Source organism: Apostichopus japonicus, chromosome 18 (genome assembly GCF_037975245.1).
Source record: "Apostichopus japonicus isolate 1M-3 chromosome 18, ASM3797524v1, whole genome shotgun sequence".
NCBI lineage: Eukaryota > Metazoa > Echinodermata > Holothuroidea > Aspidochirotida > Stichopodidae > Apostichopus > Apostichopus japonicus.
This window is the reverse complement of record NC_092578.1, coordinates 5,632,093-6,660,000: the sequence shown is the minus strand read 5'-3', so window position 1 is coordinate 6,660,000 and position 1,027,908 is coordinate 5,632,093. Positions and strand designations below refer to the sequence as shown.

The following is a 1,027,908-nucleotide window of genomic DNA, read 5'->3' as shown; positions in this document are numbered from 1 at the left end:
GTTATGAAATGAAATAAATGTATAAAAATATTACGCCTGGTTTATTATTAATCAATTTTTTATGAACGTAAGATTAACATGTATCATGAGATATTAAAAACTAAAATGGTATATATGTTGATATGTGTGTTGCAGGAGTTGGAATATCTTTACTTTGAATTATTCATCAATGTAAAACGGGACTTACATGCATTTGAGGGACAATGCAAACAATATCATAACCCCATTCATGACACAGTGTCACCCACTATGAATGGATTTGACCGAAATACACCACCCCCCCCCCCACACACACATACACATCCTCCAAACGTATCATTATTTAAAAGCAAATGTCTGAAGCAATATTCAGTAATGTAATTATTTTTGTTATATATTCGGAGTGTTAGCTCAGTGGTTAACGCCGGTGTCTTCCAATCATAAGGTCCCCGGTTCGACTCACTCCCAGATTAATGTATATGTCGTCCAGTTACAGAGTTGTTGACAATTGACAATTCATAATCATGGACGTTAAATATGAATGTAAGAGACTGACTTCGGTCAGCTTGCGGCTTAGATAAGCCATTGAGGCTTCTTCGCGAGTTCCTGCTTGCAGGAGGATATAAAATACATATATATTCGGGGCATTCTCCAGACTGTATGGGGTACTGAAGCGGATATATATACCAATACAAAGAACGGTAGGGTCAACCTTGACTATATACATGAAGAGAGCGAAGAGTGAATTGGAGCGAGATGAGGGGAAGGGGCTGGGGCGGGGGTGGGGGGATATGACGTGGAGAGATAGAACACTTACAGCCACGCCTTTACATTCGTCATCATTGACTGGATAACAAGGATTGTATGCGTACATAAACACACTGCCCAATTCATCAGGCTTCATGTAGTCAAATCTGGAGAAAAAATTATTATTATTATTAAACTTTTAAGGGATATTTTATGTACGTATATTAATTTGCCTATAACTATACTCGGAAGGAAACCCTTAATCTTCATGGCAGTCGGCTTCAACGCACCGAGCAGACTACACCTCCTCCTTTCCCGGTTAAAATTCTGGATCCGCTCCTGATTACAACAAAGGTCATGCATTGGTATAGATAAACAGTGGTCAGTTTACACGACAATACAATGTTTGCCTGTTCCTAACAGAAATATCTTATCCTTTGCGCCAGTTTACCTACATGCACAAACACGATAAAATATTTTAAATGCATATAAGTTCCTTCCTTTGCCAAGTTTCGTGCACCAAATAACTTCCTCTTTCCCCCTCACCCCCCCCCCCCCCACACACACACACACGAGGAAACTCGCTAATAGCGTTGCTACATAACCCATGTATTGAGAGGACAATAACACTTGTGGAAGGGGAGGGGGTGTGGTATAACAAAAGTATCTGTAAATGGTTAGACATTGACCTATATAATTATATTGTTATAAACCACATGCATCCATTGCTTCATGTATAGCCTCCCCCAGGGGCGGATCCAGGATTTTGAGAAAGGGGGGCCGACATCCCGATGGTAGCACTTTAGTAATCTGCGTCCTGGGGGAGGGGTCTAGGGGAGGGGCCCCTCCCCCTTGGAAATTTTTGGTTCATTCATCAGGCTTCATGTAGTCAAATCTGGAGAAAAAATTATTATTATTATTAAACTTTTAAGGGATATTTTATGTACGTATATTAATTTGCCTATAACTATACTCGGAAGGAAACCCTTAATCTTCATGGCAGTCGGCTTCAACGCACCGAGCAGACTACACCTCCTCCTTTCCCGGTTAAAATTCTGGATCCGCTCCTGATTACAACAAAGGTCATGCATTGGTATAGATAAACAGTGGTCAGTTTACACGACAATACAATGTTTGCCTGTTCCTAACAGAAATATCATATCCTTTGCGCCAGTTTACCTACATGCACAAACACGATAAAATATTTTAAATGCATATAAGTTCCTTCCTTTGCCAAGTTTCGTGCACCAAATAACTTCCTCTTTCCCCCTCACCCCCCCCCCCCACACACACACACGAGGAAACTCGCTAATAGCGTTGCTACATAACCCATGTATTGAGAGGACAATAACACTTGTGGAAGGGGAGGGGGTGTGGTATAACAAAAGTATCTGTAAATGGTTAGACATTGACCTATATAATTATATTGTTATAAACCACATGCATCCATTGCTTCATGTATAGCCTCCCCCAGGGGCGGATCCAGGATTTTGAGAAAGGGGGGGCCGACATCCCGATGGTAGCACTTTAGTAATCTGCGTCCTGGGGGAGGGGTCTAGGGGAGGGGCCCCTCCCCCTTGGAAATTTTTGGTTAATTGTGAGTGCTTAGATGCAAAATGGTGAAACATTTCGCCAAAAACTAGAAAAACCAGAAACGTTGCAGACACGCTTTTTTGTGCACATATTTTTTCTCGATAGACACATATTTAAGAACGCTCAACAGTGCATGTACAATGCATACACTATTATTGCGTCGATTCGTTTTTTCTTTTGCGCGAAAATTATGACGCCAGATTCACCCCAAGAAAAAACATAAAACAAGATATGTTCAATGAGATAATTATGATATACTTATTAATGAAAGGGGGGTGTAGGCGGTTTTACACTATCTAACGCAACGTAGTCGCCAAGAACCTGAAGTATTTTTAAGGGAGGGCCCGATAATAAGCGGAAACGGATCACCGACCGAGAGAATTTGATTTGCCGACGGATCTGGAAGTGGTGACTGAAATGGGGGAGGGGTATAATGGGAGGGGGGTCCCACTCCCCTTTGGAAATTTTTTAGTTTTGAAACGTCCTTAGATGCAATCTGGTGCATATTTTAAGTCAAATTTGACTTGCCGACGGATCTGGAAGTGGTGACTGAAATGGGGGAGGGGTCTAATGGGAGGGGGTGTCGCCCTCCCCTTTGGAATTTTTTTAGTTTTGAAACGTCCTTAGATGCAATCTGGTGCATATTTTAAGTCAAATTTGATTTGCCGACGGATCTGGAAGTGGTGACTGAAATGGGGGAGGGGTCTAAGGGTAGGGGGTCTACCCCTCCCCTTTGGAAAATTTGTAGTTTTGAAACGTCCTTAGATGCAATCTGGTGCATATTTTAAGTCAAATTTGATTTGCCGACGGATCTGGAAGTGGTGACTGAAATGGGGGAGGGGTCTAAGGGGAGGGGGTGCCCCCCTCCCCTTTGGAAAATTTGTAGTTTTGAAACGTCCTTAGATGCAATCTGGTGCATATTTTAAGTCAAATTTGGCACCGTAGAATTTCCATTTCGATATTATTTTTATGGCAGTCGGCAGAAGAAGAATTAATTGGGACCAATTATCGAACTGTGTTTTCTCTTTCACCGATCGTTGAAATAGTGAAACTCCGTGATGAAAATGTTCAGAAAACTTTCCGGTAATGAGAAATAACAACATTCATTGATATACAAGCGAGAAACGTTAAAAATTGTGTACAATTCGTGAGCCGTGCCCTTAAGTTTTCCAAATAACTTCCTCTTTCCCCCTCACCCCCCCCACACACACACACACGAGGAAACTCGCTAATAGCGTTGCTACATAACCCATGTATTGAGAGGACAATAACACTTGTGGAAGGGGAGGGGGTGTGGTATAACAAAAGTATCTGTAAATGGTTAGACATTGACCTATATAATTATATTGTTATAAACCACATGCATCCATTGCTTCATGTATAGCCTCCCCCAGGGGCGGATCCAGGATTTTGAGAAAGGGGGGCCGACATCCCGATGGTAGCACTTTAGTAATCTGCGTCCTGGGGGAGGGGTCTAGGGGAGGGGCCCCTCCCCCTTGGAAATTTTTGGTTCATTCATCAGGCTTCATGTAGTCAAATCTGGAGAAAAAATTATTATTATTATTAAACTTTTAAGGGATATTTTATGTACGTATATTAATTTGCCTATAACTATACTCGGAAGGAAACCCTTAATCTTCATGGCAGTCGGCTTCAACGCACCGAGCAGACTACACCTCCTCCTTTCCCGGTTAAAATTCTGGATCCGCTCCTGATTACAACAAAGGTCATGCATTGGTATAGATAAACAGTGGTCAGTTTACACGACAATACAATGTTTGCCTGTTCCTAACAGAAATATCTTATCCTTTGCGCCAGTTTACCTACATGCACAAACACGATAAAATATTTTAAATGCATATAAGTTCCTTCCTTTGCCAAGTTTCGTGCACCAAATAACTTCCTCTTTCCCCCTCACCCCCCCCCACACACACACACGAGGAAACTCGCTAATAGCGTTGCTACATAACCCATGTATTGAGAGGACAATAACACTTGTGGAAGGGGAGGGGGTGTGGTATAACAAAAGTATCTGTAAATGGTTAGACATTGACCTATATAATTATATTGTTATAAACCACATGCATCCATTGCTTCATGTATAGCCTCCCCCAGGGGCGGATCCAGGATTTTGAGAAAGGGGGGCCGACATCCCGATGGTAGCACTTTAGTAATCTGCGTCCTGGGGGAGGGGTCTAGGGGAGGGGCCCCTCCCCCTTGGAAATTTTTGGTTAATTGTGAGTGCTTAGATGCAAAATGGTGAAACATTTCGCCAAAAACTAGAAAAACCAGAAACGTTGCAGACACGCTTTTTTGTGCACATATTTTTTCTCGATAGACACATATTTAAGAACGCTCAACAGTGCATGTACAATGCATACACTATTATTGCGTCGATTCGTTTTTTCTTTTGCGCGAAAATTATGACGCCAGATTCACCCCAAGAAAAAACATAAAACAAGATATGTTCAATGAGATAATTATGATATACTTATTAATGAAAGGGGGGTGTAGGCGGTTTTACACTATCTAACGCAACGTAGTCGCCAAGAACCTGAAGTATTTTTAAGGGAGGGCCCGATAATAAGCGGAAACGGATCACCGACCGAGAGAATTTGATTTGCCGACGGATCTGGAAGTGGTGACTGAAATGGGGGAGGGGTATAATGGGAGGGGGGTCCCACTCCCCTTTGGAAATTTTTTAGTTTTGAAACGTCCTTAGATGCAATCTGGTGCATATTTTAAGTCAAATTTGACTTGCCGACGGATCTGGAAGTGGTGACTGAAATGGGGGAGGGGTCTAATGGGAGGGGGTGTCGCCCTCCCCTTTGGAATTTTTTTAGTTTTGAAACGTCCTTAGATGCAATCTGGTGCATATTTTAAGTCAAATTTGATTTGCCGACGGATCTGGAAGTGGTGACTGAAATGGGGGAGGGGTCTAAGGGTAGGGGGTCTACCCCTCCCCTTTGGAAAATTTGTAGTTTTGAAACGTCCTTAGATGCAATCTGGTGCATATTTTAAGTCAAATTTGATTTGCCGACGGATCTGGAAGTGGTGACTGAAATGGGGGAGGGGTCTAAGGGGAGGGGGTGCCCCCCTCCCCTTTGGAAAATTTGTAGTTTTGAAACGTCCTTAGATGCAATCTGGTGCATATTTTAAGTCAAATTTGGCACCGTAGAATTTCCATTTCGATATTATTTTTATGGCAGTCGGCAGAAGAAGAATTAATTGGGACCAATTATCGAACTGTGTTTTCTCTTTCACCGATCGTTGAAATAGTGAAACTCCGTGATGAAAATGTTCAGAAAACTTTCCGGTAATGAGAAATAACAACATTCATTGATATACAAGCGAGAAACGTTAAAAATTGTGTACAATTCGTGAGCCGTGCCCTTAAGTTTTCCACGGAGAACGAATGACATCTGTTATGACGTCATTCTGAACAGAGGATAATAACAACACGTTGCACACGATAGCACGACTCATGGGCTACGGCCTATACGGAAGCCTTTAATTCCATTTCTTTCACTGAGTTGCCGGCGATTCTGGCACTCGCTTAGCTGAGCCTGGCTACAGTAGCTATACTGACGGCCGTGACATTATCAGTTATTTGCCGAGAGGTTTTTAACTTGCAGGCGTCGGGTGATTGGATTGGTGAATGAGTTTATCAGATGAAGAACTGGAAAATCGAAATAACCGATAAAGAAGCTCCGTTCTCCTTTTCTCTATTCAGCTTTCCTTCTTTCTTCCCCTTCCGCTCTCTTCACCTTTTCTCCTTTTGCCGACAGACCCAAAATTTGCCGACAGCGACCAAATTATTATATACACTACCCACCCCCCCCCCCCCGCTCGCTACGCCCCTGCACGCGGAATTATCCAAACTGTTTCCAAAAGAACCGATTCTAGCCTATACAAAAGGGCCAAAAATCTCAAAGGTTTACTTGTTAACTCAAGGTTTCATACTAACGAAAAATCAGCTGACTCTCAAGGTTCACACGAAGCTCTTTTAGATGCTCTTATAGCTGCACTATGAGTCCATAAAAACTCGTGCACAGAAAATAGATGCATTTTGAGAACGAGACGCCCAGGCCGAATATAAAATATTCAAAGGCTACTACTGATGAAGCTCCTCCTATAAAGTTTGAGAGCAGAAACCGGTCTAGTTGGTCATAAGAACCTACACTAGTCTCTCCTACTATTAACAGTACACTGAATTCACCTAATAGGTGCAATTATGTTTCACCACGAGGAGCATGCTATAAGTTCATGTTCCTTGGGCCCTCCCTTAAAAATACTTCAGGTTCTTGGCGACTACGTTGCGTTAGATAGTGTAAAACCGCCTACACCCCGTTTCATTCAGGTAATTATGATATACTTGCTAACTGTGCATTGATTTTCCCTGACAGTAATAGTCAGCACTATAGTACTGAGCCGTATCTAATTAATACGTGATGTCGCGTAGGCCTGGTAATTGCCTTAGTTTCAAATTTGGAATAAAAACGATCGCGTTTCAGGGAAGAGCAGCTGGATATATATTAGGCTTTTCTGTCACCAAGTTATGCCTATTAGGAATTTGAAGTACTCCCACATAAAAAAACGCAACTGATTTCCAAAAAGGGGGGGCCGGGGCCGGGTCGGCCCCCCCTGCATCCGCCCCTGTCCCCTATGCTACCCCTGTACAACCAGCACATAGCACATACCTACAGGCCTACATGCGATAATGTAAATCACTCCACATATACCGGTAACTCACGCAAAATAGTCTTTCTTTGCAATTTCGTGCAAATCAATATGTGAACCATCGTCGTAAACGCACTTGCAAGTTCCCTTCGTGGTGCATTCGCCGGTACCTTTACCGTTACATCCCGTTGTTATAGCAAAGAACAGGTACTGTGTGAACCACAGTAACCTACACACTTTTCCAATATCCATGTTTTTACAGGGCATAGTTCCATGGGTATATATTGACTGTATAATATATATCAGATATTTTGGGACAATTCTAGCATGCTATAGTATATCACTCCATATTAAGCTTGCAATTCACGGTTCATAGCACATGCACTTATTGACAATATGAACAGTTCGGAACCTTTAAATAGACTGAATTGGAAAATCGCATTACTCATACTGTCAATAAAAGAGTTGAGAAAGTGGGTCGCTCCAGTCATACTCGAGATGATTAGAGGGCGCTGTCATTTCGGCCCATTTAGAGTTCCGAGGAACTCTAGGCCAAATCAGAGCCGTATATACGGCTCTGGGCCCAAAGAGAGTTTCTTTACAGAAAGAAACTCTAGCTCCAATAAGAGTTACTTTGTATAACCTTTACTTTATATAACTTTATATATACTTAATTTAAGTGTTTAATTGTTTATATTTCTACTTGGTCACTAGCTGAGATAACAGCTGTTTTTCTAGCGTCCTTCACATGTTAAAATTTCTACTGTAATGTTAGTTTTGTATTAATCTTGTATAAACATATGAGAAATAAATTTGAAATTGAAAATGACATAGAAAAGGACCTCTAGTCCAATTTAGTTCCGCGATATTTGAGATGCTGATGTTATCTGACTGCAGATCAAAACGGTACCCTGCGTTGATCGCTATATAGTGGTATATGTGCAACTTTGTTCATAATTATTGAAGAAGAGATATTCTTGAAACTTATTTTCTATTGTGCAAGACAAACTACATATGTTTTATGCGCCTTATCTTCTGTTCCTATATCACTGTTTTCATTCGGCCAGACTACACAAGTGGAAACTTTATCTATAAATTAACCGTTTGTGTATGCAAGTTCATCCGCTTTGTTCGCATGCTAATGTGAAGGCCTTTACGCAATCAAAGAGTGTTAGCTCAGTGGTTAACGCCTGTGCCTTCCAATCATTAGCAGGCGCGTATCCAGGATTTTCAAACCCGGGGGGCGCGAACTACTATCTAAGCGGAGCGCCACCATCGGTTGGCGCGCAGCGTACAAGAAAATTTCTTATTTTGATACCCCCCAGATCACCGGAAACGGCACTTCTCGGGCTTGAAATGACCAACCAGATGTACACCTTTTGCCTGAGAACCAAGTATTTCCTAATTGTTTTTTTTTTCCATCCATAACCTTTTTGAAGGTTGTCAACCCGGCACACATCATATTCGACCTGATCGCATCTCCTGTGGGTCTTTGCTTTTGTATGTGATTCTACGTCGCGGCCCACAATACCCGTCAGCCCCACTTTTCAAGGTTTTAAGCCCCATATTTGTTCAGAATTAGAAAATTCACATTTCTCGTGAATAAAATTACTTCAAAACATACCCATAATGTTGTACAAAATTTCATCTATGGACAACCAATATAGAAAAACTTCCTTCAACCACTAAGAAACCGGCCAAAATTGCACGAGTAGAGGGAAGTGTGATGCAGAATGTTGGTCAAAAATTTTCGAAAATTCAGACACAGTTAATTTATTGGTGTACAAATATTAAAACCTCTTATAACGGCTATTATAAAACTTGGTTGAAGGAAATGAAAAAAATAGCAGATATTTCCGAAACCGAACACTACACACATAGGCGTAGGAGGCGCGGCGGCAGTGGCGGAGCTAGGGGTATTGGTCAGGAGGGGCGAGAATGGTCTGTAGGGGCGCTTTCGACACTATCTAAGCGGAGCACCACCACTGGTTGGCGCGTAGCGTACAGAAAATTTTTGAGTAAAGATACTCCCTAGATCGTCGGAAATGACCCTTTCTGGTCCTGGCTAATTTGCAGATAAACGAAGAATAAGGTGTCATCGCCAAATTACAGCAACAAAATGTGACAAATGTCAATAAGTAGATGAGAGCGCAATAAAAAAAGTGAATAATGTAGAATAAGTAAAAAGTGGTAAAGAGCTGACAAAGGCGCCAGCAGTCCATTTGAGTCCGTCGGGGGGGGGGGGCATCCGCCCCCCTGACCGTATGGACGCTCCGCCACTGCGCGGCGGGGTGCAGCCCCTAATTCGCCATTACTAATGTAAAAGAGAGTATTGACATAATTGGACCTCCATGCTTTTTATACATCTACATGAGACATGTCGTTGTTTACATTAGCATCCCACGGTATACTGCGCAATTTGAACGGACCGTACAGTACATGATGGCATGCGATGTAATAACCGGTGTTTGCTTATATGATATTGACATTACCCCGTTGAACGCGCGCCTCGCGCGCGAAAATTTTTGGTTATTTTTCCAGGCAAGTCGGACAGTTTTGAGGCTTTTCATCCTGGAACGCCATTTTCATGCTCACTGATATGATGTGATATCTGCTGTTTGCGTTACAAATTCGAACAGGCGCGTAGCGAGGAATTTGCCAAGGGAGGGGCGAAGCCTGTAGGCAAATTATCTAAGCGTAGCGCCACCATAGGTTGGCGCGAAGCGTACAAGAAAATTTTGGCCGAAAGTGTCTCCCAGATCGCTGGAAATGGCACTACCCAGGACCATTTGTTAGCGCGAAGCGTACAAGAAATTTTGGCCGAAAATGTCTCCCAGATCGCTGGAAATGACACTTCCCAGGCCTTGTAAGTTGCATCTAAGCACTTTCTATTTTGAAATTACTTAGCGATATCATTTAAAAAAATGCTGAAGGGGGGGGGGCGGGCGGTCGCCCCCATCTCAAAAATCGTCATGTTCCCCGACGACACGGTCGAGTTCGAGACCAGCCACAGTTGGTTTCATAGCACAATTCTACACACGCGTTATGATAGACCATATATAGATCATTAGTGAGAGAGGAAAATGGAAACGTCAAAAATGGAGTTGTCGGTGTAAGGGGTAGGGTGAGTCACACTTTTACGAAATCATTGATCCGTCACTGGCTACCATTCAGCGCTGTAATGATGTCACTGTTCCTCTTTCTCTTCCCGGTGTCTTCGAGTTTTTCTTTTACTCCCTCCTTTTCTCCTTTTTCTCTCTTTCTTCTTTTTCTTTTCCCTTCCTTCCTCTCCTCCTCCTCTTTTTTCCCTTCTTTTTTCCTTTTTTCTTCTCTTTTTTTTCTCTCCTCTTTTTCTTACCCGGGGGGCGCGCGCCCCCAACGCCCCCCCTGGATACGCACCTGATTAGGACCCCAGTTCGAGTCACTCCAAGATTAATGTATGTCGTCCAGTCACAGAGTTGATGGTAATTGACAATTCATACTCACAGACGTTAAATATGAACCTTAGCGGAGACTGCCAGTCTCCGCTGACTTCGGTCAGCTTGCGGCTTTGATAAGCCAATGAGGCTTCTTCGCGAGTTCCTGCTTGCAAGAAGATCTAAAATACATACATACATACAATACATAAAATCGTGTTTATTTGGTTCGGAGAAATTGTCAGCGGTATGAAAACAGTATAGATCATGTAGGAAAAGAAATATATAGATATTTACGGCTCTGCTATAGGACCGATATAACAGCGACGTCCATTGTTATGGTTACGCTGGGTAGCACCAAGATGCAATACATATATCCATATTAAAGGGATATTACGATGGCTGAAGTTGGTTGCTGAAATAATCACCAGGTGGAGGATATCAATTTCTTATTGGCAATATGAATTTCTATATGGAAACAGCTCGCAGATTGACGAATATTAACGAAACAATTCAACTGAGAATGGTTTTGTATTTTTTCGTTAATATTCTTTTAACACACTTTTTCATATAGAGGAGAAATATATTTCTACCCCCCCAAAAAATGCATTTTCTCAGTACAGAGAACAATTTTGACAACATTGCACATTTTGGACAATGTATACTCTTCAAAACTTGATTGACAACGTACATGACGAAGGGACACCCCCCCCCCCTCCCGCGATGCACCACAGAAAATACTTCTTTTTTTTTAAATGGCAAAAGAAAAATAAATGGCTATAATAAATTATACTCTATATGCTACTTATAGCATGGTATGATATGCTAATGATTACTTGATGCATGTAGTTATGTGCCAAACTTACTATAGTACTCTGAGTCCTATTCATGTAGTTTGTGCCGTTGCGGCGCCTTCAAATTTGGACATGTACTGCAGTATTGACAGGTATAGGCCAATTAAACGGACCAATTAAAATTTACCACACAAACATCATTCACGTTTAAAAGATAACATAAAGCAGCATCTTGTTCTTGATACAAGAATAAAAGAGGAACAATTTGAATTGAGTGTTGTTAATTAAACTGGTAATTTACGAATGTAGATAAAGTGATGGAAATAATAGCTCAATGTTGATACTTTCTTTTTTATTATTTTGCACCCCCGTTAACCAAGTACAAAATCGGCAGGGTCGGGGAAACAATCCTCTTACAACCCCTTCCCAGGACGGATGTCAGTCAACTTTTGTGAACCCCATCTCCCTCCTAAAATTCGAAATCTGGCTAAGGGCATGTAGCTATTAACTTGACCCTATGATGAACATTTGGTGTCAGTGTCAAGGTTGTCAAATTTCGAACTTTAATAATTTAAAAGAAACAGAGAAAACGTTAATCCTCTTGGGCAGTATGACATTATATTACAATAAGACAACCCACAGAGACACTTTTTAAAATATGATGTCTCCCATACGATGGTATCGATCTTGAACGCTTTCTTAACTCGATGGGGAGTGGTAAAAGTTATAAGCAGCATCACGTCTCGAATATTCTTTCAAGGATACTTAACCAGCGTAAATTGTACTCATTCTCAAAGTACTAGTGAGAATTGTTAGGTTTGCAAGTACTCAAGACTGAGAGATGGCCGGTTTGAGTGGTACAACTTTCAGGTTGGTGGTGTTATGGACTAGGCTTTTTGTGAAGTACTAATGGTGTTAGCAAAGAAATGCCATTACTTCCTTAAAATATCAAAGGAGAGGGACTTGTAAGGTAATGGCTTAGCCGCTGTTTCGGCGGATCTTCCAGGTTCCGACAAATAGTTCGGCCATTGTTCATTCCCCTTCCCCTTTCTTCTCTCATAGCATGGGCGGGAAATTCGCAGTCACCTTTAACTTGCGAGTCCCAGTGTAAATCGCATTTTTGGAGTTGAATAGATCTGATACTTATTGAATTATTGGGTCCGTAACTGGGAATGACCTTGAAATAAGCCCAAAATGTCTACATAATTGCAAATGGAAGAATTATAACTTGGAAGCCAAGCGATTTCTTTTAATGTGCAGAAGTAAACACAAAGAAAGAACATGATATAGGTAGGTTTACTTTTCTAAACAATTTTGACATAATTACATTCTTAGGAGTGTACCTCTGCCATCAGTGATCTGTCCTTTGTGTGGTGTCATCACTTAGGCGGTAGGAGAAATAATCCGAAGTACGGTCTTAGCTGCAATGTGCTGTCCGACCAATAATCCTTAGCGATCCAGCGTCTACATTCATTCATCTCGCGTCAAGAACCTAACTCAAAACACATGCGACAATGGCAGAAAAGTAAGTTTCGAATCCCGGGTTTTTGATCCAGTTTTGATCAGAAAAACAAGGATAAGTGCATAAAGAATAGTACCATAGGCTGCTTTTCTTATCTTTCCATATTTTATTTCTTAATTTGATTGTGGTATGTATAATTTAAAACCATTTCGCATTTCCCATCCATGCATTATTTGTACCATCAGTGCAATGTTAACGCTGCCTAGGCTAGTTGCATGAACCGCGTGACCACGTTCATAATTAACATTAGGCTCACTATCACATTTGTTATACACTGGGATAGGCGCTGATCTAGCCCATTAACTTGAGATAATACTTTAATCACGCTCAACCGTTAAGACCCACTACTTTGACTTTTTTTCATTGAATCGAATGCTTCAATGATAAGAAACACATTGTTTGTCCATATTACAGCGATAGGCTGTGGGCTAGACCTAACACTACAAGTACAAGCCCTATTTTAGTCAGGCACATGTTGATAGTCAGCAGGATAGTCAGGCACATGTTGATTTAGAAATGCATCAGGCTAAGTTAGGTCTAGCCTTTGCAGTTAACTACTAAATTGATCAAGTTCTGATAGTGTGAAGTAGCAGCTTACATTCCACAGAGTTGGACTGAGTTGGCCTCATGTGATTTTCATCTGCTTTTTGGTAAAAATCTCAGCAAACTGCGACATATGGCCTAGTTGATACTCATTAATCATGATCATTGTGACAAAGAAACCAGGATCTGATAGTGATTTTTGAGTTCAGTGCTGAATAGTATTGAAAAATTGATTTAGAAATAATAAGTGAAGGGTGAAAATTCAGAATCTGAACTGTTTGGTGAAATGTGTGAATCAAAATTGCAGTATGAGTACGTTTCTGTAACTAGTAAGCTGCCGTGTTGGACGAATCTAACTGTAATAGTAACTACCGACTTTGCAACCCGCATTATAGTCATTGTCGACTTTGCAATCTGCAGACCCCCTCGTAATTTGCAAGGTCAGTAAAAGTGTCTCCATAGTTTTCCCTTTTGGGAAACCAAAAGGGAAGGCCAGGCAACTAGTCACAGGAAAGGTTGATCTACTTACAATACTACAGTGGTTGAATTACTTGATACTTTGTCTGTTCTTAACTGCTTTTATCTTAAGAACAAGGATCGCAATATTTCTTCAATTTTGGCTAGACAAGAGTTTGGCAAAAGTCGTACAGTAGGCGTAGCGCAAGCGGTAGGAAGAACAAAAATCTTTTAAGCCTATTCTATTTGGTGTACAGTTACTTTGCATGTCCCTTAAGTTAGCCTCCTGTGTTATGCATACAGTATGTAGCTGCAATTATAGACACCATGTCTTATATGTTTGAAAGTCAAATTGTAAGGACTTTTTCGAATGCAATGTTAATCCACGCAACCTCAGCGAAGACGGTTAACGTTACTCTGTACACCATCCTAGAGTAAACTGCAATTTCTCTCTTCGTAATCTATACATTAAGTATATAATGTATTGACACAAAGATTTACTCATTGTGAAACATTTATTATTGACAGTAAGTAAAATCCCTGTTTGCAGCGAGTCCTGTGGTGTCAGAAATTGTTGAAATTTAACTCCAGTTACAATATCATGTCGAAACATTTCAATGTTTTGCAGAATTTCATCATCTCAAAAACCCATTATTCTAATCAGTATAATTAAACATTTTGGAAACAAACTTGCCAATTGCAAATATTAAAGAGCCTCATTATACATTTGATCTTGACAGTCTAAAGATTTTTTTGTTTAGGGGGGGGGGGGGGGGGCTACTATGGTGTACAGTAGTATATAATCACACAATCACAAGTACTTTTTATCCAACATTCTGGCTCAAATTTAAAATTACCACAACGTTAATGTGACACATACCCAGGCAAACATTTTGACTTCAGTATGCAAATATTAAAAAATAACGTCATCTACAATGTGAACAATTGTTGCTGGACTCTCCTGTACAGTAGGGTGAAAAGGCAAAGCATCTAGCCAGGCATATAACCTAATGCACAGTTATGAATGGGAGAGGGTCATTACTTCTGCAGTTACGGTACATGTGACCGATTTAGTGTTTTCATGTTGACCAAAAACAAAGAATGGACACCTTGTTTTGATTTGAATTTTTCATTGGTCGTACCTCTGCGAATGGGCCAAACAAAGTTTTTGGGGCAAAAAGTACTTTGTCTTGATTGTGTGATTATGTTCAACAAACAATAGACTTCTTGTACTTAATGTTTCACAACTACATACTAAATATGACATTGGTTCAAGATTCCCTTCTTGAGATATCGTGTTTACAAGGTTTTCACAATTTGACCCCTGGCATGACCCCAAATGACATTTGACCTCCAAGAAAAAAACACAATTAGGCTTTTATACTCAATGTGGTACTCCTACACACCAAATATGAGATTGCACCAATCTCCCCTTATTGAGAAATCTTGTTTACAAAGTTTTCACAATTGGACCCCTTGTGACCCCCAAATGACCTTTGATGTCCCCAGAAAACAATAGGCATCTTTTACTCAATGTGGTACTCCTACACACTAAATATGAGCTTAATCCAAGCTTCCCTTTTTGAGATATCGTTCTTAACAAGCAAGGCGTCACACACACACATACACACAATCATCCACCTGCATGACTACAAAGGTTACGATTTCATCAAAACCCCAAAATGGTGAAAATCTAATGTTAAAGGGTGTGAAGACTCACGCACAAAGAAACGTCTCATGCCGGTAATCTGACCTAGTTTTGAATGAATGTAACAGAAGTGTTAGACACCACCATTGATCCCAGAAGATACACACTCAGCTTGCTACCGTCGGTAATTAGACACTAGTGTACAGTCAATACATACAGCTACGGTCAATACCCACAACACAGTGTACATAGCAACGTGGACATCTCAGGTCTAGATAAAAGATAACAAGGTATCACGTTTCATTACTGTCTGCATTTTGTAGCGACAAGAAGAAAACGTTATTTGTAAGCAACGGAAAGTTAACTTTTTCAGAGCGCGGCACGCAGTTTGAGGCGAGTCTTCAATGCCTTTAAGTCATCAGTTTTTCAGTTTGTAGGAGAGCTGATGATCTAGGAGATTAAAAAACAAAATTAATTCATCATTGTGCTGTTTTAAAGCATTTAAACAAGAAGTCATCTTGCTTTCATCTTTTTTTTTCCTTTTTTTTGGGGGGGGAGGGCGGGTAAACATCATACACAAATTACAGCCCCTGTTTAAAAATTGTGTACGAACACATACTGGCATTTCCAGGATTCCAACACCAACAGCTGATAATGCTGTAGAGGGTGTGAACTTGAACCAATCTTAAGTCTGGAAAATCCCAATGAAGTAAGCTATACAACAAAAGGGGGAATTCTGTCAGGCTAAAAATAGTACAACGTTACTCAATGGTGATTTGCAGGCAGTCTACTGCACAGTGTCCCTACCCCAACTGTACAGTAGTTGCAATGAAGAATTAACATTTGTTGATAAGGCCAGCATGTTGGGTGCAATTGGCATGGTTCATGAGTGTCTGTCAGGGGAAGGGGGGGGGGTGAGGCAGGAAATAGGATAAAAGAGTAATATATGCTCATTTTGATAATACACTTAAGGATGAAAGGGTAGAGGACATGGGCAAAACGATGGGGGTTCGGTGAAATAATTATAGTATTAATTATAATAATAATAATAATTATAATAATAACCTAGGTGTCGATGCCTGTGTTCCTCATTGCCAACTACCAGACTTTCCCTGTAACATAAAGTGTGAATATGAGCTGCAATATGAAATAATAATCACCATAATGTCGGAAGTGCAGTACTGTATATGCTGAATGACAATGAATCTCTTTTCTCTTTTTTTTTTACAGAGGTGTACATCCTCCAGTTACCTGGGCTCAGAGAAAAGATTTGATTTTCATTACGATAGAAGTTTCCGATGTACAAAAGAGTCCGACTATTATACTCGAAGATCAAAAGTATGTAACAATGTCGGCCTGGACTGCAGTTCACATTATAATCCTAAAGCAGCCACATATACTGTACTGCATGAACTGGGAAAGCCAAATGGCTTGTACCCAAAACATTGGGTGGCTATCCACAGTTTTTGATCAATTTTGGGATGTTTTATCATATGAGAAGAAAATCATGTCTTTTTTTTTATATATTTGTTTTCTGAAAAGCCCACTTTGCTTTAACAGGCTGATGCTGGAACCCACATCCTCCCACTTGCTAGTTTTCATTGCTACTAATCTCACTGCCTTTTCATAGCGTTCTACTTTTTGGGGGGGGGCAGGGTAGGGGCAGTTCTGATTATCTCATGCATCAATATTTCGTCAGATAATATGAGGGTTGGGTTATTTTTTTGCTGAAATTAAGGGTCCAATAATTTTTAGTCAACTCTGTTCGAAATAACAGATTATCCAATGCTATTGACAGACAAGGCAAGTGCCTCGGGGTCCATAAGGTCAAGGAAGGGGCACCAATGATCGAGGGGGCCCCAACAGTGAAGTGGCCTAAGTGAACAATTTCTAGCAAGACATACTTTTACCGTCTCTCGATGTGTCCGGCCTGTATTGTACATTATGAAATGCCCAATTGGATGTGTATATAGTGCGCATAGACTGGAATCTGATGTGAGTGGAAACATTTGTAAGGTCGCAATACCTTTGAGTTAGCCACCATACCTTTTTTAACAATTTGTGGATGGCAATGTGTGGCCATGGTACCAACCAATTTGTCAGAAGCAAAATGTTGTTGTTTTCTCAATGCCCTTTTGGTGAAATTTTTTTTTAGCATGTACTGTGTACATAAAAGGTACCATTTTGGTGTATGACTATTTTAATGTGAACATAGTTCTGAAAGGACATTAAAATAATCGAAGATTTTCAACATAATTACCAAACCAATTGTAATCAGACGAATAATATTAATAACGTTACTTTGCTTTCACGTTTTTGTTTTCTAGATTAATCTTTAAGGGCAAAGGTGGTGTTGAAAATCTGACATATGAAGTGGAAATGGAATTTCACAGCGAAATTTCACAGCCTGTAAGTAACCCTTCATATTGTTTCTCTTTTTTTTTTTCCCTTTCTCTTTCTCTTTTATTTTTGTTATTATTTTGTTTAAATAGTTTTACAATAACATGGCAGTAACAATTTATATGTTATGTTAAGGGTACCTACAAAAAGGGTTAACCACTACAACAAGATATACTGCACTGAATCATAGAAAATATATGAAATATAAAAGTGAATATAATAAAAGGAAGATCTTTGGTTAAAGAACCATATTCTTAACACTGCGACCTCTTCTGTTTCAGACTACCATAATAGTTACAAATATATTCATGTCTTCTAGAAAAGTGTCTTGCAATAATCGGTGATTTAGAGCTTTATTTTCTCAGCAGAGCAACAGATTACAACAATAGAGATGAGCCGCAAAGCTCCTTTATTTATTTTATTTACATATTTTCTTTGTTAAAATATTCATTTTTTTTTTCTGATACAAAAATTATGATATCCTGATGCAATTGAAAAAGTTGAGGGTTCGCAGACATGCATCTGGATTTGAATAAATATTTCGTCTCTCTATTCTTAGTACTGTCACTTGCTTTCATCGTGAAACATCTTTAGAACACAGAACTTTTAAGATGGTAAACCTATCACCGAAATGCATCAAATTCCGTTTCAGTTTCAGCGTAATTAAATTATGAAGACATGTAGTCATCGTCAGTCTTATCCCAGGGGTTCCAATACATGGGTAGATGATTAAATTTTCCCTTTTTTCTTCCCCCCCCCCCCTCCTGCACCTTCTTCCCCCTACAGGAATCAAAGTTTAAAGTAAGACCACGAAACGTAGAGTTTGCATTGAAGAAGAAACAGCCTGGTAATTATTGGCCGAGACTGCTGAAAGATACCACGAAGGTGAGTTAAAAAAAAAAATTTACATATATATAGGTGCAAGATCCAGATTTCTATCTCAAAAATCCCATCGTCAAATTGTGGTAGTTTCGACTACAGAACAAGAAATGTGTTTTTTGTACGAGCTTGGTATTCAGAAATCTGCTTGATTCTCACTAATGTTGCACTCCCTGAATATCTTCTCAGACAACATGCTAAGAAACTGCCGAGAAAAGTGGAAACGCAAACACATTCAATCAGTTGCAAGGAACTTTGCCTGTGCAATGCTAGCCGTTGTTTGGCGGGTTGCCGTTTTGCCAGTTTCCTTTCTTGTTTTTTGTTTCATCTTTGCATATTAAACAGTGACGGCCGAAATTTGCTATCACATTTTATTTTATATTCGTAGTGTCATACTCTCCCTGCTGCACGTGTTAATTTATCATAGTGTCATTATGCTGGTTATGGTAGCTTTGTCTTCTTTATCCTACCATTTTCCTTTTACTTAATAATGAACACTGCCCTCTTTGCAATTTCACTACCCAACTGTATTAAAAGTTTCACCTTTTTTCCACGGCCTATAAATGAAATTTTCACTTTAAAGTGGGCCAGTGGACTTTAAAAGAACCAGTCTGACGGGATAATTTGCACAGGATAGCGGAATCATGTTCGTGAAGCCCGCATCAACATATCTCTCAATTTTCTCTTGACGTTTTTCTCAAATCTTTGTAGCAACATTGGTTAAAAGTCGACTTTCAGAGATGGAGGGATGAAGATGACGAAGAGGATGAAGAAGACCCCAGAGAGTTAGATCAGGTAAACTCCCATCCTCCGTCCTGAATTCTATATATGTCTCCATCTAATATTATGAGAGGCAGGTCTCGTGAATGAGAGATAAAAAACTGCTTGCCGTTGACCTGTCAGTCCGTCATGTTTTGAACTGTTATGCGTGGTGATCTGAGAATTCGATTATAACTCGTTCTCTATTGACGACTTTCAAGACAAAATTGTTAACCATCATAGTGTTCCTCCTGTTGTAATGGTAACAGGAAACAATGGTGAAACAACTACATAATTTACATAAATTTAAATTTACAGGCCAGAGCTTTGACAGGGGGTGGGGGAGGTGGGGAGGGGGAGCGGAGATTGTTACTTTGCACATAGTAGAGGCTGATACTCTAGGCTCGATTTCCAGTGAGTTTGCTTTGGTGGGACAAGTAAAGGGAGACAATGGGCTTCATAGAATCCCCATGACTGTGCTACTGCCTTAAAGAGGCCATGACACGAAAAATCCAACTCATCGAGAGTAACTTCCTCTGAATCTATGAGAAAATCTATTTTCAAAACTATCCTCAACACCTTGAAAACCTCAAGGACTAATTAGTAATTAACGTTTTAATATTCGCATCCGAAAATAGATATCTGAGAATGCGATTTCAATGATGACGTCATGTTAGGAACAAAAGTGCAAAGCCCATGCATGTATCGGATGCGCGACGATCATACCGTTCCATATACACGCACATTTACACTGAGAGAACAACCACTGTATTACGCTATATCGTTAGAAATTTCAAGTTTGTTTTACAACTGTTGTAAACTATCCGAGAGAAATGCCGGTCCGTTGTGTTGTTGGGGGCTGCATAAATATCATAACCCATGCAATTAGCCTTCATCCATGGCTGAAGGACGAAAAACACACGGCGATTATGACCAAGTTCGTGCACAACACCAGCGCCGATTTCACTGGGCCTAGCCAGTATGCAGCTCCGAATGAAGCGAACACTTCACGGAAGCATACTACGATCCCTCCTTTTTGTTATGATATAAAACAAATGGACTTTAACGTTCGACATAAAAGAGTCATTCTTCTGTCAAGTAATCCACAAAAAACTACTCTGAAGACCAGATCGGGGAACAGGAAACCTCCAATGGGGCAAGTGGCGATCCTTAGGAGGTAGCGCGCCGAGCCCTAGTAGTACTATAGTATTAGCGTTACTACACTGAAGTCGCAATAGACGAAGAGATTTTACTGTATCATCTAAATTAACACCCCCTTCATTGCTGTATTGTATACTAATAAGCTATGAGGTTAGCTTCAGAAGCGATGGGTTACATCTTCTTGTGAACAAATCTCAGTGCCCCAATTTATTTCTGGAATATGCTGGATCAGTTAGTTATAGCAATGATTTCTTATTCCTATTCCAGGAAAACCATTTTTTATGTTGTGGAGGGAGTGGGGGTATTGGGGATGGGTCAAAATAGGTATGTAAAAAGATTTTATTCCAAAGGGTGTTTAATTAAATCTCAAAGCGATTTATTTTAAAGTCACAGAGCCAAAAATTCACACAACATAGTTCAAGTGTTAAATCATTGAACAAAATTTATTCAATATCAGTTCTAGACAGTCATTCTGGGCAATCTGAAATTACATTAACAACAATCATTGTATTATATGACATAAAAGTAAAACTGTACTTTCCATAAACATTATCATTCTTAAATTACACTAATGTAATTTGTGACATCAAAGGAGGTTAAAAGAAAACAACTTACATGAATTTTTTTGCTTTAAGCCTACAAAGCAGTTGCATGTCCATCGCTAACAATCGTTGTTGTGACAAATTAATTAGAATAATCCAGAAGCAAATACAATAAAGGGTTATTTAAACCAAGAAACACTGCACGAAGTAACTCACATGCAAAAATGTTACCCAAGCACGACGACACGTACAACACAGATGGGCAATGTGAAACACAGCATCACACGCATTAAAACAATCGAAGACCAATAACAGGGTGTACTGCTGAGTTTTTGAAGAAAGACTACAAAACAAACCAACTGCTGCTGAAGAAACAAAGTCTAAACATTCAAGAGTTCTGCTGCCTCCATTGGTCTTTATTATGACTTTTCTGTCAAATATCATTGATGATATGGATATTTTGGCTTCCAGATTAAAGATACGAATCAAACGTCTGGGAGGTAAATGCCCCTAGAAAGGTCAATGCCCGTTCCTTTATGCACATATTATATGACATCACGGTCACGCCAATACTTGTGTCCAAATGCTTCAAAACATGCCTTTTCTTTCATTGTTGATGTTGGGTCTGGAAAATAACCTTTTCATCCTGAATTAAAAGTCTTGAATTTCAATATATCAACACTGAGGGAACCCTGACGGATTGATAATCCAACACAATCGTAGTTTAGAAAAGGTGTTTCTGGAGGAATTTCTCAACCAAGGCTTCCTATACAATGAGTTTTCTCCTGGCAACTTGAATCCAGTCTAAAGTAATGACCATTGGCTGGAAAATCACTTCTGATCCTTTGGACTGCACATGATGGTAGCAAAACCCTGACGTGTCTTGCTAGGAACCCCAAGTATCATTGAACCTGTTGACCGTAGGCTATGTATCTGTACTGCCTGGGAAAAAATTTATGAAAGTTCAAAATGTATTAATGTTGGCCCATGATGTCCACAATAACAAGCAGGCATACAATGTACAGTTATGGTTACATTTGTTGTGATTCATTTTACACCTTCCATGTATCATGAAACATTCTTTTGTTTCAGAAAACTGATTTGCAAAACTCCAGGCCAAAGTACTAGCCAAGTAATAATGAGTATGAAATAACACATATGCCTACTTAGCATGGCTGCATAATGCAACTTACATCCCCGAGCCAAACTTTCAGTATGCAACCAACCCTACTAGTACTACACACTCTACATATGGGTTGTAAGTTACCGTAACACAACGCACAATACGGTTTAGGGTGTTCCGCGAATTCCAACAACACATGCACAAAATGGACTGGATTTTGTTTTAAATGCTTCGTTAATAAATTCTTACCACGTTGTATGTTCCTTGCAATGGTTTCGAACTGATTTCTTCTTCGATATGTTGTGGAGCTTCAATTTCGGCTCGTTTAACAGGCTCGAACTGATACGGTTCTAACACCTCCGCTCCACCCTCAACGTTCGGTTCAATATTGGAATGATCATCGCCTTCACTCTCTGCTTCGAATATGAGAAAGGGCACTCTAATTATAGCCCAATTTCACTGCCTGGTGAAGAACCATTATCACTTTGAACTTCGCTTGCCGCAATTGGTTCTGGATCCGCCATTTTACATGAAATTTTGATTTGATATCGCACTTGTGATCGGTGTTCTGTTTAGTAACTACTAGTGGTATGTGTACTTGTCTACTGTGTACGTGAATGGGATGTTCGGAGGATCGTAAAGCAGCGACAACAAATGTGTTCAAAACGTGACGTCACATGACGTCATGCGAATCGGAAAATTTTCGAGTAAACAAAGTTTCAAACGCCGAAAAGGGTAAATTCATTCTCAATTTTCGACTTGAAAAATCAAGTTTTAAACTGGCAGATTGGTTGATACATGTTCTAGAGAACATCCTTTGATGGATCCCAAAAATATAGGACTTTGAAATTTTCGTGTCATGGCCACTTTAAAAGAATAGTTCAGGTCAAAATTTTGACCTGGACTATTCTTATAAACCATCCAAAATGAGACACAACATCATGACAAGATGTGTGATGGTATCGTAGCGGATGAGTTCTCCAAGAACGAAAACCGTACTCTGTGGCAGTTCTGACGTATGACTCTTCGTGGTTTAACTCCGAAATGTATTAAATTGCTTTTTCAAAGTTTTAAAAATGTGATACAAGTCTGTTATATAAAAGTATTGCAAGATGAGACGTCTTTAATATCGATACGAGGTTTTCATGTGACATCACACATGGATACGTGAAAGACGAACATGGAGTCAGAAATTGGTGCTTTCGAACCATTCAGTTTTTTCTTTCGTTGATCTCTGTATTTCAATCTGTAATTCCGTGAGTTTATCTTTCGGTTCTGTAGATGCTGAAGGACATGGGTGGAATCAACGACGGTTTACCGGATATGAACGACATCAACAATGAGGAGTCATCTGATAGCGATGATGATGGTAAGAGTCGACCTTTGAATATTCATGATTATTCAGTCCTGTGAGGGACCTGTGAGATAAATTTTCAGTTGGGTGCTGTCAAGCTGCTGCCATGTGAAGGGATTCGTCTCTTTGTTTGACGGGGTATCGTCGACAAGGGTAAATAAATATTGCGATGGGCCTCAGCGACGTCATTCGGCAGATATGTCTGCGCTTTATAAACCCTTGATATTATATTAGGCATTATTATCGTTTTAAATATTAGGGTAAGGGTCATTCCATCTCCTACCAGTCTCCTCATCTCATTGTCATCTTCGTCATCTTTCTTTTTCCAGACATGCCTGATTTAGAAGAAGACAAAGGCACGACGGAGGAAGCTAAAGACTCCTAATGATTCCAAACGACCGACAGAGTGTTTTCGGGGGTTCTTTTTCCCTGCGATTACGTCGACTCGGCGAGGTCATCGCACTCCTCCTTTGGGATCGCCAAAAATACACAAGTCGGACAGAATTCTACCTGACTAAATAGGGATGCTTTCCTAGAGAGGCAGGTTTTACTACAACTTAATAGTTAAGCAATTGTAATTATTTTATTTCTCCACCATGGAACACAACCTATCTTGAAGGGTTAGGATGTCGTTCATCAAATCAGTTCCAGTAGACAATAAAAGAAATTTCCTCCTCCCTTGCGGTATATGCAAGAAAAATATTGTAGATGCAGCATAGTAGAGAACCTTTCTCATTTTTTTCTCAGTTAAACATTTGTAAGCAATGACAGATTATTATCATTTATGAAGAAATGTCGGCAAGTAAACAGACAAAATCAATTTTTTGAGTTTTCATTCATGGCATTTAGGATGTTAAATGCAAAAAGCCATTTCATGAGAATATGCAAAATGCTATCTTTTCAATAAACCAATCCACGCCTCAGAGCCATTCGGGGTAAGGGTGGATTGGCCTACCAGCGTAATCGGCTAAGAAACCGTTGTGCCATCCGGTCCGACTTTGGTCCTAGGTCTAGGTGTGGAAGCTGCCCATCTACTCTTTATTCGTAAAATGCTGCTAGTTTTTGTCAAAGGCATGAAATGTACCAATGATTTCAAGTGCCCCCAGTCTGCCCACTGATTCAAGGGTCAGAGAAGGGTGGGATTAATTCATCACTTTTAAGTCGTAATTTTTTTTTATCCTTCTACAAATTTGTGAGAGTGCTCCAGCGATCATATCTGAACAAGTGTTGCAATTGTAAACGAAGTAACCTACCCTGTAAAAAGCAGATGAGGACTGTTTTAAGTTCATCTTTGAAATTGAAATTATGACTTCTCCAATATTATTTGCAAAGGGGGATATGATTTTTGCCTTAAAAAGATATTACACTAGGTCTGCAGTCACATCACACATATATGCCTATTAGACAGTACTGGTTTGGCAAAGTTCATAGCGAATGAAGCCACTCTTGGAGGATTAAACAGTGTTAGGATGTTAGGAAGAACTCTGAAAGTGTAAAACTGATGGATTCACGAGAGAGGAGTATATCTTAAGGTTCCCCCCCATGTTGAGATTCATAACTAAACAGATGTTTTGATAACGTGGAATTTCGAAAGCACCATGTCATATACCAACAGTAGTTACCACACAGATGGTTTTAATAACGTTTCATATCTTTCATAACTTTGTAGATTCAAAGGAATGACATTTAACTGTGAGGATGTTTTCACACTTTCCAATCATACCACAGTACATGTACACCCAGAAGCTTTGAAGCTAGACCAGTATTGAAGTGCAAATCATTTTTAACAGGACAACAAGACATATTTTATCCTCACAAACAAACACACACACACACACACACATAAAGATATGTGTTTTAAACTTTATTTAAGAAGTACCTTGCCCATCGGAAATGTTGTCATTCCCAAAACTATGGGCTTAAAATATGAAAAATAAAAAACCCATGAAAAGCATGTATTCATACTAAGGATATTGTAGTTTAACATTGGTCTGGATTTGGCAAAATTGAGTTGAGAGTCCCTCTGTTACAAGCTGTGTTAGGTGTTACCTCTTTCTTTTTTTTAAATTTCACAAAATACTGAAGCAGGTTTGTATAATGTATTATGGTTTCCATTTGTAGGATGCTATGTGAATTGAACTGCAACCGTCACCCAGAACTGTACAATGTTGGGGAAGGGGGGGGGAGGACCTTTTTATGTATTGGTGCCATTCTCTTGACACAAATCACATTGGATTGTTTTATGTTTCAAAAGGGAAACCCTCTTCATCCATCTTCATCCCTCTTCATCTTCAGTAAATACAAAAACAATCGAGTTTGACATGCTGCATTCTGTAAATGTTTCTTGTTTTTAATTTTGCACTTTGTATAATGCATTCCTCCCCCCCCTCCCCCACCCTGCCACCACCACGAATCCTCCACCTACCCTGCATCGCTTTCCCTCTGATTAGTTATAACATTTGAGGATACTAAATATAAACTTTAAAGATGCAAAGAATGGATATCAAGTTTGCTCTGAAGATCACTGTTTCAAAATTTTTGTTGATCAGAGAGGTAGATATACGTTTGCCATGTTCTCTTGAATTTTCACATTAAATTCTGGCTTTTGGTGTGTTTTGTGCACCGCAGTTAATTAGTGGTAATAACTTTAAAAGTCTCTGGATGGATTTTGTAATTTCCAACACAAGGCCAAACTTCTCTGCTTCTTTTTATTGTTTTATTGCTATTTTTTATATTGTTTGGCCTTTGTATTATTGCACGTTCTTGACATTCCGTCAAGGTATATAATTACAGCAGTTTTTTTGCAAACATTGAGGCCATGTCCTTCACATAGTCTCTGTATAGTGCGTTAAATCTAGATATGGTTTTCCATAAACAGACTGTTTTTGCCTGTGGAAAATAGCCGTATAAACTTGGAAAATAATATTCACTTCTATCCCTGCTCATTTAGCTCAGAAGATTTTACCAATCTATAAGTTAGTTCAGACTATATTCTTTTCTGCCAATACTCAGCATATCATATCATTAGAATGTCGGATTCATAATGTGTTCAACTTTCTCTTCCCTTTTGTTACCTTTTTAATAAAGAATCTTCGTGTCACTAACTGGGTTTTTTGGTCTTCAAATGATGCAATTGGTTTGTACTGTGGCAATGTCTATACTCTGTACTGCGCAGCCTGGTACTGTCTTAAACCACTGATTTACTCCCTCTCACCACCACCCCCCCCCCCACCCACCCCATCCCTCCACACCATCATGCAACCCCTTCCCAGCTTGTTACCTTCAAGCTTGTTTACAGAAAAGGATGCACAAATTGTGTTACTATAGTTACCAACTCTGTGTATTTCAATTTTTTTCTCATTCATCTTCATCCTAATTTGAATCATGGATTTGGTGGGGTTGGGTTTTCATTTGAATGATACTGAAAGTCAGAAGGCTTTGTACAATACAATACTTCAAATCAATTTTCTTTTGTATGCTTTTATTATGCTTAATTTGTGTTTAGCCATTTTCTACTTGTCGACGTGTAGGGGGAAAAAATCATTAAACCACACGTTATGTACAGAATGATGAGAGAAATTTAAAAAAAAAAAAATGCAGATTTTGGTGAGTAAGGTCGAGGACAAAAGTCAGTTGAGGTCAACGGTGAATTTGTCCTAAATTGTTCGATAAAGTATATGTCGCGAACTCCTACACCGTAAACCCGAGCAAGTTCAAACTTGGTGTGTAGGTACTTGGCCATGTAAACTTGTCCCTGTGTGATTGATGACGTAATAGGTCTAACGTACGAGCGATAATTTTCGTGATAAGATCGTTATAAATGCAAGCGAAATTGAAGAAACTTTAACCGGTGGGGGAAAACATGTTCTCCCTCCCCACCCCACTAGCTACGGTCCTGGCTGACGTTGCACCTATGGATTTACAACCAATCATTGACAATCAAGTCATCCATTTTGACTCCCCGTCCTCTCTCCTCCCTTCCTCCCATAGTAACACACCTGGTCCCTATAGTTTAAATCATGTCAACATAAACTTTAGTCATCAACGTACTTCCGGTGGTGGAAACTATTAATTGATTAATAATTACATATTTAGTGGGCGAGTTACAATCGGTACTGATGTAGCGAAATACCTGAGTGCAGTTGTAAGCCTATATTCTGATAATAAAAAAAAAGAAGTAGTAACATCCAACTGTACCACCCGACCGACGCATCATGATTACGTCAACACAGCTTACATATGTGTGTGTGTGTTATTTACAAATATGTGTGGCGCTGCTAATCATATGCTGTTGATACCATATTTGGTTTAACGGGTTTGGGTGGGGGCGGAGACTAAGATAAGTATTCCTTTGAACTTTGTACTAATAAATATTTACACAAGACTCATTGAAAGCCTGTATAGAAATTTTGTATAGAAAAAAAATCTGTGAAAGTTATAGCTATCATAATCTTCCAGAGATTTTTTCTCTGTATTTACTACTGTATATATATATATTTACTGTATTTCGATACTGTAATTAGTAAGGGATTATTATGATAATATAGACCCTGAACAAAGTAGATCATTAGTTTGAATATTTAGTAACATTTCATGCAAGGGCGTAGGAACCGGGTGCTGGGGGCGCAAGCCCCCCCCCCAGTGAAAAATATGGGGGGCGGAAGTATCATTCCGCCCCCCACTTCGCAAGTCAGAAAACCCCTTTTTAATTTCCAAATGAGAAAAAAAATTCATTTGGAGCACCAAATTGCATCTAAGGCCAGGTGAAAATGCAAAATTATTTACAAAATGAAGTGGGTGTTGAAGTGTGCTATATTGCACCAAATTGCACCTGAGGCCACCTGGAAATGCAAACAAAATCCAAAGGGGAGGGGGACACTCCCTCCCCTTGGACCCCTCCCCCAGGCCGGCCATCAGTCTTCAGCCCCCGCTCCCCCCCCCCCCCCCACTCAAAAGTACCTTCCTACGCCACCGATTTCATGATTTGAAACAATGAACACGGATATTGAAGGGAAAAAAAGGAAATATTAAAAATTTCGGAATTGTGTTTTGTATGTAATTCCATGTAAACAAAATCGCATTAACAATTAAAATTTTCAGAATCAATAGGAAATCTTTTACGAAATGATTGTCGGCTTCAGAGGATCAACATCGCCGTTTGGAATTCATTTGCCTGCAAAGTTTTACGCTCACGAAAAAAATGTTTATCTGTCTTCGTAACCATTCCATTTGTGTCCCATGCTCCCACTTGCATTCAAAGAATGATTTCATATGCAATGTGAAGTAGTGTCTGGACGTCGACATTTTATTCGTCCGTCCGTTTGATCGTCAGACCGGTGTGAACGCTCAGCCGATCGCATGGCATGAACGGTAAATCGTTCATTTAAAGGGTGTGAAGACTCGCGCACAGAGAAACGTCTCTTGCCGGTAATCTGATCAGACCTAGTTTCGAATGAGGTGTAACAGAAGTGTTAAACACTACCATCGATCCCAGAAAATACACACACAGATTGCTACCGTCGGTAATTAGACACTAGTGTACAGTCAATATATACAGCTACGGTCAATACCCACAACACAGTGTACATAGCAGCGATGGACATCTCGGGTCTAGATAAAAGATAAGTAGATAACAAGGTATCATGTTTCATTACTGTTTGCATTTTGTAGCGACAAGAAGAAAACTTCACTTGCAAGCAACGCGGTTTGGGGCGAGTCTTCAATGCCTTTAAGTGTACCACACTGTTAAAATTCGTAGAAATTAATAGAGCGTATGATGGCTTAATTATTGACCCAGCAATTGACTCATATTAACAGTTGCTTTATATATGAATACATTTTCATTGACTTCCCTTAGGACGATCATGACTAACGGTTATAATGAATGAATATGCAAGTCAAGCAGTGTCCTTCTTATAGCAAGTGTATGATTATAGTCATAAAAAGGAATCCGCCGTGTTATCTGTCCCTATTGTACGTAACCGCGAATAGCTGGCAAAGTATTGTCTACTTGATTTCCCAGTGATAAAATGGAACGCCTTTATACTGCACCCAGTTGGGACATTTCTTCTATATACTGTACCCTTTTGCACCTCTTCAAAGCAATAGAGCGGTGTTAGCAAAACGAAATGGTCCTATCTGGGTGTCACTGTTTCCTATACTGCACTGTCATGTCCCGCTTCAGAGCACTCGTATTGTCAGTACGAGCAGTATGAATATCATGTTTCTATCAAATCAAGGTATTTTTTGTATTTATTTAGAGGTTATGAACTGTTTGTTCTGTCAATACCAGTGCTTTGAGAGCATGATATTGGAGTGCAGTTTAGAGAGGTATTAGGAAACTGTCCCAACTGGCTGCAGGCTGTTATGGACATCATGCATATTCAAATTTTTAACATCGTTAGAAAAGTCAACCTCGAATACATCACTGGTATGCAGTCGGTAGATGCAGAGTTTCGCTGCTTTAAAGTGTATCCGATTGGACTAGCAGATAATATAGCTAGGGACGGGCTGCTAACATTGGTTACTAAAGTGTGTTTGTGATACCGGTGTAACGTTTTCAAGAGAAGCCTTCTGTCTATTTTGATATATTATGCTTGACAAAGGCGTCAAGTTTCATCATGGAAGGGGTGCAAAACCCAATCATAAAGCATTTACAGTAGCGATGATGCTAGTGATCAGTGGCGTGCGCAAGGTGGCTGTGGGGGGGGGGGGGTTGGCGTCGTTCCCACCTCCGTCAGTCGGGGCATTTTTTCCCTCAAAAATTCAAAAGTATTTATACACTATCTTACACTTAAGCACTTCTAAGATCTAATTTATAGATATCCCTTAGACTGCACAACTTACCGGACGTCAAAAGACCCCATGCACACCCCGTTCTTGTGAGTCGCATTCAACACTGAGTCCAACACCCTTATATCCGCCTTCAGTCCGCTCATTAAGTCCCTAACAAAGTCATTTGGAGGGGGGGGGATTTGGAATTTACTTTGATTGATTTGTCGTTCTGCTATACGCCATGTTTTCCCGTGACCAATCAGTTTCTGTTAAGTTTGCTATATATACGGTTGAGGTATATTGCTTGTTTTTGGAACTCGGCAATGACGTTATATATGATTTAATGTTAAACATGATTGATGATAAACATCAACTAGGCCTATACTGATCAGTGATTGATATACAGTTATATACATGTGTAGGCTATATAGGATCAACATAACTGTTAGGAATTCATTTGCCTTCAATATTTTACGCTTACGAAAGAAAAAAGTGTTTGTAAGTCTTCGTAACCATTTTATTTTCGGCAAAGGTTAACACTCGCATTCATAAAACTGTGTATTAGCCTCATAGTCTATAAAAACTGACCTTTGCAGCTATTTAGGCGAATTGCACAATACTGTTTGATTCGAGGGCGTGAAGAAAAAACTCAACACAACCAGCTTGAAGTAATAGAACCCCATCACGTATTTGTTCTCTGTCAACTCTTATTGTTTTGAAAGTTCTTTTGTGTTTTCGGTTGAATAAGCTTCTTTTAAGATAAGTATTAACTTTGCTCGATATCGTGCTATAATACAGCATCATTGAATTAAGAATTTGGCATTGAAATATTTGCGAGACACTTGGAAAGAATATTTTCTATGAAGGGCCAAGAAAATATGCAACACAATACATTTTTTCTTCATGTTATTCTCAACTATTGTAAGGTAGCGCTTGGTGAGCTGGAACGAGTTGATGTCTTTCACCGAGATGTATACACGTTGTACTTTCATTACTTTAAAAGCACCATACTATCTACCCTTGCCGTAATACGCTTTTGCAGAAACAACCTGAAATTGGAAAAATTTGTACGCCTTTTCAGGAAAGTGTTCACGAAAGGTTCCCTTGACCTGCGGGACCTCCTATGCACTAACGTCAATTTTTTACACAGAGTGTATAGTTTACATTTGAATAAACAACATTCTTTTTTGAATTTTTCAAATAGCACACCGCGAAGTAATAAATTAAAGGGAATTAAAACATGGATTTTCGTCTCCGTAATTGGTGCGAATTAGGTATTTGCAAATACTGCAACGACCTTGAACAGCATTCAGGTCAGTGAATGACGTCATTGTGATGATCTTCAGATTGTAGTGCACTGTTCTGTACGGAGCTGTGCGTGACTTCCATAACTGTTACTTTAGTTTTATGACCTTAATAGGTAATTAATGTCATTGTGTTTCTTGATTATGATCTCACCATGTATGTAAAAGTTGTATGTAATTTTGCAACGATTTCTCCTCCACAAGGTCTTGCATTTCGTTCACCCAGCAATTGCAAGCCAAATCCTAAAGGTATACGCAACGATAAAAGTCACTTCTAAAACAGTAATGATAATTAATTTATCCCTTCATGAATCTATTGATATGGGCAATGAAGACTATTTTCTGTCGAATGATGCCAATGATCGGAATAACTGTTTCGCAAACTAATCAAAAGCATTACACAAGATCAAACAGTTGGCAGGTATGATATAGTATCTCAACCTGGGATTATAATAATAATAATAATAATAATAATAATAATGATGATGATGATGATGATGATGATGATGATGATGATGATGATGATGATGATGATGATGATGATGATGATGATGATGATGATGATGATGATGATGATGATGATGATGATGATGATGATGATGATGATGATGATGATGATGATGATGATGATGATGATGATGATGATGATGATGATGATGATGATGATGATGATGATGACGATGATGATGATGACGATGATGACGATGATGATGATGACGACGACGACGATGATGATGATGATGATGATGATGATAATAATAATAATAATAGTTATAATAATGATAATAATAATAATAATCCCAAACTTAGGCTAGTTTAAAAATCCCCAAATCCCATTAAACAAAGAAGAAACCATTTTGTTCACTAGAAGACTCAGAAATCAACTTTCCTGGTTCGTATTTCAATAAATCCAAAAGAAAGGTCACATTGAGCATCCAAGAAATCCACTGCATTTGACCACATTCGAGTGGTCAGTCTAACGCTAACTAGTTTCTCACTACAATGTGGCCCTATCACGTTTGTGCACATGTTAGCCCCGTGGTTTCGGCTTCAAGATCAATCTGGCTAGTCCAACTTTTACAGCGGTGCGATTGTGGCAATTTGTGTGCGATACCGTAAGGAATAGACTTCTGACACGATATGTTTTGCACTAGCGCTTACACACGTCACTGGTCGATGTGGATCACGTGATCATCATAACGCTTTTCGCGCAAAATGCGCCATTTAAAATAATGATCGACAAGTTTAGGCCGTGTTTGCAGCATTTTTTTTCGAATTCGGATTGACTTGATTTTTCAGATATATAAAAAGGAAAGCACAAATAACATGTCAGGTATGAATATATAATCGTAGATTTTCTTCAATATTTGAATGTCATTCTTGTTCTACTTTGAACTTAGGCCATGAACTAAAAACCTTTCTTTTTCCGTCCGAAGCTTCATTTTGCATGAAATTTGCAACCATCTAGCAGTGTTATATTCTAATGTCAGAAATTATATAAAGGATTAAAGATATAAAAAAAATATATAATTTTCAAAATTTTGAAAAATTACCAGGTCAAATGTTCTCCATTCTTCGCCAATAGCCTTTGTTGAATTCAAAATAAAAATTGAGAAAACAAACAAAGGAAATTGGCCAAAACAATTTGCCCCCTCACCTCCCCCTTTGTATCAAATATATATAGGGGAAAACTCCCGTACCCAAATACAGAATTGAATACAAGGTGTGATACATAAATACCGAAAAGAAAGTTTGTTTAAACGGCTTGTGAACTTGTGCATAGTTGTAAAATATGGGATGTTTTCTTCTTTAACCAGTGAAGCAACGCAAATTTGTTAATAGAGTGTCATATATTACTCGAGCTGTGTCGGGAACTAAATAAAGCCAACCAACACATGAGATTTTCGCCAGACAGTTATACATCCATGCTGTATTGTGTTTTGAGATACTTAACAAGACCGTGTCAACATTTTATAAAAACTTGTTTAGTAACGAACGGCTTGAATAATGAGCAACCTTAATTTGCACAACGGAATATTGGCAACCGTCTTAGTGTTTGCCTATGTCCTTATTTCCGTGGAATGCACTCATTTCAGAGGTGGCGTAATCTCATGGAGGGCTCTAGACACCAGTCCCCTACCGGGGACGACTCCTACGGTAAGTCAAATTGTAGTAATAAAGGTGGTAACGTCATTGAAAGATTGGGCAGGGGAGGGTTGGGGTGTAGTTTACACTTCACACAACCAATGAAATAGGAAGGTGACGGGTGGGGCGGGTGGGGTGGGAGAGGTGGGTCTGTTCTAGTTAACACATCACTCTTGACACCGTCTTCTAACTTGGGACTTCTTGTAACGATGATTCCAGTTTTACTATTAAAGTACCGCAGCCAGACATTGGCGGGCATTGGGGGTGGGAGCGGTTGGGCGGTGTTGGGTGATCTTATTGTTAACGGTCATTGAATATAACATGTAGGCATAGTTAAGAAATGTGGTCGGTACAGATCATGTGATGTGTCCAAGTCCCATTTAATTATACTTGGACTCGAGTTCAAACTCTTCTGCGGTCTTATATGGGACTCGATTTGGACTCAGATTATATATTAGTTCGAACCTAGTCAAGTTGATGTATATGAATACTAATCTCCCGATCACTTGATATCACGAACCCTTTCTAGCATAAAAATCACGTTTGTACCATTTTTTGTGCTGGAGGGGGAGGGGTGGGGCCGGGTGTATGGGATGGGGTAATGTGCCCCCTTCCATGGGAGAGGTCTCAGAGCCTGGGTGTACCCTCAACTTTGGAATAAAATGTAGTTAAGTGGAGGGTGCTCATATACAAAATGATGCTATAGGTTGCACCTTTAAAAGCAGTGTTTTATTTAGGTTGCACCGCATATATTTTTGTAGTATACACAACGATGAATGTAATATTTCTGTCTGCCAGTGGCGGTTGAACCACCATTGGTATTTATAGTTGGTAGCTAAAGCGTTTTATGATAAATAAAACATGTAACGAACTCCATAATGCTGCTTTACTGCTACATGTTTAACGACCTGTTTCCTCCAGATGGGAATCCTCTCCAATATAACTCTTAACAAGCTATCTCTTCGCACTATTATATGGCATAATCTCTACAATTCCTAGATTGTGGAGATATGATATCAAAGTGAATGCTGACCACCGTCAAAATGACCACAACATGCAGCCTATATGTATAGCACATTTAGCATGTCACGTCTTGTTTACAATATCCTAGTTGATACTGTATCTCTCCCGCCCCCCCCTCCCCCTCCCCCAACCACCTTCGAACAGCCTGCTCGAGGTGGAACCTTACATTTAACTTTACTAATATGTATAGGGTTACCATCTTTAAGATCCCTTAGTGTACTTTTTCATAATGCCAAAATACTCTTACCTTTCCTGTAAGAAATCACCAAATAATTCTAATCAGAGATTGTAACAGTCAATTGACACCTGTATAAACGCATCCATAGAGACTCATTTCTGAAGTAGGCTAAACATAATAATGGCTGTTTTGATTAATACTAATGTATTTGATTAAAACTACTATATATTTGGTTAAGACTACTATGCTACTATACTACCCTATGTCTTGTTTATCCGAAGAGAAAAGTATCCCACCCCCCCCCACTCCTCCCCAATGAAACATAAATACATTCTAAGGGAGTAAGGGTGACCAAATTTGCTGCTGTGTATATTTGGATGATAAAAAGTATTGCTGATGGTGCGAAAATCAGGTATGAGGATGATAAAGCATTTTAGAAACGTATTGAAGAAATGAGAATATTAATCCAGATATAAGCAGTATATATAATCAGGATCGAAAAATACGTATCGTTAGACTTCATGCTCTTCTAGCTAATACAAGGGGTGGGGGGGGGGCAGTTATGGTATAGTAATGTTAGTGTATAAGTGTCATGATAGTCCACACCATCCATTCCCGACCTGTATTAGAAAGTATACATTTCAGTCGTAAACCATCTATACATCTACGATCTGGTGGCGACTATAAGGAAAGTGATCAAATTTGAAATGTTGAAATTGTCGTTAATTGGCAGTTGATAGTGTAAGACAATAGCCTGTATATGGACGACAGAGGCAATTTGTCCAAACCGTATATGTAATTGTTAAATTGCTTATGTAATACCTTTACATCTTTGATTGCAAAAGAAAAAGAGATGAATGAAGATGCCCTTATTTCTTGGTCAATTAATTGAAGTGACATTTTTGAATTATACCCTTTGTGGGCCTATAACGTGGGCGAATTATCACCATTGAGAAAGTTAAGCCTGCCAAATTCCACAATTAGTTTGCTTTATTTATTGGTGTCATGACTGCTTTTGGCAGATTTGATATGGTAATTCGTATACTACAGTGTCATTATGTCTATTTCGTCTATTACAGAGGGCCAAATGTTTACACTGGCAAAGGGGGCGTGGGTGTATAGGTGTCAAATATGCTACCATTCAAGGCTACTAGAGTACAGAATTTGTTCAACAGAAAAAAAGGTTAACTTGTGTCTATGATCCGGATTATATAGTTTCTGACGTAACGATATCCCTCCAATTTTAACTGGTTAACAGGTTCACTTTGCTCATTGTGAAGATTCTAAAGAAAAGTACTTTGCCCCGACCCTTATTACTCTCCCAATTGCACTTTGGAAGGAATAATTTCTCGCAATAAATTTGTTAATCCTTTAAAGGCATTGAAGACTCGCCCCAAACCCCGTGCCGCGCTCTGAAAAAAAGTTAACTTTCCGTTGCTTGCAAGTGAAGTTTTTTTCTTGTCGCTACAAAATGCAGGCAGTAATGAAACGTGATACCTTGTTATCTTTTATCTAAACCTGAGATGTCCATCGCTGCTATGTACACTGTGTTGTGGGTATGGACCGTAGTTGCATGTATTGACTGTACACTAGTGTCTAATTACCGACGGTAGCAAGCTGTGTGTGTATTTTCTGGAATCGATGGTGGTGTCTAACACTTCTGTTACACCTCATTCGAAACTAGGTCAGATTACCGGCATGAGACGTTTCTTTGAGTCTTCACACCCTTTAATGGATGGTGCTAGAATGTCTCCGCCATTTGTCAGTGTCATATCGAATGTGGAACTTGATGATTTTTGCTGGGTTATTTTTTTTTTCGTTTTGTTACCGTTGTTGTAATGACGTTTGTATCTCGATGTGCTATTGATGTATCAAATCTATAAAAGACACGCGTGCAGGACTAAACGACGTTTGAATTCAGCAACTAAAATTATGGTTGAAATATATTATAACTTCCATATCAGTAATCTTCCCATATCTCAAAACTAAAGTCATGTTTCCGGTAGATATAATAAGACCGATCACCCAGTCTTAGTTGCAACTTCAACCCGAATCAAAGCCTCAGCCTCAGTCCGCCTCAGTATCCGCCTCAATCTCACTCTGCATCCCGGGGTGGTCAGCCTCATAACATTTTCATATAAAAACAATTGCTTATCAGTTCTTAATTGGTTTGGTTGCATTCGAAGTGATTCATGTGTTCCTTATCAAACTTGTAATCTAAATTTAAATATTTCACATTTCCAGATCCTCTTCAACTATAGAGTAGCTTTTAGGAGGTCATTTAGAACCGACCATGTCTGTGATGAGGCTACCATTATGGCACGTACTGTTACTCCCGGGGACGGGTTTCTGGTTTGCGATAGCGGCTGTTCTACGCTGAACGAGCGCTTGGACTACGTTTGTACAGATTTCAGTTCTGAATTTGATTGGACGTCAGGGGCAGGGAATGCGACATTTGTACCCAGCTCAAATACCTTTGAAGTCTTGTAAGTATCTGCTTGTTACGGAGGACTTGGTTTATGATGAACGGGAGGGGGGAGAGGGGAGAGGGAGAGGATGGAGAGGGTGGAGAGGTGGAGAGGGAAAGGGGTGGGAGGAAGCCAGGTCAACATCTGTCATTGAATATAAACCTAATCCTGTGGCGCCTTGCAAGATGCTACGCAACTCTTCGGTCCATCCTTCTCTATAGGTAACTGTGAAAAATGACAAAATTAGCACGGTAGCATATAAATATCACAAAAATAGCCCTTTTAGGACAGAAATGTAGTCTTGAGTCTAAAACTGCCCGAGCCATATTTAGAAACGAGGCGTAGCCCTTACACTCTCTGCGTCTATGACAAAGTCCCTGTGATTTCAGGTTCAGATATAGAGACAAAGAACCTTCTTCGTTTCAGTGGATTCCCCGAACCAAAAAGGGACAAAAATGTATAAATCTTCTTCTACCTCTAATTTCATATTTATAACTTCTTTACAATATATTTAATATGTAATGTAACATTATTATTGTTTTTTTTTTTGGCGGGAGAGAGGGAGTCTGGATGGGGTACAAAACTTTCTGGTAAGAAAGGCAAACATTAAACCTCTCGATCTAATTATAGGCAAGTGTTGTGTGGTAGGCGATGTTGTTGGTTTTGTAATAGGCCTATACGTATATACCCGACCAGTTGAAATCATGCTGAAGGATTACGTCATACCTAACACGAATAATACTAAGCCAATCGTTATATCTTTAGTCTTTTATCTTTGTGAAAACTTTTTTCTTTTTCAATTTACAAGATATTTATGTTTGATGAGTCTTTTCCCGGGGGTGGGGGTTGGGGAGGCGGGTGCTTAAGAAAGTTGGCACAGCAAAGAGGAGTTGCATGGGAACGTGTCTATACCGAATGTCTCTGTATTTGTATAAGTCAGTCCAATAAGGAGATTAAGGTAATATTTACCTTCTTCAAACTTTGGAAATTTTGTAGACAAAAGAACATGTCTGATTTTGTAAATATACTAACATTTCAGGACTAAACATTTGTTGTATTCTGCTGTTGGCTCTTCTAACACGTTTTTTTTTGTTCTTGAAATTTCCGAGAATTTCTATAAAGAAGTGCATCTCAATTGACGGGAAGGCTGCTCGTAAGCCAATCTGTCGACTGAAGTCAGCCGATTGTACTCAGCCGATTGTAGTCAGCTAATATACTTAATGTTAGCACAGATCGTTAAAATGAAAATGACAATGTACATACACAAACTGCATCGTAATACCTTTTCCGCTTAAATCACACCTTAATACAACTGGTAGAAATATAATGTCATTTTAAATTGTGTTGTTAATGCTTGAAAAGCTCAAATCGGCAAACAAACTTTTATTTGAACTGTCTTGTTCAAACGTTCTTAATTGTTCGGGTACCGTTTCGATAGAACATCGAATATTTTAACCTTGATATTCGTGACCAGAAAAAAAGAAAAAAGAAAATAAGATATATGAATGGTAGACCTTAAGAATTATCAGACAAAGATATACCGGATACTATAGAGCATGGGTTCCCTAAATGGGGTGCATGGACCCCCAGGGGGTGCGTAAGTCCATCCCATGGGGTTCATGAGATGTTTGATACAATTCGTGATCTGATCTTGAAGTTTCCAAATAAATATTTGTCCATCTCTTGCTTTCTTTCATTACAATATTACACAATGAACTTGATCTTTCACGAATCACTGTTATGCATATTATAGTATAATAATGACTCAGATCGTGTCTCGAATAGTTGGGGGTTTGTGGACAACTCTGACATCCACAAGGGGTTCGTGGGGGCATACAGTTAGGGAAACCTTGCTATAGAGCGAGAGTGGTCTGACCCTATAGTAATGTAAAATGGATGGTTATAAGTTCCCGGTCTGTGAGCTGAATTCAGTTAACACTTTTTTTAAACTGATAGACACAAAAATAACTGGGTTATTAGTAATTAAAATAGTTAAAGAGAACTATAGTCTTGTATGTAAGGCCACGTTCTCATAGCGAACATATCCCTTTAACTGTAACAATCTTACACTTTGTGGAATCTGCAACCACCATTGAAGAACACAATAAATTTGTCACTTTTCAAGTTCGCAGAAGTTTTGCATTTGCATATTGTATTCACTATGCGCATGCACGAGTGGGTTAATGCACTATAGTGTATTCTAGATGCATAGCGCGCCATTTGTTGTTCGGCATATTTTAATACCTGTAAACTCATTCAGTGTCGTAACAATATGTCGCACTTATGCAGTTGGTTAGTAACTTGAAAATTTACACCCCAATCTGTTTTACAACGAACGATACGAGATTAATTGACATCATGTATATGGCAAGCCATGTGGGACAAACACCGCATAATATATCCGCGTATTAATTCGAATATATACGCGTATTAATTCGAATATATATGTGTTGTACATGTGTAAAGTTTCGCTTTATGAAGCGATCTCGCGAGCCCGCCAAAACATTTATCGTTGATATATGTACACAGCAAGAGCGGAAATGTGTTTTCGTGTATATTCTAATTAATCCGTGCATATATTGGATTTAATCCCCATATGTATTCTATTTAATACGTGTATATATCCGAATTAATACGTGTATATATTCGAATTAATACGTGTATATATTCGAATTAATACGAAAAAACATGTTCTGAATCTTTTTTCCTATAGTTTTGACCCCAGATTATGAACGACAATCCTTCATTTTCATATAAACTGGATCCCTAACCCACTTTCTAAACCATAACTCTGATTTCAAACGAATTTGTATATTCCTGAAAAACCTGAAACCCACGTTCGTCCTGGCAAAAAAAGAAACGCTGACCGCAAGTAGGTCGGCATGCAATGTGTCACATGACATGCATGTGACTAGGAACGCAATATGTCAAGTTTCGTATATCAAATCGATGTATATATTTTATCGCACTACCCGACTACCTTGAATCACGTACAGCTGGGCATACGCTGCATTATAACCCTATATAACACATCTCCTTTCACCTCTAGCAACGAAGGAACAAACTGGATCCCACTGGCTAATGGAGGCAACGGACGTTGGGTTATCCGATCCAGAGTAGATCTCACTCCGCGATCGGATAACGGGCTGATTAATTCTTCACCAAGAACAGAAACCATGCCAGTAGTACAAGTGCGGAGATACTGCAGGACAAGACTACCCCTTCCAGGTTTTACATTATTTTGTCGAAAATTAACCATCATTTCTGAACATATCAAATACCTATTAGGTTCTTTCTTATAGTGGTTAGTGTTTTACTTCAGTCAGAAAGTGCGGGCAGGAGGGGGGGGGGGCGGTGGTTAATGGGGCATCATACACCACCAGAAAGTATTTCGCAACCTTTACACCTTTGTGGCATGTTGGGATTAGGAAGTGTGTTTGTGAGGGGTGGGTGGGGTGGTGGACGAACTGAGTTTAAAATGCCTCGTACCGCTTAGTTCCGTCCGACTCTTGCGTACGTCATTCACTTATGTTATTTATACTGCATTTGTTAAGCTGTGCTCTGCAGTATACTCGTCTTAACATAAATGCATATCCATTGTGCTTCCAGTTCTATTTCAATATAAAAAGTACAACAATTCCACAACGACCTTTCAGTTCTTTTAAATAACCTAACCCTAAAGTAAACACAATGTTTGCGAATACTAAATTGAATTTTCATAGGTTTTATTCTCTTGATTGAATCTCTTGACTAAGCACTGCAGATTCGCGTCCTTTGACATAATGACCACACTCTCTATACAGATATTTACATGACTCACACATAAGGTTGTATATGACCTAATATTTAAATTCAAGGTAGTACAATCGGCGTTCAATAGTGAAATGTCTTCATTGTACGTTTATCGAACCCTATTAGCCTATACAAGTATTCGTGTATACTGTAGACTACATTTAGTACAGTTATACCATGACAACGTTCTGTCTGCAGGCATAATATGAGGCGAACTTTCAAATTGAAAGATCATACGTAACGCTATAGGAATCATTCAGACCAGCCACGTAGCCAGAACTCAGGGCGTTTTGTTTTTGCCAGTGGGGAAGGGACGCACAAATGTTGGCCGATATCCGTCTTGGGGAAGGGTCTACGGGAAAGGGTCTATGGTGTGCCCTCCCATTTAAGAAATGTGTGTTCTGGTTAGGTTATAGATGCAAAATGGTGCTATCATTTCCATCATTTCCATCAAATTTTAACTCAATTTGTGTAGGCTAGTGTTACTAGTGTAGGTTTACAAGTCTTTGTGTGCAGGTGTTATAAAGTGAAGACCATTTGATAGAAAGTCTATAAAGGAAAACAAATTGTGTAGATACCATGAAACCTGCCCCACCCCTACCCCGATCCCCCACGCCTACCCCATCTTTCAGTTAAAAACGTGACAACATTATTATACAAATGGAATCTGAGAAATGTGAATACCAAATGGTCTTTTCTGTTGCGAAGACGAAAGTTGCGAGGGTTTACAAAGGGCCCGAGAGGGAGGAAATTGGGGGTGGGTTTGGGTGGGGTGGGGTTGGGTGGGGTGTAATGCATGTATTTGGAACATGTTTCATGCTTTCTGATTTCCAAATTGGTTCACCTAGATACAAGAAACATTTTTTCACTACCGTTTTTCCCCTCACCTATTCAGTCACCGATCCTGATAACGACATAGTGAGATGCCGTTTCGCTACTTCTGACAATGACGAATGTGGTTCCATTTGTGGCAACTTTGAAGATAGGGCTACTCTTGAGGTTGGTATCAATCAAATTGTATTCAGAAAAAAAAACAAGATTCGCAGAGGGAATTTTTAGCACATAACAATACATAAATATATATTGAAAACTAATAATTTTTGGTCTTAAATATTTCACATATATAGGCCCTTTATATATATATATATATATATATATAGGGCCTATATATATATATAGGGCCTATATATATAGGGCCTATATATGTAGATAGATATAGATATAGATATATAGATATATATGAAAAGTTCAACCCTGAAAAATAACATAATCAGTATTTCGGTACGTCTACCCCTACCCTTCCTCAACCCTACCCTACCCCACCCCTTCCACACCCCACTTGTTTCCCCCTATAATCTCACATGAATATCTTGGATGAAGTGTAACAAAATGAAGTGATCAATGTATTCAATGTTGTCATTTGTAAAAGAAATATTAACAAAAAAATAGCAACCGCGGACTTCAAATTCTTGCACGACTGTTTCGTTGATAGTCAACCTTTTCATACTTTTCTTGTTAAATTGATTTATGTGTGTTTATTTGTTTGATTTATGGTGTTTATTTGTTTGTTTGTGTTTTCTTTTTTAGCCTAATTGTGTCTTGGATTGGATACCTTCCGAGCTGGGTGTGTACGGCGTAGCGATCCAGATTGAGGACTTTATCGATACTCTTAGTACTACACCAATGAGCAGCATTCCGTTACAGTTCCTCTTTAACGTTACTGACGGAGACGGCGGTCCATGCGACGAAGCACCCGTCTTCGCCCTCTCCGTGTTACCCAGCGATTCCTGCATTGGTGTTCCATTGGAAGGAACCTTCACTACAATGATTACAGCCATCGTAACTAACCCAGTTAGAAGGTATAAATATATATATATATATATATATATATATATATATATATATATATATATATATATATATATATATATATATATATATATATATATATATATGTAAATGCTGGTCGACCTATCAAGTGTTGTTATTGCAGTATTGTGATATAATTTAATGAGGGTCAGCAGACAAGCGAGGACGTTAATGGGGGGGGGGAGGGTCGCCAAGGGGAGGGGGCAGGTTGATACTAGGGATAAACAAGAATATCCCATGGCTCAAAAGTATTAAATACAATTACCTACGGCTACATTGTCATAGATTGGTACAAATATCGCCCTGTTTACTTTGAAGAAACATATATGGACGAGATCTATACAATATATCGCATATATTAGGACAGAGCTGTTACACTCACACACCGTTTCATATTCTACACGAGCATTGTGTGCACTGCACACAATTTCCCTTTATGTCAAATATATCCCTTAAATCTGTAATGCAACAATAACAACAACAACATTCGTTGAAGTACAAAAGCGGCAGATCGATAATTCACCAGAAGATATACGTTTAAGAAAGGATGGTTAATTTCGCTTCAATCGACGTGCCATGGAAGTTTACGAACATTCGCTTTTATTAATATAACCTCTAGCACCTATGAGCAGTATAGTATGCATCCCATACATTGATCTAGATATTCTATCCAGCTGCTTCCCTCCCTAACCCCATCCCTCCCCCTCCCCCTCCCCAACATACTCACTCGCCCCAACACCCCGACTGGCTGGCTTGGTTAATGACATAATGCAGGCGTCACACTGTCGCGAAGTTGACACCAGATGGCCATACGAATATGGAATTTTGAATTTCGCACGAAGATGGCCCCGAACTTGGTCAACAGCCAATCAACAGCCGAAGCAAGTACGAAGCCTACAGAAGGTCACACGATGGCACCCGAACCACACACGAAGGCAACACGAAGATGTGCATTTCTATTTAAGTAGTTTACCCGCAGGACACACGAAGGCCACACGATGGCTACACACGACGTATTGATAAGTACATTGTCGAATGCTAGAAAGGCAAATAGCAAGAAATGACAAAGTGAAATAAATTAATGCTTTCTTATTGTAAGAGGATGTGCTGGGCCTGTAAGAAGTGCTCATCATGTTCTCTGAGGTACATCAAAAGAAGCAATGCTGCTGCTTTCTTTTTCCTGGTTGTCTCATCACCAAAGTATGCTATTCTGCAGGAACTGAATTGTGGTTAGTTGTGATTGTGATTGTAGCTTTGGGAGTTACACACGCTTCTACTCTGTAGAGTTGCTTATGACTGTCTGTGGTAGATTCTTTGAGGCTGGCCTTTATATGTCCACGTTACCATGACACCTGCATGGGAAACGCTTGAGGTTCACAAATTCGGCTGTCTTCGCCGACACCGTGGTCCCATCTCGATGTCATCGTATTATAATACGATGGTTACTCGACGGCATTGCGAGGGCTTCACGTATTCGTGTTACCTTCATAAGATAATCGGGCAGCTTCTTGTTTCCTTCGTATTGTCTTCGTGAGGCGAAAATGCCCGATGGCACCGATGATCACACGAATTAAAAACGAAGATGACACGATTTGATAAGATGCCCTCACGATGGCCTTACGAAGGGCAAAATGGACACACGAATTCAACACGAAAATGAACCTTCGCAAGGTCTTCGGGCAATTTTTTGGCATGCCAAAGATTTTGCCACCACTCACGAAGTTGCTGCCGGAGCCTGAAAAACTCCACCGGCGGTCATACGATGGCTTAAGATGCCCTCACGAATGGCCCGATGTTTTTACGATCAGAACCGAATTTGAACATTTTCTTTATCGTGTGTCCATCTGATGTCAACTTCGGGACAGTGTGACGCCAGCATAAAAGAAAACTCTTCCCGAGGACAATACACATTGTCCTTTTCCATTGATGAGGTTGAACAATAACTTCTTGGTAGTTGTTATAATGACTAGCTATTACAAACCAGAAAAATGGTCACGAAAATCGATTCTGTAATGTTACAAATGATCGTTTTTTTTCTTTTTCTTTATCGACAGCATAGTATCTATAAACACTGTTTCTCCCATGGGTCTGACAACCACGCAAGTTCAACGGGACCCTACCTCAAACGTCGCATATTTCGTCAATGCTACGTTTACATCAACTAGCCCCGAACCAGTTCAAGAAACATTTTGTTTCATTGCAGAAGATAACGGCGGGTGAGCAAGCAGCATTATTGTACTAATAATGGTTAATTGGCGACGTGTATGGTTGGCCAAAATAGTTATATATATATATATATATATATATATATATATATATATATATATATATATATATATATATATATATATATATATATATATATGTTCCTCTAAGCGTTATTAATGTAAATAAAATTTCCTTTTACACATATGAATGTATATATACATGTATATGTATATACAAAAGGTATTTTACTCCAACAGTTCAAAACAACAAACCAGAGGCACTTTCACGTAGGCTACGCAAAAGTATTTTATACATGAATTATGTTACAACGGTAAAGAATACTCCCATGGTCTTACTTCGGGGGGGGGGGGGAGGGACAGGGCCGGCAAAGAGAAGGGAACTGGAAGTCTGGGAAGGAGAGTAAACGACAGAGCGAGGTGGACTTGGAAAAAAGACGGAATGTTTAAATTTCATGATATCTATGGTGTTCAATTACACAATTTGAGAGCAGGTTTAACAACGAGAGTATGTTAGCTATCGCTGATTGGTAAACTTAGATAACAAATCATTTTTGGCAAGGTCTGTGTTTCAAAGGCTATGTATCTTAAGAGATATTAAGAGAATGAGATGGTGATATGGTTTGGGGTGCATGGTGAAGAAGAATTGAGTGAGAAAATAAAAAAAAATATTTCAAAATTATATTGATATTTGTTTCTATATTTTTCACTCTTTATATACAATTTTCCTTACTTTTTACAGACTTACTAGCGACCAACGATGTATCTTTCTTGTGACTGCAAGTAAAATATGATTTTATATTAGTTTCGAATATAGGCAGTTTATCATGATACTAATAATAATACGGCTGACAGAACATTGGAAAATTGATTTAAGAAATCAAAATAATCAGTATTCTTGAATTTATTATTATTTTTTCAATTAATAATGTATATTTTTGGTCATATTTTTGGGGGTGGAGAGGGGGTAAGGGAAGGCTAAAAATGTTTTTCAAAATCTAAACTAATCTAAATCTCTCCACAAGTGAAAAAACAAAACAAAAAAACAAATTATGTCAGTGAAAGTAATCATGTGACAACATTAAATGTGTAGAATGTGTTTATCTTTAAATCAATTTTCTACTTTGACAACATGTATCAAATCTTTCAACAGCATCGCCACCAATGGTAACTGCTGCGATCGTTGATAGAAACGGCCTCGTCACGATAACCTTTGACCAAGCGGTGAGTTTGGCAATTTTGACGACCGTTTTATTCGACACTTTTCATGTTACATGTATGTTATTGGGCAAAGGATGCACGAGATCCAAATCTTGAATAAGATGCACACATGTCGAAGTATAAGTTTTCAATAAGTTTACATTGCTGGTTACTACATGGAACGCCAGAAAATAATCCTTTGGCACATGTGTGCTGTATTAGGCTTGAGCTTAAGAAAAGAAAAGAAAACCGGTGCACGTGTCCAGCTCTTTGGATGCATATGTGACAGATACCAACTACTTCAATATCATCAAGAAGATGTTGGAACTGGAACTCATTTCGTTATTAAGTGCAGTCTCTAAATTGCTCACTTCGCTCGCTTTAAGGGTCCCCGTCTAATCATCTGCTCCCTTGCCCCCCCCCCTCCCCGTGGTAATCGTAACACTGCTGTTGCATTTATATTTATAAAATAAAAAGAGAGGGGGCAGGTTACAGCGTGTCAGGGAGGAACTTTACTTTCAGATTCAACCAGCAGGATTGTTTACCGATCATTGCTTTCTGCCTCCCAACTCGCGACCGACCGTAAAACCGTGGCGACTCCTTTTTTGAGTATAGCGACCCATGTAATTTGGAAAGCATGGCTGTAGGGAGGGGGGTTGGGAGAGGGGGCAGGTTGGTGAGATTTCGGGCATGCATGAAGTCAAAAGTGTCACCAGGTAAACGGCGATCGTTAAAGAAAGTTACCATGAAATAAAAGAGGCCTTGTAGAAATGTCTTTGTTCAGCTGACAACCATGTAAAACTTGTAGACATAACGATAGTCACAACCATGCTAAAATATACTCCAAAACTGTGGTTTATTACAAAACAAAATCTTTGCCTTTTGAAACTTTATTGCTATTTCTATAGTATATATTTTAAAGTCCGTTTGAGCAGACAGTTAAGCTTGTAAGTTGCGGGATAGTTGCGGCGACTGCGACGTTAATAGACTGTTGGATAGTGTGTGTGTGTGCTATACTCTATGTGGAGTCCTTTACCTCGCACGAGGGGGGGGGGGGGTATGGAAATTAGAACCATCTCTGATATGCAATAGTTGATTTTGTGTGACTAAAGGCAACAATTCAGAACTATACAAGATGATGTTGTTGTATGTTTGGTCTACAGATCAGACTTCCAATTTCACCCAGGACGGTTTCTATCACTCAAAATGGACTAGAATTTGCATCTATAATTACCTCTGTTGGTGCAACTCTCCAACCAGCTGGAAACGCCATCTCATTCCGAGTGCCAACGCCCCTTCCTCAAGGGGGAGGCTTCCTTGCGACTATAGAACAGGGTGCGGTTGAAAGTACTACGTTTTGCGGAGTAGAAAATTACCTGACAATGTTTGCTGTTGATGATGCACTTCCTGGTGAGGAAAAACGATTTATGGATTATCACGTCCATGTCACATCCATGGCACGTCCATGCCACGTCCATGACACTTTACAACCTTAGTAGGCTGACATGGAAGAATATTTTCTTAGCTAGGAATTATACAACATTTGTTTTCCCAACGCTAAATTTCGTCAATTTTACCAAACGTTGTACTAGGTAAACATGAATCCAAATATGAATGAAATTATCAAACTTTGAATGAATTTACTGAATTCAGACAGCTAATTTGCGAATAATTCGGGATTCCATTACATTCCGACATCAAATTTAGTAAAAAAAGGCAATAATTTTATTGACAAGTTTTATCCAGAGATTAATATACAATCATTGATAATTTTGAATAAAGCTTGAATATTTAGATAAAGAAGTCTTACAATTTTACCATTATGGCATGACGAAATCTCCGTAATTAACACAAAATGCTGATTTATGGGTGACATCTTGTCATTCAAAATATTATGCACCTGGGTATCACTTCGAAGATGTTGGAATCGTTCCAAACGTTTTGTCATCAATAGACCTATTAAATGATTCCATTCCAAAAATATATCAGACATTTTAAAAATTTGCTCCTCTTTTCTCGTTAGACATGAATATTTATCAGTCATTCAGTTAAAGTATGCTCTACATCTTGATGTGACATTACTGTCGAATAATATAATATATAAAGAAAAAAGTTCCAAAACAATCGGCACAAAAGGTTTCTGTTAAGTTCACCCAACTAAAAAAAAGTTGTTTCTACATTTCTCTTCTCATTTCATAGGTAGCCCTATCTCATGTCCTGCTGATATGGTCATAGACATGGTTTCGAACCAGTTGTTTACTCTGGTCGGTTGGGCCATCCCTGATCCAGGACCTGGATTTGAACTGATAGTTGGTCCACCGGTTATGCAGAGGCCTTTTCGAGTCGGAACTAATAGAACGATACGTTACGTCTTTCAAAACGCGACGAGAGATTTTTACGTCTGTTCATTTCTTATTGTAGTCGGTAAGTGAATTGATTCAACGAGATGTCAGAGATAAACACGTTCAGCGAAGGATTCGGCATTTTTTTTTTAATACAGGAGGGAGAGAGTGACCCATATGGTCGTTGGAACCAGCGCCCATATAGGTGGGCCTGTTGGTCCTCCTCCTGGAAAACAACAAATATGATAGTTGTAGACATCAAATCCTGCATCGGATACATATTTAGGCCATGAATTAGGTCTATATGTGCTAATAACTACTTTTTTGAGAGGGGAGAGGGGTACAAAACCCCACATCACTGGATCCTCGCCTAACGTTAACCCTCCCCTTCCCTCCCACCAATGGTTCCCCGGCTGTCACGTGTGATTATACTCGCTATTTTTCGCAATGTCATGTTACTTCAATTAATATTGAGAGGGGGGCGGGTGGTCGGGGTGGGCTAGGAAGGTACTTGACAAAATTATGGGCAAAAGGTGTATAACCTTGTAACTTACGTTACTGCTGTTACAGATTCCTTCCCCGTCTTAAATAAGGACTGGACGTTGGCATTTGGTGGATGTCAGAATCTGAGAGCTACGTTTTTATAGTCTTAAGTGGTCTTTAGAAAGTATCTTTCCTTATGTCTCATTAACAGGACCAGATCCGAACCCATGTCCGCAGGATATGATGGTTTACATGCTCCGTGGTTCTGGTGGAACCATCGTCACGTGGGATGAGCCAGCCCCACGTGATCAGATCATAACTTCCCCCGTGGCTTCGGGATCATTCTTGCCGTTGGGGATCACTGTCGTCTCGTATACCTTCAACAATGCGTTTGGCGTTTCGGACTCGTGTGTCTTTAATGTTGACGTTGTTGAAAGTGAGAAAGTTATAACTAGAAATTTCAAATTTTGTTCGCTATAAATTACACACTGTAAAGGGGCTTTTAAAAGAAAAGGTTTCAGTCGTGATCAAATGTTGGTTTGATTCTTTTCACATTAGTCCCTGATAAAACCAACGAGGGAAATACTTTTAGAGTTTGGTAGTGGAATGCAAATTGTTGAAGGTTGAGAATTCTCGCCCCTTTAATATATTTTCAGGTATAACCATCCAGATTTGTAATGTAAGCCTATACTGTGTTAATGTTTCTCTCTGTGTGTCCACCTCTCCACCTCCACCTCTCTCTCTGCCTCTTTCTCATAATTATTGTAGTGCGCGTGCGCGCTACGTTTGCTCAACTATCAAGTTCTATAGCAGTTATAATTTCATCAAATTGTACCTTTCTTGTACTAGGACCATTATATTCCTCTGTGAATGAATGATTGACAAATTGAAAAGAAAAATAAAGACATTTTCAGCTGAAGTGGTCATAATGCCATTATCCATTCTGCTGTTGCCAGATCCATTTATGCAGCAACAAAAATCACACAATTTAAAAAAAAATGGTATCTTCCCGATACAAATGGCTATGAGGATGTACAGATTCAGATATTTTCCATCAATTTTGTTAAGCAATCAATTTTAACCAACAGAATATCGTTTTAAGCTGTCAACAGAACACAGAGAACCGGTATTATCATCCGTCTAAGATTGGACGTTCTAAAAGAATGTATTATTTACCACACCTTTTTTGCCGTACCCTTATATTTTATTTTCAGCCTCTCCGTGTGATGGCTTACCCTGTGGCGACCATGGTAGATGTGTTGCTATGTCTCTGGGCCAGTTTCAGTGTATTTGTAATGATGGCTGTTACTTTGGAGACTATTGTGAAATACGTAAGTATTTTTTTTCTCACTTTTTTTCCTTCTATTTTTGATTTATGTGTAAAGGTTCTAATAATTCCAGTCATCGATGATATGCTCAGAAATGAAACTAGGTGAATTGCATGTGTGTCTTGAGTTCCTGTGCTGTGTTGTGTGGGGGAGAGGGGGTGAGGAGGGGCTTCCAGATTAACCACATTGTAAAATATTTTTTGACCCGTCGCGTGGAAGGGCTATGGTTGAGCCTTTTGCATAGAAATGGAACCCTAATTCCTGTAGGTTTTTAGGATTGATCACATCCTATACAAACACAAAACTGTTGTAAAATAGTATGAGAACGCCTTGACTTTGATACAAGGCGGTAAACCTTCAATTCCTAGCTGTGTATTGCTTTAACTCAGGTGCCAAGTTTAGTAGAAAGTTTATAGGTTTCTACGATTTACGTCATCGAATAAGTGTAAGTTTTAATATAAAAGCAATTCGATATTGCGGGTTAGATGGCTACCGATTGACTGAAACGATAGTTCTTAAATAGCAAATATTTTGTAATAATCGCTGAATATATATATATATATTTCTTTTCCAGCGTCTAATGTATGTGGCAATGGACCGTGTATGAATGAGGGTACTTGTGTACTTATGGACGGGTCATGTTCGGTATTCAATTGCATATGTCCCCCTTGCTATGGTGGTCCAACGTGTGAAACACGTGAGTTACAGAAGTGTCATACACGTTTAAGGTTTTCATTAAGTCATGAACTCCAACTGTCGGGGCACATGACCTTACCAACTGATTTCTTTTTACGCGAATACAGTTTCCTTTTTAGTGAGAAAAGACAGAATAGAAAAAAATTATATTTTGATTTACTGTTAAGGAACTTGAGTTTTTTCCCCTCTTAAATATGTTATAAACACTTATAATCACTTTATAACGATCAAGTACAGTCTAGTACAATCTATTACGATTTATTGGAATCTAGTACAATCTAGAACGATCATCTAGTACAGTCTAGTACGATCTAGTACGATATATTACGTTATATTAAGTCCTTGTACAATCTATTCGATCTTGTACAGTATATAGTTCAATCTATAGTAAGATATAGTGCAACCAATTATGTTATATTAAGTCCTTGTACAATCTAGTTCGATCTTGTACAGTCTATCAATCTAGTACGATGTAGTACAATCTATTATGTTATATTAAGTCCTAGTACGATATTGTACAGTCTAGTACAATCTCGTACGATCTAGTACGATCTTGTACAGTCTCGTGCGATCTAGTACAATCTATTACGTTATATTAAGTACTAGTACAATCTAGTACGATCTTGTACAGTCTAGCACAATCTAGTGCAATCTAGTACAGCCTAGTACGATCTTGCATAGTCTAGTACTATCTCATACGATATAATACAATGTAGTACGACCCCGTATAATATAATACGATTAAATACGATCTAGTGCGATCACGTACGATATAGTACAATGTCGTACGATACAGTACAATCTAGTACGATCTTGTATAATCCCTATTCCAAAAATACAGGCCCTATATAAAGGATGTCACTTGTATTAAGACTGCAATTCAGACATTACTATGCTTAATTGTGTTGATATTGCAACGTTTCCGATGCCAACTCTTGTTAAGTAGTCAAGTGTCAAGTAGTCAAGTGTCGTACTGGATGTACAGTATAGGTGCGCTATACTACGTGTAGTGGCTACTTAGTCGAACTCTACAACAGAATAACAGATTTAACTGAAAGCTTAGCCATACTTTGCATATAAGATTTGGGAGGAGTTATCATTCTTATATATTTCAAACCATGAAAATCAAACCATGTGTTTCCCTGGAAAAGGTTAATTGATAATATAAATGATTTAAAAGCCGCCCACCACCCCAACCTCGATTCTTCTACTACTTCCTGCCATTCTACTCCCCTTCCCTCCTTCGACGTATATCATTATTACTGACAGTCGATGTCCTAAATTTAAAATCCTTTTTCTTTGATCAATATCCATTTGTTATCCCCCAGCCATCGATCCTTGTACTAACAACCTCTGTCAGGACGGATCTACTTGCAGGGTAATAGAAGGGTCATGCGAACGTTACGTTTGTGAATGTGGGAACTGTTCTTTTGGTACATACTGCGAATTGGGTAAGTTATTCCATGATACAAATCTATATACCTACGTATAGAGAGAAATGCCATGAAGTTTCATTGACAAGTCAGGGATTGTCTACATCTTACATAACGTGACAGAGAAACGGACGGTTATGTAGCGGTCGTAACTGCGTCACAGGATAAGCAACCATCAAAGAAAGAGATAAAATCTATCAAAGATTTCGCTATATGAAGCTGTGAGCTTATCAATGCTAATACATTTATCGTTTGATTTTACTTATTTCATGTATTTCAAAATATTACGCAAGATTACTATACCAACACCATTTATTTTACTTCTGCAGTACAGCACGTAAGTGGTATGTTTTGTTTTGAGATGATTGCGACGCCATGTTCCCATGCTCCCCATTTCGATTCACAATCAGCCCCAGCTAAAACAAATCCGATCTTTTTTGTTTTTCCTAGAGGTGGATCCTTGTGATATTAATCCGTGCGGATCAAGCATATGTATCAGGAGTATGACTAACTGTTACGGATACACCTGCCTGTCATTAAGGCCTAATCCTTCAGAAGAGTCAGGTACACAAAAGTGTAGTAAAATTAATTAATTCACATCTCTTATCCTATCTGTCTTCTAACCTGCAGCAGCGATACTCATCTATTCACGAAAACATCACGATCACATCACGATCACATCACAACACAACACAACACAACACCATACAACACGTCACGTCACGATCACGTCACGTCACGTCAAATCATATCATATATCATATCATATTACAACATATGGCAACATGATCCCACTGTGCTCCATCATCCTCCTCTACCCTTCCTCCCATACCCGTTCCTACCCCTTCCTCCCCAACCCCTTCCTCCCTACCCTTCCTCCCCTACACCTCTTACCCCCACCCCTTCCTCCCTCCCCTACGCTTCCTTCCCCACCCCTTCTTCCCCACCCCTTCCTCCCCCTACCCTTCTTCCCCCACCCTTTCCCCCGCCTAATCTTCATTTAATATGATTAACATCTTTACACTGTGCTTTGTCTCTTTATCTCCGTCAGTTGTGACTGAAATTACGACAAGCGATAGATGTCTCAGCACTCCATGCAGGAATCTCGGGGAGTGTATAAGCATTCAAACCAGTGAAGGAAACAATGACTTCATCTGTTTATGTCGTGACGGGTACGGAGGAACCCTATGTGAAGAAAAAGTGGGTAAGAAGGTTCGCAAAGGGGTGCTGTCGTGTTATGTTGGTATTCTCCAAGCTTAAATGACTTAAGTCAGTAATCGTTCTCCTATTCCAGGATAGCTACCTGCATGTACTCGTTCATTTGTGCACATACTCGCAATTATTGATTTGTACTCGCATGTATTGGTTTGTACTCGTTCTCGTTGATTTGTACTTGGTCTCTTACTCCTGGATTTGTTGTTGTTGTTGTTGGAAAATCTAGTTTAGTTAAATATTATGAGTAACAAGAGCGTCGGAACGGCTGTGGAAAAACTTAGTTGACCATATACATATAGATATAACCCAAAAAAGTGGATCATTCTTGAGCATAAATTAGTTTCAAACGTCTCAAAATTTAGAACCATTCAGTTTTACAATTTAGCAGCCTAAATTACATCAAACTGCTTCCCATTAGCCGGGACACAAATCAGATCGATGACTTGCAGTGGCGTGCGCGAGGGAGGGGAGCATGATCTCCCCTCTATTTGGAGGATTCAGAACACCCCCCCCCACCACCACCAACCCACCGCTCCCCACTTTTGAAATCCTGTGCCCGTCTTTGTTCTGTTTCCTTCCACATTCAGCTGGTGTACGCACCTGTTTTCCCATTTCCCTTTGATGAAAATTTTATTAATCTCGAGACTGGGGAAGAGATGTTTCCTCATAAGTATAATAAAAACATCAATATTTTCGCATATGACAACACTTGGCTTTTTTCTATGTGTGTGTCTATTTCAGATAGTCAGCTTGGGACCTGTTTCAACGCACCTTGCCTGAACGGAGCCGCCTGTCACAACACTTACTCTACCGTCAATAACGTCCAAACTCCAACAGGATACACATGCGTATGCGAAGTGGGTTGGGCTAGACGTGACTGTAACAGCCAGGAAAGTATGGAACGCCGAAAGGGAAATTTATTATGTTGTTTACTTCTAAGCTGTCTGTTATCATGTTGTTGTCTCTTTTGATGTTGTTGTCTCTTTCGATGTTGTTGTCTCCTTTGGGCTTTGGGCGTTCCATAAGAAAGTAGGTCACCCAAACGACAAGCCTGGAGATAGGTGGTGGTCGGATTGGGCGGGGGGGGGGGGGGTGGGGGGTACAGCCTCGGTGTCTGGGGTCAGTTAAGGCAAACCGAGGAAATATTTGGCAAAGAATAACGTATTTCTCAGTGTCCTCGTCTTCGTAATATAAGAATAAAATGACTTCAAAAAATGGTGGTCGATGACATGATTTTGCCGACCGTGCTCTCGAGAATTCTGCCCAATGACTTAACAATACTCACCACAGAATAAAAAGAACTTGGAGCAATTAACTTAAAGAGGTGTTCCCCTAGCTGAAGCAAAAGTGTTGACTATTTTCTGCATCTAAACAGTTGCAATTTGATGAGCCAAGTTTCAAGGGTACATCCACAAGAATATTGTGATAGAAAAATAGAGATTTTGAAGAACATTTGCCGTTATGACATCACAGACCTCCCACTGTGATCCACTCCACTGAAGAATCGAGGATTTAGCTTTTCAAAATAAGTTCCATTGAATCAACCATATATATTGAGTTAGGGAAATGTTTGGGTTTCGTGGAATATTGTTCTTTTCAATAAAAAAATGTCACATTGCCCACCCAACGGAATACCCCTTTGAAAACGTTTACACATGCATTGGGTTGATTATACGAACAACTAAAACTTAAAGGTGAACACAATGACCTAGACAAAACAATCATCCCTTTCCCCTCCCCTCACCTCCTACCACCCCACCCACCCACCCCTCCCATCCCATCTACCACAACTCAACTATGTCTACCTCGTGCTTCCCTTTCTAAAATATTCCTCACCCATTGTTTTAAATTAATGACTTACGAAGAAAGTAAAGCAACATTGGTTCGGCAAACAAAAATAACGAATATTAATTAAGGTGCCGTGATTTCAATTGCTTCTCTTTTCAGCTCAATCCAGCCCATGCGCAAACAATGACCTCTGTCTGAACGGTGGTGTTTGTAGAAATATATTCATTAGTCCAAGTAATGAAGGTAACTTCATCTGTAACTGTGCTGTTGGATACGCAGGATCGAGATGCGAAACACAGGGTTAGTATACTTAGCCGGGGAGAAGGAGGGTGGAGGGGAGGTGAATGTGATGGTGGGGGTGCCAGAAAGAAAGGGTTTGGGGAAACTTTAAAATTAAATTTACTTTTTTTTATCGTCGGTATGTATATGTCCTCGTCTGGAATGAATTCCTGCTTCCCGAGTCGGTCCTATTCATACGTTACTGATAGTTAATGGCGTACTTGGTGGAGACCAGCTGTAGACCATTCTGATCCCCAACTCCGTTTCATCCTCACAAGGAGACATTATTATTTTGTCAGTGATACCCCCCCCCCCCCCACACACACACACACGCTCACCTGAACTTCAACGAGACATGGCATCTTATAACTTACTCCGCATTTTAATCAAAAAACATTCTGGTGAAGCCAATGGTACTTCTGATTATAATATCGTAAGTTTTAAAGTAACCAGTAAAAGGACAAATTTTAGAGGGAGACATTTTGAGGGAAGAGCAGTAGAGGGAGACATTTTGAGGAAAGAGAGGTAGACGGAGACATTTTGAGGAAAGAGCGATAAGCTAAAGCGATAAGCCCTGTATAAGCTAAATCCTTTTCACAAGGTTTGTTTGTTTGCTTGTTTGTATTGTTTTTAAGTATGTTTTTGCGTAGACGTCTCATTACGAAGGAGTGGAAGGAGGAAGCATCAAGTATCTTCGATTCTTTCATTATCAGCTTTTTACTTTCTTCTCCTATGTTCAGTGGAACACCCATGCGCCAGTTTTCCTTGTCGAAATGGTGGAACGTGCACACCGACTGGGGCACTGTTTCAATGTACGTGTCCCCGGGACACATATGGTCCAACGTGCGAAATCCAACCAGGTACATCTTCAATATACAAACTGTAAACTATTCTGAAAATTATGAAAGGAAATGAAATGTAATGAAATAAATCGAAAATGAGATGAAATTAATAGAAATGAAATATTAATTTTCACTAGACGATCATACTCCTCCGCTGATATTGGCGTATCCTGATCCAATAAAAAAATTATGAAATTATGAAAGGAAATGAATATGGTATGTAAATTAAGTGAATAGAAATGACATGAAGTATAAACGAAATGAAATATTAATTATTTTTATATTTCACTATATAGACGATCAGACTCCTCCCTTGGTATTAACCTGTCCTGATCCCATTATCGCTAGGAGTGATGTTCCACGCGTTTTAAGATGGTCGATGCCATATGTGGTGGACTTCGAAAGCAATATACCAGTGAGGCTAGTACACGCCAATGCCTATCCGGGAGCTGTTTACAATCCTGGTCATTTCCAAATGGTAAAACTCGTGTATGAAGACGCTGCTGGGAATCAAGCCAAATGCGAATTTTTCATTTATGTTGAACCAATCAGCCTTTAAAAGTAGGTGCCACTGTAACACGTTTGCCATTCGCATTTTTTGCCTTTGCCAGAACAACAAAAAAGTCATAACAACCATAGCACTTGACCCCTCCCTACCCTCCAGAACCCCTTCCTCACCCCCACCCATCCCTCCGTGTAGAAAACTCCATGTAGGAAATTGTCGGCAAATTTCACTAGTCGAGCGTACTAGGTATATTTATTCCCCTTTCATCAATCAAAATTAATTTGTTCTCTGAACTATCTTTTTACACTTTTATATGAAAATGTTTAAAACAAAAATGTTTTTTATTTCCTTTTCAGATTCATCCTCTCACCTGTACCTCTTTGTGTTGTTGAACTCTTGGGTGAATGTAGATGCATGGTGGATACATCATAAGAAGACTTATTTTATTATTATATATATCAGGGTGCACCGTATCATAAGAATGAAATAACGCAAAGAAATCTCATCAAACAGGTATTATTCTGATCTGAAATATTATTGATCAAATTCTACAAAATTTCATAAAATTACGATAGAAGAGATCTCTTGTGTATAAAACTACACAAAATGATGATTACAAATAATTACGTTCAGTCCATACAGATTTCATTTCAATATTTGTTTTAGTTTGATCCGACAATAAGTCACCATGGAAACGGTTATAGCGCCCTCATATAAGCTTGTCACTCGAAGTGGCTGGAGAACAAGTTTAGCACAAAGAGAGGCGGGTAAAATCTTATCAATACAAACTCTTCATGAATACAAGTGCACTTGATCAATGAAGCTGTAAGGTTTATCTCCCTCTACTTTCTCCTCCTGCACCATAATACTTCCAGGAAGAAATTTGTGATATTTGTTCCAATGATTTCATGAGGACGATCAAGTATTTAGTTGTTTTCTCCTACCTCTCCTCATCCCCTGTTGGATTCTTTCTTCTCTCCATCCCTGGTCTACTAATCCTTTTACATCTCACTCTTTTGTGTTCACCCTTCTCATTAACCTGTCTGTATTCTGTGAGTGTATTTGTCCCTTCTGTTATACTGTAACTTGTCATTCAGACTCTCAAGAAGGTCCTGCTTGGATCGAAAAGTCAGGCCCTCTTATACTTTTACACAAGTATATAGTTGTAAACAGGGTTATAGCCACGCCGGCCGGCGGCGGCCGGTGGTAACCGCCACTCACGCCTGCCGGCCGGCATTGGAAGTGAATAAACAGTCCACCGGCCGGCACAAAAAAATAGTAAAATGCTTGTGAAATACAACAAAAGTAACAAATTTATCTTTCCCTTGCCGTAAAACATGATAATAACGTCACCTTTTTCTGTTATTTACCAATTGTAAATCTGAAAAGTAGCAAAAATCACCCTTAAGCGGGCCCCTGGACCCCCGGCCGTGAGATGCGAGAGCTTCGCTCGCTACGCTCGCTACGCTTCGCAAATTTATTTAACCAGCACTCACAGTCTCCTAGCTATAACCCTGGTTGTAAACAATAATGTAACAACATTGTAAATTTATACTTATGTAATATTCATTTTTAACATGTTCTACTTTGGAAAAAATGTGAAACAGGCTGTTCAAATGAGCTTTTTTGGTTTTGCTTTATGCATCCACTAGCAATTATGGGAGGGGAACATCACACCCCTCGAGTTAATCTTTTCATGGGGCTATGTCCCCTTTGCCCTCTGAGTACGCCTCTGGGTGGTGGTGATGCAGATGGGGTCTGGTGTAGCCGCATGGTAGTGGTGAGGGGTGGAAGGTGGAGATGGGGTTGGTGTGGGATTGGGATGAAATGTTCCCAGATGGAGTATAATAAATAAAATATTGTTTCACAAAATGCATAGTTTCCATTTTCTTTTGCTGTCCGTTTTCGAATTCCACCTATGAATTGAAATTGATTGCTCTATTCGTATTTGTTGATGTGGTCCTATCTCGGTGAGGTGTTTTCGATGGCGTTTAGCGTGCCAAGTAGGTATCGGACCGCGGAAATCAAAAAGGAATGCCGTCAGAATCCCCCACCCCCCCCCCCCCCAATAAAAAAAGATCTGTTGTGTTTATTCTGTCAGTGATGTGATTGGTACGATTGGTGAAACTATTATTACGATTTTTACCTTCTGCCAATCACGGTGACCATACGCCTTTGAAAGTTTGAAATGAGTAAGTCACTTTCCAACATGAGGTTAACAACAAATATCTATTTCCAACCAATCACAAAGCTGGATTTGTTCAAAACATCAAAAAGAACCAATCAGTCTGTCACAACATTACTGTTCTTGGAAATCGATTAAGTTAAAGTGGCTAATCTGCATATATGCATAGTCATAATGTTAAACGGTAACCCAACCAGTTAGAACAATTTCCTAATGCTAATACCCTGTACTCCAATATCATGCTCTCATATTGACAGTATGAACAGTTCCTAACCTTGATCTGATAGAAACATGATATTGATACTGCTCGTACTGACAATACGAGTGCTCTGAAGCGGGACGTAACACTACAGTACAGAAAAATTGTCCCAACTGGGTGGGTAACCGTACGGTTGGTGCGTAATACAATACCGTTCCTGTCAAGTTTAGAGATGGAGATACTCTTTTAAGAAAAGTCACACAAGAAAGAACCTGGGAACGACAAACCAAACAACCGAACGACTGATCCGCTCTCAACCCCAGTCCCCCTGCATCGAGACTGCGACTATGTGATCATCGTCAGGTATGTTTCACGATTCCCCTTGAAGAGGAAACATAATGCTACACAATGTTCTTAGCCAAAAAGGCCGAGAAGCGAGTTAAGAGATGGAGAATGGTGTGTTTGCGGGAAACATCCTATACGGTATGGCAATGTACTGTGCTGCTTACGGTGCTGCTTACGGTGCTGCTTACGGTGCTGCTTACGGTGCTGCTTACGACAATAATTGTAATTCTGTCCAAAACCAGAAGAGGCCATAAAATAGTCATAAGTTTTACTTTACAGTTTGTCTGAACCTTTTACTGATGTTTCTTATGCTATTCTCTCGTGGATGACACCGAGGAATTACCTTTAAGATAAGTCAACCTTCAAAATACCGTTTTTATAACGTTCCTATATACCTATACACCCTATTATACAGAGATGGGCAGTTATTGTATTTCACCATTACCTTTGATTCAGGCATTTTCACAGAATGTATCTATTGTTTGCTCCTGTTATCGCTGAATAAGAGACCGTAGAAGTAGAATTTGTCATCCAGTTGCCAAAGCGAAAGGGGATCGTGTGAATGTGTCAAATTTGGTAATGACCAAAGTCCATGCAATATGAGCAACCTTCAAATGTACATGCTATAATGTGTTACAACGTTGTAGCAGTAGCACTTAGCTTGCTAGAAATCGGTTTACATGGGGAGGAAGAGTGTGAGGTGGGAGAGGGGGAGGAAGAGGGTGAGGTGGGAGAGGGGGGGGGTAGGTTAGGCTAAGGAGGAAAATGAGTGTACGATTGCTATCGACCAAATTCTTACGTCCACTCAAATTTGATTATGTGTTGACATTGCGAATCTACTACCTACGAAGGGTGTGCGGGAAGGTAATGTGATTATCTGATCGTATTAATACGGTAATCAGGGGGATCTGGGTGGGGTGGGGTGGGTGGAGCGTAATTCAGTGATGGTTAGTAATAGTCGTCCTTCTAAAAGTCTAATCTTAAGTTGTGGTAGGTCTTATCTTTATTATGAGTCAATATACATACGGCCCGTATCAGGTGTACGTAGTTAGGCTACGTGTGACAAGTGAACTTAGTACCTCCTTAGCAACGGGTGGTGACTAAACCCCCTACAAGAAAAACGTGCACAATAACTTTATATGTGAAATATCTGAACATCTATCCCACCTTGGCACCCACCCCCCCCCCCCCTTTTTTCGCACATTGGATTGAAATGGTGGAGTGACACAGCACTATTAAAGTTTATTATGTCAATGTTTGTAAACTATACGAATTCCTTCGCAAGATTGGTCCTCCCAGGTTATCAGCAAAATAGATGAACGATTAAAGTGACTAAACAAATGCTTTAGCATTTTGTTATCCTAATATTATTCAAATCTGAGAATTGTAGACGTCAGGGTCAAACGTAGAGAATGATTTTGATTTTGTTTTTTGTTTTTCTTCCTTTTTATTTTATTCCCCTCAACGTCTCGTAGGTGTCAGAGAACGCTGAATTTGACTCCAACTTTGAGACAGACTCGGCACCGATTTGTAACCGACTTTTTGTTTCCACCCCCCTCCCCCGTCACCAAAACCCCCACGTATGTACACCCCTGAATGTTTTATGTGTTATAACAAGACCATGAAACATGTCTGCTCTTCTATACAAAGTATAATTCTGTGAGATAAATGTTAAAGGCAAATAACAAAGACAGATATTGGATTTCGTCCCACAATCTACACTAAAAACTGGACGTTACCTGTCGCAGATAGGGACTGTCCATTGTGAAGGCAAAAATAAGTATGAAATACTTGAAATGAAATTTGAAAATTGAATATTATGAATTTTATGAAATTTGAATATTTATGAAATACTATACTAATATAAATATGCATGGGACAATTTGCATATCATAAATTTTCAATCCTGACGTTGTGGAGACAAAGTTAACGTCAGCGAGGGGGTACGGGATATGGTAGGATATATGATAGGGAATTAGTTATACCTCTTTGGACAACTTTGAACCAAATTTCTGCCATTCAGTAAGTGCCATGGTAAGGGCTATCAATTTTACCCCCATATCTGCAAAAAGGTTTATTAAATGGTCATTCATGTTTTTCAACAAAGTGGCCAAGCATTTCCTCTCTTCTTCACTCCCTTCCCCTGCCCCCCCCCCAAACACCCCGGCCGCCACCGCAAAGCCTCTGTCACCACTGAAACATTTGTTCCTGGACTAGTTTAACCCTTAGTCCCAACATGTGGACATAAGTTTGAGGGTCAGAACTGAACAGATGAAAACTTTCCGTAATTGTAGCCAGTTGGCTAAATGTGGGGCCTGATAACTTTGCTGGTGACAATTTAGCGTATACATATGAAAAACACACACGATTTCATGAAACAGAATTATGTATAGCAGTAAAATTCTCTAACTGGTGGGCACCTGCAGAACAAACATTTTATAAATGATATTGTAATTTATGTTATTGCTTTGTAAAAATGTAACAAGAAAATTTTAAAATCATTGCATTATGACCTACATAAATATATATAACAGCATAGTGACCTTTTCACCTACATAATACCTCGACAAGGCTTACTCTATAGAAATAGCATGGCAAATGATGATATACCTTTTAAGTTATGATAAATATATTTATGATGATGCAATCATATATAAAGTAAATCATCTATTGACAAAAAAAGATATCAACTGAGTCGATGATAGGATATGAATATTCATTCATTTACCAATGAACTTTGTAACCTTGGTAGCTTTGATCAAATTTGGAAGTGTTGATACCGTCACGGGTGGGCTTTGTTATGCAAATGATCGTATAAAACTGAGAACACAGCCCATCGAATCTTACTTTCCAACTTCAATCAGAGGCAAGAATCATCTCAATCATTAAGTCGGTAAGTTTTATTAAATTTTGATTTGGCTTCAAATTTTTATTAGAGTTTTTTTGATAAAGTAATTTCCTAATAAATTGATATTTTTCGAATTGCGTATATTGTAAGCTAAATCTAAAATGTAATTTCCCTTCCATGACAGAGTTTTCGAAGGATTACATGTTTTCGGACTAACACGGTTTAGACTTTTTTTTCTTTTTCCGGTGGGTAAAGTAAACTTCTGGCCATATTGATCAACTTGGGGGTATTGTTTTTAAATAGGTGTAGGCTATGAGTTCTAATATAGCGTATACAGCTCATTTGTATATATATATTAAGTATATATGTATGTATGTATGTATGTATATATATATATATATATATATATATATATATATATGTACATAGATACCAAAGGATGCCAGAACAGAACTATACGTAGCTCTACTCATGCTATTAGTTGCTCGAGTACCTCATTTCACACTTACAATACTTCAACGACAGTTTGCTTAAGCCTTGAGATACGACGTTTGTTTGCATGACCCACCCATTGGTTGACATATTATTAATTTCATTTTTGTGATATCTATATTTTGTTTACTTTTCACTGGCTCGCTCCGTCTATAGTTAACGTCCTATTCTCTTTATTTAAATAATCACATTGAATTCATAATGTTATCAAGATGTTCACTGCATGTGACTATCGTGAATTCAGATGAGTGACAGGTTTACAGATGGAAAGACAAAACGCCGGGGTCAAGCAAACAGTAAACCGACCGTAAAATGAATTGTGTAATGAGTGCCGGGAGAATTTTAGGTTTAGGGGGACAAAAGTAAAAGCTAGTCAAGGGATGCATCTCCAATGAGCCCCTGCCACCCCTTCCACCCCCCCCCCCCAAGACATATTCATTGATACCCTGCAGAAGTTCAGGGTTCTTTTGAAGGACTTGTCAAGGAGAATTCCATTTTTATTTTATTTTCCGTTAACCATTCAATCAAACCTATAAGCTTTCTTTCGTACACACGACAAGGATAAAGTTGCTTTACCCAGGAAATTCATCAATTGTCTTCCTCTTGAACACCATTTTGGTCTTCGTTCTAATCCTTAAAACGATTTACGTGATTATACAAGGATACAATGGATCTTATACGGAATCCCTTAAACATAATAACTACAAATAATCAAAGTTAATCCAGTTTGTCTTCAGCGTGTCTTTAGGTATAATTAATGAATATTCATAGGGTGGGTGGAGTCGGTTTAACCGAGTTTAATATGGGTCGTACCATATAAAGGCATGCATCGCTTTGTCTACTTAACCACTTGCTGATTATAGATTCCGTGGAATGACCTATGATCAGACATACTCGATGTCAATTACTAGTTTTAGAGATTAGACGTATAGGTTATTATTGAAGACATACTATATAATGTGATAAAGGCTTTGATCGGTACCCATAGGCGTACGAGGCGGGGGGGGGGGGGGGCAGGGGCAGACTGCCCCCCAAATTTCCAGAGGACAAGAAATTCGGGCAAAAGTCCCGAAAATTCGGGCAGCCTTAGAGGGGAAAAATAATAAATATATATAAATATGCAGTAGCTTGCCCGAATCTTTTTCAAATTTTTGCCCGATAATTCCGTGGAGAGCGATAGGCCTAATGATTTTCTTTATTTAGCATCATGATGCCCGAATATTTCCGTGTAACACCACCGTAAGCGCAGCTCATCTGGGCTACCACGCTTTTTGCACTATCGCCCAAAATTATTACCAGGGAACGCCGCTCACAATCTTGGTGACATGCATGCATGGAGATTAGCAGTCTCTGAAGTGAATGACTACAAGTCTAAAACGATCGTTACAATTTTTTCTTCTTCTAATTTACCAAATATTTGGGGAGGTGTAAATTTCTAAAACGTGAGATTACAAAATAAAGAATGTTTAGATGCAACTTGCAAGGCCTCAGAAGTGCCATTTCCGGCAATCTGAGAGCCAGCTTTTGCCAAAAAAATTCTTGTGCGCTACGCGCCAACTGATGGTGGCGCTCCGCTAAGATAGTGTCACGGGAACTTTCGGGCACAAAAGTTTCTGCCCCCCCCAAACTGAAATGGTCCCGCACGCCTATGTCGGTACCGTATAGCATATCTACTGCAATGTTTGAGAAAATCAATCTTGCAGTTCTGACAGGATCTACTTTGATAACCGTGACGAAAAAAATCATAAACAAACTTAGACATAATTATATGAGCCGTTTGCCAGAACAAATATTTACGAATGGAAAAAAATATTCAAAGTCAGTTTCAATTAGTTATACTTATTTACTTTACTCAAACATCATCAGAATTCCATCGTGTAATATTTACCAACAACCTTTTAATTCAAATTCAGGATTTTTAATTACACTTTGTCTTGGGGAAATCTAATTGTAATTCCAATTAAAGTTAAGTTTCTCCGTTTGTTCGGCATGGCGAGTCTAAATGTGATATTTGAGTGAATCATTTCTCATCTGTAGTATTCCTATACGTTTCGTTATATTTAATGTTGTTGCTTAATTTTCTTTTCTTTTTTACTTATTACAGAATCGAGATTCAAATTTGACGTGAATATTAAAAAAAATATAATCAACACAACAATTAAATATGGATGACGACGTACAGGCCCTGGTTATTGATAATGGATCCGGTATGTGCAAGGCCGGTTTCGCTGGCGATGATGCCCCTCGTGCTGTGTTCCCATCAATCGTAGGCAGACCAAGACATCAGGTAAAGGCCAACGGCATTGAAAGCTTGACTATTTCATGTATACGGTTTCTTTGGAAATACAAGACATTTACCAAAAGTTACAATGTCTGTTTTTGATTGGATGATGGAGCCCGTCAGTGTTGCCACAATATTGTTTAGCATGTTGAAATTAACATAAAATTTCCCCCCAATTTTACTAATCAGTAGTCTTTCAGCTGGTCGTTTTGAAGAATGAAAATACTTGCATTAAACAAAAAAATGATTCTTTAACAGGGTGTGATGGTCGGTATGGGACAGAAAGACAGCTACGTCGGAGATGAAGCACAGAGCAAACGTGGTATCCTCACCTTGAAATATCCAATCGAACACGGTATCGTCACAAACTGGGATGATATGGAGAAGATCTGGCATCACACCTTCTACAATGAACTCCGTGTAGCCCCTGAGGAGCACCCAGTACTCTGCACAGAAGCCCCCATGAACCCCAAAGCCAACAGAGAAAAGATGACACAGGTAAGAAGAGGTTTAACATTATTCTCATCTCGATTATTTTCTCAATTAGCAATCAGTTTATTCAGTTCGGTGCGTTCGATATTCAAAATATAATGAAAATAGTGTTAAAGACAGTAACAATGTTATAAACTATGAGTGAAAGGGTTTGTCATGTCACAATGCAAATATCACAACGCTTTAAGTAAACATTGATTACATTAATGCTTCCAGCGAAGAGAATAGGCTTTGAGACAGGGGCTGGTGAGAGAGGCTATGAGTTGATCCCTGCAATTCAAATCTTGTTATTTTTGTTATATAATTTTACCATCCCGAGGGCTCCATCGTAGCTGTAACTAACTTAATTTTTACTTTTATAATAGTTTTTTAGTAATAGGGAATACAGTTGTCACAACCCTCTACTCCCCATTCCTACTACCCACCTCTACTACCCACCCCTACTCCCCACCTCTACTCCCCACCCCTACTCCCCACCCCTACTACCCACCTCTATTCCTCACCACTACTACCCATCTCTACTCCCCCACCCCTACTACCCACCTCTATTCCCCACCCCTACTCCCCACCCCTACTACCAACCTCGATTCACCACCACTACTACCCATCTCTACTCCCCACCTCTATTCCCCACCACTACTACCCATCTCTACTCCCCACCTCTATTCCCCGCCACTACTAACCATCTCTACTCCCCCACCCTTACTCCCACTCCTTCTCTCCCACTTCTTAATCACTTATTCCGTTGATCATCCTGAATTGCGGTGGTTTAATCTAGCTTTCCTTTCACTTTTAACATTGTTAATTCTGTTTATTCCAGATCATGTTTGAAACCTTCAACTCTCCAGCATTTTACGTGTCCATCCAAGCCGTGTTGTCCCTGTATGCATCTGGTCGTACTACTGGTATCGTCATGGACTCTGGTGACGGTGTCTCCCACATGGTACCCATCTATGAGGGCTACGCCCTCCCCCACGCCATACTCAGGCTGGACCTTGCTGGACGTGACCTCACAGATTACATGATGACTATCTTGACTGAGAGAGGCTACACTTTCACAACCACAGGTAGGGTCATCATTGTACTCTCATCAATTACAAGGTAACATTACCCCTCATTACCCACATTCATAGTGCATTTGACAAAAAATGTTGTGACATGTGAATAATGTGAACCTTATCTTTGTTTACCTTCAACATCTGCCTTTGCATCCTCTCTGCACCATTTATCCGTCTTCTCTGCACCATTTATCCCTCCTATCTGCACCATATATCCGTCCTCCTGCACCATTTATCCGTCCTCTCTGCACCATTTATCCGTCCTCTCTGCACCATCCATCCGTCCTCTCTGCACCATTTATCCGTCCTCTCTGCACCATTTATCCGTCCTCTCTGCACCATTTATCCGTCCTCTCTGCATCATTTATCCGTCCTCTCTACACCATTTATTCGTCCTCTCTGCACCATTTATCCGTCCTCTCTGCACCATTTATTCGTCCTCTCTGCACCATTTCCCCCCTCTCTGCACACCAACTTACCCACCATCTTCTCTTGATCTGTTTCGTAGCTGAACGTGAAATCGTCCGTGACATCAAGGAGAAGCTCGCTTACGTTGCTCTTGACTTCGAGCAAGAGATGCAGACAGCTGCTGCCAGCTCGACACTGGAGAAGAGCTACGAACTCCCTGATGGTCAGGTCATCACCATTGGCAACGAGCGATTCAGGTGCCCAGAAACACTCTATCAACCATCCTTCCTCGGAATGGAATCGGCTGGCATCCACGAGACTACATACAGCAGCATCATGAAATGTGACGTGGACATTCGAAAGGACCTATACTCCAACGTTGTCCTCTCCGGCGGTAGCACCATGTTCCCTGGTATCGCTGACCGTATGCAGAAGGAACTCGCCGGCCTCGCTCCTCCTACGATGAAGATCAAGGTCATCGCTCCACCAGAGAGGAAATACTCGGTCTGGATTGGTGGATCCATCCTAGCATCTCTCTCCACCTTCCAACAGATGTGGATCAGCAAAGAAGAGTATGATGAATCTGGTCCAAGCGTCGTCCACAGGAAATGCTTCTAATTATGATCAAGTCAATTTTGTACAATTTCATGGAAACTGAGTCCACACTACCTGGCCACGGAAAACAAAAAAACTCACTTCCAACAGAGTCATCAATTTCCCCATTGACGTTTATTAATGTACATATAGTGCAACATCATAAAGACCAAATACCTAATCGTAGTTGTCAAAATAATGCCGGTGTCCAAAATGCTCTGTTTTGGATACTACCGGATTACAAATATGTAATAAAAATATGTACACCCAGAGTACGACAGACGATGTGTCTGCATACAATTGCATATAGTATAGTAACTGAACTAGTAGAAACACATTCTGAAATTTAGTACCGTATATGCAACATGATTTCAAGAAAGTAGCTTCTTCGTCGATAAATGCCGTCATGAAAGAATTCAAAGCAAAATACCATAATGTCCCTCCTCCAGCCCATCCCCACCGCTCCCCCCCCCCCCACCCTAACCGCATAAAAATGGTTTCCAAGAAGTTTAAATGTGAAATTATAAATACGGATGTAAATGTATATTTATCGTAAAGTTTTGCTAAACATGTTCATACATAGATTGGCGATTTATTCTGAAATAAAAAGAAAATGTAAGCAAATATGAAACCAGTTTATTGTTTGTTTATTTGTACCTTTTTTCGTGTTTTTACTTTTTATGTAAATTTTCCTCAAGTTTGAACATAACTCAATCACACGGTCGCTTAATTGTGAGTCAGAGATCCTATACAGCTTGTTTACAGCGACGCAGACAACAAAGGAAGGGAGTGCTCAAACTCGTATGTATGTATTGTATGTATGTATTTTAGATCCTCAAGCAGGAACTCGCGAAGAAGCCTCATTGGCTTATCAAAGCCGCGAGCTGACTGAAGTCAGTGTCTTAGATTCATATTTAACGTCCATGATTATGAATTGTTAATTGTCAACAACTCTATAACTGGACGAAATACAATAAGCTCGGAGTGGCTCGAACTCGGGACCTTATGATTGAAAGGCACCGGCGTATAACCACTGAGCTAACACTTCACTAACTCTGAAAACCTCCCGACTGAATTAGGCAGGGGATGAACCTATACCTGACATGGCGAATGGGGGATTTTATAAAAGAGCAAGGAGTGGTTGTGGTCCTGGGGACGTTGAAGCCGAATCCAATTAAGTGGTGTTTTGGTGTTGTTCCCCAGAAAATGAAATTAAACATTTAGACCTCAAATGGTACATTCTGAGGCTTACTTAGACTATAAATTAGGTCTATAATTATAGGTGTGAAAGAAATTTATTACAAATATGAACTAAAATAAAACCCTTATCGTTAACATATAGACCGGGCCAATGAGGGTTGAGGGAGGGAAGGAGGGGGTTCTTAACTTTAGAGATTGTAACAAATTGATAAGTGTTTTCAGTGACCCCCATCCATTCTGACTTGCATTGATCCCAACAGACGGAACTGGACGTCTGCCGGGATTCCAGTGGCGAATTCCAAGGGGATAATAGAAAAGTCCCCATCCCCCCACCCCCACCCTACTGAGCTATATTATGTCAGGAAATATTGGTAGAATCCCTGATGGATTTGAAAATAAAAGTGAACTCTGTCTGCATGAAGGAGATATCAGGTTCAGGTTGTCATAGCCACAAAATACTATTGGTGCTATACAAATAACAATATAAATTAAACAAACAAATGCTATTTCCAGTTATAAAATATTTTCAGTTAAATGCTGTAAAAATCCTTTTTGTTAACTTGATGTCCCATTTGTTTGTCGGTAGACTACCCTTTTATTTCCAGTGGACTAAACTACCATCTTATAACCATCAAACGTACCTACCACCCACTCCAAACCCGCTGGTGCGTTATTAATTCTTGAAGCAAATTGATTTGTATTATCTGTATTCTTCAAGTGTTGTGTAGAGGTCTGATATTCATGCTGTCTTCTTCGGGCAAAAAATGAAATGACATGAAGTTAATGACACTGTGAATATTCATGATTCATGACAGTATACAACAGCAAAAAGAACAACAACGATAAAAACACTTTGATGGGTTAGTACAGTCCTGGTACTGCAACTAATATTACAATTTATGTTTGTAAATAGAAGATAAAAAGAGTGGAAGAGGGTATTGCTGGACCTAAAGTTGTTACAACATTCAATCAGACCCAGAATAGGGGCAGCGCAAGATTGGCTCTAAGATCTGCCTAATCCTAGGTCCATGCATTCTTCAGATCTTCACATTGTACATGAATATAGTGTTTCTGGCAGGCCGTGTACCCAACCAAGGAAAATGTCTGTCAGTTGTCATTTATGATGCATGGAAGTTTGCTGAATATCTTGCAGTATGTTTCGTCCGTTTGGGTGATGAGCTGATATAGCTCTCTTTCCCTTGGAGGGGGGGGGGTTGAAAGTTATGTCAAACAGACCCCTCCCACCAATGAAATTTTCTAACATCGCTGTTGCAAAGACTTAGAAATGGTGGTCTGTATGTATAAAATGGTTTCAAGAGGTTACCGGTACCTGTGCCTTTTGGGGTGATTAAACTCATTTGAGGGACATCACATTCTAGGATCCCCATTTACACACCAACCACTGGACGTCCTGTTCTCTTTTATTGGGATCCATGCCAGACACAACAGTACACTTAGAAATGTGGCTAACCTTCCCTGCTAAGATTACCTACCTTGCTCCCTATCTAATAATAAAGTTAGCTCTACAACACATATGACGTATATGCTACCTTTCTATTAAACTATAACGTACGACGTAAATAATTAACGTTAATAATCATGTTTGTATCCTTCTAATGATAATGTTTGAAACGTTCAATGCTTCTATACGGGCTCCTACACGTGGCTCTTGGTGGCTTGTCGGCAATGTATGCATCTGGTCGTGTCAGTGGAATCGCTGTGGCTTCTGGTGACGGTCTCCCATGTGGTGCCCGTCTACGAGGGCCATTCCCAGTACCCAGCGTCGTTTGTCTTCATCATGAGGCTGATGGCGGAGGGAGCTACATGTTCACAACATCAGGTTAGACCTTGCATTGTATTAGAATCGTAGAATAAACAGCAACAAAAAAAGGTGTAAAGTCCACCTCATTGTAACTGAATCGATGATCAAGATATTTGATAGATTAATAACGATACTCCAGTTTTATCAGCAATCAATAATGTTTGTCATCGGTGAACATGACTAATCGACGAGTAAGTGTCTCGATGACTTAAAAATATTAACCATTTTTAAACCATTTCTTTACGTAGCCTTAGCATTTCTTTACGGTATATGTATTTTATATGTGTCAAGAAGCCCGTCACGTGATTGGATACATATATATATATATATATATATATATATATATATATATATATATATATATATATATATATAGCGAGCTACTGCGTGAACGACCACTAGTTGGGAAATGACTCTGACATTACATACACGCTGTTCACATACACGATGAGGCCATCCAATACTTAACTGAGAATAAACACTCAGCACTATTTTTTTCTTAATAGCCATGTATAGACATACCTCTTTTAAGCAAACACCTAATCTAGTCTACAAATAAAAACGAGATTGTGTGTCCCTGCAGCATGAATATTCACATATTTTCACTGATAGCATTCTTTATTTGCAGACAAGACACGTCTAACCTTATTTGGGCACGTTGTAAGTTCAGTAAAGCTCTGTCTATACCAAGTCCACTCTGAAGCTGGAAATCTTGATTAAATATCTATAGTTCGTGTGTATAATTATTACTTTATTCGCCAAGCGCCTACCTCCAAGAAGACTACTACTCCGTGAAAATCTAAACCGGTAAGTTTGTCAAAGACGTTATCATTATAATTTGTGAGTCCGTTCGTTTTTTTCTTTATACATTTATATTTCGGTTCAAGCCAGTCTTAATAATTATCATTAAATATTCAATATGAAGCATAACTATTAATTAACAATCCGGATTACCATGAATAGTTTTATTCTTTTATTTGTCATAATAATCTTAGTTAACTCTATATGTGACTTCTTTGGGATATGTTTTTTTTTCTTCTTTTTTTGTTGTATAACATGTAAACAATATTATATTGTCAACAATATTTTATATATGATCAACATAGGCGTATGTAGGACGGGACGCGTTTTTTTTGCCAGGACGAACGTGGGTTTCAGGTTTTTCAGGAATTTACAAATTCGTTTGAAATCAGAGTTAGGGTTTAAAAAGTGGGTTAAGGATACAGTTTCTAGGAAATTGCAGGATTGTCGTTCATAATCTGGGGTCAAAACTAGGAAAAAGATTCAGAACATGTTTTTTGAAAAAGCGTCACATGTTTGGAATCCAGGGATTTGATTGGCCGATGCCCACGTTCGTCCTGGGAAAAAAAAATACGCGGACGGGACCGGGTTGGGGTCTGGGGGCACTGGAGAACATTGAAGCGCAATTCTCCTACGTCTTCCAAGTTCCAGAAGAATAAGTGAAGTACGTCCATTGGAGGATGCACATTTAAACTTGTTTTGAATTACATGATAACACCAGACAATTTTATATTGCAAAATATCGGTTGGTTGATCAGTGCATCATCATTAGAAGGGTGAGGCAACGGTGTGTGTGTGTTTTTTCTTCTAATACTGAACATCATCATAAATGGTCCTACACCAAGATTTGGCCACAACGATCTGTTTTTTATACAAGCTTTAAATTTTAACAGCGTCACATAAATGTTAGGGTCAACTTTCAATCAATGTGTTTCCAAAAACACAAAAATTTGTTTAAAAATTTTAAATTTCAAGATATGCGCCATTAAACTTGAAATTAAATACCAATTAATACAAACTCAATGATATATACCGAAATATCCATTTACCTTTATGTTTAATCCATTAATTTACTGATTAAGTCATTCTACAGAAGTAATGAGTTATAATGATCATCGGTCATGTTCCTATTCTCATGGTATAGGTATACTCTTTAAGAAATATCACCCAAGATAGAGCCTGGGCACATAATAGGGCGAGTGCAGAATTAGGCTCCGTGTATATCGGAAAGACGTAACACGTTGTGCCCAACTTAGCTGCGTGGCTTTGCCAAATCTATTAGGTATAATTTTATGATCGTCTGTTCAATAGTTTTCTTATCGGGGCAATCTCTGTGGCCCACGCATAATGATAATAAAATAACGTTAGGGTGTTTCATATATCCTAAGTTACACACTCAAGTACTCTTGGAATTTTCTTAAAGCAAATATCCATTAACTTATCTCAGTACTCGAAAAGTGTGATAAACAAAGTCCTTTATCTTTATGTGATGACATTTTCTTCACCTTATGTAAACTGATAAAGATTAGAAAGCCATATTATAAATATTCATATCTATATTCATATTCATATCTATGAATATTCATATCAATCCTTGCTTTGTCATTGCATTTCTGGTGTTATTTGTAGAGTAGGTTCATTGCTCTTACACATATCAAAAGGACAATGAATAGCTAAAGACTTAAATAGCTGACGTCAGTTTTGGTTTGTCCAATCAGCGATAAGGATATCGTATCCAAGAACCACACCCTATGACACCGACTTTGGAAAGAATCTACGTTTGTTTCAGCTTGCATTCTTAAAATGGGAAGATTGGGGAGCGGCAAATTGATACATAATATACACAGCAACAATTGTTGTATTGATGTAAAGTTGATTGTTCCTCCCATTTCTGAGATGTATTACACAACATTGTTAACTGTAATGTATTGTTCTCGGTGGCATCGGTGGCATTGGCATCGGTGTGATTAGCAGACTATTGAACTAGCAGGTGTACAATCAATGAGTTGAAAGTTTCTTGTTACGTTAAAAACACAGTAGAACATGACTGTTTGTCATTGACGTCAGTATCGTGTATTATTACAAATTTCTGACGTCACATGTAATGATAACATATGACCCATAAAGCGTGAGGGTTTTAAGAGACCTCCCTGTTGTAATACACGCTGTAACTTTACTTAGATTAGAGAAGAGTTTAAATTTAGTTCCTGAATGAAGTGTTTTCCCTTGCGATGCTAACTATGAAAATTTCATTCCATTGTATAATGTGTTACGGTATGATGCAACTGTAATTCCAACTATTGCTAAAATAGACTTATCATGCCAAACCGTTGTCGTATAGCGGTATGATACAAAGATAACAGTCACGGTGCCGTTCACTGTGACAACATCGGTGACGACGACGTTGACGACATCGGTGACGGTGTCGACGACGATGACGTACTTTGTAAGGGTGTCGACGACATCATATAGTTACATTAACGGAAACAATGGCGATTATTGTGACGAATGACGGTCGTGGTCAAGGTTACGACTACGATGACGATGACGCGGACTCTTGCGATAGCAATGACGGCGATCGCCAACACCATCATATATAGCTTATCGATTGTTTACGTTGCTTAGGTTACTTTATTTCTATTTGTTTATAACTCTCAACTATTTAGGTCCACGTCAACCTCTTTGCTTCGATTAGACAAACAAACCAAGCCAACACTAACTAATCAAACATGGATGACGAAGTACAGGCCCTGGTTATTGATAATGGATCCGGTATGTGCAAGGCCGGTTTCGCTGGCGATGATGCCCCTCGTGCTGTGTTCCCATCAATCGTAGGAAGACCAAGACATCAGGTAAGAACCATGTGATTTTATATAGAAGGCTTGCACAAAAAGCCCCGGGAAGATAGGAAAGATGTATAATAAGAGTTAACATCTTACAAGTCTTAATTAATTACAGATTAAGAATCTAAATATTTCGAGTTCTATTGAAAATTGGTACTTGATTTATGTCTCTGATACGAGACGAAAATAGAGAGGGCGGTATTTAAGTAGTAGAGATAGTTTGTAACAGGCAGGTCACAGTCTGAAAAGTGCGAAATAGATTACAGTGTAAAACGATAGAGATGATCTCGAGTCTACAGAGGTTAGTTCGCACGTATATAGATATAGATAAAACTGATTATAGAATTGATACTACCCCTCCTACCCCCTCCTACCCTCCTCTCTGTCCAACAATGTATTTGATTTCTCGATTTTCGAAGGGCATGGGAACCAGCGGGAAATACAACAGTTAGAGAACTCGTCGGCAGGAACCAATGAAATCCTTTTTAGGAGCCTCTCGATTTCCTAAGATTTGTATACAAGTCAATTACAGTGCTCAACAACACTATAGTCTGTCGTTGTTTGATCAACCAACCTTGACCGTGAGTTCTTTTGTTTTCCAAACAGGGTGTGATGGTCGGTATGGGGCAGAAAGACAGCTACGTCGGAGATGAAGCACAGAGCAAACGTGGTATCCTCTCTCTGAAATATCCAATCGAACACGGTATCGTCACAAACTGGGATGATATGGAGAAGATCTGGCATCACACGTTCTACAATGAACTCCGAGTAGCTCCAGAGGAACACCCAGTACTCTGCACAGAAGCCCCAATGAACCCCAAAGCCAACAGAGAAAAGATGACACAGGTAATTCAAATATTTGTTTAGTCTCACTCAAATATTCTTGTTTGTTTTCAATTCACGTTCATATTAACAAAAACATCTACGTGTAAAACAGAATGAAAACGCGAGAAACTTGTTTGTTTATCAATACGTTGTACAGACGTACGGGTATCTTTTATATACAATTCCCACTGAAACACCATTTACAGTCTTTTGTTGGTATGTTAGTATGTTACTAGCCTCACATTTCATGTATGACATAAGTTTTCAATGTAAATATATATATATATGTCCTTTCTTCTTCTATAGATCATGTTTGAGACATTCAATTCCCCGGCCTTCTATGTCGCTATTCAAGCCGTGCTGTCCCTGTATGCATCTGGTCGTACCACTGGTATAGTCATGGACTCTGGTGACGGTGTCTCTCACACGGTACCCATCTATGAGGGCTACGCCCTCCCTCACGCCATCCTTCGTCTTGATCTTGCCGGTCGTGACCTCACAGATTACCTCATGAAGATCCTGACTGAAAGAGGCTACACATTCACAACAACAGGTGAGATCTTATACAGTTTTCATGAATAGGTCAAATACTATGAAAAAATCCACGGCACGCCAAATATTCATTACATAGTGAAATGCACACACTCTCAACAAAGCAGCATTTTACCAGAACTAGGTCTACGCATGTGTTTTTGAATGGTAAACTGCAGTCTTATTTCCAAAAAGTAAGAATTCAATTTCGGGGAGTGTCCAGGATGATGACGCTGTACGGAGGAGTGAAAGGTTACTCTCATCAAAGAGTGAATTCATGTAAATTTAACTTTACAACTGTAAAAAGGTTTGTCACTCTTATAGAACTAATTTGATCATAATTATATAAATTCATAAATATAATTTTGTCATTTTTATCATAACTTAATCTAAGGAGAAGACTGAAATCACTTTTTTGAAAGAGTTATCATTGTAGACACTCGCAGCGAGTCAATTCTATACTATTTGGAAATAAGACTGCAGATTACCATGCAAAAACACCGCGTAGACCCAATTCTGGTGAAGGGCTGCTTACACAATTTCGTAACTGGGGACGTAATGATCAGTGTATAAGAAGGGTTTTGTCTTGTTCCATTCTGCATTTCGGAGAATGTATAATGGCATGAAATTCTGAACACAAATGGAAGAGTTTCCGCTTGTATACAAGCTATGAACTGCAGCAAATGACTTTTTTTTTTGACTTTAAGACTTTATTTCAATCTCTCGCAATAAAGTATGCAATTATGACAATAGACGTGGGTAAATGTACAAACGAACAAGAGATTGAGGAGTGCCAACAAGAAGCTCTGCAGAGCTTGTTTACGTTGACACCCCTTTACAAATAAAATATAGAATGAAAGCTTAAGTATACAGAGAAAACAGAACAAAGATGGCAAAGAAAGGAAATACAAAATCAATGATAGTTTGATATAAGATACTCTTTAAGACGTTTTTTGAAGGTGTTCAAACTTTTACAACCAGTAATAGTAGTAGGGAGGGAATTCCAAAGTTTTACGCCGACATAACGAATACCAAGTTGTGCAGACCTAAGTCTAAAGTAAGGAACAGTCAATTGATTTGGCGCACGGTTGGGATAAGGATCGTTACGTAACTGAAAATAGTTGCGAAAAGTCGACGGAGCATTATCATGTAACCAATTGAAAATAAAAATACCAACATAGTAACGATTTATATCATAGATACTAAGAGCGTTAAGAGTAGTAAACAGGGGTGCTGTATGCTGGAGGTAATCCGCATTACAAATATAACGAATAGCTCTCTTTTGAAGTAAGTAAAGGGGTTGAATTCTAGAGGCATGGGTACTACCCCAAATAACATTACAATATGTAAGATAGGGAAGTATGAGTGTATTATACAAAGTGACCAGTGTGCTTCTGGGAATGATTTGGCGAAGTCTATTAAGAATTCCAGCGCCTTTAGACACTTTCATGCAAATATTCTGAATATGATTATTCCAAGAAAGATGATTATCTATATAAACCCCAAGAAATTTAGTAGTCTTAGACAGCATAACATCAACACCGCAAAGTCTGATACTATTAATGTTAGGATTTAAGTGCTTTGAAGGTGTACTAAACACAATAGAGGTAGTTTTCTTAACATTTAGTGACAATTTATTTGCACAAAACCAATCATGAATATATGTAAACTCATTCTGTATAGTATCCAATAGAAAATTTATGTCATTACTGGAAAAGAACAGGTTAGTATCATCAGCATAAGAGATTATATGAAATGTGTTGCTGGCTCTATAGAGGTCATTAACATAAATTATAAACAACAATGGACCAAGTATGGACCCTTGAGGAACACCACACTTAATTGGCTTAGAATCAGAATTTATATTATTAATAACAACAAACTGGTGACGATCAGCAAGATAGCTTTTGAACCACTGAAGTACAGTTCCCCGGATTCCATAATGACTAATTTTTTCAAGTAAAATGTTATGGTCAAGGGTATCAAACGCCTTCGACAGATCCAGAAATATACCAGAAGCATACTGATTATTTTCGAAAGCTTCCATAACTTTACAAGTAAAATGTAAAATAGCATGTGTAGTTGAGCGGCCAGGAAGGAAACCAAATTGATAGTTATACAGTAAATTATGCTTAGCAATAAAGTTATATAACCGTGAGAACATTATTTTTTCGATTACCTTGGAGAAACATGGGAGAACTGAAATGGGTCTATAATTATTCACGGATTCCTTTTCACCGGCCTTAAAGACAGGAACAACTCGAGCTATTTTTAAAGATGTGGGAACAACACCAAGCTCAAAAGAGAGATTACAAAGATATGTGAGTGGAATACATAATGAATGGGCAACATGCTTTACAATAATAGCAGAAACACCATCAAAACCAGCAGCGGATGGCTTGAGTGATAGAAGTACTCAAATATTTCACCGACGACTGTAAAATTAGTACTTAAAGTCTTACATGTCCTTCATGAATTATGAGCTAATAGGAATGTTAGTAGAAACAATATTTATATTCAGTTTGTGTTTAACATGTCTTTTGTTTTGCATTTGTACCTATCCCAGCTGAACGTGAAATTGTCCGTGATATCAAGGAAAAACTCGCATATGTAGCTCTTGACTTCGAGCAAGAGATGCAAACCGCTGCATCAAGCTCATCTCTGGAGAAAAGTTATGAACTACCTGATGGTCAGGTCATCACCATTGGCAACGAACGCTTCCGGTGCCCCGAGTCTATGATGCAGCCATCTTTCCTTGGTATGGAAACAGCAGGAATCCACGAGACCACATACAACAGTATCATGAAATGCGACGTGGACATTCGTAAAGATTTGTACGCTAACATTGTCCTCTCCGGAGGTACTACTATGTTCCCTGGTATCGCTGACCGCATGCAGAAGGAAATCTCCGCTCTCGCACCACCGTCCATGAAGATCAAGGTCATTGCTCCACCAGAGAGGAAATACTCTGTCTGGATTGGTGGATCCATCCTAGCATCTCTCTCCACCTTCCAACAGATGTGGATCAGCAAGGAAGAATATGATGAATCTGGTCCAAGCATAGTCCACAGGAAATGCTTTTAATCTGACGTATAGTTATACTGTACTGTGTACTGTGTACATGGACATACATATACAGGGCCATGCACCTCTTGATCAGTTGCATATGTATGCGTACTTTCACGGCCTGCATCGAACACTAAGATAATACATGATACGTCTATATCACAAAGAGTACAGCATTCCCATCTCTCAAGAAAGTTTGAGATAATTCATGCAATTTCATACAAAGTTTTGCAAATCCATGCAATCACCAAACTTTAATTAACAAAATAATTGCAGCGATATATTTCTATAGATATGACGAAAAATGACGATATAGTTCTACTGCAGTACTTTATCAAGCCTAGATCACTTTAAGAACTAGGTTCAAGCCATGGGTCACAATCAGAATTTAGTTCGGATATCGAACGTTTTCCAAATAAAAGCAATATACATATATATATATATATTTATATATATAGGAATAACGGAAAAACTGTTAAACAACTATGCTGCATTTAGAGAAAGGCTGGATCTCGAGTGAGATACAATAATTGAATTAGGTAAATGATTGGAAGTAAAACAGCCAATGTTTGGTTTTTGCAGAGCTTTCGAGCAAAACTAGCTCTTCTTCAGTGCATGATCACCGAAAGTGACCAATATATATATATTTATATATATATATATATATATATATATATATATATATATATATATATATATATAAACCGGAAAATGTGTGTGTAAAATATGTACCTGAAATAATCGAGGACATGTACAGAAAATTCTCCCTTTTGTTTTATAGTTTTTTTGTTCATATTTAAAAGTGAATCTTTAGATATTCAAGTGTACAATAGCCTTCTTTAATAAGTGATTTATAGACATCGATAATAAATTAGTTTTTATTGGATTACAATTTATCAGGCTTCGTTTATTTCCTCCAAATGTTTTTCGTTATATCTTCTATATATTCCATTTAATTCCTGATTGTTGGCGCGCTTTAAAGAACTGCCTGCACTTGGGATTCCTTTCTTTGCTTTGGTCGAGATAAATAATAAATAAAAGATGTTTTTACAACCATATCGACTGTTACTAGAAAAAAAGAAAGAACATGATTAAACTATTAAAATGCCATACCTCCCCCTACCTCCCCTTTCCCTCTCCTCTGCTTTCATATCCCGTCCCTCGGGAGAGGCTCCCCTCTCCCTACTTCCCTCTCCCTCCCTTACCCCCATCCTCTCTGTCTATCTCTCAGACCTCATCCACTCGTTGCCACTCTTCCCAAGTAATATTTGTCACATGACTGAATAAACCAATAGCATTCCTATATTCAGTGAAAATTAAAATGAAAAAAAAAAGTAAAAGAAATATCGTTTCAGTATCGATTTTCTTAGGTTTATTTGAAAGGCGTTAAAAATGAATATTCATTTCTCGCTCATATCCAATCCATAAATCAATACATTTTTCTTTTTTTTTACCATATATGGTTAAACCCCTGCACCTGCTTTCTGTGATCACCACACAATGAGTAATTTTTAATGATAAACGTATACATAGCAGGTGCGACATCGACATATAGGTTTATTTACTAACCGTTCTTTCGTCGTATCGGATTTGTTTCACAGGACTGGTTCGTATACCACCGTTATTTATTTACTAATATAATTATTTATTTATTTATTTACTTTGTATTGTCTAAATATATTCCGTATGTATTGTACTTAGGCCTATGTTACCTCATGCATTCAATTAAAGCTTTTTGTGGTATATGCATACTATGTCAGCATAACTTCCGACATTCACAAAACACTCAACACAACACATCATAGCATACATCGGTATTTGCCTTAATTTGACAATTCTAAGTATTAAAGCTCAGAGAAACCTAGTTACATTCGAAACATAATTATCAATATGCGGCCTTTATAGGCAAGTAACACTGTCACATCGGATGCAACGCGGTGTCCAGTCTATACGTACTTTGCGTTCAAAAAAAAAAAAAAATTGGGCGTAGTCCATTTTGTCGTTAAGGCTGTTTATGAAGCGAATGGACAGTTCATTGCACTTATACAGTAACATAATAATAATAATTAAAATAGTATTAATAATTTCAAATTTTTATATAGCGCCTTTCCCAAAGGCTCGAAGCGCTTTACAATATTACCCCGGTTAACGATAACCTGCCTGACATAGAGACAATCCCTCCACATGGCAGCAGCTAAACCGCGCCCAGCTGACAGTTTTAACTGTTGGGTTGATATGGGTCTCTGTACCACACATTATGCGAGCTCCCCTCCCCCCCCCCCTTACCGTGTTCTGTCAGTTTTTACTCAGTCTGTACCATTCCCTTCTTTGCAGTTGCAACACTAGACCTATGTAGGAGTATAGGAACAAACAAAACTAGTCTCTATAAAAAGAAGCGGTGTGGATATGCTATAAACTATATGTACGTTGTTCAAGAGATCACACTGTATATATTTAACTATCCACGCTTCTCCGCATACGTTTAACGTTGTCTGACAAAGTTGGTAGAGCCTTTGAACGCATACGTCTCGCCCTTCGAACTTAGTTGTGACCTATAACTTCCAAGTTGTCAGTTTACCTCGAATATTAACAGATTCCCGTTTTAGTAATCATATCGTGAAGAGTGCTTTGTTTTCTTTCTCACGGCTCAGCTCAGGATGAAAATTGTGGGTTTCAACCCAGAGCCGGGCTAAGCCGGCGACTCATATTTGTGTTATAACAATTATAAGAGCGGAGAGTTGCAAGAGAATTGGCAGTGTACTTCTTTACTTTCATCAGGGGTAGAGGCGTAGTAATAGGCAATTCATGCGGTTCGTTGAACCAGGGCTCCCAACGTCCAGGAGATCCGCAAGCCTTGGTGCCGACATTTTTGGGACAACAAATCATAACTGCCTATCATATTTTGAATAAGAATTTTAATGAGTACCAACATACCTTAGTTTGTTTTATTTCACTAAAATCGTTTTTTCTTCTGGTTGAAAAATTAACTGCCCAGTTCGAATACCAGATTTATTATGATACCTTTCCTTGTTACGTAAAGTTCCTTGCGTGAAGTTTCCTTGTTGCGTTGCGTAAAGTTCAGCTTAGATGAAGTTGAGGGTAAAGGGACCCAGTGTGTATTCTTGAAGCTGGGCCCCATAAACCCTAGCTACCCTGGTGATCAGGAGAGTATAGTTATTTTGCTTCTGTCTCCCCCCCCCCCCCCCCCCTTCTTTATTTTTCTATCAGGACTGATTTTTCGTGGGAAATAGTTTGAGAATTGTGTAGGGTACCCATCCCTTTTTCCAACTAAGGGCAGGATACCATAGTAGGTAGAGCGCACATATCAGCCCATAGGTCACTGACAGCCCAAAGGTCACCGACCAAAGGTCACTAGACTCCCGTTCTAGCTATATATATGTCCTGCTCTTTTCAGAAGGAAAACTATCCTATATGCTTAAACTGTGTTAATGATAATTTGAATATGGTGCGGTTTCAATATATTCGCAAACGTGTAATGGTTTTAGTCATATTCCACAACTTTCGTACGTTATATATACAGACTCTGTTCACATCAAACCAAACTAAATCAATTCAACTATACAACGCCTGACAACGCTGGAACAGCTGAGCTCTCTATCGATCTGAAGAATTAATCATCATACAGAACAAGAAACAAATATACTGTGAATGTTCACACTTTACACCGGCGAACCTCGTCGTGTGGCAATTCCAACACTTTGTTTTACCTATACCCAAAGAAGGGTATAAATAAAGAGTGTGGTCATGGCAATGATGTTACTGGCTACTGACCTGTGAGCTGTAACGTAGCCGCCGCATTTGCAAGTATTCGTTGCACGTATAAATACTACCACAAAAACAATCTTTGCAAAAGAACAGTGGCGTAGGAAGGTACTTTTGAGTGGGGGTGGGGCTGAAGACTGATGGCCGGCCTGGGGAGGGGTCTAAGGGGAGGGGGTGTCCCCCTCCCCTTTGGAATTTTTTGCATTTCCAGGTAGCCTCAGATGCAATTTGGTGCAATATAGCACACTTCAACACCCACTCCATTTTGTAAACTTAATTTTGTATTTTCACCAGGCCTTAGATGCAATTTGGTGCTCCAAATGAGATTTTTTTCTCATTTGGAAATGAAAAAGGGGTTTTCTGACTTGCGAAGCGGGGGGGGGGGGCGGAATGATACTTCCGCCCCTCCACATTTTTCACTGGGGGGGCTGGCGCCCCCCAGCCCCCCGGTTCCTACGCCCTTGCAAAAGAAGATGTGTTTCTTTGTGTTTCTATGTGTTTCTTTAAACGCGATTGATTATTTCTTTCTTTATAAAGTTATTAACATAGTGTACAGTGATGCAGTCTGTGTGGTAAAGTGTGGGGGATGGATATTTTGTTTTCGGTCGTTGGAACGAAATTACAAACTACTTCCCACAATGGTGGGTAGAAGTCAGGGAGAAGGGTGTACGACTGACCAGATGCGACTGACCACGACTGACCACCCCGCGTGTATATATTAAAAAGGTGTTTTTGTCGAGTTTGGATTTTCTTAATTACCCTGTCAGAGTAATACTTCCATGGTTATAGTTTTGACTATCAAAGGTCAGTGACGTAGCCAATTGGGGTTGAAGGGGGGGGGGGTTGTGGCAGGTTCCTCCAAATATTTTTCTGCTCCCTCTCCCTCTTCCTACCCCTACCCCATCTAGAAATGCATTGGGGCCCCTGAGATAAAGGTGCTTGGCTATCACCCCTGCTCAAGGTTTCATTTCATTTTAAGATGTGATTTTTGTTTTATATGCATTTCTTGACATTAGTTCTTTCCTCTTTTTTTTTGGGTAGATAATCGAGACATCGCAGTATAAGCCACAATGGACGAGGATATTCAAGCTTTAGTTATTGACAATGGATCCGGTATGTGTAAGGCCGGTTTCGCTGGCGATGATGCCCCTCGTGCGGTATTCCCATCAATCGTAGGAAGGCCAAGGCACCAGGTTCATAACGATATATACTCTTTTTTTTAAAAGGGTTGAAACCATACACACGATAATGCATTACGTTATCCCTGCATGAATGGAGAAAACACGATGAAAGAGATACAGTGGTTTTAGTTAGTCGTTTACAACGGTAACCGTATGATCAAAGACATTTTACCTTTGGTTTGATCGGACGTTGATGGTGATGGAGAAAATGGGGGCGGTATGTGTGTGTGTGTGGGGGGGGGGAGGGGTGGCTCAGCGCGTGAGTATTATGAACATACTGCAGGTAAACAGTATATCAGTGTAGGCATGCATCTATACATACTACGCTAGATCTTTACGTGTATATAACTTCTATGAAATTTGGACTTCTTCGATCTTGGAAGAGTTTTTTGGTATTCGTGACGTAAAAGTAACGGACCTTCTAAGAGTATTTACGATCCAAACCGTGACGCCACATATACATTAAACTAATACTATATGCAAATTTATGTCGTGTTCATAAATTTGCATAAAAGTTATACTGTACAGTGCAACTCACCAGATCAGTGAGGAAACGCTTATTCAGTGGACCATGAAAGGGGGCTTTACAATATGATCGTGTATCATTAGTCATTCAACTGCACTTCATATTTAATATCACCACTTTTTCATCCATCCCCGGCCCCTTGCGACCCCTCCCCTTGTAAGATACGAGAAGATGGAATAATCTAGTGTCCATATAACATCTGAGAGGAAGATCTAGTATAAATTTTTCTCCTCCCAGACTTTAATATAATATTCGATGTAAACGTTTGTCGTGTTTACCGACGTTATCAAGAATAGATCGACACAGTGACGTTAAAGCAGTTTTTTTTTAATGAAAACTATATTTAAATTTTCCAACATTTCTTTTCTATCGTATGTGACCAATATTAAATATCAATAATAAGAGAAAGGGATTAGAAAAGAATGCCATGATAAATCTGTAGTAGGGTGTCTTAGTGTGGTGAATTGAAATCTAATTTTGAGTTGGTTTGGTAAAGTCACCGACCAATCGCCCCAAAGAGGAGCTGCTTTTTAAATGTTACCACCTACTTTAATATTTAATACTGATGACATGCATGGTTTTTTTTAATTCAGGGTGTGATGGTAGGCATGGGACAAAAAGACAGTTACGTTGGAGATGAAGCACAGAGCAAACGTGGTATCCTCTCTCTGAAATATCCAATCGAACACGGTATCGTCACAAACTGGGATGATATGGAGAAGATCTGGCATCACACCTTCTACAATGAACTGAGAATTGCTCCGGAAGAGCACCCTATCCTCTGCACGGAAGCTCCCCTCAACCCCAAAGCCAACAGAGAAAAGATGACCCAGGTAAAAAAAAGTATGCCCTTGCAAAACAAAAGGTGTTAGAATTGGTTTCAAATTTTGTATAAATAAGATCAAGTAACATTATCTCTTTACGAGATTTTAATGCTTACATTAAAGTCTATTGAAATAGAATGTTTAATGTAAAATCACAAATCTATATCATGCATGCTCCAAAAGGTAACTTCTACTCACTGGGTGCAAGTAATCCGTTCTTTCTTTGCTTTCGGTTTTTTTCGTTATGCTTAACATTCAATTTTCGAGACGTTTTGAATGGAATACTGCTCAGAGTCATATGTAACAAATAAGCATTTCCGATACAAAATAAAATGTATGATGTACTTTGATTTTTTTTAAATATTTTCCTTCTTCTTCTAAAGATCATGTTTGAGACATTCAATTCCCCGGCCTTCTATGTCGCTATTCAAGCCGTGCTGTCCCTGTATGCATCTGGTCGTACCACTGGTATAGTCATGGACTCTGGTGACGGTGTCTCTCACACGGTACCCATCTATGAGGGGTACGCCCTCCCTCACGCCATCCTTCGTCTTGATCTTGCCGGTCGTGACCTCACAGATTACCTCATGAAGATCCTGACTGAAAGAGGCTACACATTCACCACAACAGGTGAGATCTCACAGTTTATATGAATAGGTCAAATACTATGAAATATTCCACGGCACGCCAAATATTCAGTTCATAGTGAAATGCACAACACTGTCGACAAAGCAGCCACTGTAATATATATAATATATATATAAATATATATTATGAACTTATTCATTTAGTTTCTTTCATTAAATTTCTTTACAGCTGAACGTGAAATCGTTCGGGATATCAAAGAAAAGCTTGCATACGTTGCTCTTGACTTTGAGCAAGAAATGGCAACTGCTGCCTCCAGCTCTTCTCTCGAAAAGAGTTACGAGCTTCCAGACGGTCAGGTCATCACCATTGGCAACGAACGCTTCCGGTGCCCCGAGGCTATGATGCAGCCATCTTTCCTTGGTATGGAATCAGCAGGAATCCACGAGACCACATACAACAGTATCATGAAATGTGACGTGGACATTCGTAAAGATTTGTACGCTAACACTGTCCTCTCCGGCGGTACTACTATGTTCCCTGGTATCGCTGACCGTATGCAGAAGGAAATCTCCGGCCTTGCTCCTCCTACCATGAAGATCAAGGTCATTGCTCCACCAGAGAGGAAATACTCTGTTTGGATTGGTGGATCCATCCTAGCATCTCTCTCCACCTTCCAACAGATGTGGATCAGCAAGGAAGAATATGATGAATCTGGCCCTGGTATCGTCCACAGGAAATGTTTTTAAAGAAATTGTACTTAGTACACTTCATTTATACATTTAACTTTGACGGGGATTTTTTTTAAAGCATCATTTAAAGCATCAGTTTTGAATATTCATCACAATATCTCTGGTTTTGACTTTTGATACATCGATTTCATTTGATACTTAGTACTGAATATTCTGTAAAATATCGAAGAATGTACTATTGTGACTGCACCATGTTCAATGTGCATCTTAAGATGTTTGTTTTGTCAGGGAGGGCGGGGGAGGGGGAGGGGGAGTTGTAACTGACATGGAGCGCCACCCTTCAGGGATGGGTCTGAGTATAAAAGGTACGCGCAATATGCGGCCTTCCGGCAAGTTTCCGGCGCCTCGCCAGAACACTCCCAAAATTTATGTTATTGATTAATAAAGAAAAACATCCGAAGACCAGTGAGTGGGCGGTTTTAGATATTTGAGTAGGGATGCTGGTTACTAAGAAAACATTTTACGCGGTCCTTTAGTGAACGACCATTTAGTCCTCCAAACCACGAAAAGTAGGGAATGAAATACAAGTGGGGTCTCCCGCCCGTTTGCCACCCATCCCCCTCCCCCATAGACACTAATGGGTTACACCAAGTGGCGCATTAGACTACCGTTTCGAAAGGGTTACACAGTCATGTTACCCGAAAGCGCCGATTTTCTGTTGGTCGCGGAAGGAGCTATAAGTTTGTCCGAGGCGCCAAGTTCGTCGCTTGTTTTATGACCTCAGCGCCACCGGTTTGGTCACTCAGCCCGTAGAAATGTCTGCCCTTATCCACCTCTGGTTGCACCCCAGTGACGTAGCCAGGATTTTGAAAGGGGGGGAGCACTTTTTTGCGATTGATATGGATTTTCAAAGATGTAAGCATGACTATCTGAGTGGAGCGCCACCATCGGTTGGCGCGGAGCGTACAAGAAAATTTTTTGGTTTTACAAACCCCCTAGATGGCCGGAAACAGCCCTTCTCGAGTGTACAAAAGAGTTAAAATAGTACGTAATTCATACTACATAATGGATTTAAAATTAGCAAGGTACATGTACAGAGTAGTCTTACTGTACATTTCAACTTCTGATACTTGTAGATACAAAGATAGGCCAGAAATGTCTTTGATACAACTATAGCCAGTAATTGTCTTTCATGCAACTGTAGCTAGTAAATGTTTAAGTTAGCCTAATAAGAGAAGGCGAGAGCTATCCGACGATTGCCATCTGATGCAAATTTCTCAACTGTTTTCTCAACTGAAATATTATCTGCGTAAACGGGTTCTTAACTAGATGGTAAAAAACTGACAAGATCGGATCCTAGTCTTTTTCGGCGGGTAGAGTGTTGAATGAAACGGCACGCGATAGAAATGACAGCCTAGATGACAGAAGAATAGGTCACCTAATTCAGCCATAATCTCGCTACGTTCATTTCAATAGTTTTTCCTGTCTAGAATCATAAACTCGTCCAGCAAGCCTATGGATTTGAAATATGGGTGTTTTTAAAAAAAAGATAACTTGGCCAAAAAAGTGTATAGGCCCGGACCTACAGTGCTACATACTGGCTACGCCCCTGATCATATGATATCATATTATCAGCAGATTTTGTTTCCTGTTGAATTCTTTTACATGTTCTTTTACATAATATATCAGAAAGACAAACATAGCGCTCTTTACAATTTTTTCAGTAGGATGATTCTTGTTTATTGTCCAATGTCTGGACTTCAATACATTTGACGAACTTAACTGATAGACAATATAAAATATCAGATTTTGTAATATAGCCAGATATGCAGTGGCCTAAACACAAATATCGTTAGCAGTGTAATAATTATTTATTATTATTACTTTCATCGATGTCGGTGTGTTGTGCATACGGTTCGTGACATTCCATAGAGTGCGGTTAGGTAGATTTTAGTACGCAGTGGCCAACTGTAGGCTTGTAACAGGCTATATGCTATAGGCTAAATTAAGCTAATTGCATCTGCCAAACTAAGTAAGTAGTTGAATCAGTAGGCGTGAATGTAACTACGATTATAATCGAGTTAACAGAGCTGACGAGTATTCAAGATCAAAAGAGCACTGACAAAATACCATGCTAAGAAAAAAAAAAATCGACACTGAAAGGGGGGGAGCAGTCGCTCCCCCTGCTCCCCCCCCTGGCTACGTCCCTGTTGCACCCTACAACATGAGTCACTTATACCAAGATACCATTATAGGACTACGGTTTGAAGTTATCAATGCCGTGCTCAAAGGAAGAGAGACACTCTTAAAATTTTAACAAAAACTCAATTGGTGATTTGGTGAAACAAGAAAAGATTTTTTTAACGCGCATGCAGGAAGATATAACGTGCCTATAAGTTTATTATATTATACACTTTTCTGTTCATAAAATACATAAATGAATCAAAAAAAGTCATATTTCATTTTATTTTAGTTATGATGTGTCTACTTACACGGAACGATATCCCAGTTAGATGACTGGTAGTAAATAACAAAGACTAAATTATGTTACAATGCCATTTAACGAAAAAAGCTGAAATAACCATATGAACTCTTATGTCCTCTGGTCGCAGAAAACATTTCTGATTTGACATCCTGATTTCGTTAATAAATGATTTACACACAAAGGAAGAAAAACCCTGGTTATTCGTGTTTTGTTGTTTTTATGTCTTTTAAGCATTCAACCATCTCGAAAACTTGAAAACAAAATGGCAACCAAAGTATATATATATATATATATATATATATATATATATATATATATATATATATATATATATATATATATATATATATATATATATATATATATATATAATTAATGTCCATACAGAAGGTTAACAAACGCTGCCATGTACGCTCTCAGACGACATTGAGCCAAAAGATAAGATAGTAGAGGACGCTATCCCACAATACGGACCAGAGCCGTCTCTATATACGGCTCTGATGTGTCGTTCCGAAATCGCTGCTTGGTAGGTTTAGTGAAGGGTTTAGCTGAGTGTGTAGATTCACTGAAGTGAGTTCTAGAACTCTATTGTTATGTGTGGAAGTTACATGTCACTTGAAAATCTTGTGTTATTTTACTTGAAATGATGTCATATAAAACATGGCAAGGATTCACTAAGCCTTTTGGCTTTAATTATTATTAAGTGACCTAAGATATATAGAACCTGAAAACGAATACCAAAACCAGTGTCATTGTGATAATCCTGACTCCGGCCCAACCCCAGACCCTCATATCAGGATGGTGACAAATTAGCGAATATGACGAACGGTTATGCCTTGTGCAAAGTATAAAATTCCTTGAATAGAGAACATATACTTCATGATATTAGCCAAAAAGAATAGAAACGTAAAAAAAAAAAATCATTTATAAGGTCGGTTCTAGAACGAAGTCTATATCTAGTAGGCCCTATACACTACCTTATACAATACTAAACGTAGAACTTGGGTTACAGTATTACTATACTATCAGAAAATTTTCCCGACTCACGCTGCATTGTTTGGAGAAAAAAACAAATAGGTCACCAGTTGTGATCTTTTAATTATCCCGTTTCCTTTCTTCTTCCTATCTAGTACAAGAACCTTGAAAATAATAACAAGCCGTGAAGCCCTAATTCACACGCTTCGGTACATACAGTGTAAGACTTGTATCAAGGCTTACGACAACTACTGGTTTCTATATTCACAAAGCAGTAAAAGCTTCAATCACTTCCACTGTAAACTCTCTTAACACAGCTCAGCATAACATTGAGGATTCAACATTTATGGCTGGTTTTGCCTACATCTCGGGAGTCAAGGAGTTTTCTCAGTTTGCCACGATACAAACTGTTACCTAATTTATCGGATTAACAGATAATACGCGACTTTGTATGAACAATTTTACCGGTTTACCAGTTCTCAACAATTAAAATAAATATGTAGGCCTATATCAACATGTGATATCAACATGTATATCAGAAAAGATCGATAACTCGTAGCCGAAGCGACAAAATCCTTTGAGTGTTAGGATAAGCCCGGTTTGAAATTTAAAATCGTGTAAGATTAATGGTCACCCACGATCAAATTTCAACAAACATTGCATTGCCAATCCGAACGTACTGACCCTCTCTGAAACAGTCAATTGTCTATATTAACACTCTTGGATATTTATGAAATCATCAAGAAAAGTACTTTTGAAAACTTTTTTGCAATTTTCAGCCTGCTTGAAAATATTTAGTTATTTACTTTTGCGGGTATATCTCGAATTTTAGAATGTCTGACTTGAACGAATAACATGTGAATTATCGTTTACTGGGTAAGAACCATAACAACTTCCTGGTAAGAATAAAAATCAGTTAGACAATTTTTTTAATCTTTAAACAGTTTTCACTATTCTGAAATTGCTCCATCTAATACTCATGAGTCGATTGGAGGTTATCTTATCACGAAGCTACCGCCCATGCAACTGACCTGGAAATCCAGATCAGCTGGTATAGTCTGTTCATGGACCGTAGAAATTCATGTACGCAAGAGCTTTGCCCAATGGGTCCTAACTTTGAACATTTTATTTGGCTGGATACAAACATGACCACCTAATTATTCACTACCAGGCGTAAAAAGAAATAATCTAACCGAACAAAAATGAAACGAAGCCGGTAAATTTTTGCTGCGTGTTGTGGTATTTTGAAGAGCTACTGCTGGAAACTGCGTTTACACTACACTGCCTGTTCTGTCAATACGCATATGTTGAAATTACGGTGAATTTTAAATGGTAAGGCTCCAAGAATTCGTTGGCATACACTCAAACCTAACCTAGGCTTGTGAAAAGTGCACCAAATTGTTAACTTACTTTCATGATTGCAGTTGTCTTTCAGTCTGTGTTTTGTATGAGTTAATTCCTTACTTGTTAGCATAATTTTTTTCAGTACGTAATAACTTCAATGAGCAGACGCGGATCGTTGCCAAGTTGAACATTTGCCATGAAATCCAATGACAACACAGTTTACTGTATGTTATTGCAACACAATTGAGTGTAGGCTAGTTGTTAGCATGCTGGAAATATATGACACTGTATGTTGAATGTTCAGATGTTCTCAACAAATGATAATATATGCTATACTGAACTAATTATTTCAGGAAATAACCAGCGTAGCAGGGTAGTTTCGTTTTTTATGTTGCGGTTATCAGAAATGCTTACTTGCAGAATACCCTGCAAGTCTTGAATCTCACAGATCATAACCGGAAGTTGATATACCAGGGTATATATTGTAAACAATGTACTGCCGTTCTTAGAAAGCTGGAAGTGTGTGTGTTGCAGGGTATTCTGCAATTGCTCCATCAGAAAATCTGTAAAAGCTTTATTGATATCATTCAACCAATCTTAAATTTCTCCTCCAGAAGAACTTGACCCACACTCATTTCTTGAGAACATGTCTGGACAATACGCAGGGTCACGCTACATGATGCAACAGCACCCTTCCCTTTCCCCGAGGATTCATGGACTAGTGGAAGGAAACCATAGATACGAGGGAAATTGTATGAGCCCAGACACAGGGCCGGGTGGGCAGTACCTCGTTGGTACCATCCCTCGACCGTTACCACCTGGAATGCTGCCTGTGCAAGTGCCACCAGAACATTCTGAAGTAAGTGGTCACTGCTATACCCTTTTGCATGTAAATATCCTTGTGGTGGCTCCTAGGGTGCAGTAGAACCCAGTGTGGTGAAGGGAGGGGAAAGGAGTGTGGTGAAGGGAAGGATTGAAGGGAAAAGGAGAGAAATTGGAAAGGGGTAGGTGCAGGGATACATACATTCACCATTTTTCATGGGGGATGTAGAGTGATTTCGAGACAGACTAGCATTTTTCAAACCAACCATGTATGACTAACCAAGCATGGTTTCGAAAAATACACCAACAAAAGTGGCAATTGTTTTTATAACACAACTGACAACTGACAGGGGTGCGACAAAGTCCCCATACAAGCTTCAGCAATTCTAGAATTAAAAAAACATGTTAAAAAAAGAAAGACTATGGAATGTATCCCAAGCTCTAGTTGGGGGGGGGGTGGGTCCAATGGGCAAGCCCCAAAGTTTCTAGAGTTTCTGTTTTTTTCTCTTTCAGTGAGATTAAAGCACAAAAATATATATGTGAGAGAGAGGAATTGAAGTTATCTGCACTGCATATCAAGACCCTAGTGGTGTTCAAGGGTGTAAAGCCCCAAAGCTGCGGTGTTTTTAGGTATTTCTTGTTCTCCTTGTAGCCAGTTTAAAGCACAAAGACTGCATGTTTAAATTACAATTCTCTGGAAGTGTTCCAATTTATGTATGGATCCTGGGAATTTAACTACACTGCTTGCTGATATTGCCTGTTCTGTTGAAACAATTTTTAAAAACAGAGGTACATTTCTGATAGGAATGCAGTGTAATTACAAGCCCTGGCGGTGGGGGGGGCACAGTGGCTCACCCACAGAAATGGTAGCATTCTGTTATCCTAATAGTAACCAAATCTTGGAAATTGTAAATGAAAGTGGGAACAAAGAGAAAGACTTTTGTGTTCTTTTTCTTTTGTTTTCTTTTGTTTTATTTACTAATTAGATTATGTTCATCAGGGTGTAAAATCACACTGAGTTGGGCTCCAATTTTAAGACTATCATGCCATTAACTTTTTGACCAGGGAGTGTAATAACCCCTCACACACCCTGTCTTTTATGCCCCTGGCTAGGGGATGGGGAAATGGAGAGCACATGGTGATAGCTGTGATATAATACAAGTATTATACCATTGCCTAGATTCTCAACATTGTTCCATCCAGGGACCACCAAGGGTCAGTGAAGAAATGGTCAAGGACCCCAAGACGTAGGGAGTACCACAAATGACCTTAACCCCTCCATGATTGGGGTGGAGGAAAGGAACATTTTGCCTTTATTCTTGGGCCTTGTAGTGTTACACATATCCTTACATTAGGCCAATTCAGTGCAGTCATGTTTTAGATGTAATGAAAGGCAGTAATATTTCCTGAGGTCCTAAAAGCACATTTTGGGATGACTCCCTTCTCGAAGTGGTTATCGCCAGACATTTCAATCTTGGAGAGCACAGCACTTAATTAGGGGGGTACAATGTTTATTTGTCCTTGGGAGGGGTCTATGGGGAGGGGGTGAAATTTTTGATTAATTAAGGGTCCTTCAATGCAACCTGGTGCTATATTTTGCAACTTGAAGTAACTTTATGTTCAAGAATTTTCGGGGGCTAAGTCTGATATTTATGTTTTAATTAATGCAGATAAAGTTTTTGTTTGAGTATTTCCTAACACTACAAATCACATCTTGGGGTCACCTGAGGGGCACAATTTTTCGGGGAGAGGGCACGTGTCCCCCAGGCCACCCCTTGGCGACGCCACTGCCTTCCCGTGTGCTTTGACCATGACAGTCTGTTGATAAATTGAATCAACTGACAGGGTTGCTGTTACAACATATTCTCCATAATGAAGCTACGATAATTAACGAGGGGCCTGTTGCTTGACACATATGTAGATAAATTCTTGCTTGTTCTTCCACTAAATGATTATCTGCAAATATCAGGGGAAAAAACTGTTTTTGCATCTTATTTGGATAAAATATTTTCATGCAATGCATGCACACATCTTTTAAAAAAAACATAAACAGAGCATTTCTTTTCTGCAATGCAATTTGGCTTAATTCATTCTTAATCCTTCTCATTTGGTGGCTGTCAATTTAAGATGGCCATTGTTAATATCGTCCTCATCTTTTGAGGTACGTACATATAGCTGTTTCTGGATTGTTTTGTACAATATTTGGTACCCAGGGTAGTGACAGTTGAAATGTTGATGTGTGTGGTGTGTGGAGAGGTGGGGGTGGGTTGGATGGGGAGTGTGGGTAGGAAAGAGATGGGGTTGGATTCAAGCTATAATACTTAAGATGTGTCGATAAAATCATTGATAGAAACCAATAGGTGTGAATGTGTTTTTTTTGTGTGACTTAATATGGTTATTCTATTGATCATGTAAACAAATTCATGAAAATGCCTAAAATTTTCTTTTGAGTAACTATACTAGAGATCTTACTAATTAACTAAGAATTTAAACAACTAAAGACATGAATCAGAGGACTATATATCTAATCAATGTGATTCTTATTGCATCGTTAGTTTGTGATTTGAAAATGAAAGCAAGGATCAGTCCATTTTGTACCGTGTCAACAAAACTCGTAAACAATTTTTTAAATTTTTTTTTATGACAAATTATTCCTTACCAACACCCATTGTTACTGATATTTTGAATGTCCAGCCATCTAAACATTGGAAGTACATGAACTGTGACAAATGTCATTTAATTTTAGGGGCATAATTTTCATTTTTTATGTTAGGGATATTATCCCCCTACCACAAATAAACACACCCTGTCCACCACCTCCTCTTGTTGTATATTTGATACCTTATGCAACCTTGTCAGTCTTTGAGACTGTTGCAACCCCCTAGCAACCGCTTTCTCTTTCAGTCAACTATGGGCACACAGAGCGATCATTTTTTTTTGGCAGTTTAATGGATGGAACTCATTGCTTCTAGATACAGATCAGAAATAGCATCAACAGTGCAAAGTTCAAGTGATGTAAATTTGAGAATAAACTATTCACCCGACCCTAGCTGCTCCGCTCAATGTGTGTTTTATTATAAATTACAAAATGCTTAGATGTTTGCTCTTTCGAGAGTTGTTTTGCAGCTCTTTGTAAATTTTACGAATCAGTTTAGAATCATCATTCATTGTTTCAAAGTTGAGCATATAATGGTGGATTTCAGGTCACAAAAGCAGCATCACAATTTTACATTAGACATTGCACCAACCATTGGTTTAGTCTGTATTGATCTATCTTTAGGAATGAATTTTCTATTTCATTGATACTAAAAGTTGAAACAACAGGTATAAAATCCCTAAGTTTATGACTCTGTTTATAGAAAGAACCGATATTTTCACACAATTGTGGAATGATAACTTTATTACTTTAAAGATGGTAAACTACTCAGGGCCTTGTCTTTTAAAAATTCCACTGTTAAAGATGAAATCTAGGGGTGCTGTAAGGTGTGCTAGAATTCATACTCCTCAAGAGAGTTAAGGTAGGCTGATCTAACTTACTAATTTGCTTCTGTGATTTCAATTTGGCCTCCTGGTGGTAGGGTACATGTATATATACATCTAGGCCAAGCTATGCTGATCGGTGCAGCAGGCATCATCAGTTATCTAGCTATGCTGGCAATAAGATGACTCATCCTTGTGATATTGACCATTTTACAAACTTCATTTCATTCATCAAGCATGGGGGGGGGGGGTGGGGGAGTTGATGAATGAAAGTATGTTTTTTATTTTTTTTATTTTAATTTTTTTTTAAATGTATGTATTATTTTAAAATTTGTTTTATTCTTGTACATTTTTTTTCTCTCTCTCACTGCATGCGATAAATCGCAGTCATTTTTAGGTCTGCGATGGCATGCCAGTGTGAAAATGTGCAACAGATGAGGCTTGGGTAAACGTTTAAATTATTAAATTTTTAAACCTTTATACTTTTCTTTTAACTTTCCTGAAAGTAATTTCCTATGGGGTTCTTATTTAAAGCAGCTTTTTGAGTTTGATATAACATTTTTGATGCTACACATCCTCAATGTGGCTAATTTAGCTTGACCAATCAACTTTCCTTTTTTTTTACAAGTAGTGAAATGAAAAGTGTTTTTGTATTTCTTCAAATTTTGCAAGGTTTTTCCTTTCATGTTTCATTAATAAAAAGGAAAATTTGTGTCTCAGAGTAAGCAACGTAATGTCGAAGATCCGATCAGAAGTATCCACACACTCTTTTACCTTTCAATTGGTGACATTCACATAGGCCGAGAGGTGGCCTTGACCAATCAGAAATGTTATTTTGGAGTAAATAGATCTGGTAATAGATTTGGTAGGATGCATGTATATACTTGATTGCCTTATTGCTTATTGCCTGTACTTGTAACTTGTGTATTAATACTTAGGGCACATTCAACAGACTTAGCATAGAAATTAATTTTAACTTTTGTACAAGTACTTGTGCTTCCAGCCTAGTCCCCCTACTTGTACTCACACCCAAGGGGAAGTCTACTTGTACTCATGTATGTATGCGTGGTTGTATGTATGTGTGTATGTATGTATGTATGTATTTGAGATCCTCCTGCAAGCAGGAACTCGCGAAAAAGCCATCATTGGCTTATCAAAGCTGCAAGCGAGGTCAGTCTCTTAGATTTATATTTAACGTCCATGATTATGAATTGTCAATTGTCAACAACTCTGTAACTGGACGACATACATTGATCTTGGAGTGAATTGAACTTGGGACCTAATGATTGAAAGGCACCGGCGTTGACCACTGAGCTAACACTCCTAACACTCATACTCATGCTGTTGTAATGGTACTAAAAGTCGGTCGGGTAGACTCGGTTAACTTGTTGACCAAATGTAAACTGCTAATTTCTATATCTACTCCAAATTACTTTCATGTTGATGTACCCTCCCCCTCTCCTTACCAGCTGTCTTGACACAACAAAAAATCCTCTTTAATCTGCTTTAATCTACCTCAAAATTGTAACATTTTCTTGTTGAAGAAAAATGGTTTTAAGAATGTTATTGTAAGAAGAAAATGTCCACTTTTTATTATAATTTTTTTTTTTTGGTATGAAATATTTCAGGGACCTTAAAACTGGGGGAACCAAGGAGGGGGGTTGTTTTCCCATAATAATTGTCACAGGTTTACATGCAATGTGGTGCCACTGCAGGTAATAATTTCAACTCCACTGAACATTTAGTCTGTCTCCTACCCCCACCCCACCCTTCTCCCCTACTCTGCAAATCTCAAACCTTTGTCAAATCCCTGTCAGCATCAGATCGAAGACTATGTAAGAACTGTACTGAACACCATCAACGTGTGGCTTCTTCCCCACACGTGGAGCGTCGCTATGATTTTGCTCAATAAATTTTATGAATATCTTGACTGTAAATTATTCCGAATAGAATCTGTTAATAGAACAAAGACATTCTCCGGTATTTTTTGGACCAGGTGAAGTGAGTAAATAGTGACTCTGGATCGATAATTGATTCGCATAGTTTTACTTAGCTCCTCTTGTACCTCGTCTCCAAACTACAATTGCACTTTTTCCATCTACCTAGCAGCTGCATGACTGGAAATATTTTAACATTGCGCCCCCTATTCCTCTATTTCTTCCATTCCATTCAAACTTTTACCACACTCTCTTCATTACCTCAAATAAAACCTGGCTATTCAATCTGATGAATTAAAATGTTTTGGGAATTTAACATTGAATAGCATCAATCAATAGCTATAACTTTTGTGTTCCCAATCAGATGCTGTGCAGGGGGGGGAGTGGGGGAGGGAGGAGTGAGGTTACAACCCAAGTAGACAACCCATCCCATTTCATCCACATACATAAATTTAAAAAAGTGTATATTATAGCAAAACCTTTTCATATCTCTAACCTTATTTTATTTTCTGTTGGAGTACTCCCAGACCCCCTCCTCCCCTCCCCCCACATGGAAGTTATCTTCGGCCACACCATGACAACATCATCCCCTCCTCTATAAAATCATGGATTTTCCCCTACCAGTTGTTTCCCTTGTTTTTCACTCTATTATACAATATACTCTCTAATGATCTTAAATATATTATTGCCCTGTCAGTCCTCATAGAAAGAAATTCTTTGCAGTGCGTTATTTGCCAAACATGAGGTGCAGTGCATAATAAATTGGCATTTATAAGAAGTATATTTCCCCTGGACTCTTGACAGGAACTTGGTACGAACCAGACAGCTAGTGTGAAAACCCACAAAATAAATTTTTTATGACAGGTTCTGCCAGAGAAGCCAAGTTTCTTGTAATCTGTGTCTGTAACTTCGAAAGGTACTCTACAAATTTCCAACTGAACTGAGCGATGAGGCGCTAATTTGTTACTTGTCATACGTAGCAGGAAGTAGGAACAGGTTCATTTCCTGGTGATGTCAGTCAAGATGAGGGTCCATGGACAGATAGTTGCTACTGTCTCCACCTCGACGACGACGCTTACTAAAGATTAACACCGTTGTTCTTGATCATGTAATATCATCTAATTAACAGTCCAATCTGGATTCTTTGGTTCGATGAAGCGAGATCTACTGTGTCGGCTGCACGCTGTCTGAACGATATATAAATTACGTTATCGAAAGGGGAAAATTTGTTCTGTATTAATTTTTAAACGTGTCCTTAATTTTGAAGCATCCATAGATTGGTTTTTATCCGAGGAAAGAAAGGTCAGTAGTATGAGTAATCTTCAAAATTTTTCAATGACTATATTTCCTTGATTCAATAAAAATAATTTTTTTTTTTTTTTTTTAGAGAAGCAGTCTGCCTATTCTGAACATGCATTGCACAGACATATTAATTTCATAAAGCTGATGTCATAATGTTTGAAGTGTGCAGAATTCAAAATGTGATTGTTAACTCAACCGTCGAGATATTTCTAATGTTACAATCATGTGAATGTGCAGTTCTGCCATTCTCATTAAGAGCTAACAACTGCAGCAACTGATAAAAGACAGACATGTTATTGTTGAGTCTCAAAGAAAATGGAGCAAAGCAAAACACATTTTTATTTCTTGTCCAAAAGTTGGCATCATTACAAAAATGAGTTGCATAATGCATGACTGCAATATTTTGTTTGGATTTTCTGTAATGTTGACTTGTTTTTTTTTTAGATAAAATTTGTATCATTGAAATAATATATTTTGGTTTTCTCAATTGTTGTATATATATATACAGTATGCCACTTCATGTGACTTTTGAAAAGTAAAAATACCAAAAGATAAAGAGTGTTGCTTAAAAGTTTTGTCTTGTTTTTAATGATAAATTTATGCAATATACTGAAAAGTAAGCTTTTAAAGATATACTGAAAAAAAAAAGCTTTTAAGGGCTGACTGTCTTCCATGATAACAACAAAATCATTTAAGCTGTTTTTCGGGTTGGGATATGTTTATATCTTTGCACCACTTTGATCAAGCCATGTAATATTCAACAAGGATTGGTTACCGGGCAATCTAAGAGGTTCAGATATCGACCAATCGGATGCTCCTAATTAGCGAGTATTTCATTGTCTGCTCCAAAATTTTGTTACACGCATGTTTTAATGGGCCGCTTTGTTTCATTTGTAAATTTTTTGCAGCTAGTTACACCACAATTTGGAAGAGTGACGTTAATACCAGTAAACTTATTTGGTTTTACAGAGAATAAAAAAACAGATTTAATTTCGGCATAATTAGCAAGGCATGAACCTCGGTCGCTCTATTTATGTACAGACCTGTATAGACACAGCACAGCAGTGTCAGCTATGCTGTGTATCAGTTTTTGGCAGTCTGTAATATTTACTTCATGCCTCACTTATCTGTTCCCACTCATTAAGTATTAAATTTGCATTCTGTCATCGACTTACATACATGCCCAGCCTACCACTGTTCATAGAGAAATTGTTTTCTTTTACACTAGTCGCCGGATACTTTACGGTTGTTCGCATCACGCTCGTCTTAATGTATGGTTTCCATGTTTCTTTAAAGTCGATTCACTTTACACAAAGATGAGTGAGTGGGTGGGAGAGAAGCGTTCACTTCATGCAGATACCTGCGAAAAGGTCAGGTTATAATTTTACAGTACAAGATAAACAGTAGAGGTTTCCATGCAAAGTTAATTTTACATTACGAAAGATTGAGTTACAAGCGAGAGAAAATGTTGTGCCCCACTTCATGCCGACGTCTGTAAAAATGTCACTTTATACTTGAATGGTAACTGAATAAACGCAACCAGGACGTACTACAATCATAGTCTGATAGTCAGACAAATGTTCCAATTTGTTTCAGTATTGTTTTAATGAAAAAGTCACGTTCCATGAAAAGTTATATTTACATTACAAAAGATTAAATAACCAGTAGAAATGTAGTGCCCACTTCCATGTGAAATAATGACAGTGGTACTTTGAGAAGTACCAAAGATTAAAAGGATATAGTCCAGCGGAAAAATTTAAGTTTTTGACTGATGAAAGCATCCTGGTGAAATTTGCATCCAATTCCGGCATGGATTTCTCAAGATATTGATAATTTGAAATTCTCACAGTTTTTACGGTAAGTGAACTCAAATTAAAATACTGGTGTGATGCCATAGGTGCAAACAGACAACAAAATATTTTTCTTTTGTTTTGAAGTTTCATTAATTGACTAGGGTTCCAACCACACCTAGTTGGATGTGAAGATAACAATACACCAATGAAAATGGGACGTAAATATTCGATGCAAATTTCACCAGTATATAAATAGATATGCTTAGAACATTGTTCCCCTGTTTCATCAGTCAATGCCATAAGTTTCCTCTGGGCTAGCCTTTTAAGTGAGTGGAAGGAATTTTGCCCATGGCACTTTGCTACAAATTTAAACCTCAAAAAACCATTTGACATTTTTCAATTGACATTTTTTACATGTGACTGAAAGTAACATAAAAAAAAGAGTCTGGGCGACACAATGCTTGCTTTATATTAACCTCTATTTGGTGGACAAATCTAGGAGGGTTGCTTCTTTGTTAATTATGACCCTTTAAACAATGAAATGGACAAAGGGAAAAAAATAAATATTAATAATAAAACGAAAGCTTGTCACTCTTTAGGAATTCCTGTTCAGGTAAATCTCAACCAGTACATGGCCAATAAATGGGGTGTTACTAAAATGAATGACAATTGCGTTACACATAACGAATGACAATATGTTGTACACACTAAAAAATTGTGTTGACTAAAACGAATGACAGTGAATGACAGCACAGTCATTTGCTTCAACCGGATATCACAGTTCAGACTTTGTGGGTATATTAAAGCCACGCAAACCGAGTGGACGCGAAGTGCGTGGCTTACAGATCTAGTAAAGTACGGACAAGAAACAAACGCACCTTATAGTAAGCGAAATTGTAAGTCTGATTTTAAAAAGTAAATTTAACGTCATTTTTCCGATATTAATTGTTAGAAACTAACAATACTATAATCTTGAAACGGCTAAAAATTTCAGGATGAGTCAGTCCTTATATTGGACATTTCTACGGGAAAAAAAATGAGTTTTTTTTTTTAGGGGGGGTGCAAAAGGGACTGGAAAAGGAGAAATTTTGCGCCAGTTATGGAGCTACTCTGTAACAGTGGCGTAGGGAAGGGGGGGGCAAGGGGGCGCCCCCTGGAAATGTCTATACTTTAATAGTACGATATCACAGTGGGGAGGAGAAGTCAGGAGGAAGGATGAGACATTAAAAAATGGGTGCAGTTGGAAGGACTGAATTTTGGGGTCATCTATAGATTTTATGACCATCCATACACAGAATTTATACGGCTCTGAATGGAGTGGATAGGGAGGGAAAGGAAGGGTTGGGGAGAGGGTGAGGGGTGCTGAGGAATAAGGGTAGCAAGGAGGAAAGTAAAGAAATCTTTAGGTAGATGTCATCAACTGTGATACTTGCTTTACTGTATCTTCATCTGTGTATTGCAGTGTTGTATTGATCACTAACTGTATGCACTCCAAATTTTGAAATGCCATATTCTGTGATAGCGCCCTCTCTGTTCTTGCCATTTTACAGTTGCATCTTTTTTTTGTGGAAATTTTGGTCGAAATTTAAAGGGTGCTTTGGGTGCTATAAAAACGGAGGTTAAGTAGGTTTTAGCACCCCCCCCCCACCCTCACAGACAATTCATCCCCTCCACCTTCATTCCTTTTTTTTTGTTGAAATTCTGTAAAAGCAGATGTGCTAAACTAGGACAAACTTTCACCTGAGCTGATTTTTCATTTTGGACTGTTGTGGGATTACATTGATGCATACTTGATCCCACAGAGCCATCAAAATACTGTATCAAATCAGTCTTGGGGGTATTTCAAAGGTAATAAATATCTCACATTTTGTGTTCAAATATTCCGATCTTTCTAACATATTCCAATTTTTTTACCTATTTCACTATTTAAAAAACAAAAAAGGGAAAGAAATATTGTCCCAGAGATTTATGAAGGTGTGCCATTTCATGGTCATTGCAAACAGTGACAGTTTTACAGGAGATCATCTTTACAGAGATAGATCTAAGTTTTCCCCAAACTTGTGAAAAACCTGTCAGAGCCTTCCCCATGTTATATAGCCAAGAAGTTTGTGGTGTTGAGGGACAACAAACATCTGTATCTGCATATATGGCCTGCCATAAAACACTAAAATAATTTGGATATGTGTTGTAGACCATTAAACAACCACTGCTATTAATTCAGGTTGTATTTCTATCTATTTAAAATTTTTCCAGAAATGACCCTAAGAAATGCTATATACATATATATATATATATATGGTTGGAGCTATTCTAATCCCTTTTTACTTTTATTGCTGGTTGTTCTAATCATTCCTAGTTTAAAAATTCACTCATGTTTAGCACTATGGTCGTCTTCGGATGTATATTAGCCCCTGTATTTAATTAATCTTGTACAATTGCCTGACGATGGAGTGGTGACCACTCCGAAATATAGCAGTATGTCGTTAATATATAATATATATGTAGATACATATATATATATATATATATATATATATATATATATATATATATATATATGCACAATGGAAGTGGATATGGCTCTCATCTCCCATTTGATGTTTAATCTAATCCCAACCCCCCCCCCCCCTCACATGAGAGTCATGACTTCCACATTATCAGGGCTGCATATCCTTTAGAGCTTCCGTTATTCGCCTCTGGTTGTTCCATAATGGTTCTTGTTTCTATCTAAATCAATTGGGAGGGGGAGAATTTTGAACTGGTTCCCCGTTCCCACCTTTGAAATCCTGTGCAGGCTATTGTCTTTAAGTGCCTTCTCTATGGCACAGTATACACTGAATGCACATAGATGTGAATTGAAACTGCTACAAGGGATTTATGCTTCCTCAATTAAACTTTCCAACTTTCATAAAATTACAAGAGTTGACAGTCCACATTTTATACTACCATTTAATCGTATTGTATCGTATTGATCGTATTGATCCAGCAATCAGAAAGGATCGATTGATCGATCAATCAATTACAGCTGTGTTCCTAAATCCGTCCATACCAGGGATAGATACATATATGCTGCAACCTAACCTAAAGATACATAACGTCTGTCTGTGATCAATGAAGCAGAATGGATCGTTCGATCAATCGATTACCGCTGTGTTCCAAAATTTGTCCATACAAGGGATAGATACATATTCTGCAACCTTAAATCTAAGATACATAACATCTGTATGTCATCAATACATACTATTTTCATATATTTATCTTGTAGTAGAATCTGGCGTAAAGCCATGAATTCATGAAGTGCTAAAATTGCCAAATTTAAACATTTGCACTTATGGATTGATCTTGGATTTCTTGCAGAATTAAAAATTAAGAATTTAATAGAAAATTTCACAAGGTTATTTAAATTTGGAGTAGAATTACTACAAAGAAATTACGTCAATGTGTGACCATTTTCAGCCAGACTTTCTGGCATATTTATTACAACGCCATGGTTGGGTTTTGTCTGCTTGAAATGTCACGTGACCAATATTCAGGTTAACTCGGCATATATGTTGACAGTTTATCGTTGCACTATTGAATGCGGGAGCCACGTCCTGTAGTCGTCTGTACGATGTGTGGTTCATCAGCAGAAAGTGTGTGATTTCGTAGTCTAATTGTGCAGATTCATTGGGTGTGGTTGTTATATTACATACTGTACTGATGATAGTCAACCAGCAAGTTTTAATTTACACAGATGTGCCATTGCCCCAGAGCCCCCCCTGCATTTTCTTCATCTACCTTTATTTTCATACCTGCAAAATGAACATGCTTTTCAGAAATAAAAAGATGATTTATTGTACTAGCTGACTTCTGAAAAGGCAGAGCAGAATATATGCAAAAAACATGGTGCTGTGTGTGCAGCAAATCCTATTTCACTGATGATCAACCTAAACTCATTTCGAACAAAGCGAACGACAAAAGCGAATCGAGTCGGACAGAAGCAAAATAAAGAGGTGAAGTATAATCAAGGCAGATGTTTTCCAGTGGCGATTAGTAACATAGCTCACTTGTGTGGCAATCAAAAGTAATTTACAGTGGCAGTAACAGAACTTAATTTGTTTGGGTTATTACCCCCCCCCCCCCCCCGGACATGACATGACATGAGAGATCTATGGGTTACATGCCTTGATTGGTCATCAGTATGGTGACTCCAAACCTGTTAGACAATCAAATCTAACGGTCACTCATGTTGAAACTTGAAACATTTCACTGCCAGAATTCATCAAAGGTAGTTATGTCTCCTATAAGGCTAAATTTTGATGGTGTAATCGTTTCCTCAGTGGAGAATCCTTGTTAATGTTTAATCCATTTTTTTTATTAAATAAAAAATGGAGGTTTATTGATTTATATGTGAAGGAGATAAGTGACAAATTATTTTATTGAATATTTATTTATTATTTCATCAAGTAGGACTAATTAATATATAACTCACTTTAAACCCACAAGATTGATTACTTGGTAAAGCGTAATTAATACACAGATTGCACGCAAGCATTTCCCTGATCAGTTGATAACGGACTACGCGCCATGTTCAAATCATATGGACCTATATAACTCTATATAACTAACTATATAACTATAACTCTATATAACTAACTATTTATTTCACTGATCTCTCGTCCTCTGACATTCAAGATACTTTATACCAGATAATTTTCAGTGCAATTTGTTTTCAGCTTGTGCATGCCTAATTGGTCTGTATGAATATTCAATTGGCTTTGACCGATCTCATTGGTGTAAAGTGACCTTGCATTAATATCTGTACGGAAATCAAACTTTATACATCGAACACATGCATTGATGTTCCAAGGCAAGGCAGTTTTCGGCAAGCTGGGGGAGAACAAATTGAAAATGCATTTCAAGCACAGTGTGCAGTAGATTTAGCTGGATCCTAAGAGGCTGTAATATTATGGTTTGGTCTCCAAACTTTCTGGGGATTTGACTATATGTAGCTGTTTGTTATGAATATTAATAAAGGTAATTTATTCTATAAACAAAGATAACTTTAGAGGCAATGAAGACTCGCCCAAACCGCATGCCGCTCTCTGAAAAAGTTAACTTTCCGTTGCTTGCAAGTGAAGTTTTCTGCTTGTCGCTACAAAATGCAGACAGTAATGAAACGTGATACCTTGTTATCTTCAGCTGGACCTGAGATGTCCATCGCTGTTTCGTTTGTACACTGTGGTGTGGGTATTGACCGCAGCTGTATGTACTGACTGTACACTAGTGTCTAATTACCGAAGGTAGCAAGCTGTGTGCGTATTTTTTGGGATCGATGGTGGTGTCTAACACTTCTGTAACACCTCATTCGAAACTAGGTCAGATTACCGGCATTCGACGTTTCCTTTTGCGCGAGTCTTCACACCCTTTGTTCTTTGAAAGAAAAAGTAACAACAATGTCTATAGTAGTCTATACTTCTATTGGATATAAATCCAGAAGGAACAGAGAGAGTGGGTAGTAACCCCAGACAGGGGGTAGGAGCCGGGGGGCACTGGGGGCATGTGCCCCCCCACTTTTTTCCAAAATAGTGAATGTGCCCTACTGGCAAATAAAATGTGCCCCTTGGATGAAGAACTGTCTTTTGGATATCTTAAGCTTTTGTTAATTTTAATATTTTATTTTAATTATTTATTGTTTAGTCTGTACATGCTATTTTTAAAATGGCATCCCATATCTTTTTGTAGCACGGTTAACAATATCTCAATCAATTAAAAATCAATGTTGCAGCGCACCATAATAGTATTGATAGCATATTAACACATCATATATATTTAAGTGATATGGCCGGTTTGTATCGGTTTATATAGCATAACAAGTGGTGGTTGTGGAATGAGAAAGTGCCCCTCTGATGTTGTGCCCCCCCCCAATTTTTGGAAGCTTCCTACCCTCTGACCCCAGAAGCACAGGGTCATAACCCCTATGCATTAACAACTGTATAGTTGTTAGACTATCCCTATAAATAGCCTTTTTGGATTGCTTGACTGTGGATGTGGGCGAGCTCTGCTCTGTTTTCAAGTCCATAATAGTAACAATTTCAGTGCCTTCAATTTTCTTTTTTTTAATCCAGCAGATATTTATATTTGAAAGTTTTATTGGTTTCATAGGTTTCTTGAATTTTTCGTTGTTAGACTATCTTGATTTTTTTTGAATTTGTCAATTTCTTGAATTTTTCGTTGTTATACTATATGATGTATTAGTATGCTATCAATACTATTATGGTGCGATGCAACTTTTTATTGATTGAGATTGTTGTTGAATGTATCGTTGTTAGACTATCCCCTATAAATAGCCTTTTTGGATTGCTTGACTGTGGACGCGTGCGAGCTCTGCTCTGTTTTGAAGTCCATAATAGTAACAATTTCAGTGCCTTCATATTTTATTTTTAATCCAGCAGATATTTATATTTGAAAGTTTATTGGTTCCATAGGTTTCTTGAATTTTTTGTCTTTCATTAATTTATATTTATTCCAGTACCTGATTCAGAATTGAACCTTTTCGTATATATTTCTCAGTGTAGCACGTTTGTCATGCATTCCATCATTACTGAGAGAAGAATAATTAGATACACGTAAACATTGAATTTCCATTGTTTTGATCGAGGAAGATCGTTTCCCCATTGTTATGTCAGTTTTCATTTAGCTGCTGATTTTGATGAAAGACAATACAAACTTTATCGAGTGGGGTATAAACAAAGGGAAGCATTTTAATTTCCCCTAATTCTTATAGAAGAAGTTATCTGCCAACTTTTGTGACTGTTGTGCAATAAAGCGTATCAAATGATCAGACATTTTTATAACCTAAAAAAAAGAAAAGGAAAACGGTTTGTACTATGTATGAAAAGGTCACATAAAATTTAAGGTAGCAATTAACTATTGAAAGATGCGAAATTGCTATTCTTTATCCCTTTTCCTGTGATGAGTATGGATAGGCTAGCTCATTCATATATCCTAACCTTTTCTCCTTTTTTTTTTTCTCGAAAGGTTGTCAACAGTTTTAACTCTAGAGGCAGTACACAATTCAAATACAACCCCTCCCCCCCATACACAATTCAAATTCTTCATGGAGTTGGCATGGCAATTAGAGTTTGGCATGGCAACACAGTTTCCCACTAAAAGGTCATCTTCATCTACACAGTTATAGGATGAGAACTGTTTATCAAGAAGGAACATCCAACACAACCCCTCCCCCCTCTTTCCTTGTAGTTTCTTTCCTTGTAGTTTCTCTTCATGCTGTCTAAAATGTTTTTGAATTATTGGTTTAGTTTGTTTTGTTTTGGTATTTTGTATGCATGAGTTGAGTTTTCACGGCTCAGGCAGTAATATTATTCATGAATGCACACTGTACATGTAAGTATGTGTTGTTCTCTTCGGGGGAAATTAAATAAAGAAGTTGTGGGGGGAGGGGAATGTTCTTTCGAGATATCAGATCTATATCACTGAGTACCACTCCATATAATCACCAAACAATAATTTGATGCGTTACCTGGAGCAAGGAATTTAATCACAGACGACATTCATGTTTAACCCAAAAGTACTCCTCTGACATTTTTGACAATTTTGAATCGGCCCACTTGAAGATGGATCTTGGAGTATATTCCAAGTACAGATTCAGACGGTGTGATTGATATCGTGGCATTCGTTGAAAACAGCGACGTCATGACTTTTAACATTATACCTGGCTTTTTACACGATTAAGTACGAACATCTGAACTTTTTCCCAGCCTGTTTGGATGATACTGTTTGGCAGAAGTGGGAAGGAATTTCAATGGAAGTTTACTGTCACAGAATGGGAGGGGGAAGTAGAAGGAAAAAGAGGGGGGTTGGGAATATGTGAAATTTTGGGTTATATCCAATGACAGATTTTTGCAGTGCTACTTTGTAAAATATGACTGTATCCTTCAATAAACCCTGCAGTACCAATGATCCTATTATGCACCATTGCAGGAGAAATCAAAATGTCTTCCTAAGTTTTCTTTCTCCCTTTTTTTTTGGTTTCGTTTTTGGGGAAAAAAGACAGTTTAAGGACCAAAATTGATTTGATATTTTCTTAGTTCAGAAACACCGCTATCATGCAGTGCTATATTTCTAAAACACTTTTAATTTTTGAGAAAGAAACTCTTAAAGAGCTATGCCTCACTAAATAAAGTGACTGGACTATTAAGTCTAATAGATTTACGTAAATGTATATATATATATATATTATATATATATGTAAATGTATATATATATATGTAAATGTATATATATATATATATCTATCTATATATATATCTATCTATATATATATATAAAGATATATATCTATCTATATATATATCTATCTATATATATATATAAATATATATATATATATATATATATATATATATATATATACACACGGTAACTTACAGCATGTTGTTAGTACTCGAGTTTCACACCTGTGCGGCGATCATCAGACAAGTTGTCTGATGATCGATCACCAGACAGACATGAAACTCGAGTAACAACATGCTGTAAGTTACTGCACAGGTATACTATATTATACATACTTGCTCTACCTCTATGTATTGAGCACTTTCGCTGGAGGAAGTGAAAAACTGAATGTTTGTTATAGATATATAGATATATGTATATACAAGACCATTAGATCAGTTCCTCAGATTCAACACCAACTCGACAAGATAAAATGATCCTTTTGTGGCCTCAAATGACATGATGTTTACAATTATTGCATTCTGACAAATTTTGTGAAAGACAAATGGTGCTAATTAAGTGTCATCAGGGGTGGCAATTGTTGTTTCCATTTGAGTTATTAGAAATTACAAAACAATAGATTTACATTAACATTTTAATTAGGCCTTTCACTGAGGAGCCAAATGATCGTCATTTATTTTACCTTTTAAAGGAGCTTTCCAAAGGTTGAACATATTTTAAAGGCGATTATTTTGAAAAGCAGAAAAGCTTTAGAAACATATCTCTCTTATAGCTCTTTAATATATATATATTTTTTTTACTTTGCAAGATATCGCCAGTAAATAATTCTGCCTAAAGTCATCATTCATTTCTACCTTTCTTCATACATTATATGACCTATTAAAGCTTTATAATGGAAAGAGGCGATTTGCTGGTTTTTTAATCTTTCCGTTTTTGTAATTCACCTGGCAATTACCAGCTGACTGTGATGATTAGACAAGACCTTGTACATCACTAGTTCCAATGATTCAGGTACTATTCATGTTTATAAACATCTAGGTAATATGTTTCCCAAAGAAATGCAGATATCATGACCCGGTGGTAAAAATGGCTCAGACAGCAATAAACGTTACTATCAGACTTACGACTTACATACAGTGCACTTGTACTGTGGAGACAGGTAAGTTTCTTGAATTAGATAATCTTTATATAAATAAGTGATAAAAATTGCAAACAAAATCAATACCAAATGCCATGTCCTACAATTGTCATTGTATACTTCGTAAGCACATACTTTTACTTTGCTAAAAAAAAGTCTATCTGCATGCTTTAATTTCTCCCTATCTCTGGTTACCACGGCCATCTTAGCTCTCCCCTCATCGACAAGTTTCTTTCCTCATTAATGTCACATTCTACTTGTGAGATTAGAACAAATTCACCACAGAAACCTATTTGAGCTTGGAATACGGTAACATTTACTTGTTAACCTAATTTACATGTTGAGAGTAAATAGAGCATACAAAATTTGAAGCCTGAGTCTCAGTTCCCCTTTAGGTATAAAACTGACATAGCGCCCTCGCCAACTGTCACTATGAATCGACATCCCTCAGTAACATTTGACCATTTGTCAAAGACTCAATACAAAGATATATAAGAAGGTAGGCATTTATTTCATGCTCAAAACATTTTATGTTCTTTCGGCGAGCATTTTACTCCCCCGCGGTGTTACTTCTTCAGTTGCTAAACACATGGTTAGGAAATCAAAGAGGGGCTTAATTGTCAACTTGATCGCCGCGAACCCATCTTTGAAATATCCGCAAGAGGGGTTTCTTTGAGGTATACTCCTGTTAGCTATATATTCTCGTCTTGTGTGACCGGTAGTATAAAAGAAAGAAACATTTTGGAGATTTTTGCGATCAATTTGTACTCAAGTTGAATACCTTGCACTTTTCAAACCACAGCATGACAAACGTGGTGCCTCCCTGATTAGTTGATTCAGTTGCTCAAAGGTGGACGAGTTGATAAGATTTTAATGCGAGTGGGTTTCCTAGCGATATATCTGTGTTTTCGGGTAAACATTGAAGGGGAAAAAGAAATGAAGCAACATGGATGGAGAAGTCGCATGGAGAATAATGTATCAAGATCTTAGAAAACGCAGTGAGTGGACGCAGTTATGTTTACTTCCTTGTTGTTAACATAGCATTGATAATTTGCCTGTGGTTTGAATTGAGCCATATCAGAAAAAGGGAAGGGGGTTAGGGAAGGGTGAAAGGAAGGTTGTATTTAAGGATACAAGGTAACAAATGGTAAAAGATGAGAAAGCTGGAGAGAGTGAGAGAGATGGGGATAGGTAAGAAGGGAAAAGGAAGGTAAAATGAGGGTAGGAGAGGGTAAGGAAAATGGGACGAGGGAATTAAATGAGAGAACAATAGAAGAAAGGAAGGGGATGGTATGAAGAGGGAGGAGAAGAGGCAAAAACAGGGTCAACGGAAGAGAAAACGGAGATGAGAATAAAAGAATGAGAGTCAAGCAGAAGGTTATAGAAGGCAAAATGACAAAGGGGAGATAGAGAATATGGAAGAGAGGTGTCCTGGAGAAGGGGTAGTAGGTAGGGGGGTAGGGAGGGGTATGAAATACAATGTAGAAGGTAGCTAGGAGGTACAAGGTGTAAGAGATAGATGAATGAGCTGAGGGAAGGTGACAAGATCATGAACCGAATTTGGGGAGACGAGATGTTCAAAGAGTGCTTCTGGCTTAATTATCTTATAAGGGTACTGCAAGAAAAACACTATAGAGTCAGTGTGTGAAGTTATAGGAGTTTGGTTCCACAACTTTCAGCACCGGGCCAAATATCACCATTTTTCTGTCACTTTAAAACAATTTCAGTATTTCTATTCCACTGTTAAGAGGGAAAAGATTATATATAAGCTAAAGAGGTCAGCTTCCATACAGGTAGAAGTTTGAAAGCTATGCATATAGACAAGATTTATCACCAGTGATAGTGTTTAACAGCTTGCAAGGTGAGTTGACTACATGCTTAAGTACCAGAATGGAATGCTACCAGGTCTCTTATTATTGCATAAAGAAAGAAAAGAACAAGGGGGGGGGGGGGGAGATTGACCTGGGAAAGCCTGCAATGGCTCAGCTGACAATCATCATAATAATAAGGTTTACAAAATCACTGCAAACTGGTTTGGTTTGTCCTAAATGCATAAACTGTGTATTGAATGTGTAGTGCTCTGTCAGCTACAAACCAAGACAAAAAAAGAAAAAGAATAAAGAAAGAAAAAAGAAAAAAAAGCTTGTTATGCATGCCTGAGTTTCCAAGAGATGTTGGAATGTGGCCGGGTTTACAGAAAGTCATAAGAAAGAATTCCAGGGGCATAAATAGGTGGCATATTTGAGCTAACAATTCCTTTTTGTAAAATTGACAGGGTGGTCAGGGTATATGTATGCTGGTTTCACAAGTTGTACAGATTACAGGAGCCCCAGCACCATTATTTGTATGAGAGAGAGCTATTATAGATAGATCGCTCCGGTCTTTCAAATTTTGTCCATTGCCAGAATTTTTTTTTTTTTAATTCAGACCACTGGTCAGGGGAGCTTTAACAGATCATATTTGAAGCTATTAATATTGATTTTATTATATTGCATTTGTGTGTAGCTGTGTTCAGTTTATCACCATGGAAATGTACACATACCTTTATTCATGGCTGATTTTGTATGCTCAGTCATTGAACCTAGATTTGTGGGTAGAATTAATGATGTTATTTACTGCAGTGATTAGTCATTACACACAAATGCAATGAAGGGCTGACATAAGGGGGGGGGGGTAGGGTGTAGACATTAAGGAAGTGTAGGGGCACAGCAAAATGAGAGCAACAGTTAGAAGGGGCACAGAATGCAGGCAATTATGATGCTGAAGGCTGTAGAGTCCCAGGTGGGGGTCAAGAGACCCGGGGGGGGGGGGAGAAAGATTAAGCTTCGCAGTTTCATCATTTCCAGAAATTTCAGAATCATTCAGCAGAATTTTTGGAAGTAGTGTTTTTGTTTTGTTTGTTTCTTTGAACATGGCAAGTTGCTGGCACCTATCATTTCTGGGGCGTAAGTGCCCCTATCCTCTTGCCCCTCTTGGTGAGGCTACTGGTTGGGTGGAAGACCCAGTCAAGAAGGAAAGAACCCTGCCAAGGTGGAAACAATCCAGTTGAGACAAGAAGGGGTAGGGGTAGAGAACAGTAAGAAAGCTGGGCAGGGAATAATTTGAAAGGAAGAAGATCAGTTTTGTCTGGATATTTTGACAAATTATGACTTAGTATGACACAGTATGACACAAATAGTATGACTCTATTATGAATTTATGACATTATTATGAATTATTTTGACACATTATGACTTAAACATGTTGTTGGTAGTCCATTCAGACATGTAGAGATATTAATTAGGGAGGTCTGTCAAAGGTGAGAGGATAAGGAAATTAACAAGGTGACAAAGGATCTAGGAGGATCTAATATACATACAATACATACATACAATACATACATACAATACATACATACAATACATACAATACATACAATACAAACAATACATACATACAATACATACATACAATACATACATACAATACATACATACAATACATACATACAATACATACACAAACACCTGGTAGAAAGTTTGTAAATGGAATTAAGTACCATAAAAGTTAAATGTATGTGATAAATGAAAAGGATTAGAAGACAATGGGTTAAAATCTCCACATCATTTCACTGAGTCCCGTTCATGATCCCAGCATGCTTTGTAAACTATAGCATACATGAGTATCTTTGAATTGTCAGTCGCCAAGATGTGTAGCTGATTTGCTGTACTCAAGTAACTTTATACTGCAGGTTCATTGCCATCGGAGATTATATCCACCAATTGATGTCTTGAACAAATAAACCTATACCAAGGCCTCTTATCAGTTTCCACTCTTCAATGTTATACCCCCCCAACCCCCCTAATCGTTCGCCTTCAGTGTCCACAACCTCTCGATTAGGATCGATACCCCATCCATAAAATCCATCTCCCCATTCCATTGCTCACTTGAAAGGGAATCCATAACAATTGAACGGACAATTTTCCCATCAAGCGGTCCCAAAGCTGTACACATTATGGCAAAGTCTATTGCTGCTATGTTGATTGCTTTTGCAGGAAGCTTTTTAGAGCGTAATTCCTCTCAAACCTAGCTGGGCCTCTCAATATTTCAACAGATGAGAAGAAGTGAATGTAATGTGGTTATAGGTTCTGGATTTGTTATAAATTTGAATCAGTATTTGTTACTCTAACATAGCTTAAACCTTGAATTACATTTTGAGTATATATGTTTCTTTGGAATTTGATGATTTTTTGTTTCTATTCTCCCAGAAAAAGTCACATTTACCTGAACTTGGTATAGACACGGTGCTCAGTAAATGAGGACAATTTCAGCCAGTTTGCATACATGCAATAGATAAGCTTATATGGCGTATGATAGGTTATATACCTCCTATATGGTAGTGTACATGATGATTTAGGTGTAGGCTAATATTGGGTAATTGTTTTGAAAAGCAACCAACCTTTCATGAAACATGTATGATGACATTCATGTGACATGCATGTGACATTGAAAACTTCACTTGCAAGCAACGGAAAGTTAACTTTTTTGGAGCACGAGCGGCACGCGGTTTGGGGCGAGTCTTCAATGCCTTTAAAGGTCAAGTATAATATCACCATATGCAGATTGTGACAAAATCAATTCAAAACTTTCAACTTCAATTCATATATTCTAATGAAGTAAAAACTGCATATATTGTAATTAAAAGCAAATCATAAATGGTGGGTGCACACACGCACTCGCACATACACTCAAGTTCAAAACACCTGTTATCTTAACCAATTTCATCATCATGCCAGGCATTAATATTGTAACAGCAACTACTGCCCCAATAAAACTCTGAATATTATCAATAAAACTGCAGTTGGCAGGGTTTTAAATATGTGTAATTTGACACTCAACCAGCAATAATACTTTGTTCACAGGTCTTTACAAGTCAAACGTTACAATTGCAAATGCAGCATCCAGGCTTCTTTGATTATAACCAACAAAATAAAAAAAGAAGAAATCCCAACAGCCAAACCTGAAAAGTTTTTCAAGTGGGAAGGGATGTAGAGTAGGGATTTTATGTCGAGTGTTTCCTTCCCGATTTGTCTTGAAATGACCGATTGGTTTTTCTTATCAACAATAAATTTGCTGGTTTATGATAGAGCATGATTAATGTGTTTGTATTAGCTTGTTCTTACTATATTTATGCGAGTATATATACGTTTATACTGAAGATCAGAGAGAACATCCCCTGATCCAATTAGAGATGACGACCCACGTAGAAAACCAAATGGATGTTCCCAGATTGTAAAATTCTGTGAAGACCATGTGTGTCAATGAGAGGTTCCTACGACTTGGAAGAAGAATAGCTTATGGAAGAGTGGAATAAGGAGGCATAGTGCTGAAACATTTACCAATTCAGTAGGTTGGGTAGATGATGGGAAAGTCCTTACGTAACTCTAGTCTCTCATCAATTTAGACAAACCATTAAATTTGATGAAGATTGCTTGCTGATTAGTGTCTCCATTATTGTATATTTTAATATTTTTTTATATGATGCTGTTGTGGTCTAGCATAATTTCTGTCATAAGAGTTAATTGTATGCCTCTTTACGGTATACGTCCCACTTTATAATTTACCAGAGTATCCAAAAAAACTATCATCAAATCTGTTGAAATTTGGGAAACATTTTTTCTCGTGTGTTGACTGCATCATACAGCTAGCTATACTACTGGCTAACATTTTACTCTGGATTTTGGTTAGCCTGTAATTCCCATCTGATTGGACGCTCGAAGGCTCTAAAGTCATAACGACGTTGTTAGCGGTAATGTCTCGCCGAAATAAATTAGGTCCTAACTAGTTTACAATCTTTCCCCACTTCCTCCGTTTTCAATCCAGCAGATGAGCCAGTTGTATCTTGTTTCATTGTTTTGGAAAGATAATCTTTCTCATTTCTTCACATATTGCAAACACGTATTCTACTTTGTCTATAGCCTTTATAGCAATGATGAAATTCATGGAAATGTCGTAAGCAGGAAGGGGGGGGGAAGGGGTGAGGGCTAGTCGCTGCCATCAAATTTAGAAAATGCTTTATATTATTGGTTTATGGCGAGGAATATAATATTAGATATAGTCTTTGTCTTTATTTTAGCTGAGTTAACTGTGTCGTTAAAGCCAGGAAGGATCACTTGAAGCAGAATTTTATTGTCGTATATTAATCTGACAAAAACGTTTTTTTTTTAATATTTTGATAGCACTGACATCACCCAACTACAAAACCTCAAGCAAAATGTCACTCAAAAGCAAGATTGCAATTGAGCAAACAAGTTAAGACTCCAATGCATCATGGATTATTTTCAGCAAAGTGAAATTTTTTATTACAATTATGTTAAATTAATTATTCCATTTGATTCACAAAACTTAGTTAATTTCATGACACTTTGCACATAGATAAAGATATTAATCATATGAAAGCAGTGAATGGGAAATGTCGACTTTAAATATTCTTCAGTATTTGAGCTACGGGTGTTGTAAGATCGAGCTCCTTTGTACCAGGCCCCCGAAATCTTAATAAACTACGTTGTATTGTCTTCATAATAGCAATCAGCGCAGTGATATCCAAACAGGCCTTTAACAAGTATATATGACAAGAGATGTAAATTATGTTTGCATACGTTTGGCCAGAGAATTGATTCACAAATGACCTAAATATCAGGAGCTTCCAAACCAGGGCCTTTATGTGGGGTCCAGATCAGGCCGTAATTCATGTTCCATGGATGCACACTACATGAGTATGTGTCACCATATAGGCAGCACGTAGAACACATGCACTGAACATTGGACTGACTGATCCTGCTTCAATGGGGTCTTAAATAATATTACTGCAGATATATTAAATGTCCAAGAGTATAGTCACTGAGCATTGATCAAACTCAAACAATGCATATTACTGTCACCAAATCCTTCTCCCCTCACCCCCAACCCATCCCCACCACCTCCCTCAGTCACCAAGACATTTCTGAATGTCTGTGAATAGTTTGTGAATATATAGACACTTCAGTATATATATATATACCTTTGAATACTCTACCAAGTTATAATACAGTAGGTTATGAGCCTAACCTTTGGAGCCCTTTTTGGAGGATTGAACTTTCACCCAAGCTATGAGAGACTAAAAATGAATGTCAGTTCACAGCTAATCTTTCACACTTTTCAAATTATGTAATTTAGAGGTAATATTAACTCTCTGTGTTCCAAAAGGAACTTTTTAGGGGAAACACTTACGATGACAGATATGGCATCCCATAGGACTGTCAGATTGTGGCTGCCATCTTTCAAGGAGAGTGTGAAATTTGATACTTAAGTCTCCCTTCTGTCATTAACATCAAAATTCCTGGGAAAGTTTGATGGAGAACTGAAGCTGAGCTGTCAAATGCTGAGTTTTAGCTTGCTGTAACCTACATTTGTCAGGGATTAGGAGATTTAACGTTATAACAAACTTGCCAGTTTAGTTAACTGCATGTCATTGAAAGGTATGAAGAAGATGCAAGCTGATAGGAAAATTAGGGAAGGGGAAGGAAGGGGAAGGGGAAGGGGAAATGGGAGAAATTAGTCTTTGTTTTAGTCTAATAGTAGTTTTAGCAGCTATACTGTTGGAAAGTTAAATTGAAAGTGTTACAGTATTTATTGTAATATGAGTTCAGGGTTCCCCTGGGACTTCTCGTTTGAGAGGTCACCGTGAATGGCTTGTGACACTGGAGGGCTTGAGCATACCTGGGGGGTGAGGCGGGGGGTGGGGTCTGGTGGCATGGTCATCTGGAAAATTTTGTTAAACATCCTAATGTCAATCATCCTAAATATAAATTTAATAAAAATGATATGTTACTATAGGCAGAAGAACTTGTATTTGTTGCTATAATTTAGTGTTTCACAGCCAAATTTTCAGTGTCTAGTACAATGGCATGGGTTGTTAAAAAAGTTGGATTGCAATCATTGCATTTGTTATTCCTTCTCGGAGGCAGTAAGGGAGGGATGTTGGTAATATTTTGCAAGGAAGTCACAAGAAAAAAAGAGAGGTGGCCATACCACAAAATGAATACCCAGGTAAACCATGCAGTTGTATCAAAACGTTTTCAAATTGTCCCCCTAAAAAGTTTGTTCCAGTTCGTCGGATTCGGTCCTATTCTGCCGACCCTGTGGAGTATGGTGCGATAAGATTCATTCCGGTTTGAAAAGTTTAATCAGTATGAAGTAAAAATTGAAAAACAAAATGGTCACTCATGTTGCGAAGTTGACAAACATTGCACAACTGAGCACAATCAAAACTTCCACATCCGATTTAAATAGTATAATACGGTCAGAACTGTTAGCAAAATATTGTGGGAAGTGCTGAACAACAAAAAGTTTGAGAATTTTGTAATTTTTTTTTTATCATGCTAGTATGATTTGGGGGTATTATGCAAAAGACATTTCATAGTTGAAGGTTTCAAGTTTTGTACGAGGCCAAGGCCCTGTCACACTTCTTTACAACTTAACCCATGGTCATTGGTAACTTGTCACACCCACACACATCAAAGTTTGCCCAATTCCAACAATCCCTCCTGGGGGACTTCCCATAGGGTGCAGCCACAAACCGGTACACACAGCTATATTTACAAGTTACCTCAAAAGTCCCCATTTAAACACCTGGATGATGAGATGCAATACAGATTAAAGTGCCTTGCCCAAGGACACAACGTAATGATCTGGTCAGGACTCTAACGTGCAAACCTTAGATCACCAGTCCACTGCCTTAACCACTTGACCACAACGCTCTCATCATCGGCAGTGGTTCTGGTGGTTTGTTGTTGTTGTGTATAACCTCTTGACCTACTTCTTTCAAATACCAGCATCTCTTCTGTGACCCATTGAAGGACAATAATGCTAAAAACAAAACCTGACTTTAGCTCCTATTATTGTAGTTTCACTTCACAGTTAGCTCTGGTCTGCTGGTACTAAGGTAACAAAAGATATAACACACCTTCAGCGGACTGCCCAAACATTAGGACTACACCATTTCATTATCAAGGGAATTTGAACGTGTAGTTTACTGTTTTAGTTTCTTTTAATCAATCAGATCCTGCAATAAGGGCTAGGGTTCTACAGTTTAATCCTCCCTAATCTAATACCATGGAATTTCTTGTTTCCCTGGGTTAGGTTTCTAAATCATCGTTAATTTATGCCCCATTCTTTGTACTCTCTTTTTTCCTTCCCCTAACGAGAAAAAGCCATTTAATGTGTATGCCAACATTTATTTTAATGACTCGTAATATATACTGCCACAATTTTGCAGTGTCAAGGTTGATTTCCCGAAAATAGGGAAAACCAATGAAGTCACTCTTACAGACCTTGCAATCTTGTGAGGGGGATCGCGGATTTGCGGGAGTCTATGCATCATCAATACCGCCCTCATTACCTTTCGGGAAACATTTCATACTGTAGTTTGATTTTATGTATTAATGATGGCCCACATATGGACCCATATATGGCCCCTGGTGAGGTTTCCCCCTGTTTTTATTCTTGCAGCTTGATCAAAACATAATTTCCAAACGATTCCAACCCAGGAATATATGAAACAGTTTGACTTTATTATGACTATAAGCTTGTGTAAAATGTGTGGGCCATTTTCTTTTACTTAAAAGTATATATATTTTTTTGGACACATTTCATGCTCTTGTGTCTTGGTTTGTGGGCATCTTTGTCAGCAGACAACCAGCCGAGAATGTTGTGATGCTAGATTAAAAACACAGCAAGACCTCCTAAGCATTTCTTAACTCCATACTGGCTTTTTCAAGTTCAAATGTTTTTTAAATGGCATTCTGATCATAAAGGCCTCTTGCCAAAGTAAACAATGCCAGCGCTGCAGTCCTTCAGGGCAAAACTTTTTACTTTGTGATCTTTCACACAGTGTACGTTAACCAGATTAACATGAGAACATCACATTAATGGTTTCTGTAGGGGGGTGGGGGCCCGGGAGGGAGAAATTCAAAAATATGTAAAATTGTGTGATCGATGACAACAGAAAGTTAAAAAAAAATTGGGGTAAAACTACTGTAGGCGTACTAAATATGGTCTCATTCATATTCACAATCTGTTACTTAACAAGAGGAGCCTCTGTTCTCAAGATTTAGTTACAGGCATCGGGAATTGTTGTTACAGGAATTAGGCAGTTGCCTTCTAGTGAAACATGGATCGGTTTCAGGTTGAAAAAATATCCCCACAAAACTTTCATTGCCAAGGTTAATCTGATGTTTTTCTGCCTGTAGGGTGTGCTTTTTTCCGACTCGTTTTTTTCCCATTGGTTGGTGTGACTAGTGATGTTACTGCCAGTAAATTCTGTTTGCAAAAGTACAGTACTCCATCTGTCCCTTGAATGAGTGCTAAACATGAACATTCTTTCAGGATCAAAGGACTACAGTTGTAAAAGTAAAAGTATCGAGGTTCTCAGGTTTCGAAATGCCAAAGGCTCTTTGAATCAACTCACCAGGGAAAAAGCTCTGTAGTGGGATTTGTATGCTACAGTGTACATATATATATATATATATAGTTGAATCCAGGACTGTTTGCTGAAACCAATATATGCTACTATTCTTTTCGAGTAGATTTGTAAAGTGACATACTGCCCTCATTATCTTACAGCTGGCTGTCTTGATAAAGTTGATATAAAATTGATGTTTCCGAATATTCTTTTGAAAAGATGGCTCTTGCGTTGTTAAGAATGTGTGTTATGTTAGTGTGGAGAGGAAAGGGAGAAGGGGGGGGGGGAAGGGTTAGAGTGGAGGGAGAATGTTGTGATGGGAAGGAAAGGATAAAAAGGAAAGAGAAAAAGGGGATTGGGAACCAGAGCACTTGTCCTTTAGGGTTAAAAAAAAGAAAGTGTAAACATGATATATTAACATAATATAAAGTTATGATTGGATGAACTTTATTGAGTACACAATTTTTGTCATTTTCATTGAAGATCAATTTAAGATTAATATAGGTCAAGGCAAAGTATGAAAACCACATTAGTGTAATTAAAAGGTTACTGATTAGTTGAATTCAGCAGTACTACAATAAAAAACATAATAAATAAATAAATAAATAAATAAATAAATAAATAAATAAATAAATAAATAAATAAATAAAAAAAAATAAAAAATACAATTTGAAGTCTTCCTTGCAGTGTTTGTGAGCTTTACCGATATGAAAGGCGATATTAGGAAACACAAAGCCAAATAGCTTTTTTTTTCTTCCTTTCCTCCCCAACCCCTTCTTCCTTGTTTGGTCATATGTAATTTCTATCTTCATGAAGTTTCCAGAGTCTCCTCCATATTACAGTACAATGTTGTACCATGTTCTAATCACTCCTCATGTTATCCCTTCCCCATGTATAACTGTAAGGCCTCAAGAATACCCTTTTCCATTCTCCACCTCTGTACCTCACCATGCAAGGCCATGAGAATATCTGTTTACAGTACCTTTCCTTACCGCCCCTTCACTTCCAAGTTTTATACCACTTAAGGAAATTTTCCATATCCCTTCCTACCCCCCCCCTCCCCCACTTCCCAGTTTTTACCAGTTAAGGTAATATCAATTTCCCATATCCTTTTCTACCCCTCCCCACTCCCCAGTTTTATACCACCTTAAGGTAATATCGATTTCCCATATCCCTTCCTACCTCTGTGTTTTCAAGAATGCCTCTTTTTTTCTTTCCTCACCTCTCCCCCTGTATGTTAGGCAATAGTTTCATTCACTTCCCCTCTCGTAAACCTGCCAAATAACCTTTTCTTCCCATCCTCATCACACTCCTCACCATATATACCACAAGGATACCATGTTTTCCCTACCTCACCCCTTTCCCTCCCCCCCCCCTCTCTCTTTCTCCATTGGGACATAAGAATATCTATTTCCATATCATTAGCCAACCCCTCCTCTCCCAAATATTAGGCCACATCCTATGTTAATTAGTTCACAAAGAATTCTTTCATCTTATTGAAATGCTCAGTTCCTCGAATCAGTAAATCTTACAACTCCCTGTTTTGTATTCAAAAAGTTACAGCTTTTTGCAGTTTCTATAAATAGCTGGGTTAGAAAAATGGAAAAAACAAAAACAAGCTTGTACAGTAGGTAAAACCCTTAATCTGAATTATGAAAATAAATACCGTATTGTTCTGGGAATTATACTGTTCGTTTTGTGTCATGATGGAAATGGCCACGAAAGATAATAATAGCTATCAAAAATCAGCATTTTGTCACAAATCACAAGGAAAATGCCCTGTGAATGATAAGCTGTAGCGGTAAGGTACTGCAAAGAGATATAAGCTTCTGTTTCTCTCGGCATTTCAAGTGACTGAGTCACAAGTCACAAGAGTTTTGGACCTTGTTGTCTTGGAGTTGGTTTTATTAAAAGAAAAGTTTTGATTGCTATCTGATTAGTATACAAAGAAAGAATCTCATGAAAATGTAGGTCATTATTTTACATACTAGCTGTGAAATGGGCGGTCTCTGGGCGATCAAATCTTCAGGATAAAAGAATTCTTTTTAGGCAATTTTATCCACCATTTGGTGATGGTATATATATATATAAACAAGGGTGACTCGTAGTCTGATGAAATTGCATTTTTGTTTTGAACAAAATTGTAGACCAAACGGCAGAAGGTGCAGTAGCGGGGTTAATAACATAATGGCCCTACGGAATATTCATAATTTGGGCTGTTTAAAATATGACATCTTCACCAATTGTGCCAAAGTATAATTTTCAAACCAATGATTTTGAATATTTTCATTATATTTACAATATTCTCAAAAAATCATTTTCAGTATTTACGTTATAAGAGGTGGGTCATCCATCAATCATTTCTTGTATCCATTTTTATGTAAAATTGTAACATTTTAATATCATTCAAAATGTGTGGATTCATTAATATTGTAGGGTTCAATTTTTAATTACATTTTCATTTTGTTTCTTTATGTTCCCCGGAATAAATCATACAAATTGTGATTTGAGGAGCAGTGAAATGAAAAAACCTGAAAGCAGAACACTCCAAGTTAAATCAAAATCTGAGGTATATACCTAAAATGAATAAAACGACTGTGTGTCAAAGACTACATGTCATCTCTAATACCTTCCCTCTCTGGGGTGAATGACTCACTTTGTCCCAATAAATAACGGTTCAACAGAAAATCAATGTTAGTACTAGGAGCAAAGGATTGAACCTATAGTGTATATACTCAATAGTGAAGAATACCAAGAATGAGAAAGCTTATACTGCAACTAATTCTAGATTATACAATTATTGAACTTCTTGGGTCATTTTCCTGCCATTTGCAGGCCGTCACAAAATTATCAATCACCACAGTTTGCTGCATAATGCATCTTGTTTTATAAGAACAGTAGATTAATCATAAGAACAATAATTTTGGGTAAAAGGGGTGGGGGAAGGTAAGGGGAAGTTAGGATTTCTATTCTTAGTACCTCCCACCTTTCTCAATTTTCTACACTTAATTCGGAGCTTTTTGTCCGGTGCTGACCGTTATAATTTAGCTGCATTCATGGAGACTGTCAAAATGCAATGGAGTATTGAATAAACCAAAGCTATATACTTGCAGCTCATAATACTCATAAAAAAATGCCAAAGTATGGTTGAAATGTACCTCTTCCTGATCCCTCACCCACCTGGCCAACCCTAGCAATTTTCTCATTCCCAAATTCATCTCCTTTTTAAACATTGCAGATATTTTAGATATATTATATACATGTACACATATATATATATTTAATATATATATATATATATCATAGTGAGTTGAAAAATCCAGAACAATGAAAAAACTTCCAGCCTCCACCGGTATTTGAACCCGGGCCCTATATATCTATATCTATATCGATATATATATATCTATATTTATATTTGTACTTCCTGAATACCACAATTATAAATTGTATTGTATTGTATAATTCTCTCTGAAATATGGTAAGATGAGGTCAAGTTGTGAAAAGGTCATTTGAAGCCAACACCTCGCTGTTCCGACAATGGCCTCTCCCCAGCCTCTGTCTTAGCTCGTCTGAGTGACGTTATGTTTGCTCCATCAATTATCCGCCGACATATCTGAAACTTGAAACACTTTCTCCTACGAAACGAATAATGGTAATATTGCTTTCATTTCCTCTCACACATTAGCATACAGCAATTGCACTTTACCAATTTGCTTTTATTTCCTTTCATCGTAAATTTTTTCATCCATTCAAAACTGCAACGGTGACAGTATCCAAACTCACTCACATCAGTTTCGGTATAACGAGCTGCGATTTCTGCATTTCTCTCTGTTTTTTGGTGGTAACTGGCACGATTATCGTTTGTTTGTCCTAAGGGACAAGAATATATACCTGACCGTTTGGAAACTATTGAACTTAATATCTGGTGGGCCTCCTCCTATATTGACCGTTCAAATCAACCTGAATAATTGCGCCATCCATCCCGCTATCATACATGTAAGAGAGACGTTGGAAAATGGATAACTTTAAAGTTAACTGTGTTATTAAAAGTTACCTCCATAACTCTGTTGGAAAGTCGTCAAAGGGAAACTTTCTACATCATTCTACTGTCAAACTTTTATATATGTCCATGACTAAGTTTATGTAACTTTTATTTGTCTGCATAAAACAGACGGTAGTCTGAAGACAACCTTGTCTATAATCCCCCGAGTACATTCACTCTTGGTGAGTTGATACAGACACTTTATCGGTGACATCCCTATGTTCCGACACCTCTATGTTCCAACATTTTTTTTGGACTCTAAATTTTTTTGGACCAAACTTTTGTTGGACCAAAATTTTTTTGACTAAAATTTTTTACGACCAAAATTTTTTCAGACAAGCACTATTTGGGTCATAAAAAATTTGGGCCCTTTTTTTTTTTTTTTTTGTGAAAAAAATTTGGTGCGTCCGAAAAAATTGAGTCCCCCCCAAACAAATCAGGTCAGAAAATATGTGGGTCCAAAAAATTGTTGGAGCATAGAGACGTCGGAACATAGAGACGTCGGAACATAGAGACGTCGGAACATAGAGACGTCGGAACATAGAGACGTCGGAACATAGAGACGTCGGAACATAGAGATGTAACCCTCTTTATCTATATATGGAGTGTGCATCCATGAGGCAAAGGATCTTATCATGCAATATGCATTCTGTGTATTAAACTCAGCATCATTTTAGTGATATCCAACGTTAGGCAACCTGTGTGCAGTACAGCATAGCTATATTACTTCTTCAGATCTTACATACTCACACCTGTAGACACACACACATACACATACACAGTATAAAATGCATCAATATACTCACAAATAAAATATTCACAATTAGATAACACATGCAATTTTAGGCTATCAACACACTTAATAATATATAATGCATTAACCCAGCATAATGAAGACGATCTTTGTTATACAGACATTGATCAAATATTCCAAAAGTGGCTTTTCTTATATTTCTCCCTCTTTCTTTCATAATTCATTTTGATATATTTAAGCCAACTGTATTATTACAAGTGAACCTGTAGAAAAGTGCACTTATGTCAGTACAGATACAAAAAGTACTTTTTGTGCGGAGGAATTGTGGGTAGTGCAGTCGTATCTAGAGCATCATTTAATGCCTGTCTTTTGGCTCAGCTTGAGCTAATGTCAAGTCTAATGTTTATCAATCATCGATGCAACCGAAAGTTAATTACCGTGGACCATCGAGGAATCCTGTCGAGGCATTCATGTTTCATTGCTATGATACGACATCAGCGTGTGCGAAGAGAGAGAGAGAGCAGATCTATACAGATATATATATATATTTATATAGATATAGAGATATATTATATGTATGTTTATATATATATATATATATATATATGTATATATATGTATATATATATATATATATATATAGATATTTATATATATATATATATATATATATGTATATATATGTATATATATATATATATATATATAGATATTTATATATATATATATATATATATATGTATATATATATATATATTGAGATATATATATATATATATATAATATATATGTACATTTTTATATGTATATATATATATATATATATATATTTACATATATTTATATATATATATATATACATACATTTCTTGATGAGGCCGATTACTCTTCCTTAGTGTGCTTTACCAGTATATGCTCTACTTCCGAACAAGCTTGATTTCTCTGTGTGTTTATGTGCAACGACGAAGCTCTCTTGATTTATGGGATGTGAGTTGCATCACAAATGCTGTACTTCCAGCTGAGTGAAGGAGAGCAATAGTAAAAGTACAGGCAACCTCTTAAGGGTGCCATAAATATACATGGTCGTTTTGGTGTGACAATAACGAAAACTCAAATTAGTATTGGAGTGAAAGAAGAAATTTAATTAGATCAGTTCAAAAACTCGATTATAGTTCTTTTATATATTATTCATTTGATTTTAGGGAAAAACAATACTCTAATATAATTCTTCCATTATTCTCTCTAGGTTGTATATGATCAAGAGTATCGTAAAGTATTGATAATGTCAGTAATTGATGGAAAGGGGGGAAAAAAACTGATAAATCTGTTACCGTGAGCTGTATTAGCATAAGATGAACTGAACTGAGGTGCGTCATGCATAGTAAATCAGCGACTTTTTATGTTAGATTTCTCTGTGAATGTTACTATGAAAGGGGAATCGCCGAACTGGTTATTCGGTTAACAGGAATTGGTCTATGTATAATCGTAATAGGGTGGTGACATTCATTCATGGTTAGCTTGGTCTTCGTTGAAAAATGCTGTATGTTTATTGACTCGTATTATACTTGTGATGTATGGTGAACAATAATTTCCAAAATACCATAATTTTACTCCTTCTGTTCGAAAGCATGAAAAATGGGAAAGGAGCAGATCTGATAAAAGAAGTGAAATCATGAAATGAGGACGGATGTTAAAGACTTATAATTTAATTACTCATGGAAAATATCTATTAAACTTCTTTAAAAAAAAAAAATAACAAACATTATTTATGAAATCATTAATGGGTAGGTAAATATATATCAGAAAACATGTTCAAATTGTCAATAAAAATCGCATGAATAGAATAAAACAGAAAATTTCCAAAAAGGTTGTTACATTTTTGTCATTTTATTTCAAGTGACAATAAGTGTATGGAGCTTATTTACAAACTGTATCAATGGTAACTGGTTTTAGTGGCAACATTTTTATGCCAAATTTCAGGTCAAATGTCGTTTCCAAGTTTTAACCTGAATTATGCGGTTTTTCCTCACAATCCTGGGAGGGATCTTTTTAAAGTTAGGTTACCATTTAATGTACATATTATTAATCATTTGAAATAAGTTGAAAGATTCTGCCTCGTTTTAAGTACATGTCTAAAGCTCAAGTTTTCATATTGCAAATATTGCTTTGTAGAAGTTAGTATGGAAGATCCATTCATTGCCAAATAAAGTTGGGAAAAAAAAGATAGATACATGTAGCAGAACTAAGTTAAAAACATAATAGTGAATATATATAGATTCTCTTTGTCAGCACATTAATGCTATTGAAATTGGTAAATGTCAAAGGAAGGTTATTTGAGGTCAAAAAAGGTCAAAATCTATAACAAAAAAAAAAAACCTTTATTAACCTGGTATTTGCAACAGTGACAATTGATAATTGAGAATTGATACATATGTTGGCTTTAGTGCAAGGACCTTGTTGATCACATGACTGTCAGCTGATACTGACGTCAGGTGATGTCAGGTGATCACTTGAAGTCAGCTAACACCTTTATAGGAAATCTTGTATTATTTAGTATTATACTGTCAAATGATTTCATACAAAATTTGGCAAGGAACCTCTATGCCATTTTGGATCTCTGGATTTTTAATGCTAAAGTTGGCCTGCCATGGAATTTCTGCTTCCTAATTCACATCCCGAAAACCCTTAAAGGCATTGAAGACTCGCCCCAAACCGCGTGTCGCGCTCTGAAAAAGTTAACTTTCCGATGCTTGCAAATGAAGTTTTTCTCTTGTCGCTACAAAATACAGACAGTAATGAAACGTGATACCTTGTTATCTTTAGCTGGACCTGAGATGTCCATAGCTGTATCGTTTGTGCACTTTGCTGTGGGTATTGACCGCAGCTGTATGTACTGACTGTACACTAGTGTCTAATTACCGACGGAAGCAAGCTGTGTGTTTTTTCTGGGATCGATGGTGGTGTCTAACACTTCTGTTACACCTCATTCGAAACTAGGTCAGATTACCGGCATTAGACATTTCTCTTTGCGCGAGCCTTCACACCCTTTAAGTCGATTTGTTCATCATTAGTACCTTCCATTTTGGGTCCTGATGTAGTGAGCCAGTAAGTTTAGGATCTCTGACGGAAAATTTGTTCGCTACGTGTATTACATTTCATTCAGAATCCCGACGTATTTTGTACTTTTGAAATTAGAAATCAGGTCGAGAATTTTCACATGGATAACCGATAAAAATTGAAGTCCATCAATCTTGAACCTTTCATCTATCATATGTAGAAACAAAACCAACTCTGTTGAACATCATTAGTAAATCATGCGATATATAAGACATGTACTAAACTTTAAAAAACCCGGCTTCCCCAAATGGCCTAAATTGAAGCACAAAAGGTATGTTTCACCCAACTGGAGCGTAAACATGAAACCAGACTTGACAAATACTTGAAAAGTAGAATAAATGTCGTGTTTTTTCTTCTCTTTTTTTGATATATGAAGGTCTACTTCAAAAGTAGAATAAATGTCATTTTTTTTTTTTTTTGATATATGAAGGTATACTTGAAAAGTAGACTAAATATCATTTTTTTTTTTATTTATTTATTTTTTTATCGACAATGGTACATACCAAAAGAATTTGATGAGCCTCTAAAGTTACACTAAGGCATATTAAATTTATGCAACATATTCTCATGATGGAAAAACACTCCAAAAATGACAGCAAAGCTAAAGTTTTTATGATTTCCATAGGCATTGAATTTAATGTTGAAACTGGCTTTGAGACTTTGTAATTTTTCATATGCTTTGGGTGAATTTCATAGTCCCCGGTGAACAAATATATAAATTCAATGCAGAAGTGAATATGGTATACATATATATATATATATATATATATATTTATATATATATATATATATATATATATATATATATATATATGACACATTTGGTCCTCTATATACATACATACATACATACATATATACATACATATATAGATATATATATTTCAGCTATCAGATTCAATGCGGTTGTTAGGGTGTGTTGTTTGCTGCATATATGATTGACTGTTGCTGTATCGTTCCTTCACAAGGCTACACTTTAACATGAGAACCTGTCTTTTTTTTTAAAAGAAGTCGTCCCTTAGACTGCAAGCTGACACATTTGATCCTCTAATCTATAAATAGTGTGTTTCCAAAATCATAAATATTCCTCTCCACTTTGTTCTAAAATAGCAAATAAAAATAATAAAATGTTCCCCCTTTGATGAAGAACTGTCTTTTGGATATCTTTTTAATTTTAATATTTGATGATAATTATTTATTTTTAGTCTATACATGCAATTTTTTAAAATGGCATCTCATATCTTTTTGTAGCACGGTTAAATATAAACAATCTCCCCACTCTTTGGAAGCTTCCTACCCCCCTGGTCATATGTCATTGTGATCCACTGAGCATTCACACTTGTTATTTTGAATATTAATTAGTTTGTTATTTTATGATTATTTGGAATATATACAGAAAATACCTGGTCGTTTTTCGCAAAACTTACAGAATAGTAATAGCTGCACAAGCCTGGCCAAGAAACCTTTCTGAAGCGACTCCAGAATTACTTTGGACCTGAAACTGAAGACCGGAATGAATGAGTGTACACAGAAAGAAGCTTTTTGATAGCAGCAAGTTTTGCAATTAATAAATTAAATACTTGAAACAAAACATTGTATGACGATAATGTATAAACCTGTCACAGAATGAAGTTAAATTAAAACTCTGTTGGTAATAAATTTATGGTGAAATCTATTAAAGAGTACTGACACTAATTAGAAACAATCTGTTACTAAGTAACTGCGAGGTTGAGCATATTTGATTCTACAGATCATATGCTAGCGCTTTCGATAACACAGAAACCATTGGTTAAGTAGAAAATGCCTATCAGTGAACGTTTGCTTATATTATACTTACAACATAGTAAAGAGTACGGTGTCTATAGTTGCATGACTTTGAAATATACCTAAACCAGAGCCACAAAGTCTAATTTTGTGTACTGCAGTGCATAATCAGACTGACCAGCAAATATATAACACTTGCGCTTCATTACAGGTCATGGTTTTTAACTACCTTGTTTAAACTACCTTAAAGTGTCGTAGTTAACGGCTACAATATATACACAGCATTGTCTGGTCGATGTTATCCACATGTAACAGTTACGTGCACCCTGGAGTCGGATACAAGCTGCATGCCGCAAGAGATAGGATGTCATATGTCATGTGGTGTGATATAGGCCTACACCGAGCTTTCGCACTCGTTATTTTGATCACGAGAGCTCCGGATCTGATCTCCCCCGAAAGTAGGATAAAGATCCCCAGAGTCAGATCCTGAGTGCTAGAGCTTTCAGACTAGATACTTGATCATGATCCGAGGATCAGATCCGGATCGGATCCCCTCTCTGCTTGAGATCTGTCATTCTTATGGTGGGATGACTATTTTAAATTAGTACATGCGGATAAAATAATGTTCTAAACTTTAAACTTATACATTTTGATGTTACCGTTCACCCATATTCAATATTAAACACTTGCGTATTAAACCTCACGTAGAAATGGTCACTTGAAAAATGTCCAACTTTTGTACCATATGTATATGCAGTGTCTGATATAGGAATTATGGTAATCCTTAAATAGAACCTTTTTAACACAAATATTCTGTGCTCATGCCGTACGCGGTTCACACATTTATAATTTGTTTTCTACTTGCATGTATATCACCTCTTGAATATGCTAGCACTCTCTATTATACAGAAACCTTTTGTCAGGTACTAAAATGACTATCTGTGAACGATTGCTTCAATATATATACCCACAACATAGTAGAGCGTCCATTTCTATTACAAAGTTACAATTTGGTGTAGTACCTCAGTGCATATCACACGGACCAGCAAATATAACAAACTTGATTATTTTATTATTCCCTTAAACTGTGACACGTCACACGATGGTATAAAAAGGTACCGATAAAATAATGTTCGTGTAGCTGTATAAAATCCTCTGTGGTTTCTGATATCATTTCAGCAACACATTAACTGGACCTCAATGCTTTATCAGCAGTCACGGACATTAACTGTCTCACCGGCCAGACCACCTCAGGTCCATCATCATCCACAACGGGTACCCCCCACGCTGGACATCGACGCCGAAAGGATTCTCCACCACCACCATCGTCATCATCATCATTATCCTCATCATCATCACCAGGAACAACTGCCACTCAGTGCACCGAGGTCTCCAGGGGTAAGTAATGCAAGCTGGATTATGGCAAATAATCTAGAGTTGCTATGGCAACATCTTCATCTAAACATTCGGAATAACATTTGGAATAACATTCCTAATCAGACGCTAAGCAGTATGAAAAGAATGTGGGAATATGCTTGAGGCAGAGATGTTCCCATAACTGAGCTTGGAGTTTCAATCATCACATTATCAATTGCTGATTCCTTTGCAACATTGTGTGTGTTTGGATGAAGGTTGGGAAAGGAGGTGGGGGGGGGGGATGGGTTATGGAATGGAAGAGCGAGACAGGGCTATATAATGTGTTCCTGATGTACTTTAGAAGTTAAAAAAAAGGGTTATAGTCAAAATGCCAGCCTACAGAACAAGCAAAGAGTGTATTACATGAGGTAATCTAGGGTAGTCTCAGAACCACCTTAGATGAGACATCGATCTTTGAAGGTATTGAAGGAGTCGGATCAAATGAAACTCTTTGGAAATACGCCCCTTCTTCTGTGTTTCAAAAGGATAGATTTGTCAATGTACAGAATTTTACATTGTTTTTAAATGAATCTTTCATTTAGTTTGCTGTGGATGTCTGTATTCATGATACCATATTAGGCTGTTTATAGAAACTATTTTCCTGGGGGGGACGGGGTGGGGGTGGGGGTGGGTGAGGGATGACAAAGACAATTTCCCACCCATGTTCCTTCACCCTAATTGCCACTCTTCCCCACTCTTACACAAAAAGCACTTGACTCTGGTCACAATTATAGTAGCCAAATCCATGTGATTGGTTCGAGTACAGCCAATATATGATAGCACAGCCCTGTAGAAACCCTTTAACCGCTTGTCACATTGTCACATTGTCACAAGCCACAGCATCCACCATGTATGTACCAAAGGAGGCAAAAACCCAAGTAACTTAGAACATGTTTCTGCGTGAAAGACTCACAACTGATGATTTTGGTCAAGCCAGGGAAGCTGTTGAAGTCTGTCAACCCCGCTAATGAAGCGTACATGATGATTTCGAACGTAGAGCTCCATGTGACAATCTTTCACCTTTTCTTGATCGTCGTGACACGGTTATAGGTCGATACACGCTCCTTGATGTTTGTGAAACCCCCTCCACGGCACGGTGACATTTACATAAGAGATAGGGAAATCGTCACCTCTTAACATTAATAGTGAAGCCGTTTTGACTGTCACCCACTTTCCAGCTAGGCCCTGAAAGATACATTTTCTTGAAAAGCGTGTGATTCAGGCCAATTTGATATATGCGCTTTAGGAACAAGTTTTAGATTGAGGTGTCGTAGAATTGTCTTAATAAATATACCGGTTCGTTATTTTCAGTACATTTATTTCTTTGAGTGGCTTATTTTGAGAGGGTAACTAGATACTGACTTCCTCAAGACCATTACAAGGTATTAGACCAGAGGAAATATTTGTTTTTGACTTTGATGAAAAAAGAACCAATTCTGCTGATATTGATGATTGAAACTCTCTCAGTTGCCACCATAGGTGAACTTGAAGCAAACAGGTGTAATGTCATAGTTTTAATACACAATGACAGTAAAATGTGTCCTTTTGACTTTGGATTGGACAGGGCACATAGGCATTTCCTGTTTTAAGGGGATACAGGGCAAACTTTTTATGGTGCAAGGGTCGTCAAGATCAAAGTTTCTGTTTGGACAGACCAAAATTGGCTTTGGAGTTCGTCCCGCAGATCACAAGATGTTTTATTTCAAGTTTTGCCAGCAATAGTTATTGCTAAAATCAAGATTAAAATTGACCAATAAAATCCACCGGCCACAATATTATGTAGAAATTTCACCATGAAATTCGGGTAAAGAAATATTCATCGTGGACACAAAGCCAAATCAGATTGGTTGAAAAGTAAGGTTTTCTTCATGATTTTTAATGCCAACTCATGTAAATGAACTTCAGTGCAATATGTGGTTTTACTAATGCACCGATGTTTTATATCAGGATTTTGTTTGTTTATCAAACTCATTACGAACAGATGCTCAAAGCCGAAATGGATATGTTGCTGATTCTCCTGATTGCACCTGCCTTATAGTTACAGTCCCATCAATTTTAATTGCCACTGTCATTCCATTCATTTTTGGCCTATTTTTTGCCCTTCTTTTACCCTTTTTTTATTATGAATATTTACCCCAAATAAATTCCTGAGAAAACTTAAGCGTTGTTTAATTCATAACATACATTTCTGCATGTTCGAACAACTCCACTTGAATGTTCACCACAAGAGCCGGAATTTGAGCTCTTTAACATTCATAATGTTTGCTAGCTGTACTAGATACCACGCTCCCTTATGACAGCAGTCAACAATGAACCAGTTCAGATTTTTTATTAAAAGTTTAAAAAAAAAGTAGAATTGGACTGACAATATTTCAAATAACTGTGACAGATGGGAGAATGTTAGTATAGGTATAATAATGCTTCCCAGGAATCAAGATTTTCACAGAAATATTTTTCAAAGGTTACGGGAACGAAATGTTTAGAAAAACAAATTGAGGAAAAAGCGAGTTGTTTTATTGAAAAAGGGAACAGTAATCTCACCTTCGGACTGCCCCCAATATGCCCAGGGTTGTTTATCTGTCTCTCTCCTTCTCTCTCAAGCAGAGAAGATGGAAGTACCGTGGAATTTCAAAATAATTGATCCTACAAGAATGCCAAATAGAATTTAAAGACGGCATCTTCACTGAAATGCTATGCATTTGGTTAGGTTGGATTGCTCTATATTGTACTGTAAGAGATATTAGGTAAAGGAAGCTACATATATCACTAGGGACTGGAGGAAGGTTCAGAAGGAAAACTTTACATTTTGCATTCTAAAGACTACAAAAAAAACCCCCGAAAACTAGAAAGATGTCACAATTTTTCACTGGTAAAGAAATTTCTCATAGATGGACCCTTATCTTCTTGCAAACACTTAACTGAAGAAGTATTTTCGATGATTGTCTTGCTACAACTGTTGAGACGTACCCTATTTGGTTAATGTGTAAATTTCTGGCGTGAATATTCATATATTTGAACATGAATAGGTAATTATATTCCTGTTACCACCATGTTGGATAGTCCTGAGAAACTTACAGTACCGTAGTAGTCATTACAGTAAGGTTGTGACGTGCTTTCACAACCAAACTTGTCTGAGGGCTGTTACAACAAAATATGATTAGAAACCTCCCATCCGATCCTCTATCCCCTCCCCTTCCCCCCTTCCACTCCCTCCCCATTCCCTCCCCTCTAAAGAATAGGAAAAATATATGATATGTCATACTGCAGTTCTGCACAGGATAAATGCAATATGTTTTACCTTAGGACATGGATCCTTAGGCAGCACTTAGGGATCTCCCCCTCCCCTCCCCCCCCCCCCGTTATCGATGTAGTGGAAGATGGGTCCAGTACCTCGCATACAAGTTTTAAGCCTGATGGATGTCTATCACGAGAGGACCAATAAAAGGTGTTTTCTGGATTGACCATTAGGCCATGCAAACTTTATATGCCATGCTGAAGTACAGTGTACATGGATGGCTGCAAGAAACTTATACACTGCGTCAATATTGAACAAGTAAACATCATGAAAATACTGGAAAATGTTTATTTCCAGATTTTATTTGCATATTCAAAGTGTAACTTTTTTCCCTCCTCTCTGTTGAACTTGTGGTTTTTGAAGTTTTTGAAGTTATGCATTGTATTTACTTTCCTAAATACTGGGCCTTCATGGTTTCCCCATTTTCCGATTGTACAGGTCAAAATATATATATATATATATATATATATATATATATATATATATTAATATATATGTATGAATATATTTGTATATATTTTATGGTGTCACTAGGGTTCATCAACATATCACAATATACCAATTTTGGAAACTGCTGTTTATTGTAGACTTTACATGATACATGGCACATGTATTAATGGCATCACCGATAAGCTGACAGGGTGGTATAATCGCAGGGTCCTAGAGAGAACCAATGTATTACCAATCCACCCCGACCCCACCACCCCCACTACTCTGCCCACCTCTTATTTCCCACCTGTTCGATACCATTTAAGATGAGGCTAGCTGCTACTATAGGCATGTGTTTCAAAACATGTTGAAAAGTATAAAGCTAGAACATTTCCTGATGGCGTAATTGTTATCAGCCACATTCCCTTCTTCCAAGTCTCCCGATTAATTAAGCCCAAAGAAATTGATTGTTCCCCTTTATCTTTAAGATCGACAGCAGCAGACTTGGAAAGAACCTTTATCATGTAGTGACATCACATTTATTTTGAAACAATCCATGTGTTACCATGGTGACCTAGACACCACCTCTACCATCATTGAGAGTCTCAGGCCCCTTCCAGAAAACATTTTTGTACAAGTACTACATGATTTTCCTAAGTGAAATATTTATGAACAGTGCCACCTCTTTTCATAACAGGTTATAGTACAGTAAACCATTCCCAAAGTGACTTCAGGTTAACTTGGTACGAAGTTTAAGAACACATTATTTTATTGAAAGACCTTCAACCCTGATATTATTCCAATCTTTAAAATGTTTGTTCTCCAGTAGCATGAGTGAACAATCTTAAGAAATAGATAACCAGACATTAAAGTGAAAGTTAATCCTGTAAACTTAAGAATGTAGAAGAATTTAAAAAATTCCTATTGTATTGCCATTCACATTTTTTAAGTTATTCAAATATGTCTAAATATTTAACAAATTGTGGGATGATGTTGGGAGTGAAAGTATTTTGTGAAAGCTCAAAAGAACCTCTGTATACTAGCTTCAGGGACTGTAAAACCTGCTTACATTTATTCGGTAAAATATGCAACCTCGAAACAAAATTTCCTTTTGAATATTTACGGAATGATCTGTAAATTCAAACGAGCTGACATTAATCCTTTAAATATAATCCATATTCGTTATTGAATGATCATTTTACCCCGCCCAAGTTTGAAAGGTAAATGCTCCTTTTCCTAGTACTGGAAGTAACACTGTGCATAAACGCAGCTGACCCATTCCCATACGTAACAGTGTAATTCTCATTGCTGTCTTTGTGGGGGGGCGCTGTGGTCAAGTGGTTAAGGCAGTGGACTGGTGATCTAAGGATTACAGGTTCGAGCCCTGGCCAGATTATGTTGTATCCTTGGGCAAGGCACTTGATATCTCTTCGCCCAGGTGTATAAATGGGGACTTGCGAGGTAAGTTGTAAATTTTGTTGCGTGCGCCGGTTTGTGGCTGCACCTATGGGAAGTTCCCCGGGGGACACGTGGTTGTGGTGCACTGTGGTGTCCCACGAGAGATTGATTGAATTGTGCACACTTTGGCGTGTAGGTGTGACAAGTTACCAATGACAAGGGCTAAGTTGTACACTCTATGGTACACCCTTTGAGGTGTGAATAGCGATCTAAATGCTGAAAATAATCATAATAATTTTGCAAACGTTTCAATACAGATAGTTAATAAAAGGTGATGAGTATATTGTCACCAAAAAGTGGCCACTCATTCTCCATCTTCAAAGGTGGTCTAATTTACTAATCTGGAAGAAATTGTGAGGGTCAGAGGCACGGGGGGGGGGAGAGAGAATTTTGTCGCAGCTTTTAAGATGAATTATTACACTTATACTGAAATTGGGGTCAATATACTAATGACCTTCAACTACAAATTTGCATTTTCCTGCTGCATTTATATCAGAAACAGATACTATTTAGCTAAATTTAACCGAGGCTACCATTTTGTGAAAAGCGTGGCATGTTATCATTGCAAAGAATGTACTTTGTAACTATATAGTTAAAAAAGAAAAACTGTATCAGTATCATGCATGCATTAGGGTATATGCCTCTTGGTGGTTAACAGTAGTGCGTGCCACCTATATGAAGTACATATAGTGTGCATATTTGGCCAGAGGTTTGTTTTTCCTTGGTGAACAAAGTATGCATGAATTTTATTATTTTACTGGCTGTGAGTTTATAAAATTAACCTTGGAACAAATATTCGACTTTCTTTTTCCATTCTGAAGCCTATTTTTTTTTAGTAGTAGTAGTATTAGTAAGAGTTAATTCTCTTGCATGACAAGGTTTAGTTTGCATGGACAGTGTCTATATGAATTAGTCAATCCAAATTTACACATTTGTTTAACAGGTGTGTAAGTTTGCACGTTGGTTAAATTCTGTACCATTGTGAACTCAGTGAAAAGAAAAATTGCCAGTTGTTGAAAATGCAGGGTGGGGTTAATGGAAGGGTTATGATCAACATGCTGGGCCTAGGGTCTATTTTTTTTTTAAATTTCATTTTTTCATTTTTTTTTTTTCAGTTAATTTTTTGTTGTTGCCCCTAATATACCTTCCTTCCTTCCCCCCTCCCATTTTTATTTCTTATGATAACTGTAAATATTATATACTAGTAGTTTTCTTTAATGTCCATGAACTCTGGCTGAATGGGTCTTGCACTCTTTAATATCTTTGACATTTTTACTTCTATCTCACCTTCTCCGTACTCTCTCTAACTCTCTTCTTAACCCTTTTACCGGCAAAATATGACAAAGTGCGATAAATAAGTGAAATGAAGTGAAAAGAAACTAATAATGTCAATTACACGATCCAGAAATACAAGCACTTTCCATTCCCGAAGTGTTGTGCTCGACATTTGTATGTTAAAGATACTTTGGGCTCAGATATTGTGATCTTTAATCAACAAAAATTCCATGTTACATATATATAGTACATATAGGGTTTACTAATTCAGCAATGCATGCAGGGCTATAGTGAGCATCTTGAAAGTACATAGTAGTGAAGATCGGTGGGTGAGGGGAGACGGAAAGAGAGGGTCGAGAGAGATAGGCGGGGTGGTAGGGAGGGATGGTGGGGGGACTTGATAATAGAGGGGATGAATGGGGCTGAGAGGGACAGAGAGAGGTAGTACTCACTTCATGGCTCACTTGTTACATCATTGTGGTATTATCATGTGATGTACATATTTTTGTTTGATTTCTGAATATTCAGTATTAAACATGTAGCCGAATAGATTGCCAATTACCATGCATACAACAAGCCTGTATATAATCGTTTACCCATATAGGTATACTTGTACAATTTTAATTTAGTAATTAGGGAGGAACAGAGGGTCAAGGAGTGGTAGGAGAAGGGCAGAAGATGGTTGAAAAAGGGAAGTCGGGATGAAATTAATAGGTTATGTTCTCCCAGATTGTTATCGAAGGGATAAATTATGCAAAGTAAGGGTGTAATATGAAATGGGAAAAGTTAATTAATATGAGTAATCGGCTAAGATAACATTGTGTACCCAGTTGTATTAAACTGAGGTTTATTCAATTTGTATTTGATTTTCAAAACAAACAAGATTTGTCATCATATTCATAGTAACATATAGTGCAGGAGGTATGCTAACTAAGTGGAAAGTCGTTAGGATTTTTCTTTTGCGTAAATAATGATCCTTTTTTGTCTCTCTTTGCAATGTGAAATGTTGCTCAAATAACGAGGGAAAAAGTCAGTCTGTTTCAATCAGGTAATGCATGTTCACCAACAAATTTTGCAGATAGTGTTCATTAGATTGGTTCAGCTTTGTGTCTGTGGCAAAAAGACAACTGTCTTAGTTTAATGGTCACTGGCGGTTGAATTAATGTGTTGGTAATTTGTGTACTTAACTTGCACTTATATTCGAGTTGCCCAATTTGCATAACAGTTTGCAATGCCTTCCCTCCTCTCCCCCACATAAAGAAAATGGAAAATGTAACATTTGCATACAATATTCTTTTCCAATGCATTTTTAGCAAGTAACATTTGTATCACTTAGGCTGTACTTTTTGCATAGCAGTTTTGTGATGCAATGCTGGATAAATTATTCCCTTATATCTATAGTTTCTCCTCCTTAATCCTCCCCTCCCCATCCTCCCCCGACCCAAACAAATAATTGGAAAATGAAACATAAACATTCAATATTCTATTCCAGTGGAGGGTTTTGTAAGCAGGTGACATATGTATCAGTGAGGCTGTAACATTCAAATTGTCACATAAATGTTTATTTCCTTCCTTCCTTCCCTCCCCCCTCCCCCCCCCCTCTGTGAAGTCACTTAAGACTGGATCCATCCGACGACCTACGACCACAACATTCGATAATACTGGGTCATTGATTAATCAATTAGGAGAATACCTTCTTCATCTGATTGCATGTGCCTATATCGACAGGCGGTGATGTGAATATGGGAGACAGCTGAGCAGCTTCAGATTCCTCGTCAGGTCTTATAATATATATCCAGATAAAAAACTACGGATATTTGCAGAGATTTACAACTGCGCTCGTTACACCTACAAAGTTTATGCTCGGTGTAAATGACAAGTTTTTCAATTAAAACCAATTAATGGAAAATGGAGCCATCAGTTTGTGATCTGATTCTTTCAGGAGAGTTTACAAAAGGGTGGGGGGGGGGGGGAGGTGTGGTGGGGAAATACATGTCCTTTTGAATATGTAATGTCACTCTGTATTTGTTTGCAGGTTTGCTTTCTGCTTCCTTAATTCTGCTATGCTTTGGATTTACCAAAGTTTCTTGTTTAATTGCTCCTTTTAGAAGTAATACTATTAATTTATATATAGAGTGCAGGTGGAATTTTAAGTGTGACTAAATATATTATATATATATATATATATATATATATGAAAATTGTAATGAGTTGGAAAATCAAGAACAGTGAAAAAACTTCCAGCCTCGACCGGGATTCGAACCCATGGACGCTGATTGTATGTCCAGAGGTTCGAAACCGGTAAGGAAGGTCGTAATTCCACTGTAGGCGTTTTTCACCTGTATCGAACAATACTAGTTCTGTTTTGGTGATATATTTTGCCTTACTCTAGAGATCAAACATGATGCTAACCAACTCGAAAATCATTTGTGAATCCTAAAGCCGGATCTCGAAAGAGATACTTTGCCCTGTCCACCGGACATAGAGCACTCTGCGCCAGGATAGACGCCAATCAACCAAACGTGTATATTAATATATATATATATATATATATACACATATACATATATATATAAATATATATATATATATATATATACATATATATATTTATATATATAACGGTTATTAGACATCTGCCTTAAAAATGAATAAATTCATGAATGTTTTACTAATCATCTCCTCATGCTCTTCATGATGCTCATCCACTCCCATCCACTCCCATCCACTCCCATCCACTCCCATCCACTCCCATCCACTCCCATCCACTCCCATCCACTCCCATCCACTCCCATCCACTCCCATCCACTCCCATCCACTCCCATCCACTCCCATCCACTCCCATCCACTCCCATCCACTCCCATCCACTCCCATCCACTCCCATCCACTCCCATCCACTCCCATCCACTCCCATCCACTCCCATCCACTCCCATCCACTCCCATCCACTCCCATCCACTCCCATCCACTCCCATCCACTCCCATCCACTCCCATCCACTCCCATCCACTCCCATCCACTCCCATCCACTCCCATCCACTCCCATCCACTCCCATCCACTCCCATCCACTCCCATCCACTCCCATCCACTCCCATCCACTCCCATCCACTCCCATCCACTCCCATCCACTCGGTACAGGTTATTCTTTAAATAGTAGTTACTGAAATTGTGTTAAAGTTTCTGTGCTGTGAAAATGAAATATGATACTAAACAGGCTAATTATTTCCCAGGCACATCAACATATATATGTAAATTGTTAGTGATATTATGTCTCCTGACTGGAATTCCCCTCTCTCCTCCCCCCCCCCCTTGCATTGGCCATATATTTCTATTTCCTCATGTATCCTTTATATCCATTAACTTTCACTTTCCTTTTGTTGACCAATCTCATAACTGAATCCAAATTCTGAAGTGTTCTTCACTCTCTTGGTATGATACCGTATTTAGCAGAAGTGAGGTACTTACAAAATAAACAACAATAGAGAGATAGTATGGTGTGAAGCTCAAATTTGGATTTATTGGGGATAATTCGCTGGTATGTACATTGATGTAAAAAAGTCAGTAATTTTTGGAATTTAAGGCGGTCTGATCCAATTGTGAATAAAGTCTATACATGCTAGCTAGCATGGACACCCCGTGCCCTGCAAATTTAAAATGTCAAAATTTTAGTGGTGAATAACCCCATCGCCATGGCAACCTGGATAAATTTATCGTAAATTTTGCTTGCCTGAATTATAGCTCCAGACTGGAGCTTCAGTTAAAGGAGAAGTTAGAAGCATGGGGTTTAGGATCACAATTTCACAAACATCAGAAAATGTCATCAAATGTTGTATTTTCTCACAAACCTTGTTAATATGTTTCCTATTGAGTTTACACCAACTATGTATTTTGTAAGCGTTAAATGCTAAACAAAGCAAACAAGTGAAAATGTAACCTGACCCATGGCCATCGAATAAATAAAGTCCAAATGTGATGTTGGAGAGAGGATGGAAGGAGGAGGAGAGACTGGTGGTAGGAGGAGGAGGAGGAGGAGGAGGAGGAGGAGGAGGAGGAGAGACTGGTGGTGGGAGATGGTGGGAAATGGTGGGATATGATGGGAGGGGGACTTGTGGTGGAAGATGGTGGAGGGGGACTGGTGGTGGGAGATGGTGGGAGGGGACTGGTGGTGGGAGATGGTGGGAGGGAGGGACTGGTGGTGGAAGATGGTGGGGACTGGTGGTGGAAGATGATGGGAGGGGGACTGGTGGTGGTAGGAAACACTGGTAGTGGGAGGGGCATTGGTAGTAGCTAGGAGGGGAGACTGGTGGTGAGAGAGAAGACTGTTGGTGGTAGGGGAAACTGGTGGTTGTAGGGGGGACTGGTGGTGGAGACTGGAACAGTGGAATAAAAGATTCGCGTTCCCATTGCTGGTATTTGGTGGACACTTATAAATGGCACTCTAGCTATTAAAGGGTACCAATTTTGTTCATTTCAATATAGGTAAAACCTATTCATATCTTCAACTTTTTAATCACTGCTGTCAGTTCTATAATCAAGAAATTTGGAATCTTTCATTCCTCGCTGCTTATGCATTTATTCTGTCAGAACGAAAGGACTGACATCCTTAATAGTTTGTTCAAACTGTCAATCCAGTTTGAATAGCAAATCCATTTATATTAACTTTGCTCCTCTCTTACCTGTCTCTGTTCTACATTTGCACTCTCCCATCTACCTGACTAAGTGACATGACTGGAAACGTTTTAGCAACCGCACCGCCCACTGTCTCCTCCTTCAGAATCTACCACTATCAGAAGCGAATCTACGTGATTTTTTCCACAGGATTTTTATCCGACTGTTTCTATCACTCTCCTTCCTTTCCGTGATCGTTTTGACGGTTTTCCGTCATCTGGAACTGATTCTCTTTCATTTTTAACGAAGTAATCGATTCATGTTCGGTGCAAGATATTGGCCAACAAAGACAGACAGATGGCATCAATGTGCTTATCTGCCAGGTGATTAAAAAAGTGGAAAAATCATAAAATGGCAGTAACCTATTTAGTCAACATCGGAAAGCTCCTTAAAGCACACCTCAATAGCGGTTTAAATCATTCCTGACAGGGGGGGGGGGGAAGAAAAAAAAGAAAGAAAAAAAAATTCATGTTTTTTTTTTTTTTTTTGGACTGCCCTTTCGCTAATTCTTCTCATGAACCTCTTCAAATGATAGAAAACCAGCCGACAGTGAGATATATTGGTTTCCCAATTTTAAGTCAAAGGATCAGTCTTTTTGATTAAATACTTTTAGACAGCACTGTAAGATTTTTTCTCCTGTAGTCAGTGTGTCAGTGTTAATATCAGTAACACCTGTTTCGAGAAAAAAAAAAACCAAAAAAAAAACGAGCATGATTTAAGAATAGGCAAGTTATTAAGGAATTCTCTTTTCTCAAACGGGATTAATAAGAGATCACACCTACACATAGAGGAGGCCCTTCAATTTTAAACCGACCTGGGGGCTGTGTGTCTCGATAAAGCATGAATTTATTCATAGTCATACAGGTTTATTACAGGTCACATGTGCAGCATGAAAATTTCTGGAGACTCCCCATTGTAATCATACACGGATGTAGATTTTAACGAAAAAGAGGATGAATAATAACGGGGGTTAATTCTTAATGTGTGAAAGGATGTGAAGAAGAGGATCAATGACAAGGCATTAGAAAAAAAAAAACTAAAAATCTCTGCTTATATTGATGTTGGGAATTAAAGGAGAGTTAAAATAACTAGTATAAAACTAAAACCATTGTTATCATGCAGACCGGTAGTACTCAAATCTGTATTAATGTACTTGTCGCACTGCAGTACATTTTTCCATAATCTTATGTGTATTTCATACTCATGGCCTAATTGTGCATTATGTACCCGTACGCAGCAAGTACAAATCATATTAGCTGTACTGAAACTCATCTAGTACCAGCAACAAATGCAACCATATTCAATAATTGCAGCAAGTACAGAAATAGACAGTAACAATTGTAACAACAGTAATAGTGACAGCAGGAAGGACAGCAATAGGTATACAGCAACAGTAGCAACAGCAATATTCGCAACAGTAACTGTAGCATGACAGCAACAACATCAGTAGCAATTAACAGTAGCAGCAAGAGTAACAGCAACTGCAACAAAAACAGCAACAACAGCAATAGTGACAGCAGCATGAAGGACAGCAATAAGGATAAGTATCAACAGCAACAGTATCAACAGCAATATTGGCAACAGTAACTGTAGCAACTAACAGTAGCAGCAAGAGTAACAGCAAGTGCAACAAAAACAGCAACAACAGCAAAAGTGACAGCAGCATGAAGGACAGCAATAAGGATAAGTATACAGCAACAGTAGCAACAGCAATATTGGGGACAGTAACTATAGCATGACAGCAACATCAATAGTAATGAACAGTAACAAGAAGAATAACAACAACAACAGCAATTGTAACAGCAACAATTAAGAGAACAGCAATTATTGCAACAGTACTTAAGAAAATAACAGTAACAGCAGCAACAACAATAAGTGCAACAGTAACAACAGGGAGGACTGTCAAAAGTGACAACAGCTTTAAAATCATACACTTCGCAAATGATTATGACTAATAAAGTGATAATTTTTTTTTCCATAAAGCAATTAAACTGTTTTATTAATTAAAATTTAGCCACTTAAGCTACATGACCTAATAAGTTTTGATCAACTATTATCTTATATTAAAGTAAAACTCATTATATTTGGGTATAACTGTAATAAAAAAAGTTTGCAACGAAATGTAAAAAATACATATTTGCATCTATCTGTCTTTCATGTTTACTTAACTTCTTCGCCGTCCTATGCAAATTGGATGAAAGAAAAGACCTTGCAGACGAGTCGGTTAACTTCCAATTGTTCATTTGGGACTAACGAGTGGGGCTCCGATTAACGATGCAGTGGCTAGCACTGTATCTCAGACAGAGGCCCCAGCTCGCAAATTTCTCTGCAGGGGCCCTCGACTTGATCAGAGAGAGGAGATGTTCTTTCCACAGATCATTTAAAGCGGCCATTTTGTGTGTTTAATAAATTGTTTGTGTTTAATAATGCTGTCTGTGTTCAATATAGTCTGTGTTTCAATAAATTCTTTGGATGCTACATTCCAGACTTAATTCGCACGGCAGTGTATTAAGGTCATTATCATGCAGCTGGATTACAGTCGGGATTAATTTCAATATATGAAATGAAAAGAGCAAAAGGTTTGAAAAATTACTTATTTTTGCTCTCATCTGTGATTAATACTAACATGATGTGTCTGGGGTGACAACATTTGAGATCTTATAAATTCATTAATAAAATTGTCGGGATTAATTTCAATATATGAAATGAAAAGAGCAAAATGTTTGAAAAATGATTTACTTTTGCTTTCATCTGTGATTAATACTAACATGATGTGTCTGGGGTGACAAAATTTGAGGATCATATGAATTAATTAATTAATTAATTAATTAATTAATTAATTGCTGAATATGACCTTTGATCAATGTTGTTAGTGAGAAAGAAAAAAAATCTAGAAGTGGTGTTTTAGTCAAATTTATCATGATTATTTACTTGTCGATTTTTGCCTTAAAATCACATTGGGTACAATGTGGATTTCTTTCAGTATATTTCTCATTTGAATATCTCTGGTTTCTAACATTAACAGCAACTTGTAAAGTGCTAAGTACTAAACTAAATATCACCATGCAGCTGTCACTTTTTAAATTTCATTTATATTTCTGTATTCTGTATTCTGTATTTGTATTCTGTATTTGTATATTATCAACTAAAAACAGAAATATGAAACTCTGTGGGATACAGACTACTACAATGAAAATGTCAAGTCAGTGAAGAGTTTATTGTGTGTGGACATTGAGTTTGGTCTCTGCTTTTATGGTATACTGATGCAATGGTGGCCAACCATTGGTTGCATCATGACACCTATATCATATTTACTCACCCCCATACTCAATAACTACATAAATTTTCACTTTTTGCTACAGTTGGGGGTTACCAGTCCATTTTTTAAACAGAAAATTTTATCGTCATAGTTTTATTCCATTTTGTATTGCTCTTTTCAAGGTACTCTCCAAAGTCAAATTTTCTCCGTTGAGATATAACTACCAGATAATTTTCCTGACAAGTAGCCATAAACTTAATATGCAGTTGACTGATCTAGCGCCCTCTATTACATCCACAACACACCACCTTCCGGAGGCATCCCCAGTCCATGTTTACCAAAATCTTATCTTTTGAATAAGTGTTGTGAAATTGAATTTGACAAGTGTTTTTCATGTTTCATATCAATCCCTGACTGCTAAACATCATAAAGTCTTTATAGGCCAGGAGAGATATGATTTGTGAGGTCATAGGTCAAACAGGGAAGTACTTCATGTTACAGGGGGAGGCAAGAAATACTATTGCTCTATGAACACAGTTATGTCTGTCTCCCTGTTATGTTGAGTTTCTAATACGTGAATGAAAATGGGATCGTAAGTCAAAATCCCATGTTCTTGGACATCTCTCTCTTCTGCAGCTTTGCATTTTCGGACATGGTAGATGCTCTCCAAGCTGGGATGATTTTTGCCCGCCATGTTTCTTGGGGTTTATCCACATAAAATAAGTATTCAAATTGTCCCGGGTTCCTTTTAAACATTTATTATGGTGACTTTTATATGAAAATATTAATTAACAAATGAATTCTCATGTATCTACAAACTGGAGAACTGGTTGAAACAGCTGGATGAGAAAACATTTTACAAATGCAGTGGAAAATATAGGCCATGTGTCAATAATGAAAAGTGGCAAAACTATTAAACAGCCCTACAAATTTCAAGACGGTGCTTATAAAGAACGGTATTATTCAACGAAAAAAAGAAAAAGGTTCCGTAATTGAACTTTGAGGGATAACTGCAGGTATAATGTGTACAATGAAATAAAACACAAATATGGATGCAGCCATCATTTAGTGACCTGGGAATAGGATGTACACCTCCAATACAACAAGGGGAGGGGGTGGGCAGAAATTAGAGCGGCCGGTAGCATATTAACGTAAATGGGTTTATGTGCATTGCACTGGTACCAGCAGTACTCGACTTTCGCTGTTAAAGGTGGCCCAGATCTGTAAGGATGTTGTGTCTGTTAGATTTTGTAGGTCTTCAATATTTAAGCGGTATGGTGGTAACTTAATTAGAGGTTTGGCTGGTGAGTGGTTTTTTGGAATATTTTGTTTGCAATAGGGAGGTGGAGTGGTAGGTTGATGGGAGAGCTGTTGGTGGAATGGATACCTAGAAGTGGGAATTAAAGCAAAGCTGGAATTCACGCTGGGGAATCAGTAAGGACCATCAGTTAAATTTGCTTTCTGAGCATTTGAACTGAAATGAAAATCTGAAAGCCGTTAAGATCGATGTTCACAGATTGCATGTATGGTAACCAATGCCATATTCGATCCACTATACAGCTTTTATCCCAAGTTTTCAGTTTCTTCATATTTATATTTTTTTCATATTTATATACTAAACTTTAATAGCGGTTATGTTTTACTGATCTTATCTCAGTTTCAGAGCATTTTTGCCAGTGGGATATATACATGACTCGAATCAAATCTGGCCACACCCCAGCTGGCCAGAAACTTAGCTAAAATTATCAGGTCCTTGGAATTGATGTCCTTTGCACTTCAACGATTAAACGAATAAATTTACCTAAAAAAACGAGTGTCACGGCAGAGTAGATGAAAAAATCTCGCTAGAATTTGCGTCGGACAAATCTAAATGATAGATTCAGAAGGGATACATATATCCAGGGGATTGGGGAGGGGGAGGAGGGGGTGGAGAAGGGGAGGAGGGGGTGGAGAAGGGGAGGAGGGGGTGGAGAAGGGGAGGAGGGGGTGGAGAAGGGGAGGAGGGGGTGGAGAAGGGGAGGAGGGGATGGAGAAGGGGAGGAGGGGGGTGGAGAAGGGGAGGGAGCAGTATAAAATAGAAGTGCATATGTTACGTATAGGAGACAGGTTAGTATATATCGTTGTTCATAAATTACGACCCGAACCAGTCGGTCTTTTGGGTGTACGTGCGACTTGCGTTTGAATTGCTAAACTGAGTCGGTGCTAGGATTAAGTTTGGTGTGTTGTTGACCATTAAATATGTCTGCATTGCAGTGGCCAGCTTTATATCAATTTCTTTACTTTTGTATATGTTTGCTGCTGACAAAACAAAATTAAAAAATTCATTAAAACCTTATGTAAGAAGCGTCTTCTGTGGCTTCTCATAGCATGTTTACAATGCGTTACAAATTTGTGAAGGACAAACTGGCCTTGGATGTCATCCATGGGTACCCTTGCTGGTTAGTACGAGGTAAGTTTTATATTTTGTTGAAGTTATAAAACAACATATTAAACATTGACATTGGTTGGGCCTAGGCTGAAGAATCAAGGATTTCTATAATCATCGATTTTCAGGCTCTTCAATTTAGGAGCACATCCAATAAGACTCATAATTAGAATGCGGACAAATATTTCTTCAAAAGTTTGAATAGCTATGAAAAATATGTACTGTCATGCAAATTTTCCTCTTTTGTGACTTTATGAGATTTTTTAAGACACGTACTTAAAAATTCTGCCTGTACGCAAAGACATACGTTGAAAAGCAGCGTAATGGAGTTTGTAATTTATAGCTTGTCTCTCTGTCCGGTGACATAAATAGTCATCCCAAACTAATATTGTTCATTCAGTTTGATGCAAGCATGTATCTGGTCTGTTCAAGTTTAAAGGCATTGAAGACTCGCCCCAAACCACGTCCCGCCTCTAAAAAAAGTTAACTTTCCGTTGCTTGCAAGTGAAGTTTTCTTTTTGTGGCTACAAAATGCAGACAGTAATGAAATATGATATCTTGTTATCTTTTATCTAGACTTGAGATGTCCATCACTGCTATGTACACTGTGTTGTGGGTATTGACCGTAGCTGCATGTATTGACTTAACACTAGTGTCTAATTACTGACGGTAGCAAGCTGTGTGTCTAATATCTGGGATTTATGGTGGTGTCTAACACTTATGTTACACCTCATTCAAAACTAGGTCAGATTACCGACATCAGACGTTCCTTTTTGCGCGTTTCCATGTGCACGAGTCTTCACTCCCTTTAATTTGCAGACAGCAGACCAGAATGCAAGAGATTCCTTAAGTTATTAACATCGTGGTTATTTCCTTATATCGTTCAGGTGGGGTTCAAACCTAATTAACTTAGTATAAAAGAATCTACAGAGTCAGGCAATGCTGCGATGGTGCCAGCCCCAACGGTCGAGTCGACACTTCACTCCCTAAAGCTGCCTCTGTCGTAAGTATGTCGGATCAACTTGGTAAAAAGTTTTTATTCACACGGTGGATAATGCCTTGACGATCGTATAGCAACTCAACAGTTAGCTGTTATTAGCTGGTTTGAAACTTTGGACTATAACCCATGTCCTGTTAAAGAAAGTGTGCCAAAGTTAATGCCTGAAGCTGGGTTTAATAATTAAGTTCATTAAGAAATGTCAGCTTTTGTGGCAAGTATAATCAACTTGTAGGGTTTGTCCAAGAAGCTTCCTGGGGTTGTCACTCTGGTCTCTCGCCATCCACCCTACTTCTTCCCTCCAACCGATCACCAAAAACTGAAATGACAAATCTCAGCTTAAAACAGAGCCGAGTTAAACAGCTGCTGGCTCTTTATTGTCTCTATGCCTTGCAGGAGATGATCTGGTCACATGGAGTTTTTGTTTGTATACTTTTGATGGTATAGTAGTAGCTTCAAGTTCTATAACACAGTGGTCCTCCTCCTCTCAGCTGTAAGGATTGGTTTCAGCTGTTAGGAGATGTTGTTTTAATCCCAGTCTCTGCTCTTTAATCATCCTAGATAAATGCTACTCTGACATTCTGGGGCCTCGGAATCTAGGGCAGGCATGTGGTACACACACACACACACACCAGTGGCGAGGTATAGTAGCGTGTGTCAATGTGTAGCACATCCTAATTAAGATGATATCTCTCATTCATGAGTGCGAATGGTATATATATATATCGGCATTGTCGATTCTGGATGGAGAATATCATTGCCTTATAGAATACAGGAAAGCTTAAACTGTCTGGGTCACCAGCTGGTCACCTATGCTTACATGTCTTCTCAAACATGCACTCTTAAACCTTGCCAGTACCCAAAGAGCAAAACTAAGACATTGACAGACCTGTCAACCAGGTTGACCCCAAAATAGGGAGAACAAGGGGAAAATAGGGAGGTTGGTCATTTTCGACTGAGAAGATATAAATACTCCTAAATAAGTATAGTCTACTTATGCAATACAGTGAGAGAATCATCCAATCAGTGTTTCTTGTTGTAGTTTACAGCAGCTCGCTTCTCTTTCTACAGGGTTTCTTTAGTAGGCTTCCATTTGAAACAGGGAACAGTGGACTCTGGGTACTGTGACTTCGTGGCTAGTATGCTAGATAGAGTCCTATCAAGCTTGAGACTTGACCTACTGTCTGTCTTGTTCTTGCAAACTACACTGAATAGAACTAATTGTTGGCTATTTTCAGAAATGTCGCAAGTGATGAAATATTAAAAAACCGGGAGAATAGAATATGAATCCGGGAGGCCGGGAGATTCGGGTAAAAACCGGGAGTCTCTCGGTAAAACCGGGAGAGTTGACGGGTCTGCATTGATGTAAGCTTCTAGTGTGGTACTCTTTGTTTACCTTTACTGCTATGAAATACATATCGCCAAATTTGCTCTTTATAGTACAGTGCCATTTGAAACTTCCTTTTCTGGCGATGCGGTCATGCGGCCATGCAACCAAATTTTTCCAGGCCAATTGAGCAAGTTTATTCATGGAAAGTCAGGTTGTTCTGTTCTTGAGGAGGGAGAAGATGTTAAGGAATTTAAAAAGGCAAAAATCATCCAATGCATATGTTTTTGTGGGCAATCGCTATAAATTTTTTTTAGTATTGCGAAATACTCCCCCAAAACCTATATAATTTACAAAATAGTATCGTATGGAGAAAAACAGATGGCATATTTACATTTCTAATTTTCATTAATGAAGATGAATGCATCCTATCCAGGGGTTGGCAGATGTCTAGGATAGAGAGATAAAATTGTACCAGATGTTATTTCTATAGCAAAACTGACTTAATTGGGTTTTGCATATATATATATATACATATATATATATATATATATATATATATATATATATATATATATATATATATATATATATAATATATATATAATATATATATATAATATATATATATATTTATATGTATGTATATATATATATTTATGTGTATGTATATATATATATATATATGTGTGTATATATATATGTGTATGCGTGTATGTGTGTGTGTATGTATGTATGTTTGTATAAATATGTGTATGTGTATATATATATATATATATATATATATATATATGTAGGGAATATTATGTACAAATATGGCACAGCATACAAATGAATCCTTCTGGTTGTTCTTAGGTCTACAGTTGTATACAGAAAGGTCTAGGGGATATGTGTTGCTTGGCGGAGGCCGGAAGTAAATCAAATGATTATTGTTAATATAATCTATAATCACAAACTTGTTTTTTACATATTTTGTCAACTCCTGTCGTGGATAGATCTAGGTTCTCCTGGATAGCTCTAAGAATTGTGAACGTTTGATTACCAAATGGCTACAATGTTAAGCTACTGATCATAATTGGTGCATTTAAAAAAACTGTTGCATGTTCAAACTAATGTTACCATCTATAGGAACACACACTGACAGCATGAACATATTTCAAGTGACTAAAATTTGATGTTGCAATGCATGGAATAGGCTGGGGATAAATTGGGGGCTATTATAAGTTCCGAGGTTTATTGCCTGCAATTGTTGTTTCGGCAAAACAGGGTTTGACTTTCTATGACGTTTCCAAAGTGTCCATAGCTACCATAATTAAGATACATGTCTGCAGGAGAATAATTTAATGTTCTGATTTGTGTCAGTTTTGAAGGAGTCCTCTGAATTTTCCCCCATAAAATACTACCGTTTCATCATATGTACAAAAAAAAAAAGGTGTGATACATCTTGGAACAGCTTGTATAGCAATTTGATCATTTTTCATTGCATCTTTTGTGATGTGATAGTCTGGATAAATTATTCCCATGGTCTGTGTGCATGGGAGAACTGCCAATTTGTTTTATAATCATACCATGTTGACATTTTTCAAATGCCATCTAATTCTACAAAAGAGTGTAATATTTTGTCATTCTTGATTTTGGTTTATCAAACATGATTTCCACCCACTCTACTACTACTTTATGAATTAAGATCGCAGACAGATCTTGCTTTTCTTGATATTTCACCGGATTCAAATGACAGCTTCACAATTAAAGGTATAGTGGCCATGCCAAGAGTTTTATGAAACACAATATAAATGTGCAGACTATAAATACTATAAAAACTAAGAGATGTTTAAGAGCTAAAAATCTTTCAAAATTCATTTCAGCTTCAGTTATTATTAGCAAACAAGAGGGAAATTAAAATCAGTTATAGCGTACCAGTTCATTCAACCTTCCGAAATATAAACGATGGGTTAATTTATTTTTATTGTTTATCGCTCTGATTTTTTTTTATATCACCCGAAAGGTGTGAGAATTAGTGCAAATTGAGAAAATTATTCATGTTCATTTATACTCATTTTGGTGTGAAATTTTCAATCCTGTTTTCAATAATGAATTCGTAAAAAAAAATTAATGTTAATTAATTCTTTCATATACAAGAATTGGGGGGGGGGAGGGAGGGTAAAACTTGCAAATATTGCAATTTGTCCCTCTTACATACATATGATAATAATTGACACTATAAGTATGGAATGGTGTGTGGATGATTCAATGGTGAGAACAAAATGGCATTATTACTTAGACTGTTCTTTAACCTTCATTAGGTTAAAAAAATCTAGAGGAAGATGTCTGTAATAGTTTAACTACTTGTAAACTGGGCTGCAACCACCAGTTTTGTTATGGGGGAGGGAGGGGTGATGGAGGGAGAGGGTGAAGGGTAAGGCTGAGGGGAAAGGCTAAAAAGTTATATCATTTTGGGGCAGCTGTTTACCCTTTGAGAAATTTGTTATAATTTGCAGCTATTTTTACAACGTTGAACTGACAATTTCCGCTCTTATTTTGTCACGGGGGAGGTGTCTAAGGCGATTGGGCATTTCCCCTCCCCTTTGAGAAATTTGAATAAAAAATTGAGGGTGCTTAGATGCCACTTTTCCACACGCCCCGATTAATCAAGTCACGTTTTTTTGCAACGAAAATATGTTGTCCAGCCGGCAAAATAATGTCCTTATTTTGTATGAAGGTCATTAATGTTATGATAACAAATACTCTTGTTTATTACGTTACGCAAACTGAAAACGTTCTCTGTACGTAATGGATTATTTTGTGATGCATAATTTGATAAAAAAAAGTCTTCTTTCTGTTACTTCTCATAGTGACTGTAATATTATGTCAAAATGATAGCAATAGATGGAGGTGGGAAAAAAAGTTGTAATGCATCATTTATACGTGACCATTTCAGGAGCATGGTAGATTAAATAATTTTCAACACACAAGTAAGATGATGGCCTATTTAAGCCCCGCAAGCTTGGCGGACCAGAGTTATGTATCCCCCCCTCTGTAAAATCCAGAATTTTATTCGAAACGAGAGCCAGGGGGGCAGTCGCCAGCACTTTCTTTCAATCAAAGCAACAACGGTAACCCTTTAGGTATGAGCAATGAAAATATCAAACATCAATCGTGTGTGAACAACTGTTATTATGGTGATAATGTTCTAGAATTCTCTGGATAATTTGCTGTATTGGTGTTAATTAATTGAGATGCTTCCTCATCAATTTTTTCCCTTGTTCTTCTCAAATTCTTAACCAATGATGTATCAGGGTATCAAAGCCGCTTTATTTGCATCACAATTGCTGCCAGAAAAATGAAAAAAGGAAAAACAATCCTAAATTCACAGCAGTTTATACGAGAAAATTGATCATAACTGTTTCCTGTGCTGTCTTTTGTTTCAGTTTGTACACTTCTCTCATTCTTGTCCTGTCTCACTCAATTTTAAATTTCTTTTATTCTTTTTTCTTTTGCATATTTTTTCTCTCTTCCTTTTGACTTTGCATCTACTCCGGACACTAAAACGTATTTCCTTTAAAACACCACAAAGAAATATTATTATCATGGGGAAGTCATCAATAACCGGTTCTTGAATAATTTAGTCATGAAGAAAATTGTCTTGCTTCTTGTGGGAATAAAGCAGAGCTAAAGCAAAAAGGTGACAAACCACGACCGATGCGACGACGACGGGGCGACGGTCTCAGCCTCTCAGCATATTCCGTACTTTGCTAGAAGAAAGGAGTCTTTTTTGCTCATCAAAGCGAGCATGTTTATTCTATTGGAACTATATACCATGTCTAAATATGTCTGTGCCTGCTAAGAGTTGCATATCAAACAGAAGATGTTTGTTGTTTACAGAAAGGATAGTTATGTAAAGGCAATTGAGGAAATTTGAAAGATACTTTATATTAATACTTTTTAGTTTTTACAATGGAATTTATACCTGAAAAAGGAAAGAAGAAAAAAGGGGAAAGAATTCTGATCGTATTATTTTGGGTTTTCTCAGTGGCGGAGCTAGGGGTATTGGTCAGGAGGGGCGAGAATGGTCTATAGGGGCGCTTTAGACACTATCTAAGCGGAGCGCCACCACAGGTTGGCGCGTAGCGTACAGAAAATTTTTGAGTAAAGATACTCCCTAGATCGCTGGAAATTACCCTTTCCGGGCCTGGCTTATTTGCAGATAAACGAAGAATAAATAGGTGTCATCGCCAAATTACACGAAAAAAAATGTGACAAATGTCAATAAGTAGATGAGAGGGCAATAAAAAAAAAGTCAATATTCTAGAATAAGTAAAAAGTGGTAAAGAGCTGAAAAGGGCGCCAGCAGTCCATTTGAGTCCGTCAGGGGGGGCATCCGCCCCCCCTGACTGTATGGACGCTCCGCCACTGGGTTTGCTCTGTACTATTTCTCTGTAATATTAAAACTTTTTCTGTTTCTCTGTAAATATTTTTGAAATTAGATTTATCTTTAGGAACAAAAGAGAGCGATAGCGGGATTTCTTTAAATTGAAATCTTGACGAGTACATGTAACTGGTAATTAAGTGTTGTTTGATGACAGACTTTACAATTATTCTCAATTTGCATACATAGGCCCCTGTGTCGTGGCAAATAATCCTGGAACCATTTCAGAATGGTTGGTACTGTAGGTTGCATATAATTTTTCTGCCGAATACATAAATTTTGTGATCCTGTGGCAAAGTATAGTGAAGATTTTGAAATACTTAGTTTCGATCGAATCAGAAATCTTTGAGAAATAAGAACAATTTTCCATAAATAGGCTGGTAATTTAGTGACAGTATAGTTTATGCTTTCAAGATTAAAGTTTGCTATAACTACCTAATATTGTAGGAAGATAAGAATTGTTGCCCACATCGACCTCACAAATGAAGCTAATGCACACTGAGTCTTACATAAATGGATTCTGGAAAACTTCTTGAATGGAGATAGGGGAAGGGAAAGGCAGGGCAGGAAGAATGGTGACTCCCCCTCCCCCCTGCATATCAATAGTGGCGTTCCTAACCATTAAAAATACTTTATTTGTTTCAGTTTCCTTGCAATTACACCAAGATTGACCTATATGACATAATTTGACACCAAAACAAAAAAATTTTTGGTTAGCAATAATAGGTAACTGCCTAATTAAAGTGGTGTTTAATATGTTAAGGCCAGGAGGGGAAAGAGATTGGATAGGATGAAGGGTCAGGAGTAGAGGGTTGAAGGAGAAATAAAGAAAAACTGCAATTTTAGTATTTTTTGGCCGCCAGTTGAGTATTAGAATTTATTAAACCCCTTTTCAAGTACTGCAGATCCTCAATGTCCCTGGCAAACTGTGTTAGCGATATCACTGTAAACATGGATATTTTTTTCCACAACACTTTATACTTTCCAACCTGTCTATGATTCATAATTGGGCTTTGCCATCAACTCATTCTACCTAGCTTGTAATTAGCCAATTCTACTATAATTCACCCTATATCTACAGTGCAATATATACTGCTTACAAGTGTTAAATCTAATGAGGCCCGCAATTCTCATTGTTTTCATTGCATGCTAACGATGCATGGATTACATCTGTTGTGAGACAGAGTGAAACTGATTGGATAGTTATTATCATAATAATTTCTTATTTCCTTGTTTTGGACAGATAATTGGCAAACGTATCTTCTTCTTCCATATATTGGGTTTTCTTGGAATCATTGTGATGAACTTGAAAAAGAACTTGTAAAAGGCCTTACTCCTTCATCTAATAGTCGCTATGCAATGTTGCATCTATATCAGTTGAAATCAGCTCTTCACCAAACTTATTACTTAAAAATATCCTTGACAAATAGTGTGACCGAGTAAGATATTGTAGCGAGGAAGAAATTGATGTAAAACTTGGATTTTAATAACTCTGACTTAGTTGTCGCCCAGGCACTTTTCAGATTAACGAATATTAATCACACCCCAAGAACAAATTTGGAAAAACTTGTTTTCTTTAATCACTTCACAAATTGAAATGAGACTTTATGGATATAAATTTAGCATTTGTTAGAATAGTTTAAGTTCCCTGTATGTTAGAAATAAGAACTGAAAAGAAAAGAAAAAGGGAATTTTACATTTGAATATTTGGTAAAGATGTCGTAGCACACATACTGTATTTGGCAATATCCACAGAGCAACAATGTTTTGTGACAGATTTGAAATGTTTTGCATGTTTTATGTACATTGTTGAGCTATTATCAAGGGTTGATTTGGAAAACACAAGTTACAGATGCATAAAACTTTCAAAGATATTGAATACCCGAGGCTTGTTCATGTTTTAACTTTTTGCTCAGGCAGTCAGAGGACAAACACTGAATATCTTCTCAATCTGGATGAGAGAGCTGACGATCGTTTCTCGTTCAGGTGTGTTCGCCAGAGCAAATGTACTTTTAGACCTAGTGTAGCATGGATTGTATATGTTGAGGGTGTTAATGGCAAAGCGTTTTTACTCCGTAAAGTATACCCCCTCTCTCTCTGTGAATATTGCATTTTTCGCACCGGTGAATCGCTACTCCCTTTGCATGAATATTTTTGTCTCCAATGTCGACGTTTCTCGGTCCCACACTTCCCATCATAATGTTCTATTTAAATTCCCAAGACATTCGTCGAGCTGACACATTTTGAGGACTTCGGTCCATATTTCACGAACGAGGTCGGGTTTTTTTGCACTTAAGAAGAAAGAAGAACTATTTATCACATTTTTTTTTTGTTGAAGTTAACTTAAGCAGGCTTTGATCTTCAATGTCTGTGTGAGGTGCAGTCGAGTAATCAGGTTTGAGAGGTTCTTATTCACATGATATTCAAATTCTGGCGATAATATTAGCTTTCTTGTCCAATTTATCTTAATTTATAAATAAGCTAAAACAGATAGATAGGAGAAGAAAGAGATAACTGAAGAGGACAAGGCAATTTCTTTCGGTGAAGATTTTCACAAGTCCAAAAAAAGAGAGGGTTTGTTGTATCACTTGAAATAAAACGTATCATAAATTGAATCCATAAACGTATCATAAATTGAATCCATAAATTACTTTTGCTTCTGTGCTTACCTGTCTTCTCGCAATAATAGCACTATCGCTTATATCTCTAAATGAAAGGAATATGAATAGAACATAAAGCTAGCATTAATGTGAGCTAAACTTGAATACACAAATACTGTGGCGTAGGAAGGTACTTTTGAGTGGGGGGGGGGCTGAAGACTGATGGGCGGCCTGGGGGAGGGGTCTAAGGGGAGGGGGTGTCCAGGTGCATTTCCAGGTGGCCTCAGATGCAATTTGGTGCAATATAGCACACTTCAACACCCACTCCATTTTGTAAATAATTTTGCATTTTCACCTGGCCTTAGATGCAATTTGGTGCTCCAAATGAGATTTTTTTCTCATTTGGAAATGAAAAAGGGGTTTTCTGACTTGCGGAGCGGGGGGTGGAATGGTACTTCCGCCCCCCATATTTTTCAATGGGGGGCTGGCACCCCCCCAGCCCCCCCGGTTCCTATGCCCTTGCACAAATACTAATATGGATATCTATGATATCTGAAAATTGAAGCATTTGTGTCGATTCGTTAACTTTGTGAGATAAATTACCTCTTGCCTTTTCATGTAATAATAATAATAATATTCAATTTTTATATACCAGCAATAGGTCTCAAAGCGCTTGTAGAAATAATGTAGAAATGATTCTAATCAGTTAGGTTTTATGATACTGTTTGACATGCTATCAATTAAGTTGTAGTGTAACCAAACCTGTATTATGATGGTTTCTATAGATAAAGCGATAAAAGTTAAGTTATTATCAAAGTGGTGCAATAGTCACACACACATGCACACCCACGCACACACACAAAAACTAATGCATCATAAATCCCAACTATAGAAAGATATTTATATATTGAGGCACTGAAAATGTTTTTGTCAAAGTTTGTTTATATCACTAATTGTTTCTGCTTTGAAGTAGTGGAAGAAAGCTGATTTTGGTTTGAAATTTCCCAGTTCATTCTGCCTGAGTTCCAAGCTCCCCCACTGCCCCCCCCCCCTCCCCTTACCTCCTCACAATCCCTCATGCTCTGACTGGAGAATGAACCTATCACATCTAAGCTTGTAAAGTCAAGTCATTTGGAGCAGTATTTCATTTCCAACCAAAAAGTAACTCTGAGGGGAAGAAAGGAAAGGATCGACTAACCTATTCTCCTATAAAGAGATATCTGAATTAATGTTCAGGAACACAGAGTTATTCATATTTTTGTCACAGGCTATAATGTAAAGCAGTGGCGGAGCTAGGGGTATTGGTCAAGGGGGGCGAGAATGGTCTGTAGGGGCGCTTTCGACACTAAGCATTTTTTTGAGTAAAGATACTTCCTAGATCTCCGGAAATGACCCTTTCCCGCCTTGCTAATTTGCAGATAAATGAAGAATAAATAGGTGTCATCGCCAACAAAATGTGACAAATGTCAATAGGTAGATGAGAGCGCAATAAAAATGTAAATAATCGCGAATAAGTAAAAAGTGGTAAAAAGCTGAAAAGGGCGCCAGCAGTCCATTTGAGTCCGTCAGGGGGGGCATCCGCCCCCCTGACTGTATGGACGCTCCGCCACTGATGTAAAGTCTCTTGTGTTACGTGATAAATGCAACAACAACATTTACCCCTCCTTCTTTCATACATTGAAAATTTTCATGGTATATCTGATGGCAGCAATATCTTGAATCATGCAAAAGTAAGATAAAAGCATGATACGTTTACTACAGTAAGGGGGGTTGAGAATAGTCTGTAGGGGCGCTTTCGACACTATCTAAGCGGAGCACCACCACAGGTAGGCGCGGAGCGCACAGAAATTTTTTGAGTAAAGATACTTCCTAGATCGCCGGAAATGACCCTTTCCTGGCCTTGCTAATTTGCAGTTAAACGAAGAATAACTAGGTGTCATCGCCAACAAAATGTGACAAATGTCAATAGGTAGATGAGAGCGCAATGAAAATGTAAATAATCGCAAATAAGTAAAAAGTGGTAAAAAGCTGAAAAGGGCGCCAGCAGTCCATTTGAGTCTGTCAGGGGGGGCATCCGCCCCTGACTGTATGGACGCTCCGCCACTGATGTAAAGTCTCTTGTGTTACATGATAAATGCAACAACAACAACAACATTTACCCCTCCTTCTTTCATACATTGAAAATTGTCACAGTATATCTGATGGCAGCAATATCTTGAATCATGCAAAAGTAAGATAAACTGGAAAACATGATACGTTTACCATAGTAACACCATAAATTGTAATAAGGAGGAAGGGAAATTAGGCCAACAAATTTCAAGGTTTGCAAATTTATGAAAAAAGGAATATTAATGCAAAATGGTTGGATATGCTGTTTTATTTCGTTGTTTTTGTCGAAGTTGAGCCAAAATGGATGTCACATGATTCTATACAATGATTATCTTATGTATTGTATTAGATTGTGTTGTTCCCATGGCAACCGAAACTACAAAACTAAAGACAAGAAAAAAAATACATGTATTGATCGTTATTCTGTCATGCTGTCCTCCATAATTTACCTTACATTAATTTAAACTAACCTTCGCATACAGCAAACTAGAGCTTTTTTCTTTCTTTTTTCTGCTTTTGAGGCAAATTATTAGCAGTTCTCGTTAAATTTTTGGCAATATCAAAGTGCATATTGAGAGGCCTGTTTTAATTGCTATTTTGTTTGGTAAAAATTATATAGGATATCATAATACAGGTTCGATGAGTAATGAACATTAAAAGGTGCTGCACTTTTGTTTAATCATTTGATTTGATTTAATTGTGCTATATATTCTCTGAAGAAGATTGAAATAAAACAAATGAAAAAGTTCTCGGACATCAGGTTAAGGCTTTAAAAGTGGCTTTTTTTGCAAGTATACTGTACAAAATACAACTGCAACTGAAGAATGAGACTCTACCAAAGGTGTCCACCAGGTGAAGGTTAATTTTAACGAGTAATTAACGATTCCAATCAATTCAACAATTCTGCTGCCCGCAGGCAATTTTCCATTGTAGTACTTCACTCAGGCAAGGAAAAATCCCAAATCAAAAGTGTTCCAAATTGTCAACTTTTTTTCTCCAATTTAAGAAAGGATAAAAACTTGACTATTTAGGCATTGAAGACTCGCCCCAAACCGTGTGTCGCGCTCTGAAAAAGTTAGCTTTCCTTTGCTTGCAAATGGCGTTTTCTTCTTGTCGCTACAAAATGCAAACAGTAATGAAACGTGATACCTTGTTATCTTTTATCTAGACCTGAGATGTCCACGCTGCTATGTACATTGTGTTGTGGGTATTGACCATAGCTGTATGTATTGACTGTACACTAGTGTCTAATTACCGACGGTAGCACGCTGTGTGAATTTTCTGGGATCGATGGTGGTGTCTAACACTTCTGTTACACCTCATTTGAAACTAGGTCAGATTACCGGCATGAGACGTTTCTTTGTGCACGAGTCTTCACACCCTTTAATGAACGCCATTGCTATGGGAATCTGAGTATTAACGGATAGCAACAGAACCTTACCGACATGAACCGATAAACTGTTATTTTAGTAGCCCAGTGCAGATAATAATGAATGAAATCGCCACTCTATATTTGTAATAGCTATTTGATAATCCTTTCCGTTCTGTTCAGTTTCAGTTTGTATATATTGTAACTGACATTTCTATCCTTTTCTTTCAAAGGTTAGTTCGAAGGAATGTCTAAGTTTTGACCGATGAAAAGTAGGAACATAAGTCTAAGCAACCGGGTAACATTTTCAAGCGATTTCTATATGTAAGCATTACCAAGACATGGATTATTGAATCTGTCAAAAGACTGTATCATAAGTCAAGGTATGATGTCATTTCTGTACATTGATAGTAAAATGGGTTTTTTTCTTCTTTTTTTTTCCCACTTTATTGTTTTGTCCTTGGTAATTTTCCCAAAAAGGAGATGTGAAGTTAAACTATAAACAGTATAATGTCAAAGACTGGGGTATGTTCATTTTGACATGAAAATTCCAATTTTGAATTATGAAATTTAATGTAAAAGATAATTTGTCAGTTTACTTTCTATGACATCACACCTGTTTGCTTCACGTTCACGTGCGGTACAAGAAGAGCCAACTTCAAATGCTGTTATCTCGAAAATGGTACATAAAATAAGAATGCAAATTTCACCAGAATGCTTAGAATTTGTTCCTCTTTCATCATTCCAAACTACGTTTTCTTCTGAACTATTCTAAGCACATTGTCCTTTTAGAAAACAATGAGAAAAGTTTCCAAATACTTCTAATAGCTACATATGCTATATAGCTGCTATATATGCTATATAGCTATTGGCTTTATGCCAAGAGAAAGAAAAAAACAATCATTATCCCTTAATGTACTGTTTCATCATAACACGGCACGATCAAACGTTTGGATTTTACTATATGTGCCCCATGCAAAATAATGAATAACAAAAGTAAAATAGTTATTCAAACATCTGTTTCTGTGTGGATCTTACTGTATGTGCTCCAAGCAAAATAATGCCTCAACAAACGTAAAATAGTTATTCAAACATATATGTTTCTGTGCGGATTTTACGATATGTGCTGCACGCAAAATAATGCCTCAACAAACGTAAAATAGTTTTCTAACATATGTTTCTGTGCGGATTTTACTATATGTGCTGCACGCAAAATAATGAATCAGCAAACGTAAAATGGTCATTCAAACATCTGTTTATGTGCAAGTTTTACTATATGTGCTCCACCCAAAATAATGAATAAACAAACATAAAATGGTTATTTATTTAGTTGACTTTGCTATTATCAGTGGCATTATATGTTTACAATACTTATGCCACCAATTGCAGGCTATATAGGCTCAAAGCAAACATGAAATATTGCAATACTATAGTATAGCCAAAAACAAGCACTTCTAATATGTCAAATAATATATATATCCTTATATGAGCGGTATGTGACCATACGTATAAAATACATGTAGAAGTAATTAGAACAGATACATTTATCAGTCACTTTTAAGTAAATCAATGCTGTTATCTGAATAATTGCCCTCAATATAGCGATAATGACTTAATAAATTTTAAAGCCCTGCAAAACGGGAGGGAAAAAAATCACAAATTGTGAGATAAATTTGAACATCTATATCCTCTGCATTATATTAAAATTCGACCTGATCCAAACTTGATGAATATACAAAAAATTAGACAAAAAATGCACTTGTATTAATCATTTAATAAATATTGAACACTTGACAAGTTTAAAAAAATAGTCACGACTGCGAGTTTTGAACAATGGAGATAAAAGTCTACAAATAGAAAAGCCATTTTTCAATTTTTGAACAATTGACAAGGCGTCCCCCAATAGCAATGACTACATTAATATAAATATCCAGTGGACAACAAAAGTAGAAAAAACAATACAACCCTTAAATGTACTGCTATATCAATACATAAGCCTGAACAGATATTTACTTTATAGTTGTGACTGACATTCAAACAATTCTATTAGTAATGTGCCCATCCAAAATAGATGAATTATTAAAATAAGAAAAAAACCCAGATACATTCAGTTAATAATTTAGGTCATCAAACAGTTGACAAGTTAAATAGTTATCGTGCTCCTCCACTAACGGACAGGTTAAAACAATGATGATTAAGACGTCGACCACCACAGCAACGAGGAGGATAGCAGTAACTTAATAAATTGATAGCCGACTGAACAGAGAACAACATCGTTTAAATTGATGCAACTTATCATAACCCTGAACAAAACTCCTTGATCCTCAGTAACTAAGATGAATAAAAAATGCAGAATTTTACGGCCTTTTGTCTTTCATTTAAATTGTGGTGTAGAGAGCAGCAACAGTTGACCTCGAGATCTGTACGTTCATTCACCACCGGTCTAGTTTCTCCCTGTTTCTGGCCACGTTTTAGGTCAAGATAATTCCCCCCCCCCTCTTTCTTTCTTTTGCTTCCCTTTTTTCTTTTGCCCCCTTGCATTTCTACCTTTTTTGAACCCCACCCCCCTTTTTTCTGTCTTTGCATTTGCTTGTTCAAATGCCCACTCGATTCAGATAGTATCCTTGGCAGAACTATAAATCGCAAGGTATTCATCATTTTTTTTTATATTTTTTTTTTATGTGGTTGCGAATGATTAATTTCTTAATATTTGTAGCCAGGGTATCCCAGACAAGTTTTAATAATTCATTGCCAGTATTATCATGTTTCGCTCTGTTTCTTTGTGTTTGTAAACTACATGAATATGAACACTCAAACGCCGGGAATGCAGGGTTTGAAAAGAAAATGACCAGACACTTTCTTTGAGGAGTTGCTGTGCAATGTCAACAGTTTTGTTAAAGACTGAAATGCACTTTTAAAAGTTTAAAGAAAAAAAACAAAAAACATTTGATTGGATTTCCTGAGTGATTCTCTGCTCCCCTTTGAACAAGCAGTGTGTGTCTATCTGGCTTTTTGTGATACACTTTCCCTCCGGCTCAAGGTCTATTTGGCCAAAAAATTTGTTTCCCCCACATCATGTTATTACGAGGAATTTACGAGCAACTACGGCTTATGTTTTTGGGGGGGGGGGGGGAGAATATTGGCAAGAATTAGTTTGGATTTGAACAAATCAAATTTGCCTCTCAAGGCAAAAAATTTTGCATTTTTTGTTAAGCGTTGAAAAAGACAAAAAAAAAGAAAAAGGGCTCGTAAAACAATGTTTTGTTACATACGATTGCTTTTCTTACTCCCTCGAAAAGTGTAAAGGGTGCACTAATGTTTACGGTTTGCAGAAGATCATCATGAAATACATGCTTTTAATGTCTGCAGTACACGTTGAATGCACTCTTGAACTAATGTTGTTTGAGGAAAGATGTCTACGTTCAGTTAAGAAACCGGGTTGAGAGGAAAATTTTCACGGGAATTACATGTTTTCCTCGCTAAGATTTAGGGAGACTCAATTAAGTACTGGTTTCTCGTGTGCATGCTGCCATTACTGAAGGTATTAGAATCCTACGTAATATACATTATTTCCATTCACATTTGATGTTTTTTTCACAACAGCAGTTTTCTGCAAGTTATAGCTCTTGCAGGATTGTCACTTGTTTTTGTAGTGTTTTGGTTTATATATATATATATATATTTTTTAAATGCATAGTAATTTATATTTATTTGAACATGTATTTTCAAAGTTTTTGTTAAAACATTGTTAAAACATTATTAAAATTATTGTTAAAAAGGGGTTTATTTTGCATATTGGATTGGTGGCTTTAAGTATTTTTTGATATTTTTTTTATAGTTTGAATTATTATCATTCCATCAAGTATCCAAACAATGTACAGTTCATAATAACATATACTTTATGACCATTAGTCAATATTATCCACAACAACCAATAAATCATTAAACTTCAAATAAAGATTTCCAGTTATGCCATCTGATATCAAATGCATTTTGCTTACAATAAGTTTGATACATAAACTTTTCTTTTAGATAAAAATTCTTTAGATCAAATTTACCATAGTTAAAGGAAAGTTTCTCTCTTTTAACCTCACTTTTGTAAACACAAAATTTCAGAACCAGAAGGATGTTGTTATTAAACACATAGTCTTTGTACAAATAATTTCCAAACAGAACAAGCTCTTTACTAACTGCAATATTGATATTTTGGTGGCTTTTAAGTATGTTCTCAAGTTGTAACTAAGTGATTCATTGGAGAGAAAAATGTGACGATGAAATTCACAATACAGAGAGGATTATTGAAGGGATTATTGAAGGAGGTAGTGGGAATACAGACTTAACTTGCCCAGAGGTTGTGCGGCTGGACATACAGTTAGCCATGTGTAGTCAATAATCCTGAGAAATGGTTTTGCTGCTAAACAAAAAGCTTCCCAACTTAACAAACGACCAAGCAGTACACTTTTATAGCCAAGTTCATGTAGTTTCAGCTAGTTTGTATATAATAATTGGGGCTGATGTTAATTGTCAATAACTACAGTATTAACTACATGCATGATGCTGAGGACAAAGTTACTTGTGACATTTGGGGGGGGGGAACAAGGGGGGGGAAATATAAGAAGGAAAAAATAAGAATTTGTAAACCTCATACAGAACATTTTTAAGATACTAACAGTGAGTGAAAACTCAGGTGAGCAGTGAAATTTGATTATGAAAGGAAACTAGCTACTGAGCTCTAAGGTTTAATGCACGAAATACAGTAATATTCTTAGAATTTGTGTTAAAAAACTGATAAATTCTTGAGTTGAAGAAAGCATAAGTTGAAGGTAAAGTCACAGTATATATATAAACAGTAACGTAATCTTTATAAATCTATAGCAAATTGATAAGTGTTTTTTTAATTTTTTTTTTTTATCAAGGTATGTAGGGTGGAATCAACAGGCTAGTGTATGAGTTGATTCCTTGGCCATGCATGAGGTTGCATATAGGCTGGCACCTGATAGCAATTATGGCATGTTAAAACTCTAAAAATGTCTACCAGAATCAATAAAAGTAATGTACAGGCTTTTTGGTAACCATATACGGCCCAGTGCAGATCACGTGACCTTTCGAAAGTGGGTAATTTTAAACTACTCGCCAATCTGTCTATTTCCTGAGAAAATGGATGATTGCGAGAAAATGAATGATCGAATTACACCAAAAGTAAGTAGCTTATGGATTTATTTTCTTCGAAAAATGGCACTTTTTATTCTAAAATTTACGGTAGACTTATCGAGTAGAAGAAGTGAGAGACAGTTGATCTAAAAGTGCGGTTGGATGAAAAAAAGGAGGGGGAGGGTAAAGGGAGAAGGGGGAAGAGGATCTGGTCAGAGGGTTTATGGAAAAGGAAGTATATGGATAGGATGACAAAAGTAATTATGTTTATTTCAATACATGTCTATATCCTTCCATCCTAACAAAGTGCCAAACATGGAAAAAACAATTGAAAAAAATAATAAAAGAATAAACATTGAATACATCATATGACTTTATTGTCCTAGAAGAAATGGCGCTTTTATACTTATTGCAGTAAAACAAAGTTAAAAGGTGTTCTATCCAAACATTGGGTTGGAATGGGAGGAGAAATTAGTCGGACAGAGGCGCATGGAAAGGGAAGTATAGAGAAGCCTTGGCAATGTTGAATATTATTCCATCATCATCAAAACGAGACACAAAGAAGAAACAAAAGAAGTTCTTTAACTTATCTTGCTGTTGTAAATTAAGTTTAAAACTTGCCCACTTCTCTTTTTTAAGGCACAAATTTAGCAGAACACTGGGGTGTGGGTTCCCAATGTGTATACTGTGTCAAAGAAACTAGCTTCAAGTTGATTTCTTTAGTAAAAACGTGAAAAATTTTGTATTTACATTTAGCTTTACAGTACCAAATATATATACTTCTTTATAAATAAGCCCAATGTTTTCTTTGCTGTTTTCCAGTTTATCTTTGTTTCTTGTCAGAATAGAACCCCCTACCAATCAGGACTATCACAGTGAAATGTCTGACCGAGTAATTTAGTGTTGCTCAAACTCTGCTGTTGTCATAAATGATGTGATTTATTCAATAGAATGGTTAGAATCATTTTCAAAATAAACACTGTTTACAGAAGCCAACTTCAAATATAATTCCCTCATCAATAAATCCCTCTTTAGAATTTAAATAGTCTTTGTGATAATATTTTCTTTGACTTATCTGCGACTGACAGATAACTCTGATACAAAGTTATTATGTTACAAACATTCTTTCTTTTTTCCCCTCGTGAGTGTGGGAAGGGGGTGGGGTGGGTTGGCGGGGCAGTTGGTGTTTGGTTTGTCTTTTGATATATTTTCAGTTGAATAGGGAGCGGCACTACTCGTTAAGCCTTGCAAGGTTTTTCTAGGCCACTTCCTTCCTCGTTGTATTTACATACGGAGGAGAACAAATAATGAAATGAAACTATATACTAAGCTACCTCCTTGTCATCATCACACATTAAAATTGGTTGTTATCACAGACCAGTAAAATCATCACCTATCGTCGCAGCTTTACAGGGCTTTGTAAAGGCTTTATAAAAGGTGTCATTGAGAGCCACAACACCAGCCCCCCCCCCCCTCTTTGTAAAGCTCTCCACTTTTCTTGCCCCCTTTAAGTGTATTTATGGAAATGAGAAAACAACAAGTTTATTATGACTTTATTTTCAGAGGGCCCCTCCATATTTCCTAGCTTCAGTTCCCCCTTTTTTTATGTGTCAGACCTGCCTAGCATCCTATTTGCCTACATCTTTTAGAAAGTACCATTAAAGGTGAGGGGTATTCATGTAGGCTTTATAAAAGGTGTCATTGAGAGCCACAACACCAGCCCCCCCCCCCCCCTTTGTAAAGCTCTCCACTTTTCTTGCCCCCTTTAAGTGTATTTATGGAAATGAGAAAACAACAAGTTTATTATGACCTTATTTTCAGAGGGCCCCTCCATATTTCCTAGCTTCAGTCCCCCATTTTTTTTTATGTGTCAGACCTGCCTAGCATCCTATTTGCCTACATCTTTTAGAAAGTACCATTAAAGGTGAGGGGTATTCATGTAGGCTTTATAAAAGGTGTCATTGAGAGCCACAACACCAGCCCCCCCCCCCCCCTTTGTAAAGCTCTCCACTTTTCTTGCCCCCTTTAAGTGTATTTATGGAAATGAGAAAACAACAAGTTTATTATGACCTTATTTTCAGAGGGCCCCTACATATTTCCTCGCTTCAGTCCCCCCTTTTTTTATGTGTCAGACCTGCCTAGCATCCTATTTGCCTACATCTTTTAGAAAGTACCATTAAAGGTGAGGGGTATTCAGAAGGCTAAAGCTATTTTAACTCTGAATTCCTCTTCCTATTGCATCACTTATATATTAAAAGCAACTCACAGAACAGGATTTCTATAATCCCATATCTTCCATTTTCACTGAACTGTTGTAGTTTTTTTTTCCCCCACATGATCTTTTCATCAATTCTGCCATTTCTATCTAAGTTAAAATTAAAAACAGTACAATAACCTCACAATGACAGAGACAATCTCATTAGTTACATACATAAGTCATCCATGTATCATTTTTCATTTCATGTTTTCATTTTTTATTACCTTGCCAAGATTCTTCTCCCCTTTTTTTCTTCGTCTTTTTTTTATCTTGATGGTAGCCTGGTTATCTCCAAATCGTGGAGGAATGTTACTCCACTATAAAACAAGATACATGGGTTCATCCGTGCTGATGATGTGGAGATTCGGCAGTATAAATATATATATATATATATATATATATATATATATATATATATATATATATATATACATATGTTGAGAGTATGGTATGGATTACTTTATCTAGTCTAAGAGCTCTCAAGTAACCTGCCCCCATGTCAGACTATACAAATCCTTCTTCAGTGTTGATATATAATGTTATGTCTGGCATCTACAACATTGAGGGGGTTCCCCCCACACCCCCCTACACCCCCCTGCAGCATGAGTTCTACTTAAAAGGAGCTACTTTTTGTATTTCACATATTGTTTTGTTTGTTTTTTGATAGAGGAAACAAATTATTCAAAAAGCAGTGTGTAATATGGAGAATTGGATCAAACTGGTGAAATAATGTCATGGCTTTTCATGCAAGGGGGGGGGGAGGCGGGCGGGGAAGCAGTGTTTCTTTATCTTGGGTGCAATGATTTCTGTTTGCCCCCCCCCAAAAAAAAACTAGTTTTGTAAATTCTTTGTGGAAAATGGCAATGAAAAGATGACTTGATAAAGCAATCGTGGAGGCTCTGAAGAGAAGAAGAAGATCAATATCTTCATGTTTCTATAAAATAAAACAGACAGTTCCAATCAACTGGTCAAAAGGGTTTTGTCTTGAAGGTCTTTGATATATTGCCCCCCAAATATGCTAGAAACTTGTCAAATAATGGCCATGGCAACCATGCTCAAATTTCAACAAGCCATTTGACTGCCATTGTAAAAGTACACTGAGATATTAACTGTCTATTTTAACACTCCTCAATGGCTGTGGGAAATAATTCGAAGAAACAGAGCCTCGAGGAAAGTGCTCTTGAAAACTAGCAATTCCTTTTAATAGAAGGGTAAAATCTGGGGCCAATAGTGATGTCCTTAAAGCAGTTTACTGGATTGTGTCAACAAGTCAAACAAATCTATTGAGGATTTAAAGGGCATTGAAGACTCGCCCCAAACTGCATGCCGCCCTCTGAAAAAAGTTAAATTTCCGTTGCTTGCAAGTGAAGTTTCTTTCTTGTCACTACAAAATGCAGACAGTACCTTGTTATCATTTATCTAGACCTGAGATGTCCACCGCTACTATGTACACTGTGTTGTGGGTATTGACAGTAGCTGCATGTATTGACTGTAGACTAGTGTCTAATTACCGACGGTAGCAAGCTGTGTGTGTATTTTCTGATGGTGGTGTCTAACACTTCTGTTACACCTTATTCGAAACTAGGTCAGATTACCAGACGTTTCTTTGTGCGCGAGTCTTCACTCCCTTCAAACTCAAATGAATTAAGATTGTGTTTGATCAAATTATTAACAACAATTGTTCACAGATATTCTGATGAATTACAGGAAGGCAAATGAGTAAGTAAACATAATGACTCTGTTTTATAACTAGTTAACATTTCGTTGCCCAGACACATTTTTATGTTAGCATGAAAATCCATTATTTCTAGTGAAATGTGACTATAGATAATGCTAATGAATACTATAGACTGAAGCATATTGAATATTAAAGCATCAAATACTTTGAAAATGCAACTTAAAGCTACTCTTATAACATCAATAATACATTTCTCAAACACTAAGTTAAAGTCAAGCACTAAGTTAATGTAAAACTTTGGTTTGACTCCCCAGCATCTAAGGCTGTCCCCCTCCCCCCCCCCCATCCCACTCCTCTCTCCATATAGTAATGATGGATTGCTGCCTCAACTTTTTCCTCTAGCAAAGAAACATCTGGGCGTGACTGTTGTGTGGGATACATGGATGCACATGTTTTCATAGTTTGACAGGGCGGGGAGGGGTAACAAAAATGAGAGCAACATAGGATGGGGGGGGGGAAGAGTAGAACTTGTATCATGACCTTCAAATCATCAGAATTTGAGGTTAGTAAATTTATAGTCAGAAGAAGTCCAGAGGAGTTGTGTTTCTTACTACCTAATGTTTTCTTCTTTTAAGACGTGTAATCATAAGGGGTATGGGGTGGGATCACATTCCCAGGAAACATCTACAATGTTATAACAAGAAAGTAAAGCTTAATTTTGAATAGCATATACTGTGATGACATCATTGAACACCTGTCATTATCCATGTATATGAATATTGGAAGGGTCTGTCTGGTCAAGAAATTCAGACAACCATCTAGCGTTAATGAACAAGATACAGCTGATATGAGAACTCCAAGTGGTAACATCTAAAAATATGCGTCACAATTTCTGTCACAAGAATACCCCTTTAAAGTTTTTAAACTGCAACTTGGGAGGAAATTATTTTCCAACCCTCCCACCCCCCAATCTTTAACACAGTTTGTTTTGGTCAAAAAAATGTTCAATATGTTGCCTGTTTTTGACAAATGTTTGACAAATGTTTGGCACAAATTTTAGGCTAAAAGATACCATAGATACTAGGCATTCATTTCATCCTTTTCAGGCCTGCGTTAAATGCCACATGTTGTATTGTATGTGGACAAACAAGTGTATAAACTTGCTATCATTGCTCGAAGCATTAAAGGAAAATTTACATTTCATATATGCAGTGCAAGTGAAATTAAACTTTCCTTTATGTTTTATTGTTATCATGTTAAGACTATGGAATATGCCCCAAAAAAAAGAGAATTTTTTTTTTTTTAAAGCACCTAGCAGGGATTCTTTAATTTCAGGAGTTAGGTTTTTCAGTCTGTTATTGGAAATGAAGGTCCCATGTGATTTTATTCCTTTTATACCGTAGTCCCAATAACCGCCACCTTTGAAGTTTTATTCCATAATTCTCACCTTAAAATATATCAGAGGTATGAATTAAGAGGGGGGGGGGAGAAGTCGTGCGGATGAAGGCGAATGTTTACAATCGACATAAAACTGAAATTTACTCTCCTTAAACATTAATTTTCTTGACTGAAATAATATGGTAATATGTGTGGCATATTTCTTTACATTCTACTGACAAGTTGAAGCTGAAATACTTCTTGGCCACATCCTCTGAAATAGTTTGATGCTATTTGAGGTTATAGTAATTCTATCCATAGTATTCCAAGATAATGTTTTGTAAAGAACTCATATTGGCAGGGAATAATTTCATAAATTTGCCTCGGCCTCGAGCAGACTATATGTGCTTAATTAATTTAGATCCACTCCACTTTTAAATAGTTTATTTCATCAAATTTCACTTGAACAAAATCTACATTGCATTTTAATTGTTTCGTCCAATCCACATGAAGGGAATAAAGTTAAATTTGAAGGCTTACTTGCAACAAGTCCTAAAGACCTTCTCACACTACTTGTATAATGGTAAACCTCCACTCCACTCCCCGACCCACCCCCAGTCCCAGTGTGCACCGTGTCTACCCTATCTCCTGGGACCTGTCAATAGGATGCATTCACAAAGTGGCACATGCCTCCATATTTAATACATTGTAACCATATCGGCATGGTATTGAACACCTGGGTGAAAGGAGGCATCATGGGGATTCAGTGCCTTGCCTAAGGACACAACGATGATCTGTCCAGGAACTTGAAACCCAGCAATCCTAAGATTATCATCTTAGCCATTTCACTGCAACACCCTTCACGCTTTTTCCTATTTTACTTCATGAAATTTGGCGTGGAATTATACACCTGCATGGGTGCAAGGAGGCATCTTGGCGATTCAGTGCCTTGCCTAAGGACACAACGATGATCTGTCCAGGGATTTGAAACCCAGCAATCCTTAGATTATCACCTTAGCCATTTCACCGCAACACCCTTCACACTCGTTGCTATTAAAAATGGTCTACAAGTTGGTAATTTACTTCATCAAATTCACACGAAAAAGGAAAATGCTCATTGCTAGTTTATTTCTAGCTGAGAGGGTTGTGTAATTATCTCCTATAAAATGTTAACTTTAGCACTCCCTGAATGGATCGGTCTATTACAGACTTTAAGAGGATCATCAATTTACAGCCCCAAAATGCTGGAAAATCACTTAAATTAAAAGATGAACCTAGGCACAGAGTTAATTTGTTACGGCTACCTACTGTTATGAAACATTGATATCAGTTTAGGTGGCATTCCTGTAGCACTTAAAATTTTGAAGAAATGACAGCTGAGGCTCATTAGGTATAGTGACTGGACTATGTAGTCTAACACGCAGACCGCTAGGCCTAAGTTTCTCTTCTCTGCTACAGACAGTTATAAAACATTGATGTCAGTAAATTTAGGTGGCATTCCTGTAGCACTTTAGTATTGAAGAAATGACAGCTGAGTCTCATCAGGTATAGTGACTGGACTATGTAGTCTAACATGCAGACCGCTAGGCCTAAGGTTCTCTTGTATGGACGTAAAAGACTGTAATGCGTTTATATAACTCAGCATATTAAAGAACACATGGCGTTGAATGTCATCCGAGGGTGCTCTGCCGTTTATATGATTATGTTTCTGATTATTATAATTTATACTGAGGCATCATTTTAGCCCTAAAAGGAGCATTCTAGACATAATGTAAAGGTAATTAATTATCTTAAACACCATAATGGCTGTTAATTACCAACATTATACCAACACTTTCTTCTTCTTTCCTTTGTTTTATTAATTAGACTATGACATCAAAAGAAAAGTCTGCCGAACGCCGTCCTTTATTATCATCGGCCATCATTTTACTGCCACCATGGTAACAATTAAATACCCCCCTCACTGAGATATTTATTTGTCTGATGTTAACATTTCTCAAAGTCTTGGAATAATCTACAGGATCAGTGCCTTCACATGCATAGTCTACTTTTAAAGAAAATTAGCATGCTTAACTGGTGGGGGCCAATATGACCTTTAACAGACTGGACTTTTCCACACCTCGTTAAATAGAACTGCAGAATTAAGACCTATGTTCCCTCTTCCGATGTGCTACTTTAGTACAGAAATTGTACCGACATCAACTGAAAGTTCAACTGAAAGTTAAAAGTGAAAGTGAGAGTACTTAAAATGTATTTAGTTCATGATGTATGGATTAACCGCAAACCGGACTAAAAGAGAGAGATGCCTACCACTTGATTTATATTAGGACATATGGAAACTTTTGCTATATAAACGGCCCGTTGTCGGAGAATGAAATGCCGTTGTATACGCACAGGAAGCTTTACTGCTTTCACTCTGAAATTGCTGTGAGAGCATTGCATACTGTGCTGTGTTCAGATTAGCTGCGTAAAGGACTTCACAAATTTCATACGATGCTTTTGATTTGCTGGTGAAATGTACGAGCCTTAATATCGACCAATCAAATTTTATATCACTAGAGAGAAGAGTCAACAAACTTTTCTGTGGCATAGGAAAGAAATTGGTTACGTAATCACTCTCCCAGCAAGCACAATGTAAGCATTGAGAGAGATAGGGACATTTTGAAAAGGTTCACTGCTTTCCGAAGTGGGTTTTTACTTTTTCAGATTAAAAAGTACTGGGTTTAGTTCACATGCATGATAAGTAATGACACATTATCGAAAAGAGGACACAATATTCTTCAAAATGACATAAGAAAGAGTTTACTTAGAAAGTTATGAAAAGAGTTAGCGCAAAATGTGCGTATTTTGTAGCGATATTTGCTGCGTAACGGGGTGTTTTGTGCCGAGTTCTGCAAGGATTCCATATGATCATGCCAGTTTAACTCAGCAGAAATGTATTCTCTATTTTCGATGATAATAAATCTGATAAAATTGATTTTCTCTGAAAGATATTGTCTCCATGTTATTGTAATACCGTTAAAGTTGACTTCTAAATTGCACGTTTTAGGAATAACGGAGGTAGGGATGAAATACAATTTATATTATTCAATAACCTAAAAAATCTCTAAAAAAAATTACAGTGCTAATATGAACTCCCGTTTGGTTACATGATACAGATGGAGATTTGTTCGATATAGCCAAATGTCTCTGTCAAATTTGTCTGACAAATTTTCAAGTATGTTCATTCGGGTAATGGGAGAAATGTGAAGGTGTCTAAAAGGGGGGAACTTTAAGAATGTTACGAGTGTATCGGGAATAAAAACTCTACCCACTAATAGAATATTGTCATATCCAAAAAATTTAATAAAGATTATGTTTCAAATTGCAAAGATTCTCTGTGGTTGCGTATTTGGTAATTTTATCGTAAGAACATCTTGATGTTTCTTTGCTCGGTTTGTGTTAGTTCTCGTAAGTTCTGTAGGGCAAGTCACTTACCATCTAACATTACCCTTTACTCATATTATAGCACACATGCTTCGAACGTTAACTCTCTGAATTATTCATCAGTACATCAATAGGAATATGGAAAATGTCAAAACTTAGAAAGGAAAAAAGGAAAAGGAGCATCGGTGCATGGAATAAGGTGAGGAGGAGCAGAGGTGATGAGGGCCAGGTCTCCCCCCCCCCATCCTCACAACCCTGTCCCCCACCTCAGTCCCCCCTCCCACCTCAGAACAATTATCTAGAATTTTACTAATTAAAAAGGATATTCTCTGATTAGTAGAGATGGATCTGGATGTAATATATCAACTTTCAGTATTTAGAAAAGATTCTTAACAAGAGGTTAGAAAGTTATCAATTTTCACCCTGTTCTGATAATTATCTAGAGTTTTTCCTTGAAGAGCATATTTTTTATCAATCCTGCACAAATTTACCTTTTAAAAGGGATTTCCCCTGACTAGTAGAGAGAGATCCAAATGTTATCTATAAATTTTCAATAGTTTACAAGACTCTTAACAAAAGGTTAGAAAGTTATCAGTTCACTCTGTTCTTGAAGATTATATGTATTTATTCCAAAGTTGGTCTAATGTGACAACCTGTCAAAAATACATCTTGTAGTTAAGTATGAGGATTAACATAGCTAGTACTTACTGTTCAGGTAGGTAGGTATACATGTGCCAAAAAAATATACAAGAAGGTTTTAACAATCCTACAAAATTGGCTACTGTTAATTGAATACTGGGTTAAATATCCTTATATGGCAAGTAATAATATAAAACCCACTGCAGTTATGCAAGAATAGGGTAGGGTTGGTTTCTACATCTGGTTTTAGTTAAACCTTTTGTTTTCAGTGAAGCAATATATAATATTAGCTCCAGACCTTTGGTATGGTATGGAAAATTCTCTAAAATATTCTGTTTACAGATTCAGTTGGGAAATGAAAGACCACTTGGTGTAAATTACCTAACAAGACCTTTCTTTTCCCTTTGGAAAATTGATACACTAAAGTGATGACAAGTGAAATGGATGGTATGTGGTTCAGTGGCGGAGAAACAGGGGGGGTTGGGGGGGTTTTAACCCCCCACTTTTTGAAGAGGGGGGGTTGGCCCACACAATCAATCCCCCCCTAGTTTTTGCCAGTAATGTTCTGTTATAGCCTAAGTTATGTGATCCAAATGGCTTAATAAATCAAATTATTAAATTTGAAATTGTTAAAGTCATTTCAACCTTTTACCTGGTAGGCTACATCAACAATTAACGACCGAAAACCGAGTTAGAATTGACCCACACATTATTTCTAGCCCCTTCCCCCCACCTTGCGCATTGGAACTTGTAGCTCATAGCGCTAACTTCACACCACAACAGACATACACAAAATAACGTTTTGTTGCTGTTGAATAGCTTTGGAATTGTATACACTTGCCAACTTCAACGAGGTGAAGGAAGGAAAAGAAAAAGAAGAAAGAGAGAAAAGGATGGAGTAGAAAATACGGCAAGAAAACGGGAAGAGAAAGAGGAACAGTGACAAAATTATTCGAATTTGTAAAGCAAACAGCAGATATCACATCATATCAGTGAGCATGAAAATGGCGTTCCACGATAAACAGCCTCCAAACCATGGGCGCAGATCCTGGTGAGGACAGCGGGACGCGTCCCCACCAACCTTTTCAGTAGTGGGGACATGATATACCGTGTCCCCACCAATTTGTCTTGACCAATAGCTGCATTTCAAGTTCCCCTGTATTGAACTTTGGTGCAGTTTGATCCAGCATTGTGCAAATGACATGCAGCAGTTCTCATTTTATTGTATTTTATCCACAGTTGTTAAATATAGGACGGAAATCGCATTTGCGGCAGTCTATATTTGTTTTCTGGGAGAGGACCCCAGACCCATCGTATATACAAAAGTCTACTTGGATTATTTGTCCTCTGATTTTCTTTCTGCAGACGCCAATGTATTTCTCCAAACTAAATTTCTAAGCCATGAGATCTAAAACTTAAGGAGGTTTAGGAGCATCATTAGGTCTGGGAAGTGTTATTTCCGGCGATCTGGGAGGTATATTTGCCCAAAAAATCGTACGCTACGCGCGAAGCCATGGTCGCGCTCCACTTAGATAGTGTCATAGAACAGACACGCGTCCACACCATTATCCAAGATTGATCTGCGCCCATGCTCAAAACTGATGATGTGTGTAGTGTTCGGTTTCGGAAATATCTGGAATATTTTTATTTCCTTCAACGAAATTTTTTAGTAGCCGTCTGAATTTTCGAAAATTCCCTAACCTACATTCTTCATCATTCTTCATCATACTCGTGCAATTTTGAAGTGTTTTGAAGTGAATTTATTCACGAGAATTGTGAATTTTCAAATTCTGAACAGTGGGGCTGACGGATATTGTGGGCCGCGATGAAGAATCACCTACAAAAGCAATGATCCACAGGATATGTGATGAAGTCGAACATGATGTGTGACTGGTGACAATCTTCAAAAAGGTTATAGATGAGAAAAAAAGTATTTGGAAGAAACTTGGTTCTCAGGCAAAAGTGTACATATGGTTGGTCAGTTTCAAGCCCGAGAAGTGCCATTTTCGGTGATCTGGGGGTACCAAAACCAGAAATTTGCTTGTACGCTGCGCGCCAACCAATGGTGGCGCTCCGCTTAGATAGTAATACGCGCCCCCCCCCCCCGGGTTAGAAAACCCTGCATACGCCCCTGGTCAAATACAGCTTTTCAAGGCCTGGGCAGTGTCATTTTACTGCAATCTGGGAGGCAATATTTGCCAAAAAATTCTTGTGCACTTCGCGCCAACTTATGGTGGCGCTCCACTTAGATAGTGAGCCAGCAGTTATGACTTTTTATTTCATCAATGGCCTGCAACCCCCCCACTTCTGACAAGAAATCTCCGCCACTGATGTGGTTGCCTAACTGTAGCTTAATTCCCCTTTATTGTAGGCTAGGCCGATACATAGGGCATGCAACTTGTATAACAGCCATTTGTTTATATAGTAGTCATTGAACACACGTAACACACGTCTACTTCATGCCTCTCTTACCTGTCTCATCAGAACATTTGCACTCTGAATTACCTAGATACCTGGTTTTGCATTTTAAGTGAGAAGACTGCATGTATACAGTGTGAAGCTCATTTAAATAAGGACAAGCTTGTGATGTAAAATGAAAAAGTGCAAGTTTTCTGTTATTAAGGGTATAGTAGTGGTGGATGTATGGATAGGGATTTGGATTAAGGAAAATCTTTAGGGAATCTGTTTTAGACATCCATATCTATCTCAGTCCCCAATTAGCTATCCTACCCTGCAGGCGCGTAGCCAGGAATTTGCCAAGGGAGGGGCAAAACTGTAGATTGCAAACTATCTAAGCATTGCAAACTATCTAAGCGTAGCGCCACCATGGTTGGCGCGAAGCGTACAAGAAAATTTTGGCTGAAAATGCCTCCCAGATCGCTGGAAACGGCACTTCCCAGACCTTGTAAGTGCATCTTAGCATTTTCTCTTTTGAAAATACTAGCGATATCATAAAAACATTCAAATTTTTTTTTAAAAAATGCTCAAGGGGGGGCGGCTGCCCCCTTCGCCCCCCCCTGGCTACGTGCCTGCTACCCTGAAAGTTCCTGGATGCAGGAATACATATCATATACTTGCACAAGTCTGAATTCGCTTTAATATAGTAGTAAATATCCCCTGGGATTGGAAGAATGGCAATTAAAGGTTCCGAAATTTGTCGTTAAAACTATAATAATTGTTTATTTGCGTTGAATTATTACTAGTACCAGCAAACTATTGATATTGTACATAATTGAATCCGAAAAGATGGTAAAGTATATTATGGCCAAAAGTTATTGTTGTAGTCAAGGAAACGAGCTGTCCCAGTATAGTTCACGTGTCCTACCCTCAATACAGACACCTGCTTATAAAAAAAATGCGACAAAAAAGAAAACCCCCAAAACAAAGGCCGACCTTGTTGCATGTATGTAATGACCTACTATTAGAGTTGTGCTCTTTATCCAAGCCAAAAATTGAGTTGTACAGGAAATACTACATTGCTGGTGATGACCCAAAGAAGGACTTTTTCCTTCCTTCCTGCCCGTTCGAATTTTGCAAGCTTGAACCTTGTGATTTATTTTCCGACTTTCGTTTCACGTGTAATATAGTTGGTTTTCTTTCTGGTTGGATCAGTTTCGGAATATACATGAAAACATATCTTTCGATTGGTATTTTCCCATTGTTGGAATGACAATAGCTTTACCAGTTGTGCTGCCTATGCAAGGTTAAAGTTATTTTGTTCGTATAGACTTTTAACCAGGTGATATGTTGCACTTTGACCAAACTACTAAAACCATATCAGTATCGTAAGTTCCTGTCTTAGCCTGTCTAGGATTTTCTAGCAAGTTTGGAACGAGCTAGAATGGTCAGCAAAAGTACGCTGTTCCTCTATTCGTTAACGTGGATGAAAGTCTGAATTTGTAGCTTTGTGATTCTCATTTTTCATTGTTTGAAGTCATTCCTTTTAATACATCATACCTTCATGATTAAAAGTCCACTGATGGAATTGTGGCAAATACTTCGTTACTCGATCCTTACAATTAGATTTTCCTATTGTAATTGGCATCAGAGATAATTGCAGAACCAAAGGATGAAATTTTAATTTTAATTACTGAGTTAATTTGACTAGTTCATCATCCAAGATCTTCCAGGAAGACAGTGAGAGCTTAGGTACTTTCCCAGAGAATTTTTTTTCTGTCTTTATTCCTTCTTAATTATTGTGGCTTTACTTTTGGGAGGGTTGTTAAGCTTTTTATGACATTTTTGGTAATTTACATAGTCTGAGCGATTTTGTTTATCATCCCGGAGTTCAGTAAGGTTTGCAGGCTGGATTCATCAATACAACGTAGGACGCTGGTCTTGAGACCAACTGGATACAGGTCTGTCTCCCAGAAAGGACCGTATAAATTAGTGAAGGTAAATTTCTCTTTCCTAACTTGCTGTAAAGAAAGTTTAGTTCACCAATGTACTTAAAAGAAAGAAGAAAAAACTACAACTCTCAAAGTTGAAGATGATATTATCACTGCACCATGCTAAGCAATGCCGCATTATCAGATAAGACTTATGTGACAATTGCGGATAGGCTCCATTCCTCCATCTTACCCCCTCTCCTCTCCTCTCCTCTCCTCTCCTCTTCCCCCCCCCACCTCTCCAAAAAGGAAAAAAAGTTTGATTTGTCCCAAGGTCAATGTGCTTCTTTGAACATCATACCAAATGTCTATTTTTGGGTTTGTTCCTGCCAAATTTAATGTAGGTGTGGGGGGGGGGGAGGGGTATTGGATGGGATAAGGGTGGGTGAGGACAGATATAATATATATGCTTTGGGCTCCATGGGTATTAAATTAATCCAGCACTGATATAAACCATGTAATATCCTTCTATCATTCTGTATGAAAAGCATTTCAAGTAATTCATAAGCTTTTATAAAAATGAAGTAATTTATGTATAATGTACTTGTGCAGATTTTGTTGCTATAGAAAAGACCAGAATTTTTAACAAAAAAGATCTGGGTTTCCCTCCAGTGAAGCCAAATGGTGGGGGGGGGGGCGCCTGGCAAGGTTATTTTTGAGACAGACGAAATGCTCGCTGCGATTGAGGTTTCTAAGGTGAGAGAGGATTGTCTTGGAAGAACCAGCCAAAGATTTGTTGAAACATTGTAGGTGACTTAAATTCTTCCAAATTAACCTAAAGGTGATGTGGTTGTTACATATAATAGACATTGTTATAAACTGCAAGGCATTTGAACATAAATAAGTTTGATTTAATTGGCAACTGTGACAGGTATTTTTCATAAGTTGGAAGTAGAAATGTAGTTTTTTTAGATACTGAGAATTAAAATCAAAGAACGTATTTAAATGGAGCTTGATAAATACTTTACATTCAGTATTTTATCCCATAGAGCTACTATAGATTTAAGACTATACTTAACCTATTACCAGTTAGCCTTGTACAACTTAATCCATATACATTAGATGCAGGCTCCCTCTAAGATTAATGATAGCCCATAGGTGAATTTATGTGAGAGGTGGGATAGGGGACGTTCATTATAATCTTGTCAAAAGGAAACCAAGCTAAGTCATCTTAGTTGTCACCAGTAAATCTTGAAAGGTAGCATGTAATTTCTGTGATGGAAAATGGTGTCACAGTGGCGAGGCATGTGGAACCGCGGGGTGGTACTCTACCAAAACCTGCGGTATTTAGGTTAATGGCAAGAAGGCATGTTTTCTACAGCTGCATAGTTAATTATGCTCTCGCCGTTGCAATATGAATCCTTACAGGAACTCAGCGGACCAATACAAAACAGTAGGAAGACGAAACGTCAGATCATACATATGCTCTTCGCATCTTATATTTATGATCGTTGTTATTATGTAGGCCTATAGCATGACATATTAGAACACCAGTGACCTTCTGACAATTTCTCAACTCCTCCGATATAACCTAAAAGTAAAATGATACAGATTAATTCGCAATTTAACATTCGTTGAATAATTCACTATGAATCCCATCTACTATATGCACCAATGTCTTAACTCAGATTACCAGTTCATGATGGCATTCACACTTGTATTTGTATATATATATATATATATATATATATATATATATATATATGTAGCCTATATCTACTTTAGCCTATATCTATCAGCCACCCCCCTCCTTGAGCATATTTTTAAATATTTTTGTAAATGTTTTTATGATATCGCTAGTATTTTCAAAAGAGAAAATGCTAAGACGCAACTTACAAGGCCTGGGAAGTGCCATTTCCAGCGATCTGGGAGGCATTTTCAGCCAAAATTTTCTTGTACACTTCGATATATATCATTCAGGTTTTAGTCCATTATTAATTTGGTAAATAATAACTCTGGGCTAGCTTGAATAGTAACATGAACTAGGTGTATAGTCTTGTTTCAGCCAGTTTGGTCTTCCAACATGTGTGACTTAAGCCCCAACTTGGGAGTGAGATCATTTACAATGCTTTCACACTGGATCTCGAACTGGGGATCTTACCTGTTGTTGAACCTCAACTCGAGATCTGGTGTGATAGGCACTCAATATCTGATCCTGAGATCCAGTTAATCCCCAAAATAACAAGTATAAAAGTTTGGTGGATCACAATAACATACAACGTAATTTCCTTTTTCTGGCCTTGAGCCACTAGTTCGCACCAATAATTAACTTCCTGTCTCCCTCCCTCCCCCTGCCCCCAGACGGGTGACCACGTGTGAATGAAAATTAAAACAAATGTTGGGGGTTTGGGAAAATACAGGGTTATGATCAGAGGATCCGAGTGTGAATTCACCTGTAGGTAACTTCCTGACTGCTGATTGCCTTGGAGGAAACCATGTGTGCAACATAAATTAAAAAAGTGCGGGGAAATATTTGTAGTTTTTTAAATTAACAGGATTCGGATGAATGTGGACCATATAGGAGGATCAAATATGAAATCAGTCTGATTACTCCACTTATTTCTGTGTTTCTATTTTTAAAGTGAATTAGTTTAAAAAATTGATAATTGATTTGTTAGACAGTGAGAATGATTATTAGCAATAATCATGTGTACTAGTGTCTGGTGTCTTCAGATAAACAGTACACAGTATAAAGATTGCTCATAAACTTTTAAAGATCTACAGACACCTCTGATCAACATTGTCTTTATTTTTATAACCTTCGTATCATTAGGACACTTGAACACAAGTTTGTGGCCTGAGGCAATTTTTTGAAATATTTGATTGTCATCTTTGAAAAGAGGAACATCACAATATTCAAATGGTAAATGTGGGCTTGTAATTAAGGGTTAACTTATTATTAAGGCCTAAAATAAGACAGTTTTGATGAGCGCTCAACATTCCACGTCAGAGTTTGTACATATATAATGAGTATCTAAACTTCAAATGTGTACATCTTGGAAACGAAGAGTACAGAGTTTGTATGAAAATATCACACACAACAAATGTACTGAATATATGGTGCAAATTGGCTAGGTGTGCAAAGTACTTTCAAGGTATGCTTTATTGGCTCAAATGTGCTACTGATATTCGAATATGGTCACCTTTGGTGAAAATTCTTGAAGTGTTTTTATTACAACCTTCGAGGAAAATTTCCTCACTGGGACATTCAGTCATAAGGTGTGTTCCTTAAAAATTGTCTGAGAACAATTTGGAGAGTAAAAGCCTCCAGGAAAGTACTAGCAATTATAACGTGCTATAATTTGGGGCCTATATTGACTACCTTTAAGCAAGATTATGCAGCACAGTATGGAATTTGCATTTGAAAGGTTTACCTGTGACTTCATCACTTGATGTTCATGACACATGTCATGATCACATGGTTACATTCTAAATGTCAGGTGACTGGGGTTGAGAGTGGCTCAAGTAATGTTTATTTTGGGGTCCCAAGGCTTCATTTTCGGTGGTTTTTGTATGAAAGGACCTTTTTTCAGTAACTATCTCATCTTTCTTTAAGCATTCATGGGCAAGATGTTGCACAAAATAAGAAATGTGAAGAAAAGAGAAGAAACTCTTTTCATTTTAGCATATTGCAAATAAGTGGCAAATTGTCAATTGTCAATAGCATGCTAAGACTACCCTGAATATTTATGGTAAATAAGCAAAAAGGTGTTTTAAATTGCCAGTTACCATGGTGATAAAATTCCCTTGATCTCGGGGGGGGGGGGGGCCCACAAGGCACTTGTTCGGCATACACCATTTGCCTTTTGGATAAATTCAGCACTGCCTCAGTGAAACAAAACCTCATATATCATTAGTTTTCCACAGTGTACAATGAGTGTTAGAGGTGCATATTGAGTGATAAATTGTATCACTTTGACCAATCCATGTCATATTCATACATAAATGGATATCCCACAGAGTTTAACTTGGAGATGTAAAGTATGCAGTCACAACCATTTGGCTGCTCATATAGCCAAGCAGCTGCCACAGAGTTGTTAACAGGTAGATTAAATCCAGCGCAGAAAAAAAATATGATATCACAAATTTTATCCGTGGCAATGTTTTTTGTTTTACCCATTGGTAAACATTTCTGTTTATACCTATATTCCGGATGAAATTTTTTGGAAAAGAATTTTATACAATGTTTTCAGTTAACCTAATATATAACTTTATTCCTCTCTTACCACATGTCTCCCATACATTGACACTCCTATCTACCATACTGTCTTCGTGAACTGGTAACGTTCTTGCACGGCGCCCCCAGTAATATCCTAATTTCAAAACATATGCACATACCCAAAATAATTTTAAGGTTACTTTATTTTGCAACATTCGCAGTAAAATTAGTGAAGGTAGGGCGACACTGGCTCCTTTCTGATTGTGAAAATTTTCACCAAGTATGAAACTCTGATTTGATCCAAGCCGATATGATATGCTATCTAGAAATTCCCGTTAATTTTCAAGAGAATGTTGATTGGTGGATTCAGAGGGAAAGAAGGAAGCGTATAGTGTCTCTTTAGAGAGGATCATTATGGATGCAATGCAAGAATGTTGTTACCAGCGTATAAATCAAAGTAGGTCTGTATAGGAGATAGGTAAAGTTAATTGTCATTTATAAATATCCGATAACCAGTGGGGTGGGTGAATTGATTAAGATTACGGAAAGTTTAACGGAGAGTTTTTCAACAGCCCCGGCTTTTAGTTTGATCCCTAAAATGCCTCTGTTTATTGTTAATGTTAACTGTACAACTATAAAGACTAAAGATGGGATTTACATCCCATGCTGGTATGGATCCATATTTTTAAAAATAAATATTTGAAAAAAACAGCTGGCAAATAACCAATTGCAAATATTTCTCCAGATTCATCGGGGAGTGAAAATCTAAAGAGCAGTCCTGTACACAAACAGCAACAGACACACATAAATATTTTATATGCACCACCAAAAAAAATTGCCATATTTGCAAGTTTCATGAGAAAACTGATTTCCTGTTTTCATCAGAAACGGAGAGAGGGAGAGAGAAGGAGAGAGAGCTGAGATCACATGCCGGAGGCTATGTTTCCTCAATTAGTCGAGCCAATAGACTCTGTACAGCACTCTCTGCCTGTTAGTAGTTACAGTATACCGTCAAACCTAGGATGTGTGCTGTATGCGTACTACACCCAGAGGAATCGCAGGCTACGATAGTTTGTCAGGCATGATTTTCTGTCATCCCCTTTTCTCTGTCTCCTTTCATCTGTGATCCATAAATGTTCAACATTGGATCATATCACATGGCAATGCATGTCTCTTTATGAACGATGAGCCGGGATCAAGACTACCACGGTAACCGAGCTATAACAGTCGTACGTTAGTCGACGATGACACGCTCAATGTGCCTGCAATTCTCATAGCTAGGAGCTAGGTGTACAGACAGGAGCTGAGCCTGGCAACTCGAGTGGAACAGTCAGCCCGTATTTACAACAAAAAAAAGCCTGCTCTAGATGCCAGCAACCTTGGGTTTACTGCAAGCTGCTTCTTAATGACATTACCTGCACAATATACCAGCGATCGCTGCACATGAAGCTGCTCTGGTATACTGCAGTTAATATTCACCATGATTTGCAATTACAGCAGCCGAAATTCTTTATGAATTATTGCTCGACTATGAAGGTTTGAAGAGCTGTAATTTTTTTTTATATGTCCCTGCAAAGCAGAGGTCATATTGCATTTGGAGATAAAGAGTAATATAGTAACAGCCCTTGGTAAACTGATTGTATTATTTAGCTTTGAACTGCTGGAGGACTTCTTGTGTGTGCGTAAGGACCTGTCTGTTGTGCTGCAGGACTGCTGCTAGAGTGATCCCGGTGGTAACTATATATTAGTGTGTATATCAGTTAATGTTGTGTGCCTAATATAACCAGACTGGACTTCTACCGTTGCTATACAACTGTTGAACTTATATGAGCAGAGCTACTATAATAAACACAGAGTAGTACAATCTGCAGTCTTATAACCACAGTAGTACTGTCTTAATGTACTTCCTTCAGGCACATTCACCTGCTACGGTCCCAGCGGAGAGGGCCACTGTGACAGCCTACCAAAGCAACGTCTGGCAGAAACCAGAACTGATACCTAGGCAACCAACAACTGCCGTTATACCTGTGAATCACAAGGTAAGCTTTTCAAAACATTTCCAACTTTATTTCTCCACAGCTTTCACTGTCTCTCCGCATTCATTTACATTGCAAACTAAATCCATCAAATTATCTGCAGCCAAGTTTTTAAGCAGTGAACTTGTAAAGTGCTTCTTTTTCTCCCCTCATTATGTATATCAGTTTTGAATGTACAATTCAAGGCTACTAATGCAGAATTAGGGTCATTTATGACATTATTTCTTAATAGTAAAATTGACCGAAATTAGTTCACTGCATGTGTAAACTGAATCAATTAGTAGCAAGTAATGATATTATAGTTTCATAGTACACTAGGTAATGCACCTTAAACAATTAAGTTTGTCGTACTAATAATACTCTCGTTATGGTGTCAGATCTAATTGTTATCACCTTGGTGGAGATGACTTGAAGACTGGAGAATGAAGAAACTATTTGGAATCTTTGAGAATTTTCTATCTCGAATAGTGTCGAAGTCTATGCCATGGTCATCAGTGTGGCTGTATGTATATTACCACAGTCTGGAATTCTCAGAATTGTAAAAAAAAAAAAAAAGAATTCTTTGTTTCAGTTGGACACTTGAGCTAGGAAATTTGTGATGAAGCAACCTGACTAGGCGAATTAATATTAGAAACCTAATCTATGTTTATAGATCAGGTTCCTGCTGAATTGGAAATATTTGATACCAATGTATTCAGTTCAGGAAATTGTTTGGGGTTTTAACATCCTATGTATTTATTTCAAAACTGAACCACATGTTGCCTTCATACCTTTGGAACATTAGTCTATATGTTCCAATGTAAGGCAACAAAATGAACTCACAACTTTAAAAAAAAGCGTAACCTCGCTGCCAGATGAGTGTGAGATGCGGTTAAGAAGGAATTTAATTGGATCTTGAGAAAAAGGAGAAGATAATGTTAGATTTACCTACCAAATGTTTGTGAATTCTTGCATTTTTACTCATATTTGGTTTCATTTGTCGGTTCATCTTGTTGCCTCTCAAAAAGAACATGGCCTTTATAATTGATATGAGGTCGAGAGAAGAAGGACCTTGCGGTTGTTAACAATGCTCCCTGAATGATCATAGAATAAGATGCTTCCCCCCCATTCCCCTTTACCCCACCCCCATCTTTTCTCCATCTGTTGCATCATCAGGTTTTAATTGGGATGTCCTATTGTACTGTTTATGGTCATTGTTTCATCAGTATTTGGAATAATCTGGCGAAACGGCGAAATACAAAAAACTTTTGCATGAACGTAATGTACCACCTTTTGCATTCGTGATTATAATATGGGCGTCTAAAAACTAGGAAACAATACAAAGGATGGCCAGATTCCTGATAAATGTAGTAAAGAAACATGCATTGCACCCAACATACTTATCATGATTAGTTTTCATGACAGGTTATCATGAAAAGGATGTATAGCTCTATAAGTATAGTCATGATATATGATCCTTCAGTAATTATAGGAAAACCAAAGATTTGGAAATTGTAGCCAAATTAATAAGATGTCGAGGGAAGGTTACATTTCCATGTCAATTCAGACCGGTTCAAACATAACTGTATATTTTACTTCATAATCCTGAGAATGTTACCGAGCACAGAACAATAACAACAACATGAGATTAGCTTGATTACAATATATGCATTTTTCTCTTCAAAGCCTAAGAGGGTTGTTCAATTGCCCAAAATGATGTAATCTGCCAATATTACTCTTAATTTTCAATGCCAATCACAAACCTTGTGCTCAAGGCTTTCATATGTTAGGCTAGTCAGACTAGGACTCAGTAAATTTCTTCTACGTAAGTGCTGTAGGTCTACTAGTGTGGATGTTTGTTTTGAAAGTCTAAAACACCTGTTTTGACACTTTAATAAGACAAATTATTTGACAGTATATCTAGTTTTTCCCACATCAACATAGATTGACATCTTCTGTATGCTTTCACACTGGATATCAAGTCGGGGATCTGATCTGGTGTTGAACCTCAACTCGAGATCTGGTGTGAAAAGGGACTTGCACTCAGTATGTGACCCTGAGATCTATTTAATCCCCAAAATAACAAGTGTAAAAGCCTAGGACGGTGGATCACGATAACATACAACGTAATTTCTTGCCGTGCGCCACTTGTTATTGTGGGAGGTATACTTCATTGTGCAAACCAGCTGCTTTTAGCAAGGTTTGAAGGATAAATCTTGACTCAAGCTATGATTGTTTTTCGGATGGAATTACCTTCGGCAAAGAACACGCAACCACTCTGAAAATTGTAGTGTCTGCATCAATACCTCGAGCTAGCCGCGTCCATCAGTATGACTCAATAATGACTTTTCTAGCAGCATATGCTTACTGTTATGAAATGAAACATATATATATATATATATATGTCATTTCAAATAATGAAGGCCTCTATATGAGTTCACTAATAAAATGTATATGTGAGTACAGTTGATCAAACAGGATGTTGCTTCATTCAAAGACGATCATTCTTTGTCAAAATTAATCAAGGTACCCCTCCCCCCCCCTATATGCTAGCTTTTCGTCAACAACCCAACCTTAGACTTTTACTCATTTCCTTCTGGCTTAACTCAAACTCCAATTTTTAACACCACTTGCAATTTCTGTCATCAAATATGGTGCCACATTACCCTGGCACTGTGGTTAAAATTCCCCATGTTTATTATAGTCGAAAACCTCCCTTCCACTTCCCTCTCTTGTGATTCTAGCAATGTCATTTTACATATTCTACTGAGTTCTTTGTACAGAAGGAAATTATGTAGCTGAAATATGTCTTTGGTTTCGCTATTAATGTATTAATAACCACAAAAACCCGGATTTTCAGTTTTTTGAACAATTTTGATCGTCATCATAGGCGAAGGAGGCGGGGGGCTGGGGGGGGGGGCTGCAGCCCACCCAACCAAAAATTTTTGTGAAAATTCAAGCAATAGGCTGAGAATTTTTCGGGCATCTACTGAAAGAAAAATAATTTGCAATGTGTTTTTCAATGGTTAAACTTATATTATCATTACCATTGTAACGACTTCCCCAATACTTATATATATGAAAGGGTAATATGACGGAAAAGATTGTATGTTATTGGCATGTGATGTATTAACCGATGAATGCCTATATGATATGCACATTAACGTGTTGAACGTAAAAAATTTTGGTTATATTTTTCGGGCAAGTCGTTACAGCCCCCCAAATCAAATTAGGCTCCTATGCCTATGATCGTCACAGTCACTCGCTCAAAAACCTGAAATGTATATTTATTGTTCCTAACTTCAAATGCTTAACTTGAACGTAAATGGCAGGAACTTTTCCGTATTAAAATCTCACATAACTGCGGTCTATCAACAAAGATGTGGGACCCGTAATTAAACAACTATCAGTTCCACAAACATACGTAATCCATTCTTCCTCTACTTTGTTCATTAATCGGCTTTCTATATAGTCATGGTTTATTCAACACTCATTCCATCAGTGCCACTTTGTATTTATCTAACGTCACACATTCCTTGTTATATTTTGTACTTTCCATTCAAATGCCAAGTGTTGCTGAAGAAGTTCCCAGGGGACTAAAAATACCAATATATTTTCTAATACAGTTTTTTTTCTTATTTGCCAATTTTAATGAGCCATATCTGAAATTTTTGCTGTATGTAAATATATATAGTCTATATATATATATATATATCTATGTATGTACATGCATGTATGCGTGTGTATGTGTGTATGTATGTATGTATACATATATATATGTATATGTGCATATTTATATATATATATATATATATATATATATAAAGATATATATTTATATATATATAGATATATATAAATATATATATATACATATTTATACATATATATTATGTGTGTATGTACCTATATATATATGCATACATACGTGTAATATATACATATATAGCCTATATATGATGTGCGTAAGTATATAAATAGCCTATATGTATATATACATATAGAGCATTTATATATATATAGCAAGGTTGATCATGCGCCTTTGCTGGATTAGACCTTCCCATTTTTCTCTTCTCTAAAATGAGCCTTGTGTACAGCTGCAGGCTTCAAAACGAGTGACAACCTAAATCCTTGAAGTCACACTTATGAGCGATCTCCTCCCAAGCTCAGACGTCCCGGTCTTCCATCATTCTGTCCTCTCAGGTTTTGCATCATGTGCATTCATGTGACGTTCCTCCATTCTCACAAATTATTCACCGAGAGGTACATGAAATTGTTGATGGCCTCTAAAAATGTGCACATAAGTGTCTGCACATATTAGTCTGGTTTTCGGCCCCAGTTTTGGAATGGTGACTTGTAGGTATAACATTTCGCATTATTATGTAGCAAGGTGACAGGTATTTCTGATTGAAGAATGATCGGCAATGAAAACATTTAAATGAGATGATACTAAGAACTGTTCAGTTGTATAGCGGAGGAAATATTAAGTTACCTCAACCTACAGTCGGCACCCCCTGCCTGCACTGGACAAAGTCATTACCTTGCCATGTTGGAATCGATATATTTCTCACAAAAAATCACCAATAAAAGCTGCATATATTGTGACAAATTGCTACAATATGGTGTGTCATACCACAAATACAGATTTAAATTAAATACCAAGTACCTCAAAAAAAGAATCTGTTTCTTTATAGTCTGTTATTGCTCTATATATTGCTCCTGGATTGATCAAATTTAGGTACAAGTTTTTAAGGGAAAACAAAACAGTACAACAAATTTGTGTCCCACAAAATTGTGCACATTTGGTTTAGAAGGATATTTGATCCTGTCATATTTTGGATGTTGCATGGTTTGGTCAAAACAGGGAGATGTAAAGTCTGTCAGCAAAAGCTGGTCAAAGTCACCCAAAGTTACAGTCTAACATCTAAACTCAAAATGCAGTTTTGAGCCTGAATTCTTGTCTAGCATTTCCACAGAGGGTCCTGTCACATCAGTCCTAATGTGTGTAATCTGTACTGTTTTAAGAGATACCTTAATTAACATTTTGACATGGTCTGATGAAAGTACTTGCTACAATGAGTATTATACAAATAGGATAATCACATGAGCTTGCTGACAGTGTGATTGGCTGGTTCAACTTCCACTTGTGAGCAGTTTGGCCAAAAAATCAAAAATCAATGGGCTTTAGGCACTTTAAAGCGATGTTGCAAAAGTTTGGAAGATCTGTTTCACAAATATTTCTTCTTCAGTAAATGCAAACGAAATTGTATATTCACAATAGCAAATCAACTCATGCTACAGTCATGATCTGCAGTCAGAGACCGCCAGTGGCGGAGCTAGGGGTATTGGTCAGGGGGGGCGAAAATGTTCTGTAGGGGCCCTTTCGACACTATCTAAGCGGAGCGCCACCACAAAATTTTTGAGTAAAGATACTCCCTAGATCGCCAGAAATGACCCTTTCTGGGCCTTGCTAATTTGCAGATAAACGAAGAATAAATAGATGTTAGAGCATTTTGTCAGAAAATTACACCAACAAAATGTGACAAATGTCAATAGGTAGATGAGAGCGCAATAAAAAAGTCAATAATCGCGAATAAGTAAAAAGCTGAAAAGGGCGCCAGCAGTCCATTTGAGTCCGTCAGGGGGGGCATCCGCCCCCCCTGACTGTATGGACGCTCCGCCACTGGAGACCGCAATTTGTCAAGTTTTGTCATAGCTACTAATCAGGTATAGAACTTCAGCTCTTTAATTAGCTGAGTTTATGTAGAATGATTTCAAATTTGATATATGTGAACCTTCCAACTTTATTTCTCATAGCCTATGCTACACAGTTTAATACAGTTAATATCACATAATATAGGTTTTTTTTTTTAGCTTTTAACTTAAGATCGCTATTATTCAAAACTTGATGGAGAAGAAGATGAAAATGGACTGTGACATTTTTTGGACTGAGTTAAAAAAAAAAGGCAGTAATGGAAGTCTGAGTGATAGAAAACCGTTGAACCAACATCAGTGATATGGTATTTCTTTGCAGCAGCAATTGCTACATCCAAAGTGTGATGACTGCATGGTTGCAAAACATAGCTCTCAAATTTCTCACTATCTCATCAATTTGCAGACATGGTTGTGTATAAAGATTCTTTCAGACTTGAACATAATGTGGGAGTTGTGATGATGCAGAGAGAATCTGTAAATTGCTATCTCTGGCATTATGAGAGGTAATGATGATACTGATCTCCGTACTGTAACTGTAATCGTATTCTGTGATCGAACTCTGTCAAGACAATTCTGATGTTCTAACTCGTAACATAACTCTTGCTTGCGTAATTTAACAGTTACAGCCGGTAGGGAGGTCTCTTATCACTTACAGCAGCAGCAGCATAATAAGACCATGTCAGGCCTCCACGGTTCAACAAAGTACCAACTTGTGTATGAAATATTATGTTACTGAATTAACATCAGTATGTATGTCTTGCCAAGGATCCCATATTGCTGGATGGACAACAATAACATAAATACCAATTAGTTCATGTTCCATTTCTCACCATATAACTGTCCATCCTGATCCCTCCCTCCCTCTGCTCCCCTCCTATTCCCCTCCTACTCCCCTCCTAATCCTTCTCCTTCCCCTTCCCTCCACCCTCCACCCCCTCTGATTAGACACATTAATAGCAATGGTGCAGGATTGTTGAATATAGTTAATACATCCTTGTTTATTTGACCATGTTTTGGGGAATATTGGCTAGCATGTTCTAGGACATCTGCATGTTACATTATGTTGCATTCGAGGTAAAACTGAAAGAACCCTCACCCCCCCCCCACCCCCTCTGATTAGACACATTAACAGCAATTTGGTACATAATTGTTGAATATAGTTATTGAAACCTTGTTTATTTGACCATGTTTTGGGGGATTATTAGCTAGCATGTTCTAGGACAACTGCATGTCACATCATGTTAGAAATTTGAGGCAAAACTGAAACAAACATCAAGTGTGTTAAGTTGTAGGTAATTAACTGTCTCAATGAGCAGATAAATTGTGAGGCCGGAAAAATTACAATGTTTTTTTTTTATGTTTCTGCACGTGTGACCATTATTTGACATTCTAGCATATTATTTGGCAACAGTATACTGATGAAACATTTGGAATATAGTTGGCAGAATGTCCTGATCTTGTGACATAATTCAAAGATGGCCTCATATCAGGGGTGGGTAATTGAGAGTTTGAACACATTACGGTGCAAAACTACAGTAGCTGCCAGTCATTTTGATGGTATGGGATTGAATGTTACCACGGTTACCATTTGTAGGTGTCTGCTTGGCATGCAGTCATCAATTTTTGAGCATGATTCAGCTGTTTGTGCTGTTAAGCAGTTATGAGCAAACTACTTCTCATGAACTATGTAACTGTAGTAGGCACCAGTCATTTTTAATGGTGTGCATTAAAATCCCACTACCGCTACCATTCATAGGTGATAGCCGGCAGTCAATGAAAAGGATGAATCAGGTGGATTGAAATCCCACTACCGCTACCATCCGTAGGTGATAGCCAGTAGTCAATGTCAAGTCAGAATCATGCAGCTTGTTAGCAGGTAAATTATGAGATGAAAACTTCTCAGAAACTAGTACTTATTACGGTTTTGAGTGATTAACTGAGGTCAGCAAAGGGTCAATGAACAAAAGTCTTTGGAAAGGAAACTAAACTAAAACCTTTGATACTTAAAGGTTGAGGTTAGTTAAATGAAGAAACCTGATAGGCTATCGCACTGGCGGTAGCTAGATCAAAGGTGAGAAGACGTATTAGTCAGAGATTTTATTCCTCCACGAATCTCTCGTTTGTGTAGTGTGTAAATTTTCCTATACAAACGTGGCGGCAATTGTAACTTTTACAAGTTCTGCGAATGAAAGAAACGATTTGCAACCTGGTCACTTTTTAACCTTCTTTAATCTGTGGATTATGGCACAACAACAATATGTGGACAATGAGTTATCCAGCCCTGAGGCTCACTGCCGTAACTAAAAGGAAATTTTCTTCTTGACAGGACCTTGGAGGGGAGGGGGGGGAGGTTGGTTGGTCAATCTGTGCAGATATGGTACATTGTAAATATTACTTATCAACTGAAAACCCTGGCCATAGAGCAAAGGATCAAGGGTTAATTTGTTTATTATCAATCAAAGTGTTAATTCTGTGAGAGACTGTTTGGTGATTAAGTTTGATGAATTGCAGGCGTAGTGTGACAAGTAATGGCATAAATCATTCCCTAGCTGTAGATCCTTAGAAACAAGTGTAATATATCTGTTAGCATTCTTTTTGGAATTCTATGGAAATGAGTAAAACATTGTTTCCGTTGTGTAATTGATGATGTCATCAGATATGATAATACATAATTAATACAGTCTAGTCATTACTTTTGTTCTTACTTTTAGCTCTTGAAAGCGGTCATTGATATTGTCGCAAATGAATTTAATAGAATGTCACGTTAGTCACATTAGTCACATTAGTTGAACTGAATGGAGTACAATGTAAGAAATGTGATGGAATAGAATACAATGTAATGGAAATCAATGTAATGGAATACAATGTATATAAAATATGAACTGCAATTGTTTACAGAAAAACAATAATTATTTTTGTTTGCCGTTTTCGGCAATGAGACTAAATTTTACCGGTACCCATATGCTGCTGATATCACAAACATCGGCCGATACCGATACCAAAAACGATTATCCGCGCAACACTATTATTAATGTTTCCATGGCGATTAAAGTTCTCAGGTAAGTCAAATTTGAAATTTGCTAACTATAAAAGGGAAAAAAAATGAACAGTTCAAAAAGTCTGCTCAGCTGTGTCAACTTTACTGACCGATACCGTGGTAAAACTGAGGAGTAGTATTTTGCTATACTGCCACCATATTGCATACACAGGGTCCATGGGTCCATGAGGTCTGTAAATATGTCACAAAAGTTGTATTATTTATTCCCAGAGCAAAATAGCAAGAGCCTGGATTATAATTTCTGTGTTTCTGTGAAGAAAATATAAGAGAACTAATATGCATGAGCATATTATATCTGCCAGTGTGAGCTAGTGGTATAAAAGTTAATGCTCCCTCTCTCTCTCCCCCCTCTTTCTACCCCCCCCCCCCCCCCACTGAGACCTCCATTCCCCTCCTTCCCGTTGTCTATGTAGCCTCATCAATTCAAGACTGCCTGCTGCATTTTGTTGTTGTTATACAATTGCAACAGTTTGCGGTTATACTGTCAATGTAGCAAATATATTGGTATTAAGGATATGAATATATAGGCTTATTCCCCATTCGCTGATGTCATGAAAACTGACACAAACATTGGCTTTTAAACACACAAGAGTATAAACATTTTCAACAGACACTGTGATTATTACTTGAAGATGCAAAAGGTGTTGCTAATGCTCTACTTGGAGAAGATGCAAAAGGTGTTGCTAATGCTCTACTTGGACATTAATGTATAAGCTAAAACATTTGATCATTGTCAATGCAAATTGTTCATGCAAAATGAATGTCTTGGGCAGCTAATATTTAAATATTTAATCAATCGATCAATCTGTTCAGATTCTTTGAAAAATTCAGTTTCTAATGTATATATATACAGTATATTAACAGTATGCAACATGTCCATGTGAGCTCATTCAGAGGAAAAATCAAATCCCAGTGCAAAGGGGGGACAGATTCCAAAAACCTGCCATCAAATTTTGAGTGTTTATGGTATTATTATTATTATGTTGTTATGTATTACGCTGTTGCTACAACAACAACACTCTAAATATTTCCCTTCAAAATATCCCAAAGGTGCAAGGATAAGGCGAGAGTGGCATCGGTCAATCTCGCCCCTGAAATATCCAGAGGCAATGTAAAGATGAGGGATCAAAAGATAATCCTGAGAAATAGTTATACTGCCCAACGTCTTGCTTAATAACTCTACACCCTGTCAGGTGTCAGTGTGAAGAGAATTTCTAGGCAATTTTGCTTCTCAAGATTGCCACAGGTTTAAGGTTAAAGGGTCATCAGATGGTTGGACATATTATAGAGATAATTAATCTTTCCCACCAACTAGTTTAGCATTTTGAATTCAATGTATGAGAATTTAATATCAGGTATTTATATATATATATATAAACTATCCGAGCTGCTGAGTGCGGCTGTAACCAAAGTAGGTGAAAAAGTTTTTGCTTATGACAGAAATCAAATTAGAACGTACAACTCAAACTCAAGTCAACTGTTTTTGTTTTTGCTTTTATTTGTCAACACTGTGCAATTAATACTAGGCATAATCAGGTACGTGCCCTGTGTTTGGAGAAGGGGTAGAATGCTTCTTTCAAAGCACCGCTTTCCACTGGATAGACAGGTGTAGCAGAGGGCCGGATCTCTCAACATTGATTGAAGGAGGGAGGGTGGAGAAGGAGGAGGAGAAGGAGGAGGAGAAGGAGGGTAGAAAGTCATGTCGTATAATACGCTATATATATATTTCCTCACAGTAGATTTCAGAGATATATATGCATCTCTATTTCAGAGCTATTTCAGAGATATATATGCATCTGCACATGCATTATCCCTGTGTGCTGTGTGCTTTCTGTACAGGTTAATCATTATAACCATTCACTGCAATGTAATATTACCGTAACCGTTATTTCCAGTTTTGTAAGTCAAGGAGGGTATCTATGTTTACCTATGTTGTTTCTATTTGGACACAAAACAACATATCTATGTAGGTTTTGGAAACGAAAACATGTGTTTATCAATCCTCTAGCCCAAGTTGTCCAATTCACCATACTAAAAAGCTGAAACTTTGAGTAAATTTACGCTGTCGATTGTGTGTGGTACTGTAATGTGTATGAAATACTCTTGTGTCGCGAACCTGGATGTAGCCTAGTCTGTCAATAGGCTGTGACAGTTCGAGACAGATTTTTTGCGAAATTTACTTTGACTGGTCGGCCTTTGAAGTTCGAATATGATGTATTGATAGTTGTTCCTGCATAATTTTCCTATGACGGAAACAAATTTGTGCCGTCACCTCTTGACCTTTTGAAATATTGCGCATTACTGCTCCGTCGTTTTAACTTGGTATTGGAAGGGGTTTTCGTAAAAATGGAACCTAATTGCTATATGTGGGGACACTCAATCATCATTGATAGCATGAGTTCAGCGGAAAGTCATAGGCCTGTTCATTCTCTCTTTCATTCTCTCGTATTTTTTCCTCATGGTGTTCCATTACCTTGGTCAACTTACAATATGTAGGCCAGGTGTAAGGCTCTCAGGTTACATATATACATGTTCCACCACAGTATACAGTGACCAAAAAAATTCAAAACCAGGATCCTCAATTAAACATAATCTTGCTTTGTTTAATGGCCTCTTTGGAAATTGTTGTCTTCGGGAATAATCATAACAAGGTAGAAGGACGAGAAAAAACCTCTTGAAAAATTTCACTAAAATATTGTTTAATTAAATGGACAGACATAAATAGTGCCTTAGGTCACGAAGACTGAAGTTTGGTAAAGTAACCATGATGACCGTCGTGGAGCAATTTCAAGAACAACTTTGGAAAAAAAGGCCTAAAAAAACTTGACTTTACCATCCTTGTTCTAGTGTCTTCTTGTTTGATTTTTCAAGTGTCATATAGGCATGTGTACAGATCTATAATTAATACAGACAAGTGTTACTCCTCTATGAATGTTAGGCTACTAGGCCTCACCACTCGAAACCACTTCATCAGACCCTTTGAGTCAATAGCCATGACTATCGTCCAGGCAACCTGGAGTGTGACAGCAGCAATTGATGGGATGATGCCAATAAGGGTTGTCACTCTCATGTGTGGTCACGTGATCGCTTTGGTTAATATATATTACATATATATTCATTTACAATCGCCAGCCCCTTTTTTTTCTTTTTATTTACGAGGGAACCGTGCGTAAAAGTCACTGGTTACGGAAGAGATAGTTAAAACTTCTGTTTGATATTGATGACTTTCATAATTATGGCTTCCAATCTCACTGTCGCTGGAGTAAATTGGGAGTTTGCAGATCAATCTAGCCATGAGAGACAAATATATGTATTATATGAGCAGACAGTTACTAGCTGCATGTTCATTGCAGTACAGTCATATGTTGGGGATGAAATGGTGTGGGTATAGATTTGATAACATATTTTGGAAAAGCTTGAATGCTCTCACCTTGTAATTTTAGAGCAGCTTCTTCAAGTTGATGTTTATTACATTTTTCATTGCCGTCCTAAATAGGAAATGTATGACAGTGTCGTTAATGAGCTTGAGCTTATGCCAAGAGTCATTTCAGGGAATGAAGTATAGTTCCAAACATAAAAAGATTGCTTTCTGCATGTGGTTAATTACTGATATGAAAAAGTGTTCAGACGACATCTTTTATTAAAATTGATTCAAATTCATTTGTAGCCGACTCGATCATTGACCTTAATCCTCTTGGGGGAGGGGGAGGGGTGAAGGGGTTTCTAGGAAGGTGATTTAAGTAGAGAAATCATTGCAATCTTGATTTGACTTAAATATAACTTATATAGATTTGGCTTTAATATTAAGCTTGGTGACGTTTGGTGAAATTTTTGGCCGAATACGAAACAGGGTGCTTTTAATATTTATTTCTTTAGCGTATACATGCAAATTAAGGTCCTTCTTTGTACCTGGTCACAAATTTGGTGATTATTCCACAACTAATGACAAACTGAATTGTAGGTGTATAGCATATCTCTGTCACTTGATAGGGATATCTACAGTGGCAATTGCCTACCAAGGTTCGTAATCTCCTGTAATTATGTATCATACCCATGTAAGGATAGGAGGCTAACACAATATTAACATGATCTCATTTTGGTCACATTTTGTGATGGTTTATTGATGTGACCTTTTATAGCAAAGGCATGAGTAGGAAAGCTCTCTGGGTTAATCAGTCATTATATCATCTATATGTGAATCTTTACTCTAGTGATAGATGTTTCAATTATCATTAATTATTTCAATTATTTTCAGATGGTTATATTAAATTGAGTTCTGCTCATAATGCTTCCTCAGAAGGGCCAGGGTTTTGATGTAAGATATGCTTTGCATCATAAATGATAGTTCAGTGAAGTATAATTCTCTAATTTGCTCAACGATATGGCATCAGACATGAATATTTCCACCCATCCATCTTTTAGAAAAGAGAAACAAATGTACAGCATATTCTCGATTAAATGAACAAGCCTAATTTTGACTTTTAATGCATAATTTCTGACTACTGCAATGTTTATTTTTGAATTGTTCAGATGTATTATATTACGTGTGTATTTGCATGGTGTACGATGGAATTGTTATATTAGAAGCATTGACAGAGGTTCTTGACTCAGAGAGCGTATATATATATATATATATATATATATATATATATATATACTATGTATATATGTGTATACACATATATCTAGATATAAACATATATATATACAAATATGTGTGTATATGTTAACACATATATATAATAAGACATCATTACACTTAAACTGCTCACAACATCATGAAGGAAAGATCAAAATGATTTTAGCCTATTAGGAATTTACTGATCTTTTGATGAAGATGAATATTCTCTGGTTATGTAGATGTAATGTTACAAACCCAAGTGACATTTATCATGCCTGGATACCCGGCCGGCTCGATTTAATTGGGATGCGTTCTCGGGGCAGCGTCGCTTTGTTCCCAGGATGTCACGTCCTGCAGCTGATATTAAAAAAGCTTCCAATTACTGCTACTTTATATGATGTCGGATTAAACCATCAACGTCAGACCGAATTTAAGAGCACTTCTGCTTGAGCGACCGGGAGGAAGGAGCTCCCTGCGTCCTCCCAGAAGAATTAAGCCAGGTATTGCGCCCGTTTATCAGGTAATTGAAATCCTCGGAGATGGCACCCCAGAGAACTAGGTTGCGAAGTAGGCAAATTAGCTCAGCGGGGGGTTGGGGACTTACTGCAAGGTGGGAATTATTTTTTGACCACATGCCCGGCCACATTGAGTAATGATTGTTGATGGACGGTGTTTATGGATGGCTTGTTATACTAGAAGATACAGCTCGTTGATATGTCTGGGCATCTCAGCAGTATAGAGGGAGGCAGAGACGCTCGGGAGGGGGGGGGGGGAAAGAGTACACCGTAGATACGCCAAACTCATTTCAACCAGCTAACTTATAAGCAGGATACAAGTGGACCTCTCTTCCGTGTACATTTTACGCTAATGTTTTAATGTGTAGACATTTCATTTAAAAGTTGATGGACTAATTAGCCAAGGTTAATTCATTATAGATGAGTAATATTGTAATATTAATATCATCAAATGACTTAAATTAATTAACATATACATGAAGCAGTTTCACGGGTGCCACATACATAGATAGCTTTACAACCTCTGTCTAAAGCCTTGTTTAAGATGACACATAATGGTTTAATACATCAACAAACTTTAGTTTGTAGCCTAGTGGATAGAGGCAATGGCATTTGAAGCATTTGAGGCTTAGCAATCGGGAGGTTCTGGGTTTGATTCCTGGCCGGGTCATTGTAAGGGTGGGTTTTACATCCAAGAGCAATATACGGCTTTCCCATCTGAAATGACTATTTAAATTGAAAAGATTCCAAATTTGAGTTAAAATGTTGAATTGGAAGCCACCCGACGTGTATTAAAGTTGTAATCCATAAGCCCTTGCGGGTTCCTCCCACATTTGTGGTTGCTTAAGCGTCGTAAAAATTACTGCTGATTATTATTATTATGATTATTACCATCAGTACATTGATTTATCGTAAATAGTAACAAAATAGTGACTAACCTTCTTAGAATGCACTTTGAACCAGCTAGAATAGTAGCTGTGTAGAATTTACAATCCTGTACCTGATATTAGCTCATAATTTTTTATCTTTTAATGTTTTTAACGTCATTAAATTTTTATCGTGAATCAGTACCTTGATGCTGTAGTATAACTTACAACATAGTTACAACTAAGTGAAACTCTCCCACTCCACAGGAGTGTTAATCCCCACCCATGCATAAACCCCCACCCATTTATATCCGCTACCTCCTTCCCCCTCCCTTTCCCCCACTCCACCATCTGCCAACATCCCAGGCTCCCGTCGACCTGCAAAAGCCAAGTTGAATTTGTCCAAACTGCAGAAGAAAGATTATTTATAGTAAAGCTAGTCGAGTGCTTGTCAAACAACGTTGACAGTTGTTTAAAACCAATTATTTTCACCAATTATTTCCACCGAAAGATATTTTCAGGAGAATTAGTTATTGCTAGAAGATAATTTCAGAGAGGGCTCTGTGCTCGGGAGATTACAATCAAGTGTAGAGTGCATGTGGACAATATGAGCTAGCCTCTATGTATGCTCTGTCTAAACATCATAAAGAAACTAAGACCATTAGCTATGGAAATATCGGCCAACCATCGTCAGTCAGTCAGTATGAATGCTCTTGTTAGAGATCAGAAAATCTTTACAGTTTCTTTAATATACAGATGACTCTAGAACACAGGGGTAAGAGGGTGGGATAGGGAAGGGGAAAAAGGTGGGGGAAGGTGAGGAGGGGGATATTCCTTCAGAATATATGCATGGTAGGGTGGCCAGGGGGAAAATCTCTCTGACCCATAGGTTGCACCCTCACCCAGACCATTTAGCATCCATGCACACAAAGTCGATCAGTTAGTTATAATTAAGAGCTTGATGATAAATTGTTGCCAGCTGTTTGGTCCACCTTGTTAAAAACAGCTCAGGAAGATATATCCATTTGATGAGAATTGAAAATTATGAATAAATTCTCCAATCTAACATATTCAAAGCAAATAAAATAAAAAAGCAAGTATTGTACAATTATTTGCTATAGCATATATTTGATCGTAAATTTTACCGAAATTTCTTCCTTTGTCAATTTTTTCCCCCTTCTTCGTTTCTGAAAGTGTTTTCCAATAAAATTTGAAAAATTAGCCCGAAAAGTTGTTCACATTTTTTAATTAGATGCAACAACGTAGAAAACACTGTGCATGCTTCTTCTATCCACGTTATGAAAAATTCCCCTTTTACCGGGTCCCAGAAGATACGCTGGCTCATATCTATCATTTTTCCTTGAGATTTCTCTCATTTTATTATATTTCCAAGATGGGTTGGCTGATATTTTTCCCTGGGGTATCTGAGCACACTTATATCTCAATCTTGAAGTGTATGCATGAGTGAATGATTTCCCCGGAAACGAGCCACCATAGTGTCATTAAGATTATAAATTGTTTTCATTAGTTCGCTTTGAAATATCCATTCTCTTATAAAATACGAATTCACGCATAAACGGCATGAAACGATGAGGCACTGTGTACATGCAGGTGTGTATGCAGGTTTATTCTCCTGAAATTTTGGAATATCACTGGTTGGAAACTGCGGTGCCATTTCGTTCTTTTCGTTTCCACTTGGAATGTCAGAATCAACACTCTTAAACTGGATGATACGTTGGGTTTATGTCAACTCTGATGGAACAAGCTGGGTTGCTGTTCACACAAATGTATGCTACCCCTGAAACTGTAGGGGATCTAAATAATCCAAAACTGCACAATTAAAGAATGAAAACATTTTGAGTGTTAGTAATGTTAATTTCCATGGCCATTTTGAGGTTTTTCTCAGGGACTTCAAAGTTTGAAATATGCTAATCTATGGAATACTAGTTCTATTAGACTATATATTGACGATATCTTAATTGCGCTTTAAACTGTTGATGTTAATTGAATCCCATCGTTTTATGCATCCAAAACATATTCTTGTAAGTTTTAACATGCAATGTAAACCTGTTATTTAAAAAAAACTCTTTTTGCATATTCCTATTGAGGTTTATGTTGCATCTGATGCGCTGACTTTTGTCAGTGTTATCTTATTATCATCGTAGCTTTCAGTCCCCCCCTCCCCCCCCCCTCTACAATATATATTGAAAGTCAATCCAATCCTCACAAAGCAGTTCATGGACAATCTGGCAAGAACTGTGTTGAAAATTCATTTCAGCGTGTGAAGCAGTTTGAAGCTAGCAGACTGTGTAATGCATCAAGACAGTAAATCATTCTGACTAGCAGCAGTATAAAGCTCATGCCAAGCAGATCTCCAGTAAAAACTGGCTGAAGGAGTCTGGATTTATCTACAGAAGATAGAACTTTAACATTGTTTAAATTGAATACAAATGGCTGGAATTTGAGATTGGGAATGAGAAACGATAAAAGTCGAGGAACGTTTGAGGAATCGAGTTTTGAATTATATGTCTCGATCAGAAGCCAGGGAGGGAAAAAAGAAAAGGAAAAGGAAGAAGAAGAAATTCTCGTTTTTGTTTTTGTCTTTCTGTGTGTGTTTGTAAACTTTGTGTCTCTATCAATCTCAGAGATGAAGTAGTTTTAAAAGATGGAAGCCATGATGGGCAATGTGCAGTATCCATGGTGATGGAGGAGGATGATAAGTTGGGGGGTTGGAATACTCCTTGATGTATGATGATGCAATATTTCCTGCAAGTATTCGGATGGGGGTCACCTTCTTTCAACTTCAGGAGATTCCTCCTGACTGATGGATCAATTACTTTCATCTGGCATTCCCCAGGCATCAAGTTTGAATATCTAGTCTCAGTCGTGGTGGTTATTACTTCCTTCTAAGAATCTGGGGCCAAATATTTGCCAAGGTGTATCGTGGATCACATTATGGAGCTCTTCCTTCCGATCGTGCACTTATTAAATGAACAGTCGTTGTTGTCCTAAGACTCAGCATCCCCCGGCCCTCCCTCAAATTTTAGGGTCGCTGAAATATCTTGCCCAAAGACCCCTTTCCCAAATATCCCTTCCTCGCATTCCCCATCCCATAGAACTGCCCATCTCCACTCCACAGCTTAATAAGAACCCGTCATTTGTTTGAGGTTCGGGATCGAGGAAAAGGTATGAACCTTACATCTGCGAAGTTTGCCGAAAGTCTCAGCCTCTCAGCCACATACAGATTTATTTGTTTGGGAACCTTTCTAGGAGATCCATTTTCTATACATCTCTTTGACGGTGAAGGTCTGTGTGTGTGTGTGATGCGATGCCTATAACAGCTTGTAAACAAGATGAGACTTCAAAGGTGCATGGTGGATGAACGTCATATTTTGTATATAAGATGCACTGTGTCGAGTACAAGAACTACCTTGAAAAAGAAAAAATTACTTTGGTGAACTTCATACTTGGTATGTAGATTTGCATTGGTAGGTAAAAGAACCCCTATTGAAATTGTTGGAGGTCAAGAGGTCATTTGAGATCAGTGTAAATCAATCAGTGTAAATGGGAAGGTTAAAACCCTGGGTGAACTTCACTGGCTGGTACAGTAGTTATGTCCACCTTTATATTGTGTACAAGATTATTGTTTTTGCTGTAGAGGTCATAGTTCATTTGGAGGTCTAAGTTTGAAAAATCTTGTAATGCAATTTGCATTAAGTGTTTTTGTATAAAATTTGGCAAAGAATTTGACTAAGCCTGCCGTGGCTTTTTGGTTAGGTGTTACTTTCAATCAAGAAACTGCCCCTTTATTTTTTTAATATTTTTTGTTATATATTTTTTTGGCAACAATTATTAATTGCAGACCAGTGAAGAGCCAAATCAAAAGTGAATTTGTCTGACAGACCAGTGAATTCTGAGCAAGCATCAGAATATCAAAAGATGTAATCACCACCTGATATAGAACACAACAACATTAAAGACTATATGGCAAAAATCATGAGATGCCAAAATCATGGCAGTGAAAATAATCGCTTTGAACTTTAGAGAAAAAAAATATGTAAGAACGGAGAAATGAGAAGATAAAAGGGAAAGAAATCAAATCAAATTGCCAAGTCTTCTGGAGTCTGTCAGTCTCTTTGTCAATCCCCAAGTGACTCTCCGAAGAATCGGTGCGCCTCTCTTGTCACTCTGTCTTCTATCATAGTTTGTCTTGCATTTTTAATCGTTTGAAAATTCCTTTTTAAGATTCAGCTGTTGAATTTCAAAAGTCATCCCCCAAATTTTTTTTTTAATATATATTTTTTTAAAAATCATAAAAAAATAAAAGATATTGTACAAACAAAATTAGGAGAAAAGAGTGTGACTTTTGATTACAGTATTTGCTTGAGTCTGCTCTCTCCATCACAGTCCATCATCTTCACTGCAAAAATAACAGACAACTGTAATTGCAGAACTTTGATCATAATTTGATGCATACAGTATAGTCACTTTCCATGGTAATGCTTTATGTTTAAAAATGATGCAAAGTTATAGTGGAATCTGCTCTTTTTTATTTCATATTTTTGGCATGTATGTCATAATAAATTACTTGACAACCTTGTATTTGCTGTCAATTAATTGATCTATAAATCAGAGAAGCCAGGGTTTGAAGGTCTAAGAATCGAAGGTCTAAAAACAGAAAAATGTGATGGAAATGTTCCTGTTTAATCAACTTTCCTTAGATGAATATAATTTTATATCAGTGTTCTGGAACTGCCTTTCATGCTCTTATTTAGTTACGACATAATTGATCTAACTTCATTGAATGATCTTGTGTAAATAAATACATCTAAAATATTATATAGTTGAACTGCTGAGGTTGTTCGACAATTTTTACCAATCCTTATAGAGTTTGATATTTCTCCAAAATGACTTATCTGTTGATCAAAATTTTACACTTGCTGAATTTATGACACGCACATACTTCCCTCATATACATATATATGCATTATCCTCTAATACTACGCTCAAATTTAGTTGAGTCTTTAATCAGGAAACAGGGGGTGTGGTTTTGGGAAATCTAAAATATTGAAGTTCCTAGCATGAGCTAATGACAGCTGGATTGGTTTCAGTTTCAAAACTGTTAACATTCTACCATTGAAATTATGTGAAAAGAAAAACGAACAGAACGTCAGATGGCTCTATGACATCACAGATTTACAGATCCCGACATGACTTTTAAACCAGGATATCTCCCCAAAAACAGATTTTTCTCAGCTGTAATGGGAAGAGCTTGTTCTCCACTTAGAAGCTCTCTGTCATCATAGGACAACTGGTTTTGTGTCCCTTTTAATATTAACACCAATGGTACTGAGACTTACTTGGAGTTCATAGTCCCAATTGGCTTTCCATAGAACTAACTATATACATATTTTTTGTAATTTATAGTAAGCATTGCTGTTCCAAGCCTTCAAAATGATTGAAAGCTTTGTATCATCATGTCAGTTATGGATGTCAACGGTTTTTTCACAACCCACTAACTTTTCCCCCTTGGCATCGTTTGCATACCGTCATATATCCTATAACTGAAGCTTAAAAACAGTCCCTCCCGGATGGTGAGAACCGACACACACAGGCGACGATGACGCTGATGATGATCGGGCGATGATCATTCAGAAATGGGTCCACTTTAGTCAAAGTTTTAATGACCATAACAACTGAGTCTTTTAAAAATAAACACCAGTCTGGTATGTTTATGAATCGCTTCAAACCTGGATGCTTCGTACCTGCACCTTTTATCCTTTCCTACCGGCCATTGAATTTTGATTTAACTGGAGAAAAGCTTTTATTACAGATCCCTGGTATGTGATAGGGTTCTGTCCCTACTTTTGCTTCTGTTAAAATTAACTTCTGTTATCTGTTCTATAGTTTCAGTAGCTGCGTATAATAATGCATTTCAAAAACTTAGGCATCATTGGTTACTTTACTGTTGATTGTCATTTATACAGATTTAAACATAGAATTCTCCAACCCCCCAACTTTCTTGTTGGTTGTTGTCAACTGTATCAAAGAACTTGTATTCTCCTCTGTCCTCCCAACTTTTACCCTTCTGCCGTAGCAAACTTTCCATATGAAGAAGCAACACAAGACTAGGTTGCAGTTGTTTTCACCAATGTATAAAAGTGTTCTGTCATCTTCCTACTCTCTCCCCTGCTTGGTCTCCCCCACCCCCCCCCACTACCACATCCTTCTGCTAACTTTCATGTCCCCACAATTAACCTTTTCCAAACACCAACACCATTGGTGCATATCACCATTATTTAACAGAAATAGTTTGGAATAATATTCTTCTGGATTAATTGTTTCCCCTCCCCCCCCCCACCGTCCGCTACTCTTAAAACACAAATTGCAGCACTTTCCCTCTCACTTCTCTGCCAATTGTATCCTATAAAAGCATGTTTCACCGTTGGAAATTCGCAGTTAAAAAATTGCCACTCTTTGTTTTAGCATCATTCCGTGATCTAGAAACCTGTATTATTCCAACTGACAATGATTGACGGTCATAGGAATCGAATCCGTGGTTGGGATAAATACGCAGAGGGTGTGTATCCTAATCTGCAATAATTGACTGCTGACGAAGGAAATTGGGGGATGTTATTCACACAGTCTAATATTGCCTTTCTTTTCATTTTTGGTTATGTCATCATATTTAATATGCGTATCAGTTATGAACCCCCACCAGGCCTTTTCGAATACCCAAAGTATCCCTCCTCCCCCCCCCCTGGTCCTGTGGAATGCTCTTCAGATTACACCCCAGGCAATGTATAATACAACCATCTACATCTTTAGTTTATGCAAATCAAGTCCTATCGATCTTACTCTCGTTTCGTTCCTCTTTTGCTCATCTTCGCTGAAATGATATAAATAAGCGATGGACGTTTTTTTTCCGTCTTTTTTCGAATCCCCTTGGGGAGGATCTATTTGTTCCCCAAAAGGGAATGCATCTTTTTCTACAATTTCATTTTTCTTATTTTTTATTTTTTGTTGGCGCATTTATTCGATAATTACTATTTTCGAGCCAATCATTGAGACACGGTTTCAGGGTCATATCGATATCAAAATGTGCAGCTATTAAAAAATTCCCCCCCCCCCACTTGACTCAAATAGAAAAGGAATGATGACCAAACTGTTTAGCAGTGTTGCCAGAAGACTTTTATTTTACTCTAAGGGAAGAGGGGGAAAAAACCGGTGAGGTATTAAGATATATCTTTGAGATATATTTATGTTTGGAACAATTTTTGCATCTACAGCAAAAAATCTTGATTGCTGATATAAGAAAGGACAAATGTAAATGTAAATTCAGGAGCTAATATTTTTACAGCTAACTCACCACTTTGTGACGCAGAGGGAGATGGGGTGAGGGAGGGGGGGTGGTTGAGAAAATTAAAGGTGCTAATGGAGAGAAAGAACAAAAAATAAGAGGCTTATACCTATACATGACAATTTGTACACACATTTCGATCTAAACGTTATGCCATTTTATTGTTGTGTTTGAATGGCATGAATATAGTGTGTGGGTCAATTTTTGGAGGGTGGGGAGTGATGGTAGAGTGATGGTGAGTGAGGAAGTTCCCCTTACTCTTATCCTCCCCTGTTGTTGCGCAACACTGGTTCAGATGTTTTATGTGCACCCTTTATTTTGGAGAAATAACTCTAGGTTCAGCCACTTATAGCCATACTCCTCCTTAACAGTGTCATTTTGATTTCATATCATAGATCAATTTTTTTGTTACCGTGGTGCCTGTTTTGTCAATTTACTTGCATTAAAGTTATTTATCCTTAAATCCGGCGGGCAATTCCTCTCTCTACGATCACCAATATCAGGGGTTCCTTTCTGAGCCTGTAACATTCTTCTTTTTTCCCCTTTTATCTCTCTCACTCTCTTTCAAAATCCAAAGAAAAAGTGCCACTAATACATCTTTAGGTAATGAATTGTAACTGCATAAAATTTGATGACCTTAGAAATGTTTAAGAAAGAGCAAAAAGTTATAGTCGTTCACCCATTTTCTGCCCCGTCTTCGTGCGGGTTATGTCAGGTGATACGAGACCCCCGGTGAATTTGAAAGACGTCTCCGGCGTATACATTCTCCTGGTTTGCGAGCTACTTGAGACATTTTACGAGAAATATGTTGAATTTAATATTCTTTGTAACCTATCGAGAAGGAGGCTCTAACTCTGTTACAAAGATTACACTATTGCCGGGCTATTGCTGGGTTATGCTGCTGTGAATTTCGTCAAAACATAACCGAAATTTTGTTAAATTTCCAACATAATGTACCCTGAATTGTTCATCAAGTCCTCTGCACGATCCTTTGGTTTAGGTCAAAGGTCTGATGGTAGAATGTATTAAGTAGTCACATGACCAATATACTTTCTTCCTGGAAGTAGCAATATTTTAATAGGAGGCGTTAAATTAAAGCAACTACTACATGTGAAAATTGGGGAATTTAAAGACAGGATCGAGTTTGACCCCTAAATGTCATCAGTTTTGCCCTCAGAATGCCCGAAAAAAGTGGATAATGGTGGAAATATATTATCCAACACTTTCAAGAATTTCACCATCACCCTCTAAGCATTTTTTCCTTGTTAAGACATCGTAATGTCTTAGTGGCCCACTCCTGAGGTAGGTGTCTGGGAATAATTTTTGGTGGTCAGCTGTCGAGACAAATAATTTCTAAAATAGTCAGGAAAGTTTGGCATATTTGCAGATGGTTTCAGGGGAAAAATGCTACAGGTTTAGAGAATAAATATTTTGGGACATACATAGCTGTTAGTAAGTGAACTGGTTACCTGGGCCAGCTCAGGATTATATTAAAAACATGCTCTCAACTCCAAAGCTTACAGAGACATGTTTTGTGTCCAAATACTAGAAACAACTTAGCTGAAATGGATACTCTTCTTGACTTATGATACTGGAAGTATTGTGCGGGTGGTTTAACATTGTATCGCATGGTTACCGATTGACCTGTAAAGAAGAGGTCACAGACAGGAACATAACATGCGCAGATGCTGTCAAACCCAAACCAGCGTTAATAGTACAGAATATGACGCTATGCTGTTGCAGTTGCAGCATATGATTTCTACCGGTCTATTTCTGAAGGCGATATGTATTGCCAAAAGATCGTTTGGTACGTCACATATGGAAAGCAAGCTTCATCAGTGTCGATTCGATATCCGTCTTACTTTTTCACTTTTTCCAATTTTTTTGCGAAATGATCCTTCAAGATATTAGACGTTGATCAACTTAAGTGGCCGGAATTACGTAGTCTATCATGCAGATCTGTGCGGTCAATTTGTTAAAAAGCGACACATGTTAAGAATGGTTTTACAGAATTTGTCACGGATAAATTATAGTGTTTAGGTTCATTGGTATCGATACAAAGCTAAAAGACTATTTTTTTCTTTTTTTTCTTTTTCTCATATAAGTCATATGAATTCACCAATTAGCAACAAGAACTGGACTGAAAAGTGATATGATCAATTTTTACCATTTGAAGGAACATTCCAAATATCGAAAATATTATTTTGAGGTCGAACAACTTGAAAACTGGAATATATAAATTCACCAATTAGCAACGAGAAACTGGACTGAGAAGTGGAATAATCAATTTTTGCCATTTGAAGGAATATTCCAAATATCGAACATACTATTTTGAAGTCGAACAACTTGAAAACTGGAATATGGAAACAAAAAACCTGATTTGCAGATAGCATTAATAAAATTTCTTTTCCTTTCAATCTGTGACATATGGAAACTATATTTTTGTCTGTTATTAATTTATTAATTAATATCTATGAAGCAATGATCAGTTATAAACAAAGTTGGAAAGATATATTTATTAAATTCCTATGAACTGCTAATTGGTTGTCATGTATTGTTGTCAATAAAGGAAACCATGCAATTTTTTTAATTTCCCAGTTGCAGAGTGGAGAAGCCCATGAATAAATTGTAGCAAAAGAGTTTAATTACGTCATAGTACCTCAGAGCCAGGTTAACGACTGTGTCGACGAATTTGCCCTTACTTTTTAAAGCATATAAAATTGGGTGCACAGTTTCCATACCAGATAGGATTCACTTCTTGTGTATAATGTGCTTGTATGTATTTAATAGTAAGATCCAAAGCCATTATTCAGATGCACACGTGCGCTCAGGGCTTTAACTCCAAATGAGGCAAAAATTCAAGATGTCACAAAAACTGATATGAATCGATAATTCTAAAAAAAAGAATAGAAAACCCAAATGTGAAAATAGGTGATGGAGTTTGCATTAAAAGAGTGACCTTAGGCAAAGCCTTGATATATATATGTATATGCGATAGCTATATAGTCCATCAGATAAAGGATTTTTTAGTACATGGTATATTTCATTCTTGCTTGGTGTTAAAACGAATTGAGAATTTGTAGACATTTTAGTCACTATTTTCTCAGTTGAGCCTTTGCTAAAATATTTCTTTGTTTAGGTCAGCCTCCTTCACCTCTTTCTCACCTAACTCAATCACCTATCTTCCCATTGACTCTCCCTCAATTACCCTCCCCCTTCCCTCTTCCATCCCTTACAAAACCTGCAAGGTGGTCGAGCATTACTGCCTTAGTAATATCAGTCCAATAATGAAACTAGCAAACAAACTTGTTGCACAAATTTGCCAATCAATTTTGGGTGAGCGATGCAACAACTTTGTGTTTTCTTATTTGATCTACATGAATAATATACAGCTGTGAAGATACTGAACAAGTGAGAGAGACCCTTTTTTGTGTGTGTGTGCATGGGGGGGGGGGGCTATATCAACACCATATCTTACAGTCTAAATTGCAGATTTTTCTACAAATTATTTTTGATCCGAATCATTGGCTTTTATTTTTTCTTCTTTCCATCATCTGAGTAGAAATGAAACAAGGTCTCAAGTTATATAAATTTGATACATCGGTAAAAAGAGTATATCTATATATAATGGAATACTTCTACTAATATAGACAAACACAAAGTCAACTCGTGGGAAAAAAGCAGCTTTAAAGCGATGCCTGACACTTCATCTATCCGATTCTACGTCCCCGGTATTCGTTCAGTTCAGAACCGATTAGATATACCAGATGTACAGATAGTGTGTGACGTACAAGACAACTTTTTGACAGTTCTCCACGCAGCTACGTGTTTTTATCTTTCATGTATCAGTACCACCCTTAACTGTCTCTGGTGTCGTCATATCTACAAATCACAGTATCGAATGACAGATCTAAGGTGTGGTGCGTAACTCGATTAGCGATGCTACTGTCGAAGCACAGCAGGGTCCACGTCCCTTGTGGTTCAGTCATGCCGTGGGACTAAAAATTTTGTGGCTGAATTTTTTGCTCTTTTGGCTTCTGCAGAGGCGGTAGAGGAACAGGTAGTAGAAAAGAAGCAAGCAGGGTATCATGGTTCACAAATAATAGCAAAACAACTTTATATTGGATAAGTGACTTTTTTTTGAAGGTTTCATTTGTATTTTTTCCTTTATTAAGATATAAATAAATAATAAGAAAGACAATTTGAATGCAAGATTATCAATATAGTATGCTTATATAATATATAAATAAACACAACCGGTGGCCCTCTCTGTATTTAAATGAAAAAGCTTTTTTTTAGCCAAATTGAATGGGTAATCTTCAATTGAACAAGGAAAAATCATGCATTACAAAAAATGCTTCTGAACTTATCTGCTGTTGATCACTTTCAACATTTAACCATGGAACTTTACCTGTAAATCCATCATGATGATGAAAATATGTTTGTCTCTTCTATGTCCCTTTTAAAATTCTGTTGTCCTAAAAGGTAGTCAGTATAGGCCCCAAATTATAACATGCTATAATTACTAGTTATCAAAAGTTGCAAAAAGTACTCTCTTGGAGGTCGTTGCCCTCCAAATTGTTCTCAGACATTTCTAAGGAACACAAAAGATGACTGAATGTCTAAGTGAAGAAAATTTCCTCGAAGGTTGTAATAAAAACAGTTCATGAATTACGGTACATATTTATATGTATACATATCAGCAATTTATGCACAGTATGTTTCTAAGTCTCTCATTTCATTTATTTTATCATTCCTTAAATTGCACTGTGCTTTTCTTCAAATTTGGCCAGTGTCTAATCTGTACATATTTCCATAAATATGTTTCAATTGAAACTTATAACAAGAATATTCATAAAATTTTCATGTTGGATTTAAGTTCAAGATTTAATATCCTGTTAGGTATTTTGAATACTTATTTTGATTTGCTTTTAGTACCTTATTTTAGAGTCCCCATGTATATATATATTTAGTGTTTTGTTTTTCAATTTATTCTTTTTCATTTTTATATTTTATTGTTTTCATTGAGTTTGCAAGAATGTAGAGGTCAAACATCGAGAAACAAAATCCCAGGGTACATCACACAGGTACACTGAACTAATAGGTGTTGCTATGAGTAATATACATGGCCTGTGTAGTCCAGCATCCACAATATCGCTGTTGTAACCTAGACCCCAGGTTCTTAACCTGTTTCCATCCACAGATCCCCCTCTTCCCCCATAGGGACAATGTCAAAATGTTCACAACCCCCCCCCCGCCACCCCACCCCAAACAACAATGATCTCAGCCCTTTGGTCATTTGAGCTGAAGTCAGAAAATCTTTTGTGTCCTTTGCTGCAGATTGTACTTTCTAGCTTGTCTTGCCTTGACAACTTACATAATAGTCACTCATTAAAATGTTGACTGACCAGTTGGAGGCTTTTACTGAAACTCCCAACTTGTCTACAGGACTCCTTGCAACTCCTCTTCCCTCATGGACCCCCCCCCCCTCCCACCCACTCTACACTCTCCCACAAATAAGAAAAAAACAAATCATGGAGCCTTTAGGATTCTGCAGAGACCCAGGTTAAAGATTTTCAAAGCTTATAGTTTTACTGCCAATTAACATGTCAATATGTTTAATATGTATAGATGCCAGCACAATTACTAATCACAGGTGTCATTGGTTGTTTAATGTATAAATAAAAGAGTCCTAATGTGTGTTGTGTCTCTATTGAGTTAACTTCCTCCCTGCAGTTATAAAGCTTATTCACTTTGCTTTACTCTGACCTTGCTACTGGAGTATCTGGGATTTTTGTAAGTGATCTCCTTAAGTCCGGCCCTCTTGGCAAATAGTATTGAAAATCAAGTAATTTGTGGTTTAATGTATCTTTTTTATTTTCACTCTGAGGTGGATTACAGAAGACAAATATGCATATAATACAGGAAAATTAGCTAGGCTAGGAAATTAAATTAAAAGCATATGGAAGGCTGAACCTTTTATGGGTATCTTTTCTAATTGATTTAATTCAACTGATGTGACAATTAACTAAGGTGTTTGACAGGTGAAAATTAAGAAGCAGAAAGGTACTTTAATCTGTGATAAAGAACTACCAACTTTATTCCCTCATTCATAAATACAAATATCAAAATCCCAAAACCATGAGAAGATCTGAAAACAAAATACTGTGAACAATTTACATTTATTTTACAACAAACATGCATGGTGAAGAAAATAGATTGGAACCTACAAGTATTCCTAACTCTGCAATTATATTAATAAACAATGTTTTAATACGGATGGTATTTAATGCATGCATAAAATTTGAAACACGAAAATGAATTTGTGAGAACATAATCTGTGCAATTTGTGATGATTCCCCTGACCAACCCCCCCCCCCCCCTCCATCCTAAACACATATTGGGTGGCTTTTCTTCATTAATGTATTTCCTGGGAATTTGAAATTAGCTACATTATTTCTCCATGTCCTATTATGGTAAATCACCTTTTTTTGGAAAATTAATGAGACTTCACAATTTCATGAATATTTCCAGTTACTTACTTACTTCCACATAATGTAGTGCTCTATTTTTGGCTGTTAATGCTTCTGTTATTCTGAGTTTTTGCAGGTGACAACTCGGCCATTCAATCAGGTTATGTATATACTCTTCTAGTAATGAAAGTTTGAATATATGCAGGGTAATCCATGTTTAAACTTACAAGATGCATTAACTTTGCAAGGTTTCCTTGATATATATCTATATTTGTATTATTGATATGGGATCAAAGTGTAAGTGGATGAAATTTAAAACGATTTTATAAACTATAGTTCATTTTTTGCATGTATATATGTGAGGGATTTTTTGCCTTTTTTTCTTTCTTTTTTCTAGCTGATTAATTTTTTTATAAAGATTATAAATCTTCTCAGATCAATCATTAAACTGAGATAAACTGTTAGTAGTTCCAGGAAATATCATTGTTACATCAAAAATATGTTTTCATTTTCATTTTTGTGTTTTTTAATCTTCCAACTTTGCTGAAAGGAATAGCAACTAGCTCATGGGGAATGTATAATATCCGGATGAGGCACCCTCTTTTTATTATTAGCAGTGTAAACATGCAAGAAAAGCATCTCAAGGAAGTAACATCTGTGTCCACTGAGTTCCAAATTTGCTCTTTGCTCTCGATCGTCAAGGCTTTGATATATGCACCTGACTAACATGGCCATGTTATACACTTCTTATGCCTCTCTCTCTACGTCCACCTTTAATTTCCCACGCACACATTTCCTATGAGAATGAACAAACTTGTGACACCTATACTGTGAATATTAATTAACAGATTGGTATGTCTTTAAGGTGTGTCACACCTTTTGATTTGGGGAAGAGAGGGAATTCCCCTCGTGAATCCACAGAGAGATCAGCCTTAATTATACAATGACATTTCCATCTGGCACCAAGAAGGGGGATATTCTCTGTCTAAAATTGTAGCATTCCTGTGTCTGCTGTTAAAACATTGTAACTAATTACAAAGGATGTAATTGCAGTAGATTGCCAAGCTACGAGATTTCCTTTCCCGGGCATTTCAAGTTAGGATAGTAAATTTGTTATCTATGTTATAGTTTTGTGTTAATATTGCTGCATGTTGTTTTGTGTACGGAAACCTGTGATGTTGTTGACACACTCACACACATGTGCACACCAGTTTCTCATTGCATTACTGTAATGGTTACCAGTCTTGGTGGCCTACAGTATTAAGTGAGCTCAGTGACTGAGTACAAGGTAAGGATGAAATGCTTCAATTTGTTTATTATTTTGAACCGCATTTGCTTCTGTATACGTTAACTATCATCGGTTATTCTGTATGATAATTGTTCTCTTGTACTCACCGATACAATACAAAACATCCATTCAATGCTGTCCATTAAGGGTTTCACTTAATAACCTGTAAACACTGAGAATTAACTAGCTAAACTGAAATAATAATAAATTTAAACAAATTTGTTGAATGAATAAACCAAATGAATAAATGAAAACAAATTTATGCACATTATGAAACTATGCATTGTGATTGGTGGAATTGAATTACAAAGGAGGCTAGTTCTACATTGACTTCCACAATCATGCAGCTGTCCATGGAAGTTTATAATTCGGGACTGACCTTTGACATTGTAATCTCATTACCTGCTTTCATGAAAAGCAAGGACTTGTTAATTCAATGTCAGCCTAACTCTTACCTTCCATCATATCTCTTGCATCAGCAAATTTGTGAAAGCATATGTACCGGAAAATGATGTCATAATTCATAATTCAATAATCATGGCCTAATTTAGGTCTGGATTTTGGCATGTCGATGGAAAGTAAGATTAACATTCGAAGGTCAAGTTTACTTTACTAACAGCTCCGAAAATCCATTCTGCTTCCTTACCTCAGAAGAAAAGAAAAGTTCTTCAAACTCTGTATTTTTTTTTTTTTTTTTCCCCTTCTGTGCCTCAGAGACAAAACGGGGAGAAAATCATTTAGAAAATGCGCGATCCCAAAGATTTGAACAGAGATCAGATACTATTTCCTCTGGCATTTGTGCAATTTTTGAAAGGAATTATTGCACATATTATTTGAAGATATGGAAATGCAGACAAGTGGGCATTTGAGAACGAAATCACCCTTCTATTAAAATGGTTTTACAGAAAATTTGGAAATTAATTTGCATTTGTCTAATTTTTTAGTAAATTTGGTGAACTTTGAAGTGAAATTTTGCCAAACATGTTTATTTAAGATTGAAGTATGTCTATCTGCTCATCAAAATTCTGGAGAGCATCAAATGATTTTTATCATTATTCCTGCACCACAACTCTACTACAGTACTACAGTACATTGAACAGAGGAAAAGTTTTAAGTTACAACATCTCTGTAGAAATCATATATACGGCCGAGAGTTTGGATCCAGTAGTTGATCTTTCTTTTTTTTTTCGGTCTGTTGTTATTCGGTTCATAATCGTTATCGACCCCGATCGGCGTCTTCATGGAGTTATTTGGTTAGATATTCGATATCAATTCGTGGATGTTTGTTTTGTGGTAATGTTTCGATGATGTACTATATTTTAGTTAATGGCAGTGTGGGAAAAGAACATGAATGATTAAAAAGAAGCATAACGAGACAATTTATTTTAACGTTACTTGTGAGGAGGTTGGTTTTGTAAGAGAACAAGTGTTACTTTAACCCCTCCTGCCCAACCCCCCTTTTTTTGGAGTCTTTTAACATTAACAAGGAAAGAAGCATGCATGCTGTTTGACCTAAAGTTGCTTTTAACTTTTTATGATTGTTTGGGGGAGGGGGGGATGCGTGGGGTTGCGTGACAATTCCTACCATCGAAGATATCATTGCTTTGTACTTTCTTCTTACTTTGATAAAATATAGCCGAATCACACCACTCCTGCTTTGACATGGCTATTTAAGTGTCAGTCATTTTTGTGTGTAGCAAAATTCTTTAGGTTTCTAATTACCAGTGTTTTTAATTGCTCTAAATAGAAGGGCCATCTTGAAAGCTCAGCAGTAAGAAGAGGGGGTGGAGCAATTTGTCTGCAACCCTAGCCAGGAATACATCCTCGTCACTATACGCTTCACCTTTCCCCTCCTCCCCCCACCCCTTCTCCCATTCTCCCCAATAACAGACATGACATCTGTCCCACCACCTAGGATCCCGTTCACCAAAATTCCATAGCTCACAATTCGAAATGAATGCACAAAAGAGTTTGCGAGAGAGATTACTTCTTCCTTATAATAGAAAGATATTTAAACTTTAATTTATAGATATAACTCAATGGTTCAGTGTGGTGTGTACTGGTGATAATTAATTTCTAGAAAAAAATAATAAAAGCAGCAAATATCCATTGGATAGTAATATCATACAGCACACACAAATTGGAGTAATTTAATGGTTACGATTGAAACTCATCCTCAAAGATTAGTTTTATGTTTCAAAATAATATTTAAATCTACCTTAATTAAAAATTGAAACAGTAACACACTTCAGTTAACATAGCAGCTAGTATAGTGTGGTACACTGTGTAGTCGAAAAACGGACGACAACGGAAAATTTAAAAGAAAAATAGCTAATTGGGATGAGGCTTGTTTCTTGCCACCTCCATGAGATGGCAAAACATTTTCAAGTTTATGTTTCATACATTTTGCTTTCATATTAGAATATGAATTATGTTAGTTTTTTTTTTTGAATAATAAAAAAACAATGGAAAAATTTTTAATCTTATTTATAGGCTTAGACATGCGTTTGTTGCATCCGTCATGTCGCAGCTAATAATAATAGGTCTTTTCAATCATATATTACATCATAGCTGCTGGTAAAAGTATCTTTTAGTCTAAGTGGTAACATGAAGATGAGGGGAGGAGATGGCAAGAGTCCTGACAAAAAACAAAGAGGGTGGAGAGAAGGGAAGGAGGGAGGAAGATGTGACAGAGGAGGGTTGCAACCTGGGGCCCTGAGAAATATGGGATATAAAGAATAATTTATTCTCATTTTCTAAAATTTACCTGAGGAAAACAGGAAATACTTCAAAAATGACAGCGGTCTCGGGCAGTGATAATTGTCCCTGGGCTTGAAATGGATCTTTTCACCCTTGGATATAAGTATAGGCTGAGTTTTGCAAGCATCACATGTCTCATGCAGCTATTTCAGAAAGGATAATTTAGTTTATATATGATACAATGTAGACACAGGATGGCCAGTACTTAGCCTGCCTAGGGAATAAACCCCAAACTATTTTGAAAAGGAAACAATTAGATGTTACATTAAATATGTCGCACATGTTTTTTCTTTGTTCAACTGAATGTTTTAACCATAAACTCACGTAGCAACCAGAGAAGCAGATGACAGGTTATAACAGCATAGATTTTGAATTTATGTGTGTTTTTTGTGAATATTGAATGGTATAATATGGCCTCTACATACTAATACTGCCAATCAGATCATACAACCCACCTCAACAGAAAGCTTGAAGACATTGTTAGGTTAAAGATCATCACTATTGCCCAGAGATGCTAGAATGTTGTCAGATAAATGAACAACAAGTTATTTTCTGCCACTCTCAGATAAATTTTGTCAGGCTATTTCAACACTACTCCATGGGCTGGTTAATTGGGCGGATTAGAGCCTCAAGGAAAATTAAACTAGTTAATTCTAAAACTTCTGGTGGCAATTTTAAAGCATGCTAAAATCTCGGCCATCATAAGCTTCTACTGATCATCATCTTGAAAAGGTGATGCTTAAATGTCCCTGTGACTCCTTGAAACACATTCTTGGTTTTGTTAATGCTGACCATATTTATTTATTTCTAGCATATTTTTAGGGATAACACTGAAAACCTCTCCAAGTTTGCTTACAGCCTGTTGACCTAGTGTCTTTATATTGGATCAAATTTGGTAGAACAAAGATTTTCATTTTTTTCATTTGTAAGAAATTGAATGCTTATCCCGAACCGATTGCCATCTGACACACCGGCATTATAAGATAATATTTTTTTTTACACATGAGTTCTGTTTTCTATAGAATTACGATGCATTAAGCTGGCTTTTCTGGCAGGCTGAGTGAATCAACTCAGATCCAGTCATGACGTTGTCAAAAGACAGCCTCATTGGATGCTGTGAGAAGTGTTCACATGAAACCCTCGATCATGTCTTGTGGGCATGAAATCACATGAAATATACAAAGCACCATCTGTCTGTTCTTTTTGAATATATAGCCGGTGTCTCGGCCATAGATCGTATCAATGTCCTTTAAAAGTTCAGAAAATAAAATGTCAGTGTTCAAAAGTAGATGATCCATAAGTTATTTTGTCCTTTACTTTCACAGTATCCAAGACATCCATCTAACATTAATTAATATTATAATTACACACACAGACATACATACACACACACAGACATAATTACACACACAGACATATATATATATATATATATATATATATATATACATACACACCACAGCTTGTTTGGATTGGGAAAAAAAATTGAAAATGTTTCTTGAGAACTGAACTGAAATGGATATATTTGTCTTTCTTTTTTTCAGGTTGGGTTTTAGTAGTGGTTTCGATATCATAATCCAAATAACCCATGATCCATGGAGAGCATAGGTACATAATATTGCATTAAAGTGCAACTGTGGTATTTACAGTATTGTAATCTGGTTTCACTATTCAAACTGTCATAATAATAAAAAGAAGAAAAAACGCTTGCAACATTTTTTTGGTGCACATTGTGAAGTATCATGTCATCCGGTGGGGTTTATTGTGATTAATACATTGATGCAAAAAAAAAATGGAAAAAACAGACAGATTTGAGATTAATGGGATTCAAATTGCTGTGTGGGGTGGCACCATGGCGGCGCAAAAGTTACCAGGGGTGGGAGCTTATAATGCTTTCTCAGTGTCTCTTGCGGGTTACCATAGTAGAGTAGCTTGCACAAAGGGTGCCAGGGGGCATCCCCCTCCTCCCATCTCCAGTGGGAACATTTTTAAAATCTACTGGAAGAATTAGATCATTTATTATATGAATCAGTTGAATGAGAATGAGTACCCCTCCCCTCCCCCCCCCTTCAACTTCACACTACCTTGCATTTAGAGCTAATTACATATCTAATTTATAATGTTCTAAATATGTATCATAATACACCATTTGACATCATCTAAAATTTTTAACTTTATTCTCAGGGGAGGAAACCCCACATGGCCTCAGCCTCAGAAACCCCCAGGGTCACACCCAACTGTTATAAAATCCTTGATTCGCCCTGCATCTTCCATAGAGGTTCATGCATGCCCTATCCTAAAGCAGAGGGAAATTTTGGATTTGAACCAGTTGGGAGAACATTACTACATCAAATGGCTTTTGGGAAGGCCTAAACCTCTTTCCCTTGAGACAATTTAAACCACAGCTCACTATATAGCCTTGACAAAGTTTATGCAAATGTGTATAGGCTCATAGTTTGATATATTGTGTTAATTAGTTCCATAGCAACCAGACAATATGAGAGGGAAAAGGGAGGGGGAGGGGGGGGGGGAGTGACAGGTAAAGATTGAAAATGTCCTTTTGGAAGTGTTGCCAAAATGACCTTCATACCTATCAAACAAGCTAGTGCAGAATTTCAAGAATCCAGACCTTTCTTTGGTATATATAAGGCCTTTAATTTGAATAAACATCTTGGTGAACCAGATTAGACCAGTCCTGTAGACATTCCAACCTTCTTGCAAACTTTCTTTTTGTATATATTGAATCTGCTTTTGGTCCACTCGACCCTCCCCCCCCCCATCAGTCAGCATGGTTAGTGGCCTAGGTCTTCCATGAAGATAACAATATCAAAAAGGAAAGAAAAACAGAAAGTAGGCATAATGCAAACAAAGTTATAGCCGGAGCTGTGCCAGTATTTATCATTCTTTTCTCACAGTGGACAATGTTATAGAATGCATTCTATTAGTAATGGTAGTGGTAGTAGTAGCAGTAGTAGTTGTATGGGTTGGACATGGGATGTCTATGAAGGATAGGTTAGAGCATTGGGGTGTCTATGAGGGATAGGTGAGAGTGTGCGGCTTACATGCAATCATACAAGGTCCAATATGGACCATGTGTGGTCCAAGATTATGCTGAAACATCTGCATTGTGCTGACTTAAAGTTAGAAAGATGAAACATGGTCAGCTGTTGTCAACAGTATCTCCTGTCATGTGCTAAACTAGGTCAGAGAATCTTACCTCCACAGTTGAATGAATCAATTGAATTGCGTGACATTCTGTAAGTTGTGCCTTGAGGTGTGCGCAAACATTTCCCTTAGAGTGGGATGAGCAGGGGGATAGGAAGCGTCCAAAAAGTGGGGGGGGGAGGCACAACATCAGAGGGGCACTTTCTCATTCCACAACCACTACTCGTATGCTATTAACCGATACACACCGGCCATATCACTTAATTATATTTGATGTGTTAATATGCTAGCAATACTATTTATTGAGATAGTTTATTGTTAACCATGCTACAAATAGATATGGGATGCCATTTTATAAAAAGCATGTACAGACCAAAAATAAATTATTAAAATAAAATATTAAAATTAACAAAGGCTTAAGGTATCCAAAGACAGTTCTTCATCAAATGGGCACATTGTATTTGCCAGTAGGGCACGTTTGCTTTTTTGGAAAATGTGGGGGGTACAAGCTCCCAGTTCCCCCGGCTCCTACCCCCTGGGGATGAGAGTGGTTCCTGCTCTAGCCACCTCGTTAGTCACTCATCTGTTTATTATACCCTCCTGTGCCTAATGAGCAAATGGACTATATTAACTTCATTCAGGCCAAACCTAGGGAGTACCATTTATTTTGTTATGATCACACTACAGGACATCTATATAGATCCTATATCCTGTAGATGCAACAAGCAATTTATCATCTGAAATATTTGATATAGATGTTTACTCAATTTTTAATGGCATTATTCTAAATGATAATTGACCATCGTCAAGCTAATTGGATTATAGGAATTTCGTGACAAATAGTTGATAACGAGTCACAAGGAGAATTTTGGAATGAAATCAGTGCCCATTTCCACACGTGGATGGGATGATATTGTTATCTTGCATGTATGAGAAACCACTGGGGCAATAATTCACTCAATTATTTAGAGATATTTGGACTAAATATTGCACTGACAGTAAAGTAAATCAAAGACAGGATTATTCTCGTCCAAGTAAGGTTGAAGTAAAATATGTAAAAATCAATTCAGATAACAAAAAAAAAAGAAGAATCATAAATGTGACATTTGAGTAAAAAGTTTCTATAAATCCTGTAAATGGCTGCACCTGTGTTAAATCAAACTTCAGACACTGTTATTCCAAGAAACAGTGTTGTGTAAGTTGTACATATGCTATATGTCTGGGACAGACAGTATCTGCTATTGTGATTCACATTTCTGTGTATTAAAGCTAAAGTTAGTTAAGAAGGCTTAAAGAAATCTATCCGTAAATGTTCTCTCAGCTAAAATGTTTTGAGTTGAGTTATGTTTATATACTTAAGTATGTTGCCTCCTAATAGTGCATAAGAAAAATCAGAAATTTTTTTGGTAATGTTTTTGAAACACATTCTTGCATTATTAGTAATATATATATATATATATATATCTATTCATTTGACTGTCAAGTATTGCTGACCAAGATACCATGTGGACCCAACATTCCAAGATATTTTCTAAAACAATACTCCTTATTTGTCGATTATGAGTCATATCTTATATCTCTGCTTTTCCCTGATAATATTTTCTTTTGGAGTACATGTGGACTTTCTTTATAATATATATATATATATTCTCTCAAGCTTTTTACAGTCTCGCCCAATCGCATTTGACTCCAAATGAGTTGATCCTTCAAAGTTCAAATGAGTTGATCCTGTTTACTAACTTTTTATTTCCATTCAACCTTTTCTGGATTAGCTCTGTTTAGAACCCATCAAGATTGAATAATTAATGAATATTGATGACCTTTCATTCAAATCTCTGTGGGCCAGTGCAATGTTTCTAGACAGAGGAGAAATGCTTCTTTTTTTTTAACTTTCTTCTTGGGTCAACAAGAGGTTGCATATTCTCATATGGGAGAGTGGGTTTCCTGATCTTTCCGAGTCCCTTCCATCACCCTCATGATCGTGACCATCATAATCATCCAAGTATCGGTTGTAAATGCCAAAGATGGCCGCTGACCGTTATTATTCAGCTTACCCTGCAATCTTCATGCTCTGATTGATAGTGGCATCCCCCATGTCGCATATCTGTCTGGAAAGGCCTGTCAAACCCTTCCGACAGTTCCGTTAAATTATTCAACAAAATTGATGAAGTTTTGATCCGTTAGGATTGAAAAGAGAATGCTCGGTGGGATTGGCGGTTCTTCACTCTTTCCTTCAGGTGGGTAGTCACTCGCACCAGAAATAAAGATGGGCCTCCGAATGTCCGCAAAGAATTAGCAGTGGGGCAGGGGGAGGGAGGTGGGCAGGGAGGTGAGGGTGGGGAAGTGTTGGATCATGTGGGAAAAGGAAAGCACATATTTTATCTTTTATTTATAGAGAACAAGTAGACATCAACAGAAGTATACATGTTTCCCCGTACATGGTTTGTGTAGACCTTTTGACTCATTTCTGAGTGTATTCAGTATGGTATTACTTGTTATGCTATGCAAAATGGTCAAGTTTTTTATACAAGTCAAGTGATGTTTTTTTTTTTTTTTTTAAACAGGACAAAATTCAGTGCCTTCCAAACTGCTATGCAAAATTTGAACTATTTTGATTTTTTGTTGGTTTATTTGAATTTGAGTTATTTGAATGTTTGAGTTTATTTGAATTTGAAATTTGAATTATTTCCCTGATTAGTTCCTTGAAATTAATTCATTGTTGAATTATATTCCAAGGGAAAGGTCTTACTGAACATCATGGGACAGCGGTTAAATTGGGATACTGTTTTGGTTTGTGTCATCTTTCTTAATTTGCATATTCATGCCCTCATTTCAATACATCAGTTCTGTCAAAGAAGAAGATGTGACACCAGTAAAATATGTTTTCTTTCTTAGAAATGATAATTGTTTCCATTCAATTAATCAAATCTAGGTCATAGCCTTTGGTGACAATGCTGTCATTGTGAGCAATCCATATCAATGTAACAAAGGAAATAGGACTGGGGAATTTGCTGGGTATGTATTTGAGGGTCACCTCAAATCAACCACCCACTCCAGTTGTTTGCAAACATTTCTAACCAAAAGTTACTGCCTCTTTTTTTTTCTATTATATGTCTGAGAAAGATTATCCTTCCAAAGGTATCAACTTTTTGGAAGTTACAAAAATATGTAGACCACAGATGTTTCTACACAAGGGCTCCTATGACCTTTCACTGAATGGGTCTGGAGAAATCCAACCTTTATTCTTAAAGATGCAACACATACCCCCAAGCTGTATTTGTTCAGGTTGATGTAAATTTAATTGGCATGAAATCAAAAACATCCGAGATGGAAAAGAGATTGCAAGGGGCACTAATTTTCACCCTTGGAAGAAATCTATGGTGCAATCTGAGTAGGTAGGTAGTCAGTATTTTGAGAGAAGCAGGCTAATGAATGTCATTCTCGACCTGTAATCAGAGCCGCTCATTTTGATCCCGGGTGCAGATTATTGCCAGATCGAGACAGGGTCAGAGGAGTAATCTTGGTGGGGGGGGGGGGTGGGTTGGGAGGGGAGGGCTTGAAAATCGTGGTAGAGCTCATAAATACCTCACATTTGATTCAAATTTACCGTATCTCTCTTGAGATCATGACCCCCCCCCCTCCCCCTAATTTTGTTAACTATTCCTTCATCATTGAAGGAAGTTTCTTGTAATCAGATTCTTTGAACAGGGTTTTTCAATGATTTTTATCTAAAAAACAGGTGGTTTCCTCTCTCAATGGTTTTAACATGAAAGGGTGCAATGTATTTTCTGGGAGGCACTTCATTCTAAATTCCGCTCTTCAGTAAGACCGCCCGTTCCTTTTTTCACCACTGGCCACTTCTGCACCTTTCAAGGTTATGGAACATAAGCCTCTGTGTTACATAATCAATTCGCCAAGCCTAGCAAAGGGAAGGAGCATTCGAAAGTCACTTCCTCAGCTCAAATTTTCCCAACTCCCCTCCCCCCCCTCGTGGATATACAGCGAGAGCCTATTCAATGCCCGAGGCAGGTAAACTGTTATGGCAGTGTAAGGGCGTATTTTCAAATGTGTGGTTCTCCAAGCTGCTTCCTAACTCTTGCTTCAAGCATATGTCTTTTTCCAATTGTTAATTTTGCATCTCTCCGACTAAACCATGTAGTTCTAAACAATTTGATTGCAAAATTTGGATTTTCCTTATTCTGGGTAAAATGGTATATATTGATTAATAATATAAAAAAAAAAATTGCATTCCAATAATGTAGTAGTTAAGTCTTCTACTTGCAACTTATACGTTATTATTATTATTTCAGCAATCCTGGTCTTAAGTTTTGTAGTAATAGCTTCCAGCTCTTTCAAGTACCTTTCTTTCTATTCATTTGATCAAGTATAAATTATTGGTAATTGATTAATTGATTAATTTCTTCATCTGATGAAGCATAAAGATGGGATTTGTTTATTCCATTTTAAAGTAAGGTCATGAACAAAACAAGCAACAAATAGACCATCCTGTTAAAATGTGCGGTTGCTAGTGGCATCCAGTCAGTCACAGCACTGAGCATAATCTTTTCTTGTCAAATGCTGCCCTCTATAATTCCTTCTTAGATCCTAGCTAAAGGCAATAGAAACATATGGGATGGAATGGGATTGCATGGGATGTGTTTGTGTGCACTGGTGTGTGCTCTTGTGTGAATGTGATGCCTTGGTTGTAAAGAGATAACTCACAAAGAACATTAGTGGTTTGACTTTATAATTGGTGTCACTGGTTCCACCAAAGTGACAACATATGAATCCTGTTGTCTTTTGTGCCGGCCAGAGGTCATTTTAGATCACCAGATGTCAAAATCTGAAAAGGTTGTAAATATGGTAGATCCAACAGTTACAGCTTTGGATGAACTCCATACTCAATTTTTAACCACCAGAACGAGTTTAGGAGGCTCCCTAATGAGGTCAATTGGTTAACATATGAAAACCTAACATAAATCACTGCAGCTCTTGAAATATAACTTGAATGACATTCATTCATTGGGTGTGAATCTACAGTAGAAGAACTTTACTATTGCTTTAGTTGAGGTGAAAGTTCAGGAGGTCAACTGAGGTCAAACTCTGAAATCTGAACATGTGTCTGAAAATTTAACCCTCTTTTACAGTCCATCAAAATCACACCGGACCTGCGGAGTGAAATTTGAGGAACACATAAAAAAATGTTTTTTCAAAATGTGTGGGACACAAAATCTTTCGGTATCGCACTAAATGATGTGTGTACTCACTAATCAGGAGCAGCCAAGTGTCTTTGCCCACATGGGGTCCTATGATGGAGGGGTCATACCCAATGATCTATATGTGAAATGCTATGATATGGCTAATTGTTCACTAGCACTAACAGGTACTTCATAAACATTACTCCAACCCAGCCGCCCAACCAACATGATCAGCTGTATATACATGTTAAGTTTGTAATGGTTCTGTTTTATATGTTTCTTATACTCATGTAGCTTTCATATACACCGTATATATGTACAATACATTATATATAAGATCTGTTATTTCAACTTGTGTCTGCCAATGATGAATGGCCCTGTCAGGTATCTGTAACATTAATGTAATGTATGTACTTTTCCAGAGGGTTATCTCCCCATGGGATTTCCCCGAACCCCGCAAGGTTACAACACTTCAGTTGTTACATTCCACTCACTGTAACCGCCTCTTCTGTCAATATAAACCATGGCCAGGGAGTATGGAGCATTCATAGTATATTATTGAGTTGACTAAATTCTCTCTTTACCTTTCATCTACTGGCCCTCCTAAGGTGTGTAGAGGTCAAAGGTTAGTCTCTTCACTCAATCGTGTCCCCACTGCCTCGATGTAGAAAACCATAGAGGGATGGAAGACCTGTTTGGTATATCAGAGAACAGGTGTGGGAGATTTGCGGGGCCAATATCTTTAGAGATCCTTTCTGCACAGCTGGTGATGCTGGATCTTGCTAGTATTCTACGCTGGTTTTGCTGCAAGTTACAGCATGAGTATAGGTCAAGTCCGGTCTGAAAACGTAGATCTTGTTTGGAGAACGTGACGTTTGTCAGCTTCTAGTAAAACCATCATCTTTGCTGCTTGTTTTGCTATTTTTTTTTAACTTGGTCCATGAAAAGGGACATGTAAGAAGGAGAACAGGGAAGGGAGAATTACAATGAGGGTTCTTTTGTTTTCAATTAAGGAGTGATGTTTAGAAGGAATTAGACAGAATCTAAATGTTAATTCTGAGATCAGTTGAATCATAGGATTAGTATGAAAAAGGAGTAGCAAGGAGAATAAAAAAATGGAATCAAAATTAGGAGGAGAGAAATTTGAGATATGGATGGATGGAAGGATGCGAGTGAAGCAGCAGAACTCATAGAAATTATAACAAGCACCAACTTGGACCCAAAGCATAACCAAACAAGAGGGGGTAGCTAGCTGGGAGCCTGACAAAGTTCCGTACACATTTAGCAATTAAACTAATGAGTGACCATGCCTGTTAACCTTTTTACATTAAACTGTAATATTTTTTATTTAGTATATTATAACAGGGGATGCATAAATAAAATAAACACAACACAAGTAGAGTAAGATTTACTGAAATATTATTATCGTAGAGATCCAACACTATTATAATGTATTCTGAAGGGATGGATAACAGTACAGTACTGTGTAATAAAGTAAAATGCAAAGTAATAAAGTAAGGTACAGTATAAGAGTAAAATGTAAAGCAAGAATATCATGAAGAGGAAGCTGGAGTATCTCTGTGGAGAAAGTTTCCCTGCATCAATTTATATTCTCCAGAAAACAAAGCTTAAGATAAATCCCTGACCACACAAAACAGCCAACAAAAAGAAGTACCAGTGGGAAAAAGCTAAAGTAGTGATTCTCGTCAGCTGAACCTGAACGCTACCCCCAAGACCAGATGAACAGGAAGGACATACCCTATTGTGTTGTTAGTTTATGTTAATTGTAGCCACACTTTGATGACCATGAGAAAAGAGTGGTCTGAATCTATGTGATAATATCCTTTAGACCTGGGATGGGCAACCTACGGCATACCGGTGATTTTTTTGCGGCCCGTGAGATGTCTTAAGAAAAAAAAAAAAAAAAATCTATTTTACATCATCACAAAATACAAGCTAGCTGCTTAAAATTTATCGGCACTGATGATGCTCTCAGGTGGGCCTATTATCCCCATTAATTATCAACTGTACAGTATTGACATTATGTTTTTCGTGAATACACACACCTATTGCTTGAAAGTCCTCGGAATAAAAAGTTTGAAATCAACAGCCGGTCGTTGGTTAGGTTCGGTCCAGTCAACTTATTTCACTGCTTATATCTGGCCCATTCATAAAAAAAGGTTGCCCACCTCTGCTTTTGACAGTTAGATCTCTCTGAAGCAAGTTTCTTGGTATCTTCGAGCGGTTTGGCGCCACCACAGTACTGAACGCTACTTCCAGTCCGTATTGTCCCAGAGAAGTTTTAAATTCCTACCATATCATTTCACTATTAAAGAAATACCCATCAATAGAAACCTAGCTTCTTAATAAACAAATAATCCTTTTAAATAACTAAACCCCAAAATAGTTGTTTACAACTTTCCAGTCAGTAATTGTTGTTGTTGGTCTCGGTTTGTATAAAGCAAAAATACCGTACCTTTTCATCTACAATCATTAGTCGAGATTTTCGAAAAAGATATTTTGTTTTGTATTCATTATGGTGTCAGCTTTAATAACTTTATTTTTTCGTTGGGATCTATTGTTTTGCAAGAATTTTATTAGTTGATAGTTTAAATGGTGTTTATCACCTCTTTTGCTTTACACAAAATGATAAAAAATACTTTAGACCAAGCAAAAATATTTTTCAATAGTTTTTTGTCCAATTTCAACTGTTTATTGTTGTCTTTCATGGCATAGCTGCCTTTCATGTCAACAACCTCTGGCATTTATTTTTTAATTCATCCAAAAGAACTGAATGCAAACACAATAGAACGGCCTTGGACTTTAAACTTTTGAGCACGAAAACAATAGCGGAAATTCTTTTTTGGTTATTGGTAGATGACACTAGTAGAGCTGTTATTCACAGCTTAACCTGCTTTATACGAATAACAAAATTTCTGTCCTGCCGACATTGAGCATGTTGATTCCTTGCAATGGATGTTAATTTTTTGAACTGCGTATCGGAGAGCTTAACTGACTGAAAGATACGACATGGAGTGTGAAAACTTTGGTGAAGGGTTGGGGGTTGGGGATGGGGGATAAATTTGGGGTACATTTATTAATGAAGCAGTACATACCTTTGTTGTTCAAGAGGATTTGGATTAATTTGACCTTTAAATATGCAGACAAATTTCAGCATTTTTGTTAAGTGAAGTCAAGCTTAATGCAGCCGATGGAATATGATCCATTTCAACCCAAATTACTGTGATAGAAATGAACAAAGCTATTTAATCGCCTTGGTAACTACTACACCAGAAAATGAATAAATCTTCCCAAACATCGGACTGGCTTTTACTGCAAGGCGAAATCATAATATCGTCTGGGCATTTCATGTCTCAGCATGGGTTACCCTCGTCCCCCTCCCCCCACCCCCCACATAAAAACAATCAAAGACCCATGTTGAATGCAGAATTCATGTTTAAGTGTATGTAGTAGACATTAGGCTGTGCATGCATGCCTAGACAAGAAAGTATGTCCTTGTGAATAATTCAAGGGGAGAGGAGTATTTATTTTCTTCCTTTAGATTATTACTTTGTGTCATGCCCTGATGGTTCATATGCTACATATGGATACCTGCTGATGTAACATATGTCCCATATATAATGCTGTGTAATGAATATTTTTTCTAGGAACTTATTATTGAAATATATTGAAATATAGGTGTGGTAATAGATAGACAGACAGACAGACAGGCAGATATAATATCATGTCTTAATCCATCATAGCAGCTGGAACAACCATGCTCAAGAATAACATATACTACCTACAAACATGTATGCATCACAGGGTACCGACATCTCATTGAGGCTTTATATTAGTACGAATTACAATGGCTTTACGCTTATTCCCTTCTCTCAGCTGTTTTCAGAGTAGTTGTATCCTGGGTACTAACAGAAGGGCATCTTACATCGGTACCCTGATAATGCATATCTAACAAAGTTGCCGCATTCTGCTGTGAAAGTTTATTTCATTTGTTCAATGATAATTTCGAGTCACTTTGACATCGTGAAAAATACCGAGTACCAGTTTGGAAGACTTTCCAGGGCCTCTGACATCACAATGTGAGGGTCACATGACCTCATTGACCTCAAAACAATCTTAAAAGCAAAGATTTCTGTTTAGGTGTGGTGCTGCAATACCACTGAAAATTGTTCTGCCCCTTCCTTCCTTTCCCCTCCCATTTCCCTCCTATCTCCCTACCTTCCTTACCCCCTTCCCTCCCATTCCCACTCACCCCCCCCCATTCCCACTCTCCCCCCCCCTACCAATCTGGGACCAACCTATGTCAGAGTCCATGTTTTCTCTGCTGGTGATATAAGGCAAATCTTTGAAGGATATCCCAGTGTAAACAAACTTCTCTGCTCATAGTGTATAGTTTACCCTCCTTGTAACATTTTGTATTTTATACCCAGTAAAAGTGATTCTGATTCCATATTTCATTCAACTTTCCAATTCAACTTTTCCAGTTAGATCAGACAAGAGCAAAAATTTCAACATTTCTGTTAACGTTCCAGATTTAATTGTTGTGCCTTTAGTAACAGGATCATAATTGATGATATAATTATAAGGGGAGGTTGGGGTGGGGTGGGGGGGGGTATGCTAGTGCAAGTAGTAAAAACCAGCAATGTAGGCTGTTGTACTATGTTGTTGTTTAAAGGCTGTTTACATGGGTGCCTTAGAGTAAAACAGCAGTAAAATGATTGAAAGATTAGAAAGGATGGCTATCAACACAACAGAATCCTGAGGGCACATACCCTGCTTTTAACCTTATTGGTCGCTGTTACCTTTTCCACTGGTGTACCCCATATTTTTGTTCAGGAAATGAAACAATTAAGGTTTAACTCTTCATTTTCATTATGTATACTTATACACTGCATACACGGATTTGGCAAGCGAAGTTTCACCATCTATATGGATATAGGCAAATGAAGGGAGCGTTGTGGTCAAGTGGTTACGGCAGTGGACTTGTGATCTAAGGATTGCAGGTTCGAGTCCTGGCCAGATCATTGCATTGTGTCCTTGGTCAAGGCACTTTATCTCCATTGCCTCTCTTCACCCAGGTGTATGAATGGGGACTTGTGAGGTAACTTGTAAATATAGTTGTGTGCGCCGGCTTGTGGCTGCACCCTATGGGAAGTCCCCCAGGGGACACGTGGATGTGGTGCACTGTGGTGTCCCAGGAGAGACTGATTGAATTGTGCACACTTTGGTGTGTGGGTGTGACAAGTTACCAATGACCAAGGGATAAGTTGTAAAGTCATGTGAGGAGGCATTAGCCTCATACAAGACTGTAAACCTTCAACTTTTAACTTTTAAGCAATTTTATGTAACGTTCTATATGGGGGTTTACAGCCCAACTGGAAGCTGTTGTTGTTGTTGTTCAATACATTCCATAGATCAATGCACATGAACTTGCCAGTTTAACGGTGACTAATTTTAGTGCTTGTTAAAGCCAAACCACAAAGGGGACCTTGTAAGAGGTGTTAAGCGTACCACAAAAACGAAGGTGTCAACATAATGTCTGACTGCTTGTTTAATCTCAGTACTTCAGGGTTTCTATTCACACTTAATTATATACTCCTCTGGAAGTTACTCGCTATAATCTATCTGCAAACAAGTTTAAGGTCAACTCCTGTCATTTACCTCTTTTTTTTCTTCTTTTTTTTTTGAAAACTTTTTTGTGTGTGCTTGAGTTCAAGTCTTGGTAATTCACACCTACTAATCTGTGAAAGGGACCCCTGTTACAGGTCTTTCTACTTTATAAATACCGAAAGGACTGGAGTTGCACCGCCTGCATCCATGAGTTTGATCTTCACTATGAATAGGCTATACCGCTTGTACAGTATATTTAATATTTAGGAATGTGCAAGAACCAATGCCATTCAAGCAGGCTTGATGGCTTAAGAAACTAATCAAGTTCCTAAGCAGGGTAAGGTCAAAACCTGAACAGTTTGAAAATTCTGTAATTTAAATTAATCAAGTCACATGGCTTTAAGGGTTGGTAATTTTTTGCCGCATTTTCAGTTCACATAAGCCCTTAAATGCTTTATTCAGGCTGAGGTAACAGTGTATGTGTGTCTTATCCCGTCTTTCGGCAAAATTGAATTAGTATGCTGTGTGATGTCCTTGTAATTCTTTTAAATAATAAATGAACTCATCAGTTTGTCAAGGTTTCATGTTAGCATGCATCATGATGAAACACTGAAATTATAAATTAGGCTAAATTACAACAATTTTTTTTAAATATTTTTTTTTAAACAGTGCATCAAAATGAAACAATGGTGGGGGAGGTATTATTATTATTATATATTAATTGCATGGGAAGCAATTCTTGTCTAGTTTTAATAAAAGGAGCAGTGTTAAAATTCTATTTTGGTTCTAATTATGGACATTGCAAAAACCTGAGCTACTCCAGCATGCTAAAGGATTTCAGAGACTGAATGTTATCAAATGTGTTTATGTACTACTTTAGTTATGTACAGTGTGTTACAGTGTATTGCTCTAAAGATGAACAGGTGTATTCCCTCCCTCCCTTCCTCCTGCCCACATTGCAAAGGTTTCCTCATACAAAGTGAGATACAATTACTGCACGGACAGGACTGCTTTTTGCCTCAATTTTCAAGGTTTTATCATTTGATGAAGAAGAATCCACTCACTCCCTAAATTATTGGAAGTAGCAGGACTGTTTTTAGGAAGGTGAAAGGTCAAATAGCTCAGCTTAACATTCACATTGTGTTCACCCATCTAAACTTAGCAATTCTGTATTTACACCACAATACCTTTAAATCATGTGTTACATCAATCGATGAATTAATCAGTCACACATGATGAGTAAAGTAGTGCCAGAAGCTGTTGATAGGATATGGAGCTGATACAGTCTCACCTTAAAGGGTGTGAAGACTCCCCGCAAAAAGAAACTTCTAATGCCGGTAATCTGACCTAGTTTCGAATGAGGTGTATCAGAAGTGTTAGACACCACCATCGATCCCAGAAAATACACACACAGCTTGCTACTGTCGGTAATTAGACACTATTGTACAGTCAGTACAGACAGCTGCGGTCAATACCCACAGCACAGTATACAAACGATACAGCGATGGACATCTCAGGTCCAGCTAAAGATAACAATTAAGGTATCACGTTTCATTACTGTCTGCATTTTGTAGCAACACGAACAAAACGTCACGTGCAAGCAACAGAAAGTTAACTTTTTCAGATGGCCGCATGCGGTTTGGGGCGAGTCTTCAATGCCTTTAAATCATGTGTACATCAATCGATGAATTGATCAGCTAGACATGATGAGTAAAATAGTGCCAGAAGCTGTTCATACCGATATTATCTGATACAGTCTCACCTTAACTTGGAAAGGTCTCAAGCAACAGTCTGTCATATTCTGGCAACAGTAAAATGACAATTGAAACATTTTACTGCCGGGGTTGTTGGTATAATTAGACAATACTGGTTGCATTTTTACAATTGTTGGGTACGATCTTTGAGCTGCTGGATTAATTTCTACTTTTTTTTCGTAGTATTTAGAGCATATAATATGGCAGTGCATCTGGATGTAGGGAGCACTATGGTTGAAGTTTGGAGACACGTGGGCCAATATTAGTGATTATAAGTATGCATGTTGATAATTGTTAAGATGATCCTGCCTACTGGTACAGCAAATCATAGTAACATGAATATTCAAATATATCACATACTGATATTTAAATCAGAAATATCAAGAAATGATATGTGAAGACTTTGTGTGTATAATTCAGTACATTTAAACAGTAAATGTTTGACTTTGCAGTTATTTAACACCACCATTATTGAACTGAATTGATAAATTTGGCCTTCCATAGACCATGGTCACATGACAATCAGTATTTCCTAAGTAAAATGCAATATGTGTATATATGTATATATATATATATATATATAATTGGAAATCGTGGTGAGTTGGATATATATGTATATATATATATGTATATATATATATATATATATATATATATATATATATATATAATTTTGAATGTTAAAAACAACAACAGCTCTGATCAAACCAAAGATATACCAGCAGAATTACCAGGCAGTCTTGAGCAAATGCTGTGTCTGCCTACTATATGCTGGTATGTTACTGTTGCCAACACTGTCCTGGAAGCGAAAGCTGATGTTGATGTTGTGTCTGAAAAGTGAGTGAGACCAGAGACCTTTAATATTCCCTGGTGAGAAAATTCTTTTGTTTTTCAGGTATCGAATTTCAAATTTAACAAAAAAAAGGAATACAAGTGACTAATATATATGAATTTTGCTCCAACAGAAACAGAAATTGCTTGAATTTGGGGAAGACATGCATGCTGGGAGTTAAACTGGAACAAAAACTTACAAATCTTATGAAAAAATATTTTGAAAAAGTGCAAATTATGTAGAAAATATAACATTGGCCATAAAAATTGTTTTGTGTTTTTTTTTTTGGGGGGGGGGGGGGTTGGTGCATACAAATATATATTGCAATATCAAATGCATAAGGAATTGACTATTGCCTTACCAAAAATGTTAAAAGGTAAGCTAGTTTTGGTTGAAGCAATATCAGCCACTTGCATTTAGCATGTAAATAGGTGGTGGGAGGGAGGAGGTGAGGTTGGGGACTGGACACCTTAGATGAATTGCAATGTACTTGCATGCACAAGTATTGAAAATTACAACACACATTATGTGAATCAAATTTAATATTTTCTCTCAGTGTGAGTTTTCTATAAATCGTGACCAAAATAGATCAACATGACATCTTTGGAGTCTCTCTCTCTTCTTGTTTTAGGCTTTAATTTGTTGTTACTAAATTTACCCCTTCCTTAAAATGACACTATAAATATTCAATGTGGGGAGTGGAGATGAAAGAGGGGAAGGGAAGGGAAGGGAAGGGAAGGGAAGGGAAGGGAAGGGAAGGGAAGGGAAGGGAAGGGAAGGGAAGGGAAGGGAAGGGAAGGGAAGGGAAGGGAAGGGAAGGGGAGGGAAGACTTGTTTACTAATTATCAACATTTGTTGGTGGATTATTAGTAAAATTAGCACAAATGGTTTTTGGCCCCATACTCACTTTGAACAGTCGTCTATGCTGCAAATAACTGGCTTTCCTGCTATTTAATGTGCCAAAAAACCATCTGAAATATCAATCTGCCTGCATTATAATGAGCAGTAGTTTCAGTACACAGGTCTCGATTATTTTCAGGCAGTTACTACTAATACCAGAACCTACCCCAAGTTTGACAAAAGTCTTTGCATTCCTTTACCTTAACCACAGGGTTATAGTCCCTAAACAGTAGGGAGACATAAAACAGAAGTTCCCTGGGGAAAATATTCCCAGGTACCTCTAAATGGGCTATAAAACAAATTTAAAAAAAGGATTTGGAGCAGATCAAAAGAGAAAGAGGGGAAAAAAGAGCAACATTGCTTTCAAAGTAGATTGATTTCTTTTATGAATCCATACCAGTGAGAGTTAGTATCAATGGGAGGGTCCATATCATAGTGGGATTATAGGGTGACAAAATCATGGTGGGATTATAGGGTGAATAGTTAAACCATTCAGAAATATGACTTATAATAAGACCAGATGAAATTAAATGTAGAAGGGAGGAATATTTAAAAATACGATAGAATAGTCAAGAAAGATGAGAAGCCATTTTGTTTGAGGTATCTCAGTTGAAAAGAGCCAACTCTTGCTCATATCAGACACCTGGTCCTCAACAGGTTCTCAAAAGGACCAAGGGTGGATTTGTGATATTTTTGGCAATGATATTGTCTGTGTACATCGGAACACATCACAATTTTAGGACAGTGCTGCTCCCTTTGTAAATATTCCTTACAAGCAAGGAACCATAGTGCCCTTGGGCTCTTGTGTTTTAGGTATCTCAGTTGAAAAGTATCAAACCCAGCTGTGTTATACACTGACCTAACAGAATGAGGGCTCTCATTTCAATGGGATAGTAAAACTATTATATTGCTGTGCCAATATGTATTTGGTGTATTGTGCTTTTGCATATCTGCTCAAGTGTATAGACATTCTGAATGTGGCCTTTGTTAACTTTTGAAGTTCACATTGCCGCTGACATATACTATACTGTCAGCTCCTAATGTAGTAAGCAGCAGACAGCAGCAGCTGGCCAATAGGAGAGTTTGTGTGGTAAACATTGACATATGTGCACCGTGCCAACCAGGGTCTCTGTAGCCATATAATTTATTATGTATCTTTCTGTGTCATAAATTCTGGAATCTACGCTGAAATACCTCCTTTACTTCTCCAAACTAAGACGTATGCTCCTTCAGTTGTTCTGGACAAGATGTTGATGGTGTGTCCCAGTATTTACTCTCCCGTGAGTATATATATACATATATATATATATATAGAAGCACTTGTTAGAATTTACTTAGAATTATACATGTTCTCAGAAATGCAATTTTTTGTCAGACTGGGTCAACTAGTCAACATATATATCATTCTGTTGTAGGGATCAGTCTTAGCACTAACCCATGCCAAGCCTGCACATATTTCTTGTATTTTAATCCACTCATTGATTCCTTTGCGTATATGCTAATACTTTGGGTCAGACAATTTACCCTCTCCTTTCCCTATTGCCCCCCCCCCCCCCGCCTCCCATATCACTTCATCACACCCCATGGCCTACAACCCTCCATTTGTCAGACTTTATAACCTTCCTAACACCCTAATTGTTAAATCATTTCTCTCACCCAATCTCCTCTTCTATCCAATCACCTCTTGCCTACTCCATCCCTCCCACCCCATCACTAGGGCACTCCATTTTTATCCCCCCCCCTCAATATACTACCTTCCTAACACCCTTCATTTGCATCTATCCTACTGTACTTTCCCCTATCCTACCCATCCAACCACTCCCTCCCTCACCCCTCCTTACCCCTCTTCCCTTGTCCATGCCACCACATCCTCTCCCTTCTCCCATACATCATCAAATGCATCCACTTACAGTATTGCATCTAAACATTGTATTATCCACCATTCGGTTTTACCAAAAAATTAAAATGATATACTCAGGTTTTAATAATTAATTTCTCCGGATATGCCAGTGTCTTTTGTTTTGATTAAAAACCTTGAAAATTGTTGTGAATGTCATAAAATAAAAATAAGGGAGGGAGGGAGAACTAGAGCATGATCATGTCTCAGAACACTCCAACTGCAGGGTTTCTGTTTTCTCATCAAAATGTCGCACATTATGCAGAGAGGCAAAGTGTTTTTTTTTATAATGCATTCTTGCTGCTTTCCACCATTATCGCTCGTTTCTGTTTTGACAGCCTCATCCATGTTAGGGGTAGTATGTTTTGACATAAAATATCTATTAATTTTCACATTTTGTTTTGCTACAACATATTTTTTTATATTTCTGTTACAATATGTCCTAGGGCAGAGTTATTTTATTTAGGTGCTATCTTTACAAAGTAATAAGACTTGAACAAGTCTATGTATGTCTCTCTCAACCTCTCTCCTTCCTCTTCCTCTGTTACTCCAACATCAGTCTATCTTTACATGTCATGAGAGCAGGCCAGCGAATGAATTGTAATAACAAGCTTGTCACTCAAGTCGTATGTTTACACAAAACTTGGGTAATGTTTTTATTACAGTCACCCCCTTTAAGGTATATGATTATAGATTAAATAAACCAACTGACAAGAACGGGTTCTGACTCTGGGAGATTAAACAAAATCAGTCTTGTAGAGGAACATATAATGTCTGTTTTCACAAGCAGGGTTATGCTTTCCAGAATGAAATATTTGGTATGTGGAGTTTATAGTTTCCTAGTCAAGATCTGCAGAAGGAATTATTATAGGTTTTTCACATTGTACAACTTTATTTTATGTATACACACATATATATATATGCAGTCAGTCCCTGTTTGAGTTACATGTGTATCATCACAATGATGTGCATATACAACACAGCTGGTGGCAGCTGGACTTACATGTACAAACTTACAGTGCATGAAGATGATCAGCAGTTTTTAAGCAGACTGCTTCGTTTTTTGTTGTTGTTGTAAGTTGCACTATAATCCTCCATATTCCATACCATACCAACCATGGATGGCATAACTTGTGTGAACTATGTGAGGTAGGAAAGCTAAAAAGGTGTAACTAAATTCAACACAAACGGGTATAGTTAGCTGTTAATTAGTCGTTAGTTGTTAATTAGCTGTTAGTGACACTGAGTGAAGAACGATAACCTTTTTGGCCCAGATTCTGATGTTATTTCGTAGAATTTATATGTCGATACATAAATATCTGCCGTTTCGAAAAGTATTGTGGGTGCTATGTCATCTACGGTGAAGTATGCCTGGCAAATGTGCATCCTTTCTATACTGATGACCTTGACCTTGCCAATGATGAAAACTTCATTTAACCCTCTAAACTGTTTCTAGTATTTGTGGGACTGGAGGACAGAAGAGCTGACAAAAACCTCTCCCCTCTTCAATTATTTTGGTATGGTACATTCTTGCCTGCCCGCCCTTGTGATGCATTTCCCATATTCTCAGTACGTCAGTCGAGAAGAGATAACAACTTTAAGCCTTCTCCATCGGGCCCAGCTGTTAATAGCAATTCCTGTGTGCTCCATTGATTGTGACCTGTACCTTCTTGCAAAAATAAACCCCTCGGTTTTATGAAGTGTGGGAAAAATGCCTCACCACTCGGAGTACTACAGTGATAGCTGCTCGGTGGTGGTGCTTTATGAGGCATTCTTCCCCAATGGTGTTTAAACTCCTGCAATGCCTTTGATTTATCAGGTCAAGTTGTTGGCACTGCCTGTTGTAAGAAGAAGTCTTTATTATGCAATTTATTATCCTGCCCTGGGTTGTGTGTGGATGGTAGTATATATAGCTTTAGTGTCGTAACTAGTGACTAACTTTATAGCTTTGACCAATTTATCGAACTGTAGAAACTGTAGAAACCAAAGAGTTATGTGTGCATATAGGCAATGGCTATGGTGACTACAGTGACCTCTAGGCTCAAGCATTTCACCATATATCACATAATGCTGCTAGAATGTTCACTGTTCAAGTGCAAGGTGAAAAGAAGGGTGTGGTGATCTCTGAACACAATGAAATATAACCATAGAATTATACTAATCTAATAGTATCCAGTGTTGCTTCTGGACATTATGTTTTATATGAAAAGACCGAACAAGTACATTGAAGAACTGGCTACCTCACCGTTGTATAAATAAGATTCTGTATCAAAGTTGTAAACAAGTGATCTTGTCGAATTTGTTCTATATAGTGGATCAAAGGGTAAACAGCCGCTCCCTGGTGTAGGAGATGGATGCAACTTAGAAGGATAGAGTTGTTGGTGATGTGAGGGAACTCCTGTTGAGGCTGTGGAAACTATAATGTCAGATTAAAATGTGATTAAACTATCTAATTACACAGTTGCCGAGTCCCTGTGGTCCAATATGTATGGTGAGAAAGAGTATCATTACTGTGAACCAGCTGATGGAAACTCAGATGCTGGTGTTTGGGGGGGGGGGGACTGACAGGAGAAAACAGGTGGAGGGCTTTTAGATGGGGCATATATAGTTTTATCCAGAAGAGAGTCAGTGGTTGGAGGCTCAGTGCATTAGGCCTTGTGTCTTCTTACCGATTGTTAAATAATGTTTATAGAGCTCTATATTGTAGTCTGTGTTTTGAAGGAATTAAGATTGTAGGTAGTATGTAGCCATACATAGATTTTCAAACTAGTCAAGTTTAAGGTTTATTTGTGTTGTTTCTGAGATTTCCATGTGATAGTCTTTCATCTTCAACCTGGCATGCTTAAGTACACTGGTAGCCATCTCTTGACTGTATACACTGCAGTGCCCTACAAAAACCCCTTCGTTCACTTTTAATGAACTTTCTTGGAAGTTCTGATATCGTGCCAAGCTATTATTCCCAGTTGAGTATGTCTCATTGAGGACAATTTAAACGCTCTTTTTTTTTCAAATTATCAACCCAGCAGGCAGTTATATTTTATGACCCTGCATGTAGGAGAAGTGCAGAATGGCTCTGTAATTAATACACTCTATGTCGAGTGGCTATATATCCAATTTACAGTATTAGCAGGATTTTTTTTATGTTTTCAAACAATTTTGGTAGACCAGTTCAGATGTGAAAACCATCCATAGATTCACCAGGATGAAATTAGAACCACCTTACTTTAGCCTGCCAGGGCTCGAACACACGACCTCCGTCCCAGAGCACTGAGGTTCTAAAAGGGTGAACGTTTTTTGAGGGTGGCAGTATATTTGCTAGTTGATATTTAGAACATTGAGAGAGCATTTATTTGATATGAAGGAGTTATGAGCAGGCCTAGGCTGCAGATCCTACTGTTGATAGTTATATTGAAACGTTATTGATTCAGGTAAATAGTATGAACTATCTGAGAGTTGTAAACTATAGTTGCAAGTATGTTTTGTGATCCATTGCAGCTGGGATAGATTACATATTCACAACAGAGATCTGTCAACATAAAACATGTATCTAAAGAAGTAACATCAGTAGGATTTACTCTCCAAACAAGATTTGATATGGCTATCTTTTATTTCTTCACAACTTAACACTTTTCGTATTCCCCCTTGATATAATAATCTTAATTGGGAGTACATGTTTGTGAATATGTGTACACAACAACTGGGGCATGTCAACAATAACATTCCGTTCCTTTATTAAATCCCGTTGTTACTAGGGTTAAAGGATGTTTCAGCAAGCTTGGCATACATATATATATGTGCATAACACATATATGTATGTATATTGTGTACGTGTGCCAGGACCACAAGTTAGTTGTCATATTAATACACCTACGGTGTATATGATTAAGTGTCCCGGGGGCCAAAGGTTAACTCAGCTCAAGTAAAGACTGACCATATTTATCAGTTGAATGACTAGTAACCGAGATCTAAACCAAATACTACAAGCATTTTATCGTCTTTCCAATTTGATTCTGAGCCATGATAGGGCGGTTTGATGAACTTCTCGACTAGTTTAGACACACAGAACACTGTTGACCCTCCCTACCAAACACACACTCAAAGTAAGATAACAGCCCTGTATGGATTTGATCCATGGAGTGATAAAAGCCAAAGTATTTGTTTGAGGATATGCCATAAACTCATTGAGTATTAGCCTTACTGTACCTTTATCATCAATCTAAGGAGAAATAGTGTTATTTGGCCCCTAACAGGCATTTCAGCTTTTATTTTACTCACTGGGTGTTGTATAGAACTATTTATCTCTGACTGAGGTCAGTGTTGTTTGTGTGCCAACTGCATACTTCAGCTATGCTGAGACCTACAGAAATAAAATACACACAACTCTTTCTGTCTTGGGGCCAGTGCGGGTATTTACTGTGGGACACTATGACTTGCCCAATTTTACTGGCCCCTTAAAAATTCTTTACTTCATTCAGTTCTCGATCAGATGATCAGGAGGTATGTGTAAGAAATATTACACACTCTGGTAATCCAACATTCAGTAAAACCTGTACGATGCATGCATGACACCTCTGGTCCACAGAGCTTCTCCAAGAAAATATGAATAAATTCTGAATAATCCATCATCCTTTAGTGTAGTATTGCATAGTTTGATATTGTAATATATGGACACTACGTACAATATGCATCATATAATGTGAAAATACTGTTCTGTGTTGAAACTGCTCCGGCATTTACTATTCTTTCTTTTTTGTCAATGTGCTGTAGGGACGTTATAGTTTTACATTAAAAAGTAGGGGCATTAGTGATGCTGATATATATTTGAAGTAATTGTACATATACACTAATTAATGGATGATTGCACGGTTGTATGATTGTGAATAACATGGTAATACTGCAATATAGATGTAAACATGCCTCATTGACTTCACACTACTGATATTTACTATATAAGGGATTAGATGTTGCTTTTTCTGTAAGTGTATTAAGCTTATGTAAGTGTTAAGCATAGTAATTGAGCTACATCTGCAACTTTAGCTGTAGATAGCTACAGATAGCTATAGATGCAGATACAAACAACTGTACTGTACTGTACTGTAAATTACTCTGTGTTGCACTCTTCTGTATAATTTCTCTCTCAATTGACTGTAAGCTGGGACATGTATGGCAAGCCAAATGCTCAATAAATCGAGAAACATGGATTTTCGGTCGAAAAACCATGTTTATCGATTTATGGAGCATTTGGCTTGCCATACATGTCCCATTAGATATTCCAAGTTTTTTCCGAAAATCCATGTTTTTCTCTCAAAAATCCATGTTTATCGGCGATAAACCATGTTTATCGGCTATACACCATGTTTTTCAACAGATGAACATGGTTTATCGACTGATAAACCATGTTTTGCGTCAAAAATCCATGTTTATCGGCGATAAACCATGTTTATCGACCGATAAGCATAGTTTACTATTACTAAGCCTGTGCGTTGCCGATTATTATTCCGCACTTGTCCATATGCGGATTGTGCGGGACCGTAGCTATGTTTTTACGCGATAAACATGGTTTATCGGCGATAAACATGGTTTATCGGCGAAAAACCATGTTTTTCGCTCAAAAAACATGGTTTATCGGCAAAAACCATGTTTATCACTCGAAAAACCATGTTTATCGCTTGAAAACACACTTTGTGACCGATAAACCATGTTTTTCGACTGAAAAACCATGTTTATTGCCGAAAAAACCATGTTTATTGCCGAAAAAACCATGTTTATCAGTGATAATCCATGTTTTTCAAGCGATAAACATGGATTCTCGCCGATAAACCGTGTTTATCAACCGAAAATCCATGTTTATCGGTCGATAAACATGGTTTTTCGATCGAAAAACATGGTTTTTCGACCGATAATCCATGTTTTTCGTTTTATTGAGCAATTGGCTTGTCATAGACATGTGAATATATCAAAATAACCTTAAAGAACTAATTCATAATTGAACAGTATTACATACAACAATGAATGATTAACACTTAGTGTTAATAAGGCTCGCTGTAACAGTAGCTTTAAGTGTGAGGCAACAAGCTAGCTGTAACATTCATAGTTATAATAAGTTAGCTGTAACCAGCTATTTAGTGTTATGCTAGCAATGAAGCTGTAAGTGAATTTGCTAGTTTATATAGTACTGAGCTAGCTGTAACTAGCTGGTAGTGTTAAATAGCTAGCTGTTACTAGCCCAGCCTATAAGTGTAATAATCAACACAAATTCTTATCAAGCTAGCTGTAAGCAGGCGTTTGAGCTAGCTGTAACTCTAGCTACAAGCAAACAACATTAGTTTGAATTAAGCTAGCTGTAAGTGTTCAAGTTGTGTTTGAGCTAGCTGTAACTATATACCTCTAAGCATACAACACTAATGTTGTATTATGATTAGTAATGGTCATGAAGCAATGTTTGCTTACTGTATGTTAGACATACCTCTCCATATGTCTTCTTTCACCACTCAGTTAAACTAATCCCTAATCATTCCGTTACTTTCTTACTTTAAAAAAAAAAAAAAATCCTTCATTCATTTGTTCTCTCGCTAATTGTATACAATGGGAAAGGAAGTAGGCCTATAGTCATAAAAAGACTTAACAAAGTAGGAGACTCCCTGGAAGAAAAGAAGAAAAAAATGTACAAATATAAATAATAATCTAATAATAATATAAATAAATCAGTAAACAAAAGTTACTGCTCAAAGCGCTTTACAAAGAAAGTAAATTAATTTACAAAAGAACAAGTGAAAAAATGGGTCTACATTATGATTAAATATACAATAATAATAATAACCTGATGATGCTGAGATGGATACGTGAATAGATTATATAATACTAAGTACAAGTTAATAAATTCCTTTTTCAAATGTCTGGTGAATGTGGATTTTGAAGTTATAGACTTCAACTTTTTTGATAGATCATTCCAAATTTTGTATTGCTCTATTATGATCAATACAAATTATATATTATAGTGACTATCTGTATAAGTGATGTCCTTCTCTGAATTTTTTTGGAACCTTCACTGAAACAAGTCCTGAGTTGTATTTATAGTTTTCTCAAATTTCCTGTCAGTTTTAATGGTCTTTTGCGCTTGATTAGATAGCCACCAGGTTAGCGATGGTAAAACAATCAAAAGCAGGAACGAGATGAAAAGTAATCATTCTTCCGGTGAGAAAGTTCCGTACAGTTGAAAACAGTTTTTATTTGATTATGATATTGATCATGCACGTAGCATTTTTCGACTTAAGCTTTATTCGACACTCTCTCAGAGGAATGTTAAAATGACTATAAACACTGCTGTGCACGTGGGCATGGCTTCCAGGTCCCTGTCATTACCTGTGGTGTAACCATGGTGCATCCATGTTTTCTTGTTATCATTTTGTGGTTTGAGGTTAAAAAAAAAAGCACAAAAAAGAAAAAAAAGAAAATCAGGTCCTTGGAATATCTGCTGGTATTTTGTGAAAATATGTGTGGCTTATACAGGAATGCTAATTACACCTTACCCACCCCCAATTGTGGTTAGAATCTGTCCTCACTGAAAGGTGTTGACCCTGGATGAAAAATATCCACATCCTGATGGATCAAATGACTTCTGACTTGTAAATTTGATCTGTGTAGGGAATTCCCCTCTGTTGCTATGTTGTAACCATGCTAACAACATGAAAGCATTTTTGTGGGTTGATACGGATTGAAAAATATGGATAAATTATCAACACATGAAAGCAAATGAATGTAAAGGATTTAACACCTTGAAGATCACATGTTTGGTTTGTTTTTGAACTGTTGTGTTTGTGTGTTGGAGGGGGAGGGGAGAATATGGGATGGGGGAGAATATGGGGTGGGGATGAACTGTTCTAATATTTCATCTTTTGTTCCGAGATTCAGGTTGGGTCCAGGCGACAATTCATGTGGCCCCTTTTATGCCCTTTATTATGTTTTATTATAAAAAAGGGAACACATTACTTTCCAAGGAGGTTATCCCTTTGGGAGGGGGTTGTCCCTTTAATTGGGAGGGGTTGCCTCTTTGGGAGGGGAGAGGGTCAGGGGATCTTTTAGATGTAAAAATGGTATAATATCTGAGGCATATTTAGGTTATAAATTAGGTAGATAATATGGTCTAAGCACAAGGTTGTTTTGGGTTGAAGGAGGGGGGGGGGGGGTGTACATCAAAATAAGTTGATAGGTTAATTGAGTTTTTGACTTATTTCTTTGTCTCTTGAGGTGAAATAAATTATTATTGGACTTCGGAAGATACTATTTACAAGAAAAATTCCTTCAAACCATTTATTAATTTTTGAACTTTATTGTAGATAGGTAATTAAATGTGATTCAAAGCATCAACCTGAGTTTCCTTTTGACAAATGCAGAAAGTATGGTGAGTTCAAAGTGGACATGTGTTAATGCTGGTGCATATATGTGTGTGTGTGTGTACTGTGTGCATGAGGATGTAGCTCTTTGACATATGCTAGACTTCCAGCTTTCTATGTAGCACATGTGTGAAATACATCCTGATCTCTGCCAATTGATTTATTGGGAGGTCAAAGGTCATGTGTGGTCAGAACAGGAAGTGGAAACTATACAAGAGGAAGTATATTATCACTTTGTTCAACTTTTTCATTTGCATGTGATAAAATTTCCCTTTGTTGAATATAAGAAGACTTTTGCTATGAAAAGAGGTCAGAGGTCCTAATTTAAGAGTCTAGAAGTTTGAAACTTTATGAATATGACAATTGACTGCCGTCATCATGTTTGGTCAAACTTTAAAAATTAATGTTACTAGTATGAACAAAAGTTAAAAGAGATTTGAAGGGTTAAAACAAATTGTGTTGCAACTATTAAAAGTAGGGAATATTGATTCCAACTGTGGTGTTAGCTTGTATTTCTTGTTTGGTAGGATAATTTATGTCATTAATAAATGTAAGAATTCCCTGCTATCTTAGGTGGAGGGTCAACAGAGGTCTAATTCAAACATAGGTCAAAATGTCTCAGGGTTGGTCTGAAAATCATGATTGATTAATTGGTACTTGAACATCTCTAAGCTATAAAAGTAAGAAGACAATTTGGGAATGACAAATGTTCCATGTTAGTATAAAGTCAATCTTACTATAGGGCTGTAACATTCCTGTGGTTGGAAATGAAGGCCAAGAGTGATTTATGGATCCTCAAATAAAGCAGGACAATCTTCCCCAAGGAGCTGCTCCAGAAAACACCATTATCTAGCCTAATAGCCAAAGACCACATACATGACCAACAATCTGCCAAAATGGTCAACCAATGCTGGTTGCTATGCAATGATTGGTGTAGAGCTAGTCTTGGCTGCCTGCTTTACTCGATGCATGGATACATGAATACATTTTGCTTTTATATATTTCTGTGATTGACAGACATGTCCATCTTTTCCATATTACACCTTGTTAATGTTATTGAGATGAAATATAAAGCACACACATTTGCATAATTTACAGACAAGTGTTCTGATCCAACTGTGATTGCATAACTCTGCTGTTGTTGCCAGATGCAGTCACAAAATTACACCACAGTTGCACAAATTTTCAAAATAGTTTTATCCCAAAGATACAAACAAATGCAACAAGGATGTGGGGTTTTGACCACAATATTTCCAAGAATTATTGATTAAACAAGGAACTTCAGCTACTGGAATACTCCCTTTAACTCCCAAGTGACCTCATCAACCAAACCCTAGCTGTCTCATGATATATATAAATTTGTGTTGAACAGTTTATAGGCTTTAGTAGCTACTTTCCTTATTTGCATGTGCAGAACACATTATTCAGCTTCAATATTTTCTTAGTGACGAACGACATACTTAACCACTTTACCAGTTTATTAGGTCACGCTGTTTCATAGAAATAGATTTTTGCTCTTTGCCTCACAGCAAGAATGTAACCTACATTGTGGTTTCGAGCTGAAGTGACATTAAATTCAACCTGCCTGTGGTTTATATGTATACAGAAAATTGCTGCAGGAATTTGTATGTCTTGATCAATATTTATAACAGGAAGATTTTTACTTGTACATTTAATCTGATAAAACTTACCATAGAGTGACAAACATGAAGAGTTGCCAATTCTTGTATTCGATCGATCGATCGGGAGTCATGATTATGATAAGTAGCATACATATCCAACATGTTTCTTGAAATTGTGGTGATAGTACTACTATGTTTTGTGATGCTCTACTATACAACAAGTTTTGCATGAATCGCTTGCAACTTAGATACTAGATGATGATGATAATAATAATGATAATGATAATAATACAGAGTATTTATATAGTGCATCATATAGCTCTAGGTGCTTTAATAACAAAAGAAGTCAATCTCAATCAAAAGAACAAGTAAAGAAATGATGCGAAGGAAACGTACAAACATATATTTTACATTATTATTATTATTACTATGTTATGATAATTCTTTAATTGCATTTCATGTTATCACTTTATTTACCGACGAACCGATTTCCAATTCCAAAAATATGTAAAAATGACCAAAATGAACAATGTCATATCCCCCCCCCCCCCCCCAAACAAATAACTTAGCTTTTAATATTAAGAGCAATTGACATGACCAATATTGAGACCCTGAACAAAGATTTAATGGTCAATTATAATACCACAACATGCCAAATACACTCAATAAGATGTTAAATTTATGACTTGAGATGTTTGCAAAATAGGCATCGAGTGGGTATAAATCTCAATTCCTTTAATTCTATTGCAGTTAATTTGCATGAGCCTGCACACCAATTTCCAAATTTTCCTCAACAAGAAAACTCCTTACTAGATGTTACTAGCTGTTTGTAATTGTTACATTGGTAACTGTGGTATGGTGTTAAAATGCAGGAAACAATCGTTTGAACATACTTGGCTCTGAGAATCATGACCCAAATCCAGTGCCCCTATCTTCATGGACTGACTGATGTAACATCAATGCTGTATTGCGTTCGTACTTCCTTTAGTACAGAGATCCTGCTAAATGCAGGAAGCATGTTACTTGCTCGGTCTGGTTTTTTATTTGTTTTTCATTTCCATTTCTTGTTTTTGTAAAATCATTCACATGCAGCTGCTGATCACTGTCTCCTTTTTTGTCTTTTTGTAGGTTTTTTTTCTATTTTTTTCCCTTCTTTTTCCTTCTTTTTCATTTAGCTCAAAGCTACTCTTCCAAAATTAACTGGAAGATATTGCATAACCAGTCAATTTTGTCATTAAAAGCTATTGTTTGAGACACCAATATGTGTCACGTAGATGAGAACAGGAGAAAATAGTTTAATGTATATTTTAACTGGGATGCTGGCATTTTGATGCAGTCTGAGAAGGGGAAGGGAGTGGAGGAGGGAGGGGGGGGGTAGACTGTAGAAGGAGAAGAGAAGGAAGGGTATATGGTTCACAATGTGTGATATTATATGTTTAGATTATGTGTATGATAATGTATGGTAAGATAATATGTGCGATATTATGTGTGCGGTATTATGGTTAGATCATGTGTGCGATATTATATGGTTAGATAATGTGTGTGATATTATATGGTTAGATTATGTGTGCGATACTGTATGGTTAGATTATGTGTGTGATAGTATATAGTTAGATTATGCGTGTGATAATGTATGGTTAGATTATGTATGTGATAGTATATGGTTAGATTATGTGTGATATTATATAATAAGATTATGTGTGCGATATTATGTGTGATATTACATAGTTTGATTATGTGTGATATTATATAGTAAGATTATGTGTGCGATATTGTATGGTTAGATTATGTGTGATATTACATAGTTAGTTTATGTGTGCGATATTGTATGGTTAGATTATGACCCAAAGTGAGAACCCAATTGAAGAATTAAGGTTAAAAGTTTTATTAATGATTAAATTATTACATTATTATTAATGATTACATTATGATTACTCAAAAGACTGAAAATGTCTCGCATCTAGTGCTTTTGTGAATCACACAGCAGAACCAATCAGAAAATAAACTAACTCAGACCAACCATTTAGTTCACCGTAAGTTTGTGCTTTTCCTTAATGTTTTTGAAGACCACTGGTCACTGCTGTTCACTTTACCTCTCCTTCATCATCTACTATTTAAGAGGATATTATATTTACATCCAAACCTGGATTAAATAACCAGCCATTCAGGGCAGTTAATTCATCATAATCTCCCTAATTCGTTCACATATTCCTCATTTTTTTCGTCCTTCAGTATCGTCCGAGAAGGTCGATTCATTATTATCTTTCGAAACAGAAGTAATGTGACACATTCTGAATGGCGTACAGCGATAATCTCTCTCTGTGAGCTCTTCCACTTTTCACATTAAAACTAAGCCAAGCTTTATAGACTAGTAGACAGATAAACTGTGGTCCCTCAATTTTCTGAGCATGCATCCTTCAAATTTTTTCAAAATTGTTATAAAACGCTACGTATGTACAGCACTTAATAAATTTTGTATTTGTGACTGATCCACTTCAACGATAGGGGGAATCATCTATAGCAAGTAAAGCTTGGGACACTAGAGATAAAGTGGCTATCAAGAAGGAGGTGGCATACATATGCCATGATACCTAGGTCTTGTGTAATGTGAAATTACAGACACATTACTAATACAGACACATATTCTAATAAAGTCTCTATGTGTGAGTACATCAGCGTCTCACAGTGTTGGACCGGAAGCTTCTGTTGTTCTTACGATCAGTATTAGTAATATTGATTTTGTATCTTTCTGAACCTTTGATCACATTTGATAATACAAGGAGGTATCAGGATTTTGTTTTCCCTCAGGGAGATAATAAAGCTCAGCACTGACCCATCCACATTTGAGGAACGAGGGGAAGAGGGGGGGTAGGGTAGTTGGATCAATGTGGAAGGAAAGGAATATAACGATAGCTTGAAATGGTCACTAAATGATTTTGTCCGTTTTTATACATTATTTGCCACATACAACATGTTGTTACTCAAGAATAGGCCAGCATGTCTAGGTTTATATTTGCCACAATCCAGCTAGCAAAAGTTGAAAATGTTCTGTTTTGCCCATGAAGTAGTAAATTAATATTACATTAAACTGATTGGACAAAAAAATTGATTTATTTGGTTTTACAAGTTGTTAAATAATTTGTTAAGTTGTAGGATGCTTGTTAACCACATGCATTTGATTGCTTGGTTAGAGATAGTAATACAATTAAGGCCAGTACCCAATCATGTGATTGTGTGTACAACATCAAAACTCTCATTCAATGCTCAGCAGCTGCATGGAAAGGAACAATCGGTGCAGGGTTCCCGAACTAAATTTTGCCAAAATTACCGATTTAGTTCTTCCAAAAATTGAAAAAAAAAATGGAATGATTGAACCAAAGCAGTCTTTAAGATGTTCTTTCAGTGAATGTTGAACTGGCTTTGGTATATACTTGATTATTCTGCTCGACTTCAGAAAGTTTCGTCTCTCAGAGTGTTTTAAATAACATGCAAGTAGGAAAACAGATGATTCTTATAGAAGGAAGGAACGAACCTTAATTGGCTAGTCAAATTAATGAACTGCACTGGTTGGGGGGGGGGGGGGATGGTAATACCTTATAACGTAATAATGTAATGATGTAATAAAACAACATTAGTGCATATTAAAAGCAAAATGATGCAAATAGAAAGAGAGGATTTAATTTCAAGCCTATCAACAAGTCTGGACTTTTTTTGTTTTTAGCTGTCACCCTGCTGAAATAGCATGCATGTATTAAAGAGAAAGAGCAGGTCAGTGTAATTCTAATGGAAGTATTACCGGTCTCCACGGTAACTTATTCAGTTCACAATGGGATACGTTTACCAAACGTAACAAATAACTGCATTTGTGAAAGGATACGTTTTCGAGTTTGAAATAGCTGGGATCCATGTAACACTTTAATATCTTGTACACGAGACTTGATAAATTTGGGGAGATATGAATGATAATAAAATAGATTTAAATAATAATCTTACTCTGCTCTAAACTTCTAAACATTCATAACTAAATTCTTTTCCACCATGGTCTTGTTTCAACCCACCCCACCCCCTCCACCCACCCCCCCCCGCCATCATATCATTACTTTAGGCAAGACTGAATTGACTGTCTTCTCAAAACAGCATCTCAGCCGTTGAGAGAGTGTGTGTTGTATGTTCTCATTTCTTCCCTCACCCTGACATTTACAAGGTCATCCATCCATTTTAATAACTTAACTTTGCCTAGCTTTTTTCTTATATTGAATCCCTTGTGACACATTCTGCGTACATCAATGAGGGCACATCCAATGAAAAAAATGTTTCAGCTTTCTATAGATACTAGGTCCCTGTAGGGCTTTGGGTGTTTTATTTCATTTTAAAGTCACCCTAGTTATTATTACCCCCTAAAGAAAGGTTGTGAAGCTTTCCTTAAGCATTCACTATAGAACAACTGCCTCATGTGCCATTTAAAGCAACAGGAAGGGTTTTTCCCTTTTTTTGCTTTTCTCAATTTTTCTATTTTTCTGTATGACAGTTTTTTGTATCGTTCTTATGTAAGACATTCTATGCTGTCCTGAAAAATAGTAATAATAATATTAATAATATTTATAATTATTTATAAAAGGGTTTTTGATCATTTTTACATGATAACATTTCAGTCAAAAGTTAAACATCATCGTTTTAAAATCCCAAATAGGGTATAACATATCCAGACCTATCGCATTGCAAAATTCTATCCAAAAAATGGTCAAATTTGCTGTACAAATTCAAAGATGCATGTAGTCGTTTTTGTACACAGGGAACCATTGTAAAGTAATTTAAAAGAGACAAAATTTCAGAACTATTAAAACTGCTACACAAAATCTGAATATTAAATTATCCCCTGCCAAAAAAGCTAGAATATCAAATAATGGTCACTGGTTACTGGCTGTACTTCACTGGTCAATTGATCAAGACCTCCACTATGTAGCTTACATTAACCTTAGTACACATATGTATACTTTTGTTAAACTTCGCTATAGATATATTTTCAAGAACTATTATTCAGAAGCTATGGTAGCATCACTTAAAAGTGTAAACTGCAATAGACAGAGGTGTTTATGAATAATATAATATTTTGCATTTTAGCAACATTGTTCATACACTGATAAACTTTATAACTTATAACTTTAAAATAAATTATGATGTATACTCCGAGTGGATATTAAAGCCTAATTCATGTAAGCTTTAAAACTTTCAGATCATAATAAATTTGAGCGAATTAAGTATCATTTTACTTAGGGATCATATTATCACTTGGAATAAATCTCCCTTGGATTGAACCCTCTCTGAGGAAAAATGACAATCAATCAGGCAAAATATGGAATGAAAGAAAGAAAAATGGGCTATAAAATACAACATTTTCCTCTCATATTCCTACCCCTAATGTCAGAAGCTTCCTTATATGGCATCTAGTTAGTACCCCCTAATGGGGATTATGTGACATTATTATCCCCCTAATCGGGATTATGTGACATGATATGCCAATGGGTACCTGGCAGACATCAAATCCCACCCCCCCTCTTCCCCCCCAACACACATGCATATACAAATAGGCGTGTGGGATCTCTCCGATAATATGTTTAAACCTTTATAGCTTGAATTACAGAATCCTTTTAATGATCTAAATTTAGGAATTTTATTGTTGATTTTTATCACATTGTTTGTTACCTGTATGGGGGTCCGTCCCACTAATCAATGGATGGAATTTGAAATGGAATCTTTACAGAGTAACATAATATTTAACGGTGCAGAACACAGCAATTATCATTGATACTACACAGGGGTGCTGTGTCATGGTTAATAATATCAGTATGGTTTTCGCATTTATCCTTTTTAAATTTTTCGGTAATGTTCGTTTCTAATATTCCATTAAAAAAAAAGTGATGTTTATGAGCATGACTATACACTCAAGTTTAATTTCAAAATCATTAAAGAAAAAATATTGTCAGATTTGAAGATTGAAAAACAAACAAAAATGACTAATATCCATTTTTCGACACACGGTACCGGGTCTGGTCGTTGACCGAGATAGGGACATGTTGCATGGAGATGCCGACCTTGACGAACGGGCACATGTTGCTTAAGTTTTTAATTATGTCGAATGTCACTTATTGTAATTGATATCTCTGGACTAGATCTTCAAGCTTTTATCAGCTTTTTGTAAAGCGATATTTGGATAGATAGCATCTTGATATCATTGATACTGAAAGATTTTTTTTTAATTGGATGGAGATATGAAATCCTGATTGATTAGTTAGTTTCTTTGTGACCAATATTGCTTGTCATAGCAGATTTAAGGCTGGTTGTCATGGCATAATTAATTCTATTCAATCCTAGCTGCACACGTCCACATATTTTTCAATCAATCATATGAAATCATTTCAATCTTTCAATCATCCAATCATATCCACATGTATGTAATCATATACTTTTCTCATTAGCTTACCTGTCTCATCTTTACATATGCACACCAATCTAGCTAACACAGATGTAATTAGAGGCAGCTGTTTTGGGGCATTTGGTGCCATATCTGAAAGATTTCATTGAGCTTTGGTAGATTGCCTGATGTATTATTCCGAATGTTTACACTAAGACCCTGGTATTCAAAGTTGGGGTTGCCAAAAATCCAGACCAATATTTGTAGGGGACAAAAAAGAGGAGATAAATCTTGAACGTAAATGACTTAGAAAGGTACAAAATATTACATGTACCATTGCACCAATAAGCACCAATATTAGCACCCTTAATCATATGGGCAATTCCACGGTTACTCACGTTACATTTTTGAAGACTTTCGCTCACAAATGGTTTGATAGCTGCACCAATCATTAATTTGAATGACTGCTCTCTATGCATTGATAGGGTAACTAATTTACCTCAACATTGGCGAAAACACAATTTGATTATCTTGTTTCTTGTAGGAGATAGGTACATTAAAGTGTCGGTTACTCACGTTACATTTGAAAATCACCCCGACGCCAAAAATTAACTTCACTCAAAAAGTGTCCTCATACTGGATATATTTAAAGAAAATGGATACATGCTTTTTGGACCTTAGGTGATGATAAAAATACTGAACACAATTAAAATCATATCTGGTTTCCTGTCTTGGTGAAAATGAGGCATTCACCGGTTACTCACGTTACGGTTACTCACGTTACAGTTTGTCCACCTATACAATACATAGGGAATCAGAGTCCGTGAGGAACTTGCTGCTGGATAATGACTAGGAAACACCCATATATCAGTGGAATTGACATTTTGAACATCTTCTCCAGTGTAATTCAATAATATCACAATCTAAATGAGATATATACCATGTCTTTTTAAGATAATGCATGAATCATATCTTCACAAATCGGCAACAAATTCTAAACATTGTAACTAAGTTTTATTTGAGGACTAGCAGTGTGTCAAACTTGAATTTACTCAGAATATTACTAAGGGAACTAAATCTCTCTGGGGAAGTAACAGGCCAACTGAACAAAAACCATGAACCAATAGGAAATTGTTAACATATCAATTGAACATTGAGTAACGTTTGGAAGCGGCTTTGGAAGAGAGCTGATTCGTTCAGTCTTCAAAAGGCGACAGAAAATTTGAAGTGCCCACAGTTATTGGCAAAGGTTGGTGCATCAAGTTTGGTGATGAGTTTCTCCCTGAGATAGACTATCTTGTGCCTTGGGTTTAGCCATTTTTAATTGGGCCCAGCTGGCTGCATCACTGACACTTGTACGTCGTTCTAGTCCCCCTTTGCTTCTATTACAAGGGGGGTACAATACCGCTTCGTATTCAACGGCATACCAGTCTATACCGAGTTCTATACCAGCATTGCCACTCCCTGAGCAGGTTGCATTTTTCTGTGGCCTCCCCCATCTCCCGAGGGGGTATTCCTTTCAGCAGAACTGTTGCCATCATCTGTAATGGTGAAGGAGCAGACATCCTTGTTCTGTACCTGCAAGTGATGTTTACTGGCCATTCCAACGATTTGCTTGGCATTCTCAAATACAGATTTCAGACCGAGTTCGCTATTTCTCGCCTCCATTGCAGCTTGCGGCATCAGTATGGGTGTCCACCTTGGGCATCCCAGTGGTTGCTGTTACGTTGCTTTTTTGCATTGGTAATGCCTTCCGAGATTTGACTTAGCTCCATGCATGATGCTTCACTGCTCCACCAATCCTATCCACAGCATCTTGAGATTGTGCTTTTCTTGAAGGCGGATAATAGCAGCAGCGAGGAATCTGTTCTTAAATTGTGAAGCTGGACCATCCGATCAGACAGATACAGACTTCAAGGCTTGGGGTAGGCCATCAAGAACTTTGTCCACATATGCCATAACTGTATCCTTGGAGTGGACCATGCTCTCTGATGCAACAACACTGGAATGGAGGGAAACGGAGTGCCACGCTGCTACTGTGAACAGGCTCACCTGTCATTGGTTCCAGTGGGCACTCTGGATTTCATCTTGAGATACACATGTGTAGTTCTCAGAGAAGTGTATTTGGATCAGGGCCTTGGTAGAATTGAAGGAAGTGGATCCAGCCCTTTGCGCTCCAGGTTGAAATATGCAGGAGGAGGCAACTTGTCATCTAGTGGCCACCCTCCGAGCTTCTTGCTGAATCTTCTTCATGGGTGATGGGAGAGTACTCTCCAGGTGTTGTACTAACCCTAGCCCTAACCCCCACTGCCCTCTCTTATTGAGCAATTATTTACAAGACAATAATAGGCATTTCCTGCATTGTATCAGTGTGTTAGCTTGGTTACTCACGTTACACATTGGTTACTCACGTTACACGGTTACTCACGTTACAGATTTCAGTGATCTATCACTCACACATGATGGGTCTCTCCTCATTAGTGATCTTGTTTCCACACTTGGGACTATGAGTACTAACGAAATTATGGTTATCAGATTTCCACTTGTTACAGAAATGTCACATAGAGAAAAAGTTATTTTTTCGGTTACTCACGTTACATCAGTGATTGAAGCCTGAAAAATGTCTGTTCTGAAGTTGTCATGAAGAAATTTTGAAATGTTTTTCTGTCATAACACAGTCAACAAGAGTATCTATAGTAACACATAATAAAACTACTAAATACTATCTGATGAGTATTATATAGGATGGAATGGAATGTATGATGAATTTTCAGGATTATTTTGAGCTCTCATCCTCCTTGATTAATTGAGCCTGTATTCAAAATTTGAGTGTTGGAGAAAAATTGCTTACCTATTCCACAAACTTAGATATGTATACTACAACATTAGACTGATAGCAGGTTGAAAACTGACACTTCTTATTTTTAGGCCATGTCCCCTCCATCATGGAATTGCCCATATAGTTTCTCAAAGGAGCCTCGGTGTAGACCCCTTCCTCAGGCTCTGACATCCACCACTGGAAGGTAGGCTTGAGATGATGAAGGTGGCGATTGGGGTCACCAAGCAAGAAAGATTGAGTACCATGGCACTAAGATACGCTCCTAGATTTGAATAAATGCATATTGATTAGCTAGATTTGAATAAATGCATATTGGTTATCTAGATTTGAATAAGTGCGTATTGATTAGCTAGATTTGAATAAATATGCATATTGATTAGCTAGTACTTATGATTCTGTTTCATTTAAAAATATTTCTTCGCCCAGACATTTTGCCTTATTAGTAATGAACAAGTCGGTAATTTTTCAATATTTGCATTGAGGATATGTATATCAGAGAAGTTTTAAATTAGCTTTGATAGTTTTTGGTGAACTATGTTACACTCTGTATTGTTTAAGTAGCTACCATGCTTTTCCAGCACATTTGATGTTACAAATACATATTGTAATATTCAAGCTGTATCCCACCATCAGAAATGTCCACAACTGCCTGAGCACACAGAGCCTGAGCTAGGCCTATACTTTCTGCAGATGTTTCATTCTCCTCATTGACCAATCCTAATCCATTGTCAGAAACTTCAAAAGCATGAAAGAAAAATGTGAAGAGTATTGCAACTACTCAGGGGCTTGGATACTTCAAAGAAATAATTGCAATTCTTGCAATAGTACCCAACAACTGCCTAGACAACTGAAGGTAAAAGTGAATAATATAGCTTTGTTGTTTGTCATGTCCCTATTATTGTTGTGGTTATATGGCTTCCTGGGAAAAGGAATCAACATGTCCCCCTCAATCCCCACTGGGAAAAGGAATCAACATGTCCCCCTCAATCCCCACTGGGAAAAGGAATCAACATGTCCCCCTCACCCCACCCCCCACCTCACCCCCCCCTTCCCCGCCCACACAGTCTATCAGACAGTTCTGTTCTATGTATAAGCTGAATATATATATATATATAGTAAGTCATAGGTTAAAGTATATATAGCGATTTAATATGTTTTCGTAGTGTAACCTTTACACACAACAGGCACAAACACACACACACATTTATATTAATAGAGGCAGTGCACATTTGGATGCTACAAATCACTTTGCTGCAATATGGGATGCCCACATCTGTCAAAGGGATTACAAACTTTGGCCCCTTTTGTCAAAGAGGGTGATCTCTGGGGGGTGGGTCATTAACTTTGGAATGTGCTACTGCTCCCTAAACAAAAAACTCTTACAACTTTGAGAAACAATTACTAATACTTGAAACAACAATTACAAGGCTTTTAGCTACAATTGGTGGTCCCAAGATTAGAAAACAAGGAAACTCAGCTTTAGTTGAAATACAAAAGAACTAGAAAGAAGGATTGCTTCAATGATACATAAAACTTATAGTGCAAAAAAATTATTGCTCTTTTAATAGAATGTTCTCAGCTTTCACATGATAGCATCAATTTTGCATGCATTGGTAATATCTCTGCCTGTACTAAGCTACTCTCTTTCCCCTCCCCTTCCCCTCCCCTCTCCTCCCTACCTACCCCAGCCTCAGAACCCACAATTCTATCAGATTCCTACTGGTGGTTGAATTTCAGGTCAGGGGATGCATAGAGGAGAAAGGGAGATGGAGAGAGCTGGAGCTAGGGGAGAGTGGGACTATGGCTAAGAGGGGCGAGGGAAGTGAGAGGGGCAGAGTGGAGCTAGGAGAGAGGGGAGGGAGGTAATTAGAAGGCAACATTGGACTGATGATCTTTGACCTGTCATTACCAAACCTGGATGATTTAAAAAAAAAATTTAAACTGTTTTTAGGAGGCTCTTAGGAAAGGAAAGGCTAAGAGCATAAAGTTTCCCATCAGTTTGGGTATAATATAATTTGAGGTAACTCTATAATTTGAAGTAACTCTTACATGCATTTTATAGTTACATCATATCTCATCAACTTAATACTGACTATGAAGTCAGTATTAAGTTGATAAGATATGATATAACTTTAAAATGTGTCATTACTTGCCAAATTTTGAAGGGGCCAATCTTTTAGTCAGATGGATCACAATTTCACTTGTCTTATAGGTTGCTCACACCTCTAGGGGAAGGGGGGGGGGTAGGATAGCTGTGAAAGATTTATAGTACTGTTCCATTGGGATATTAGATATATCTGATGTAAGATTATTTTCTGAAATATATGCAGATGCACATACTCTTTGCACTTTTCTGCTCCCAACATTTCATGCCCACTCAATAATACTAGCACGGATACCCAAAATGATTTTCACTGATGGGGAGAGACACAGTACTGGAAAATCAGGTAGGCCGTGGCATCGATTTGAGCATTGTTGAACAAAAAATTAAATGGGAGGAAAAAGGTACATTGGCAGTCTTGGACCGTATAATGTCTTGCCAAGGAATATTTACAGAACGACCCAGCAGCGAAGGAATTTCATGGAAACGCATTTGGACACACTGTAATAATTTAGTTTGGGTCTGTATTGCTTTCGTCTTTTCAAAGATATCAAACTTTGAGAATCACAAAGACCCTCAAGTATTTGAGCAGAGTGTAATATTATATAGTAATATCCACTCAACAGAAGATAAATATGCATTCTCACATTTTTCTTGTAAAAGGTTGTTTTCATGTGTTAACTTGAAATATTAGCAGCTGTTTTTTGTTAGTGTCATGTATGTTAGATACCGTGTGAAATTTCTCCTCGATTTTTCTGAATGGGGGGGGGGCATCGAATGCCATAGCCAAATGTTAGCCAGTCTCGTTGTGGAATTTATTTTCTGTCGATCCTCTTCATAACAGAGGCAAAAGTCACCTACTCAGACGAACTTTATCGTAAAGTGCTGCATTTTGCATCTGGCATCGGTTGTAACTCTTCTGTAAGTCATACTAACTACCAAACCTGCTTCCCTACCTCCCTCCCTCCTCCCCACCCCTCTCACAACCACCACCATTAAGAAACTCAGATTCAATCCCCTCCCCCATCCTACTATATATCACTAATCGAGATATGATTATCAGGATATATTGCAAGAAATCAGCATCCATTTTGACAAAATTTAGTTAAGTTTCAATTTTCAAACAGTTTTACATGCATTTATTTCTATATATGCATTAATTCCATCTACTATACCTCCATGTGTTTATAGGTGAGATATATCACACACAACACTTGTAGTCAATAGGGATTCAATGGAGGGGATAATATGAAAAGCTTGTTGTACATGGGATATCACTGGTTTCTTTAACATAGTAAAGCCGCTACTGTGGTGTGTTAGTAATAAAACACTCAAGTAGGTCAAGAAGGAAGGAAATTGCACCTTGTACGACGGGTGTTCCATTCACAACACTACAGTTCTTTGCTTAGTCTGTTCTGTTGTTCGCTAATTGTTTCCCGTACTTCCATGTAATACAATTGGTGCAGAAATCGAGGCACCTGCTGTATATATGTATGCCTCTGATATTAACCGATAATAGAAAAAAGGAGCACTTGGAATATTTGGAATGTTTTCATTCATACCGAGGGCCATTCTGAAATCCTAGTACACCCATATTACATGCATATTCCATACTTTGTAGCAATCATGTAAAAATTTTCAAGTAAAAAGTATTATTCTCCATTCCCTTCACCCTTGAGAACCTTTCCTAAACCCCCCGAGGGGCCCTCCAACCCCCCCCCCCCTTTTATACTGCATCAAATCCTAGTCATGACCTACTAGCAATTTTTCTTTAGGGATCATACTAATGATGAAGTAGATAGTACTCTCCATCCTCCCCAATTCCCTCCTCACTCTCAACTTGCCTCACAACCCTCTTCCTCCCTTTCCAGCCTTAGACCTCTTCCCTCCTAACAACCATTCTCCCCGCCTCCACTCGCCCTCTCAAACACTGGCATGGTGGTTAAACGTGATGAAGGTGATTTAAAAGGAGGCTAATTCCAATGCAAACATTTTGTATCTATCCTGATACTGATACTCCTACTCATTAATGTAGTAGTATTGCTTGGTGGACATTCTCTCTCTTTAAGTAATGAGTTGTGGTCAGCACTGCTCACAGCTCAGAGACACACCACTCCCCTCCCCTCCCCCCACCCCCTGTCCCCACAGAAAGATAAAGATGCAACTTCTTAATGCAGCAGAGATTGTACTGTTGAATAAATTGGAATCCATTTCAGTTTTATACAGGACATGCATGTTGTTAGAATAATCGTGTAAACCCAGATAGCATATGCCCATGGTTGACTATAGCAGCAATATATGCCAGATACGACTTTATATGGTTGATGACGATGTTGAAGTGTTGTCATTCGTGCTTAAGCCTCGTTATTGGTGGTACAGGTATAATTACACAAACCCATTACATGTCATTGACAGGACACATCAGATCAACACTGTGCATGAGCATATTAATTCACACGTGATAAACGCCTGACGTCTGTAAAGAGCGAGGGAAGTAGACTCATATACCGGTACACTTTGTCATTCCGACCAAGCTGATTGGATTAAATATTATAGTAATAGCATCTTAGTAGCAGGCAGTGTATTCAAATCTTTTGTTATCAGGAATGTCTCGCCGGTTCCACATACTGTTTTATCTGGTTGTTGACAAAAAGGTGGGGGTGGGGGGTCGGGGGGGTTTGTTTGAGATTATGCGACTAGGCAAATGGCATTTTTGAATCAATGTTTTAAATGTAAATCTTTCAACATACAGAAACAAACATTTGTTAAATGGACGGTTACAAGGTGATTTAATGATGATACCTCCGTATAAAAGCTGACTTTGTTGTACCAAAATTGAACAAAGTTCGCTGAATATGTGGCACTATTCTCATTAATACATTCAAGCATTGCTATCCTGCCCTCTCCCCATGACAACTACTCACTCACTATATGTACCTGTTTCAATGCATTGTAAGCAATAAAACAAACAGTCTGATATAAAGTACATTGCTTGTGACATATGTCCAGGTTCCCCTATTATGCTGGTTCCCTCCTATTATGCTTCTTCTTTCAACTTGGATAAATTTCAGCCAATTTATGAGCTAATTCTTGACATACCATCCTTCTGTACATGTGCAATACTATCTGTAACCTTTAGTAACCCTTACTACTACTACTTCTACTTCTTCTTCTACTACTTCTTGTTTGGCATTTGCCATTAATCTGTCAGTATAGAGCCCATTTTTCATTGCCAAGGGTGATTTTTCCCATTAGCGCACTCTGTTTTCAATCAAATGGTAACCAGATTGGATAATCCGCCAAGATGTGTGCTGAGTAGTATACCAGCCCTGGCACCCACCTATACCCCTATGTGTCCCTGACTGCATTCCTGTCCTGACCCTGTTGACCTGTCAACCACTGGATCTCACCAGGCCAACTTTTGGCTTCTTTTCCTTGGATGGGATTTGGCTAGAGCCGGGTCGCAAGAGTTGCCCTCTTGTCACTGCACATCTTCTAGAGCACTAAATCAAATTTTGGGGCATCTCAGGATTCAAGTTTGCTGGATGGAGATTGTCCAACTATTTGTCCAACTCCAAGGGACAACCTTACAATTAAGTTATGACCTTAAGAGGAGCATAAATGACCCTCTCCAAAAACTTGTTGCGTTTTCAGATGCTGCTGATGTCATCTGCAGTGGCAATTTATGCTCTGATCTGGTACACAGAGAAGTAACATCCATTTGTGTATTAAAATGTTGCAACAGATGTTTGAAGGTCAAACATGGCCCCTGAGCTTTGCTATCAAGTGTCTGAGAGTGCCTTAACTAATAGAATGGCAGTACATTACTACCTGAAAAAAAACATGATCTCGGGTGACAAATTGCCAGTTTCTTCTGTCAATTTCTTTCTGGCTGTTTGTTTTTGTGTCGAAAGTAGATCATTTCAATGCCTTATCACAGGCAAAGTCAGTTTGCTTTGTCAGTTAAATAAATTGCAACTGAATTGCAACAAATAAATTGCTTCAAAATAAAAATGGATACCCAAAAAGCAAGTAGCTTTTTGGAGTTGATTTTGGCATTAGATACTAAAATCCGATAACAGTCTAGCTTGTTATAGCTTGCATGACTTAATAGGTCAAGTCATTTCATTTATAGATGATTTAACTAAAACTTTTCATGTTTTATAATTGGCTTGTGGTTAATAATGGTGTATTAGCAATACGAGATGTCTGAGAATTGAATCAAACTAATTTAATGCATTTAAAACACCTGACTTATTAACTAACTTCCCTCGAAGGAATCTTATAGGAGAGAGAGTTTTGTCATCTTACGTTTTGGGGTGAGACCCTGTTGGTTTGCTCAAATTGTTGACTTGATATGAAGATATGCTGTGTTACATTGGTATGGAATGTTGAACTTTACACCACTTTATGAGTGGTTGATGATTTTAAAATGTAAAACAAAATGAAAATAAGTTTTGATCCTTAATATGTACCAAGATGCTGATGGGAAATGTAATGGCAGTTTTTAGTCCATCTTTAGTACAAAAATATCAGAGAAAGCAATGTAATATTATGATGCCATTATAGCCCAGATTCTATATGTAAATTAAGTTCATGAATCATTCAGTTTTGGGAAGGCTTGTTACTCTCTCGTCCCGAAATGTCAGCTTGTATCGCAAGTTTTATCTTTTCAAGTTACGTCAACTTTTGATGATCCAAGTTGAAACTGTTTATCTTTTCAGTTATCTCCCTCCCTCCCCCCTCTCCCCCCCCCACACTTCTAGTCAGAAGAAAGTGTATTCACCTGCAAATTCCTAATACTATGTACAGAAAGGACGATTGTGTTTCTACATCTTGTCTTGAGCCCCTGTGTACTTTAGGTACAACCTCAGCCAGGATTGTTTTGCTTTTGAATCCCCAGCTGAAATGTCACCTCAAAGTACAGTGGCTGCTGAATGCCGTATGTAGTTCAGTACCGAAACAAGGCTAATGGATGTGGAGTTTGGCTTACCCAGTTATTTGAGATTGTTCATTTTGTACAGCTAGCATCGGCTGTCAGCAATTTGTGTTCCGTGGTTTTAATATTCCGCAAACGTCTCTCTTACTAGCAATTTATGCTCGCGTTGACGTGTTCGTGTTACGATCTGATGCTGACTAAGTATCATTTATCCCCGGAGCATTTCCTCCAAAGACGTTTTTTTCTTCCCCCCCTCAAACTTGTTAGCCGCTCTTTTTTCCCCATGTTGTCTATGAATTATGCGATGATGCAGGGCAGAACGGATGATGCCTGCATATACCGTCTAAAAAAACATATTTGGTCCAAATTTTCCAAGAGCGACAAATATCAAATAATGTTATCATCAAAGACATAGTGGGGAAATGGAACATATGAAGAACAGGTAGGGAGTGAGTATAGGTTCATACCTATATGTAACACTCTTTTGCAAATTACACCCGTTAGTAACAATGCTTTTAATATCGTAATTACTTTAATTAACCACCATATGTGTGAAGGTAAAATGAACTGCACGATTGTCATGCAGAACACTCCGGGGGAAAAAAAAGTTTCAAAGAGACATCAATCCTCAATAATCGATTCTGAAAACGTGTGATCTCCTTCGAGTTGAGAAATTCTGTTAAGTGGCATTAGCAACATTTGTGTTCAATTTATTTCATATTTATATAAAATGGAGAAATGATAGTGAATATAGAGAGATAATGTTCATATTTAACGAGATCGATGTACTCTAAAGGAGAAGTTGTCGTTAATGGGTCTTGTTTATTATCCACACGCCTTGTTTGTGGGTACAATAATAATTTATGCTAAAGAAATACAAGATATTTTCACACCTTCTATTTTAGAGACTATATTTTAGATTATATTTTAGAGAAATTATGGCATACAGGACCCAAAGATGATCATTATAGCTACATAGTATCAAATTTAAAATCAGTGTTTTTATCGGTCTTCTGCAACATAGGCTACCACTCATGATTGCTCTAAAACAATGTCATTGTATATTCTTGAGATTTAAAGGCATTGAAGACTCGCCCCAAACCGCGTGCCGCCCTCTGAAAAAGTTAACTTTCCGTTGCTTGCAAGTGAAGTTTTTTTCTTGTCGCTACAAAATGCAGACAGTAATGAAACGTTATACCCTTGTTATCTTTTATCTAGACCTGAGATATCCATCACTGCTATGTACACTGTGTTGTGGGTATTGACCGTAGCTGCATGTATTGACTGTACACTAGTGTCTACTTACTGACGGTAGCAAGCTGTGTGTGTATTTTCTGAGATCGATGGTGGTGTCTAACACTTCTGTTACACCTCATTAGAAACTAGGTCAGATTACTGGCATGAGACGTTTGTTTGTGCACAAGTCGTCACTCCCTTTAAGGTGACATATTTCGTCGACCACTTTGCAAATAGTTGTCTGTCAAACAATCAAACTGTCGAGTGTATAATTATCATTATTAAGTTTATAAGTTTTTGATAAGTATTTCATACTTTTTGAGCACTTTTCAAAAACATAGATTGCCTCTATAATTGTATATGCATACTTACAGAGTGAGTACAGAAGCCTGATTATGATGCATTATGGGTACAATGATGCGTACCATTTCCTTCGAGAACAAGTATAAGGAATTATTCTCGCAGTCGTATCTTTTTACTAGATGTAGTTCTAAAAAGTTTCCATGTTTTGTACTCAGACTACTGGTACATGGAGTACAAATTCACGAGGCAAAGTACCGGTACAGGCTTACGGTAAAATGTTGCTGTACTAGGAGAACGAGTACTCATTAGGTCTCACTACAAACCTAATATATACAACAAACACCAATTTGTATATAGATAATTCTCCAGTGATGTACTGGAAAATCAGCAAAGTCTGCACAAATTTGAAATTGTTGAATTTAGTTTGATTGCAAGATTGGAGACTGTTGACGCCTGTTCCTAAGCCAGTCGATGCTAACACACTATTACACCACTCTCTACCCCCCTCAGTAGCCCGTTGTCTTCGGCTGTCATTACTCTCGGCCTCCCTGACATTTGTAGCTTTTTCGCACCAGAGGAAAAGATGTGATCGTTCCAGAAGATCGGCCCATAACGATCATTCTGCCCAGAAAGCCTGGTCGTAATACTGTCAGATAAGTGGCATGTGAGAAATGTCAGAGACGAAAGATGGACAATTTCATGGACGTATTTTTTCAATTAACCCTATTTTGGTGGACTTTTATTGGATAATTATTTGTATAGAGACCGTGTGAAATTCAAATTGTGTACTTGAATCCTAATAGACCAAGGTAAGAATTGTATTTTATATAGCTGAACAGAAGATTATTCTTCATGAAGTTTAATCTATTGTTCTACACAGAAAGCAAGGCCCCAGACACCATGGAGGGAGGGGAATGGGGGGGGGGGTTGTGGGAGCCATGCATGGGCTATAATAAGTTACATGAACAGTGGTTGTGCCAAACTGCACAGTTTCTATATTGACAAGTACTACTACTTAACGTTATAATCTTAACCACCAATCAATGCATGAATTCAGCGCACCAATTTCGCAGCATTTTGTTTCAAACTTTTGTAAACATTTGACCACATATTTATTGCTTAGAATGGACAAATTTTTTAAAAGGATATAGTGTCAGTACATGAGTATGAAACCAAAGTGGCATCCTTGATCTTGTGATCAGCATTTTTCATCGCTTGGATGTCTATTCCAAAACAAATGTGACCTTAGGGAATTATGAGTTTCTCGATTTAGCAACAGTGGTTAGTAATTCCTAATATCAAGGATACATTTTGATAGCATAAAAATTGAGTATGATCAATTGAGTATGATCAGAGGCAAAAGCAAAAGGAGGGGAAGTCATGTTTGTCGAAAATACAACCAGGGACTGATAGCTAAGTGTTCCTAACAGTCTACGACAAATTAGTATTAATTTTGTGCCAAAATTTCATTCCGTAATTAGCGCAGCTAGGTTTAAGTTATTACAGTTTATAGCAATTCAAAAGAATATTTATCAGTTGTGATTACAGTGGCAACAGAGGGAAGAGGTGGGGAAGGTGAGGTGGACGGAAATAGTCTTTATTTAAACGTTGATGAAAACAATTGTTTTCATCATATTCGATGTAAAAACTTTTATTGCAAGAAAACCTTTAAGTTATTTCTTTATACAACCATATAAACGAGCAAAATAAAACAAAACAGTTGATGAAAGTCATAGTAGTGTATATTCAAACGTTTTTGAAGATTTCCCATCTTCCTCGTCAGGAAATAGATAACAATATAGTCACTTATGTATAGTGCATACGAAAGTTGTAGTATTAATGTTGACTATCCATGTTCAAAGATATAGGAGGTTCTTCTTCGAAAACGTTTGAATATACACTACTATGACTTTCATCAACTGTTTCGTTTTATTTTGCTCGTTTATATGGTTCTACAAATGTAAAACTCTTCCTAAACTTTATTTCTTTATCTACCTTAATTACTACTACCTTAAGTACTTACTGAATCCATTGGTGACAATTTAACGATTGCTGTAACGATGTTGCCTGACTGTTCCTGTATAAAGGCTCTGTTTCAACCAATAACTGCGAGCAAAGACTTATGCTATGGCAAAGAGGTGTAGGTCAGGGTATCCCTAACTTTATCCCCCACGAACCCCCTGTGGATGTCAGAGTTGTCCACGAACCCCCAACTTTTCGAGACACGATCTGAGTCATTATTATACTATATTACGCATAACAGTGCTTTGTAAAAGATCAAGTTCATAGGGTAATTTTGAACTGGTATATCATGTTTAAACAGGCTAGTGACTGCATTTTGTCACTCAACAACAATTTTCAAGCATGAATTTATGCTAACTTTGCTTTGTGTCGGGCAAACTGGAGGTCATCTGGAATTTCCAAAATAATAATATTTACTTTGGCCAACCTTTCAGTTACTTTCTCAGCTCTTTATCTTCACGACACGTACTGTCATGCCTACACCAACTTCACCAAAGTCATGTGGCCTGTGTCTGTTTCATAATTCAGTTATTTATCTACTATGGCAACATATGCGTATGGAACGCGAAAAGAGTTTGTCGATAGGTATGACGTTTGTACATTTTGTACATTACTAAATTATACGATATATCAGATTTTAGTTCAACAAAAAGTACTCTAGTTTTGACTTTCAGAAACGTCTCACGAAACCCCTGGGGTGGACTCACGCACCCCCTGGTGGTTCATTCACCCTAGTTAGGGAACCCCTGGTGTAGGTGATAGACCTTAAACCCTGACTGTCTGGATCCTTCCTTTTCTCACACATGTACATATGTCTCTGTACCAGGAACCTCCCGCGCCCGCCCCCCACCTTCTTTCGTTTTTAACGATATCAGACATTTAAAATCTAAGCTGTACTTTTTTGGGGATAATTTTGCATTTTTAGGAGGAATCCTACTAGATTGAAAAAGAAGACTTGACTTTTGTTCTGCCTCTCAAGCAAAAATAGGAAACCCATCATATCCCCATTACGGAACCTAATCTGTGATTAAAACGGTAGGTACGTTAATGGGAAAACTACTAATCTCTTCCCATCATGCACCTGATTTCCACATTCTCTAGAGAAACAGACCTGTAACGTCTTGTAACCATGAGAGAGAAGACAATTTCTTTGGATAAATAGTTTGGGATTTAAATTAAAAAATCTTTGTCATATCTCCTCCATGCTAAACAAGCTGTTTGTTGCTTCAGGCAAGTATACTTCACAGTGTGTGACCAAGCAAAACTTTGGCATGTTGTTAGAAGAATGTTCTTTCGTTTTTTTTTCGATACTACTTCAGTTTTACAAGGTTTTTTCATCTTTTTTTCCTCCCCCTCTTCATCTGTTATTTGTTTGGATGCAAGCAATATTTTGATGAATCAGAGAGGGACAGGATGAGGCCGATTAATTTTGGCTAAGAGATTTCAAGTGACTGGAGTGAAATATACTTGTTGATTAGAGGGACTGGATGGGAATAAGTTTGACCAGCTGATTCTAAGAGCTGTTTTTCTGCCTTGACTTTGTCGAGAATCCCACAATGTAACAGCATCAAAACTCCATCATGGTTCAGATCTTTTTAAAAAAAATTCAAATAGTGATGGAAAAAGTTGAATATTTCCTGTTTCTTGTTTGTTGTTTTCAATGTATATGGGTGACAAAATGTTTTTTGTCACTAATTATACTCAATGGGTCAAAATTCAATTGGTGAAAACTAAAAATTCAGAAGGGTATGTAATATTTCATCTATAAACGTAATAATAATTTTTACTATGAGAGAGTGCCATGGTTAGGTTTCCTAACACTGCTAGGTATTGAAGAAGCAATGCAGAAGTAATAGGTCTTGTATACGAAATAATTCCTACACATGAATTATCCTGTACATACATGAAATAGCCAATACATGAAATATGTAGTACATGAAATATTTCATGTACAGAGTTATTTTCATCAAATATCCTATACATGAAATATTCAATACATGGAAATAATAAATCCACTTTACATATCAAAAGCAGTGTAGATTTTGCAATCACTGGCATATAATTTTGATTTGTGTTTCCTTTAGCAATTTTCAGTTTACTCATAATTTTGCAAACTATACTGAATATTAACTGTATACAGCAATGTACTCTCCAATGTTCTCCATCACATATCCCCGTGGCAACACAGGTCATTAGCCTAACGGTATTGACCCGAAATATGCTAGATATTTAGTACCAAATACGGTCACCAATAATCTTTGAGCAGACAGTTTGCCACCTTTAGAGTATAGTTCTCCAGTGGGACATTTAATGGTTCAAATTTGACAATCTTCAGTATTGAGGAGTTATTGGGATGGTTGATGTGGGAGCAAGATAGTTTAATGAACTTTCAACTGTACTACTTTTGTTGTTAGAAATTTGAAGAAATTTAATAAGGAAATGTTGAAGAAATTTGAAAGAGAAATTTAGAAAGAAAGAAGAAATTTATGAAGAAATTTGTGAAGAAATTTATGGATATTTGAAACCAATGCTTGTTTGGGCTCTCATGCCAGTATAACCGCTAATGAAACAAAAGTAAAATTGAGTAACAAATTTGTTAGAACTTTTTGTAAACATTTCCTTAAAATATTTCCTTAACAAAATTGCCTTTCTTTCTTGAGTAAAACAGTTCAATTTGGGATTAGGATAAAGATCTTGAAGTCATAAATCAATTTTATTCAATTTCAACTTTTGTAGTCAAATTATTGCAAAAGGAATTTGTCAAACACAGAACGTTATTGATGATCTGTAACTATCAAATGCAAGCTTTATGAAATGTTACTAACTCTATATGGGCTGTTAACCTCTCCACATGGAGGTCATTCCAAAAGTTCACAGAGGAGTCATTAAAAATTGTTGACGTTTTCCCAAAAATTTCAATTTTCCCTGAACTTAATTGACATTTCAACATTCTGTAACATACTCTGGCAAAAATGCCTTCCATTCCAAAGCTGATTAAAAAATATATTAATAATAATAACATAGCATGCAAAGTATGGTAAAAAATACTGAGGTTGTATTCAGTCCAGAGGAACAGAAGTATGCAGAATAGGCAGAGCAGAATTGTAAATGAAGACAAACAAAAATGAAAATGGAAATGGTGCATTATTCTTTGATAAGATTCCGTTATTTTGTACTGAAAACAAATGCTTGAAGTATAAGTAAAACAGTACATCAGATATTATTCAAAACCAATGTTTTGCCTAAGGGATGTGTGGTATTATTTCACTCTATAGATAGCCAGAATTTGTGTGTATCGACGTCGATCTCACACCTACGAGACTCACTACAACCAACAGTTCATGAATATATTAGAAGAAATAGATATATATAAATAATCGCTGTGTCTGTTATTAAAATATTATATACTCTCTATTTGTTATATATTAAGATATTCCAAAGTTGAGAGCAAGTTGGCTGGTTATGTCTAGATACTAAGATCCCTGATTACAGTTACTTGTCGGTTTCTTCTTCTTTTTCTTCAACTTCGTCTGTTTCATATTCCGATAATATTTGATATTTATCCTTCATATCCTTCCAAATCTGAGGGTCAAACATGAAGTGCACTTTCTTCAGACATGACAATAAAATATCTGTCTCCTTTCAAACTTACAGGAGCGTGAAAATTTCCTTTTTAAATGGACACTAATGTGTTTACCACTTATTCCCAGAGGGTTGGTCCCACTCCAAATGAAAAGTGTGTCCATCCAATACAAGGACAGATTACAAGATGCATTTATTTTAAAGGTCATCAGTGTTGCCTGCTCTCTTCCTGCCCTCCTCCCTCCCCCTCCCCCACCCCTCCCCCCCACAAATATGCTAGAAAGTCAAATATTGGTCAGTAATGTTCAAACTTCAATGGACATTTTATTGATACATCTAATATTGTCTAACATGAAACTGCCAATTTATTCTAGTTGGTTTCATATTTACATATCTGAAAAATGAAGTCATTCTGATGTTGGAAAAGGCTGCAAAAAAATCCTAAACTTGTCGATTTAACCAAAAAAAAAATTGGCTTTTTCGTTCATCTTTAATTCAGAGACATTCATGAACTGTCACTGGACTGAAAGAGTTCGCTATTTCAAGTTCAAAGGTCATCTATATTTTCCTTTCAAAAAAGGCTCTGTTCATCTCTCTCTCTCTCTTTGAAAACTATATCTGAAATTCATAAATTTGCATATCGAAAGGAATCCTCACAAAAGTTTGTTTAATATGAAGGTATTTATACTACAAAGTATTTCAAGATCAAAATTTACCTTTATAGGATTCCTGCAAATTAATTCCAGGTATTATTTTTGAAAAAGGTTAGCTTTAATTACTGCAATACAGTAAAAGGAATTGAATATTGAAAAGGAAAAAAAACCACCAACAATTTTGTGGCCACAAAGTTTGTGTTTGTGACCGCCATTATTTAAACCCTTTACAGAATTGCCACTACACAGAAGTGCTTTAATGAGCCTAAGGACACATACACACAATTCAAGAGAGCCAAAAGTTGGGGAGTGGATTCTGGTCCTTTGACTTGCATTGAGTGGTGGTCTTGGAAGGGAACCAGAGACATCGTCAGACAATTGAAAGCATTGTTGATAAGAACTGAATAGAGCGCTGCTATAATGCAATGATGACTAGAAAAGAAAGTAGAAATTCCTGGCATTTTTGAACATCAAACAGCAGTAAAGCTGTCTATGCTGTTAGGCTCATGGAATGCTATCACCAGCAATGGGATTGCAACATCTGTCTTTTAAGTTAGTGTCCCACAGTGGAAATTAACCACCTTAAAAGTCTTCCCACGAAAAGTTTTGGCTACCCTCCAGTTCCAGTCCTGGGTACGGCAGTAAGTGTAGGAAAATGTATGATGTTACTTCTGGATCAGTAGGAGAGCCCCCCCCCCCCTCCATTCCCTTCTCTTTCCTCCTATCCTCCCCCAGAATATCTTTTGCTCCTCCAGAGAAACTAATTCCAGCTGTGCAACTTGCACCCCCAGTAAAGATTTGAGTTTGGGAGGCAGTAGGACTAAAAACAGTTCTGCTGGTGGTTGCAACAAGTTTTTATGAAAATCATTGCTTAGTGAAATGTAACTACATTTCACTAAGCAATGATTTTTCATAAAAACATGCCTCTTCCTCTAGTCATGTAACATTTTCTTGTCTTATTCTGAAAGTAAAATGTTAAACATTGTTGATATTGGTACCAATTATGACATCATTAGGTCATGCTCAGAGCTTCAAAATTTGTATCGAAACCAAATGCCGTAAACATAATGGCGGATAATTTGATAAGTATAAAATGGATAAAATGATAAGTATTGTTGCGAAAGGAAGTACTCTTAAAAACCCTGTTGGGCTAAGTTGAAAGCAAGAGCACTCCCAGAGAAAGTAATACCCAAGATTTGTAATGAAATGTATAAATCCCCTCCCTTACCACACCCTTCTGCCACAACCCTACCTCCCACCCACCTACAACTTTCATCGTTATACTAATAAATGTCTAAGTAAGCCTTTCATCAAAAGGGGGGGGGGGGGCGGGGGGGATGCAACTGACAGACTTAACTGATAATTCTGAGGCAAATCAAAATAGATCGATATTTCAGACTTCTTTTTAGAAGCATCTAAGTTGATCAATGAAAAACAAAATGAAGTTGGCTAGATTGTCTGGTATGGTTGTTATGAACAGAATTGTTGACCGTGTAAAAAGAGGAAAAGGAACTTGGAAGCAGCTTGTTCACAACGAAAAGTAAATGTAACAAGACTCACAGTAAGAATTAGGTGATGCAAATTGAGTCGAAGGAAGCAAACAGAAGAAATGGTTTTGTCCCGTGGTGCAGAGCATATGTAAAATGCATCTATTAGCCCCTCTTCTGAAGAATACCCAGTCTGTTTACAATAGCTTTGGGTAGTGCCTGACTAGAAACTACAGCAATAGGAAAGGTGAGGTCAAATTAGGCTTAGATATTAAAATTAACCTCATAGCCGGCATTTGAGGTAGAGTAAACTTTTAATTTTTGACAGGATGCCTACTCCTCTTGCAATTTGTGCTGATACATACTTCACATGATCTCTCTCCCCACGAGAGCAATATTCGTCAATATAACCTCTTATGAATTTGATACAATGAACTTTCAGAAGAATCACATTATACATACGTATATTATTGTTATATTTATTTATACCTCTAGCGAATGCCATATAAGGTTTTGTTTTACGCATTTCATCATTTATGGTTTTCTCAAAGACAGGTACAACCTTGACATTCTTTATGTGATCAGCATTTGAATAAACCCGATCGCATCTTCATTACAGAAAATAAGCGCTGTAATAAATTATTAAAAACAAAACACCAATGGAAGCACATGTTGCATGATGACATCATATTTAGACTTTAATTGTTATGGTTGTAAAATATAGCACCATTTTGCATCCATCTCAAAGCATCCTGTGTCACATATAAAACGATAGACCCCCTCCAATATTATCCCCAGCATGGATGTTTAGCCTATGGTCCGCATATCTTCAGTATATGCACCACCATACAGAAATTTCCTGCATTTGGGCCTGTATTAAATTGTGACAGGGCTAATGGATCAGTGTCCATTGTTTTGAGTGATAACGGAAGTTCAAAAGACTCATCATCAACTAACCTTGTTGTTATATATATCCCTATCCCATCCCTACTCCCCCCCCCCCAATTACCCCATTTCATGCCTCATCACAAAGCAGATAAATATGTCAGCCTCCAAAGTTCTCCCAGTAAGACACCCTTTTTTAATACTTTCTCACCTTTCATTGTCGAAATTTCATAAGATGTTAAAGTTCGGGGACAGTTTGTCGGTTAAAACTCTGGGGAGGTCTCTAATGACAATATTTAGCAGGGTTTGGGTTCGATTAACCTTCCTGTTGTCACGGAGATGGTCTTTAAGCCGGATCCTATCAGATATTACTGGCAAACTTATCGCAGAGAAAGAGTCTCCCTCGACCGAACTACGGCCTATCATCATTCGACGGTGATACGAAGGTCTTCTCCTTTACATAAGGGACCGTAAAACTATCGCTAAATTTATTCCAAAAGTGTCATTTGACCAGTAATAGTTCACCCCTTCAATTCTGCCATGTTCGTTTTTAATCTAAATGCAAATAGACTGCGATAATCTTGTAACCAAAAATATCCTGCGACCTTGGTGCTGCTTTTCAGAGACACATTTTCCTTGTTACGTCAAACGGTGTTTTTGTTTCTCGATAATTGAACTTGGGCAACATGGTTGGACAATACTGTTAATCTAAAAATTGTGGTGATATGCACATTTTTTTCGCCACATATTTTCAAAAGGGAAATGTGCCAAAAAACAAACTATTTTTCAAAGAAAGTTTAGTCTTTCATCTGTGCTTCAGTCATCATGCAGATATAATAGCCGTGTCTCCAGCCATGCACTGACAATCATTGCATGGAAAGCCAGAAGGGCATAAAGTATGAAAATGATTGTGTAAACAATATGTAAAATCTGCAAAATTTCAAAATGGCCCTAAAATGATGTAAGGCATTCCTTGTTATGTTGCTGATGAGGTGAAAGCCATCATTCCATACCCACAGTCACAATCCCGTAAGTACTTTTCATGTGTAAATAGGCTTCATTATAGAACAATCACCTAAGGGCTAAGTCGATGGTAATACGGTATGTATCACCATGCTTCAATGTTGTCACATTTTCAACAGGTCTTTTGAAAATAAATTTGGTGGGGGGGGGGAGAAGGGATGGCACATGGCCTCAAGTTGGAAGGACACCCCTCCCTTTAGACCCCTACCCCTAAGACCCATCTGCCCTGGGATGGACATCACAACTCTTTCCTCCTTACTCCCCCTCCCCTCCCCCCCTCCCCTCCCCCTCCCCTCCCCCTCCCCTCCCCCTCCCCCCCCAAAAAAAAGGTTAAACTCTACCTAGGTGCTTGAGTCTCAGTTGGTCCATTCATTCATTTACATTGCAAGCTCTTTGCAATGAAAGTTTATATGTACATCTCATCGTGAAGTAAGCAAACAAACAAACAACAAAGCTTTTCATAAACTGCAGAGATGTGACGGTTAATTGAGAAAAGTTTCACAGGATCCATGGCTCTGAAATGGATCTGCTTTCAGTTTTGATGAAAGAAATGCCACCAAAGACTATTTAGTCCTTCCGATTGTTCACGGTACACGCTGTCAAATTGAAAATCACAACTCGCTTTCATTTTCGATGTTACTGTGATATTATCGTAATCATACAGAATGTTCTTAATGACATTCGAAAGTACCTTGATTAGCTAGAAATCTATGACATTTATCTCTCCACTCATTCAAATTGATGAGTACATAACTTAATGAAAGACTCAATTACGATGATCGACAAGAATTATGTATCCAGTTGTTATTATGATATGTGTCTCTATTTTTCCATCGTCACAACCAAAAAGAACAGAATTTTCCAAATAGGAATAATGGTTTTAGCGTAATCAATCAGTGGTAATTGATTTTATATTCATTATCCTGCTCAATGAGCACGTTAAATTCTTCTCTGAAGATGTCTTTCAAGCCATCAGCTCGATACCTCGGGAGACGTTCCTTTCTAGTCGAATTAGTCCATTAGGATGGCAGCTCATTAGTACATCTCATCAAGAGGTCCATAGCCCCAGGACGGCCATTTTGTACCGTCCCAAACTTGCATATTTCCAATTGTTACTATCTTTTTAAACACCTCGTCACTGCAAACTCTCAACCAAATATGATTAACCAATGTGATTATAGTGAGTTTCATGGTGTAGAATTTTGTGTAAAAAAATCTAATAGTTTCAGCATCATGGTTATAACACAATTTGAACGCGGTACTTCTCATTAATTACCAAAGAAATTGTTTTATAGCTTAATGCTGTCATCAAAACGACAGTAATGTTAGTTTGGTTTCATCTTGGGTTATAATATTGTAACAATCATGAGCACAATAACTCTGTTGTTTGATTGGTCGGTGGTCAAAGGTCAGGAGAAGTGGAAAAATTTTGGATTATTCATGGAGCACTTATTGGTTGGAACATATTGATGTGCAACAAGTTAACTGTTCGTTAATATACAGTGTTAAGCGATCATTTTAATTTTCACAATTACGCTCGCTATAAGAAATTGTTATCGATTTATTTACGATGTTGGAAAGACAATATTGTACATTGCATTCAAACTTTGAAGAAAAAAAATGTTCACTAATAAAGTGATATAGTACCAAAAGTATCCAAATCCTGAAAACAGTTGAGTTAATACCAACATCAGTGTCTTACAGCAGTATTTAACAAACCCGTGGTGACTGTTCACAGCGGCTTAGCTCACAGAAAATCAATCTTGTGTTTGTGAGAAACGCTGCAAATAATAAACAATCGTCTCTCAATTTCTCAGAAAGAAGAAAAGAGGACATTGTTTAGAAAACCAACAAATTTAGTTGCAGCTGTTGGCAACACATGACACCCATCATTCTGGTTAGGATATTCCTACGATTAACTGCTGTAATAGATATTCAGACTTCACCCAGGATGGTAGCATCGATGTAAAGATCAAGTTTCTTGACCTGAAAACATTCGTATCACACATTGGCTTTACAGTAACTATGGCATGGATGTTTGCCAAATGCATCGCATTCGTTTAACTCAACCTTTTTCTCTAAATGAAAAGGAACAAAAGAAACATGATACCTCCTAACTCGCTATGCTAGGCACTATGTTAGGCAACGATGTGATTTTATCTACGTCTATCAAAGTTGAAAAAAATGAGGAGTTTTAAAGCATTATGTGTGAATATTACACTTAGCAGAGTTGTCAAAGTGACAATTGATAACCCAAAGTAAAATACTACTTTATGAAATGGACCCTTCACCCCCTCCCCCCCACTCCCTCAGCCACCTTCCACTGATACATCTCAAACCAAAATTTAAACCAAACATTTGGTTGAGATGAACTTGATATAAATTAACCAGCTCTCTGTGTATACTTTAACATGCCTTGAGCATCCATTTCTGGGTGGATACGTTCGTACTGTGTAGATCTTTATTATTATAAATATCACTATTATTCATGATCATTATTTTTAATATCATGCAATTAAGAGAGCTGCGATGCTCCACCTCCCCTTCCCCCCCCCCCAAAAAAATATAAAAAATATGGAAATTTTTTTCTTCCCTCATTGGGGGAAAGGGGAACTGAGAAGAGATGGGATGGCCGTGAAATATAAGTAAATGGGTAACAATGATGAGAAGAATGAGAGAGCGAAGCCGACAATGTTTTTTTTTCATATCTGTTTAAGCAGATACACGTACTCACTAAGGTAGATATTGTTTGCAGTGTGTCTGTCGTGAGTGTTCGCTCAACCATCCCAGCTTCATTATTCCATTCCATATTAGAGCTCTTACAGGAGGAGTTTTAAGCTTCCTGCTGGCTGGAGCCTTAATTATAACGCGTTAATTGCAATCGCAGAGAACACAGGGTAGAAATTGTCGGGAGAAATTTCTCTTGATTATCTATATTTCAAGAACGATACGCAGGCAGAGTTTCCGCTCCGCTGGATTTTAGCGAGAGGCAAAACCCACTCAAGCAGGATGAGGGTGGTTTTATCATTTTTTTTTTTCCATTTTTTTTTTTATTTCTTTTTTTTTTATTATCTCTCTCCTTTTTTCGTTTTCCTTTTTGTTCGCATCGTTTTTTTTCCTCTGTTCTTTTGTTCTCTCAAAATGAAAGAATGATGGATGGTGCGTTGGATGTCTCTGCTTTTCTTGAGGGTATATATATGTGTGTGTGATTAGGTCGGAACGAGCTGCATCAGATGTATAAGAAAATTGTTGCTCAGCTAAAATGTATTCCTTCTCATATATATTGTAAGGCAGAACAGACTCAAGGCGGTATTATAAATAGCTTATTCATAAGCAGTAACTTTATCAAACGAGCAGATAGTTTATGCTGCAATAAATAAAGCGGTTTGCACAGTAAATATTTGGGGAAACTAGGTTAACATAAATTATTCCTTTTTTATTTTAATTGCGTTTTCCAATGTGGTCGTGAAGTCTTGAAATGTCATTTTCTTTGTAAGGTTTTTGGTCTTCAGATTAACGTTACACATCGTAGGTGGTAGCTTAATACAAGTATATGCACATATATATCACCGGCAACCTTTTGGTAGATTTCGTATAATAATTTAACAGTTTCGTTACAATCCTCAAAGCACTACGGACTTCTAACAGAGTTGCCCAATATGCAGTACGTCTGTTGTGATAGTATCATTCAGAATCTGTCAACATTTTTCAATAAGCTCTCTTCGTTTCCAAGATATACACATTTGAAGTTTTGATAGATCTGGGAAACTCATTAAATATGTGCAAAGTATGATATCGAGTGTTGCGCTCATCAAAATTTCTTATTTTAGGTCTTAATAGGTTAACCCATTAATTACAAGCCCACGTACATATATATATATATCATTTGAACAATGTGATGTTCCTCTTTTCAAAGAAGCCAATAAATTTTTTCAAAATATCGCCTTTTAGGTCGCAATCCTGGTGGGGGTCAGTGTCCTTGACACAATGGTTGTAAAAACAGAGGGATAACATAACAGAAAGTTAGGCAGTTATTCCCTGTACATCATCAATGTGCATAATTAGCTAATGTTTATTCATAAATGAACTAGAATTAAGAGAAGACTTGTAAAATGGTCAATCTTTGTTCGATTTTGAAGGGAGTTTTAGCTAGTTTCATGATTTTCTAATACCTATTAGAGTGATTAGGCTAATTGTTGTTCCTAGGTGTCCTTAGACCTTTAATACAAAGTACCAGCACACATTTATCATGGACCATCTTTTCATAGATTCATATCAAAAATTTAAGAGTTACGTTACAAAATTGTTTATAATCTCTCTGAATATGTTATTTGGAGCTGGCATAAAGAAAGAGAAAAGATAATGGCGAAAGTATAACCATAACTAAATATAGAGGACAGGCTTGATATTTATTGCTGTATTTAATCTGGTTACATAACCTAGTAACAACCTCACTTCTCACATTTATTTCATACAGTTTCATTTAACTATCCTCTGACTTAACTTCAAATCTATTATTGATTTTTAGACCCCCAAATTGAATTAACTTGTTATTAAAGGGGGTAATTTTCTTCCGCAAGGGATATTCTGATCTTGAAGGCGATCACCCCCACTAGTACTGCAATACCCGGCCGAGAAATTCTTTCCTTCGATTATGGTTCTCGTGGCTTGATTTGGTTTTAAAGGTAGGGGGCGGTCGGAAAAAATATTTGTAGAAAGATGGATGCATGCATGCATCAGTACTGTAATCATTCACAGGTTATTTAAATATAGCAAAACAGTAGCTAAACAGATCTAGAGTTTCATTTGAGGAAAGCAATCATCCCTAGGGCTCACTCAATCATGTACCTCCTATAATATGATCATTTGTTATAGCTAAATAGTCTGAGCAGCCCCCTCCTCCTTTATTTAATTGTGATCACTTAGTTGTATCCCTCTCCCCTCCCCCTCCCCTGCTCCTTAATTGCCATTACATTTAAGAAGAGCAGTCACCTCACCCTTATTGGCATCTGATAGTTAAATTACAAGATTTTATAGATTATGATATGAGCTTACGATAAATTTCTCATCTAAGATTGAAATCTTAAGCTTTATTAAGAGCAATGAAAGAGCGATACTTGCGCAAAAGGCTGGCAATTACGGAAGGGAGATGGCCACACTCACATACAGACAATTGCCAGATGCTAGAGCGAGGTTAATACGGTAATGCATAGGTTATATGAGGTGAGGGAGTACGCGCTGTGAATTCAGTAGTTGATGACTGCATCATTGTTATATCACCTGCAACATACTATGTGGTCATCGTGCAAGTATGGAGTCATCTGTGGACTGATGTCAATAACGACCAACTGCTCTCAGAAAGATCTGACAGCCCAGCGAATGAAGGAGATTTCTGTCAAATTTCTGTCAAATTGACCAATAAACATTTATTCTAACATTTTATTGTCACCATGGGTACACAGCTCTACGAGCTGTGAGTGGAAAGTATTAACAAAAGAGAATATCCCATCCCCCCCAAAAAAAAAATTGACTTCAAAAAGTTAACATATAACAAGGGAAATGTCACTTTACAGTGGCATTTTAGTGTGTATGTGTCAATATATCCTTCTCTTTTCAAAAGTTTCAGCCCGGTTGTTACACTTATTTATGTCTCTATGTTTCATTCCCTGTCGAGAACTATTGCCATCCATCATGAATTTTCCCTGACAAGTTAATGGAATGTCACACAGTGGAAGACACCGTTCTGGAAAATTTTTACACATCCTGCTTTGTCGTTTGATTTCACTATGTATTGTACGACAAGTGACAGTTTCCTCGGGAACGGTTGTAACGAAGGTGTGAAACGATCAGGTGATAATATCTGTAATGAATATTCATATCTATTCACTGACTATGCAAATTAGCTACTAACCTCGGCTCAGATTGTCAAAAGTGTTTCATCCACCACCCATCCACCCACCCATGTATCCTCTCAAAAAATGCTGTTTTGTACATTCCCAACCGGTGATGGCTTCCGTCAGGTTTCATTTCAAAGCTCATCTTGGTTTGGTCACTTGTAATTACTTGAATTATATATTCATGCATGCATGCTTTTCAGATATACATTAAAACCATATTAAATTTAATTAACTATTTTATACTTATTATTTGTGGGTGTGTTTTAGTTAGTATTATTTATTAAGTTGAATCAGTATAACTACCTGAAAGAATAAAATACAGACATCTTTCTGAGGCTGTGTTTCGTATTTAAAGCAAGTTTTCTCACAGCGAACATCATTGCAAACACACTTCCATGCCTGAACATGATAGATGTTCTTAGGAAGAAGTACATATTGTAACGTTTAGCCTGAGCTGTTAAAGTTTTAGGATAATTTAGTTGAGCTCAAGGTGACCGCCTAGCTCTCTTTTCTCTGTATCTGAAATGTGATTGACCTCTGTCAATCTAAGTTTTATGCCATGTCGCACAATGATATGCTTGACCATGTAGCCAAATTATTGCCCAGTTTTGCACCCCCCCCCTTTTTATTTCCTAGTCAATTTTAAAGGGAATGGTTTGTCTTCGTTCAGGCATAACCCTAAAAAAAATTGGGAGTCCATGTGTGATTGGGCACTGTTTGTATGTCGTTATCATAATAATGAACCAATCCACCAAAAGTGTGACATTAAATAACTTCAACATTGTGTGACAATGTGTGTCATTGAGTAATATAGAGTAAGAGGCCTGAAACATGTTATGCAGATTCCAAGGTATTGTTTAAAGTATGAACCATGATCAGAGCCTGCAAGAAATTGAACAGCAGGTATATAATCTAATATGAATTACCGTGTTGTTCCGCTGGACAAATTTTGGTCTTTCTGGTTCGTTTCATGTCAAATATTTATAACTGGGAATGATTCTTAACAGGTTCTCCTGTTCCAAATTGTCAGTAGTGGCGCTGAAGTGTGAATTAGACATATTTGACCTGTGTTACCTCCACCATATGGCATTATTCCACCATCTTTTCCTCAAGCTCAGATATACTGATGACCTGCAGTTGATCCTACAGTTTAATTAACAGATGGCGTCAGCAATGTCAAATATTGGGTATAATTACCATATTATCATAATTAGAAAATGAATTCCCATGACCAAAGAAAAATGCATTTCCTTTGCATTTCCTTTAACAAAGGAGAACATTACTTTATTTTGCGAGGGGAAGAAATTGGGTGCTATAATATACTCAGATTTTATGAATGTTCATAAAGCTCAATAAATGATATGTCTCATTGACATGCTCCACAACAATCTTTTCCTCAACAACCTCAGAGATATGGATGACCTACAGTTGATATTCCTATAGTTCAATGGAGTTAGCTATGTCAAATATTTGGGTATTACCATATGATCATAGTTAGAAAATGCATTCCCACGACCAAAGAAAAATGCACTTCCTTTGCATGTACCCTTTAACAAAGGAGGGCAAACAATTCTTATTTTTTTTCTTTCTTAATTCTTATTTTGCAAGGGGAAGAAATTGGGTGCTATAATGTACACAGATATGATGAATATTCGTTATTGCTCAGTAAATGATGTTGCATTGACATGCTCCACAACCTGGTAACAAAATGGCATATATTGGTCTGTTACTTGGCGAAAACTGAACAATGGGATTTGAAAGACAAAAAATTTGTTTATATACAAATTGACTTCTTTTATCTCTTTAAGAATGTTAGAAAATAGTCAGTTGCTTTCCCCACTTTCCAAGAAGCAGTCGTGGGTGCGACAATAACTTTACTCGCTTTGTGAAACTACTTGATCAAGCGGAATGTTCTTCAGTAATCATCCCATAGATCCTGGGTTTTAAATGATTTTTCGGTTGGATTTCTAAAATTATCATTATAGAATTAAATTTTAAGCTAAGAAAAATGCTTATAAATATGTTAAATGTCCCGCAGAAGCTTTTCCACCAGGCGGTGTGTGTTGAACTGTCGATGAACTATGGTTTTTTTGGCCATCTCCCTTTTCTTCTTTTTTTTATTTCTTCCCAAGGCACTCCTAGAAATTTCCAGCAATTTTAGCGAGATCAAATGAAGCCGGGTTAACTCAAATGAATCTCTAGAAGGATCATGCCTGACCAACAGCTAAGATATATCTTGATGGAGCATTGAGTTGCTATAGGTGTCAGATTGCTTTTTCGAGAATGCTTTTGAAATTTTTTGGAAAACATTTGGAGATATTGTCTCTCTTTAAAATAAAAAAAGGAAAAAAAAGGAGTTTCTCCATATGATGATTGATAGTTTGGGTGACATGAAATGTCTTGTTGCATGAAGAACTGAAAAATTAAACTTAAATTACCTTTAAGAGGATAGAGTTACTAAAATATTCCCAAACGCCACTGGTAAGATTCTTCACCTTGTCATTCACGCTTTTATGATTCTCTGACAGCGGCTAAGGGAGAAAGTTTTGGTTAACACTTGTTGGGAAGGAGGACATGGACACGAAACAGGAGGTCTGGTAAAAGGAGGAAGGGGCATCTTGTCAGGTGGCAAAAAGAGAAGAGATGGGGCCCCTATCCTAGCCTAGCCTATCCTATCCTAGCCTATCCTAATTCTTAGTGGGTTACATCGTCTGTCTAATGATCGGTGTACGGAACGTAAAATCAAAAGGTTCACCTTGTTACCCAAGAGAGGCCTCAAGTGAAAACCTTTCTTCTGTGGTTTATATAAGTTGAAAACTCGGGGTGAAATATGTTCTTCCTTCTTTAATTTTCTATCTCTAAAATCACCATTTAGTTATATCGTCAGTTTCGAGGGGCCTTGATGGAATCTTTGCAAGAAAGCTTTGAAGAGAGGCAATTTTTAATGTCAGTTTCTAATTAATACTCGGACTACAAGTTTAGGGAAGAAAAGTGTTTAGAAATTGGTTTTGCTGAAATATGTTTCTTGCTGAATTCAGGATTCCTTCACCAAATAGTTAGATGAACAGGTATCTTATCTACAGCTTCCTTCACAGCCCCTCTCCCACCCATCCCCTCTCCCACATATTTGTTTTTATCCCAGGGTACATTTCACACACCGCCGTTGCTAAAATATCTCACAAGTTCCTGATGGGTTTAGGAATATCAAACAGAGATTTACTATGTCACAGATCTTCATGTTTAGTGTAATTGACAGTGGATGTAGGACCATTTGTAATGTACAGGATTTGTTACCAAGATCACTGGTTCAAATTAACACCCCTTTTCAAATATATCTTCACTCTATTCGAAAGTGTGGTTCAGCGACTGCATGCACATTAAAGTCATAAATAAAAACGACAGATTATGCATGCATGAATGCATGTTAGACGGTTATGGGAATGTTAAAAACCGTGTAATGATAAGTAAACTCGATGTTATAGAAATAGCTATTTCTAGAGCAGGATGTTTCTACTCTCAGCTTTATAAACAGTTCAAAATATTCCGTTTCTGTATCATGTTTATCCAAAGTCATTTCGACTTCAAAAAACATGCCTGTAAGCTGTAAGAAAATACCATGAAGGCTGCTGCTCAAAACATTGACAAGTTTCCAGAGATTTGACAGAAATAATATAAAAATAAAAAAAATGCCAGTGGTACCGAAGGGTGAAACAGTATAAAACTATAAAAGAAGAGTTATAGAAACGTGACTTCTGACATGTTGACAATTTTAAATTGAAACAAGTGAAGGAACTTCATTACCTGCATAATCCCCGAGTACTCAAAGGTTGTGTGTAAGTGTAAGAGGTCAATCAGTGCAGCCAAAACTATCAAATAAACAGATGGCAGATGCTCTCACTGTTCTTAGTGGTGTGAATAATTTGTCACATAGGGAGGGACATTTATGAAATCCAAGAGTCTCCCCAAGTTCTCAGTAGATGCTGGGGAAGGAGGAAGAAGGATGGAGGAGGGAAGGAAGAAGGGGGAAGGTGGTCAAACAGGAGATCAATAACTCCATGGCACTTTCATACAATTATGTAGTTCCCCTCACTCCTCTTCCCCCTCTCCCATCTTCCCCCTCTCCCCTCGTCCCCCTTTCCCCTCTTCCCCCTCTCCCCTCTTCCCCCTCTCCCCTAGTTCTCCCTCACCCACCTCCCCTCCAGCCCTTGTTCCCAGTGCTCAGTAATAGAGAATTGTTCTATATGCATCTGTTTCCAAGGCATCCTTACCCTTCTCTCCAATCAGTATCCTTGCTCTGGCCCTACCCAGACCCCCCAGCCCCTACCCCTGCATGCTTTACGATGGCTTTATCAAAAGTCTGAACTGCCTCCAATTTTCTAGTCGGATCATGCAATACTGAGCATGCACTGGTCAGGCTAATTACAGGTTGCAGTTTAAAAGGAAGTTATTTATTAATTTTATTACCATTTTCTTTCAGTTGTAATCTGTTTGTTTAACTGGCTACTGTCCATTTTAAGTCACTTTAGATAGGAAGTAATAGAAGTCCACCAGCTGACAATAAGAACTAGAACCCACAGTCCTCTTATCTGGACTTAAAACTTCTTAGTTGCTGTTGTTGCAGGTCTAGTAGGTAAACATCATGAAGATTTGGGGTAGTATGTTTTAAAGATGCAAGGAATTGTCTTCTGTAATACTCTTCATGGAAAGATGCTGATCTGGTTTATATGCATCAAAGAGAGAGGACTTGTACTACAGTAAACTGTAGATGATACTTTTAGCCTCCTATAAATGATAGATAAATATATATAGATAAATATAAAAAAGAAAATATATATAGATAAATATATAAAAAAATGATAGATAAATATAGATGATACTTTTAGCCTCCTATAAAACCTTTCCAATTATTTTTCATTTTTCTCAAAGAAAAGTCAAGTTTATTCAAAAACAGTATGACATATTTGTGCTAAAGAGAAGAACAATTTGCCTCAATGAATGTAAAAGTAAGGGTTGAATTAAGCCCCTCTCTTTAATATTCAAATGAAGCACTTTGCACTTGGCATTTGTTCTCTCAGAGTTTTAACTACAATTGAATGGCTAGGACGATGATACTAGTTCAAGTTTTTACACTTGAACATGGTTTATTGTACATGATTGTTTGTTGCTGTCATTTTTCATGAAAATATTCTCTATTTTTAAAAAACAAACAAAATCTGTAGCTAGTTTAAATAGTTGGCCTCAAAACCATCCTCGAGCTTAATACTTGGAAAACAGATATGGCCCCTTTAAATCCAATCTTAATTGGATCATATGATATTATGATATTATAGCCATTCATTATAAGCCATTCAAAAGGAATTTTTGTTCTTTCCAGTGTTTGTTATTGTTAATCCATTTTTCCTTTCGTTCCCTAAAGACCCCTAATAGGCAAAAGGTTTATTTCTGTAAATTTGCCTTGTTTTGTGTCAACGCTAACCTCAAAGGCTCCGACAAGCATTGTTGACAAGTTTTAGGTTGTTATTTCAGAGTGGGGTTTTCTTCTCCATATAAACCCGACATGATGTGAAAATTTGAACGTTATACGAATGTGTTTACGTAGAATATTGGATCGTTTGTGTGTTATGTGGTAGATGGCATAAATTGAGTGGTGTCTTGTTTATTGCAAGTTTAATCAAACTTACGTGTTACTTCCCAGGGACTCAGCCATGTGTACTTCCCCCACTGGCAGAGTAAGTTGATACATAAAAGTTGCAAAATTTAGCACCATAATGTATCCTCCATTTTACCAAAATTTCTCAAAAGGAAAGGGACACCCCTATCGCTTAAACCCCTCCTTTGGATAGACATCTTTCCCCCCCTCCTCCCCTCCCCAGTACAAAAAGAGGTGGTTGAGCACCTGGTTCCTTCTGTTTGTTCCATGTTTTTGTAATCATGATTTCTCAAGGTACAATGCATCATATTGAGAGGAAGAAGAACCCTGTTGTATTTGGTGGAGGTCATGTGAGGTCACCAGACATCAAAAACTGAAAACCTTTTAAACCTGGTATCTCCAGATAGAAATCACGGATACATTTCATACTTGGTATGTAGATATGTCACAATGAGAGGCATAACGTTGTACTTTTTTGCGTAGGTCAAATATCATCTGAGGTCACCAGAGGTAAAAAAAACTGAAAACCTTGTAAACACGATATCTCAAGTTAGGTAGAGCATTTTTCATTTTCATACTTGGCATATGGTTGCATTATAGTAAGTAGAAGAAGTCTATCATTTTTGGTAGAGGTCAAAGGTCATATGAGGTCACCAAAGGTCAAATGTTGAAAGCCTTTAAACATGATATCTCATGGTAGAACTCAGGATAGGTATATGTTATAAGAGCTATTTCTGGTGACCAAGCAGAAGTCTGTAATGAAGTCATTGCAACCTCTGCATTCTTGTTGTTTTTTTTTGTTTTTTTTGTGGCACTTGTTGCAGATTTTACATGCTACAGTCAAGCAGATATCAAGTGCTCTTAAACTTTGAAGACTCCTGAGGTTCAAGATTCCCTCCCCTTAAGTTTGCTCAAATTTTAAAACATTTTAGAACATGTCAGAGGGCAGAAGTTGGTATGTAAAGTGGGGCAACAGTTATAAATTCTTTGATTTTATTTGTCAATATAAAAGATTTCTCTATATCCCATATTGTTCCTAAAGTACCTTTAAAAGTTGTGATGGTATGTAAGATGGTTTTAAAAATAGTGATAAAAAAAATCAAAATGTAATGAAATATGTTAGGTATTCCATAAAAAAAGGGAAAAAAAGGGGGGGGGGGAAAAAGGAAAAATTGTCTGAAATTTAAGTACTAAAAGAATGTGATTTTGTTGTTGTATGTCATGTTGAGACAAATTGTGGGGGGGGGGGGGGGGGGCAGGGCATGTTGGGGTATGGAATGTAAAGTGGACCTAATATTTAGTTGGATGGTATGTATTATGTATATGACGTATATGATGTGTATGCCCCAGAGAGGTATAAAGGCCATTAGAAAAGGAGGAGGATTTTTAGGAATAAATTTCCTATCCTGAATTGAAATTGTACATTGCATGCTGTCTTTATCTTGATTAACTTTTCTTCTAAGATGGGATAGCTTTTACCAAGGATATTTTATCATGCATTATGGCATGAAGTGTCAACTCACTATAGGTCAGGTCTGTACTATAATCATGCAGTAATCATGCATTACGGCACGATGTGTCAACTATATATTGATCAGGTCTCTACTATAATCATGCAGTAATCATGCATTATGGCATGATGTGTCAACTATATATAGATCAGGTCTGTACTATATTATCATGCAGTAATCATGCATTATGGCATGATGTGTCAAGTATATATAGATCAGGTCTGTACTATATAATCATGCATTAATCATGCATTATGGCATGATGTGTCAAGTATATATAGGTCAGGTTGGTACTATAATTATGCATTAATCATGCATTAGGTCTGTACTATATATAACGACTGAAGTATCTCCTCCCACCCCACCCCCATCCCCAACCCCTTTCCAACATCCTCACCTCAATGGTGAACTTTCCATCTTTGCAGGAATATATAATTCAAAGTTTTTCCTAATACCATCCTCACCTCATCCCCACCCCACCTCACCCCCACCCCTTGTCCCTGTAGATCTATTTCAAAAGAGAAAGCAGGGGTATCTCATTTGCTGAAAACATTCTTACCAGTTCATGGCAATTAAAATTATTGCCTATATGTTTAGATTCTAAAAATAATGACTAGGTACAGGAAAGGCTAGTACCAGCTCCCACCTATTGAAAGCCCATCATCTTGGGACCATTTTCAGTCCCCCCCCCCCACCCCCCTCCATGATAGTTGCTGGCAACTTGTGTGACTGACTTGCTAATCTCTAGGCCACACTTGATAAATAAATCTTTCGAATGGTGCCATGCATGGATGAGCACATTTAATTCCTCAAGGTGGAGTATCGATTGTTGGTTTGGATAACACTGCAATGGACTCCCCCTCATTTTGGTGGCTTAAAAATCACAGATGCATTGGTTGTTTTGTTGTGTCGAAAAGCTGGTTTGGTTGGTTTCTTTACCTCAATTATGCCCAGATTCATCTCAGTGTCCACGTAAAGTTGAGAACCCTCCCCCCCTTCCCTTTTTTTCACTTATTATCTCTATAAGTCTTCCATCACAAAACCAAAAGATCCTTTTCTTATTTTGTCCATTGGGTGGCCAGCCAAGAGCCTCATTATTATTGGTCCCTTCTGACACCCATCCTCATCCCATTGTCTGTGGGCTATCATCTAGGGATTCCTTCAAGAGGATTATCTTTCCAATCACTGGCTTGCAGCAGATTTTTTACTGTCTTTGAATGGAACTCTCAAAGATGCTTACTGGGGGGCTAAATCTCTACAGGAGAATGTGAGAGGATGTTTGCATTTCTCTCAAGAGTTTAAAGATACTTTCCCACTGGCACAAATCTTCTGCTTCTTTACAATTTTGAAATGGACCCTACTTTTTGCACGGATTGGGTTTGTGTTAATTGTGTATATCATGACTGTATGCAATGGTCATATAATTTATGTACGATCTCTCCCACCCACCAACTCCCCCACCAACCCCCCCCCCCCAATCCAACCCATCCATTTGCATATACCCATCTTTATAGCCATGAGGATCCAATCTTTTTGAAGAATTTGGTGCTCAAACTAAAATATACAAATTCAGACCAATTTCCATCGGTTTAATTAAAAACGCTTCATTTAAATCACTTCACGAAAGGTATATTTTGATGATAATATTTAACATTTTGTTTTTATCCTATTTATTTGTAAGGTTTCCATTTTCAAAGTATAATTATGTGTAAAGGACGCTTCCTGCTTCTTATTTCGTCTACATTTTGAGACGGAGAAAACAACTTTAAACTTTACCAGGCTACCTGCAGCCCACCTCCTTCATCTACTTAAAGCTGTGCTAAGAGGCTTACCCCACATGCAAGTTTGTATGTGGTGAACCAACTCTGCTGGAATCATTTCAGAAGGGTGTGTTTTTTTTTTAAGTCCTAATCCCGTTGAAAGCTCTATTTAATTTAGCCTTCCGAAGGCTTCCACAAACACCAGAGCACTTGACACTGTTCTGGAACCCCTTAAATGGAAGTTAATCTATTACCATGACAACCTATCCAAGTACTTTACAGCTAGTTAATGGCTGTTATTGACTTTAAATGCTGCTACTATTTGGTATATACTTTAGTTTTTAACAGTTATGCATGAACCATGGATATATTATTATCTATTAAGTCCAAGCTTCTTGAACCATGACAAAGGGTCACCATGGGGTTGATACCTTGTTTCTATAAATAGGATGCCACTGTTCTAAGCTGAACCTTTGAATATGTTTGTTTTTTTAATGACAAATGGCATGACAGGATTTATTTTATTTTACCTCAAGTTGGTATATACTTTAGTTTTTAACAGTTATGCATGAACCATGGATATATTATTATCCATTAAGTCCAAGCTTCTTGAACCATGACAAAGGGTCACCATGGGGTTGATACCTTGTTTCTATAAATAGGATGCCACTGTTCTGAGCGGAACCTTTGAATATGTTTGTTTTTTGATGACAAATGGCATGACTGGATTTATTTTATTTTATCTCAAGAAAGTATACAGTGGGCAATTTGTTTGAAAGACAACTATACATTTTCTACTGCTATTTTACATGTGTACCAGTTTTCCTTTTTCCATATGATTATTATCATTACTTTGTTTGCTGGGAGAGGGTGAGGGTGGGAGAGGGTGGGAGAGGGTGAGGGTGGGAGAGGTTTGGAGAGCGATGGTAAGGAAGGGGAAGAAAGGATGGAGAAGGAAGGTATGAAATTAAAATTATATTTATAATTGTTCTGAAGTTTTCTTCTGGTGATAAATGATACTCATTCATGAGAAAATGTTCTTTATAATTTATTGGAGGAAAAACACACCAACTTAATATCACATCGGAAAGTAGGTCACTTGGCAATTAAAAACTATTTTAATCGGTTTAGAGTTTCAAATCTACCGTGCCATTATAGCAATTAGAAGATGAAAGACAATTCATGTGCAATCAACAATTCTAGCATATGCGTTTAAATATTCCTTGAATAATTTTTCCACTGTTGCCACTATTGTTCATGGCAGCTTGATTAATTTATCAACCACTTACTCACAAGAACCCTCTAAAACCCACTTGAACCTTTCATAAATATGCTCTCTGTTAAACAGAAAGGCTTTTTTTTATTAAAATTCGAATTAGTAGACTTCTTTACCAGGCACTTTCTCATTTTTATCCACTTCATTGGCAATCTCCTGTACAAGTGTGATTTGCATATTGCAGTTTGAAGATAAGTCACTGGAAGCCAATGAATGACAAGTTGTACATTCTGTGAGGGTCGTTTGTATCGCTGGTAACAGCAATCTCTCTAGTGTGGTAGTGTGGTAGTTAGGTGGTAAAAGGTTCAAAGATACTGGTACCTGCTGAAAAAGGTCTTTTACTTTCATTTCACTTTTTTATATATTTTCTTATCCATACTCATTATAAATTAAGAGAGGTATATCCAGTCCTTCATTATTGTTGTAGCCACACCCCATGCAATTTTTCCCACATCCTTGCCCAACATCCCTTTGTGCCCAACATCCCTTTGTGTCCAACATCCCTTTGTGCCCAACATCCCTTTGTGCCCAACATCCCTTTGTGCCCAACATCCCTTTGTGCCCAACATCCCTTTATGCCAAACATTTCATTTATAGGAGGGGGGAATGTGGAAGGTTAATGCTAGTGAAAAAAAACTTGTAGGCTGGAGTCACTTATTAGCTGCTCTCTCATATTAGTCACCAAACTTTAAGTGGAGACCAAACATCAAAAGAATAATTCACAGATAAATTTTATTTTTGTCAGCAGGGAACATACATGCCAGTAACATGCGTTCTTACAATGTACATTCCTGAATTTCCTGTATTTCCAGAATTTCCTTAATTGCAATACAATTGCTATGCTTTTTAGATAAAACAACTTTTACATGAAAAAAGTCAACTTGAAGCAAACCTGTGATATGTCATAGATTCACAATAGTGATAAGAATTGTTTTGTATCCCTCTTTCAAGGTTTCACTGCCATTACCTGGCTTGACCATGTATTGGGTATTTAAGGGTTAAAATTCTGACAACATATTTGTCGTGAATTTTTAAATAGTTGTCATTTTCCCCAAGTATCTCAGAAAGACAAATCAACGTTGTCTTAATACCCATTGTAAAATTTTGTCGTGCAGCATTTTGTCGTGAAGTATTAAAAAGTCGTCAGTCGTTGTCCCCAAATATGCCTCAATTACAAATGAAAAAGGTTTACCCTAGCTAAAATATTCTGCTTGCCCTTGGATCGATTGATCGATGGCCTTTTAAGCAATACCAATGCATGTGGCGTGTAAGTCATACAATGGTGTATCGTCTCGTATGGTAGTAGAGGACTTTGGATGAAAATATTGAAGGAAAAAAAAACACTGGTGTTATGTCTAAACCTGAAGCCACAGGTTCATGTCAAAGATTGTGTCTGTCCCTTTAAATCTGGCCTTTATAGAGTAACATGGCTGGGGGGGGGGGGGGGGAAGAGGGGAGGAGGGCTCAAGAGTCAAGAATGTGATATTAAATACAGCATGAAATAAAATGCTACATACTTATAATAAAGAGTATAAAGTTTATGGTTCCACCAAATTCACACAGGTTGGATGATTTAGGGGGGTATTTTCTTGATAAAATTGCTACCCCACGTGGCAAATAGAAAGAATGGAATGATAACATGACAGAACTTGATCCTCCAAAGATTCTCTACCAGACAGTCGCTGTAACAGGCCAAAAAATACGATCCCATTAATGATAAGCCATCTCCACCCTGGGAACGACAACACTTAAAGCGTTTTTCAGTGTTGACTGTTAATGTGCTAGACAGAGACTAAAACTGGTCACCCACTTTTGAACCTGTCCAGTGCATTCTTAATCTAGTACAACTCTAGTTGGGATGATTTATCCGCTACGAGACACGTGAGTGGTTCAATTTGACCACAGCTTAAATATTTGACAGAAAAAAACAAGAAAAAAAGAAATTTTTGAAAATTACACAAGCATTAATTTGTTATGATCATAATGATATGAAGAGGATATAGATTATATATATAAGGTGCACTACCTGCGTATTGTTTTCACGATAGTGAAAAAATCCCTTATAATGTCAGCAATTATCAAGTGAATAGGACATTACCTTGGTATTTTCAAGCTATCCCCTTTAAGCTCATTTAGTTCAAACTCAGTTCAAACTCAGTATGGACCTCATATGTCTAAGCCCACATGTAGCCTACATGTAGCCCACATATAGCCCACATGTAGCCCACATGTGTGTAAATTTCACTCGTCTATCATGTGTTATTTTACTGTACATAAACTGTTTCCCTATTGTGTTATGCATGGGTAAAACAAAAGGCACGGCATTCCTTTCTGGTGTTTGCTTCTGGGATGGCATCTAGGTTTGGCTGTATTTATACAATTAACCTTAGAGGGAAAACTCCCCTTTTCAGATACAAATGAGTATATAGCATCCTCATGGCCTACTTGGAAAATTCTCCTGAAGAGATATTCGGTAAAATTTCAATCAACGGTTATACAAACATACGCAAATCTCGTAGAGAGATCGCTCTGTGTTAGAATTTGAAATTGGTTTGAATTCTTTGTCCTGAGCTGGCTTATTGAAGATGCTTGAAGTGGAAGTCCCAGAGAAGTGTGCGTCATCCAATTTTATAATTTCCACATTCCCTTTATTGTCCCTTAAATGCCGCCCAAGATCCTCACTTTCAATCAGATAGCCAGATTTTAGAAAATCATCCCATTTGCCAACTGGTCAGACGAAAAATAATATATTCACCATCTCCCTGACCTTCTGATTGAAGAGATGGTATTCAGTCATCTCCATGATGCTGGTGCTTGTATGTGTTGTGTAGTCTTTTCCACTATGACTACTAACAGAGTATTCCCTATACCCTATTTCCTATACCCTACACAAGGCTGGATAGGACGTCTAAGATATATAGAAATTTGATGGAAAAAAAACTCCTGAATCCTCAGCTACCTTAGGACGAAATGCGAAGGAAATTTTCCGATTGACAAAAATGCGTGCAGGCACTTAGAATGGTAGAATGAGAAGGGGGAAGGCAATGACCGGGGGGAGGCGGTCATAGAGGGCTCATGGTGTTAAAAGGTTACCAGGACATGCTAGGCACAGTAGACTGGGGTGCTAAGGTTGTGAGGAGAGACAGGTAAGCGAGGAGCAATTAAATCATTTTGTTTCCGAATTCTTTTCATTTTGTCGTTTATCCCATATTAAGTCTGCAATGCTCAGTCGGTGCTTATAGTGATCACACTGAAGACTTATAGCAGTCCTAATAGTTGCCAGCATTCTCAATTTACAGTTTTTTAATTTCCATATTTTTTTGCAATCCTTTGAAGTTATTCCATCTTGTCATCATCACTTGATGGCACGAACACTGACAAAAGAGCACGGTTGAAGATGTAACTAGATACGAGTGTAATCGGCTCAGAATAGCGTTTACTCTAGACTTGACTCGAAAGTACATTTTTGACAACAACAAAAAGACACAGCAATGATCTACTCGGTTTAAACGACGGTCAGCACTCGATCTTTGGACTAAGAGTATATTGTCACATGATCAAAACTCTCTTTAACCCGTTCTGTGTTACGGGCATGCAATGGCAACAAGTTATGTGTATATATAACCTATGGACTGACTCCCTCGTTAAATTTCCCAATGTAGACCGTTTGTGGAAATTATGTAAGATTTTACATTGTTGGTGCGGGAATAGAAAATGAAAGAGACCCTATTTTGATGCACATTATTATTATTATTCGTTACCGGGATCAATTCTGTCCAAATTCATCACATGTGTGTCATTAGAATCACAATGGCAATAAACTTCACTGTAAACTAGCTAAGTAGGTGGTTGCACTTTGCCAGGTTGCAAAGATGCATTTTTGAATAGCAATTATTTATTAATTCATTTAGTTCAAAATGTCCCTTGCAGCTGTCTCTCACATAATTATTAATAACACAAAAAATCCAATTAAGAACCTCGAGACGAAAAAAAATTGACAATTATTCACTACTCACTTCTAGATCATATCGTCTTTAATACCAGCATTGCAAGACGTATGGTTAATGTTACTTTAACACACAGATACTGTTTTTGCCTGGATTTATACTCCCATCAATTGATTTGTTGGAACAGTAGAGATCTGTCTCAGCATTTGTTGGCAGTCTCTTTCATGTGGCTATGAACTTTAAAGGTATGCTGTATTGGATCTGCTAGATATTCAAATATGGTCACCTTTGGTCAATATTCTTAAACTGTTTTTTTTTACATCCTTTGAGGAAGTTTTCCTCACTGGGACATTCAGTCATCTTGTGTGTGTTCCTTAAAAATCTCTGAGAACAATTTGGAGAGTTATAGACCTCCAGAAAAAATACTTTTTGAACACTTCTAGCAAATTATAGCGTGCTATAATTTTGGGGCCTATACTGACGACCTCTAAGGGCAAATGTTAAGTTGTGAGTCCAGTGATTTTCGCATTACGGTTGTGCCTTACAGAAATCAATCCTTCCAATCATGAGATTGTGAAATGTGACTTTGCCGCATTGGCTTCTCCAAAATCGTTTGGTGTAACAAATGTTCGGGGAGTTCCCCCCCTCGACCCCCCCCCCATCAACCCCTCCCTCTGGTGCTAGATATGAAATACCTACATCATGTAACCCCCAAAAGTGTCTAGTGAGCACTACTGAAAGAAACTTCTTATCATCAGAAGCCCTTTAATACGTTACATTAAATTTTTGTTGCATAATACATATTACTATGGACTCTTTATCAAATATAGATAAACCTATAGATAGCTGTCCTACTACTCTTTTACAGGGAAGGTTTAGATAGCCTAGCCTACTAATTTGCATGTAAGAATCTGGGCTGAAGCGGCTAGCTGGGAGAAAAGTAAAACCTACCGGTATAGTGAATAAGTGATAAGTAGTGGAATTTGGTATAAAAGTATAAATCAAATTATTGGTCATAATTGATCATTTTTTGTATTTAAAAAATATTCCTTTTTTTTCCCTCTTTAAAAGGACATACAGTAAGTTGTTCATACTAATTTAAGAGACTTCTAAGCTGTAAACACGTGCGGAGTTGTTTGTTCGTCACGGTCCTGTAATCACAGTGTTTACCGAATCCCGGTTTTAGTATGACATCTATAGGAGTGATTTTGATTTCTTTTTTTAGGCTATAGACTGCCATTCTCAGAGTCTCTCTCTTTCTCCTTTAGTTTGTTTAGGGTTTGGAATAGAACAGTCTGACCTAAGAGGTATTTATCGAGGTATTCACTCAAGCTAGCATTGTATACCCACCAGCAATTCTTTGGAACCAAGCCTTTTTTTTTCTGTTGTGTATTGCGCATTGTTAGATCCTAATAAAGAAAAAAAAAAGAAAAACCACCCCATGTTGCAATCTTTGCTGTGTACAGTATTATAGCTTAATGCATGCAGGGTTTTCAGTAATTTGAGTGTTGAAAATTGCCTTCTAATTACAGCATGATGTCTACGTGATGTCTAATATTACATTGGTTTATTGTGTTAGGCAACACTGGCAAAATGAAAGAAAAAAATAACCAAAAAAAAAACAACAAACATTTTCCCCCACAACTGCTTGTATTAGGGTCTGAAAGTTCATCCTATGACTAAAATTTACTAGTCGGAGGTTAATGAACGGGATGATATTCATTAGGCTCTGACAAATTTTCTAGATTGCTGCAATCAATCCCAAATGAATTCATGGTTCCTGATTGACCCAGGAGGGAATTACTATCAAACCTAGAAATAAAGCTATGATTTGTTCTTAATAATTGCATAGCAAGGAAAAAGTGTTCATATTTTGTGTGTTCATATTTTGTGTTCATATTTTGAGTGTTCATATTTTGTGTAGCATTTTAAGGTTTTCATAGAATGCTGAAAATAATATGCTTTAAAAGTACTACGGACACCTAGCCAATTTGCCCCATATTTCAGTGTCATTTGTTGTGTGTGAAATAATCATTTCCACATTTTTCGAAAGCTCTTTTCGTTTCCGAGATATACCATTTGAAGTCTTGAATGAATCTGGGAAACTCATTAAATATGTGCAGATTATGATATGGAGTGTTGTGCTCATCAAAAGTTCTTATTTTAGGCCTTAATAGGTTAACCTCTAATTATAAAAGCCCCACATATATCATTTGAATAATGTGATGAATAATGCGGTGAGATTCAAAGAAGACAATAAAATTTTAAAATATCCACAATCCTGGGAGTCAGACTTGTCCTTCATACAAAGGTTGTCAATACAGAGAGATTACATATAACAGAAAATGAGGCAGTGACACTCCCCTTTCACCATCAATGTGCATAATTTAGCTAATGTTTGTTAATACATAAAACTAGAATATAAAGAAAAGAGCTAAAGAATGGTCGATCTTTGATGGATTTTGATGTTGCAGCTATTTTCATGATTTCTAATGCCTGTTAGAGTGATAAGGATGATGTTGTACATAGGTGTCAGTAGACCTTTAAGTGTGTCAGAATGCTTATATACATCTTTGTACTTTTGTAGCAAGGTGACCATTTTACATAGCATTTAGCTATGCAATACCAGATAAATTATTCTGTGCACATACTGGTTTGCAACATAGCGTGTGTCCCTTGACCATCCTATGTAATATTTACATGGTTTCCAAATACCCTTATTATAATAATAATAATAAACAGCAGTTTTGTTTTATGACGCTTAAATGTGGGAGAAATCCGCAAGGGCTAACGGATTACAACTTACTCGTCGGGTTGCTTCCAATTCAACATTTTAACTCAAATTTGGAATCTCTTCAAGTAAGACAGTCATTACAGATGGGAAAACTGTAGATTCCTCTTGGATGAAAACCCACCTTCACTATGACCCTGGCTGGGTATCGAACCCGGAACCTCCCGATTGCTAAGCCTCCTCATTGCTTCAAAAACCACCGCCTTTATCCACTCCACCACAGCACCGGTATAAAATGATTGTTTTATTTTGTTTAGAAACCATTCTTGGTGCTCCTAAGTATATGCTGGCATATCATAATAACTTGTTAAAACTAATACAGAAAATATGTTGTACCCAACAAATGTAATTTCATTTTCAATACCTATCTGCCAAATTGTGACATTCCTGGTGCTTTACAAAAAAGAGCCAAATTTTATGCCAGATGGACTTTGTGATTTCAGATCGAAGTGAAATAGTTGTGGTTTCTTGAGTCACCGTGTTGCTATACAGTTAAGTTTGTATAGTAAGTGATGTCTGTATGCAGATAGGACAGTTTTGTTTGCATAAAGCCTATAAAACTGTGCCCCCAATCTCGTATCATTGTTTATAAAGCTTCTCAAGCAGGCTTATATACCACTGCAATAAAAACAAATTCCGGCCAGCTTTTCTGTACGGACAAACAGACTACAGTATATATGGAACTTCTGAGAATGATTGATTGTAAGGACATGACGACAGGCCCACTAATTTTAAGGACATGCAAAAATGGAAGGGGAGTGGGAGTGGGAAGGGGAGGGGGAGTGGGAAGGGGAGGGGGGTGGGGGAATGGCTAATCAAATGTGAAAATGTTCTCTCCTGACAAAGTTATAAATTCAAGTTCTGAAATGCTAAAAATTCAATATATATCAAAAAAGTCATAATCAGCAATAGCTTGAATGAACAGAATATGATTTTCAAACAGCCAGGTAGGATTTTCAAAACAGCTAGGTAGGTAGCTATACCTATAAATAGGTACAGATCATCGGGACAAGATAACTATTAACTGAGTTTTGTTGTTTCTAGTTCACTATTTCGTGTTTGACACTTATGGCCGAAATGAGTTGAATTGTTCTGTAAAATATGACTGTAATGTATCGATGTGTGATGTTTTTAAATTTTGAAGAAAAAAAACTTGAGTTGATCATTTTTCAACACACAGCTTTATTACAAAAGACATTTTTAGGCAACTTTTTTTGCATCATTAATTTTTTTTACTTATGAGTCATGTAATGTTTTTGTAGTATCATTCAGTATGAGGCAATTAAGCGAAATATCATAACATTCTTAGACTGACTTGACAAGAATTTTGAATGAAGTAACTAATGAACATTATGTGCATTGTAGAGACATTAAAAATGTTTTCAAAACCAATACAAAAAGGCTGTAATAATATTAAACTGCTCTGTAATATTTTTAAGGAATTTTACAATAATGATACCAAGCTACAGATATTATAGCTTGTAAAATTCCTTAGAGTTTTACCATTTGGAGTGCCATTCCTTTATAATCCCCATCCCCCACTGCCTGTGTCAGAATTTCCTTTTTTTAACGACCCAGTAAAGATATATACCTACTACCCCCTTAGCTACTACCCTGGATCCCAAGAACTGACCAAAATCCAATTGTACATTCCCCTCCTGGGTGTCCCATCAAGAATTTTTTTGATCACCTGTTCTGTAACTCATAACTTTCCAAGACTACTCGTGATTGGCTGTTACGATTCTAGCTTCGGCCAATCAGGATCTATTATGAACCCCAGCAGCTCTGTAGAGGCTGTTACTGTGTGTATGTACATGTGTCTGCATGCACACACATGATGTACTTTTATGCATATACCGTGTGCAGGATGTGCTCACAGTGTTTATCAAGTGATATTCCACTATTCCATTTTGTGGGCTTATTGGACAAATCCACTATGCAATAGAGTTGCGACATTGATTGTACTCTGTAGTGACTATCGTGGACAGTGGGCTGCTCAGTTCCCGTTGGAAACAATATTCCATAGTGAGAGAGAGAGAGAGAGTCGGTTTACTCCCAAAGAATTTGGTAGAACAAGAATTGGTTCAGTAGGAGATTTTACCTGACACAGAGATAACTGTTTACTACTGGCCTGGTCGGATCTCTCTAAATTCCACCCAGCAAACAGTTAAAGCTATCGCTCCTGCATATTACACACAGTTTGTCCTCCTGCTAAGTAGTTGGGCATTCAATCTCCGGTCTTATTCAACCTTCGGGATTTGGACTATTGTTGATAAAACCCTCGGCTATATATTTGAGCTTCTCCAAGTCCTTTTGAGTGTTTTGTGTTATTCTGAGTGCTGATTAAAGTTTTTTTTTTTCCCCCCCTATTTACCTTTTTTTTTCTTCCTCCCGTTCTAAACCCGGTCTTGGAGGAGTGCTGTTTTAATCCCTCGAGAGCTTACAATACCATCACGGTAAAGAAAAAAACTGAAAAAGCAAAGCCCCCCTCTGGGCAAAGCAGCAGATTGCCTGAAATACAACCCTTTGATCCTACAGTGGTTCTCGCATCATTCACCTTCGGAATATTTTACTCCGAGATCTGCTGGCCGGTAGTCATCCTGTTGGTTGGTTGGTTAAATGCCTGTTGTTGTTGTGCCTATGCGTAGTATTTCCAGGATTGTATAGCAGCAGTGGTGATTTTTTTTCTCTCTTGATATTTTTAACTTGGACTGTAATAAAAGTATAAGAGAAGTGCAAGTTGACTACGAGTGGAGTTTACATTGACTATAATGAAGACGTACGGTCCAACTACATATATCGTGCCTTCCCAGCAACCTGGAACAATGCTTGTTTATCCGGTAGGCCACTATTAATTTTCCCCTCCTTTTTCCTTTTTTTTTGCTTCTTACAGTTTTAGTTGTTTAAGTCGTATATAATGTTTTTTTCATATGTGTATATATATATATATATATATATATATATATATAGTATATATAAATATATATATCTATATCTCAAGATTTTAGGTCTATTGCAAACGATAAGATTATTTCAAAGGATTTGTGTAATTAAATTCATTCTGCAAAGAATTAAGACTCTGTCCTAGGTTGGCATTTCCTCTCGGCATATAAAACCGCTTAAAACATCTAGTTGAAAATAGTCTATAAATTTTGTCCACCAGCATTTACCATGTATGATTGTATGGCCAGTAAAATATCAAAAAGGGCTATGAAAAATTATCCAGAAAAGACTCACGGTTCTAGGTTATCGATTAAAACTGATTTTAATATCTAGTATTGAAAATATAGCGAAACCTCTCTTCATAGTTGCCCAAATCTGGACTTCTAATATCCTGTGTGCATGTGCATAAGTACCGGGCTCAGCTGCCGCAAGTTATTTGGTCCAACGGTTTTGCAATATTTTAACTTTTAATGTTGATAATAAGGCTTATTCCCATCTTCTCTTCTCTCCCCCTTCCCTTCCCCTATCAGTTTCCCTTCCTTCATCCAGAGAGAGAGACAGTACACACTAGATAGATAGGTAATTTTATATCTATGACATACATACACGCATACACATTAATGCACACCTTATTTAATTGTAAATGGGTCTGGGTACACATGTCCATGACAACACATTACAATCTGTATGTATGATCATTGGGTTTTTAAAGCTTTCCCTGTGTTATATACTGTATAGCTCCAATATAGTTTGCCCTTATAGCTGTGCTATTATATGCTCTCAGCGTTTTACTTCTGGAATGCCTAAATTGATCCTACTTCATCCTGCATTTGTTATCTCTGCCCGGTGCACTAGAATGAGAATCTTTACCTTTAACTACTAAATGTGGAAGGAAGTGATGAGAGATCAATGTAATAGGCGACCCCAGCGTTCAACGGTTAGCGGGATTTTCTTTTTGGGTTAGGCTAGTTTCGACAATCGAGTAATTGTCCATCATCGGCAATAGAATGGACTTGGACTTGACAACGGGAAATTTGACAAATTTTTACAGCCCTATATAAATGACATGTGTATATAACTAATAATTGGATAAGATGTGAATGATGTTATATAAGGAAGATGCGTTAAAAAAAAAAAAAAATTAAAAACTGTTTAATTATCAATGTGTGTTGTTGTCACTTAGAGTCTGATAAGTGGTCAAAAAAGTAACAAGTTTGTATTTTACATGTTTTTGACCATGATGATAGCTCAGACCAACTATGCCTGTAAAACTAAAACCCAACATGGGAAAGTGTATATAACCTTTCACTTTCACAACCAAGTTTTATCTATTAGTGGGTTGTATTCTTACACACTGTGATATATTGTTGCTATGGGAATAATTATGGTGGGAGCTTCTAACTAAAAATACTACCAGCTACTCCTTCAAACCACACCCCCCTTTACATATTAGATCCTATTCTGCACGTAACTTGTCAGTGTAGATGGTGCTGCTTGTGTGAGGTTGGTTGAATTCAGTGCTGCTGGCTGTGGCCCTAGATGTAGCAATTATTCAAGGACACTATGACAGTCACTTTACTGACCCACTACAATTCTGTGCCAGCTCTGTAACACTTATGTGTGCAGTAGCATAATCTGTATGCTTTTGAATGGTGTTGTTGTTTGTAGGGTAATGCTGCTGGTTCAGTGTGCGACTCAATGAATTAGTGCAGTTAAGTTAAGGATCAGGAAGCCTTGCAGTAGCTTATTTGAGACCCTATCCGTACTAGATCGTGGATGAACATTGGCTTATTTCAAGCCTTCTCTTTTCGATGAGTGCTCAGAGACAGGGGTGTGAATTCGTTCCCATTCCTGCTCCCGGGACCGCCATTTAACATCCCCATTCTACGGACGAGAGTGTATGCCCCAGCATTTGACCACTTTCTCAAATACTGAGGTAGTGTACGATTCAGTGTGCGACTCGCTGGATTAGTGTCGTTCAGCCAATATTTGGGCGTAGTTATTACTTTATGTACATGTGCATTGATTATATGAATACTGTATATGAATTGACTTTTTGTCATTTATACAACAACTTTCGGTAAACATATAGGTATTAATCAAGTATTAATTATTTCTCAAGTATGATATAGTCTGACCAACTGAGCTCAATGAGAGAGTTAGATAAATGGAATGTGATATTCAACACGTCAGTATTCATCACAACATATGTCACACTTATCACTCACTATTCATCACATGTGTGATGAATAGTAAACTGCAAAATTTGAAGGGAAATTGTTGCACTTTCTACTTCATTATCTATTAAATGAAATCTGAACAGAGCTCAAATTACATTGTATCAGGAGTGTTAAGTATCAAAAACCATAACAATTTTAGTAACTGAGTTTGGTTTCCCCAGGCTTTGACCTTTGGTACAAATTTGTTTATGGGTGGCCTACTTTTTTTCACACAAATTTCAACTTGTAGGACAGTGAAAATTGATTGGAACTGTGACCTTACTGGAGAATTAAAGTTTCTCTTAGGTGAGTTTAACCTACCTGGAAAAATTTGCTTTCGGTTCAACTTTGTCTAAATAATAATGTCTAACTATTAATTCCATAGTTTTTGTAAAATTACAGGAATTTATTACCCCTTCCCACCAAAACAAAAGAGGTGTTTTTCTCTCAGCCTGCAAAATAGTACAACTTGAACTGGCGAGACATTTGCAGAGTGTCATAAATAATTTGTTCAAGAATAAAGACGATCGAGTCAGTTCGGAAAGGAAGAAAAAAAAAAAGAGACTTTTACTGAATTCTGTTCAGTAGAGAACTCGAATTTGGATTTCATCAATAATTAGGAAAATTTATGATAATTAGGAAAATTATATAGAAAAACATATTCAGCTATTAAACAAATCTATATGCCCCCTGTAACCGAGTGAACAGTTTTTTCCCCTTCACATCCTGTACCTCTTTAACCAGTGGTTTATGGACTATGATTATTACCTCATGACTAAATTTAATTAACAAATATTTAATTGAAAATCCACAATTTTTACCCAACTTTTTCAAAGCACTGTTATATTATTCTAAATTTTTAATGCCATTTCACTATCTTATGCTGTATGATTCATACAGCTGTATCCGCCTGGCAACAACCTAGCACCGGTAATGCTATGAAATTTGTGTAGATATTCATTATGTGATGTATTAAATACTACATACATTGATATTAAATATTATATATTAGACCACCTTCCTGACACTTCACACATTATTATGGTTCGTTCATAATCGTTCTCTTCGAGCGGTTACCAGCAGTCACTTCTGATTTCCTTCGCTCTGCATAATTAGGTCATTCTGTCAGTTTAATTCTTCTTGAACTTGCCTGACTTTTGTGAGGGAAAAAAAAAAACACAACTTGCTTCTAAAAGTTCACCACACTTTGAAGAGAAGAAAAAAGAAAAAGAAATGAAATTATAAAGCGTTGGTTTCTTCCAAGCAAGCAGAAAACAATAGTAACATCGCTAGAAGGGTGCACTGGTTTCCATTGTGATTTCCGACAGGTTCCATTGTACAGGATTTTACCGTAATTATGAGTGCGGAAAATACTATATGTGTGCCTGTCACAGAGTGACTACATCTGCTGCTGTGTTTCTTGTAGAATCGAAGTAGGCTGTTTGTTATTTAGCCAAGAAGCAATTGGTAGAGATTGATATTGCTGGAGGCAGAATTAAGGGCAGAAATAATTTGAGATTGCCTTTTGAGAAGATTTAAGCAGAATTGTACCCTTGCTATAGAAATCGTCCCGATATGTGAGAGAGAGGGGGAATTTGTAGGCCTTCTACTTGTGAACTCAATATTAAAATTTTGTTTTTCTTTAATTGTCTAAAACACTATGAATAGAGATGGACAAAAATTTCATCAAATATTTCACAAAGGTCAAAGAGCGGCAAGCAGTTATAACATATCTTATATATTCGTTCAACTTGTGACATCGTCGTCACGTCAGTTGCGAGGATGATGAGAAAGAATACATTTCGTCATGAAGGTTATGAATCATCCATTTACCTTGCACTCGACACTATAGTATGATCTGTTAATCAATTTCCATCATGTAGACGTGGTACAGCCTATGAATAAGATTGATAATCACCAACAATGAACTGAAAAATAAACAAAGTTTCTACATTATCAGCCGAGCGAAATGCTATTCAAATGAAAACGTAAACATTTATGAATGTATGTATGTATTTATTTTAGATCCTTCTGCAAGCAGGAACTCACAAAAAAGCCTCATTGGCTTATCAATGCTGCAAGCTGACCAAAGTCAGTCTCTTATAATCATATTTAACGTCCATGATTATGAATTGTCAACAACTCTGTAACTGGACGACATACATTAATCTGGGAGTGACTCGAACTGGGGGACCTTATGATTGAAAGGCACCGGCGTTAACCACTGAGCTTTCACTCCTTGCATGTTATAGCAGATTACATAGACAGCTCTGGGGCCGATCATTCACGTGACTCAATGCTGAACATTTTCAATGTTGACATATATAGGGCCGTGCGTAGATACTCATAGCAAGTCAAGTGCTCGGTAGCAATAATCAAGCTCGGGAGCAAGGAATCAAACTAAAAAGTCATCAAATTACCTCGAGTGTGCGTAAACAGTCAATTTTTTTTTTTTAATGGCAGAATTAAAATTAATGAGATGCAAGGAAAAGGAAGTCGAAACAAAGAGTAATCAAGTTCTCTGCCTCGACTGAAAACAGTAAACTAATATGCAATTGTCTCGGCGAGATTCATTAAGTTTGATGTTGACACACACCATAGTAGTGCTGCGATATATAGTTCTCTGCACACGAAGGAAGTCCCGGCTCTCTATCCGTTGGGGAGTCGTTACGGAGATTCAAAGAAAGTAATAAAAGGCTTATTGCGGCTAGTATTACTCGGCTCTAGTGTACTAAGCAGCAGGACAGCAATCATGTTTGCCGAACATGCGGGATAGAGTATATTGAACCATCAATATATTGGAGAAAAGTTCAACCACAAAGTCTGTATTTGCATCTCGTTATTATCCTTCAATTTATCAAGAAAATATGTTTGAGACAACAAAGAATTGTTTAAAGCAGCAGACCTGACCGAGAGTGGGAGAGAATCTTTCTTTTCATTTAAACCTAAAATAAAGGAGACTTCTTTAACAAAGTTTTTGGGCTAAGGGGGAAACGTAACTTTCATTACATGTTTACTCGTGAATGAAGTTGGTTAAATTATAAGGATGCAAATTGAACACTTTGAGTGTGAAGACTATGCAACGAGGACTGTCAAATTTTTTGTCAATGATATCCAGAAAACTTGCTCAACATAATAAAAAGACAGAATTATTTCAATATCATGTTTGGTAAAAATCGGTAATAATTTGTCCGTCTATTTTGATAAACATTCTCTGTAGTCCAGTTCAGAACTATATTATCAATTGTTGGCCAAAGCAACTTGAATTTTGTAAAAGCAAATGTTGGGGAAACTAGAATTTATGGCTGTGTCAAAAATGACGAGTGATCAAAGCAAATCATATGAATTTATAACACAGTTTGATTCACTATCTATACTGTCATCATTCTGTGTGTATTTGTGGCCAGCTCAGTTATTGCAACTTATATTGCAACAAAAGAATCGTGCTGGATGAAAATGTATATACATACATAATTTACATATGTATACCATGTATCACATATGTATAGTGTATAAGTAGCATACATATACTAAGCCTTACTTTGGTAGTAAAGCCAAGTAGATTTTTTGGGAGAAAGGGCGGGATCTGCTGGTATACCCTGAACTATTGATTCCACAAGAGACAAAATTTCAGAGGACCGATGATTAGTGAAAACTCGCAGTAAACATGCTGTTCTCAAAAACCCCATGGGGTACATAGGTGATGCTGGTACCATTTATAGTCCCCATAAAGTGAGAAAAAGGTTGCAAAGATGCTGTGAAAGAAATTTTAAACCAAGGGTATTATATATTAGTAGACATTGTAATCTGTTGTGAAATGGTATCTTGATTCTTGATTTATCATTTCATCATATCAGTGTACCATCAGTAGTAAGTCAGTAATAGTCCTTAGCTACCTCGATAACTCCATGATACGCTTTTAATTTTCTTTCACAATTTGAAGTTTTGGTCTCTACAACTTTTAACGACGGTATATAAGCTGGCAATTTGTTTTTGCGTATATTATACTGCAGCATCCTTCAATGTTGTAGAAAACACACATAGATATCAAATATTTAACATATCTACAACATTGGGCCAATTATTTGTGACTTTTTATGTACAAGGTTCACATGATTTACACTGTGCATTACTTTCAATACTGTTTCGATGGGCTGCCGAGCTCCCTGATCGAGGCTGCTGTACCTGCTTCACAATACGGAGTGTTTAACGGTAAACCATAAAAACAAGGAAGTGCTTGTACAAAGTTTGCATAGTGTCTCCTGGGGAAGCTTGTGCAGGAAATCCTGAATCCTATAGTCACACTAGCAAACACTAACCAATAACTGTGAACCCGCTTAAACACTTGTTTTCAAAGAGACAACTCAGTTAAACCTTTCCGCTATTCTTGAGCCTGAAGTCGTCAAATACGGGGGTCTCTGCTGCAGACCATTAAATGTTTCAAGCCTTTCCGAAATACTGTACATGTATACACACTCGTCGCTACCGCAGACAAGGGGTGAAGATTAAAACGCGAGATTTCTGTGTGCAGACCGTAAAAAAAACTTGAGCCTCGGTAATAAAGTAGTCGGTTTGTCGAGTGCCAGCTATTTCTAACAAGTCCGAGCCTTAAAAAACATGCCCTCTTACCTACCCTTCAACATGGTTTAATAGCTATCATAAACCATATCAAATTTCAGCATGGTTGTACTTTGCTTTGTCATATTCTTTTGCACACCCCCACCATCATAAAAGGTTTTTAAGTCTTTGGTGAATGTGTCTTTTCTAAAACACGGTTGCTAAATTTACAAATCTTTCGTTTATTTTGCTTTCTCTCACAGACCTACCCTACGAGTGTTCGCAGTATGCATCCACCCAGTCCCGGTGGCTCAGGCGGTTCCGCGGTTTCTTCCGCCTCTTCTCCTCAACTCCAGTCACCACATTCCCAGACCTCCACCGGTTCAATCAGTGGCATGAGTGGTAGCGGAGACCTAAGTAAAACCAATCTCTACATCAGGGGCCTTCCAGAGAAAACCAGAGATGAAGATCTCGTCACACTATGTAAACCGTAAGTCAGCAACTGCCTGCCTTCTTTTTCGCAATTTTTTTTTTTTGTCAAAGAAAAATTTACTGGGAAAAAATTCATTTCTATGCTAAATTTCTCCCTCCCACCCCCCCCCCATCCCCCCTGAAACCTTGAATAACTGTATAATTTTATCACTTCATAAATTTCTGAAGATTAAAAAAAAGATATACAGATTCTGTAGAGCTCTGCTAATGGAGATTGTTTGCTTCATAATATGATAATGGTGCTTTCCAAGCTCTAATTTATCATTTATAATTTAAACAAATGAATAGTAATCATTATTTGCGATTAGTTGCGGTATAAAATAATGCAGCGGGTTAAATCTTGTCATGAAATTATCATGTTTAAGTGATAAAACCAAACAAAAGTTAATAATAACATGGAGCGCCAGCCTGGGTATGTTAAAAAAGTCTTTGGCTTGTTTGTATCAAACCACATTATGTCTTGTCCCTTGTCAATCTGTCAATGTTCGTCTAAATGGGATCTCGTACTCGCCTCCCTCTCCCACTCTCCCAGACTACAATTGCATTTGTCAATTCCTGGCAAATTCAGATATCCTCTTCTACGATGCTGAAGATCATGTGCACTTTACAATAACGTTAGTGTCAATAACACATACAAACCAACTCAGCAATCCATTTCTTGATTTCAATAGAAAACTGTCCTGTTGAAGCTAATTAGGAAGTATTATACCAAAAACAATGCAGAGAGCCCCCCCTCCCTCCCCCCACCCGCCATTGATGCAATAAAAGAAGTCAATCGCCTTCTCTTCTCATTGAGGAATTGTGTAATAAAGTTTGTTTGTCTTTGTGAAGTCGGGCTCCTTTTACCAATTTGAGACAGATTAGATTCAGAGAGATAGATTTTCCTGAACTCTTCAACTATCCCACTTTTTTCTTTCCCGTTCAATTCCTTTGGGTATAGAGGCAAGGACTTGCTCTCTGCCTAAGCCCAACAAGAACTTCGCTCGATGACGACTTTAGTCAATACATTGCCCAGTAATGCAAGTCTGGTGTAAAAATAGGCCGTTGGGTTTGATTGGTCTCCCTGTAAAGAAAAGTTTGCGTAATTGACACCGCGCAGAGAAAAAATGTCAACGAGGATGGTCGTATCTTCTTCGTCAGAATTCCCGTCTTGGCCCCATTTTCCTCTCTAAGATGCTTAAATCTTGTAGCTGTACCTAAGCAATTTGCCCTCCAGTTTTTCTCCCCAAGAAGATCACATCACAAAATGTAGGAATATATACCTACCTGCACTTGGAATCAATTGCTTTAGCAGCCCAAAACTTCTAACATTCATGGAGGAATTCTTCCTGACTCAAAAATCTATCATCACAAAAGGTTATAAACAGTGCTCTCCGATCACTTTAGAAGTTAATTTGCTCGGAATTAACTTTATTTCATGCTTTAAAAATATCATCAAATCATGGGGACTCTCCCTAGTTCCTTGTGAAAAAGCAAACGATCTCATCGGTATTTTGACTTAAACCGGAGCTGATGGATGGTTGGTTAATTTCCCTCGGGATGCGAGAATGCTCAGAAGGAAGGATGGGGGTATTTTAGGGGGTGGAGGAAACGGAGTGTAAGACACTCTTCAGAGAAGATGACTTTTCCAGATGGTCATCGAGTACATCGTCTAAGGTTTATAACGAAATATGCCCCGAAAATGTTACTTTGATTGCGGAAGGTACTAAAATAGTAAGTCAAAATAGTAAAATAGTAAGTCACTCACAAACCATCAAGCATGTTAACTGTATTAACCTCTCCGAAAGCATTTGCCATCACTGAAACATTACTCCAGGTCCACAGAATCGCTAGAAAAACAAATTTATGAATAATTTTTTAAAGTTTTTAGATTACTACCGATAACAGCCCTCTTTAATAACCTTTACTATGAATTACCAAAACTTGATCTCTGCGGTTCTTGAGAAATAGAAACAAATGTTGAGACCGGTGTGAAGCTTTAACCTCACCATCTTGGTGTTGTCAGGTCCCTTTCTAACCATAAAAACAACTTTGCAAACATGAAAGAGCATTTGGTAATAATGGCCATGTTTGTACCACATGGAGAATGCTGTCAAGTGTGTAATTTCTATTACAGATTTCTCCAAGGGATCCTCTAAAGGGTTTTAAAAAAGACGAGAGATCGTTTTCTTTGATTTATTTGCGATTTTAGTTACAAGTTTTTTTGACTTTTCAAAAGTGCAGCAGCAGCAAATGGCTGTTGATCACACTTACGAGTAGACGAGTCTTCCCGGAGGCTGTCACGGATATCCATGATCCAAGATAAAAGCTTCGTTTATTAGATTTAAAAAAAGACAACAACAAGAAATGAAAGTGAGATGACAGTAAGAAGCTGGGTTTATTTTAGTCTTTGTTTAGTTTTTAAGGCGAAAGAAAATGCAGAATAAGAGAATGATTCGTTAATTGCTAAACTTCGATTCAGAAAGTCAAAATTTGCAAATAGACATATTTACTTCCAAGGACAATCTCGGATGGATGAAAATTGACAAAATTTGCATTAAAGTAATTTCCGTGAAAAGTTTCAGAAATGTTGGGGAAAAAATGAAACAAGATATACATTTCACAATCATGTTTCATTTTTAAATCCTCTAAAAATAAAAAAAAAGGGGAAAAAGGATGACAATAGTGCGAATTAATTTTGATGCATGCATCCAATTATAAGGAAAGCTGTTTATATTTGATGATTTCACGATATTTATCATCGTCTTTTCAGAGGGATATGGTAAAAGGGAACTAAAATCTTTGCACGATGGATAATTAAAGCCAGATTTGATGTTTGAATGCAACTTGCACTGTTAGTTGATTTATCCTGTTTCTTTTCGTAACAGCCCTACCAACCAAAAATAAAAAACCATAAAAGGCACTTTTATGGTTAACAAGCAATTTTCATTTCTTTCCACGTTATTTCACAGAACTTTATATGAAAAGAGGACAATGTTTGCGCTCTTGTTGCATGTAGGCCTTACTCTATTTGCCATGGCAACATGGCAAAAAATATGATGCTTTAAAAATTATGCACAAAAACACAAATTATTGATAATGGGCACTTTCCCCCTCAGTAGTCTGTTTACATTCAGGCCCTTATCAAGTTTCCGTGAAGCGTGGAAATTGTGAGTTGCTAACTCCTCTTAAGGCTCCTCCAAGTTAATTAACAAGGGTATGCGGCTGCTTTATAATGCTCTCTTTCTTGCTTGTCATTCGACAAACACTCGCTTGCCTCTCATTCAGTTTCTCATCTGAGTTTTCAACGAGAGGAAAATGTCACCTCCATCATGTCCGTTCGTCGTCAAATTTTTTTTTTTTTTTTTTTTTTTTTCCTTTCCCCCCTTGTTGTAAGGTGAGAAGTTCCTCACCCTTTTCAGATGACAAACAGATAAACTGGTTTCGGGAGGAAGCTTGGTCGGTAATCGAAGGAGGTCAGAAAGCATTTTCATCCGCTCTCCCAGCCTTTAGATATCAATTCAAAATGCTAAAAAAAGCAATTTTAAAAGTGGAGATTCAATCATGCAGGGCCTCAGGTCGACGATGAGTTACGACGGTCTGTGATGTACAAACTGTTTTCCTATGGCCCTGTTCTCTCTCAAGAAATATGTATTATTAGCTTTTGCGTGGTCGTGGCGGGCAGTCACTTACGAATTGAACAGAAGAAGAAAATTGAAAGTGGATAGGAGTTGCGTTTTGATATGCCCGCTTCAGTTATTATCATATTAATGCTGATAGGAAAGATCACATGAGTCCTACACTACGGATTATGTTATGTGGGACTTAATAGTGCACTTTCACCTATAGACCTCCTTTTTGCAATGGTTTAATGTCCTTGCTTAAACTGCGTTTGGGCCATATATTGAGGTTGTTCACCTCTTTAAGGACTGCCTCAAAATTCAAACCCATTCTACGTGTTTTATGCACCGATTGCTAACATCACTGGCAAATCTGATCAATTTTGCTGCTGAAATTTTTATGAAAATTATTACTTCGTCAGAAAGGACAGCCCACGAAGAAACGATGTTTACACAGAGATTATAAATGTTATTTGAAATGCGCCTTATAAGCAATGTCACTCCTATAAGCTGTAGGCCTTCACGTTCGTCTCTAAACTGAATTGCTTGCAATATCATCAATCCTGGTCACCCATTTGTATCACTCTGTCATTCGAGCTAAGTTAAAAATTACAAGAGGGATCCAACAAAATGTTTTGAAGTTTAGTGAGAATTAGACCAACATTTGTCATGTTGGAAATATAATAAGAGGGATATAATAGGACGGCTCTCACAAGGGCATAGAAAGACCGTCTGTGTTGATCCAATATGCTAGAACGAGTAATAACGAGTATAGTATGGTCACTCCGGGTCAAACTCTACAAAATAGTAAATGGAACCAAGTATGCACCTCAGAACGTCTTCCCACATTTTATTTGCTATGTAGGAATTAGTCCTCGTAAACATCAGCTAATTGATCACAAAATTTTGGCTCTATGACACCGATGATCAGAACTTTGAATAACTGTAATATTTATGTATATGTATGTATGTACGTGCGGCACACATAAGCGCATGCTAAAATGTAATTTTGTCTTGCTTCGGATGGGCTGTTGCCAAGGAAGAATTGATTGTGTTTTCTGTGCATGATGGATTATCATACATACATATACATTCAGCTTTGCCATTTAGCGAGCCGTTCAAACTTTACACATGGACGAAACAAGTCTCTTTCTTGCACAGGTGTGAAATGAATTGCGGTTAGGCCGAGCCAGGCTGCAGCATCTAATGCAACTAATCTATCCTGTACAGTAAACCCTTGAGTGACATTTGCTAAAATTAGGGAAGTAGGTTTTCACGGTTCATCGAATTTGATATGAGAATATAATCTTTAAACTTGTCGGTAGCGATGAGCAGAAATTTGGCATTCTGCATGAGCAGCCACCCACTGCCAAAGTGCTTGATTGGAATAAGTCTGTTATTTGCCAACACTAATTATTAATAGTGTTCTGCTGTTTGCTCCAAAAAGTCACATTCTCCCGAAACGTACAAATTTTTGCGAAAGTTAAAGTGTTTGACGTACACAAATGGTATGTGTGCAAAGTGATATATATGGCTCTGTACATAACATGACAGTGTTATATACAAAAACAGAACTAACCCAGACATGCACAAAAGTAAAGTTATCTTCTGTCAAATCCCAAATTAACAGTTGGAGGAAAAAAAGTCGGTTGGGTGGTGGTGGGGGGGTAGGAGGGACACAGGACCTTTGCCTCCATAAAATCTTCAATGATACGTACGTATTCCTTAAATCCATGGTTTAGTACACACTGCATTTTCATTTATGAGCCTTAACCTTTCTGTAGTTTCATTTTAATTTTCATTTCACTTTCAGCTAACAATTAGACAACTTTTTTTTATCTTTGTACCTTGTGTTACTGTTACTGGTCATTTAACCTCTGAAGATCCTGCTAGGATCGAAACGTCAGGCCAACTTACTTTTACACATTCTCTTTCATGGGCTCTCTAGTGGATAAGCAGTTTGCTAACAGTTTTATTTTATTTTGACTTTTTATCATGTTCCCATCAGTTTCCTTTATTTTGCTGAGATGATTTATTTCGGGAAATTACTGAATCATTTTCTCAAGTAAGTGCTCCGCTCCTGCTCTCTCTACGGCTCGAAAGAAAAAAAAAGTCCACGGAGATGTATTGTAAGAAAACAAATTTCATGCGACCTCCATCTTAAGGTGATAATTTTGTCAGCCGTGAGGAGTTTTACATGGCTGCGGAGTAGTATTTTATCAAATTTTTACGAAGGAGATAACAACGTTCAAGGCTGCCTCGGGATGTTTGAAAATTCTTAATACAGTCGTTTTGGCGACGTCAGGCTGGCTTGGGTGTACTGATGCTATCTCATTAATTTTCACGGCCTGTGCTAATGGATTCAACAGCATCTTTGAAAGATATTCATTTGGAAGAGAGGTTTATGACTTGCTGAAACGATAAGAATAATCACTTTGTAATATTTGCTCCCGACTCTTGGCTTTGAAATTTTTTGATCACTTTAAGTGTTTTTATAATAAGTTAATTTCATCGAACATTGTGGAGGTCTACCAAAAGGGAAGAATTAAAAAAACGTGCCATTTCCATGGTTATGAAATTATAGCTGTAATTGCTTAGCAACAGAAAAGTCGGTTGTATTTGTGGAAATTGGCCACAATTGTTGTCTTTAAATCGTATCAAAATTGTATATGTATCGGAAGAATTTTGAAGAAAGCCAAAGAAAGGGTATTACTCATGTTTGTCCCTACCCTTGCCAGGAAAAACCAAAATTTAAATAGGGGAGTTGTAAGTGGTTAGGTTCGGACTGGCAATAGAATAAGGCTGGAAGTACAACTCTTCTTAGTAAAAGTGAAATACTGTTAGAATCAATACTAACCAGAGAACCAAAATGCACCTTTATATTGCTATAACTGGTAGAAGTTTTCAGGGGGGATAGGGGGGGGGTCTATGGTGGCACTGAAGAGAAGGGGAAGAGATTACAACTGAGGTAATCCTGCTGAAAGTGAGTGAAAGTAAGCAAGGAACTATTTCTGCCGCAATGCATCACGGGTGACCAATGCGCTTGATTTACGTACCGACAATACAGACTTAATTACAACACAGTGAACACACATCATGACATATATTCTTAAGATAGCACTTTAGTAAAAGTAAATGGTAATCGTAAAGCACATAATTCATCCTGATCCCCCTGTCCACCCGTCCTTATTCAGGACATAGTATAGCCAATTTTGGCCATCTATTTATAATAAATAATATATATCTATATGTAAATAGAGAGAGAGAGGGAGAGAAGGCCAAGATTGATTAAACTTGCAGAAGACCTCTAGCTCATCAACCTGAACATGATCCATGGGCAAGGTTTTCTACCGAAGGTGAGAAAACGCGCTCAATTATTTAACTCTGGGTCTTATCGTCCCGTCTCCCGAGGTAATATTATCGGTGAATCAAAGGTGATAATGATCGTATTACCATCGCCATCTCACCGAACCAAACTTTATAAACTCCACTGTAAAACGATGTCATTGAGACTCTACTGGAATAGAAATAGCAAGAAAAAAGATGATAAACAAAAATACCTTGAAAGAATCGGAAGGGGCAGTGGAAATGGAAACGGGAAATATGTAAAACCGAGAACTGCCTAAAAGAATTATCTAAAGTCCATCGGTTCCACTGGCATGTTTTTTTTTCCGAGGGTTTTAGTATTTGTGTATTGAAACTTGAACGGAAACAGAGGATGTGTCATACACTATTAATAGCTATTACATAGTCTTCCTTGAAGTCGAGAAATGGCCCTTACATTTGGGAAAGGTGTTTTTCTTGGTTCTCTGAATTTTGTGCAGGTTTTGCTTCAAATTTTTATTTTCATAGTAAATTGTAATATTCTTTGATTGGAATAGCCCTCAAGTATGAAAGCAAAAGTTTACCTATTTGAAGTTTTTTATTAAATATTTGAAGACTTGCTAATGTGAGGAAAACCTAACTGGCAATGAAGTTTTAACTTTTTAGTTTCTTATGCATGTTTGTTTGTTTATTTTTTTTTTCTTAGATATTGCGTTCAATTTAAGATTCTTTGACTATTTGTTTATTCCTTGCCGGAGGCAAAAGGAATCTATGCAATGGTGATGGAGTGTGTGTGTTGCTTGTAAACATGGTAACTCAAAAGGTTAATGGTGGATTAACTTCTTACTAGGTATGTGGATCCCTGTAGCGAGTACAAGAAGTCTGTTGTTTTCTGTGAAGTTCGATGGTCATTGGGGTCAACAGAGGTCAAAGTCTGAAAACATTACGAGTAGATAACTCAAAAAGTACATCTTTGTTGAACTTCATACATGGTATTCATTTTATCAAGATATATTTCACACCATATTAAGTTATAAACAATGTCATATAACTCTGAACAACTATTAAAAGGGATTTGCTAGCTCAAAGTTGGTCAAATGTATCTATATTTCACATAGGAAGACTGTTATTTCTGGATATTGAATCATTTTGGTTTAAACTTCTATACTGTAAAATCCTTATTCAGTTGAATGATATGGTTGATACCCACCAAGAGATTTCTACAAATCTTTTCTGGTTCTCTCTCAAGTCTTGGAGAAATTTAACTCAATTGCTCTACATAAGTCAGATAGTTACAGTATACTTTGTAGTTTGAGCAAAATGTATGGCAAGGAATCACAAAGCTAATTGGCTTTCTGGTTTGTTTCCCCCTCGCACTTTTGTAATCGCCTTTGAAGTAATAGAATAAATATTAGGGTAAAGGCTACTGCAGTTTGATAAGAGGGAAGGAAAAGGAGGAGCATTAAGAATGCTAATTAGAAATCTTTGTACAGTTAATTATCCGTCGACTTGTTTTAAGTCAACAAGGCAACCTATTAAGAAAACAGATGCTATGTGGACTGAGAAGTATAGGCTCTTACACTATATGTACTACTTAGCTGTAAACCTACAATGGATTACTCATACATTTTCAATGGCTCAGCTATGATGAGACCAAACTTCGTTTTTGCAAGTATATAGCAACAGTGGTATGTTTTAGTAAAGTTAAAACTACTCACTGAAACTGCAATTAAATATGCTACCATTTCTCAGTGGGGAGAAAAAAATTCTCTCTGCTTGGTTGAATAAAAAGGGAGAAGTCACATTTATGACATCATATGCTATAATATTTATTGATGAAATATAAATGGGCAGTCTAGTCAAGGTAATGTATGAGTCCTAACTATGATGATATATGTATAGGCCGATATATCCAAGACATTACAATCTGAGCAATGTATAGTTTCCTTCCGTTGAAAAAAACTGAATTGAAAGAGAAATGTGCCAGCTATTCTGATTGGACCATCCACAACTGTGCACACCTGCAGGTTCTGTGTCAGTTGACATAAGATAAATCACCTTTGACCTATAACCTTCCAAGAAGATTTTTTGATGATATGAACCATATTATATTTGTCTATATATTTATTGGCAGCATGTATCTTTTTTTTTGCTTTTCTGAGACTTACTCTATATTGGTTTATTGCCCACTGGGAATGGCATATCACTCAGGGCATAATGACAAGAGAGGGTGGGAGGAGGGGAGGAATAAGAGGTGGAGAGACAGGAGGAGGGGGGAGGGTCAAGAGGAGGAAGGAACATTCAACATAGTGTCCTAATTTATGTCACATGGACATGTGAACTGAAAAAAGTCACCTACCCTTATCTCGTATTTTAATAGATTGGTTTTGTTACCAACATTTGCAGGATTTTCATAGACCCCTATAATTACTGTTATCCCCTTTACCCTACCACCCTCTCCCACCCCCATCTAGAACCCCTGTTTCATAGCTATGTGCAGTACACACATGGATTCATGACTCATGGGAGAAAATAGTCACAAGCAACACATTCTGACACACTGATATGAATAACAAAAATAGAGATCAAATGTTAAGTTTCTAAACTCTGGATTTGCAGTACCTTAAAGTTCTCAGAAAGAAGGAAAAATCATAGAATAGAGTGAGGGTATGTTGGAATCCCTGGGCGTGACAGCTCATTCCCAGAAATCTGTATTGATAACAATTTTACAACTGACATTCTTGAAATTTTTTCAGTGCCTATTCCTTTTTCATTTACTGTGGTTTTTGTGGTTTGAAATGACTGGGAATCATGCACCACCACTTGACCTATAAATGTATACTTGAGGGGGATTTACAATCTTGTTGCTCAAGGTAAAAAGAATGTCAACCAACTTTGGTGCTTCTTTTTGAGTTAATTTCCCTTATGATACATGGAGGATAAATCATGCTTGAGTGGAATTTTTGTTGGAAAAATAATAATGAATAATTTATTAGACCTTAATTTTAATATTGTATACATACTGTAAACCTGTACATATCCCAATTAAAAAAAATGCCTGACATATGTAACTCATTCCTCCTTGGAAGGAGGGTGGGATGGGGGGGGGGAGGGAGGGGGGAGGGACTAATGGAATCTTTGTGATGGTGATTTTGTGGGTGTGTGGTGTGGTGTGTGTGTTGTGAACAGCTGAATTGAACTTTACAATTGAACTTCACAAGATCAATGATGAGTACAAGAAGCACATTATTGAAATTAAGAGGTCCAAGGTCAACAGAGGTCAAAGTGTACAAACCTTATAAAGCACCACAACTCAGCAAATGGTTTTAACTACGATGAAGTTGGCTTTCTGGTTGATTATCTCAACTGTTAACATGACATGAAACAATAACCGATCGCCTGCGTGTACGAAAATTACCTTTTCTTTCCGTAACATCTGTATTGATGGATTTTACAGAATGCGACACGGAAACATTTCCACTCCTACTGTCAAATTTCAATTTTCAATTTTCTTCGAGAAAGTGTATGAAGTGCACAGTTAATTGAGCAGTACACAATTGTGTGCGAGTAAAATCTGAATATGTCATTAAAAATATTTTAATCCCTTTTCCCCTGCCATATGGAAAGTATGTGTGGCACTCAAACCCATCCATGGCAGCACCTGCATAGATTGTGATCTTCTTAAAAAATATTTTGAAAATAGGTAGGTATATAAGTTATTCAGCTTTGCTTCAGGGAGACAACACTCCTTATACATTGAAAATTTGATTGTGCAACTCTTGGGCTGTGTACTAAAAACCCTTTAGGAATGTGTTAGGGCTTTTCAAGAGGTTTGAATAGTAAGCAGTGTGACCCTTATCAAACCAAAGGGCTGCTTGAGTAAGCACATAGACAAGTCCACAAGTGCGAGGTTGGAATTCCTCTGTGCTGCAATTCTATAGAGTTAGCTAGATTATGGGGAGTTTAACAACACAATTGGAAGGAAGCAAGAAAAGAAAAAAAGAAGTCACAAAGGCTGTTTTTGAGTGCTAGCAATGAAGTATAAATCAAATATGTTTTGTTATTTCTTTTTGGAAGTTAAAAAAACCCTCAAGAGTTATTTTGGCATACAGCAGGCCAGTATTCAGGAGTCAGGGGAAGGAATTTTGTTTGTCAGGGGGAAAAAAAGCCTTTAGTGACAAGACTGCCTTGCTTTTTAGATTGAACTTTGACTGCAGTTTTTTTCCAAAACAACGCCCTGGTAAGAAAAGGCAATCAAACAAAATGATGAATGGCAAATTTATTGAACAGGAAATTTTGAAAAGAAGGCAAAAGAAAATGTTATTTGACTGAGCCTGTTTTCAAGTAACCTTTAGAAGAGCGGGCCTAAGCTTTTATAGCTTTCATAGGATTTTCAGAATCCTAGAGGTGTTTGTGTGTGTTTGCTGTTGTATGCGGAGAAACATGGGTGGACGTTAAGAGACATTGAGAAATTTGCTGCAGTACGGTAGTACCCAGTTCTAGCGGACACACGGCAGCATAGAGTGGAGAACCCAAAAAGAAAGCCTAATCCTACGTTCAAATTTTCATGAGCTTGGCACACTTATAGTCACTTCCATTAGGATAGGTTATGAGACGAAAAGTGGCACAATTAATTGAATATTCATGCAGGTGATGGCGATATTATTCCCAATCCAAACAATTTTAGTATTTTGTAACTTAACCCCCCCCCTTTCATCCTTTTCACCCCTCCCCTCCTTCTATAGTGTTCCAACTCCAAACCATTTTAGTATTTCGTAACTTAACCCCCTCCCTACCTTCCACCTCTACAAAGCATATTTCGCAGAGACCAAAATCTGTTGTAGTAAGTTTCCAATGGTAACAAATGTTATGTTGATTACCTTCAAGTAATTTAAACATAACTGATAGTATATATGTAGTGTTACATCAACCCACATGTTCAGTATACAAATAGAACTTGAGCTGTTGGGACGGGTGGTGGGGGGGGGGGTTGGGGAACCCTAATACTGTGAATGCTCTTTCAACTGACTATGGGCTGAAAGTCTCTGTATGGAATACCAAAAATCAACTGACTTCTGGAAGTGGGCCAATCCGCCATTTTTACTTTATCAGCTCGCAAAGCAGTAAAGGTCAATGATAGTTGTACACTGTAAAATCTAGAGCACGTTTCTAGAGTTTTTTGTACATGTACCGGCAAAACATCTGTTGCACTTGGGTAAAGACCTTGACCCATAAAGTGTAGGCCTATACATATATATGTATATATATGATATATATTGATATGAGTGTTTCAAACTGCCTGATGTAGCAAATTCATCATTGTGAATTTTGGTTAATACCAACCAAAGTAAGGCATACTGTAGTGTTAATACCAATGGTGATTTATTTCACGACAATACATCAAATTAACACTTCAACTTAACACTAGAAGGTAAAAAAAGTTCTTCTTTTCTAATTTGTATTTATATTTATAACAAAAAATTGACCAGTATAAGCTCAAGAACTAAAGTTTGATTCAATTCTCATATTCTCAAAAACATCGTTTTTGAAGCAAAACATCAACTTCATTCTATAGAAACAAAAAACTGAAGTATAGGCAGTTCTGCACTTTCATACATACGTTGTATGACGACGTACGGTGTTGTTTATAAGAATCTTCGCTAAAGGTATTATCATAACGAATTATCACCGTTAGAAGGTAACGGATACCCCGAGTGTTAAAATAGTACCAGATTATAAAGACCTCAGTTTGTAATTTCCACAAGGATCAAGAGAGAGACATTTGTTATGGCAAAGGGCTTGAAAGAACCAAAACCTAACTATTGTTTGAGCTTTATGTAAGGGATTAACCAGTAAGGTATTCAAGGATTTAAGCCTCCCCCCCCTACAAGATCTCTTAGCTGTCCAAATTTGGCCCCTGGGCCACCTGTTCAGTCAGTTAAACCGGAAAGCTTAAGTAGGACCTCAAGTAAACAATTACTTTCGGAAGGGTATGTATATCTCTCTGAAGAGGTTGCACCTGCCATTAGCCACCCATCGAGAACCCCAGATATAGTTCAGTTTAAACAACTTGGATGAATGTCGTTATGCCAGGCAATAAATTATTCGGTGAAATTTTTGGTAGCCAGGCTTAATTGTGAAAGTCTGGGCTCACCAAGACCTTAAATTAAGGAAGGGACGCATTCGGTAGCCCGGCCGGCCCTAGATATCCGTCTTGTCACCGCTCTTGCCCAAGGCCAGGATTTAAGACTTTAACAAGCAGTGATTGTGGAATGCTACATAAAGACTTGTATAACTTCTTGTCTTTTTAGTCTTCTAAAGGCATCCAGATTCTTCAAAGAGGTGCTAACCCTTTTGGCAAAGAATTTCCTACCTTTTGATATAAAAGGGGTTTTAAAAAAAAAGAAAGGGCTTTCAATTTTCCTGACTCCATTCTATGAGACTGAAGTCAGATGTGGAGCAGAGAGAGAGAGCTTGAGATTTTGAATGATGGCTTTGGTGCCCCGTCCTTAATCTGTTTATCCTGGTCCGAACAAACCCAAACAATGGGCTCCCTGGGAGATTCACAGGAGAGGATTGTCAAGACTCAGTTATAATCACTGAGTCTTGACAAATGCTGCCAGTAAAAAAAAAAACTAGATATATATGTATAAAAATAAAAGAAGAAAAACAAAATAGGAAGTAGAAGGGTGAAAAAAGGGGACCAAGCTCCTCTATTCAGCTTACTACTTACTCTTTCATCATCCTGAATCTATTAACGCAAATGGAAGTTCTCTAAGCCGTCCCTTCTTTCGGGAGCTACTTAATTTGAATGAATTACCATAGTCTAATGATCACTTGTCATGCAGTGTGTGCTATCTGGGGCGTTTCAATGGGAAGTTATAGTTTGGAGAAACTGTACAAAACCGATGATGGAAAAAGTCTCGAGCATAATATAATCTCGGAAGAAGATCGGCGTGAAATTATCATTCCAAATTGGGAAAACTCTTTTTAGGTCATTATTACAAGAGCAAAGAGCAGGAGTTGGGTTAAGCAGTGTTGACTTAAGCCCCTCACTCCAGTTGCTGGGTAATTTGCTGTGAAATTTGTAGGAGCCCCGAGAGTAATTCCAAAACCAACATGTGAGCTTTGCCCAGAATATTTGTTATTCTGTAATTACTTTTTTCTTCAAATTTCTCTCTCCCTCTTTGTGGCAGTTACTGGTTAAACTTTAGAAGAGACAGGAGGTTCATTAAATACTGCCCTCTATTTAGTCTCTTTTCTTGCATAGCTATCCAAATTGAAAATTAAAAAAAAAATAATGTGGGTTCATTTTATTGGTTCCTTGCTTTTTGCAAAGCAAGGAACCTATGCGTTCAACTTGGCGTGTGTGTGTGTGTGTGTGTGTGTGTGTGTGTGTGTGTGTGTGTGTGTGTGTGTGTGTGTGTGTGTATGTGACGCTTGGCTTGTGTACACGATATCTCAATAAGGAAATGATGTATCATGATGAAACTTGTTGGGTGGATAGCCCATAGTAAGAGGAAGATCCCTATTGTTTTTGGTGCCCGCAAAGGTCACCAAAGGTCAGTTAGATGCCAAAAACCAATATATTAAAAACAGCAATAACTCCCATTGACAGGGTCCGACATGGTTGATATTTTGGGAGTAGTTGTGAATGGGGTAAGGCATCGTTTCGAAACATAACGATAATGTGATCCAAGGTCAACAAAGGTCAATTAATGATAAAAAACTAGTATTTTTGCGATAACTTGAGAACGAAATGTTCGTTAGGGTTGGGAGTTGCTTCAATGTAATCCAATTGTCGACCCGCACCTGGGTGACCCTTGACCTCAATTTGACCTTTGGTGACCTTTACGTGTTTTTGGGGATTTTTACAGTTTTGATGCTATTTTCAGATGTCAAAGGTACCTTCTGAACATAAATGTCAATAGGTTGACCCCGTGTGACCTTTATGTGCGAAGTTATATGGGGTCAAAGTTTTTCGGTCGGAGTTAGGATGGTTGTACAGACTTTTCGTTTTGTTTTTTGGAATCAGGAGATTAAACTACATCTGAAACCAAGGTCAAAAGGTCAAAGGTCACATTAGAAAAAATGTGCTTATTTTGGGAGGAAACGAGCAAAAAAGAAAATGTTTGGTTTTGATGCTAGATTTGGATACCAAAGGTACCTTCCGATCAAAAATGTCAATGGGTTGACACCCGTGTGACCTTCGTGTGCGAAGTTATACTAGGTCAAAGTTAATTTTCAGACATTTAATGCAATAACTCCCAGTTCCAAGGTGTGACGTGGTTGATATTTTTGGACAAGTTGCAAATGGTATAGGGGAATATTTTCAAACTTAACGGTCATGTGATCCGAGGTCACCAAAGGTCAATTAATGTTAAAAAACTAGTATTTTGGGAGGAGAAAATGGGCAAAGAAAAAAATGTTTGAATTTGTATAGTTTGATGCTCTATTTAGGTCTCACCGATCAAAAATGTCAATAAGTTGACCCAAGGTGACCTTTGTATGTTAAGTTATATGAGGTCAAAGTTAATTTTCAGACATTTAGTGTAATAACTCCCAGTGCCAAGGTATTACACGGTTGATATTTTGGGACAAGTTGCAAATGGTATAGGGGAATATTTTCAAAATTAACGGTCATGTGATCCGAGGTCACTAAAGGTCAATTAATGATAAAAAACTAGTATTTTTGCGATAACTTGAGAACAAATTGTCCGTTAGGGTTGGGAGTTGCTTCAATGTAATCCAATTGTCGACCCGCATCTGGGTGACCCTTGACCTAAATTTGACCTCTGGTGACCTCTGGTGACCTTTTTGTGTTTTGTGGATTTTTACAGTTTCGATGCTAGTTTCAGATGTTAAAGGTACCTTCTGATCATAAATGTCAATGGGTTGACCCCCGTGTGACCTTTGTGTGCGAAGTTATACGAGGTCAAAGTTAATTTTCAGACATTTAATGCAATGACTCCCAGTTCCAAGGTGTGACACGGTTGATACTTTTGGAGTAGTTGCAAATGGTATAGGGTATTATTTTCAAACTTAACGGTCATGTGATCCAAGGTCACCAAAGGTCAATTAATGATAAAAAACTAGTATTTTTGCGATAACTTGAGAACGAATTGTCAGTTAGGGTTGGGAGTTGCTTCTACGTAATCCAATTGTCCACCCACATCTGGGTGACCCTTGACCTCAATTTGACCTCTGGTGACCTTTTCGTGTTTTGGGGATTTTTACAGTTTCGATGCTATTTTCAGATGTTAAAGGTACCTTCTGATCATAAATGTCAATAGGTTGACCCCTGGATGAGCTTTGTGTGAAGTTATAGGAGGTCAAAGTTAATTTTCAGACATTTCATGCAATAACTCCCAGTGCCAAGGTGTGACAAGGTTGATTTTTTTGGACAAGTTGCGAATGGTATAGGGGAATATTTTCAAACTTAGCGGTCATGTGATCCAAGGTCACCAAAGGTCAGCTAATGTTAAAAAACTAGTATTTTAGGGGGAGAAAATGGGCAAAGAAAACATGTTTGAATTTTCACAGTTTTGATGCTCCGTTTAGGTCTCACCGATCAAAAATGTCAATTGGTTGACCTACGGGTGACCTTTGTGTGTGAAGTTATGTATACAAGTTCAAAGTTAATTTTCAGACATTTAATGCAATTAAATTCCAATGCCAAGGTGTGACACGGTTGATAATTTGGGACAAGTTGTGAATGGGGTGTTGGAACATTTTCAAACTTAAAGATCATGTCATCTGTGGTCACGAATGTTATCATATCTGTTGACCGGCTTGTAGGTGACCTTATACTTCTTACATTTTCGACGCCATATTTAGATCTCAGAAGTGCCTTTTGATCAAAATCCGATCACATTTTGTGATCACAAAAGTGTTGGCTATAGTGTTGGTTACTTTATGCGTACATGTAGGACCACAATTACTTGGACTATTTAAGCCCAATCTTGCTTGATAATATTATGTGTATTGTCATATACCCCAAGCAAGGAACCACAGTGCCCTTGGGCTCTTGTTAATATATGAAATCCACAAAATAGCAAGCACAATGCTGTGTTAAGCCAAATAAATACTGTTTCAAACTTCTTTGTTAAGTGCCGTCTGGTGTAAATCCAGGGTGGATAATCGGATTTCAACAATAATTCATGGGGGTATTTCAGGGGAATTCCCCAATCTTCATTCTTGAGAAAAGTGACAGTGGATATCGACATTGACAATGAACTTTTCTTATCAAACTCCATGTCTGATCGTTTTCAATTGGTATAAATGAGGAAACAGGTTTTTCGTTTAGATGTTGTGGTGTCAGCACGACAGGAAACAATTCTAGTCAGGAAAGGTAAAATGAAAGAGATCTTCTTTACCCAAGTCTTCTTTAAAGGTAGCAATAAAAGCTATTAAACTTAGAAAAGGGTAAAATTTAACCGGCTCAAAATTTACTCGCTCGAATCTGACTTGTCTTCTTTCTATCTTGGCACTTTCCCTTCTATCTAGTAAGTTAGTAACATTTTTGTTCTATCCCAGGATACCATCCAATTGATCCAACAATGCTTCCCCCCCCCCTCCCCCCGATCACACAGATAACCACCCCATTTCTCCAACTAAACCCCAAGTTTCCAGGGCCAAAAATGCAGCAAAAACAGACCTTTCAGTACAAAATATTTCACAAATTAACCCCTGATTAACGCCTGTGCATGTGTTATTGAAGTTTGTTATTACAGAGTTTATACAGAGTAAGTGAAGGTTTCCTTTTGAGATTGGATTAATAATTCCAAAGTTCTGTTTACTCACAAATATTAACATTCCGATGGATAGGATCATCCACCGGCGAGCGGCAGCGACTGTCTACATATCACAGCGTGATTTTGTTTGCTTACATGTGATTATGAGTAAAGAGACTAGTTCAAAAGATCAAAACTTCCACACTTGGGTTATTGAACATATTTAAACTTGAAGAGTAAACATTTACTGTTTTGATTATGGAAAAGTGTCATCATTGGGGGCTATATATTCCCATAGTCATTTGCCGCTGGCTAGTTTGTACTTTCTGACATTTCTTATGTTTCATGTCAAGAGGTAGTACATACCTTTTATCAGAGCTGACACATGTCTGGGGTCCGTATTGAGACATCTGTAATTTAGTGAGGTGTCAGGCAGTGAGTGAGTGCCCTAGGAAAAAATGTCTAGTTTACAAAAAACAATTTTTTAGTATCCTATTGGAAAGTTGAAGGGAAAGATCAGAATTTTAGGTTTGGTTTGGAAGAGGACTGGTCACATATTGTGTCAATGAGGTCTACAGTCACACAGATTTGCCCAAATTAATTTGTATTGTGTATATAATCAATGTTAGTATATCCAATGAGCTGCCACAAGACGGTCAATGAGAAAAACAAGCACAGTGTTAAATTGTTTGTAATTACATTATAACCCTCCCACCTCCCCCCCACTCCCACTTCCATGAAGGCTCTCACATTCCTGCCCCCCCCCCTTTCCATTACTGAGATTTAACTACAAGATCTGAAAATAACACATGATGTATGGAATGATTGAAATTAAGGGGGGGGAGGTAGAGGGTTATAAAGGAAAGTTTATGGTACCATACCAAGATGATATAGGGGGTGGGGGAGGAATCGCCACATTCTCCATTGGAAATTATCTTTGAAGGTTTGTTCAATGAGAAGTACTGTCAGGAAATACTTGCTAGATCACTGTACCCTGAGAGAGAGGCGTGGGGGGGGGAGAGGGATTGGTCTCGTTCTATCGCCCAATGCCAATAACATCACATATAACCATGTGATACTGTGAATTATTGTAATACTGTGTTTCTATGTATGAATTTCTTTCTGTACCCTTCATTTTCTATGAACAACATAGCAGAAAAATAAAGTTTGATTGATTAACAAACAATACAGACATATATGCAAGAATATTACATAAATATGCTTATCATATGTAAACAAAATCCTCACTTTAAAAGATACCTACTAGAGTTGTTGTTCCTTGTAATAACCTACAGGTTTGATATTTGATCTAGTATTTTTAGCAACGTATTTGTCACAAGAGTACATTGTCATGAATGAGTGTCGTGTTTGCGTAAAATTGATTTTCCTCGACAGCCCGCCCGATAACATGTCCTTCATAGTTTGAAATGGTTTGCCTGTATCAAACGCAGATCAATAGCGTCAAGTAAATTTCGGAGAGGATTTCCACGGCGCGACGATAAGAACATAGCCGTGGTTAATACTGCACCTACAAATTGTCTCAATCATAAAGTATATGATTAAAGCATGATGGGATGGTTTCAGTCGTTATGTATTTTCACCGTGTACATGAGACATTTTCCGCAAATTGGGGCGAAATGAATTTCGAGTATTGTTTTCAGCATTTGTCTGAGCAACTACAGTCTGAGGATTGCTTATAAAAAATGCACATGTTTAAAGGAGCAGTGTATAGTGAAATGTGAAGAAGGGTCTAAAAAGCGGTTTATGATATGATCTGCACTTACAACGTACCTAATACTAATGATAAAAAAATATACTTGTAGTATTTTGCGCTGACATTTTGAAAAAAACCGTAAATGTAAAGAAAATGGAAGATGACAAATAATTAACAAACTTTTAGTTATTAATTTAATTATTTTGAGCTTCTCTTTGATCGAATGAAGAAAATATATTTTTTGATGTTAAAAGTTGATCAAATTTGCAATCATTTTTTGGGGGGCAGATTGCTTACCTATGGATGTTAAATATCTGGCAAAAAGTGATTTGATACATCGCAATATTTTGCTATTAAACAAGATGTGTTCTTATAATCTTTGTTTATGGTTTATCAAGAACATATTAAAATATATAAAACTTGTTTGCAAGTTAGATGAAAGTTATGTGAAATATACTAACACTTATCAAATTACTTTGTCTAATTTTCGATCACGACGTTCTTGTTTCTATTTCTGTTGTATATTTGCTGTTGCCAAGTCGAGGTTCTTTGTTCCTTTGTCAATGGATGTACCATAACTTCCTTTATTGAGATACTTAAAACACGGATATCTGCATTTCCAACTCCGAAGACAAAAGGTTAATCCAATTTGTTTAGTATCTATCGGCTTTCACATGAAAAAGAAAGTTCTACATAAAAGTGTCGGTGGCGGCGTTGGTTGAGTGATTATATGTTCTCTCTCTCTCTCTTGACAGATACGGTAAAATTACTTCCACTAAGGCAATATTAGACAAAGAAACATGTGAATGTAAAGGTAAGCTGCTTCATTAACTTTCCATTAATTAATTATATGTATACTTTTTAAAACACAATTTAGTGATGAATTTATTGTAAAATCCTCACAAATTCATGAAATGTTTAATGGTGTTTTAGTTCAGTTTAATAAAGAAACATATCTTAGCCTATGCAATGTGTGTGAATATGATTTTGAAGTGGCAGATGTAAAGAGGTAAAAAATGCAGTTTTTCTGTCTTCTGGGTTTCCTCTGTTTGAAATAAACGTGTAAGGGTAATTAAATTAGGTTTAGAGTGTACTAACTGTTGATTGAAATGGTCTTAGAACAGCAGTTGAGACAAAGCTTTTATCATTCATGCATTAATGAATTATCATTCATAACATAAGTTATTAAATTGCATCTTAGTAGAAATTTGTGATACTGAGGCTTAAACAGGAGTGTTGTTCATCATGGATTGAGGGTATTTTGTGGATAAATTTGCATTCTCTGTTCACAATTTCTCACTTTTCCATAAATGGCCAGCCACATGAGAATCATTTTTTGAATTCATCCCACGTAACACCCAGATCCACATGGCTCTCCACTCCCCCCCCCCCATCCTCTCACTTGCCTCTCAGGCTGTCCCATCCCCAACCCTATAAAACCCCATATCATCACTTTCTTTCCCTCTCCCTGTCTTGCTTTAATAGTTCTCACCAATTAGAGTGACGAACTCTGTTCCAGCATTTACACCTAATTTACAAGAGACTAGATGACCATTATAAAGACATGCTTTTTGTTTCAATAACTCAGGATTTCTTGATAACCCCCAGACTTTATTAATCTTTCGCACTACTACCTTCTCCGGTCACCTTCTATAATTACTGGCAGCTAATAAGGACATTATAGTTCATGGCATTGATACTTGTTTATAATCAGAGGACAGATAATCTTGTCCTACGTACCAAGGACACTTAGGTGGAGAAACTTAATTAAAAAAGCAGTTAACGCATTTTGGTAACCAATTTCCAACAACCTGAATTACTGCATCAATATTAATGGTTAGATTATCATGATCATGTGCAGTGATCAACCAAATAAATGTTACCTCAATTAACATTAGTTTAAATCTTATATTAAACTCATTCTTCATTAGTTGAAAAATTAATATGGAGCTGTATTTAGCATGTTCTCCACCCCACCTTCCCTCAACAGGTTAACACTCGAAAAGAAAGTGTTAGCTGCATGGATAATGTCGCAACAGATGCAATTTGCTATGCTAGATACATGTCACAGCAAAATTAGAACGTAGACTAGCCTATAGACCTATCACACTTTCCTAGTGACTGTACTCAGCCTATACTCTATACATTTGCATATAAGACTTGAAGGTATATAATCTATTACTATAATGATAAGTTATACTACAATATACCCTCACCTTTTTACAGTGATAAACTTTCTGCATATGTTTCGACAGAGTTCTGCGCTACTAATTTCAGTAAACCGAACCAAAACGTGTTTATGTTGGATCATAAAAGGCCTATAGCTGTTTTAAATATGTTGAAGTAATAATGATATAGTAATTATCTGTAGCAATTAAACCTTACACTATATTTCTGTATTGCTATGGCAGCTAGGCATAGAACAAAATGGCTTGTATCTATGGATTGTTCTTACTCAGTTGTCAAGAATTCAATCTTCCAGAGATGTTGAAGCCAGTCACTCTGACATATTGATAGCAACCAGAATGGTATCAAAGCTATAAACTTCTTCATAGAAACTGATACCACACAGAATATTGTTTACTGTCTGGAAAGTTAAAAAAATATTACACATTGTCGAGAAAAGTGATGCTATCATCACTATTAGAAACATCCAAATTATAACTTTGAATTCTGCATTCCAAGTGATGATGGTGCATGATGATGTGTGTTAATTTGATTTTGAGACACTCTAGTAAAACTAATTAGTATGAGTCAAATGTAAAGCCTGTGTCAATTTACTGAATCAATGCAGTTTTCCTTGTATATGATCAAAACCATGTGACACGCACAATGGAAATACGATTCGCTGAGCATGGAACAAAACATGCAGTTACATCCGCTACTTAAATGACTAATGAACTAGAAATATAAAATACTAAAAAAATGCCTTTTCTTTTCACACTCACACTCTCTCTCTCTGTTTTCTCTATTTTAGGATATGGTTTTGTAGATTTTGAATGTGGTTCAGCCGCAGAAAAAGCAGTTAGAGCTCTCCAAGCAAAAGGCATTCTGGCTCAGATGGCAAAGGTATGTTACCATGACGACATGTCACCCCGACGTGTGCAATTTACATAGTAACGGTGGTCCGCAGTTTCACACCTTGTGAATTAATTTGATGTTAGGACCAGAGTGTTATGCTGATAATTAGCTACAGTGCCAAACTCTCTTGTCGTAGATCTACACTGGAGCTTCCATCTCATCTTAAAGAGAATGGTGTCTCTTGAGAGCGTTACATTGGTTGTACTTTCACAAATGGGGCAGGTGTAAGACAAATAATTTCACAAGTTTTTGTGCCAGTTGTTCATCCCACCAGTGAATTTGTTTTCGGTTCAACGCGGTCAGTCCGTTATGTGGAGATTTTGTATTAAAAAAACAGAACTGCGCAAGGGCGGCAAACTAATCACAAAGCATGGTACAAAAAATAGTAATAATTAACACAAAATTGCAACAACAAAAATAGTTGTCCCAATGTATACAGTTTACACAATGTACATGGTTTTGCATCCCGCAAAATTTAAAAGTAATGTTCTTAGGTTTTTCGTTGAAACCTGTATGTGTCATGCTTGTCACTTTGGTGCTATTTTGGTGGACAAAGATGGCTTTCGTACATCGTTCCTTTAGCAGTATATTATATGGTACAGCTAGATTGAGATGCCAATTCAATTTAAAATGCTGGGCTTCTGTTTCATCCTTTCCGACCCCCGGAGTTTGCATCCCAAAGCGGTCCCATCTCCTCTGCCTCTCTGCCCAAACATTAACCAATGCAAACGTCGTATTTCACCTCAACTTTGTCAATAGTCCAATTGCTCTCTCATGAAATATATCCTTCAAAACTCTGCAATCTCTTATATCAAAGAGCTTGCTGCAATATACATAACCAGTGATTTTGATCAGAGCCTCAAGCTAATTTATAAAAACTCTCTCCGATACTGTGCGAGGAGAATAAACTTCAGAGCATACCTACTGTACGTTACAGCAGCCACCCCGCTAGAGATCCAGTCTTCGTCGTCGTTGGACGAGGAGACTATGTGCAGTAGAATTAATAAATTTTTTTATCGGAGCCCCACAGGCAAAGCACATACCATGCCGAGGCCACCAGACAGCAACAGCAGTGTTGATCAAAAAGAAGCAGACAGAATCTAGGGAGAAGATAGCCGGTTAAAAAAGAGAGTAGAGGAGGTAGCCGGAGGGCTGTAAAGAGGATGAAGGGGTGGATAAATAGATCAACATGGGAGTGGAAATGGGGAGGCAAATGTTTTGAAGCCCTGTTGCAATTTGTCTTTGCTGGGCTCAGCTTGTCAAATTACTTTTCTGAGAAAGTAAATCAGTGATGTAAATTGTCAGTTAGAGTACAGTGTATGTATGGTTGAATCCATCCTAGAAAATTTACAACCTTGGATATACATATGGAGACTGTTTAACCCTCTCCTCAGGTTGGTTACCATCCATTTTGTAAAGTGTTGTGGCAGCTAGCTTCCTTTAAAGGCCTTTGATTTCAAACCGTCAGAATCACCACCAGGTCCATCCATTGCCTTCCTGATGGTCCTATGGTGGCTCGTAAAGATCCAATTTGTGTGTCTGGCAGCTCGGGCAGTTTTGCAAGATTGCATTATTGATCAAACTAAAGCATACGCCCTTTAAATTTCCTTCATCAAAGGTAGCTAGTAATTAATTCAGTCCTAAACATTGCATCACCCATACATTGTCTTGAGGCAAATTTATTATGAGAAAAATAACTTATTTCCTTAAATCTTGTTATTTTAGTATCAAATAGCAGAAAAATCGAGTCAAACATATCGATGTAAAGTTTGCCTGCAAATACTATTAAGGGATTTTCATGTGGCCGCTGTTGCTGTAAATTCTGCGGAGGATGTTCTTTTGCATTCTTCACCGGGTTTTCAATTCCTTGCCAAGGCTGAAGGAATCTATTCGATGGTGATGGCGTGTGTGTTGTGACACTTGCTTGTAAACACAGTAACTAAAAAGTGCATGGTGGATTAAATTCATACTGTGGTAGAGTATGTGGATCCATCTTATTGAGAACAAGAACCCTATTGTTTTTCTCTGAAGTTCAAGGGTCATTTGAGATCGGCAGAGGACAATGTCTGTAAACAACATATTACTGAAAATGTACACCTTTTGTTGAAGTTATCAGTTTTCACCCTCTGAGCAGGTTATCTCAAATGGTACAAAAAATTGGCCCAAGGTTTCTTCAAATGGTCTCAAAATTGGCCATTTTCTCTGTGATTTATACTAGATGACTTTTGCTTCAGCAGTAGGTTGTGAAATTATTGCACAGTGTAATTTAACTCTCATTAAAAACAATAACTAAAGGGATGGTTGGTGGCAGAGCTGATTTGCTAGCCCAGACTGGGTAAAAAGAGACATTTTGGAATAAAAATTCTATACTGTAAAAATCCTTACCAGTGAATGAATGGTTGATGCCCACACAATTAAGTGAGTTCACTGAGATGAAAATCTCTTATCTTCTCTAGTTCTCGGTTAATTCTTGGCCAAATTTATCTCACTTGCTCTACGTTAGTCAAGATAGTTATGTGGGAATTTTGAGCAAATTATATGGCAAGGAATCACAAAACTAGTTTGACTCCCCCCCCCCCCCTACAATTTTTCCTAAAACTCTCAGTTTAAAAATCCGGCATTCCATTACATTGAATACCCCATCCTTTTGTAAAATGTCATTGCACGGCGGCGACACCTGTTGGTATTTTGTGATAGAAGTTAATTTGCCACCCTGGCAATCTGTCATAGTAATGGTACACACAGCTCCAGACTCCATGCTGACTGTCTCAGGTTGAACAAGGGCAAAGTGCATGGACCTCGTCGTAATCGATCGCATTCCGTGGGAAAAGAAGAAAAGATTGTCCGTGATGCGGGCTGATCGAGTGCAATATATATTTTGCTCTTCCTTTTAAAAAGAAAACATGTTTACATTGTCCGACCTGAAAATATGATGGAAGTGCAGTGAGATCGTTTGAGATTTATACTTGAGCAAGAAATAGAGAAATAAAGATTGGTTAAAATATCCTTTAAGAAAATCAGATCCCCCCCCCCAAACAAAATGAAAAAAGAGTCATGTTAAAATGTCAGCGTTCAGGGGTGGGATACCCAAGGGAATTGTGTTGTATATGAAAGCAACAAGAAACATACCCTAAACATTGACCAATCAGGAGAGGACGATGAACATTATGAATATTTATGATAGAAATTGGTTGCAAAAATGTCACTGATGGTCCTATTAAAAAGCTAGACATGAAAGTAGTGCATATTTATGAGAGGAGAAGGGTAGTGATGTTAATGTAACATTGGGCTGCGTACATTAGATCCATCCATACACGACCATGTCTGGTCGAGCATATATAGCACTGAAAATGAGTAATATAACATTCAGCAAAATGTTGCCAAAGATGGCAGAGGCTGGAGGAAGTAAGGATACTTTTCTTCCCTGTGATTTATGTGATCTATAAGAAATAACCAACAATCAATTGCCATTTATGTAACACAATCCCGAGCGGACAATTAATATCGCAATACATACTGCTTTTCCGTTTGTTCGCTAGCTTTGGATACAATCATATACAATCAAACTTAATTTGTTTGGGAGTGGGGGGGGGCCAATTCAATTTTTGAACGCCATCGTGTAGAACATCTGCCGCGTAGACCCATATCGTGGCTATCGCATCACGTGGTGTCAAACATGCATTGGCTAAACTGATTTTTGTATCTACTTGCCGTATGAAACATGAGCGAGGCTATCAGCGGGGAAACTGTCAAAGAGCGATGTAACATTTACAGACTTGCATCTGCCACGGGGAAGGTTGTTTCAGTCTCTGTCTCGGCATCGGCAGGTCAGATGAAAGATGGAACGGTAACTTTAGACGATGTTCGAGCGCAGTCGCCTAACATTTGCCAGCCGTAATTAAAAAGAAAGAGATGCTTAGATTCTCGATCGGTTGTTTACTTTAAAGCAACACGGGAACTAAGTGCCATGTCTCCTGCTTGTACCGGTGGGTACTGGTGTAAATATACCAGGATGGATTTCAGGGGGAAAATTACTTATTGTTTCGTTTTTATGCCAGAGAGCTAAAACATACGGTGAAAACGATACTTTTAGGATGAGGTGAGATATAAGATTAAAAAAGGAAAAAAAAAGATGTTGGTTCTTGTTTATGAAAGATGAAATCAAGAGAACATCCACAGAATATTTGGCAGGGATGGTTGTCATGTATTACTCACTCACCTGTTGTGGGCAGGGAGGGGGGTATAAAAGTTCAATTAACACATTTGTTGGTAAATTTAATCATCCCGTTGAAAAACATAACCTGTGATATTTCATTGGTAGACAACTCTTAGTACCATTCGTTCAAGTCCTAAAAGGACTTCCTGGAATCAATTCCTGGTTCAGTTAAAGGCAAATATATCGCCTATAAATTTGTGAATCATTCGTAGAAATTGATCAGAAACTAAAAAAAATTCTGTTATTGCTCCCAAATTATGACCAGATATTGAGGAACATTAATTCAAATGTTCAAAATCAATTCAAATTTTCAACACGTGCATACAACGATTAATAATGGAACGTGAATTGCAACAACTACTTCAAATTTGAAGGAATTTTGAAAACAGTTCATAAAAGGTTGTACTGTACAAGTTTGCACTTTAAAGTCATATGGGGAGAGTGTTAAAGGCATTCACTGTTTTAAGCTCCGCTTTATTTCATTCGGCACTGAACCAGCCACAGTAGTCAGTTACCAGAATCGATATTTCAATGGTTATACGTAGTTACGCGAGGCCGGATTGAATTTATGCTGGTTACGGCGAACTGTGGTGTTCTATAGTCATGACCAGCACATAATCGTGTATTGGTGGAAATTTTGACATCTGTACATAAAACTGAAGTTGCTTTGTGCAGCCAGAGTAGCAAGTACCGTGACTATATTCATAAACAAAAGCTGTGCCAAAAATATTCCTTTATTGCAGAATCTGCCGGTTTATTGGTAACCATGGTTTATACACGTACGACATGGGAAAAAAATTTGGTCTCTCCTCTCCCGCACAGGAAGTAGACCTTATACTTTTCCAAACCAAGAAATCTCCATCACCCCTACTGTATTTCTAGTCGACAACATATTAGGTACCATGTCAAAAATAAGATGCTAAGTATGGGCTGCAGCCTTCAGCAGCAAGGCTGCGTAAAGATAATAAATCTAGCGTCGTGCTTCACAGTTATTCACACGAGATCAGTTCGCAAGTTAGACAATCCTTCAGTTGGGCGATATTGATTCATCCTGGCTGAGCAGGGTTTTGCAGCTTTAGATGTGATAATTGACACATTGCCATAGTAAATAATTGTATTGATTGTAGTATGGTATCATAATACAACAAAGCTTAAAACAGAGCTTTAATCCATGTGGACTAGCAAAAACAACTACCTTCAACAACACACTTCTCTATTTCTACATGCACATGTTTTGAAATATTTAATGGCTTGTCTTCCTCACTTTGGGATTTGTTATATTGACGTGCAATTTCCAGACTCGCCTAGTGTTGTCATTAGCACCCTTTTCCAGTTTCAAATGCTGATCCAGACTTTCTTCTTACTCGAAACACGGCTAAGTTTTGTGAATAGTTGAAGATGTAACATTCTGTGATGGATTTTTGGACTATCAAATGTCAGATACTTGAATTCTCACCCATTTTGTGCCCATGTTTTACCCATTTCTTCCCTCTTTTTCTCCCTTACTCGAGACTCGAGATCTGGTCAGTTTGCACAAAACATTTTCAGTAAAATGTTTGGCCTTAATAGGATTTTAATTCACTCTCATACTCTTAAGAAGAGAAGGAGGCTTGGTTTCTTAAAAATGTAAACTGCTGTTGAACCGGTGCATGCAGCATTGCAAATTTAAGACCTAGAATATGGTTTCCAACTTCTGAGAGGAATAATTTTATTATATCTTACCAACATCAGAATACCACTAAGAAAAAAATGGTTTATCTCAGCAGTTGGTCTGTAGAAAGCATCGTAGCTTGTTTCAGGAACATTTTAAAGTAGTCGTTTGATTCATGATGACCAACTTTTCAAACCTACAGTAGGTCACATCAGCTCAAATTATATTTAATTCATGTGAGCATTAATGATTGGTTCACGTTCAGTTTTGTTGGTGTATCCTTCCTTAAGCTGTGACTTGTGTTAAATACCATTTATGTTGATTTTCCTTCCTTCCGTCTGTCCGTCCGCCCTTACGTTAAGTGTGCTAACATTGCAGGGCTAAGCTTTTTCGATATATGCTTTGGCATCTGCATTTTACTCATCTTTATCATAAGCAAGACACTCCAAAGCTTTAAAGGACAATCGTACTTTCCGTTCCAATAATTCTAAATTGCTTTCGGCAAGGAAACTTCGTATATGTTGTTCCCCAAGAAAGCTGAAACCTTGCAAGAATCAAGTATTCAAAGTGTATTTAACTAAATATAGATTGTATATTAATAGTAGTTGCCAGTTGTATCCTGTCCTAGCTTTTCCTCCTGTTATGTGGAACAATTGTCAATATCTCTTGAAATAGAGGGGGGGGGGGGGGGAGGAGGTGAAAATGATGAACATATTCTGAACTACAGATTAAAATTACCTACAGCAATCTCAAATTCACAGTGAGCAGACAATTAGTGTTTTCCCTTGTTTTCAAGAAAAATGAATGAGCTTTTTTTCCTTTGAATTGAGCCAAAAAAAAGGAGACAACCAATTAAGATAATTATGCTTGTAGCATGCCATGCAGGTTTTTGAAAAAATACATGTTTTTTTCTAAACGATAATCTTGCCTCAGGTGTAATCTGTTCACTACTAAAAACTATAGAGATAATTTTGCTTGTAGCATGCCATGCAGGTTTTGGAAAAAATACACGTCTTTTCTATACGATAATCTTGCCTCAGGTGTATTACCTGTTCACTACTAAAATCAGCCAATTGTGTGTTTTGGATCACATTTAAAGTATTGATTGCATGTAATGTGCACAAATACTGTTGTGCCGCGGGGAACCCATACGAACAGATTTTCATGAAAAATAATTTCACAACCAAATATCATGTATTGATAGTTTTTGGTTCATAATTTTGAGAGATCTGAATTAATGATAGTGACTGTGTGTGAAGTATCGGGTTATAACTGCTCTTGTCGTATCAGGCTGTGATAGGATTAGAATAGTGTGTGTTCCCTAACACATTGGTGTACATACTGTATAGAGTGTAGGATCATGTGAATTGTCTGCGACGGAAAGTTTCGTCCCGTTACCCATCGACCTATCGTGCAAAACTCATCCATGGTGCAATTCTTTGAACTAGCTAGCTATATTGATAACATGATCCAGGTACTACATTTTACTTTGCTTGGTCAAAGCCCTCCTGATCGATATTGCGGGAAGGATTCTGTTGCGGAGGTGTGATCTTAGAAAAGTTAGGAGTCATCTTTGGCAATCAGTCACAGCGTAGCCACGACGACGTAATTCATCAGGATCGTTGTCACTTTGCGGTCATGTTGCCAACTTTATTAAGCACATCACCCCTCAGGCTTTAAAGCTCTCCCAATAACCTCATAGATGGAAGAGAGAGAGAGTGAGAGATATAGCGAGAGAACCAGGCCCTCGCTACGTCTCCCGTCGGGCGGTCGAGACTTCCATCTGACAAGTTGATGAACTGTTAGATAACAGGGATATGTCGCACCAATCGTGGAGTTGTCATGGACAACAGCAATAATACTTTACACCAAATGGAAATAAAATTCTCTGTTTTCACCTGCGAGGGAGTATCAAAATTCCGGGAGGGACAAAGAACTTTGACATTGATGGCTATGAATATTGCCTAGGGTATCTATCTATACTCACAGATATTGCCCTAACCAGAATAGAAGAAACTTCTCTATGAATTAATGTAGGATTATATCTATGGTTAATGTTAGTGGCAAAGTCATATAGTACATATACATGTATAAAGTCAGCCCACAGAGTGTTTATATTATTGCTTGAGGGTATATGTTACATGGTGTTATCACCTCAAAATTGACATTTTGTGATTAGATATGGAGCTGTTACCAGCCATGGGGGCTCAAGAGTTGTAGTATGTGTAACCTAGTTATAGGTATGGAGATCGGTAAAGCATTAGGTGAGATTTAAGAAATCCAAACATCTAAACTTAAAGTGATACACACTACAATGCCCTCTCAACTAAAGTAGTGCGTTTTCTGCATGAAGGGTTATCCTGATCCAGAAGCTATTTTCTGATATGCTGGCCATATGACATGCCTGTTGTGTAAATTTTGAGGTCTAATGACACAAAGGTGTGTGGGGAGGGGGGGGGGTGTAAGGCAGTTGATATTTATAATAGGTCTATCGTTAACAATTGTATTTTTGGTCAATATTTCAAACATCGTTTCTGTAAATGTAGAAATGCAACACAGCATGATTCCTGATGATGAGAAAAACTCATTTCACGGCCCATTGTGTTTTTAATTTTGCTTTGCCGGTGCAGTGATCTTCTCATGAGTACACATGTTGATAGATATATATATGCATAATATACACGTGTGTGTCTTTGTCTGTCTGTCTGTCTGTCTGTCGTGGAGAAAATTACACCAAATGATATTAAAGTTTCTTCAGGGCCTCGGTAGGGTAGAAATACACAAACGCCATGAAAGATGAAAATTTTAGTTAGCTATTTGACATCAAACATTTAGCATTAAAGCCACACATGGAAATTTGGTTACATAGCTTTGTAAAAAATAAGCTCACCCTTCCAGGCTGATTTATACTATCATAACTACTTATACAGAATGTGTTGGCAATGGCTCAGTCTATAAAAGGGTTTTGTTTTTCAGTCCATAAAAATTTGTGCACACGTACATTGCAGTTTGAACAAGAAAACTACATGGAAGCAATGCCAGCAACTATATATATATATATATATATATATATACATATATACATATATATATATATATATATATACATATATATATATATATATATATATATATATATACATCCCATACAAGTAGCACGTACAGTAGTGGCTGTGAGCACTTTTAGACCCTGTTATTTCAAATTCATAATTAAAACTGTAGGAGGTGGGTGAGGGCTTGAGCAGCCATGCATAGCGAGTTAAATTGCCTCAATGCATGCTGAAGATGCCATCTTATCACTTGAATTATTGCTCTTCATATCTCTGGCAGCTGGGTAGAGGAGCCCTGTTTTAGGCTAGAATTTTTTTATTTTTTTTTTTTATATCATCACCATTGTTTTTGTTGGACCTGCTGTCCTGCTGAATAAATTATGTGGTACAGAGAGATAGCCAGATGGTTTATCTGTTATGATGCAGTTAGGCTGTTTATGCAGTCCGTTGTACTAGTATTAGTATTAGTAGTAATCATTGCACAGACCTGACCAAAAATGTTCGGTTGATTGATACACGTCATCCTCTTAGATTGTTACTGGATGAGCAAACCCCTGCGCGATTAGGTATATGTACTATGATGTAGAGTCCCAACTTCCGTTCTGTCGCCTGCTGAATGCTCAGGCTATGGGGAGTTTGCAGAGTTTGTCCCTTGTGTGGTATCGACGACTAAGAATTAATGTCAGGTGCTGAGATTTTGTCTGTAACAACTTTGCACTTTATCTGCTTCTGGAATGTAACAATATAGTGGTTGTAAAGGATGGTATGAATTTATATGAACCTGTCAAACAAGTTTTGACTGAGAATTATGTGAAGTCGGTGGGTGTTGTGCAGCTCAAGGTAGGGGGGAGGGCTGGATGGGTGTGGCAGGATATAACTCTTCTTATGTAAAATGAATGACATGAACAAGATCAATGCTGTAATTGCTACAAGAAACAACAGCACATTGTATCGTTTCTAATAGTTGTGAATAATTTTTACATCATCCCACGCTTGTCCTTACTTTCTCAGCTTTCAGCTTTGTCCTCTTGTTCCTCATTGTTCTCGACTAGATTTCTAAATACTTGTAAAAGATGTTCTTCAAGATGGAATTCATATTGTTTGTTAAATACCTAAATTTCTACCGTTTTTGTCTATTTGCAGCAACAAGAGCAAGACCCAACAAATTTGTACATTTCCAGCCTTCCAAAGAGTATGGAAGAGAAGGACCTGGAGAGTATGTTGTCGGATATCGGTAGAGTAATAAGCACCAGGATACTCAGGGACAGCAAGAGTGGAGTCAGTAAGGGTGTAGGCTTCGCAAGGTACTTTCTTAAATTTCCATATGTAAATTAGATCAATATGTTAAAAAGAGTAGGATTATAGGGTCAGACTGCCTGCCTCCTTATGTTTACCGCTGGAAAATTTGAGCCGAGAGAGAAAAAATGTTGCATTAATTGTGCTAGTCTCTCAATGTCCAGTCAATATTCACATCATTTCAAAAAGCAGCTACATGTTCGTCTGTCTGCATATTGAATTCTGGGCTGAAATTAATCTGTCATTATTTAGGTGATATCTTTCATTTATGGAGAAAAAGTGGTGGAGCAGGTCAGTGCAAACATTAAAATGTGATTTCCATGCGGGTGGGTCATAGACTAGCCCTAGTTATGCAGTTGGAAAGAATTCTGCCCATTTTGGGGTCCCCAGTGCCACTGTACCAACCAATCAGACGTACTCATCCAGTGCGCTCTTAACGTCATTTAAGTAAGCTTCAATTAAACCAAGCTAAGGTTGTGTGTGCCCCCAACCACATTGAAACCTCCGGTTGGGGTACTTAAATGCAAAAGTGAGTCATTTTAAGAAACAATTAGCTGGTTATGACCGATAATGAGCTGGTTATGAGGCATAATGAGTAATTGTTGTAATGTTAAATTAAATACCAGTGTGAGATGAAATGCTCAGATGCTTTGACAGGGAATTCTGAATTGGATGGGCACCAAAAGTTTTAAGGAGTTGCCAAATATGTGTGTGTCCTGTGAGGCATCTGTACATGTGATGGACTCAACAGGGTCAGTCCTTTCCTTGAGACGTATTTGGGATCAAAGATCTCAATATCGGTAAAAAATAGAAAAGGAAGGAAACCTTGAGGTGGACTGTAAATGATAACATTGAATCATCTAAACTTTTTTAATCGCAATGCTTGAAATTAACTTCTCTCATCACAGCAGATCACGATCTACATTCTTCTATATTTTTCAGAATGGAATCGAAGGAAAAATGTGAAGAAATTATAAAAAAGCTTAATGGCTACGTTTTGCCTGGTAAGTTTGAAGTTTGTGCATTATTTGCGGTATCGATTGTAAGCAAAGGACTTTATGCACTATAGTGAAAGCTGCAGACACAGGTTCAACTAAAAGTGTAAATACGAATAAAAATAGGGGTGTACATACGGTGTAATTACAGATAAAATCAATGGTGAAAAATACAGGTACAATTAGGGGTCAAAATATAGGTACAGAAATGTGTTCAGATAGGGGTATATAAAAGGGATTAAAATAAATACAGGTACAATTAGGGGTCAAAATACAGGTACAGAAATGTGTTCAGACAGGGCCCGGGGTATATATAAGGGGTTATAATAAATACAGGTACAATTTAGGGGTCAAAATACAGGTACAGAAATGTATTCAGTTATGGGTACATATAAGGGATTTAATAGTAAATACAGGTGCAACTTAGGGTGAATGAATGGGCTATGAGAATGATATTGGAATTAATAATATTCATGTGCAATCTGTCTTCCACACAGCAATGCATAACTTTAATGCCAATATACTATAATTAGGGTCATGATGGAAACTTATCTCCTGGAGCACTGGAGGGGTTAAAATGTAAGTTACATTTCTGTTGCTTGGTAACTAACTATCAACTTAAACATTTTGATTCCTTTCCAGGTCAAACTGAACCTCTTCTATGCAAATTTGCCGACGGTGGAAACAAAAAACGCAACCAAAATAGACAGCAACAGCAACAGCAGACACTTGGGTGGGGAGCAGGGTAAGTTATTTAGGCAGGGCATGGGGTTAAATTCCCCTCCCTCCCATTCCCCAACCCTCCCACCTGCAGCAAATCCTATCTGTACAGTGGTGTAAATACTGTAGCTCAGATACCAATGTCATGGTTATGGTAATAGTAGTTATATGTAAATTGGATTATTCTGGCAATAACAGTGTTAAATATATCACCATTCCTTCATCACAGAACTCTATAATCTCGAGTATCGTCCATTATTCAGAGGAATGTTGCCATTGTCGCTCTCGGTCGGATTAAATGAAGCGTAGAACGTGCCGATCACAAATTCTACAGTCAACAAGCTCGAAGGCATACATCCAATTAATACACTGCTGCATGCTATTTCACTAGGCATACCTTGAAAACAGAAATTTTTTCCTTTCCTTTCTGCCATAGAGAGCCACTGAAATGTGGCAAATTTTTGCTCTGTAAGCAACTTATCTGGGATGTCCACATCATGTGATCATGATCCCTCGGTTTATATTTAAACTGTATAAAAATAACAGCAACATGACCGACCACCTATACAGTTAGATTTAATATTTCCAATATCATCAGTCCAATATCGTTGTATTAGTTAAATGTGCTAGAAGATAAAAAACACTGATTTCAGAAGTTTACTCCCCTCTCCCCCCCCCCCCCCCCATTCTTATGGATTGATCTGATGCATTAATATTGCCACTCTTGGGGTCCTTTACAATAATCTCATACCTACTTTATATCCTGATTGTGCCACAGCTCGGTGTGAACCATGGCTTTAACTGTATTATTCGACACATGGATTACTTTCTACCAGGGAATTCCTTTCTTATCAATTTGGAACAAAACATTCAGATTCATTTCCACAAGGTTTATCAAAAAAAAAGAATGTCACATGTCAACAAGGGAGCACTGTGGTATATAAGTAAACCATTATCAGTGATGACACAATAATCAAAGCTGTAGTGTTCTGTGTATGATAATTATATACTATGACAGTGTGTATGTATGTAGTGTTTGGCCTGTGGTGTATGACAGCTGTAGTACGTACCTAACGTGCTTCACTGCAGCTTGGCATATCTTAGCCCCCCAAATTTATTATAACTGATTTGCTGCCAAACAGTTGCTGGTAACAACTGTTTTAGGTGCCCTGGGGTCTTCATGGTCAATCATAGGCAACTATGACAGGTCCATAAATTTAACAGGATGTGAAAGCTCAAGTAAAGGGGTCAATATTGATGTACTGGAGTCACCCAATTCAAGTGGCCTAAGGAAACAAAAACCTGGTTTTTAGTTAGGAGTTTACACAAAGTTTTGGGATTTTATTTATGCTGTCTGTTGGGTGGCCTATCAGTAGAATCTTTTCTTCTATTTTATTCCTTTTTTAATGGAGGGCATAAGAAGTAAGGCAAACATAGAGATAGGTGAGCGTGCTTGAAAGCTATTGAACAGTTAGTGGATGTTGATTGGTGGAATACATCTTGAGTATGCAACAGAAGAGAATATTTAAATGTCTGCTTTCTTTACAAAATTATGGTAAAAACAACTGTCTGTCACTTAAAAAGCTTCATTTTCTGTTTCCGTTTGTAACTGTTTGTCAATTCCTTGAACAAGTCCTGTAGTAAACATTGACACATTTTTGGAGACCCCTCTGCACAAACATAGCAATCTCTGTTCTTAAAACTTGGCATGGGAGAGTAAATCGACTCATACTTTTGAGCCACATTGGTCCTTAACTTTGGACTTAGCTTGTACTTGTGGGATTTTGACCCTCAACTTTTCGTGAAGAGTTTTCCTCACTTGGCAGTCAAAATCTAACTCTGACAAATGACACCATCACCCCATACGCAAACTTTGTGCTTTAAAGTGAGTTTTTGTGACATTTTATGTGAATTTTTGGTTTTTGTCCTAAAAAAAAGTCCACCGATTGTGTGGGGTGTGTACGTTGTGTGCAAAGTAAGTACAACCTTTATCATCTTTAGAAGATGCCCCCACTTCATGATCAATCAATCAATTCATGATCAATCAATCATAAAGAGTTTGGCTACCACTAACATGTCTCACACAAACCTACAAGTTTAGGATCTAACAGGACCATTTTGTCTACATTTCTACAGGGTTTCCAATGCCATGGCTCACCAGATGTTTGCCAACCCTTACAACATCGGTGTCGCTCAAGCAGCCGTGACTTACCCACAACTCCATGCAGGGGGATCTGGCTTCTTACAGCATCCGACTTACCTCATGCAACCACAAATTGTAAGTACCAGTCATATCTGTATACATAATGTCTAGATACATCAGATTTTTTTTTTTTTTTTTGGCCATCCTGTGGGTAGAATCCTTAAGAGAGAGAGCCTCTTGGGGGGAATTACACTAAGCCCAAGACCTGAAATTCCTCCTTTCAGGTTTTATGGGAGCTAATGAGACTGTTTGAGGAAAGGGGTTTGGTCTGTGCAATTCACACAATTACTTCCTTTATCTAGTCCACTGGCTGTTTGCCAACTGTGTATTCATCCCATCTGGGTTTATGACTATTCAAAGAGGTATTCAATAAGGTGCTTGCAGTGAGTCCGCTGGTGTTAAAACAGACCTTTGGTCTGTGTGGAAGCCAGAACAAGAATACACACACTGTTTGTTCAAACTTATGGCAATGATAAAGCATTACTAGATTGGTAAAATACAAAATGGTTGTGCTGTGCTTTAAAAACAAAATTCAGAATTTTTTTTTTTTAATCCTTTCTAAAAAGATGTCTTTGAAAGATTCTGTATTGGTGATATGTAAATATGAAGCAATATCAAAACAGAAGAATAGAAATTAATTTCATGGCTCATTGCAGTTAGGATAAATAGAAGGAGAGAAGTTACTTTATGTAGTTGTTCTTGTGATCACTTCAGTGCTTTGTGAGAATTCAATGTTCTGGAAACTGACAATGGGAAAGAATTGAGTGTCTGAAGTTGAAGTAGTTACTCACTTCAATATCAGATTGTCCACTAATATAGCATTCTATATAGGTAGCAGGTGTCTGATGTAATTTATAATTGGCTCGTTTGAAATCTGCATACTGCAGGTCTGTCCTATGGTAGATTTGGGAGGATTGTTGGGGGCGCAGTACAAGAATGTTACCAGCATTTAGAGTTGAAGTAGTTACTCTCTTCAATATTAGATTGTCCACTAATATAGTATTCTATATAGGTAGCAGGTGTCTAATGATATATAATTGGCTCTTATGGTGCTCAGATACTGCGGTTGAAATCTGCATACTGCAGGTCTATCTTATGGTAGATTTGGAAAGGTCGTTGGGGACGCAGTACAACAATGCTACCAGCTTTGAGAGGCATGGTCAATCAGAGCATCGATTGGGCATGTATCGGGGAGATGAATGGAGTAATTAGAAACTTCAGAGGGGAAACAAGCTTGCTGCACTTTGTACGGTCTACCAACAGGAAATGGTGACATTTTCCATTATCATGAATGCAGCATATAGCCTATGTTAAATGTAACCTGTCCTATAAATTAACAAGTATTACCTTCAATGGGTCAGAAAGCCGACAGAGGTTGTGCACTTGGAACTATCCCTGTGATGTTTGTGGCTGAGCACCAGCTGATATATAAAGCCTCTTTTTGATGACTGTTTCAGAAAGCTGGCTTGTAGATGCCACATACCGCACCCACATATGCCCCTGGGACCATCACTTATGCCCCTGGGACCACCACATACTTCATCAGTAGTTGCCCTAAAATTTAGAAAGCTTATAAATTGCCACAAGTTCCCAAAATGACTTTGCTTGAAGGTTCCTTTCCCCTGACATTTAGGATTGCTAGAAATAGACAATAAAATGTCTCAAATGTGGGCAGAAAGTTGCTGTCAAACTTTGAGCAGGGGTGGCCATTATCTTACTTTCTAGCATATTTGTGGGAGGGGGAGTGGGTGAAGGCAATACTGATGACCTGTAGGCTCAGCATTATGAGTCGTACATAATTGCATCGTGTTGCCATTTCGAATAACTTCTTCAATATTTTTGTCCTACCTTTACAGCAACAGACCTCGCTTTTAACCTCCCCTAGTGTGGAGATGGTACCGGCATTACCAGGCTCCCTGCCTCACCAACTGACCGCACATCCTTCTGCCACTCATTTCCAATTGGGCAATCCAGTAAGAGCTTTACCGTTAATCATTTTCTATTCTGCCAAACAGCCCCAATTGTGTTAGGCATTGTGTCAAAGAGGAAAAGCTGCAGCAGCTGCAACCTCCCCTGCAGTCAGGCTGCATCAATTCCAAACTTTATTAAAGTGATTATCTCAGCAGTACCTTTTGTGTGAAACTGCACAGCACAGCATAAAAAGATTATCTTCCTATGCAGCCTGGCTACAGCCCCTCGGCGTCCTAGTATGATGACACAGTGTCTTAGAAATGTTGACAGTCATTTTAAAAGTAAAAGGGCAAGAATTAACTCAGCAATGTCAACATTAGAAAGGATGAAGGAATGTGTTACCATGACGGCCAAGTAAAGTGCATCGACTGGCAAATTGAGTTGTGTTAATTATGGGCAGTTGGAGTCAAGAGATAGAAAATGCAGACGAAAGCCATTAGATTTGGGAAGGAGTTAGTTAGGTGGTGGTGGGTGTTGCCTCGTTGTTAAAATGTTACCAACTTAAGTATTGTGGGCTTGTTAGGTTGTGGTGCAGATGTTGGATGAACACGAGGAAAGACAAATTTGAATATCCAGGTAACTTGTTGAGGAAGCCTTTCTTTGCCTTGACTATATTGCAAAGTCGTTACCATCCCACGTAGATAGTGTCATTCAACAGCTGAGAGGAATTGCGGTAAAAATATTTCTGACTAGATTCCATATTTGGGCAGGAATGAAGAAGTATGTACTTTATGTCGATCATTGTCAAATGTTATCAGAATTATTCTCCTCTTCTCCTACAGTTACAAACATCTGCTTATGCGGCACATTTAGGTCAAGGTTACCACCAGACGGCTGGACACCAGATACTTCAACCTATCTCAATGGAAGTAAGTATATATTCTCTGTTTATTATTACATCATTTGTACTTTTATATCCTATCCAATATCCAGCCAGTCTGTATATTAAAGTACATAAATGCTCATTGATGAACATGCTGTACATTTTTGTACAAGCTGCGACAAAAGTGCATTCAAGAGCACAGTATAGTTCCAGTACAGTACACTGTAGTATGGTAGACTATAGTTATAGTACAGAGCAATACAGCATAGTACAGTACAGCATAGTACAGTGCAATACAGCATAGTACATTATAGCATAGTACAGTGCAATACAGCATAGTACAGTATAGCATAGTACAGTACAGCATAGCATAGCACAATGCAATACAGCATAGTACAGTATAGCATAGTACAGTAAAGCACAGTACAATACAGCATAGCACAGTACAATAAAGCATAGTACAATACAGCATAGTACAGTATAGCATAGTACAGTATAGCATAGTACAATACAGCATAGTACAGTATAGCATAACACAGCACAGCATAGTACAATACAGCATACTACAGGACAGCATAGCATAGTACAATACAGCATAGTACAGTACAGCATAGTACAGTACAGTATAGCATAGTACAGTACAATACAGCATAGTACAGTACAATACAGCATAGTACAGTATAGCATAGTACAATACAGCATAGTACACTACAGTATATTGCAACACTGTACATAACAATGCAATACAAAAGGATACATGATTTGACAGTCATCTTGACTGCAATTGATGAGGTAGGTAGGTTATGAAGGTTCAACAATTTCAAAATGAATAATTTGAATATTTTACTTTTGCAGGCTGATCACGGTCTGGACGATTCCGCTACAACTGCTCATCAATACTATTCAGCCCTCGCTGCCATGCAACCCAAATAGTGGCACTTGCCACTCCTTCAGCAGCTGCCATCAGAGTGAGGTTACAGCACCCCAGGAGAAAACCTGCCACCCAAAAAACCAAGCCGAGGCATTCTAAGAAAAATATGTTGCAATAAAATGCTACCGTTGAGATGATGCCATTGGCCCAAACTTCTCCACACTGTAGCAACATGAGCCTTGATGCCAGAGAAGAGCGTTGACCTTTTTAAATTTATGCATATTCATGGATTCAAAGCAAGGATTAGGAATTGTTCATGTCTAGTCTAAAGGGCAGACATATTTCGGAGAGAACTTTTGTGCGAACTTTGAAATTCCATGTTTGATTATCAGGAAGGGATGGAAAGAAAAGAAAGAATTAGTAAGAGAGAAAAGGAAAAAAAAACAAAACAGGTCAGATGAGAGTAAATTGAAATGTTGAAAGCATGAGAATTGAGAGGGGATAAAAAGAGTATTAAGTAATAGAATTAGTATTGAAGATTAAAAATCAGAAAAATTTTATTCATCTTATTATTATTGTAAATAAAGTTAGGATCTTAAGAAGTTATTAAATTTTTTACGAGAGAAAAAAAAAAAGATGCAAATGAAAAACGACAAAAAAAAGAAAAAAAGAGAAGAGAGATAAAGAAAATGGAACCAAAAAAAAAAAGTGAAAATTGTTTGTTTTCCAGCCAAGTCGTGAAATGTGTGAAACTTTGTGGCCTGTTTGATGTTCAAAAGAAAGTCTGAGCCTTTGTAGTTTTAATGATGCATTTGGATGGTGGAAGCATTTGTGTAGTAGTTAGCCAAAACAAAAGAAGATAAAATATCAAACAGATGCAACCATAAGACAGTTTCATTCCTTTGAAAAGAAATTGGTGCCGCAAACCCCTTACCCTTCCTCTTGCTAAGAGACTGCCAATATATACTGACTATAAAATGTGTCCCCCTCAACCAATAAACCCTGGATTCTTTTGAAAATTTTGGGATGGGATGGTGAAACAAGCAGTAAAGAAATACTTTCAGGAATCTGTTTATCTACAAAAATATTTTCTTTTTTCCATACAGTAAGTTTAGTAACAAAAAATGTGTAAATTCTTTCTTCCTTTCTTTCTTTTTTCTTCTTTTATTTTCTTCTGCAGTTGTTTGATTTGATTTGATTATTTTCTTTTTTCAAACTGCCTTCTTTTTTTTAATCTTTTTAAAAAAATGGCAAGATCGACATGAGAAGTTGTTACTCAGACAAATAATGAAGTTTTGAACAGCTCCCACCGATGATGATGTTGAAGAACAAAGGACAAAGTGACTGTAAAAAAAAATTAAAGCAAAATTTTGTCGCAATGTTTTTAACAAACTTGATGAGATTAGAGGGATTAGAGAGAGTTTTGATGATCCTATCATCTTTACGAGATTATCCTAAAGCAAATTGTCACTTTGCTTTAACTTGCTCAAAGTATTGTCATGATTATTACAGTAATTTTAACCTTTTTTTGGCGTGGGTGGAAGGGGGGGGGGGGGTTAGTAGGTCAATTCTTTCATGATGAAACATTCTGTTGTATATAGAAATTCTTTTCCACACTTTCTGGTGGCTTTTTTTTTGTCACATTTTGGGATTGTTGTTTTTGGTGATTTTCTTTCCTCTTTTCCTTACTTTTTTTTTACCATTGTTGGTCATTCTTCTGAGACATTTGATACCTCAAAAGTGCTGTTGATAGAAAAAGTCTGTGCTTGTTTTCTTCTTTGCATATTTTTTGTTGGGGGGGGGGGGGAGGGAGGGGTGGGGCTTTTATCTTTTTCTTATTGTTTTTGTTCTTTTAATATTAAGTTTTTTGTTTTCTCTTTTTCAAAAATATTGGTTGTTGCTGCCCTTTTACATTTTTGCACCAAAAAGAAAGAAGACAACGACACCTTTATTATTTGAATAAAGACGAAAAAAAAATGTTCTTTTTGACAACTCATGAATGAAAACAACTGGTTAATTAATTCTAAGCTTCAGGAAACCTCATATCTTTTTTTTTTTTTTTTTTTTTTGGGAGGGTGGGTGGAGTAGAAGATGTAGACGACTTGTTTTTGTAGGTTTGGATAATAATTTATTTTTGATACAAACGTAGAACTGGTGTACAGACAATTTTTAAGGATTAATTGTATAAAAAAGACAAATATGATAAATTTCTTCCCTGCACAAAAAAGAAATGTCTTTGAAAAAGTTGTGCTTTACTTAGAACCACTCTGTTGCCTTGAAAACAATAAACACTATTTAGGCTGAAGGATGCAGGAAAAACCTAACAAAATAGAACTATTCATAAGGGAAACAGTGTTCTGCTTTGGTTTGCTTCCTTTTATCTTTGTTAAACTTTTTGCCTTCTTTCAAAAAAGCAAAATAATGTTTGCACAATACTACTACTCACTTGGACACACACTTTCTCAGTTACCGTAGCAACGGCCGCAAAAGATGTGCTCTTCGAACTCTCTCTGTGTGCGTCTGTTTTTGCTCCTTTTTATTATTATTAAGATGTCGTATCTTTATTGTTATCCTTTTATTTTAAAATTTCTTTTTGTCTTAAACTTTCTTTTGTTTTCTTTTGTTATGATTCCTTGAAATAGAATTTATATTTGTTGGAGAGTCTTCCTTCCTTCATCATGTTTATGAAGAAGTTTTATTCATGTTAAATAAAAGAGAAATTAAGGCGTGTTTTAAAGCAATACAATGTCGATGTATTCAGATTTGAGAAATCAAAAAAAAAAAATTAAAAATAACAAAGGGCATAAAAAGCTTTAATGCTTATCGTCACCAAACAAGACTAGATTGGTTTTTTTATCCATTGTTCTGTGAGGATTGATTGCAATCAAGTTATTTGAATTCTCAACTGATAAAAAAAAAATAAGTTACTTTTTAGTGTATCTTGTGAACAGCATTTCCCACTTCCATTCATTCTTGCTTCGTTGTGGTTTTTGTATTTTGTACTTGATTTATAAGGCAAAACAATCATGATTTATAAAAAGATAAATCATTTTTGTATCAGGCATTGATATTTTGTTTTGGGAAATGCTGCAGATTTTTTTTTATTTATTTCTCTGTCTAGATCAAGGTTTATGATCTGTCTTTTGTTTCCAGTTGACAGATCATAATCAAAATGGAAATAGTTTGATTTTTTTTATGGATAACTAAAGAAAGAGCCATGTTGCTTCATCTTCATTACTGATTTTGATGTCATTTCTGTGTTTTTGAACAAACATCGTGTTGGATCTTTCTTGGGAAAAAGTCTATCCTTTTCAGAATAAAAAAGTAAATAAATACAGTTCTATGTGAAAAAAATTTCATGTCAATCATAGTGTAAATAAAGTTTTAACAAAGTAGTTTCTAAATGTAGGGAAAAAAATTTTTATGTTCAGAAAAGTCTGTAATTTTTAATTTTTTTTTTTTTCATTCAGTTTGTAGTTGTACAGATAGGTGCAAAAGTTAAAGTAGGGACTTGTTCACTTGTTGTCAGGGTTACTGGGATAGCCTGGGTGTCAAAGGTTAACCAGATTAACTTTGCATAATGGTGCTGAAATCATATTGAGATGCTGACAATGTGCAAGCGAGAAGAGATTTTTGAGCGTAAGTTATTACAAAAAGGTGTTTGTATAAATTGTCGAACTGTTGGTGTCAGAAGTGGGGATCATTGAAATTGATTGTGCCAGTACTGCCTATCAAAGCCTTTCGTTTTGTTGCGTGGGGTCATGTTGTGTCAAATTTCGGAGGTTTCTTTGTTTCGTTTTTACCATGCATCTGAATAGAAGCACAGCACAGATAAATCTCATTCTGCCTACCGTTAGCAATAAAAAAAAAACTACCAATCGAAGCGAAGGCTTGGAATCGACCGATAAAGGCTTGTATATTTTCATAGTTTTTGGATAGATTATTGCAACAACCTTTTTTTGGGAAAAGCGGAGGGGGTTGGGGATTGTGGAAGGAAAAAAAGTAGTGTTTATTTTGATAGATGGCCGAGATATAATATTACGGGTTTTTTACAGAGCTGTGCAAACGATATGAAGGAGAGAAAAACTGAGTTGTAAGTGTTTATTTGCTGGTTTGAAAGAAAAGTCTTTGGAAGGAAGAATCATACAGTTTTTCCTGGTTGGTGAAGAAAAAGATGGTGTTTTCAGTAGATGAGTGAAAATTTTGGACAGAATGTTTTTTTTTTGTGTTTTTTCTTTTCAAAACTGAATTTAAATGCTGGTGTAATTATTGATGACTTATGTCTGTGGATGTTATCTCCGAAAGTTATTACTTGTGATTTCACAAGTAGTCTTAGGGAGGGGATACAATGGTCTACCCCAGATGGTACTTATGTCAGCTATTAGGACGTAAATATCGCCTTGGTTTGGCAACCGGAGAAAGAAAGGTCTTTGACACAGATAAGCTTCTAATCCAGAGAAAGAGAGGAGATTGTCGGTTGGTTAATTTATTCAAAGAAGAGGTTATTTATGCAAATTTGTCTAGTACGTTTAATGGAAACATTCATGTTCCCATTTTATTCATTTGTTTTTTTTATAATTGAGAAAAATGTAATGTGAGGTTTAGGGGTAGAAGGAAGTCTGAAGAAAGCTGCTATTCTATCATGCTCACTTTGAAGGCCTCTGTTCTGCAGAGAGAGAGAGACGAAAGGGGACTTTCTCCTTCTATTTTGGCGCCAAAAAAGAGACTCGAAGATTGTGTGGTTAGAACAGCCAGCAAGTTATATGATAAGGAAATGGTATGCTTAGGGGGAGACAGGTTTATTCTGGAAAAATGCTGCATGTTATGTTGGTCAAGGTAAATTTCTAAAAGGAACGTTAATTCAGTAGATATATTATAGGGGGTTACCGTGAAGTGAATGTTAGTCGAAGGATCTATGTGGCCTCGACTTTTGAACTCGTCTCACTACCAGGCCCCTCGGGGTCTTTTTTTTTGGAGATTGCAGTAGTTAGATCGGTGTGGCATGTTTACCTCCTGACTGGACAGATTTAGTAGCACGCATTCGGGTTTTTTTTTGTGTGTCATGTGAGATTGCAACACGATATTTTTTGTCGTCGTTTCCTTGAATTTTTGTACATAACAGTCTGTAGGGAAAAAAATAGATGGCTGTAAATTGCTAATTAGTAGGTAGGTAAAGTCTCTAAGAGTTAATAAACCTTTGTTTTTTAAAGGAATTCTAGAAAGATTAACAGCTTAAGTTTTTTTTTTCTCACAGATTTATTGTGGATGTTTGTAAGAGTTGCAAATGGGATTAAACTGGATGACCAAACACAAATTAATCTTTGTTATCTCCACTTTTGTTGTTTCACTATTTTCTTTGCCCTAAGACCAAAAAAAAAATCTTTCTGCACAGACCCTTGGACAAAATACATACAGTGGGATACAGTATTCATTAGCTCCACACAACCTTTGGCCCCTCGCCCCCCTCCCCCTCCCCCCCCTTTCCGTCAAGAAATGTGTCATTTACCTTTCTTTGTTAGAACAATTAGTTTAACACTCCATTACTTTATTTAAGTGGATCAGGAGAGACAAAGTCCCCATCAAGAACCCTATGCAAAAAAAAAAAAAGAAGCTTAACACAAGAAACTACAAATCCTGGTGCAACAAAGTTTACCATCTAAGTATTCTTAAATGATTGACATTATTACATAGGACAACATGTTCAAATGATTTCATTTATTCACAACAATCTAAAGAAAAGTCATTTGAATACACTGTAAATTTAAGACAATGACCTCTAGTGTTCCTACCGTGGGAAAAACCGAAAAGGAATAAATTTCCTAAGTTATCAAAACCATGGACAATCTTGTACATCTGAATTAAATCTCCACGCAAACTTACAAGGGTAGTGATAATTCGAAGCCTCTCATGGCTAAGCAACATCTTTCAGTGAGTGAATTAGTAGTATGTAGTTTTATCTAGTACTTTCCCTTGTCAAACCTGAATAGCATACTCAACATGAAGCCTTATCAGCTACTGATACAATCTAACAAGAAGCTCTTTCCCTGCACATATTTAAAGTTTCTACTCTCTCCCAACCCCCTTATTATAATTCCCCGTTCTAATACAAAATGGTACGGTTCAAGCACTAATATTTCGTCCAACACAAATTAATCACTTCCACAGAATCAAATTTTATTGAAAGACAATAGCTGATAGTCACTTCAGAAAAGCTTTCCACAAAAAAAAGGAGAATTTTAGGTATCCATTTTTATGAAAAATAAATCTCAATCTCAATTAATAATTCCCTTCTATGTTACGGGTACTTGGGATGGAGACTCAAATAAATTGCCTATACCATTTGAGAAGATTGCATTTTGAATTCAAAGGATGTGTGAATCGGAAGAGCGCCACCACAAAAGCCGTTCGCTGGCGTCATAGATATAAAAAAAGGGGGAGAACGTTGGCAGTCTATCACGTACAGGCCATAAGGGAAGCAAGGGGAAAAATAATGGCTCTCTGGTTGGTAATTTGTATGAAAAATAAATGTCAATTATTAATTCACTTTCCTAAAGGAGTAAGTTATGCGAGGGGGGGGGGGGTGGGGCGGGGGATCTTCATCATGGACGTGGATATGACATGATACATCACGCGATAGATGAAGTGATATGATGAAGTTATATGATGACGTCATGTGATATTGTGATGTGATATGGTGATGTGATATTGTGATGTGATTATTTTAATCCATAATCATCAGGATTATTATTAAGGATGATTTTCAGTTAGACTTTCAGTCTTGATATGTCATAGTTTCAGTAAGAAACAATTAATAAATCGAGTGCTAGTAATGTTTCTACATATTTATTAGGGTTTACAAGCTTTTAGTATTCACCTTTAAAATATGTGAAATCCGTCTCAGGAATCCTCAATGCTAAAATTGATGACGACGTCGACTCCTCATTGCATGCAGACTTAACGTTAAATCTTTTATTTCATTCATTCCAATAACTTCACATAAATGAACAATATCGCATCACTGGATGACTTTGCCATCGTTTGTTTTTGACAAATTTGTAACACGTTATTAACATCGAGTTGTTTTGTGTTGTGACATAATGGTCTATGTATTAGACTATCATTTGTGAACCTCATAAGGCTCAGCTCCAGGGTGCACCCTCCCTCTTTGCAACCCGACCACCCCACCCGACCACCCCCCCCCCCACCACACATCGGACACATACCCACTTTCAAACCTAAAATATAGCCTTAATACGACTAAGAACGTCGTATTTTTGTTTATCTTGGAGAACCTCTAAACTCCCTTATACATGGGAGTGGGTTTCAACGCCCCCCCCCCCGACAGCCACAACACCGCCCCCTACAGCTACAACACCTCCCCATTCAGCAACAAATCCGCCCTCCCCCTACAGCCACAACCCCCCCCCCCCCCTCGTTACTGTCACAACACAGTAGTTTACTAGCTATTTTCTCAAAAATTAAAGGTGCTATAGAAATAGAATCTGAACTAATAACAGTAGGCTTTGAATGTTCTACGACCTACTGCGGCCTATCAATATTTAATTTTGTGCCTAAAAGTCATTCAGTAAGGATTGTTCTCCGACAACTTGACAACTACTTTGGTCGTGCAGCGACGATGAGAAACCCTAATTGGTCAATAAATAACTTATTGAAAGCTGCCACGAATCCTCTTCGGCCTTGAAACAGTGGCGTAGGAAGGTACTTTTGAGTGGGGGGCTGAAGACTGATGGCCGGCCTGGGGGAGGGGTCTAAGGGGAGGGGGTGTCCCCCTCCTCTTTGGATTTTTTTTGCATTTCCAGGTGGCCTCAGATGCAATTTGGTGCAATATAGCACACTTCAACACCCACTCCATTTTGTAAAGAATTTTGCATTTTCACCTGGCCTTAGATGCAATTTGGTGCTTCAAATGAGATTTTTTTCTCATTTGGAAATGAAAAAGGGGTTTTCTGACTTGCGGAGCGGGGGGGCGGAACGATACTTCCGCCCCCCATATTTTTCACTGGGGGGCTGGCGCCCCCCCCAACCCCCCGGTTCCTACGCCCTTGCCTTGAAATGTCGGAAACACTCCGTATAATCTTCAAAATAAAGATCGCGTCACATTTTCCAAGATTCAAGAGCAATATTAGAACGTCCATTCCAATTGTTCTTTTCTCAGTTGTTTCCAACATTACAATTAAAAAAAAGAACAATGTACTAATTTCTTATTGGATACTGTTGGGTCTTTTTGAGACAATTTATTTTTTTCAATGAAAACGTCTGAAATCATCCGACAGAATCCTGTCAGTGGATTGGTTGGAATTGAGTCAGCTTAACTTCACCTAAATACGATATCATGAAATATCAACTGTGATGTTGATATTGATGTGATGTTGATAGAGAAGAAATATATCCTTGCAGGGCGAACCTTTACCTCATGATTATGGTTGCAGGAATATTGCAAAGGGTAAAGTTAATTGCTTAAAAATCTTTATAGGTCAAAGGTCACATCCACATAGTATGACAAACATATGATTTGTTTGTTTTTTATTCAAATTTTGTGATATTATTGTGAATTATGTCATCATGGCACTTGAAATGAAAATGCCTCTGCTGTTGTTTATAATATTTAAATCATTTATCCATAGAGGATTAATCAGGCTTTTCCACACAAAAAGGAGTTACATTTTTTATGATATTTTACAGTACCAAATAGAATTGACAGCTAAGCAAACAATATTTCCCGTTTTAGATAATTAAAAAAAAAACATTGTTTGACATTTTTTACTGAGTTTTATGTTGGTGATATATTACGACAATCATCTCAGTGTGTACTTTTCAAATCATTTCACAACTCCCTCTCCATCCCCCTTCCCGTCTTGATATTTACGTATATTAACCCCCCCCCCCCCCCATTTCCAGATATTTACCTATATTAATGCAACAAATTGAGTGACCGGTGCCCCTGTTAATGTACACCCTGAGTAAGAGTTGAATGCATGCAGAACTGATAATTCTCTAGGGAAATTACTTACACGTTCATGGATAAGCTCTTGTCACACATTACGGTGCTGCGCTCATTACATCAATATAATACTTATATTTACAATCTAATGGAGCTTCTGACTTTAGTGGTCATTTCCTTTCACTTAGAAATAATTTCTTCTGGAAAATGACCGTCTTGTGAAGAAAACTAATCATATTTACATCGTTTCAATATAGAAATTACAATGTACTGAGTTTGACGGATGATATAACAGTATGCGTTTATGAAGACGAGTTGCACTAGCATGTTATATACTTCTGGCATATACGGGTGTAGTATATAATTACGTTCACACATAGTTTATGGTTATTTGTTTGTTTGTTTTTTGGTCCATAACTTTGCCGCATTAATATACAATGAGTGAAGTTATGGGTCGTTAGAGAGAATAAGTAGAAAAGAAGGAAAATATATGGAAAGAAAGAAACAAATAAGACGGGGGGGGGGGGGTTCGGTGGGGGGGGGAGCGAGAAGCGAAGAAGGTCGGAAATATTTAAGGAAGAAGCGATTTAGGAAACGGGTGGAGATCAAAGGCATAGGAAAAGTAACGTTAGATTGCTTTATCCAGGGAGTTGTTATGGAAACAACTCCCTGCTTTATCACAGGATTTGTCGACCGCGATAAGTTCTCCTTAGTTGGAAATGACTAAATTTCGTTGAAACGTTCGAAGAAAAAAACACTTTTACACACATTGCCAAGTGCAGCTATACAGGGCATGTTATTTATTTTATTTTTGTAACTTTATTGATTTTTGCTTTTATAATTATTATAATTATCATTGCTGCTTTACCTTTGTTTCTTATTATTTAAGGATTCCACGGGTTTGGAATTGATGATTGATTTTACCACCTTTGCCGACCTTGTAAAGAGTAACGCTGATACATATTGCAAAGTTCAAATATTGTCGATCATTGAAACCCCGTTTACTTTATATAAATACAAACTAGTCGATAGTTTCAACGGCAGCCTATAAACAACCATAGTTATCCATAGTTGTCTCGATACGGTAAGCCTATACAGACAATGTCAAATACGATGCACATTAAACGATGTCAATGTCTTCTTTGTGAGGAGGAAAAGACTGGTTTTGGATCATAGGCTACCTAAACGGAAAATAATATGCCAAGTTGGAAGGCCCTTAAACTGATCAGTGGTAAGATTTTCATTCCTTTATATTCGTATTGTTAACGTCATCACAAATGCAGTAGGCCCTACGTTGATTATATATACAAGCTGTCTCCGATCCTATGACGTATCAGACCATTAGCTTATTTTATGGTGGACCTTTGTTGCATATGCCATTATACATATTATAAATGGCTGTGGAATGATTTCCTTTCAAACAGTTTCGAATTATAGAAAGACTGAATGCTATCTACCTATCTATACACATGCCTATGCCTATATCTATTCCTACATATATATTTATATTGACACCTGTGCCTTTATACAGTATATATGCCTCTATCTATACCTATATATATACCTATATCTATACCTATATCTATACCAATATCTATACCTATAACTATGTATAACTATATCTATATAACTATAGCTACATCTATACGTATATCTATTCCTATATCTATTCCTATATATATATTACTATATACATATATAACTATATATATATATATAACTATATATATATATATAACTATATACATATATAATTATATATAACTATATACATATATATAACTATATATATATAACTAGATATAACTAAATATATAACTAGATATATAACTATATATATACATAATTATATATATATAATTATGTATAAATATAGTTATATATATAGTTGTATATAGTTATATATATATATAGTTATATAAATATATTATATGTATACACATATATACACATAAATATATACATATATATAGTTCTATAAATATATTATATGTATACACATATATACATATATATATATATATATATAATATATATATATATATATAACTAGATATATAACTATATATATACATAATTATATATATATAATTATGTATATAGTTATATATAGTTATATAAATATATTATATGTATATACATATATACACACACATATATATATATATATATATATATATATATATATATAGTTATATAAATATATTATATGTATACACATATATACACACACATATATATATATATATATAATATATATATATATATATATATATATATATATATATATATATATATATATATATATATATATATATATATATATATACTTATTACTATGCCTTTATATATTCCTTTCATTCTTTCAATACTTCGCATGCTGTACATTTGTAAGTGATATATAGAGTAACTGACGTCACTAACGTAGTTACGCATGTGCAGCCTGTCATATAGTTCATAATGCTACCGACATAATTTTTATTAAAATAACGCATTAATGCACTTAAAACCTGATTCATAAAAGTAACGTGCCAAATAAAATACCAAATTAATTAATAACATGTACAACGCATTAGATGATCAAGGCAAAATATAGGGGGAAAAAACAAACAAACAAAACAAAGATGACTGTAAAGAAAAAAAAATCGGTTACGGGCTTGCTTAAAGCCTACTTCATAGTAGTATCTAATTATAGAGAAATACAGGAACACTATGAGAAATATTAGTACTAAAAATGAAAAGATTTGTTCATAACGTTTGCAACAAAAGAGAGGGCATGTTTGTACTTTCTGTGTATGGTTTGCCATATTCACCAGGAGCGACGAACTCTTTTTGTCTTCACTCTATTTATGCAAACTTTTGTGAAATGCATATTCAATTAAAGAAGAGACTTGTAATATGCATATTCAATTAGAAAAGAGACTTGTAACATGAATATTCAATTAGAAAAGAGACTTGTCAGCCAGTTGGGACAATTTCCTAAAGCTAGTACCTCTCTAAACTGTACTCCAATATCATGCTCTCAAAGCACTGGTATTGTCAGTACAAACAGTTCCTAACTTTGATCTGATAGAAGCATGATATTCATACTGCTCGTACTGACAATACGAGTGCTCTGAAGCGGGACGTGACACTACAGTTTAGAAACCAAATTTTCCCATCTGGATGGACTTGTAACTTTGATATTCAATTAGAAAAGAGACTTGTCTATAGCAGAGAACAAGTCCAGGTTAACACTGAAGAACGACGAATGTCACAACTCAGAGGGTGTGTGGGGTGTATAACGCAATTCCCCTCTTCAACTCAAAAACTCAAATTAGTTATCATTATCAGAACCTTGCGTGTAGATATAGTTAGACCTAATTTCAATCCTAAATATGCCCTACAATGCACCATTTGACGTCTAACATATAAACTGTTAACGGGGAGGCTGGGGAGGGCCGGGGAGGGGGGAGGGGAGGACCTAACTACCGACATAGTCCCAAAAGGAGTCTACAGTTACTTGCACAAGAGAATGTGTGCCTCATATTGCTTTCACATGTTGCCCGATTTGTGTTATACGCGCTTTTATCTCTATATAGATATTCTGCATACCAGAATACCCATTGATATCATACATTGTTGAAATATTGTGGTTGTTTAATTTTAAATAGCAATTATGTTCGTTCTTGTCCAAGTTGTTTTGAAAGTAGACTGCATCTATTTTTCTTTTCAATGAATATTTTCCAGCTTCGACGTAATCGTCCAATGAGAAAGCAGGATTTCTGTTCTCTATTTACGGGTTGTACATATTTTAATCATGTTGAGAGATTCTTTACAACTTGACGCCCAAAAGTAGAAATTGTCCTCTTTCTGACTAACACGGACTGTTCAGCAATATTGTAATTATTGTGTTTCGCTTGCCTATTAATATACGGACTATTGATTTTTACAGGCCTGAAAACGTTTAACTCTCCAATTTACAGCTTTATATATATATTAAAAAAAAACTCGTTAATATTGCAACATCAACAACCTTGTACCACGCACAGATATTTTCAATTCAGTTATCGTGCAACAGGATACATGCCCTTTCCGTGACTTTGTATTTAGCGTGTAATTTACGGGTATAACTGTTACATCTACTGGGAGTCGTCTTAATTAATTAAACGGTCTCCACCCGTTTTATAGCCTTCCAGTTAATTACAAACGTCGTCGCAGTACCAAGTTGTTGTTTTTTAAGACTCTACGGTCTGAAACAGAACTTTTCAGTTATAGTTAAGAGTGTCATTATTGCAACAAGTCCTCGAAACAAGTAGGCTGAGCGTTCGGATTGTGAAAAGGTTTCAAAATTGACTGCTGTTTATTTACGCATATATGACAGTATATGGTTTAACTGTTATATAGTGGTGAGTCTTTCCTGTGTGTTGCCTGTAACAAAGAGTAGATTTTGCTGTCGCAATATGTATTGATATTTATCGCAAATTATTTAGTACTACTTTCATCCATGATGTGTAGTTATGTTGTCATATTGTGTTGATACTGCTGTCGTAATGTGTTGATACTGCTGTCGTAATAGTGTTGATATTGCTGTCGTAATATGTTGATACAGCTGTCGTTATATGTCAGTGATACTACTGTCGTAATTGTGTTGATACTGTTGTCGTTATATGTCATTGATACTATTGTCGTAATAGTGTTGATATTGCTGTCGTAATATGTTGATACAGCTGTCGTTATATGTCAGTGATACTACTGTCGTAATTGTGTTGATACTGTTGTCGTTATATGTCATTGATACTATTGTCGTAATTGTGTTGATACTGTTGTCGTAATATGTTGATACTGCTGTCGTAATGTGTTGATACTACTAACGTATTATTTCTATACTGTTGTCTGCATTAAATGTCGATACAGATGTTGATAAGTTGTCCATTAGTTAATTACTGCTGTCGTAAAGTGATGTTGTTGTTTCGTAATATGTTGATATTTGCTGTCGCAGTATCTTGATAGGCAATCCAATTAGGTCGACACTGCTATCATAGAACTGATACTGATGGTGTCGTAATATGATACTGATGTTGTAATATGTTGACAGTGCTGTCATAATGTGTTGATACTGAAGTCGTAATATGTTGATAATAGTAACGGAATTGCATAATTCGGTCGCTATCGAAACCGCTGTCGATATTGCCTACGGTAGGTAAGCCAATATATTGAATTGTGCATTCGTAACGTGATAATGTTGTAATATATGTTGGCATTACTTTCCTTATATGATACTGCTGTCGTGATATGTTGATAGGTTGACAAAACAATGATTTTATACTGCTTTCGAACAATGTTGATACCGCTGTCGTAATTTATAGATACTGCTATCGTAATATGTTGAAACTGCTGTCGCGATATGTTGATACTGCTGTCGCGATATGTTTATACTGCTGTCGCGATATTTCGAGACGGTTCTGTCGATAGACAGTCCAGTATGGTTAATACTGTTGAAGTGATATGACACTTCTGTCGTAATATGTTGATAGACAATTCATTTATATAACACTGCTTTCGAAAGGGAGCCTGTAGAGAGATTTCCTTAACTTCAAAAACTTTATAATTACCTAGAAAAAAATCATTCCTCTTTTCATGGAATCTTTTTCACGATAGTCAGCGCCATTTCTCACATAATGTTCCGTTAATGAGTGAGACGAAGGACCGCAGCGCTAAGAGCTGAACCCCAGAAAGTTGTTGAATTAAGCCGAAATGTAAATCGTTACAACTGAGTCGCGTCTAAGTTGACACATCAAACTTGCAGTAACCAAAATATGTAAAATAAAGGCTTGTACTTACCTGCAGGAATCTCTGGATTGTGGCGAGTCTTGTTATCCAAGCTGAGAAAACAAAAATTCAGATATTTCCAAATATGCAAGCTACTTTTCACTTTTCTTCATGATTTCAAATACCGCAGCAACAACATGGTTTACACGATCCAAAAAATGGAGTATAGGCTTACCATATAATTATCAATAAATTCATGTCATCATATTATATCAGATATATATATATATATATATATATATATATATATATATATATATATATATATCATATATATATCATATATATATATATATCATATATAATTATATATATATATATATATATCATATATTACTTAGCATATTATCATTATGTATAATTCAACGTATACAATTTTTAAGAATAGTCACCCAAGGTATCGCAATAACGAACACGTTGTGAACCGCGGTGCCGGGAGTTTACACTTCAAAATTTTAATAACCAAAACATGTAAACTATAGGCTTCTACTTACCAACATGTATCGATGGATTGCAGTGAGTCTTGTTATCCACGTAGGGAAAATATCCAAATATTCCAAAATTCAAAATTGAAAACTGGCAAACTCCATTGCTTCCGTCCAAACAACTTGTGTTTTATGAATCCAAACGGTAACGTTCAATGGAATAGTCTCCGGGCACGGTGTTCCTTTCCAAAGTCGCGGTCCTTCCCGAAATACAAATGTTTGTTATAATATAAGTACATTACAACTATAGTGTTATGCGGAGAACGTCAAGTACCCACATGTTTCAAAACAATTCGACTTTACAATGCTTTGAAAGAAATATGCAATTAAACGTTTTCTCAATGTCCCTTTCCAAAGTCGCGGTCGTATATTGCGGTCCTATATTGCGGTCCTATATTCCCGAAAAACGACTGTTTGTTATTATATCAGTACATTACAACTGTAGTGTTAAGCAGAGAACGTCATTACCCACATGTTTCAAAACAAGTCGATTTTACAATGCTTTGAAAGAAATATACAATTCATCGTTTTCTCAATGTTCCTTTCCAAAGTCGCGGTCCTATCGCAAACTTTCCAAAATACTATAGTCTGTTAAAATACTAGTACGTTACAACTGCAGAGTTTTAGAGGATGACATAAAGGAAGGATTCCACGTGTTTCAAACAAATCGATTTTATAATGCTTTGAAAGAAAAAGCGGATAAACAGGAATTAGCATTCGCCCCTTAAGAAAACAAATTCATCCTTAACAGACAATTGCACTAAGGAATTCTAAGCTGTTGACGTGAATGCACTGAATATTCAAATTAAATATTCAAATTAAGGCAAAGCCTTATGCATACCATTGTTGGATGTTCCCATTTTTTCTAATCACTACCTCAGTTCAGCTTAGTCCCAAACGTGTTTATGCTAGTCTGAAATCGTTATTCTGTCTTATCAGCCAATGAGGTTACCGGAAACGGTTTGGGGGGGGGGGGGCAAAATAACATATATAGTGTCCGAGCAAACAGGCACTGTGTCTAAAATTATGAGTAGTATATTGACTGATGATACGTGCACAATTAGATTGCTCCCAAACCTTTTGACTCGCTTCTCGGCCTATTGGCTAAGATCATGTGTATAGTATATGTTCCCCTTCAAGGGGAATCGTGATACACACCTGACGATGATCACACAGTCACAGGCCCGGGACTGGGGTTAAGAGCGGATCTGTCGTTCTTGTGATCTATGTTTAGTAACAGATATTTGCATGTGCACACGTGACCAAATTTGCTTTGCAAGATCTTATAAAAAATGGTGATTATGATGATGACGATTATAATAGACATACCCATAGCCATAGTTATAACCATAGCCATAGTTATAACCATAGCCATAACCATAGCCATAACCAAAATAATATTAATAATAATAATAATTCATCTCATTCACCTTTTTAGAAAAAAAGGCACTTCAACGAAATAATGGAAATCTTATTCTAAAATATTATCACTTTGTTTCTCCTCCAGACCAGGAATGGACATTTCTGACCAGACTGACGGCCAAAATTACACTACGAGGATATTTCAAATCTGAGAAAGCAAGATTCCTGCATCTGATAAATGAAAACCGCGTTTTACGGACATTTCAATCCCATAACTAACCTCACTTGTAGAATCTCTCTCTAAAACTGACATGGCGACCACACCGGATACCGAGACGATCCCTGGACCGACGGTTCGAGTGTACGACCATTACGTGGAACGCGTTTTGTACGCCACTCTTATAGGGCTGATATGTATCGTGGGGACGATTGGCAATTGTTTAGTTATCATCGCGGTGTCTATGAGTCGAAAACTCAGAACTAAGACAAATGTGTTAGTCGTGAACCTCAGTGTCGCTGACTTAATTAGCTGCCTCAATCTACCGTGGATGTCCATCGCTGTACTCAGTGAACACGGCTGGCCCCTCCCTGACTGGATTTGCAGTTTAGAAGGTGGCGTTATGATTCTTAGTATAGGTTGCAGTCTTTACACTCTTGGCGGTATCGCGGTTAGCCGGTGTTGTCTGATAACCTTGTCACGTGCGAGATATCACGATCTGTTCACGACCTTCAACATGACAGCCATGATCATTTTCTTCTGGCTGGTTCCCATAGCTATCATCGCAATCGCGGTATCTTTCGGTAGCGATTTTCTCGGTTATAGTGAACTGTATAGTATGTGCATATGGGATACCCACCACGACAATGCAAAACTCTTTAACATCATCCTGATGGTGGTTTTTTACCCGATACCTCTCGGTGCGATATCGGTGTCATCGTATAAGATCTGGTACTTTGTCCGGTCGCACACAAGGAAGATCGCGAACGCGACCATGATGCAGCCTAAGGTAGCTAACGTATCAGGTGGCATCGGTGCAGGAACTACGGCGGTGAAGAAGAACCATTTCAGTAAACGTCAAATGGCGGTTACCAAGAACCTGTTCTTCATAATCGCGATGTTTTTAGTTCTTATGAGCCCGTACGGTATTCTTCTGGTCCTCCCTGGCGGCGAAAAGTTAGTTCCAGGATTCGGTGTTATTCTCTTATGTAATTCGTGTATTAATCCTTTTATTTATGGAACGAGGCATCCGGACTTTAAGATAGCATTCAGGCAATTGCTGAGGTGTAAAACCAATTTTCAAATTGCGAGGGAAAGTTCTTTCCGTCCTGAGACGTGAAACGGCTATCTATTTTGTGTTTGCTATATACGTTATAAATCAACATTCCCGCCAACGGGCAGACTGAGGGGATAATAATTCAGCGTGGAGATCAAAATAACGCGTAATATACTTTAAGAAAGAAAACAGAGAGAGACAGAAAAAACACAGCTTGAAATCAAATATCAAGATTTCCCTAGGGCCATTTTAAAAAAAAACTTTCATTATAGATACGCTTCATCTGTTCGGAGCCATTTAACAAAAAACAAAAGCTCTGAATTTATTAATTTTCACATCAGCTTAATATGTCTGCTATATTTTGTTTTATTTTTATTATCATAACATTATGCTTTTACTTAACTCCTAGGCTATATACCGCTCAGAGTAGACCTGTTGTTAAGTTCTCGTCTAAATTTATTATTGCCATCGATAACATGAATATTTCAAACCGTAAGTACCACTTCATTTCACTTAGAGCGAGTGTTTATCATGGGGGGGGGGGGGGGTCGCAGGTGTATGGATAATTCATATCATACTAAGCAGTGTACTTGCGAAAATGAAAACTCGACAAAGTGCAAGTCGGACATTTGCACTAATGCATGTTCTATACTAAAATATTTAAATTTAACGCACTGAAAGCACTTTCTAAAATGGCATCTTACGTGATAAACAGACTTCCTGGTTAAGTCGTAATAAACCAGCAATTATCCTTGATCGGATCTCTCTGAAACGGCATTAAATCAATCTTGCTTAAAGACTGAAAGTAACAAAAACTGTCTTCACGAATAATTGATTAGATAGTTATCTCTCAGTAAAGTACATAAATCTAGGACTATTCGACTTAAGAAAAGTGTGCAGTTATATGTATTGCAATAGGCACATTAATTTAGTTACTGTATAGAATAAGTGAATGTTAACTTTTTGAATTTACCTTACGATACGTCGCCATCATTTCCATGGAAAGAAAATAATGACAAGCTATATATCCACAGTACTTGCTGTTCGTTCTGTTTTTTTGGACTTTGAGGTAAGGTAAACTAATGTTATCCATATAATTTAATCTTTGATTATTACACTATCTCGACAAAATGATATGATTTAAACTCATTGCAGACGTTTTCACATACAGGAACAGACCATACCTCCTACTAGATACATGAGAACTTTGAAAAGCCTAGGCTATGTTAACTTAATTTATTTACCTACAAGGGCTTTCTGCAGTATAAGATATTGCAATTTGTTCAGTTTTTTCCTTCCCTTATATCTCTCTTTGGACTGAATAAATGAATAAATCAGTGAATGGTTGAATGACTCAAAAGTAACAGTGAGGAAAACTGTGTTTAGTTATTAAGCAAAGTCAAATCAAAAATATGAAAAAAATTGATTAAAGGTAATCCTAATGCAGTCTTTGCCTGAATCAAATATTCAAAAGTATTTGATGACAACTGTAAACATTTATGAAAATCTAGATTTATATTTCCAATCGCAAGATTTGAATTTCATCTCAGTTTCCTAATCATTTTTTCGTTGTTGTATAAGTAGGATATAACCACTTCTATGACTAACAAAATAATCCAAAAAGAAAACAAGGAACAGAAAATCAAATTTTGAGGTATATAAAAGGAAAAACAAATGAAATATTAATAACGAGAAAGCTATAAAAGTTGTAAAAATGTATTTTAAAGTTTGAAAAAAACAAAACAATATACAAGTAAAAGACTGGTTGAACAACATGTAAAGGCATCTTTTTTTATTTTTTTTATTGGTAAACAAACTATTCTCTCGAATAAGAACTGAATTATTTGTAATTATCTAACAAAATAATTCCAAAAAGTAACGATTTATGGTTATGGCAACAGATGAATCCCCGTGTATGTATGGTAAATAAATCCAATTTCCAAGCCATAAAATAACGTGACAACATTACAAGTCCGCATCTCTCAAGGGGCGTATCCAGGGATTTAAGGAGGAAGTAGTTGTGGGTCTGCAGTCGTTGAAGAAGATGGGTCTGGGGACGGTCCTCCCGCAGCAACACTTAAAAAATGTAACATGTGAAATGGTGTATTCTGAGGCATATTTAAACCATGCAAGGTTCCCGCTAATTATGACTGTATTTTTTCTTTAAATCTGCGCCTGATCGCAATGTGACATTTTGGAATATTAGCCGATATCTCTACCGACGCAGGAAATTATTTTTTCTGATAAAAGGAACGAGAACTTGTTAAACCGTCCAGTATGCCACCTATTCTGGTAGGACTTTCAAAGGAATATGAAGGTGTATACAATGGAAGGTCATGCACTAAACATACTTATTGTTAACCTGTGGTGAAAAGCAGACTGGGGCACTAAGTGGGGTTGCCATCCTAGACGAAGAAAGAGAAGCTGAATTTTCAATGAAACGTACATTATGTTCAAAAAATCTAATTTCAACACTTTTCATTAACAGAAGGCTTTATACTTGGGGGGGGTCAGAAAACACCATTACGTGACGTAACATTGTAGAAGAGCCAACGTACGTCTACCCGACTGTTGTGTTCCTTAACGTTAACTACGTCATCTTCTACATCTTACCCGTTTTGAATATGTAGCGTAAGTAATACATACCTACATTTCCATATACTTAGAGAATGCTAAAAAGTGGTCATCGACTTATGACTCTCTATCATATTCATCGCTCTACATGGCCATATGAGTAATGAGGCTCTCCAGCCACGCCCCAAAATGAACAAAAGGCAGTCGGTCCAATCTAGTTCCGTGAAACTTGACAAGTCGCAGGGTCTGACTAGAGGCGTTTGTAAGATTTCGGAGGTTGGGGAGGGGCAGTACCGACATATGGGGAGTGGTCAAAGGGGAGAGGCCAATCCCACAGGCTCCCCATTTGTGCATGCAACTGGCCCTGCCAGCAGATCTTAGCGGTATTTTGAGTACTTTGAGTTGAACACTAAATAGTGTTTACAATATCGTTTGTAGTTTTTGAAGTTGGGTTCTTTTTGAAAAAAATACTTTTGAAGCTTCATGGCAGAATTAATTAATCTAAGCATCTTTAATAACTTGTGTTTTCTGAAACACATTTCTTTCTGTTCGACCAAACTGCACACATGAGTGTAACATTGAACTAGTCAATCACCAAGGGTGTCGTATGCAAGTTCACCCGGCGTGTTTCTGTATCTTTCACACGATCATGTCACTTTAATAAATTCAGAGATCTCTTTAAACAGTACAGATTACGCACATTATTACCGATACCACAGCCCCCCTTGTTACACCCCATTAGATCCCACAAAAGCAATTAAAAAGGAAAATATATCCAAAATATCCGTCAGGAACTTTTTCAACAATTTTCCATTTTGAAAAAAAAAAAAATTAAAATTAGCAAACATTTTTTTATTTTTTACGAAGGTCATAAAAAAAGCTGACTAAGCATGGTGTAATAAATCTAGTGAAGACGGAAGCACGAATTGAGACTCACGTTATCGAGAACGTATTACGAAATGAAATTATCTGATGTCCTTGAATTTGTCATGAATCATGGATTTGACATATAAAGAACAGTGACTGTACTCCTAATAGTACATCCACATCTATCACTAACACAGATATGCTGTCACACACACCATTTTCCAAACTTAATGAACTGAAGTCAGTACTACAAAATTTTACTTTTTAATACAGAAATTTCATGCACAATCTTTCAGAAAAAAAAATAGAAAAAATGTGAGGAAGTCATGACAAATGAGAATGCATATTCTGAAGCTTAATAAATGATTAACCCGCAGAATTTCTGATATTGCCATGAATTTATATCAAATATTGTCATCCATCAATGTGCTACTTTGGCAGTCGCAATCAAGGTTTCTGGAACATATGTTAACTGTTGCGACCAGATTTTTTTTTTCTTTCGAAATTTGAAAACCAATGAAAGTTACATTCGTTAGACTGTCTACACTAAAGAGCAGTTATTAAAACTCTTATTTTCAAATTTCAATTTTTTTTTCTTCAAAAAATGTTTTACTTAATGGTTTTGAAAGAAAAGATGAGAAATTAGGTCACAGGTGAACTCAAAATGTGTCAACACTGTTGGACTATCTTATAACACACAGCATAAATTTTGCACTGGATCTCTCTAAATCTTAACCAGCTGAGGGCAGATTTATCAAGAGGTAAATATTATGATGTCTTTTAACATCAATTCCTAGTTCAAAACTTTGTTACTTAAAGTTTCTGTTTGCATATCTTCTTGTTGTTGACAGGCACAACTGGGTTTAAAGAAAACTCTCCAACCAAGAAATCATCTGTGCTTGCTTATGTAGCCCATTTGTTGCTCGTGCAGCTCAACGATCTGTAAATTATGGAGTGGGGTGGGGGGGGGGGGAGCGACCCAGAAGAAAGTTGAGAACATTTCGCAATGTATCTGCAGACCTGGAAAAAATCTATCAACAGTTTGGGGACCTTGCCGACAGAGATCGGTTAAGTTATTTCTTTTTACATCGAGTCCACCGTCCTATACAGCTTTTCATACTTTCTGAGGCATGAATTGTGACTGGTGGGGTAGGGGTGGGTGGGGTCTGGTCATCAGGGCTCATTCCTCCTGGGCCATAGAACTAAAAGTTTGCAGAACCTCTGGTATAGCCCATTCTGTACAATACATTCTACCATTAGCATATTTATAAGGGTCGTGTGTAACCCGACCTGTTTTCCTTTATAAAACAACAGATAGCAACTCGTTGAGTTTTCTTCGCTGTACACGTATTTCCCATTCAAATCAAATGACACTTGCAAAGTGGTTGAAAACCCAAATGACATTATTTAAAGTTGATCCGCTGATCATCAAAGATGGTAGCTGTAGTAGTCATTCACAGTTGATCCGCGGATCATCAAAGATGGTAGTTGTAGTGGTCATTTAAAGTGATCTGCGGATCATCAAAGATGGTAGCTGTGGTGGTCATTTTAAGTTGATTCGCTCATCACCTTCATGCATATTTGCACCCTCCACACGTATTCAAACATTCCCAACACACATTTAAACACGTTTCTTCTTCGGATGAGTGGTAGCTCTAGTAAGTATTTTCGAATCACGAATCTGAAACCATAAGGCAGACCTTTCCTCATGATGTCTCATTTGATGTCCATAAACCTGACGTCGCTAAGCAACAAGTATCTCCTTGGCAATGGCCTTGGAGCGGGTGATAAAACTTTGAAGGTCTGCCTGTCCATGTTCACTTGTGTGCTGAAATATAAAGAATGCATCAATCACATATAAGGCAGACAGTACCACTGATTCATGTTTAAGCCCCCCCCCCCAAAAAAAATAGGGAAAAACATAGAGAAGGGGAAAAACACACAAAAAAGAAGGGGAAAAAAACATCAAAAATTTAATCATTGAAACTTGAATCTGTCACGTCAAAGTGATGTTTATCATAAAAGTTCAAAAATAAAGAAGATTTATCATTTACTTCAAAACTGAACTCTATCCAGTGCAGTGATGGAGAGATGATTGCTTTACTGTGTATTGCACACTTAGGAAGAGAGTTTGTATGAAAATTATAACTTTCTTCAGGAAACTGCTTTCACGTAGTTCATCTTTGCATGATTCAGGGTTATCGGTGTTATGGTACTTTCGTTTTTTTTAATTCGTTTCTGGTTCTACTTACACACATATAAAGCCGGCTACATTAGTTGTTAACAAATCTTCTTCTTTGGACTTCGCCAGACTGACGCTGAGAATGTGATGAGCCAATTCTTGACCTGAGAAAGAAGAACATATCAGCAGTAGATAACAAGAGATGATCCAATCTAAGGGGGGGGGGAGTGTGGGCGAAGGGTGGGGGAAGGGTGGGGAAGTGTGGGGGGAAGGGTGGGGGAAGGGTGGGGGGTAGGGAAGGAGCATCATTTTATCAAAAATAGGGGGAGGGGAGGGGTATTATCTCAACCGAAAAGAACCCATTCAAAATATTTCTAACATATATCATGAGTTTTGCTCACATTATTATGGCAATCTACTAAGTAATAAAAACTTCCCCTTACTTATGAATATTCATTAGCTAGTACACATTAACAACATTATCCATGTCATTTTCAAACCAGAACAATTTCTTATGGAACAGCAGCTCTTTGATCCTTGGTCGTCAAACCGTCCAAACCTACTGAGCTGATTAGACTAATCCTAAATTTGTGACCAAATGAAGGCTAATCTGCCAGTAATAAACGCATAAATGATAATTCAGTCCTTGACCTCTGGTCGACTGGACATATTTCAAATTTGTATGAAACTCAAATTTGATGGTTTTAAGGCAAAATTTCCAAATTTTACGCCGCTATCTGAAATAAAACCTGACTCGATGAGCAGATGGCCGAGAATTGATTATTTAACAGAATAAGAATATTGACCAAATATCGGCTCAAACACCTTTTTTTGTGTTCTCAAGTATTTTGGTTCATGTTTCTGTCCTTCATCCTAACTAGGTAATTGGCTGGGGATTCTTCCATTCCATTCTGCAATTCTTTTCAATTCAGGTGGTTAACTCATGTACAAACTTTACACTAATTTCAAAATTTAAGGTGAATATATATTCACACTGAGACGCTGAATCGATCGAATCTGTCTGCATGTATATACAAAACTTAAAATAGTGAGTGACAAAGTATAAATGAAAGGTTTTCGGAGCTTCAACCGTTATTGGACCAATTGCGACACCAATTTTTGACTTGATAAAAATCCTGTATCATACAAACCTCTTCACTAGTGTTTATATCATTTTATCACAAGAAATTTATAAGTTTCTTACAAGTGACTGTCACATGGTCCTCACATGGATTAATACGCATTCTTTTAAACAGAAATTGGTGATCCCTTTGCCAGAAATTTATTAACCAAACCTGCCAAGTCTTATTAAGAAAGGAAAATTTCAGCTGATCACAGAGCTAGATTCTTTGTAGAAGATGAGTTCTAAATATGTAAATACTTATTGAAATAATTAGTTTCCAAAAATAATATTCACTCATTTTCATATGTTCATAATTCTAAAAGCAACTCAGAAATTCACATTTTTATTGTCACCTTTTCATTTCTTTAAAGTTAAAGATAAACTGATGAGCTACAGTGTTTTGAAATTTTGGTATGGAATCCTGCTCTAACTATATTAAACTAAAAGTAAACCTTTAACTCTTAGAAAGCTGTGATGAACATATATCTTCTAAAAAAAGATAGCAGAATTAATGACCTTGCCAAACGGTATGAGGAATTCCATTATGAAATGAATTTAAAAAAAAAAAAACATTAAAATAGTGAGACACATGTGGTCAGATGATGTCAGATTTAGACTTGATCAAGCCTTCTGACTTGTGTGTGGAGAATCAGTAAATCTGAGATATCTCCCAAATGGAATAAGATGTTTCTTAACTGTTTTTTTTTTTGGGGGGGGGGAGTTGTCCATGACAGTAACCTCTATCGTGTTTAGTACAATAATGATGGTTGGGTTTGTGTCTCCTTGCCTGTGGAGGTGGGGGAGGGAGGGTGGTTGGAGGCGGGGGGGATGAGTTTTCCATAACAGTAACCTCTATCTTGTATAGACCAAAATGATGGTTGGGTTTGTGTTTCCTTTAAGTTAATTTACATACTTGGCTGTCCATGCAAAAACTCAGGTTTATATTCATGACTCACTTGGCTGGACGGGTACAAGCTTGGTTTGGTTATCTTCGGGCATCATCCCCAGAGGAAGACAAGAGTTGGGGACTGTCGGAGCTGAGGACGAATAAATATTAAAAAGCATAACAGTAGCAAAACAGTAACATTACAGTACCATAACAGTAGCACAACAGTACCACAAGTCATACAACAGTGACATATCAGAAGCATAACAGTAACAAACCAGCAACAAATCTGTAACACAACAGTACCATAACAGTAATAACAGTGACATAACAGCAGCATAACAGTAGCATAAAGTAGCATAACGGTGGGGTGGGAGTTTACCCTGCCTTAAAGCTGCTTTGAATTTGAAATTTGAGTAGGATAAAATAATGTACTTGTTAAAGGGTGACCTTAAGTCCTTTTGAGATGTCACCGACTATTAACAACCACTGCTATCACATTCAGTATGTATTTCTATAACACTTTTACTTTTGAGATAAGCAAAAAATGAGTAAAGACAAATATTAAACTTCTTCAGTGAGAATTTCCCATGTTTGAGGTCATATGTATGGTGGGTGAAGGTGGGTTAATATGGGGTTTCTTTTCATTTGTTTTCCTTTGTGTTTGTCATACAGGTAGTCTATTGTTCGGTACTTGCTATTAACCCCTAAAGGGGAGAGGTTAAGGGGGTTTACTTCCTTTCATTGTTATAATTTGTACTTTTCATACTTAACTCTTTGTACTCTACATAAGAGAAAACAAGTACATAAATAATGAATAAACTAAAACCTAATATGCACAAAGAAATGATACATTTTTGGACTGCAATGTATCAGAATCCGTTTGTGTACCAATTGAGAAAAGTGAGAAACTTATTTTCATATGCACACTTGGTCAAGATGAACCCCCCCCCCCCACCTCCCTAGAAAAAAAGCTTGATATTTTATGTCACAAGATATGTCAATTACCTCCAATCTTGAATATTTCCACGTCTGAAAACCTGACGTCGAACACGTGCGGATAAAAGCAACCTTCGTGGCCGTAAAAATACTCTCTCACTTTTTCATCCCTGGAGTTCCTTCTGAAATTCTTACTCCTCTCAACAACCTTGACGAGACAAGAAAAGATATTTTATGTGAGAAATAAGAGAGTTGATAAAAAATGGTTTTGTTAACAAGAAAATCAAAACACAAGAAACACATGTAGTGGCAATTGTGGAAAGATGGAAGCAATTTACTGGTAACCACCAAACTCACTCAGACCTGAAAGTACATGTCATTCCATCTCTAAAGTCATCTTAAATGATATTCAGCTTTGTGAGTCGATACCAGCATTTAACAGTTGAAATCAATTTGGTCAAAATTGGAAGGATATCAAACTTGGCTGCCGGAGGAAAGATAAGGAACTTTAGCACAGCCTATTTAGTCCACAAAAACTGTACCATGTGTCAAAAAAGGAATGTTTAACAACATTAAATTTTCCTGCATTAGATTAAACCATGAAAAGAATAGTTCAAAGGGCATTCTTTGTAGGGGGGGGGGTTGGGGCTGGGGCAGTATTTAATGTTACTTTCCCTTAATCTGTAGTTCACATGACTATATGTGATTTGGTGGAAGGTTCTTTGACGTTTTTTCTGGTGTTCTAGGATAAATATGAAAAAGTTACTCAACTTTTTCTCTATTTTATAACTCGCTGATTAAGAGTAGCCAAAAGGTTGAAACCATATAGATAATCGAAAAAGGGTATCTCATTATGCATGAATATTACATGACATGGTCGGAAAATGGCACAAATTCACGGATCCAATGCAATAAGCAGCCTTGTTGTAAAGCACCAACAGGTGGAGAGTGTCTAACATGCAGTATATACAATCAGTCACAAAAACTAATTTATCTTCATTTATGGTGTTCCAGTGTTCCATGTAGTTAAATACCATGTTGAGGCAGGATACATACTCCTTAATCGAATGCTTACCCCTCCAAATTTTATTATTTCAAAAAGTGTATTTTTGTTGAAAAATAAGAAAAAAGACTTCAATTTGAGGCAGGATATATACTCCTTAATCCAATGCTTACCCCTGCAAATTTTCTTATTTGAAAAAGTGCTTTTTTGTTGAAAAATAAGAAAGATAAATTTCATTTTGAGGCAGGACATATACTCTTTAATTCAATGCTTACCCCTCCAGATTTTATAATTTATATAAGTGTATTTTTGTTGAAAAATAAGGAAACAAAAATTTCAATTTGAGGCATGATATGTACTCTTGAATCCAATACTTACCCCTCCTGATTTGGGTTGAAGGACCACTTTGACGAATGATGGCATATCTCTCACCAACTCATTGTAAAGCCTTTCTTGATCAAGAACGATTATAACATCGACTATGAAAATAAAATAAAAAAGAATTAGAAAAAAAATCAATAAATTTCATCAAATTCATTCTTGCTATTATATCTGTTCTAATTTAAACCTTATTGCTCCCTCCAAATCTTTGAGAAAATTTCCAAAAAGAAAACAAATATATTGTAATAGATTTTTAATTTCAGATTCAATCTTTGCCCAAAAGGCAGATTTTCTGTGTTTCATTACATGTTTGATTTCAAAATTTTAAGTCTCTTTATCTTAATTGATTAAAATAGGTAAAATTGGAAGAATTAAGAAATGAAACAATAGAAACAATTTATCATATGAATGACTGGATCTGTTTGCTTATTCAAAGGATGCAACTGTATGATCTACCACTGGTGTGGAGTGCATCCCCATATTAAAGGTGAGGGGGAAAAACATACTCCTGCACACCCCCTCCCCCACTCTTCAAAGTGAGGACAGCAGCTGCACCTGTCCCTATGCAATAATCATGAATTACACAACTCGAATACATTTAACACATTCTGTATCAATATGTATCTAACGGACAGACAGACAGACAGACACAAGTTGTCTGATCATCTAACCTTCAAAGGCCTGTGCGGCATGAGTAATGCACTTATATCCGTCTCCTTTGATCCAACCGCATGTGTTTATCACACAGCCACTGATGTCAGCTGTAACGGGCAAAAACGAAAATGACAAATCTTCAGAAAATTAAGAAGTCACTTCATTACAACCTTTCTCCAAACATGAAACATTATTGTAAGATCTTCTTTCACAATTATACATTTCTCCAGCAATTCAACAAGCTGAAGGGCTGTGAACTATTTTTAACCATCATTTTTTACTTCTGTGCTGAAAAGTACGTCTCGTAAGTGGAGGTTGTTAATTACACACATGAAAGTTAGTCGTATTAATACAGAGCTTGACTGTAACACATATTTGTGGTATGGATGACATGGATAATAGCTGACATTCCTTTTCACGCTTGTAATCCATGTTACGTAAAGTAATTTTTCCGAAATGTTACTAAAAACTTGAAACAAAAACATTTCATCTGAGGTGTGACCAGTTGGCAGTCAGACCATATACCATCCAGATGGTAAGCCGTTGATAAAAAATCCTACCTATCACTATCATTGATGACAATTGATTTCAAACGAAGATTTATCGTGAGCCAGGAGCCACATATAATGCACATTACAACAATTGAACAGAACAGGTTGATAAGTTCTGCCATAATTGAATGAAGTATCTTAACACCCAAGAAATTTAAAAAAAAAAAAATCCATTGCACCCACACTAGCAAAAAATATAAAATAAAAAGCACACTAGCAAAACAATTTTTTACTATCACTGTTACCTGCAGAATGGTTGTACAAGGCACTAAACTCATGAAATATAAATCATGATCATGTAAAACATATTCCATGATTTTGATCTAGTTTTTTATGCACACCATTTTTTGTAAACACAGACAGTCGCTTGGCGATTTAGAGAGAATCTGAGAAGAGTGCCAAAGATTCTGTATCTCCCGTTACCACTCACCCTTAGGATTGGTTCTACATTTCATATTAAACACTTCTGCAAGTTTAGAGGTGAGCATGGTGTAGAGCTTCATGTTGTGGGACGGAGTGGTGGCTCCGAAATGGTAGACGAGTGGCGCCGTCAGTGAAAATCCCTCCTCCACGTCCGCGATACGTTCTACGAGCAGCGAACCCAATGTACCCGGTACTGATATTGCATTCTGTAAAAGTAATACAAAATTTATATACATGAACAAGGCAGAGGAGGTGGGGATGGGGGGGGGGGGTAAAAGGATGGCCTGCAGGCAGCGAGTGAGGCACAACGTGTGTAGTTTTCTGCTGCCCGAGAGATGGTTTTCAAAACACCTGTAAATGTTGCACGTGTAATCGCATAATATCTTAGGAATGTGTTCAGCCAACCTTAATTTAACCTGAAACAATGATTTACTGAATAACCAAAAAGTTTTTGTTTTTGTGTGAGCTGCTAGAATTTGTAGGCAGCCAATGTTTTATTGCCACTATAACAGTTATTTCAGTGTACTTGGAGCTTCACACTAAATGATAGAAATCGCAATGCAGCATTCAGCATGTTCAGTTCAACTTTTCTATGGTAGCAAAATAGCATACAAAAATATTCGGAAAATAAACTTCCAATGAGATTGTTAAGACAAAAGAAAAAATTGAGAATACTGACCAGGTGACTTTACTATAACAAAGTTTCCACAAAATATGTCACCTTACCCTTCGTTGGAATCAATCCCTGTCAAACATGTTTTGCTTCAATTACTCAAAAAAAAACGTAGCGATGAGCATAATGTGTAACCGAGGGTCAACGCCAAAGGATGTCTTTAGTCTCAAATTTCATGTTCACTGATTTTCTCCTTCAGACTCCTCCAACAGGGATGGATCTCAATTTTTCAACATACAGTAAGCTCCAAGATGCCATTTAAACTTTGTTTGACCCAAGGCCAAACACTTCCACAGTTTAGAATGCTTAGTGACCTCTTAAGAGTCCGGTTTAGACTAATTCCAGTAAAGATGGCTGCTTCTGCTGCTTCTTTGAGGTGGCATACTCCTATTAGAGTCAAAATCCATCCGCTCGATTGTTCTCCTTCAGGAAAAGTGCCAAAAAGCAGCAGGAGAACATCTTTTTTTGACCTGTTATCAATCATGATCTAGTTTTGTGTGGCTTGCATGTTGAAGAGCATGAATGGAAGTACATGTGGTGAGAAAATTAGGTCAATGGAGGCAATTTTAGACCCCTTTAGGCCTCCCAGGAGCAGTGTAGGAAAATTGTTTAACTACTGAGTGAAGAGGTTTGTTTACAAGTGACGAAAACTTCCGGCTTGGATAGCAAAAAATCTGCGAGGTCATGGCACGGAAAATTGATGGTGCCATGAAAGGTCAACTTGTCAGCTATTCGGTGATGGGTAGCGTTAAGCTAGTGAAAACTTCTATCTAGACTTAAAGACCATATTACGTTGGTGATTTAGTGTGTAAGTCAATGGGGCTTTTAATGGGCGTATGCTACCTTGAGGGCTAGGGTCAGTTTGAAAGTTAACATCTGTGATCTTACCTGTCCGATATCTAAATCAATGAATGTTGGTTTCCTCCCGATTCTAGCAGCATAATTAAGCAGTAGACGACAGAGAGTGCTCTTGCCGACATCTCCAGGACCTACCACCATGACCTGTAGGTTTACAAAGGAAATTCAGGGCTCTTGGTTATACAGTTTGAACAAAAACATAAAAGACACTCATGTCATAGATGATGTCAAACAAGAATGTTCCCCACTTATAATGTACAAAATCTAACAAAAGATATATAAATATCAAGAAAATCCACACAAGATCTTACAATTGTGGCTTTTAAATTGACAAATCCCCCTCCCCCCCCCTCTCTCTCTAATAAGGGTCATAATAATATTGAGGATTTATGAAGCGCAGACATATCCACCGATAACGATGCTCAAGGGGCATCACAATATTACCCTGGTCAACGATAACCTGTCGAACATAGAGACAATCCTTTCAGATGGCAGCAGCTAAACAGCACCCAACAGACAGTTTATCTCACAGGTCCCCATTGATACACCATGGTGAAGAGAGTCAATGGAGATAATGTGTCTTACCCAAGGACACATCGCAACGATCTGGCCAAGACTTGAACTTGCAATCCTTAGATCACAAGTCCACTGCCTTGATCACTGCCTTGATCACAATGCTCTCTAATGAATATAAACGACTAATAGTTACCCGTGGTCCTCTACTGCCATCTGTCTCTGCCTGTTGCCTCATCTGATCGAGGGCAGCATGAGTATTCAGGTAAATCAACATCGGGGTGTCCTTGGATTCGTAGACCACTTCAGGTTTACCCTTCATGTGAGGACTAGTGTTAGGGAACACAACAGTTTTTATTGATGGTAGGATTGATTGAAGAAGTGAAGACAAATAGAAGACTGAATCTGAGAGAAGTGACAAATTCACAAAAGGGAGATATCATGACCACTCTCTAGTTTTCTTTTCCTGTGCAAACAAAGTGCCCTCTGACTTCAGTAGTTGACTTAACTCTTACTGTGATCCACCTCTTGAAAGTTTCAAGAAAACTGGAATGGTTAATTTGGAACCTTGTTGCTTGAACTGTCAGTAATTTAAAGAAGTTTGCAGTATAAAGTTCTCTCATTTTCAAATATGTATGAACAGAAATTTTAAATTAGTTTGTTGATCAGTATCATAACTGACGTCTACAAGAAAAAAAAACAGGCAGGAAGTCATCGGCAACATACATTGCTGAGGCTAAAAATCAGGCGAATGTGAAAAAAAAAGAAAAGAGAAAAAAAATTACAAACTTAGTAGAAACTAGCTCAAGTAAATTTGGTGAGAAATGTACTACAGACATGAAAGGTAAACAGCTACTTCCAAATTAGGATCATGTTGCCTAAAGTTGACACAAATATTCATAACATAGTTATACATTTGTATCGTACTAAGCACTACTCAGGAAGTGCAACAACCTAACATGCTTCGCAAGGACAGAGCATGAATGTTTTTAAGACCAGTGCAGTGAATTCCAATTAGTTGGGCCAAACATTGATTTCAAGTATCATAAAAAATTAAAAAAAAATATAGAAAAAAAAGAGGAGGGGACAGGGGTGCTCTGTTTGGTTGATTTTATTATAATTTGCAAGTTTGTCAAGTCCTTGTTTGTAAACTATTTTAAAATTCACTTGACAGCGAAATTGCCAAATCTTTCTCTGTGAAATGTTTCTTTTTCAAATGGCAAAATGTTATTATTTTGATAGCCTCAGCGTATTTCCACGATACCATTTGCGCATCACTCAGTGGGTACAACCGACAAAACATTTGAATCATTAGTTTGTAAATCAAAAAGGATATGATGACAGTACATCCATGCCAAGTAAATATTGCAGCTTTTGCACCAGATTTGAACTTGTAAGTCCTCTCAAGAAGAAGTTCCGTACCAAATATTTCCGCTAATCCCTCTTTAATCTGGAAGAAAAGAAGACAGATAACATGGTTCCAGACAATTATCCTGTTTTGTGATGAAAGTGTTGCCTTATGTTTCATGTTCAAATATATGCCAAAAATAACCTTTAAAATTTCTGTTCATCAATAGGAACACTCTAGTTGATCATTAGTATAAGCACATTTGAGGAACAAAATTTCAAAGACGGCCTTCCTCAACACACAAACAAACACCATACAATATTGAAGACATGTTTCCAAAATAGAATTCAAACTACATTTTCCTATAAATTTCCTCCAATTCCAAAAGTTGCTTTAGCTGATACTGTATGGTGGGTAGCTCCGTCCATGGAGTGGACTATGTTGTATATAGAGATGTTGAATTAATGACAAGTCTTCCTCTTATTATTGCTGTATTAATAGTATCTACCTAGCATCTGGTAATATGGAAGGAGAGGTCATGGGTCTTATTAACCCCTGTATTGGGCATTTGCAATTTTGGGTGTCAACTGTTAGCCTTAAAATTACCAAGACTTGTGCTTGGCCACAGACCCAACATCAGATTAGATGATCTTGTCTGTTAGAAACACCACCAGAGTGCCATCTTCAATCGGATTACCACAAAACTGAAGGATCTTAGCTCCTCCTCACTAACTTTGATTCCCCAAGATATTGGCTCAGCAACGAGATGAACCGTGAATCAAAATTCTGGCTTTCTTCTCTGTAAAGTAACATCCTACTGGGAAAAAGGCTAACACAGGTACGAGGTGAAAATACTGGCCCGTCATGTGCCTAACAATTAAGTACTAATCTATGAAAATTCCTACCTGGTACAGGGAGCCACCTTCTTTATGTTGGTATGTACAGCAATATTCAACTACTACAGTCATATGGACAATTTGGTTTTATACAAAGAAACACAATTTTTCAAAGCTTGCTCTTGGATTTGCACTATTAATGCTATGAACTGCGATCTCTGACTTGAAACAGACAACTAGCTTTGAAAGTAAGACAAAGGTAACATATAGTCAAGGTTCCTTTGTACATAGATATTTAAAGCGGTTTTAAGTGGACAGGTGAAGAAGAATAGTAAAGGTTTGTACTGTCCTATTTAAAAATAAATCAATTAATGTACCTCTATTTCCACGGTTTCCTCATTATCCACTTCAAATCGCAACTCTGATTCTCTTCCCAGTGGGTACTCTGTGCCATCGAGCTGCAAGTTTATTAAAGACCATGATTATTTATATACCAGGAAATAATTCAGTGTTCAAACTTGGCGTAGCAGTTTTCAACACTCTTAACTTCGTTCCTTATATGTACGAAACAAAGGCTATACTTTACATCTTTAAGCACTGGTATAGCAATTCACACATTTTTGCTATGTGATATTGGATACAACCATATGGACAATTTGCTTTCATACAAAGAAACACAATTTTTCAAAGCCTGCTCTTGGATTTGCACTAAGAATGAATGAACTGCAATCTCTCTTTGGAAACAGACAACTAGGGTTGAAAATTTATTTGCTGTACACACAGAATGGCAGAATGAGAGGAGTGGTATACAAATAGCAGAGAATGTTACCAGATGACATTGATGTAAACTTGTTTAATTTTGAAAGTCACCTAGAACTGGTTTTATGGGTTATCTCAACTTGTGTGATATGGTCATCAAACCGTCAAAACTATCGATGAGGTGTTCGATTCGCAACAATCTTTTTTATGTAGGAGCGGTCAGTTATACCTTTGTCCATACATTTTGAATTGTTGTATGGAAAATCAACGTCAATGTTTGGACAAGCTTTGAGGGAAAGTTTGGATTGTCTGAGGGACACCACCCTTCCCTGAATAACAGCCTGAATGATCTCTATTCTCATTTTTTTTTTTTTTATATATATCCACTGATTCACCAGCAACAAATTTTAACATGAAGATACAACTTCTTCCTCTTCCTTGCTGACACTAAGGAATGTCTGACTTCATTACTATAAAGCACTCCATATATTATAGGATGGGGGAAGAGGAGGGAGTGGAGTGGCTTGCACAGGATTTTAAAGATGGAGGGAGGTTTAAAATTTAGACGTTAAATGGTGAATTCTTAGGCATGTTCAGACTATAAATTAGGTTCACAACTAGCTCTAAATGCAAAGGTTGTTTCAAGAAAATACTCTTTTAAGTTTTTGTGTGTGGTTCAACAAGGGGATATAATTCTCTAGCAGTGGTCTAATTCTTTCCCAGATCAAAGCAAAAATTCTTGCAACTGAGGATGGAAGATGTGGGAGGGGGTCGTGGTGGTCCTTGCTACTGGGTAGGTGGGAAAAGAGATCTATTGTAATACTTTATTCTAGTACAGAACTGTCCATATGTGGTATGCCCAAAATCGCACATCACTGTGATATTATCAGAATGTGCTTACCTCTTTGGCCGTTTTGATAAGAATAAAAAACAGTGATGTAGAAAGGTCTGTGTATCTGGCAATATTTATTGCATCGGAAAAGTGGAATCAATCAGTCCCATATACTATTTTGTCTTTTCTAAATTCAGAGAATATGCCATACTCAAAAAATTAGGAGTATCCCATATTACCTAAATGACTCTACATTTATGCAAAACCAAACAAATCAAATCAATAAATGTCCAATAAATTGTACGTGAACAGAAACGCAGCTTACCTTAGTCTTTCCTTCCTTTGGTTTTTCCATAATGGCAACCAGTCCAAATGATGGTTATTGCTGCACAAACAAAGCAATTTGATAAAGAAATGCAAACTAGTCTATAGTAACAGTGATGCTATAAACACTGTGAGCAGAGATGAATGAGCAATACACTATATTGTGGTTGTAATGATAATTTCGTTTAACTTGTATAAAAGCAGTATTAATTCTTACTGGCCAGTAGTTTACATGGAGACACAAGCTGATCAAAGCTGTCTGTATTCTGTATGAGGTATCCCATACTAGGCTAATGGTATAGGCCCAAAGGCAATTCTTCTTTTGAACCACAATATTAAGCAGTCACTTTAAACAGAATTGATTGATTGTTCTTTGTGGAAACTGTCAACCGGTTGGTCGGTTACTCGTACATATATAGTGAGTAAGTATCGACTAATACCACCACGAATTGAGAATGAGCTGCTAGTGGATGACATTCGCACAATTGGTATTAACACATAACTACACGCTACCTAGCCTTATGGTACCTTAGTGTAATAAGAACGTGGAAAGTAAAAAAGTGATGGCTAAAAAATATATATTGGGAATTAATTGCGTTAGTTAATTGCTTATAACGATAACGGAATAATGGAATATTTCCTTAGAAAATATAGAGCCGCAGAAATTACCCACAAGTAAGTCTACCAAGACTGGCTAGGTGAAGTCAAAAGATAGATCTAAAGGCTTAGGAGAGCATCCAATTTTTCTCTGCATCAACATGTCATTGTCAACGCATGCGTACAGAACAGAAAAGAACAAACCGTAGCGCTGGTGTGAAAACATTGTACGTCCAAAGTCCGTTGCTATACACTAATAATATATTGGCAGCTGGTTTATACATGGCTTATAACAGCTTCCGTAAATTTATTACGCAATATTTTGAACACAGCGCTAGTAAATGTCACATTCACAGTTGTACGTTCACACACGATATAACATCCGGTTACACATTCGTTTGATTCCTGTTGAACTTTATTGCATTCGGAATGGACGTACTTACTGTCGTAATTTTCATGTATCAGACAACAGAATCGTAAATTCATATGTAAATTGCGAGGTACCCAATTTCGTTCGTATTACTGTTTGGTCTTTTGACTTACATCTGACATGATTGCCGTTTGCCAATTGGTATTCAAACTAACTAACATAAGGCCTATGTTGCATTATGTTAGTTTGTATAATAACTTAGGCCTATGTTAAATACGTATGTATGTATTGTATTTTTAGATCCTACTGCAAGCAGGAACTCGCGAATAATCAGTGGCTTATCAAAGCCACAAGCTGACCGAAGTCAGTCTCTTAGATTCATATTTAACGCCTATGATTATGAATTGTCAACAACTCTGTAACTGGACGACATACATTGATCTTGGAGTGACTCGAACTCGGGACCTTATGATTGAAAGGCACCGGCGTTAACCACTGAGCTAACACTCCTACTATACATGTAGTGTTTAGTGTTTATACATTTAGTACATTAAATACATTTAATGTTTAGTCTATTCACAATCACAGGTCAACTATCTATTCATTGTTGGGGGTTTAAAAGGCCATCATGCTATTAAAAGCAGGCTTGGATGACTTCTAAAAGAATGAAGTCAAGCACTTGTGCTCTGTGCTCTTGCCGTTATTTGATAAAATAGAATAAGAAAGCATGCATGATCAGTTCATTAAGCACAAATGGTGATATATGAATTTGATAAATCTCAGATAATTTGTTATTGTTTACTGATGAATGATCCTTGAGTTTTGACCGATGTTTGGTGTAATTCTTCCATACATAAATATTTGGGAAAGAATTTCAGATTCTTACTCGTTGCACAAGTTGTGGCTTGTTCTTGAAACAGCTGTATTTGAGTAGCTCCAAGCAGAAGTTATAACTGAAAGTTAGAGACAAGTTATTCAACAAGCCTAATTAAAACTTGTATAAATATATTCTTATGTACAGCCAGTAAGAATTCATTTTGCTAGTGAATATTTTGCCGACCAAAAAGTAGATTTCAATTTCATGAGGTAGTCTGCAGTTTTCCAAGCATGCTGGATTGATGAAGTTAGAATCTGACTTGGATTGATGTTGCTCACCACATTCTATAACCCTTAATTACTGTTATTATCTATTTTCGTTTTTCAGGCTCTATTTATCAAGACATTCCAAAATGGACAAAGTGCAAGCTGCGAATAAAGTAACAGAGATGTTTGGTTCCGAAAGGAATGAACTCAAATTGGGAAGAAGTTTCTACAAAAATAAAGAGGGTGCATTCCATACCATCAGATGTATGTCGTGACAATACTTTTCAGATTCTGAAGATTTTTCATGCAGGTTGCCTAAGAGTTACTGAAAACTCTAGCTCGTTGAAAGTGCCACAACGATTTTGTGATTGTTTATGGTTTAAATGTACACTGATCCCCAAATTTGAAGGAAATAATTTCTGTTTTGTGCCAGTCGTCCTGTTCCTAGACTGAAGTTACAAGGTTCTCAAAAATTTGAAATCTCAGGTGTTTAGACTTACTGTAAATAGATGTTTTGATTAGGAAAGAAAATGAGGGATTTTAAGGGGAACTTGGCTTAATCTTGTTATTCTCCTAGTCATGTAATAACTAAATATCACAAAACAAGTTACCTTATTTTTTATTTCTTTAGGTTTTTACCCTCTGATATTCTTAGTTCATTTGTCAGTATTAGTATAACTTCCTTCTGTAAAGGTTGTTTCCAACCATCGAAGATTATGAAACTGTCAGCATAGATTCTTCCTCACTTGGCAACGTGATTTGTCCATTTTATATTTTCTGACATTATTCAGTAACACTACGTGCATACTGTCTGATATTTGCCTCTAAGTTTGCTTAAGTGTTTTAATGACATTCATAAGTGCATGATAAACTAATTTTTTTAAATTTCAGTTTGGTCTCTTTTCTTCTCAGATGATTTTAAGCCAGCCTCTATTGACCATTCCAAAGCTGCATCATTAGACATGAAAGATGGAAGTGAGGTCAACATTTCATTCCCAAATGATGAGGTTTGTGATAGCTTTACCCATCTATTCGTATAACCAGGAGGCGGGGGGGGAGGGAGGGCAGGAGGGGGTAGGGGAGTTTGTGTCAGGGTAAGATGCTCCTGCTCCCCCTTGTTTGTCCTTCAGTTAGACAAGCAATTTATAGAAAGTTCTAAGAGTTATTACTAAAACAAACTTCAGATAATCTTTAATAATAATCCTTGAAATCCAAAGGTTTAATAAAATATGATAGCAGCCTTTTGTTGATTTTCTTACATTTTACCACCCTGTGTGGTACTAAACTCTGATAACAATGTAGTTTATAGCTTGACTTAAACAGTTTTATTTCGAGTAAATGCTTTGTAGAACTCAAAAAGCTATCAAGTCTAGCAGGTATTGTGCAGATAAACTTTCTTTTGCAAGTTTCGTTTATAGTTTGTCAAATCTTGGAGTTTTCTAAAAGCTAATTCTGTGTATACAACAGACGTGTAACGCCAGCTTTGCCTGTAAAATGTGTATAGAAAAGAAACAAAATATATTTAACAGAGAATCATAAAAAAAATTAAAAATCATCAGTACCGAATACTTCCATAGTGCATGGAAAAACAACTGACTTGGTACTGTATAGATTTAAAAACAAATATTCATAAATGAGAAAAATTCTTTTGCATAAATCTTTTAAAATACCTAAATACTAAATACTCTGTAAAACTTTGAAACTTCATAGATGTTGTAATTTGATCTTGATTTATTTTATTTTATTTTTTAAAATCTTCCTTCGCACCTAATAGAGTAAAGGAGGACCTTCCTCTACCAACTTCAAAGGTCCAATGAAGCCGTGTCAGAAGGACTGCGTTCTGATATACGATCATCGTAGCGGTGAATTCACATTGGAAAGGTTAACCAGCAATATCAACGTCAAGATTCAAAGGTAAAATTTGTTTTCTAAATCAGTCTCTGCTTTTTTCTGACACTTAGGGACTCAACTGAAATATCCATCGGTTTAATCGCATTCCCTTTGTTGCTTTGCAAAAGATCTGTTTATTAAGGTCATGGGTTGTTGGTAGGGCATATATAAGGGGTTGGGAGGAGACACCCACAGTGCATTTAATGAATTACGAGGATGTATTAATTGTTTACATCCCCCTATTCATGACCTGCAGTTTGCTATTAATTGTCCCTGCGGTTCCACAAGTACCCAATCGCAATCGAGAATTGAAATAATAAGTTAGGCTCTGTGTCAGATAGAAAAGCTGCAAAATCCGGCTGCAGCACGGCTGAATCATTTCAAACGTTAGAGATTATTTCTGCGGACAAGCAGTCCCTATCGTGTGGAATGCGAAGCACAAAACATTGTGTCCTACACAGCCTTGCTATAGGGATGCTTCCTCTAACACCACCTCCCCCATCCCCATATGAATCTAACTATTGAAACAGTGCTGTAATGTTACCAAATTTTAATATGTACTATGCATGATCACATTCTTCTTTTGTTCCTCAAGTTTAATTAGAAAATGTTGGCTCAATCAATACGTATTGGCTGACTGACCCCCCCAGTCCAGCAACCCATCCCCAGCCAAACACCCCATCCCCCTCCCCCCACCACATATGGGATATCTATAGCATATATAATATTTCACAACCCAACTTGAAGTGTCTGATGCTACCTTGATCCACTAATCCCTTCAATGATATAGGCTCATATTTAAAAATAATACCCTGTTTTGACCTCTGTAAATGAACTGAAATCTTTGAAAACCCTATAGTCGAAGGATAATCTGTTTTTGTTTTGATGATTAATTCTGAACAAATGGGAATATTTATATATAGCATAAATGCATAAATCTACCGTCTGTCGTCAATTGTTCGTCTTGCTTCATGCTAGTTTACGTTCTGTTTGCTCCGCATAGACTGGAAGGAAGGCGTAAAGGTAAGCCTCCGGCTGCGAAGCCATCCACGGTCAAACCAAACACAGCTCAACTGAAGAAGAAACCCAGCAAGAAGACCAAGCATTCGATCAAACCTCGGCCAGAACCGAGTAAAGTCGAACGAGAACTGGTCAGAGATCTTTCACCACCTAGTAAATTCGAACGAGAACCGGTCAGAGATCTTTCACCACCTAGTAAATTCGAACGAGAACCGGTCAGAGATCTTTCACCGCCTAGTAAGTATCTGGTTTAAGTTTGGTGGTGATTTTTACCTTTTAGCTGTTTGTTTTTGAAAACAAGCCACAGATACAAACTGGAGAATACTCTATTAAGTTACACCGATCTTCATCTAAATGTGAAAACAATGCACCCAATCTACAATCTTTCTATTCGTTTCAAGTACATAGTCAAACAGATAACTCACGAAAAACTTGACGCTTGGGATAACATCCAATGACTTTGAGAGCATCGTCTGGCCCCATATATGTCACTGCCTCCTTTCTCCCTCCCTTCCTTCACCCGTTTCGAAAGTTTGCATATTTCATTTTATTGTGAACATGGGCATACATTTTTCTTTACCCCTTATTTCCGTGGGCCCCCTACTAGACACCAGAATCCTGGGCTCCTATATCCCCTTATAATCTCCCTTCTTGTCAGGCCTGATCACATACCCTCAGTTTACTTACCGAGGTAATATGTAGGCTTTCTAGAAATGGGATACCTTCTTTTGCTTGTAAGATTTGAAGAGGTGTGAAATTCTTACATAGCATAAAACCTCATTTTGTCAGTATATTTGTGTGTGCACTATTTATAGTGATATGAATTTCTACTGGCAAAATGGTAGAATGTTTGTACATTTTCAATTTGCTTGTGATAGGTGTATCGCCTCCCCGGGCTCAGAGACCACCCACCCCTGATGCTGCTATTACCCGTACCTTGAGCGAAGATTCATCGCCAGAACCGGCCCCCGTTAGTCGCAGTCTTAGTCAGGAATCCTCCTCCGAGGAGGAGGAGGAGGAGGAGGAAGAGGAGGAGGAGAGAGAGGAGGTAGAAGAGGAGGAGGTACAACACCAACAACACCAACAGCAGCAACAACACCAACAATACCAACAACACCAACAGCAGCAACAACACCAACAATACCAACAACACCAACAGCAGCAACAACACCAGCAACACCAACAACAACAGCAGCAACACCAACAACAACAGCAGCAACATCAACATCAACATCAGGAAGAACAGTCAGAGGCAGAGAGTAGTAGTTCAGAGGAAGAGGAAAATAATAGCAGCAGTAATGATGATTCCAGTAGTGAAGAAGAAGAAGAAGAAGAAGTTATCCCACAAGGTAGGCTGGATGTTAATTAAACGCTGGGTGATGATGTGTTTCGGGTGTAGGGTAGTGTAGCTGAAAAAGAGGTGAAGTGGGTTTAGGTGTATCGGGTATCGAGGATGAGTATGTGGTTAGATTGTGGGAAGCTGAAAAAAAGGTAAAGTAACCAGTTTATGGATTTTTGACGACCATAAGAAAAAAAAAGTCCACAGAACGTTGTGTATGACCAACCCCTCCTCTCAGCCAAGTCACAGAGACTAAAAGAAACTATAAAATATAATTGAGAAAAATACTTCATCGCCATGTCTTAAAGGAAGAGAATCATAGGTACATAAATATGGGTACAGAGGATGATGATGATGTGGTGGATAGGGTGTAGTGAGGATAGAGAAAGGTGAAGTGGGTTTAAAGTAATCAGTGAAATGGAGAAACTTGTATTTGTGATAGAAATGAGAAGTAGGTTGATCTGAGGAAAACTAAATATGTCCACTGGACAGAGTGGTCTGGTTGGTTGTCTGCTGGGATGTCTTTTACTGTTTTTGTTTGGTGGGGGTGGGGGGAGGGTGGGGGATTAAATATTAACCCAGTGAAAAGATAGTATCTCTTGTTGGGTTTGCAAACTGGATGGTTAAAATGGAGGCATAGGTCAGGGGTGGGATAGTCAGTGTTGTGTGTGCCATGCACGTGCCATAACTCAGGTAAATGTATGTTTTCACTTTGAATAAGAGAGTGATCAGTTCATGGATTGTTGACGTTCATAAAAAATAAGTTCGCAGAATGTCGTGAATGACCACCCACCCCCAAGTCACAGAGACTAAAAGAAATTTAAAATATAAAATCGAGAACAAATATTTCATTGCCATCTCTTAAACAAAAAAATTATAAGAAATGGTTCAATTCCTGACAGGAAAAGCAAAACCCAACTAATAGGTCTAACCTATGAGGTAAAGACCCTTTTATCAATAACTCCAAAAAAAAAAAAAAACGAATATTGTTGCACTTAAATGTCAGTTAAATGTCACTTCCATTCTGTTCATATCAATCTCAGTTTCAAGGGCAAAGAAAACCAAGTTAGAAACTCCTCCTTCATCTCCACCTCCTGCCAAGTCCAGAAGAGGTTCAGCACAAATCCTTAATCAGCTTGGTAAGTCTTACCACTTGAGCATTTTTTAAGCACATTTTATCTCAAAACGAGAGAGGAATTAAAGTGCTTGAAACATCCTGACAGCAGTGACTGTTATGATTCAACGTTGCTGATGAAGCCTTTATCAGATGAAGGCCTGGATACAGACAGATGCTATGGATGCGATGAAAATGGTTGTTTAGTTATCTCCGTTTGGAATTTGCTACTGTTATATTACAGGAAGCCTTTTCATGTCTGCTCTTGATCCTATTTAATCGCTAATTGAAGTAGATACCTCTGAGGTTGAAAAGCACTCTTCTCGTTTTCTGTTTGTTGATACTGCCTCTGCTAGACAGTTAAATCGGAGGTAACCCAACATTTGAGACCATCTGCTAGGTTCTGACCCTCAGAACTTAACAAATTAGCAAAGACAGAAGTCCTTAAGAGATAACCTTTGGCACAGTAGGAAGGATGAAGTCTTATTAATACAAAAAACAGAAAGACACACGAAAGAGAAAAACAAGTTGATTTTATCAATTAGTTGCATCATGAGAAAATATAGCTTGGGATATGTCAACATTGATTCATCCATCAATCAATTATTTGTTCAGTCATTTGCAATATATATATAAATATATACTTATAAACATATCTATATAATTGAAATCATATTATATACATAATATTACATATATATAAAATATATAAATTTATATAAATTTGTAATATAAATGACAAAGCACTGATTCAAAATGTAAATTCACCTGACTATAACTAAATTTTGTGACTCAGAGACTTGAGAAAATTGAAAAAGCAGATTTTTGCAACATGATATAAATAAATGTTACACAAATTTGGAGTGGAACATGTTTGCAATCTATCTTCATGCCTTAAGGGGTTAAACCTTGGCATGTTAATAGTTAAAGTGCAAGTATTAAATTGAATATTATAGTTTAGGTAGTTGAAAACCTGTACATTATTTTTTTCCTTGTTGGGGCCCTTTTTTGGTCTCATTGAGAACAGAATTTGAAGGACTGGACTACAGTAGTGATGTGTGTTGTCGCACACAGTAAAGTTCATATTTTGTGAGGTATTATCTAAAGTGGAATTATCTATGCAGATTCCATGTCATCTACAATTGAACTATCTTTTGGACAAATAGTGAAAGTGTACTTAATTTCTTTACACGTCTTCCGATCTGCACTATCAAACTAATTGATTCAGAGTTTACATCAAATAAAATTGTCACAGAAAGAAATGCACCATCAAAGACTTATCCTGCAGAAAGAATAAATCAAGTATGTATGAGTTACTCTACATGTCTTTATTTCGACAGAACACGACCTATCACTGAGCTCTTCGGATTCAGAGGATAGCGACTGAAGGAGTTCACGGATGATTCACAGAAGATGAACAATCACAGAGGAAGTTGAAAGAAGATGCTCTGGTTAATACCCAGGTGATGACGTTTCCGAGAGAACAGAAGAGGCTGTCGCTACGCTCACTTCTAAAGGAAACTTATCAATCTAAGAAAGATTGCGAAGCATCACGGACGATATCGTAAAGTGTATTTCCAGCCACTGCAAAGTTTGTAAGAGAGCAAAACCGCAACTTCTCTCTAACTCTCTCTCATACCCGTTCACCACTTTGTGCTTTGAAGGGTTCATTAAATTTTTATTTTTATTTATTCTTGCCAACTGTTCATTTCACTGAACAAACTGTTTGTGTTTTACATAAACATTATCAATACTCAGTGTCAGGTTTTCCATTGCAATGCCTTATTATGTCTGTGCAAAGTATCCAAGCAGTTTCATTATCATATTGATGATAAATAGCTCAGAGTTAAAAGATGTATTTGATCATCCAGTTAAAAGAAAAAAAGTATGTTTGTAAAAAATGTGGAATGGAACACATTGGTCCACCTCAGATTGTTACAGCTTGTTTTGTGAGATAACAATAGATGGGATTAAAAAAACAACTTTATTTGGAATAATATTAAAAATTATGTTAATCTTGGGTGATGTCATGTAGGTTATGCATGAAAACTGTATATTCATGAAACAAGCAATGATAATAAGATGTATTTCATTACACGGAACAAAAAATCAAGAATTTATATACGATTCCAAAGTGTGATACATGGTCATTTGATGTATAGTATCTACACATGTCAGTACACAGATTATAACCCCATCTACTTTCCAGGATTATCATTTTAAAGGAAAAACAATGCAAATTATGGCACAATGTAATTGTTTCTGTTATTTCACATCACAGTAATGAGAATGTGGGTACGACAAACGAGTCACACTTTCTGTAAATCATTATCTAATGTAACCAAGAATGAAAGATTTCTTGCTAGAATGTTCTTGCATTTTTCTTGCGACCTATCGTTTTATAGAAGGTGGTCCTGGATCCAGGATTTCTTGGAAGATGAGGCCCTGGAGACATGTCACTCTGTAGATATTATCAAAGAAGGGGTGCATATGAAAGCAACAATAAAAATTAAGGAAAGGCCGAGTGTGAATCATGCTAAGTTTTTCCACCATGTACATTACCTTGTTTTGAACAAAATTATGCTGTTAGCTATTTTTTAGTGTCATTAACCTATCAGAAGGGGAGGCCCGAGCCCCCAGACACCCTGGGCCCCCATCCTGGAGATTGCCTGAACCTCCGGCATTCTCTTTAAGCAGCTTTCTGTGTTTGATCATCAGTTTGTGGCAAACGTAGCACAATTTACTTAATATAATACTCCTAGTTTTTGTTTGAATGTTAAAGGAACTCAAAACTGAAGCAAAAATTTAGAAAAAGCAATACTTGATTTCAATAATCACCAAAATTCAATGATAACTGCTTGCTTTTCTCAATTTGTATCAGCAAAGAAATTTTTAAGCACAAGGATTGTCACAAAACATCCTTGATACCATGCAAAGAGATACTCCAAAAGTCTTGAAAAATTGCTTAAAAGTGTGTCGCAAGTTTTTGAAAACTTTGTGATCGTTTCATAATATCTACCAATTTTTGTATCCCTGTTAAATGTCCATCTATCAACATAATGTAATATCAATATTTCCTTTTTATTCTAAAATATTCAATGCTTAGATATGTTATTAAGCTATCATTTTAATGATGTGCAAAAAAAACAAATTTACTTTGCAAATTTACTTACATTTACTTTCTTGGTTTATACTATGAAGTGAAACTTTACAAGTTATGCTAACAAACTGCATGGTTAATGAACGTTAGTATGGAATAATATCAAACATTTCAAAATGCCAGTTATGTATAAAAAAAAAGGTATATGCAATTTATCGGGAGAATAACCAATTTATGCTCTCTGCATGACATAGCTGGTTTACCTTCATAATCATACTTCACATCTCCACGGAATTTTTCTCACCTTAAGCAATACCTGTACAAAGATCTACTGGTTTTGTCTTTTACATTAATATATATATATATATATGAATGAAAATCGTAATGAGTTGGAAAATCAAGAACAGTGAAAAAACTTTCAGCCTCCACCGGGATTCGAACCACGGGCCTTCCGCTCTGTACGCGGACACCCTAACCACTAGGCTATGGACGCTGATTGTATGTCCAGAGGTTCGAAACCGGTAAGGAAGGTCGTAATTCCACTGTAGGCGTTTGTCACCTGTATCGAACAATACTAGTTCTGTTTTTTGGTGAAATATTTATATTTCACCAAAAATATATATAAATATATAAGAAATATATATATATATATATATATATATATATATATACACATATATATATCAGGTATGAAAGTGTGGAAGGTCTAGGTTACAGATTCTCAATAGGTAGCCGACAGGTCAATTCTGGCAGGCCCACGAAAGATTTCAATCAGGCAACCAAAAAATCAGGCAAGAGAAAAAAGTGAGTCCAAAATCTTGCACTTTAATTGGGATCTTTAAATCCTCAAGTGTTAGGTTTGAGTACTCTATATATTGCTCAGCCTAAGTATAGTGTGATATTTTCCCTTTTTTTATGGCCTTTTATTCCAATTCAATACTTATCTCTGGCACTCGTAGAAACTTAGTCAGAATCTCCGGTATTTGGTTCAGTTTATATGTTTGTTCGGACAAGCAACAGGCTCTGTCCAAGATTGTAAAGATCATTTGAAATGTTATTTACAAGAAACTAGTATTAAAAATAGTTTATGTTCTTGCATATTCAATAGCAATAGCAGCCATTTTAAGAAAAGAAATGAAAAACACAGCGAAGCAGAATAAAATAAAGGAAAGACATCAATCAAGTTAATTTTGTTGTCACCAAATCTATATTATCAAGCATAATTAATTCCTGTCTATATACATATCTCATTAATAACTTAAAACAGTCAAATGATTTACATATCTATCATCGAAGAAAAAAATCTCGTAATTAAAATGAAAGAAAATGAATTCAATTTACACTATATACAGATAAATATGCACACAGAATAGCAAACCACGTACAAGGCAAAAAAAAAATTACATTTATTAATCATTATTCTTCTTGAATCTTTGTCCAGAAAAAGTTGGCATCTACCTCTGCCTTATTTTTTCTTCGTATTTTTTACGATCGAGTCAGTGACATGGATAGTCAAAAAATTACCATTTTATCGTTAAGATTCCTCAACTGGGTCGTGACAAAGAGTGTCATCGTAAATTAAAACACAGGGCAAATTTTCAGAGGGTCGATGGGGAAAACCTTTCAGTGTGTTATCAAATTTCTCTACTAAAGTGAGGGGTTTATTTCTAAGCAAGGATAATAAACCAAACAAACGTGCATCTGTTTATCATGGATGTTGCCTACAGATGACAGGTATGACGAAAATTTACTACACCTACTCTCAGGTTTGTTTCATGAAATTATTCCCCCTAAAAAAATAACAATGTTTAAAGGTCCCAGTGTTTCTGTAACAGACAAGTTCACATGATGTGAATGCCAGAGACGACTGACATTCAATTGTCGAAGATTTGCTCATGCGTTGGCAATTTTTTGTATTGTTACTAATTTAGAAGATATTGGAAATAACAGAGCAGGAGGCTGAGGCATTTGAAGCAAAGGTAAAGATGGAAGGAATATTGTCTGCTTTCACACCTTTTCATATCAAACATTTTAACAAGGATCTTGCTTTCATCCAAGAATCAAACTTCCATCGCATGTTGTAGATTGTGTTTTGCTTAAATTATTTCTGCCATACTGTACTCTGCAAACAACATCGTGTCAATTCTCACTGAATTCCTCTGAAGGGTTAGTGGTAAAAAGCAAAAGGTACTAATGTATTTATTGTTTTATAAATTTTGACTTTTCACACTTGTGTGGATCAAAAGCAATTCTTTTACCAGCTATTATCTCTCTTCAGAAACGTGAAGATTGCATATTGGCAAAGCAGCATTCCTTTTTGCACTGATCTTTTTGCATTGGTAATTTTGGTTAAAGTCGTACTTTTTCTGAAGTTTCCAAGTTGCTTATTGAAAGTGATTAACACGAATGTGAATATTGTTTCGGTGACCAAATCATTACAAGTGGAATCAAATACTTGCTGAATTTAACGTTTGTTCATAGAGAAATGTATCAGAGCATTCCTTTGTTTGAACGTTACTGAACAGGTTTGACATAATGATTGAAAATTAGCCCCCAAAACCAAATTGAGCAAAAAGGTTTTATGGATTGTTTAAGTTGATCAAATGAAGCTTTTAGAGACCACTACAGTCTTGGTTGTCATTATGATGTCACACCTCATCGTCAAACTAAACCTTTTTCTTTAAAAGATAACAATCTGCACCAGATAATTTGCTAACACAAGAAAGTGTACCTTAACTTTGTCAGTACCTCTGTTTGCATTTTAATGATTAAAAAGTTGCAGGAAATAAATGGTAATTTTTTTAAAGACAATGCCCTGGAAAAGAACAATTACAATATAATGATGATAATCTATGACAACTTTACAGTATCTTTATATATCTTGTTACGTATAAACAAATCACAGACAATCCCAGAATCATCATATTCTAAATCTCTTCATTTGATAATTATAATCAACTTTAAAGAATATTTCATATGAGTCTCTGAAACTGTGGGTACTAAAATCTGAAAGGCAAGATAAATATTACTCAGAAGATTTAGGATAAGAAAGATGTATATAATTATTTTCATACAGGGAATAATATTTTGTGTTCAAATTTAATATAGCATGTTTGGAGGCTCTGAAATTTGTCTCTTACAAAACAATATTGTTTTGTGTGTAAAAATTTGGTATACATCTCTGCACTTGTATAGCAATTTGACCATTTTGCATAGCAATACCACATAAATGATTCCCTGTGTGTTTATGTATGTATGTATGTATATATATATATATATAAATATATATATATATATATATATATATATATCTATATATATATATATATATGTGTATATATATATATGTGTATATATATATATATGTACATATACACATATACATATAGATCCCCATTAACAAGAGTTAAAATGCAAAGAAAATATTCAAACTTAAAAAAAATGACAATAATACAGTAAAAGTTATAATGAATTAGAAACTACCATTATGCTCATAATTTTGATCTGGTGTTTTACGAAACCTTGCTTTGTGATAAAAGTAATGGAATGTGCTGGATTACCATCATGAAGAACCTTTCAGGATTCTACATAACCAGAAAAGATACCTAGCTTGGTTTTTCTCCTACTACTAAGAATGAAATGTTGACAACATGTTAATCCTTAGCTCACCATATTCAATTATCATGACACTAGTCCCATGTCGTATGCAAGCAGCATGGGGGTGGGTGAGTGCAAACTGTTTTCTGGGAGAAGGGGAAAAGTGGTATTGGAGTAAAGTCGTAAAGTGGGTAAATGAATAAAGTGGGTAATGAGTAAAGTGGGTAAATGGTTAAATTAAGTTTTAATTTGTAAAACTTTAAAAGAAAAATCTGAAATGAAGGTAAAGTTAGGATAGTAAAAATGGCTTAACTAGTACGCACTAAATGTTCTTTTCTGTCCTTGCTTGAAAATAACCTTTCAAATTAACCTTTTATCATTTTTCGTTCAGTTACATCAATCAAAACTGCTAGGCTAGCTAGCTATTTTTAATCCCATATCATCCAGTTTCATAGGTAGAACTTTGGTAAAACTTAGTTTTTTACAGTAAAACATTTTTTATTTTTGAAACACATTCGATAATTATCAAACCCAAACAAGAATGGAGAGAGACCCAGGAAATGAAACTACAGTTGGATTATATTTTCTGTGTGTCATAAATCTTTTCCCTTCTGTTCTAGCTAATATTTATGATAGGTGTTGGATTGTACATACAAAACTAAACATAAAACTGCCAGTAATACTATCTCATTACTATCTCTTGAGCCAAGAAAGAAAAAAACCTTTTTTTACTTTTTTGGCAATTTCCCTCTTACGATCATAAGCAAACGGCTCAACACCTTTCCATTCTGATACCACATAGCTGTTGGTCTTGAACTCTTGCAAACGTTGATTTAACACTTTTGCAGAAACTTGATAAGAGGCTGCCATCTATGAGCTAATGAGATGTTAGTATTCATTTCCCTGATTTCCGATAAACTTCACACCCTCGAATCAATTGACAGCATTAGATCCTGACCATGTGTGCACAAAGGTTCTCTTGACATGGTTTTGAACTCATGATCAAAATATTTTGGAATGATGATAAAATGATATACAATTTTATAGAAATTTAAAAAATTCATTTAAAGAATACTCTGTTTAACATTGCTACTAATAGATAAATATCTCTGACTTCTTATGACGTCAGTGTATTTGCACAAAGTTCAGCATATTTGGACTTTTTTTTTTCTTCTTTTGCACACGGTGAATATATTGCAGTGGTATATGTTGCATATTACGGTTAACATTCGTAAACTTGATCCATAAGAAAGATATTGCTGGCCAGCACAATATCTTCTAGAATGTATTATATTAAATGCAGCCTTTAATCATAGCTAAAACTGTGACAAAATGATGGAATGTCAATTACCCTTTAACAATTCCAAAACTATTTTAATAATCAAGTAAAATCAGATAAAATTACAAATTAAATGATAAAAAAAAAGCTCTGCAAAACTAAAAGAAAAGACAATTAATCTTAAGCTTTCATTATCATCCCCAATTATGCTATAAAGCAAAGTTAATTAATGGTCATTAATGTTGAAATATCAGCAAGAATTGCACTTCAACCATCAAATGTTGGACAATTGATTGTCCAAAGTTAAACATTTCTGGGTGTCTGAGAATAATATTTTGAAACTTCAAAACCTCCAGAAAAATACTTTCGGAAATGTTTATGAAGCTCGTCAAGAAAGTTACAAGAAAGTTGAAGTTTTGACTGATGAAATCAAAATAATGATTGAATCTGTTTTGAATCTCCAGGAGCGCATTTGCCCCTAATATACAGGATTAAAAAACATTAAAGATTAAAGAGTAACTCTGAAGACCTCTCAAATAGAATATCTGATTGGTTTGGCATTTGGAAATGTTATTTTATGACGTCGAGCATATAGTTGCGACTTGCGTTCTCGCTTGACATTTTCTAGTTCTGATCTTTGATACACTTTCGTTCTTTACGATGACGATACTCTTCATTTTTTATCTTTGCCTTTTCTGTCTCCATGTTTACACCCTTCAACTCTCTTCTTTAGCTAGATGTTACATCTATCTATGGCTGTCATCTATGACTTTCTGCACATATTTAACGATGGACAGTTTTACCGATTGCGATTAACCTCAAACTGCCGATCAAATATCATGCTGAAATTAAATATTTCTCACAACATTCTACAGAAGTAAAAAATATTCACATGACCTCCCCATTTCCTCTTCACCACAAATTGCAAAATTTGTATTTACATCTTTTAGTTTTTCTCCTTCTAAATCAGCAAGATTTTCTGCGGGTAACTGTCATCTTGTTGTTGTTGTTCTGTGTCCCAGTAATTTTCTGAACTGGAGTATGTTGAATTCACGACATTTCTGGAGGTGATGTTAAAGCATGTATGATAATCCTATGGGTAGGTAAACTAAAAGATGCCACATTGCTACAGAAGAATTCCACCAAGTTTGATCCTGGGTGACGATCGCTACAAAGACTGAGGGTGCATGTAAACATTGTACATACCATACTGGGTCAAGGGGGCTTGAAAGCTGCATGTAGTAGACAGAGCTACCTTCAGTACAACTTTCTGTATTACTGAGCAATTGTACAAGATGGAAGGAATTCTCACAGTATCAAAGGCTCTAGTACTAATGTAAAATATTAAAATCTATGTTCTGTAGATAACATCGAACTGTCAAATGACGGAGTTCCTCCCGAGATGGGGATAGAGGAGATGTCAAAAACCATGGAATGATAACAAGGGTGTTTCTTGGCTTATCTGATGTGATTCTGATTGTCATCTAACTAACTGCTTGATATCAGTCAGTTGGTAGAACATTTGACTTGTTCAAATCTAAATTTGGGTCAAACGATTGATTTGCTCTTTCAAAATTTGCTTTTCCGTTTCAGTCTTGTATTCATGGCTTGCTTAGACTTTGCATACTTCAAACATTTACAGGCATGGAAATGTCCTGGAAGTCTTTCCTAACGTTGCCATAGAAGCAGCACACTGCCATCCATTCACATTGTTTGCCACGGAGGAAGCTTGCAGAGCCAGACGAAGTGTCTCTCTGTCAACCAATCACCATCAAGGACCATGTGGACATACGCAAGGTCCATAGCTTTCAAGGTCCTGTGCTTCGTGCCTCATGATGGCTCCGTTTGGGAACCATTCCTTTGGGTACATTCATACTGACTGTACTGTGCATTCACACGTCAGTGTTCCTGGCTACTGGTGAAGTCCCCTCCCAGTGAATTCTCTCCACAGAGGGGTTTGTAGGGGTCCTTTGTCCTATCTCCCCACTCGAAGGGCTCCCACCAGAAGCGGCCCCACCAGGAGGGGCCCCACCAGAAGGGCTGGGAATGTAATCTTCTACGGATATGTCCGACAGAGAAGACGTGGCTTTATCTCTGACCGAGGCGTCTTGTTGGGACCCATTGCTGTCCATAGAATACTTTACGTCAACCTGAGGATGTGGTGCTGGTAGCACGGGCCCTTCGTCCGGGGCCTGATTGGGGTCCATAATGTCTGTAGCTGGCCTTGCTGGTTTGCTACTGGATGGGTGCGGGAAGTAGGGTGCCGAATGCATTCTCGGTAGCACTGGTCTCTGCTGACGGGGCCTGCCTACCAGAAGCTGGGGTGTGGGTGCATAGTTTTGAGAGAGCCGCCTCAGGGTCTCTAGGATGGAGGACATGTCGGAGACTACCTTCACCTCTAAGCGGTTCATCTGCTTCTGAAGTTCGTCCAGCCTTCGTTCGACATTTGGATTCACCACGAAGGAGCTCACATCCTCCACGACGATCTCGGGCTGTTCCATGGTACCTAGCTTGGTGGCGGCCACCTCCTGATAGCCAGGAGTCGTGGAGTAATGCCTGGCTTTACGTTTAGTGATCGGAGATGTCTCAGGGCTGCTCTTCATACCTGCACCAGCTACTGCATTGACAATCGAGTTCATCCCAGAGAGCGCCCCTAAAAGCAAACAAATAAGCAACAGTCTTTGGTGAAAAATATTGTCAAATACAGACAGACAAAAGCCTTGTAATAAAATCATTTCATATAAGCTTCATACAAAGTAAAGTTTTGCTTTTTAAATGGTCACTTTTCTGGTATTAATTCGCACGTGTTAAAAACAAAACATACTGGTAAAACGTAGGCTCGAGTGTCGAGGGTCACATTTGTCTAGTTTAAAATGCACTGCAATTCATTCTAATCCCACTGCTGCCACCGCGACATTAAAACTTCGGAAAAGAAATGATAAATTTGCCCCAAGATATCCGATGACCTCATAGCTACCATGATTCATAACACAAAATCTCCTTAATCCAAAGAATCTAAAACTTGGTATGTCTAACTTTTTAATGGAAAAAACTTTATAGATGCCTCAATCTGTCTTCAAGTGTTTCAATTCTTGGGGGTTATAATGGAGGGGCAATGCAGCAGTTTGCTATCAAACCTGCTGCCTTTACTGAAGCACAGGGATTCAGAAGGTTCCAAACCTAAAGATGAAAGAGGACTTTTGTTCACCATAAACACCCCCCCCCCTACTCTCACTCCACCCAAGTAATACATGACATCACTTTTGGATACAGCACCCCTGACAAATTTTAGAAAGCTCTAGAACACTCTCAATAACAATTTTTAAGAATGGCAAAGAGAACTAAAATTACGCCTGATTTCACAGGGTTGACGGAAAATAGTTCATCCACAGCTCTCAATGCTTCTAAACAATTAGTGGTTCATCAAATATATCATTCTCCATCAGGTTTTTCACATCAGATGTCTGAATAATGCATAGAGTACTTCTTGAAATATTCATATGCGTTTTTTTCTTCTTCTATTAGATAACTAAGTGAACTCGGTGAAGTAGAACGTAATTAACTCTCGCTACTATCTCAGGTTTGTTGCCATCGAAGCGATATAGATAAGTTAACAAAATGCGAAAATGAGCATGTTGACATTGCAATCTTCCCAATTATTTACAGTTTTTCATAAAATATGAGCTACTAAGGTTTAATAGAGACTGTGACTACACGCAAAGTGGGAGTTTCCAAGTACTCGATATTGCGCTTCGGTGTACACAAGAACTAGCGTGTGACTGTTCTAGGAAGTGAAGTACAGAGCAATGTACTTTACTAGATGGGAGCTGGAAATTAAAAAAAGCCATCGCCATGAAATACATAAATGAAGTTTGAGACATATCAATTTCTGATTCCAACTTTGCAGAATCAAAAAAATTTAAAAATAAATAAATGGATTTGAATCCAGGCACTCTTTGTACTACAACACTGGATAAATTACTCATCACTATCAATATAAACGCATGTCATCGCCACTCACCAGCTAAGGCACTCAGTGTTCCTTCCTTGGGAATGGGGTCATCCGTGGGGAAGGTAGCAGGCGTCACGTCCCTACCGGCCAATTCTGGGGAGAATTCCAGGATGCCCGTCCCGCATTCGTCGTCTGACGAGTCCATCGATGCTGGTATCATCTTCTCCTGTTGCTCTCCTCCTCCGCTGCTGTTCCTCGGTTTCTTGACTTTCCTTCTCTTTCCATCGGAAGTGCCTTTGTCAGAATTGTTAAGGAGTGATAAGCAATGGTATTATTGACATACCTGTCAGATGCAAATGAGTATATTAAACATTCATTTAAAGAAACAGGGGGGAAAGGGAGGGAGGAGGGGGGAAAGGGGCATGTGGAGGGAATGATTGGGAAATGTGGCAAGAAAACCAGCCATGCTAAGTTGTTCACAAAAATGGTTTAAAAGGTTATTAAAAGTGGCAGAAAATGCTATAATAACTTAACTGTGAATTACAAGAGAAATCACAAACTGTTGGGAATGACATGAATGTTAAACTATGACTTTGGGCAGAATTTTAATATATTTTATAGTCAAAGAAAAAAAGAAAAATGTGAGTGCTAGTTAATGTTTCTATAGCTACTCAAGTTTATGGTTAGACTCTGGAGTGCTCCTTTAATGCTAAATTGACTATGAGCTGAGATCCTCAGTGCAGGCCTAAATATTAAGTTAATCCATTATTTAATAAATTCCAGTAACTCCATCAAAACATGTCATTTGAACTTTATATATATATATATAAAAAAAAAAAAAGAGCACCCTTAGATGACATTCAACACAATTTTTCCTTGGCAATTTTTTAATGCCTTATAGATATGTCACTTGAGGCCATAAAAGTCTTAGTTTTTCCTTTCAAGCTTTGTGTGACATCTGTAGAATGACCAAATGGTCTGTTCTTATGTTACATATTGTCCAGTCATTTCAATGGCTGTTTAAAGGGTCATATTCTTAAATATTTAAAAAAAAAAATTTTTTTTTTATGGAAATACAACCTGGAAATGTAGTAGTGTTTTAGTTTTTAACTGCTTTACAACATGTCAAAATAATTCGTTTAAGGGGCTAAAGGTCATCCTTGAAGGGGAACAATACTTACCACTTCTGTGGTACCTCGGTGGCTTCCTCTTGGTGTCTTCCTCGCTCTCCCCACCTGTACTGTCACCTTGTTTGACTCTAGCATTCTCCTGTAAATCAACAACGATGTAAAACATTACAAAAGTTCACATTTATACTTGTACTTGTAGCGCACAGATTGAAAATAATTGAGTTATTATTAGCAATTAAATCACAGCAAGGATATAAGTGGTAGCTAAGTGCATACCAAAGGGTATTAATTTGGGTTATAGCTGTTTGCACAGCTATTTACTTATTAATCTACAGACCACCCAGTTTATAATGATGGAACTAAAAAGTATCTTACACAGATGCATTTATTTTTACGTCTTTATTACTCTGCCTGATTTCAGCAACATTAATCAGCCAGTGGTACAGCCCAAACCAGGGTTGCCTGTTTGGCATTTAAAAAGCCAAAAACGAGCGGAAACAATTGGCGTTTTTCAAATTTCATTGGTCGGAGGAAAATGTAACAGCATTTTGGCATTTTCTTAATGGCCCACCGATTTGAGAGAAACAGTAGCTGAAAATTCTTACATTCCCCCAGAGAATATCGACTTCATCCATATCATGTTGTTCAGAGTGTTTATAGGCCTATGTGTCGGTATTATAAGACATTTACCTTTTTTATAAAACCACATTTCACTCCAAAATGTTCAGCTTAAAGACCCACATACAGGGTAAATTATAAATAAAAAATAAACAAGTTGGCCTTTTTTCCCCCACCCGATTTGGCCGGTGCATCATAGGGAAACTGGCAACTCTGGCCCAAACCAGTTCGAGATGTGAAAAACCGGGGTTTTGTTATTTTTTTCCTTTTATCATTTTGTCCCCCCCACCCCCCCCTTCTCGTCAGGTTAACTTGTCAAACTTGACTTCTAGGAAAAATGAAAATGATTTAAACCATGACCAATTTGCAGCTCAACAATACACACATGTTATTGGCCATGTAATACCAATGGTGGGGAGCTATATATATTAAAATATATACATAACACAACTACAAGGTACCACATTAGCATTAGATCATAGATATCTTTGAGCAAAGTTAGTTATGACATGTGTTATCAGTACGAATCTTATTGAGAAATGACCTCCAAAGTCTGATACTCTATAACAGACTCTAGATAAAAACAGTGAGGACCATGTAAGGGAAATCAGTGGCTATCATAAACAAAAATAAAAACAAGACATGTGATTATCAAATTGGATACCACATTTATTGGCATTTTTATGACTTTGTTTGGTCCGACAACGCTGTATATTTTCTGCCTTGGTGAGATGTAGACATAGCAGAATACTACCGTAGATTAAAGGGGGAGGAGAGAACTTTTTAATTAACATACGGCTAGCAAGAAAAGAAATTCCCAGGTAAGTTTTTAAACTTGCAAATGAACAAGGTTTTTCTGTTTTTGTTGGTAAACACAACACTATCATTGAGTGATGTTTCTCCTCTAGATCCCGCTCAGTTTCCCATTTCTTAGCTTTTTCACATTTTTTTTTAAGACAAGGAGTTAAGATGTCCAGGACCATAGCCAGGCCATGGTACAGGAGGCCCTGAGCAGACTCTGGTGGCCCACTATCTGACCCACCATCATATGTAAAAAAACTTGACAAGTTACAGGACATGACTATCGTGCCCCTCCTTAAAATATTTTTAAGTGCCCCTCCTCCTTAAACTGTTGGTGCCCGCCAACAACTCAGAATTTCTGGCCTGTGGGCCTGGAGACAACACTCAATTTACGTTCAGAAATCGATCTTCTGATACAATTGTTATGATCTTTCTGACACAAACAACATTCAAACCATGCACATGCGATTTAAGATTAAAGGCAAAACCAAACAGTACTGGTATAACAACAATTTGGACACACCTATATGTGCATAAAGTAACTGCAAGCATGAAAAAAAAAATTAAAATCAACGTAACTCAAAAAATGGTGCAATGAAGGTGGCTTGTTTGCTATACAGAAATAGTTATTGCCTGAAATTTATTTTAAGTGAATTTTGTTTTCAAACTCACTACGGAAGAATCAAGGAAGGCACTGATACATTTTCGATAATGTTTAATTTTTTTTTAAACCATAATATTACACGCCTTTTGTCTCTACAAAAATATAAATAAACAAACTCAATACACAGCAGTACAGATGAGTAAAACTTGAATATATAATTTTCAAAGAAAAATTAGAATTTGTTAATATCAACAACTACCAAAAATTAATAATAGCAGTATTAAAACTAAGAAAAAAAAATAGCAAAAAAAAAAAAAAAAAACCTCTGATAAATGAAAGAAGCAAAAAGAGATTTTGGTGAGAAAACCTTTCGACCCCGTGCACATTGAGATAGTCTTACCACTCCTACAAATTGGTAACAGCCTTCCCCTTGAGATCGATACGCATACTACACAATCAAAGAGGAGCACAGAAGAAATAAAATTTTTAGGTCAATGTTACATCTACAAATATGAAAGTAAGAAGTGGTAAATTTCTCAATATCAGTAAGAGAAAAAAAAAATTAGACTGGTTCCTTATAAAAATTATCTGAAGGAAATTTTTGATGTAATCAAACTGCAACATTATAGTGTAACCAATAAAATAATGAGACAACTTTGAAAGATGTTTTTTTTTTTGTTTCTCCTTCTTTTTAATATTCTTTCTTCTCTTTTTGGGGCCAAGCCACAAAGGATGAAATTAAGGGAATTCTATACAGAGAGAAAATGTACATGTTTTTTTGTCGATAGAAAAGTTTTGATCATGCTATCAAATTGTGACGAAAGGAATACATTGAAGCTGAAAAGATGAAAAGGGTGGAGGGACTGGGCACTCCATGAAGCTGCTCTGAGAGAAAATGTTCCAAAAAAACAAAAAAATAACAAAGACCAAACAGGAAAAAAAAAAATAAAATATAAACATGAGAATGAAGAAATGTTATGCAAGCATGTCTGAAGTCTTTGAAGAAATGACACAATTAACTTGTCCCTTTAACACATTCTGCAAGAAACAACAAAAACAGAACCATACAGAAGAATTGCAAGCTTCATGAGATGACAATGTCACCTCTTCCCCTCTCCTTAGATGGTTTCGGACCATTAAGTCCGTTCCCAATCACATTCAACCCGAGGCAGTTTTTGTCTTTCATAATTTTGGAAAGTGTGATGTGAAGAGGAGACTTTTAGGAGACAAATGATGATGAATACTGACAAGAAGTAGCTGCTCCATAATTAATGCAGACAGCAAACGGTTTACAATTTCATCTAAAGCTGTCTTTTATTTACGAGATAGAGATAAGTAAGACATACAGCCAAACCACAAAAAAAGGGGGGGGGGTTGGTGACGAGGGGGCATAGACATAATACTATAAACTACCCTGTCAAATGTTGACTGTATTTTGAAAGGCTGCCATATGATACAAACTAGTTAAGAGAACATGAACTGATATGACACGTTGTGAAAGACAGGTAGGAGCTTTAGATTTAGTTTTTGGGAATATCGTCTCAGAGACGTACGGCAAGAGCTGACAGCTGCCTGCATGGACACACAAGTAGAGGAGAGTTCTGGGTGTTCAATGTACTGGTATCAGGGATGATTTCCAGTGGTTTATGATCGTTGATATAAACTTTCTTGTCCTGCAACTATTGAGCTGATACAATCAGGCTGTCACATATCCTGTAAAAATATTGAACTACACTGCATTCTGGGCATAGAAATGGTGGGGTAAAGAGCAATACCAACCACCACAGACTTAGCACAATATACAGGTTTACAGTAAGTACACTAAGTATTAAGGTCAGACATATTGTTTCTCTGACAACACTGGCAAATACTTTTCTGTACTTTTGGAGAATTTCATCAACAATTCTGATGTAGTAGTCTGCTTTTGATAGTAGCTTGCTGCTATCAAGTTTTGAAGAGAATGGTCTCATCGTGAGAGACGATAAATTTGTTTTGCCTTTACCAAGGAAACACTGGGCCATAAATTCATACATAAACTTTGTCAGTGTGAAAAATTGAGTAACTTTAGTCGTGAATTTTTGTGCGCATTATGCATGGAAGGCACCAATCTTCATTTTGGCATTCTGACCAAGTTAAAGGTCATTATTGGCCCCAAATATGCTAGAAATTCTGATAATGGTCTCCCATGATTGAAAATTCAACAAGTATTTTCATTCCAATGACATCTACAGTTTTATAAATTGCCAAATCTGGGCAAAATACTGATAACCTCCAAAGACATTTCCACACATAATTGCATACGTCCATAAAACATAAGAGACCAATGTGGCATTCCATCAATGGGGATCTCCTGCCTAATTCCAGCTGAGGGCCGGCATGTCATATTGGTCGTAACGTGCATCATCTCCACCCAGCGCTCACAAGCATGTGTGCAAGTATATTGGGTAAACTTGGACATGCATTCACTCTGGATGATTGACTCCTACCTCCACTTTTGGCAGTTTTGTCGATCGAAATACGCAACTTGAGGCTAGCTTAAAACAGCATGTATGAGCTGGAAATTCTGACAAATGGTTCAAATGATCTCTTCTGCAAAAATTACGAATGACCATATGGTGTTCAACTCATGTTTACCCCTATATGCTACTGCTGGTGATTCTGTGTCATTCGTGCTAAAAAACTCATAGAAACAGTTTGTCAAGTTTTTTTTCAAAGATAGTGTAATTGTTTTGACTTCTTCAGGTTTACACCTTTGAAACTTTTGGCCTAATTTCCCTCATCCATTGTGGATGAATAACCTTATGCTTCCTGCAACAGTGGATTGTATCACACATTTGTATAACAGATAAAAATGCAGCTTGAATGTCTTGTTCAAATGTACCTTTCCATCTCCAGTAGATAGCGGTACTATCACAGTGCATCAAGCATGACCCACAGTTTGGAGGGGTTAACTTGGTAGTACCGAGATATTCAATAACAAGGTCCCCCCATTGTCCGTTGCCCTAGTGAGCCACATAGACATTCTTGGCGAGCGACATTTAAGAGGACAGAAAGACAAAAAGATGGACCCATTATGGGAACAAAAGCAGAGAGGTGGGCCTGTTGAGAATGATCTTTTCTGGTTTGAATTTACAACAAATATTGCTACATTCAAGATCAACCACAAAGCTTTAAAAATGATTTGCTTCAAAGTCAACACGAATGCCTATAATTTAAGAAAATGCTACTTACATCTCGTAGGTCAAAGGTTATCTCCAGATTGTTCGCAAAGGTATGGTAGAACTCTGGGTACATGTCCAAGATTTCTAGCAGATCGTCCCGAAGTATTTTGTGCAAATCGCAGTAGGTGAGTGCACGTACGTTGCACTTGGATTTGCCCACCGAATGGTTGATGCAAGGATTCTCTCCAAAAACATCATCTTTACCTGTAAAATTACAAAATGAATCTCAGTCAAAGAGATGAGAAAGAGAGACCAGCGTATATATATATATATATATATATATATGCACTGTTGAATATTCATGATGACAGTAGCTTAATTTACCAAAAACAAAGAAAGAAAGATGGGCAGGGACTACATATAGAGCAGTAGCAAAGATCCTATGTATGTCAGAGTTTTCATCAAATCAAATCTTAGAACCATATATACATATATTGTAAGTGTTTCATATTAAGGGATTAATGTCTTTATCCAAGACACATCGACCAAGATATTTAATAGCTTTAACACTTCAATCTGAAAGGGGAAAAAATAGTAAAACTTCTTTTATGTTGCTCCTCTAATTACATTCAGGAATATCAGAATGTGATGTCTACATGTAGTATGATAAAAAACCTCAGCTGGTGACTGATCATCCTCTGTGAATAATACAAAAAAAGAAGCACAAGTCCAAGAAATGTTTGCAATCACAACTTCATCAACAAGAGGTGCCAAATTGAATTTGGACCTTTATAAACATTACACTACTTGCAAAATTCAATAAGGAACTTTCATCATTCAACTGATGTTGGTTTTTTTTCCATCTCGTGCATGTCCTCATAACCACCTTTCTCTTCTCGTCACTCGTGACGTAAAAAAAAGATTTGTATTTATGTTTCCAGTGGCTGATTTAATCACAGACGATTTCGAGAGGGACAGTGGCTGCATACGAGACAATTTTTCCCCGTCTGGAATCAAAACGAAGACCTTAGCCAGCCTTCCGTCTTGAATGCGCTCTGCATGCATATAGCCAGCTCCTTTTCTGTCAATGACGCTATCTATCGCAAGGACAGACTGAATGAAGGAATTCGAGACCTGCATACTCCGGAGAGTAAATATACAGGCTTTGCCCAGAGTGTTTGTAAATTTGAGTTGGATGAAATCAATACCCAATTTAAATGAGGCCTGGAATTGAGTCTTGTCAGTGCTTTACCCTTTGCATTAAAACAAAGTGAAAAGCGTTCACAATATGGAAAGCATTATCACAAAGGGTAGATCCATGAAAAGGGCCTGTGCCCCTTCTTCTGAAATTTTGGATGAAAACAATACCCAATTTAAAACAGGCCTGGAATTGAGACTTGTCAGTGCTTTACCCTTTGCAATAAAACAAAGTGAAAAAGCGATCAAAACATGGAAGCATTATTGCAAAGGATAAATCCATGAGGAGGGCCTGTGCCCCTTCTTCTGAAATTTTTTGGGTAGGAAAAAAAAATACAGAAACAATTTTGCTCAAAATAAGGTATATAATGGAAAAACTGTTGTAGCAATGTTTGCACCACAGGCATTCCTTCGTTTTTACCACTGTCAATTTGTGGTTGTTTTTGTAGTAATTTTGGTTATAAACTGAGAGCTATTTGCCTTTCTCCCTCTCTAGAAATCCTGGATAGGCCGACTGTAACCAAGAGTGTGAGTTAAAACTAGGAGGGTTAAGAATTATTACCTCACAGGTGACAGGAATGGTTACAAAAATAGGAGAGATGGTAGTATAATATTATTTTTGCTCTTATCAATCGGAAACATTTAGAGAAGCTAATACACCGGTAACGACGAGGGATGATGGGACGAGGAGAGCAAATGCCATCGGACGTAACATTTCAAAGCCCTCAAAATATTATTAAATAGATGATGGGACCTCCCCCCCCCCTCACTCTTGCCCAGGTCATGCAATAGGTATGACTGTACTCAAATCGATTGGACCGAAATCTGTGTCCTTTCATGGTGAAATTGATTTAAAAAAAAAAAAAATACGGAAATTACGCAATGAGTCTCCCCTATAACTTACAGTTTTAAACCTCTATGGATTCTACAGCTTGTATGCGAGAAACTTGATGAAATGGAAACCTGGGACTTGTGTAGCTTTATCTCTGCTTCTTTTGAATAATTTACAATATTTGTCCTTGACCAAAATATCTCTTACCTCAACACACAGTTTCATGTTCACTAAAGATACTGTTGCTGATTGTAATATTTTGAAGGTCGTATTTTTGTGTGTGTGGGTTGTAACTTTGTAATATTCCGACCAAACCGTATTGCATTCACACATTCACAGTTGATCATTAATCACTTTATCCAAATCACCAATGTTGCATATTTTGTGTCAAACAAGATTAAAGTAATATATCATTTTAAGAAAAAAAAAATTATGGACTGGGTTGAACTTTGAGTGAATTATGACCAAGCTATGTAGTATTAACAAATCATCCATTGTGCATAGTAACTGACTTATTTCATAAGATCCCAATATGACAGATTTTGTGTCCAACAATTTTATTTAATGTATTATTTTGTCACATGTGGAAACTTCTTCAAACATTTTGCGCATCCTGATGTAATTTTGGTGGACTTGGGTAAAGTAGATTATTATGTTTTCAAGTACCTTGTGTTATCTTTAAATGTTTTTTGTATTCAAGGTAAACTATTGGTTGGCAAATGCATGGAAATTGTATCTTCATAAACAGCAGTGGTGCATATATATAGTAGGATATACTGTGGTTTTTTGTAAACAATTTTTGCTTATACCTGCTTCTAATAATAATAATATATAATAATAATAATAAATACCATATATTAAAGTGCTGTTATCATGAAATAAAACATGCTCAAGAGCACTGTACAAAAGAACCAATACCTTGAATATAAAATTACCAAACTTAAGAAAACCTTAAAGTAATAACAACAGCAATAAAAGTAGAAGTAAAACATGCTCAAGAGCACTGTACAAAAGAACCAAATCTTGGAATATAAAATTACCAAACATAAGAAAACCTAAAAGTAATAACAACAGCAGTAATAGTAGAAGTAAAACATGCACAAGAGGACTGCACAAAAGAACCAAAACCTGGAATATAAAAATACCAAACTAAGAAAACCTAAAAGTAATAACAACAGCAGTAAAAGTAAAACCTGATAAAAGACAGGGTAATAAACCACAAAAAATAAAATAAAAAAATATAAATATACATAAATATGGGCACAGTAAAGTGAATAAAACAAAGAAAAGTGAATAAGATTAATGCCCATACTCGAGCCAAAAAAGATACGTTTTCAAGTGCTTCTTAAAAGTGTCAATATGTGTGATATTTCTTAAGTGATGGGGAAGAGAATTCCAGAGTTTAGGACCTGCAGCACTAAAAGAACAATCTCCATATGTGACTTTGTTAGTATGAGGAATGAATAGAGAAAGATGACTTTGGGACCGTAATGCCCTAGCTGGCGTGTAGCGTTTAACTAAATCAGACATGTAACTCGGAGATTGATCATTAAGAATACGAAAAACGTGCAGAATGAGTTTGTAGTCTATCCGGCGATGAATTGGTAACCAATGCAGGTCACGGAGTACAGGAGTAATGTGTTCGTAACGACGGGTTCTGGTGATGATTCTGGCAGCCGTATTCTGGACCCTCTGTAGTTTTTTGATTGAGGAGCATGACGTTCCATTCAGGAGAGCATTACAGTAATCGAGACGAGATGTAACCAGCGAATGGACAAGTGACTTGGTTACCTCCTCGTTAAGGGATGGACGAATTCTCCCGATGATACGTAATTGGTTGTAGCAAGACCGACTAATTAAATTGATATGGTTTTCCATAGACAAATATGAGTCAAATAACACACCAAGATTCCGTACTGATGACGAGGGTGGAATGACATCATTGCCCATTCTCAATGAAGGAAGGTGGATCGTTCGTTTGCTATGCTTTGAATGGAAAAATATCACGTCTGTCTTGTCATCGTTAAGCTTAAGCATGTTATCAGCCATCCATTTTCTGACATCTTCAAGACATGTCTCCAATATATGTAGAGGATTAATTGCATCAGGAGAATCAAGTGGCTTAAACGAAAGGTAAATTTGGGTGTCGTCAGCATACATATGGTAATCAAGGCCATGCTGCCTTATAAGATCGCCCAGTGGTTTAGTATACATGGTGTATAACTTTGGTCCTAGTACTGATCCCTGGGGAACACCATATTTAAGTAACAGAGGTGCAGATTTTATGTTATCAATGATGACGGACTGGCGTCTATTTTGAAGATAAGAAGTCATCCATTTTAAGGCGTTTCCGGTTATCCCATACACATTACGAAGCCGATTTAGCAAAATTGAGTGATCGATGGTGTCAAATGCAGCAGATAAATCCAGTAAAACTAATGCTACTGCCTTTCCGTCATCTATGTTATGCATGATGTCGGAATGTACCTTGATTAGGGCTGTTTCGGTCGAATGTAACTTGGTATAGGCACTTTGATATTTTTCTTGAAGTTCGTTGTCGTCCATGTACTGATCGAGGCGCCGAGCAACAACTTTCTCTAATACCTTTGACAAGATGCTAAGGTTTGAGACAGGACGGTAGTTTTCAAGGATATTCTGATCTAGGGTTGCCTTCTTCAAATGAGGTCGAATGTGCGCATACTTGAAGTTATCGGGTACTTCACCATTCCGAAGAGATATGTTTATCAGTGATGTAATAATCGGTAGTAGAGGCTCCAGGCAATCTTTGAGTAACCAGGTAGGAATAGGATCCATTTCACAGGATGTGTTACTGGATTTGTTTATAATGTTTCTAATCTCATCATCGGTTGCTGGATCAAAATTTGACAGATTGATCATGACATCGGCAACTGAGTCCCCTTCGACAGGCGTATCATGGCAGTTTATTAAATTGTCACGGATAGATGATATTTTGTTAACATAAAACTCACCGAATTGGTTGGCAAGCTCTTTAGCTGATGTATAACACGGAAGTAGGACGGAAGACTGTTCACCCAACAAATGTCGGGCAACCCTATATATGCCCTTCGTGTCTCCGCGGCATTCTGTAAGTTTACTCACATAGTAATTCCTGCGAGCACTGACCAAGAGCTTGTTAACAACTCTACATTGTTCTCTATAAATTTGACGATGTATTTCCAGACGATGCTTCAACCAAGTTCGCTCCAGCCTCCTACGTTCTTTTTTTGCTATATGTAACTCATCAGTATACCAAGGAGAATGTGGTCTAAGAATTATGGTTTTATGACACAGTGGTGCGTGAAGATCAATAATATCACGGATTCCGGAAGTGTAAGATGATAAAATATCGTCAATCGGTCCATTTTGAGCACAAAGATTTGTTGATTGATCAATACTCAATTTTACAGCAGCTATATCAATATCTTTCAGCTTCCTGTATGAGACAGTTTTCCTCACATTCGTTGGTTTCATGAAAGCAGTGTTAAAACATACCGCGAAATGATCACCTGACGGGTTTCCTTTGTCACTGAATAAACAGGGGTCTAGAACTGACATATCAGTGATGATGGTGCTGACATCCTTGGTGATAACGACATCTAAGGTGTGCCCCCGTATATGAGTGGGTACATTCACATGTTGTTTGAGTCCACAAGCATCAAGTATACTGTTAAATCGACGTGTATCAGGGTTGTCTTCGGTGTCAAGATGAAAGTTTAGATCTCCAACAAGCAGTGTTTCGTGTTGATTAGTGGCTAGTTTCTCAAGAAATAGTGGCCATTCATCAAAAAATGTACTCTTTTGCATCCCATTGCCTTTAGATGGAGGGGGACGATAAACAACCGAAAGGTGAAGGTTGGCAGGTCCAATATTCAAATTGCATTCCATAAATTCGAATTGGGTGATATTTTGGTTCCTTGTGGAATCCAATACTTTGAGCGAAAGTCTCTCTTTGTAAATAACTGCAACCCCACCGCCGTGGCGGTTAATCTGACGTGGTACATGTTTAATTTCATACCCAGTGGGAATTAGTTCGCCCAGACACGATCTGTCAACAGTTGATCCGAGCCATGTCTCAGTTAGAGCAACAACATCGTAATCGTGTGAGGAGATAAAGTCTGATAATGACATTTTATTTATTTTTGATTGATCTGGTATTTAGACTGCAGAAGCTAAGATTCTTTGTAGAAATGTAAGTCAATGATCTCAGCAACGGGATCTTTACCAGATTACCCTTTGTAATACTGGTGTGGTGGGTAATGACCGGCTCTCTATCTGTAATCCTCGTAGGAATCGATCTTTCTCGCGATTTCCCAGCAACTGTTCCCCTATGTGTAGGGGCTTTACTGCAAATCCTTAACAATTGAAGTTTGTTGTAAGTTGCCTTAGGAACCCGACACGACGATCTTGCGGAGAGTGCAAGTAGCTGCGTGCAAGAGTACCTTATAACCATCGTCCGTTTCGCTCCAGTGATTCCGTAGTGAGAGTAGAACAGAAAATTTGACAAATTTCCTTCGAATTTCACAATTTAAACAACAGAGAAAAGCTGCAAACTTTACAAAAAGGTTGTATGTTTAGTTCCCAATAACTTGTTACTAATATTTTGTATCGATCCGATTGAAAACACAGAAATATGACAAATAACTAGAGAGCAACTCTTTACAGTGGCAGCCGAAGCGCACACGAAAACTAACATAATGTAATCTTCCTATTGACAACCAGTGATAGAGAAAACAGAGGCAGAAAATGATAGTAACCAACAATCATTGTCTCCCCCAGCATCACCCCCCACGCCCCCCCAACCAACCTTTACAAAGTTAAACTAACAAAGTAAAACCTATTAAATATATCAATCCATACAAAGTACAAAGTAATAACCCTGTCCTGTAATTACTTAATATTTAAATAACCGTCAACAGGTATCCTATATATATAATTTCAGACACAACGTTAAACCTTCTTGAAACAAAACACTTATCGACGAACACACCCTCTGTGATGATCACTCTTAATTGTAGACCTGTGAGAGTGCAATCACTTAATCGGTCAGCTCTTCATAATACTCTTACCCAGGATCGCCAAGACGACGTCATCTTTGAGTATCTCGATGGAGCCTCTCGAGATGAAGTAAATAGCCGAGAGGACGTCGCCTCTGTGAATCAGGGTATCCCCGGGAGGAGCGTGGGTCGTCTTAAACCTCATGGAGAGGGCACGAAGACAACCAGGGCTGGCGCCTTTGAAAGCAAGGCAATTTTCGAGAAGATTCCGATTCAAATGGAGGCATATATCGGCTTGAAGACATTCTGGGAAGCTTTTTAGAACCTGGAGAGACAAGAGATGCAAAAATGACAGTTCAAATCTATGGACTGATTGAAAATCACTGAAAACAACAGAAACAAAAGAAAAGGATAACAACATCATGTTTGCTATTTTTTCAAAACAATTTGTTTCTCTTTTCTGTTGATCAAGATACATATATATATGCTTTATATAGAATACAAATCAAGAAATTCACCAGCAGGCAATATAAAAGCAATAAACCTCATTTAGTAGCAACCTTTATGTCTTACTATTTTTCCAATCGTAAATGTCAGCAGGTTGCCGGTAAATATGCTAGAAAATGACCTAATGGCTCCACATGTTCAAAGTTAAAACAAGCATGAAAGCATTTCCCCCTTTTCTGAGGCATTTTTAATGCTCCTCGAAGTATGAGAATGATTTGAAGGTCGAGAACCTGATGGAAAATTTTGAAAGTCGACTGGCAATTTTCTGCATGCTAAAAACTGAGGGTTATACCAATGGCATTTAAGTTTATATTATATCGTACATGATGCACAAAGCTTCTATAGTTTCCATAAATATTTTCTCCTTCGTTACAATTTGGAAGTTTCTGTGAGAGTATACTTGAGAATCAGGATCAGACCCAACCGGTGCCCCCTCCCCCCCCAAAAAAAAAGAGGAAAAGAAAACTAAGATCATGAAAAATGTTAAACACCACCAGAATGTTGATTATTTTTTTATTGATGCTAACATTTTGCCATACAGTGTTAGAGAGGCAATTCTGCCAGTCTCCTAAGTTTGTCAGTACAAGTCTATACTATCCTCCCACATCATGCTTCAAAGCAGTTCCAAACCTTTATCTAATAGAAACAAGATATTCATACAGCTCATAATATCAGAACCAGTGCTCTGAAAGTGTGACATGAAAATATAGAACATAAAAAAAAAAAAAAAAAAAATGTGTTCACTTGGTTCAAAATTACCATATTCATGTCAATGCCATTGGTGTAGGACCAAGCGTGCTGGAAGTATTCCTCCAGTCTCTGCCTGAGAGGGTTTGGTATTTGATGGAAGCGGATGAACTCTTTAACCCTCAGCATCTGGGTGTGGTACCTCGCTGTGCCCGAATAGAGCCTCTGAATAATGGCTGATACATTACCAAAGATACTGGCGTACATGAGGGCTGAGGAAAGGACGATGCAAGAGAACAGTTACAATCATGTTGAAATGGGTGGGGGACAAGTTTGTTTCTGAGAGGAAGAGGTGCGAGGGGGAGGGGGCTGTTGGGGATGATTTGTCGTAAAGTTACTGGAAAGTGATTTACATATAAGTCCATCTACCGATCAAAGGAAGAAATAAAAATTGCAAACTTCAGGAAAGAACACAGCCCGTCGTAAAACGTGACATTCTGATTTTCAATTTCAATGTTCATTTGCAGGCCGCCGCATATGGAGTGTCTTTTAAAAATTATAAGGCAAATTTTGTCTACATAGTGCTATAATTCGGCTATTCGTATTTATAAACGTTACATAGTATACATTACATAGTGATACGAGCAAGAAGAAGCATCAAACTTCAAGAGGTGAAGGAAATCTTAAAACATGTTCTGGTTTGGGTTACTCTGTCTGAGAGGCATATATATATATATCTAAGTCTCTTATGTGACATATAAGTGGCCTGAGTGTACCAAGCTAACAAGCAAGGAGCTGTCAAATGAAAAGGTCACACATGTATAACAATCAAGACTTGCTTGCCTTAAACTTGTTATCCTTGAAAGTCTTTCATTGGCCTACTTGTGGCAAACTTTACTAGACAGAATTCAGTATCAGTAAATCATGAATAAATCGGAATACATTCTTGATATAAACATACAGCCAGATGAGGTGGCAGAATAAATTCACCAACTTCTTTAATACAGCATAGAAACGTTTGACAGGCAAATTTTCCATCAATTTTGTGACGTTTACAGCTACGAATTCGGCAAACCAAATATAATTTTACCAAAGTCTAAATTTTACATAATTTTCACAAATTTCACATTTTTTTTTACAATAGACAAGTATCTATAAACATGTTCTTGTCAGAATTGAGTCTGAATCTGATACATATATTATTCTGAAAATTTTGATTTATTACTCGGCTGATCCATTTTTATGATTCGAAAAACACAATTCATGTGGAATGCTGATGAATATGTGACAGGTACACGACATGGTACAGAGAGGGAAGTTTTCTTATGAATATATATTGCTTTGTTTTCACGGTATGGTATATGGAACATAACCGTGTCATGGGAAATTTAAAAAAAAAAAAAATGCAAGAAAAATTTGACCAAGGGCCTAAATATACTCACATCCAATTAACATGACGCAAATGGAAAAGATCTTTTCCGTGTTAGTGTTCGGTGAGACATTTCCAAATCCGACACTAGTAAGGCTACTGAAGGTAAAATACAGAGCAGTTATGTATTTGGAAGTTAACGTCGGACCGGACGTGTTGTTATTCTGTTCGTAGGGCATGTGAGTCTGATTGGCTAAGTGATGTAGCCATCCGTATTTAACATTTTTCTGTTCCGCGTCTCCGATGGCGTACCAGATACAGGCCAGCCAATGGGCTATGAGGGCAAACGTGCACATGAGCAGCAAGAGCACGGCAGCTCCGTACTCCGAATAACGGTCCAACTTTCTGGCCACCCTCACCAGACGGAGCAACCTGGCCGTCTTTAGAAGTCCAACCAGGGTCGTTGACTGTAAGAGAGAAAGGAAAGCAAAAGTGTATTTTGTTTTGTTTTAATTAATATTTTAGTAGTAGTAGTAGTTCATGGAAATTTCATGATTAACTTTCGTTGCGACTTAACCACTCTCAGACATTTTCACTTCAGTTTTCTATGTCAAAACAGTAAACCACAACATCATCTATAAACTCAATATATTGGTGCAGTGTTATTGAACAGACAGAGAGAGTCTTCCATGGAGTTGGTACGACTGGTTTGTGAATTGGAAAAAACAGGTTTTTGAAATAACTTCCTTCACGACAGCTGCACTGCAGAGATGATGAATGGGGTGCCTCAACTGACCTCCACCAGCATTCGGAGAAATGGTCAGATGCGGTGGAACATTCTCCTCCTTCGTCAGAGGAGGACTAGGAAATTATATACTGCGACTCTGGGAGCAGGAATTGGGTGCAACCATCGACTTGAGAGACAATTATTTTATGGCACTCGATCCACACCTCCATGTTAATGGGAGGAGCCGATTGGCTTATTATTCACAATTCACATCGGATGGGCTATCCAATTTTGGAAGACCATTTCAGATGGGGACAAACTGTGGATTTCTCCTGGATGGAAAACCCAGCTTACTTTGGGAGACCAGGGAAATAACCCCCCACCTCGCAGACGGTAGATGTCATTGCTTTTTAATGTCACTGCCTTTACCCATCTTACTGGATTTTCAAATCAAATTGTTAACATATTAGCACTGTTCCCCCACTATCCCACTGAAAGGTCACTTCCCCCTTTGCCCTGCGTTCCCAATCTTTTACAGACTTTCATCGACTAGTATCAAATCGGTTATAGATGTTCTTGTAGTCAGCCTGTCCCTTTGAACACTTTTATCAAATTTAGCGTGTTAAAAATGTTGGGCCAATATATCAGAGACCTTAAAGGTAATGCTCATAAAACAATTAGTCAAGTCTCCCATTGGAACAACCAAAATGCAATTAAGGCTTTAAATTTAACAACTATGGCTTTTATTTAACAATCAATATATTTGCATTGGAAATTGTTTACCGATATAAACTTTGTGAGGGAAGCAATACTAAATTCACCGATAATTCTGGCTCTGTATAAAGATGACCTCGACTTTGAAAAATGTCACGTATGTCGTCGCTCGCAAAATTTGAGAGCGGTTAAAACACCCAAACTAGGATTACAATTGCAAGTCATAAATCAACATCAAACTGTCCAGCGGTGTGTTTACTGTTTATCGAGTATAAAACAGGTCACAGGGAGAGCTCCATGCGCTCTGTCACTATTGACACTGTCTTGACTGTCTCAAATTTCTTTGTGCATCCTGTGGTACTTGAATATATTTTGGAATTTAATTCTATAGAAAGAAGGAGCTCTTTTCTGCTTCTATAGTCGAAACGATGATCAATTCACCGGGTAGAATTCGAGATCATCGTCTGATGTAGATGAACATAACGGCTCATCCTTGAACGTCAAGTCGAGTTTCTCCCAAATAAATCAATTGAATTGACTCGGAGAAACGTGATCACACTTTTTATTTTAATTAGGTATGGCAGGTTTTGATGGAAGAAAAGAGGGCCCACGCAATCGGATGAAGATTGCCTTGAAAGAGACATCTAAGATGATGGTATGTTGTAATAATGTCACAAACAAAAACCAAACAATTTCAATGTCTAGACAAGACACATTTTAACTTTCTTGAGATCCTGTGACATTCAATTACGTCAAAAATGAGCAATGATATATGTAGGGTGGCCTCTCAGATATTAAGTAAACTTAAAAACAATTAGGGCCCCCTCAACTTATCATCACAGATCTGCAGGAAGTCAAAGGCTTTTTTTTATCAACAGTTAAATCGTGTCTCAGAGAGAATTTTTTTTTACACAGTTTGGAAAAATAAATCAACATGCAAGTCACTTTTTTAAATGATTAAATTTTCCCAGGTACCACATCCATACCCAACATGAAGAAACGAAGCTAGGAAGATTAACTATAGTTCTTTAGCGGAAGCAGACATATCTAGGCTCCACATGCACTGATTAATTCTGTCCATGGTAGTGAAGGTTTTAATCAATTCTCATATTTATTTTGTTTTTAAATGTAGAAGTGAGCAGATTTATGATACGTGTCATCAATCATGGTTGAACCTTATTCAAAAGTGCAAAATGATATTCAGAAAATGTTACTTAAACTGAGAATCCCTCAGCAGATATTAAAACAGCTTGTTAAACTAATAACATGTCTGGTGCAGTGACGTTCTATGTTCAGTGCATGTTTTCTCTAAGAAAATTCAGCGAGTCACAGATTGATATTTTTTATACACAAGATATGGATCAATATGGCAAGAACATTCTTAATAGGTCGCATGTACCACTGTGTCAACCTGCCAATGCTTTTATCAGAAGAACATCAACATGTTAATACCTAATATCAACAAGTTCATACCTAACATCAACAGTTTAATACCTAATATCAGCATGTTAATACCTAACTTCAACATGTTAAAGGAATTGTCTGGTGGGAGATTTTGATACATTGTCCTCATACTTCTTATGTTTCTCTTTCTAACCATGTGAAAATTGTTTAAAGTATATTTGAAATATCCATCCTAAACGTTCAAAAAATTGTTTCTCTGTCAAATGCAACATTAGCATTTTCATATTTTGAAAACATGTTTGGAAAATTATTTATCGTTTTTTAAGGTAACTTCTAAGGGCTACCAGACAATTCTTTTAACACCTTCCATTGTGCCAATGACTAAGCTATCGGCGAGGATGCAACAAGATAGGAGTCTTCGTGTAATTTGGGAGGGGAGAGAAGGGAGGCGGTTGATGTGTGCGAAACGAGAAGATACTTTTAATGGACAGAAAATGGTAATACTCTTAATTGCTTGTTTGTTGATTGTTTTTCCCCCTATCTTTTTGTACGTACCTGATCATTTTCAGCCGACTGTAAGAGCAAATCGAAAGGAATCGCAGCGACGACGTCGATCAGAAACCAGCCCTTGAAGTAATGAACGGCAATTTTACCCGGGTGGGAGACGACCTCGTCGTTTTTATTGACGTACGTGGTCCTAAAATTGATGAGGATGTCGATGATGAACATGACGTCCACGATCACGTCCACGATGGTGAGGGGTGACGTAGGGCTGCTCTTGTCCATCGGGGAGAGGAGAAATGCCGCATTGTAAGGCGTGATGATGGCGGTGTATATGACCAGGAGCAGGATGATCCAATCCCAGACGGCCTTGAACGGCGAGTAGTGGAGGATGGTCCATCGGTGGATCCGTGGCGATTGGAGCTTGTATTCTGGAAGAACGTCAGGACCAAGGGATAGTACCTTGAATAGACAGAGAGGAAAGACAATATTTCATTAACATAGATTAATTAGTATTTAAGTGAAAGCAAAAAAAAAACACCCTGTTGTTTGATAAAATTCCCTACCCTCTTCCATTAATCCTCTCTTTGTCCCTCCACTGTTTATCTCCTACCTCTCCTCTTCCCCTGTTGGTTTCTTTCTTTCTTCTCTCCATCCCTTGTCTACTTATCCCATTACATCTATCTCTTTGTGGATCACCATGCTCATTAATCTGTCTGTATTCTGTGCGTGTTTTTGTACCTTCTGTTACTGTTACTTTTCGTTTAGCCTCTGAAGAAGATCCTGCTAGGATCGAAATGTCGGGCTAACTTATTTTTACAGATTGATAAAATAATTTGAAGCAGATTCAAATAAAAGCAAAAAGTATGTGATTTTTACGGTACAAAGATTATTAATATTGTTGGGGCATTCTTTGGGGACAAGTTTCCTTAGCTGCTTCTGAAGAAACCAACATCTACAGTGTAGCAGTGTAGAAAAAGTGGTACTGCGTAATTCCAATATATTTTGTGACACTGCTGCTTTTGATAAGGATCTTCCCTCTAATTGCTAAAATTAGCTTTATCTTATCTCAATCACACATAAAAATACACAAAAGCATCGCTTACAAGTCATATACCTACCAACATTGGTGTCAAGGACAATGTCCGACAAGGTTTATATAAATCATTTATATATTAAATATTTTATAATATGCAGTTTGCTTCACTGTCAAGAACTCTTGCCATGGTATAAAATAGTGATTCAACATGGTGTGAGGTACACACAGGTGGAAGAGCTGCAGGGGAGTGGTGGGGGGGACCTCAAAATAGTACCTCCATCCCATAAATAAAAATTATCACTAATTATGATTAAAAAAGTACACTTTTTTTTATTTTACTAAAAGATCCCTTTTTTTGGTAAACTTTGATCAAAATTAACACAAGGGTAATGAAGAAGCGCTGTGTTGTTGAAAACAAGTGAAGTTCTTTATCATTTCTCATAATTATTTCTGTTTTAGATCTGCCTTAAACCTTCCTCATGCTCTCTGTAATCAAGGGTGGAAAATATTTAAGACAAAGAAGAAGAAGACAGTTTGTAATTTTGTTAATATGCGAAGATTTGTGAAAGTAGTATGAGCGCATGTGTTTATGACCACTACCAGTACAGGAAATATACAGTGTAATGCTCTATACATGTCAATTTAGCCATAGAACCAAGAACTAAAACCCTTCTCCCTCGCACTATACCCAATACTATGTCTAGATTACACCCATTGTTCTCCGCCACCTATCATAAATGAAGTGTCACATCCTATCTAACTTGGCAAATACCAGACTTATGAGCAGATAGACCTGTTAATTTATACTTGTGTATTCATTATTATGCCACTAGTGGATGCATGCTGGCACAAATTATAGGGAAAATTCAACTGAGAATCCTCCCCACCAACTTATTCTGAAAGAGCAAATAAACTCCACATGTCAATGGGAGTTTATGAATCTGATACAAATTGTATTAGATCACAGTGATCCCACCCCATCCTCTCCCCCCCCCCCCTCTTTTCCTCTCTCCATTTATTCTTTTATTATAGATATAACTACCCCATGTGTCTCATGTCAATTGTCAGAAACATCTTTCCAAACAGGTGAGGGAGTGATTGTATCAAACTTACATCAAGTGACAGATGAGCAGTGATTGCATAGATATTATTTAGTTAGCTAGGAGATGTGCCTCTCATCGAAAGATGCAGCACATCTTCTGAAGATGACCCACATTCTATTCACAGGGTTTTGGTAAGGCTATGAAAGTCAAACCAAATAAATTTGATTGAAAATTATTTGAAAAAAATCTGTAATTTCCACTAAGTTAAATTTTTAAGATAATTGAGATATTCCTTAATAATATTCTATACCCAAATAATCTGATGCAGTTTGTTAGCATTTTGCTTAATACACAGTTTATGATTAGTTCATTTTCATTTTGTTTTTATTCTCTTTCATTATTACCACAAAGAAAAAAGAAAAATTACATAACTCAGATATACTTTTGCATATGTTACATTAAATGTACATGTAGTCACTTTCATCATGCAAATTAGAAATGTTCAATTTTATTTTAACATTTTCTTCATGTTGTAAACTAAACTTGCCTATATCAAGCCTAATGAACTGCATTTCCGAGGAGACTTTGATGTGAAACTCAATACATTAAAAAAACCTACTTTAACAAAAAATCCTCTAAGATATTTCTACCTCTCTCTCTCTCTCTCTTTCTAAATATTTCATGAAAACTTGGTCAATACAATTGACATGACTAAGAGAAGCTCAAGTTTAATTTCATGCCACACTTAATATCAGTAAATATATATATATATATATTATATACATACATACATATATATAGAAGGTTCTACTCCAATATGATGATTAATGTACACGATAGCTTTTTCTATTTTTTTTTTTCTTCTTCGATTTTGTCGATTTGTTCTAGGTCAGATGCATCAGAGCTTAGCTCTAAAATATCAACCATAATTTTCGACAGAAAGAAATGTAAACCTTTTGAAACCAATTTCATTGATGCATTTTTGTTTCCTTTATGAAACAAATTCTTTCTCTGTGTCTTTAATCTGCTAGAAATTCCCTATTTTTTGGAGGATTTGTTCAAGAATATAAAGCTTGCAACATTAAAGGACACTGTTAAAGCTTGTAGCTTTAAGCAGAGTGCTACCATGACAACCAACTTGCATTTGCTCCACAATGAAGCAAACAACATGTGCTCCCAGGCAGTCCATGTAAAAGAAAATGAATGTACCACACTCATCTTCTGAAGATTCAACGACAATTACGGTCTTCTAAATATGCAGTTGTACATCACATCTCTCAAGTGTCACAAAACCAAAGGGAAAACGGGGGGAAAAGAGGTATTGCATATTTAACCAAAGTAAACAGACAGTATCCCCAAAAAATGTTTTCTTTTAAAATGATTTAAAAAAATTACGGGTTAGATAGACAAACACACTTAGACTATTTGTGATCTGAATGACGTCAAAATAGCATTTGTGGAGCACAGCTGGGGTACCATTGATTTTACTCTCAATTTAATATCAGCAAATTAGAGATATTTTTAGCTCCGATGTAGCACAGGTGAGAATTAAACAGAGGAACAGGGGAGTATGGGAATTGACCGTACTATGTCATTGTGTAAACATGACACTTAACAATTTGTGCTGGCAATATGTATGGTAAATCGAATATGCTGGCTTTTAATTTAACTGGTTTTGATTAGGTCTGCACCTGTATAAAATATTTCTTTCTAAAAACAGGAACAGAAGCTGTCAATTTTATCGGTAATATTGTCAAGGGTGTCTTGCATGAGAACAAACTTTAAAAATAGAACCACAACTACTATAAATAGACAGCACACTCTGGAAATTTGTGCAGGTAAAATTTAATATTCCAAGTGATTCGTTAGAAGGACAAAATCTTTCTTCTCCCCTCTCTTTTGTCCTTCTATTGACTCATTTTAAGTAGCGATACCAACCAAACTTTTCAGAGTGCATTTTTTTTACTGGCACCCTGACAACTTCTCACTTGACATGTGACTTTGGTAATTGTAATATAAATTTAAAATTATCTTTTCCTATAAAAAGGTAACCTTTATATATATATTACTAATGATAGTTAGTTCACTTGACTTGTACACCTTACAGGAAGATAGAAAGATTGTACTTTATTATTGATGTCATACACTGTATATAGTCTCTAATAACCAATATAATTTCTACACTCCACACTCAATCAAATACTCACTAGGAGAAGAAGCATATCATCCTCTCCCTCCATCCCCTCCCTCTTTCCCCTCCCTCCGTCCCCTCCCTCCTTCCCGTCCCTCCTCCTCCTTCCTCCTTCCCTCCCCTCCCTCCCTCCTTCCCCTCCATCCTCCCTCTCCCTCCCTCCTCTTGCTCCCTCCTTCTCCTCCCTCCCTCCTTCCTCCCCTCACTCCTTCTCCTCCTCCTCCCTCCTCCTCCCTCCCTCCTTCCCCTCCCTCCTTCTCCCTCTCTCCCTCCTATACCCCTCCTCCCTCCTTTCCCTACCACGATCACATTTCCTCCCCCTCCCTCCTTAGCTCCCCTCTTGTTTGACTCAGCTCAAAGCAAGAGGAAAAGTGTATTCACCCCATCAGAGTAACGCTGATCGGGCATCCTGCCTATTACGCAGTGGGGTTTGCATACATTAGCAGCCAGTTACGTTGTACAAACAAACACTCTCCCCACGTCGTCTTCGAGTAACAGAATGCTCCGATCGATAGAACACGCTTCCCATCAGCCAACCTTGGACAGCCCTTTCCCAGCCCCGAGCGGGAGTATTTTCTATCTTCTTCCTATATCTACTCTGATCTAATTTGCTACCAATCCACCAATCACTCCTGTCTTGACTTTCCCTAATAAGGTGTCGCAAATTCAAATGATATTTACCAGAGGCCTGCTCTGCGTATATATATATATATGTGTGCTCCGTTCTGTACCATAGGCCACATCTTTGGCATGTAGGTTAATTTAATTTGTCCATTTCTATTAAATCGTTTGCTCCCTCTTGACTTCATTAGTTGCCATCAGTAATAAAAAAAAAAGAGTTCTTGTTATGTAATCAATGGGCAGTGACGAAATGGATTAGGCATGATTCGTGTAGGACATAAATGACGTAAACTGATACGAGTAGGTATATATATATATATATATATATATGCGTTATTTCAAGAATGTATCATTGTACTGTGTATGCCACAATTACGTATCTATTTTCCACCTACTGCCATACATGTGCACTGTTTGTTATTACACACCAGGAAAAACAATTTATGCCAATTAACTAATACATTATTATACTAGGGAGTGTCAAGTTTTTTTATGTGTGTCCTGTTTTTTCTAAATAATATTGCGGTAAACAATTTCCTTGGTTTATAACAAAACAGTTGATAACAGTTACATTCAGCACATTTGAGGAATATTTAATAGTAAATTTAAGTGGAATTTATTTATTCATATTTTGCAATTATTATTGTGAAATACTCTAAGATAGCAAATTGATAAATAGAAAGGGTGGTTCATTGGTCTTAGGATTCCCAGACTGAAACGTTTAATTGTTTCAATTTCTGGGAATTATTTTGAACTTTCTCTTGCAACCTCCAAAAAAAAAAAATACTGCAAACTTTTAGCAGATTTGATCTCCCAAAAACTTGGACAGCAATACTGCATGCCTTAAATTAATAGGATGGCCATTAAAAGCAGAAACGGCCTAATTACAAAAAAAACATTTCTATCGAATCATTTACATGGGTGCAAGGGCGTAGGAACCGGGGGGGCTGGGGGGGCGCCAGCCCCCCAGTGAAAAATGTGGAGGGGCCGAAGTATCATTCCACCCCCCCGCTTCGCAAGTCAGAAAACCCCTTTTTCATTTCCAAATGAGAAAAAAATCTCATTTGGAGCACCAAATAGCATCTAAGGCCAGGTGAAAATACAAAATTAAGTTTACAAAATGGAGTAGGTGTTGAAGTGTGCTATATTGCACCAAATTGCATCTGAGACCACCTCTTAGACCCCTCCCCCAGGCCGGCCATCAGTCTTCAGCCCCCCCACTCAAAAGTACCTTCCTACGCCACTGCATGGGTGTGAATTATATTGGAAGAACCTATAAAAAAGCAACCATACTGAGAGACATGATGAATATTTGTAGCCAATATGAAGCAAAAATAGTAAGATATTAGGAAATTAAAGTACTCTTGGTTATTTTCCAGAATATATATGGTTTGATGTACTCTACTACTTCAACCACAACAGCACATGCTCTTTTATTAAATAAAGAGAATATTTGTCTATTGATCAGTGTTAAGTTATATAGCTGGGCTGTTTCACACATACTGCATTTATGTTGGTTGCAAACCAGCATGAATTCAAACATCTAATTACATTTAGTAATCATGGATCGACCATGCATGAAAACGATCCAGCCCATAAATCATAAAGTTAATCTATTCCCTAATTAGTAACCATGACAATTCATATTATTGCATCATACCTTGTTTTGTCTACTTTGTATTTGTTATAATATACACATAAAAAAAGGTAGGAAACGTCAGTTTCAAGGCCGATTATTAAACGACAAGCTGGAAGTTTGTGTGATCTACTGTGTCATTAGTATATATGATATATATATGACCCATAATTATACTGGTAACATCTTTTAATGCCATAACGCATGCATATATCCTGTGATGCTGCGATAACTACAGTATCTCATTAACTTTCATATCAAAGGTTCTCCCTGGCTAGTACATACCAGCTGATTTAACTAGATCCGATCAAGTCACAATAGCTGACACGATAAGAAAATGAATGCAAAAATATATGTTAATTAATTAAAATTAATTAATTAAAAATATATGTTAATTAATTAAGTTAATTAATTAAGTAAGTTAGTAATTAAGTTAGTAATTAAGTTAGTTAATTAATTAAGGGAAGATGCTATCTAGATCAGTGAAAAATACAAACAGTACACAGATCATATGGCATGAATGTACAGTTGCAATGGCATGAAGAAGCCTAAACCTAAACTATTGTATGTACTTTTTAAACCATTTGTATATATCAACATAGAATCACGTCATGGCCTGGATACTGCATCAAACAAAAAACAGTTTTCTGGTTGGCAAAAGGTGCAAAATCGCACCAGTAGAAAGGGCACATCACGGCCAAAATTATGGGGCAGAGGGACAACTGCATGGGGAGGGATAATCATAATGGTTGGGAGAAGTGCCACCCAACCCCCCTCCCCCCTCTTCCCACCCAGTACTGAATGTAATTTTTTGATATACATCATCAAGCATCACAGCAGTAATACATAAATTCACATACACACACATTTTGTTCTCTTCGGCATAACGTTACCCAATACATCACAACAACATTTTCTATTACTCATATATTTAATGTGTCATCGAGTCACTATTTTCCTTGGAAGATCAACTTCTACATATTTAAAATGCAATTACGTCATTAAGAAAGAATGACAGTATTCTGTATTCTGCAAAATACGAAGCACCAAAATCCACTGTTTGCACAGCTACAATGATCTGAGATTAGGAAAGCAAGGTCTTGAGCAAAACCCGAACCAGTCACTTCCGTAATTATTTTCTTAAAAAATTGTTTTGCTTTGGAACAACAGCCAATAGCTATATAGTCTTTCTTGCACATTAGAATATGATATAACAAGACAAAGCAATTACTCAGGGAATACAGAAATGTTAATATATGCATACATTGACTTCACTGTCTTGCACAGTAGTAGTAATTAGGATATTTAATAAGTTTCATGTATGGCAATTAGGAAATATAGAAACTTTTATATATGGTAATGATGTAATATAGTAACTCACTTGAAAAAAGATGAAGATTCCATTTCCCTTTCATCTCACGTACGAAAACAGACTCTCTGAGTTTTGCTTTTAATATTACTTTATTTTGGCTTTGATATGAAAGAAACTATCGAATTATGAGAAATCATCAAATAAATTAGCTGAAAACCTTATTTCATTATCTGGGTCGTAACTCTAGATACAACGGATCAAAGTATATATACACTTCTGTCAGATAAATCATGCCACGCATCTAAAAGTCCAAGATAATGTAACATAGTGGGTGGACTGTGATGTACGTCATAAAGACATATATTCCTTGAAAGTTTTACTTTCCTAGCCCAACCACTTCACAGCCCATTCAACCATCACTACAGTGGATAGAGTCAGGACAAGCATGGTTGTTTTGATGGACCCACGCTAAATTTCCCAAGTCACAGGTTAACATTTTTTTTTCTTTAAAAACCCACCAAAGCTATGGAACTGGAAGATGATGATGCTCAACAAACCTGAACAGCAGCAAGGCTTAATACATCCATACAAAACAAAAAGCCCTGATAGGTTATTGAACCAGGAACAAAGCAACAACTGTGTGACTATAGGCTGGATCATAACGCACACACCTTCAGTACATATTGTATTGTATTGTATTTTAGATCCTCCTGCAAGCAGTTTAACTCGCGAAAAAGCCATCATTGGCTTATCAAAGCCGCAGGCTGACCAAAGTCTGTCTCTTAGATTCATATTTTAACGTCCATGATTATGAATTGTCAATTGTCAACAACTCTGTAACTGGACGACATACATTAATCTTGAAAGGCACCGGCGTTAACCACTGAGCTAACACTCCCTCAATATATGCTAGTGTATACTATCTGGAGTCATTCACCTTTGCTCTAAACATGAAACCTGGAGACAAAGAGAGTGGCTATTGACTGCCTCTCAGCCAAATTTATTCTCACGACCTCGTACTTGATTCTGCATCAGTGTACCGGCAGCGATCGATTCGAGTGAGTACATACCCGGCCGTTCATAACATTAGTGTACTGTAAGGCTGGTCTATATGGTGCTTCTTGCACACAGACAGAACACTCTGATGTTAAGTTATTACATGTAGGGACAAATCATTCTTGGTAGCTTTCCGAGGAAGATTAATTATTTTGCTAATTAATGATGACTTTTAAATAGAATAATAATATTAGATGATAAAAGTGATGAAGCATGCAAATAATTTATAATTCTGTTTTATGATTTTGATGTAGTGGAATTAGTACCTCGTAGCTGATGGCACACGACTACACGTATTGCATGACGACAGCAGTTTGAATTTCTCTTACTCCAAATTATGTCATGTATCTGGTTTTTCCCCACAAAACACTGTTTGTTTTTAACTGATAATGACGCAATAGCTTATAAACTAGCTGCAATCATGTACATTTATAAGCCATCAATCAATACAACAATGAAAACAGAAATACTCATAAAAACTGGTATGCATAACTAGATAATTGGCCAAAGAATGGAGGTAGATGTTAAGGGACAATCATTAGGGGAAGAAAACTGTTGTGTACTAGTTACTAATAATTTCAATGTTTAGTAACAAATAGGAAATTTGTTTTTTAACTCAGAGAGTCCTCTTATTGCATCAACTCCTTGGCCATTATAACTAAAAATTAGATATCACATCCTGCCCAATTTCTCCCTTTATTCTCAGTTCAGGGAGAGTCTTCTTATTGTGACAACTCTTTGGTCATTATAACTATAAATTATATACCGCATACTGCCCCATTTCCCCACTTCATTCTTATTCCAACTAACTATATGTGTCCTTCATGAATATCAATAAATCTTAAGAAAGTACAAAAATAAATTCATCAGAAATTATTACTACATTGACAGTGGTAATGTGTAATAATTTGACAAAAGGCACTGTGTCAAACTTAGGATGCTGAGGGGGCTGCAGCATCCTGCAGCCAGGCTGTGTAGAATGTTATCTATTGTGCTGTGTATAGACTTCACACAATAGGCAATGCAGTAATAAACACAACACTGCTGTTATACTGAGATAATCTCCATTGTTTGATACTGAGGGTTCAGCCTAGCTGCTGCAGCTTGTCTGTTGACATGTTGTTTTTTTTATTTTTTTTTATTAAACTCTCATTTCAGTACAAAACAACAAAAATAAGTTTACCCAAGGCTCCCAATATTGTTCCCAATCATTTTTCATAATAGATCTAATTATGCATTTCTGTAAGCTAAGGTAACCTTTCAAAAAGTCAAGCAACCCCAAAACAGATGGAATTTGTTTTTTCTGTTTACAATTACAAGTATAATATTTCACTAGAATAAACAATCAAATTAAACATACAGTCATGATTACAACCAAATAATACCCTTTCTACCTTCTTAATATTTAAATCAATACTACCATTGGTCAAAATATTATTAAGAAACTCCCACAATATACCAACAAAAGGACAGTAAAAAAATAAATGTTCAATTGTCTCAACAGTATTGTGACAAAAGTCACATTGATCAGAATCTACAACATTAATTTGTTGCTAGCAATGCCTTGTAGTATGTTTTTGTTTTATGTTTTTGTAGTATGTTTTTCAACTGCAAAACCGTTGAAATTTACACCTATGTTCATTGATTCTAAGAGAACAATTTGAAGTACTGAAGGAACTAAAGATGATCCGTTTTCAGGTTACCTAATGCTTCCCTGAATGGTTGAACATATGCTTCAACCAGAATAAATTAACTTCAATACATATAATTCAACGTCAGTAATCACAGCCTTACAGTATAAAACCAATACTGCTCTTATCGCAACTTATGACATTCTATCACCCAGAATTCAAATACTAATGTTACATTTTGTACTTTTGTTAGCTTCCATTTTTTTGCCTGACATTCCCAACAAAAATATCCTGAGGCGAAAACAAAAATAAAGAATAAAGAAACAAATTGTAGGTTTAATTCAGGAGCAACCTTGCACATATATATCTAAATTACATAAATTGCTGCATGTTTGCAAACCTGCATCACAAGCAAACAATGTTTACCGATACTGCTTTGGAGAGACGAGTAATTTTAAAACTCAGAGTTTGTATTGATCTGTGTGCTTTTATACGTCAACAAAGGCTCTCAAGTCAACTTACGGGATGAGAAAAGAGAGAAAAATAAAATAATAATAAAAATAATAATGCTATGTATAAACCTTGAGTGAAGAAAAAATTTGTTCTTCATGTCACTATTTTTAGCTTTTCAAATTTATAGTTTCACTCTTCAAGTTGTATTATCTTCATCAGTGTCCATCGCTTTCCTTAAAGAAAAAAGGACAATTGGTATTGATTTTTCATTACAGAATTCCTTTATCGTTGTTAACTAGAACTGAGTTTTCCACAAATGTGCTTGGGTTTAAAAGTTTACAAAAAAACAAGGAAACAGAGAGAAGAAATTAACCAAAAAAGAAAGGTTGTTACTATTCTCCAAAATGAAGAAGCCCTGATGTATTGAGAGATTGTACTTAAATGTATTGGTCACTGGAATGTATAACAGTTAGGGGCCAGATGTTTTGATCACAGCTCGATATTTTTGAGAGGCAGATTGTTTGCCATTTATTTCAAACATTTGATTATTGTTTTGTAATGCTCTTCGTTAGGCTAGAATATGGAATGGTCCTATCAAACCATTTGCATGTAATATTCTGTATATATAACTCCCTCATTCTAAAGAAATCTTTATGGTCAGATGTGCCAATAGGGTTTTGTATTTATTCACCATCATAAATATATATATTATTTATTATTATATATAAGTAATTATTGTTACCACACAAACCTCTAGTCCCCTTCCTTCATCTTGCCTAGATCTCCCCACCCCTTGTTTATACGTTGCTTTTCATATACATTACAAAAGATTAAGTCACAGACAAACCTTCACTATTCTTTGGCTATATAAATTTTAAACAAATGCTTGTCAAGATCTGAATGCAGTACTGAACCTGATACAATTACCAACATACTGTAGGACTATACTGGAAGCCTGGAGGCCCCTGGAGAAGATCAATCAAGGTATTCCGTAAACTGTCAGAATACGTTACATGGTCTTTCTCAACCATCAAGAACTTTATGTGAAATAATACAAATTCATTACATTACGTAAAGTGGTATTTCCAAAGAGTGATATAACAAAGAGAATAAACTAAACACAGTTTGTTGAAGAATCCAAAGGTAGGCCTATGCATAACTTCAGAGTGAAAACTACCTATATGTACGTAATACAACACAAACGAATGTGTCGAGAAACTCAATTAAACTAATTTTCAACGAGACCAATTATACTGTCACTTTGTAACAGACAAGAAACTCTAGAGCAGTTTGTTTTGAACCAAACAGCACGACCCGTTTTAGCAATTAATTCATCTCATTTAACCGTTTAATACTTGACTCTGTGTTTATACCATATTGTAACATAGTGTGGAATAATTAGGTTTTCTTCGTTCAGCCTTTCATTCAATTATTGCGACTATATATAGCGACACAAAAGTTGCTTTGGTATGCAGAAAGCCACAACATTTCAAATAGACTTAACAAACACACTACTCTTCAACATTTTGTTGAGGAGGTGCCTGACTGTTTTGGAATTTCTATCTGCATGGCATTTTTATAGTTAATGTTGTGCCAATCTATACAAAGATCACATAGTGAAATTAAGCTGAAAACGGTGGTCGTATTTATTGAATTGTATTATCAAGTTTTGTTTCTAATTGGTTCTCCGTTCAGTCCCTTTGAGTCAGATTCTCACTTTCAAAATTCTCTTTAATTCAAAGTTAAAAGAAAGAGAGTGAGTGAGGGAGCTGAGGTTACAAAACGACAAACAAACTAAAATCTAGTTTATCAATGTGATCGTTGAAGTTTATTCTTCAAGAATTATAGAAAAATCTGTGAAACTATAAATTCCTTGGATTTGAAACCCAGAGAAAGGGAAGAAAATTAAAACAAAGAGATTTTAGCTAAATATCCACAACGACACCCACCCAACGATCCACACACACACAGAAGACGGAAACTAACTTATCTGTTATATGGCCATTTGAAAGTGAAGCTAGCCTAGTTTTGAATTAACTTTGAAAGCAGTTTAATGTTTGCATTGATCTTTGATAAAGCTCAAAAGCAATACTACTTTCGCATTACCAATGGAAAAAAAAATAAGCAGCTATCTATCCTTTTCAACAATTCCAATTGCCATTTGCATGTTGTCAACTCACTATGAAAAAAATTGTCTTGGAGACAATTTGGAAAACAAGCACTTAAATTTTGCAAGGTGAAACAGTGCATAATTAAAGGCCTTCTTGATGGTTTCTTGATGGTTTTGAACAATACTTGCTAGGTTTGATAAACTTGGCAACTGAAGGCAAAGAGCTCATTTAAAAAGTACATTTATGACATTCAGATATGTGTGTCTATTTATACTCTCGTTCCTATCATATTAAAAGTGTTCAAATTTTTTTTAAAAAGTTTTATTAACTTTTATTTGATATGCATGACAATATAACACTACATCATGAGGAGCAAAATGTGAAAATGTCACGTTACAGCAAATCATAAAATATTTCATCCATTCATGCCCAAAGGGATTCCTTCGGCTGTTTGGATTCAGCATCAATTCTGGGAATGTTTAAAAAAAAACTCACTGCAGAATCCCTTTTCATCAATGACATAATGAACATTCCCTTTGTAATTTCTGACACGTTCTGGAGGTATTCTCCGAATTAATGTACCTTTGGTTGGCTCTGCCTTGTAGCTAGCCACCCTACTGTTTTGCTGGAAATTAGGCCGCTACGAGTCGTTGTTTTCAGGCATGTATCAATAAAACAGAGCCAGCAATAAGAGTCACAATTAATCAGAGAGGCATTAGCACCCTGGTCTTAATGGTTTGTCACCCTAGGGTTGTATACAAGAAAAACCTGCAGAAATTGCCGGGGATAGAGAGTCACGTCTACCTCAAACATTATGGGGCAATTTATGGAAAGGCTATATATATGGTATATAATGTCAGGTTTGGGAACTTAATACCAGCTCATTTGAAAAGACATGTCAACATTAAAGACCTATTTATGGCTTGCTATAAATGTTCACTTTCAAACAGGAAAGTGCAAATTGAGGGGATTATATACTATGCAGGTCACAAGGTCAAGCTACAAACTTGCTCCAGTAAATCATGAGCACAGATGTTGTCAGGAAGTATTGAGTATTAAAACTTCAATGGTGCAACATATATAGGCTACATCCTACATTCATGATATTTAGAAGTCTTGTTAATACTTAGGATGCATAAAAGTGTCAATTGAATGTTACTGTTTGGTTTCCTTGATGACGAGAGAGATAGGGGGGAGAGAAAGAGTTGTGGAAATACAGGTATAGAGGCAGCAGCATACTATGATGGGTTCAATTTTAAAGTGTGGCAATTGGGCTGGGGGGGTGGGTGAGGGACACAACCTAAAATCAGAACCACAAACCACGAACACAGTACATTGCTTTCGAGAGTAAAAGAGTTCAGTCCTCAGTAACATTAAGAAGATGTGGGGACCGAATTGTGTCAGTACAGTTTTGCAATATTGCTTGCTTTGTTCTTTTTAAGAGCTCCATCCAATTGTCTGTCCCTGGGCCATCAAATCATTATATGTTATGCCACTGATATAACCCCCGACTAATCGGTCGCCTGCTTGTGCCATGGCCATAATGTAGTACGGACTGATGTATTTAGCATGTGTAAATATGTAAACCACTGAATGTATAGTAATTCTGTCATTTTCAACCTGGATGTAACCAATGTTGAAGAACTATTGCAAGTATTCTAACAACTGTAACATCAATAGAGCTTCACTGATTAAATAAGGACACAAATTAAGACACTCACAACATCACATATATAGCCTACTATTAAATTGATTGAAAGCAATGAATCTCTGGATGCCTTTTTCTTATTTTGAATCTTACTTGTTTGTTTTTTTCCCTTTTTTTTCTGTTTACGACCTGTGTAAGCCAAATTTCCGATTGTGGACAATAAATTCAATTCAAATAAATAGAGAGTTGCTACTGAATGTGCTATATATACATTTGTAAAAATTATGTTGGTTATATAAAGAGGTGATCCTTAGCTAATCTCAAATTATTGCTGTTCATGTGATTTGGCAAACTTCCTCAAAACTGGGAGCAATATTTACATGAAAATTTAATTACCGTACAACTCTTCTGAAGTTCCCCAGAGAACCTGGCAGCTGCATGCATTTACATATCCACAGATATGCTTGAGTTACCATCGTAAGCATCTGAACTGACTATAAATTCCTTCTTTTTCGTAGCCAAAAAGAACTACACACAGAGTGATAAAAGACCATTTCTTTTTCTTCATTACAATTTTTGAGGATGAAAGAGCCCATTTGTTATTTGTGATTTTGTCGTCTGATGAAATTATAAAAGCGAGTCTAACGTTTAGTTTTTCTTTCAAATATCATATCCCGAATCACTAGTTATGTTTTTTCTTCTTCCAAGCAGTTATGGGCCAAAAATATTTATAACTCAAAAGATGTAATTTATGGCAATTCTTTGTTTCAAATATGTAAGCAGTCTTCCATTGCACTCTAATTGTACTATGTTCCCTACCATACTTTTATCCAGGTTTTACTTCCATCAAAGCCTTCTATTGAGAGCCTGTTTTCCCAATGGAGTTGAATATAATAAAAGTAATTAGACTATGTATTTGAAAGAGATTGGGCGGTTCTTGAAACCTTAAAGTTAGACCCACCATTTTTAATAAATGTTGAAAAATCCCATGCTGATTAATTCCCATGAGTTGTATAAACCATAATTACAGTAAATTCACAAGGTGTTTACCATGTATAATAAATTTAAAAATAAAAATAGAATTTAGCCTTTTCATATGTTTGCCTCGCTGTATGATGTCTCAAAAGAGCAACCCCCCCCCCAAAAAAAAAAAATGCATTAAACAAGGATTCTGAGGTTGAAATGAGAAGCTGCGAACAGTGGTTGGTCGTAGAAATGGAGCAAGCTATAAACCAAATACATCAAAGACTAGATAACATTGTATATATAGAGTGAAGAAAGGAAAGGCCGGTTTTAATTACATCGAAGGTATTTAATCAGCAGGCATTTACTCATTAATTATACATCGAATTATGAAAACCAGCATTCAATTTTTTATCGCAGATCGGTATAAATTAACTACCGTAATATTTGAATAGCCATAACTATAGACATGTACATGGGTGGAAAGCCAAAAAAAGAAAAAAAAGGAAAAAGGAAAAATTGTTTGGAGTACCTGTTATTTTGTTTCCTTTAATATGTTAGATCAGACTGTCAGACTTGAAACTATTATATTTTAGACTAACTTTTCTTCTGTCCCCCCCCCCTCCATCCCCTTGTTCCCCACCTATCACTCCTCTTCTCAGACTTGAAACTATTATATTTTAGAGTTATCTACTTCAGCCACCAGATCATCCTGTTAAAAAGACTGACTATATGGACTGACGTTAGACTGATTAATGGACAAATTAACGTCCATTAATTAATTAACATATTAAATATGATGATGTAATGGATATCAAAACTCATTTAATACTCACAAAAATAGATATCTGTATGTCTCATTCAATTTGGCAGTGTGTAATCTTTGTATTGTCAATTTAATGTATATTATACATGCTTTGGCTGTATTCATTCCATTATCTCGTTACGCACTGACTGACAGCTCCAAATTGAGACAGCTCTGACTAAGCTATACTGACTGTCTCTAAGTTACCACATTCGAGAGGGGAAAAGACAGAAATGATAGACAAAGACTAGAAATTGAAACTGAGAAGAAAAGCTGTCCTACCTTATATGAATAATGTATGAGTATATGGTGAAACCATGTACCAAAAGCTGTGGAGAATTACTTATAATAGCAAAGAATATACCGCTATATGAAAAGAGTGATAAGCCTGGAAAGGTATAGGATCAGTCATCATTAGCTACGTTGTTAGGTCTGATTCATACAAAATTCATGAATGTTTGACGTTACTTTAATTTCTTGTGACAGCTGCCTTAGGTAGGTGCATGTATTGAAACCAGGATAACTATAGGAAAAATATCATGCGGTATTAATATTTTGTAATGTTACATTGTTTTAATCTTTTTTAACTCTATTATGAAAGTAAGATGGTATCATAGGTAATAATACTATTTCTTGCAAGACTAAATGAACATTAGAAGAAACATCTGTATAATTGGGGTTAAACACGGGGCTGGTGAAAAATTTCTTGGAGTATATAGGTCCTAAGTTCTGGGTCAGATCCAATTGGGTTTTACTGTTTTATCTGGAGTATTTTTTTTTCCAATCACTTGAATATATATTTAAACAAAAACAGAGCTGTCTCAAAATTAGTAGCTGTTTTTTGGCTACCTAAAAATTGGACGATATCTTAAAATTGATTGCAGTGTTTAAATCTTAAAATGACACAAATTTTGCATTTTTCTTTTTGCGATTATGGTCGAATGGTAATTAATAAATTTGTGAGTATAGCTTAACTTAATTGAACTGATATTGTTATGGTCATGTCCCAAAAATGATATATATTTATGAAATCTCTCACAGGTAGATTTGTTATGGTATGTGCCTACCAAACCATGTGCTTCATTTTGGATTTCACATAAAGAATTTAACAATTATGCCCTCCAAGTTCACGTGAGCTGGGTTACATTTTGAGCATTCACTACCTACAGTACCTGACAGCTAGACGTATATTAAGTAACGGTGCTTTATAAGCAGACTGAAATCCAACGTACGCACATTGATGTTGTTCATTAGCCAATCAACTTCAGAATGAATCCATGCTTCTCGGGCAATCGATCATTCAGCTCAACGATTATCGGGAATGTAATCACCTGTGTGCAATTTGGTACCCTTGACTACGTTCCTAACAAACTCCACCGAGCAGCAAAAACAGATGTCAACTTAAGCTAATCTCAACAAGGCTTCAGAGGGAAGATTTGCATACAGTAAATTGGGGAACTTGCTCGATCAGCAATTACTCATTTCATTACTTATCTTTCTCATAAAATATACACATTTTGCAAATGTAACATTCTCATCTGACTAGTCAGCTAGTGGATGTGAAAGGTAACATTTTCAGTATTTTTTGGAAAATTGTGATTTGTGATTTTTATCCTCCGTAATAAATGACCAACAAAACAGATTAGAAAAATATGTATATTAATTCATCCACCCCCCCACCAAAAAAAATATTGTGTCATCTGTTTAAGGGTTTAGACTAATTCAATAGCTCAGTTTTTGTTTACTTTGTCCAATTCCTTCACTATCATTTTGATAACTCATATGAAATTATAACTAATTTAATTAATACTGATTAACGGTGGGATGATTTCAAAAGTACTCAAAAGTTTTGGGCACTTTTTGATCATCTTGATAAAATTCCTTTAAAATCTAAATGATCATAGACCACATTTCTCGTTTAGGTTTTAAGAGCTCAAATTTTTTTTGATTGGTGCATTTCAAACCCAACATAAGATCATACATACCCAGTGTTAATTATTGCCATAATCTTACACCAGTAATTAAATTTAAATAATTTTCCCCAGAGTTAAACTAAAACTCAAAATAGAAATTTAGTTTGACTGACAAATGATTAGGATTATAACAGACAAAGATGATGCAGAATGATGCATCCAAGAGCATAAACAAAATAAAGGGGTTGGAAACCACCACGAAAGTAGCAATCAAACTTTGCGATTGGTCTGATGCTTTCGTACTATTTTACAAACTATGTCAATTGACACATGACAACGATACAAATACTTACAGAATCTGTTTCGCTATTAGGTGGAGTGGGTTTGGGTTGTTCTTTTGGTGCGAATATTCTAACAGAATATTTATTTTAACAGACAGAGTGAATGATGCATCCAAAAGCATAAACAAAACTGGGGGGGGGGGGTGGGAAACCACCACGAAAGTACCAATCAAATTTTGTGATTGGTCCGATGATTTGGTAATACTTTACAAACTATGTCAACTGACACGTGACGACGATATAAATACTCACAGAATCTGTTTCGCTATTAGGTGGTGTCGGTTCGGGTTCTTCTTTTGGTGCGAATATTCTAGCTAAAATTCTAGACCTTGCCGAGAGCCACAACCTCACATTCCTATTTCGAGTTGTTTTTTTACTACCTGAGTCTTCATCCTTTTTCTCTGTGACATCCATTTGTTCCATTTTAAGTCACAGAGATTTGCAAACATGTGTAAGAGTTCTTCACTTTTCTACAAAAGTGATGCATTTTATCACAAATTAAAATGCTGTGACTGAAGGGATATCCTCTTGCGATGAAGACAAGCCAAAGAAGTAAAGTAACTTTGCAAGCTTTTCCTTCCCTCCCTTAATTCCTTTCTTCCTTCCTTTCAGAAGTCAACAAAACGAAACAAAAACTCAGAGCGTAGCATCTGCAAATTTCTTTTATGGAAGGTGTTGCCCCCTTGACATCCAAAGGGTTCAATAACATTTTCGTTACGACGAAAAACGAGGAATGAAAGAGGGAGTTACAACATCTGATGCTCTGGCGCAGTTCATAGCTAAGCATAACAGCTGTGTAATAGTTGACAGATTGCATACCTATAGGTTTATTTCTAAATAGCTTATATATTTATATATATATCTATACTAACACATAACAGCATTGGGACGGAGCACTGTTAAACAAAAGACAGCAGCAAAACTAATCATGTAAGAATAAAGTCAACAACTTGATACCCTTGTGGATAATTGAAGGATGAGGAAAGATCCGTTTTCGCTGCCGCCCGATGTGGGCGACACCTCCATCGAAAGGACTCACTCGTTCGTGAACACAATGCGTTAGAGTTAGAAGCTCATTAAGACTGTCCTGCACAGCTGGTATTTAGTTCATTTTATTCAGGCTTTAACACTTTCAAACTGATCGCCTGTGTACAAAACCCACTCACAGCTCGGCGGATTTATATGAACTGGTTTTCGATGGTTCGTCCCTCCCGTCATGAGGGAGTGGGGTGTGGTAAAGACAGCTCAGTTTCTATATCACCCTTACTGCAATCCCAAAGGATATTATATAACATCCAAGTTAAAAGTATTTCCTATTCTCTACTTAATTCTTACTAGGCTGTACTTTTACAGTTTAAGAAGCAGGTATTGGAAGCACGTACCTGAGTTAGAGCTGCATGCATCAGCAATGAGAACACGGTTTGTTAAATTTTCTTTTTTGTTCCCTATTTGTTGATTATTAAACTCCCCGGAAAATATAGTAGCATGCAGATCTGAGCTACAAATGCTGTCAAATTTTGGCTAATTGTTGTATCGTTAATGTCCTGAACTTGTTGGGTAAAATATGGCTAATTATGTAATTGCTTTTTCTTACGCTAAATTTAGATATCACCTACAGATCAAAGTATCTCTGGCCTTTCCTATCAAACCGTCACCTCTATAAGAAGCAACAAGTATATTTCAGAGAGAAAACAGCACAGTTCACCATCAAAATCATTCAAAGATTTCTAGATGAGGTCATTACGTAGCTCTTTATCAAAAACAAAATTCCAGGCAAAAATTAAAGAGTCAGTCTGGAGAGGAAGGAACAGCTGAGATAAAGAAAAACAAATCAAATTTCAAATGAAATAAAACACATTTTCAAAACAAATCACAAAAAGAATGCTATCCCCCATGTTTTTATGGAAAAACTCAATGAGAAGGGGAAAAAAAACGTTAAATGTTCCCCAAAACAGCCGTTCCTCAAGTCTGTTCAGAACACTGGAAGATTTATTTGCGAAAAGTCTCCTCGATGTCCCTAAGCTGCACCAGAATTAGAACTGGACACAGAAAGCTAGGAAATACTTTTTGGACGTTAATTTGCAGGAGAGTGAATCTAGGAAGATTGGGAGGCAAACATCTCCGCGAACCGTCCAGAAGTAGAACAAGGTCTTCCGTTCCGGAGAGATTGACATGATGGCAGAAAATCTTGAGGAGCTCTGTTTCGGAATGTTTTATGTCACCTGCACCAGCTACAGTTCATCAGCTAATGGGCTTTGAAGATCAATCCCAAACACCTTAGTACTATCCGTCGCCTCAAGCTTCACTAGAGACAATGATGACGTGATTGCTCGGGGCGTTTCAGGAGCAATATTGCACCAAGATGGTCCACTGTCACACCTAGACGTAATTGCACTTTGAGAATTAGTGTCGCCAGGATCCACTCACAACACAAAAATGAAGAGTACTATATAGCCGACTCTGACTTCTGTCGATATGAATCACCGTGAATATTAAATGACTGACCAGCTGTGCTCTGCCAAAAATCAATCATAATTTATAGCTCAGCGGATGGACAGTTGATCAAAGTTTTAAAAACGTGTTCCGTAGACATTTTGAAGACATAGGTTAGAATTTACAATTAATTATATTTTCTGTCATTTTTGTTGTTGAAGAAACGATGCCATCTTAATATTGAACAGCTTGCAACTTAGTAATTACAGTGGTGGCTGCTTTTTGCTGGTGTTAAATATATACTGGAGAATATGGAAATGTATATGAAACTATATATGGTGAGGCAAAATCACTTGCTGTCCACTTATTATGGTGTATGTTTTCCAATTGATCTGTTGATTGCCCGGGTGACATTTCTGCTACGACAATTTCAAACATATAGCTTAAAGGTCTGCTGTATAAACCCAACTATAGCGAGATATCATGGAAAGTTTCTTGAGATTACGTAATCGACCTGCCTTGGTCGTAAAATGACCTCTTTTTTACCAGTTAGTCTGCAACGCCTGCAACATATTTGTTCTTGTATGAGGGTCTTTGTGTGAACGCTGTATGATTGACTGTACTGTAGATATGAACATATTTCCACACAGTGTTTACACAAAGAGCCTAATGGTGTTAAGAAGCTATGCAGGCTAATTGTAGAGCCTGAGGTCGATTTACGACCGTGGCAGCTCGATAAGTCCTACAATGACAATGCCAAAACATTCAAATGTCTGACCAACATGTACTTCATAAAACCTTCCAACCTAATTACTGAAGAGAAGTAAGAGAATTCCCACCTAGGAAATGATATGCAAACAAATTTGAAGAGCAAATTAGTTCTACTGATTAGAATGTCCTAGTCACCAACTGACCGACTCCAGTACCTTATGTACAGTTAGTGGCAATTCAAATAAAACTGCTTCATCTTTTCCTAATAACGAATCAACTTGCAGTTACCCTGAGATGCCACAAATTTCATGTTTTAACCTTAAATCAAGCAAACTTGTTTGCCTACAGCTTTGGGAAACTTTCAAGTCCTTATAGGTACCAACATGCATAATTCCCAGGGTAAGAACATAGTTTTAAGTACATCAATCACAGGCATCCAACCAATATTGTTTCACCGAAAAAAGAAAAAACCCAATATTAACAAGGCTTTTGTAATAATTGGATCACAACAGAAGTACACGAGTAATGCTCATATATGATATAATACCCTCATAACGACTCAGTGTCCATTCAAATCCAAGAAAGCAAAACTTGAAAAAATATGTTTATATAATATAGTATACGTATATGATAACCTACAGCATGTTGTTACTCGAGTTTCAAGCCTGTGCGGTTATCATCAGACAACTGGACACAAACGTTCTTGTAACCTTATTTCTTCCTAGCATGGCTGGGCTGTCTGTTACCATGGCGACACTTTGAGATGAGCTCAGTTTTTTCCCGTTTATTCTTTCCTTTGTACGTAAGATTGCCAGCTTTCCTCCTACGCAGAGGTTGCAGTGGCCCGATTCGCGTTTGTATGTGTTCGATTCCTTTGCTATCTCCCAGCTTATACATACTGTGGCTGGATTCCCCTTCTTTTCAGGTTCCATACGTACCGAGACAGTTCTGTTTCAGTTTGGCATTTTCGTGCTTGAGAGATTTTGTGAGATTGTTGAAATGCTGCTTAAAGGATCCTCCGGAAATGCCGATTTAGGACTTAGTTTCTGTGTCCGATGTGACTTGGGCTTTATAAAGTATTGCGCTGGTTATACATTTCCCGTGTAGGGGTTAAATTTGTGTAGATCTACAGTTACATGATCTAGCATGGGTAGAATTGTTGGCCTGCTTGGGGATGTTAGAATTTAAGGGATTGAATGATTGACTTCATATTTTTCATGCAGCTGTAGCTGACTTTCAAAGCGTTTCTGTTAAATATTTTGTGAAGCATGTGGTCCCATTGAGGGATGTGCTTTGTAATATTAGCTTGAGGAAGGTACCCCACAGCTACATTGGTTTTCACATTCATACTGAATGGGGGGGGGGGGGGGTTGAACTAGATGATGTTCCTGCTGCAAGCTTTTTTGTGTGTGCGCTGGGCATTCAACACATAAGGTAACACTATCATTTGCATCCAGTTGTCTGATGATCGCTGACAGGCCTGAAACTGGAGTAACAACATGCTATAGGTTGCCTTATGTACATATACTTATTATGTACTTCTGCTTTTATGTATATGTATTGAGCACTTTTGCAGCCAGAAGTGAACAACTGAATCTTTGTTTAAAGAATATATATCCGATTTAAAGAATATATATCCGATTCCTAGATGGAAAAAACAAAACAAATGATTTCATAACTATTGAGGCATGCACTGTGAAGAATTCTCATGACAATGAAATCAATCAAGTTCCCTCGTCACGTTATGAAATTAATAGTACCCATGCGTTCACTGCATACAAATTTCATGTACATCAGTCAGTCTATTACTCAAAATACTACCAGATACAGTCTGGTTTAAAGTTTCATTTTGCATTCAGTTTATGCCGCAAGACTATAAGATTGCATACTCTTACTATGATTAACTATGAGTAACTAATGTTGTAGTCCGAAGGAAGAGGGAGATGACCCCACCAACTGTCATTGGGGGGAGGGGGTGGGGGTGCAGTTGCAAGAATTTTACCAGTTGTTTGTAGGTTAGAGGGTAGATCATATAGGGGACAGGTAAGAGAGGAATGAAGGCAATTTAAGACAGTGCCCCTGTCAATATTACTACGAGATCTGCATGGTTTAGAGTAATCTGTGACTCTTCTCTTAATCAGAGAGTTAAAGTTACTGTTTAGTCTATAGGACAGAAATAATTTTGTGCCCCACTAATTTGACACAATCTTTGCAAATATGCAAACGTTTGAAGTTGACATACTGTAGATTATTTTTCATCACTCCTAGCTGTGAAAGGTTTTTGGATCAAAAAATTTATATTTTGTTGTCAGCTTAAATCTAAAGGATATATGTTGTGTATACATAGTACCACAGTAGTACCAATAGATCATGGCTATAATACCTCAATGCAAAATGCAGCTCTAAAAATCCCAAATCACCTCCTCGTGAAACAATAATCAGGCAACAATGTTCAACTCCCTGAGGAAGCTTGTCATCTGTCACACAAGATACCAGATACGATGCAAACAAGAAATGATAGATGAACCCAATTATTTACGAGCAAATGCTTCTCTACTTCCAATTAAACCTCTTCAAATCATGAACAAGGAAGATACAAACAAGAAATGTGACTCCAAAATCATTTACAAACACCAGCTTACTCACATTTGTTCCTACAGTATATTTTGCCGCGTCCTTTCTCTGAAATAAAGAACGAATACTGTCAATATACCTTGAGATTTAAAACTGCGCTTTTCATATTTCAAAGGAAAATTTTAAAAACTGTGTTATTCAGATATGTCTGTAATTTGAGCCAAGAATGAGTTATGGGACAACAGAATGACACATTGCAACCCCTATATTAGTTATGTGGAATACAGTGGAATACTGTGTTATTCAGATATTTCTGTAATTTGAGCCATGAATACAAGCCTGTACTTGCCATATGATAAAACAAACTATTAAAGTATGAGTTATTGGACAAGAGAATGACACATTGCAACCTCTATAGTAGTTATGTGGAATACAGTGGAATACTGTGTTATTCAGATATTTCTGTAATTTGAGCCATGAATACAAGCCTATAATTGCCATATGATAAAACAAACTAAGTATGAGTTATTGGACAAAAGAATGACACATTGCAACCTCTATAGTAGTTATGTGGAATACAGAATGAATTGATGCTTGTCAATCACTGTATGTGTATATATAAAGATAAGTTTGTATGTATGCACCAATGAATTGAATTCTTGTATGTAGTATATTGTGCCCTATTTGTGACATAACTGTCTAGCCAATTGTTCCTCTGATTCCGTAGAAAGATAGTTTGGATAATAAAATGGAGTGGTTAATTGTGTCGAATGCTTTGGACAGGTCGAGGAAGACGCCGACGCAAGTGTAGTCATTATCGAGGTTAGTGTAAAGACTGTCAATAGCATCTGCCAGAGCAGTTCAGTAGAATGACCAGGGCGGAAACCATACTGTTGGTTACAAAGAATGTTGTACTTGCACATAAAACCGTAAATACGATCAAACTTTAATAGTGAGGGGGGGGGGAGATACTTCTCATTGTGAATTATTTTTACTTATTTTATAGATTTCAGTCACACACCACTGTATCAATGACTGAACCATTGAGCTGTGTCCATACACTTTTACTCTATTTCAACTGCTTCTACAGAATGCTAATTACATTGTCTTGAGCCAGAAACAGTTTGCCACCTGCATGTATTTACGATTCAAAATGATCTTGAAGGCCTCCGAAAATGCTCCAAAAATCTCAGCCACTATTTAATGAAGCATATTTTGTCCTTTTTTTTTCGTCCTCAAGCAGGATGGAAATATCTTTCTTCACGGCACATAAGTTACTTTTTACATTCATCCCTACTACGTTCTCGTAAGTCTCCCCTTGAAATGTCATATTTACATGCTCTCCGCATTCTTCATAATCCACATTACCTTTCCGAAGGAGGATATCCTTGCAGACGTTCCGACAAAGAATGTCATTTTACAGACAGTTCAAGGTTGGTTTTTTTCTTGTTAATCGAGTGAATTGACAGTTGTAATATGATATTCCCTTAATCTTTGTCTGCATATCTCTAAACTTCATTAAGCAAAAAGAAACCATTTATGGTTGAACTTCCAGTCATCTCTTCTCTGTTTTCCACTCTTTCAATGTTATCAGTACTGACGTTTTAGGGTACTATGATTACTTGGGGTTAAGGGATAAAGCCAGAAATTTGAAAGGGGAAGGGGGAGCAGAATTTTAAAAGGGGCACTTCTGAGAAAGGGAGCATTATTACACTTAACGGAGCGCCATGATGTACCAAGAAAAATATTGCCCAAAGTGCCTCCCACGTTGCAGGAAATAAACAATAATGAGAGTGTTGTATTATGTAGCAGAGAAACTTTCAGGAGAAAGATTGAGAAGGGTCGCTTAGCTTCCTTCAACCTGAAAAGAGGGCTTTAATGATATTTCCTGCTTTTAATGAATTTTATTTTGGGGGGGGGAGCTCCCATTGCTCCCCCCCCTGGCTACGTCCATGCCTGAGGTCAGTCTTGAGGTATGAGTACAGCAGAGTACCGAGTGATCGAGTACCAGTAGATCGAACTGTACGAGTAGGATCTTAGCTCTAAGCACGAGTAAGAGTACAAGGCTCTTGGCACGTATATGAGTACAATTAAGGCTCTAGGCATGACAGCACTATCGTAAATTCCAAAATACCCAGGGTATGAGTGCAAGCGTAAATCCAGGCGCACAGGCAACTAATTATTGCTAGCATGTGAGTACAGGACCTCAGTGAAAATCTTCATGATCAAAATTGGCTGCATGTTGGTTGATAAGTTTTTTTTTCTGTCTTCGATTTTCCAGACTGGATATTATTAAAACGCAATCCTTTATACCCAAACCATTCATAAATCCTAACACAAATGATTATAAGGTGCTGAAAGCCTCCAAAGCCTCTTTGAAGTGAACAAAAGCAGTATGGTGCTAGATGGCAATAAAAGTACAGATTTAGAAGGTAGCTATGTCTCTTATTGATACCTGCAGTAAAAATGGTGACTTGATATTAAACAAGGAAAAACATTTTTTGTATTGATGGAATAAGTCCATGAACCTGAGCTGTGTGGGAGAATGACTGTCATTAAAAGTGCAAAGTTATATATCTTGAATAGCAATCAATAGTTGCATCAGTTTCCCCCCGTAGCTAACACATGATGATGAGTCTAAACAAAACACTATACTACCAACATGAAGGCTGTACTGCGTTCCCTGTTTGGGAAATATCCAACAGTTTTCTTACAGTCCGCTGCATTCTTCGTCAACAATCAGGATGTCGATTTAGGGCGCGAGGCTCTCATGTTACCAAAGCTGACCTAAATAATCTTCAATCAATTGTGGAACTGTGTGAAACTCATTTGGCCAAACAATTTGTTAAATAATGGGAGTATGGCGGCTTTTTTTCACAGCTGCCACGCAAATTTATTAAAGATTATGAATGATTGAACTGATCTATGTGCAACCAAAGCTAAAAATGGAAATTATTCGATTTTAGACTTAATTTAGTCTCAAAGTGCATACAACTCTCCTAACGTATATATGTGTATACTGTAAGTTAAGAATATGCACATTCAGCATTGCTAACCAAATTCCTGGAATAATGTGAATTATGTATCCGGCATGAAATTATAAATTTTGGGTAGGTTGAAACAATATAACTGCTAAACGTTATGTTTCTGCTTTGGATATCTACTGATGTACTTCTAAAAGCATATAAAATACAAGAAAGTTAATTCAAAATTATGTTTGCATCCTTCTTTCCCCAGTCCTTTAGATATCTCACCTGTTCCCAACTTCCCTTCCTCCCAGTGGCAAACTAGAAACTCTCAGAGGTACGTTGTTGACCCCATAAAAACATTTCACTAGGATGGCTTTAAAAAAATAACAGTTCAAGTAAAACCTGTTAAGTCCTTGTGCAATTGGCAAGCGTGGTAGCTCATGGGCTTTAATTTGATTGATTGCTATTCATCAAACTCAAGATTGCAAAAAATATGACCTGTGGGTTGATGTAATTTAACACTTCGTCATCAATAAAAGTTTACAATTATTCCCCTCCCCGTTTTTAAATAAACATGAAAAACATAAAATCTACAAAAAAAGTGGAAAACATATACCTTTGTAACAACCCAAGCAATAATCTTACAACATTACAAACAATCGCACGAGATCTAGCTAGCTTTGATATAAACCATTACAGTTTGTTCTTGCATCAGTGACTACAAAATGAAGCCAAAGACTGTGGGAAAAAAATTGATGGTGTGAAAACTGCGTGTTATTAATATTCAACTGTAATGGAAGGTTACAGCAAATTATTAATGAGAATGACATGCCAAAAGAGAATAAATAAATGAAAATTGTGGAAAATGACCAGACCTTCATTGAGGGTGAAGTCAACTAGAAAGCACCTTTGCAACTATACAGCAGTGGACTACATGCATCGGTTAACATCACTGGTATTAGTTACTAATACATGTGTAAAAGTCAGTTGGCCTGACGTTTGGATCCTAGCAGGTTCTACTGCTAGGATCGAAACGTCAGGCCAACTTACTTTACACAATCTCTTACACAGGCTCTCTAGTGGATAAGCAGTTTGCTTACAGTTTTATTTTATTTTAACACTAATTCATTAGTACTGAGAAAGTCTAATTTATATCTCCTCTAGAACAGAAGAAAAGCTATATTATTAATAATAATACATTTATACAGCCACAAATACAATTCTGGAAGAGCAACGATTTAAAGCACTTTACAAAAACAGTTACAATTAAAGTAAAACATGTTAAAGAAAAGCCTGATTAGTACATTTGTACATTTTGCAATAATTTGTGGTGTCATACATGGCTAACACAGTATTTGTATTTCTCTTTTTTTTCTCTACCCCTACACTATTGGAATCACTCTTTAGCTGTGTTGAAGGAACTTGATCACACATTAACCCAAATAAAAATAACATTGAACATTTTCCAAGCTTTAATGCCTTTCTATTTTAAAGAAAAACATCAAAAATTAAATAAAAGCAAGGCTTTTGACTGCAAGACACGTCATCGACTATGCACCTCGAGTCTGTCGAAGAGAATTGAGTGTATGACATGCATAAATGTGCAGCTAGCGCATAATTCTGCGACAGTACGCACCCGTTTGGATATGACATGAGTTAAACCCGATAAGGTTTGTTTACACAAGTCATCATAAATAATTCACAAACAAGACTACAAAAAAAAACCTGCTTCACTGTGCAACTAATAAACCAAATAAAGAGAGTGAGGGATGGACTATAAAATGTATATATATATATGTGAATGACTTTAATAGCTTGCAGATGAAACATCTAAAGCCTTATATAACGGTATATGAGAATCCAAAGATGACAAACTTGAGGTAAACCCAGAGACTTGCTTAATCAGAGAGAGAGGGAGAGACGGATGCTACACACTCATGATAAATAACGAGAGCCGAGTTTGTTTCTGATAGTGTAAGTGCAAACAAAAGGAACCCTTACATATCCAATTGCATATTTATGGATCCAAATATTTAGATACACCGTTTCGGTTCTTGAGTAGAAAAAAAGGAAGGGAATGCACATTTGCGAGGAGATCAAATCAGTTCTGTGTGTTACAGAGATATGATGGGGGGGGGGAGGGGGGAATATGGCAAAAGCATTAACATTATACAGTTTTAAAGCAGGAGGCAAGCAAACCACATAGGTTTACCAAATACAGGTTTAGTTTTAGTTTTCATGGCACAACATTCTCACTCTAGTTTAGTTAAACTCATCAGGGAAGAAGGGGGATGGGCAAATTTTTAAGGATGTTTTCCTGTTTGCCTCTTGGACAACCAAGTCCTACATTTTGGTTGCTCAAACAGAAGATTTAGCAGAATAACAAAGATTGAACCAATACTGTATATATATGTATACTGTAGGATCGAGAGATGTGTAGGCTTTGTGTGTAGAACATCAGCTTTGTGCCAAGTAAAACTGAATCTCTTCAGGTGGATCATATATGACTCACAGTACCACAATTTTTGTTTGAAACTCAGTATATATATCCAAATTGATGGAGGATGCCATGATACCTATTTATCATTTTACCAATTTTGGAGTATTTAATTACCATGCATTCTAAATTTTGACGTGAACGACCAGTCGTTCACTGGAAAACCTCCACAGCTGATTTTGGTGGTACGAATGGAAATGTGGTCGTCTCGGACAAACATTAAAAATTTTTAATATGTAATTATTCTGAAATGCAGTACAGTTTAAGGTTCCCATGCCTATGATAGGTCATGAAACATGTTGGATCTTCAAAAGAGTGAAAGTTCTGTTTTAATTATGTTACTATAATAAAATATAATAATGTGTACATATTATATAAAGCAAATTTTGCATTGATATTTTGCAATATTCCTAAACAAGCTTAAATGAAGATTTCAATTTTGATCTTATTAGCAAAACCATTAGGGACCAAATCTGTAAGGAAATTATTGATTAATATTTTTAAGATTTGAATTACAAGGTTGGATAAAATAACTTGGGAGCATATTCTAGATTGAGGAATATATAACAGTCAAGCTGTGTAAAACACTGCAGTGTACACACAATAGATTGCAAATCAGAGTCGAACTTCAACATATGCTATATTTTAAGATCATAGTTAACTTCTGAGTTGATTCATTGATCCATTTCTACAAGCTGTTCAATACTAAAATTCTCCTAACTGTTTAGGTCATTTTTATCTTGATCACTTAGGTTTCATTATCATGTAATCAAGTAACGTTATTGAAAAAAATTTCAAACTTGTTTGGTTATGTGTTGTTCACACTCTTATATGTAATGTAAATTTACCAGGAACTACCAAATGCTGACCATCTGATCAAATTAATTAATTAAATTAATAGTTAACTAACCTTCATCTGGTGAACAATTCCAAAGAGGCACTGTCTTTATAGTGTGATAAATTATTTTGCAGTAGTATACTTGCCAGAACTGGTTAAATTGCCAAAAAAAAAAAAAAAACATGTAATAAATCGCTACTTCATTCATCATATAGTGGAAATTTGCCAGCAACCCATTATAATTACCGATGTGACGATTTGTCAAAATATCCTGAAATATATATCCTTGAAATTTTTTATTTATTTTGGGATTCTTACATTAACTTCTGCACTTAAAAATACCACCTCTATTTATAGATACTAATATAATGCAGCCTTTTTATACCAGACAGATGTCGCATAAGCCCACATTTACACGCGAATGATTCTTTCTTGGTATGCACTGGATAATACGACTCATCAGAACTTAAAATAAATCTTGCATATTATTCCAGGCAGATTAGGTTCACACACAGCTAGTGCTCTGCTGCTGTTTATTACGGTAAGAATTGGATTCCGTCGATATCCACAAGCAAGCCTGCAAACGCTCTACAACTTGGCATTGCAAAGTTTTTCCAACGGTTGGAAAATGCTCTCCTGGCACCAGCTGTCTCAGCTGTGCCTAGAATTTCTTTGTATTTCTGCACACTATATGCTAGCTGATTATTGGCTTTTCTTTTCCACAGGAGGTATAGATTGGACCTAGAAGGGACATTCGGCTGAGATGATCAAGAGGAAAGTTGGAAGTTGGGTATTACAGAGGTAGCTAGGTTAGTCAATAAGGCAAAGATAGGTGAACCTATAGTGTGTTGTATATATATATATATATATATATATATGCACAGTGATGGTTAGTATTAGGTACGTTCTGTACATATAGTACAATGACTATATATAGAACTGACAGTGTGATGTCAATTTATTCGCAGATCGGCTAACATGGGAACAGGATCGATTCTGATTAATTTCTGTTCAGTGCAACCTTGCCAGGAAAACAAATTTGTTTAACATTTCAATTAACCTGGTGCCTATGATGACAACAATGAATTGAAATTTAGCATTTGTAAATTAAATAATGCTGGTAGCTAGGTGCACCTGCCCATAGGCTCATTATGATGTTAAACACATTAATGTTATAGGAATGTAATCGATCATACTATTTTGAGATGACGGATCACAAGTTACAAATGCTGTAATATTTATGTGGTGTTATTAACTATTAAGTTACAAACAATATACTCTGCAACAATCAACTCTTAACATTGAAAAAGAAAAATTAACAAAGGAATTTAATAGACTCCGTCACATAAAAACTGAAAAGCAAGAATATGTAAAAATTAATGAAACATGTTATTTTACTTTTCTTAAATCATTTCACCATACAGCCAGCCTCTACTGTTCACCACAAAATAATACCTTGCACAGTGAAAGTTTGTAATTCAGAGCCGACCTAATATGCAGTTAGACCAACGTTTAGTTTCTACTTTTTACATGATCTTCTCCTTCACTTATAAACCAGGGACATGTCATATCTAATGCTAATGTAATTTTGTGTCATTAAAATGCTTGAATAATTTATAAAGTGTATTATTAACTCCAGGGTTATATTGTGTAGCTACCACCAGGTGCTTAATGTTGACACCTGCCAACCTCAAAACAGAGGTGCCTAGAGACATGGAATGTGATTAATGATTATTAAATGAATGCTGTTCATAACATTAACAAATTCTTGTGAAAGGCACAGCTGTTGTTTATTTTATCTAATTTTCTTTTGGTGATGTCGAAGCAATGATAAAACGGAAATATCATCACCCGTTAATGCCATCAGCCACACAACAGACATTAGTTTGAACATACATTCATGCCAACGCTTCTTTGGAAGTAAATCTGACAATTTCTTTTGTTTAAAATTGTTCCCATTGGTTAAGGATGGGGGAGGGGGGGGGGTTGTTTATAGATGGCTTATAGCTTTAATATACGGAAGAACTGTACAGTGGAAATTCTAAATATTTTTCGCCAACTGTAACATACAGACACCTTACAGTATTAAATGTGCTTACATGCTTACACACAAAACAATGTGACCAATTCTTGGGTCATGATATTTCTATACGGCAAGGATTAATATCCTTAAGATAACATAGCAACAATACTGATGACAGCTGAAGAATGAGAGTCAACAGTGAGTTGGATATTTGTTCCAAATGATTAATTTTTTAATTATGAATATTAAAATGTCAGATTTAAACATTCACTCACTATGACTTACATACATAGCTAAGGGTCATGTGTCATTTAGGAAAAATTCCACTTCAACTTTATGTCTTAAATTCTTCTCTTTTTAATTTTCTTTTATTATATGGGATTAAGGGTACATATATCCTAATCTTCAATAGCCCACAATTAAGCCCTCCCCAAGTCCCAATTCACAACTCTAAAAATTATTCAACTTTAAATAATTTGCTTTCTACTGTGGATTTCATTACTTTTTGCAAAAAACGATTAATAAATTAATCGATTCGACTGTAGCATACACAGCGTAAATTGCACCGTTACAAAACCATGGAATTGTGGGTATTGTCACATGATGGCATGAGTGCCATTGAATGGCAATTGAACCAAGGCCACTGATACAAAACTAACAAGGCCATCAGACTCAGAAATTATTCAGTATGTTATGTAGAGCTTGGTGTGAAACAAGAAAATGACTTAGAACTGGACTATAAGGAATTCTGTGTCCTCGCTAAGAAATGCAAAACCAGCCCCTGACTGATCAGTAGAAATATAAAGTGAATGTGCTTGTCCCACCTCTAGAGAACTTAAGGGCTCATTTCTTACGATAACTTTGCAGCATTGCTAGCAGGGAATATATATCACTAGATGTACGCTTCCTTATGCATGTCTCTCTGTCAGACTGTCAAGAACGAACGAGAGAAAATTCCAAAAATTTTGAGAAAAAAAAAATTGAAATCATGCAGTCTATCCATCCACTCTCATTTGCATTGTTGAAAGAGACAGAACCTCTGCTACATTCCCCCCCATGTCCCTTTTCTCCCCCCCCCCCCATGTCCTTCTTATGAAGCATCCCCCTCAGGCCATATTGGATGGATTCCGTGTAGTTACAGCTACAGTCAGGTTACAAGAATCTTGGCAGAAAGTGTCTGCTCTGGCCTCAGTTCCCTTTTCATCTAGTACGCGCAATTCCCGTTATTAAAGTTTAGGCAGCTGTATCAAGCTACATTGCACTTCTGGAACTGCCGTTGGGCTCCGTAGTTCTCAATTATCGTGGCAATTCGTGATAAGGCTGAGCTCTACTATTTAGGCAGACGGATAGACGGTCATAGTTTGGGACGGCTACTTCTTCCCATTAGCTCTAAGCCGCTCTGTCAACTTTTCGCGGAGAAGATGGATGTTTCAAGCCCAATCCGAGATAGTAATGAATCACATACTCACAAATCTACTACAAGATCTACATCGGCTTGCCCTGGTGATACCGATGCGATATATTATGACAGCGTTATCAGTCTAATTGGATTGCTTGGGAATGTACTTAACAGATATACCTACCCTCGTACACAATGTAGAAGAAACCAGCTGATTGATCCAATTCTAATATTTGAATTGTATGCAGACTGTTGCATACATAGAAGTATACAGAGGTTAAATACACCGCACTGCTACAACTTTAAAATAACTGTGTGATATTAGACATGGTTGTATATACTGACTTCTTGTTAGATTACTGGGGCCATGTCTAAGCACAGTGACGGGTAGATACTTATTGTCCGAGGAGAAAACATCAATGATCCATGACAGTATTGTTATAAATTAATTGACATCAAAATAATTTGTTTGCTTCCCGATGATATTATGACATGTTTTTTCCAGCCTCGGACTTAATTCTCAGATGTTTTTGTTTTTAGTCAAGCAGAGAAGGCTACTAATGTTAGACAGTAATTAATGTCCCTGATATGAATTATACTGGATAGACCAAAGTAAATTATTCTCCTGATTGGCTATAGAACATGCAATTAACATGCACTATTGATGGGTATACCCATCAATAGTGCATGTTAATTGCATGTTCTCTTTGTCGATTGATGTGATTCGCATGACAAACTTCATGACGTTACATACCGGAACAATGAACATATCTATTTGTACATTTTTGACAATGGTAGGGTATGTATTGGAGTTTCTTGTTTACATCGTCAGTGATCGGTAGTGTTTCTTCATTGTAACACAGTGTCGAGATTGGTAGTACAGCATTAATTAATTAATGAATGAATCCCGCAACAATAATTAATCCAATAAACAATCTTCATACCACCTGCCCAAGCATTTCGACCCAACATACGTGGTATACTCCACTACAAGAAATATAGATCTACATACTACATTTCTCTAGAAGCCTAAAGCCACAATTACAAATAGCAAAGCTTTCTTCAAAATAGGAGTCTTCTGTTTCACCTGAACCCGCTAACTTATTTACTATTGATTTCCAATCAAGCCTCACTGTTTTCAACTCATCCACTTAATGGCAGGCTGTGCATTCCCAGGCCAAAACAACACACAGCTAGGACTTCAGATAAAAAATAAAAGAGAGGGTATTTTGTAAGTTTGAAGAAGACAGCATTGTAGTGAGATGTACAGACATGGTATAGTGAGAGAGTGTTTAACTGTTGGAGATACCCTGTAGCAAGATAAATGTGTTGTATTTGAGACAGTAATTACGATAAGATTATTTTACTGCTACTCAGTGTAGCACGCAGCTGATCTTACCGAGACATAACTGAGAGGGCTGCTTGCATGTGGTTGGATTATGTATCTGGTTGGTGTATCACTTGGTGTAAATTACCTTATATCAGATCTATCCATGGTTTTAATATGTACAATGACCATGTCACATGTACTTAATATATTAAGAACAAATTAACTAAAACCCATGAATTATATAATTTAGATTCATAGAGCTACTACAGAGTGAAACAAACAGAAGGATATCACTTGATGGTTCTAAAAATTTGGCGATTAAAGGTGCCTTCGCTCAGTTCTTGTCAGCAGGAAGAGTTGTTAATTACATATAGAATATGCATTCATCAATAATAAAGCAAATAAATATATCACACCTGTCAATAGATTGCTAAGCAGTCTGCATGTTGTATTTGAAATGATGTGCCAATTTTAGCATATATCTAGTAGCTTTGTGTCAATATTTAGTCCCCTAAATAGATTCCAGAAGGTGCCAGACTGTCTTAAACAGATCATCTGTCTTTTAAACAGATTTGTGTGTGTGTGTCTGTTTCAATTTAATTTGACAGTTATATGCTATTTACATTTGTCTGATTATACAACAGAATCCAGACAGAATTGTCATTATCAACTCTATGGCATCCAGCCTGATGACACTGTCACCAATACTGCCAGAGATGAGGCACACTAGTTCTCATGTAACGTGACATCACATAGAGAGTGGAATGAGAATCTCATGTTGAAAACCTACTTAATTCCTGAAACTTCTATTGACAATACACATAGGCATACAGGGAGGCCAACTTTGTCTGGCAGGACAAGAGGGGCAGTGTCTGCTCAGCATTTACTTAAAGTGGACACAAATAACTGTTGGATTTGTTTGTACAACAGTTTTGTTCTTGTACATCTTTCCCTATCCAACTGAATTTCCATCTTCAACAATTTAAGCCTTCAAGAATGGTAGAAATATGATTGTAGATTAAAGTAAACATCACAACATTTGTATATTAAATGTCTAAATTATATTGTTGAATAGTTTGCACAATTTCGTGGCAGTTTCATAATCTCATCCTATGCACAATGGTGATGCTTGTCCAGATGTAACATGGTCAAAATGAGACAATGAGTCAGTAACAGACAGATTGAAATATTATAATTGGGGGCCAGGGGGCAGGGGTGGGAGCAATACTGGTTATTTTTAATGGTGAATTCCAAATTTGTATGTGGTTTGACGATATGTTTAGTATGTTTATTAAATTATTAAATTAGTTCTAACTTTGAGATTGCTAAGCGTGTACAGCCTAGTTCCTTACCTTATAGCACACTCACAGGAAGAGAAGTACATATGCAGACCATTCATAACAAATTCAATCGACCAACCACAAAGAAGTTCTCACACAGAGCTAAGAGTATGCAGCCCAGAATCTTTTAAATTACAGCAACTTTTAATAACACACAGCTCATTGATATCTTTAACTCTTTTAGCTATTTTAATTTTTCAAACATAATTTAATTGCTGCGCCTTTCTTAACCAAACCCATTGACTTAAATACAGCGTCTTTATAGTGATATAAATGCAGCCACGTGAATGTGCCTACGATCTGCTAGGCTCAATAAAGATTTGAATATCCTGTTTTATGTTCCTAGATTTACAATCACTATACCTGTACTTTTCAAGCATCGACAACTCGAACGATGATTAGAAATACACTGAGCAAGCATGTTATTGCAAACTCATACATAACCATTGAGGAGTTTTGTGAAATTTTGTTTAGCTATTAAAGTGAATAAACCCAGCATATTAGGAAGCCTTGTGGGTGCTAATTCCAGAGCCCATCCATGGATGATTATTTACGAACGCCAACTTTTCATGAAGTGTTCTCTTTTTAATGATGAATTATAAGTATGAGGCAGACTCTTTCTGGAAGCTAACATTAGTCACTGAGTAGTGGGTTATCACACACAATGGTAATGCTCTGGCTGTACGTTCCACAGCTACTATTCCTAATACTCAAAAGTGTGTGAATATTGTGTGAAGTATACCTCCAAAAAGTGTGTGAAGTATACCTCAAGTGCAACTTGAAGCGCATCTCATTTTGATTGAAAATGATGTGCTCACATAACTAGTGTAAAAGTTAATAACACAGCTTAGGGTGTGCATAGTATTTATGATAAAAGCCGCACTGAAATTTTGTATCTAATTCATGAGACTCCACAATGCAGCTAATGTACCAACTCCTGGGATCAAAGTGTAAATATGGAAATATATCTACATATCTGGAATTCAGATGGTCAGATTGTACAACACAGCACTTTTTGAAAACATTTTTCTCCCCAGATTTTGTGGTTAGGGTAATTTGATTTTAAAACTTGAAATGATTTTTTAACAGCCAGTCTCTTGTACCCCATGCATGTCATACAGTCCATTTGTATTTAATCACACATCACAATGACTCATGCCACAATGACTCAGCAAACCTTTCATTTTGCAAACATTGATGTTGGAAAGCTTCCAAGTTACTGAAGATGAAACATGTCCATATTATTTGCACAGGCATTTTACATTGAGTTGTAACTATGTGTCTCTCTTGCAAACATTATTGGATACCCTGCACTGACAGAGATCTTTGTGTTTAAAACCATACTTTGGGGTAATTACTCCATATCAGAGACCTGGTGACCATTCAAATCCAGTTCAGAAAAGTTTGTGTCCCACAAATTTAAGGTACCGTTTTGTTTTGTTTGACAACAATATAGTTTAGTTTAGAGACCCAAGGACCAGGAAGCCTTACAGTAGCTTATTTGGGACCTTATCCTTGTAAGATTATGTCTTATTTATGATTCTTTGAGAAAATTTTAATAGAGGACAGATTCAGTTTTCAAGTACCTGGTCCTTTCATGTACAGTTGGTAACGGTATCAGAGGAATAATACAGATAGCAATTCATTCATATTCATCATAAGTCTCTTTACAAGGATCTATTATATATATGGTTAGTGTTAATTATATGCTAGCATTGATTATAACTTAAACAGGAAAAGCAAGTTAACTGGTCAGAAAATTACATCACAAAGAAGAAGACAAGTTGAATTTTAACTTCTACTATTTTTTTCAATATAAACAAATGTTTTAAAAGTGAAAAAAAAACAATATTATAGCAACATGACAAACTACTAGGCTTTTTTCTTGTTGTTGAAACTCAATATTTAATTATCGACACACGTAAGCCATAAAATGCTAAAAACGAACAGACAAAAATAGAAGTAAAACAAAAGGAACGTTTGATCTACTCACAGCTCCGTTTTCATTTCCGTTTGCTTCTGGGGTCTCCTCTTTTTTATGGGAGCAAGGAAGCATTGTCTTTACTCCACTCATGTTCAATGATTGCAGCCGACTGCAAGTGTACACCTGGGCTACTTAACATTCAATGGCGAGAACATAACAGAGAGCTCCGGTAGAAAAAAATGCCGCGGCAGAGTAGGAGGAGGAGGCCTTGTGTCGTCCAAAAACTGACAAACGCCGAAGACGCAAGAGAGAGATGGAGTTAAAGAGAGAGAGCCGGATCAATACCGTACACAAAGTCGCCTTGTAATTAAGATAATCGACCCATCTTTTTTCCCCCTACTCCTCGGAGAAATGCTAACGACGCTGAAGAAAATTAATATCGAAGATGATTGCAAGGGACGTATTGATCACTGCTTTCTTTTGGTTGCGACTTGGGAGAGTATGGTATCAAAATTGGATGCAAATATTGTATCTCTGACTTTATAGTTTGCCATCGATCAAAGCGTCTCGTACTTTCTTAGACGAATTCTCGGTGGAATATATTGCTCCTGATTGTCACAGGTATATCTCAGTCATGTTTATAGGGACTGCTGTCTGTTCCAACACTTTGATAGGGGAGAAATAAAAAAGACCAGAAATCTATCACAACTGAGTCATCATAGTCCGATAAATCCAAGTACGAACGTAACTGCAATTCATGTTTAAGAGTGTGTATAGCTTCTATCGTGTAGGATGAACATGAGTGCTCGGTGCTGGAGGCCTAGACACTTGTAACGCGAGTCAAGTTCCTTGAAAGACATTTACAAAAATTCCATTCACGTGCAGGTCTGTTGCATAATGAAAGATCACTAAACTACTCCCCCTCTGCATGAATGTGAGTTTATGTCTACGGTCATTTGTAATTTAACCTGTGCTGTCAAATGCTGTGAATTCTAATCGTGACTGCAATCGTCGTCTGCGCCGCCGAAATACAAAGCCTGCTGGATTTCAAAAAGCACTTCAATGGGATGGGAAGAAAAAAGGACAAAAAAAATTAGGAAAACCAGTCTGGAAGATGAGAGGTTTTTCGTGCCTGGGAAGATCAACAATGTATATTAAATACACTCCAGGAATATAAACACAACCGTGTGCACACAAAGATGAGAAAACTGCAGCTATAGACAGATCTATGGACAAAACCGTATCAATGATCGTAACCAAGGAGTTCCTCACATAGTCCAGACTACTGTGACATAACCTCAGAAAAAAACTCTTTAATTATGACTGCCAATTTTAAATGTCACACAGTTGTCAAACAGATTTGACTCTAATTCACGGAGACTTCACTGAGAGGCATATACCATATTCTTCCTCTCTCTCCCCCTCTGAAATTTCTCGAACGTTTGAAGGCTGTTTGATACCAACAATTACATCGACACCAGAACTTTGACACCTCCATTGATTTCTTCATGACCTGCAAAACGCAACCGTAGCACGTATATTCATCTTCAGAAGATGGAAATATAAACTAACTAACTAATATATGGCCTTGAAGTTCACTCACAATTAAGAGAAACACCACCAGCATATTGACATGCCTCATCCCAGAAGCGTGTTAGACTCTCTTGTATCACTAATACATCGGCTATCGCAAATTGCATTTGGACATAACCTTCTCACAGAAACCTGTGAAAACATACAAATTGATGTAAATTTGCTTAAAATATTTAATAATAAAAACTTTGGTGAGAATCGCTGTGTGCGTGTGAGAGATAGTTTCCATGAAAGATGCTTACCAAGGAAGAAGAGACATGTATGGCAATTAATGGCAGAAGTTCCAAAAGACAGCTATCTATGACAACTTCATGAATATTAATTAATTTGGAAAACATCAGATTCAGGAGCAAAAACACAAAATGGGGGTTTTCTTAACGATGTTAATAATGTTGACCAAAAAACAAAAAATTGTTCAGAGAAATATTTTTGATCAAATCATGACTGGTTAGTCGTCATGAAGCAAACAGAGATAATCTAATGCAGAAGAAGATGAGCAAACAGAGAGAATCTAACGCAGAAGAAGACTTGTTGTACGTAGTTCTATGTCGGTTTTAAAGAATCCTTGCGAGCAGACATCATTCTTTTCAAGGGAATTTAAATAACCACGGAAAGAAATGACAGTACCAAAACATAACTCAAAAAGATACCTTGCACAACTTGTGTCAGATTATACAGAACTCAAAGGTTTCTTCTCCCCAGGTTTATGAATATCACAAAAATATTGTTAAAATCTCTAAGATTTATCACTGTGGTTTAACAACTCTCTCTGTACATGTGGTCCCGAGTTTAATTGGGTACAATTTGATAAGTTCTTAAGTCATACTTGTAGATGTAATCAGAGAAGAAAGAAGTTTATACCCTCTGCAATATATACAAGAAAGGCCATGAAAAAATAAACCTTTGGTAGGGAGAATATTGGGATACAATAAACGCTCTTGGAAAGAATTTGAAATTATTCTGGATATAACTCAGATGTATCCAATGAGAGCACAGGCTAATGCTTTTTAATACAATGAAATTAGGCTTATAGTCATAAAAGTGCTTCTTGCAAGTGTTACCATCTGAATGTAATATTAGTTTCAAGGCCGCATGGGAAGAGGGCATTAAAACTTCAAATCTCTATGCTTATTAAACAGGATGTCTGATACTGTTCTAGCCACTGGAAATTTACGTCAACAATAACAATTTTGCTAAATCATCCCATTTACTCTATGTTACGGATATGCATGGTCATGATGATGAGCAACCCACCCCCTTTTCTGCGCCCCTCTCCCACCCTCCTTGTCTTGATACTTCTTTATTATACAAGAATGATGACTTGAGCAAGTCTAACAAGGAATCAAGCTACTTACTATTATTTAGATATTTTAAATTTTGTTTTCATTTTTAATCTTTAATGGCTTTTTTTATTTTCTTATAAGAGAGGTGTTTGCTGTATGTGTTGACAGGTGTATGTTGTTGCTACCATATATATTATTATCAAGTGCTTAATACATAGTACTGCAATGTATTAATGATAATTGATAATACCCTTTAATCTCAGTCATAGATATTATAGTAATGAAACGATAAAACTTCAGAAATTAAACGTCTTGGAGATTATAACACATCACACACCAGAAAGAAAAATTAGACACTTTTGGACTAAAAAATGACAACTTTAAAATTTGATATGCCTCAGGTATCTTTTTTAGTGTTGAATTGTTAGGTTGGATTGCAAATTCTCATATCATACCTTAATTCAGTTGTATTCGATAGTGATTATCTAAACACCGAATAAACCTTGGCATCAACCCCTTGTTCCAAAATAATTATACCCTACATTTTGTAACCCAAACAGACAAAACTGTTTTATAAACACTATATAGATAAGCATGTAAACTTGTAGGGACATCATTTAAAGTGTCAACTGAGGTACAAATTTCAACCAAGAATTTTACTGTCAAACTCAATTCTGTCAACAAAATAATTTGTAAGGTGATGCAGATAATCATCCATGAAACTAATAACTTTGAAAACGATTAGGAAATTCTAACCTCCAAACATAAAGATCCCTACAATCGAAAGACAAATTTCAGAGTGGTAAATCTTTCTGACATATATTTTGGAGTTTGAAAGTCACATGAGATAACACCACTATCCAACAACGTGACCCCCACTCCCCAACCTTCCCCACCCCCAACCTCAGCCCTTCTAATCAGAAACACTCTCCAATACCTCTGCAAGATGATGAAGAAATATTGAATTCCCAAACAAAATTTCTTGGAAATTTAAATAAACAAAAAAGAACCTGACAATCCTAATATTATTGCTACAAGACAGGATTGGTTGTTGAACCTTCTAACATGACACTGTACAAATGAGGCAGGCTATAATTTGGCTTTGTCAAGCGAATTGAGAAGAATGACTGAATATGAGAGAAAAAATTAATTCAGGACCTATACAAACCAACATCACATTCAATAACTTAAACAAGATTCTAAAAGAGAAATAGATGCATTTCACCAGAAATTGGCTTAATCTGAAAACAAAAAAAATTGATCTTACAGTGGATCTACCCGATAGAGACTCAAATAGAGAAAAATGCACCAAAAGAAGAAGAAGAAGGACCAAAATCTCTTAGACACAGAGCAAAAACAGCACAGCTCAAAATCACAATTAACCTCTCCAGCAACCCCTAAAATAGGAACTCAATCTTTGTTAAAGCTCTACCAAATTACAACCATACCCGTAAATTTTTGATTATTTAATCCAAAGAAAATCCATTCCAAAGCACTTTACATCCACTTGAAAATTTCCCTCTCCGCTTCAAAAACAAGATAAAGACAAAAAAATAGGAACAACTACACCACAACTGAACTCTAAAGCTCAGCATTCTCAAAAATCCCATACCACGACGAAGACGAGGAATAGATTAAAAAATAATAATCAAAAACTTCATAAACACGGGTCAATCCATCCAGGTACTGTGTATATTCCTCTAGACTGTAACAATCACAAAAAATATTAATTGAAAAACGTGATTATACCGCAGGTTTTATGATGCACACTTTCACATCTATCGACTTCTCCCGGTTGCCAAATCACAGCTAGATAAAATACTGAAATACTGAACGTGCTACTTCATTACGTCTTGATCCACGGAAGCCGTCGAGATTTTGCACTGTTTAAAGGCTCGTCGATGAATCGTTCTCTCACTAGACTCTCGAAGAGGCTGCAGTAGCGATTATAAGCACTGACGAAGGCAGCCTTAACTAGGAGGATAAATGAAGCTATACACACTCCATTAGCAAACTCAAACGGAACGCTAATTTAATTTGGTTCTTTGTCACAGTAAAGACGTAGAAATTTTCTGCGTATGCCAACTAATCTCTATACAGCTGAATGCATGTAAAAAAAGGGTTTTAATTTTAATTTTCAGAAATTTCAGAATTAGTCATGAATTGATTAACTTTTGAATGAATGATGTAATATTTAGGGAAGTCATGTCAGTTCTGTGGTTGTGTCATTTATGCAATATTTTAGCTGCAATCAATATGGCAAGCAGCAATTGAACAACAGATTTTGGTCTTGCTTAATATACATAAATATCGATGCATTGCAATTGCATAACAATACTAAGTGTACAGCACTTCTCTTTGTGTGTACAGAATGGTTGGTATGATGAAATTTAAGCACTGGTAGGCCAATACTTTGTGAATTGGTTCATTAATTGCTTTTGTGCACTTTATGGAGTCACTTGTATTACTGATTGACCTTAACCTGATCTGTAAGGGTCAATGTAACGTGACACGTTTTCGACAGCTACCGTTTTACATTTCATTGTTTTAATTGCAATTCTTTATAAAACACTTGGAAAGATGGCCATACCTATGGAAGTATGTAATGTTGCTATAGTTTTATTCCTTATATCTATTACATATGACAGTACCAGAGTACTGATTTATATAGAGAATATTCAGCCACTGAGCGATAAGGAGAGAACTTCTCAAACTTTTACAAGTTAAAGACATATGTCTGGAATATTATCTGCTTTAACTGGGACAGCTATTTTCACTTGGCAAGCAAAAATGCTTTGACCATAAGGTGTATGTATATCCCCAAAGCATTGTTTTTTGCAGGTCAAAGTATTAAAAAAAAAGAAGCACTCATGATTGAGAAGAAAAACAAGCACTATTAACCACTGAAACTTGAAAACCTGTTAATCAAAAGTTTGAAATTGACAAGGATTAATCAGCCAGTCCTTAATTTTGGATCCCTAACTTCTCTAGTCCATAAATATCCATCTTGCTAACATATCCCTCCTTTAACAAGAAAAGAATCCAGCAATTTTGTTTCTCACAAACTGAAATTCCTATGATTATAATATCGAAATACTTTACCACCTTCTTACTCTTGTAATTTCTCACTGTGAGAGCAAACTGCAAACATTCAGGAATAAACGCTATAAACATGTTCCATTAGCTTCATGTCTTCTTCTTCTTCTTACTCAATTTTTAGTTTTAAATTTCTTATTACATTATTAAAGAATTTTGTCCTGAAAATACCTTCTGACAGATAAGGACCAAAAAAACCCCCCAGAAACCAGAAACGAAAGTGATGTAAAACTCATGACCTTCCTTTCGAAACGATAACTTTCTAAACTAACCTTTTTACATTTTGAGTTATGTCTTTTAATGCAAGTTCGCTTTTCACGATCAGCTTGTCTACTAAATTCATCATATGGCTACAGTCCATTATCGCTCATGCCTTCACTCTGCGGCCAAAATCACACAAGCGCATATACACACACATACCGGTGGACTTGTGCCTCCACTTCTGGGAATAGAGGATATTGTTACACATAATCAAAACGACAGGTACCGAGCGCTACTCTCTGTGAGTGTGATATGCTGGGAAAATATTATTGATTACTGTTGAGTGTGGCTTTATATGTAGTTCAACAGGCGTTTGAACTTGTTTCTGAGGAAACGTCGTCAACAATCGATACGACGACCCCAAACCGAGGATGGAATTGATATGCGGTCGCCTCCGCCCGCTTCTGTGGCTTTAATTTGTTTTTGTTTTCCAGGGTTAATGAAATGTGAACTGTCTTTCATCATTCCAGCAATGCCCAATCAATTACCACATTAAGATATATACTAGTGTTTGAGTGGGAGTCGTGAAAGAGAAACGTTGGGCTTTTAATAATTGGGATCTATAATGAACAAAGTTTACTGTATATATAGCTTTAAAAATAACACAAATGAGGGTTTTATAATGTCCGGTCATAAAATAAATAAAATGAGCGTTACTATATGGACTATAAATAAATTTCAAGCGGGTCAATGCTGTATAGTTATAAATATCTTAATGAAGGCTATACATAAACTTAATTAGGGTAAATTTACTGTACAGTTCTAAATGAATATGATAACAGTTACTATACGGTTATCAATATCATAACTTATGTACATTAATGTATTCATGATTTATTCTTTTATCTTATGCAGTGAACGTATGAATTAGGAAACAAATTTGATGAAAAGACTGTAATTAATTCCTTTCGTTAAACAAGAAAGTTATAAAAGAGTTTTGCATAGAGTACTATGTTGCAGATTGCAAATAAGTATATTTGTAATCATTAAAACATGATCAAATATATTTCCTTTTTTAATAGTTATTAGGAAAAATTTAATGGTGTTGTTGTGAAGGGAAAGTATGCATATAGGCTGTCTTAAAGCTGTACCTTTGGGTTAAAGTTGGGATAATCTCATGTTAAAGTACTAATTATGACAACATGTAATCGAAGATAAGATGTCTCATAAACAACAGTTTTTTAAACTTTATGCCACCAAAATACCACCATAGGAACGAGACATTACTTCAAACTGACTACCTTTAAGTATCTGCTTCTATATAAACTCACTACAACATGCATGTCAATTGGGATACCAGACAGTTGATACCTTATTATTATGTTCAGAAATTGGGGGAGCTCATCTACTTTTGATCTCTTACAATGAAAGAATGAAACCGTAAGCAGGAGTGGAGCTAAGAGAGCTTGCATATACAGTGAGGGAGACATTTCAAATAATGCATGCCTGTTTTCAATTACTTTCTATGAGAGAAATTGCCTTTTTCTTTAGTCTTGTTTGGGTTATATAATATCAAACTTGAGAAAATTAGTAGAAATTGATGAAAAAGCAATCATCAAATATTTGAATTGCATTGATAATGTAATGAGAAAAAAAAATCCCTTTTTACAAGAAAATATAAGAATGCACAATTTTTATCGCAATTTGGTTATAATAAATATTTCATGCATGATTGGGTGTGTATATGCACGTATGCGTGTACGCACGTGCATATGTATAGGTACATACATATGCATGTATGTATGTATACAGTTATTCAGTGTCATCTACCCATGCAGTTGTATAAGGGGGACGGGGAGGGCAGGGGGAGCGGAGGGTGAGCGGAGGGGGAGGGGGTTTGCCATGTAAATCTAGTCATCAGATGGCATTGGACCTTGGAAAGGTGATTATAATTAATGATTAGAGGCATCCTCAGCCAAACATACTACAAAAATACCAAAGTGGCTTTGGGAGCCTGCAGAAAGTCTGGTTAATCCCTTATTATTTAATTAACAACCCAACCACCAACCTCTTCCAATTCAAAACAATGAAAAAAAGCATGAAGTCAAAAGTCAACTTTAAACCTAAATATCAGCAGTAATATGTTCAAATATAACAATTTTACCATAATCTTTTTAAACAATCCAGTTACTCCAAATTACAATAAGGCCAAGTTTACTCCACCAACCTCTGAAAGACATTGCCAAGAAAATGCATATTTTGTGTTAGTTTAACATGTCTCCTATAGTTCTGGACTGTACATCATGTCAGAAATTGTGACAAACAAGGTTGACAATTCTTTACCCAATGTTAAAGTATTGATATTTTCCCACTACTTCACATTTTACCTTTTACCCTGTGTTTCCTTTTCCTCTTTGAGCAGTGTCGTCATCTTTGGGCAACATCTTTCTTTAACAAACTACCGACAATGTATTGAATGCAGACAGACAGAAAGGAAAGTACATCTGAAATGCGGCAAGAACTCGCTCTTACTCTCAGCGGCAACGAAATACTTTCTGAAATGCAGCAAGTACTCGCTCTCAGCAGCAACAAAATACACTCTTAAATGCAGCAGGTACTCACTCTTTAATATCGCCACGAAATACACTCTGAAATGCAGCAAGTACTGGCTCTAAGCGGCAACAAAATTTGCTCTTCTGTGACTACTACAAGACAGATGTCATCTGTAGAAATTCTAGATACAAAATGCATAGCTGTTCTACAATTGTCTACAAACTGTGTTTTATGCCAAACCCCAACATAGAAACTAAAGAACCGACAAGGAAAAAAAAAATACTACATTTCCACAGAAGAGACTATAACTCTACACCTTTACATGAAAGAAAAAAAAAATGATAATTTAAGGGGGGAGGGGGGGGGGAATTGAGTATACTTTGTCATACAAATCGAAAATGGTCCACCAAAAAAAAAAAAATCAAATAAATATATAATACAAAAACAAATAATCTATTATACTGTTTGGCCTGGAGGAAATCTAAAAACAAGGCACATATATGTAAGGCAAAAGAAAGTAATATCTATATATAAATATATTGAGAAAACCCATGGTACATGGTAGAAAGAGAAACCGTTTGATTATACTGAGGGCATTCCTTGGTACAAGACAGAGAAGAGGAGGAAGAAGAAGAGATATAGATCCATTCTCAAAAGAACCTGTAAGATATATACGTGTCGTATGGTTTATCAAAAAGAAGAAAAAAAAAGTTTTAACATGCATTTATCCCTACCACTGCATATAATAATCTCGCCATTTCCTTGTTTTCCCGCCTAGAGGCAGAGGGCTGTAAGGAAATGACGAAAACTGAAAAATTATTGAAATCAACGGAAAATTGTTAGTATAAAAATCATGGAAAGGAAAGCATGAAACAAAAATGGAGGAAGAAGAAGAAAAAACAGAAAATTTTGGAAATGTGGATCAAATTTCGACTATTATACAAAATCTGAAACAGAAAGAATTTCAAATACAAAAGTTAGTAAAATGTTAGTAGGATTCTTTCTATCAAAGGAGAAACAAAGTGAGAATAAAAATTTAGTAATTTCCAACATTAAAGTGAAATACTGCCCCCAATTATTTCACAAATATACAGCATTTGGAGTGCATATGACAGTATCAACGTACATATTACAGGTACAGCTGGGAGAGATGTTATGTACTGTCACTACAATGACTGTGTCACAATGATGTTTCTACTTGGAAATTTAAAAAAAGTTAAAACAATGACGAAACAATGACAAACAAGAAAACAGCAAATTCTGGCTTAATCAGACTAATAAAAAAAAATTAAAAAAAAAGAAAATAACTGCTAAATTTATCCCATTTCAACATACACAGGAAAGAAACATTAAAAATGTTGTTTCATATAACGAGCATGTATTGCACTGGATTGTATAGTATATTGGCCAAATTTGACTAGATATAACAATTTCCCCAAAATGACAGTATCGGCATTTTTAAAGATCTGAATATAAGTTATGGTATGTGACATCCACTTTGAATGTGTAAAGTTGACTGTAGTATAAAACCTGCCTAATGCTGTCTATTATAGATCACATGTCCATTTCTCTACCAGCATATTATAACTGCTGCTGCTAGTATAAAGGTGATATGGAAAACGTAACGCTAGTTTGTACTTCCAATAGGCTCCCTTTGATCAAGCGAGCATTTATACACTCTATCAGTGCGATCGTACTTCAGGGGCAATTGGTATGTCCGTAGCTGTTTAACGCCAGGTCAAACATATCAAGTAAAGCTCGTTATGACAGGGTTGAAATTAGTGTGCAGAAACCTTTAGTCATTTAGAAGGTAGAATGCAAAATTGTTATCAGTGAGTACGTTGCAATTTTAACCTTTTATATCCTTAAAAATTTCAACTCACTGCTTGATCCAAAAGAGTAATAAACAAATAAATAAAAATAGTTTTTGGAACAAAAAGGAGGAAGAAAGCTGACAAGGGCAAAAGTAAAAAAACAACACACATGGTACAAGAAATGTATGGCGATAGAAACACTGACCTAGGTTGACCCAGCTGACCTAGGTTGACCCAGCTGACCTAGGTTGACCCAGCTGGCCAGGGAGCCTGGGGCAGAGTATGTGTGATCTTTACACTGATTGGCAATTAATGCCCTCTATGGATTTCCTGTGATTTGATTCCATCATTCTTACCTATATACACAAATGTAGAATGAGGGTGCTGAGGTTGTGGGGAGACAGGTAAGCGAGGAGCGAAGTAAATACATACACACTACCACTTTTTAATACAACAATTTGAATGGATACTTTATAGTGTGATTAAAATGTTTTCTCTTTTCTTAGTTGCATTTGTGTTAAAACTACTTTTGATGAGACTGACTAAACATGTTGTGATCTTCTATTAATATCATTTATTCTTCTATTCCAACTTCTTCACAAATAATGCTTTCTGAAGAAGTCATAAAAGAAACTGAAAATTGAAAGTCAATAATTCTAACAAACATTTTGTTGTGCTGAAGATACCTGTATCCTTTTTCACTACTCAGCAACTATTGTCTGTCTTTGCCAAGAACTGTTTCTACTTGTCCATCAAACAACCTGGTCATGCAAAAGGATGAATAATTAATGTAAGAGACTGATTGTTTCAATAATATATAAGCTTGTAATAGTCCTGGGATAGATTGCGTGGTTTTCCCACATGAAACATGATAATTACTTTTCCTTAGACCATTAAAAAGAAATCAAATCTTGTGACTGACAAAGACATAGCAGTTCCTGTTACAGTTCCCTCCCACCTCTGATTGCCTCTAGCAGGCTCGCTTGACTGCAAGTGTAAACTTTGCCCTTTTGCTATGTAAACAAAGCTTTTCTTAATGTTCTCATGTCTTAGCTCGAACAATAAATTAGGAGGGAGGGAGAACTTTGCTCTTTAAAGATGTCATATCATGCAGATGCGACTTTTCAACAACATTTAACATGGGTAAAAAAAAAAAAACAGTGGTTTAGTGTCTAAGTACAATGTAAGGTAATGCTTTCCCTTCTTTCTCATATCTCTTGGGAAATTGCACATGAAGAATATAATTTAAGAAATCCATCATTACTCAAAAAGCCAAGGCTTTTTGGTCTGTATGCCCGTCAACAAAATAATCTGTTTGGAGGTAATGCCCGTGCTACCTGTTACAATCTACATCAAACACTCGGTTCATTATCATGATGAGTTACACAGAGTAAACACAATTAAGACTTCAAGTGAAGGACAATTCATGAAAACTGAAGCAATTATTTTTAGGCCTTCAGCATAAACAGAGAAGAGAGGAGTGGTCAAGAAAGTTAAGTTCAACACTAAAGCAAATGGAAATGTATATATATTTATATATATTAGTTATAGATGACTTAATGACTGCCAATTGCTTGGAGAATCTGGACTGGTATGCTACAGACACACAAGTTTGTTAGTATTTAACATGACCAGGAAGCATTTAACCATAACCCTTTATTTGTAACCATAACCCTTTATTTAACATTAAAATGCAATTGCATTTTTAAATTTGAAAGAAATTTTTAAATTTGAAAGAAAACAAATTATTGTTTCATGTTAGCCAAGTTGCCTGTTATTCCAAGAGATTCCTATTCTAACTACTCTTTTTATGTATGGAACGCGAAAAGGAAAACAGCATATGATGATGTTAATGATGATCTAAGTTTATACGATCATGTACTGAAAACTTAAGATCATGTACTAGAAATACACGATCATGTACTATAAATTTACGATCATGTTCTAAACATATACGATCATGTACTACAAACGTACGATGTACAACAAAACAAATACGATCATGTACTAATAATGTTATGTTTAAAAAAAAGTGGCGTCTGCATACGAGTATGTATATGTGGCGTATGCATACGAGTATGAATATTCAGTGTAAACTCATTAAGAACCATTAGGGGCGGGGCTTCGGTATCAACTTTGATATTCCTAGGGCACTTATATATGGATATTCATACGTGTATTCAAACGACAATAATGGATATTCATACGCCATTTTTTTGTAACTTGCGCATTTTCATCATCATCACAAGTTTTCAGTACATTATCGTATATGTTTTGATGTACATCTTACGTTTTTAGTACATCATCGCATGTTTTGATGTACATCTTAGTTTTTTAGTACATCATCGTATATGTTTTGATGTACATCTTAGTTTTTTAGTACATCATCGTATATGTTTAGTACATGATCGTAACTTTTTAAGTACATGAACGTATAAAATTAGATCATCATTAACATCATCATATGTTGTGGTCCTTTTCGCGTTCCATATTTATGACAATCATTGTAGGACCGGCAATCTATATAACACACAAATAATTAGAATAAAACATGGCAGACAAACTCATTTATCACAAATATTCTCAAATTTATGCCTTAAATGATATAAGCCTTCAGCTTCCAGTATGAGCCCAAGATTATTAATATTTAGATAATATATGGATTAAACAACCAAATCTTGCTGCTACAGTTTGTGCTTTCACCTATACAAATAGTTTAATTGTTCAAACTAGCATGCAGCCAACATCCATGTCAATTATCACAAAGACATCATACTCTGTATGTTAAATACCCTACAGTAGGTACTTAACACTGTATATTATCGGCCAATGCAAACAGACAACACTAAGTAAACATTTACCTCTGCTTTTAATATATGCCTACAGAAGAAACGTAAGTACTGTTTAATCGTAAAAGAAAGTTTCTATGGGAACACTGCATCATTTTAAATTTATTTTTAGCTACAGGCTATATAGTGCCAACACTCTAAACCTATAGGATATATGTGTACTTTTTTTACTTCGTTTGGGGGGGGGGGTGGGGAGAAGGGGGAGGAGAACGTGGTATTATGCACATGTGCATTTATAAAGTTATATATTCATTTTCAATTGTGACATGTGCAATGTTGCTTCAAAGCACTGCAATCCATTTTTTTTTATAATTGTATTTATTGATAGCATTTTAAATTTGATATTAAGATATATGTCTAGCATAATTTTTAAGGGGGGGGGATATTCTACACATGACCATTGATATAATCATATTCATCTTTACTTGTGACATGTGCAATGTTGTATTAAAGCATTAGAATCCATAATTATTTAAATTGTAATTTTAATGGTAACATTATAAGTTTGATAACACAATCTGCAAAATGTCCACTTTTTACAAGAACACAATCAAAATGATGGTAATATATTTAATGTAAAAATATTCATAGCAATAAACACAAAACAAGATAAAATGTTGACAGTGTTATCCAATTTACTAAATTTAATGCTAATAGGTTTGCCCATTATGATCTCTGCAGTAATGATCTCTACAAGTATTTCAATAGGCTGTTCTACGATAGAAAGCTAGTTAGAAGGTGTTACTGTAATACAATTTTTTGTTATCAAGGTAGGAGATTTAACCTTGAAGTGTGCAGCTTGGGAGGAGAGGAGAGGGAGAAAATTGCATTGATAACTGTCACACAAGAATATGTCACTAAGAAACTTAGAAGAGATTGAGAGAGAAAATATTAAAGGAAATTCGAGGGGCATTTTACAAATGTTACATTAGTCGTTTCAAGCTGGTTGAGATTATATCTGATTACTTTTAGTTGGACTATAATTAACCAGGACACAAGCAAAGCTCTGGTTGAGACTTAACTATGACACTGTAGTTATTTCATCAACTATTCTCTTATTTGTGTGTGACAGGCAAGGCATCAGTTTCTTTACCTGAGTGCCAAAATTAACTGACAAATGACAACTTTTGTAGCATGAATGTGAGACGAATAGCTGTCTTGTTTGCTGTTTGTATGCTTATATTCTTAAAGGAGACTAGTGTGCATGACTATGATAAAAGATGTGTATCAGTGTATCAGTGTTACCCTGTCTTAGAGTCATAATATACAGAAAAATGCAAAGTTTTCAAGCAATTTAACCATGCATACTCAAAATTTATAGAATAAATGGATCAATCTTGTAGCAAGCTGTTAGTGTATTCTTGGACTTTTAAGTTCACTAATTATTATAATACATTTATGTCACATGACAATGTAGATAGCTATTACAGTAATTGCTTACTGCTACTGTTGGTGGTAACCAGAAGACGGCAGCTTAAATCCCTATAGCAACCCCCTTTTGGAAGATATATTATTGGGGCTAAATTTCAACAACTTGCATCCCAATATGACAACATCCAAATCATATAATATGGTGGTGCAAATTTACATATTGTTTACTTTTAGGTTGGTAATGAAGATACTTTTATCATTTAGAGCTTTCGATTTTGTATATATTGAGTAAATATTTACAAACTTACTAACTACTTGACCCCGTGAAGTAAATGTATACCAGGTCACCCTTGCAATCACTTTGAATCTATAGTTGGCCAATATATCACAAGGAAAGGGTCTTGTTGCTTTATAAATCATCTTGCAATCAAACCATTGTCTTAATGGTGAAGCATTGTTGTTGTATAACCAGCACTAATTATGAGGTTACTTTATAAATAAATCTCTATCTCTATTGTATATATTTATTATATGCTGTTCAGGACTCTTCCAAAATTAGGAAGCTCTATTAATAATCATTTCATATACCAACAATATATCCGTAGAGAGACCCTTAGTTCTTCAACGGGCCTGATGTACCCTCAAAAATCTGTTATCTGCGAGCATGCACGTTTCATACACATAGAACCCTAACATAACACTCTACAATAAACTATATAGACCAAATTTAGCCATTAATAAATCATAAGATATTATATGTGTGTATTTCATAAATGTGATTTTTAATAAACATGTCATTTATATATTTTTCTCGCAGGGAGGAGAGGGAAGGAGGGGTGAGAAGTGAAGAGAGGGGGATAAAATGTGTCACTGGACCTTCTTCTTTAAAAGTATATTTTGAAACTGAGTAAAAATGATTTTCATCCCTTATTTCCCTGGGCCCCGTAACAACCCCTTCCCCTTCCCACAACTTGTCAGGGCAGTAGGGAAGCATTTAGTAGTAAGAGTAGCAATATATGTGATCACAACTTCAAATAATTAGCAGTCTATAATTACTTTGTATTACAATTTTTTTCCCTCTCTGAAATCATTCCTGCACATTTATCCTATACTATTGTAAACTAGTTATGGTACACATGCTTTATCTGCACAAGAAAATGGAAAGAAATCTCGCTGTATCAAATATCACGTCAAGTCAGGTTTTTGATAAACAGACAGACAGATGACAAACACAAAAGTATTTTACACCTCTTTCTGCAGTCAATATTAGGTCATTTCCACTTTGTGTAAATTCCTAAAGAACAGTTTACACCTTTGGTGTGAAATGTGCCACAAATAAACATTGCATCAAGCACAACGTACTTGTCATAGTATTATAAGCTATTGCGTACAAATTCTATGCTGAACTAGATTATTATAGTTGTTGTATGATTTTTATTTCAGACTTTGTAACTTCCTCTTCAGGAATAGAAATTATTTTCATGTACTGTCCATCATTTAAAGCATTTAAAATAATCGGATATGTGTCTTTGCAATATGCTCCTAGAAATCTTGCCAAAAAATTAAAGAACATCTATGAAAAGTTTTAATTATATGATATAAACATATATATCTATTATAATACTGCCCTCTTTCTATAGCGTTGAAACTTGTGTGTCCTGCCCAGTATTTGTGAGAATCTGCTGCGGTTAAATCGAGTATCATCCGCAGGCCTTGGGATGGTAGATTCAGAAGGAAGGAAAAAGGCCGACATTAACCCCAAGGGGTCATTGAGGGCTGGAGCAGTGCAAAAATGTTGACAACTTTTATAAACTTATTAGATCAGAGTGTGTATAAGGGACAGGTAATTGAAGAGAATTGAAATAAACCCAAAATCTCTCAGTGACTAGAAATACATTAGCAAGTGTACTTTTGCTATATTTCTGATGTGAAAGGCTTTTAGAATAAGAGTATGGCAAAGCAAACTGCATAGGTTTTAATTGACGTGTCTCTTCATAGTTTAACAAAAAAGCTTATTTCTTTTCGTAAGAGCTTTATTCCTCTTTCACTAGATCCATTCAAGTATACCATTTGGTAATGCTCTGTTATAATAGAAGAACTTTACTTCAAGTTAAAAATGAAGTATTAAATGGATGTGTAAAAGTAAGATGGCTTGATGTTTTGATCCTAGCAGGATCTTCTTCAGAGGCTGCATGTATTAAATAGATAGTTACAGGATAAGCAAAATGAACCAAACCTTGTTTTTCAATTCTCCCATTGGGGCACTAAAGATGTTTGTGACAATAGGTTATCAGTACCTGTAACCAGTGACAAATTCATCAAGGTACATGAGATTTGCTTTCTCCATGTAAGATCATTTGAATGGCTTTCAGTCAAAGGACTGTAACTATTAAAAAATAAGAAACATCATAGTCAAAAGAAAAATCAATATTTCAAAATCCAAAATTGCCCAAAAAAAACATGAGATACCAACTTTTGTCGACAGTATGCCATGCTGTTCTTAATAGGCGTACTGTTCGAAGCAGCTAAGCAAACAATGAATTTACAGAATTTTTAGCATTGTGTTCTAGGCGCTTCCCTGTGACTCTGTATTGGTTGCAATATATATGGACACAATGTGGGGATTGTTACAAAATCCATGCAGTAAATACTATATAGTTACCACATAGCTAAAGTGGATTTCCTGTGTATTTTTGCCAAGGTGCTTATTAAAACTACAATTTTTGTTTGACATGGTTGGTTGGGATATCCTTACTTTGATGTATTTATTATATTAACCAGCTTCCTTTGTGGATATTAGCATTGGAATGACATGGGTCCATGCTAACCATGCTGTCACATAAGGTTTAATCATCACGAATCAACATGCATGAAATTACATTACCAGAAAAGTACAAAAAACAGAAATACCAAAACAAACATTTAGTCTCCTTAACATTATCAGGAATCACAATAAAACTTGGTTTCTAAGTTTGAAATTAAACAAATTACCTTAAAGGAGCATTAATGGCCAATTTTTAAGTCTAGGAATACTACTAAAGGGATATCCCATTATTATATTACTCATAACCTTTCATTATATTGTCTGCTTTAACTTTAACAAACAAACTCAAGAAAAAGGCAACAATCTTTAAATTTCTGATTTCTTTCTATGTGTGTAAAAGTAAGTTGGCCTGACGTTTCGATCCTAGCAGGATCTTCTTCAAAGGCTAAATGACAAGTTCTTTCTATGTGATTATAAAAAAATATTGTTGTGGTTCATGCATTATTTGAATAACATGATAGCATTACATACTCACTATAAATCAATTACTAGTTAACTTAATTTGGTGAAAAACATCATTGAGAAGGGTCTATGTTTAACGTTGCCCAATCGATAAAGTGAATATTTAGGTTTCATAAGATATTCGTAAGTTGGTGACCATGGCAACAAAACAAATAAAGCTACTGTAATATTTGATATTTTATCTTACCTAATTTAAAAATATGTGAAGGACAATCTCAAAGTGGAATTTTTTTGAAAAAATAATGTGAATATGTTCCAGGATTAATTTTATAAATATGTCTCTGACAAGCAGACTTAATTGCCAATGTGGTTTACTTAATGAAAAAACTGATGTTTTTGTCTTTTATGTTACTTAATTTCTAACAAACCCCCTCCCCCCAACCTCCCCAAAAAATAACAACAGAATTTTGCCTCCAAAACATTAAAAATGTCAGGTGGCACACATCACAAAATATAAAGGTGTTATGTTTGTCACTTTATGTTAACAAACTACTAATGGGAAGCAGCTGGTGGCCTTCGCTTTTACGATTAAAAATTGTTGATATAAATTTCAAACTGTATATGATCTGCACCAGCATAGATTTACTGATACATGTGACAATTTTATCAACTGGTTTAAGTGAACATATTTCATCCCCATACATAACCAAACAGCAGATGCATTGGAATAAGTACAGCTGTTTATAAATTTCAGCTCATTCAACGTCCAAAACAATGGAAAGTTGAAATTGTAGTTGCACAAGAAGGATTTGTAAATGAGAAATGGTTGTTGAAGGTTTGTGCTAAAGATTGTGTTTAAATGTTTAAAACAAAATACCAGACTGTGAGTGATGCTACACCAGGGGTGGGCAACCTTTTTGAATAAATGGGCCAGAAATAAGGAGTGAAAAATTGACTGGGCCTCACCTAAAGCCAACGACCTGCTGTTGATATCAAATATTTGATTCCGAGGACTTTCAAGCAATAGGTGTGTGTACTAAAGCTGTATTCACAAAAACATAATGTCAATACAGTACAGTTGATAATTAATGGGGATAAAAGGCCTACCTGACAGCATCATTGGTGCCCATAAATTCTAAGCAACTAGCTCGTTTTTGTGATGATGTAAAATAGATTGATATTTTTTTCTTTTTCTTGAGACATCTCACGGGCCACAAAAAAATCACTGGGGGATCGTATGTGGCCAGCAGGCCGTAGGTTTCCCACCCCTGTGCTACACCAATATATAGATATAGAAGGTTAACATGCTTTGTAACTTGGACGTTGCTGCAACTGCCAAGGTGAAAAGGATACTATCACCAACATGATGGACAAAAAAGAAAAAAATATGGTGCATAAACGAGGAAATGGCAGGGTGGGATAGGAGGGGTAGGGGGCAATCCACTGATGGCAATGGAGTCTATGCAAAATGATTGATACTTTTATAGTTCATTTTTGTTCCATTTCCCATCCCTTTTCCACCTCCAAATTGCTCTCAAAATTGTCAGAAATTCAAAAATAATGATCGCTCAACGATTCCAAACTTCAACAAGCATCTGTCAGGGGACTGATAAAGCAATTTCCATCTCTGAGATGACATCTTGATTAATATTTAATTTATCCCGATCCTCAAAACCAAACAAATTTCTTTTTCATAATATAAGAATGATCGTCATCGCACAATACCTTACATTTGATGGTATTATAATGTCAAAATAAAAATATCTGCAATTATTCCATGATTACCTGCATATACATTTAGAGATATATCTGATAATGGCAGACGGTGTGATGCCTACAGGAACGTAGAGAATAAAATTACAAGCAACTAATCACAAATCCATTATGTCAATGCCCTGTTCCTAACCTCTAGATTATTTTTAAGATCAAAGCTAACTTTTTTTACCTAATAAACATTGTTTTTTTAAAAGATAAACCAGAGACCAGAGGATTCCAATCGCATTCTAGCCCTAACATTCTTTACTCTTTTCCAAATTTGCTTTATAATTTTAATATTCAGTCAGTTGATCTGTTGCTCATTTACTTTCTATACTAACAAACATGTCATACTGAATTCTTGGAAATATACATTTACTGATATATACTAATAAAGTTAAACATTTTCATAATTAGTTCCTTGAAATGGTCATACATTTGGTTGCCTTTGAATGAGTTTTCATATGCAGATGTTCTTTTATAGCATTTACTTTCTTTTTTATTTGATCGTTTTTTTGCACTATCATAACAATAATAAGAATAATGTTTTGTACATGGTTAACAAAAGCAGGACATTAATTGCCCAATTCCATGACGATATTATATTAATGAGTCTGCTGTTTTGAGATACATTGGGGAAGCTGACAAGCTCATGTCAACTTCCCTACATTGAGATCAGGTTTTCATTCAGTAAAATTTTTTTTAGTTTTTTTTTTTTTAAATTACACAAATATTTGAAAACCTTCATCAATTGCTGGAATATCACTTTAAGGGAGTCAATACATTTTAAGAGTTCCATTATAACGAATTGTCCTGGGTAACAAGGAATATAAAACTCACTACAAATTCCTTGGCATGATAGCAAGAACATAGAAGTAAGCAAAACCTAGGCAGAAAGCTTCACAGTTTTATATGTATGTTTTGTTCCTTCTTTATCTAGCCTGCAAAAGTGTTCATCGATAGTTCCTCGATGCACATACTGACAATTTTGGCAGCGACTGACTGCCCACACTGATGCAAAAAAAAAAGAAAAAAAAGAATATGTGTCATCCTACAGGTCTCTAGGGGAAAGAAAAAAGCGGGAGTTTCATGAGAAACCTTAAAGTCTGTATATCCAGAACAATAATCTACAACGGGTGGCGACTGCGACACTGTTTCAGTGCGGTTGTGATCAATATTGTTAGAGAATGAAAGAAAACCATGCCGTGTGTCGTCCACGACTAGGGATTTGTAATTCTGTGTGCACATAGGAAGGATTCTCCATCATGTGATTTCCATAGCAAAATGCTGAGATATATTACATAATGTACGCATGATCGTCGCAACGAGATTTTGCGATTGGTATGGAAAGGATTGTTTCTAACAGATTTTGACACTGAGGCCTCAAATTGACAAGTTTTTCTACTGAGATGGGGCTTACCTAGGAAAATTCATCTTCTCAAATATCACACAAAAGTATCTACAGAGATATTTTTGCGGAAGATTTAATTTTACAGTATAGTGCGTTGGCCTACTTGATCAGTAGGAGTGCCTGCGGGTCAAGCAAAATTTAATACCATCGATTCAAATTCAATATTTTCGACGTCTTACCAAAAGAAAAAAGATTTAAAAGAAGTTTTATGACTTTCCATTGTCCATATATTAGAAAATGTTTGATCCAAAATTTATCCGCAGATCAACTATCAAATGGTAACCAACTATTTGTGGCACTAAAAGTTGTATTTTATTGATAAGATGTTTATAAACAATTTGGAAATGTAAAATAGACAGAAAAACAATAGCTAAACAGACATAAGAAAATTACCAAAAAGCAATTCTTATGTATGACAACTACAGGCATGATATGAAGCTTTTCCGTACATTTTTAAATTTATTAAATGTACCTTTTTATTTTTACTGAAATTTTGTCCTGTGTTTGTATGATTCTCATTGATAATTTTCAAGACATATTGAGAGATGAATCATTTCCTCGAAACCAGCTTCTGCCCCAAATATCTCTTTTTTTGAGAAATTCTTTTGGTATTTATGTTTTGAATAGCACATTAGAGACTAACAATGCAGGGTGAAGATGAATTGTTTTATTGCTAAGTACTGAAAGAGACTTCGATTCTGTCAACAAAAACAGCCACTTTTGGCCATTTTTTGCATAACAGAATGTTGTTATTATTCCTACTGCTCAGATGAACATTCAAGCATTATGTTTGGCCTTCGTGGAGGAATCCACTCACCTGGGTTACATATATATGTATGTATGTGTGTATGTATGTATGTATTTGAGATCCTCTTGCAAGCAGGAACTCGCGAAGAAGCCATCATTGGCATATCAAAGCTGCAAGCTGACCGAACTCAGTCTCTTAGATTCATATTTAACGTCCATGATTATGAATTGTCAATTGTCAACAACTCTGTAACTGGACGACATACATTAATCTTGGAGTGACTCAAACTGGGGACATTTTGATTGAAAGGCACCGGCGTTAACCGCGTTAACCACTGATACATACATTCATACATCAGCAAACTAATACAAATCTCTAACAGAGCAACTGTCTAATTCCGTGATGAACGATACACATGAGCTCAGATGCAAATGTTGGTCTCTGTGTCTACTCCGTTCGCTCAATTGTCTATCGGTTTGTTCCATTCCTGTGAGAATCAGCTGTATGTTAGAAAGCTGTATACTTAACACTCTATAGCGATAGCACAATTGCCGCAGGTATATCGCATATCATATCTTCTACAGTTGATCTTAGCATCAACATCCCTGCATTATTGCTGATTCCTGATGCATTTATTTACTTGCATTTTTAATTACCACCTTTTTCATTTTGTTCTACCAATGATACGCATGGCTGCTTTCTCATGTAAGACTTAACTACGCTGGATGAAAGAGCAGTAGCTTCTAAAATGCATAAATTATCAACATGAATTTAATAGGTAAACTTGGACCATGTCTGCTGAGTTGAATATTAGACGGGAATATTATTACTTTTTATTGCTTAGACAGCTAATTTGGGCAAGAGGGGCAACCGGCATCATATAGGGAGCAATGAAGTATGTGTCATGAATTCTACTTATCAACTATGTATATATGGGGGGGGGGGGGGTAACAATACCTTCCTCCTCTTGCAACCTTTTGGTAACTATTATACCCAAAGCCTATCACCTACTGAAGTTTTGCACTTTCACCTGTAAATACTGTATAACTCATTTCTTATAAATAAAAACTCTATAAATGTAGTGGTTCGATTCAATTGACCTTTAAAAGGAGACTCAAACCCTACCATCATTATTGGATTCCCGTCGTGAACGACTTCTCCAAACCAGCTGAGAAAAATCTGATGCCTTTTGGGAGATATCACAGATTTAATGTTTCTCTCTACACAAGGCCAAAGACTTGATCAAGTCTAAATATGACATCATCAAGCCACATGTGCTTATTTTGTCTCATGCTTTCTTCATTCATTACAATGTTTGTATTCTTTCATAGAGAATGTGTATGATGTTTGTATTTTAGATCCTCCTGCAAGCAGGAACTCGCGAAGAGGCCATCATTGGCTTATCAAAGCCGCAGGCTGACAAAAGTCAGTCTCTTAGATTCATATTTTAACATCCATGATTATGAATTGTCAATTGTCAACAACTCTGTAACTGGAGACATACATTAATCTTTGTGTGACTCAAACTCGAGACCTTATGATTGAAAGGCACCAGCATTAACCACTGAGCTAGCACGTCCTATATGACATCACAAATGACTCCGTATCTAACAGCACTCCCTATATGACATCAATATGACCTCATCAAGCCACATGTGCTTATTTTGTCTCATGCTTTTCATTACAATGTTTGTATTCTTTCATAGATAATAGGCTTTGTAAATGCTGGAATCTTAAATATTATAGGCTCTTAACAATGACCTATTGTTTGGCAGGACTTTAAGTGTCAACACTGTTAACACTGCACGTTGAAAATATGAGAGTGCATTTGCGAAAAAATTCAATTATGTTGTCGAAAGGGACGTACTAAGCTATATTCCAATATTTTTATATGAAATATCTGTTGTGTTCTAACATACTTGTCTAAGTTAGCTTATTATTTTGAAGATACTGCATTTTACATAGAAAATTTGGCTCTTCTTGTTTTTTCCCATCCAGTGCCGACAGGGCATAACAGGGAAACCAAAAGCTGTCATTACGTAGATCCCTAATCTACGGAATGATCCACGAAAAAAATTAAATGCTGCCCTGGAGTGAGAATCAGTGTTTGGTGGGAACACATAAGAGAATGGCTATTTGGTCTTGTCGAATGCAATAAATGTAACCGACCATGATTAGCTTCATTCCTATGGTGTGATAATGTTGAGCATTGTGTCATCTGGCAGGTGTAATTCCACGGTAATGTTTAAGCCGCCATCCACTCAAGTAGAGAAGTCAAATCTCACGGCAAGATGCAGATTGCGAGTATCTCTCTACGCTTCCACGGAAATGGAGTAATCAGGAGAGAACTTCCAATCAAATTGAACAAATAACTCAATTGGGGCTCCCCAGGTTAGCCCAGTATCGAAGGTCTGCAGGTGAAACCGTGACATGATCAAACCAACGTCTCGTCCATGAACATTACTTCACGAAGCAGAAGACAGAAAACAGCAACAAACAGAGCTACGAACAGCGAGAATGACAAAAACCAGACGTTCAATTTTTGCCTTGCATGATGCATCAAAGATGAGCCAATTATCACGACCGGCTTAAAAAATTGATAAGAATTCACACTGTACTTGTCTTTATTACAAGACCATGCATATTGTTAAACATGTTACCCAGGGATGTAAGTGCAGCCAAAAAAAAAAACCGGAAAAATATTCGGAGACCCCAGGTGAATGCCGTCCTAACACATCCTACTCCTAGCTCTGACTACTTGCACACTATCGTTATGTTAGGCTAGCTAAGAAGTATTAGCGCTAACACATCTTACCCCTAGTTCTTACTACTTACACACTATCGTTATGTTAGGCTAGCTCAAAGTTACGAATACGTCGCAGCGAACTACGGAATAAAAAACAGTCTCACATTCGAATGCGATCACAAAAATCGACTTTCATATGCGTATCCCGTAGATTTCCGCCACTCACAAATATCACAAGCGTTAATTCCAAAACTTATGTCGAGCACCAGCAGTTATACGAAGATATTAATTAGCAGTCCAATCAACATGAATTAGGCAAGGTTTTTCAACGACAGAAATGAGCTATAGCGATTTGAAGTTCGCACGTACGCAACGATATTCACATGGCACAATGTTGTACAGTGCAATGCGATGATGCGAAACTGGAAATGGTGTTTTGAGTGATCGATAAGTGAAAATTGAAGTTAGCTTGCTGCAAGGGCCAGGCATTTTCGCCGCGTTGTGTCTCTGATATTCGAACAATATTCGAACAACTTTATTGGAATTAAAAAAAAAACGGATTTCCGTAAAAATACGGAAGACCTATTGGAATTAAAAAAAAAACCGGATTTCCGTAAAAATACGGAAGACTTACATCCCTGGTTACCAAACTGAGAACTATAATGCAATGCCTTACTTTTAATTCTACTGAAAAAGTGAAAGACTCCATAGGTTTTGTAAATTACATGCTTGTATATGTACAACAGCTTCCAATTTCTTCTCCCCCCACCCCCCCCCCCCCGCCACACCTTTTCTTGAGGGATAGTGGCAGTGGGGAGGATAGTGGCTATAGTAGCTGACTCAATGGCCATAGAGCATGTACATACACTCCACTCATTTCATCTCACAGTATGATCAAATCTAGATTCTAAAAGAAAAGTCACAAAGACTAGCAGTGCACATACACGAATAAATGGTCAGTTTAGTCGCACATGTAATTAGAACTGAAAAAACTAAATTCAGACTTATTGCATGAAAGACTTTAAAATTAGCAACATCTGGTTGGAACATTAGTACATCTGTCTGCCAGACAGCTCATCACATGTTTAGGAACTCTGTGAGCCAGGTTGGACCCTGGGAACCAGGCCCCATTATTGAAGTTTTATTATACCTTAAATAGGTATATTATCGAAGTCAGAATAAAGTGATCTGTACCTGTATATGTATATTTGTATATTTCACTACGAACATCTCGATTATGGAGCAAATAAAACCCTCACTTCCACTGGAAGCACAGATCCTGAGGCAGCAACTAAATTATTTCGGACATATCATCCGAGCGGACGACTCCCTGGAAAAAATCAATAATGGTGGTAATGGGTGATGGATCACGGAAGAGGGGCAGGCCACGAGCACGATGGATGGATGGTGTCAAGCAGATGACTGGGCTGACTCTGGATGGACTGCAAGGGGCAACCAGGAGCCGGAAGGATTGGAGGATGAAAGTCATGGTCATCACCAAGGGTCGGACACGACTCGACGGCACAAGTTAATAATATTTCACTGGGCCTGGCCTTAATCTACCCCAGATTCCAGGCTGTAATCCTTGTGACAAACCTTCCCCTCTCTTCCAGGGGCTCCAGGCTTTCATTTTCCTTAGAAAGAACTTTGAAGATTACCTTCTTTCACAGTCTGAGAGAGTACAAAAATTCTTGTTTTGGATCCTATGTAGCAGTGTTATTACTTTTTAAGTTTGAGATTTCGGGGATCTTTGTTTAATACTTCCACACATTTTTCAGTCACATCATATGAGCCAATGTAGTATCCTTCTTTATGCATGCAGGAACAATTAGTGAATACAGATCTACGTTTCAAACATTAATTATGTATCTTTGCAAAATGCCAAACAGTTTGAAGATAGAAACGTAACTATTTTAAGTCCCCTACGCAGAAAAATGAGATGTTCACAATTAGCCCTTAGCAGAAAATTGTGGCAACCACGCAGGGCTTTATGTTCAAATTCCTTGAGATAATTGTCATCTGAAACTGTTAGAATGACGCATCTGTTACTTGTTTTGGGGCCTAAATCTACTGTCTGTTGTTAACAGAGAGAACACTGCTATAATTAATTATTTTACACAGAAGACAAACTCAGTGGGGATCTTACCAATGGCGTTACTACTACACTGCAATTTCAAACCACAAAGGTATCAAAAAAAAATTCAGACTATATTGAAATAGTTTATACTATTAACTACAAATAGTTGGATAAAAGGCAGTTCCAACCTTTGACCACAAAAAGAGAAAGCCCTGAAGCATTTAAACTCAGAATGTGCATTTTCAATTGCAAAATGTTTAATGTTTTTGGAATACGTCAAGAAACTGGACATGAATGTCAATATTCACATATTCATTTCCATACATAACTAACATGATCAACTAAACATGGACTCCAAAACCTACCGGTAGCGATATTTACCAACAATGTTTCTTACATGTCTCCATGACAACACCTTTTAATGTTAAGGTTGGTTCGATAAGTAACACACTTTCTCAAGACTTGCCAGGTTTAGATGTTTACGAGCAAACCGCTTACCGGTCTCCTTACGATATTAGCACTCTATCTACAACATTCTGGGGTGAACTGGTAACCCTTTTAGCACCTTACACCCTTAAACAAAGATAGCCATATCTGGACAATTAACCCTCGATCCTTCTCATTCTGTCACCCTAGCTAGAAGTAGTTTTTCTCGAGTTTTTAATGATCCGTTGTGACATTGATGCAACAAACTTATATATGATCTATCCAATTATACCTGATGGAGAAAGAACTTAGTTCGGCATTAGCTGGCTGCTCTCAGTTACCTTAACATGTTTGTTGTCAAACAGAGCTTCCATACCTATAAATGCAAGAGGTTGCTTTAACCATCAAAATACTAAAGGCACAAAATGCTTTTAATTACTTCACTGAAATATGAACTGAATGTAAATTAGGGCTGCTGTGACTTATCAGAATTGAAAATTTATACACTTTGAAGTCTTTGCAAAATTCAAAATGTTTATAGTACATCAAAATATTTAGACAGTGATAAGCTGGAGTACATTTAAAGGAGATGCTTGTTTTCTAATATAAATAATTTTGAACTTGGATGATTTCAAATTGTTACTGATCAGGCTATCAAAATATTTTTGATAAACTCAAATAATTTCCAGTTACCTGTCATATACAGTCAACATTGACTACTGGGCCACTAAGATGCAGATGTAAATATCCCAATAAACAATATGAAGCCGAGTAGAAACTTCAAAATATTACCTGACCACCGTGACCAGTAGTAAATCAAAGGGAATGTACTATACAGTTCATGCTGGGTCACATGAGGTCTACAGCTAATTTGCTTTTTTTCATTTCTGAAAGATAGCCAATCCTTTCCTTCATAAGATTAGTAAAGGTACTTATATGATCCAAGTGTTACTTTATCCTGAAGGCAATTTGGGTACCCCAGCAGCATAGTATACAATGTTAATGTTTGTATGTACACATAGCCATGCAAAAGTATGTTACTTTGGGATGTTTGTTTTACCACTTGGCCACAGATGTTTAACTATGAAGAGAGGAGGTGAATCTAATCATAATTGGTTAAGAAAGCAGTAATGACTAACTGATGCTCAACTCAGTTGTGAGACAGGGACTGAATTTTTAAAATTAACAAAAAATATCTGATCTGGTCTTGTTGACTTGTCTTGTCATCATGGAAGTATACACTGGTATACAGGTTTCCAACATTAAAAGATATCCATGCCAATGGTACCTGAGAAGGCATGAATTAACTGCAGCTTGGGTAAACTGACTCGATGATGAACAGAGTAATTGAAACCACAGTAAATATACCCCATAGTATATACACTTAGTATGCAAAACTACTGACAGAAATGTGCATGGTAGAGACTGCTTATCCCCTATATATTCATTCCTAAACTTTGCAGGACCAATATAACTTACCTGATGGCCCTGGGTATGAGTTCTTTTTGTTTAGCAATATCATGTTGCATCAGATTAGAAAATTCCTAACATACCCTCTCCCCCCACTCAAAGAGGGGGGCTGCTAGAAGAGAAAATTGTATATAATTACGAAACAAAGAAAATCTGAATAGTTTATATGAGTAGTAACCCAGACACCTTCATATCTTAAAGTAAACAAACAGTTTGGTTTGTAAAGCGACATTTCCCCCAGAGACACATCTTATGCTGATCATACTGATCCATGTTATGATGCTGTAAGGAAGACAAAAGTCGACAGTATAACAAGATCTATTGACTGCCATGAATATTTTAACACTATGATTATCAAAACTCATAGTTATCAACACATGAGTTATTTTTACTTCAATTTTCAAATTACTTTTCTCTATTATTAGAGATAAAAAATGTATATAATTTGTTTTTTTCATAATAAAAAATAAAATTGGTAAGAGAGAGAGAGAGAGATAATTTTTACTTCAGATAAACAAGGTCTTCCTGTAAAATGAGTTAATTCTGTTCCCTTAAATGTTCATCTCATGAAAAACTTAAAACTGAGCTGAAATTTGTCACAATTTCATGTCTCAAAATGGCATCCACGGTTTTAATTAGAATTATTACTTACGATATATACACACATGACATTTATTCCTCTACAAAAAGGCACGATGGGTAACACAGAATTGTAAACACATGAACGTAAATCCTGTGGGTGAAATTAAAACAACAACAAAAACGCATAAAATATAGCAATACACACTGAGTGAGCTTGCCCAGTCTTGTTAATAAAAATAGATGATGTATTATTACACTGCGACTTGCAGCTCTTTGGCTTAAAATTTTGGAATAGTTCATTCAAGGATTAGAAACCCTGCTGGCAAGCTTAGCATCCCCCACAGACCCCCCCCCATCCCCCACCCCTGTGTCTGAGCTTTATCAAGCCGAGAGCGTTAACCATAAACTTATCACTACACTTAGAAACTAAAATCTTGACTAACCTCAGAATGAAATATTACTTGCTGAAAGAAGCATTGAATGGTAAAAGAAAAATAGAGAGTAAAACTGGAGATCGCAGTGTGAATGTCAAACATAATTTTGTATTTTTTTCTCTCGGTATAGAAGAATATACCCGACTGTTAATTATGGACATGAACATATGATGGCATGCAATAGCTCCTTCAAACAGTGCTAATTTGCAGACCGTACAAACTCATAGACTTTTGAAAAATTAGGCAAAAAGCACAGAATCCAAATACAGTAATTGCTAGTAAAAAAAGGTCAACTTAAATCAATGTTTTTTTAGTCCTTTCTGCTTCATATTTATTTTTTCTTTTATCGTGTGGAGGGGAAGGGGGATGAAGAAGGGGGGCAGACAGTTACTTAACTCTTCAAGACACTATGAGGGTCTAAAGTAGCCAACTTAACCAAGCTAATTCAAAGAACTGCTTTATAACAGAGTATATTAACATCTTTCATGACATTTCTGTAGCATGCAACAAGTTTGGATTGACTAAGGTAAGAAGACATTTATACTCGATCCAAAAGGGCCTGCTGCTTTAAGAAGATATTAGATTTGTAAATTTGAGCTCACTGGTGTAAATCCCATTCTAGCCAAAAGTTTCCTTTTTTTTTATTTATTATATTATATGTCTTTATTGCTATATTCTGAAATCTGCCAGACCAACAAAAGTTCCTATATGGTTTTAAATTGCAATGTTGCGTAAGGATGAGTGGATCTTTAAATTCACACTAACTGATCACTGTAATATTTAAGTTATAAAACCTGTGATTTTTTATGTTCATAAAACTTTCAAATGCAATTTACATCTACAATGATACAATTTGTTGTGTATCATACTTGTTGCTATCATAAAGGGACACATACTTTCTCTGAGATTATAATGTTCCAACATTCTTAGCAAAAATTAATCATGGTATGGAGATGAACTAGACCAGAAAGTTTGACAATTAACAAGCTCAGTTATACTCTGGGGACATGCATGGACAAGAAACACAATGTAATCACATTAGCACCAAGAAAAGCAACATAATGGGGAAGGTCAGAGGGGGAGGGGGAACAGTGAGAGACTTGTAGAAGAGCCTAGATGTTCATCAATGCAAATTGCATTTTGATACTTTCAAAATAACAAATCAAACAATGTTGAACTCAAATGAATAGTAGGTACCTCATATATTGATGTGTTTCAACTACAGGGCAAAAGTTACAAACACAACTAGAATATCGAGCACCAAATTCTGGCTTCAAAAAACTCCCACAAAGAATGCAAAACCAAATTACCGACTAAAGCGGATTAAGAGATTTTTAAATGGTACATTCATAAGCAAGAGGGAAGTGACCCTAAAGCAGGTCATCAGGGCACAGTGCTGCCAACGATTGTAGGTTAGGGTACTACGGAGACATTGGTATTAAGAGAGGAATGAAAAATTGATCTTTTCTTTAATATTTCAAATTTGATTGATGACCTAATGTGTATGCAGGGTATTCTTTATTGTTCAAATGTTTGTATAGTAGTTTTAGATGCTCTGAGTTTTGTCTCTCATATAGTACTATTGTTGTGTGCAAAGAATTCAAAACTACAGTGTGAAATGTTTCCCAAAAGGAAATGACGGCGATATTAAAGAACTTAGCATGCAGAGACTCCGGATGTTTGGCCTGATTAATTCGCAGATGACATTGCAAGGATCCTACCTGTACTGCATCAGATTTGTCACAGGAGTTCTACTCGTAATGCGTAAGGTTGCAATTCATGTATTACACATTTTTGGGTAGTCGTATGAGAACTGTAAGTGCATACAAAATATGTGTATTCTTATGATTTACTACTACATTATGGGTATATATGCATAATAAGGCATGAATACGTATGATACACAATGGATCCTTACTGTATGACCGATATGAATTGATAATGACTGATGTAGCTATTACTGTAGTCATCCATAAAACTCAAAGTTGGCTAAACATCTCTCCTACAGTGTTCATCCGACAGTGACATATCGGTCCATTGTTATTGTGCTACACTTTTGTCGGACAATCAACTCGCTTTTCGGACAACCAATGTCAGGCATGGTTATCCGAGGGACAACCAGAGAAATCCTTGAAAATTTGCCCCGATATGCCTAGCACAGACCCACCACATCAAAATCAATCTGAATTCTATAGCAATTAACGTTTTCACTACTGATGATGACTCAGCCCATGCATAGCTGTCTAATTCTTGTCCTTGTAAAACACACCTTTCAGCTATCTTTAATGACAGACTACCTTAAAAACCAAAAAAGAAAAGAATGGTAATTATTGGGTTTGTATTAACTTTAAGTTAACCGTCATTCATGACCACGAAACCAATGACGTCAACATTTTTATTTCCTCCTCAAGAGGTGTATTAACTTTCTCTTGATTTCTTTACGCCAGAACACAAGATAAAATCCAGTATTTCTCTCTGCGGTAGTGGAAACGAAAAGTGACAAAAGTTTTCGCCAAAGTGTGTTGACCAGATTACCTTCACAGTATCACACCGAGTTTTTTAACAGGTTTACCACTCTTTTCAAAGCCCAGATTTGACAACGCGAGGGGACACATGATGCTTCAAGGAATTAGGCGGAGTGAACGCACTTATTTAGACTTTTATTATTTGAGCAATTTTGCGGTTCAGGGTGCTGGAATAGTCAATACCTGGACGTTTTCTACAAGTATATAAAATAACATGCATCCAACTATGATGCACTGAAACACAGGTAATAGGAAAAAGAATGTTTGGTTCAACTAAAGTGAAGCTTACAGAAAGATACTGACAATGAACATTGTATTTTCTGTTATAAATGTAAGAGTAATTTTTGATGAAAGCACGGAAATAATTTTTCATCAAGAAGAGAAAGAAAGTAGAAAGCTATACTGTCATAAAGTGGGATGTGGGGGGGGGGGGAGGGGGGATTAGGTGTAAATGAAACTGATGACTACTTTGTAGTTTTGGATAGGATTTGTTTTTGTTACATCTCAAACTTTTAAAATTGTCGTAAAAATATATTTAAAACAACCATCTTTAAATCTTGTATAATTAGTGGTAGTCTGTAGGATTGGTACTTGCTTAAATTTATATTTCAATACCTTTCCAAGAATACATATCACTAAAACAGAAGTCCTAGAAGTGGTGAGAATGAAAACAATATATATATATCAATTGCAGACAGAACATTGAGACATTACAACTACCCTGAAGTTGGAAATATAAAGAGCAATTGAGAGCTTTTTTAAGTTTAAGTACCACTTTTTTAATGTTGAAACCCTGATCTTGATATCTAATTAATAGATGACAATTGACAAATTGAAATAAAGCTTCAAAGGTAAGGGCAGAGCAATAACCAAGTGACAGCAATGTGCCAAGTTTGAATACCATTTTTATTTTGTGCTCTCAATAAAAATCCTGGGGAGGCATGGCCTGGCAAATTGGTCAGGTCAGGGGTTCTCAATATGTGACTGGCAGGTCAAATCCAGGCCATGAAACATTTCCACCTGGCAAGCGAAAAACATCGTTCAACATTAATCTGCATTAATCAGGTATGTGGACCAATAAGACCTAGGCGTGAGCACCTTCTGGCCTAGCCAGCACATTGACCAATCTTGCTTTTTGGTTCTCTGTGGCTATACTTGTTTTACATGTAGGCCTACAGGATTTCAAGCTTTGAATATGATTTCAAGCTTTGAATATGATTTCAAGCTTTGTATATGATTTCAAGCTTTGTATATATATATATGATTTCAAGCTTTGGTCATGTTCAAGCTATTCCAAGCATCTTACAATACTTCAAACTTTGTAGGCACTACATGATTTCAAGCTTGCACATGATTGGAAGCATTGCACATGATTTCAAGCTTCTTACATGAGTCCAAGCTTTTTACATGATTACAAGCATCTTACGTGACTTCAAACTCTCTAGGCCCTACATGATTTCAAGCTTGCACATGACTGGAAGGTGGAAGCATTGCACATGGTTTCATGCTTTCTACATGGTTTCAAATTTTTACATGATTTCAACCTTTGTAGGCCTTCATGATTTCAAACTTTCTACATGCTTTCAAGCTTGCATGTGATTGGAAGCATTGCACATGATTTCAAGCTTTAACATTATTACAAGTGTTTTACATTATTTCAAGATTTTAACATTATTTCAAGCTTTACAGGCCTGCATGAATGGTAAGCTTTGTACATGATTAGAAGTTTTGTATATGATTTGAAGCATCTTGCTTTTTAGGCCTACATAATTTCAAGCTTTCTAAATGACTTTGCTTTGTAGGCCTACATGATTGGAAGCTTTGTACATGCTGGCAGACTGTTGGTGGACATTATCCTTTCCTGGCTGCATTAGTGTTAGTAATTTATTACAATTAATTATGATCATCACGCTGCAATATATCATCGGTTTCGTTGCATCCGTTTGACATCTGATGAATTAACCAATCAAGTCTGGAATATCAGAGAAGACTGCACCAGGAGGAAGCGGTACCAATCAATTGGAGATCTTCACTATTCCTCTACCAGCATTTTTTTTTACTTGTACACTTATGTAGCATCCTAAGTAGATGGATTGAACACGTTCTACCTATGGCAATGTGTGATCTATTATCTCAAACTTAGACTCTTCTGAGAAAGGATCAAACAACATATGCTAGAAAGTTAGATAATGGTCACTCGATCATGCTCAAGCATTGTCACGTATCTTAAACGAGATGTTTCTTTGTCAAAACTTGAGCACGTTTCCACAAATGTCTCAGAATACCCAAAGAAGGTCAAACTCTCCATTAGGGGAATTTGGCACTTTTTTAAGATGCTAAAATTGTTGGCCAATGCTGATTCACTTTAAGGGAAGTGTTCCAGAAGTAACACACACAGTTACATTGTTTAATTAATTAATAAAATAAATTAATAAATTAGGTAATTATCTATGTAGAAAAGATACCAGCGGACACGAAGGAGTGTCAAGGTCGATCAAACTCAAATCATTTCCAAAGTTCTTTAAAGGTGTTATACACTGACCATTGAGGAACAGACTGATAGTGAATACATAGGGAATATAGACTATACTTTGAGCAAAATAGTCTTTTATTCCATGACACTCTTTAATCCTAATCTTTACTTTTCAAAAGAAGAAACCACTGTTAGTCTCTTTTGGATTAGTTTGCTCGGTAAATTTTTTTTAAAGGCTTCTAACTAAAAGTTGCAGATCTTCAACTACTGGTTTCAATGCTTGTCAATAAATGGTCTAGTGTTTTAATTTCTAATAAGTTTTTAGTTCTTTTCACATCAAACAGAATGCAAAAATACTTTAAACCCCATCCATACCTCTCTATTCAACTTCATGCATATTCATGAATGGAATGGTAAAAAAAGATTGAAATGTAAGTTAACTTTCTTTCCGTATGTAACTGAAAGGTATTTAACTGAATACAGTCTTAATGAAAATAGGTCAAAATCAGAAAATGCATCTCGAACAAAAGAAATGCAAATGCCAAAGTTAATGGCAGAGTGCAGTATCATTTTCATCCAAAATAACCAAAAAATATTCATCTATGCTTAAACACGTTATCCCATAATTTATGTTTGCCCCCATTAGGAGATAAAATTTGCACAGCCAGGAGCTGAATAATGACATGTCATGGGTTTTTGAGCAATTTCTATAATCAACTGATAAAATTAAATGAAGGCAGCATAATTTATTTCAATCTGAAACATTATTTTGTAAAACTTCTTTCTTTCTTGCCAGGCATCCATCACAGAGATTCGTCCCTGGATATAGCTAGCGGCTTTGATGGCTTCTTCTGGTACATATTAAAGTAACACTGAACTTTGTTAACCTCCATATGTGGGATGCTTTTACAGTAACTTTCCTCAGCAAGATATCTCATGTGATAACAGACAGAATGAGTTATTTACAACTAAATTTAGTATAGTCTTCCAAAAGCCATTATCAGCCACAGTATTAAACAAATAAAAGAAATAAAAATGTTTGAAGTGTATAGCTGTGTCATCAGAAAAAGAGGGGTAGGTATTAAGACCAACTACAAGTGTAAAATAAACAAAACTACTAAATGGACTTTCCTTTTTTTTAAATTTGCAAAAAAAGGCAACTTAGACAACTTTCCTCAAAGTTTTAAACAAGACTATATGCAGTTATAAGCTGACAATCCTAAATCTCTCCTAGTGATTCAACAAGTGATCTGTTTCTAGGTACAGCTTGCTGGTTATCTGTCAACACCTCCTTAATTTCCAGTATTCGCAGATTTGAGGAAGGTAATGAAGAGTATTGGATCTGTTGCATGTTTACACTGAGCCTACGTACGTTCCCAATAAGCTTTGGACACTGTGTAATATATGGAACAGGTGCAACAGACGAGGTACGACAGGAATGCTTTCAGTGTGTGGAGACAGGTAAGTGAGGACCGAGCAATGTTAAATATATCACAGATCCAATGATTTTCTAACAAAAGAGAACGTAGAATTTCAAAGCAGGATTTTATGTTGCATTCTTGTCGCCTGTTTACCAAAACTTTTAAGAAACATGTTTGAATTTACACACATTAAATGTTATGTATGCGGAATATATTATGACATGTTCATTGTTGCACAGAAGTGATGAACTTTGGGCATAAATATTCATAATATTTAATGTAGTGCACCTGATGCATCAGGGCACTATTCATTTCACAATTGATTCATCGCAGAGTATGATTAAATTACAAATATTTCAGATTATCTAATCATTATAGTCTCAATTTTATACTTTTAAACATATATACAAATTATCCAATGTACATTGCATATTGCAAGACATATCGTGTATCTGATACTGAATAGTACATTGCTATGGTAACAGGCCAAATTTGCTACATAAACAAAGATGAAAAGCAGTTTCCATATCAAGAACCTTTGTATTCATTATTAAACAATTTAAACCCAACCTACAACAATCCAACCTCAAATCTGTTCGGATATACACAGACACATACAAAGATATATTTTTTATCTATCTGTATAAATATATAAAAAGCATATATATATATACATATATTTGTATATACATGTATGTGTGTGTGTGTGTGTATGTGTATCTAGATGTTGTATAGATACATACAGTTGATCAATAAAACTGAATAAATCTATATTTGTTGCCTACTCATCTGTGAGAAATCAGATATTAATCTATGTCCTTCATTCCTGTCATTCATCCTTCAATACCATGTTACAGTGTTCTAGTTTGTGAACATGCAGTCAGAAACAGATGCCAAAAAAGTGGATTGAAATATTCATATTTCTTCAAATTTCATTAAATTTATTCCAAATTACTGAAACATTGTACTCTATAGGGTATTTGTACACTGGAATATGTCATATAAGATAATGCTTATACCAGCTGGGAATAAATTCTTTTTTAATGTCAATGCATTATTTTTGCTTTAATAGTGAACAAATGCCAAAATCTGGGACAGGCTTAATTGTGTCAAGTATACAGTCATATACTGATTCTACACGCTTTTAGTTTTATGCAACTATATTCGCACACTTCATATTAGACAGAATGTATTCATTACATATGAATACATGTGTTGGTAGGTTATCAACATTATGTAAAGGTTCTTACCTGTACTATTTCACTGAATTCACTCTTGCTGCATATTCAGATCAATTTTATCTCTCTTTTTAATTAATTTTTTAAAATTTTGCACGTACATTTTATATTGAAAAGTATACATCTTTTCAATCATTTTCAGGATAAGTTACGACTAGATGAGTCAATCAATCAATCAATCAATCAGAAGACATTTATATAGCGCCAAAATCAACAAAAGTTGTAAAATGAGTGGATTAGCCCAGTTAAGTAATATCTTTTCATCTATTTTATCTTTCTCAGTCAAATGTCCAAGTTACTGATATGATCATGTGAGCTGGCTTTCAGCTTTCATAAGTATGAGAAAACCATAGCTTGATTACATACATTTTTACGGTCCAGTTAATACAAAGTCATACTTTTGCCTGCTGTAGTAACAGCAGCAGCAGTAAATCACGACATGTTGATGGCATGAATAATTTAGCTAGCTTGCATCACATAAACAGGCGGCAAATCCCAACCTATCTATGCATACATGCAGTATCTAATTATGTATACGTGCCGAGGATGGAAACAGAGCTTACGGCTATATATCTAACTAACACTATATACAGTGTGCGATTATGATTTATATGTCGGATTGGTTGAATTTCTTGACAATGTTAAAAAAAAACTAGAATACTTCCTTATAATTATTTTCAAAAAGAATAGCTCCCTTGAGATCGAAAACTCCTTTGAGTTTACAGGCCGATACCGTCGTTAAAGGTTTGAAAGTCTGACTACATTTCACAACAGTGGTTCCTGATTATGACATTTTCACCTTGAATCTTAGCAATAATTATCAACATAAAATATAAAAATTCTTATATTTATTCCAAAGTGGGCTCAAACAGTTTCTTTAATTTTACAAATGGTTAAACTATCTAACACCACACCTCTAGTCTATAACCTTATGAGATATCAGGAAGAAAAAAAAAGGGGAAAAAAAGGAAAAAACAGTTGGCCCAATATGTAATTGATTCTGGGCACTCTTGCATTAATCGTCAGTCTGTATTTCTTTTTTGTTCTCGGAACACATTGTCGAGCAAAAAATCACGAGTGATTAACTGCCCTTTGAGAGTTTAAATTTGGACCATCATTTCCCTTTGAAGTTGAATAACATTACCAATGCCGTGCCCCTCCCTCTTAAGAAATTATCTCCAACCCGGTACTAACACAAGTTTGTGGCTTAGTTTGCTTCTTGCGATTAAAGAGAATTATTCATTGATATAATTTGATGAAACTGTACCAAAGAAAATGCAAGATATGACAAAATAATTTTTTTAGAAAAGTCAAAAAATAAATTTCACAGCTGGGATTAATTGTACTGCAGTATCGGGCAGGAAAATGCAACAAATATTACCTAAAAATTGTCACATTCAAGTTAGAGAGGTTGAGAGAGAGAGATGGAGAGAGAGATAAATATGACTTTTCGCCGTGCAGTTGCACGTGTGCAACTTTCACCTAGCTTAGCCATGAAGATGTTGTTACATATATATATATACCTATAGGGTCTAGTAGGTCTACTGCAGAGAAATATCTCTCTCTGAATAAAATACCAGCAAAGAGCCTTTTGCTTTTCCAATTCATCCAGAATCTCTTGATATATATTCTCCAACAGTAATAAATACTATACCTAGGACCACTCAAGAGACGGGTCAGTGTGAATCAGCCGCATTCAAGCTTTACCATTTAGCACCTGTTAATCATTCAACCCAGACATAAACAAAAAGATAGCTTAGTAGAAACAGTAGAGGGACATATGATCTTGGTAGATTTTAGGTGTGATTTAAGGGATGAAAATCGTTAGACAGAGATTAGACGTACTGCGAAACGATCGCTATGTTTCGTGAGTGATCGGAAAGCGTTACGAACATGTGCAAGGTCAAAACGTTAGTGTGTTCGTTATCTTCAATTAGCTGTCAAGTTTTAATTGAGCTTAAAACTCGTCAGAAAGGAAGAATATTCTGAAGAAGAACTTGATGAAATATGTTTCAGATGTCTTGATGTTAAAAATGGTAGAATAAGAAATGATTGCTCATCACAAACACACTTACCTCTTCATTTTTTCAAATCCCCAATTTCTCATTGCTTTTAATATTTTTGAGATGTATGCTAATACATACACATTTGGAGCAATATGGTGTTGTTCAGAGAAAACAATTAGAGTTTCCATTTGAAGTTAAACATATTTAAAGTGAATAGTCTTCAAAACAAGTACTTCAACATAAGCACACAAGAGCACCTTTTACCTGAAACTTGAAACCGTAAAGGAGGGAAATTACTTAGTTTTGCAAATTTTGTGTAGCAGTTCTGAAGGTTCTCTTGCTTTTCTTTATATTTTTTTATTATTTTTTTTATTATGTATTATCAGTTGTTTTAAAGTTTCGTAAAGTATTTAACCTTTTTGTAACGATGTTACACTAAGTTTACGAATTTGTGTAACTGAATGTTCAGGCAAGTTAGAAAACCAAAAACCAGCACCATGCAAGCAGTCAGCTGCTTTACACCGTAAACTATGATACTTGTTACGATCAAACGTAAATCAAGACATCACAGATCGCAAAGAACTCACCTCGCTGTTCTAGAATATCAGAAATGGCTGTAACGAAGTTTCATTAATTTTTCGTTATCTCTGTTATTACCGAGGGAGTAGGCTGCAATGTTCTTCTTTTGTTTTCTAATCTAAACTTAATTAACTTCTACCCTTAACTGACTCTGGCTATCATCACTCAGGAGTTTCAGATCTCTCCTGCAATTTTTCTCTCTCCGTTTTCTTTGTCCTCCATTTCATTTTTCATACTTTTTTTTTAACACCATCACTGGGAAGGATGAATGTTTAGTTTAAGATTGTTAATCATGCATGACACTGTCCTGTCAAAGTTGCAGGCTCACATCGGCTCGGCACATGCCTCTACCACTTCCCCCATTGCCCCCCCCTGTTATAAATTAAAAACAAAAGGATAAATGGATTGTAATCATAATATTCCTATTATAGTCATGCCCACTCCTATATTTGTATATCTATAAAAACAATAATGCAGCCTATTGGGGGGGGGGGGGTACCATAGAACGTGTTCTACACTAGCATACTCCCAAGTTTGAGCAATGCATTTTCCGAAGTTGCATAATGATCGATTGTGGTAATATGTGGACGTTGATTATTTTACTCCTGAATTCTACAGATAATTGACATGAAGAAATTAGGTTTTGTATGATTGTTGTGTGTGCTGTCTTAATGCCTTTATTTGTACTTGCATTGTAAGACACTTAAGTTGCCATTTTTAAATGTAAAACACCTGTTTACTGTAAGTTCATCCTACAGTGATTACAAAGAGCAATTAAATTTGCTGTATCGATATTTATCATTTGTGGATTATGTAGCACTTTCATGAAATGTTTCATCTATTTACCTCAATCACACAGCAGAACACATGAGCGAAAAATATAGGGAAATTTTCCATTGCTTCTAGTGTGCAAATTGTTTCCAGACCTTTAAGAGTACAAATCTCTCATTCTGAAGTAACCAGAACAAAATATTGATGGGATAACAGGGCAAAATTTCTAGGTATTTTGTCTGGTTGTCCCTAGGAGAACTAGTTCTTATTTTTTGGTTGTCTGAACAGAAAATTGCCTTGTCCGGCAAAATGTAACAAGATAGCAAAATAACAACCACTATGCACACTGTAAAAGAGGGGGGATGTGAAAGTTTGGTGAATAGAACACCAGCTTCTACTTCCGGTAAATCATAGGCCTACCATAAGTTTTTGTTTAATATCAGTATGTCCAATTCATGGAGGGTGAGACCAATTTGTCATTTCAGATATTTGGGGGTATTTAGTTACAATGCGATCTGAATTTTGATGTACACAACTAGTTGTCCACTGGACGATCTGCAAAAGCTGATTTTGGTTCTCCGAACAGAAATGTCCTCCTCTCGAACGACTGGACCACCCACTTAAACATTTGCCAAGAATCATATACATGAAGGATAAGGGTAAATGACAGAGCATATTTTGAGAGCTCGTCATTACCATTACAAGAACATTTGAACTCTGAGCAATGTGAATTATCATCATCATACAGTAGTACATGTATGGCTCATTTATCAACCTTGAAGCCGGTCTGCTTACAAAGAGTAATGATAATTTCAAATACTGCATATCTGTTGTTCCAAACCAAAAATTATGAGACTGCAACACATTTCGGCCAACTAATATTATATGAAAAGGAGAGCCCATTGAGGAAGCTAGCTTGCAGATATTACAATTTTTATGATCTGGAAAATGTCTCTACCGCTGCTCATGAAGTATTCAAATGTATCCCTTTTGTTCAAGGTTGTTAATATTTAATGAATTAGCTTAGTCAGTCTCTCAGTGAAGGTCGCAGCAATGAATCGCCGATTCGTTGATAGAAAGATGGATCATGATATCAAGTATAAATGTGGAACGAGGAGAAGTTACCTCTGACCTACATGTTATATCAATCACGATCATAAAAAAAAACCTCACCTAGATGATGTTTAAATGGGGATCTAGGAGGTGAACTTTATATAGTTGTGCCAATTGTGGTTGCACCACCCCTTGGGAAGTCCCTCGGGAACACGTAGATGTGGGGGAACTGTATTACCCCCCCCTATTTAAATTGCACATACTTTGGTGTGTGAGTGTGACCAGTTACCAGGGATAAACTGTTGGGTACAGCCGTATGAGAAGCGGTTACTTTGATACAAAACCGAAAAACCGGTCAACTTTCTATTGGTACTAGAAATGTTTGAAAATCCCTCACAATAACAGACTGACAGGAAACAACGAAAAGAAAATCATGCAGGATGGGTTAGCAGGTCGCCAAGAAAATGTGACTTACTTGAGTTACTTTGCCTCCCAAGTTGGTAGTCACTTCCGACAGCATTTTCTTAGCGGCTGTTACCGAACCGGTCTGGGAGTTGACCGCGGAGTTTAAACTAGATTTGTCGCCGTTACAGATGGAGCTGTTGTACATTTCCTTCCTGTGTTGTTTGTATTTAGTCAGGTCCGACTCAGAGACAGCGGTTTGCATTGTGGGATCTATGAGATGGTTCCTTGGAACTAGAGAGAGATATCAAGTATGAAAATGTTTTATGTGGTTTATTATATTATTGATTTATATTCTCACTTTATACTCGGTGTGTTTTGTCTGTCTTACATGTCCTAGTAGACTTACAATGAATTCCAAACATTCTAACTTATTGGTAATAGAACTCAGTCTTATAAAATACAGTTATTATAGTCCATATGAGATCAAAGCTCATACGAAATTTGAAAGCTGTAGAACTAACAGTCTAACTTTAAGTTTCGAATGGACGTTGAAAATAAAGAGTGAATGAGACAAAATAATTAAATTTTATTTCAATTTTTATATTATTAATTATATTTGCCGTCTGTATCCACAAAATCGTTTGCTCCTCAATGGCGCAAAAATATGGAATGCAATGCTATTTTTTGTACTATATCTGGCAACTTATCATACAGCTTTGTGAAATACAAAGAACTTTAAATTTATTTTAATGTCAACAGCTGATTCGCTATTCATACGTATATTTTGTCTTTAATTGGAACATGCTTACATATTTATTGTAGGTCACTGTACAAGGAGGAGATTTTACCAGAGGAACAAGGCTATGAAAAGCTAGTTCAACAAGACTTTAAATATTTCCATCACTTTTCCATTAAGAAAGGACAATTTTGCTTGTAAAATTTAGATTATTTCAAAATTTGCAGTTTCCATGTAATCAACTGTACTTTCCACTGGTCATAACATGGCTCTAATTTGTAATCCTAACAGGTTTAATAAATGTTTTAAGTGACACTAGTTGGAAGGATTTGTACTTACATTAATTTATTTGTGACTGATGTTTTAGTTGAAAAGAGCAGCATTACACTTACATTTTTCACTGGGGACAGACATGTGCCTTTTCCTATTGCAGTGTCTGATGTTTTAGTTGAAAGGAGCAGCCTTACATATACATTTATCATTTCGGGACAGACATGTACATTTTCCTATTGCTGTGTCTGATGTTTTAGTTGAAAGGAACAGCATTACACTTACATTTTTCACTGCGAACAGACATGTACATTTTCCTATTGCTGTGTCTGATGTTTTAGTCGTAAGGAGCAGCATTACACTTACATTTTTCACTGCGAACAGACATGTACATTTTCCTATTGCTGTGTCTGATGTTTTAGTTGAAAGGAACAGCATTACACTTACATTTATCACTGGGGACAGACAAGTACATTTTCCTATTGCTGTGTCTGATGTTTTAGTTGAAAGGAGCAGCATTACACTTACATTTATCATTAGGGACAGACATGTACATTTTCCTAGTACTGTGTCTGATGTTTTAGTCGTAAGGAGCAGCATTACACTTACATTTATCATTGGGGACAGACATGTGCCTTTTCCTAGTACTGTGTCTGATATTTTCCAAGGAAGCTGCCTTCCGTACACCTGGCGTCGTGTGTTGAAAGCTATGGTTATGCCAGGTTGTATTTGACATAGATCTCCTCAAATAATCATGACTGTTCAACAGCGGGTTGTCTGCCGCCCCCAGAGTTTCGTCGTAATGTCTGAGTGAACCCAAACTCTCTCCCTGAAAAGGGTCTGAGTCATCTACGCTATCTTCAGCACCTTCAGGGATGAACATAATATCCCTGGTGGAGTCCACCTCCCCAGGAGGGTTCAGCAAGTTAGCGGTGGGTCCCTCTTTGATGCCACTGTCTATTCTAAGTAGCGGCATTGAGCTTTCTGGTTCCACGGGTGGGTTTTCTGGGTCCTTCACTGAGAGGTCTTGTTGACTGTTCGATTGGTTACTCATCTTTTGTTGAGAACGATAAATGGAAGGCAATTTTAGTCTGAATGTCCTGTGGTTGTCTGTAAGAGGAGAGAACATACAACAACATAGAATTAAAATGGGAAGATATAGACAGAGCAATTTAGACTCGTACTATAATCTGGAAAGCTTAAAAGGGAAAAGTCATATTATCAGACTTGTGACGACATAAAAATTCAGTGAAAAGAATACCTTGGTCAGTTTGTTTGTTATGGACAACATTTCAAACACCAGATTCTGTCAAACCGGGCTCACCATATCAGGAATTTTTTTTCAAAACTGTCCGAGAACTCTATCATGCTTATTTTCATTTTTGAGTATTGTGTTTATTTTGGCAGATCTAGCAACTTTGGGTCACTGTCTAGTCAACTATCATCTTTATTTAAAAATTATATTTTCTTGGTAAATGTTGAATATGTACAAGACTACGAAACATTAAAACAATAGAGAAAAATCATTCCTCAAAAGTGGATGAATTTGAATCCATCTTATGAGGAAAGATCAAATACTCTAAAGGTAATAGTGTAAGGAAGCAAGCTTGTTGGTACAAACATTATGCAAACTGATCCCTGATAAGCTTTCAAACACGTTTCATCGTATCTTTCAAGTTCTTGCAACTTGGTGGAAAATTTAAGCATATTCGGGCATATTTTATTTAAGCATGACTGGTAAAACAAAAGATGTAAACCTAGGCTTGTTGTAGATTGAACAAAAGGACACACTTTTAAGCTGTCTATCGGATCAACGCTAGCTTGCAATTTTATCTTTTTAAATAGCAGGAGGAGGGAAGTAGTACGTTGAAAAGAGAAGAAGAAGCAAGATGTCCATACTTCGTCCACGTTTCCATTTATAGCCAGGCTGCTGTTGTGTCTGCTGGGCAGCTACAGAGTTACTGTTGACGCCTTCAGCCTCCCCGGTACCGACGCTACTGCTAGCCTTGGTGTCGCTGATGTCCTCAAAGTTCAGGATGTACATAATGATGGTTTGATTTTCACTCTTGACCGGTGCCACCAGGACACTGCAAAGAAATGACGCACCTGAAAGAAATCAAGATAGCAAGGTTATTACTGTGTCGTATTTTCCTAGTCTTTTAGAACCTCTTCAATGCGACCCCACAGATCTCTCTCATTATCACCGAAATGCGTACTTAACATGTATGACTTTTGGTCATTTTTTTATAAAAAGGGCCTACATATGATAAGTCATATTTAAAAATTCTACATAATTTCACATAGACTATGCGGAACTTTCACATTTTGTATATCCTGTGTACATAGCATAGCATTCCCATTAGTGTAATGGAAGCATAGGTGCATATATGCACACTTTGCGGCCCACGGATCAAGTAACAAATACACACCAAAGGCCTGAAAGATCAACTTCATGCCCGTGTACTCCAGTTCTAGAGAGCTATAGGGTCGGCTACACCAAATATTGAAGAGGGCACTTTCATTTTATAACTTCAAGTGCTGATACTGTTCTCTTCTTATCTCTCCTCTTCATATAAATACCTATTTCTTATTGTTTTGAGAGATATATTACTTAGATCAAGAAATATCTTATGCACATTTTTTTGCCAAGAGATTCTAACATGAATGTGTCTCTCCTTATAGTTATGCAGACAGAAAAATCCATTTAAATTGTACGTCGTATTTGCAGTCTCCTTGGATCATGCAGTCGATACCTGATGTACCAATGGAAGCTTTCACCATCAGTATACATGAATCTAGTCTATATCAACGGAATCTACCTTAGATGTACAATAATACAACCATTACTAATTTATCAATCTTTTATAGACTTTGCATGAATAATGCATGAATTCACTTTTCACAACATTTAAAATTACCTGTTCTAATTACCTCTGGCCAAAAACTACAGAGCAAAATCAATTAAAATTTAGCTCAAAAGAGTTGACACGTGAATTTGCATGTAAATTGTTACTGGCATTGGCAGAACGCCGAGGTTGTTTCTGACAGAGAACAGAAAACAGACGAAACAAAGGTTCCCCTGGGGGACTTGCTACCGCCCACGTTTACCGCGACCACCTGATGTAGACGAGAGACTGTAAATCTAATCACTTTAATTCTGCTAATATATGCAGAGACTTAAGCAAAAGTTGTAAATTCAATGTATATATATATCTCATCAATGTATATATATATATATATCTCAAAAGGTGTTAGGCCAATCTTGTTAAATCTATCTTCTTCAAAATTAAAAAAAATTGTGGTTTCTTGGAAATAAACGTTAAGGTAGATTCCTTCCTATGGCATTACAAAGTTCTTAGACCTGATGGTAACCATGGCGATTGTAAATTCAAAGCACACACCTTGCAATAAAAGACAATCAAACGATGACTCATACTTAACATCCACGGTCCTTGTACATGTGATCTTAAAGCCTTGTCGAGCTTGTGAAAGGGAAAATATTTCAGCTCCAGGTTAAAGGAATATCATTTGGCAAGAAATTAAGCACATAAGTTGAAATTATATCAATTGTTAATGCACGATGGCTTTAATAACTAGACGGTTGGAAAGAAAATATACCAATCGCATTTCAAAGATTCAAATATTGTCAAAAGTGGTTTTTATATTAGTGATTATTTTTGACACTGAAACAAAAGTGTCTATTCAACATCGTTTTTTGATCAAATGGAATTATTAATAACTCCCTACTTAGCCATCAGTTAGGTGGAAACTTCTAGGGCGTTGTCTTAGTATTATTTATGATGAAATTAAGCAAAAATTTGTAAGAATTCACAAAAACCTGCTGAACACACCGTCTAACATATAAACACAAATGAGTAGTGAAGTTATATCTCTTACTAGAATCAAACCGAAAATGTGAACAGAGTGTAAACAAATGTCTAAAAATAGACCATCTTCAAATTTCAAAATATCAGTAATATAAGCCACAGTAAGGGGAAAAAACCTGTGATGAATGACAACAACTTGTGATAATCATTTAACATTTATGGGGAGCAGACATTACGGTCGAAACTTTACGGAAGAAAACAGTTATAACTAAATTTGATCACACTGAGATTTGTCACCACTGACGTATTTCTATTACTTATTATGCAATGTATTGGTGATCTGCCATGGTACAGCACACAATTTGTAATTAATTCAGTCGTATATTAATTCTTTGAATTAATGATCATGGATGAAAGGATGACCAGGACATTTCAATCAGACCTGGATCATTTTATTTCCATATCCAAGTCATCTAAAAAATAAAAAGTATATCGACATGTTTCTATTTTCTGGGAAAAATATCTCCATTCGATTATTAAGAAAATGAATAGATATGAAATGAAAAAGTAAATGTAGGATAGTTTGTAATTTTAGGACAATCTTCTTTGGTATTGATAGCTTTAACCTAGCTGCCAATCAAAGAAGTCACTTCGGTTGTGCAACTATTATGTGATATGGTGTCTCGTAAGTCCTCACTGACTTAAACTTTCTGATGGAGATCCAAGTATGTATGCATATTTATTGTGTGTGTTATGTGTGAATTTCGTTCAATTAGGTAAATTAAGTACTTCAGTAATGGTAAATCATAAATATTAAAATCTCTATGAAATATATCTCGAAAAACTCCAAAAAAAAAAAACTAATATTAAATCTCTATTAAATATTACAAACTTTACCTTAGCCGTTGTGCATGCAAGGTGACAGAAGTGATCGTATTCTGTTATGCGACCTACAGTGTGTTCTAAAGTTTGTAAAGATACCCCACACACTGAAGATCATGGTATATACTGCTGTCATTCCCCTAGCCCAAATCTGTCGACTAAAATTTAAAATCTACTGTGTTGGGAGATTAAAGGCACTGTGTCAAAGAGAAGTAGGATGCTGAATGGGGCTGCAACCTGGCTGCATGGGATATAATCTTCTGTGTTGTTGCAATGGAGATAATGTCTATTCTTTGATATTGGTTCAGCCTGGCTGCAGGGGATTTTGCAGCTGCTGCAGCTTTTACTTTTTACATGCCCAAGTCACATGGTGAACTGTAGCAGTCTTGTGTAATTTGTGGCACTTGTGCCTTCGAGTGGCTATCTGTCCCTTTAACATCAGAGGAAAAGTAATCAAACCGTGGATGCTTTTCTCATGCACTTTGACTGGAGGAGTATTGAAATAGGCTTGCATACAGAGCTCTTTGACTTTGTAGCTATGAAATATACAGATGAGGATTAAATTTACCTACTTTGCTTATTTAAGTAATTTAGTTAAACATCAAAATAAGTATTTATCACCATATTTGTCATAGCTTAAGCACTTTCCAGGAAATTGTCAACCTCAAATTAGTATTTATATATACTGTATCTATAATTATCATTTCAATTTGGTGAATGTTGTATTTTGTTGCTCAAAACTGTTAAATAATGACTGGCTTCAAATCACATCTTTACGCATGACCAAATTTTTATTATTTGGGGGAGGAAGGAGAGAGATGGGGGAGGGGGAGGGGGAGGAGGGCACAGTGACTGAGTTAAAGTTACAGGAACCACATATGCCAACTTGTCCACAGCATTGTCAACTGTTTCAAGTCTTAGTAAATTTTATCATTTAAGCAAATCTGTGCAGATTCAACCAATCCATTGTCTGATAGTCCACCTGAACTGCCGAGTCAGCATAAAATCCTGTTATTTAATTCCATCAGTGGATCGTGACTCATTTTCAAAGAAACATGAATAGATAATTTCTAATTACAATCAATAAAAAACAAGTCTAGTCAGGTGTGAGATGGAGAGAAACACCTGCACACCCGTTTCAATTTACGATGACTGGCTTTTTTTTCTCTTCCAGGCATGTGACAAGAAAATCTGTTTCATGAGATCATAATGAGAAATAGAGCTTTGGTACTGAACATTCCCTGACAAGGAAATTAATGATGGCTTAAAATGCAAATGAATGGTACCCTATATGCCAGGCCTAGGATTTCACAATTTTGTCCGCTTGCTAAAAATGTACGATTGACTTAAAAAATCTACTGGCTAAAATCAAGATTTCCACTGGCATTTTCCTAAATTAGTTGACTGAACAGGCTTCTGGTAATTTAGCTAAATAATAGAATGATTAGCTGAGAATTAAGCAGTTATACAAGGTTTATAATGTAAGGCATGGAAATTTATATGCAGCTTTTGTGACCGACCATTGTTATCAACCTTAACCATGTGCTTAAATAGTTTTCTGTCTAGTGGAAGAAAAATGCTGAAACATTTTTATTTCTTCTTCTGGCAAATAGATAAAATCCACTGCTATTTAGCCAGTATGTGCCCGAATTTAGAGTCCTGTTTGCGACAAAGAATTATTGAGGGACACTTAGTGGTATTAAAGTTAACGATGATAATTCATGTCTTTTTATTTTTGACTGCTTGATTATAAACAACATAAACAACATAACCAACATAAACAACAACAACAACAATAAATAACATTCTGATGGGTCTTGATAGATACATCAGTAATGATGACTCTCAAACTTTTCAAAAGTTTAGTTTTTCATCATTTTAGGATATTAATAAAGTTTTCACAAATTATAGCAGTTGTGTACATAACTTTGGTCGACAATTTCTAGCAAATTTTAACAAAAATTATTTACGATAGCCCAAAAATAAGATTACACATTCACAGCAAGACAACCAGCTAGATTTTTTTCTTTGGTTTTGCTCTCAAATGAAAGTGAATTATCAAGTCTTCCATGCACTCAAACATTTTTGACACAGACTTACTATATTTATCACATGCACAAAAGCAAATTACACTTGTCAACATTTACTTTTTCGTCCATCATGATTTTAAGTTAACGATGATTACTATGTAAAACTAAAGGATTGCATTGTAATGGGGTTATGAGGGGGAAATAATCCCCTAGATTTTCCCCTTTTCCTCCTAGTTGCCAACCAATCAGATCTGTACTTAGCCAAATATATATAACTAGGCAAATCTTTTGTCTTAGAAGCAGCCTCCAATTGTGAAAAATTGTCAAATGATAGCACCATGTTGCATCCAATTTACTTGTAGAAAATTCCCAAAGGAGAGAAGAAACCCCCCCCCCCCTTAGATCCCTCTCCCATATCAGTGTTATGTTTCTTGTCCCCCCCACCAAATATGCCTTGCCCCCAAATTGCCCCCCCTCGCCCCGTAACTGCCTTGGCTGGTGCCGCCAAATGTGGTATCATCAAATACACTACAGAGCATATCGAAGAATGTAGCATATAATGTTTAACGCATGTTTATAAACCAAAGGAAATCAATCGTATGTTAATAACATCATTGTGTACATACAAAGAACAAGAAAACCATCTCTTCTGCATATTATTGTACATACCAGCTTTAATTTTCATTGTAAGCATGATATATACATATTTATATATATAGATATATATATATACAGTATATATATATATATATATATATGTATATATATATATATATATACAGTATATCTATATATATATATATATATATATATATATATATATATATATATATATACAGTGCTCTGCTAATCATGCTCATGGAAACAGTTGCATTAAAGCAATATATTTATAGAGTTTAAAGGAGATTAAATGTTACCTCAATAAATACCATAGCTTAAAAGTTTAACATGAGCCAAGAAATAGCTGGAAGTTTTCAAAAGGACTTTCCAATAGAGGTTCTGTTAATTCCTCCATATTGTTTAAAGACATTGAAAAACCTTAACTTAGACATGTAAATTTCTCACTTTCTTTTTTCTTCTTCTTCTTATTTTTTTTCTTCTATTATCTTCCTTATTTGGTTATACTGTGTTATACAGGGAATGACCTACAAGACAAACCTACAAAGGTTTTCTTTTTAGATTAGTTCCTTTCACAATGTTTGTAAACTTGCTTACATACTCTTTGATATATATATATATATATATACAGTACTTTTCCATATGTGGGTACATTGCAATAAAACAACATGGATGGAAAAAAAATGAAACTACAAGTGATTGTTGAAATCTGAGCATTCATGACCATTATTTTGACTTTCTAGCATATCTGAGAGCAAAACCTGTGACCTTCAAAACATATCATTATACAAACCCGTGTAAGTGTAAAGATCTATGCATTAGCTTTTGCAGGATCAATTCTGAATTTGAATAAGGCATCATCAACTCAAACTGTATTGTTCATATCTCTTCCTGCTTCACACATGACTGAATCAACATTCTGCTGGTACTCTCCTCAGTACTTACTAATAAAGTGAAGAAGGACTGCTTTATGACATCACAGACAGCAACTTCCTTAGCAACCAAGATGACTTCACATTTCTTTAGACTGCTTAGGGATTAAGTTTTTACCGGTGAGGCAGACAAACGCTGCACTTAAAAAATTTGCATCCAGATTTAAATTCAAGGACTATGGCTAAGAACTAGTGATCTCGGGCTCTAGAATAAAAATCAATCAATTTTTACGATAAAATTATACTTCACAAAGCTGGAACTTGCACACACACACACACACAAAATTAAATATCAGCAAAGATGGCTGGACATTGAATTAAAACCAATGTAAACAAGAAGGTTGCAATTGACACAGAATTAAAGTCTGTAAATATTTTAATCATTTCACTGTATTTCTAAAGAAAATTCCTACACTATCATTCAGTTTACCAGTTTTATATAATTATGCCTATATTCAGCTCTAAAGCAGCTATGGCATCTTATATTTGCTAATTTTTTTGATACTATTGATTCTAAAACATGTTACATATATAAACATACATGTTTATTTTCATAGTTCCCTCCTCCCCTCCCCTCCCCTTCCCCTCCCCTGCCCCCTCCAAAAAAAGGGGTAATGAAAATATTACAAATTTCAGGTTTGCTACTTTGCCATATTTAATACTAATGTGAAGAAGTGTCTGAATAACACATGGTTAGAATGAAAACAAAATGTAATTAATTAAATGCTAACTGAAAACCATTTCATGATACAATGTGGAGCAAACAGTACTTAGCAATTAACAAACGGAACAGCTGTGTTAGCTGCAATGTTTAACACAAAAGTAATTCATCCTATTAATATTGCTGCCTTAATTAACATTACAATCTAAGAATTGAACAATGACAAACTCTACATATTTAACAGAGAGGCAGGCAAATATAAAATTGGGCGGCAACATTTCCCCCCTAAATGTTAAATAAAATTAGCATAAAATTTCCAAAATATTTGTGATTATCATGTCAAATTTTTGACAGAAATGATGATTCTTCCGTAGTTTTTTTTCCATTTTTTTCTTCATAAACAGCATATCGTAAATTATCCATTACTGATTAACCCCTGAACAGATTTACGTAACCTATATCATGAGAATAAAAAGCCATTGCCACATATTTACTAAAAGAGACCATATAGAACTAAATTGACATGCAGTTGGGGCGGGCAATTAAGTAAATTGCTGTGATAAGCGGGAAGCATTCTCTCTCTTTGCTTTTCTTATACTACATAGGCTACGTTCAAAGTGTAAAAAATTGACAACATCTGTTTCCAACATAAATGGCATCGCTTTATACACTAGTACATAACTGAAGAGAGTATGGAAGATTGAGACAAGAGACAGTTTTCATAAGAGATCAAAGTCAAGAAAGGGGGTGGGGGGGGTGGGAGGGGAATAACCCAAAAAGAGTCAATATATGTCTGCATAAATTTGCTTCTTGATTAAAAAAGAAACCAACAAAAAGATATCTAGCACACTCATGTAAAGAGATGATAATGATGTTTTGAAATCATATTTAATTGTTGATTATTTACACAAAGCTTTTTCCTCCATTTCTCAGTCATGACTTTAATTTATCCTAGGTAGGAATCTCCCAGATCTGCTTAGCATTGAAAACTAAGAGAACTGTAAAACAGTGGCGTAGGAAGGTACTTTTGAGTGGGGGGGGGGGGCTGAAGACTGATGGCCGGCCTGGGGGAGGGGTCTAAGCGGAGGGGGTGTCCCCCTCCCCTTTGGAATTTTTTTGTATTTCCAGGTGGCCTCAGATTCAATTTGGTGCAATATAGCACACTTCAACACCCACTCCATTTTGTAAATAATTTTGCATTTTCACCTGGTCTAGATGCAATTTGGTGCTCCAAATGAGATTTTTGTCTCATTTGGAAATGAAAAAGGGGTTTTCTGACTTGCGAAGTGGGGGGGCGGAATGATACTTCCGCCCCTCCATATTTTTCACTGGGGGGGCTCGCGCCCTCCTAGCCCCCCCCCCCCCCCGGTTCCTACGCCCTTGCTGTAAAACACAGTAAAACACATATGCAAAAACTGTACTACATGACTGTTGAGCTTGTAGCCTCATTCTTCTTGGTGAATACTACCTGGTGAGTAGGAAAGTTGGGTTGGGGAAGGGGGGGGGACACAGGGGGGTGGGCACATAATGAGATTTAGAGGGCACTATATATTGTAATTTGGTCTTAGGTAGTCTAGATACTATTTATACCCTGTAGAAAGTGTCTTGACTGCTTGGGCAAACATGAATTGTATCATGTATGATCCTTAAGCTCTCGTTAAGTCTTGTTAACAAAATCCCTATTTTTTATATTATAATGGAAAAAAAAATCTGTATTTTACAAACAAGCTATAATAAAGGAACATGAATTATACTGTCATATCCAAGGAGCTCTTGAATTTTTCTGACTACAGTTCAACGTACACTAAAGTTCAGAACGCATTAGGAGCAGGCCAGTTCGTGGTTGCTATGACGACTAAGCTTGATAATTTGGAAGAAGATTCATCTTATAGTTAAGTCAACAGCTTTTCATTGCAGAGAGATAACATGTCAAGGATTATCAATTATTTAACTCGCGTCAGTATACGAGAGTTTACCTGGCTCAGACGTTTACGTATGCAACTGAATGGAAATCAATCGAAATAGTTACATTTCTCAAAATTGCCATAGGGTGGACTTAAAAATGCCTTGATGCAAGTTTCAATCACTCAGTTCTTAATCAAACATTGTGCATCCCATTTCATGACCATCCATGGTATAGCGTATAGTTACACAAACGGCCTGGTTTCAATCCCCCAACATAGGATGGTTTCAAGAAAACTAGTCATATATGTACCGTTAGAAGCTGTGCAAGAAAATATTGAATCTGTAGATGGTTTTTAAAACCATATACTGTATAGAGAGAAGACTCGACATTCAGGCTATTATTAACTAGAAAAAAAGAAGACGCTTGCATTTTTCTGCCGGTGGACATTGCGAACGTACTGTATAAATACAAGATGCATTTGGGCAGGTAATAACAGTCAGTTAAAGAATCTGTACCTAAGCCTGTGTTACTGCATATTATCAGCAAACATTATTTAGGCTGCTCTCCCTTAAACCTGTACAGAGAGAACTTGATTGGGGCCATATGGATTCTTGTTTACTTTTCAAGCACTTGCATTTTCTTTTTCTTTTGTTTCAGCAAGTGGTTAAATTATGAAATTCTAGGCCTGAGGGAGATTTTTTTTCCTTTTAGGTCTTACTAATTTTCATAGGCATTTCACAATACTATCTGAGAACCCCTTAGACCACCTCAAATCAAACCACTTTACAAAGAAAAATCTCTCAGATAAGTTAACCAAAGGTAAAAAAATAAACATTTGTTTTTCTGTGAGAGATTAATACTCTGTGGATATAGCTTTCATTACAAAGGGTGACAAATGTGAACAAATATGACCAGCATCTTTTTTGTGTGCATATTTAGGCCAGACACTGACGATGACAAACGTCTATCTCGGCCTACAGGCCAAACTCTTCCTCTAGCTGCCCCAATCCTCCCCCAATCCCTCCCCCAATCCCTCCCCCAATCCTCCCCCAATCCCTCCTACAGCCTACTACATGATTGTAACCAACTGTATTCAGGAATAATATCACATTGTGTGTAGGGATTGTTTTTATAACAAAGGCCAGAGGGTTAAAAGCTTGCACAGAAATGACAGAACAGACTAATCTGGCAGCCTGACAATAATGCTATAGGGAGTGAACACTGCAGGGCACAGGTGAAAGTCTGATGCTGCAGTTTGCTATTGTGTAATATAATCAATACCAGAGCATCCATTCACAAATCTAGTCACAATAGATTGTTGAACGGTCAACATATTATGTGATGATTCATGTACACTATATTGTAAACATGTGGATAGATATATGAGTCCACAGTACTTACAGAATTTTGAAATGAAATCACCAAAACTTAATTGGTTTGGGGATTTACGAACTACTATTGTTTTGTTTTGTAGAGATAATATATGTACATGATATGATATACAAAAATTGTTTTCTCGAATAATAAAGACTGGACTTACACTAAATCTGGGAAATAAATGTTCCTGTATGACAAAGGTAGGACATGTCTCTGAATTATCTACAGTGCACTTTCCTATAGATCTACCTACTCAAAGAAAATAGAAAGTTGAAAGAAAATTAATAAAAATCAACTTGTATGTAGGCCTACCACAAAGATAATAATAACTCATATATATAGGCAATCTCACATATTATTTCCTGACAACAGAAATTATACTTTACCAGGTAATGGAGCAGTGGCGGAGCTAGGGGTATTGGTCAAGGGGGGCGAGAATGGTCTGTAGGGGCGCTTCCAACACTATCTAAGCGAAGCGCCACCACGATTTGGCGCGGAGCGTACTGAAATTTTTGAGTAAAGATACTCCCTAGATTGCCGGAAATGACCTCTTCCGGGCCTTGCTGATAAACGAAGAATAAATAGGTGTCATCGCCAAAACAATGTGACAAATGTCAATAGGTAGATGAGAGCGCAATAAAAAAGTCAATAATCGCGAATAAGCAAAAAGTGGTAAAAAGCTGAAATGGGCGCCAGCAGTCCATTTGAGTCCGTCAGGGGGGGATCCGCCCCCCCTGACTGTATGGACGCTCCGCCACTGTAATGGAGAAGAAATTACATTTACTAATTCCTCGTGTCTCACAGAAGAAAGAAAGGAGAAGAAGAAGAAGAACAAACAAAAGTAGGCAGTAGCAGTTATGTGATGTCATTTTTTTTTATACTAGGTCTAGCCTTCAGGCTTGTATAAATTGCATCAAAGCCAACACACATACAGCATACTATATATGTATGTACCGAACAAAATGTATGATAACAATGCTGGAGGATATGCATTATGTGCACTTCTTTTGCATACCGTTGTTGAGTTGAGTTGAGTTGAGTTTGAGTTGAACTGGAACCATCTAGTGTAATATCATACTTATTAATCATAAAGGCACAGAAAAAAGTACTTGAAAACATTATAATTGTCTGATTTTCTAGCATATTTGGTAGCAATATTTATGACCTTAAACAGCCATATCACCACTGAAAATTCAAAGGATTAAAAAAAAAGGGAAGAGCTGCTTAATTTTAACATTTATAACTCAAAAATGTTGATAACTAAACAGATTCATGGCAGCTGGACTACTGTTGGGATTTTTAAAGAGCCATGAAAAATAGTTTGCTTTCTATACCCCAAACACGATCAATCAACCCAGTGTTTTCAATGAAGCTGTGTAGGTTTTTCATGACACAATTTGTCTGCTAATATGTAGACATTCAAAAACTGCATATATCACGTACCAGTTGGAATCTTGTTCACAAACGGAATTTTACTGGTAACTAGCAACAATACTGATTTATGACTGCATGGATTTTTAATGTGAGTAACAAAATCTATGTAATTTGACTACATACTGGGATAGGCCTTCATTGTAACTGTCACAATTCAGCACTTTAACTGTCTAAGCAAAAGCCATTCGTTGTCCTAGTAAAAGACTACCTCTGAAAGACCTCTCCTGAGTTACCACCACTCATATGGGATATGTTTGGTGCATAAGTGTTTGGTATAGACCCTTGTGTGATTCACTCTGATAGATGGTACTGTATATTTTCTCAGAAACTGAGCCCCTCGTGCCTAAGCATATTAACTAAATCAACGCATTTCATTCACCATTGAATCATTTAATCTTTTCTCTTTCAATTGGCATACGTCTCATTCAAATATCTTGAGAATAGGCCTCGTCAATTCCCAGTTGCAACAAGAATAAACTTGATTGTTTACGCACGATTTCCTCACCTCGCCAATTCACAGACCGATTCCGCGAAATATACTGCTATGCCCGATTAAACATTCCCATATGTTACTGATTTACAAACCATAATGTACAGTGCAATAGATTCCTAAATTTAATCAAAATTATCTAAAACTGTTAATAGCAATATATGTACATTATAGCGATGTACTTTATCTCTCTCAAGTAACCGTGGGTTACCCAAGAGCAGGGTAAATTATTAAGAAATTTTATCTGGTTGTTCCTCTGTATTACCTTTTGGTTGTCAGAACGGCATATTTGGTTGTCTGAAACAGTTTTGTAACATAACATAGAATAACCAACATATGTACACTGTAGGAGAGATGTGTAGATTTGGTGCTTGGGCCAGTCAAAATCTCCTTCAGATGGATAACCAAGGCCTATCACTTTTTATTGTATAACCAAAGCAATGGAGGGTGATACAAATTCTATTTGGGTGTATTTTAATTCCGAAGCAATCTTAATTTGATGTAAAACACACAATAGTCGTTCGTCCGTCTGCAGGACACCAACCAAAACTGATTTTGGTTGTCGGAATAGAAATCTGAACCTCTCTGACCACCGGACTACAGTTAAAAATTTGTCCTGAAAGTATCTAGAGGGCATTTGTTACTCAGTGATCAACATTAATGACCACATCTGATCAACATCAGCCAGTATAGTTTATAATAGAACATAGAAGTGAAGGTGGATAAACTTTATACTGCAACATTGATACCACCACCTACTGAAAAGATCAATTTCCCCAGTCGCACTCTAACTCCAAAACCTACTAATATTTGGATGCAGACTTGCAGAGTTGACAATAGGACAAAATAGTGCTAAATTTATAAGTAAACACGAAAAAGAATTGAAAAGTTAAACATGGAAGTACATTGATACCTTACAAAAAAGCAGTTTGGTGTTAAAGAGTCTTCTTCTTCAAAAAGGAAATGACTTGTGTCTATAAAAACCAAAAAAGTGAACAAGTTTTTTCTGAACTATGAACTAACCATTTCGATTCATGTATTCTTTATTAATCAGCTAAACCCTCAAATATCACACGACTGCGGACAGCCTTAATTGAGTTTCACTTACAATCACACACTGTTCTGTAAACAGTCAATAAACTCATTATGTTTAGCTAAGTGGCAACCCAATTTTAGATCAATAGAAGTTTCAGCCACCACATACAGCCGAGAACAAACAGAAATGATTGGTTTTTATAATTATAAAGAAGCGTGTTGGCTGTTTGAAAGCACGTCAGTGAGATATAAGACCCCCAAACGCTGATGTTTGGAAGAAGAAATACTCAGTGATGATAGATAGGTTACTGAGTTGAAAATAAGGCATTTAAGTAATTAATAAATAATTCCATAAATAATTCCATTCCAACTTTATAATCATTAAAATATATAATCATAATTAAATTTGTATAGTGTAAATATCCCAAAAGGACACTGTTCACAAACAAAGTATGAAGAAAAAGATGCGATATTACTGTAGTACTGAGTAAAAAAAAAATTAAAGATAGACTCCAAAATAGGTATTGCTGGTAACTTATTAGAGCTTTTCAAACCAAGAAATGTCGATGCCACATTGACTAAGAATCAATCACATTGTTTAATAAATTTATGAACAAGCAAAGCAATAAAACGAAAGGAAGCACCAAATGCCAATTCATATCTTCTTTAAGAGAAAAGTCCAGAATGAGCTTAAAATCTGTTCATTTTATTCCCACTTGCTTTTAAAGCTCAAGCTACAAGCTGTTTAGTTTCACCTCCAGCCATAACCTGGTTGCCCAGCTGTGGTGAAAAAAATGACTGCCTTCCAACCTAATAATATTATAGCCTGTTTGGGTTTGAGGTCAAAATTCCATCAAAATATCTTTGCTGTTGTGATATATGGGTTGCTATATAAACATAAATCTTCAAATTAGAAAATATTGACCCATTGACAATCTTATGAATTTATCTTTGTTGTGTACGGGAAGAAGGTGAATATTTTTTGATTTCGATTGCTGGTAGGTTATTACCACAGTATGTACAAGTAAATTTCTCAACACATCGTTGGATGTAGACTTCAACAAGTAACATATAGACATTAACACATCTGTTTGAATTTGTGATATCTGACAGAAAAAGTAACTATACAGCTAGTATAAGCTACATATATTATGAATATTTATCTTCTTCTTTACAACCTGCTTTTTAATTTTCAACTCACATTGAAACATTTCTGTCAAGTGAATACAATAACTGTCTTTCATTTTTCATTTTCATTACATTTGATATTTCTTTGATATTGTCATGTCAAGCTGCGTCCATATTATTTTTCGTATTCATATTTTAAGGGATTTTGTCATTTTGTTACTTTAATTTACTTAAAACTCACTTTTTTCTTTTTAGGAATTTCACTGTAAATCTATATTATTTTTTAAATTAATCCTTCGTTTTATACATTTTATATTAATATTTAAGCTGTGTCAATTTTATTCTTCATATTCATATTTTAAGGGTTTTGTCATTTTGTTGTCATTGTAAAGCGCTATATAAATTTGGTAAAATAATAATAAATAATAAATCAGAACTTTACATCATGTTGTCATTCTGTCTGATTCCAAGAGTGGTTCTTGAACCTGGATCAAACTATAAAATGCCTTCAATCACTTGTCATCATATCGAATGGATGACAAGCACTTTACAGATTTGTCAAATAGAAACGACCAAAGCCACAACTGCCTGCACAATTACACATTTATCCAGACTGAATCAATCATGGTACTCAATAGTCATGGTAAACATAATCCATACAGTGTCTAGCTCTCTTGTGCTTGCATGCATTTATGCATTCAAAAATTGGTGTGTCAATGTACAGACTGTCAGTTATAAATCTGTCATTTCATTTCTACAGTCAACAGTTCTTCTTGGTACAGCGACGAAAGGAGGTCTCAGCTACTGAATTATCCAAGGATGATTCCAAAAACGTGAAAAATAGTCGTAAAATCACAAGTGATAATTTCGCAGAAAATTACGTGTAGTATACTTCAGGGTGGTAGATAGGGAAGGAGGAATTAGTCGGTGTGGCCCAGGGAGCGAGGGCGCAGTGCTATAACGTTTCCAAATGTGTAGTTAGGTAGATAGGAAAGTGCAATTGTGGAGTGGGAGACAGGTAAGAGAGGAGCGAAGTAAATCTGTCCATTTCATTTCTACAGTCAACCTGAACTGTTTTAAAGAATGACCGTAGGCAGAGTGTTTTTAGTCGTGGTATGTCGTGGTTCAAGAACGTAACGTAACATTTCTCTAGCATGTTCAAGACATTCATCTGTAGAGTAAAAACTCTGGAATGCTCCTTTAAAGCTTCAGAGAGGATGACATTAGCTCCTCGGTACAGGCCTAAATGTTGTTTCCTTTGGTTTCATTATAAATTCTGATATTACTGTACCAAAACGTGTTCTTTTAACTCCATATGAACCACAGACCATCCTAGAATATGTCCTTGACCAATGTGAACATTTCATTTGAGGCCATAAAAGTCGTATGCCTCTGCCATTGAGTTTTGTGGTGCATCTGAGGAACTGACCTAATGGGCTTTGTTTATAAACTAGTCCAGTCACTTTTATTGATGAGCCTTAATTCTTTTAAAGGTCCATTCCCAAAACTTAAAAAGTGTTAAAATAAAACAGTTCAACCTGGACTGATAGTCTGTTTTAATGGTCTACAACATATCAAATTTAATTTTCTGCCTAAAATCATCCTTTAAAAACATCTGCACAAATGCAATTTAAATGTCTACCTCTTTATAAACTCAAGATAAAATTTCCTATTTGCTAACAACAAACCCTTTTATAACTGACCATATGAATACAATTGTTTCACACAACTTCATAAAGCAACACTACAGAATAACTCTTTTAGGAAAGAAACTCATAATGCCTTATTGGTAATCCTCATAATTTATCGACCTGTATAATCTGTCAAGTGTCTTAACGAGCTCTCCAGAAGCATTATCTGTTTACTGTAAAATCTCCCTCCGATATCAATCCAAATAGATGTTGAAACCTTTCAAGCACTGCAGCTTGTTTCATCATTACGTGCTTGAATTAAATTATAGGGCAGTTTCTGTAGCGTCAGACAAAGCGCTTCAAAGACAGTATACAATGCACTGCTCAGTGGTTTGCATTACATCACAACCAAATTTTGAAGATGACCCTAAATTCCATTTTAATGAATTTTTTCATGAAGTTGAATCTTTGTGACCTGAGCATGATCTTATATAGATTATTGGTGTCAAGGTAAAAGGATTCCCTTTGAGGAAAGATGGTACCATTTCTCCGAATTGGTTACTTCAATTAACTTTTTTTCTTTTTTTTGTGTGTAATGTGTCATGTATCCCCATTCATCATTTGAAATTACTTTGCTTGGTAGGTATTATCAAGGGATTACATATGTAAAAGGCAAGTATTAGGAAATGGTATCATTTCTGAGAAACAATGAATTTGATGAAAAAGTTACTGTTTTTATTGCCATGCTTCCCCATACATCATTCTCAAAGAATTTACTTATGTTTCAATCAACTGGTCATGCTGAGACTAATGTCATATGACTCAAAACTATAGAATATATACAGGAAACACAAAATGGATTCATGCATACAATTAGTTATATTATTTATATTTTATGCTATAGCCAGATTAATTATGCCATGAGGGTCTCTTAAAAGTAAAGCAGTATAACCACATTTTCATCAAATTTTTGTGAGTTTAATGATTGAGAGACTGCGACAAAAAATTGATTTTTCTAAAATAGTTTTAAAGGAACACAATTTAAGGTCCAAACTTATGTGCTAAGGTTGTGAGGAGACAGGTTAGTGAGGAAGAGAATAAATAGAATGAACTGATGTCCAAATTATTTGTGATATCATTTCATGGAAAGACAACTTCTTTTGATTTTTCCCTTTCAAACAGATCTGTGTGGACTGCACAGTGTTGACGTTGAACTCAGATTCTTGTGATGATTCAAATTTTTGATGCTGTTTGATACCCAAATTCTACAACAATTTAGGTCACCAGTTCGACTAATCAAATTCATTTGAAAGTGAGAAGTAAAATCAAACTGTTGTAATTTTCTAATTTGCTTCTAGCATGTGGTTAATACTACAATGTAAAAATGTCCAGGCAAGAAAATCTTGAGGACCAAGGTAGAGGACCGTAAGCAAAGTGTTGAATCCCTGCTCATTTTTTCAAGTTGTAATATAAACACAGATCAGACCTCACAATTTGAACCCAACCAGAGAATAGGAAAGAGGGAGGCCACAGACCCTGTGTTCGGTTTATAGTTGTATTGTAAACACAGCTCGGGGTAGAGCCAGGTCCGTAGTGACTTTTTACTTCCCTCGTCGTTTGTTAGCCCCGAAATTTGTCACGATAATAGTAGGCATTATGTAGTACTTATTAGCCTTGCCAATCACATGGTTTATATGGGTAGGATTTGGAATGAAATGGGGAGGATCAAGACTAGAATCGGATTAAGAAGGAGGATAAGATTTGAAGGAATTGGTATGATGGATCCAGAAAAAAATGAGTCATGGTCAAATGGAAGCTCCTGGAGGGGGGAAGGGGATTGTTAATGGGGGTGCTGTGCTTTAAATGTTATCAATGTTTGGAGTGCATATGTAAATATGAGAGAGGTAAGGGGAGGATAACATAAATGAGTGAGACCTATGTATACAGGGTTAACTTACAGTACATGTTATTTCACAGCTATTTCACAAACTGTATGTTTCAAAACTCTATAGTGTGCATAGACAGTTAGGACACTGTCAGCCATCCTAAAATGTTCATTTTTTCTCCCCAAAAGTTCATGAAAATACAGCTCCAACCAAGTCACAGCATTTCTTTCCCTTGAAATTCAAAATCACAAATTGTGTTCTTAACCTTTTTGCAATCAAGCAAAATCAGGAAAGAATAACCAAAATATCACAGGTAGATAAACATATATATGTATATATATAAATATATAGATATATGTATTTGTATTTGTATGCAAATGAAGAGCCTACAGTGTCTTACTACTCTCATACTATTAACTCTAAATTTGGCTTCTTATTCATCAAAGTCAAAAGTCAATGACTGAAGTACATTCAATACTTATACCAAACTGTGTGGGTGTACGCATCCTCAGCAAGAGCTCAAGATTCCAAACACATTAAGTACACATAGACTAGGCTGGCTATTACCCACCCCCTAATACTCCACACTACCTACTGAGGTTATAACACCCAGTCTTTCTGCCACAGTCGACCAACAAATCGATTTCATCCCTAAAAAAATCAGTCACATGCAGCTGGGCGCTCATCTGAAAACAATATTCCGGCTAACTTAACGAAGAGAATGTGTGCGATGGTGACGGTACCATATGTTTCGGGATGTATCGTATCATTATTCTTTAACTAATCAACATTCACCTATGACCTTGGCTGTCCTACCTGTTAAATAAAAATCAATAGAACATACGTCAGCCAAGCAACCATCTTTCCCAATTGGTAACCTAGTTTCTTTTGTAGCAAAAAGAGGACAGACCGTCAAATATAATTTTGGGGAGATGATTTTTGCAACAGTTCTAAATATATATATCTCTGATCAAGGTATAACCACACCCAGTGGCTCCTAACTAGTACAGGTTTGGAAAATATTCTTGAATTACATGTAACATTGTAGGATATAGAATTGTCTCGCAATCAGAGCATGGTATTGATTCATTTATGTGTACTATAATGTCACAATTCACCCCTGGTAGTATCCAATCAGGAACATTGATTACCTATCTATATATAGAAGTATCACAGTTTTGTATACACAAGCACCTGTGCCTTCACACAAACATCCGATCCCATTGTTTATGTCTGTAAATTAATGAATTAATTGATCTCCACATGCTGCCTGATGATCCAGAATGTGTTATTTGACAACCAATGTATGCATTTAATGCAGAAATTAATCAGTAACTTGTTGTACATATGCATTGCTCTAGATACAGAGATCAATGCAAAAGTTCACCAAAATAAAGTTTTTTTCTCATAAATCTCTGTACTATGCATGGCTACTTAAATGTATCTATTTTCATTTTTTGACAAAGTCATTCCTATTCTCTTTTTCAAAATTTTCATAGAGCCATCATCGCCTAGTTTTAACAATCTTATCAATCTTTGCCATATCGAGGCTTCTCACACTATCTGATAGTATATGTCACTACTTGCGATCCATAAGTCATATACAAGGGCTGTCATTTCACAATATAAGTATTAAAACGTTTCAGACTCTGCGCTCGAGTCGTTCTTCCGTAACTGTCAGCGATAAGCCATCTAGCCTTTCCACTTATCGTTTCATCGCCCAATGTCCACATTCATTAAGCACGAAGAGCAGAGGAGATTTGCTTCACTCATCATTGCCCACTAAAAAGAGCATTATGACTCTGAAGAAGCGCCGGGAATCAAACTACACGGTGTTATAAGTATTTGATGAACCAATTGTATGCCTCCTAGCAACACACCCACCCACCCATCACAAACAGTAAAAATATATATGATAGAGCACAATTTATTCTAAATTTGTGTCAAAATATGAAGGCCAAGTGGTGCTTGTGTAAGGTTTGTACAAGAGAATCGCATTGCCAGCAGCAACAATGCAGCAAGCCTCGATCGGTTGGCTGTGCTTGGAACAGTTGAATACAGCTTCTTTATTAACCTTTGATACATATATCCATCCAAGTGCCTTTTCCAAAAACCTGAGAGACCTGTAGACTTTGTTTACATTAAAATGAAATTGCACAGACTGGGATTACTGCAGCCTGCAGTATGTGCATGTTACATATATGCTGTATGTGCTGAATTATCTGATTCATCCATAAGTGATGAGTAACAGCAACTTGACTTACTGACGACGGTGTACACAACAGTCAAAACCATAAATTTGGAATGAAATCTGGAGACTGCACTGTTCTATTATTCAAGTTAATGAAGTCTATGAGGCATACCTTGAGATGACATGTGCACAATACCACTATACGCTTAAAAGTTCACATCATGGTCCAATGGCACAATTAATTATAAAAAAAAACATGAAAATGTCCTGCCATTAATTCAAGTAGTATTTTCAGAGTAAAATTTGCTGTAGCTAACACTAACAAATTGTTTTTAACCATCCCAACTTAACAATCCACAATTCATGTTTGCAAAAACACATTAGTTAAACCTAACAGAGAGGAATCCCCTTTCTTGTAACACACCAAGGCCATTTGACAAATGAGTAGTAATGTCCCTATAATTGACATATAAGCGTCCAATAATATGACATTTAAGAAACTTGTCTATGTCATAAAGAATGCAGTTGTCCATCACTGGCCACTGTAAAGTGTACACTGCCAATCTTCATATCTGTACCACATATTTCTGCTTGAACAAACCATTTGCTAGCAGTCCTTAACGTGTATCTTTAAATTAATTTGTGCTTTGAGTCAGTCAACCCCTAAGTTAGAAAAACATGCACACATGGCTTCCTGTCGAACTTTCTTATAATTCAATTTAAATTACTCTGTCGCACATTATTATTTCGGCCAAGTTGTCTTTTTCTGTTCTTTTTTACAGTCTATTTATGACTGATTACCTTACAGGGGGAGCATTGAGATCTATTGGTTTAGGCAATGGACTGGCAATCGAAAGATTTCAGGTTACTATCCTGGCCAGAGCATTATGTTGGGTCCTTGGGCTAGGCAAGGAATCTCCATTACCTCTCCTAACCCAGGTGTATGAATGGGGACTTGTGAGGTAACTTGTTCATACAGTTGCATGTACCGGTTTGTGGTTGCTTCCTATGTGAAGTCCCCCAGGGGACACATAGATGTGCTGTAGTGCCCCAGGAGGGATTGTTTGAATTGTGCACACTTTGGTGTGTGGGAGTGACAAGTTACCAATGACTATGGGTTAGTGTTGTAACTTGAACAAGACTCAACTTTAACTTTACAGTATAACTGACATCACTCATTTTATGTTTGTCATACTAGAGATCTACAAACAGCTGTACTTTACTTAAAAATATGAAATGTATGTAGTCTAGGGTTCAATGAGCTTAGATATATTTGAATGACAAATTATGGCATAATCCTTCCTGTTTGTTATTAATCCCCCTCTTCACCAGCAATGAAGCCAGTGCCTGGCCACGCATCTGGTAAATGACCATATTGCCTTGGAAATATGTTTCAGGATAAAATATAAATATTTGAATGGGATTTGCCCAAAGCAACCTGGTGTTTCTAGTCAAACATGGATTATCCAGACCTGACCCTGGATTAGCTTCTTTGTCGGTCCACAACCTATGGGGTGTGACCCAAAAGTTGGTTGCGAAAAAGTTTCCATTGGTGGTTGGATAGTTTTCCAGACCCTAAAATATCCATATGCTTTCAGAGCTAGTCCATGCGTTCATGCATTCCAAGCGTCGTTTCTGAAGTGTGGGGATCTGTTTCATGGGTCATGGCTCAGTCCTCAAACGATATCCTGGGTCATGGGCTTAAAAGTTTGCACATGTCTGATCTAGACCCAATGTTCAAAGATTCTTTTGACTCTCAACATATTTCTTACAAAATTTTCATCAAATTTTTAACTAACTTGACTCTAAGTTTGACAAAAGTAGAGAGAAAAAGAAGATTATGTTATAGGTAAAATTGAGAACTAGGTCAAGAGCTATCACTGTAATGTTACTATATATATGGTAGGCTGCATCACTATATTGTCACCATAGCATGCATACTTTGAAGCTGAGTGAGTGAAGAGTATGCGTAGAACATTTTACATTATAACCTGAGTGCTGGTTATGCTGCATGTAGCTGTTATGCGCCAAGCCCTGTACAAAATTTGTACTACATATATAAAAGAATGCATACAATTAATTGCACATCAATATTCATTTAAGCCTCTGTGTGACCCTACAGAATATAAAGTAACTTCCTGTTCAGTGATTTCCCAGCAGGTGATTACATCTGGAACAGGCAATCAAATGTGAATGCAACTAATATAAAGAGAGTGTGATATTAATTTATTTATATTTCTGGCAAACAGTGGTTGAATCTCTGGGGGTGTAATGTGAACAACAAGGATTAAGTTGCTTCGGTACTTGACTTACAAGCAGCACACACATCATACGGCAAAGGTTGATACCTTTCAATTTATGTCAATAGCAATGAAAGGATTTGTACATAATATTTAGCTTTCTTAAATGTAAGAAAGTAAATATATCTATTTATTTTCAGTGGCTTACAGCCTTATACTTATACTGTATGTTCAATAAATTTGTGCACAGTTACAGAAAAAATATGACACACAAAAAATGGCATATTACTGTTGTCAAAGTAGTTTAATGCAGCCTGTGCTTAGTCGTTCACATAAAGGAAATACACAATGTGCAGACCAACTCACAATGTACAGTATATCATTGAATATAGTGAGGCAAAGAGTAAACACATAAAATGTGAGCATAAAACTCATAACTCTATGATGATATATTTTGTGCGGTTTATTACTCTTCATGATCCAGAATTTGTCCATATATCCTGACAACCTCCAACTGTAAACAATGTATCCGGTTGACCCAGAATTTCATCATAATTTTGAATTGGCCGTAATGTACACCAGTGTCCAACCCATGTAATATGAATTCCATACATTCACTAAGGTTAACATTTCACTGTACTTGTGAATAATTGGCCGTTCTTCTCTGTTATTTTAAAATGGCTGTACTTATCTCACTGTACGTTAATGTCGAATCCCTTTAAGTATCCAGATCGATATATTTCTCCAAGGATTTGACCTTTTTATGTTCTTTCCTTAGCTTACCATCTATTTACAAATCTCAGTGGTATAATACCACGTTATAATATAAATCTCTCATCAAACAGACTGCTCAATGCCTAGTTAACGCTTCCTTTCCTCTTCTGGTAATCAATTTTTCAACAACATTATCCTCACATTTCTTGCAGAATCCTAATGTTTTATTTAGTAAAGTAACCCGCCCTAATTGTGGCTATTAAATCCAATCAACAAGGCATTAATGTGATAACTACACCTCCCTTCATCAAAATATACCCCGCGGTTATGTATCTTTTCTTGCCGATTTGACCCGAGGGCGATGTAGACCAATTGAGGTAAAGACTCAGCGACTTGTTTAATTTACACTGTCCCTGCCGGCCTGATTGCACAATTTTATAGCCTGCAGGAACACAAGGTTCATCCACGTTGCTGATCTGAGCTTAGTTAGACATTGACTGCTGAGCCTTGCCACATGCACTTACAGTGCCTCTCACTTTAATCCACTTTTCTCACTTCTTTTGTGGGCCACCACATGTAAGCCTCTCTGTTTCACAGGCAACAACTACTGGGAACAGTTGTGTTCAATTTGATTGGGAAACAAATGAAACGACTGTCCATGGCTTCTTCGGGCAGACTGACTAAAAACATTTTTTCCTTTTCCTTCCCGCTTCAAAAAGTATTGTTCACCCAAAACAGGTGAATATTTCTGGTAAATTAACAACTGACTTGGAAAGATGCAGAAATCCTCAATTGAAAAAGGCGACAAAAAGGAGCACGACTTTCGAAAGTCATCTTGATTTTGGTGACAATTATATACATGTGACAAGCACAACAACAGTAAGTTGCTATAACACTTTATGTGTATATTACCCCTAATGTATATGTGTCACATTTATATCAAGTAGCTATGGGATATGCAAAATGGGCAAGTAGATATACAAACTGCAAAGATGGTACATGGCAGATTTTTTACATGACAGCTGTATTTTCTTAGGAAAAACATTCATAGAGCTGAATATCCCTGTTAATGGGTATTGTAATAGGTGGACTACTGTGCTTCCGTTCACTTGGTCTGGTTTCTTGAAACTCACAGATGAAGGTGTTCCACAGAGAAACACAGTACAGGCCATTGTTGTTTCATTTACAACTTAAGTGATCAATCGGACCTGTGTGCATCGATCGTGTTTAAATGGCAAATTTATATGTGGAGTTTACCTTAGCTTAGTTTTTGTGCTCCGGAAATTGCTAGAAATGCTAGGTGACAGGACTGATTACCGTTTCAATGGAAACATGATTGCTGTACACGTTAAACAGTACATATGTTCATTTGCTTAACATTTATAAAGGTTAAAATGTTCAAAATCCTCCAAACCTATTGGTTTCCTTTATTGTCTTCATCTCAACATCTGCATTTTCATTTCTACCTTTAAGCTACCTGGGCAAGAACACTTGAGCACTGTACCCCAACTTCTGGGGCACTCCCCACTTTTGGGACACAGCCAACTTATCCATCTATCTGAATCTAAAATTTAAAGGATCATATGTGGAGATGGAGACGGGTAAAGGAGGAGCGAAGTAAATCACCAAGTTCCACCAACAAGGACCTTTTAAAGATCCTGAATCACACTACACATCAATTTCAATAGCACTTATGTATAGACTATGTGCCAGCACTGGATATAGGAGTGCAGAGGATACACCGCGCTCTAAAAGTATGTAACGTCACCAATTATGTCATGATGCACTTAGGAATGACTTGCAGCTGAGAAATTCATGCACTGCTAGTGATTTGGAACAAATTGACCTACTTCTGTGATCTATTTCATTGTTAAATCATAGTTGGAGCAGAAACTGTAATCATTGATTGACTGTACTAGTAGACTCGTTCATTTCTCCCGACAATGAATTCCACAAAGATGTCATGACTGCGAAGCACTCTTCCATTGGCTTAATAGATAATCCCACAATCAGAAAGGGTTAATACAGATTAAAAACCTTAAAGGGCAGACAAACACAACCATCGTCTAAGTTGGCTTTATATGACAGAGATCTAAGTTGTGATGAACATGCAACTGTCCCATACAGCTGAGAATTAAAAAAAAACACATTCTGTTAGATATATATATATCCTAGTTTAAAAGTCATTTCTGGGAGCTGTAATATTTAAATCTGTGATGTCATAATAACACTAGGATCTGACACCTTTTACTTTAATTTCTCTTTGTTTTCCTTATCATATTCAAGTGTTGACATTGAAACAATGCTATCATGAGTATGTCATGTAACATGGTTCCATATTATAGAGTCAGCATTTGCAAAATTCATGCCCATTACAGAAAATAAACATTAATATAAAAAACATAAATAAACATATAAATAAACAATAATAAACATAAACAACCATAAATGCTAAATTTAATCATTCCAGGGGGTACCCAAATTTGGCAATTTTTAGCAATATATTATGTTTTCAGGTATCTTAGGTCTCTTTTTTAAAGCTTGAAAATGGCATCACCACATTTATTCAGCACAACAAAAAGAAGTCTATGTAAAATCATAATTTCCTACCACAGACATCTATAGCTATATACTGTACTCAGACTGTATCATAGACCTATACCCGTATTGCAGCCATATACTAGGTCTATATCTAGTTCCCTATAAACCAAGAAACTGTTTAAATTTGACTTAATTGTGTCCAACATGCTGATTTTTTGGCTTGTGTGTGCCCATAGTCAGCTGGGTATCTACTGTACAATATAACTTATAGTCCTCAATGCTACATAGCAGTTCCAGTGAGTATATAATATGCATATTAGCACAGGCAGAGTGCAAAACACTACAGCAACAGGAGGAGTTTGGAGAGGTCAGGAAGGAGGGAGGTGGGGGGGGGGTGGGGTCAGGGAGGGGTTGTTTAGTCTGTTTATAAAATACTGAGGGAATTCCAATATTGGTTCTACAGCATTTAATTGGTTAATGAAGTGAATGTCTCAGTGATTGCAATCACGGACGTCAGCTAACGTAAAAATCAATAAAGCCTAATGAACGTTATATCAATATAATTACTGCCTGCATATCAAAGTAAAAAATTTGAAACTTGCAAGTTATGCATACATGCATGTATGTAAAGGCCTTATGCGACTACTGACGTGGACAGAATTAAGGTTAAAGTAAGGTACTGTATATGTAATAATAGTATAGATATTTTTTAATACTTGGATTTCTTTTTTACATTTCAACTGGAATTCTAAACTTGATGTCTGTATGTTAGAGTCTCACATGAGGTCCTCTGTGATGTTCTCAGTCCATTAACTAATATTTCTAATCATTTAAAAAAGGAGAACTTCCAAGCTATAGAATATGAAATTTGAGTAACACCACATTTCTTTTTGGAAAATCTAAATCAGCTACAGTATAGTTGTCATTTAAATCAAAACTTGCATGGTAACTAAATACCCCAATTAGGTAAAATTATAAATTGGTATCACCTGCAAGGCTGGTATTCTATTCACCAAACCTACACATCTCTCCTATCAGGGACATACTGATCATTGTTATTTTTCAACATTTTATCAAACAACCAAAGTTACTGTTGGGACAACCAAACTGTAAGGCCTGATCGTCAAAGGGACCACCAGAAGAAATCTTTAAACATTTACACTACATTATGTGTATATATATAAGGCATGAATATGTATGACACACAACGGATCCTTACTGTACGACCAATATGCATTGATTACTATTGATGTGGCTATAACTGTATTCATCCATAACAGTAATTAGAGCAAGCCTGCATGATACACAATGTCGGTACGGCCAGTAGGTTTGCATGGAGGAGGAGGAAGAATAAAAATCTGTCCTCTGGGCGACTTGTGTTGATGACAGTTATCTTGATATCGTCTGCATACTACAAATTCTCTGCTGTACTTACGTCAAAAGTAGATGGAATAAGAGCAGGTGTGTTTTCACCGCCTGTCGTTACAGAATTTTTGCGCAGTTCATCACAAACATATTCTTATATTCCATTTCAGTACCTAAATGCAGATTGGGGTAATTTTTCCGCAACGAGGTTTAATTCAGATTTTCGCATTGATTTTGAGAATCATCTGCAAGAGCTAACATGACAAACACCCAGCCAGTTTGTTAGTAGAACACATTTTATTATCATTTAGTACACTGAACCATCAAGATTCACCTGTAAACCACAGATGATATGGTTAGCTAGTGATTTCACTAGTAAAATAATAGGATAACAGCAAAATGTGCAATTAACGCAAAGCATATTTTTCCCCTTCGTTTTATTGTTGTAAATGTTCATAGCTCTACCCAAGAGCTAAAATGGTGATGTGGCCGAGTGGATAAAGGTGGTGGCATTTGAAGCAATGAGTCTTAGCAATCGGGAGGTTCGGGGTTCGATTCCTGGCCCGGGTCATAGTAAAGCGGGTTTTTCATCCATGAGCAATCTACGGTTATCCCATCTGAAATGACTTTCTTAATTGAAAAGATTCCAAATTTGAATGAAAATGTTGAATTGGAAGCCACCCGACGTGTTAGTTGAAATCCATAAGCCCTTGCTGGTTTCTCCCACATCTGTGGTGGCTTTAGGGTCGTAAAAATAACTGCTGATTATTATTTATTATTATTACAAGTACTTGATATGCAGGAGGAGACAGCCTTAGACATAAAGTGTTACCTTGACTGCATAATACTTAAATGGATTTACTATAACTTAAAAACTAACTATTCTAATACAAATTAGTAAACAACATTGAAGATATATATATATACGTCATCCTGTCAGAAGAAGGGTCATATCAATTCCTTGTGGCACTTACTGTATATCATCAAAAATATTACGAGTTATCAGCTATAGATCTATCAATCATAGCTGCTGTATGTAAACCCTGTGGAGTCAAGTACACACGCAGTGTTGCTACATATAGCGTTATAAATCCACCACACTGACGTGATTTGGAGTGATTTAATTCAAGCATATATCTATAAGAACTCCTGATTTGCCAACTTATGTCCTGTCCAGTGGCAAATCTTAACCAATTAGAATACTTGTAATACTTTCCGAAAGATAACTTTCTCTAGCGCTCCAAATCCATTTCAAGGAAATCAAAGAGTCACCATGAAAGGGGATGAATAATGCTTTGGAAACCCACACTCTAAAATGGGTTACCATATACAGTAGTTCATTGATTGCGCAAACTGAATAGGGAAGTCTACTTAAATGGATAAGGTAAGTCTTGGTTTTAAACCCACCCCCCCCATCCCATGTCCGGTCGTAAACAGTCTTTGAACATGAGAAAAAGGAGATCATTGGAAATATAACTCTTTAACAACCTAACCCACTTCAACATAATAAAACAAAGAAAGTCTTCATAGTGAAAATGGCAAGTTGAATTTGGGTCTCTATGATGAAGCCATAGGAAGCTGAAGATGTTTCTCTCGCTTCAGCTCGTTGTTATATGGGAATTAAAGAGCAAAGGAATTGATATGTAGGCCAAGTAGAAGAAAAAGCATGGTGCATTACTTATGTCTATGTGAGCAAATGAGCATCACTGGTAAGACCGTTCCTGTATACTGTACATATGACAATTCACCCAGGATTGAACTGTTGTGAATTACTTGAATATTAAGTATACATAGCCACATCACAGTTATATACTGTACTAGTAATGTCATAACCAGCATATAAACATCAATTGCAGATACTTAAAACACAGATGCATGTGAAGAGGCCACTTTTAACACATAAAATATCCTTTAAGGAGCTTGAAGCAATTAACCCAAATTTCACAGGATAAACCTTAATGCTAAACTTTAAGTTTCTAGTAGGTTTGGTCGATCCTAAGCTTTCTAGTTCTATTAATTTACATTTGTTTGCTTTTATTATTCCTAACATTAAACTCCAACTGAAATGGCAAACTAGTTTGCAGTCAGCCATATAGTTACTACTGTAGTGTAAAATGTAGTTAGCGTTTATTTAAGGTAGCTCCAAATGTATATGAAAACAAAATTTGTTACAAAGGACCGCATCGCAAAAGGATACATATCTTCTTAATAGTTTCCTTGAATGTCAACAAAATTTTATGCAGTACAGAATGACAATAATTTTCTCACCTAAAAACATGATAATTTGATCCTATTATATAAATCCATTTTCATTAAAATCTGAATTTTTGTCTAATCCTTACAACAACACAAAAAGAGGGCTTTTCTTCAATTGATTTTGATAAATTTATTGATGCTGTCTGATACTATAACAATTTAGTAGTTCAATAGCTTGACTAGTCAAGTTTCATTAAAATATTGAAGTAACAGGCCAAAAAATATGAAAGTTTCAAATTTGCTTGTTAAATGCGATTAATTCTGATCTATGCAACTGTTCATCTTGGGGGCAAAATTTTGAGAAGCAGATCAATTTCATTAATAACTCAATCCATAACCTTTGCGTAGTGGAAAAATCTATCAAGATATCTTAATTTGATCAAGTGCAATCTTGGAGTAATCCTCTGTAGGTTCAGTAAAATTGCTGAACAAACACAAAATGCCGCTATATATATGAGTTTCAGTTTGCTCACAGAAAAATGAATAACAGTAACTGCCTAAACTCTGGAGATTAAATTACCTCTACCATGAACTTGGCAACATATTATCAGTCTTTGGGATATGAGACTGAGGTGATTTTCACAATACTTCGTAATTTTATGACACCACAACATGAATAAAATATTGATCCAAGTTAGTTGTTTGTCCATTTGTCTACTTTAAAGGTGTCCTTAAATTCAGTTTTTGATTTTAGTTCACCTGGAAACAGATCCTGCTAGGATTGGTCAGGCAGAAGGTCAGGCTCTCTAACCTTTATTTAATTATTTAGCTACGGCATGCTTTCTGCATTAAGTAAACAGTTTGTTAACATTTTTTTCTTCATAATATTATCAGTCAAATTTTTCCAAGTAGTACCTAAATTTTACTTTGGATATTAAAATTTGCCATATTTTGATCTCAATACAACCAACCAGAGGCAATTAGCCCTCAAATGTAATTTTAACCAGTACTTGAGACTTAAGAAGCAAACAGGGATAACAAAGGGAGCAGAGTAGATGCTATATTCTTTCATCCTACTCCCCTCCCCCTGCCCCCCCCTATTACACAGTAGAATGAATTTATGGAATGATTTTGTAATTACCTTGGGTATGAGAGCTTAATTATTTCGCGAAAGTTAGTGTCACTTCCATTAAATAATATAACTACATGTGCAACTTGTGAATTACAGTAGGTTAGTGAAACAGTGTACAAATTTTATGCTCAAGGTAGTTAAAAAAAAAAAAAATAGTCACAACAACCTAAGCTCTGAACAACCTAAGTTCTCTTTTCTTAGGTGAATATAATTGTTTAATTCTCAGTCCAGAAAATTAAGCATTTTTTTATTTCTTCATTTCTCAGCTTGCTCAGATTTGTTTGTACCAATTAATTTATTTTATCTTTCTGATTCTGTTCATGAAAGTTGAAAATACTCTTGAAATCTTGAATAAATTTTTGAATCACAATGTCCTGCTATTTGTTTTCTGAAGGCCCATGAACAAGTTCAGGCTATTGCTGTTAGTTCAATGATAAGTTTGTAGAGAAGATATATATATTCCTTGATGCTACCCCTCACACAACAGACCAGAGTCCAACAATAGACTAAAGTCTGCTAATTAATGCAATAAGAAATTATCATCTTTTAATTTGTAAGTAAACAAATTAGTGGTATCCCTGGATTCCCTTCAATACAGGTATATACTACGATAAATTGCACACTATTAAGGAGATATATTTCTGCATAGTTTGCTTGCTTACTTGTTAGCCTTGTTCCACAGTATGGTCATTCATATCCATAGAAGCACAGGTTGGAGAATAATTACAATGATACCAAATTTCCATATGACACAGTCCAGGTGTTGGTTTATACACAGACCTAGAAATTGCATGTTTCTTATCATATAAAGTGCATGTACTCCATCTTGGTCAATTAGTATGGGTACCATGGCTCTAATTAAATAGTTGGTTAATTAAATCATAAATTAAGCAGCAAAAATTTTACATTAGAACTTAAAACTGACAACATTAATATCAATGTTCACTTTCTCTATGGAATCCTTTAGACTGGGAGAAAGAGGTGGAGTTTGGTAGTGGGATGATGAGCTAAAGTATTTTATCTCATAGTGAATATCATAGTCCTACTAGCATTTTTATGATCTTTGAAGGTTTGGTACTCCACAAATTGATATAACTGATATTTAATGTTGGCAACCAGCAGGCCCTAAAAGGACTTTATATAAAGAAGCACTAATATGTATTGCCAGATGCATAGTATTCAAATTCAGACAAGTTTGCCCAATATATTTTATGTCACCTTGGAAACATCCAATATTGTCACAAATTTATGAATACCATCCAAGAAGATAAATATACCAAATTACCAACACTGTCCATAGTTTCTTAATAGATTGCTTGATGCTTTTGAAACTGTATAGCCATGTTAGTATCAATTCAATTGTATTGCTACATATAATCCCTAAGTTTAATTCAACTTCAGTGTTAATGTAAATTGTATAGTATACTGTGCATCAGCTCAACTAATTCCCAAGAGTGGTTTCATAGCATTATCTGATAACAACCATATATGTATGACTGAGCATGCAGGTAGGTTGTATTTTGAACATTTTTGCCATCCATGGTCGTCGTTGATTCTTTGTAGAAGAGTGGTGTAATTAGCAAAATTGTTGACTTGGATAGCAGCTGTTATATATATCTATATGTATACCTGTGTCTCCAATACCTTCACTGGTGGTATTGAGTTTATAGCATCAGCATTGAATGCATGGAAGCATAAAAACCAATCTCTCATAATTCTTGTACAAAATGCACTCAACAAAATGAGAAGTTCTACAGATTTCGAGAGGAGTCTGTATCGTATTTCTTAAATTCCTCGCATTTAATTCACCCGGTAGAATTTAGGATAACGAGGGACACATTTTACGACTTTCTAATTTGGGAAAACCCAGCTTGATGGTAAGAGTTTTGCAGTTTCATGATGACAACCTGGACAAACACAAACTTTCCACATTACAAGTTAGAAATTAGACAGGCTTCAATTATTAAATTAATTATCATAGCTTTGCACACAGTATGACCAGGAAAATGCTACTCTCATTTCCCTGGTATGGCAGGCCAAAACTTGTTCTAAATTCTAAATCGTAGGCAAACGTTCCTTGCAAATCTCCCCATCTGTTCCTTCTTCGCATCCCCACCCACCCTCTCCCGACCCCTCCTCCTCCTACATATACTCAAAACACTGTCCAAAATGTTAGCAAATGGTATTTCTGAATCTTCTTTGTAAGATGCAGGAGTTCAGGTGCAAAATTTATACATCTGAGGGATATTTCACAAATATTTCTTCGTTGACTTTACACTCTCTTCTCTGGTTTTGCAAGCCACATGAAATTCTCTTTAAATACCAAATGTTTAGTATCCATAAATAGAATCTCTTTCACTTCAGTTCTTACATATGTAAATAACAAACCATGAGAAAACAGCAAATGTTACGTTTGTCAAATCCACAGAATACTTATTTTGCTAAATTCAAATCACACAGACAAGTGGGATTTTTAAAATAACTAAGCTGAATTTTGCAAGATCTGGGCAGCAAGAGTTTAAGTTCTGTTTACTAGATAAGATTATAAAGACGTCATTACCCCCCTCCCCCCAATATAATCCCTCCTTGCTGGGCTGTACTTATAACTGTTTGGTAGACAATGCATGAGTAGGAGAGGCACCATTGCTTAAGAAAGAGCGCAAAGTAACAAAACAGAAGAAAATCAATATCAAATTACACAACAGGTTGAATCACTACCCCAGACACTGCATAACACAGTACATATAGTGCAGTCGTATGCCCAATGCTAAAACTGATCAATACAGTGGCAAGGTTTACCATTGTAACTCACAGGCTAGCCAATTATCAGCTCCAAACGATCACGGCAATATTTGAAAACCTGCAGCAGATCAAAATTAATGTCTGGGTTTCTTATTTTGTTGTTGAGGACGGCTCACTCCACGAAATCGACTGAAAATTTGCCAAATTGAATTGACTCAGCATGAATTCATTTCTATATCATCTATTTTGTAACTGACAGTCATAGAGATTTTGATGCAACCAATCAGAACTAAGCCTTATATATTGCAGTCTGGGTCCTTCTTAAAAATATAACTGCTTAATTTCCTGTTATCAATGTAAGCTGTTTAACATAAACGCAATTTAATAATTGCAAAAGCTTTCAGTAATTAACTGAAAAATTTCTATGTATACATAAAAAAAATTTTTTTGTAAATAAGCAAGGCAATCGGTCAGATATATTTTTCACTTTCCTGTATCCCCGTGGGATTTTGAAACATAGGGATTGATCATACTGTTTATTGTTATAACTATATGTCAGTTGAAAATTGAGCCACACTGTCCACATTGGCCTTGGTTAATATTGCATGAATGAAAAGAATGCAAATAAAATAGCAATAATTTGTGTAATGACTGCATGACTAATAAACACAGCCAAAAGAAAGTGAATCTATTCTCAAATAGAATAAATAAAATATTAGCAAGTTTAAAACATGTTTACAAACAAATATTCTATGGAGCAAGTTGCATGCTATTTTGCTCAGGGGATGGGGGAAGGGAGGGGGATTTAGAAGTCAATGTGGATGAAATTTTTCAAAAATAAGTTTCAAAGTAACACATATGTAGCCTTGAAAATAAATTATGTCCTATTAGCACTCTTAATAAATGCTACAAGCGTTTTCAAATTATCCTGTGAAATTTGAAAGACTAAGACATATATCAAAATTGTTGATTCTAAACCTGTACGGGAGAAAAGTGTAGGGTATATACTGTAAATGCTTACGTATGCAAGCAACCATGATATTTCCTACCCTTATGTTTTAATTGCAAACAGGCCAAAACAGGCAACTTTCCATGAACTGAAGCTTCAATGCCTGTAGTGAGCTCTATTAGACGTTCAATGAGACAGCTGTAAAGGTGAGCATATGTAATTACTCACGACATCATGCTTACCATCTTTACGATAATACGTTATTTCTACTTGGGTCTCCTCCCCAGTTTCAAGGGCATTTAGAATCTGCCTGATTCCCTCAGGATTAGTCTCCTTGCCTTGCAAGAAATCACAAGAGCACGGTCTCTGCATGAGATCTGCTCTCGAATATCCTGACAGCTCACAAAATCCGTCATTACAATATATAATTGCCCTTCCTTCAACCTGAGCGTTGGCTATGATGAAATTCCGATCTGAATAATAAGAAGAAGAAGACGAAAAGTGACCTACTTGTATTACGATACATATTTATTCAAATTTGAGACTAGAAATGCTCGAGCTCAGAGCGAAAAGTTTGAAGCCTCACACTGTTTCTTGACAGAGGATATCATTTGGCGGGGAAAGAAAAAAACCAAATGCTTGTTGAATGGTTTCCTGGGAGTCGTGTAATGGAAGAACTGCTGTAGCTTACCTGATAGCTTACTTTTAATCATTGTACTTCCTCTAATCTAGGGTAAGAGCGGTGGAACAGGGGTTGAACAGCAAGAAGTAAAAAATGACAGTACCACAACAACATCTTGGCAACTTCTGTTGTGGATATTTTAGACATCTTTTGTTGGAAAATCTTTTGTTTTTCCACTGCAAATGATACACATTCAAGAGTGCTCAGACCAACTTCAGCAGTTCAAATTTTGTTCAAAACAGTGGAGCATTAATGATGCATTAAATTACAACTCTGGCAGTCGTTTTGACATACATATCCTTTGTCTAGTTTTAGATATACATTTTCTCATTGCCAGTATGTTTCACATAGGAGCTTAATAAATGTCTTTGGCTTCTGTTTGAGACCGTATGAATGTATATCAATAGTACAACATGGAGACGAGCAAATTATGCCTTTCGTTTCTGATAATTCTACACGGATTTGAAACAGCAATCCAAAGAGTGTATCTCCCATGACAGCAACAATGATGACATCGAGACAACAATACAGTATTATAAACTGTGTTTGTTTTGTTACAGTACATAATGGGAAATACATGCAATGAATTGTTTGGAAGTTACTTTTCTAAAACCTATAATCACTACATACATTTTCAAGCCAATGAAAAGCCTTCATTTGATATTTGCAGTTTTGAAAAATAATTAAGGAACCATTTTTGATGAAAAATTTGGATTTGTATTTTTGCTAGAAACTTTGAGCATACCTGGATATGATTTCAATGCTAGCTATACCTTTAATCTCATTATATATTTGCTTTGGAAAGGCAAGTGGTTGTAGTAGGTGAACTGAAACCTGCCATTCTAGTTATAGTATGGCTAAATGGATGCACAGAACTTTTCTAAAATTATGTTCCTTCTAAAAATTTGAAATCTTTTTTAAAGTTAGGGTTCAACTGAGTTCTGCTCACAAACCTATCAATTACACCCTGGACTTAGGGGGCTCAGATGAAGTGGAATCAAATATAATTATATAATTGACCATTCTACTTTTCTCCACTTTCTATATCCCCTCCCACTCCTCTTGAACTTCTCCAAGGAATAAAATTAGACATGCAAGAGGAAAAGTTTTAAATTATTGTCTGGTTTGCTGTTATATAAATGTTTTTAACTGAAGGTTGTGTCTTAAGTAGTTGTTGTCTTGGTTCATTAGATTTGTGCAAATATACTGACATGCATGCAAACCAACCCTTTTTATTCCTCCATTTCTGTTAAAAACATACTTATATTCCATTGCCACTATAAGCTTTAGGCAAGTTTTTTGTTTTCGTATCTTTTTTTTTCTTTCTTGTTTTTTGATTGTGTTGCCTAATTTGCAATCCTTTTTGTAACGTTTATGAGTTATGTCACTTGTTGTTTCACAGCCTTTGCTTTATCTAGAGAACCTCTAACCATTACCAATAATATGTATAATGCTTTACAACAACAAAAAACATTCTGCACAAATAAAAGTTAAAAAACTATAAATAAATAAAAAAATAATTGCCTAATAATAACAACAAATATAAAAATGCACATGTACTAACAAATCAAAAGGTAAGCAGCATTGTTACAAACGCAGGATTCTGGGTCTGGGATGCAATCTTGTAGCCAGGGGTGCAAAACCTTCAAATTGCTTGCGTCCTACGGACCCACTTTTGGGGGGGTGGGAGGCAGGCGCGTAGCCAAGGGGGGGGCGAAGGGGGCAGCCGCCCCCCCTTGAGCATATTTTTTAATTTTTTTTTTTAATGTTTATATGATATCGCTAACTATTTTCAAAGAGAAAATGCTAAGATGCAACTAACAAGGCCTGGGAAGTGCCATTTCCAGCAATCTGGGAGGCATTTTCAGCCAAAATTTTCTTGTACGCTTCGCGCCAACATGGTGGCGCTACGCTTAGATAGTTTGCAATGCCGAATCTACAGTTTCACCCCTCCCTTGGCAAATTCCTGGCAACACGCCTGGTGGGAGGGGGACCACAAGTACACACACTCACAAATAGGCCTATGCAAAGAATAACAAACACTTTTTGGAATGAATATTTCTTCCTTTTAAAAAAATCACAACTTCTCAAAAGTACCGATCAACCGAGTAAAAAACACTCCCATTACAAAGATTTTCATGCTGAAAGTAGTCTATGATGCATTAACAAATTTCCTGTGATGTGATTGGTTAATAGTCCCTGACCATTGTCTGCAAACATTCTTTCATCTATAGTGCTCAATGAACACAAAATATGTTGTTTAAATGCAACTAATTTGTAATGTTAAACTACTGTCCCTTGTGTAGAGATAGCGAATTTTTTACTATATAGGCTATCATATGTTTGCACTCAATAATCATGTTGACACATATGTGACAAGAAGCACTGTCTCATGGTAGGAAGTTGTAGTTGAAATTTGTTTCTAAGAATATGACGTATATTTGAATCATTATTTTTATCACAGTTTTTTCTGAGTGGACGCAAACATTTTTAAGACATTGCATCTCGCTGACCCAACTCTTAAAATCCTGGTAACAAATACTGGGTTAGATAAATATAATCCAAAAATGTTAGTGCCTTATACCTACATTAAAGTTAGGCCTAACTTAGTGACAATTGGAATAGGCTTAAATATGTATTGAACAGAGACCCAAAAGGCTGATCATGATGGCACAGTATAAATTTCATTAGGAAATGAGTTCCAGTCCTCACTCACACTGAAAAGAAGTAGGCCTAAAGGTTTGGGTCATATGCTTTCTGATGGTAATTGCCAGGAAATATTTTGGGCAAGAATCACAAGGTTGATGTCCGTGCTGGTGAGTTCACATTGCCACTCCAAAAGGTTCTGTTTAACCTTATTAGCCAACAGAGAAGACGTTTTATATGCAGAAATTTATTAACTAGTAATAGTACCTTAACTTCAATTTACGCTTTAACACGAAGCCAATGGAGGATAGTAAACCAGATTTGCTGATTTACCTTGTTCCTACAGTGCTGTGGTAGTTCAATCATTGCAGCCTAGCCTAAGCTTACTTTGAATTTCCCACACCGATATCTACACAGCTGGTTGCACAATAACGAAGCAAAGACAAGTGTCAATCGCAGTGAATCTGAGCATCCGTGCTCTGAAACCTGTTGTTAACATTCTTCTACGAAACTTACTTTGTCCGTCAAATTTCCGAATGATGGTATCGATGAAGGTATTTTGAGGTGCCACATGGCCCCTTCGTACAGGCATTTTTCACTGGAAAATATGATTTATATATTCCGATAAACCAGTATGGTATTGTCCGGCAATATTGCTGCACTTGTTTCAAATATGGCCTAACGTTAGTATTGTTCAGCTCTAGTTTGCGACAGCGATGATCGTCTGCTAGCTACTGAACGGATACTATCATTACGCGTTATGTTATACAGCTACTTTATTCCGTCAATCCCTGCCAACTGTTAGCAACACGAGATGTGGTGAACAGACTGCGCCTTAACTAAGGTGTAAGTTACTACCATTCCTGAAAACAATTGTGTTCATAAAAGTATATTGCTAAGCTTCATATGGTCCACACAAAGATACAGCTTTTATTCTAAACTTTTCATGCAAAATTCAAGCCGATATAGAGGTTATTTTGGTACAGTAGTGCGAAAGTACTTTTTCCGCGGAAGCTAGTATCCAGGTAACTCACAGTGCGCCAGCAAAAGCTCAATCATTGATTATCATTATTCGTTGTTTTCAATCAGTCAGTTTGTACCGTTATGTATGATGTAGGACGCTCTTTTGTTACCGAGAATTCGATTGTTCAGTAAAAAAGGTGTATCATACCTTTTCAGATTAGGCTGAAGAAATGGGTTTGTAAGAGAAAGTACAAATAAACCTTTAACATATGGCATTGTTTATTGCTCTTTGTGAGACCAGTTACATCACTGACTCGATTAGGGAAAGACATCTATAGTTAATGCTAATTACAGATGGGGATGTATCTGGATATGGGGTATGTGCTCGCATGTGCTTCTCAATGCCGGGATCCGACCAGATAAACAAGACCCGCCGGACAAATTCATAATTTAGACAAAAAAACCACAATTCGCATTTGGCTCTGGATTTAGTTCAAAATGTGCTAGCGGAGAACTTCCAATATGGGCTATTTGTAGAAAGGTTTGCCTATCTTTTATTTTTATTTATTTTTTATTAAATTGAAGGCAAAAAGTCGAAATGTTAAATACAAAGTCCAGACGATGGTACATTTTTAGCAGTAATTAGCTTAGAAGAAATTTCGGTATAGAAAGATGTCGAGATTTTGAGAATATATATTCGAAATATGAAAGAAAAACGTAGAAATTGGAAACTAAAATACATAGAATTTCTGATGTCATGCTTGGACCACCGTAACATATACAAGATTAAAATTCTTCCTGGGAAGACCCCCTCCACACTTGTTTGCTTGTTTTTTATCATTATATATATATTTTTTAATCTTCTACGTCTCTCCTTTGTTTTTAAACTTCCTACTATACTTATCTTGTTCACTTTTTTTCAGAGAAACAATCAACTGGAAAAAAAACGTTTTTTAGTGTGAGACTTTATCAGGCGCGTATCCAGGATTTTCTAACCCGAGGGGCGCGAATTACCATCTAAGCGGAGCGCCACCATCGGTTGGCGCGGAGCGTACCAGAAAATTTCTGGTTTAGATACCCCTCAGATCACCGGAAATGGCACTTCTCGGGCTTGAAAATGACCAACCAGATGTACACTTTTGCCTGAGAACCAAGTATTTCCCAAAAGTTTTTTTTCCATCCATAACCTTTTTGAAGATTGTCACCAGTCACACATCATGTTCGACCTGATTGCATGTCCTATGGAGCATTGCTTTTGTAGGTGATTCTACGTCACGGCCCACAATATCCGAAAGCCCCACTTTTCAAGGTTTTAAGCCGATTATTTGTTGAGAATTTGAAAATTCACATTTCTCGTGAATAAAAATCACTTCAAAACATACCCATAATGTTGCACAAAATTCAATCTATGGACAACCAATATAGAAAAACCTCCTTCAACCCCTAATAGACTAGTCAAAATTGCACGAGTAGAGGAAAGTATGATGAAGAATGTTGGTGAGGAAATTTTCTAAAATTCAGACACAGTTAATTTATTGGTGTAGAAATATTAATACCTCTTATAACGGCTATTATAAAACTTGGTTGAAGGAAATGAAAACTACCAGATATTTCCGATATCAGGTATATCGAAACCGAACACTACACACATAGGCGTAGGTCCCGTAGGAGGCGGGGGCTGCACCCCCTCCCCCGCAACCAAATTTTTTCCCATTTTTTCGGGCACCTACTGAAAGAAATATAAATAGCAATGAATAGCTTAAAAATGATCTCCTTGGTAATCAAAATAAAGTTGTAAGCTTGGCCGACATTACTACTGTAAAAGAGAAATTTGACATAAATGGATCTGTATGCTTTTTCTCCATCTACATAAGACATTTGGTTGTTTACATTAGCATCCGGCGGTATACTGTGCAACTTTCACGGACCGTAAGGTACACGATGCCATGCAATGTAATGACCGATGCTTGCTTATATGATATTGGCATCGATATGTTGGACGCGCGCTTCGCGCGCGAAAAATTTTGGCTTTTTTTTCGGGCAAGTCGTTACAGCCCCAAATCCAATTGGGCTCCTACGCCTTTGACTACACATATAGACAGTTTTGAGGCTGTTCATCGTGGAACATGCATTTCAATGCTCACTGATATGACGTTATATCTGCTCTTTGCTTTACAAATTCGAACACGCGTGTAGCGAGTAATTGCCAAGGGAGGGGCGAAGCCTGTAGGCAAACTATCTAAGCGAAGCGCCACCATGAGTTGGCGCGAAGCGTACAAGAAAAATTTTGGCCGAAAATGCCTCCCAGATCGCTGGAAATGACACTTCCCAGGCCTTGTAAATTGCATCTAAGCATTGTCTATTTTGAAATTACTAGCGATGTCATAAAGAAAATTTGCTCGGGGGGGGGGGGAGGGGGCGGTCGCCCCTTCCCGAAATGCGTCATGTTCCCCGACGACTCGGTCGAGTTCAAGACCAGCCACAGTTGGTTCCATATAGCACAATTGTTGTACAATTCCATACACACACGCGTTATGATAGACCATATATAGTATTTATATAGATACATTAGTGAGAGAGGAAAAATGGAAACGTCAAAAATGGAGTTGTCGGTGTAAGGGGAAGGGTGAGGCACACACCCCCTCCGTAATCCATCGGATCTGTCACTGGCTACCCTGTGTATATAATAGTGATCAGCGCTATGACTGTTCCTCTTTCTCTTCCCGAGGTCTTGGCTATATTCTACTCCCTCCTTTTCTCCTTTTCCTCTCTTTTTTCTTTTTCTTTTCCCTTCCTTTCTCTCCTCCTTTTCTTTTTTCCCCCTCCTTTTCCCTTTTTCTTCTCTTTTTTTCTCTCCTCTTTTCCTTACCCGGGGGGCGCGCGCCCCCAACGCCCCCCCTGGATACGCACCTGTTTATATGCCTATACTCTTGTGTGAAACTTAGAGAAACTTTAGAGGAAAACGTAAGACGGATTGCTATGACAAATGGCCTATTGGACCGTCTGCAAAGTAGTTTCAATTAAGAAAATAGAGGTAGATATTTCAAATAAAGTTTAGCTGCTTTATCAAAATGAAATATTTAGAACGGGAAGTTTACTGGGCTACTCGATATTATATATATATATATATATATTATATATATTCCCTAGTGTTTTGTGTTAACTTATCAGCATGATGAATGCATATCGATTCGTATATCTTAATGGGATCATGTTATTAAATTAAGCTCCAATCCCGAAATACCTCCTTCGACTGAAGTAGGTTGTTGGCCTATGTTAATGATAAGAAAAAAAAATGGGAAGAAAATAGACTAATACAACTAGGATTCTAGTCTAAATATTGAAAGAAAAAAAAAGAAAGATCCTTAGGGAAATATTTATAACTGCAAAGAATTTTGTCTTAATCGTATTTTTATTTTATTGTACCATCATTAAGGATCGCAAACGACAGTGTCGAAATACTAAGTTGACGGTTTTGTGTCATTGTCCTAAAAAGTCACACGTTTTTCTCCCATTATTCTAGAACTTCAACTTGAATTATGGTAATTTAGGCTTAAACTCCAACAGCCTTTTTATTGCCCACCTACCCAAAGCATTTTCCTACCAAATAGGGACCTTTAATTTGTGTTACTAGTTTAACGCTCTGCAGTGTATGAAATGTCTTGGGAGGGGTAGGGTAGGGTAGGTTATGGGGCGGGGAAAGGGAAGTTGGCCTACTATTAAAAACTTTACCAAGTTAAGAATGTTAATCTTTGGAATGAAATACTTTGACCCTTAAAATCAGGAGTTGAACTTACGCAACTTTTCTTATCTTTGATAATTCGAGAACTTGTATGTTGGTGACACTTTAGAAAACATCATATTACAGCTCGGCGAACGTTCTATAATACTCTACTTGCGTATACTAGAACCGTGCAGACTGGTAGCGCTTATTGCCAGCTAGTTGGTGTTTCGAACGTCGCAATATAAAAGATCTTCGTGAATCTCTGTGGTGGTGGAATATGTGGTGGTGGACAAGTTTAACTTATAAGTTAACACTGAGTCAAACTAAACAGCATTTCAGAAAATATAGCAAAAGTGACAATCTATTATAGGTAAGGAAATAATGAAAAGGGAAATTACAGAAAAAAAATCCAATACCCCTCCTCCACTCCCCTAATTAGTACGACGAGATTGTCGTCCAGGACATGGATGCCAAAGCCCAAAAAGGATTTAAAATATGTTAGTACGTAATTGGCTTCAGTAAATCACTCTTATTTATTTTGTGCTTGTGGGTTCATTCATTAACGCCGTCGTTTCAAATATTTGAAAAGAAAATTTAAATACGAAATAGTTAAAATACTCAATGTTATGCTCGAGTGTCATCATCCTCCCACCCATAGGCGTACGAGGCGGGGGGGCAGGGGGGGCAGACTGCCCCCCCAAATTTCCAGAGGACAAGAAATTCGGGCAAAAGTCCTGAACAATTCGGGCAGCCTAAGAGGAGAAAAAATATATTTTTTCTCCTCTTAGGCTACCCGAATTGTTCAGGACTTTGCCCGAATTTCTTTTCCTCTGGAAATATATATATAAATATGCAGTAGCTTGCCCGAATCTTTTTTCAAATTTTTGCCAGACAATTCCATGATTTTCTTTATTTAGCATCATGATGCCCGAATATTTCCGTGTAACACCACCGTAAGCGCAGTTCATCTGGGCTACCACGCTTTTTGCACGATCAATTTTTTTTCTAACTAGTCAATTGTATACTTGGACCAAGGGCGGCGGAACCGGGGGCACAGGGGGCACGTGCCCCCCACTTTTCCTCAGGTTAAAAATGTGCCTTTTTTAACATAAAAATTGAGGTGCCTCAAGTTAGCAAGAGGCCAGGGAACCAGAATGAACACTCGGGAAGGGCCGTTTCCGGCCATCTGAGGGGTATGTAAAACCAAAAATTTTCTAGTACGCTCCGCGCCAACCAATGGTGGCGCTCCGCTCAGATAGTCGTGCATACAACTTTGCAAATCCTGGTTAAGCCCGTGACTTTTAATGAATTTCTGTGGGTCAAACTCAAAGCTATTTCGAATGGAAAAGTTTGTTTAGATATTAACAAGAAAAAACTCTAATTCGGAAGATTCCTACATTAGCAACTAGCATGATTTCACCTCATTTTGTCTCAAAAGAAAACTTGTTCTTTGTTTCCCAATTTGCGCATTGGATATTGCAGTGCTAGTATGCATATTTTCCTTTAGGGGGGGGGGGGGGCGTTGATGGAGTGATGTGTTTACACAAATAAGATAATACAATAAGAGTTATAAAGGGTACTAAATATAAGGCTGCATCAGTCCAATCGAATATCTGCAAAGTGCCCTTTGATGTCGGTGCCCCCCCCCCCCAAGATTAAAAGTGCTTTCGCCGCCCTTGACCTGGACATCCCCAAAATGAGTGTATATAAGAAACGTATTCTTGTTCATGGATGGTGGGGGGGGGGGGAGGTGCCTACAAGCCTAGAAGTACAGGTTTATCATATTCTTTGTTATATTTTATACTTTTTTGTGAGACAAATTGCAGTCTCACCCGACACAGCGACATTATCCCGCCTACGTGTCGTTGAACAATGTATGTTTTTCTGGAGGTAGCTGAGTACTGTGTTAAAATAATAAATAAGGTAACTAAATAGGAGCTTAAAAAATATACTGTCCCATTTTTCCCCTTCAAAGTGATGTTACCATTTTTTCTTCTTCTAATTTACCAAATTTTTGGGGAAATGTAAATTTCTAAAACGTGAGATTATAAAATAAAGAATGTTTAGATGCAACTTGCAAGGCCTCAGAAGTGCCGTTTCCGGCAATCTGAGAGGCATTGTGTGCCAAAAATTTGCTTGTACGCTACGCGCCAACCGATGGTGGCGCTCCGCTTAGATAGTGTCACGGGAACTTTCGGGCACAAAAAGTTCTGCCCCCCCAAACTGAAATGGTCCCGTACGCCTATGCTCCCACCCCACCCACCCCCTTACCCTTTTTTGCCTAGTTTTAACTGATGTACCAAATATTGCTCAGAAGAAGATCCTTAGTACATAAACCTGAGAGTATTTTGCCCTCACAATTTTTTTTATCAACCCGTTTGCCAGCCATACTCACAGAGTTACATTAGGCATACTATCAACAGTATTGTTAATGGCAATGAACATACATTTCAAAATTCAGCACAAATAGGTTCACTTTAATCAGGTGACTGTCAACTGCTAAACAAAGATTTCATTCACAATTCTCTTTCGTATCATATTTCATAAATCTTTTAGAATTAACGTATAAATCCTGTTTTAATAAACAGCAATCTCTCTAAATCGTCTTCCTCAGTTAGCACAGATCACTTTATAGGCTAATATGGGTGGAACGTATTAAGTTAGAAGTTAATGAAGGGTGCATTAAATAAATTGAGAACTCAAAGAAAAATAAAACTTTTTACTGAGTTAAGATTGGATAAGGTCCCTTGAGGCGCCAGATGTTTAATATCCTTGCTATTTTATAGCCAATGATATAGCGAGGTAAATTACAGACTATTTTCTTCTGTCTCCTCAAACGTTATATATATTGAACAGAGAAGTTTCCTATGACATTTTATGTATCTGCATTTAACTGCCTTTGAGCTAAAAACTTGCAGTATATCATAGTTCTGTCCTCTCATGAATAACATTACAAACTAGAAGAGAAATGAAGGATTGAAAATTATGTTCCACCCACGTGAATGCTCATAAAAAAAAGCATGCATGCCTCATAACACTGGTTTTATCAGTAGCAATAAAATAGGTCTTTTTCAGTTAAGTTAATAATAAATTTAATCTTGCAACAAATGATCTTGCTATCATCAAAAGAGAATTTTGGGGGAGCTGGGAATGGGAGTAGGAGGGGGGGGAGGGGGGGTGGAGGGGATGAATTTTTACTTTATCTTCTTCCTTTAGTTCTTGTAGCAATGCAACGGTGGTGAAAGGTCAGGTGTGTTTGGTGCTCCCTCTTTGAAATGTCAAAGTTAGATGTCAGTTTATACAAGCATTTGTTCGTCGCTGAACTTCAATAAACGAGGTAAAATGATGAAAAGACACATAAAATCGAGTTTAAACAAAGGCCTCTTTATTTTCACAAAGGTGTTTCTCAAATGGTAGATGACGTCACATGACAACCATATGTCTCAATAAATACATTGCATCACGTATGCATTCATATCATACAAAAGGCAAAACAAATCCAAAGACATAATAAATGAAGCACCTTAGATTGACAAATGTAGAGATAAAAAAAAAAAAAAAAAAAAATCAAAGAAAGAAAACAGATGATGTTTACTTTGGTTTTGAAAATGTTTATCTAGACATATATACATGCTTCTTATAAAAGAAAACAGTTATGAATATACATATTAAGGGTAACATATTACACTTCAATGTATGTATTTCTGAACAGGTTATTTTCTTTTATTAATTATTCAACCCTAATTTTTTAATCTAGTTTCTTAAACTCCAGCTTTCTTCATAATCATGATTTGCTGACATTATGCAATATTAAAAGATTCTTTTAATTCACAAACATTACACTTATTGAGTGTGCAAATTAAAGTTACATATTCTCAATATACACTTTAACTAGCAGAAAGAAAGAAACTTTCCCAAATTAAAATAGTCCAACAAGGGGATAAATAATAGTATAGTGGACATACACAATATGGTCACTATTGGCCACAGTAGTATTATTATTACTGCACTTTAACTTACAACATACTATGAAAGCTAACTTTACATTATGTATTATAATAATTCCTGCTTATTAATGTACTTAAGAACAAACAGGGCACATCCATTCTGTGCAGAGATAACACATTGCCTCAACTTTGGAATAAATATATAAAACCACCCTTAAAGCAACAACCATACTTGCACTTGAATATTGGTTGTCCCTTTCCTAATTTATTTAATATATTTTATATCAATTATCAGTGCCCTATGCAGTTAATAAAGTACAACTAGATTTCCTTTATTCTCCTAACCCCATTACAAAGTAAAAGTTTTAATTTACAAGGCAACACTCACGCACAGAAATCTACAAAATTCACTTCTTTCACCCCATTTTCACTACAGGCACTCATAAAGTTATGGCACTTAACTGCACTGTAAACAAGTGTCAAATGTTAATTAGTGCCACTTCCTCCAATATGATTCAATAATATTTAACAGCAATTACATGCACACAAGTAGCAACAAAATCCAATAAGATTTGGATGTGTTATTATCACATGACATACCTTGTAACTTGGTGTCACACACACAAGTTGGCTTTCTGCAGGAGTATCACAGTATATGACACAGCATAAGTTCTTGATGAACTTATAATAAATGACATTTTCTACGATTGTTTAGTACAATCAGGAGAATGACACATTTAAGAGCAACTTATGCCTCTGTGCCTATCATTCAACCCATCTTTATCCACATACTCCACAATAACATGAAAGTAATTTTGCTATAGACTTTCATTGCAAACTAATTACCAAACAAGATAACCAATGAGAACCCATTTATCCTCTGGTTCTACCAGGGATAGACTCATCTCAAATAAGGTCATCAACAGATGTCAGTCACCTTAATTGATTGACTTTGCCTCATTAACTGGCTACCATTAGTCATACTTTTCAATCCTCCCCCCCCCATCCCCCTCCCTGCTCCATGGGTACCAATTCCATTCGGTAATGTGAATTACAGCCAAGCAGGAGAAAATTCCCAAACATTGTCACTCACTTGATGGTTGACAGTTATGCCCCTATCCTCTCCCCTACTACCCTCTGGTTACAAGCATGGGTACCAGGCAGGGTCCATGCAGCAGAGCTTGTCTTTTACTAGATGGTGCACAGATATGGTCCTCCTTGGGTTACAACCATGGGTGCCAGGCTGGGTCCATACGACAGAGATTGTCAGGGCTAGTAGCTGGTACTCACATTACTTTTGGACTACAACCATGGGTGCCAGGCTGGGTCCATACGACAGAGATTGTCAGGGCCATTAGCTGGTAATCACTTGACTTTTGGACTATAACCATGGGTGCCAGGCTGGGTCCATACGACAGAGATTGTCAGGGCTATTAGCTGCTGCTACTAAGGTACTCACTTTACTCTCCCCTCCTTCAAACTGAGCCAGGTCTGCGAGGAAAAAAGAAATAAAGTGAAAAATTTACAAATGTAATGATGACATTATGGATATTAATAATATAAACCAAACATAAATTTTAAATCCCCTGAAAACAAAATGGGAGCCTTTAAAATATGTTGGAATGAATTGGAAATATTACTGGAAAGACTTAGCAAAATCAAAAACTCATCTTGACCAAATAGATTCTAATTCTTGCGTTAAAGATGTTTGTGAACAAGAGATGACCTACTTCTAAATGAAAGATTGAAATATCATAACAGGTGAAGAAAAACAGACCCACTAGGGGTGAAGCAAGCTAAAAAAAAGGTATGCAAAAGTAATTATAAAAATTCCAGAAAAGTTTAGGAAACTGTAGGAGGAAATACAACACACAAAAAAGATCACAATCATGGAAATAAATCGAATTGGATTTGCAGGTATCCAAACATGTGTATGAATGTACATTCATTCGGTCCTCCAAGTCACGCAACACGCTATTGCGTGAGCTATTAAGTGTACAGTTATACACGTTGTTACTGTGGTTGCTTAATAAGTGCAGGTACACATATATATGCAGAGAGTGACAGAGATACACAAAGTGTCACTCACTCTGTAGTCTAGTCATGATAGCGTTGACTGCTTTGGTAACTGTGTTGATAAGGACATCGCATTCGATCTGTTCGTCTGGCGTGATCTGGAAAACGTCAACAGCCTTGGAATTGTCATCTTTCTTCTGATAGATAGATAGAAAGAAAAAAAAACTTATACAGTAAAGTGAGCAATGTGACACTGAATGGGATAGTATAAACCAGGGGTGGGCAACCTTTTTGAATGAATGGGCCAGATATAAGGAGTGAAAAATTGAATGGGCCGAACCTAACCAACAACCTACTGTTGATTTTAAACCTTTGATTCCGAGGACTTTCAAGCAATAGGTGTGTGTACTTAACCTATATTCACAAAAACATAATGTCAATACAGTACAGTTGATAATTAACGGGGATAATAGGCCTACCTGACAGCATCATTAGTGCCAATAAATTCTAAGCAGCTAGCTCATTTTTTTTGTGATGATGTAAAATAGATTGATTTGTTTTTTTTGAGACATCTCACAGGCTTCAAAAAAAAATACTGGCGGGCCGCATGTGGCCCGCCCCAGGTATAAACAATAGAAAAAGGCAAAGAAATTTAGGGTTAGAGTGGGATTCAAACCAGTGACCTCTGGATGAACCTTCCCCCTCCCACCCCTCCCCCCCTCCCCCCCACAAAAAAAAAATCAAAATCAAAACTGTGACTAGAAGTAGATATAGTATTGTTAGATGATAATGCATGTTGAAATATTTTTGCTGTACAAATGTTTAAGTTGTTATGCAGTAGCTATTTCTTCAATGAATAAATATGCTAAATTTGCTGAAAATTTCTGCACTCTTTGACACACTGCATGTGACCATCTCATGATTATTTACATTTCAAGGTTATAGATTATAGGACCCTAATATGCTACACAATTCCAAGAAATGGTCACTTCATCTGTAGACCTTAAAAGCATTTTAGTGCACCTCCCATCTCCCTTACAGCCCTTCTCAAAGTCCTTTCACTGAGGGTCACAACCGCCAAGAAACAAAATTTAGAATAAGTAATTTTAACAAAGATGTAGCTTGCTGATGGCATGAAAATTTTATCAATCTTGACAACTTTAAACTTGACCAATCTTTGTTTAACAGCCCTCACAACTGCTCATGTCGCTCAACTAGAGAACAGCTCTGAAACATAAAGGACTAACCAGAAACATGAATTCATGCATGTCTCTGCAAAAGACACCAACTCTTAGGGAACATTGGTAAATATACTGGAATGTATCTGTTTGAAACTGAAGTCAAACAGATAATGCGATCAAGTAAGATCATTCTCAAACGTACCTTCTTATCCCATGCTATGATTTCATCTCTCAGGATAGCTTTGAGCAGGGCTGACAGTTGGAAGGACGGCTGTACCAGACATCTGGCCGTAGCGATCATGGAGGCTGTCAGGACACCGTTCACCCCTACGGTGGTGAGAAACTCGGCTACGTTTGGCGTCAGACGGAAGGGAACAGGACGATTAGCATCCAGCTCTCCTGAAATTACAGAAATACTTTCTCTTTTCAAATATTGAAATATTTTGCATAATGTAGGTTAACATTGTAACTACACTCTCTATAATTATGACTTTATGTTACTTTAATGTCATCCCTCCCCCCCCCCCAATTAAAAATAAATAAATACTGGAATGTAAAAATAATAATAATAATAAATAATATGAATGGAATTGGAAATGGAATGTACTAAAAAGAAACAGATATAAGAATAAAATGGTGTAATCCAAAGAGCATCCAGTATTGGAAACACTGAGGGATAGAGGAAACATATAATGCCATCTTTTGGTCACAGTTTTTCATAAAATCCAAAAAGAAAATTTTACTCAAAGGTGAGAAAAGAATAAAGAGACTAAAACATAATTTACAAAGAGATGAATGTTCTGCATCCCATTCCTCTAGTATTTGCTCACCTGTCGTATCGTCGATGTCAAACTTGAAGTAGAAGACCGAAAGGAGACCGGAATTACGCTCCACCTGTAGAATCTCAGGGTTGAGCCGAGTCAAATGGAGGATAAACTCGGCCAGACCCAGGAGAGCAAGCTGGCTGGTAAACTGAGATGATCAAAGAAGCAAGAACAAAAAGACATGATGTAACTGGCTGTTCTTATCATCATATAGCTGTAACCACAAACTCTGTTTCAAATCCCGACAGGCCCTATGCTTTCTGTGTTACTTAAAGGTCATCAGTTTTGAGCCCAATTAAAGCCTGCTAAAAAATTGCTAAAAGTTTTCAAAAAGTACTTTCCTGGAGGTTTCAACTCTTCAAATTATTCCCTGACGACGACTGTCCGATTAGACAATTAAAATGACTCAACGAGGAAAAAATTCTTTGAGGGTGGAAGTAAACTTTTATCTTGAAGTTTCAACATGTATGCAACAATATGTGCTCTTATGTGTGATACGCACGCTTAGTGTTGCAGTGACACAAATGGTTTGCTGTGACAGGAATGGTTGGCTATGACAGCCACACACGAGTGACACCTACGATGACTTACCACTTTTCTGAATGCAAAGTAATCGGTAGCCGTGGGGAAGGTGCGGACGGCCCAGTCCTTCAGCATACTCCTCGGGACCATGTTAGATTGTACCTCTTTGAGAATATCCCGCAGGACCTGATGGCTGACCTGAGATCCCCTGGACTGTACCACTGCCAGCCGTTCGTAGTAACGGCTGATGGGGGCGTCGTATTCTACCTTGTGCTTCAAGCTCCATTCTTTGTAGATGTCCAAGAGAGAGACTGACGAAGGGCTGTCTTCGACCAGACGCATCTGAGGTGACACTGCCACAACCTTTGGGACCGTAAACTGTAGTTGTCGTTTGGCCGTCTCCTGTCAAGAAATATTTGGAAAATTCATTTCTGTGTTTTTATTATTTTTTTTTTTTTAAAAACTAAAGAGATAAAAAAAAAAGTTGCAAAGTTGGATCTAACAAAATTATGACACCCTGAAGTTTTTTTAAAAATTATTACCTAATACCCCCAATTTTTTTTTTATTAATTTATTTATTTTTGGAAAAACTGAAGATATTTAAAAAAAAGTTGCAAAGTTGGATTACAACAAAATAATGCCACCTGAAGTTCTATAAAAATTATTACATAATACCAAAAAATTTGCTGATCTGGCAGACAACTCTTTAACATAGCGCAGTTTGAACTGGAAATCGATGTACAGACTACATCTAAATAAACGGAAATAATTCCTTCTTTCTCACTGTTTGGAAAATCATTTTATTTATGGTGTCTTTTATAATATGGTTGAGGGTTAACCATGTTCTTTCAAATTGTTGAAGTTTTACTTAAAGGAATCTATTTTTGGTCTAAAAAGCTATTTTTTATGGACAAGCTGTAAATGTTTGATTAATACAGTTTAATTAAGCCAAGAGTATCAATGTCATAATCTAAAGTTCCATGAATTCAACATGGTTCGTTTTACGCTACAGCCTCACGGCTACCTTGTTTCGTTTAATCAGTGCAGGTTCACAAAACTGACGTCAAACGGTGACCTGCACTATATCTGTACTTTGAGGAATACCTGTCAGGGGTGACAGTCTCCTAAATTATTTTCCTTAACATAAAAAAAAAAAAAAGGCTTCCAGATTTGTATCTGAGTTTAATATTCGAGAAGTAATATTGTTGCACTCTGACTATTCCCTTTAAAATGATTTCTGAGTAAGACATACCAAAAACCTCAATTTGACAAAATAATGGCCACTTATTTATACAAAATTATCAGACATATTTCACAGCAAGTTAGCATTGATTTCTATTATAGTACATTAGACCTTTCATGTACCTGCTTTCCTAACACTGCCAGGAGCTACATGGCAAACATGTCAAATGTCTCACATACATAAATCCATTAAAAATTAAAAAAAAATAAATAAAAAAATATAATGCTAATGGCAACCTGTTATTCCGTTAGCTTTCTATGCTTAGATATCACATCTTAAATCATTGTACATATTCTACTTGTTTTTCCTTTATGAGGTTACATCCATTAACTACAGTAGCGTATGCCCAAGGCACCTTTATCAACACCGTATGGGGAACTAGGTCAGGTAAACAGTGGTTGGCACAACATGCATTGAAAATGTTGCCCACATCCCTAAAGCTTACGTGAGATTGAATAGTACAGTGGCACGCATACAGATTAAAGGATGACATTAAAAGTTTACTGTTGGTAATGCGACAGTCTGAACTCTGAAGCAACAGTATTGAGGGTCTCAGTGCAAGCTAATGTGTCTAAATCTCACATGGCTTTCAAGATATTGTGTCTTCAAAATATGCAAATATGCCTGCTAGTGGTTTGAATAGGACAAAATTGATGATGATGGTGATGATGATGATGATGATGATGATGATGATGATGATGATGATGATGGTGGTGATGATTATGATGATGATGTTGATGATTATGGTGATGATGATGGTAATGATGATGGTGGTGGTGATGTGGATGATGATGGTGATGATGTTGATGATTGTGGTGGTGTGGATGGTGATGCTGGTGGTGATGATGTGGATGTGGATGATGATGATGATGGGGGTGGTGAAGTGGATGATGATGATGATGATGATGATGATGATGATGATGATGATGATGATGATGATGATGATGATGATGATGATGATGATGATGATGATGATGCCGATGATGATGATGATGATGATGATGGGGATGATGATGGTTGTGAGGATTTCCAAATTGTCTTCCCTATAAGTATTAAGTCGTGAGGGCAAGTACTAGTACAGGAAACTACACTAGGAATAAAAAGTCTGACGTTTTCCAGTCTAGGAAGATATATGTTACTACAAGTAGGTTGAACGTTTATGATGTTCCTAAGGGTGTGAACATTGACAACGGGGGCAAACATTCCTCATACATCTTATATATCTCAAGGTTAAATCAACAAAAAGAGTAAAATATGAAAGTAAAGGGATTGAAGTACATGGCATCACATACCACTATCTAAAGACACTGGGATGTAGAGGGTACACGATGGAGTATAATAATGATAATAATAATGATCATAATAATAATGGTAATGGTTATAAAAAAACTATTAAAGATAATGATAATAATGATCATAAAAATGATCATAATAATAATAAAAATAATAATAATAATGGTATAGGTAATGATAAAAATAATAAAGATAATGATAATGATAATAATAATGATAATAATAATAATAAAAATAATAATAATGATGGTAATGGTAATCATAAAAATAACAAAGATAATAATGATAATAAACATAATAATAATGACAATGATAATAATAATGATGATAATAATCATGATGATAATGATGATAATGATGATGATGATGATAATGATGATAATGATGATAATAATAATATAATACTAATAATAATAATAATTACAAAGAGAAACAGAAGAGAAATACGTATAAAACAGATCCAAGATGACGACATAAAGATGAAAGACCTTCCCCTCTCCTCTAATGTCCTGTTCTCTTACAAGGTTTGATATAAGTCTTACCTTTCTTTTAGCCAGAAACTGATTCAGCATTCTTAGGAGCTGTAGGACTCTCTCCTCCCTTCTGGATTCTCCCATGCTAGCATCATTAACCACCAAATAAGGATAGATCTATATATAAGAAGAAAATAAAAACCCCATCAAATACAAATTTAACAGACTCAAACCAACCCACTCACCGTCAACTTAACTTGCATTGACGTTAAATTTTCAAGAAAAAGACACTTGTTTTAATCAAATTTAAAGAATTCCTTAAAAAAAAAAGCCGAATGCTGACACCAGGACTTATCTAGGTTGATAGCAGGAATTTAAAATGAACAACAAAGGAAACTCTACCTTTCCATTGCTTCCCCTGATGTAGAGCCTACGAGCAGCAGTGTTGTGTTTGTGTACGATCTCTGCTCTGGGCATGAACCTAGCGATGCGTATATTGTAATGGCTGTGTTTCGGTGTCAGGAACTCTCCCGGAAGTTCCACATCCGCTGTAGATGAAGAAAAGTTACTCAAAAACCGGCATTTATCCTCAATAAGGAATGACCTGTTGAGAAAAAAAATGAAGGTCAAAGGTTATTCAGATGCTGCAACTTAAAAATTTAAAACAAGTTTAAAAACATAATTGTATGATTATGAAGAATGTAACAGTAAAGTCAGGTACCCAAAAAAAAAAAAAAAAAAAAATTTCAGTAAGTTATGTTTTACTTTATTTTTCATTTATAGACATTAAACGGCTCGCATTAACAAATTGCAAAGCACAGAAACAAAAAGGAGTGTGAATGTAACACATAACTAATGAATATTCAGTCTCTATTTGTAAAGGTACACTGTGACAAAAGTATCCAATCAGGAGTGTAGCATATGAAAAAAATGGGCAAATGTCAATTTGAGAATGTGCAGAACCTGACAAGAGAAAGATAATCAAAATGCAGAACCTTTAAAAAGAGTAAACCCTTTCAAGCCTTACTTTTGATTTGACTTTTAAAGTTCGAGAGGCCATACCTTAACGATAAAAACACATGACTTACTTTGGTCCAAGCTTAGATCGAGCCTCCATGAGTTTGACCCATTTCTTGAGCATCCCGATTAGATTGTGAAGTTTCATGGCACCTGGAATGTCAAAGTTGAAGTCGGTCGTAAACTGGTTCTTGAGTTTCTGGAATACCGGGTCCTGGGCGGTGGCTTGGACCCTCCTCGTCCACAGCTCTGACGCTGCAGTCGAGAATGTCGACGCTACGCTGTTGACGTTCTCAAAGCCGACCCCAAAGGTCTTAACCAGTTTCTTGACGAAGCTGTGAGTGTGTGGAGTGACCTTGGCGTCGATGACTGTAGACAGGGCATAAAGATGGGGTGAATTAAAATATAAATATATTAAAATAAATATTTCTTTAATGGGGAACATACAGCAACAGTTCCAGTTATAAATAATACAGAGAATACACAAACGGTTTCATTGGGACCAACCGCTCAATCGCTTAATGCCATCAAATGGTGGATTACAAAATATTGCAATTTTACTCATTTTATAAGAACTGTGAAACAGTTTCAACATGATCTGTGATATTATAGATAACAATCAAATCAACTTGTCGTTGCTCTTTCCTTTTAATGTAGATTATTATGAAACTTGAGAAATTGAAGAGTGACATAGAAGAAAAGAAAAAAAAAAAACTGAGTGAGTGAGTGAGTGAGTGAGTGAGTGAGACAAAAATGCAATTTACCTGCTCCTCTGTTCTCAAAGGCAACTGCTTGACACTTGGTCAAGGCCAATTTCAGCTGTCGAAGCACCTCCTCGTCCCACCTCTCACGGAACCAAACCATCTGGTAGAAGGAGGAACGAAAATATAACATATAGCACGGGAGGGTTACAAGGTTTGATCAAAGCAACAAATGTAAGATTCTTTCCTTCTATTTGCAATTCTTTCATATTTAATGCAGGACGTATGGCACTGACTCTTTAGTTCTTCTGATCTTTGACCTCTTTTGAAGGTACCCTTTTGAAGGTACTTCAAAATGCCATAGAAATTATCCACAATGCACAGTATTTATTCTTCTGTTGTGATTTATTCTTAATATTTATACTCAATATCTCTCATAAGTAGTTTCACAAGGGTTAAGATTGGTTTTTCCTTTCATGTCTGAATCCTATGCCCTTTTTTCGCAGGATCTTTCTGCAAATAAATTAGTTGGAAGTGAAATTTACCTGATCCACGATGCCTTCGAGGGAATACAGTAATATCGGGTGCAGATCTCTCTGCACTTGCATGATCTTGGAGCAACGGACCATGGGTATGGAAGCCCTGATGGGACCGGTCGTGGTTGTACTGCTGGCACCGAGGCCTGCGGCTGTATTGGTGGTGGTAGTGGGAGCAGCAGTTGCTGTGGTAGCAGCAGTATTAGCAGCACTGGTGGCAGTAGTGGTAGTCTGACTGGCAGTAATCCCAGCAATAGTAGCTATACAGAAAAAGGAAAATCCATTATTAAAAATTTCATCTCTCGTTTTGCAATACACTGGGTACTGTAGAATATCTTACCGCAGTATGCTACGACTAAATATTAAACAATATATATTTAAACATCAATAACAAAGTTAAACGTACAGGATGACATCAGGAAAATAATCAATTTAACTTGAAGCAGATCATAATGATTTGGTCAATGTAGCACTAACCTCAAAACTGAAATATTCTTAAACATAAATGATTCCTTTTTGCATACACAACAAAATAACTCTTCATCATACCACAATTTCTGAAAGAGGGGGAACACACCCTCCCTTTTAGACCCCTCCTGTAAGAAACAGATGGTAAGTAAATAGGACCATTGGACCCCTCCTAAACAACCATCTGGATCTGCCAGTGTCTTGCCCAAACAATCAGAAAAATTCCTTCCTGACCCTGATACCACAAGCCTTGGTGCAAGGAAGAACATTTTGTTAATAAGTTACCATTTATCGTAGCTGTTGTGGTATTGTTACCATTTATCTCAGTGATTGTGGTATTGTTACCATATATCTTAGTGGTTGTGTTCCATTTATCTGAGTGGTTGTGGTGTTGTTACCATTTATCTTAGTGGTTGTGGTATTATTACCATTTATCTTAGTGGTTGTGGTATTCGTAGGCACTGTTGAAGTGTTTGCTGCGGTGCTGCTACTGATGATGACGGTAGCGGGCGTGGCAAGTACTGTTGTCGGTCCTACGGTTGAGGGCGCTGCTGTGGTAGTAACTGTTGCACTGGTTGCCAAGTTCGGCTTGGTGGCATTGCTAGTCGACACAGGCTGAGCCTCTGAGGTCGTTGGGGTAGCTGCTGTGGAGTTCTTTTCCGAATCTTTGAAAACGGGAATGAAACATCCATTGAAGCTAATCACTCTTATCATGGCAAGTATGATACATAATCATTGTCCAAAATATTTTTTCAGCTTTCAAATGACTCTACATTAGTTATATGAAGACACAAATCTTCTATATACACAGCTTTACCAGCCAACCAAACAGATAAGTATAAATTATAATTACTTCTAGTACAAATCTAGGATTCAAATGCAGACTGATTAGTATGAATTACAAATACTTCTACTGCAAATCTAGGACTCAAATACAGCCTAAGATTACAATGTTTGTTTTTTTTTTAGATTTCTACCGTTCAAGATACCTTTACAACCTAGGGCAATCTCAATGTTACATCCCATCTGTTAGTTATCCTCTCTTGTAGCTATTAACATTTTCTTGACAATCAACTGTTTTGCGTCTAACTTAAATTACCATTTCTGTTCTGTGCTGCAGCAGGAGGTTCGTTGTTGGCTGCTACCACCTCCAGTTTCTCTCGAGCTTTAAGTAAAGTCGTCGAGACTCTTCGCTGGCTGTTCACAGGTTCGATGGACTTGACTGAAAATGACAATTCCAAGAGAAGTGATTATTTTGCGGTGACACTTTAAAGTCAGATTACTCTCCCTAATTTTCCCCCGACGAATCACTCTACATTACACACGATCAAGTCAAAATGGAAGGTCAGTATGCTGCTGATCGAGGACGAAAATATTTGAAGAGGAAAGTTTCTAACCGGTGCTCGTCAGGAAGGGTTCCAGTTAACGGAACAGGGAGTTGTCCTTTACAATTAGACAGCACAGTTGTTTGGGTTTCTGTGACAACATTTTCTGTGGATAAGTAGTTAACATGAATTTGGCCCCAACTTTGGGCTAGATTTATTGGTTGGTAGAGTACAGGTCTTGTACCCCTGAAGTCACTAGCTGGAAGCACATTCAAGCCTCAAGTTTTTGTTGTTTTATTTTGGCTGTTTCTTTGCTTTTTCTCCAATCGTATACAACATCTCAGTCAACTCTCTTTTAAACTATCATTAGAAAAGGTATAATACAAATAAAATAAAAAATGCGAATTCTTTCGTGTTTCCTTCCTTTTTTTTATCAGAATATTTGTTACTGCTAAACCATGAGAAGAGAAGCTTACTCTTCCCAGGTCTTCCCAAATTGTCCTTGGCTCTTCAATAAACTTAAAATACTTCCCCCCCCCCTAAAAAAGACAAGATATATCAAACCACTTACATTTCTCTCGATGCTCAATCTTGAGGGTGAGGTAGAGGGTTCTGATAGGGAAGTAGAGGGCCTGAGGGTACACTTTGCCAATCTGGAGCAGAATGTTCATTATTCGATCGCCAATCTTGCTCTTGAGACACGTCAGCAGTTGAGGAATCCTGAACGCAACAAAAATTACATCAGAGAATAGATGAACAGTCCGAACACTTTATAACAACATCAGGGAGATGATGAAAACATACAAGGCTATCATTCTACAGAACTCGCAGAGCCTGGGGGCAAATTCAACACTCTGTTCTTTGATGTTGAATTTAGATTTCCATAGCAACCGTGCCAGAAGAGAATGTATATATAAATGACAGATGCTCTCTGTCGAGAGCTGAGTAGATTCCACTGTATCCATGTGAAATGTCTCTCTCAGAAGGTTATCAATTTTACAGATATAAACTTAATTTTATTTTTGTGTGATTTTGCCAGATTTAATATGAATCTCATCTTAAGCTCATGACACCAATACACAAAGTTTTTTTTACATTTGACCCACAATTTAGTTTTCATTTGTATAGTTTTTCACTCATTATTTGAGCTAACCACATGATCAAAGGAGATTCATAACATGCTTTTTACCATTATAAATTACCAAATGAAACAGCTGCATACCAAAAAAAAAAACCAAAAAAAAAGATGAAAAAAGAGAGGATTCTCAATATTCTCACCATGGCAACCACTGGCTAGGAGGCACACCCACTGTGTAAGTCTCCACTGCCTTAGCGAGATTATGTCCCGATTTATCGTCCTCGTACGAGAGCAGCCAGAGGACCTTGGCCAGATATTTGCGAGACTTGCCGGTGTTTTGATGTCTGCATGCGTGTAGGAAGCAGACTATCGCAGATTCTCCCATTTTGCTTGATCTGACGAAAGATGAGAAGTGGAAGTAGAGGATAGATTCATGGATCGAAGAAAACTGAGATGAAGAAAGCATAACTTGGCCACATCATTATTTTTTTTATTAGGATGGACAGGATGCAATGGAATGACAGTTAAATTTTTCTCGGTTTTGCTTTCAATTATTCAAGTTCCTGTTGAAGAATTACAAAATATTCTCTTACTGAATGAATATTAAAAAAGATGTGTTACAAACAGTCAAAGGAAGTGTAAAGTTGTAACACAACCATCAAAAACAAGAGCATCAATGACGCAGTATCTCAATACTGGAAGTTTTAATTTTGATTCCTAATTTCAAATCTTTGCTCTGTCTCTACAATTATCAATATCAATCATGGTACAACAAATATATAACTTGCATTTTTGCTACTTTGCCACGAATAGTCTCTGCAGGTTACACTTTATCCTGCTAGTCTTGCCTTTAGCGCTCATTGCGGGTTAGTCGAAAGAACGACGTTGCAAGGTTTAGTAATGTCATAGAATATTTAAGAACTTGTTTTTTATGTGGTATCCTTCATCTTGGGTCAGTCTCTGTTGGACTTTTTGGTCATATAGTTTGACGTCAATGACAACGGCCAAATTAGAAGAGGCGAACAACTCGACCATATTCTTGATGCCTGCCTTGAGAGCTAGGCCTATTGACCTACTGTATGTTACTGTAGACTGTAGACTACCATCAAAACTGTGTCCACTTCTAGATATCAAAACAACCCACGTTTTTCCATCTCAATTTTTCTGACAAGAAGATTTCATGGATTTATATGACTTGGAAAAAATAATGTAAAAGAAGATTACAAGTTTTTATATGCAAGTGATGGGTGGCCTCCTCCTCCCCTAATAGCCACCTCAGTTCCTCTCCATTTTGTTATTTTATTTTAATTCTTTGTACATTTGATGTCAAACATTACAGGTTCAAAAGAAAGCTAAACATACTTCTTATAACCTTATACATCTTATATCCTTATAAATAAAACATAACCTTATACAATTTTTATAGTCTTATAAAAGTTGTGATGCTATGGCCGGCTCCTCTTTTATACGTACCCATCAACAAACTTACCCTGGTCCTTCCTAGGAAAAGCTGTCTGAACACCAGTACAATGCTAATGTGGCTATCATTGAAAGCCTAATAGACCTAGGGGGCCTAGGCCTATATATATTTTTTTTTAAATGCACTAGGCCTACAGTAAGTAGCCTTCAGAAATACAAGAATGTGTATACGTAATTATACAAAATACATGAAGGGCAATCAAACAAACTTATCATGGCCCTTGCTCTGAAAAGCTACCTGAACACCAGTACTATCCTTGAATGGATGTTACAAAAACGAAGGCCTAATATAAATTAAATGCACTACGTAGAATTCAGCAGTATAGAATTTGTATATGTAATTAGCATGCAATACACTACACCTGGCGTACCTAAAATTGGTCGCGAGGGTAGCCATTTTCGTATATCTAACATGTAGCTGCCATGAGTCATAGCCAATCTGCTACAAAACAGACTTGGGGGCGGGGCTTAATCATCAAAAATGGACCTTGTTACTAAAAGTAGGGGCGGCAGCTCAGTGTTGTTTTAAGAAAGAAAAATCATTTAAACATCAAATAAAAGCCATAAAATGTCATATACAGCTGGTAAAATTCTTATTAATACCTACCTGTAAACAACAAATGAAAGTTTAAAATGTTAATAAAATATATAATACATAGGACCCTATCTTAGACGATACCACTGCTGACAGACAATTCTATTCTATTCTCTTTCATAAAACATAAGTTTTGGAGCGTGTGCAAAAATGGGTTGTTTAAACTGTATTTCAGACCAAATTGGCCCGATTTGGACATAAATCGGTGAAAAAGTCATAGAATGAGATAAAATTCTCGAATAAACAAGAGCCCAAGGGCACTGTGGTTCCTTGCTTGGGGTATATGACAATACACATCATATTATCAAGCAAGATTGGGCTGAAATAGTCCAAGTAATTGTCCTACATGTTCCCATAAAGTAACCAACACTATAGCCAACACTTTTGTGATCACAAAATGTGATCGGATTTTTTTATCAAAAGGCACTTTTGAGATCTAAATATGGCGTCGAAAATGTAAGAAATATAAGAGACCTACAAGCGTGTCAAAACAGATATGATAACAATGGTGACCTCAGATGACATGACCTTTAAGTTTCAAAATGTTCCACCACCCCATTCACAACTTGTCCCAAAATATCAACCATGTCACAACTTGGCATTGAGATTTAATTGCATTAAATGTCAAAAAATTAACTTTTGAACTTGTATGTAACTTCACACACAAAGGTCACCCGGAGGTCAACCAATTGACATTTTTGATCGGTGAGACCTAAATAGAGCATGACTGTAAAAATTCAAACATTTTTTCTTTGCTCATTTTCTCCCCCCATAATACTACTTTTTTAACATTAGCTGACCTTTGGTGACCTTGGATCACATGACCGTTAAGTTTGAAAATATTCCCCTATACCATTTGCAACTTGTCCAAAAAAATCAACCTTGTCACACCTTGGCACTGGGAGTTATTGCATTAAATGTGTGAAAATTAACTTTGACCTCAAATAACTTCGCACATGAAGGTCACACAGGGGTCAACCTATTGACATTTATGATCAGAAGGTACCTTTGACATCTGAAAATAGCATCGAAACTGTAAAAAATCCATAAAACACGAAAAGGTCACCAGAGGTCAAATTGAGGTCAAGGGTCACCCAGATGCAGGTCGACAATTGGATTTCATTGAAGCAACTCCCAACTCTAACGGACAATTTGTTCTCAAGTTATCGCAAAAATACTAGTTTTTTATCATTAATTGACCTTTGGTGACCTTGTATCACATAACCGTTAAGTTTGAAAATGCTCCCCTAACCAGTTCACAACTTGTCCCAAAATATCAATCTTGTCGCACATTGGCACTGGGAGTTATTACACTAAATGTCTGAAAATTAACTTTGACCTCATATAACTTAACATACAAAGGTCACCTTGGGTCAACTTATTGACATTTTTGATTGATGAGACCTAAATTAGAGCATCAAACTATAAAAATTCAAACATTTTTTTCTTTGCCCATTTTCTACCCCCAAAATACTAGTTTTTTGACATTAATTGACCTTTGGTGACCTCGGATCACATGACCGTTAAGTTTGAAAATATTCCCCTATACCATTTGCAACTTGTCCAAAAATATCAACCATGTCACACCTTGGAACTGGGAGTTGTTGCATTAAATGTGTGAAAATTAACTTTGACCTCGTATAACTTCGCACACGAAGGTCACACGGGTGTCAACCAATTGACATTTTTGATCGGAAGGTACCTTTGATATCCAAATCTAGCATCAAAACCAAACATTTTCTTTTTTGCTCGTTTCCTCCCAAAATAAGCACATTTTTTCTAATGTGACCTTTGACCTTTTGACCTTGGTTTCAGATGTAGTTTAATCTCCTGATTCCAAAAAACAAAACGAAAAGTCTGTACAACCACCCTAACTCCGACCGAAAACTTTGACCCCATATAACTTCGCACATAAAGGTCACACGGGGTCAACCTATTGACATTTATGATCAGAAGGTACCTTTGACATCTGAAAATAGCATCGAAACTGTAAAAATCCCCAAAAAACGAAAAGGTCACCAGAGGTCAAATTGAGGTCAAGGGTCACCCAGATGCGGGTCGACAATTGGATTACATTGAGGCAACTCCCAACCCTAACAGACATTTCGTTCTCAAGTTATTGCAAAAATACTAGTTTTTTATCATTAATTGACCTTTGGTGACCTCGGATCACATGACCGTTAAGTTTGAAAATGCTCCCCTAACCAGTTCACAACTTGTCCCAAAATATCAATCTTGTCGCACATTGGCACTGGGAGTTATTGCAGTTTTAATATTTTCGGTTTTTGGACCATAACTGACCTTTGGTGACCTTTGTGGGCACCAAAAACAATAGGGCACACCTTCTCCATATGGCGGATCTATAGTCCAAGTTTGGCCTCAATCCAACATTCCTTTATTGAGATAGAGCGTACCCAAGCAAGTGTCACAGACACACACACACACACACACCCACACATACATACATACATACATACATACATACATACACACAAACACACGCCAACCTGACTGCATAGGTTCCTTTTGCTAAAGCAAGGAACCAAAAATAGTAACTTTTGTTGGCCTATATGATATATGCTTGCTCTGAAAATTCCAGAGAAAAAGAACTTTATATGAAGACGCTGAAAAATTTTTAAGAGAGGAGAGAGTCCCACTTACTGTTACAATATCTCTATACATGTAATGTATTGAGATAAAAATCAAGCTTGTGCAAATTAACAGTAGAATGATTTATCTAAACAAGTCTGAACAACTGGAGAAGGCATTATACAAAAAAGACCATTTGAACTTAATACACTGTTTCAAAGCTGATATGACCTTTAACCTTTTGTTTTCACCCACAAAAAAAAATTTGCTGCTATCTTTTATATCAAGATGCTAAATCACCAACTTCACTTCCAATTCAGGAAGGATATGGCTGTAGAGACCTGTTTCACAAATTTACCTGTGAAAATGTGAAATGCTGTTCAGATAGTGCATGTTTATACAAGCCACAGAGACTTTCGCATAATATCTGTTTACATTTTTTGGGAAAAGAAAATTAACATTTTACAAAACTTTTTTTTATAAATTCCTCAATGTGACGGATTTAATGACTACATTAGCAAATACTCATACAGGCCTTCCCACCACATGATATGGCCCCCCCCTTCCCGGGAATAATCTATTAGGTATTACATCACAAAATGCGATGCAGAATCGTCAACTGCTATAAAAGTGCAAAGATGCTTAGCAGGTTTTGTACACAAGAACCATTGTATCTGATAGGAGACAAAATTCAGAAAATTCAAAACTGCTATACACAATTATGCCATCCTCCTCCCCCTCCCCTCCCCTCCCCCCTCAGAGCCTAATATGCCTTACCTATCTTTGCAGAATATCTGTTCTAGGTAATTGCCCCACAGTGCCCAGGCTTTGACTAGGATATCATGCATCTGTACGGCAGCTGAGAATGCTTTGTTGGCCTCGTCCGATCTGTGAGATCCAAAGAAAAAAATAATATAATTAGGAATGAAACAGAAAAAGGGATTAATACAACTAAATGTCACTAACATTATTTGACACTCTTCACCAAAGAGATCTTCAATTACACCAAAGAAAAAAGGCAAACAAAATATATATTGGCAGAAATCCTTTACAAATTGAAAAGTGTGAAAACAAAAAATATTTTGATTGGAAAAGGGCAAAGAAATTGATGGCTCAAACCAGTACTGAACCAGTAGTGATCTCTGGGTTACAAGCCCATTCTTTGGGAATATAGGGCTTTTCATCCAAAGTTCCCTGGTTTGAATCCTGCTCTAGCCATAAATTTCTCTGCTCTTTTTCATTGTCTAGTATTTCCCTGTCCGTTTCCCATTCTTCATTATTATATATTAATTCATAATTATCTATGTAAATGCCAAATTTCTCATGAAATCTCTTCCCAGCAGCTGCTTTCTAGGTTGTATGGAATAAAACTTGGGCGTGATCCCTGATTACACCGTATGCAAGGTACTGTGGCTTCTGACTGGCGCCCTCAGCCAAGCAATGGCTATACAGGGATCACCACCAACTAAGGGCTGGAAATTCCAGTTGGTAGATTGCTGAGCTTGTAATCCAGAGGTGACTAATTTGAAATCCCATTCCAGCCATAAATTTATTTTGCTCTATTCCATAATATTTTCGAGTCTTTTAATGACTTTTTTCTTAATAATATGCATGGCTTCAGCTTCTTTTGAAGTATCTCTTCCTATTTTTCTGGAACCTTTACCTTCCGACCTGCGCCAGGAACATCCCTTTGAGCGCATAAAACTCGGCCTTCATCTCTCGACCAAAGTATTTGAGATTGGTCGACTCGATGACCTCTAACCCCTCTTGCAGTTCTTGTTTTCCCATCGTACCCGCCATCTGTAGGTAGCACTTCACCTGTTGACGAATCTTCTGGAAACAATCTACGATGGGGACGCTAGGGATTGTATGAATTCTAAGGAAAGAAATCAATAGAAACAGAAAAAAAAAAATAAAATTAGAAATAGAGAGATAAACAGGAACAGAAGCGATATAGACATTTTGTAATATTTTTTGACATTTTTAATATCAGAATTAACACCAGGTATAGATAAACAGTTCCATTTTCACTTTTATTCCTTTGATTTCCTGCTTTATTTTGGTCACTTAGTAAATTCTTTTACTTGACATTAAGAAGACAGTATCAGAATCACTATTGCAGGAAAACTTGGACTTGCACATCCATTTTATGAGATGACGAGCAAATGAAAAAAAAAAAAAAATTATTTTCTTCAATTAGGTTCCAAAATCAGTCAAACACACATCAATAGATTTTTTCTACTTTTTTTCCCATTTTTATTTCTTAATTCTTTACTTAATTATTAATTAAAACTCTTTCTTCTTATTCTGACCTGCTGAGAGAGTCCAGAGCGGAGCCGATCAGGTTATGCTTTCTGGCCATTTTGCCGTAATTGATGATGGACTGAGCAGATGCGTGAACTCCCAGCATGGCATGATTAGCATGAGTCTGGAAAAAGAAAGAAAGAAAAAACAATCACTTATGCATCAGGAGAAAATAAAACGATACCACTTCTTTCCTCATAATTATAACAAATCAATGAATACGGTTGAAGTTATTCTCTTCAAGAAAATCTCACTTACACTGTCTTGAGAAGCCTGGCTCTCATAGGCTGATACTATGGCTTGATAGTGATGTTGCCTCCACATGAAGATGTCGCTCCAGTGACTCAGATCGTCAGATATCATGGGCAGACGATTCCTGAATTTTTTTAAAGGAAAACGAAAAACAAATTAATGAAATGCTACGTTGATTTATTTTAAATACATGCACTCAGTTTAAAATGATGATATTGATGATATATTTTAACAGGAAAAGAAATGTGAGGGGGATTTGCCCCACTGTCTGCTTCAGCACATACAGAGACAACCAAGAAGAAATTTCAGTAAGACAATCGCAAAACCCATGACTAGATGCTAAACATGATCAACAATTATCTATGATTAATCTTTAAGTCTTTCTTTGATCTTGTGATGTTAACATCTAAAAATCTGAAGAGTTTGAATGATTACAAAGCCCCTCTCAACCTCCCAGCTTTGGGAAGGGTAACATTAGCTCTGATTTGAAAGCAATGTACCTCATCTGTGATAGATTATGTGTAGTACTGTATTAAATCTCAGCTCTGAATTTTCAAAACGGTGGTACTAATGCATGCTATGCTCATTGCAGCCCATCAATAACATATATATGAATGAAAGGCACCACATCCTCACCTCCATGTCTTGACGATGGCCTTCATGTCATGCAGGCTCTGATTACGTCCCACGTTTGCAGGCTGCAGACCGTGGTGGACCTGAGCAGCCTCCTGTAGTTCCATGATCCTCTGAGCAGCCTGGAGCAGCGGCATGTGGGCCTGGGTGACGTAGTGGGGGAGGCGACGCCACTCCTTGACCGCCTGGTTGCTGGACATCTCCACCAATCTGTCGATCAGGGTTAGGTTCTTCTCGTCCGGATGGCAGATAGCGATGAAACCGCGGTACATGTTCACCTTCCAGTTCATCTCGCGAGGACAACTCAACTCGACCTGTCCGAGGAATGAGAGCAAATGGCCAGATAATAACGACCAGCAGGGTGGGAATGCGCATAATTATGATGCACTTTATCTAATGTCTTGTACACATTTACAGCAAAGTACATCATGACCAAAAGAAAAAACTATAATATACTATTGGTTAAAATTAACCCCTTAGAGAATTTACAGTTATTTACATCACAGATCTCTCCAGGGTTGTGTTGCTACTGCAGCAGTATACTACCATGCTGATGTAAACAATGTGCCTATTGCATTGTTCTTGTAACACCCACCCAAAAAATAGACAAGGCAAAAAACTGATACAAAATCTTTCTTGTAAAAGAAGGCAACTTTTTTTTTTAAGTGTGACAAGTAAAATTGCAAAGAAGTTTAGATACTAGCTCCCCTACTAATATGACAAACATACACACAAATCTTATTCATTTTAAATGTTATTTTACAGTCAAAGCTGGCAAACTTAACCATTATCCCATTATAGTTTAACTAAGTTTGCGCAGAAACACACACGGTAAATGAATACTAATTGATCTTATGGGACCCAAGTTTGCAACTGACCTGAGCAAGGGCCTCCTTCATAGCATTCCAGTTGGGTACCCTCCAGGCACTCTCGAGGACCAGGTGAGGGTTGGCATTACCCTTAGTGTTACCATACTCCATCATCAAGTCCCACTGACTGAGTTCCTTCGAACAATGAATCCAGTGGTTCTCCCACAGCTGGTACTCCGGGAACACAGCAGGGTTAGCAGGGCCATTGTTGTGCTCCACCCTAGCCTTGGTCATGGCCTGTTCGTAACACGCCTGGGCTTCCTCAAAGAAACCCTGCTGCTCGTACGAGATGGCGGTCGACGTCTCGGGATACTTGCAACGTTTCTGCCAGAGTCCCGCCCACATGTCTTCCTCCTCTAAACGCTCGTACAACTCTGCTAACGAGTCCAATGTTTCCTTCAGAAAAAAAAAAAAACACAACTCGAAGATAAATCTTAAAGAACTGATTTAAAAGTGGTGCAATTTTACAGAGATCCAATGTACAAATATCCCCCCAAATCCATTATATATTAGACTTGTAGTGGTCTGCACTCGTACAAGTATCCTCACATAGTTGCTTGTAATTGTACTCGCCTTTCTGTCTTTACTATTTTACTCAAGTGCATTTTGGAAACCTAGTATAGTACAGTTTAGTATGGTATAGTATTGTATAGTATGATACGGTATGTTATTGGACGGTACAGTATAGTACAGTAGAGCATGGTATAGTATAGTAAAGTGTAGTACAGGTACTAGTATAGTATCATAAAGTCTAGTACAGTATAGTCTAGTACAGTATTGTATAGTACTGAGCATGGTATGGTATGAAACTGTATGTGGGAAAGTACGGTATGGTACAGTACAGCATGGTATGGTATAGTAAAGTGTAGTATAGTATAGGTACTAGTATAGTATAATATAGTCTAGTACAGTAGTTTAGTCTAGTACGGTATAGTATAGTCTAGTACAGTATAGTCTAGTACAGTATAGTCTAGTACGGTATAGTCTAGTATAGTATAGTATTATTTAGTACTGAATAGTATGGTATGGTATGATACTGTATGCTGTGGGACGGTACGGTACAGTAGAGCATGGTTTGGTATAGTATAGTAAAGTGTAGTATAGTATAGGTACTAGTATAGTATAATATAGTATAGTCTAGTACAGTTTAGTCTAGTACAGTATAGTACAGTATAGTCTAGTATATTCCAGTATATTATAGGTACTAGTACTCATTCTCTTAGAGCCTTCAACATCAACTTACAGCCTTGTACTCATAGGAAGGATGAATATTAAATGTACTTGTACTCATTCTATATTACCGGTACTACTAGTCTCATGTGCAAAGTTTTGACTTTATTAATATTCAACACAAGTTCATGCAGGTTTGTTTCATGTGTTGCTAGCACTGTCTAAGCTACAGCAGAGGGAGATGGTGGGGTTGATAGAGGGTTACATTCCATTACCAGAGGATACACAATATGAGGCAGTTCTGTCTGTCTCTCGCTGTTTACCATTTGAGTCGTCACTGCGCTATCCGGTTCGTAAAAGTCGTACACACTGACGCTGACATTCTTGGGTCGGTGGTGGCTGCTGAATCCGCTCTCGATGGCGGTCAGCTCCAACATCAAGATGGATCGATGCCAGAGGTTGTGACTTTTACCCAGGTACTGATGAATCAAGAGAAGCACACATAACAGAAGGTTTATTAGCTTGAAAAAAATAAAACTATTTAGTATTTGAAATAATATATATGTATGAAAAATTCAACAAGTTCTAATGGTCAAGTTTTCAATGATTCTGCCTGATTTTATGGAAGACAACAGATGAATTTTAAATAACATTGCCCCCCCCCCTCCCACCCATGTTTACCTCTTTCCCTGTTCTACCCTCAATGTTAAGATTTACACAATTTACAACAAAGAGAATACAAGCTTATCACTGTGACTGGAGAAGCTGTACATTACAGTTGCAACATAAAAGATTATCCAAAGTTTCAACTAACCTTAGTGACACAGGGTCTGATGTTGATTGGTGGGATGCATTTAGATATTGCCTCTGCCATGGTCTTGATGACGCTGAGCTGGGCCTCCTTCTGGTAGTGATGACTACCGCTACAGAGGAATGGACCCATCTCTTGAGACAAAGTCTACATGTTAAAAGTAAATAAATAGATAAATAGATAAATAAATATATAAATAGATAAATAAATAAATAAATAAATAAATAAATAAACTAATTAATTAATGTCAGGATAGCACAACATTTCACATTTCCAGATCCATCAGGGCAGAAGAAAAGGAACCTCACAGGAAGACCTATGAAAATTAAGTAACTTTGCACTAAATTTGCACTTAACACTAAATAATTTGCACTTAATAACTTGACAACGTAACTTTACAAAGTACAACCAGTTGGCACTCATTGCACATACAGTTTTATCCCAAGTTGATTCAAGCCCTGTTCCATCGAGATAGCATACTCCCTACAGATTTGATTAATTTGTAAAACATTGCAACCTGACAGTCTTGAGGTATTAAGTAAGCACAAACCACAATTTCAACAAACATTTGAGGCTACCTTCTTGAATTCATCAAGCTTGCCTAGCTGTGAACAAAGGTTACAAAATTAAATGCATTTAAAAGAGTGGATAGGATGAAAGACTCACAGCTTGCTCTTTCTCACTGAGTATTTTCCAAATTTGTGGAAAGAGATTGATCCACAGCTCATTGGTCAAATCCGTGTCGCTGTGACAGAGCTGAGAGAATGCTGCCAGGAAGTTAATTGTCTGTAAAGGAGAGTGGGAAGAGACGGTTAGACTTTGTCAACTTTAACAGAAATGGAATGATGAACTACTAATTTGGAGGGATGTAAATCAAAGGTTAGAATATCCAAGTATAAAATGTAATATTAGTTACACTCTAACATTAGTTTTTAACAGTGCAGAGACACAATCAGCTGGAACAGAATTCTCATCAGTGTCCTATGGAACACAGGTCCTTTGCTCTACTCAGCTAGCCAGTATTTTAATGGTGCTGTACACTACATACCATCTAACATGAAATCACACACCAATTTCACTTGGTACAACCCAGAAAGTAGCAGGGGAAGTATTTCAAGAGAAATTTGGGAGGGGAAAAAAAATTAATAAAAAAATAAATTAAATAAATAAATAAAAATAAAGCTAGAACTTCTATCTAATCTTGTTTTGAGAGGACTTACTCTTACTTCCCGTAGACTCTCAATAAATTTCCTTGACCTGGTGAGAAACTGATGGAGATGGTGCTTAGAATCGGTGGTTGGTCTCGCTGTCGAGGCTTCTGCTTCTGTTGTTGAGTGAGTGGCTGTTTGAGTCTCCGGCTGGGTGATTTCAATGTCAATCTCAACATCCTGTATTCAAATATGATAATTTTAAAACCAGTTAGATTTGAATTTTACAATTAAAATAAGAGTTATGAAAGACTCACATTATAACAAATTGGTTGACACCAAGAAAGTATTCCTTAACTTAAAAAAGAAAGAAAAAGATTTTCAACAAATATTATTAATTTACATTCAATCTGTAAAGTTGCACTGGCTAGTCTGGTAATCAATAATCCAGTCATAAGCCATCTTGTCAATAAGAAAAGCTGCAGCAGCTGAGAAATCCCCTGCAGCAATGCTGAATTATTATCAAACAGTAAATCTGCAGACCAGCAGTACCTATTGTATGCAACTACATTAGATTACAGTAGATTATGTCCTACTCAGCCTGGCTGCATCAGGCTGCAGCCCCCTCAAATGTCTTATGTTTGACACGATTCCCAAGTTGGATAATTCCAGCGAATAATTTATCCTAGTATTTCATAAGGGAACGGTCAATCTTCAAAACTGCAATACAAACTTTAAATACTAAATTATTCCCTGAAATCCTCTTCTTTGATAGTACTCCTCCACGAACTAGCAGCACTGTATCACCACCTTTTGCACTCTTTAATCAATTTTTTAATGAATACTACCAAACTATCAGTAGTTTAGTTACCATATTTCTGTACAAGATATACCGGAGTGTCAATATAGAGAGGGAAAAATCAAGTATCATTTGTTTTGTAATTTCTTATAGTAACTTGCATAAAGCTTAACTTGCACTTAAACTGTCTTTCCACCCCCACTTTAAAACAGCATGAAATTTTGGACCCAAAACAAAAGGAAGGGGAAATAAAGGCTTGCTCTTGTTCCAAGAGTTTCGTTTCGACAATCCACATGACATTTCACAGAAAACTTCATACGTTTGAGCTATTCAAGCTATTCAGCATGACATTAGGTGACAATTGTTGACCCCTACAGTTAATAGAGGTATTAACCATTTAAAACGGTTTTCTCTTTCTCTCTTGTAGCCTTTACGGTGATCACTTACCTCTTCCTTCTGTCCATCTGCATCAGTGTCCATGGGCTCCTCCTTGACATGAGAGGCGAGCTGGAAGGCTGTCTTCTCCTGGCTGTCAGCTAGATTGATGACATTAGTGATGGCTGGAAGTTGGGATGAGTTGATGGTCGTGATGTTCGGAAGGTTCAGGCTCACCACCAAAACGAGCTGGTTTGGTTAAGAAATATTAAAACTGATTAAAAAATGTGTTTCATTTGACATTAAACAAATGACAAACTTATGAGTCAGTGGTCAAATATCTTCTGTCAGCTTCACAAACACTCAAATTACTGGAAAGGATCCATTAGGAAATGGAGGTGCACTTTTATTATTTGTTTTGAAAACTTTTCAGATTCTTAGAGTACACCTTTAGATAACAAAGCAAACAGGTCGGACAACAAGGCCATTCATCACTGCAGAACATTTCCGATAAAACCTTTTAAAATCTTACAAAGGGAAGGGTCTTAGGAACAACAAATAAAGGAAGCAGAATTTCCAGGTTATGTCTTTTACCAAACTTTTCAGTTTCACAAGAATTAAATTCACAGTGATTACATCACTGCTTTAAGACACAATAACTAATGACTTAATGGAATGTGTAATTTTCCTCATCTAGCGACAAAATCACTTCAAATTCACCTGAAAACCTCCCCCCCCCCTCTTTCCACCATTTAGTTTCATGTGTAGATTTCTTGTTAATGTCAGCATTAACTTAAGCTAATACACTTGTGAAACAATGCATTTGTGAAACAATGCACTTGCGATACAATTCTCTTGTGAAACAATAGATTCCTTTGTTAGACTGCCATTGTTTTTTTACCTCCATGCACTGTTTCAGCCAGTAGTGAGTTCCCATGGCCTCCCAGTTTTGTGAGTCAATAATGTACAGCAGTCTGTCGAAGAGCCGTCTTCGGATACTATTATTGAAGACCTGTTTCAGAATAAGAACAATAGAAAAACACAAAAGAAAAGAATAAATATCCAAACAACAATAGATTAACATATATGATGATGAGGGTGTTAAGAGTGTGTAATGAGTTCATTGTTAAGAGTGTTAAGGGTGATAAGAATGGCTTGTAAACATGCAATTGTCATTTTGAATATGGCCACAGAAGATTCATCTTAGGGCCGCAGGCAACCCACCTGTGTGATTCGATATGCTCAGCTATGGGTGTAGAATTATAAAAGTCAGCCTCTATATTCAATTAGAGATATCACCTAACGAATGCCAGTATTCGTTTTTGAAGATTGTCAGGCTACAATGTGCTCTAAATTTCTCCAAATAACTCTTCTAAGGAGCTAAAGATAGGAGAGATAAAAATGTCCAGTGTAATCAATGATGTAAATCATCTTTACCACACCATACCACACACAGAGAAGTTGACATTACCATACCATACCTCAAAGAACTTGGCTCTAATCAGAGGTTGTGGACATCTTAACCCTGCTAGGAACGCTGGTTCTAGCTTAGAAGTAAGCTCACTCCCTGCCAGGGCTTCATCCCTTTTGAAAGGGAAAAAAAAGTAAACAAATAAATCAAAATCTTGAACAAAAAACCAGGATTAGACTTATCAGTAAAAGCATCTGGGTTATAATTTCTCTGCAAACAATGACTTTTACGACATACTATTGATCCAAGCGAGCTGTTTTTACCCTTTTTCGAACACAATGACAAGTTTACAGGCTACTGAATATTCACTGTCACAGCATCTGGCATGAAGTAATTCATAAATTAAATCTGTAATGTACTCTGAAATTTTACCGAGACTCGCTGCTCACCCAAGAGGAGAAAGCTCACTTTATAGCATAAATTATTACATGATATACTTCACAAAATTTCTCCAAGAAAACATGAATCTAAAAACCTGTACAGCTGTTTATCTTGAAGTGACAGAGTAAATTAAAGAGCTATTGCCAGTAACAGGATACGTACGTCTCAAATTCATCAACCACGTAGCACAGGAAAAGTGGAAAAGAAAGTCGATGGACCAACTCCCAGCTTCTGTTGCCCAGACAAATTAATAAAATTGATAAAACTTAATTTAAAAACAGTTTCTTAAATATGAAGTCTTAAGTTATTACCTGTATACCCAGTTTACAAGCTCCAGGAACTGGGCATTGAGATCAGCTTCATCCGGAAATCGTTTTTCTACGTACTGCATCAGTTTGACCAGGAGGACCGTTTTCTCTTTCGGTGAGAAAGACTGGTTTATCACTGTTGGTGTCTAAAAGAATAAAATACAATTGATAAGATAGATTACTCAACAAGAATGCTTTTTACGAAAAAAGAACCCACCCCTTCTGCCCCCTCCCCCCAAAAAAACTAAAAACAAACTCCAGATGCTTCTGACAGAAAGCATGACATAACAAAACAGTGCAGTACAGCTATGAAGCCCAACTGTCAGATAATAGGATGCTTGGTTTAATACACTTTGAATACTTGCCTTTGCTTTGACCCATTCCTCCACCATTCGTACAATCGTCTTGAGGACCTTAGCATCAGCAGACTTCTCTATGAGAGCTGCCAGGATGGAATGCACTAGGTTACGTCTCATCTCAGTACTCATCACACAGACTCTGTTCTTGACTAGATCCAGGCTGATGACAAGCAGCTCAGAGGCAACTGTGAAATAATTATGTAAAATATGTTTCATATATCCATCCGTATATCCATAGATCCAAGCTAATCACTAGCAGCTACGAGGCAACTATGAATAATTATGTAAAAAAGTTTCATATATCCATCCATTTATCCACACCCTCATCACGTAAAATATGCACAGGAGACGTTCTTATTTGTGACAGATATATTTGAAGGAAGTGTAATCCTTTTGTACATGGGAATGGACTTTCTATCAGATATATCCTTACATTTAGGCCTAACTGTGATCATAAGGTGATACTTATTCATTAATTAATATAATACTAATGAAAAATAAATATAAATAAAAATAAATATCCTATTAGGAATTAATATACAGCAATGAATGATTAAAAACATCTTTCTATCACAGTTACACATTAAACGTAAGGAAAACTCCATAGAAAATGCATTTCATTAACGAATGAAGTCCTTTCCTTCGCATATATCCTTCATAAACAAGAGATTTTTCTAGGAGTATCCGCAAGCAAGGCATGTGGATAATTCTGTGTCATAAATCAGCCAGTTAGGGCAATTCCCAACAGCTAGTACCACTCTATACTCTCCTCTAATATCATGCTCTAAAGCACTCGTACTGACAGTATACAACAGTTCCTAACCTTTATCAAATAGAAATAAGCTATTCATACTGCTCATACTTTCATGAGTGACTTGAAAGTATAGTATATATTAAAATAGTCCCAACTCGGTATTATATATTTCAATTAATTTATTTCTTCCATTAAATATGTATAAATACATGTATAAGATATATAAATTCAGTAGTATGAATGTGGAATACTTGAATCCAAAGAGAAGAAAATATTCCATTTGCTCACATGAGTTTGGTTCTGTGGTAGTAGGTTGAAGGTGCTCTCTGGCCATCTTCTGTAACGCTCTCATGAAGACCGATATCAGTCGATCAATGTAACTGACATTAGTGGTGCACGCAGCCTTCAGTATCATCAGGGTACCGAATAGTCGAGGAGTGGGGGTACCATTGGCAGCCCTGGTAGGAAAAGAGACATTGTACATTGAATAACAGTATATGAGGTCACCATGGGGGATACCATAGGCAGCCCTGGTAAACAAGAGACTTTGTACAATGAATGGTATCTGAGGTCACCATGGGGGATACCATTGGCAGCCCTGGTAGGAAAAGAGACATTGTACATTGAATGGTATCTGAGGTCACCATGGCTTTCTACCATTGCCCAGGTAGAAAGAGACTTTGTACATTGAGTAATGGTATCTGAGGTCACCATGGGGGTACCATTGGCAGCCCTGGTAGGAAAAGAGACATTGAACATTGAATGGTATCTGAGGTCACCACGGGGTATACCATGGCAGCCCTCGTAGAAAACGAGACATTGTTCATTGAATGGTATCTGAGGTCACCATGGGGGTACCATTGGCAGCCCTTGTAGAAAAAGAGACTTTGTACATTGAGTAATGGTATCTGAAGTCACCATGGGGGGTACCATTGGCAGCCCTTGGTTACCATTTAGTGTACTAATGCATACCATGTCAAGACTATATACAGAATTACAAAAGTGACATGCTGTTTTGCTATTTCTTCTCCAAGCTGGACAAAACAGAAACGTTAACTCTACGTTCTTTAATGTTTGACAAAGAAGCTGTTTGCGATAGGAAGGAGGCATGCATATCAGAGGTGATTATTTTGTACCTCTTACAGTAATAGTAGAACGTAGATAAGTCTGGTCAGAATTCTCTGTGAAACCCTAATTCCTTCTTTAACCAACTCAGCACTGACTGCCACAAGTAGCAAGCCAAGCAGTAAAGCTTTAAGGCGAACATTCGAAAAATACTTAATTTCCACTGTAATTAACTTTTTTGACGCAAACTCAAAATTAAAATATAAAATGCTTGCAGGAACCTCAATGTGGCAAGTCATGATTTTTTATTGATAAAATCCAAAGATGACGTAAAGTTGAACTTACTTTTCGTAAGCTGTTAAGCCTTCGTAGATGATTTTACCGACACCGGCATACAGTGCTTCCAGCTCCTCAAACTTTGATGCAATCGACGAACTACCTGCTTATGAGTCAAACGGAATGAGGTGCACAGAATGAAGTACAGAGGCATGACTTTATCTAAATCTTGAAACAAGACACAAACTATAAAAACCTCACACAAGAAAACTTGAAGGGTACAACACTATCACCAATTATTTGAGGTATGCACAATAGTTAAGTTACGTAACAGCATGCCATAAATCTGATAATAAATGAATATTCATTGTATAATTTACAATGTAGTTTACGTTACTTGTCAGAAGACCTGCGGTACATTAGTAACAAACTGAGTGAACAACATCAGTCGTACCAAAAACGATGTCTACCAATAAATTACTCAGTACTTCAGATGCACCCTTCCGAAAAGAACATCAGACGATCTCAAGATAATCAGATATGCAGAATCAAGAAGAGGTAGATTAAGCAAATGAAGATATTTACCTGGTTCTGTCGGGAATATTCCCATCAAGCGCACTAGCAGAGAGTGAACAGACCTTATGACCTTTGTATTGTCACATGTCATGCATTTGACTATGCCTCGTTGCAAGGGTTTCAAACTTGTCAAGATGGCTTGTTTATCCTGCGGTCCAAAAAAAAAAAAAAATGTTATTTTCTGGAACATTCTGTCATATTAATCAGGATAGTATTAGCACCAACCAGGAAAAGTTTGGTTAATTTGACCAGGAAAGAGGTGGAACATTTTATGATATTAACCAGGATAGTATTAGCACCAACCAGGATATGTTGGTTGATTTAACCAGGAATGAGGTGAATACCCTTTGATATTAACCAGGTGGTAAATTTTTACGAATATTGGATTATCTGACTAATATATAGAACTGATATATAACTAAATCAAGTAGGGTGCAAGAATAGATGCTACTCTGGGAGGTAGAGCATTTACTCAGGGCAATTTTCTGACAAATCTTCAGTTTACAAGTTTTTTGACAGTGTCTTTTTGCTGTGAGACCCTGGTGACATTATTCTTGAAATATGTTACGAGACTAATCAAAATTACACTCAGGAATGGTCTGATCCTGTGATAATGGTCTGATCATGTGATAATTGTCTGATCCTGTGATAATAGTTAGATCCTGTGATAATTGTCTGATCCTGTGATAATGGTCTGATCATGTGATAATGGTCTGATCCTGTGGTGTGATCCTGATCATGTGATAACAACATGATCCTGTGATAGAAACTTACCATGATAGTCAATAAGAAGTTGAGAACATCGAGGCCGGCACAGATGTTGCCAAAGTTGATTTGAGTGGGTTGATCCTGGAAAATATCAAAAAATTCGATCGCAACATTAAATGAAAATTATTTAATCAACAACAAGCCTCTACCACACTGCCCTGATCGTAGTCTGCTTTTCTGGCCTTTTTTTCAACCTTACACAATCAGTTACAAGGTCACATTTTAGAGAAAGAGCATTTGCATATACAGCCTCACTTTCTCACTGTTAATTTAAAATCGCTCCTAATGTTAATTCTTTTCAATGGCAACTTAGGACTCATCATTTCAGTTCTTATTTTGATTGTTTCAGCGCCATGAACAATTATATTTCTGCATATTCGGCAATTTAGAAATGTATTTATCATTTTATTATTATTTATTTACTATTAAACAGTCTCTCACAACTGTACAGATATTAACACAAAAATAGGATCTTAAAGAAGAAGAAATGGAATAAATTTGTGCAGAAAGCTCTACAGATTTCATTTATACTAAGCTTCAAAATTCCACAATTGTTGAGGCTTTTTATATTAGAACTACAGCCAAACAATGTGCATCAATATTTTCAAACTCAACCAAAAATATTAATTTCTCTTTAAAGATTATCAATCACAGGGTTGGAAGAGCCAGATCCCCATAATTTGTGCCATGACTCTGGTCCACAAACCCCACCCCAACACTCCCACCCCCCCTGGACCCCACCCTGCCTTCCCTGAGAAATTGCTGTCAAGATCAAACATGAACTCACTATCGATGAAAATATCTTGTCCAGGAATGACAGCCTTAGATCACTGGTGGGCCAGACCTCGGCCCCACCACATACCCCCCCACGCTCCCACCCACCTGGTCCCCCCTGCCTTCCCTGAGATATTGCAGTCAAGATCAAACATGAACTCACTATCGATGAAAATATCTTGTCCAGGAATGACAGCCTTAAATCACTGGTGGGCCAGACCTCGGGCCTTAGGGCCATCTTTAGCAGGCCCATGCACCTACGAGAGAGCTGTTCCCCTGGTGATCCCACAGAGGCCCCAGACTCATTCACCTGGCAGGCTAATCGGATCAAAAAGTTGACCACCGAGTCAGAATGGACCTTGTCGACTTGACGGTTAGGGTCGGTGGAAGATTTGGGCGTCTGCAGGAGAAAAGACAGAGAGTGTGTGTGGGATGTTTTAAATGGCCGATCGAGTTTTACAATTTACTTTGTCAGGTACCACAATTCACATCCCTGCTATACCTCCACTGTACCCATATGCTCTGTACTAAAATGATGAGTTTGCATGTTATATCGTTGCCTTTCAAGGTGGTCTTTCCATTGCCTTACTTCTATCAATTTGTTGGCAATAACAATTGCATGGTGAATAAAATGTTTCAAATAGCTACACCTTTTGCACAATTCTTTCTAAAGCTGATCTTTTTCACTGAAGTTTCTCCAGTTTAACACTGGGAAAGCATTTACATGAAAGCATGTTTAGACATAAGTAGAATCTTACAATAAACACTACATTCTGGTTGCTAAGAAACTGTTATTGCACTCCTGGACAGAAGGAATATGAATATGTAGAAATAGATTACTTACAACTGGTGATGCTGGGCCAGACGTAGAGCTGTGTCTAGCTCTCTTGCTGTCTGGTTCTCCTCCAGAGCCAGCCTAGTGATTAAAACAAGTAAAAGAGAAGTTTAAGAAAACACAAGAACGGAAAAATAGTATACAGTACTGCACAGAGATAGTTACCTCAAAAACATATTACATCATAGTTATAAAAACAGTACTGCACAGAGATAGTTACCTCGTAAACATATTACATCAGGGATACTATTACAGTAATGCACAGTGTTAGACTTCTAGAGCAAGAAGACTCTAAACATTCTCCTTAATGTGTGATTGCAGAAACACAGAACTACGATGTTTCAAAAGAGATGATTAAGCAGCAGCAGAATTAAAACTTGTTGCTATGGATACTATCTTAAGAAAGAACAGGAATGAAGGGGCCAGAGAGAACTGACAGAGTCTGAATTGAAAGTCCACATATTCAATCTTCATGATTCCAAAACAAAGGTTTGGTGACTTTAGTTTTATTTTTCGATTATCCTAGCATAAAGAACTTCATCAACGAGCCACCTCCTGTTTGGAAGTCAACATTAGTCAGAATTCGTATAGGCACAACACTATTGCAGTTTATCAAGCGTCCCCTCTCAACTAGCACCATTGGTGTTTATTATTCGTACCTCTGTGTTGCTTTGTTCCTCATCTTTTATCCTCTGAAGCTCCCACTTGATGATGACCTCCACCAGGTCCACCACCAGTTTGCGGTGCTCCATGGATGAATTTTGGGTGTAGCCCAACCTCTGGATGGAGTAGACGATGGTCTGTATCAGGTGATGGCGAACTGGGTAATACACCTTGTAGTGACGGTTGATCAGTTGCCTGTGGTAATGATATTAGAAAAGGGATATGGACAGATGACATTTCTGTAATGTTACCTTAATACAGGCCGACTACCCAGGATAAGTTTCCCGATGACGGATATCAAAGTTGCGAAAATACAAGGAATTTTTAAAATGGTACGAACAATAAGTTAAACTTAAAGGGATAGAAGGAATATCAGGTAACAATGAATTAGAAACTACAAGAATTTATTAACGAACAAAACTTAAGAACAATAGTGAGTATCAAACTGTAGATTACTGGGACAATATTAGTAACTGACCATTGATGCCAAGAAAATGACTTTTATGGTTTATTATAATAAGATTATAGATGGTAACAGAGTGAAGATGCCAAAGGACCAACTTTGGAGTAACCGACTGTAGATAACTATGACAATAACAGTCACTTACTGATGGTGTCTGAGGGTGTGTAGTTGCTAATTGGTGACCGTGTAAACGGAAGTACTTAGGAGCAACCAACTGTAGAAGACTATGACAATAACAATCACTTACTGATGGTGTCTGAGGGTATGAAGTTGCTGTGACTAGCACAATTGATAACCGTGTAAAGGGAAGTAGTAGAAAAGTAGTTTAACTTTTGATACGCAACAGTTGAGTATCAAAGTGGTTTTATCTCCAGGACAATATAGTGGTATATGACTGATGAATTTTACACCAATGGTGTAAGGCAAAGAGTAAACAGTGACTTACAACATATGAACCAATTGAGCAGTGGTGTATCCTTCCTCAACGATGATCTTTTTGGTCCAGTGCATCAGCATGGTGTTACCGTCCTCCATCCTCTGGGGTAGGACTGGGGTCAGGATATCCAGGGCCTGACGTACCACCCCCTTAGCCTCCAAGGCGTGGGCCTTCAAGAGACTATGGAATACCTGAAAGAAGACCAAGAAATTACATGATATAGACGTTAGAGTTCTGTACAATATTTAAAGAAGATAAATTATAAACATTAACAGAAAAAAAAGTTGATACAGATTTGCAATTATTTATCCATTCTGCTTGCTTATGGTTGTGAAGAGAGTTCTTAACCAACGCCTAAGATTTTTGACCAACTAATCAGCTTTTAGATTTACCGTAAAGATCAATATTCCTGTGAATGGCAACTTGATGCTGGAATGTGGTTACAGAAAGTGTACCTTGGATTTGGGAGTCACATATAGCTTTATAGTTCATTGCTTACCACTACCAGAGGACATATTTACTACAAATTGTTCTTTACCTTGAGCACAATTTTCTTGTGAATGGCAAACTTTGCGATGGTATGCGATAGCAGTAAATGTCCGTAATACTTGGTAGTTGGATCCACACAATTCTTCTGGATCAGACACGGCCAGGCAAATGTCATCAACCGACGTAACTTTGATCCCTGTCGTCTGAAACAATCCAGGAGAGAAAAAAGAGGTATGAACAGATGAGAAAATCAGAAACTACTTACAAAGGATTTGTAACTTAGAAATGATTTATCAACTTCAATAGCAATTTGATTTTGTAATCATAAGACAGAAAGTTCAGGAATATTCATGTTTTCTTTGGTGAAAACAAATTAGAATTCTCATGAAAAAAACAAACTGGAAAGTTGGAATAATTGAAAAAATGTTAGATTAATTTTATCATCTTGTTCACATACTCAACCCTCGCTGCTATACTACAAGTAAATAAAACACAAAAAACTGTTCTTTCTTTTAAATATCGCCATAATTGGTTTTACACACCTCAATGAAATGCTAGATACTGAATGATTCTTTACCAGCTACTTTAATAATGTTTATCTAAATGTGAGTAGAGTGACGTACTTGTCTGCTGTGTCGTGGATATGAGGTGCAGCTTTCTCCACCAAGAGGGCGCCAAACTGGAGCAGGAGGATCCTGAGGGCGTCTGATGTTCCGTGAGGATTGTCAGGGTCGATGACCTTACTGATGAAGACCGACACCAAGTTATCTGGACTATTTTGGCTGGGATTGGGTGGTCCCCCGATAAGCTGCAAATAAGCAAAACATAGTTATAAATTTCTGTGAGAAAATTTCAAAAGTGTTTCAAACCTCTAAAACTAAACAAGATATACGTTAAAATACTACTCATGTAAAAACATCAATAATATATTATTCAAGCTACAAGACCATCACTAGTGTGTCTTGTCAGCGGTGAAATCCTTGAAGTTGTTTTTTAAGTATTATATCACTATGGTTACCGTCCCTTTTGCTTCACCGAGAATAATCATAATACAGATCACAGTGTGTAGGTGGGAGATGTACATTCAGCTGAACAGTGGATATGCTTGCAGTAAAATTATTTTACAATATTTGTGGTGGAAGAAATACCTGTCAAGAACGTTCCCTCGCATTTATACAGACGATATATATTGTCTGATAATAACTACTGAGATAAGGTTATATTTACTCCAGTATATTTTACTGTCTTCTTTTAGCTCAGCAGTTCTGAGGTTTTGAAGAATTTACCTTATTTTTAGATAAATTATTTGACAATACACTACTGTAAATCTTTGAATAAATCTTTGAATAAAATGTCAGAGAAATCGTTCTCTGAATATGCAACAGTCATTCGAGGACTGCAAATACGGATCAACGACTCGCAGGTTTCTCAATAATCAAAAGTGGGGAGGGTCAGGGATAAAGAGAATTAAATTCCAAAAGATAGATTGGTATTAGCACTGCAAGAGAAATAGTAAGAGATGAAAAAGACAGGGCTAAGAGTGAGTCGCTGATTAACTGTCCAACCCTTGAATTCCCACCAAAGTTACCTAAAACCAGCATATTCGTTAAGAGTTTCCTCTCGATCTTACCTCATCTCCTTCTCCTTTATCGAAAGATGCAGCAAACATGGGAATGATGACATATTGCAGAGCAGCGGCTATCAGCTCCTGAGGGGAACTCTTATCCATGTACAGTGCCACAAACGTAAAGAACACCTTCCTCTTCTGCTCCACCACATAACCCTGGAGGATGAAAAACAAAACACAAATTAGGTCCAAAAAATATCATTTACCCAATGATTGGAAAAGGGGCAATCCAACACAAAGACAGATAGATGGATAAAATCATGGATAAAAAAAAAAAATGTGTGAATATTAGTCAAACCAATTTGAGCAATCGATGAACAATACAGAAATGACTAGGAAAATTACAAACATAATTGAAAAGCTTGTTGGCTAGAACAGAATTCAAAACCAGTGAACTGAGGGTAGCTATCTAGTTAGCCCTTTGGTTGGTGGCTGTCCCTATTTTATAGTCAAAACAACACATCTGGGAGTTTGATTTGAAAAATAATAGGACTCTAGAATTGTCATCCTCACAAGTTTGACTCCAGGATAACTATTGTAGAAAGAGACAGACATTCCTTTTTTACTTTAATAGAGTAGTGTTTTGACCAATTTTTCATTGCAACTTTTATAAAAGTGAAGAACAACATTTGTCTTCAAGTCGAACAAATAATTGTATACTATTAAAGTCTGTTATATATAATATTAAAAGAGACAGATTTTTTTTTTAACATACTGCTTTTATCTACTGCCAAAATCCTGTGTAGATTTAAACACATAACATTCGAAGGGCCTATATTTTGATGCTGGCAAGATTTTCTTCACTTTATCAGGATGTTGCAGGAGATCTTGCCAGAATGGACTCATAACTCTAACTTTCATAAAATAAATAACAAAACTATCCAAATAATCTCTAGAAATTGACCATACTTGCATTCAAGTTCCTCTTATTCTTGCTCATTAACATTTTCTTTACCTTTGCAATTTTTTCTTCTATGAATTCTCTCACAAACTGAAAGTTTGGCATGTAACGTTTTATGAAGACTCTCAACAGCTGAAAGACCAGCTCCACGTTATCAGGATGTTGCCTAAAAGAACAAAAGAAGATAAATAAAGTCAGAGAAAATATCTTAAGTTTCAAAATGAAGCTGCTTTGTCTAGCTTAATGGTATTTTTGGTGATGGTGATGGTGGGGGGGGGGGGATTCAGCTTCTTTGTACTTCTATATATCAACACACAGCAATAATCAATGCTGGAAGTATGTGTAAAACTTACAGTTTCAACAATTTTCCATTATAAATTTAGACACTTCTCCAAAATTCATTCCTATTACTCAATGTGTCAACACTTATAAACTACTTTTTCTAGCGTACCCGACAACAGCTCAGCAATGACATTAATCCAAACAAATGAGTAAACCTGAGACTAGAAGTTTGCAGCTTTCTTGAATATTAATTAACAAATTAGAGCCTTAGTGCCGTACTGTGCATAGTTGATTAGACATTTTGCCAGTAGCTTGGGCTCATTCCAGTGGGAGGTGCTGACATTATCGTTAATGTGCCTTTCTTGAAAGGCATCTGAAATCCAGATACGTCGCAGGTGGTTGCACTGGAAAAGGAAAAAGAAAGATGAAAAAATAAGAAAAGAAGGGAACGTTACTATGACCTCTCGTAGCTCTGGCCCTCGAATAAATTGTGCGGTGCTTGAAAACATCAATTTTACACAATTCTAAATCGAGCAGTATGTTGTGAAGTTCAATACACATTTCACATTTAAACAATTTCAATTGTTGAATTAATTTTACGATAGAAAAATTAAATTATATTGACGATATAATTTCCTCACTTCCTTCTGCAATCCCTACTTCTTGCCAAGAAAAATTGCAACAAAACAAAAACAAATGCATAAAAATCACCATAAAAGATTAAAAATAGGATCCAACCCATTTTCTTAACCATTCTAACAATTTTAATTTAAACAATCTCGACCACAACAGACACAAAATATTCCACAAAGACTATATTGGGAATTGACATATGCAAGGATATAGTGTTAAGAGAGATATACAAGGTGCAAGCATTATATATTCTCGGCCATCTCTGCTTACCAGCTGAGGTTGCTTCGGTAACCAGTTGGGATTATGTTTGACCAGAATCCTGCTGATATAAATACTCTGGAACTGTAGCTCTAGTAGGGTCTTCTCACTGATAGTGGTCGGTCTTGCTGGTGGCTGACGATGAAAAACCAAAAAGAGGAAAGAATGTCACTGAAGCTTAAAACTAAACTTAACACTTCCATTTCTTAACAACAGTATTTATGAATCTTTCTTGATCAATTCACATGCGAATGATGCATGAATTCAATGAAATGTCATAGCATAATTCATTTACTTTGATGCTTGTAATACTATACATATATATATATATATATATATACATACATGAAATTCATACATACAAATATACATTTATATATATATATAAATATATTTGAAATCGTAGTATATATATTTATTTTTTTATTTGCTTTGTTATGCAAAACTAACTTTGGCATCATATTCAGTTACTTCTAACTGCAAGATTTAACTGAGAATGCCTAAAACTGTGCAATCTTGTAAAGAAGAAATCATTTTTTTTGAAGTTAGCATATTAATTCCAAGTATAATTCCTCAGTCTACCCAGTGCAGTTCCTACCGATTGTAATCCCTTCGCTGTTTGGCAAAGTTTTATTTTTGTCTTTCATGTTGGTTAGCATTCATCGACACTGAGTGTTACCAAAAAGACTTAGGATGAACCATGGGAAAATTGGTTATTAGATACGATCACCAAATTAGCACTTGAATTTTATACAGCACATGACACAATTATCCTGAGCTCTCCACTTGTTGGACTCCTGGTTTAGGTTATTTTTTTTCTTTTCTTTTTCAGTATTGTAGACATTTATTTCATTTACCTGTGGCTTAGCAAACGCTAAATTGATTATCTTTGGCGTGTTGGCCTCCAGGACCTGCCTAAGAGGTCCGGCTCCTTTCTGCTTCAAGAAGTACTGAAATGAGAGAACACAGACAATCATTAATATATATATACACAGTACTCACTAATTGCTCACATTACAAACAGATCTTACAAACTTGTTTGCGGCATAACTAAAGCTGAGTTCAATCTTCTTTGATACCATCTACAAACTGAAATCAAACTAAGAACACACTGTACCTCCATGAGTGATATTGTCATAGTCTGCACATACTGTCCTTTCAGAAACTAAATATCTAATATTTAAAAAAATGGCCGATGAGCTATGAAATATCAAAGGGCATGTAGGCAGTGTTGAAGCTAGCAAGAGGGTTGGAAGGGGAGATGGCAGGAAAGGGAAACCACAGACAAAGTGGTTAAAGTCAGGACCAAAGAGATGAAACGAAAAGAGTGAATGACAGAATTAAATGACTGAATTAACAGCTAAACAAAAACCAGCCTTGATCACCAAAACATTGATCTTACTTGGGATCCAGTTCAAAGTTCACTATTCTCTTTTCAAGATGGAGTAGAGGAACTAGGTTAAATATGAAATCAGTTTCTTGAAAGCACAGCACATTTTTCCAAAGAATGCACCTTTGCTCGTGATCTGAAGTGGTCACTTACACCTACGTCCCTATCTACTACTTACTATCAACAAACGGCTCAGCTGAGGTTTCTTGAGAGTGGCCTCGACCATGAAGTATTCGATAGTTTGCTTTGGATACCTCAGCAAGAATTTGAGCAGAGGTGCCCTGAAAGGACTTCCAGCCTGTTGTAGAAAGAAAAAATGAATAATGAATATCAGGTATGCAAGATGGGTAACATCTTGACAGAAATCAGTAGTAATTTAGGGGTAATAGTAAGTTATCTATATGTTCAGACTTAAATGTAGCAGGATATCACAAATATTCTCATTAACCATTGGTTTGTAAGATCTGGTACAGAGAATGTTGTGATGACCCAAAAAAGGAAGAGGCATGATGGAGGGGGGGGGGGGGGTGGAATGTGAGTAACAAAAGACTAGTAGCAGTAACGTCCTCTATTGCTCGTCAATGGGCTAAATTAACTGTGCAACGGACAAACCTTTGATCCTATTATGATATATTTGTAATTAAATAATGTTTTAATTTATTGTTCTTAATTAACTCAATATCATTCTACATGACTGTATATCAGCAACTTAGATTAGCTATAACAGCAATATGCTGCAAAACTTGAAACTATTTCAAGCATCAACAATGTATTTATTCCCAAAAACTTCCTCTGGGTTTTTCTAACCTCCATGGAGAGGGCCATCTCTGCCTGGACGGTCAGTAGCATCATATTTTCCAACTGTTTGGCAGAGGCAGCTGGAATGGCGTGGAATATATTCAAGATGGCTGTGCAGATCTTGATGTTTTCCATGGCTTTCTGGGGCTGGCTTGTCTTCTGAGCCAATATGGTGGCCTCCATCCACTTCTTCAGATGGGTCTGTCAGAGGAAGGTAATAAAGAGATGAAAGTTAGACAAGCCTACTGCCCAAAAATATCGTTCAAATTTGACAATGCATCCCATTGTGTACATCAGGGGTGGGCAACCTTCTTAAATGAATGGGTCAGATATACGGAGTGAAAAATTTACTGGGACGCACCTAACCAACGACCTGCTGTTGATATCAAACCTTTGATTCTGAGGACTTTCAAGCAATAGGTGTTAGTACTTAATCTGTATTCACAAAAACATAATGTCAATACATAAACAGTTGATAATTAATGGGGATAATAGGCCTACCTGACAGCACCATTAGTGCCGATAAATTCTAAGCAGCTAAATCGTTTTTTTGTGATGATGTAAACTAGATTGATTTTTTTCATTTTCTTGAGACATCTCACGGGCCGCATGTGGCCCGCTGGCCGTAGGTTGCCCAACCCAGGTGTACATTGTAATTTTAATCAAGAGCAATGTACATTCTACAGTTATCAGTCTGCATGTGTCTGACATTATACATGTATTATACCTCCTAGTCTTAGTAGCATTTTTTCCCATAATTTCTTGCAAAAACTTAAGAAGAATGAAAAAAAGCTTTGTAAATCCAGAAGCTTTCAGGTGTGTCCAGTTACAGCCTGTACTTGAAACAACTCCTACAACTAAACAGCATCAGTTCATAAAGTTTCTTACAAAATGGCACAAAAAACGACTCACTCACAAGAGTGTGTTCAGTTACATAGTCTGTTCCAGTCTGAATATGTTATAAAACCTTGTTCTAGACACTTGACAGCATATTTTTCATACAGCTTCTCACAAAAGTGCATTTGAATAAGATGTCTGTAAGATTTTACACATTATCATTTTTTTTTCTATGCTAATGCAGCAGCAAATATCATGAATCTTAAACTTACCAGCATCTGTTCACACAGTTTCTCACTAAAGGCATCTGGAAAGAGTTCTGTGAGACTGTGTAATCGCTGGATTATGTTTAGGGTGAGACTACGATGGTCTCCTAACTTCAGGAGCAACGGCCTCACATTAGTATGAATAAGATCCTTCTCCACTGGATGGCCCGCAATAAACTGATAAAGAAATATTTTGAAAAAAGGTCATCATTTTTTGTCATCGAGTAGATAAGCAAAGAAAAAACATAGATTTTGGTTTAGATTCCTCCCCCCCCCCTCCAAAAAAAAGACTCTTTCAGCAAAGTCAAGTCTTTTTTTCCAACTCAAAGGTAAGCTCAAACATGCACGTATCAAAATATTTTTCTAAATGATATATCTTTTACAACATCTCTTATACCACTCTTTCACTGTAGTGACCATGAATGTGCCTTTCACAGTATGACATAACTTTCAATGGTTGGATCTCCGGTCCAGATAATTCAGAATGAAAATCTCACAAAAAGTCCATTAATCCAAATTTTTACTATATATATATATGGGAAATATGTGAAAAGAATCATATATTCTCAAATTTTTATCATATATTTAAGAAAATGATGAAGACTTCGAAAAGGGAAGTCTGGTGACATATTTGACCTCTAACCTAACTCTCGATACCCCTGATTTAAAGCATAGACGCACCTTCTTCATAGCCTCTGCTCCTGCTTCCTGCAGCTCTGACTGTGTTGAGTTAAGAGCCGTATAGAGGACTTTGAAGATCCTCTCTCTAGCTTCAGGGATGTAGTGACAAGCAGCTAAGGCTTCTGTTTTTTTACAAATAGTACAAGATAAAATTGAAATAATGTTTTCAATCATATCATAATTATTTCAAATGCTTAAAAAAGTCTTTAAAGTCTTTAATAAAATTTCAAAATGAAAATATAAATAATATTTCACATGCTCAATATCAGTTACACACCCCCAAAAGTACAAATCGCAATAAAAGTATTTAACGCCGCAAGGATAATTCGGCCGAGGTTCGCTACGACTGAATGTCGTAAGTAATGTACTCACTGAGGGCGCTGACTCGCAAAGGCACCAGAGATGGGACGGACTTGTAACAGGGCAACTTGACCAACATGGCATCGTCCAGCTCACAGAGATTCATCAACTACAGGAAAAATACAAGAATCACTACTTGTCGAACTCTTACATGAATTTTGCACAAAAAATATTATGTTAGATGTTAGACAATGATTAAACTGTGTTCTGTTCAGATAGCAGAGAGCAGCAACTACCACATTACCACAAGGAAACTCGTCAACTATCTTACACATTTTTATTTTACAAAGAAATATGGTCAGTTATACCATGACTGATATGGCCAAAAAAAATCTGGTAATAAACAATCAGTCTCTTGCGAGTGATTATTGAAGAGCAGATAAATAATTCAAGTTACCTCCATGAAGAAGACCTTGTGTTCGGGTATCTGTAGGTTCATCTTAAAGAGTCGAGGCTCCAGTGTGGTGCAGAATGTGTTACTGTCCATCAGCCCTCTCTGGGCATTGGCCGGCTGGTGCCTCAGCAGGTGCTTCTTGGGCGGGATCATGTCGGCCAACACCTCTTTGTGGGGCTGCATAATATCTGTCACTGTCTTACCGGTCAGCGTAGCCAACGATTGCAAGGAGTGCATTGCCTGGGATGGAACAAAAAAATGTGACTTTAATACTACTGCTGGATATCAATTTAATGTCTGTCTGACTAAGATTAGTTGGCATATTAAAGATTACATATTTTAATGCTTGTGGGAGTGAGCAGAAGAAAACATGGTGATTGCAATGAACGCATTGCCTTGGATGGAAGTCATGGAACAAAAGGATGTGACTCTTATACCACAGCTGGAAATCAATTTAATATCTGTCAGACTAAGATTAGCATATTGAAAGCTTGCATATTAAAGATTGCATATTAATGCATGTGGCAGTGAGCAGAAGAAAACATGGTGAAGTTATCCTGTATCACTCTAACTTCACAAATTTATGCCTGTCTCCCCTGCCCCTCCCCCCTCCCACCTCCGGACTAGCATCCACACCCATCTTGACTAGTATCCACACCCACCTGTTCCCTGACGGTCTGATTTGGTGACGTGACCTCCTTGACAAGCTCTCTGGTGACATCGTGGAAGGCTCTCTGTCGTGCCGTCACCAGTCGAGGGTTTGCAGCATCCTTGGCATCGATCTCCTTGGCGCAGATCTTCAGGAGACTAGCCAGGTTAGACTTGGCCATGTCGAGCGCTCCACTTGAAACCTATTGCCAAAAAAACCAGAAAGAAGCAGGTATGACAATCAAGGAGGATCTAACACCGTATGCATTGAGAGAGCGTGGTGGCCAATTGGCTAAGGCGTTGGACTTGTGATCCAAGGATTGCTGGTAAGGATTGCCTAGTTTATTACGTTGTGTCCTTAGGCAAGATGCTTTATCTCACTTGCCTCTCTCCACCCTGGAGTTAAATGGGTACCTGTGAGGTAACTTGTCATTGGGCGCAGTATATAACTGCTGTCGACAGGAGGGATTGTCTCTGGGACAGGTTGTCATTGACCAGGGGTAATATAACGTCTGTAAAGTACTTTGAGACCTATCGCTGGTGTAAAGCGCTATATAAAAATCAAATATTATTATTATTATTATTGATGCAATATTTAGATGGGACCATGTTCATGAAATATGAATACGGAACCAAAAGAGTCTTCCCTTTTCCCCAGAAAGGTCAGAGCCAGCAGTCGTGGTGGGACTGAAGATGGTGATAATGGTGGTGGTGGGAAGGATTACTGGTTTCTGGTAGCAAAGTGCCCTGGGAGGTTGTCAATGAATTATCATCATCATTGGATGTTTTTTTGCGCCAGCGCGAGTGAAGATACTCACCTCCCCCGTCAGGTCGAGCATGACAAAGAGAAGAGCCTTGAGGAACTGGTAAAGATGACTGAGGACCCAACAGAGGTCCATCTTCTCCATCATGATCTTGATGGCGCAGCATCCTCCCAGCTTGGCGTACCAGGCACGCTCGTAGCAGCAGCTGCACATCCTCTCCGAGACGTACTCAAAGATGGGTAGCTGACATGCCTGTCGAATGTCCAGGGAATGAAACAATATTATAGAAATATTGTTCAAATTTAACAATGTTATAGAAATATTGTCATACAAAACAATATTATAGAAAAAAAGGTCAAATAAAATTATATCATACAAACTTTGTTGTTGTTGATATTGTTTTGAAAAGACCTTATTGCTTCATGATTATCAACAAAGTTGTCCTTTTCAAGGTTTGCTATTGTTGTAATGTATATTTTCATATGATTTGAAAGGAGATCAGGATAGGGACACACTGAGAAAAGAAACTACAAATTTGTTGTTTTTCTTTTTGTCAAGATGCAATTTACAAGTATTGTGATTTCTGCATTTGTAACGTTGGTTTTGTTTTTGTTCATTTTTGTAAACTTCGTTAACGATCCAGTCTGATGGCAAATTATAGGTCTTCATAACTTTAATGAACTATGAGCCTGTGGTAAAAGAAAAATCACAGAACTTTGCAAGAATTGCGGTATAGGCTCCAGTTTGCATATGCTACAGTGTGTTAGGATAATAGTTTTTGTCCATAAGGTAGAAAAGAAATCACGGCTATTCCGCGAATTCGCGGAAAAAGCTCATGTCTGATGAGGAAACAGGGAAATCGCTCCACAAAAGTGAAAAGATCTCAACCTCCAACAAACTCACCCTGTATTTACTGCCCAATATGGCCGCAGCTGTATCCAGGATGACGTTCAGTGCCACCTGGCCGGGTTTACAGAGCTCCTTCTCTTCGTGGGCCATGCATGTAGCGATAGCGTCGATCAAAACGTGCGGGTCCAGACCGCGGCTGCCGCTGATGTTCTTGTGACACATTGGAAGAGGACCTGGAATATTTGAAGGAGATAACGCAATGATTCTTATTAACTGCAGACATGCTACATCTGACGACAGAAAGGTTAGAAACCAAGGATATACTCATTGGTGAACTTTGCACTTGTGTCAAGGTATGTTATGATGAAACAGTGCAATGTCTATTGTATATTATAAAACTTACTAGCTTTCTGACACATTGAACTATTTGAATGAATATTAAAATGGAAACAATTTAAAAAAAAAAAACTATTGTGAACCTTTTAAAAGAAGAACTACAGCATTTTCAAGAGAAGATTTAGATTCAGATGAAGTTTTTTAACCTGTAGATTGAAGCATCTTGAAAAACGAACCTACACAAGTGTAGGCCCTTGTTGTAAGATAGATCACAATATAACGGTTAAAGGTGGTGTATTCACTATGAAGGAAAAATTTCTGTAACTTAGAACAATTATGATCACAATAAAAGAGTCTGGACTAAAGTATGATTTGAGAGAGGAATTCCTTCTCAAAGGTGATGCAAATTATAAAAGGTGGTATTTTGTGTTCTTTTTGGGCACCAGCTTGCTGCCCATAGAAACTTCAAATAGTTAAAGTAGCACATAACATTACACAGCATCACGTAGCATAACATATTATACAACACCTAATTACATTCCAGCCATTTGATTGGTCAATTGCTCGTCGATTGCATGCAAAATCCGCTCTATTCCACTCTATGAAATAGAACCATTGGTTATACTTTTTTGATAGCACTTTTTTCAATGGTAAGAGAGCAGAGAAACCTGTCTGTTCAAAACAATCTGTTGCATGAGTGCATTTTACCCATCTTAATATAATATGTTGTATAAAACAAATAATGGATGGTTTCCATTCGTGCAATAGTGCAAATATTTCATTCGTTGAAAGATGTAATTTGTTCCATTCAACTTGGCTGCGCCTCGTTGAATGGAACATTCCATCTTTCAACTCATGAAATATTTGCACTATTGCACTCATAACCATTCATTATTTGTATACCATAACATAACATGACAGACACAACATCTTTTTTTGGTCACATTTTGACCACAAAATTTCAGGTGGTTAAACAAACCAAAAAAGCTAAAGAATTACCTGCTTGCTGTGCTACTGTCACCAGAGTGAAATGCCTCACAATGTTTAACATAAATGGCAACGAGTGGCTCCTCAAGTCTTTGATGGTAGCGGCAACTGCAAGAGCAAAGAATGAAAAACAGCCATTGTTATGACTTGAAATTTCTACAAGTAGCTATTTGTCATAACGTACCAGACAATTCAATATTGCTCAAAATTATTTTTAAAGCAGAAAGAAAACAAGTAAATACTAAATGACTGCATTTTCATGAGCTTTAGAGTCATTTAATTTAATGAAGACAATCAAAAAAAGTGTGATTCCTCCAAGAACACGAAAGGTCCAAAAACTTAATTTAATGCTATTATTTTGAGAAAGCAGCATTCAAAAATAATACAGATGACAAATGTAGAAATTACTGTGAAAAACTTGTTCAATGTCTAAGCAAAATTTGTACCTTAGAAGCTTGATTAAAGTATTCAATTCTTACCTATCATGGCTGTCAGAGCTTGCTGGGCACTAGTCCTTGACAGACTATCGGAACACTTGTAACTTACAGAGAGGTTGCGCATGATGTCACCACTCTTGAAGCTGACGTTGGAAGAAAGAATGTCAAGACAGCATCTGTTAGCATTTAATTTTGATTACTTTAACCCATCACATAGATGATATAATCCTAAAACAAGAACAAGGACAGCTTACTCTTCATGAAAGTTTGTCAGTCTTGATGCTGGAAGAAAGAAGCTGGCATGCAGCAGAGCTGCTCATAATGTCACTGACAATTATTATCTCCAGTTATCTTTATTAATAGTGAAACCTCAAATCCATTCTGTCCCAGCATTCATTTATGTCATCTGTTCTACAACCAAACTTTGTTACGATTAACAGCATTCAGATACTAAAAACACTTCCCCTGTACACAAGCACCTCCCACCCCCCCCCTCACACCTGATACCACCTCCCTTCACATCCAGGTAGAGAGCTCACCCGTGGTTCTGGAAGAGTTGATGGACAGCCTTCATGTCATCAGTGAGGTCGATCATTCCTATGATGAAGTGACGTACCACCTCCCAGGCTTGTCGTCTGTAGAAACCTTCGGTGGCTGGAGATTTGAGCTTGTTCAAGGCAGTCTCTATGACCTAAAGAAAGACATTTACAGTTTTTATTATAAGAAAGGTTAGAATAGAGTACTTTGCCATACCATAATGCATGTAAACTACTGTCATAACAACATAATGTTAGAGAAATGCAGTTTTAAGTTACACAATGTTTTGAATTCAAATTGGTAAGAATAGCATTGCAAACTTGTTAACTGTTCCTGCCAACACATAAGTAGTATAAATTTACAATACTAAACTTTGTCCTTTCTACACAAGATCTGTCTAAATACTTTACTCGTACACTTCAAAACAAAACTTTTATGTTCTTTTTCTTTCTTTCATATGTTCAACAAATTCCAGAATCCAGGATCCAGGATCAACAAATAGATGGGGCATTTACATCCTCAACAGCAAATTTTTTCTTTCCCACCTTTATTCTAAACAGCTTGGATTCATTCTTCTCTTACTCGCTTAAAGCCGATAGAAATCATGTTAATACACCTTAATGCCAGTTAATGTGTCTTTTTCCTACATTAAGTCAGTGTGGGTCCTTTCATTTTCCTTTATTGTACCAATATTTCTCAACTGTTTGCCTGTTTGTTTTCTGTGTAAAAAGTTAGTTGGCCTGACGTTTCGATCCTAGCAGGATAACTTACCTTTACACATTCTCCTACACATGCTCTCTAGTGGATAAGTAGTTTGCTAAGTTTTATTTTATTTTGTTTGTTTTTATTACAATTTTGTTTGGGGTTTAAAACCAGAAAGGTTTCATGTTGAAGAAGAATAGTGTCTCACCTTCACCACGGGTAAATGAATCGGCCCCTTCTCTGCAAAGTAGATCGGTATGCAAGGCCCTTGGTTGTCCTCTGCCTTGTAAATAAGCTATGAAAATGAAAAAAAAAAAGGGGGCCAGTCTGAAAACTTTTCTGGAGAAGACAAGCATTTAAGACAACAATTCCTTAATAACAAGTTACTCTGATGTTATTCCACATAGTGTACATGAAGTTACCTGCCAGGTCCCCATTATACACCTCTGCGAAGAGAGGCAAAATCCTGAAAGTGTCTTGCCCAAAGATACAATGTAATGATTTGGCCAAGACAGGATTACTGTCCAATAACAGTGGGAAACTATCTCTCGATATTGATAATAACAAAGCTGCATGGACCTCCCTTACTTCTTCCAAAACATGAAAGAATTGTGCAAAAATATTTTCCTTAAAATATTACAAATTGTCTGTTCTGAATAAAACAAAGGGGAGGAAAAGATTTGATTCACAATGATTAAAACTATCCTTACCCTCTGTGGTTCCTTGAGCATTTTACGGTTTCCACCTCCCAGTTTGCCCAGGACTCTGAATGCTACGTGAGCTACCTGGTCGTTACGATCTCTGAGTGTGCGCCATAGAGCCTGTGCAGGGAGAAAAAGGATACCTCCAGTTTGTTGCCGATAGACATGTTTACTTTGTAACAGATGTAACAGAAGTTCAGTCACACATTTCTCATTTTGGAGAATACCCACTCCGATGCACTACCATTACACAAAGACTATTATAAGGATCATAAATTAGAAATAATACAAAACATAACGAGGGGTAAAATACTTTTTATCTTTGAGAAACAAACATTAAGACACAGCAAAACTGCCATCTTGGAAAACCTCACCTCGGTAGTTTGAACACAGAAAATGACATAAATGGAATGACAACAGGCCTGGATTAAAAGTAACCTCTGAAATGAGGTATTCAGCAGAAGGTAACTGCAAGCTACCTACCTGCATGAGGTCAGCTCTGACTGGTTGAATGTGCTCATACAGGAAATCTGGTTGTAGATTATCCACGCAGAGTTCCAGGGTTCTCAAACCCTAAAGTCAAACAGATAATTTAACATAATGAAGGTGAACCAATAGGTTAGACTGGCAATTACTATTAAAATAAAATCTTTATAGTAATAGAACCATTTAATCACGTAATACGCAAGAAAGTCTTACTTGTTACAAAAGACAAGAAAAAACACTCGCAGACAGACAGACAGACATAAATGAATGAATAAACACAAACATCAAAACATGGCACAAAAAGTCTTAATAATAGCTCAAGAACTGAGACAAAATAATCATAATAATCTAAAAGGGTTAACAGAATGACTTACCTGACTGACCAGAATGTGGGATCCATTAAGTGCCGACACCAATGGATCCATCAACATGGGCAGGTAGGGCAGAAGGGAACTCAATCGAACAGGCACCGTCAAACACAGTTCAACAAACAAGTCTTTCATGTGCTGTTTATGAAGACCACTTTGCAATTGATTTAGACCTGAAAATATCAAAATATTACAATCATCACTTCTTTCCCAAATATACTACCATCTTCTTAATTTTCATAGGATTTAAGGATTTCTGTCTCATCTTCAAACCTGCACCAATTATGCTATTGAGAAGGCAAAACAAGATATGTTGTTTAATAGCACTGTAGAGATAACACAATCTTGAAAGGCTGCAAAATGAAGACCTGTTCTTTTCATTGAGCTGTTTGGCTATTTATAATAATAATAATAATGTTCGATTTATATAGCGCTTTATACCAGCGATAGGTCTCAAAGCGCTTTACAGACGTTATTTTACCCCTGGTCAATGATAACCTGTCCCAGAGACAATCCCTCCAGAGACAATCCCTCGGCAGCAGTTATATACTGCGCCCAATGACAAGTTACCTCACAGGTACCCATTTAACCCCTGGGTGGAGAGAGGCAAGTGAGATAAAGCATCTTGCCCAAGGACACAACGCAATGAACTAGGCATGAATGGAACCAGCAATCCTTGGATCACGAGTCCCACGCCTTAGCCAATTGGCCACCACGCTCCCACAATTTACAATTTTTATTTACAATTTTAACCCATTTATGATTGATAAGCGTGTGGCATTAAAAAAAAATGATCTCAGATTTTGAGAATCTACACTGCTTCATTCCAAATCATTGTGCACAGGAGAAATATTTCACTCTCAAGCATATTTTATGGTCATATAGATCACCTTTTAGAAATGGAGCGATTATTTGTCTTATAAACTGATAAGATATGAAGAACATTTATTTCAACACTGGTCGTCGACAAACACAGCAGTCAAACTCGACCACTTTTACAACAGACCTTGTAAAAGATTCGGCAACAGAGGTAGAAACTCCTGGTAAAGCAGATCGTGACTGCCACCCCCGATTGATCTAAACAGCGCCCTCAGTAGGAGGAAGTAGTTGTACGGTTCTTTCGCTGTTGTGGCCAACTCCATCGACGAATTGACAATTTTGTGAAGGTGGGGCTGTTTTGAAAAATCAATATATATTCAAAAGTTAGCTTGATATATTTATCTTTAAGTAAGGCTTTCATTTTTAGTGATATCCACTAGGTTCCAAATCTAAAAAATCATATTTTGGAAAAAATTCATACTTGTTACCCTTTCAAAATACAATGATACCAACAAAATTACAATTCTAGAAGGAGTAAGGAAAAAATCTTAAAAATATAGAGAGATATATATCAAATATAAATAGAGAAAACCAGAGAAATAAGATATGAAAAATAAGGAGTAATGTTTTAGGAAATACATTTGGAATTTTCGGTCCCCCTGGGACCTCGTCAGCAATACTTGGCAGTAGAATTTTTGCTTATAGTATTAAATATATATTAATATATATAAAAATGTTACTTCCATCTTTGGCAAAGATGATCCAATTTATAAAGAGGAAAGGGGTACATGGGATGGGTAAATGGGAGGGGTAAATGGGAGGGGTAAAAGGATAAAGTGGCAGCAGAAGGAGCAAGGAGATGGGAGAAGATGTCACATATTGAGCTGCTCCCTGAGAGGTGCTATACATCAAAGCTTACCTTTAGCATCTGTTCATTCTCTGCTGCAAATAGTGATACTGACCCAAAGACCAACTTGAAAAGTTTGAGGTACAGGTTAGATCTCTCTTGGTTGGCTGTAAATTGAGAAAGTGTCCAAAATAATTAACTAACTCTCATTTATTTGTGTCTGCGTGTGTGTTTGTGTCTGTTTTGCTGCGTTTCATCTTGCTGAGCTTGCGATTAAAACTTATAAATAACAAATAAATAAATTATTTCACAAATTTCATAACATTTTGCTTATAGTACTTAATTCCAATTAGAAAATTAGAAATGCAATCCTCCATGAACACTCTAACAGCTAATTTGCATACTTGCCCCCCCCACACAAAATATTATCCTACCTACGGTTTATATTAAAATCTTCACACGATTAGCATTTCGGCATAGAAATAACCTTACAGGAAAGTTCCTTCAATATAATTTCCAAAATTTTACCTTGATTTACTTAAACTGCAACTCATACTTCATTCTTTGCTCAAGGAATTCCAATTTAAATGGCTTAATACCAACATTTTGCAAGCCATCCAAAGGAAAGTAATACATGGAAAATTATCGTCAAAAAAGATTACTTCTACAGTGGCAGTTTTTGTAGTCACTTAGAATTTCAGCTTAGCATAAAATGGTTTTCGATATATTTCTCTAGACACAAGATAAAATATAAAAAAGACAAAGCACGTTCCCTAATAGAAATATTGATTATGTAATACGTACTGCCCATTTCCTCCATTCTCTCTAATAGGTACTCAACCAGGATGGTTGCAAAGGTCGCGGAGGTAGCTACGTTGGCCAGAAATGAGTTGGCTATGATCTGGAGGGCGTAGTTTCGGTAGATACTCTCCACCATGTGGTCGATGGTGGTCTGGAAGATCTCACGGAATGTAAGGGAGTGCATCTTTGTGAACTGTGCATTAGCAAAATGAAAGAAACTTGATCACAAAAAAAAATTCTTGGAGTTTACACATGAAACACTACAGAATGGTATGTGAATAAGATAATAGCTTTGCAAGAAATATTCTGTCCTGTGCACATTATACACACACAAAAATGAGGAAAAAAAGCACACATGTGAGAGATATTTGGTAATTCTTACCAAACTAGCAAAATGTTCCAAGACCTCTTTCTCTTCCTTCAGTCTAACGCTCTGCATGTTTGGTGGTCGGATCGACATCTGACCGGTGGAGGCCACTTGGATCTGGTAGATGTCCAGTGCCCTCAATGCTACACAACAATAAAACAAAGTAAAAGTTAGTCTTATTCAGGCATGAGTGCTTTCTTCCAAATAAAACAATGAATAAATAAATAAAAATAACAAACGAATCCTGCCCTTGCAAACAAATGGTACATCCCTAAAGTTATTGGTAATAGTTTCAAAGTTGCTTAATTAATCAAGTTGAAAACCAGACAGGTTTTAAGAGAGATATTGACTACATTACGCATAGAATTCAAGAGTGACATAACACAGTTAACTCACTATGCTTCACCAGCTTGATAAACACCATAGTCTCTCGAGGGTGGAGTTGCTTCACAGCCTGTTGACCCGCTGTTACAGAGAGAGAGTGAAAAAGAAATTGATTGGCTATGGTTAATCACATCTACTTAACAATCTGATTTGAGGGATCACTATAAGAGACAGTGAAAAGTAATTAATTGATGGGTCATTTACTATCTATCTATAACATTCTACAGTCATGCTGATTTTGATTACATTACCAAACACACACACACACACACACATACACATGACTTCTGTGTGTTTGATGTATAGAGTCTTAATCAAAGTGACATAAAACATACACAAAAGATGAAAAGGTTGGGATCATTGAAACTTAGGCAATGACAGTAAGGAGTAAAACACCAACAGAGAATAACTCACCTCCGGTGCCTTTACACGAGCTGATTCCCCATGTTATGGTTTTAACGCCACAGACAACTGTCTTGACCAGACTCCTACAGTCAGATACTGTACAGGTACCGTAATGACCAGACCCCGACGGTACGTACATCTTTGGTTTCTCCTCGGCTGGCTGCTCTAAACGGAGCTTTGCAACCAGGAGGGGGTGAGTCGAGCTCCCCGGGGTGGAGGGCGTTGAGGGAGCAGCTGCGGTGCGAGACGGTGTCTGAGGTGTCTCAGAGGATGCTGTGGAAGTGGGTGTGCCTGGTACCGCTGGAGGCGTAGCAGGGGGTCTTGTAGGGGTTCCTGGGGTTTGAGGTCCTGTAGAGGCACCAGAGGCTGCTTGAGCTGCCTGGAGGTTGAGAGGCGGTGGTCGCTGTCCATGCGAGGGTGTTGGAGGAGGTGGCATGGATGTCTTCTCTTGGCCGTCTGTATGCCGGCTGTTATAGGATAAAATTTGAAGGAAAAAAGTTACAAAAAGTCATAGAACTGACATAAAAAGGTTAAGTTTTACAAACACAACTGCAAATGGAAAAACCAATGGACTTGTCATGAAATGTACCAAGCTGTTTAAAATGGCAGTTACAAATTATCAAGGTTAAACAGCTCATCAGATTTAAAGAAGATTCTGACACCAACAAAAAAGGTGCCCAAAATAAAAACTCATCAAGAATGTCAAGGGTTGGAAACAAACCACACCACTAATGGACAAAGTGGGTAGGTGTTCTTACAGTTCACCATCGATTTTCTTGAACCCATGGTGCAAACATTACCATCAAATCTTACCACCTACACTTCCCCTTTAGACCCAACCTAGCAAATACTCTCACAAAATGACCGAATGACCAGTGTACTCTCTAAGCGATAGCACTGTGCACACAATAGTAAAATTAAAAAAAAAAAAAAGCATTGTTTTAACTAGTGTTTGCACGGGTTATCCGGGTACCCGCCCGACGCGACATTATCCAGTTCCTAATTTATTACCCGAATCCTAAGCAAAGTGTGACTTAAAAAAAAAAAAAATGGCAAACCAACGGTTAGGCAGATTTCCCATTGACATAGTGTGGTGTTAGGCTACAATGTGGTGAAAGATAACAGCAATAACGAAGGTACCCGCCCGACGCGGTACTATAATACCTGGTTCCTAATTTAATACTCGAATCCTACGCGAAGTGTGATTGTTTTAAAGAAAAAAAATTGCAAACCGATGGTTAGGCAGATTTACCATTGACTTAGTGTGTTGTTAGGCTACCAAGTGGTCGAAGATAACAGCAATAACGAAAGCTTTCCATAGATATCTTATAACTGCGTCACAATTTCAGTTAATAAACAGATGGCTAGGCTAGATTACCCCCATTGACTTAGTGTGGTGTTAGGCAACCATGTGGTCGAACGTAACAGCAATAACTAAAGAATTCCATGGATGTCTTATAACTGCGTCACAACTTCAGCAAATAAACAGATGGTTAGGCTTAGCTAGATTTTTCATTGACTTAGTGTGGTGTTAGGCTACCATGTGAAAGAAATTATTATTTATTCATTCGTTTATTTCATAGAAGGAAAGGCTGACAAGGAATTTTACAAGATGTTTACGGATTATAGACGGGATAACTAAAAAATAGTAATCGCAAGTGGCTTTTTACTAATCGTTTTTTTTTTTCCAAATGCGATCAAATTGCGCGTATCGCACAATCTCGCGGCTAATGCGACCCCTGGGCCTGCATAATAGATAGAAGTAGTAGTAACAACTGTTTAAGAGCTACATTGGATATTTATATGGTTTGATCCAATAGACGTGCACAAGCGAGCATAAGCAGCAGCGGCAGTGCGATGTTAGTAGTAATGCTAATTATAATTAAATAATTAATTTACTAACAAGTTAATGAAAGAAACAAAAGCAAATAAAAATTATTGAGGAAGGTTTGATACATCATCTTACACCTACGTATTTGAACATGAAAACAGTGTCAGTAGAGAATATAATGCATTTATTATAGCATTCAATATGTAATTTCTTGATAATCGTGATACACGAGGGTAAACAACTTTTCCGGGTACCCGGATACCCGACGGGTAACGGCCCTCGGGTACCCGGTTCCCGATTTTTGGACCCGTGTAAACACTAGTTTTAACGTTCTTACCATTTTGCAAACAACGATGGAAGCATATTATCAGCAATAGTCTGAAACTTCAATACAAAGACCTCCAACATTCGCATGAGAATTTCTCTGGCCTGTAAAGGTGGAAGGACAATATGCTTCATGATAGATCTTTTGAAGTACTAAATGAGCAAGAGAACTTGTCCATATAAGATACCAATATCCTCTCAGGGAATTTTGTGTAGCATCCTCATAGGCTCTGAATCTTCTCATTTTCTCTCATTGAGTACTATAGTTCCTGTGTAGAAAACTACTATACATGTATACCATTGTATAGTAACTTAACCATTTTGGATAGTATTTTGTGATGCCATACTGGACAAAATTATTTCCTGAGTCTGCCAATAATGATCTCAATTTATCTCACTTATATCAAGTAAGTATTAAAACACAACAGAATGTGCAACAAGGACATTTGAAAATGACTTGAAGATGGTTAAACCAAACATAATGAGCAACACTTTGTACAGACTAGATAGTCATCAATTTGTGTATGTAGCAATAACAGAAATATATATTTAGTTCTTTTCAACCGATTGTAATTTGCAGTACTTGAGAAGTTGCAAGCTTTGGGACTATCCAAGGGAAAACACATAACCATAATTAAGTGTTTAGGAGAAATCATTACCAAGGCAACCTGTTAATATATGATTAATTGCATCACTTTTATGTTTGTTGTTTTTTGCTTTTTTTCCTGAAGTTAATAACAAATAAAAATTTTTGGCATAGCACAATATTAGATCAACTAATCAGCTAAGAAAAAAAAAGAGGTCCCCACAAAATTCAAGTCATAAATATATATTTCGTACCAAAACGGATGAGAGCAAAATTTGAGGAGGAGTTGAGGTGGGGCGAGGGGGAGGGGGGTTTAAATCTGTGTCTTGGTAACACCTCACAAAGATACTCACATTAGCTCCATCTTGATCACTCTTCTGCATGATACACTCAACCAGGTTAAGGAGAAGCTTACAGGACATCGTCTGTATGTTACAGGGCAGCGACTCGTCGTGTACGTTCTTGGAGAAGAGCTGAACGGCCATGGACAGGTGCTGTACGGGTAAGTGCTGACGTACGTGATGGACCAGGTCGGCCAGTGTACTGTAGGCTATTGGCCTATGAGTGATATCAGGTGAAATAAGGGAATAAGGGATCACAAGCCATCCAATACAAGAAATACAAATCTTTGAGTTACTGTAACAGAATCTGAAATAATTATTTGAGATATATTATCATCAAATGCAGAAATCCCCAGAGAGCTTACAAGCCCCATATTGTTACTTCATTAAAAAGAGCATGGTAATATAATTTACAATAGAGCAATCACTTGTTTCTTCCTTTTGCATTGCAGTACCCATTTCAACCCATCCCCTTCCCCCACACCCCATCCCATCCTCGTCCCCCAAATTCAACCTGTTGGCAATGTGTTTAGATATCTTACCAAGATAATACTTTATAAACAAACAATAACTTTTCTACTTGCATAAGATGGACTACTTAATGTGACATAGGTACTTGAGGTACCTGCATATAGCATATTTCTTAACCACCTCTTTTCTATTTGCAATTTATGAAGTGAGCCCTCTTTTTAGCCTTATGACTATCTCATCCTAACTAAACAAAAGAAACTAAAATCAACATATGAAATCCATTCAATCCTCAAGATTCATGGCTTTTGCCAATGGTTACTGGCAGTAGTATTGTTTTATAGCAAATAAAGAGTATACCAGTGCTGTGATGACTTTGTAAAGAGAGAATTGGTTGTGCTTTGGAGAGGGGTAAGTTACTGTTATTTTATTGTTCTTGACTAACAAGTCACATTGTACATATACCATTGTTTTCATATAGTTAGGTCTAAGCATGAGGGGAATGCTTTGTATGCATTAACCTCCGGTAATTGGTATGTGCGTTGAGAACCATGTCAGGGTATCTTTGGGCATTGAGTATGTAATTTCATTGTTTGTTCATGTATCTAGACTCTTTTTAGATTGAAGCATGGTTGTTTATTATTCATGGTGTTATTGGTTTTCCTATGGGTGCTGTATATACAGGCATAGAGTGATATACTTTGGGGTCAGACTTATCTCAAGTGCTTCATTTAGTTTATCCATTTATGGCCTGATGGCATGGTGAACATTAGGGTTTTTGATTGCGAAATGGTCCTTTAGGTAGCATGCTTTATTCCTTATTTAGGATCCTAAAGAATTGTTTGAAGTCGTACTGTATTTAATGTTCAGATGCTATGAGAATTGACGTCATAGAGTTGTTGATTATTTAAAGGGACACCCCAGTTTTCAACATTACTTAATAGATGAAAATGTAAGCAGCATAGAGTCAGGAAACACCATGTTTATTAATTGTTCAGTATTTAAAGGGGTATTACCACCATTTGTGGAATCTTTTAAAGGGAACGTATTAAAACTCATGCATATTGGAAGTAAGGAGGGAAGCCTCATTTGCGGATACCCGTTCACATGTTTTCCTACGTACAACTGCCTTTATACCATCAGCTGTTTAATAAAGTCAGACTGTATGTAATCATCACTGCCAGGATCTTTATAAGATTTGCTGTACTTATATGTGTTGATTCATAGCATTGTAAATAGGAGTCATTTTGTTAAAAGCTCTGTTTTATCTTGTTAAGTGAGCTTGTTTTTATGTATTGTTCTTTCTTTCTATTTGTTTAAAGGTTTCAGTTCGGTTAACACCAGGATAGTATTAAATGATAGAGACGAAGAAGAAAACTTGTTGTGTTATCATTTACCCCACCCCCCTGCTTGGTCACATTTGGCGTAGTCGGCAGGATTCCGGTGTGCAGAACTGAACCCCTCTTCAAGATGGCATGTTCGGAAAGGTTGCAGTAGACAAGGTAGGATCGGATCCATTTTCTGTAAAGACTGTACTGTATTGCTGATTTAGTTGGACCAACGGTATACTGTATAGCTGACAAGATGTCAGAGGTAGATCAGCTAAAACTGGAACTGGTTGCATTAAAGGACGCCTTAGTGAGGGAACAGACAAAATCCTTGAAGGCTGCAGCCGAGGTGGATGCTTTAAAGAAGAAAGCTACTCAACCGGACGGTACAACTAGTGGAGATGGTGCTGCGTCCCCTGATCAACGTACGGTGTACGTATCAGCTGACCGAAGGATTGAAAGGTTTCGCGAGAAACCTCAACGCCCTACAGACCCCAGAATTGAAGAGTGGATAAGAGACATAAAAGGGCAGATAGCTGCTAGGCGGTTAACAAAAAAGGAGCAGGCGAACTACATCGTAGATCATCTTGGGGGGAAGGCCAGGAGAGAGATCGCAGGCCGTGGAGATGCTGCACTGGAGAATCCAGAGGTCATTTTCAGTATTTTGTCGAAGGTGTTTGGAGAAGGGGAAAGTATTGCCCAGCTGCAACAGCGTTTCTTCTCCTACAAGCAAAAAGAAGATGAGGATTTGGTGACGTGCTCTCTGGAGTTGGTGGATCTATATGATCGAATCGTGTTGAAAGATCCGTCATTCCAACCCGGTAGGGAGGCTAACCTAAAAGGGAGACTTGCTGAAGCCACAAGGGATGAAGGGCTTAAGAGGTAACTGCGACGCCTTAACCTAGAAAGGTCAGATTTGGACTTCTTCGAGACGAGGGACCAGGCTCTTGAATGGTTTGGAAAGACAAAAGTTAGTAAGACGACAAGATATGGGGCTGTGGAGGAAGCTAAAGCAGAAAAACCTCTGGCTGAAGTAGTGGAGAGACAGAGTGCTCAAATCATGGCTCAACAAAAGCAGATCGAGGAGCTAATTAAGGCAGTGCAAGCACAGAGCCAACTCTCGTCAAGAATGGATAGAGGGCCAAGACGGTGCTTCCAGTGCAATGAACTTGGTCATTTCAAGAGGGAATGCCCTCGTAGACTACGACAGACAGCACCACATAACAGCCAACAACAACATCATTTAAACTAGTGACACCTGCCTTGGAGAGTCACATGGCAGGTGAAGAGTTAGTCAAGGATGGCTCACTATTGAGCAGGGTGATAGGCGACTGTCCAGAAGCATCTGTAGAGATAGGACATAGGGTGATTAGGTGCTTGCTTGACACAGGGGCTCAAGTGTCTACTATCACTGAATCTTGTTTTAGAAATAACTTTGCACATGAACCGTTGATAGATATCTCATCAATTATTACAGTTTCAGGGGCTCAAGGAAAAGAGATTCCTTATGTTGGTTGTGTTGAACTTCCGATATGTGTTATGGGGTTAGAGTTCAGGGGAGCTTTTCTAGTAGTTCGGGATCCAGTGGGAACTCCCATGGAAGGTCGTAAGCAACAGGTTCCAGGTGTCCTTGGTTCTAATACGTTCAGTAGTTTGAGAGGTATGCTTAGAGACCAATTGGGGTCAGGTTATATGTCAAAGTTGGCTTCTGATAGTCAGAAACTGACGTGGGCACATGTATTAGGGATGTATGAAGAAACTCGTGTTTGTGATGCTAACCATAAAATAGGCAAAGTCAGGATTAGTGGTGAGAAGGTTATTCTTGTCCCAGCAAGGACTGTGTGTAAAGTAGACTGTACTGTTAAGCCGGCAGAGGGTTCTCACACATATGAAGCACTGGTGGAACATACAGAAGCACATGTTTTACCTAATGGACTCAGGCTGATTGATGGGTTTGTCAATGTTACTAATTCAGGTATAATAACTGTTCAGCTTTGTAATTTCGGTTTACAAGATAGTTATTTACAGCCCCGCACCCCAATTGCAGATCTACTCACAGGTCATGTTGAAGTGATGGCTGGATTAGAGGAGGACAGCAGGCTGATGGTAACATTAGAGGAGGCTTGTGTGAGTATTACTAAAGATATTGAAGTTGGCAGTGAACTTGATGCGGAAGAGCATGAAGCAGTAGGTAAGTTGTTGGAGAAGTATAGTAATGTTGTCAGTAAAGGGGATAATGACATTGGTCATTGTTCAGTAGTCACTCACAGAATACCACTCACAGATGATACACCAATAAAGGTGCCTCACCGACGCTTACCACCGCAACAATGGAAAGAGGTAAGGGATCACATTAACACCCTTTTATCCCAAGGTATTATTAGAGAGTCCTCCAGTCCTTATGCTTCTCCGGTAGTGGTGGTAAGAAAAAAAGATGGTGGTATGAGACTGTGCGTTGATTATCGGGCACTCAATAATAAAACAAGGAAAGATGCATATCCACTTCCTAGATTCGAAGAGGCACTAGATGCAATAGGAGGGGCCAAGTACTTTTGTACCCTTGACTTGGCCCATGGGTACCATCAAGTGCAAATGCATGAGAGCGATGTGGAGAAGACGGCATTTCGATCTGGAACTGGAGGGTTGTACGAATACCTACGCATGCCTTTTGGGCTATGCAATGCCCCAGCCACCTTTATGCGCCTCATGGACCATGTCTTTGGAGATGAAAATTTTCAATCTCTATTGATTTACCTTGACGACATACTGATTTTTGGAACAACTTTTCAAGAAACTCTGGACAGGTTGGAGATGGTGTTACAGCGGCTACAGAAGTTCAACCTGAAGGTGAAGCCATCCAAGTGTCAGCTGTTTATGAAAAAGGTGAAATATCTTGGTCATGAAGTCTCCTCTGATGGCATTCATCCAGACCCAGACAAGGTGAGTGCAGTGCAAGAGTGGCCAATTCCAAAGACTGAAAAGGAACTACGAGGCTTCCTTGGGTTAGCCGGTTACTATCGTAGATTTATTCAGGGGTTTGCCATCATCGCGGCCCCATTACATGCCATGCTCGGAGAAAGTGGACCAGGTAAGAAAGGAAAGAAGAATGCCCGTCCTACAAGTGTATCTTTTAATTGGGGCAAAGAGCAGACAGAAGCATTTCTCAATCTGAAGGAAAAGCTGACTACGGCTCCCGTGCTTGGGTACCCAGACTTCAGTGTGCCTTTCATATTAGAGACAGATGCCAGCCTGAAAGGGTTAGGAGCTGTTCTTTCCCAGGTGCAGGATGATTCAAAGATAGTTATTGCTTATGCCAGCCGGTCATTGAAGCGCCACGAAAAGAATATGCAAAACTACAGCAGCCTAAAGTTGGAGTTGCTAGCACTAAAGTGGGCCATTACTGAAAAGTTTAGGGACCTTCTTATTGGAGCTGAATTCGAAGTGTTTACCGATAACAATCCGCTGAGCTACTTGCACACGTCCGTGAAACTAGGAGCCACTGAAACCCGCTGGATGGCAGACTTAGCCCCATTCCACTTCAAGGTCAAATACCGACCGGGACGTGTCAATCAGAATGCAGACGCCTTAAGTCGCCACCCTGCCCCACAAAATCCCAGTTTACCAGAGATTGGTATTATTGAGGAAGCTTCCAGGATGGGCTGTAGTGATAACACTGAAAACATTGAGACTGTGTCTGCACAGGAAGGTAAGTTACTCGAGGTAAGTGAAGAAAGTCTTAGTAACTCAACAAAACTGCCTTCTAAACTTGGATCACAGATTGAGGCAATGACTGCAGATGTCTGGTTGCAAGAGGTGCGGGTCAGATCAAAGCAGCCTGGTGAAAGTACCTCGTCATTTCCGTCGTACCAACCATCTGAGTTACAACAACTCCAATCCATAGATGAACACCTACAACGAATCCGTATGTACTGGGACCTGGGTCGTCCACCCACATCAAAGGAATTGATGGCAGAAAACAAACAGGTAAGAAAACTGCTTAAGTCTTGGGATCGTTTGGAAGAGAAGGATGGAGTACTGTATCGAAAGATCACACTCAAAGGTAAGGCATGTATACAAATTCTGCTTCCCAGTGCTCTCAAAGATCAGGTCTTAAGATGTCTGCATGATGATGTTGGTCATCAAGGTGTTGAACGGACAGTGGCACTTGTAAGATCTCGTTGTTATTGGCCCACACTTCTGCAAGATGTTGAGACGTATTGTAAGACCTGCAAGAGATGTAAAGTTTCCAAACTTGGCAAGAAGGTTAGGACCACGATGGGTACTCTGTCAGCTAGAGCTCCACTGGAAGTGCTAGCCATTGATTATACACTTTTAGAACCCGGTACAAACAACCTAGAGAATGTCCTTGTAATGACAGACGTTTTTACAAAATTCACACAAGCAGTGCCAACAAAGGACCAACGAGCAAACACTGTTGCTAAAACCTTAGTAAAGGAGTGGTTCTTGAAATATGGAGTCCCGCAACGGATCCACAGCGATCAGGGTAGAAACTTTGAGAGTGAGATAGTCCAGTCATTATGTGACTTATATGGTGTAACCAAAAGCCGAACTACTCCCTACCATCCCCAAGGGAATGGACAATGCGAAAGGTACAATCGGACACTTCATGACAGATTGCGAACTTTGCCTGTATCTCAGAAACGAAAATGGCCACAGTTTCTCCCAGAAGTAACATTTGCTTACAACAGCACCCCTCATAGCTCCACTGGTTACACACCGCACTATCTCTTCTTTGGACGGGAGCCAAGGTTACCCATAGACTGTATTTTAGGGACTAGGCAAGAATTGGAAAATGGACCGGATGATGAAACAGTAGATGTCTGGCTGGCAGACCATCAAAAGAGGTTAGAGGAGGCGTTTAAGCTTGCTTTGAAGAATTCGGAGAAAAAGATAGCAACAAGAAATCGACGCTTAGGTCCAGAAGCTAGCAATGCTTCATTGCCTGTGAATACTCTAGTGCATGTTAGAAATCGGGGACAGAAAGGAAGATCGAAAATCCAAGATGCTTGGTCATCCCAAATCTACAAAGTCGTACAGGACAAAGGACAAAATGTCTATGAGGTAAGGTCACTAAATGATGATAATGTGCGAAAAACTCTTCATAGAGATGAAATTTTAGATGCAAGAGAGTGGTATGGTTCGCATACAGGACATAGTTTTCAGGATGAAACATCGCCTGATGAAAACTCAGGTTCTCAGCAGTTAGGTGAACATGGAAAGGTAAGTCAAGAGAGTGATCCTGTAAAAGCTGGGGAGCCAGCAGATAAGGTAAGTTCTAGTGAGGAGGACAACTCTCCTGACGAGGATGAGGATATAACCATTAGGAGGTCTCGCCGTTCTACAGCTGGAAAACATCACAACCCCTTTCATTTGCCACAGCCTGTTGTACAAACTGAACTGGTTGCCACATCACCTCTCAACCCCCAAATTCTTGCAACTCTGAGCCAAACCCAACTTTTACTGGCTCAAATGATGAGTAAAAATCTTCATCATTAGGTAAATTTCTAGTCCTATCAGTCTGCCTGAGTTTTCAAGTGTAAAAAGTGTGTTTTAGGGTTTTGTACTTGTGCTCATTTGTGCTCATGAATCTTTTCTTTGTATTATTTGTTTTTGGTTCAGACATTGTTTTTAAGTGATCATATTGATTCACATTTGTTGCCGAATTGATGCCGATCAATTTTGCATGAATTACATGTTGTTTTGTTTTTTCGTTTTGTAGGCAGTGACTTGCCCTTCAGAGCTTGACCATTCTCCTTTACAAGGTATAACGTGTCGAGACGCCACTCATAAAGCAGGGGAGTGTGTGACATAGGTACTTGAGGTACCTGCATATAGCATATTTCTTAACTACCTCTTTTCTATTTGCAATTTATGAAGTGAGCCCTCTTTTTAGCCTTATGACTATCTCATCCTAACTAAACAAAAGAAACTAAAATCAACATATGAAATCCATTCAATCCTCAAGATTCATGGCTTTTGCCAATGGTTACTGGCAGTAGTATTGTTTTATAGCAAATAAAGAGTATACCAGTGCTGTGATGACTTTGTAAAGAGAGAATTGGTTGTGCTTTGGAGAGGGGTAAGTTACTGTTATTTTATTGTTCTTGACTAACAAGTCACATTGTACATATACCATTGTTTTCATATATAGTTAGGTCTAAGCATGAGGGGAATGCTTTGTATGCATTAACCTCCGGTAATTGGTATGTGCGTTGAGAACCATGTCAGGGTATCTTTGGGCATCGAGTATGTAATTTCATTGTTTGTTCATGTATCTAGACTCTTTTTAGATTGAAGCATGGTTGTTTATTATTCATGGTGTTATTGGTTTTCCTATGGGTGCTGTATATACAGGCATAGAGTGATATACTTTGGGGTCAGACTTATCTCAAGTGCTTCATTTAGTTTATCCATTTATGGCCTGATGGCATGGTGAACATTAGGGTTTTTGATTGCGAAATGGTCCTTTAGGTAGCATGCTTTATTCCTTATTTAGGATCCTAAAGAATTGTTTGAAGTCGTACTGTATTTAATGTTCAGATGCCATGAGAATTGACGTCATAGAGTTGTTGATTATTTAAAGGGACACCCCAGTTTTCAACATTACTTAATAGATGAAAATGTAAGCAGCATAGAGTCAGGAAACACCATGTTTATTAATTGTTCAGTATTTAAAGGGGTATTACCACCATTTGTGGAATCTTTTAAAGGGAACGTATTAAAACTCATGCATATTGGAAGTAAGGAGGGAAGCCTCATTTGCGGATACCCGTTCACATGTTTTCCTACGTACAACTGCCTTTATACCATCAGCTGTTTAATAAAGTCAGACTGTATGTAATCATCACTGCCAGGATCTTTATAAGATTTGCTGTACTTATATGTGTTGATTCATAGCATTGTAAATAGGAGTCATTTTGTTAAAAGCTCTGTTTTATCTTGTTAAGTGAGCTTGTTTTTATGTATTGTTCTTTCTTTCTATTTGTTTAAAGGTTTCAGTTCGGTTAACACCAGGATAGTATTAAATGATAGAGACGAAGAAGAAAACTTGTTGTGTTATCATTTACCCCACCCCCCTGCTTGGTCACATTAATATCCAAAGATATTGCCCATATTATAGTTAAACAGTGCCATTTAAACAATATTCAGTACCCCTGTCATCATGCCTCCCTTCCCCCCCCTCCCACCCCATCTCCCTCTTTTTCTTGAGATATCTTACTATGTTAATACCTTCAGACAAACAATAAGTTTTCCACTTGCACCAAGATATTGCCCAAGTCATATTTTAACTGTATCTTTACAGCAGGGATTCAACTGCAATTAATTTCCAATTATTTGTCAAAATTAATTATCTATGCACTAGTAGATAATATTCTTGAAGTCCATATTCATGATTTGTTTTGCTGTTTGTAGACTTTTGTTTCAATCAGAGGAGATACATCCAATTCTGACTAATACATGTCTTTCACTACTCACCTCAGGGATTCCTTGCTTGTCCAACCTTTGCCCACCAGAACATTCTCGTCGAAAAATTTATCGATGCTTGGTACAAACTCTGCGTTACGGGGAGAGAGGGAAATCGTTTTAACATTGACATGGAATATTACAACTTCCACAAATATATTCACTACCCTTTCTATTACTTCCAATGTATACCTCCAAAAAGAAAGGAATGAAAACACAAGTTATTTAAAATGCCAAAGTAATTAATGGCATAAATTCATAAATTTATGTGAAGCTTCAACAGTGATAACCGCTGTAGTCTTAAGCCAATTACGAAAAAACTACGTAAGAACAAAACTGAAGTCGGCAATATGTGGACTCACTCGTTCTGAGATCAGTTGCGAGTATGTGTCTCGTCGCGATGAGGAGGTCTTTACGTAAGAGGGTGACTTCACTCGGGCAGTTCTGAAACAATCCCAGGATGCCTTTCACCATTTGTGTAGCGTAAGAGTTGACCATTTCCTGGAACAAAAATAGAGGCAGAGTATCTGTTAACTTGTAGTCTGAATTTTTGACACAAAATTACAAGATAACATGAAAATATGAAATTTCATTCATTAAGGGAGCAAAGTTCTGAACTTAAAAAGAAGCTGATTGTAGTTTCACAGTAACTTCACTTGCCATCAGATATACTTGCCATGGACAGAAACTGTTTTGATAGTTTATTGCATAAATTATCATGCCAGATGTGTGAATTCTTTAGTGATTCAGTTGCCTTAAAAACAAAACAACGCACTTACATAGAAGAAGAAAACAAACTTATATTTACCTATATTGCTGGTATGTTGCATTTAGGTCACACATTACACATAAAAGCTTGACTAATTAACCGGCCACACCTCTACAAAAGAGGTAAACTAGCCTACTTTGGCACACAATGAATAGGTTTTAGCTATAAGGGCAAAGTGTGATTACAATATGAACCTTTCTGATGACCGAAGAAAAAAATAAACTTTTCTTTACCAATATTGTTGATATGTTGCGATAAGGTCACACATTACACATAAAAGCTTGACTAATTAACCTAATTAACCAGTCACACTTCCACAAAAGATATAGCTGTCTACTTTGGCACGATATAATTAGGTGTTATCAAGGGCAAAATGTGATTACAATATGAACCTTTCTGATTATAGAACCAATCAGTTTACCTGGTAGATTTTGATGATGTAAGCCAGGAAAGAGAGAGTCTTGATCTGTGCCGTCACAAAGTCAACGTACATTTCCTTGAAGTTTGGTGAAGGGCTGAAGGAGACAAGAAAAACATGAAGTTGAATGATGGTATATAAAGCTGTTGTCTTTGCCTACATATTTGTTGCGAAATATTATGTTAATGAATTTTTTTTAAAGATATATCTGGTTTTAGTTGTTACTTTACTTTTCACGTCTCCTCCTTTTGAAAAGTTATGGCTAGTCTGGTGACAACATGGTTTTTTTTTAGACAAAGAAACATAATAACTTATTTGCAACACCAGATCGTAAGTACTGCAGCCCAATGCCTTAACTGCTTTTCATAAAATCTTGTCAGCACCTGCCTGTATTTTACATAAAAGCCATTTTAATTGTTCTAATATATTTTTAGAAAACTGAATTAGAACCCGAAAAAATGATCTTTCCAATTCAACCCTTTAATGATGAATGACCAATGTAAAAATCGTTGTTTTTATCCAGGGGGAACCACAATCGGAATGCTGTCTGTTATATATAGTATCAAAACATTTACGTTCTGTTCTCATTGTTTTCCATACTCATGACAGTTTTACCCTTAAACAGCTCCTGGACACCAGTCCATCTCCCTCCCCCAACCTCCCCCACCCCCCTCCTGACAACACCCTCTTCCAACACACAAAATTCTATGAACAGGTTCTAAAGTTTTGCGAGGAAGGAGGACTCACCGAGACGGCTGGTTGATCTGAAGGACAATCGTTGACATGATCAGTGGGATGAACTCAGCGATGATGCCGTGGACATTCTGTTTATAGAGCTGGTACATGAGGACCACCATGATAGGATACTCTGCGAGGACCTTGAGGGAATTGGTACCTTTAGGAAGGATGGTTTGCTACAAAAAAAGACAAGAGCATCAATGATGCAGTATCTCAATACTGGAAGTTTTAATTTTGATTCCTAATTTCAAATCTTTGCTCTGTCTCTACAGTTATCAATATCAATCATGGTACAACAAATATATAACTTGCATTTTTGCTACTTGGCCACGAATAGTCTCTGCAGGTTACACTTTATCCTGCTAGTCTTGCCTTTAGCGCTCATTGCCTGTTAGTCGAAAGAACGACGTTACAAGGTTTAGTAATGTCATAGAATATTTAAGAACTTGTTTTTTATGTGGTATCCTTCATCTTGGGTCAGTCTCTGTTGGACTTTTTGGTCATATAGTTTGACGTCAATGGCAACGGCCAAATTAGAAGAGGCGAACAACTCGACCATATTCTTGATGCCTGCCTTGAGAGCTAGGCCTATTGACCTACTGTATGTTACTGTAGACTGTAGTGGTGACTACCATCAAAACTGTGTCCACTTCTAGATATCAAAACAACCCACGTTTTTCCATCTCAATTTTTCTTACATGAAGATTTCATGGATTTATGACTTGGAAAAAATAATGTAAAAGAAGATTACAAGTTTCTATATGCAAGTGATGGGTGGCCTCCTCCTCCCGTAATAGCCACCTCAGTTCCTCTCCATTTTGTTGTCAAACATTATAGGTTCAAAAGAAAGCTAAACATACTTCTTATAACCTTATACATCTTATATCCTTATAAATAAAACATAACCTTATACAATTTTTATAGTCTTATAAAAGTTGTGATGCTATGGCCGGCTCCTCTTTTATACGTACCCATCAACAAACTTACCCTGGTCCTTCCTAGGAAAAGCTGTCTGAACACCAGTACAATGCTAATGTGGCTATCACTGAAGCCTAATAGGCCTAGGGGGCCTAGGCCTATATATATTTTTTTTAAATGCACTAGGCCTACAGTAAGTAGCTTTCAGAAATACAAGAATGTGTATACGTAATTATACAAAATACATGAAGGGCAATCAAACAAACTTATAATGGCCCTTGCTCTGAAAAGCTACCTGAACACCAGTACTATCCTTAAATGGATGTTACAAAACGAAGGCATAATATAAATTAAATGCACTACGTAGAATTCAGCAGTACAGAATTTGTATATATGTAATTAGCATGCAATACACTACACCTGGCGTACCTAACTACAGTAGATACAATTGGTCGCGAGGGTAGCCATTTTCGTATATCTAACATGTAGCTGCCATGTGTCATAGCCAATCTGCTACAAAACAGACTTGGGGGCGGGGCTTAATCATCAAAAACGGACCTTTTTACTAAAAGTAGGGGCGGCAGCTCAGTATTGTTTTAAGAAAGAAAAATCATTTAAACATCAAATAAAGCAAATAAAAGCCATAAAATGTCATATACAGCTAGTAAAATTCTTATTAATACCTACCTGTAAACAACAAATGAAAGTTTAAAATGTTAATAAAATATATAATACATAGGACCCTATCTTAGACGATACCACTGTTGACAGACAATTCTATTCTATTCTCTTTCATAAAACATAAGTTTTGGAGCGTGTGCAAAAATGGGTTGTTTAAACTGTATTTCGGTCCAAATTGGCCCGATTTGGACATAAATCGGTGAAAAAGTCATAGAATGAGATAAAATTCTCGAATAAAAAATAGTAACTTTTGTTGGCCTATATGATATATGCTTCCTCTGAAAATTCCAGAGAAAAAGAACTTTATATGAAGACGCTGAAAAATTTTTAAGAGAAGAGAGAGTCCCACTTACTGTTACAATATCTCTATACATGTAATGTATTGAGATAAAAATGACACAAACCCATGGGTTAAAATACCATTTATGTGCAAAGACTATGCCAGTGAATTTGCTAGTTAAAGTTGTCAAGTTTGCATTCGATCATAATACTGATGGTACTGTTCTATCGGGTATATGACTATTACCTCGTTGGTTCCTCAAAAAAAGAATCATGATTCATCTTAAATAATTTATGATTCATTATACTTGTAATCGAAAGGAAAAAATAATAACCGGATACTAATTTACCTGTATTTTCGTCCCATCAGGCTGTTGGATGGTTATGATAGTCTGGCTTGCAAATCCTGTCCGGTCTACAAACAGCTGAATATTCAGTGGGTCAGGAGTAGAAATACCTCCGAGGACCTCAGGAAGGAATGACCTCTGCAACCAGAAAGGCAACAGTGTTAGCAACGCTCCCCCACATCTTGTACGAGAAAATTGACTATGACACTGCACATAAGATTTTCAGATACTGACCAATATTTACAGCAAGGAACTTACACCTCCTTCACATCAAGTGCTTTACTTTGGACTGATCATGTTTACAAGGCTTTCAAACTTTGACTTCCATTGACGACTTCCTACTAAGCTGGATCTACATACCAGGCATGAAATTCATCCAAGCTTTATTCTGAAGTTTACAAGGTTTGAGAATGAATTCTGTTGACCTCAAATGACTTTTGACTTCCACTTAAAACAGAAAGTCCTTGTGAATGTATCATTCACATTGTTGCATACAAAGCAAAGCATCACACACACACACACACATGCCATCAACATCACAGTCTTTTTTCAAAGATCATAAATGAACAACAAACTACTGTAGAAGGTGTAGATATGGTAATTAAAAGCCAAATAAAGGAAATATATAGTTAAGGTTGAGCTGCACTTGAAACAAATTCCAGAAAACAGAAATATCTCCCGAAATCTTTACTGTCAAACTTTACATGTATACTTACATTAAGTTTTTTATTTTAGAGATCAAGCAATTTTTTAGACAAGCAATGGATGGTGCTATGCGTCAGCCATGTACACTATAACAATCCATTTATCGGAATGGACACTACTCAATGGTTAGGAGGGGGGGGGGGTGGGAACAGAGGGGGTAAATTTATCACATCTCTAAAACAAATTATCTGATAAATAACAATTTGTTCATTAAGCACTCCACAAACCATTCACTAGAGTCCACCCACTTAATTCCATATAGCTGCTGGATTAGTCTAGAGGCAGTTAACAATACAACAGCTATCTTAACTTACCACATTGTGAGGAATGTCTTTGTAAGCCTGCTTCACAAATTGGAGAAACTTCAGGATCTAAAACCAGAGAAGAAACAATTAAATTATCTTGAGGAAGCACAAAAATCTTAATATAACTGTTCTTATTGAAACAAAACCACTAAAACATTTATTGTGCAAAATTACACACACACACACACGCCCACACAGGTGCACACACATTTATCTTGGAATACTTTGACACAACCGATAATCAAACCGTCTGGCCAAAGGTAAAAAAGTCATGTGTTTATCAATGTGATCTGGTAACATGAGAATCAGCACTGCTTTCTGTTATGAAAGTCTTCCTGCATCCAGCCTCCACATGAGATAAACTTGTATCAAAGTATTTGCATTGCATTGAAATTGTATTGTACTGTAATTTATTGAATTTTCTTGTGTTTTTTTGTTTTTGTTTTGTTTTATTTTTTTATCCGATTTTCTTCTATATGATAAATGTAAATTGCAATGAATTGCATACAATAGGTAATTAAGAGATGATGAGCACGTTAAATTTTCAATTTCAATTCAATTTCTTTATTCCAGTATAAATTACAAAGTTATATAAATACCACACATAATGATACACAAAAGACGTAAAATGTACAATCATGAAAGCATGAACAAATTGTTCAGACCATACTACCTCCGGAAGCATGTGAGGTCGGTACTGCTTGTGTAATTCTATGATCACTCGGAGACATACTAAGACATTCTCTTCATTTTCTGTCTCTATCAGCTGGAACATCAACTCCAGGATTGGCTGGACGTTCGTACCGAGGGTCTCGTTGTTGGGCATTCGATGGAGCAATTCTAATATTAACTTCCGTAGAAGCTGAAGAAAACAACAACATTTTATTGAAGGAAAAAAAAACACATGCATATAAGCAGTGACAGGCACTTCTCTATTAAAATTCATTAAAATGAAGATTTATAGCCTGTACAAAATAATCAAAAAGACACATTCACATAGGTCTACATTCTTGTGTTTCAAATTTTCTACGCCAAGTAAATTATGCAATTACGGGAGAACCAAATTAAGAAATGTTTCTAATATCTGGCAAGTATGACATTTTCTATAAGATATATCAAGAATACAGAAAGAGACAATCAAATGGATCATGCATTATTCACAACAACCCACTTAAAGTCAGAAAATATTCTAGAAACACTAACTTTTCCAACAACTAAAAGAAAAACATTCCAAATTTAGAAAATAATGATGTTAGATTATCACCAAATTGTGCCAGAAGTTATAAATAAAGGTTAGTGTTTACGCATACCTGTAAGTGTGACTCCGCAATAAACTGCGGCTTTTCGTCCGATAAGACTTTCAGAAAGAGCGGCACGGCATGAGTCACAAATGTCTCCATATGATTGGAATTTATGACCTGAAAAAACAACAAACAACAAAGAGGCTACTTACTTAAATGTGTGAAAAAGAAACAGTCCAAACATAAAATGGTACTCTGTATGATACAGTTTTGGCTAGCAATCCCATAACAATAACAACAGGTTCTACGTACCCAACTAATTACTTAACATGCACAACATGAAATAATAGGCCACATTTACGAGCAGTTTTCCTGTACCTTCTACATTCCAAAGTTGGCTATTAACCTATACTATGTAATGGGAATAAATAAGTCACCCACATCACCGACACTAGAATTTTGGATTTATCAAATTTAAGCAAATTTACTCAAAGAAACAGGAAGAACTTTCAGAGCTTTATTTGCTATAGATACAGAACTGTACATACAAATAGGGTACAACACAGTGTTGGTATTACATGCCTGTCACACAGATCAGATTCAAAAAACAACTCTCTGGAATAAACCTCATCCATACCGTAAAATGATAGAGAAAAATTGCAGAATGCCATGTCAGCGGCTTAAACACAATGTTGATGACTTATCAACAGCAGAGTGTAAGTTCTAACAGTATTGGGTGAACATTGAATGAGTACAAAAATGTACTAAATGTTTAGTTGGTCTGTCCAAGGGATCACACGTATTTAAATGACACGAATCTAACTTGCAATAGGCACGCAAGTTATTTAACTTTTAGGTTGACCTCTTAGTATTTCAACTTGACCTCATGCAAAATGAATCAAACTCACTTCAAAGTTTTCACTTATATCTTGAGCTGCCTTCAGTCGCGCTTCATCAGCTGTACAATGAAAGGGGGAAAAAGAAAGCAAGAGCAAATGTTGAAATTTAACTTGTTAATATTACTGAACCATTGAGGTAACACTAGACACACTCAATAACACTTGTTTGTACAGATTGTAAAATGAACTATTTGCTGGAAGGCTTGGGTCAATATATGAACCGCTTTCCTCACTTTTTAGCTGCTCCGAACACGCTCAAAGACATTTATCAGGGTCATTATGTGTCGAAAATTTCATTTTGTCAAGCTGTTAAAGTTGTTTTTAGTCAGATCTTTTCAGCAATGCATTCATAGCCCGAGCTGACTTCTGACCCTCGTCGACTCCAAGTACCAGAAATGGCACAAGGAGGTCAAGGCTCAGAAGGTTCAAGCTCTGTGGTATCTTTAGAGATCATCATTCTACATTAACAGCTTAATAACAATGAAACAAAATCCTATGAGACAGGGCTGAAGGATCAAGGAGAAGGATGCATGAAGATGATCATGCTGAATAGACGATGAAGAGGAGAATGTTGCACAATAACAAACACTTTCTCATCTCAGAATGGGTCAATCAATTTTTAGAATTTTAGTTTTTGAAAAAAAAAATCTGACATATGCTGAGGATGATAGATGTTTGTATTACAGAGGCAAAACAAAATGATATAAGATAACAATAAAACTTTTGTTGTCAACATAGGATTTCCATACATGTTTGTTTTTGTATTGTTAGGCTACATTCCAAATCTGCTTAACCAATGAACCGGGAAAATTGAACGTAACAAGCATTACAAAGTCTCATTTATCGACAAATTCATTCCATTTCATCTTTGATCAAAGAACTTTCAAACTATTTATCATTCTGTTCACAAATTTATGTAATGTCCGATTCCGAATGGTCATAGACTTCTCACCAAATGTCTCAGCCAAAAAAAACACTAGTTCATACAAGAAGATGACTCTGTTATCATGATCAGGAATTACTAATCAAACATGGTTGAGACATCACATACCCCAGTAGGTTAAATACAACCCTTCATCCTTGGTGACAGAGCTGTTGGTTTATCTAACTTACCATTTCTTGGGTCTGCAAGGACAGTTGCATTGCTTCTGTACTTGACCAAAGCGGCTGCTGCATCAGCCACTGACGTGGCTGGAAAGGCTGGCACTGGCATCTTGGCAATTGTAGACAGACCAAAGGCTTTGGATGGTAATCAGTCTCAATATCACCAAATCATGTTGATACTCACAGCTTTATGAAGTTTGAAAGATTAAAAGAATGTTAGTGGGGAAAATCACACATCTAGGTCCTAGGCTCGCTTCATCTAACCACTGAGCAATATCAAGTTTTTTTAAATTTTATTTAAAGTTTATTTAATTGATACAACTTCATTCAGTTGACCACTGGTGCTAAAGACTCATATGAGAGGCCTACCTAGAACTAGGCAGTCTAACTAGTTAGCCTACCTGGGGGCTGTGTCTTTGTCATCATTACATTCTGCCATAGAGAATGTGCTATTTCCACCATAGAAAAAGTGCCATTCCGCCATGTTACTCCGATGGTGGTTAAGAACTTTCGTATGGCGGAAAGAGCACAATATTGTGTGTGCCCTGTAGGCCTATATTGCTTCGGTATCCAGTCAAAACGTCCCTTTACCAAAACGTCCCGGCCTTTTTAAGACCAAAACGTCCCTGCTTTTTACCAAAACGTCCCCGCAGTGAAAACGTCCCCGTGAGTCAAAACGTCCCCGCTTTTATAATCAGTTGGAATGCAAGTGTGGATGTTATTAGTTCAAATCAAAGAGTTAGGATAAGTATAGTTTAGGTTGAAAACACAGTTTTTAGGAGTGGGAATTGACTGTTATGAGGGCAGAAACATTTTTGAGTATAATTTTTTAGTAAAACATGTAACGTTACCAAACTAAAGGTAAACCATCGAACGATATATCCTATACTTCAAAATGTCAAATATCAACAGGGGCACGTACTGTGACAAAATTCTACTTTTAAAGTATACACATCCAAATTCTTTTTTAATTCCTCTTGTATAATATTTTTTGATTTCCTTAATTCTTCAATTCACTGAAAAACATAGTGAATACCTTTTTCATACCAAATATAATTAAACGATGTAGTCCTTCATGATTTATTTAGCGACTGTAATCCAACTTGTATGCAGATAACTTAGCCAAATTATAACTTAAAATTAATATATATTCACAACTGTGAATGAATGTGATAGACAGGGACGTTTTGACTTAGGGGGACGTTTTGACCAACGGGACGTTTTGACCAACGGGGACGATTTGACCAAAAGTGGGGACGTTTTGGTACGAGGACATTTTAGTAAAGGGACGTTTTGACTGGTAAGCATTGCTTCGCTTCACACTACCTTGGCCTAGGCTAGGCCCGCAAAATCGGTCATTTAAATCAACAATCAGAATCAGTCTTTTTAATAATCAATCAACCTAAATGGTCTTGGTCTTGGTGTGGTACTGCACAAATCGCCCCTGATGTGGCTGTTGACGTGCAGTCCTTCGAGTTTTGCTAATGGTGCTGCTGACTTTCCAGCATGAACTTGAAGGAGGACGTGTAATTTGATTTATTCAGCCAACTATATTATTTATTTGAAGACACTGTATCGACTCTTACAAACTAACAATGCAAACTATGTATTCAATCAACATGTACATTAAAGACTGTGTATCTATTCCCCAATCTTTTCTTAACTATAAGTCAGACTATCCACCAAACCGTCACATTTGAAGACGGTGTACCTATCCTTCCACGCGAAATCAAAGAAAGTTTCAGGGATACATTCCTGTGTAAAATCCATTCCTAAAATGTACCTTTACGCCATAAGTTTCGAGCCTTTCGCCATGGCGGAAAGGATCGAAACCTATGGCGGAATGGTATGGCGGTATGTACCTAGGCCTATGGCGGAATGGCCCTGGGACCAGCCTACCTTACTGTAATGTTTGGGGTGCCATGGCCTCAACTAACCCAACGTTAATCTACTGTTAAATATAGACTACTATTACACATATTTCATGCTCACGCAATTACAGAAAGGTCATCCAGTAAAGCATAAATTCAAGCACACGACATTTTTCCTAACAAAATACCTTTTCTTTGCCGTTGCAACGGTATTATCTCATCAAAACTTTAGGATGTTGTTGATGGTAATCGGCGCCACCTTAAGTCTCTGAGTACGACACATTTGAACTTGTATACTAACTGGTATGCCTTGTCTGTCTCTTTCACGGTTACTAAAATATTTAACAAATAATTACATACAAATGAGGTTTTAAAATATTCCAAATATTATAAAATTGGTATTATATTTAATACAGTGCTATAAGGGCTCAATTCAAATAATTCAATAAAATAATTCAAATAATACATGCCGCTGTGCGGGCAATCATAACACAGGCTGACAGGGGACGTGATTGCGAAACACGTTGAAATCGTATTATACCAAAGAATTTCTATGTATTATACAATTGTAATAGTAGCTAAGTTAGTGCTGTGCTATTGCTAGTGTACACGCATTTTAGAGCCGTGAACCATCACTTGACCACCTTTCGGGTCTCAGTTTTCGGTCTCGATAGCTGTTTTTGAGAAGTTCTTTGGAATTTGTGTGTTGAATTGTGTACGTTTATTCTCAAATTTCCGAACAACAACTTTTGTCTGAATGTTAGACTGCGGTCACTGGTTTAGACTCTTCATTAATCATAAAACTTGTTTCTTTAGCTTAGGATTAACGTCAGGCCTATGAATACTGTACGTTAATACTAGCTTAGAAGCATATCATAGAGTAGCCTAAGCTATAGTGACTGTAAGGTTACTTGTGATACTTTTGTTCTGGAATCTAATAAGGCTTATTCCTTTTCCTAAAGAATCAATTGGTACCGTCGAACGCGGAATTTTAAGGAGTATTTATGGATGTTTTTCTTTGTAACTGGAGTCATAGTCGCCGTGGTGAAATCATTGAAATCATCGCATAGTAGGATTAATATTCGGCATAACTTTTTTTCTAATAGGGTTGTGAATGAGTGGAATAGTTTGCCTGAGAAAGTTGTACTTGCAAGTAGTGTCAATGGGTTTAAGAATGCTTTGGACAAGCACTTTAAGCATTGTAATCGGGTCTGAGTGTTTGTGTCTTCAGTTTTTTTCCCTCTCTTTATAGGGTCCTTGATGGGGACTTAAGTGTCCCTCCTGATCCTTTTTTCTACTAAACTAAACTATTATACTGCATGCAAAGGCCTTGTCTAAGATATATTATTACTTCATAAATGCTTTTGAGAATGACACATCTTCCTAACACTAACAGCATACTTTCTTAGCTTAATGCTTAATAATAAACTGTATTACATTGATTGTTTTTTCCTTCAACAGGGTATCTTCCTTCTAGATAAGACCATAACAACAGCATTAGTACATCAGTTTTAAAGGAACTATTTCAGGAAGCTACTACGGTACCTAATCTTTACCAGCAAATCTGACCACTGCAGAAAGGTTTTGTGATACAATAACAACAACCATGTCAAATCCAGGGTTTACCTGCATCACCTGTCGTGTGGCCTTCAACAATGCAGATCTTCAGAGGTTCCACTATAAGTCGGACTGGCACCGATACAACTTAAAGAGGAAAGTTGTTGAAATGCCAGCTGTGACTGCAGAAGATTTTAAGCAGAGAGTTCTTGCCCAACAAGCCCAGAATGCTGAAGCAGAAAAGGACACTGCAACATTTTGCAAACTATGCAGCAAACACTTCAGCACATGGAATTCATACAGTAATCATCTACAGTCTAAGAAACACAAAGAGGCAGAGGTAAAACAACCATAGATCATGATTCCTTTTTTTGCTTTCAGGCCAAACCATCATGAACATTTTTTCAGAGAGATAAAAACCTAGATACAGTATATACTCACAGAGATTCTAACATCAAGGGAATCATGGGCAGACCTCATATTTAGTGTGTAGAAGTACCACATTGTGTAAAAGAACCATATTGTTTTTGGTGGAGGGCAAAGGTCATTTTGGGTCACCAGGGGTCAAATTGTGAAAACCTTGTAATCATGATACCTCAATACTGGAAGCTTGGGCTGACCTCTTATTTAATGTGTATAAGTACCACATTGAGTTAAAGAAGCCTATTGCTTTTGGTGGAGGTCATTTGGGGTCATCATAGGTCAAATCGTGAAACCCTTGTAAACTTGTACATCCTCACTACAAATTACATCAGATTCATGAAGAAAACTGCCATGTTACATCATCGAAACCAAAATGCATTTTTGCATTCTGGTTTTGCTTTTCATGCCAAACCATCGTGCAAAATCTTAGAGAGATAAAAGCTACCTAAGATACATTATTTACTCACAGAGATTCTAAGATGCAGGTTTGGGTATATTTTCTTGCACCATAAAGCTTAAAGACTGACGTTATCAGATTTAGGTAAAAACCAGCTAGCAAAAGATAATTTAGTGGGTAAAATATAAACACCATAATTTGATATACTTCGGTTTGCTTTGTCAGTGTGACAGGTGAATCAGTGAACTGAAAATAGTCACTAGATGGTGAATTATGCAACTGTTGGAATACCTCTTCATGACAGGCTGGGATAGAGCTTAAGTGTCAGAGTTTAAATGAAAACACTGCGATTTGCTGTTTATTAGATTTCCTTGATATCGAGGAAAACATTTATGAAATTTAAATGTATTCAATTCTGTTTCTTGAAGTACTTTTCAACATGAAATGTAATAAAAGCTACATGTTAGTAAGGGGGCTTATTTAAAAAAAACTACTTTCCATGCTGACTATTATTATTACTAAGTCTTTTCTTTAAAAAAAATTCCAATCATTTTGCCTGGATATTTGATAACAGAAAATAAATGAGGTTCAATCAATGTTTATCTACAGTAATTTCTCAAATACAAATATAAGTTTGAAGATGGATATTGATTGTAAAGCAGTGTGTTCAGTGCATAGATGTTACAAAGTGCCTTTAGCATGAATTCTATCATATAATCGACCATCACTTATCACAGGTAATCATGGGTACGAAAAAAAGTAGGTCATTTAGATCTAGTCATACTGAAGCCATATAATATCATTGAAACTTCATCTACAGTACATTCCTTTTTGTCCCTGGATAGATGAAGTCAAAGAAAAAACTGGAGACAGATGTTGCCAGAGAGAATGCAAAGAACAGGGAGAAGGGCCTCCTTGAGGATGAAACAGAAGAAGATGAAAATAAGGCAAAAGAGGCAGGAGCCACAGCTCAGAGTCCCAGTGCCGGAAGGAGAAGCAAACCACAAGAGGCAGAGGAAGGTAGGAATAATCTGCGTGTGGTTAGCAAATTTAATACCAGGAGGTTGACAGTTAAAGGCATTGAAGACTCGCCCCAAACCGTGTGTCGCCCTCTGAAAAAGTTAACTTTCTGTTGCTTGCAAGTGAAGTTTTTTTTCTTGTCGCTACAAAATGCAGACAGTAATGGAACGTGATACCTTGTTATCTTTAGCTGGACCTGAGATGTCCATCGCTGTATGGTTTGTACACTGTGTTGTGGGTATTGTCCGCAGCCTGTATGTATTGACTGTACACTAGTGTCTAAGTACCGACGGTAGCAAGCTGTGGGTGTATTTTCTGGGATCGATGGTGGTGTCTAACACTTCTGTTACACCTCATTCAAACTAGGTCGGATTACCGGCATCAGACGTTTCATTGTGCGCAAGTTTTCACTCCATTTAAGTGGGATTTTCAAGCTCTGGACAGTTTGAGAGTAATTTTGAGTGGCTAGCCAATTTTCTATGTTCTACCTGTGGATTGACAGAATTGTGAATTGAAAACTAGCAGGATGGTTGTATAGCATAGGGTTCTGGACAGATGCAAGAGCACACAATGTGTTGGCAGAATATTGCATTAGGATCACAACATATACAGTATGTTAAGTAATACTTTGAGTAAGCATGCTATATTTCAAATTGAAATATAAACATTTGACCGAGACCTGTCATGTTTGATATCTTGTTGTAGCTAGACTTCACACTTTTTACCAGCAGGCAATACAGCACTTTAAAGTAGATACATAGATCTATCGCGTGTCTGTTTTGCATGTAAGACTATGGCAATAGGTTGCTATTTTTGTATGTAATATGTTTGATTACCAGATTAAATGCACCATTTGTAGGCAAAACAGATGACTTCATAGCATTTGATGTGGAACACTATACATGTTGCTGTAGTGGAAAAATGAAAGGTTCTAGTGAAGGACTCATTCAGGAAGAAGTAATCTGTTGGTACAATTTATGAAAACTTATTAAATACTCTATATATAATAACTTTCCTGTTTCATTTGTAAATGACATAAATGTACCTATATGAGTCTACCATCAACTATAGATACAATTGGTTTATATCACTTCAATTTGCTGCAATTTTAATTCTGAGGTTACTTTATAGCCCCTAAGTTTGGAGAGAATGTTCCTTTTACACTATAACAGTTTTTGTTTAAAACATCTTCTTTTTATTTTGTTTTTCGTTGCTGTTTTATGTTTAGATGAAGATGAGTGGGAAGACGTTGAAGAAGAAGCTCTACCTGTCACCAGCTGTCTCTTCTGCCCTCAGACTTCGGAAACTCTCCCTGATAATGTAGATCACATGACCAAGGAACATAGCTTCTTCATTCCAAATATCGAGTTCCTCATAGACCCACAGTCCATGTTTGAATATCTAGGTAGGTTGGAGATTTCTTTTTTTTTTAATTCGTCAATCTTGAAAAAATAACTTCAATCTGTGTTCTTACATATACTGAAATTTCACTGGCATTTGTATGTTTATCAGCAGAACAAGATTCATGCAACTTTTGAGTTGTTGTCAGCGAATACTTTATGTGGTACTGCTTCAGAAAAATGCTTTGAAAAATGGGCAAATTGTAGTTTTGTACATAGGTTTTTGTACATAGGTAGCAGTTTTTTTACACAGGCAGTAGTTTTTCTTTACACAGGAACGATACCACTTTATATCAGACAAAGTTGAGAGTCTTCAAAGCTCCTACACAAACTTTAAAAGCTGAATTATTCCCTGGTTTGTTGTGTTTCCCTCTTTTTTCTTTTTTTTTTCTGCTAAAAATTCCATACTCTTCCAATAATTACAACATTTTTTTGCTCTTTCGTTTGCAGGGGAAAAAGTGGGCAGTGGCTTGATGTGCCTTTGGTGTAATGAGAAAGGTCGCACCTTCTTCACAGTGGACGCTGTGCAGAGACACATGAGAGACAAAGGTCATTGTAAGCTTCAGTGTGAAGGTGACGCCACCTACGAATATTCAGATTTCTACGACTTCAGGTATTAATTAAATTGATTTCATCCTTTTTGATTTGGATGATGTATTTACTTTATGATGATAACAACACCTAACTATTTGAGTTTCTCAGCCTTTGGCATGAGTTGCATGTCAGGGTAGCATTTCATAGTAATCTGACATTATTTGGTTTGAGTTGTGTAGGTTTTGAGTAACAGACGTTTAAGGTTGTCAATATGTACCTTGAAATGTAAGGGAGTTATGGAGATCAAGTTTCACGTCACTGCGATAACCCTCAGCAAGTGGTTGGGAGATACGATCGGTCATTTCCGATAACTATTGTGATGGGAAGATTTGAAGGGGCCATCCAGTGGATGAATTTTGTGTGCAAGGGACAGGTGCTTTATGTAGATGGCACAGTTTTGTTGCATATTACTGTTAAGTTGGTTTATTATTTGAATATTATATGTAACTGTTAAAATCCAGAGAGTCAGTATCATATTGAGACAATACTACAGTAAAGCCTTGGCAGAGTAAACAAACACATATACAAGAACCATAAGTTAAAGCCTATGACACATTTTCATTACCCTTAATCCTTCAATAGCTGTGGAATGCTGCGTAGCAAGTCACAGTTATATTACAATCCGTTTGTATCGTTACCATTAGTTTTCCCAACTCATGCCGAGGAGTATTTGACTAAAATCACGTTATTGTTTTTATGTGGAAAGAGTTCACAACCCTATGTTCAAGTCACTGCCCCCTTGAATCACGACCTGTTACAACATTTTCTTTCCTCTGGGGGTTCCATCCAGTTACTTACATATTTAACTGGGCGTTGAACTGAATATTCAAAGTAACATGTCTCAGTTTACATAGTCATTGATTTATTGAAAAGTGATCAATTGTGTAGGTGAATTAATTTGATACCATCCTTGCTGGGTGGACATTGAACAGAGTAGTGACTGAGTCTGTTTACTGTTAAAGACAAAAAACATACCTCTTATCTCATCAATGCACTTCTACTAAATGCCTGACAAATATGAAAAAAAACAATTGATTCTGAATGAAAAATTTGATAATTTCAGGAGTAGTTATCCCGACCGTGAAGATGCAGAAGAAGACAAAGATGGTGACGTCGATGACGGTGAAGAAAGTGAGGACGAAATTGAGATCGTCTCTCTGAATCAAGATGGATATGAGCTCGTCCTTCCATCTGGCAAGTATCTGTGTGTTATTTACTTGGAAATGGAGGCGGAGACCCCCCCCTTCCCACCCCCATCTATGTATATGGTCTTATATGTTTATTCCAATGTCTTTAATCATGTTCGTCAAAGGACATCCATATTGCCAGCTGATTTTACCTTGCTGCCATTTGTTCTCCCTTATCGTCCAAAATACTGACGTGGATGTTGTGTTCCTTCAAAAATGATTCCTAGACATTGACAAGGAACAAAGAGTCTCTGGGGGGGGGGAGAGGGGGTAAGTAACAGTGACTGTAAAATGCTTCATAAACGGTGAATGGTGAACTATGATATCAACTCTTCCATAATTGGGACAATACCAATGGCTTGTTAACTCTGCATCATAATGATGTCTTCCACAGAGAAAATTCGTAAACACAATATGTATGATTTCTTCAGATTATTACTTAGAAATTGTCCATCTGTCATGTCCCAAAACAAGCTCGACCTACAGCATTTCTTTATCATGTCATCTTCAGTATGTAATACATCTATTCGATAGCCTCATTCCTACCAGGAGTGGTTTTAGTTTTATCTGACATATTCACGTCCATTATAGTATAGTGTGTAACCCTTACCAAACTGTGTATTTTCCTATACATTTATTTTAGGTGCCAGGATTGGTCACCGTGAACTGATGAGGTACTATAACCAGAATTTACCCCCAAAGAGAGAGGTCGCTCTGAGAAACTCACCGTTGACCAAGAAATTGAGGCATTACTACAGAGCCATCGGATGGACAGGACCCTCAGGTAAGGTTGTCTTAGATGATTTAACCATCAATTATTGCGGATATAGTTACCAATCTGTGACCGCAAATAATTAACTGTAATGTTATGGTAGTGGTGGATGGCAGGATATGCTTCATAGCATCGGGCACAGGAAGGGCAACTTGCAGAACCCCATTAGTGCAACCCATGGAAACAGTATAATATTGGACCAAACTTTTAATCCAACCAGAAATCAACCGAAGCAACAAAGTCAGTGAATGAGTGAAAGATAAAGCATGAAAACGTTGGGGACTGTATATAGGGCCTGGCTGTAATAGGATATTTTAACATTACAAATATACAATGCATATATAGAACTTGTTGAAATTACCTTTCCCATATTATGTAACATTTGCATTTTTACCATTGAAGTAAGTACATCCTTAAGTGTTGTGGTCTACGGATTGGGTACTAAATTACAATGTAGCCCACCAACCATATAGGGGGTGGACCAGAGGTTGCATCTATGCAAAAAGTTAGTAAAAGGAAAACCAACGGAAGTTTTAGCAGTGCAACAGAATGAACTATATAGGTAACTAACTGTTAACGTCGTGACTGAATTTCCGACAAGTTTTCACTAATTTTTTTATATTTCAGTCGTTGGAATACAGAGTATGTTCCTGTTTGATACTTACCACCATAATGTTTGCTTCTAAGAGTGATTCTTCAAGCTAAGTCAAAATGTCTGACTCTAGCATAAAATATGTCATGTTATGAAATACTTCAAATTGATCTCAGATCCCAAATTTGTCAAACTCAGTCATAGAAACTAGTATACGTTCTGACCGTTTGTAATTTATGAGCCAAAATATTGATCACCCATGTTGTCTCTTTTTTTGTTATGTTTAAAGGTGGCGTGTATGCCAGACAAGCCAAGGATATGAAGGTCATCCAGAGGTTCAAAGACAAGCACAAGCTCAAGGTACAAACCAAGGCCAATGGAATGCAGAAGCATTTCAGACCTCAAGTGATATTTTAGCTCCACAAGGAAACTACCAGAGAGTGTGTTTTATATGTCCTTGTTTTCCCCTCTTTACTTCAATCAGAACCTTTATCAAGGCCAAATTTTCTGTGACAGATGAGTTTTTTTTCTTTATTTATTTTTCGAGTGACAATGGATGTTGTCTTTACGACAGAGCTTGAGAAGTATGATTCGACCAGTAACAATGATTGGTCAGTTGGTGAAGACTGGTGCTCTCATTTGTTCTAATAAGATATAACGTCATCTTGCATTGCAAGGCATGACCCTTGTCAACTTCAAGATGTGTAATCGAGTCTTGTACAGTTGTAAAGCCGTAGGTGACAGAGTGACGAGTGACAGAATGACACACAATGTACAATCTGTGCCATCCCCACCCTCACAGACACGACGCACACATCGATACCAAACAAAAGAAACATTAACTGGTCTGCACCATCAATATTTATGAACATATAACCAAGGAAATATGTTGTGCTAACAGGTAATATTGATGCATCTCCTTACACCTCCTGATCCTTCCCATTTCCCTACCATCCCCTTTTGCCCCCCCCTCTGTCCATGTTGCCCCACCCTTCCATTTTGTCCAACCCAAGACCTTGTGGATAACAATAGGTAGTGCTCAAACTGAGATATAGTATCAGATTGGTTATTGGTGTTGATATTAATTGCTTTTTATGATACTTAAAAAATAATGCTGCCTTAAGTATTAAACCAGAATGCAAATATGCATTGTGGTTTGATGATGTAACATGAGCAGTTTTCTTCATGAATCTGATGTGTATAGTGAGGGTGTACATGTTTAATAAGAGAAAAAACTGGTTACATTTATGTATGGAACACTTTTGGATGCTTACATGTGTTCACTAAATGTTCATTGAAGTTCAGTGTGATGTTGAATGAGCAGTTTCATTTTTCAACCGTTGAAGTTTCATTTTGTTTCAGTGATACTTTTGTGGATACTCTTGTTAGATTCAATTGCAACCAACCATTTGAGAGCCGTTGGTTTTATAACTTTGGAACGGACAAAATGTTTAAAAGTTATCAGCAGTTTTATCACAACTTGTAACCGATTTTTTGCAGCTTGCTTGGTTTGGATAATCTTGAGTAGTTACTGCTATCCAACAGCTCCTCCTTTATTCAACATTTTCAAAATTTTACCACAAATGTCAAAATTATGTGATAAAAATTCCATTTCAATATTTGTCAAGGATATTGCCAGTGAAGTGATATTGCCAGTGAAGGCATGGAAATAAGCAGAATTAAAAAAAACTTAATTCAAACTTTTAAATTAGAACAAATACATAAAGAGATACAAGGAGAAGTTATATAGATGATTTTGATCTATTTAATGCCTTCATTAAATTTGAAGAATAATAAAAGAATTTATATAGCAAAACTTTGTATCAGAGAAACGAGTGAATGATATCAAAGTTCACTTTGGAATGATAAATAAACAGTTCAGAAGAAACTCTGTGTAACATATTTTGTAAGATTCTTTTTTTTTTCTATGTCAGTAGGATCTTTTTAATAAAGATCTACTTAAAAAACAATGTACAGAGATTCAAAAAGACTTTTTTTTCTTCTTTTTGATAAGATATAAACAATTTCTTGATAACACTTGTAAAATGAACATCAAACTAAAAACTGTGCTTTTCTTAAATACACAACAAAGTGGAGTGATTTTAATGAGCAACGAATCAAAGAAGCATTTCAGAATATATACTTGAACTTAGTATGCCCCTCCTAACTGATTACACTATATAAACTTGGCTAGCTGAGACTAGGAATAGTGAAGATTAAATTAGTTTGCACATTGGAAAATTTATAGTTATAAAAAGTTATAGATCTGACACTTCTTCCTTTAATTCCTAGTCGTAGCTGAAACAGAACCACAAAGTGAAAGTTAGCAGGACCTTTGACATACAAATTCCATCTACCCTCACCCATCCTCAAGAATATAACACCACCCGTGTGAGAATATATGATGGTTTTAATGCATATTTTCTCTACAGGAGTCAACCTAGACAGTGCACTTAAAAATGTTTTTAATTCCTCATTTGTTCGTCATAGTATCACAAAATACTGATTGGAATTTATATTACCAGTAAAATACAAGCAATGACAAAATCTCCTTAATTTTAATATTTCTTCAAAACACAAAATACTCAGAAAATCATTTTCTCATAAAGCTCTGGTTGCTTGCTAACTTCTCTTTTACATTTTCCAGTACTGTCACATCCAACAATTTTCACCAGATGTTGGAAAGTTTGCCCAAAGAAAAATTCTCTCAGGTTTAAAAACTTCCTAGTACTTAACAACATACCACGCAACCTTAAATGACTGGTTTTGCTGAAAATATCACATGAGGAAATTTGAATCATTCATATTAGACCAAACTTCTGTAAATTCTATTTTTAGTACTTATCTTTAGATTACTTGTTAACATTCAAAATGTTGACATTTTTGAAATATTTTAATGTTTCAAAACATTTCAAATGTTTACATTTCAATGTTAACCTTAAAAAAACACAATTTTTGAACCAGCAAAAAAAAAAAAAGTCAGCACATTGTAAATGGTTTAAATGGGAATCATAAAAGTATCACTTATATTCCGTTTGGCTTTGCTACTTAATGATCGTGTTTCGATTGGTTAATCCAGTCATTTTCACTGACAGATATTCTATGTGTATGAATGGAATACATCTCAAACCTTAAACGGTACTCAAATACAACCTGCACTGATAGAAGTTAGTTAAATATCAATATTAATGTTTTAACCACCAGAGAGGCATCTCTGTGTGAGTTGCCCAAAAAGTTACAGCACAGGAATAACAAAATCAGAACAATATTTTGTACTTCGAATGAGGATGTTATGAAGAAAATACACTTCAATCATTAGCAGAAGTCCTGGCTTTGTGCCTGATGTCAAAATAAACAGGCAAAGACACCTACTATAGACTAATGGAAACAATACTGGTGACCTTTGCAAGAGTAATTGAATTCAAAAGCGAAATTTGCAAGCCAATCAAAACTATTTCCTTTTCAAACTGAGACGTACATATCTTCTATTTCAGACGACAGGAATTTGCCCTGGCCAACACTTCTTTGATCCGTCAAAGAGATTATAGTCAAATTTTTACTTATAAAAATAAAGTGTAAAAATCTACACAGTTTGTATCAATAACTGCTCCGAATCAACTTCCACCTTTCATTTATGCTTCATTTTGTTTCCTTCTTTGAGCTAGATTACAAACCTTTCTCATACACAAAGCTTATGTATGTTTAGTTACCTGTTAAAGTTGCCTTTGGCACAGATAATGAAAATGCATAAAATGTTTTCAAAAATCAAATGCTGAACACTTGACAGTACTGCTCTTGATCACAAAAACATTTTAAAAGAAAAGTTTTAAGATTATTATTGTAATAAAATTGTAATTTTTCTAAGAAATTTAAGCAATGGGGATCTCCGGCCACCCCCCTAAATCAACGCAGTGCACTATCATATCGGTCCTTCCTAGTTTCTTGAAACTCGACGAGCTGAAATTACCGAGAATTCCTATCAGGAAATCTCTGACAGACACTGCTGGGCAAACTACCTGCACATTCCCTGATTCACACACGATGTGACATATTCCAACTGACACTCGGTTTTTAACCACTCTTGACTAGCACATTTTAGCGACAAAATGTTGCTTAACACACCTCTGGTCATCAACCAATCAGAAAGCATCTTTGAGGTATCTTCAATCCCATCCGCTAAAATGAGTCTTTAAGCTCTCAACGTCAGTGAAAACTGCATCCAAGTCTCCGAAATGGAATATCATGGACTCATACCTGTGAATCTTCCATAATTATTGAAGATTTGATCTTTTTAAACATATTTTCACAACCAGCGCATCGTTTGAGACATGTTACAACGCTATACAAAATCTTCCGAGATCGGTGAACAGGATAGATAGCACCCATCATGGCACAGGCCTGTATCCACCAATCACTGTAAGGACCGATATGACAGAGCCCTCTGCATATTTGACAAAGAGCCTCATTAGTAATGAATCTTGACAACCACAGCAAAACATACAAAAATCTAGACTGTTTCCTTGTTTGTTCATCAATAAAGTAAACAAATTTCGAGGGAAATGTTACCAACCTTAACGTACAAAGTAGCCAAAATTAAACAGCAAAACAGAAAGCAAGAGAAGAAAATTACTTGAACAAAACTATTTTTTTATGTACAACATATTGCAATTTCATAGTTTTCTTTTTTTTGTCAAAGTGATCAATGGAAGCTCTACCAGATTGACATTCACTTTCCATTTTTCCTCCTTCTGTTTCCTCCTCCTGTTCCCCCCCCCCACTTTCCCCCTCTCCCAACAAAGAGAAATGCTATTTCACCCTCCACAACCAATATCATTCTTCACATTTTCAATGTTTCAATTCTTAACTGATCCCAATTAATAACCTTTCCTTAAAGATCTTAAAAGAAGAAACAGGAAGAAACAATTTTTGTCATCCTTTATAAAAAAAAATAGATTGATCGATCCAGCGACAGTCATCAGAGACAAAAAAATATTCCACCCATTCCCCAACCCCTTCTTCAACCTTATCCTTTATTAACAAAAATGAAACATTTAAGAAAAACTTACAGTTTTTTTGGGGCAGTTTGAAACATTACTTGTCAAAAACTCTTTTGCTCTGGAGTACATTACAAAAACGAAGCTGGTTTACTCTTTGCTTCAACTAATGGTTAACTACATTGCCAATTTAACAAAAGCATTTTGCAAGTTTTGACATAAATTTCTGCATATACATATTAATAATGTCAAATCTACTTTTTATGCTAAAGGGAAAAAAAAAAAAAGTTTAGTAGTACTGATGAAATAAAGTATCACTACAACAAATGAAAACAAAGACTTAAAATAAGAATTCTATTAAAGCTTTACATTCCTGGGTCGTCTACCCTGTTCCCTTGACAACCAACGACCTCCAAAGGTCAACAGTATTGCCCCCAAATATGCTAGAAAGTCAAATATTGATCATCCATGCTCACATTTCAACAAGCATTTCACTGCCACTCTTAAAGGTATCCTGTATTGGCCCAAAATATGCTAGATATTTTAATATGGTCACCTTTGGTCAAAATTCTTCAACTGTTTATAATTACAACCTTCGAGGAAATTTTCCTCATTGGGACATTCAGTCATCTTGTGTGTTCCTTAAAAATTGTCTGAGAACAATTTGGAGAGTAAAGACCTCCAGGAAAGTACTTTTTTGAAAACTTCTAGCAATTAAAGTGTGCTATAATGTGAGGGGGGGGGGGGGCCTATACAGACTACCTTTTTGTAGTTTAACAACCCACACACACTGATATATTTGATTGAATATTGTAATAAACTGCAAATGGCTAGGAATAACTTGGGAGGATAAAAGCATCAATGAAACCTCTAAAATTGAATTACCACAAAACCTTGTTAGTACAATACTTTCCAAATCCCCAAAATACAAGAAAAGAGAGAGAAAACAACATACAGAGAAGAGAAAATAGAAGAAATTTGAAGAAGGGAGGAGGAATCAATTTTAAATACGATTAAGAAGAGTTCTAGAATTATACAGTACTTTCACTAGTTTTTATTTTGTGATTAATAAATAGAGACTTGATCACAGTGGCATAGCCAGGGGCAGGGGGGGGGTGCACCCACATCAAATATTTGTCTTTTTAAGAAAAGACTCTATTTTTTTAAGAAAAAAAAGGTCCAGTACTTCTGTCTTATCGACAGCCCTGCTTTAATAGGAAGTCAGGCTATGCCCCCCCCCCCACTCCCACCCCCATATATCAAATTGAATTTTAAAGTACGTAGACCAACTGACAAGTAGTACGCTTTTGTAGTACAAGGTGTGTATACAGAAACAAATTACCATAGCAACGAATCTAAAGAAAAAGCTAGAAAAAGCAAAACAAGAAACATTAAGCCAAGACAAAATTTGAAATTAAAACAAATTAAACTTTGATGTACATAAATATTCCTAGTGAAGATAATGAATTACAAACTTTGGCAAGCAAAATTGAACAAAAATATTGGGTTTTAGAGGACAAAGAAAAAACATAAGGAAAACGTTTAAACTGTATATTGTCAAGAAACTAGAAATTATTAAAGAGAGTGTTTCCATCAGAAGACATATCTTCCTGTAAATGGTATCTTAAACATTATTCTAGACACTGAACTATTTTATGACCAAGATTGAAGGTGGCAAAGGAACACAGTGCTCTCAGATCAGTTTGGCAGAATAAATATTTGGGGAGAAAAATGCACAGGAAGAGCTATTGATATGCTAAATACTTTTGTAATAAATCACTTAATTTTCTGTAATATAAATGGTATATGTACAATAGTCGTTCAGGAAAATTAATATTTCAAAGTTATTCCCAGATTGTCCAATAGATGACAGCAGTGCATTATTTACAACCATGCACCCCCGTTGTCAGTCTTGATTCATCTTTAACATTGACCTGGAGCTTCACTTCACCAATCCAATGACTTCTAAAATCTTCAGATTTAAATCAACACACTTGACTTAAAGGTCTGCTGTATAGACCCCAACTATAGCGCGCTATCATGGAAAAGTTTCTTGAGATTACGTAATCGACCTGCCTTGGTCGTAAATGACCTTTTTTTACCAATTAGTCTGCAACGCCTGCCACATAGTTTTTCTTGTATGAGGGTCTTTGTGTGAATGTTGTATGATTAACTACACTGTAGACATGAACATACTTCCACACAGTGTTTACACAAAGAGCCTAGTGGTGTTAAGAAGCTATGCAGTCTAATTGTAGAGCCTGAGGTCGATTTACGACCATGGCAGGTCGATTACGTAATCACAAAACTTTCCTAGCTAGAGCGTGCTATAATTGGAGCCAATAAAAGCAGATCATTAAAGCAGGAATCAGAGTTGGTTCTCAATTTTCAACGACCTGACATATTTTTCATGCATTATTCATAAGATGTAATTGTAAGTATCATCAATATTCATAAGGTTGCAGTTATAACAACAATGATATCACTCATCTTACCCCTCCCAACTTTCTGCTCACAAAAACTTGAGAAATTTAAAAATCAATTAACTTTCTGAATTTCTGATGGTCAAACTAAAAATTAAGAAAAACTTGCATCAGGTCTAGTTTAATATAATGACTGAATTTTATTCTAATTTTTAACCTATTTGGCAAAAGTTTCTGCCATGGAAATTGAGAATGTGTATCTGTCTGATACAGTCATCACTGTGTGTGTGCATGTGTGTGTGTGTGTTTACCCGTCATTCCTCTTTTAAATGGAACAGGGCTAAGATACTCCACTGTAAATTGGCATCATTTCAAAGCTGGAGGACTCAAGTCCACTTTACTCTGGACTCAGACTTGGCTTGTGCTCAAGTCCAGTGAACTCGGACTCGGACTTGGGATAGGTGAACTCCACTACAGCCCTAAATTGGTCCTGAATGGTCCAGTTCATCCAGTTCCCTCTCTAGGGTCTCGGGTTTTTCCCTCCTCGACTTTGAGTTTACCTACCAAAGAGTCTGATGAACTTAACAAGCAGAAGCAAAAAAGGCACTCCTTAACAGACATTAGTTTACTAACATCAATTATTCTCTTTGGTGATTTGCTGAGTTAACTTGGGAAGCCAAAAAGGTTATAGCAGAACAAAACCAAAGAGATCAATCAATATATTTATGTTAATTACTGGACTTGTCAAAACATCCAACACCTGGCCGGGTTACCAAAACGAGAGTCAAACTTGGTGGTAACCCAAAGTTTAAATTGGCCGATAGATAGAGTAGGAAGGTGGAAGACCAAAAAAAAAGACAAAAAAAACAGGACAAAATGCAACCTTTGAGATGGAGAACTGTGCTTGAGGAACTTATTAGTTCAATCTTATGCTGAATAAAAATTGTGCAATAATTATGTGGAGACAGGTAAATAAAAAACACAATAAATTTAAAGAGGACTTAATGCAATCTGCAGCTTTACTAATCCTGGGGACTTGATTTCAGTGATCAAAAGGATCAACAGAATGACAAAAAGTACATGTACACACAGACAATATACTAAAAGAAATTACTTCCAAAACTTGGTTAAAGCTTCCGTTTTGTGATTAATATAAAAAGGAGTAAAATCATCTGCTAATCAGCACGTGGTCGGCGTTGGTAAAATGTGAACGATCTCGTTCGGTTTACAATCTTGAATCTCAAATCTTCCTTTCACGTAATGCTTTCTTCAAATAATTTCACCTCTACTCATTCCGTTTGTTTAAGTGTTTATTATAGCTGTTTATTATGCCATTATTATACTAGACAGGATTCATCTTTTGTGACTTTGTATATTTATAAAATAAAACATGATAAAAGGGGGGGGGAAAGGAGAAAAAAACGTCCAGCACACACAACACAAAACTCAATGATAAAAACAAACAGACTTTGTCCCATCCTGTAAATAAATTTGGCAAAAAACTGAAGGGGAGAAAAAAATGAATAACAAACCCAAATGTTACATTAAGTCTCAATTTGAAATGAAGTATGTAAAGAACGAAAAACATAATTGTGATTCTTACGACAACTCCATCTTTCTCTAAATCATTTTCTGATTAGAGACACAAAGTTTTCTGCTGGTATCACTTGACTCATAAATTAACCTGAGACAATTGAAAAAAAAATCCCCAAGACTTTTAGAAACTTCAAACGTCAAGTGAATGATTTGAAAAAGGGAAAGAGAAAAAAACGAAAAAAAAAAACACATCGTCTTGGGCAAGACAGATCACGGCACGGTGGGGAAGATGATAATTGACTTCAGGCATCTCGTTTGAAGAGACGGATGACTCCTGCTTCGTGGAGTTTATTCCATAACTCCCTCTCGTTATCCACATCATGCAGGGCAGTGGACTTGTCTGTGTGGGCCACAAACTTCTTGTCGTAATAGTGGAGCGTGAATCTGGGGTCATAGCCGAAGCCATAGATGTTGACTTCGTCACACATGTGGATAGCCAAAAACACGACTAAGGCACCTGTTAGAAATAAGTAAACGGAATCGCAAGTGAGGAAACGAGAATTGAGAGATGGATTTTTGGAGTCATTTCGGGTTCTCGAATGTCTTGTTTTAAGTAGCAACTTGCCGTCAGCTAAGCTAGAAGACTCTGAAATGACAGCGACTAAGGTTTCCAATTTTTTGTTTTTATTATTTACCATACCAACCACTATATTGCATTTTACACTACCACTGTGTAACAATCAAGACTGGAGGGGGGAAGGAGGAGGGAGGGGGAGGAGGAGGGGGGAGAGGAGGGAGTGATCACAGCAATATGTTAACAATAAGATCCTCACTATACAGAAGTGATAGCAACACTTCGCTATACTCTATGCTGTTAAAATGATGATTTCAGTCGCAATGTACCACAGGGTTCGATGATCGGACAGTCTCGTCCCAAACCTACGTATACAAGTACAATACAAACGAGCACCCCGACCTTAACCAAAATTCTCTGAGCCGCAAGACATGAGAACATGAAAGTACATGATCTGGGAATCATGGAGAGTTCCATCAACTACCTCTGATTAACAAATTAAATCCAAGAGAGACTTTTGTGTCTGACACCTTCAACGTAATTTATCGTTGTATTATTGCAAATATATGAAAAAATTATGCCCATCATTTGATTGCTTAATTCCCGTGCAAGTTTGACCCACAGAAATTAACATCACAGTTTTCAAGCACCTTATCTTTCCTTTAGAGCTTGAGCACAGTTAAATTGTGGCAAATGCGCCGGAAAAAGTAAAGCTTTTCGCAAATTTTTCGGAGAAAACTCACCGGTGGTAGGTCTGTGTGATTTTGAGTCAAGGTAATGTGTAAATATGTATCGGAAGAAATCTGGATGAATACTCCTTGTCCTCTGGTTGTTGAGAGCAGGTTTTCTCAATTTACTGTGAAAAGATTGAAAAGAATTGGAGTGAGTTTAAAAAGAAATGAAAGCAGAACAAATATCATCATATCTACTCATTCCGTTTGTTTAAGTGTTTATTATAGCTGTTTATTATGCCATTATTATACTAGACAGGATTCATCTTTTGTGACTTTGTATATTCATAAAATAAAAGATAATAAAAGGGGGAAAAAAAGGACAAGCACACAACACAAAACATGATGATAAAAAAACAGACTTTGTGCGGAGTGTATAGCCTAGTGGTTAACGCCGGCGTCTCCCAGTCATGAGATCCCCGGTTCGAATCCCCGCCGACAGCAATGTGTGTCGTCTGGCAAGGGTGTTGTTCAATAACAACTTCCCGACATGGACGTTAAATGGATGTGTGCCGAGAGATTGGCTGCAGTCAGCTTGCGAGTATACAAGCCTCCATGGCTTCTTTCGCGAGTTCCTCCTTGCGGGAAGATCACATATACATACATACATACATACCACTGTGTTTACTGCAATTACTGCCATTTTAAAGATATAAAGGAATGTTGTTAGTAATAAACACAGCAAAAACAACAACAATCTAACACAGAAATGTGAATGGGGGTTTTTTTTTCGATTTTTTTTTGGGGAAAAGCAAAATCATTTACCATCACAAAGTTATTTTATTTAGTTTTAAAAATTCAAAGACTTTTAATGGGTTTGAGGTCGTTTTTTTTAAACAATTTTGAATTAACAATTTTAGAATTTATGTAATTTAACCGTATTTGGGAACGTGTATTGTACAGTATGCATCTGAGTAAGGAGATATACCTTTGACAGCCAAAACAAATCAGACATGGTCACTTATGTATTGAAACCTTACATAGCTGCTTCATTTATTCAGCTTAACGATCCACAAGTCCGCATTATCTTTTTCGTTGAATGAAAGAGCCATTAACACAGTTTATTGGTTGGTAATTTAGATTTTATCTACTAATTGTGCATTTGGGTCATAGTGGTATACATGTCTCATAGTCGTTTCACTTAGAGAGCTGATTTTTTTTCTTTCTATTCGATAACAACATCCCGTGACAATGTAGGTCATAAGAAATGGATAGTCACACTTTCATTTGAAATGAGAAAGTCAAATTTTTGAAACCTTCCGATTCACTTTTTGTACGTGATTATATTGACATGAGAGTCCACCTTGTCTGGGAAATGTTGATGATCGAATCCAAGTAAATAAATCACTCGCTCATTAAACAATCGCTTGGCGGAACATTCTAGACGGGTGTGTGACTTATTTCCCAATTGCAATCCATTTTTCTTTCTTTTTCTCAGTAAATCTCAGTAAAACTGTGAATCAAACGTGAGATTTTCGGCTGTATTTCTACGTTGGGTCACTGCTCTGACCTGCCCATGGACATTAATATATCAATGGATAACATTTCCATCTAAGATATCACAAGATACTTCACAATCTTTTTGGCTGCTTCTTATGAGCTATTTAACTACCTTTAGTTCCAACGTAAAACATAAATTTGTGTCCCACGAATTTAATACAATGCTTTTCATTGCTTCATTTGCAAAACCGTTGAGATTAATGTTTGGTTTTTATCATTCCCCAGGAGGGACTTTTAGTGACATTATATATATTCGGGTACTTTTATTGATTCCTTTCACTGTCAAGCATGCTACCACCTGACTGAAGCGAATTTAATGCAAATTCTAGCTTTAGAAATAAATGAAATTTTTCTTTGGCCTGTTATATCCTATCTAGCTAATACTCAGCCTAATAGGCATCAACACTAAACCAGAGGTAAGATAAATCCGACCATTTTTCCTTCATTTGTGTCACATATAACTTTACAGGGATGTAAATTGTCCTGGAGTTGAGAGTTTCAAATGCAGTGGCAGCCTACATCCTCTACCACAGAGACAAGCACAAGAGAGTATAACAGAGGGCACATATTTCTAGGCACATGTGAATCTTTTACTCTTCATTCTTGGTCATTCAGAACATTGTAAAGTGTACTACACTGCATATCTTGCAATACAAATATCTATGTCTACATATTAAACAGTGTTCTTGTTTAGTTTTTCTGTTGTTTTTTTGTTGTTTTTTACTGTGTGGTTGATTAATAGGGATAGATACAGGCTAGCCAGCCAAGGTTAATTTCCTCTGTAGGATGTTAACAATGTGTGGAATAATTCATTTAATTACTTTTAATTCCATGGGATTAATTCATGATTTACCATATAGGAAGTTAACTTAGACAGGGGACCTCTAGAATTCTCTCCTCAGTTACAGCATGTCAAACCTTTTTCAGTACCTTCCCTTTGATTACATAAGAAAAGATATTTATAGGAAGAGGTTGGCAATGCATATCACACTATTAGTGAATGTGATCATAACATTTTAATAATTATTTGTCAAATAAGCTGTACTGTTAGAGTAACATAACATAACATAACAATTAATATTTATATAGCGCTATTCCATCTAGATCAAAGCGCTGAAGGGAGTGTAATGACTATTAATTTTTCTACTTTAACTCAGTCCATGAGATGCTTTATGGTCAGATATTACTCTCTGATCAGAGCCAAGCACAGCATCACTGGTAGCAACAAGGACAAGACCAAAGGCACCGAGGACCTTGTTGGCAATATGTAGGAAATATGTAGGCAACACGTAGGAAATATGTAGGAAATGTGTAGGCAATATGTAGGAAATATGAATAAATTGGTGAAGCAGCAATTAATCTTAAAGGTGACTTGCTTGATTTGGTTTTTACTAAGAATAAAAAAATTCTTGATGTGAAATTATAAGAATGGCAGTGTTGTTGCTATAGAACTATTGTTTTAAATCCTTAAAAGGTATAAAACAATATTGTTCAATTACAGTACCTTTCGTTAAAACAAGTTCAGATAACTTCACCGAGGATGAACAGTTTACATCAAATAGAAAATGGGGGGATTGGAAATCGTCACCACCCAGCGGGAAGACAAAGTACAAACTCTCCCAGCAACAGTGCTTTGGCCTTTTTGCGGTAAAACTGTGGTTGGTCACTGCATCTCGCAGGGATTAACTGAAAACCCCGGTGATATGGGCATTTAACAGGCAAGCCCTCATAGCCAAATTCAAGTAAAAAATATAACATGCCATTTAATTCTTCTTGTGGAGGCAAGGTTTGGATTGAGCCTGTGTTCATTCATGTTCATCACAAGGTATAGGGGTAGCAAATAAGCCAACAGAAGCTACTTTCAACGAATAACATTCCGGGTGTCTACTTACTATTGTTTGCCTTTGCTTATGTAGAGGGGTGGGTTATTATCTTCCACCACGTTGATCCCATAGTCGACATCGTAAGGTTTGAACATCGTGTAGAAGTAGCTGACATTCTACATGAAGAGATACAGTGATGAATGTTAATACAATATATATATTGTGCACTGCCTGTACCTACAGATTGCATTTCTGGTAAGGATGTTTACATCATGTAGAAGTAGCTGTAAATTTGTAATTCTATGAAGAGATACAGTGACAAATGTTAATACGATATATACATTGTGCACTGTCTGTACCTACAGATTGCATTTCTGGTGAAGATGTTTTTTACATCGTATAGAAGTAACTGATATTCTATGAAGAGATAGAGTGAGGAATGTTAATACAATATATATATTGTGCACTGCCTGTACCTACAGATTGCATTTCTGGTGAAGATGTTTTTTACATCGTATAGAAGTAACTGATATTCTATGAAGAGATACAGTGACGAATGTTAATACAATATATATATTGTGCACTGCCTGTACCTACAGATTGCATTTCTGGAAAGGATGTTTACATCATGTAGAAGTAGCTGTAAATTTGTAATTCTATGAAGAGATACAGTGACAAATGTTAATACGATATATACATTGTGCACTGTCTGTACCTACAGATTGCATTTCTGGTGAAGATGTTTTTTACATCGTATAGAAGTAACTGATATTCTATGAAGAGATACAGTGAGGAATGTTAATACAATATATATATTGTGCACTGCCTGTACCTACAGATTGCATTTCTGGTGAAGATGTTTTTAACATCGTATAGAAGTAACTGATATTCTATGAAGAGATACAGTGACGAATGTTAATACAATATATATATTGTGCACTGCCTGTACCTACAGATTGCATTTCTGGTAAGGATGTTTACATTATGTAGAAGTAGCTGTAAATTTGTAATTCTTTGAAGAGATACAGTGACAAATGTTAATACGATATATACATTGTGCACTGTCTGTACCTACAGATTGCATTTCTGGTGAAGATGTTTTTTACATCATATAGAAGTAACTGATATTCCATGAAGAGATACAGTGAGGAATGTTAATACAATATATATATTGTGCACTGTCTGTACCTACAGATTGCATTTCTGGTGAAGATGTTTTTTACATCGTATAGAAGTAACTGATATTCCATGAAGAGATACAGTGAGGAATGTTAATACAATATATATGTTGTGCACTGCCTGTACCTACAGACTGCATTTCTGGTAAGGATGTTTACATCATGTAGAAGTAGCTGTAAATTTGTAATTCTATGAAGAGATACAGTGACAAATGTTAATACGATATATACATTGTGCACTGCCTGTACCTACAGATTGCATTTCTGGTAAGGTTGTTTACAGAGCTCCATAGTCCTGCATGTGTACCTGTCTCACAACATCATGCATTCACACTACCTCACAAGATACTAACATACACACACTGTATCACAACATTATAAAACTCATCTCCAATGATCTTACAGACAAGGTCACAAGGTCATACATACTGCCATAGCAGGGCATACTTTATGTGTTCAATTTTTTTTTGCATAGCAGTTTTGAATTTTGTCTTGTATACAATACTAAAGTTCCTGTGTACAACACCTGCTATGCATCTTTGCACTTTGTATGGCAAGTTGACCATTGTACATAAGATTTTACATTGCAATAGCAGAAAAAATAATTCCCTGCATAACACCATTTAACAAGATATATACTAATCTTAAAAGTTCATATATATTATATCTCAATGATATCTCATTTATATACCGTGTCACAAGATATCCTTCCATACTGTGTCACGATATTGTATACATTATCTTGGAAGATATCCCAAATACTGTGTCACTACACAGTAATATACTACCACAGCACCCTATACACTATCTTACAAGTTCATATACATAACCTCTCAATGATATCTCATTATGTGCTATAAAGATATAGGATATACTGTGTCACATCACAACATTGTCTTCGTTATCTCAGAAGATATGTTACATATTGTGTAACCACATCATATCTTTAACAATATCATGTATGTATTCATATTTATATATGTATATATTCAAACCACTTATCGACATCACATATAAAGACACTAACTCACTAGATATTACACAGTGTTATCATATCATATATGCTACTGTATCCCAAAACATACCAATTCAGATTCCGAATCACCCCACCCTTTCTTCTCTCCTTTTAAAGTTTAGGATCAAATTAGACGCAACATTTTGACAAACTATGGACATACATGTCCACATTGTTGGACACTGCTACTATACTATTGCTAGTGCTATTGTTGGACATTGCTACAATACTATTGCTATTGTTGGACATTGCTACAATACTATTACTATAATTGGACATTGCTACAATACTATTGCTATTGTTGGACATTGCTACAATACTGTTGCTATTGTTGGACATTGCTACAATACTATTGCTATTGTTGGACATTGCTACAATACTATTGCTATTGTTGGACATTGCGACAATACCATTGCTATTGTTGGATATTGCTACAATACTATTGCTATTGTTGGATATTGCTACAATACTATCAGTGGCGGAGCTAGGGGTATTGGTCAGAGGGGGCGAGAATGGTCTGTAGGGGCGCTTTCGACACTATCTAAGCGAAGCGCCACCACAGGTTGGGGCGGAGCGTACAGAATTTTTTTTTGAGTAAAGATACACCCTAGATCGCCGGAAATGACCCTTTCCTGGCCTCTCTAATTTGCAGATAAATGAAGAATAAATAGGTGTCATCGCCAAAAAATGGGTGACAAATGTCAATATGTAGATGATAGCGCAATAAAAAAAGTCAATAATTGCGAATAAGTAAAAAGTGGTAAAAAGCTGAAAAGGGTGCCAGCAGTCCATTTGAGTCCGCCCCCCTGACTGTATGGACGCTCCGCCACTGAATACTATTGCTATTGTTGATATTGCTACAATACTAAACATATATCAAGGACACTGATCTGGTCATCAGAAGTTGTCTAGATTCTACAGGAGCAAACTGCAACACAGGAGAAGACTTGGCTATCTTAAAGTCGACCTTCAAAATGACCATAATGTCTCCTTGCAGTTCATCCAGTGATCTCATCCAATGGTGAGTTCATCCAATCCCGTCTTGCCAAGACCCGATTACTTTAGGCTCTTTGACTTACTTTATCCACAACATCCTCGATGTGTTGTGACTCTGGGAAGAACGTATAGAAAGACGTCTTAGATCCGGCATCTTTACTGTATTGCTCAGAGGAGTGAGCGTGATTTAACCTGGAGGACAAACGAGAGAGAGATGCGAATGTATTCTCGCTGAAAAGAACCAGATTCATGGAGATCAAGAGATCATGGGGTATTAAAGATTTTTGCACTAAGAAGCTGTCAATTTCTGGTTAAAATGATGCAGTAGGTCAAAGGTTAGTCACTTTTGAGATATAAAAAGAGGACTCATAATCTACGTAACCAGGTAAAATACTCATTGAACTCCTTGCGTACAGTTAAATGATATCTTTATTTGAAGTTAAACATTTATAACCAAAGGTCAACTTGAAGCAAACATGATTCATGCCGTGGGTGCAGAATGAAAAAAATATATATATATATGTTCTTCTTTTACAATTATTTACTGAAATCACGAAAAGCCAAAGCATCACACATACCCAAACAGGCACACACACTCTACACCCAGATCATAAAATATAATATACATGTTTCCAGCATAGCATTGACTATGGGGTAAGTTTATACTGAAAAGAATATCGTTTCCTGTAACTGTGCACAAACAGCGTGACTGACCCAAAGCGAAAGTACAAGTTGCTGCATGTTATCTGTTTTCGAAGGTTCTCTAGGAGTGATAAATCAAGTTGAACATTAACTTGAACTTCTTTTCCATTTCTTTCCCTCATAAAATCTGTGTGACCAGCTTAATAATTCATTCTTCTCTCCTCATATCATGTTATTTTGCATAGCAGCATGGCTTCTGATCAGCTAACCGAGCAAAGCTAGAGGTGTGCAGGGCATAGGCTCTTATTTTGGACGGTTTTTAGTGATGTTGTCATTTCAAGTCTGTTGTAGCCAAATTTGTTTTTCGTCAAATTTTCTCTACAAAACCTCTCTATTTATACTGCTACTTGCTTAAACGTATGCAAATTGTTTCTTTTCTATCTCTGTCCCTTCGGTTAATGTTCAAGCTTTCCGGGTTGATCATTAGCTACAGTTCATCTGCTGATCTGTTCAAGCCTGTACAAGCTGTGCTGTTCAAGCAAGATTTGTTCATGCTGATTTTAATGTATGTTATCAGATGTCCTCCGATTTCTGGGGACAATTCCTGGATGTTATGTAAAGTCCCCGGATTAAGAGTGTCTCCCGAAATGTCCCCTGATTTTATGTGCTGTCCTGGGAATATCATCAAATTTGAAAAAGACCCTGAATCATTTGAATGTTATCTCTTTAGCCTCCTGTTTGCGGAGACAGCGCCAAGCTTAATGAAGCTGTGATTGTTTACGACCACACACGTAAAGTTCGTTCACTGCTCACAGATGAAGGCAACACTCTCTAGACGACAAATTCAATAATTTCATATTTCATAGTTTCGGCTTGATTTCAATTTTAAATGTATCACTTATTGATTTCACAGAGTGAGCATATAGTTAATTTTAAATAGACCTTTGAGACAATACTTCAGACAAGCTTTGTTGTATGCGGCGGGTCTGCAGTTAACTGAGAATGTTAAGGTTTTTTGCTCCCAGATTACCATTATGTGCACTAAGTGTAAAAAATAGCTGTGTTGTGGTATGTCCTTGGTGATATCTGATGAAGGTGTCTGATTCTGTAGTTCAATTACATTGGATGCCTATCTTTCGACTGTGCAAATTTAATAAATCGCAGTGATATTTCAGTTTCATCTTTGTAAGAGAAACCATAGATATCCATGAACACATTACGAAATCCAGTCAGTGTTTCATAATTACTGTATGGCAAACTTAATTAAGTATGAAGGAAATATGCAAGTCCTTTTGAAAAAACCTATCAAATCTGTTTGGTTTTGATGTTGTAAGAAATATATAATTTCCTTGTGGAAGAAAAAAAGAATCTGTGGGTTGGTGATGGTGTGTGTGTTTGCGTATATGTGTGTACACGATGGTGTGTGCGTGCGTGTACGTGTGTACAAGATGGTGCGTGTGTTTGCATGTGTGTGTGTACACTTGCCTTGTATTCTGACTGACGACTTGAACAACAGAGTTCCTCAGTGTTATATATTAAGAGTTTAGTGACATGTGCAAATAAAAGAAGTTCGTGTGCAATATGTAGATCGTGTGCACACCACCCTAAGTATTATGAACGGCCGTGCATACCTTATGAAAGGCCATGCATACCAATGTATTGTATTCTAATAATGTAATGAAAATAAACTACTCAGACACCCTCAGGCTGTTGACCACGAAAGACCGTCTCCGGGTTCTCTATAGTATGTCTCTCTTGGAACCTTTCGGTTTTCTTTACACCTTTTCCAAGATATAAAATTGGCGACGAGGATGGGATGCTGTTAAATAATATACGCTAAACAAGCCAACGAAATAATGGCTGTTTTCGGCCATGTCGGAGTTTTCGACGAAAAGCTGGAACTGTTTGCAGATTACGCAGATAGATGTGACGCTTTCATCGCAGCGAATGATGTAGCAGAGGAAAAACGTGCTAACTTTTTCCTTGCTGTGGTTGGTGTAATCGCCTACAGATTATTGAAAGATTTATGTAGTCCTAATCTACCGAACACTAAGAGTTACGGAGATTTAAAGCAACTACTACAGGATCACTATTCACCACGTCCAATCGTCATCGCAGAAAGACATAGATTCTGGACAGCTACCCAAGGGGAGAACGAATCTATATCATGCTTCATAGTCAGACTCAAAAACGTAAGTGCCCATTGCAATTTCGGGACCTTTTTGGAAGAAGCCCTACGTGACCGTTTGGTTTCTGGATTACATGCCAAAATGTCCAAAACTCAAACGCATCTACTATCCATGGCTGATCTAACTTTTGACAAGGCTAAAAATAAATGCTTAGCTGATGAAATGGCTTATATTGCTACCAAAGATTACCTGCATACAACTAATATAGACGCAACTAATGCCGTGTATAGTGGACAACCAACCCATCGCTTCAAAGGCAAAGCTCATAGCAGTCGAGGCTCATTTCGTTACAAATGTAAAGGCTGTGGAGGTGAACACAAGCGAGCTGATTGTCCATACAAGGAAGTTACGTGCCATAACTGTAAACGGAAAGGTCACTTACAGCGGGTATGTCGCTCTGGAGGACAACATGGTTCCAGTGAAAATACCAACACCAGGCACAGAGGAGGGTTAAGACCAAATCATTTCAAAGCGGGACATGCTAATACCAAGCACGTGGCCGATGGCAATCAGGAGGCAGAGGACAGCGTGTATCTTGATGGTGTTCAGGATGAAAGGTACCAGTCTGAAGGTTTTGGACTATACAATGTCACTAGTAATTACAGTGTGTCACCTTACATGATTCGTATGTCGGTAGGGAAAGGGAAAGCAGATAATATTTCAATGGAAATTGACACTGGTGCTACTAGGTCAACGATTTCAGAATCTGCTTACATGTCAGAGTTAGCCAATATGTACCCTTTAAAGAAGTGTGATTTTGCTTTACGCAGTTATACAGGTGAGCTAATTCCCACATTAGGCTACGTTAGTGTACCTGTTAAGTTTAAGTCTAGCCCTTCCCACCTGGCTGATATCATTGTTGTACAAGGTAAATGACCATCTTTGTTTGGTCGAGATTTATTGCAAAAGATAAACTTAGATTGGAACCAAATATTCACTGTGAAATCCGAACCGCAGTTAAGACAAAAAGGTCAAAATCACTTGGGTGACATTGGTGCTTTAAGAAAATCTGAAATTGTGCTTCCTACTTGCCAACATTGTGATCCTGAAGGTTTTCGTGAGCTTCTAGAGAAGCATCGTAAACTATTTTCTGATAAAGATACAGGGATTAAAGATTTTACAGCTTCTCTGAAATTAAAACCGAATGCAAAATCGACTTATCAAAAGTCTAGAGCCGTTCCTTATTCCATGGTTGACAAGGTGGAACAAGAATATAATAGGCTAATTGAAGCAGATATCCTAACCCCAGTAACATCTAGTAAGTGGGCATCCCCCACTGTACATGTACCTAAAGCAAATGGATCTGTAAGGGTCTGTGGAGACTACAAACAGGTCAATAGTGTAATTGAAGATGATGGGTATAAGCTTCCTAATGTGCAAGATTTGTTTGCGAAATTGGCTCAGGAAGGCTCACAACCCAAAGTATATTCTGTAATCGATCTAACTGGTGCATTCAATCAATTGTTCTTAGATGCAGAATCAGCGCAGTTGCTAGTTTTGAATACGCATAAAGGTTTATTAGCTCCTAAGCGTCTCTGTTTCGGCGTAAAAACGGCTCCTGTGCTATTTCAATCCACTATGGACAAAATATTGACTGGTATTCCTCATGTATTTTGTTATGTAGATGATATCCTTGTTGCGACAAACAATGTCGAAGAACATCTTAAGATTCTAAGACTTCTGTTCGATAGACTTGATAAGTATAATGTGCGCTTAAATGCAAGCAAATGTCAATTCTTCAAACCACAAGTCCAATATTTAGGTCATGATCTAAGTGGTAAGGGCATTCAACCAGTTCAAGACAAAATTGAAGCAATAATGCGTGCGCCAAGACCTACCAATGTTTCAGAGCTAAAGTCGTTTTTGGGAATAGTTAATTACTATGGCAAGTTTGTTGAAAATTTAGCTTCCAAACTTCACCCCTTGTATACATTGCTGCAACACAAGTCGGAATGGAGTTGGTCCAACGAGTGCGAGCAAGCTTTCATGTATGTAAAAACTGTCCTAACCGGTGATAAAGTACTAATTCATTATGACCCTACGAAAACACTGGTATTGAGCGTAGACGCGAGTCCCTATGGGTTAGGTGCGATTATAAGCCACAAGTTAAGCGATGGTACTGAGCGTCCTATAGCCTATGCTTCCAGGACACTCAGTTCAGCAGAGAAAAACTATGCCCAAATTGATAAAGAGGGGCTTGCTATAATATTCGGGTTAAAGAAGTTCCACTTGTATCTTTACGGTCGTAAATTTACCTTGGTGACAGACCACCAACCTTTGACCCGCATATTTGGTCCAAAGTCAGCGATACCGCCTTTAGCTGCAGCGCGGATGCAACGCTGGGCTCTAATTTTAGCGGGTTATCAATATGAGATAGTCTATCGCACTTCTACACAAAACGCCAATGCGGATCTTTTAAGTAGATTGCCATTACAAGACAAATTAACTCAAATTACAGATCCTGATGAATGTTATGTTTTTTCTACCGTAGTCGATCAGCTTCCTGTTACAGCTGAGACGATTGCGAAGGCCACTAACAAAGACATTGTTTTAACAAAAGTATACGAATATACCTTGTCTGGATGGCCAAAACATTGTGAGGAGGAGGAATTGAAACCATATTGGACAAGACGGTTAGAGCTTTCACTAGAAAATGGTTGCATCTTATGGGGTAGACGTGTTATTATTCCGCAACAATGTCAGCAACACATTTTAAATGAATTGCATGATTGTCACACCGGTATGTCTCGTATGAAATCTCTGGGTAGATCTTTTGTTTGGTGGCCAGGCATGGATTATGACATTGAGGACCTAGTTAGATATTGTTCTGTTTGTTCAAATGAACAGAACACCCCAAGGAAAACACCCCTAATTCTTTGGCCTTGGGCTACCGAACCATGGCAGAGAATTCACCTAGATTTTGCAGAAATTAATGGCCAACAGTTTCTGTTACTGGTTGATAGTCATTCTAAGTGGCTTGAAGTTTTCCCCATGTCGAGTACAACAGCTTCGGCTACGGTTTCCAAGTTGCGAACAGTATTTTCTCAGTTTGGTCTTCCTGTACAAGTTGTGACTGATAATGGTCCACAGTTCATTGCAGAGGAATTCAAAAGTTTTCTTCAAACTAACTCTGTTCAACACACTTTGACCCCTCCATACCACCCTTCTAGCAATGGCTTGGCAGAAAGACATGTTCAAACTTTCAAGAGAATGTTTAAGAAATCAGAAACAAAGTTTGCTAGTTTACAGCATAAGGTTGCACACATTCTATTTCAGTATAGAAATATTCCCCACACAACTACTGAAAAGACCCCAGCAGAGCTCTTTTTGAAAAGAGCTCCCCATACCAAGCTTACACTTGTTAAGCCATCTCTAAAACGTTCGGTCGAGTACCGTCAGGCTAAATCTAAATTCTATCAAGATGGTGTAAATCCGAAAATGATATCCTTCGACCTATACCAGTCGGTAAAAGTCCGACATTTGAGAGGAGGAAAGGTTAAGTGGATACCTGGGACAATAGTTGAGGTTAAAGGTCCACAAACCTATTTGGTTAGAACACCAGGGAACAACCGTCGGTATGTGCATGCTAATCACCTCAGGCATGATGATTCTAAACGTCAAAATGCTAATCCTGAAATGGATATTGAAAATCCAAATCAGGATACCAGGTTTTCACCCAGTGCCATAAGGTTTCCTTCTGTACCACATACTTCTATGGTTCCAGACATCAAGCCAGATCCCTCACCATCTGTTAATACGTCTCCATCTAAAGCTTCATCTAATATTCCTATTGATTCTAAATTTCAAAACTTTGATGAGCAAACCCCTATTTCTACGCCAGCAAAAACCAAACCTAGTTCAAAACTTTCTAGTCCTGGAGATTCTTGTGTCGTAAAAACCAGGTCCGGTAGAGTTGTCCGACCACCTAAGTTTTTAAATTTGTAACTTTATGTTCGACAGACATCAATAGTGTATTTTTATATCATGTTTCATGATTCGGTATGTCAGTGATGTTATTGGTTTGTGTATTGTGAAAGTTGTATATTTTGATATCTCCAATAGTTTAGTCGTGTAGTATTTTTGTAGTAGATTACTTGTCAAAGTGAATTGATATTTTCCGTGAATATTTTGCTATATTATATGTTCGTTGTTGCAATAATAAAATAGTGGTCTCTTAGCTACAAGGGAGGATTGTTATATATTAAGAGTTTAGTGACATGTGCAAATAAAAGAAGTTCGTGTGCAATATGTAGATCGTGTGCACACCACCCTAAGTATTATGAACGGCCGTGCATACCTTATGAAAGGCCATGCATACCAATGTATTGTATTCTAATAATGTAATGAAAATAAACTACTCAGACACACTCAGGCTGTTGACCACGAAAGACCGTCTCCGGGTTCTCTATAGTATGTCTCTCTTGGAACCTTTCGGTTTTCTTTACACCTTTTCCAAGATATAAAACTCAGGACTTCTGAATGTAAAACACACCTGTGTGTACCTACACTTGTGTTGTATTTGGTCTAAGGACTTGAACAAAGGAATTCCAAGTCCTCAGATGTCATTTCAACAGATTCAAGCAGTGGGGGAGCGTCCATACAGTCAGGGGGGGCGAATGCCCCCCCCCCCCGACGGACTCAAATGGACTGCTGGCGCCCTTTTCAGCTTTTTACCACTTTTTACTTATTCGCGAATATTGACTTTTTTATTGTGCTCTCATCTACCTATTGACTTTTGTCACATTTTGTTGGCGATGACACCTATTTATTCTTCGTTTATCTGCAAATTAGCAAGGCCTGGAAAGGGTAATTTCTGGCAATATAAGGAGTATCTTTACTCAAAAAATTTCTGTGGTGGCGCTCCGCTTAGATGAGAAGTAAGGTTCATATCTTCAGTGATGTATAAAATCAGAATCAGATTTCAGAATAATAGTCTAACCAGAAGACTGCCCAAACAGTATACTTGTGCAAGGTTGAAAAATACTCCACAAAGTTTGTAGGCATATTGATGGTACCAACACTGTGCAAGGAATAAAAATGCCAAGACCAAACATGTATGCAGCCTGCACACAAATGAGGTAGGTATATATACGCATTCACACAAGTAGAATCACTGTGGTCAAGTGGTATGGACTTCCGTCTGTGGCACAAGGTCCGGGGTTGAACTCCTACCTTTGTCTGATGAGTCCCAAAAGGAGGAAACTGGTCGTGAAGTGGAATTTTTATGGTGGGATGATCTTTATGTATATGTATGTATGATATATATATATATATATATATATATATATATATATATATATATATATATATATATGTTGAGACTAGTTGTTACTCAGAGTTTCATGCATTGAGCGATCATCAGATTACTGTTCTATATGTATATACATATACACCAGAAAAAAAATATATATGTATGTATATATATACACCAGAAAAATATACACATACATATATATCCCTTTTCAGTGAAGCCATTGAGTTTACCTGAAAACTAGATCGTGGTTGTCAATTTCCTCCCCAGCTGATGAGCCATTGAGGACCCCTCCACAGCCAATCACAGCACATCTAAGACATCGTGGCCGCTTCTTTTCGGCAAACATAAAAGATTTGGTATAATTGATGTTATTAACTAATCTCCCAAATTCTGCAACAAAGAAAAATAGGGGAGAGAAATAACTTAAATGGTGAAATAATTGCAATAAACCCATATTCAGTGAAAGACCTTTCAATATTATGTCAAAAGGTGGAATTATAAGATAATTAAAAGTTGTCATCAATATCCTTCAAAATCCTGAGAGAAAAAGCAATACATTCAAGATCAGGCGAGTTTGGTTAGCATGATGATTGATCTCTAGAGTGAGGCAAAATACGTCGCTAAGCAGGACTAGCATTCTTCGATACAGGTGACAAAAGCCTTCAGTGGAATGACGACCGGTCCTAGTGGGCATTGCAATCAGTGTTGATAGCATACTTGATTAGGGTGTTCCCAAATAAAGCACGTGGCTTGGGTTTGAATCCAGGTGGAGAATGGAAATTTGTTCACTGGTCTGGATTCTCTGAACCATTGCCGTTTCATGTATATTGTCAATCCAATTATCTGTTCTTAAAGAGAGAACTTTATTGACTGTTTAGTCCAAAATAGACAATTTTGTGTGTCACAAAAAATTAAATGTATATTTTTAAATTTATTATTATTGTTGTTGTTATTCATTTGCAAACCTCTTAAGGTTGATACCAACTAAGTTTCATCGTACCTGGTGCAATTTTGGTTAACTAAGAAGTATCATATTTGGTTTTCAGGGACCTCTGTTCTTCCTTTGCTGGCCAACCATGACACATTATGTGAAAAAATATAGCACATTGTTATCATACCCAGGTCAGAGAGGAAGCAACATGCAAGTTGGCTTAGTGAGGGATTAGGATTTTACGGTGGTCGGTTTCACCGATCACCCACCCACATATGCAAAGATGTATCTTCAAATTTGAAAATGTTCAACAATGATAAACATAATTTTGGTTTTGACACATGATCCATTTTGTTCATGTTTTTAATGATTAAATATCTTTTTAATTTTCATCACCTTCTGTTTTTCTTGCAGCCAAAGTAGATCCACAAGTCAGTTTATTTTTAGAAAAAAAAAATCCTTTTAAATTTGCTTCACCTATTTTTCTTCCACCCAACATAGATCAACAAGTCAAGTCTAGTGTTAGATGGAAAAAAAAATCCTTTTAATTCTGTTCTTTACCGTTTCAATCAATCAAAGTTCCATCGTAGCATGCAGGTGATGTCTGCAATGTCATTACTCACTGCCCATCATGGCACGTGTTACCTTCTAATTTCTATGGTTCACTGCCTACCCGAAGGCTTAAACATTTGATTTTTTTTGTTTTTTTTACATCTACGAGCGATAGCGGCAGCCCCATTTTAAGCATACTGTGTTCTGTGTTAAAATTTGAAAACATATTCAGTATTTGACGATACGATAAATGACTAACTAATAAGTGTCTGCAAAATAAATGTAACTAAAAAAGATGTCTTTATTAGAAAACTCAAAAATTTTACTGGTTTAGGTATTTAAGGATGACTATATAACCTCTCTCCTATGTATTTACTCGGAACTATCCTAGCCCTAGGAGAGATCTCTTACAGTAGTTAGCATGACGGTGTATCCAATTGTGTATTAATATTTCATGATATGATTTCAACAGATTAAAACAATGATAACTAACCAACTTAAAATAAGCTTTGCCCAAATATGCTAGAGAGATCAAAATAGTGGCCGGCTGTGATCAATATATCAACTGTCTGTCATTGACACCTTCAGACCACTTTCGCTCACAGAGGTAATTAGAAAGAAGCTTTTCTGCGATGATTTTGGTATAATTTCAAGAGGAGTAAGATGCTAAAATTTGGAGGTACTTAAATGCAGTTTCCTGAGCCTAACAGATTATTGTAGTTATGTTATATCAAGATGTTATCGACTGTCACAGCAGTATTGTAACAGCTACAATAATATATAAGCTTACTTCGTCACAAAGTTTCAAGTACTTACAGCACAGTTTTCAGCATTCTTTTAAACAGTTATTTTAAAGAAAGTTATGGAAATATCATCAAATGAGTGTTTCGTACCATACATCAACCAGCCATGCTCTATTTTGTTTGACATTTATTTAGAAAATTATTTTATTCATTATATATCATTATTTTTTTTTTTTTTTTAAATCTTTTTCAAGGAATGATACATCAATTAAATAATCTCCCATCAGTGCGCTAAACAGACGCTGAACGTATTCAATTGACAGAGCACTCATCCCGGGCAATCACCCAAAAAAAATCAGCCTGTTTGGCTTTAAACAAAAACACCAGTAAATTGTTGACTGAAATGCTTTTGGGTAAATTTGATGAAAACCATATATAAATGTATATATATATATATATATATATATATATATATATATATATTTAAACTTATCAAAATAAAGGTTTTTTAAAGGTTTTAAAGGTTTGGCTGGGAGGTCTGCAGTTCTTCACTGAAGTTACTAAATTTTTATAGGGCGGTACTTGCTTACTTCGCCAAAATCCTTTGCAGGATTTGGGGATTAAAGTAATATGGGGATTAAAGTAATAATAGCCCCTTCTTCTCTTATCAATTTTGTACCATCATAACGAGGAATCGACAATACTGTCTGCAAGAGCAGCCAAAAATGCTTATTAACTTCTGTTACGAGTCCAATGCTGCAAATGCGATTTGCCATTGTTACGACAGGAAAAGAGGGCAGTTTAACAATCTTCAAGCAAAAGAGCTCAATTCTATGGCCTGCTCATGATGATGCTTCTTCAAATATTGACAAGGTTGGCATCATGAATATTTAAGAAAACCATAAAAAACACCTGTATCAATAATGTGGGCAAACTTGATGAAACCCCGAATATTGACTAAATTGATTTTTAGTCAAATACAACTATGTGAGGAAAACTTTACTGAATCAAGTATGATTAAGTATGACTAGATAATCATAGACAATTTTGTGCAAATTTCTATCAGAATTCATGTTTCATAGAAACGTGCATAGAATTAAAAAGGGAGGAGGGAGGAGGGCGGAGGGAGGGGGAGGGAGGAGGGAAAGAGGAGAGAGGAGGGAGGAGGGAGGAGTGAGGAGGGAGGAGGGAGGAGGGAGGAGGGAGGAGGGAGGAGGGAGGAGGGAGGAGGGAGGAGGGAGGAGGGAGGAGGGAGGGAGGAGGGAGGGAGGAGGGAGGAGGGAGGAGGGAGGGAGGAGGGAGGAGGGAGGAGGGAGGAGGGAGGAGGGAGGGAGGAGGGAGGAGGGAGGAGGGAGGAGGGAGGAGGGAGGAGGGAGGAGGGAGGAGGGAGGAGGGAGGAGGGAGGAGGGAGGAGGGAGGAGTTGTTGCAACAATTGCAGTGAAGTAAAATCTGACATCCCCCTCCCTTGATACAACTTTTAAACTAGGATATATCTCCCCAAAAAAGCAACATTTTTCTAATCTGTTCCGTGGGGTGCCTGTTCATCACAGAGATCTCTTATCTTTAAGCTCAATATGATAGTTGGATTTGTGTCTCCTAAACAGATCATCTGTCCTTCTCTCAAATATGCTAGAATGGCCCCAAATATGCTAGAATGATGTTAAACCTACACATGCTCATATTTCAACGAGCATTTTACTGCCCCTGTAAAAGAAGTTCTCCAAACAGACATATTTTAATATTCTATTTTAGTACTCCTCAATGGCTGGGAATAATGTCAAAGATAAGAGCCTCAAGGAATCTTCTGTTGCAAAACTTCTAGGCATTCTTTAATAGCATGCTATAGTTTGGTGACAAGGCCTTAAATCACACACTAAATAATAACAATGAAAAGGGCAGTAGAGTGTCTGAGTTTAATCAATTTTAACCTAAATTTACTATGCAAACCGTAAAATTGATCAAACCTTCACACACTAGATTGATAAGCTTATTTGACTTTAATCAATTCCAATCTAAATTTACTCTTGACTCATTAGATCGAGTAAAACCCAAATCACTAGGTTGATAAGGGTATATGAGTTTAATCAATTTTCAATCTTAATTTACTCTTCACTCAGTAGATTGAAAAAACCTTCATTCACTAGATTTACAAGGGCATTTAAGTTCAATCAGTTGCACTCTAAATTTACTTTCACTCAGTAGATTGAAAAAAAAACCTCCATTCAATAGATTTAATCAATCAATCAATTGAGTTTAATCAATTGCAATTTAAATTTAATCTTTCAAGCAGTAGATCTTTTAAAAAACATTCACTCAGTAGGATAGATAAAACTGCCAGAACGTCTTGATGTAAATCTTTTTGCCGACCATCAGCAAAAGAAATGCTTTAATTCACAAACACTTTTAAGAGACAATCTGTAATCCAAGCCTATCACCCTCTTTGGAAAAATAAAGTAAAAAAAAAGAGAAAAAAAGAGAATATTGATGCCTCAAGTAATGCCTCCTCCAATTACATGGTGACTTCAGAGGATACTTAATAACTTATAAGATAAATCATAAAATACATTCTAAATGGAACTTCAAGCCCTATTTTCTTCCCTTCAATTCCTCAATTATTAACCACCTTTAACGAGCTTCTCAGCTACCAGGGGAGCATATAGTATAACCAATTTTCCAGTCAAAATTTGCTACTTACGGATGTTATCAAGGATGAGGTGTCAGGAAAAAGACAGTATATATCAATTACATACATGTATAGAGTTTGGAGGGAAAATACCCTTTGATGGAAAGTGAACTGGAAGTTAACTATACCATACATACAGAAATAGAACTCTGGACATGACCAACCAATAGATACCGGAGAATATTTCTATTTCTGTCAGGATCAAAACAAAAAATTTCCTGTTTTAATATTGTGTAATGCTTTACATTTTTTGGCAATTATAAACTGGTTATTTGAGGCCATATGAGAAGTCTTACAAAGGCATCCATGGAATGGATGTGTTAGGTGTGTTAGACTTAATACTTCAATATAAAGTAGTCCAGAATTTATTCATCCTCAGATGTTTAATGGATTAATTTCTCAAAATAATACAAAGTAATCCAGAAACACAACTAAGACTGAAACCAGTGTTTAAATTTTTTTTTTTTTTTTTTTAAGCCTTCAACGCACATCAACAATGAAGTCACCCATTAACACATTATGAATGGTTCTAAAGTTCAACTCAAACAAGCTGGCTAAATGTGCCAAGTTAAAATAATCAAATTGGCAACTGTTGCCTGGCACAGGAAATCATTGGGATATCTCAGAAGACTCAGACTTCTTGGCCATGAAGCTTGACTTTAAGGTATGTAAACCTAACTGAATACAGCAGCATCTCAGTGTTTACACTATCTACCAATGACAGGAAGAGGTGTCATTTTAATTTTTTGGCAGTTCCATAGTCGATGGTCATTTAGCAACAATGACAATAAACAAATGCTGTGATGCTGCCAATTAAATTTGATGAGGACTTTCCGGTATATTACCTATAGCTGCTGTTAATGATCTAAAGACAATACCCATTGACAAGTTAAGTACTGTAGGAAATGAGAAACAATGCTTGAGTATGTATACACTTTGCAAACTTGACGACTACCTGTTAGACATTATTGTGTTTTAATTGCAAATTATGTACATCCTGGATAGTGTAGCTCGTTGGTGGTACAGTAATTCATTTAATCCCCTTTTTGGTTTCTGGTACAGTTTTGCGCACAGTTTATGCCTCGAGTTTAATGGCCTCAACCCTGTCATAGCAGGACATACCCACCTGGCATTGTTGCCTTTAGGTCTAGCCAACTCTTTCATGTAGATGTTAGCTTGGAAGCTCGGAGCGGATTAGGTACCGGATTAGGTACCTGTTTGTCTGGTTCCTCGAACCCCAGGTGCCATTTAAAAATCTCTGCTGCTTTAGCCACTATGCAATGTCATTTTCCCCTCCCCATCCCCCCATCCCCCCACCCCCTGTCCACTTTCTATCACTGTATTGGAAGGGGTCCTCCGACTTGTCCTCCGGGCCTGTGAGCTCAAGTTTTAATCCCTGCTACTCCTTGTCACTTTCGGTGATCATGCACTGAAGAAGAGCTTGCTTTGCTCGAAATCTCAGCAAAAACCAAACATTGCTTGTTCTACCTCCAATCATTTACTTAATTTAAGCCCGGGCCTCCAGCTTTATATGCAGACACCCTAACCACTAGGCTTTGGACGCTGATTGTATGTCCAGAGGTTCGAAAACCGGGTAAGGAAGGTCGTAATTCCACTGTACTGTATATAGATATAGATATAGATATATATATGCTGTAAAGGATACCATAAAGGGCTAGTAATAATTCTGCCCATTATTCATTTCTACTACTCTATGCTTAAAACCAATATTAAGTACACACAGCATCTTGTAGGTTGAGCCTCTGTATAACGCAGAGTTCATTAGTCTATGAACGGTCCTATACTTAAGATACAGGGAGGTTTAAAGAGGTGGATTCAAAGGTTAACCATGAAAGGTTAAGGACAAGTATAAAGAGTACATTCATGAGCAGACCTCAGACAAGCAAATGACATCAACAAATCCTGTCCTTTGGGAAGGTTTTATTCTTCATAGGTACAGTGCAGACTTGTGGAAAGGAAAACAACTGCATGAGTACAATAACTTGATCTTGCACCAAGGTTTCCAAATGGGTATGAATACAACTCAGGCGCGTAGCCAGGAATTTGCCAAGGGAGGAGCAAAACTGTAGATTCGGCATTGCAAACTATCTAAGCGTAGCGCCACCATGGTTGGCGCCAAGCGTACAAGAAAATTTTGGCTGAAAATGCCTCCCAGATCGCTGGAAATGGCACTTCCCAGGCCTTGTAAGTTGCATTTTAGCATTTCTTCTTTGAAAATACTAGCAATATCATAAAAACATTTAAAAAAAAATTAAAAAATATGCTCAAGGGGGGGGCTGCTGCCCCCTTCGCCCCCCCTTGGCTACGCGCCTGATACAACTTACAAGGGCAAGAATGAGTGCGCACATGATGCAAGGTACTACGTAGAAGAGTCACTACTAGAAAGTTGACAACAGCATTAACTTTTACTTCAAGGAAGAATTTTACTTCATATGTATATAAAAACTATATACAGTTTATATATGTATAAATGTATATTTATATATAGATATATATATACAGTTTATAAATATATATATATATATAAAAATATACAGTTTATATACATCCATATGCATGAAGTATTCTTACCACATATGTGATCACACCTGTTCTCCTATAACCAAAGAGTACATGTATCTTGATTGTACAGTTGTACTGTAAAGACTGTAAAATGTTTAATACATCTTTTTATTAATAGCCAAAATCAAACCTCCTAAAATCTGCCAATTCTAGGATTTTATACTATACTTAGCAAATAATTACTGACAGACATGCATGATAAACTCCTATCAATGCACTACATGAATCGATAATCAACTAAATATACAGTATGACGTGGATTCTCAGAATTGCTCATCAAACACTTGTTTGCTTTGCTTTGTAATGAAGGAACAAAGGGTGAGCCCTTGTTGGTTTATTGTTTATTATTTTTTTGTTATTGCGATAGTATGCTGGTATAATTGTTCAAGTGATCAATACTGATACTTTACTATGCAGGGAAATTGCTGAGAATAAAATATCCTTAAATGCGCAGCAAAGAATTTTCTAAATCATTTAGATTAAAAAGCTAAGAAAAAACAGCTTCAAGGATACTGCAACATTCCCTCCCCTTCCCAACAGAAAAAAGATGGCGAATACTAACTGTCTCTGGGAGTTCCGCCTAGCCCAAAGGGTAGACCGTACTGACTGAGTTTGCAGTACTTTTCATAGTCATTTACATCAGCAGGCTCTAAGAACAGGTTCAAGAATAAAGCAGCACCCCCACCACCTCCCCAACCCCATCCCATCAGAAAAAAAGATGGTGAATACTAACTGTCTCTGGGAGTTCCGCCTAGCCCAAAGGGTAGACCGTAGTGACTGAGTTTGTAGTACTTTTCATAGTCATTTACATCAGAAGGCTCTAAGAACAGCTTGATGTCGGGAATGTATCTCTCTCGAAACCACTTTGAATATCGAGTCTGCTTCATGATGGTCTTTGGACATTCCTGGAAAAGAGGAATAAAAATATAACGATAAAAGTAAGTTACAATGACAGAGGATCCAAATGCTACCGACTATTGACAGGTATAGGAGACAGGTGTAAGACAGGTATGATGAAGTTCTTCTGTTAGTATTCGGAACACAATATTAGTACACTGGGAGCATCAATTTATTGGTTGGTCAATAACTGTGTGCAGCTTAAGTTATTGGGATGGGAATGGAGTGTGTTCATTTCTGTACAGCTTAGGATTTGTATTACACTGTTCGTTATGATATTCTACACAAAATATAGGTGGTGAAAAAACAAAAGGGTTGAAACTGGAAAGTAACAATCTCAACAAGCAATAGCAGTAAGGTGAGTAGTCAGTCTCCTTACAAACATTTTTTACAAAACCGACATCGACAACTTTTGTAACATGTACTTTTGTACTGTAGGCCAGTGTATCTCTATATTGAGGGATGAAGTAACTACTGTAAGTATATCAAATGTAATATTTACTCAAGAGTGAAGCATAAGAATTGAGACATGCAAATAATCCCGTTGGAAATAAAGAACGAATAAAGAACGAGAACGCTTAGTGGCTCCGATGCCCAACATATTCATAGTGTGGGTGAGCCAACAGGGGCACATCTACTCATCATAGTTCATCTATGACATTGATTCAACTTGTGTTTGTGGAGATATTGTGTTAGGAGGTGTTTTGAGGTGGGCTGGAGTATCAAATATTATTGGCTAGTACTTTCAAAATCCTGCACAGTAGCTGACAGCGCCTTTCCCCACTAACCCACACATCCAGGCCCTCTTCTCCACTCATACACATCGCTTCCTATGCAGTAACTTATCCCATTCATCCACATCCCCTTTCCCTCCCATGCCTCCACCCACCTACCCACCTCCCTTCCCTTTACCCACTGACCCACTTCCAGGTCATTACTCGTTTCCTCTTCTTTCTGGGTACATCATGGACAATTCAGTTGTCAAATGTCAAAGGTCAGATTCAAGTGAAAGACAGAGATACCATAGACTAGTCTTTCATGCAAATTTGATGTCTGTTGACTATGTAGCTCTTTGATACTGCAATTCTACTAAGAGACATATCAAAATTTCATTCAGACCATATATATTCTTTTCATGCATGGTTGATAACTGAAGCAAATGGATTGATTTTACAAATGAAATGAAATGGAAAGAAAATTTATGAATTTTCTGTTTGAACAGTTAATCGCAAAATGAAGTCCATTTTTATTTAAACACATAACCTATAAATAACATTTTTGGGCCAGATTACATTAAACCTGTATTGAGAACACTATTTTGACTGGAAGAGTTCACGTTTACCAGTACATGTACATCAAGATGTGAATACCAATTACGGGAAACGCTGTTTGCTCTAGTTTTAAATAATACTTGTGGTGACATTGCTGGTTTTAGTCTTGCAAGTATATATATGCGATATTTTATGAAAGTTTATAAAACGATACAAACAGTGTAAACCAAGAGCAAAATGTTAACTGGTTAATAACTAATGAGACCTCAGAAGCACCTGTCACACTATACAAAGATAATCAGTATTGGCCCCAAATTTTAGCATGCTGAAAAATGCTAGAAATTTTCAAAAGCAATTTTCTTGACGCTCTGATCCTCCAAATTATTGCCATAAATAGAGGCTTGTTCAAAAATCTCGACAATTAAAATATCACAGTGTTGATCAATTACTTTTCAGAGTGATGGCGGTTAAATGCAAGTTTGAAAATTTGAGCATTGCTGACCGATATCTGAATTTCTGGCATATTTGCGATACTTTATGCAACCTTAATGTAACAGTACTTTGCCAATAAGACTTTTAGGATAAAGTTTTTGGACTGTAGAACGAGAGTGCTACGGCTGTGGGGAGACAGGTAAGCGAGGAGCGCAGTAAATTCAACCGTTCACCTAACCAGCTACAGTACTTTCACAGTTTGAGTTCATTCATTTGGCTGTAAAAGTTATTTCTTGTGACTCAGGATAGAACAGAAATACCCTTATCAAACATAACCGGTTGTTTTCACACAAATGACGCAACTGTATCAACATTAAACAGGGGTTTTGAAAAGAGAGTTGTTAATTACTTTATAGAGCTCTCTGAAATGAAATGAAATAAATGATATGCTCTCATATATAGCACCTGGCACTTCAAATAATGATGAGAAAGAAAATTAAAACTGTTTATAATGTCTGAGTGGCTGAAAATGAAATGTATGTGATTAATATCAAAGGTTTCAATTGAAAGAGAACAAAGAGATAAAAATACGATAAAATTGAATAGAATCATTAACATCTTCCTTATTCCCATTCACTTGGTTGAATTATCGAGGACAAGTTTCATAGTTTGATCAGATGCAACTTTTTATTTGGATAATACTGCCACCCCGTAGGTTAGGTAAACTTGCCTGAAAAACAAATTTGACTAATTATGACAAAAGCACCTGCTAGAAATCCAAACATAATCTGGTAAATTTTAAACAACAGTTGATCTTGCCTTCCACTAACTGCATATGGACTTGCGACCAAAAAAAAATCCACAACCTCTATTCAACAAAATTGTAGGCAATTGATCTTTTGCCAATGATCTCCTTACTCTGTTCGTGAAGCATATGTCGTTTGAGCGGTAGAATGAGAAGGGAGGGCACTGACCAGAGGGGTCTGGTCATAGAGGTGCACAGTGTTGTTGGGAGACAGGTAAGCGGGGAGCGAAGTAACTTGTAGACGATCGATCTTTTGGCTGTATTAAATCCACGATGGATATAAAAAAAATTAAACTTTGACAAGAAAAGAAAATCACTTATATGGAGAAGACCGATAAAATATACTGAATGCATAATTTTAGGATATTTGTCAGTAGATTTTATCATCAATTAGGGAGTTCTAGTCTTTCTTGTTAATATGTCAGACATGTTTTAAATCCTAATATCCTAAAATCCTAATAAATGTAATAAAGTTGATCATAAGAGAATCTGTTTGGCAGTAAAGTTCGTCAGGGATTCCATTCTTTGTGTGTGTGTGTGTTGTTAGCATCGCTCAAGAATCTAGTCCGCCATCTTCTTGTTCAAGTTCATAGATCCGTCAATTAAGTTACGTCTTGTTAAGTCAAACAGGGACTGTTTGGAACTTATCGGTTCAAGAGAGTTGCAATATTAACGACAGAACGACAGAATTTTACCAAATTTGCATGATATTTAGTTTGAGGGTCTGTTTCTGGTGAACTTCATGTCAACTAGCTGTATCGAGGGAGTTCCTGGTTACAAATATTTTTACTGACCAGGAAGTCAAAGCAAACGTCATTTTCATTTAGCATTGAGAGTCATTCCAAGAAGGACGTACAACATTGACTGAATGTGTGAAAGAAGGACAAAGACTGTAGTACGATGATCCAAGGTTGAAAAATAACAATAATACACAAAAATAAAATTAAGAAAAGTGTCAATTATTGAACAGTACTTGATAATAGAGCCTGTAAGTGGGCAAGAAATTGAAAAATTACATTATTTTTTTCTTTTCCTTTTTTGATACCTTTTCCTGGCTCAGACGACGTCAAACACAGTGGTTTACCAGCAATTTGTAGCATGCATGCATATTAAACTTTAGCATAAAAATATCTGTCATGATTTAGTATGAAATTTAATAAAGATGCAAAGGGAGAGAACTGCTGTCCTGCCATCATGCCATGTTTCCAAAATATTTATAAATATTTCAAAAAAAATTGTAAACATCTTTACACAAATGAATGATTATGGTGCAAAACGATGTAAATAATTTCTAATTCAATAGGTACATAATTATGTATGCTTACCGTCTACAGGATGGAGACATGTACATAGTAAAAATCAGACAAGAATTTTACAAAAAAGAAGGGGAGGAAAAAAATAGATAATTATTTGATTGACTTATTATTTTTTTTGTAAATCTGTTTGATGAAACTGGTTTACAATAACAGTGTAAGGCACTGTAATATGTACAGGCATGTAAAAACCTACACTGGATAGTTACTTTTATACTTTTGAAAATGGTTATACATTTAAAATGCCAAAAATTCACAGCACTCTGCCTTCCCTTTTACAGTATGGTACCATTCACCCATCATTCACTTCAAAAGTATGCCCTTGCAGTGACATTGACTACATGCTTTAACACTACATATATATATATATATATATATATATATATATATATACAGTTTATAAACCGTACTTCCTCTTCCTAATACTTCTATTGTTATACTTTTACTTTGAATTGCTTCTTGGAAAAAAAACCCTGAACAAACAAACAAACAAAAGAGCCAACAAACAAACGAACAAACGACATGTATGCATACTACGTATGCAATCTTAACACAATATATGCCTCTTTCTGTACCTTGGCGATAGGTCTGCAATCTGGGACTTTCCGGTTACAGTTACCCTCGAAACGCCACAATCGGACTAAAATGTGAACAAACACCAGTGGATTGCCAGCCAACATCCGCATGGATAAATAATGGCTATTTAAAGCCATTAATTCAATGCACTCTGCATGTGTCTACCTTTTCCAGTTTTCCACACTATATAATATGACTGCATAGCACGATCCAGGCTCGTATGCCTATAAACAACAACATAAGAGCGATGCTAGGTAGATATCATGCAATCTTGCTCCATCGCATGATTTTTCCATGGGACAAATCATGGTTAAAAAGACTTAAAGCAAAGTCCGGATAAATTTTGCAATACATCACAAACTCTGTATACTGTACATGTCTAGTACACAGTACATTACATGCATCATTTATGTAGAGAGTTGTACTTCAGAGGATTGCTACACAGTGTGCACACATGATTAAAACCTACTGTACTGTATGGAGGCAAGCCATTATTGAGCACTGTACTGTATATTGTATAGTAACGAAAACATAACGAATATATTGTATAACTAACGAACGTCTTAGCACTTTGGGTGGTAGAATGAGAAGGGACGGAATTGACCAGAGGGGTCCGGAGAAAGAGGAATCACAGTGTTTAAAAAGTTACCAGTTCGTTCTAGGCACGGTAGAGCGAGAGTGCTGAGCTTGTGAGGAGATAGGTAAGCGAGGAGCAGAGTATATATAATTTGTTGCATGTTTGACTCCCAATAGTAAAATGAACCTTTCTGAAAAATGTGTTAATACTCAGAGGAACTTGGAAACCGATCCAATCAGCATTTATTTCTGATGTACGTACAGATGGGCTGGCTGTTCAGTATATAAAATTTATACAGTGCACAAATAAATCAACTTTTAAAGAGTACTTCACAGATTTATGACTGCTACGCTCCAAGGTAACACTTTTGGTGAAGCTCATATTTTATATTACCCTCGGCAACGAATCTTTAGATCCAAAGGTCACGCTGATATATTTTTTTGGAGAGAGAGAGAAACCGATATTACCTTGATTATTTCCTCGATTTTGCATAAAGTTTCTACAGTACGTCATCAAGTTAGGTATAGACAGTTAAATGAAATATAAATATACGCCAAATAAAGCACTAGCTGCAAGCCTACACTGAAGATAATTTCAATGTCGTAAATTTCAACTTCAATAAAATACAAAATACACATTTTTTTCATTTTATTTTGAAAAATACAGTGCATAAATCACCTTTGATAGATCTTTCTTAATTGGGGGGGGGGGGGGGGAACAAATTGTATTATCCCTGTACTACTGTGCACACAGGCACTTGTATTGATATCAATTACAGGTCTACAAAACCAGATGTTGATTCTTGTCACAATCACAATCCATAAACTAATACAGTATATATCTACACTTTACTAAGTATGCTTGACCTTAAATGTATTCAAAGGTCACAGCAGTATATTGCAGGCATTTGTCCCACAAGGAAGTTAAAAGTCTCTGTTGTAGTGGAAAGAAACTCTAACGAAGTAAAAACAGATAAATATAAATATAAATATAGACATGACATATTTAATTAAAGGACGAGGGACCACTAAAATTTTAATTAATGTAACGCAGCGGGAACTTAATTGTATAGTCTGATTAAAGGTTTAAGAAGAGGTAAAGGGAAAGGAGGGTGCATCACAGGAGGGGGGAGGTTGAGGAAGATATGTAAGACATTGACAATGTAAACTGCTGATGCCAGCTCCCGTCATGGCATTTACCGTTGCTAAGGAAAAAACACTTACACAATGTTATCACAGACCCTTTGTGGATACACGCTGTTTTGTTGACTGATTGCCACAAAGGAGACATTCGCCTTTTTGTATGCGTGTTTTCACAGAATCGGGACATACATGGTCGACCGTGCGGATGTTCGCAGACAGAATCTAGAGGATTTTCCATACAGTATACATGTGCAAATTTTGCGCATGGGCCTGACAGTGAATGGATGAGTGACCAGTTCATATTTAACTTATATATGTAACAGGAACTAATGCATAGTCTGATACCTTTGAAACGAACATAAGGGCTGGGGGTGGGGGATATGTTTAAACATATATTAGACAATGTAAACTGATGGGCTAGCTTCATACAAGTTTTTACTTCACTGAGATATGGAATACTAACACTGATAAATAGCTTACGAAAACCCTTGTTGGCACGCAGTACTGACAGTTAAAATTTGATGAGCCAACATAAACCAATTTAAACTATGAAATATATATGTAAGACATATAGACAATGTAAACTTAACTTAATTGCTATACCTCTCGGCTTCATAGCATGTTCAGTTGCAAACCTTTAAGACACTAGTTATTATGTACTTACGTTATATTATATGTACTCATGTTATTTTGTACTCATGACCTGGCAAAGGATTACAGTTCAAATATTTATTTATTTATAGTTTCATAGTTCATAGATAACTAATTTAATGTAGGAGGGTTCGTGTACTTGACTTGAAGTTAAAGTTATAAGGGGAAGTCAGCTATAGGGGGAAAATAATAATTAATCATGTTATTTAAGACTTTCACAGTTAAACTAAAACTCATTTGTCTAACTCCCAGCTTCATATAGCACTTTCTGTTACCGAGATATAAAAGACTTATACACATACAATGATAATAGACCTCCCTTGTTGGTACTGAACACATTAATGTGTCCACCTTGTGCGGCCAGACCTTCCACCCTTCTTATGGAGGCCATACCCTCTCGTTAGTTCTCTACCACTGAACAACAGCCACAGTTTATCACTCATAGCCTAGATCCATGATGATTAATTTCTCATCATTTTTTCTAATCTGTGCAGTTTCACTTAGCTAGATCCAAAAAGCGAGGTTAAATCATTGATTTTTTCTGAGGGCTGTGTAAATCATTTGTTTAATTAAGGTCATCAACATATATATAGATATATTTCCAAGAATAAAAGACGACGACAAGAACATCCGAAAATTAATTTCAGTTTGGCGTTTGTTGAAGAGCTACTTTATGATGTTTGATTAGAATGTGAAGTACCAACAGTAAAAATCAATTGGCTGTGCATGTATCGTACATGTACCATACATGCATCGATTGAGCACTACAATAAACAATATAGTATTTATACATCAATGTTACTTGTAAAGAGGTCAGAGAAAAAGTGTGAACCCCGTTAAAATGCACGCAATCACGGAAACTGACAGCAAGTAAAAGGAATCAACAGGAAAACATCGGTAGCAGGTTAAAGTATAATGAACCCGATACTTACAGGATGTAAATCACACTGGAAAATACAGTTGTATGCCTTGAAAATCATAGATTTGGAAGGGAGGGAAGGGGGCACATTGCTAAAATGTTTTAACAACTTTTGGGAGGTTACTGTAGGTAGATTTGAGTGCATACAGTATATGTAGAATGGAGACAGGTAAGAGAGGAGTGAAGTAAATACAAATTACAAACAACTTGCTCAGTACAGATGTAAAGCCCGGGTCACATCTGCGCGATTCAACACGCGATTCAACTCGCAATACAATTGAAGGTTGAATCGCATAGTAAGACACGGGTATCAACTTGTTGCGCCATAAAAGTTGCGCTGTCGATTTGGGTTGATTTGCAATAGAGCAATGTCCTAATCAGCGCAACTTCTCAGAAGCAACTTTTCTGATGTGCGTGATTTTAGTTGCGAGTTGAATCGCGTGTTGAATCGCGCGGATGTGACCCGGGCTTAAGGCCTTGGATTACTTTTCAACCTCCAAGTTATATTTGTTCTTTCTTGCTCCTTCAGATTTGCATTCTGAGACAAAAGAGAATTATAAGCAGCTGTATCCCCCTACAATTTTAAATCTGTTTTTTTCAATGAGAAAACAAGTTTAACATGAATGATTGATTCAAGTGCTGAATTTGAAACAACCTCTCAACTGAGACGATACAAAATAAATTAAAAATAAATTTAAATACCGTACAGGCTTTGCCAAAATAGGCAATTTTAGACACACTACGAACAGACAAACATCATTGTTACAATTACTAGAACTATTGTTAATAATAATAATATCAGGGTAGATTTGGAGTTTTAGCAGTGTCTTTGTGTGGGTACTAGATCTGCGAAACTTCAATGTTCATATTTGTGGCATACACCGGATTATACTGGTGGCTTGGTCCAACAGGTATACTGTTATCGAATATTCTCATACCGCCACGATTTATGCCTCAGACCATCACCCTTCTTGAACTATGTTTTTTTTCATAATAATAAATTAATAACTTTGAACCTCTCCACTAGTCTGTAAAATTTCCTTTTCCATCTCGATGCACAGACATTTCATACAAAATAAACCAAGCATTATTTGATTTCAACGAGATGTACATTATACATCCTTTCGTCGTGGGTTATATATTACATACTTTAAAGATTAAAATGAAGATTAAAAATGAACCCTAGCCTGTAACAGTAATTAATGAAAACTAATCAAACAGGCTTAACTTTTTGTGCTACATCTATACCCACATAACATTTCCCCTGGTTTTTTTTGTTTTACATTGCAATTTTTTTCTAATATTACCCACAAGGTGTATTCATCTACCTGCCTGGTATCTCAGCTAATTTTCGCAGTTGCTACTGTCAATACGGTACCATTTGGCTCCGTCAAGCAGAAACAGAATCGACAGATGTTTCTTTCAAAACAGAGCACGAGTTGCCTTCGCAGCTCTAAGTGAACAAAATCAACTTGCGGAGTAACCTGATGGATAAACGCTTGAACGTGCAATTTTTCTGCATCGTCGCGATACGAGATAATTGTACGAGAGGAAGTGGTGGGTAATTCACGTAAGAGTAGGATATCGTAAAGATGAGGATGTTTAACTAAGATCAATACTCGATGGATTAACAGTATACATATGAACGTGTGAGAATCCAGACAAGACTTTGATCAACGTCATCTGTCTGCATCGAGAGCTACTGTACCAGATTGGTCTAGGTCTACAGTAACTGCAGCACATATATGCTTGTTCATACACATACAAATTTTTCTATTAAAAAATGGACATACTATATACCAGTGATGAACTGTACACAGAGAACTCTCCAGAGGAAGAGACTGTAACACTGTCTCTGCATACAAAATGCAGGCTGGCCCATTTAAATCGATTCTGCCAAAATCAATGCTAACAGCATCTTCCAGTTTGCAGTTTAGTAATATCAGAGCTTTTAACAGACGACTTCATCTGATTCTATGCCTGTATTCTTCATTATGGAGTTGTATGTATTCGTTGCTGGAATGATACCCTCTGGGATCCTCCTTCCCTTCTATTAAGTTTTGCAGCAGGGACAATCCCAACACAGGAAGTTGCATGGTATTGCAGGACTGTATGTCCTGTCTGGAGAGATGTCTTTATGGGTGCCTAGGAACTTGCCTGGACAAGTTTGTCTAAATGAATAATCCAGCTCACTGTTATCTAACAATACTCTCTATATGTACATGTGCAGTAAACAGGAGCCAGGATGTCAAAGATGCCAACCCTTTTTGTGATTCCTATGATCAATGTGAAAATTGTTAATTTCACATCCAAGGTAGAGCAAAGTACACATGTAGAGATGAGATCTATGTAGAGCGATGGTAGAGCAAGAGAGAATAAGGCTGTGATGAGACTGGCAAGGGAGGATAAGAAGCAAATATTCACAAACGGAGTGTAAATGTATCTTGCAGAATATATCATCCAACGTTATATATTCGTGGTTTATCAAAAAGCAATAATAAAGTTTAATTTGTCGATCAGTACGCTTCCTGGGACTTACTAGCAGTTTTTTGACATTTTTACAACAAGTGAAAAGATGTCTTAAATTATTATTAAACTTCTCTCAAAAGGCCATGAAGATTTTATGCATACAATTACTGATTTCTTGCACTAACTCTCAACATTGATATTAATATTCACACCATTTTTGTTTTTTATCAACAATGATTGTGTGCGCTGCACATGGAAATTACCTAAACAATGGATCACCCTTCAGTGATTTAGGTCCGAGGAGGTTCCTTTAGTTTAAACTAAACTATATATATATATGTTAAGAAACTGGATTCCAGCCTTCTTAAAAAGATGACAACCAGATGCATTCAGATAGTAACCCAACAATCACTTCCATCATGGCAGAGATGAGATCAGCCACTCCATGGATTGCCATCTTGTTTTCATTTTGTTATTCCGTTGAATGAAAATTAAAAAAAATTCCCGCGGATGATGATATATATTTTTCTGTAGTAGACTTTATTTTTGTCACCGTGAAAGTTAATGATATATTTATTTCTGTGGAAGATTTATATCTTAACATACTATATGTAGATACTATATATGTGTTAACATGGAAAAAAACCTTCATTTTTACGTGGAAGATAATATGTATTGCCTGTATGCTATAGATAATCAAGCCCATAATATGTACATATCAACAAAGAAGCTTTATTTTTACTTTGATCATACAGTATATTCCCTCTTTTCGTGCCATACTGTACATACAAATTTGTTACACATAAACTTTCTTCAAGTGTTTTATCTACGTGTATATACATAGCTTTACAGGTTGCATAGTGTATTCGAAAATGAAACTTGCGATGCTGACATATATCATTATGTACATATTATTTTGTCAATTGCATCTTCAGTGTAGGGATTATAAACATACTATTCAAACTTACAGACAGAGACTAACATCCCCCCCCTCCCCACCCCCGATACGGTTACAATGCTGGTATCGGTTTCTAATTATTCCTCGGTACCCCAAATTTGCCCAATGGCCAAAAGTTTGAATGAATACAGCAGCACAGCATCTGGGAAAACAATACATCTGTGCTATCACTACTTGTAGCCTTAGGCTATTTGTCTTAAAATTGTTGTTGTCCATGGATCATATCAACAGAAGTTACAATAAAATTATACACAAAGGTTACTGAACTACACAGTTTCCCTAAAGTTGGATGATATTACAGTACAACAGATCAGTTTTCAGGTGGTATATCATATTCTGTGAGGATTCATTACCATATGTGGGTACTGGCACATCACTCATCAAGCAGCTGTACAAACCGTCTTTTATCACCTAAGTCTGTTGTCACCTTTAGAAGCTGTGTGGGCTTTATCAAGTAATGGATGAACTTAAATTATTCCGAATCTTACCTGGTTTGGATATTTACGCGTGACGAGCTAACCTGTCTCCTCACAACCTCAGCACTATCATTCTACCCTGTCCAGAGTGAACTGGTAACCTTTTAACCACTGTCCGCCGTGTCTAGTCAATGACCTTCCTTCTCATTTTACAAACCAAACTGTCTAGAACATTCGTTTGCTGCTTGGATTTCTCACCGTTTCTTACGGAACTGTTGTACATCAGGAAATAAATAATTCCCATACTTTAGTATATTATAAATATCTCTCAAAATAACAAAAGTTGAAAACTTGCAATGTACATAGATTGTACATATTGAAAACTGATTGAGTAAGGAATGGAATGTTCCAACCTCCCTGCTATTACATGGATGCCCATAATATAACTTGACTGCTAGCATTATGTGAATCCTGAGCTTTCTCTTTCTAAACTATTGAAAACCACAGCTCTGGAGCCCTGGTATTCAAGGTGGGTGTCGTGACCTTTTTTTGCAAAGTTGCCCAAAAAAAAGTTTTTGGATGATTGCCAAAAATTTCGGAGAGAAACAGAAAGAAATTGCTGTTATTTGTAGACCAAAAGACCCTGCAAACAATTCTGAACGTGACTTACTTCAAAAGTTGCAAAATATGACAGGATTTTGCAACTACTGTAAGCATTCTTAATCATATACGACCCCTTCCCCCCTCACACCCCCCCCCAGGCTATAACACAGGTTCGCCTCTGGAGGGTCACCAAGATGATGAAGATGAAATATTGGAGTCACCAAGCAACAAAGTTTGAATACCAAGGCCCAGATAGTATTTCTGTCATATATTTAAGTAAGTCTTCATTTCATTTTGAGCCAAAAGTCTGTAGATTGTCAGTCCTGACCCGTACTCAAGCGGTCAGTATCCAATCCTTTTCGAAAAGATCGCAGGGATAGATCCAGTCATGAGCTCTCATTTACGAATTATCATAACATCCCTGGTCCCGCACTATTAGAAATGAACTTAAAAACCTTGCTGAACATAAAACAGAAGCCTTAGTTGTTAAACTGCATACATGTCATATGAAAGAGGGCCTCATATTTAGCATATATATGTATATACCTTACAACCACCATACTGTATAGATTTCATCAGATTTTAACATGTCACTTTTGATGGATACAATCCTCAGATAGAAGGTTCTTGTACAGATGAGGAAAGTGCATTTAAGGAGAATGGAGACAGGTAAGAGAGGAGCAAATTGAATTCAAAATTTGTGCCAGATAAATCTGAGATATAAGGAGAGCTCTGTTGATGACTACATTGATCTATATGTACCGTACAGTACATATAATATACTTAACGCACCCCATCTTTTTAATTATTGTTGTGATACATGGCTAGAACCTACAGTACGTGCAGACGTGGGATATTCGGCAGGTTCTTCAAGAGGCTTTCATCCGCCTGTTAGTCCTGAATTATTATAATCTACCTGAACCGAATCCAGCACTCTTGAGCTCGAAGGATGCGCACTTTGGTCAACCGTCAATAGAGTAATCCGTACCTTAATTAAGAAAACCTCCGGAGGCTACCGCAGGGTTTTGGAGTAAGATGAGAAAGAACCACAGGCTCTCCAATAAAGTAACATCATAGGTAAAGAATTGAACGAAGGGCGCCAAACTAAGGCAAACTGTGGATCAAATTTTTTTTCTAAAATGACCTGCGATGTTGGCACTTTGGATGGTAGATTTAGAAGGGCGGTGACCCGTGGAGCCGGTCATAGAGGGCGCAAAGTGTTGAAAGGTTACCAGTTCATTCTAGGCACGGCAGAACGAGAATGCTAAGGTTGTGGGGAGACAGGTAAGCGAGGAACTAAATAAATTTATTCTTGACTCTATTCTTCCACTACATTTTAAGGTTTTATCACCATACAACTATTTTCATCATAGAACGTTGCAAGTGAATTATTTCTCTCTTGAATATATAACGATGGTAAGTCAGTGTTTCTTTAATCAGCTTCATTGAATGTCAGTTAGAAATTGAGCTAACTGTTAGCAGCCTAAGTATTAGTACAATATTGTTGAAAATGTACGGTTTTATTTATTTCCTTTTCCTATCCAACAAAATGTTGCATTCATATTCAGAATTTTCACATCTATCTAAGGCATGAATTTCAAACTCTCTCTTGAAATGTTATGGAATTTGTCAATGCCAGAAGGCAGAGTATTTTGGCACTGTAACAAGGTAGGGTACACAAGTTTCTTCTGTCATGTGAAAAAAGAGAGTAAACAACAATAACAGTTCCTTCAACCCCTGGCCTGCAATTACAAAATCCCATATCGATCGAGCCTAGCAGTCTAACTTGGTTGTGGTATCGGGTTACTAGTCGAGTCAATCTTGAGTTTGTACCTTACATTTTCTTCCATCGGCGAAGAATGACAGTCTGCCTCATATCGCTTGATTTCAAGTTCTCCTCGCAGAAAATAGATGCGCGGTCACTGACATCTCGACCAGTTTACACCAATCAGATTGGTTGAGGCAAACTGCATTCTGTACTCATCTCACACCATGAGGTTGAAGGTCATGTCAGTATTGGCACCATAGTTTAAAAGCATACTAAAAATTGCTATCTATGTTCTCAAAAGTACATTTCTGGTGGTTTCATTCTGAATCTCAAAAGTACTTCCAGACTCGTGTTAAAATTCCACAATTAAAATGTTTCAGTCATGCAAAGAAAATCCTTTTAAAGGCTGGTAGTTGACTGCTCCTTGAATTGGAATTTGAGTGACCATTAAATGACATTCTAGCATATTTTGGGGTCACTACTGTTGACCTTTCGTTCCCACATTTTAGAGGGAGCCGAGACAAACGGTATGCCCAACCAATTAGCCAACCATTGATTGTGATTGGTTCATTGTGTTGGGTGTCATACATCATCATATTAGAAACCTTGAAGCTTGACAACAAGACTATACATGGGGGTTTACAGCAAGCAGTTATTATATAATTGCTTCATATAACTTCAAGAATGCTTCCGATTCTCTAGCTCTCCAGATGAGACAGGACATCCTGTTTCTCTAACAAATTCTTTGTTTTAACACGTTTTTTCTTCCTGCCATTCTTCACCACCATTTTCGATTCTTGTACCGGGGAAGGGGGGGGGTGGCAATTAAAATGTCTAAATATGACCTTCCCAAAGTGATTGGGAATAGGCATGTGGATTGCAACTTCCAAGCAAGTTTCAAAATTTTCTGTTAAACCTACGCTTAAACCGTTGGGAAGACAATGTGCAGTCATAGTAGTATCTGCTATTGTCTCAAGAGAAACTAGTGAAGCAATTTCTGCAAGTACAGTATATATCTCTGTCTATGTATCTGTACTCTTACAAATCTTTCCTATTCTATTTATACCATTGCTTAAATAACTACTGTACTAGAATTATGTTGCATTTGTCTGTCTGATCCATGCCACATTACACCAACAAAGACTAATGATAAACATGTGTTAAAAATGTGTTATTAAACAATTCAACTCTGACGAGACCACAAACTGCCTGAGCATTTCACTCAGATTTCATTGTAATATCCTTATTGTCCAGTACACATTCACCCAATTGACAAAGGTGAATGTTAAGTTCAAATCCTACACCACAATATGCACTGTGCGTAAATGAAACACTCACATGAAACACACTAATACTTTCACTTCCAGGGAATGATTGATCCACTATTGCACCGCTATGCAAAATTGTCAAATTGCTGTACAGGTGCAAAGAGTCTTTTTACAAAGTAATCACAGTATTTTCTAAGATGCAAATAACAAGAGCATCAATGACGCAGTATCTCAATACTGGAAGTTCTAATTTTGATTCCTAATTTCATATCTTTGCTCTGTCTCTACAATTATCAATATCAATCATGGTAAAACAAATATAGAACTTGCATTTACACTACTTTGCCATGAATAGTCTCTGCAGGTTACACTTCATCCTGCGAGTGTTGCCTTTAGCGCTCATTGCCTGTTTGTTGTTGCAAGGTTTAGTAATGTCATAGAATATTTAAGAACTTGTTTTTTATGTGGTATCCTTCATCTTGGGTCAGTCTCTGTTGGACTTTTTGGTCATATAGTTTGACGTCAATGACAACGGCCAAATTAGAAGAGGCGAACAACTCGACCATATTCTAGATGCCCGCCTTGAGAAAGCTACTGTAGGCCTATCGACCTATGTTACTGTAGACCAGGGTTGTCCAACCTTTTGCAGAGGAGGGCCACATGGAATGATTATGAAGTAGGCCGGGCCAAATGAACCCTACGCTCGATTTTTCGATTTTTTGCCCGAAGCCCAAGACAACAAAATGTGAAAACTGCGCGCGGAGCGCACTGATTTATTTTCCTTCGCTGAGAGAGTGTCACACAAACTGACCTGTATGCAGTTTTTTTTGGACCGCAGAAGGTTCGAATGATCAATTATATAGCTTCAAATTGTTATCAATAAATCTGCTCACTAAAATTTCGCACCGTAGAGCATCTCTGGCGGGCCGGACGCAACCCTGAGGCAGGCCGGACTGTGGCTCGCGGGCCGTAGGTTGGACAACCCTGCTGTAGACTGTAGTGGTGACTACCATCAAAACTGTGTCCACTTCCAAGTAGTGTTCAAACGATTATGCATAACAGAAAATACAGATTACCGATTATTTTTTTCATAATCGTACCGATTCCGATTATTTGAAAAAGAGAAAATATCCCGTTTATACGAAATCGGCAATAAAGTTTGTGATAGAAACAATTATTGTTGTGATTTTCCTGTTTCCTTTTGCTTTCGTTGTAATACAAGGCTCTAAGGTATCCTTTTGTTTGTACCAAATCACCTCTGGAGTTTCTCGGAAAGAATTTTTTTTTTTTTTTACAAATTTCCAAAATATGAAAATATGACATCCTACCTAGTCAGCACTGTGCTAAGCGAATGGCCTAACCACCTCGACGTGTATGTCACCTGTTAATGGCTTGAAATGGGCTAAGAATAGTTACTCAAAATATCCATCTCAAAAAGCATCTCAGACAAACCATCCATCTTCAATCTTTACCAAAGTGTAAATTTTAATTACATATTGCCTACATTCCGACATTATTTTGTACTTATTTTCAGTATTATTCCGTTTATGAACAAATAGAAATGTTACGAACTTGAAGTTAAGCATACCTATTCGTTACCTTTTTAACTCCATTCAAGTTCAATTAGAAATGTATGCTCAGGCCAATCAAACTGAAAAGCAAATTGTACCATCGTAACTTGTTTAAAACTGCTCTAGAATGTTACCAGATTGATGTAAAGAAATAATAACAACTAGAAACTACTCCAATTAAATACAACATTCCCTCTTTAAGACATAGCACATACCTTCCAAACAAATGCCAATTTCCAGCAAATTGAAAGTTGTAAACTAAGCTACGCATTTTTTTTTATTATGCAAACCGATGGTTAGGCTACATTTCCCATTGACTTAGTGTGGTTGTTAGGCTAACATGTGGTCGAAGGTTGCAGTATTTCATGGATATTTTAGTTCGAGCTAACTGCGTCACAATTTCAGCGAATAAAGAGATGCTTATGCAAGATTTTCCTGTTGACTACGTGTGGTGTTCGGGTACCATGCGTGACGATAGCAGCAAAGAAAGTATGTAAAAAGCTACGCAAAGTATTGTTGTTTTGTTTTTTTGGCAAAACGATGGTTGGGCTACAATTAAATGCACTACGTAGCCTTCAGCAGTACAAAAATGTATGTAATTAGCAATGCAATACACTACACGCTGAGTACCTAACAACAGTACAGAAAATTGGTCGCAAGGGTAGCCATTTTCGTATATATCTCATATGTAGCTGCCATGAGTCATCTGCTATAAACCAGACTTGGAAGCGGGCTTAATCATCAAAAACAGGGAAACGTGGGCAAAAGTTCCCTACAAACAAGTTTTGGAGCGTGTGCAAAAAAGGCTTGCTACAACTGTGTTTCAGCCCGATTTGGACATAAATCGGTGAAAAAGTCATAGAATGAGATACAATTCTGGAATAAAAAATAGTAACTTTTGTTGGCCTATATGATATATGCTTGCTCTGGAAATTCCAGAGAAAAAGAACTTTGTATGAAAGCACTGAAACTTTTTTAAGAGAAGAGAGAGCCCCACTTACATTACAATATCTCTATACATGTAATGTATTGAGATGAAAACTGTTTCATATGCAAAATTTGAGCAATAAACTATTCCCTGGACATCATATGATTTCACTGCAAAGACAGATGAGCCCTTTCCCCCACCCCCCCCCAACCCCCCTCTCCTTTAAGTAAATGATAGAATGAAGCAGAAAGCATTCCCCCTCATACTGGCAATACATGAAGTGGCAATACTACTTAACTTTAACCATGAAGATATGACAAGAACAACTACAGAAGTAATTGGTCTCACCTCATTCACCTCATATTGGCACTGCAAATTCATGTAAGGTAGCCAGCCCCCTGGTATGAATTTAAAACCAATGTATCTCCCAAATGGAAAACATTTTTTCTCCTGGACTCATAGGAGGTATTCTTATTAACAAGTATCTCAACACCATGTAAGGAACGAAGGATCTTGATCGCAAAATTGACACTTTTCAAAGGAGACTACTTCGTAATATTCTCAACATTAGATGGACCAATAACAATTGGTTATCAACGATGAGCTCTACAATGAAACCAACCAAACACCTTGGTCATCCTCATCCATAGTCGCACGTAGAAGATTGAGATTTTTCGGTCATGTAGCAAGACTTCAGGAGGACGCTCCAGCAAAGGTTGCTTTAAGAGAAGCATTTAGACCTACTGCTAAACCAGTAGGAAGGCCTGTGAGGCTGTGACTACCTTGCTTGGAAAAATAAAGTCGCAATTTATGGACGTTAACACTAACAATTTCGAGGAAGTAATAAACCTTGCGCAAGATCGTGATACGTGGCAGAGGTTAATCACTGAGCATGTCGGATAGACGAGAATCAACTTACTACTACTAATATGTAAGGAAAATGATGATGAGTTGTTGGGAATGGCTTTGCTATGAGATGTACACTGATAATACTCACCGGGACAATGTACGAGGGGTCCCGCATGTACTCCATTTCGTTCAGCTGTACCTTGGGTGGTTTCGGCCATGCCTCCTTTGGCTCCTGTAGGAACCCATTCATAAAAAATTTAGCTGAATCTCCCAGCTGGGCCAAATTATCCGAGCCATAGGCCTGACGAAAGAGTTCTTTCACCGTCTTGATATCTTCGTGAATCACGTCAGAGACGTTGGCACTGTTTTCACTCTCGCTTAATTTCTGGTGAATTTTACCTAATAGAAGCTCAATATTTTTCAGTGTTTCGCCCGACTCGACTCCCTCTGCTCCTTGACCGTTTTCATGTTTCGCTTCCTCGGAAACTACTCTGACAGGTAACTGTGGGTCAACCCTCTCACCTCTATGAACGTTTGAAGACTGTGTCTTGGTCAAAAATATCGCATTGTCCATGAGGGTTAGCAGTACATAGACAACAAGCCCAGCCAAAATGCAGATTTGCAGAGGCCGAAACTTCAAGAACCTGCAAGACATCTCATTTTCTGATTATCACCCTTTGACTGGAAAGCAAAACCTTCTGCAACATACTTGCACTGTGAATGAAAGAGGAACGAAAATTGTTTGAGCTTGCAGAATTGGCTGATGGTGAGCAACTGCTACATAAATATGAGATGCTTCTTAAAGCTGTACATATTTATGCATTCCATACTAAAAACATACAAACCAACGCCAATATCATAGATCTGCCTAAAGTCATCATTATTACATAATTAAAGGGTTGTACACCTTTTCAAAAGGATTCAGCCCTTTTGTAAAGAAGGATCAAAATTAGAGTTACAATTACATCCGTAGACAATTCAACAGACACATGTATGCTGTGTGCTGTAAACAGAACAAGCTCTGTGTTACATAACACTGCACATGCACTAAAACCCTACTACCCTAACCTAATATATAACAAATTTTCTTTAACTTGGTTTCTTTGAATTTACACTCACAGGGTTAAATAATGTAAACTGTTACAAACGCTTTCAATTTACCCTGCACACATAATGCATATACCAACTGCAACACATTTTAAACCATTTCAACTGTTGTAACAAAACTTTGAAAACAAACAAATCTGGGTTCTAAACTTAATATCCTGCTACCGACGACAAAAAAAACAAATTTACAAATTTCAGCTATTCTTCAGATTGATTGATTGGCTGCTTCTGAAAGCTTTACAGAGATTTTTTAATTTTTCATTCATGGTTGTTGACATGAAGAAATAGTATCTTGTGGACTTGGCCATTTCCACTTTGGATCCAACAGGTTGTTATTCTGCTTAATTAAACACTTGCCACCATTTCACTAAGGCAGAGCAATCCTTCATACTCTACTGCCTAACGGTCTCCAAGTTTTATGGCTGTTTGCTGTCTCCAAGTTTAATGGCTGTTTGCTAGTTTGAATAAATTTGCAATACCTCTTTTATAATTCGTTGTAGAAATTAAATTAAATTAAATCACCATTCTCATCAATAGTACAGATTTACTGCTTCTGTAACTGAGAATTTTTTCAATCGCAAAGAAAATTTAAACTTTTGATTTGGAAGAAGTGAATTCAATAGAAATACATATGCATGAATGACATAAGGTTGCAGCAGTATATATGTATTGCATGATGGGTACAGTAGATGGGGTATATATGCCATATGCCACCCTATAGTTAAAAGGTAGTATTGACTCAGAGATTGTCAGGAATGTCGCTAATGTGAATAAGGGAGGGGGTGTAGGCCGCTGAATTTCAATTGAGGGATTTCAGCAGGGCAGATACCACCTGCCACCTTTCCCCTAGTTTGGACAACAATATCAGTAGTATCAAATTAAATTTGAACCCTGAATAGTATAAGCAAAAAAATTGTCACAAGTTGAGTAAATATCCAACAATTAGGACTGTTGAATATTTTTTTGGCAAGATTGGGAGGGATGAGACCCCAACCATACTGAGACCCCCCCCCTCCCACTCTCCCATGGTAAATCCCAGTAAAACTAGGTTTAAATTTCCCAACCTGCTTTATGGTTACTCACGTTACTCATATTATATACATGGTTACTTATTACACAATCTTTATTGTTCTTAAAATATTTTGGTACTCATATTTTCATAATCCCTTTGTTTTTAAAGTGAGGTTGATGAGTAGAAACCCAAATCCAAACTTATGTGACATTACTTCAAATTTCATGTACGGGAACTAAATCATAATTCTGGTTATTCAAATTATAATTAGTGGTGGCTTAAAGGGTGTGAAGACTCGCGCAAAAGAAACATCTAATGCTGGTAATCTGACCTAGTTTCAAATGAGGTGTAACAGAAGTGTTAGACACCACCATCCATCCCAGAAAATACGCACACAGCTTGCTACCTTCGGTAATTAGATACTAGTGTACAGTCAGTACATACAGCGGCAGTCAATACCCACAGCACAGTGTACAAACGATACAGCAATGGACATCTCAGGTCCAGCTAAAGATTACAAGGTATTTTTAAGTAGCGACAGGCAGAAAACTTCACTTGCAAGCAATGGAAAGTTAAGTTTTTCAGAGCATGGCACTTGGTTTGGGGCGAGTCTTCAATGCCTTTAAATGCTTATATTTTTTATATTGTTGGTATTCAAACTAGGGCCTATGTGCAATGATACCTTGCATTTCAAAATAAATACTGTCAAGTTTTACAAACTTGGAATATGAAGGAAGATACCATATCAATTTCACAACCATGGACTGTATGAACAGCAAAATATCACCAATAGCATGTTTTCATTGCAGACTTTATTTTGAGAGTCCATGTCCACTTTTTAACAAAATCACCAAGACTACCAAGCAATGACCAGTGAAGAATCTTGCAGGCTCTTCAGCAGTTGTGCATATTATTACTCCACTTTGGCACTTAGGTCAGTCCAAGGTGTATCTCATAACACTTACAGTTACTAAACTTAGGCCTAAAACATAACACACCTGAGGTAAAGACACGGGAACCCTTCGCTACTGTGCATAGCATCAGTCAGTGCGTACCAAACAAAAAATCGAACTTTGGCCTACAGTAACTTAGGCCTAGGCTACTGACGGACTACAGACGAAACGTTCGTCTTACTGTACTACATAATTACGGAACTTAAAACACGGGAATTATGGACACTGCAATACAAGTGAATATGACGCGAATTATCACAGTGAAAAGGAGGGATTTACTTACCTAAATTTGCAAACAGGATCACCACAACCACGAGCTAAGTCAATTGTCGATTTAACTACTAGTAGCATACTACACATAAATGAACAGTATTACTAGTTGACCAGATGTGGCATGGACACCAGCCATACTGTGTACAAACGGTACTTGGCAAATACACTTAAACAAGCTCCACAATCGGAAGAACTTGTGTTGACAGTGACGTCTATCAGCTATTGAGGGCGTTAGTCTTTACTAAGAAATAGGGTGTACAGAAACACATAGCAGTCTGTGAAAGAAATTCTAGAAAAAAGGGAACTGAGCTTTTTGGTGGCATACTCCTATTAGAGTCTATATCAATCCACCTCCGCCCGAATGTCCTCCTATCTCGGGAAAAGTGACAAAATGCAGTAGGAGAACGGTTGGGTAGCGCTTAGCTAGTGAGAACTTCTATCAAGACTTAAAGACCACATTACTTATTTGATTTAGTGTGTCAGTCAATAGTGCTTTTTCAATGTGCGTATGCTACCTTTTCTCAACAAACAAAAATTTGCTTTTGCTAATCACACAGTGCAGGGTGGACTGCGCCCTCCTTTATGCGCAAAATGAACTCTCTTGTTTGATTTCAAGATGTTTCAAATTTCCAATTGATTTCTAAATGTTTAGCAGTTGTTAAATCATTAATTTCGTTTGCGAGTTTGTCATGTGTATAAACGAATGGATATTGACACAGCTGCACGTAGATATCAGTTCCGCTGCCAGATGTCAATCATATAACTTTTTTTTTTAAATATTATTATTCTTTTTGTTTAAATCAGGATTCTTGCTTACAAAGTCAATTGACATCGCTGAGGCCTACTTCATGGCAATTTGGAAAGACGAAAATCCTGACATAATCACCAAAGTAAAAGTATAACCAACCTGCAAACCCATTACCATGGTTTTTCTCATTATAACCATACTAAGCAAGAACAAGTGAACTTTGATTCAGTAATTAACCGTTTACTCTAGTCAAAGCTCAGTGCGTCGTATGGTACTGAGTTGTGATATATGAGATACCTGACGCTTTACCTACACACAAGTATATTGTGTACTGTATTTATAAATGTTATATATGCAGGGCCGTAGCCACTGGAAGAATGGGAACACGAATGGACACCCCTCCCCCAGCAAACACACACCGGGTCCCTTCCTAGTACGAACGTCAGCGAATTTTTATGTCCCTCTTCCTTAAATTTTAATTTGTAACAGAGGGGTACAGTCTACACGGTGTTATAAAATGTCATATCAAGGCATTGAAGACTCGCCCGAAACCGCGTGCCGCGCTCTGAAAAAGTTAACTTTCCGTTGCTTGCAAATGACGTTTTCTTCTTGTCGCTGCAAAATGCAGAGAGTAATGAAACGTGACACCGTGTTATTTTTAACTAGCCTGACCTGAGATGTCCACGCTGCTATGTACACTGTGTTGTGAGTATTGACCGTAGCTGTATGTATTGACTGTACACTAGTGTCTAATACCGACGGTAGCAAGCTGTGTGTGTATTTTCTGGGATCGATGATGGTATCTAACACTTCTGTTACACCTCATTCGAAACTAGGTCAGATTACTGGCATGAGACGTTTCTTTGTGCGCAAGTCTTCACACCCTTTAATTAAACTGACTGCGTTAAGCCCACCTTACCAAAAGAAAATGTTATCAAAGGGAAGGGGAAACCCCAAAACCGTGGACGTCAGCAAAGTACGTCATCAGATGGATTCAACGTTTCTTCACTGATTGGGGTATAGTAGTTCATGACAGTTATCTGCATGGCCAGTGGCGTAGGAAGGTACTTTTGAGTGGGGGGCTGAAGACTGATGGCCGGCCTGGGGGAGGGGTCTAAGGGGAGGGAGTGTCCCCCTCCCCTTTGGATTTTTTTTTTGCATTTCCAGGTGGCCTCAGATGCAATTTGGTGCAATATAGCACACTTCAACTCCCACTCCATTTTGTAAAGAATTTTGCATTTTCACCTGGCCTTAGATGCAATTTGGTGCTCCAAATGAGATTTTTTTCTCATTTGGAAATGAAAAAGGGGTTTTCTGACTTGCGGAGCGGGGGGGCGGAATGATACTTCCGCCCCCATATTTTTCACTGAGGGGGGCTGGCGCCCCCAGGCCCCCCGGTTCCTACGCCCTTGTGCATGGCTATCTCTATACGTAGGCCTAGACCAAATGACGATGGTTGGGATTGTGTCTCATTTAAATCCACTTAAACGCCAGATATATCGTCATCGGTCTTATAATACTTTTTAAGAAAAGTCGCTTAGGAAAGAACCTGGGCACGAAAACCAAACTACCAAACGACTGATCCGCTCTCAACCCCAGTCCAATAGCATCGAGACTGCATGACTATGTGATCATCGTCAGGCGTGTATCACGATTCCCCTCGAAAGGGAACAGATACTACACATGATCTTTTAGCCAAAAGGCCGAGAAGCGATCTTATCGGTCTTATAATATCGGTTTTATCCGGCTCATCAGTCTTATAATATCAGATCGTTGTACGTCAATAACAATCAATGCTTCGAATAATTGTTAAAACTAGTTTCTGAATAACCTTCCTAGGTATATAATCTTCTTATGTTTAGGCATTGTGTAATCTTCAAAGTTGATTGTTATGTGCATTACAAAGAAATGCGGCGATCGGTAACGCGGGAGGGTCTGTTAGCAAATTTATTACTTGGTCGGTGCAATGTATCTAAGAAAGAAATATAAGCGGTTCCGTTATAATGATCGAACTATTTTACCGTTCACCTCTTTAACTTCAAAGCAACTTGAGAACTCTTTTCATCACAAAACGCCCGAACAGCGACGTGTACATGATTTCAAAGGATGGGTAAGAGAGTGGGAAATACAAAAGCTACAATTTAGAATAAACTAAAATAATCATAATAAGAACATTAAGAATACAAAAGTGAATAAATAGATGGCAATGGAAAAGGAAGCGATACATTCAAAATTGACAAGGGACAGAAATTGACAAGGGACAATCAATGAAATGAAATTAAGAGCATAAGAAATTAGTTAAAGTCCTGGATAAAACTTTTAAAGGTTTTAAGGAGAAGGCATTTTTACACTTCTCCGATAATTCGTTCCACTCCTTAGCAGCAATATATGAAAATGTTTTCTGATGATGCTGGGTATTGCCACCCGCTAAGCAATAAAGGATTTCGTGTGGTGGACCTTAGGGAGTGGTTATGTATATTATTCGTGTGACGGAACAAGTCCACAAGGTACTGTGGAGCCAGACCATTTAAAGACCTATACACCATCGTCAATCTTTTACATTTTTTTTTTCGCGTGAGGACCAGGTTTTCGGATCTATCATCAAAAGTTGCATTGAGAATAATTCTTGCTGCAGTCTTCTGTAGCCGACTATAATGTCTGAGAACATTCCTGGCATTACTCATACCGCATACTAAACTACAATACTCAAACGTCGGTAAAATATATCCATTATAAAATAGAATACAAGTATTGGTATCAATGAAATGGTTTTATACGTCGAAGTAAAGCTAATCTATACTGAAAACGAGCTTGCAAACAGAATCAACTTGTTCATTTCAAGATAATTTATTGCCGATTTGCCCAAAATCTTTTCGCAGCATACTCTTTCAATTAAAGAATCAGAATCTTCGACGGTAATATTTAAATTTTTATTTGGAACAGATTTCAGCCTTTGTTTTGAACCGATCAACATGCATTTGGTTTTATTACTGTTTATGACCATTTTATTGTTATTGTACCATTTACATATATTAGCCATATCCTTATTAAGTTTGGTATTTAAATGATCTATTGACTTGCCTTTCATATGAATTATTCTATATTCTGCATATACATATCCGATGTGGAAATGATGTATACCCTGTGGTAAATGCATAGGGTTAAGATGACATGGTTTCAAGCAGCTCGCTTAATCATGTTGCACGGAGACTTGCGCTAAGGAATTGATATGCTGTTAAAACTCCCGACCTTTGCAAGTATATTTCTAAAGCTCTGTGGCAATCTGGTTTTAGAATTTACCGTATACAACCGTACGGTCCATAGGCGTACGAGGCGGGTGGGGGGGGGGGGGCAGGGGGCAGACTGCCCCCCAAATTTCCAGAGGACAAGAAATTCGGGCAAAAGTCCTGAAAAATTCGGGCAGCCTAAGAGGAGAAAAAAAAAATATATATATATATATATATATATATATATATATATATATAAATATGCAGTAGCTTGCCCGAATCTTTTTCAAATTTTTGCCCGACAATTCCGTGGAGAGCGTTTTGTGTTATTTGTTTTGCGACATTAATATTAATATAGGCCTAATAATTTTCTTTATTTAGCATCATGATGCCCGAATATTTCCTTGTAACACCACCGTAAGAGCAGCTCATCTGGGCTACCACGCTTTTTGCACTATCGCCCAAAATTAACTATAGGCTACCTGGACATCCCCGACATGAGTCAGTGTATATAAGAAACTTTTTTTTCATGGATGGTGGCGGGGGGGGGGGGGGGTATCTTCAAGCCTACAAGTACAGGTTTATCATATTCTTTGTTGTTTTTTTTTTATACTTTTTTGTGAGACAAATTGCAGTCTCACCCGACACAGCGACATTACCCCGCCTACGTGTCGTTGAACAATGTATGTTTTTTTCTGGAAGTATAGCTGAGTACTGTGTTAAAAAAATAAATACGGTAACTAAATAGGAGCTTAACAAATGTACTGTCCTATTTTTCCCCTTCAAAGTGATGTTACCATTTTTTCTTCTTCTAATTTACCAAATTTTTGGGGAAGTGTGAATTTCTAAAACGTGAGATTATAAAATAAAGAATGTTTAGATGCAACTTGCACGGCCTCAGAAGTGCCATTTCCGGCAATCTGAGAGGCATATCTTGCCAAAAAATTTACGTAGATAGTGTCAAGGCAACTTTCGGGCACAAAAGTATCTGCCCCCCCCCCCCAAACTGAAATGGTCCCGTACAGTTATGACCATACCCATATAATAGGCTACAAAGTAGGCCAATAGTAACGCAAACTGAACTTAAAAAATCGCAGCTGCTATAGCTCAAATCAATGTACCCGTTAGTGTAGATCAAATGACCACACACACATGTACACGATGGCGTATACATGTAACATTTGATATGTAGTGGGTGATAGCAAATGCTCTTTCTATCAGGAATTGATAGCTATCTGATGGTACTCTTGTCTTACATAGAAACTTGCACTAGACCGATCGAACTTGCACGAACGATAATAATATGTGCTATTTCTTCTTTCATGATAACGTAAACGTACCTTAAAGTTGTCAACAATTCTGTATTAAAAAACGAGGAAGAATAAATGCCCCATGTTACAACACCGTGCATACAAACTTTATAATGCAGATGTCATTAAAATCGTTCCATTGAATAACACACTAAAATTCGTCAATTTCCCAAACCCTATAACACACACACACACACACACACACATATATATATATATATAGCCTATATATATATAGCCTATATATATATAGCCTATATATATATAAATATATATATATATATAGCCTATATATATATATATATATATAGGAATAACGGAAAAACTCTTAAACAACTATGCTGCATTTAGAGAAAGGCTGGATCTCGAGTGAGATACAATAATTGAGTTAGGTAAGTGATTGGAAGTAAAACAGCCAATGTTTGGTTTTTGCAGAGCTTTCGAGCAAAAGTAGCTCTTCTTCAGTGCATGATCACCGAAAGTGACAAGGAGTAGCAGGAATTGAAACTATTTTATAGAGAAGATGTCGGCATGGTTGTAAAGGCAAAGCGACTTACTGATTTCTGCTGAATTGAGAAGAAGTTTTAGAAATTCGGATTATTTTAATCCGCGTCGGATTATTTTAATCCGATTCCGTCGTAATTGTAAAGGAATTGTTTTGGTTTATCTGGGACGGCAAATCGTTTCTGATGTTTAAACCGAATGGTGCCGTGGTCTTTAGGTTTAGTTCCCAGATATTTTATATATATATATATATATTCCACTGGCATATCCTATACCTACCACATGCTATTGCTGATGGCTTGGTCTATCATGACACCTGTACATTTCCGTATCCTGACCGTTTGTATTTCGAGCTATAGAAGAGGGGCAAGTTGAGCATACTGAAGCCGAACCCCTCCGACTGCTCGCTCGGAGTAGTATCTACATTTAATCAAATATATCTGAAATGCTTTCAGATATCTTCACTACATCTTATATTTACACCATCTGTATTTGATTTATCCTCAGAATTTCCCCCGACATATTATAAGGTATAGGGGGTTGAACGTGTGGAAGGGCCAGAGGCAAATCAAGGATTTTTACATTTTTTATAAAAGGAGTCGGTCATTGAAGCCGAATCCTATGTGGAGGGAGGGGTGGGGTTCTCCCTCGGGGAAAAAACGTCAAATGTGCATTTGGAGGCATATTCTAAGTTAGGTCTGCATATGTAACGCAAAACGCAAGAATTTTATAATAAAAAAAATATCAAAATTGAAAATGTTACCCCTCGTAAGTGATTAAGGTAGGCGCGTGAACATTTCTAGGAGAACCAGAGGCGAATGAAGGATTTTATAATGGAGGGGGTGGGGCTGTCCTATCCGTATTAGTGGTCCAGTTCTCCCCCGGCTGAGTGCAAAAATCCTTGACTTGGAAAGTTGGGCCAGAATGTAATGATACAATGAACATATCGTATCTTGTTCGAAATTGCCAACGAAAAGTAAAAAATATTCAATATTAATATTTCAAATTACGCGAATGTGACTTTGCTGAAAACGATCTCGTTTACTGGTGTAACTGCAACACTTTAAGGTAATGCTTTACCCCTCCCCCCCTTCCCACCCCGTTCGTAAAACAAATTTATTAATAAATATCGCTAACCACATGTATATATCTTACCTTCCAATAGATGAAACCCTCAAGATCGGCAACGCGGTGTGCTTGTGATTATATTCTGATTCAGCGTGAGTAAACACTCCTTGCATCTCTATCAACAGCAGACAGCAGACTGAGCAGACGGGAGGGAGTGTTTTTGTATGATTTTTAACGTCAGTGTATACCGCCAAATACGTACATATCAAGCACATAGTAAACTGGTATTAATGCCGTTCAATTGTTCTACTGTCTAGAAAGTCTTCAAGATTATATGAGCAGTGGCGGCACCCATACTTTTGCAAAAAGCCCGGGGTGGGAAAGGGGACTAGCAAATATTTGGAAATTCAAAGTTTTCTATACTAAATTATCACGGACAAATTTAGGGAATGGGTGGTTGTGTTCCCAGCTACGCAGTGAAGTGCACGACAATTCAAAGTTGGGGAGGGGGGCTGAAGATCAAGATGATCATGGCAAATGCGCCACTCCCCCCCCCCCTCTCGCCCATGATGCCACCACTGTATATGAGCTAAAGTGTGCTTGCGTGAATGTGTTAAGCCGGTGTGACAGTGTAAACTTTCTACCCGTGTAGAACACAGGAGGGCAAAGTACAGTCTGTGGGCCTCTCTAGATCATCGTTTTATTTTTTTTCAAAACTATGTTAATACGCGGCTCGTACTTGAACTTTAGGACAAGGAATGCACATGAAATATGTCCTTAGCCTATACATTTTAGGGAACTTTTATTCTGGCATATTATTGAATTTTTCAATATAAAAGATAACAACTGCCAGAATACAGAACTCACGAGAGTAGGCAAATGCTCAAAGAGGCGCGGTCGTCAAGCTGGCTGCATGGTTTAAGATTTTTCTTTCTGTGACATCAGAGTTCCGCACAATACTTTTCTCCGACATGACGAATGTGACGTCACTCAGCAATTTTGCGATGGAACATCGTGACGAAACATTTGCAACGTTCGCTTGTATGTAAATATACAGTAAATAACACAGTGTGTGTCGATACTGTGATTGCCATTCATATTAGTAAATGTGACGTTAGCTATACATTACATGTGAAAGTTAGAGATCAACTAACAGAATAGATCATCCCTCTGAAAGGAGATATAGAGGGCGAAGTCTCAAAGAAAGGAGCTAAAAAATACCGCTAATTTAGACATTACCTAACATATGCAATTTATTCACATTCTTCTGGATGGGTCGGTCTGTGTGTTGAGGGGGGGGGGGGGTATAAATGTCCTCATGATTCCGAGCAGACCAAGCATATAATTAGCCGAATTCCGTGCTACATTTCATACAACCAACATTGGGTGGATTCACCAGTAAGGTTAAGCCAAATGGAATATACGATTCGCCCGGACCTGCCGAAAGGAAACATGATTTTAGAAAACTAACAGTTTTTGCTGCCACAGATTTACAACGACAACATAAGCAGTAACTTAAATTTGTGAGGTCTCAGGAACCCTGTTTAGGTTATCCCATATCGTATTGTTTTTCGGCATGTCGAAATTTGGGGCTACCGTTATTCTGATGACCTTTGAAAAAGGTGGCGAAATGCAGCACTGCAAATGATTCACTTATAATACACAATCACCCAAAACGGGGTTTGGTGTATCCCCTGCACTCACCTGTTCATGAGTCATTTTGCTGGAGTGACCTTTACGGTGGCGTGATGGGGGAAAAAAGCCTGGAAAAAATGTCAGGAGCGAAGTTTATTCAGCAGGGACAGGTCTTCTAAGTACCAGCCACACTGACATGTGGTTACGGCTATTGGCTCTGCCTAGTGTTTCATGTGAAGCGATAGTTCAATCAAATCTGGTGAACAATTTATAAGCCAAAGTACATGACATAATGGGAATACCCTTTGAGGCAACTCTTCATGACGTCATACAAATATGGCTGCGCCCTTGCGTATTACTATCGCAAAACTGCATCATTTCTGTAGTTACTATCCAGTATCAGTGGTCCCCTAATGCTCTGTAAATATTTCTTCTGCGATCTTTGCATACTGCATACATTGTGACTGCTTGTTAATGTCAGATAGCTAAACAGACGGTACTTTCGTAAAGATGTTTTCGTGTATTTCTGAGACGCGCCTGAGCAGTAGTTGGTAGTCTGATTACGTTAGCCGTTAGGCCTAACGTTAAACCGCGATAAATACGGTCTAGCCTAGGCTTTTTATAAACCTCATCCTAACGATAATGCCGCTACTAATGAACGTTAAACATTAGTGGGAACACTAAGTGGCCTAACTTACCAAAGGAACAAAGAAGACCAACACATTACACTAAGAACCCTCTGGATGATTGGCATCCCATATGCGAAACTATATAAATATCACTTGATAGAGAGTCAAGTTTACCTCAGTCAGGTAGACCGGTTCAAAACTACCCACAATCATGGATAACCCTGACATTGACCAACAAGGATCAGTGAGTGACAGTTCCCAAGAAGATGGATTACTACGAGATGCCAAAGAATTTGCAGTTTTAGCTACCCACTATGATGGATTACAACAATATAAAACAGCCCTGTTTTATTATGTGGTAAGTGGCTGTCAAATTTTATACAGATTATGTAAGTTATAACTTTTTTTGATTGTTTCTCTGTGTTGGTATCCAATGATTATAATGACTAATTTAAAGTATTATCAAACTAAAGTTTTATCATGTAACAGGCAAGTTTGAATGGTTGTCCAATCTTTTGAGATATCCCAGTCTCTGTTCAGACAACCATCACCTTAAGTGGTCGTCCAGTGGTTGAATAGTCCATAAAGATTTGCCCTGTACAGTATAATGCACAAGAGTTATGTCTCCGCCCTCAACAATGAAGTTAGTTCACTTGTCATCTACTTCTTTAAAGAAATACCTCTTCAAGGCAGTTGAAATTTTATTTTAGGCTAATACTTCCATTTCAGCTAGTACTTTAAGCTTTCATGATGTAGCTGGAACAGGTTATCTGACAAAATGCTAAGCCAAATATATGCAAATTTGTACACAAATGCATGTGAACAACAGGTTAGTTTGCAGATCTAAAGTCTCAAAAGTTGTACAAAAATATGAGCACTACAGTACAGTACAATATTCCGTGAAGAAAAATATTCAGAAAATTTATTTCCTTCAGGAAGCAATCCAAGCCATTTACAATGCAGCTCTTGCAAGTCCAGATCTCAATCTATCCGAGAAGTATACAGAATATGTTCAACGAGTCCGTAGCCTTCAGGCTCATTGTAAGTAATAGATACTTGGAGCTTGACTTGTTGAGTTTGCTTCATACTTCTAAAAAAGAGTAGAGCAGAGTACCAGGCTATTCATTTCCATGAACTTTGAGGTATCAGGCTTCAGCACTACAGTATATGAAACAATTGTCATGAATATAATTAACTTGTTAAATTACAATGATTAAATGTTTAGTAGGGCTTGAGTTTATTCATCTATTATGCCTTTCTGTGTGTTTTGGAATATTTATCAAAAGATGAAAGGCAAACATCTTAATAATAGGTATTTTGTATGAAGGCAAAAACTGTATGTTGTTGAGAGTTCAAATATATCTGAAAGAATAGAATAATGTTCTGATGGTTCTGTTTGCTCTACTTATTCTTATAATCTAATGACCTCACCAGATAAATGATTGTTTAGCTTTACCTCAGATGGTTGTCAGTCGTAAAGTATCAGAATATAAACATATGCTGGTTTGCAGACTATTTCATCACAAATATGGTTAGCATTTTAATTCCTACCAGCTTTCATCTGGTTCCCCATTTTGGTTGTGAAGATGCATGAATACTAGGTTCATAAATTCAAGACAGTCTAAAGAATATTTTTTTCATGAGTTTAACCACACAACCATGACTTGTTCCTTTTTTCGGCAACGTTTTGGCCGATTCTCAGAGATCGAGTGATGAAAAGTCTAAATGTAAACAAATTCTTGTTGTGTCTCTGTGTTTGTTTCGTGTTTAAAACATTACTCAAAATCATGTCCGGAGAAGATAGTTTGACATTTGTCTCATAACTGCACTTACTGAGCTACATGCTGGCCTTGCTGATTACATAGTTAATATGCAATCACCGTGCCTATCACCATTAACTTATGTCGTGCCTCACCATTTCAGGTCCCTTCCTCTCTCAATGAATAGGTCATCTTACTTTACAAGTTATATACTACCTTTGTATTCATGAGTAATGCGATTAGGCTGGATTAGCCTTCAATATTTACAGTATCTCTTTTAGATCCTCCTGCAAGCAGGAACTCGCGAAGAAGCCTCATTGGCTTATCAAAGTCGCAATCTGAGCGAAGTCAGTCTCTTAGATTCATATTTAACGTCCATGATTATGAATTGTCAATTTTCGACAACTCTGTAACTGGACAACATACATTAATCTTGAAGTGACTCAAATTCGGGACCTTATGATTGGAAGGCACCGTCATTAACAACTGAGCTAACACTCCTAATATCAAATAGTCTGCCTCTATTGCAGGTTAATGCCACCTAGGTGACAAAAAAGAAATGTTATTCTAGGTACAAACAAATGCAACAATGATATTGGTATGGATTACAATTTTTGCCATCTCTCTGAAACATGCACTGTGTTTCCTGGTTTTTACAGTGAAGCAAGGAAAGCCAACTTTAACTACGCAACAGTCCAAGTCAGAGGATCAGATTAAACTAGAACAATCACACTTTCTACTGACTCAAGCGTTTGAGGAAGACGAGGAAGGAAATAAAGAAGAAGCCATCGAACTTTATCTCAATGCGGCAGAGCTTTGTATTAAAACGGTGACCAAATTTGAGTGTCTATTTATTCATAATTTGAATGGGAAATTCTGCCTAACCTTTCCCCCCTCCCCCCCCCTTACTGGCTAGTTACCACAACCCAGACTTTGTACTGTAGACAATATATGGCTTACTGTTCTTAATTCACTCTCTGAGTGCCTTCATTTTTCTCCTTGAAGAGGTTTCTCCACTTTTAAAATGTGCCAGTAAACTGTTTGCCACTTAGAGTGTGATCATTCCAGAAATTTAAAATTTTGATAACCATGCCCTTGACCAGTAGTGGCATGCCATGGGAGAGGGCTACCTGACTGCTTGTTGCCCCCCCCCCCCATTATTCACCCTCCTACCCCTCTCCCTCTTCTTATGGTACTCAAACAACACATCCATGGAAATCACACTTTTCCAGACTTTTGTTACTTGCACCACTTCTGGTGATGAATATTCAGTATGAAGGCTATGTGTACATTTACATAAAATTAATATGAGAGAAGCTGTTACCGTTTCAGTTCCTCGTCTTGATCCTATATGCTTTAGTAATCATGATTTTGATGTTTCTTTTATTCCTTCTTAGGGAAGATCCAGTGCAGAACCTCAGAAATCAAAATTGAATAGACTAGCCAAACAAGCTCTTGACAGGTAAGCATTTTTGTGGCAAAAAGTGTGAAAATTCACATCTGAAGTAATCAGCTCGTATTATCATGTACAGATATACCGACTTTACACTCTGTAAGGCACCAGAAAAGGGTCGACTATGTAAACTGATTTAAGATAAGATGGAAATTTTGGGTCTCAAGTGTTACAATAATGCTTTAATGCATTAATGTTTGAGTGGTTTAGCAAAATCTTGACCCATATCAATAGAATGAGATGGTACGAAGGTAACAAATCCTATGGGAAAGTTTAGTCGTCTTTTGAGACATTAGAACATAGGGTTCTAAGTCACAGTGGAGTCATTTGGCCGATATCAAATTGTTTGTCAATTTAACCTTTATGTGAATTGGGCAACACTGTGATACAGGCAATTGTTTTTACTTTATACAGAAAGTGACAATTGAACTTGAGAATTGAGAAATTGAGAATTAATGATATGAATAGCAAATCCCCTCCCCCACCCCCATTCCTCCAGTCAAGGAAATGATTATATAGAGATTATCACCAAACTAGGGGCCTGGATAGTTCAGTAAGTCGGACAAAGGAGGTTTTATCCTGCCGTTTTGAATCTCATTAAGCCAATAATTTCTTTGTTTCCCAAATTTGTTTTGTAACATTTAAGAACATCATGATCATACCGCAGGTCCCAAAATGTGGGCTTTTACTCCAGGAAACATATCAACTTGTTGTACATGATATTAAATTCCTTTCTGTTGCAAGTACATTTAATATTCACTTATTCACACACATATATATATATATAAATATATATATATATATATATATATATATATATATATAAACATAGGTGAGAATTAGTTAAGACTAGTAGTTGTTACTCAGAGTTTCACGCGTTTGAGCGATCATCAGACAACTGCAGTTGTCCACCTGACATGTCCAACGGACATAGAGCACTCTACGCCAAGATAGATGACAACCAACTAAAGGTATATAAATATATATATATATATAGAACAAAGATTCATTTGTTCACTTCCTGTTGCAAAAGTGCTCAATAAATAGAAGTAGAGCAAATACTTATTACAGTATATGTATAGGATTACTTACAGCATGTTGTTACTTGAGTTTTACGCCTATGCAGTGATCATCAGATCAGTTGTCTGACAATCGCCGCGAAGGCATAAAACTTGAGTAACAACATGATGTAAGTTAATGTATAGGTAAACTATATAATAGATATATATGTATACACATATACCAGCTTTAAAGTGTTTGGTTTCTAAAGATTTATGTTCTTTGTATTTCTGCCAAGTTGGTTCCAATTTATCACTTGTATGGATATTTTTCTCTGACTTTGTTCTATTCAGAGCTGAGGCTTTAAAGTCTAGAGATACAGCACTATCAGGTCTTCCAGTACCACCGTCAAACCTCCCTCAGGAAACAGAGGAGACAATACCAGACCTCCCTCTACCTCCGAAAGGGCCCTTTCCAAGCTTTGATGATGATAGTGAGGATGAAGTACAACCATCCAGCTCTTCTACCCAATCAACATCAAGTAACAGGCTCATGAACAAAAGTCCAAATCCTGGCGCGATGGATGCAGAAGGGGGTGAGCCAACAGGTGGCGGAGGAGGGGGTGGGCCTGGCGGAGGAGGTGGAGGTGGAGGAAAGTACACAGCTGATGAACTCTTGGTTCTAAGGTATTGGTTGCACTTGATATCATCTCCACAATCAAATTTTATTTTTATAAATTTTTTAGTTTTTTTAGTATATATTTTTTCTTTATGATGATTTACATAATAATTGTAATAATGGTATTGGTTCCCACTAAAGGTTGAACATAAGATTAGAGATATGGTGATTATTAGAAATCAATGTATTTATACATGTTCATGTAATGAACTTTTGACTGGTTGAAATGAAACACACGCCATTTTATAATATTTTTCTTCTCCGCAGCCTCACATATAATGTCATTTTAATGTGCGTTCAATGTTGATTATGACAAAACATGTTATTATTCATGTTGTTCGAAACCAGTTTGGTTAACGCTAACATCCCATTATTTTGCCGTCATGCTCTTCTTTTATGATAATAATTAGAAAAACAAAGAGCAGCTATTTGTATTTCGGTGACCCGATGGAACAATTTGAATGATTATCTTGCAGACAATAGAATTTAAAATTAACAGTTAACTTCATGAAATTGGATATAAAAGAAAATGAAGGTACATATCGAGAAACCCAATCAATAATAAGCCACTCACTTACAAGTTCATATGAAATTGACCTTGCAAGTACAAATCAAATGTGACTGGTTGCTATGGACTTTAATCCAAAATAATTAGGTGCACTAAAGCATATCTGTTATTCGAGACTTCTGTGGTGATATTATAACCACAGAAATCTTGAATAACAGATAGTTATCTGTATGTAAAGCCTACCTGTCACTAGACATATACCAATATTCAAATAGAATGAACCAAGACATGCTAAAAGCATCATTAAATGCATGTAACAGATTTTAATACCACGTACACCTTATACTAATTATTAAGACTGCATCTTTATAACCAGTAGCTGTTGTTCCAGAGTTTGTTTCCCCCCCCCCCCCTTCCTTATAAGATCAAACGATCTACACGGTAGAGTTTATTTAAAATAGCGGATTTAATTGATAAAAAAATGAACCGATAAACTACAGACTTCCGAGTGTATTTGCTTAGTTACTGTGGGCTTTGTCAATAGACATATTGTGCCGATGTATTAATTAGAGCAGTTCTTTTATGTAAAATTGAAAGAAAAGAAATTGATGGTGTACACATAATGGCCGTTTTTTGACACAATTTGAGTGGTTGCTCGATATTTAGTGCAAGAGTAAATATATGTATTATAATGGATATTTGAACGTCATGTGGTTAATATAGAACCATTCAGTATGTTAATAAGACAAAACTAAAACAAGATTTCTCAGATGCAATGGATTCAATTAGAACATGGCCTATATTGGCATGAACGTTAAGAGAACCACACATATGGTACAGTATATAACGTACATGTAGTATATATACGTACAGCAGTATGAGAACACGGCGTGTACTTAATCTTACATACCAATCTATACTATGCCCACAGTATGCCATGTACATGCAATGTATATGATATTAAATCGTAAATATATATATATCATTTAAATAACATATATATATATATATATCATTTAAATAACATATATATATATATATATATATATATATATATATGTTATTTAAATGATATATATATATATATATATGTTATATATATATATATGTTATTTAAATGATATATATATATATATATACACATTGGTATATTTGTTTACTTCAACGCATGATAGCTGGGACTTAGGTTTACCTCGGGGATAGGTTTACCTGACACCAGGTAAACCTAAGTCTAGGGTCTTCTTGTTCAATCAATTTCACTTCCTTTGATGAATGATTATTTCGAGTTAAGAGAAAACCTCATAAACTTATCAATTCCGAAGTTACAAAAAAAAAATCGTTCATTTAAAGGGTAAAATATCCCCTCAAAAGTGGAGGTAATTCCGAAGGGTATATAACAGAATTACGAACATGGTATATATGTTGATCCCAACTTTACACCTCGATTTTGACCAAATGCGGCTATATATAGTTCCGAAACTTACAGGTTCCTCTAATTACACTGAAATCTTCGTGTTTGTATGTTTTCTTCCATTAATTTGGGATATTTAAGAAAATAAGAGTTTCTATTTTAACTGGCAAATTTACACGTAACGAAACAACGCCCCCACACATAAGCAGTTCTTTCTGTGTTCGGTGGCAGGGCAGTCGATCGGATCGTATCGTTGCTATCCCAATAGCCTACATTCAACGTTACTTTATGTGGGCCTAGCCATGTAGTCTACGAAGGAAAGTGCCGCAGGTTACCGTAAACGTTGCCCATTTGAAGTTGGCTTTTGGAACTTTGGTGGAGTATATGCATTGTAAGTAAATTCCTTAAAAGTGTTCCGGATATATTAATAACATTTAGAGTAAATACCTTCATGCTGAACACAAATAAAGTAAGACCATGGTTAGAGTTAGAGTAGACTAGCCTAGGCCTAGGCCTAACGTTAGCCCTAAATTGGACCTATCAGTATTACTGGCTATGGTAAATCACAGCTGCCTGCTACTGCCTTTGCTGATACTCGGAATATAAAATATGATAAATAAATTAAAGTATATACTTGTAACAGACTGGTCAACCTACACATTTTGCAGCCTGGTGATCTTCCAGATCTTTTAAAGTAAAGGCTTAATAATTGACGCACCTCCAAATATTACTAGGCCTAGGCCTACTATTACTATACTAGCCTACTACTACTGTAGCTAGTACTAGCAACTATACAGCAGGCAACCATAACTTTTTGCAGCCAAGCAGAGTTAAATATTTCATGAGTTTGAATCCATTTCAGGTATATGCTGATCAAATTGTGTTTGTGCATGTTTTGGGGCATTTGGAAATCTTACTCCCTAAAAATAACCAAAATTACCTCAATATAATACCACTAATCTCTGGGACCTGACCTTTCTGAGGTTAGAGGCTCAGAGCATAGCAAACAGCATCCAAAGATAATGGATGTTTACTAAGGCCTTCACTACAGTAAGCTTATCGACAGATGTGTCAATTTAGGGGTATGAAAGAACTTGCATTCGTGCGATGCAATTTTGAACCATTTCACGAAATATAAATCTTTGGGTATGTCTCAATCTCTCTGCCATAAAATAAGGCAGTCAGAAAGTCACAACTCCACAAAAACAGATACACAAGCAAACGGAACACTACAGTAAAAGAAAGGGCCTGATAGATTCCATAAACGAGTTACAAAAGTAAGACATGTGAAAACGTTTGCCGTCTCAGTACAATATTCATCCCCACAATATTCTCTATATGTGTTAGTGTGCATCACTTAGCCCTGTGCGTACAGTAGTAGTGGTGTGTCATTGGTTCTGATTCAGAGAACTAAGTCACACAGGGCCTCAGTGTAGCAGTGTACAACAATTTTTTGTAACATGAGTTTTTTTCCCCTGCACCTATGGGATGAATCATGGCTGAAGGTAAACAATTGAGTATTCATTTTAGAATAACAACGCAATCATGGTTAAGTAATTTAGGCATTTTGATATTAACGTTATGATGTGGGTAGTGTTAATAGTGCTGAAGTAATAGCTTGATCAAAAGTATTCCTCAAAGTCCCACAATGCCTTCACAGGGTGACCTACTGTACAGTCACTTGAGCACTTAGGAGTTTTTGCGAAAAGAGCAAATTCCTTGTCCAAAATTGCTAGGTTTGATCCAGTTTTACAGAGTCCCATAACAAAAAAACACAGTCTGTGATATATCAATGGAAAAGTGTAAAGATTCAATGTAACATATTTGAAAGGATTAGAGTATGTTGAAAAACCACCAGCTATGCATTTTAAGGAAATAACAGTACCTCATTGAACCTTGCATTGTGTTCACACTAATGAGTTATGAAATTGTTATCTGTGTCTTCATCATTAAAAGCTATTAATTAGGTTGATCAATGGTCTCACATATTAGTGCAATCACAGAGGTTAAATTTCAATCAGGTTATAATGCCAAGGGAATCCAGACCTACTTCATAAAAAATAAAAAAAATTCATGGCTCCTATAAAAATCATTCATGATAAAAACCAGCATACATACAGTATGTGCAACTAAAGTAGTTTCATATTGGGTATCATGTCCAAATAAAAGCTCTTGATTGTATTCAGTTTTCATACTTTTAAAAATGACTATCTGTGTGCAGTAATTTGGTGTTAGTAAGTAACATGAAAATGCACAAGACTAATGTTCAACAGGCACTAAATAGTTCTCATGTCCATAGCACAAACCAGGGAGTTGTTCCATTACAACTCCCTGCACGAACAGGCTATTATGATCAGAGTTGTTATGGAACAAATAAAACTCCCTTGTATGATGTTAGCACTGTACTGTGTGACAAAACACTTAAATGCATACATGTGGTAACATGTTGCTATGATCCGATACTAGCTGGTTGGGTGTATAAATAGATCACCATTATGCAAACTGCACTGCACATGGTTTCCATTATGTAATAAGTTTCATTTTATGAATTTGTCAATTTGACATGTATGCTACTGTATATGTGTAGGCTGCATGTACAACTTATTGTATCTTAATAATATACAGCAAAAAACTATTGAGAACTGTTATAAACAACATTTTCAAAGTGACAGTTGGGGATCTAAAAAGACCACTGAAAGCCTTCTGTAGCAATATAACATGATACTAAACATTATGTATGTCTGCAAGCTAGTGTACCCTGCTTTGAGATGTATGGTTTAAATAAGGTTTTCACAAGTTTGCCCTGTTGACCCAACCACTGGCCTAGACATACCAATAAATAGATCTATCCATGCTTCAAATTGAGTTTTCACAATTTGACCATTTTTACCTAAAGTACCTTTGACCTTCACCAAAAACAATAGGCTTCTTGTACTTGTGATGCATCTATACATACATACTGTACCAACTATGAGATCTGTCCAATAAAGCTTACTGTCATGAGAAACTGTGTTTACAAGCTAGGATCACAAACACAGTACTCCTACCAATGCACACGCACACATATGCCATCGTGAGTGGAAAGTTTCAACATCACTGAAACCAAACATTAAAAATGAACTCAGTCATAATGCCAAAGTCTGTGTACACGAGTAGTCCTGAGCTTAAACCCCAAATGATACGTTGAGGGACTAAATGTACCGGTAAACATAGTCTACTGTAGGGTGCATGCAATTTTTAAGTAAATGAACTGCATGCGAGATGAGGCATTGAACCATGCATGAATACTCAGTCAATCTCTTGAAGTGATTGCATGCTAAATTCCTGGGTACAACTTACATACCAAATAATAGATCAATATTCAAACTTAGTAGTGTGGCATTTTTCTCAATTGTTGCATATGCGGTTTCCATGAAAAAAGTGATAGCTAAATTAACTAAACTGACATGAATATTGGACAACATGTACACTAAGTATTGACATCAAATAGGGAACTGCACTGTCAAGACTTCCACTTGCAATTTATGAAACAATTATCTGGACTTATTTATGTTCATTCTCTTGTCAGAAAAGATGGCTTACTTTGGCACAATTTGAGGAATGCATGAATGCAGAATGAGAACACCACAGCAGATATGCTCCACTTTATTGCAAGAAGTACAGGGCTGCAATTTCAAGGTCGACGCAGGATATCAAAATACTGTAACTTTGAGCTGCTGGTTCATGCTGACCATGGGATGCAGCGAGAAATGGCTTATATGGAAATAAGGAGCTCCCACAAGCATATATTGCAAACATCCCCAGTTGTCTTTAATATTCAGTAAGTATTGACTGTGAGATATATTTTAAATCCCTATGACCTGAAGTTAGTTTTCTAAAGCCTTCCCTTTAATATCCTCTAAGTCTGATCAACACACACTGTGCATAATATAAATTTACTGTACTAAGTTTCAACACGAACAAAGATGATGAAAATTTGCTGTTTATTTTCAAAAACTGTAAACGATCTAAGGCAACGGCTAACAAATTAATGTAAGAAAGACTTTCCACTTCCCACCAAGTCCACTGCCAAACCTTTTGTTTTACTTTGCTACTTCCACCATCATAGAATGTTATCAGAATTGAAATGACTTTATGTGTAGTCTTTGAAAACCAAATGTACTGTAAATCTGCCATCTGGCAGGCTGGAATGAATTGTAGGTAGGATTGTGAAGCAAAGACTTGAGGTGTTAACACACCATCACATTTTAACCTTGATTATGATGTGTTTATTTGTACCTTTTGCAACAATGTCAATATCAAAATGTGAGGCTTTAAAAAATATTTACATGGAATTTACTTCAGTGAAACTTCGACATATGATTGAAATGTTGTTTTGGTTTGTTGTAGGTTAACAAGAGCTGGTGGAATTTCTCCACAAGAGAAGGAAGTACTGTCATCAATAAAATCTGCAGACAGAAGAATATTTTTACTGAAGATCAAAATTTTCAATGAAAGGAAAGGCTTTCGATTAAAATTGGACAAACAACTTCTGTAGATACAATGAGGACTAGATTTATATGTCATTGCTTGGAGCCAGGTACGGTGCATTCTATGAGTTTGAATTTTTCTTTCTAGTTTCTGGACAGGTATATAACATACAGCATACAAATTAAAATTTGTTAATGAATTTTCTTCCTTCACAGCATCATAAAATTCATTATTAATAATCCATTTATACAAATTCTTATGTTGCTGTATTTGAGAATAATTTTCGTTAGTAAAACAAAGATTTTAATCATATTCATTGCATTAACTATTATTCATGTAACTCCCTTACTTCGCTGTATCAAATAAAACATTGTTTCACCAATCCATTATTACAGTTGTTATACTGCTGGGAGGGGAGACACCAAGGTCTTTTAATACTTCAGTTACCCAATTAATGCTAACTAGATGCTCAATAATGCTTCCCACAATGGGGATTTTGGGTCTAGCAAACCTTAAGTCTAGTGGACCCTCAATGTAATGGGCATCCTCCCCCCCCCCCATGTTGGTACTGCATGTGGTATACTTTTGTTAGTGAAACTAAGAGTTTCATCCTAGTCATTACATTGAGGGATGCTCTTTATTAAACTCCCTTACTTCACTGCAGCGTATTGGTAATCAACTATTCTAGTTGTAATGTTGCTAGTACTGTATTTGAGAATCCTTTTTTTAGTGAAACGAAGAGTTTAATGCTATCCATTACATTAAGGAGTACTCTCTAAGTGTCTACCTTCACAACATCATATAATAAATTATTAACAATCCATTATCTCTTTATATTTATGACAGAGCTGTAGTCGAGTCCAATTAGCCAGAGTCCGAGTCCATCTGGTCTGAGCCAAATACAAGACCCCTCAATTCCGAGCCGACTCCAGATACCAAAGATCACCTTCGGTAAAAATTCTTGAACTGTTATGATAATTATGCACCCAGAGGGAAATTTACCTCATGCTATAATTTTTTCGGACCAGATATGTGGCAGCAAGCTCTTCCTGGTTCATAAATGTTATAAAACTACTGGGAGGGGAGTCACCAAGGTCCTTCAATACTTTCAGTTACCCAATAATGCTAACTAGACGCTCAATAATGCTTCCCACAATGGGGGTGTTGGGTCTAGCAAACCTTAAGTCTAGTGGACCCTCAATATTATGGGCATCCCTCTTGTTGGTACTGCATGTGGTATCCTTTTGTTAGTGAAACTAAGAGTTTTATCCTAGTCATTACATTGAGGGATGCTCTTTATTAAACTCCCTTTCCTCACTGCATCGTATTGGTGATCCATTATTTCAGCTGTAATGTTGCTAGTACTGTATTTGAGAATCCTTTTGTTAGTGAAACGAAGAGTTTAATGCTATCCATTACATTTAGGAGTTAACTTTCTAGGTCTCTACCTTCTCAACATCATATAATAAATTATTAACAATCCATTATCTTTTTATATTTATGGCAGAGCTGTAGTCGAGTCCACTTGGTATGAGCCAAATCCAAGACCCTTCAAGTCTGAGCCGACTCCAGATATTCAAATATGATCACCTTTGGTAAAAATTCTTGACCTGTTATGATAATTATGCACCCAGGAGGAAATTTACCTCATGCTATAATTTTTTCGGGCCAGATAAGTGGCAGCAAGCTTTTCCTGGTTCATAAATGTTCAGCCCGGGCGCTCAACTTTCAAACCATGCAGGGAGAGGCAAAATCATATTCAAACCACGACCACTGCAGGTTAAAACGGGCTTGTGAGAACCCTGCTCTACTAAAAGTGATATTCTAGTTACATTTAGGATTGCTCATTAAGATTTTCAAATCATCATCATTGTCATGGTTGCTACTTTTTCTGATGTCATCATCATTTGTGAATTATTGTTATTGTTGCCATGTTACATTTGCCAGTATCAATTTTGCTTATTGTTCTCTCAAAATTGCAGAGTAGAAGGAAGAAATGTTAGCTAATAGTTATTATACCATATGTTCTTGGTCTCTAAATTGTTTACGCTGAGGTCAGTATGAACAGAAGTGTTTATAATAGTTTTCCTTTCTGATAAAGTATTTTCTGAATCATTTCATTAATTTTATATTTAAAATGGAATTTTCAGTAGGTGTTGGCTTCATTGAGGGTCAAAGGCTACTCAAGGTCAGTAGAGTAACATAGAGCATCTAACTCAACAAGGAAAAGTTGGTAGTCATATGTAGTGCATATAGGTTTCTGACATTGAGTACTAGTCTATAAATTTGTACAGTATAGCAGAAGCCCATGTGAGATAACTAGATATCTGAAACTGAAAGCCATGTTAACATGATAGTTCAATATTGGAATGATGAATGGAAGTTTGTATGCAGGTGTATCATGTGCTGAGTGCTCTAAGCCAAGTCAAAGGTTATTTGAGGCCAATATAGGTAAAATCTGAAAACCTTCATGATCTTATACTATCTAGTATCTGACTAGTAGCTGCTTTAATAGCTGAATCTTAGGGCAATTAATATATTTATCAGAACAAGTAATGTACCTCAAAAGACTTCTTAAGCTCCTTTGAGCCCCATTCAATATTTCAGTGTATTAACTTCATCATTCTTTTAACAAATTTACTCCAAATTGCTACTTTCATGTTCTGGCAATGAACCTTTGTCATATCATGTTGCATGAGTGCTGTAACTGGTTTACAAGCTTGCAAAAGTCTTAAAAGGAGGATAGGGTGTTGGGATAAATAGTTCAAAATAATATTAACAAAATTGTACCATATTTTGCTTTTCTTTTTTCCCATATGTTGCCACTGCTTGAATAAGACTAGTTGATAGGACTTTTTGTGAGCTCCACCTTTGACAACAAGGTACAGTAGACTTCAACTGCATCTTGTTGGCAACATCCTAGGAAAGTTTCAATGAACACAGATGTTTCTATAAAATGAGGAATCTGATGAACATTCCAATACTGCGAGTCTTTATTGGACATTTCAGCAGGAGGCAATAACCAATTCTGATATTGTTACATACTGTAGGTCCTTCATAAAATGCTACTTAAAGAACTGTATTACTTCCTTGGGAAGGTGAATTTTATTGTCAAATACAACATCAAATACAACCTGTCCAACTCCCCCCCCCCCCCACACCTCCATTTATCCCGAGTAGTTTACAGAAACTGGGACAGAACATTTTTTGTGGGAAACAAGGTTAAATAATGTTGTTTGAGGTATTGAGCATTTATCTATATGTCCCTTTCGAATCTAGATAGGAGGAAGTAGCAAACAATGCAAGGAAAACATGAAGTTCAAGTGGATGCTTTAATTGTTTTTACCCAAAACATTGCTATATTCATTGATAAATATAATCCACTTCAAATTCAGTACCGTTATACAACATGCAAAAGAGTTATGATATTGATGTACTTTCTGAATTTAGACCATTGCAGGTGAACAAGTTTAACATTGGTTTTTAATTTGACTCTATGTAGAAAACAGCGGTTACATAATGAACCTCAGATACAATGTCGTGTAATTACATATTACTGCTAGGAGCTGTTTAACAAACAGTGAAAGAAAAATTTATTACTTGACTATCAAGAGATTCGCAGAACTCCACTCCTTCAACAATATTTACAGTGGTGCAGACTTCAAAGCAGTGCAAGGGCAACAACTGCCTATCTCTTTAAGAAATTTCCAAGTGCTTTCATTTCTTTTGAACATTTGCATATGTTCAAAAGAAAAATGACAAATTAAAAGATGTGGTCTTTTCAACATGTTACCACATCTCCCCCACCCCCTCTCTCCCCCATCAAAAAAGTATTGCATGTAAAGCAGTAACCCTTTTTGTACATGTGCAATATATGGGGCAGAGCCTTATTCATGACTTGACCAAGCCCTTTATCCATTTGAATAGCACAAGTTATGTCAGTGGTATTCACATCAATGCCTCATAGAAAATGTGCCTCATGGTAAATTTTCTAGCTGATAGCATGAATGTGAATGAGCTGAAGTTGTAGAAGTTGCTTTGTTTATATATTTCTGAAAGTAACATGAAATTTCATATTGATTTTAATGAAAATATTTGCATTTATCAGTAATAAAACAGAAAGAAGACATAATGATTTCTGCTATAGTGTCTTATCTCTGCCTCTTATGTTAAAATTGTGTTCATTGGTTGGTCCTTGTACTTCGAACATATTGCTCCCTAACTCAGCAAACCCATATTCGATCTGAAGATGCTAATTCAGACAGCTTACTGTTCTAGCAAGTTCTCGACCAATTATATTGATGAATTTGCATCTGGATGAATTTGCACTGGATGAATTTGAATCATGCCAACTATGTAAGGAGCCATTTCTTTAAACCTTGCAAGACTGGTCTATAGAGTTTCCATGGGCGTCAACAGGTGGGGGACGGGGGGGACATGTTCCCCCCACTTTCAAAAGTGGAGGGGATATCATATCATTTGTCCCACCCACTTTTCAGAGCAGTTATTAAAAAAAAATCACATGCATATGCGCGATTTTCTATCACAATTGCTGAGCTGATTCAAGTAGAATCTAACTTAAGAATCATTATCAATAAATTGCACTGGAAATTAGAACAGTGCTTGGCCCTTTATCCCCCTTCCTCCGATATTCACCCTCCCCGCTTCGTCCGAGACCTCTGATAAAAGTTTGTGCGATGTTTGAACGATGTTTTAGAGTGTTTTGTGGAAGCACCCCTTCTCGCCAGAAATGGAATTCCCCTTGCCCTACACTGTGAATCAGAGAAAACGACGCATTTCAACTTGAAAACAAGGCGAAGACCCCACCAGGAAGGTAATATCATATATTTTAGGCCCTACAGACAGTATTCTGCCTGTATGCAGGATATTATATGATACCAAACTACCGAAAATATTTCGTTTGAGATGGACGCTGTGTAATTCGTCTCCCTTGGTGTCAGAACGGCATCTTTCTACCAGTACTTTCTGTCGGAATTTAGTTTTGTGAGACAAAATTTCTCCTCACAGATCTGGTTCTGATGTAACTAAAAACGACTCAGGAAGGCCGTCTCCTGCGATCTAGGGGGTCTTATGTACCCAAAATTTTCTGGTACGCTACGCGCCAACTAATGGTGGCGCTCCGCTTAGATAGTATAGTGTCCCCCTCACTTTCTGAAACCTGCTGACGCCCATGAGAGTTTCAGCTAATTTAATACAAGCCGATCGATGAAGAATTCAAATACTGTGTAATCCTATCCTACTTCAAAGGTGTACGTGGTCGAAAGGTTTCCTAGTAAAATTACTGGTCCTTTCAGATCTGCAACTTCATCTTGAGAACTTCTTTTTGGTCACATAGTAGCTTGAAACAATTGAAAGTTGGAGACAGTACTTTGAAGATATGTGCTTCGGCACCATGTACCCAGTGGCGTAGCCACGGGGGGGGGGGGTGGGGGTGGGGGGAGGGGGTGGGGGCGACAGCCCCATGAAAGCTTGTCGCCCGCCCACTGGGATTTTGGGTGTCGAAAAAATTACATGTGCGAAAAATATATCATTCATTGGTCTGCATGGTATCGAATCTCCATGATGACCACTCATGAACGACCCTTCGACCGCGGACCGGCAGTAGGCTATAGTTGCTGAAAAACCTGACGTGACATAGCGCATATGCCGAGATATGTCATGATATTTCAAAGCAACTTACCAGATTGTCTTTTTTCTTCTATTTCTCTAAACTACTTGATGACCATATCAAGACATGGGGATCTCAAAATAAAGGATGTTGTGAAACTTTAGAGCAGCTTACAAGGCCTGGGAAGTGTTATTTCCAACGATCTAGGAGGTCTTTATAGCTGAAAATTTCCCGTACGCTGAGCGCCAACCCATGGTGGCACTCCACTCAGGTAGTAACAAGACGCCCTCCCAGAAATTGGTCAAGCCCCCCCCCCCCAAGCGCCCACCCCCTCCACTGGAACAATCCTGGCTACTTCACTGCATGTACCACAGGTTTATCTGATATCAAAGTGAAAGCGGCTTTCCACAAGAATAAAGAAAGCATATCTACATTTTTGTGTAACACCTACACAACTCAATCCCCACGCAAAGAAGACTACCTACGTATAGTTTTCATTGAGGATTCCAATAATTCCTGCAATTTCCTACCAATAACATATGGAAAGTCACTCCTGTTATCGTGGCGGAGCTAGGGTATTGGTAAGAGGGGGTGAGAATGGTCTGTATGGGCGCTTTCGACTTTATCGAAGCGGAGCGCCACCACAGGTTGGCGCAGAGCGTACAGAAATCTTTTGAGTAAAGATACTCCCTATATGGCCGGAAATGACCCTTTCCGGGCCTTGCTAATTTGCAGATAAACGAAGAATAAATAGGTGTCATCGCCAACAAAATGTGACAAATGTCAATAGGTAGATGAGAGCGCCATAAAAAAGTCAATAATCGCGAATAAGTAAAAAAAGTGATAAATAGCTGAAAAGGGCGCCAGCAGTCCATATGAGTCCGTTGGGGGAGGGGGCATCCGCCCCCTGGCTGTATTGACGCTCCGCCACTGTTGGGAGCTCAGTGTAGGAAGAGAAGGGGGGGGGGAGAGGGACGGTATTTTTTAACGGTTTGGGTGAGCGTCTGCAATGATTCGTAATGACATGTTATCGCAAGCGTTCAACATGCTCAAATAAAAAGAATGAATGAGAAGGAATTCATATCACTTTTCAATCATTTTTTGAAACAAATTGAGCGAATTGATCGCTAGTAATCTTGAAATTGGTTTTATCACGGTCATTGTCATGTTTCTCATATGTACCTTTGACATATAAAGAATTCTGTACGTAATGTTATCAGAAATACTTTTAAAATGACACCAAAGAGATTAAAAATTCTTTTCGAACTTGTTAATAATATTGTCTTTTAAGAGACACCGTAGACATGTTGCTCGGTTGGGTTTACTGCAATAGTGGCAAATGGAGACCAATATCCGCACTTAGTGGACCTAATGTTATAGTCGTGCATTGACCTTGAACAGAGGGGCCTACCGTGAAAACGTACGGAAAATTCATCCTTTTATATCTCAGCGAGACAATTCCACTGGATACAATAATACGACTCAAAAGTCCTTAGATGTGGTCATCATAACAATCACAATAAAAGATATGTATGAAAAGCAGATTAAATATATGATGGAAACTCAAATGTGGACCAAAAAACGATGTCCCTACGGATGCCGTTTAGTGACATTTACATAATTTGTGTGTAGTAGGTTCCTTAGCTCTTTTGTGGAAAAACTTTGTAATATGCTTAAAGTTGGTAGTTCATCCATGCTTTAGATTAATGAGAGACATAGATCATCACGTTTTATGAGGAGGGAGGCTATTTTTAAAAATCTGGGTAATAGGTACTGTAACTCTTTTCTTGGAGAAAGCTTGGAATATGCGGATAAGGAAGAAAGTTTCGAGTTCCTCCCACGCATTAGATAAATGAGGGACCTAGTTCATCACGCTTTGCAAGGATATCTAATATAATAGGTGTAAGAGAGTGATTGTAATGAAGGGAAGGGGAGAATGGGGGGGGGGTAAATGATGTTACCAGGGGGACCTAATAATTTGTCCTAAATGAGATTTAAAACATTCATTAATATAAGTAAATTTCATTACTGCCTGCTCTCGCTGATTTCTTTTAACCCCATAGAGCGGAGTGTGTGAGGTGAAGAAGGGTAGGGCAGGATGGGGGAGGGATGATAAATGACGATGTAACCAGGGGGCTGATAATTCGTTCAATAAGAGATTTGAAAATATATATATATATATGTAAGTTTATATCATTACTGCCTGCTCTCACAGATTTCTTTCAACCCTAAGTTACGCTTATCGGAAGACTATACGCCGATAATACAATTCTTTAACAAGGAGATGCTTCTAATTTATTAAACCGTGTAACTTTCACTAATCTATTTGGAAAAAATATGCTTTTAAGTTGAAAGACTCAGTTAGGATCAATTAAGTAGAACAAAGATCGTTGCGTGCTGCGTGTAACGATGAAGTTTCCTACATTGGGATGGAAGAGTATCACGGAGTGTAAGATTGAGTGGGAAGTTAAATGACGGTGTAACTGAGAAATTAAAAAAAATCTTAGTGATAAAATCATTATTGCTTGCTCTTTGCTGATTTAACATTAGAATAAGTGTCTCTAATCATTAGATATTCCTTTAACATACGAGGTTCGGTTGGGGAAGGGGGGGGGGGACACTAGACGGATTGACGGGGAAGAAGATTGGGAGCCAGTGGCGGAGCTAGGGATATTGGTCAGAGGGGCGAGAAAGGTCTGTACGGGCGCTTTCGACTTTATCTAAGCGGAGCGCCACCACAGGTTGGCGCAGAGCTTACAGAAATCTTTTGAGTAAAGATACTCCCTATATCGCCGGAAATGACCTTTTAGGTATAGGTGTCATCGCCAACAAAATGTGACAAATGTCAATAGGTAGATGAGAGCGCAATAAAAAAAGTAAATAATCGCGAATAAGTAAAAAGTGGTGAATAGCTGAAAAGGGCGCCAGCTTCACATTTGAGTCCGCCCCCCCCCCCCCGCCTGACTGTATGGACGCTCCGCCACTGCCTGTTATGACATTAGAAACAAATACTGATATGAGATGAGTGTGGTATATACCTACTCACGACTGATAACAGTATTTTATAGTGCATGTTCTAGCCTTTTGACATCGTATGAATTAGTGTTTACACGGGTCCAAAAATCGGGAACCGGGTACCCGAGAGCCGTTACCCGTCGGGTATCCGGGTACCCGGGAAAAATTGTTTACACTCGTGTATCACGATTTTCAAGAAATTACATATAATAAATGAATTATATTCTCTACTGACAATGTTTTCATGTTCAAATACGTACATGTAAGATAAGGTATAAAACCTTCCTCAATAATTCTAGTTGCTTTTGTTTCTTTCATTAACTTGTTAATAACTTCATATAATTAACATCACTACTAACATCGCACTGCCGCCGCTGCTAATGCTTGCTCTCCACCTCTATCAGACCATACTAATATCCAATTTAGCTCTTAAACAGTTGCTACTACTACTATCTATTATGCAGGCCCAGGGTTCGCATTAGCCGCGAGATCGCGCAATTTGATCGCATTTGGAATAAACGATTAGTAAAAAGCCACTTGCGACGAATATTTTTTAGTTCATCCGTCTATATTCCATAAACATCTCGTAAAATTCCTTATCAGCCTTTCCTTTTATGAAATGAACGAATAAATAATTATTTCTTGCACATGGTAGCCTAACACCACACTAAGTCAATGAGAAATATAGCTAGGCCTAACCATCTGTATATTCGCTGAAATTGTGATATCCATGGAATACTTTCATTATTACTGTTACGTTCGACCACATGGTTGCCTAACACCACACTAAGTCAATGGAGGAATCTAGCCTATACCGCTGAAATTGTGACGCAGTTATAAGGTATCCATGGAATACCTTCGTTATCAAGGGCATAGGAACCGGGGGGGGGGGGGGCTGGGGCGCAAAAATATCACACTTTGCGTAGGATTCGGGTAATAAATCAGGAACCGGGTAGTATCGTGTCGGGCGGGTACCCGGGTAACCCGTGCAAACACTAGTATGAATCTAGCAGACAACGTACAGGTACCGTCTGGTACCATTATCCGTTTTGAGTGCTATTTAGGGGTTCTAGGACAAAATCCCCCCGGACAAAATCCCCCCGGACAATATCGCCCTGACCCATACAAAGCCTGCCTGCAACAACCAGGGATGGCCCAGGTGTGACAGTCAAGGCATGGGACATTGCAGTGGTTAGGGTACCGTTCAGGGGATTGGTCAGGGTACTAGTGAGGGTACCGGTCAAGGTACTGGTCATGTGACTGGTCAGGGTACCGGTCATCATACTGGTCACTCTACCAGTCAGGGTTCCACTCAGTGTACTGGTTAGGGTACTGGTCAGGATACCAGTCCGGATACTGGTCAGGGGACGGGTCGGGAGATCATTGAGGGTAATTGCGAGGCTACCTGTTAGTGTGGCCATGGGATATAGCTCCATGGTGTGACATTTAAGGGACCGGTCAAGGTACTGGTCAAATTACTGTTTATTGTACCAGTACTAGTAAGGGTACGTGTCAGAGTATGTGTCAGAGTGCCTTTCAGAATACCAGTTGGGATACCGGTCGAGGTACCGGCCGGGGTACGAGCCGGGGTACAGTCCAGGGTACTGGTCAGGGAGGGGTACCGGTGGGGGTAACTGTCAGGCTCACTATTAAGGTACCGGTCGGGGTATGGTCGGAGTACTGGTCCGGGAACCACTGAGAGTACCACTGAGAGTACCAATGGAAATACTGGTGAGGGTACCGGATGTATTGGATGACGATACCGGGGACCGGGATGACACATTTTTGTAAAGAATTGATGGGATTTTTTATAGCTTGGGGAGATTTTGGCTTGGGTGGATTTTGTCCAGGGGGATTTTGGCTCTGGGGGATTTTGTCCTAGGGGGACTTTGTCCGGGGGGATTTTGTCCTGTCACCCTATTTAGGTATTAGTATTGGACCAAAAACAGTATTAATGTCGGCACGAAACAAACGTTAAAGAAAGGTCTAACATCCCTGGTGGAACCATGGAAATATTTGAAAATTGTCAGCACTGTGGCAAGTCCCCCAGACATTTTGATATGTTACCATTATAGTTAACAAATTGGGTAAAGCCTGTTCAGGGAATGATGATAAGCAGCCCCTCCACTTTTATGTTTTTGACAAAATACTATACACTCAAAGCCAGATTTTTAAAGCAAAAAAATTATGGCTCAGGAACTAATGGTATACTGGCAGTTTTGAACTAAAATCGACAGTGAATATTACATGAATTGCATCAGAACATAATTTAAGTAATGCATAAATGCATGCGCAGTTGCAACTGTTCACTGTTTGTTTATTTTTTTTTCACTCCTCAGAGGAATACTGCTACAAACAGTCAAACAACAAACAATTTTCAATTGATCAGGAAAACAACAGAAAGTGTCCATTTCTTTTCACTACTGTACAGTATACTGTGTTGCTGACTCAAAACATAAACAGAGATAGAGGCAGTGAATGCGATTGCTTAAAATTCATCAAAAATTGTTGACGATTTGTTTTTTTAAACTTCTACCCAGAAATCTGGCTTATTACCAAACACATACAGTAGTGGAGATTAGCATGATATTAAAAGACGAGACACAATAAAAATTGTACAATCATATTCAAGCAGTTGATTGTATTTTCAATCCCAGTTTATATTTTCCACAAGATTTATTTCACATAAACCAGGATACTTGCACTATTTCATGACCTCAATTTACTGACCTCTCTCATACATGAGAAACATTTTGGAAACTAACTTATACCTCAAGTATTTATCTAGACTTACCAGTATAGGCTGTATCTAATACCGTAACCAATGCAAATTACCACAATATCATGGAGTTTCCATGCTTGGAGGGACAAAATTATACACTATACCCCTGGATTGCACAATTTCATACCTATAGTTACAAGTGTTGTGGTTTTACAGTATGTTTCATTGGGCTGCACTAGGTTTCCATGACATTGGTGCTAGTTGCATGTGCCTTTGCTGTATTCACTCCCCTCAAATTTGAGGGGAAATAATTTAATTTTGTTTAAAGAATAAACTGGTTCTTGGTGTAATAAAAGACCACAAGCTTTCAGTAATTAAGTCAGGCCTAACATTGTAAACTTTTCCCATAGCATAACCCCTGAACCCCACTTGTAGAATTGTGAAACTGTGGTTCAGAAACAATGCAGTGTACCCCTGGAGATTTTGAGGGATAAAAGTTTGAAAGATTTTTATAATAGTAATCTGCTTAACAAATACCCTTAGTCCTGCACAAGTATCTGTGTGGTGGTTGTTGAAAATTACTGTACTATGGCTTGCTGATCTTGTTTGGAATACAAAATTAAAACATCTTAAAACATGAGAAATGCATTTAAGAACAGTTAAAGCAAGGTAAGGCAGCAAAATATCCAGTAACCTCAACACTTAAGCATCAGGACCACTTCAGTTGTATAACAAGTTCCATGTTCTTGACAAGCAGCTGCAAATGTTCCCTAATACTTACAAAAACATGTAGTGCCACAATGTCACCAAACTAAAATATTTCAAGAAGTACATTGCAAAAGAATGAGTCCATTTATACAGTTAAATATGTAGAAGACTTCCCATGAAGACTGGTCTGCATTCTCTTGGTTCTGTCTGCTTCAAGCTTATACTATTAATTTCCTCTATCTTTGATATGGTGTAACAGTGTAACATATCCTGGAACTAGTTAGTTTTCTGTTACTGCTCTGCATTTATGTGAAGCAAATACTACATTACTGTGCCAATCTAACAACTATTCCCAGCAACTTCCTAACTCCATTGAAAGATGTGCTGTGTCCCAGAGGATATACATGAGATGTGTGAATCTACTTCGCGATTTACAGGACATACTTTTGCTTTGCTTGGCATCGGCTTCTATGCAAGCTTTTAATTGATAAGCCCAACAAGGAGCTACTATATACCACTATGTACAGCATGATGAAAAGCTTGGTTGATGATTGTATTCACCCCACTGTAAACTGTGTGATAATCTTGCCTGGCATTTCTAATTAGAGCATATCCTTTGCTGTATTAGCCTGTAGATCTATCCATCTGTTGGTACAAAAAGAAAAGCTTTCTCTTAAAGATATGCTGATTTGGTCCCAATTATAGCACGCGCAATATAGCTTGGAATGTTTTGCGATTACCGATTAGACCTCACATGACCTCACACTCTACAAATGAAGAAAACAATGAACTGCTTTACAAAACTAAATCTCCTGTAATTCAGCCAATATTTTAATCATCTCACAACCTTTCATATATACTATTTTCACTGTAAATTTCAATTCGTTTATCCATCCCATTTTGGGCCCATTAATTCTTGATTCATCTTGCCTTGTATACAACATTACACATTTTATTTATGCAGCCATGCATTCAATTGGAGCTGAAACAGCTCCCTACCATAGCAAGTGCTTTTAAAAGTTGCAAGTCATTCAAGCTTTACTTATTGTAAAGGTTTCAAAATTTAAATATGCATGTACATTTTATGTGGACCTAGCCTGACAATTTGGTGTTGTCTTGCATTGACCTTTAAGATTAAAAACCAGAGAGTGGATATAGCTCTAGTGTAGTTAAATACTATGGACATAGAGGAAAAGATACCACCACATTAACCAGATCATACAAAAGTTTTCATCCCTTCTGATTGTTTCTTACTTCATTCCATAACTTTGGAACAAATTACCTCAGATGTTACTCGTATTTGAGATAATAGAGTCTTATGGTATCAAGTTTATGCGATGTCAAACCTACAGAATATTAACTTACTTTTTGGTTAATTCAGAAAATATCTTCCATTTTGCTGTCAATGATGCAGTAGGTCACCACATCAGTCTGTCCCAGGCGGCATCTGTGCTCTAGCTATGATTGCAACCGTTCCAATATTGACTTTTTCACTGCATGGCAGCTACATCGTACAGTGTTATTCCCTTGGATAGTGGGCTGTTGTCATTCATCTTGAGATTGAGAATGTTGATCATCAAATTTGTCTGAGAAAACATTAACAGTGCCAATCAAATAAATATCAAATGGTCAGAGTGTAGATGTGCATTATTTCAATTTTTATTGTACACTTCTCTCCAATATATTTTGGGCCAATACAGAGCTCAGATCTTTAACACTGAATATTGCACATTTAGTCAACTTGGTGGATCTAAATAGACTTAACAAAATGACTTACAGTATATGTAAGGGAGGGGATAGAAGGCTTTATAAATTTTTGTGTTATATATATTTTTGGAGGATGTTAACTTTTAATTAGGTGCACTCAGCTTTTGTAATAGTTACACTATGGAAATGTACTGACTCAATAACCTTTTGGATGCATGGCATTGTTATTTTGTACAAATTTTGGCTAGTTATAAATAAGACACTTGAAACACAATGCATCACTTGAGAGACTTAGATTAAAGGTATTCTGCATTGGCCCAAATTTGATGCTGGATTTTCTAGTATTATATCCTTTAACTGTTTTTATTGATATCCTCACTGGGATATTCAGACATCTTACAGTACAGTGGTGTTTAGAATGTCTGAGAATATTTTGAAGAGTAAAGACTTATAAGAACTTTTTGAAAAGTTCTAGCAGTTATAGCATCTCTTATTCAATACAGGCTACTTGTAAGTTGCATTTGCATGGTGACTTCAGTCTCTAATAATCTAGGCATAGCTACTGTACAGTATAGTAAAGGCTTCATAATTGACGCACCCCTGTAATTGACGCACCTTAAATTATTACTAGCAACGATACAGCAGGCCACCTAAACTTTTTTTGCAGTCAAACAGAATTACATATTTCATGAGTTTGAATCCATTTGAGGTATTTGCTGACCAAATTGTGGTATTTTTTAAGCTTTTAACACCCTCCCCCCAGTTTTGCACGTTTTTTGGCCATTTGGAAATCTTACACCCTTAAAATACCCAACATTACCTCAATATGATAATACTACTCTCTGGGACATGACCTGTCAGAGCTTAGAGGCTCAGAGCATAGCAAACAGCATCTAAAGTCAATGGATGTATACTAAGGCCTACACTACAGTTAGCTTATCAACAAATGTGTCAAGTTAGGGGTATGAAAGAACTTGACACGGCAGACATTTTGTGGTCAAATTCTGCTCAATTGTACGGTGCATAAGCACAGAACCTTAAATATTTTGAGATCAGAACATTTCCGAGGAACTACACATATGAAAAACACATACAGTTGAGTAATTTGGATTTTTCCTTGATAGATATCATTGATCAAATCCTTAAGTGCGTCAATTAAAAGCCCACCATGCTACAGTATCTGGTCATGATTAGGGCAATGTACAGTAACATAATTGTCCAGCAAAATCTAAGGCCATATATGATACATACTGTACATGCACAGTAGGCTAAGAAGTTAAGCTGACCTACTTGAAATCTAATTTCTCTGGCAGTTGGTATTAATTTGTAGCTCAAACTACAGACCAGTTTACCCTTGACCCAATGCTAAGGTAGTGTTAGGACTTGGACTATGGCCCTAGGCTACAGTCGAACGTAGGCTAGGCCTTACAAGTTTTAGGCTAGAAGCTAGTCTAGACTATAGTATTGAAATATGGGTATGAACAAATAACGTGAAGCTGTATGCAACAACGTTATAATATCAACGTTATTAATATCACCAAACTTTATTGACTAATCTCATGGACCTTACCTGAAGTTGTTGGTGAGACGTTTTCGTGTTAACGGTACTTTTTTAAGAAAAAGTCAACAAGGAAAGAACCTGGGCACGAAAACCAAACTTTCCGGCGAACGACTGACCCGATCTCAAGCCCAGTCCCCTTACATCGGGAGGGAACAGATACTACACATCATCTTATATTAGCCGAAACTGTTATTGGGTTGCATGCAATGCAGCCTACGGGTATGCTTTAGCGTTAGCCCTGGCGTATACAGTGTACACAGTGTAGAGCGTATACACTGAATACAGGCAACTGCGGCTGTCAAGAAAACTACGGATGCCTGTACGTCAGGTCAACTTATATACCAACTGGGGGATATACTTTGAGAGCAAGACTTAGGTTTACCGTAAGGGTTTGACCAATTGGATTTTTCCTTGCCAAATGACCCAAAAAGTAGGTAGCAACTTATAACGACTGATATGCAGTCCTAGTACCATAAGGTATACTGATGTAAAATTTCAAGTTGATCCAATCATTTCACCTCAGGTAAACCTAAGCACCAACTTGGAGAAGTAAACGTAAATACCAATCCAGTGCTATATATATATGTATATAATTTAAATAACATATATATATATATATATATATATAGGTGTGAATTAGTTAAGACTACTGGAACACTAGTCTCTCACCTATAATTGGCTCTGTCCACTGGATAAAGAGCACCCTGCGCTAAGATAGATGGCACCACCAACCAAACGTTTATGCATATATATATATGTATGTATATATGTATGTATACACACGACCAATGTCTAATGAAATCTTCTATTTTATCTCGCCAGAAAAACGTCTTCTATCAATGGAAGAGAATATGTACCCTTCATTTCTAGGGCAGACTTGAAGGAACGTTTCGCTTTTCCTGTGCCTTTCACGTAAGCTTCCAGTGAAATATCTGCAATTTTACTCACTGTTATTTACATGTGTATATGTCTTAATTTCTGATTTCTTTAATTGTAAATTATGTTTGATGGCCTCATTTTAAGATAAGGTTTTATGTTTGTATCGCTAATTGAGTTTTGCCCTTGATGAATGAATCAATCAATCAATCAAATGAATGAATCAATCAATCAAATAAATAAATAAATAAATAAATAAATAAATAAATAAATACATACATACATACATACATACATACATGCATGCATGCATGCATGCATGCATGCATGCATGCATGCATGCATGCATGCATGCATGCATGCATGCATGCATGCATACATACATACATACATACATACATACATACATACATACATACATACATACATACATACATACATACATACATACATACATACATACATACATACATACATACATACATACATACATACATACATACATACATACATACATACATACATACATACATACATACATACATACATACATACATACATACATACATACATACATACATACATAAATAAATAGATTCTCACATTCCGCGGTTCACAGTTATGTCAGCATTCTCACCACTCATTGAATTTGTTAGTGTTTACAGATTTAACAATCTAATCTATATGTGATTGCTTTAATAGAGGCAGGAAATAATTTGTAGTGTTCAAAATTTTGCATTGAATATTTCACTAAATTTGATAGCACTTGGAAAAGTAGAAAAGAAATTTATGTCTAGAACAGGATTCCAACCAGTCAACCTCTGGATTACAATCCCATTCTAACCATCTACATCTCTCTGCTCTTTTCCCTGTCGTAAACTATTTTTCCGTTGTTCAATTACTTTTTGTAAAAGCACAAAAAACTTGACTGATCAAAATGGAAAGAACACCAATTTTGTTTTTGCTCCAACAAATGCAATGCAGGCACAATGAGATTATGTCATAAACTTGTGCAAGTGTAGACAGAGTGTGTTATTTTACTAATTTTATTTCTTAAATGGAAAAAAGAGCACAGAAATGGGATTGAAATCAGTCACGTCTGGGTGACAAGCCCAGCACTTGCTACCAACTCAGCTATTCAGCCTTTAGCTCACAGCAATCCCTATGTAACCATTTCTTGTTCAATAAAACAATATTCCAGATGAAGTGAACCATTGGGAGCCTGCTAGGAGTGATCAAGTTGTTGCAAAGCACAAAGATCTCTTACTTAAAGGAGGTGGTGGGTGGGGGGGGGGGTTGTGGCTGGTGTGGCAGAAAGGGGTATCCAATTATGATATTTCATAACTTAAACATATTGATGTTAACTTAATAATACAATCCAGTGCAAAATGTAGCATTGATCTTATATGACCACACTTTGATGGCATAAGACCACCCCTTTTTTCCCTCTTTTTTGTTGTTGTTGACTGACCACACATATGACCTTAGCATTAAGAATAAAAATATTTTTCTCTCTTGTAGGGATAAATGTGGTCCTTTGGTGCTAGCCCCAAAGCAAAAAGAGAGATTTGGCAAATGGGCCAGACCAGAGGAATTTTGCTCCGAGCCACAAATCATTTATGTCATCTCCAGTTTTAGTGTGAAACAGGTAGGAGGGTGTCAACAGCTGCATAAGCCATTCATTGTAAAGATTAATGATTGTATTGTTTGAACAAGAAGTTCATCAAAAGGTGGCGATTAAGTTCTGACCCCTTCCAAAATTGTCAATTTCAGCTTACCTGATAATTAATTTGATGTGGAGAAATTTTTCCAAAAGTGAGGATTGCCTTTTGTAGTTTTTTTTTACTACATTTATTTTGCAATATTTTACCTCTCTTTTACATAGCCTTTCGAAAATACTCCTCTCCCGGAATGAATTTTCAAATGAAATGAAAGTTAATGCGGTGTTGCCCTCAATATATGCTTACAATGGCCACATAGCAGACAGTTCTGCCAGATTCATAGCAGTTCTTCTGACTGTGACATGATCTGATGTTACAAATCATATTTTATTTTGGGGATTAATTTTGCATGGTTGGAACTGTACCTGCAAGTGAGGTAATTTTGAATAGATTTAGTGACAAAAATCAGTCCTAGTACCTTTATTTCCTTGTTACCTTATTCTAAAAGACATTTGTCTCTCCAAAGTTATGCCAGTGAAACTATGGATTGAAACTACCATGCCCCAACATTTTGAATCCATTCAAAGTCATAAGGTAGATAAAAGTTCATGCCAGGATCTATGTTGCATTAATACCCTTCTACTACACAGACTCACTCAGTTACAGTGTTTCCTCTCAGAAATTTCCCATTGAGTCAAAATGGCTAATATCTGAACATTTGACTCACCGCCGTCCTGGGGGAGGGGTCTAAGGGGAGCGGGTGATTTAACTTGAAGTGCTCAGTGTAAATAGCAGGTTCACTTTCTGTCCAGCTGAGGTGACAATGAGCAGCATGAATAAGAATGATAAAAGAGAATCGAAAAAAAATATATAAAATGAAAAACAAGTCAAACAGCAACAAAACCAATAAACATTCATGCTAGCACAGCTGGCAAAAATATATGCTGATCTATCACAAAATAAAAAAAAAGGTGGGGGTGAATGTGGAAAATAATGTTAGCAATATTCACAATTTTTGCAAATTATCCACTACATCTAATAACAAGTCAAGCGCTTCCTTTGTAAGATGTACATTTAAGAAACACTGTTAGATAGCTCACAATTTTCAGTTTATGTCTTGGGACCAAAATAATTTTCAATTTGATGCATTTGTCAGTCTGGCAACAGTTTTTTTTCTGCCTTCTCTTCATTCTTAAAATCACTGAGAGGTAATGAAGGTTGATTTTTCCACTGGATGACAGCAGAAAATTGTTTCTTTAATCAATATTAATAAATTAATTAGGTTTTAATCTTTTTTTTCTAAGCTCATGTCAGCATAAATGTGCAAGTAAAATCAGGACATGGATTTGTAAGCAATCTCGCACAACCCTCAAGGCAGCATGTGTGGTGTTTTGCATATACTGCCGATAAAAATGAAATAAAAATTGTGAGCAATGAGAAAGAATCACCGTTTTCTATCTGTTATTTTTCTTTCCTTTGTAGACGATTATCCAAGATTGTTCCTTCCTTTCTTCCCTCGCTATTGCTGCAAACTACGAAAGAAAATTCAAGAAGATTTTGATATCTAGGTATCTACTTATTTTATTTTCAAAATAACTTCTAAGATACGATTGTACCGATGAGATTGTAACATCAGAAGGGCTCTACTTTGAGCTGTAGTCTTGCGTTTTCTGATTTATGCACGAAAAATACCAGTTTAATTCAGCCTGGAGAAACAAGCAACAGAGAATTTAGGGCTACAAATATCGAACAAGCAAGTGATTTCTGTAAATATTGCAATGTCCAGAATAGTACCAAATAAGAGGAAAATTGTGAAGGAGAAAGTCAGTTGCCAATGTATGTTGTTGTTACTCCATGTTTTGGCTATTATTTGTTCCACTGCCGACAATTGACAAGTGTTTTATTGTTATTTTTGAACTTATTAATTTTTCACCGATCTCACAAGCAAAAAAAATGTGATGTGAAAGATCGTTTTTGTTACTAATGAATAATATATAAAAAAAAAGGTTAAAAAAAAAAAAATCTTTTGAAATTTGGATTTAAGCAACAGTGCATATCAGAACTCAGCTGCAAATATTTAGCTACTGGGGATGTTTAATTAAAAAAGATTCATGTATAGCCCCACACTCTATCAGCTTCACTGGTTGCCTTTAAACGGGTTGTAATTCTTTAAGCTTTTTCGCCTCCTCCTCATTATATCGATAAACTCTTTCATCCCCCATCCCCAACTGTCCAGACATCTCCTTAGTTTTTGATAACCTCTCCTCCTCCTCATCATTTCATCTGGACTACAATCCTACAGCAAATTATTCTTTCCTCAAAATTTGAGTCTGAATTTTCTCTTTTCTCTCTCTGTTAGTAATTTACACTCTTTCGCTAGCAACGAATGCAAATTAAACAAGTTAATCGAGATTGCAAATATTTTCACTCATTTTTTGTTATAATCATGTAGTAATTAATGGCTCCACTCAAGTAGTAACGAATTTGTCACCACACTTTTGTTTAAATTGTCATTAATCATTCACAATTTTAGACAAGCCAGGATTCAAAAACCAAACAAACTTACTGGGATGAAAAGCAAAAATACTGTGTTTGTTAGAGTTCATGAGTTTGGGTGCAAATTTTGGCATCAATGAATTGCTTTTAGAGTTCTTCACTATTCTAGTGGCTCCGATCCTCAAGATATTTCTCAGTCCTTGAGGATTTTTTTGGTTACTTGCCATAGGCAAGTCAAAGGTCATTTAATGATTTGTTTTCCAATAATTTAATGAACATCCATTTAATTAGTTAAGTGATTGATTAATGGATTTGATTAATTTATTACTGGAATTTGTTCAACTATTACAAAATTGAAATTTTCTTTCAATATGTCAACATGATAATAAGTTATCTCAACTCCTACTGAGGAAATAAACCCAACTCAAGTAGCTCTTCAATTGGGCTATATAGGCCTAATGTTGACGAATTTGGCAAAAAAGAAAGATTATACAGGCCTAAATATTGACGGATTTTGAAAAAAAAAAAAATTTGTCTACACTGGTAATGTCAGTAGTTAGTTTAATATGTCCACCCATATCACGGTCAAAGTCATAATCATCATTACATACATATATTGACATAAACATTCGATAATTTGTATCAATGTAACTAGAATTGTCCCCCAAGCTAAATATCAGCCTAAAAACAGGTGTGTTTTGTGTACACTGATACGTCACATCGTGGATAAAACAGAGAGAAATGAAAGAAAATTCCACGAAATATATACCGCCAGACTGCACCTGTATTGGTTTCATGGCTGCCGGCTGATACTTTGATGGAAATGAGATTGATTTATATTCAACATCAAGGCTATATGTAGAGCAGATAAAAGATATGGAAGGTTTACAAAGGTTACATACAGTATACATGCACATAGGCGTAGGAGCCCAATGTGATTTGGGGGGGGGGGGCTGTCATGACTCGCTCGAAAAATGTAACCAAAATTTTTCGCCCGCAGAGCGCGCATTCAAAATGTTAATGTGCATATCATAAAGGTATGCATCAGTTATTACATCGCATGCCAATAACATACAATCATTTTCCATGTTATTACCCAGCTTCCATATTGATTAGAATTATTGGGGAAGTCGTTACAATAATAATGTTAAAATAATAATATCAGTTTAACCATAGAAAAATACATTGCAAATTATTTTTCTTTCAGTAGTTGCCCGAAAAATTCTCAACATATTGCCCTAATTTTCACAAAAATTAATTTCAAAAACCAAAATTTCAAATATCAAAAATTAATTGCACAAACCCCTCCCCCCTACCCTCTGCCTCCTACGCCTATGTACATGCATGCACCATTGTCCCACAGAATTCTGTCACTTATCCACGTCTGCACGGTGTACTGTTTCAACAACTGTCCACCATACGTTTAACATTTTTTCATATGGTTCGAAGGCCGTGTAATAAAATACTTCCATGGCGTTATGTCTGTGAATTTAATTAATGTTGGATAGCTCCTCACTTCACTGCAGCTATTTGTTTTGATTTAGATTTATTTATTAATATTTTTTTTTAAAGTTTTTATTCACTAAATACTGAGATCCCTAAAAAAATTTGAAGACCAGTTTATAATGGGACACAAAGCTGACCATTATCTTTAAGCTTAAATGTGACAGATATTTTTGGGGAGAATAACTTCCCCTAAACAATTAAGAAATATTTAACTCCTTTTAGGAGGTAACCTACTTTAATGTTTTTGGGAGCTGTGATTTTGTAAATCTGTGATGTCATAATGCCACTCGAATCCCTGTTACCATTTTCTCTCTTTCTTTCTCCTTCCCACCCCCCCCCCCCCTTCCTCATGCTTTCAAGGTAGAAATGTTATCAGTGTTGACACTGGAACTAATGCAGTCATTGAGTGTTGTCAAGAGTTGAAATATTTAAGATGCAGTAATTGCAAAACCCATCTCCATTAACACTGTATTAAATACAAAGAAAAACTTCAAATATTGAAACATATATGGTTCCATGATGACTCAGATTTAGACTTGATCAAGTCATTTAACATTTGCATGTGGAGGGTATTATATCTGTGATATCTCCCAAGCTGTTTGGGGGAAGTTATATCTATCACACAGATCAATAATGTCTCCTTTAAACATGAGCACTTAAATTTTCATTTCAAATTATTAAAACCAAAAATTCCAAACATGTTGTTATACAAAACTCAAAGAGGTATAGATCAAATTGTAAAGATATGAAACAAATATTAAATGAAAAGGTGCTGAGAATAGAAGAAGTCCAATTTTGGATGAAATTGGTGGCAGTATTCATAAATACAGAGTAGTGATACTCTCCCATGCTGAATTTAAACAGTCCCACCAGCTTTTGTGTCATGCTCTGTTATGCTAGGGATGCCGTTCAGCAGCACTTGCACACACCTAGTGGTGTATATATATATATATATATATATTTATATATATATATATATATATATATATATATATATATATATATATATATTTATATATATATATATATATATATATATATATATATATATATATATATATATTCATATATAACTATATAACTACCATTTTCATTTTACTTTTGCACATTTTTTTCATTTGTAATAAATTTGGAAGCCTGTTGGTAATTGTAAGTCATATCACTAGAGTACTCGATGCAATGCATCGTGTCCAAGAACTGATTAAACCAACAAAACAAGATAATCAACATCACAGTTTGTACATGCATGTCAATCTTCAGTGCTAAATCCAGGGAATTATACATCAATAGATATTTATATATTTCATACTTTCATCTTCCTACAGCATTATTTATCCTCAAGATAAAAGAGGGAAGCCGATCTATAACCCATGTGGCAAGTACATGGTCATCTTCAGAATCAACGGAGTCAAAAGAAAGGTAAAGGAACAGTACATATGTCAGGCTAAAAATGTCAAAATTACTATCCACTTGGTAATAATGTTTCCTAACTTTATACTATGTATCCTAACTTTATATAATTTATTCTATCATTGAATTGTATTCTAATTTTATACTATTTGTCCTATCTTAAAAATAAATTCTAACATTAAAATAGATCCTAACTTTATACCATGTATCCTTACTTTATACTATGTTATCCTAACATTACACCAAGTATCCTAACTTTATACCATGTATCCTAACTTGAAACTACTTATCCTTACTTTATACCACGTATGCTAACTTAATACTATTTATCCTTACTTTATACCACGTATCCTAACTTAACACTACTTATCCTTACTTTATACCACGTATCCTAACTTAATACTATTTATCCTTACTTTATACCATGTATCCTAACTTAGTACTATTTATCCTTACTTTATACCACGTATCCTAACTTAATACTATGTATCCTTACTTTATACCATGTATCCTAACTTAATACTATTTATCCTTACTTTATACCATGTATCCTAACTTAATACTATTTATCTTTACTTTATACCACGTATCCTAACTTAATACTATTTATCCTTACTTTATACCACGTATCCTAACTGAATACTATTTATCCTTACTTTATACCACGTATCCTAACGTAATACTATTTATCCTTACTTTATACCATGTATCCTAACTTAATACTATTTATCCTTACTTTATACCACGTATCCTAACGTAATACTATTTATCCTTACTTTATACCACGTATCCTAACTTAATACTATTTATCCTTACTATATACCACGTATCCTAACGTAATACTATTTATCCTTTCTTTATACCACGTATCCTAACTTAATACTATTTATCCTTACTATATACCACGTATCCTAACTTAATAATATTTATCCTTACTTTATACCACATATCCTAACTTATACTATTTATCCTTACTTTATACCACATATCCTAACTTAATACTATTTATCCTTACTTTATACCATGTATCCTAACTTTACACCATGTATCCTAACTTTACACCATGTATCCTAACTTAATACTATTTATCCTTACTTTATACCATGTATCCTAACTTGATACTATTTATCCTTACTTTATACCATGTATCCTAACTTGATACTATTTATCCTTACTTTATACCATGTATCCTAACTTGATACTATTTATCCTTACTTTATACCATGTATCCTAACTTTACACCATGTATCCTAACTTTACACCATGTATCCTAACTTTACACCATGTATCCTAACTTATAACTATTTATCCTTACTTTATACCATGTATCCTAACTTAATACTATTTATCCTTACTTTATACCATGTATCCTAACTTTACACCATGTATCCTAACTTTACACCATGTATCCTAACTTTACACCATGTATCCTAACTTAATACTATTTATCCTTACTTTATACCATGTATCCTAACTTAATACTATTTATCCTTACTTTATACCATGTATCCTAACTTAATACTATTTATCCTTACTTTATACCATGTATCCTAACTTTACACCATGTATCCTAACTTTACACCATGTATCCTAACTTTACACCATGTATCCTAACTTTACACCATGTATCCTAACTTAATACTATTTATCCTTACTTTATACCATGTATCCTAACTTAATACTATTTATCCTTACTTTATACCATGTATCCTAACTTGATACTATTTATCCTTACTTTATACCACGTATCCTAACTTAATACTATTTATCCTAACTTTATACCATGTATCCTAACTTAATACAATGTATCCTTACTTTATACCATGTATCCTAACTTAATACTATTTATCCTTACTATATACCATGTATCCTAACTTAATACAATGTATCCTTACTTTATACCATGTATCCTAACTTAATAATATTTATCCTTACTTTATACCATGTATCCTAACTTAATACTATTTATCCTTACTATATACCACATATCCTAACTTAATACTATGTATCCTAACTTTATACCATGTATCCTTTATACTATGTATCCTACATTTACACCACATTGTACCATTTTTATGCATCCTTACTTCCCTCTACAGCCTGTGCTGGTCTATACATCCTTCACATCTCCTATCTTGTCCATATTTTTAGGTCATAATTGATGATACCTTACCCCTGGATAAGTCTGGTCAGCTGCTCTGTTCCTTCTCATCCAATCGTAATGAGCTCTGGGTTTCCCTTCTCGAGAAAGCATACATGAAGGTCATGGGTGGCTATGATTTTCCAGGATCCAACTCGGTATGTAACTGATGTCCAGGCAGTTTGGTATCAGAGCAACATTATGGAAGTTGAAGCTGAATTTGTCTTAGCCCTGTCTTAGTCATAACTGGAACATATGTATGTATGTATTTTAGATCCTCCTGCAAGCAGGAACTTGCAAGCAGCCTCATTGGCTTATCAAAGCCGCAAGCTGACTGAAGTCGGTCTCTTACATTCATATTTAACGTCCATGATTATGAATTGTCAATTGTCAACAACTCTGTAACTGGACGACATACATTAATCTTGGAGTGACTCGAACCGGGGACCTTATGATTGGAAGGCACCGGCGTTAACCACTGAGCTAACACTCCACTTGTAATGCGGTAATGTCAAGTTTCTTAATTTGTGTGGCTACTTGAGTCATTCAACTTTCTGAAACTGTATTCAGTGAAGTGTAAACCTCTATATAGCTGTTGCATTGAGTTTACTAAGTTTTAAAAGTGCTAAGGAAGAATTCACTAGAATTAGATGCAAACCTGTGACCTCATGAAAATAAAACCACTTCAGTGTTACCGACTGAGTCATATTCACTTTTAGTCCAAGCTATCAAGATTGAACAGACATTAAGAAAGTGTTTATAACACAGGCTAGTAGTGAACATCGATAGAAAAGTACCGTCAGTTCAGGTAATATCAAAACATCAGTCAAAGCTAATAAGATTAATAAGGCAGTCAAACAAATGAATATAACACAGTTAGTGGTATCGATAGAAAAACACTGTCAGTCCAGGCTATCAAGATGTGACATGAAATTAAACAAATCGTTATAACACAGCTAGTGGTATGTATCAATAGAAAAACACTGTCAGTCCAGGTTATCAAGGCACCAGTCCAAGTTATCAAGATGTAACATGAACTTAAACAAGTGGTTATGACACAGCAAGTAGCATGCATCCACAGTAAAAACACTGTCAGTCCAGGTTATCAAGGCATCAGTCCAAGTTATCAAGATTTAACATGAAATTAAACAAGTGGTTATGACACAGCAAGTAGCATGCATCCACAGTAAAAACACTGTCAGTCCAGGTTATCAAGGCATCAGTCCAAGTTATCAAGATGTAACATGAACTTAAACAAGTGGTTATGACACAGCAAGTAGCATGCATCCACAGTAAAAACACTGTCAGTCCAGGTTATCAAGGCACCAGTCCAAGTTATCAAGATGTAACATGAACTTAAACAAGTGGTTATGACACAGCAAGTAGCATGCATCCACAGTAAAAACACTGTCAGTCCAGGTTATCAAGGCATCAGTCCAAGTTATCAAGATTTAACATGAAATTAAACAAGTGGTTATGACACAGCAAGTAGCATGCATCCACAGTAAAAACACTGTCAGTCCAGGTTATCAAGGCATCAGTCCAAGTTATCAAGATGTAACATGAACTTAAACAAGTGGTTTGAACAGAGCAAGTAGCATGCATCCACAGTAAAAACACTGTCAGTCCAGGTTATCAAGGCACCAGTCCAAGTTATCAAGATGTAACATGAACTTAAACAAGTGGTTATGACACAGCAAGTAGCATGCATCCACAGTAAAAACATGTCAGTCCAGGTTATCAAGGCATCAGTCCAAGTTATCAAGATTTAACATGAACTTAAACAAGTGGTTTGAACAGAGCAAGTAGCATGCATCCACAGTAAAAACACTGTCAGTCCAGGTTATCAAGGCATCAGTCCAAGTTATCAAGATTTAACATGAAATTAAACAAGTGGTTATGACACAGCAAGTAGCATGCATCCACAGTAAAAACACTGTCAGTCCAGGTTATCAAGGCATCAGTCCAAGTTATCAAGATGTAACATGAAATTGAAGAAGTGGTTTGAACACAGCAAGTAGCATGAATCCACAGTAAAAACACTGTTAGTCCAGGTTATCAAGGCATCAGTCCAAGTTATCAAGATGTAACATGAAATTAAACAAGTGGTTATAACACAGCAAGAAGCATGAATCCACAGTAAAAACAGGAGGAAAAGGTTCATGCAATAAACAAAAGGTAATATAGCACATAGTATAATGTGTCCTAGAACAACACTGTTAATTGAAAGTGTGTGAGGTTTAATAGGGAAATAGTCCAGTATTAAGGTGATTACTACTTTATACATGATAAAATAATAATAATAATGATAATTTTATGATTCAGTAGAAGCCAGGATCCTTTCACGTTTTCTTTTACTGCTCAGAATATTGACCTGCACACCTTGACCGGTTGGATCCCGGAGAGGGTGAACATGCGAGCAGACGCCCAAGATGTGGACAAAGATAAAACGTTTGCGATGCTTCTGAAGCGGTTTCACAAGGGCGATGTGCTGGTGACGGTCGCCACGGGGCCGATGTCCGATGTGGATGCCGACAGAGCCGGCCTGGTATCGACTCATGCATATGCTTTACTCGATATCAGAGAAATCAGGGTAAGTTATTAAATTAATTGAAGGATAAATTAATTTTTTGGAAAAGAGGTGGGAGTTGAGCACTATGAGCGAAAGTCAGGGGATATGGATCTGGGCTATTTAAACTATAGTCACATACTGAAATGTCTGGAATTATAATTTAATGCAGGTTGGCTTTTATAAAAGAAAACTTACAAACTTTTCTATCATTGGATGATGGAATGTTTTCAAAGCTTGTTGCTTTCAACAATTACGAACGCTTCAGTCATGCTTCTGAATATGATTTCAGTGTGTTGTATGAGTAACTAGCCGCAAAATTGAAATAATTTATTAACCTGCTCTCAACTTTGCTTGGTTACAAACAAATTTTTTATTTTCTATTTTAATGATCAGGGCAAGAAATTGATGCAATTGAAGAATCCTTGGAGCCACCTGAGATGGAAAGGCAATTTCTCTGAATTTGACAAAGAGAATTGGACATTGCAGCTACAGAAAGAGTTGAACTTTGACCCTACCAATGCTCAACAATTTGATAACGGTAATTTTGTTCAAGTAGAGTATGAAATTGGGGAGTTAATTGACTGCTTTTTGAGGGCTACAATCAATTTACTTCTGACATTTTGCAAAGAAATAGAATGGATCGTAGTGTATCCTCCTCATAAAAAAAAAAAAAAAAACTGTAACCAACAAATTCATGATTGATAATACTTGTTCAGTATTATCAGACTTAAAGTCAGCCTTTCAAAGGAGAGTAAAGTTTTAGCATTCTTAATGTCGTTATCTAAGTTATTGCAGATAGTCGCAACACTGTAAATAAGATAGAGGTGGGTAAGAATTGAATGAAAATGATTTGAAAAGAACTTGTCATTGCTCTCTAGTAACTTATACATAACCTTATACAGCATCAAAAGACAAACTGCTGCAATCAAGTATATAATTTAAATTGTAAAATTAATTTGTATGGTTAGGTTTGGGTCTGACTGAATCACACAACATTTGTTTTTAAACGGCATATTTTACATGATAAATTACAGTCTAGTTTCCTCAATCAAATGGAGGAGAGGATGGACTATAGAGTTTGAATGAATCATTACAAAGTATCGATATTATTTCCCCCCACCAGGCGCGTAGCCAAGGGGAGGCGAAGGGGGCAGCCGCCCCCCCCCCCCTTGGGCGCATTTAAAAAAAATTTTTTTAATGTTTTTATGATATCACTAGTATTTTCAAAAGAGAAAATGCTAAGATGCAACTTACAAGGCCTGGGAAGTGCCATTTCCAGCGATCTGGGAGGCATTTTCAGCTAAAATTTTCTTGTAAGCTTTGCGCCAACCATGGTGGCGCTACGCTTAGATAGTTTGCAATGCCGAATCTACAGTTTCGCCCCTCCCTTGGCAAATTCCTGGCTACGCGCCTGCCCCCACCGTTTCTAAACTCTATGTTTCTCTGTTTTTCCCTCCCTTTCTTCTCAAAGGTGTGTTTTGGATCGACTACCAATCACTGTGTCGTTTCTTTGACGTTCTCTACCTAAACTGGAATCCGTCACTATTCCCAAGGACATATGTACTGCATAGGTAATCAACATAACAGAGTTCATTCATTATGTCAACTAACTGTTATTGCTTTTCTTAATAGATCAATAGAAAATGTATGTATGTATTTTAGAACCTCCTGCAAGCAGGAACTTGCGAAGAAGCCATCATTGGCTTATCAACGCCGCAAGCTGACCGAAGTCAGTCTCTTAGATTTGTATTTCTCGTCCATGATTATGAATTGTCAATTGACAACAACTCTGCAACTGGATGACATACATTATCTTGGAGTGATTCGAACTTGGACCTTATGATTGAATTGGAAATTGGGAATGGAAATTTGAATGGATATAGTAAAGAGGAAAGAATTATATTCCATGGGAAAGCATTCTACTGTGACTGAAGGAAACTTGACCTAACGACTTATGGTGATAACATATTTCTTTCTTTCACATTCCGTCATTGTATAGTACGTGGACAGCAAGTGAAGGGCCAAAGAAAGATGTGGTTACCATGGGCAACAATCCTCAGTATCGACTAGAGGTCAAAGGTCAAGGGCCTGTTTGGATTCTCTTATCCAGGCATATAACAGACAAGGTAAAAAAAGTGTGATTATTTTTCTAGTTACCATTGGCAACAAATCCAGTCTAAACTAGAGGTCAGTTTACTTAACAACATTTGACAAAGTTTGTGAATATGCTTTAGGTTATTCATGAATTATCTCAGTGCATATTTAATCAGGGGGATATTAATGATAATATCAGTGTATAAATTAGGCCCTTAAGACAACCATAAAATGTCATTGTTATGCCTCAGTTGTGAGTTTCGTTAAATAAAATTATTATTTCTGGTAGTTACTTCGTTTTGATTTTTTTTTTTAATATAAAGTATTTATTACATTTTACATGAAATAACTTTCATCTTGATTTTTTTTGAATCAAAAGAATACAAAAGATCAATAGTTTAAAAGCTACTGGGAGTGGAAAAGAGGGGAATCGACCGTTTAGAGGACTTTAAAATATTTGTTTTTTTTGTGATGTAAAATATACAGAATTTATAACAATTACTGTCTCACCCTCACACATACCGTTGGATCTCCTCACCTGTTAATTCTTCCCTTTGCAACCCTCTGCCTATTTTAAATATTACACATGTTTGAATTGATTAGCTAATTAACCTTTCTAATGTCATTGAAATGTATATATATGTTATCTTGGGCTAGTCCGGCCCTTAAGGCCTTAGACCTTAGCACCATACCCGCCCTACGCTGCACATCGCTCAATCTAGGTAATACTGAGATTTTGATTCTGTCTGGCCTTCTGCTTCCACCAATATTCATATTGTTCTACGATGGCACAGTCTTAGAAGTTTAATTGACATCTGAGCTATTAAAAGTAGTTAATTTCGTTTCCTGTTGTCGTCATCATCCTTCTTGCAGGCTGACTTTGCTGACAACAAGGAATTTATCACCCTGGTGATATTCAAGGGTGGAAAGAAAGTCTTTTATCCTAGTAAGTTTTTCTTAGTTATTTATACTCCTTTAAAAGATCTATCCCTAGTAGGCCCATAACATTGTGGAGGGGGTAACTGGCAGTGGGGTTTGGGGCTCCTGGCTGTGAAAATTGCTATAAGTGGGTGATAAAATTGTCCACAGTAGTGATAAAATCTGGCTAACATAGGTCACTACAAGGTAAATGCTTTGCCTTCATTGGCAAACATACTGATGTCAGGCTAACACAGTCCTATACTTTGGTGCTGGTATTGACAACACATATACCCCAGTCTCCTGCACCCCACGGGTTTAATTCACTCTGGAATTAAATTTAGTGGGCTATATTTATAGGCTATAATAATGATGATTCTATTGGATAATTGAATCATACCTTTGTATTCACATACCTTTGTATTTACATGCCTTTGTATTTACACGCCTTTGTATTTACACGCCTTTGTATTTACACACCTTTGTATTTACACACCTTTGTATTTACACGCCTTTGTATTAAGATAAGTAGATAAGATAAGTAGAACTTTATTACTCCAAAGAAGGAAATTAAGATCTTGCACATAAAATGTAAAAGACAGTACAAAAATATGGCTATGTTACAAATATGAAAAACAGGGATAGAACGGAATGATAAAACAATAAACAACTGAACAATAAAACACACATAGGCAGGACCTAACGGCTCAAGTTATCATTGTAAAGCCTTATTGCACGTGGAATAAACGAATTGCGATGACGGTTGGTTCTTATGGGTGGGAGACGCAGTCTGCCAGTGCCCCTAGTTATGATATTATGGTGCAGATAACAGTGAAGCGGGTGATCATGGTCATTCCAAACAATGTCTAGTTTGTTTTGGAGCAAGCACACATAAATTTCCTCAACTGTTGATTGGGGGTCTCCAATGACTCTACCCGCTTTACGAATAATGCTGTCAATACGGTCTTTGTCAGTCCCCGTGGCGTTCCCACCCCAACCGACGAGACAATACCGCCATACGCCACAGATAGCAGCGTTGTAAAAAATATCCATTATAGAAGTACGGACGTTAAAACTGTATTTACATGCCTTTGTATTTACATGCCTTTGTATTTACATACCTTTGTATCTACATTCCTGTGTATTTACATACCTGTGTATTTACATACCTGTGTATTTACATACCTTTGTACTTCTATACCTTTGTATGTATACATGTTAGGTACCTTTTGTATTCACATATCTGTGTATGTAGATAACATTTATTAACATACCTTTGTACTTACATGCGTTTTTATTTCTACACCTTTGTATTTCTACACCTTTGTATTTATATACCTATAGATGACCCACCACCATACATGGACGGCACAAGGATCAACAGTCCGCATTATTTGTGCAAGATGATTGTCCAAGATAAAGGGACATCTCTGTATACTGTCATTATATCACAGTTTGAAAAGAGCAATACAATACATTACTCTCTCAGGGTGAGTCTTTCTAAAACAGAGTGTTAAGTGAGAGCGTTGTCGGGGTAATGGAATTATTGTTAAGTCCCCAACTTCAAGCAAGTCTTCCTCTCAGCTTTTTTCAAGTGAGGAAAGCGACACACAACTGTACAATTTTGTTGATGCAAATTTCCATTCCAAAAAGAGTTTGCATTCAATTTCTTGCTTTCTCTCTCCTTCACTCCCTACAAAGCTGCCCCATATATGAAATGCTGGATACAGGCAAGAGACAGAGGTTGTCACTGCATACCCCCCCCCTACCCTCCACCCTCCTCCTTCCAGATAAAACATCATCAGGCAAAATTTGGAATCAACAAGGCAATTATGTTTACTTTGGAAAATGTTTATCTTTTGTTTTAAAGATAACCCTCTATGTCAATGCCAGAAGATGTACAAAAATGACTGTCATTGTATGAATCAGCTGTTTATGACTATACTAATGGTTATAGGACTGTAATGCAACTACTAATGAGAGGGGCATTGTAGAAGCATTCATTCAATTTGTCATGTGGTGAGGGGAGATGTGTGTGTGTGTGTGTGGAAGGGGGAAGCTTCCTCTTATGCCCAGTGGCGGAGCTAGGGGTATTGGTCAGATGGGGCGAGAATGGTCTGTAGGGGCGCTTTCGACACTTTCTAAGCGGAGCGCCACCACAGGTTGGCGCGGAGCGCACAGAAATTTTTTGAGTAAAGATACTCCCTAGATCGCAGGAAATGACCCTTTCCGGGCCTTGCTAATTTGCAGATAAACGAAGAATAAAAAAGGTGTCATCGCCATTTTGTCAGAAAATTACACCAACAAAATGTGACAAATGTCAATAGGTATTTGAGAGCGCAATAAAACAGTCAATAATCGCGAATAAGTAAAAAATGGTAAAAAGCTGAAAAGGGCGCCAGCAGTCCATTTGAGTCCGTCAGTGGTGGCATCAGCCCCCCCTGACTGTATGGACGCTCCGCCACTGTTAATGCCCCCCCCCCACCCCCAACCATTCCAATATGAATCGTCATTCTACATAGTCTCAGATATACTTTTATCCACTTTTGTAACTGACTTTTGCTTTCAATGTCAGTTGCAATTACCATATGCTAATGATAATTTGGTGGGTTTATTTTTTTCAAATTATTTAACAGGTCTACAGTACATGTGATTTCAAATTGTCCAAGATGCCAGAGCCCTACAAATACCACAAGTCTGTAAGTAACTGTTTGGTTTCTGTAAATATGCTAATTTTCATCTTTTATCATAATTATTATTTTTTAGATGTTACTTCTAGATATAATTTGTTTTCTGAAGTTCAGTGGTAGTTAGGCCATTTTAGTCTGTGAAGTTCCCTGTTAACATATATATATAATGGTATTATTATTATTATTATAGTATTCAGGGAGTATTCTACCTATTAAGCCCTAAAGAAGGTTTAGCTTACTTCCTTTCTCTTTATCGTATAATTTGCACTTTTCATACTTTTTTTCATACTTACTCTTTGTACTCTACACGTGATAAAAAAACAGAAGAATGAATGAAGAATATCACAAGTCAAAGATAAAATAGCTACGAGAGCTAAATCAACATTGATTCATAGCATTTTTCATAAGTTTGAAAAATAATAAATTGATAGGATTGCAAGATATAAGAAAATCTTGCTGGATTAGAAAGATTATCATTTCTGTTCCCTTTGGTCATTAGCTCAGGAATCAGTCAATGACTGCTAGAAGCATCAACCCATTTTTCCACCAATTAAATAAGACCTACATTTATGGTGACCGGTCCTTTGATATTTGACTACCATGCCTGTGGAATGCCCTGCTGCAGACTTTGTGTATTTTAATTCATGATTGCCATAAAAGGTCTTTAACTAAAACCCATCTTTTTATTTCTATAATTTTTATGACTGATCTTTTTTCCATCTTGCCTGCTCCTGTGGTTAATGTATGTTTTAGTTTCATTTTCATTTTCATACTTATTTGATATAGTTTCATTTTAATTTTAATATTTATTTGATATAGTTTCATATTTATTTTAGTTTAATATTAATTTTCCTAGTTCCATATTTATTTTCATGTTTTTAATTTCATTACTATAGTTTTTGCTTTATTTTATTTGATTAATTTCATGTATTTTGTTTTTAAATAACTTTCCTTTCCTCTTGTGGAATTTGCTTTGAGACATTCTTGTTTTATACACCGCTGGACATATGTATCTAATAAATACAGCGTAATATCATGATGGTCCATTGCATCAGGTTATGCATAAAAGAAGTATTTCACCAGGTTTCATTCATTGAAGTTTAATCACTATTGCATACTTTCTGATGACACATTTGTTTTTAGCCAAAGAAGAGAATTTTGACCTATTATTGAAACTCCCCTCACCAATCCACCAACATGCATGGTTTTCTTCTATTCACCTTTCATAAAAAAATGTCGTAATTGGGAGAAGGGAAAATTGCTAGAGTTTCTTCTTCCACTTTACTCATGTATGTACTATGTATGTGATAATGGTGTCATATATCATAATGAGTCACATTTCCTGTTATTGGATTTGACAGATAACAGGAGAGTGGAAGGGCAGGACAGCAGGAGGTTGTGCCAACAACAGGGAGACATTCCCTAACAACCCAATTTACCAAGTTAATCTCCAAGAGAAGTCCAAATCTAATTACTTAATGGTTGATCTTAAAGGACCTAGGTAACGTAACTCTGCATACAATGCTTTGTTATACAACTTGATATTTATTGTAATGATACATTTGTACTTCAAATGCACCTTTCCACCCAACCATGAGAATTGTACTTTTTTTCTATTAAGGTATTGTTGCATCAAAACTAGGCTGTTGTACCAGCCTGCAGCATCCTGCAGCAATGCTACGTAGGATGTAATCTTTTGTGCTGTGCAGTTTCACACAATAAGCACTGCTGTTCTGCAAAGACAATGTCTTTTGTTTGATATTGATGCAGCCTGGCTGCAGGGGATTTTGCAGCTGCTGCTATCATATAGTCTTTTGTGCTGTGCAGTTTTACACAATAGGCACTGCTGGTCTGCAAAGACAATGTCTATTGTTTGATATTGATGCAGCCTGGCTGCAGGGGATTTTGCAGCTGCTGCTATCATATAGTCTTTTGTGCTGTGCAGTTGTACACAATAGGCACTGCTGGTCTGCAAAGACAATGTCTATTGTTTGATATTGATGCAGCCTGGCTGCAGGGGATTTTGCAGCTGCTGCTATCATATAGTCTTTTGTGCTGTGTAGCTTCACACAATAGGCACTGCTGGTCTGCAAAGACAATGTCTTTTGTTTGATATTGATGCAGCCTGGCTGCAGGGAATTTTGCAGCTGCTGCAGCTTTTCTTTTTAACACATTGCCTATAAGACACCTGATGTTTCTATGCAGTACAACAACATTGAAAACTCCCCTATAAATCCTGACATCAATTTTCGTATCACCCCAAACAGTAGAAGAAGCATTATTATAGGGGTCACATTACTTGGGAACTTGATCTGCAATTGACAGCTTCTCTGGAAAGCAGTGCTTGTGCACTGAGCAGGACTACCCTCATTAAAGATGACAATAATAACAAATAAAAAAATGTGTCAGTGAAAACAGTACATCCACAAAGAGAATAAAACCATTTACCCAGTCTCTAAAAACTCTTTATAGACAAGATGGACTCCTCTTTACTTCTCTTGAAATACAACTGGAATAGTTTCCTCTTTGGTTTTTAGTAAATATAAATTTATTACCTATGTGTGTTTTCGACAAAAGTGCAAAAATAGTAAATGGGTGAAAATTATCAATCATGTTGTGCAGTCATAGGAGGTAAATCCTCCTTTCATAACAACAGTTAAAAAAAATATTATACAATTGGAAATTACCAGTTTGATCTGTTGCAGTAACATTTTGTAGAAATAAGGAGAGAATCTTTAATACAGACTGTTTGCAATACCTGTTTTATTAACATATCTTTCTTTTAACCCAGAAACTTCCATGTGGGGTTCGATATAACAGCTGTAAGCCCTGAAGGCGTTGGGGAAAGCTTTGATGTACAAAGAAGCGGAGAATACAGGTGATGAGAACTTGTGTTGCCTTGAAGCAAAGGGTTCCATTAGGGAAGAAATGTAAACTTAATGTAGTCATTTTGTTTTGGTTGAATACAGTGGAAATTGTAGCAAATTCATGGACATTGTTATTGAACCGGAAAACAATGGCCAGTTCTGTGATAGAAGTGATAGCAATTTTGTTACAGTTGGGAGGAAGGAGAGATTGCACAGTATTACTTTTTGATCAGCCAGTCTTATTTGTCAGTCGCTGTCTGAAAATGGAATTTGGATATCGAGAAATGTTGATATTAGAGATTAGAGAAGATATTATAGTCCATAGTGATAACATTTTGTAAGTGTTTCTGGCATCAAACAATAGAAGAAGAAAAAATTGTGGTAAACTTTACTTTGTATTGTTTTCATTTCAGACGGGGATTTAGCATTCTTCAACTGGAGGGTTTGAAAGGTGGCATCTACAATATTCGACCTACAACCTTTCAACCAGGCGAGGAGAGTCCATTCTTTCTGACACTCTCTGCATCGTGTCCTATGAAGGTAGTTCGACTACAATGAACATCAAACATAACAGCTGTCTCCAAAAAAATCTGCGATTCTGTTGGACTATGCTTGGTCTTCCATAGGTCTCGGAAACTTTATTTTTGGTTACAATTTTCTGATAATATTTTGATATTAAAATCTTACAAACTGTTAACTCTGGTTAGTCAATTTGAATTCAAAATAGGGGAAGAAAAGTTGACTTTTTTTTAAAAGATTTGATTACTGAATGCAGTTAATCCTTCTGTGGTGAAGTATGGACAATAATTTTGTAATGGAATACAGGGTCCCATCTGACACCGGGGGGGACCCTAGAGCCATGGTCCTCCAATAATGTTCAGGGCAATGATTTTCATGCGGGCAAAATGTCACCACAGCCAGCACTTAATACAGCACTGAACATTTGACTGGTGGCCCCACTGTCTCAAATCTACCTCCTCTCCTATTAATGTTCATTTCGTGAAAATATCCAGGGGGTGTCCTAATTTTATCAAGTGTAATCTCATTTTGGGTTAGCATTTGGTAGGTGTGGTAAATTTGGAGCTTGAGTGCAAACAGGTGCATTTGATGTACAATGTGGTCCAGGTACCAATGATGTAGTCTTGTGCTTTCTCATTGTAGTTAGTAATTTAACCTCTGGGGAAACAATTTAGTCGAAACAGTCACTTAAGTGGAGGATCTAACCCAACCGTTATCATTGGTCTGTGTGATGGAGGTACTTGTGATTAAGAAATTCTCAAAACAGCGAAGAAAAAAGTCTTTGTCCTTTTAGGAGATTTTAAATGTCCCATTAAACACTGAAGACTTGAGTAAGTCTAAAGACTTGGGATTAACTCTAAACATGACTTCATCAAGGCACATATGCTGTCATCTTGAATGGTTTTCTTTATTTATTGCAATATTTTATGCTAACTTGAATTCTGGAACCCTGGTATCTCCCACAGTAAGATCTATGAGAGACTTACTCATTACAAAGACTTCTGTCTTGCAAACTCAAGACGACAGTTAGGTTTGTATATCAACCAAGTTATGGGTCATCATAAACACATGGAAACATACTAATTGATTGATTGAAATGACCAAATTTCCTGCATTTTCATGTGAGGCATAAGGTTCCATTGGTCTCTCTCAGAATGTCAGGCTTGAATTCTGCACAGAACAGTGATGGTATTAGAAGTGTGTTTGTGGGGTGAGGGATGGGAGAGGGGGTGTGGGGATAAGGAAGGGATTATCAAATTCTGTTGCATTCTCTTGTAAGACATAATTGTTCCTTATTCTCTCTCAGAATGTCAGGCTTGAATTCTGCACAGAACAGTGATGGTATTAAAAGTGTGTTTGTGGGGTGAGGGAGGGAGAGGGGGTGTGGAGATAAGGAAGGGATTATCAAATTCTGTTGCATTCTCTTGTAAGACATAATGGTTCCTTATTCTCTCTCAGAATGTCAGGCTTGAATTCTGCACAGAACAGTGATGGTATTAAAAGTGTGTTTGTGGGGTGAGGGATGGGAGAGGGGGTGTGGAGATAAGGAAGGGAATATCAAATTTCCTGCATTCTCTTGTAAAAGATATGTTGTTTCCCAGACTCACTGAGAATGCCAGGCTTGAATTCTGCACAAAACAGTGATGGTATTAAAAGTGTGTTTGTGGGGTGAGGGAGGGAGAGGGGGTGTGGAGATAAGGAAGGGATTATCAAATTCTGTTGCATTCTCTTGTAAGACATAATTGTTCCTTATTCTCTCTCAGAATGTCAGGCTTGAATTCTGCACAGAACAGTGATGGTATTAAAAGTGTGTTTGTGGGGTGAGGGAGGGAGAGGGGGTGTGGAGATAAGGAAGGGATTATCAAATTCTGTTGCATTCTCTTGTAAGACATAATGGTTCCTTATTCTCTCTCAGAATGTCAGGCTTGAATTCTGCACAGAACAGTGATGGTATTAAAAGTGTGTTTGTGGGGTGAGGGATGGGAGAGGGGGTGTGGAGATAAGGAAGGGAATATCAAATTTCCTGCATTCTCTTGTAAAAGATATGTTGTTTCCCAGACTCACTGAGAATGCCAGGCTTGAATTCTGCACAAAACAGTGATGGTATTGAAAGTGTGTTTGTAGGGTGAGGGAGGGGAGAGGGGGTGTGGAGATAAGGAAGAGAATATAAAATTCCCTGCATCCTATTGTAAGACATAATGTCTCTCCCAGAATGTCAGCCATGTATTCATTGATAGAACCTTTAGCATTAAAATCCCTGTGGTGTGACAAAGTGCTTAAGAACTTTTGGGATAATGAGATTAATGTAAACCTGTGAAATTCCAGGGGTGTTATCTATGAGATCTGTACCAAATAATTGAGATATTCAAAGTGCTTGTATGCAGGTGTGTGCATTTGTAGGGTGAAGGAGGGTAAAGAGGTGTAGAGGAAAGTAGGGTAATGTCTCATACATGTTATCATAAAGCAGTATTTCCAGAATTTGTCAATGTTTGAACTTGCAAAAAACAATATTCCTTTGGTCCTGTCAAAAGTAAATATTGAATTCCCATATTGCCTTATCGCAAGATTTGAAAATATGAACTGTTGATTCACAATCTTACAAAGACTGCAAAAATATCAAAACATAATATTCTTTAGTTGTCCCAGCTCAAGTAACCTGCTGGTTATACACCTCACAGGTGTGATTTTGTAAATGAAATAAAGAAATCAATAAATATAATAGAATTTGAATCTTGACAATCCGTTACTTGTATCCATCTTTGCTAAAATTGTAGTTTGGAATATTTTTTCCTTATATAGTTGTTTCTTTATTCGAACCAAGGAGTGCCACCATAAACGTAACGTAAAAATCGTGCCAAAATTCATAACCATGTCATTTCGATACACATAATTTTGGCCAAAATTCTGACTTCCAAAGTCCATTTCAATCATGTAATTATTGTGCAAATAAATATGATCAAAGTACTAAAATGAATTTAAGAAAAATATTAAGAGTCGATTTGTTTTACTTTTTCACATTCATAAAGACTTTCTTATTATTATCATTTGGGATCTTAATCTGGTGGATATCTGATTCAATTTGATTTATGTCTTTTTTTCCAAATATATATATAATTGAAGAGGTGAAGTTTTGATTGAATAATATTATAATAATCATAATAATAAAAAAGGGATGAAAAAAAGATAAACCTGTCTGGATTTGTTTTTAAGTGTGATTTGTAGAAAAATGTTAGGGAAAGCTAATAAGGCAGCTAAAAAGTAGAAGTATCCATGTAGATAGGGGAACAAGAAGACCATTTCTTTTCTTAATGTTTGGCTATTTATTCTGAAAATGACTATTTTTTTCTCTGAGTTCATCATGTGATTAATTTCAAGACATTTTTACTGTTCTTTTAAGGAGATTTCACATATAAATGTTAAAAAATACATTCCTTTGTTTTCAATAGTGTTAGTGGATGAGGTGGCAGTCAGTTAACAGGAGGCTTACATGGCCAAGAAACTTATCATTAATAGTTTATGCTCAGGCTTAAATTATTATCATAAATGTGCCACTTGCTGTAAAACCTTTACTTCTAACATCCTATCAATACACAGGATAGGTAAAATTATTTCCAACCTCACTTTCAAACCTTCAGTCAACCCTACTATAGCTTGCTGTTGTTTCACACCCATTGTCTCTTAAATTTACAAGTTGTACTATAATACTAGAAACGTTTACCCAACAAGCACCTTTCACTTTTTTTGCCATTCAACCCTGATAGCTTTGAATTGTCTATTAACTGGGAATGGAATTATTTTGTACAAGTGCTTTGCTTATGGCATTCCTTTGTTTATCTCACTGTCTAGGCCTGAAAAACAAGAGGGTAGGATGGACCAGAGTTAATCAGGAGGCCCAGGGGAATATACTAGAGGAAAACTGCAGACCCCAGTAAATGTTTGAGATATGGTAGTCCTCAGGGCCCGACCTGGTTTGTCAACCACTGCTACCATCATGCAGACTCTGGCACAAGCAGGGGGTAGGAGACGGGGGGAGGGGGCATGTGCCCCGCCCCCACTTTTTCCAAAATAGCAAATGTGCACTACTGGCAAAAAAAATGTGCCCCTTTGATGAAGAACTGTCTTTTGGATATCTTAAGCCTTTGTTAATTTTAATATTTATTTTAAAGGTTATTTTTAGTGTGCACATGCTATTTTAAAATGGCATCCCATATCTTTTTGTAGCACGGTTAACAGTAAACAATCTCAATAAATAAAAAAATCAATGTTGCAGTGCACCATAATAGTATTGATAGCATGCTAACACTATATATATTTAAGTGATATGGCCGGTGTGTATCAGTTTATAGCATAACGATCGGTGGTTGTGGAATGAGAAAGTGCCCCTCTGATGTTGTGTCCCCCCCAACATTTTGGAAGCTTCCTACCCCCATGGACACAAGGGATGGTAATCCTCCTATCATGTGACTACTTATAAACTACAATGTGGTATTAACCACATAACATACAAACTGCCTGCTCACATAAATATTCAATGCAATCGCCAGCTGTAATCCCTCATTCCATTGGTACAGATCTACAGCAAAGCTGAAAAGTAAGATTGACATATGGGAAGCTAAATGGGTAGTTGTTCCAAGGAATGAAAATTCACCTCAGTCACGGTACCGATAAATAAGGGTTTGGGACATGGTAGGGCCCGACCTGACAAAGACACACCATTTTCATACACAAGTGTCATTTATCATATAACGTGACTTTATTAACTCCTTATAAACTGTTGAGCAATTTGTAGTAACTGAAGATCAGATCATCATGTGACATCATGTGATATGATAGCAACCACATACGTATATAAAGTACAAACTGCTCACTCACATAAATATTCCATACAATAGTAACTATAACACTGATTCCCTTGATACACATCAACAAGGAAAACTAAAACTGAAAAGTAAGATTGACATGTGAAGCTAAATGGTTAGATAATCCAAGGAATAAAAATTCCCCTTCGGGGCTCAGTAAACTATCCTTCATTTCCGATAAGATACCAAAAGATAACAGAAAAACAGATCTAATTTCTCTTTCCATGATTATTTACCTTCTGTTATATAATTTATTAACAATGTCTTTTTGCAACAGTATTCAAGAACTGTATTTTGTCAATAGGACAAACTTCACGAACATTTCATAAGGATTCCAACAATTTTTTTTTACACAATACATAATGGTATTCAATCCCTTTAATATGGAAGTATCCAGTGTTGTAGTCACATGCTTTTATCTGAATACTTGAGGTTCCGAGTACTAAGAATCTGAGTACTGCTCTTTAGGATCCCAGTACCAGTGTTGAAACTTAAAAAGGTACCATTAGGGGGAAAGAGCAAAAAAAGTCTTAGTAAGTAATTTCTCTCTCTCTGTCATAATTACATATTTTTGCTGCATTGGTTTTGCATACATCATTTTCCTGGCTCAAGCAGTATGAACTGTGTGAGTCTATATGTAAACGGACTCTATATCAACACAAAAATCGCTGTACATGATGTTATAGTAAAGCCATTGACATAAAAGGTCATCAATATTGCCTCCAAAATATGCCAATAGGTCATAAAATGGTCACTGATGCTCAAAAGTTCACCAACCATTTTTTTACCACCAACCTCATAGAATTCTTATGGATTGAGACAGCTTGTTGACTCATTAAAACTCTCTAATTAAAAGTCTGGGAATAAATTGGACAGTCAGACCATCCAGATCAAAATGTTTTTGCAACTTAAGTATGCTAAATTTTCAGACCAATACTCAAGCCTGTAGCCAGGAATTTCTGAGTTGAAAGAGCACCAATAATTTCAAATGGGAAGGGTACCAACAATATAAGGATGGGCACAATACGTGTGTCCCTGTGCCCGAGACTGTAGAAATACTGATGAACTTTGGGGACCAATAAAAATCTAACTTTCCAACTTATATCAAAGGTAGTTATGATATGTCTGTTTCCCAAATATATCCAAAGAATATAGACTGAATTTACTTGAAATCTTTAAAAAAAAAAAATTTACAGATTTCTGTAAAAAGCCTCTTTGTCTTTAGTTTCAGAATTATAAACTGATTCATATTTATAATTGAGCTTGTGTATGCCATTTTGCAGTTTATTATTATCGTCAAGTGATAAAACCATTAGCTTGTCTTTGATGCAATTATCAAAGAAAAAAACTGCAAAGCATACTCATAACTTTTATCACTGTCAGTGAGAAATTTGCATATTCTATATCCCATTGTATCTCGTGCAGAATTCACAAAATTTTTCCCCACTTTTCATGTACTATTATTCCCACCTATGATTTTTTTCACTTCTCGGACGATCTTTTGCCACGGAAATTATGAACCGTTTACCCAGCCAGAGAGCATCTTGAAGCTCGTAATTGGAGAGGTCTTTAATATGGCCCCCAAATTACGATAATCAATTTCAAAATAATCTTCAGGCGTGTTCAAACTTCAAACACATCTATTACGTCTATCGTCAGAGCATTTGCCCGAACTGCATGAAATATGACTTAATCTCGTTTATGGTTCTTCAAGATGCCTTGGAATGATCTGGTGGCAATATACTGATGACTGTATATTCTGGTTTCACATTACACAACAATGGAATGAATACCTCCTAATGATGTTACAATGTGAAAAATTATGAAAAGGAATTAAAGACTTCACGTGTAAACAAAATAATGACTGATTACGAACAAGTGAGTCAGAGTGACTGAGAGATTGAGAGGCGAAGAGAGAGGGCTGAGAGCTTAATTTGCTTTCATATTGTTTATATCTAATTTTTTTCCCCGCAGAATCACAGTGTTTATTTTCTACCAGAACAAACAAATATTTCAAAGTTATACTTTATTCTTTTTGCTCATCATTTTTGTAATGTATTCCTATTAGTATTTGCCATGACTCTTGAATGAGAATTTAGCAAGAGGCTCTATTGCCAACAAAAACATCCCACACAGAGTTATTGTTATAAAACTAGTATGTAAGTGAACTAGGTGTATGTAAACAAACTACAGAGCTTATAACTTCTAAGTATCAGCATATGGATTTTCTACCAGAACATGCCAATATTTTAAGTTGAATATTGTTGAATTAAGTTGAATAAGTTGAATAAGTTGAAAGTTGAATATTACTTTGTTTTACCATAGTTTTCACTAAATCCCTAAAGTCGTCCTTTGTCTTTAATAGAAAACAATTTATTGCCCATACTCCCAAACAACTCTTAAACTCATTGTTTAGGAACCCAGCATAGCTGATTGATGATGAACAATGCCACATCAAATGACATGTGATGTGAACAACACCAACTTGATGTCTACCAGGGAGCTGCTACTCTAACATTAGAGTAGCATCTCCCTGGGTCTGCTATAGGAAAAAGACACATTATATGGGGAATTTGTCAAAATTATTCAGGAAAACAAAGCATTAACTTTCAAGGTTTGCCTTTAAAATTCTCAATATTTTGAAACATCCTTCAACAACTTGAAGGAATTGCAGAGTAACTTAAAACTTGATCTGAACTAAAATCTCAAAGTTTGTGGGTCATTCATGATGAAATGGCTTGCAAGATAAGAAACTACTATAACATGCACATTGAAGAAGCACAAATCATTGTTATCAGACACTCTTGTATTATAGCACATATAAAAGCTAAACAAATATCATGATTAAATACAATAAACATTGTACACCACTTGAATAAATTGCTACATCTAAAAAAATTTCACTTGATATACACCAACAGATCTATATACATTGCTATAAAAACCCATGCTATGTAAATGTACACTTTATACATAATATCCCTAAATCTCCGGATCAAAATTATATAGACACTATCTACCATTCTTTTACTGAATCTCGTTTTTCTATCAAACCAAATATGATGAAATTACATAATTTCTTTAATGCTTCATTTTTGCATTCCATTATAAACATGAACTAACTTTGTTTTGGTACTAATTGTGTAATTAATAATCACACAATCTTGACTTTGTACTTATTTGGCCAAAATTTTGGCCCATTTGCAGAGAACGAGTGAATAAAATGTTCAGACAGAAACATTATGTTATGTTCAAATATACTTTTTAAGAAATGTCACCCAGGAAAGAACCTGGGCACATAAACCAAACAACCGAACGACTGATCCGCTCTCAACCCCAGTCCCCTTGCATTGAGACTGTGTGATCATCGTCGGGTGTGTATCACCATTCCCCTCGAAAGGGAAGAGATACTACACATGATCTTAGCCAAAAGGCCGAGAAGCGATGTTCACATATTTAGGTCATTTGAAAATATAAGTCACACCCATGTGTTAGGAACATGCCTTGCCCATAGTAGGTAGTATGGAAAACATAATGTAAGACTACACAGTGAACACTCATTGGATGGACTCTGCACAGTCACTGATTCAACTACTGTCAGTGGAGAACGAATGACTCAAGGGTATTTACTAAACAAGTCCTTTGAATCGCTCTGTCTGCTAAGGAGACGGAGACGGTTCTTGAGAGGGAGGAGGGCGAGAGACAGACAGTATCTGGGGATGCTAGTGACTGCCTGAAATAAGTACCACAGCCTAGAACCTAATTGGTAGAGTTATGAACAGAAAGGTCAATACATCTATCTACCCACGCAAGAGAGCTGAATTATGTTTTAGACCACTTTGCACACCCACAGGGAATATTTTCATCTTTCATTTCATTTCATTTTCATTTTATTTCATTTTCATATTTCATCTTTCATTGCTAGATCTCTGCAAAAAGGCCATCTTGAAACTTTGGCAAATGACTATATCGTTATGATCATGTGATTATTTACTACACAATAGTAACAACACAAAAATTGTATACAGCTTAGAGATTGAACACATAATGAATATTAATGTAAGTACCATATTTGCTTTGATTTTCTTTTTTGCACATTTTTTAAGATCATAAAATCCTGAAGACATATGCAACAGAGAGGAGCACCAACAAGATCAGATAGTTATTCCCAGACTGTGCGGCCGCATGGTTGTATGGTGTGATGGTCGTAAAAATGGCGGTGGATAGGTTGGTCGGCACACCAAGATTGCAGAGAGTCCCTTCGCAACAGGAAGTACATACCTAACGAGGAAAGGATGATTTATTAAAAATTAAATTAAATTCTTGATGAGACTTTCAGGATGATAATATATAGGCCTATATTTTGTTGGTGACATTGTTAATCCTGGTAATGGTATTGATGAAGCACCATCAGACATTCACAACAGCCTGAAGCAATAACTTGTGCAGAATTATTTATCCCCAAAGTGGATATTCTCTTCTTAAGCTCAGACTACTGTGGCACCACAAATCTGTTAATTCCTGTGACTATGAAACTACATCCAGTATCGTTTATTTATATGTTAATTTTGACAAATAGCAAATTTTAGGTTAACGTCTCAAGTTTCCCTGAAGGCAGTGCAGTAATTCCTCAGTTGGTGTTTTTTTTTAATTTCATGATGCACGTTTGTTCAAAAGACCTTGAAGAAATTGAAGTCTGAGAGAGATTAAACTTCAATGTGGATGGAAACATTAAAACAAGATTCTGAGTTTGATTACCACAATGACATGACAGTTGTAATATACACTTGTGACAGGTTCATATGGGTTTAATATGTACGTTTACTGAAAAGATTGCAAAGCAAACAAACACAGAAAGTGAACTGATCACATGATAATAATACAGCACACAGTGATAGGGGCGTCCTTAGTTTTATACTCCAGCAAACTTTTGTATGAACACAAGTAGGCGTTGGTCCAAACAAATTCCATATGGCCATTTATAATGCTTTCAATAGTCAAGATCACATATCTTTGGATGCTTTTGAGATCCTTATTGTTAAACACTTAACCTATTATAGTGAATAATTACACTCAGACCTTCCCATCAGCCCCTCCCCAATACACACCCAATTTGCCTTCACCACCCCCAACCCCATCCCCAGACACCTACCCCACCCCATCCCCACAAAAAATTTGCAGTCAACATTTAAGACAAGTTTTTGAGAAGCAATAGACGATTAGAAGTGTACTCTCGCCTATCAGATAGAAATATCAGACGTAGTGGGTTGCCATAGACCGGCATAAAAACTGGCTTGCTTGTCTCAGTAATCTGTGACCTCTTGTAGCACAGTCTGCAGACACTCTGCTAAATGTGTTCTGTACAGATTTTCAACAAACCAATTGTGGGGTCTCTTTAATGATTGGGTACCCAAGGCTGAGATACATCCCAATTAGTCCTAGTGTTTCTCTTCTTACTACTGTGGATCCCAGCTATGAGAAAGAGAGAGTGACATTCTTGCACCAATTTAACTCTCTGGAGAATATAAATTTATCATCAACAGTAACGAATCACTGAGCACCATTCTCCGATCCATTTAATCAGACAGCCAAACTCTCACCTCTCACCTAATGGTTTGCAATTTATAGCTTAGACTGGTCATGCACACCAAACCTCACCGAAACTTTCACACAGTCCCCGATCTCAATTTTTACAAAGTGTTACAACTACAATCACATTTCAAAGTGAAAACCTTTTTCGCAGTTGAAATGGAAGACCTTGGAGTTACTTCAAATGTGATAAAAAGGAGAGTAGAAATCTTGATATATGAGCCGAATTCTTCAGGATATTTCAAATTACAAATATCCACTTAAAGAGGAATAAACTGCCAATTATTTCCATCAGAAATATTCTACAGTTTGCCATAATTTAACCTGGCCTCCCATTCTCAACAAGCCCCCCCCCCCCCAAAAAAAAAAGATGAAAAACCAACTGATTTGAAATCCAACATAACCACTTGTAAAGATAAAGTGCCTTGTAAGAGTCTTGCCTCACGCCAGAAGTGTTCTGAAATGTGCAATTTTAAAAAGGCACTAACAGACTTTTGCAAGAAAAGGTCTCTCCTGAGCAGGAAAGATTTGTTTTTTTTTTCATAAAGAAATGGTTGGTTTTGTAGTTGTCTACATAATATGCATCATCAGCTGAAATCAAAGGTACTGGATATGTTTATACACATCACAGTATTTTTCAGAAGGTTGGGGACTATTTGAGGACACAAACCAATTAAAAAAGGGTTTCATTAGTTGCTCTCGTTCTTATTCTTTCTTTTCATGTGCTGTACTAATACTTTTACATGTATTCTACCACACAATTTACATTGATTTTACTTAGTTTGCACAACCTGTATGAGTAAATGTATAAGGACATATTTAGGAAAAATATGGTATAAACCATCTCAGAAAAGTGTCATAATTTGGTATTTATAGTGACACAGCATAACACAGTTAACAACCTCGAATGAAACTCATTACCATCATGCAATTTACTGTTTTTGCTTCACTTTATGGCTCCATTAATAGGATGACTTGTTTTTAAAATTTTTGTCTTGTCATAGTCCAAGAAAAAATTGGAAATCTTGAGTACTGGAAAATGTTTCTATAGCCATTCTGGTTTTCAAGATATTGTTCTATAGAATATGCTAATTCTCTGGAATGCTCCTTTAAGGCTAAATACCTTTCAGTGCAGGCCTAAATGTTAATTCATTGTTCTTTAAAACTAAAATAAGTCAACAAAACTATGTTATTTTAATTTCATTTGAACAACATAGCACCCATGGATTTCATTCAACAGCTTTTGTCCTTGCATTGTAATGCATTGTTAAAAGTGTTATTTGAAGTCATAAAAAGTCTCATGTTTTTCTTTTGGAATCATCTGATTAAATGACCTAATGGTCTATGTGTTAATGGTCTATGTGTTAGATGTAGTAATTACTAGTCCAGCCTCTTTTAATTGATGGACCTCAGTTGTTTAAAGGGTCATTCCTCAAAATTTAAAGTGGTATAGAAATACAAATTGGTATGATGGCAGGTCAGTTGTTTATCAGGTCTACACCGAAGATAATTTTGTCCCTTAATTCATCCGTTAATTAAGGAGAAAGTGTTCCCTTTCACACCCCTCCTGCCTCCTGAATTCCATGCTTGTCAAAACCCATTTTCATTTAATTACCTTGTGATTAATACCCAATTCAATTCGCACTGAACACCCTACTGCACGAGGTGAGCAGATATCGTTGATTGCACATTTCTTGGTCACTTGGTAGCTTTCTTCTGATGTGTGATTCATATGATGCCTGGTGTAGCAGTACTTGGTACCTGGAAAAAATGAGAGAATAATTTATAAAACAAGGATTTAATTAGCCTCATTTAAATGCAAATGAAACAGGCTAATTTCATTGCAAAAATGTCACTTGAATGGATATTACTCGGGGCAAAGTAAAAATTTGGAGGAACCTGAGCTCCAATTCCAAGTAAAACAAAATCAGGTTTCAAGTTTCTTATTAGATTTAAGGATGTCAAGTCACCATCAAGGGTTGTCAAACATCTTAAACTAAATAATCAATTTTTCAATCAAGGTGTTTAGTGACCTGAAAACAGAAGGAATAATGTTCTCCCAATTTGGCTGACTAAGTTTGTCTGAATTTAATGGAAGTCAATCAGCAGTGAAATATATCATTGGGCACTGTAGAAAGCAGTGTAGGATTTCCTAAATGTCATTTACGATAAAAAAACATACTTAACATGGCAAAACAAACCACACTAGCTGGCTGTGGTAGCAGAAATAGAACAAACAATGAACAAAAGCACAAAAAGGAAAGGAAATAAATTTGCAATGGAGTCCAAAACCATTGGTTGGTGTAATTACAGGCAAAGAATACTTTACAGTCATCCTCTCTGCTGCTGCACTGTATCAATCCAGTCAAAAGATTGATCTCATTTTAGCACTGAGATGTCTCAAAGGAGACACAAACCCAACCACCATCACAATTGATAGATGAACAAATTCCCCAAACAACTAAGAAAACTCTTATTCCATTAGAGAGGGTTTAACGTCCTTTAGACACAAAGTTGGAAACTTGATCAAGTCTAATTGTGATGTCATCGAGCCACTTGTAGGGTCAATTTCAAATATTTGTTTCGAAGGATTTTGAAAATTTTGACTATAAAAATAGTTCATCCGTCAAACATGGCGTAATGATGGCATTGGTGTCATTGTCAAGACTGTCAAAACATTCTACATGGAAAATATGAAGAAGAAAAAAGACAAAGAGAAAAGTAAAAGTTTTCTGATGCTTGTGTCACTATGACAACACAGATTTAGAAAATGACTGTCCCCAGACACAACTTTTATACTACAATACCTCCCAAACGGAGCAAGAGTTTTGTTTGGGGATGTTGTTCATCATAAGGTTGTCTATCAAATATAACCTGATCTGTTGATGGTGGGGTTCATTTCTCCTTTAAATAAACAAGCGTGATTCAAGGGTAACGATTTTACCACAAAAATTATAATTAAAACATTTTTAATAGAAAGGTGAAAATTCCAACTCTCCTCCTAGCATCACCACTTGGCATTCGTGAAGATAGTAATATTATAAATTTATAAACATTTACACAAGTATGTTTTCCATGGCCTAAAACCCTCCAAAATTCTCACACTGTTTGTTTTATTCTGTTGAATACATATATGTTTTGCATCATCATGGATGTCACAGCCTGATTACTGTTGTCATAGCCTGCTGGGCCTTTTGTTAATTGACCTCAGACTTTTGACCTTTGACATTATGTGATTACCTTCAGGACAAAAGGCATCATAGGCTTTCTTGTTGCACTCTTCATTGTTGGTTTTCTCTTCACATGTGTAACATTTGATAGCATCTGGGAATGGTGTTGCTGGAAAGAGAGAATTGATAATGTTACAAAATTAACACATCATGCTTTGTTTTTCCTTCTTTGCCTCAAGACCACTCTAGTAATTGAAACAGAAGAAATGTTATTTTGCAAGAAAAAGGTACAAAAAGGCACAAACACACACACGCACACCCACATAAAAGCATTGTACTGGTCTAACTTTGATTTCCTTTTCTATCAACTCGCGCAAGAATAAAATATCTCAAGCCTGTGGAGACTAACTTGAAAGGTCTCTTTAAAATTAAACCCATACATCCAGTTGCCCTCCCACCCAGCTTTTAAAGTCTGCATGGAAGATGAATGAAAAAGTACAAGTATACTTACGAGTATAAAGAGAGGAGGGGAATGAATTTAAGAATGCTCAAGCAACAAAAGTACAATAACCTCTATTGTAACAGTCACAATATGGAAGCTGTTGGATAAATCAGGGGAGAGCTAGAATTTATGGCTCCCTTGATAAATTGACTTTCCTTTAGCAGGTCCTAATATCAGTGATTCTAACAATAAACTTTCTCTTAATTGGACCATGGAGGTTTACAAAAATCCCAGTTGGACTTATAGGTCATTTTTATGGCTGGTTTGATGAGGTGCAGAGATGAAACAGTCCGAAATACTCTTGTGTAGTTCACATTGCATATACTGGTAAATACCATCAACTTGAAGCCTCTGTGGTATGGTACTATACCGATTTGCTAGATGAGTACATTGTGTTTTACTGTAAAATAAGTTATATCTAGAAAATTATACAGCCACCAAATGTATGTTATAATTTAGCATAACAACTTTTTCAACTAAACTCCACAAGAACTCATGAAGCTATAGGCTAACTCAGACTCACAATCAGCCAGTACATTTCTTCCTTGAATAAGGACGAACACATAAATTTAAAAGAAGTGAAATAAGGGATATTGGAAGAGGTGGTGGAGTTAAGTGTCCGGAATTTGCTAAAATTTCTAAAGGAGTGTAGCACCCCTAATATTTCCCAATATAGTAGAGTCTATAGTTTTGTCCCCCTGTATAATATACCCTTCCCCTTCACTTTTATTTTTCCATTTTCCTTTCATCCATTTCTGGTAACAATCACACCTGCTACAAGGACCATTAAGCCCCTGTGTGGTCTGGCTTCACATTTAGGTTACTCCAAGGTTACGCTAAGCTAGTGACAATTTATCTGTCATTCTCTACATTAACTGACCAGGCCTTGTTTTATTCTCCCTTTAGTGTAGTAAGTATGTTCACACTCTCTGGAATCTCTGGTAGAGTAAGTTAAAGATGTGGGAAGACAGTTTGTCTCTTTCCTGGAGTATTGGTAGCCAGTCTAAGTAAAACCCTGTCTGGTAGGGTGGGATAGCAACCTTCCCTTAGTTCAAAGAATGGCTTAAAACAGCTAAGTTTGCAAGCAACTCTACCATTCACCAAGACACTCCAAGCTGCCATGCACCTGGCTGTACCAAACTGTACCAGTCTTCATTAGAAATTAATTTATATTAATTTCTACACAGCTTTTATATATGTAGAACTTTGATGTAGTTTCACCTATTGAGAGACCGTAATTATAGATGTCCTTGTAGACGGCCATCTTAGACGCCGGAACCCCCACTCCTGGTCCGGGTAACCAAGGACGCATGATGCACCCCCACTAATAGACGTTATTCGTGGACTTCGGGGCCAACCATTATACAGTAATACATACTAGACGAGATGGGCGACTACCGAGTTATTAGTTTAGTAGGCCATTAGAGTGTTAGGTCATGATGAATGTCATGTTTTAATTATGTTTTAATTTTATTTGTATTTTACATATTTTCATTTTGCATATCGTAATTCTCTTTTACCGTATGGTGAATACATATTTACCCTGCGGATTACGATAGATTATTGCGTTTGTCCTCATTTTAATATACCGTGTCATTATATCTTCTCAAAGGCAGGCGACTCATCACAGATTTGAACCCCGCTTCCCTTGATCTTATGTTTCTCGTGGTTGCGTAACCAGCACATATTTAGTCTTAAAGCTAAGTGCTACAGGAGAATCATAGAAAATCTGTGGGAGATGGGATATGGTAATATAATAAAACATAGAGGATTGAAACACTGGGATAATGAAATACACTCTGATATTAAGCACTGGTAACATGTTTCATTATTGTAGTGCATGTGCAAGCCACAATATCTGCATTACTGGCCAAGCAAAACGATACATACATGAACACTATACATTTGCAGTTTCAGAGGCTAGCTGCGTAGCCATCTTCTTCTGAGCCTGTCATGGCGCTCACAAGCGCCCTTACTCTTTAGGTACCTATACATGACTAATAATTGACTATACCCCTGGTGTGTTGTCCGCCCAAAAAATAAGGCCATAATCAACCGAAATGTTCTTTCTAATACTGCAAGCACTCCACATGGCGCTACAATACTGCATATTTGCAGGCAAATGCAGTTCTAACTTAAAGAGTCTTTTCTTCAAGGCTTGGTGACAAGAACACTTTCTGTTCAATCTACAAGCTCATCCCACATACTGGCATGTGACATGTTGTTTGCTGCAGCATTTTAAAATAGATGAACATGAAAAGGTCAAAATAGACAACCTCATCAATTTTTCTACAACATGGTATCACATACAGTATTTAGGCAATAGGATTATTTTGTAGGACGATTTCCAACAAAGTTCTGCAACCTTTTCAATTTTGTTGAAATATTTATTTATTTATTTATGCCAAAAAGTAACTTTTCTACAGACCTGTTGAAATGGAGGTGGCCTACTGTGGAGTTAACCCTCTGAGAGCATTTTGCCCAAGGGGATTTCATACTTGTCATTAGGGGATTTCATACTTGTCATTAGGATATTTCATTTCATACACAATATTGATGCATCTCAAAGTTAAAACAGACTGCCAGAAAGAATTTTATTAGAAAGTGATGGAGCCATTTGTGAGGTCAAATAAAATGGACACATGTTTGACCTAGTTTTAAAAGTCAAAATTCTTCTTTACTGATGGAAGTTTAATAAGGGGGTTACAACCTGATGACTTTCTGAAGAGAAATGGACCAATAGCTTCTTTAGAAAAGCTGCAGAACCATCAGTTATTTAGTGATGAAAGTTGAAAACTAAAACTGCAGGTCATCTATATACTTGACAAGTGCTCAAGTGAGTAATCTTCCATAAAGCAAACTTCTGGGTTCCATCCAGCATTAAAAAAATCAATCTCTTGAATATTATACACAATGCTGTGACATAAACATGAAAATTCCTTGGTTCGGGTAATTACCAGTGTTGATACTAACTACATGTTTGACCCTGCAACAACTGCCCTTTCCATCTACCTAGTCTAATGAAACTGGTACTATTTTAGCACTGTGGCCGCTCTTCTAATTCAATGCCCATCAACTCTTAATTCTGAATTCTGAGACATTTCTCAGAAATTTAAGAGACTGTTCTGTGATACAGAGCACACAAGGCATAGTTCAACCTTATTTTTGTAACAAATGTGCAACAGTATCAGAAGGCCAGTGCATTGAAGTCATCGAAACCTTGATGCATTTTGCATTCTGGTTTTGTGTAACAAATGTGCTACAGTATTCTAAGGCCTTTCTACATTTAATCAGTCTTCCTCTGCATACTCCAGGCATTTCCTAATATTTTGTCTCTCTCTCTCTCTCTGTAGAGAAAAATAAGAACCTTCTTCCAGTTCAACGCCCATCACCTCTTCATTCGAATGCTGAGACATTTCTCAGAAATTGAAGAGACTGTTCTGTGATGCAGAGCACACAAGGGATAGTTAAACCTCTTCTTTCTTTTCTTTTTGTAACAGATGTGCTACAGTATCCTAAGGACTTTCTACATTTAATCAGTCTTACTCTGAATAATCCAGTCATTTCCTAATATTTTTCTTTCTCTCTCTCAGGAAAGAAAGATTCCTCTTCAAACAAAAAAATTGTAGGAAATTTGGACTAAAATCCTCAATCCTGAAAGTTTTCAAACAATTCCATTTATAGATTTTCAACTTTCATACTCAGACAGCTTGGATACTGTCTATCCACATGAAGTCTAACCACAGTGAACTCAGTTGACATTATCCCAATATCATGAACTACCCAGTTAGTATAGCCTGCAAACACATGCTTCAAGTCACAACTCATGCTGCAATTTGCAACAAGCATTTTATTGTCTGCCTTATTATTTTACCTGACATAAAAAAAAAATTGATTGGCTCATTTGAATAAACAATTTGAATACTTGGGACAATGGTGGATGCCAAATTAGCCTTAGGAAAGTCAACTCCAAATATTTTAACAATATTCTCTGAATGCTAAAAGTTGGGACCAGTAATTACTTTAATAAGGGGCAATGTTGATGACCTCTCAGGAGGTGGAAAAAGTGTACCCTCTCCTCCCTCCTCTTCTCTTCTGCTGTACCCTCTATTATGCTACTGGCCTGGACAGGTAAGAAATTACTTTTATTACATCTAATGCTAATCACACACTGTAGTCAAAGCACCTGATCTACCAGGGTTTAATAAAAAGTGACTGTTGAAGTGTTTATCCAACTCTCATTAAATGGGAATAATCTGCTCAAAAAGCAAAACTTGAATTCAACTCATACTAATACAAATAAAAACGTTGTGTGATATTGTCAACCAACATTGCCAGAGGCTCTATTTAAAAAAAAAAAAAAATTGTGGCTGAGCATATCTATCCTCAAGTACTTGTGATTTATAATCTTGTCACACAAAAGCATGACCCTATCACAAAGGTCAATCCAGACTCAAAAGACATCAAAAGTTGGTTATCTAGAATTTAAAGCAGGTATAGGCAGAGGTGCTTTATCACCAAATGTTTTGATTAGGAACAGCTAACTTGTTCTTTACCTTGTCAAAATAATCAGCATGGATCAGGTATCTTTATAGCAGGGAGCTGCTACTTGGTGAGCTGCTTAAAGCAGTTTTTGCCAGCTGGTCGCAATTTTGCCAAACTTATGACATATTATTCAAAGTAAGATTTAAAAGTGATCAACCTGGACATCCTCCTACATACTTCATCACCAAATTAAGGTTAGTGAACTGTTAATCAGTTTGGTTTAATCCATGAGACATTTTGTCACCCTGTCACCTATATTAATAGGACACAAATTGTATCAAGGAAGCAGAAAAATATCAAAATTCTTTACTTTTGCTTCACATTTTGAAATGAAACTTGACCAAACAAGCTCATGACTTAGATTACTATGGGATTTTGCTATAGAAGGGCACCAAAAAAAAAAAAAAAAAAAACTTGAGAAACTGCTTTAATAATGCTTGTAGTTACAGCAGTAAATTCAATTGGGCATACACTGCATCCATCCTAGGCAGTAAAATGACCACTCAAAATGTCAGAAGAATTCTAAGCTTCCTTATTAAATATCCATTCTACCATACAGTACAGTAGGTCTGTCTGTAAATATATCAACGCTTCTTAAAAGTAGTACACTTCACACAACCATCACAGATTTCATGAAATCTTAAGGATAAATGATTAGCATCTTACTCTTTAGTGTACAGTGTGTTACAGTTGGAAGGTTAACTTGTTTTGTAGCTTCATCATTGCAAATTTGCAATAATGGTTGGAATGAACCGAATGATACTTGGTATAGTAAAGTCTATAAATTTGGGGAAATTATATAAATTGGTAGCTAAATACAAAGTCTTTTCAAAACTGAGGCAATCATAAGTTTGGTCAATTAGAATACACTAATGATGTAATTGAAGTCCCGCCTTTGGTTTATAAATTACACTAAATTTCTTTTTCCTTTTTTTTTTTTTTTATCATTATATGATACACTACAATAGCACAAAAAGACGTTTTGGCATGGATGAAATCCCATTTTCATATTCTTGAAAAATCATATTTAGATAAACAAATGTTGGAAATGTGCTAGTGTGCATAAAATGAGATATACACTATCATCCACCATATGGTTGGACCTGAATGACATAAATTTGTTATGGAGAGGAGGAGAGGGTCAGGAAGGATGGGGGGGGGGAGCATGAGGTATTATATTGGACAATAAATTCAAAACTTAAGGTAGTCCCCTGCGTATTTCGATGAAAACTGGGGAAACACATTGTTCAACATAAATCATTTCAACACTGAAAACGATCAGACTTCAGTATAGTCATAAACCAAACCAATACTTTTCATACACCCCCGTCCTTTAACAAAGAAATTTACCATTCATGTTTCATCTACATGCACTGTCAAGGTCACCATGAATAAATAATAGAGAGAAGCGTGTCTGAAAGTGTATTACAAGTAGCTGCACATGAAAGGATACATTAATTTCAAGGAAAACCACCGGATTCAGCTATGGTGAGAAATTTACAATAGATGTCTATATTTCTTAGACAACTCTGATCATTTTAATGAACATGCAAAATATTAGATGGCAACTGGCCAAACTAAGACAATCTACTACATTTTGCTTCACACACTGAAATGCATGATTCCATTGGATTGTGCAGACAATTTTTGCATTAATACCCCCATACTCTCATGGAAAAGCAAATTGGAAATTTCTATGAAATTTTATTTCTTCTCTGCATACTTTGAAATGAAACTTGATTAAAAATATTAACAATTACACTACAGCTACATAGTTATGGGAATTCGAATGAAACGCTACTGAAAATTGCCAAATCAACGCAAAGGAGCTGTTTCAGCTAGGTCACCAAACGTTTTGAAGGGAGCAGATACGAAAAATATTTTAGGAGGACTGTTTGAAATTACTCACCATCACCGTAGGCAAATATTGGAGGTGGGTCCAAGGACCCTCGAACTGTGACCATGGCAAGATGAAGCAAGAAGATGGTAAAGATCAGACTTCTCTGGACAAGTTCCACCATCACGGACCGGCCTGTGGGTCCAGACTCTATTTGAAGTCTCATGAATGTTGTCTGTTCTGATGACCTCAAATGCAAAACTCACATTCTGTCGCTGTAAATTCAGCAAATTCTGTGTTAAAAGTTCCTACATGAAGAAAGGAAAAAATTACCGAAAGTTGAATAAAAAAGAGATAATACTTATAAAGGCACTTTCATACTACTTTTTAGTCTCCATTTATCTCTTTAATACCTGTGTCCATTCAAATCAACATTTTTCATTGGTGATCAAAGATGGTGATTTCTAAGATTTATTTGTTTGGAAACTATACTGCTGGGGATTTTGACAGCTCAGAATGTTCAACTAAAAATAACATCTACTGTACCATACATTTAAGGGGCTTCAGGCAATATATATGAATATGACAATAATTTATACCCAGCCGGGATACATCATGCTGAATCAAAGGATTTGATGTGATTCCATAAAGATCAATTTTCATGAAAATTTGAAATTTCATATGGAAGTAATTTAAGAAATGCTCTTCTAATGGTTGCAGACAGCATGTTCGCATCATTTGAGAACATTATATATAATAATGTTTCCTTGGTGATACAGCTGTAACATGTCAACTTCAAAACAGTATTTAAAAATGTAAAAATAAAAAGACAACATTTAAAATATTCCTGAATTTGAAAGTGGTGGTTGTGCACGGTATGATTGTAGCATATGTAATAAGTCCTTTGTACTGTTACAAAACTCTGAAAGATTTACAAGTATTGTAATATTTTATCAGTTAGAAGCATTTTAACTAACATGAAATAATTAATTATCTGTGTTAAGAGGGCATATATGATTGTTTTCTCTCTAAGGTGATGTCCTTTCAACTTTCTCAATTAATTGATCAGATAGTATAATAAAAAAATCACTTTCTTCAAACCAATGATCTCTGGACCAAAAGTGATCGCTCAAAGAAACAGTACTAGGTCAACAGAAGAAAAATTCATGTTATAAAATAAAAGATATTTTTCAAGTTAAAGAAGTTACTTAACCTTTACCCTCTCTTCCAGTTATAAGAATCTTCATTGCATGTATTAAATTTCTGATTTTTATTTTCCAAAAAGATTTCCCTCCTAGAGTTACCAAGATCCATTCACATTGACCACCAAGTCCAGTGGTTTACCAATTATAGCTCCAGTATGTCAAACATACAAAAATGCTCTGGAATTATCAAAGATACCTTGTTTGTTTTATTGTTAGTGTCATGAAGATTTATTAGTAATGGATGACGTCACAGTAGTCATTCTCGTTGGGTCATGATACAATCTGAATGTATCAGGTTACTATAATGAGCTTAAACTTGACAGGGGTTGTCTGCAGGGAATTTGTCTAGCTATAAAATCTTTCCCTAATTAGAGATGTATCTGTTTCCATTTCTTCAAGAAAGAGAATCATCTTACTACCACCAAGGAAACTCTTTTGGCACCGCATATATATATATCGTATTATGCATCAGGATTTCATTGTTCAAAGAGAATAGCAAGAAATAAATCATTGTTTTTACTTTGCAGAGCATTTGTGCTGATCATGATGTCTATAGAATACTGAAAATTCAATGTGTGAAAAACCATCTGCCTTAAATATTTGCACTTGAGAAACCAAAAAACCAAAAACACTAGCATTTTACTATACATGTAGCTATTGTGTGCACTTAGGAAAAGGGAAAAGCGAAAATGGAGTGTCTTTTTAAGTTACCTTATAATCAAATTACTATGGTAGGCACACAATATATTATGTAATAATTAGTGCAACTAAATAACTACTTTTGTAGAGTAGATAATGAACACTGTAATGTTACAAGAACATACATACAACAAATTCTGATACACTGTACATATTTACCAAGCACAACTCTTCTAGTATAGCATATATATGAATAACTTCTTTTCCACATGTGAAAGAATCGACATGAAAGAAAAATACTTATCCTTTAATTCCCTGCAGCTGTACTTAGGTCTAAGGATTAACTTTACACATGCAATCTACAGTAAGGATTAACTTTACCCTTGCAACAGGGCATAAAAAGTAAAATGGCTAGGAGGTACTTTCCAAGGTGTAAAGAAAGGTAGGACGGCAAAACTTTGTACACATGTATTTACACAACTTACAGTAAGTGAGCAATATTTTCCTACATACCAAATTCAGCAAACGTTTGCCAATTTTCAATGATTGGATGACACTGGCAAAGAAACAAGATCTACAAACAGCACATCCTGAGGTAAATAATGTAACAAACAGACCAGTCATGATCTATAGCAAAATAATGGATACATGTCTCCACTTTGTTATGGTGTTTGCTTGGAATGATCCTATAGATCCTGTTTGACGCCAGCTATAAGCCACATGTAACGATCAGAAGAAAAGTTTGGAATCAAAACACTTTTCAGTGAATTCAATCAAGCATTTTGCTCCTTTTTTGGCATCAATAGGTGTCATTCACAGAGCGTAATTTAGCTACTTGAGATTCTACGAAACAATTTACCGCCTGGCGTTTACCATCACTTGCAAAACCTTGGAGCCTTTAATCAGTTTCGGATTGGAAGCAAAAGTAGCATATGCTGCGGACCACCCATTTCAAGGGCCCTGCACTAAATGCTTCCAAGCTATCAATTCGGATTCAGTGACTCTACACTTGCTCTGTTACCAAAGTACTGTACTGCCTTCAACTTTTATGAACGACAGGGTATCTAAAGTTTAGAAATTTTAGTCAATGATCACCTTCAATTGGGGTTATTATTTTAACACGGTAATAAATGGTAGTGTGGTATCGATGTGATACATACACGACGCATAATATTTGAAACTGAAGTCATAGCCGCTGCACAAAGATGAAAATGAAATGGAACGCACCTTAGGTGAATACTTCAGGCCATGCACTAGCTTAATCCTGCCCTGCCTTTAAAAGTCTGCTGTGTAGACCCCAACTATAGCACGCTATCATGGAAAGTTTCTTGAGATTATGTAATCGACCTGCCTTGGTCATAAATTGACCTCTTTATACCAATTAGTCTGCAATGCCTGCCACATATTTTTTCTTGTATGAGGGTCTTTGTGTGAACGCTGTATGATTAACTACACTATAGACATGAACATATTTCCACACAGTGTTGACACACAGAGCCTAATGGTGTTCAGAATTAGCTATGCAGGCTAACTTTTGAGCCTGAGGTCGGTTTACGACCGTGGCAGGTCGATTACGTAATCACAAAACTTTCCTAGCTATAGCGTGCTATAATTGGAGCCAATAATAATGTAAGACTCCCTTCTCTGAAAATTATGGTAAGCACAAATATATGTGAATTACTGACCTACGGTCTACTTTTGATGTGGAAACTGGAAGTATACGCACAACGGTGGTCTGGGCAGGGCTTATTACACAGCTTGAGAAAATTTAAGTGTTAGAAACATGAATAAGTAGAATAAATAACCACTTTGGAAGATATAGTTAGCTGCATTTCCTTTCCACAAACAGAGAAACAATAGCTAAGATCCATATTCCTTGTTTCCAGAGAGAGGTGTACACATGGTTTCAAAGTTAAAACTGTCGCCAATTTATTGCGAGTCCTCACACAAAGTATTCCTTTCGTAGTAAAAAAAATATTCACCGGTCCACCCTTGTAACTGTGACTTACACACCAAGGAGAATTTCTTCCTTTACAACCCATACGACTTCTAGTTAAACTACAAACAACAACTGCTAAACCTTAACACTACAAATTGGCTGGTTCTAAACACCATTCAGAAGTCGCCTTTGTATTCCTCCCTAAGTCTAACAAACTCTCAATGTGCTTAGACTGGAAATCAATAATACAAATTGATCTACAATCCTTATAATGAGAAAGGTCTTTTATCCTACATGAACAAGATGACCAGACACACTCAGCCTTAGGCCAGATTTTTGACTCAACAAGGAGGAACATGTATGCATTTTATTCCTTCCCGTTATTGACAAAAAGTTCTTGATGTTTGAGAAATTTGTCATTAACAGTTATATGTTTAAAGGCCAAGTTTCAATTTTGATCAGATTATTTCTTGACGGCAGGGCTGAAGAGGGTGAAGTATAGAAAGGCCTCGTTGAAATTGTAAAGTCATGCTCTTCTGTGTGTGTTACTCCCGCATAGATGATAGTAGTATTTTGAAAATGAAACTGTTAGTCTATTTGTGAACATGTGGGGGGCACAGTTTATTTACCTTTTACTTACTGATAGTTTGCTACATGTCATCAGAACCACATAAAGTGATTTTAGATAGCCAGAAAAGGTTATCTGTTTGTTCATGTTCATAATGGAATGTAAAATAAGAATGTAGATGACTCAATCAAATCAAATCTTTACCATATAACTGACACAGTTTGGCCTATCTAACATAAGTTGGGACAACATTGATAAGATGACTGTTTAATATTTAACTGAGAAAACATTAGGGCAGGCATCTGTTCAATTAAAAGCTCCCTGATTAATATTATTTCAAAATAAAGGAAGAAATAAGTCACATGAGCAACAAAAATTATGTTCTAAAGCAATGTGTCTGCTATAATTTTCAAGTACAAGTTGAAGACTAATTCATATGTAATATTACCAAACTTTGCTTGTTCTCATTACCATCATGCCTAACCAAAGACGAGCAGAATATTTCAGAGAAATTTGTCACATGTGCTGCAGTTCTATCATTTTGTACCTGCAGCATAGCCTATGTAGGATCTGTCCTCAAATGTTAACAAGGTCAATGACACATTATAACAGCAGAAAATATCATTGTCTTTCTTTTTTCTCTCCCCCCACCCCCCCCCCCCCCCCCGTTTCAGGCAATGACCATCGAAATTGACATGTGATACAGTGAAGCAACAAGCAATCACAAAACATGACCTAGAATTTTCACAGAAACTACAAAATTGGCCTTTTCCAATTCATGATGACAACTTCGGACTTATTTCCACAAACATTCTATTTCTGGCATAACAAACATATCTGAGGCAGGTTTTGCCAACAGCTATGTTCTGTTTTGATTATAGTGTGGCCAATCAAGATCTTTCAGAACATAAGAATGAAGGATTATTTTTGGCAAGCTTTCTTAAGATCCCCTATGTAGTATATACCAGGAAACCTAGAGGGACACCATTAGCTCATGGTATCACCAAGGCAACAACTGATTGAATAGAACTCCATTTTGGAAAGCAAACACTGACCGAAACGATACCTATAAGGAGTGCTTTGAGCTAACTAGAAAAATGAACCAAATAGCTAAATATTGTCCTATTCTTTTCTTTACGTTGACAATGGCAACTGAACTTGTGGTAGATTGCCCTGCTTTAAGGTAAACTTCCTCAACTTTATATACAACCTCACCCTGATAAACATTGGCATACAATAGCACACCACAACAAGACAAATCTCAACTCATTGTGAGGAACTATAATTTATATTGTACTCTTCACTGGAATTATTTCAAAAACAAGTATGACAAGGGTATGATTGTATTACCAGTTGTAATCGTGATGCATACAAGGATGTAATTTTCCCCTACCTCAGAATTGTCAGGGACAAGTAAGTTGTGGGCAAATGACTAAACTAAGTTTCCCTTAAGAGGTATTCAAACCAAGCAAGCAACATATTTGACAAGTTTAAATCTAAATCTAGAATTTCCCTCCTTCAAGACTTTGCCAATCTACATGGGCAAGTTTCCGACACCTTTAGTTTGCTTATGAACATTCTTTTGCTCACTGTTTACTTCATTTTAAGGAGAATTTCTGCAGTTGATTTAGCTTACAATAAGTTTTTAGCCGATGTGCAGAGTGTTGATTCGAATATGATTTGCAAGTGATCAAGTTATTGACCAAAATGACACCTTGCAGTTTAGCATTTTCACAAGAAGATAAGCTCATTAGAAAGAAATATACATTACTGTCCACTAAGCACCAGAGGCAGGTTAAGTATATGGAAAAGTTCCTATGTAATTGCAGAAAGGTCAGAGCAGACCTATACTCCCCACTCCCCTCCCCCATGTAGTGTACCATGCCCCCACCTCCATCTGTGCAAGTTACAGGTCACAAGCATTGAATCTGTCAGTGTTCCTCCTTAACTTGGTGGTGCCCCCCCTCCTCCCCCTACCCAACTCAGAACTTCTGGCTATATGGGCCTGGATAAGAGAGGAGCAAAAGAAATCCATTCAAGTCTCAAACATTTGATTTGGCATCTAGGAACTTAATTGTCACATGTTGCTGTTACAGTCAATTTTAAGTCATTAGCCATTTGCTACCCTTTTAAGTAAAAGCTATATCAGGTGATGAGCTGAAAGGGTAGCACAAACTAATGAATATGCCACAACTTACAGGGATGGGATGTTTATATTCGATGAGCTTACCTGTCTCCTCAAAAAATTATTTGTGATAGTAAATAATTGCTGATGTGTGGAGATGGAGATAGGTAAGCATGGCAGCGAAATAAATCTTAATTTTCCATTTTCCTCTGCAGAATGTAAAAATATTCCACAAATGATAAACTGTTCTAGAAGTATGGGATTTTTGTACCGAGCTTTTTTTTTTATATCAAAATAAAACAAAACTGTTAGCAAACTGCTGATCCACTAAAGAGCCTGTGTAAGAGAATGTGTAAAAGTAATAAGTGCCTGACGTTTCGATCCTAGCAGGAGGCTTCCACAGAGGCTGAATGACAAGTTACAGAAGATCCTGCTAGAATCGAAACGTCAGGCTCTCTTACTTTTACACATAAATAACTATATATATTGACATTCCCATTTGTTTTCGTACACCTTTAATGCTCAACTTACCAATCACATTGGCGCCAGGTGGAATTTTTCTGTGATAAATTTTTAAAAAGCATTCCTAGCTGGCTTGATTTGAAGAGAAAATTCATGGATGCTCTTTAAATTTAAGCTTGAGCTGATTACTGCTGACTCTTTTTTCAAGGTTGGCTGTCACCTGCCATGTCAGCTGTTATCAAGTAATTGATGCTTTTTACCTTTGTTTAATTCCATCCCAAGGTGTGAACTTTACACCAACAGACTACATAATCAGCTTTGGGTATTGAGCTAGTTGTCTGTCAGTCAACTGTACATAGTACTATAGATTCAACATCCTCTGCACAGAATTTTGAGCACAAATGCACATAAGGAAACGGCTATTTGAAATGCACAAACTCATCTACAATTAAGGAAGGGAAACAGGGACATTTGTAGGACTACTAAATTTATCAATGGATTTATTTATTTTTTCACTTGTTCTTTTGTAAATTAATTTGCTTTCTTTGTCAAGCGCCTTGAGCAGTGACTTTTGTCTACTGATTTGGCGCAATATAAGTCTCATTTATTATTATTATTATTATTATTAATATTATATATAAGCTAATTTACTATGACTTCTTGTAGGTAGAACCATACATGACATGCTATGTTGTTAAATTTGGGTCATTTTAATAAACATTTTCAATAATAAGGACAATAATATTACAATTAATAGACTTTACAAGACACTTTCACAAGTAACTATAATGACTCTATTTGATGATCCAAAAACATTTTGTCAACAAGGCACTTTTTCATAGCATTAATCTCATACATGCAAAGAATAGCAAATTATATATTTGTTTGACTTTTTGCCATTTTTCTGTAGTTATGTAATACAAAAAGCACATTGGACTGGATGTTTAGCCTACTGATATTGAATTTAAGCTTTGGCAGTACAAAAAGCTGCATTAAAATACAAATCTATACAAAAAGTAATGTACAAAGTATTGTACATGCTAACACAGTTAAGGCCTTGGCTCCACCTTTATCCTCTCTTTATCCCAACCAGTTTTTCAGAAAAACTAAGAATTGTAAAATGTTCAACTATTTCATTAAATTAGAAATATACCCCAAATTAGTATTAACTGTGGAATGAGCACATGCATGCACATTTTGCAAACAGTAGGACAGACTGTACCTCAATAATTTAACTGAAAATTTGAACAAGATATGACACTTAAAAAATTAAATTTGAAAACCTTAAAATTTTGTTTTCCATATTGTGACTTTGAGGATGGAATTCATTTGAGCATTTAACTCCATATCATAATTTCTTCCAGAAGGTAATTTCCTTTCAATAAAAACAGCCAAACAGAGAAAAACATAATGAAAATCTTTTCCCCTTTAATGGAACCTCATCAAGTTCTGCTAAACTGACTGACCTGCACAGAAGTTGTACATTTAATACTTTCATGTTTGCTGACATTGCTTGAACTACCACCAGCGATGCACTTATATAAGAGTAACCCTTGAATCCTCCAGGGTTCTGCTACCACCCTTCCGTGTCTGCGATTCCCTTTTCACAGAGCACTTGACTTGAAAGCTTTTGAATAGAACATAACAGGGATTTAGTTTCCATCGAGCAAACATTGTTGTTGACGCTTGAGATTGTGGGGAAGTTTGTAATCAGTGGTGTACAAACATTGATGGGAGCTAAAGCACGCTTGTTGTTTTCTCAAGTAGTGGAGAGTCTTGATATAAACCCTATCTTTCCAAGTCTAATATGCAATAAAATTTGCCAACACCATTGATGGGAAGGGAGAGATTGGATGCAGGAGGAGGGGGAGGAGTGGGGAGGGGGAAGGAGAGGGAGGAGGGGGATAAAGTGTGTGAAAAGGATGGATTGAGGGAAAGACGTATGGTACTTTGTGACAGTTTAATTTTTAAGTGTATGTTGATTGAACCTTATAGTTAGACAGCCAAAAGTAATATTTGATATGTTACCAAAAATTATTTTGTTATTTAATTAATATTTGGGAACAAGTGCCTAGATCATGTTCCTCCCAAAACCATATTATAGAAAATAATTACTGTAAAACAGTCAGAGAAGTATAAATTCTAATATCATGTTGTGAGTTCTAAAAAAGCATAAAGATAATTTCTTTTTTTTGGTTTCACTTACTGTACAAGAGAGAGAGACATATAAAAAGAAAGAAAGAAACAAGAAGAAGAACAATTAGTGGGTTTGGTTTAATAACAGGTGTTTTGAGATTTAGATATGTTTCTCACCAAATTTAAGTAACATACATGCTCAGTTTTACAATGTGTTTGTTCTTTTAGTTGAAATGGAGGTATATTAGGCCAATGGCATTCCTCTAACCTCAATTTTGTTCATTCATGTGAAAAGGACACTGTAGTGTTTCAATATGTCAGGTAATCTGGGTACATTTTTTGTTCATTGTCCGTAATAATTTTGCATTAAAATCTAGTAACCTTTTTCGATGCCATACATCCCATTACAACAATCAATCATGAACTAGTCAAATTTCATAAGTTTCAAATAACCACAAACTTCTTTGATAATTGAATGAGAAATCATAACAATATTCACTAAGGATGTACAGTCCTCACGGTTACCAGTTAACTCTGATATTCACTTAGGGTGTACAGTGCTACAAAGCTAAGTTACCATACATGTTAACTCTGTAAATGACAAAGCAAGAGGGCTAAGGTTGTGAAGAAACAGGTAAGCTAGGGAGAAGCAAAGTAAACTACTACATCTTCCAATAAATCATTTAAAGTAACCAAGCAAAAATACTTCCCCACTACTCTACTAGCTCTTTAATGTGAAATTTATTGCAATTGTCTATGTTAAGAGCATGAAACTGGATCAAGGTTCAAGAGCATGTCTTTGCATGTATTCTGTTGGTAAGTAGCAAATATTCTGAATTGCAAATGTCTGTTATTTATCAGCATGGAAACCACAAGGAATCTTCTGTACACAGCAGGATGGAATTTGAGTACTGTCTTCATGCTGTACTGTATGTTACAAAATGTCAAGTACAGTATTACTGAAAGCACAGTTCAACCATTTTCAGAAGAGCAATTATCATAACTCTGGCTTTAACTGTTAAACCTGTATATTGAGGAGAAACAAATAAATGAGGGGAAATGGTATTTCTTTAATTTACATTTATGTTCTAAAAGATTTTTGACAGGACTAGTAATACAATTGTGGATGATGTGAACATTACACTGTACATGTATACCTAAGTTGCAGCTTTGAAATGCAATACATACCTGTACATGATAACCATTATTTGGCATTAGCCGTAGAAGAAATTGGTCAACTTCAGAGCGATATAATCCATCGAGAATGGCCTTCTTAGCACATAAAAATCCCAAAGACCTGACCAACTAACAAGATACTTCAAAACATACATGATGCTGGGAGTTGCCTTTTGGAAAATATTTGGCAATTCCTTTGGGGTACCCTAACACCAAAAAATTGTGATGCTACAGTAGTACTATACTTACAAACTGAAGTTTCATATAAAGATATTTCTGTCAACATTTTAACCTTCACAATAATTCCAATAATTTTTTCTTGGTCAAAATAGTTTCTAATGGAATCACCTCTCTTTCTATATGGACCATTAGTTCTTTGGTCTTCCATGCTAAGTTTGATGCAGTATTACAATCAAGCTTTTCATGGTCCATTACATTGAGTAAACAAAAAGCCATGTATACTGCATAATCTCCACAATTTCTTGTTACACTTTGATCATCTACAGACATATCAAATTAAAAATAATGCCAATTGGCTACAAACTCAAAACCCACAATCGATTCAAATTCAGCACATCCTGCTCCTTTCCGCCAAGATTTACTAGATTGTTGTTCTACATCTTGCAATTTTATTGATTTTGCCCTGCCTTGTGCAAATTTCCAAGGGTAGTCTATCCCAGATTTTTGACACTTTCAAAGGGAAATGCTGTTTCAATATGGTGTGTTGGAATAGCAAACTGGATGCGAATGACACCGTGAAAACTTGCCGTGTCATAAGGAACAATTCATAATCCAAAAATCTAATTGAAGATTAAATTTTTCCAAGCTGTAAATATAGTATACTGCTATATCCCTAATAGCTCTTGATATATCCAACACCTCCTATTCAGCAAAGAAAGCTCGCACCGACGAAATGCCACGACAAAGGTTATCGGTTACGATAAATTTCGACGCTGACGCATCTTAACAATCTTGTGTGATCTTCATAATTTTCTTCCAGATCGAGAGACTCTATACTTAGCAGTCTTACATCAATCATTAAAACATCACTGGCTCCATAGTCATAAAAGATGCAACTTTAAGCCTATGCAGGAATCTGACCCTCATGCAGTATTGAGAAGAATTCAATTAGAATTTCCGTTCTGCTTAGGCACAAGTTAAAATAGCTCCAGGGGGAAGAAAACGGGATCAAGAGGAATGGAAGAAAGCAATTCTGAAGCCTGTGAGCGGGATGAAGCTGCATCAATTTTCGTCCTGTTTCAAGGGTGTTTTTCTGAGGTTATTGTCCTTGGATAAGTAAGAAATATAACGCCAAATAGAAGAGATTGTTTTTGCAATGGAAAATGGGATTTACACTAGAGAAGGGTATTAGAAGCTCACTGTCAGCATGGTATGTGTTTGTTGGTGCCTATAGAGAAGGTTATTTTTTCTGGGTGGTAGTGAGTGTGGCGGTTGGGGAGGGGGTAGGTCAAGCTGACCTCCATGGTGTATAGAACAGGCGGTGTTGTCCAGTCAAGCTTGCTGTAAGACAGTAACAATATGAAGACCATTGAGATATGGTTGCTTGAATGTTTAGTACTTCATTGATATTTGGACTGACTAAACCCTTGATTCTTCTAGGCAACAGGTGGTCTGTTGGAAATTGTTGTTCAAAAGCTTTCTTACTTTCCTATTATAATCTTCTTGTTGATTCATCCTTGAATTGTGATACCTTAGGAATGTTCCCTTAAAAGTCAATATTCTCCATATTAGAATTTTATCAAAATGCAATTTTGTGTTGTAGAAATTATTTTTCTCTGTGATATAAATGAATCGAATATAAAAATGAAAATCAAAAAACATTTTCTGCTTAGTTGCAGTGATGATATCATTCCCCCCTGCAATTGCCAGATGCATTCACCAAATATCACCAAATTTGAAAAATATAAATGTAAATGAAATATAAATATCTTCATCGTATAGAACACTAAGAAGATGTGGTTTTGACCTCTAGAGGTTCAGAAAATTCCCAGCATTTTTGTTGGATAATCAAGTTCAGCCTCTAGAATCCCCTATAAATGTAAATGGGTTTTTGCTTTTCAACAAGTGTACAACAATTGTCAAAACATCCCAGAAAATTAGAAGCACACTGAAAATGAACAACCACAAAAGAGAGCACATTTTCTGTCTTTGTAATGACCACAACATAATTTTATTAATTTTAATCCTTCAAACTTTTACAGGGAGATAGTGTGTGATAATATACTCCCAACTAATCTTCTCCAACTAATCTACTCCAAACTAATCTTCATGCATGCAGTCTGGCTGAAACAAACTGACAGATTTCTACCACAGAGCTTCACTTGCTTAGTAAAGAAAGGATATAAACTCTGTAAAACCTCAAAAGCCTCCCAGCAAGATTTGGTGAGAAAATTCTTATTATGATGCCACAAGCCTATGATGTACTGTAATATATATAGCACTGTGAGATAGTCTGCAAAAGTTCAAGTAACCTTATCATTCAGCAGGAGATATTATACACTCTCCCTATATATATCGAAATATTTTGATACAAATTTTATTGTGACCAATTAAAATCAATTGAGCATGATGAAAAGTAATCAATGTAAGGCCTAGATTCTGTTCTACTATGGATCTGGAGGTTACAGAGGGTGATATGGAGTAGTATATGACTGCCAGTAAGGTGCATTGCCCTTAATTATGACCATGACATGTAAGATTAACAGACAGAGCGCTGGGAAACTCCATGAACAAACTGCATTTGACATGGACTATACACAATGGTTTAGATAAGTAAAGGGAAACAAGTCTTGACTGAGATAATATCGATGGAATAGAATATTAATATTGTGTCCCACTGGGTCAACTGCACTTTGTAGGCATTCAGTGGCCAAAATGATCAAAACGTCAATATTAGTGTAGAACAGCTACAAACATAAGCCCAAACATAATGATATTAAGAACTCCCATTCATTTGATGCAGATGGTTGACAACGTGAACTTTCAACCTGCATAATACCAAACATGATTATTGACAAAGACAAGCTTTTGAAAAATAATGTTTTTCAAATTCGCATGAATAGGAAGTGGAAGATCAGCATTGCAAGACCAGGAAGCCAAATATCTAAAATATTCAAGCCCTCTCTTACCCCATTTTGCAGCTGTAAGCATGATATATGCATTTAGTTCAAGCCCTTCATGTAGAAAATTAGGAATTAACAGACACAGAGGAGGGATCTAGTTCTGACACAAGGAGGAAAGTCTGAGACTAAGAGTCTTGTCAACTCTAATTCAAGCAAAGAACAATAAATATATTGCATTTTACATGCATGCATACTGTACATGTCCAAATAGTGAAGTTAGCTCAAACCAAAGGAGATGGATAAAAATAAATGTCATTATTTGATAAAGGAATGCTTCAGGTTTGCCCTCCAGGAAACAACTCAGCTTCCAAGCTATTAAAACATCAAGAACAACAAAACAGACGGGGAATGCACTTTAACATTTGACTATAAGACACACTGCAGTATTTGCACTACAGTAGCTCCTAGCTTGAACTGGTCAGCTCCCTGCTTGAACCAGGCAGTCTGCTTAAATCATAAAAGTATCATCCTGTTTTAAGCTGAGAATAATGGAATGCATCTGCAAGTAAGATCAAATATAGCAGGATGATTTACAACCCAGTCCACCAGGAGAATTTTTGCCACAATATTGACAAAGAAATCACATAAAGTTGGTCCTCAAGGATATGACGAACACATGGCAAGCAGTAGTAAAACAGCAATTACAGACCATAAAAGATAGGGCAGGAAGAGGCTAGGTGATAATACCAGCATAGTCGTTGTTTATTGGATTATAAATAAAAAAATAAAATTTGAAACTATAGTGGGACGATTGTGACTTCCTTTAACCTCCATAGTGAATTCACTACTTTCTTTCTCTTGCCAAGTCAGTTCACTCAGTTGCATCATGAAAATATTCTACAACATTGCCAGTTTTCTTGGAAGCAAAATCTACACTTTCATACTCTTTACTTGGCACCAACAATTGCTAATTCCAACTTTGAAAGTACATTGATCTAATATAATATAGTACTACTAGTATACATACCTTCAAAATGTGACTTACATACTTTATACATCATACAAAGCATGGATATAAAGAAAAAGACAAATTTACTCCATGAAAAAAAAGTAAAGTTCTATGTTTCCCTTTGTTTCTCTTTTCATATTTGTTATGGTGAATGTAAATAGTACTGACACGGAATCATAATAATAATGGACATTTATAATTCGACGGTATCCGTCAAGAAAGACACTCGTGACGCAGTGACACAAAGTGCGACAGCAAAACAAAGAACAGTAAACATAGTACAAGACATGCAAACAAATATGGGCAACAGTGAACAATTAATTCAACAGTTTTCATCAGATGAGACTTGAGAGAGCATTTAAAGAAGCAAGAGATGGACTGTGTTTTACAAGTTCTGGAAGGCTGTTCCACAGAGCAGGGGCAGCAGCAGCAAAAGCTCTTTTGGCTCATGATCGATTTGAGCAATTTTCACACAGAAGTAATTTATTGTGTGATCTCATGAAACTGTAATTTGCGTGATATGGTTGCAGAAGTTCTGACAAGTAGAATGGCGAAGTTCTAATAAAATAGCGATATGTGAAAATCAATAATTTAAAAATAATTCGGTCTTTGATCGGGAGCCAGTGCCATCATTAAGATCATGCTACCAAATTCAATATTTTAGAAATCATCATAAAATTATGAAATCCATCTCTATTGCAGAAAATAAACGTTGTACTAAAATGGATAAAATCATTGAAACATCAACCACATTTGGTTTGTTGATGTCATATTTGGGCCTACTCAAGTCCTGCACCTATGTGAGAAGGAGTACTTTATAGTGTGGCATAGATACGAAATGGATTTTGTTTAATATTTATCTGAGAAAGTTATTCATCACTCAGGCTGGTATCTCCACCACATTGGGCTAATGACGATGCTTGAGCTTGCTGCTTACTTTACGGTTTCTATAAGCAAATAATTAACTATTAAGCTGAAATGTTATGAAGTAGGGCATTAAATGTGAGCTTAGACTGTTTTTGTTAGCGTACGATCAGTTCTCTCCATCATAATGACATGTACAACGCTGCAATCTCCCAGGTATTTTGGATTTGAACAAATTCAATAATCTATCAATGCTTCATGAGAGGAAATGGCCTACAAGTATATTAGAAGCTGCACAAACTATATTAACAAACATGTACAAATGAGAATGAATGAAGAATTTTGGCCTTAATGAGGACAAGGAGTGATAATTCTTTCTGGCTATGATGCATGCGTTTCACACTCAATCCTTAAGACTGACTCACACTATACATAACACGCTGCTATAGATGCGTGCATAATTGAGAAGCAGTTCGATCGTAGTATATTCCTTGGAGGGAATTCGTGATGATCAATTAAACAATTCCGCTTGGGGATATAAATGGGGATCAACATTTCTAGGGATGTATACCGAAAATTCAACATTGAATTTAATTTGAAAACTTGTCTGCAGGTAATAAATTAACATAATCGAAAATATATGAGATGAGCAGTAAATTATTGAGTGTTACATTTTAATTTGAAGTCTATAACTATACATGACAGATAGTTTCATACATTTTTATTTTGATGAAATATAACTACATATTTAAGTGATGATTATCTTTCCAGCATAAGACCAATATACTTCTCACTTAATAAGCGACTTTCCAATTTGTTTCATTATTACACATATATCTAAATATTCAATAGTATAAGTGTACATACACTTGGAGTGAAGCAAAATTTCACCTACTCTATACATATCATCCTTTCGATATGTTGGCGGCAGCAAATGCCATCCCAAAAGTACTATAGCCTCATGTGACATGACCTGACTGAAATAGAACAAGGTTAACTGCTTAAAGCAGTTCAGATTATGTTAGCAGGATACCACATTTTTCACCATAGATACTTATACAAAATCCTATACTGTTTGTTAAATGTATGTGTATGTGTATGTATATGTATGTATATTAGATCCTCCTGCAAGCAGGAACTCGCGAAGAAGCCTCATTGGCTTATCAAATCCGCAAGCTGACCGAAGTCAGTCTCTTACATTCATAATTAACGTCCATGATTATGAATTGTTAATTGTCAACAACTCTGTAACTGGACGACATACATTAATCTGGGAGTGACTCGAACCGGGGACCTTATGATTTAAAGGCACCGGCCTGTGCCCTGCATTATTTCCTGCATCATTCCTGCATTCCTGGATGTGTCCTGCATTATTTCCATGCTAGAAATGTAAAAACCTTGTAAAAGTCTGCTGCATTTAATCATGCAGACAATAACACCAAAGTTTTAGCTAAATGATACAAGACCATCTCATGGACCTATTATTCTTTGCATGTTTCATGGATTGGATATAATTTGTTATCAGCATATTTTAAAACTATTCAGGTTCATTTACCAGTTACTTGCACCATTCTGAATGTCAAGTCCTACATCCTGACAGTGGCATCCAGAGCCAGTTTTAGGCCCCCAGGATTGGTCCCTTGTTCCTTTCTTTTTCAGTAAGTAAATGAGAATACATTATTCTTATATTGCATATTTGTAAGGGTACGCTAATAGACCCCATGCCCTGGGATTATAGCTCCCTCTCCCCCTCCCCAAGCTTCCATCTGGTGGGTGATAGACATTATAAACAAAAAACATGAAGAAAACAAGGTTCAAACAAATTGACTCTACAGTAATAAAACACAGACAGGTGCTTTAAATTATACCCCCGTACTGATAAGATGATTGAAGATGGCAGAGGATGTGTGGGGGAGCGTGGATCACGATTCAGGAGGAGAATACATCAGGGAGGGGGGAGTAAGTATCTTATCCTATTAATCGGAAACATGAATATACTTTCTCATGTCGTCCTTGATTAACTTGTCATAAATTGTTCAGAACAATGTTGATCAAAATAATTATTCCTGACACATTTAGAATATGGAGTACCCCATAGGGTGTGACAGCTATAGGCCTACAGGGTCTATTATTTTGCTTTGTTTTTGTGGAATCCTAAGTTTCCACATGACTGCATGCTGTTTGTTTATCAATGATTGTCATGACTTTCACTGACTGTTACTCCTTTTATCATTGTATATATGTCTCTGCTTTATATACAAATCATCATGAGAAATACATGCTGCTATTTTTCATAAATTTGCATTAACCACACATGAGAGCTATATACAGAAAATATCAAAATTGAAGGGCCCACCTTGTAATGATGACTATGGTGCACCCATCACACTGTGTATTAATACTACTGTATATGACATTAGCCTGATGAGGTGGGCTTATGAGCCATGGTCAGTGAAATTTTGTATGGCGTAAGTGGAAACGGGAGTTCGAAAAACAAACGTTTTCCTTCGGAATGGTAAATCCCTAAGGAAGATAGTGTGTGGTGACCTGTAGCGGAGGTCACCGGGGGCGCAGTGCTAAAATTTATACCAGTGGCGTCTAGGTAGACTAGGAAAGTGTGTTAGTGTTGTAGGAGACAGGTAAGAGAGGAGTGAAGTAAATAGTGAAATTTTGTATGCAATCCATGGGATACAATAGTTAAAAGATGTACAAATATCTATGACAAAAATGAAAATATTGCATTTTATGGGAACTAAAACATCACTAATGTTCTGCTTGTGTATATAGCTCATCTGTTTTGTAGAAATGTCACAAGGAGGAATTTCTAAAAGTTTCATGGCTCTCCTCTTGCCATTGGTCAGTTAGTGTTTCAATTGATTTCTGGTTTAAATGGCTCTGATACTGTGGGGTTCTGAGGGCCACATTGATGGTGTTTAGCACTCTCGGAAAGTTGGCATGAGAGTTTATCCCAAAACCAGAATAAGCCACAAATGCAGAACTACAATTTTCTACTTTACAAACTGTCTAGTAATTACCTACAGTACAAGGGTATAATACTTGATATTACCTGTTGCCAAATCTAAATAACTCTTCCTATTGAGTGTTCTCAAAGACACATGAAAAAAGATCCCAAGGTTTTGGCTTATAATGATTTCTGACTAGAAGAACAATTATTAATAACTCTGCTTGGAACTTTCCTATTTCTTCCATTTAGAAGGATTTTGGTAACCATGGATACCTCTCCTATGATCTTGACTTCAATGACGTCACTCGAAATAATGTCTACAGCAGTGAGGAATAATAGCTAGAATATTTTTTACTCCTAAATGATTATGATTTTAGAACTCATTAGGAAACGTACAAAACATCAACAGATGAATCTTGACAAGGAATTCTGTAAACTTGTGTTGGCCACCCCAAAAACTAAAAGGAAAGATGAAGTTACAATCAGATTGAGATGGATTAAAATCCAAACAGGGTAAACACACTTGAACCAATTAAACCTTTGTTTACTTAATTACATCCTCCATTAGCACAAACTTCAATACAGGATAATGCAGCTGTCTTCAATAAACTGTCAATTTAAAATGTCAACATCAGTTCGCCAATTACATTAATTTTTGCAAAGTTTCAAACCATTTTGCAAATTTGATATAAAATTGTGCATTTAATATTTGTTGCCATTATTTAAGTAATTACAAAAGGCTAAATGCTACTCTGCATGTTTACAAAGCTAACTAAAATTTCCCCCCATTATACTTAATTTTGGTTTAGAAATTAGTTCAAGAAAACATCACAATTTGACTGGTTACTTGCAACTGCGAAAGTTTTATACTGATGGAGTTTCATCACACCGTAATGCTTGTACAAATTAGAACTGGAAAAGTCTATAATTTACCTAATCATTTTACAAAGTTAAGGGAAAACCTTGTTTTTAACTAAAATACTGAAATCCATTTGTAATGTCTATTGCAAGAGTTAAGTCTACCAATATGCCAGGTTACATTTGTATTCTGGACTGTTATGCCTCAGCACCATATATTGGTCTAAAAACATTTGAACTAGCATCTCTTCAAATACTCACATAAGCTCATACCACTGTTGTGTATGTAGCTCTGCTCTCTGTTTGTACATTTATTCAAACCTGTCACCTGGCAAGGACTTGTGAGGAGTCATTAAAACAGAGATTAAATGAAATTCCAGCCAAGGCAATAAGCTGTAAAAAGAGGAACCTTTTATTCGAAACGCAGGTGGGCAAATGATAAAAGATTGCCCATATAAGGTGCAAACTTTATTGGCTTGATAACACAAAGCCAAAGGTTTGGGTTGTGATTTACAATTCAGACAAGTGATGTGGAATTTATAATCTCAGCTAGATATGGCACTTGACTGGTAGGCTGATGGGTACTTTTGTTATGAATGGCAGTCACTCAACATCTCAATATGTGTTGTCAATGTTGACTTAGAGATGTGCATGTGTAAAACCTATCCATTAGGTTTCTTCATGTGCATAAAAATGCCTTTCTTAGATTGCACGTACAGGATGAGAATGTTACAGAATCTTCAAATATGGATCAAAAGGGATCTATCAGATAAGCATGTAACAGTTTGGGGAGTGGAACGGCATCATAATAGTTGAATTGTGGAGTAGGAGGCACAAGGAGGCGGAGAAGAAGGAACAGAAATTGGGTGGTATAAAACTTAACATACCAAAATTTGATTGATAATGCCACAGTGGCAGGGCACTATTCACAGGGCTACCTTTCCTACTTTAAGTGAGAGAGGGAAGGCTGGGATACCATGTCCTCTTGTAATTACCTTGAAATATGATAAAAAGTCCAATAGCTGTCATTTAGTGTTCAAACTTGAACAACCATTTGACCACCCACCATTAATTTAAGCATTTAGACTTTCTGAAAAACCAAGTCGCATTGTTTCTTGTGGAAGAAGGAAATTTTCCCAACTACTGTCCTGGATTGAAAGTATCCTTTCTCAAACCTTTAAGGCCTCAAAATGCTGAGCTTCAAGTAGCAATCAAGTATCAGGTAAAGAAAGTAAGCCTAACTCATAACATATACATTCAGTCATGGTTCTTTAACATGTATCCTCTTAAAGTCCCTCCCTGTAAAAAACTGATGAGATAATATTTGTGAAAAGTTACATATAATTACATTCACTAATTTCACCAACTGTACAGAGGAATAATGCTATCAATTGATTAACCATAATTTGAATGTTTATTTTTAAATTTTTATATTTTGGGGAGAACCAGTTAAGTGACCACTTTTAAGGAAACTAGCTAGTGACCTCATAAATGCTAGATATGCTAAAACGGACACAATCTCAACAACCTTAAAACAGACATTTAGGTATTGATAGTTTTGACCTTCTGGTTCAGACTGTTGATACATTGAGACAAACTGAACAACAAAGCCATTCACCAAAGTTTGACAAAACTTATCAAGGTGCTTCTCTTTGTTTCACTATACAAAAGTCCCTTTAAGGCAAATATGCTCAAAACTAATGTGGTACTTGAAAATTAAGTTCACTGGCCACTGTTCACCTCTTTATCCTTTGCTCAAGAATAGGATTACCGGAATATTTACATTCAGACTTAAATTTCAAGTCAAATCTTTCCTGGAGTCTAGACTTGTTACCATAACCTACATTTACTGTTTTGAAATAGGTCTCACTGATGAGAGAAGCCATTAGCTCCCAAATCTCACAGCTTTGGGGATAGAAGTTGGGACTGGTATATATAAAAGAACCATCAACAAACAGGAATTTGAGAAAATGTGTAAATTCTCTCCAGCCCTCCAACTATGAAGGATTGTCAAATGTTTGAAATGATGAAATCTCTTTACTTCCTACTTTTAATATTTTGACACGCTCTGTCCCCTGGTTATCGCATTTAATTGAACAAGAGTTGACAGCATGCCTCATTTTATGGAAACTATTAAAATGGTGCACATGTTTTAACAACCCTCGGGTATGTTTTGAAATGTAACAGTCTTGAGGAGTGCTAGATTTTCAACACTGATGCAGCACGAATATGTCATGTTTCATTCATGGCAGTCTTAACATGCTACCTGGGACTTGACAAATATCAGCAACATGACTGCCAGGGCTGTCTGAAGCTCCTGCTTACAGTATGTTGAATCATGCAACTTTTAACTGTTTCCATAGATATAAGACTATGTAACTAACTGATGCAAGTTGATGGCAAAATAGAGACTTCATCACTGCATATGAAACTCTCCAGTATATACAATATGTGATTACCATAATTTCTGCCAATGGATGTACTAATAATAATAAATTACATTTACATAGCGCTTAATACAGCGTTTCAAATTGCTTTACAAAGTAGGAAATAGACAAAGGAAACCAAGGAAAAAAAGAAAAAAAAAACTAGGAATCAAACAGAAATGTTTTAGGTTGTCTCTTGAACATACAAAGGGAGGGAGAGTCACGAACGGGAAATGGGAGTTTGTTCGTAAGAGAAGGCGCAGCGACAGAAAAGGCACGATCCCCATAACGAGTGCGGGTAGGTGGACCAGGAGTTAATTGTAAATGCGCAAGATTGGAAGAGCGAAGCATAATATTAGTTGACCGACGCAAAGGAGTAAGAAGGTCAGTGATATATTGAGGGGCAAGCCCGTTGATCGCATTGTATGTGAGAAGTACTGGCATACATATGTATGTGATTCACCTATAAAACTAAGAAATGCTACTAAGCAGTTTGTTACATTATAAAACATGACTTGTGTGATGAATTTGCTGGTACATCTTACAACACTGCCATGCTAAAACTTAGTATTGTGCAACAACAACAACATACACAGGTTTTATTTTTCATAAACAAGCAGTTTTTTTTCTTTTGATCTCATTAAATTGCATCATTTTAGAACAGAACCTTACTGCACTGATGAAACAATTAACCTATATATTCTCCTTTTTTTTTTTTTTTTTACTAGTCTATTTTTTTTATAACTTTTTAGAATTTCTTCCTAATATTTGGCATGCCAGTCAATTCTGGTATGAAATATATATGATTTCACATTGCTAGGACGGCTCCACACAGTAGCTATGCCCATGCATGAGACATCGATTACATTACATACACATGATATATTCCATTACCTGCTTCCTTCATTTTTCATACACAAAATTCAATACTTGAAGCATCTAGTAACAAACCCATCCATTATACCTGCCACTCAGTAAATCAAATATGCAAGGGACTGATATATGAATGTTATATTGATCTCTGGAGATTGTCATAGTGACTTCAGGAGGATGTTTCAAATTTCGCTGTGCAGTGTCTGGTCCCAATGATGAACACATATTTTATACCTATGACACTTTTACAAATATTTGTAAACCTCATCAATAATCTACTTATGACCTACAATAAAATTTGGATGATAACTCTATGATAGAAAATTATGAAGAAAAGAGCGAAAATTTTATAGGTCATTCTGTCACATTCAGTCATATATATGTAACTGTTTGGATGCAAGCTAGGTGATGAGCATATATGGTTCTCCAAAATACTACATAAAAGTCATTTGCCTACAAATATTTTGCATGCAAACAATTGATAAACAAGTCTTAAATCAAATAGTTGGGAACTATTTCTAACTTTCCAAATTATTCTCCCATCTATTGACATTGACAAAGGTCAAAATGTAAATCAAAATATTACTATGATTACAGTACTGATTTCGCTTAACTCCCGTTAAAATTCGTTAAAAGGAAAATAACCGAATTTCCACGTTTTGTCATCGAAATTCCCCGATTTTTATCGAAATTCCACGAATTTTAACGATTGGTTATTTCGGTCATTTCCTTCGTGGAATTTTCAACGATACGTTGAAATTCTTTTTTAAACGAAATAGAAGGTCAATGTGTGGTTACGAGAAACGTCGGAAAACGAGCAACTTCGTTTATTAGTATTGATTAGACTTTAGAACAGTCGTTTGAAGGCAGGAATTTTCTCAAGAATATTCCTGTACTTACTGAGTAGTGACACTCAAAGAAACATGTAGTGAAACTGACGGGGGACGTTTTCTAACTGTGAACCCCAAACACAGTGACATAAGTCTTAACTTCGCCAGGACGTAAAAGAGGTTGCAGTCAAAGCTATGTACCACGAGGCACCCTTCCAGATAAATTATGAGTGCTGTTTAACCATTTAAATAACAATGAATGGACATATAAACTTGGTTTACTTGCAGATTACGAAAAATAGTTATTTTTTAGAAATGTAAATTTGGTTTTTTATTAGAGTTGGAGTATGAAACTTTGTTTCTGAGCGAAAACATGTAACTTGAAGCAAAATAAAGATGCCCCGCCCATTCTGCGAGGACGCTTCCATTTTTCGAAAAGGCGTTTTCTCTTTTTATTTTTTCTATTTTGTTTACTTTTAAACATGAAAATTATTTTAAAATATGTAAAGAACTTAGTAATGTACTGCAAACTATCTATAAAAACAAAAAAACGATGTTTTAGGCATGAATAATGTGTTTAATATAACTAAAGTAGTAGGCCAATAGTCATGAGCTCATGATGATAGTGTCGTCAATTCGTTTTCTCAGTTTATATTTGCGACATATCACCCGTGTACATCGATCAATGGCATGGTGAAAACCCCGTGTGAAAATATGTTGACCCCAAAAGACGCAAATGGCCGTTCTAGAAAGTAACGTCATAACATTAACAACACAAGGCCAGTTTGCTCTCTCAGGTCCGCACGTGTACAGCCATTTTTTCACACATGATATTATGCTGTGCATGCATTGCGGGCGCGATTGCGGCAAACATAAAAGAAAATGAATGAAACTGAAAAACTTACGATATTTTTTCACAAATATTGATGCTTAGATAAGTGCTTCCTCACAATCAACGAGCCGCCCTAAAATTCGCTCCGCTTACGGAAAAACTTCTATATATATAACAAATGGAAAAACCCGAGTTTTTACACACATAATTCCAACTGACATTGGTCACAGAACATAAGTAGGTCATTGACATTCGAACTTGGCAACTTGCCCAAGTTCATCGCACCATGGGAACGACACAACACATTGAACATGATGTTATATTCTCCCGCCATCTGGACGCCGAGTGTAATATGCAAATTATGAATGGTACTGCGCAGCGTGGTTAAATCTTAACCTATTGCGACACAAATTTTGGGAAGCTGTTGTTTGAAGTAACTTTTGTATCAAATGTAAGGTACTGTATCATGTATGTGACCAGGGGCGTAGCGAAGGGTTTTTTGTTGTTGGGGGGGGGGTGTGGAGAATTTGATTTGCCGACGGATCTGGAAGTGGTGACTGAAATGGGGGAGGGGTCTATGGGGACACCCCCTCCCCTTTGGAAAATTTTTAGTTTTGAAACGTCCTTAGATGCAATCTGGTGCATATTTTAAGTCAAATTTGACTTGCCGACGGATCTGGAAGTGGTGACTGAAATGGGGGAGGGGTCTAAGGGGAGGGGGACGGCGGGAAACGGCGTTTAAACGTTTAACCGACCGGCAGGGGATACGGTGAAACGGTTAGCGAAATATCTGATAGGTCACACCCTTATTTAAACACACACAACAAAACGCCCTTATTCAATGAAAATATACTGAAAACCATATCGCAAAAACACAAAATCGCTTATAACTCGAAAACGGAAGGAGACATCGACTTTTGTCGGCTGTATAGGGATTTCCTAAACCGAATTTTGATGCGCTCTATCCACCTGTGTCATTTATGAGCTTCTCTGACGTAAGCTGCAGTACGTAATTTCTCTGTACCAGTTCCGCGAAATTTATTTACGCAGTAAACATCGTTCATTATGTTTTCTTTCACAACGAATATTCAAAGTTGTGCTCCACACGCTTCACAGATATTGTTTTATGTCGTTCATTTTTCAATTCTACTTTAAAATTACATTTTCGAACGATGCATTGCATGCCTTATCAAGCATTCCTGATTAGTAAAACTAAGGAAGGATATTCAAATATATATTATTTTCATTTGACATGATTTTATGAGTTGTTCCACTTGAAAAACGATGATAAAACCGAAAAACAAAACATTTACTTCTCATGTGACGCATACCGGGAGACTCATAAAAACTCCCCCTACTCATTAAAATAAACTTATACATGCCGTCAGGCCAGTTGAAAGCCCTTCCCAGTAATGTTTGATCAGCTCTTCCCAATATACAATACTCAAATAAGCAATGAAAATATATTCATTTTCCACAGAAATCTACCCAACGTGGGCCCCAAGACACTGCTTTATTTTCTTAGTAGTCATGGAAACAATTGTTTGCAACTCTCTTGCTGGCCAGGTGTTTTCAAGTTTTATTAATAGCACGACTTTTGATTGGTTCATTCAAGATAAACTTTCTATCCCTGCTGGATTGTTCTACTTATATATATATGAATGAATATTTGGTTTTCAATTAACTAAGTAACAGATAACATCCATTCCATTACGAACAGTAGGGGTAAAATAATGTTTGCTTCTAGAGGCAGCCAGCCATGAAGGTTCTGCGGTGCTAAACCCCCCACGAAGATAAATACTATGCTAATTTACATAAGGTAGGCGTGAATTTGACAAAGCCAAGTTTATGATTGGACGAAGCCTTTCAAAAAAGTTTGGTGGTGGGGATATCCAGGGTAGGGAATGCACATGTAAGCAGCATACTACAGGTGGCCCAGACCCAGGCTGCGACCTTACCAGGGCAGTCCATCTGCTTTCGCGGGCAACTTACAGTAACGGGTTAGGGGGAAATAAGTTTTTTTTTTTTTTTTTGCGTGCATTGAAGTCGGGGGAGATTTTTTGGACGGAATGCGCTCTCAGAAAAGTTTGAAAGTGAGTGCGGTTCTGTAGTAAACGGTACCGTAGTACGTCAAGTAACACAGGAATTTTTTGGAAATAAAGATCTCTTTGATATCCAGCTACGACTGTTTCATTGTTGATATTTTTTTCTTGTTTTTTCTGACACTGCGTTCCTTGGTGAGTTAACTTAAACTTATCCTAGTTTAATACTAGCCTATAACTTAAGAGTCATAGAATGTGCTTGCTACGATCGACCAAGACTAGTTTTTATTATCCTAGCCAAATCATTTTTCAAACACCTAGTACAGAACTTACTCCGTCTTATATACAATCACACTTTTGCAACGTTTGTAATATTCCTCGGCAACTTCTGGTAGAGTCTGAAAACGGCTGTAGTTACACTAAGGATTCAACGCAAGTCACAACCTTGATATGTCTAGAATTGCCTTTGCGGTTTTTGATCGCGATAACTTTCGTGGAAATTTCGTTGAAACTTCGTTGACAACCGTGCCCGCAGTAGTCTAAATCTTGTCAACGAAATTAACCGAATTTCAACTTTTTTTATCGATTTTTAACTTTTGTTATCGATCGTTGATTTTTTTTCAACGGGAGTTAAGCGAAATCAGTACTGTAGCAATGCTCTGAAATTTTGGTACAAATATATCAGTTTTGACTATTAGTGATGAGTTATGATACTTCCAACAAATAAACTTTGAAAGAAGGAGAGACAGAGTGGGAGAGGGTGCACGTGGGAATATAACTTTATAGCGATAAAGTTTTAGCAATGATTTATACACCAACAATTGTATTAACAGTGCAAGCAACATTAATGATTAACAGAGAATTAAATCCCCAAATTGCAAAGGATACTTTCTGGGCTGTCCAGTACAGATGACACATAGTTAAGACAACACAGTGAACACCAAACTTGGATTCAATATGATAACAAAATCCACAAGAAAATGAACTTCTAGGCACTTCGGATGGTTGACTGAGAGGTCATTGACCGGTAGATAGATCTACTGGTAGATTGATAGATAGATCTACCGGTAGATCTACAAGTAGAGAGATCTATAGAGATTCATAGAGATCTATAGATCTATCGATCCCTGAGGGCCTACAGTGTTTACAAGGTTACTGCTTACCAGATCTCTCTTGGCACAGTAGATCCAGAGTGCTGAGGTTATGAGGAGACATGTAAGCTAGGAAGCGAACTAAATTTTCTTGTTCAATATGTATTAGATTCTATAACAATGCAGTTCATTAGTTAGACTAGCCAAGTTGCATTCTAAAATAACAAAGGAACTGAACATATTTGGGAAAGTACAAGTTTAATGTAGACCTGTACGTGAAACATATTTGAAAAAGTTTCTCAGGAATTCAGCCATCTGTCAACTCATGAGTTACACAGAGCGATAGATGACATCAACATCTTCTTCTTGGTGGGTTGAGAGGACATTAATACAGCAGTGTTGATATGGATCCCCTTTCTTAGCCTCTAAAACATCTAGAAAAAAGCTTATTGCATCAATATATAAACAAACCGTCATTTATTTATCTCTTCTGCTGTGCTGCCTTTCACCAATAAAGCCTTTCACCAATAAAGTACTTTGTATTTAGATACGTTCACCTACAGTTTCAAAGAATTTAATTCATTGAAATTTAGTACAAACATATAAACCTGTCCTCAAGATTTCACTGTGCTGTAGCTTTGTTGCCTCAGAGACAGAGTGCTCGCATGTAGAAGGGACTGACAGATGACATTCTATGAAATATGTTCATATACACATGCAATAAGACACATATGTGAATGCAGCATTGTTTAAACATGCGTACTAGTCTCTTTAATTAACAAGGAAACACAGATAATTTTACTTTTTAAATAATCTGAGGTTAATGTTTTAAGAACTGGACAATAATTTAAAATCTATGATTTTAATGTTACATGATCCTGTTTGAATATATGCCAAATAGTCAACTACAACCATGTAAAAGAGGATTGGAAATCATGGGTGTAGATAGCTTTTCTGAGGTGGGAAGGGGGGGGGGCGACGAAACCAGTCGGATCAATCGAAGATTACATCACATGAGAAGCAGAATGATGGAACTGTTATCAATACACGAAGGTTCGGACTGTCATCAAGAGTCTCTGTCACATTTTCCATTAGAAGTCTGAAAAGTTGGGGGGGGGAGCTATGATATTTTGTGTTACATTCCCCACAGCTCAAAATTATGGGGGGATATGCTCCCCATCCCCATCCCCCATGATTGTGTGAAGTTGAAAGAGACAAGATTCTCAACAAATGGAGCACATAATTCCTATTAATTAGCATGGAAAGACAACTTTTACGCACATTTATTTCTTGGCAGCATGTACAAGTAAGATAGTCCCAATGACAAAAAATTAGATCATAACACACTTCTTTGATAGAGGCTTCCAGTCATCACATGTTAAGTTGGGATCATGTAACTACAGGAGCAAAAAAGCCAGGCATAGGCATAGGAGCCTAATTTGATTTGGGTGGGCTGTAACGACTTGCCCGAAAAATATAACCACAATTTTTCGCGCTCTCCGTGCGTGTTCAAAATGTTAATGTACATATCATATAGGCATACATCAGTTATTACATCACATGCCAATAACATACAATCATTTTCCGTGTTATTACCCTTCCATATTGGTTAGAATTATTGGGTAAGTCATTACAATAATAATGATCATAAATATATAAGTTTAACCATTGATAAACACATTGCAAATTATTTTTCTTTCAGTAGGTGCCCGAAAAATTCTCAGCATATTGCCGGAATTTTCCCAAACATTTTTGGTTGGGAGGGTTGCAGCCCCCCCACCTCCTACGTCTATGTAGCCAGGGTCAAAGCTTAAAACTAGTTCTTTTTAAAGGTCAAAAGAAGAGTCAGATCGAGAGAGCATTGTGGGTTCTGAGTCTACTGATACACTAACATATTTCTACATATATATAAATAACTTGAAACAACCAATTTCTGTTTGGGTGGCTGGCTTAACGTTGATGGGGGGGGGGGGGCATCGTCTATAGTCCCCACCTTCTGGTTTAGAACTAATCAACTGTGAAGTTTATTATGAGCAGTCCAGTGAATACATTAAAGCAGTTTTTGCTTTGTGTGCTAATGAACTTTGTGAAAATCCTGGAGGATTTTACACTTCAAGTTCTTGTAAAAACAGTTTTTAAGGACACTTATGAGCACTGAATCCTTTTCAAACAATTCAGAGTCTCTAGTGTCTCCACTTTATTCAAACCAAGCGATTATGAAAACCATGGTAAAGTGCTTTAGTAGCTTAAAAGAGGACAGACTGTTCCTTTTTGGAAGCGAGAGATAAAAAAAGAGTTCTATGACCATCCTCCCTCAACGCGCACTTGTGTTGGATGTCATAGAGGTACAAGCACAACTACAGTATAGCAGACCACAGATTACTTAAGAATTCAGCTACAAGCTAAAATGATATAGTCTGATGTATTCTTTGATTGTCTCCTTAACAATTTGTATACAACTTCCCATGCTCTTCAGTGTTAAAAGGTTATAATGTATAGACCCAGTGAGAACAAGCCTACTGTACTTTAGTACAGTAGTTTATGACAAGTAAAATTATTCACAAAATTTTAATTATTTAGTATTTAAGATTCAAACAAGTAATATATTGATCACAATCTAGCTAAGCTGTAAGAAAGATACTTAGTCATCCAAGAATAACAAACACCAAAACCCCTCATACATGCATGGTGACAAACTAATGTTTAATCCCAAAATTACCTTTTGCTTTCTCATATTAATCTACCCAAGTGATGAATTTCTGTCAAGAAGCATTTAATTATTTTCCATCACTAATGTGAAAATGAGCAAGTATAAAATGTAAAGGTTACAGTATATAATTAATTAATTTAATGGAAATTGTCAGTTCCTTACCTTAAATTTTAGTTAATTACTTTCACAGATTTTGTCATATCTGATACATTTAAATATCTGTAAAGAGACTAAGAATGATTCTTAGTCAATCACAAAACTCATTCCACTAATGGTTTGCTGGAACATGAAGTTGAAAATTTACAATCAGATAATAAATCGAAGAATCTTCGAAATTCAAATTTTTCTTGTAAGACTTCAAACCTAATAAGTTTAATATCCTGTATACTGTAGCTTCTTGTGATACAGTACATATTTATATTTAAAGCAGCATTGAGTTTGGAATCTCTTAATTACTTAAACAATTCTAAAATCTCACCGACAATGTGTTTCATTAGCTTGACTTACCATGTGCCATTTCCAAAGTTAGGAAGGTCTTATCTTCAGCGATAATCTTTGAAAATTATCATGTACATTGGTAACCAACCACTACAAAAGCTGCTGGTAAAATCAATTGTTTTCCATCAATCACAAAATGCTTATAACATTTTGGAATGACACAATTTAACATTCATACAATGATCACATTGTGGACATTAACTATCTCACTATTATAATACTATGATTTTCAAAAATTATCATAACCAAATGGAAATATAGCCGCTTTAAGATATTTGTGGTGACACTTTTTAACAGAGGAATTATTTGATCTCAAAGATAACCTGCTGATATAGATCTAAAACCACTTCATTAGTTTTTCCAACCACTGACAATGTTGATGTTATTTCTGTCATACCCCCTGGCAAAAATTTTGACATCCATGATTTCTAAGGAGGTTAAAGGATCAGACTTATTAAACTAGTATCAGATGTCCATCACATTACCCACAAGTGTGAAAATTTCAATCTCATACTTTGATTGGAGAATTTTATACATCAATCATTTCCCTGCTATTATACAGAGATGGGGAGTGGGTCTCTTAATATGGTGAGGAAAGATACGATCTCGACCTAAACTTGACTCATGAAGAATGGGAGTTCTAGTGAATAATGTGATATAGATATTGATTTTTATCTCTTATTTCTAATTTAATATCCATTGAGTTACTTAACATCATGTTCCATCTTTTATCTCCAATTTATGCTTTGGTACTAATGTGATCTGCTACATAAACTGTGACTTTTGATTGGTCACTAATAGACTGAAAATTTAACATTTACCTGACACTACTCACTCTACATACTGGTACTCAGGAGAGGCACACTTTAATCACCTTCAGAATTTTCTGTTTAAATGGAAACAGCTTAAGAAAATCTTATTTTAATTCAAGTTAGATCTATGTCATATATGGTTTAATGTTCCGCTTCCAATATTTTAAACTGAGCTGCTTCAGGAATTTGCTCACGAGTTGGTATCTATGGCACAGAAAATGCCCATGATGCTATACACTCTACAGTATATATGTAAAATACAAAAAACATGACCTCTGTGCGTCTCCTTACTGTACCTTCACCACATATATTTAAAATAGTTATTCTAAAATATATTCTAAAATAATTTTGGCATAAATCAATAATGATATGACAAGAATACTCAAACTGCATTGCCTTATCCAAAGCAGTTTAATACCCACAGTGAGAATTAAGGCAATCACTGTTTCGTAAGTATTACATAATTATTGCGTTAATTACTACAATAATAAATTGTTGATATATATATACTTCTATTTCTATATTCTATATTTCTACTTCTATATTTCTTATTGATGGTATGCTATGGTGATGAAATGTTATGAAATATTGGAAGTGAAAGGAAACAAAAACTGAGATTCAGACTTATTTGAGTTATTTCTCTCAACTTCATATATATACTACACCAGTTGGCAGTACTTACTATCATTAACAGCTGATGCATACATGTACTTTAAGATACAACAGATTCCAATTTCACATCAATTCACAAAACACCTCCACAACAATTTGCATTAGGACAATTCATTAGCTTAATGCACATTCACTCTAAAAGCTTTGCTAAGTCATTGACATTTCAGCTGGAATAACATGGAGTTTTGATTAAGTAGGTTGTTTTTACTGTGTTTTGTGTACTACAAACTTCATGTACAGCTAGAAACCAACGAAGTAAAGTTGTATTCTTGACCCGAGTTTGACGATGCATATGTTGGCCCATATATGTCATCTTATAAAACTTATAAACAAAACGAGGACTGTACATTGCGAGATCCACCTAAAATACTCATACAAAATTAAACTTGCAGTCCTCACTCGGTCTAGCAACTGCAGGCTAGATAGCAAAACTTGCATACACAGTGTAAATGCTAACAAAACAGCCAAAAACAAAACAATTTAATTTCTAATGATTGGATTAATTATCTCCACTTAAATAGGTTGTCTATTGGCTTAAACCATCTCTTGCAATGTTGACAGTTACCCTACAATCACATTACTATAATGACATATTTTGTTTCCATACAACCTCTTTGCAAAGAATGAGCAACTTAAACTTTCACTTCAAAGCAACACCATCAGCATAGTTATGTTAAATTGGAACATACCAACCACCATTAAGTCTATAGCTTCCCTGTTCAGGCTTTGAAACAAGAGCAAGATGATTTACATCCCTCACCGCAAACATCCAACTTTCAACTGTAAAATTAGCAAGCGTGTACAATCTATTTATATTCCAGATAAAAAGATTTACAGTAGCACAGTGAGCTATGCTCAGAATGACTGGCATGTGCACAACTTGGTGGGTCAGACATATACTGTATGTAATCTCACACCGTAGATCATTAATGCCGCACACTGTCACTCATTACAGACAATTTCAATGGCAGGTATCATGTCAGATCCAACAGGGATGAATTGTGTTGGTGAGGTTACGGTTCCTCATACATGTACTTCAGTGCCAATAGTCAACTGATGTATCTGTTTACATGGTGGGAGGAACTGGTGACTGTCACAATGCAGATTCCTTCACACTGCTTGTACCAAAGCACAGCAGACTCCACTTAGAGTACTTCAATGTGGCCTCCAAATGTGCCAAGAAGAGTGCAACTGGTTTTGTTTGTTCCAGCCTTAATATTAGAATTATCTACCTCCATCATAGAAATACTTAGTCCCTGGGAAAGTTAATTGTTTAATTTCAAAGTTGACAATGTCTTGGTGAGGTTAAATATTTGGGGTATGCTAAGGGACTTGGTATGGATAAAGGGGTGGGGGAAAGGGATGAAGAAAAGAGAAGGGGATTGGGGAAGAAGATTCACTCGCATGGATCAACTGAATTAGGAAATGGTACTCCTGAAGAAGGTAAGGCATATGATTACAAAATATATACATTGGCATTGCCAATGCATGATATGTTAACTGTGCATAATGTGTCGGTTCTGGGTAAATGTAACAAAGTTCCTACAAAAGTAAACAACTCAAAAGAATCAGATTAATATGTACAATATATGTCATGATTTGGTCAGGGTCATCTTCAGTTAAATGAAAGAATTAAAGATGTGACTATTAGTGACTTCTGACAGGCAAAGATAAAGCCCATTCTTCAACTGTCAATTAACAATCTTCTGGTCACTTAGGGTGAAAAGGTAACCCAGTTCACTACGGGCATAGCATTGATAGCAGACAGAGTGCTGAGATTGTGAGACACAGAGACAGTAGAGTAAATTCCCCTAGACAAGGTGGATCTCTAATTTCAATACCAAGGCATATCATTTCACATCATGTAACCCTGACATCTGAACCGTTGGTACATGGAATGTTACTACAGAAATAATTGAGTGATTTTAGCATTTAAGTAGGTAACTTAGAACTACATGCAGAGCATTTGGATACTTGCAAATTTAATTCCCCAACCCTCACATCAGAAATGCATACCACTCCAGAACACAAAGACAACATGGAGACTGAAACCATGATCCGCACAGTACTGTATATGGGTAATGACTGTGCCCACAAAAAAATCTTGACAGAATATTTATGGTCTTAATGCTTTTTTTTCTTTTTTTCTTTTCCCTCCGTTTATTAAGATTGCATATAATATTTACATTGATTCTTAAGTAACAGATACAATGATTCGCAGATTTACAATTATAGTTCACCTACACCTTGCAGTGTTCTGACAGAAAAACAAACACAACTAATAACCGGAGCCGATGACAAGCATATAATTTGGGTATATGGATAACAAATCGTTTAAATATGACTGGAATAGACCTTGGCATGGAGCAAAAGCTTGTAGCAAGTCAGAGAAGTTAACACGGTTTTTCCTAGATCTAGACAATCTCAAATTATTAAAACGTTGGATACTAATTGCAAACTTGAACTTAAAGAAAAACTCATTTATATCTGGTACGCGACTTTTTAGGTTTTAATGCTAACGTACGTAGTCATACTGACATAATTTAATGTACAGTAGAACTGTACATTAGCTAACCTTAACAAATTATAGATTACTTACCACGTCACTGAAGTTCAGCCTGAAAAATGGGTGCAGTCAGTTTTTGTTGAATCAATCTGAAGAGAAAAATGGAAAAACAAAATCAAAACACACTATACACATCTGCCACTTGAGGTGCACCAATAGCTTATTTTAATTTCAATGACCTGGTGAATATATGGTCTTAAGCAACTTTCATTCAAAGAATCAGAAAATAAACAAAAAACAAAACAGAGTGGCCGGTTGATCTCACTGAAAGGAAAATTACATTTAACCAATTGTTAATTTTAGTTAATGTGCAAAATTATGACATCTCTAATTTCAGTCTTAATACTGTTTTGAAATTTAAATTACCCGATAGTTAAAACAGTACACTGACAAGAAGTTTAAAGTTTCTTTGTACAAAATCCTATTCTTCAATGATTATAAATATACAGCCAAATATTTTTCTACTTCCAGGATAAAATAATACAATGTGCTGCTACATGTGCTAAATGGTGATGACGTTAATGATATACATCACAAATTAATGGAAGAAGCAAATATCAGAAATTAATATTTGGTAAAATTTGTAATACATAAATGTACATATAGCATGTAATTTTTAAGGGAAATTTTGCCAAAGACTATTCACAGTTTACCCATCAACTATACATTTGATAATAATATTTTAGTAGGTCTGTTATCTTTGTAATGTAACGACACAAGGAATCACGAAGTAGAAAACCAGCCTTTAATTAAAACAAGATCAGGTGAAATATCAGTAAAGACATCAAATATAGTCAAATTCCCACTGGTAATGCTTACCCCCTTTACCAATATAAATATATACTCCAAACATCAAAAGCTTGAAAACCTTGGGCTAACTCCTCCAAGCGACCACTTCAATCAAATTGTCATACGCAATTGAAGATGTCTCAAACATTCAGCTCTGTAACACTTTCTCTTGAAATCCAATTTGTGATCATGACCGAACCCTTGCTGATCGTTGTGTACAAATGGCAGCACGCAATGCCTTCTGGTCCCTACCGTGAGGATCAGCAGGGTGTTAAGTTTCCATATTTAGAGGATGATGGGATAAGTTAAAATAAATAGCCCCGGGCAGGAAGGAGGCAAATTTACAAATTGGTCTGGGCTGTGGCACCGATTAAAACCACCTAGTGGAACCGACATAGTGTCTCCACCGCAAAGAGTTTCCTGCCGATGTGTGTACAAGTTTTGGAACAAAATACAGAAGTATTCTTTTTTGAAGCATTTTCATTGGTGGAGACCAATTCATAGATACAGAGGAATTGTGCATAAATTTTAACCATGACAACCAATTAATCAATATGCCATTGTAAGTAATCAAACTAGATGCTTTCACAATGTGAATTTTACTGAGCAAGTATTTAACACAATTTTGTTTTAAATTTTATCGATTACAAAGTCATGGTTCGGAAAGAGTGAAACAATAACAATCAAGAGATCAAGTGTACAAATTGTTTTTCTTTGAACTCTTGAAGAGGAAAAACTGCAAGAGGATATTTGAATTGAATATTTGATATTTTGATATTTGATTTTCTACATTGAGAGGATGAAAAATAGTACATGTATATACATATAGTACATGTATATACATGTACTGTTTATATATCTATAATAACCAACATTAATTACACCACTAACTGTTATAGGACCTCCATATGTAATACGTTCTTCATGTATGTACATACTCACTGTTTATTTTGAAAAGAATTTGAGGAAAGAGATAGAGGTAATGTAAAACCAAGAAATCCTTGAATTTCATTTTTTTCTTTATCTTTTTTTTTAAATATCTAACCAAAAATAAAGGGGAAAGTTAGAAAAAAGTTAACCTTCATGGTTAGATACATGCTATTTATTATTTATTCATGTCATTTGTTTGTGTGAGCATGTGTGTGCAAATTCTGATTACCCTTAAAGGAATGTGTATACATTTCTTAACTACACAGTGCATGAACAGACTTCCTGTTTTTAGCAATATATTCAGTATGAACAACCTTCAAGGTTAATATCTCAGTTCAGCATCAGATGCATAGCTTTCTGATACTAATGATGCAGAAAGGTGATAAGTAGTTTGCCATACAACATATCTGACATTTTATGAGGGTTGATTGTTACATAAAGACACAGTATTGTTATAGTAGTAAACATCAAAGAAGAACAGTAGGCCGTGGAAATATCTGGCTTTAATATTTCACAAGCAAGTAAATTACTGTAAATTATGGTCAATTGTGACTAGATAGTTGAAGTAAGAAAAATGAACCTGTATCAAGCTATCGATCAGTGTATATTTTGGTAGAGGTAGAATACTTCATACCATTTGTATGTACTGTACAGTAACAATGTATACATAGAGGTATTAATTGGAGTGTAATGCATATTGTGTCAACTGTAATAAATAGCTCACTGTAAGGTTAAGTAATGAAATACATCCAATTCTCATCTCCCTTAGTTTACTTTATTCTCCGGTCAGGAAGGACAAATTGTGATGGAGAGTGATGGCGGTTCATTAGTGGACAGGGTCCATTGATGGAGTCATGATAGAAATCTTTGTAAATGTTATGTCACAAAATCGGACTGAAATAAGACTCTAGAATCAGAAAATGAGAGTTTTGCCCTTGCATATACAGTATATTTACTGCACACTATTTTCAATCTCCTTGGCATGCAACTGAAAGCAAATATATGCAAATTCTAACACGTTCTGACAAGTGTGGAGACTGATTTCTTTCAGTAAAATCATTAGAAGTGATTATCGTCCATGGAGACACTATGAGCTCATGTATGCCAGATTACTTACAACTAAAATAATTATTCATGATACACAGGGCTATAGTCTCCTATATGTGTAAGTGTATTGTATGTTTATAACAGTATGCAGTAGAGTCGAAACAGGTCTAAATCATTGCAATCATGTGACAAGTCACCTACTGTAGACTAAACAACCAACAATGCAATCAATATAAACAGTTTTACCCCTGCAAAAGATTCAAATTACATTTCTTTTGAGACTGACAGATAGAATGGGAGAGACATTCTGCCATGCATAAATTTTATGTCCTGTGTAAACAATAAACAGTCTGACAGAAGGCAACGAGATTACAAACTACTTTATGTCTTAGCAGCACATTGCTCTTACCATTGAAGACATAGACATACATACAATTACAGCATAAAGTTTGATATCTTGTGATTTAGACTGGACTAACCCTACTAGTACTACAATAATATGCAGTACTTTGAAAATCTTAACTTTGGAAAAAACATAATGTAATTGGATGGGAGAGGACTTTGATTAAAGAACGTTGCAATTGAACTTAAAGGAAATCACTCTTGCACAATTTGCACCCAAATATATTAAAACAGAAAATAGTAGTCACTAAAGTGTAAGAACTTCTATAAGCACTTCATTGCCATCCATGGAGCATTTTCACTCTCCGACAATTATTGCATAAGATTAGGATCCTCAAAGTCTGGGAATAATGTGGATTGTCAAAATTGCCATGAAGATCATTTTAAAACCTTTTAGCAATTTTACAATAAAAGTATAGTGGCTACTGAACGACTAATGACCTTTAAATATGGAAGAAAACATAGCAAAAAATCCTGAATAATCTAGCTTATTCTAGCTGGACCTCTGTTATCCTAATCCTGGATTATCTGGATCTGATATCTAACTTACAGTATTGTACACATAATTTTTTTATGTTTTCACTTTTATGTTCTCTCACAGTTACAGCAAAACATGACACATAAATGTATGTAAAAAGGGAAAATGGGAGAGCACTTTGCAGAAGCAAACAATTTCACTGGGGACAGGCTAATTATGGGAGACTACAGTGCTAGTGTATAAGAAATTCTGTAATCCATGTTTCTTCATATCTAGACCAGTATAATCCAGGTTTTATTGTACCATCACTTAGTATGTACTTACCCTTAAACTGCACTGCTTATTATATCTGAAGTAACTTCCAAGGAGGGGTATACACAGCAGTGTGCAATACAAATGAAAATAGGCAAAGCAATTCTATGCAAGTTATTTGGCAATTATGATAATGTTAAACCACAGATAAAACTTCCAAAACAACATGTTTTCGATATTCACATCAGTGCCCAGGAGCGACCAAGCATATCATGCCTTCGGCAAGTTGACATTCCAACTTCGCCACTCATCAGTGGAAATCAATGGAACTATTAACGACTGCATGATTTTTCTTCAACAATCTTTTACACTGCACACTGTGCTATTGTAGTGATACAATAATGCGGTCTTATTATTTGTTGGTTATTTACGTCATTCTGGTTGGTACGTATTTACAAATCAGCAAGTTGTTATGGAAAATGATAAAAACCCAGCAAAGCTAGGCACTGAAATTTCTATAAAGGTGTTTGATATGCTTCATGAATCTTGCAAGCAGATTAATACAATGACTTTCCCTTAACAGAGCTAGGTCTGCTGTTAATTCCATCAGACAGCTCAATTAAGGACAGCAATAACTCAAATGATGCTTTCTGCCAGATTTGGTTACAGAGTCCCCAAAAGACATGTAGTGACTCACCCTATATTCCTCCTGTTCTGTACTAACACTAATAGACAATTCCACAATTGCTTAGTTGCTTGGCAAATAAAATTTTTAATTCCCTGTTTACCATACAACGGTCAGAATCTTGAAGGGTAAATCAGCCAATTTCTTTTTAACCTTGCTGGCTATTCCATAGCTATAGAACATCAGTCAAATGAAACACACACATGCAGCAGAACAGTACATTGAAAATCTGATCACATGACAGAGGAACATACTCTATGTGATTTACTACCACAAGGTTTAATACTAATGTTACAGATCATTTTACCATTGCTCTTTTTGATTATTGTAGCTTAGTTAAAACATCTATGGATCCCTATTTCACAAATTTAAAAATAATAATATTCTGGAATTTTATAAAAAAATCCTACAAAATTCATTTGAAATGCAATTCTCCTCTTTTCAATGAAAATATAGGCATGTTGTAATATGGTCAGAAAGTAAGTTAATGAATTCACAAAAGGAGGGTGGGGGTGGGGATGGGTGGGGGATTGGTGGGTGGGTGGAGATTGGATTATCACGGTGCTATAGATTGCTGGGTTAGTGGAGATGACAACATGACATCCTTTTCTGTGATAAATATTTCAATTCAATATATAATCATTGTAAATCTTAAATACTCATAAATATGACCTAATTTTATATTTTGATACCTTTTTAACAATGAAGCTATCAGAGTGAAATAATTTATTGACAAGTAAAGCCTTTTCTTTTAAAGAAGACACTGGGCTTCAGCAGTTTAGTAACAATAACAAGAACGGACGATCAGCAATACTTGCTACCACCAAACAATACATCTTTTGTCATTGTTGTCCGATTTTACCATTGTTAAAATTCTGTTTATATCTTATTATCATTCAGCTATGAAAAAGTCTAACAACTTAATAACTGGGATTTAAATGGAATCATCATAAATAGTTATCTGAGCAGAAGCAGAAGTGGCTGACCACTTATGTTTGGATATCATATGAAAGAAACCTGAAAGCATCGCAGTTTGTAGGTACATCACAAAATGAGAAAGTGAAGCTTATGGAAAAACTAAATGTCCACAATTTTTTGTGAAGCAATTAGGAATTTTATTCATACATACTGGTTCACATAAAACACAAACTACTATGGTTCAGTGTATGCAAAACTGCTAGTACATACATCTTTGAATTTGCGATTTGCCCGTTATGCTTTGAGATGCAAGATGTATTATTCCATCCACAAGTTCCCTGGATTGACTTGCCTTTACTGGGAATTGTTCTGAGAGACCCAGAAAGGTGATAATGAAGATATGTCAAGGAAGAACATTGTCACTGTCACCTTATTTTCTTCTAAGACCATACTTCATTTAATCGGGAAGAATTCCATCTTTTGGTTACTTTTGTCGGTCATGGCCACTTAGTGCTCTGTGATGGACAGGCCTGACCTTTGAGCATCACCTAATACCAAAGGGACTCACCCTATCAATAGGATTAGAGTTGCAACTAGAAACCCAATTATAGTATAAATTTACCATTAAATTTAAACAGACTTAGCCTATCAGTGTCAATCAGCTGGTTTGTTTGATACTTTTGTTGTAAACATAGTAAGAGACACTTGAAGCTGCATTGGAAATGCTAATACATAGGATTAAGGGGGGAATTTATACCCTGTATCACTGAATAAACTGAATTTCATCTAAACACTGATAAAAAGATATCCATCCCATTCATGTCACCAAAAATTGGCTCTTTCTATCCAGGGAGGTTGTGTAGGTAGCATTACAACTCCCTGGTCTATTATCATATTAGCCACTATGAGGCACTATTGTTTATTTTCTTATTTATCCATTCTGGATTAAGGAAATGAAAAGTCAAGTGTGAAAGATTGGCTGACTCTACTGACTAGATTATGCCTACAAACTGCAATAAAGTAGCATTGTGATGACTTTGGGCTAAAGCATCTATATTAAAGTAAATAGAGTGACAACTATTAATGGAACACAGGATGAGCAGGGGCGTCGGAAGCTATTTGGGATTGGTACGGCAGATCAGAGTGTGGCCATCTATCATAATTATCGGGGGGACGTTTGGTAGGTCAAAATACGCTACGCGCCACCATGGTTTGCGCGTAGCGTAATGGAGAAAATTTTGAAAAAATGTCTCCCAGATTGCAGGAAATGGCACTTCCCGAGCTTGAAAACAAGACCCCTGCCACCCGACTAATCTTCTGAAACACATTTTGAAGTATGTTTCATTTTGGTTCTTTATTTTTTGCCATTTTTTTTCTTAGTTCTACTTTTTTTTTCTTTTTCTTTTTGCGTCGTGAATATTGCTCCGGCGTTCTGGTGTAAATTTATGTATTTGTCAGACACTCTAACAGTGTTTTAAATTATACTCTGAACATACATGTTAAATATTCCCAGCATTATATGATGTGTTGCATGATAGCCTCTTGCCCAATTTATTTCAACCTGACTAAGATTTTAATATTTCAAAAGGGATGCTCTCCAAGAAAACATGCATCTTTCTTGATGAATCTAACACGAAGGGAATAACATATATTACATGGACTAGTACACATTGAGGTGTTGAGGAACCTTTCAAGTTTTTATTGTTAAAATATTCAAATGCCAGTAGAAAATCATTTGCATGGTGCCAAGCTTACAATTTTGACATGATTAACTGCAAGGACATGAGCACATGAGCACATTGCTGTATAATTTATTCACCATAAATCTCCATTGCATGTAGCTTGGGGAAACCTACTCTGTATTTTCCACACCTTTCATACTTTCGAAGGGTTACGTTTTCAAGTATCTGCTGCAGGAAAAGTGCATTGAACGTGATGTTTTCATTACTAAACATCAAAGCAAAGTTATGTGTGAAATCCACAAAAGAGTGTGAAGTTGTTAGAACCTTGCATATTACACTGTCACCAAACCTCAACTCTGACGTTATCCTCTTTTAACACCTTTAAGAAGAATACAACAGGACCTGTTGCACCCCTTGTAAAAGTTTTTTGACACCCTCTTGTAGCTAAATTATGTATATTGTATAACAATCCCAGGCTCAGAGAATAAATGGCAAAGATGAACTTAAAAGGCAAGCGCACAAACACACCAGATACAGTTGTTGACATTGACGCAAAACTAGAGCATTCTGCAGAAAAACAAAATTGTGAGGTACACGTTCGAGATTGGGTGGAGTGGGACAGGAGTCAAATTAATGTCTAGTGGTGTTGAAGTTCCAAAACTTAAAAGTGAGGTGAGAGGTAAATATTCCTGATACTGTAGGTACCATGCCTCACTAATAATTGCTGCAGTTAAAATTATTACTAGGGTGCTATGGGATCCACGCCCTCCCTCTACCCAATCCCAGGTGCCAGGGGCTCAACCGCAACATCACATTTTGCTCATTCAATGAGTTCTTTGAGATGGTGCAACAGAAAAATTCTTGCCAGGCTATATTAATTACAAGCTCATACCTGATACGTAAAAAACAAACAGGTATTCAGAGCACATCATAATTACATGCAAAACAAATTTTCCAACTTTGTCTTCATTAGCTGAAGTAAATATTGGCTATTTAGCATTTGAAGTGGATCATAGTGGAATGTTTGTGACCAATCCTGTCGAAACATACCACAATCAATGCAAACATTGCTTTATAAATATATTTGGGAATTATTTTAAGTATTAGAAAACACTGAGAGCAGCTTGTGGAGAAACTGTATAAGAATGCAAGCATTTTTTATGAACTATAATACCTTCAAAATTGGCTGTCAATTTAAACGGATTATCTAGAACAAGGTTGGTGAAAATTGCCCAGGGGAATGTTGACAGTACAAATTCCAGTGTACCTTAAAAATTCACATAAACAATGCAGCTTTCAAATATTTGCCAGAGATCAATTATTCAATTAAAAACCACTGAACCTGTTTCTCTATCACTTTATTAATAAAGTAGATTTAGATTACCTTCTTTCTGATACATTGTATAAATTTTAGCCCAATACCACACTCTGAAGTCTATACACTAAACTGTGACCAGTGTTTCTAAACATCTCACAAAAACAAATTCAAACCAAGCGCTCATTATAGCAGCTTTGTCGTTATGCAAACAAACACGTTACTCAAACCTATAAGAAGAGGAGAAAGAAACTTACAGAATGCAAAAACAAAACAATGGAACAACACAATGCCTAGGTTTCACTGACCAACTCTGTAACCTACATCTGTCACAATCTTTTACAATTTTTAACAAAAGGGATTATTTCCTGCACTGTTTCCCATCATTGTTTAGTGAACTTTTTCTATGACCTGTATTTGTACTGTAAGCAATCCAACCTTCATGCTTGAGATTAAAATAATTATTGTTTGAAAATATAAGAAAGGCAACCGAATGAACACAATGCAGTTAATATAAGTATTATTAAAACGAGTCGAAATATGTACAAGGTGACCGATACAGTAATTCAGTTTGATGCATAAGAAAATGCTTTTTTTTTTTCATTTCCATAAATGCCTGACTTACAGTGTACATACATATTCCCAATTGAATGCAGATCTTAGCTAACATTTTGAATTAGAGAATTAACCGTTAATATAACAGTAAATATAAGTATTATTAAAACAAGTCAAAACATGTAAAAGGTGACCGCTACAGTACTTCAGTTGATGCAGTAGAAAATTCATTTTATTTTTTCGTTCCCATTTATGCCTGACTTTACAGGGTACATACATATTCCCAATTAAATGCATATCTTAGCTCTAACATTTTGAAGTAGAGAATTAACCTATAATCAAGAGAAATAACACACACATTGCATGAATATTATGTAAAGCCTGAACTGTAGTGCAAGACAATTGCCCATTTTTAACTACCTGTAGTTTAACAGTCAAGTAAAAAAAATAGCTTATATGGACAGTTCTGAAACTTCTGACATGATAATTTTTTCACACCTTTTCAAATGGTTGCAAACATGGGAAAGCATAACAAAGGTCCATGCAATGATTCTAAAGAAGCAGCGATATAGAGAATAGCAAAAGTAGTGTTGCCTTCTTCAGTCTGATGAGCAAAAACTGTAATACAAGCATACAATGATGGAAGAATTTAATACCTGAGAATACATCCATATGCAACATCAATTTCCCAATTGACATAGTTGTGTTTACAATTTCAAACACTAAATGAAGCATGAAAATGCCTTGAGTTGTGTACATGCCTTCACACACTATGTCTACACATTAGTCCTACTACTACTAGTCCATGGAACTGTCAATGAGGTACTGAACATGTAAATTTACTGTAAGTATGGCTTCAGCAATGAAGGTAATCTGGGAAGGGGGGGGGGGGGGGGAATGGGGACTAGAGGGCAAGGCATACTTTTTGAGGGAGCCAAAAAAAATAACACTGATATGGGGGATGGGTCTAAGGGAAGGGGACCTCCTTTCCCTTTGGGAATTTTTCTAAAAGTAACTGAGATGCAAAATGGTGCAGCTATCATTTTCCAATTTTTTGCATTAATGCATTGCATTGGAAGCTGTTTCTAATACAAACGATTAGCCTACTTCTATATATTTTGGATAAGTAGCAGATCTAACTGGGGGAAACTGGGGAACAAGGGAAAACTCAGGGGGGAAATTGCCCCATGGCACCACCACTGGGCTTTAGAAAGATGTACACAACCTCATATCCAGACAAAAATGATGGGTATACATTTCCTTCCCCCTCTTTATGAAAATTTTCCCCTTCCCCTCTCCTTTGATCTCTTCTAAGTCAATGGTATTTATTGATGTAGAGCTATAACAAAGTAACCATGAAACAAAACTGCAACTTCAAGGATTGACGAATAATTGGGATTCTTGTTTATTCCAAAGATGGTACATTGCCCTTATTATTAACAGGTGATTGCACTTCTGGATCAAGTTGTGAAGAAAGCATTGTAAATGATAAAATGCCATGAAGAAAGATTTTATAACAATATGATATCCAGGAGTGCTTGAACTGTGGTTTTTCTTTCACTGTACTCACAGCTGCCAACACAAGCAGAAGCTAATTGTTTAGCAACAGCAAACTAGTTGCATTGGTTATATCCTTTTGAGGTGTTATCATTACCCCAGGAATTGTCATGTTTGAGCATGCAAAAATGTTCAAACAACCATCAACTACATTTATGCCCATAACAGACTTAAAGAAATGATCAAGCTAGAGAAAGGCCTAGTAAATGGGAATGAATATTTAAGTTAAAGGAATAGTTCAGAAATAAATTTATTTTCGGTCTAAACAAGCGAAATAAACTCTAAGTACAGTATCATAGGGAAATATTCCTACTGGTACTTCACTTTCCAGATATTGGTGACCGTTGAAGTTGTCTAATATTTTGTACCACATGGGTTACACCTTGAAGCAAGCTGATATGTACATGATATCACAAATGCACAGTGACAAATATTTTGTTTTTTCTTAAATTTCACTCTATCGTAAACCTATTGATCTTGAATTTGATACAGCTCGTTTCTTACTTTTACTGGAAAGGCTTTGAAGCTAAGTACCAAAACAATGAATGAGCATATTAAAATATTCCGATGCATGCGCTTTTAAGATGAAACTTTCATTCAAACTTTTGAAGAACATGTTTTTTAGATGTACATTTACAATATTTCACTTTTGCTAATAAACTAATTTATAAACTAGAAATGAACTACCTCATAAACAGCATAAATTTGCGGAATTGAACAAAATTTGTCCAGGGTGCTTTGATCAGGCCTACTGTATACACTGTATCCCTCCTTTACATTGTCAACTTAAATCAACTGAACTATCCTGTTAAGAGATTAATCCCTTGGTTTAGTTACGCTCAGCTTTTGGAGGAGCGGTGGGAGAGCTGGGATGTGAGCAGTGCAAGGGGTTGAGAATAAATTAAGATTGGAATCTTTCACAGTCAGGTGAGACAATAACTTCATAGAGTGCTATAATATAAATTTATCCCTCTCAAAAATTTATTCTACAAGATTAACTAGACATTGATCTTAGCCAGCACCATTTCATGATGACCATTAAATTGTTCAATCCTCCACTTTTAATTTTGACCTTTTCAATGAGTCCTGGTAGGGTGGTACAGCATATTATATACTGTACATGTATTTAGGAAACTAGATAAGTTCATAACCTGAAATATTTCTAAAGCTGACCTCACGCTATTAGCCTATTTTTGTCAAATAAGATATATGAGGATAAAAGTTTGAATGCAACTAAGCTTTAAAATTGATCACTGGTGTATTTGTTTGAATTGTTTACAACTCATCAATCAGAGCAAACTTACTCTGACCAAAAACTGCAGAAAAAGGAGGTCTAGTTCAATAGATATTATTTGTTTCCTTTGCATTCTCAAAAGAACAACAACTTGAGGTACCAAAAATAATAAAAGAAAATGCCCTTGAATCTGCTGATGCATAATATTACAACAGAAAAAAAATCTTACTTTAAATAATAAAACTCATTCACTGATCGAAGAAAGGTTGCAAATCTATAAACATGGTTAAAAAAATTAGATCTATATAATAAATACAAATCATAAATAAAATAAAATAAATAAAACAATAATAGTTACATATATATCATACAAGAACTATTTTGAACGTATACCCTGTTTAACCTTTGAAGGTTACTTATATGGGCGCTACTGTATAACCATTTTGTAAATTTCACAACCTGGGTATCTTAAAGATGAACGATAGTGATTTTTCAGCATCGACGAAAAAATACGATTTTATTCAAGAGTATTCTAGTTGGTTTCCATATTACACATGTGAAAATTCAAGTCAATCCGATGTTGGGAAAGGCCTTAAAAAAATTCCTAAACTCGTTGATTTTTTAAACAAAAATTGGGCTTTTCGCGAAAAGCGATTTGATGATCACGTGATCTACAGTGACATGTGACGTCATTTTGATGATAACAAAGTGAAGTGTACTTCAGCAGTGTGCACTTAGTGCGTAAGTTTAGTTGCAACCTACTCTGTATTGGACTCGACAAACAACTTAAACCACTAGCAAAATGCCAAGAAATTGCGTTGTAGGGGGATGCAACAGAACGAATGTGGACTCTACAATAAGTTTTTTCAATTTTCCAAGCGGAAAAAGTGGAGAGAGATATCGGAAACTCTGGATACGATAGCCCCTCATCGATTTTTTTAACTTAAACGTAAACGTAACATTGAAAGGGAAGAGAGGAGATTTGATACACTGCTTGAAACAAAGGTGTTATTGTTCCTGCTTTTTCTTGTCGTTTAAGTGAAGCTGACTGCCCCAATGTAAATTACGGAATAATCGGTCATAGAGCCATCTCGGGCCAAATTGAAATTTGCGTGTGGCAAGGTCACTAAAGTAAAAAAAGTTTGAAAGATTGATGCTTTTATGCCGCATTATTTATATATATCCCGATAAATGCAACAGTAGGTGTTGGAATTGGAAGACATGTCAGACGTGAACAACCTAATGACTATGTGAGGAGAGAATCAACGTGCAAATTTCAATTGGGGCATGGACGTCGCTTAGGCAGTTTTTTTGGGCAGAGATGTGTTCATACCCTCCAAACCACTTTAAATGTAATACGAATAGGAAATATGTGTATGCTCGAGCGAAACAAAACATCGTGTAAGTATTACTATACGGTAGCGCACACTGTCACTTATGTTTGCACAGTGTGAAAGTACCGTTTGCGGACCTACGTGAAGTTGGGCTAGATTACGATTCCTCCTAAGCCCAAACCACGAGGCATGCATGTGAATAAACGCAAAAGGCATTGCATGTAGTGAGAAAATTTTTCGAGCTAGACTAACTACTCGATTGAGTTCAAATGCGGTTGTATTTCAAGCTCAATGAAACCTTTCTGTTGGATTTAATGACGCACGGAACAAGGAACGTTTATGTTTTACAGTAGGCCTAGTGCATACAAGCGAATCTACTTTGTTTAGAACTTTGGATTTTCTTTCGGATGTTATACTAATCTACGTTTAGGCGTGAGACTATCATCACTATTGTTATTGTGCCAGTTTGACTGGTAAGTGAGCACATTCATACATCACTCTGTATAAAACCCGCCAAAAACGTGATCTTGAGATTTACGTTACTTTGGGTCAGCTTGCGAGTTACCTCTTCAGATATTGGGAAATCGTTGCGAAATCGCCGCAAATTTCGTAAAAACAAACTTGTAAACACGTGGTGAAGAAATCAAGAAACACCATGATATTCATTATCTATTTATGACTTGAACATTACGCCGGAAAATAACAGTTATGCTGACACGAAATGCACGCACAGCACCGTACTGAACAGTTCACAACAGAAAAGATCATCACAGTGACGTCATTCACTGACCTGAGGGCTGTTCAAGGTCGTTTCAGTGTTTGCAAATTCCTAAATTACGGAGACGAAAAAACCACGTTATAATTCCCTTTTTTATAACTTTCCGGTGTGCTATTTGGAAAATTAAAAAAATGGATTGCTTGGTAACATATGAACTACATTATATATGAAAATGAGAGATTTTTTTTCTCTCACTATCGTTCCACTTTAAGAAATAAAAGCTAATGTAAGTGACTAAACACTTCATTTGCAAACTTTCTCTTTTAAAACTGAACCAATCCTACTTCACTCTGTAAAAACTACAGTGTTTTAAATTGTGTATCGTAATGACCACACTGCCACTTTTGTTTCCTGTGACTGTTGCAACAGGAGATAACCTAGTATCTAGCATACTATTGCAAGAACTGTAGCCATGCAGTCTATGTGTCTAGCATCACATACATTGAATTGATAAAGTACTAGCTATTACAGTATGTACACTTCTGTTTGTGATGCTCCAATTGGTACTGACTTACTCAGTTGGCTAATATTCTCAAAACTTTGATGACTCACCGTCGTCCCAGGGCTTTTTCTTCACAGCTGCAGAATTATTATAATCATCTCTTGCCTAGGTTTTGCCACAATCTTTATGACAGTTGTCTAAGCATGAAGAGGTTCCAAACGAAATTCCCTGCTCAACTGCTTGGAAATTGGATCCACCCTATTTACAATACATACAATTTATAGCTCCAAGTGTTGTGGATGCAAAGTGTGTAATTTAATCTGTTTAATGGAGCGATACTTTTCATAAAAATGAAGGGTTGTCTTGATACAAAAAAACATGTATAGCATGTCATAATAATTGTGTGTGTAACTTAAGCTGTTAATATTGTAAAAATATCAGATTCAGCAGTTTGCATTCAGTAGCTACAGGAGCTACTGTATAGTAGTCAAAAACAAAATTTATGCCTGAACAAAATGTAAATATAGGGGCCTTTAAAATAATGAAGTATGTATACCCAATGTGGAATAGGGGTTCCACTGCAGTTATTGAAAAATATCTGCGATTGGTGATTTCTTATAAGGCTAGTAGGTGAATGCTTTCCTGATGGCAAGCTTGAAAAAATATTTAATCATATTTTATTTTGTATGGATGCTTGCATGTAATCGTGTATGCATGGCCGATATATTACAGTTTCGTAAATTTTTAACTTTAATTTTTTTTTTTTTTTTAAGCATTGTGTTCACATTTATAGCATAGAAAGTTCTGTACTGTACAGTATTTATTTAATCACTTTTCATTCTGGTTTTCCTTTTTCAAATAATTGCATGATTTTCCTCATCAATGTAGGACAGACAGCTGCAGCTAGTTTGCACAAATATTCACGAACATGAGTGTTTGCACTCAATGACTCCCAACCAATGAACAGACCTGTCAAACAAAGAAGCTTGCTCCATTTTCATATTCGCTTATTGAGATTTAACTGGTTTAATACAGAAAGTATGAGCTTGACTGATATGGCTGTTCTAGGATATATCAGCTCAGTTGATGAAACTATTGTGCACTAGTATTAAACCCACTGTCACACTGTGTGCATGCCTTTATGTGGGTACTTGAAAACCAACAAACCTTACATAGTAGTACAATATTCTACACAAAAATGTTATGTGTAGCTATCGGAATGCTTGTTCTAACTGATATTGCTGCCTTCATATATTGTGAATGTGATACAGTTTGCCAAACTTTTCTCATCGATTTGATGTGCTGTCTATGTTTAATGTTTTATTGCCATTGAGAATAGAACATTTTCAAGTAAATTTTCCAAATTTCAGATATCTAGTTTTACATTTAAAACCAATGAAATTATTTTGGTATGAATAATTGGGCATGGCTATGTTTTGACAGCAGGACATTGTCGTTGAACATTAACTTCATTATTTTACACTATTTAAGGGGTTGTAACAGAAACAGGGTAAAAAACGTAATTGTCTACATTATGTTGGGCAATAGACAATAAGAATATAAACATGCTTAACATGATTGTATACATATTTGAATTTCTGGTTGGATATCTTTGTAAAAGCCTAAATAGACCATCATAAACAGTTGATCCATTCACAGAGTTCTGTTTGCACTACATAAATATCTAGATCTCTGCTACTACAGTACCTCGGTTAGTATTGTATGACTACATTATACACTCACAGGTGAGTCACAAGCTGTGTGAGCTGGGAAATACTTGAATCACAATTCATGGTAAAACCTCCTGGTTAAAAGGGTTATCATATTGCAAAGAAACTGATGACAGTTTACACTATTTAAAATATTTTTAGTATCTAGTATATATCTAGCAAGTATCCCCTGCCTCCCATGAGTACTCCTCCAATTTAGCTGCTGTTCTTATCAAAATGGCACCATGATGTCATCAGGTCAAGAGTATGTAAGCACAGAGGACAAATTTCAAAGATAAAAATCAACATAAGAATGTATGTGACAGTTGTGACCAGAAACTAGCTCTCTATAGATCAATACTGGCCCCAAATCTCAGCATGCTAGAAAATGCTGGAGAAGTTTTCAACAGGAGAAGTTTTCAACAGAAATTTTCTAGAGGCTCTGATCCTCCCAAATTACTCCCAGAAATTGAGGTTTGTTAACGATCTAGACAATTAACATATATTCACAGTTTGGGTAATTACTTTAAGAGTGGCAGTAAAAAGATGCTTGTTGAAATTTGATCATGCCTGACCTGGATTTTGAAATTTAGGGTGATGACTCTGCATTATTGCAATCAACCCACATGTAATACAAACATCACATAAATAGATGCCCCTCAGTGTAACCAAAATATTAAAAGATGATACAAGAAATTATCTATGTACACTTAATTAACTTGCACTTATTTGCAAATTGTTCCTTTCTGTAATTACTCAACCCTGATGTGGTTTTAGTGGACTGCAATGTGTGTAACAGGTACACATGTTTTAAGGGCTTTCTAGTCACTTCGCCCAACAACCATTTCGCCCAACTGCCATTTCGCCCAACCAGCCTGGTCATTTCGCCCAACCAGCCTGGTCATTTCGCCCAACCAGTATGGTCATTTCGCCCAACCATCATAGTCATTTCGCCCAACCAGCATGGTCATTTCGCCCAACCGTGTTGGTCATTTCGCCCAACCTTATTTTTTACTAATATTCAGTCAGAATAATATTACTTTTTCTATTCCACTAGTTCAATTTGATTTATTTTGCGTTAGGTTACTTCGTAATAGGTAAATACAAAAGTGAGGTCCGCTCGATATCGATCGAAGTCTGAGCAGTTATTTCGGGTATAATGGGAGGATAACACTACTTTAGGCGTTTACGCATACAATGGAAGTTATATTATTATACAAACACAGGGGAATCTGTCTTCATAAAAAGCTATCAAACCTGACCCCTAAAACACTGATCCATCATACTGACTAAAAATTCCCGAACGTTTTCTTATTAAATTGAGAAAAAAATATATAAAACCTGTCCGTAATATTGAAGTACTACTGTATATTTAATCAATGTAACCACTTAATCAATGTAACCACATATGTATTAACATTTGTAATCAATTTAACCACGACTTCAAGTTTCCTTAATACTCGGTTCGAATCCCATAACGTTAACAATTCCCGAACGTTTACTATCAAACCTAACCCCTAAAACATCCTCAAGATTCCTTAATATTCGGTTCGTATCCTGTAACGTTAAAAATTCCCGAACGTTTCTTTACTAAAGTTATACAAAGTAAAGGACTTCAAGTTTCCTTAATATTCCTTAATATTCGAACGTTTACTATCAAACCTAACCCCTAACACATCCTCAAGTTTCCTTAATATTCGGTTCGTATCCTGTAACGTTAACAATTCCCGAACGTTTCCTTTTGAAGTATCATATTTAATCATGCTGGTTGGGCGAAATGACCAGGCTGGTTGGGCGAAATGACCAGGCTGGTTGGGCGAAATGACCAGGCTGGTTGGGCGAAATGACCAGGCTGGTTGGGCGAAATGACCAGGCTAGTTGGGCGAAATGGTAAGGTTGGGCGAAATGGCAGTTGGGCGAAATGGTTGTTGGGCGAAGTGTCCTGCTTCCTTTTAAGGTACAGGTAGCTTTACATATGAGGAGTGTTAGCTCAGTGGTCAACCCCGGTGCCTTCCAATCATAAGGTCCCCGGTTCGAGTCACTCCAAGATTAATGTATGTCGTCCAGTTACAGAGATGTTGACAATTGACAATTCATAATCATGGACGTTAAATATGAATGTAAGAGACTGACTACGGTCAGTTTGCGGCTTTGATGAGCCAATGAGGCTTCTTCGCGAGTTCCTGCTTGCAGGAGGATATAAAATACATATATACATACCTTCTTGGGTTAACAGTTGAATAAGGTACCACCAGATTTTGGATGTAAAAAGTCAATACAGAGTACAGATGCAAATCTGAAAGTTCAATGTTCCTGGGATCCTTAATTCAACCAAAAAAAAAAGATTATACACTGTAGATCACCTGTTCAGCAAGGCCCTAATTCTTCCCTCACAGCTTCACTCTAACTGGTCGAAAACAAAGCAACGTAGACCAATCTATAGAAAGTTGTAATCTGTGCCAAGGGCTGAGTGTAAACTGTTTTGAAGGTAATCTCCAAGACACTTTTGTGCCACAAATTAGGAAGAAATCAATTTCCCTGTTGGTGTGATCCAGCCTAATTCTGCCAACAATAAACTTCAAACTATGTGCAAGACCACAAGTAGCCTCCTCAATAACAATTTAGCTCCTTCAGAGGATCATAAATACAAGAGTGTGGAAGCAGTACAATTGATAAAACAAGTTAGTTCAAACAGGATTACAGGATTTAAAATCAGTCAAGGATACTTTGCCAGTTGTAAGTAAATAAAGTGTCATGACAGTAAACAGCTCTCAAGCTACAGGAGTATCACACAGAGTGTCTAGTAACTGACACCTGGGCTTCTAAAATATCTGCATTTAAAGAACAGTGTCTCAGTTCAAAACAGATTTAGACAATAGCAAGATGATGAGTGACTGCTTTTTTGGGACTAGAATACTAATTGCCCCATTCTTCTTATATTAGGTGGTGATGGCTTACTTGATAGTCTCACAGACGACTGTTATGCCAGGCCCGGGAAGTCCCTCCCCCCCCCCCCTAGTGAAGCCACCTTACTTTTCCTCCATGCATGATGAGTATTTAACATATAACACATTTACACCTATATAAGAGCAAATATTTATTGGTAAGTTACTTATAAGGGGTTCCCATCTGTGACATAGCTAAGGAATGCAGGATGTAGTACAGCAATATGCCTTAATTTCTTGGTGGTACCATTCCTGGGTTGTCAAAATGCTGGTTCAGACTGCGGACAATGATCTCCATTGCCTTAAATGACAATTTCACTGTAACATTCTGTGCTAAGCTAATACATCATCTTAGCTGTTCTCTGAAAAACCATGGTGAAACAAGTATTTGCGGTCATGTCTCCCTCGCCCTGGGTAGTTGATAATTTTAACTGTACCATCATATAATAGGTGGCAGGATAGGAACAAAAATGTTTAATTTGAGTTTCAGCCGTTCCATTAACCATGGTTATTTGTAATGGAATATGAAGGAAAATAGAAAATTAAATTTGTCATGTTACTGCTCATTTATAAACAATTGCTGAAGCTATGAATTTGCCACAAGTCTGATACATAAAAAAAAAAGACTATAACTTAAAAGCCTACACAAAAATTACACATATCATTTTTTTATTTGCCAAACTCTCTGAATAGTAGAAATGCCGATCGAGGATGACAGAGAGCTGATCCATTAATGCTAGTATCTCTTACTTTTAGGCTTAGACCATCAGGAAAACTTCATGTCTGAGCCAGAAGGATGGAGTGGGTGGGGAGGGACGTGAATTCTGTTGTTTGAGTACAAGGAGTAACTCACATCTAGACCTACATAACACAAGGATTTGTCAAGCCTACCTAGTCAGTGCATGGAGCTATAAACTGGGAGTTTATACCTCCATGGTCAGTGTAAACAACCTTTCTGGCAATGCCTAGCCTAGGATAACATAGTAACAATGTCATTTAAGTTCCAACGACAGAGAGAAACCTTGTTTGACTATGACTTTTGATTATGAGTTAACCAAAATTCTAGGCCTAACCAAATTTTTGAAAGGAAAATTTTAGTCCTAACCAGTTCTTAGAATTAGATTAGCTTTGCGCTAAGGCTTACATACTAAAACGTTGACATAGGCCTACAGCATTTTCATCATTCATGCTGGAATTCACCAAAGGCTACGAACTTAGCTCAAGCAAAGCATTAATTTAGACCTAGGCTAGGTTAAGCCAGTATAATTATTGCAAATTTTGTATTCAGTCTTGCAACAAACGTTATGATAATATAAATAAACACGTTCAAATCGACTTACCTTCCATGCAGCAACAGTCCACAACAACTAATTTTTCTCATAAAGAACGATAATAGGCACTTCAGTCCACTTGAATTACCTAACGTAGCATATCTCACAGTTAACCTTCAAGTTAAATCCGGAGACAGGACTCAAAACTTGTTGACTAAGATAGAATTCACAACTAGTGCCGTGGCCTCACTATACAGTATGAGTATAAAGTATGTGTCAATTTATGACTGTGATGAGGTAAAATAACAGACCAAAGGCTTTCTACTTTCTAGATGGTTATTAAGCACTGCACAACGGCAACAAACTATATGTTATGGTCCCAGGAAATCAATTTTAACTTGATCATTCAGCAATTCTACACGCCGAAAATTTACACAGTGCCGGTTGTTGGATGTTCAATATTCCAGTTATGGTCCTCACACGTACACACCAAGTTGTAATTGAACACTCCGTTGCCGTCGTCTGCTCTCGATCTCACAGAGAAATTTCTACCGATTCGCAAATAATGGACTAGGCCCAACTTATACAAGATATTGATCACTAAATACTACTAAATCAAGTTTGCCGTATTATTTTAAAATCTTATTTCTGTAGCGTTTTGCTTTGAATTGTACTACCTTACTTCGTCTTAACTGTTTTTATTTAATTAACTAACTAGATTTGTTTTAAATGTGTCGTATTCCAAGAGAGGAATGGTGTGTTCCATCGTCATATGAGAAAGTTAGTCATGAAAAGAGGGCGCCTTTTCGAATCACGTTACCAGATCTATACCTACTTGTTACGCAGAATCGTCACACTTTATTATCAGACCAACGTTAAAGTTAACGTGACGATACAATCAGATCAGTCCTGGGTAGACCGGCGGAGGAGGGTGGGGGACTCTGAAAGGTACCATTTATTAATGGCTAATCAATTGACAGACGGATTCATACGTTTACCTCCGAGGGTCAGAGCAGACTGCCTTATTCCGAGGATGCAGAGGCCGGTACCATCTTCCCCATAAACCGGCTACCTAAGTTTCACAATAAGAGGCATTCCGACTTCAACCCACAACAAACAGCACCCCACACTCCCCTTCTCATCCCGTCTTGTCGTGTGGATGATTCCCTGAATGTTCTCATTATGAATTGATACAATGATATACAAACTTTGCCTAACTTGAATCTTCACATTAGTTTATGTTCTAGATAGATTATAAAAATGACGTAAATTGGTTTACTCAATTATATACTTCTTTTCTTTTCTCCTTTGTGCATGGCGCCTGAATGCATTCAAAAAGGAGAATACTGTTCTTCAACAACACGACTGTGCGAGCATTACCCGGGGATCGAAAGGGATTGTCTCTCTCTGGTACATTCTTAATCCTCTTGTTTTGTTAAGCGTTCTTAAACTGGTCTTAATTGTCAATGAAAGATTTGTCAACCCCTTTGATGTTTCCATCCGACGCCGCAATAAAGAAGCCACTTAAGGGGCCGGCCAAGTGTACTAAAGATACTTCCATTATATGACGGAGAGTATTAAGAGAAAAGACTACTGTATTCACTATTCCAATAGAACCAGCAGCAGTCAATTTAGTTCAACAATACCCAAATGGACATCATATGGATTACCGGTACAGCGGTACTATATGAGCAGGTACCATATAGCCTACGAAATAAAAAAGGGTCAATGATTTTGTCTGGGGTTTCTGGAATGATTATAGAAGAAGATGATGGTTGGGTAGAATCATTGGGGTGTCCCTGGTATGGAAAAGCATGACTCTTTCGGCAGGGAACTTGCAAACGGGCAGCCCCTTGTGTTATTGTGAGTTAAACATCCCTTGTGCGGTGACTACAAACACCGCGTCTGGACGGACCTTTCAGGACTGTTTTGCATAAAGCTGTAATAGTTACCCGTATCTGGGCGTAACCACTTCACTTTTGTCACAGTTAAGTTACTTTTTCTCATAGCTATAATAATACACTACTGTATCCCTATTCCTATTCTCTATATTTTTTCAAGAAATATTTGAGAGAATATAGGAGTTTAAAACCGCATTTTTATTGTTATACAATGGAACAACTTTGATATTTTTCAATTGTATGCTCCGTGCCCAGACGTAACTGGGGAATGGCATATTATGAACAAATCTACCCTCAAGATATCCGGGGTGGTTGTAGTGGTGTGTGTGTGTGGGGGGGGGGGGGGGTGATAGTATTAATGCTATACTAGAATGTCTTTGCATCTCATTTTCATTGTTGGGACTTGCCATAACAGTCTATACCTGCTGTAAGATATTAACAACATTATTCGTGTGACACTATACTACAAAAGCAACCTACACTCTTATAATCCAGGTATAAAATCAAATGTAAGTTGGCTAAGCCTATCATTGAATCAATAATCAATAGAGCGAACTAAGCCGTTGTGTATAGCAAATGAACTCCCTAGGGTACATGCAGTAGCTAAGAAAAAACGAACCCATAGTGAAATAAACCACTGGTTCCGCATGAAAAGAGACTTTTCTACTAAATTTAACATGGGACTCGAGTAATTGATTAATTTTCAAATGTTGGTTCAGAGAAGGTTCAACAAGGGAGTGTTTTATAGCTGCCTGGTCCAGCAGTCAATTAAATGTCCATTACATTGCCAAGAAAAAGATGCATGAGGGGTCCAGATGACGTAACCGTTGTATGGGTCGTCTTTGGAAGGCCATATATTTTATTTGTGTCGCAGGCTCGTGTTTAGCAGACAGTCGTTCTGTCTCCGTTTGCTTTTCTTATATGCGTCGTGCGAACGACCGGCATATACGCCTACAGAGCCAACGGTACAATTGTCTTTCTTCCAGTCTCAGTGAACAATAAAATCCTTAAACTCAACATACAGGGTTGGAAACGCTAACTATATGAAATTAACACATTGTACAATTTGGAGCACTTCGTCAAAGAATCCGAACACCAACAGGTTTGACGCTGAAATGGTTTATCTATATGCCTATATATATACCATATCCTTTAAATCACAGTTTGAAAAACTACAGACATTGAAATTACACACAAGCGACAATAGCCCATTGTTAAGGTTATAACTGCTATACATTTAGGAAGACTATATGGAGTTGGAAAGGTTAAAATGCTGTCTTTTTATATTCCAGAGACATAGAGTATAGATAATTCACAAAATTATATTGTTTTTATCTGTTATTGTAGACATAATACCATGTCGAAATTAATTCTTTCTAATGTGTCCCTGACGCCCTCCCGTAAAATGTCTACCCCCCTTGAAAAGAGGGATGTGGGACGTGGGAAAATGATACGATATCACCACAGTAGTTCCATGTAGAATGACTCAGAAAGCCACCATTCCTGGAGCTTGCATGCTATATAGCCTCGAAGGCATTTTACTACAAGTTTCTTCCTGACCGACTTTCCTACACTCTTGAATGAAAAAAAAGCGTGCACCATTAACCTGGTTAATCAACATTAAGGGTAACGTTCCGATAACTGGGACATAGCTGTAGGATATACACATGACAATATACACGATGTACGCATTTAATGACGTGTACGTTTGGGAATTTGGATACATGAAACAAAACATGTTATTCCTTGATTCTCTGCAGGGACATTTCTTTTCCAAGGAACATGTTCCAATCAATATAGCTATTAGCTGACAGTTTCTGCGTTCAAGTATTCCAAATATCTACCACAAATTGCAGTTTATACGACATTGTATGTCGCCTGTCATGGCATATACATACTGCATGTTTTAGATGAACTGATATTTGTATATTAAAGTTAAAATGATACATCGGTGGCTTAAGATGATTTCTGGAAATTTTCTGCATCTCTAAGTCAGACCCAATAGCCAGAGGAGCAACCACGTATACTTGGGGGGGGGGGGGGGGTCTAGACTATAATCCAGAGGGGTAGGGGCTATGCTCCCCACTGACAGAGCGAATATTAAAAACTAGCGTACAGAACATAAAATAAAACATACATGTGCGGTACAACATTGATCTACTATGTATACATATTCCAAAAGTTGCAAAATATAGCACCATTTTGCATCTAAACACCCTCCATTTTACCAACAATAACAACAGCGGAGTGGACGCCGTTCCTCTTATTCACCTCCCCTGGAAGATATAGCTTTTAACCCCCTCCCCCTCTCCAGTTCAAAAATGGTGGTTGCGTCCGTGCTTCTATAGCATCTTGTTGGAGATGTTGACAACTTTTAAAATCGGTGATATTTTGTGAATGCATCTGGCAACAACATGAGTGAGAGAATGCATTGTTACTCGTCAAATAGGACATTTGTGGTCGTAATCGAAATGACTGGATTGGCAATATTAGAATCTGTCCCTAGATTGAAAGTCAGTGGTGACGATATATACTGACTTAGGGTAACAGAATACTGCCACTGACACCGGTTATGCCAAGGGATCAATGTAAATGATGTATAACAGTTTAAGGGGGCACAAACCAAGCCCAACTATCATCCATCAGATACATTGTGAAGAACAGCTCCCTCGAACAGGTACGAAAAATCTTGCTGCGTCTGCGAGATATTGTATAGTTTTAAAGTCATCATCTGGGGCCATCTGTCATTTAGTTATCTGTGATCTCATAGTGCCATTAGGATTTGAAACCGTTGTTTTGTTAAAATACAACTTGGATTCTTTCTCAATTGAACATACCAAATGAATTTATATCCTCAATATTTCTACAAGTATAGCATCATAACGAAGTTCATATTCGGAGTGATAGTGCTGTAAAATCTCGAAGTACAGAATAATGAAATATATTTTGAAAAGCAACTCATCTATCTGATACACGGTATGATAACACGCTGTGATGATTAACCAATATTCTACATAGTTGAACTCCAATCTGGCGAGGCAAACTTCACTAAGTAGCTTGAAAGGTATAAAGTCACGTGACCCGGCATCGCATGACGTACATTTAATACATTCAGTATCACAGGAAGACGTCAAGAGGTACCGTATATTTATTCAACTGATAATATTTTGATATTTCCATCTTCTTCTTTTTTTCTTGCCTGAGTCGCACGTTTTCAAATTTAGAAGAAAGTAAGCAATAATTTTCACTCCTGCAGGGAAGATCTTACCAGCTGAGCGGCAGGCTTTTGATGTGGGGGTGAAGTCCAGCGGTATTTGCAAATAGTTAGTCCTAAAAGGCTTCCCACGGACACGATCTTAATTATACAATCACAGAGTAGAATCCCGGAAAGTAAAGTATGTCCTATTTTTTTTACCAGAGGGCGCGTGATCAAGTTGACGGTGTTGTTCTTTGGTCATTCGGGTGTATTAGAGGGTCGGGTTGTGGTGGAGAGTTAGGTGGGACGGGGTTGGGGGGGGGGGAGGGTTGTGAAATGTTTGAGACGGTTCTAAGAGGAAACCACGTAAAGCCCGCACTATCTGCCAATTTCTTTACCCAATGTGTGTCTATGTCGTTTCTTAAATTTTAATAAGACGCTACTTGCATTCCTTCCGAGGCTGACTTTAAATCTGCTCCATGCAGTCGGGTTATTATACAGAGGGTATAACAAAAAAACAAAACAAACAAATAACCAACTCGAAATCATTTGTGAATCGTATACAGCCACAGACTCGAAAGATATACTTTGAACAGAACTTTGTTGAATGAAATGGAACTAAATGACCAAGGCAAATGAATATAGATCTATTTGAAATGGTAATGAGTTGGAAAATCTAGAACAGTGAAGAAATTTCCAGCCTATTGGAAATGTTCGTAACAGGCACTATCCTCCATTATATATATATTGGCACTTTCCTCTCTCTCCACCTAGCGCGATGGTCCTTTTGGTGTTTTTTCGCCATAGAGAGCATCTAATACGCTTGTAACTTTTTGGTCCTTTTGATGCTTTCGCACATAATGGTTTGGTCGTTGCCAATGCACATTCAATATGCATGTATTTTCGACTTCGTTTGTACTTCTTTCACGCATATTCGGCAAAAGTTATCGTTTCCTACAATTCCGGTTAACAATCAAAGGAAAACATCGTCCATTTTTTTCATCCAACTGTTTTAAAAACAAAACCTTTACGTATATTTCTCTATACGTAAATTTCATATTTTACACAGTTTTAACAGTTTCCCTATTTTATAACTCTTCGTATCTGTTTATTATTTAGTTCCTTTGACATCTTTCATAACGTACTACATTATTTCGTAAAATATGTCCCTTTTCTCAACAAAACTTTCACAACGAGGTAAGCCTTTCCGGCTGACACTAAATGTATTTTTAGTTCTTATGTGCACCCACAGCAATAGAACTTACGATAAGAAATAACAACAACAATAACAAACATCAGCTGGTGTGCATCCAACATCACGTTTCTTACCGTCGATCTCGAAGTCTTAAAATGTGACACTACGTACTGTAACCGTCTCAAGATCATAAAATTATAGCCAAAACAAGTGATCACTGACAATTGAATTGGGTGAAATTGTACATAAAACATATGTCTAAGTTGCGTAGACCTAGCTGTGTGTACAAGAAGTCCCAAACTCCAACTAACGTGTAGGCCTAGCCTAACTAACTTACAAGTTACGGTGTTAATAAGGTTACAAAACTTGCGGTACAGATAGCTTAGGCCTATAATAACTAGGCTGTATAACCCTTAAATTAAATACTTATATTATTATTAGTGAAGGTAAAGAGTAAATGACTAAAACATTCTGTAGTTAGCCGTGACTTTGTTTACATTACAAGAGAAGGTTGTTAGTGTGACACCCCTTCTCAAATTTATGATGCAACACTACAGTAGTACTAGAAGGATGGTCATACTGAACTAAAATCAACAATTAGAATTGTGGTTGGCTAGGAATTTCATATGTTTTTTTCATGTTTAATATAATATTTAATCTTTACAGAAGGGCTGAAGTAAGCAATACATACAAAAGATGATTGGTATGTTCATTGCCGTGATAAGTGTAGCAATAATTCGTACTGAGAACAAATTTGTAGGAACATCAAATCAGGCAATAACATACCTGCATTTTCTATCTGCTTTTGTTTCTCCTTTCATATATATGTTTCATCATAAAGGAAGCATGATAATGTCAAAATGATTCAACCAGCATTCTGCACAATGCCCACTGTGTTGTTAACTTAAGATACTATTGAATCAAACAGTCAAGAACTCAATGATGTTTTCCACTTTGGCTAAAAGATACAAAATTGTGGAGTGACTAATTGGCTGCGGTTTCCCTACATGTGTGTTTTATACCTCAACTGCTGGCTCTACCCTCTATAACAAATTTCAAACAATTACTGTTTAGTTTACTTGCCGCAAGTGATATACACATCACTGTGTAAAATATGTGGAAAGCCACCTACCGTATAACCAGCATTGTTCTGCATCATTCAAAATAGTCATATATAGATTATGTTAAATTTTACAAGCAGTGTCAGCAAAGTGTTTAAACCAGTTGCAGGATGCAGTAATAGATGGTCTTGCTTTGTTTATCCAGTAAATCCGGTGAGAAAGGGCAGATAGCCTGGTGGCCCGCTTGAAGCAAAACCATTTAAAAAAACTATCAAATTTTTACTCGTTTAAAGCAAACGAGCAGTTTCACAGGGATGTAGCCAGGGGGCAGGTGGGTGGGAGAGCAATGGGAGCGATCTCTCCACTCCCCTGTGAGTACCCCTAAAAGTAAAATTCAACCAAAAGCAGGGGAAATCATTAAAGCTCCTTTTCACGTTGGATGATACTAAGTGACCCTTCTCACTGTTCCCCCTGAAAATTTGTCTGCTACTGTACGTAATACAAAACTCTTTTAATGGTCTTTTTTTCTTGCCATGTTGGAGACATTTTGGGCAAACATTTTTTTGTACATCATGGAGCTCCGATAATCGTTATAATGCTCCCTTTGTGATAAATGCCCTTTTAAAATTCTGTTCCTCTCCCACCACATTTCCATTTCTGGCTAAGTCCCTGTAATATTCTAGACCCATTTGTTCTGCCATTTTTGGTTAGGATGTTTTGGTCCCAAATCCTTTCGAGCCAACTTTTTTCTGGACTCAACTTTGGATAGTTCCATTTCTGTTGTGTTAGCATTTACTTGATCATTGGAGTTACTCATATGTAACATGACCAAAGGCATATTTAAAAGAGTTGATACGAAGTTGGTATGATGATAACATTGGGTGATGACATATGCAACACACTTATTTTACTTAAAACAAGGAACTATAGTGCCCATTGAAATGCATGAGACATATGGTTGCCGGACAACTACCCCCCGTACATATACCACCCAGACTCATACCCCCAGGACAAGTACCCCCCTGACAATCAGCCCCAGACAAAACCTCCGAAAAGGAATACCTCTGGGAACGACTACCCCTGGACATGCACCCCAAGGACAAATACCCCCAGGATAAGTACCCCCAGACAATTTCCCCGGACAAGTACCCCCATGACAATTACCGCTGAGGACAATAACCCCACCCTCCGGCAATTACCTCTGGGAAAACTCCATCCACATGAATACACCGGCACAGATACCACACCCATGTTGCTACCCGAACTAAACCAGAATACGCCCCAGTGCCCCCCCCCCTCCCTCTCCCCCTGAACCAAGCAGACCTTTAGCTGGTGAACCCCGTAGTATGAAAGCCCATTAGGGCCATGAAAGATAATTTTCTTAATCTGACATATCAGATTATTATTCTGATATATCAGATTGTAGTTCTTTTTCTTTCATAGCCCTAATAGCCATGCCTCACCCCCTCCCCCTCCTGCGTCTAAAGGGCCAGTGCACACAACGACCCTAGGGGGTATTCGTCCGAGGAGGTAGTTGTCCAGGTGGGTAGTTGTCCAGGGTTTTGTTTTCCTCTGGGGTAATTGTCCGGGTGGGAGTTTTCCTGTGGGTTATTGGCTTGGGTGGGGGGGGTAATCGTCCGGGGGTATTTGTCTGAGGGTTATTTTTCCGGTCACGAGATATACGGCTTTGGGGAAAGAATTGTGTTCCCTTCATATTGGGTATCTGACTAACTTCTCACACCTCGTCTGCACATTTTGTGATTGGTATGGGGGAGGGGTCTAAGGGGAGGGAGTGTCGATTGCTAGCTTAGCTTCGTAACATGCTGTTCGTTCAACAACTTATGACGAATCATAGAAAGGATGAGAAGGCACATCGTCGTTGTACATACGGTTCGTGACACTCATTCGAGTGCGGTCAGGTAGGCTATATGTATTTTATTACACAGTGGTAAACTGTAGGCTATAGGCTAAATTTAGCTAATTGCATTTGCCAAACTAAGTAAATAGCTGAATCGGTAGGCCAGAATGTTAGTACGATAGTAATCGAGTGAACGAGCTGACGAGTATTCAAGATAAAAAAGCACTGACAAAATACCATGACAAAAAAAAAACCGTCTTAAAATATTTTTTTGACTCTGAAAAGGGGGGGGGGCAGTTTCTCCCACTGCTCCCCTGGCTACGTCCCTGAAAACAACACAGTTCACAAAGTTAAGGGATACGCGACGTTACCTTACAACACCGTATGTCAAACTCCTTCCCATATCAGTGGTATAACCCCCCCCCCCCCCAACCAAATAAAAAAATCCTTACCCCCTATTTGCCCATCTTGCCAAGGCTGTTGTCACTGCATATGTGAGGGGGGGGGGGGTATAATATGAAACGTTAGGATGATATAAATCCGCATCTCCGTTGAGGCATCAAATACATAATAAATCAGCTTTATCGTCAACTGGAAACGATAGTCTACAGCATGACATCATGATTGCACAAAGCATCAAAACGACCAGTGTCGTTGCGCAATAGAATGGTCCGTTTGATTCATGGCTTAATAAATCCGGATTTTCTCGTAAAAAATCGGCGATAGACTAAAAAGAGAATCTCATATGCCTATCTTTACTATTCGCTGAATTTATTCCTTCAAATTCCACTCTAAACCTCATAAAATGTGTGCCTGAAAGATCCTCCAAGGAACGTATAATGCAGGTGCGTCTTGGTCGGTAGCAAAGACTCAATTTTGATGCATGTAAGGGTGTTATCATATTTCATAAAACTTTTTATACCATTGTGTAATTGTGTTAAAGTTGGTACTGTCAGAAAGACCATTTTCTAATTCACGATATGTTCAAATCTTATACATTTACAATGAAGTATGTGCCCGTGACGGCAATTTTTGGAATGATAGTTTACTCAAATTTGGAAGTGTTCTGAGTGGTCCTTTTGATGCTTTTGTCAATTTAGCTCCATAAAAGCCCTTTTATTAATTTTAAACGGAATAAAATGGTAAATGACAAACATATACAGTAACTGGCACGTTCTTCTACATCATTGACCAGATCCGATGTCAAAATTCGGTATTTCATGGTAAATATGGCACTAACCCTAACCCTAGGGTTAACCCTAGGGTTAAACAAAAATGTGTCAGAAATTAAGTACAAACTGATAAATCGACGGGATTTTTTTAGGGGCGGTTCCTTAATGAACAGTTGATATTATCTGAACATTTGGTCCGCCAATTATCTAAATGAAGAAAATTATAAGGAATTTTGCTATTTTTTAGCGAGAGAAGTAGCGCTATCGCGCAATGGTCAAAGTTACAACTTTAGAGGGCGTCCCTGATGGTCCGTTTGGTGATTTTTCCTAGAATTCTCGCTAGGCTCGTCCACGGTATAAAAGTAGACAATTAAAGACATGATCCGAGTCATGAACAAGGCTTAAAAGATAACAAAATCTAATTGGGGGCACTTAAAATGTTTCTTATTATTAATATGGACTTAACTACGTATCGCTGGTTGTAAAAGATAAGGAAGGCCGAATTTGCGTAGTAATTATTTGAAATTAAATGCCCAGTCGCTTCATGCAAATTACTTGGTCCTTTAGGTGATGAGTATATCGTACGTTTTCGCTACACGCCGTAATTGGTCAATTTAAACTAACATGAAAACTTTTGAACAGATTGATACCATTCCGCTCGTATATAGGCACACAATGTAAAAAATCGTGAAGGTGTGTCTAGATTTGGATTACTGATTACAGAGGGACTGGATTTTGCTCAGTTAAGATTATTTCTTGGACTCATCAAGCTACCCAAAAAATCTCATCAAAAACATTTCAAATGGGCAGAGTATCTAGTATGACCTCATTTTCATATCTGCATATGTAAAGTACTCAATTCAGTGGTGGAGCTATGAAAGGGGGTAATTAACTCTGCCCACCCTTTCCCCCAACCAAATCTGATACTTACCCCAACTATATAAAGGTAGGCTAATCAGTTGCATTAGAAAAAAAATCAACACAAATCATTTATATGAAAAGGCCTTTTGACAAGTAAAAACTCATCGAAGAGGAACAACAACCCCTCCCCCAGGGACGTAGCCAAGGCATTATGATTTCGGTGGGGTGTAGTGGCTGAAAATCCAACTGGATGGGTTTTGAAGCCAGAAAATTCCGACTGCTGCCTTGTACCCCCACCCCTCCGCGCTACTCGTCAACGATACGGTCAGTGTCAGTCAGACACCCCATCTCTCGCGACTGCACTTTTGTTCCGAACATTTTCGATATATATGTACCCACTGGCACTCATTTCATAAATTTATTAGCCCCCCCCCCCCACGCCCCAACAAAAATTTCGGGCAATATGCTGATAATTTTTCGGGCATCTACTGAAAGAAAAATCATTTGCAATGTATTTGCAATGGTTAAACTTATATTTCCCCAATAATTCTAACCAATATACAACACGGAAAATCATTGTATGTTATTGGCATGCGATGTAATAACCGATGTATGCATTTATGATATGCACATTAACATGTTGAACACGCGCGAAAAAATGTGTTTATATTTATCGGACAAGTCGTTACAGCACCCCTCTCCCCCCCCACCCCCAAATCAAGTTGGGCTCCTACCATGGGCGGCGATCCGTACTTCCGAGTGGGGGGTATGTGTTGACTATCTAAGCGTAGCGCCACCATGAGTTGGCGCGGAGCGTACTAGAAAATTTTGGGATTTACAAACCCTCTAAATGGCCGGAAACGGCACTTCCCGAGGTTTCCAAGCGGCATATACCCAACTTTAAAATAGGGATATTATGTCCGAAATATCTCATAATCAGGATCCAAAATACTTTTTTTTTTTTAATTTCGGGTGTTATTTTGGGAAAATTGCCCCTGTCAATCTTGTTTCATGCGCTACGTTAGAATGTTCGAGAGCTCTTTTATAATATTCGATGAAGAAAATGGCCTCATGCAGGCTATGATAGGCCTATACACATGCAATAAACAATTACACATAGTTACATTCCTAGGTACCGATTGCTAGGGCATCCAGGTGAAACGTGTATTAATTAAGCATTACCCTGGTAACATGAGATTCTCAGCTGTTCGAGGGAACATGTACGTGTGTAGGCCTACTATAGGGCCTATATGAATACTACGAGGGTGCATATATGTACTATATGAATACCGTGGGCGCAAATACATTTTGTTGTTATAGGGCCAATGAAGCCTACAGTCAACTATTCTTGCTTTATAAAGACGGTTTATTTGAAAAGATCGCACTGCGTTTATGGTAGGCGAGAAATGAAGCTAAAAAAGAGCCGTACATTCACGATGATGCATAAATGTAGGCATGAAAATATTCTTATCCCTGGCATTTGGTGGGGGGATATGGTGTATTACATCCCCTCCACCCATTTTCATGGGGGATATATCCCCCCCTTCCCCCCAGGATCGCCGCCCATGGCTCCTACGCCTATGAAGGTACTTCCAATAGGCATTTTTCAGAGTATTAAAAATCATACGCAGTTTTGTATGGTGGAGTATAAGGATCGCGAGATACAATTTGTGGCAAGGAAAGCGTGGTTAATTTGACTGATTAAAGGTCAATTTTGACCGAGATTTTTCAATTTTTAGGTCATTCACAATCACAGGAATGTATGAAAAGTCCTAGATAAAGTAGAGTGCGACAGTCGGAAATTCCGATTTTCCAACTATCGTCAGTTTTACCAAGTTTTTTTTGGGGGGGGTGGGACGTGAGACACCCCCACCCCCTCTAGTGAAGTCCATGCCTCCCCCATATCATAATTATATATTTGCCATGAAAATATACCTTGCCGTAGTTGGGGCACCACCCCTATCTTGTTCTGGGTGAGAGTTAAGTGTTGCATATGTAACACAGTACATGTTGGTATTGATGCAAAGCATCTATTGGTGGGGTGTAATTTGATACACCAGGGGAGGATCCAGGGGGTGGGGGTTTAAACCTCCCTTGAGTTTTCTGAATTTAAAAAAACACCTTCATTTGTACGCAGTGCCCTCCTATTTCACAGGATCCACACAGAGCCTGTATAGATCTACTCAGGATCGAGTTGAAGATTGTAATTTGAGTGACTTTTCCCAGGGACACAACCTCCACTTAGACCTTTCCCCTACCATTCCAGTCATTTCAATTTAGCTGAGAGTGAACACGAAAACTCCACTTAAAAGTGTTTCAAGGAATCGGTGGGGCCAGAGATCCTTTTCCTGTGCAGCCTCAAAATTAAGGAATTACTTACGTCAATCAGTAATACTGGTCAACAGCCTTGGAACCTTCAAGATATATCTAAAAACTTACCTGTTCCAAATTCCATATATGTAATCTTTTTTCTGCAAAGCACCATGAGCTACTTCGGGCGGATACCGGCGCTATACAAAGTGTCCATTAGTATTATCATTAAATATTTTAGGGTTCTGTTGCCCAGTGTCGTTGCAATTATGACTGTCAGGGTCTCTGCAGAGGCACTGATGCTCCCATTTTGGCTGCTATTGGGTTGCCATTTTGTAAAATTTGCTAGCGCTCCACGCCAACCAATGGTGGTGCTTCGCTTTATAGTTACTACTGTCATTTTAATTTTGCTGAGTGTACATGCACGGAAACCCGACTTATCTACACGGCTAGGTGGTTTTATTTCTGCTGGTGTTATAAGCTGGCCTGCCTTTTTGCAAAATAGTTCCCGGCAACAAATGGTGGGGTCCTGCTTTGATGTGCAACTGTCTGCAACATCATAACCTATTGTTTTCTACTGCCCACTCCTGCAAAGATGCAAGAAATCGTTTAGCAAGTAACACCAGTTTTATTACCCCCCCCCCCCAACAAAGTCGTGAATCCCTTTAGGGCCCACCCAGACACACCCACACTGTTGGAAAAAATCTATTCAGTTGGTAGTTTCTTCACCCCTAATCATCTGATCCTAGCTACGTCCCTGATTGGTTGTCCACAGATGATTGTGCAATATTATGGGTAGGTTTTGAAGTAAATTAAACAAGAAATGTGAATTTTAATATTCTGAACATATAATGGGCTTAAAACCTTGAAAAGTGGAACTGATGGGTATTGTAGGCCGCGACGTAGAATAACCTACAAAAGCAATGATCCACGGGAGATGAGATGACGTCAAACATGATGTGGGACGGGTGATAATCTTCAAAAGGTTATGGATGAAAACAAATATTGAGAAATACTTGGTTCTCAGGCCAAAGTGTACATCTGGTTGGTCATCTCATGCTCTGGAAGTGCCATTTCCGGTAATCTGGGGGGTATCAAAATCCAAAAATTTCTTGTACGCTCCGCACCAACCAAAGGTAGCACTCCGCTTAGATAGTAATTTGTGCCGGGACAACTACCCCCGGATATACACCCCAAGGCCAAAAACCCCTAGGATAAGTACCCCTGAGACAACCACCAGGACAAGTACCCCTTGAGAATTACCATCGAGGACTTTTACCCCCACCCCCCGGCAATAACCTCTAGGAAAACTCCACATGCGCAAATACACCGCCACAGATACCTCACCCAGGTTACTACCCCAACTATACCAGAATGCACCCAAGTACCCCCCCCCCCCCCCTCAAGCCTGTGAACAAAGCGCACCTTTAGCTGGTGAGCCCTGTAGTACGAAAGCCCATTAGGGCCATGACAGCAAATTTTCTTAATCTGATATATGATTATTTTTCTGATGTAACCAAATTTCATAGTGCAATATAAAGCACTATACAAAAACTTACATTACATAACAAATCATCAAGTAACATTTCTCAGACGAAAACTTAAAAATGGTAAGTCGCAATAAGCCAGAATTGTTCGGAGATTAATTATACAGAATAGTGTCACTATAACTAATAGTAAATTAATAGTTACTACCATCAGTGACTAATTCCCGACCCCCCCCCTCCTCACGCTTCTTCAACTGCCGTCCCAACCTATCTTGCCCCGGGCCTCGGTCCATTGACAAACACTATCGAGGAGTTTTGGGGGCTTATATATGAAAAGGTCGAATCTTTTTAAAAAGTCAAAAAGTTAAAAGTGCCAGGGAACACGACGACCCTAGTGGTGCCTGTTTAACCGGCACCCTGACCCAATTGTAAATATCCTCTCGCAGTTGCCCTAGGGACCAGGGTATATCTTTAGGCCCCCGGGAAACTAAACTTGAAAAAATACCTGCATATCTGTCGCTGCATCCGTTCCCTATAGTTAACGGCATGTGTCCAGAGGGATACTCGTCCTGCGGTATTTATCCGGGGGGTAATTGTCTAGGGGGTATTCGTCCGATGAGGTAGTTGTCCAGGTGTGTAGCTTTTTTTGGGGGTTTTTGTCCTCTGGGGTAATTGTCTGGTGGGTATCTGTCGGGGTGGTAGTTATCCTGGGGGATTCTCCGGGGGGTAAATGTCCAGTGGGTAATTGTCTCGGGGGTATTTGTCCCGTCACGCTGGAACCTAGTGAGGGTGCTACAATAAAAAGCATGGGAGCCCATATAGTTCCTCAAACTTACATTGGGCATGCAAAATTTTGTCTCTGATGTGCATATGAAGCCAGTTTTTTTCTCTAAGTACTAAATTAATTAACATTTTATTTGACAAGCTAGAGATATCATATGACCATTACTTGATAACAATTCATGGTAATCAATATCTGGCTTCATGCATTAATGGCAAATTTTTCAACAGAGGTTCTCTGAAAATTTGAACTGAATAGCCTAAACTGTTGCTCAGTTATGGAAATTCTGCTATAAATACAACAACAGCTGAGTTAAAGCTGAAGAAAAACAAAGAAATACTTAAGCAGCACTGTGAAATTATATGTGCAGAACAAAATGACTCCAACATAAGACTAAAGACCTTATTTCTTTCTTCTTTTCTATTTATTTCAATAATTTACAATTCAAATTCATTAATCTGTACAAATTTAAATTCATAAAAACTATTAGAATTAAATTAAATGCATCATTATTGAAATAATTAGTAAACAAAAAACAACACAGAACCCTGAGCACAGACACCCTGAGAAGTACATAGAAATACACATTAAGATCCACATACATAATAAAACAGACAATCATTGCTCTAAATCAAACAACCCCCTTCCCCCTACAATTGGCACATAACATAACAAAAATTACCCCTAATTAAAAGGTTAATTATCCAATTAAAGACAAAAAAACACAAATCTCTATGACTTGGAGTGTAATGTAGTTGGAAGTTTCTACCGCACATGACAGTATGGATACAGCTAATATGCCTGTATGCATACTGTCATGTGCCGTTATAGCGAATTAACAAGCAAAGAGGCAGTGAGGTAGCAGTTGGATAATACAGCTTAACTCATTGACAAACTAATTGACAAAGTTATGATGGCTGACAGTGGCTACACATCTCAGTAAAGTATATTCCCTTCCTGTCTTCTCTCGCTTTAATTTTGTCCTATGTTGGTTTAACTATCAATCAACTATTCAGTAAGAGGGTAGGTGAACCCACATAGGACAAAGAGAGAGACAAGGAATACACATCACTGGGATCTGTAAATCAAGAAGAAAAAGGAAAAAGAAAGAAAAAATCTAAACTACTGGCAGGGAGGTGATCTCCACGGCAACAAGACGGTGTATTTACAAGCCGTGTTAGTTTTAGCTTTGTACATGCAGGGACAGGGGGAAGCTTTTGTATTTACAGCAAAGCAATGTAAAGAGAAAACAGTACAATGGAAGGTACAATGACAAGACAAACAGTTCAATTAAAAGAAAAAAAGAAAGAAAGAAAAAATCTAAACTACTGGTAGGGAGGTGATCTCCACGGCAACAAGACGGTGTATTTACAAGCCGTGTTAGTTTTAGCTTTGTACATGCAGGGGACAGGGGAAGCTTTTGTATTTACAGCAAAGCAATGTAAAGAGAAAATAGTACAATGGAAGGTACAATGACAAGACAAACAGTTCAATTAAAAGAAAAAAAGAAAGAAAGAAAAAATCTAAACTACTGGTAGGGAGGTGATCTCCACGGCAACAAGACGGTGTATTTACAAGCCGTGTTAGTTTTAGCTTTGTACATGCAGGGGACAGGGGAAGCTTTTGTATTTACAGCAAAGCAATGTAAAGAGAAAATAGTACAATGGAAGGTACAATGACAAGACAAACAGTTCAATTAAAAGAAAAAAAGAAAGAAAGAAAAAATCTAAACTACTGGTAGGGAGGTGATCTCCACGGCAACAAGACGGTGTATTTACAAGCCGTGTTAGTTTTAGCTTTGTACATGCAGGGGACAGGGGAAGCTTTTGTATTTACAGCAAAGCAATGTAAAGAGAAAATAGTACAATGGAAGGTACAATGACAAGACAAACAGTTCAATTAAAAGAAAAAAAGAAAGAAAGAAAAAATCTAAACTACTGGTAGGGAGGTGATCTCCACGGCAACAAGACGGTGTATTTACAAGCCGTGTTAGTTTTAGCTTTGTACATGCAGGGGACAGGGGAAGCTTTTGTATTTACAGCAAAGCAATGTAAAGAGAAAATAGTACAATGGAAGGTACAATGACAAGACAAACAGTTCAATTAAAAGAAAAAAAGAAAGAAAGAAAAAATCTAAACTACTGGTAGGGAGGTGATCTCCACGGCAACAAGACGGTGTATTTACAAGCCGTGTTAGTTTTAGCTTTGTACATGCAGGGGACAGGGGAAGCTTTTGTATTTACAGCAAAGCAATGTAAAGAGAAAATAGTACAATGGAAGGTACAATGACAAGACAAACAGTTCAATTAAAAGAAAAAAAGAAAGAAAGAAAAAATCTAAACTACTGGTAGGGAGGTGATCTCCACGGCAACAAGACGGTGTATTTACAAGCCGTGTTAGTTTTAGCTTTGTACATGCAGGGGACAGGGGAAGCTTTTGTATTTACAGCAAAGCAATGTAAAGAGAAAACAGTACAATGGAAGGTACAATGACAAGACAAACACTTCAATTAAAACAAAGAAGCTATTGCATTTACAGCAACAAGTCAAATGAGAAAAAAAGGTTCAAGACCATGAGAAGACAAAGACTAGACAATACCAGGACAAGGACTAGACAATACCAGGACAAAGACTAAACAATACCAGGACAAAGACTAGACAATACCATGACTAGGACTAGACAATACCAGGACAAGGACTAGACAATACCAGGACAAAGACTAGACTATATCACAACAAAGACTAGACAATACCAGGACAAAGACTAGACTATATCACAACAAAGACTAGACAATACCAGGACAAGGACTAGACAATACCAGGACAAAGACTAGACTAAAACAGAACAAAGACTAGACAATCCAGGACAAGGACTGGACACTACCAGGACAAAGACTAGACAATACCAGGACAAGGACTGGACAATACCAGGACAAGGACTAGACAATACCAGGATTGAACGATAACAGGACGATACCAGTTTGCACAGACAATACCAGCAGACAAGACAAGACAAGCGCTGGAAAATACCAGAACAAGACCTTTGTGTTGATATTGTCCAGTCCTTGTCTTGTCCTGGTATTATCTATGCAAACTGGTATTGTCTAGTCGGGACAACAATACAAACACATATATTGCACATTATTTAGTACTGGCACAATAGACATCCTATTTGAAAGTAGCCATTGACATTTGAAAAACACTTTGAATAAAATTTGTGCAAAATAACAATTGTAATGTAAATGAAAAGCAAATAAATCACTTAACAATGCACCATAAATCCAGTTTTTAAAAAAAAGGTATCGTGAACAATAGCCCATGAAGATAACTCAAGAGCTAATATAGGCTGTGCAGCACTATAAGAGAAATCAACATGGGCCTAACAGTGGTTCACAGCAGCTTAGGAACTACTGACGGGTGGGGGGCCGCTGGCCCCCTCACACCAGAAACGCACATAAGCGGTGCGGTGGGAGGTGTGCACTATACATGACCTAAACTGAAAGCATCCTGAGATTCAGAACAGTTCGGGCATCCAGATGGCAGATGAACACCTCTCGGTCAAGGATTGGGTGATCAGTGCCTATAAAATACACCACCCACTCCCCATTAGTGACGGAGGCTAGTCTAATAAGATATTAATTGTACAGCTGATATATGTGACAGTAGTCACAATGGACATTAAAGTTTCTGAAACTGTACAAAAGATTTATAACAATGGCCCAATGGGCACTAGGGTCTATTGATGAAAGGAACTCAAATGTGTTGTATATGTCATCACCCAATATTATCATCATACCAACTTCAGTTGATACAATATGACACTGTCTCTACTGAATATTCATAGTATCACACATGGTCAGGTACCATTCAGTAATTCTTATACTAAAGTATATGATAATACAAGAGCCCAATGGCATTATCAAAATTTGGTCCAGAAAAACTGTTGGTTCACAAGATTTGGACCAAGAAAAAGTAAAAAAGTCATAAAATCGTACAAAGTATTTTAATAAAATAACTTTTAACTTAATAAAATAACTTGATCAAATTTAATCAAATAAGACTTTTCAGGTATGTGAGGATATGACGTCACAGCTATTCTGATTTCAGCAGTTTCTACACAATCAGATAGAACTTTAATCTACACAATCAGATAGAAACTCCTAAGCGGAAAATGAATTGGAATAATTTCTTCACTATTGGGTTCTTTTATTGTCCTCTTTCATATAAGATAAACATTGTGACACCTGAACTAATCCTATAAGTATAACTGACAGGAGTTCTGGGATTGCTTTGAATAGCTATTAGCAGATTAACCCTGCAACTCAAACCATTGCATAAATTCTACTCGAAGGGCCACTTATTGTAGATTGTTAAAACCAACAGCTACCAGTCTAGGTTGCATTTTGTTACTGTTACTCTATTGACAAATGACCTGTAATTGATCATGTTGGGTTATTTTTATACTCAAATATGATCTCAATGATGTTGTCATATTTAATTTTTATATTTTATTGGTACAAAGTATCAAAACCCTCAATAAAGACCAAAGGACGACTGGTACCTAAAAATGGACAACCGGGACCTGTGATCCCTATTACCAACTTTTGCACTTATAAAGAACACATATTTCTATCGGGTCCTCTGGGACCAAGTTTCTCCTGTACGGAAGCAGATATGGACCTGAGAGTTGTAGATTTGGGATCCTGGGCATCGATATTCCCATGTGACGTCATTTTGATGAAATCCATTTTTTGGGCAATTTTGGCAAAAACTGCAATGATTTTTTATGATTTTTATGATTTTTTTATGATTTTTTTTTATGATTTTTATATGATCCTTATGATTTTTTTGGGTGAAAATAATTATTGTCGCTAAGACGGGCAAGGTGTATCTTTTCTAGTTGTTCTTGACACGCTGATTACGAATCTGAAGTTTATTTTGGGATTAGGTGTTGTGTGGGGGGCGTAGGGGCCAAAAACCTAGGGAGGGGGGCACAGGCCCAAGTGGGTGTCCCCAAAAACAAACAAGGGGCAATGCAGAGAGGAGTTGCATATTAGGGTTAGGGGAAACCATGCCTACAGTTTCAAGACATAGTTGACGCTTCACACTCGCCCTGCAAGAGCTAGGCCCCTTCATAGGGGACAAATCATGTGGACATGTGGTAAAAAGCTGACATTTAGGAGACAAGTAGCCTCGGACTTGAAATTGGCAGTGCACCCACCTACGTGTGTCTACTACTCACTACTGATAACTTGGCCTGATTTAAGTTCGGGTAAGAAAACTAATTAAATGTTGACGTAGGCGTCCTTGTATAGGGTACAGTAGCTACTACCGGTGAAAAACGACTATTTTTGAGGGGGCCTCCAAAACATATAGACTATACCCCCTCCCAATAATTAATGCTACCGTTAGAGTTGTCTACACATCCCTAGGACTCTTGTCTCCCACATAACAAAAAATTAGCCCTTTCACATACCCTCAGTGGAAAGGACAGGGTACCAAAAAGAGGTACTTTTTAAAACTTTTGAAGACAAAAACAACTAATTTTGGCACAGATAGAAACCATATAGACAAAAGGCCTTTTCCGATCAGATAATTACACGAAATTGGTGTATGACAATGACGAGGGTTTCTCTTACTCCACATCAAAATTTGATGTCGATGGGTACTTCTGAGAGGACAGGAGGGGGGTTGACAAGCAGGAGTTTTCCAACTTTTGCACGTATGATGAACACATATTTCTATCGGGTCCTCTGGGACCACGTACCACCTGAACTGAAGCAGATATGGACCTCAGAGTTGCAGATTTGGGATCCTGGGCATGGATAACCTCATGTGACTTCATTTTGACGAAATCCATTTTTTGGGCAATTTTGGCAAAACCGGCAAGGGGGTTACCCCTTACGTTTTTTTTGGGTGAAAATATTTTTTGTCGGAAAGATGGGCAATGTGTATCTTTTCTGGTAGTTCTCGACATGCTGATCACGAATCTGAAGTTTATTTTTGAATTGGGTGTTGTGTGGGGGCTTTAGGGGCAAAAACCACTGGGAGGGGGGGGACCCGAAATTTGGTGTTTCCAGAACAAACGAATACATCTCATTTGGTGCTACTTGGGGCGCTGAATATGAATCTGAGATTATTTTGGCGGTTCAGAGGCATGGGGAGTGGTGGGGGCATTAAATGCCTTCATGGCGCAGGCTACTGACACTCTGTGCTGGATGTTTGGCCTTTTTTATTCAAACTTGCCCCTTACCACTCGGAGAAGTGCCACACCTAGGAGTTTCAATCTATTTTGGGAAGGGGACACCCTAGCGGTGGAACCCCGAAAAGATGGCCGTATTGGGACCACCCCAGTAACTATGGTAACGCCTCAAAGTAGAAAGGTCGGGATTTCCTAATACATAGTAACACTAATTATTATGACCTATTCGGAATTTTTTCAAAAAGACTAGCATTGTCATAGAAAGACTACACTAACCACTGCTGTTTTCCCATTAACTGCAATCGTTCTAACCTAAAGTCTTGGAGAAGGTCTCCGAAAGCTTTAAAATGTCTTAGATAACAAACGGTATCGTGTTTCAATAAAACTCAACTAAGAGATGCATGATTTGTTAACTGAATAGAGATTTCAAACATAACAAAAACTCCAGGTTAGTAGCATGCATTGAACAACCATACCAAAGGACTGGTCATCTCAGAATCAATCTAGTAGACCCTTCTAGTAGAGCACTATTAATCAGGCCGTCTGCTGAGTTTTGTACGCGTTGGAAGCTATCAATGAGCGATGGTGGCACAGACTGCAGAAGAGAATTACAGTTATATATCTAATTTTGAGGTTACAAGTGTCTGGACAAGCAATGCACATGTTTCTTCAGTAATTTTATGATTTATGCGACCAAATGGACCAATGTTCCTAATGGAGAGATAACTGCCTTTGCAAATAGTATTTATATTGGTAGTATTTATACTGATTTTGATACAAGTTTGAAATACACCTATTTTACCTTTGGAGTAATTAAAGAGAGAAAGAAAGCAATTCTTCCTTTGCTTGGTTCAATTACACATGAACATCACTTATAGTAAATGTCCTGTTTATGTACTAGCCAACCATAGTTTAAGACATTTATTCCAGTATATTTTACTGCCATTTACTAATACAAATGGCAGTGACCCATACATGCTGTGTAGTGTCTGTGACTAACTGTTAGGACTCTCATCTTGAAGCCCACATTAATTGATTAATTATGCAGTGCACTCACAAACGCAACCACTGTCAGTGAGGAGAAGCATTCTGATTAATGTTTTCAGTGTATGAGGTCCATTAAACCCAGGCTACTGTTGGACACACTTATTTTACAATTTTAGTAACTACTCCAAAAATCAATTACACGGGTGTGCACATACAAACACATATGGCAGATTTCTTTACCTTTTCATGGAATCAAAAGTGCATTCCAAATATCCATGTAGCTCTACGCATACTCAATGGTCATCTCTATGTGAACTCTCTCTATCTTGGCCCATTTTCATGCTCTCTGTGTTATTGCCATTTGTGGCCTGCATCTGCAAACTGGGTAGGAGATGTGGAGAAAATAGTAAGTGTAATGTATACAATTACAATTATATAATTATTGCTACACCTTTATGCTCAGGAGACACATATGCAAATATGCAAGGTATCGCTTTAAATATACTCCAAAAAAAGCTGTTTCTACCGATTTCATTTTCTGATATCCTGTCACATCTACTGCCAGCATCGTCAACATAATTCAGATGAGCGAGCAAGACTTTCAATTTTTCTTTAATAGTATAGATCGACTCTAAGTGCACTGCCACCTTGCACAATGTAAACTATTTAGTAGGGTCTTGTGAATCGCAAATAGTAGTCAAGACCAGCTCACTAAATACACAGCTTAACAAATTGACATAAGAACAACAGTTTGAATAACAATACTTTGCAAGAAAGTTACCAATTAATTTATGGCATTTAGTTGTGTCTATGACCACATGGTTGCCATTTCAATAACTTCAACAGTGATGAAAGACTAAAGAGACATTTGGATAAAAGAAACAGTTTTTTATTACTGTATGTTTGAAAGGTAATGTGTAAAAGAACATATATTGTGTGCAATGACACATAGAATGAAAAAAAATTCACACATTTAAGGAACTGACAGTATGGGGCCTAGGTTGGACAGACTGGTTTCACTTGGTTATGCTTTAGTGTTTAGATACTGTACTTGTTTTGCTGCCAAAGAGTTGGCAAATAAACTATTTGGTTACCTCATTCCTCTCTTCCCACGGCACTAGCTATAAAGTTATTTCGACTGTATGTACACTCACCATACAGATGTTCTGGTCAACTGTGTGTAGCATTTTGTACTATAGGAACAGTAGCTGGACACCACTATATCTGATCATCTGTGTGGATACCATTCTGTAGGACAGTACCTTGGGACTATAAATGCCATCATCATCAAGTTCAATCACCTGTTGCAAAAGATATTTAACACTGTTGAGAAATAAACAAATAAATATGATATGGAATTAGCAAACTGTATGAAAGGTACTGTACACACTGTATGATTTGCAGAAGCAACTTGTTTGGTTTGTTCCGAAAGAGTATTTTTCATTGAACTAAAAAGCATACGAACAGTACATACTGGAAATCCTCTACGGAAGCAACCACACAGTGCTGTTTACATAATGCCAAACATGACCTTCAAGTTGCTCTTCACGCTACTTAAAATTAAATCCTCACATTGACAAACTTTTGTATCATCTTATCTGTCATTAAGTTATCCATATAACATAATATGCTAGGCGTACAATGACTGTACAACTTAACCTCCAGAATAAGGTCTAACCTAGGCCCCATGCAAGGTGCCAAATTTGAACTTAAGCATAACATATAACGAAATTGAAAAAAATATATTGCTATGGGATGAGCATAAAGATAATAGATTAAAAAAGTTAGTATGCATAACTGTAGTAGGCTTAGTAATGTTACTATAGGTGTCAATTAAAGGCTAAATTACATGTAGTAAACCCTGGTGTCATGAATGCAACAGGGGGCTTATTGTTCTCAATCTCACTTCCCAGTTGGGGCAATTTTTTGTACCTGGTTTGATATTCAGTAGGCCTATACTCAGTCAGTACACTTTGGTATACCGTAGCCTTCAGTAATTAGGCTGAGGCCTATGTAGATTCACACCTCTTGTAGTCTTGTGAGAGTAATTGTGGAAGTACAGTAATCTTGTGTTACGGTAACCTGTTTTGGAAGTTATTGTACAAATGTCACAATAGTGAGTGTGTTTTAAGTATTTCAATGTAACTTTTGTCTTTGTTGCCATGGATAGCTATATCTTATGCATCTCTCTTTCCCAAAATTTGGGTTGAATATATGGTGTCATTCTTGCCGGTAGACCCCATTTTGTGTGCTTGTTTCAACCTAGGCCTAGATTGTGAATTTGTGTTAAACTAGACTCAGTAGTTGTTTTACAATAACCAGCATTGAACCACATAGACCTGGAAACAATTTTATCCTGTCTAAAGTAAAGGCTTAGGCTACTGCCCGTTTGAAATATTTTTGACACATCGTCTTAATTTCCTTGACTCTTGAGGCTTAACACAATTGGAGCAGGGTTAGGCCTAAAGCTTGTATTAAAAAGACTGCTGCAGAATATACACATAAAACTTCTAAAAGATTATACTTTCATATCTCGGGAAGATATCAGGTTTGCGTACATTTTGCTTTAACTAAACTTAAGACCAAAAGTTATACACCAAGCCCAAGTTAGGCTAGGCCTAGGCTATATATGATAAGCGTATCCTATGCGAATCACTGTCTTGTCAGGCCATGGGCAAACGTTAGGCACCGCCTTTACAAAGGATTGATTAATGACTAATTTCTTGACATGATATCATGATTTGGCCGAAGAAAATGTCTATTTTCTTTACTTAACTAAGAGACGAAAACACCGAACCTATGCTCATAAGCTATTCAGTATGCGAGGTACCATGTAGGCCTACAGTACATACGGCTATGGTAACCACAGTAAGGCGTCCTATGCAACGGAATAGGTCTCACGCTAACTTGATATCAAATTCAACGTAACTTTGGTAAATAGAAAGAAAATTTTACTTCTACTTGACCCACCAATAAAGAAGCCGCTTATCCACACATCATCTCTGAAAGAATCGATAATATCTTCCGGTAAGTAGGAAATACGATGATATATCTCGTTCAACAACGTTGAGTTGAAGTGGTCGCGCAGCACGTTTTATTTAGTGTAATTTACGATTCATCATCGCGGACGAGCCTGTTTGTCTACAACGATGAACCAAACGGACCACATCACCAAACTAACCAATATCACCAAAAGGACCTATTGCGCAAATGCAAAGCATCAAACGGACCAGTCAACTGGTCCGTTTGATGCCCGTCTGCGCATTTGCTGGATCAAACGGACCAAAAACGCAGGCATACAGCTGGCTCCACCTCTCTCCACCTCTCTCTCTCTCTCTCTCTCTCTATATATATATATATATATATATTCTTGGACAAAAGATAGCTGGGTGTGTGTGTCATAATTTGATCAACCCTGCTTTGAGCGAGGAAATGAGAGAGAGAGAGAGATACTAGATAGATACAAAGAGACAGAGAGAGTTTCAAACCGTGCAAGGAATATGAAGCCTTGTATGTAGCTTGTACATGTGTGTTCTATAGTAACATCTACACACATATATTTATATCGCCTTCAAATCTCCCCATGGGTATACGAATGTTCATTAAAGCCGTTTACGGATCAATCCCACGAGAACGAACCGCGGAAGCAATTTACACATCATACGCCAAGAGATATTTTTATACCCTAGATATTCACTTGATTGAAATGAAGAAATGCTATAATTTTCGAGAAGTTATCGTAAGCGCAGGGCTAACACGCAGACTAATCACTCTCGATAATGAGTCTCACTTTGGCGGGAAATCGAAGCACATCCTTCCTCCGGCGACGACCGTCTGTGTTTTTATTAAATAACCATGCTATTAAGAAGACCGTGAGAGTAATGTTCAAATCTTTGATCCATACATGGAGTTTATTTGATACGAATTGACCGTCTGTATAAGACATATATATATAATTGAATTTACTAGCATATATGGTGAACCTCATGCATACTTAGTGGACTAGTATACACATCATGGACCTTCAGTGATGTTTGGAATAGAGGTACCTTGGTCCGATGAAAGGAAGTTCTATGCTTTGACTAGCTCTGCCACCCCCTCCCCAGCGATAAGAAGGAACTGAAGAATAACACTTATTCCCACTATACAGCCTGCTATAGAATAACACTATGGCAGCACGGACCCTTACGGCCTCCCACAAAAACATGGTCCTATTAGGTTGCTCTAAACCGTAGCCTATGGTATGTCACTGTCAGACCGTTTCGATTAGAACCAACTATCATATGGCGAACAACAACCTCCAAGTAGTATCATTTCGTTGCAATTACTCGCTAATTATAGTCAAACCGGTTGCCTTTTCGTGTTTTCTTTAGACAGTTTAAACGCTGAAATTTCACTTAGTTTCATGAACAAAACCTTAAAACCACGAGCCACAGAGTCTTCGAGAAATGAGCCATATTAATGATCGATTGAGAAGACCGACGTAATATCACTCAGACATGACCAAGTTTTTGGAAGCAATGCCATGAAATATATACGTCCATAAATTATGAAGGGTGTAACGAAAATTTGGAGCATGTAACCCTTGGCCTATAGAATTTTTGTCCTTGTCTCCGCAGGCAGAGTGAAACGTGTTTAAGATTTTAATTTCCCAGACTTTTGCTTTCTTTAGGTTTCATTAATTGTCAGGTTGTCTATTCTTTTAGGTGGGCGGTGGGAATGGTTGGGGTAGCTATTGAGCGCTTCTTTAGTGAACTAGTACATGACAAATTAATGATTTCTATGTGTTCTATAGGGAGACCATGTGAAGTTCTGTAATTGGGAAGTTCTTAGTTGATGTAAATGGCAGACTATAGGGGAAGTACATTACTCCGCATAATAGCCATAGCTTTATCAGAAGGAAAGGTAGTGTTTACTCTCAGTGGCTGATGATTTCCCTGAGCAGTGAATGACTTTTGTTTCAACAGAAGATGATTTTTTACGGTTAACATACATATGTCGAGAATAATGAAGCACTACTGCTTACGCTCGTTTGTTTGAAGGGCTCTTGCTAACCGAGTTTTTCCCTTCTGTCAAAAAGTTTATAATGACAACATGTACTGGCCCTTTCCGCGTCCCACAACGTGTGTGATCAGAATCAAGTGACGTCATTTTTGCACTTCTTTCGAATGCGCGAAACAAATGGTGGATTGACTACTGTTTACCGCGGTTAGGCCTAAATTGTGAATTTCAAGGGACACAAACACGCCATCTCTGTCTCATAGATCATAACGTTAATCTGAGTTTGTGTCTCCTCCTGAAGTACTGCAGTGTGGGTGTATACAGGGAGTTACTCCCTGGATGGTATGAGCTGTACAAAAGTAAAGCTTACATACTGATCTTGGAAGTTGGAGACTGACGGGAGCTCTTCTAAATGTCAGTGATCGTTTTCAAATGTATGGTAGTGTCATATTTCTTCAAATTTCCAGATCCTATTCATACCACAGACGAAGTCAAATAACTATTGTCAAAGATGAGCAAGACAAAGGAAGCAAATGGTACACTTTCAACTGAAAAAAAAACATTACCAATCATAACACAGCCTAAGTCATAACGTTGAGTTAGCACGTAGGACTAGGAGCTCACGAAGTTATTCTACTTGCTAGTCTACTCGTATAACGTCGTAACTCGTATATGCATAGGCCTAGCTCATAAGAATAACTTTTTGTAATAGGTTTAACCTAACGTTGCACAATAAACCACAAGCGCAATGCAAATGCAAAATTATATTATTAACAAAATATAAGCGATAGGCGTAGGTTGATTGTTACACTTTTCCACCTTTTTAAAGATATTTTCCCCAATTTCACTCCAGCACATGCCCATTTTATTATTTTACAAAATTTCTATAGCGCCTTATCCAATCAGAAATTGCTCTAAGGCGCTTTGCAGTAAAATACAAACAAACATGATAAAAAAATATACAGTGACAGTGGGCCCAGTAGGCCTGGCTAGTTCTTACTTTTCACTTAGGCCTAGGCCAGGTCAGTTTATGGCCCCCATAGTACAGTACCTCTTGTAGGGCCTTAGGCCATGGGAATAAAAGGTTAAGCGTATCGTCAAAATATTTTTGAAATAGCATTTTTTATCTTCATCATTTTTTTCCAACAATTTAATTGCAAATACATGTACCAACACATAAGCCCTAATATTACTACAATAGGCCTAGTACTAGGCCCTAGGCCTAACTAGTATTAGTCTACTGCTCCTATAAAGTTGTCAAGCTGTGGCAGATAGAAATGTCACATCGGGAAGTTATATGGTTTGGCGACTAGGCTAACTTCATATTGGTACCAGTAGGCCTAATTTGATAAATGTACATCAGGCTGTATCCTTACCCAGTTTCAGTCCTGTTATGCCATAGGCCTAGTCTGAGAAGTAAGAAAAAATTGGGTTCTTACATATAAGTAATGTTTCTTTAGTTATTCCAGTAACTTTCCCTTCCAGACCTTCCCCTTCATGATATTTTACCCATAGATATCATGTCCTTTTTAGTCATACAAAACACAATCAACTGTAATCAGCTACAAGTTAAAGGTCTATAACAAAAAATATTTGTAGTAACTGCTTTCCCTACCCAAAACACAATCCTAGACTATGGTATAGGCCTTAGTAACCCTACCTAACTGCAGATTTTTTTTCTTTGTAAAAGGCCTCATAGGATGGTGACAATGTTTGCTATTTTCTCAGAGAAGTGAAGTTACATTAAACTTCGCCCAAAACTTAACTTTTCTAGGCTATTGTTTATGTTTGCGTACTGTCTTGCCCTATCAACATTTGTAAGTGCTGATTGTTCCAACAGCTGGGTCAGCCATCTTGGATTACCTCAACAAGCAGAACCGTCCTTACAGTGCAGGTGACGTCTTCAACAACCTCCACAAAGAATTTGGCAAAACTGTGAGTATATCAGTACTAGTGTGGAATAGTTTCAAGTACTTTGATTTTTTATGCAAATGTGACTCTAGTTTTGATAGATAGTTAACAAACTTTCAGCAGATCAGTGAATGCAGTATTAAAGTACTGCAGTCACAGGATTAATTTTAGAATACTTTACATACTTCTGTAAGGTTACCTTGGTTTCTGTCTGTATCTATCAGTATGTATTGTTCTACACTTAATCTATAATATGCACACTGCACCTTACACATGCCTTTGGCCCTTTGTTTTGTAGATCCAGCTGTATATATATCTTATGCATGCCATTACATTGTGTAGCCTAGACATTATGCATGTCAATGTATTATGTAACCCTTCCAAGTGCAGCCATTGCATGGTGCAGCCTAGAGGAGTAAGTGCAACAGAATGTGAAACATATAACTCATGCAAGAAAATATGTGTTTTATAGTGCCGACTGTTTTGAATAGCATTGGCACACACCGTTTGTCACAAAAATATATATTTTTATTTACATATTGAACTTGAGAACTTCAAAGGTAGTCCCTTATCACGTTCACTTATCACTGAGGCAAGACTAATTTGTATCACTTAATTATTCATGGAAATGAAATTGTCCATGTTTGCACAGTTCTCCCCAAGGTGAAGCATTCAGATTTTAAGCTACTGTGTAAAAGTAAGATGGCACTAAATTTCTGACATATCTAGAAGGTTATTTCATCTCAGAAGGATTTGGCATCGGTTTGGCCCTTCATTAATTATGGAATATGGAATAACGCTTTGTATCGTCAGGGAATAATTTAATCCAACAGGAGACACACTTAGGTAGATCATTTATGTATATGAGCAATAAACCAAGTCTAACACACTGCCTCAAGGTAAATAATTAATACTTACATCCTTCAAGTCTGAAGAAACTCCCTCAATAACTACTCTGCTCTCTGTTTCTCTGTCATGTAGAACTGTGTATCCCATGGGGTAATGTTAATACCTCTTACTCCAAGTCTCTAACTACCTCTAACTTCTCAATTAACCGTTGGTGTCATTCCAACACAATCCAAAGTTTGACTGTAATCTAGATAAGCACATCACAGCCCATACTAAGTTTCTATAAATGTTTGACCATTTCCTAAAGTTTGGGACTGCAGGATCGAACTGCTATGAAATCAAACTGCACGTTATGAAAAAATGGTGTTGGAACTAAGGTGATCATAGACAGCATCCAGAAGCATATTCTCAATGATTTTGCTTGCATAGGAAGTAAAAGTCTCTGGTAGACAGTTTTCAAGATTCTGAACGGACTCCTTTTCCAAAAAAAAAAGAAGAAAAAAAGAGAAATGGGCTACTGTTTGCCTGTCCACAAACATATGGTCGAGTGCCCTGAAGCAGAGAGTGGTTTTTAAAATATGGTAACTTTTCCAAAAATCAGTGATCATAAAAATTTGATTGTTCATCAATTTGTGTATTAAACAGAGGGTTATTGGAGCTATGGTTGATTGAAGTACTTGGTTCTTACAGTAGTGTTAAAACTACTTGAGTACAACACTACTGTTTTGCAATGTAACAGCTGTATCTCCTATTGTTACTGAGATTTAAACTTCCCAAAGTGCTAAATGAGTTTACAGGTACAGGTAATGAAGACACTGTAGGTATTTACTTCATTTGCCTTTCTCTTTACAAAAACTTTTCTTTTTTTAATATGTTAAAATTAATTTTGTCCAAGTACTGGAAAAACTTTGTCAATAATTTCTCAGCTGATTTTAGTCTCATGAAAAATGTTTCAGTTATACATACCACACCTTTTAAACTATTTTATGTCAAAGAAAGAAGACGAAAAAAACAACAGAAAATTGGTACATGTGTGTTTGGTTGCTATACAAATGGCTAGATCATGGCCCCACAATACATCTCACTATTGAAAGGAACATGTGTGCTATATATTGCAGTGCATGATTCTACGGTTACATAGCAACCAAACCAACATACATGTAGTAGTCACTTGTTATCATTGGTTCTATGTTACATGTAGCATGATTGGCTGTGAAAGCCGTATACATGTGAAAGCCGTATCTACTCATTCCATTGACCTGATTAGAGTCAGAGTTGTGACCTAGATTAATCTAAGACCGGACAAGATACTTCCTTCAATGACAGATGATTCATATGTTTACCTCTGTGTACATTTACCTTTTGTGAGAAAACCAATAAAGTGTCACTGTGTACCGAAAACGTATCATTAAAGAACAGATTGATAGCACTTTAATTTATGATGGTACACAATTTATGTAAGTCTTATATTCACAACACAGATCTGCAGAGTACAGTTATTGTAGTTTTCTTGCAATAAGTTAAACCCATCGCACACCATGAAAACAACAGTTTTTTCCAGTTTGATAATTTGGAATATATATGTGGAAGGCACATGTTGCCATTGAAAATAAATTTGTTCAAACATGTCCCCGAAAAGTTGTTAAGACCATTGTCTTAAAAGTACTTACATCACCATCTACAAACAGTTTCATGTATTGTACAATTTGCCTTATATATGTTGAAAGTTTTCAAGAAATATAAAATATTTTCAAACCTCATTTTGGAAGACACCTTAGTATATATATACAGTGTAACTATATTGCAGTATTTAATGGTGGAATACCCCAATGTCAATAGGCTGAAATTGCTTATCTCAGACACAAAGAAATATTCTCCAAATCTAGTCAAGGCTCACAGAGCTGTCTGAAGCTGAGTCTCCATGTATCTCTCAAACTAGACTTTTTTAATTTCACAAATTCATCAATGTTGTATTACTTCCTCCTGTTTCAATATAGGATTTCTCATACAATGAAGTCATGTGTGCCACTTGCAGCGGTTGTCTGCTCAAGGTTTCTTTTGATGGAAATTAATTTAATACCAAAGTTTTCACACCATGATGATTTAAAAACATCATTTCTGCTTTTTAAATCAATTTTCAAGATTTTCAAAACATTTGAACAGATTTACTTCTTAACCTTCTTCATTTGCTTCGGTGGCGTCTTTGCAAAATGGACAGATCTTTTAGGTCTCCAGTCGACAGAGGGCAGCTCTAAGTAGGAGGAACTCTTGGCCACTTCGTGTGGTAGGTCAATGAAAGAGTTCGGTGGAGGCGGTAAATCCTGGCTCCTTTTACTCTTACTCGACGGTAGCGTATTGGATTTGTATTGTAGGGAGGGCATGCTCACGTTCATACGAGGATCTGCACGGGGCGTAGAATGATGCACGTTGGGAACGTTCCTTTCACCGCAGTCCATGTTAGTTTGAATGTCGCCCTCCTGGAAGCTGTTGTGGATGTCAAAGTTTCGACTGAAGCGGTAGGAAGTGGCGTCGGAGTAGCTCCGGGAGAAGGCCGGGACGTGGAAGGCCGTCTCTGGATTGCTGGTGTTAGACTGCTTTCTGACAGCATCTGGAGAAGTGGTGACGATTCGAGGCGGTTGAACCACGGTCACCTTCTTATTAACTGCGAACCTCAACAGTGCGTAGAATAATACAAAGAAAATGATGACCGCTAAAGACGGACCGAAGACAATCGCCATCTTCTCGGGATTGGTCACAAATTCTTTGAAGGAGTTTTTGGGTGACTTTTGAGGGGCTTCTTCATCTCCGGTGGGTCTGCCGGGTATCACACGATCCTCCCCTTTTGCCAGAAGGTCGACGTTCTCTACGTTACGGTCGCTCTGTACGTGAAGCCTGCCGTGGAGGGGTATGACTGTCACATTTGCTAAGGCATTTATCTGCTTTCCATCCTCCAGGGTTACAGTGCAACCGATGCTCTGAGGGTTAATCTTCTGCTCGGTCTCCTGTACGTTGATCACAGTTATTCTGCTCCCTTCTTGATTTATGTGAATTCTCTCTGACGGTAGATTCGAAGGGATTATCCATTCGTACCTTACCCCCTCTATGGCACTGTTGACTTTGCAAGCAAAAGTCATGTTTTCGCCGACCCTGATGTGAACACCGGCCGGTTGGATGAGCACCACCGCTGATTCTGCGTCATGCACTAAACTACACCTGTCGGGGTAACGCCCCAGAATCGGATGATCAGTCATGCAGAATGTTCCTTCCCCTGAGGGTGCTCTGGATGAATATGATAGCAAACTGGTCCCATTTTGTAAAAGGAAGCCCTCCAGTACACCCCAGCTGAAATATACGTTTTTACTTCTCTGGTTCTGCCTCGTATCGGGCTCGACATTCCACGAGTCTACCTTTGGACAAGTCAACGCTATCCTCTTTGACGGCGACAGAATCAAATTTGATTTAGTATAGTAGGGACACCTGGGGTATCCACCGGGGGGCGGGGATAACACCGTCATGGTGGCCGTTTCCGAGGAGAAGGTGTCGACGGCCCTGTCCCTCCGATAAGAACACATGAACTTACCTCCGTCCAATAGCTGCACTTTCCTGATCGTCAACGAATAAGTACCGGCATCACGATCAAGTCGAACAGAGTACCTCTCTCTCTGTAAGCTTCCGAGAAGGACGGCTTCGTTCCGCACGAACCTGAAGTTATGATCCGGACGTAGCCACCAGAACCTGTCGTCGCTCTGCGAAGTATTCAGCGTCGCAAAATGACAAGTCAGTGTTATGTTCTCTCCACGAACAGCGATAGTCTCTTTCGGTTCGATCAACAAAGATTGTTGTGAAGAGGTCACAGTAAGTGTACAGGCAATGATGACCAGGCACACTAAGCTCCTCCCTCTTCCAAGTTGTTTCAAATTCATTTTGAGAAGGAATTTTGTTACTGTGAGAGTGTTTTTGGGGTTTTACTATAGAGAAAGTTGAAACTTCCCTTTGATTGAAATGTCTCACTAGTCCATTCATCTGTTGAGGTGTTGATATTTGGTCAAATTGGGTTCAAATTCTACAAATTTCATGAAAGAAACTCCATCTTACAATCCTGAATTCTTTTGGTATTTTCATATATGATTTAGTTTTAGCTAGTATTATCATATCGAAAGAATTTTACAAAAATCCCGAGAGAATTAAGGAGCCATCACAACTTTTGGTATTTCGTAAGATAGAAAAGCATAGAGAGTTAGCATTAATTCCTTGCTAATGCTATGACTTACACATTTTAGCCTTCATTGCTGGTATGTATTTAAGTTGTAGTAGAATCCCCGAGGAATGAAACTTTCAAGAAATATCGCTGGGCTGGTTGTCTGACAAAATATAGCACGCTGTTGAGGCATATCAATACAAATTTTGCACAGGCGATCCAGTTGTTGTGAAATTCCTTGCCTTAATATGGTCCATTTGGTTCTAACTCATTGGTTCAACAATATGTTGAATTGTTGAATTCAACAATTGTTGAATTGGTTCCAACTCTAGTTGAAAAATGTTCACAGAATGTTTCCTCTCCCTTGAATGCAACTTCTCTACTCTTGCGTTAAATCCAGATCGAATCAAAGCAGAGATGGTTTTTTTTGTAAACTACATTTTGGTTCCAACTGTTCTGGGAGGATGCTGGTAGTTACTCTGTTGCTGTTTAGACCGTCCAGATCGAGCTTGTCCTAGGATAGAGTAAATCAAGGCTGAGACAATTAACCCCGCAAATGGCTTTCTTCCTCTCGAGCTTCAGCAACGGTGAATGTCCTGTCAGTCTCAAAATTAGAAATGGCTTCAGAACAAATTAGTTTTGCTGTTGTCTACAGAGTTTACAATCTAATTTGACAGGAGAATATTGCTTCTGAAAATAAACTACTTGATAAATAGAATGTGTTTAATTTTTATGATGAAATGGTCAAGTTTCCCAAGAAGTGCATGCTTGATGCCATGTAGCATCACAGAGTTCTACCTTTGTATATGAGACTGTAATGACAGATATGAGTTAGAAATGACATTTAGTTTTAAAAATGTATTTGTAAAATTTGAATTTGACGATATATGAAAACTGTAAATATCAATACGATATAAAAATTTATTTTTGTAATTTTTGGTAGCAGGGTGTTAGGGATCCACTTTGATTCCTCACCTCACTTGTCTCCTCACAACATCAGCATTCTCATTCTGTCTTGTAAAGTACATTTATTGATGCACATTTATCGTGTACGTATTTGCTCGGTAATAATAAATGAGACAGACTACAGGTAGCACATTTTTATTTGTTCTTTTATCAAACAATTTAGGCAAAACTTATCAACAATTTGGGCAAGTTCAAGAAAACTTGTGTAGTGTTGGGGAAATAAAAAAGTTAGGTAAGAAGACTTGCATTTTTCTCCTGTTGATTATCACGTTACACTGGCACAGTAGTTCCAACTGAGTAATGCACGATGACTGAACTGTGGCTATCAGATGAATATCAGGAACAAACATCACAATTAAGGTCATTGGTTTATTTATAAATTCTAAATGGAATTACACCTAAGTAGATCTAAAAATATTTGATCATGTTGTTAGGGCCTTGTTATACTGTATATAACAAAGTAACAACATGATAAGTCATGGGGGGGGGGGGGGGGTAGGGGGGCAGCGGCAATTAGGCTGTGCTTGTGTCCACTTCACATGATACCCTATTCCCCATGGTATTCCTACCCTAGCCTTACCCCTTCTCATCCCCAGCTTATCTCTCTTACATCCTACTCTTCGGCTTTCTCAGATAGAGTGGGCTTGACATGTGATCTAATCCCTTCAAAGTTGGTTGCATTAATTACTCGATGGAAACAGATTGTATTCCCTCACGGAGGTGCTGTTTCTCTCTCTAAATTGCGACATATCCTTTACGTCTTATTTGACGTTTACGAGTAGGTAGTTTCCCACACCAATTGATGTACTGTTACAAGGTCTTCCTGAAGAATATCATTGCCGTCTCGTAAAATTATATGCTTAAAGTGATGAGTCCTGACTCTACAGTAGTGTGCACTTGTAACTTTTGATTTTGTATTCAAATATTCACAATTAATTATTATTTATTTTTAATCAGATTTCCGCTGTGCATGTACACATGTATGCATATTTCATCACTCCATTTCCCAAGCCCCTCTGCCTAAGAAGTTACATGAGATTTTCATGCCACTAGGTGAGAACAGAGGCCTCAAAAGTCATGCCTTTTGTAGCTAAATGCCATTGAATTTCAACATTTGCCAGTAAGAAAAAAAACTTCCAAACATTCATTGGACTCAGTGCTGTATGAGTAGCTTGCAAAATAATATCAATGTTAACTGAACTTCTACAAAAAAAATTGCATTTATTTGACTTGAAATTTTTAAGTAGAACAGTCTTTTGTATGCTAGGGAAGAGTCCTAAAATCACTGTGATTAAGGTTTGTAAACTTAGCCTCAAATAATATCAAACCACTTTGTCAATTAATTTAACTTGATATTAAAGATACTATGTGCAAAAAAGATAAATTGGATCATGATAAGGCTGGGAATTCAGCATATATATCTTTATGATGTCATATATGAAAAAAGAGGTAAAATCCATATAAAAAAGCAAGGAAAGGGAGAATTTAGTTGGTTGAGGGGATGGGGTGGGGGGGGGGTGGGATGGTATGTGGTGGGCAGTTGTTCTTCCAGCACCTATTGATGAGCAACATCCCCAAAGGAATATTGAAGTCCCAAGTTAATAAGTATTTAAGTCTATGAGATTCAGCCTTAACAACTCTGCATTATGCAATTTTAGCCACCCTCTTGGCCTGAAAGTTATAGTACCTTCTACCTGCTACTAAATTGCCATTTACTTATGTCAAGGTTTCACCCACTTGAACATTTCAAGATCAAGGTTATGACCATATTCATTCCGGGTAAGCCGCAGAAATATGAAAAAAATAAAACTAAAGTAAAAACAACAAAATTTTGAACATTGGTGCTGATATTGCTTTGATATACTTTTATTGTGTGATGTGACTTAGGAATTACCTTCCATTGTCTTTGTTTCCATACATGTACCTTTAACAAAGGGGACATTTCTTTTCCACCAAAGTTTGATCAAAGCATACATGTAAGAAGACACATTGGGTTTACATTCCCTAATGAGAGAGCTCGTTAAACTAATTTCCCGCTGGAAATTAGCAGAGAAAGGAACTACCCTGTCTCCCCTTGAACTTGTTTATGAGGATAAACAGTGGCAGCCCGCAGGTAGGGAAGTTAATTAGCCGGGGACGCAGAGTTCAACCTTCAAAATACTGACCTGGGGATGTAAACAGGAGAAATAAAGTTAGCATATATTAATCCTGCCTGCTGTTTCAAGTTATCTAACTCTGTAATAGTCTTCAGAGATAAATATTCCTGAACAATTTTAATGTCAAATCCATTTGTTATGTGACTAATACGATTCGTTTTGAAAGTTAGGCAAAAGATGAAGCACTTCCTGTATGTGTTATATTTAGTCAAACTTAAATTATGATCAAACATAGGCTAAGTTATGCAAAAGTTACCACACACAGTCATATAGCTGAACTTGGCCTTTTTTGTTCAAGGTAAATGTAGAGCTCTAGAAAATAAAATATGGTGGACATATATATATGATGCATTTCCAAAATATTTACAATATTAATGTATATATACTGTATATATTAATTATGAAATGGAGGTAAATGACAAAAGGCAAATGAGTATATATAATATATATAAATTGAAATCGTAGTGAGTTGGAAAACTCAAAACTGTGGAAAAACTAAACTGCTTTATATGTGGACACCCTACTATGTATATTCCTTTAAGGATGTTCCTTTTTCTGACTGTCATTAAATATTTTTTATTTTGTTAGTGAGTTTTTCTTAGATTCTCAGAAGCTCAAATCTTCAACATTGTTATGGTATGATACATAAAATCCTTCCAGACATGACTAACTGTTATACAACATTATTTGTAATAAACAAAAACATTTAATAGTCACATTTCGGGGTTTTGTACTGGATGATAAACTGGCCTTGAAATACAAAGTTGTAAAGAATTGATGAAAGTATGAAACTGGAGTTTTGATGAAAACAAAAACAGTGAAATTATGAAGAAAGAACTGTACTCTGTGATAATGTGATTCTAAATAGACACGAAATAGGCTTCATTTGATTCACAGTTTATACCATCTCTACTTCAGCCTGGTTACCAAAACGTCAACAACATTCCCTGTTACCCTTCCTATGTACCCTGTTATTTATAGTGTTTTACACTAAGCTGTTATTTTATCCCTGTCAGTATTTTCAGAACTAAATGTTGCATTGTATAAGTTTAAAGGTACTAAGTGAACCTTCAGAAAAACTATATTGTTGCTGTAACATTGTCATAAGTTTTGATTGCAAAGCTTTTCTTCCAGATTGTGAGCATTTCTCATAAATAGCAGCTTATCTCCAAAATCACTTAAAAATGTTTCTTCTCTTTCCATTGCATTTCAGATGGTTGTCAGGGTTCTCGAAGAGCTGGCTAAAGATGGCAAGATTATTGAAAAAGTCTACGGAAAGCAAAAAGTGTATGTAGCTGACCAGGTTAGTACTTATGTATATGTATGTATGTATTTAAGATCCCCCTGCAAGCAGGAACTCGCGAAGAAACCTCATTGGCTTATCAAAGCCGCAAGTTGACCCATGATTATGAATTGTCAATTGTAAACAACTCTGTAACTGGACGACATACATTAATCTTGGAGTGACTCAAACTCGGGAACTTATGATTGAAAGGCACCGGCTTTAACCACTGAGCTAACACTCCTTGACATGACTCCTTGACTTTACTGTTAGCATAGTTTGATGATCACTTGTCACCTTTTGAGGCATATTTTCCATTGTATAAATAAAGCCTAGAACGCTAGCTCCCTTTTTTGTTTCAATTGCAGTTTCCTTCCATTACAGCGAGAATGTGTATTATATAAAATTGAAAATGTATGAATTTTTACTTTATGAATTTTATTTTACCTAGTTTGATCTTGATCTTGGTTGACAAGTCAGTATCACAATTTGAACATTCCTTCTTACAAATCCTTACTATTTTGGTGGAGAAATGAGTTACAAAGGATTGATTTTTACAAAAATTCCAAAATATTACATGAAATGTTCATAAGTGATATAATTAGAGATTAAATATAATTATATGGCTATGTTTGTTTTATGTGTCTGCGGTTCATGATCGATGTATTGGTTTTTCAGTAGTTTTGAAAAAGTTTAATTCATATGGCTAATTTCTTACAAGTTTTTCTCCCCCTACGTTTGTAGAGTAACTTCCCAGAGGTCAGTGAGAAGGAGTTATCTGAAATGGATGCGAAAATCGGTGAAGTTAAGAACACTCTCAACTTGACCGTTACTTCTTGTAAGCAGTTAGAAAAAGGTAAGTGTAACTTTCCCAGTTGGTCTGCTGTGTAATCTTGTTCATAGAAAAGATGGACATTTTGAAAGTTGTTGGAAAATATTGCTGTAAAAGGCCATTTCCATTTAAAACATAAAATTTACTTGGCTCCTCTCTTACCTGTCTCCCACTCCACATCTGCACTTTCCCATTTACCTAACTACACACTGGAAACGTTTTAGCACTGCGCCCTCGCTCCCTGGGCACCGCCCTCTTACACCTCCTTCCAAATCTACCACTTAGGAAGAAACTACGCGTTTCTGTAAGCCAGTCTTACATGAACACAACAAGGTTATAAGGGGATTGCTTTCTTGGGGTAATACAGCAGGGATCCTCAAATTAGTTTCATATGAGGGCCAGAGAAATACATTGGTTGGTGGTCCAGAGAGAACAAAAAATCTTACTATACCTACTGTGGACCTAGCATTGTGCAGGGTCGGCTGGTTGGGCGCTGATGAAAGAAGTCCTAAGACTCTGCATACCATGTAAGTATAAGAGTTATGGACCAGATTGAAATCCCCACGGGCCGGATTTGACCGACAGGCTACTTATCGAGAACCCTCCGTAACACAGAATTCATTTGTGGCAGTTTCACGTCCAACCTGGAAGTTGCGTTACTAGGTCACCAACTCGTCCAGAGAACAAAGTGACAAAGTTTTCTTCCTCTCCGTTCTTCATCTTCTCTAGAATTAAGTTCCCTCACCTCTGCCCTGACAACAGAAGATGCCAAGAAACAACTCCAGAATGTTACAGAGGAGGTAAGAAACTTAAAGGAATCAAATCTCAAGGAATTAACGCACAGAATAAACACCACCTGTGTATACTAGCAGACATGTGAATGAAACCGTACATAACAAATTCTTACCTGCTGAGAATCAGGTGCACAGGTAGTCCTCAACAATGTGATCAATTCATACAAGAATTAGTGGTTTTACTATTATATGAATGTACAACATGTTTGAAAGTGCTTGTGATCGGGTGCTGTCTTTTTTTTCAGGCTCCTTCCGAGCCTGTTTGACATCAAGGAACAGGTAAATTTAGACTGAACTTGATCATAGAAAGCATCGCCTCGCGCTAGTGGTTAGGTTTGTGCTCTTTTAACAGGAACAAAGCTTGACTGCATGACTAAGTAGGAACTAGGAACGGTCATTGCATCGACTACAACTGCGGAAGAATATATGTAGGATACAAAATACAAATACTGTACCATCTGTACAGGAAGAAATATTAAAAGAAAAGTTGAAAACCCCCAATACAAAAACCTCATGCTCATCAGAATTTTTTTAACTGATTACAACTAGTGATCACATTAAATTGATTTAACATTTCAGTGCGAGAAGAAACAAGGAAAACTGCAGATGATCAAAGCTGCTACAAACCACACCACTCCAGAAGAGAAGAATCGGATTTACTCCAAGCACGAGAAATATGTGAAAGAGTGGAGAAAGAGAAAACGCCTGGTTAGTGAGTGAGCGCCTCGTGTGGGTAGAAAAGTCTTGTTTAATATGGTGAAACTGAACGGGAGAAATATATATATTTGGTTTAATGGAGGAGGATTAAGCATGGTTCCAAGTAATAATATATTACTGTTATTAATATCTTTGCAGATGAAGTTTGCTGGTAACTATAACAAAATTAAAATACAAAAACAAACTCACCCCCTCCCCACCCCCCCACCCCACCCCAAGAGAAATACATAAAAAACATTTCAAAGTGGTTGCAAATAATCTTTGTTGGGTAAATTACTAATAATAAACTATTAATGACAAATTTTTACAAAACTGTCATTTGGAAGCAGACATATTCCATGCTCTCATTGAAAAGGAAACTGCAACAGTCTCTCTCTTACAATCGAATGGTGCATTACTGCATCAATCTTGATATAACTTCAAATGAAAATAAAACTGCAGATAATGTTGTCGATTTTCAGGCGACAGACATACTTGATGCTATCTTGGAAGGTTATCCAAAGAAGAAGAAGGACTTGATGGTAAGTCTAGTGAGGCAGCTGGTTAGACTATGCGTCGTTTCCCAAGGTAGGGTGGAATTGGATGGGGTTTTTCCCAAGGTAGGGGGGTTTCACCAGGTAGGGGGGTTTCCCAAGGTAGGGTGGAATGGGGGAGGAGAATTTGGCAGTTGTCTGTTACCATGGACACAGGTGAACTATTATAGTATATAGATTATAGTAGTATAGTAGTAAACAGAACATGGACAGGTGCACAAACTTCCACTGAAGTTTTGTACAATCAGGTACAGTAGGTCTCTTTGATGCATTTTATCCCCCATTCAAATTCATGAGAGTACCACACGAAATAATAATCAGTTTATTTTGAGAAGAAAAAAATGAAATGGAGTAAAGGGTGTTTGTATCCTAGTTTGTGATTTTTTTCCGTGAATAATTCCCTTGATTGTGATCAGCTAAAGTACATGCCTATTAGATACTGAACTATATCTCTATATATTTACAATAGTATTTCTTTAATCTGTTTTAGGAAGAGGTGGGCATAGAAACAGATGAAGAATATAATGTCAAGATGCCAGAAAGGAGATGAAATGATTGCGGTCCATCAACTGAGAGACCAAAATCATCCATCTCCTTCAGATCTCCATGACAAAAGATGCAGTACTCCTGATTGTCTATACCAAATGTTTTCAATCAATCGTCTACTAGGGTCATAGGTCAACATGGTTTGGAGCAGATTAAGAAAATTGCCCGAGGTGATAAAAATCTTGCTATACGAAGATTGATGAATGTGCAGGGTAGGCTACTCAGGCCCCCAAGACCTTCTGGGTCTACATAACTGATAATATTGTGGGCTGTGTTTTTATTGGTGGACCAGATTGAAATGTTTGGCCCGTCTGATTTGGTGGGCTGTCTCTTGAGAAATAACCCCTGGTCTATGCTATGTCTCTCAAGGAGCACAGATGTTGACACTGTGTTATATTGGAGTATGTTGGTTAAAGTCATCGTCTATTTAGAACTTCTAGATGGAGACATTACTCATTTCTGCCAAACTATCAGATCAAATGTTTGTGTTATCTGAAATAGTTTCTATATATAGCTATTCCAAAATATGAGCTAATTTGAAAATTGATTCATTTTTGTTGTTGACACTTTAGTTGGAAATCCTGGTTGAGTCAGGTTTCAATGTTCATTATGATTATATTGTTTTAAAGGAATCTGGTTGCTTCTAGAGGTGTAGTTATTCTCTCCTTGCATCGTACTATCTCCTTGATACTGCAGTCAGTACACTAGAAAAGTTCCAAGAGGTTAAGCTGGGGAGGGGAACCTATGGCCCGCGGGCCACATGCGGCCCGCCAGTGATTTTTTACGCGGCCTGTGAGATGTCTCAACAAAAATATATTTTACATCATCACAAAAAATGAGCTAGCTGCTTAGAATTTATCGGCACTAATGGTGCTGTCAGGTAGGCCTATTATCCCCATTAAATATCAACTGTACTGTATCGACATTATGTTGTGAATACAGATTAAGTACACACCTATTGCTTGAAAGTCCTCGGAATCGAAGGTTTGAAATCAACAGCAGGTTGTTGGTTAGGCGCGGCCCAGTCAAATTTTCACGCCTTTTATCTGGCCCATTCGAAAAGGTTGCCCACCCCTGTGTAAAAGGAAAGTCACCCAAGTTAGAGCACGGGACGATCCAACAACTTTAATTTAATGATGATGGCAAGCAGTAACGAGCTAGTTAATTGTTGTTTCTGAAGAAGAGGGAGTATCTTTGGAAATCTTCAGCTCTTGAAAGTTGTCAAGTTTTCCCTCAGAGGTACATTATATTTTACATTCAACCACTTGACTGACTTTTCCTATCCATCAGAAACAGACTTATAAAGGCATTGAAGACTCGCCCCAAACCGCGTGCCGCCCTCTGAAAAAGTTAACTTTCCATTGCTTGCAAGTGAAGTATTTTTCTTGTCGCTACAAAATGCAGACAGTAATGAAACGTGATACATCGTTATCTTTAGCTGGACGACCTGAGCTGTCCATCGCTGCTATGTACACTATGTTGTGGGTATTGACAGTAGCTGCATGTATTGACTGTACACTAGTGTCTCATTACCGATGGTAGCAAGTTGTGTGTGTATTTTCTGGGATCGATGGTGGTGTCTAACACTTCTGTTACAACTCATTTGAAACTAGGTCAGATTACCGGCATCAGACGTTTCTTTGTGCACGAGTCTTCACTCCCTTTAATTAGAGAATGATTTTGCCATTTTTAAGTTTCTTTAAATTTAATTGTACAAGTGCCACTTTTCCAGTGTCAGCACCTTGCCTCAAATTCTCACCAATTTATATATCTCACCGATATATGTAAATATATTATATCAAAATTTGGTCATCACAAAACTTCGAAAGCACAAAAAAACAGAGGAATGAAGAGAATGTCTTGTTTGAAGTTGCTATTTTACATTATCAAAATAAGTGTTAAAAGTGAAGAGAAAACCAAACTTAACCAACAAATTTGGTCGTAGTATGTGCATCAAGAAGCATTAAAGTCATAACAATGAATAAAACAAAACAAAACATGCATATTAGAAGGAGACAGCATGACATCAATACACATATATATATACAGAAGTAAAAAAGGCCCATCATTAGAGGTCGCTAAAACTGTCAGGTCAGGATCAGGGGACAATTACATCACAGGGGAACCATTTTCTTTTACTCTTCATTTTTGTTCCATGATAAAATGATAGTAAAATTCTCTTGTTTTTCCATATTTCCCAAAGACATTCATATTTTCTTGTTTCCCTAATTTGACTCTGGGGCTGTAGACCCCCTAACAACATCTCTTAACCTAGAATGTCAATAGAGACAATTTCAAGTTCTGCTGAGAGGTTTCTCTCCTTTTCACTGTCACAACCATTTTATTTTCTTCATTGTAGTGTTTAATGAGAACTAATAAAATATCGAATCAGAAACTTCCCATTGGTTGCTGTAGTCGTTATTTGATTTACATCTCCCAAACCTGCCCATCTTCTTTTGTTACCCTCTCACTTTCCTCTTTAAAAGAGGAGCAAACAAAACCATCAGTGATGCAAACAATTTTTTATGAGCAAATCCCTGACACAGCTATAAAGAAAACTATTCCACTTGGGAGATATGTTTCAATGTTACTCCTCAGAAAAGACAAAGACTTGAGCAAGTCTAAATGACATTTTTCCGAGCCACTTGGAAATTGAATATCTTTCTTCACCCCCTTTATTTACTGTAAACCTTTATTTACTGTATTGTTCATTTGCACGATAGATATGGGTTATGTCAATACATAAGATCATAAGACACTGAAGTATAGCCACAGGTCTAATACTGGCATTGTTTTCATTAATAGCACACATGATTACTTTTAACCTTGAGAATGTGAAGAAGAAAAACCCAAAGGAAATGTATCACCTCCTAGCAGCAGTATGACTATCTTTTTGGTGAGTCATTGTTCATTGCAAGCAACACTATAAACTGATGATAAAGACTGGGTCTGCTGCAGCTCCTTGAAAAGCTTAAATATATTAACATCTGCCTCATGGACTTAATATCCTCACAGCTTCCAGTTTTACACTCATAAAAATGCATAAAAAACAAAAAATAACACAAGTACTGACACAAAAACAATGTACAAACTTATCAGACTTGCTCCAAATATTTATCATATCTTTACTAGAAAGAAAGCAGATTCTGTAAAAACAGTCCAATGAGTTTTCCGACTACTAGTATCCTTTCGTTTCATGAAGACTTCTACGACAGTTTCTCACTCCTACCTGCTCTCGTCCTAAGAAGTACCAACACAGTCTAGGCCTACAAGAGATGCAAAGATACCTAGCCTACATTATATACAAGAAGCAGGGCTGCCAATACTACACTGTTAGTAACTAGCAGGGCTAATTGCCACCTTTCTTGCCGAGACCACTACTCTTTGTTTTTACCAGAATCTTGCACTAAATTACTTGAGAGAGAATCCAGCCAAAAGTTTGATAAGTTATTTGCCTCCTTCATGAAACACAACCAGCTGCTTTATCCCTGAGCTCTGTCGTTGGTTGGATATTTGCATGTACTGTTAGATGGTCACTCATGTACTGCCATGACGTATCTATGCCAAGCATCCTCCAATAGACCGATACAGACTTCTATGATGTAGTTGCATTGTTGATGTCATTTTCTGGAACCTGGGAAAAGAGGAAGATTGAAGGAGGTTTTCATTTTTCAACAAGTACAAAAAACTGACATTTCAGCAGACAAGATCAAGACTTAACCAGTGACAATAAATCATCTACAAATGTCCTCGACCAATGTTTAAATATTAGCTGATGAATTTTCATCCAGTACACCTCTTAAGATGATCAGTATTGTCCCCATATGTTAGAGGGTTAAAAGCCGGTCAATGATGTGCAAAATATCAACACTCAAGTGTACAACTGACCCTTCCTTCGATGAGACGACTTAACTTTTTTTTTTTAAGAATTATTTCCACTTTCGTGAACACCAAACCAGGATCACAAGAAAGGTAACAAATTTTAAAGCTACAAACCAAGGACAGGCTGACAAAGAAATTGATAAACCAAATATGTTATATTTATGAAAGTGAAAGGAGAGGCCAAGGAAACATTTCTGAGCTGGTGCAAGATGACCCTACGACGCTTAGCAATCTATGAATCTTATTAACATTAATCCAGAATCCATGTGTGGGAAAAATTATGAGGATCAGAACCTCCAGGAGAGAACTTGATATTGTTTTAGAAATTTTTGAATTGCCAAATATGTTGGAGGCAACACAGGTGACCTTTTTTAAGATCGCAAGATAATATGAACGGCTAATACAATGTAAGCATTGATAGTGTTTTATCACACTCCATATTTCTGTCCACTCAATGTTGAAAACTTCAGACACATTACAGGAAGCATAACATTGGTTCTGGAGGCATACATCTACTTAGGTGTGAGGCATGTATTCAATTGATAAAACTAAACTGTATTCATTCACTTATCTTTCACGACTAATAATGTGCAGATGTCTTGATAATGACAGTGAAATGTACTATAATAAAGAATTCAGTTAATTGGGGCTGGTAGAGCCACATCTTTCTTAACACCTATCTTACTGAACATTGTACACAATTTCTCTTCCCATCTGCTCTAACATAGGCATGCTTGTTATAAATCTAGTATCCTTAACTTGACAAGCATCTTTTCCAGAAGTGATCACGTACCTTGGGCTTGGTATCTGGTAACATGCTCAGTCGATAGTTGAGCAGGGCCTGGGTGAGGGCATTGGACACTTGCAAGGCCATAGCTGCATCTTCTTCATTTTTTATCATGGTTGTGGTCTGGTCAGAGGAAAAATTAAACATATGAAATTATCCTTTGTTTACTTAGTGATACAAGCATGATCTTCAGAAAGGTCTAATTGATCAACTGTGTTTGTGAAAAAAAAGCTTCAAAACACTTAAAGTTACATTTATCAAAGCAAATAAATAAACAAATAAATGAAAACATACAATTAAAAAAATAAATACAAGCAAATAAGATAAATAAAATAAATAAAGAAGAACATAAATAAATAAAAGCAAATAAAGAAATAAATACAAGCAAGTACCAGCAATTAAAAAAAATATATATATATATAAAGCATTAAATAAATAAAAGCAAATAAACAAATAAATAAGCAATAAATACGTAAAAGCAAAGAAATAAATATATCAAAAGCATAGCAAAAAAATGTAAGATTAAAATCAGCATTAACTGTGTAGTATCCACCATTGGTCTTTGTTTGCATGCAGAGTATTCTAACATAGAATTGTCACTAGCTACTTGTTGGAGCAACTTTTAGCTTACCAGTTCATTTAACAGGTTGTGCATCTTGTCCCCTGACACCTCCTCCTCTTCCCCACCACCAGGTTGTGCTCCCTCCTCCTCTTCCCCACCACCAGGGAGTGGTGGTAGGCACGGTTTCTTTGTGGGTGGTTGAGCTGGTAGAGGGGGCTGTAACAAAATACAATCAAGGTTTGAGTTCCATCTGTATTAAGTGTTGAGGGTTGTCATATTTTGGCCTCTGGTGAGATAAAGTGACTGTTAACCTCAACCAATAATGGAACCAGCCAAGAAGTTGAAGATTACATTTTTTTTTAACATTTTGAGTACTTTAGATCTCAAAAAATAAGTTTTAACCACCACTAAAACCCAATTATCACATTTACCACTACTGTACTGGTTGAATAAAACTTGATACAAGATTTCCAAATTTTGGCTGCTGTTAACCTCAAATGACCTTTGCCAATAGGAAAAGGGTCTGCACACTCATAGTAAATATTAAGTTCATGTATGCTACACATGGGTGCATTATTGTGCTAATTAGCCAAGGAGTCTCACACAGACACACACACAGATAAACATGTTATCACCATCAAGAAGATTCCACTTGTCCTTGTTAGAGAAACAACCAGAAAACCAAAAATGTTTTGTGGTTCCGATGTCTGAACATATTCATAGTGTGGTAAGCCATACACATGTTAATATCCATGAACTTGTGCACACCAAAATGAAGAGGATTATCTATTGACTAATATGGCAACATATATAGGAAGGTACCAGGAATCAGTGATCATGTTGACAAAGTCTATTTAGTGACATAGTATCATAAAATTTTGCACCTGAATGGTCCTAAAACTTTTTGGCCCAAACAAACTCACTCAAAACCATATTTGCCCCCCAAAATTGAGCCCAAAAAATTTGGGCCAACCCAGAAAGAAATGTGCCCAGAACCTTTTGGGGCCAAGGCGGTCCCAGCAAATTTAGGACTACATGTACCACTAACCAACAACTGTATTCCAAGTTTGGAAACAATTTGATTTGAAGTTGTGGATGACATTGACTCAACTTGTGGTTGTTGATATATCGTGTTTACATGCCGTTTTCCATGATTCCCATTAAGCCCCACCCACTAATGAAATACTAATGATGTCAAAGTTATTGTTGCAAAGAACATGTACATACTCTGTACTTACATCACCATTACATTTTTAGAATTTTACATTACGCCCGCCCACTCATTAATATGCATGTTAGCCCCACCACAAACAATAGAGATCATCTACTGACCCTGACCAATATATATATACCTAGTATTACATCAATCACTTATTTCCTTCTTGGGATACCCTGTTTACAAGCTAGGGCATCACATACACACACATACGCCAACTTGAATGCAAAGGTTCTGATGGCTACTAAGTCACGGAACCAAAAACTGGACACTTTCCGTCTTTGTAGGGTATTGAAAGTGAGGCAAAAGTTGAAGTTAGAATTCACCAGCCACTAGGTTCTACCTGACTATCTTGTGCTGCTCTTTTCAACCCAAACCGTCTTTGGTACTCCTTTTCGATCATCTCATCTGACAGTAGGGAAGGACTGACATCATCATCAGTGAATGTTTTGCTGGTACAGAGAAAGAAGAATATCATGATTTAAAAAGAAAAGAGAATTTTTGTTTGGCTAGAGCAGGATTTGCACCAGTGACCTGAGGGTTACAAGCCCCATGCTCTGCCAACTGAGCTATCCAGCCCTTAGTTAGTGGCTTTTCTTTACTTTGGTGCGGGGGACCCGGGGGAGGGGAGGGTGAGGAGGGGAGGGGGTGTCAGTCCACAGCCACTGTGCTTGCATACCATGTAACCAGGGACCACACCTCAATTTCATTCAGTACAAACCAGAAAGTGGCAGGGGAGGACTTCAATTTACCTCTTCAATTACCTCTCATGTTATTACACAGCCAAGGGAAGCTACTCGTGGAAAACTGCACGATTTGTATCATACTGACAAAAGCCCAGCACTACATAAACACACACAGACATGTACATAAATCAACTCAACATCTAAGATGTCTTATCACCCTTGAAAACTGGATCAGCTTGAGCAGCGATGTTGAAGAAAGTGTTATCTCAATGAATTGTTTGTACCATGCCTTCACTGCATGGTATCAAGCAGGCTCCGAATTAAAAATGGACTTGATCAAGTCTTCAACAGACTGGCTCAAAAACTAAAGCCGGGGCCTATAAACCGCCTGACCCACTCAAGATTACATTGTTCAAATATATCACGGTAAATGCTTTAAGGCTATCATTGTTTGGGTGAAATTTCTCCCATATTAGCCCAAAATATCAAAGTTATGCTGAATAAAGAAAAACAGGATGGGACACTTGGGAGAAAATTAGAGTGACCTTAATTGGCACCTGCTGGGATAATTGTTGCCCTTCATCCATCCCCCACCCCCCCTCCCCCCAACTTCCTTATTATTGCCTGAGAATTTTAATACCTTGGAAGAACAGGCACACTGTTGAAAACTTTGACAGAATAAAAACCCCAAAAGATTAGTGATGAGCTTGGAGCATATTACTACTGAGAACTTGAAGGTTATTACTACAAACTTACTTTGGTATTTGTGGTGGAACCTTGGCCATCATATCTGACAGAGCTGCTTGATGATTCCTAGGTTGACGTGGTTCATTCGATGGGGTTCCTATAGAAATATGGATTGATAACAATGTGCACATGTGCTGAAGATACTTGCTGTAAATTTTGCCAATTTTTCATGTGAAAAATAAAAGCCACCATAATATCATATGTAGTTGCGAATATTAAACTTTTCTGCATAGTTTGGAAACTTTTTTATAAATACACCTGACAACAGCTTAGAGATCAACACTGTTGTGGCAAATGATTTAAAAAAAAAAAATTATTTTGATTCTATAATAGTCAAACTTCACCCTCAAATAACCATGACTCGAGGTTAAGAATCAGACAACAAAATTGGGCTATTAGAACGAATTCATGCGGAAATGATTCGACTTCCTGTCATTTAAAAAGCATCACATTATTTTGCACCAGAATATTTCTTTTTTTCCGACTGACACAGGCTGAAGTTAGTGGCATCTCAACAACGATCAGTACAATAATAATAATAACATTAGCTTTTCATATAGCGCTTAATACCAGTGATAGGTCTCAAAGCGCTTCACAGACGTTATATTACCACTGGTCAATGATAATCTGTCCCAGAGACAATCCCTCCCAGTCGGCAGCAGTTATATACTGCACCCAATGACAAGTTACCCTCACAGGTACCCATTTAACCCTTGGGTGGAGAGAGGCAAGTGAGATAGAGCATCTTGCCCAAGGACACAACATAATGAACTAGGCAGGAATCGAACCAGCAATCCTTGGATCACAAGTCCGACGCCTTAGCCAAATGGCCACCACGCTCTCAAAGTAAACAGTAGCATTTCACTCACCGACCAGAAATCCCTGTCCGGGTTTAGTCTGAGTTGGACGAGGTTGTCCTCTCAGGATGACCGTCTTGACAGATTGTCTCCCTTCTTGTGCCTCTAACGACTTGGCTAGTTCCTTCACTTTCACCTGCATACTCTGATACGCTGCCTTCTCTTGATCCCTCTTCTCGTCTTCTCTGGTGTTAGGATCGTTCTGCGCCTCCAGCCCCTCCAGTTCAACTTCGTATACTAGAGGGCGGTACTTTTTCTGCAACGGAAATGATTTCGCCGTTTTGAAAAAAAAAAAAGTGGGAAAGGGACTATATCATCGGCACTGCTCGGTCTTCGGAAAATGACAAAATATCGTGTCGTCACAGCAAATCAGATTAAAATAGTTTTAAATGTACCACCAACTGTCAGATTGTTATTTTTAGTATACCTATGTTTGCAGAAAATCTGAGTAAAGAGTCGATACGTTGAAGACAGAACAGATGTTGAAGGTCAACAAGCATTACCATATGATAGCGAGGGTTTATATACAGTACATTCACGCTCTTTCACAAGATAACTTTCATACCAGATGCATTTCAGACATGGGCTTTCGTAAGGCAGATAATCCTTCCAAATCAGGTTCTTTCAGGGAGGACTAGCTGCAAAATTGCTGAAACATCATCAGCCATGCTAGCATTTAATTGAATGTTTTAGATAGACCTTTAATCAAGGGTTTCAGTTTTACCACTAAAATATATTATTAGATAGAAAACCTTGAAGAGAAAACATTACATTGTTTGAATAACCAGCTGCAGGATTGTTGAAATATCGGTAAAACTAGCATTTGATGTTGAGAGATATTAAGTGTTACCAACAAATACAGAATAAGTCAGAAGATCCTGAAGAGTAAAATCGTCAGGTTATTCCAAGGAAAAACTGTAAAATTGCTAAATTATCAGCCACTGCATGTTCTCAACTTGGAAGCAACAAATATGCTAGAAAAGACCAAGAATGGTCATGCTTTTCCACTCCCATTGCTACTACATTATTTATACCTCCTCTCTCACAATTTATACCTTTAATTTAAAATTTTCCAATGCCTGGGTATAAAAGTTGCACAACTGAAATCTTCAAGCAAACAGTATTTTAAAAAACTTTTGTGTTGAAAACAATTTGAGTTAATAAATTTAGTGTTCAAACCTTGTGTAGTAGTGTTGAAGGCTCTAAAAGTTCTCATATAAGGTTTAATATTTAATCAGCAGTTATTTTTACGATGCTAAAGCGAAAACAATTGTGGGAGAAGCCTGCAAGGGCTTATGAATTACAACTTACACATCGGGGTGGCTTCCAATTCAACATTTTAACTCAAACTTGGAATCGTTTTAGAAAGTCATTTCAGATGTGAAAACTTTAGATTGCTTTTGGATGAAAAATCAACCTTACTATGACCCGGCCGGGTATCAAACCCGGAACCTTCCCATTGCTAAGCCTCATTGCTTCAAATGCCACCGCTTTTATCCACTCTGCCACAGCACCGGTACTATGGAAACTGTAAAACCACAGCCCCTATCAATAACTGGACTAGTCCATCAATGTTGACCATTTTGGCAAAGTATTTTCCGGTGTGGTACCAGATCAATCATTCCTTTGCGTTTAATGCATTTAATCACAGTAAAAAAGTTTAGAAACGTGGGATGCTTACGATGAATTTCAGGCAATGTTTGAAGCCTAAGAAATGGGGGATAACATTCCCTGCAATGAGGACTAGATTGCAAACTCCACATTCGTAATGAGGTTCCTGGACAGGTTCGACGTGTTGGTATTCCGTTAAATACTCCAATCCTGTTGATAGATAACATAAATGACAAAAGTTGTCTCTGCGAAAGTACGATCGGTGAAATAGCTAGTACCAATCTATATTTCCACATTCAATACTTGTGTTTTCACTTTACATATCTTTCCTTTCTTGAAATACTAATATTTTATATAAGATTTGAAGGAAGAGAAAAGCCAGCTTGTTACAACCTGTAGGGTCATGTGGGGGGGGGGAGGGAGGTTAGGGGCAGTGCAAGAATGTCACTAGTTGTTTGTAGGCCAGGTTAGATTGGAGTGAGTATGTATCGGAGACGGGTATCAGAGGAATGAAGGAAATTCATTCCTCTCCATTTACATTGTTTCATAATACTTACCAAGAAGTGCAGAAGGGCACTCTTTGATTTGTGGAATCACCGGCGCCTTAAACTTCTGGGAAACGGCTGGCTTGTTTGGTCCTGGAGAAACAACATGGAAATTAAAATAATGGAGATTATCAAATACAGCTACGAGAATAACTGTAGAATATATATATGCATGCCACATATTATCGACTTACAACAGGTTCAATGAGAAACTATTCCAACCACCGCTCCCCCCTCCCCCTATTAATCTTCCACCCTTCTAAACATCCACCCTCTTCTTGTTCCAGCCAGCAGAGTTAATGTCAATATAATATCGAGAAGATTTGTACACATGGTCACCAACCATTGAATCAGTGAAAGTAGAACATTTTTACAATATCAGGCATCCAAATTCACATTTTATCTCATGTACATATTGGGCTTCATAATTCGTTGAAGAATAAAATAATTCATTGAAGAAGAAAAGATAGAAAAAACGTTTCCCCTCTATGAGAGCACCTTCACATCTCTACTTGTAATAAATTTGACATAATATATAAAAGGAATATTTGTTAAAAAAGCTAGTAAACACTACTATTGTCTAGACACTGTTCAGCTTAATAGAGGAAAGTCCCGATGTTGGACTACAGTGAAAAGCAAACAGACGAGTAAGGTTCTCCATCTGTGATGGTCGAATGGACCTGCATAAAGTTGTATGCAAATTAACACTGTCCTATCAAAGTCCCCCCCCCCCCCAAAAGTCTCATCCCGACCCCCCAAAATACGAAGATACAAGAATCTCACCCAGGCGATGACATATCAAAGAAATGAGCAATGTTCTACAAACTTGAATTTATAGGGCAAAAACCATTGGTTTTCTGATTTAAGGTGGTAGCATTACTTGCTTTGACAGGAGTTTTGACCAAAAATGACTACTTTGCTTATGTTATAAATGGGTACTTCTGCATTCGATTCCAAATCCCCTCCCCTCTCCCCACCATTCCCCTTCCACCCCTAGTCCCCACCCCCTCTTACATGTAGCTGTTTGCAGATTCACCTCATTGACCGGTGCAAGGCTCTGTGCTGTCACCACAAAAGTATTAACTTGCGGTGAGAACAGCTTCTACCCTGAAGTCTTATAACATTTAAACCGAAACCAGTCTCAGTTTTGATGTATCTTCTAAGAAAGTATTCCAAGGCTAGGCTCTACACCAGCATTAAAAATCAGTTGACTGACCCATCCCTACATGCAAAAATTGGTGTTATCTGTAGCAAAGATGTCACAATCCATACACATAACACATCATTTATTCACTTAACTCACCTTAACTCCCTCAAGAATCTTAAAGGGTTTACAAGTGAAGCAAAAAGAACTATTGCCTAAGGTCACCAAAATATAGTCAAGAAATTCCTGATCTCAGTTTATACTACCCTGGAACCTTGTGAACACATAATGCAAATATAGATACTCCCACAAACTAATAAAAAAATATGCTAAAATCATTGTTTAACTCTTGAAACTTTGGTCAATTCTTAGTATACCTAGCAATTTGTGTGTCACTGCATAGGTAGAGCCTCCAGAATAGGTAGGCCCAAAGTTAAGAAGATCAAAGATAAAATGTTGGTGCTAGTACGGGTAAATAGACCTGTATATCCCACTACAACATGAAGATAGTTGGGCTTAAGGTCTACAAACGGTGCCTTTGGACGAAAACGTGACGTGTCAAAGACCGAGTGAAAGAACCGAGCAAACTACAACACCATGCCAGAGTGATTTTGCTCTGAATATCGTCATTCATTAGGACGGAGAATGTCGCCATGACGATATTCTGACTGGTGAAGTACTAGCAGCCACACTTGGTTCTAAAGTTGTCTCAGTTGATGCTGCACGAATGCAAATAAGCATCGTTCAACACTGTGTACAATATGACTATACGATAAAAAAAATAAAAAATATGTGTTCACACCACATGCGATAAATTTATGCGATAAATGCATTGTCGACAAATATATTGTTACAGAGCTGAAATGATTTCAACTGATTTTTATCGCATCGTAATGCATGTAGTATGACTGGCCTTGTATAATTACACGCTATGAACATTTCATGATCCAAGGGTGTTGTATCATGTTATATCCCCATAGTTGTGAATATGGCTTAGTCCATCTTTTTTCTCTCATGAAACGATCCAAAAAGAATGGTGTCAAGCATATAAACAAAAATAAAGTGACTTTTAACCACTCTGTTACATAATGACACAGATGAATACATCTCACAAACTGAAAATGACAAATTTTGCCAACTTTCTTGCATATGAGTTTGATACAACACACTATTGGACGAATGTATGCAGACCCAGCTCTAGGTTCAACTGAAAGTGAAAAAAAAACCCAGTGCGATCAACAAGTGGGTCGGTGCACACTAACACTACTGTGTAACCAGTTCATTGAATAGAAGAATACAGTTCGGCACATTTCATGTATATATTAACCCTTTCATTCAGATAAACAGAAACTACTTGGACTTTCTGTCCTAGAAGACCACATGATCTACTCTTGTAGTCTATAAATAGAGTGACTTAGGCCCCCTGCACATCACCCCTCCTCCAACCCCACCCCCTTAAATGACTATACTACTAGATGTCCCTCATTGCCATTAATAGTTTAAAATTGTTGGAAGTATTCAATCGAATTTACATGCCCACCCCCCCCCCCCCTCCAGCCACCACACAGTTCTTCTCACTATTTTGCATTTAAGCACTCACTTTCTATGTTCTTAATTCTATATAATTTTAATTTTTCATGCACACTATATATTTTATTGCGAGCATATATTTTAACTATTTAGGGACATAATAAAGTTGAAATCAGACCAAATTCAAATCTTTCAAAGGACTGATTCAAAGCGGAGAATATTAAAAATTCAAATCTTTTGCAGAATGTTTGCACTGTGCTTCGAAATATTCCGCATACCTCGTTTGATTTGGTAAAATATACGACAAAATGCCATGATATCAAATGCTACCCAACAGTTTTGTCGGAATGGAAAAATTGAGCCCTTTTCATTTTCCTTCACAACACACCTTGACACGTCTCTAAACATAGAATGGAAAGAGGAAATACTTTGATGTTTTCCAGTCCCTTAGAAAGAAAAAAGATAACTTTGTTACCTTTTTGTCCTTGTTTCTTAATGGTCAAGCCAAAGTGAAACAAGAAGCTGATTGCAATAGTGCTTTGCGTGTCCATCACAATGAACAGTGAGATACGGCGATGTTCAGAACCAATAGTCAATGTTTGCATTTCGACATTTTTACTTTAAAGGTGAAGCCAAAAAAAAACGCCAACCGTCGTCACCTTTGCCTTTATCTGATACAGATGCCAATGATGAACAACCGACTCCCCAAACAATCAAAGAAAAAAGAAAAAAAAGAAAGATTTTTCTTGGATGTTTCAGGGAGCCGTTCATCACCGACATCTCTATGATAAATAAGGTGAATATGTCGGTTGGTTTTAGTTCTCCTTCAGAAATATATGTATCTTTTTTATTCAAAGTTTCACTTTAAAGATGTAATGTCGAAAGAACACTGAGCTACTTGGTTACTCACCCCGTTTCCCAAGTTTTTCAAGTTTCTATTGAGGGAAGAAGAAACAAAATTTTGAGGTAATAGTCAATTGCTTCACATAGAATCTTCACTCGTCACAAATCTTGCAACTTCATATCTCGCTATTAAAGGAGCTCATTATGGTATTAAAGAACTGGAAGCCCCCCCCCCTACTCCCCACACCCTCCCTCAAGGATACAACCGGTAGAATAACCATATAACATTTTCAAAAAATGTCAGGCTTGACAATTTCGTTAAGGTCAAACAAAAAACACCTTTAAAACTGTGTGTAAGGTATTTTTCTTCATATGAAACTAGGTCTATTACAATTTCGGTTTGATAGAAAAAGTCTTTAATTGCCATAGCTCCTTTAAATCCGATATGAACACACAATATGCAACTGTGATTGCATGCTGTAGTACCTATGGATGGTTCCATCTGAGAATGGACCAATATGCATTCATTTTGAAACAAATAACATTTTGTTTGGTGCCATACTAATTATTTGTTAATGTAGAAGTTTCTTCAAGGCAGCTTGAAAGCATTGAATATATATATATATATATATATATATATATATATATATATAATGGTAAGTTAGAAGGAACAGCAATCATGTTGCTTTGAATGTTTTGTAATATCCATATAGAAACCAATCACAATTGTTTTCATATGGTCAAGAACAAAATAACAATTACGTATATTGTTATGATTCAACATGTGCATATTATTAAACAAAGTATTGTTTAGATTGCTGACGTGAAACTGCATATATATATATTTATATATGCATATATATGTATGAATAAACAAATGACAAGTAACTTCCTTATTATCAAAGAGAAAGACAACATAAAAATGTTGTCATTTTTTAAGTGAAACAATATGCATATATATAATGTGTACAAAACAAAAGGGTTGTTTTCTTGGTTGCATACATCTTGTAGAAACAGAGAACAATAATTACCTTTTGTATCACAGTGGAAACAACCAAAAATTGCATTTTTCATTGCTGAGGTCGATATGCATATACTTGTATAAACCAAAAAAAAAATGATTTTGTTATTTTCAAAGTGTATTTATTACGCCTATTCCTGTAGAGAAAATACCAAAAAATTTTCTCTTGTGTTAGAGTCAGGGATGTAAGTGCAGCCCAAAAAAAAAACCGGAAAAAATATTCGGAGATCCCAGGTGAATGCCGTCCTAACACATCCTACTCCTAGCTCTGACTACTTACACACTATCGTTATGTTAGGCTAGCTCAGAAGTATTAGCGCTAACACATCTTACCCCTAGTTCTTACTACTTACACACTATCGTTATGTTAGGCTAGCTCAAAGTTACGAATACGTCGCAGCGAACTACGGAATAAAAAACAGTCTCACATTCGAATGCGATCACAAATATCGACTTTCATTTGCGTATCCCGTAGATTTCCGCCGCTCACAAATATCACAAGCGTTAATTCCAAAACTTATGTCGAGCACCAGCAGTTACGAAGATATTAATTAGCAGTCCAATCAACATGAATTAGGCAAGGTTTTTCAACGACAGAAATGAGCTATAGCGATTTGAAGTTCGCACGTACGCAACGATATTCACATGGCACAATGTTGTACAGTGCAATGCGATGATGCGAAACTGGAAATGGTATTTTGAGTGATCGATGAGTGAAAATTGAAGTTAGCTTGCTACAACGGGCCAGGCATTTTTGCCGCGTTGTGTCTTTGATATTCGAACAAATTTGTGGAACTTTATTGGAATTTAAAAAAAAACGGATTTCCGTAAAAATACGGAAGACTTATTGGAATTAAAAAAAAAACCGGATTTCCGTAAAAATCCGGAAGACTTACATCCCTGTAGAGTGCAATATATGCATATTTACTTGAACAGACACTAAATTGATTTTTTAGATTTATGAAGTGAAATATGCATATTCATGCAAAGAATAATCATTTTCTTTGTTGGTTAGGTACAATATGCACATTAACTTGGAAACAAGTAGCAATTGTGATGAATTGTATTCCACTGATGTTGAATGCATTCCAATCTTCAGATCAGAAGGATTGTCTGACCTTGGACCATCTAATGGTTATTACCAAGACTGTACAATATATGCATATTGATGTCATGAATATTCATGACATGAATATTCATGCATGAGTATTTATGAAGCAATTGAATCATTTGCGAATCACTAAGTTGCATCATGCACATTAAGTATAGAAATAAATCACAATTGTATTGGAATTTATTCCACTATCACACGCAATCAGTTGACTTGTTAATGAATGATCAAATCTATGTAAATCAAGGATGAGTCCATGTCATCGTATTTTTGGATCATATGGGATTTGTCTGATCAAGTATCATCTATCAACTCTTAGTTGAAAAAAAAATATCATATATATTACTTTCTCATGCATCATTTGTCCACATGTATGGAAAAATGAGAAAAAAAAACATGAATAGACCATACAGAAAATATATATGGAAATTCCATGTAGTGATACACATTCGTCCATACATATATATTATAACAAAGACACGAATAGGCAATAATTGTGCGTATGGGTATGCATGTGGAAAATCATGGATGATTCTGTCCATGTATGAAATAGTCATGGAAAGACATTCTTTTCCCAAACAAAATAGCAAATCATTTAAAGTTCTTATGATGTGGACCATATATATATGTGAAAGTGATGGAAAGATGGTGATTTGTGAAAACACATGGACATATAAAAGCAGAGTTTTGAATTGTACATGGATAAAATCATGGCGATACATTAAAGGAAATGTGTAATTGCTCGTGTTATGTGGCAAAGTCATGGGCAACCGATTGAACTGTCAGAGGTATAAAGCTGTATGAGTTGTGTGATTGAGTTGTCCATACATATGGAAGGTTGATGGAGAGATGATTTGCCCATATATGGAAAGGTCCCATCGAATGTCAATATGTATGGAAAATGAATGGACAGAAATATGGTTTGATCGTAAATATTGGACTACATTACATCTGGAAAACGTGGGAGAGATTTATACAAATCTGGTTATAAATGTATGGAAATATTGTGGTAAAATTGTCCATATCAATGAATAGTTGATGAAGAGACTAGACTTGCACATATATATGGACAATTCATGAAATAGTTGAATGAGTTCTCCATACAATGACAAATCAAGCAGAGATGTTTGAGTTTGTCAATAAATTTTGGGCAGATCACATAAATGACATTTGATACTGATTTGAAGTGTCATAGATATTAAGAGACAGCACAAAAAAACAAAAACAAAATTGGGAGTTGCAAAACAGTATTGGATGTTTCAATTTCCCAAAAGTTAACTCACGAATTGATGTTGTTTGCTCTGATAATGGAACTCCAGCTGTTCTGAACTATTTGTAGACACATTGCAAAGCTGTGAAAAGTCAAGGTAGAAAAAACAACAAAACAAAAGCAACATTACTACCATAGCTGAAGTTTGAATGGACCAGAGCAGGGGTTCCCTAACTGGGATGCATGAACCCCCAGGGGGTGCGTGAGTCCATCCCAGGGAGTTCGTGAGAGGTTTCTGAAAGTCAAAACTAGAGTCCTTTTTGTTGAACTAAAATCTGATATATCATATAATTTAGTAATGTACAAAACCCGTACCTATCGACAAACTCTTTTCGTGTTCCATATGCATATGTTGCCATAGTAGTACCGTGCATGTGATAAATAACTGAATTATGAAACAGACACAAGCCACATGACTTTGGTGAAGTTGGTGTATGCATGACAGTACAATAATACACTATGAACTTGATCTTTTACGAAGCATTGTTATGCGTATTATAGTATCATAATGACTCAGATCGTGTCTCGAAAAGTTGGGGGTCCGTGGACAACTCTGACATCCACAGGCGGTTCGTGTGGGAATAAAGTTAGGGAAAGCCTGGACTAGAGGCTACAGAAATATTTAACGCATTGTGCCTTTTGCATTGTGTTTAAGCAAATTTGACATCTGCAACTACAAAACATTACAGACCAAAAGGGGACAAAAACCCAACCATTAAATTTATATTACATGACAGAGATCTTTGTGGAGAACAACTGCCCCCCAAACAGCTAATAAAAAATCTTGCTCCATTTGGGAGATATCCTAGTTTAAAAGTCATTTCTGGAAGCTGTCATTTTGTAAATCTGTGATGTCATAATGCCACGAGGATCTGAAGGGCTTTTACTTTCTCTTTGTTTTCCATTTCATAAGTTTTAAGTTAGAATATGTTAACAGTGTTGATCAACAATGAAATCAATACCATCATTAGGTCATGCAACTAGCTTCAATATTTTAGCTTCACCATTTGCGAATCCCATCTCTGTTACAGACAAACAAAAATGGCCAAAACAATAAAGAAAACTGTAAAACTTTTTTGAAGCACAAGTGGCTCAATATGCCATATTTTGACTTGATCAAGTCTTCCACCTAGAATGTGAAGAACATCAAATCTGTGGTACCTCCAAAATAGAAAGCCAAGGAATGACACGTTATAATAATAATGATAATAATAATGATGACGACGATAGTAATAAATAATAATAATATTGAGGATTTATAAAGCACAGACTTTTCCACCGATAACGTCGCTCAAGGCCGATCACAATATTACTCTGGTCAACATTAACCTGTCAAACATAGTGTCAATCCCTTCACATGGCAGCAGCTAAAATGCCCCCAACAAACAATTTATCTCACAGGTCCCCATTTATTCACCTGGGTGAATAGAGGCAATAGAGATAAAGTGCCTTGCCCAAGGACAACTGGCCAGGACTCGAACCTGCAAGCCCACTGCCTTAACCACAATGCTCTCACAACATTCACCTGCTATAACTGAAGATCTTGAATCCAAAGATCATATCCATCCAACATCCTAACATTGAAAGACATTATTACAGCAGACAATGTAAAAGTATCATTGCAAATTTCATACATATCAATTTTTACCAAGGTAAACTCTATAACACCAACCACCCCCCCTCTCCATCCCTCATTATGTTACTATTAAATTCTTGTATTGGTGACATACCTGACAGAACCATAACCCAACTGCTTGGCCCTCTGCAACCAAGGCATTGATGAAAAAGGAAGAAAGAATGAAACAAGTTTAGAGAAATGATCTTTTCACACTTTGTGTAAAGCAGCTTCCTACCAAGATTCCAATACAAAGCCTAAAAACGGTACATCGTTTCTTGAAGGGCAGATGCTATTAAGCAATTTATTATAGTGGCAACAAACTTGTTAATGTAATAGGTAAATTTTCCACCTTTGATACTTGGGGGGGGTGTGGGAAAGGGGGGTTGTGTGGGAGGACCAGGCAGGGAACTTGTAGGGCACTACTGCAATCCTTCATCAGTGTATTTTGAATGAGTACAGCCTTCCTACAAAACTGATAATTGTACCACATCCCTATATATTATCCAACATCTTTTTACTTTTTAAATGTAAATATCATGGCTGAATTTTTTGTTGTTGACAATATTTGTTCAATATTTTTGAGAGAAATTAGAAATTAAATCCTACCATCTTGCTGCTTCTTTTCCACATTCTGATGAAAAAAGAGAGAAAATATAAAAGAAAAGAAAACTAGCAATAATAATGTGTATTAATACCATGTTTCTTCAGTGAATTACCCATTTGTTTACAATACAAACAACAAACGTACACTGCTGCATTTTTCTAAATCACCTTTTGGCATCTGATTTTAACATGATAACATTCCATGCTACTGGATATTCTCAGTCCATGCTTTATCCCATGTTATTTGTTACAAATATGTACAAATTTACGAAAAGTATCTGACTAAACTTTATCCATGTGGTCAATACTGATATGAGAAAGTGTGTGTATGGGAAAAACAATTGCATGATTAAACAGTTCTTCAACCCCCCTTCATTAATTTGTTCAATCGGTGACAAATATGTTGGAGGCTGACTAATACAACAACCTGCAATAAAACTTTAAAGGGAATGCTTGCTAGCTTTGGTAAAATCATGCCCAAAATTAGTTGACGTTTAAAGTCACAATAAATTTTATTTCTTTCAAAAAAATGTACTCGAAATAAATATGGAAAATGGGATTCACTAAATCATTGGATGTATCCTTGAAGCTATCAAGCCACATATTGAAATCAAGTAACTCACTAAAACCTACAAAAGAGAAATGAGAGCAAAATTATACCTGTCAGTTGCCTAGGTAACTAAACTTCAAAGGGAAGACTGATTGAAGATAGCAGGAGAAAATAGAGGGGAAAAATTAAGCTTTTGACTATAAATTGAATTCAAGCCTCCCCACGCAGTTCCTTACTGAACTACTGCATCCTGAGCTCACTAGTTTCAATCCAATCTTGCTGAAATCCATTTTTGTTCTTTCAAAATGGTAACTATACATAAAATGGTATGTACAAATGTGGCACAGGCTTGTGCGAGACACTACTAGTAGCACAGGTGCAATAGGAATCATGGAATGGATAATTGTCTGAAAGAGGGAGTAGCCTACGGGGGGGGGGGACCCCTTCACATTGATGAGTCCCTCTGAAAACATCATAAGTGTGACCCAACGACCCCTTACCAGTCTGTGCTTCTGTCCTTGCATATGTTCGGCCATATTCTCAGGTCCTGTGGTACTTAAATTACACACCTATCGTGAAAAACAGAAGAGAAAGCAAACATGCTTCAAATAATAAAAACCATTTTGTAACCTTTGAACTGTTAATTAATTAAAAAAGTTGAAGAGTTTCCAACTCCAGACATACCTGAAACTCATAATGAAACGAAGAGTAAGGAGAGGGTGGTGGGTAATTTTGTTCCGCTCAAAGATCTATGTTTAATATGTCATATAGTTGATAAAGATTTAGGTGATGGCACGATACTACAGTGATAGAAATCTATTCAATCCCCCTTAACATGGTAACTGCTAACAATTGATAATGATTACTATCATTGAAAGACTAAATATCATCACCGGTTTTAAACATTAAATGAACAGCTCTAAAAACCATACTGCTTTAACAACAAAAATTTGGCCAATTAAACCCCCATCTCAACCCTAGCCTAGAAAAGCAAGCACACAAACTTCACAGCTTACCGAACAATACCAATAATTTGGGTCGTTTGCTTCGGAAGATACACCTCCTTGACTGCCAACTGCCTGGCTTCTGTCATCTTTGATCTTTCCTCCCCGGTTTGGTCCACCACCTCTTCCAAAGCCACTTCCTCTACCACTTTCAACACCTCTCTTTGTCCAGCCTCCTCGATTGGATCCACCCCCTCTGCCAGTAACCCCTCCTCTGCCAGTACCCCCTCCTCTGCCAGTACCCCCTCCTCTGCCAGTAACCCCTCCTCTGCCAGTACCTCCTCCTCTGTTGGTACCTCCTCCTCTGTTGGTACCCCTTCCTCTGTTGGTACCCCTTCCTCTGAAGGTTCCTCTTTCCAGACCGGATCCATACCCTCGGTTAGCACCACGCCCTCGGTTAGCACCACGCCCTCCGTTAGCACCAATCCCAGTTCCATTGGCACTGCTTTCACTGTAAAATCCACCTCTGAATCCATCATAGCTGCTACCACCTCCAAAACTTTCTCTTCCTCTGCTCCAAAGACCATCTCCTATGCTCATGTCATCTAAAATTAAATATATTTAAAAAAAAAAGAAGATGCATAAAGGAAAACCGATTAGACTTGTGCCATGTTAGTCGAATCAGTTGTACGTACATCCAGGGAACAATTTACTGTAGCTGTTTTAATGTCTGTTAAATTTGTCTCTTAATAAAACACAATGGTTCTTGTGTATAAAAAAAAAAAAAAAAAAATTAACTGTTATATATACTCAGGGATGTAAGTGCAGCCCCAAAAAAAAACCGGAAAAATATTCGGAGACCCCAGGTGAATGCCGTCCTAACACATCCTACTCCTAGCTCTGACTACTTACACACTATCGTTACTGTATGTTAGGCTAGCTTAGAAGTATTAGCGCTAACACATCCTACCCCTAGTTCTTACTACTTACACACTATCGTTATGTTAGGCTAGCTCAAAGTCACGAATACGTCGCAGCGAACTACGGAATAAAAAAACAGTCTCACATTCGAATGCGATCACAAATATCGACTTTCATATGCGTATCCCATAGATTTCCGCCGCTCACAAATATCACAAGCGTTAATTCAAAAACTTATGTCGAGAACCAGCAGTTACGAAAATATTAATTAGCAGTCCAATCAACATGAATTAGGCAAGGTTTTTCAACGACAGAAATGAGCTATAGCGATTTGAAGTTCGCACGTACGCAACGATATTCACATGGCACAATGTTGTACAGTGCAATGCGATGATGCGAAACTGGAAGTGGTACTTTGAGTGATCGATGAGTGAAAATTGAAGTTAGCTTGCTGCAACGGGCCAGGCATTTTTGCCGCGTTGTGTCTTTGATATTCGAACAATTTTGTGGAACTTTATTGGAATTTAAAAAAAAACGGATTTCCGTAAAAATACGGAAGACTTATTGGAATTAAAAAAAAAACCGGATTTCCGTAAAAATACGGAAGACTTACATCCCTGTATACTGTCTTTTCTGGCAATTTATTATACAGTAAGATTGCAATTCTCCAGGAGATGACGACCCCCTTAAGTTCCTCACCAAATGATCCTTAATTTGGGGGCAAGTAATAATTCTGGGGTAGATTAAATCCTCATCATTTCATTTCTCGCAAAATTTTTGCCTCGTAGCATTGATTAGGACATGTAACAATGAGGAAAAAATTGTCAAACTATTTCCAAAGAAATTTGACTAATCAAACTAATGACCTACTGTACATTGTATATAAGTTTAAGTATGGAACAGAATATGTGACAAGAAGAAGAAGAAAAATGAAAGAAAAAATCCCCTCAAAAAGTTGCATTCTGCCTGACACTCTAGATGTCTTTCCTGGAAATTTGTACAAGTAGATATGCTTGTTTGTCAGTTTTAATCAAGCAATAATGTTCTTAGTAAGAACATCTTCCTTTTGTCATTATGTTTCAATATAGAAGTAACCGTTTGAAATTTATTGAAATATGCGCATGTACACTTACTAGATAATTGCACCACTAATGCCGTCTACCAACTATTGCAATGACTTTTGTCATGGCAACAACAACAACAACCTGGTTTCTATCTTCTTTTCTTCCCACCCCCCCCATGATGATCTAAGCTATAAATTCAAATGCCCTATATTTCCCCTAAGTATTAAAACAGTGGTCTGTGTGTACATTCATATGAAAGGACACAAACACTGCCAAACTTGACACTATGGTGAAGTACAGAATACTTTGTTATCCAAACTTTCTTACTGACTGGACAGCCTCCAGACCATTTAATGTGTCCAGATAAATCTCCATAGTTTTTCTATACGAGCGATATCAGAGTCACATATCAGGCCTAGCATTTTCACTCCTCTTTCCAACATGTATTTTTTTTACTGACATAGGAAGAAGAGCTCCATAGTAATAAATTACTAAATTGTGACAAAATTATCTTCATTATTGTACCATTTTTTGTTTATTATTGATTCATTGTCAATTAAGATTCAAGTTTATCCAGACAGCATTTAAAGCAACCGTGGCTGTTGATTATTACCTTTCCAATTATCATTCCCAGCAGTTCCATCATGTAGTTTCGGATAGCTTGGTCTGTCGCTGTAATTGTAATTCTGACTTTCAGGTTCATTCCTGGAAGGTAACAGGGGACGATCCCTTACTTCTGAATATTGTCTGGCTAAACGCTCTCGAAAGTACGGGTCAAACATTTTCTAGAGGATACCAAAAAGGGAAAAAGACAAGATAAGGTAAGCATAAAATATTCTGGGAAAATAGAAACAGCAAACATATATGATACAGTATTTTGATGGTTTCCAACAAATGTGGCTCTCTGTGTAACAGTGTGATGCTATTAGGACTTGATCCACATGACACGATTACAGTAGCGCAATAGTCACGGGTCTCACAGCATGGCGTCAGAAATATCATCATAGAAACTAGTTAACAGTGCGACACAGTTGCAAGCGATATTGGCACCCACAGGGGAGGGAAAATATAAAGCCATGAATGGGTACCTTGTGTTATTGCACGACTAAAATGGTAACAGGAAAAATCTGTTGCAAAATACATTAGTGACGTCACTGACGTATTAAGCAAAGTATGTAGCACACTCTGATTATTGAACTCAGAAAGATAGGTTACTCCTGCCATAAATTGAAATTTATGTGTTAGCATGAAAATGAGAGACATTTTCAGGGCTTCTGTCACATTGCCAATTTGTAATGCTGAACTTGTATTAGGGAACATGAAAAATATTGAGCCAGCTGGTAAGTTTATGTCAAGTAATCATTTCAGTTGTTGAAAAAAAGCCTTAAGTCTCTTCTGTTAAGAAAGTGGAAAGCTATGTCTGAGTTGTGAATCTGCTAAATTTTGAACCAACTGTGCAATGCTGATGCACAGAGTAATTATACTGACACAAGAGTACAGTAAGCACTTTTGGCTGGATGTGGCAATGGAAACTTTGCATTGATGGCTTTGAAAGTACTTGTGATCCTAGTTTAGGGTATCTCTACTCTTCCTTACTAACTTAACATACTACTCCTGAGGGTTGCAGCTGTGCAGATGTTGCATAGTTAGGTTGTTGCTTATTCGATTGTCTGGTTAATATGTATTAATATGTTAATGAATGTCTGTTGTGATGCTAAGTCATACCAGTCTGCCTCAGCGGAGGCTACAGGCAGGCTACATTCAGTTGAGTGCAGACAGCCAGTGTGTGTAGTCATCTATGTGTTTATTTCTGTCCGTCCCTCTAGGTCTCTACAATGGATAATTACGAAACTTTGCAACATGACAGAGGTTCTCTAAATTTTCAGGCTCAATAGGCCTAATACAACTTAAAACTTAAAGATGTTTCAGCCTGGTTCCTGTTCCTTTTCAGTTCTTATGACTTGCACTGAACTATTCGAATGATATATATTTATACAATAGCCTATTTAATTCTTATAGTAGCCAACCAGCCAACTAGTAGCATGGTGGGCTCATAATTGACGCACTTAAGGATTTGATCAACGATATCTATCAAGGAAAAATCCAAATCACTCGACTGTATGTGTTTTTCATATGTGTAGTTCCTCAGAAATGTTATGATCTCAAAATATTTAAGGTTCTGTGCTTATGCACCGTACAATTGAGCAGAATTTGACCACAAAATGTCTGCCGTGTCAAGTTCTTTCATACCCCTAAATTGACACATTCGTTGTAGAACTAACTGTAGTGTAGGCCTTAGTATACATCTATTGACTTTAGATGCTGTTTGCTATGCTCTGAGTCTCTAAGCTCAGACTGGTCAGGTTCCAGAGAGCAGTGTTATCATATTGAGGTAATGTTGGTTATTTTTAGGAAGTAAGATTTCCAAATGACCAAAAAATGTGCAAAACTGGTGGGAGGGTGTTCATAGCTTAAAAAATACCACAATTTGGTCAGCAAATAGCTGAAATGGATTCAAACTCATGAAATATGTCATTCTGCTTGACTGCAAAAAGTTTAGGTGGCCTGCTGTATCGTTGCTAGTAATAATTGAAGGTGCGTCAATTACGGGGGTGCGTCAATTATGAAGCCTTTACTATACTAGGCAGGTAAAGTGGCCAGTGGTCCAGCATTAGGCTAAATAAATGAATGTACATAGGCCTACACTGGAGTCAAGTAAGTACTTTTGCGAGTAGACCATACATTGAAATACCGAGGTATAGTACAGTCAATCAACGTACCTGACGCATGTGGCCTGAACTGCAGGTAATTGTGTTTATGTATTCATGAGCTAATTAGACCAGGTCTCCTATACTAGCCTAGCCTCGTGCGATGTGTATTGTAGCGTTAGGAATTATGGTTAGGCTACTGCTCCTAGCCTGATTAACAAATATCATGTAAATTGGTGCAAACTTGGTCAGCAATTATCGTCAATAACAACATAGTTCTGCATTTGGATTCTTCTAAAGGCACATTATGGAGATCATAACATCAGTACATTACCACTGACTGAATCAGATGCCCAGGTCTGTTCACAACGTAACCCGAAGACGCTTGAGAGTACACACTGGTCTTAAAAAGTAAGAGGCGCCAAATGAGCAAAAATCATTGTTGACCGTCAATAAATTGTGCTTAGTATGTGAATGAACAACAACCACAGTATCAAAGACAGTCAAAGCAATCAAAATCGATCGACATGGATTGTTTCGAATCACTGTACCATCGAATATCTAGTGAATGTATGCACTGAACAAGGACTAGCTTTACTCGAAATCTCTTCGAAAATCTAAAATGCAACTGTATAAGCGATAAACTGAGTTTATCGATAAAACAGGGATTATCGATAAACTTAGTTTATCGAGCGAAAAACATAGTTCCCATTTGATAAAGTCGGTTTATCGCCGATAATCTTAGTTTATCGAGGTAACCCTGCTTTTCACTTGATAAACTGAGTTAATCGCGAAAAAATACGGTTATCCAGTTGATAAACTCAGTTTATCGATCGAAAAACAGAGTTTAACGGCGATAAACTCGGTTTATCGAATTATTGCACATATGGCTTGCCATGTACGTGCTACGACAACTCGAACATGTCATCTGCCTATGTTTTCATAAAGAAATCATCTGTAACACGATAAGGAGGGTCAGTTGGTTTCCCTAGCAACCCTAACAGGTTGGCACGATTGGAAATTAGATATCGACGAGGAAGACGGATGAAAGACATGTTTGATCGGAACCTAACTATACATGAAATAATGATGATATAATCAAATGATACGGTCTCTAATAAATATTTCCCTATGAAGATGGTTCTTGCGTTTTGTATACCAGCAGTCAAAGCAAGCTATTTCCCATATATCCTGCCTGTTTGGCTACCTGATATAAGTAGGTAAGTAGTTACGGTCAACCTTTGTAATCAAGACGTTATGTGCTAACACGCACACACACAAATTACCAGCTCATAGATTTCAGTTAATTTTCATTGGGAGTCAAATAAGGGCAAGTATCTTTTGTCAATTGTTTAGTCTCTTTTTATACTGCCTCCTCCAAAACACTAAAACACATATATTCATCTAATTTATGTATAGGAATGATTATCATAAGGGTTGAAGCCTTAAGGATATAGTTTTCACACCTTTGAGTACATTTGCTGTCAATATACTAAGACCATCAAGTATGTGTTTTACAACCAAGCCGAGAATAAATAATTAGCCTATATATAGTTTTGTGTTTGTTAAAAAGTGAAACAAACGAACATGGAAGATCAAGACTACCGCTTTTTAGCTTATAGCTACATTTGATAATAAGAACGACGTTCGGCTATGGTATCACCTATATCATGTGCCCAATAGACTAGTCGCAGGCAAATCGCCGGTATTTCACGTGAAGACGTTATAATATAACTATAATTATATAGGGATAGCGCAGGTTATGGAATGCGTATTGGACTTCACGTCAAGCTTCAAGGCACTTCTATTGAATCTTTGTAGAAACAAGATACTCATATCTATACAAGAAGCGTGAACTGATAAACGTAATGCACATATACAAAATCAACATGTATATAATGTGTTAACTGTGAAGCCCACAGAAAGATTCAAATCAAAGGCAACGACATCAATCTTAGGATAGGGATAGCAGTATCGTTTTGGTAATTTGTGTGTTGTTTTGTCTTGTTTTTCTTCTATTTTGTTGTTGCTGGAGAGCGGTTTTCTAAAAGATTTACTAAAAGATAACAAATGATAAGGACTATGACATGGCGACTAATTTATTGAAGAAATTAATTGGCGGCTTCAAGCTTTCTGTTTACATATTCGTGTTATCCACCTTTCTGTTTTACTGTGGATTACTGCCAGGGAAAGGAAATAATGAGACAACAATATTTATTCCGCAATCGTATGATTCCTCAAATCGAATATCACCTATGCTCAGATCACATGACGGCGACGTTAGTTACGTAGGAGAGTCAGGAAACGGTATGTATGTGATGTTGAATTTGTAAACTACTTAGTTTGGTCCGAGTACTTCGGAGTGGATGGATTTACCCGAAACTGGGGAATTGAAAAGGATAGTTATGTTGATCATTGAAAGAAGAACATCTACTATATATTCTTGCTGGTAAAAATTTGCATGCGATTTCCGCATTGCGTTTTCGAGATATCGTCACACAGGTTTGCTTCGAGTTAACTTGTGCTGCAAAATGTTCGAACGTCACGAGTCAAGTTTCTTCCTTTAGATTGTAAAATATTCTAAGCACTAAAGGCTATTCCACTGCAAACAATAGCAAACAAATATGCCTTCATATTAGTTCATGTAGCGTCATGAACATGTTCCTGTTCCTTTCTCTCTAGAACTCTTTCTACGTCCTCCGGCACACTCGACACATTTCCCCACCCCATATACTGGCCGTAACGAATTCTGACTAGGCCTACGAAGGGAATAGGCCTTTATAGCTTGGTATTAAAATAATGTGTAGTTCTAATGGGATCAGGTTGATGAGACAATTGTAATTATTGTAAACATATCTGGGCTGAAAAACCCCCGGAATCACAGCGATTTCTAAACAGAAAAATATAAAATATATGTTCCATGTTGGTGCATGGTTACACATGTCACTGTTTTCCTCGTGCATGTTTCACAGATACATACCATCAAGTACACCGGCACAAAACAACTTAAGCATGAATTGGCCTATTAGTTTCTTACAGAATAGTTCGTAATAAACCGATGGAAAATAGCCGAAAAGTCCACTTCCATTTTACCCTCTTGTAACACCACTACTAGAAATATTATGGTTACTCTCCAATATTCCTCTGGGCATAATTCTTCCCTCGACGTTACTGATTCAAAGTGGAGGCCGTATAGTGTAGGGGATAGAGTGTCCCCCACGTAAACATTATAGGCTTCAAGTTCAAATCCCCATTAGATTCTCTTGACTTACTCAAAACTGCTGTTTTACAAATGCTGTTTAGCGGACTTTCCCGTGCATGTGGTATTTCTGATTTGCAAAATGGGAAGTAGTTCTCTTGAATCATAAAGAAGTTCTTTAACTAGTGTAATGATGATTCCCGCTGTAGTGTGAGAAAGTAGTAGGATGCTAACGTAATGCTTCCTCACAGGGGCAGGGGGCGTTAACTGGCGTGGGGAACGTTACGTGTTGGTCACGTGATCATGAACTGGTGCGGCATGTGCACGCCTCGTAATTTTCTTCTGAGCACTCATTGAAAACGGATGGCTCGAAAATAGTCGATAATCTTCAATGGTCATCATGGGGCAGGGTTGAGGATTTCATTGAGGGGAAATACTAAAAAAAAGTAAACCAACCTTCTACATTTCCATTGGCCGGTTGATTCTTTTTATCTCTGGGTATTTACAGTTATTTAACGTTGCACAAATTGTCCATCTGCTTCTGCACGGTGGTGTTGACAAAGAACATACAAGAGTGGAAAAAAAAACAATTCGGTTATTTGGCTTCATGATAACGCTTATACAAACCAGACAGGAAAACTGCAGTGATGCTACATGATAATCTTATACGAATGTGACACACTAGGCTGTAGTGTATAGCCCGGGGTGAACAACATACTTCAATCTAAGTAGTATACAGCAAAAAGCGTTGAGATGTGACAGACAATCTTCACATTGACAGACATAAAGACTGACATGGAAACTATCCTTGTACTCAATGTGGTACACATACAAGCCGTACATTAACCGTTTTCTGGGCAGATTATGCCTCAAGAAACTTAACACGTTGAAGAATATGTATCTTCCCAACCGAAGCTTCTAGCTATAAGCTTGGTTTGAGTGTTAGAATAAAGCTGAAAGACAGATCTATTCAAAAGTACATTAAATTTTAAGAAGGGGGGGGGGGTGCTATTGATGTTTATTTCCCAACTTTTGGTACAAATTCTGTTTTCATTCCAAAAGTGTGAAAATTCTACATTTTGACCATTTCTTTTCAACAAAATCTAGGCTCCACTTAGAAACAGGCCAGCACCTTCAAAGTTCTAGAACAAGCCCAACACATAAAAAACTACCATGAAAAGATCAGGGCTATATAGGACATTTGAATTATCATCGTCAAAAACCTGTCCAAAAACCGAAAAAAAAGTTGAAAAACTCTTCATTGATTAAAAAAAAATCATATCACGCGCACCCTAAACCCCTTTTCAAAAATTTAACAAATATGTTCTTTACAGGCGTCATTACAAAAGTAAAGCAATGAATATCGGCATAGCGCCGCTAATCCCTTGATTTGGACAATGCAGGTACGGTGATGTTCTTGTATATAGTGTATTGTATAAACATGCATTGTTTATGTACTGTATATTAGGTAGGTCCCAGGGAAAGGGTGTATCTGCAGTTCTTGTGACAATCATTGTGTCTTGGTTATTCTTCAACCAATTTCCACAATTTAAGCCTCAAATGATAGGAAATATTTTAGATAATACTATTTTACACCAAAAACAAAATGCTTATTACTATTGGTAATTTGCATCTTTGCATACATAATTAGCCCACAAATAGTGAAACAAATCAGATATGAAAGGAACAATTATTACCCTTTCCATTGATATAAAGGTTCTTGTACAAAATATTCCTCGGAGTTGATGTAAATGAGTCTAACAAAAATTACTTTCTGCTGCTTACACACTGCAAGGCCAAAGGGTTAATTAAGCAGGCGCCGGGCGAATTTAATCCCCTGGTCCCCAATTTTTTTTTCGTCTGGTTTGCCTCTAAAACATTTAACTAGGCGACAGTTAATTTCGTAAACGGCGCCTGGTGTTTTTCTCAACGTTACTACATCCAAACCTGAATTTTATTTGGCACTGAATCTCGACAATTGCAAAATACGACGGAAAACTTCAACAACGGAAGCAAAGATATATTACCGATTATTCACCAATGATATCGTCCATTCCAATGTATTAAGCATGTACAAACAGTACGTTTCATTAGACAACTTTGTGCACAGGCATATATGCAGCGATGTAAGTTAGCGACATGCACACTTAAGTCCATGGAGATTTGGTCGAGACTTCTTGATTCATATCTACGGATGCTCTTAAGCTAATTTCCAATTGCCCAACAGTCTCCCATATTCTAATGAGGCGTAACGCACATATCTAGCAGGCTGGTCGGTGGGAGATACGGTAGATTATAAACAAGGTTTCCACACTTTGACCCCTGGTGACTCCAAAAATGACATTTGACCTCCACCAAAAACAATAAGCTTCTTATACTTAACGTATCACAACTACATACTAAATATGAGATTGGTCCAAGCTTCTCCTCTTGAGATATCGTGTTTACAAGGTTTGCAAATTGACCCCAGGTGACCCCAAATGACATTTGACCTCCACTAAAAAACAATAGGGATCTTGAACTCAATGTGTCACATCTACATACTGCATATGAGGTTGGTCCAAGCTTCTCTTCTTGAGATATCGTGTTTATAAGGTTTACACAATTTGACCCCAGGTGACCAAAAATGACCGTTGACCTCTTGAGATACCGTGTTTACAAGGCAGGGCGTGTTACACATACACACACACACACGCACACGCACACTCATCCGCCTGCATTACTACAACGGTTACGATTCTCATCGAAATGAAAAACGTCAATAGCGCCATTATACTGTTGAATATCATACAAAAGAAAGCCACTTCATTCTTCAATGTTTATCCATATTTCATTGTAATGAACGGAATTAATTGCTTAAGTTCAGCTTCTGAAATTAAGGTAAATGTAAACAAGTCAACTCGTCACTTTCAAGGTCATCAGTATTGACACCAAATTTGAGCATCTTAAAAACTGCTAAAGGGTTCAAGATTTCCTTCCTGGTGGTTCTGTATCAGTTATATTATTGACATTGATATTGATATTGGCATTGAGGGTTTGAATTGAGACAATTGAATGCTTCAGTGAGGAACAATATTTTGAGGGTCTTAGTGAAAGCTTGATCTGTTGATGAAGTTGGAGCATGCTTGGCCATTATTTGAATTTTATCGCATTTAAGACCAATACTGATGACTGTAAGATGGCTGAACTTCACTGCTGCCGGCATCCACCTATGGGTAATTTTGTTTAGAGTCATTGATTATATCGGAATAACCGATATCACATTACATGTTTAATGCAAGTTTAACTTTTCTCTTATCAGATTTAAAAGTGATACCGCGTTCCGAACTATATGACGTCACAATGGGTTCAACCGGTCCTATTCTACATGACAGCCATTTGGTTAAGAAATCCAAGCAAAAAAGTAAATGTCGCGTGTATCCTAATACAAGTTCACTCAAGTTGAACGCACAAGTTGGTCAACTCTTTAGTTTGACTATTGAAATTGACAAAGATGTGCTGATCCAGAAAACAATATTGAGTGTTTTAGCAGTAGGAGAAAATCACATTTTCGCTGCAAATCATCTAAACTTTTCAGTCGATGGCTCCTTGATGACCTTCACGTATACACCCAAAGTTCCTGGTTTGTACAACCTCTTCGTAGAGGAGATCAATGCAAATGCTCAATTACAGATTCCAGGTAGTCCCTTTCGTCTTGTAGTGGAAGGTGATCCTGTTTACGCCGTTCAGCTCGGTAGAAATGCTGATAAGTTGCCCTCCTGTCAGACTATGCAGTTAACACGACCCTCTTGGCTCGATGGCGAATGGATAACTGGAAACATAGCAGGTCTCAAACGAGGAGTTTTACGTAGCGGATGGGTTTTTCAACCAGACTGGTGTAGTTTTGATATTTTTACCACAAAGGATCTCGCAATGGCGGCGGAAATGACCTCACCTAAAAAAATTGCCGTTTTGGGTTCCTCAATTGAACGAGGTATTTTCTTTTCTCTTGTCGACTTATTGCTCGCAAAAGAAGAAAAATATAATTTAACTAAATCAGATTTCAGGGAATGCTGGGGCCATGCACATGTAGAGGTTGGAAACTTAACGTTATTATATCAGGACTTTCGTATTGTAACTGTTGGAAACTTGAAGATGGGTGAAGATGGAAAAGCTGAGATAATCTGTCACGACGAAAAGATAGCGAAGTCAGGGGATTACGATTATTTCGATGATGGTATCCGATTTCTCAGCGAGTACCTCTTCGCGCAGTCTCATGATAAATGGCCTAACATTATCGTAATACCGATAAGGGAAACTAATCATTTGGAATTACTGCTAAAAGCAATTCCCCCGTCTTGGTCTGGAACTATTTATACTCTATATAATTTCGTCGTTATAAGAACCAACCTTTACACTAAGGATGGTCTTGCAAAGAGTTACAAATTGGCGAAGAATTTGTTATCTGTGGACAGTCGCATTCAGTTGATCGACGGATTTGGTTTAATATCAGCAATGAGACACAACACGCAGTCAGCTCCGCTCATAAAATCAGGGCACACTCATCGATGGTGCAACGAATTAAACGGTGAGATGACAGTCTGTGGAAATCCAACAGAAATGATAGCTCAGATGTTATTAGGAAAGGTAATAGCACCAGAAGGGAAGGACGCCTGGTTGAAGGCAATTACATCAAAACCGAAAATAATGTTTCCCAGACAACTTAAAATTTGTCAGGATTGTCCGGCATCTTTACTACCTTTTCATATTAAACCTATTCCAGATTTAACTTGTTATGTATCGGAAAGTGTTCGTGAAACATCTTCGGATAAACAAGAGGTTTGGGACGGTTCTTTGTGTCCAGCGGAATGCCTCAAGTTGAAACCTGTAGGTACAGAACAAACCCAATCCGGTTCCGTTAGTGTGAGGAGTTGTAACGTGAAACTTTTCTGAACTTACAATTTCAGCAGTTTCATTTTGACTGTTGGGAGTATTCCTCCTTGTCCATATACCCCTCTCAAAGAATTGACGATCAAGGATTCGCCGTCAGTGGAGGACTAGATACCTCAAAAAGCAATATACACAGAATGGAAGCTTTCAAAACTACGTGGGACACTTAAACACTGACAAACTGGGAGGCTGCTCCAGACCTGGCAACCCTACCCTCCAGGGATGATACTTTAAGCTACGAAAAGAAAAAGAAAAAAACTTCCCAGTGGCTGGACTGTTCCCTGGAAGAGAACTATTCTTCCGGAGTTCTACTCACGAGCCCTCTAGCCACCGGGTTCCTAAACAAGGGCCCCCTCCCTCTGTCAGAGCCGAAGTCTCCTCCCAGTTCAAAATATCTAGTTTATCTAGGGATAATTTGAAGTATTTTGGGGGCAGGTTTATTAATTATATATTTAAGAAGGAAATTTTGGATAAAGGGATCGATGAGAAGGGTGTTGTTTAGATCTTTTTCGCAGGCGATATCGATACAGGTTGTCGTTAGTTTATTTGATTCCTGGTGATGAATGAGGGTTAATTTCGTCTTCAATTTGATTAGTGCTAGTCGTAAGTCTGGGCTCTCTAGTAGTACTGTCCTCTCTTCTAAGCTTCCTCCTAGACTTGATAAGAGTTAGAGTATTATTAGTTAAGCGATAGTAGTTGTTGGTCGAACAAATTGGTTTGAGGAAGAACTTGTTAAGATAATATGATGGTCACTAAATCCTGTATCAGCAATAATAGAAGGTTACTTGCCTTGGTGGTTAGATAGCTGTTAGTAATCACATAGTCTAAAAGTTCCTGTCTGTCATTCCTAGGGTCGGTTCTGGTAGTAGTATTAGTGTTGATATTACGAAAGTGATAATATGAAAGTGATAATACGAAAGTGATAATACGTAAGTGATAATACGAAAGTCATACGAAAGTCAATAATGTTAAGAAGCTGTTTACCATATGTAAAACGTTTGGTACACCCAAAGTTCATTTGGGGTTCCTCTGAGGTCACTTATTACAATAGTATTCTTATCCATACATTTAGGAACGATTGGTTCATGGAGGGGAGAGCCAGGATGAATATAGTAAGCAATGATAGTGACATTGTGGGGCTTACAAGGAATAATAATTTCAAGAAAATTGGTAAATTGTGGAACTCAATGCTATTAATGTTAAGATGAAGGGTTTTCTCTTTTTTCTTTTTTTGTCATTACATATTTGATAATTCTTTAAATTGTATAATGTTATCTTATGTAACGTAAGTACAGTTACATGGTTTATTTGTGTGTGCAACCTTTGTTTTATTGCATGCATTGTTCATTTTTTTCTTTTCTTATTGTCTTTGTACGGGGGGGGGGGGGTCTGCCTCGTAAGAGCCTCGGCTTTCTCAGACCTCCTCCACTTGTCACATACATTTTCTTCTATTATTGTGTTATATATTTTGAATGTGGAAACAAATAAATGAAATGAAAAATGAAATGAAATGGAAATATTATTAACCATCAGATAATGGAGATAAACTTAAGATTTGAGGGGGAATGTTTTGTGTACTTCTTCTATCGTTATTTGAAGATTTAAGTGGGTGACTGCCGAGACAGTGGCATACCTTTCTTTTTTAAAAGTTTAGTTTGGCCTATTCGGAGACTCATGTTTTTTGTTCGACCACCAAGGCTAGTAGGTTGACTATCTCTGAAGAGGGAATGTTATTTTTAGTTTCTATGGTTGTAAGAGTAGCTATTTGGGGGTACGATTTTGGTTTGAGGGTTGGTCAATTTTAGGTGGAATAACGCTGAATTTTGTTTTTGCATAAACTGTATGATATGAACGCATGACAATGAATCTATCACCTTTGATAACAGCAACATGCAACCATGACAACGAAAGAAACTACCCGTTCAATGATACGTCAGTTTAGAGAAAACAGGAATTGTAATCCGGGGTGTACTGTTTGGAACCTTTCTAATATTTATAGTATATCTTGGTTCTTTTTTGACAGGAAAAATGACCAATGCTTAAAAAAAAAAACCCAAATAAGTAAGGCGTTTTCACACTTGTTAAACGTTTACCACTGACGCGTAACGGATTTTGATAACGTAATACCGGCTACTAGAATATATTTCTGTGTTTTGCACGTTCCTATGTACGTGTTATCCATACGAACGTATATCCTGATCCATCTATATCGTGTAAAATCCGCTCTAGGCAGAATCGCCCTTCCAACGGACCCATTGGAATCATTCTTATGTATAATTAATCGAGAAATTGAGCATTGTCAGATCGCTATACATGAACAAGAAGGCAATCATACTGTGTAACTCTGTGTTATAGAGTTGGTCAAAGGCACAATTTTTCTTTATTTATGTGATTGGCATTTTCTGTTTAGCCGAGAAAGAGGACAAATACTCATTTCGGGCGCTCACACAGCACGGAAAATTGTCTCGGCTGATTACAACCCTCTCATCTACCCCTGCCCATCCCCGTCCCCGTGACCTACTTAGTATGCCAACCATAACAGATCCTGCCACACGATTTGGTCTCAACTCACGTTTGTCCACCCAAATGATATGTTTACAATGCATTACAATTTTGTCTATAAAACTGTTAGAAAAAGAGAGTTTATACGGTAGAATACCGACAGCTAGGACGACGTAGTTTCACAGCGGTTTGTGAAGAACTTTGTGACGGTTTAACGGGTCAATGAAGCAGTGAATTCACGTCGTCATGCGGGTTAAATAACAACTCCTTTAATTGCAGTTTTCTTCTTTTATCTGGGATTAGGATTTCAATTATACTCATTACCCTATAATCGATAATACCACAATCGCCTTTATAGGCTAGTGATAAAGCAAACAGTCGATCGGTGGCTACTATGTAAAAAAAATCACCCATGGGCCCTGGACACGGAAAACCAAACAACCGACTGAGCCGCTCTCAACCCCAGTCTCCATGCATCGAGACTGTGACTGTGTGATCATCGTCAGGTGTGTATCACGATTGCCCAAGAAGGGGAACATACACTACACATGATCTTAGCCAACAAGCTAGTGGATACCGGAAGTGGTCGACTGGTGGCTATTTTTGAGAAAAGTCACCCAGGAAAGAACCTGGGCACGAAAAACCAAACAACCGAACGACTGATTCTCTCTCAACCCCAGACCCCTTGCATCGAGACTGGGACTGCGCGATCAACGTCAGGTGTGTATCACGATTTCCCTACAAGGGGAACATAATACTACGCATGATCTTAGCCAAAAGACCGAGAAGCAATTTGTGGATCCTTAATTGAACGAGATTTTCAGCTTGGAATGATGGAATAATGTAAGCGGTAAGTTTATGTATATCAACTCTGTGTATTTGCGACAATTGTAAAAACTGTCTCTTCGATTTTAGCAAATACAGCAACAGTTACGCAATTAACATATGTATTCATATCAAATACCTATTTCTAACAACGTACATGATTATTAAGTCACATTATATGCATGTGTAGGCACGTAAATCACCTAACGTAAATGTAACCCACAAAAGTTTGGATAACACCTTTACAATGAATATGCAAGTTGACAGTGTCATGATGTGTGGCAAATGATACAAAACGTATATGCGTAGTTGTAGTCACACAAATTTGTAAGTAATAGGTGTCAAATCATTATCTCAAACCATTAAAAACAGTTTATTCTTTATTAATGTTATGCAATTAAAAGTGCGTTCAACTGTTGTTTCTCTACAACGAATAGCGAATGTTAATTTACGGTATTACGGTAGTTTCACGTTCATAAAGTTCTGTTATTTTACAGAACGGGCAATGAAGGTTAACGAACGATGAATGCACATACTCAATTACGTTTCCCGTTATTTCATTCTTAAATCCTATTATATTTTTACAAACGGCGTGCCACAGTAATATTACGTCAAAATTTCACCTTTAATCGACAGTTTTTGTGTCTAGGTGAATTTTATATCAAGTTCAAAGAATATGCCTTGGTTGAGTTGTTAGAATAAATGAAACCATGGGTTAACATTAACAATGAGGTCATGATCAATTGAGTCCTAAAGGAGCATTCTACAGTCAACAGATTTCTAATTTTTTAAAACCTGAATATCTTGTATACCGGAATAGCTGTATAGAAATATAGCGAACACTTGACACATATTTCTTTTTTTCCTGAACTATGACATAGCATCCCAAATAGACTGCATTCAGTGGTTCTTTAAAGGCGTATTTCTAATGGCTGAAGTTCCTTGCTTAACAAACTTTTGGTGGGAAGTGTCTTCATCATAAGGTGGAAATTCAATTTAAAATTCAAAGAAAACATAGTGTGAAAGTTTTAATACACGACATTTCTTCGATTGTTGCCTAAATAGTTCCCATTCCTCGTCCAAATCGTTCCTCATTCCTACCTGAATAGTCAACACATTTTGCCTGAATATTTCGACACATAATGAAAACGTCGCGAGTTAAGTTGTAATATACTATCTCGTCTCCTTCGTAGCTGCAAAAACCAACGTCCATTACCACAGCAGCCACACAGCAGTCACACAGAGGTGGGTCTATTAGTTATTAGGGGTGTGAGGTCCGCCCGGGTACCAGTCAGAGGGTGCCATGTCACAGCCCCCCTCAATAAGAGAAATTAATAAAAGAAATAAGAATGGGAATTCCCAAACATATGATCAGTTCAAAGCATTGCCAAAGATAGCACCATTTTACATCCAAGTCACCTTACATAAACTAAGTTTTAGATCCCTCCCCCATGGACGGCGTCGATCTGCCCGGGGTCATGTGCCAACTATGCTAGGTACGCCACTGCTCACAATTTCAAATAAATAATACAAGCAACGCGCATCAGCATGTTTCTTGCTGCTCGTGTTGTAAGTTTCGAAACTTCGGGCAAAAACAGCTGTCTTCCGCCCCCCCCCCCCCGCAATTTGGGCGGGCCGTACGCCTATGCACAGCACCAGTGTGTGTGTGACCGTGTGACATAATTTAAGTCAAACAGGAACACCATGGGGAAAAAAAAGATGTTACATAACCGAAAACAGTTGAAGAAATTTCATTTACACAAAATGACGCATAAAACAAACTTTCGTTTGGAATTGAGGGTTATTCCTCTTTGCTGGAAACGACGGGAAAACATTGCAGATTGTAAGGAAATGTTTTCGATAAGAGCTGTATATCTCTATAATATCCAGCTTTTTTCTCATTAGAGTTCCTTTATACTGAATGAACTCTAGTTCTCATTAGCCTAGTGCGCCACCACATATATATCTACCAATGCATACGGAACAATCAAGACAAAATGCAGATGGACATTATGCGCGCTCTTCACATTTGTGTCACCAAGAACTCGTATCAGGGAGTGTTTCTAAATATCCTCTATACAGGTATTAATATCCCGAAAACTGATTCAGGTTAGTTCAATACCTAGATATGATTTATTATTGGCTGATCATGCACATTGGATATTTTGAGTTTTTTTTAATTCAGTAATGTTATACATCATTATTAATAATATTAGGCCTATTATAGACGTATCCAGTTGTGGGGTATATGTCTTGTCTCTTCATAGTATCTTTATACATTACTAAGCACAGTCTTATATAGTAAGGTAATACGCTAATTGTAACGAAATTGGGCATGGAAAAGCTTACACTATATTTGTCGATACTATAGGAACTAACGTGTATGTGTATAAGAAAGGTGTACCGTATGTAAAGTTCCAGTGCTTTATACATGCAAGAGGTATAAAACTAGCCTATAACGTACTGATGTGGATATCGCATTATATGGTCCCGTTCAATAGTTACTTTAAATACCCATCCGGACCGGAGTACTCCGTTTATGTTTGGCTGTATAGAACAAAATGATTTCTCAGTGATATTTTCACTTCTCTCTGCTATATAAGGGTACATGTTGCAATCATCCACTTCGAATAGTTTTATTACCGTGAAACACGTTCTTTGTCAAAGTTATACCTAGATATAACATTATATTTAACATACATGTAGAAGATTTAATGTTCTTCATAGTAAAGTTTTGCACATTTTGAATAGGACAGAATAATTAAGGATCTGGGCGACCTGGATAAATACGCAAACTTATTACGTTTGGCATCAATATTCACACAATATAGCCTTAAGCTGCCATAACCTGGTTCAAATTCTAAGCTCCTTGGAGTTTATATTGACAATCATCTCTCTTTCATGCATCCCATTCAGTATATTGTAAAGGGGTGTAGGAATTATACATAGCCTTCGTTAAGTGCTACATATTCTTATTTTGCTTAACAACACACTTATTCTACCATATCTATCGTATTGTAATATTATATTGGCAGTACCTAATACATATGCTTCTGAGAATTCATTCTATATTTATGGTCTCAGTTTTTCATTTCATTTCTTTATTCCAGTATAAATTTACAGAGAAATTTATAAATAGGATAAAAATATACCAATATACAGAACATCAAAAATACAGGTTAAGCCATAAAAAAGTTTATGAGATTAAGATAATTATGAACGATAAAAAGCGTTACAAAAGTTATCCAGTTACAAAAGTTATCAAAAGGTATCTAAAAAGTTATCAAAATAAATGATCTTGACAGTTCTTTCCTATAGTCTAAAACATATGGAAAGCGAAAAGAGAATATTATTTTGTTGTTTAAACTATAAGTTTGTTGTTGTCTAAACTAAAGTTGTCATGCTAAATATAGCCAATGAAGGTTTTCCAAATTTCCCGCGATTTGATTGACTAATTGTCCCTTACCCATTGCCTGCAAAAATTCTTGCATCTTCAGTGAACGCAAAAGTATGATGGTTTAAGTTAACTACTGAACGCTAAAAGGGAAAAATTCGTTAACGTCCTCATTTATAGCAAAAACCATGTAGATATCGTTAACAATGCGATTTGTAGCAACAACCTGATTTGTCGAACAAACTCTCGTTGTTAACGATATTTACGTGATAATTGCTAGAACTCAGAACGTTAACGATATTGGTAACGTAATATTGGAATCATTGTTTTTATCACAAAATGTTATGAGTTGAGACAATCTACGAATTTTGTGGGAAGCCAATATCTCTGATATTGGAAACGACTTTTCATCTAAGAGTATATGTTTGTTCTCTCCGTATTGAGAAATGCTAATGTAAAATGTGCATTTTTTACCTCAATAATTACTTCGTTGCAAACTTGCGTAAATTTTTGCGGCCCCTTTGACCACGTGCTTTTTCCGACATTCCGACATTCACAGCGTATGCACACACCATGTAATGGTTGTATTAAATCAGTTTAAAATACAGTATTTTCATGCTAGTATTTTGTCTAGGCACTCGTTTTAATTGATTTCCGACATTCACAGCCTATGCACATCATTTAATTGTTCAAATAAATCAGTTTAAAAGTACAGTATTTTTATACTAGTATTTTGTCTAGACACTCGTTTTACTTGATTTCCGACATTCACAGAATATGCACACATCAATTAATGGTTGTATTAAATTAGTTTAAAATACAGTATTTTTATGCTAGTATTTTATGTAGACACTCGTTTTAATTGATTTTAGACATTAACAGCGTATGCATACATCATTTAATGGTTCTATTTATTCATTTAAAATGTACATTATTTTTATGCTGGTATTTTGTCTAGACACGTATTGTCAGGGTTATTATCACTAAGTATTTTGTGTTCCTGTAAATGTATTACAAAGTGCATGTTTTCATGGAGGACAGCAGCCTAGACTCAAGTTTTAACGAGCGAAGGCAAACATTTTAAGGTGTTTAAGTTTTTAAATCCCAGTAACAATACTGAAATGGTATTTAGTACACAACATTTGATTTTTATTATTCTTAGAACAGTACTACACAAACAGCATATTTCCAGTTTATCATGCCAATACATATCCTTTACATTACTGTTTTACCACAGTAGTAAAAAACCAAGTGGCTTTAGTACATGGAGAAATATCTATATACTTATAGTGTAGTCTGCTAATACCACTATGGCAATAGCCAGTAACAGTAGTAGGTATATGGCATTCTCGTGCGCTGGTGATGTTTGTTGAATTTCGTGAGATCAATTGTTGAACAGAGCCGATGACTTCAACGTAAATTTAGACAACAGCGGAAATTTACACAGCAACGAAAGTTTAGACAACAACGTAAGTTTAAACATCAACTTGAGTTTGAACAGCAATATGGTAAAACAGCAATAACAACATTAGTTTAGACAGCACTAAACTTAGTTTGAGCCACAAAATAATGTTGTCCCTTTTTCGCGTTCCATAGAAACAATGCTGCTCCGATTCATCGGTACGCAGTTTGCAGTTAGTCCATTCCTTCCTTTCTTTCTTTCTCTTTTATATACTATTTGGACCATAAACATTAATCAAGTTGAAAACATGATAATAGATAACCATATTACGGATAATAAAATTGCTTTTACAATCCAATACAATATTCACCAATTCATAAGCAAGATTTTTGTAAAATAAAACAGCAACCAGAAAAAAAAAAATAATAAAGTAGGTACACTTCCCCATTCTGAATAATGAATGTGCTCATTGTCCCTGGTCCAATGAACATCCTGAAGACAAATTATATCAAACTTCAAGTTGTGCAAATAGTTAAAAATATCCAATCATTTACCTTTCTCTTGAAGACTTCTACAATTCAAGGAGCAAATTTGCAATGATTCCATTTACCAAAAAATACAACAAGTTTATTTGTCACAACGATGTACCCTGCTAATATCAGAAATAATCTTTTGCATGAAGAATTGAAGGATAAAAACAAGGAGATTATGCAACCTGAAACAGAACAGATACTCTCATTATCAATACAAATTAATATGTTGTTTAGTGTGTATGTCAATGGGGCTTTTAATAAGCATATGCTACCTTGGAGGTTATTCCTTATGGGACCATACGCCTCTTAAATGTTCTATTGACCTTCACACTAAATCATCAAAGTAATGTGGTCTCTAAGTCTCGATAGAAGTTCTCACTAGCTAAACGCTACCCATCACTGGATAGTTGACAAGTTGGCCATCCCCCCCCCCCCCCAAGATTAAACAAAAGCTAAGGAAACTGTTATTACATTGGGGGTATCAGATTTAATGTTCGTTCAAATGCAACACTGTAGACTTGGTTAAGTTAAAAATGACATCATCGAGTCACATGTGCTTCAATTGTTTATGTTGTTCTTTATTTATTTCAATGTGCATATTACCAATGTGACAGTACTATATAGGGCTATATATATGTATATATATATATATATATATATATATATATACCCATTATAGGACGTGTTGTCATGTGGGAGCCAATATAGGACGTCAAGTGGGACCTATTATAGGATGTACAATAAGAATCTTAGCTCATTTTAGTAACTATTTAGGAATTCATTTAATTGCTCTCCGATCTTAGATATGTGCCTTTTTTCAGTTGACTTATTTCGTTATTCTCTATATGTTACGATCATTCTTTCTTTCTTTTCCCTCGGGAGTGTAGGGGGGGGGGGGCGGTTTTTCTCTTTTAATATTTTTCTTTGCATTTATGTAAGTAACTATTAACTGTTAAACCTGTATATTGAGGAGAAACAAATAAATGAAATGAATGAAAATGAAATGAATATGTTCCTTAAAGAGAAGATATAAAGAGTAGATAGAAAGATTAAATAGTAGGAGTGTTACCCCAGTGGTTAACGCCGGTGCCTTTCAATCATAAGGTCCTGAGTTTGAGTCACTCCAAAATTAATGTATGTCGTCCAGTTACAGAGTTGTTGACAATTGACAATTCATAATCATGGACAGTAAATATGAATGTAAGAGACTGACTTTGGTCAGCTTGCGGCTTTGATAAGCCAATGAGGCTTCTTCGCGAGTTCCTGCTTGCAGGAGGATCTAATATACATACATATATACATACATAAAGATGTTGCATGCATTTGGACACCTATTTTCTTTTCATAGTATTGCTAAAAATAACATGACAATTGATCAAATTAACATTATACCTTCCTCGATTTGTCACCCTGACAATTTCTCACTTTCCAATAATAACATGAAACAATCAAATTCGAACAATTTAAACATGGTTATGTGAGTTGAAACTGGCCTAGCCAGAAAATGAAATAAGTCATAAGTATATATAGATTTGAGAAATAAATATCGAATGGTATCGACAGTTCACCAGAATTAATCCTGCTTGACTAAAGCATGGAGAGCATGGATTGTGACTAACCTTTCATTGAGTTTTAATATCAATCTGTGTTGATATTGCATTATTCTAAATACGGTAAATACAATGTTAAAGTATGTCGACTTGTCAAGTTATTCAATTTGAACATTGTGAATACATTTAGTTTCAAGGAGCATATCGAGGCAAGTCTTTGGACTTTCAAAATGTGCCTTCCGACCACCAGCAATGTACTGAAATCTCCCATACTTGTAGCTATCGGTTGCATCGCTTCTGCTTACCTCCTCTCCGTATTCTTCAAGATGTTTCTCCCACATCAACCCGGCTTCGTCTTTTGGCCAGGTTATTAAAATGAAGTGGCCTGTGCATCTTGTAAAGATAAGACTGTGGTATCCTGAGCCCGTTCTATCTCCTCTACGATACCAATGCCGCATCTCAAACGGGTCGAGGAATATTAAAACCGATGTTTCACAGCCCGCGAATGTTCGCTGATCGACTACTTGTAAGGTCCGGGAAGATGCTTCCTTACATTTGACATCTGTATTCTGACAGCTTGAGGACACAGTTTTATCTACCTCTGTATTTCCATCACCAGCAATGTGGAGATTTTGAAGCATTCCCGATATTACTTGTTGACAACCGACTAGATCATCATTATTGGTCTGACTACATGAGATACCTTTGTTACCACCAATGGTAGTATGAACGGACAGATCTGCCTGCATGTTTGTCTTCTCTAAATGATTTTCGCATGTTTCATTGCCGACCATTGTCGGTCCATCTTTTGAACCTGTCAGACCATCCGTGAATCTGTTCTTCATTTTGTCCTTCATATGATATTGTATCGTGTCCCACTCTAACTTAATTGACAAGCCATTGCAAACATCTTCTAATAACTGTCGGATTCTCTCAAACATATTACTTGACATGACGTAATACAATATCAATGTTATCTGTAGCTTAGGAGTACCTTCTACCTCATCTAATGAATCTATTATTTGTTTGAGAACCTTTGTTAGTCTCTGTCTACTGCATATGCACTCACAACCGAGGGTTTCGTCGTCTTCACACTGACGTTGTGGTAACCTATACAACCTTGGCATTATACCACGGACACTATGGCCAAGATCTGAATATCCACCATGTCCTTTACCAATGAATGTCTCAATTTTTCTGATCATATTATATAAGGTACCAGGTACTCTCATGACTTTATTTAGGTAACAGTAACGGAGACGTTCTGGCAGTGAGTGAAGCACATTTTTTAGTATTTTGGAAGGACTTTCGTCCGGCGGGACGCCGACTGAATGAGTTGCTACACTTAACCACAGATAGCACGGTTCTCTCAACATGTTTTTTTGTTGATCTCGCAAAATCTTTTCATTTAAATCATCCCAAAAACCGTACAATTTGTGTAATCCATCATTCTTTAAAGGCTGAATAGGAAATTCATCAAAAAAGAAATGATGTTCATTATTCTCTTTGAACTTTGATTCTTTGTCTTTCCGTTGTCCTGTCACTAAAGTGCTTAATGCTTTAATTACCATGTCAACATCAAAATTCACACGACCGTCATTTGTTCCCAATACTTTGGTATAAAACTCGAGAAAAGAACCATAGCAAATCACATGCTCTGCTTGTTGTTTCTCTCCAATGAGGGATTTCAGTGCTTTGGCTTGATGCGATGCTCTCAGACCATACCAAAACTTTAAATTGGACACGTCAGCACAAGATATGATATGGGCTCTTATACATTCATTGTTGGTAAATGAAGGTTTACATAAGGATAAAGCCTTTTGCATTAGAACTAAACTCTTACCAGTACCGTAATCATCAAATATGAGGGCATGTTTTGACTTACTACAAACGATACGTTCTTGTTCAGGGTTCAAGAATGTCATTTTATTATTTGTACTTTGTATTGTCTCGGTCTCTACAACAACTGCAGAAACTGGGCCCACAAACCGAGACACTAAGGTCCTGTATTGATCTTTTGTTAGAACGTTATGACAATCCCTTCGACGGAGACACGGAAAGTGGTTGTCTAGCCAGCCGTGAATTAGAGAAAGATCATCTCTACACACGATGTACCTGCGGTGATGCTGACATATTTTAATGTTATCCAAACCTGATTTGGAAATGTTAGGGACTACAAGAAACGCGCTTGCTGGAATATGCTTCACAAAACTTAAGTCGCGGTTCATTTCTCTCGCAATAAAGTTTCCTTTCATTAACTGCTTCCACCCTTTCATCAATTGATCAAGTGTATTCTGCAGTTTTTGTGAAACGTCGTTTGGCGCTGTCCGGTTCTCATGGATTTCCATTGTAGCATCCTTTATGAACGTACTCTTAACTTCAACTATGATAAGCCCAATTTGTTGGCAAATGATTAAAATATCAAACACACCTTTTATTCTTCTAGCTAAGTGTTTGGGTCTTGGTGTGAGGTTAGCTAAGAAAGATTTATACTCATATCCACCGAACATGAACATGTTCAGCTCACGATCTCGCCCCCACTCCTCAAATTTTTTAAGAACTTCTTCCTGAGCAATGTCTCCCCTTCGTTTGTTGCAAAATCCCTTTCTTTTCCTTTCTTTCAATTCCTCGTCGGTCCGAAGTGTTAGGTGTTCAATAGTTGTTTCCCACGTACCATTACCTCTTCGAGATTCTTCTTGGACACCATTAGTTCCTGCACTCGTGTCGTTTCCGCTTTGTTCAACTGGTTCAGGTTCCTCAATACTTGTCTCTTCGGCAACATTTTTCTTCGTTGGTGTGTCCACACCTACAAAGCCTGCTGGAATCCGAAATACTCCGTCATACGGATAAAATTTATTTAGGTAACCCTGTGTCGCCTCAGACCATAGCATTATTCGGGGAACTTTTTTGGGACCTAGTTGAACTTTCACTATAAAATTAGGTTTGCTATAATCACTTTCATCCGTACCGCTTTTCAACTCTGGAAGCTTATCACCGTATATCTCAACTGTGTCGTAAAAGATACAGGTATTCTGTGGAAAAACATTTTCGGCCAGGTTTATATTTTGAACAAGTTTGTGTCGTTATTACTGTTAACATACATAGGACATCCTGTGTAGGTGCAACGGTAAAAAAATAAGAATGAATGCGATAATAATAACCCATATAAACACCATTTATTTTACGAAAATAGAGGAACTTCATCTAGTTTATCCTACTCGAAGGTTAATGATTACAACAATGATTTGAAATTACCTATAATGTCTATTTATATCATTAAGAAATATTTACACATAATCAGCTTTTAAGATCCTGGCGAATATGTTCTATAGTTATTGTTATTCATTTAAAACCTTCCTGTGCTGAAAACTTGCCCGTTTAATTTCTTCTTAGAAAGGAGACAGAAACGAGATTAACAAACCTTTGTGTAGACAATCATAAGATATAGCTTCTTTGATACTTTAACACTTACCTCATTTACTTCCCTTTTTACCGCTTTGTTGAAATCCCTTTGTTTTTGTTCTGTGGAATTTGTAAATGATAATTTGTGGTACTTTAGAAGCGATATTTAAACGAGCATATTATTCACATAAGCAATTTTGTCGGTACAACTTAAATACATTGACACATTATGTCCCCAGCCCAGCTATAGAAGCCTCTGTTAAATTAATGTACTATACTTTATTGACACAACTACCGATGCTGAATATCCGACTCACGTTACTACTAAAAAGAAGTATTTACAATTTAAATACAGGCTATCATGATGAACGCAACTTAACATAAACAATTCCGAAAACAACACAGGTCTACTTACTAACATCTCTCATAGTTGGAAAGTCAGAGCCGAGTGAAGCGTCTTCTCCCGAGTCATCTGCAGAGTCCCCGGATTCTTCATCCTTTGTTTGTGTTAATTGAAAAAGAAAGTTGAAAACTCATGGACAGCCGTAGGTAGTGGCGGACTGGCCACACGGGCAATTGGGCCGGTGGGATGGGGAGCCTGGTAAAAATTACAGTCCATGTTCACAGCAGTTAATAGAATACAGACGGGCTGTGTAGAAATTAATTCTTAACTGTGGGAATCAGCTCATGAAATCACCACGTTAGTTAGTCTGTTAATTCGTAACAAAAGAACGTGCTATTGGCAACCCGTCCGTGCATATATTTTTACGACAATATATACAAGTACGGTGACCAATGCATTCTGATATATACATAACATTAGCAGAGAATACAAATTTTATTAATCTGCACCTCGTCCTCCAGAAAACGAAGTAAAAAATTGTAAAATCTTATTAGATTAGATTAGATTAGATTAATAGCTAAGTCCTGAGAGATTATGTATGAATAAAAATGACCCACATACAGTAGGGTATTTGTTTATCAAATTAAACGAATGTAATAGTCGACGACTTTGAGTATTTTTCCCCGGTTGACCGATTTCGCGAAATAGATCCCCACACTAATTGAATAGGGCGACAACAGTGTGTGTAGGGGACTATATACCCTTTCCCCCTTTTTTCAAGCATATTGTCACAAAACGCTTGAAGAAAAATCCAGTTTTAAACATATATTTTTGTCTAGTTTTGTTTACGTTTTAAACTTTTCTCAGTTTAATCAAGTGTTGATTCTGGAAAATTATATTGGGCCTTTTTTTAAATGATTTTGTAACCTACACAATTGAGAAATATAGCACCATTTTGCATCTAGTCATTCCTTAACTTCAACAAAATCTCAATGGGGAGGGGGACACCCCTCTCCTTACACCCCCACAGGACGGCAATCTATGTAAGTAACATATCAATGAATAATGGGCCGGTCTAGGTGAAATATGCCCGGGCCGATTTTAAGACTCAGTCCGCCCTGGCCGTAGGCCTATATATGGACAACCGTACAACTAAGCAGGAATATATACGACTCCAACCTTTAGGTATTAACGCTTATTGACATTTCTGCCAACAGAAATTGAACTGCCCAGGCTAAGCTCTTACAAAATTATGCATGCAGATATTATAAACAACATTTGGTAACTGTTTTGCCCATTTCAGAGAATATTGCGACATCAAAACATTTTAGACTGGCCAAAGTGCAAATTGCTTTTCAAAGGACAATACGGTATTAAAGGGTAATACACGTGTACTCACTGTACATATAAAGTTGGAAGACCATGTTTGGCTTTTTCTTATTAACAGTTATAGAATCATATTTAGTCACATAATTATTGTCTGGACTGGGAAGCCGACTTACCCATGGACATAGCATTCTTCAAATATTAAATGAAAAAACTCACTTCTCTTTGGGATGTTGACCACAAGTTACTGTAGTATTGAAAATATGTTTCCAGCAATTCAACTTTGTACTGGTCCACGTCGATTTCTTTTGATTTCTTTGTTTTGCTGTTTCGATTATTACGGGTTTCGTCTTTGCTGGTACTAACCCTACGATCATCGCCTCTCGTAGGCTTTTCAGCAGAACCACAAACCCCTTCACTTGCTGCATTATCGTTCCTCGAAAACCGACATTTAGGAATGTATATGTTGGTAATGTCAGCACAGCGACCTGATGTGCAAAACGGAAACGGGATAATGTACCGTGTAATACATGGGCATTCTTAATTTCAAATCAATCTGATTTAGGTATGACTTGATCTGAAAGGATTCACAGCAACCATAAGTTCAAATAGTATCAATTTGAGGACAATATCATTGTGACAGTGTACAGAATGACTGCTCCCCTCCACCGCCATTGGAACAGAATTTATATATATATATATATATATATATATATATACAACAAAAATAACCTAAAATGGAACTAAACCAAATGAGTTTCAATCAAAAGCAATCATGCATGCCGGACACATTACTAGCGTATTTTAAAAAAACGAATTCGTACGAGCCACAAATGGTAATAGCCAATATTAACTAAAATAACTATACTTAACAACATTACTTTACCGGAAACTATATAGAGCTACACGAAACATACAACTAGGCTTACTTTTATAGGAATATGAAAGTGATTTCCCGTTGCACATTGACTTTGTACAGTACTATTCGTAGTCATACTTTCTCATATATATATATATATATATCTATATATATATATATATATATATATATATATATATATATATATATATATATATATATATATATATATTTGTCTACACTATAGTACTACTTACAATTGTTTAATTGAACATTCCGATTATATGTAAACCATCATCTGTTTTGTTAAGATAATGGATGAAGTTAGATGACAGAACAAATATCATCCGAGCTTACCATGCAATAATAGGTAGCGTTTATCGCAGTGAATATATGTAGCCTATGTCAAAGTTTCTCTATAGATCACTACATAGGCCTATACTTGGCTATATCAATCGTTACATCTTCTTACCTTTGAAGATTGAAGTAAGATCTTTGCCCCCATAGTCTTCACCGTCCATCTTTAATTTGCTTGTTTCTCGAAACAGCTTCGCCTATTAAGCCTGGAAACAACAAGTGACACAGTGTGTCCTACACAAAACCGTTTACAAAGCGTTACAACCACCTCCAAGTATATATATATACCACCATATGCTACACTATATCAACTTATGAACTAAAATCACCAATCAAGAGGACGATAAAAGAATCTTCGGGTCACCATTTTTATTCCTCGACAAGTTTATTTTCTATTAATTTCCTGCTGTGTAAATGTAATATAACATTTTATAACCATGCGGCATTTCAAATTGCGTCAGCAATCATATATCATAGTTCATTGAGTCATCATTAGTCATATGCTATCCTTTGGGGCTCTATTAAGAAAGTGACGTAATGGAATCCACCTTATTGGTTATTGCAAAATGCTTATTATTTACTTATACAACAATATGTTTTTTTTTCTCCCAGTCAGCCAGTGACGGATATTATCCAGTTCATTCCGACGATAATACGCTTACAATCCAGGTCAATGTCCAAAGGCTGCTTGCCGGATGATCACTATCACCAGATTCAAACTGTATATAGTCAGTACATATAGTCAGGATATTTATTATGCTAAACATTGAACGGTGTATGCAGAACTTTATACATTAATGCTATATAGAAATAATTCGCACTCATTATAATTCAACCAGGGAACTGACAAACTTGTATCAAAGTTCCCACCTTAAAAGCTTGTCAACGAAGATAGTTCGATATTTATTATTAAAGGCATTGAAGACTCGCCACAATCGGCGTAAGTTTTCTTCTTGTCGCTACAAAATGCAGACAATAATGAAACGTGATACCTTGTTATCATTTATCTAGACATGAAATGTCCATCGCTGCTATGTACACTGACACGAATAAAACGTCACTTGCAAGCAACAGAAAGTTACTTTTTTTCAGATGGCCGCACGCGGTTTGGGGCGAGTCTTCAATGCCTTTAATGAACAGTGTCCGATGTATGCTAATTGATACAAAACGGTTGAAAAGAGTAATTGCACATTCATTAAAGGGTTAAATAATGGTCATCACGTCACTATATACCCACCGTTAAAGACAGCTTATTCTTAATTAACGATAAGCAATTAAAAGTGTATTAAACTGTAACTCTACGACCAATGTTGGATGTTAGTTTACGGTATTATGGTATTTTTTTTATTTTTACGTCCATGACGTAATTATTTCATAGAACGAGCAGTGAGCGTAAATTAACGATCAATGCACAAGCTATGAAACGTTTTCCGGTCATATTACCATTAAACATTGAACGAAAGACGTTCTACACCACTATTACGCCAAAATTTAAGCTTTAGTTTAGTTTTAGTTAACAGTCTATACTCGTAACTTGTCAACCAAGCTGCAAGAGGATTATTATCTACATCAGCTATATCAAATGTTTTCATGTTGCCAAATTCTTAGGTGTTTACATTGATGATAAGTTAACTTGACAGCACCACATTGATTGCTTCTGCAGTGAAGCGTTTGAAGAAGGCGGTCTTCTCAACCGTCAACTGAGTGAAGAGGGGACCTGAACCTTTAAGGGAGGGTCAGAGGCGTATCAAGGATTTTATAAGGGAGGGACATGGCTCAGTTGTCAATGAAGCCGTCTCCCATACAGAGGTGTTGGCGGGGTTCTCCTTCGGAGTATCTATTTCTTAATTTAGACGTCAAATGGTGCATTCTTATGTATATTTAGAATTTTAGACAATACAGTAGGTCTAAATAAGAAGCCCTAAATGAAAGATATATTAATAAATACATTTTGTGATACGGAAGATATACTAATTAATACCTTGTGTGAGGTTGAATGCAAAATCCACCAACCGAACCATATCCCCCAACTGACGATTGGAGGTGGTGGTCATACTTTTTAAGAAAATTTCGCCCAGGAAAGAACCTGGGCACGAAAACCAAACTACTGAACGACTGATCCGCTTCTAACCCCAGTGCCCTTGCATCGGGACTGTGACTGTGTGATCATCGTCAGGTGTGCATCACCATTCCCCTCGAAAGGGAACAGATACTACACATGATCTTAGCCAAAAGGCCGAGAAGCGATGGAGGTGGTGATCATACCCCACCACCAAGTCTCCGCTTTGCACACGCTACTGTTATCCTAGAAGGGTTAAATTTCTTCATACAAAGTTTTAAACTTGTTCTTTATATTCGAGCAAGAGAACCTTGAGTTAAACACGTCGCAGGGATTATATATATATATGTGGATTATCTCCATGGTAGCTGCATAAAGTAGCTAACAGAGTAAATTAAATATGTTCCATACCATTACATGACGAAAGGCCTATATCAGATTTTCAAATATCTCTCTCAAAGATCTTTGGTAATGACCGATGGATCGTGGCCGAAACCAACATTTTTAGGCTTGTATATTTTCAAGGTTGCATATTCTTCCCCATCGTGTTATTGGATGAGAAGTAATGCTATCACCCATTTGAAATAATGTATTTATATACGAACTGAATAACTGATGAAACTGTGAATGCAACATGTTGCAAAGATTAAAGAAACCCGTGTGCAAAACCGGTGCACCCATGTGAATAATTGAGGTCTAAGGTCAGAGGGCAATGGTCAAATTAGACAAATCTCTATTATAACTAAAGAGTAAGAGTGACCGTGTGACATCATACAAGCCGAGGAAATCATGAAAAAAGAGATGTTATACGACAGACGAAAGTTGAAGAAACGAGACTTCATTTACACAAAGTGACGCATGAAACAAAATGTTGTTTGGAAATGAAGATTTTTTCTCTTTGCTGGAAACGACGGAAAAACATTGCAGATTGTTACATAATGTTTTCCATAGAGCTTTATATCTCTATAATATCCAGCTTTGTTCTAAATAGCCCAGCGCGCCACCGTATATATATCAACCAAAGCATACGGAACAATCACAAAAATATGCAAGTGGGCATAATTGGCGCTCTTCACTTTTGTGTCAACCAAGAACTTGTAAGAGGGAGTGTTTCCAAATATCTTCCAAAAGGTATTAATTTCCCGAAAACTGATTCAGGTTAGTTCAATACCTATATATGATTAATTATTGGCTGATCATGCTCATTGGATATTGTGAGTGATTTTTTTAATGTGATATAACATTATATATATATTGTAGACGTTTCCAGCTGTGGGGAATATTTCGTTATACATTTCTGAACACAGTCTAATATAGTATGGTAATACGCGAGTTGCAACAATTATGAATAATAAATGCGTGCACTTTATGACAATATTGTTCGCCACGCTGTTGAAACAGGCACTACGATATATGCGTGGTTTACGACACACATATACAAGTCTGACCTGTTGATCTGGGTTGTTTGTCAATACTAAAGGAATTTACGTGTATTTGTATCGGAAAGGTTTACAGTATGTAAAGTTCAAGTGTTTTATACATGCAAGAGGTATAAAACTAGCCTAGCCTATAGCGTACTGTTGTGGATATCGCATTATATGGTTCCGTTTAATAGTTACTATCAATACGGAGTAATCCGTGCATGTATGGCTGTATTGAGCAAAATGATATCTCAGGATATTTTCACTTTTCTCTGCTACATAAGGGTGCATGTTGCAATCATCTACTTCGATTAGTTTTGTAACCGTGAAACACGTTCTTTGTCAAAGTTATACATAGATATAAGATTATATTAAACATACTTGTAGACGACCCCCCAACGCCGTCACCCCCCCCCAAAAAAAGAGCTGATAACAGTTTTACCACATTGGGGAGGTATATCAGATTTAATGTTCTTCACTATAAAGCTTTTGCACATTTTGAATAGGACAGAATAATTAAGGATCTGGGCGACCTGGATGAATATGTAAAATGATTACATTTGGCATCAATATTCACACATATAGCTTTAAGCTGCCACAATCTGGTTCAAATTGTAAGTTCCTTGGGTTTTATATCGACAAATATCCCTCTTGCAAGGATCGCATTCAGTATATCTCCAATAAAATGTCAAATGGTGTAGGAATTGTAAATAGCCTTCGTTAAGTGCTACCTATTCTTCTTTTTGCTTTACAACACACTTATTCTACCATACCTATCGTATTGTAATATTATACTGGGCAGTACCTAATACCTATGCTTCTAGAATTCAATCTATATCGATGGTCTCAATGGTCTTGACAGTGCATTCCTATAGGCTAAAGCATATGGAACGCGAAAAGAGCAAATTATTTTGTTGTTTAAACCGAGTTTGTTGTTGCTGTCTTAACTAAAGTTGTTGCTGCTATTTTACCATGTTGCTGTTGTTCGTTGATTTCTAAAGACACGTTGACGACTAAACTTTTGTTGTTGTCTAACCTTACGTTGATGTCTAAACCTTCGTTGCAATCTAAACTTATGGTTGATGTATAAACTCACGTTAATGTCTACACTCTCGTTGCTAATGTTCCGTTGTAGTAGCAAAACACTTTGTGAACGAAAATCATTCTTTCTTTAAAAAAAAATCATAACAATCAACCGCAAGCAGCTTCTGTTGCAGAGCTAACAACATTTCTATTACAGAGATATTTATGCTAAATATAGCCAATGAAGGTTTTCCAAATCTCCTGCGATTTCATTGGCTAATAGTCCCTTACCCATTGTCTGCAAACATTCTTGCATCTTCAGTGCTCAATGAACCCAAAATATGATGGTTTAACTATGGAACGCGAAAAGGGAAAAATTCGTGAACTTCTTAATTTGAATATCGTTAACAACGTCCCGATTTGTAGCAACAACCATGTAGATATTGTTAGCAATGTGATATTTACGTGATAGTTGATAGAACTCAGGACGTTGTTAACGATATTGTTAACGTAATAGTGGAATCATTGTTTTTAAACAAAATGTTATGAGTTGAGACAATATACGAATTTTGTTGGAAGCCAATATCTCTGATATTGGAAAGGACTTTTCATCTAAGAGTATATATGTTTGTTCTCTCCTTATTGAGAATTGCTAATATAAAATCTGCATTAATACCACAGTAATTTCTTCGTTGCAAACTTGCGTAAATTTAGGCGGTCCGTTTGACCACGTGCTTCAGTCATGATTTTTGGTGCAACGTTCGTGTGTATAAACTGCTGTATTTCACACATCGTCAAAAGTAGTTCTTGAGTTTGAGATATTTAATCGACATTGCTAAAAAACGTTATTTACATACTACAAATTTTAGTGGAGCTGGTTGTTTGCAAATACTGCAAAGCATCCAGGGTAAATGTTGGATCAGTTGCTCTATGGTTGGATGTAGTCTGCGCTTCGTGAGCAATACGAAGGGCACAATTAAAGTACATAGGCAATTCACTCACTGAACTAGTTTACTAAACCAGCCAAGTAAGTTCATTCGTAAACGAGGCCAGTTCGGAGTTTCGATTTGCGAAAGTAATTGTGGGATAAATGGAACAAACACAAACCTCGCTTAGCTTTCTTACGAACTTTAAGACCAAGAGGACCGCTAACATGTTATGCAAGAAACAAATCTTGGCAAGCTACTAGGCCTATGTGTTGTAGGTACGGAGATAAGATCATTCAAGATCATTGCGCATAGGCCGCATTTGAAACTCCGAAGTTCGAACAGGCCTAATGTACAACTACGTGGAATTTAGCGAGATATGCACATTGCAGGTACGGAGATATTAGAAGCGTTGGTCGTTGGTGAAATCGCTGGAAGGTCAAAGCATGGAGCTACTACGGAGTTGGCGAAGAGGGAAGTACAAGGGCGGTTGAAAGAGGGACAAGGCGGGCGAATTGAGGGGCGGAGCGGGACGCCCCTGTAAGACAGCGAAGCTAGGGCACTGGAAGGCATCTGCCGTATATAATTGTGTAGAGCATTCACAAATTACATGCAGTGATCCGACCGCATCTTTACAACTACACTAGTAAAAGGAGGTCATATAGTAAACGCAATTGGTGTTCGATCGGGAAGAAAACTTTTTTCTCTAGTAATGTTACAGTAACTTGTTTTACTAGATTTCTGATATTCACAGCGTATGCACACATCATTTAATGGTTGTATTAAATTAGTTTAAAATACAGTATTTTTATGCTAGTATTTTGTCCAGACACTCGTTTTACTTGATTTCCGACATCCACAGCGTATGCACACATCATGTAATGGTTCTATTAAATCAGTTAAAAGTGCAGTATTTTTATGCTGGTAACAGACACTCGTTTAACTTGATTTCCGACATTCACGGTATATGCACACATCATGTAACGCGTCTATTAAATCAGTTTAAATACAGTACTGTTTACCAAAGTAGTAAAAAGCAAGTGGCTGTAGTACATGGAGAAATATCTATATACTTATAGTGTAGTCTGCTAATACCACTATGGCAATAGCCAGTAACAGCAGTAAGTATAAGGCATTCTCGTGCGCTGGTGATGTTTGTTGAATTTCGTGAGATCAATTGTTGAACAGCGCCGATGACTACAATGTAAGTTTAGACAACAGCGGAACTTTACATAGCAACGAAAGTTTAGACAACAACGTAAGTTTAAACATCAACGTGAGTTTGAACAGCAACATGGTAAAACAGCAATAACAACATTATGTTAGACAGCAATAAACTTAGTTTGAGCCACAAAATAGTATGCAGTTAGTCCATTCCTTCCTTTCTTTCTTTCTCTTTTATATACTATTTGGACCATAAACATTAATCAAGTTGAGAACATGATAATAGGTAACCATATTAAGGATAATAACATTTCTTTTACAATCCAATACAATATTCACCAATTCATAAGCAAGGTTTTTGTAAAATAAAACAGCAATCAGAAAAAGAACTGAAGTAGGTACACTTCCACATTCTGAATAATGAATGTGCTCATTGTACCTGGTCCAATGAACTACCTGAATACAAATTATATCAAACAAAGTTGTGCAAATACTTAAAAATATCCAATCATTTACTTCTCTCTTCAAGACATCTACAATTCAAGGAGTAACTTTACAATGATTCAATTTACCAAAAAATACAACAAGTTTATTTGTCACAACAATGTACCCTGCGATTATCAGCATGGGCGGCGATCATGGGGGGGGGGGGGGCGGGGGGACATGTCCCCCAATATTTTAGGTGGGGGGATATAGTATCTAATACCCCCCCAATATTTGGTGGCATAGTTTTTTTGTGGCTATAAATAGAAAATAATGTGTGAGATTATTTATCCAAATCATATTTGGCGGCGGCACCACAGGCGTAGGAGCATAATTTGATTGGGGGGGGGGGGCTATAACGACTATTTCAATGGGCTATTTCAATGTGCATTTTCTGTAAACGTAACTTATCTCAGGCGGAAATTGCTGTGTTGGAGTTGGAAATGAAATATAATTGGGAAATAAAGTACAATGCATAATATATACGTAAACTTAATCATTATTATTTGTGTTGTCTCAAATTGTAGCTAATCGCGTATGAACATTTATTTTGTATTTTCGTACCACAGAATTGCATTACTTGTTGAGCTTTAGTCACGAGTGGTTGAACATAATTAATTTTTATCTCGAAAGAAGAAAAGGGCCTCATATGAAGTACTTTCTTCGAGAGAAGAGCGTGTTGAATAATGGGAAAAGAGGAAGAGGAACTTAGTATGGGGGTAATGGAATTGGATTTGTACATGGATATGCTGAATGAAAAATCGTTAGTTTTCTCTCTTTCGCAATATAGGTTAGCCTTCTTATCTGAGATGGCAGACATCAACGCAAACGAGCCAGTAAGGATAATGTTTTGGGCGGTTCCTCGCTCTGCTTCCACGGTTTTTACCAAATTTATGAGTTTTGTGGATAACGTTGAAGTTTGGCAAGAACCATACGTTATAAGCCATCTCTTTCAAAACGGTTGGTTGTCCCAAAGGCCAAAGTTGATATCGCTTAGCAAGCAATTGTATGAGTTGTATCCTGAGGGGAAAAGAGGAAATTTACGTCCTGTAGAAACCTTTACGTAAGTATATGTATAACATATATAACGGAGACCAAAGCCGGGATATTCTGGTGGCAGACAATGTAACAATTATCAAAAAAGAAAATGTGAAGAAAGAAACAATCCTCCCCCTGATTCTATATATGTTTATATTAATAGAGAAAACTAGAGAAATAAGATATGACTCATAATTGACAAATAAGTAAAGTTTTCGATAAATATGTTCTAAACCTTTAATTAATATTTTCTTTTGTAGTAAACGTGGACTTATCGATATATATATATATATATTTATATATATATATATATTTATATATATATATTGGACCAATGTCATTAACAACCAACCAGTCATTAATATTTCGCTACAGGTGGGGCAACGAGGGGGGGGGGGGCTTCTACACTATAGTGGTAGATATCGCCTAAAAAGGTTTTCAGTAGTCTACAATCTCACCCAGATAAAATACTCAGGGAGAGCTTGTGCACTATATGAATAGTTTTCATGCGTAAACATTATAGTATCGTAATTGATCAGAAATAATTTACTTTTATATTCTCTTAACAGGTATGAATCGACAAAAGCAGGTTTGGAGCGAGGGGCCAAAGATCCAAATACGAAATTTATCTTTGTCAAGGATATGGCTTTTACAATACATGGTCATTATGAATTCATGCCACAGAAGGTATGTCCTTGTTCTTTCAGAAGGTGATGACTAAATAGGCTTATAGCTGACAGATATGGAGAATTTACCGTATATGCATTAAGTACGTTACTATGTGCTGTCCTGTGCACTCCTTGCAACGTTGTATTCAAATTCCCATGCTAAAGAAGTGGTATATGTTCTTTCAATGACTAGGAACTCTTAGTTCAAGTTGACTTGTCCTGAGCTCTTGTCTGGTTAACTTGGGATTGTTGCTGGAGCGCCCGGCCATAATTAAAGGTAGTCAGTATAGGCCCCAAATTATACGGTAGCATGCTATAATTGCCAGAAGTTATTCAAAAAGTACTTTCCTTGAGTGGACTGGTTGAAGATCAATGCTTCCAAGTCATTAGTATTGATTCCTTACTGTTCAATTCATCCTAACATTTGGTTGAAGCTATCAAACTTTTATTGTTATTGCAGAGGTCCTTAATGTTTCCTTTTCGTTAAAGAGGAATAAATTAGATGACTACGTGTTCCAGTGAGGTAAGATATAGTAGAACTATAGACATGCTGTTAGTATATGAAACGTGTAACTTTTCTTTAGAAAGATAGTTATAGAGACCACATATGTTATATTATTATCTCATTTATCATTAGGTTCCGATCAAACACGTCTTTGTCATCCGCCATCCTCATCGATATCTGACTTCCAATCGGGCTCACGTGTTACAGGTGCTAGGGAAACCTGCTGACGCTCCTTATGAAGTCGCCGATGATTTACTCATGAAAACAGAGGCAGATGAAATGTTCGAGTTGTGGAAACACGTACGTGAAAACGTTGATCCTAAAGCTCCGGTGATAGATAGCGATCAATACCTGAAAGCTCCTGAGAAGATCCTTCCGAAGCTCTTTGCCGAAATCGGGATCCCGTGGAAGGATTCTTACCTTTCATGGGATGCTTCGGATGATATCGTCTTCAAGTGGACTTCTGGCTTCGAACATATCCTATATGACAAGATGACTCAAGATCAAGTTTTCAAGAAAGCGTTTTCAAGCGGAAAATTTCATTCCGTTGAAAAACCGATTCCAAAGCGAGACGAATTACATCCAGATATATTAGATATGGTTGACCATTACATGCCAGGATATGTAGAAATGTCAAAACACCTGCTGTAAAAACCACATAAAGTGTAGATATTTCAGATTTAGATCTGCTTCTCTGAAATGATGTACCATGCATGTAAACTTGTGAAGCTACATATGTCAATTTGATGAAGTCATATAACTGTATAAACCAATCATAATGTGTCAATTAAAGGGCATCACCCAGAGGTAAGACCTATATCAACTTTCAATTTCAACGTTTGACGTTTTTATCTAACATTCTAACATGTTCTCGAATTTGTTTGCCACAAGGAAGCCGAATTTTCGATGGAGTATGCTCGACGTATTTAAAACTAGAGATTGGGTCAATTGACCTTTTGATACTCCTTTACAGATCAATGTTTTATTTATTGCAATTTGTTTTCTCTAGGGCCCATTGGAAATGGGCGACATTTTGTCAGCCTAATGGGTTTATAGCTCCTGTTACTCTCTTTGTTCTTTTCAATTTGTTACGTCTATTATGTCATCTTCAGGGGGATCGATGCAGGATTTCTCCAAGGGGTGGGGGTTTGAGATTTCCGCCCGACAGTGAATGGCTGTCATGGGGGAGGGGGTCTAAAAAATGAAGAAACATTAACCACAAAAGAACGAAAATCATGGGGGTTAACCACCCCACCCCTCCCCCTTGGATCCGCCTCTGATCCCTGTTATTTTTGTGTTGTGAACATATTATGTGCAAACAAAAATAAATAAAACAAAAACAAGAGCAGGCTTCAAAACCTTTATCACAGCAATGCATATATGCGGCGATTGAGCAGTAATGTTCCATAGCCTTAGGCGTACGGAAGGGGGAGGGGCAGAGGGGCGACCGCCCCTCTACTCTAAATGGTGGGGGAGCCTCCCTTTCGCCCCCCTTACCGATTCGGTTGGCATGCTAGAATATATATAGGACTTCCGCCTGTAATATTGACAACCATTGCACCATTTAGCATTTAGAGCACCTCCCCCACTGATCAATAAATAAGTTTCGTCCATCCCCACTTCTGAAAAGCTTCCTACGCCTATGTATTCAACAGTTTAGGAAAAAACGAAAGGGTTGGATGTTTTCTTTTATTGAGATGTTGTCCCCGTGCCCTAAACCTTTAAAAGTGATAGTCCAAACTATATTTTTTTCTCTTCCAACAGCACACTGAAAAGAATATTTAGTGTCTTCTCGAAAAAAATTCTACTTTTATTAATTATTAACCTCCAAGCATTGAGCAAAAAAAACCTTCCAAACATCGTTATTTTTACCCTATCAGTATACGAAACCCGATGACGTCACGAAACGTCATGCAATTCGTGTAAGAGAAGGAAGCACTTTCCGCGTAGCTAGCTGCGGACTGACTGTGCAGTGACAAACAAATCCCGAGTCCTGGGGCTGAAATACATGGGTGCTGCATGCAACTATAAAGGCCTTTACATAGACGGTATATATATCTTCGCGGCGTGGGCAACCTATTAAAGGTTGTTAGTCGGTTAACTTAGTCGGTTACTTAGTCAGTGTAAAATGCTAGTCGGTCAAGTTAGTCAGTCCAGACTTGCTAGTCGGTCGAGGTTATTGGCGTTAGTCAGTACCCAAAAACTAGTCGGTCGTAATTATTCCCCAGTCGGTCTTGACTGACTAATTGCCGTGACTGCTCTAGCACACTTAAGTTAGTCGGTAATGACTGACTAGTGTACTGAATAGTTATTCACTACTCCGTAGCGTTACTGACTAGTTTATGTTTTCAGTTATACATGTATATTTAGAATTTTAGACAATACATTATAGGTTTAAATAAGTAGCCCTAGATGAAAGATATATTAATAAATACATTTTGTGATAAGGAAGATATACTAATAAATACCTTGTGTGAGGTTGAATGCAAAATCCAAAAACCGAACCATATCCCCCCCCCCCCCAACTGACGATCGGAGGTGGTGGTCATACCCCACCACTAAGTCTCCGCTTTGCACACGCCACTGTTGTCCTAGAAGGGTTAAATTTCTTTCATACAAAGTTTTAAACTTGTTCTTTATATTCGAGAAAGAGAACCTTGAGTTAAGCACGTCGCATGGATTAAGTATTTGTGGACTATTTTCATAGCAGTTGCATAAAGGAGCTTACAGAGTAAATTCAATATGTTCCATGCTATTACATGACGAAAGGCCTATATGAGATTTTTCTTCTCTCAAATATCGTGGCCGAACCAACTTTTCTTGGCTCGGTAGCGATCTAAAAGTAATGCTACTATATATATGGATAAATGTATTCATATAGCCTTTTCGAACTGAATAACTGATGAAACTATGACTGCAACATGTTGCAAAGATTAAAGAAACCGTGTACAAACCCAGTGAACACATGTGAATAATTGTGGTCAAAAGGTCAAATTAGACAAATCTCTACATTACTTCGTGACCCTACCTACGTGACCCTGTGACATCATGCAAGTCAAGAAAATCTTGAACAAAAAAAAGATTTACACCACTGACGAAAGTTTATGAAACAAGACATCATTTACACAAAATGACGCATGAAACAAACTTTTTTTGGAAATGAGGATTTTGTTCTCTTTACTGGAAACGACGGATAAACATTGCAGATTTTAACGAAATGTTTCTGATGAGAGCTGTATCTGTATATCTCTATAATATCCAGCTTTGCTCTCAATAGCCTAGTGCACCACCACATATATGTCTACCAAAGCATACGAACAATCACAACAATATGCAGGTGGACATGATTGGCGCTCTTCACTTTTGTGTCAACCAAGAACACGTAACAGGGAGTGTTCCTAAATATCTTCATAAAGGTATTAATTTCCCGAAAACTGATTCAGGTTAGTTCAATACCTATATACGATTAATTATTCGCTGATCATGCACATTGGATATTTTGAGTTTCTTTTCAAGTTTAATAACATTATATCAATATTATAGACGTTTCCAGCTGTGAGGAATATTTCGTTTATAGTCATTGAACCTGTATACATTTCTGAACACAGTCTTATATAGTGTGGTAATACGCCAATTGCAACGAATAGGAATAATAAATGCGTGCACTATATAACACCATGTTCGCCACGCTGTTGAAACAGGCACTACGATATATACGTGGTTTTACGACACACATACACAGGTCTGACCTGTTGATCTTTCAATAGGATTTTTGTCAATACTATAGGAATTTACGTGTATGTGTATTACAAAGGTTATACAGTATGTAAAGTTCCGTGTTTTATATATGCAAGAGGTATAACACTAGCCTAGCCTATAGCGTACTGTTGTGGATATCGCATTATATGGTCCCGTTTAATAGTTACTATAAATACGGAGTACTCCGTGTATGTTTGGCTGTATAGAACAAAATGACCTCTCACTGATATTTTCACTTCTCTCTGCTACATAAGGGTACATGTTACAATCATCCACTTTGATTAGTTTTGTAACCGTGAAACACGTTCTTTGTCAAAGTTATACATAGATATAAGATTATATTATACATACCTGTGGACGATCCCCCCACCCCCACCAAAAAAAAGAGCTGATAAAAGTTTTACCACATTGGGGAAATATATCAGATTTAATGTGCTTTACAGTAGAGCTTTGCACATTTTGAATAGGACAGAATAATTAAGGATCTGGGCGATCTGGATTAATATGCAAAATGATTACATTTGGCATCAATATTCACACATATAGCTTTAAGCTGCCATAATCTGGTTCAAATGCTAAGTTACTTGGATTTTATATTGACAAACATCCCTCTTTCAAGGATCACATTCAGTATATCTCCAATAAAATGTCAAAGGGTGTAGAAATTATAAATAGCCTTCGTTAAGTGCTCCCTATTCTTATATTGCTTAACAACACACTTATCCTACCATACCTATCGTATTGTAATATTATATGGGCCAGTACCTAATACCTATGCTTCTAGAATTCAATCCATATTTATGGTCTCAATGGTCTTGACAGTGCATTCCTATTGGCTTAAACATATGGATCCCGAAAAGAGCAAATTATTTTGTTGTTTCAACCGAGTTTGTTGTTGTATTAACTAAAGTTGTTGCTGATATTTTACCATGTTGCTGTTGTTTGTTGATGTCTAAACTCACTTTGACGAATAAACTTATGTTGATGTCAAACCTCACATTGTCTGCAAACATTCTTGCATCTTCAGTGCTCAATGAACGCAAAATATGATGGCTTCAATATGGAACGCGAAAAGGGAAAATTCGTTAACGTCCTGATTTGTAGCAACAACCATGTGAATATCATTAACAACGTCCCGATTTGTAGCAACAACCATGTAGATATTGTTAGCAATGTGATTTATAGCAACAACCTGATTTGTCGAACATAATCACGTTGTTAACGACATTGTTAACGTAATATTGGAATCATTGTTTTTACCACAAAATGTTATGAGTTGAGACAATCTACGAATTTTGTTGGAAGCCAATATCTCTGATACTGGAAAGGACTTTTCATCTAAGAGTATATGTTTGTTCCTTCCGCATTGAGAAATGCTAATGTAAAATGTACGTTCATACCACAGTAATTTCTTCGTTGCAAACTTGCGTAAATTTTCGCGGTCCCTTTGACCACGTGCTTCAGTCATGATGTTGGTGCAACGTTCGTGTGTACAGGGGCGTCGTGCGAAAAAAAAAATTGGGGGGGGGGGCGTGAGCAGGTGATGACTATCTAAGCGGAGCGCCACCACAGGTTGGCGCGCAGCGTTCAAGAAAACTTTTCGTCTGGCAGACCCCTCAGATTGCAGGAAACGGCATTACCCGTGCCTTATGCCAGTAAGCAACACCGCTAAAATTGATAAAAATTTCCGGCATTTTTTTATTTTTGGAAATATTCTCGAAGGAAGTGATCGCCATTAATTCCTCAGTTTACCAATTCCTCGTCTCCCAGAAGCGCCCACAATTTAAGAAATCGAAACATTTTTGTGTTGGCTGATCCATGATCGCCGCCCATGCCCGTGAGAAGTGGTGACTGGGTGAAGAAAAAGCTATGCCGTTTGAAAACATGGGCAGAAAAAGCGAAAGTAGCGAAACCTAAGGTAAAACGTGCGATAACGAAGTGATTATTTTCCAGGTTAATTGTGACTGTATTTGCAATGATTATTATTATTCCTTTTTTTCGAAACTACCTATCAGATCATGAGGAAAATTGATCCTGGTGGACCTTTTAGCGAACTGTTCACATGGAGTCCCATAATCTCTGTTCACTACATTTATCGTAACTTTCCGAACTTTGTTACAGGCTTAGAAAACAATTAAAAAAATTGTCATTATTTTTTCATGGAAATAGACTGACTTTGGCAAAGGTAACGTGTTGCACTTACTCTGGGACTACGTATTTATAATATTGTTCAACGATGGCAGCGTTGATGGCACATTTGGTTCATTAGTTATCAACCAGTAATTGTTTAACTGTTTCGATTGACTGAATATCAACAATTAACAACCATTGACCAAGCAGTCAACAGAAGCCCCATTTCTCGTAGGCCCTACAAGAAATTCAGTTGCTGACATTGTTCTCATTCCACGTCGCTGAGTTAAGTTCCAAAATGAGTCAATGGCAGTCTGCTTGCACGCTTCCGCGCGGTCGGGGTGCGTGGCCAGCACCTTCAGGTCACCCAGGAGTGCTTGGGACATGCTCGTCCGCAACAAACTTTAACGCCGAAAAGCTGCCCTCGCATGAGCAGGAAGTGACTGGCAGGGTGCGAATTAGCTGGTAGGCACGAGCGACGTTTGGAAAATCCGCAACGACCATCAAAGAGCAATTGACTATTTAGTCTACTTTTCGATTTCGAAAACACTTTTTTTTTTAATTATGAGAAAATTTCATGACACCTTTGACAAAATTTGGGGCGGGGGGGGGGGGCTGTGCCCCCGGGCCCCAATGGGCACGACGCCACTGCGTGTGTATAAGCTACTGTATTTCACACATCGTCAAAAGTAGTTCTTGAAGTTTGAGATATTTAATCGACATTGCTAAAAACGTTATTTACATACTACAATTTTCGTCGAGCTGGTTGTTTGCAAATACTGCGAAGCATCCAGGGTAAATGTTGGATCAGTTGCTCTATGGTTGGATATAGTCTGCTCCTCGTGAGCAACACGAAGGGCACAGTTGAAGAACGTAGGCAATTCACTCACTGAACTAGTTTACTAAACCATCCAAGTAAGTTCATTCGTAAAACGAATCCAGTTCGGAGTTTCGATTTGCGAAAGCGATTATGGGTAAATGGAACATACACAAACCTCGCTTAGCATTCTTACGAAGTTTAACACCAAGAGGACCGCTAACATGGTATGCAAGAAAATAATCTTCCAAGCTACACCCCAGTTTTGACTAGGCCTATGGGTTGTAGGTACGGAGATAAGATCGTTTCTTCACAAATTTTCAGGATTTGCGCATAAGCATTTGAATCTCCGAAGTTCGAACAGGGTTAATGTACAACTACGTGGAATTTTGCGAGATATGCACATTGCAGGTACTGGCATATTTGAAGAGTTGATCGTCGGTGAAATCGGGCGAAATGAGGGGCGGAGCGGGCCGCCTTGTAAGACAGCGAAGTTAGGGCACTGGATGGCATCTGCCGTATATAATTGTGTAGAGCATTCACAAAGTAATGCAATGATACGACCGCATCTTTACAACTACACTAGTAAAATGAGGTCATACAATAAACGGACGAAAACTTCAGGCTCTCATAGCAAAAAATTCTACACGGTCATGATACGAAAAATCGATGTTACCATGAATGGCCAATTTGTCAGGTATCCAGTGATGGGTAGCGTTTTGCTAGTGAGAACTTCTATCTAGACTTGGAGGCCACATTACTTTATTTATTTAGTGTGTACGTCAATGGGGCTTTTAATAGGCATGTGCTACCTTGGAGGTTATTCCTTATGGTACCATATACCTATTAAACCTTCACACTAAATCATCAAAGTAATGTGGTCTCTAAGTCTCGATAGAAGTTCTCACTAGCTAAACGCTACCCATCAATGTATAGCTGACAAGTTAGGCCACCCCCCCCAAGTTAGGCCACCCCCCAAGAAAATAAAAGCTAAGGAAACTTGTATTATATTGGGAGATATATCAGATTTAATGTTCTTTCAAATGCACTAAAAATAACATCATCGAGTCACATGTGCTTCAATTGTTTATGTTTTTCTTTATTTATTACGATGTGCAGTTTCTGTTAACGTAACTTATCTGAGGCCAAAATTGCTGTGTTGTAGTTGGAAATCAATTAAATATAACTGGGAATTAAATTACAATGCATAATATATACGTAAACTTAATCATTGCTATTTGTGTTGTCTCAAATTGTAGCTAATCGCGTATGAACATTTATTTGGTATTTTCGTATCACAGAATTGCACTTCTTGTTGGGCTTTAGTCACGATCGAGTGGTTGAAGATAATTAATTTTTGTCTCGAAAGAAGAAAAGGGCCTCATATGAAGTACTTTCTTCGAGAGAAGAGAGGGTTGAATAATGGGAAAAGAGGAAGAGGAACTTGGTATGAGGGTAATGGAATTGGATTGGTACATGGATATGCTGAATGAAAAAAGAAAAACCGTTAGTTTTATCTCTTTCGCTATATAGGTTAGCCTACTTATCTGAGATGGCAGACATCAACGCAAACGAGCCAGTAAGGGTAATGTTGTGGGCGGTTCCTCGCTCTGCTTCCACGGTTTTTACCAAATTTATGAGTTTTGTGGATAACGTTGAGGTTTGGCAAGAACCATACGTTATAAGCCACCTCTTTAAAAGCGGTTGGTTATCCCAATGGCCAGAGTTGCTATCACTTAGCAAGCAATTGTATGAGTTGTATCCTGAGGGGAAAAGAGGAAACTTACGTCCTATAGAAACCTTTACGTAAGTATATGTATTACAAATATAACGAAGACCAAAGCCGGGATATTCCGGTGGTAGACAATGTAACAATTATCATAAAAGAAAATGTTAAGAAAGAACACTCCTCCCACTGAATATATATATATATATATATATATATATATATATATATATATATATATATATATATATATATATATATATATATAAATATATAAATATATATATATATATATATATATATATATATATGTTTATATTATCAGAGAAAACTAGAGAAATAAGATATGATTCATAATTGACGAATAAGGAGAAAAGTTTTCGAAAATATATTCTAAACCTGTAAATAATATTTTTTTTTGTAGTAAACGTGGACTTTCGTTATATATATATATATATATATATATATATATATATATATATATATATATATATATGTGTGTGTATATGTGTATGTATGTATGTATATATATATATATAGAGTAGGTTGGCGTCTATCTTGGCGCAGAGTGCTCTATGTCCATTGGACAGAGCGTAATATATGTTGATACTAGATGAGACTAGTGGAACACTAGTAGTTGTTACTCGGAGTTTCACGCGTTATAGCGATCTTCAGACAACTCTTGTTGTCTGAAGTTGTCTGAAGATCGCTATAACGCGTGAAACTCCGAGTAACAACTACTAGTGTTCCACTAGTCTCATCTTGTATCAACATATATATATATATATATATATATATTTATGTATATATATATATATATATACTACAGGTGGGGGCAACGAGTGGGGGGGGGGGGGCCTCTACACTATAGTGGTAGATATCGCCTAAAAAGGTTTTCGACAACATTACCCAGATAAAATACTCAGGAGGGCTTGTGCACTTTCTCATCATAAACCTATATGAATAGTTTTCATGCGTAAATATTATAGAATCGTAATTGATCGGAAATAATTTCCTTTTATTTTTCTCTTAACAGGTATGAATCGACAAAAGTAGGTTTGGAGCGAGGGGCCAAAGATCCGAATACGAAATTTATCTTTGTCAAGGATATGGCCTTTACAATACATGGTCATTATGAATTCATGCCACAGCAGGTATGACCTAGTTCTTCCAGCAGGTGTTGACTCAATAGGCTTATAGCTGACAGTCTGTGACAGATATGGAGAATGTACCGTATATGCATTAGTACGTTGCTATGTGCTGTCCTGTGCACTCCTTGCAACGTTATATTCAAGTCCCATGCTAAAGAAGTGGTATATGTTCTTTGAACACTTAGTTTCAATTGTCCTGTCTTTGAATACTTACTACGTCAACCTTCGAGGAGAAGGGGAAAGGGGGAGGGAGGGCTGATCTCTTGTCTTGTCCGGTAACTTAGGATTGTTGCTGGAGCGCCCGTAATTAAGACTCCCGTAAACCTGTTTGTTCTCTTTCCGATAAACCGGAAAAAGCGGATCCTCTGAAGGCCGGGTAGGGAAGTTCGTGAGAGTGCGCCGCAAACTTACAAGAAAATAATCACTGTAAGGTAGTTATGGCCAAATATGACCTTTCGCATATGCATCACTGAAATGCATGTAAATTTCCAATGCAAATTTGAAAATAGTTCATTCCTTAACATATTTTGTAGTTCCTATTTCATGGGCTGAATTCTGTATAGTGATGATGCGCGTCCATTAGTAGACCAAACAGTGGCGTCGCCAGGTGGTGGCCTGGGGGGGGGGTGCACGTGCCCTCCCCAAAATATCGTGCCCCCCAGGCGCCCCCGGATGCGATTTGTAGTGTTAAAAATAATTCTCAAACAAAAAACTATATCTGCCTCAATTATGCATTGAAAATTCTTGAACATAAGTTACTTCACCAGATTCACCAGATTTCATCTAAGGACATTGAATTATCGAAAATTTCTCAACACCCCCTCCATTTAAACCCTTCCCCCAGGACGGCATTCACAAATAAACATTGTGCCCCTAATTAAGTGATGTGCCTCCCCAGTGCCCCCAAGTTAGAAATGTCTGGCGACGTCACTGAGTATATATACAAATAGCCCAATTCTCCTCCAAAGTAATCAATATGCTTGAAGTCTTGAATTAGTTCATTCAGATGTGGACTGGTTGAAGATCAATGCTTCCATGTCATTAGTATTGAATCCTTACTGTTCAATTCATGCTAACATTTGGTTGAAGTTTTCAAACCTTTATTGTTATTGCGGAGGTTCTTAATGTTTCCTTTACGTTGAAGAGGAATAAATTAGATGACTATGTGTTCCAGTGAGGTAAGATATAGTAGAACTATAGACATGCTGTTAGTATATGAAACGTGTACCTTTTCTTTAGAAAGATAATTATTGAGACCGCATATGTTATATTATTGTCTCATTTATCATTAGGTTCCGATCAAACACGTCTTTCTCATCCGCCATCCTCATCGATATCTGACTTCCCATCGGGCTCACATTTTACGGGTGCTAGGGAAACCTGCTGACGCTCCTTATGACGTCGCCGAAGATTTACTCATGAAAACAGAGGCAGATGAAATGTTCGAGTTGTGGAAACACGTACGTGAAAACGTTGATCCTAAAGCTCCGGTGATAGATAGCGATCAATACCTGAAAGCTCCTGAGAAGATCCTTCCGAAGCTCTTTGCCGAAATCGGGATCCCGTGGAAGGATTCTTACCTTTCATGGGATGCTTCGGACGATATCGTCTTCAAGTGGACTGCTGGCTTCGAACATATCCTATATGACAAGATGACTCAAGGCCAAATTTTCAAGAAAGCGTTTTCAAGCGTAAAATTTCTTTCCGTTGAAAAACCGATTCCAAAGCGAGACGAATTACATCCAGATATATTAGATATGGTTGACCATTACATGCCAGGATATGTAGAAATGTCAAAACATCTGCTGTAAAAAGTACATAAAGTGTAGATATTTCAGATTTAGATCTGCTTCTCTGAAATGATGTACCATGCATGTTAACTTTTGAAGCTACATATGTCAATTTGATGAAGTCATATAACTGTATAAACCAATCATGTAATGTGTCAATTAAAGGGCATCACCCAGAGGTAAGACCTATATCAACTTTCAATTTCAACGTTTAACGTTTTTATATAACATTGTAACATGTTCTCAAATTTGTTTGCCACAAGGAAGCCGAATTTTCGATAAAGTATGCTCGACGTATTTAAAACTAGAGATTGGGCAATTGACCTTTTGATACTCCTTTACAGATCAGTGTTTTATTTATTGCAATTTGTTTTCTCTAGGGCCCATTGGAAATGGGCGACATTTTGTCAGCCTAATGGGTTTATAGCTCCTGTTACTCTTTTTGTTCTTTTCAATTTGTTACTTCTATTATGTCATCTTCAGGGGGGATCGATGCAGGATTTCTCCAAGGGGTGGGGGTTTGAGATTTCCGCCCGACAGTGAATGGCTGTCATGGGGGAGGGGGTCTAAAAAATGAAGAAACATTAACCACAAAAGAACGAAAATCATGGGGGTTAACCACCCCACCCCTCCCCCTTGGATCCGCCTCTGATCCCTGTTATTTTTTGTATTGTGAACATATTATGTGCAAACAAAAATAAATAAACAAAAACAAGAACAGGCTTTAAAACCTTTATCACAGCAATGCATATATGCGGCGATTGAGCAGTAATGTTCCATAGCCTTAGGCGTACGGAAGGGGGGGGGCAGAGGGGCGACCGCCCCTCTACTCTCGATGGCGGGGGAGCCTCCCTTTCGCCCCCTTACCGATTTGGATGACATGCTAGAATATATATAGGTCTTCCGCCTGTAATAGTGACAACCATTGCACCATTTTGCATTTAGAGCACCTCCCCACGGACTCTGATCAATAAATAAGTTTCGTCCATCCCCACTTCTGAAAAGCTTCCTACGCCTATGTGTTCAACAGTTTGGGAAAAAAACGAAAGGGTTGGATGTTTTTTTAATTGAGATGTTGTCCCCGTACCCTTAACCTTTAAAAGTGATAGTCCAAACTATATTTTTTTTCTTCCAACAGCACAATAAAAAGAATACTAAGTGTCTTCCCGAAAAAAATTCTACTTTTATTAATTATTAACATCTAAGCATTGAGCACAAAAACCTTCCAAACATCGTTATTTTTACCCTATCAGTATACGAAACCCGATGATGTCACGAAACGCCATGCAATTCGTGTGAGAGAAGGAAGCACTTTCCGCGTAGCTAGCCGCGGACTGACTGTGCAGTGACAAACAAATCCCGAGTCCTGGGGTATAAATATACATGTATATTTAGAATTTTAGACAATACATTATAGGTCTAAATAAGTAGCCCTAAATGAAAGATATATTAATAAATACATTTCGTGATAAGGAAGATATACTAATAAATTCCTTGTGTGAGGTTGAATGCAAATTCACCAACCGAACCATATCCCCCCAACTGACGATCGGAGGTGGTGGTCATAGCCCACCACCAAGTCTCCGCTTTGCACACGCCACTGTTGTCCTGGTAGGGTAAATTTCTTTCATACAAAGTTTTAAACTTGTTCTTTATATTCGAGCAAGAGAACCTTGAGTTAAGCACGTCGCATGGATTAAGTATTTGTGGACTATTTTCATGGCAGCTGCATAAAGGAGCTTACAGAGTAAATTCAATATTGTAACGCTAACTCAGTCTAAGATTCTGGGGCGTCCAAATATTCCCTGCTGAGGACTGGTGGTGGTATGGAAACAAATGCGGCTTGGATGGTTGTATGTTAGTAAACGACGAGCCTTAAATCTCGCTATTACATGCAAAAGATATAACACATAGATAAACGAGTAAAGAACAAGCGCTGTGTAGATTTCGCAATCTATTACTATAAACAGCCACGGTACAAACAATACATCGGCACGAAGCCCTCAAATATAGGTAGAAAAACATGCACTTAACGATAATGGTCACAAACGAGGTCTCAATACCGAAGTAGAGTCCTATAACGATACGTACAAAAGTGTATAAAAGACGAATACAAGACAGATACAAGTACGACCACAATGGTCGGAGCCAGGGCTACTACCGAACCGAACGATTCAGATCGGGAGCGAAGACTGGTCACAATTCTTGAGGTCTGCTTCAGCTGAGCTGGTGAGCAGACATCACGTGACCTCTAATTATTACGTAATGTAGCCTACGACAAATAGAGGGCGACATATATGATGACTAACGGCATCACAATATGTTCCATGCTATTACATGACGAAAGGCCTATGGATTTTTCTTCTCTCAAATATCTTTGGTGATGACCGATGGATCGTGGCCGAACCAACTTTTTTTGGCTCGGTAGCGATCTAAAAGGTTGCATATTCTTCCGTATCTTGTTATTGGATGAGAAGTAATGCTACTGCATATATGGATAAATGTATTCATATAGCCTATTCGAACTGAATAACTGATGAAACTATGACTGCAACATGTTGCAAAGATTAAAGAAACCGTGTACAAAACCAGTGCACACATGTGAATAATTGTGGTCAAAGGTCAATTAGACAAATCTCTACATTACTTCCATGATATGCATTGAAAGAGTAATCTCAAAGTTAGCAAAAGTTAGTAAAACGTTTTGTACGTCTAATCTTTAACGTTATTTGAATAAATCACCACTGTGTGTGACCCTGTGACATCATGCAAGTCAAGAAAATCTTGAACAAAAAAGATTTACACCACTGACGAAAGTTTATGAAACAAGACATCATTTACACAAAATGACGCATGAAACAAACTTTTGTTTGGAAATGAGGATTTTTTTCTCTTTACTGGAAACGACGGAAAAAACATTGCAGATTTTAACGAAATGTTTTCGATAAGAGCTGTAGCTGTATATCTCTATAATATCCAGCTTTGTTCTCAATAGCCTAGTGCGCCACCACATATATGTCTACCAAAGCATACGGAACAATCACAACAATATGCAGGTGGACATTATGCGCGCTCTTCACTTTTGTGTCAACCAAGAACACGTAACAGGAAGTGTTCCTAAATATCTTCCTAAAGGTATTAATTTCCCGAAAACTGATTCAGGTTAGTTCAATACCTATATACGATTAATTATTCGCTGATCATGCACATTGGATATTTTGAGTTTCTTTTCAAGTTTAATAATATTATATAAATAGGCCTTGTATATACGTTTCCAGCTGTGAGGAATATTTCTTGTCTAGCCACGCTGTTGAAACATGCAATACGATATACAAGTGGTTTCATGACGCACTCAGGCGTGACCTGTTGATCTATCAAAAGGAAATGTCTCGACACTATAGGAATATGTATGTACAGCTATGTACAGCAGTATGTACAGCTCAAGTGTTTTATACATGCAAGAGGTATAAAACTAGCCTATCCTATGTCGTACTGATGTGATATCGCATTAGATGGTACCATTCATAACGATGACATAACAAATGACATAAAAATTGACAATTTATCATTTACCGACTTTTTCATGTTTGCTAATAGTAGTTGTACCAGCGGTCATTGTCTTAAACTCAAAAAGTCACAAAGCAGGATTAATATTCGGCATAACATTTTTCTCTAATACACTGAAAACCTAAATTGGTCATACCTACTAATATTAAATTAGTCAGGATGGTGCCTCTACTGACTAAGCAACTGCTAGTCCATCATTACCGACTAGTTTATGCCTAGTCAATCCTGGCTGGACTTATATAACTGACTAATGTAAAATACTTCACCGACTAATCGCATTAGTCAGTCAAACTAGTCTGTATTCCCCTGACTAGTTTGTGACCACCGACTAATTTACGAACTAGAATATAAATTAATCGGTCATTCATCGACTAGAATTTGACTAACATAGCGCTAGTCAGCGTGGTGCCTCTACCGACTAATTTAAGATGCTGCCTCTAGTCAGTGATCCACGACTAAGGTAGGCCTCTAGTCAGTGATAACCGACTAAGGTAAGGCCTTGTCAGTAAAACAACCGACTAAGATAGTGGACTAACTACTGTACTAGTCTGTCCATGGTCTACAAATGATTCTGGCATGAAATTCATTCAAACCAATAAATGGATAAAAAACAGAAACACCAATGAATCAAGTTCCGGAGGTAACATTTATTACAAATAGTAGTAACTACAACATATGATAACAAATACTATAATAACTACAACATGTGATATCATATCACTACAACATGTGATATAATAAAAATTTACTCTCTTATCAATAACAACATAGATAATGTAATAGCATGTGTAATGATTTAAACTGGTCTTTATTAAAAGCTCTAATACAAGGTCAATACATTTCAAAGAATACAATTCTACACATGCATGACCATAGCCTCTGTATATAGCACTTAAAACTGGTCCTCGGTGAACGCTCTAATACAAGATGAAATTTTTTCAAAGAATACAATACTCAATACTGAATACAATCCTACACATGCATGACCATTGACCATAGCCTCTGTATAGCACAGTATGAATTCACTTTAAGAAATAGTTTATAGATAAAACAAAAACATGATACAACAACATCAGACCATAGTGTTACAGTACATTTCATAAATCTTGTTTGAAAGCCTGAATGAAATGCGAAATGTACTGTGTGCAAATTGTCTGCTATTGTGGACCAGTGTATTGCACCTTTCACAAGTCTGTGAAGATTTTGGCAAATTTAGGCACATTGATAGATTTGTTTGAACATAGATGATACCATTTTTGGCAAGAAACTTATTCATGGAGTATTGACCGTTGCTCAAACACACATAACCCTAACCCCCACTGCATATAACTGTCTGCTACAATGGAACATCCTATGTGAGATTTTTTTTCATGGTCCAGCTGTAAAGATTTTTTGGCAAGTTTTAGTCACATTGTTTTTACATAGAGTGATGGGCACAGTGACAAGCACTTTAAGCATTGTAATCGGGCTGAGAGTGTGTCTTCAGTTTTTTCTCTCCTAAAGGTCCTTGATGGGGACTTGAGTGTCCCCCCTGATCCTTTTCACTACTGAACTGAACTGAACTGAACTGAACTGAACTGAACTGAACTGAACTGAACTGAACTGAACTGAACTAAGCTAAACTAAACTAAACTAAACTAAACTAAACTAAACTAAACTAAACTAAACTAAACTAAACTAAACTAAACTAAACTAAACTAAACTAAACTTATTCCTCTTCAGTGGAAGCAAGGTGGGTATATCATTAATGACATTACTAATTTGAATATTGATTTGTTTGATAACATATTGTATTATACAGGTTCTGTTTCTCAGTATCTTTATCGTAATTTCTACATGACTAAAATTGCAGTGGAGCCAACTGCTATGGCCAAATGGAAAGCAGAGTTTAGGGGTTTCAGTTGTCACGATTGGAGTAACATCTACAGTATGTCCTGGCACTCTATTTCTAAGACGAAATTCTAGAATTCTTCCAACCAACAGACTCCTTTTCCTCATGGGTATCTCTGACAACAAGTTATGTTCATTCTGTTAAATTGAAACTGAAACCATTCATCTTTTATAGGTGAAGTGGTCAATAAGGTTATTGGTATAAATATACACTTCACAAAAGAGGATTTTTTCTTTGGGTTTTTATTAAGAAACGTCACCCTTATAATTTTCTCATTCTTCATCTTAAGTTCTATATTTTCAGTACCAAGCGTCAAAACAATGAATTTATTTATAAGTTCACGTTTGCATTAAAACGGAGAACTATATTTTTCGACATAACAAAAAAGAATAAAAAGAATAACACTAATTTCGAGGAGCTCAAGAATGCTTACATCTCATTAATAAATATCTCAAATATTTAATACTTTCGCAATTTCCGCAACCTCAATTCTTATATTTTTGCTGCTATTCGTTGTTATATTTTTGTAGTAAGTCTGGGATTCTTGTAGTTTTTCTATAAATTATAGTACTTCTTCTAATTGTTCTTATTATATTTATTTGTTTTCTATCCGCCTCGTTGGTCTTTATTATACTGCATGGTATTGCTCAACTTCAGTGTTATTTACAATGTTCTTACAATGTGCCTTGGACAGAAATCATTGTGTGTTCATAGTGATGCTTGATCAAAGTGCAGCGTTTGACACTATACATCAAGATCTTTTACTACACCGTCTTACTGAATCGATTACAGTCACAGATACCGCACATTAATGGCTTGTGTCTTATTTGAAACAACGTACCCAGTCAGTAATGATAAATTGCAAGTCTTCAGCTATAGTAAGGACTTACTGACAGGCTTTCCCCAGGGTTCTGTAGTGGGCCCATACATGTATCCATTGTATACATCTCCACTATCCGCAATTGCAGAGAAACACGTAATTAACATACACATGTATGCTGACGACACACAGTTACATGTTTCATGTGATCCAAAGGATTCTGATACTGTGCTACGTCGACTGGAGAGTGCGATCTCAGAAATACGAGAATGGATGACAGACAATCACCTAAAATTGAATGATACTAAAACCGAATTTATAATTATCAGTAAAAGAAGTACACAGAAGTTTCTGTCACACATCACAGAAATTACGATAGGAACTACAAGGGTTGCTGCAAGTGTATCAGCCCGTAACATAGGAGCTGTTTTAGAATCAGAATTAGGCATGATCCCCCATATTAACAGAGTTGTTATAGGACGTGCTACTCGCATTTCCGCCAGATATCACATATCCGCCCATTCCTGACTCGCGATGCCACTGCTACATTGGTCAACGATATCATCTCGTCCCTCTGGATTATGCAAATAGCCTGTTGTTTGGACTCCCCAACTCTAAAACTCGCAAGCTGAAAATGGTTAAAAAATGCTGCTCGAATATTTTGTAAGAAAAAGAAAAGAGATCATGTCACACCACTACTGGAATCACTGCATTGGCTAAAATAGATTTTCGAGTGAAGTTTAAAATTAACCTACTTACCTGCAAAGCTCTGCACGGTCTAGCCATCTACTATCTGTCTTGTCTCCTTACACCATACAAACATAGCAGAACCCTACGGTCATCAACGCAGGAATTGCTCAAGGAGAAGAGAACAAGATGCAAGAGCCTTCTCAGTCAGCGCTCCCATGCGCTGCAGATTATGGAACGCCTGGAAAACATATTATTTTAGACTCGCTTTTACTGTGTAATTGACTATGTTCTAACTTTTATTATGCATAGAAACTACCTTTGGAACTACCTACTTAATTGTTAACATTGTTTTTTTTTAAAATTTATTTTGTATATATTTACTACGTTTAGGGTTCTATTTGTTATCGTTTAGTATTGGGTGTTTATTACTTAGGCTGTTTTAGGCTTTTACAATAACTGTCTTATTATACTATACCAGGTGCTATGAAATTGTTTTGGACTATATGCGTCTTAGTTTTTAGTATCGTTTAGTACGGGTGTGTTTTTATATTGTTGCTTTTGGCTTTTACATTTTTTGCCTTATTGGTTCTATATATTTAATATTTTGTTTTTTTTTACTATTTATGTTTATGCTTTACATTTGTAAATCGCTTTGAGCAGCTTTGCTGATTATGCGCTATATACATTTTAATTATTATTATTATTATTTAACTATTTTTATATGAATACGTTATTTGCATATTTGTATATTAATGTATAGTTGAAATAAACGGAGGAAAAAAAAACAAAACTAAAGTAAACTAAAGGAAACTAAAGTAAACTAAAGGAAACTTAAGTAAACTAAACTAAACTTCACTAAGCTAACCTGAAGTAAACTAACCTGAAGTAAACTAACCTGAAATAAACTAAATTAAACTAAAGTAAAGTAAAGTCAACTCAACTCAACTCAACTCAACTCAACTCAAGTCAACTCAACTCAAGTCAACTCAACTCAACTCAACTCAGCTCAACTCAAGTCAACTCAAGTCAACTCAACTCAACTCAACTCAAGCTATAAGCGGAGTACTCCGTTTATGTTTGGCTGTATAGAACAAAATTATCTATCAGGATTCACTTCTCCCTGCTACATAAGGGTACAGGTTGCAATTATCCACTTCGAATAGTTTGCTACCAAGATCATATTTATCATATTCATGGATCGTTTTCATGGAATTAGATTGGTCCATGGGTATGCTGAATGAAAAAAAAGAAAACTCGTTAGTTTTCTCTGTTCCCCATATAGGTTCGCCTACTTATCTGAGATGGCAGACATCAACGCTAACGAGCCAGTAAGGATAATGCTGTGGGCGGTTCCTCGCTCTGCTTCCACGGTTTTTACCAAATTTATGAGTTTTGTGGATAACGTTGAGGTTTGGCATGAACCATACGTTATAAGCCACCTCTCTAAAAGCGGTTGTTTGTTCGAACGGCCAAATTTGCCATCGTTTAGCAAGCAACTGTATGAGTTGTATCCTGAGGGGAGAAGAGGAAACTTACGTCCTGTAGAAAACTTTACGTAAGTATATGTATTACAAATATAACGAAGACCAAAGCCGGGATATTCTGGTGGCAGACAATGTAACAATTATCATAAAAGAATATGTAAAGAAAGAAACACTCATCCCACTGATATCATTAGAGAAAACTAGAGAAATAAGATATGACTCATAATTGAAAAATAAGGAGTAAAGTTTTCGAAAATATATTCTAAACCTTTAAATAATATTTTCTTTGTAGTAAACGTGGACTTATCGTCAAATATATATCAGAAAATATATAAGAATATATATATATATATAAATATATATATATATATATATAAATGAAAATCATTGCATATATATATATATATATATATATATATATATATAAATGAAAATCATTGCATATATATATATATATATATATATATATATTGGACCAATTTCATAAACAACCAACCAGTCATAAATATTTCGCTACAGGTGGGGGCAACGAGTGGGGGGGGGGGCTTCTACACTTTAGTGGTAGATATCGCCTAAGAAGGTTTTCAGTAGTCTACAATCTCACCCAGATAAAATACTCAGGGAGGGCTTGTGCACTTTCTCATCATAAATCCTATGTATAGTTTTCATGCGTAAATATTGTAGAATCGTAATTGATCAGAAATAATTTCCTTTTATTTTCTCTTAACAGGTATGAATCGACAAAAGCAGGTTTGGAGCGAGGGGCCACAGATCCAAATACGAAATTTATCTTTGTCAAGGATATGGCTTTTACAATACATGGTCATTATGAATTCATGCCACAGAAGGTATGACCTTTCAGCAGGTGTTGACTCAATAGGATTTTAGCTGACAGTTATGGAGAATGTACCGTATATGCATTAAGTACGTTGCTGTTTGCTGTCCTGTGCACTCCTTAAGTTGCAACGTTGTATTCAAATTCCCATGCTAAAGAAGTGGTATATGTTCTTTCAATGACTAGGAACTCTTAGTTTAAATTGACTTGTCCTGAGCTCCTGTCTTGTTAACTTGGGATTGTTGCTGGAGCGCCCATAATTAAAGGTAGTCAGTATAGGCCCCAAATTATACGGTAGCATGCTATAATTGCTAGAAATTTTCAAAAGTACTTTCCTTGAGGTCTTTACTCGCCAAATCTGTTTGTTCTCTTTCCGATAAACCGGAAAAAGCGGATTCTCTGAAGGCCGGGTAGGGAAGCTCGTGAGACTTACAAGAAAATAATCACTGCAAAGTAGTTATGGCCAAATATGACCTTTCCATGTTCTTACTACATATGCATCGCTGACATGCATGTAAATTTCCAATGCAAAATATAAAAAAGGGGGTCCCTTAACATATTCTGTAATTCCTATTTCATGGGCTGAATTCTGTATAGTAATAATGCCCGTCAAGTAATAGTAAAAACAGTGGCGTCGCCAGGTGGTGGCCTTTGGGTGGGGGCGGGGGCACGTGACACAAGATTGAAATATCTGGCGACGCCACTGAGTACAAATAGCCCAATTCTCCTTCAAAGTAATCAATATGCTTGAATTATTTCATTTTGATGTGGACTGGTTGAAGATCAATGCTTCCAAGTCATTAGTATTGATTCCTTACTGTCCGATTCATGCTAACATTTGGTTGAAGTTTATCAAACCTTTATTGTTATTGCGGAGGTTCTTAATGTTTCCTTTTCGTTAAAGAGGAATAAATTAGACGAATATGTGTTCCAGTGAGGTAAGATATATTAGAACTACAGACATGCTGTTAGAATATGAAACGTGTAACTTTTCTTTAGAAAGATAATTATAGAGACCGCATGTATTATATTATTATCTCATTTATCATTAGGTTCCGATCAAACACGTCTTTCTCATCCGCCATCCCCATCGATATCTGACTTCCAATCGGGCTCACATGTTACGGGTGCTAGGGAAACCTGCTGACGCTCCTTATGACGTCGCCGATGATTCACTCATGAACACAGAGGCAGATGAAATGTTCGAGTTATGGAAACACGTACGTGAAAACGTTGATCATAAAGCTCCGGTGATAGATAGCGATCAATACCTGAAAGCTCCTGAGAAGATCCTTCCGAAGCTCTTTGCCGAAATCGGGATCCCGTGGAAGGATTCTTACCTTTCATGGGATGCTTCGGACGATATCGTCTTCAAGTGGACTTCTGGCTTCGAACATATCTTATTTGACAAGATTACTCAAGGTCAAATGTTCAATAAAGCGCTTTCAAGCGGAAAATTTCATTCCGTTGAAAAACCGATTCCAAAGCGAGACGAATTACATCCAGATATATTAAATATGGTTGACCATTACATGCCAGGATATGTAGAAATGTCAAAACACCTGCTGTAAAAACCACATAAAGTGTAGATATTTCAGATTTAGATCCGCTTCTCTGAAATGATGTATCATGCATGTAAACTTGTGAAGCTACATATGTCAATTTGATGAAGTCCTATAACTATATAAACCAACCATAATGTATCCATTAAAGGGCATCACCCAGAGGTAAGACCTATATCAACTTTCAATTTCAACGTTTGACGTTTTTATATAACATTTTTCCATATTTCACAAGGGTCAAAGTGATGAAAACAAAGTTAAGACATTACGGTGATGATGACACTATGTTTAACATTACTGTCCCTTCAATTTGTCATTAAAGGGTTCATTTTATTCTAGTAAGGATTATATGCCAAAGCCGGACTGAACATTAGGTCAAACAACATTGATTCCGCACCCGCGCGCCCCCCCCCCCAAAAAAAAACTTGGTGTGACTAAGGAGTACATTAGTGTTAGTCTTTCGGGAGAAGTAATGTTAATAAACAAGGTGCATCTATTCGGCAGTAGTTATTGCGTTGTTAACGTTGTACTCTAAAGCCGAAGACTTCGTTGGTACGACTCCTTTGGCCACCGACGGCTAGACCGTCATTTCTCAGGAAAGTTACTGTTACTAAAATCTTCGGGTCTGCACTGTTTGTCAATGTTAGGAAACAACATTCAACAGGTAGAATAAAATTATTAAAGGAACATTAAAATTGTACTTGGGTATTATTAAATTAGTATATGTTGATAATATTATATAGTAAACATGTTTTTAAATGTTAAAATATATGTGCTTGGTACAGAAATAGTTAACCCCTATACAATAGTCCATGCACATGAAGCTTTGTAGGATAGTAACATTATGTTGATATGTGTAACGTTATAGTTGGCTCTAAATTTAAAGGAAAATTGGCATATATATATAACGAAAATAACTGCTTTGCACTGCAGATGACGTATAAGGAAATAAAGTTCTCATTCGATTGCTCAAAAATGTATAGTACATGCCAACCTTGCACCTAACGCAATACGAGTAGAATCGCTGTGACAAATATAGAGCCGTATAGGCCTATACAGAGTGAGTCTGGCCACCTGCGTAACGATTTCTGATTGGTCGAGAGATTTCTGCACTCACTTGCCACCACTATATACGGCTCTGTACCCGTAGCGCCAGTGTTTTCCTTCCGGGAAACATTTCATACTGTAGTTTTGATCATAGGCGTAGGAGGTGAGGGGGGGGGGGCTTGGGGGGGGGGGCTGAGAATTTTTCGGGCACCTACTGAAAGAAAAATAAATTGCAATGTGTTTTCAATGGTTTAACTTATATTTTCATTATCATTATTATTGTAACGACTTCCCGAAAAGTTCTAACCAATATGGAAGGGTCCACACTGCAAATGATTGTATGTAGTTGGCATGCGATGTAATAACCAATGCATGCCTATATGATATGTACTTTGTAACTTCAGGATGTTGAACGCGCGAAAATGTTGGTTATATTTTTCGGGCAAGTCGTTACCGCCCCCCCCCCCCCCCCAAATCAAATTGGGCTCCTACGCCTATGGTTTTGATTACTCTTTGCTGGAAACGACGGAAAGCCTGATCGAGCTGCAGGATGGTTAATTGAAAGAAAAAGTTTAACAGGGGGAAGAAACGAGTAAACGGCGCAAAATACACAAACAGTTAATCAGAATGGAAGCACTTAACTTGACTAGAAGTGCCCGAAAGGGGAAGGAAGCTGACTTCACTATCTGGTGGTGGGCGGGTGGGGGGGGGGGACAGGGGCTGCCCCAGCCCTGACTTAAACACCCTCCCGGGAGTAAATTGTCCACGAAATAAGGGTGACTTATGTTATGGAATGTTATATATCCTCCATAATTTTGTTGAACTTAGACGTCAAATGGTGCATTCTGAGGTATATTTAGACAATACAGGTTTATATAAATAGTCCTGAAAGAAAGATATACTAGTAAATACCTTGAGTGAGGTTGAAAAGGAAGATATACTAATAATACCTTGTGTGATGTTGTAAAGGGAGTGATACATCCGTAGTAGTGGTTCCCTTCTTCCTCGGCTGAATGCAAAATCCACCGACTGAACCATTTCGACTAACGATCGGAGGTGGTGGTCATACCCCCCCCCCCCCCCAAGGCCCCCATATTGCATACGCCACTGTTGTCCTGAAAGGGTTAAATTTAGTTCATTGAAACTTTAGCTTGTACTTTATATTCGAGCAAGAGAACCTTGAGTAAACTACGTTAAAAATTAAATATCTGGGGTAGCTGCATTTATAGGTGCTTACAGAGTTAAATAAATATGTTTCATATATTTAATAAAAACCAAAATTCCCTCTTCTCAAATATCATTCAAACATGTGAAGCTTACATGCTTATGAATGTCATTCTGCAGAAATGAACGTAACTATTTAAAATGGTGGAGTTCAAAGATCATTTGAGGTAAACAGAGGCCCACAGTCTGGAACCCTGAAACACGATAACTCAGAAATTTCATCATGTTTGAAGTCCATAAATGTTTTATTGATCCTCCAAGGTGAGTTAAAGAAAATTTTGAAACAGATGGGGTCGAAAGTCAACTGAGGTCAACACAGGTCACATTCCCAAAACTGTGTGGTGGATGAACTGCATACTGTACTTGGTTCCTGTAGATCCTCTTTGATCAGAATAAGAAACCTTTTAAATTTGGTGGAGGTCAATGTTCAACTTGAGGTCAACAGAGGCCAAAGTCTGAAAACATTTTAGGCACATCAACTCTGAAAACTCAGCTTAGTTGAAGTAAAATAGTTGGTATGTAGAATTGCAGATCACCTTGGTCAGAACAATAATGATATCAAAATTGGTCGAGGTCATTCTGGTGGAAACTGTGTAAATTTGATAATCGTAAAAGTAAAGCCTTTTATGGACTTCTTCCTTGGTAGGTAAAAGTATAGGTCTGCATAGTGCTTAAGGAATCACGGACAGGCGCGGCGGAACGGAAAAATTATTGGGGGGGGCTAATGTGTGGAGACTATCTAAGCGGAGCGCCACCATCGGTTGGCGCGGAGCGTACAAGAAAATTTTGGGTTTTTCAAACCCCCAGATGGCCGGAAACGGCACTTTCCGAGTGTTTTATGCTGCGAATACCTAGCCCTAAAATATGGGTCTCAAGCCTGCAATTTCTCAGATTGCACGTAAAAGTCTGTAAAAACATTGTAATTTGTATATTCGATGGTTTTTTAAGAGAGTAGCTTTTACTCGTAGTGTACTCGCAAAGATGTTTTTGAGTGTAGTAAGGGCAGTGGCGGAGCTAGAGTATTGGTCAGGGAGGGCAAGAATGGTCTGTAGGGGCGCTTTCGACACTATCTAAGCGGAGCGCCACCACAGGTTGGCGCGGAGCGTACAGAAAATTTTTGAGTAAAGATACTCCCTAGATTGCAGGAAATGACCCTTTCCGGGGCCTTGCTAATTTGCAGATAAACGGAGAATAAATAGGTGTCGTCGCCATTTTGTCGGAAAATTACACCAACAGCATATGACAAATGTCAATAGGTATATGAGAGCGCAATAAAATAGTCAAAAATCGCGAATAAGTAAAAAGTAGTGAAAAGCTGAAAAGGGCGCCAGCAGTCCATTTGAGTACGTCGGGGGGGGGGGGGGCATCCGCTCCCTGACTGTATATATGGACGCTCCGCCAAAAAGTAAGGGGATGTTGGAGAACTGGCTGAAATGAGGCAAGTCATTGGCCTAAGACGAAGTTGTGTTACGCTTACCGGTACTCACACTTACTGCTTCCACTTTTCACGGGGTGTGAAGACGCGGTTGGGGTGACAATGTGGTCTATAGCCAGGGGACGGGCCGAGGGTCCCCCAGCAATTACTAAAATTATTACACCTATAGAGTATACTTGTGCATCGGACAGATCGACAAGTATGCATTGAAAAATGGGCAGATGCACGTTTCGGAGCCTTGGTAAATATTGGGGGGCTTATCATGCATTTGCCCCCTCAACTTTTTTATTGGGGGGGCTGAGCCCCCCCAAGCCCCCCCGGTTCCGCCGCCACTGATCACGGATCCTACCTCAAACCCTCAGTAATCAAAATGGAATCCCAATACACGACACTGGAGCAGTCCACGAGGATTTATATTATGTTTTATGTACAGTTTTCCTTTTCATACTACGTAATATTTTGATGGAATAGCCTCCGCATATTCACTCATATGACCGAACACCTCCTCAACGAACGGCGTATTAGAGTGATATTCCCATGATCTAAATTGAATGCTTGACAACAAAGAAGAGACCAGGGAACCTTTCTGCATCTCGAAGCCACATCCTCATATCATTTTGTTTGAAGAAGATAATGATTTTTTTCTTCTCGAATTTGGTGATATTTTGTGATTGCATCTGGCAACAGCAGAAGGCCAAAAAGATGTCCTCGTAGCGATTCAGCTGATTTTTCTTTATTACATTGACGGTATAAAATAATATTTCTACAAGACAGTTGCATTTTGATGAAATTCTAAACATAAAGAACATTGACAGCTATAAGCAAGCACTGCAACGGTATAACATTTCAAGGATAAATCAGCAAGAATATTATAATTAGAAAGTAAAGCTTTGAAAGAAGCATCTTGCGGGATGACATAAAATAACCACAACTCAACTGTGGTAAACTCCCTGGAAGAATCAAAGAAGGGTTTAGCTGATCTATATAGGCTATATGCAATCAACCATATTAAGAGTTAGGAACAATTCAGATATCGAGATTGTGTTTTCTGCTAACAGTGTGGAATATTTTATTAATGCTAAGATAAGTCTACACTGTCTGCCAACGCAATAATCCAAGAGAAAGCCTAAGCATGAACAACCAAAACCAGGCGCGTAGCCAAGTGGGTGCTTTGGGTGTTCAAACACCCAAACAAACACCACTACTCCGGGCCTCACTCGAGTCCCTTCCAATCCTCCTTACAACGATGCACTTTGTACTGTATATATATATATATATATTTCTCGTGAATAAACTCACTTCAAAACATACCCATAATGTTGCAAAAAAAATCATCTATGGACAACCAATATAAAAAAAACCTCCTTGAACCCCTAACAGACCGGTCAAAATTGCACGAATAGAGGGAAATATGATGAAGAATGTTGGTCAGGAAATTTTCGAAAATTCAGACATAGTTCATTTATTGGTGTACAAATATTAAAACCTGTTATAACGGCTAATATAAAACTTCGTTGAAGGAAATGAAACAAATACCAGATATTTCCGAAACCGAACACTACACACATAGGCGTAGGAGGCGGGGGACTGCAACCTCCCCCCCCCCCAATATTTTTTTCTGAAAATTCGGGCAATATGCTGAGAATTTTTCGGGCACCTAAACTGAAAGAAAAATAAATTGCAATACATAGCTACATCTAAAGGAAATTAATTAAAAATCATCTCCTTGATAATTAAAATAAAGTTCTAAGCTTGGCCGACTAATTAGCCATTACTACTGTAAAAGAGAGTTTTGACATAATTGGACCTGTATGCTTTTTCTCCATCTACATAAGACATTTCGTTGTTTACATTAGCATCCTGCGGATGACTGAGCAACTTTCACGGACCGTACGGTACACGATACCATGCGATGTAATGACCTATGCTTGCTTATATGATATTGACATTAACATGTTGAACGCGCGCTTAGCGCTCGAAAAATCTTGGTTATATTTTTCGGGCAAGTCGTTACAGCCCCCAAATCCAATTGGGCTCCTACGCCTTTGATTACACACATAGACAGTTTTGAGGCTGTTCATTTTTGAACATGCATTTTCATGCTTACTGATATTATGTGATGTCTGCTCTTTGCTTTACAAATTCGAACAGGCGTGTAGCGAGTACTTTGCCAACGGAAGGGCGAAGCCTGTAGGCAAACTATCTAAGCGAAGCGCCACCATGAGTTGGCGCGACGCGTACAAGAAAATTTTGGCCGAAAATGCCTCCCAGATCGCTGGAAATGACACTTACCAGGCCTTGTAAGTTGCATCTAAGCATTGTCTATTTTTAAATTACTAGCGATATCATAGAGAAAATTTGCTCGGGGGGGGGGGGGCGGTCGCCCCTTCCCGAAATGCGTCATGTTCCCCGACGACTCGGTCGAGTTCAAGACCAGCCACAGTTGTTTCCATTGCACAATTGTTCAAGGCGTCCATACACACACACACACGCGTTATGCTAGACCATATATAGTATATATATATAGATACATTAGTGAGAGAGGAAAAATGGAAACGTCAACTAGAGCACCAATGGTGCAGAAGCTCATACCTTTTCGAGCTTAAAAATGTAGGGCCCACAAAACTTTATGGCCCACCAAATTTCAGGCCATTTTTCAGATTCCACCAATTTTGGGCCCATGAGGTATACCCCCCCCCCCCCTCCGTTAGCAGAATACTGGCCACACCACTGGCTATAATTCCTATTTTCCCCCTTTAAATCCTGTTTTACCCACTCTCTCAAACAATACCACTGACCTACCCTATTAAACTTTCTCCCCTCTACCTGAGCAGACCTGAAGTATGGAACGCGAAAAGGGCAACCGTATTTCGTTGCCTAAACTAAGTTTGTTTCGTTGCCTAAACTAAGTTTGTTGCTGTCTAAACTAAAGCTGTTGCAGCTAGTTTACCATGTTGCTGTTGTTCGTTGATGTCTAAACTTACGTTGATGTCTAAAGTCACGTTGACGACTAAACGCGCCTTAATGTCTAAACTCACGTTGATTTATAAACCTTACGGTTGATGTCTAAACTCACGTTGATGTCTAAAACTTTCGTTGCTAAGTTAACTTACGGTTGATGTCTAAACTCACGTTGATGTCTACACTTTCGTTGCTATCTAAAGTTCCGTTGTGAACACATTGTGAACGAACATCATTCTTTCTTTTCAAAAAAATTATAACAATCAACCGCAAGTTGCTTCCGTGCAGTGCTAACAACATATCTATTACAGAGGTTTTCATGCTAAATACAGCCAATGATGTTTTCTCAAATTTCCCGAGATTTGTTTGGTTAATAGTCCTTTACCCATTGTCTGCAAACATGCTTGCATCTTCAGTGCTCAATGAACGCAAAGTATGATGGTTTAACTATGTAACGCGAAAAGGGGGGGGGGGGGGGGGGGTAATCGTTAATGTCATGCCGGATTTGTAGCAACAGCCATGTAAATATCCTTAACAACCTGATTTGTCGAACAAAATCACGTTGTTAACGATATTTACATGATAGTTGATACAACTCCGAGGACGTTATTTACATTTATATTGTTAATGTCATATTTGAATAATTGTTTTATCACAGAAAGTTATGAGTTGAGACAATCTATGGATTTTGCGGGAAGCTACCACAACATCTCTGATACTGAAAAGGACTTTAAATCTCACAGTATGTTATGTTCTCTCCCTTTTGAGAGTTGATAATGTAAAATGTGCATTTATACCACAGGTATTTCTTCGTTGCAAACTTGCGTAAAGTTTTGCGGTCCCTTTGACCACGTGCTTCAAGTCATGATTCTGGTGCAACACTAATTCGTGTGCATAAACTACTGCAGTCATTCATCGTCAAAAGTAGTCATCGGAAGTTTCGACATTGCGTAAAAATGTTATTTAAATACTATAATTTTCGTGGAGTTGGTTGTTTCCAAATACTGAAAAGCATCCAGGGTAAATGTTGGATCAGTTGCTCTATGGTTGGATGTAGTCTGCGCTTCGTGAGTAACAAGAGGGGCACAGTATTGCAGTACGTAGGCAATATGACTCACAGAACTAGTTTACTAAACCCGCCAAGCAAGTTCATTCGTAACACCAATCCAGTTCGGAGTTTCGATTTGCGAAAAGGATTGTGTTGGAAATGGAATATACACAAACCTCGCTCAGCATTGTTAAGAATTTTAGACCAAAAAACCCGCTAACATGTTATGCAAGAAACGAATCATCCAAGATACACTCGAGTTTTGACTAAGGCTATGTGTTGTAGGTAAGGTGATATGATCTTTTCTCCACAAATTTTCAGGATATGCGCATGTGCAGTTGAAACTCCGAAGTTTGAACAGGCCTAATACAAATTGCGTGGAATTTAGCGAGATATGCACACTACACTTGCGGGAATATTTGAAGAGTTGGGGTAGCTGGTGAAATCGCTGCAGGTCAAAGCATCGAGGTACTATATACGGAGTTGGAGAGGAGGAAAGAGTGGCAGGGCAGGCGAAATGAAGGTCGGACGGCCGCCCTTGTAAAACAGAGAAGCTAGGGCACTGGATGGCATCCGCCATATATATATTGTGTAGAGCATTCACAAAGTACAGGCAGTGATAAGATCGCATCTTCTCAACTATAAACACTAGTAAAAGTATAGGTCATATAATAAACGCAATTGGTGTTCGATCGGGACGAAAACATTTGTCTTTAGTAATATTACTGTCATTCGTTTTACTTGATTGCCGACATTCACAACATATCCAGACATCATGTAATGGTTCAATAATTCAATTTTAAGTACAGTATTTTATGCTGGCATTTTGTCTTGACACTCGTTTTACTTGATTACCGACATTCCCAGATTATCTCTACACATTGTTGGAGGGGCTCAATGAAATCAGTTTAAAAGTGCAGTATTTTTATGCTGGTACTTTGTCTAGACACTCGACGTTGTACTTGATTTCCGACATTCACAGCGTATATGCATAGCCTATAAGTATAACATTATAACATTTTAAAAGTTGTTTACCGTGCAGCCTCCTATTCGTATGAGTTGTACTAACGCACATGTTAACTGATAGGCTGGCTGTGGGAGATACGGTAGCTTATAAAACAAGGTTTCCACAAGTTTGCGTTTGGTGACTCCAAATGGACTTGGACCTCCAAGCCCCCTATTGTTTTTGGTGCAGGTGTGTATAGCCACGTACAGTAGACTGACCTGTGTTTATTTAATGTATCAAAATGGTGGTTCGGGCCATTTCTATAGTAACAGCTAGTTCTGCTTATACTAACACCTTTCTAGTGTACTGAAGTCATCGAAACCTCAATGCATTTTGCATTCTGGTTTACATTACGCGGTTGAGCAATTTTGAACAGCGCCGATAGCAACAACGTAAGTTTAGACAACGACGTATGTTTAGACAACGGAAGTTAAAATAACAACGTGAGTTTGAGCAACAACGTGGTAAAGCAGCAGCAACAACTTTAGTTTAGACTGCAACAAACTTAGTTTAGACAACGAAATATGGTTGCCCTTTTCGCGTTCCATACTGAAGCACTCCTTGCCAAAATTTTGGCTGGCTGCCTACATACCTCAGGCTCAAAGACTTCTAAGAATCGGCAAGTGCTGATTGGCTATAGGGCTCTCATGCTTACAATTCAACAGTTAATAACAACTCCCAGTCCTGCTTTAATTCCACTAACAGCCTCTGCAGAGCTTAACCACAAATATAAACAAACACTGCAGAGACTGGGAGACAAATTAAAGGAGCTTTGGCAAAAGGTGAAGGCTCAGATTTTTTTAAACAATGGGGATTAATTGTAATTAATTAACTTTTGACCAAAAATTATTAGGCATCATCTTATTCATACACAATCCAACAATCATCAGTTCAACTTTGAATATGATCCATCAAAATCTTGAGGAGATTGAGATATTTGAAACTATTACAAAGAATGACCCCTGATGACCCCCTAAATGACATTTGACCTCAATTTTCCGAACACCCCTCATAACCCTCATCCCGAGGAACGTTGTGACCAAGTTTCATTATTACTGGCCATACACTGTACGAACAGGAGCAATTTGAAAATATAGGGCGGCGGCCCGGGCCACAAAAGACCCCTAGTTGATCTTTGATCTCAAATTCATGAACACCCTGAAGGTAAAACTTCCATAGTACTATCGTGACAAACCCTCAACATTGTACCATGGAATCTGTAGGAGAAAAAGCATTTTGCGTATTTCCACAAAATGGCCCATTACGGCCCACAGGTGACCATTGACCCCAAATTTCGGACCATCTCTGATGGCCCTATACCCAATGGTCCTTGTGTCCAAGTTTCATGAAATTCCATTAAATACTGTGTGAGTGGGAGCGGTTTTACCAATTGTTGACGGATAGAGTGATAGACGCCGCACTGTAACAATAGCTCACACCAGCATGCTGGTATGAGCTAAAAATGAAGTTGTCGGTGTAAGGGGTAGGGTGAGGCGCACGTCCCCTCTGTAATCTTCGATCTGTCACTGGCTACCCTGTGTATATAATAGGGATCAGCGCTGTAATTATGACTGTTCCTCTTTCTCTTCCCGAGGTCTTGGCGTTTATCTTCTACTTCCTCCTTTTCTCCTTTTTCTCTCTTTCTTCTTTTTCTTTTCCCTTCCTTCCTCTCCTCCTTTTCTTTTTTCTCCCTCTTTTCCCCTTTTTTCTTCTCTTTTTTTCTCTCCTCTTTTCCTTACCCGGGGGGCGCGCGCCCCCAACACCCCCCCTGGATCCGCGCCTGCTTCCTTGGCCTCTCTTCGCATCACCTTCTCGGCCACCGACCGACATAGCAACGTATAGTATGCACTGCATGTGCGCGCGGTGATGTTTTGAATATCCCAACATGGCCGCTGAGTCATTTCCGGCTGCTTCACACACGGCGCCACGCGGCCTATCCAGTTAGTACGGAAGCGTAGAAGAGACATTGCATTGACGAGTTACCAACTTGACAAAACGACAATTATCTGCAAATTGACGAGTTGACGAGATGGTAACGTGACAAAATTCAGAAAATTGACGTTTTGACGAGATAACGGATCTCGTCAATGCAGCACTTTTCTGCAAATTGACGAGTTGCACACTTACTACCATCTCGACAAGTTGACAAAATTCAGAAAATTGACGTTTTGACGAGTTAATGGATCTCGTCAATGCAGCAATTTTCTGCAAATTGACGAGTTGCACACTTACTACCATCTCGACAAGATGACAAAATTCAGAAAATTGTCATTTTGACGAGATATCGGATCTCGTCAATGCATCAATGTTCTGCAAATTGACGAGTTGCACACTTACTACCATCTCGACAAGTTGACAAAATCCGTTATCTCGTCAAAACGTCAACTTTCTGAATTTTGTCAACTTGTCGAGATGGCAGTAAGTGTGCAACTCGTCAATTTGCAGAAAATTGCTGCATTGACGAGATCCGTTATCTCGTCAAAACGTCAATTTTCTGAATTTTGTCACGTTACCATCTCGTCAACTCGTCAATTTGCAGATAATTGTCGTTTTGTCAAGTTGGTAACTCGTCAATGCAATGTCTCTTCTACGCTTCCGTAAGTTAGTGTAGATCAGTGAGTGCAACAAATGATTGAAAACAACAGATATTAGTGAAAACTGATATCTAGCGTTTTTGTGTCACATGTCGCTGGTAACCCTGTCCACGAGACAATGCGATTGGTTGAGATATATGCACAATGCATCACGCAAAACATGGCGGTCACTACAATTTTGATCAGCGATGTCTCTCAAACCGTGTTACACGACAACTGTATTTCGTGCTCTGAGATTAATCAAATAGCAATTGTTACTAAGGAAGAAGTAAAAATATTAGTAAGTGTCAAATGGATACCCGTAACTATTACAATTTGGAAAAGAAAACGGTAACAACCATGCTATACATTCTAGTAGAGCCCAGTTTTGCGAAAACTGTGACTGACCATGTTTCTTCTTGTAGTATTTGATCGCGCGTATTGGCTGGGCTGCCGGGCGAATAAGGCAATGCATCACATTGATACGACGGGCGTTTATTGTTAGGCCTAAATTAATAAATGTTATGCCACACTAGCGATATGCAGCCATGCAGGCTATAGTGTAACCAGGGAGCTGCTACTCTAACGTTAGAGTAGCAGCTCCCTGGTGTAACACTGTTAAGCCCGGGTCATATCTGCGCGATTCAACACGCGATTCAACTCGCAACTAAAATCATGCGAATCAGAAAAGTTGCTTCTGAGAAGTTGCGCTGATTAGGACATTGCTCTATTGCAAATCAACCCAAATTGACGGCACAACTTTTATTGCGCAACAAGTTGATACCCGTGTCTAACTACGCGATTCAACTTTCAATTGTATTGCGAGTTGAATTGCGTGTTGAATCGCGCAGATGTGACCCAGGCTTTAGTAATAGTAGTAGTAGGGTGAATTAATGATGATTTAATATTTTGAGCTGGTAATTTTATTCATGGTTAGATGAATCTTCAAAATTATTACATCTATAACAACATTTGCAATGTGTTATTGAAAAGTGAGAAGTCAAAATTTCAATTCCTTCTTTTCCAGGAAGTGACTTGCGACCCACATGCAGTGTCTCAGGAGTTTTCACGTCTGACTTATAGCATACCATCTTCAAAGGCACTAATGGATTTGGATGTTGGAATAGAAAGAGAGGATTTGTTCCCAGGAAGGCAGAAACACCCAGGTATGGAAGAACAGTATATTGCTAGATGTAGTGCTGGATGAAAATTTAAAAAAATGTACCGTAGTGGTCTGCAGTAGGCCGACTGATAAAATTTGTGTTTGTTGCAGTATCTGCCATGTGTTTACCTCACAATGAACATGAGCCACATATAGATTGATAAGCAACATTAATGTTAGCATGGCTGTATGTATATGCCTGCAATTACTGATATGTACAAAAGAAATTATCAAAGAGAACTGGCACTTTTAGTGTAAATAACTTCCCAAACTTTTTACTGTGAACAAGGCATCAGCCAGCAACCTGTCATTGGACATCCTGACCATAGGCCGATGAAAGGAAAGGAAAGGAAAAGAATGACAAAAAACTTGTTATGAAGAAAAAAAACAAAAGCTAATATATTTTGACAAAATTAAGAAAGAACTACTGTAACAAGATGTGATAGGAAATGATGGTGGGATCATTTCACTTTGAAAGCTTTTAATGATGCCAGCATTTTGCATAGAAAGTGTCTTTAAGTAAAGAAATATTAAATTAGGAAGCACTTCATTTGTGTCCTGTGGCCACACTGCATACATTCATATTATTCTCAAAATCTGTTTTGACCATCTCGGGGTACGTTTTGAATTGATTTAGAAATTGGTTTGATGAACCTTGACAACACACTATGGCCAAAGGATCCTGCGAGTATGAAAGTGAATCCACAAGGTTTCTGTAGAATCAGCTGGTCACAAAATGGATGTGATCCTCATCACAGGTGAGTAGAAATCTTTTCAGCACTTTAGAGCTGGAAATGTTAAAAACTTACCATGTATTAATAATAATAATAATAAGATTGCAATTAATCACGAAGGTACCCTTCAGGATTTTGTTTTAACCAAACAAAGGCCTTTGAGCAAGTGTTGACTGATTTTCAAATGTATGGACCCTTAGTAGTTTTGTATACTCTTAAAAACAAATTGGAAAATTAAAAACAGTGTCAACATTTTGTTTACTATATGACATGCAACTGGACTAGCTTGTGACATACATTGTAAGGATTTTCGTATCAAAGAGTTATCAAAATCAATGCTACTTTGTGGCCCAACTTGGTAGCTAGTGATTCATACTCAATCTATGAGGACACTCTTTATGGCCTGATGAGCTGGTGAGGATGTAGGATGGGATATGGCTGTGTAGACTCTCCTTCTTTTATCCCCACAACCTTGCAGACCTAATTTGTAGACTAAATAAGCTTCAGAATGCCTCCATTCTTAAAATCCTGGATCTGACCTTGATGGTTAGAACTCCTAATTTTAGATTTATGCTGCTAACTAAACTGTACCTGAATGGGGTTTTTTTGCATGCATTGAATGCACCACTAAAATGATTGAATACTGTTGTTCAAAGCAAACAAAATTCAGACTTACCACTTACTTCATTATGTGTGAAATATACCATAACTAGAAAGATTAAAACAAAAGAAAAAAGGAAGGTAATATTCCTTAAAGCTGCCTTCTGCATAATTGGTTTGTAAATTTGTGTCATTCCAACCAATTAACTTTGTAACATTGACACATCATTGTACATTGCTTTGTTTGTGATTAAAAAGTTCCAACAAGTGGGCTACTAACAGTTTAATCCAGTGCTGTTCAAAATTTTGTGTCCCACAGATATAATGTCATTTACATCAATGTTTCATTTTCTTCTTTGACTAACCGCATATTAGGCCTAATTTCGTCCTCCCTGGTGTGATTTTGGTCGACAGGTTTTCTGTTCTAGGTACATTATCTTTCATTACACCGTGTATCTGTATGGCACCTCTAGATTGTGGCTACGTAAAAAGCCAGAGCATCAAGTTTCTCTTTTCAGTCGCTTCATCTCTGGGAATGGGTCAAACTTTTAGCAAAAATATATGTTATTATCAATGATTGTGGGATTATTATTAATAACATCATAGTACCAAAAACAATTGAAGAGTTAGGGATTGTTTTCATTTCGCCCAACTAGCCTGGTCATTTCGCCCAACCAGCATGGTCATTTCGCCCAACCATCATAGTCATTTCGCCCAACCAGCATGGTCATTTCACCCAACCGTGTTGGTCATTTCGCCCAACCTTATTTTTACTAATATTCAGTCAGAATAATATTACTTTTTTTTATTCCACTAGTTCAATTTGATTTATTTTGGGTTAGGTTACTTCGTAATAGGTAAATAAAGTGATGTCCACTCGATATCGATCGGAGTCTGAGCAGTTATTTCGGGTATAATGGGAGGATTACACTACTTTAGGCGTTTACGCATACAATGGAAGTTATATTATTATACAAACAAAGGGGAATCGGTGTGGAATAATATAACCGTTTCTATTTCACTAGTTCAATTTGATTTATTTTGGGTTATACAGTATTATTGGTAGTTATATTATTATTATATGGAAGTTATATTATTATACAAACAAAGGGGAATCGTTGTGGCCTATTGTTCGTGGTTTATTAATCCATGATAATAATATTCCTTAATATTTGAACGTTTACTATCAAACCTAACCCCTTACACACTGATCCATCCTCAAGTTTCCTCAATATTCGGTTCGTATCCTGTAACGTTAACAATTCCCGAACGTTTCTTTTGAAGTACCATATTTAGTCAAGGTTGGTCGAAATGACCAGGCTGGTTGGGCAAAATGACCAGGCTGGTTGGGCAAAATGACCAGGCTGGTTGGGCGAAATGACCAGGCTGGTTGGGCGAAATGACCAGGCTGGTTGGGCGAAATGACCAGGCTGGTTGGGCGAAATGACCAGGCTGGTTGGGCGAAATGACCAGGCTGGTTGGGCGAAATGACCAGGCTGGTTGGGCGAAATGACCAGGCTGGTTGGGCGAAATGGTAAGGTTGGGCGAAATGGCAGTTGGGCGAAGTGACCTGCTTCCGTTCCCACACTGCACAATGGCATGTTTCTGTACATTGAATCCTTTATTTCCCCCTCTCTTTTCTCAGATGTCTGCTTGCAGGCTTACAGTCAGATCACAAGCTGTTGATTTATTGCATAGTAAGGAGAAACTGTGAAACGAAGCTGGTAAGTTGCTTTGACCGGCTTATGCATACACTTAACAATTTTGTTCCATTCCTTGCACTTTGCATTGCAAACAACAAGGCAATTTGATAAACAGTTTGACATTGAATCAACAGAAAAATAACAAATTTGAAGTAGTGGAGAATCAACCATTGCTATACTTGTGCAAAACAGATTCTCTAACGAGAATGAATACTAAGAGGATGGAAAGAAAAATGTCAATTAGAAAAGGCAAAGATATGTAGAAAGAAGAAAAAGTGAGAGAAAAAAAGACATGAAAAGAGTGAAGAATTAACTGTGATCCTATTTCTGTGGAGAGTCCTCTATGCAAGGGTTTATTTATGAATTACAAATTTTATGTTTGTTTTTCCTTCAATTGCTGTTTTGTCAAAATTAGGAATCCATCATTTTTCAAACACCTTTTGTCATTTTGAATTATTGAAGTACAGTATTATGGTTTGGTTAGTGAGCCCCTTTAACATATAGCAATTAGTATGTGCAATGTATTAGATATTCGGCTTAGGTTGGAATGAATATATAATACCTATATTAATCAAGCACTAAAAATTTTGCCCAGATTTACCTTTTCAGTTTTGAACCTTTCTAAAGTTCATAGCAATTTATGATTTTTGTCATTTCAGTTTTTTACAATCCTATTTAAAATTATGCATTTGAATATATTAGGTTCACCCATGTCTACTCTTCTTTTACAGTTAGTTGACCTATCTGATGTCTTATGGCAGATAAAAAAGAAAGAGTGGAAGGTGACAAAATTTCCAACAATTCTCGAAAAATTTCAAGAGTTCAAGAAAAGGAAGTATTCGATGGCTTTTGTCAGTGCGTATTTTCTAATCTTTTTCAAATATGTTCCTTCCGTATTTGTGTTATTTCTCCATTCGTTTCTTTCATTTCATACAAGGGATGTATCAAGTGTTTGTCATATTATTGTCTCCTAATCTCCTTTCATGTGATAAACTCTCTTTGCAGGGGGCTGGGGGCGGTCAGGGGGAGGTGGGGATGTCAAGGGGAGAAGGGGAAGGTATTTTAGATGTGAATATCATGTATCTTGCTTTAAAGATGTAAAGATCTCCTGGATGAACCAGTAATGCTTAACCTGGTTATACGAATAGTATACACCTGTGAGCATATTCAGTCATTGATTGCTGTTGACATGTTTTTAATCAAGGCTTTCATCAACAAAAAAGTTACAATTTATTGTTAACTGATGGTTTTTAACTCAAACCTGAAACCACTCTAAGATCAAATAAGTTAAGGTTTCATAGATCACCTAAAATGTGTAAAATAATTTTTGATAATAATAATGATAGAGATTAAATCCCCAAAAACTAAACGAAACACAACACATTTTTTGGACTATAGCTTTGGCGTGGTCAAATATCATGTGCAGAGGTTTGGCAACTGAAGGCACCGGTCTGGAGGAAGACAAGGCTGAAGCACCCGTTGAACCGTCAGACCAGAAAGTCTTGCTTGCTACTGCTCTACGGGATGGCGGTGTTATCATTTGGGTGGTTAACATACCACTCAACAGTGAGTAAGTGATTAACTGCAAAGAATTGCAACTGGCTTTTCATTGGAAGTCAACCATTTGCTTCTATGAGCTACTTCTAGTTTTAGAACTTGGACACAGTTGGCAATATATTATTTCAGCATTTTGATCTTATCAAATGACATGTTAAGAGCTTTTTATCGCCTCTTTGAAGTTTTTCTCATTACACTGTATATAACCTCAATTGGCAGACCACAGGATAATATCAATAATGTCAGTGTTACCGTAAATTCAGCTGGTTTAATGATTTATATTAGTTTTGTCTGTGTGCATGTGTGAAAAGTTTGAAAATTGGAAGTATGACTTATAAGTATCAGGACAAACTTTTTAACTACAATCTGTATATGTAAATGTATGCATTAAACTGTTTTCATGCTGTTATATTTTGTCTCCCTAACTTTAGTCTAACATTTATTGTGCATTTTGCAGGTTAGATGTTGCCATAGCAACCACAATTGAGACTGATTTTCATTGGCCTAGAGTAATTTCTTGGTGTGATTCTGAGCAAGACTTTAAATCAGAAGGTAAATATTGCACAGTGGAAGTTTATTTTCATCTGTTAAATTGAAAAAATGCCAAATTTTTGACAATACAGCGCAACATTATGAGTGTCCAAATCTCTGAAATGAATCAACCTATGAAACTAAAATCAGAGTGACCTTGACCTACCTAATAAAGAAGTATAATTTGGTGATATATGATATCCTGTTATGTTCAAATAGGAAGCTGTCAATTTTTGCCAACTGTAGCATCTAAATGACAAAGTTGATTGATAAAAAACCGCAGGAGTCGATTGGGGGGCAATTTTGGGTAAAAATTTGAGAACCTCAATAAGAGAAAATGACTTTGGTGCCTGTGTCAAGTTTTGAAGGTGAAAGTGGACAATTGTGATACAAAATAACTTATCACAATAACTTTGTTTGATTTTAATCTAACTTCAGTTTTTATTGTGATATTGTTCCTTTAACTTGGAAGAAGAATGAGAAGAGAATAAATCATTGTAAATCCGATAGAACGGTCATCCTCTATTTGGAGCGATCGGAAGTGTAATACAATAATCACGCACACGGGGCAAGATCCGTACTCTGAACCCTCTACCTACCGTGGTGTCCCATCCCATAATATCACAGTAAACATCAATGTGCGATTTGAATCATCAACATTTTAAAGGCATTGAAGACTCGCCCCAAACCGCGTGCAGCCATCTGAAAAAGTTAACTTTCTGTTGCTTGCAAGCGACGTTTTGTTCGTGTCGCTACCAAATGCAGACATTAATGAAAACGTGATACCTTGTTATCTTTAGCTGGACCTGAGATGTCCATCGCTGCTATGTACACTGTGTTGTGGGTATTGACTGTAGCTGCATGTACTGACTGTACACTAGTGTCTAATTACCGACGGTAGCAAGCTGTGTGTGTGTATTTTCTGGGATCGATGGTTGTGTCTAACACTTCTGTTACACCTCATTCGAAACTAGGTCAGATTACCAGCATTAGACGTTTCTTTTTGCGCAAGTCTTCACACCCTTTGAGAAGTAATTTCACTCGTTGAAAGTATATATTAATCTATTCCATTTATTTATTTCATCATATTAAAGGCTTACTCGCAGTCGGCAGTCTCACCGGAGAGATTGGTCTTTGGTCGGTCTGCTTGGGTGAAACAGAAACTACCACTAGCAAAGTCTGTAGCCTTTGGGATGAACAAGATGATATTATGATTGATAATCTCTGCTGGATGAAACATTCAGTGAGTATATTCTACTAAATGCATACATACCATATAAACAATTAAGTAGAGCTACAACTTACAAGCTGCCTATATCCCTCAAATATTTACTTTGGTGGGTAAAGCAGTCACTTCTACCAGTCACTTCTGTGGAGTGTTAGCTCTGTGGTTAACGCCGGTGCCTTTCAATCATAAGGTAACTGGTTCGAGTCACTCCAAGATTAATGTATGTCGTCCAGTTACAGAGTTGTTGACAATTGACAATTCATATTCATGGATGTTAATCTAAGAGACTGACTTCAGTCAGCTTGCAGCTTTTATAAGTCAGTGATAGCTTCTTAGCGAGTTCCTGCTTGCAGGAGGATCGAAAACACATACTTCTGGGCTAGTGGTATCTGTTTCTCTGACACATTTAGCACAGTCTATTGCACGATTGATCAGGCAAGTGTGTGAGTAGCTCCTAGGTCAGTGCTGACCTTGGTAAATGGATTTTAGCATCCTTTGCAAACTTCCTTCACTAGCTTTGCTTCCTTGCATCTGATCGAAGATCACTAGCCATGTAAGGGGATAAGATGGACATTTAGACATAACTCTAGATGGAATATGGGAGATGTTTTGCCTCATGACTTATCTTTAATCTGTTTTGTCGGCAAATAACCAATGCAATATTGAGGAGCAGACTCTTTCATCATGTGTGTGTATTGGTGGAGATGGTTGTGGTGGAGAATGACCACAGCAGGCCAAAGCATGCATTCAAAGATCCTCCTAATTTATATTCTCCTTGGAAATAAAGATTTGCAATTAAAAATATTAGTTTGGGTTTAGCTAAACTTACACACACTGTTAATTTTGTGAAGAATTTTTATGTTTATCAAAATACATTGTAGTAATATTTGTAGAAATAGTGTTTCATACTTCTCTTCTCTCCAGGATTCTCATTACTTTCTGCTGGTTGCTAAGGGACAGCATGTTTTAGTATTCTTACTCTCAATTCCGACCCCTAAGGATGTGAAAGTTATTCACCGATGCATAGAAGACAGCTTGCATGCATTTCCATCATCTGGTGAGACTTCTCCTATTTGGTTCCGATTGCTAACAGTATCAGATTCCTATGCGGCCATGTTGGCATGTCCGTGAATAATGTTCTTGTCAAGGCCCCACAACTGGTAAAACAGGGGACAAACGAAATTCCTGTCACCAGTTGCCGGTCATAAAGGACAATAGTAATAGGTTGTGCAGACAATGGTCATAACTCATAATTAGGAGCAAAATTATGGGTTGTAAGCTAAGACAATTCAGCCCAAATTTTGTGTGTATGTATGTATGTCTGCGTGTATGTATGTGTGTGTGTATGTATATATGTACGTATGTTAAGCTTAGATTGTAAACATGATATCTCAGGTACTATGAATTGGATAGCCCATGGGCTGTAGATGTCCAATATTGTATTAAACCAAGACCCTAGTATTTTTAAAATTTTTGATGGTTAGAAGTACAGTTTATAAAGTTATTAACTTGTTATAAAACTAATAGTTACATTCAGTGGTTGTGCTCGTCTATCTTTGCAGGTGTAGCTACCAATGGTACATTTGTAATGTCCTGCTGTAGTGATGGCAGCCTGGTAAAAATTACACCCTCCTATGATAATAACGGTAAGTTAAGCACATTCCTTCCTCTCTTCCATGCTACGAGAGAAAGAACAAGATAACTTTGTGGTCTCAAAGGCTTGATGTGTTGTCCTGAGATAGCATCTGGTGTTAGATTCTACATTAAAATTGAAACTTGACTTTAGGTTGTAACTTTTTGCAGACAGAGAACCATTTAGTGTTTAATCAGGATGTCGATAGCCCTCACACGAATTAGGTGATCCATGTGTAAACAAGGATTTGATCGCTCTCAAATAGCTGGATGCTAACCGTTGAATTTAATTAACTTAACGTGAAATTTATTTACTCAACGTGAAATTTAGTTATATATGAATTTTTTTTTTGGTTGTTGTTTGTCGGCAACGTGAAATTTAATTACTTAACATGAAATTTAGTTACTCAACGTGAAATTTAGTTACATATGAATTGTTTTTTTTGTTAACGTTTGTTACCTTAAGGATAATGTCACATTGTTTTATTCCTGATGCAATATTGGTGTGTACCCCTTATCATACTCAAATGTAACAGATGTAGCCCTATACCAGCAGATTGTGACAAATTCAACCCAAAATGTAAGCCTTAACAAACAAGTATGTTTTGTGAAATTCTCTAGAGCTGAAAGTCAGTATGAATCTTCTCGAGAAGCATCCTGCCATCGGTCCAAATCACCGGGGTTGCTACATATCGCCATCGGGAATCTATGTAGGAGTTGTGACTGTGTGAGTTTAAATTTCCAAGAGTGAAACACAAACAGGGAATAACTAATCTGGCAACACATAGTAAAATTCTATGCATTATGGGGTTCAAATTTGCCACCTGAATGCAAAAATTTAAAACATGCACCATGATAATAATAATAAGAAAGAAAAAATGGCAAAGATTTACAAATTTATAAGACAAGTTTTTGGTACACAGAACCGTATTTTCATTATTTCATGAGAAGCAAAGTTCATAAAATGATAAGCTGCTGCTCAAGTCTGCCATTAAATTATTCTCTTACTCAGTCAGTCTGTACGAATGAAATTATTTGATTACTAGTGGCAAATGAAGTAAGGTTGGAGAGGAGAGAAGGGGTGGGGGGGGGGAGAGTGAGGGCACAGTCTTTGATGGGGCTGTGGAACATGTGACTTTGATTTGTGAGGGCATCCAAAAATGTATATCAAAACTTCCCATCAAAATAAATGGATCTTCCGTGCATTCCATACCACAAATTGCAGTATTTGAAAGTTTTTCAGCAAAAGGGCCCTTTTTAATTACAATTGTTCTTAATTTTTTCAACAATTAATTTTACTCTGGAGGGCATGTGTAAAAAAAGGTAATTTTTCCATTAAATACATGGAAAAGGGCACTTTGTTTGCCCAAAGGAAGTACTGTTTATTTATAAAAGTGGCAGTTTTGAAGTTTTCAGAGTTGGGGTGGGGGGGGCACATGCCCCACCCTGGCTCTGTCAACCATTATAAGCTGATGTCGCATAATCTCGTTGATTACTGATGTTACTATCAAATCGGGACATATAAGCACCTCTTTGATTAGGTTCATTTGGTTCATGAAATATTTTAAAAATGTCAAAATATATTTAAAGAAATTGCAAATGAAATGAAAGGAGGTGAAGAATGTCATGAGTCTTCATTAATTGCTTTTAAATTTTGTACTGTTGTTGTTGTTGTTGTTGCATCAATATCTTTGGCTTCATCCCTCCTTATAATATTTCTTGTTTTTTAATTTTTTTTCGTCCATTCAGATATTTTCACGGCAGGCGGGAAGAGTTTGAGATTCGAGTCTGCGAAGGCGAAAAAGCAGCTTTTGAGAGTTTAAGAAATTTTAAAGGTAAGTAAATGTTCAGTAAATTTAAAGGTAACCAAAAGTCAAAAAATGTGATTAATCATTCCAATTCACCAAACTGATGGGAAAATGTTTCCAAATGTTCAGATGAATGTGCAGTCGTTCCCATGTTAACGGTAGTTCGTACTGGCTACATTTCCTTTACTACAGTGTTCGGCAAACTTTTAGCCCCACAATTCGGGATATTCCAGGAGGAATGAGCCACAACCCACCAGACCGCCCCTCCCCACACCTCATAATTGATGCTCTAAAAATGTGTGTGACTATGGACTCCGTGGTAACAAGAAAAAATAACTTAATCCCATCTCCATCGGTGAGCTCCGAATAGTATATATGAATTGCTCACGCCTGGAAAACTGCTGTGACCACCCGAAATCTTTTTGGAGAGCCGCTTATGGGTTGCGCCTCCATAGTGTGCAGGCCCTACTTGGCTGATATGTTTGCTGATAACAGAAATTGAACTAGAATCTTTGTTTACAGTTAAAGTGTTAAATCTAGATATCCAGAAATAACACCTATTGGGTAACAGGGAAAAAAAAAAACTTTGTATTGCTGTGCCAAGTTCAGTGAATCTACTGGGAACATGGTTTATTTACCTATTCTTATAAATGAAGCAGTACCTAGTTCAAGTATTGCATTTTCATTTTCATTCTGCTTCTTTTTCCTCTTTTTTTGGTGGTCTATAGTCCCTCTATAAAAAAAAAACCTAAACAAAATTCTTTGTATTGCTGTGCCAAGTTCAGTGAATCTACTGGGAACATAGTTTATTTACCTATTCTTATAAATGAAGCAGTACCTAGTTCAAGTTTTGCATTTTCATTTTCATTTTCATTCTGCTTCTTTTTCCTCTTTTTTTGGTGGTCTATAGTCCCTCTATAAAAAAAAAAAAACTAAACAAAATTCTTTGTATTGCTGTGCCAAGTTCAGTGAATCTACTGGGCACATGGTTTATTTACCTCTTCTTATAAATGAAGCAGTACCTAGTTCAAGTATTGCATTTTCATTTGACTTCTGTTTTTTTTTCTTTCTTGTTTTTTGGTGGTCTCTAGTCCCTCTCTTTCTCAAAAGTGATTCACTGGAGTGGCTGCGGAGCTGCCACATCAAGAATCCTGCCATAGAAATTCCATCTGACTTACCTTACAAGGCCCTCCAAAACTGGGTGGAAGAAGAAGGTGCCGAGGGGGCGCTCTATCGCCTACAATTGAAGAGATACCTACTCATTTTCCAGGTCACAAAGGTCAGCCATGTAGCGAAGATAACGAGACAATTGGACGTTTACCAGGATCGAGTTAAGGATATGGTAAGCCCTCGGTCTTTTGCTCTTATTTGATCGTGTTTTGTTGCTACAGTGGCAGCCTAAGAGTATAAAGGTCCAAAATTGATGTAAAAGACTTTTTTCTCTGCTATGATTGCATACATTAATGGTTTTTGCAAGGATAATAAAAAAATAGCAATTATTATCCAATGTTTAATTAGCAGGTGTGGATCCAGAGTGGTGGTATGCGTTGTACAAGCCCCACCACCACCCCCCCCACCAATTTTCAAACCCATAAAAAAGGGTGTTATTTAGTTTAAACATCCTTTCCAATAGACCTAACTATACTCCTAATTTATAGCCAAAATATAATATTAATATTTGATTTTTATATAGCGCTTTACACCAGCGATAGGTCTCAAAGCGCTTTACAGACGTTGTATTACCCCTGGTCAATGATAACCTGTCCCAGAGACAATCCCTCCAGTTATATACTGCGCCCAATGACAAGTTACCTCACAGGTACCTCACCCATTTAACCCCTGGTTGGAGAGAGACAAGTGAGATAAAGCATCTTGCCCAAGGAGCAGGACACAACGTAATGAACTAGGTATGAATCGAACCAGCAATCCTTGGATCACGAGTCCGACGCCTTAGCCAATTGGTCACCACACTCTCAACTATATACCTAATTTATAGCCAAAATATGCCTTAGACTGCACAATTTCACATCTCAAATGTTTTTTGCCGTGGGGAAACCCCTCTACATGAGAGTCTGTTTCAGTGACCCGAGGACCACACACCCCAACCTTTGTCAAATCTTTGCATCCACCCCTGATTATTTAGGCAATTAGCGAAGGGTGGGGGAGTGCAGTGGGCCTATCGGTAATCACTCTTCAGTTCTGGTGTAGTCAGATGTTGTTTAAAAGATTTTACTTAAAATGGGGACCATTCGAGGAAGGGGGGATGGGGTGGGAGCTACCCATATTTGTGTTGACTACTTGCATTGCTCCTCACTTATCCCCCTCCTTAGAGCAGAAATGTCAATCTGACTTTATCGTTTTTATAGTTACCTGGTAGTATGATTATGTCACTGACCGGACCCTGTAGCAGACTGTGCAACCTCATTCTACCTCCTAAAGTCTCGTGCCTGGTATAATGTTGAAGTCCTATTACTCGCCTGTTTCATTTAGTAGGGTGTAACAGTGGGAGAGTAAGGGTAGATGCTGTACCGGAATGACAATCAAGGTAGAAATAGTGGTCTTTACACGTCCTTTCACACCGTGGTCTGATCAGTAGCATTACAGAGATAAATTTGTGCAAATTTGCTTGTATAATGACATGGAATATTCCACATTCTCTGAGGTTTTTTTTCTGGATTCACGTTAAATATTAACTGAATTTTATTCATCTCCATAATCAATTCTCATTTTAGGAAACAAAAGTATTGGAAAGTGAAGAAGTATTGATGGCTTTACATTTAAGTAAAATCCTTCGAAATGTGAAGATCGAAGGTAAGTAAAATGCTTCTTCCGGATTGTGAGAATTTTCAAGATTGAAGCTTATAGTGTGTGGATGGAACTTCCAGGAATTTCAGTGATACAACTAAAGACAACTTTCTAGATTTGTGTTTCACTCAGAGAGTGTTAATGAACAAGTAATAAGTTATTCTGTCTCAGCTTCAAATACAGTTGATCTTCCAGACACTCTTCCATAATGTTATAACAATCGCATGCAAAAATCAGATCAGATCATTTTGAAACATTTTTTATGTTTCCTTATTTCAAGTAAAACATGAGATTAGACCAACCTAGGGGAAAAAAAAATTGTTATGAGAAATTTAGTGCCCAGTAAAGTCATGCAAAATGCTGCCTTAAATAGTTAGACACCACTTCAGACATCAAGTTAAAGGGGACACAACCCAATCATCATCTTTAGCTTATATGACAGAGATCTTTGAAATGAACAGCTCCCCCAATCAGCAGAACTTTTGCTCTATTTGCAAAATATCCAAAGTTTTAACATTTGTGCCCATTCTTCAGTCTTTATAGCATATTTTAGAAGTCTTGATGGCGTATTTAAGACCTACTAGGAAATGCTCTCATTCTGTTTTAGTCGATATGTTGTTTTTCATTCTTTTACAGCCGTCAACGAGAAGACTGTCTTGATGAGTTACTTCTGGTTAACGACCAACCAAACGTCCGTCAGTAGCCGCAAGTTGGTCAGAGATGCAGTTGAAATTGCTTTGGCAAGTTCAAAGGACATTGTGAAGTCAGTGAATACCTCAACTCTATATGAATTATGCGTCTTGTGCGGTGAAAGTATCCTTTGAAAAACACCATCCTCATTAAATTATCGACTTTAATATCCCCTTTATATCAAATTTATAAATCATTCCACAAAACACATTCGTTAATCGATGTGGGGTGAACTTTATAATGAAAATAAATTCATAATTATGTCACTTAATATTCTTTGTTGCCAGATACATTTGTAGAAGTTTCCTTGCCAAACTATGAAATTCATTTGTTCTCCTTCTTCTTTGCTGTGGTGTAAGTTACAAAAGAAAAAATTAGTATATTTTTTAGCACACTTGCAGCTCAAGCCCATCATTAAGTCATTTATTCTTAAGTTGCCAGATACATTAGTAATGTTTTTGCCAAACAATGAAAATTAATTTTCTAGGTGATAATACTTTCCATTTCTTAACTAGTAATGCAGAAAATGATGACAAATTTCACTATTTGCCAAGGGACTATGCTTTCAATTTTTCATTTTTGTTATTCCTTATCTACTATTTGCTGTTTTCAGAAATAAAATTTCAGAGCCTGTTGAGCGACACTTGTAGCAATGGACACACTTGGAGTAAGTTTTAAAGAAATGCTGATATAACATAATATTATATATCACAGGATAATATATCCAGTATCTTGTTACAAAATACTATGCAAAATGGGCAAATGTTATACAACTGCAAAGATTCATAGCAGTTTTTATCACAGAAATTATTGTATTGTATTAGAGACAAAGTTGAGAGCCATCAAAACTGCTACTCTTGAACCCTGTTTTGTCTTAATTTCAGATGTTGCATTTTATTTTTGTATCGGCACATTAGCATCGTTTCATAACCTGTTAGAGCAAATTTAACTCTCTTACGACCCGTTTATTTTTTTTTTATGGAAGACAGAGCTAGGGGTTTATTAAAAAAGAAAGGATTTATGCAATGGAAAGACCAAACATCAGATCTAATGCTCAATGATAATATTCAACAATAATGAGAAGATTGTGTTTCATGTTATTGTTTTTGCTTAATCCTGTGTGCTTCGTTCAGTCTGCACATTTTGCAATAAAAATCAATCTATGTTCCTTATGATGTATATGAATTTTGAATGGAAGTTTTGACTTTTCACTCCCTACAGGGAGATGTAGTCTTTCCTTGCTGTTGTGCCAGAGGAAGACGAGACATTGCGGTTGGTGCTCTGCGAAGTCGTGTGCTCCGGATGAGAGTAGTGAGTATAGTGAAATATGGATTATCCAGAGATGGATTATCTAGATCTGGGATAATCCATATTGGATATTCAACTAATGTATCTTCAACTCAGTCCAGTAATGGAAATTCCATGAAAGAGACACAAAGTTAACCCAGCTAAAATCATCTGTTTGATAGCAAACTTCGTGATAGACGACGTCCTCAAACAACTACAAGAAATCTTTGCTCAATTAAGGAAACATCATCGTTAAAATGTTGTGACTGTTGGATATCATTTTGTAAATCTGTGATGTCATTGCATCACTACCATCTGAAGTCTTTTATGTTTCTATTTGTGTTACTTTAAAATGCAGAAAGCAAAACCCAAAGGAATTTTAAGAATTCCATTTTGATATCTCATTTGCAGTACAATAATCTTTTGTTGTTTTTATCAAAGTCATTAAGATAAAAATTCTGTTCCATTTTGACCTTCCTCACATCGTTCAGGTTCGCCTTGGCTGGTCGATCTATTGAAGGAGCGATGTATCTTCTGTAGCAGCGTGTTTGTCACCTGAGATTTCTTGAACAGAAGGTGCTACAATCGTGGACTGATTGAAATCATATGGTCGAGAAGTATCGAGCCATGAAACCAGTATCTCTAATGGTTCACTTGAGGATAAAACTAATGTCCCAGCTTCCAACATCCATGGAACTACCATATACATGTCTCGTGGAGAATCACTGGTGCAGAAATTGATGACAGAGAGAATGAAAAATGAGGCAAAACAACGCATCACTTGATGGTACCAAGATACAGTGAATACTGCCTCACTCATTGTATGTCACCATGGGAACTTGTGTGAAGTTGTGAACATGGTCATTGTAACAATGTTATGAATATCACACATATGTTTAACATGTGTTGTCATGGGGATCTCCAGCCACACCTTAGATCAACAGAGGGCGCCGTCACATCGGTCCTTTCTAGTTCCGTGAACCGTGGCAAGCTGCAGTCTGTGAAATCACTGAGAATTCCTTGGAGGAATCTATGACAGATATTTCTATTATATTTCTAGGCAGAGTACCTGCACATTCCCTAATTTACACACATAGTGTGACATATTACTACTAACAAAGGTCCGTTTTTGATACTAGCAACAAAGTTTTGCTCACCGTTGGTTCGGCAACTTTCCACACGTCTGGTCATCAACGAATCAGAAAGCTTCTTTGAGGTAAACTGAGTTATAGCTTTGTTAAATAGAATATACTGGACTCAAACCTTCGCTTCTCCTTGTAATTATTGAAGACAATTTCTTTTCAAACATATTTTCTACTATTATTAACTAGCACATAGATATGTTGCAGCCCTATGCAAAATCTTTGGAGATCTGTAAACAGTACAGATCACATGCAATAGGACCTTTGTGTTGGGCCTTTTGGACCTATGTGTTGGACATGTTGGGCCTTTGCAGGAATGCTATAGATTCCCATTTTTAAATTTTGTTGCCATTTCTGCAGATATAACAATCTTGAGTCACTTTATAGATTTTTGATGGTTTCCATGACTAAATTTCCAAATTTGAAGTGTTCTTATTTTCTCTTTGCGCTGTAGATAAATGTTACCTATGACAGATTTAATAGCAAACTATTCTTTGGTACATTGTATTTCTATTTCTCACTCTCCCACACCCCTCGCCCCCCCTTCCTGCCTCAATACCTATCCCCCCTTACCCTCTTACCACACTGAACCAACTTTTATATCTTATGTGTTTCATTGAAATGGAATGATTAAACATCCCCCCTCCCAATTCCTTTTTACATACCTACCCAGGCGCGTATCCAGGGGGGGGCGTTGGGGGCGCGCGCCCCCGGGTAAGAAAAAGAGGAGAGAAAAAAAGAGAAGGAAAAAAGGGGGAGAAAAAAAGAGGAGGAAGGAGAGGAAGGAAGGGAAAAGAAAAAAAAGAAAGAGAGAAAAAGGAGAAAAGGAGGGAGTAGAAGATTAACGCCAAGATACCGGGAAGATAAGAGGAACAGTCATAATTACAGCGCTGATCACTATTATATACTGAGGGTAGCCAGTGACGAATCGAGGATTACGGAGGGGTGTGCGCCTCACCCTTCCCCTTACACCGACCAACTCCATTTTTTGACGTTTCCATATTTCCTCTCTCACTAATGTAGATATCTATATATATATACCGGTTCTAAATATGATAACGAGTGTGTGTGTATGGACGCCTTAAATTGTACAATTGTGCTATGAAACCAACTGTGGCTGGTCTCGAACTCAACCGAGTCGTCGGGGAACATGACGAACCCATCACTTCTTGAGGTTGTTCCCATCTGCATGAAAACGCGCCCACAAACATACGCCCACCCCTCTAATCGCTTCCCGATGAGTTACGAAACTAATTAATTAATGAACTTCGCCCGTAGTACCAAGACCTTGACAAAATCCGACAACACACGACTTCATCGATATCAAGTGATCGGGTATATTAGTGACGTCTAGAGGTCGTGCACTTGTAATATTCTTGATGATAATTATACAAGAGATGATTCGAAGAGGAGTTGTTATGGCTTTGACTTCTGTATTCAGAGTGTCTCATTATACACACTCATTGTTCTTAACTACTTCTACTAACATGCGTCATATACAAACATTCCTAAGAGTGACCACAGCCCCATGCTTCTTAGGGTAGGTTGGTGGTTACAACAGGACATATTGTGGTTGCTAAAGGGTGGTGTAAAATACAGTACTGTAGAATGAGTACAATATGTTACATCTCCCTTTTTTCAGTTAAAATAAATTTAAGGATGTGGATGAGAAACAATTTACTTATCCAGAAATATACTTGAAGGACAATGACCTAACACTGCATAACTGTAAACTCAATCTCTAGCAAAGATTCGACTACTGGTTCTAAGTTACCAAATGACTTCCGCTTCACTACCAAAATAATTAAATTCCTTTGGTCACATTTCATAGTCACTGTGCCAACGTGGTTTTGTCTTTGCTCTAATACTTCTTCGAAAATCAGTGTTCGTGGTTTGGTCCTCTGAAGAGGTTTGTTCATTGTCAGAATTAACTATGTCATTGTCGTCATGTCTGTCATAACTAAATGTTTCACCAGTTTTAAGTAAATGTTTGCGGTTGCGTCTATACTGTACACCTTCAGCTGTCTCTACATAGTATGATCTGGGCTGCTCAGCCTTAGATACAATAGTGGCTGGTTTCCAACCTTTGTCAGTCTGTAGGCGAATATTATCTCCTGGTTGCAGTTCTGGTAATTTCTTTGTCTGTCGGTCGTAATATGTTTTTTGTTTTTGTCTCTTCTCTACCAGTCTTTTGTGTACTGTCTCTGGCTTCAGTATTTTCGGCTTGAGTAAATGCTCAGTCGTTGGAAGTAGGGTATTTGTCCTTCGTCCAAAAAGTCGTTGTACAGGTGATCCGAGAATATTATCTCTTGGTGTATTCCTGTAGTCTAATAAAGCTAGGTATGGATCTTGTCCACTCTCCTTTGCCTTCATTAGCAAAGCCTTTGCAATCTGCACCCCTTTCTCTGCCATGCCATTAGACTGAGGATGGTATGGACTAGACGTAATATGATGAAATTTATAAAGTTTCGAAAAACTGTCAAATTGCCAACTTTTGAATTGGGGTCCATTATCTGTGATAAGGACATCTGGAATACCATGGCGTGCAAATTGTGATTTACAATGTACTATAACAGTTTCACTCTTAGTACTAGGTAAATGTGAAATTTCAAAGTACCCAGAGAAATAATCAATTAAAATCAAATAGTTATTTCTATTCCACTCAAAGAGATCAGCACCCAGCTTCTGCCAAGGTCTTTGAGGAATCTCATGAGATTGTAGAGGTTCTTTTTGATTTTGCCTCCTGTGTGTGTTACAGATGGAACACTTTGAAATTAAATCTTCAATTTCAGCACTCATTTGAGGCCAAAACATAATGTCCCTTGCTCTTCGTTTACATTTTTCAACACCAAGGTGAGCATTGTGGACTTGAATTAAAATACTGGATCTTAGTGTAGTTGGAATAATTAACTTGTCCCCTCTAAACAATAGACCATCACTTACAGTGATTTCATGTTTATAATTCCAGTACGGTTTTGCACCTATGGGGACGTCTGTCCTTGAACTAGGCCATCCTTGCCTGGTTAGCTCAATCAGCTCTCCCAAGGCTTCATCACCACTTGTAGCATGCAAAATTTCACTCATTTTGGTTTTAGAAATTGGCAGCATTTCAAGTCGAGCCACCTCAAATTCCTTTTCACCTAAATTGTCTGCTTCTTGTTTTAAACTTGCTCTAGACAATGTGTCAGCAATAAATAACTCTGCCCCTGGTCGGTATTGTACACTCAGGGGGTATTTCTGTACTTTCATTAACATTTGCTGAAGTCGATGTGGAGTTTGATACAAGGGTTTCTTAAAAATTGGTTCTAATGGTTTGTGATCTGTTTCAACATGAATTGATTTCTGACCATACAGGTACTCATGAAAACGCTCACAACCAAACACAATGGCCAGCATTTCTTTTTCGATTTGGGCGTAATTTTGCTGACTCTTAGTCAATGATTTAGAAGCATACGCTACTGGGGACCCTTCTTGTAGAATTACTGCTCCGACACCGAGGCTACTAGAATCTACTGATAGGGTTACTTCTTTTGTGACATCAAACAATTTTAGAACAGGGGCCTGCGTAATCTTTTCTTTAAGCCTTTGAAAACTCTTTTGTTGAGCATCTCCCCATTCCCAGTGCACACCTTTCTCAAGAAGTGCCCTTAAGGGTGCACTCTCTGTAGACAAATTTGGGATAAATTTTGCTAAATAGGTAATTACACCCATAAACCTTTGTAACCCTTCCTTATCTTCTGGGGACTTCATTTCTGTGACAGCTCTGACCTTCTCTGGGTCAACCTTGAGCCCACTCTCACTTAACACATGACCTAGATAGGTAATTTCAGATTTTCTTATCTGACATTTACTTTTGTTCAGTTTGACTTTTCTAAGTCGGCTTCTCTCCAAAACATTGCGTAACCGCTGGTCATGCTCTGCTACCGTCTCTCCCCAGATTAGAATGTCATCTGCTACGATTTCAACTCCTTCAATACTTTCATACACCTGGCTCATAACATCTTGGAAAACTTCCGGAGCTGAACAAATTCCAAACGGCAGCCTATTAAATTTAAATCGTCCAAATGGAGTATTAAATGTGCAGAACTTGGAACTTTCTTCGTCAAGTTTGATCTGCCAGAAACCTGAGCTTGCGTCCAAAACTGAAAACACTTTCGCTTTTGGCATTCCCGATACCACCTCTTCAATAGTGCGCATAGGAAAATGTTCCCTGCTGATCGCTTTGTTCAAGTCTCTGGGGTCGATGCAAATGCGGGTTTTGTTTGGTTTAATGACGGTCACCATACTATTCACCCACTGTGTTGGCTCATGCACTCGCTCAATTACATTAAGCTTTTCCATTCTCTCAAGTTCCTTTTGAACTCTGTCCCGAAGAGCTACGGGCAATTTTCGGGGCGGGTGAATGACTGGTGGAACATTAGGATCTACTGTTATATGATGCGTCACATCTGTGATTTCGCCTAATCCTTCGAAAACATCCTTGTATTCATCCAGGATGTCTGACTTTTGTTCTTCCTTTGTGGTGAAGACACGTTTGATGAGCTCTAAATTTTGACTGCTCTCCAGCCCTAACAAACATTGTGGTGAACCATCTACTACTTGGAAATCTAGCACATGGTAGCGGTCCTTATACTCGCAAAGTAAGTTAATGTGTCCAAGGGGACTCAATCTTTGTCCTCCATAACCCACAAGTTTTGTTCCGCTTTTAGTCAGAGGTTGTTTTGTGACACGTTGGTATGTGGCATAATTAATGACATTGCACTCTGCTTCAGTGTCAATTGTGAAGAGCACTGGCTTATCCTCAAGCTTGAGTGTCACTTCCCATTTTTCTTTGTTTGTGATGGAGTCGTTCTTTGTCATTCCAATAAAAAACTCATCAATTTCTGGGTCAGAATCTGAATCTCTCCCCTGGGATTTGACTACTCTGACTTCTTTTGGTTTTTGCTTTGGTGCATTTTCTTGCTTGCTTCTACAAACTACTGCAAAATGATTCAGTTTTCCACAGTTTCTACATGATAGCCCTTTAGCTGGACAATCATGATTCTGAGTCCACGCCCTGCCACATTTAAAACATGACTGTGTCTGATTCTGAAACTTTTTGTTTCTTAGTGTATTAGAATTCGCAAAAGTTCTTACCGTTTGCAAGTTCTTTTCTGTGTCCGCTGTGAACGACTTCATTTGGTGCGTTGTAGCTTCACTTGCACGGCAAATGTCCACAGCTTTCTTTAACGTCAGGTCCTCTTCACGGAGAAGACGTCGACGGATCTGGTCATCACAGACCCCGCACACAATCCTGTCACGAATTAATCCTTCTGCTAAGGTGCCAAATTCGCAACTTTTCGATTTGTTACGTAATTCCGTCACATAATGGTCGATGGTCTCATGTTGCTTTTGGTTTGTAGTGTTGAATATGTGGCGTTCCCACGTTATGTTCTTCCTGGGCGCACAGTACTCCTCAAATTTCTCCATTACTTTATTAAGTGTCTTTTCATCTCCTGCTTCCTGCCATTGGAATGAGTTGTAAATCTCAACTGCATCCTCCCCAGCAATATGAAGTAACGCTGCGCTCTTTACTTCATCTGTTTTAGCGGCTATACCACTTGCAGAAATGTATAGAAGAAACATTTGCTTCCATTTCCTCCAGTTTTCCGCAAGGTTTCCTTGAAGGCTCAACTCGCCTGGTTGTCTCAGCTGATCCATATTTGCAATTTCCAGTAACAAAATTAGAAAATTCTTAAAATAAGGATAACTTTTTCACTTCTGACACCATGTAATATTCTTGATGATAATTATACAAGAGATGATTCGAAGAGGAGTTGTTATGGCTTTGACTTCTGTATTCAGAGTGTCTCATTATACACACTCATTGTTCTTAACTACTTCTACTAACATGCGTCATATACAAACATTCCTAAGAGTGACCACAGCCCCATGCTTCTTAGGGTAGGTTGGTGGTTACAACAGGACATATTGTGGTTGCTAAAGGGTGGTGTAAAATACAGTACTGTAGAATGAGTACAATATGTTACATCTCCCTTTTTTCAGTTAAAATAAATTTAAGGATGTGGATGAGAAACAATTTACTTATCCAGAAATATACTTGAAGGACAATGACCTAACACTGCATAACTGTAAACTCAATCTCTAGCAAAGATTCGACTACTGGTTCTAAGTTACCAAATGACTTCCGCTTCTACTTCTGACACCATGTAATATTCTTGATGATAATTATACAAGAGATGATTCGAAGAGGAGTTGTTATGGCTTTGACTTCTGTATTCAGAGTGTCTCATTATACACACTCATTGTTCTTAACTACTTCTACTAACATGCGTCATATACAAACATTCCTAAGAGTGACCACAGCCCCATGCTTCTTAGGGTAGGTTGGTGGTTACAACAGGACATATTGTGGTTGCTAAAGGGTGGTGTAAAATACAGTACTGTAGAATGAGTACAATATGTTACAGCACTGACCTGCATAGAGTGTGACCACTTCCGACTTTGCAATTTCCCAAGATCAGGCCCCGAAAAATCCAAGGGCACTTTACTGTATGGATATCTAGCAATATCTAGCGAAGTATATTATTTAAAACCCAATTCCAGCCAATGTTGTACTGAGTACAACATCGGGACATGATTTTTTGAAAAATTCTAAAACAATAACCCACCACCCAACAGACTTGAAACTGCGTTCATTTGAAAAAGAAGGCAGGGCTTGCCTATAAATATAATATAAAAGGTAAGAATAAAGATGACATCGGTGTATCTGGTAAGTAAAAAAGCACAGGAAATTAGGCTTAGATGGAGACAAAGTTTTAGCCGAAATTAGGTTTATGCTAAGGTTTGATTACTGTATTTGTACAGTAGTCTCCATTATACTCCATACAGTACTTGCCCACTCCCCCTGGAAAATCACAAATTAAAAAAAAAAGTTAAGCATTTGACATTTCAATGATTTCCCCCAACCGACAGTTCTCTAGTTATGTTCATTTTATACGGACCCATAATGCATTACTGAAATTATTGAAAGTCAAAATCCTAAGACATGAGATCTCAAAATAACCGATGTGTAAATGCAACTTGAACGGGAAGTGTCTCTTCCGACGATCTAGGAGTATTTTTTGGCAAAGAAATCGTCGTGCGCTCCGCGCCAAACGATGGTGGCGCTCCGCTTAGATAGTATACTCAAGTAGTGTGTTACACCTTTATGACCTACTGACCCCCCCCCCCTGTAAACATTTCTGAGGACGCCCTTGCTTAGACCTCCTGATAGGGGCCCCTTTGGGCCAGGAGCCCGCCAGGCTCATCGTTACACCCGGGTGGAGCATTACACAATAAACAGATAATAGTTACTTATTTCAGTCTCCTTTCAACTATTCGAATCTTTAAAGCAAACAGCAGATATCACATCATATATCAGTGAGCATGAAAACGGCGCTCCGGGATGAACAGCCTCCAACTGTAGATATGTGTAGTGTTCGGTTTCGGAAATATCTGGTATTTTTTCATTTCCTTCAACGAAATTTTATACCACCCAGATCACCGGAAATGGCATTTCTCGGGCTTGTAAATGACCAACCAGATGTACACTTTTTGCCTGAGAACCAAGTATTTCCCAATAGTTTTTTTTCCATCCATAACCTTTTTGAAGATTGTCACCAGTCACACATCATGCTCGACCTCATCGCATGTCCTGTGGATCATTGCTTTTGTAGGTGATTCTACGTCGCGGCCCACAATATCCGTCAGCCCCACTTTTGTTCCGAATTTGAAAATTCACATTCTCGTGAATAAACTCACTTCAAAACATACCCATAATGTTGCACAAATTTTCATCTATGGACAACCAATATAGAAAAACCTCCTTCAACCCCCTAACAGACCGGTCAAAATTGCATGGAGGGAATAATGATGAAGAATGGTGGTCAGGGAATTTTCGAAAATTCAGACAGAGTTAATTTATTGGTGTACATCTATTAAAACCTCTTATACGGCTATTATAAAACTTGGTTGAAGGAAATGAAAAAATAGCAGATATTTCCTTCAACCGAACACTACACACATAGGCGTAGGAGGCGGGAGGGGGCTGAAGCCCCTAATTCGCTATTACTAATGTAAAAGAGAGTTTTGACATAATTGGACCTCCATGTTTTTTCTCTATCTACATAAAACATTTCGTTGTTTACATTAGCATCCCGCTGTATACTGCGCAACTTTCACGGACCGTACGTTATACGGTGGCATGCGATGTAATAACCGATGTTTGCATATATGATATTGACATTAGTATGTTGAACGCGCGCGGAGCGCGCGAAAATTTGTGATTATTTTTTTCGAGCAAGTCGGACAGTTTTGAGGCTGTTCATCCTGGAACGCCATTTTCAGGCTCACTGATATGATGTGATATCTGCTGTTTGCCTTACAAATCCTATAGCGAGGAATTTGCCAAGGGAGGGGCGAAGCCTGTAGGCAAATTATCTAAGCGTAGCGCCACCATAAGTTGGCGCGAAGCGTACAAGAAAATTTTGGCCGAAAATGCCTCCCAGATCGCTGGAAATGACACTTCCCAGGCCTTGTAAGTTGCAGCTAAGCACTTTCTACATTTGAAATAACTAGCAATATCATTGACGCATTTCGGGAAGGGGGCGGTCGCCCCCTTCCCGAAATGCGTCATGTTCCCGGTCGACACGGTCGAGTTCGAGACCAGCCACAATTGGTTTCATTGCACAATTCTACAATTGTTTAAGGCGTATATATACACACACACACGTTATGATAGACCATATATAGTATATATATAGATCACGAGTGAGAGAGGAAAATGGAACGTCAAAAATGGAGTTGTCGGTGTAACGGGTAGGGTGAGGCACACGCCCCTTCCGAAATCATTGATCCGTCACTGGCTACCCTGTGTATATAATAGGGATCAGCGCTGTAATGATGTCCCTGTACCTCTTTCTCTTCCCGGTGTCTTGGCGTTTTTCTTTTACTCCCTCCTTTTCTCCTTTTTCTCTCTTTCTTCTTTTTCTTTTCCCTTCCTTCCTCTCCTCCTCCTCTTTTTCCCCTCTTTTTTCCTTTTTTCTTCTCTTTTTTCTTCTCTCCTCTTTTTCTTACCCCGGGGGCGCGCGCCCCCAACGCCCCCCCTGGATACGCGCCTGTTTATTGATATTTCCTTAATTTTTTCAGTTGACTAACACTTTGAAAACTGATGCTTTTTTTACTAACTCTTAATTTGCCTTAATCGCTTTTATGGAATTTATCTATCATACGTTTTATTCTCTCTTATTAAACATAATTGTATTTTATGCTATTTATACTGGAATGAAGGATCGGAAACTGAAACTATAACTAGATCTAACAGCTAGGACATGTTCCTTTTGAATTTATGTGTGCTATGAAAAAGAGGTTCGACCCACACCCTCTATCCACTCTTGTTCAAACATATATTAATTGGATGCCACCATATACAAATTGAAATGATAAAACTACCATTAATTTATCATGCACAACCAACCTGAACATTCTGCAGCTTGCTTGCATTTTGTGTGCATTGAAACCTTAGCTTTTTCTTAGTAAACTTGTCTAACATTCTGTCCAGATGTTGATCAAGGAATGAAAAGAATGTAGTTTCACAGATTTACATTAGCAAGACTTGAGAAATCAGCAGAAAGCTGTACAAATAGAAAAATCTTATATTACTACCAAGTATTATTCTCAGTATTGTTACCGGGATTTTAAGAGTTGCGCCAGCGCCGGGATACAACATCTTAAAAATTGTTTGCGTCCGCTCAGAAAAAACTTGCGTCCACACGTTCCTCCATGAAAACATGCACTTTAAATTACCTCTACAGGAACGCACAATACTTAGTTATAATGACCCCTGACAAAAACATTGGCTTGTGCGCAACGGATATCCTATAGTTATAGGTTTATAATGTGCATATTGAAAATCATAAATGCAAATTATACAACCCATGCCTATGGAAGCGTGGGGACATTAATATTATATGTATTATCTTAGATTACAAATAAATTCATGTGTTTGCACTGAAACCCTTTACAAGGTGTACTTACTATATAAAGAGAAGTGCAACTCATAGCAAGAATATTTTGACATAATGTGGTAGCCCATACATGCAATACAGACACAACTCTTTAAATGTACATTAATATTCACACAGATTGAAAGAGGAAGGTGCCAACTGCATTATCAGTACGCAGCTGGTACGGTACGATGCCAGCATTATTTTAATATATGCCAGCATTAATTTGAATTTATGTCCACATCAAATCAATTTTATGTAGACATAAAAAAGTCCTGCCCTCTGATATGTCGTCATAATTTCTAAATTTTGTCCACTGTGGCCAACCATACACGTGATATTTGAGAGTGCACACACATGAGAGCCTATACTACAAACTTTGCTATCTCTACACGGGACAGCAACGTTACAATTAGTTGCATTGAGACCGTCAGTATAATGCGCTATATAATTAAGTTATTTAAACATAATACGTTGTGTTTATTGAGCACGATAAATGCAAAAATGTTTGCAGACAATGGTAGGGACTATTAGCCAAACAAATCACAGGAAATTTGGAAACGCATCATTGACTGCTTTCAGCATGAAACTTCTTTGTAACGGGAGTGTTTTTAACCTTCTACTTTGCGGTTGATTGTTATCATTTATTTGTTTGAAACAAATTCAATCATCTATACAAAGGATTGGAAGAAATTTTGGTTCTTTTGAGAAGTTGCGGTTTTTTTAAAAGAAAGAAAGAAAGATATTATTCCAAAAAGTACGAAAACATGTTATTGGAAACCTGCTCAAATACCGAATCATGTGTCGTTGTACTCTTGTTTACACAATTTACACGTTGACACTGAGGGTTATATCTACGATTTGCGCAAACAGATGAATATTTTTTTATGTTTTTTTTTTATTATGTTCACATGGCACAATGTTGTACAGTACAATGCGACGTGTGAGTGGTACTTTGTTTGATCGATGAGTGAAAATTTGAAGTTAGCTTGCTGCAACGGGCCAGGCATTTTGCCGCGTTGGGTCTTTGATATTCGTACGGAACTTTATTGGAATTAAAAAAAAAACCGGATTTCCGTAAAAATACGGAAGACTTACATCCCTGCTATATACCCAAATGTTGTTTATAAATTGAGTTAGCCTAAATAACTGAATTGTTATTCAATTGCAAAATCTTGAAGACTTAAAATTAGCTTTCAGCACACACAAGCTACAGCAAATACACTGTACCAGTTTGCAGCACACAGTGCACACCGTATCATATGTATCCAGTTGGGATATTTTCTCAATTTGACTGCAACAAACCAATTATTGGAGCTTTTTACCAGTCATTCTTTTTCAAGTTGTACAAGACAGGATTGTCATGACATTGATATAGTATTATTAAACCCCATAGAATCTGACTGCAATGGATGCTGACTGTGGTGATACAGTATGTGTAGTAATGTATGGTGTGTAATATTTATGATCACTGTAGTAATCAAGTTTGGCCACATTTGTAGGTGGGGTCACTGTTATTCACATGCTTTTATGAACAAATTCATGCTTATTTTCAGATCAGCTGGAAAATAATTAAGTAAACACATTGGAATATAATGACATGAAACTTCTTATGAAGTAAAAAGTTCTTTCCTCTCTAGTTTTTAAAAACCAATCTCAATGTTTTTGTGTAAAAATCTCCAGTTTGGTGACTGCTCTGGATCAGGATGAGAGTTTAGCTTCTTTAGTGTATCTACTTGACAGAGTGATATTATTTCATAGGGTTTTTTATTTTCTCAAGTGAACAGCATACTGGATATATATATATTTGGGTTTAAGATACTATGACAAACTTATGTCCTCCAAGTCTGATTTATTTACTTGATTTTATCAACAAGAAGCCTCATTGCCATGCTTTTACTACCTAACTTTCCACCAGACTATTAACACTGAATTTTTGTCTTCTTTTCAGCCCTTTACGTTTTACAAAAGATGTGGAGACGGACATCAGGTATCTGGAATGCAGTTTCCCTTTGATTTTGTGACACTCTGGAAATTGGGAGGTTGCAGTTGAATCGATAGCCAAGGTCAACTGTTTCTAAGAATTACCCATGTTGATGAGGTTATCACTGCTATACTTCCTGAAGGTCTTTCAGTGGTCTTGAGGTATTGGAAAGCCCTTTGATTTGGATGAACGAGGTTACCATCGGTGTACTCCTTAAACTTGTCAATGTAGCCAAAATGGAAGATGGTGGGGAAGTGGATTGAATGTTGTCCAAACAGCTTGAGCAGTGCTTATCATTTGCTTCAGTCTAGTTATGCAATAACCACTGAGGTAGTATAGGCTGTTTTCTTCATCTGTGGTCATTGGGTCAGGTGTTTGAGATGAATGTTCACCTCAGGAATGTCATCTGATACTGGACAGTCTGGTGTTTCAAAACTGAAATCAGTGAGGAAGTTGTTCTCATCGGTTTGATAGTTTCCAGCATTTATGATTTGCAGGGCATACTTGAATTCAACTGGCGAAGACATTGTCCGGACACTGCTGAATAGATTCTCCAAGCAATCTTGGGTGAAATGTGATGTCAGGAGGAACTTTTTTTCCCCTTGTCATCGGTTCTTCTTGAAGATCCAAAATTGACTCTCTTGACAGAATACTGTGTTTGGACTGGCTTCCAAGAACATTTGGTTCAAATTTTGATGGTCTTGAACATCTTTATATTAGATAAGGTTATGGCTTTGATCTGGTCAGGAGCAAGCAAACCTGCATGCTTTTGGTAATAGCTGCCTTCTCTTTCCTCATTTTCCTTAGTTCTCTCTGGGCACAAGGCAGACGATACCTTAGAGAACCTTCAGATCTTGATGGTTGATTACATTGACTCTTGTTATTTTGCTGATTTGGTGTGACTGATGGTGTTGCATTTTCAGTGTCACGATCTTGAATAGAATGCAAAGCCAATATAAACACATAAGTGACTGCGATTATTCCTTTCACTGATCAATATAGAGTAGCATATTTCTGCAAATCCTTTGAAACAAGTAATTAAATTAACTTACTCAATAAATAATTTTCTTATTATTATATAAAATGTTAGTACACAAAGGAATATGATTATTCCCCAGGAGTGGAAGTAGGAAAAGATCATTCGACTTGACAATTTGAAAACAAATTAACAGAATTTTTTTCTGCTAATATGAAATTATTGTATCTGCAAACTTTTATATGCAGCGTGTTATCACCGATCACTTCTGGGTCTTATCATTTTGTTTCAATATGATCATTATCCTTCCTTCCAGTTTCGGTCCCCTTCTTGGTTATTTGTGAGACCAGTTTTGTGCCCGGGACCTTCTGTAAACTTGCAGCTGTATATTATGTTACAAATTTACAGAAAAGCAAAAGCTTTCATCAGCTGGGTGGCACAAAATATTGTCTCAGTTGCATGAATAGTTATAAGCCTGATTAGTAATATATTGACAGCATGATGTTAGAATTCCACAGATAAATTCAAATTGGTGTGGAGGAAAACAGGAATGAAATGACAAGTTCAGACGCATGAATCACAATGAAGGGATTTGGAAGAAGAATGAATAGATTGAGGTTAATAATGAAGTGTTTGCTTAATAAGAAGTGAGTGAGAATTAAGCAGATAAATTTAACAATTGGTGTGGAGGAACACAGGAATGAAATGACATGTTCAGAAGCATGAATCATGATGAAGGAATTTAACGAGCATGCCATTGATGTTATTAAAAGGGCAAATGCCAGGCTCCATTTTCTGTATCACCAAGCCAGTTGCCTGAATCAACGGTGCAGAAGACTGCTTTGCATGGCCCTTATTCAATGTCTTTTTGACTACTCTTCTTCTTCTTGGTTCACAGGCCTCAACAATACTCTTAAAAAGAAGCTTCAGATTACTCAAAATAAAGTGGTTCGCTTCATACTTATGCAAGGCCCGAGATTCCATGTTGGGCAGGAGGAAATTTCTGGTCTTGGATTGTTATCCGTAGAGAGTAGAGCTAAATTCATTAGGTTAAACCATACACACAAAATCCTTAACAACTGTAGTTCTCCTTACCTCACCACCAATTTCACCAAAACCTCTGTCATTCATAACCAGGGGACTCGTCCAAGACATCACAATTTCTATGTTGTTGATTCTAAGGGTGGTGTTAGCTCTACTTTCTACTTCACGGCAATCCAGGATTGGAATGCTCTTCCAAATCATATCAAATCCATTAAGTCTTCTCATCTTTTTAGAGCTGAGTTAAGGAAGCATCTCATGTAATTTTGGGGGTGGGGGAGAGGGAGGCACTTTTCTGCTTTTTGTGCAATATCTTCATTTTTTTTTGTGTCTTATTTATTGGTTCCCTAGTCTTTTCCTTTCTTTGTGCAATTTTTCGTCTATAGGGCCCCATTGGAAATGGGCCGACGTTCAGTCAGCCTAATGGGTTTAGCTCCTGTTACTCTTTTTGTTCTTTTCTTTTCCGTCCTCTTTGTCTACTTTGTCTTTGTAATAGTTGTATTTTGTATTTTGAACAATCTGAGTGCGAATAAATCAAATCAAATCAAGCCTTAGTTGGCTACTAATAATGGTCTAACTCTAACTAGGCTAAGTTAGACTGAGTGCTTGCATTGGCCTAATTCTAACTAAGCTAGACCAGGCTTTTTAAACTCAGTCTTAGGCCTCGAATTAGCGAGGTATATTTTGCTTGTTTGCTTTGATCTAAAATTGAAGAAAACAGGAATTTCTGGCCTTTTTTAACCAAAACATGACGATCTAGTCTTCGATGATGAGACCTAGGCTATATGCCTATCCTCGCCTCACACAGCTTTGTACTAATACTATTCACTTTAGACCGCCAGCCTGTCCGACCAACTTTTGTTTCCAAATCTTTCGTCTTTGGACGTTGGTTGGAAAACCCCTCAAAAAAGAACTCAATCTTCACTTCGCTGGCTACATCCCCAAGGCCTCACATCAAGACATAGTTGTATATAAGGAGGTTTTTCTGTTTTCTCTAACAAATTAAAATAATTGTTACGCAAGTATTGTACTAGCCTAAGTATGCATTGCATCGTTAGTGTTGTCTGCTCATCGCAAAAAGTTTTTGATTTGGAACTATCATGGCGTCCTATGAGGGTGTGTCACCTCTCGACCAATCAAAATCGGTCCCCCATTGGCCAAACTCTCTAAATATACGGCTCTGGTCCAGTGTAACCAGGGAGTTGGTGCAACCATGGAAGTAGCCTATTAACACTGGCAAAATATCGCAAACTTAATATACATATCTAGTATCAACAGCATTCATCTGGGCGGTATTAATAAATTTATGAATATTCATATATTTCATCAGCCACCCCAACTGGCTGCAGATTGCATCATCATGCGTTTAAATTAAACAATAACAAAATCCATATGAACACGTGAACAACACCTCTACGTTACAGAAATTTCCAGGCCTGTCCTCAGCTTTGTAGAATCAGCTTACTACTGAAGCTTATCGACGCCGCGGATCAACTGAATTTGAGGTATCGACAATTTCGAGTTTTTTTAACGTTTGTGTAAGTCAAAATTTGCTAGGCATATTTTAGCCTTCGTATTTTGACATATATAAGATTTCCCGAAAGTTTTATCAAAACCTGGTAAGAGGAAAACCAAAATAGACTAGATCATAGGTCTTTTGTTAGATTATAGTTTAAGAGGTTTTCTGGCTCCTTGCTGTTAAATGTATGATCACACTGATGTATCCGTTTACGCCACATAGGGCTCACATTACATTTATCAATTTCCCTCCACTCTACAATAGCTAAAATGTGGCTATTTGTGTGCTATCCGAATGTGTTGGAAATGGCCTAGAAGTAAAAGAAAAAGCATACTGGTGATGTGATTTCCATAAGTTTAAAGATAAAATCTTCAGTTGTTCAGGGCTGAATACTTTTGTGGGTAGTAAAATACCTGACTTTATTATCGGACCATTTAAGTTGTATGGATGAAAACCCCTATAACCTATAATCACAGCAATCAATTGTTGTTAAATGTTTTGTGTAATTCAGGGGCAGCAATAATTTTCTTCTGGCAAGATAAAAGCTTCATGATGAAAATCAGAAAATATGCTGTATTTCCAGCCAATCCCTGCACATTTGTTATTCGTTTTTTATTTTGCCGGAGGCAGATGCAATCTATGCGATGGACGTACGTTTTTATATGTTGCACTTGCTTGTAAACACCGTAACTCAAAAAGTTCATGGTAGATGAACACTTGGTATGTGAATATGTCTTATTGAGTACAAGAACCCTATTCTTTTCTGTAAAGTTAAATGGTCATCTTGTTGAACTTAATACTTGGTATGTACAGTAGATCCAGGTTGGCATGTGTGTGTGTCTGTGACACTTGCTTGGGTCCGCGATAACTCAACAACAGGGTGATGGATATTTGTCATACTTGCTGTGTAGATGTATTATAGTGAGGTGTCTGGGCCCCGCGAAATTCGGTGCCCATTTTTGGGTCGGGTGTGCCCAAAGTTTATTTCCACCTCAAATGCATTTTGAGACACATGTATTCATTTTGGAATCAAGCTTTGTGTATTTCTCACAGTATAATGCATCCGGGGTATTAGTGTTTTGCGCATCGATCTATCATGCAACCTAGCAATTCTGATGTCATTTATTTTTTGGCCAGGGCTTTGAATTACAAAAAGTCAACCATCCATGGAAAAAATACAACGATTATACCCTGTCTTAAAATATATCTCATGTTAAGTTTTAATTTCTCTTATATTTTTAATCTACTTTTTCATAAAGATAAAACCTTACAAGATGTGTGGTATTTGGGCATTGTTCGGTGATGACACTGGAGATATATCCAAGCAGTACAAAAGTGCTGCCAAGATCTCTCACAGAGGACCGGACTCGTTTCGAATCGAAAGCGTGAACCACTTTGGTAACTGCTGCTTGGCCTTCCATCGCCTCGCCGTCGTAGACGATCTGTACGGTATGCAACCCATGAGGATCAAGACGTATCCGTACGTATGGCTGTTGTACAATGGAGAAATCTACAATTACAGAAAGGTTTGTCCAGCTTCCAGAGCTCTGCAATTTGATTCGTGTCTTCCCACAGTGTGGTGGTTCAGTACGGTAGTATCGTGCCCTGCCGTTAAATGAAGGCTACTGTTGTAAAGAATCCTATTATAAATGATTGTAACTAATTTAAAAAGAAAAACATAAAACTTGACAAATGTGGTAATAAATATTTACAGCTTATTTCACATCAAGTTTTTTGTGTCATATTATTGAAATGTTTGAATGTAGACTTTTGTGCAGGATTATGATAGAGAGAAGCCATTAAGTGTCTTTCTTCAGCTTTTAATTGTGCAAAGTACAATACTAATGACAATTATTTCTAGTGTGAGACTACGGGATTGGCTTCCCGGTAGAGGGGTATGGTTAGATCGTCTTGGCCCCGGGTGGTTCATTGAGATTTTAGGCTACCAAGCCAACGTAAAGAATCACAGCTGCAATCTTTCTCATCTAAAAACTTACTATTGATTTGCTTCGTTATTCTCTCGAGTATTAATTTTGAATAATCATAAAAAAAAGCTATAAAAAAAATGAATCAAAGTGATCAATTATATGCGATGAAACTTTTAATTAAAATTCTATTCGAATCAAAATCCAGATTTGTTTCCTAAATCTCATGACTGTAGGTCAGGTAATAAACAATTACTTTACGTTTTTTTTAAATATCTGAGCATAGAAATCAGGAGTAAATACTAGATGTATTAAAAATCCTTGGGACTGTATCCAGAGCAGCTACAAGGGTCTTAAAGATGCTTACAGCGTAAATTAAACATATTCCATACTGTTACATTGAAACCTGTGATATCGTTATTTTTATTTACTTAAAAATTGTTTCTCTTTCTTTCTTTATATTTCACTTCAGGTTGAAAAGCACTTTGGTTTCAACTATTTGACCGAATGTGATGGAGAATCTATCATTCATCTCTACATGAAAGGCGGAATCCAATATGCAGCCTCCATGCTGGATGGGGTATTTGCATTCTGTCTTCTCGATACCATGGCCAAAAAGGTATTTCATCTCAGAGGGGTATATTCTGGTGGCTGAAGTATATTGCTGAAAAGAAATGCTACAAACTTCTGCATCAAATTTTGACCTCTGATTTGTATGCTGAAGATATCAATTGTTTCAAATTTGATAGTATTTTATGAGTAAATCTGGTAACACTTGAGTGAATCATGTCAGCTGTTCAACTGAAAATGTTCTTTTGATTCTTTGCTGGAGACAGAAGGAATCTATGTGATGGTGATGGCATGTGTGTGTGTATGTGACACCTGCTTGTAAACACTGTAACTCAACAGGGTCAGGGAGGATTAACTTAGTAACTGGTAAGTGTTTTGGCCTTGTTGAGTTTAAGAACCCTATTCTTTTCTGTGAAGGCCAAAGGTCATTGAGGTAATCAGAGGTCAAAGTCTGAAAAGTTTGTAAACATGATAACTCAAAAAGTACATCTTTGTTGAGCATGATACATAGTGGAATTTTGAGCAAACTATATGGCAAGGAATCACAAAAACCCTCAGGCTTTCTGCTTATTTTGCATTATAATATTAATTAATTGATTCACAGAGGAACATATTAGGACTGGTTACAAAAAGTTGCGTGTTGATGACATTCTTAATTAATTGAACTAATTGATGACTTTGATTGATGACTTTGACAGTCATTGTAGACATCAGATGGTGAATCTTTATAATGGAATGCATAATGCAGCTTTAATCTTTTTGGAATTTTCACTTTTTTGCATTCAAATTGTAGATTTTGTAGTCGATCTGTTTAATCGCTTTACTCTTCACCAGTGCTTTTAATCTTTTTTCGATCTCATATTCCTGTATATATCTGTATATGGTATATGTATTTACTGTTTTATGTCATTGTATTTTCTAGATTGTTTGTAAAGCGCACAGATGCATCGCGCGTAGTGCGCTATACAAAATTTTATCTACATTACATTACATTAATCTTGATGAATCTGAAGTTTTCAGTGAACTGCAGGTTAGATTCTCCTATCCTTTCATTCATCAGGTATATCTTGGAAGGGATACTTTTGGAGTGAGACCGATGTTTAAACTAAGTGATGAGGAAGGATTCATGGCAGTCTGTTCTGAGGCCAAAGGTAAAGATGTCTTAAAGATTAAACTTTTATGCTTGAAAAGTATAGTAGAGAGGTTTCGACAAGAATTTTATATTTTCTAATTATGAGTTTGTTTGTTTTTTTTAAGATCAATGTTCTAATGTTCTTTTGCCATTTTATCCTCTAGGGCTGGTGGACATTCAAAAACACAAGAAATCAGAGATTGTACCATTTCCACCCGGTTACGTGGAAACGTTTGAACTTCAACCCAATGGCAAAGTTGCCCTAGTGGAGTCTGAAAAGTTTCACTCTCTTTGTACTTCTCCCAAGTGGATGGATGTCCCAGAAAGTTTAGTATCAATTGGTAAGTCAGAGAATGGATTGCAGAAATGTTTTAAAGAAGAAAAAATAAAAAAAATAAATAAAAATATAAAACAAGAAAAAAAAAGAAAAAAAGAAAAGAAATGTTTTAATTCCATCCTTAAGCTTCGTCCACCCCACTTTAACACTCCATTGTTCAAAGAGCTGTTTTTTGGTGTTTTGCAAAGTCATTTAGTAATCTACGCAAATATATTAATTGGATACTAAGCTGTATGAGGCTAAGTGCACTCTGCTGTCACAATCATTTAGCTTCTATTCAGGTATTTGTAACCTTTAAGTTCAGTAAAGAAAATTGTGGCTAATTTGTTTGAAAGGTTTTGGAATTTCAGCCCTAATTTGGATTTTGAGTGGACTAAAGAACTAAATTGCACTATCAAGTACCTTTTCTATGTGTTATTGATAGACTAAAGGCTTTTGAGACTGGCCTTTCCGTCAAAAAAATGTAGGGTTAGACATCCAATGTACCTAATGTTTGCCACATCTGCGATCATAAGTAATACCTAAGCCATGACGACAAAGATAAATTAATAAATTATTACTATTATTATCATTTATTTTTGTTGAGAAAGTAGAGGAGGAGTTTTAAAGTTGCAATTTCCAAGTTCTTGTGGTTTGGAGCATTAGTGATGTTGGTGATTGGAGTGTTATCTCTTCAATCTCTCTAGAATCGACAAATAAATTGAGATTGAACTGTCTCGCTGATGTGGGCTGTGCTAAATTGCCCTTCCATCATGATTCACACTTTTGTTTTTGTTTATTTTCACTTCTGTTTTTTTTTTTTAATTGATTTTTATTTGTTTTTATGTGCCTTCAGGGCAAGATGTGGAGGAGAACATTCGTGAACTCATCACAGACGCTGTGAAAAAAAGGCTCATGTCAGATCGGAGAATCGGCTGTCTCCTCTCAGGTTGGTTCTGCAAGTATTGATAATGCAAATAAAATTTGTGGTGTGAGTAGAAAGTCACAGGTACTTGAATGAAGTTTGGAGTACTTGTACGAGAATTTAATCGCAATGACGAGTACACATACGGACTCGAGTGACGCAAATGTGATGTGCAGAAATGACATAGCAGAACAGTAGATAACAATGACCGAACATGACTGATTGACGTATTAAGAAAGATTAGTGAGAACAGTTGATCAGAATAGTTGATGAGCGGTAAATTTTATTCAAGAAATTATGTTATTAATTAATATTCAGAGCACTTTCTGCATATTGTCAAATTTACCAAAACCTATCAATTATAACATGAAAGAAAGTTGCAACAGATTGAACTAGAGCAACCTCCTACATTTTGTCCTCAAATGACAGTTGAAGTTAATATGTGTTTTGGCACTGTAGTTAGACACTGTGTCAAGTGTGTAGATGCTGATGGGGCTGCAGCATGATGCAGCCAGGCTCCTTAGGACATAACCTATTGCACTCTGGGTTTAACACAGTAGGCACTGCAAGTATTCAGAGACAATCCCTGTTGTTTGATGTTGATTTCTTCTAGCTGAGCAGGATTCTTATTCTTTTTGATACAGTGCCTTATTAACATTAATTGGAATTGAGCTTCATTGAGCTATTAAAACTCCCCTATTTATTTCTTTGATTTTTTTCACCATTTTTAGAAAAATGAAACTTCACTACAAGTTATAAAATAGAATTGAAATATGTGTCTAGAAACAACTCGATAAGCTGCTCAGTTGATGTCGGAATACTGTCTTGCTCAGCCAGTGTAGCTTTGACATTACTTTGGAAATCAATGTTTTATCAAAGCATCATCTTCATAACAGTGAAAGCAAGGCTTGTTGAGGCACATATTTTCACTTTAGAAGTAAGGGGTAATCTTACCTATTCTAGTACTTTTCGGTCATCTCATACGTCCTTTAAATACCAGCCATCCCATCTGCTTTTATTCTATTTTGTACACAATCTTCATCCTTTCGCTCTGTTGTTGTTTTGTTGCTAGGTGGATTGGATTCCAGTGTGGTCGCTGCCTTGGTATGTAAACTCTGTAAGGAATCTGGCATTAACTATCCTGTACAGACGTTTTCGATTGGTATGGAAGGAAGTACAGATATAGCAGCTGCAAGAAAGGTAACCGTGGTTATGGAAAAAAATCATAAATTTTGTTGCACATCCGTTCACCATTCCACTCACTTATCTAGGTCACACCACCCAAGTGATTTCCATATATCACTTATGCCAAAGAAATATTATATCACTTATGCCAGGAGAAGAAAAGAAGAGAAACAATGGCCAAAACAGCTGTTACATGAATTTTCTTTTTTCCCCCATCAAAGTAGCAAGCATGAGTGCTGTCACCATATTTCATAAACAATATTTAGCCAAAACAGCTGTTACATGAGTTTTCTTTTTTCCCCCATCAAAGTAGCAAGCATGAGTGCTGTCACCATATTTCATAAACAATATTTAGCCAAAACAGCTGTTACATGAGTTTTCTTTTTTCCCCCATCAAAGTAGCAAGCATGAGTGCCGTCACCATATTACATTAGATTTCAGATTTCTGCAAAAAAAATGCCAACCCCAAGTGTTGTTTTAAACGTCGCTTTAATTGCTATTAACGGCGTCACATTTAATATGAAACACACTTCGTTTTAATAATTTTTTTCTGCTTGTTTGCAGATTTCTGCAGATACACTCCAAACACACACACACACACATGTTTGTATTACATTCACACCCAGGACCCATTGTATTTTCCATTGTTGAAATCCACGTACCCTAACCTTAACAATACCCCATACAATAGAATTCTTCCGAGGACGTGGTGATTCTTTAGAAATCACAACCGAGGACCTGGAATTCTTTTGTTCAAGTTCTCGGTCAGATAGAAAAGCAAACGCACAACCACACACAAATGGTGCTGTTAAGCAGCTATTTAGGTGATAAATCATAAATGCAGTCCGCTATTTCCATCCATAGGTGGCAGCCCACATTGGCTCAGAGCATCATGAGGTCACTTTTACCCCAGAAGAAGGGGTTCAAGCTGTAGAAGAGGTCATATACCACTTAGAGAGCTATGATATTACAACAGTTAGAGCATCTGTAGGTTAGTCAATATTACATTTTATGAACTTTGTATATTTTTGATCATCATTATTTTTTATCTCTCAAGCAGTATTCCTTTTAAAAGGTATCAAGCTTTTCACATTCCAAGACATAAACATACTTTGCTGCAAACTTCTGTTGTATACTTGTATGCACCTGTTGTTTACTTCATTCCTCAGTCTATCTTCTCTCAAAGTCATACACATTTCCACGTAACCTGCCTGACCTGGGAGAGTTGTAGACCTGCCAGCCCCACTGACCCACTTCTGGGTCAACTGGGAGAGTTGTAGCCATGCCTGCCCCGCTGACCCACTTCCGGGTCATCATCCATTTCCTCTTCCTTCCCACTCTACCAGTCTGCAGTAAGACAGCTGCATAATTTCCCTCTGTAGAAATGGTGTTGGGTTTTTGCCTGATTCCTACTGTAGGCACGTTTGCAGAGGCCAACTGTTGAACTTAGCAAAGTTACCAAACTCTCAGGTTTTTTCAAAGAAATACTCATCCCTCCTCTTTCTTTAGAAGTTTGTTATTCTGCTCCTTCATAGCACTCGGGGGTTTCTATTTACGGAGTATCGCACAGCTAAGAAGGCATTTGCCACACAATTGCAAATATGTATAGAAGATTTTGTACACTGAAACATAGTATTTTCAGTACTTTACACGAGTTAAAATTCATAAACCTAAAAACGAGTACACAAAGTGTGAATGCAAAATTATTTTCCTTGACACCTTAAAGAAGCTAGTATTGCTACAATGTTGCAGATTAGAAACTAGCCTGTCTAGGAACTGATTTCTTTCTAGTCTGGGGAATGTCGGTTGGGTCTCTTGAGTCCAGTAGCAATTTTTGTTCTCCAGTCCATCCCCTGCCAAGCCCCAATCTTTCCTTTCCCTGTTCCAGGAATGTATCTTGTATCCAGATACATTACCAAAGAGACAGACTCTGTGGTGATCTTTTCTGGGGAAGGAGCGGACGAGGTGGCACAGGGTTACCTTTATTTCTACAAGGCCCCAACACCAGAGGCTGGCAATGAGGAAAGCATGAGACTGATGAGAGATCTCCACATGTTCGATGTGTTGAGAGCCGATCGAACAACCGCTGCTCACGGGTAAGTGGTTTTAGTCCTCGTCAGGGTTCCATGTTCCTGACTGACCGAAATATTAATCTTGCAGATATTTTGAGCTCTATTCATGTACACAAATTTGGTAGCTTCTTGATGTTCTGTACAATTTATTACACGCACTTTCTTCCCTCATATACATACGCATGATCCTCGAATACAACGCTCAGATTGGTCAAGTCTTTAAACAGGGGGTGTGGCTACCATCCATCAAGGCCCCGACTCCTCCTTCCTCTTTTGACCATTCGTATGGAAAGATTACGCAAAAATAGTCCAATTTTGATTGTAGTTAGGTGGCGGCACCTGAATTTATTTTGGTGAAAGTGGGTGTTTACCCATGTAGGCGGGGAAGTCGCCTAGTGCTTTGCAGGGGAAATTATCTACCTCTTCAGAGAATAAACTAGTTTACCACAAATCCCCCAAAACTATGGGTATTGTTTATAGCTTCTAGTTTATAATCAGTAGCTTCTGTGACATAACGGTGATGACTGTCATCGTCTACTATGATTCTTATATATATTTATAGGACAAGGCCATGGCTCAATTGATAAGAAAATGTCATAAGACACTCATAAATAAGTATTCATCTCACTAAAAGACAATCTTTTTGAGAAGCAATTAAATAGTTTTTGTGACAATAAAAGACATTAAATTTCCACTTTATTTATCAGATTGGAGCTGAGAGTACCCTTCCTGGATCATCAATTGACATCATTTTATGCTTCCCTCGATCCCATCTTGAAACAACCAAAGAATAAGTGTGAGAAGTATCTCATACGAAAGGCTTTCGACAATGGCCTATTGCCATCTGAAATTCTCTGGCGACCCAAGGAGGCATTCAGTGACGGCGTCTCCTCATCTAAGAAATCTTGGTTTGAAATTCTCCAGGATCATATTGAGACTCAGGTTAGGGCGGCCATCTTAATTTTTAGATGTGTTCTTAAGAAGATAACACCCATTTTTATATGAGTGTAGAAATATGTCATTGAGCATTCTTATGCTTAATTTGTTAAAATTTAAAAAGTTAAGGTGAAAATCATCCTCTACTGAGATTCAGTTTGGGTAAAATCCCACAAACTTAATATACGAAAGCTCTTAAAAAACACAAAAAGGAGAGAGATTTCATAGGTTGACTCCTGCTAGAATCCAATTGTGCTGGATGGAAGTCAAACATCACTTCATTTTCATGTCAGCAGAAGCCAAGCTGTAACATGTTATTTTTAATTGCAACAGGCTCAACCTGATATATTTGTGTGCTATCAAAATGCTATCGTGTTGGGTTTTCGTGTAACATTGTTGTAGTTTATTTAGTTTTATTCAGTTTATTGTTGTCTCTAAGCTGTTTGTGTTGTAAGCCACTAGTGAATGTAAAGCATTGTTGTACTGTACTCTATATATTATACTACTGTGCTTTTGTTCTGCTGAACTCTAGTGTACTATATTGTATTGTACTGTAAACCAATTTTTTTTTTTTACCCCATTCTTTTTTTCCCCTTCTGGTTGTACCTTGGGCAACCAGGTCTTACTTTTGGATTGCCAGGACAGCATATTTGGTTTTCCAAAATAAAATAAAAAATGTAGCAAAATAACAAAGAAACTGTAGGAGAGATCCCCCCACTTGGGACAATTTTTTTCTACACTCATAGTGTCAGTACCAGCAGTATGAATATTATGTTTCTATCATGTTTCTATGCTGTACAGTACGGTACTCAATATACTGTACTGATTACATATTTGTTGATCTTTTGTACTTCAGGTCACTGACAGTCAGTTGGAGGAATCCCCTCAAAAGTTTCCATTTAACCCTCCGCTCACTAAAGAAGGCTACTTCTACAGGGAGATCTTTGAAAAGTATTACCACGGCAACTCACATTGGATACCGTACATATGGTTGCCAAAATGGCTGCCAGATTGCAGTGATCCATCAGCTCGCTGCTTGGCTCATTACCAGGACACCGATGTTGACAGCAAAGAGAAGGCCTAGAGAAAAGGTTCCGCTGGTCTATAATCTTGACAAAGTACATAAATATTGTTTTGGAGCACCTTTGCATTTGAGACAAGAAAGGATTGTCAAGGCAGCCATAAGTTGCTTGCGTAAGAGAAATAGGGGCACTTATCCCACTCAACCAATTATCTATGTAGGACCCTCAGGAGGGTAGCAATAATTAAGACATTATGTCCCCCATCCTGTTCTTAGGTATATGAATATATTTTATTATATACATATAAGTGTGTGTGTGTGTCCTGTGATGTCACTTTATGAAAACAATCATTTTTACTTCTGTGTTCGATGCTTTTGCGATGTGCACATTTCCAAATATTGTTTTGGCAGCTGATAAAGTCTAACAGTTGTAAACTATTGGTGTCTTTTTTCAAGTTTTGTGCCTTTTACAATTTGTGGAATAAAAAATAAAATCAATGGAGGTAGGAGGAAGTATTTACTATTTATAACTCCAATGACAATGTTACTTGTTCGTATGATGGTTTAGATACTGCAACTCTGGTAGAGTTGTTCAACTTTCTGTGCATACCAGTTTGAAATTGGCAGTGTTACTTGCGGTTAGGGCTGTTACTGAAACTGGTGGATTTATTCAATTGCCTACCAGTGTGATAATGACAATGCTACTTGTGGTATGGGCTGTTTAATACTGAAATCTAGTGGAGTACAGTAGTTCAGTTTTCTACAATTCCATTCTGTTTTAACATCGGAAATCATTCCTAGCTTATGACGAGCTTCTGGATTGAAAAATGTCGACACCAAAGTCCTTAGCGACAGATTTGGTTCTTGTTAATTGCTGTTGATAATAGCTTACTGCTAACTGACATAGAAAGTCGCTGTAAGCATTTCTTTTTCTCTTTGACAGGACTTTTGGAAAAAAACAATAATTGGAAAAAGAATAGAGAAGCAATTTCATTGGACGGAGTCAGTCATTTAATCTTAGGATTTTATCACCATACATATAGCCAACCCTCTGTCACATATAAGGTATCTGGGGTATTTAAGTGAAATTTGGCCCAACAGATCAAGAATACGGACATAAATTTAACAAAAAATATTTTCAATTTTTGATACAGCCTACCTAAGACAACATTTAGTGGAAATATTGTTTTATTTTTTAGTTCTTTTCATTTCCTATATTTTAAGAATTATTTTAAAAGCTTCTATATTTTGTTTTTCAGCTAACAATATTCCAATGTAGAATGTACGCAGTCTACTTTTTACTTTTAATGTTGCAATTATTTTAATTTGCCCATGAACTTGTTTGTGTGACCAAATATTCTTGTAAGTTAAGTACTGTGTACCGTCCCAAGAAATGTAACTCCATTTTGGTCTTTCTACCACATTTGAAAAGATGCAACTTTAGCAAGTTGTGAAATAAGTTTTATCTGTACAGCATTCTGCAGAGTACACAAGAGGATCTGATTTCGGTTTAAGTTGCAATACGTTTTACTTAATTTTTGTATTTGAAAAAAAAAACCATAGAGGACTTGTTGAAAGTGCAGTTTGTTTACCAGTTTTCTGGCTGCTGTAAAAAATATTTTAATTTTAGGGCAAACTTTGCATCGATGCATTACACATTTCTGTGTTGCTTTAAGAACATGTGCCAGCTGGCCCATCCTACCGCATCAGAGCAGAGAAATGGTCAGAAATGACAAACAGTGAAATGGTTATGGCTGGTCTACTGTGGACCTGGTTTACTGTGTATTTTTTTTTTCTCAGAACACTGATATTATCATTTCTTGACAACATCCAAGATGGTCAAGTTATAAAAATAAGACCTAAGTTGTCTATTGAGCAATGTACTAGTAAGGTTTTAAATACTCTCAATGTGACTCCATTTGCTGATATTTCAATGATATCTCTATCATTTCTTAAATGTCCCTCCTGCAGTAGGCGAAAATTGTCATCCCATAATGTGTTATTTAGTAGGGAATACTTCTTAAGAAAGGTCACCCAAAATAGAGGCTGGGCAAGAACACCAAATGACTTAACTGATCCACTCTCGACCCCCGTCCCCTTGCGTTGAGATATTATTTCTATTCAACCCTATTTTCTTTCAATCTTTACATATTTTCTTTCAACCTTTATTTTCTTATCTGCACAGCCCCACAGTTCCCATTGAAGATCTGTTTATCCAACTTTATATGATGGTAACATTGATCAGGGGTGTGTCACCTACTTGTGGAATATTGAACAGGGTCACTCTTTTATTAGAATCCGGTATTTGGGGCTATCAAATATTTCATTTCGTGAAAGCTTCTTAAATGTACATTTTGTTTTATCTTCTTGTTGGCGACCTCCTTTCACCTGATATTTTCCACAGATGTGATGGAATTTGCTTCACTGTTGCGATGTGTGTGACTTAATTGCTGTTTTCAATATATTCCATAGGTATACTGATTAAGTGTAAAACTTACATAGATGGCCAATGTTAATGTCATAAAATTACAGTGTGTGATATTTTATTTTAATTTTCTGAAATATCCTTGGTGAACAATGATGCCAGTGCTGGTTATTCCTGGGAGTCTTTTGCGTAACAGAGCGTTTGTTCTCTAACACGACGATGATCAATGTATACTGAAATGTATGTGATTTTTATTGTTCTTATCCTGCAAAGCTCCAATCCCTGTATGATTGAAAGTACAATGCTTTCATTGAATGCAGTTTTTTTTTAATCGGTTGGTAAAATTGTAACTGTTCAAAGACAACAGAATTTTTACAAATGAAGGCATTTTGGCTGTAACTGTGAATCAACTTCACTGCATCACCAGGATTCTGTAGCAAGAACCACGTACAATTAAACAGAAAGAGTAAATTTTTAAGTTTCACTTATAGGCATTGAAGACTTGCCCCAAACGGCATGCCGCCCTTGAAAAAGTCAACTTTCTGTTGCTTGCAAGTGAAGTTTTTCTCGTCGCTACAAAATGCAAACTAATGAAACGTGATACCTTGTTATCTTTAGCTGGACCTGAGATGTACACTGTGCTGTGGGTATTGACCGCAGCTGTATGTACTGAATGTACACTGGTGTCTGATTACCGACAGTAGCAAGTTGTGTGTGTATTTTCTGGGATTGATGGTGGTGTCTAACACTTCTGTTACACCTCATTCGAACTAGGTCAGATTACCGGCATTAGACATTTCTTTTTGCGCGAGTCTTCACACCCTTTAACTGGTCGAAGTGGGACTTGACAACCAACCATAGGTAATGACTGAAATGTTACATTTCAACATTCTGCACTGACTCATGGTGTTCATTGAACGACAAAAGAACCAAGGATGGTCATTTCATAGTCCACCTTTAGATTTGACCTTATGTAGACTGGTACTTGTCATTGTGTCAAAACTTTGACCTAATTTAGACTGGTACTTGTCATTGTGTCAGTAATTTGACCTAATTAAGAATGGCACTTGTCATTCATCATTGCATCATTAATATGAAGTAGTTTGTAGTACTGGTGATGCCCTAATGCAAATTAAGATCAAATTGTCCAAGGAAACTTCAAAGTGGGTTTCCCCACATCAAACAATATACTAAGGCCCCTCTATTTTTATGCTAGATACCTACAATTTGTTAAGCACTTTGTGATTAAATTAATACAGAATTCTAATTAATAGGAAAGGATGTGTTTTCAAGTTTCTCCAGAAGACAATCAATTTTTCAATTGCATTTGACTGAAAAATTTTAATTTTTAACAATCATTGCACAGGGAACTAAAAAATATGAGCAAAAGTTTCAGCTATTGTTCAATCAACTTTATTCCAAGCTTCTAACCGTAATTATATCCCAAGATACAGAGATATTAACTGCTGAGTAATGAAAAACATTTCAAAGGAGGAAAAAAACAAATACTAATATTGGAAAAGAATAAGTATCTAACAGTGAAGTCTTCCATCTTGGTCTAGAGTACTTCCCACTAACAAGGAATATGAAAGTATATGAGAAAGTGATTAACACATATGTGTACCTCCTGTTAGAAAAGAACATTACACTAAAATTAGGTTTGCAAATATTGTACAATACATAACCCACTTTGTATTACATGAGCCACTTTTCATTTGGAATTACCATGAGCAATGACAATGTTGTCTTTCCACCTTGTTGATAACTACAAGAATATTACATCATGCTTTATCTGTTTAACATCAAATTGAACAGTTTGGGGGGATGCTACTTTAAGACTCACTACTTCACTTCAATAGCTCACATCAAGTTGTGTTCCTCTGCAATTCTTCCTTTCTTGATGCTAAAAGTACAACAATGATAGCAAGTGTAAGGTTATATTGATCAGTTAAGTAACCACATCTACTAATGCTATACCTACGACGGCAAACTGTTGCCCTAGATGACCAAAATGCCTGTTCGGAAAACCCAGAGTCAGCTTTGGAGGTCAAATTCAGATGGCATTGTGACTAAATAACCCCCAAAATAAGTTAAAGCATAATATCTTGGTATAACCATTAATCTTTTATCACTTTGGAGACACTGACATAACAAAGGCAGTGGTAGGCCTATAGATGACTCTCCCATTTACTTATGCAAAGTTGGTGTTGTAGATACCAAACTTATACATCTCTCCTTCAATGTATACACCTTGATCATTGTGGTCCATTTTTTTTCAGACGAACTGAAAAAAATTCCTTATAAATTTGCCCTACCTACTAATGTAAGAGTAACCAAAAAAGCTACAAGGATGGCTTTACAATGTCAGAGGAAACAACACTACCACATGTTCATGCATACCTCTCCCTCAAACAATTATTTGTAGAACTAACACAGATGTCACTACTACATTCATCCCACACATATTAGCTAAATGATACTTTCTTGTTTCAAACATGCAACATTCTACTCCTTTCCACACCCATCGTCTCAAAAACTCATCAAAATCCCAAATTTTCAATTTATAAAGCAGTTACAGAAAAGTAAAAAACCTGGAGGACGGGTAACATAAAAAAAAAGGAAAAAAAAGGAGGATTTACGATTGGTTATAATCAAAAAAAGTATTAAAAACTGCCTACTACAACATGCACATTTAGTTTTTGGTTTCTTAATGCTTTCAGCAGCATACAACATATAACTCTAGTACCATGTTATGCCATAAACTCACGATGAACCGTAATTAATGCACCAAAGCGTTACAAGTGACAAGACATTCAACTTACTGTACAATAATTCAGTCACAAACCAAACAGAATTAAATCACCTAGTTTTTTCTATTAAATATGGAACCCGATGTATAGACAGTATCATTCATATTCAATGATAAGGCTTTTGGAATCACCTTACAAATCATCACTAAGGCTTTGATTAAAGTTATGAAATGGTTGCTGATCCTGTTTTTACCCTGACCTGTGCAGGTATTTTGCAGTGCACAGCCATCTAGCATCTGATCTGCTACGAGAGCATTGTTGCCGATTATACGCAAGGTATCTGGAATGTCTTATTACCAAACATGAATGATTCACAAAGCCAGACAGTGAGGTATGAATGAAGTGTAAAGGAAAGGAGGGGGAAAAAAATGTGGCTCTACATAAAATAACGAAAATAACAAGTCACACTTTATTGCATTTCAGAGAATGATGAAGCAACCAAAGGTTATTTGCAAGCTTTGTGATGCATTTAAAGCTATGTGAAGCAATACAACGTTCAAATGCTGCAGCCAGAGAAACACAAGCATGAGGGTTGGAAGTGAAGAGGAGTGATCTGTCAAATGAAATACTGCCTGCAAACATACTAAATTTTGTACTCACTATGAAATCTTCCCTATGAATGAAAAATTGTCGAACGTTTTGAGCAGACTACAAAGCATGCCTATGTGATATCTCCCTACACTTGTGTGCAAGTCACTCTGAGTAGAAAAAATTCTTCTAGTATCTATTACTAACGATTTGGATCCTTATTTCTGAAATTCTAAATAATGTACACTGCAGGTCCCTTTAACGATGTGCAAGTTACCATAGTGACAGAAGATTACCCACTTGCACATTGGAAATGAATAATTTCAAAAGAGGGGTGTTAAATGCAGCTTTCTAAAATCCGCCAATTCTACAGGAATTGCTCTTCAGACTTTCACACATGTGGAATACCTGGAATGCAAACTGAACATTTCCCTATTTTCAAATGTTGCCCCTCTTTTTTTCCCACTTCACTTTATAAAAAAAATTCTGGTAAAAACTGAAATATTTTGACTAGATTTGACATGAACATATTATCTGCTTTTAGCACAGTGCCAACAGTGGGACAAATACAAAATTGAGAACCTAAAAGCACCTGCTGAGAGAAATGTTTGCATGCACTAAAGGAAAGCCAGGTGGAAGCACCCACAGCAGTTTTTCATATCAGGTTAGATGGGTTGATGAGAAAGACTTATTGAAAAAGAGAGGTACACCGAGGGGGTAACAAAAAAACAAATAAATTTACTAATATGCAACATCCCACCTGCTCTCTTTTGGTACTGGAAACTTGACAATTTTAAGCAATCTTCAGTATCTTCTACCACAACAAAACTCCACCAATTTTTCCCTAAAAATCCATCTTCTTGATTCCCTCATCAAACTAATTTGCCTGCATGCCTCATCAACTTCTTTTCAACCATCTTCTCTTGTCTTCATATTCAGAAAGTCCATTTTCATTTTCTATTCTTCAATCTTCTTTTTTTTCTCTTTCTCTTTTTTCCCCCATTTTCTCTCTCTCTTTCTGTCTCCACCTTACAAAGAGAATTTGCAACAATTTTGTTGAAAATACTTCTGTACTCCACTTAGAAAAAAAAACAACCCAAGGCTGTAATATGATGTTTCACCCCCTTAATTGGGCACACTTTTCATAAGATGGAATCTCTGCACATCCCCTCCTCTCCCATCCACCCCCAACAGAAAGCATCAAGAACCAAACATAATATGGGATGATTTTGTATTTTTTAATTGCAGATGATACATTTATTGTTTGTTGTTAAACCTTTTGGCAATGCTTTGCAGTCAAAAGGTTTTTACTTGATGGCTGCATAAAATTGGCATGAAGGTGAATTTCCCTTTTACTTTGGACTTACTTGATATTTTGTTCCATCATCCCAACCCTCCCCCCAATCTTATATACATTTCTTCTTAATGAAAGCTTTGTACATGTTTTCCAACTCAGGTTTAAGTTGGTGAATTAAACAAATATACCACCTGGACAGATCCTTTTGTAACTGTTTCGTAACTGAGAAGACTGAACAAACCCACTTGCTTAATATTATACAAAACTAGTAAGCGGTAATAAAACGTTGACATGACCGATGAACTTCAGACCGTCTAGGTAGAGCGATAACGTCAGTAGCGACCTGCAGAATGGGAAAGGTAGATAACAAATGAAAACGTGAGGATCTTACCACAATTAGAGAGGAAACCATACTGTAAGATACTCTACACTCTTTAAGCATGCTCAAGTTCTCTCCTTAACGTTCCCTCGGCAATGTAGCGCATGTCAAATGCCTGCCATATTTTGGGATGGTTGTGAGGCTTGTTTTGCTGCCACCCAAGGCTATCAGGATGGGCTTATGATGTCGCCGCCCCCCTCAGCTATTTCGTAAACTTTCATGCATAAAGTCACATATACCAATAATTCATATATCACAACCTCACACCTTCAGTCCCCACTCCGACCGAAACTGTTCACATCATTCAATTTTTCTCGAACCTAAACATGAAATAAAACAAAATAAAATGTTCTGTCACTACAAGAAAAGTACCCACCACAAGAAATTGAGCCCAGGTTGTGTTGGTATATATCTTACCTGCCACCTCCATTTTCTTATCATCTTCCATTTTTCTTACTTGTACAATCTTCACATTTCAATTCTTGTTTTCTGCAATTTCTTCAAACTCAATTTGCTGTTTCTTCTACTCTTTCTTCATGGCTTTTCAGCGGCCATTTTGAATCTTGATTCCACACACACCATGAATCTTGATTTTTCATATTTCAATCTTCATTTGGGGTTTCTTGCACCCTCAGTAAAATAAAATTCCAGACTTTTGCATCAAATCGACAAGACTACTTGGTCTCGAAACATTTTTCTCTGCCTCATCTTTTGGTTGTTAGAAGCCCAATTTTTTTGTTTTCCAACTTGCCACCGCCAGCCATTCAACCCCCGAAAAAAACAAAATTTGCCAACCAAAGCGTAGATTGTGCAGTTTGGCTTAACAAAAACCTTACCTGACACAAACATTCAGAACATTCAAAATGATTGCTTTTTCAAGTATACAAACTTATGGTTACTATACTTCATGTTGTGTTTTTTTTATAACACTTATATTCAAGAGGGCCTCTGTAAATATCAGTAGAAATAAAAAATTAAAAAATACAATCCTGATACTGTAAATTTTCATGTGTATTCCTTGTTCAATACAACATTTGGTTTCACTTTCGCATAGTACTGTGTGCCCCCTTTAGATTAAGAGCATGTTTTTAACGCAAACCCTTCAATTTATCGTTTGTAAAATGAGCTCTTCTACTAAATTTACATCATCTCAATGAAGATTTAGATAACATCTAACATCTGTATAGCCTTTGGACAACTTTATTATTGCTATGGACTTCAGACAGAATACATGGAGAGTAAAGGACTTGCTGGTATAACACATTCGATAAAATTTCACACCCCCGACTGGCTTATTATACCTCACGGGGCGTAGGTTTGTTCTTTTGGTGTGGGGGGGGGGGGGGGAATTGTCGATAACAAGCAGTGGCAGAATGCTCTATGGTAGTAACAATGATAATCATAGAGCTTCTCCTTTATCCCATTTGGTTCAATTCAACTATTTACATCTTCTGGTGCTGGTTATTATCTCGTAGCACAGGAATTTTCATCACCTTAATATCACACAGTTAAGACTTAAGGGTATATCCTATGGGGAGTGCATAACACTTCCTCCACGAAGAAGAAACATTTCCTATGGATATTTGCTAGCAAAAATGTAGATCACTGGGTTACTTTTATTAAACATGAGTATTCATGAATTGGTCGATCATCTAGTCTAGGTTGAATTCTTCTTGTCATTTGTCTTACTCCTAATCTCTACCTGGAGTTCAGAAAGCAGCCCAGATTTGATATCATTTTGGCAACTCTGGCATGGACGTGCATAGGTCATTTTTTGATGGCATAGATCAGGAAGTTCTAGTTAAAAGTTACACAGAGACAAAAGCCACTGGAGCGTGTGCTGGATCTCCCCAATAATTGCTAGTAACGGCATGCTTCATAGTCACAAACAATGGCAGTTTACAGGAAAGAGACCCCGACCCATGGGTTACATGTTTTTACTCCCATCATTGCAAAGGGAGTGGGGAGAGGGGGGGTGGATATAGCAACACTATCAGCATCAATTAAAGTTGTGAGTGTTACTTACGATAGTCCCGTGGCGATCGTGACCTAGATCTTGAGTATCGTCGGCTTCTGTAGGGTGAAGGTGACCTCCTTCTGTATTCTGGGCTCGGGGTCCTTCGTCCATAGTAACCAAAGTAATCTTTACGAACAGGTCTGCAAAGACAGAAAGTTTCCCATATCCTGATAAAGATAACAGCTACAAATGACACAAAAAGGTAAATAAAAAGATTTTCTTTTCAAGCTGCTCTATTATAAGATGGATGTTCTTGTATCCCAGGGTGACAATTTGACAGAAACACCTCATCAATTTATGAAATCGACAAATCAACTAATCCACAGGTGATGCAACGTGCAACCCTGTGGACACATCCACTGTGACCGGCAAGGTTCTCAAAGCACTTATTGATGTTGAACGGCAGAAAACTATAAAATATGTGTGTAATTTGGGAAGTTTTTGTATATTGGGCTTATACTTGTGATCCATATTCCCATCTAACTGAATACTCTATGCACATGTTCCATTACATGTTTTATTTCCCACGGGATGCAATGTTTGTTTTTCTCCCAGGAGTAGGCACACCTTTACGTGTTATGCAGGGGTCAAGTCTTTGCTCATCCCTGAACTAAACGAACCCAAACAAGTATGGATCTCGACCAACCTTCTTAAGAAAAATTGATCTGACTGAATGCAAAATGTCAGTGCCTATGCCCTTTCTTATCCCAACCTAGTCTTGCCGGTGGGTATTGACTACCACTAATGCTATAATCAGGGATGCCAGAAGGGTTTGCCTAGGGCCTGAAAGTTGTGGGGACTTGGATGTCCCAAAGACTATCTAAGCTAATGTTGGGACTTTATGAAAATCCAGAGAAAAGAATGCAGTATAGGCTCCAATTTGCATATGCTACAGTGTGTTAGGATCATAGTTAGAAAATCGCAGAAAAAGCTCATGCCTGTTTCAACTGGGCCGGAAAGATCATGTGGAGCCGGAACAAAATTTCAAAATAGGGATAAAGCCGGAATTCTGGCAACGCTGTATCATTTACTCACCTGGTTGGCTTGCCCATGTATATCCCTGGTGTGGGTGTATGTGGTCGTCTTGTAATTGAAAAATCTACCCGAATTCGTCTGCCGTCTAGCTCAATGCCTGTTGTCTTCTCTTTGGCCTGTGTGTGTGACAGTAACGTATGATGAACTTTAAAGGTGATCTTAAAACGACTGCAAAATTGTAACACAATTTGGAAAAAAATTGCCATAAGTGAAGTGAATTTTCTGGTCACCACCAAAATATTGTACATACATACTGAGGCCTACAACAAAACCAATAAATATGTTACTTAACTTCTGTAAGTTTTTTTGACACACAATGTTGAAAGTTGGTATGCAGAATCTTTTCAAAGTGATGATTTAAATACCATCTTCAGACTTGAGAATTTAGGAAATGAACAGTAAAGCATACATGAAATAAACAGGTTGTTACTGAGACACACCATTGCTCTAGTACCACATGCAGGCACTGAGCATCATAACTTTGCATCCTTCATGCTTTAAATTCAATGCCTCCTTTAATTTGGTGACAGCCTAGCACCAACGTATGTCTTATAGTTTTTTTTATTAAAATTAAAAACAACAAAGTTACAGAAAGATCACAGCACCTCTTTAGCATCTTCCACGGATTCGTAAGTGACGAAAGCAAATCCCCTGGAACGGCCAGTCTGTAGAGATACCACAAGTTGAAAAATATGATAAATAGCAGCGAATGAACAAGATAAAAGAATTGCTGGCTCATTAAATGAAGGGTCGTTTGGTTGACTTTGGTGTCCAGTAAAGGCTTATTTTTTGCAAATATATGATTCAAAATGTCCTGTAATTGGTTAAAACAGAGAGATGTTTACTTCTGTTAAATTTCCTTGCCAGGCCATTTCCTTCCGATGTAGGAGATTTAACACAATGACTGGAATTAAAAAGATGACAATTTTGTATGGAAAAGCTGGTTGTAATGAATTATTACATTTATAGATATGGAGTTTGAACATGTTTATTGTACAGCAATTGCTCAAATTGGTAGAAATCAATAAACCCCACAGGAATAGTCAAGTGTGTTATGTTTGTAAAGAATCGTTACGGTAAGAGAGAAATGAATACTGCACCTGATGATCGTGTACAACATTAATGTTATCTAATGGACCGTATCTGCCAAAGACCTCCTTGATTTCCCTCTCTGTGGTATATAAACTTAGACCAAAGACACCCAGACAGCAATTCTCACTCGGGTCTTCCTGTAAAGCAAAATAGTTTGTATTTGTGGTATGAATGTCAACCCGACAAAAAACCCTTTGGGAATACATATTTAGGACAGCTGATGAATGTCATTGAATACATACCAAGGAAATTATAATGTAAAAATGCAAGTCATGTATTCAGAAACAACACCAATGCCATGCCTCGAAATACAGGCTATTTACTGGTTAAATGTCAGTGGACTTTTATAGCTATTTGCAAGTAAAAAAAAAAAAAAATGGTATTTTTATTGAACAAGTAAAATTTCTTTTTACACAATGGCATATTTTTTTATGTTAATGGCTAAAATTGTGAAAATCTAGGCCTATATGCTATACACCTGACTTCTAGTTCATGAACACATAAATCTTACTTATTTCATAAGTACATATAAACCAGACTTGACCTTCAGTCCATAGACTGAAAATATACTATTCTGATATTGTATTCTATTTTCTTAGATGCTTTGAGGCATAACATAAATGTTATCAAGTAAAGCATACCCTGTCACCAACATGTCTTCTCCTATTGGACATTGGAGACTTGCTGCGGGAATTTGAACGTCTTCGTCGAGATCCCGAACGTCTGGTAAAAATGTTAAAAAGTTAAATGATAAAGTGTATCATCAGGAAATAATCAGGTTTTTTTTTTTGGTAGGAAATACAGGCAGTGCTTTCACATTTTGAGACATTTTAAAATGAAGAGTAAATAGAATATTGGTAAGGGGCCATGGGCTTGGCAGTGACCGTTTGCTAACTATTCATATCAAAACACTAAACACATTTAATGATACTAAGTACAGAACTGGCCATGTCCTTTCAATACCACCATAAATGACTATTAAAGACCAACAGATCTACAAAATCATGAGTTTGTGTCTGTACTAGCCACTGCCAGTCCTTATGTTACCAGTGATGTTGCATCATGTCACAATTTATTAAGCAAACATGGATACACCAAACCAATTCCATCATTAACAGCCAAGACGAAGTACCAAACTTCTTAATGCATAAAATGGAGCTAAACAAAAGATGGGACAAAAGATGATCAGTGGCAGTCCTTTCAAAAGACCTTGCTTACACAGCCAAAGAGAAACTATCAACTTGAGGGGTGGAAAGAACTATGGTTAGTGACAGGAACAGTCAAAAAATGTGCTCCTGAATACGCGTTGTAGAGATAGCTTATTACTTATGCGGCTTGCACTGGCCCTGTTATGTATAAGAAGTATGTGTGTCAGTTTACATGTATACCAGGTGGACATAATACTGTATTCAGTTCATTCCTCCTATCAATGGTATATTGTTCTTTATGCATATATTATGTTAATAGCTAGACCAGTGTTCTATAGTTGGTATGGTACATGCTACATGTATTCCTCCTATCAATGGTACATTGTTCTTATGCATTTATGTTATGTAAATAGCTAGACAAGCAGTCTAGTTAGTAAGACTGAATAAAGAAGTAAGGCAGAGCCTCCCAGACCCTCAGACCCTCCCAGACCCAGACCCTCATGTATTTTCTTGTTTCTGTGTTTTGTGTTCAAAGTCTGTCCATTGTCAAGCCCTCGGACTCTACAGCGTTTGTTAATTCCGTTGGTCCCCTGGGTTCACTTACGCATTCAACCTAAAGCACAACAAGATCTATAACACTTAAGGGCACACATAAGCACGTGGCTACTTTGCATAGGCTATGCAGGTCTTCAGTCACGAATATAATAAGTCTTTTAGCAACTGTTCGTTTAACCCGTGAATTGATTTGTACTGCAAGGCAGCATATTTAGATTGACCACTTATATCCTAAAATTGCTTTTTCAAAATGAACACATGCATGTTTTCCCCTGCAGAGCAGAGAAATAACTTGGGCAATATAGTACAGTGTACACACCTCAAGGTAATGAACGTAATTTATCAAAACTTTCTCTGGGGGGAATAGTAACAAATTTTACACTTAAACACAACAAGATAGTTCTAAGTGAATATTACCAAATAATGAAATTACAGAAGAAAACACATGAAATTTCACTCACTTCCATTACTTCGTATGAAAACGTAACTGAAAATAATGAACAATGTTAATGATTTTTTTTTTACAAATTTCTGGACAAGGCAGTAACGGCCTGGACTGGGTAGTAACAGTTTCTGGTCAGCCCCAGGGTTCCTATCACTTACTATGATGAAACCATTCTGGTAGTATACAAGCCTAACCTAACTTCAGGATGAGACACTGATGTACTTACGACCTGTAACGACCCTTGCTGCGGGATCTGGATCTGTACTTCCTATCTCTTGAACGACCCCTGGAAGCTGACCTTGACCTGCTCCTGCTGTCAGAACGTCTAGAGGATCCAGAGCGGCTTCTTGACCTGGACCTCCTCTTTACCTCTGGAGACCGTGAACGGGACACCTTTTTCTCTCCCTTGAATATGAAAATATCGTTGGAATATTATGACGTTAAGATCTCTTTATAGGGCATACCTTGTCCAGTAAATTATCATATCTAAATATTGGATTTATTTCCCAATATTATTTAAATAAAAATTAGAGGGCCTGATGTTCAAATCTAGCTGGATCTTCTTCAGACCAACTTTTAGCCTCTGAAGAAGATCCTTCTAGGATGAAAACATCATGCCCTTTTAGTAACTTGCACAGGTTACTTGTAATACTAAAGCATTTTTGCTCATTTTAAATGATTTACTTGTCACAACATCAACTGAGTTGTAATGTCTTGAAGTAACTCTACTCTGAGAGAGAGAACTAACTTACTCCGGTACAACTAGTGAAAGCATGTCTCACTAATCAAAACCTCACTTTGCTTTGGATGTTTATAAATATGAAAAAATGCTCTAGAGCCTATCCTTCCAAACAACGGATAAAGTGTCATATTTTCTTCGTTGGATATTCCATTTCAACCCAGTTATGAGGGGTTTATTACAGCAAAAGAATTGTTTGAAATTCTCAAATTCTTTTGCATCTTTTACTTATAGCATGGATACTTCGAAGTTCGGTCACGTAAGCTTTGAAACACCCCAAAACTATAACTTCCTTTTATTGGGAAATATGTACTTGCTTTTGGATCATTTTTGAGAGAAAATAACTGTAGCTTCGTAGTTTTTCGTGATATTGGCTCTAGGTTATTATGTAAAAATCGTGTTTTTCTTAGGGGTGTCCGAACTTCGCAGTGTTCTGAACTTTGCAATACTGACTAGGCCTATACTATTACTAGCTTCGACTAGACCTATATTTTAATAAATTAATCAATGGATAGGTCTATAAGTTTAATTTATACTTGCACACAGATTTGTTGTTCTCAATATATAATACAATGGTGTAGCATACAATACAACTAGCCTACTCTGCAAAACAAGATAGGCCTACATAGAATTCATAACCCTACAAACTTAGGCCTTGGCCTAACCAACCTTAATCCCCAAGCGACACGTTACCAATACTCGTTAGGCTAACAACTAGATTTCTACGATTTTCACCGATAGGCTCAGTATCAGAAACATCTACTTTGCACTAATATACTTACCCTTGTCTCGTAATCTTCTTTATCACTCATTTTTGTATTTTTATTATGTTATAGTAAAGAATTCTTGCGTTTTTTTTTCTCCCCTCTCTTTATCGACGGGTTCCACACGCTGTCTCGTTGTCGTTCGGTCCGCGTAAAAGTATGTAATCAGTACTCTATGTGTGTAAGCCTGTACCGTACAACGTGTGTTGTTGTGGTGTACTTTCATACTATTGGACTACGCGACTGAATAGCGCGAATTGTTCCACCTAGTTGCGTGCTAAAGCTAATGCGCAATTTGGGACAAAGGTCGATGATATGAGTCATTGTTTGTAGCGTCGTTTAAAGCTACTGTGTATGTCATTGGAGGTAGAGCTTGGGACTGCGCAATAGATCGCTCACAAACCGGGCACAAGTTTGTCAGAATCGTTTGCATGGAAAATGGGGTGGGGCGTATGGCAAGCCGTTTTAACATTTACCTCTCTATTCTACTTAAGTAGAATTAATTCTACTTAAGTAGAATACAATTAAGCTTAAGTGAAATGAATTGCACTTAAGTAGAATTGCATTTTACTTAAGCTTAATTGTATTCCACTTAAGTGGAATTCATATTAGCTTAAGTTTAAACGGTTCTTGTTTACATCGTATTTTACTTAAGTAAAATACAATTCTACTAAAGTAAAATACAATTCTGCTTAAGTAAAATTCAATTCTACTTAAGTAAAATGCAATTCTGCTTAAGTAAAATTCAATTCTACTTAAGTAAAATGCTATTCTACTTAAGCAAAATGGCTTTTCAATTTCACTTAAGCTAAATTGCATTTTACTTAAGTGAAATAGAATTACGCTTAAGTGAAATGTGATTGGTCAATCTATTTCACTTAAGTAAAATGCAATTTAGCTTAAGTAAAATGTGATTGGTCAATCAGTATATGCTACTCATTGCGTCACTGTACTTGCCGCGAAGTCCTACTTTGTATACTATTATAGGTACCTCACCACGTGTTCATCCGCTCAATAGGTTAACCATTGTCAGAAAAGACGTAAAAATACCTAACGTAAAGCTTGCTTAAGCATGTTATCATTTACTGTCATCGTTTTTTCTGCCTTCATATGAAAGAGCATAATTTTAAGTACAGATGGTGTGAAAATAGGGAGGATCGAGGGTGATATAAACCATTTTAAAAATCTTTTGTTTAATGTTGATATTACTCCGGGCGAGCATATGGAAGGGTTCAGTGTGATAAACTTGCTCCTCTTCTAGCTCATAATCTAAACGGTCATGATATGGAAGTTTGCAAGTGCCATGATAGGCCAAGAGCACAGCTATCTTGTGGTGGGTAGGATATACCAGATGAAAACTTCTATCTATGCTTTGGCAGGTCTTGAAAGTGATGAGTTTAGTGTGTAAGTCAATGGAACAATTAATTGTGATGCGAGACCTATAGAGTTACGTTCAAGACGTACTAGTTACGTAACCATTTGCGGCCATTCCCCCATTCTGCGATACTTATCAAGCTTTCGTTGTGTATATACGAACATAACACCATACTTAGCAAATGAAGCAAAGCTATGTTTATCACTGAGTCTGAACGTTAGAGTTTTGGTAAATGCAGCCAGCCAATAAATCGTTGCAAAATGTTGCTGATGCAGTTGGAAAAGCACTTTTGAGGGCAAGGGAACGACTACAACACGACATACCACCAAGCAGTGGTACTAGTAGTAGTAGTACCACAAGGCACGGTACCATGTAAACATTGCCCCCAGACCAACCACTTCTCCGCACGAGGTAAATGTTATAACGGCTTGCCATATCCTTCAATTCCACTTAAGCTAAATTGTATTTTACTTAAGTAGAATTGAATTTTACTTAAGTATAATGCAATTGTATTCTACTTAAGTAAAATACAATTCTACTTAAGTAGAATACAATTAAGCTTAAGTTAAATTCAATTTCACTGAAGCTTAATTGTATTCTACTTAAGTAAAATACAATTTTACTTAAGTAAAATGCATTTAGCTTAAGTGAAAAAGAATGACACTTTTACTTAAGCTAAATTAAATTTTACTTAAGTAGAATTGTATTTTACTTAAGTAGAATACAATTAAGCTTAAGTGAAATTGAATTTAACTTAAGCTTAAAAGAAAGTGGTAATTTTACTTAAGTGGAATACAATTAAACTTAAGTAAAATGCAATTCTACTTAAGTGCAATTCATTTTACTTAAGCTAAATTGTATTCTACTTAAGTGCAATTCATTTCACTTAAGCTTAATTGTATTCTACTTAAGTGGAATTAATTCTACTTAAGTAGAATAGAGAGGTAAATGTTAAAACGGCTTGCCATAGGGGCGAGGGGGTGCTGGTATCCACTTCGATAAATGTGTTGGAGCAAATTTTTCCAAGGTATCATCCGCCGCGTGTACGGACAACGTCCGCTGTACAGCTAGTAAATCAATTTTAGTATTTTTAGTGTGCGGTGTATATAGGTGAAGTTAAAGGGTGTGAAGACTCGCGCAAAAAGAAACGTCTAATGCCGGTAATCTGACCTAGTTTCGAATGAGGTGTAACAGAAGTGTTAGACACCACCATCGATCCTAGAACATACACACACACTGCTTGCTACCATCGGTAATTAGACACTAGTGTACAGTCAGTACATACAGCTACGGCCAATACCCACACACAGTGTACAAACAATACAGCCTTGGACATCTCATGTCTAGCTAAAGATAACAAGGTATCACTTTTTTATTACTATACTGTCTGCATTTTGTAGCGACACGAACAAAACGTCACTTGCAAGCAACGGAAAGTTAACTTTTTCAGATGGCCGCACGCGGTTTGGGCGAGTCTTCAATGCCTTTAATTGGTTCTCTTTTTGGCCAAGGAGGGGGTAGACAACACCATAACTGGCGGTTTTTCACTACAAGTAGAGGCCGCCATTATGGGCTGGCGGATCTAATGTCTAAACGGGGGCAAAGCAACGGTTCAGCAGTTCCCAAACAGCCTGGTAAGGATTGACTGATGCAGGAGGGAGACGGACTATCGTGCGTACGCTCACCCCACCTCCATTTTCAGAAGTCTGCATTCCCCATAGAGTTTTGTTTGTTCTGAGGAGGACGATCTCACTAACTGCGTCAAACGTAACGAACTAACAACTTAAAATGGTTGAATCAGTTTGAATTCAAGCACCCTTAATTATTGAAAACAAAGCTGAAACCTTCTCCAGACAACTAGTATACGTGTTTAACTGATATGAAGGTACCCATCTTCAGTGAACGCACCACGCTATATAGAAAACCGTATGCGTACGACTTCTGATTGAACAGTGCTATAGTATCAAGTATGTCGCCGCATACATGGCTATGTAATTATTAACAGGTGATTTGATGGTTTGGATTTCATCAATGGTCGTCTGTTATATAGTTTTTTATATTGTTTTTCTGCTGTAGTTGCTTGCATTGTCATTCGTTGTCATTGATATAGCTGTATATAGTACTTGTTTAGATAACTATAAATGCTATTCTTTGTGAGTGTGTTCCTATCAAAGGTTTCAATTAATTTCTTGCAACTATAGTTATTTACTTAGCACAGCGCTTCATTTACGACCCTGCACCATACCGCTCACCCTCCAGTACCGGCGATGCACTGACTATTGACACGATGATAAAAACAGAACAAAAATGCAGTATAGGGCACTTTTTCGGGAAGCTCTGAAAATTAAAAAAAAATAATTCGGACGTCTGGAAATATCCCGCGACCCATGAACTGAGATTTTTTGCGATCCACATTTTGGGTGGCACCACGTCGTCGCTTTCTTAGTAACTTTAGATTAATTTCTTGACCAGACCAAACAGTCTAGATACCTTATAGTCTTTTAGTATATATTGCAATTGTAACACTCTTTCTGTTTGATGTCCTTTCATTGTTAGTCTTACCATGTTTCGTCTGTAGAGTTTTACAATAAATGTTCTGAAAACTGAATACTGATTTATTCATGTTAAGTTATTATCCGTGCCATAAACATTATCACCCCACCCACTCCCGGCGCCCAGTTATTGTAGGCTTAAGCGGAGAACATTGCGACCTGTTTAACCATCACACTTAAGGCGGAGTGTATAGCCTAGTGGTTAACGCCGGCGTCTCCCAGTCATGAGATCCCCGGTTCGATTCCCCGCCGACAGCAATGTGTGTCGTCTGGCAAGGGTGTTGTTCAATAACAACTTCCCGACATGGACGTTAAATGGATGTGTGCCGAGAGATTGCCTTCGGTCAGCTTGCAAGTCTACAAGCCTCCATGGCTTCTTTCGCGAGTTCCTGCTTGCGGGAAGATCACATATACATACACTAAATGCAGTATAGGGCCAACGTCTGGCATCTTGTATAGGCCTACCCATGACAGCCATTGTTCATATCTGACCAATACCTATAGGATATACCCCATTCCACCAACCACATGATAATTACCATACATAGTGTTTAATCATACACATAGAAAAATATCAGGCAACAGAAATTTGAATGGTAAATTCAAAACATACACAATTGTTTCTTTAAAGAATTAAGTCATGTGTCCAAAAAATATTTGGAACATGCAGTGAGCTTATAAATATAAGTAAATGTACTCTACAAAAATGAATTCTTCAGCCCAGTCTAAGCTATGATGGTTGTTAGAAGACAGATACATTGACAACCAGTATATGATAGACAATTGAAACGTCTAACTCCATGCATCAGTTGGCTCTATGTTACTTATAGTAATCTAAACTTAATACCACATCTTATTTTCATGGTAATTTATAACACAATTGCAAACCAATCCTACAGTATCCCCCCCCCCCCCCAATATAAAAGGCATGTTCAAAATTGCTACAAAACAAAAATCAAAAGTACTCTCCTGGCAAGAAAGCTTAGTTTAGTTCGTAATAGTCATACATAAGGAATACAGCTGCTTAACGATATCAACCGCTATATCTCTTGTTTATACGTCATGTTTATTCATGAGCTCCGCCGTGTGCCAAATCGGCCATACATGTTAATTCTTTTGACACATCAACTCGGTTCCTGGCTTTTGAAAGTTTCAATTGCAGAAATGCGATAACCACCAGAGCAGAAAGCGCAATACCAAGGAAAAGATACAATATTATTTTGCCTGGTAAACCTAACTTGAATTTAGCTACGGCGTCCTGCTTCCCCGACTCCGGTGAAAGCCGACGCCCCTTAGGTAACGATGATGATGTCTCTACCTCAATCAGACGTTCCATCCTCTCCAGTGTATCGTCATGTGCTGTTGGAGTAGGCCACACTTGTGCTCTCGAGTTTATTCCTCCAAGAGTCTTATGCGTTTGTTTTGTACCATCGTCCAAATTTGTCAACCAGCGCATTGTAACAAAGTCAGGTCGGTGTGTTTTACGTTTGTGTGTAGTCATGAGTACATCAGTCCCAATTTTAGGCGAACGGCTGTTAGGAGAATACTCTATTTCGTTCTCAGACTGAGGGTTTGACGTCACAGTATTCATCGCTTCCGTATCAGTTACGATTTCTGTCACAGTAACGGGATACGAGTCTGCATCGCAGGTGGAAGTAGTCTCCGCGTAAACTGTAATGTTCATGAATTGATCATCACTTGCCCTTTGACAATGTCCAGAAAGAACTAATCGTTCAGTCGTTTCTATTAACGACATAGCCATCTTGAAAAGCGGGCAATCACAAACCAACGGATTTTCACGTAAATTGATCTCCTTTATATGAATCAAGGGTAAATCCAACATATTTGGATGCACCGTTACCAAGTTATTATTATTCAGGTGAATTTCTTGTAGGTTGCTCAGCAACCGGAAAGCATTTGGTTGGATGATACGTAAACCACAGCGTAAAATTATAATACGCACAGATTGTATCCCTACAAAAGCATCTTCTGGGAGGTGAGTGAATGATGTTTGTGTTATGGCTATGACTCCTCGAAAGTGACTATTTTGCAAAAAATATTTTGGAAAAAAATACAAAGACCTTCCTTGGATATCAATTCGCTCTAAATTAGTGAAATTTTCGATGGTATTTTCATTAAAATATATTGCCGAAAATTGTCTTATAAATAATAGCTCAATGGAGTACGAAGGCAGGAGTGAGAGGTTGGCTTGTATTGTATCAATTCCACATTGGCCAATGGATAACCGTCTCAACTGAACAAAACGAGACATAAGACTCACATCGAAGGTTTGAGTCAAAGTGTCGAGTACATTTATATCCTTCAAAGATGTCGGAATTTCACCGTCTGGACAATCTTGTTCAATGAAAAGATTCCGTGAGAAATTTATCCTAGTTCGATCTGCAATAAAATGTTTAAGTTTGGTCAATCCTGATAGCGAACAAGATGACAGGGTAAGTCCTGGGTTGTTGGAGACCAACAGCGATATCAAGTTAACATTAGTTTTCAGCATATCAGGGCCGAGTGACGTCAGCGAATTTGAATATAACAACAAAGTACGCAAGCTTAATAGATCTTTGAAGGCGCCATCTTCGATGACTTCGATTCCATTTTCAACTAAACGTAAATCAACCAGTTCATCTAATCCCGAGAAATCTGTGTCATAAATGGTACGGATTTCTTGTCTGAAAATTGATATCTTTGTCACGTTGCTCGGGATATTAGGCGGTACGACGGTTAAAGCTTCTCCTTTTCTTACACATGTAAATTCTCGCTTGCTGAATATGCATATTTCAATATGGACGTCACAGGTCACGAAAATGACATTTGACATCATTAGCATCATTAACATATGTCTCGTCATCATCATTTCCTCACTTCGGTTGCTATTGGTAACCACCGACGAAATATTCGAACCTGTTTGCACAAACAAATGTCGAAATTAAACAGAAATTCAAGTATCAATGGGAGCATATTGGAACATTCCGGCAGTCGGAAGTCCGTCTTGGCTATTAAACGCCACTTTTGCATTATCATCGTATACGATAACATTATCATCGTTTATTTTCAGTTGTGGCCATTATGATGTTCCATAAAGTTGATCATGTTTATTGCGTACCAAATCCCTTCTTCCTAAGCAGTGAAATAAGTTAACAGTCACCAATGAACGTGTTATTGCCCCTTAATGTTATACAGTGGCGTAGGAAGGTACTTTTCAGTGGGGGGGGGGGGGGGCTGAAGCCTGATGGCCAGCCTGGGGGAGGGGTCTAAGGGAAGGGGATGTCCCCCTCCCCTTTGGAAATTTTTTGTATATCCAGGTAGCCTCAGATGCAATTTGGTGCAATATAGCACAGTTCACACTTTATCATTTATTGAGAAATGAACAAGGGGTTTTCTGACTTGCGAAGCGGGGGGGGGGGCGGAATGATACTTCCGCCCCCCCTATATTTTTCACTGGGGGGCTGGCGCCCCCAGCCCCCCGGTTCCTACGCCCTTGATGTTATATATC

General features: G+C 37.1%; 26 protein-coding genes, 4 long non-coding RNA genes and 2 pseudogenes across 68 annotated transcripts in view; 17 read left to right on the top strand and 15 right to left on the bottom strand.

The window, feature by feature from the left end:
- LOC139958868 (uncharacterized) overlaps window positions 1-7,464 on the bottom strand; it is a 16,389-nt gene extending 8,925 nt beyond the window's left edge. The window contains exons 1-2 of the mRNA XM_071956269.1: window positions 7,073-7,464; window positions 797-893 (exon numbers count right to left, since the gene is read on the bottom strand). Coding sequence (XP_071812370.1) covers window positions 797-893; window positions 7,073-7,266 — 291 coding nt within the window. The 5' untranslated portion in view covers window positions 7,267-7,464. The remainder of the gene's footprint in view (window positions 1-796; window positions 894-7,072) is intronic.
- A 5,111-nt stretch (window positions 7,465-12,575) lies between these two features.
- On the top strand, window positions 12,576-27,060 carry LOC139958555 (prostaglandin E synthase 3-like). Its single transcript, XM_071955689.1, has 7 exons — window positions 12,576-12,734; window positions 16,609-16,716; window positions 17,706-17,787; window positions 18,565-18,663; window positions 19,369-19,452; window positions 23,524-23,611; window positions 23,926-27,060. Exons 1-7 carry the CDS (start codon window positions 12,724-12,726, stop codon window positions 23,979-23,981), a joined length of 528 nt encoding a protein of 175 aa, XP_071811790.1. The 5' UTR covers window positions 12,576-12,723; the 3' UTR covers window positions 23,982-27,060.
- Window positions 20,998-23,122, bottom strand: LOC139958556 (uncharacterized). Its single transcript, XR_011789826.1, has 2 exons — window positions 22,492-23,122; window positions 20,998-22,061 (listed from the first exon to the last, which is right to left on the bottom strand). It is a non-coding gene; the product is annotated as an uncharacterized lncRNA (long non-coding RNA).
- Window positions 27,061-33,520: 6,460 nt separating the features above from the next.
- Window positions 33,521-59,298, top strand: LOC139958892 (uncharacterized). The gene is made up of 21 exons (XM_071956315.1): window positions 33,521-33,831; window positions 37,265-37,506; window positions 40,538-40,716; window positions 42,176-42,279; window positions 42,868-43,139; window positions 45,204-45,365; window positions 46,117-46,157; window positions 46,528-46,598; window positions 47,738-47,984; window positions 48,774-48,998; window positions 49,611-49,835; window positions 50,614-50,730; window positions 51,302-51,424; window positions 52,752-52,874; window positions 53,307-53,420; window positions 53,908-54,060; window positions 54,813-54,965; window positions 56,019-56,159; window positions 56,879-56,998; window positions 57,277-57,541; window positions 57,842-59,298. The coding sequence occupies exons 1-20, from the start codon at window positions 33,682-33,684 to the stop codon at window positions 57,537-57,539; spliced, it is 3,225 nt and encodes a 1,074-aa protein (XP_071812416.1). The 5' UTR covers window positions 33,521-33,681; the 3' UTR covers window positions 57,540-57,541; window positions 57,842-59,298.
- Window positions 59,299-62,960: 3,662 nt separating this feature from the next.
- LOC139958750 (actin, non-muscle 6.2-like) lies at window positions 62,961-69,021 on the top strand. Its single transcript, XM_071956071.1, has 5 exons — window positions 62,961-63,107; window positions 65,659-65,841; window positions 66,094-66,333; window positions 67,148-67,394; window positions 67,894-69,021. Exons 2-5 carry the CDS (start codon window positions 65,719-65,721, stop codon window positions 68,409-68,411), a joined length of 1,128 nt encoding a protein of 375 aa, XP_071812172.1. The 5' UTR covers window positions 62,961-63,107; window positions 65,659-65,718; the 3' UTR covers window positions 68,412-69,021.
- A 3,036-nt stretch (window positions 69,022-72,057) lies between these two features.
- LOC139958749 (actin, non-muscle 6.2-like) lies at window positions 72,058-89,742 on the top strand. Of its 3 annotated transcripts, none has more exons than XM_071956069.1 (5): window positions 72,058-72,216; window positions 74,877-75,062; window positions 75,660-75,899; window positions 76,185-76,431; window positions 86,606-89,742. In XM_071956069.1, exons 2-5 carry the CDS (start codon window positions 74,940-74,942, stop codon window positions 87,121-87,123), a joined length of 1,128 nt encoding a protein of 375 aa, XP_071812170.1. In that variant the 5' UTR covers window positions 72,058-72,216; window positions 74,877-74,939; the 3' UTR covers window positions 87,124-89,742. The 3 variants fall into 3 exon arrangements, with proteins under 3 accessions (XP_071812170.1, XP_071812169.1, XP_071812171.1); XM_071956068.1 differs by lacking the exon at window positions 86,606-89,742 and adding an exon at window positions 78,976-80,371; XM_071956070.1 differs by lacking the exons at window positions 72,058-72,216; window positions 74,877-75,062; window positions 75,660-75,899; window positions 76,185-76,431 and adding exons at window positions 80,096-81,081; window positions 84,300-84,451; window positions 85,559-85,798; window positions 86,173-86,419.
- Window positions 89,743-91,574: 1,832 nt separating this feature from the next.
- LOC139958745 (RNA-binding motif, single-stranded-interacting protein 1-like) lies at window positions 91,575-355,011 on the top strand. 7 transcript variants are annotated; one of them, XM_071956056.1, is made up of 14 exons: window positions 91,575-91,858; window positions 92,488-92,729; window positions 131,914-132,132; window positions 186,776-186,901; window positions 309,222-309,448; window positions 329,576-329,634; window positions 331,798-331,889; window positions 341,962-342,122; window positions 343,057-343,118; window positions 343,752-343,854; window positions 345,966-346,107; window positions 347,889-348,005; window positions 348,786-348,872; window positions 349,682-355,011. In XM_071956056.1, exons 2-14 carry the CDS (start codon window positions 92,517-92,519, stop codon window positions 349,757-349,759), a joined length of 1,686 nt encoding a protein of 561 aa, XP_071812157.1. In that variant the 5' UTR covers window positions 91,575-91,858; window positions 92,488-92,516; the 3' UTR covers window positions 349,760-355,011. The 7 variants fall into 7 exon arrangements, with proteins under 7 accessions (XP_071812157.1, XP_071812159.1, XP_071812158.1 ...); XM_071956058.1 differs by having other exon boundaries at window positions 92,485-92,729; window positions 131,950-132,132; XM_071956057.1 differs by having other exon boundaries at window positions 92,485-92,729; window positions 131,947-132,132.
- Window positions 268,300-365,653, bottom strand: LOC139958752 (uncharacterized). Of its 2 annotated transcripts, XR_011789853.1 has the most exons (4): window positions 364,965-365,653; window positions 364,483-364,523; window positions 306,235-306,329; window positions 303,227-305,606 (listed from the first exon to the last, which is right to left on the bottom strand). It is a non-coding gene; the product is annotated as an uncharacterized lncRNA (long non-coding RNA). The 2 variants fall into 2 exon arrangements; XR_011789854.1 differs by lacking the exons at window positions 303,227-305,606; window positions 306,235-306,329 and adding an exon at window positions 268,300-272,359 and having other exon boundaries at window positions 364,965-365,650.
- On the top strand, window positions 359,743-372,553 carry LOC139958751 (histamine H2 receptor-like). Of its 2 annotated transcripts, none has more exons than XM_071956072.1 (2): window positions 359,743-359,890; window positions 366,463-372,553. In XM_071956072.1, the coding sequence occupies exon 2, from the start codon at window positions 366,629-366,631 to the stop codon at window positions 367,652-367,654; it is 1,026 nt and encodes a 341-aa protein (XP_071812173.1). In that variant the 5' UTR covers window positions 359,743-359,890; window positions 366,463-366,628; the 3' UTR covers window positions 367,655-372,553. The 2 variants fall into 2 exon arrangements, with proteins under 2 accessions (XP_071812173.1, XP_071812174.1); XM_071956073.1 differs by lacking the exon at window positions 359,743-359,890 and adding an exon at window positions 362,540-363,047.
- Window positions 372,554-372,703: 150 nt separating this feature from the next.
- Window positions 372,704-386,099, bottom strand: LOC139958746 (polyribonucleotide 5'-hydroxyl-kinase Clp1-like). Of its 2 annotated transcripts, none has more exons than XM_071956062.1 (13): window positions 385,987-386,099; window positions 385,319-385,378; window positions 383,780-383,860; window positions 382,556-382,668; window positions 381,415-381,541; window positions 380,736-380,849; window positions 379,182-379,380; window positions 378,218-378,307; window positions 377,544-377,644; window positions 376,232-376,370; window positions 375,294-375,374; window positions 373,285-373,378; window positions 372,704-372,860 (listed from the first exon to the last, which is right to left on the bottom strand). In XM_071956062.1, exons 2-13 carry the CDS (start codon window positions 385,346-385,348, stop codon window positions 372,749-372,751), a joined length of 1,281 nt encoding a protein of 426 aa, XP_071812163.1. In that variant the 5' UTR covers window positions 385,349-385,378; window positions 385,987-386,099; the 3' UTR covers window positions 372,704-372,748. The 2 variants fall into 2 exon arrangements, with proteins under 2 accessions (XP_071812163.1, XP_071812164.1); XM_071956063.1 differs by having other exon boundaries at window positions 385,991-386,078.
- Window positions 386,100-386,256: 157 nt separating this feature from the next.
- LOC139958748 (uncharacterized) lies at window positions 386,257-401,554 on the top strand. Of its 3 annotated transcripts, none has more exons than XM_071956065.1 (8): window positions 386,257-386,414; window positions 387,489-387,631; window positions 388,280-388,374; window positions 389,142-389,281; window positions 390,261-390,514; window positions 391,156-391,626; window positions 392,660-392,755; window positions 394,071-401,554. In XM_071956065.1, exons 2-8 carry the CDS (start codon window positions 387,514-387,516, stop codon window positions 394,115-394,117), a joined length of 1,221 nt encoding a protein of 406 aa, XP_071812166.1. In that variant the 5' UTR covers window positions 386,257-386,414; window positions 387,489-387,513; the 3' UTR covers window positions 394,118-401,554. The 3 variants fall into 3 exon arrangements, with proteins under 3 accessions (XP_071812166.1, XP_071812165.1, XP_071812167.1); XM_071956064.1 differs by having other exon boundaries at window positions 386,262-386,402; XM_071956066.1 differs by having other exon boundaries at window positions 386,272-386,485.
- LOC139958744 (voltage-gated inwardly rectifying potassium channel KCNH6-like) lies at window positions 395,905-545,858 on the bottom strand. 6 transcript variants are annotated; one of them, XM_071956048.1, is made up of 16 exons: window positions 545,590-545,858; window positions 541,988-542,218; window positions 507,738-507,944; window positions 506,448-506,948; window positions 504,903-505,123; window positions 472,187-472,240; window positions 448,479-448,514; window positions 423,980-424,387; window positions 420,653-421,046; window positions 419,283-419,482; window positions 418,089-418,341; window positions 411,043-411,236; window positions 408,212-408,259; window positions 405,840-405,927; window positions 404,728-404,952; window positions 395,905-403,359 (listed from the first exon to the last, which is right to left on the bottom strand). In XM_071956048.1, exons 1-16 carry the CDS (start codon window positions 545,663-545,665, stop codon window positions 402,599-402,601), a joined length of 3,897 nt encoding a protein of 1,298 aa, XP_071812149.1. In that variant the 5' UTR covers window positions 545,666-545,858; the 3' UTR covers window positions 395,905-402,598. The 6 variants fall into 6 exon arrangements, with proteins under 6 accessions (XP_071812149.1, XP_071812154.1, XP_071812150.1 ...); XM_071956053.1 differs by lacking the exons at window positions 448,479-448,514; window positions 472,187-472,240 and adding an exon at window positions 492,371-492,391 and having other exon boundaries at window positions 545,590-545,857; XM_071956049.1 differs by lacking the exon at window positions 448,479-448,514 and having other exon boundaries at window positions 545,590-545,857.
- A 7,265-nt stretch (window positions 545,859-553,123) lies between these two features.
- On the bottom strand, window positions 553,124-630,871 carry LOC139958393 (transformation/transcription domain-associated protein-like). Of its 3 annotated transcripts, XM_071955445.1 has the most exons (80): window positions 630,718-630,871; window positions 628,668-628,844; window positions 627,564-627,613; window positions 626,725-626,832; window positions 626,088-626,276; window positions 625,424-625,480; window positions 624,408-624,542; window positions 622,189-622,355; window positions 621,445-621,538; window positions 620,617-620,755; window positions 620,267-620,345; window positions 610,986-611,190; window positions 610,060-610,151; window positions 607,901-608,358; window positions 607,499-607,567; window positions 607,118-607,245; window positions 606,739-606,928; window positions 606,007-606,101; window positions 605,275-605,440; window positions 604,275-604,441; window positions 603,898-603,987; window positions 603,424-603,534; window positions 602,922-603,008; window positions 602,014-602,165; window positions 601,517-601,617; window positions 601,050-601,145; window positions 599,769-599,947; window positions 598,920-599,117; window positions 598,116-598,304; window positions 597,457-597,693; window positions 597,072-597,168; window positions 596,700-596,821; window positions 596,025-596,195; window positions 594,925-595,116; window positions 594,296-594,415; window positions 593,585-593,677; window positions 592,740-592,862; window positions 592,116-592,240; window positions 591,609-591,720; window positions 590,657-590,809; window positions 589,650-589,834; window positions 589,076-589,229; window positions 588,547-588,728; window positions 587,635-587,833; window positions 586,985-587,056; window positions 586,361-586,540; window positions 586,154-586,210; window positions 585,373-585,447; window positions 584,608-584,746; window positions 584,092-584,188; window positions 582,970-583,139; window positions 581,934-582,112; window positions 581,572-581,714; window positions 580,890-580,992; window positions 580,310-580,420; window positions 579,481-579,657; window positions 578,307-578,474; window positions 577,753-577,872; window positions 577,090-577,233; window positions 576,599-576,754; window positions 575,115-575,501; window positions 574,240-574,550; window positions 573,610-573,727; window positions 573,360-573,475; window positions 572,711-572,923; window positions 571,825-571,935; window positions 566,585-566,779; window positions 565,878-566,026; window positions 565,081-565,203; window positions 564,410-564,646; window positions 563,523-563,773; window positions 563,041-563,140; window positions 562,348-562,645; window positions 561,662-561,863; window positions 561,329-561,436; window positions 558,320-558,652; window positions 557,735-557,876; window positions 557,107-557,303; window positions 555,797-555,920; window positions 553,124-555,198 (listed from the first exon to the last, which is right to left on the bottom strand). In XM_071955445.1, exons 2-80 carry the CDS (start codon window positions 628,765-628,767, stop codon window positions 555,089-555,091), a joined length of 12,072 nt encoding a protein of 4,023 aa, XP_071811546.1. In that variant the 5' UTR covers window positions 628,768-628,844; window positions 630,718-630,871; the 3' UTR covers window positions 553,124-555,088. The 3 variants fall into 3 exon arrangements, with proteins under 3 accessions (XP_071811546.1, XP_071811545.1, XP_071811547.1); XM_071955444.1 differs by lacking the exon at window positions 586,154-586,210 and having other exon boundaries at window positions 586,304-586,540; XM_071955446.1 differs by lacking the exon at window positions 586,154-586,210 and having other exon boundaries at window positions 584,092-584,185; window positions 586,304-586,540.
- A 214-nt stretch (window positions 630,872-631,085) lies between these two features.
- Window positions 631,086-647,292, top strand: LOC139958399 (cytoplasmic 60S subunit biogenesis factor ZNF622-like). Its single transcript, XM_071955456.1, has 8 exons — window positions 631,086-631,244; window positions 631,991-632,426; window positions 633,752-633,926; window positions 635,155-635,331; window positions 635,777-635,939; window positions 636,984-637,114; window positions 637,751-637,891; window positions 638,761-647,292. The coding sequence occupies exons 2-8, from the start codon at window positions 632,136-632,138 to the stop codon at window positions 638,886-638,888; spliced, it is 1,206 nt and encodes a 401-aa protein (XP_071811557.1). The 5' UTR covers window positions 631,086-631,244; window positions 631,991-632,135; the 3' UTR covers window positions 638,889-647,292.
- On the bottom strand, window positions 642,738-700,674 carry LOC139958398 (CMP-N-acetylneuraminate-beta-galactosamide-alpha-2,3-sialyltransferase 1-like). Of its 2 annotated transcripts, none has more exons than XM_071955455.1 (8): window positions 700,522-700,674; window positions 690,381-690,946; window positions 671,553-671,724; window positions 663,557-663,716; window positions 655,325-655,433; window positions 652,122-652,228; window positions 648,742-648,854; window positions 642,738-647,941 (listed from the first exon to the last, which is right to left on the bottom strand). In XM_071955455.1, the coding sequence occupies exons 2-8, from the start codon at window positions 690,885-690,887 to the stop codon at window positions 647,727-647,729; spliced, it is 1,383 nt and encodes a 460-aa protein (XP_071811556.1). In that variant the 5' UTR covers window positions 690,888-690,946; window positions 700,522-700,674; the 3' UTR covers window positions 642,738-647,726. The 2 variants fall into 2 exon arrangements, with proteins under 2 accessions (XP_071811556.1, XP_071811555.1); XM_071955454.1 differs by lacking the exon at window positions 700,522-700,674 and adding an exon at window positions 693,588-693,746.
- A 1,465-nt stretch (window positions 700,675-702,139) lies between these two features.
- On the top strand, window positions 702,140-754,185 carry LOC139958394 (calpain-7-like). Its single transcript, XM_071955447.1, has 20 exons — window positions 702,140-703,056; window positions 703,634-703,739; window positions 705,118-705,287; window positions 705,856-705,920; window positions 707,264-707,596; window positions 730,142-730,231; window positions 731,717-731,843; window positions 733,339-733,424; window positions 737,184-737,277; window positions 739,420-739,566; window positions 741,774-742,001; window positions 742,374-742,518; window positions 743,452-743,551; window positions 743,980-744,106; window positions 744,948-745,020; window positions 746,337-746,482; window positions 747,629-747,691; window positions 749,044-749,183; window positions 750,474-750,560; window positions 750,963-754,185. The coding sequence occupies exons 1-20, from the start codon at window positions 702,910-702,912 to the stop codon at window positions 751,105-751,107; spliced, it is 2,619 nt and encodes an 872-aa protein (XP_071811548.1). The 5' UTR covers window positions 702,140-702,909; the 3' UTR covers window positions 751,108-754,185.
- On the top strand, window positions 709,277-719,184 carry LOC139958403 (uncharacterized). 3 transcript variants are annotated; one of them, XR_011789779.1, is made up of 5 exons: window positions 709,277-709,898; window positions 713,081-713,327; window positions 713,897-714,086; window positions 714,824-714,928; window positions 715,485-719,184. It is a non-coding gene; the product is annotated as an uncharacterized lncRNA (long non-coding RNA). The 3 variants fall into 3 exon arrangements; XR_011789778.1 differs by having other exon boundaries at window positions 713,076-713,327; XR_011789777.1 differs by having other exon boundaries at window positions 709,287-713,327.
- Window positions 754,186-756,137: 1,952 nt separating the features above from the next.
- LOC139958401 (ly6/PLAUR domain-containing protein 6-like) lies at window positions 756,138-826,979 on the bottom strand. Of its 3 annotated transcripts, none has more exons than XM_071955459.1 (6): window positions 826,344-826,979; window positions 805,985-806,040; window positions 771,643-771,878; window positions 764,757-764,855; window positions 763,132-763,277; window positions 756,138-760,208 (listed from the first exon to the last, which is right to left on the bottom strand). In XM_071955459.1, the coding sequence occupies exons 3-6, from the start codon at window positions 771,794-771,796 to the stop codon at window positions 760,035-760,037; spliced, it is 573 nt and encodes a 190-aa protein (XP_071811560.1). In that variant the 5' UTR covers window positions 771,797-771,878; window positions 805,985-806,040; window positions 826,344-826,979; the 3' UTR covers window positions 756,138-760,034. The 3 variants fall into 3 exon arrangements, with proteins under 3 accessions (XP_071811560.1, XP_071811561.1, XP_071811562.1); XM_071955460.1 differs by lacking the exon at window positions 826,344-826,979 and adding an exon at window positions 809,922-810,078; XM_071955461.1 differs by lacking the exons at window positions 805,985-806,040; window positions 826,344-826,979 and adding an exon at window positions 773,928-774,067.
- On the bottom strand, window positions 759,279-759,373 carry LOC139959197 (U2 spliceosomal RNA; annotated as a pseudogene).
- Window positions 826,980-843,566: 16,587 nt separating the features above from the next.
- LOC139958850 (uncharacterized) lies at window positions 843,567-852,611 on the bottom strand. The gene is made up of 4 exons (XR_011789892.1): window positions 852,254-852,611; window positions 850,438-850,606; window positions 849,524-849,664; window positions 843,567-848,891 (listed from the first exon to the last, which is right to left on the bottom strand). It is a non-coding gene; the product is annotated as an uncharacterized lncRNA (long non-coding RNA).
- Window positions 852,612-854,446: 1,835 nt separating this feature from the next.
- On the top strand, window positions 854,447-871,463 carry LOC139958400 (homologous-pairing protein 2 homolog). 2 transcript variants are annotated; one of them, XM_071955457.1, is made up of 8 exons: window positions 854,447-854,820; window positions 856,125-856,219; window positions 865,578-865,667; window positions 866,391-866,502; window positions 867,208-867,278; window positions 867,852-867,980; window positions 868,451-868,510; window positions 869,013-871,463. In XM_071955457.1, exons 1-8 carry the CDS (start codon window positions 854,796-854,798, stop codon window positions 869,070-869,072), a joined length of 642 nt encoding a protein of 213 aa, XP_071811558.1. In that variant the 5' UTR covers window positions 854,447-854,795; the 3' UTR covers window positions 869,073-871,463. The 2 variants fall into 2 exon arrangements, with proteins under 2 accessions (XP_071811558.1, XP_071811559.1); XM_071955458.1 differs by lacking the exons at window positions 854,447-854,820; window positions 856,125-856,219 and adding an exon at window positions 856,578-856,610.
- On the bottom strand, window positions 858,306-861,924 carry LOC139958397 (uncharacterized). Its single transcript, XM_071955453.1, has one exon. The coding sequence runs from the start codon at window positions 860,965-860,967 to the stop codon at window positions 859,210-859,212; it is 1,758 nt and encodes a 585-aa protein (XP_071811554.1). The 5' UTR covers window positions 860,968-861,924; the 3' UTR covers window positions 858,306-859,209.
- LOC139958396 (uncharacterized) lies at window positions 870,927-895,764 on the bottom strand. 4 transcript variants are annotated; one of them, XM_071955450.1, is made up of 16 exons: window positions 895,623-895,764; window positions 893,194-893,365; window positions 890,668-891,200; window positions 890,152-890,220; window positions 889,105-889,129; window positions 888,611-888,642; window positions 886,894-886,962; window positions 883,546-883,570; window positions 879,974-880,054; window positions 879,487-879,626; window positions 877,818-878,061; window positions 876,958-877,045; window positions 875,859-875,967; window positions 874,369-874,515; window positions 873,744-873,860; window positions 870,927-872,702 (listed from the first exon to the last, which is right to left on the bottom strand). In XM_071955450.1, exons 2-16 carry the CDS (start codon window positions 893,360-893,362, stop codon window positions 872,664-872,666), a joined length of 1,887 nt encoding a protein of 628 aa, XP_071811551.1. In that variant the 5' UTR covers window positions 893,363-893,365; window positions 895,623-895,764; the 3' UTR covers window positions 870,927-872,663. The 4 variants fall into 4 exon arrangements, with proteins under 4 accessions (XP_071811551.1, XP_071811552.1, XP_071811549.1 ...); XM_071955451.1 differs by having other exon boundaries at window positions 895,630-895,716; XM_071955448.1 differs by lacking the exon at window positions 895,623-895,764 and adding an exon at window positions 895,533-895,577.
- A 535-nt stretch (window positions 895,765-896,299) lies between these two features.
- On the top strand, window positions 896,300-905,689 carry LOC139958388 (uncharacterized). Of its 2 annotated transcripts, none has more exons than XM_071955437.1 (2): window positions 896,300-896,508; window positions 901,789-905,689. In XM_071955437.1, the coding sequence occupies exon 2, from the start codon at window positions 901,830-901,832 to the stop codon at window positions 903,417-903,419; it is 1,590 nt and encodes a 529-aa protein (XP_071811538.1). In that variant the 5' UTR covers window positions 896,300-896,508; window positions 901,789-901,829; the 3' UTR covers window positions 903,420-905,689. The 2 variants fall into 2 exon arrangements, with proteins under 2 accessions (XP_071811538.1, XP_071811537.1); XM_071955436.1 differs by lacking the exon at window positions 896,300-896,508 and adding an exon at window positions 897,204-897,595.
- A 1,147-nt stretch (window positions 905,690-906,836) lies between these two features.
- Window positions 906,837-930,166, top strand: LOC139958390 (uncharacterized). 3 transcript variants are annotated; one of them, XM_071955439.1, is made up of 5 exons: window positions 906,839-908,852; window positions 920,522-923,126; window positions 927,776-928,048; window positions 928,593-928,710; window positions 929,329-930,166. In XM_071955439.1, the coding sequence occupies exons 3-5, from the start codon at window positions 927,795-927,797 to the stop codon at window positions 929,845-929,847; spliced, it is 891 nt and encodes a 296-aa protein (XP_071811540.1). In that variant the 5' UTR covers window positions 906,839-908,852; window positions 920,522-923,126; window positions 927,776-927,794; the 3' UTR covers window positions 929,848-930,166. The 3 variants fall into 3 exon arrangements, with proteins under 3 accessions (XP_071811542.1, XP_071811540.1, XP_071811541.1); XM_071955441.1 differs by lacking the exon at window positions 920,522-923,126 and having other exon boundaries at window positions 906,837-908,852; XM_071955440.1 differs by lacking the exons at window positions 906,839-908,852; window positions 920,522-923,126 and adding an exon at window positions 925,085-926,047.
- Window positions 908,887-920,387, bottom strand: LOC139958387 (uncharacterized). Of its 2 annotated transcripts, XM_071955434.1 has the most exons (5): window positions 920,025-920,387; window positions 918,913-919,181; window positions 917,440-917,521; window positions 917,095-917,144; window positions 908,890-916,654 (listed from the first exon to the last, which is right to left on the bottom strand). In XM_071955434.1, the coding sequence occupies exons 1-5, from the start codon at window positions 920,071-920,073 to the stop codon at window positions 913,781-913,783; spliced, it is 3,324 nt and encodes a 1,107-aa protein (XP_071811535.1). In that variant the 5' UTR covers window positions 920,074-920,387; the 3' UTR covers window positions 908,890-913,780. The 2 variants fall into 2 exon arrangements, with proteins under 2 accessions (XP_071811536.1, XP_071811535.1); XM_071955435.1 differs by lacking the exon at window positions 920,025-920,387 and having other exon boundaries at window positions 908,887-916,654; window positions 917,444-917,521; window positions 918,913-918,971.
- On the bottom strand, window positions 922,081-922,157 carry LOC139959191 (U2 spliceosomal RNA; annotated as a pseudogene).
- Window positions 930,167-932,492: 2,326 nt separating the features above from the next.
- On the top strand, window positions 932,493-941,281 carry LOC139958389 (uncharacterized). Its single transcript, XM_071955438.1, has 4 exons — window positions 932,493-932,639; window positions 937,436-937,708; window positions 938,665-938,782; window positions 940,072-941,281. Exons 2-4 carry the CDS (start codon window positions 937,455-937,457, stop codon window positions 940,588-940,590), a joined length of 891 nt encoding a protein of 296 aa, XP_071811539.1. The 5' UTR covers window positions 932,493-932,639; window positions 937,436-937,454; the 3' UTR covers window positions 940,591-941,281.
- A 2,351-nt stretch (window positions 941,282-943,632) lies between these two features.
- LOC139958392 (uncharacterized) lies at window positions 943,633-952,623 on the top strand. Of its 2 annotated transcripts, none has more exons than XM_071955443.1 (4): window positions 943,633-943,731; window positions 948,820-949,092; window positions 949,752-949,869; window positions 950,909-952,623. In XM_071955443.1, the coding sequence occupies exons 2-4, from the start codon at window positions 948,839-948,841 to the stop codon at window positions 951,425-951,427; spliced, it is 891 nt and encodes a 296-aa protein (XP_071811544.1). In that variant the 5' UTR covers window positions 943,633-943,731; window positions 948,820-948,838; the 3' UTR covers window positions 951,428-952,623. The 2 variants fall into 2 exon arrangements, with proteins under 2 accessions (XP_071811544.1, XP_071811543.1); XM_071955442.1 differs by lacking the exon at window positions 943,633-943,731 and adding an exon at window positions 945,787-945,868.
- A 10,210-nt stretch (window positions 952,624-962,833) lies between these two features.
- On the top strand, window positions 962,834-980,003 carry LOC139958844 (general transcription factor 3C polypeptide 4-like). Of its 3 annotated transcripts, none has more exons than XM_071956224.1 (18): window positions 962,834-963,063; window positions 963,740-963,878; window positions 964,512-964,632; window positions 966,854-966,932; window positions 967,643-967,766; window positions 968,310-968,481; window positions 968,926-969,020; window positions 970,094-970,242; window positions 971,152-971,284; window positions 971,790-971,873; window positions 972,481-972,586; window positions 973,609-973,694; window positions 974,759-975,009; window positions 976,400-976,478; window positions 977,109-977,285; window positions 977,776-977,829; window positions 978,384-978,473; window positions 978,941-980,003. In XM_071956224.1, the coding sequence occupies exons 1-18, from the start codon at window positions 963,025-963,027 to the stop codon at window positions 979,006-979,008; spliced, it is 2,046 nt and encodes a 681-aa protein (XP_071812325.1). In that variant the 5' UTR covers window positions 962,834-963,024; the 3' UTR covers window positions 979,009-980,003. The 3 variants fall into 3 exon arrangements, with proteins under 3 accessions (XP_071812325.1, XP_071812324.1, XP_071812326.1); XM_071956223.1 differs by having other exon boundaries at window positions 962,834-963,013; window positions 978,941-980,002; XM_071956225.1 differs by lacking the exon at window positions 962,834-963,063 and adding an exon at window positions 963,431-963,629.
- Window positions 980,004-994,996: 14,993 nt separating this feature from the next.
- LOC139959094 (asparagine synthetase [glutamine-hydrolyzing]-like) lies at window positions 994,997-1,007,895 on the top strand. Of its 2 annotated transcripts, none has more exons than XM_071956668.1 (11): window positions 994,997-995,143; window positions 996,417-996,683; window positions 997,555-997,701; window positions 998,713-998,803; window positions 998,949-999,125; window positions 999,957-1,000,049; window positions 1,001,098-1,001,225; window positions 1,002,075-1,002,201; window positions 1,003,099-1,003,306; window positions 1,003,990-1,004,224; window positions 1,005,075-1,007,895. In XM_071956668.1, the coding sequence occupies exons 2-11, from the start codon at window positions 996,432-996,434 to the stop codon at window positions 1,005,300-1,005,302; spliced, it is 1,686 nt and encodes a 561-aa protein (XP_071812769.1). In that variant the 5' UTR covers window positions 994,997-995,143; window positions 996,417-996,431; the 3' UTR covers window positions 1,005,303-1,007,895. The 2 variants fall into 2 exon arrangements, with proteins under 2 accessions (XP_071812769.1, XP_071812770.1); XM_071956669.1 differs by having other exon boundaries at window positions 995,023-995,176.
- Window positions 1,007,896-1,009,061: 1,166 nt separating this feature from the next.
- LOC139959096 (transformer-2 protein homolog beta-like) lies at window positions 1,009,062-1,020,700 on the bottom strand. 2 transcript variants are annotated; one of them, XR_011789966.1, is made up of 9 exons: window positions 1,020,492-1,020,700; window positions 1,019,197-1,019,375; window positions 1,017,464-1,017,545; window positions 1,016,831-1,016,959; window positions 1,016,336-1,016,395; window positions 1,015,731-1,015,846; window positions 1,014,705-1,014,835; window positions 1,011,763-1,012,642; window positions 1,009,062-1,009,567 (listed from the first exon to the last, which is right to left on the bottom strand). XR_011789966.1 is itself a non-coding variant. In XM_071956670.1 (8 exons), exons 1-8 carry the CDS (start codon window positions 1,020,519-1,020,521, stop codon window positions 1,012,632-1,012,634), a joined length of 738 nt encoding a protein of 245 aa, XP_071812771.1. In that variant the 5' UTR covers window positions 1,020,522-1,020,700; the 3' UTR covers window positions 1,009,062-1,012,631. The 2 variants fall into 2 exon arrangements, 1 of the variants encoding a protein (XP_071812771.1); XM_071956670.1 differs by having other exon boundaries at window positions 1,009,062-1,012,642.
- Window positions 1,020,701-1,027,908: the final 7,208 nt, after the last annotated feature.

What these genes read in the sequence shown, in the direction of transcription:
- LOC139958555 (XM_071955689.1), top strand. An exon ending in ATTATACTCGAAGATCAAAA is followed by an intron (nt 16,717 to 17,705) that starts GTATGTAACAAT and finishes TTTGTTTTCTAG; the next exon opens with ATTAATCTTTAAGGGCAAAG. An exon ending in ACAGCGAAATTTCACAGCCT is followed by an intron (nt 17,788 to 18,564) that starts GTAAGTAACCCT and finishes TTCCCCCTACAG; the next exon opens with GAATCAAAGTTTAAAGTAAG.
- LOC139958892 (XM_071956315.1), top strand. Translation starts at nt 33,682, where the DNA reads ATGAGCAACCTTAATTTGCACAACGGAATATTGGCAACCGTCTTAGTG. An exon ending in TGGTACATACTGCGAATTGG is followed by an intron (nt 52,875 to 53,306) that starts GTAAGTTATTCC and finishes TGTTTTTCCTAG; the next exon opens with AGGTGGATCCTTGTGATATT. An exon ending in TAATCCTTCAGAAGAGTCAG is followed by an intron (nt 53,421 to 53,907) that starts GTACACAAAAGT and finishes TATCTCCGTCAG; the next exon opens with TTGTGACTGAAATTACGACA.
- LOC139958750 (XM_071956071.1), top strand. Translation starts at nt 65,719, where the DNA reads ATGGATGACGACGTACAGGCCCTGGTTATTGATAATGGATCCGGTATG. An exon ending in TAGGCAGACCAAGACATCAG is followed by an intron (nt 65,842 to 66,093) that starts GTAAAGGCCAAC and finishes ATTCTTTAACAG; the next exon opens with GGTGTGATGGTCGGTATGGG. An exon ending in ACAGAGAAAAGATGACACAG is followed by an intron (nt 66,334 to 67,147) that starts GTAAGAAGAGGT and finishes TGTTTATTCCAG; the next exon opens with ATCATGTTTGAAACCTTCAA.
- LOC139958749 (XM_071956069.1), top strand. Translation starts at nt 74,940, where the DNA reads ATGGATGACGAAGTACAGGCCCTGGTTATTGATAATGGATCCGGTATG. An exon ending in TAGGAAGACCAAGACATCAG is followed by an intron (nt 75,063 to 75,659) that starts GTAAGAACCATG and finishes TTTTCCAAACAG; the next exon opens with GGTGTGATGGTCGGTATGGG. An exon ending in CTACACATTCACAACAACAG is followed by an intron (nt 76,432 to 86,605) that starts GTGAGATCTTAT and finishes ATTTCTTTACAG; the next exon opens with CTGAACGTGAAATCGTTCGG.
- LOC139958745 (XM_071956056.1), top strand. Translation starts at nt 92,517, where the DNA reads ATGTCTGGACAATACGCAGGGTCACGCTACATGATGCAACAGCACCCT. An exon ending in TTCTGGCTCAGATGGCAAAG is followed by an intron (nt 331,890 to 341,961) that starts GTATGTTACCAT and finishes GTCTATTTGCAG; the next exon opens with CAACAAGAGCAAGACCCAAC. An exon ending in ACACTTGGGTGGGGAGCAGG is followed by an intron (nt 343,855 to 345,965) that starts GTAAGTTATTTA and finishes ACATTTCTACAG; the next exon opens with GGTTTCCAATGCCATGGCTC.
- LOC139958751 (XM_071956072.1), top strand. Translation starts at nt 366,629, where the DNA reads ATGGCGACCACACCGGATACCGAGACGATCCCTGGACCGACGGTTCGA.
- LOC139958746 (XM_071956062.1), bottom strand. Translation starts at nt 385,348, where the DNA reads ATGGAAAAACCAAAGGAAGGAAAGACTAAG. An exon ending in AGGAAACCGTGGAAATAGAG is followed by an intron (nt 382,669 to 383,779) that starts GTACATTAATTG and finishes CTTTTCTTCCAG; the next exon opens with ATTAAAGAGGGATTAGCGGA. An exon ending in ATGGCAGTAGAGGACCACGG is followed by an intron (nt 380,850 to 381,414) that starts GTAACTATTAGT and finishes GTAAACCTACAG; the next exon opens with GTCATGGTGGTAGGTCCTGG.
- LOC139958748 (XM_071956064.1), top strand. An exon ending in ATCAACGTCAAGATTCAAAG is followed by an intron (nt 389,282 to 390,260) that starts GTAAAATTTGTT and finishes TGCTCCGCATAG; the next exon opens with ACTGGAAGGAAGGCGTAAAG. An exon ending in ACAAATCCTTAATCAGCTTG is followed by an intron (nt 392,756 to 394,070) that starts GTAAGTCTTACC and finishes TTATTTCGACAG; the next exon opens with AACACGACCTATCACTGAGC.
- LOC139958744 (XM_071956048.1), bottom strand. Translation starts at nt 545,665, where the DNA reads ATGCCTGTACGAAGGGGCCATGTGGCACCTCAAAATACCTTCATCGAT. An exon ending in GTCTGTCCCCAATGATAAAT is followed by an intron (nt 505,124 to 506,447) that starts GTAAGTGTAATG and finishes ATCTCTCTCTAG; the next exon opens with TTCCAAGGAACCATCTCATA. An exon ending in TAACCTTTGACCTACGAGAT is followed by an intron (nt 408,260 to 411,042) that starts GTAAGTAGCATT and finishes TTGATTGTGTAG; the next exon opens with TATGCGTATCGATCTCAAGG.
- LOC139958393 (XM_071955444.1), bottom strand. Translation starts at nt 628,767, where the DNA reads ATGCCAGTGCCAGCCTTTCCAGCCACGTCAGTGGCTGATGCAGCAGCC. An exon ending in TATCAAGCTGGTGAAGCATA is followed by an intron (nt 607,246 to 607,498) that starts GTGAGTTAACTG and finishes ATTGTTGTGTAG; the next exon opens with CATTGAGGGCACTGGACATC. An exon ending in GTTGCCGAATCTTTTACAAG is followed by an intron (nt 604,442 to 605,274) that starts GTCTGTTGTAAA and finishes TGATATTTTCAG; the next exon opens with GTCTAAATCAATTGCAAAGT.
- LOC139958399 (XM_071955456.1), top strand. Translation starts at nt 632,136, where the DNA reads ATGTCAAATCCAGGGTTTACCTGCATCACCTGTCGTGTGGCCTTCAAC. An exon ending in AGAAACACAAAGAGGCAGAG is followed by an intron (nt 632,427 to 633,751) that starts GTAAAACAACCA and finishes GTCCCTGGATAG; the next exon opens with ATGAAGTCAAAGAAAAAACT. An exon ending in TCAGATTTCTACGACTTCAG is followed by an intron (nt 635,940 to 636,983) that starts GTATTAATTAAA and finishes TGATAATTTCAG; the next exon opens with GAGTAGTTATCCCGACCGTG.
- LOC139958398 (XM_071955455.1), bottom strand. Translation starts at nt 690,887, where the DNA reads ATGTCTTGCAGGTTCTTGAAGTTTCGGCCTCTGCAAATCTGCATTTTG. An exon ending in AACCACGATCTAGTTTTCAG is followed by an intron (nt 655,434 to 663,556) that starts GTAAACTCAATG and finishes TTTGTCCTCCAG; the next exon opens with GTTAAATCACGCTCACTCCT. An exon ending in TCGAGGATGTTGTGGATAAA is followed by an intron (nt 652,229 to 655,324) that starts GTAAGTCAAAGA and finishes CTCTTCATGTAG; the next exon opens with AATGTCAGCTACTTCTACAC.
- LOC139958394 (XM_071955447.1), top strand. Translation starts at nt 702,910, where the DNA reads ATGGATAACCCTGACATTGACCAACAAGGATCAGTGAGTGACAGTTCC. An exon ending in ATTTTCCAGGATCCAACTCG is followed by an intron (nt 739,567 to 741,773) that starts GTATGTAACTGA and finishes TTTACTGCTCAG; the next exon opens with AATATTGACCTGCACACCTT. An exon ending in AAAGAAAGTCTTTTATCCTA is followed by an intron (nt 745,021 to 746,336) that starts GTAAGTTTTTCT and finishes ATATACCTATAG; the next exon opens with ATGACCCACCACCATACATG.
- LOC139958401 (XM_071955459.1), bottom strand. Translation starts at nt 771,796, where the DNA reads ATGAGACTTCAAATAGAGTCTGGACCCACAGGCCGGTCCGTGATGGTG. An exon ending in TGATGCCTTTTGTCCTGAAG is followed by an intron (nt 763,278 to 764,756) that starts GTAATCACATAA and finishes CATTTTTTCCAG; the next exon opens with GTACCAAGTACTGCTACACC. An exon ending in AATTGGGTATTAATCACAAG is followed by an intron (nt 760,209 to 763,131) that starts GTAATTAAATGA and finishes TTTCCTCGTTAG; the next exon opens with GTATGTACTTCCTGTTGCGA.
- LOC139958400 (XM_071955457.1), top strand. Translation starts at nt 854,796, where the DNA reads ATGAGCAAGACAAAGGAAGCAAATG. An exon ending in AAGTGTATGTAGCTGACCAG is followed by an intron (nt 865,668 to 866,390) that starts GTTAGTACTTAT and finishes CTACGTTTGTAG; the next exon opens with AGTAACTTCCCAGAGGTCAG. An exon ending in TCCAGAATGTTACAGAGGAG is followed by an intron (nt 867,279 to 867,851) that starts GTAAGAAACTTA and finishes TTAACATTTCAG; the next exon opens with TGCGAGAAGAAACAAGGAAA.
- LOC139958397 (XM_071955453.1), bottom strand. Translation starts at nt 860,967, where the DNA reads ATGAATTTGAAACAACTTGGAAGAGGGAGGAGCTTAGTGTGCCTGGTC.
- LOC139958396 (XM_071955448.1), bottom strand. Translation starts at nt 895,562, where the DNA reads ATGTTGTTATTGACGATAATTGCTGACCAA. An exon ending in TGAAAAACTTGGGAAACGGG is followed by an intron (nt 880,055 to 883,545) that starts GTGAGTAACCAA and finishes TTGTTTCTCCAG; the next exon opens with GACCAAACAAGCCAGCCGTT. An exon ending in TACCAGATACCAAGCCCAAG is followed by an intron (nt 872,703 to 873,743) that starts GTACGTGATCAC and finishes CTCTTTTCCCAG; the next exon opens with GTTCCAGAAAATGACATCAA.
- LOC139958388 (XM_071955436.1), top strand. Translation starts at nt 897,376, where the DNA reads ATGGCGACTAATTTATTGAAGAAATTAATTGGCGGCTTCAAGCTTTCT. An exon ending in CGTAGGAGAGTCAGGAAACG is followed by an intron (nt 897,596 to 901,788) that starts GTATGTATGTGA and finishes TTCTCTTATCAG; the next exon opens with ATTTAAAAGTGATACCGCGT.
- LOC139958387 (XM_071955434.1), bottom strand. Translation starts at nt 920,073, where the DNA reads ATGGACGGTGAAGACTATGGGGGCAAAGATCTTACTTCAATCTTCAAA. An exon ending in TCTTACTTCAATCTTCAAAG is followed by an intron (nt 919,182 to 920,024) that starts GTAAGAAGATGT and finishes TTTGCACATCAG; the next exon opens with GTCGCTGTGCTGACATTACC. An exon ending in GGTCAACATCCCAAAGAGAA is followed by an intron (nt 917,522 to 918,912) that starts GTGAGTTTTTTC and finishes ACACAAACAAAG; the next exon opens with GATGAAGAATCCGGGGACTC.
- LOC139958390 (XM_071955441.1), top strand. Translation starts at nt 927,795, where the DNA reads ATGGCAGACATCAACGCAAACGAGCCAGTAAGGATAATGTTTTGGGCG. An exon ending in CGTCCTGTAGAAACCTTTAC is followed by an intron (nt 928,049 to 928,592) that starts GTAAGTATATGT and finishes TTCTCTTAACAG; the next exon opens with GTATGAATCGACAAAAGCAG. An exon ending in ATGAATTCATGCCACAGAAG is followed by an intron (nt 928,711 to 929,328) that starts GTATGTCCTTGT and finishes ATTTATCATTAG; the next exon opens with GTTCCGATCAAACACGTCTT.
- LOC139958389 (XM_071955438.1), top strand. Translation starts at nt 937,455, where the DNA reads ATGGCAGACATCAACGCAAACGAGCCAGTAAGGGTAATGTTGTGGGCG. An exon ending in CGTCCTATAGAAACCTTTAC is followed by an intron (nt 937,709 to 938,664) that starts GTAAGTATATGT and finishes TTCTCTTAACAG; the next exon opens with GTATGAATCGACAAAAGTAG. An exon ending in ATGAATTCATGCCACAGCAG is followed by an intron (nt 938,783 to 940,071) that starts GTATGACCTAGT and finishes ATTTATCATTAG; the next exon opens with GTTCCGATCAAACACGTCTT.
- LOC139958392 (XM_071955443.1), top strand. Translation starts at nt 948,839, where the DNA reads ATGGCAGACATCAACGCTAACGAGCCAGTAAGGATAATGCTGTGGGCG. An exon ending in CGTCCTGTAGAAAACTTTAC is followed by an intron (nt 949,093 to 949,751) that starts GTAAGTATATGT and finishes TTCTCTTAACAG; the next exon opens with GTATGAATCGACAAAAGCAG. An exon ending in ATGAATTCATGCCACAGAAG is followed by an intron (nt 949,870 to 950,908) that starts GTATGACCTTTC and finishes ATTTATCATTAG; the next exon opens with GTTCCGATCAAACACGTCTT.
- LOC139958844 (XM_071956223.1), top strand. Translation starts at nt 962,852, where the DNA reads ATGCGATTGGTTGAGATATATGCACAATGCATCACGCAAAACATGGCG. An exon ending in AGGAAGAAGTAAAAATATTA is followed by an intron (nt 963,014 to 963,739) that starts GTAAGTGTCAAA and finishes CTTCTTTTCCAG; the next exon opens with GAAGTGACTTGCGACCCACA. An exon ending in AGGATCGAGTTAAGGATATG is followed by an intron (nt 975,010 to 976,399) that starts GTAAGCCCTCGG and finishes TTCTCATTTTAG; the next exon opens with GAAACAAAAGTATTGGAAAG.
- LOC139959094 (XM_071956668.1), top strand. Translation starts at nt 996,432, where the DNA reads ATGTGTGGTATTTGGGCATTGTTCGGTGATGACACTGGAGATATATCC. An exon ending in AAATCTACAATTACAGAAAG is followed by an intron (nt 996,684 to 997,554) that starts GTTTGTCCAGCT and finishes ATTTCACTTCAG; the next exon opens with GTTGAAAAGCACTTTGGTTT. An exon ending in CGAACAACCGCTGCTCACGG is followed by an intron (nt 1,003,307 to 1,003,989) that starts GTAAGTGGTTTT and finishes TTTATTTATCAG; the next exon opens with ATTGGAGCTGAGAGTACCCT.
- LOC139959096 (XM_071956670.1), bottom strand. Translation starts at nt 1,020,521, where the DNA reads ATGAGTGATAAAGAAGATTACGAGACAAGG. An exon ending in AAGAAGATTACGAGACAAGG is followed by an intron (nt 1,019,376 to 1,020,491) that starts GTAAGTATATTA and finishes TTCATATTCAAG; the next exon opens with GGAGAGAAAAAGGTGTCCCG. An exon ending in GAAGACATGTTGGTGACAGG is followed by an intron (nt 1,016,960 to 1,017,463) that starts GTATGCTTTACT and finishes TTTGCTTTACAG; the next exon opens with GAAGACCCGAGTGAGAATTG.